The sequence below is a fragment of the Dendronephthya gigantea genome, unplaced genomic scaffold (genome assembly GCF_004324835.1).
Source record: "Dendronephthya gigantea isolate DGI-Jeju-01 unplaced genomic scaffold, DenGig_1.0 000035F, whole genome shotgun sequence".
Taxonomy (NCBI): domain Eukaryota; kingdom Metazoa; phylum Cnidaria; class Anthozoa; order Malacalcyonacea; family Nephtheidae; genus Dendronephthya; species Dendronephthya gigantea.
In genome coordinates this window covers 1,073,936-2,058,963 of record NW_021163045.1, presented here as the reverse complement: position 1 = coordinate 2,058,963, position 985,028 = coordinate 1,073,936, and the positions used below count along the sequence as shown (strand labels likewise).

The following is a 985,028-nucleotide window of genomic DNA, read 5'->3' as shown; positions in this document are numbered from 1 at the left end:
ATGAAACAGAAGGTATCGCGACTGAAATTGAACCAAACAACCTCTGTAAAGAGAAACGACTGACGTAGGATGACATTCAGGTAGTCAATGAAACGACCAATTCTGTGTCCAAAGAAGACACGTACCTGTATGACCACGACTGTCACCACAAGGCTGGGTTGGCTTCCAAGTCACCAGGAGGCACCAGAATTGTGTGATGACCAGAGAAAATACTAATGGTAAAACAAGAAGTGCCATCACGGATGTGGAAAAATAGTCAGTTCATGCTAAAGCTATTGCTTGTCTTAGCAACTTACCCCGTCAACGCCCACATAAGAGAATCCAAGTCCGGAGTATGGATCGAGACAGAGGCAGATACTCTTGAAGGATAGAGCTCGCATGATAGTTTAATAGACCTGCACAACGCCGTCACCGCTGCATGAGACATCTGGACAAGGAAAAATTTTAGAAAATACGTATGAAAGAGGAGTGGAAGTGCAACCTGAGGTTTACCACACACTGATATATACAAAAACTGGAGAGCGCATCCTGTTGAATTGAATCATGGGATACGAAACTCACCTTGACGCCAGTTAAAACACCCGTGGTCGAAACGCTAAAATCGACATAAGCTAAAAGTTCGGAGTGGGGGATTATAAGGTCTGAGGAGTTCTTTCTTGGGTGGATCATCAGTGTTCAGTATAAGAGGCCATGGTTTGTTATTCACCACGCTTAACGCTTCCTTGGACTTTAAAGTTTAGCCAGAGGGCCGATGGTGAGAATGCTTGTGCTTGGCTCACTTCGATCACCATACGCAAAGTTGGGAGAGTCGTCGCCACGTTCTTTGGATAGGGTGGTCGAATAGGGATTGGAATAAGACCTGCAAGATAGAAGATTATCTAAGAGGATTGCAAACGAAGGACGAGCATCCTGCGAGGCGGTCAGAAATGATCTAGCCAAAACAAGGCCTTGCACAACATGAATCGCAATGTTTCACTTCAGGTAGGAAAACTATGAAAAATTAGCTCATTCTTTGTCCTCGTGGCACAACTTTCAATCCAGGTACTTTCATTAAAGGGTAATTTTAAAGAAACTTTCACCCCAGATGCAACAAATATTAGTCTATGGGTTTCATCATAGTCTGTAAAAGAAGTGCACGCCTACCCGCATACAAGCAAGCGTATACAGCAACGACCAGATCAATTCCTAAAATTAGGAACAGAAAAATATAAAAGTTTCTTATATTATCAAATGTAGTATTCGAAAACCAAAGTAAGAAGAAGGTTTCAAGCCTTCTGGCAAATTTTAGATTTTGGCAAATTTCAGAAGTCTTAATTTCAGAAGTCTTAAAATTTCAGAAGTCAGAGACTGGAGTGATGTTGGTCTTAGGATCAGTGCCTACTAGGTTCAGTATGTATTACGATCAGTACCTGGAGGATAAACCAGGCTATACGATCTCCTGAGCTGAGATCACCGCATTCCATTGCCATCTGAGCTACTCTTTCTGCGCGTTTATGAAGCTGAACACAATTCAATGTGGACGCCAGTCCTCCCTAACAAAAAGAATCATACGATAGCTCTAGAGATCTTAAAAGAATCACATGTAGCAATCGAATACGTTTATAAAGAGTATACAATGATGCTCACTTTAGTATTTAACAATGAGTAAAGGATATGATCTGGTGTCGACTGAGCTCTCCATCGCAAAACTTCTGAAAGAAATTGGAACTGAAAACAAACAATAATACAGATGTTAGTCGAAAGCATTTGGTATATACTCGCGATGATGGTTAAGACTGTTCTAAGACTGTGAATATGTATATGAAAGCTCTTTCATCGATATTTACTGTACATACCCTTTTATCCGCATCTGTTATTTCGCCAATCTCTCTGCCAGATGCCTCTCCAATCCTTGTTCCACGTAGCAGATTTCCAACCATCACAGCCCCTGGACCAGGTTCTGGGAAAATAATGCAAATTCTTACATTTAACCATCGTATGAAGAAAATCAGTGGTGTTGGAAGAGAAACATCGTTGATACTAAGTCATACCTTGGTGTTTTCCTCGAGGTTTGGGAAGGTTAGTCACGCATCTGAAGAAATAAAGAAGAATCCGTGGATATGGTCAGAAAATGCGGTATTTTTCGTAACTAAATCTGGTGTTTGACTTAAAGAAAGATATTCACTTAAATTAAGAAAGCCTCTAACATGAAGTTCAAATGCCATTGTCATTTACTAATTGAGCGTTCATTTCTTTCCAGGTCAGCAGGGAAGACAGGGAAGATTTCTTAAAGTGAATAAGTTACTCACGAGTGGGGACACATGAGGACATTCGATGGATGCAAGGAGCCGTCTAGGAATCTTTGTTTTGTCTCAAATATATGAACATAACCAGTCGAGGTCTGAAAGGAAAAGCAAAATTTATAACGTACAGATTTGTGTCTGTATCCAAGACCTTTATGACAAGAGCTATTCTGTAATCATTCGTTAGCTGAATAATTGATTTACCTTTGGTAGACCTCCCGGGCTTAACAGACACAAACAATAAATGCCAACCTAGGAATCCGAAATGTACATTAGTTTCATGCGAATCTAACCATCAAAAGCCTGTACACACTTGCAATTTTTAAGGCGATTTCAAATGCTTAAACAAGCGAGTTTATACATCAAAGCATTCACAACTATATTCTCTTTTACATCAATCGAAAGACGAAAATTTCACCGAAAATTGCAGTAAAAATGACAAGTGTAAATGGCCCTGAATGTAGTAAAACTAACTCTATTATGAACGTAAACAATGATATATTTCGTATCAACTACAAACACCATCACTTACGCTATGAATGCTGTCGACAGCAGGGATAACATGACTCATCCACTGAAACGCCTGAAAACAAAAGTGTTCTTTAGTTGAAGAAGAACAACACGAAACCTTTTTAAAAGTCGACGGAGTTATATTTGTTTGGAGCTAGGATGAAACGTCTTGTTACCTCGTCTTCTGTACAATCTGGTCTTTGTTCTGCGACGACAACGATTCGCTCTTCGCGTAAAACATCTATTGCAAATATCGCAATTCTGACACAGAAAAAAAGTCAGATTAGGTGAAGAGGTTACTGTGGTATTGAAATCATATTGGATCACTAAAAGATCTTTCCAAACGTTTAGAACTGGTAGAGCTATCATGCAGCAAATTTCTCGATTTCCTCCTGTAATAACACTGAATCAATAAGAGATCTAACTATTTTTTTTATTAATAGTTTTAAATTGTTTAAAGAGATCTGCAGCTGGAGTTTAGAAGATTTTTTGGAGCTTAGAAACTTGCTTACCTTCCTCTATAGACAAATTTAATAGGATCTACAGCCAGAATAGTCGCCTTAAGATCATCTGCGTTATGTCGTCTACCAGACACTTTGATAAGACCATCGACAGTACCACATATAAATACCAAACCACCCTTCGTGGAAATTTCAAGAGGAGGATTTTATTTCAAGTTAACGATATTAAATTTAAGAAAAAAGTCGACACTCACTGGTCCAAGGAAGCCGAGTAAGCCGGTACGAACATATTCAGAGTAGTGGGAATATTGTTCTACTGGACCACCATCTGCACCGAGAGGTTGAACCTTAATAAGGACAACACATATTAATAGCTGTAAGAGATTCAAGATGACAACTACAGAAATCGCATCGATTTTCACTAGAGCTAGATAAACCGCTAAGACGTAAAGTAACTACAAACTTTACTACAGTTTAGTACTGAAAATCAGTTCACCTGAAAACACTCGTCAACTCTAATACGATACTTAGGCCCGTTTCAGACGTCGAACTTTTTATACATGCCGAAACTAATGTTAACGAGACCCTGTTTACTCTGTTTCAGTTCATTTGCATTCGATTGTGCACATGAAAAGTTAACATCTGAAATAGGCCGCCTAAATACAACAGGCAATACCTTGAATGTGTAGTTGGTTTTTCCAACAAGACCAAAATAAGCACTGCCAACTGTACCACTGGCAACACACAGCTCACCGACTTCATCTGTTTTGCAGAGCTTCGGAGGTCCTTCGGGTTTCACCACCACAATTTTCACTAAAGAAAGAGAGTAATTTGGTGCTTTTCAGCCCCCCGTCCAAATGTTCGTTTGTTATCGTGAGTTACATACCTCCAGGGGGGACCGTACCACAATCTTGTAATGTCAACGAGGTAACAGAACCTTCCTTATCCACTCTGACCACGCCATAACTCAAACCATTCAGAGACAGCACACCACGTCCCGTTGCAGTCGATCCTGGCTTTCCTGGTCTGGAGAAATGAGGGAAACAAGAGACATTTTATAGCAAGGAAGTAGGTGGAAGTGTGCAGGTCAACTCAAGTGAAGTATTCCTTAGGTGAAGTAATCCTTAGTTGAAGTTTACTTTAGGTGAAGTATTTCTTAGGTGAACTTACCGTCTGATAGCGACAGTCAGTGTTTCAGATGAGCTCGCACAAGGACAGAGAGACTCTGATTTCAGTCCTTTCATTTCAAACGCACTTATAAATGCATCACACGCTGAAAGTGACCCTGTGTGGAAAAAATCATCTTAGTACTAAAACGAGGTATTCAGGCTAGATCAATTACCAGCGTCTGAGTCATTACTAAATATATATCAATCTTTTAATGGCCATAAATTCTTACAGGGATTAGCTCTGTCTGCTAAGAGCAGCATTCTGAGTGAACTAAGATTGACATCCTTGATTTCTTTCGTCGCATGAAGAGACCAGTGTAAGTCGCGAGATGACACCAGAGCACACGTTGCTGAAAGAAATATAATACCATATATTAGAACTACTACATAAGAAAACCTTAACTACGCCCCCAGGCAACTGAGAGGTAACACTGTACCTATATTATCACCTACCCTAACTCTGAAGGTAAAACTGTACCCATCACCCACCCTACCACTGAAGGTGAAGGTAACGCTGTACCCATCACCCACCCAACGACTGAAGGTAACGCTGTACCCATCACCCACCCTACCTCTTTGTTTTGTGACAACCTGCAACCACATGGCGGGGTTAGCTTTCAGAACACTTCCAGGAACAAAGATCACGTGCATTCCGTTGTAAACGCTCTGGAAATATACAAAAAAATGGAATGAAGAATATGATGGCAAGAGTAGCATAATTATAAGAAACTCCAATTAAACTGTCTTACTGTTAAAACAGAATGCCATAAACCAACTTCTCGTTTGAAATCTAACACACTGACCATAACCTCACCTACAAAGAGAAGAAAACAAATTATGATCTGGATACTCCAATATTTCATAATTATTGTATGATTTAATCTTTGTTACTTACCAGCAGTATATGAACAAGCCTGGGTCACCATTTGACAATGAGTCAACATGTTTGAACGAGTGACGGACACGCCAAGGGCGGAACCATCTTTGCCTGTCGTTGACTGCCGATGCAAGATATTTTAAATACATTGAAATGAATCACATTATTCAGGCTATTTCAATTTTGCAACCATAAGACTTCGCCAAGATTATGTAGGATTGGAATTAAGGGTATGTTTGGGAGAAGATTAGATTGAGTTTAATGTAAGAATCGGGATTAAAGGATAGAGGTTGTGATTAAATTGAAGGTAAAAGGATTTAGAGTTTGGATTTCACGTTGGTAACAATATTACGGTTCTTAGGATAGTAGTGGGTGAAACGGCAAACAATTCAATAGGAACGGGGTGAATTAAGGCGAATCGGGGGCACCAAAGAACACACCTCAATATAAGCTGGTGACGCACGATCCAGACTTGATGGTGGCCGCCAATCTTTTGGTGGTTTGCCAAGTTTCTCGGTATAATACCAACGAATGCTTGGCCAACCTAGAAGTGGAATAACATCGTTGTATTAGTTAGTTACAATGCATGAAGGTTGAAGAAAGAAAATATTCAAAGTAGGTTGTCTCTGATATAAAATAATGAATTATCCATCATCTGTACATTAATAATTTACCACTGAACAGAAGTACCTACCTTTAAAATGTACCACATTCCCAGTATCATCCTTTGGTAAAGTTTTGAAGCACATTTCAGTGGTAAGAACCCACGTGACACCACAGCTGCCAAGAAGGAATCCTATCTGTTGCCCACCTGGATCCTGAAATGTTGGTTTCATAGCTGGGTAAATATTTCGTATCACGTAAGCCGGCCGGAAAACAAACACACAAAAACTCACATCTTTTGATTTTGGTGGTACAACAGCAACTGGGGTGATACCAGCCAGTAAACAACCATAGAATGCTGTGGAAAAGCCGACTATATCATCTGGATGATATATTAATGCCACCTAAGAAAGATTTTAAGACAGTTAATATAAATCTTCTTCCCTGCTTTTAAAACAGAGGAGAATGGCAATCAATCAATCCCTGAGGTGTTTCCCACAATAGGAGGGAATAGTTCTTCAAAAATATATACATCGCAGTACTCACCCGGTCTCCCATCATTATTGAAGTTCCCTCTCTAGGATTGCCAACCTTGTTTAAAAGGGTGAAGGCTATTTTTTGTGCCTTGCTTAACAATTTCCCTGAGAAAAGAGACCATGCATTAGTGTGATTGTAGAGTCCATAAAATTGAATTAAACCAAAGCTGCATCAATTTGAAGGCTTTAGATGAATTATATACACAGCTTGTGTAGTGAATGACTTTGCTTACCATATGATAGCGTATAAGATGTTTTACAATGGTTGTCGATGGTTGATATGGCAGCAGCTTTATGATGGCTTGTCCCATAACGGTATAAAGCTTCTTCCAAACTATTACCCCATTGGGCAAGTTGCTAAAATTACAAACACAAATTGGACTCACTGTCACAAAACACAGCTTTGTCCCACTAAAGCAAACTATTCCTTGTTCTCCTGGATCAGTTTCACAGGACAAACTATGTGTGGCCAGTGGCCATATCATATAGCATATATAACTGTCAAAATTGTGAAGTTTTACAAATAAACTATATATGGTCATATCTGCATCATTCTCCTAAAACAAACTATATATGGTAATATTATGAGTCAATTTCCTGCGACACCCTATATATTCTCTTAATATCTCACATCATTTTTAAAGGACAAAATATATAATGTCAAATGATATTACAATACTGTATATGTTGTCATATCATCCGTCCTTCTTGGTTTGTTTCTCTTCTTAAGGCACTTACGTCAAAATGTCAAAAACTTTTCTTGCATATTTAGGATGTTAAATCACATTTCATAGTAAGTTAAAATTCAAAAGAAATGCCCCCAGATGCCATTCATGCTGTTACACTATGGCTCTATAATTTTCCCAGGAAAAACTATTTCGTATTTCAACAAAATTTCGCGAGCTGACCACAGCATTGTATCTGCTTCTGCATTTATTATTCATTTGTGCTTGAAGACTTACTTGGAGTGGATCGCCTATGGATGGTTTTGTTGTCGTTCCTTCAGGTTTCGGGGCACCTGGGTCAAGCTTTGGTTCTATCAAATATAAAGATACAAATTTATTGAATTAAAAATGGATTACCACCCAAAACACAAGCTTTCCTGGGCAATGAAAATTCATCCGGATACAGACTCAAGTGGTATTCCTTAGACCTTTATATTTATAAAGAACTTTAAAGCTTGAAGGGTCTTTCAAGAGCACTTGAAGTTTAAAACTTTTCAAAGAGTATTGCTTCTGTGGTAAAAATATTAGTTGTAAAAAAAGCACATTTCACTTGCTTTCATCAGCATCAAAGACACATGGTTTTCCAATGGAATGCTGATAACCTTTTGCTAAACTGATTTGCCGAGGTACATATGTTAATATGAAAAAAAAATTTACCTTCAACAACATCATAATCATCTGTAAAGAATTGCTCCAAAGGCTTGCGCTTTGGTCTCTGAAATTAAAATTTAAGATCTAGTGAACAACAAAATTGTATAAAATTACTAGTTTTGAGAATAAAAATGATTGCAAATCTGCCCATACAAAAGTCATCACTGTGAAGAACATATCTAATTGTTGAATGGATAGTATAATTATGCACAATACCCTCAATGTGTTTAACAGCTGTTGGATTTTGGAGGAGACCTTTCCTGGAGAAGATGCTGAAAGAAAAGGTTTATAAAATATTGAATATAATCAATACTGGATAGCTCAGATGCAAACTACTTCCTCCTAGAGAGTAGAGATCCTGAGTAAATATCATCTCTTATTGATCCAGTGTTACTACAGGAGGAAACCTAAACTAAACTAACTTCATTCATAATGGATAGCTCTATCAGGTCTGAACAGTTCCTTATAGAGGTCCGTCAGCAAGGATCATCTCTTATTGATCCAGTGTTACTACATGGGTTATCTAAACTAAACTAAACTAACTTTATTCAAATTTGGTAATCTGTTCTGGATATGACTAAACCTAACTAATGTAATCTATGCTGGATAGCCCTACAAGTTCTAAACTGTTCCCCCTAAAGATTCAATAAGGATTATCTTTTACTATCTGATTATTAAATATGATTGAACAATGCTATCCCAATTTATGCTCTTTCTTGCATGAAATATATCCACCCAGGTACAAGACTTACCAAGCAAAGGATGTGTAAACTAACTAAGACTGCACATGAATAACTCTTTAAGCTTTCATACTTACGTCCAGTACTGGAGTCAGAGTCTGAATCGAGTCTTATTGATACCACTTGCATCTGACTTCTTCGTTTTGCCCCTGCTTTGGAACGATCAGCTTCAACAACCGGTTGGGCCACAACAACCTCTTCTTCTTGTTTAGGTGTGGCTTTCAAAACACTTGGAATCGATGTGTCTTCTACTTTTAGTCTGTATTTATGTGGTGCTTCGTTGCTTGCTTGCATCTCTGCGCTAGTTAAATTGTCTGCCCCATCATAATCAGGAAGTGGAATGTCAACTGGAAAAAAAGTTTAGGTTCAGCAATAAAATCATCTGGCATGCAAACTAAAAGCATTGACTTTAAATTTGAGACTAAATTTCTTTACTTTCCAGCTAATTTTCCAAACTGCAGGTAATGCTAATTTGGATAGTGAAGTGTCAAGATGTACTACCTTCTTGTAGTTCAGTCGGCCCTTTTTGTCTTAAGGACTGTCGTTTAAAAGGTGAAGGCCCATGTGACTCTATCTGAGACTTTCGTTGAGCTAAAGCAGCCTGTACCACCTCAACACGCAATACTAGGGATTTTGAATACAAATATAAATAATTTCCACAACACCATGGCATCTGTATATGGGTAAACAAGCCAAATTACAAGGCAGGGAGCATATTTCAGACTATTCGTTTTCAGATATGATGCATTGATTTTGCATTAATATTATAAAACCATTTATCCCAAGTTTGTTGAACTATGGCTGTTTTGACATTCTGACATTATATCAATCACAACATCATGACATAGCATGCAACTTTCCAAATAAAGCATTGTGACATAAAGCAGATATGCCCTTCAATAGACATATCTGCTTTATGTCACAATTGTACAAACAGACAAGACATAATTTGTTCCATGAACAGTGTTATCTATGTAGGAGTTAATAATATTGAATATATACAGTACATACCAGGAAGAGGGTGATATGGGGAGTCTGAACCAGGACTAAAAGGAATTTGTTCTGGTCTTTGCTCAGGTCGAGGTTTGGGTCGTGGTTCCACAGGCGGTGGTGCTGTTAGGACAAATTAAAAGGTGAAATGGAATGGGAATCTCAGCTGATACAGAAGGGAACTTTCTAATGTCCTCAGACCTCCTCAACTTCTAGTTGAGATATTTTACTAGTGTGTTTCAAAAAAAGTTGATATGCAAGTTTTTTTGAAAGTGCATTGGCAACAACACTTCCAAATTTAAAAATATAAAAGTTGGATCCCAACATATTTTCAGCAAACATTTTAGAATATACACCCAAATGGTATTGTTTGAAGCTCAATTACCCTCAATGCTGGGTTGGGTTTTAACATGCTGTTTTTCCCCACCTAATCATATATAATAAACCTCGACTGATAAGAAAATACTTGAAAAAGCATATTGAAAATCAAGCAGTATGAAATTTGATCTGTAGTTTCATGAAAATCTAAGATTAAGTTACTTGCTCAAGGGCTGTATTAGCAATGGCTAAATATAAATTGAGCGACTAATTCAGGCTTTGTCGAACACATTAAATTGATGGTATTGCATACCTTGAGGAAGCCTGGCCAATAATTTTGCCTTTTTTTTCTCATATCCTTTCTGGGTAATGTCACCTAAAATTCAAGACCATCCCACATAGAATTAATTTATTAAAAATAACAAAGACCTTGTACTGTCACCTCACTGCAGGGTTCTATACACTGTAATTTCGTATCAGCAGGGTAATAACAGAATATCATAGCTTGTGCTTGTCACAAGATAGGTCTAAAAGGAGCTATTTCCCAAAGACACTTCATGGTTTCCTTAAATTTATTCTGATCTTTATCTTTCGTACTTATGCGCCACTTTGTATACAATCAATATTGCATTAATCAACGCCTTGAACTTTCATGAAAAATCCCCAGAAAACGACAAGAAATCCAAATTAGAAAGCCTCAATACGAAATAACTGAATTGAAATGATATTAGACCATGCCATATACAGAAAAATATGTATCGTTTTCACACATGGTATAAAATACAAGTTATCTCGATTAACCCGAAATAAAAAAGGTCTTTTGAATGTAATAAAATTTCGGACACAGATCATTGAGATTCTAATAAACTCGGTATTACAAGTTAAAACACTTAAAGTTTATAGTAAATGGCATTTCGGACGATATATTCAGACCAATATGTAATTCTTTTTGAATATATTTTTAAAATGAATATATTCAAAGTGTCACACCAGTAAAAAGCTCCAGTGTACATAATAGATTTATGTATTTGGTTTACGAATTAATACATTAAAGACTCGCTCACAAAGAAACACTGCAAACTCTCGGCTTTGCACTGAAATATAGCATAAAAAAAGACTGTTTTGCCGGTTAATTTTAGACTTACGGCGATATATTCAGGCCCGAACGAAAGAGCAGTGTTTACATGCAAGCAGTCTATACCGAAGAACCTCACCTTCTTCCAACTCCAAATCTAATGCTTTTAATTCCTCCACAAGGCTAGAAGGGTAGGAAGAATAGTCTCTTTCCGCCATAACAAAAAGCGAAGGCTCTCTGCCGCCAAACAGCGCTATAATCTTTTACAATAAAATCTAAAGTAATATCGTTTTATCCACATCCTCAATTGTTTGCTTCGGACCAAAATATTTTTGACATTTCCAGAGCCTGCGAATGCAAAAATAGTTTCTCCAGCGGCTGCGCCAGGATACGTCATGACCATCTATGGTCATCATAATAACCATGAACCATCATCATAACCATCGTGAATCAATGTTCAGTGATAGCTTTCACGATTATGACAACGAATATCATTATGGCCCAAGTATTTTGATTAGTACTAATGAAAAAATTGCACACTACACTTCACTTACACCTTTTAGTACAGGATTTGATAAAAACTTGCAAAAATTAACTTATTAATATCACCATGCTGGTATACTCCTGATAAATGCTATCACTCTTGTTTTACTTTTGGCTCATATGACACAACCTATGGTGCAATAGATTTATCATAATATATTTATATATTTATTGCCATATATTTATGCAGTAATTCAAAATTTGATTGATAATTAAAAATCCCTTACAAAATAACAAAAAGTTATATATAATATACAATTTATATATCAATTCCATTCATGTCACCTAAAATCATAGGCCACTGTGTAACAAACAACTATGAACCAGTTTTGTCGCCTCTTCAGCACAGCCCCAAAATAGGCTCAAACCGCATCCCCCATGACCATAATTATGAACCACCTGCAACATAAAATGTATAAAATTTATGTTTTATGTTGTGGGTCCCCCCCCCTCACCTGTATTTTAAAGGTGGCATAGAAAGTATTTTTTGTCATTTTTAGATTCATATCTCAAAATGATGTCTAGGATAGTCCAGGATTGCAGTTAGCACAAAAAGCCTTTTACCTGTAACTTGGACTTAGAACCATATTGAGTCTTGACTTCAATAATCTCTTTTTCCAAACGAAGATGGTCCCTTACGGGACGTAAGCCGACCCATTCTTCCATAATATTAGCTTTCTGTTAATTAACAAAAAGTGTATTAACCCTTTTGCCATGATAAAAAAGGGCATTAATTACTATATAAGACCAATGTAAGTTTCAAAGAATTGTCTCTGTTAGACAAGAGTCTGTATAAGAGGAATTTGTATTAGAAAAAAGATTGTATTAGAGGTGTCTACATTAGAGAGGTATTAGAGAAGTGTTTGTATTAGAGAGGTGTCTGTGTATTAGAGAGAAGTGTTTGTATTAGAGAGGTGTCAATGTGTTACAGAGGTGTTTGTATTAGAGAGAGGTGTCTGTATTAGAGAAAGGTGTCTGTCTTAGAGAGAGGTGTCTGCATTAGAGAGGTGTCTGTACTGGGAAGGTGTCTGTATTAGAGAGATGTCTGTATTAGAGAGATGTATGTATTAGAAAGGTGCTTGTATTAGAGAGGGGTTATTTTTTAGTGTTTGTATTAGAGAGGTATGACAGTATTATAGAGAGATATCTGTATCAGAAAGTTGTCTGTATCAGAGAGGTGTTTAAAAACTGTACATTGTTATTAACATAAGACCTACATACCTTTATTGTAGGTTCAAACTCAGAGGCTTTGTCAAGGATTTCTTGTGTTTCTTTTTTATTAACAGTTGTATTACAATTCCCACGCTGAGCTGTTCCACCAACAATGACATCTTTGAATCTAAAGTCAAAGACTTGAGTCTAGAACTTGGTGAATAACCATATTTAGGTTTCAATATCAGTGTAAGTAATGACAGAAAACCTCTTCAAAATGCCAACAGCGATTTTACCTGGGAAAAATGTATGTTGCAAGGCCGGCATCCAATTCTTGTTTTCTGTGTATATAGTAAAAATGTCTAACCCAAGGTGCATCCATCTAAAGGATTAAAACATGTAAAACACAACTAGGAATATACTGAATATGAAAAATAATTATGAAAAAAATTATATCACAGGAAATTAATTGGTATATTGCTTAGGAGAATCTTTCAAAAAACATTGTTAATGGATGTACGTTGGACGTAACCTGACATATTATGTTTCAATGAAATATAAACAATTATAGTTTTGTTTCATCTTATTCCCATTCCTATTTTGCAATACCTTTAAAATGTATCCTCTTGTTGGCACAACTTCTTCATCTTGGCACAGCTCACGTGCGCCTACTCCAGTACAGTTAACAACCACATCAAATTTTCCGGCAAACTGAAACAGTTATAACGATGCTTTATTCCAAAGGTTGGTTATCCCTACGGATTTAGCTTTATCATTGAGGACTCTACTTATAATTTTTATGTAATTCGGAAATATAATATTAAAAAATGCAAGCCCCTAGTTTCAGAGAAGGAAAAGAATATAATTGCCAGCAAGCTAGAACTATATACTTTATTGAAAGAGATGTTGTTTCAATCTGATTAGGTTTGTCTTTCATTGTTTTCCTAATTGGACCAAGCACTGAGCTGGAATATGGAAGAATAAACCATCATATTGCACCATGGTGCATAAAATGCCATTTAGATAATGGATACAGTTTGGTTATTTACTGGTCCAGTCGGATACAAAACTAAACATTCACCTCATCAAATGATTTGACTTTTCTCTTAATGACCTCTCCTCCATTTTTTTGAAACCTAAGATACAAAAATTGGTATTTAAAATGTCTGTTATATAATACCTAGCACAGCTGACATGCAAGATGCTCACTGCTTCAACTTTATCCGTAAATATGGAGTACCAGGGAACATCACTGATGTGGTGGTGAAGCCATCACTAAACAATAAATGACATTATTTATTTATTGTAATCTAATGCATGTCATAAAGAAATAGTTATTTTATTACTTTTAATTTATCATTAGAACACCTTCCACAGCCACTCAATTTGTGCATAGATGGATGGCTGTTAAGATCTCTTTCAACCTCTTGCCATGTGGCTCATAGATTCTCATCATGAATCTCATGTAAATACACACTCCTTGATTTTAACAATCCCATATGATCTGAAACTCTAAATATGAGCACTTTGCCACAGCTCAAGCTTGAAGCTAGGAATTGTTAACAATAGCAACAATGTCAAATCTTACATAAGGTCACTGGAGAACCCTAATTTTCCCAATTCGTCTCGAGATAACCTTTTGTAATACAATGCGATATCTTGAAGTGCTGGTTCCTACAAAATTATTTTATGAGAAAAAAAATGACAGAAGGTTACAATGGCCATGTCATAAAAATTCAATTAACCAAGTCTAGATAAACCCACAGGTTACCCGTCTTGAAACTTTGTTCATTTTCAGAATCGTAGTCATACTAGACCTACAAACAGTACCTCACCTCGGGCATAATGTGGTCATAGAGAAAATATCCAGTTATATAGCTCATCTCAAAGTTACATTCTATGTCAGATTCAATAATTGATTTCAAATAGTGAAGTGTTCCTTCACCCCATTGTCTAGAAAAGAAGGAAACATGTTTCACGTTGGAGAGGTATCTGCACATTGTCATGCAACTGGTGGATCTCACATATTGTTTAACTTTTCATATAGTGATTTGAGATGGGGTCAACCCTTATGCTGAACAGGAGTGAGCAAATGATACGAAATTGTCTATGTATTTGCTACGAAGTACAAAGCCAACACATACAGTGAACAATTAACTGTCACCCCAATTTACTGTCTCTATTACCCCCAGTAGAATTATGACGTCACATGAAGCCCAAGAATAGGGGAGCTGATGCAATTACAGGATACCTGAACCATCCAACTCTCAACAAAGTAACAGTGAATGCTATGTATGACTACCCCATTGCCATTAGGGTAGTAACTGCAATGGTCATTTGAATATACAACACCCCCAAAATATTGATTAATGTCTGTACAATACATAATTGCCCTGGTAAACTATGATTCTATAGCACCTTGGCTCTTAATAGTTAGCACCTTTGCTGTTAGTACCTTTGTTTTTCTGGTTTACTGCCCTTCACCCATTTTCCGGGATGACAACTCCACAATCCAGCACCACCATCGCTTGTTGTGTTCGGTGAGAACTTATCAGCAATTATTGTTAATTCTAGAGATGGATCTGAATCTTGTAGACATATCGCAGTCGAAACACCAATAATACCAGCTCCAATAATTGCAACTTTTTTCCTACGCAATTGCGACATTTTTGAAATATTTTCAGACGCAGTACCGTAGCTCCAATTCAATTTTGACTATGTGCAGCTCTTCGGTGCCCTCCTAAATCCTTAAAAAAATGTGAACAAGCCATTGACTTTTCGACTGATTTGAAAGTTGAAGCGGATAAAAAAAGTTAAAAAAATGTATGAATTTCCACTTACAGAGAAAGAGCTCGCTTGTGAAATATTTGCATATTTTCTTTTGAATTGATATTTGAGAACAGACATGTGGAACTAATTTATTTAGCTGAAATTCTAAGTGGAATCCAGCCTGAATATGTAATTCAAGAAAGCGTACTCACCCCAGACACACCCATAGTCATGAGAGCGCCAGATTCCATTTGACCACCTGGGAATCATACGATCTTGTGCATTGCAGTAAAACAGAAAACGGTATATTCGACCATGGTTGGGTCGAATATGGCCGGAAAACGGTATACTCGACCATGCTCGAATATACCGTAAAATAGTACACGACCATGGTCAAATGCGCCGGTAAAATGGTACATGGTGTAATTCTGGCCACGCTGTTTTAATGGTCAAATGCTGTTCCGATGGAAAGTTGCAAGCATATTTGTGCTGATTTATGGAGGAACCACGCTGTTTTAATGGTCAAATGCTTGTCCTTTGCAAGGTTTCTAGCATGCTTGGCGATCATATGCTAACATTAAAGAATATAACCATACTTTCATTGCTTTGGTTATGATGTCAAATATTTTGAAATGGATAACCACGCTGTTTTAATGGTCAAATGCTTGTCCAATGTAAAGTTTCCAGCATGTTTGGCGCTCATATACAAACATTAAACAATATAACCTTGCTTTGGTTATGATGTCAAATATTTTGAAATGGATAACCACGCTGTTTTAATGGTCAAATGCTTGTCCAATGTAAAGTTTCCAGCATGTTTGGCGCTCATATACAAACATTAACAATATAACCTTGCTTTGATGTATATTTTGAAATGGATAACCACGCTGTTTTAATGGTCAAATGCTTGTCCAATGTAAAGTTTCCAGCATGTTTGGCGCTCATATACAAACATTAAACAATATAACCATGCTTTGGTTATGATGTCAAATATTTTGAAATGGATAACCACGCTGTTTTAATGGTCAAATGCTTGTCCTTTGCAAGGTTTTTAGCATGCTTGGCGATCATATGCAAACATTAAACAATATATACTTTCATTGCTTTGGTTATGATGTCAAATATTTTGACATGGATAACCACGCTGTTTTAATGGTCAAACCTTGTCCTTTTTTGTCTCTTTTTTTTATTTTGGCCAAATATATGCACTGAACATAACTAATTTCAATCCATTTGTAAACATGGCGGATTTGGTACGACATATATCGTTGGAAATCAGGAAATTAGAATACTCATTTGTTTGGTTATTATATACGTTGAAGCCGTAAAAGTTACCATAGTATTCAAGATAAGATACACTGCAGTACTTAATTGTAAGCAAAAAATACAAATTGAAATTAGCTATTGCAAAAACTACAAATTATATCAATGTTATAATCTCTATTTCTTCGCTTTTACATGGTATAATTAAATATTGCAGCTGCTGTGAGACTTATTTCATCAGTGGCAGATCTCGAGACTCGAATTTGCACGTCTGAATTTCACCAACGCCGCCCGGCCACCTCCATTTTGAATTTCGCCGCGTAGGGAGTGGGGAGAGTATTCGGATGGATTAATTAAGGTGGTTGTCAGACGATAATTTTTTTAAAAAATCCGGCGACTAGTTTTCTATTACCAAGGCTGAGTATTCCAGTATATTCGACCTTCACTAATTATTTATCTCCAAGGTCGAGTATACCATATTCCGGTATATTCGACCTTCACTAAGGCCTAGGTCGAACGTCGCTCTTCTTTATATGCCCCGAACGTAATGCAAATGAGCTAAAACAAAGACTTTAAATAATTTGCATTAGGTTCGCTGCATAAAAAGAGCGATGTTTGAACTATTTACTACCAAGGTCGAGTATACCACGTTCTTGAATGATGTAGTTTCCTTTTCACGGAGGATCGAAAGAGAGAAGCTTAGATTTCATCAACTACATGGTGAAACTGTGAAAACCACAATTCAAATGATGAGCAGTGTTTCGCGGCTTGGAAGAATGTACTAAAAAAAGGAATCGGAAAAGAGAAAATTCGGCTCCATTTTTAAATAATACGATTACATGCTAGTTTAGTTTTGAGGGTCGTTACATAGTGATACCAATAAAAAACAGCCCATGGGATCTCAAGAATGAAATATAAAGCTACAACATTTTTGACATCGATACGATCTTTAGGAAGAACAACAGGAAATCCCGTTGATTTATGTTTGATTGGAATCAAGACGTGAGCGATTAAAATCTATACTTTGTTGCATAGCCTCGTCCTAGCTTCGGATTTTTTTTGGTTGCATTTAAACAAAGTTAAAGATAAACCTACTTCATATAGCGCACGCAACGAAGATAGTTGAAATCCGTCAGCAAGGGCCGGGAATTGAAGAACAAAGATTCAGGTGATCTAGTTTACAACAAGTGGTCACTATAGGAGGAGACATCTTTTTAAGGACATTTACTCTGTGATTTTTTCTAACCAGAGAGTTCTGATACTAGGAAAGTACGGGTCAAATTCTTTCACATTGGTAACGATTGCCAGATCTACAAGCGATTAACACCTGGTAAACTCAAAGCAGACTGTGGTAACACTGTCTGGCTTGTTACACTTATAGGCTGGCGTTCAGAGAGCCTTTATATTGAAAATCTCGTTCAAATATATACCCTCGTTCAATAACTATTCACTAAACGGCTACAGGTTTACATGCACCTTCGTTTTTATTTGCATGCCCATAAATCTTCATAACTTAACAGCGAGGCCAGCAAAGGCTAGCCAGCCTATATATACAATTGACGTATGCGGTCCAGCGCCAACGCCATCGATTTGAGGAAATATTTGAGGAGGCACTCAAGCCACAATCAACGACGAAAATATCTTGAGTCTTGCCGAAGTTAAACATGTTGAAAAAATCTTTCAATAGCGCGTCTAAATTATCTCCTGATACGAATCTAAACAAAACAACAAGTGTCTTGAACCCCTGCGCTCTTAAGTGTCTAACTTGAAGCAGAGAAAAACATACCAAAAACAAAAACTATAAACTTTATGGTTTACCGTGTCTTGCAAATATATGAACAGTCAGTGGGATTATGAATCTTGGCAGCCTGCTCGAGAATGCTAAAAATATACACGATTATAAATCCTAGCTTTAACTCTAACTCGGGCGACCAGCTGTCCAAAGCCATGGTATCCACAATTTATGTGAAAGTCAATGCATATATATAAATATGAACAGTAGCGATCATATGCGCGTTGCAGGCATAAATATACACAGACACCCTAATTCATGGTTTGTAAAAAACCCGACCATTTTTTTTATAAATCCCTCACATGCAACTGCAGTCTGTTTTGTGGTTTAGGGCTTACAACAATCAACTAGTACAGCCTGAAATTCCCGGAATTTGTGTGTTTTGTGCAAATTTTTTCAGCGAAGCAGCAGGAAATACGCTATAAAAACTGTATATTCGACGGAATGTCAACGCGAGTGATCATTCAAGTCAAGCGCGAGGAACTCCCATTCAGTTCAGCTATATATAGCGTATAGACATAGATTTTGCGCTTTGTCTGTGTTGAACGACCGAGCACATTCCTACAAGGCGATATGTCGCGCAAAGATTTGAACAACTATAGCTTTTAACACAGCGAGTCTGTGGTAAAGATAACCTTGCTGTGGTTTATCTCTGATGTATAGCTCAGGAAAATCGGAGAGCAATTACCTTACGGCTACAAATTAAAGAAACTAATTTAGTGCGCGAAGGTACCAGACTTGATCGGTGTTTTTTTCGCTGATTCACGACAGAAAACGCACGGGATATACATACGTTCCACCCTGTGGATCAGGATGCATCGGCACAAAGTTAAAATACTGCTTTAAAAGAGTAGTGCGCGATTTCAAATTAAACGGCACTTTGATGCAATAAACAGCGTGGGATTTGCAAATAATCCCACGATTTCGAAGCGGCAAAACAATTTGTGGATATGATGTGTAAACACGAAAGGAAATTACAAGACATTAAACGTTCAATCGTTTTCCATTATAGAATTTTTGTGTACCCAATCAATTGTATAATACAACCATATCTCAGGACTCTGAGCCCCAGTTTAAGGTTGGGAATGATTCACAGGAATATATAATTACAATGTTTGTGTTCATTTCATGAGAGATTGTCCAGCTCTATACATCATCTACTACATATTTACAGTTATTTGTGGGCTAAAATGCAAGCTTTGGTTTACAACAGATAATGATCAACTTTGGGAGAGATAATTCAACACTACTTGAGCCACAATTCTATGATTCCTCTCTATACTCTTAAGTGTTTGCCTACAAATTGTTTATGAAGTCCATTGTACACCTGGAATAATTATATTTCTACCCCTTTTGATCACTATTTGTACAATAAAGCTTAGCAAAACGGACCGCGCTAAAGAATCAATTAATTTGTATGTACAATATTGACCAGCCTATGGGCTGGCGCATAATATGTTAATGTGATTTTGTATATTAAGAATTAAAGGTGTAAACGTTTGTTTCGTTAAATTTGCTCCTATCTAAAAAGATCAAATTATCGCTTAAAGGCATTACGCAAATGAACAGCGATTTTACAGCAATATCTTGCGGAAAACCAAACACGTATTTTTTTAGAGAAAAGGTTAACAGCCGCTGTTTAACAGTCGCTCTGTAAAGTGTGAACCAGTCTCACTGATCAGTTCGAATTCACACCTATAACGCTTTATGCTATATAAATGCACGCTAATATGTGAAAAAAACCAACTGAATTTCCCTAAAAGAGAACGGCATACGGTACCTTTTTAACACCCGCAGCGAGAGTTCAAAAGTAAAAGTCAAAATTACGAAATTTCACGAAGGTTAATATAGCGCTTAGAGGAATCCTAACTTCCTGTGTATAACAGGTACTAAAGCCTGATTTTATCCCAAAATTGACTATCGATTAGAGGAATACGTTAGTTTTTAAGTCAGAGTCCGACAAGAGAGGGTGTAAGTGTGTTGAGCATATGTGAGTCAGGTAAACACTGTGCAAATTCGGCAACGTTTTGTGCTAGCATCGCTTCGTGGTGTGCATTTGCCGCGAGCATTTGTTGCATCTCGTGAGCTTCAAGTTTGATGGGTGGCTGAGGATTGTGTGAGGGAGGCAGACAGCCAAAATCCACATGAGTTAAACCATTTTGTTTCATTCCGTCCAGCCCGCTATGACGCGTAACTAGATTCATTTTCGGAGAGTGTTGTTCGTCCATTGTGTTATTGTTAGGGTCCCTAGGAAAGGAATGATATTATGATATGGTTATTTCAACTGGTTAATAGTTTTTTTCGCAGATATCCATAATACTTTTCTTCAATATATTATGATACAATACACAAAATAATACGGTTTGGTACGAAATGTCAACTATAGAATTCCTAAACGGTTATTATCTATCTAAATTTTATCTCTTATTTGGTTGAGTATTCTACAAGGATGCCTCCTATATGACTAACTGCTGTTGATTGAGAATCTGAACTTCCCGAAAAAGATGAAACGTGGTTTTTGCTAGGATGTTCCAGCTAGCTAGCAAAGAATTAGTGGTTTCTAGACCATAGCATTGGCTAAGAAAACATTAAATTATCTGACGACTTTTTCAGGATAATCCGTGCATGCATGGCAAAGTAGACTTTTGTTGGTCAGACACAAGTTTCTCAGATCTTTTTCGATAGTTTAAACATGAATCGGAGATATTAGCGTTGTATGTGGAATACTAACGCCACTGAACCACCACGTTTGAGATATCTTTTTCAGGTAGTCCAAACACAAACCACGGCAGCTTTTTGTAGAATACTGCCTACACTGAACCACAACGTTTGAGATGTTCTTTTTAGGTAGCTCAGATACAAACCACGACAACTTATTGTGAATATTACCTATACATTAAAATAAGATATCTTTTTAAGGTAGTTAGTGCAATATCTTTAAAAGATTATTGTAGAATACTTTTTACACATGCCTGAATTGATCCTGCATTTCAGATAAGGATTAGACTTTAATGTACCTAACACCATCAAGCATGCTTTTTGTTAAAGATATATCTAAAACTAGGATGTTAGTCTAGCACCTTTAATATACATCACTTGGTATATCAGGTACACTTTCCAGGTATTCATAAATAAACTACAGAAAGGTATAATTAAATATTCATTCTCTTTGATCAGATTGCGCGAACTGAACCCAGCTTTCGGATACAAGCCTGTATCTTATATCATAATAGAAACGCAGAATCTAAATTTGCCTAAGGCCGAAAAAACCGTATTTCCTCAGTTGTCAATTGCGCGCAAGCCACCCAAGAATTGTGCTGTACGCGAACGCACGTTAGAATCAATTGCGCAAAACGTCCGTAGCGCGGCAGCCGTTTTGCGCGCTTTCCTGTCGTGCGCAAGCCCATGACTGTTTTATCTTTGAATCCGTCTTAATTGCAACGCACCTTTTTGGCGAAAGGCAGATAAAATTACCTTACATAACAGGCTATGACATAAAAGCAAAATCAGGTTTCTTCGCCAGTGCAATAGAATCCGTGCAAAAACAAAGTCAGTAATACCGCGCGTATTAAATGTTACGCGATCTTTATTAGCGCGATCAGTTTCAACGCACTGCGTCATGGCGCAGAACAGGGAAGGATCGGCTCGGTTTTAGCGACTTTGGCGGCCGTGAATTGCGCGATGATTGTGAAAGGCGTTTGGTTTAAGGAGCGATATTCCGCGGTCACGCACAAACGTCTGAAAAGCTTGAAGTGATTATGGCCATTCTCGCGTCTATCTCAACACTTTGTTTTATTACTTCCTCTGAAGGACAATTCAGGATGTGTTCGTTTTAAATATCGGTAAGCTGTCTGTTTAAATATAATTAGACACATTTTCCTTGCCAAACTCCGTTATTTCGTGAAGCTTATGGAGGATGTTAAACGTTTAAGGCATTCACGCGGGCAGGGGTAACCGTCGACCTCTGGTAAACATAATCAAAGCAATCAATTCCAGTTGACTGCAACATTATTGCGAGCTAAACACAACACAATATTTATTCTGTACATTCTTGAACATTGTACATTAAGGCATTAATGGACAGTCGAATTTATACTCGGTAGCACTTTTGAACCCTTTTTAACGTAATATAACCAGTACACGAGGTTATATCGTAAGAATTTTTGCAGACACACTGAGACATGCCTCAAAAATATAACGATAATCCTTTGAAGTGTACAACTTGTACAATAATAGGTGAGGTGTTTATATGCTACTAAGGTATTTTTGGACCTACCTGCTTTTAGCTTCGGCAGCTCGATCGCGCTGTCTTCTGTTTTTAAACCAATTGCTCACTTGTGTGGTTGTCAGTCCGGTGGCTTCTGCGAGTTCGCGTTTTTCCCGAGGAGAGGGGTAAGGATTGTGCGTATACCATTCGCGTAGTATATTCCGCGAGCGTTCTTTGAAGCAATAGCTTGTCTCCTCGCCATCCCATATTGTCCGCGGTAATGGAAATTTCCGTCGAACTCTGTACTTTCCAACGGCGCCCAACGGCCTTCCTCTCAATTTTTCCGCCTCGATGTAGTGCGCCTTCATCCACAGCGATTGCAGCTTGTTGTGCGAAGAAACGGGGAAATTATTGCTCTCCAAGATACGATAGAGCTCCTGAAAGTTTCCTTGGTGAAAATACACCGCGGCCTTCGCCTTGAGAACGCTCACTTCCTTCTGCACACTGTCGTGTTCTGGCAAAGACCATAGAAACCTCGCTAGCCTTTCCATGTCATTGCTATGCTGGAGTACCTCGCATACACATGCCACTTGCTCGGGGGTAAAATTTAAAGTTGGAAGCATAATTTTCTTACGTTCAATTCCGACTCTCGCCGGTTATTCGCCAGAGATCTTAAAACTCGGAAGATTTCCAAAAAAAAATTGTTGTCCTCCTAAAATACACTTTCAGCGCGCGCTTAGACCATGCGAGACAAAAATGTTTCCTTTGCGCGTTTAATGCAAATTTCATTTGCTCTATCAAAGTATGCCCACCTAATGCGCAGACGCGCAACACTCCATTTGAGCTGGGACGTGTACTTCGTGTTTGCACTTATTACGACGCATGACAAGTACATCAATCAACTGCACAGGACGACTGGGTTTCATATAACATTATGAATTGCCATGGCTTGAGCACATCCAGATTCCGTACGCGGATATTTACGTTGGAGATTGCATGAAACAGCTCAGATGTGAATTCCCGCGAGGCTTAAAGTGCCTTTTCGACCGAGAATTCCGCTTCCTTATAAAGTGCGAACCATACCGCTGTGCTTTTTGATTAATTGCGTCTGTAGACAGTGACTGCTAAAGAATGGAAACCAGATGGAGATTTTTATTAAAATTTTTTTCTCTGCGAGGCGAATTTCAGACCAAATTATCTCGAGTCACATTGAGAGTTTGATGCATTTTATATTTTAACCTACGCTAATCTTTCATTTAAGGTCGTTGACGAACAAAAGAAGCGTAATACATTGTTAAAATTAAAAACGATTTTTTACCAGATTAAAATTCTAAATACCACAAGAAGAATTTCTCAAATTCATTAAGATTTTATGAAAAAGTCACAAATTAAAGGGAGATCGCACGGAACTGTTGAAATGATGATATAATGAAAGTTTATAAATTATGATTTATGTCAACTGATTTGAGATTAAAAAGTAACTCAAAGTCTTCTCTGTTGATTTTGAAGATCGATATATCACGATATATCACGCTACAATGGAAAAACTTAAGACATACACCCTTGAAAATGATTGCATCTCCAAGTATGTTAAAAGGTTTGCTCATCTTCAAAAAAAAATTTAAACGTTCGATACAGAAATATCTGCTCTTTTTTTAAAAGCATTTTATCTGGTCTTTTAATTGGATAATGTTCCCACTATCCTCGATTTGGTCGTATAGCATTACAGAGAAGTATTCAAAGCAATGAATAATGAGGCATGCAATATTGCTGCAAAGCAAAACAGAACTAGCAAGGATTAAATCTGACTCCTGACCCGACAAAAACTGTAGCCATGGATTAGTGTATTTAATACCTTTATAATCACAACAGGTTGTCCCTAACGAGTTCATTTCATATCTTATCGAACGTTGTTATTAAACTAGACGCGCTTTGCATTATGAGAAGATGATTGTGAAGTTTGATTGAAATTTTTATACTTTTGAACTTTTGATCAAAGCCTTTTCTTTACTCTCATATGACCTAAGCATTTTGTGTTGACGAGGTGTTTAGAGCGTATAGGAATATTTCAATTAAGTGCACCTGTAAAATCGATCTACAATCGAACTTCCTTCGCCGTTCTTTCCGAATCTAACGAGACGTCTTATGCGCGAAATATTTACAAGGAACAAAAGGGGAAATAGCAGAACTTATACACTAAAATTGCGGTATTCGTTTAACCGCATTATATTGCAATTAGGACCTGATGTCCTGATCTACTTCGTTTTGCACATGCGCGCTGCGGAGGCCATCTGATCATTCTGATGTAAACAAAACCCCAAACTCGTATTGTTTTGACATCTTTTCTAAATTAAAAACCCTCACCTATATTTACTTAAACCACAGCAAGCCCGCTGAGCCTCAAAGATGTTAAATTCAAGCCAAGCGCAACAAATTGTTTAACTTGAATTGCGCGTTTTAAAATGTAAATAAAACGACAATTCTTGCATGATGATGGTGTGTTTGAGGTTTCACCACACTGGGTCGACCAGGGGAAAGAAACAACGCGTGATGGCAAATTTTGGGACGACGCGGATGTTCGAAAATAGCAAAAATTTCAAACAGCATCTTTCTTCCGCAAGACTCTCATTCCAACATTATTAAAAGCGTTTCCGTACTTTAGCGAGTGTATTAGGAGGAATTGGGCTGCGGCCGGATGCCGAAAATCGACGAGATCCCACTTCAATCTTATCTGACGATTTTCCGGAGATCTTTTCCGGCCGCGTCGGAAGTGCGATTCGGTTTCCATCAAAACCGTGAAGGTGTAAGTTGTGCGCGTTTCCGTGAAGGCGTTCTTGTCGCGATGAACGAAGAGGTTCACTGATTGCGTCTATTTAAAGTTCTCAATTTTTGATATTTTTAGCAATTGCAATCGCGGTGTTTCTAATAAATGAATCACGTCAGCACCGGACGTGGCAAACTTCACTTTTTCACGTAGTAAAATTGATTCCCGACGTTGTGGGATATCCTAAAAATGCACGAACAAGGCATTGCTTTGAACATTCTGTTTTCTTTCGGAAATGATTCGGACGGTTTCCTGTCGTTGTTTATTAATGTACAGCGCCACCATCCAAAACTTAAATTAGGTTACCACTCAAAAGTCAGAGCTAAAGAGAAACGCTTTAATGAGTTTCCATACGTAGTTTTTTACAGTTGTTCATAATTTAAAATAGGTCGTGGATTATATTGAATCAATCTAAAGATAGATACGCGTCGAGTGATACAAATTTTCACCCAAATATGTAGCCATCGAAAGTGTATACATTGAGGTCAGTGGCAAAAAATTGCCGGGTAAGAGACAGCTAGGCCACCCACTTGCCTCGGAGTGAAAAAAAAAGTAAATCTAGACTGACATCTAAGAGAAATGCTCAAGTGAGCACACATTTTTAAGAAATGGCCACGAGAAAGGTTAGACATTAAACTAAGGCATAAACATAATCGGTTGATTTACTGAAGATATTGAATTTTGAAGTTAGTAGTCCATTATTTGCACTATCATGCGTATATTTTGCTCAGCAAAAACTCGCAGTCAAAATGTGCCCATAATTTATCAAAGTTTACGCGCATTATGCTGTCAAACCTGACGCGCGTCGCTGACGTTGACAAGTTAAAATATCCCAATTGATTAAATATTTTCTCGTTTGATAGTGAAAAACCTCCGCAGGACAAAGACTTGGAGAAGGCTGACAAGAACTATGACAAAAGCTTGACTGAGCGACCACCATTGAACGCGAGAGTTTAACGTTTCCGCGGCAATGCGTCCGTTCGCCTCACGTATTCTGTGATGATTTTGGTACTGTTCCATAACGGCCAGCGCTTCGTGGATAGAGTACGCTGTGGTTTCCATTTGTGTGAGTGCAGTTTGAGTCGATGCCCCAGGAAAGCTTGTGTCGTCTCCCTTGCCTTTGACGAAATCGAAGTACACCAGGTTTGTTTGAAAGACACTGTCGTAGACGTTGCTAAAGCAGAAACGATACACGCCGGGCTTCTCCGAGACAAAACGAAAGAGATCGTAGTCCTTTTTCTCGGCTTTGTAAATCAGTTGACCTTGTGGGGCCTCAATAAACGCATCAAGTTGCGGGTTTGCGCCTGTGATCGGCGCGTATTCGAGCGAACAGGATACATTAGCGTCAATACTGTCGTAGAAACATTCGTATCCCGTCAGCTGAATTTGTAAATGTCGGCCATAAACACAGTTTAAACAAACAAAAACGACGACTGAATATTCCACGATTAATAACATTTTTGCATCCATCTTTAAATCTTTTGCAAACCAGTTTCCCTTGCGTTAAACTTCAAATCAACTTCGTCAAATATGAGAGTTGACAAGACGTCTCTTTGAAGCAGTATAGTTTCAAAGTTTTTGATATACATGGAATTTTAACTGAAGGGTTTGTTTCTAGTAGGGCAAAGTGAACAATGGTACCTGCATGTGTAATTCATGCTAATTTACAAGCAATGACAACGTGGCGTTGTGAATATTGTATTGTGCAACGTTTTTAAACAACAGGTGATTAGGGTCTATCGTATGTTATCAAAGTAAAAGATGAAGTCAGGAATATCAATTAATTTCATACATATGTACAGCCGTAGAAAGGCCAGCAGTTTAGTGCTGTTGTTGACCCAAGCCAATATTTCTAATAAGTTATTTTCTTAGTTCGAGTAAGTCAATCTATATCATTTTGGGACTGTATAGTGTATATATACAGTAGGAGGCAAAAGTTTGAGTCCAGTCGTTGTAGAATTCCAGTATTAAATCCTGGCAGCGTATTCGAGTTAAGACATGCGTGCTAGTGTTTCAGTACTGTAAACTATATTAATTGCACACTGTTTTGGTCCTAATGATCTAAATTATAACAAAATAAAGTTCTCATTCCTTTACACTGCCCAAGATGGGTGGGAAAAAGGGCAAAGTGATGGTGCACAAGGACAAATAGTTGCATTAAGTATTGAAGGATTCTTTCCTCGTAAGGTAGCAGAAAAAGTGAGAATTTAAAAAGGTGGTATGCAACTAACCTTGGAGAGGTTCGAAGAAACTAAATCCTACTCAAGCAAACTTTTAGCTGCTTTGGTCATGCTCGGTTTGGCAATATTGAAAGATATAATAGGATCCTAATTAAAGAAAAGTATCATCCAATTCTTCAAGGACATGGAATTTTATCTGGTACAAAGATGATCGCACGTCTAACTATACATGATAATCACCCTAAGCACATGCACATCTTCTATGTGCCAGAAATCTTTTAGAAGCAAACTCATTCTGGTGATCTCGTTGTCATGGCTTTCCACCTCATATTCCAGATCTAAAACCTTGTAGCACTTGTAGAACCGTTTTAACCGGAAGAGGGCGAGGCACAGACCCGCCAGCCAGGCTGACTTGAGGCAAGTGGTCAACGAATGCTGGCAAGGTATTGAACGTGTGACATTAAAAAACCTATGGAATCTATGCGAGCAAGAATAAAGGTCATTTCAAGAGCAAAAAAGAGGGAACTAAGCAATGACTTGTAAATGCATGTTTGCACATTAAAATACGTAAAAATGAATATCATAACATCTCATAGTTGTTGTACAGCATGTATTTTTCTGTTTACTTATTTACTTTTTTCTAGTTCACTTATCGGTAAGGTTTTCTGTAGGATATTAATATATGCTGCTAAAACAATGAAATACAGTCACTGGACTCAAACTTTTGCCTCCTACTGTATATATGGTCTGTTAAGATCGAGAGCCTTACACAAAGTGTTGTCTAGGTGTTCAAAACTTTTAAAAATATAATACCACGCCGGAATCAGAGAAGATTCCTGGGAGAACATATAGTATTTGGACTAACCAGGTTCTTGAATAACTGCTGAAATTCTAAAGTTAATCCTTAACTGCAAATTCATGTAAAATATTCCAGGAAAATATAAAGAAATATTGGAAAAGGTGTATTTATTTCAATTGCAAAGTCATCTTTTGGAAAAAACTGTTAGTACAATGACAGATATATAAAATTGCATGGGAAAGGCATTCTGTTTAATTTTATTGTTATTGATTTGTTCAGGATGACCTGAAGCATAAAAATATTTTTAGTTAACTCACTCAGCTGAAGTAGATTCATATACGATTCTAACATATATAACGATGAATATGGTTAGCAAGGCTTGTTAACAGAACACAAATCAATATTCTCTATCTTACAAGTATAGTATATACTATTTTAAGTCTCGATGAATACATCTTAAAGACACATGGCCAAATTCTGATGCTGTGAATTTAACACGAGGAAGGCATATTTATTTAATTCTTTAACAAGACCGCGGCAAGATAATAACATAAACTTTGTACTGACAAAAGAAAAAAATTAACAAGTGTAAACTTTCTTATTTAGTCTTTATAGTGTAGGGTAAAGTATGTAACAAAAATGATCAATACTTCTTTATTATCATCCAATGATGTTTCGCCAATCATTGGCACACTGAGCAGCCAATATTTCCCTCATCATTTTGCAAGCGATTCTTCGATCAGCCCCTAATCGGCACCGGGGATTTGCGTTTGAACAGCTGCGACTTCGCACTTGGTATTGAAGGATCCGCAGGGATATTTCCCAGCTGCTTTTGATTTCAAACAAATGAAACAAAACTCCTGGCCGCACGGACATTTCATGTGCTTGCAGTTGCGAATATGCTCAATGAGCAAACCGCATTTGATGCAAGCTCGTCTGGATGGACAACCAGCGACACCCACGATCTCTTTCTTCGGACATTCCTGGAGAATTTTCAAACGCGGGTCATGCCCAGTGCAGTCGGTGTTACCTGAACAAAATGAAGACCTCGTGAGACCATTTATAGTCAGCGATGAGCGGGCGCAGCGCTTAGCTCAGATGCAACACTTGAGAATTCCTTCAGTCCTCTGTCAGACAATTTTACTCCTTGTTGAGGTGGGGTTTTGCCAGTTAAACAAAATTATACGGCAGTTTCTAATTACATACCAATTTTGGTGGGGATTGTCTTCTACTTTTGGTAAATTTGTAATGTAATCACTGAATGTTATCCATAGTAGAATAAAACTGGAAAAATGGGAGGGGGGGAGTGCCCCCTTTTACTGGAGTTGGCACCCCTCGAGTGTCATTACCACTTACCACATTTTGCATTTGTCGCTGAGCCTTGCCATTCATGCAAACAAAACCAGCAGAAGTCGAAGCCTTTCTTCTCTTTCACGGTGCACACAGGACATCTGACACAACGATCCTTCTTGCTTTTTCTTTCACAAAAAGACTTGCACTTTGGACACTCCTGTATGCCAATGGCCTTCCTGAGGTAGTTTTCTGAAAGCTTCTTCTCAAATTCCCGCCTCTCCTCCTCGGTGAGGACTGCAAAACGGCGAACGTCGACGTAGTCCCACTCCTTACCACAGTAGCTGGTATTGTTGGGTCCAAGATACGGACAGTGGAACTGGAATTTACCAGCAGTCAATAGACTTCGGCAGTACGCTGTCAAGGACTCTGGACCTGGTTAAACACAAAAGAACGTGTCTATTGAGATATTGGTGTGTATAGCTTAGGCTGTATGTGTTTCCTGATAGAAGAGGGGAAGTGATGGGGGAGGGAGGGAAATAAGGAGGGGACATGATAAAGGAGGTATATAATTAGAGACACATTAGAGAGGAAGAGACATAATAGTGGAGGGGGGGGGTGATGGGGAGGGGAGAGGGCATTGAAGAGGGGAGGTCTATGATTAGAGACACAATAGCAGGCAACAGATATAATAGAAGAGAGGTATATTGGATAAGAGTAGATAGCATTGAAGAGGGGACAGAATAAAGGAGGTTTATAATTAGAGACACAATAGAGAAGAAGTGACACAACAGTGTTGGGGCATAATGGAGTACTTAAGGGCGTACCAGAAGATCGAAAATAATACGGAAGGTGTGATAGAATGTTTCATAATAGGAGGAGGGCATATAAAGGAGAAATAACAGAGAAGGCCAATTGAAGATAAAAGAGATCAATTATGGCAAGGGAATATTCGAGGGATATTAAAGAGCAAGGGACATAATAACAAACTAACACAAGGCATAATTATTAGCCCCACCTATAGCATGTCCACAAGGCATTTTAGCCCTGAGGTTATCTGGATCATCATCCCAGGTTATCATATCTGGTTCATAGGTCAATTCAACATCACCATCCAGTTGTTTTTGATTTTCATCCATCATACCACCCTTGAGCCTCAACACCAGATAGAGGGTTGAATTATTTTCGACGTGGTAATCTGATAAGTATTTGCCTGTTTCTAACTGTTTTGGACCATAAAGCAATCGAAGTTCATCCACCGGGATTCCTGATTTCTCCTTGATCTTTCTAAAAAGGTCATCCGTCTTTGCATCCTAAAGAAATTGTAAACGGAGTATCTTTATGGTGAGAGGTAATTGTAACATGGCAAATTGAAGTGGGAGAAGGGGGGGGGGGTTTCAAAGCCAAAACTTGAGAGGGAGGCCTATTCATTAGACCTCCTCTATCCAGTACTGTAACACTTATGAAAAGTGCATCAAAGAAAAGTCTATATCATCCAGAATATTCTTATATACCTTGTGTATCTGATACACGTTGTTTTTACCCTCCAAACCTTTCACAAACAATTGAAGGTTGTCCTCTGGCATTATCGCAGCAGAACCTTGAGCTAGGTCAATTATAAGAAAGAGGTTAATTCCCTAAACATGGCACATAACCTATTACGTAGAGCAACAGTTTGAAAGCGAAAGTACGGACAAACTATTCCAAATCGTAACTTTCCCAAAACTAATGTTAGGTTTTTATACATGCTCATATATTGTAGTATAAATATGAACTTGATGTATGGCAATCAGGAGTTCTTTTCGAATAAATCAATGCAAGTCTTACTGAAAATGTTTGTTTTATAAAAGCCAATGATGAGCTCCCCAAATAGCGGGGAGGTTTATGCTGGCTAAATCACGGCCCTAAATAAAAGCCACAAAAGTGCAAAAACCAGAGTAACTTACCTCAAAATACTATTGAAATTGCGAGAAAATTTCGAGCAAAAGCAGGCTGCGCTACAAATAACCAAGACTGCGCCCGTTCGGCTTGCACTTCGCACTATCAATTAATAATCTAGCTCTTCGAAGGCAGCCAAATGAGCCAATCATAAAGCGTTAAAATGACATAAAGGAAATCCCCGCCACTATCGGACCAATCAGATAACAGCTTTCACAGGACACGTCGTAGGGAAATACCCTGACATAAAAAACCTTCTAATAGAAATAGCAAAGTAATAACTTTCGCTTTTGCGTTTCTCCTCGCTATTAGACGTCTTAAAATGTCCAAAAAGAGGTAAGATTATCGACAGTATACAGTAGAATTCTGTTGATTCAGAAGTTCACCATTGATTAGATTTCTAATCAGTAAAAGTGCGGTAAATTACGAATGTTTTATATGAAATATTATCAGAAGCAGAGTGTATTAGAACAACATTTTAGCATAATTTATGTTATTGATGATGTCAAGAAGATATTTTATCGCTGAGGCATTTGAATAGAAAATCTGTTTATTTTCTTGTTTACTAATTTACGTGTTCAACGTGTATTGGTGGAGAATATGGATGGATGTTTGATAATTACCTTTGTTCACATCATTTGATACAACTTGTTAGAAGAGTTACCATACTACATAAATTACAGAGCCATATGAGAAGGTTGACGCCCCATGTTTAGGCTCACCAATGTTATAAGGGGTTACATTCTTGTACCATAAACCGGCAGTTCTAGGAGTGTTAGGGCTTAGGACCATAGGTGAAGGTTCAAGCTCCATGTTAAACTCTCCAATGTTATATAGGGTTACATTTGTGTACCATAAACCAGCAGTTCGGGGAGTGTTAGGACCATTCGAGAAGGTTGATGCCCAATGTTAAGCAAGAAGATTAGATATATCTGCAGTATAGGAAGATATGTGACCATAGGTTAGGAGATTTAAGAATGAAATAAAATTCCTTCCATATCATTCCCACATTATTTCTAGGATTCTTAAAGAATTTCAAACTATTCAGGCCTCAAAGCCTCATGGTATAGAGGTCTCAGTGCCCACAGACAGCATCTATATATGGGAAGCAAAGTTTGCTGCACCAGACCAATCACTGTATAAAGGTGCCACATTGAAGATTCAAATTGTTCTACCGTATCCTTTTGAACTATTAATTAACCTTGCTGAAAAGAATGGATGTGTAATATGTGCTATGTTCATAATAAAATGTTGCAGTATAAGTGTAACAATTTGTATGATTCTTAATATCTTCTATCAGTGAGGAGTATCCATTGTCTCCACCTACGGTATGATATATTTCTCTTTTTTATCAAGGATTAATCAGGGACTGACATTAGGTAAATGATCTGGCTTTACAAAGAGTGAAGTGCGCGCATCCGTGTTGCCTGCCAGATGACTTTACTTGTCACTCAGTAAAGAGTGCTGCCAGTTAAAGGATTAGTTAGTTAACAAACTATATTTCTTAGTGTCTCTGTTAACCATTGCTTTTAATGCGCCAAGATGTGGAACAGGAATAAGCCTTTCTCGTGATGACGTCAAACGCGGAAAACTCGATTCTAATGAAAAGGGTGGATTGAGAGAACAAATTTTAACACCAAATTAATCTCCTAGAGTTGAGGTGGGATATTTTTCAATATTTCAGATCAGATTCCTCACGCCCGTCTTCCACGTGAACATCGAGCAATCGTCGGGCCACGTTTGCCTCGGTTTTGTCAGCGCGGATAAGTGGAACCCAACCAATGGCGTTGAAGATGTTCTGCGCGCCGTTTTTTCATTGTTGATAACGCCAGAAGTTGAGACAGCCCAAGACCAGAGGATGTTAGGGATCTTTAAGGATTCAAAACGAATTTACGATAGAAGAGCACAGGAGAGTGCAAAACGTTTTCGTTAAGGGGATCAAACGTTTCAGTTAGGGGAACATTGGTTAGATTAAATTAAGCAAAATATTTGGATACAATGAAAAACAGGATTAGATAAGTCATATGGCTTGTTGACAGAAAACCGCAATATTTAAGATTTGCTCTACTGCATGGTTTTTTTAATATTGCAAATTTCAAAAGGTCGAAACAAGTTTGTATGTAACAGTATATAGCAGGCTTTGAAACCAGGTATGCGACTGGAAATAACTACTTGTTTATTTTTCATGTAATTAAGCAAACATCGCGGAAATTAATAATGGCGAAATACATTTTCGTTCACACATGTTTATTGTATCTTGTTTTGGAGATGATGTTATCAAGATGTTGTTGAATGGCAATTCCTTTTATAATACGCCATTGAGAAGTGACAATAAGGCAAATAAAGTCGAAGTGTAAATGTCTTGACCGCCTTTGCGCGCGCCAAATAAACCCCTTGATGTTTTGCGCGGATTGCACGAAAGTATTTGGGAAATGTTTTAATGTTACCGCGTCAAATCGTCAGTTGAATTTCTGAGTTGTGTTTAAATTTCCTTTTACAATCTCGTGACCATATGTGTGATTAATATACCCCGTTAATCCGTCATCTCTCCGACATGAACACTGATATCGATCTAAATTGCATTTATTGCGTGCATTGCTGCTCGTAATGGGGGTCTGTAAGGGAGTCTCGTTTCAACGCGGCGACGACTTTGAGTGTGTTTTCGCGTCGACTGTGTGCCTTGTTAGGCTAAAGGTGAACAATAGGATGCCTTGCGACGCTATCGGAAAAGAAACTTGCTGTAAACTATTTGTACATTTGTACCTGTGTAAATAAACATTATATTAAGGGTACAGAGGAAAGGGTATACAACTTTCAATAATATTTGAATGTTTCAGTTGCACCCTATTTGGTTGTACTCTCTCTTTCAAACCAGGAAAGTCTTTCAACTTTAGAGCTTTGAAGACGAAACTGTCACCGTGTCACGAAAACACATCTTATTGCAAGGAGTCGAGTCTTGGGTGCGGCGGTGAAAGGTGTCTGGCAGGAACTAGTACTCAATGATATGATTTCTCGTTCAAGAGTGGGCGCTCAAAGAATGGACTTGAGCAGTATGGTCCATTGATTTGTGCGCTGATGAGACTTGATGCGAAGACTTGATGAAGCTACTTTAGCATCTGCTATCACTATCAACTCTTATCCAAATGAACTCACTAACAATACACAAATGATCCCCAATCAACCCAGTGTATCATTTACTCAATAGATTGATATGAACTTCGCAAACTATCTTGCCTTCACAAGGTAGCTTTGCTTAGGGTAAACGCGCAAAGATGACTGCCTCACACAAAGGAACGCACCAACCACACTTAGTTCCTACTGCGGGAATACATGACATTGGAATATATCGCGATAGATAATGTTTAGGCAGATATTTCTGTATGGTATATATCAATCATGAGAGGCTTTTAACAAGATCTTTATTCAATTAAATGAAATCTTCATGTGAAATAATTGTCACCTTAAGTGCACTTAGTGTTCAATAGAGTCAGGTTACTTTGAAATTTTCCTAATTTAATTTCTCCCAGTCTCCGTGACTAAGTTTTAAGCGAATTCTAATGGAAATTAGAACGCCGCAATTTGTGACGTGCGCGTAATGTTTGCGTTCGGATTTTTGACGACCCCGCGCAAAACTACATCTAGAAGCGGCACGGAGCGCGTAACTGGATGCGCGCAATAGATCCAATCCGCTAATCCGGCGATTGTCACTCGGACAGGTGCTTGTTATTTGCGCGGATCAGTTGAAGGGTTTCAGTTGGAAATAAACAGTGATTTGGTCATCAATCTTTATTGCCAAGACCTCGCCTGTAACACGAGCAATTGAGCAAGACAAGACCGTTGAAGTAAGGTCAAACATATATATGCAGTAATTGAGTGTCGTGCTCCAAGGTGCTGCCGTGAATGTTCGTTTGACAAAAAGGTTTTCCCGAGATTTCCACCAAAACGAGGCCGTTCACCGACCAGTTGTGTGGTCCACGAAAATTGGTGAAATCAGTTCAGGCGTGCGCAATCTATTGCTCATGCAAAAATCCGAAGGCGGATTAGTTAACAGACCATAAGAGATGAATCCCAACTTACAACAAGGTATGGATAGTTCGAATCTATGTAAGTATATTTGTGCGGGAAAAACACTCTGGTTTTTGTAAACGGGTCCATTTGCAATGCACATCAGCGATATTTGAATGAGACATCGTCCGATTATGAATGTACCAATTGAAAATATTCGCGCTCGACAATTGACATTCCCCGAACGCCAACAATCCGCGCGCTGTGTGTACACTGTAAACGTACACCCTTTAAACAAATATTTTCAGTAATAATGTCGTATATATGAACGATTTTCCTCTCGTTGTGTTTGTTTGATGTTTAAGGACTTCACAGTAAGATGCTAACTGCCAGCAATCAAGGAATGCCCCGGCCACTTTGCGCAGGATGCAAGAAAAGCATCGAGGATCGTTTTCTGCTGAAAGCCATCGATCGGGTCTGGCACGAGGACTGCCTCAAATGCGCGTGCTGCGATTGTCGCTTGGGCGAAGTTGGCGCAACTCTTTACACGAAAGCAAACTTGATCCTGTGTAAGCGAGATTATCTGAGGTAGGCTTTCGATATGATCACGGGGACACGTATTGCTGTAATCTATTGTCATATGATGTAGAATACTCGCAATCTATATTTATATCAAGCGTAAATACACATCTATGGTAACTTGAATAGAAGTATACAGTGCATATTTGGTAATCTCGCGAATAATCTACAGCCTTTTTTATATGCCATCCAAAGTAGTCTCAATAGCTCTGTGTTTTGGAATCCACGAAATGATAGTTCTAGGATATAGTATATCAAAAGGGATCTGCTTGAAACGATACGATAAAATGCAATAGATAGTCTAGGTTTATTATTTAATACACTGATTAGTGATTATAGCAACGCTATCAGTCAGATAGGATTTACTCAACTTAGTTAAAAATACAACACAATTTTGGTAATTTTGACTAACGATACTTCACAAGGAAGATGCGCGTGATATTGGGTTACGTTCGATGCTATTTTGAGTGGAATATACATTAAAATCCATAAGAAATTTTAACTGAAAACACATGATGGAAAATCGACTCAATTGACTCAATCTTCATCAAATCAATAACGCGTTTTATCATGTTTATTGTCGTTTCAATGGATTATACGAGACCAATGAAAGAATGCTTTAATGAAATACATCGCTAAATATTTTCCGACAGCAAAGATCAGTGGTTTCCTCATTTTGTGTTTCAAGGGTGGATTAAATTGCGGAAATTCGCATTGATGAAATATTTGATAGAGAGAGCTAGCCCAGATTAATAATAAATCACGTACTTATTTTGGCAACGAATTGACACGGCCAACACTATAGAATGTCACAAAGCTAAAATCTAGCCTAATCTAGCCCGGATTTGCAGTATGTAGGCAAATATGGATATAATAAAAAATATCATTAGCATAATACGCGTACCTCAAAATGTACTTTAAAAAAATTGAATGCGATGCAATATATTTAAGCTTATCAACACACGAGGGGATGCTTATAAGTATTTGATGATACAAACCTATTTGTTGTAAAGAATTATGCAATACAAGTAAAACATATAATTAAAACTTCGATAGACAGTAAAATTATTTCAACATGTGGCCAATTCGCGAGCTGGAAGAGATTTAAGCTAATTAGCATACGATGCGTTGCCCTAAATTGTCATCATTTTAAAGTGGTTCATATTGAAGAATAAAGATTTCAGACATTACCCAAATATCTCAATGAAAGTTATTTGATTGTTTCATTTTTTAATGTTCACTACTTTTAAAGTGGTTAGGACATACACGAATATAATTGCGTATGTTTTGCATTGCGAGCGGACGATCACAACAGCACTTCAGTAGAACTATTCGAAAATACTAATGATACAACGTCATTTCGGCTATAAGCCTATACGATTACTTATAATAACAAAGTTTATTTTCAAACCATTAAGCGCAGAAAAGCAATTCGAGTATTGAACAAGGCGATTACGCAGCTGTTCGTCTGAAGTACGTACGTGCTATTTGACATTATCGTTGTTAAATTAATACCGATTTAAATGAGGAAATGTGTGCACTGGAAGTACGTATTGTGGGTGTGTATATTACGAGAGGTTCTGCTATTGGCAAATTGCTGTGAAAACCAAATACGTTATTATAAGATAGCAATCGACCTGTGTCATTTGAAATGAAATTTTTTTCCGCAATCCGTCAACAAGTCGAAGTAAAACTCGCGATAATTACAAACAGATGAAAAGTTCACCAGATGAAAGGTTAGCATATTAACGAGATTCCTGGATTGAGCTTAGTCTTAGAAGGTCCCGCCCAAATAGCTCAACATCTTTTTAGCATACTTAGAAATTTTTCTATAACACTTGTGGGAAAATAGCTTAAACATTATTTCCCCGATGGGCATAAATTACCATTAGCAATCTGGAATGGCTACCATGTTATGGTCAAACAAACCGGTGAGATTAAAATTTTATCTCTTTTTCGAAGGAAAGGAAGATTTTGACCGAAATATTTTGAGAATCTGCTTGGTCACTCGATCCTCAGTTCCTATACGCCTTATATATCTTTAATTCGTTTAGCAATTTGACCAGCCGTCTAAGGCAGTCAGAACTATATGTGATGGTTATTTTATTCACCAATATTTCCTAATTTCTTAATAATAAGCGAGTTTAACGTCAAACGTCGCGCGAACCAAAGCTTTATGACATAAGAGGGATTGTTCTTTATATTTTGAAACCAATACAACATGATCAGTTTTCGAGATACGAGCGAAAGTACAAAGCGACTAGGTTACAGGCAAAAACTGCAACAAGAAAGAAAGGAACACAGCTGCAACTTTATTGCAGATGTAAAACACAATAATATACGACATAACTCAAAAGCAAGGTGCAGCAACAGCCTATGCATTATGAAATCACATTCTTCAACAAAACAAATAATCCACATATATAAGTTTAAGAACATACAACAGTTGGAACAGAGTTCGATTGCACATGAAACAGAGAAACGACTTTCCTGTTTGATCAAGATTAATTAGACTCCCGCTTATGAATCGAGCTTTTTTCGTTATATTCGAAATGTGGATACTATACAAACGAACGTGTCTTATGTGAAACTACTTTCCTTATTTTCAGGCTTTTTGGTCGGACTGGTTTCTGTCCTGCGTGCGAGAAGACAATCCCAGCGTTTGAAATGGTGATGCGGGTACAGGACTTGGTATATCATCTGGACTGTTTTGCATGCTATCGCTGCCATCATCGGTTCTGTGTTGGGGACAAATACTTTCTTGAAAATAAAAAGATATTCTGTACGATGCATCGACCTGTTGCGTGAACTCAATTTGAATTGTAAACGAAGTCGCGGAGAGAGTGAGGCGTTGTGTCTGCACGCGCTGGTCAATTTATGGTAGTAAAAAACTAATGATGTCCAGAAGTTACTAATGTATGTGCTCCTCTAGAGTAAGGTTATACAAAGCCCGTAGGCTTGAGCGGTGAAGTCAGTCACATTCTTGTAAAGAAGTTGACCTAAATATTATGTACTAAATATTATCTGTATTTGCTTTTCAATCGTCTACGAGTTTTGTAGAACGGGCTCCTCAATATAAGTCAAGATAAATAAGTTATATGAAAGTTATAATTTTGTCATTCTAATAACAGTCTTTCACTGAAGCGACCAATGTATACTCAACCTATGCAGTTATTAAACAGAAATAAGCATGGAATAATATGGAAATTTAAAGATGGATGGTTCATTTCCAGTCGCGTGTAAATAGTTCACCCGGGGGTCCACTCACTAAATATAGCCAAAGGCTATGAAATAAAGAATACCATGTATAGTTTTCCGAGAAATTACTCTGTTTCATCTAACTAACGATTCAGATGTACTATAACTATATAAATATAAGTAATATTGACCAGGGATTTACGTGGAAAATGTAAAATAAATTCAATTGAGAAATCAAAGGGACTATTGTTTGAACTAGGCGTATGCACACGTCGCGTGCATAATGTTGATATCGTGAGACAATCTAATCTACTTGGCAGGGCGCGCACGGTTCATATATCGTTCATATATCTGAGATATTTGTTGTCAGACAATTTGTTTTTTGCCATAGTTCAACACAGATCATAACAGTGTAACTGCACAGCACCCAAGGGCATTGTTTGCCATAAATGACGGCAGATTTGAACTTGCATGAGAAAGACCGATTCCCTTTCATCGACATTGCTACTTGCGAGGGCAAGTTCAACCAAGAAATCGTATTTCCTTTCCAAGCGCAGATTTCAAGATTGTTTGTTTTAAAAGACCCGATTACGGCGTCAAAATTCGTGTTGTTTTGACAAAGATGACGAAGAAGACAGCGTAGGTAACCATATACTCAGGATGTCCGTCAGACCATCATCTTGATCTTGGCTTATCATTTTTGATGCTGATGTTCCAGAACCTTGTCTTCTTAGTTCTTGACTTGAGTCCTGACAAACGAGATGAAGCAAAAACCCCGCCAGTAAAGGATCGCTTTTCACATCGTTTAACACGAGAAAACTCAAAAGCTGACCTTGCCTAACTCCATGATTCACTGGGCAGAAAAATTTCGACCAAGAAACAGTAACAACAGTAATTTTTCGGAAGTAATATTTTTCAAAGAGCTTCTATCACACGGATACAAACGCCTTTTTTTGTAAAGTTATCAAGAGGTTTGGCTTATCAGGACGAAATCTTGGGAAGTAGAAGTGCCGTGGGGCGCCTCGAGTTTCATATAAACAAGAATGTATTGAACGCCGAAACGAACAGAACAAGATGTTAATACGATATTTTCTCGTCAAAACAACAGCCGACAAGTTTTGACTTGCCTCCTCGAAGCAAAGATAAACGCAGAAGCAGCTTTCGTGTTGGCCTCTCAGATCTCACGGTTCGGCGATGAATAGAGATGATCAGAAGTGCTCGTTAATGCAATCTTTTCTCGTCACAACAAGTACTTGATCAGATGCGAAAATGTTGAGTTATGACTTGTTCTCCTAGGGCCAGAGATAAACTGCTTATCCATCTTAATGGTTTTCATGTAATTTACACCTGGCTACTTCCTTGAGCTTTCATAACATACCAGGCCACTACAATCATGATTGATCACGAATGATGATGTTATCTTTAAAGATCTCAGCTGCCTCTTCTCCAAAACGTAACACAATCGAAAAGTCGTCTGTTTCATCCACCGCATGTTTTTATGCAATTACCATGTGCGGTCACAGTCGCAAAGTGAAATAGGATACTTGACAGTCACCACCATGCAGATTTCAGTGCTCTGTACAATTTGAGGATGTGCGAGGAATAACCATTATCATATTGGGAAATTCTGGCTGGTAAAACTTTATTTACACAAACATTTAAACACCATTTTTTACAGTTTAATAGAGTAGCAACAATAGGGAAAAAGCATTGAAATTTCAATTCATATAATGCACTAATTACACTTCATTGGCAAGGAGTTAATTCACGACGATGTCGTCGTTTCTTCAGTATACGTAGCCTCGCTTTCATTTGCTTTTTTACCATCGGAGTCGTCGATTGTTTGCTCAGCGGTGTCCTCATCAGTATTTACATTATCATTCTCACGTTGAGGACCATCCTGCTGTTCACCGCTAGTTCCTGTGGGGTTCTCACTTTCCCTCTCTTCATTGTCAAAATAAGCGCGACTTTCCTCGGGACCATCCTGCGTGGTGGTCGTGTTGTCCTCGACTATACCTGAACAACAGTATATTGGGTCAGTATATTCTGTATATTGTGCATGAAATCCAAAAGCAAAATAACTAAAAATATTTCAAAAATGAAAGAGCTCAAAGTACCTTTATCTATTCTGTTCTGAACATCGTCGATTGCCTTCGCGATGGCAATCTCTGCTGCGTCGTCATCCAAACCCTCCGCGATCTTGTGAGCATCTTGGAACGAGCTGAGGGCCACCTCTAACTCACCCAATTTGACTGACAAAACAACAGTGATGAACGCACATTAAAATTTAAAAAAAATTCCAATAAAAATTCTCGCCGATTTGCTGAATAAAAGTTCACAAAAGACTGTCTCCATTCTCGTTTCTGATGATCTGGGCTCATGCTCTACAGCTGTTTCACGGTATCTACCTTCTGTAAGCTGGTTTACGCCATTTTTACTACCTGGTTGATCTGGTTCTCGCTACAATCGCTATCTGGTTTATGGTAGCTACTACCATTTGCTACCTAGTTTATGCTACCATTCGCGCCTCCATTGTAAGCTGGTTCATGCAACCATTTGCTATCTGGTTCATGGTAGCTATAATTTGCTACCTGGTTCATGCTACCATTCTTAGCCGGTTTGTGCTTCTACTGCAAGCTGGTTCATGCAACCATTTGCTGATTCTGATTCATGCTATCTATAACTCTGCGAACTTCACATAAAAATATATATAGTATCTGCATATCTACATAATTAATAATCTTTAAATCGCTTCGGCCAATTGCCGAAAAACAAATCTGATATCATATACCTCGGGCTTGAATCTCTTGTTTATAGAAATCTAGAAACTCTCTTTCTAACGAGTCCTCTAATCGACTTTATAATAGCTAGTTGTCTAAGACACACAACGCAACGGACCTACCTTGGGACTGCGCGATGAGAACAGTTGCATTCAGTTCCCATACTTTCTCCGTGGCCTGTTGTGCTGACACGAGAGACCGCTGACCACACTCTAATGCTTCCTGGTAGTTCTTCTGCTCAAGATAGCAACGCCCGATCTCATGATGCAACCACGTGGTCTCCAGAGGTGTTTTACTCAACGGCAGCTTTTCTATCCAACTGTCAATCGCCTGTGCGTATTGACCAAGCCTTGCATGGCACCGCCCGATGTTATCCAAAGCACGGGATATCCCGTCCTTACTTTCGCTATGGGAAACAAGAGAGGATATGAGATCTAATGAGTATTTAACACCAACGTACTCCCTATGGACAGATGTTTTTTTTCCCAAACTCGACCTTTACACACTCTAGTGTCTAGTGGACACACAAGATGCTCTTTTTCACTTAGTCTAAGAATTTGCTGAGTTAAGAACGCTTTATATGCATTTTAATGTGGTGGACCTCTTTGGAGGGTGTAGTTCTAACCAGCCTATGTGAGGTGAGAAGACTCCCCCCCCATCCACAATATAAGATCCCATAAGTACAGAAGAGTTTTTGCTGGAGGAATATTTATGAAAAGGGTTTAAAAAATCCAAGAAACCCCTTTCTTTCCCACTGATACAAGAGAGAAAAAAAATCGTGTGATTTCCGTCAGAACTACGGACAGTCACTACGGCTGCAATTCTATATAGTTCGGAGGGTAGTCTTTGAAGCCAAACTCAAAGAAAATCGATCAGACTTTACATACATTTTTTTCGAAATGCTCAAATCCTTTTTGTGACTCTCCAAAGCTTTTGCTGGATCGTCCATCTCTAACATGGCGTTTCCAATACAAGAATGTAAGTTAGCAAGCACCTCTTGCTTGTTCGGTATTGCTTTATCATTCATGCTTTTGACCTGTCGCAGCGTGTTCTCCGCCTGTTTCAAACTGCCCAACTCATCACCATCCGACAACTTCTGGTCAATCTCTTCTAGGGAGCGAACAACGAAATCGGTCGGATCTTCTGTTTTGGGTTTAGGTTTATTCCTCTGCAGTACTGGTTTCTCTTTCTTTCTTGCGTACAGCGGTTTTTGTTGACGCCAGAACTCCGTGCGTGAATCAAGGTAGCCAATACCACTGGAAACCAGGCCATAGATCGTACTATCGTTGTTACCCTGGACGAAAGCTAGATAGTAGATATCACAAAAATGGAGAATAGTTTTAATACAGCTGCTTGTAATTGTATAATATATCTCCACTAAGAATTTTGTGGTGCTTCAAAAAGAATTTCATGACCAAAATGATTGTTGCAAAAAGGATTCTTTTAAGAGAGATATGTAAAGGGAATGTACCTTTGTCATTCAACAAATTTTCAAGATACTGCTTGTCTGCGTAGAGCTCGCCCAACAGCTAAATTTGACAAACCATTAAAAAAATTAGTTCATTCAACCAATTATTAAACTTTTGATTGAGTTTGAAGTTATAGAAAATTTTGGAGAACTTGCATGTTAAAAATACAACAGAAAATTTCCCACCTGTTTAACAGTCTTTGTTGAAGATGGTGGAGGTTTGGTATTTTTTCCTCTATTCGCCTGTGGTTGCTGTTGACCTCTGTTCATGTTAGCTTTTGGCTTTGTGTATCCTTTTGGCTTTTTCTTCAATGACAGGAGAAAAAACAATTGAGAAAATACAAAACATAGCAAGACTACAAATGTTGCTAATATAATATATGATTGTACTGTACTTACCACCTCATCCTGTTTCGCAAAAAATGACAGATCTCCTTTGTTCTCCAACTTAATCTTAGCTGCACCTACCATAATTAAACATGGAATGAGATTTGGTTGAAAGGTTATATGTATCACCCTTTACATGTATGAAAAATTTGTTTTGAATCCCAATAAAGGATCCCTACTGGACCTTTAGAAAGAGAAGTACCGTCATCCAGTATAAATAAGTTAGTTTGGTATATTTCTTACGTCCAATGCTATTATCAATTGCTTCTTGAGCCTTCTGTATCCCCAGCCTGAATTCCTGCTGTTCTGGTCTCAGCTTGTTTCCACGGTGGTAGAATACCAAGGCATGTTCAAAATCTCCCATGGAGTAAAGTGCTTCAGCTTTTTGATACAATGCCTGAAAAATATATATTATTATATATAATCATTAGACTCCTTTTACAAACTGAAAGTCCACTGAAGTGTTCTAAAAGTGCAAGTGAGGATGGAAATATACATGGAGGTGTTATATTATACTTCTGAGTAGCATGCACACAAAGCAAGCTACTTAGATGCAAGATTTATGTCCAACACTGCAGTGTAAGAAATCTGAGTTGGTTACCCGGATAAACTCTTTATCATCTTCCAGCGCAGTTTCTGCATCTTTCAATGCAGATTCGGTGTCTCCAAGCTGAAGATGGCACCTAGATCTTGCAACCAGCGCAAACTTCTCCGTTGGTTTCAGTTCCAAAGCCTGGTAATAAAACAACACAAAATTTAACTCTTGATTTCTAATACTGTATTCAAAATGCCAATTCATTCTTGGTATAACATAGAATTTAAGCCTAGCTGACCACAAAAGAAGAGCAGATATGGTCAAGCTAAATCATTATCAATTTACAAAATATCAAATACCTTTTCACTGTTTTACAATACATTGATTTATTTTTAACAAAAATATTTAGTGGGCATAAATGGTAAAATTTCTCATATTAATGGTCAAAAAAGCCTTCCCATCCAGCTTATACTATCTGTTAGTTTATATAATACTAAGGACGGGCTTTTTGAGGACATTTATACAAAAAATACAAACCAAATTATAGCTATCCAGCGCTTTCTTGAACTCGCCCTGTTTAAATAAAACATCTCCTTCAGCTAAATATGTTGTGAACGAGCTCTTTGGCCCTTCTTCTTGCTCTTCGTCATCGTCGTACATAATTTAAACGCGAAAAAAACACTAAATTTTATTAAAATTTGGCTCTAAAAATGGCAGAGTTTCTTGCCTTTCAAATATTTTTGATTTCTTGGTGATACGTGCTTGTTACCATGGAAACATTGTATTCAAGATTGCTGGTCACTCAAATTGCGGGCGTCTCTAATTGTAGAAAAAAAGCGATTTTGTAACAATTTTCTAAGGATATTGCAACATTTTTGCAATAGTTTTACAAGCTAGGAACAACATTCTGACAACATTATCTAATTTAAGTTCAAATTACTGTACAAATTACTGTACAAAGTGTATGTACCTTTGCTTCAAGATAAAACTATCATTCTGGAGTAGTTTACTTCCAACTAATAACAACGGGGACATGAATAAGCAGATATACGTTAAAAATAAATATTAAATTGCCATAATAACAGATTTTCTCTTATATTTTGTGCCCACCAACGTTTATACCCCCCTGGACCTGAACAAAATGAAGGACCTACGAATGCACAAACAAACATTCCCGGGGGAAATATAGAATTTCGTTACTCATAAAACGTCATGGTCCATTTGGACCAATCAGCGATGAGGTTATATGAAAGAAACAAATCTTGCAGAGCAAATGTTAAATGATAAAAGATTAAGAATCTGGAAATATGTAATTATGTATTGACTATTGATTTGAAACGCAACAGACACTATCTAATACACGATATATCTTTGTTTACGTTGGCGAGAAATGAAGTCAAAGAGAGAAGCGTCTACATATTGGTTTAGAGTTCATGACTGATCAAACAAGAGAGGAAAAAACCGACTTAAGGATCGGCATTGCACTGTGCCACTTTAGAATATGGGTAATATGACATGTTGTATGCCTCATTCTGCCAGCGATCATAACTTTGATAGAAACGCTATTTACTCACCGAAACGTGGCGATGCAAGTAACCTAGATTTACCCCACATCAGCGAGCGAGAAGGGTGGTTATCGCTTATTTTGTGGCCTTCACATTCGAATTTATATAATGCTTCTATGGTTGGTGTTGTCATACAATAGCCTGTTTTTAAGTGCAGGAAACAGGGCCGGCTACACATAGCTATAAAGCATTAATGCATTTTTTTCAAGATCTGAGCAACCACCAAGGAACGTTATTTATGCAAAGGTCTATAAAATTTTTAGGTGAGTTTATATATCATACAAATATTACACATTAGGAATTGAAATACACTTACTTTGAAGTTGATTGGGTTTTTTATTAATTTGTCTACCTGCTTTGTAGCTAATTAAATTGCCTGTAAATTATGGCTGCCCTAATCAGCATGTATGAGTACATTACACAGTAGATTGAGAAGTTATTTAAAGTGTATTTCCGTCCTTTCTTCTCTTATGTTTGACACATATATATAGTTCATACTGTTTGTTAATTGCATTTATCCAATCACTAACTGGAGTCGAGTTAATTCATCATTGTCTGTGTCATACAATGACATATTAATTTAATTATGTTTGTGTGTGTGTGCAACTCTAAATGGACTGTTGGTTTTGTCTCAGTATTCACTACTGTATAACAATATATGTTATACTTAAAGAAATCTGTCTTAAAAAGATTTGTCTGTCTTTTGAGGGGTGCCTTGTCTGACATAATTTAAATTACAGAAGTCTGTATTAGAAAGAGGTCTGTGTTAGAAAGACATAATTGCCTCTCTGAGGAAGACATCTGCCTTTGTTAGAAATATCGGTCTTGAAATGCTTTCTGTCTTAGAGAGATGTCTATCATAAACAGGTGTCTATCCAGTAACTGTGCTATGGTTTTTCACTAGGGAGGGGATATTTACGTGGAAAACGGGCAATTTCCATGAATGTTGATCTTCGTCGGAAGCAGAATGGTGAAGTATGTAATCTCAAAAGCATCTAAATAGAACCAAATATTGAAAAACTTTGCACTCACAAACTTTACTTTTTAGGTATATTATAATCCAAGACTTTCAAAAAAGTGCAGCTCATGTTCAACAATTTTCCTTGATGATAGCACAGTTAGTCAGCCTAATTTGAAATCAATGGTTAAATGGTGAGGATTGTATTGCTTACTAACAATATTATACACTATTCCATGAATGCCATCAGAATGCCATCAGGATATCTTTGAATGCAATATTGAACTAATGTTTGTGTGTGTGTTTTTTTTTCAAGTGTCTCTGTTGCAGTCTATTTTCTAATAAAATACAGGTAAGAGGATGATATGGTACATTTTCTGATTTATATACTGACTTGAAAATACAAATTGTTGAGAACCCTTTTTATTCTGAGAAACGTGTAATATGATACTCAATGTTTTTGTCATTGCTTCTTTAGGGATGCGGAAACTAGAACACTTGATATTTTTGATGAAAAACGACATCCATTAACGGTATGCCAGACCTTAGATTTATGTTAATCTTTTGGACTATTCATTGAATACTCGCTCTTTCTAAGTGCTGAACTACAGGTCTCTATTTCAGCGGGAATATGTAACAGATGATTATGATGTGGTGGACCCAACACAAAGACAGATTTATAAATTTATAAAAACACTGTTCCATGCTGCACAATTAACTGCAGAATGTGCAATAATAACATTGGTAGGACACAGAATAATGCTGTGATTTTAATTATTATTCTTTGTACTTTGTGATGGTCAATGGAATGTGTCTGATCAACTCTCCTTCATCCCTCATCATGCACCCACATGATGTATGACCATTCATATACCACCATGTATGTGTCCACCATGTCACATCTTATCTTTTCATTATACATCATTTACCAGTTCTCCTTCATTTCGGCTTATTACTTGTCCATATGATCCTAGCATAGCTTCTGAATCTCCATAATTACCACCTTGCATCTTCGTGTCTCTTCAAATGTCTGTGATGAGCTCTCTTTCATCTATTCTCATTGCTTGCCCTTGTCAACTTTCCCTCCCTCCCATTACCTTCTCTACAATATTTCACACCTCTAATCTTCTTCTGATTCCTTTACCCAATATCCCTGCCCTGCTCTTCTATCATATGACTAATCTCAACATCACTCTATCATCTTCTTTGTGACGTCTACCATCTCTAATCTTCTTCTAATCTTCTTCCAATCTCTTCATTCATCACTTCTGACCAACTCTTCTAATGTGACTATACCATATCAACCTTGCTTCCTTTATCATCTATGCAATGTTCACCACCTCTTAACTACTTCATCTCATGGTATCTCTGACTACCTCTCCTTTATCTGTTCTGCATCCTTATCATCTAAACCTTGCTTCCCTCGTCTTTCCTGAGATGTCTACCACCTCACACCATCTCATCTCTTTATTCTTCATCTTATCTGCTACCACATTGGATATCTTCATCACTTCTAAACTGCTCTTCAAATAAAAGGTGAAGTGAAACTACAAGTAGAAACAAGTGAATAGAAACAAAGATTGTTTTATTGTTTATTCTATATTGTTCATTCTAGATATACTTGGAGAGATTACTAACATACGCTGAGATTGATATATATCCAGGAAACTGGAAAAGGATAGTTCTTGGTGCTATATTACTTTCTTCAAAAGTTTGGGATGATCAAGCCGGTAAATTTCTTTCGGGCTGGTTGCCCAGTAAATTCTAGGTTTAACATGTCTTCGAGTCCAAAGCCCTGTTCCAACGGAACCAACATTGTTGATCTAACATCATCCAACAATTTTCAAATAACGTTATTTCATATAACCTGTGTCACTTCAATCCTAAAGGCTAGGATTTCAACTTGGATGAATCTTATTGAGTATTCAAAAAACCCTTAAGAAATAAACAGTTCGTCAAGACGTTTTGTCAAAGTTGCCTGATATTGTGCCAACATTGTTGGGTCTGTTTAAACGGGCCTTAAGTGGACTGAATAATATCTCGAGAATCAGTGATTCACGTTTGTAAAGGACGCCGAAAAGTTAACGAGAAATTAATCTTGTGATGTTGACGTTGCTACTCAGAGTATTCATCACAATATTCATTTCATATATACACCTGAGTCTTTGCACTATTATCATGCGAAAAAGCTTTGGAACTTTTACCGACTATCATTCTCATATTTCAAGGTCTTATAGTGAAGTGAATTAATTGAATTATCTCTCTTCTAGTTTGGAATGTGGACTATTGTCAAATACTAAAAGATATAACAGTCGAAGATATGTAAGTGTGTTATTTTATGTAACTGTCTTAATGGTTTTTGCATTCACCTATCCCGTATCTACTGCATTGCAAACAAGTTGTTTTCAATCAGAAAATTGATCCAAAGAATTGCATTGAAGGCTGAAGGGGGAAGAAAGCTTCAACCCATATTGCTGGCAATGGTTCCGACCGAGAACCTCGAAGACAAAAACTTTTTTCCCCGGATTCAGCTTTGCCTTTGTCTTTGATGATAACTTTTCTGAGTTGAAGCTATTGTCGAGGAATAAGCGTTCGTGACATCAATGATTTCTATGTTCTTAGGAATGAATTAGAAAGATCGTTTTTGGAATTTCTTCAGTTCAATATCAACGTGCCTTCAAGCGTGTATGCGAAATACTATTTTGATCTAAGGTCGTTGGCTGAGGAAAACGAACTGGCTTTTCCACTGGAGCCATTGAGTAGAGAAAGAGCGAAAAAACTCGAGGTGAATTGTTTTCTATCTTCTGATATGTTTCATTCCTTTGGGAAACGCAAAGTTGTTTAACTTAAGAGAGCATGGAGCCTAAGCTTAGAAACTCCGCATGTATAAGGCTTAAAAACTATGTTTCTACTTTTTAACCTTAGCCCTTAGGAGAACATGGCTGTGTCAGTGTGTGTTCACTAGCGAGTTTGGTAACCCATTCATTTTTATTTCAGGCAATTTCAAGTATCTGTGACAACAACCTAACAGACTTGTCTTTACCAAATCTAAAAAGAACTTCAAGTCTCGATGCAATGACGTCGAAACGATCTAGCATGGCCATACTGTCATGACACTGATTGTGCACAGTATTCGGCTCGTACTCGTAAACGGTCGCCTGCGAAGGTGGACCCGAGAGGCCTTGAATCGTAGCGCGTCGGATGAGACCGTGTTAGCTTAGTCGGTGGATAAATTTAAGAGCATAGTCATAAATTTCAAATCTTGTTACATATATCAAGGTATATTATACGGTAATTCAAAGAAATGAAAATGACCGACTTCGCTAACCCGCGAGCTGAACCTGAAGAGTTTTAGCACGGTTTTCGTATGAGATATAATATAATATGGGTATAATGTGCTTGCTGGCTGCAACAAGCTTACCAAATTGGTCTCAGGAGATAGTTTTAATATTTTACTGTGTGAATACACGCGAGAAAAACGCTTTAAGACATTGTAATAACTGAAAATTTTTTCAACAAAATATGTCCCTAATTATTAGTGGCATTATAGCTGTGAGAAGTCACAGTACATCATGAAAATAAAATGAAAATAAACTCTAGGTTGAGTTCTGTATTTCTGAACCGTTCTGAAGTAACTTATTTCGACCTATATCTCAATAGCACAAAATCCAATTTTATCGGATCCAATGTACTTCTGATGTATGGAATTACATAATTATTGATAAAGCAGGACGGCATTGACTTCAATTGATTTGCTACCTAAGTCAATAGTCTATATTCCGTACACTGGAAAAGAATTGGATGCGCTAAAATTGGTTGGTGTGATACATAATAAGGGAACACGTCCTATTGTCATGCATGGCCAAAACCCTAAGAAGATAGAATATCTGCTTGCATTGAATGCTTTCTCGCAGATTATGTTATCTGCCCCATATGTAAACGCTATTTATTACACCAAGACAAGCAAGTGATTTTTGCTCCTGCGGAATGAGAATCGACTCAAGGAACGGAGGAAGTTAACGTGGATTTGTTAAAAATTAATTAAAAGATGCTATGGAACAGCATGGCAAAATGAATAAAGGCGGTTATCTCCTTAGTATGAAGGGGACTTTACATGAAAGAAATTAAGAATGAACAATATCTTTGAAACATCATTTGCGCCTATCTCATACCCCTTTTTCAATTAACGCTGCGCCTGAATGTATACATGTATTCAGGTTGCCGTAATACATCATATATTAGTGAACTTAAGCAAGTGACGTTTTTAACAACAGAAACGGCATGAGTAACGTCAAAAGACTGGGTCAAGGATTGTGATTAGTGGAAAACAAAAACTTTACTTCCGGTCAACGTACGTGTTGTCAAAAACGTCACTTGCTTAAGTTCACTATTATTAACGACTTATTACGCACGAATAGACCACCTGTTTCTTGAGAGTAAAATACTAAAGTACGAGGCCGCCAATAAGTTTTTAAAGAGGAGTTTCTAAAGTGAACGCAAGGACTAGTCTATTGGGCGCTATTACTGTTTCCCCAACGATAGGGTCTTAGTTAGAGAAAAGGGTGGGAGGGCCTCCAGCCTCCACAAGATTAGAAAGAATGGGGTAATAAGTTGGACAATTTGTACTTGAAGTCATGAAACCTTTACTATAAAATCATTCGTCTGCCCCATGAAAATTTCTGGCAATCCTAAAACGAGTCCGATTTTACAGCAAACACTAGTTATGCAAAAAGGTTTCCCACAAGCTGTATAAATAGTGAATGATTCTTGCGAATTATGCTACCAACGAAAATAGCTAGTTAAAATTTTGCTAATTCACGCGATGAGAAGAATAAATGTAGAATTAAATATTAGTGTGGTCGATCAAGGTCGATGATGGTCGATCAAGGTCAATGAAATGTTGTTTTGTATTCGAGTAATTGTTCTGTCTTAGAAAAAACTATTTTTATTAAGTATACAACATTATTTACATTAATTTCAAATTTTTTAAGCATGTGTACACATTTCATGCCGAAAATACATATGAATTTCAGCCATGCCGTTCTGGTCATAATTAAACAAAAGATTTGCATAATACGAACATGTAAATTTCTAATCAAAAACATCGCTACATCGTGCTGTGCCGAATTCCTTAAAAAAGAAAATTAATTAACACATCTCATTTTGAAAACTTTCTTAATGATATTCGGGTGGTGTAGAATCCAATCAGCTTTAAAAACTGTGTGAAATTGTAATCAACAACATTTGGGAAGGCTTGTTTGTGTTAGGTATATTCACTACTTAATGACGTCAGATCCTATTTATCCTATAATATATAATACTTCATAATTCATTACATGTTTAAAACTTCGCCTTTTAACGTCCATCCCACTTGGCTGGGTAAACATGTTATCGGCTGAGCACAAAATTTAAAACAACATAGGATACGTTGAGTTTTGAATCAAAACTATCAAGAAAAGGTGCGTATTTTTAATATTACATGTATGTTTAGGCTAACGCAAAGATAACCTCTCACGTTAAGGAGGTACTTTGGATAAGTATAACAGTACATATATTGAATATTGAACTTGTTTTCTGCTAATATGCCCCAAAAAGATCAAGCACATCTCTATAACGACATATTATTGTGTTATTATTGTATTTAGAGCATCTCATTTTTTCCCCCTGATAATATGCCTGATAATGTATTCTGAAATTAAATATAATTGGTATACAGCTCCACGATTTAATCTTTTATTAATAATTGTCGACGAACACAACGCGAAAAACTCACGAATAAGATAAGATAAACTTGTTATTTTGGCAAAACATTGCAGCTATTCTTTTTCTGATGTGATTTCGAGCGAAAGAACAGCACAGGCAAAAACAGTTAAAACTGAATGGCGAAACGGCGAGAAACTCTATTTTTATACGAAATTATAGCCTTTTTGAGCACTGGACTAGGAAACGAAGGGTTCGCGTTCGACTACCACGGCTATGGCTTGGTGTCCGACAATATATCTAGAATCGCATGCCCACTGATGCTACATTAGGAAAAAAAATGACTACAATCTTCGCTCGCGTGTGTTCATTTGTTCACGCCTTCCACCGCATCAATTTTTAATTATTTTCATGCAACTAGAATGACATGAACTTATATATTATAGAAGTTCCTATCATCTTGTGTGTATAAGTAATCAAATTCTATTTTTTGCTCACATTAAAGAAATATACACCCGTCGTGCAGGGACTCGCCGGCGGGTCTGATCTTTTACAAATTCATAAGTACGAGTGTCTAATAAAGCTAGTGATGAATTCATTAATGAATATTGAAAAAAACATTGATCTAACCGATGTCAGCATAGATCACTAAAGCCCGTTTTCCACTCCGAATTTATTCGCGCGACGCGAAGCGATATTTGAAATCCGGTGATGTGATTGTTTTGCGAAAAAAATCGCCACGAAAAAAAGTAGAATCGCTTTCTACTTTTTATCTGTTCGCGCGAATAAATTCGCGTAGTGGAGAACGGACTTAAGACAATGATTGCAATCAAACATGACGATTAACGGAACTAAAGCAGCCTCTTAAAATAAATCAGACCCGGAAAATGAAAATCCCCCAAGGAAAATCCTGATCACGGTGGGTCACGATCTGAGGATAATCTTTCTTTCAACTTCTTGATAATAGAAAGTCCATTGTGAATTTCCAAACAAAATGGGGAAGGATTCAAACAGTTCTTCCAGAGTACTTGATGGGATACCCGAACCTTTGCCGGATTGGAACGAAGATCCAGAAGTTTGGAAATGGGCGTTGCCTGTACACAGTTACGTCTTTGGAATAACCTTTTTCTTCATCGCCGTCTACGGGGTTTACAATCTGGTCAAGCTTTGCAAAAGCAAGATGAAAAACTCGAGAAATTACTTCGTTGCAATAACAGGGTTGGTTTGTTTTCTAGGCTTCACCCGTGCTGTGGTGTTGCTAGGCGACCCTTACTCCACGCGGAGACCTTTCGCATTGACCCCGGGCTATGGACTGCTGTTATTCAGCTTGGGTTACCCTTGTCTTACATCCGGGTTCTTTCTCATCAACTGGTCATTGGTCGAGGTCACGAAACTGCAGTTGCTACCGTCCCGCATTCACAAGCGCAAAGTTCTGGCACTAGTTTTGGTGATACACTTCGTGGTGGTGATAACGTTTGATATGATATTTGTATACTTCTCACAGACGCATATATTCCTCTTCATCTGTCGTTCCTTCTTCGTGGTCTGGGGCATACTACTCTTTGGTGGTTTCATTGTAGCCTCGATTAGACTCCAAAATCAAGTGAGACAAACTCTTAGGAATCTCACAGTCACCGGTAATGAAACCCCGGTCGCTCGCGGTCAAAGTAACAACGAGAAAAACGCGAGACCGGCTCGCTTCCAAGAAGCTCGCACCAGGAAAGTGATGAAAATCGCGCGACGTGCGGCCGCCACAGGCCTCCTGATTTGCTGCACGCAGATTTATGCCCTCTGGGAGTTCTACGTGTTCTACAACAACGACGTCGTCCCGAAAGCATGGCCTTGGTGGGGCTACCAGACGTCTTTTCGATGTGTTGAATTATTCATGGTTAGTCAAATGTTTCTCATCATCCGCCCAAAGAAATAATTTGGTTGTGTTCGTCGGTTGCTATATATACGTCATATACACACACATCTGCTTCTTCACGCCTGAAGCCTTGAATCAGTCTGGCGCAGCGCAATCGACTAGGCTCTTGATAGGACAATGACCATTGGCTAACCGCTCCAAGTTTTACGCATTTTACTTACTTACGACTAATAAATATACTATATATAGAAATAGACGATGTCCGTGTGGGGTTAGGTGCTCGAACATTCCTATGATAGTAGTTATCTACTTTCAAATTCTACGACTTAGGTGACAGTCTCTTTTTCACGTGACGACCGTGTGTTTGGTGATCGTTTGGTATTATATAGCGATAATAAAACATTCTTTTTTGATAGTGTGAATAAAATATACTAACAAATGCTGTAACCTAGCTATTTCAAAAAAATGCATATAGAAAACCTTTTATAGAAGCAAGACCCATAGCTTAGTGGAGTAGTCCGTCTATTTGTTCTTTCAGTAGGATTCATAATGCCATGCATGCATATAATATATAAACGCTACAATCGACGAGATAAATCGTTGTCAATTGTGTTTTCCGAGCTTGTAAACAAACCTTATAGCGCTCTTTTCCGTTGAGTCACTCGCTTGGCTGCGATTCTTTCTTCATTTGCTCCGATTCTTTCTTCATTTGCTCCATCATAGCTCTAAAATAGATAGCGCAGATGTGTATTCGAATTGAATACTACAATAAAACAAGATATCTCCACTAACTTTGCTATGCTAACCTATACTGCAGGCATGGCAGAGCTGTCTTCACGATTTATTTTGTATATTTTTGTACGAGTTATTAGGCCACATATCTCGGTTCAAATAAAGAACAATGGAGGAACTCGTTCGAGGCAAATTAATTTGCAGAAAAACTTCTATCGCAGATCATGCATCAAGTTAATGCATACGAGCAGAATTTTTCGGTTTATAAAATACGAAGAAGAATATTATATCTGCTTACGTTAGTTTTTTCAAGATAGACTCTGCGGTTTCTTTTTCCGAACTCAATCAGTGAAAATATACATACGTTGTTGAATATTTTCCATTCAGACTGGTTGGTTTCAAGGGGTATTATGTAAAGGTCCCGTGTTATGCAGTTCAATTTTTCTTGCAACTTGCAATGCAAATATGGAATTCTACTTTTAAAAGATGTAAATCGGCGAAAAGTCTTTAAAGTGTAACTTTGAGAAACGTCCATGAAGTGTACTAAACACAAAAGTTTCGTACTTGCCAAATTTATATCTCTCAAAAATTGTATTGCACGTTGCATGAAAAAATTTCACCGCGTAACAGGGCCTCAATAAATTTCGTTATATGAAGTGCATGGGGGAGAAATATGACAGTTACATCGAGCTTATAATACTTACGTGAGACTAGTAAATTTTTCATTAATACTTTGCATAAGTTCTTCTTTAACAGTTTCCAAAGGATCTTTTTCCTTTCCTCTGTCTGTCTTGAGAACTCTTTTCATCGCCTCTCTAAAAACAGGAAATTCGCGTGTTCTTGCTCCGCCGAATTCTTATTATAAGGTATATAGATTGGGACGCACATTGAGGTAATTTATACGGGAAAGATAAGTCAAAGTCCGGGTGATCTCACGCTCATAATTTAGGCAATCATTCAGCGTTCGGAAAGGTTGTTGAAGTTGAAATCTAATCTGCAGTATTTAATCGACTATATTTTAAACTAGTCGAAATTTTGTGATTACGTTTATTTACAAGAACTACAGCTCTGACCGAAATAAAAAGTATATTTCACAATATATCGAGTTGTTTCAACCGAGAAATGGATTTTTATAGTTTTATTTGGTCCCAGTCTTTTCCCGTCATTCCACGTCCCTTGAATTTCATGCTATCCATTCTTGAATCAATACCATACCTCACGCTGCCAATTTTCTCCTCGTCTGTCTCCCAAGGATGTCGCCCTTCTGTGCTCTCCAACATTTCTTTAAAAAAAATACAAAAAATGGCATGCAAGTTATAATACTCCTCATTAGTTTACATCTCTCAAAAGTACAATTGTATCGTTTAACCAGTGAATTGTAATATAACCTGGAACGCTAACTTGGCCGCCATCTTTGTAGCCAAATTTGAAGCCGGGTAGTTTTTCTGAGTTTTTGAACATTTGAGAGAGACAGACGTTGAGAGAAATTATCTAGGAATGTCAAGAACTATGTAAAATACATTCATTTGCTAATTTTTATAAAAATTGAACGAAAAACAGAGCCAAAAACTCTTCAATTTTTGGCTTCAGCCAAGTATTACGCTGAACTATAGAAGTTAGCGTTCCAGGTTTTACAGTTCACTGCGATTACCACTGTAGCATGGCCTCTGCAAAATGTTTTATGATCAGATACCTTCCGCTAATTCTTCGTCCGTCATTTTGGCACCCGGTTCGTATGTATTCTCTCGGTAATTCTTTTAAAGAAAAATTGTTCGACTTAATGAAACTTACCGTGATATAGCTGTTGGTTTGAGATTGCGTTGCGCATTACCGCATGACATGCAAGGAAAGTCAGGGTTTCCACGATACATTAGGAAAATGCCTTAACGAAACCTATACGACTATAGAGGGAGGGGGAAGGGATGCTTTTCACATTACATCAAGGGAAAGATTATAGATTACTACAGTTTATAGATTACTCCTCCCTACCGACGAGAAAAGCATTCTGGTAATAAATTATGATTGTGGCAACACGATAAACCTAAAGGTTTTGCACCTCTGCGTGCTTACCCATCTCTCAAATCTACTGTACTCCAAACGAGTGACAATACGCATGATATCGGCTGCGTACTGAATTCTCGCCGTCTTTCTTGCTTCGGCGTACGTGAAGCCGAATTGTGCAATGAGAATATTGAGCAACATCACCGTCAATACTCCCATGTAGACCAGGAGAACAACACTCGCTAACCAGCTAAAAAACCCCAGAGAACCATCGTCACTATAAACAGCTTTACATAACTGGCTGGGGCCGGTTGTCCGAAAGGCGTTTAGCTTAAAACGGCGGATAAGCCAAAGCTTAAAAATACTCTAATGGATCTTGTGAATGACTGAACCTGCATCTTATGCATTTAATATGTACTACATCTATTGACAATTAAACTATTTACATCGAAATATTTCAGCTCAGTTGTTTAAAAAGTAGATAATTTTGTTTTCCATTTTGAACTTATCCACCGTTTAGGCTCAACGCCTTTCGAACAACCGCCCATGTTGGATTACTATTAAAAATACGATACAAAATACAAATTTGATTCTTATCAAATATGGTATAACGACTGCCTTGAAGACAAGGATATTTTAGAGAATATTTGATATAGATAAGTGTAGCAAATTACCCGAACTTTTTCTCATCGTCCTCTTCCAGTGTTCCTTGTCCAACAAGAGCTTTGAAGCCACCCAACATTATCGAGGAAAAGCTATAATTTGGTTAAAAGGAAGGATATAGACCGAATGATGTACGGATGGATCGTTTGAGGTAATGGAGGATTGTTTGAGGTAAGGATGAGGTCGAAATGAAGAAAAGGTGGTTTGATTGAGAATACAACATCGTATGAAAACATACCTGTACGAATCCTGGGTACCGTCGACTTTCAGAGCCAAAAACATTGTTCCACAAAATCCAATAAATATCACAGCAAAGAACAGCATAAAACGTTTGACATCTTCCATGATCATTTTCACAATCGTTGTAGTGTAAAGACCAGTGATTCTATAAGGATAAAACAGTTTGAGGTTTAACGATGCTTGACTAATAATCAACAACATTCCTGCCACCCTATTTTTTAAGGTCTTCTGAATGCACAACACCTTTGATTATGAGAAACTGTATACAACAGACTACGGGTAGGGTTACGAATAATAAATTGTAAGAAGAATACAAACGTTTACCTTGAAACATTGGAATATTTAAAGAGGTGTATGAAGCACAGAAGATAACCAATCGCAGCTGTGAGCCATTGAGAATTCGATTCAACAAAACGAAGTGGAATAACAAAGAGGATAAAAATGATCATGCTCAATATATTGATGCAATTGAAAAAATCAAAATAACGGCTTTTCTCTCTGTAAAGAAAAAATTTGTTAAACAACGACAAGTCACAAAACGCAATTGACAGTAAAGTCATCTGGCACAGAATACCAACTTACAGGTAGGAGCTGGGCACGCATTCTGAGCCAAAATAGTTACAAAAGTCACAGTGGAGACAATCAAGTTATTCAAGTAATCAACTGTATCAATACCACTGACCTATATTAGATAGTTCATATTATGGTCTAATATAGGTCAGTGATCAATACCTAACCAGTGCCAGTGGTAATTGAATTTATCGTGTTTGACTGGAAAGCTAAAGTAGTGGCGCTGATTTCGAAGTCCGACAGGTTCACGAAAGACAGTGAATGTAGAAACTTTTCAGACATTTAGACAAACCTTGCTATTTCAAATGTCATCTGAACGAACTGGACCATTAAGAAAATGATGCTACAGATTTCACAGAGCGCTCGAAATATATCAGCAGGGCCTTCGTATCTCGTTGGATGGTCACGGGTAGAGCCGTAGATGAGAGCAAATGACAATACCGTGAAGAATAATGCATACAACGCAGCCTCAAAACTAGGAAATAACAGGAGATGTACGTCAGCGGTGAAAGGAAGAGATGCACAAAAGATGAGCGTATAATACAAACAGATTAAACTATGGTATCTGGCTGATAAATATTTTGTACGGTGTACATTAGGCAATGGTATGAAATAATCAAGAAATGTTGCTTTAACATACAGCAGACATGGATCTACCATGGAGAAGGAGAGCAGGTGCACCCCTGGTATGAGGGGAGGGGGGGGAGGGGTGCAAGGGGATGGGTCCAATTTTTAGGATTTTTCAAAAAAGCATACATTCTAATGTTTCTTATTACAGCTCAACTGCTTGCACCACACTCCATGGCTACAAACAGGCCTGCACACCCCCCCCCTTCCAACAATACCACACTGGATCGACCTCAAACTTACCAAAACCACCAGAAGCCAAATTTTTTCCATTTTTTTACCGCTAACATCCGAACAACTGGATGCTGAACAGCTTCCTGTGATATGAAATGATAGTTTAATGAAATTTCATGTGTATGGATGGAAGGGTGTGAAGTGACGGGATGGAAAATAAAATTACTATCCACAGACATGGTATAGGCAGCCTATTAATATTATGTTATTATGAATTTTGGAGGCGTAATCTCAGCATAGTAATATAGATTTATTCTCCATTCACATATATATGCAATTGAAGATTGCTTTGTGTTCATGCAAGTTGTGAATTCAGCCAATTTTAGTGGAGCAAAGGGGGGCTACAAATGGCTGATGGATGGAGGGCCCCCAATGGTTGTGTTATGCCACTGAATTTAGCAATTAGCACTGCTTGTCATGGTTCAGATTAGTCTCAACTTTAAGACCTCAGTAGCTAGGTCAAGCAGATTGACTAATATACACCTTATCATCTGTACTGCAATCAGCAATATGTCGAAGGCACGATACAGATTCTTTGTTGAAATTTGAATCATCATCAGGCACATTTCCATTATCATCAGTTTCAAGAATGTGATAATAGAAATCATAGTCCAAGGGATCATTTGGAACACTTTCTAATGCTTTTGTAATGTCATTCCTGTTTCCACTTTCTTCTCGATCTTCACGGTTCGGAAGGTATGGCCAAACAGGATCGATCAATTTGTTTAATACTGCTGTAACTGTTTTCTAGAACAGTAATGGGATTAAATCAAGTCAAATCTCTTGTTGGCAGAGGTTTTAGTAGTTGACAGAAATGGATATATAAATCATGCAGTGGCATAGCCAGCCTGGCAATTTTGTTCCACTATGTAAATATCAAGTTATTATAATTACTTGTGTCTTTAGAAATTCATCGTTTTTACAGTCTATGAAAACCAAAATATTAGTATAACCAGATAAATTGTCAGGCAGGCAACGCTACAGAATCCAGTGATGCAACTAGGTCATGTTAAAGTTGGGGATCAATCCAGTCACCTTGTCTCAGGCTTGATTGCAGGTTGGGTTTGAACTTTGAGAGGTTCATAACACAAAATGCAACATGTACCTTCATTTTAGGATCACGATGACCGATGATCTCTCCAAAACTAGGGTCCTTTGGTTTTTACCCTTACTGTGCAGAAACAGCTGTTGGACACTTTTAAAAAACAATCATAAATGAATGTTTTCCAAAGTAGAATAGGCATTACTCCTAGAAATAAACATACACTCTCTGCAAGTTAGTTCTGACTGGAACTTGCATGGCTATTCAAGGACTTAGCTTTCTACTGAAACAACTAAGAAAAGCACAGTCAAAACCAAAATATAATGCATACTTGACTACACTCATATAAGCTAGTTCATACATCCAAATTTTTCAACACTCCCAAAAAGCAATTATTACATACCGATCATACTGCATCCTTGATATGAGATATGAAGCAGTATCATCTCTAAAGTTTCTTAAGGCAACCTGCAATGGTAATACACTATCCGCTGTTATCGCATACATAAGCTTTGGGGAATGCTCTACCAGCATCTTTGAGACTTGAGCGTAGTTCAGTTTAGCAGCCATATGAAGTAATGTAGGTTTTAATGAATCTTTATCATCACGAAAAAATTCATTGTACTTTTTTTTCTTTTTTTCTTTTCCCTCTTTTACTTCAGTAATTCCTTTATCTTTCTCCAAAATGATTTTGGTCAGTCGGCCAATCTAGAATATATTGGAAATTTTCCCAAAATGTCTGAAAATACATGCAGATTTTTCTGCAGAAATGAGGTTAGTAAATAGGGCTGACAAAAATATCCTCCTCAGTATGTTTCATATCATTATTACTATATACTTTTCCACATCTTACCAGGTATTCCAAACTGGCCAAACGTTTTGAGTCTTTATTTTCCTCTAATTTAGGCCACTCTTTTAACATAACTATCAGAGGGTCAGTACCACGATTACCATCTTCTTCATTTTCAATGAGTTTTTCAGCTTTGACTTTATCTACAGCCTCACTATAGGATAGGCCTTCCTTTTCAACTTTAACATTAACCTGAAGGAAGGTTATGTATAGGCTATATTTATGTATCGACTATATATAAGATACATTTCTCTTGATTATAAACCCCTGAGGACATATTTTAGTTGTAAACCCCCAAGGACACATTTTAGCAACCACCAAGGAATTCCATGGTTCTTCAACAGGAGAAGGGGACAATTTACATTGAAAAGCCCATGAGTCACAGAATGGAAACCTATACGAAAATCATCTCTTTCTGATAGGTAACAGAAAACAAAACAGACAACTTTCTGTAGCCCAGTATTGCATCTTATTATGCATGTCATGAGTCTATAAAAGTATGAAGTTCAAACAATTGTAGTATGTAGAAATCAGAGATGCTACAATGCAATGTAATTACAACGCAAACATTAGTTATACTTGTGTTTACAGTGTGTATACATACTGACAATCAATACACGTTGACATACTGTCTACTGGATTTTACTCCATTATCTCGATATTCAAGATTTATAATCAGGTAAACAATAGTGTTACAATCTGGTAATTTAACTAATAACAACACAGATTTAACTAATACATTTCAAAATAAACCAACACAGAAAAGATAGCCAATGAAATCACAGAGAAATCAAAACAAGCACGTGAATAATGGTATTATATCACATCAAATCTTCTGACCTTCACCCAGTCCTCTTTGCTAAGTTTTGGCATTTCAAAAGGCTTATCCGTGTTAGAAGCTGCCTGTCTTTCCTCCATTTCTCTGATATTTTCAGTCTCATTTAACGGAACCGCCTTATAATCGGCCATGCCACCGTTTGGTTACAATATCATGCTTGAAATTTAATACCTCAAAGGGCGTCTCCTCTATATTTGAACATGGTTGGAATAATTTACATAATTATACAATCATAATTGATACAATCGTACATTCGAGCAGGAATTCGGTGATAATTCCAGAATCGGTGGTCTCATAAGCCGCGTTTACACTAGAGCACAGACTAGGGGCCCTGATCTCGCCTGGACTGGGAAAAATCTAGGTGATATGTGCCACGTTCACACTGACACTGCTTTCTTGTTGATGATATTGGAGAGCCAAAATAAATGACAAAATACTTGAAGCAAGACCCAAAACACGTCGAAAAGTGTTAATACTAGTATGGATCCTATACAAATCATACTATTAAGTTTAAAATTTGTCAGGACTAGACTAGGTAAAGCCCGTTCACATTAGAAAAATCGTGCTCCAGGTGAGGTTTTGTGGCCTAGAGCCTAGAGGTCCAGGCCTGGTCTAGGCGGGATAAACAAACGTTCACACCTTTAGCCTAGGTCTGGTCCAGGCCAGGTCAAAGCACGTAGTGTAAACGCGGCTATATAGGTGATCTGGACCCATAAGTCTGGACAATTGAGATGAATAAACTATTGTTTATTCATGATGGTTTATTCATCTGACTGGTCTGGACCCATATTATTATAAGTCTGGTCTGTCTGGACCAGTGGTCTGGACCCATTGGATATACTGGAGTGACGGATCGTTGCCACTGATCGTTGCTGAGAACACTGGCCTCGACATGTCACTGGAATGTGAAACAACGGTGAAACTGATCTCAATCTGAAATGTAATGACATGAGATATTAATGGAATATTAACCACTGATAACTTGTGATAACTCAACTGACCTCAAAAGATAAATGGATAATTAAACTGATCCGAATATATAGCCTGGATGACTCACAAAGTTCGAAAAAATAGGTACGCTATGCGGATCGCGGAGTTTAGACCACCGTTTTATCCACGCAAAAATCGCGACAATTCCTATTTTTTTAAAAACAATTTTGATGCCAATTTTCGGGAAATATGATCTCTAGAGTTCTGCTCAAGGAAGCAGTCGGAATAAGTTCCATTTTTTGTCAGCGCACTGACTCTTGCAAAAAATAAGACCACGCAACCAAGACCGCACACAGAGACCTAAAACAAACCGCGCGAATTATGCAAAAAAACATCGCGGCAAAATGTTCAGTGCAAAAAACCCTTCTATGAGCTGCATCCGTCCACATGCAGGGTTTCAGCATTCTCTCGCCTCGGACTGTCACAAATTCATTACAGTCTCATTTCGACGCAACATGCAGAATCCCGTGGTAAGGTATCCAATTCGTAGAAGTCTGGTGCACAATTTGAAATCTTAAATAAGGGTACTGCGAAAATGTTTAACGCGGGCTCAAAGTACTCATGACGTCACCGATGTTTTTTTGTCCGGTACGGCGCTACCGAGACCTTCATGAACAACGCCTCTCGTGTCTCCTTCGCTTTCCACCTTTATACCAACTTTTTGGGACATTTCATCAAGACACGTTAATCTGGTTTACAGAAACGCACTGGTCACGTTTTGGGTTGTCAGCAGGGTTCAAGAACAAGGTAGGTATTGAGGTACACTCCACTTTTTGGATATACTGGGTGTCGTATGTACTTCAACGCGTTAGGTAAATTAGTGTGAAGATATGTTGCGTCCTTTATATCTTGTTTAAACACAACATCAGGTAACTGTTTTATCACCAAATTCACACATGATTTGGGTGTAAGTCAAACAATGTTGCAATTGCCTCTGAATGTAACAAAATTGCAACATGTGTGTTCTCTGGTCGCCAATAACAAATTTTATCGAACTGCTTAATCGAATTTCAAGAAATTGCCATAGCCATATACTGACAAGTCAAACAAATTATTGGAGGAACGTAGATTCTGGTATTTATTGCTACAACCTCACGAGCTGTTCCTGAGCAATGGGATGCGCTTAACGTTGGTATAAATACCGAGCAAAAAGGCATAAATTTTGCAATAAGATCGGAAGGTCAAGCTTCAGAGGGTTTACTTTAGATGTGAAATTGCATCCTTGTGTCTAGAAATGCATGATGGGACTTAGAATTGCTTTACCAAATACCTGATAATTTCATTTGAGTGGGTAGTATTATTGATCAGGTATCTGACTTACAGGTAACAGAGTATATGCAGTGTTCAGCAACACAGCCAAGAGAGCAAACACTAACCCTTAATCTCCATGCATACAAGACCAATTAGACCATACATATAGTATTCAGATTTTTCAGAAACCTCATCACCTAGCATTTTCGAATTCTAGAAGGCGAATGTCCTTTCACTACCCTCCTAATAAAGACTCGCCAATCAGAAGAAAATTGATGGGTTGGTGTATTGGGGTTTAACAAATCAACAATTTGCATGCTAGTGCTTTGCACCCAGGTCAACCCACCTCTGGTTAGTCTGGTATTAAAAAACGATTAACTGACCAAAACTGACCAAAAATTAAAATACAAACTGACGAATAAAAAAAGGATAGAACAGGATTTTAGCAAAGCCTGCAGATTAATGTTTTGTTGCGATAGCTTTAAGCAATTGGAAGTGTGAACTCCAGCCTTTGTATTGGTAGCCTGAGCACTAATAAAATTGGGCAGGGGTACCAGATTTAGCCACACCCTGCCATTATTTTGACTGTATTGTAAATAGAGCTTTAATTTCTTTAACAGGATAATGGGTGGGATATCTGACAAACCTGGGCAACATGAAAGTGAAAAGCCAAAAGATGCTCCCAAATCACCCAAAAAGCCTGAACAATCCAAAAAGCCTCCACAAACAAGAGCACTAGGCGTAATTGTTTTATACAGTAATTCTGAAAGACCACACATGATTCCTTTCTGTGATGCAGTGAATGCATGGGGGGATGAAAGTAGCATGAAAATCACCAATCCTCCACTACCCGAAGAAGACCAGGATAAAAGTGATTTCATGTTCTTGAAGGTGCCTTTAGAAGTTGAGAAAGAAAAGATAGAAACATGGGTGAAAAAGCAGTTGGAAGAGCCGAAGCGCCACATTGTCCTTGTATGTTTTCTGACAGATTACGACTTGGATTCATTGAAGAGAGACACAATCTTTCAAAATGAAAGAAAAATAATTCCATTTTGCTTCAAAGATTCACCACTCCAACCAGAGAACAAACAAAAATGTATTTGTATAAATGTGGATTTTGAAAACGCAGATGCTGAACTCATAAGAGACAATATGAACGGCCTTGGCACTGCAATCTTGGATGAGACTCTATGGTCCTGATTATAGCAAACACTAATGCAGTAACTGTTTGCAATATTTACCAGCTGAATAACCTATTTTCAATTCTATAAGGGATAGTAGAACTTGTGTTTATTAGGAAAATTTTAGAGACCTGCTGCTTAGATTGTCATAAGGTCAAATTAGATCCCAAACTCATTAGATAAAATAGTAATAATTAAAATAAGTAGACAAAAGTAGTAGTTACCTAAAACTTGAACGTACTCTAGTGTTGGCTTTGGGAGGTGCATGCAACCTCACCCACCTCCCCTAAAAAATTTCCATCCCTGTTTTATTTTAAAATCACATGGTGTAGAGGCACATTAGTTACACTACTATAGAGATATCAGTTAGATACTGTGTTTTGTAAACATAATGAAAAAAATAAAAAAGTTATTGTTTTTTAACTAATAGAAAAGAGAAATACGTTTTTATTGGCAGGTCCTGTTTAGAATTCTGGGGGGGAAAGCCAATCTAAATATCCACAAAATACGATGTTTTTTTAACACTTAGTTTAACAGTTAGTTATGCTATTACAGTTTACTGTCTAATCAGTAAGCAGTAGTTTGGTGTGAACTGACAGTCCGATGCAACCTACAACAACCTCAACTAAACTACCTACTGCCAAAAATATAACCGATTTCAGAGATTCAGACCATTATTTGGTGTTAGACTGTTAGTTACATGAACTTACATCGAATTTGAGTGAGCATTACATTTCTAACCAAATTAACACACATAGCTTATAAACAAAATGCTGAACAAACCTTTGAAAAGCTTGGTCATTCTGGAAGACTTGCAAACAAACTTCTCAGCATTGTGAATCGATGAAGATTAGACGGAAAAGACGTTCCTGGTTTCATACGGAATAAATAGAGCATCTTTTACAACGTAATATTTTGAGAAAGGTATAATTCATGAGGTTTTTCGCTGCAAAAATATACATCACTGAAACGATTGATTTGAAAAATCGCCGCCATATCATAGGCCATATTGCATTTGACCGCGCGGTCTGGGGCAAGTATTACTACATGGTCAAAAAAATTCCAGATAAAAACCATTTTCAATAACCTTCCATTAACGGTGCAATATAACTTGTCCTAAATCTGCGTTAAATGTTCCGGTCTTGCGCTTCTTGCTTAACATATGCGTAGCTTTAATTTAGTTCAGTTTATACCTGGACAGTTCAGTTCAATCTCGTTCAGCCGGGGGGGGGCAGTAAACTGTTGAGCCATAGATTGATTTAGATTCTAGGAATGCATGCTAGCTATCGCGCAATTAGCGTGCAGTGGAAATTTGAAAGAATCACTTCAATAAACAATGACGGACAATATTTGAGAATATATATTCTTATCTAGGTCTAAAAATTATCATTGTCGATGTAAGGGCCTTCAGTATGAACCTGGTTTCACCAGAGACCCATTAAATAGAAGCAAATATGACAACTTCAAATAAATATAAAGCACGAATATTGCTGTATCGTGGTCTCTGGTCCACGATAACTGACGATAGCTTTCTGGTAGTTCTGCAACAGGCCAGGTGCTCGCGTTAAGACAGATTCATTGACAAATATAACTAGGCCTGTCCTTAGTGTAAGAAGTTTCATGTATGCGTGTTGGACACGAATCAAAATTCTTTATCAAATACTACGATATTTAGCACATAAAAACCACGCTTGTCAGCGTGAGAAACAAGTAAATTGAGCAGAGAATGACAAGTGGTTTATTCCCCAAAAACGTTTGCTTCGGGGAACTTTTCCAAAATCTCCCTGAAAGAAATAAAAATAATCACAAATAAAGCCTAAACGGTTGAAACGAATGCGAATGATTTAAAAGAAAACACACAATCGATTCTTAAGGGGATCCTAAAATGTTCTGAACGGATCATCCTAGAGATCTAGTAAGGATAAAGGATCATCTCTTACTGATCCAGTTTTACTACAGCAGGAAACCTAAACTACACTAACTTTACTCAGTATGAACTATTCTTCCAATGGAAGTCCTGTAAGGATAATTTCGCTCACTCCAAAGGTTAACTCAGGCCAAACCACGATTAAAGATAAGCCAGCTTCATTTATAAGGATAAAAGTAAATAGCTCTGTCAAGCGGGTGTCTGCCAAACCACATAAACCCTGGCTATCGACAGCCGTATGTACGAAGAGATGTCCAAATTTTTCTTAGTTGGTAAATTAAAAATAACATCTACATACACGACTCGAGTTATTTTTTCATCAATAGTTTCCAAAGGATCCTTTTCTTTGCCTTTTCTCACAAGCCTCCCCATAATTTCTCTGAAGATAAATAATATTTTATTTAAGATTAATGTTTCAGAGATAAACTAGTACATTTGTCTTGGCGATGCAAACATGGTCAACAACTTTTTTCATTTATGCACAGAGGCAACCGTCGGGTCTTTAAATATACAGGAAAGGAGTTCTATTAGTTATTACCTAACGTCAGCTAATCTTTCCCTGACTGTCTCCCAAGGGTGTCTATCTTCCGTGTACTCCAACATTTCTACAAGAAAAACAAATATACTTCTTAGCGAAACATTATATTTATTATCAGTTGGCTTCCGTACTTAATTCTATGCCGTTTGATGTGACGCCCAAAGTGCGCTCCAAGCCGAGTGCTTTATCCATGCAGCTCTCGTCACATGCATTAAATTCGGATTTTGTCTTTCGAACTTAAATGGTGGATTATTTACAAGAAGGTTATACAAGCCAGCAAGCATCTGAGAATCTTTATCATTTAGTCTATTCTTCTCTGTGTATCGTGATAAACAACTTCTAGTGTACTGAAATCATGAAAGACGTACCTTTGGCCAATTCCTCGTCGTTGATCCAATCGGCATGTTTGTATTTTCTTACTCTTAAACTCTTCAACGAAAGAGAAAATAAAACCATCAGAAGTCGTTAACATGAAATATTACGAAAATACGCCAACAGAATACGCCACCCTAGAATTAGTCATACACTGGTCGAAAATCTTGCTGAAAGTTCCCACTTTCAGATTTACGAGTTTGACAAAACTGTTCGTTTGCAAAAGGCAACTTTATGGGATAATTAAGATAAAAATGTACTCTATCGCCAGATTGTTTCACTGTGTATGCCCTGGCATGCAATACAGTACAATTCAAAAGTTTGGGTCACCCGCTAAATATCACAACTTTGTTGAAATCTTGAGTTTTCTAACCAGTCAGAATTTTCACGTATATGATATACGAAAAATATATTATTGAAATATTTTTCAAATGTACACATTTGTATTGACGAATAAAATAATGCAAATGCATCCAACGGCATTCCAACCAAGCTAAGAAAGTTATCGTGAATACCGGGTGTGCCGAAAACTTTTGCCCAGCACTGCTTTATTGTGTTTCGCTTACAAAATATCGAATTGGGCTGTACTCCACCCGGGAGACAATCCTCATTATATCAGCAGCGTATTGCAGTTTGGCGATTCTCTTTGCTTCATCGTAAGTGGAGCTGAGTTGAGCGATGAGGATGTTTAGTAAGATTACAATTACGACCATCATGTATGCAAGAAGAATAATAATTGGCAGCCAACTGGAAAACAGAGATAAAAGAATACCACTTACAAACGATCACAGCGTGAATCACCGATCACTGGTCATTCAGCTCTTTGAAAAGAACTGATAAATTATAGATCAAGTGGTATAAAATATCGAATAGAAGTGATTTAAACATTCACGGTGTCTATGAAAGATGTTACCTAAACTTTTGGTAGTCATCTTCTAACGATTGTTGTTCTGCAAGAGCTCTGAAACCAGCCAACATCAGCCAAGCGAAACCACTGAATAATAGAAATAGGTTGAAAATATATTGTGAATTTATGACAGGCATATACAACAGCACAAACAAGAGCAATTTGACATTAACTACCCGAACGAATCTTGCTTGTCGTTCACTTTCAGAGCCAAATACATTGCTCCGCAAAATCCGACGAATACCACAGAGAAGAAAATCAAAAAACGAGGGACGTCTTTCTGGACTATTTTTACCAGAGTCGTGGTGTAAAGACCTGTGATTCTACAAGTTTTGAATGATAATAATTACCACATTAACCTTTAACTGTTTGTGAAGGTAATTTACGAAATTATATAAGCTTACCTCGAGACGTGAGAAAATTTATACAGACGAAGATAATTGAATAACAAACCAAGAGCAGCGAAGCTCCACTGTGCTTTAACCTCGGCATAGCGGAGAGGAAGGACGACCAGGGTAAGGATAATACCAAGTAAGTCCAGGTAGTTGTGCCAAACTTCGAAGTAGCTTATTTTTTCTCTGCAGGGACGATATTTGGCATAAATGAGGACATATTATTTCATGACCACGATTTAATAATAGCAGGTCGTGTATTAATCACCCACGTCAATCCAAATTTATCCTACCCCGTGTCTCACTCACATCATCCGACACCCTCATGCATCCCATCTAATGCGTACCATCTCCTTAACCACACTACCCACAGCTTACCATCCAAATCACCCTACCTATGAATAGCCACTCCACCTATCCCACCTACGGCCACCCTATCTAATCCTACCTGAACCGAACTTAACCCCTTGCACTCACCCTACCACACTCCATCTAATCCAATTGATTCAAATTACCCCACACTATCCTATCAATAACTGTTGTGTCAACTGCTAATGCACTACAAATAAAAGTGACAGCAAAAGGCGGATCCTACTATAGTATTTCATTCTAGATGATATTATTCAACTGTGGTCATAACCACTCTTGTAATATCTTAACCTGGGTAGTAACATATACATAGTATACTGAATGTTTCTACCTGACCATTTCACCAAATTCATCAAGCAGGTGTACAATGAGAAAGATGATACTGGCTATTTCACAAACTGCTCGAAAATTATCAGCCGGGCCATCGTATTGCGCTGGATCGTCACGAGTGGAGCCAAACATGAGCGCATATGATAATACCGCCAAAAATATGAGATAAAGGACAGCCTTGAAACTAAAAGAAATTGTCAAGACATTGTTGTTAAAATGTATTATTATTCCTTGGGAAGTCGGCAGGGTAAATAAAGTTAGATTAGAACTCAAATGTTGTTCTCACCAAAACCAATTGAAGGCAAATTCATTCCATTTTCTGAGGACCAACATGCGAACGACCGGGTGTTTCACAGCTTCCTATCAATTTAAGCAATAATTATTGGCATAAATGGGCCTGTAATGTAGGCATATATAAACTCCATTCATTCAAGTGCATTCAATATGTACGTTTCATTCCAATTTGGTTCACGGTAGTTCAGAAACGTGCAGTCAAGTCCGGCCCATTTCAGTCATGTGCACTACGCAGTCTACACAGTTTAGTTCCATCCAAACTGTTCATTTTGGGTCTAACCACAATTCAGTCTAACCATGGCAGCTCAGTCCAGACCAGACCGGATTAGACTAGACAAGACGGTTTAGACTAGACCAGCCAAACCAGTTCAGACCAGTCTACACCAGTTGAGACCAGTCTACATCAACCGGACTGGACTTAACCAATTCAATGCAATTCAATAAATCTAAATGTATTAAGTTCAGCCCAGAGTTCAGATTAGTTAAGGGTTTTTTAGCATAGGATAGCACACGACTCAGTCAAATAGTTGCACGTCTAGTTCTGATTAGTTCAAATGACAATTCACACCATCACCAGGCCAGTCCACTCTATAGTAAGCTATTGGTACAATACCTTATTCTCACTGTCAGCAATGCGTTGGAGACAGGACATTGATCTATGATTAAACGATTGATCAACAAATTCAGAATCTTTATTCTTGGCCTTGGACTTGGTTATGATCTTGGGCGTTCTGCCATTTTCGTCAGTTTCTAGGATGTGATAGTGAAAGTCATAATTCATTGGATCGTCTGGAACACTGTCCAAGGCTCGCTGGATTTCAACATTGTCTTCATCGACCTCTGTGCGGTCAGGCTGGTACGGCCAATGAGGGTTAATCAATTTGTTCAACACAGCCACGACCGTTTTCTGTTATCAAAAAACAATTAGACAAACGCAATTAGACAGAGTTTTGTTTATAAATTAATTTAAATATGCCGAAGTTGACTTAAATAACTTCTTATTAAGCGATTCCTATAAAGTGTGGTAAACTCGTTCATGAACAGCCAACGGACGGTCTGAAAATACAAATATTTACACGGCGCTATGTAATTACACTATATTTCTTTAATATATCATATCCAGCATTTGTACAACTGGCCCCTCATACCGAGAAATTAAGTGCACAGATGTTCTCAACTACAACAGAAGGAGATATTCACACATGTTGCCTTTATTGTTGTTGGATGTTGAAGATTTATGGAGAATTCCTCGCCTTGAGATTTGTCCTAAAGACGATCTAGTCTTCAAAGTTTACCTTCATTGCATATTCATTCGTCCTGGGATTACGATAACTAATAATTTCACCAAAATTAAATTTTACTGATTCGGTATTGTTATCATAAAGGAACAGCTTTGTAACACTAGAAAAAAATAAGAAAAATATCTAACTCGAGTAAATTTAATATAGTTACATTCCACTGGCACTGTCTAACAGATGTCATCATGCAGTATCTGCAGCATACTCATTCTTATAATTTTTCAAACATGCACACATTCTAATACATTCCCCCAAAGTTTGTGCTTGTAACCCAACCCATGCCTGGAAACTAATCTACACCCCTTCCATAGATTAAATCACCCTTGTTCCATCCTTCATTTAAATTCACATGAGAAGGATGAGGATGTTTTTCTCCTCCGAGTCCAAGTGTAAGCTGTATTACTCACCGAGGAGCAAGCATTTGAGATATGAGATATGCGGCTGTGTCATCTTGATGCTCTCGTAAAGCTAATTCAACAGGTAAGATAGCTTTACTTATTTGTTTTTCTCCGGTCTTTACGTACAAAAGGGCAGGAAAACGGTCAACTAGGCTTCTTGAGACATGAAGAAAGTTTTGCTCAGCTGCCAGATGCAGAAGGGTTTTGGGTGATCCATCAGCCTTTTCATCATAAAAATCAACATAATCTGTTTCTTTGTCCTCATCTAGAATTATTTCTGCTAGTCTGCTAATCTACAGGACAGTTGGATAAAGGTCACTCATTGATGACATCAACACATAATAATTAATATTTAATCACAAAATTTGACACTGCAGAGGAAAGGGCAGGAAATTCTGCCACAGCTAAATACCAATCTCTGTTAGCTTAATAATTCCCCGTAAATATTTATTAAAAGTATAATAATTATCATTTTAAAAGTCATACCAAGTACTCCAAGCTTGTTATCACTTCTGGTTTTTCTTTAAACTGTGTCATCTTTGGCCACTTGCGAATAAGGACCACCAGAGCTTCTTGGTTACCATATCTTGTCACCAGTCTTTCTGCCCTGACTTTGTCCATTGCCTTATTCCATGGTATACCTTCCTCCTTCACTTTATTTTCAACCTAAATGTTAACTATAATTGTCATGATATTTTTTCTTTTGCCAACCCAAAAGTCAGCAAGAACCTAAATTTTTGCAACCTAGCTACTATAACAGCTCACAAGTTCCCTCCATAAGGTTATTTTTCACTATATTTAATGATAGACTAGATAGACTAGATGATAGACTCTATTTAATGATAGACTAGATGATAGACTCTATTTAATGATAGACTTGAGTTGATAGACCTGACCTGAAGAAATCACTGACTCCAGAATTGTCCAAAAATATCATCATGCAAAACTGATAAAACTGTCATGTGTCTACATTATCACTACTCATACAAGGGGAATCATGAATGCATTGCCATTCAGGATTTATAAATCCTATGTGTTATCTATATATCTAGCACAATAAAACCTATTTCTTGTCTACTGCTGTCTGGCAAATTGCTGAGGCTAATTTACAATCAAATCAATTTCATTAAATTTTAAGAGAATCCTTAGTGATTGAGTGGAATTAAGAGTGGGAATATCCTTTTGGGAATTAAGTGACAAAGTTGGTTTGGGTTAGAATAATAAGGGTTACTTTAGGTTGTTAAGGTTTGCCAATTGATTATTTACTAGAGATTCGGTACGTTAGGATAAGTGTAGATGCGTAAAAAATACTTCTGTTGTCAAGTATATAAACCACCTGACATTGACCAGTTATAAAGTGTCAAACTGACAGGGCAATTAATGTGATTTAATGACTCAGTTAAGAAAAAAAGTCGCTTGTCCTGTAACACAACAGGGGCAATTCCTTTACGTAAAATTGGATCGAACATACAGAATATAGAATAATAACATTTTGTATTGATATAATTAATAATTGATACATCTGTACCATAAGCCAGAAGTTTTCATCAAATTTTTCTTCTTCAACATTTTCAGTTGTCCCAGCGCTTGAAGCTGTTGAACGCTCAGTCATTTCTTTTTCTTCGGCAGGAATCAGCTCGTGTTGTATTTTTGAAACAGGCATGATAACATTATTAACATTACTTCTTTCTTGGAAATCCAAAGGTGTGAATTGGAAGGCGACCAGGGTGTGTCAAGTGGGCGTCTCTTTGTTTTCCAAATCTGATCCCACAGGGCACCAAGGAGAATGACGAAAATGCTAGAACAGTCGCGATCGTTTGATCATAGAAAAAGGCCAGGGGCTGGGGCCGGTTGTTCAAAAGCCGGTTAGCTTTACCCTGGGTTAACTCAAATTTTTACATCAATTTGTTTAATCGCTCGTTTATGAAGTTCTTTGTGGATCAATAAAAGTCTTATTTTCTAAAGTCTTGAAACAAACAGCGGTGCAGAAGCATATAAACCAAAACAGTGGAGTAAAATTTAACCCGGAGTTAGCGCTAACCTAGCTTTGAACAACTGGCCCCTGGGGTCGGTTGTATCAAAGCTGGATAGCGCTATCCACCGGATAGTGATTTTTTCAACCGTTCTAAAGATGCTTGAGGAGCAATAAAATTTCAGCTTTGGAACCAACAATCGTTAAAGAGGATCCTTAATTTAGGAATACTAAGATTTAATCGAAGTTATACCAAACAACGGGCGATTTTGAGGGGATTGAAAAAACCACTATCCGGTGGATAGTGCTATCCGGCTTTCATACAACTGGCCCCTGGGCATTAAATATTTTAATAGTAACGAATATGCACCTTCTCTATCCACATATTCAATTCAAAGGATCTCTGATCATAGCCCTATATCATATATTCGATTCAGTAAGGCTGTGGTAAAGCTTGGGCCTAGACAAACGGCTCAAAAGAGCTTACATATACGGTACTACGCTCACGACAGGATCAGAGCACTGGGGTAGTGCTGTGAGTTCCTCGAAGGTATACTACCTTTGGTGCACCTACACTACAGGGGACGGTTGTATGAAAGCCGGATAGCGCTATCCGCCGGATAGTGATTTTTTCAATCGCTTTAAAATCGCCCGTTGTTTGCTGTAACTTTAATTAAATCTTAGTATTCCTAAATCGAGTATCCTCTTTAATAATTGCTTGTTCCAAAAATGAACTTTTATCGCTTTTCAAGCATTTTTAGAACGGTTGAAAAAATCACTATCCGCTGGATAGCGCTATCCGGCTTTCATACAACCGGCCCCAGATCCCCGAAGCATGTTCATGTTGAATGGTGACAACTCATGACTCGGATGGGAGGATGATGCTGGATAGTTGTGAATGATGCTGAACAGTTGTGAACGAGGTTAGAGGATGTTGAGGGATGTTGAAGAATGTTCGACAATAGTCAACGATGTTGAGTGTCGTTGAATGATATTAGATGAACGATGATACGACCCCCCGCGGGGGTCATGACCATGAAATTAACATAATTAACGCACTATAACGAAAACTGACAACCACGATCACTCCATACACACAGAAGCGTAGAAAATGTTCAGCGTGATTAATTAGACACAAACAAGACGTCTTGATAAGTGCAGGTCAAATAGATTTAGTATGACGGAAACAGTGGTTATTTTAAACTCGGAGGATAATTGTTCAAGGAGGAATATTATTACTACTTATTATTATGGAAAATGCACTCATGCATACGTAGAATTCTTTCCATCTAAATCTTTTCCATTTTCCTCTACAGCATTTACCACATATCAGAATTCTAAATAGTGTCCGTTAAATGGGGTTTCTGTGACTTGAAATTTTTCGAGAAATTTGCAGAAGAGCAGGTGCTTTTCAGCGCCTGCTGGTCTTGTTAAGTCAATACTTGACATCCTGATTTACTGACTGAGTATCAACTGGATGTTTTGACAGATCTGACTGAAATAGCCGTCAACCAGGCGGCTTATGGATGTGTTAGAATGCTTATGAACCAAGCTTTCTGGCAGATTTGACTAAGATATCCATTGATATTTGATGTATTTGATCAATATTTGGTATCTCTCTCGTTACTCCGAAGTCATCATTGGAAATGCTTGATCGTTAGATTCAATTTTTCTTTTCCAGGAGTTCTTTGACAGGAGTAATTAGCAGTAGTTAACTTTATCAGTTATTTTACGATGGGTTGTCTTTGTAATGTAACTTGCCCCACAGACAACAGCCAGTACTTTTGTAAACTTCTCCGCGACAGAACTTTGATGAATCAAAGAATCCTTTAATGAGACAAAATAGTTAGAAACGGTTGTATTCTAATTGATAATGAAGTTAGGAATGAACTAGGTAGAAGTGGATGAACAAGTAGGAAAATCTATGCCAAAAACGTGCAATCTTTTACAATGGTGTACGCATATTGATTCTTTCTTTTCGTTACAATGTAAACACTTCGAATATTCATCGACCCTCGTTAATATGGTAAAATAGATCACTATCGAGTATCCTAATTATCTTCTGCTAGGTTACTGCAATTTTACAAAGAGATTAGGTTAGGAATGCTATAGCAATAGCATAGGAAGACGACTTCTGATATTATACCTAACATGATAGCACAAGCAACGCTGGTTCTTCATGCTCAATTGTTGAAATAAAGTTTGGTGAAACTTGACCATCGTTTGGATTTTGGTAATTACATTCATCTGTGCCCAGACTGTTGCGTTTTCACTTGTGCATTCATGCAAAACATGAAAACGAAACGACGGAAGCGATCATAAATTCACATATACTCCATATCTCATAGTGATTTCCAAGTTGGTGGGTTTTTGTTTATCTGAACTGCAATGGCTCTTAGCAGATGCTCTCATGATGATGATACAAAAGCTTCATCTCTTTGTTAATGGAACAATATTGGATCAGCTGGAAGGTACTTCTTTTATTCATTATATTCCCACGTCCCTTATTCTTTAGCAATATCTTACCAACAGTAGTCTTATATTTTGTGTATATATTCATCCGCTTTCTAACTAGTTCGCTTTGCAACAAGATGTTGTTGTTTCAACGAGACAAACGAGAGAAAAACGATTGCTTTCTCGTGAACTTACTCGGAACTTCATGCTGGGATATGATTTTCACATCAAGAGCATCGCATATCCTTAATAAATATTGGGAACACTATTGGTACTTCAAAGAGAAACCGTTCATTGATTTGACCATATTGTTGCATGGTAATTCAGTACCATGAACACGAAAACCAAAACTTTTATTTCCGAACTTTATCGTCGCAAAAGGGAAGGATCTGAGGATAGAAAGGTTCCGACGCTAGGGAGAAATTTAGATCCTAGAACAATAATTTCGAGAACAGATAACGCGGGCTCATAACTATTACGTCAACGTAGATTGGGTTCCTGTAAACGAGTCAGTGATTATCTTTGAAGGACGCCAAACACAGACGCCAAATACCTCAACTGCCAAGGAATAAAGCTGTCGCTAGCATTCATTATATCTCGCCAAGAAAAGTAAAACAAGCGTTTTGAGTCGTTTAAAGAGTATAGAGAAGAGGTAGGATTAGAATTTAACTAATTTATCACCTATATTACCACCATTTAACGCCTTGAAATATCAACATGTAAGCAAATTTTCGGGTGTGAAAGTTCTTAGAGAATTGTCCGATCCATTGTACAATGCAACGCATCTAGCGTTGTACAATCACCTTCAATGACAGGTGTTTAACTAGTTGAATGGTATTGTAACAATTTTGCGGGGGAACAGACGGCTAAGAACACGTAATGGAAATTTAAGAAACTCCTGCAATGACTCTTGTGAAATTGTCGAAACAACTATTTGAAAGAGAAGCGCGCTGAAAAAATTATCACAGTAGTGTTAATCAATGGTTTGGTAACAATTCGATCCTTAAGGGCATTGTGCTATCAGGATACTCTGATAAACAAAACAATAGGGTATATCTGGACAGATATGAAGCATACGACTATATCAGTTTCTTGTAGTTTCACTTTAGCTTTTTTAATAACGACACGTCTTAAATTAGCATAAATTCCCAACATGCACCCTTTCGATTTGAAATCATCTGACATTAGACAAAGAACGCAATGAAGCAGTTAGAGAACGTATGTTTCCATCTTTTAAGGCAATTTCGTGATCCAAACTACCTCCCTGTAAGTTTTAACCCAGTTCGAACGAGAATTCCTTTGTGATGACGCAGTGTAAAATCGATACAAATGTTAGCACAAATTTTTGTGCTAAAGAATTCATGACAACGATATAGGTGGAAAACGTTTGGTTTTACAGAATCGCGTGTTCTACATGTACTTGTTAGCGTGTTGTTTTAGTTCTTTTCACGTTTTAATATTCTGGTAAAGTTTTGTTTGAAACGGAAAACTAGTATGTAAGTGTCATAATAATCACGAGACCTCGTGTGGGCGAGACTTACGTTACTGCATACTGTAGCTGGCTATATAAACATGGTTGTGACAAGGGTCTAGTAAACCAGCAGTCAACCTAATATGCAATACAGCCAAATTAATCTGGTCTTTCCATCAAATACCCAAACAAAATGTTTCCATTATGATAGAAGTGAAGTCCTTCAGTAGGTGCATCTAGAGCATTACCAGCAGTTAATTGGTGCAAGATAGTATTGTAATGTTGCCCATTAACTGGCATGCTTACCATTTACTTTGGGAACCAGAAATTCTGTTCAGAAAAGCAAATGGTATCATTCCTTGTATTTCTGAATGGAATTTCTGATTCCCAGAGGTAATTTGGTGAGCACCCAGGGCTGGTAACTTCAGTGACCAGGTGAGCACCTGGGCCAGTAATTCAGTTGCATGTACTTTAAATGGAAGGTACCTAGCATACTGAAGAACAAGCTACTGTTTAATGCAGGGAAAGATTAGCAAAATTGTTCAGTTAAAAACACTACCTTCGCAGTCTTGATAACCCAAGGTATCTTTTTTGATAAGGCTAACAACCAATGCATTCTTTTAACCAGCAATGGGTCAATCTCAGTCTACCAGTGATACATCAGTTGATGGAATACGCCTGGTTGTCATACACAATCGGTCTTCATCACCAGATATGAGAACCTTTTGCAACGCAGTTCAAACGAAGCCACCGCCAGGCAGTTTGGGGGATGTTGTAGATGACAGGTATTATAATGCCCATCTTTCCCAGTCCACAAAGAATGATTTTAAACAGTGGACATCAGAATGGACGCGTCGAGGTGGTATCGTCCTTCTTTGCTTGTTAGCGGATCACAATGATCAAGAATTAAATGCACATATCAAAGGGAACGACAGGATCATTGAGTTCTGCTTTCGGCATCCTCCAGTGAATGGCCTTAAACCAATCATGATAAATGTGGATTTTGACACCGCATCACGTCAGGATTTTATCGCCAACATGGATCGCCTTGCTGCAAAAATCAGAGAACTTCGATAATGACATGTCTGGAACTGATAAACATAAAAGGTAGTTGTAATTTAGAACCCAGCTTAGAAGTAAATAAATAATTCAATCTTATATTTGTGCACATTGGAACTTAGCATAATCACACTTTGAAATTTTGTTGCAGGTGTTTATCAGACAGTTTGTGGTGTCAAAATTAACTTCATTCATTCATTATTTATATTCATAGTCGTAATTGCACGTGTAACACGTAGTTACAAACCTACATTGTAGAACATGTTTGTAAAAGTTTTCCTTAATATATTACATGCACTTATCATTAATGCAGTTGTCTGTAGGATTGGTTTGGTGGTATCATGTGCTAGTTTGTCAACATCCAGCAACTCTATTTGCCATAGTCATCAGACGGTTTTATGAGACAGTTTGTGATGTGGAAACTAACTTTATTCATTATTTATATTCATAGTCGTAATTGCACATGTAACACGTAGTTACAAACCTACATTGTAGAACATACAGTTGGTAAAACTTTTTACTTAATATATTACATGCACTTATCATTAATGCAGTTGTCTGTAGGATTGGTTTGGTGGTATCATGTGTTAGTTTGTCAACATCCAGCCACTTTATTTGTCATAGTCACTTAGGATGCCACACTTTGGTTACAAATTTACCATATGCAAGAGACAACGAAAGATTTGTTGCCTTGGGCACATAGTAAACACTAAACTGTCTAAACAACCCTTCTCCTTAACTCCACATGCTAAATAGGCTTAGCAATTGGAAATCAACATTATCAAGTTACAAAAGCCGAACTAACCTGTGGATTGGAATGGAAAAGCTTCTTTCCCATTTCGACTATAAACATGTCACTGTCAAATTCTTTCACAAAATTTCATTCCTTTAAATACACATTTTACATTAAAAATTGAACTAGACGTTCCTCATTTCATAATAAGTGAATCCATAGAGAAATATTGGAGCATGATGAAAAATATCGGCGTAAATGAACACTTTTTCTTTCAAAATAATTTCTTTTCAACTTCCCCTGGTAGCCATGAAGCGAAATTGCGCGGCTCATTATGCCAAGAGTCAGCTGTTTGTAGGCGTACTTCATATAAAATTACATAACACGCACACAGTTACGAAGTGTTCATCTCGTCTGAATCTTCGCCGGTAACCTAGTGGACCTTAAAGTCTTGGATTGTCTGAAGGCACTTGTTCTTGAAATTTGAAAAACAGAAACAACACAAGTTTAACAAGACTGTAGCTATTTTAATACAAAAACGAATATTGCTGTTGTCTACTACTGGTATTATGCAGGGCTCTTCCAGCCTATTAACTGAAATACTTGATAGCTTTCTGGTAGTTTACAACATCGATCAGGTCATCACGTTGAGACTCTTTCAAAATAAATATATGTAGGGCATGCCCTTACTGTTATAAGTTTAGCGTATGCGTGTTGAACACGAATCATAATTATTTATGAAATAATATAGAACATAAAAAAGTGAAACTTTTCCTCGTCAGCTTGCACGGGAAGCTAGCTCAGAATGTGTGTTATTTCATAGCTTCTGGAAACTTTTCCAAAATCTCCCTGAAAAAAGGTGAAATCAATATTAAGATGTCCCTTGAGGACCATCAAATACCACAACGGAAAACCTAAACCCGTGCCAAAATTAAACACGCGTAATGAAATGCATTAGTTGACTAGTTGTATTTACTTACGTAAGACGAGCTATTTTTTCATCAATAGATTTTAAAGGATCTTCTTCTGTGCTTTCCTCCTCTGGTTTCTTCATAATTTCCCTGAAGATAAAGAATATCTTATAGTGAAGATTTAAAAATAGAATCTTTAACGGTTATCTCTTATTGATCCAGTGTTACTACACAGGAGGAAGCCTAAACTAAACTAACTTTATTTAAACTGGATATAGCTCTATCAGATAGTTCTATACTGTTCTTCTTAGAGGCCCAGTAAGGATCATCTCTTATTGATCCAGTGTTACTACAGGAGGAAACCTAAACTAAACTAACTATATTTATGGCAGATAGCTCCATCACTTTTAAACTAGTAAGGATCGTCTCTTATTGATCCAGTGTTTTCTTCTTTTATTGACACAGGAAGAAACCTAAATGATTTTTCTTAGCTTTTCAATCAAAAATAACATTTACTTACGTGAGATGAGTTACTTTGTCATCAATAGTTTCCAAGGGATCCTTTTCTTTGCCTTTTCTTACAAGTTTCCCCATAATTTCCCTGAAGATAACATTTAAGGTGAATGTTTTAGGAGAGATTAATGTGGTTTTGCAATAAAAAGACGTCATTCTGATTGGGTGCGCAGTAGATATTCTTGGATGATGCAAACATAGCCAGTGGCGTCATTTATTTACGCAGCTAAACCCAGTCTTTCTTTAAGATCAGAGGCTTTTCCTAGCCCTAACAATACTTATTACCTAACGTCAGATAATCTCTCCCCAACCGTCTCCCAAGGGTGTCTATCATCCGTGTACTCCAACATTTCTACAGAAAAAACAAGTATTATATTTTACAATACACTATATTATATAATAAAAGCTATTAATTCCCTACCGTATGACACTTAGAATTATTGACCGAGTATGCTCAAGAATTCCTAACCAAAGCGTATCATGAAAGACGTACCTTTGGCCAATTCCTCGTCGTTGATCCAGTCAGCATATATGAAATTTCGTATTCTTAAACTCTTCAATGAAGGAGAGAATAAACTATTACACGTGAGTAATATAGGTACACGAGAATAGTTTTCGTTCCTCTAACAAAAAGCACTCTGTTCAACGTCCCAATGAAGTATTGCGTTTCGCTTACAAAATATCGAATTGGGCTGTACTCCACCCGGGAGACAATCCTCATTATATCAGCAGCGTATTGCAGTTTGGCGATTTTCTTTGCTTCATCGTAAGTGTAGCTGAGTTGAGCGATGAGGATGTTTAGTAAGATTACAATTACGATCATCATGTATGCAAGAAGAATAATAATTGGCAGCCAACTGGAAAACAGAGAAAAAAGAATATCACTTACAAACGATAACAGCGTGAACCTGACCGATCACTGGTCATTGAGCTCTTTGAAAAGAACTGATAAATTATAGATCAAGTAGCATAAAATATCGAATAGAAGTGATTTAAACATTCACGGTGTCTATGAAAGATGTTACCTAAACTTTTGGTAGTCATCTTCTAACGATTGTTGTTCGGCGAGAGCTCTGAAACCAGCCAACATCAGCCAAGCGAAGCCACTGAATAATAAAATATATTATGATAGGCATAGAACAGAACAAAAAAAAGCAACAGACCAACCTAAAATACACTAAAATTACAAACAAAAAACAAAAAAATTTCGACGTTAACTACCCGAACGAATCTTGCTTGTCGTTCACTTTCAAAGCCAAATACATTGCTCCGCAAAATCCAATGAATACCACGGAAAAGAACAACAAAAACCGAGGAATGTCTTTCTGGATTATTTTCACCAGCGTTGTGGTGTAAAGACCTGTGACTCTACAAGTTAAAAATAATTGCGAAATCATCAACCGCTGAAAATTATCCTTAATAAATCCTTTGTACGTGAAGGTAACTTAAGAAATCTTACTTACCTCGAGACGTGAGAGAATTTAAAGAGACGTAGAAAATTGAACAACAAACCAAGAGCAGCGAAGCTCCACTGTGCTTTAACCTCGGCATAGCGGAGAGGAAGGACGATCAGGGTGAGGATAATACCAAGTAAGTCCAGGTAGTTGTGCCAAACTTCGAAGTAGCTTATTTTTTCTCTGCAAAAACAACGTGGTTAAACTGGGATATAATTTATTGATAATATGATTTAACAATAGTAGGTCGGTCGGTATTAATCATCTACACTACCCAACCCTACCTTAACATAATTAACTCAGCCAAATTTCACCCTAACCCACCCCGCTCTAACCCATCCAACCCTACCCTAACCTAAAGCAACCTTTTCGCAATCTTAGTATACATTATCAAGACACATTGCACCCACTTACTCTACTTCCACCCTATCCCACCCTAAATAACCCCAGTTGATACTACTCCAAAACCAGATGATGTTATGGTAGGATAAAACCAGTGGTATGGACTGGTAGCAATTACCGCTTTAATTTTTGTGGATAGTTCTGCGGATAAATCTCCATCGATTAATACCTTAATATTTCACCAAATTCATCAAGCAGGTGTACAATGAGAAAGATGATACTGGCCATTTCACAAACTGCTCGAAAATTATCAGCCGGGCCGTCGTATTGAGCTGGATCGTCACGAGTGGAGCCAAACATGAGCGCATATGACAATACCGCCAAAAATATGAGATAAAGGACAGCCTTAAAACTAAAAGAAATTGTCAAGACATTGTTGTTAAAATGTATTATTCCTCGGGAAGTCGGCAGGGTAAATAAAGTTAGATTAGAGCTCAAATGTTGTTCTCACCAAAACCAATTGAAGGCAAATTCATTCCATTTTCTCAGGACCAACATGCGAACGACCGGGTGTTTCACAGCTTCCTATCAATTATTAATAATATCAATGCGTCTATTCGCACATATTCACTCTATTTTGGTATAACTTTCACGTATAAATCCCTATAATACGATTTATACCAATTCAGTCCTGTCCAATTCGGTCAAAAAGAGAACAGTTCAGTGTAGTCGAGTCCAATTCAGTTCAGTTCAGTTCAGCTCAGTTCATTTCATTTCAGCACAATTCAATACAGCCTATTACAGTTCAGTGCAATTCAATCCAGCCAAGTACAGTTACGTCCAGTTCCGTCCAGTTCAATCGAGTCCAGAGTCGAGTCAAGTCTAGTACGATTCAACCAGTCAGTTCAGTCTGTTCAAAATCAGTGGAATTCAATTCAGTTACGTCCACACAAACCCAGTTCAGTCCAGTCAGATGCACTACAATCAGGCCCAGTTCAGTTTATTCTATATTAGCTCAATCCAGCATAGAGCTTAAGTCAGTCTAATCCATGCAGTGCTGATAAGTTGAAATCAACCCTCCGTAGTTCAGTGCACGTGAGCCACAGGTCCGGTTCAGTAAGTAGTAAGTAGTTCACTACGTTCAATACCTTATTCTCGCTGTCAGCAATGCGTTCGAGACAAGACATTGATCTATGATTAAACAATGGATCAACATCTTCAGAATCTTCATATTTAGGTGTCCTTCCATTTTCGTCAGTTTCTAGGATGTGATAGTGAAAGTCATAATTCATTGGATCGTCTGGAACACTGTCCAAGGCTCGCTGGATTTCAACATTGTCTTCATCGACCAGTGCGCGGTCAGGCTGGTACGGCCAGTAAGGGTTAATCAATTTGTTCAATACAGCCACGACCGTTTTCTGTTATAAAAAAATAACTAAATTAGACAGAAATATGCCTATAGCACTGATCACAGAAATTGCAAGCGGGTGCTAGTTATTCTTACTTGCGGTTTTGGACTTTGAACAACACTTACTGTACAACCGACAGCCTAACTTGGCTGATATGGGGTTACCATTGCAGAAATGACTTTCATACAGAAGTATCATGGCTAGTGAGCCTATAACAAAAGCCATCATGTACCACGCTCTCAGAAATGGACGACGTTTAAACGGAGGACTGTCTCGTCAAAAGCAAAATTGTACAGACCTTGCACATGCAACGATTCTACTGACGTAGGGAGTTTCATGCCATGGTGTACCTTCATTCCATATTCATTTGTCTCTGGATCACGATAACTAATAATATCACCAAAATAAAATTTCACTGATTCTCCAATGTCGTCATACAGAAAGAGTTCCGTGACGCTACACATAAGATAAAAAAAATTGAGTAGCTACATCTTTTATACCTTTGGTATATGTAGCTATATCTTTGGTTTGAGGATATCTTAATGCTTGTAAGGCAAGTATTAATCATGAAATCATCCAACAAATGTTCCCAAGTATTCATATCAGTAGCGGTTTATGGCATCAAATCCAATTTTTGACATAGCCAATTCTCCTAGATACAGAGATCTACCCAACATTTGCCCTATTTCCTCAGTGTTACACGCTTCCGCAGACCCCAGACTGGTCGTAACTGAGGCTCCCTCACGACTTTAATGAAATGTTTATCCGAAATTAGTTCGAGTATTACCAGGACATGAAAAAACAAAGCACTCTTCGGTCTCTTTGCTTGCAAAGGTGAAGAGGACCTAAATTCAGTGGAAAAAATTATCTTCATCAGGCTAAATCACGTATCACTCACCGACGAGCCAACATTTGAGAAATAAGATAAGCTGCAGTGTCATCATTATGCTTTTCTAAAGCTAATTCAACGGGCATGACAGCCTTGTCCCATTCATCATCGTCTGTGGTCGCGTGCAGCAGAGTTGGAAAACGATCGACCAGACATCTTGAGACATGAAGAAAATTCTGCTCTGCTGCAAGATGCAGCAGGGTTTTGGGGGGCTTTTCTGGTTCTTCAAAACGAAAAGCAGCATAATCCGTCTCCTTGTCTTTGTCCAGAATTATTTCCGTCAGTCGGCTGATCTATAAAGGTTTCAAGTCTTCGTAAGGGGAGTCACCAGCAGGGATGTACCATACAGCTAGTAGATTCATTAAGTTTATTATGGTATGTGAGCAAAAGGCCCTCAGTTAGCCCTAAGGCTAAGAATATAGATCTAGGGATGCTCTTGTTTGAGAAATGTTATTGACAGAATCTATCATCATACCAAATACTCTAAGCTTGTTATCAGCTTTTGGTTTTTTTTCGGTTTCTTTTGGTTCGCTTTCGGTTTCTGTTTAAACTTTTTCATCTTTGGCCACTTGTGAATAAGAACCACCAAAGCTTGGTTACCATATTTTGTCATCAGTCTTTCTGCCCTGACTTCATCCATTGCCTTATTCCATGATATGCCTTTCTTCACTTTTTTTTCAACCTAAGAGTCATTTGTCATTTTGTCAAATTCCTGAAGAACCTTATTTTTATATCCACCCTCAAGGTCAAGACAGCCATGGCTTTATTACTTTGCAAGCATATTACCGAAGCCATTTGAAGCAAGCTAATTTAGTTTAAAGCAATGGGTATGCTAAAATTTATAAAATGTTTCCACAGATTCTGCGAATGACAGCAGTGTTTAAATTGGATGGACTAAACTTGGAGTAAAGCAATACATTTATGTTGAGCTAATTATGTCTGGTTGTGCTAGGAAAGAATAAATGTGATCAATATTCTTGACCTGTTCACCATTCAAACTAAATCTACTTTATAGTATGTCCCAAGTTGATTATTATAAGTTAAGATAGATGAGAGATATATAGGATGACATTGGAACAATATATGATTGACTGTTTAGTATTTTAACTTTAATTAACTTATTTAAAATGTTTTGAAAATCGGTATAAATGCCACATTTGCCAATTCTTATTATAACATATGCAGGAATTTTTAAAATACTTTAAAATTATTTGACCTTGGCATAGCAGGGGGCTTGGTAAGTATTTAACATGCAAGGTTGATACATGTATGCAATCCCAAGATTTCTTATAGACATAGGCTCCTCACCAAGGCCATCATACCAGGGCTATTTGGTTCATCAATAATTGGGGGGGGGGGGGGTAGCATGTGCATCATATACTTGACCTTATACCCGACTGATTTCTTTTGAAACAATTGGTTTTACAGTATGCGAGTATGAACACAGCACCCCCACAATTAAGCATATAGTGATGGGCCTGGACATAATTTTTATTCATCATTCTTCAAGCATACCTCATGAATGATCTTTTTACAGTAGTAACAAGATATTCATAAGATTTTAGGTAATCCAATCAGTTGAGTCAGGTAGGAGAGTTTTATCTTATGGATGTGTTAAATTGTGTTTGGTTGTTATTATGATAGGGTCATTACATCAAAGGGGATTACGTAATGTGTGTTATAAGTTTGCCAACATAAAGAATAAAAATTAAAAATACTTTAGCTGCCAAGAAAAATTTATATCTGAGTTTCTGACTCAGTAATTTAGAGAGATCGAGACTGAAATACGACTAAATTCGGGCATAGCTCCACTAAAACCGTAAAACGTCTTTTGGAAGTAAAACTAGATCGGAAATTCAGAACATAAAAAGAATGTTAGCATTTAATATATAAATACAACAGAATAATCGATACCTCAACCCAGAAATTTTTATCAAATTTTTCTTCCTCGACATCTTCATCTGCTGCAGTGCTCGAAGCTTTTGGCTTTTCTGTCATTTCTCTTTCTTCGGGTGAAATTAACTTGTGTGGTATTTTTGAAACGGACATGATAAAATATAAATACTTGCACCACAAAATACGTTTACTATACAGGGTGTGGCTCGTCTCTTCCAAATCTGATCGAGCCATAGGGGACCCAAGGGAATGTCCGACCGAAAATGCTCGAACAATCGAGATGATTTGCAATGATTTGGTGAACGACTGGAAAGTTTCCAAAAACGGGAGTACCAATCAACAGTGCTCTGATATGTGATATATCTCTCCAATAACAATGAACATAGTGTGAAGTTATGTAAAAATAACTCCTCGGTTCTCAGTACTTCTGAGTCCTCAAGAATGATTTACTGTACCCATAACCATGAATCCAGTGATGACTGATCTTCTAATGATTATAAATTTAGCTCTGACTGATCTGCCAATAACTATGAATCCAGTGATGACTGATCTGCCAATATCTACGGAAATAACCATGAATATGGTTCTGACTGATATACCAATTACTCAGTTTTCCAATCTCTCAACACGGCAATAATGAATCTGCTTCTAACTGATCTTCTAATAACCGTGAGCAGTTTTCTGGCTGATCTGTCAATAATAGTGAAATTAGCTCTCTAACTGATCTGTCCATGCCATCAACCCAGTACTATAACAGTTCCACCAATAACCACGAATCTAGTGCTCTGATGGTTCGGCCATTGGGATCGTAAAATATCATGGGCATATTCGTGTGCAACAGTGCAAAGACCATAAAAATATTTAGTAACAAATGCTTGACGTATGTATTCATAGGCTCAGTCATACAACATTTACCGAAGGTCCATTTCTGCCAGTTAGACGTCGGAGCTCAGATGATAGTATTTATTGCAAGGATGATTTGAATTCATATAGAACATAAAATTAACCAAAAATGGTAGACCCTTCCTTGACCGTGGTCATCCCCAAAACACAGACAAATAGGCACGCTTCACGAACATGTGTAGGTATGGTATATGGTCATATTACGGTAATAGGCATATAAATGTCGCGGAAGGAGGGAGAACTGTCAGCACACCCCCAACGCCCTATATTTTACTTTGCAAAATGCATTTCTATAAACGTTCCTACTTGCACGAAGGAAATACAAAAAGATCAAGGACCTTCGCTATTCCACTACATTGGAAAATTTTTCGTAGAATTCTGGAATTCTGGTTTCTCCTCCAGAACGGTGTAGAATGGCTTTTCTGCGAAGAAAAAGAGAAGAGATAGAAATCTGACTATCACTGCCAATGACACCTTTCAGGTAACCAGCCACTGGCTATTTACGTTCACACTTGATATCCTGAATCTCTGACGGAATTTGCTGAAGTGAAGAAGTTCTGAAGAAGATACATGCTCTGATACATGCATCAAACAGGGTCCAGGTTTCTGGCGCATGTGATCGGTTTAATTAGTTCATATTTAACGTTGTTATAATCTTCAATAGAGAAGCCAAAGATGGAATTTAATTTATGTAACACTTTGTACTGAAGTAATGCACAATGGTCAGAACTGAAAATTATCCGAAAACCGTTTATCATTCCAACGTAGCGGCCTCACAGCCGGGTCACCAGTGAATTTTAGACGACGGAACTTCCCTGTGGTGAAAATAACGAATCCCTTAATCGTGGGAACAAAGTGTTCAGAATCGATTGTATTCCACTTGATAAGCTTACAACGGGGATAAAAAGTCATTGCGTCTTCATTTTCATCACAATAGACATGTACTTCAAACGGCACGAGTTCTAATCAATCATTATGTCGTATATTCATCGAGTCTGGCACATATGGCGCCAATGCCTAAAAAGACAACAGATTCGAGTATTATAATTACGCTTGCTAGGTTACTGCAGTTTTACAAAGAGTTACAAAGAGAATAACTTTGAAAATCTATGGCAATGGAATAGCAAAACGGCCTTTGATATTATAGCTAAAAACTATTATACATACAGAAGAAGTAATGCTGATTCTTTGCGATCAAGAATTAGAATGAAGTTTGATAGAACATAATATCCGCTGCATTATCGCTGGAGATTATTTCACGTCGTGTCGAGGGTCGCGTTTTGGGATGTGTTTCTACAAAAAAAGGGAAGAAAGAAAGGTGAAACATTGTAGCAAGAGATTGAAACGTACATAACGAATACCTCGCGATGATCTTTAATCAGTAGCTTCTTCTTATGATTCTGAATTGGAGTGATCATACAGCGACCCTCTCTAAATGGAACAATATAGGATTAGATGGAATATTCTTATATTAACGAATATATATCTATGTCTGTCCATTCTGCTATATACAATATTCTGTTGTAGCATTCAGTAAAGTTCGTAATCTCGTTCGCCCCATTTTGGTTCTTCCTGTGTGTTGCAAACATCTTGGTGTCAGTCATAAAGGAAAGTACTAAATACAGGTAAAGGCTCTTTCATGAACTGCCGTTTCTCGACTTTACTCTAAATTATAATACTTATGAAAAGAACACTGATATGTATATATCTCTTTGTATATTCAGGAAATCCATCTGGGACATCGTATCGATTCCTGTGTTTATATGAAGAAGATGTACCACACAATAGTTGCTTTGGCAGGAAAATATCGTTTCTACACTGAACCGTCGCAAAAGGTGAGTGTTCTCGTCCCTTGAATCGGACGAAGGATCGCAACCAAGATCCGAGAAACGCTTGTTTCGAAAACAGATTTCGCGGGCTCAAATGATGACGTCATCTGAGTATTGCGTCGTTCTTGTTAACCCTGCCCAACGCATTATTATCTTTGTCGAGATTAAACACAGCCTCAAATATTTCCATTGTCAAGGACTAAAACTGTCCTAAATTGAGTCGTACGTTGGTCCACAAAAGCGTAAAACAAAAGTTCCCTCTTGTTGGAAGAGCAGAAAGTAAAGAAGAAAAGGTAGGATTGGATTCTAATCGAATTCTATCACATATATTGGCGTTGCACCGCACGACACTTTCGAATATTAACATGGAAGGGAAATTTCGGGTTGGAAGACGTCTTCAAGCATTAAATGATGTGTTTCAAAGTAACACACGATGTTATAACATACACATCTGTCAGTGCTAAACGACAGATTTCTAAGTTATATGGTAATGTGACAAAACTGACGTATATACGTAATATATAGCCTTTGACACTACGAATAAAAAGTGTCAAAAACAAAAGAGGTAATTCAAATGTAAACTACAGACTATCATTGAAAGGATTCTTTAAGAGAAAAGTGCGGCTAAACGGTTGTCCAACCCAGTGGTATGGTAATAGGTAACAATTTGAATCTCGTGGGAATTTTGTCAACACAATGATATGCTAAAAGGAATTGAATGGTTCAATGGATTTGATTCATTTGAACTATGCAGACATCATAGAATTGCAGTTTCACTTTGATTATATTAATAAAGGCACGTTCCAACACGTTCTTCTGATTAAAACCATCTGGCACTAGACAAGGAAACACATGCTTAAACATTATAGGCGATTAGTAAGGTGAATAGTTTTATAGCCTGATAGGCCTAAGTTTTCGTTCCAAACGTGAAAACGGCGCGAGTTATTTAAGGAGTAAAGGCCCACACAGACAGAACGCGACAAGTTTTTTTATTTTCCAAAAGCAAATAAATTTTAACCTATCATAATATTCTTATAGATTACGTAGCAATTATACATTTTGACTGCTTTGACGTCCATAGATTCTAAATTTTGCTTCCAGAATTTAATTCATATGCTTCTGAAACGTGAAAATTTCCGTCGCTTTGACGCATCGCGTCCGTTCTGTGTCGACCTTATATTATTCGCGACATCTCGCGTGTACCAGTCACGGATGACTGCATGGGCACCATAATGTATAAACACGGTTACACATTGATCTCTGGAAATTTTATCTATAAGTATAACTAAACACTACTGGCTCTGAATGGATTAGCATTTTATGATAAGTCTCATTCCTTTCCATAATTCCCCAGTAAGATAAAACCCAAAATCTGTCTTATGAAACTCTACAAAAGAGTGAAAACTGACATCACTGCATTAATTGTGGCTGGGGTATTGTTGCCCATCAGGGTTAAGTAGCTATAATGTTGATTAACGATATATGACAAACCATCAGAACTCTTCCACTGATTTTCAAATTATTGGTCTACTGTAATATCCAAGTAGTACATCTGTCTGAATGACAACATGAGATGGGTGAAACTAGAGGTTAGTTTATACTTAACCAAGAACACTGGTAGATAGTGCTGGGTAGTGCGCATACCCTTCCAAAATGTAGCATTGTTTAATGTAAAAGATTATTAAAATTGATGAACTAAAGTAAGAGCACTTTAATGTGGTGCTTATTATTCTATTAGGAAATTTACCATTGCAATTTTTACTAGCCATGGGAGGTAAACCCACTAAGGAAGACAGACCTGGAGCAAAGAAGGACAAAATTTGTTTAGGGGTTCTACACAGCGGAACGCCAACAAATATGGACAACTTTCGTAAAGCAATGCATGACTACGAACCACCAGGCAGCCTGAAAATTGCAGAGAAGAAAGACTGGAATGTTTCAGATCCAAGTGAAGATCTTGTAGCATGGATGAAAGACAGAGCAACCTCTGGTTACATTGTACTGATTTGTTTGCTGACAAATTACAATTTTCAAGCATTGAAAGAAGGCATTGACCGTAAAGACAGGATCTTCGAGTTTTGTTTTCAAGATCCTATAGTGGATGGAGTGATACTCGTAGACGTGAATATCACCACAGCAACACCGCAGGATATCATTGATAAAAGTACTGATCTGGTCACAGAAATCAGAGGAAGATAAAGGATGTACAAAGTGTTGTTAAGATGAGAGAACTAACTTATTTATTATTCATTTGATCACTGTAAAACTATTCTTTTGATTATATGCATTCTTAAATTAACACAATTTCTTCTTGAAATAGTTTAGTTATTCAGCACATGTAGTAACTGGCTTATATGTAATGTCTTCATTTTCATAGTCAGATAACATCTTACACTTAATTTAAATCTACAGAGAATATGGAAGAAGCACTTAAGATGCGGCGTTTATTCGAGGGAGGCATTTATTGCAAACCTTGTAACAACTCTGAATTTATTGTGGTATTTAAATGTCATCTTAGGTTGATGGCCATTTGTATTCTCATATATTTTGACTGGAGTTCATAAAATATAACCAGCTTGGTAACAGACCCTTATTGCTTTGCCCATTTCAATTCGGTGTATAACAGTATAAGATGGTTATTATGACCAGGCTAAATTACTGGTAAGCAACCCTCCTTCAAAATGATAAGACTATGAACTACACATTCTTCCTATAATTCTTAGACCACACATGCATACATAAACTAATTTTAAACAATAAAAAATCAATCTTATTAGCTTATACCTGCGTAAATCCATGAAAGACCTTTTTTACACCTTGAATATTCATGACATCATCATCCAATTCCTTGAGGCTTGAGCTCAAAAGCGTCCCGTGGAATATACATTTTTATACAAGAAGTTAAATTAATTCTCCTCCGTTTTATTCTGAGTGGAACTATGAAGAAATACTGGAAAAATATCTGCGTAAATTAGGCTTTTTCATCGATTTTTTTTCAAAATAAAGGATTTGCTCCACTTTAAAATTTCCGGCTCATTTCACTCAGTCAGCCGTCTGCTGCAACACTTCATATAAGATAAACAAACTACAGATGAGGTAAAAGCGTCTGAAAACGCTTTTTCTATTTTTTTTCTCAAAACATCGATGTTAACAAACTGAATTTTATTACAGTCGTTGCATTTGTGACAGAGAAATGCTAAAACGCTCATTTTGAGCAAAAAAACATTGCATACTAAATGTATATATATTTTCCGGCTATTCCTACTTTTCGGTCGGTAATGAAGTTGTCCATATTGACCACATTTTCTTTATAATGTGTTATCTTTTTAAAAATGGCGCTGTTGATGACTTTGACGGTCATTCTCTGACGGTCATTCTACATCGCAGAGCCAGACACACGCGTTGGAGGAATAGAATTTACACACGATGCTACTACCATCCATATTTATTTTCTTGATTTCTCGGGGTTGCCATAACTTATCACACTCGTATAACGTACGAATCACTACAAAAGCACATTGAAAACCTGGATAAAAGAGCTGTTGGAATTAGGGGCAAACTTTTGATTAATGTGCAACAAAATTTTAGCTACAGAGCCGTGTTATAAGTAAAGGAAATTGAAAGAAAGAAATCGAGTTTCTCACCGACTCAAAACACACTGTGCAGAAATTACGTTGCAAATTAAAATAATAGAGGTTCTTTATACCATATTATTTTCCAGGAAAGTAGACCAGAAAGTCTTAGTTTTCAGAAAGTCTTAGTTTTGTAAATGAACATGTGAATTATCTCAACAAATTACGATTTTGTTCTGGGTATGATTTCTCAATAACTCAAACCTGTACGTAATTTGCCTGGCCCACTTCGTGGTGTGTTCAATTTTTGCCGCGCCACCAGAGATCCTCAAAGATTTCACTCTCGCTCCAGAGCAGAGAAAGAGAGGAATTTCAAATCGAATGCTACAGAAGAAAATTATTAACTATCGAACTTTCCACACAAATTATTTCGAATTCCAATGAAAGAAAGAAGCGATTGTTATAGCGAGGCATCAACCTACTTGATTGCATCTAACTCGCGTCGACTTTGAAAATCTTCATCAAATGATCCATTTAACTGTAAAACGTGACAAATACACAAATAAATTTCTGCAATATTTTTTAGTATGGTAGCAATGAATAGACAATCTGCGAACCTTCTTTTTGCTCTTTCTGCTAAAGATTTCCGGTTATTACCTTAAACAACGCTCTTATTGTTGTTCCACCTTGGAACTGTGCAATATGCCAAGTTACCAAGTTTTTATCTTCGACAAACTCTACAGTCTGCCCAGAACAAGACACACTATTGAATTGAAGGGAAAAATAAGATCAGCATTTTATGATTGAGTCATTCACTCCAGCTTGAGATTTAATAATGAATACTTATTCGGAAAAGTGTACCTCCTGGTGTCTTTTGGGACGTTGAATTGCACGAGAACTTTATCCGCATATCTTAAAGAAGAACAAAAGACGTAGCCGTGAGAGTACTAATAAAATAGACCCGAAAATTTTCAATATTGCTAGTCATTTTACTTACTTGTCCGTGGGTATATTGCAGTTTATTCTCAAGGAAACATCTATGGATCTAAATGAAAACGTATGCAATATACTGAGACATTTTACTTTGTATAACGCTAGATGACTTTACTTGACAGCACTACTCATTTTTGAAAGACATTTTGAAAGAGCCAATTTACATCCTTAAAGGATGGTTTTACTCTTTCCTAGGTAGCAGACTAGAAGGTTTGATGAAGGACATTTGTGTAAAAATACACTATCTAGAACAGCCGAAAAATGATTTTATTATATGGTTGCTTGTAATACGTGCATAGTTTTTGCAAACAAGATAAAATTTCACTTGCTTTGAGGAACAGGAATCTTCGAACATCATTTCAACGGTGAAAGGAAGGTTTCTTTCCAGAATTGTTCCAGACATGCGATAATTCATCATGGCAAACTACACGAAAGAAGAAGAACAAGCTGAACTCGTTGATGCCACAGAAAGCGGTTTGTTATTTAACTTCCAGTTTTAATGTGTCTTCAAGTCATACGCGGCCTCACCTCACCAACCAAAGGCATAACAGAGAGCTTTCCGCTTGACTCAAACTCCTCGCTGTTTACAGAAGGATGAAGATTGTAATCCTCGAGTTGCAGCCCAAAACCTTTATAAAAATATTCTGCGTGAGTACGGGTGGGACCCATCAGGTGGGTGGTGAATATGGTGAGCACAATCTGTGGGGAGTGGGATTGTGGTGCACGGGGTCTATGGTTGGCAGGAACTTTGGTAGGTAAAGTGTGGTGGGTGGGGACTTTGGTAATTGAAGTGTGATAGATGGGGCCTATGGCAGGAGGGGATATGGTAAGTGTGGAATATGGAGTGTGGTGGGTGGGGATTAGTGGGGACTATGGTATAAGTGGAGTTATGGAATGTGGTGGGAAAATGGTCAATTGTAAGTGGGGGCTAGAATAGTGGGGGCTAGAGATAGTTGTGAATAGGAAATGTAATAAAAGCCTGCGAATATTACTATTGACAACATGTAGTTTACAAAGTTCATCACTTAGCGCCATAGTAAGAACACATCCTTCAGGAAGAAAACTACGTAAAGTAATACTGCCAATGAGTTCTGAACACTGTACATTGCCCTACAAAACATTGGAAATCGGATCAGCCTTTGAATTATAAAAACTATGGTCAATCTAGGCAGGTGGACATGTTTGATGCCTATGTAAGCTGCAGTGTACCCCCCTTACCCCCTGCAAGCACAGCAAATACTACATCAAAATTATATGAACAGGGGGGGGTTCAAATCTGTTCACCTCTGAATCAACTTGAACTAACAGATGTTCCAATATGTCTGAGAATATTTCACCTTTCTTTGGTGTCTAAATGAACATAAAAACTGAGCATTAACCCAAGTTATCAAATTCTTAGTCTAGTTTTATCCCAATGAAACAAGAAGATAAACTTACCGAAAACCTATCACTGTGTCCAACAGGCCTATTTGCAGCATCACTACCAACACGGAGCTTCTCCAAGCCAAACTAAGTTAAGATACAGGAGTTTAGACCAAGGCAAGATCCCATATCCAGGCTATCTAACAGCAAGCAGTCTTTGAAACCTACATACCACAGCTCTTCCAGGAAATTGACTTGGTTTATCATAAGGTTCTACAATTGTAGGCTGATTTAGGACGTATGGTTTTATAGCTTGGGAATATGTCTCTTGGATGTAACCAAAATTCTAAATGGAAATTATATCAAATTTTACTCATGCTCAAAATTCAATATGCATAAATATACCCTATTGGGATCAAGATGGTTTTATTAACTTCATTTGACGCTAGTGTTGTATTAAATGTACCAACCAGAACTTCATCCAATATTTCATAAATCAAAACAAAATTCTGTTGTATTGAATTTTCATTTAACACACCACAGTAGTCTTTGCATATAGAGGTGAACCTAGCAAAAAAAAAAATCAGAACAGCTTTTGCTATTTATTGATTACGTCCCCAAAGGTTACCCAGTCAAAGCTTACCTATTTTAGCTAAATACTGAACCCTGACCAGCTTACGAGGTCGTATATTGAACTAATCGTACCTCTGCAGGAATTCCAGACCACAATTTGGTGACACGTTCTTTTTTGTTGTTAAGACAAAATACAGGTCAGCTGTATGGACGAATATGTAGTTCACACCATTGATATTCTAGAAAATATTAAAACTGATCAAACAACATATAAAATGAAATAAATTTGGTTGCACTTTGCAATGTCTGCAAGAATAGATTGAGGTATAAACAAGGTCTGGATGAATAATAAGTCTCAAATTGACCCAACCATATTACATATATACTTACAAAACAAGGTGCTTGGTTGCCTCTTGATGTCTTTATGTTGTTGTAGAAAATCTCTGTGCATTTCTGCTCAAGATCACCTCGATCTTAAACAGTGTTATGGTTGAATACATGTTGTACTAGGGTGCATTCTATATTATAAATACTATGTCAGAAATCCTGGGGGCCCTCTGATTTAAAAATAGCCCAAACTTTGTGTTTTTAATTTTCTCAATGCTAAGAAATTTCTGAGCTCATGCTAAATATACCTAGCTAAGACTCCTAAGAGTTATCTAAATGAATTAGTCAGTGGCAAGGAATAGACGAATAGTGCTGTCTAAACCTGGTTTCTGTCAACTTACTTATTCTTGGTAAAACATTAAAATGTGGTAGAGGATACAGATTAACCTGTTCTGACTATATTCCCATGGCACGTATAATGTGGTTTAGTCCCATTTTTAAAGATACTAGTAGATACCAGAATAGAAATACTAGACTGGATATTTAACACCTTTGCCATTTGCCAAGAAACTTAGCTTAGCTAGATAGTTGTATCACAGGCCAACCATTTCACACCAATGACACCATGAAAAAAAAGGATACAATCTCGAAAGATGAGTGCATCTCCTCTTGCAGTTAGCACAAAAAGCTGGGAGAACATTCAAAGTGTCATAAAAAAGGTTTATTTTCGATATCTTCGAACTTGAAAATATTGCAACAATCCATTCAACAATCCTTTTCCCCAGGCTCACGATTCCCTACGACGCCACGAAGGCTCTGGGGTAATCGAAAACAGAGATAACCAGTGGGGGTAACCCAGGTAACCTGGGGGTAACCCGAGTACCCTATATAATGACACGAACCATCGTTCATCGAACCATTCACCATCAACTCCCACTTGCAAAACCATTGTCTTCGCCACTAGGACGTCAGTGCTTGTGGTTGATGACTGTCTTTTATTATTTTAACTAAATATTTTCTTTAAAAAGTCATAATGAATAATATTTACCAATGCTGGATTCGAAACGTCGCCTTACCAATTACGAGGGCAGTATCTTCACTACTACACCGTCAGTGCTTGAGGTTGATGACTGTCTCAGTTTTATTATTTTACCTAATTCTTCTCTTTAAAGCAGAGTTGCAAAAAAGCTGCGGGTAAACGGGTACCACCCGGAGAAAGGTTTGCTTTGAATGAGGATTGTGAGGAAGGTTCAAAGTTGAACACTCTAATTGATCACATGAATGTACCAAAAAGGTCAAGTATATCGTTTTCTGGCCATATTTGACACTGGTCGAGTATACCGTTATCCAGCACATTCCACCATGGTGAAGTATACCGTTTTCCGGCACATTCGTCCGTTTTCCGGCCGCATTCGATGCTTGCAAGTTGCAACTTTATATAGAAGTTTGTATATGAGCACCAAACATGCTTGAAACTTTACATAGCACCTGAATTAGACCATTTAACCTGCGTGGTTATCAATATTAAAATATTTGATATCATAACCAAAGCATGGTTGTATTGTTGTTTGTATATCACCACAAAATATGCTTGCAATTCGACCATGGTCGAGTTCGCAGGAAAACGACATATTCGACCATGGTCGAATTAGCCCGAAAACGACTAACTCGACCATGGTCGAGTTCGCCGGAAAACGACTAACTCGACATAATGCAAGTCCTAAGCTTAATATATATATTCATGCATTATATACAAAGTGACAACAGCCAAAATGCTACAATATGTCTCCGCTACAAATAAATTTTGCACGGTTGTTCGGAGTTTTTCATTTCGTGCCTTTGACTTAATTGTTTGAATGAATTAAATGAAAGAGACTCATAATTGTCAAGAATTTCACGAGGAAGATTATTCCAAGCTACTGCTCCGCGATACGAGAAACTATTTTTAAGAAAGTTAGTGTTTGGCTTTGGTAAAGTGAGTTTCCGATCGTTGCTTCTCAGAGTATAGCAAGTATTTGACAGGTACTAAACAGTTCAGTTAAATATGTTGGTGCCATGGTCGAGTTCGCCGGAAAACGACTAACTCGACCATGGTCGAGTTCGCCGGAAAACGACTAATTCGACCATGGTCGAGTTCGCCGGAAAACGACTAATTCGACCATGGTCGAGTTCGCCGGAAAACGACTAATTCGACCACGGTCGAGTTCGCCGGAAAACGACTAACTCGACCATGGTCGAGTTCGCGGGAAAACGACTAACTCGACCATGGTCGAATTAGCCGGAAAACGACTAACTCGACCATGGTCGAGTTCGCCGGAAAACGACTAACGACCATGGTCGAGTTCGCCGGAAAACGACTAACTCGACCATGGTCGAGTTCGCCGGAAAACGACTAATTCGACCATGGTCGAGTTAGCCGGAAAACGACTAACTCGACCATGGTCGAGTTCGCCGGAAAACGACTAACTCGACCATGGTCGAGTTCGCCGGAAAACGACTAACTCGACCATGGTCGAGTTCGCCGGAAAACGACTAACTCGACCATGGTCGAGTTCGCCGGAAAACGACTAACTCGACCATGGTCGAGTTCGCCGGAAAACGACTAACTCGACCATGGTCGAGTTCGCCGGAAAACGACTAACTCGACCATGGTCGAGTTCGCCGGAAAACGACTAATTCGACCATGGTCGAGTTCGCCGGAAAACGACTAACTCGACCATGGTCGAGTTCGCCGGAAAACGACTAACTCGACCATGGTCGAGTTCGCCGGAAAACGACTAACTCGACCACGGTCGAGTTCGCCGGAAAACGACTAACTCGACCAGGGTCGAGTTCGCCGGAAAACGACTAACTCGACCATGGTCGAGTTCGCCGGAAAACGACTAATTCGACCATGGTCGAGTTCGCCGGAAAACGACTAACTCGACCATGGTCGAGTTCGCCGGAAAACGACTAACTCGACCATGGTCGAGTTCGCCGGAAAACGACTAACTCGACCATGGTCGAGTTCGCCGGAAAACGACTAATTCGACCATGGTCGAGTTCGCCGGAAAACGACTAACTCGACCATGGTCGAGTTCGCCGGAAAACGACTAACTCGACCATGGTCGAGTTCGCGGAAAACGACTAACTCGACCATGGTCGAGTTCGCCGGAAAACGACTAATTCGACCATGGTCGAGTTCGCCGGAAAACGACTAACTCGACCATGGTCGAGTTCGCCGGAAAACGACTAACTCGACTATTATTATTATTATTATTATTATTTAAACATATTTATGCACGGTAGCCTTTCAGTGACCTGTTTTTCAAAGGGCCGTGCTCCACACGCATGCAATAAAAATCTAAAAATATTTCAAAATCATGCAAGTCCTAAGCTTAATATATATATTCATGCATTATATACAAAGTGACAACAGCCAAAATGCTACAATATGTCTCCGCCACAAATAAATTTTGCACGGTTGTTCGGAGTTTTTCATTTCGTGTCTTTGACTATTTGAATGAATTCAATGAAAGAGACTCATAATTGTCAAGAATTTCACGAGGAAGATTATTCCAAGCTACTGCTCCGCGATACGAGAAACTATATTTTTAAGAAAGTTAGTGTTTGGCTTTGGTAAAGTGAGTTTCCGATCGTTGCTTCTCAGAGTATAGCAAGTATTTTGACAGGTACTAAACAGTTCAGTTAAATATGTTGGTGCCATGGTCGAATTAGCCGGAAAACGACTAACTCGACCATGGTCGAGTTCGCCGGAAAACGACTAACTCGACCATGGTCGAGTTCGCCGGAAAACGACTAACTCGACCATGGTCGAGTTCGCCGGAAAACGACTAACTCGACCATGGTCGAGTTCGCCGGAAAACGACTAATTCGACCATGGTCGAGTTCGCCGGAAAACGACTAACTCGACCATGGTCGAGTTCGCCGGAAAACGACTAACTCGACCATGGTCGAGTTCGCCGGAAAACGACTAACTCGACCATGGTCGAGTTCGCCGGAAAACGACTAACTCGACCATGGTCGAGTTCGCCGGAAAACGACTAACTCGACCATGGTCGAGTTCGCCGGAAAACGACTAATTCGACCATGGTCGAGTTCGCCGGAAAACGACTAACTCGACCATGGTCGAGTTCGCCGGAAAACGACTAACTCGACCATGGTCGAGTTCGCCGGAAAACGACTAACTCGACCATGGTCGAGTTCGCCGGAAAACGACTAATTCGACCATGGTCGAGTTCGCCGGAAAACGACTAACTCGACCATGGTCGAGTTCGCCGGAAAACGACTAACTCGACCATGGTCGAGTTCGCGGGAAAACGACTAACTCGACCATGGTCGAGTTCGCCGGAAAACGACTAATTCGACCATGGTCGAGTTCGCCGGAAAACGACTAACTCGACCATGGTCGAGTTCGCCGGAAAACGACTAACTCGACTATTATTATTATTATTATTATTATTTAAACATATTTATGCACGGTAGCCTTTCAGTGACCTGTTTTTAAAGGGCCGTGCTCCACACGCATGCAATAAAAATCTAAAAATATTTCAAAATCATGCAAGTCCTAAGCTTAATATATATATTCATGCATTATATACAAAGTGACAACAGCCAAAATGCTACAATATGTCTCCGCCACAAATAAATTTTGCACGGTTGTTCGGAGTTTTTCATTTCGTGTCTTTGACTATTTGAATGAATTCAATGAAAGAGACTCATAATTGTCAAGAATTTCACGAGGAAGATTATTCCAAGCTACTGCTCCGCGATACGAGAAACTATATTTTTAAGAAAGTTAGTGTTTGGCTTTGGTAAAGTGAGTTTCCGATCGTTGCTTCTCAGAGTATAGCAAGTATTTTGACAGGTACTAAACAGTTCAGTTAAATATGTTGGTGCCATGGTCGAGTTCGCCGGAAAACGACTAACTCGACCATGGTCGAGTTCGCCGGAAAACGACTAACTCGACCATGGTCGTGTTCGCCGGAAAACGACTAATTCGACCATGGTCGAATTAGCCGGAAAACGACTAACCGACCATGGTCGAGTTCGCCGGAAAACGACTAACTCGACCATGGTCGAGTTCGCCGGAAAAACGACTAATTCGACCACGGTCGAGTTCGCCGGAAAACGACTAACTCGACCATGGTCGAGTTCGCCGGAAAAGGACGAACTCGACCATGGTCGAGTTCGCCGGAAAACGACTAACTCGACCATGGTCGAGTCGCCGGAAAACGACTAACTCGACCATGGTCGAGTTCGCCGGAAAACGACTAATTCGGACTATGGTCGAGTCGCCGGAAAACGACTAACTCGACCATGGTCGAGTTCGCCGGAAAACGACTAACTCGACCATGGTCGAGTTCGCCCGGAAAACGACTAACTCGACCATGGTCGAGTTCGCCGGAAAACGACTAATTCGACCATGGTCGAGTTCGCCGGAAAACGACTAACTCGACCATGGTCGAGTTCGCCGGAAAACGACTAACTCGACATGGTCGAGTTCGCCGGAAAACGACTAACTCGACCATGGTCGAGTTCGCCGGAAAACGACTAATTCGACCATGGTCGAGTTCGCCGGAAAACGACAACTCGACCATGTCGAGTTCGCCGAAAACGACTAATTCGACCATGGTCGAGTTCGCCGGAAAACGACTAACTCGACATGGTCGAGTTCGCCGGAAAAACGACTAACTCGACCATGGTCGAGTTCGCGGGAAAACGACTAACTCGACCATTGGTCGAGTTCGCCGGAAAACGACTAATTCGACCATGGTCGAGTTCGCCGGAAAAGACTAACTCGACCATGGTCGAGTTCCGCGGAAAACGACTAACTCGACTATTATTATTATTATTATTATTATTTAAACATATTTATGCACGGTAGCCTTTCAGTGACCTGTTTTTTCAAAGGGCCGTGCTCCACACGCATGCAATAAAAATCTAAAAATATTTCAAAATCATGCAAGTCCTAAGCTTAATATATATATTCATGCATTATATACAAAGTGACAACAGCAAAAATGCTACAAATATGTCTCCGCCACAAATAAATTTTGCACGGTTGTTCGGAGTTTTTCATTTCGTGTCTTTGACTATTTGAATGAATTCAATGAAAGAGACTCATAATTGTCAAGAATTTCACGAGGAAGATTATTCCAAGCTACTGCTCCGCGATACGAGAAACTATATTTTTTAAGAAAGTTAGTGTTTGGCTTTGGTAAAGTGAGTTTCCGATCGTTGCTTCTCAGAGTATAGCAAGTATTTTGACAGGTACTAAACAGTTCAGTTAAATATGTTGGGTGCCATGGTCGAATTAGCCGGAAAACGACTAACTCGACCATGGTCGAGTTCGCCGGAAAACGGCTTAATTCGACCATGGTCGAATTAGGCGGAAAAACGACTAACTCGACCATGGTCGAGTTCGCCGGAAAACGACTAACTCGACCATGGTCGAGTTCGCCGGAAAACGACTAACTCGACCATGGTCGAGTTCGCCGGAAAACGACTAACTCGACCATGGTCGTGTTCGCCGGAAAACGACTAATTCGACCATGGTCGAATTAGCCGGAAAACGACTAACTCGACCATGGTCGAGTTCGCCGGAAAACGACTAACTCGACCATGGTCGAGTTCGCCGGAAAACGACTAATTCCAACCACGGTCGAGTTCGCCGGAAAACGACTAACTCGACCATGGTCGAGTTCGCCGGAAAAACGACTAACTCGACCATGGTCGAGTTCGCCGGAAAACGACTAACTCGACCATGGTCGAGTTCGCCGGAAAACGACTAACTCGACCATGGTCGAGTTCGCCGGAAAACGACTAATTCGACCATGGTCGAGTTCGCCGGAAAACGACTAACTCGACCATGGTCGAGTTCGCCGGAAAACGACTAACTCGACCATGGTCGAGTTCGCCGGAAAACGACTAACTCGACCATGGTCGAGTTCGCCGGAAAACGACTAACTCGACCATGGTCGAGTTCGCCGGAAAACGAACTAACTCGACCATGGTCGAGTTCGCCGGAAAACGACTAATTCGACCATGGTCGAGTTCGCCGGAAAACGACTAACTCGACCATGGTCGAGTTCGCCGGAAAACGACTAATTTCGACCATGGTCGAATTAGCCGGAAAACGACTAACTCGACCATGGTCGAGTTCGCCGGAAAACGACTAACTCGACCATGGTCGAGTTCGCCGGAAAAACGACTAACTCGACCATGGTCGAGTTCGCCGGAAAACGACTAATTCGACCATGGTCGAATTAGCCGGAAAACGACTAACTCGACCATGGTCCGAGTTCGCCGGAAAACGACTAACTCGACCATGGTCGAGTTCGCCGGAAAACGACTAATTCGACCACGGTCGAGTTCGCCGGAAAAACGACTAACTCGACCATGGTCGAGTTCGCCGGAAAACGACTAACTCGACCATGGTCGAGTTCGCCGGAAAACGACTAACTCGACCATGGTCGAGTTCGCCGGAAAACGACTAACTCGACCATGGTCGAGTTCGCCGGAAAACGACTAATTCGACCATGGTCGAGTTCGCCGGAAACGACTAACTTGACCATGGTCGAGTTCGCCGGAAAACGACTAACTCGACCATGGTCGAGTTCGCCGGTAAACGACTAACTCGACCAGGGTCGAGTTTGCCGGAAAACGACTAATTCGACCATGGTCGAGTTCGCCGGAAAATGACTAACTCGACCATGGTCGAGTTTCCCGGAAAACGACTAATTCGACCATGCTCGAGTTCGCCGGAAAACGACTAATTCGACCATGGTCGAGTTCGCCGAAAACGACTAACTCGACCATGGTCGAGTTCGCCGGAAAACGACTAACTCGACCATGGTCGAGTTCGCCGGAAAACGACTAATTCGACCATGTCGAGTTCGCCGGAAAACGACTAACTCGACCATGTCGAGTTCGCCGGAAAACGACTAACTCGACCATGGTCGAGTTCGCCGGAAAACGACTAACTCGACCATGGTCGAGTTCGCCGGAAAACGACTAATTCGACCATGGTCGAGTTCGCCGGAAAACGACTAACTCGACCATGGTCGAGTTCGCCGGAAAACGACTAACTCGACCATGGAAAACGACTAATTCGACCATGGTCGAGTTCGCCGGAAAACGACTAATTCGACCATGGTCGAGTCGCCGGAAAAAGACTAACTCGACCATGGTCGAGTTCGCCGGAAAACGACTAACTCGACTATTGATTATTATATTATTATTATTTAAACATATTTATGCACGGTAGCCTTTCAGTGACCTGTTTTTCAAAAGGGCCGGCTCCACACGCATGCAATAAAAATCTAAAAATATTTCAAAATCATGCAAGTCCTAAGCTTAATAATATATTCATTGCATTATATACAAAGTGACAACAGCCAAAATGCACAAAGTCTCCGCCACAAATAAATTTTGCACGGTTGTTTCGGAGTTTTTCATTTCGTGTCTTTGACTATTTGAATGAATTCAATGAAAGAGACTCATAATTGTCAAGAATTTCACGAGGAAGATTATTCCAAGCTACTGCTCCGCGATACGAGAACTATATTTTTTAAGAAAGTTAGTGTTTGGCTTTGGTAAAGTGAGTTTCCGATCGTTGCTTCTCAGAGTATAGCAAGTATTTTGACAGGTACTAAACAGTTCAGTTAAAATATGTTGGTGCCATGGTCGAATTGCCGGAAAACGACTAACTCGACCATGGTCGAGTTCGCCGGAAAACGGCTAATTCGACCATGGTCGATTAGCCGGAAAACGACTAACTCGACCATGGTCGAGTTCGCCGGAAAACGACTAACTCGACCATGGTCGAGTTCGCCGGAAAACGACTAATCGACCATGGTCGAGTTCGCCGGAAAACGACTAACTCGACCATGGTCGAGTTCGCCGGAAAACGACTAATTCGACCATGGTCGAGTTCGCCGGAAACGACTAACTCGACCATGGTCGAGTTCGCCGGAAAACGACTAACTCGACCATGGTCGAGTTCGCCGGAAAACGACTAATTCGACCATGGTCGAGTTCGCCGGAAAACGACTAACTCGACCATGGTCGAGTTCGCCGGAAAACGACTAACTCGACCATGGTCGAGTTCGCCGGAAAACGACTAACTCGACCATGGTCGAGTTCGCCGGAAAACGACTAACTCGACCATGGTCGAGTTCGCCGGAAAACGACTAATTCGACCATGGTCGAGTTCGCCGGAAAACGACTAACTCGACCATGGTCGAGTTCGCCGGAAAACGACTAACTCGACCATGGTCGAGTTCGCCGGAAAACGACTAACTCGACCATGGTCGAGTTCGCCGGAAAACGACTAACTCGACCATGGTCGAGTTCGCCGGAAAACGACTAACTCGACCATGGTCGAGTTCGCCGGAAAACGACTAACTCGACCATGGTCGAGTTCGCCGGAAAACGACTAATTCGACCATGGTCGAGTTCGCCGGAAAACGACTAACTCGACCATGGTCGAGTTCGCCGGAAAACGACTAACTCGACCATGGTCGAGTTCGCCGGAAAACGACTAATTCGACCATGGTCGAGTTCGCCGGAAAACGACTAACTCGACCATGGTCGAGTTCGCCGGAAAACGACTAACTCGACCATGGTCGAGTTCGCCGGAAAACGACTAACTCGACCATGGTCGAGTTCGCCGGAAAACGACTAACTCGACCATGGTCGAGTTCGCCGGAAAACGACTAATCGACCATGGTCGAGTTCGCCGGAAAACGACTAACTCGACCATGGTCGAGTTCGCCGGAAAACGACTAACTCGACCATGGTCGAGTTCGCCGGAAAACGACTAACTCGACCATGGTCGAGTTCGCCGGAAAACGACTAACTCGACCATGGTCGAGTTCGCCGGAAAACGACTAACTCGACCATGGTCGAGTTCGCCGGAAAACGACTAATTCGACCATGGTCGAGTTCGCCGGAAAACGACTAACTCGACCATGGTCGAGTTCGCCGGAAAACGACTAATTCGACCATGGTCGAGTTCGCCGGAAAACGACTAACTCGACCATGGTCGAGTTCGCCGGAAAACGACTAACTCGACCATGGTCGAGTTCGCCGGAAAACGACTAATCGACCATGGTCGAGTTCGCCGGAAAACGACTAACTCGACCATGGTCGAGTTCGCCGGAAAACGACTAACTCGACCATGGTCGAGTTCGCCAAAACGACTAACTCGACCATGGTCGAGTTCGCCGGAAAACGACTAACTCGACCATGGTCGAGTTCGCCGGAAAACGACTAACTCGACCATGGTCGAGTTCGCCGGAAAACGACTAACTCGACCATGGTCGAGTTCGCCGGAAAACGACTAACTCGACCATGGTCGAGTTCGCCGGAAAACGACTAACTCGACCATGGTCGAGTTCGCCGGAAAACGACTAACTCGACCATGGTCGAGTTCGCCGGAAAACGACTAATCGACCATGGTCGAGTTCGCCGGAAAACGACTAACTCGACCATGGTCGAGTTCGCCGGAAAACGACTAATCGACCATGGTCGAGTTCGCCGGAAAACGACTAACTCGACCATGGTCGAGTTCGCCGGAAAACGACTAATCGACCATGGTCGAGTTCGCCGGAAAACGACTAACTCGACCATGGTCGAGTTCGCCGGAAAACGACTAACTCGACCATGGTCGAGTTCGCCGGAAAACGACTAACTCGACCATGGTCGAGTTCGCCGGAAAACGACTAACTCGACCATGGTCGAGTTCGCCGGAAAACGACTAATTCGACCATGGTCGAGTTCGCCGGAAAACGACTAACTCGACCATGGTCGAGTTCGCCGGAAAACGACTAATTCGACCATGGTCGAGTTCGCCGGAAAACGACTAACTCGACCATGGTCGAGTTCGCCGGAAAACGACTAACTCGACCATGGTCGAGTTCGCCGGAAACTGACTCGACCATGGTCGAGTTCGCCGGAAAACGACTAACTCGACCATGGTCGAGTTCGCCGGAAAACGACTAACTCGACCATGGTCGAGTTCGCCGGAAAACGACTAACTCGACCATGGTCGAGTTCGCCGGAAAACGACTAACTCGACCATGGTCGAGTTCGCCGGAAAACGACTAACTCGACCATGGTCGAGTTCGCCGGAAAACGACTAACTCGACCATGGTCGAGTTCGCCGGAAAACGACTAACTCGACCATGGTCGAGTTCGCCGGAAAACGACTAACTCGACCATGGTCGAGTTCGCCGGAAAACGACTAACTCGACCATGGTCGAGTTCGCCGGAAAACGACTAATCGACCATGGTCGAGTTCGCCGGAAAACGACTAACTCGACCATGGTCGAGTTCGCCGGAAAACGACTAATTCGACCATGGTCGAGTTCGCCGGAAAACGACTAACTCGACCATGGTCGAGTTCGCCGGAAAACGACTAATCGACCATGGTCGAGTTCGCCGGAAAACGACTAACTCGACCATGGTCGAGTTCGCCGGAAAACGACTAACTCGACCATGGTCGAGTTCGCCGGAAAACGACTAATCGACCATGGTCGAGTTCGCCGGAAAACGACTAACTCGACCATGGTCGAGTTCGCCGGAAAACGACTAACTCGACCATGGTCGAGTTCGCCGGAAAACGACTAACTCGACCATGGTCGAGTTCGCCGGAAAACGACTAACTCGACCATGGTCGAGTTCGCCGGAAAACGACTAACTCGACCATGGTCGAGTTCGCCGGAAAACGACTAACTCGACCATGGTCGAGTTCGCCGGAAAACGACTAACTCGACCATGGTCGAGTTCGCCGGAAAACGACTAACTCGACCATGGTCGAGTTCGCCGGAAAACGACTAACTCGACCATGGTCGAGTTCGCCGGAAAACGACTAATCGGACCAATGGTCGAATTAGCCGGAAAACGACTAACTCGACCATGGTCGAGTTCGCCGGAAAACGACTAACTCGACCATGGTCGAGTTCGCCGGAAAACGACTAATTCGACCACGTCGAGTTCGCCGGAAAACGACTAACTCGACCATGGTCGAGTTCGCCGGAAAACGACTAACTCGACCATGGTCGAGTTCGCCGGAAAACGACTAACTCGACCATGGTCGAGTTCGCCGGAAAACGACTAACTCGACCATGGTCGAGTTCGCCGGAAAACGACTAATTCGACCATGGTCGAGTTCGCCGGAAAACGACTAACTCGACCATGGTCGAGTTCGCCGGAAAACGACTAACTCGACCATGGTCGAGTTCGCCGGAAAACGACTAACTCGACCATGGTCGAGTTCGCCGGAAAACGACTAACTCGACCATGGTCGAGTTCGCCGGAAAACGACTAACTCGACCATGGTCGAGTTCGCCGGAAAACGACTAATTCGACCATGGTCGAGTTCGCCGGAAAACGACTAACTCGACCATGGTCGAGTCGCCGGAAAACGACTAACTCGACCATGGTCGAGTTCGCCGGAAAACGACTAACTCGACCATGTCGAGTTCGCCGGAAAACGACTAATTCGACCATGGTCGAGTTCGCCGGAAAACGACTAACTCGCCATGGTCGAGTTCGCCGGAAAACGACTAACTCGACTATTATTTATTATTATTATTATATTAAACATATTTATGCACGGTAGCCTTTCAGTGACCTGTTTTCAAAGGGCCGTGCTCCACACGCATGCAATAAAAATCTAAAAATATTTCAAAATCATGCAAGTCCTAAGCTTAATATATATATTCATGCATTATATACAAAGTGACAACAGCCAAAATGCTACAATATGTCTCCGCCACAAATAAATTTTGCACGGTTGTTCGGAGTTTTTCATTTCGTGTCTTTGACTATTTGAATGAATTCAATGAAAGAGACTCATAATTGTCAAGAATTTCACGAGGAAGATTATTCCAAGCTACTGCTCCGCGATACGAGAAACTATATTTTTAAGAAAGTTAGTGCTTGGCTTTGGTAAAGTGAGTTTCCGATCGTTGCTTCTCAGAGTATAGCAAGTTTTTGACAGGTACTAAACAGTTCAGTTAAATATGTTGGTGCCATGGTCGAATTAGCCGGAAAACGACTAACTCGACCATGGTCGAGTTCGCCGGAAAACGACTAACTCGACCATGGTCGAGTTCGCCGGAAAACGACTAATTCGACCATGGTCGAGTTCGCCGGAAAACGACTAACTCGACCATGGTCGAGTTCGCCGGAAAACGACTAACTCACCATGGTCGAGTTCGCCGGAAAACGACTAACTCGACCATGGTCGAGTTCGCCGGAAAACGACTAACTCGACCATGGTCGAGTTCGCCGGAAAACGACTAACTCGACCATGGTCGAGTTCGCCGGAAAACGACTAATTCGACCATGGTCGAGTTCGCCGGAAAACGACTAACTCGACCATGGTCGAGTTCGCCGGAAAACGACTAACTCGACCATGGTCGAGTTCGCCGGAAAACGACTAACTCGACCATGGTCGAGTTCGCCGGAAAACGACTAATTCGACCATGGTCGAGTTCGCCGGAAAACGACTAACTCGACCATCGTCGAGTTCGCCGGAAAACGACTAACTCGACCATGGTCGAGTTCGCGGGAAAACGACTAACTCGACCATGGTCGAGTTCGCCGGAAAACGACTAATTCGACCATGGTCGAGTTCGCCGGAAAACGACTAACTCGACCATGGTCGAGTTCGCCGGAAAACGACTAACTCGACTATTATTATTATTATTATTATTATTTAAACATATTTATGCACGGTAGCCTTTCAGTGACCTTTTTTCAAAGGGCCGTGCTCCACACGCATGCAATAAAAATCTAAAAATATTTCAAAATCATGCAAGTCCTAAGCTTAATATATATTCATGCATTATATACAAAGTGACAACAGCCAAAATGCTACAATATGTCTCCGCCACAAATAAATTTTGCACGGTTGTTCGGAGTTTTTCATTTCGTGTCTTTGACTATTTGAATGAATTCAATGAAAGAGACTCATAATTGTCAAGAATTTCACGAGGAAGATTATTCCAAGCTACTGCTCCGCGATACGAGAAACTATATTTTTAAGAAAGTTAGTGTTTGGCTTTGGTAAAGTGAGTTTCCGATCGTTGCTTCTCAGAGTATAGCAAGTATTTTGACAGGTACTAAACAGTTCAGTTAAATATGTTGGTGCCATGGTCGAATTAGCCGGAAAACGACTAACTCGACCATGGTCGAGTTCGCCGGAAAACGGCTAATTCGACCATGGTCGAATTAGGCGGAAAACGACTAACTCGACCATGGTCGAGTTCGCCGGAAAACGACTAACTCGACCATGGTCGAGTTCGCCGGAAAACGACTAACTCGACCATGGTCGAGTTCGCCGGAAAACGACTAACTCGACCATGGTCGTGTTCGCCGGAAAACGACTAATTCGACCATGGTCGAATTAGCCGGAAAACGACTAACTCGACCATGGTCGAGTTCGCCGGAAAACGACTAACTCGACCATGGTCGAGTTCGCCGGAAAACGACTAATTCGACCACGGTCGAGTTCGCCGGAAAACGACTAACTCGACCATGGTCGAGTTCGCCGGAAAACGACTAACTCGACCATGGTCGAGTTCGCCGGAAAACGACTAACTCGACCATGGTCGAGTTCGCCGGAAAACGACTAACTCGACCATGGTCGAGTTCGCCGGAAAACGACTAATTCGACCATGGTCGAGTTCGCCGGAAAACGACTAACTCGACCATGGTCGAGTTCGCCGGAAAACGACTAACTCGACCATGGTCGAGTTCGCCGGAAAACGACTAACTCGACCATGGTCGAGTTCGCCGGAAAACGACTAACTCGACCATGGTCGAGTTCGCCGGAAAACGACTAACTCGACCATGGTCGAGTTCGCCGGAAAACGACTAACTCGACCATGGTCGAGTTCGCCGGAAAACGACTAACTCGACCATGGTCGAGTTCGCCGGAAAACGACTAATTCGACCATGGTCGAGTTCGCCGGAAAACGACTAACTCGACCATGGTCGAGTTCGCCGGAAAACGACTAACTCGACCATGGTCGAGTTCGCGGGAAAACGACTAACTCGACCATGGTCGAGTTCGCCGGAAAACGACTAATTCGACCATGGTCGAGTTCGCCGGAAAACGACTAACTCGACCATGGTCGAGTTCGCCGGAAAACGACTAACTCGACTATTATTATTATTATTATTATTATTTAAACATATTTATGCACGGTAGCCTTTCAGTGACCTGTTTTTCAAAGGGCCGTGCTCCACACGCATGCAATAAAAATCTAAAAATATTTCAAAATCATGCAAGTCCTAAGCTTAATATATATTCATGCATTATATACAAAGTGACAACAGCCAAAATGCTACAATATGTCTCCGCCACAAATAAATTTTGCACGGTTGTTCGGAGTTTTTCATTTCGTGTCTTTGACTATTTGAATGAATTCAATGAAAGAGACTCATAATTGACAAGAATTTCACGAGGAAGATTATTCCAAGCTACTGCTCCGCGATACGAGAAACTATTTTTAAGAAAGTTAGTGTTTGGCTTTGGTAAAGTGAGTTTCCGATCGTTGCTTCTCAGAGTATAGCAAGTATTTTGACAGGTACTAAACAGTTCAGTTAAATATGTTGGTGCCATGGTCGAATTAGCCGGAAAACGACTAACTCGACCATGGTCGAGTTCGCCGGAAAACGGCTAATTCGACCATGGTCGAATTAGGCGGAAAACGACTAACTCGACCATGGTCGAGTTCGCCGGAAAACGACTAACTCGACCATGGTCGAGTTCGCCGGAAAACGACTAACTCGACCATGGTCGAGTTCGCCGGAAAACGACTAACTCGACCATGGTCGAGTTCGCCGGAAAACGACTAATTCGACCATGGTCGAGTTCGCCGGAAAACGACTAACTCGACCATGGTCGAGTTCGCCGGAAAACGACTAACTCGACCATGGTCGAGTTCGCCGGAAAACGACTAACTCGACCATGGTCGAGTTCGCCGGAAAACGACTAACTCGACCATGGTCGAGTTCGCCGGAAACGACTAACTCGACCATGGTCGAGTTCGCCGGAAAACGACTAACTCGACCATGGTCGAGTTCGCCGGAAAACGACTAACTCGACCATGGTCGAGTTCGCCGGAAAACGACTAATTCGACCATGGTCGAGTTCGCCGGAAAACGACTAACTCGACCATGGTCGAGTTCGCCGGAAAACGACTAACTCGACCATGGTCGAGTTCGCGGAAAACGACTAACTCGACCATGGTCGAGTTCGCCGGAAAACGACTAATTCGACCATGGTCGAGTTCGCCGGAAAACGACTAACTCGACCATGGTCGAGTTCGCCGGAAAACGACTAACTCGACTATTTTATTATTATTATTATTATTTAAACATATTTATGCACGGTAGCCTTTCAGTGACCTGTTTTTCAAAGGGCCGTGCTCCACACGCATGCAATAAAATCTAAAAATATTTCAAATCATGCAAGTCCTAAGCTTAATATATATTCATGCATTATATACAAGTGACAACAGCCAAATGCTACAATATGTCTCCGCCACAAATTTTGCACGGTTGTTCGGAGTTTTTCATTTCGTGTCTTTGACTATTTGAATGAATTCAATGAAAGAGACTCATAATTGTCAAGAATTTCACGAGGAAGATTATTCCAAGCTACTGCTCCGCGATACGAGAAACTTATTTTTAAGAAAGTTAGTGTTTGGCTTTGGTAAAGTGAGTTTCCGATCGTTGCTTCTCAGAGTATAGCAAGTATTTTGACAGGTACTAAACAGTTCAGTTAAATATGTGGTGCCATGGTCGAATTAGCCGGAAAACGACTAACTCGACCATGTCGAGTTCGCCGGAAAACGGCTAATTCGCCATGGTCGAATTAGGCGGAAAACGACTAACTCGACCATGGTCGAGTTCGCCGGAAAACGACTAACTCGACCATGGTCGAGTTCGCCGGAAAACGACTAACTCGACCATGGTCGAGTTCGCCGGAAACGACTAACTCGACCATGGTCGAGTTCGCCGGAAAACGACTAATTCGACCATGTCGAGTTCGCCGGAAAACGACTAACTCGACCATGGTCGAGTTCGCCGGAAACGACTAACTCGACCATGGTCGAGTTCGCCGGAAAACGACTAACTCGACCATGGTCGAGTTCGCCGGAAACGACTAACTCGACCATGGTCGAGTTCGCCGGAAACGACTAACTCGACCATGGTCGAGTTCGCCGGAAAACGACTAACTCGACCATGGTCGAGTTCGCCGGAAAACGACTAACTCGACCATGGTCGAGTTCGCCGGAAAACGACTAATTCGACCATGGTCGAGTTCGCCGGAAAACGACTAACTCGACCATGGTCGAGTTCGCCGGAAACGACTAACTCGACCATGGTCGAGTTCGCGGGGAAAACGACTAACTCGACCATGGTCGAGTTCGCCGGAAAACGACTAACTCGACTATTATTATTATTATTATTATTATTTAAACTATTTATGCACGGTAGCCTTTCAGTGACCTGTTTTTCAAAGGGCCGTGCTCCACACGCATGCAATAAAAATCTAAAAATATTTCAAAATCATGCAAGTCCTAAGCTTAATATATATATTCATGCATTATATACAAAGTGACAACAGCCAAAATGCTACAATATGTCTCCGCCACAAATTTTGCACGGTTGTTCGGAGTTTTTCATTTCGTGTCTTTGACTATTTGAATGAATTCAATGAAAGAGACTCATAATTGTCAAGAATTTCACGAGGAAGATTATTCCAAGCTACTGCTCCGCGATACGAGAAACTATATTTTTAAGAAAGTTAGTGTTGGCTTTGGTAAAGTGAGTTTCCGATCGTTGCTTCTCAGAGTATAGCAAGTATTTTGGTACTAAACAGTTCAGTTAAATATGTTGGTGCCATGGTCGAATTAGCCGGAAAACGACTAACTCGACCATGGTCGAGTTCGCCGGAAAACGGCTAATTCGACCATGGTCGAATTAGGCGGAAAACGACTAACTCGACCATGGTCGAGTTCGCCGGAAAACGACTAACTCGACCATGGTCGAGTTCGCCGGAAACGACTAACTCGACCATGGTCGAGTTCGCCGGAAACGACTAACTCGACCATGGTCGTGTTCGCCGGAAAACGACTAATTCGACCATGGTCGAATTAGCCGGAAAACGACTAACTCGTCGAGTTCGCCGGAAAACGACTAACTCGACCATGGTCGAGTTCGCCGGAAAACGACTAATTCGACCACGGTCGAGTTCGCCGGAAAACGACTAACTCGACCATGGTCGAGTTCGCCGGAAAACGACTAACTCGACCATGGTCGAGTTCGCCGGAAAACGACTAACTCGACCATGGTCGAGTTCGCCGGAAAACGACTAACTCGACCATGGTCGAGTTCGCCGGAACGACTAATTCGACCATGGTCGAGTTCGCCGGAAAACGACTAACTCGACCATGGTCGAGTTCGCCGGAAAACGACTAACTCGACCATGGTCGAGTTCGCCGGAAACGACTAACTCGACCATGGTCGAGTTCGCCGGAAACGACTAACTCGACCATGGTCGAGTTCGCCGGAAAACGACTAACTCGACCATGGTCGAGTTCGCCGGAAAACGACTAACTCGACCATGGTCGAGTTCGCCGGAACGACTAACTCGACCATGGTCGAGTTCGCCGGAAAACGACTAATTCGACCATGGTCGAGTTCGCCGGAAAACGACTAACTCGACCATGGTCGAGTTCGCCGGAAAACGTAATTCGACCATGGTCGAGTTCGCCGGAAAACGACTAACTCGACCATGGTCGAGTTCGCCGGAAAACGACTAACTCGACCATGGTCGAGTTCGCGGGAAAACGACTAACTCGACCATGGTCGAGTTCGCCGGAAAACGACTAATTCGACCATGGTCGAGTTCGCCGGAAAACGACTAACTCGACCATGGTCGAGTTCGCCGGAAAACGACTAACTCGACTTTTATTTATTATTATTATTTAACATATTTATGCACGGTAGCCTTTCAGTGACCTGTTTTTCAAAGGGCCGTGCTCCACACGCATGCAATAAAAATCTAAAAATATTTCAAAATCATGCAAGTCCTAAGCTTAAATATATATTCATGCATTATATACAAAGTGACAACAGCCAAAATGCTACAATATGTCTCCGCCACAAATAAATTTTGCACGGTTGTTCGGAGTTTTTCATTTCGTGTCTTTGACTATTTGAATGAATTCAATGAAAGAGACTCATAATTGTCAAGAATTTCACGAGGAAGATTATTCCAAGCTACTGCTCCGCGATACGAGAAACTATATTTTTAAGAAAGTTAGTGTTTGGCTTTGGTAAAGTGAGTTTCCGATCGTTGCTTCTCAGAGTATAGCAAGTATTTTGACAGGTACTAAACAGTTCAGTTAAATATGTTGGTGCCATGGTCGAATTAGCCGGAAAACGACTAACTCGACCATGGTCGAGTTCGCCGGAAAACGGCTAATTCGACCATGGTCGAATTAGGCGGAAAACGACTAACTCGACCATGGTCGAGTTCGCCGGAAAACGACTAACTCGACCATGGTCGAGTTCGCCGGAAAACGACTAACTCGACCATGGTCGAGTTCGCCGGAAAACGACTAACTCGACCATGGTCGTGTTCGCCGGAAAACGACTAATTCGACCATGGTCGAATTAGCCGGAAAACGACTAACTCGACCATGGTCGAGTTCGCCGGAAAACGACTAACTCGACCATGGTCGAGTTCGCCGGAAAACGACTAATTCGACCACGGTCGAGTTCGCCGGAAAACGACTAACTCGACCATGGTCGAGTTCGCCGGAAAACGACTAACTCGACCATGGTCGAGTTCGCCGGAAAACGACTAACTCGACCATGGTCGAGTTCGCCGGAAAACGACTAACTCGACCATGGTCGAGTTCGCCGGAAAACGACTAATTCGACCATGGTCGAGTTCGCCGGAAAACGACTAACTCGACCATGGTCGAGTTCGCCGGAAAACGACTAACTCGACCATGGTCGAGTTCGCCGGAAAACGACTAACTCGACCATGGTCGAGTTCGCCGGAAAACGACTAACTCGACCATGGTCGAGTTCGCCGGAAAACGACTAACTCGACCATGGTCGAGTTCGCCGGAAAACGACTAACTCGACCATGGTCGAGTTCGCCGGAAAACGACTAACTCGACCATGGTCGAGTTCGCCGGAAAACGACTAACTCGACCATGGTCGAGTTCGCCGGAAAACGACTAACTCGACCATGGTCGAGTTCGCCGGAAAACGACTAATTCGACCATGGTCGAGTTCGCCGGAAAACGACTAACTCGACCATGGTCGAGTTCGCCGGAAAACGACTAACTCGACCATGGTCGAGTTCGCGGGAAAACGACTAACTCGACCATGGTCGAGTTCGCCGGAAAACGACTAATTCGACCATGGTCGAGTTCGCCGGAAAACGACTAACTCGACCATGGTCGAGTTCGCCGGAAAACGACTAACTCGACTATTATTATTATTATTATTATTATTTAAACATATTTATGCACGGTAGCCTTTCAGTGACCTGTTTTTCAAAGGGCCGTGCTCCACACGCATGCAATAAAAATCTAAAAATATTTCAAAATCATGCAAGTCCTAAGCTTAATATATATATTCATGCATTATATACAAAGTGACAACAGCCAAAATGCTACAATATGTCTCCGCCACAAATAAATTTTGCACGGTTGTTCGGAGTTTTTCATTTCGTGTCTTTGACTATTTGAATGAATTCAATGAAAGAGACTCATAATTGTCAAGAATTTCACGAGGAAGATTATTCCAAGCTACTGCTCCGCGATACGAGAAACTATATTTTTAAGAAAGTTAGTGTTTGGCTTTGGTAAAGTGAGTTTCCGATCGTTGCTTCTCAGAGTATAGCAAGTATTTTGACAGGTACTAAACAGTTCAGTTAAATATGTTGGTGCCATGGTCGAATTAGCCGGAAAACGACTAACTCGACCATGGTCGAGTTCGCCGGAAAACGACTAACTCGACCATGGTCGAGTTCGCCGGAAAACGACTAACTCGACCATGGTCGAGTTCGCCGGAAAACGACTAACTCGACCATGGTCGAGTTCGCCGGAAAACGACTAACTCGACCATGGTCGAGTTCGCCGGAAAACGACTAATTCGACCATGGTCGAGTTCGCCGGAAAACGACTAACTCGACCATGGTCGAGTTCGCCGGAAAACGACTAACTCGACCATGGTCGAGTTCGCCGGAAAACGACTAACTCGACCATGGTCGAGTTCGCCGGAAAACGACTAATTCGACCATGGTCGAGTTCGCCGGAAAACGACTAACTCGACCATGGTCGAGTTCGCCGGAAAACGACTAACTCGACCATGGTCGAGTTCGCGGGAAAACGACTAACTCGACCATGGTCGAGTTCGCCGGAAAACGACTAATTCGACCATGGTCGAGTTCGCCGGAAAACGACTAACTCGACCATGGTCGAGTTCGCGGGAAAACGACTAACTCGACCATGGTCGAGTTCGCCGGAAAACGACTAACTCGACTATTATTATTATTATTATTATTATTTAAACATATTTATGCACGGTAGCCTTTCAGTGACCTGTTTTTCAAAGGGCCGTGCTCCACACGCATGCAAAATCTAAAAATATTTCAAAATCATGCAAGTCCTAAGCTTAATATTATATTCATGCATTATATACAAAGTGACAACAGCCAAAATGCTACAATATGTCTCCGCCACAAATAAATTTTGCACGGTTGTTCGGAGTTTTTCATTTCGTGTCTTTGACTATTTGAATGAATTCAATGAAAGAGACTCATAATTGTCAAGAATTTCACGAGGAAGATTATTCCAAGCTACTGCTCCGCGATACGAGAAACTATATTTTTAAGAAAGTTAGTGTTTGGCTTTGGTAAAGTGAGTTTCCGATCGTTGCTTCTCAGAGTATAGCAAGTATTTTGACAGGTACTAAACAGTTCAGTTAAATATGTTGGTGCCATGGTCGAATTAGCCGGAAAACGACTAACTCGACCATGGTCGAGTTCGCCGGAAAACGGCTAATTCGACCATGGTCGAATTAGGCGGAAAACGACTAACTCGACCATGGTCGAGTTCGCCGGAAAACGACTAATTCGACACGGTCGAGTTCGCCGGAAAACGACTAACTCGACCATGGTCGAGTTCGCCGGAAAACGACTAACTCGACCATGGTCGAGTTCGCCGGAAAACGACTAACTCGACCATGGTCGAGTTCGCCGGAAAACGACTAACTCGACCATGGTCGAGTTCGCCGGAAAACGACTAATTCGACCATGGTCGAGTTCGCCGGAAAACGACTAACTCGACCATGGTCGAGTTCGCCGGAAAACGACTAACTCGACCATGGTCGAGTTCGCCGGAAAACGACTAACTCGACCATGGTCGAGTTCGCCGGAAAACGACTAACTCGACCATGGTCGAGTTCGCCGGAAAACGACTAACTCGACCATGGTCGAGTTCGCCGGAAAACGACTAATTCGACCATGGTCGAGTTCGCCGGAAAACGACTAACTCGACCATGGTCGAGTTCGCCGGAAAACGACTAACTCGACCATGGTCGAGTTCGCCGGAAAACGACTAACTCGACCATGGTCGAGTTCGCCGGAAAACGACTAATTCGACCATGGTCGAGTTCGCCGGAAAACGACTAACTCGACCATGGTCGAGTTCGCCGGAAAACGACTAACTCGACCATGGTCGAGTTCGCGGGAAAACGACTAACTCGACCATGGTCGAGTTCGCCGGAAAACGACTAACTCGACTATTATTATTATTTATTATTATTTAAACATATTTATGCACGGTAGCCTTTCAGTGACCTGTTTTTCAAAGGGCCGTGCTCCACACGCATGCAATAAAAATCTAAAAATATTTCAAAATCATGCAAGTCCTAAGCTTAATATATATATTCATGCATTATATACAAAGTGACAACAGCCAAAATGCTACAATATGTCTCCGCCACAAATAAATTTTGCACGGTTGTTCGGAGTTTTTCATTTCGTGTCTTTGACTATTTGAATGAATTCAATGAAAGAGACTCATAATTGTCAAGAATTTCACGAGGAAGATTATTCCAAGCTACTGCTCCGCGATACGAGAAACTATATTTTTAAGAAAGTTAGTGTTTGGCTTTGGTAAAGTGAGTTTCCGATCGTTGCTTCTCAGAGTATAGCAAGTATTTTGACAGGTACTAAACAGTTCAGTTAAATATGTTGGTGCCATGGTCGAATTAGCCGGAAAACGACTAACTCGACCATGGTCGAGTTCGCCGGAAAACGACTAACTCGACCATGGTCGAGTTCGCCGGAAAACGACTAACTCGACCATGGTCGAGTTCGCCGGAAAACGACTAACTCGACCATGGTCGAGTTCGCCGGAAAACGACTAACTCGACCATGGTCGAGTTCGCCGGAAAACGACTAATTCGACCATGGTCGAGTTCGCCGGAAAACGACTAACTCGACCATGGTCGAGTTCGCCGGAAAACGACTAACTCGACCATGGTCGAGTTCGCCGGAAAACGACTAACTCGACCATGGTCGAGTTCGCCGGAAAACGACTAATTCGACCATGGTCGAGTTCGCCGGAAAACGACTAACTCGACCATGGTCGAGTTCGCCGGAAAACGACTAACTCGACCATGGTCGAGTTCGCCGGAAAACGACTAACTCGACCATGGTCGAGTTCGCCGGAAAACGACTAACTCGACTATTATTATTATTATTATTATTATTTAAACATATTTATGCACGGTAGCCTTTCAGTGACCTGTTTTTCAAAGGGCCGTGCTCCACACGCATGCAATAAAAATCTAAAAATATTTCAAAATCATGCAAGTCCTAAGCTTAATATTATATTCATGCATTATATACAAAGTGACAACAGCCAAAATGCTACAATATGTCTCCGCCACAAATAAATTTTGCACGGTTGTTCGGAGTTTTTCATTTCGTGTCTTTGACTATTTGAATGAATTCAATGAAAGAGACTCATAATTGTCAAGAATTTCACGAGGAAGATTATTCCAAGCTACTGCTCCGCGATACGAGAAACTATATTTTTAAGAAAGTTAGTGTTTGGCTTTGGTAAAGTGAGTTTCCGATCGTTGCTTCTCAGAGTATAGCAAGTATTTTGACAGGTACTAAACAGTTCAGTTAAATATGTTGGTGCCATGGTCGAATTAGCCGGAAAACGACTAACTCGACCATGGTCGAGTTCGCCGGAAAACGGCTAATTCGACCATGGTCGAATTAGGCGGAAAACGACTAACTCGACCATGGTCGAGTTCGCCGGAAAACGACTAACTCGACCATGGTCGAGTTCGCCGGAAAACGACTAACTCGACCATGGTCGAGTTCGCCGGAAAACGACTAACTCGACCATGGTCGTGTTCGCCGGAAAACGACTAATTCGACCATGGTCGAATTAGCCGGAAAACGACTAACTCGACCATGGTCGAGTTCGCCGGAAAACGACTAACTCGACCATGGTCGAGTTCGCCGGAAAACGACTAACTCGACCATGGTCGAGTTCGCCGGAAAACGACTAACTCGACCATGGTCGAGTTCGCCGGAAAACGACTAATTCGACCATGGTAGAGTTCGCCGGTAAACGACTAATTCGACCATGGTCGAGTTCGCCGGAAAACGACTAACTCGACCATGGTCGAGTTCGCCGGAAAACGACTAACTCGACCATGGTCGAGTTCGCCGGAAAACGACTAATTCGACCATGGTAGAGTTCGCCGGAAAACGACTAATTCGACCATGGTCGAGTTCGCCGGTAAACGACTAATTCGACCATGGTCGAGTTCGCCGGAAAACGACTAATTCGACCATGGTCGAGTTCGCCGGTAAACGACTAATTCGACCATGGTAGAGTTCGCCGGAAAACGACTAATTCGACCATGGTAGAGTTCGCCGGAAAACGACTAATTCGACCATTGTCGAGTTCGCCGGAAAACGTCTCAGCCGGCGAACTCAGCCATGGTCGAGGTAGTCGTTTTCCGGCGAACTCGACCATGGCAGATGTTATGGTGTTTGATCATTGATTATGGAGCACTTCCGACTCATGGAACGACCATGGTCATATTCGCCGGAAAATGGCAAATATACGACCATGGTCATATATTCGCCGTAAATGGCCAATTCAACCAATATCATATATTCGCCGGAAAATGGATTATTCGACAATGGTCGAGTATACCGTTTTCCAGCAATATCGACCATGGTCCAGTATACCGTTTTCCGGTCATATTCGATGCTTGCAAGGTGCAACTTTATTTAGATGTTTGTATATGAGCACTAAACATGCTTGAAATTTTACATAGCACGAGAATGAGACCATTTAACCTACGTGGTTATCCATAGCAAAATATTTGACATCATAACCAAAGCATGGTTGTATTGTTTAATGTTTGTATATCACCACAAAATATGCTTGCAACTTTTCATAGGAAAAGAATTTGACAACTAAAACAACGTGGCCTGAATTAGACCATGGACGAGTGTACCATTCTCCAATACATTCGACCACGGGTTATGGTTAGGGTTACGGTTAGGGTTACGGATAGGGTTAGGGTTAGGGTTATGGTTAGGGTTTCTGTTACGATTAGGGTTATGATTAGGGTAGGGTTTTCCTCATGTTCGACCAGGGTCGAGTATACCGTTTTCCGGCGTATTCATAAGCATGGTGGTATTGTTTAATGTTTGTATATCACCACAAAATATGCTTGCAACCAGGAACGTAGCCAGGGGGGGAGTTGTGGGAGCCGCAGCTCCACCCCTCTGAGAAGTTTATTGCTCTAATATTCTTACCTTGAAATGAGATATATTAATTAAGAAGAATTAAATCTACTCAGTCTTCAAGTATGCTTTTTTTTTTCGTCCGGGGTAAAGGTCAGTGTTGACTGTTGTTGCCATGTAAGACACGTTGAAACTCTAGCCTAAAGCCTCCCCTGTCCCATGTTCAAGGTCTGGCTACGTCCCTGCACTAGACCATAAGCTCTTGACGTTGAAGACTGTCTTTTATTATTTAAACTAAATATTTTCTTAATTTATATTCACTGATGAAAAACATTTAGCCCGGGATTCGAAACATAGACTTACCACTTGCGAGACCATTATCTCCACCACTAGACCATCAGCGCTTGAGGTTGATGGCTGTGTTTTATTTTTTTAACTAAATCATTTCTTTAAAGTCATAATGAAAAACATATCACCCATAAAGGATTCGAACCATAGGGTTAACACTTGCGAGACCATTATCTTTACCACTAGACCATCAGCGCTTGAGGTTGAAGGCTGTGTTTTATTGTTTTAATTATAAATCATTTCTTAAAGTCATAATGAAAAATATTTCACCTAGGATTCGAACCATAGACTTACCACTTGGGAAATCATTATCTTCATTACTAGACCGTCAGCGCTTTAGGTTGCAGACTGTCTTTTTTTTAACTAAATCATTTCTTTAAAGTCATATAATGAAAAACATATCACCCATGAAGGATTCGAACCATAGGCTTAACACTTGCGAGACCATTATCTTCACCACTAGACCATCAGTGCTTGAGGTTGATGACTGTCTTTTACTATTTCAAATGAATCTTTTTCATTTTTTTTAAGTTATAAATGAAAAATACATCACCAATGCGGGATTCGAACCATAGACTTAGCACTTGCGAGACTATCATTTTCACCACTAGACCATCAGCGCTTGAGGTTGATGACTGTCTTTTTTTTAACTAAATCATTTCTTTAAAGTCATATAACGAAAAATATTTCACCCATGCAGGATTCGAACCATAGGCTTACTGCTTGCGAGACGATTATCTTCACCACTTGACCACGAGCGCTTGAGATTGATAACTGTCTTTTATTGTTTTAACTAAATCATTTCTTAAAGTCATAATGAAAAATATTTCACCCAGGATTTGAACCATAGACTTACCACTAGGTAGATCATTATCTTCACCACTAGACCATCAGCGCTTGAGGTTGCTGACTGTATTTCATTATTTCAACTGAATTTTTTTTTTAGGTATGAATGAAAAAAATTTCACCCATGCAGGATTCGAACCGTAGACTTACAATTGCGAGACCATTATCTTCACCATTAGACCATCAGCGCTTCAGGTTAATGATTGTCTTTTATTGTTTTAATTCAAAGTCAATGAATTTTTTCAAAGTCATAATGAAAAATATTTCACCAATGCAGGATTCGAACCATAGACTTACCACTTGCGAGACCATTATCTTCACCACTTGACCATCAGCGCTTGAGGTGGATGACTGCTTTTTATTATTAACCATTTTCATATCTGGAACAAGAGATTTACCTTAAATAAAAGTATTGTCGTTCGCTTCAAGAGCTTGTAGTGTGGTGGTTAAAACGGTGGTTTTGCAAGAGGTAAGTTAATGTTTGGAATCAGGCGAATATTTTTTCATTATGGCTATAAAGAAAAGCGTTAGGTATATAAATTATGATAACCTGATAGTTCAACACAAGCTGCCTGGACTAGTGGTGAAAGAAATTGTTTTACAAACAGTAAGTCGGTAGTTTAATTGTTCAAGTCCAGAACGTAACCTTTTTCACTATGACCTAATAGAATAGAAAATAAATAGAAAATAAAAAAACACGATCCTTCACTAGGAACGTCTAACGGTAAATTTTTGTGGAGTAGTCGTGAACTGTCATTAGCTGGTTCAAATCCGAAAACGAATGTTTTTTATTATGATCTGAATGATCAAACAACTAACAAAAAAACTATTCGACCATGGTCGAGTATACGGTTTTAAGGTATATTTTTCGACCATGGTCGTTTTTTCGGTATATTCGACCATGGTCTAGTGTACCGTTTTATCAGAGATCTATGGAGGCCTATGGTGTGTTATGGAGGCCAATGGATGTCTATGGAGGCCTATGAACTATGACGATCTAAGGAGTAAGGAGGTCTATGAATAATGAAGGCATGTGGAGGCATATGGAGGGATATGGGGGGATATGGGGGGATATGGAGGGTTGTGGCCTGTGGGTGAGGGAATTTAGGAAAATTTGGAAACGGAGGAAAACACGGAGGAAAACGGGAAGAAAATTGTCTTTTTGTTATTTTTTTACGATATTTCATAGTTTTTGAACGGTTTTCAAAGGGAAACTAACCAGCTTCGTTGGTTATTCGACTTATATCGACGTGCCTGCAGCTGCACAGTCCGTTTAAGTTGAAAAATGGCGAATGAACATCTTACTGTCACTGTTAGAAGGGGAAAATTTTGTTTGTTCCTTATCGTTTTAACAGTTACTATAAAAAATTCTGCTGGATCAGTCCGAATTTCTGCGTCAGGTATGCTTATGTAGTTAACAAACAGTTTATTTAGATTTTGAACTGCTATAATTCTTTAAATATGATGTACTTTTTGCTCTAACACATTGGTTTGCTAAATTCCCTTTCAATTAAATAAATGTATTACTGAGTTATGAAGTGAAAGAGAATTTCTATATAAGTGAAAGAGCATTTTCTATAAAAACTTTATACTGTTATGGGCTGAACTCATATACAGAAGCTGCTGTCATATCCCTTTCATGTGTTGCAAACACAGGTTGCATTTTGTTGGTATAAGCATACTGTATGAGGTAACGAAAATAATAAATTGTTTGACTTGTAGATCAGAAGTGTCTTGGTCAGTACTGTGGAAGACTTAATGGAACTGAATGTGGGGTTAGTATTTGTCTATTATATGGATGATGTTTAAAGCTGGTTTTCCACTAGCGATATTTTTCTCGTCAAGCGAATTTATTCCTTTGTATTTGAGCAATTTGTTCCAGATGGTTGCAGTTGAGAGCTCTGAAACAAAAGTAAAATGTTGCTTTGCGCGAAAAATATCGCTAGTGGAAAACCAGCTTAATGCCGGCAGGAGGAGGTGAAATATCCAGCGCCATGAGGTACTCAGAAAGGATTGATAAGGGAGTGACTCCCAATCTTTTTTCCTGTATTTGCAACCTGCATTGTTTGTCATATTTATGTTTTCACATAACATATTGAAGTTCAAACTATATTTTTATTACACAGCGTTGCCCTAGAGGATATCGGACAGATGGATACTTTTGCAGAGAATGTTTAAACAATCCTACCCTGTATGACTGGCTATACCTGGGTTTCATGGCTCTTGTGACAACCCTGATGCATTACACATTTAACTACCAATATTCCCGAACACAAAAGCAGTAAGCATCTTCAAATATACTGTTGCTAAATGCAGTACTGGTTTTCAGACAGTGGTGATTTAACTTAGTTTCCTTCATTTCAGCATGGTGATAATGCAAATCTCAGCTACGCTAGAATCACTGCTTTCCGGGCTATTTACACTTCTTGTCACAGAACCAAAAGGTAAAGTATTGTATCAAGAATAAAATACTATGTTCTATTAGTTGATTAATGATTTTTCTCAATTTCTTCTCTCAATTTTTCCTTAATCAGGTTCGCTTTTGATACATACTTGTGAAGTGAAGAAGCTTTCAGACTGGTACACTGTGTTCTTCAATCCCAAACCTGACCACGTCAATGAAATTCGATGCACACAGGAGGCTGTTTATCCACTGTAAGTTACACAAATAAACATTGTTTTGTGTTTAGTTCTGAATTTTCTTCAGCCATAATTATCTTCTCACACTCATCCAGTACCACTAAACATTAGAGATCAGTATTTATGTTATCCATGTTACACTGTAGTTAATTGTATACTTATATTTTTTTCTTTTTAGCTATTCCATGGTGCTATACTACTATGCATTTTGTGTTCTGTTATTGCTTGTTTTTCGGCCATTAATTTCTATGAAACTGTGCGAAAGCCAAGGTTCAAAATGCATTTATGCGGCATTGTATTTCCTGCCGATCACAGCTATGATTCATGCAACTTGTGCTGGATTATTATGTAAGATATCATTTTAATATATTGCCACTTGTCTTACATTAATTAGCGTATAAAAAAGATATATATTTCACTATTTCGTTTATAGATTATTCATATCCGTATCTGCTATTAATTGGATCTATTTTGAGTACAGCTATTTTGCTCGCAATGAAAAAGATTGCAGTAAGTAATCTATCAGTTTGATTTTTCCCTAAAAGACTATGAGAAAATGCACAGTTTTGTTATATACTCTAGTGTCTGAAATGTAAACTTCTGTTTCTTTAGAATTTCAAAGACCTGCTGGCTAAGAAAGATGTTATTGTCATACTTATTGGCCACTGGATTCTACATGCTTTTTCCCTAATTGCATTGACAGAATGGTCTGAACCTAGTGTCAATGGTCCGCTATTTCTTATGGTGTTCTTTCCTTCTGTGTTCTACATTATGACAGTCAAATTGTCCAGTCCAAACAAGTTCACAGGACCATGAGCTCAACAGCAATTCATGGTGTCATAAGGTAGGGTTGGTACATTCATAATTGGTACTATATATGGGCAGATGACCAGTGAAGTAGGGCTGGGATGGGGTTAGGGTGTTCAATATTGGAGAGGGTGAGGGGACTGTTGTGATTAGGAGGGGGGGGTTGTGATGATCTAGGAAGGTAGGGGGTTGATAATAAAGCAAGGGTTTGTGATAATCAAAGAGGTTGAAGGATTGTGATGATTGAAAAGAGAGGGATAAGAGAGGGTTGTGATGATTAAAAATGGGAGGGGGGTGATCAAAGAGGGGAGGGGGGGGGGGGCTGGAATGCAATCATGTTTTCTAGCAACCAGAAACAACTTTCATTTTTTCACAATATGTGAAGCAATATATTGTAATAATAATGATAAGAATACTTTGTCTTCATGCAATAGCTGTCTATATTATTTATTCCATTAAGAGTGCGGCATCTTGCTTTGCAAGTGTTCTCAATTCGAATGATACATTCCTATATTATATTCTTTTATGCTTTCCCATCTTTACTTGTCTAGTCCAGGCCTGAAAAACAATGAAAAAAATATTTGAAAAATCCCGTAAAAATCGCTCACCTTGCACGGGCCATATACATATAGTTATAGACAATACGGCGGCTGGCTTGGTTGTCATTGCCAAATTTTCTATGATTGAGTTGAAATTTTGTATTACGTAAATCCTGTGTATATGTTACTGTTTGTGGGACTAAATTCACTTAAACATTGATGAACCCTAGGATGTTTTGCTATGATAGAGTTCTGGGGCCAGAGATAGGATGTTAAAGTATGTATATAGATGACACACGCATTTTGGGACATGCGCACGAGAAATCCAGCCCACCAGACTTACCTCGTTTTAAAGAACCCCCTAATTCTCGTTTTATAGCGTTTGTACCAAGTCCTGTTCATAATGGGTTTTTCTACACGAGTGTCCCCCCAAAACCTGCGATGCCTGTTTTGAAATTTCCACGATGCTGTGTAGCTTTTGTCTAATGTCTTCTTCTTTTTCCCCGAACACATATCTTGGCCGAGACACATCAAACTTCCCGATGAAATACTTGTTAGGTCTAACACAACAAGCGTTATAACAAGCCCAAGAATGATAAATTTCATAACGTCCTATATAGATAAATATATTAGAAAATGTTATCAGAGAAGTTCAGCATTGGTAGTATAGATATATAGTGGAATCATCTTAGTCTTTCTATTAGAATACATGATGATCGTTGACTTTGCGCAAGATTCCTAGGGCTGGGAAGAATAGTTTATCGTCTTTACTTTAGTATCGAAAGATATAAATGGGATTCGTTTAATTACCCTATTTATGAAACTAAAGAAACGGAGATTTTCCTGTAGTTTGAATCACGAAGGCCAAATACGTACAAAAACCTCTCAATTTTTTAAACAGCCGTCCTGGTGTTTAATTATAAGTCTAACTTACCTAATTTTCGGCGGCGAGATTATAACTTCTTTTAAACCAGCTGTATGTAATCTTAAAATGAAATGAAATGCGACCTCCGAAGACTGTTTATATATCTTCCTCAAAACCAGGACAGCGTCAGAAGCCAAGCTTAAACATCAAAAAACAATTAATCTTCATATGAGGATCCTTTTAGTTTTGTCACCGAGGCAGATGCATCCCAAGTGCTTGCCATTTGCACGCCGAACATTATAATAAACACTTTCCAAAAATGATTATCTTTGTTAAGCCCCAGATGCGGGGCAAGCTCTATAACTGAACAAACTTGAAAGGCGGTTATTATTTCAATGGATAATACGCAAATACGCGTGAAAAGTCATTAGTAAATATATCAGAATGCCTATAATTTTACTTCAATTTTCACAACTTTTTATAGGTCAAAAACTACAACTATACGGTTATGACGAGAATGCAAAATTAAGTTGGGAGTCAAGATTGGAGATATTATTTTTAGTTTTCTATAGTGAATATTGTTTCTGCATGCATGGATATTAATTGATCAATGAACGCGCGCAGCATATAATAACATATTGACAATGAACTTGCACTGTCTGTTGTGACGCTGGTTAAATCCCACGCGTTTATCGTTTTTATAACAATATCCTCTGCTAAATCGCCTATTCACGGGTAATATCTGTGCTTTGAGATTGGTTTCCAAGTTTATTTTTGCATGGATAATTGTAAAAGAAAGGGAAAATTAAAAGGTTATATCAATATATGGAATATAAAAGAACGTGCTTTTTGTATAATAGGCTGTATTATTCCTTTTTTGTGAATCGTAACAATCTCAATGGGAATATAATCAATATATATTTCGCCATTTATGTCGCTCATCTCACGTCGCTCATCTCATGTGCTTCGTTGCCCAGTGCTCGAGTTTACTGCATGCATGTTTTCAATCGCTTTTCGCCATGAAGCCCGATGAAGGAAGTTCAAATTCCCGAATTAAATTCCCGAAAACTCCCAAAATTCTTTTATTAGTTTATAAAGACTCATACGTTATCAGTCCTTTATAAAGACTTATGTTATAAGTTAAATAAATACTTGTTATAAATATAGGGAATATTACATTCATTACCAGCATTTGTCATAAAACTAAATCGCCACTTTAAGCATACCGTAATGCATTAGATTTATTAGATTTTGAGAAAGAGGAGTTTTTTACCTTTCTAACAATATTTTCTTGCTAAAAAAGAATTAAATCATAAATAAATTCAACCCTAACACCATATGTTTGAGTTTCGATTGACTAATTTCCATTTTGAAAATATTTGATAATTTCTTGCTGAAGAAAGGTATTATTGGGAAGCTAAATAACAGCTCTTTCATACGTCATAACTAGGACTATATCATCGACTTCAATATATCCTTGCTTTGTAAAGGTCTGCTAATTTCACTGACTTTTTTTTATTTACACAACAAGCAGTTTATAGTGAGTTTGACAATAAACCGACACACGTTTGCCAAGAAAAAGTTCACAACTGAACAGTTCACAAGATATATTTGCTATTAATATAGACACTACTACTAATAGTGCCTATATTAGTTCGACTACCAGGAGATGAGATGAGGACATCTGTTCTGTTTGAAATGTTGACAGAGGTTTAATTCCGCTTTCCAGTTATCGCGATGGGAAAAATATCTGACTTTAGACTTTACTTTAGTATACATAGCCATAGGCATAGCATCCTTGCTTTCAGAAAGATCAGTACTCGTCATCAGTTTGTGGGGACAAACGAGAAAGTCATATATACCCCAATTTGTTATTATAAATCATAATTATATACTATATCATATACTCCGTATCATCTTTCATTCTCTCCATCTTCATTAAAATCTATCACCGAATCCTTTCCCAAATGATCTCTCGTATCGACGTGTCCATTGGGTATTCTCACCTCGACGTTCAAAGCGTGATCAGGCATATAATCTTCTAGTAGTTTTTGCCGCACTTGCTCGCTGTACTTTGTGTAGAAATATAGAATCCCTCCTGAAGTATTGAGAATTATACCAGATATCGTGTATAAGTTTATTGCAACACCACCGAACGTAAAAAATCCAATAATTGTCGTAATGATGCCCTTGATAACTCCCACCAGACTAAAAAATAAAAACTATTTCAGTATTCTTGTTTATATTTCTTTTTTTCATGCTCAATTTAGTAGTTCAACCAAACTCTTGATGGTGGTTCTAAGGAATTGGTCATATGAGAAGCCGATACTGTGCATTAGGTAGTGATACCAAGACATGGTTTATCACCACTAACCAGAGGTGATCTAATGAAGGTGGTCTACAGAAGTGATTCTATGGACGTTTTAGATGGTTTGTCTCTTAACTACCCGAGAAAGATATCCCAAACACTGGTGATCTGATAAAGTCAGTATTCTCTAATAATACATCATTAAACTAACTGAGAAAGAAATCTCATGTAGTGATATAAATGGACATGGTATGCTGTCCACTTTTCCAAGGTAGTAGGGATGTACCAGTTAGAAGACTTAGTCATGATATAAGGTTGTGACTACAACTGTGCTTTATGAGTCTCTTATAAGTGACACATTACTATTGTGCATATGGATGTTTACCTTGTTGTTAATGCACTATTCATAGTTGCACAGAGAAATAGAGAGTAGTTCAACACACATCCCATGAAAACATCCACAATTAAAACAGGCTGAAAGTAAAAACAATGTAATCAACTGAATGTATTCTGCACATAACTGTATTCCCACAAAGGTCTAGTATAGATCATCTCTTTACCAAAGCTCAAACAATGGCATACCAGGCCACATCTCTTTTTGACGAGATGAAGCGAGGTGATCTATGCTCATATTTTAGCCACTCAGCGCTAATAGAAATAGAAATCCATTCCATTATATCTTTTGAAATTCTTTATGAAACTTGTTGAAATTTTGTGATTATCTTTATTTATAAGAACTATAGCTCTGATATAAATTTGAAATGGAAATAAAGTATATTTCAAGAGATATTAAGTTGCTTCAACTGAGAAATGGATTTTATTTCACAACTAGTCCCAGTCATTTCTAGCCATTTGAGATCACACAGTACTTACAAAGAAGCCTTTTGAGGTAACTTCGATACTGTTAATAGAGTTGACTAACTGACCATTGTACAGGGTGTAAATAATCAACAAAGGAATACAGTTGATACTATTCAGATGCAGAACATCCAATGTCGAGTGTCCAGTTTCTACTCCAGTTTTTTGAACAAAAACTAGATAGAAAGCCTGACTGAACACACTCATTATTGCTGCAAGATAGCCACCAATATGGAAAGAAATATCACCAAATCCTAAAAATGATTGTAAAAAAACTGTAGAAAAGCATTTAAACCTTTATTGCACAAGCTCTTAAGTTGCGATGAGTTATGAAACGGTTACAAAATTTTACTCACCAGCAGTTACACAGCCAAACACAACCAATATGATGGAGCAGGTCAGTTGAATTGATGGACGCTTGCTCAAAAAAAATGCTCCCAGAATCAGTGTTGAGAGGGGTAAGAGACGTCTAAGTATATTGTACCTAATAGTAAACAGAACAAAAACCTTAGCTATAAATATCACAACATATCCAACCCAACAATTTCTTTTCAATGTTCAATATACCATTAGAACTTACATTGGAATTGAAAGATCACCTAACGCTTTCAGGGCTAAAATTGTGTGCAGAGCAAAACATATCGAAGGAAGCAGAAATTTCTTAGCCCTAAAAATAAGACGTGCCACATGAAGAAGTTGCTAATAAGATAAACACAAGAATTCATAGAAATCAGTACCCACACCTTTCTAAGGTATAAGCATGAATATTGACAAGATTTAATCTGCGGCAAATTTCTAGCATGGCAGCAGTACATGTGACTTGGGCTAACATAATCACTTCAGGATAACGGAAATCCATTGTGGTCAAAACAATCTAAAGATTTTGTAGTGTGTCAATGTTCATTCAACTGATCTACATTTAGTACATTGTACAATGTATCCTAAATAGTCACATCAAATTAGGTCAAGAACTGTGAAACTGTTCATGACATCAGCAATTATAGTTATGTAGATACTAACTTTGTTCAGAAATGACATGGATCCAGATACAAGTCCGTAGAACAAAGCTGCAGCCACCCCATGGTAAATGTGAAGACTTTCAATACTTGTATTAATGTTTTGCAAACTTGGAACCTTCATTGTTATCACCACTTGATTTTGGCAAATGTTTTTATCTGATTAAAAAAATCATATGTAGCTGCAGACACTGCAGGCTGCAGTATTGTTTCAATGTCAGCTCTTTTCTGCTTATCTGAAGTCATCTCTGAAGTTCATCCAGACATATTAGAAATAAGTAAATTAGCTTGTAGGTACACCACATAAGTATTTAATACTGCAAAGCTTTCGTTCAATAACCTGGGTCTTCATCAGTGCAATTAAAAAAACAACACTTTATTTTAATATAGACACAAATAAATAGGCACTAATATTAAAACACTATTCTTATTGAACTGATGAACTGACGCGTGTACCTAGAAGCTAAATTACTTATTGATGTCACGATGCAAACATACAAGAATATTATATTAGAAATAACCAGGCAAAAGTAAAGATTTTTTATTCAGATCTTCGACAGCAATCTTTTTCTTCTGCTCCTAATATAGTATCTATATATTTTATATATCTTTAATTCTAATGTCATATATCTTTAATTTTAATGTCAAATAACGATGTTATATTTCATAGAAATTACGGACAACATGCTTCAGCTCTTAACATTAAAGTAGTTTAAAAAACAGTCAAACAGGATTAATGTATGTTTGTAGAAGCACTTTGATTTTTTAACAAACAAGTCAAATATATCATTAAATAAATAAACAATAATTTCGGCAAACTGCCTAAAATTTATGTATTTATGTATTTAAAATTTATGTCCTTACCTGAATTACCAGTGTCAGTTGCTTGTGAAAATATTACATAAATCAAACTCAGAGAACTGGGGTTGTTTGGACATCACTCTCGTTTGTTTTGAAAACTTGACCAATAACACATGCCACGTCCCAGTGGGAAAAATGTATATATTATAAATTGATATTTATTGTCTCTAATTGTTCGAGAATATTATAAGGAATGAGTAATTGTCACGATTGTCGTACTTTCCTTCTCATAAAACATTTTTTATTTATTTTTTACTTTGTAAAACTGAAGAAATTAAGAAAGTAAGATTATGCGGGCCAAGGAGTTTGAAAAAAACACATTTTTTTACAATTTGCAAATTTTTAGCGTGTTTTTAGTTATCATTTGTACAAGTTGGAGCAACTTTGCACTAAAGGGGGCAAGTATGGATTTTGATGGACACATGTGATTCACGAAGGACATTGGCATACGGATGCGAATATCTATGGCTATATAAGAACTTTAACGAGTAGATAGCGTCTTATATGGATAAAACAAACACCAAAGGGTGAATGATGGTTAAATCTGGATATTGGTATATAACTATTGATATATTTGGTTGGCAAAATAGCGGGATCGGCGGGAAATTTCTTGCCCGGGTGGTGGTGTTTGCTTCGGCGAAAGTTTAAAATTTTCTTCTTCCTTTCCCGACTTTTCATTCAAACCGGACGAAATACTCGTGTTTTAGCGACAGTTACATTATGGAACTTTCAACAATCTTAGAAGCAACAGTTTCGCAAGGTAAGGCGCCGAAATAGCGCGGAACTTTTAAGCTATAAGTCCACTACGTTGAGGTTTCTGAGATGAATTTCGAACCCACATGGAAAACGAAAGAGACGTTTCGCAAGTGTTTATATTTACTCTTTTTAGACAAGGTTAAACTTGATCAAGCAGAGAAATTCTTACAAGATGCAGCTCAAAATAACTTAGTAAGTTACAAGTGTATGCTTGTTTAACAATGAAGTGTACAAGATTAAATTTTGTACAAAGTCGAATAAACACAAGGTTAATGATATAATTTATCAATGAATGGTGTAAAAATATTTCTTTTTATGGTTTTCTACAGCCGCAGTTCTTAGTAGCTTTAGCAATTGAGCTAGTAGATTCAAGCAAAAGTCAAGTATGTCGTATGGCTGCAGCCTTGCAGTTAAAAAACCAACTTACATCAAAAGACGATCGTGTCAAATTGGCTTACCAACAGAGATGGTTAGGTTTGGAAGATACCATCAAAAATGCTGTTAAAACAAGGGCAAGTACTTCGATGTCGCATCAAAACTAGATGCTGTTGAGGCAGTATATAATTTGTGTATTGTTCCAAACCATTCATGGAATGTCATTGTGAAAAATTTCTAAATTTAATTGCTTTAAAGCATCTAAGTGGGAATACTAGACATCTCAAATTCGAGCCAGGAACATTTAAGAAGAATGGTGAACTATCATCCTCTGGCAAAAACCTATACCTTACAATGTTGGTGCAATAGCGTAGGTCAATTCCTGCAAGAGGACTGATAGTTGACGATTTTCTGAACGCTTCCTGGCTTGAATTTAAGATGTGTATGATTTCCAGTAAAAATTAACACCCTTTAAGCCTTAACATCCTACTTCTAGTGGAGTACCACAATTGAATAATTGATGCTGAAATTGCAATATTTAGGTTGTAGCTACACTTGGAACAGAGAGTACCAGACCAGCTATAGGGCCACAGGTAGGGAATAAAATGATACTTTTGGAACAATCTGTGTACCACTTAAATGGTGTGTCAACATATCATTTACTATCTGTGAGTGAAAGCCATTATCCTAAGTTGTTAGTAGATCACCTTTCTTCTTGATCCTAGCCAAAGAAGGACCTCTGAGAATTTCTAGAAAGTGTTTAGTAATCAGGAAGTTTGTTTATCATCAATTTAACAGAGATTTTAATTTTGAAATGTAGAACAATTTTTTGACAGTCCTGTTTATTTGAAAATTCAGAGTGATTCTCTTTCCATCATAACATTAACCCCCAAGAAAGAGAAACTGTGGCAATCTATGTTTCAGTTTTACCAGTGCAGGTTCTTAATCTCATAACCAATGACTAAAACCTAACCAAACCCTTCTACATGTCAAGCATTCATCTCTGAAACTATTTTTTTTTCATATTTTACCCAGTGTATAGCAGCTATTGCTTGTACAGAGCTTCCTGTCCAGCAATGGCCAGATCTGATCCCAACATTGGTTCAAAATGTTACCAATGGTACTGCGACAGAGAGTTTGAAGGAACAGACCTTAGAAGCTATTGGATATATTTGTCAAGATATAGTATGTCCAACATAATTTTCTGTCATGAAATGGTGTTCAATTTAATTAAGATAATAAAACCTTGTGTGGGTTGGAGACAGGAATAATGGCTATAAATTGTTGTTGTGTGAATTTATAAATCTATTTCCTCCTAAATATGTTTTAATACAAAATAACTGAAAATGTGATGTGTGATGTCAAATATCATTGGTCTCATAAACATTATGCAAGATATGTTCTGTAGTTGGTCATTTATATGTAGTTTGTGAAGTTGATTATGTTTCTGAATGAATATAATTTTTAGGATCCTAAGCACTTAGCAATGGAAGCCAACAGCATTTTGACAGCAATTGTACAGGGAATGAGGAAAGAAGAACCCAGGTGAGAAGAGCCATAGTCCATCACATGCAAGTCCACTCTAGTCTTACATTTACAGGAAGTTTTCCTTGAGCAGCTAGTAGAAAGTAATATTGTGATGGTGCTACTCTGAATTATCTACCAGGCAAGCTAAAAAATTAGCTTGTCCATGGTGGGGACTTGTATGCATGAGTCATATGCACTATCACTAGTTCTGAAGGTGTCTATGTATAAAGTTTCCCTCCACTAAGAATAAATTCCCCTATTTTTTATTTTCAGCGACAATGTCAGACTGGCTGCCACTACAGCCCTTTACAATTCCTTAGAATTTACAAAGGGAAATTTTGACAAAGAGGTTGTTCGCTTCTTATCTTTAGAGCCATGCTTAAAAAACTATTCTATAACTCAAATTTAATATTTTTTTGAATTTTTTTTTAGAATGAGAGGCATTTCATAATGCAAGTTGTATGTGAGGCTACCCAGTGTACTAATACTCAAGTAAGGGTAACACCACTATAAAATGACTAATTGACTAGCTCTGTTATGCCAAAATAAAATACTATGTTTTCATTCCAGGTCAAAATTGCATCTCTTCAAAATTTAGTCAAAATTATGTCCTTATATTATGACCACATGGTGGCTTATATGGGTCCTGCTTTGTTTGCTGTAAGTATATTGTTATATTCTAATATCACCTTCGGAATGATGGTGTTTTTTAATGGATATTGCTCCCATTATTTTCCCAGATAAGTCTTGATGCAATAAAAAGTGATATCCCAGAAGTGTCCCTGCAAGGCATCGAATTTTGGTCCACTGTTTGTGATGAGGAAATTGACCTGGATCTTGAGGCTGAAGAGGTTGGGGATAACTTGTTCTGAACGTTTTATATTTGGTGGAAAAAATGCAAATTTGTGAAACTCTTGAAACAGAATCTCATGCCCAATTCCTCTGGAGTCTCTCTACGTTTCATATTCTCAATTCTCACTATTTTTTAGGCTGCACAAGTGGGTCAGCCCCCAGAGAGAAGCAGCAAGAAGTATGCCAAGGGTGCATTACAATACCTGGTGCCTCTTATCTTGGAAACCTTGTGTAAACAGGTGTAGTATTATGCACTGTATTACCAAGTTATTGTTCCAGGTTTCAAACTTGTTTCTACAATGTTTTTGTGTTTTCTTTTAACAGGAGGAATTTGATGACGAAGATGATTGGAATCCATCAAAAGCCGCTGGTGTCTGCCTCATGCTCCTAGCACAGTGCTGTGAAAACGATGTCGTTCCCTATGTTCTTCCTTTTGTTGAGTCAACTATCGGCGATGAGATGTGGCAAAGACGTGATGCTGCAGTCATGGCCTTTGGTAAGACATTTTGCTTCTCCGTGGAAACCACTCTACCGGGGGATAGTTACCATGTCTTTGACGATAGTTTTATGTCGAGGCTTTCTGGCAGAATAGGGATCATCATTAAAAGCTGTAGAATCAAGTCACACCTGTTCTAACTCCCTGTCTGTCGGGGGACTCCAAATCCATACTCTGCTGGTAGAAGATTGCAAAAAGAGTGCCGTGAAGAGTGGCTGCAGTCTTTTGGCAGATGTTGGTGAAAAGTTACGAATGCTCTTGTGTATAAGTGCTCTTATTTGAACATCAGTAACTTTCCCGCTCGTTCACATTTACCAAAAGAAGAGAATGGCAAATGAGACTATGGCAATGGAATTGTGATTCTTGTAGCTCCTCTCTGCAACTTCATGTAACTGTTTTATTCATCTTTCAGGATCAGTTCTTGGAGGACCAGACCCGGAGGCTCTAAAACATGTCGTCGTTAAGGTAGACGTGTGCAGTTTTAGAAAGAATCTCAAACGAAAACAGAATTTCTTGTCTCAAACGCACGACTCTGTTATCTTTAGGCAATGCCGTTGATCATCGAGCTGATGCACGATCCTAGCACGGTCGTTCGTGATTCTGCTGCATGGACCGTGGGTCGTGTGTGTGAACTGCTACCAGATGAAGCAATCAACCCAGCGTACCTCAACCGTCTTCTTGAACAAATGTTGACATGCCTCTCTGCTGAACCGCGGGTTGCTGCAAACAGCTGCTGGGTACGTTAGGCTGCTTTATGGTCGTAAATTACAAATCGAAAACTGGTCCTGCGATGCACATTTACCTGGATATGTTATGATATACACGCCATATTTGTTTTCGGTTTAAAATATAACATTTTTTTGTTGATTAGGCTTTTTCATCGCTCGCCGAAGCTGCGCTGGAAAATGCCAAGAATCAATGTGGAACTGACGAGCCAAACACTTTCGCACTGTCAGAATCGTTCACCAAAATTATCAACGATTTATTTATAGTTACAAACAGGTAGGTCAACATATCAAAACAATGATACTACATTTACAGTATCGGGAAATATCCAACGGTTTCAAATAAATTCATGGAGTACATCCTATCAATCGTCACACGATCCAATTTGTTGGATCCACTTCACTTGTGAAGGATGTTTTATAGTCAGTTGACTTGCAATGTATAGGGGCATCAAATCAACTAAAGCCAATTCTCTTTTTCTTAGACCTGATGGTAACCAGGCGAATCTTCGTAGCGCGGCGTATGAAGCCATAATGGAAATGATCAAGAATTCTCCAAAAGTAAATCCTTTCTCCCAATTGTACCGCCCTCCAAGAATTGACATGTCAAAAGTTTAAAAATCTTTCTTTTTTTCTTATGTAGGATTGTTATATGTGTGTTCAGTCAACAACGCTGGTGATCTTGGAAAGATTACAACAAGTCCTTCAACTGGAGGTTCGTATATTCACCATATTTCACATCTGTTTAATCGTTCACAAAGATTCAGCCGTTGTATCTAACGTGGCACTCTCGTGTATTTCACACAGGGTCAAATAACCTCCACAGATGATCGTTCTCAATACATAGATTTACAGGCCTTGATATGCGCAACTCTACAGGTAATCTCACTTCTTGTACGTATGGGATAACGATTTCACATGCAGGTAGAAAAAATATCATCTCTAATCATGTTATTTTGTTTTCAGAGTGTTTTGCGCAAGGTTGAACCCGATGACGCCCTAAAGATTTCTGATGCGGTCATGAGCGCTTTACTACAACTACTGATTACACAGTCTGGTCAGGGGGGTGGCGCAAAGGAAGATGCTTTATTGGCAGTCGCTATTCTCGTGGAAGGTAATGTCCGAATCTAGACACACAACCGTACACAATCAGGGTATTCTCGCGTTTTTTCAGCATGCACTCAGCCTGTTTTTAATGAAACCCAAAAAAATTGTGGCTGTAATTAGCCTGCTAGCGGCCTGGAATGTGGAACCTCCGCCCCCCTTACCACCGAGGCATAATTCCAACCTGCTAGCAGGCTAGGGTGTGAGCTGCCCGTTGAAACATAGGTTTTTTCATTTCATAGTGATCGGAGTTAGTTTCATGAAGTATATGGAAGCATTTAAACCAATGTTGACTCTGGCACTGAGGAACACAGAAGAACACCAGGTATGGACTATGCAAGTTTTCAGTTAATTTTCAGCAAGTTAGTTTCCAGTTGAACAGGCTACAGACAAACGATATTAATTCACCTGAATCATATACCACAGTCTCTATAACTTTAGGCTATAGACCCATCCCGTTTAAAAGAATAGGCCATTCCTTAACTTTTCTTGATAATATTTCCTCTTGTTAAAGGCGTGTATAGCTGCTGTTGGTATTGTGGGTGATCTCTGCCGCGCATTCGGTGAACAAGTTTCGCCGTTTTGTGATGAATTCATGAAGCTACTCATGGAAAATCTTGCAGTAAGTCAGATGTGGTCAGATTCATCAACGATCTATGGGTGCATTTTATTGCCATAGCTTTGACTTTAACATTGACTTTTTTCCCTTGTGTCGATATATTTTCGTTTCATCTATATACATCTTGCTGTATCTGCAGTTATGACTCTGTTTTCGATGATCTTTATATATTTACATCTAGCAATGATCTGTTTAGAAATCTTTATATATCTGTTCTCCTTTGTCGTGATGTTTGATGTTTGTTGCATTCCTTAGAATCAGACAGTGCATCGCTCTGTGAAACCACAAGTCATCTCCGCCCTGGGCGATATTGCTCTGGCAATTGGAGCTAATTTTGTAAACTATCTTGAGCCAGTGATGCTTACGCTGGAACAGGCTGCGTCTTTACAAATAGAAACAGTAAGTTTGAGATCGTTTTGTTTGAGCAACGATCTAATTTTGTCCGATTCAATTCACTTCTGACGTATGGAATGTAGTGTGTTGTTGATAAGCAGCACTGCATTGGCTTTCGTTGATTTTCTGTCCAAATACAATGCAAGTCAACAGGCTAAAAACATCCATCAGAAGTCAATTGGATCCGACAAAACAACCATATCTTAATCGATCATGTTTTGTGTGATGGTGATTTAATAATGATGATTTTGCTGTGACCATTTAATAAACCATTCATTTGTTCTGTCTTGCAGGATGATTACGACACGATCGATTACCTGAATGAGCTTCGCGAGGCGTGCCTAGAAGCCTACACCGGTATCATACAAGGCTTCAAGGGTGATGGGAATGTTCCTAGCGGTCAGTGCTAGACTCGTCTACGAGCTCAGCTGTTTTTTTTACGTATCACTTTCAGATCAACATTTTCTAATTTGATCTTTCTCTTTTTATGCAGCCGAGGTGCAGAATGTATGGCCCAGTGTTCCAAGCATTGTCACTTTCTTAGAAAAAATTTCGGTGGATAAAGATCATTCTGAAGCTGTTGTTGCGGCTGCCTGTGGACTAGTAGGGTGGGTATTCACTATGTTTGCTAACGTCTAGTGGGTGTAGCACCGTGTTATCTCATCTATAACCCACATCCCAAAGAGGAAGAAAGGAATCAATTATGTGTGAATAGAGTAAACAGATAGATTTCTGATGATGGTATGACACTCTTATTGCCCAAGTGACAGACACGCACACACGTGGCCACCAACAGGCCGACATTCCTAACAACATGGTTCCATTGTTCTATTTCAGGGATATGTGCTCAGCTTTTGGTACGCCAGTACAACAACACTTGGAGAAACCAACAATTCTGGAACTACTGCAAGAAGGACGCAGGTCCAAAGGAGGAAAAACGAAGAGCGTTGCGACGTGGGCGACGAAAGAATTACGAAAATTAAAGCAAGCATAGGTTGGTTTATTAACTTGTTTCTATATATACAAAGTAAAAGTTTAGTTAGGAACAATCCAGTTATATACTTAGTTCGTTGTTTGGACTGATCTGTATATACAATGGGATAACTGGAGTGAGAGCTATATTCAGAGTAAAAATCGCGACGATTTCCCAGTTCTCTCTCCGTAGCGCGTGGTCAAATATAGCGTGTCCTGGCACTGGGTATTAATTAACTCCTCACTCCAGATATGTGTGTAGTTCAGGTGGTTTTTCATAATGGGGGTGATTTTCTCTTAGACCGTCGAAAGGAGGGATAATCTACGAAAGACGAATGGAAATGAAATGTGAGTACGACTGTCTGAGTGGTTTAACGAGAGCCTGACAATGAATGCCTGAATGAAAAGCCTGTGAGATGAAAGGAATGAACCGATCTTACGTCACGCTGCGCAAAATATACAAAAGGAAATTATGCAAATTTCATAGCGATATGGAATACGTAAATCGTCGTGGAAATGCCAAAAATCCAAGGTTCGAAATCAAGAGATTCTCGCCACACAAAAGAAGAGTGTAGGACGCGCCATATCTTTAGACAATATTGTGGTGTTCAAGGTTTCATGGAGGAACGTCTTGGAAATCTTGGCTCATTATCTTCATGAATGGCATTGAAGCCTCAGAGTGAATTGCAAAATGAAAGACTGGCATCTTTCGGCTTTCTGTCAACGCGTAAATTCGTACGTTTTTTTTATTTTTGCTTATTGTAAGAAAGCTAGTTTTTCTCCTTTGGGCTGACAGATGTATGTGTTTGGAAAAGTTGCATTGGAATTTCAACCTTCTTGCATGAAAGAACTTGATCATACATATGGCTTTACCTGCCTTCATATCGGCGCTGAGAAAATGTAATTGAATGGTTGAGATTGAACGTGCATCTTTGGAACTCTGCGACTTCATTGAAGCCAACAAGCTGGTCTGTCAAAAATGTATTTATTTACAGACTGTTTGGTAAAATGTTTCGAGAAGAGAATTTATGTCAGCAATGATTAATTTTTTCCACAAAGCGCTTGAATAATTTGATCTTGTGGAACGGCATCGCAGGCGATTTCGAACCTAACTTGATGCACACTTCACGTGTTTACACATTTGGCTGAAGGAGCGATAAGAGAGAATTATTATATTAAACTTTATTTTGACAGAAAGAAAGAGAGACGTGAGATGTGAATGTATGTGAGAAATAGATCTAGCCTAAAATATACAATCTGATTGTATGCAATAAATAAATATAAAACATTTTCTTTATTACTCGCATGAAAACGCGTTATTTTAAGACATGTCCTGACTGCTGACCTCGGCGTGTCAATCAATCCCAAAGTTTGGAAATCTATTGTATTGTTTTTAAGCAAAGAAGTTTTCCTTTAATTGATAAACCGCAAAAAGAAATATTGTTTCCATTCCGTTTTCCAAATGTGGACAAACGCGGAACATGTTTTGCAAAAGTGGAGCTTACGTCCCTTATTCGAAATATGAGATGATACAACCCCGAAACAATGAAAGAATCTAGGAATGAATTGCCGATTAGGTTTAAAAATATTTGTGGAGGCATTTAGATTTTATCGATTATGCCCGCACAACTTTAGTCTTTACCATTCTTAGCTTCACTTTCAGCGTGAGCGATGTCTTAAAAATTCTTTTGTCGGCTGGTGTGCATTTTTAATTTCATTCATGCTCAAATAGTCCATGCTCAAATATTTGAATTGCCCAAGGCTATCATAGAGTGATAATCATGTGTAATAATATCCGGTGTGTAACTCAACATGAATAAGCCTGCCGATTAAGCAAAGTTATCTTTGAACTCCTTATTGTTTGAATTTCAATGACATAGTTTGGGTATAATTTGTCAACAATAGCCAGAAATACCATGGTATATTTTGTTTAGATTGCAATCACATGGTGTCAGGCTTTGTCATTCAATTTTGACCTTAATGTAAACTACATCCAACTTAAAAACGCAGATGTTTTAAAGGAGAGGTGTCCTTTTCCCCCATGTCCTTCTCTCTTAACAAAAGAGAGACGATATTGAAAGCGAGGTAAAACGGAAGCCATCTCTCCGCAGAAGTGGCCTGTTGAGTCAAGCCTGAAGTTTAATTACAAAAAAAATCCTCTCATAGATCCAATTTCCTTGGCTTTCTCTATATTCCCACTGGATTGCCCCTCAAACCTCATTCTAAAAGATACAACTGGGAGCTAGCTTGTGCAGTTCTAAATTCCAAACCGTATTCTAATCCGGTAGAGATGGGACTATCCTTATCTATCCGGTGTTGAATTAGGAAGATTATCTGAAGGTGTTATATTCTGAACGGAAGGTCGCTTACAGTACTGGTTTTCTAACGTAATATATTTTATCAAAGCATTTCACATAAGCGGTATAATTCCTTTTAAACAGTTGGGCACTCCAGGGGACAAGCATTGATCCCAATTGCGCTGGTAAAAATCTGAAGAAATATAGAACAGACTCTCCTCATCTTCCATAGTTATCATTTGATCTTTGGAATGGGATTTCGTTCGCCAGATTGGAAGGAAAAAAAACACATAAAATAACTTTAAATTTTTGTGTGGGCATCTCCATAAAATTAACCAGGAATACAAATATTCTAAAATTCCACTACCAGCATGACATACATTTTGTTTAGTTGTAAACCAATTATCTCACTCAAGCACCTTTGTCCTGTCTGTGGTCCTATAGGATTTACAAATTTGCTATCTGAGTCATCTGTACTTATGAAGAACATGTTTGGCCGAATGTCACTCGTGCCTCTGTGCGCAAAAGTAAACTCAAGTTTTTCTCTTCATTATGTCGTTCGGTGTTATTTAATAAAGCCAATAATTTCACGCGTGGTTGGTGTTGAAAGGGAGCGTTCAGTTGGAACTGGGAGTGCGTTTATATGATGGCATTTGTACAATTTTAATAATCGTTATAAAGTTGTCAAATTCGTCTTACTCAACCTTCAGCATTCTTGCTCATATCCTTAAAAAACTAACTAGTATTAGCATAACTTGTGGGGCAATATCGTACCTGCTGCCGGAATATGACCTATTTGTTAAAAATAACTATGTTTTGTTGATAAACTGTCGATTTCATTTCGTTGCTAGTTCGGATTCTCACGATCTCATTGGCTAAAACTAATCATCTTTTTGCAATGTATATTATGATCTTATCGCGCGTCCTGATTGGCTCAAGCTATCTGTGTTTTGTGCGCTCTGGCCAATCAGAGAAGACGCTTTTGAAAAGCAATCGTATTTAGAAACACATGTGAGTCAAATGTATTGAAATCATCGCTGTAATAATAAAGAAGCGTTTCTGATTAAAAACGCTCTGCTATTCTGCATAACTTTATTTACCAAAATCCTTGAATACACAACGGCAGACAATTTAATCCCGTGTGGACTTGGCGCCTTTTTCAGAACTTGTCTGCTTATTTGCTCGTGAAAACTCTGCCTCTACAAGCATGGACGTGCAAACAGCGATGCCGTCTGTGAATATCTTCAACGAACTTCAAACGGTACACGAGAAAGGATATTTCTACGTCTTGCCATCGCTGGAGGAAGATTGGCAGCAGGTCGGTAGTGCAAGTGAAAAGATACCATCTTAAATATCGGCAAAATAGTTGCAATTATTTACTATATAGCGTATGGAATTTTGTAGTAGGCTTGTAGTAAATGTCCATATAGACTAATTGCTACATTGTATTTGGGTTATATATCCCCTCGGAATGACTATCCTTTCTCACTCGCTTCGTTTTAAAGATCACAGTATTACTAGAATATCCCTTCATAGAAACATGTTTTATACAAGTTCTTGGTCTTAGAATGATTTCATATTTGTAGTATTGTCAGTTTTAGATAAATCGCTTTCTACATGCTTGGGTTATTACTGTTCGCTGGGGTCTAATGATAATGATATTAACACACTCAGAACGTTTGCCAAATGAAAGTATTCCCACAATATCCTGAAATAGAAAGCATGTTTTCGAGATGGACTAAATCTGTATCACCTATATTAGGGATACTTCGATTGCACTCGACTCAGTTGAAAATGAAAGCTTTTATTAATTCATAAATAACATATGTCATATTCTTTGTCCCTTTGTCTCGTACAGACTAGATTGGAAATGGATCGTTATTTATGTCCGGAGACAAGCAAGACTGATGCTACCATCCACAGTAATGCTCCATGGAATGACATCCCTTTGACATTCGATGTGGATTGTCTTACATTACCCGATGATTTTAATAGTATAAACTCGAATGGGCTCACTTACTCTCATACGGCATTCACGCAAGAGCTACCTGCCAGTCAACCTGTATCATACGAAGAAAATAGCAGCCTAGGTCAGAGCTTCGAATTCAAGCTAAAACCTTTGTCCGTACAGTTGCCAGAATGCCAGGAGGATGGCTCGACGAAAATCACACACAATGTTCTTCCACTGACCCCTCCAAGTTCCCCAGAATCAAATAACACTACGACAAAAGGTGATGGGAATAGGCCAAAACCTAAGCCATCTCGACTGAACTTGAAGCCAAATACGTTTATAGTGAATAAGGATTTAACGGAATCAAAACGGAGAGTCCATAGATGCCCTTTCACAGGCTGTAGAAAGGTATACACCAAGAGTTCTCATCTAAAGGCTCACCAAAGGACACATACTGGCGAAAAACCATACTGCTGCTCCTGGGATGGATGTCACTGGAGGTTTGCGCGTTCAGACGAACTCACAAGGCATTTCAGAAAACATACTGGAGCTAAGCCGTTTAAATGTTCCCACTGCGAGCGGTGCTTCGCTAGATCTGACCATCTCGCTTTGCACATGAAACGACACGTTTAAGGATCGTGTATTCTTAGTTTTTGTGTTCTGTCAAAGAAGAAGATCAAGACCAGACTACCTCGCTTTGCACTAACGTAGGCTCAGGTTTCTTTGCAAAATGAACGACAGGACTTGTGGGAATTGTGTATAATGGACTATGGAATGCTTCTTTGCAGGGTGAAATAGCGTAATTTGGCTTTGTTTCCTGATTACCAAAATAGATCAGCAGTGTGTTGACTTAGGCTTATTCCTGATACATTCGAATGCTATTTTCATCTCGTTCGTAACGACCTAAATCGGTTGCTATGATCCTTTATGGCGATCGAAAAACAAGCAGGCACACGTTGTTTTGTGGGGCGAATGCGGTACAAGGCTAAATACGGCCGTGTTTACTCACAAGACATAAATGTGACCGTAATACGATACGAGCAATTGCAACATGTTGTCAACAGTTACAACAGGGCGAGATATGCCCACTTCACAACAGGCAGTATTGGTATTACTGGAATTCAACCTCGAATGCTATTTAAAGTCTAAACTGTGATAGCAGAATCACGTCGTGAAAAAACGCTCGTGTGCGCTCAAATGTTACAATATTGCGTGCCCAGAATTTTTGCATTTTTCACGTTCCAGAGTTCTGTGAGAAATGCGAAAATCTAGCATTGACTGAAGAAATAATCTGGTGTGATATCGACTGTGTAATTCTATGCTATGAGAAAGCTAACTCTGGTATTGAAATTGCTCTATGCAAACAAAGCCGTACACAATGCGTGATATAGAATATTAAATATTTAATAGGTCTAGGTTACCAAGAGGAGGTTACTTGAATTGAAATAGAAGCAGAATGTGTGTGTGTTTCATTCGGTCAGCTGTGAACTACTTCCATTTGACGGAGTGATTACCACAACTCGTATACATAAATCATTTTCGTTGATGCGCGTTCGACTTTTAACGTCTCAACGAAAATGATTTACATCAATTGATACTTGGTTATTTTTATAAATTCGTATGTAAATAGTGCATGCCTTGAATATGAGATATGATTCAAATACAAGCAAGCTTTGAGTAAACAAAAGTGGTGGATGAATTAAACCTGGGTATTTTAAGTAAGGGAGTAAGTTCAGGTAGAAAGATGAATTTTTTTTAAACCTTTTAAGCAGATTTTGAGCTGTCAAAGTTGAGTCTTTGAACGTGATAAAGAACTTCGGTCATAGCATGAAATTTTTGTTGGAGTTCTTGATCTTTTGGAGTTTTGGTGTGGTGGGTGGTTTTTAGGCTCGTTGAACGAATTCAACATTAGACAAACTATTTAAAGGAGATCTTTTAAAAACTCCTGAAATGAGTCTGTTTCGTGTGGGGTGGAGGGAGTGTGAGCAAGTGTCGTAAACATATTGGACATAACCTTTTGGAGAAGACGTTTGAATCCGACAGATGGTTAGCGTTGACCAAAGGTGGTCTTTTGGTGACGGATATTCGTGACATCTGTTGACATCATAACGAAACTACTTTAAATACAGTTTTCGACAGTTTTTATGCGACTTTGATTAGTTTGTGAGATATGTGTAAGATATTGCTCTCGTTGTCAGCGTTTTAGCAAAAAGAGGGACAATGATTTTGACGTGTCACCTTGAATAAATGAATCTGAAATATTTCAAGTACATTTTTTGCATGTCTAGGAAGACAAGGCTCTTGAGAATATGGAATTTTGCCCAATGTCAGAAAAACAATACAAGCCTATTAGCCTACAGTATTAACTAAATATAAACAGAAAAACTGCATGTGTTCCCTAATATCCAGGCCACCTCGGCAAAAGTTTTAGTCCCTTCGGAGATTTAGGTACTGTGTATCAAATTTCGCTATCCAGTTAGATTTGCATACCAGTGGCCAACCTCCACTGATCTATATATAATCCAATTACCCAGTTGTCGTTGTCAAGACAACCGCGTCTCTTGGATAAAAATATAAACATTGAGAGTCGTGGAGTTCGCAACTTTCAATGTGTTTCATTCAAAGTTCAATTTCAACATAATACTGGACGGGATTTTGAATTTAAATTTATAGCTTTATATCTTAAGTCCAGCTCAAGAGATGGCTACTAATTCAGGCAAATTTACAGACAGAAATCCTGATATTTTAGCGGTATGTTCGAGGCACATCATCGTGTATTTTTCGGCAATGCTTTCTGTATCGGAATTTCATCATATGAAATATCAGTCTCAAGCTCTTAGACCTTATTTTTTAGGCAGGAAAATTGGTGGGCAGTGGAGACTCGACTAGTGATTGTTTTGCTGTTCAACACAAGGTAAAAAATTTTTTAGAGATATATATAAACTGATTTGCATATATATGGCTCGGTTTCCCACTTTGTTTTGTTTTGTTTTTGAGAATTTATTTTGTGTTCAAGGCAACCTTTAATTATTGATGATATTTTATAAACACTTAGAATAAATGTTGTGTAGAAATTATGTTAAAATTATGTCAATGTCCTTGTAGTTGTAGCCATGGCATCCCCCATCTCTTTGCTCCTAGCCCCGAACATTATTACCCATGCAGTAAACTTTATGCACCAGGTGAACTGTTAATTGAATTCCCCACAATGTCAAAATATTTTCGGATCCCAGACGATTTCATCTGTCAGGTGAAAGTGAACTAAACTTCTATGTAGATGACCCTTATTCAATTACGGTGACATATTTCTATCATATTTGTGTACCCTAGGATTCAGTCCCACCAATGATACAGAAATTTTACAACACAACCAGACCAGAACCAGGGAAAGAAAGGATCCATTACGGTAAAGCTGATGACAGCAAGATTGCATATGAAATAACTCATGGTGTTAATACAAGACCATCACTTGTGGTAAGTCTTCTTTTAGAATATGGATTACTACCAGGTTAATGGTTAGTGAACAGAGCTCTGCACCCTCCTTTGGGTGAGACATATAGTTGAGCCAGTAACAATGGCAATGTTCTTGGCAGAAAAGTACTTCCAGTTATGGGGTTAGTCAATTAATCTATCATTGTATAAATTTACAGGCAGGCGACTTAGTGAATCCTTCCCCAAAGACCGCTTTCCGCCAAACAATGGAGGATAAAAGAGAAAGTCAATATCTCAGTAAGAAGAAAGCACCTCTAGGTATGGTATCCTTAGTGTATACAAGGTTTGGTATGGTTCCTTTAGTACACATGAGGTTACCTATGGTACCCTTAGTATGTACAAGGTTAGGTATATGGTACCCTGAGAATGTACAAGGTTAGGTATGGTACCCTTCATACATATGAGGTTAGGTATGCTACCCTAAGTACATACGAGGTTAAGAATTGTGTAACCAGTTTCTCCTGTGAAAGCCCTAGCTGTTCCTGTTTGGTGGGAAAATTTATGTTAAACAAGCCCTCTTTTATATCCTTGCTTTCCATCTTTCATAAATAATCGTTTCTTTCAATGGTTTGCTTCTTTCTTCAGGCAAATGCCATGATCAAAGGCCAGGGTTGCCTGAAGGTGTGGGGCTCTACGACGTCGCGTATGGGATACCCACGTTAAGAGAAGGTAAAGCTGGAGATATCATTAACCCACCCAAATCAAGAAAACAAGTTGATGTTGAGTCGGGCGATGGTAAGGATTTGTATAAAGTCAGCCACCATGCTTATGATGTTGCGGAAACTTACGACAGGAAATATAACTGGGAAAAAGTACCAAAGACGAGTACGTTTGGAGTGGAGACCCCACATGACAACGATGGAATTCACGTAAAAAAGAGCTTAAAATGGCTTTACGATACTCAAAGGTATCATAAATGGCAAAATGATTTATCATCAGATCACTTAGTAATTTGCTGCACTTCAGATATTAGTTCCGAACTCTGCTCCAAAGAGAATCTTTTATTGATCCAGTGTTGCATGCCAACGGAGGAACCCCAACTGGCTAGCTCAGTTCTAAACTGTTCTTCCTAGAGGTCCAGTAAGGATCATCTCTTATTGATCCAGTGAATTTATTTATACTGAATATTGGACTTCACTCGATTCTTCACCATAGCGCTTCTTCACTCCATATATTTTTCTTTCTTTCAGTGCGAAAGCAGCACACATCGTTCCCAAACGTCTGGAGGAATTTCGTGAGCGCACGCAGCCACAACTTGGTAAAGTGCACGACCCAATCAAAGATACGATGAACGTACCCCCGGATCACACATTCGGCGTTCTCTTTAAGCCAGACGAATTTGGCGCGGGCGACCTCATTCATGGCCGCACACCTGATAGATATCAGAAAGGAAGCGAACATCAACGAGCTGTCTTAGCCGCAATACGGCAGCACTTGAAGAAATCAAATTACCACAGCTTTAAAGACCTCAAGTCCGCGTTCCTCTATTATGACAAGGTACTGTATGAGAAACCCAAATATTGATCTACGGCTCCTCCCAGGGCCTTTCTCTGAAAATTTTACCGGGGGATCTGCAAAACGGACTACCTACACTCCTACAGGTATGTCTTTCCCCCCAGAGTTGCAAAAAAGCTGCGGGTACGCGGGTGCCACCCGGAGGAAGGTTTGCTTTGAATGAGGTTTGTGAGGAAGGTTCAAAGTTTGAAAATCTAATTGATCACATGCATGCACTAAAAAACCAAATATTTCTTTATGCTGGTTGCTACTTGACTCAGTGTCGTAACGTCATTTTGAGGAAGGTTTTCAAAATTTGAAATCCTACCGGAGGAAGTTTGAACTCTTTTTGCAACTCTGTTTCCCCCGGTCGTGAAGGATATAAAATCTCATATGTCGTTATTCCGCCCTCCAGGATAAATCAGGCAAGATCAGCATCGATGAACTGCAAACAATTTGCGAGTATCTACGACTGCCAGTTGAGGAGGAACTATTGCATGCTCTGATCTTATACTGCGACGTGGATGGTGATAGGCAAATAGATTACGAGGAATTCTGCAAGTTTCTGAACTGGGAAAACGCTTTTGAAGATGAACTGGAATATAACCAGAAGGCATGGCCAAAGGTTTGTCGAATGTTGTCAGGTTGTCTCTATACAACCAGGGCTAAGGTTATCCATTCCGGTGGACCCATTTTCATCCATTCCGGTGGCCCCATATTCAGTTCTCAAGAAGCAGAAAACATGTTTCTATAGCGTGTTTTAGAACAAAAGTTCTAAGTGTAGCGGGAGTCCCCCCCACAAGATAGAGGCCCACCACCCACGGTGAACAATAGTTCCCCTCTATATCTGCAGCTTCACCCAAGATTGTGGATAAGGTGCATGTTCAACACTCTCGTATCTCACCTCCCTCCAATGCGGAACGATTGGCAAGCTATAAACTGTCCCGCGATTCGTGCATGGTCTAGCTTGATAAAGTTTATTTCTGTGCACATCCAGGCGCAAGAGAAGAACAAGACAGAAGATGGAGTGGAATTACCAGATATTCATAAAACAACAAGACAGATTGATAAAGCTGTTGGCGGATGGAAGACATCTTCTTCAACCATTAATGCAACTGTTGGACGTCATAATACGCAAGGTATGGTCCTGACCAGTTTTGACAGCTTAAGAACCTTTCTCAATCTCATTGAGAATCCCTGTTTAGTGTTCAGTGTGGACTATGAGTTATGGTAGCACAAACTAAAGTGTGTCATCTGTAAGGCCTGATTCCTATTGACACCGAGAGTTTGCGATGTATCAATAGCAAGTGACGAAGAAAATTTATTAAAAATAACAAGCCAGTCAAAGGACTTTATTCTCTATTGATCACCAACAATAGCCATCGCTGACTGCAGTGAATTATGAGAATCACAGGGCTTCAAAAATTCTTACACTCCTCACTCTCCAGTGGCCTACTCGCTAGCTCAGCCGATGGATAGACTGGTGGATTAATTACCTGAGTAACTGGTTTATTTGTACATGAGATAGTTCTCGTTTTCATACCCTGTACAATTGATGCTTTTTAGACTGGAAATCATTTGGTGTGCCGACCATAAGAAGTGATCTCGCAGCTCCACGCATCAGAAGGATTTCAGACAGAACTGTGAGCACATCGATCTTCTTTGTATAATTCTTGAGGAAAGATATGAAAGTGTTTATACGCAGGTCGAGGTTCTAGCTTGCATGCAAGGTGTACTCATCATTGTTGGTTTTACCTCTTGTAGAATTACGGCGATGAATCTGATGCTTATGGTCTCATTAATCCTTCCGTGTACAGCAATCACGGCGTTCATGAGAAAGATTTCTTTCAACATAGAACTCCTAACGAGGTACGACACTCTAGAGCTTTGGTGGTGGCATCTGATCTCGCAGTTCTGATCAAGAACTTAAGCTAAACTATCTTCCGTAGTAGCGTCCTTGATAATTGGAAATATCGTTTAAGATTTGCGGGAATAGGCACATATGAATACGTGTGTTTGTAAGTCACTTTTAACTTGCGGACTGACCTCCACTATACCTCCACTAGCCACGATGTGTCCCGTGTGGAGAGTGGTGTGGCTTGAGGCTAGTTCAGGCAGTTTCACCTCTGCATATATAGGCCATAGGGTAAATATTCTTTTCAAACCATATTCTAGGTACACCGTGTCATAGATAGCGTTGGTATTCGAATGTCCCCAGAAATGTTTGATGAATTATGGAAGAAAGCTGCTTCTGAGAATCCACAGGGCTTGGTAAGTTCACACTTAAGATTACTAATACATTCACTCAACATATGCCCTACAGCTATATGCCTAGCCTGAGCTAATGGGCACTCTCTGAGTTTCTGGATAGATTCACTTTACTATACTTATTTCTAAAATTGGCAAGTCAAATCTTCCAGGATTGGACAGAGTAAAATATGAAGGTTGTTATCTTCTAAGAACAGCAATTACTTTGCAAGCTCAATGGTTTAATTAACCTGTATATTTATTTTCTACACATTTCAGGTTAGCGTAAATTCTTTCAAAAAAGCAATGGACATGCATGCTGATGAACGATTGCATGCACCACAGTTGCAGGAAGCTTGAATGGACAACATGAAAATACTGTGTATTTCAAAAGGTATTTTTTACAATCTAACAAAGTATTATAGATATTTAATATTCTTAATGCTAATTTAAATGCTTAAGGATAATGTACAGCTATTGAGGATAAAATCATTGTTGATTTAGAAATTATATTTTTAGAATAAAAAAATTATTGTGTTAAAAAGACTGTTTGAATTTCCGATTTTTAAAATCATCTAAGCTAAAATACATACGGTATTCGTCTGAATAGTAAATAATGTGGCCAATGCAGCCATTGTCATAATGCAACCATTGTCATAATTCAGTTCTTGCAGTTATACTGAACACATGCCAAGCACAGCAACCACCGAAGATCTTAGTTGCATGGCAGACTGACATTTAGGTAAATATTCCACATGTAAGCTGGAGTCCTTCCTAACGAGGTCCAGACCAAGGCTTCTTAGGAATCTTGCCACAGCGTGTTCTTCGGTAAAAGAATCCGAAAAATCGATAGCATTTTCAGGTGAACCTGCTGATTCTATGGCTTTTTGTAACTACATATAACATAGCAAAAAGAAATTATGTTTTACCATTGCCAATAGTAAAATTGGGACATTTTATTTGAATACTTACTGCTGAAAGTATGCCATCTCTATGTGAGATATCACACTCTGTGAGTATCTGGATTTGGAAATTGCCCATTTCTAAATAATTTAAGATAAATAATTTAAGATAAATAATTTAGTACTTATTAAATTGAACAGCTGGATCTCCACTGCTCTTTTCTAGTGGTATAGTGAAGACTGACACCCATTGTATAGCTGCTAGTCCGTATTATTTTTAAGTTAACAAACACCACTAACACATTTTTATACCAACCAGATAAGCAGTCCAACAAAAGATTGAGAGATATCAACAGATCTAGTTTGTCTTCTGGAAAAACTAGCTTGTTATTCTCCTGGTCAACTTGAGCACCAGCAATTTCTAGGAACTTGAAACAGTCTGGGAAACAATCTTCAGTGAATATTTTCTTCAAATGAGGGATTGTAATTGTGCATAGAACAGATTCTCCTTGCAAAATATCTATGGCATTTTCAACCTAGAATAAATGAGTGAGGTTATACTAAAAAAAATAAATAATCAAAATAATAAAAAAATCCCTTTTTTAGTATCTAAGCTGTAATCTGATTAGATTAAAAAACTGCATGCACACTTACAACAATGTTCAATTTGAATGCACATGCTGGTCTACAATTTAGAATTTTTCTCAGCAATATGATCAGGTCATCGTTAGCTTCATTTGTAAGTAACCCACTCAAGGCTTGCTGTATACTTTCCACTAAATAAAACATAAACTTCACATTAACCTGTCCTTATAATATGTTGGAATTGTGATAGTAATATATATACCTTCAAAGATTTTCTCTTTAGCTGGAAGTGGTGCGTCAGTTAGGTCATCTGGAAGCTGGAGGTTCAAAACACCATCATTTCCAACTTTAAGTTTATAACAACAATATGCAAGGGTTGTTCCAGGTGGTATGGTATATTGCCTGTGCTGTTTGGCATCACTTGAGCCATCACTGTTCAATGTTAACTGAACATGAGGCGTGCCACCTAAATCACCTGAAAAATAGAAATTTGAAATAAGACTAATTCGGTTAATCTCTTCCTGTATCTCTTTAATTTATTCTATGTCTATCTGTCATATAGTCAGTCAAGTCTGTCCATCAGTGTGCCTCATAGATGAATCTCCACCATTCTATATCTTTCAGCCAGAGTCCAAATCTGGAAGGGGATATATCAGATCCTCTTCACCCTGATGGGCCATCCCCTGGTTTTTGAGTTTTTTTTATTAATTAACCTACCACCAAATTTTGTTTCTTTATCCAGACTTGTTATAACTCCTGAGGTAACAACCATGCCAATCAAAAACAAACTTTTCTTTGTAGAACTTTTGATTGTCTTCAATAATGGATGATCACCTTTCGCAGCTTTACCATTCACACAGTCGTATAGCTCTTGCCACACAACTTCCCGCTTGATGACATCGCCAAGCTTTAACGAGACTTGCATTGTCTCGTTAATGCTCACATCCACATCAAATTCTTCAGCAATCTTGCCACCGATTTTCCCAGCTTTATGAAAGGAGGGTGTGCTTGCATAATCTTTAAACAATACTGATGTGCAAAAGTGACTTTTCACATCAACTTCCTACAAACAAGAAATTGCCGCCTGATGTATGTCATTAATAAGGTACATAGGTTAATGAGTGAAGTTTATTTATTTAAATATTCTAATTTAATGGTAATTGAATCAATCATCAAGGTAATTGAATCGACCATCAAGGGTAAGTAACACTAACACACAGAAATTTGACCTGATATTTGAACTCAACTTCCTCCTAAAGGGGTACAGACTTTTAAAAAAATCTGAGTATTGTTACAAATTAACCCCATGGGGTTGTAGGAACAAACGAAAGGTGATTAGGAACACTAAATAACCAACCTTAGTCAAAATATCATTCAATGTTGTCTCGGCAGGAATATATTTGTATTTTGACTTCCATGGTAAGTGCCAACAGCGAGTTTTGCGTTCCACCAAGGACATTAGTTTACAATAATCTGCCGCACAACGATTGCGCACAGGTACCAACGTGTCGTGGGAAACATCTTTGACAACTTGGCTTACTGTAGCATCAAATAATGACATTGTTCAGGAAAAAAATCGTTTACAACAGATTTAGTACAATTTCCACGCACAAAATGTCCTTTGTGAATGAGTTTTCGAGGAGAGTATCTTCCTGGAATCTTGGATTATGTCAGATTCATAATTTTTTCCCACGCTCAGCTTGGTCATTGTAAAATAAAATTCCATCCTCCGAATCCACGAGAATTTATTCCTTAATCTAATCCCTTACGATTGGTAGTCGGTGCAGGGATTAGGATCAGGTTTAGGATTGTATTTGTGGATTCTGGACTGAAATTATCAGTAGGAATTACTAACCACTGGGTAACCCACAAATATAATCCTAACTTTTCCAAACCTTAACACTAAGAGTTAGATTCACAATGCACAGATTAGATAAGGATTATATTATATCCATGGATTATATCCACTGATTATACCCACTGATTATATCCGATCTTCTTCCCGTTCGTAGGTCTCAATATGCGCCTGTATATTCGGATGTCCCGCGATCCTTTGCGAGCCGTGATTGCATAATCTTGTTGCATAAATTATTTTTTTCTAATTTTCTTCCAAAATCCAAATCGTTCCACGCGGTGAAGCCAATCAGGGGCGACGTGCACAAACGATTCGCTTTGAAATCGAGCGATTTTTAACAAAAGCAACCAACCATTTTAGATTTTTGAAGTCCCAAGAGGGATCAGATATTCTTTATTTTAAAAATGAGCGAATTAAATGCCTCTGCGGTGAAGAAAATGAAGGTCAACGATCTTCGTTCTGAACTGACTAAACGTGGACTCGATACGAAGGGTCTAAAACAAGTGCTTGTTGATCGACTTTTGGCCGCGTTAGAGGACGATCAGCCTGTTGAAATGGCTGAGGAAATCAAAAAAGAACCTGAACCAACTGCAGAGGAAAGTGCAGCAGTCGATGAAGACGAGAAAGAAGTGAAAACTGAGCCGATTGATGAGGTCGACGAGCAACCTCCGGATGAACTGATGGCCGAAGATGCAGCTGTTGCTGAGGAGGTTTCGGAAGAACAAAACGAAACAATTGCTGTTAAACAGGAACCACAAGACAATACGGAGCCCGTAGATGAACAAGAAGGTAAAGCAGAGGAGGAGGAAAAGATGGAAAGCGAAGTAAAGGTCGAAGAAACGCCTGAAACTGAGAATGAACAAAAACAAGATGATGAACAACAAGACTCCATAATGCAGGAAGCTGAGCCGCAAGACGAAGGCAAAGGTCGGTACTTTTTAAAGAAATTTTTGACATTGATTACTTGCACGCAATTTAGGCTACTGAATTGTATTTAGCTGCATGTAAGTGATATTCATATATGAAAAATGATATGAAGGAATTTATAATGTATCGTTTATGAAGTGTGTTGTCATTTCTTATTACTGTAAGTTTACTCTGGCATGTGAAACATGAGAGTGATTTTCCAGTGGCTGCATTTCACGTGTCAGCCGCTGTTTGATATACCATTGTTAAATTCCTTTGAAACGCTTTGTGTGGGAATCCTAGAATTTACATCCTAGAAAATGCCTATAATTAGAATGACTAATTCTTTATCTGATGACTTGCTTTTTATAAGGAATCTTGCCGACAACTTGTTTTGATATTTGCAGATTCAGAAGAGAAGGAAACGGAACCAGAGCCAAAAAAAGAGAAGAAAAGGTATGCAAACTGCAGGCATCACTTCGCGATATAATTTAGCACTTGCTGCAACTTGTAAAAGGAAATCTCTATGGTGCTCTCAAACTTCAAAAAGGCTCTTTTGCTGCAATTACCAAAACCAACCCTTCTCTATTAAAATTTACAATACCTAATGGACTGGAAAGTTGGATTTTAGTATTATTTTTAGTGGCTAGGAGTGAAAGAGGAGGAATATATTTTCTCAAGCACTGGCCCTAATATGATGCCTATATATTCAATTACAGGGAATCATTGTTGGATATTGAGGAAGAAAAGGATGAGACTGATGAGTCGTCTGTTGTGTTCAGTAGATGTAAGTGACATGGAGAAAAAATTAACCTAACTGCTTGCTGGTTTGCTTCATGTCCAACTAGTGTCTGAATGCTGCACAAAAAGCCCAGGGGAATTTCTCATTTTATGGGAAAATATATGTGCTGATAAATACTAATGTTCATCTAGTATCTTTTCTTCATGAACTTATTATTTATATCATTTTTAGATGTATCAGACTTATACTTCAAGACATCACCAGATGGTTTAACAGGCAATGTCATCACTGATGAAGGTTTTACATATATCTGGGCAGGAGCAAAAACAACCTGGGGTGTCAATAAAGGCAAAGTTGGTTATGAGTGCAAGGTAAGATGCTGCAGTTATTTTTGAAAATTGCTGTAAAATTGATAGTTTGCCATGATAGTTTGTGGTCAGTACTAGGACATTGATGAGTTAGCAATAGTTGCAACTTTAGTTCCACCTGATCGTTTTGCTATACTTAAAATAAGGTTGTTTTCCCAGTGTATAATATTTCTATATCAAATATAAATAATATAAATAGGGATATTGATGTTTATGAGTCTTGCTTATGCCTCTTGCCTCATAAAAAAGGTAAGTCATTTAGAAATATTTTGTGATAACATTGTGGGAAGTTATTTCAAACTAAATAAAGACCTGTATGTATTTTGATTATACTGATTTTGACTAGCAAATTGAGCTCTTCATATATACTAAATGCTCAGAATATTTTACACTGGACATTCATTGGATTAAGTTGTCCTTTGGAATGGAATGCCACAATTTTCCCTTCCTTAAAAAGTTGCTTATTCCTAATGATTTAATGCAATTGTACGATAAACTGTTCTTCATAGTTCTACATACCAATTATTTGTTGAAAAAAGGACAAGGCATTTAAATTATATTTCCTGTTTACATGCACATACTATGCATTGGATAACTGGTATTATACAAACCTTATTTCTTTAACTCTCTAACACCAATCCTTAGTTTTAAAAAAATTTAGTATTTTCTTTTTATAAAACAAACACAGTCTATGTGATTTAAGTCTTTCTCTGCAAGTTAAAACTTAAATGCCTAACAGTTGAATTTTTCTTTAGGTTCTGAAAAACATAGACAATGATCTGCCTGATACTGAGAAGCCAAGGAATGGTGTTCGTGTTGGCTGGTCTGTTGCAGAGGCTGGCCTTCAACTGGGTAAGTATAGCATAATGTTCAGGCAGGCGCCATGGCAGAAACCCGGGGTTTTAATATGGGCGACAAGAACAAGAGAAAAAACTGCGGAACATCCACAATAATGGTCCTTCAGAGAGCTTGAGATCTTGAAACTAAGGGCTGATTATAGTGGCTACTACTCTTCAATAAATTTTGTAGGTGAAGAAGGGTTCTCATATGGTTTTGAAAATACTGGAAAATCTTGTACTTCCTCAGAGTTCTCCGATTATGGAGCGAGCTATACGCAAGGAGATGTAATTGGCTGTTACTTGGTGAGTTCATGAAACGAGAAATCCTGTTCAAATGAACATGGAAGAATATGGATGAATACACAAACAAAATATCTAAAATCACCAAGTAATTGTGAAAATAATGTAACATCAGAGTCCTAATATCTCCCTTCTTCAGAGGGTTAATGGGGAAAGTAATTATAAATAAACTGGGTAGTTTGTAAATAGTTTTGTGTTTAGCTGTGGCATTGCTGTGGATTGTGTGACTATGTACCATAAATTGGTGAGGTAAGCAAGGCAAGGAATAATGTTTTGGCCGCATTTTATCAATAGCATGAGATTCAATGAGGAATCAAACAATAGAACCAGCTATTTGCGAAATATACCAGCATTTGAATGTCCAAAATATAACCTGAGTGTTGGATTTCCACATTCGTATATAGTTGCCAGCTATCCTGATTATATTTTATAGTTTGTTTTAGATTACAGGATGTTATGTAAGTACAATCAATCTATATTTGAGCAAAATCATGTTTATATATAATTTTTTATGCTCCTAACCATTATGGATAAACTTCTTCACTTGCAGCTACCAGATCATCCAATGAATTCCTGTTAGTAATTTTTTAAAGTCCTAAAGCCCACTTGTCATGAAACAATTTCAAACAATTGTATATTTCTATTTTGTAGGGCTTTTAATTAATTGTATTCAGAAATATGAATGGGCAAAACTGACCATTCGCATGCATCCAGGGTCTGAGCATTAGGATGGTATACTGGATTATTTTGGGCGATTTTTCAACTTCTGACATGCCCCTTTGAACAGTTTTATTCTCGTCTTTATTCATGATAAACTGAGCTTGAAACCAATATTCTTCTTTATTTTAAATATAGGTTTGTGTGTACTACATGAAAATACTTATGAAACCAATAGATATTTAGATAGCTTTATATTGTTGAATAGGGTAGTTATTACCAACATAGTTACTTAATTTGTCTAATACACTCGAATACGTCTTATCGTAGTTTTTAAAACAAAATGTAGACGCATAGAAGGCGTAGAAGACGTAGGATACAATGGTTCTGGTTCGTAAAATGCTGGTTCTGTTTGAATCCTCTTGTTTTTTTATGCTATTTTTAAACGATCTAAAATTATGGTCGCCACATCCTCTACAGTAGCGCCACAGCCAAGCACCACAGCTCGTTATTTAAGAAACCATTTCATGCATTTTTCTTGAATTTTACACAGGATTTAGACAGCGAGGAACCGACAATTTCTTACACCAAAAATGGTGAAGATCTTGGAGTTGCTTTTACAATAGTAAAGGAAGACTTGGAAGGGAAAGTGTTGTATCCTCATGTTATCATTAAGAACACCGAATGCCAGATCAATACCGGTGCACAGGTGGGTGGTATTTTCAAAGCAATTTCCTTGTTCTGGTACGTGAAAGTATGAGCGTATATTCTAAAATATTCTGATATTTTTTCAATCCAGGAGGAACCATGGTTTCCTGTGAAGGAAGGCTACACATTGATTCAACAAGTGGAAAACGAAAATCTTGTTCAAGGTCCTCGTGGAGCGAAGGAAAAAGAAGATTGCGAGGTAAAACTAAATCAAAGAATAGATCGTTTTCATTGTTAAATATTACCGTTTAAAAACGTCTTCTGTGACATTCTATGAATGAAATAATTATCCGATGATAAGGTTTCTTTTGTAAACAGAAGTCTTCCTTTTGCAGGTGTTAATGATGGTTGGTTTGCCTGCTTCGGGTAAAACGACTTGGGTCAACAAGCATGTTTCCGAAGAGAAAGAAAAAAATTATAACATAATTGGAACGAACAGCGTCATGTTGAAAATGAAGGTTTGTTTTTAAGCTTCGTTCTTCGTTTTCACAGCGGGTTTATTTTGCTTCTACAACAGCGAGAGAAGACACCTAATTAATTTTGTATCCAGCTTTGTTAACCTTTGCTTGAGATACTAAAAGAATTGTTTGTAGGTGAATGGGGAAGAGAGAAAGCGTTCATCTGAAAATTACGACAAGTTGATGGAGAAAGCAACGCGTTGTTTAAGAAGAATATTCGAGCTTGCTCCGACTAAAAAACGCAACTATATTCTCGATCAAGTAAGTTCAAGTTTACGAATTCATTTGTTGCAGCCGTTGCTCAGCGATTAATTTGCCGTTGACTGATCTCGCTTTTAATTCTAGACGAACGTCCATCCGAATGCTCAAAAAAGAAAGATGGAATCGTTTTCCGGTTTCAAACGTATCGCGGTTGTTGTTTGCCCCAAACCTGAAGAACTTGAAAAGAGAACGAAAGAGAAGAAGGAAAAAAAGGGTTTTGAAGTTCCTGAATTCGCTTTGAACGATATGAAAGGTAAAATTAATTGTTGAAATGCTCTCTCACTAGATTATTCCAATCTCGATGCAAGGTTATGTTCTTCATTTTGAAATGTATATTTTTAGCAAACTTTACACTGCCACGTGTTGGGGATCTGTTTACTGAGGTCAACTTCATTGAAGAAGAAGAGGAGGAAGCGAAGAAGATTGTTGACGAATACAAGCGGAACGCGCGTTCCTCGCACAACAGGGGGGGCAATCGTCGCCGGGACGATCATTACAAGGGGGGAGGTGGCCGCTTCCATCCGTACAAACGTGACAACGACTATCGTTCGAACCGTGGAGGTGGTATGAACCGGGACAGGCGGTCTGGTGGTCGTGGAGGAGGAGGTTCGAATTACGGTCGACAGCACGGTGGGTCCAATGATCGTCGTAGCGGTGGGGGTCATAACAAAGGCTACCAGAACTACAACCGGGGAGGTGGGAACCGAAGTGGGGGTAATCGCGGAGGAGGTAACTTCCAGAAAAATTTCAACCAGTATCAACAACAACAACCACAACAGCAACAACAACGTTATGCAAACTATGCAGCTACCCCACGATACAGGTAATGAATACAGCTCTGGCTGTTTCCTTGTAACTAAGAAATACCGACCCCTTTTCAATCAAGATCAATCTAAATCTACCATGAAACCCAAATAGCTTCACTGGATTTGCAGAGGTGGAATATGAGACTAGTTCTTATCATCTTAGCAACCCATTTACTGTAACTTTAGCCAGATTTTAAAACTTGATTTCCCTTTCCATTTCAGTTTCCCACCTCAAGCTGCGGCCTACACAGCGTACCCAAGTCCTTATCCACAACCTGCCTACCCGGCCACAGCATATCAACAACAACAACAGCAACAACAAGCGTATTACTATCAGCAACAACAAGCACAACAAAACTATTACCAACAGGCTGGTTACGGCCAACAAGCTGGTTACGGACAATACCCTCGACGGTTCTAAGGTTAGATAGTCATAGAGGGGCCAAAGAAGAACTTACAAAACGTTTTGCATGTGATGTCACAAAGCCTTCGGGTATATTCTGAGGTTTCTTGTGAAGTTGAAGTCTGTAATGACATTCACATGCAGGTATGTGAACTCGAAGTTTGATTGGCTGCCTTTCATTTTGTAGCCAATCAGATGCTTTGTTCGTTAATTTATCAATCTGCTTGTGAAAACATTACAAACTTCTAACCTTGAAATGGACTGTAATTGTGGTGTACGCAGTAAGCTCAAGGCCTTCACGAGCCAAAGGACCTTTCAAGTAGTGTAAATGGTTCCGCTTTAATCATAAAAGGGTATTTGTAGTTCAGCTGAGCCATCACTATTTTTCATCTGTAAAATATCAAACTGTGGTTGCATGTTATCTATATATTATTTTTTGAGTACCACGTAATGTCGAGAAAAGGCTTTGGAGGTTTTGATACCATTAACCACAGCACTTTACCAAGCCACCTTAAAGGCGTCATACTTCTGTGTTATTATAAACCGTACCATTACAACTCTGTAACATAAATAACCCTGTACTGTAATATAATAACCCTGTACTAATTACTCTGTCGTGAGTTAGCTTGACCGGCAGGCTGTAGCTGAAGTAATGGTTTAAAAATATAAATAAAAGAACTGAGTGAAGCTCAATTTAGTTTTCTGTCTGGAGTGGAAAGCCATCCATCCTCAGAATCCAATGGAGAATGGAGGTCTCTTCGGAGAATTTAATGTATCTAGAATCGAACTTATGCTTCTAAGATTTTGGAGACTACCACTGAACTTGAGAGGGGGGTGTCCATCGATATTTATGATAAGATTGGTGCCATCCAGGCTCCAATTACTTTGAGATCAGTTGAGTAGAACCCAGGATTTACTATCGGCGCGGTCAATTAAAAGATATTTTAAAGTTAGCACGAAGTAGCACGATAAATATCAAAAATAAATTGTTTGAGAGGGACAGTACGATTATGACAATTTCCGAAAACTTTCGTATGCATTAACTTATTTTACAAGTCGTTTATGATAGTGTGCGTTTACTCGCTCAATCGTTATCGGTAAAAGAGTTTTGATGCGATGTTAAAGCGTGTGTTTTCGGGCAAACGAAGGCGACGTCGACCGCCCATTTCAAAGCCGACACATTTTCAGCATAGAGTACACGCTGGTTACGACACTAAGACGGGCAAATTTGTCGGTTTACCACCACAATGGGAGCAATTAATAAAGAACGAAGGCAGACCGAAGCCCATTGTCGACCCAGAAGAAATAACGGAGACAGAAGCGAACAGAATAACACAGTTTTTTGAGGAGGATTTTAACGTTCATAACGAGCAAAATAAACAAGCGATAAACGTATCTCGATCGAATTCGCTTCGTGGTTCTTTCAGAAATCGGGAAGAAGAGCAGCCTAATTCTCCCAAAGCTAACGGTGGAAGCAAGTCGGTTGAAAATATGGCGAGTAATAATACTTCGACAACCGAAGCTCCTAAAAGCATTCTCAAAAAGCGCGGTGCGAAGGGGGCTGGCTCAAAAAATACAAACACAAATCAAAACCAAGGTGATGTCAGACCAACTCCAGCTCCCAGATCACATCATCAGGATCAGAACGGTTCTGGTGAGAAAACAGCGGATACTGCTCGAGGCGTCGACGATCAAAATGTATCGAAATCTAAGTTGATGTACTCCGACGAGCCGGTCACTCATGAGCAATTCCGTCAGGCCTTACAGCAAGTGGTAAAGCCAGGAAATCCTCGAGATATATTCGATAGATTCGTTAAAATCGGCGAGGGATCTACAGGCGTTGTCTGCATCGCAACGGAAAAGCGAACTGGTCGACAAGTTGCCGTTAAAAAGATGGATTTGCGACGACAGCAGCGCAGGGAACTGTTGTTTAATGAGGTGAGAGGCCAATAGTGTTCTTGATCGTTTCAAAACAATACAAACCTTATTTTACTCTTGAGAAAACGGATTCATAATTGCATTTCTTTGAAAGTTTATTCAAATTGCGCCTTGGAGTTCTAATTATGTGTTGGTGTTCTAATTGGCGGTGAATTTCGTTTGAAATTGACAAATTTTTGCATCGACGGGCTTCTAAAAAATGTGTCAATTTCCGTTCTTATTTAACGTTGTTTTTACTTTACAACATGATGCTTGTCACGAGCCAGATTTGCCTAAAAAAATCCTGCCAAATATTGTAGTAGGCAGAATACTACTGTGTAGGTTGTGAAAGTAACCGAAATGCGGGCGAAAAGCCAACATTCATTCTTTGTTCCAATTAGTGTATTTGTTGCAATTTTAAAATTCGAAAGTTTAAATATCATGTTATTACATTAAAACTCCAGAAATGTTTTTTTTTTGCATTTCAACTTCTAAACTATGCAGCGTGAATGTGTGTGTTTTCATTCTGCCAAACCGTCCAGACATTGTTTAGTATTTATTAAGCCTGTCTCTAAACTACCCCAAGAGATTATATGAATTTTTCATTAAAGCGATTTCCTGTGTATTGCGTCGACGGTGTACGCATTGTGATTTTATTAAAATTGTGCAAAATAGGAATGTTTGCAAGTGCTTTTATCCAATTAAACAAACTTTAAATATTCATAGGGTAAGGGCTGAAAGTTTGCCACTCTAGAACTCATTTAATAATTTATTGTTTGTTGCTATGCAATTCCACTTTCATTTATGCATTTTGAATGACAGGAGGCTATTAAAGCATTAAATTTTGAAATATTCTGAATTTCTATGAACTATCAATTCAAATGTGTTGTGTCTCAAATATCTCAAAATATTTGTGAATGCACATGGCTACTTAGGAATTTAATCATTTTTTTTGTAACAAATGCCATGCCTTTACTACAATATGTGTAATGCCTTACATGACTGTTGATTCACTCTATACAAGATATTTCTGGTAATGCTTGCCACAGTAAAATTGGGTGGATAAAAACAGCTACCAGTTTGACAATTACCTTTTCAATGTGTGTTTAACTTTTTGAATCTTAATCATTTTAAGGTGGTGATAATGAGAGACTATCATCATCCAAATATTGTAGAGATGTATGGTAGTTACTTGATTGAGAATGAACTGTGGGTTGTCATGGAGTTTTTAGAAGGCGGATCACTGACAGATATCGTCACTCATACCAGGTAAATATCATTCTTTTGTTTTTTTTGTCCCTGAATTTTTCCCAATTTAATGATACACAGTATTTCATTAACTAATGTATGTTAGCTCATTTAGTTTAACAGAGGAACAAATTGCACACATCAGTAAGTCTTGTTTGAAGGCCTTGGCATTCTTGCATTCCCAAGGAGTTCTTCACCGCGACATCAAAAGCGACAGTATTTTATTGACAACTTCTGGACAGGTATGCAAGCCTTTGCCTGAAAATAGATTAACACAAAAACTGGCAACTGGCATTGTTTTGAAACTAACAAGGCTAGCATTTTTATATTGTATATACCCTTTGTGTGCCAATTTTGGTAACAATTCATTTCAGGTCAAAATATCAGACTTTGGTTTTTGTGCCCAAGTCACACAGGATGTCCCAAAGAGAAGGTCTCTAGTTGGAACACCATATTGGATGGCACCTGAAATCATTGCAAGACAGCCGTATGGACCTGAAGTAAGAATTTTGTAAAGTTTTGGTTTAATGTCAAAAGCATGAAATCGTCATTTTGCAATTCTGTGTTTTGTAGTCTGACATTTGGTCAATTGGTGTGATGGTAATTGAGATGATTGATGGCGAGCCACCTTACTTTAATGAACAGCCATTACAAGCTATGAGAAAGATTAGAGATCTGAATCCACCAACTGTCAAGAATCCAGCTAAGGTAATAATACAGACATTTCTAATACAGACATCTTACTGATACAGAAATATCTCTAATACAGACGTCTGTCTAATACAGACACCTCTCTAATACAGACACCTCTCTGTCTAATACAGACACCTCTCTGTCTAATACAGACATCTCTCTAATACAGACATCTCTCTAACGCTTCTCTCTTTCTTTTTTTTCTAGCTCTCCCCTAGATTGAAGTCTTTCATAGAGAAAGCATTAACTCATAACCCACAGGAAAGAGGCACCGCATTAGATCTCTTACAGCACCCATTCTTACGACCCTATAACAATCCGAACTGTCTCGCTGAACTTATGAAGTCTTTTAGACATAGTGTTTGCTGACATGCTGGGATGGTAGCAACACTAGAAAAGTCAATATTCGTACATTAAAACGGGCACTTCTTTGTGTATCTGTTACCCAATACTGCTCATACGACCTTTCCTTTTTTGCTGTAACTTGGAAGCATTTTTGGAAGAGAATATTCCCGTGATAGTAATGTCAAATGTAGCTAACATTATGTGTATACCATTAGTGATAGAGTAGTTCTAGTGACTGATTTTCTTAAGTTGTAAATTGAGGCCTTTCGTGAGTGGGGATAGAGATTTTTTAATTTTTTTTAAGCAATAAATGTAAAATACGAAATATCCCCCAATGGCCGACAAGGTAGTTGAATAATGAAGTGATGTAGTAATATATGGAGTGGCTGTCATGCCAAATGAATATAAAATACAATTTTGATGGCGTGTGTTACGTGTAGTAGATCTTTGAGGTCAAGATTTTATCATAGGATTCCTGTAGAAAGGTTTACAGCTTTGTGCATTAATTCATAGTACTTTGTACTTTTGAGTTTGGGGGGAAACATTTCTCCTTCAGTGGTTGTGATGTCTGTCCCTCAATGGGTGTTGGTTCTCAGCTATATGGTTCAACCATACCAAAGGGTGGACTACAGAGCACTACTATCATTCTCAAAAGTTGAAGCCGAAAAGAAACCTATGTAAACGTAGTTTGCCTTAACAATAGTCACTTGCTACGTGACAAATCAATGACGAACCAATACTAGGCAGAAAACAAGAGAGATGACTTTCTGATATGGTTAAAAACTTGGTTCTGTGACCAAGTTGTCAAATATGTCGAGACTTATTTTTCCTTCGACTCTTTTCGCGGTTTGTAGTCGAAGCGAGTAAATGGCTTTCGGCATATTTTAATATGGCGCCGAATAAGATCAATGAGTGCACGGAATGAAAACAACTTTACTCAACGTTTTATTCCGAAAATTGCGATTTCTTGGACAAAATTTGAAGCTTGTTAAAGGTATAATCTCTGTACATTGAGTCTCAGTTTTCAAATTTTAGAAAAAGGAATTAAATCATCGGTTCCCCACGACCTTAACGGATAGAACTAACGTTGTTTAGGTTAGCCGAAGCGGTACGCTGTAAACAATTTTGACAGGTGTCTTTTTATTGAATACCTTGGATGCAAGGCTCGTCTTTTAGAAGCATTTACCTAAACGTTCTTACAAACATTAAAGCGATACTTGTCGATTTAAATAAGTAAACTAGTTATTCTAGTTTGGGACCTAGTAATTGTCTGTTTACTATAATGGTGAGCTCCCAAGATTGTTTTGAAGTTCAACTTTACTGTACTGTGGGCGGACTAGATCAACACAAGAAAAGATCCCTTATGACCCTATGCTTATACAATATGATACACAAACCATAGATATACTGCATCAAATTCTTCCTAATAAGTAATAAGTTTGTGTGTATTGTAGTAATGTATGCATGTTGTGTTTTTTTGTGTTGTGTGTGTTGCAAGTATGATAATAGTTGTGCTTGTGTTTCTTTATATTCTTGTTCATGTCCGATGTTTATGTGTTGCTGTTTTTTTTGTGTGCGAGTGTGTATTTTACACAATTCAGCTTTATGGACTGCAATGTACAATTCTTTTTAATCTACTCTACTCTAATTAGTTTGTTTTTTTATAGATTATGGCACGCATTTGACTCATAGCCTGCAATGTTTTCCAATAACTTTGTAAAAATTGTGAACAGCTGAATTCCACTACAAATGAACAAGAAATGACTCAAACATGAGTGGTACAATTGCCAATAACGCAGAACCTGATGTTGGTCTACAATCTGATAAAATCCTTGAATGGAATGAATCGGAGCCACCTGCTTCTTCAGATGTGGCAAGTACCAAACAAGCGACTTCAAGCAAACCATATGGCTGCAGCCCAAGTGCTGCAAAGAAGGTTAAAATATCCACAGAGAGAACAGCCAAACATAAAACTCAACTGAAACGAGATGTTATGGAAAAGAAGCCAAATGTTGGAAAGACCAAGTCATCTGATTTTAAACCTGTTTCTACAGTGAACCCTTCCACTTCAATGCAGTCCGGAGGCTTGCATCCTGAAGACAGAGTCTCGAAAATAAAACCATCATCCCAAACCTTACAAAATAGAAATGTAAAGCAAGAAGTTACACTCAGGAAACAAGGACTTTCTTGTGAGCAAAGCAGGAGAGCAAGACCACTCTCAACACAGTTCCCCCTATCGTCCACCTCCCCAGCTGTTCTTCACCACCCTACAGCAAACACAGGGAGAGTAAAGAGCAGTAGCTTACAACATAGCTGGCATGGGATGCCCTCAAGTGGAAGGCCCAGAAACAAAGGGGATGAAAGGAGAGGACCATATGCACAGAAGCCTCCAAAGTCATGGAAAAAGGGTGAGTGCATTATGTTGATTAATTATCTGAAAACTATCCCAAGGTAGATGTAGGTCCTATTATGTAATAGGCTGTCACGTTCAGATGTTGTCATCCAGTGTTGGTAGCATTCTATAATAGTTTTCCTGGTTTGTGTCTGAAGTACTTGAAAAAGATATCTCAAACGTGGTGGTCTAGTGTAGGTAGTATTCTGCAATAAACTGTCGTGGTTTGTGTCTAAACTACCTGAAAAAGATATCTCAAACGTGGTGGTTCAGTGTATGTAGTTGTAGGTAGTTGTGTCTGAACTACCTGAAAAAGATATCTCAAACTATGGTTTTCTTGCAGGTGTCAAAAAGTCATCACGCGTCGCTCATTTGAATTTTGAAGACGAAGATTTTCATTCAGAGGTATTGTCTATTGACATAAAATATTTTACTCGACTCTTACGGGTCAGAAAAGATCCGTAATATCTGTCTACGTTAATATGATGAGGCTCCGTCGAACCAAGTGCATAAAAAGTGTGGAAATTTTCGATGGAAATCCCTTGACTTGTACCCTTTTTTTTTCCGACCGGAATTTCCGATTTCCCATGAGGTAAATGGCAAACACCCCTGGTATTTCGTAGTAAGGGGCATTATTTTGATAATTACTTTATTAATTGCCTTATTGCTAGCTTTATTGAAGGTATTTGTAAATGCTATATTGCTATCAACACACGGATACTATCAAATGTTTCGCATAGCTTAATGCAATTATCAATCGCAGCGTGGTTGTTTCTGACGTCTTTGACTGATGTGCATTTCAACACGTTTTGACATCGCTGTCGACTGATGGATGTGACCCGCGCCACGTTCTCCTCGTGTGTCTTGTTTCCGATCAACGACCTTTTCAAGTCTAGTAAAGTAGATTTTCCGCAAAATAACCATCCTGAAGACAAACATCCTGCATGCATGGCAACGATCTCTAACAATTTCCCATCAAATGTGCCAGAATAACTCCCAAATAGACACAAAAACACTTTTCAAAGTTTCAACTTAAGGGCCTCTCTCAGAAGAGTATAAGTGTAAGAGTTGGCTAAAATAAAGTGTTTTGTCTATTTTAGGTATTAGTCATAGCACATTTCATGCAAACTTGCATTTCCCACAAGATACCTATCTAAATTTCAATTGCCGTATAATTCACTTATACTATATAGTCTAGTGGCTTTGGATATTGCAATATTGTATTGCAATCTACTATTCTTTTTGAGGAGGGCTTGTTTTTCTTGCCAAAAGCAGATTTAATGAGATGTATGCACTATATTATGTATCAGAACTATATCAGCAGCTATTTATATATAGAGTGCCTAATACCACTGTATCAAGAACGAATTTTCAGTACACATATATGTGTTTGGTAGATTACAGCGTTAGTTCAAACGCCTTTTTCCATAATATCTCATCCATTTCTCATCCGCGCGGGCGAAATGTATTTAAAGCATGCAATATTTGCCAAAGGAAATTTACCATGTGAAGACGACTTTCATCGCGAGAGCTCTCTTGACATATTAAAACTAACCACTTTAAGCGTGCAATTCAGCAATTGTAAACTTGCCTTCGACACTGGAGTTAACAAAAACATTATCTTGTGGTCGAGGGAGTAATTTAATTTTGAATTATTTGAAGTCATGTCATGATGTTACCAGAGCTTGCTTAGAGCTGGCCTTGCATGCTCAAATATATAGACAGCCCCTTACACTGTTGCGATGAATAATTTCGTCAGTTAATTGCAAGTCAAAGTTGACTCTTACACTCGACCAAAGCAAACAGGATTAGTTTTACAAATAATTATTTCCTATCGTTTTGCTTCTTAGAATATTGCTTTGTTCCATTTAAGACCCCGTCCACGCTATCGCGAAAAAAACTAAATAAACACAGGCTATAGGTTTATGTAGTGGTAAATTAAAGGCATCGTTGATTTACAGCCTTGTTAGTTTAACATGGTATCCATGCAGCGAGATGATTTCCATTATTTGTAATGCGATATGGTAAAAATTTCACCAATGACTGCGATTATAATAGCATTTTGCGTATTACGAGGATTGAACGCGTGCTAAGTATACATTACTCACAAATCACAATACTTGGACACACGTTTGTCTACATATGTTAACCTTGAATAGAGCTCATTGCTTTGCCGAAGAAGTTCTGATAAATAGACCTCGGTCTCTGCAAGGTAAATAAAACAGCATTTCTTTAATGTTTTGTTTATATTAATGGTCATTCCTAGTTTCTGTGGCAACCGCATTCGAGTTCAGTCAGTTGACTGTTCGCAGCGTATTTGTTTTGGAATTATATAATGTTCCGTAAAAATTGCAGCAGAAAAATTTCAGATTTCGACAATTGCCCTGGACTAATATATTAAAAGGGTTATTCCTGTCTTTTCCACTTCTTTTTTGCGATTTTTTTCGCTGTGGCCTGCTGTTTGCGAGCTTGTTGTTTTGTTATGAATAGCCACGGGCTGCGTAATGTCTTGTGTGTGAAAAATAACCTCGTTCGTCTCCGATTAGATCTAAATTTAAGTTACACTCTTCAAGTAAGTGATATCGGAAGTATCAAATTGTAATTAGGGTAGATTTGTATGGCGGTCACCCGAAAATGGTCTGTTTATCTCTGGTTAATAGACATTTGTTTTAATTGTAATAGAATCAATCATTGGTGTTCTGGGAATTGCTTTTTTAATCATCTTTGCAATATCTGACTCCCATCGTCTGGACTCCTATCACATGTCTGTAACATTTCAATCTTGCCAATCGTTCATCTGTGGTGTCTATCACCTGACATCTTAAGATATCTCCATTCCTTGATGGCTCTTACAAGCTCTCCTTCATCTCATATGACATATCTTAACCAGGAAGATCTTCTCTGAGACATCAATTACGTACCCATGCATATATATAGTCTGATCTCTTCCAAACTTTACTTCTAACTAATCCTCCTTCATCTTTTATTACTTGTCCATTTCATCTCAACCTTGCTTCCCTCATCTTCCATGCAATGTCTACCACCTCACATCTTTTGATTTCTTCATTCCATAATATCTCTGACCAGCTCTCCATCATGTCTTCTTATTACGTGTCCATATCATCTCAACCTTGCTTCCCTCATCTTCCATGCAATGTCTACCACCTCACATCTTTTTCTGATCTCTTCATTCCATAATATCTCTGACCATCTCTCCTTCACCTCTTCCCATTGCATGCCCATCTCATATCAACCTTGCTTCTCTTATCGTCTTCCTTGCAACATCTCCCACATCACATGCATCTGATCTTTTCAATCCCAAACCTACACCCATGCATATTTCCCCCACTCCTCTCTGCCCATACCACTGTTACGAAATAAAAACAATGTACATTTCAATACGGTTCCGTCTTGGTAAAAACACGACTGCTAAATTTATTCATCCGTGAATCAACGTAAAGTCATCGTGTTTTATTTATTAATGTGGATGTTTTAGCAAATCTTTGAATAACAATCCCAGCATGAAAATACCAAATTGTAATTGTCTCGTAAAATGCAAGCGCGTGGTTTTTCTAGGATTATATTTCAGCGTCGATATCACGCGTGATTTAGAAAACAATGCTGCTTCTAATACCAGGGCTATTTTATGATTTATTACACAGGATGAATCCGAGATTCTGGTCCTGTTTCCAAACGAGTCGCGATTGTTGTTCGATGCTCTGAGTTTGTGGTTGGAAATGGCCGAGAAACGATTGGAACTGATAGGGAAAGAGTTTGACAAAAGCAGCTCTTTTGAGGATGATGAATTTGTACAACGAACAAAGGTGAGAGAAGGGATATATTGTTTTATTTTGCGATTGGTAGTAAACATTCAATAAGGCAGGAAATAGTTGTTTAGAAAGGTTGAATCCATTCAGAATACTATATATATATAGATATATATAGCAACTAAACCCATCATTCTTTCAATTAATACTTGCCAACACAATATTCGTACTTATATGATTTTTTAACTGTGATAAATTTTGGTTTCGTGACGGTACGAATACAGAGCGTGTTTCTCCTTTACTAAAAGTGAAAATGTGATTTTGACATTATACATGCAAATACGTAACAATATACAAAGTTAATATTACTCCGTGTATCAAAATTTCTATTTTACACCATAAATTCTCAAGGCTTCCCTAAACTAAAAATAGTTTTAAAAGTGCAATAATATATGTTGCGAGTTGTACACTAGAGATATTCCTTTCTAAAATGAGTCAACTTTCAAAGTACAAATATGTCTGTTGTTCGATGAAAGATCCGGAATTTGTTATGTTTTTAAATTTTCATGATCTTCTGATCTCAGCGGTCGCGAGATATCAACCACAATAGTTTGCAGATTATATTAACTTAACACATTTTAAAGGTTCATAGCTGTTACTTTTTCGCCTTTTTTCGTAGCTGTTTGATAGTCCACGAGGCACGACAAAAAAGCGGACGTATTGTAAATTTTACCATGAAGAATGACTGAAAAAAACGTCAAGGAAAACACACTATGCATGCATTTCGTTGAAAGAAAATAGCTTTCATCTCCTTCTCTTTCAGAGCACGTCAATTAACCTATAAACATTTTCCGGGAGAAACGCACATCCGCCTTTTTTTCCATAATCTTTTCGGCCATTAACAGTGAAAAAAGTTGCTGAAGAAATAAGCTTTTATAAGTCTTGCACTGTTCAGATGTTTGCCATATATACCACTTCTTATGCAAGTGACTTCTATATATTTACTGCCTACTTCTATAGTTTCTCTACTCATTTGCCAACCAATATTTGTTCCAAAGCGTTCTCTGAACTAGAAAACAATTTAAGGCCAGTAATTTCGCTACAAAATTCCGATAATTAATTGCAACAATAGCAGTGGGAGATGTACATATTTACAATTATTTGATGTATTTTATTTTCCCAAGCTTTCTCTGTTGATGCTCGAAAGAGACCTTGCATTAGCTATATCGGAACTGTTTCTCATTTTATTTCACAAAACTATATGAACGTTTCTTTTATTTCTTATGTTTTAACGCATCACTCTCAGTATACACTCAAGGTATTCAATAAGAAATATTGTCGCTTGGTGCAAAGGCTGGAGATTTAAGAATGCAAAACAAACTTAATATATTCATGAGATTTACCTCCACTTTAATAACGCTAAGATTAATCCTTGTGTCTGTCAAAATTCGTTATGGATTTTAGAGCAAACCTCTTGTGTTCATGGCATTTTATTATTGAGACTGTTTACAAATGTTGAAATTGAGCCGGAGTTATATTTTACCAAGATTTAAGAAACCGAAAATGTCGAATTGTGCTTCGTTAAAGAGGGAACTATTGAGGATATATAATATCTATAGTAGATCTAATTTAATTTGAAAGATGGAAGGGAACAAGGCTGATTTATCGGAATGGGTAGGTGTGTGGGATTAAATAGATTATACCCTTGATAGTGTTAACTTCGTTAAGCGTGTACCTCTTTTGTAGTATGTACGAAAGACTGTATAGTCCACTATTTAAAGACATTATATTGTCGTGTCGCCAAGTTATTTATTAATGATTGTCTGTAATATTTGTAAATACCTGCAAACGGATATAAATCAGATTTGTGGCATTTATACAGTTAATGAAGACGCAAGATTGTAACGTACACATTGTATTTGCATGTATGAAAAATGGCGAACATATATCAACTTTGAGTTATAAGCCGTGAGAGTTACGACAGCTGGGTAAATAACAAAATAATGTTGGAGTTTTAAGGCTATTGGATCTATATGTGCCATGCTTTAAAAGTCTCGCCATTTGCTTTAATTTTTGTTGAGCATTTTAACTGCGAAGGTCATGTCTTGAGATCAATGATCTAAGCATTAAGGCGAGCCCGATAAACGTGCATGTTCGGAATAGTTAAAGTTCATATTGTTTGTTCAAACTTTTCCATGGCTTCCATGTTTAATTTTTCATGGTTTTACAACTTTTCGAGTGGAAATGTTTTCTGGAACGCAAAATCTCACAATCACAAGCCCTATTTCATCAGCGTTTTATAGGTCGTTTGATTCAGGTTTATGTTGAAGTTGAAAGCAAAATGAACATATACAAGTCAGGTTTATATGAAATTGGTTCATAAAACACGCCCATTAATTTGCCGACAATTAGCATGTGTTTAAAAATATATATTGCTTATTATACTTATCCCTTGTGGAAAATGAAATACTCTCTATCAAGAGAACATCTTAGAACTGATAGAACTATCCAGTATAAATAAAATTAGTTTAGTTTAGGTTTCCTCCTTAGTAACACTGGATCAATAAGAGATGATCCTTACTTGACCTCTAGGACGAACAGATTAGAACTGATAGATCTATCCAGTATAAATAAAGTTAGTTTAGTTTAGGTTTCCTCCTGTAGTAACACTGGATCAATAAGAGATGATACTTACTTGGCCTCTAGGAAGAACAGTTTAGAACTGATAGAACCTTCCACGAATGATGACAAGAACTTACCTTCATGACCATCAGAAGGAATATAGAGAGCTCGAATATTTGTAATAATTTGAGCTTGTTTATGAGGAAATTCGTTGGATTTTTCACTTTATAAATCAACAACAAATATTTATTCATCTCTTCAGAAAACATTCCAAGTATTTAAAGAGGAGACTCGTCTTCAGGAGTTCAAACTGACGATGATTCAACAGACGTGCGACACAGCCATTGGCATTCCAGGCGAGGACTATCGTGTAGCGATACGCAAATGGGAGGTGATCAAGCGTAAGGTGACCATCCAAGAACAGAGGCTGACATTGGTGTCTCAGGGAAGCAGGAACCTATCAAAATTATACTATTGGTTAAACCAAGCCGAAGCAATGCTGGAAAGTTACCATTGTGTTCAGGAAAACGAGGGAATTTCGTCTCTGAAGTATCGTTTAGAACGGCACAAGGTATATACATACGTATTTAAATAACAGTCTTTAGAGGTTGCTCGTGTGAGACACTTTTCTTCCAAGGTTTTAAAGTTTATTAAAATCTATCATCATGAGATTAAGTTCATTGGTATGACTAATATCTTAGGTTTGCCAAAAATTGTCGGATGGTGTTGGTTTAAAGGTTTGTTTACACACAGTCTAACAGGAAGCACTTGTACGCCATTAAGGCAAAGCTAACTATTCACTGTATTTCCTTCTACACATTCTCCGTACTTGCATTAGGAGTTTTTCCAAATGCTGGACGAGCAACGTCTTGTTGTGCAAGAACTGCGTCAGAGTGGAATAGACGGTAATGAGAGCATCGATGAAGGTCTAATCTGGGATGTCTCGCAACGATTTCAGACGGTTGAGAGAAGTTCCCAAACGGCTGCGGATAGACTGAGCGTGGAGTATTATAAGAACAAGGTGGGACAGTGCATTGAATTGTGCAAGGAACAACTCTTGGATGATAACATCAAGTTTAGTTCTCAATCACAAGCTGAGGAGACTTTTCATGATCATTTGGTAAGATATGACGCGACGGATTAGCGGTGTCTGGGCTGCGGGAAAGGGTGTGCTCTACCTCTAGGGGCAGAGGCCTTAGGCCTATGTAGGGCGTAACCTACCTCTAGCCTACTGGGATGAGACCCATTTAAATTACAACCATGAAGTATTAGGGGTAGGGAGCATACTCAACATTTAAAGCAAAAGTGGGAGGGAGGAATAGCTATGTATAATTTTTATAGGTCTATCCGAAAGGAGGGCATATCCTAGTTTTGGTAGACAACAATCCAATTGCCTTTTTTAGTTGTTATAATTGTTAAATTTCCTTGTTTGTCTTTTTATCATTGGGTTGTGCAGAAATTCTTTCACGACAAGAAATACATCAAGAAGTTGAGTTCTTGCTGCAGGAGGCTGAAAGATGCCGTCGAGAAATGTCGATCTTCAATGACCGAGGATGAACAAAGCGATGTCGGTCAATATCTACAAACTGTCTCGAAGGAATTTGAGGAGATCCTGCAACGCATGCAAACGGACGAACAGAAATTGGAGAATATTCATCGGTGTTGGAGCGAGTATAATCATGCTGTGGAGTTGTCGTTACCCTGGCTTGTTGAAGCTGAGAGACTGCTGAAGGAGGGAGATATTGACGAATGCAAGGTAGAGTGCACCTCTAATATTAAGACATTTAGAGCAATTAGTTTAGGTTTCCTCCTGTAGTAACACTGGATCAATTAGAGATGATCCTTACTGGACCTCTAGGAAGAACAGTTTAGAACTGATAAAGTTATTCAGTATAAATAAAGTTAGTTTAGTTTAGGTTTCCTCCTGTAGTAAAATTGGATCAAATAAGAGATGATCCTTACTGGACCTCTAGGAAGAACAGTTTAGAACTGATAGAGTTATTCAGTATAAATAAAGTTAGTTTAGTTTAGGTTTCCTCCTGTAGTAAAACTGGATCAAATAAGAGATGATCCTCATTGGACCTCTAGGAAGAATAGTTGAGAACTGATAGAGCTATCCAGTATTAATAAAGTTAGTTTAGTTTACGTTTCCTTTTGTAGTAAAACTGGATCAAACTGGATCGTATAGCCTACGTCTAGGAAAAACAGTTTATAAATTAGATCAATTTGTAATAATTTAATCTCAATTTTATGATAGGATTATTTCGTGGACTTTGAAGACGCTCAACAAGATGTAACGCAGGCAACGGACGCAGTGAAGTTTCTGAAACGTCATTCATGTGGTACAGTTGTTGTTACACTGGAACAACAAGTTGCGATGTTGGATCGACAGTTACGAAGGGTTACCAGACGCTACACAAGGCTTGTGAAGTCCAAGCACAGGGATCCCAAGCTGGATAAGTACGAATGTTGTGTGGATGAAATCATGGACTGGCTGGACCAATCAGAATTAGTTGTTGATGATGAGGTCAACATTGGGAGATTGGAACGACTAAAGGAGCAAGTTAACACTTGTGAGGTGAGTTGTTGAAAGTTATGTTGACGCTCGGGTCCTGTAAGGATCATCTATTATTGATCTGGTGTTACTATAGAAAGTAACCATTCAATAAATCTCAGTTCTGAGCTGTTCTTCCGGCGCTCAAAAATGGATCATCTCCTATTGATCCAGTATTATTGCAGAAAGAAACCTAAACAAAACTAACTTATACTGGATAACTCTATCAGTTCTGAAATGTTCTTCCTTAGTAAAGGTCTAATAAGGATAATATTTTATTGATCCAGTGTTTCTACAGGAGGAAACATAGGATAACTTTTGTATCTTTACTAGTCTTGGCTGTTTTCTCTAGACCTTGTTGGATGAGCTGAACAACAATGTGAGCGGAGTTGAAAATATAAACGAGGCTGGGAAAACTCTTATGAAGGAGGACAAGAACATCGCAAGCTCGATCAAAGGGACCATTTTGAACGTTAATCGCCGTTTTGATAAACTGAAAACCACTTTACCACAGAAACACAAGAAATTAAAGCAAGTTCAACGGCTCGTTCACAGTTTCACGTCCGGCCTGGAGGAGGTAGCAGCGTGGAGCAGTGGAACGGCTGAACTTTTGGAGCAAGATCTTCAGTTTGAAAATTTCGAGGAAGTTAAACGGTTACACGTTCAGTATGAAACACAAATGGCGGATTACAAGAAGAATGGGGATAAGATTGAAGCGAAGAATAACGCTTGCTCACTGATTGAAAATATCCTCGGGGAGGAAGGCTTGGAAAGTTATAAAGAAGAGATCAAGGGGATCCACGAACGATGGAAATTTGTCGAGGAACATGCAGAGACACAGCACGCAAGAGTCAGTCACGTGTTTATCACGTGGAAGAGATTCGAGGATGATTTAGAGAGGTTGAGAGAAATCTCGCAGTCTACCGATGAGGTAAAGTTTCTAAAAATTCTTTCAACTGTTCTTTGAAATTGAGTTGATTTTGATAATATTTTCAAGTGTGTGGCATGTTGTGCTCTTATTAACTGATCCAACTTCCTTGACTGGGTGCAAATGTCTTCTTTCCATCAATTTGCATGTTTACCTGAAGTTATTATTCTTCTCTTAGGATGAAAATAGTCAAACAGATGGGGAGAACCTTTGCCGAGAGATCTTGCAGTGTAGAGATGAACTCTGTTCGATTGTTGGGAGTGAATTTGGCGCGAAGACTGTGGAGGAGGACGCGGTTACCGCAGTAGAAGAGTGGAAACGAGCCAGTAGAAGTCGCAAAGCCCTGGTATTTGAGAGAGAGACAGAATGTATTAGAGAGCAGGTTTTCAACGCTCTTGAAAACGCGAGCTGCGACTTTGTATCTCAACTGGGTGATATTGATGATGGTGTTGATGTTGAAGAAATATACGAGGTATATTGTTGTGTCGCATGTTTACAATAGTCATTATTGTTCAGCAGTAATGCATATTGAATGATTTTATTTTAGAATACATTCTCTTCAGTGGGCCTTCAGGCGAGAATTAATGAATTTGACATTCATATGAATAAGCATGGAGAAAAAGCCCAAGGTGAGATGAAGGAGTGTTTTGATGAGGTGATGACACGATGGCAGACGGTCAGGGAAGAACTGCTCTCAGAGGAAGCGAAATATGTAAAGGTGAAGGAGGATCTTGTGGGATTTCTTATGGTAGAAAGTGAACTAAGTGCATGGATAAGGAAAGCAGAGGATGCTTGTGAACAGATGAAGGATATCAGGCAAGATGAAGATAGTGAAGAAATATTTGAAACTTTCGAGGTCAGTTGATACTTGTTAAGGATACATAATTTCAGGAGCGAGTTCTCATTTTGAAGTATTGAAATTTTCTCTTGAAATTTCTTCTTTTGTGTAAATTGGAAGGTGCAAATACTAAGCCAAGTGCAAATACTCTTCTTTCGCCTCGATTCATTTTTTCTTTTCTTTAGGCCGTCTCTCGAGAACTGGAAGGCAAAACACGACTAGTTGAAGATGTCGCCATCCACAAAGACAGGATCATAGCAATCCTGCAAATTCCGATCCTAGAACAACGATACGAAGTGTTAGTCGAACGTACGTCAAGGATTAGAACTGAACTGGAAACAACCAGAAAACAAGTTCCAGTTCTCAAGCAATACTGTATCCATCGAAACACAAGCAAAGGGCTTGTCAACTGGCTCAATGAACTCGATTCAGTGTTTCAAGAGCCTTTTACTATAGACAGTCTTGAAAACGCCGAGCGTGAAATAGAAGCACATTATAAAACGAAGGCCGCGATACTGGATAATTCACACCGTGTGGAAGACACTTTAGAAAATGCAAAAGCACTTGAAGATACTGGAAGACTTTCTGAAGCTGATGTGAAAGGTAGTGTCTTGGAAGCGTCGTGGAATTGCGTACAGGCATCGGTTATCGCACGGACGGCGAAGCTGGAACAGTGCGTGGGTTTGTGGACCTCTTATGAGGAGAATATGCTGGATGTTATGAGTTGTTTAACCAAAGGAGAAATGTTGTTGGCTGAAGTGAAGTCGAATAAAGAGAACAAGAAAGATGCTTTGAAAGATTTGCTCGAGAAAGTTGAGGTTAGTGCAGACAAGGTTTTTGGGGGGGGGGGGGGTTTGTGTTAACTTTTGAGGTTAATTTAATCTAGATTCTCTTCCGTGATCACTAAAATATATTCGAGGGCTATACCCTATGAAGAAGCAAGAATTTTTAGATGGGCTAAATAAAGCTAAATATACAATTCATTTAGTTATGTTTTTGGTGGCTTTTCTCATGCGTCTAGGTGGAAAAAACTAAACTTCAGGAGACAGCTGAAATGTTGAGCGAGATGGCTTCGACCGTAAAGGAACTGCAAACAACGGCAACATCATCTGGGGCAGCTCTGCTGGAAACGAAGTTAAATGATAACACGCGTCTGCATGGATTTCTCCTGGAAGAGATGGCAACTCATTCCGAGTTGTTGAAGCAGAAAAACGAAAAATGGGACAATCTGAATGCGCGCATTGACGATCTTGCGTCTTGGATGGACAATACTGAAGAAAAGCTGGAGTTGATCCAAGAAAATGAGAAATTTGATGGGCATTGCTTGAATGATATAAAGGTGGGTTGTTTGAAATTTAATTTTCGCAGTGGTGGCTAGCTCAGTTCAGTTCAGTTCAGTTTGGTTTGGTTTGGTTCTGTTCTGTTCTGTTCTGTTCTGTTCTGTTCTGTTCTGTTCTGTTCTGTTCTGTTCTGTTCTGTTCTGTTCTGTTCTGTTCTGTTCTGTTCTGTTCTGTTCTGTTCTGTTGTTTGTATGGTTCTGCTGTTCAATGTAGTTTATATTGACTAAGTTTAAATTACATATCCTCAATTGATTTCCAGGAAATCTCTACCGCTGTTCTACATCGTCGTCAGAGTGTAGAGAACCTAACCGAAGACGGCTACGATATTCTGGATGGATGTATTGATGTTGACAGCATGGAAACCAAGAAGCGTTTGGTAGACTTACGTCAAAGATGGGATGCCTTGTATCAAACAACCATGGAACAAGAAATTAAGACTGAAGTTGGACTGAAACCTTTAAAAGAGTTTGAGATGGCTTGTAAAGAGTTTGAGAAATGGCTTGAAAATGTCGAAGAGAATCTCGAATGTCAGATTGTTGATGTTGGAAGTACTAAGGAATTGATTCAACAAATTGAATCATGTCAGGTACAGAATTGTGTTTTTAATACCAGATATTCTATGAACTAGAAATATTGGATTAGGAATAAGAAGCACTTTGTCCTTTAATTGTCCTTTAGTTGTCCTTTTAGTTGTCCTTTTAGTTGTTCTTTCAGTTGTTTTTTTAGTTGTCCTTTTAGTTGCCCTTTAGTTGTCCTTTTAGTTGTCCTTTTAGTTGTCCTTTTAGTTGTCCTTTTAGTTGCCCTTTAGTTGTCCTTTTAGTTGTCCTTTTAGTTGTCCTTTTAGTTGCCCTTTAGTTGTCCTTTTAGTTGTCCTTTTAGTTGTCCTTTTAGTTGTCCTTTTAGATGTCCATTTAGTTATCCTTTTTGTTGTCCTTTTAGTTGGCCTTTTAGTTGGCCTTTAGTGTTCCTTTAGTTGTCCTTTAGTTGTCTTTTAGTTGTCCTGTCGTTACCATTTGACTTCCGGACATCGTATGAACTATTTGATTTTGAATAAGATTTAACCATCAGTTTCCTCTCCATGCAATCATTAGGGCTTGCGATAATAAATAAAATCTTTTCTTTAGGCTGTAGCCAACGACCTTGCAAAGCACACGAAGCATTTGGAAGATTTGATCTGGCGAGGATCTCAGATTTCAACAAGCGGCAAACTGTTTTCGCACAGCGAGCTGAAGACGAAATTAAAGGTGTTAGATGAGAGGTGGAAGACGTGTCAAAGGATAGTCGAAGAACGTTTGATGGCGCTGCGATCTGTGCAGTGTATCTTGGCTGAGAAAGAAATGAGATTTGTTGAAGTTTTTTCTAAATTGGATGAAACTTGGAAATGTGTCGAAGAGGAGCAAATGTCGAAGGATAGAAGTATGGAGGTTTTGGAGAAATTTTCAAGTGTTTATGAGGTAAGAATTCTACCTTTACAAGTAAGCTAAACTAGATATTTTGAAACCATATATCCCGGATCTCTTTCAGTGCACCAATGTTCTTTACCTTCGTCCTTCAAACTTTTACTTTATTTAGAATGCCGAAAGAGAAATGAGCAAACTCGAGCAAGTGCTACCGTCTACCGTCAGTGCTTTGAGAGAATTGAGCCAGCGGTATGATATCATTGATGCCGAGAAACTTGATAAACATTGCCACGAACTGGAGTCAAAATGGCGGGAAATTCAAACAGTCTTACCACAGCGAGTTACGATCGTTCAAAAGGAAATTGACACTTGGATACAATTTAATGAAAAGTTGGAGGAATTTTCATCATGGTTGGATGAAGTCAAGGAATTGTGCGAAGAATGGAAGATGCAGGAGAACTCAGGTGTTTTGATCCAAAATCTTGAAGTAAGGCAGGTTTTTGCTTTTTATTTTTGCATGAATTTCAATCGTTTAAATCATTTCCAGAATGCCCTTTTTAAACTGAAGTTTAAAGACAATTTTGCGATCTATTTTAACAAGAATCTGCAAGCTAGCTTTCGGGAACGACAGAACTCCTTTGAAGCTCTGGTTGAAGAAAGTCGTCTACTCCGTGAGGGTATCTCCGATGAAACAGAACTCGAAAAGTTGAACGCCACCTTAACTCAGCTTACTGAATGCTGGGACGAGTACTCACGCTGGGCCGCTGGACGATATCAATTAACTGTACTGTCAAATCATTATCAAAAATCTTCCAAGGCTGTGGTTAAATATCTTGATCAAATACAAAGCAAGATGAACACGATTGAGATCCCGAAGAATGTTGCGGAGAAGATTAACGAAGAGAGCGAGAAAGCGAAGGTTTGTAGATGTGGAAAGTGATTTTACTATCATTCATTACTTAACTGTTCTTTTTAAAGCTCACCTGATCCAGTGTTACTACTGGAGGAAACCTAATCTAAACTAACTTTATTCACACTGGATAGCTCTATCAGCTCTAAACTGTTCTTCCTAGAGATCCAGTAAGAATCATCTCTTATTGATCCAGGACAAAACCTCAACCAAACCAGTTTAGATTGTACTAAGTTATTCATACCTGATAAATTTATCACTTGTTTCATAACATTTGGTTCTCTGATGTCAGGTTTTGGTGCAAGATTGGAGTGAAAAATGTCAGGACCTGGACGTTGTTGTCGAAGATGGCCATCTTGTGTTGCAGCAAAAATCTCAAGGTGGAAGTCTCGCTTTCGACGAAGAATTGAAAAGTCTCGACGACAAGTGGAAAGAGGTTTTTCGCCAAGTAGAAACGCAGAAACATGAAGTTGAGGTAACGGCGAGGAAGTGGTGGGATTTCACCAGGAATAAGATGAAAATGATGCGATGGTTGCATCGCAAGGAAAACGATGCTGGTCTGAGGGAACCGTTGGCTTGCATTGTGGAGAATCCGCAAGAACAGCTGGATAACTATGAGGTATTGGAGTTGGGTTTTGAAGCGTTGAAGTAGGATTTATAGGGTGTTAAAATGGGGGGTTACAGGGTATTTAAATAGGATTTATTAGGTGTTGAAATAGGGTTTATGGGGTGTTGAAATAGGGTTTATGGGGTGTTGAAATAAGCTTCAGTTTATGGGGTGTTGAAATAAGGTTTATTTTGTATTGAAATAGGTTTAATATGGTTTTAGGTAGCGTTTATAAGTTATGTCTGTACGTCTTTCCTTTCCTATAGAATATCCTCGAACGCATTAATGTCCGTAAATCAGACTTGCAAATGTTAAACGACGCTGCATCTAGTATCTTGGCAACTGACGATGACGAGGAACTAAGCGAGTTCGTAAAAACGGTCAACGAACGTTTCAACAATTTAGAAGTTGAAGTCGCAAAGAAGAGAGATTTCTTTGGTGATTTAGTCAAACGCTGGAACAAATTCTCGGACAAAAAGAGACGCGTTTCGGAGCTATTTCGTGGCACAAGTTTTCTCATTGCGAGAAAGCAAATTAACAGCACAGAAGAGGTTAAACAACAGCTTGTGCAATGCCAAGAAGCCATCGTGCAATTGCAGAATAACGAAGAGAATTTGAACGAAATAACTGTTGAAGGAGAGAATTTAATAACAGAGCTTCGAAACGAAGGAATGAATGTGGATAAAGTGGAACACGAGCTGCATACGGTGATAAGCAGGTACTATGAAGCAGTTAAGTCCTTGCTGTACCATACCATGCTATATCATGCCGTGCCGTACCGTACCGTACCATATCGTACCATACCATACCATACTATACCATACCATACCATACCATACCATACCATACCATACCATACCATACCATACCATACCATACCATACCATACCATACCATACCATACCATACCATACCGTACCGCATCGTACCATACCATACCATACCATACCATACCATACCATACCATACCATACCATACCATACCATACCATACCATACCATACCATACCATACCATACCATACCATACCATACCGTACCGCATCGTACCATACCATACCATACCATACCATACCGTACCGTACCGTACCGTACCGTACCATACCATACCATACCATACCATACCATACCGTACCGTACCCTACCATAACCTACCGTACCAACTATGTTATACAGACTAGTAATTCGGGTGTGTTTTAGGTACAATGAGGTAAAAGACTGTGCTATCAGGAAAGAAGAAGTCTTGCAACACGTCTCAAAAGAGATGGAAAAAATCGATGAAGGAAAAATGGAATTAGAAACTTGGCTAACAAACGTTCATCAGCAACTGAACTCAGTAGAAGAAGACGAGGCTTTGGCTAAAACCATTCAGGTTAGATTAATTACACTGGAAGACTCTGGCCAGTGAACGAATTACCTAAACTGTATTCAAATGTCTAGTAAACCCACTACGTTTCTTCCAGTATTCCTCCTCTCTCAAGTTAAAGACCCGTCAACCTTCTTCTCACCTTTAAAATGAAGTCATATCTCTGTTTCATCTTTAGCATGAGGTGCGTGCAAAACGTTCGCTTATCCGCTCTGTAAGTGCTCAAGTGTTAAAACTCCAAGCAAGCTCGAACGAAGAAGCTGAAGTGAACCTCACGGGTATGCTACAACCATTACACGTCCAATGGAGAAGTCTTCAAGATCTCGTCAACCCGTCCAACCCTTCGACAAAAGCCGACGAAAGCGTCCCTTCGAGGTGGGAGTCGTATTCTCAAGATGATCTCGGCAGTTTGGATGCATTCTCGGAATGCCTGGGACTGAGCCGTGATGACGTCATGGGGTCTGGGGAGGTGTACGAGGATGCTTCAAGCAGTCTCGATAACTGGATAAACAGTTTGAACGAATTTCGCGAATGTCTGCACGAGTATGTTTATAGCCCCGAGGATGCGCTGTTTGAGGTCGAGCAGAAGTTGAAGATTGTTCAAAAGGTAGAAATTAAGTTGTTGTGGATCAATAAGAGATTATCCTTACTGGACCTCTAGGAAGAACAGTTTAAAACTGATAGAGCTATCCAGTATAAATAAAGTTAGTTAAGTTTAGGTTTCCTCCTGTAGTAACACTTCATCAATAAGAGATGATCCTTACTGGACCTCTAGGAAGAACAGTTTAGAACTGATAGAGCTATCCAGTATAAATAAAGTTAGTTTAGTTTAGTTTTCTTTTAGTAGTCAAACGGATTGACAGCCATCTTATAGTGTTATGCCTTATATTCATATAGAATTTACACGAGGAACTGACAAGTTATATGTCTGAGTTTGAAGAAGAACGGGCCAGCTATGAAACCTCTGCTGACGACACTGACGAAGGCTTGACGACGGAGAATGGAAACAAAATGCAAGAAATAGAGTGTCTTTTGGACACCATCGCAAATGAGTTGGAAAGAATTGAACTTGAATTGCAAACAGTTTACGACTACCACCAGGATTACGATAACGCTGTTCATGATTGGTCTGCCTGGTTCGATGAAGCTAAAATCAAACTCAATGATTGTGAGGGAGAAACTGGTGGAAGCATTGATCAGAAACATCGTGTCATTCAGGTAAAGTACTTCTCTTATCGATCCAGTGTTACCTCAGAAGGAAACTTAATCTGAACTAACTTTATTTATATTGGATAGCTCTATCAGTTCTAAACTGTTCTTCCTAGAGGTCCAGTAAGGATCATCTCTTATTGATCCAATGTTACTACATGAGGAAACCTAAACTAAACTAACTTTATTTATAATGGATAGCTCTATCAGTTCTAAACTGTTTTTCCTAAATATCCAGTAAGGATCATCTCGTATTGATTCAGTGTTGTTAAGATATCTCACTATGTCTTATATAACTGCAAAATTTTATTAGGCACTCTTGGATGAGATGGACCAGGTGGATCTGATCAGTGAGGTATACGCAAAAGGGGAAGCATTACTGCAGACTGTGTCAGACCCAATAAAGTCGAAACTTGAGAACCAGTTGGCCGATTTTGAAAATAATTGGGCAGAGTTCTGCGCTGCTGTCACTGATTGTAGTAACAAAGTTAAGGAAGAAGTTCAGAAGCAAAAGAGATCACCTGAGTTTGAACAATTTGAAGGAGATCTTGGGAGGATTATCCAAAAACTAAAGCATTTTGAAAGTTTGTTAAATAGTGAAACTCCTGAGTTTAATAATTTGGACGATGTCTCTCAGACGTTGATTGAAATTCAGGTATGATTCTAAACAACAGAGTAAAATTATCTTCCGTAAAGTTAAGATGAAATCGATATTAGAAAGAAGAGCTGGCTGTTAATCTCATTCACTCTATATACTTTATCCAGGATATATATCAAAGTTTAGAAAAAGAAAGATCAGAATATGAAGAGCTCAAGAAAGGAAGTTCTGGGTCGTTTCAAGATTCCGATCAAGTCAATGTTGTGGAAGTTCTTTTTGACAGAGTTCTAGAACAAGCTGTGGAAAGACAACAGTTGTTGGAACGAACAGCGATAGAAATGCAAGATTTGGCCTCAGGCATTGAAAATATGTGGGAAGTTGTCGGTGAGGTCGAGGGGATGTTATCTTCAAGCAAGGTGGCTTTGAGTGACGAGGAGTTGAAAAAGAATATTGAGCTTTGTCAGGTATTTTTACTCAAGGAATTTAAAATTTCTAAACTGATCTTTCTTTCAGCAGGCAATTTAATTTTTCAACTTTTAACTTGTGTTTCAGAGTAGTATAGCCGTTCTTGAATCGCAAAAGGAATTGATGGAAATCTTGAAGAAAAAAGAAACGACGCTTCTGACATCGGATGATTCGGAGAACAAAAGTGGCGAAACTGGCAAGCTGCAGGAGTTGGTGGACAAGTGGAGTAAAGTCTTTGAGATGACAAATGAAAGAAAAGAAATGCTTTTGAAGGAAATTGAGACACGCAAATCCAGGCAGAAAACGTTGGATGGGTGTGTTGTGACACTGAACAGAACACAAGAGTTGGTAGGAAGAACTGGTCGCGAGCAATGGTCGATTGATGAAATTGAAAGTATAAAGGCAGCTTTGATCGAGATTGAGTTGTGTGAAGCAACCATCGTGCGCATTCAGGCCGAGATAGGCTCAGACCTTGAAGACCCATCAAGTTCGTCAAAAAATTCCCAGGGCAAAATTGTCACCTTGTTGTCGGAATGTAAGACAACCAAAACGTGCCTTTCGAACAGGCTAGCGAAACTTGAAGCCACTTTGAAACAGGAGAGTGACTTCAGTTCCGAAGTTTCCAAGGTCTTAGAGTGGATAGAATCTACAGAGAGTGTCTTAGTTGTAAATTTCTATAGCCTGACAGAAGATGAACGTCACAAGGCCGCATTGGAACAGGAATCGCTTGCGAAAGAGTTTTCTGTGAAAAAAGAAGCCGTTGCAAAGTTGTTAAGACTTAGAAATGAATCAATTCACTCAGAGGAATTTGAGAGATACATCGCGGGTAAAATAGTGGAGTTGTCTGAGAAATGGGCAGGTCTTGAACGAGCATTTGCCAGCCAAGAGGAGCATGTCGAAGAATGTTTACGTCAGCACCAGGTAGGGAAGATTAAGTGGTCGGGGTCTGGTATAGATCGTATTGTCTCTGGCTTTCTCATTTCATGCGACCAGCTCTTGAACCCGCCATTTTTTGGGGCAAGGGATTGATTTTGGTCATCTTAGTTTGTTGTACATATTTACATCGTTTTCAGTATTATTCATGGTGATTTCTTCTTTAAAACATTTAAAATTTCTTCCAAAAACATTTGCACATTTTAACCTATATTTCTTTGACAGGTATATTACGACACGGTCGAGCAACTGTGGGACTGGATGCAAGGTGTTGGAAAAAGGATGAACATTCAGATGGAACAATCGGAAACGATGCTGGATTATGAACAAGAGCTCGTTGAATACTTGGGTATGCTTAGGGAGATGAAGTCGAAATCATTGTTACTAGATGAAGTATTGAACGCCGGTGAAAGCTTGTCGGCTCGGCTCGCGGAAAGCGAACGTAGTGAGATTCAGGAACAGTTGGAACGGTTGAAATCCGAGTGGGAAATGTTGAGAAGCCAAGTTGTTGGAAGGTTGAAGGAATTGAGTGAAATTATGGGAACAGATGCTTTGTTGAATGTTGCCCAAGGCGATAAAGAAACATTGCTGGAATTAAAGTCTTTAGGAATATTAGTGGAACCGTGTGATCGTCAAGGATCGACTGCTGAGAAGAATCCTGAAAAAATCAAACTGATTCAGAATGAAGAAAATAACCCTGCTGTTTATAATACGAATGATAATCCTGAGGGGACATGTTTAGTTCAAGAAGATGGACAGCCAGAAGGTTTGGTTGAAATGTCAGTTCTTCCAACTAATAAGAACATCAGTAACTCACCAAAAGAGGTCAATATGAAAAGCGAAAAGTACCCACAAAGATCTGTTGACGTTGCAGCTGATATTAACAGGAATACAATTAAATCTTGTGACAAGAACTTGGCTACTGACACGGTTGAGGGTAGTGGCTATCGTAAACTACCCGACTCTGAACCTTTGTATGCATCAGAAAGGAATCAACAGAGTTTTGTTCAATCTGTTCCTTCTGTGAACTATCTGAGTAATGAAAATATCTTGATTGGTGGCTGTAGTGAACCTAGTGACCATGAAATGTCACAAGAAGGTGCAAAAGACCAGGTTGAATCCTTTATGAATCGGATAAAAGATTCAGAGCAATTTCTGGATCTGATAGAGACCAGAGTTCTAGAGTTGAACAACGACAAGGAAAGTCTAGAAGTCGAAGAGCTTTTAGCAGAGTTTTGTCGTCGAGACCAAGATTTTGAGAACGTTTTAGAAACTGGTATGGGTTTGGTTCGTGATATCTCAGAGGATGAAAAGTTTGGTGTGGAAGAAAAGATTGTGGTGGTTGAAGGTCGATGGAACGACCTAAAAGAAGAGCTTGTGAAACGCAAAACAACAAATGAAACAGTTTCCATGCTTGAGAATCGTCTCGAGAAGTTTGAGAAATTTGTTGAAGAGGTATCTGAGTTTGTGTCTGGTAAAGATGCTAATACTGAGTGGTTATTCACGGACGAAGAGGCTGGTTGTATTGTTGACTGTTACCTGGGTAGGCTTGAACGTGAACAGGTCGCTTTGAAAGGTTTGATTGAAGGAACGAAGCACATTCTGTCCAATGCTGCTGGTGAGAGTATCGAGGAACAGTTAAATCAGGTTTCTAAGACACAAATGGAGCTTGCAAATAATTTACTCGAGAAGAAAGCAATGGTAGAACGGTGGGTTGAATTTTCCCTGTCTCTTGAAGGCGTTGAGTGCGAAGTGGAAGCACTTACTGCTGAATTCGAAGATCTCGTGAAAGAGGAAGACACTGAATTCATAATGGAGAGACATCTTAGCGAGAGTCGTGTGCATATGTTGAAGATACTCCTAGGAAGTCTAGTGGGAAAACAAAACAAACTTCGTGAATTGTCCGCTGAGTATAAAGATGTGCTCAGTTTAAGTAAAGATTGTGATGAAAAGGTGAAAGAACATGAGACAACTATTTCTAAGAAAATAGAACTTGTTTCAGAGAAACTCGAAAAGCTAGAGCGTTATCTAGATAGCTTTAAAGAACTCGAGTTTGAAACAAATGAACTACAAGTTAAAGTAAAAGAAGCTGACAAAGCCTTGACGACGTTTGGCCAATCCACGTGTACTGAAGTTCGCTCAAGAACTACTCCACTCGAGCAACTTTCCGAAATCATGCATTTGGAGGAAAATATATTGAAACTCGAACCGCGCGTTAAGTTAGTAAAAGAGAAGAGTTTGGAACGGTTAGATCAGCTGGATTATGAGAATTCTGGTTACTGGTTTCAAGAAAATATCAAGTGTTTGGTGGCGAGCTACGAGAGAGCAAGAACGCGCGTCAGAAAGAACGTAAAATCGATTGAAAGCCGTGTTTCACTGAAGGATAAGTTCGATTTGAAGTTCCTGGAAATCTCAGCGTTCCTAGACAAGGTTGAGGAGTATTTAAATGAAGATGAAGAGATTCCAGGAAACTTTGATGTGACTGCGAAGGAGGTTGCTCTCGTAAGTGGAAGAAGGTTTTTAGAAGAGATGGAACTGAAGGAAGATTGTTTGCGTGAGTTGGTGGAGATGAGTGAAAGCGTGAGTAATGAAGATGAGGATGAAAGAGATGTATTGCAGTTGAGGGAGAGGTTTAATATCAGACTCAAAGAGCTGAAGAGGAATGTAGACTGCCTGGATGTGACATTGCAGTGTTACAATGACTTTGAGGAGAAAGTTGAAGAATTGTCTTCGCTCATGTACGAAGTACAGGGCTTTCTCTATGGCGAAGGTGTTGAAACAAGAGGACTGGAAGATCTGTTGGAACTGGGAAGGTCTTGCTTGGAGAACGTCGAAAACAAGGAAGGAACTTTGATAGAATTAAAGAACAGAGTTGAGAGGCTGACTGAAAGTTTTCGTGAGGAGGAGAAGGAAGTTATCATCGCAGAATTGGGAAGTCTGGAAGAGAAGTTGGCTTTTTTAAAAGCGACTGTTTTGCAGAGGATGGAATGTCTTGAGGCTCTTGCGTCGCGACACGATGTGTACAAGAACGAGCTGAAGGAAGTTAAGAAATGTATTTCATCTTTGGAACAGGAAACAGAGACAAGGGATGGTTTGGTGCCTAAAAAGGTAAATGAAAATGTAGACCCCGTAAGCCTTCAACGAAATGGAAAATCCGACAGCGTTTTAACAGTGAAACAAGCAGAAGAAAGTTGGTTGGAAAAACTCGAGGCTTTCCGAGCACGGCTTCAAAATTTGGACAAGATGAAGACGGAATTACTTGAGGAGACCCAGGAGAGTAATATCGACCTTGGCGGCGCCTCGCTGGGGCTTGAACCACTCGAACTGACTGTTGCAGATCTTGAAAGAATCAACGAAAAGAAAATTAAAGAACTTAGAGAACATGAAGAACAACAGGAAATGATTTCAAGAAAGGTGTCGGAGTTTGAGGAAGAATTAGGACGACTTAGGAATGAAGTTGAAGAGAATAAAGTTTGTCCGATCATCGTCGAAGAAACGATGACAAAAACCAAAGTATTGCTACAAGAAGTTGACACTACTTTGGCAAGCGTTGCTCCAAAACAGAGATACTCCGTTGAAAGTATTCAGTTGATTGAGCGATTGGAAAATATTCGAGATAATTGCATAGAAATTAAGAAGCACCTGATTCGAGTTGATCCGAGTATTGCGCGATTAAGTGGAGATCAAATAAGCAGTGAACGCGGGTGTCAAGTTTTGACTGTCGTAACTGAAAAAGATGGACAGCAAGACATTGCTGGAGATGAGGTAATTCCTGAAGACATCCAACTGACCGCTAACGTTCCCCAAAGTGATATTTCCAATGTCATAACTACTGACGAGACTGATGAAGATACAACTTTTGAAGAAGAGGGTGAATGTCTACAACCAAATAACTCGATTGAAGATAAATCTGATGAAAATATCAAACACTTACCGTCGGAGAAACTGATCCAACAACCCAAAGTGAAGATTGAAAGCGTTGCTTTTGAGATCTTGCAAAGCGAAGTCGAGTCCTTGGCCAACGACGAGGAGGTCATGGAAATTATAATTTCAAACTCTGAACAAACGACTGGAAATTTACATGAAGAACTTGAAGCGGCACAAGCAAAGCTTGAATTACTTCAACAGAAAGAACAACAACTGCAGAGCATTAGTTCACAAGCTGAAGGCATGTGGGCAACTATTCCATCCGAGGGACAGAAAATATGTCAGGAGAATATCGTCGAAATTGAGGAGAAGCTTTCGACTGCAAAAGAATGTTTGTTTACGCGGATCAAGATGCTTCAACAGTGTGCACAGACAAAGGAAATGCTGGAGCAAAATATATTAGAATGCCACGAAGTATTAGACGCTGTAGGTAAATTACGTGAGCCAGCAATGGTTAGGGAATTTCTTGAAGTGCTCAGAGATCCAAACAGTTGCCTCGAGAATGCAACCAGGTTGTCTTTTGCTTTGAGTGTTGTCGGTGGTATTGAAGAGGAAGAATGCTTTCGCAAGGATCTTGATGATCTGCGTGAGAGATGGGATAATGCCATGAAAGATTTAGAACAACGAATAAGCGGGGAGGTTGGGATGGAATTGGAAAGCAAGAGTAGCAAATACATAAGTGAAAAAGGAGTAGATTTAAAACAGGATCCTCCAGGAGAACTTGTAAAAGAAGTTACTGACATGGAATGTCCAAGCGAAGGAGTTTCTTTGATGTTGAGTGAATACAAGGACAGTGTTGTTGAACTGGAAAGGGAGATTGATGCGGATTCGTTGGAAGATGCGGCAGAAATAGAAAATCTAGTCGCTGATCAGGAATCAGGAGAAGTGGATGATGGCACATCAATGGTAAATGGTCTTAACGAAAAGGATGAAGAAGATGGAAGATATACGAGATCAGAAGAAGCTGTAATACAACCGCAACTTAAAGAGGTTGTCGGGCCTGAAAATGTAATAGAGAAAAGGTCTTCATCATTCAATGAACACAAGGGGAGTGGTTTTGAAGAGGGTGAAATCGATGTTTATTTCAAAGAAGGTGCAGCAGAGCAGCGAGTAGTGGAGGTGGCTGAGCTGAATACTCTCTCAACGTTAGAGGAAGAGAAAGCCAAAGATATCAAAGATGAAAGTGAAAGTGTCGTGATTTCTGAAGTAGCTTTAGCAGAACAGCAAGTGACAGACAGTTCAATGTTGAACAAACACAATGATTTTGATTCGAGACATGAGGGTGGAAATGACATAGGCTTAGAAGACGATATAACTGAACCTGCGAACGAAGGTTGTGAGACGGAAGAAGTTAGGTCCGATATAAATCTTAGACAAGAGGTTTCAGGTAAAAATCTTACCCAAGGAGATAGTTTAGAGAATGTTACCTTTGATGAAAACACCAGCGAAAGCTTTACTCGAAACGATAATGACCAAGACGAGACCGCCAAGGATAGATTTACACAAGAGGATATTGTTGAACATGGAATCAACGACAAGAGGTTAGGTTTAGTTGTCAAAGACGAAGCTGGACTATCTGACCTGAGTCGAGGTCGTATTCCACAACAAGGGACTGGACAAGAGATAGTAACACCGGAAGTTGTTACCCAGGATGAATATACCTATAAAGAAAGTAAAACTCAGAGTGAACGTATCTCGGAGGAATTGTCTCAGAATAATATTACTTTACTAAATGTTTCCCAAAGAGAAATTCGCCATGAACTTCATGTCACTCAAGACAAAGCAATCCAGGACGAAGTCGCTGAGAAAGAAATAGACAAAGGAATGACAAACGAGAAAAATGAAGCTGTTGGGAGAAGCGATATCGTGGATGATGTCACCCTCGGTGAAAACATACAAGAACGTGTTACGCGAGGAGAAATGGCTCCAGTGGAAAGTATTCAGCTAAAGAGTGATCAAGGAGAGTTCATCCAAGGTGAGGAGTCCCGGGATATCATTCTCAGACAGGAAGAGACGCTCGATTTAATTCGCTCACGGGTTCCGCAGCAAAATTTCGACTACGGAAGAAAACGCACGAGTAAAGTTGCAGATGAAGAGAACATTCAAAATCAATCATTCAGAATCATTGACGCTGGAGTTGTTGAACAAGATACCCAGGATGAAATTGCTCAGGTTTCAGTTTCCCAAGCCGAGATGATTGCAGACAACAACGTCCAAAGCAAACCCATAACAGATTCAAACCATATGCTGGGAACTGATAGACAGATCACCCAAAAACAACCTGCCCTAGATGATGTTTCTGATATCGAAGGTCGGCAAAATAATTTCAACGAAACAGGTTGTCTCTCTCCTCGCGCGATTGTTGACAGCAAGATACAGGATGGCAAGATACAGCATGACAAGATACAGGATGACAAGATACAGGATGACAAAATACAGGATGACAAGATACAGGATGACGAGATACAGGATGGCAAAATACAGGATGACAAGATACAGGATGACAAGATACAGGATGACAAGATACAGGATGACAAGATACAGGATAACAAGATACAGGATAACAAGATACAGGATGACAAGATACAGGATGACAAGATACAGGATAGCAAGATACAGGATGATAAGATACAGGATGGCAAGATACAGGATGATAAGATACAGGATGACAAGATGGAGGATGACAAGATACAGGATGACAAGATTTGCATTGAAAAAACAAAAGGGCCTTCAAATGACTATGAGAAAGTTGTCGAACTAGACTTCAAAGATTTTACAATTCCTTCATTCTTTGTAGCAAGTCAGAAAGATACTCTTCAGGAAACGAAAGCTTTGAAACTAGAAGAAGCTTTGGACACGATAAGCAAAGTTAGCAGTGAACTAGCAATGATTGAAAATGTCAGCCGCATTAAAAAAATGTCACCAGAAAATTTGCTTGAGTATGAACGGAAGTCTTTAAATGAACTTCGAAGTATTGGAAAGAAAATCGAGGCAGTAGCGTCTGAGGAATTTAACTTGGATTCGGTTGAGATGGATAAGAAAACTCTCCTGAATAATCTTGTTCGGGAACAGCAACAGGAGTTGGCGAGAGTTCGCGAGGTTTTAAATAATCGTGTGAGAAAAATTGAAAGATTTTTCGAAATGAAATCGACGATGAAGGATAAAATTGAAGGTATGAATGTAGTTCTTGACGAAGCAATACTCCTGGAAGAAGACGATTGTGATTCTAGGGAACAGCAAGCTGAGAAGATGACGAGGATATTGATCGGAGGTGATGATCTTGCTGAAGAATTTGTTGATTGTATGGCGTCCTTAACAAGCGATTATCCATCGTTGGATTTAAGTTACGCGGGGCAAATACACGAGCGATACCAAGCGAGAAAATCTGAGCTCACGAGGATGTTAGATGTGGCGAAAAAACAACTTGAAGAAAAAGAAGATCTGGAGGATAAAATAGACCTTTGTTCACAATGGTTGGTTGAAAACGAGAAAGATATTTTGAAAGGAAAGATTAACGATACAGATGTTGATGTTCTTGAAAAAGCTATCAATGATTTGGACGAGTTTCTGGTAATTTTAGATGGAAAAATTGAATATTTTCATTCGTATGCCACAAGCGAACGGGTATTTCTGGATAATTTACCAACACAAGAAAAGGACGCGTTGTTGACGAAGGTGAATAACTTGGAAAAACGTTTAGCAGAAACTCGAGGACTTGTTTTAAAGAGAATAGAAGATGTAAAAATCAAGGTTGATATTGTAAGGCATAGGAATACGGCAGATGCTTGTCAGATATGGCAAGAAAAGGCGAAAGATGCTTTAAATTCTTCTGGTAAAAGCTCAGAATGTGTTTTTACCGAACTCTCAGACTTGGTGAGTGAGGGTGAAGTATTGATCGAGAATGTGAAGTCTTTGCGACAGCGTTCAGTTGAAGACCAGGAGCTGGTTGAATCTGCAAAAGAAGTTCTTCAAACAGCAAAAGAAGTGATGGAGACTATTTCTAGAAAAGAAGAAGCGATAAAACAGCTCTCGTTCGAGGTTTCAGAACTCGAGAGTCGCATTCTTGTTTGCTTTGAGCGAAATGAGAACACTGACGAAATTGAGATTTTGAAGTTCGAGGAGGAAATCGAAAATGCTCGCGAAAGGCTTCAAAATATTTCCAACCAAATAAAATCAGGAACTCCTGACCTTGAAGCGTTTCCTGCTAATCCAAGAGAGAATGAATTACTTCAGAGAAGCGAAGATCTTTTGAATGAAATCAAAGAAAGGAATGACAGGCATTTGTTGGAGGAGAATCTAGAAGACTGCAAGAAAACCTTGGAGAAAGTTGAGGATATTTGCAACATGCCAGTGACGTTTTGTTTGGACGTTTTCAAGATGAAAAAGGATTTAGCTGAAATGGGAAAAATTTCACTTGAGTTGAAAGATAAAGAAGCGAAATTACAAAAGGTAATTTTTCATTTAAAACCAAATTTAGATGCAGCCCGAAAACCTCCATTTTGTAATAGTTTTTACAGCATTTCATTGACACTGCCATTTGTATTTTCCTTTCAATGATAGGTACAACCATTAGGTAATGAACGAGTGGCTGAGGTGTTTACAAGCTTGCAGAAACGTGGCGAGGAACTGGAAATGAGGGAAGAGAAGATGGCTGAGTTTCTCTCAACCTTACGTCATGTGTTGAGGTCTATCCAAGAACTAAAACGCATCACTCCGGATGAGAATGGAAACGATTGCGACAATGAGGTTTGATATCAATTGAAGTAATCTCATTTATTTTACATGATTTTTGATATGTGATTACATGACTTTTTTCTGTAGTAAAGATCATTGAAAGATGATGATATGGCGTTGGGTTGGAACGGTTTAGAACTGTAGTATAAATCAAGTTTAGGTTTCCCCCTGTTGTAAGACTGGTTCAATATATGATTATCCTTACTGGACTTCTAGGCTATATGAAAAACAGTTTAGAACTGATAGAGCTATCCAGTATAAATAAAGTTAGTTTAGAGATGATCCTTACTGCACCTTTAGGAAGAACAGTTTAGAATTGATGGAGTTATATATATGCGTTATAGATTAGTTTAGGTTAGGTTAGCCTCTTATATATAGTTTAGTTTAGGTTAGCCTCTAGAATAAACATCTTTGTAAACAAATCAATACATATTAACACAATGAAAGCGCTCATAATTTAACAAACTCGTGCACTTTTATGGCTTAATTCCCGCATTTCTATTCTCTACGCAGGAAAAAAGCAAAAACCTGAAAGAAAAAATCTCTCAAGTTGATCGTGTTAAACAGAGAGTTGATCAGTTATGTTCGCTACCTCAGGAGGAGAAGGATGTTTTACATAAACAAATAAACGCGTTGGAAAGCGACATTAAATTCAAAATGGAACAGCTTGAAAATGGAAAGAGATCTGAAGGGTTCGGTCGTAGACTTGAAAATGTGAGAGATAAGATCGCAGAAATAGAAGAAAGGTTGAATGAATTTGGAAATGACAGAAAGGTAATTGATGTTAAAAAATATTGTGCCACCGTTTCGATCTCTATACGAATGCAAATGCTTTTTTCATTCTGTGATCAAAATTTAGGCAGCCAGTTTTTTTAAGAGGTCTAATCATTCGTCCCTCGAGCTCTTGTCTTGTTAAAAAGGTATCACATTGGAGCGGTTTATGTCACAAAATATCAACGCACTTGGCTAAACTCGCTCAAAACTTTGGCCAATCTAAGGGGTCTTCGTATCGCCAATATTGACAGCTTTTTTCAATGCGTCGAAATAGACATATATCTCAAGGACGCTAAACTAATTCGTTTCTATTATTACAAGTTGAGTGATTACCTGCAGGTATTTTAACAATTAAGCTAAAATGCAAATGAACATTACGCAGGTGCTTTCTATATTGGAAAAATCAAATAAAAAGCAATCAGCTGCACACACTAATTTCTGTCGCTGACTCGCTGTACTCTTCTCTACGGCAAAAGGTTGGAAAACCCTCCCACAATTAATAGTTTTATCGTTTTGTCCCGCGGTTTACTCGACCTCTCGAATTTCAACGTGCGTCCAAGCACATTTCGAAAGCGCGTTCAAAGTGTCGAGTTTCATTTAGTATAAACACACGATTATTATTCGCTAGAAAAAATCAGACAACTTCACGTTTCGCTTTCGGATTTGGCATGAGATGGTTCCTTTAGCCAAGCTTCATCTTATTATAAAATGTTCAAAATGTTACAGTACAAAGATTTTCTGTGAATTACCTGATGGCGTAGCCTTGACAACGGATACGCTTCTCAGTTGAATAGACGTGTTTGTAGCTTTCATAATTTACATATTTTAAATACGGTGTGTCTGTGACATGCTTTTATCGTACGTTTGAATGGACTGCGGTGCTCTAACGCGTAAGCAGGTTATTTACCAAGGGAAAGGCTGCCCAAATCGGACGGAAAATGTCATTGGAACCCGGTTTTTTTTCAACATAAGACTATCTAACAAGCTATAAGACTTTGGCCTTTTTACAATTGATTACCTTTGACATACTCAGATCAACAACGTTTGTCTACTTCGTCTAGTGGATGTGTTTACAATATATAAGACGATTAACATTTCAAGTTTAGCGAATATATACGGCGCTTTTAAAATGGATTATATCTCGGTTTCAACTGATGTTCGCTGAATGGAAGCCGAGGGAAATTATTTTCACACGTTTTACTTTCAGGCGTTTAGTGACCAATTCGCGCTTGTCTCGGAAGAGGTTGGCAAGATCGTAGAGGAAGGGGAATTGTTAGTATCTAGCGGCAACACAGACGCCGATGGTCAGCTATCAGCGAAGCTTCAAGATGTCAGAAGACGTTTTTTACGGATACAAGAGCTGGTGGAGAAACAGGACGATTGTTTTGAAAGATTCGAGGACGCCGTCGCGGAGTACAAGCAGAAATTCGAGGCAGTCAAATGCAGGATATCGCTGTCCGGTTTCCAGCAGCAGACCGGAGTCTCGCGTGCCTTTGTTGAGGTAAATGTCTCGTTGTATATGTTTTGTGTTAGCCATGTTCTCGCCCTTTGTGTGCGAGATAGCGTGTTGCGCTTTTATTCCTGTGGCGTTAAGCAAAGACCGGCTTGGTCCGGTGTGTGTATGGAGAGTTCGTCGAATATGTTCAACTCTACGGTGTAGTTTGTGTCTAAAGACTGAAGCATCTTGCGATGTAAACAATTGGTCGTTTAAAGCACAAGTGTTTTGCCAGCTAATCTGCTTTCACACAAGCAAATTTTTCTTTATGATTTGATAAAAGTTAGTGTTTGATCTTCTGTCAAGTGTATTTGCCGTGACAAATTTATCACAATTTCCAATTGTTAATATATATTTGTCATGTATTTGTTCGAGAACGTTAGCCAGTGAAAACCATGCAATACAGAGAAGAATCCTTTTCTGATGTAGTTCTGAACTAAATCATTGGAATTCACGGTGAAACACTTTCTTTCGTTTCCTATTGAGGAAGGCTACAATACATCGAGTGCTTCCTATTTATTCTTGGCTTGATATTTGTCTATATAAGCGTGAAAAATAAGTGTACAATACCCCATACCCTAGCAATTCCAATGTTTTTGTCTGGTCTTTTTTCAAAAATCATATAAACAGTGCTAGCGGCAATATTTCCTTTCAAAAATAGAAGCGTATGTATACAAGTTTATTAAAGTCCTAACAAGCTTGTAAAACTTCTTGTAGCTATTTGCATAACATTGTCCAACTTTTGTACCCATTTAATGTTTCATATTAGGGAATATTTGCTATTTTATTTTAAAGTGTGGTTCTACTATTGTTCTTTTGTGCTCAAAAATAGTGTGTGTCAGCTTAGAATATCATGACAGTTTGTTATATGTTCGTGTTTATGTACATGCAATATCATCCCTGGACTGCATTGTGTTAACCCTTGACACGCAATCGCGAAAGATGTTGGGCTACCTTTGTGTAAAACAAAGTTTCGTTTCTGTAACCACGTTATAATTCTTGGTGGCATACGAGGAGAGGTTAGCTGTGGTTTTCTCGGGATATTAGAGTTATATTTCCATTGCCACCCATAATTATTTGCCTATACTGTCCCAGCAGTCAAGACGTTTTTAAACAGATACAGCCCTCCAGCAATCGAAATAAATCTAGCCTTAGTTGAGGGTTTTCCAGATTGGATTTTATTGATTTTTACGTTACACGTTTAGAAATGATTTAGTATTTATCCACGTTATCTTGTTGATAAAGGACAACAGGTCTGCGATAGTACAAAAAGCATTTTCATTCCCATACGAGGTCCAATATTATTTTATGTCAAATCAGATAAACTTTGATATGATGTGATTGGACACAATAAACTTTGAAACTGGTTTCTTTCCATTATGAATTTCACGGCAATCTCTTCTGAATGTCAAAACATGTGGAAATTTTAATGAAAAACTCGAGTATAATTAGGGACGCGTGTCTGTTCATATAATTAAAATGAATTTATAATGCATTTCATTAATACTAATACACTCATACATAATACAACATACAAGCCAACATTTAGGGACAATGGACGACTTGCGCTTTAGACTAATTTCTTACCTCGGCGATAAAAAGGACATTTTCTGAAAGAGCTTACTAAAATAAGTAAAACTGCCAAGTTTGACGGCGAATTGTTGTAAAATACGTAAAATATACCCATGCGAAGTTGTCGATTTTTGTATACTTTTGTATTACGACCGGAAGTTTGTAACTAAATTAGTTACACATTTCTGCACGTAATACAAAAGTATACAAAATTTGCCAACTTCGCATGGCTATATTTTCCGTATTGTACAAAATTTTGCAGCCAAACTTGGCAGTTTTACTGATTTAAATAAGATCTTTCTAGCTAGGGTGATTTATTTTCCTCTAGTTACTTCGATCAAAAGTTAGTCTTAAGCGCAAGTCGTCCATTCTATTGGCTAAATACTTACATGCATCAATCCCTAAGTAGTAGGATCCAGTGTTACTACAGGAGGAAACCTAAATTAAACTAACTTTATTTATACTTGATAGTTTATCAGTTCTAAACTGTTCTTCCTAAAGGTCCAGTAAGGATCATCTCTTATTGATCCAGTGTTACTACAGGAGGAAACCTGACCTAAACTAAACTAATTTATACTATATAGTTCTATCAGTTCTAAACTGGTTCTTCCTAGAGGTCCAGTGTAAGAATCATAATAACCGAATCATTATAACTTTTCTAGGAGAAAAATGAACTAACTTTGCTTGATGAAAATTTCCGAACGCTACAAGCCCTTGGTAGAGAAATTAGATCGTCTGTTTCAGAAGAGCAAAAGAACAGAATAGATCTGTTGCTGAGCGAGCTTGGAACTTCGTTAAAGATGGTAAAGGCCAGGATATCTGGGGAGTTAGTGGATGAAAATGAACATGTAGGGGGAACGAGGGATACTAAGGTTTTCGGTAAGGATATTAGTCACGCTGTGAGGACAGGGGAGGATCGCATGATCGGTGCCATGCGGCTAAGTGATGATAGCGATGTGGATAATGAGGAACATCGTGTGTTGGCAGGTAGTAGTGATGGATCACAATATGGATCAGACAGTGGTATGGGGGACTCTCTTATGAATACTTTCGCCAGTGAGGTCACTGACGGACCTAGTAAGACACCCACAGTGTCGCCAGTCCATAAAGAAGGATGCTCTGAGGCATGTGGAAGTGTGGATACTGTATGTGAGGATTCTCCTGTGAACAAGAGCAGGATAACAGAGCAATTTGCTCAAGCTAGGTCTGGAAAGTACAGTGAAGGCAGACAAGATAACCCCACACGGACATCGCAGGATATCGATCTTATAGGCCAGGTAGAGATTTTGGGTAGTATTGATGAAGTCTCGCCCAGTGACGCGCCAGGAATACCAAGAAAGAACGTCGATGACGGGAAATTTGTACTAAAAGACATCACTCAGAATGTACCTCCGGTAAGCGACGGTGACACGACTGTTCCGAGTTCAGATCTCCCGAGGGACGGTAATCTGATGAAAATTGATGAAGATTCTGATAACGGTTCCTTAGAATATCTTGTTCAAGATAACCTGTTCAAGATGATTCCTGGAAAAGATTCGCAAACGCAGAATGACATTAGGCTGGATAACTTAGATGCTGAAACAGTACAGCTCGAAAACACAGATCAGGCAAGCTCTGATTCACGTCCGTTCATTCCAGTAGGATTCTTAGAACCAGAACCTATTACCTTCGACAATACTCAGGAGGCGTCCTCCCTCCCGGATTTTAAGCCCTCCGATCAAACACCCTACGAGATGAAAATCTCGAGACATTCACTTCATGACATATCACCCTCGGAACAAACTGCCTCGGAAGATTCCCTCTCTGTGCAAACATCCTCGGAAGATTCCTCCCCGCAGAAATCCCCCCAGAAATCTCGAGTTCACGATATCGACGAAGAGCTACTGTTGCGAAATCGTGCAATCCAGGATCTCCAGCCTGATGAAGAGTTGAGAGAGGGGCAGAACTTGGAGACGGAGTACCCCCTTGTCTCCTCTGCCCCTCCTCCCATGAAGACCGTTGAGGAATTCGTAGAAGAACCTGATGAGCTGTTTCAAAGATTGATCGACATCGAGGTGATGCTAAAACCACAAGAAAATGAAGAAAAAAATCTTAAGTCGGCGCTTCTGAAACATGTCGTAAGTACTTCATATTATGTCTGTTATCCAAGGTATGATAGAAGCAATATATCAATTCAATGTTGACAGTCATGGTTGACAATATAAGACTTTCTTTAAAGACAGTTTTTGGTCCTCTCAAACTTAAGAAGCTTCGTTGTATTCTAGGCACTCTGTGTTGAGATGAAAAACATTCAAAGCAAAATAAACACCATCAACAGGCATGGGCCGTACTTCATGAAGAAAGCACGAAGTGGCTTACGCGAGATCTTGGAAGAGAGACTACGGGCTCTGAATAAACAGTGGGACAAGCTTCAGGGTCACGCCACAGCGAGACAGAAAGATTTAGAGCAACTTGTGCAAGACAAAACCGATAACGAGTTGGTCGCTGGTGAAGACAGTTCTTTGAGTTCTCTTCGGAATAATACAGCATTGCTTAGTTCGCTGTATTTTAATACCGAAAATGAGGTTAATATACAATAAAAATTATAGAGGTTTAGTTTGAGAACAGTTTAGAAATGATAGAAATATCCAGTATAAATAACGTTAGTTTAGTTTAGGTTTCCTCCTGTAGTAACACTGGATCAATAAGAGATGATCCTTACTTGACCTCTAGGAAGAACAGTTTAGAACTGATAGAGTTATCCAGTATAAATAAAGTTAGTTTAGTTTAGGTTTCCTCCTGTAGATCCATGATATGATTCTGTAAGATATTATAATCTAAAAAGGAATGATTCCTATTCAGAGTATCAAGCGCCTGCTGAACAAACTCGGTTTATTCTCTGGCCAATGTGACGAGGAAGATGACGAATCACGCCGTCATTTTGATGACGATTTCCTCGACTACCAATCGGCCTTTCACGATCTATTTGAATGGTTAACGGCCGTGGAAGAAGAAATTGAAAGTGTTTCCACTTCGGAGGGTGAGGTGAAGGAAATAAAACAGCGCGTAAAGTGTCTGCAGGTAAATCCATTAAACCAGAACTAGATGACATATCCTGTCGAATTGTGTGAATTCACTTTCATTCCTTTTGCAGGATTTATACCTAAAGATTCAGCACAAGAAGCCACAAGTGAACGAGTTGGTGAAAAGATCTGAAAGATTCGTCGATTCGTCCAGCGAGGGCAATGAAGAACACGTGACAGGATTACGTAATCTATGGCGTGACGTTATGCTCAAAGCCTGCTCGAAGTTACGAGATTTACAGAACGTACTTCATGTTGTGATGATGAAGGCATTAAATGTCAACAATAAAGAAGACTTCTTAAAAACTCTCTCAGAATGTCAGCGCGATGTTAAAGATTTGTTGCAAAGGTTGCAGGAGTGTTGCACAGGCGATACAAGTGATGATCCCACAGTTGCAGCAGCCCAGTATCAGGTATCGTGATTCTCTCAGATTTTTTTCTCAGACTCTCAGGCATAAGCGTACCCGTACTCACTCAGTCGTAGCCTTGAAATATTAAGGTCAAAGAAAGTGTGCAAGTTGAAGCATCGGAACATCAACTCATACAAATCATCTTTACAAAGCATTAAGCTTTACAATACATCTTTACAAAGCTTTGAATTGTTATTGAAAAGGTTTTTCTTTCCTGCCAAAGGTGTTCGCCTCCGAAGCTGACAGGCTAACAAAACTGTTGGACGTCTTGCGAACGTCTTCACACGGTGAACAAAACACAACCGCTTTGAAAGAAATTTCTGATCAAATGACAGTCGTGAAAACTCAACTAGAGTCATGGTGGAAGAATCTAAACGAAGCTGGAGCTTTGGAAACTATTGTGGTAATTCTTTTAGTAGAGTTTCAAGAGAGATTTAACATGGAATATTTCAAATGAACCGTAATATGCCAGGGCTTGCCTTTGAGTTTTTTGTGTCTTCTCCGTAGGAAACCGACACAAGGAGGGAGGTCAACGTCTCAGAATCAATCCCAGAAGAGCTGAGATCACCTCGAAGCAGACCCAAGACTTGGCCTGACCACAGCACCTTGCTAACGCAGGTTCTGGAAGAGGTGAAGAAGTTCGAGGATTGGTTGAGAACCGCTGAGGAAAACCTCCAGATTTTCATCGGAATCGCTATTCCACAAACTCTGAACGAAATGAAATCAAAACTGAAAGAAGTTCAAGTAAGTTCCAGTATCTTGGAATAGATTTCAGGAAAAGATTGTTCAACAAAATTGTTATAATTCTTTTTTCGTGTGATGGCATTGCTCCAGAAAAATACCATCTTTGTTTATGTTCTTCCCAGCTTGCAGCGAGAAACATCAACAACAAGATCACGGAAATGGAGTACACTCTCGACAGCCTAAACACTTTGAAAGATGAGTCAGGATATCCCGAACTCTGTGAGAAATGTCAATCCTGTTTAACACTCGCGAAGGAACTGAAGACTCGCTCAGATACACGAACTGACGAATTGAAAGAGATTCGCTACAAATGGGAGCTGTTTGAAAGCCGCTTTGCGGAGATGCTTCATTGGCTGGAAAAAACTCGAAGTAATCTTATTCTACCTTTGAAAGAAAGAGACGAGGATAGCGTCGAATTTGTTTTAGGGAAATTACTAAAAGTTCGCGAAATAGAAAAGAAATTATCGGAAAAGGTATGTAGTATACATGTGATTTGAATGAAACGTGAATATGTAGGTTCATCATCGACCAGTGCTTGATTTTTTATTTGTGTTTTCTCGACAGGTTACGGTGAAAGACGACGTTCTACGACAGGGGGAACACGTCCACGCGAGGACCGAGGCCGCTGGAGTGAACGTGAAAATTGAACAGTTGAGGGAGGAGTGGACCGGGATTGAAAGTGATCTCGGTAGAGAACGTGGAAGGCTTGAGAAAGTCATGAGACTGTGGAAAGATTACGATAGAAAACAAGAAGAAATGTACGATTGGCTGACCGGCATATTGTCTTCGTTGCGTGACCTGGAACATCGTGATAGGAGCATTGAGGTTGTCAAGAGACAAATCGCGTTGATCCAGGTGGGTAAAGGGGGAATGACATGAACATGTTCACTCTTCATTATCCTATAGTGTCTCTTCCTATCGTGGAAATATCCCTTCCATCTGCATCCTTCTTGTTATCACTAAAGAATTGTCCTGTTTTTAGAAACATCACGATGAAATCGACAACCACATCACTCTCAAAGAGTCAGTCGACCTCTCGTTTCATTTTCTCGTAGACAACATTCAAGGTGATGTCGAACGTCTTCAAGAGAAACAGCAAAAGTTAAACTCTCATTGGCAAGAGCTTCAATCGTTGGTCTCGGACCGTTTCGATGAACTGGTCGCGGTGGAGTGGACACTAGAGGTGGCAGACATGACTGCTAACGTCGATGAGTTGAACGTGTGTGTGGAAAACGCCAGGAGATTGGTGCTTGCGAGAGTTCCACAGATAGGTAGCTCGTCTTTGGAGGAAATCAAATCATTGGTGGCTAGTTATCAGGTATTTTCCTGTCCTAATTAGTTGGTTTTATTAAGTATCTTAATCAGTGAGTTAAGTGGTGGTCAGCTGTGGAGTGTGATTCTTTGATAAGAAATTGTACATATTTGCAACCAGGTTTGCAACCAAACACAAAGACATTCAGCGAAGAACTAACTCACAAGGCTTAAGTTGGTAGTTAACTTTCGAATCAAACATAAAAATTTTTATGTTGTAAACAATTCGCCACTCAAACTCTAGTCATAGAGGATAAGCTTAACCTAAACCTTTTTACAGAATGCTAAACGAGAATTGCGCTCCAAACAAGAAATCGTCGATGGATTGAGGCGAAAATCACGAGACGAAAACATGAAGGATGAGAAGTGTACCTCTTTAAGACAGTCGATCGCGCAGCTCGACGAAGACTGGAAGAGTGTGACGTCATTGCTTAACGAAAAAGAGGAGGCCGTTAAGATCTCGTTAAATAAATGGATGGATTTCCAACGGCAGCTGACTCATTTGGTTGACACGGATTCGTGGTTCGCAACAAGGGAGGCAGCCATGTCAAAATACCAACATATTTCTACTGAAAAAGATAGGAATATCGCGTTAGAGGATGTTAAGGTAAGTAAATATGAGATTACTAATATACTTCTTGAATTTTAGAGGATTTTTCCAGGCTCTCCTAATATTGTACAACAGGGTGTATAATGCCTTCCTTGTCGTTCTAACCTGACTGAGAATTTCCATTTCATATTGTTGTGACATCGTCATTTAGGCTATGAAAGGTTTCCTTGTGACCCAGAAAATATCAGTCACAGAATTCGTTAAATCTGCTCGAGGCCTTCTGAACGAGGGCCTCTATGACTCCGAGGAGATAGAAGGGATCTTAGGAGACATCGAGGAACGCTGGGTGGATATAAATACAAAAGTCAATGACTGCGAGGAGTGGTTATCTGAAATGACAACCAAACATAAATCCTGTCGAGACTCTATTGGTTCGATTATGAGCTTCCTGGACGATGGTGAGATGATCTTGGAGTCGTTGGCTACATTTGATGGTGATCTTGACAGCTTGCTATCACAGAAGACAAGACTCTGTGTAAGTTCAGAATGTAGTTTGTTTATTAATACGCCACAAAACCTTGATCTAATTTCTAACGTATTGAAGCATCTGCTCATTTTGAGGAGAGCTCGATGAAGAATGTTTTTACAAATGAGATTTTACTAGCCCAGATATGAGGTCATAAGGAAAATTGCTATTAAGTTCTCTCGTGTGTCTTCTGGTAAAAATTCATCCCATCACGGCATATCCGGTGTCTTTGACAGTGTAAGAATGCATGAAAATTGGATTTTCTGCAACAAATCGTAGTTATATTTTGTCTAAAAGTGGGCTAATGTTTACTTCTAACATTTCAACTGTAAATTTTATTTCAGAATCTTGAGAACGAGTTGAATGATCTTCGTCCGACTGTTTACAATCTAAACAGTATCCTGGTTGAACTAAACAACGTCTGTGATGAGAGTGTCTTGTATGAACTGGACAAAGATATTCGCGAACTGAACCTGAGGTATGGCAGCGTTGCGGAAAAGATTAAGAATCATAAAATCCAAACGGAACAGATGATCTCCGCTTGTCAGGAGTTCGATAAAGACTGCGCCGAGGTTTTGGCATGGCTTGAATACCAGGACAATGTATTGCATCAAGATTTGGAACCCGAAGAGCAAATATTGGCTTCTGAACTTGCCCAGTTGAAGGATTGTGAGGTTAGCTCCGAAAATTTATAAAGATTGTCTTGTTTGAATTTTGAATGACATATTACTGCATACTGTAGTGATGATTGTCATTTGTCATTTGGCAATACCATTCTACAATAAGCTGTTGTGGGTTGTGTTTAAAATACCTGAAAAAAATATCTCGAAATCCCGATCGTATTGAGCTGTGTGCATTTATTTATCTATTTATTTCGAAGCAACTTCAAGAAGCGTTGAACAGACAACGAGAGTTCTTTGAGACTGTACGAAATCGTGGCCAGGAATTGAAATCAAGAATGAAACAAGGAAATCTGCATGTTTCTCCAAAACTAACAAAACTCACGAGAACTTTCAGTGATTTTGCCAACGCTTTAAACCAGAAACAAGAAAGGTAGGCAAAATGAAATTCAAGTTTCATTTAATTTCAAACATATTTTCTTTTTTCGTTTAAGCGCTAACTTTACTTCTTTCTAAAGTTCTTATGTGAAATGTTGAATTCTATTTGCAATTGATCTGTTACCAGGTTGAAAGTGAAAACCAACTCATGGCGGGAATTCTGCGCTAAATTTCAAACCCTGGATGAACGTGTTAAAGAGAGTGAGAAACAGGCTTATACGACTCGATATTGCGATACGAAAGAACATTATAGATTACTGCAGGTATGCCAAGATCTTGTTTTCCACCTCACTCTTCATTCCATGATCCTCCTGACCAGCTCTCTTTCATGTCTTCTTATTACGTGTCCATATCATCTAATATCTCTGACCAGCTCTCCTTCATCTCTTCTTATTATACGTGTCCATATCATCTCAATTCTCAACCTTGCTTTCCACCATCTTCTCTGCAATGTCTACCACCTCACAACCTCTTCTTCTAATCTCTTTCTTCCATGATGCATCAGCTCTCCTTCATCCCAACACACCAACCTTCCTCTCAAAAGATACACCTACATGCGGTAAACCTTTCATTCTCTTCCAGCGACTAATTCGTGAGGCAATCCAAATGCGCCCGGAACTGGAGGAATTGATAGAATTTACTGAAGAACACTTCCGGGACAAGGAGTCTGAACAAGGGAAGAGTGCCCGAAACGAAGTGGAAGAATTACGCCAAAGATTAGAAATTCTCACAGCCGAGTTGGATTCCAAGAAAACAGAAGTTGAAACGGTTCAGAAACTGCAAGCGAAATTCCAAGAACAATGTCGACATTTGAATGCTGTGTTGCAAGATACTGAAGCGAAGTTGAGGAACGAAGATGATGTCGAACATTTGCATGAGCAGGAACAGTCGTTTGAGGTAAATCAGTTTCCATTGATTGACCCAAATCAAAGCCAGGTTGTCTGAAATTAATATATCAATATTCAGATAGGAATGTTCTCGGGTGTTATAAATGATCAGATAAGGTTATCTGTGGTATATGAAACTTAAAGCAATCAATACAAGACCGTTTGTTTTCATCTCCCAAAGGAAGAAAATTGCATCTGATAAACCCACCTTTACTTATTCAATTTTCTCTCCAGTTCTTTCAGAGCAACAGCGAAAGATACCAGGAGGAGTTGTTGTGTGCTCAGCGTCTGGCCGAAACTCTGGATCAAAACAAGAACGTGGATGCAAGCACTCGCGCTGAGGTTGAAGGCAAGTTTAACGATTTAAAAGTGAGATGGGAGAACACATCCTGTGCTGTTAGGAAACACAAGGAGACTTTGGATTATCGTCTCGTGAAGTGGCGAGATTTCAAGCGGAAACACAAGGCATTTGTGAGTTGGTTGACTGAGTTTGAGTCCCGACCAGGGCTTCAACCTGTCGCCTCGTCGGATATCACTGAATTGGAGAGTCAAGTTGAATATGTTGAGGTTAGTATGTGCTGATTATTATGCAATGCAATAGCAATCTTCTCCATACCATACCATACCATACCATACCATACCATACCATACCATACCATACCATACCATACCATACCATACCATACCATACCATACCATACCATACCATACCATACCATACCATACCATACCATACCATACCATACCATACCATACCATACCATACCATACCCATACCATACCATACCATACCATACCATACCATACCATACCACACCATACCATACCATTGTATTACTCTACTCCTATTATGCCTCTCCTTCATTTATCATTCCTAATTGTCTTGTTTGTTCCGACAGGCCTGTCGCAAAGAACTAGACGCTCATCAAAGCGAATTTGATCTTCTTCACACTACAACTGAACAATGCTTCACCAGGTCCAACGACACGGTAAACGACGCGGTTGAAAAGGAATACCACAACGTCGAACAACGTTGGGTTCGAGTCTCCGAGTGCGTCGCATCGAATCAACGTACTCTGGAACTAACCCTGGGTGATTGGCAGGAGTACACCACCGTTATGGAAGATACTATGCGTTGGTTAAGACAAACAGAGCTTTATTTAAAAACGTGTAGTGCAGTGACTTTATCTGATGTGGAGAAATATTATGAAAGACTTAAGGTAAGATCCTAAGTTATGTTGACTTGACCAGTTTTGATCTCCTTGAGGTCCAGTAAAAATTATTTCATCCAGTGAACCAGAAGAAAATTCTGACTGCATTATGTGGAAATTGAATATCTCGCACTTTGAATCATATTTTAGGAACTAAGCACTGAAGTTGAAGAACGCCGACCGCACTTGGAACTTTTGACTCAGCGAGGAAAACGTTTATCGCGCATGTCCTCGTACGCTAACGCTGACCACATCAATAACCAGGTTTCTGTCATGGGTACGCTATGGACAAACGTATGCACCTGCCTCTCGACTAAAATGCACCGCACGATTGATTCTCTACATTACTTACGAAGGTTTATGGACAATTTCGAAAGCTTGTCCGCTTGGCTTCATCGCCTCGAGGGGATACTTCGCCGTGATTGGAAACACTTTTATTCTTGTAGTCCAGAGGAACAAAGATCTAAGATTAAGGTTGGTTCTTTTGTGGTATCTCTAGCGTCGGTTGTTGTTGAAAGGACGGATAACGTTATCCACTTTCCTCTGCAACCAAAAGCAGGTATTCTGCAGCACTGATCTTTCGTGTTATTTCAGGCATACCGTAAAGAAATCGAGAGCCACGAAGCTCAACGAACGTCAGTCAACGATTCGACCTTGCAGCTCATCGACAAAGAGCTTGGAAACGAGCTATTACGTCATATCATGCAGCAACGTGATACGCTCAACGAACGCTGGGAAGCGTTGTGCATACAGTTGGGCATTTCGTACAAAAAGGCCGAGCAGACGAAGTATTCTCTGAAGTTGCTGGAAGCACAACTTACACAGCTCAATAAATGGATGTCCAGTGTCGAACGACAGATCACGGAGATCAGTGGGGAAGTGTCATGTGATATAGACGAGCTGAATCAGCAACTTGTTGATCTGCAGGTGAGGTTCACCAGAACAAGTATCATGAACTAGCCGAGAGAACGACTATCATGAACTGGGCAGTTTAACAATTGCAAATTGAGCGCTATTGTTGTACGGTTATACAATGATAGTTAAATGCCTAGTTAAACCTTATTTCGCCTCGAATCTGTAATGGGGTAATCGAATATTTTTTCTTTCAACTCACAGATAAGTCAAAGAGAAATCAATGCGAGATCACCAGATGTCATTTCAGTATTAAGTCTGTGTGTGGTAAGTTGGAAATACACAAATTGGAGTGTATTATTGGTCTTTTAAAGCGAAAAAGTTCATAAAAGGCACCATTCTTGATTCCTATTCTCCTATTCAGAGGTTGCAAAGTTGTGCTTTCCCGGACGATGGCGACGCAGGAGATTTGCAGATCGCCCGAGACAGTTTTGAATCGCGTTGGAAAAAGATTTCAAGAAACGTGGGTCAGTTGTTGAAGCAAAATCAGGACCGTATCGCTTTGTGTAAGGAGTTCAGAGATGATTACAAACAGTTTATAACGTGGTTACGAACGTTTGAAAACCTGGTTACGATACCTTCCGGAAGCTGTGAGGATCTGCATGAGTTAAGCTTAGAGATTTCCAGACTTCAGGTAAAGAGATTTAGTGAATTAGGTTTACTGTACTGGATTAATGTGTGATTACAATCAATATTTTAATCTGTATTATGATCATTAATTGATACAGCTGAAAATGAGTTTTTTGTACTTACATTGAATTTGATGTATTTTGCATTGCAGGATTTGAAGAGACAAGTTGGAGCAAAAGGGGTCCTCGTGGAACGCCTGTTGACACGAGGGAACTGCTTGGTAAACAACTCATCATCCAGCTCGGCTCAGTTGATCAGACAAATGATTGGGAAGACACAAGAACGCTGGTACGACATCACACAAACACTGGACGACTCCATCGCAAAGTTTCATCTTTTGTCGAAAGATTTTGTGGAATTTGAAGAGGAACGTCGCAATGTGAATGCGTGGCTGACAGATATAGAAGTTCGTTTGATTGGCTTGGAACAAGTCGGAAACGAAGGGCAGAATGAAGAACAACGCTTGCAGGAGTTAAAAGTAAGTATTCTTGTGTTAGTATAGTGTAGGTAGTATTCTATAATAAGCTGTCGTGGTTTGTGTCTAAACTACCTGCAGAAGATATCTTAAACGTGGTGGTCCAGTTTAGGTTGTCTATAATAAGCTGTCGTGGTTTGTGTCTGAATTACCTGAAAAAGATATCTCAAACGTGGTGGTCCAGTGTAGGTAGTATTCTATAATAAGCTGTCGTGGTTTGTGTCTAAACTAACTGCAGAAGATATCTCAAATGTGGTGGTAAATAATATTTTTTTCAGACGTTACAACATCACATCAATATGAAATACGGCTCTCTGAGTGAACTCACTTCACAAGTCACAAAGCTCAAGGGTTGCTGTTCAATCTCAGACTACCGTCTGCAGCAACAAAAAGTCGAGGAGTTGAAATTACGATATGAACAGGTATAATACATAAGGATTGTATTAATTCATATCATCTAATAAGGTGCTTATAAATTCCTCTTATTTTACAAGGCACTTCATTACTCGCTGACGCTTATGCTTGATCTGGCTGTCCCTAGTCCATTCTCCCCAGAACGCGTATCGACAAGGCTTCCCGTCGTAACGCCATAATCAAGACAGCAATATCACCCTTGTACAAACACTGGCTTGAATAGCCTAAATTCAGCCCTTGCTCTTTGCAATGGCATTGATCCATGGTGGTAGCTACTGCTACTCTAGAGGTGGTTATCGCTCACTCATCAACAATTTTGGCCATGTTCCATTCACAAACACCCGCAGTCATATCCTGTATTTATTGAGAAAAAAAGCTAAGGAATTGTTATGAAATAGGAATTAAAACTATTTGGAACAATTAAGCTCTTAAAAGCCCGTATGGGCAGGGTTAGAAAAGAAAGCTTGCATTGATAGTTTTGTACATGTTCAGCCTTTCAAATTTTTATTCAAACTTTGTAAATATACATGTAGATAGAAAATCGCGAATTTAGAAAACTGTATGTAAGTAGTTAGATATAAACAATAACTATAATATTGGGAAGTGGTAATTTATTTCTGACTTGTATATTAAATGTATTTTTAAAGCAGGTCCACATAGTCAGATGCAATTTTCAAAGAAACAGATCATATTCGTTTGTAAATTGTTAATACATACATTCCATGTAAGTAAGTATAAAATCTCAGCTCATATTCTTACGTAAAGACATATAATATATTTTAAATTGTACATGCTTTCTGAACTGTAACGTTGGAGTAATATAAATGGAACCTATTAAATTATTGAATATACTTCTGTTTGAGTCAATATCTATCTTGTCTGAGTGCTGGGTGTACGTACAAATCTACAATGGTTGTCTATATGGTACAAATGCGCACTTCCATCATTTACCAATTACCATCTACAATCTCATTATCTCTTTTATAAGGAAGCTTACACAAAGTATCCTTTAATCGTTTCGGTCCCAGTCTGGACTCGGGTTTGCATCTTTGGACGTTTGGCGGGAAAAATTAAAAGCCCTTTTATGAGAAATTGAAAGTTGTCAAGTTTGAATTTTCCTCGAAATTTACTGCAAATTTGTCTATTCTTGCCGCGTTTAAGCAACAATACAGCGAGGATATAGAGGTATGTCATAGAAAATTTTTATTTATTTGCTAATTTGTCCAAAATAATGCTTTTAAATTCAATTTGCGCTCGTCTGAAGCTGGCCGCGAATGACATATGTTTTTGTACTCTTATAACCGCCAAATACAATTTGTAAATTGTAATCGAAGGGATTCAAATGTTTTTAAGGTAATTTATATCAATTTTGATATAAATTGCTGCGCATTTCGTTACATTTAAGCAGTTTGAAATACATATATAGAATATATTTATTTCAAGTTATCATTATACGGGATTACGTTCGGTGCAAAATGCCGGTAATATTTAAATATAAATATTACCTAAGATTTATTGACAACAACTTGGATTTTTCACGATGGCGGAGAAAAAACAGGTTGGAATTCAAGGGATTTTGAAGTTAGGCACACGACCACAGTGTGAAATAGTGGGAAAACACGATCAAACTATTGATTTGGAACCTGAAGGCATGAGTACTCGTGTTTACGTTGGCGATTGTACAAATTGTCAGTTTGTTTTGAAGAAGAAAGCGGCAAATGTTTTGATCGAAAAATGTCAAGATCTGGTTCTAACTATGTCTGCTGAGCTCGTATCTGGAACTCTAGAAATTGTGAAAAGTTCGAAGATTTCGATTAAAATCAGCCCCAACATAAAGGTAAGCAATAATTGAGTGTTGTTTTCAAATAATATAACTGTATTCTTTATAACAGCAGGAAGCAGAACAAGACTTGTACAAATAAATTAACTCAAAATCTCTCAGATAAACCTATGAATGTAGTATTTAATTTTTGCTCATATTATTGCTAATATTTAATGATTTTACTCATCTGTGCAAAAGTTTTGTATAAAACTTGCAATGCATTTTATTGCTTTTTTTTTAAATTTAAATACCTGTAAATCTTAGTGGATTTCAGGCCATTCATATTTAATTTCACCTCATCGCATGCTGAATGAAGCACTAATTTAAATTTTCATTCTAGATTCCAACAATAACAGCTGACAGCACAACAGGACTTCAAGTAATTTTGTTGGAAAATGAAGAACAATTGGGGAGCTTATATTTCCACGAATCATCAGATTTAGCCATCACAGTGCAGGGTGATGGCGTTGAGAAGAAAGAGTATGCAGTCAACCCAGTTGCAGATGCCTCAGGCAACCGTCAATTTATTGCACACTGGGTACAGAGTGATGGCAGTGTTCAGTTGAAAACTGAAAGAGTTGTTCGCGAAGGTGTTTTCCCCCATGCAGAAGAAGAGTTGAAGCAGGCCCATGAAAGAGATCGTCAAAATGCTGAGAAAGCATTCAAATTTCTTGAGAAAGAATACATGAAATCTAAGAAAAAATAATATGAACAACAAAATGTCCTTTTATACTTTTATATTTTGATACTTGTTGTAAAATTAATGTACTGGCAATTAATTTGTAAACTTTCAAAATGTAAACTTTTCATTGTATCTGATGAAAAACACGAAATCAAATGCAAAAACACGAAAGCGAGGCAAATGTTACACAGAAATCTGAATACGACGGAGCATCTTGCCGTGACGTCACGATTAATAATCGCTTAAAACTCTAAACGATGGTCGACAGTTAACAGCAAAGAAGGATGAGCGAATTTCACTTTTCTTCTCTTCTGAAAGCCTTCGTACAATCGCATTTGTTGTTTGGGATCTATCAGTGTTTAAACGGGTAAAAATTTCAAATTGGTGCTTTAACGGAATATTTGAGATATTGTACCTTTCTACTAGTAGCATCAAGTGTGGTATAACAACTGTCTAAAATAGACAAAACACTTCTCTTGAGAAAGAGAAGTAGAAAGGTACAATATAACCAGGGAGCAGCCTTGCAGCGTCTTCAAACAACTTAGCATCAAATGTGGTATAACAAGTAACAACTGCCTAAAATAGACAAAACACTTCCCTTGAGAAGGCAATTGTTATACCACATTTAATGCTAAGTTTTGAAGACGCTGGCACGCTGCTCCCTGGTTATATTGTGCCTTTCTACTAGTACTAGGTTTGACTGATCAACCAGCGAAAATTCAAACCGCAGCATTCCATAACAAAGACAACTCAAGTTGAATAGGCGATAACTTTACGGAGGCGAGCCCTTTTACTAAACAGTTATATATTCAGGTGAAGTCCGTTAGGCGAATTTATTCTATTTATTTATTGAGTTGGCGCAAACTAGTAAATTCGTAAAATATACTGATATTACTGTTTAGTATAAACTGATTAGTGACTGCCTTGGTACAGTTCATGCAGACTGCACTCGCAAAGTTAAAGGATTTTTTACGTTTTCGAGACAGTTCAGTCTTTTATTGATTTTTGAAGCAATTCCTCAAACTACAGTAGTCCCTCGCTAACTCGAACTCGCTTAACTCGAACTCAGTCTCACTAACTCGAACTAAATCCAATTCCCCTTTGCCTTTGGATTTGGTAATGTTCTTTACAGTTATTTACTCCGCTTAACTCGAACTCGCTTAACTCGAACTTCTCACTAACTCGAACTAAATCCAATTCCCCTTTGCCTTTGGATTTGGTAATGTTCCGGCTTTACAGTTATTTACTCCGCTTAACTCGAACTTCTCACTAACTCGAACTAAATCCAATTCCCCTTTGCCTTTGGATTTGGTAATGTTCTTTACAGTTATTTACTCCGCTTAACTCGAACTCGCTTAACTCGAACTCCTCGCTAATTCGAACAAATTTTGTTTTCCCTTGGTCGAATATATCCGCTTAACTCGAACTTTGGTTTCGAATCATAGATCTGCAAACCTCAAAATGTGAGAAGATAGCATTTTAACAACTTGAAACTATAATGTTCGCCAATACACCGTATTGAAGAAATACCGCCACCGCGTATATACATTACTATAGGAACTATCAAAGTAAAAACAATTTAATCGGTGTATAATTGCATAAATGATTATAAATTTTAAAACATTAACTTCAGTTAACTTTAATGTCCAGCTAACTTTTATGGTGTCGCTAATTAAAAAATCAGTATTTCATTATTATATCAAGCAGGACTTTTTAAGGCTGCTTTCCACTGTCCGCGTTTTAGCACGTACGTACACGCACGTAAAAGTTTTAAATTTTTATTATTTAACATCTAGGTCAGCAAATACATATATACTAAACTATGCGGAAAACTAAGTTCTTTCGATTTATTCACTTCGTTTTTTTAAAGATAGCTTATATAAGCATTTAGACTTTTATGTGCGTGCATATGTGCGTTTGAAAAACACGACAGTGGAAACTGAAAACAGCCCTTGGCAAATAAACGAATGAACGGCGACAATCCAATATACGTTGAAATATAAACGTAATTTAACACCAACCCCGGTTAACTCGAACAATTTTTCTTTTTCCCTTGGGAGTTTGAGTTTGCGGGGGAATACTGCACGTGTATACCTATATGGACATATTAAGTTTTTTTACGTCTGCAGACTGGAATTTGAAAAAGCACACTATCTCACACACTATCCGGGAGGCCTGTTGTCAAACAGCGTCCGGTCTTGTGGGCGGCATTTTTGTGGTTTGTTTTAGAAATCGTATTCTTAGCTTATTGAAGTCAGAAAATTTTCCTATGAAAATTGAAGCCTGAAATAAAGTGAACTAAGCGTCAGGATTTACTTTGCTTATATATAGAAATGCAGTTTGAAGTTTTCCCTCCGCTTGCACTTAGATTTTTGCCGCAGACTTCAATCCTTTTGTCTTTAAAATTAATCGGCCGGCGGTGCTCTCAAAAGTTTACAATATCCTCATGAATCCGTTTCAGCAAAAGTTTGAGTTTTACATCCGTTTAAGCTTTCTCATGTGACATATATAGAGTAGTATTAGGATATATAATGTAAGTAGGTTGTGAAGCCCTTCAGAAAAGAAGGGAATTGAAGAAATAAAGAGGTCTTAAAAGAACAAAGAGCTAAGCTAAGTACCTATATGCAAGGTATGTTTCCACGTCTGCATGTATTTCATATTTTCAGGTCTTCAGTATATTTGATTGTTTTTCAAGGATCTAACATTCAAAGTTCAGTCCGCAAAATATCTGCATAACTATAAAACTATACTGAAATAATAGACATTGGTTTTAGCCGTATGCAAAGGAACGATTAATATATTTGGTCATTAAACATGCACTTTTCCAGATGGCAACGAAACCACGGTTCGTGTATTTGCTCCTTTACTGCTTACTGTTGACGCCCATCGTTCAAGGTAGCACGCTTACTCAATGCTTTAGAGCTTGCAAGGGAGGAAAAAAGGCAATTCAAAAGTTCTGTAGATGGCTGAAGATTATTGGGTCTACTCCTTATGTCAGAGCAATCTGCTGGTCAAATCAGTTTGCTGGAGAAGTCGCGTGCAGAGGATTCTGTTATCGTTTTTTTTCCAAGTGATGTTTCTTACTCTCGGATTGGAAAATTGGCGACCTCGTTGGCGAATATAAGAATGTAGTTCAAGGGATATGAATTTATACTTCTCGTTGATTACTGTGTTAGCATGTATGTTATAATCTAATTAATTGTATTTTCGACGTAACACAACTTAAATAAATCTCAGGAAAGCATTATTTACTGAAAATTTCTTGAGTGAACGGCCGGCTTCAATTGAAGAATGTGTGTTGCATTGTCCAGTGTTAAAAAAGCTTCTATATACGCGATTGACTTATGTACCACACCGTGGAGTTGCTGCTCAAAAGGTGTGGTTTTGCAACCTTCAGTAGTTTCTTTTCCTTGAGTAGTTGTGTTTAACTCCTTCCGAAAGTGTCTCTTGATCAGTGTCTCTTGCAAGCCTGTTCCACAAACTTCGTTTAAATGATATACTAATGGAACAAAGTCAAACCGGCATCAGTTTTTCGTTTTCTTAAGATGTTTCCCCGATAAATTCACGGAATTCAGTTCTTATGTTAATACAATAGCATTTTTCATAAATTTATTTTGTTAAGTAACTAATACAGACAAACTTAGCATAAACGTTTCATGCAATGACACGCGCAATGGCTTGAACCTCTTCGCTGTTCCAATCAATCTATTTCAGTATTCAATAGTTTTCATCATCACGAACGATATGCATAAGTTCGCTTTCCTGGTTATCACCAGTTATAATAAATGCTCAGAAAGTATCCTCTAAAGAAAAAAGCAATACTTGATTACGTTTGAAAATATTTGCGAAATTTTTTACTGGGAAAAAGGAAGACGTCCAATTGACATTCGATACAAGATAAACTCGCGAATCGTTTGTAATTGATATGTTTGTCTGTTTGAGATCATCGCACTATGCTCACTTGCCCTTGGCCTTTTGACTTTGAAACCTTGAGCAAGAGTGACATATTGCAGAGCGAAAATATCTCCAGAGTTTTATTCAAAGTAATAAAGAGATACGTTACAATATTATCACGAGAAATATCGGTTTCTAGAACTGAGAGGTCTGACCAAATGGATGCAGCTGTGTTTGTCAACTCAGTCAGCACGGTCTGGGCGAAATTGCCTGCTGGAGTATAATCTGAACTCATGTGCTGGGCTTCTGGAATACCGAAGACAAAACTCATGCTTATAATATCACTAATGAGCAAGTCCGGAAATATTAAGACTAGTTCTCATTGTTGAATGAGCATTATTATGTATCTTTGTTAGACAAGTTATTAAAATACTTATCATTTCAATCAAAAGTACGGAGTTAGGAGTGGAATGACCACCCCCGCCGATCTGCATTCAAAGTGCATCACAAAAACATCTCTGACAACATCTTCCCAATTTCTATTTTCAGTAGCTTCTTGTCATAATTGCCTAAAATAACTTATATTCGGTCACTTACAAAGGTCAATTTGTTTTTGTGCCATCTTTATTCTTATTAAATGCATCCTTCCGCTGCTCTACAACGTCACTTTCACTTTGGCTTCCGAAGTTGCAAGTTGAGTGCATAATTGACTTTTTAATATTCATGTCTTAAACAATTTAAACAAAATTATGTGGGAAATTTAGGATCAAATGCATTAACCGAAGATAAGATCTGGCATGTAATCTCCTCCAATCGCCACATGATCAGATCGATTTCATAGTAGAAATTTGCTTTGCATGAGAGGGGGCACGGTGTGACAATGAGTCATTTGTATTTCGAAGGCTTGCTATCAGAAGATATTAGGTTCACATTATCCGTACAGGATCATATTAGTCAATTTCTGTCAGCACATCTGCATCACGTCACCACGTCTATCCTCAGATCATAATAATAAGTCGAGATTAGAGGCGCTGGAAGTGGAAACGGTGAGAAAACAACTTGAAAACGGCGAATATCTTCTGCACATCTTTAGTCTCATGGGCATTTTTGTTTAGTTTTATACTAGGTTACTTGTAGCTGATGTAGTTGGATAATGGACATTGACTCAAATCATTCAATCATTTTCTCAAATCATTTAACGACAACAATGCAACAAAACCATCTGTCGTGTCGTGGGGTTGCAGGACACCACATGCAGGAGATTGCGTGTGTATCTTCACATCAATATGTGTCCAACTGAATTCTTAGAATTACCTACAATTTTCCAAAGCATTAGAGTTGATATGAAACAGTCTATCACCTAATCTTGAAGTAAAAACGTAAGGAATCCATTCATACTGCCATTAGTCCTTGGACCACTCATGCCGGCCTGGAATTCCATAATCTTCCTATGCCATTCTGGAAATTCATAAATGATTTATTCTGTATGTATAACTCCACTAATCTGTCACCAATCATGAACGTTGAATTAAATTAACTACAATTTATTTTCTTAAACCTTAATCCCATCTCTTCATTCTATGGAAACTCATTTATAGCCAATGAAGTCAAATTATCACCTGCAGTATTTAGTATACTTTCTTGGTTATCGTTGTGGGAAGAACGTTCCTTGCTCGGTAATTACCCGAAAACCATTTTAACTTTGTCATTTGGAAAACTTGGTTGAAGCAAAATAGTATTTATCCCATATGCTTTCTGTCAGATTTTGTACAACGATACGAATGGTGTGAATCCGCGTTTTGAAGCGTCGCTTCACCAGGTCCAGAGACCAGCATGATACCATTAGCCTAAACACCGGATTCCCCTGGAATACCTTCAGGCATTCTCGATTGACTGGCTTGCACATGCGAGATTATCTTTCCCATCTGTGCTTGATATGCCCGTGCGGCGCTTGGCACCTCTGATATTGAGCAATAGCTGTATCACTGCGTCCTAATTTCATCCCGAAGACGAGTCTGATCAGCGCACGGAAGAACGCCTTCAATTCTAATTTACATTGCGGCATTTAAGCGTCTTTCACAGCTGTCTTTGTTGATTGGATAAATAATACCGTTCAAACGTAGGCAAGCATATCGGGTTAGCGACAGGTCGGCGAAACGGTCTGCTACAGGCAAACACACGAGCATTTGTGGTTAAGATAAATTATTGCCCAAATGAATTATAGAACAACCCAACATCGCGAGGACGAATTATTGTTGGCAAACAGCAGCAAAGACAAAGGCAAAGAGGATTTAGTTGAGAAGTCGAGCAAGTCTGACGACGATGCGACGAGAGTAGCGGAGGAGAAGCTTATAAACAATATAGAGTCGGAACACGCAACTTTCCACAAAGACCAACCGAAATCAGCTAAATCTGGCGATGCTAACCAGAACACAAGTTACCTAAGCAGCGATCTTAGCCAGATTCGAGACCCATATGCGAGTGCAGCATCCAATAAGTGGATTTCGTTCGACGAAACAAGCACAAGTCAAAATATTGAATATACAAAAAGTGAAGTCCCGGCGCCCGAACAAAACGCCTCTACAGCAAACAATAGCATCTTGGGGCCACTTTTCAGCGAAAGCGATTGGGTGAGATTCGAAAGCACACGAGGGAATGATGCTATCGGTACAATTCACACGACTTCGTCAAGAGATGATACTGTAAGTCATGCCTCGAGGGAAATTGCGACTCATGAATCCGATGGTAATTTGGGACTTCAGGATACGACAACAAACCCCTTCAGCAACTCAGAACTCGATCGCATTAGTTCGTTTTCAAAATTGCCTAAGAATTCAAATGGCATTCCTATTAAATCCACGCTATCTTCCAATGAAACATCTGGAGATCCAAATGGAACCCATGTTGTTAATAATGCGATGTTGACAGAGCAACGTCAGGGGAGTCAGATGAAGATGTTCTAAATTCACCTCTACCAGCATACCCTGTGAAAACCACAAGTACATCATGGTCTATGCTACTTCGCTATCCAGACACAAAGCGGCGGATCCGAGGTAGGGAATGGCGTCCTGTTATCGTCAAACTCAGTGGATCAATCCTACAGGTTTACAATGAGCATGATCCTTCAGGACCATTCCGAGAAGTTTCCTTGCAGTGTTTCTATGACCTAACCAAACCCAAGCTTCAGCAATATCAATGCAACAAGATGCACACCATTAAGATTGTTTATGTTAAATACAAAGAAACGAATAAGCTGATTTCTAAGAAAAATGTGCAGTATATTGCAAGGACCACACCTATACTGAAGATAGCCTCACCTAATCACACAGTTATCCAAGAGTTCACTGAAGTTGTACGACATGCCATGAGATCCTTGCCAATATTCAGAGATCGAGGGATCAGCCATAACACAGAGGCTGTGTATATAAATGTTCATGATACATGCACGGCTCTCATAGATGCAACTGGTTCTGTCCTGATGCTCGGAATCCTGGTACGGATATACCTCAGGGCCTTCATAAGTGGTGATGCTGAGTGCGAGTTGGTGTTGAACGACATCCACATGAAATCCAAAGAAGAAACAAGGCTCCGAGATGAATTGATGCCACAAAGAGTCCACAAATGGATCAAGTTGGAGGAATGTGATTTCCACAGCACTGTCAATTCCGGCATCTACAACCAGAATCGCTCTATCATGCTGCACCCCCTAGATTCCTGCACCTTTGAAGTGATGCAGTTCCGAGTTCGACCTGTAAAACCCCTTCCACTACTTGCGAAGTGCGAAATGGTTATCGACACACATGGCAGGGTAGAGTTGCATGCAGAGGTGAAGCTCTGCAGTGATCCTAAACTGGCGAGGTACGAGAGGAAGAATATTTGTCTATACTTTCAATACCAGATGCATGGATGCAGTTATTCATGAAGGAAAATCGATTCTGGGGTGAGAAGAGCATCACCTCAACCAATTCCCAGAAAGCCATCAAGATGAGAAACAGGAAGAATCGACCACTAACTACCATTGAGGTCTCAACAGGTTCTGCAAGATACGAGCCTGAGTATAGATCAATTGTTTGGCGAATTGACAGCCTTCCTCTCCTGAATACCACAGCCCCAGCTGATTCAACTCATGACTTCCTCTGCCATATACAAACTATGGACTCTTCTGGTTTACCTGAGGACTATAAGCCTGCATGTGTCATGGAGTATGAAGTTCCTTATACGGTTGCATCAGATACGAATGTGGTGAATTTCAAAGTTTTAGACAAGAAAATTAACACGAAAGAGGTGTCCTACCATACCTATTATACCTATGATATACAGATGGATATGCGAAGCCTTAATGGTGGGATTCATCATGACAGATGATACCTTATCAAGCCTGGACAATGACTATCAGATGGTAAGTTTTTATGACAAAAGTATTGATAATTGTAGATTATACAAGGGCTGCTTGCAGCCTGCAGTGTAATATTAATTATACGAGAAATACGAGGCGAGATTTAACAATGCAATGTCCTTTATTCACTCCTTAATTAAGGAGTGAATAAAGGACATTGCATTGGTAAATTGAGCCGAGTATTTTGAAGTATAATTCTACCTTATTATGACTGACCTGGGCAATCAGAGATTCTGTGACCACTGCAGTAAAATAGCTCCTTGTTTACCCCTTCCTCAATAGCACTTATGAGTGAGCTTCCTTTATGCTAATGTCTTCACCACCAAGCCTCACTTTAATGAAATACATTCACCTTACATCAAAGTGAGACTTGGTGGAAAAGATCAAGGGAAAACCCAGAGAATACTATAGTTTACCACTGCCTCTAATTCATAAATTTTGTTACCTAATCCATTAACATACTGAGTGTGGTTTAAAATGCTTTCTTCAACTTATAATGAGAACAGTTTCAAATTAATAGAGCTATATATATATCCTGTATATTTTTTTGCCATATGTTGTGGGAGAAGTTTGCCAGACAAATTATTTATGTTTAATCCTCCTAAAACCAGAATATTTAATCCTTTTTTATCACAAAAAGTGTTATCATTAAAATTTCATCTGTTCCTCTTTGGAGTACCTACCATATTCAACTTTATAGTTCAACCATTAATCATGAAAAATTACTAAATAAGTGGTTGGCAATATCTCAATACGATTTATGTTTTGAGTGTTGCCAAAGTCATGAGAGACAATGTCAATGTGGTTCTATAACTATTAAAATCCACCCGGCTGGCATTTTAATAGGGTCATGAATAAACATTCCATTTCATCCTCAGAGATGATTTATTTCTTTGATTAATTAATCTTTATCTAATATACATCTGTATATTAGAGTAAATTATCATTTGCGAACAACTCTTCCAAAACCGACGTAATATCACATCATGTGAAGCCCATGGCATGCTTGCATTAATTATTCAAGCCGAAAAACCGATAAACAATGTGTGAGAAGTATTGACTATTGTTTCGTCTATAACTAAAATGCGTCAAAGCTTTGGAAATTCATTCAATTTTAGCGATAATTTCTTTTTTTTTGTCAATTTTTTTTTGTCAATTCATAAATCAAAAATGCCACAAACACTTATGAAGTCTCTAATTATGGAACGATTTGTCGTTATTTGACTCTCTTAGTCACGTTCACCCATGCACCTTTCAATCCCTTTCAAATCACCTCGATGCTCGATTAATTTCCTTTTCTGCCCTTGAAGGCTATGCAAAATTGCTCAACTAAATCATGAACGATAGCCAGCTCAGTTGAAGCATTAGAAAATCTCTCTGCTGAGAAAATAATACAAGAACTGAATGTGAAGACCATGGTTCGATTGTGAATTATGACCTCGGACATTGAAAAATAAGAACTTAGAGTGAAGACTGGTTATGCTAACGCAATATTGAATGTTTTAAAAAAATTCTCGGTTGCCTTAAGAACGGTGAGAGTGCTGACAGTTCGACGCTAATTTTAAAAAAGTATTACAAGTGCCACTTGATATTGGTAAATGAAGGCATTTATCACCAAGTCGTGGACTGTCCACAATTACCACTGTTGTTTTGGTTAAAACTTAGTAGTGTGTGTCAGTGTGTCACCGCACTCCATAGTATTATTGATAAATTTTGCCTAGGTCCTCGATCAAGTCCATTCTTATCTGTGAAGTATGTTCTTTTCCCTAGCAAAAACTAATTTAGAAACTCATTAGACATCTCCTCAAATCACACGACAACAAAGTCAGTCCTCGGATCATTTATTATGACCTCTGCTATTGTCTTCTTTATTTTAAGTTTTATTTTAGTGTGATTACTAAAGCAGGGCAAGCCAGGGTTTGCTTAGTCTTAGAGTAATATTTTTTCCATTCAAATATCGCCATCTGGCGTGTGTGGTCGGATTCATTCAATTCATGTCAAGACGGGTACAGCGACCCAGTGATTTCGATGATAAAAAAATTAGACATCCGGTAGAATATGAAGTTGCAAACACCACATTTCTCCCATCAGTCGTTCCTTTACCACAACTTGCTCGCAATTCTTGGATTACTAGTTGTTAGCAAATAGTTAACTAAAGCTAAAACAACATTTGTTGTCAACATTAAGGCGGATTTCCACTTACAGCGAAATCGTTCGCCAGCGAAATACTTGCATGTTTTCTTTTGAATTTTAGCAGCATAAATAAATTAGTTCGACTTGACTGTTCTCAATTCAAAAGAAAATATGCAAATATTTCGCTAGCGAACGATTTCGCTGTAAGTGGAAATCCGCCTTTAAACAGGAAATCGAGTTCTTCCCATCTTTAATGACCCTGTACGGCCTCATGAACTGTTTTGCAAAAATGACTGATATTTTGGGCGAACGAGATAATTATCAGATTGGAATTTACATATTTTAATTAAAAAAAAATAATTGAATAAGTCATAGATTTCCCCAACGGTAATAAATTAGTTTTCAATACGAAATACTAAAGCGGGTAAAGCGGGTATAAACAGCAGCGAGACCAGACAAAAGCATCCGTCTTTGCGCTCTCCGAAACAAAGTCAGTGACAATCCTTTCAAGTCGTGGTCGTTTTCGATACATACCAGCGTCATTATCACAATGTTACCTGGTATTGACTATTGATTAATCTTCGTGGAATAGTGTACCAGAACGTATGCCTATCCCTGGGTTTATTTACCTCTAAACAAATAAGATTTGGAGCTGATTGATCCGTAACCAGCCGACACCGAGGTCATGCTAACCGGCTTTAAAACTTGGATTGAACCGGTTTGAACTAGAAGACGAATAATCTGAAAGCTCATTGTCTTGCAGGTCGTAATCAGTTTGTAGCCATTCCATCATTTTTTTTATTATCAGCATTTAATTGGTGTAGGCTTTCTCCCAGGGTTTATTGTATTTACTGACGCCATCGCCTGTTCCATTGTCTGTTCCCGACGCTATCGTTAAAGGATTATCAGGTCGTTGCTAATATTTGCAATCGCGCTGTTTTAATAGTTTTTAATTACATCTTCTTCGGGGCTTCCGAAGTTTGTTTAGCGTATATTGACGGCTCGTAGTGTCAAAATTGTTAAATGTTAATTTTATTAGCAGAAATAGAGATTCCTAATATTGCCTCGGTGTTTCTATAGCAAAATAGACGAACCTAAATTAACGTGATTCCTACTTGATATTACTATATCAGTTCTAAGTATATAACCAATATATTTCTATAGTTTATCATCTTCTATTGATCTTCTCTCACTAAACAAAAGAAATAATAGAATAAAACATTTTTACAGTATAGCTCTATAAGTTCGAAACTGTTCTTCCTCTAGGCCCGGTAAAGATCACGTTTAATCAGTTCGTTGTTACTGTAAGATGAACTACCCCTTCAAGCATATCTTGCCCCAGCTATGTTCTTCCCGTCCCCCCTCTCCCCAAAATCCGTGATATATATATATAGTCGTCCTATATATAACACATTCGCATGATTTTAATATGTCATTTTTTTTTCATTCAACAGCATCTATTGAAAGTCGGCTTTGGTCATGTTTTGGATTTATGTATAGATTATGCAAATTTCTGACTACCTCGTGACGCATGCAGAGCTATGAGATTGACCTGCTTACAGACAGAGAAGGATGATATGCGATATTTATGCATGTTGTGCATGCATTTTGTGCAGAATTGGACGATACGCACATGCACACTTGGTATCGTAACCATGATTTCTTAAAGCTAAAATCATCATTTTACTCCATGTTTTTAAATTAAAGTACACCAGGTCAAATACACAACCTGCAGAGTCTTGGAGACACGAAATTTCCTGATTTTTTTGACTGCCAATTTTGGTGGTACATTGAAGAACGTATATATACGATATTTGTGTTCTTTTGATTGTTGAAAAGTTTTAGTAAAATGCATAAAGTCATATAGAGATAATATATATAATATAATAATATAAATTATTCTGTATTCGTCTATTCTATTTTAAATGTATTGATCCTATGAATCTAAACTTAACTCCGATGTGCTGATTGAAGTCAGGGGAAATTTATATTAATTCAATCACAATAATTATGCATTCAAGCCTTGTTGTTGGTGGTGTAGCTGGTTGTGGTAGAATTGGTGTGACTAGGAAATTTCAATATAGTACCCAATTCTTGGTATGACCACTGAGCTATAATATAATGAGAACATTGGGGGCGTTTCTATAATAGGTCCTTTTCAAGCAACTTTCGTCACTTGTCTTTCCTTTGATCAGCCTGTTTCACAATGAAATGGCAAGCCAGTGAACTCAAATAAGACTTATTTGAGTTCACTGTGGCAAACTAACCCAGCATAATATGTGTTCCCTGAGCGGTGCCAAACGACGCCAATTTTGTTTGGAGTGAGGAGCATGGTACTAGCCACAACGTTTGGGTAAGGTCGTTAGGCTTACATGAAGTGTTTCATTTTAGTCAACACTCAACATTCAAGATGGCGGCAGCTGGAGGAGCGGGTGTTGTAAATATGCCCAATTCATCGGCTGGTAGCAAAGCAGTCCTAAGAATCAAGCGAAAAAGAAGTGCGGATCCAGCAGATATTTATGCGCTCATATCATGCCATTCAATCACCTTGTAGTGCAAGAAATCAAATCAAAAGTTGTGCTTTTAAAATGGCCAGATGTGTTATTTAGTGTTAACAGGTATTTTCGTTTCTGCAGTGGTTTCTCATGCCTTTAAGAAAGCTTTCACTGATGAAGATCATAAACGCTCCTCTAACGCAGATAACCCAGGTAGGTATTGAAAAAAAATGCGCTGTTGAATTAGCCATTAACTCTCAAGTTCAGTAGTTAGTAAATTATAAGCAACTTGCCGTATAATTGTTATCAAAAGTCTTTGCAAATACCAGTTCATTTTTTTTTCACAGGGCAAAGAGTCTTCAGACTTGCTGGAACGGTTTCAAAGAAAAATGACGAATCTTTATCTCAGGAGATTCTGGTAAGGTCAACTCCTGGCTTTAAATATCTTTCTCCAGACTTGAAATACCGGTCTTTGCTGCGATTAGTTTTGAAAATAAAGTCCATTCCTAAGAAAATAAACTGTCTATTTAGACCAAACTGTCAAGAAAGGATGTGCACAAATCCAAGGTTAAAATCAACCCGAAGAATGAGCTGACTGTTGATTCAATCAACGAGAAATTGAGAGAAACGAAAAAGGTTTGTTAAGGCTTCTTTACACTTGCAATTTTAGTATGTATAATATGTCTATGTATAACTGTTGGTGTGAGTTTGGCATACTAGTTGCAAACATGTACCATCTTGTCCTTCAGTTATCAAGGCAAGCGTCAAGATACAAAGTCATTTCCAAACACAGAGACGTCGAAGATGAAGTCGCTGACGAAGTTGATGCTGTGTCGCAAGAAATGTCCAGACTGTACAACCTGTACGACGTAGTGTTAGATGAAGATGAATCCAGGTAAAACTGCATGGTCTCAATATTATGCCCTGTATAGCACAACGATCTAACCGGGGACTTGTAGGAGATGAGAGTCGATCAACATTCTAATAAAATTACATATCCGAATTCGAGCAGTCTGTTCTCCAACGAATGTTATAGATGAGCCCTAATTTTGCCCCTATAATGTTGACAATTGGTGTAACGTCTGACTCATAATTTTAATCTGGTTATTCTTAATCTTATCATGCAGAGATGTAACGAAAAAAGAAAACAAGGAAGATATAGACCCGAATGCAATTTTATGCAATTCCGTCAAAATGATTCGTGAAAAACTTCGGATTGACGATAAACCGAAAAGTAACTTAGAAATCCTTGAAAATGACTTCGTCTATGATGTTTATTGTGCTGATGATAACTATGGTGCCTTATCTGAAGTGTAAGTATTTCTTTTCTGCATCGTTGTTTTCCCCCAGGAACATCTCTCTTAATGCTTTTTTACGTTAGGTTACAAATCCATATCCTAGACCTATATTTCTGTCGCGCACTTTCCCCCCCCCCTCTCTTCAGATTTTTCTTCATTATTTGAAGCGCGCCTCTCTCATATTTTTTTGTTACTCGACGATCTTTTTCGTCGAGTATACTGCTCCACAATCTCTCTTATTTTTTTATTTATTGAGAGTTACATGTATCTCTTTTACTGCCAGGTTGGATATTGTCCACTTAAACGAAAGTCAGTTAGTCACAACTGCTTCAGACGAGGAATTTAACTATTATGAAGACGACGACGATTCAAATGGTAAGGCTTGCTCACTCTTGTCCATGCAGGAACGTTGCATTCGTATGTGTGGAAGGCCAGTGGTTTCATTTCGATCCGCCATCCTGCACAGTCTCACTACAGTATGCTCATGTTTTGGGTATACTTTTTCCTCTATCGGATGTGAGAAAACTTAGATAAGTATTTCCAGATTTCTACTGTACTGGACATGGTTCTGCGTGTGCAGTCGACAGAGTCAATCTTGAGTTAGTGAAACTTGTTTCTCTGCACATGTATAGACGAAAACAATTGGCGAAATGATTATCCTGATGAGGATGAGTGGAATGAAAGTTCCGATGAAGAAACACGATACAGAAACAAAGAATTTGATTATGGTGTGTTTTGGTTTTTAGTTTTGATTGGTTAGGTAATTACAGCATTATAGAGATTAAGTTTTATGTAGTCTGATTAACAGGGAGAGCTAGATCCTTCACTTACTGCTTACCTCGGTGGCAATGAAGGCATATCTCTGACAATAATTTTTCTTCAAAGGTTACGACGGAGATAAAATGTTTTCTAAAGAATTATCAAGCGACGAAGAATTAGATTTTTACGGGTAAGGATTATAAGTGGCTGTTTATAACAGGCGAAACTCACGTTTGAGCTCTCCCAGGCGGCTTTCAAATGATTAGGAGCTAGTCAAAATACAAATGTATATTGTGCTTAAAATAAAGCTGATTTTCCAGGCTAGGTCTGTAGGTAGGCTAAGTAGATAGGTCTGTAAAAAGAATCGAAGAACCTCAGAAATGACTTTGAGTTTGAGAAAAGTCAATCTGCATTTCGTTTATTTCTTCCTAACAATGTTTCCCGTTTTATCACAACAGGAAAAACAACGATGAATATAATTACGAAATCGTCGATGACGACGAATACTATTAACCTCATCAAGTGTTTCCCTGGCAACCAGATTAACAGCGCTGGAATATCAGAACCTCGCAATTGTGGAATACATTCCTTCGACCGCAAACGAATACATTCCGAGGAGGATTTTGCATTTCTGGTATCATTTGCTTCGGCAGAGATAAGTGACGTTATCTTTACTTTTTGTCAAACCAAATCGTATGAAATCTGGTTGCTACAATCATAGCTGAAATCTTTCTAGTCTAATATTCCCCTGCCCCAGATAACCAATTGATTGTTCCGAATATTGCATCCATACTGTTCGGATATCGGAAACCTCAATATAATAATATTAGGTCGAATTTCAGCCTTTAATGTAAAGGCGGAACATTAGCACGAAAATGGAACATTGAAATGATTAATAATTACCTGTGATAATTTAAGTGATTATGTTTCAGTAAACATATCATATATGAAGTACATTGTCATCTCTGTTCCAAAAGAGCTTTCTCATAATGACGTCAATCGTGGAGAGCCTGTGATACACAAAGTTTGATTGGCTCAAGTAAACTTTGATAAAGAATTCACTGATTGGCTCAGCAAAACTAACGAGCCAATCAAACTTCGTGTAACATCAGGCTTTCTGCGCTTGACGTCATTATGAGAAAGTTATTTTTACCCAGGTCTTCCTGTTTAACCGAAATACGTCATTGAAGCATTAACGAAAGTCGTTGATCTTGTCATGAACAAAGTGGATTTGTTATTCCCGCAGTATTTTAAATTAAATTTAAAGTATTTTAAATTTATTTCACCACCGCACTTGCAATACCAAATAATGGAGATGTGTTATAGGTGTTTCACTGAGGGTATTCCCATAGCCCTTGGGAATTGAGAAGTGCTTTGAATGAATTTGATGGAAATTGGAGTTAATCTAGAATGTGCACGCTTTTTCAACATGCGGTTAAAAAAATGTGCACTTATCAAGTTAATCATGCACCAGGCTATGTTTGAAATAAATACATATTTCAAACTTCGGAATTCAGATTGACCTTCAGGAAATATTCGGAAGGATCAATTCGTTTGTGCGTGGAGCAAATTGGCAATGTAAGCGTTTTTTACATCTGCATGATGTACACCACATGACCCGTTTACAGAGAACCTTGTTTCTTGATAACAACATCCTGTGATTTCCCCACCCACGTCTGTTTCCGCACCTGACTTTGAAACAATGATGACTTTGATAAACAATGGTTGGCAGGAACTAATTCTTAGCTGAAACGAAGGCAAGCCAAAACGTGCACTTCGACATTACAATTTGTTACACTAAAAGTGAAACTCTTCCATGTTTGTTCTTGCCTGCCAAAAAATTACATCGGCGTAAAGCAGTGCTTAGTCGTATGACGACGACTCTTGGCTGCACGAGCTTACTTCCTTGGGATCTATTCCGATTTGAAGAAGCTGTTGTTAATATCTCGCCCACTTGCATTAAACAATTTTAACCGCCAAATTCACGGATAGTGGATTTGAAGAGTTATGTGTGTTCGCTTATGACATATTTTAAATTATTTACGTGTATTTCACCCTCATCAACTTAAGGTTTTACTGACCTACTTACTTATGTATAAAGTTAAACTAACATGCTCTTTTCAATGTCTGCTAGCTATTAAAATACTTGTCTCGGACACGCGCATTAATTAGAACTATTTCTTTTTCATGATTATTTGGTAAGTGAAACCGTTTAATTAATGGCGCGAGCTAACAAATCACGCTAACCGCTGATATTTAAGTGACGTTTGAATGTGTTTTCTGGTAATTGCACTGATGAAGGCCCGGGTTAACGGACCGAAAGCTTTGCAGTATTAAATACTTACGTGGTGTACCTACAAGCTAAAATACTTATCGACTGTCACCATGCAAACATACAAGAATATTAATAAACTAACATGCATAACCAATATTTAACAGGAAATGAAAAGAAAGGTTTTAGATCTTAAAGGTTTTAGGTTTTACAAAAAAGACATTCCCTTGCACAAAACTTCCGAAAAATTTCTTTTGCAAAAAACTTCCGAAAACTTCAAAGAATTTATTTATATTTCACTTCGTGGCATCAGGTATTTCAAAGACAAATCGCTGTTTTTCATTTCTTAAAAACTCTTTTATCTGATAATGGTAATCACTTGAAATTGAAAATATTATGAATATTTAAACAACAGGGCGCTAGTTTCGATATAGAAAGATATAAAGATGAGAGAACTACAGCTAGTGAAGATAGTTCAATATGCGTCAGGTCCCTGCGGTCAGTTTAATTCCCCGGTATAATATCGTAACTAGCCAACATTTGCAAAACAGCATTGTAAAAAAGTGCAGACTGTGAAATTCAAATTGGCTCGCAATTGTTGTGAGTTGAATAGCTTTTCGATGTGAATTCAAAGGAATATAGCTAATTTGTATCCGAATTTTTAGTACTGTCAAAGTACCGTTTGGAAGCATGGCATTTAGTTTGTGCTGAATTGCCCTGGAAAATGGGCTAAAATCCAAGTATTTCTACACAATGTCTATTGGCTCTCATTATTATCTTTTTTATTAGTGAAGATCATGTATTGCATGTAGTCAGCCCAACAATTTAGTCGTACTATACCAATATGTTAATGTTCATTGACTGTCAAAACAATAAATTTCTAAAGAAATGAATAATGATAATAACATAAAATTTGTATAGCATGACTAAATCGTCAGGCTGCCTACGCCGCTGCCAATTTGATTAAACTCGCAGATATGAAACATTCCAACTTATATTTCTATATCGCCGAAGTTTGCAAAGAATAGTTTAGACTCGGGTTAAGTCCTCTTACTAGATTGCTTGCCTATATATAGTCTCGTATATAGTTTAGGTCAACAAATTTCCGTATGCAGGCCCTCGACATAATGAGGTGAATTTAATAAAATAACATTCAAGCGCGTTTGTAATCGCTGTTATCGCTTAAATCAACAGTTTATTGACAAATATTGTCATGATGCTTTTGCAAATCAACGAAGCACAACCGAGGCTAATACGTGTGTTAATCATTTCTTATTAAATTTTACATTTATTGACCCTTTGGATGGGATTCCTGAAAAGCCACAAGTTATGATAAACCTTGCTGCATCGTAGCTTCCGTAGTATCGCGTGCAGGAAAGACTCGGAGAGCATTCCTAGTATAACTATCACTGTCTCACATCCTCTGTGGCAATTATAACGAAAACACGCACGATGATAACGAAAGAACAACAAGACAGTAATAATGCAATCTCCGAGTACGACTGGCATATACCTGTCGCGTGTGTATTAAATTTCGGGTTGTTTAATTTTCTAAAGTGTTTCGTGACGTGTTTGACCTTACAGCCGCAAGAAGGAGGAGAATTCATCAAAAACTAATATTGTTCAACGCTGCGCTGTCGATGACGAAATGTGCTCGAGCTCATTTTAATATTGTTTCCCTTTGGGGTCTGGTTCCGGATCAGCGTGCATATATAGCCAGTGTCTTATTTCCGTCTCACACACACACAAGCAGCGCCAACGTAATTGCTGACAAATCAGACGGTAGTCAGGAGTATTGTTGTGGTACCAGTTACTAGCAGATTCATACCACCAGTTTAAAGATATAAAATATACAAGTTGGACGCTAAATTTTGTCAACACGTTGGTCTTTGGTTCCGGCTTCGGGATCTAAATGCCGAGATCCTGGCTTCATCGCCAAACTCGCTGTCGTAATAAGATGCCAACAGAGTTAACTATACTTCGTGGTAAAAATCCGTCGAACGAACACCCAAACTTTATCTCAGGCGAGAGTTCTCACGTCGCAGCCCATTGTAAAGGACGGCTGGTCTCACAAAATGGACGAATCAAGGTGGCAAATTCAAACGTGCCCGGGAAACACGAGCGATACATTGACGACTTATTCACGACTATTCTAGATATGCCCTTTAGATGGATACTTGGTATTTATTCGATGGTGTACCTGGCTAGTTGGTTAGGGTTTGGCACAATTTGGTTTATTATACACCGCGTACGTGAATCAAAAGGCTACGACGAGTACTATTGTGTCGAGAAAGTTGATAGTTGGACGTCGGCGTTTCTCTTCTCCATTGAAACTCAAACAACAATAGGTTACGGCGGCAGACAGGTTAGTTGTATTTTAAAATTGTTTTTGAAGATAGAATTTAGATTCATCCGTTGGTGGTCGGTCACTGCATTCACTAATTGTGAAATATTTACACCTCAAGGTCAACATGGAAAATATTCGCTGCCGTGTTACCTTAATATTGCGTTTACTTAAAATATTTCGCTATTTGTATTAGAAAGGCGGTATTATTTGACATAATAAACCGTGTCTTCGGTAAGAAACGCACGTCTTTAATCCCGGCAGGTGAGAAACGGCATCTACGGCGAAGCTCGAGTCTTCGCCAAACAGTATTTTATTTTGTATGTGTACGAACATCAACTCTCCAGTCAATAGCACGTAATATTGCGATATAAAGTGCTCTATTTGTAACTAGCGAGTTTTGCCATAGTTACTCTAGACTTAAGGCTACTGTAGTCTCGTGTATTACCATGTATGTCATGCATGGAGAAATATCAACAAGAGGTTATTGAGCCTTCATTTAACAATTTTTCAATTTAAAAACTTCACATTAAGTTCGCTATAAAGTCTCAAGCCGAAAGGATAGGGGGCCCTAGCTAGCTCAATTTCTCGTGAAGAATATTGCTGGACAAAAGCAAATCCACCAATTCTGAACTTTCTCTGTTCGCCAATATTTTGTTATGTCTTACGACCTTCCTTTATACAACAAGAGATAACGTGGCCATTCATGCGTCTACTCGTTTTATTAAACTATGTTGTAATTGTTTCTCATTTGACGCAAACACTGGTTTTATCACTGCTACAGATCTACGAAACTATAAAGATAAGCTGTAAACGATGTAACGAAATATTCACTTATCCCCCTCCCCGCGCTTCTAACAATATTCGCGGCACCGCGATACACGAGTGAAACATGTTATAAAAATGTAAGACCTGGACACACTTGTTTTGAAAGACGAAATAGACACTTGTGCACTAGAAACATGCAGAGGTTTAGACTGCCATCATTAGAATCTCTCAACGTAACTTGCTATTCCAACCGAACCAATTTAGCTAAAATCTTTCCTTGGCCATATTATAAACGAGAGGGTTTGGATTAAATCTACAACTCCCAAAATAGATGCTTCGCCGAACGATAAGATGAAATTGTCAAATTGAGGGTTTCTACTTTAAAGTTCGTCAATTCCAGGAGTTCTCTAGTATAAGGTAATGCCTCGTATTCACGAGTTGCAACGTCAATACATGTTTGTTGTTGCGTATGTGCTATGCGAATGACGAAATGTTGGCCGACAAAATGTTCCCCTAATTTGATCCTTGCAATATTCTCAATTTCAAGTATCATGCCTGGAGGGAATCGTCATTAAATTCGATACCATGACATGTGAATCTACTACTCCGTGCTGCGATGATATTTTAAGACATTACCGAAATCCTAGCATTAAGATATGATGACCCCCTTGGATACAACTGTCGCAGCTAGAAGAGCTTATAGACATGCATGGAGTGTATTATTAATGTATCCATCATACACCCTGTTTATTTGAATATTTCATTCTTAAATTCCCCGTAAATTTGCTGTGTTGTTGATTTGTGAAACAGGACAATTTGTATGCTGAGTGATTGTATTAAGCTGCGTTTACACCGTGGTATTTCTCAATGTGTGAGCTTCCGAACACTAACCTTGATAATACTAAGCCTATTGCGCGACTTAAAAACGGGCAAACTTTGCAGCAATCGTTACGATATGTTGTCTCTTCTTCACATAAAGAACTAGGAATGGTCTTGAAAATTTCCAAATCGAAAAGGTTGTTCTTTTTACAAAGAGTAAATAAGCTGCGTATTTATGCCCTCAGTGAAATTATCATCTCGATTATATCTGTCAGCAATCATCAATTCTCCCTATTACGATCAAATTCCGCCTGACAAGACAGTGATAAAAGTTTGTTCTGTACATCATGAGTTGAAAAATAATCATTGCCTAATATATTGAATTTCCAACGCGCGCATGAGGGAACAGAATATTCACTCCTTGTGTTATTGTATAAAGTCTTGAGAGGCTAAGAGCTTTCTGTCTTCCACAAAGAACACCGTGGCACCTGCTAGAGATTCAATTTGGTGTATTTGGATTATATTGGTGAAGAAAACGTACTCTATATAGGAAGCTTTGCTGTGTTTTCGTCGGGAGGTAATGATATTGCTTGTGCGCATGCAAAATAGCGTGACTGGACGGAGCAGAAATTGCTATATAAATGATGTGCCGCAAGCGTTTAGCAATATTCGTCATTCCCGCACGCTATATAGTCGTGCATGTGAATCTTGAATGGCAAACACGTCAGGTCAGGGAAATGTGAAATCTTATGCTGGCCCAACCTGACCTGCCCTTAGCGGTGGAACAAATGTAAGCTTGTCAACTTCCTACTGAAAACTCTTTTCTGACACTTCTAAGCCTAAGGAGTTTCGAAATAGTGATTTGGTGCCCTTTGAATTTCTCAGGGATTCGTGCATTTTTCAAAGAGGATTTGGAGACTCTAGGTGTTAGAGGTTTTTCCCAACTCCGTTACCTGAGTGTATTTCCCACGCAGGATATTGGAATTTTTATGGCGCATTCCAAACAGAATCCTGACCTAACTGCATCATTGTTATGCTAAATAATATATAAACATCGTTTGTGTTTAGAATCAAGTAGCTAAATCCCGTCCTTACACCAAATTTTTTAACTGCTAGAAACTTCCCTCAGAGACATGTTTTCAATGCTTCATTGTCCCGTTGTTATTAACGGAGCGACTGGTTTTATTCGAAATAGTTTCAAACCCACAATGTAAAATTTTATTGTGTGACGCAGGAAATGTTTCAATGATGTCTTGCGTGAGAACTTGGATTATTTTTCTCGCAATTCGATTCCGCCGAATTAAAAAGATGAGATGTCATGAATTTTCAGCACCTGCGGGGGATTTAATGTGCGTGTCAGCTTTATTGCTTGCTTCTTTATCGTCACCTCTTTATCCCTCTCGAAGTTGTCAAGGAAATACCAAAACCACCGTGTCATAATAATGTCATTAGAGGTATCTTGCTAGATGTTATTTCAATGTCGATGTTTTGATGGACTTTTTCCGCAATTACGACAAATAATGTCATTTTTGGTGACCAGGTGCTTTTAAGGTCTTTAGAAAGCAAAGTTGTTAGTCGTGTGAGGCAGGATAGATGTTTTACAATCATAACTGAAAACACTTCAGTTCAAGCAGATTAGCAAATCCCTTTAATGTCCTCACGAAATAATGCACTTTAACTATTCCGCGCCAACAATCCTCCTCGAAATCTATCAAGATTTGAATACAGAAGTAGAGACATATATTTAAATGGCTGTGTGCCGTAAAGAGATAAGTCACGCATTCCTCCTTGCTCGCTCGTAAAATAAACTAGCATCCATACCAAGACTTAATTGCCTTTGAACAGCGAAGGGAGGAAGACGAAATGTTTAAAACACGCCGGCCTGATGAAAAATAAACAATGTTATGCTGCAGTATATGAAAATACTTGTCGTCGGCATGCCAAGGTGGTGAATGATGTGATAGAGTATTTCTTTCAATTCTTTGTGTGTGCAGAGTCAATAATGAGCGATTTGAATACTGAAGTAGAGAGAAGTTTACATCCAGACTTTTTCTTATCGGTGAAAATAACTTTTACTTGAATGACTTCACGACAACTACAGCGAATGGAAACCAGGGCCTACCAGGCTAAACAATTATAGCTATTACACATTGTTCAATCATGTTGGCTACTCGTTTGTGATATGTATTCTAGGTTCTCAGTAATATTGGCTGCTTTTCTATTCAAGGGCCGATTGTACGAAAGGATAGTTAACTTAATAGTTTTGTGTCTCATATATTATCTATATACGTCCCACTTACGGAGCAGCTTAAGCGAAAGTGGCCAGCTTAGTCAAGTAAAGTTCTATCTTATCCTAGCCTCCCTGGCATCATTCAAAATCAACTTGTGCGTTTTTACAATATAAATTAAAATCCAAACACCCCAACTCTCTCAAGTACGTTTTCCAATAAAGCGCCTGGGTACGAGGCTGCTCTCAAGTCATATGGATCACTGCATTGACCGGTTGTTTGAAAGGTTCATAGATAAAGTTATCCACATGTTTTAAAGCTACATATATCAAATTTATAATTATGAAAAACTACTTCAACTTTAAAATTGTGAAGTTAAATCTTGGCTATGCTGAAGGGTGTGAAGAATTTTAATTTTTGAAATAATCATCATCCAATAAAAAACTTTATCCATCTTTCGAGCAAACATCCCTAGAGATAGTAGCTTTGATTTTGAATTTTTCAGTGTCCTGAGTGGTTTCATTATATCACTGTGCATGTCATGGTGTCTCTAACCTCATCTACTTATTTTTCTTCAAGGTGACACCAAACTGTCCGGAAGGTGTGGTACTTCTTTTAATTCAGACTTTAGTTGGCTCATTTATAGCCGCGACTTTACTGGGGATCGTGTTCGCCAAAGCATCGAGGCCTAAAAAACGCTCACGAACTGTGCTATTTTCTGAGAAAGCCGTGATAGGAATGAGGGACGATAATCTCTGCCTCATGTTTCGAGTCGCTGACCTCAGGGCATCGCAATTACTGGAATGTCACATACAAGTGGAGATGTTTTATACACGTCAGACAAACGAGGGAGAGTTGCCGTATTTCCACGAAAAATTGAGCATCGGTAATGGATTTGAGTCTGAAGGTGAAGGCGAAGAGATATATTATACCTTTATGATAATACCAAACACAATTGCACACGTTATTAACAAAGATAGTCCGCTTTACTCCATGAGTAGTTTGGATATGCTTAAAGCGAATGTTGAATTGGTCGTGTTTTTGGAAGGGGTCATCGAAAGTACAGGCTTGACGATGCAAGCTAGAACGTCTTACACAGCAAATGAAATTGTCTGGGGATGTAATTTCGTTCCAATGCCTCGCCATGATGATTTGTTTTTCAAAGGGGAACTCGAGGTCGATTTTTGCCATTTTAATAAATTTCAGCCGGTTAGTAAAATGCCTGTGTGTTCGCGAGGGATCATGAACTCGGAAGACGAGACGAAAGGGGAAGAGAGTGCTAGCGATGGATAGAAGAGGTGATAATGGTCACGGCGGTGCAAATGGGGTGAATAAGGAGCAGAATGCTTTACCTGGGGTGAAGAATGAACAGAAGAACGGACAGGAGAAGGAAGTTGTGTCTATGTCAAGGTCTAAAGACGGATGCGAGGTGTTTCAAAATGGATTGGTGACTCAAGTTTATCGGATATAAAGTTGCATCATTGGGCAAATTGCGGAAATTGAAGACGATCAGCCTGAGTAGGAACGAGAACCAGCGGTGTGTCGTTTGTCCTTTTTGTAACCTCAGCTAAGAGAGTCTGAGACTTGTCAATACTAACATTAATCTGTTGCTAATTAAAATAAGTTGCTGCAGATTTTTGCAACTCTAAAAGATATAAATCAAAATGAATTTCATTCACTCAATTTACAAATCATCCCATCGTATTCACTCGCGCTGTTGCCTATAAAGGGTCTAACTCTTTGCAACCTATATCATTGCTTAACATTAATTTCATCCTATAATATATTTCAAGCCAAAATATAACATATAATCATCCCCAAATACAACGATGATATAGTATTTATTGTAGCCAAAACCACACTCAACCATCGTTTTGTTTATACGCTTTGCCTTGTCTAAAATTAATCATATAATGTATAACAGTAATACCAATCTAATCCTTGCTTGCAATCTCTTGTATACAAATGCTATTCGTATTTATTTAATTTAATCGACCCAAATTTTATATTGTTAAAATCAAGGGAGTTTGCGGGGGGTGGGGGGTGTCCTTTTGTAATGCGGTATATATATGTAATATTTCTCAAATGATTGTGAACTTAATTTTGTAATATCACTGCCAATTCAGCTGAAAATAAAGTCAACGCAAATGCTTGCAATTTTCATTCTGTTTTATTTCTTAAATTTCACAAGTATCAGATTAGTCATAACATGATACCCTTCTGATTTTTTATGAAATAACATAGTCAAAGGAGAACCTATAGTATCCCAGTTAACCTAACATTTAGAAAAAAACTACGAGGTAGCATGTTGTTACCCCTTCCCCCCTGTATATTCTAACCAAACCATAAGCACTCCAGGTAGACTGTTCCTTCTTGTACATCGTGGTATTTTACCAACAAATCCAGCGATCTTAGAACAAGGAGTAGGTGTTACATCTTCATACATTGTTTCTAAATGCGCCAGATCGAAGATGGATTTGTATCATGTTGTTCTTCCTTTTTCTTTGATCAATAAAGCCTGGCCAACATATCGCACTATCAATCGAGCCTTTGTTCTCCCGTAGTCTGACGTCTGAGTCTCCCGGGGACGGGCAATCTACGGGAATCTTGAAGACTTCGAATCAGATTTGCGATCATTAAGAAGAAAATTTCAGACTATATCCCCATATATCCTGGATTCATCCTCAAACCTCGTATATACCCCCATTCTGTATATAAACGGGAAAGCAATCCTATCTCCCGATGTTACGTTCATTCAGTAAACGTCCCCCAGTCTTCCTCGTTATAAAGGTCATCCGGGTCTTCCACGTTGTGCAACGTGATTGGACAACCCTCAGTCACGTGATCCATTACCTTTTGTTTGAGATCGCATATTTGTTGTTTTAATGCGTTCGCCAGAGTACTCAGTTCCACGTTTCTTGATCTCAAGTCTTTCACGGTTGACTCCAGAACTGCTTCCTTCTCAAGTTTCCTCTTCCGACATTTCGACGAGGCAACTCGATTTCTTTGTTTTTTTCTTTCCCGTTTCACCATCTCTTGCATCTCGAGGTCGATGGGCTGCAGCGTCGAGTTTCCGCCAAAAATTGCCGAATCGTCCAGTTTAAAAACTTGCGACGGAAACGCGGAGTTTGTCGCGAGCACGTTATTGTATGCCGTGAGCGCGCGTAACTGATTGACGGCGTCGTGATCTTCCGTAGGATGTCGTAATGGCGTCGTGTAGAGCTGCCCGGTTGTATTCGGAAGTAAAGCGTTCGTCGGATAACTTGGAAGAACATAAGTCTGCCCTAATTGTTTGTCTGTATTATTTTCTGACGAAACTGGGCAAAAGTTTTGGGTGTTTGGATATTTTTCCCTACCACTCGCAACTGTGATTACCCCATTTGCATCCGTAGTTAGGTAAAGTTGATCTGTTGAGCTTGCCGTTTCTTCCACATAGCTCGTATGAATCTGAGGTATAATAGACTTCATTGTCTCCGTGTTTTCCTGCCTATCATGAAGTTCCTGTAAGACCTCTGGTAAGCCTTTTGCGAAGCCCACTTGTTCGCTTGTTATTGCGTTTACTGCACGTGTGCTGACGAAGGACTTTCGTTCCCGATTGAAACGCAAGCAACATCTTCTCCAGGTCGGGCGAAGCAAGTTTTAAGATTCCAAATCAGGTGAATGTATCTCTGTGGGTACGTTGTTTCGACGTATTTGCCCAAGTCTTGGATTTTGGTGTATTCTGTATGTAAGTTCAAGTGTAAGCCTCCCTTCTCGTATGTAAGAGGCGAGTTTACTTGAGTCGGCAGTGGTTCTTCGTGATAAAAATGAGCCTCATGCATTTCCTCCATTTGTCCTGGTTCCCGAAACATACCGTAGATGAAGTCGAAGAGTGCCTTTAATATTCCCTCCTACTACAAGGGCTGCATTGTTTTTACAAAACGCTTTTTAATCCCGGCAAAATGTCCAAAAGCATAAATTCCAAAAGCTTGATCTTTGCCATGATTTTTCACGGTTATGGGCATCACAAAACAATCCTCTTTCGGTTCAGTGAGCAGGATACTTGGTTTGTGAGGTCATTCTCTCTTTGGTTTAAACCTACTGCCAATCTCGGAGATTGGGGCAATCCTATTGGCTGGATTTCTGGTCGCTGGTTAATGATTAATGCAGGGAACATGATTTGCTCGATAAAGTGTGACAGACAGCAGGTAGAACTAAATGCTTCTCTTCTTCAACACTGCACGAAACGGCGATTGTTGCACAAAACGAATCTGTTGAATTCCATAATGGGATTAGTATCGTCCCATTCATCATCTTGGGAAACAACGGATCGGAATAGAACGTTATGTTATTCTGTCGAAATATAGCAATTTGTGGCTTTAGGTGATTTTAAAAAGTTATATTGTAGGTTTTAGACTGCAGGTACCTATCTTTCCTCTTTTTGTAAAATTAAATTGCGATAGAGGGAATATATATTCTCTTTCTTAAACCGGTGAACTAATACTCGTCTCCTTAATGATCTTGCTCCTGTTGTTCAAAACTCGGTTACGTTAACCCCGGGTTAACGCAAATCTTTATATTAATCTTTTTAATCGCTTAGGCTTTAAGTTGGAGTCTGTTAAATCAGTAGTTATAACTCCAAAATACACGTTTCTGATTGGCTATAATTTTGACACAAACTTAAGTCCCAAGTGAACTACTTTATTATGCCATCGGCCCTTAGTTCATCAACTGATAAATATGAATTTGTATTTGGTTAGCTTTTCCATCCAACAAACATCACAGTTTCTTGTTCGTTGTATTACTGCGATATAATACAGTCTTTTTAAAACTAAATTTAGGCACAGCTTTGCCAAATCTCCAGTTGTTTATAGCCGTATAAAGAAACGTGACTGTCCTCGGCAGTAAGGTTGTAACTGCAGGATATTTCAATGAAATCCTCGTTTTAATGGCGCGTCGAAACGAAATTCTTAATTTGTATTTCACATTTCTGCACCGGTTGATTGCTTCGTATGTCTCCGTAGCATTTTGCCAACGTCCGGGGCGTATTTGTATCGTTTTAACTCGAGCAATTATCACCAGACAAGGCTTATCAAGAAACTGTGTCTGAGGTTTCATCCCTAAAGTAGCTTGTGAAGTCACCTTTGAAAACAATTTCCTCCTCCACAAGGTGTTGTTAGTTTTATAAGGATGACATGCGCACAGCTTTGGATCAACGCCCGTATCCGAGCATATTTCATACTCATTAAACCGGGATACACGAACCAGATTATTCAAAATTATACCATGCTCACCTTGTTTCATGGGAAACGTCAATTCGACGTCAAAAATTTCCGGAGTCTTTCGGTCAATCGGTTTTGCCAGTAAAGTGAACAATAACTTCTGGTTGATGCCAACGACGACTTGCCGCGCATTTGCCACACCCGTAATTACATACCGCTGACATGCGCCGTAACCAAAGAATTTAGACGTGACCATCTTTTCCAGCTGAGTCTTCAGAGTTGTCGTGTACTGTTTCTGAATTCTGTTATTTAAGGTTCCCAGCACAAACTCAGCCGCCCACCTGACTGCGTCAGTGTCGTTCGAGATCGTGTTCTCCATGCCATCGCACAGGCATAATGCAACGGAACTTATTTTCATTTCTTTGCAAGTGCGGTTTAAAGGTACTGGTCTAAATAAACCTTGCAGATGTGATTTTATTAGAGGTCCATCAAGTCCTTCCTCTTCCCTAAAAGTTTTTGAAATTGGGTCAGCGAACGCAGCTAAATGTTTCGAATTAGAACCTGCAGTGTCCTGGTTGGAATGATTTGGGTTCGAGGCTAAGCTTTCAGCCCACACGCGAAGTTCTATAATCGAGACCAATGAATTGTACAGATCTTCAACGCCTACCAAACGATTTTGGTTGAGCACCAATGCATTCATTGCTTCTGAACTAAGCAACTTGCTGACTTCGTGTGGAATGATCATAAACAACAAAGGTTGGAAGACCTCCTCTCTTCCTTGTGTTGAATATGCTGCAAAATTAATCACTTTTCCGCCATGGTCTGAGGCAAAGATCGTCAAAGTGTTTCGTAAATGTGCTGCGTGTCGAAATAACTCTGAAAGACTTTCGTCATCATTGACTATACGTCTTCCATTAGTATCGTGTGATGTCAACACATGTGTATACGCTATGAACGGCTGATCGGCTATATCATTGAGCTCTGTGTACTTTTTCACATACTCCAAGAAGAATGATGCATAATGCCTCCCAGCGAAGCAAACGTTTGGAACAGTTTTCGAATTATAAGGGTTTGTCACTTTAAACTTTCTGTAAACATCACAAGTTAATATAGACATCCCATAATCATCAACCACCTTTCCACGACCCGATAGTTGAACAAGCTGAACAAAATCCTTCCATCTGCTAAGCCGCTCCATCTCGCTCTTAACTGGACCTATGTTTTCACGTGGATCCATGAACGAACCCCACGAGTCATACCAACAGGCATCTTCTTGAAGCAATGTACTATACCCTGCGTTTTTATATCGAGCAAACATCTCTTCGATTCCATGCGTACAGTTGAACGTGCTACCATTTGCTTTAAATTCCTCGACAGTATATTTGCAGTTCTTTTTAACGTGTAAGTATTTTCGTCCTGCAAACAGTCTCTGAAGGTTTTTATATGTGTTTGTTTCATAGCCTTGAACCTTTTCAAACTCCAGGAGGGTCGATGGAATTGTTTGATTATAAACAATATCTCTAAAAGTCGACGCAGTTTTTAAGAGAGTTCTGTAAAAGTGCGCGCGAGATAACGAGTCCTCAACTACGATGTTGATATTGAATGGTCTTCTCTTATTCAGCCTTCGAGAAGGTTTAGCCCGTTTTAAAATAGTTGGAAAACTTAAGACCTGGGTACCTTTCCCGCATTTTAACAATGCAAATCCGGGCCCAAAGGTTGAAGACAGAATGTGTTGTTTAAGTTGCGCATTTAAGTTGTCTGTATTATTCAATTTGCGCCATGTAACTTTTCCCATCTTTTCATTAAACAGTCCAAGTAAAATAGTTTTTCCTCTGCAGTGACTATCATTGCATGATACTTGGACTTGCTCTCTTTTGTAATTTTCCCCACCAGATATGGAACATATTTTAACAGCATCTTCAATATCGCACTTCCCTGGTGTCATTGTTCCGTGAGGACCGAAATATTTGATCACGTCTTCGCAATCACGAGAAGTTGACTTTCTTCTACGACACTCTGGAACCAGGGTTTTAGAATCACTCTTTTCCCTTGGCTTTCTTATTCCCCGATATGGGCACGAAGAGTATGCTGGAAAGGCTCTGTTGTTTGACTCATGCGTGTCGTCGTGTAGCATTGCCTCAAAAGTGTGATAGGTTGGGTAATCAGAGTGGATTGGTTGAACTTGCTCGTTTGAACTACTGGGTTCTTTTACGATGTCTTCACTGTCATCTTTTTCAACAATGGAGAGCCTCAAATTAATTGAGGAACGGAATGCTGTAACATAATTTTGAATTTTTTTCTAATTGATATTATCCAATATTTTCAGTATTGATATACTAATGCGTGATTCCTATATTTACTGTCTAAAATCTAATCAATAAAGTAAATATAATTGATGTAATCAATATCTTCGCTCTGCGTGAAATAATTACCGATATTTCCTTTCATTCTCAGAATAATATCCAACATTTTGTAGTTAAATATAAACACGAATGTGGCAGACAGAGCAACTAAAATTATGACCTAAAAATAATAAACATTGCATTGATATCTTCATAATAAATCGATTAGAATTATATCTACCGTTTATTATAGGTTAATTCTAGTGTAATTTTGCAAGATATCGTCATATAGGGCTGAGTGAAAAGTTACAAAAACATTACTTCGAAAAACGACAACTTGTAAACTCAAGATATGAGCTATAACAACAAGACAAGAATTTTAAAGTGATATATTTCGACTTTATTTCAAAGTCATTTTTAAACCATTGTCATTCTGGTTTGACAATGACTTTGAAATAAAGTCGAAATATCGCTTTAAAATTCTTGTCTTGTTGTTATAGCTCATAATTATCTTGAGTTTACAAGATGTTATTTTCGGAGTAATGTTTTCACCTATATTTTATCAAATTATCAGTGGAAAGTTATTACCCATTGTTTATTATCTTTGCCATCTTCAAATTTGTGCCCAAGAAATAATAAACACATTCGCTACATGCTTTATAAAAATGTTATTATTTAATTATTTTTGTGGAAATGCTCTTATAACTCACCAGTTTTGCGAATTTCATCTTAAACTTTTCGATTAGTAGTTGCTTTCATCCTCTTTGACAATAAAGGTCACATTTAAACAGATATAACCTGACAGGTAGCACACTTCAATACTTGTCTACCAGTTGGGTTTATCCAATCAGTGTAGAATTCAGCTAGATGAAATAGTAGCGAAGCCAGTCCGACAAAATTGTGTCGCTGTGCAAGTATATTTTCGTGTTAATTGACTTTGAAAATATATTAATTTCTGAAGAATTGAATAATGGTATAACTTTTAATTTGCATAGAGACACTTAATCGTCGAGCTGGCTACTTTACTGGCTCGATATACCGGGGGCCGGTTGTATGAAACCCGTTTATAGCTGAAACGACGGATAAGTCAAAATTAAATAACACTTTTACATCTCTTTTGAATGAATCAACTTGAATATTATGCACTGAATATGTAGTTGAAACAGTATCGTTGTATTAGGGTTAAAAACATTTTGTTTGCTTCTTGAATAAAACGATAGACTTGATTTCTATTTTGAACTTAACCAGCGTTTAAGCTAAATGAGCTTGATACAACTGGTCCGAGTCTTTAAAAAATAACTTCCCATTGAGATCATGCTTTTTTAATAATCGTTGTTGTGCATGTTTATAAAATACATAACTTAGAGTCTGTTAAATCGTAGTTAATTCCAAAATGCTCGTTTCTGATTGTCCAGAAACTGATAAATATGAATTTGTATTTTTTAGCTTTTCCATCCAACAAACATTACAGTTTCTTCTTCGTTGTATTATTACTGCGATATAATACAGTCTTTTTAAAACTAAATTTAGGCACAGCTTTGCCAAATATCCAGTTGTTTATAGCCGTATAAAGAAACGTGACTGTCTTCGGCAGTAAGGTTACAATTGCAGGATATTTCAATGAAATCCTCATTTTATAGATGCGTTTAAAAGAAATTTTTAATTTGTATTTCACATTTCTGCACCGGTTGATTGCTTCGTATGTCTCCGTGGCATTTTGCCAACGTCCGGGGCGTATTTCTGTCTTTGTAACTCGAGCAATTATCAAAAGACACGGCTTATCAAGAAACTGTGTCTGAGGTTTCATTCCCAAAATGGCTTGTGAAGTCACCATCGAAAACAATTTCCTCCTCCACAAGGTGTTGTTAGTTTTATAAGGATGACATGCGCACAGCTTTGGATCAACGCCCGTATCCGAGCATATTTCATACTCATTAAACCGGGATACACGAACCAGATTATTCAAAATTATACCATGTTCACCTTGTTTCATGGGAAACGTCAATTCGACGTCAAAAATTTCCGCAGTTTTTCGGTCATTGGGTTTTGCCAGCAAAGTGAACAATAACTTCTGGTTGATGCCAACGACGACTTGGCGAGCATTTGTCACAACCGTGGCTACGTACCGCTGACATGCGCCGTAACCAAAGAATTTAGACGTAGCCATCTTTCCCAGCTGAGACTTCAGATTTGTCGTGTACTGTTTCTGAATTCTGTTATTTAAGGTTCCTAGCGCAAATTCAGCCGCCCACCTGACTGCGTCAGTGTCGTTCGAGATTGTGTTTTCCATGCCATCGCACAGGCATAATGCAACCGAACTTATTTTCATTTCTTTGCAAGTGCGGTTTAAAAATACTGGTCTAAATAAACCTTGCAGATGTGATTTTATCTGAGGTCCATCAAGCCCTTCCTCTTCCCTAGACGTTTTTGAAATTGGGTCAGCGAACGCAACCGAATGCTTCGGATTAGAACCTGCAGTGTTCTGGTTGGAATGATTTGGGTTCGAGGCTAAGCTTTCAGCCCACACGCGAAGTTCTATAATCGAGACCAATGAGTTATACAGATCTTCAACGCCTACCAAACGATTTTGATTGAGTACCAATGCATTCATTGCTTCTGAACCAAGCAACTTGCTGACTTCGTGTGGAATGATCATAAACAACAAAGGTTGGAAGACCTCTTCTCTTCCTTGTGTTGAATATGCTGCAAAATCAGTCGCTTTTGCGCCATGGTCGGAGGCAAAGATCGTCAAAGTGTTTCGTAAATGTGCTGCGTGTCGAAATAACTCTGAGAGGCTTTCGTCATCATTGACTATACGTCTTCCATTAGTATCGTGTGATGTCAACACATGTGTATACGCTATGAACGGCTGATCGGCTATATCATTGAGCTCTGTGTACTTTTTCACATACTCCAAGAAGAATGATGCATAATGCCTCCCGGCGAAGCAAACGTTTGGAATAATTTTCGAACTAAATGGGTTTGTCACTTTGAACTCTCTGTACACATCACAAGTTAATATGGACATACCATAATCATCAATCGCCTGTTGACGACCCGATAATTGAACAAGCTGAACAAAATCCTTCCATCTGCTAAGCCGCTGCATCTCGTCTGTAACTGGGTCTAACTGTTTGCGTGGATCCATGAAAGAACCCCACGCGTCGTGCCAACAATGATCCTCTTGAAGCAGTGTACTATATCCAGCGTTTTTATATCGTGCAAACATCTCTTCGACTGCATATGTACAGTTGAACATGCTACCATTTGCTTTAAATTCCTCGACAGTATATTTGCAGTTCTCTCCAACGTCTAAGTATTTTCGTCCTGCAAACAGTCTTTGAAGGCTTTGATATGTTTTTGCTGCATAGCTTTGAACTTTTTGAAACTCCAGCAGGGTCGATGGAATTGTTTGATTATAAACAATATCCCTGAAAGTCGACGCAGTTTTTAAAAGAGTTCTGTAAAAATGCGCGCGAGATAACGAATCCTCAACTACGATGTTGATATTGAATGGTCTTCTCTTCTCCAGTCTTTGAGAAGGTTTGGCCCGTTTTAAAATAGTTGGAAAACCTAAGACCTGGGTACCTTCCCCGCATTTTAACAATGCAAACCCAGGCCCAAAGGTTGAAGACAAAATGTGTTGTTTAAGTTGCGCGTTTAAGTTGTCTGTATTATTCAATTTGCGCCATGTAACGTTTCCAATTTGATCATTAAATATTCCAAGAAAAATTGTGTTTCCTCTGCAGTGACTATCATTGCATGATACTTGGACTTGCTCTCTTTTGTAATTTTCCCCACCAGATATGGAACATATTTTAACAGCATTTTTTGTGTTACACTTGCCTGGTGTCATTGTTCCGTGAGGACCGAAATATTTGATCACGTCTTCGCAATCATGAGAAGTTGACTTTCTTCTCCGACACTCTGGAACTAGGGTTTTAGAATCACTCGTTGTCCTTGGCTTTCTAATTCCGCGATATGGGCACGAAGAGTATGCTGGGAAGGCTCTGTTGTTTGACGCATGCGTGTCATCGTGTAGCATTGCTTCAAAGGTGTGATAGGTTGGGTAATCAGAGTGGCTTTGTTGAACCTGCTCGTTTGAACGTTCGTTTACGATGTCTCCAGTGTCATCGTTTTTTACAATGGATAGCCTCAAATCAATTGACCCTGGAGCCTCTTGGAATAGCATTTTGAATGGGGAACGGAATGCTGTAACAAAATGTTAAGTTCTTAGTTTTCGTAATGAATATTACAATATAAGTATTATCAAAATATACCGATTCGTGATTAATGCATTGAACATCTACAATATAATCAATAAAGTAAAGATATTCGATGTAATCAATATCGTGATCCTCACCATTATGTGTGAAATACTTACCAATTCTTTCTTTCATCACAAGAATAATATCCAGCATTTCGTAGTTAAATATAAACACGAATGCTGATAAAACAGCAGCAAAAATCATGAACTGAAATAAAAAATATTGATCAATACAAATATATCTACATAATAAATTGATTGAGATAAATTCTACCTTTGTATTATAGTTTGATTCTACTGTAATTTTTCGAAATATATATCACTGATATATTTATGCATGGGGCGAGAAAGTCATTACCAAGTTTATTGTTTATTATTTTTGCTGTCTTAAATTTAGTGCTCAAGAAATGATAAACACCTTCGCTGTTTACTGTTAAAAATATTATTTTGAACTTCTAATTTAACTCACCAGTTTTGCAAATTTCATCATAAACCTTTAAAAGAACAGTTGTTTTCATCGACATAAAAGATCAGATTTAGACATCGAGTTATATAACCTGCCAGGTAACATGTTTTAAAACTTGTGTACCAGTTGAATTGATCCAATCAGTGTAGAACTCAGCTATCTGAATACAATTCCGGATGTTGATAGCCGACCGGAGGTGCGTAGCACCCAGTTGGTATATATACGACAAAAGCGAGTGGTAGAATTGTTTTATAATTGCGTTCGACGAAAGAGAACGCTTCGTAGCCGTGTCATATCGAGATTCGCGATGTCAGATTTGCCTTGTTTTGATGTGTCGTATAGTAACTGGAGACCATGTGCTCGCTCTATTTTGACATTTTGTTGTTAATTTTTATAGCACATGAGCCATCACTGTTGTTAAATTACTCATTTTGCGGGTAACCTTTTGAATCAAATACGCTGTGAGCCTGTGACGTTATAATGTTAACATTTTTGTTAATGATCGTTAACCAAAATCAACACATTCCGAACGCAAATCACTAATCTGTGATTACTGCTGGTTTAGCTACTTTAAATACCATTTAATTAAATATCAGTGCGTTAAAATACTCTTTTTAAACCTAAATACTGGTTTAGCTCTGTCATTTTTAAGACTGCTTTTAGTCGTGAAAAGGAATGTGACTGTCTTAGGCAGTAGAGTGACATATGCAGGATATTTTAATGAAATCCGAGTGGTATAAGCTTCTTTGAAGAAAATTGTTAAATTGTATGTCACATTTGAACACCGGTTGATCGCTTCGTAAGTCCTAATTTTACTTGGCCAGCGTTCACCAATATTTTGCAATTTAACCAAAAAACAACCAGGAGACACGGTTTTCAAGGAAACGTGTTCGAGGTTTCAAACCGAATTTCGCTTGTGAAATCATCTTCAAAAATAACCTCTTCCTCCACAACGTGTTGTTTGTGTTGTCTGGATGACACGCGCAAAGCTTTGGATCAACGCCCGTATCCGAGCACGTTTCGTACTCATTAAACCGCGTCACACGGACCAGGTTGCTCAAAGTTAGGGCCAGGTTCGGTTTTTTTTATAGGAAACGTCAATTCGATGTCAAAAATTTCCGCAGTCTTTCGGTCGATGGGTTTTGCCAGTAAAGTGAACAATAGCTTTTGGTCGATGCCGACGACCACGTGCCGCGCATTCTTCACACCTGTGGCTACGTACCGCTGACATGCGCCGTAACCAAAGAAGTCTGACGTAGCCATTCTTCCTTGTTTAGACTTTGTGTACTGTTCCTGAATTCTGTTATTTAAGGTTCCCACAGCAAATTCAGCCGCCCATATAGCCAATGGAGAATTGCTCGACACAGTTTTATCCATACCATCGCACAGGCATAATGCAATTGGAATTATTTTCATTTCCTCGCAAGTGCGGTTCAAAGGTACCGGTTTAAACAAACCTCGCAGTTGTGATTTCATAAGAGGACCATCAAGTCCTTCGTCTTCTTCCGCAATTTGAGGAATTGGGCCTGGGTACGGAGCCAAATGTTTTGCGTTAGGATCTGTGTCCAGGTTGGAGTTTTCTGGATTAAAGGCTGCGTTTTCCGCCTGTTTTTTCACGCGAGGTTCTATAATCGAGACCAATGAATTGTACAGATCTTCAACGCCTACCAAACGATTTTGGTTGAGCACCAATGCATTCATTGCTTCTGAACCAAGCAACTTGCTGACTTTGTGTGGAATGATCATAAACAACAAAGGTTGGAAGACCTCTTCTCTTCCTTGTGTTGAATATGCTGAAAAATCAGTCCCTTTTGCGCCATGGTCTGAGGCAAAGATCGTCAAAGTGTTTCGTAAATGTGCTGCGTGTCGAAATAACTCTGACAGACTTTCGTCATCATTGACTATACGTCTTCCATTAGTATCGTGTGATGTCAACACATGTGTATACGCTATGAACGGCTGATCGGCCATATCATTGAGCTCTGTGTACTTTTTCACATACTCCAAGAAGAATGATGCATAATACCTCCCGGCGAAGCAAACGTTTGGAACAGTTTTCGAACTGTATGGGTTTGTCACTTTAAACTCTCCATACACATCACAAGATAATATGGACATCCCATAATCATCAACCACCTTTCCACGACCCGATAGTTGAACAAGCTGAACAAAATCCTTCCATCTGCTAAGCCGCTCCATGTCGTTTTTAATTGGGTCTAAGAATCTGCGTGGATCCATGAGCGAGCCCCACGCGTCGCGCCAACAGCTATCCTCTTGAAGCAGTGTGCTATATCCAGCGTTTTTATATCGAGCAAACATCTCTTCGACTCCGTATGTACAATTGAACATGCTAGCATTTGCTTTAAATTCCTCGACAGTATATTTGCAGTTGTCGATAACTTTGTTGTATTTCTGTCCTGTGAAAAGTCTCTTGAGGTTGTTAAACGTGGTAGACCCATAAGCTTGAACTTTTTCAAACTCCAGCAGAGTCGATGGAATTGTTTGATTAGAAACAATATCTCTAAAAGTCGACGCAGTTTTTAACAGAGTTCTGTAAAAGTGCGCGCGAGATAACGAGTCTTCAAGTACGATGTTGATATTGAATGGTCTTCTCTTCTTCAGCCTTTGAAAAGGTTTGGCCCGTTTTAAAATATTTGGAAAACTTAAGATCTGGGTACCTTCCCCGCATTTTAACAATGCAAATCCGGGCCCAAAGGTTGAAGACAGAATGTGTTGTTTAAGTTGCGCATTTAAGTTGTCTGTATCATTCAATTTGCGCCATGTAACGTTTCCCATCTGGTCATTAAACAGTCCAAGTAAAATAGTTTTTCCTCTGCAGTGACTATCATTGCATGATACTTGGACTTGCTCTCTTTTGTAATTTTCCCCACCAGATATGGAACATATTTTAACAGCATTACTTTTGTTGTTACAATTCCCTGGTGTCATTGTTCCGTGAGGACCGAAATATTTGATCACGTCTTCGCAATCACGAGAAGTTGACTTTCTTCTATGACACTCTGGAACCAGGGTTTTAGAATCGCTCATTGTCATTGGCTTTCTAATTCCCCGATATGGGCACGAAGAGTATGCTGGGAAGGCTCTGTTGTTTGACGCATGCGTGTCATCGTGTAGCATTGCTTCAAAGGTGTGATAGGTTGGGTAATCAAAGTGGATTGGTTGAACTTGCTCGTTTGAACGTTCGTTTACGATGTCTCCAGTGTCATCTTTTTTTAGAATGGATAGGGTCAAATCAATTGACCCTGGAGCCTCTTGGAAAAGTATTTTGAATGGAGAACGGAATGCTGTAACACAAGTTAAATTTTTTTTATGATTATTACAGTATTAACATTAGGGAATATTTTCAGTATTAATACTAACGCGTGATTACTATATTTAATGTCTAAAATATGATCAATAAAGTAAATATAATCGATGTAATCAATATTGTGAGGGTTGCGATCGTGTGTGAAATACTTACCTATGTTTTCTTTCACTCTCAGAATAATATCCAACATTTCGTAGTTAAATATAAACACGAATGTGGCAGACAGAGCAGATAAAATTATGACCTAAAAATAATAAACATTGCATTGATATCTTCATAATAAATCGATTATAGAATGATATCTACCGTTTATTGTAGGTTAATCCTAGTGTAATTTTGCAAAATGTCGACATATAGGGCTCAGTGGAAAGTTATTACCCATTGTTTATCATTAACTTTGCCATCCTCAAATTTCTGCCCAAGAAATGATAAACACGTTCGCTACATACTGTATGAAAGTATTATTATTTAGGTATTTTCCTTGGACTGTTAAATAAACTCACCAGTTTTGCGAATTTCATGTTAACTTTTTAACTTATTGTTGCTTTCATCTCCATAAATGTCAGAATTTGACTCAGAGCTATTATATAACCTGCCAGGTGACATTTGGTAAAACTTGTGTACCAGTTCATTTATCCAATCAGTGTTGAATTCAGCTATCCGAATCCGAATACAAGTCCGGATATGTGTAAAAACGTTTGATTTGTAAATAAATGAAAAATAGTAATAACTAAAATTTGCAGTCTAAGAGTGCAAGATATAAAATTGAATGAAAATTGTCAAATTATTGATCGCCATATCAGCTCATATCCCCAGGTTGATCAAAGACATGGTTCAACGGATTACTGAACAAAGTGTCTTTGTATTTGAAGTTCTCATTTACACGGCAAACGCAAAATATCAATGTAGTAAAAATCAAACGTCTCACTTTATATTTTATGCATCCGTTGGTTAGAAAAATAAAAAGGCATCCAAATTCTAACAAAAGCTTGATTTCAAAAAGGAGTAGTACAGTCTGTTTAAAAAAACGCAAAAACGTTTGAAAGCACCTATTGCATGCGGTTAATTCGATATCATTCGATATCTTTGTCAACACGAGAAATGAATTCCATATTTCAAAGCATCCATGCATTATTCTCTTTATTATAAAATAAAAAACTGGGTTTTTTGAAGAAGTTTTTTATCCTCCTTCCTGATTCCAGATCGGTGGATCAAACACGATAATAGAACATGTGTTATTATCATGAATAACCGCACATGTGTTATTATCGCTTTTCAAAATGGCGGATTCGTCAATAAAACACTGCATATTAATGATATTATATGATAAAAAATAATATGACATTTAATATCGTTGAATAAAAATAATATAACATTCGTTAATGTATATATAATCTGGGTGATAGTTACTTTCATTGTGTAAACTAGAGTTGCGATGATTGCTATGTATTATATACTTGCAATGGTGCCGTAAACTTATTAACCTCAATTCGTGTGTCCTATCAGTGCGTTAAAATACTCTTCATGTACCTAAATACTGGTATAGTTTGGTCATTTTTAAGATCGTTTTTAGTCGTGAAAAGGAATGTGACTGTCTTAGGCAGTAGGGTAACATATGCAGGATATTTTAATGAAATCCGAGTGGTATGAGCTTCTTTGAAGAAAATTGTTAAATTGTATTTCACATTTGAACACCGGTTGATCGCTTCGTACGTCCTAATTTTACTTGGCCAGCGTTCACCAATATTTTGCAATTTAACCCAAAAAACAACCAGGAGACACGGTTTTCGAAGGAAACGTGTTCGAGGTTTCAAACCGAATTTTGCTTGTGAAATCATCTTCGAAAATAATCTCTTCCTCCACAACGTGTTGTTTGTGTTGTCTGGATGACATGCGCAGAGCTTTGGTTCAACGCCCGTATCCGAGCACGTTTCGTACTCATTAAACCGCGTCACACGGACCAGGTTGCTCAAAGTTAGGCCAGGTTCGTTTTTTTTTATAGGAAACGTCAATTCGATGTCAAAAATTTCCGCGGTCTCTCGGTCGATAGGTTTTGCCAGTAAAGTGAACAATAGCTTTTGGTCGATGCCGACGACCACGTGCCTTGCATTCGTCACACCCGTGGCTACGTACCGCTGACATGCGCCGTAACCAAAGAATTCTGAAGTAGCCATTGTTCCTAGTTTAGACTTTGTGTACTGTTCCTGAATTCTGTTATTTATGGTTCCCACAGCAAATTCAGCCGCCCATGTAGCCAATGGAGAATCGCTCGACACAGTTTTATCCATACCATCGCACAGGCATAATGCAATTGGAAGTATTTTCATTTCTTCGCAAATGCGGTTCAAAGGTACCGGTTTAAACAAACCTCGCAGTTGTGATTTCATAAGAGGACTATCAAGTCCTTCGTCTTCTTCCGCAATTTGAGGAATTGGGCCTGCGTACGGAGCCAAATGTTTTGCGTTAGAATCTGTGTCCAGGTTGGAGTTTTCGGGATTAAAGGCTGCGTTTTCCGTCTGTTTTTTCACGCGAGGTTCTATAATCGAGACCAATGAATTGTACAAATCTTCAACGCCTACCAAACGATTTTGGTTGAGCACCAATGCATTCATTGCTTCTGAACCAAGCAACTTGCTGACTTCGTGTGGAATGATCATAAACAACAAAGGTTGGAAGACCTCTTCTCTTCCTTTTGTTGAATATGCTGAAAAATCAGTCGCTTTTGAGCCATGGTCTGAGGCAAAGATCGTCAAAGTGTTTCGTAAATGTGCTGCGTGTCGAAACAACTCTGACAGACTTTCGTCATCATTGACTATACGTCTTCCATTAGTATCGTGTGATGTCAACACATGTGTATACGCTATGAACGGCTGATCGGCCATATCATTGAGCTCTGTGTACTTTTTCACATACTCCAAGAAGAATGATGCATAATACCTCCCGGCGAAGCAAACGTTTGGAACAGTTTTCGAACTGAATGGGTTTGTCACTCTTAACCTTCTATACGCATCACAAGTTAATATGGACATACCATAATCATCAACCACCTTTCCACGACCCGATAGTTGAACAAGCTGAACAAAATCCTTCCATCTGCTAAGCCGCTCCATCTTGTTCTTAATTGGGTCTAAGAATCTGCGTGGATCCATGAACGAACCCACGCGTCGCGCCAACAATGATCCTCTTGAAGCAGTGTACTATATCCAGCGTTTTTATATCGAGCAAACATCTCTTCGACTCCATATGTACAGTTAGACATTCTACCATTTGCTTTAAATTCCTCGACAGTATATTTGCAGTTGTTGATAACTTGGTTGTATTTCTGTCCTGTGAAAAGTCTCTTGAGGTTGTTAAACGTGGTAGATCCATAGGCTTGAACTTTTTCAAACTCCAGCAGGGTCGACGGAATTGTTTGATTATAAACAATATCTCTGAAAGTTGACGCAGTTTTTAACAGAGTTCTGTAAAAGTGCGCGCGAGATAACGAGTCTTCAAGGACGATGTTTATATTGAATGGTCTTCTCTTCTTCAGCCTTTGAAAAGGTTTGGCCCGTTTTAAAATATTTGGGAAACTTAAGACCTGGGTACCTTCCCCGCATTTTAACAATGCAAACCCAGGCGCAAAGGCTGAGGTCAGAATGTGGTGTTGAAGTCGCGCACCTAAAGCATCTGTATTACTCAATCTGCGCCATGCAACTTTTCCTATCTGTTCATTAAACAGTCCAAGTAAAATTGTTTTTCCTCTGCAGTGACTATCATTGCATGATACTTGGACTTGCTCTCTTTTGTAATTTTCCCCACCAGATATGGAACATATTTTAATGGATTTTTTGGTGTCACACTTCCCTGGGGTCATTGTTCCGTGAGGACCGAAATATTTGATCACGTCTTCGCAATCACGAAGAGTTGACTTTCTTCTACGACACTCTGGAACCAGGGTTTTAGAATCACTCGTTGTCGTGGGCTTTCTAATTCCTTGATATGAGCACGAGGAGTTGGCTGGGAAGGCTCTGTTGTTTGACGCATGCGTGTCATCGTGTAGCATCGCTTCAAAGGTGTGATAGGTTGGGTAATCAGAGTGGATTGGTTGATCTTTTATCTCTTCTCTATTGACATCTTCATTTGCATCCTTTTTAACTATGAAAGGCTTCGCATCAGTTGACTCTAGCGTTTTTTTGTAAAATACATTCAATGAGGAAGGGATTCCTACAAAACAACAACGATTACAATTATGAAAATAATCACCATTACAATCTTACTTAAATTACATCTTAATTAACAAATCTTACTTAAATAATCACAATTATAATCTTTCTCGTATAAATTCGTTTATAATTGATAATATATTGATGTGTATAGATACGTGATCAATTTGATATGGCTCTAATCAATAAATATCATCAATAGCGTAATGGTTGTGATGTATTTTATTTTCCCGTATTACTTACCAGTCCTTTTTCTCACCACAAAGATAATACTTAGCATTTCGTAGTTGAATATAAAAATGTACGTACATAGCAAAGCAGCCAAAAACATGAACTAAAAAACAAAATTACAGTCACATACACGTAGCTTGATATTTCACGCGATTGAAATGTGGTAGTATGATTTGGGTGGAGGGAACATGCGCATATGAAATGGTGTGGATACGCAATAACATTTGATAAAGGGTTAAGAGCATTGAGATGAATAAACCTCAATTTTATTCATCTCAACGGTTAAGAGTCATTTCAGTGAAGTTGAGAGTATAGTGAGGTTCATTTGTCACAGACATGTGATAAGGGGAGGTGAAGAAAAACTATAGTTATCGTGCAGTAATACTATATGAAGGGATAAGAAGAAGATGTGATCCAGTAGACATTCCAGTGAAAATGAGTGTGTAGGGAAGTTCATTTGTCTTAGACATGTGATAAGGGGAGGTGAAGAAAAACTAGTTACATGCAGACTGTAATACTACATGAAGGGATAAGAAGAAGATGTGAGGTTGTAGACATCGCATTGAAGATGAAAGTATATAGCAAGGTTAATTTTTCATAGATATTTGATAAGGAGAGATGAAGGAAAACTGGTCATTAGGCTAGATCTGAGGTAAAAGTGGCGAAGCTGAGGGAACAAGTTTAAACACAAACACCTATGAAGAGATGAAAGAAAGTTCACCTGGAGTGCCATGAAATCAGTTGATTGAAAGAACATGGAAGAGGTGGTAAAAGAAAGTTTGTAAAGGATAATGTTGAGTGAGGCAGTGAATTAAGAAAACATAGGTAAAGCGGGGAAACGTATATTAATAGAAAGTACGCTAGCTGTACTGGGTGTATAAAGAAATGCAACCTTGATAATTCTCAACGGGCCCACGATCTTAGTTTGTTATTAAAAAGAAGCGATTATTTATAAAATTTAGTCTTGCTTTTTTATACCCTGTATAATCCTTGAGAAATTATTCTATTATTACCGCATCAGAGCAGTTAATTCCTCTAAATACATGCAATATACCTTGTTTAAACGAAAATATAGAGACGTCGTGATTGTTTTAAATTATATTTTGAAACAGTCAAACAGTATATACGTTACATTGCATGTATCAGAAACAAGTTTATTGCCATTAAAAGTCACGCTCGTAAACAAAATGTCATTCGCTAACGTGCATGCTCATTGATGCACGAGCTCGTCTACTTACTAATATCAGTACTTACCAATTTAAAGAGTTTCATTATTTGTTAAATCATTTGACTGCGGTACCGAACATATGAAATATCTCGCTGTATATGACTACGTTTATATCTATGTATACATAAACGCGAATTTCTTTTGCCTTTGTTCTACAACCTGTCATTATATATCAACCCACTGATGGGCCTGATTCATTTTGTTGCCGGTATACCTGTTTTTTAAATCAGTTGCATGCGATTGTCAATGTTAGCTTTAGAGAACCTTATATATAGCCTTAATGATAAACTTGCTTTAGTGCTGGTCCCGATAAAGTTGCTGCTCACTTACATGTATAGAGAGATCAATTTTTCAGTGAGGTGGGCTCAATGATTAAAAAGTTTTCGCATATATACAGGCACTGCTCTAGAAAGATATTCAGTCTTCTTGTACGTCTTACTGCAATGGCAATCGCCAATTCTTAGGAAAAAGCAGGCTTCAGCTTTTGGGTGACAATGGAAGAGATTCTGGCAATCATAAACAAGCATTGGAATGAATGAATGAATGAATGTGGTTGAAAAATAATCAAGGCCGCGCTTCAGTTATTCCGTCCAGTACGGAGGCTAGTCGGGCCGCTATAAATTCTTCTTATCACACGAAACCAAATCAATTTTACACTGAAAAACTTCAATCCAATCCAATTCAGAGTTGCCCGCAGACAGCCGAGGTCGATCTTGGATAGGACGATTCCCTGATAGTTTATCAGCGATGAAACGTCTGTTGTTTTTCCTTTTCTTGTACTCTGCCCTTGTTTGCGGTCAAGTCAGAGCCGCATAAAGTTTAATTATGTATGCTTATATATACTAGTAATCTAGTATAAAGTGGTATCCTGGGTTTAAGCGTAGACAATCTAAAAGAGGATTGTCTATGGTTTAAGCTAGGCGCACACGACGCCATTTTCGTCTAAATCCTTGCGTGTGTGATTTCATTTTTAAGCGATTTCAGTCGACAGACTGCAATCGGAAAACATCAAAACAGTTTGATATTGGCCAATTAAAATCGGTCGACTAAAATCCTACGACAAAAATCGCGTCTTGTAGCGAGGATCGGTTTTGCTGAGTGTACGTAAAACGATGTTTTTTGGCATAACCTTGAAGGGAATTTAATTTCTCGAAATCGGGTGAATTTGGCAAACATTTGCGCATGTCATAGTAAATTCTACGAAAAGCCCGCCTTTTATCGCGCATATTCAACACAGGTGGTGTCAAGACGCGTCGTATTTCATCGCTTGTAAACAATCGTCTTTAGACGGTTTAAGAAGCGATGGATCGTATATTATTTTATGGCGTTTTGGCCCTTATCTTCCTTGCTAAAGAATCACATCACACACACTATCCGACAATCTTTTGGACTCCAACGAACTGCAAGTAAGTTGCCGTAAATGTTATCATAATGGCAATGTTTAAGAGACGCCATCAGGCAATATCTACTGTTGTTAGTTGTTACTACGGCAAATCACTGATACTCTAGTATTTCAATATCGTTTTATAATATTATACACATTGAGTTCACTTACAGTTGTTTCACTTACAGTAAACACGTATATTTCCTGTTTTTTCTCATACTAATTTTTCCCATATTATATTACTGTGTGTATTAAAGACATGAAATAGCTTTTACATCAACTAGACAACTACGTTTCACTTTAAGATTCTGGAGTGGAAAGTCCGATATTTGTGATAAACGAACTTAGAGTTGTTAAGATAGAACTCTCCTCTAAGTTCAGTACACTTAAAGGTTTATACAAACTTGAGATGTACTACTCTTATGGTTTTATTTAAGACAGAAATCATTTTAAAAACAGACCACCATTTTATCAAGCCAAGTTTGGCTATAGAAATACTGGTAGTACAATATCTGGTTCAAGTGTCATCAATTTTAGAAACTAGAGACTTGAAATTAAAAAACTGTACTGAACAAGGGAAATGCATGAATAGAGAGGAAATCATGCACTTTAGTATTTAAATTTGAAAAATATGGATATATTTTTGTCAATTAATTGAATAAATTGTATGAAAACTTGTGGCAGTAAGTATCCACTTTAGTCAAGTCTTACTTAGTTCCGTGTAAAATAAGCCATATTCCAGTTCAGGCTATTAAATTATATGTATCTTAAAGTACGTAAACTATTTCTTAATCTAAGAATTAACTACTTTGTAATGCACTATATGTACAGCTTTGGGATAGTCTTGAATATCTTTGTATGAAATATTTATTATTAAAAGTGAAACATGATTAGTTCAAAGTCAGGTGATCAAACACTATTATTATTTTGTCTTAAAATAGGACATGACTGCATGCACAAGAGGACATGTGGTTTTAATTCTTGCATTATGCATATCATTTGGTTAGCCACATACAGTAATAGAGCATCATTTAAATTGACTATTTAAACAGTTTAACTGACATTATTGTTTTACTGACAAGATTATCTGACACGAGACACAGTACTTAAAATATCAAAATAAGAATATAATATGGGATCTTTGCCAGTTAGTATGTTAACAATAGACAAAAGCGAGCCAACCATAGGATACTACTGCCAAATATATTTTACTCTGATAGTGAAATCAAACAATTACGAATATGATAGATGGGTTGATGTACATTTTGCTAGAATTAATGCATGTAGTTGGAAGTTTTTTAGTAAATCAAGCTCAGTCCATTGAAGAACAGATAATATGTACAATGTTGCAAATGGTCATTTTTTCCAGTTGTGCATAGTTCTAAACTGTACACCCACTGGTCAGCTTAATTCTGTAGTCATGAATTGTTTTACATATAATCCTGTTACTGTGGAATGAAATCAGTTACTTTTCTTGTTTTTTCAGGTTCAAGCTAAACAAATTTCCTGCAAAAGGTTATTCAATAAATGTTAAATACATGAGCAACATTATATTCATGTGCCCTCATATTTCTATCTGGGGAGATGTGAGCAATATGATGCCAGACAGAAGAATGATGCATGAGAATGTCTTGCTAGTGGATAAGGAAAGTTATGACACTTGTACTATAAAGAAAGGAGCGAAGGTCAAAAAACTTTTAATTTGTGATGAAGACCCAATGAGCAAAGAAGTAAAATATTCCTTGGAGACAATTGCGAAAAATCAGGCTGATCCAGAAAAACAATGTTATGATGAGGGACAGAATTACTACTTCATATGTAAGTATAAAGATTAGCTAAAATGACTTTCTTTGTGGCCAGTTCTCTGGATTTGCATTAGCTAAACAATCACACATTTCTTGTTTTTTTTCAGCCACTGCAAGTGGGTCGATGGAAAGTTTAAACAATACAGAAGGTGGCCATTGTAAAACTCACCATATGAAACTACATATACATGTTTGCAATAACACTGGTAAGATTACGTGAGTTGTGGATGTGTATACGTATTTTTTGTCATTTTGCAGATAATATTAAACTGAACTATTGTATGTTTTTATTCTGTAGAACCATGTGAGTTTGTGATGCCTGAGTGCCCAAGGAATAAACCAGAAGCACAAGGGAACAATATAACCTCCACCAAATCACCCAAGTGTAACAATGACAGTATGTGTTTTTAATCCAAAAGTGTCAAAAACAGCAATGATAATGCAAATTAATGGGACGGGAAGAGTCCACTGTAATTTCACGTTGGTGTTACTGTTAGATAACCGTTGTCATATAATATATTCCATTTAGCTGTGTCATCACTTCGCCAGACTGGTGTGAAAGGATGGTTCTCAGATAACCGTCATAATGTTATCTATGCTGTGTTGGGATTGTTTATATTATTCCTTATTGTTATCATAATCTGGCTTGTTTATTCTAAAAGGTAATGAATCCTTATATAATTTAAGCATTTTTGGTCATTTAGCCACGGTTGATGCATGGGGCAAACTGCAAAGGGGGGGAGTTAGTATAGAAAGATGTGACTTTTTTGTTGTTTTGGTTTCCTTAATTTTTTCTTTGTTATGTGAAATGTAGGAGTTCTAAAGATATGCAAAAGAATTCAGTTACTGATGAAAGGGAAAGAATTCGCATCTAAAAATTTAATTTCTACAATGTTTTGTATACAAGTGTGCAAGCCAGGGGCATAGCAGACTCAAATAATTGAGGGTCCAACAGTCAGCACTTACAGAATTGATCTGAGTGAAATGTGGGGGTCCAGATTTTCCCTCTCCCCCTCTTGGCTATGCTGCTGGAATGAGCTGTATTAGGTCACATGGATAAGGTTTTGGTTAGAACTAAGGTTATAGTTTTGGTAATGATCTAAACTTTAAGATGCTATGTAACGAGGGTGTAAATATAGAAATCCTATAAAAGTGGCAGATCCATAAAGTGTGTCTGGATTGTGTCTTGGCCTGCATTACAGATGGTAGAGAGAATACTGGATGCAAAGTAGCTAGCTTCTGTACCAAACATGAATACCACCTGTAATGCAGGCTAACACATAACTTTGTGTGGTCAGATGAATGTCTATGAGTATTTTAAGCTTTTATTTACTGTAATTAGATAATTTGAGCTATATTACTGTAATATACTATGATATAGTTTTGGTAAATTTCACATGGTTGAAGTCTTGAAGATCAGATACTTTTTGAAAGAAAGTTACACAGATCATTGTAAAACAATCCATGTTTTAAAAATATTTTAATAAAGTTGTTATATATAGTGGTATCTAGGCTAAAGTCTCATAATATACTCCTTGAGGTAAAAAATTGACGATGAGATCAATTGATCAAAGAACTTTGGCTAGTTTTCTAGTCCAGATACAACCTCGTACCCAGGGTCTTTACTCGTGGGGAGAAAATACAACTGTGTCTACGACATTACGGGCACAGTCAAGGAAGGTAGTACCCTGTAAATAGGAATCGTCTATGTAACCAGAGGATATGTGCCCCTTTTTTCGTAAAGCTGTATAAACAGGTTTAAGCAATTTTGTGAACTTTCTGGGACAACTGGAGAGACCATTGGGAAGGCATGTGTATTGATATAATTGACCTTTCCAACAAAATTTTAGATATTTTTGACTTGAGTATGCCACAGGTACAGAGTAATAGGCATCTTTAAGGTCTATGCAGGCCATAAAACAAAATGGAGTCATCAATTTTATAACAGACCACAAGGTATCCATCTTAAAATGGTAATTATCAACAAAGGCATTTAAATGCTTTAAATTTAAAATCATGCGATGTGTACCATCCTTTTTTGGACATAGAAAAATTGGTGACATGAATTCACCCACCTCATGTTGAGAAGGGATTATAACCCTCTTTGTAACAAGTTTGGATATCTCAAGTTCAATAACTTGTTCCTCAGTGGTACTAAATTGATAATTTGATCGAGTGCCATTAGGAGGAGGTTCCTCAAGCAACTCAATAGTATCCTTTAACCATATTCAAAATCTCTTTGTCAGATGTAAGTTTTGTCCATTCGGACAGACAAAAGGAAATTTGTCCCGCCTGAAAACAACTAACCTGTTTATGTAAATCAGATATCAGCTTGCTTATGTATTGTTTGTGAGAACTCACCGTAAAATGTGAATTATTTTCCAGGCTTACTGTTGCTGTTTTTGGCCTTTGGATGCTGACTTTGGAAACCATGGCTTGTTGTTTCGCCATGGTTTCCTTTGGGATAAAAAAGGCTGCCGTGGAGATTCGCTGGTATTGCGTGAAGGATATGGAGTAGCGGTATATCTTCGTCTATCCATTTTATCTCGGCCTTTGCTAGCTGATTGGCTGAGTTTATGTGAGGTTTTAATATTGTTGCACTCAGCTTGTAGGTCATCGCCAAATAAATTGGCGGTGACCGGCACTTTTTCAGAACAAAGGGCCACAAACTCCTTGTTGAGATTTGGCTTTATGGCATCTCTCCTATGATGGGATAGTTCGACGAAGGCATGGCCAAGAATGGCAATAATATCCATGTTGGATTTAATAATCTCAGTGGGGTCCACCTCAATGGTCTGCTGCCGAGCGGCAAGAAGCTTATTTGTGGTACAGATTAAGGAGCTGCCGGCTTTCGACAAATTCCGCTGAATATTCGCAGTACGAAGGTCCTTCCGTTTAACAAATTTGGGAAGGTTTGACCAAATTTCTGGATTTACACGAGGCACCACCAGAGCCGAGCAATTATCAGGGCGATGAATTGAATCAAGTTTCCCGGTTAGTTTCTTGTCGGACAATTTCTCCGCCCAACGCTTGTTTAGCATTGCCGCTAAATCGTCATTCACCGCAGGAGAAGTAGGTTCCTGTTCGGTAAGTTCTTGAGCAAGGTCTGACAACAACGTATCAGCGTCTCCCAAATTTTTGGGATCGTTAGAGCTTGTATTTGATGCTTTTTCTGCTGGGTCAGCAGTGTCAGCTAAAACTTTAGATAGTAACGCATCCTCATCATCTGAGTCGATGGTTTCCTGGTGCAAAATATGGGCGGCCGTTACCACCAAAAATGTTACACGTGTGAAATGAATGGACATAAACAGAAATCATTCATAACAAACACGAATGATTCAATGTGTTTAGAAATGCTTGAACATATTGTAGTAATATGACTGGACAAAACAAGAAATGACTCGTTCAAAGTTGAAACGATTCACTTCACTGTGTATTAATTCGGCTATTATTGAACTGATTCGTATGGACCAAGTGAAATGACTTGATGTATTTTGCAGTGACGCAACAAGTCGTATAAGAGTGACCCAGTAAGCTGTCAAATAATTCATGCTTTTTTACAGCCATCCGATGTGTTTTAAAATAGCTCAACTAAATTCGACACCATTCAACCAGATGAGACGCGATTCGATCTAATATGCGACAATGTAACTCAATGTGAAACGGCCCAGTTAAAGGCGGCGTCGTTCAGCTAGATGTGAACAGATTCAAAATCATGTGAAATCACTCAAATAAATGTGAAATCACTCAACAAGATGTGAAATGGCTTCACCAAAGGTGGAACGATTCGCGTCCAAGTGAAATGACACGGCATATTTTGATTTGACGTAACTTGTGCGTTCTTGACACGTCTTGTTGTAAGTTGATTCATCATGTTGTGAAGTGAATCAACAAGATGCTTCCATCTTGTTATTTATACTTCCTTGAAAGAAATTTTACGGAAATAAAATCAAAATATGGAAATTTGCCGCATGTTTATTGAAATGAGATATCGTTCAAAGTCCTTTCCGCAACTCACACTTCGACGTTCGCACACCGTTATTTTGTATCGCGACATTTTCCAAGCTTTTTTGCATTTTGTTGGCAAATATTTTTCCCCTGGAAGATCTCAGTATAAAGGTATGTGTTCAAAGATTTATACTCTGTTCTTGAACAATATCTCCTTGTTATTTAGAGTAAATTATTTATAGAAAACGGCCGGGTAAAGGGCAAAGGGCCATGTGTGCGTTTGCGCTTTCAGGAGAAAGAAAGTGCGAATTGTTTATTCGGGAAAATATGGCCGGAAAATATGGCTTAAAAATATAAGTTATACGTTAAAGAATTGTCACTGATTTTTCCATGTAACATTTGAAATAATTGTATTTAGGCTGACAGGGCTAGCCGGGTTAACCATGTGGCAGATGCGGAATATGCCGCGGGCCTCGCGCTTATGGGGGCATCGCGCTTTACTGTGCCGAGCTCGTTTTAACGAAAACACACCCATTTTATATCCTTTGCGCACTTAAGGTACTCGCGCATTTAGGGTCTTCATGACTAACGCATTCAGGGCTCCTACACTCTTTAGTTAACCCAGGAAAATATAGATCCCCGTTAGTATTTAATCTCTTGTTGCGCTGTTATATGATCCTGTTTACACGTGTTGCCGACCTGGTCCTGTATCGGACCATTGTCTCCTGTATCATGTTGCAGCTACAGTGTTACTTCTGATTTACTTCTTTTACACTCAAGAATGCATTAAACAATTCCTAAGACGTAATTACATCCAAAAAAATGAATAACAGATAAAACAAAAAACAATTACCAAATTTGTGTGTCTTTGAATTTAAAAGTTTTCATACCAGGGGATGGGGGCCCCGCGCCAAAAACCTGCCACGGGACTCGCGCGATGTTAATCCGGCCCTGTTTAGGCTCCCTAGCAGATGATAATGAAATAATTTCAACTTTGTGTTACGTTTCAGCTGTTGGTAAAATCCTTAAAGTGTATGCAACAATGGTGGGAATATTACATTCAATATTCATTTAAAATTATGTTAATTGCTTGAATATTCTCAAAATTATACAATTGTACATTATGGTGTCACCAAAATTTTATTTTAAAGATTTTTTTTATTTTTTAGAGTAATAATGTGGACACAGTAAATGCATTAATGCAGGTTGTGCAGATGCTGCATCCTATAATAGGGCTTATCCTCCGTTGCGCTTTTCTGGTGGCTTTCAAATTTTGGTGAGTCAGGAAAAGGAAAGAAAGAAGTTGAAAGTAGTTTCGCATGGCTCATGCAGTACGGAGCAACTGAGATGCTTTGGCAATGGCCGAATATACATACGACCGCTTCAAAGAAGTATTCCTTTGACGGAAACTGTGCGTTTTCATGAAGAAAAAGAAATATGCTTATCATGCGGTGAAAGCGTTTCAGTTAGTGAAATGAGTGAGCATCTACAAGCTTGCGAGGTAAGTTTAGATATTTCAGATAATCCACCGCTCCCATTGTAAATGCTAAGACAAATTACATCGGCCGAAGGAAAATGACAAACATGTTTTTGTTTAACAAACTATTTAACAATTTCGACAGCATTATCATTCTGCAAATGAGCATGAAACTGAAGAGGGAGACGAGAATAGCCGATATGGAATTAACAGTGAAAGGTATCAATTCTTCATAGCATGTTAAAACCTAATAAGACTATAGTTTGCAACTCTATGTGTACGAACTGTTTACAATAAAACATTGGAAATTCAATTAAAGCAATAGTAATGGAACTTCATTTTTAAAAAATCATGCTTTATACGGTATTTGGCTACAGGTGGTACACCATCTCATTTGTTCTTGAATTTATCTTTAGAAACGACGTCGTTCAAGTTACGGATGATGACACGTTAATTTCAAATACAACCTCTTTGCCGCTAAACGAACAGATCGCCCCGACACAATTAGTCTCTAATACTGACGCGAGAGACAGTGACCTGGATTCATTAGCACCAGTTCCTCAACCAAATGAAACGTTGGAAATCGAGGACAGCAATCGCGCTGAACTTGAAAACAGGTATTACCCAAATAGAAAATTTCAATGATACACGGAATCAATATCCACACCGATGCAATCAAAACCAATATATATTTCTTTCATATTTAAACATTTTTAATTCTGTTCTTAGCGTGGAAGTAGATCCTATGGCTCTGCCATACGAAGAACACCTACGAAACGCCATCGACGCAACACTAAAAGCAACGTACGTATTATTGCAAAGCTTGCTTGTAATCATCAATGAACGATATTTTTATGAGCGGAATTTTTTTATAATATTATTGCAGAACTGCAAATGATGACCCTGTCCAAGTTCTGCGAACCTTCTCTTGCCACTTTCTGCGGGGTCGTCCCCTCGATGTTATGGACCCAACGGTGCAACTTGAAGGTGAAACAACAGATGTTTTCGTTACGCGGGAAAACATTTACGAAGATGGCATGGAAAATTTCTTTCAAGGAAGTATAAATAACAAGATGGAAGCATCTTGTTGATTCACTTCACAACATGATGAATCAACTTACAACAAGACGTGTCAAGAACGCACAAGTTACGTCAAATCAAAATATGCCGTGTCATTTCACTTGGACGCGAATCGTTCCACCTTTGGTGAAGCCATTTCACATCTTGTTGAGTGATTTCACATTTATTTGAGTGATTTCACATGATTTTGAATCTGTTCACATCTAGCTGAACGACGCCGCCTTTAACTGGGCCGTTTCACATTGAGTTACATTGTCGCATATTAGATCGAATCGCGTCTCATCTGGTTGAATGGTGTCGAATTTAGTTGAGCTATTTTAAAACACATCGGATGGCTGTAAAAAAGCATGAATTATTTGACAGCTTACTGGGTCACTCTTATACGACTTGTTGCGTCACTGCAAAATACATCAAGTCATTTCACTTGGTCCATACGAATCAGTTCAATAATAGCCGAATTAATACACAGTGAAGTGAATCGTTTCAACTTTGAACGAGTCATTTCTTGTTTTGTCCAGTCATATTACTACAATATGTTCAAGCATTTCTAAACACATTGAATCATTCGTGTTTGTTATGAATGATTTCTGTTTATGTCCATTCATTTCACACGTGTAACATTTTTGGTGGTAACGGCCGCCCATAGCAAAACACTCAGGCTTTTGGTCGCCTTCCGTTTACGACTGCCATGGTCAGAGCCATGTTTTGGCGCCAAATTCGCCACGTTTATATTTTCAACTTGCTCAAGACGGGAATCTATGTTCTGCATATTAACATGCATCATTTTTAAGAAGGCAAGGATCTCGTCATTGGTAGTATTGACCTCGTCACCTGGTGTGTCCTCAAGTAGTCGCTTTGCATATTCGTCAGAGACGTCAACCGCATCGTCGTGCGCTTCGTCTACATGTCCATCTCGCTCAAAATCATTTCCGATGGCGATGTTGCCCTCAGACATGGCAATTATGAAGTTTGTAATTCGTCTACGGTCTTGTGCACCACAAAAGCGTCTTTTGTGGAATAACTGCCGTATCAAAGTGTAGATATACTTATATATCTAATCTTTGCCGTTATTGAACAACCGACGTGAAACAAAAGCTGGCGTACACTGTAATATTTTCTCCCCACGAGTAAAGACCCTGGGTATGAGGTTGGTCCAGATACTTCCTTTGAGATCAAGCGTGTCGCGCTCCAGGGACCGGTATATTGCCAGAGGTCAAATGTGAATCATTTATCAGGGGGGCGTGTATTGGAAATACATGTTGCCTCTACATACCATATATGGTCATATCCTGCTGTTAGATCGAGCATTGAAATGTAAAACGCAGCAGCCTTTTGATCAGAAGAGTTTGTTTCATATATTGCTAGAATACTTGGTTTCAGACGAACGGATTCTGTCTGAGTTTCAACCGCAGTGTAAAGAAGAGTTTCGCCAGAACAACAGCTTCCTGTTGCCGTGAATGACAACCATCTGAAATCGTGTCATATTCCGTGAACATTGAGGATATCGAATTTACTTTCGTGTAGCAATTTAACCCAGACGATTTTATGTAAAAGTAAACAGCGCTTGGTTACTGTCGAAGTATGGCTGCAATATTCTGTGTTTTGGAACAAATCTAAAATGTGAAATTGCTTGTTTAAAGCGCCTGTGTGCTCTAGCAGGGAAGCTTTATATTTCGCCAACTGTTCAACGACAAAGAGCTTTCAAAGACGAAGAACTATCATTTTCTGTACAATCGTCGACTTCAATACAAACATTGGAAAGTGTTCGACAATTGCTACAGCATTCGGAATGTTCAGTATTATTAATTAATTTGCTACAATGGGTGAGTCATTCTTTATTTCGTCTTCCATGTGGGTGAACTCTTTTTGTATGTTTAAAATCCGGTCCCCGCATAGTGTGCATGTTCTTTCGACCAGCGCAATGAGCGCATACCAAAGTTTGTGAAAACAATAGCAGAGGGATTACTCACTCACTCCGTATAGCTTCTCTTTATTGTTTGTGAAACTAAAAAGCTATTTTAAGTTCATTCATCGCTTCATACGGATAAACAGACCCGCTTACGAACGCCACACGACAAGATATAGGAATTATAAAATGCCATCCATAGTCGTCTACAAAAGCAAGAACTGATTTTATCTATATTGTGCAGGATCGTTTCTTATTCGTATGCATATTCGATTACACGTTTATTTTGCTGGTACTTTCTAAGCATATGGGTGCTTGTTTGGAAAAACCCTTTCGAGTTACAAAGTACTTGCCACTAATTTGTATTATCGATGTATGTAATACACATTTTGCGCTATTGTTTCGAAAATTATGACAGCTTGTTGACACGGTTCTATCACAACAATTTAGAATAGATTTTTCTGTGTTGTTTATTTCAATACGTTTTACTGCGTCACCGACTTACAAAAGCTATTGTAGGGAATGGTTTTACAAAATTCTTTATAACCGTTTACTTATAACTGTTCAAAAAATATGCATTGATCCGTTTTGATGAAATTGAAACATCCAGTCAATTTGTGTACCTTATCTGGTACATTTAATTAGAAAGTATATGTTTAGACATGTTACAATTAACAGGATGATTGGATGCTCTGTGTGTTGTAAGAAACAAGTTCTAGTGGCAATGATATTTCAAAATGCACCCTTTATCTTAACCAATTTATAATTAGTCTGTAATTGCCACCAAAACAATTATATAGTGAGTTATTGAATGCCTGAGGCCAAGATTTGTTTGACTGCTGTAAAAGGTATTTCTCCAACTTTACAGTTTTGGTGCTTTCTAACAGAGGTTGCCGAATGTAGGCTAAGTTGTACAAGTGATAGCTGGTTTTATGATCTTGATGAAGAACTTCAGTTTAACATTGTAAAATTTTTCAAAAAACTTTATAAGGTCCTGACAGTTGTTTTTAAAAATTTACTGCAATCAGCCAAGCATTAATGAAACTAATACTGAAATTTATTAATAAGACCAGAAATGTTCTTCATCTACCTCTACACATCAACTAAAATTTGTGTTGTTTTTTATTTTAGATAATTGTTTTATTGATGAAGGTTACTCAGGAGTTTTTACCCAGCATATGGTCTTGTCACCCATTAATGTGGGTGCCCATGAGAAAATACATCCATCTCAGGTTTGTAAAAAGGAGCTGTTTTGTAATGACATTGTCTTGTGTATTTTGAGCGGTTGATGGGCCCATTTGTCTTTAAAATTTATGCTAAGAAGCAGCCATGCAGCTACATATTTGGCCTTGGTTGTACCATTTAAATATTGTGTAAATTTTAGCAGGTGGAACTGAATTCTCTAATACATATAATGCAAACTTTGTTAATAATTTAAATATCCATAGTAACATCAGGAGAATAGATTGCAGGTGGCAGTCTTGATACGTTCTTACCTACAAACTTTATGAGGCCCTTTTTAACATACAAACTTTATGAGGCCCTTTTTTGGTGAAATAATGAGGTTTAGAGAGAAGTTTAACAAATTTACCAAAGACACATGAATCCATTATATTATATATATTTTGGTCTGAATCACTGAAAGTTGATTGATGCAGTATTGGTGATTCTTATCAACCTATATTTTTTTAGAATGATATTAGGGTAAAATTTGAGTACAAGGGTGAGAAAAGGTATGGTAATTGTCCATTGCTGAGTTTGAATATTTGCATCAACCTGGCTTCACAAAATTGCATTGTTTGAACTGTCCAATATTTTTTAGAATTATTCCTGTGTCTCGTCCTGTTCTCTTGGACGATATCAAGAGGAGGATAAGAAATGCCTACGGACATGACCTGACCATGAGTTATATCAACAATGACATCACAATACCGATAAAGAAACAAATGGATTTGGACAATGCTGTTGCCTTGCTGGATTTCAGCCCACAGTTAACCAGCCTGCGGATATATCTTTCTAACGAGGCGGGAGGGAATTTGAGCCTGGTGAAGAACAACAAATCGTTCAAATACAGTCATAGTAATAACAATGGTTTTTGGGGAGAGAGGAATTCCAGAGTAAGTTGGGAATTAAATTTTTGAGAGCAGCCACAGTTAATCTAACGAGCATAAAACATATGCTTGTATTGTTTGCTCATCTTATAGAGTTTGTTCTAAAGTATATGGTTTTGCAGTAACATTAATTTTACTTATTGCTTATAATCTGATGTGTGTTTTCCTTTTTCAATATAGCGAAGATTGCCAAGGTAAGATTTAAACTATATATTTTGATCCACAAGTGAATTACTTCTGTCTAAATACTGTGGAATATATACTATGCTATTGTATTTCTATTTATATAGGTCCAACTCTGACACCCTACCTCCCTCCTCGTACGTAGCTCATGATCCCCTTAATACCCCCATTCTGATATCATCAAATTTTGGTCATCACAGACATTCCTCAAGCATCTCATTAGGCTCCAAGGTCAGGCATTCACCACCCCCTGGTTTTGTGCCTGATCCAGATTTCAGAGAGAACCACCCTTTTGTTTTCACCAAGGTTAGTATAGTGAATGGTAGGCATTGTAAATGGAAACATGGATTTAGTGTTGAAAATGCTAAACAATATTGTTGAAAACGAATGGAAAACCATGAACAATATGAGCAGAACAATAACTGTAAGGCCCTCTCTTCGCTATACGGACGATTTTTGACAGCGATTTTCATCTTTAGGTGTATGCTATTATGTACATTTAATGGTTAAATGGGTTAAATTTAGGTCCAATATTGAAAATAAATACACTGGGTAAAAGATAGGTGTATCATGTTCTGCTCAAAAGATGAATTGAAAGACATTTCTGAATCAATTCAGTCGCATTCTTGAGTAGCAAGTTTGAATATTCAATGTTTATATTCAATGTTTTTAGAGTGAAGGTGAATTCGTTCCTGAAAGAGACGGCGTTGGTGTACAGGTACAGTAAAGATTTAATCGTCAGGACGTTGTTGTTTACCCTGATCAGTAGGGCACCGGAACTCCATTATTAATTGCAATTAATTAATCTTTTATATATATGCTGGATTAACCGTCGTCTATTTCTATATTCCTGTCACGCCGGCTAAAACTAGGTTAAGATGTTTCTCTTACTCAACAAAGCCAGCTTACATTCATACGGAAACAAAACATAACCCGAACAGTGGAAATAGCGAACCGTTTTCCATCAAAATTCAAAATAATGCTTTTATAGTTCCAAATAATAAACGTGGCGATTTTTTTTGTAGGATGGTCGAATATTTGATCCACTAACGGAAGGATTGAATCAGGTATAATTGGCAACACTCGTGTTTATCTTGTTGCTGATATAACTACAGTAGAATAATGTCATCCAGTCACTAGTCAAACACTAGATAGACAGATCTTTTTATTATGTGTCGTTTTATCTTTTCAGGGTCACATTTTATCCAGTCCAAGTTTAGGAGGCTCGTTAAACGAGTCCAATTCTTCCTTGCAATCATTTGGAAGGTAAGGAATGAGGATTACAATCGTAATTCTTTATATTTAGTCAGATTCATGCAACAGTTTGGTAAACAGCAAATTCCGAATGGAACATCTTGAAAATGGAATGATTAAAAATAGATTTCAACTGTTTTGAGTAATATTTTCATTCTTAAGATGTCTTGCCTATTCAGAATTTTATTTTATTGGTGAAATTATTAGTGATATCCTGCGTTAATGCATCACTGCATGTACTATCGTGTTGAACATCTTTCCATATTTCCGGTACAACAAATGTTCACGTTACTAATCTCCTTCTAGTTATGGAGACGTCTGCAAACCATTCAAAAGATCGCGACAGGGATACGATCAACCGTTTGCGAGCTTCTCCGATGAGATAGATTTCCTCACAGGTATATTTACTTTAACAATTTTACCACAACAAATGATCAGGAGTCTCTTTGGCAACGTAATGTATTCCATTGCAAAGCATTGGACTAGCAAACCAAAGGTCGCGGGTTCGATTCCCACTGTGGTGAAGCTGATTTTTCAGCTTGCCCGGTTGGTGACTCAGAGTAGCATCATCACAATGTTCATTTGATATATACACCTGAGTCTTTGCACTATCAGTATTCCAATTTGTTTTGATTTTTGTTTTCTATTGGCCCATTTTTATCACGTGTTTTGCCCCCATATAAAACATGAATTCTCCCGTCGAGAAGTGTTATACAGTTTAGGCAGTTGTTATACCATATTTAATGTCAAGTAATTAGAAGTCGTAATTGAAATTTTTTTGTCATTTCTGATACAGATTCGTTGGGTTCAAACGATAGCAAGGCTGGAACTTTTCCAAGAAGACATCACACGATTGCTTGGTCCAAATCAGGTTTTGCGGACGGTATGTTACTGACGTTTATTAATCGTTCAATTTCCAGTGCCTTCATACCTGTAAGTACCCATTGGTTGTCAAAATGATGTCATTCATTCCCCATAAACGGAAGGACAAACGTCACTTCCGGACTGCAAAAGGCATATATATAACGTCCCCGTGACTAGCCGGGACTCAAACACTAATCGTCAACTACTCTTGCTGATCTACTGTCTTTTGTTTAGGTTATCAAACATTCCCTCGTATTCGAAAGCCTCTTCCATTTTCCTCTGGCGCTATGGCGTCTGGTATCACCAGTGCAAGTAGCAGCAGCAGTGGTCTCGTACCAGATATTGAAGATAGACCTGGCGCTCAATGTAAGTACCTTAAATTTGGATGAGATCGACCGCTTTGAGAACCGTAAATGTGCATTATGTATATATATTTATTTATATATCAATAATGTGTGTGTATGATATAAAAGCATTGGGGTGATTCTTAGCGTTTTTAGTGCAAAGTTTGAGAAACTTTGCAGTATTGTGATGAGTGGCGAAAATTCAGACGAGTCAGTAAGTCAAACAGTCAGTTTTCCCTCAGTGCGTCCGTCAGTCGTCAGTCAGTCATACGGGGGGTAGGTTGATTTATGCGTATAGTAACTTTTTGTATATGATCTGTAATTTAAGGTTTTTAAATCAGTTTGACTTGCTTTATTTATTAATGCAGTATATCCCTTTTGCAAAGTTCACCAAAATATTGAGGAATTTTGGCGGTTACTGTAAATTTTGAAGCATTGCTTTTCCGCGGTTTGGGTTTTGTTTTAAATGGATTTGCGCTGTATTACCCCCCGGAACATCCGATTCTTTCTTAGACGTCGCAACTGCGCATGTGCAGTCGAGACTTGAACATGATTCACGATGTAAAGAAACGAGGAGCGACGAGCATTGCTTCAAAACATTCCGGGCGTAAAAATCGAACAATTCTTTGAGAATGTACGCACTTTATCAACTTTTGTTATGAATTACGAGCATTCAATTCAACACAAATATAATTTGGAAGGTTTATTCCATAAATAGAGCTGGGAGGTTAGGAAGAAACGACGTTGTGTTGTTTATGTATTGATAGACTCTTACACGAATGTATATTATGTCGATAGCAAGTCGATACCTGATATTCTGCATACAGTACATAAATGATGCTATACAAAATTGTGCAGTAATTGGACATTCGTGCAGTAATCAAATCATTTTGGCGGTATACAGTATTGATTATAAGTATATTGTTTTGTATCGATTTACGCGTCGAAGTATCCACATCATAGACATAATATGCACCGCGGTTTATTTACATTGTTTACAACGCAACTATTTTGGCTATTCTTATGAAGTGACGGATAAATTGTTGCCATCATATAAATGTAGTGAATGTAGTCACAGTTGTTTGACGAAGAAAAGAGACTACACTGAGAAAATCGCGCCCGGTTAGGCCGGTTTACATGGGCAACTAAAATTAGCTATAATTTAATAGTGACAGTATCCGCGGCTAACGTAATTTGAGTACTTTGAGTAATTTCCTTTTGATTAATGTTTAACCTAGTTCATTGCTGCCGCAGCGAGCGAGCCTGAAGCGAGCGAGCAAGGCAGCAGATCCTAATTTAGAAATGGGGGCGCAAATCAAAATTTGTCTTTGGCGCATTGCATGACGGTACCAGTGGCAGGGATGGAGGAACATATTTCATTTTGGGGGTGGCTGAATTTAAGTTCCGGCCATAGTTGACACGCTGCGAGCATATGTTATGTAGCGTGAGAGAGAAATAATTTACATTCACCTGAACACAATGTAGGATATTTCTTTTGTATTTTAGCAGGCGAACAGCAATTTGACGATCTTATTGTTACACGTTTGTGAGATTCTTTCATGTATTTTGGGGAGGGCTACGATTTTTACCTTGCGCGGTGCGGTGCGTGATACAGCAATTTGACGACCTTATTGTTACACGTTTGTGAAATTCTTTCATGTATTTTGGGGAGGGCTACGATTTTCACCTTGCGCGGTGCGGTGCGTGATACCACGTGTATGGTATGTTAATTTATATTGTGAATAAAGGTGAAACGTGCTTTGGAACATTGTATTAGCGTATTAGGGCGCCAGTAGATTTTCAATATAAACGAAACATAATACTCTTGTCACCTGCGGTGAAAATTTTTGACGCATTGCATGTTGGAGTTCGGTGTCAGGTTATACCATTCCACGTGTTGGCTGCATAAACTTTGGCGAATTTTTTTCGAAGAAGGAAAACTATTTCGGTGAGTTTTTTGTAATTAAGTTCATATTTATTCAATGTTTTATTCATATCTAACTGTTCTTTTATATTTCATAGGTTGATATTTTAGACAGAAGATGAAATTTACGTAATTCTACGTTTTGGCTACATATTATAGTACTGCGAAGTATTAGAGGTATAAGGTATTTTGGTGAGTTTTTTTACTGTCGAGTTCCTATTTATTCGATATTTTATTCATATTGTTAAACGATATACTTCACTATAGGCTTTTAGCCTTTTATGCCGAATTATGACTTAAATACTGGGGTAGTGCATTTATTTGAGCGATCATTGAATGTATCATTAAAAATTGCGTCTGTTTTGTTTGTTTAGCGCGCGGCGTTTATTAACTGTTCATTTTTATTTTCCAGGTTGATATTTTGGTCCGAAGGCGAGGCTTCAACTCTTGTTATATAATCGAGTCTTTGTTCTCAGTTGCACCAGTAATTGAATGCATTGATTTTTGCATTTTTGTCAGTCATCTGTCATCAGTTGCTGACTCTTCTGTTTTGGTGCTGTATTTGCGCCTCATTTTTGTGTCTTGTTAAGACACTCACTAGATCATCAAAAGTTTATTTCATGTGTGTTTTTGTATCTCATTGGATTCGTCGTATCCGTCACAGCAAAAGATGATTGACACGGAAGAATTGCGCTTAACAGAAACGACATTTTCATAACGTTTTAATAACTATATCGAGCGATTTAAAAACATAATTGACAAATTTAAGTTCTGTTGGGGGCTCCGTTGCATAAAAAACAAATTATTGATAGGTTTCGTAGAACATTTCTGTTCTGGAACAATATTGTTTCTGTCATTTTCCTTAAATAATGATAATAAGCTGAGGCTAAGCACTTTGTACTATATTTTATATTTTCAATCTCTTCTTGAACATAAAAAATTTACGGTGGTTGTGATTTCTGTTCTTCTAAAAGTTTAATGTTTTCATTGCATGACGACTACGGCTTACTCACAGGCAGCACTCCCTACCCTATGGGTACCCTAGTTATATTTTTACTAGCATCAGTCAAAATGTTTATGTTGGGACAAACGTCTGGTTGCTTAGGTATTAACAGGGCATGAAAACTTTGCACTATCCTTGGATCCCTAGTTTTATATCAGCATAGTTTTAAGCATCATCCAAATGTAGTCCCGTTATCGTCAGTGCATTGTATGAATGCGAGGTATGAATGCGAAGAAAACCAGAGAGAAATTGGGGTTTAAATGGTGCCTGGGATTTTTATCATTAAACAACTATATTGAAAAATTATTTGTATATTTTCCTGTAGTATACATAAATAAGGTGATTATGTAGATAATATACGAAACCATTCTTCTGTACTTAGATCAAAATGTGCCAAAACATTGGAAGTTGGGTAAACTCCTTGGAACGGGTGCGTTTGGTCAGGTTTTTCTGTGTCATGATACGGAGAATGGGCGAGAGTTGGCTGTGAAACAGATCGAGACAGGAATAACAACCTCAGCGCAACAAAAGGTTGATTGCTTTATTTTGCTTTTTATTTTATCATTGTTTAACCTGTCATTTTACAACCTCATGCAAAGTGAATGCATGCACCCCCCTGCAGTGGAGATTTTTGTGGAGGCGGAATTGTGGGGAGGCGGAGCCACTACTGACTAGGTTACTATCCACTTGAACTGACTACAAAAATCGACCAACCAGAAGCCATATTCTCAACAAGTTTGAATTATCATTTCTGTCATTTTGTTCATTTAGGAAATAAATTCTCTTGAAGTGGATATCGAGCTGCTGAAGAGCATTCATCACGAGGCCATAGTCTCTTACTTCGGAACTCAGCAGAGCGATACGAGAATATGGATATTTATGGAGTACATGCCGGGGGTAAGAGGGGACTGTAGGTGATAATGAAGTTGATAGTATGCAACCCCAGTTATCAACAAAGACTCACGACGGTACCTTGTGATTTTAGGGTTCAATCTATGATCATATTAAGACACACGGCCCGCTATCAGAGAGCCTTACCTGTCGGTATGCAAGACAAATCTTGGAAGGTGTTTCATATCTTCATTCATACACGATCATACATCGTGATATTAAAGGTAAATACCATAAGACTTCCTAATTCGTGTGCCTGACCAAAGTATAGATTTCGTTTGAATATAATTTCCAAAGTGTTTTGTTTTGACGTTGGACTACATATGTATATGCAAACTCTGTTTCAGGAGCGAATATTTTGAGAGATACGAATGGAAATGTAAAACTAGCTGACTTTGGGGCCTCGAAACGACTACAGGTAAGGAATGAAAACCACGATATTTTACTGTAGAATACTACCTACACTGCCAGGACTGAACCATGTTTGAGATATCTTTATCAGGTATAGTTCAGACACAAACCACGACAGTCTATAACAATGTTTCAACGATTTTTCTACCTTGTAGACGATAAGCAGTATGACCGGCTTCAAATCTGTTCATGGAACACCTTACTGGATGGCGCCAGAAGTGATCAATGGAGCAGGTTATGGCAGAAAGGCGGATGTATGGTAAGTAATATAGATGGGTCACACAGTGAATAATCAGTTAAGGACAAATTGGTTAGAATTTTCCTCAATGGAGCAACACAAATATTGCAATCTTGTATATAGAAGAGTCACAATTATTTTTTCAGTTAGATAACTACTGGTCATTTCTTTTTCCTTATGAAACAAACAAGAACTAAACATCAAAATACTATATCTCTAGGAGTATAGGGTGCACTGTGGTGGAAATGTTGACTGGAAAACCACCATGGGCTGAGTTCGAACCAATGGCAGCACTTTTCAAGATCGCCACTCAGGAAACAGAACCAGACTTAATGGAAGAAACGTCGAGCGGTGCTCGAGACTTTATTAGAAGGACCCTTATAAAGTAAGTTTTTCAGATTCCAGGTGATCTAGCGCTCAGGGGCGGGTTGTCGAAATAGAAATGCATTCTGCAGTATCTAATCGATTATATCTTTTGTTATTATTCTTTATAAAACTAGTCGAAATTTTGTGATTATGTTTAGGTACATAAGAATTTTATTTTTGGCATGAGGTTGAAACTGTAATATTTCAAAAGTAATTTTGTATGAAAACTATGTAGTCCCAGTCTTTTCCTGTCAACCATTTCGTAGATGCGTGCCATGGCTATGTTGTGTTTCAAAATCGCCGTAGTTAGCGCCGTATAAATACGTACTTGTACATCATACTTAAACGATTATTCCATGAAAGATTATTTCATTTCTAGGGATCCTAATTCAAGACCCAGAGCTGTAGATCTGCTCTCACACACATTTATCCAAGATTATCCACCCACGTGATATTTCCTGGAAATTTAGCAAAGCTAAATAATTTGGCACGATAAGTATATATATGCATTGTGTCTATAAACTCTGATGCTACAGTCTGATCATTATTGTCTGCCTTTAGCTATTATTGAACAAGTTCTCTTGATTGGATTCTGTTAAGATTCCTAGATTACGATAAAAATTCCTAGAACTGTTTGGAATTAAGTTTGGTCAAGAGCTTTAACAAAGCTAAGGTCAGGATTTCAATTTAATATCCTGGGCAAACGATCACTGTAGCACCATCTTGTTTGTTACACGACAAAAAAATATGTACATATGAATATTTTGATATTTTTGTAAATAGAAATTCCCTGATAGGTCTTGTACATAACGCATAATGATTCAGTTAAGATAATCGTAAATTATTTTGATTCATTCAACGAATTTATCCAAGCAAATGTGCTTTGTCTGGTTAGGTAGGTAACTCAAAGTTTTTCCATAACCAGGAAAATAAGTACTCTTAAAAACAAGACCGAGACATAAAACCAAGTTTTTAAGTGTGTTTTTCAGAATTCAGAAGAACGTAAATTATTAGTTTTCTACTATGAAATATTCCTATGCTAATTGTAGCATAAACTGCTTGGGTAAAATCTTTCGTTAAACGAACTTACAATAATACTAAAGCTTCACGTACATCATAAGACGTTTGCTTTCACTAAAAACAATGTAAATGCCGCATTACGACACAAAGTTTCCTCTTTTCATTTGTTTTTCTTGGGAAATGTGCGTCGTAATGACGAGAATCATTGCTTTGTGAATTCATGATTGAAAGAGAAAATAGAAAATGATTGTAGAAGAAATAGTTTTGTACCGAATTAAAATAATAAAATCTCTCGAGATTTGGTGTTTTCTCTAACGTAGATTAACGTTTACTATACACACAACTCAGACATAAAAAATAATTAAAATTTTGAGGCTAAATATGGTCTGAATCCAAGAACTTAGCTTCATCCAAGAACTCTTCTTGAGAAAAATATATTGAGTTCACTCCACATATAAATTTATATATAGAGCTCACCGACTCACGCTCGCTCGCCGCGAAACTTACAGACCACGAGGAAAGAACATTCAAGTTTGGGGCATCGCTTTTTTTCTGTTTTGTCGCCCAGAAATGCGGCCTAGAATTGCAAAATCGTTGAAATATTGCAACTAAAAGTATCGTGAATGCCTTGGACGAAGAAGGGTAAGTTATTTGGTTTAGAAATATCTAGTTTTTGATGTTAAAAATGTGTCCTAAAAATCGTATATTAAACGTTCGCTATTCTAAAACGTTCCTTCGACGTTTTGAACTTTTTTTCTGTTTTGTCGCCCAGAAATGCGGCCTAGAATTGCAAAATCGTTGAAATATTGCAACTAAAAGTATCGTGAATGCCTTGGACGAAGAAGGGTAAGTTATTTGGTTTTAGAAATATCTAGTTTTTGATGTTAAAAATGTGTTCTAAAAATCGCATATTAAACGTTTGCTATTCTAAAACGTTCCTTCGACGTTTTGACTAGTTTTATCTATATTTCGGAGGAGAAAATACCTTTTAAATGCTTAACTAATTCGTTTAAAAGAAGGGGAACCTGAAAAAATGAAGCTTCGATGTTTTAAGAGAAACATCTTCGATGTTTTCAGTGAAACATCAAAATTTGAAATTTGTCGTTCGTTAATAAAACAAGTTTCTACTCGGATGGTCTTCGACCATCGTACATTGACGTTTATGGTTGTCTACATTAAATCCGATAAGAAAGACCTCGCAGTTGTTATTTTACACCTTTATTTTACTATGTTTTAAATATGTACATATCTTTTTACAGTTATAGCTGTTTATAATCTATGATAAAGTAAAGCTTTACATCTAAACAGTAACAATTTGATAAATAATAGATTATTAAACATATTTACAAGTATACTATTAAATAAATATGGTTTGGTTGAATTACATGCCTGAGGCAACAAGAACATTCCATGCCATTCATTTAATATTAAACCCTTCAACAGTAAAATATTTTCACTTTGCATAATTTGATATCCCATAAATCTGGTCACTCCTATAGACAAGCACCAATATTATAATACAATCTGTTGCAAATTACATATATTACATTCATTAAGAATATTAAACTTCAGTAGTAATTCTTAATTAGAATTCATCTGAAAATGAGATTTTGGTATTGTACGCAATCAATATTCCATACTTCATTGCTATCTGCTTTCACCTAATAAGAAGATTGTAATTTCATTAGAAAAAGTGATAACAAAGCAATGCAACTATGAACAGCCTTCATGGATATTATTTTGTGTTCTCAAAGAGCTTTCTTTGCCACCATCTTATGAATCTAGTATTTATTCTGCTCTTTTTTCGTCCTGTGATTTTTCTCAGAGTGGGTCTGCATTGTTTCTTTTTGCTTTTAAATTTTCTAAATTGTTTCTTTGTCACCTCACGATGAAATAATTGGCTAATTAAGGTGGTGCTACCAAGTTTGTGTGTGAAATTATGTAACTTTCATGACTAAATTACTAATTTGGGATTCAAATCATTTGAAGAACTTATTTTAAGAGTTGATTATAAGAACCTTTTTGCTGTATGCATTTAAATAGATGACAAACAAATGTTACAAAGAGAGTCCTTCATATTATTGGAAACCAGTGTTATATCTGAGAGACACACAAAAGATGTCTATGTCAAACAGGTGTCAATTTGTAGAGCTCTACTTCAAATATTTGCATACTATACAGACATAAATATTGAATTGTTTTACCATGCATGAATACCAGGTTTTTGGGGGCTGGGGCCTTTTTTGAACAATTGTACCTTGTTTGATAATGATACAATTATAAACTTGAGAAAACGACTTTCTTACTATGCAAGCGTGTAGAAATTACTCTCAAATATCATTTTATTTGTTGGCTAAATCTTGTTCTTCTGTACTTGGCGACGTTCTGGTACGAATAAGGCGTGCCATACGAATTTGGATACGAGTAATGATTTTAATGATTGCAATGCTGTGTAAGTGACCAAATTGCAGCGACAAAAAAAATTATTCTATCCAAGAGAATGCTGTTGACGATAACGGAGACCACCTTACCTTAGATTACATTTAGATGTATTTAAACACTGCAATAATCCTTTATGCTAGCTTTGGACACTTGTCGAACTTTACTGGTTTTGGGAAAATCTTTTCCTGCTGTCGTCTCGTCGTTTTTTCTTTTCTTTGCGCGAAAGTAGTCTAGAAATATTAAAGAAAGATTTTCGTTGTTTTCAATGGTAAAGTTGTAATGTATTGGTGGCTTTAGTGCTGAATATCAGTCTTTGCTTTTTACTGGGCTGGGAAATTTGAAGAAAAGTTTGTCAATATTAGGTTCTTGCAACGTACTCAAAATTTTATAGTGCTACTAGCAATGCAAATAGCCAACAACTGAACAAAGTTATTTGTCAGTGAAAGTGAATTCCGGTATATTTTGCCCCAAATGGCCAAGGGAAAGCTTAGCTTAACGGCTTGAAAGAGTCTTTATTCGTGTTTTTTTTTAGAATAAAGGTCTCAAAAAGTATCCCACTGTTATTTTCTACACACAGAGTAATTGAGTAATCGACTTTTGATGTATCTAAACGTATGCACACAGTTTTTCCCACACATTCGAGCTGACCACTACACCAAAGAGCGTTTTAATTTCCTGTAATTCGAAATCCCAGCCGAGAATCATTTACATCAGTGGAGTGTCACCACACGTACGCAGGCACTATAGACAGCAATCACGGAAGTCCCGCCTTGTTTAATTTAAAACTTCAATGGAACCTCCTCCATGTTTACCGAAATCTTAATTTATCGCTGAATACAAACAAATATTGCTGGTTTTTCAATGGTAAAAAGTGTTTAATAACTAGTATGAAGCCTTTACGTCAATGGTACGCAAGTGAATTTAGGAAACTATGTCAAAGACCTCGTTTATATCTTGAAAATAGTTGTGAGAGTCTTTGCAGGAATTCATTATGAGATATTAGAATAACTAAAGGCCGCATACAAAGAAGATTTGGTTCCCACCAGATTTCTAATGATTTCGTGCAGTGAAGAAGGTGGTCAATATATTTAATAGCTCCTAAATCTGTCGGGCAATTTCGTAACCCGGCAACTGTCATACTGTGGGTAACAAATGATTAGGTTCGATATTGGCCTTCGGTCGTAGCGTTCACTGAATGACAGTCAGTCTTTGTCTTTTTGCCCTTTTAGAAATTGCATTAATGAATTTACAATGTTTTATATACTATGGCAAGCTGTAGTATATGCATACGACAAACGCACTCGTAATATAACAATGATATTGTAGGATTGCTGTGCTAAATTAAATGTGATGTGATGTCAATTAGATGTGAACTAGCCAGTTAGTCTGTTCTTCATAAAGAAACTCGCTTAGCAATATTTCAAATCCGTACGTTGTCAGTCTGGTACATTTTACGTTTTACCGCTTGAAAACCTGTTCACACTTTTATAGAGAAGCAAGAAATATGAACTTGACTTCTTTGAATGGAAGTGCTATAGGCCAAATGTACACAATATATTGAAAATAATTTCATTAATCACTTGCGGCTCGCTATAATATCTGTGCGTTCATCACACGATCATCGCCAACCTATATTAGCGCCAAAGCGGTCAACTTTTGCTTCGACAATACAACAAACCCGCTCATTGAAAAATGTACTGTAAGTTTTTTGCTATAAGAACAAAGAAGTTGAGTATTTTGTCTACTTGAAAAACACACATCAATTTGAAAGATCATGGCCATGAGAAAGGCCAAACAGACAAAGATTAAATTGATAAATGCTCTACATTTTGTATCTACTCCGCGTATAAACATCCGCTTATAACCTACGTATATTAGGATGAGTTTTATCTGCAATTCCATTTAGGCAAAAAGCTTTAGCCATTCGTTTGAAACTGTTTTAAATAGGTATAGTTGAAGTGTTTCATGAATCCGCTATATTATTTCCCAATAGCTGCATGATCTGGCTTTCTGCTCGAAGCACGTACTCTTCTCTTTCATAGGGGGGCCATGAAATACCGAGATATTTTTTAAACTATTGGTACTGCCCTTGCTTATAAAAATATTTTGTATATAACTTACCGGTTATTTTATTTTCCCCTTGGTGATTCGTTGGCAATTTCTTTGTTGAAATCTCCGTTGTCTCAGAAACAGTACTTCCCGAAACCTTTTCCTCTTCAGCTGTGTTTCTCACGCTACAATTCTCAGATGTGTTAGCGACTTTAGAAACCTTTTGCCAAACGTAACGTCCTCGTAACGGTTTCCCTTTTTCAAAATCAAAGTTATATTCTAATCTCTTCTCTCGTAGTCTTTCAATATTTTGTTTTCTAACTTCCTCGCGAATTTCATCGTGGTCCACTGTTCCAAACAGATTCCTACATACGCTTCGACTAGGAGTTATATTTTGTCTAGAAATTCCTTCGGAACAAATTGAACTGGCTACCGAAAAGTTAACCATTTTAAGCGTATGTACTATATGTTCACAGGCTAGAGACTTCGGTGACTGCGCATCCACGACTAACACAACAAGCCGCTTTAAACTGCCTTTATGAGTGCCAAACTGTTTGAACCGTTTGTAATTGTTATGCAAATGCGGCTGGATCTGAATGAATGAGAATTAATGAGTCCACACGAGGCGTCATTGTCTCGAAGTATAATCGTGTATCAAACGCAGTAAAGAGATCGCGAGTAACTTCTTTGTTTGTAAACTCATTATTTGTTTTAACTAGTTTTAAGCCACATGTCTCCTTTTTGAACAGCTTCTGTGAGTCTCATTTAGAACAAAGCTGGCGTATGCTTAGAGTTGTAATAGGCGGGATTCATTTTCGATATTTGGTGCCTTTATGAGCCGCTCAACTTCTGGTGTATCCGCAATAAAGGAAACATTGATCGACATGTTATTATCGGCCCTGATCGATTTAGTGAAATCTCAAAACCTGAATGATGTGAAACAGTCCTAACTGTAACCGGTTTTGAAACTGATATTCTGGAAAGGATCAGTGATTTGTAATTTGCAGTTTCAAAGTCTTAATATTCGAATGCACAACAGTAATGATGCTTGCTCAAACAGCTCAGACATTGAGCTTAACCTTTTGTGTAAACATGCTTAATTAATCTTCCCTTTTTTTATAATATTTATGGAATCTTTCCACCACTCCTTCTGCTCCCAGCGAAGAAAAACGTCCATGCTGCACTGATGGATGATTCAAAATTTAAGAAATTAAGTCTCGATTTAGAATCATTGCATAGCCCCGCCTCTTGTGTTTAATATTTTGGCATCACGCGTGTTACCAGGGAATCTCCAATTAGGCCACGTGGCCTAAACAGACAATATTCAAACACATTCACGTTGTAAGTAAACTCTGTCATTAGCTGAATTTGTTCGCGCTAGGAGAGAGAATACCAGTTTGGCATTGCAATTACGTCTGTTTACACGATCTAATTTTTTCCGTTCCAATTGACTTTTGATGTATGGAATGTCGTCTATTATTGATAAAGCAGTATTGCATTGGCTTTAGTTGATTTGCTGCTCATATACATTGCAAGTCAACAGACTATAAAACATCCATCAGAAGTGAATATCGTGTGAACAGACCTATATAGCCCTAAAATCCTTTCCTCGCTCCATCCAAACAAATTTGTCTAATGAGATGGGCACTACTTCAAGCATTAGGCCTTGTCTAACATGGTTGACATGCTAACATGGTTACTCTCTAAAATGGTTGAAAAATTTCGATACCATAATTTATCATTGTAACGTTAACGGTAAAGTTATGGTATTATAACTGCCTCGTTCCCAGTCTCTTTGTCTTTGATTTCTTCAGGAGAGAGAATACTTACAAAACAAGTTAATCGCGTGAAAAGTATTCCCATCATGCATCTGACACCTTATCTATTTCCACTGATCTAATAAAGTCTGAATGACAATCAAGCGACTGTGGGAACGGAAGTTATTATAACATTGTTTTTATTATTTTCCATTTTAGAGAAGTTTGTGGTTGGGTCGTTTCACCATTTTTATGTTCACATCAGCATTATGGATATAAATGGATCACGCGTGGAGAGGCTTGCAAAAAGAGCACCTGACAGAGGATTGGGATGGTTAATCAGGGTCACAAATGGTTTGTTGCGTTGCTATTTGGTGGGCGGTATGTTAGTCTATCGTCATTATTTGGCTTAAATGTTTGTAGCTTTTATGGTTTTCGTATTTGCCTCGCTTTCTTCCCAATGAAAGCAGGAATACGAATCCAAACGACTTGATTAGTGTATTTATACCACTTTTAGCATTGCCGTGAATTGCTTGTGCATTGGAAACATTCGATATTATTATTTTAGCTGCCAGAGTAATTCAAATGGTAGTAATTCCACTGCAAGACAAACGATTCGAGTTTATATATTAGCAATCTAACGGATATAAATATCTGATTAAAGAAGCCTAAATTATGCAGTGTTCCAAGTGGGAACACTGCGCTGATGGTAGTGCATAAAGCCGAGCCTGCCGAGGGTTTTATCGTCGAGGTTTGTGCCGCTTCCGTCAAACTGACGAATGAAGCATCTGGCGGGTGTGGTTGCCTTTTCAATGTTGAATGTTGCCTTTTCAAACTTGAAATACAATCACCCACGCCCTAAATCCTTGGGTTTTGCAAGCTCGCGATTTTGATTGTGACAAATATAGTTACAATTAGTCTATAAATTAGCGCACGAAATATCTTACATGACTGTCAATGACACGACAAGAACTCTACATTGTTCGTCTTGTTATTGAGCGGAACAGTTCAAAAATACTTCAAATCGCTTAACACGGAGTCAAAAACAAGCGTTGAAGTCGCAATGGGAGCTAAATAGTCACGTACAGAATTGTTATTTTACCAAAGATGTTTTGCTGTTTTTAATATGGACGAGAAATTTGATCCTTGCCTTATAAACAGTGTAAAATACGCTATCGTTTTTCCTGGAGAGGGATTAACTGAAACTACTGATGTGGCAACGAAATTATTCCCGGAACCGACTCTTGACAACCAGAGAAGCTCTATACGGATATAGCTATCATGCAAATATATTCCAAATATATCCCATACTGATTGTTTCCTCATATTTCAAATGAAATACGACTTATATCACAAAGATGAATCGGAAAATAATAAAAATAGCAATGCCCACGCAGCTCAGATTAGGTAGCTTGTTCCAGGAAGAGAAGAGTGGCAATGAACAATTCCTGGAACTAATTGGAAATGTATAAATTACCAGCGTTGGCAAAGGCAACGTGAGCATAACTCGTGCAATTTACAAACTTCATTTGTTCAGTTCTTTCCACTCAAGATGTCTTTCTCGCCCGCGCAGCAGAGCCGTATAATACTGGAGAAGAATTTGCTTGATAAGTATTTCCCTGGTCGAGTAAACTGGCATACTCCAGATGAAGATGACGCCTACGTAGAAATAAGAATGGTTAGCAATTCGGGTCGACAGTATACGCTCCGATCTTACATCTCCTCCGATTTTCCTAATTCTTGTCCTGAAATGGTCATGGTATCTCCAGGAAGTTTAAATCTAAAAAATGGTTCTCCATTGCCAAATGTCAGCCATGAATATCACACTATTGGATTGAAAGATGGTTACCTATTGCTCTGCCATTTTATCCCGTGCCAATGGACGAATGAGAATACTCTGTATCAAGTTTTTATGAAAGGTCGGTTATGGATCGAGGCTTATGAAGGTCATTTAGATACAGGAAAACGAATGGATGTGTTTTTGAAAGCCCAAGGTAGAGGAGGAAACTCAAACGGCAATTGTGTTTTGTCGTGAAATTTTGAATTAGATAATTTATGGTTTTTGACATCATATGGTTTTTTCAATAGATTAATTGTAGAAGATATACTTCAGATATCCTTCGGGACATATTTGATATAGAATTCTAACGATAGTAAAGCTTAAGTCACATCACGAAGTTATACTAACTTATGTAAGTTTCATTTGGTAAAACTGCTTTCAACATCTTTGAAAGCCACAATGAACTTGGTCTCTCTAAATGAATTAGATTATGATGTTGTGGGATTGTAGTAATGAAGAGTTGTTTCTGCGATGGTATATGTATATAGCTTTTGGCTGTAATGCTTTGGTTATGAATGGTTAATTTAATTGTTGTGAATTACTTTCACAATTTATCATACTGCTGATATGATATATCTTATTACTAGTTCATTGCTCGCTTCCATGCTTTGAGGTGTAACGAAAACCGCTTGTTAGTTAGCGATCTAAACACATTTTATATTATGAAAGAGTTCAAAAGAGTAACTATTGACTTGTGTTGAGGTTCAGATATTTCTACCTGTTGCGCAAGGAATTTATCGTGCGTTCTTTTGGTTTTGTTTTCTTCGGTTTTCCTGGAATAAATATGTCAACATACGAACAATGTTCTCAGTAAACATTGCAAAAAATCAACTTCACTTCTTCGTTTATTTATTTTTATTGAGAAAACCAATCTCATACAAAGTGGAATACTTGAGTTGTCCAGTGTGCTCAGTTCACTTTCCTGCTATATGTACATATTTTCATAAATTCGTTTTAATAAACAGTTCCTGCTTGTACTTCCGGCTTTTGTTACTGGAAGTAATTCCTAATATTTATTACAGAGAATTACAAAGAAATTCCTACGAAATTCTCGCGTACAATCGACTGATTTCTGGAACAGCCGATTGTCCACGCACACGTCTTGGTTTTTTGTTTCGATTGATTACGATTCGTAATTTATTAAGGCATTCCATGAAGCTTGCAAAATACCAGAGAGATAATACGAATGTAGATGCCAAGCGTCTACAAACTGAAAGCCGTGTACTTGCATTGTATATATTCGTGATTGTGTTGAAGCTTTCACAGAATCAAACCGAGAATCGAGGCACTAAACTTTTCTCAAATGTCGACTAGTTGGTCTGAAGTACAGCGAAACCGCTTGGCTATCGAGAGGGATATTTTGCAACGATGGTTCGCCGACAAGGTCAAATGGATCAGACCAACTGAGCCATCTGAAGCAAGGGTGGAACTTGATATAAAGAGCAGCTACGACAAGCCATACAAACTCCGCTTGTATTTACACGAAGATTTTCCCAATTCCTGTCCACATATGGCAATTGTAAATCCCGCAAATTTGCTCACTAGAAACAACTCAAAGATGCCATTACTGGACAAACGATTTCATACGCTCGGGCTTACAAAAGATGGCTTTACAAAACTGTGTCATTTCTCGCCTGACCTGTGGACAGCAGAAAATACACTCTACCAGGTTTTGATAAAAGGTATTATGTGGATCGAAGCGTATGAAGGCCATCTTGAGACGGGGAATTCGATGGACACGTACTTAGGAGAGCAATTGGAAGCAGTTGGTGGGCAAAATGAGAGGAGTGAAGCGCGGAATCCTACAATTGATAGGGAAAGTCATGAGCAACCGGAAGAGAAAAGCAGCTGCTGCATATCTTAAATTGAACAGAAAATGACCATTTATGAACTTTCAGGTCGCCTTTAGTACCTAATGAATCGGTGTACATACAGCCTTAGTTTAGAATCTGTGTTTTATATGTCTAATAGCTAGAGGATAAAGAAATCTTAGGAAATATAAAATGAGCCAGTTTGTCATGATTATTTTATTTTAATTTTACATTATGTATCAATTATACGTTATGGTTGCACTAACTGTATATCAGTCGAGTGCTTGGTACAAATGTGCAAGATAGATCATATATTCTGTAGTATATAGTGAAGCCGGCTATTGTTACATTTTTAACAACTGATTGTGGCATTTATGTTATGGAATTATTATCTGATTAATTTCGCCTTTATATATTTACTGATATCTCTACAGTCACCCAACTACTTGCTGCTGTATTTTCTTACTTCGTGATTTATTTTAAGCTTATTGTTTACTACATGTCTCACATCCACATAATCTCTTTATTTCATCTACAACAAAACTTGATTGATGAAACTCTTGTGAATGTGCTTTTGCTGAATTCGAAGAAGATATTTCAACAAAATACTCGCCACTTTCCCCCCATTTTAACTCAATTTCCCAATTCTCAGAATTATGACCAAATCTAAGCACCAGCTTATCTACAAATTCTTCAATCATTATGTGGTCGTCATCCTGCACGCCAAATTGACTTTTGACTTTGTGTTTAATACTTCTAACAATACTCAAGCTTTGGGTAATTTTACTTTCCAGATAACCCTTCGTTTGATTGCCGCCAGAAGAGCCAGTTTCTCTTTCGATATTCGACCGACGTCTGGGTTCTCTCTCTCTCTCACGTGCGGAATCCAAATTACTTAGTTTCTTCTCCGGTGTCTTGATTTCTTTCACAAGTTGTCCTTTCCTCTCGCCTGAATTCGATCTACTTTCGCTTTTGATTTCATGCCAGTTAATTTGAGCAGCCTCGGCCACAGGTGGTGCGTCTTTTCTGAATGGACTCTCGTTTTTCAGAATATTTACCTGCAGACTTCTCTCTAAATTGAAAACATGTTCTCCCCTTTGTAACACATAAAGATGTGATCCGTACGCGTGCAACAAACCTGACTTCTTCGTGTCGCTCACATCAACTATCACATGCTGTCGTCTAGTTGACAGAGACTCTTTAGTTTGCACGAGTGCTATATCATATAAATGTTCTGTGTACTCTTTTGCAACATATCCAACGCAGTTTAACTTGTGCTTTTCAGCGTATTCGAGTTCTTTCCCACATGAGACGACTAAGTAGACAACGACGTTAGAACTGTGTGTCCACAGGCCGTATAAATAACAACTTAAGCCCTTTATTCCTATTGGGGTATCCAGACGGCTTCTTAGCCGCCTGAGTTCACCTTCGAAGATATGAACGCATTGTGTTATCGGGATTCCTTGATTTCTTTCTGATGGCATTTCTTTCAGTATTTCTATGATTCAGTGCTATGTATGAAAATACAGTCGGGGCAAGGAAGTATCGCTTCCCAATGATGATATTCTGAGATGACTTTCCTTGCAGTGAGCAAATGACGTAACGATTGACCTAAAATGGATACATCAGAGGTATATAATTTGGATCGACATATATTCACAATGGGTATAAGCCAATGTTCAATTTGGTAGTTATAAAAGCGTTGTTATATTACGAGCAACAATCAATAAAAAAGCTGCCGCGAATCCTCACACGTCAACTATAATCAAGCATACTTTCACTATCAACCGTTCTATACTTGAGTTACTTACGTACTTTATATTTATTGATATATAAATGCTTTTGTTGGGTCCACTTCAGTGTTCACAGAGACCAAATAGATCCAAGTCTACTATTAACCTACGAAACAGCCAAGCGAGATTCTGAGTACTGTATTTACTGATAAGTTAAGTCGTGTGTACATGAATTGCCAACCGGAGTTGCCACTACCGCCGGATATTCGTAGTTCATATTTTATATACCTGTGCGATTTCCGCTCCTAACTTCCAGGAAAAACGCACGTTTCACTTTTGATTTGTGGAAGCATGGAGAGAGATTCTAAGTATAATAAAACCTGGATGTAGTGGATGAGTCGTGTGGAAACTGGATTGTGGCACGGATTGTGGATTCAGATTATTTATAATTCCTTTCATTTTCTTGGTACCTACATCAGCAGTTTACATGAAGAAAAGAGACGGAAGCATCAGAAAACAATGTCGTCATCTATTTGTCATTCATCTTAAGCGATGTTAAGACGAAACAAAGGACAGTTTGTCCTACCGTGTCTCCAAATCAACATTATATTTGTCGATGTATATAACCCGTCATTGTTGGCATTGACATCAATATTGTATGAATGTTTTTGTGGGAAACAAATCGTTAAATCGCGAATCACATCTTCTGTTTCTGACAACTAGTAAGTGCCATATACCCATGATCGTTTGCGAGACTAAAGTACACGATGCATGGTCAGATGACCGACTTGCCAACTGAAACATAACTTTTTTCTGGATATACCTCGCTTGCTCTTAAACGAGAGTCATGGGACAGAATCAGTCGTCAGCCATGTCTGCCTATGTCCCAGTAAAGTTCGATTGGAAAGAATACCAATATATAAAGACTCTTGGCGCTGGGGGTTTTGGCGAAGTGTACTTGGTCACCGACGTAAAAACACATGTAAAATTCGCCTTAAAGAAGATAAAATGTGGATCCAATGATGATCTCGAGAACGTCATGCAAGAGTTGAAATCTATGAGCAAACTAAAACACCATAACATCATGGCAATGTATGAAACACGTTGCAAGCAGAAGGATGATTTCTGGGCTGAAATTTACATGATCTTCGAGTATTGTTGTGGCGGAACTCTTAACGACCGACTGGACAAACCAAGTTCTAAAGCTCTCGATGTTAAATGGATGCAACAATTATCCGAAGCTGTGGCCTACATACACGCCTTAGAGCTTGTACATCGTGATTTGAAACCCGACAACGTCCTTATGGACGCGAACGATAACGTTAAAATCGGTGATTTTGGCCTATCGTGCGATTTCGTCGCGGCGAAACGAAAAGACCAGAGCTGGGAGAAATACTACATGACCACGCAGTGCGGAACGTTATTTTACATGGCACCAGAAGTTTTCAACGGCCATTACACGGAGAAAGCTGATGTTTTTGCATTAGGTGTTCTTATGTACATTATAGTTGAACGAAGTTGTGCGGAAATTAACGGAATGAAATTTTACGGCATTTTTATACGTGTGGACGAGTTCGATCGGGCACCATTAGGAATGCAAATGTATTCAGATAATGCAGGACTCAAAGTGCCGTTTTCAAAAAGTAGTCCTAAAATGGCTCAAATTGTTGGTTCTGCTCTGTTTTTCGATCAAAAGAAGCGTGCATCAGCGTCTACTATCAATGGAAAGTTGCAAGATTACGCGAAAGAATTGTGATTTGATGATTTTTATAATTCCAAGCATCAATTAATATGAATTTGCAGTTTCGTTTTCCGGATTCTGCGAAAACAGCTTCAAGGGAAATCCCCTTACAACTTATTAAAATGTGATTGAAGACTTAATCTCTGACGTAACTGTAAAAGATTTATTTTATAATCATTATAAATGCAAGATTATATATTTTAATATCTATACGAATATGTTGCAGATAAATGTGTAAATGCGAATTTTTTTTTAAATGCACGATTATGGACCTGGCGAACCTATATGTGGTTAGCGAGTAATATATATCTATGTATTGTAATAGAAGTATAACCAAAATATTTTTACTTGGAAAAAGATTGTGAAAGTAAAATTTTCCTGGAGATTGGAAATTGACATGATGCATGGTATTTATCTGTTTTTTAACATATATTCACGTCCTTAATTTGAGTTTGCTTTCTTAATGCAGTCAACAACCTTTTACTCTAAATCTTAGTGCAAGGAGCTGGTTATTGCTGGTGTATCACATTGCAGGTTGCATTCATGAGTTCTAGGAAAAGTCATGCTTAGATTTCCTGGAATGCGAAAGGCTGTTTCGCTCAGGAATACCCATCGAACATTGCATGTATACGGAAATCCGCACTTACAATGTCGTGTAGCCACCATATTTCAAGAATTGAGTACACTCGTACAGTGGAGCTCGGCAAAGGAGCTTTTGGAACTGTCCACAAAGCACACGAGAAAGAACGAGGGACACTTTATGCAGTGAAAGATATCAAATGCGTCAACAACGAAGACCTCAACAACGCTATAACCGAGATTAAAGCTCTGGGGAAGTTAACTCATGTGAATATTATCAAACTTTACAACGTTCAAGTCTCTCAGAGTGCTCCATTCGAAGCGACTTTAAGTCTTCTTCTCGAGTATTGTAGCAAGGGTAACCTAAACGAACAATTAAAAAACGAGAGCACCAGTACAGAGAATTTTCAATGGATGAGGCAAATACTGGCTGCTGTGGCGTTCCTGCACAAAAATAACATCGTTCATCGAGATTTGAAACCTCAGAATGTGCTGTTGACGTCCGGAGGTGTGGTGAAGCTTGCAGATTTTGGTTTGGTGGAATACTTTGGAAGGAAAAATGATGATCAAAGCTGGTACGACTATTATTTGAATCTCGGAGTGGGTCAGGGATGCTATGTTGCACCAGAAGTCTTAGAGGAACATTATACGTATAAAGCTGACATCTTTGCTCTTGGGGTCATTTTTTATGCGATCCTCGAACGAACTTTTATCGTGGTCGATGATGAAAGACTTTACGGAATCTTCGTTGGTAGCAATCGTCAGCCTCTTGGCATCTTAATGTTTAACAGCAAACGTGATGTTAATTTGCCGTTTACCAAAACAACTTCGCCAGCAATCACGGAGTTGCTGAATAGAACACTGAAATATGAGTACAAAGCGAGACCAGATGCCAATGAGATTGGAGTAATTTTGAGACAATGTTTGTCTAGACCATGGCCATGTATCATACTTTGACTTTTCTTTTTTTTTGCACGTTTGCAAACGTGAATCCAAGCAGACTTACTATTGGGTAGACATTTACGATGATTGAAGCCGTAGTTATCGAAGTGCGAAACTTATGTAAATTTGTCTCAAGCCGTGTTGTATAGTGTTGTATAGTGTTGTATATTTTGAAGGCTAGTAATCATAGAACATGCAACAGACAAACATGAATGTTTAAGAGTAGATCGTATGGTTTTCGTTTTAAAATCTTTAGACCTAATTTAGAATGGCTTGAGCTCTTCTTCTCACGAAAACTTCCACTTTCAAGTTTTTGATTTCCGAAGTTGATGATCTGAGGCTGAGCTGGTCAACATGACAGTATCATATATACTTTTCACGATACACAATACGTCTGCTCCTTTTGGTGAAATTTTGTTTCATTGCAGACAAGGTATAGTTCAAGTGGAATGATAAACTGAAACAAGTCTTCCTGAGCGGACAAGACGCTGATGAATAAATTTATTTGCTAAACGCAAGCGATGCTTACTGTGAAAACGAAAGTACGACAGATTACAAATTAATGAGAAATCAGTCAAAATGGATTCCGGGGTGGATTCGGTCGGGACCGTGTCTGAATACAGAAAACCAGCCATAGAATTCAGCTTGGGTGATAAAATTGGCAAAGGTGCTTTTGGAGAGGTTTTTAAGGCGACGGAATGCGGCGGTAAACGAATCTTTGCGGTGAAATATATAAAATGCACTCAAAATGATGACCTAGAGAATGCCGTACAGGAAATCACTGCTTTAAAAGCTTTAGACCACAAAAACATTGTGAAAATATACGATTTTGGCGCAAGACAACATTGGCAAATGGAAGTCGAGTTCTCGTTGGTTCTCGAATACTGCCCTGGCGGACCGCTTCGTGAAAAACTTGCTGAAGAGAATCCTACAAGCCGGAAGCTTGACTGGATACGAAGTATTACAGATGCTGTTGTTTTTTTACACAGCGAAGGAATCGTACATCAGGATTTGAAGCCAGATAACATCTTGTTAACAAATGATGGTGTTGTAAAAGTAGCTGACTTTGGTCTCGCACGACGTTTTGCCCAACCAATCAGAGGTATATATGCACGTGAGCTTCGATACATGCACGTTCAACTTGCATATTTACATATTATATATAATTGGTAAACATCATCACGAGATTCGAAGATTTATAACCTAGATTTATTAACCCAAGTCAGTTATTGTCATGGGCTATTTTATCTCTCAGACTAAATAATAAAATACGAGAAATAGATCGATTAATCCGCAATAATCTGTAATTTAAGGTCGGACGTAAGCCCATGTCAAACAACTAGCGTATTGTACAGTTCATAGGTAAATCTAAGGAAGTACTTTACCATGCACTTGAGATTATTTTCTGCCTAAGTTTTGAATCGATTAAAGGAGGCAGCTTCCTCTTTCCTCATACCAAACTTACCGATTACATTGCTATTTAAGAACTTAAAGTGTTTTCTTACGGTTGATATAACTATCAATAATTATGAGTATGATTTAATTTCTGAGGTCAGACCAGGCGGGAATACTATCTTCATCAAGGCGTAGGAGCAATTGCTTACGCCCCACCAGAAATGCTCGAAACACGGCATACCGAACAAGTCGATGTGTTCACGATGGGCATCGTGTTCCATGCAATTCTGGAAGGCAAGTACCGCGACTACGGCGAAATTAGATGTTATGGTGTCTTTGTTGAGACCGACAATGAAGAGAAAGAGCCGATTGGATGGGAAATGCATCAGCAACAAAGGGAGCTTCCTGTTCCATTTCAAGGAAGAAGACGACGATTAATTCAACGGATGTTGAAGTATGATCCGAGAGAAAGACCAACCGCTAAAGACGTTCAGAACGTGTTAGGATCAAGATTACGAACCTGGTTTCAACTTGTGTATTAAAGGTCAAGATGGTCTGCTTTGTGATTTCATAGTGTTTGTTGAACATTGTTGGACACCAGTTCAGGCCCATTGCATGCTGTTAAAAACACTTATGTATTAATATTCGGGCTAGTCGTTTCATCTACGAGACTACGAATAACTGGAGAATTTTTTAATATATTGCCATATTAAGCTATATACCCGCAGCATCGATGAACTGATATCAACCGAAGGAGATGAGTATATTATTATATAAAAAAAAACGAACAGCGTTGATTCTATATTATAGTTTTATTATTATTGGTAGCCAACTGGAAATAATGATTAGATTTAAATACGGAATAAAAATATTGGTTAAATTTAAAACCTGCGAACGGTGGAGAAAGGATGTTTGTACCTCTTTGTACAATTTTTGTTCTGTATGATGTTATAGTGAACTTGTTTTACAAAATAACATGCAATTACTATACGCAAGCTAAGCGCTACAACTATGAGGTGCGAATTCATTCAAATTCGTTTCATTTGATGTGGTATTCCCGTATATTTTGAAGGCTGTAAAGAATTAGACTATATCACTGTCTGTACATGCGGCTACAATGTTTACCTAAACATCACGGTTTTTGTTAAATTGTTTATTTCATGAAGGACTTTGTATAATTGAAGTGTTTAATGAAAATAATGCGTGCCTGCTGCGTGGAGAGGATTGTAAAGAGCAAATTTTTATGTAAAACACGAATTCAATGATGCTAAAAAATTCATTCAAGGAATGTAAGAAAACGAAAGTGAGACGTATTTTACCGAGATCTAGATTTTGCGATGATGGATACAGTCGAGGAAGCGTGTGAATACAGAAAACCAAGCATATTATATAAACTGGGTAAAAAACTCGGTCAGGGTGCTTTCGGGGAAGTCTTTCAAGCAACGGAATCTGGTGGTAAGCGACGGATCCTTGCCATAAAGTTGATAAAGTGCATTCGAAATGAAGATCTCGAAAATGCCATTAGGGAGATCACATTTTTGACAGGTTTAAACCATACTAACATTGTGGAGATGTACGATTTTGGCGTAAGGCAAGAGTGGCAAATGGAGGTTGATTTCTCCTTGTTGCTGGAGTACTGCTCAAAAGGTGGGCTTAATAATAAATTGGCCCAACAAAATTCGAAAACCCAGAAGCTTGCCTGGATGCGCAGTATTACATCAGCCGTCGTTTATTTACACAGCGAAGGAATCGTACATCAGGATTTGAAGCCAGATAACATCTTGTTAACTGAGGATAATGTTATTAAAGTGGCTGACTTTGGCCTTGCGCGAAGATTTGCTCAACGGTCTGAAGGTATATATATACCTGATGCTGCATGTTTCAGATAATCTATGCCATAGCTTTTTTATTTTATTTTAAACTACTGAAATTCATTGATAAAATCAATCATATATAAGAGTTTCTAAGATTCCTAGCCGTCCAAAGGTGGTTATGTATCTTAAAGTCGCCAAGCAGCGACGACGGCGATTTTGGGAAGGCCTTTAAAAAGTTTAAAAACCTGGATCGACTGTTAAGATAAGAAGTGGCATGTGACAATTTAGGGTTGCATAATAAACTTCCATGCAGTAAACTCTATGTTAAATTAATAAAATGTAATCTCGTGTTACAATTGAATTTCTGAGGGCAAACATGGAAGGAATACTACATCGACCAGGGCGTTGGAGCAATTGCTTATGTGGCACCGGAAATGCTCGGGAATCATCATAACAACAAAGTCGATGTATTCTCGATGGGCATTGTGTTCCATGCAATCTTAGAAGGCATGTACCGCGACTACGGCAGCAAAAGATATTATGGTGTCTTTGTTAAGACGAAGAATAAACAGAAAGAACCGATCGGGACGGAGATGCATGAGAAGCAAAGGGACCTCCCAGTTCCATTTCAAGGAAGAAGACGACGATTAATTGAACGTATGTTGAAGTATGATCCGAGAGAAAGACCAACCGCTAAAGACGTTCAGAACGTTTTAAGATCAAGATTACAAACCTGGTTTCAACTTGTGTACTAAAGGTCAAGAATTGAATGCATTATTTTTGGTGAACCGTTTCTGGTCATCAGTCAGTTTTGCTGTATGGAGGGGGCTCATAAACTTGAGAGTAATTATATGGAAATAAAAATCAGTAACTGAGCACATGAATTCAACGGAACACATTTCATATATGGGACAAATTAATACATGATTTAACTTAGCTATAAGTTTAATTTGTATGTTTTTCCAAGCGTTTTTTTACTAAGAATAATAGTATCGACAATGTATAAGGTAATGTAATTGACTTCAGTTGAATTTCTTACCACGACCATCACAACCACAATGACATTTACAATAACAACAACCACAATCGTCACAACTTCCTTCACAACAGCAACAACAACAACAACATAGTAATCGGAGTAATTTTCTAATCCAGCTCGTTTCCTCCTGACCAGAGCCACTGTGTGAAATAAGAGGACGACGGTCATCGTATTGTTCTTCAATAGTCTCATTCTGGTCGCAAACGCTTTTATTTTTAGATGACGAGGCGTCTGCCGCTGTTACTGGTCCAGTTGATTTGACGCTTGTTCTTAATTCATCACTCTCGGTCCCGAATGTTTTCCAATCTTGTCCAATTTTTTCATTTGACGTTTGTGTTTCTTGGTCAGTGGTGTGGCTACGCTTGAATGTTCCCCAGTCTTGTCCAAATTTTTCATTTGACGTTTGTGTTTCTTGGTCAGTGGTGTGGCTACGCTTGAATGTTTTCCAATCTTGTCCATATTCTGCATCTGAGGTTATGTTGTGATACTTCATGTCCACCTTCTGGCGAACGGGACTTGAGTATGCCGGTAGACATTTCATATTACCTGTTAGCATTTTTTGTAGACTTGAGTCGAATAAAAAACATCCAATGTTCACTCTTGCTGAAATATTAAAATATACAAAAATACTTTTATTGTTCTGTCAAGCTGAAAGGTTTCAGAAATATAGTTTTGTGAAGACGTCCACGACAACTTACAAAAACATCATCATGCATTATACCTCACCTGGTTCGCCTGTGATGTTCGCAATGAAAACTATAAACCTTCCTCCAGCTACGGTGGGTAAATGTTTCCACACGGTGTTCTGATCCCCATGACTTGGTTCTGCCAAACCTAATTTGTGGTGTGAATGCCATTCTCCAATATTACATAATCCTTGTAAGGAAGTCAAATATTCTATAATGTAAGAATTTAATATTTGTTGACAGAACACCTGATATTTAGGAAAAGAAGTCGGCTGTTTACTTCTTGTTGCTGAATTATAAGATCGCTTGTGTATTATATAGGATTTGTTCCGCATCACGACATCAGTGATCAGCTTGGTATGCTTGGAATTGACTTTGCGTGGAATTGCGCACAGCACAATTGTGCGAAGTTGCGGCTGCTTTTTCTTTCACTTCAGCTCTTAGCAAGTGGTCAAGATGTTTATACACTTTGTCCAAAACATTGATTTTTTTTCGCAGAGGTTCAAAGGGTTTCAATTTCGAGTGGAATTATACGTCAGTTCAATTCTAATCTGGTGTGAGACTTTGGCGAGAACTCGCTTCTAGAAACACTTAGCTACTTACCACCAACTTCTTTCAAGTAGTCCACGTCTTGATGAAATGATGTTGTTGTCCGTTTGCATCCCTTCCCTGGACCTGAGATAAGTTGTACAACTGCCGTGTGTTTGTCCTGCCATAAACCAAACAAATCACCTCCGGTTTCAATATCACGTTTCTGCAGAACGAGCCACTTCAGAAATTCTAACTCGTGTTCGTAAATATAAACACTGACGCTTCCGTTATTCGCCATTTATATAACTATTAAACGTTACATGCAATGAATCAAAGTGTAAACTCTTAATCATTAACCCAATGTTACTCTTCTATTTCTCTGGAAGTGTTGTACACTACGACTACGTGTGCTTACTGATGTGTTCACTTTCATTTGTGTTTCTTCCAAGAATACAGAAGTCTTACCAGGAAATACCGTTGCATTTTCGCTTCCATGCTGGGTTGGACAAAAGCTTAATAAGCTTATTTGTTATGCAGCATAATGTAATTAAATTGTTGTTTTTATATAGTCATATTAATTAGACTCGTCACGAACTTGCTGCAATACCATCAAACGTTTGCGAGTGGTTGGCTATACTGAGGTTCATAAGAATAAAAATTATTTACAGTATAAATGAAAAATGCCGGATGAATCGTTTTTATTTGAATATAACTACAGGATATAACATTAACATTCTTAACATTCACATTCGTTTACATTCGACTGCATGTGCATGTGTTTTTAAATAAATTTATACTGGTAAATTTATATCGGGAAATATTATTGTTCATGCATCTTGCTGTGCCGCGCAAAGAATGAGACAGCTCATGCATTCCTGGGTATGTTTAACATTAATTGCTGCATTCTCCACCTCGAAACAGAGTTTCCGGGGAAGGAAGGGGGTTTGCTCGTACAAACCATGCATTAGCTTATTCTAAAACGCCTATAGCCCTGACATAAACGAGCTGTCTATTCCTGACGGAGTAAAAGACCTGAGCTGCTTAACCGGATTTGGTTATAAATAGTATTTTTCTGTTCCTTTGCTTTTTAGACCTACAATCAACATCAATATTATAATACATTATAACAACTATAACAGTAAAATCATTGATTATCAATATCTTCATAATTGCGATTATTAGTGCACCTGCGTATGTACTCGTAAAAAGCGCGAAGTGATTCTATAATTCCATTCAGGTAGCTCTGAACTCTCGTAGTTGTTTCTTGGTCAGTGGTGTGGCTTTCAATTTTGAATGTTTCCCAATCTTGTCCATCTTCTGCGTCTGAGGTTATTTTATGGTACATCGTCGTCTTCTCCAATGTCAGGCGAACAGGACTTGGACATGATAGACATTTGATATTACCTGTTAGCATTTTTTGTAGACTTGTGTCGAAGAGGAAACATCCAATATTTACCCTTGCTGAAATATTGAAATATATAAATATACTTCTCATGTTATGTCAAGCCTTCAGAAACATACTCTAAAATTTTGTTATAATCTTACTTTCGTGAAATGTCAGCATAAACCTCAAGAATATTATGCATTATCTGTACCGATACCTCACCTGGTTCACCTGTGATGTTTGCGATGAACACTATAAACCTTCCTCCAGCGACGTCAGGTAAATGTTTCCACACGGTGTTCTGATCCCCATGACTTGGTTCTGCCAAACCTAATTTGTGGTGTGAATGCCATTCTCCAATATTACATAATCCTTGCGAGGAAGTCAAGTAACCTGAGAAGAATGTAATCAGTGTTGTAGAAGCATCTGGCAATTGGGAAGAAAGTGTGCTGCTTCTTCGGCGCATTTATTGCTAATATAAGGACAACTTTGCTTTTAGTAAATCGTTATGAAGAATAGCCACTAACGCATACAGCCTGCTATTATAAAGCTTTTAGTTTTTGAGTTGAGCTGTTTCTCTTTGCATTTGCACTTGGCAACTAGGATAGATATTCCCAATGCACTCTGACGTTATTCATACACCTGCTGAAAGTTAGAATGATTTTATTCATCTGGAACTCAGAATTTGCTGTTACAAATGCCACGTACTTACCGCCAGCTTCTCTTAAATAGTTCACGTCCTGATGAAATGATGATGTTGTCCGTTTGCATCCCTTCCCTGGACCTAAGATAAGTTGTACAACTGCCGTCCGTTTGTCCTGCCATAAACCAAACAAATCACCACCGGTTTCAATATCACGTTTCTGCAGAACGAGCCACTTCAGAAATTTTAACTCGTGTTCGTACATATAAACACTGACGCTTCCGCTATCTCGGGCATTCAGCGAGGAACTGGAAGGCTGGTTCGAGATCGAGACTAATTCCATTCGAGACTAAATCTTGAATAAATGAAACGTCTTGATTTGTCCCAAACGTTCAACTAACACTATTGCTTTTCCCAAAAAGCCGCTGCAATTTTTTACACTATAAATGTTTAATTAATTTCGCTTTTATGTTGTTTCTAGGAATACAGAGCAGTCTTACTAGGAAGCGGTTGCTAATTGTGCATCTCTGCATAGCTAGACGTAATCTTATATGCAATAGTTGTTTTAATATCATGGACTGGTTCGCATCAGGACCGCACAGAGATTTTTTAAGGCTCGAGGCAAAAGTCTTATTGCATGAGAGTGCCAGTCCTCTAGCAAAAAAGCCAGAAGCAAAGGATCCATGTGATGAGTTGCTTATAACAAAAAATCGCAATGATGATGTTTCTAAGAAATAAATTATGAATTATTTTCAGTAGAATTAATAACATGTTCATTCAATTTCATTGTTGGCAATACACTAATATTTGTTAATCTTTTTATTGTATCAATTTACCCTTTATTGCAGTCAGTTTTTCAAATTTAGAATGAGATTTAACTAGTATACAAATAAGTTTAAAAGTTATATAATGTCGATGATGGTAAACTGTGGCTTCCTTAATCTTCATACGACGTTCGCCGACCGTCCGGACGTATTTTTCGATAAAGAGAAGTCAGACATCCAATAAGCGTTCTCCCTAAGTTAGCAACAATGCGACAAAAGATTGAAAAAGTGGCTCTGAAACATCCGCATATGCTTGTCGCGCAATCACAATCACAACACGGGAGGCAATCACAGCATTGACAACCTTCACAGCAACTCTCATGATGCCTATCTTTGACATCGCACACGCAAAAATCACCCGTTGTCAGTGATTCAAGGTCGCCATCACCCACTTTATTCCCACGTCCACGTTGAACCTTTCTCAGTTTCGACGCGAAAAACGTCTCCCAATTTTGACGCGGTTCTGCCTCGTGTTTGAATTGTTCCTTTCGCGCAAAGGTATGACGAATTGGACTGCAGTTCATGAGAAATTCAAATTTACCTTGAGTCATCTTTCTTGTGCTGGTATTGAACATGAAACAACCGACTTTCGCGTCCCCAAAACTTTCGATATTTGCGATAAAAACCAGAAATCGTCCGCCACTGACTGTGGGCATATGCTCCCAGACAGTTCTTTGATCCCCATCGCTTGGATAGGCCAGACCAAGGCGGTGATGAGAATGCCATTCACCTATGTTACATATGCCTTCATTTGATGTCAAATAATGCCCGACATTTCCTAAATAGTCGATATCTTGGAAGAAGGACGTGGTAGTGCGTCGACACTTCGCACCAGGGCCGAGTACAAGTTGTACGACAACACAAGACTCGCTCTGCCAAACACCAAACAAGTCGCCTCCCGTTTCGAGAAAACTTTTCTGTAACACAAGCCATTTCAAGTACTCGAATTCGTTCGCGTATATGTACACCGTAAATGCATTGCCATTGCCATTTGACATAGACATCACGTCGAACTTGCGATATTCTATCTGCTAAATCGTACGGCTTCAGTCAACTGAGCATTTGACACTATTTGTCATTCACCAGACTCATTTATTGATAGAGTAATTCTTCGAGATCTCGCAGTGCAATGTACTGCATTGTATTGACCTTTTCTTTCTTTTCTCCTACAAGCAGAACATTCAAGTTGTTATTTGCACTAACTTACAATTAAAAGGTCCCTGTATACCAAGAAAATAAGACCAAATATGCTTCCGGTTTTCCAAGAATATGTAAGATTATGTTTACATGATATGTCCAGCTATTCAGTTTTACTAGGAATTTTAGTTCCAAGTATAATGACTTTATCTTAATCTCGAATCCCGAAATCCAATCTAACTCATTCCAACACTATACAGTGACAAATATTCAAGTAATATCTGCACCCACCTTACACGGGTTGTTATATATAATCTCCGATGCGGATCTCTGGCTGTGGTTGTTTTGGTTTCAGTTTCCATTTCAGATTCCAGTTTTGATTTTAGATCTTGTTTCGATCAAAGATTATACTCCACGATATATTCCACGATATTTGTTTACCAGCAAAGTAACTCCATTGGCATTTATAATTATTCACCTCAGATTGTCTGTGTCTCATGTCTCATGCTGCGTTATTCAAGTGGCTGTATGTGTATGATCAAGTATACATGGCTAATGAATCGAAGAAATTAATTTTTTAACAGTCGTAAAGCTACTTACAAGCGAGCCAACAACCGTCAAATTATTAAAATACCCAAGTGTTCGAACTTAGTTACAATTTCAGACACTCGATAACGGAGAAAGGGCTTTATATATGGCCGAAGAGATCAATGTGTCGGTGATTGTTGATCAACTAAGAGCGGCAGGCACAGATTCACTGAAGCAGCTGCCAGCCCTTCTAAAGCTTGGTGAATTTTACTTGAAGAAGGCAAAGGCAAGCGCGAATGGCGCGGATTTTACCAAAGCTAACGCACTTTTCAACGCAGCACTTGTAAGATCAGACTGTGTGGATCACACCACGGATGAAGATGAAGTACTTCGGAGAATCGTGGAGACCTTTCGTGCATTTTTGTTAACCCTGACAAATGATAAAGAGATGAGTTCAAGTGAGATCCGGAATGAAATACATGCTCATAAAGAGTTTCTTGCCCGCGAAAGACGAATCTTGCAAGAGTCGATCGAGGAAATAGATTCTTCCTTCAACACGAAAGAACAAACCGAAGATCAATATAAGGTATAAAGTTTTAAAGACTCTTGTAATGTTTTTGTAATCAATCCCTTGATATTCTGGTTTAAACGGGCTCAAGTTATTCCAAGTCTTGCATTATATGAATTTAACAACTGCTAATGGTTTTGATTTTATAACGACTTTAACTGTGATGCACTTTGGATAGCGTCGCAAGAGATTTATAAATGTAACAAATGCATGATGTACCATAGCTGTGTTTTAAGGCTTGCATGTCTGTACCCCTTTACAAAATTGTATTTATTTTTGTTTAAGATTCATGCAGAGAAGATGCATGATGTTTTTCGAGACATTCAAGACATGTACGTCCGACTCGTATCAATGTTAGTCAAAGAATGTGAGAGTAGACTTGGTCAAAAGCCGTGTGACTATGCTATCATTGCCCTAGGCTCAGTAGCACGTATGGAAGCTACTCCATTTTCTGATTTGGAATTTGCAATACTATATTCCGACCAAACTATAGGAGACAAGGTCAACTACTTTCGTGTACTAAGCCATTTTCTTCATATGAAAGTTATTAACCTTGGGGAGACTATCTTGCCAACTTTGGCGATTGAAGAGCTCAACGATTTTCAGTCTTCAGACCCGAATAGCAATTGGTTCTATGACTCACAAACGTGTAGGGGTATTTCATTCGACGGAGCGATGCCATGGGCTTCCAAAACCGCGCTTGGAAGAATGGCGACGCAAGATAAGCCTGCATTAGAGTTGATTAAAACACCTGAACAAATGGCTGAATTGCAAGATGAAAAAATTGCTGTAAAGGAAGGTTATCATTTAGGTAAGAATAAATAAAAAACGTAAAAGTCCGGGATAAATATATAGTGTTCAATATCAGGATATCAAGATCTGCCAGGGTATGTTCAATATTTTTGCAATCTTAGGTTTAAATTATGACCTCCACATGTGATAGACACAGTGCAGTCAGTAGAAGTATGCATAATCCAGCTCCAGTTTCTCTAAAAACTAATTGTAACCGTTATTATCTAGCTGATATTATGTCAAGAGCTACATTGCTTTATGGAGAGAGGCCCTTGTTCGACGAGTACAATGAACGTGTGGCTGAAAAACTAAATGCTGTAACGAAATTCACTCCAGCAACGGTGGGTTTTGTGCGAGGAATTCAACAAATGATGTTAGATATTGCTTCGTATCATCCCTATTACTCCTACCTTGGCTCGCATTGTACCATAGGTGCTTTTTTCGACGCGAAGAAGCAGTTCTATCGTCTTATCTCGCTGCTCCTCTCAGATTTGGGGCTGGTATTTGACGTACGATGTGCCTCGCCGTGGCAGGTGATCTCAGCTTTGCAAGCACGTGGAATCATCGATGACACAGAAGGTACTAGCATCAGAGTCTGTCTTTCGATTGCTAACGAAATTCGTCTCAAAACGTACCTGGCCAATGGTGGACAAAAAGAATTAATTTCACCAATTCCAAAGTTGGCCGGCGTTTCAGCAAAATCTACTGAACCACCCATTTTCCGACACTTCAATGAAGATTACCTTGTACGTCTTCTCAGTACTAGTAAAGTTGTCAATGAGCGCTGTCACGTGTTTTGTATGAAGTATCTGCAAGATCATGAAATTGATGTGAGTATATTTAAAAATCTATCCGTTTCAGTATCGAGTCCAGATCTTTTAGGGACTCTTTATTTTCGGTTGCAAAATTTTCCCAAAGCCCTACAGTTGTTGCAATTCGAATCACAGGACAGTCCGAATTACTCCCTCTGTCTTAACAGTCAAGGGATCATATATAATGAATACGGAGAATATGCTAAAGGTCTCGAGTGTTTTCAAAGGGCATTAGAAGTACATTATCAGAACGTGGGGAATTCAAAACTTAGTGTGTTGCATTGCCTTGAAAATCTAGCCTTGTCGTACCTTTATATTGGTCTTTACGAAAAAGCTAGGGATCATTTGGAGAAAGCAATCGCCAAACACCACGAAATGTATGGGAAGGATACTGAGACGATTGTTCTTAACCGCCTGATGCAGAATATAGGCATGACCCATTACAAACTTGGTGATGTTAGACTAGCTATTAAAATATTTCTGGAAGTTAAAAGATTGCAAGAGAAATTGTTCGACGTCCCTGATATTGATATTATTCACTTAAACCTGAATATCGCCTTGTCCTTGTCTGAACTAGATGATCAAACCCAGTCGTTGGAGTATGTAAAGGAAGCATTGCATTTAAGTAAGAGGTTATTTGGCGAAGCAGATCAAAGTGTAGAGTTGGCTAAGATCTATGTAAATGCAGCCACAGTTTATGAGCGTTGTAATCTGAATGACCAAGCTCTGTTTTGGTACGAAAGATCCTTAGAACTGCTGAAACTCATATTCGGTGACATTTCCCACCCAGGTGAGACAAACACTAAGATGAACTGCAGTATTCACACCTTTTTAATGCACGTGCTTAGTATTTTCCCTCTCAACCTAGTATGATAATCAGTTTTTCCTTCTATTTCAAGGTAAAATATCTTGTTTAAACAATTTGGGAAACTTCTTCTCCAGAAGATATCAAACGACGAAGGCTATTGAAAGTCTGGAAAACGCTTTAAAACAGGCAAGAGATATGTATTGCGAGAAACCTCATATAACAGTTGCGCTGACACTGAATAACCTTGGCGTGGCTTTAAAACGCGCTGAAAAGTCAGAGGAATCATTTCCCTACTTTCAAGAAGCGAAGGAAGTCATGGATCAAATCCTGGGACCCAATCATGTGCATCCAACCACCTCAGATATCCTGAATAACATGGGAACAATTTATCAAGATCTCGGACTCTTAGATGAAACTCTCAAATGTTATAAAGACGTGCACCAAATGAACTGTGCTATCTATGGAGAAAATGGCGTGAGCGATGCCATGGCAACCGTCTGTTCGAATATCGCCTGTGTTTCAGAGGAGTTAGGAGACTATACCCAAGCCAAGGAATACTATAGTAAGGCTGTGGAACTCGATAGGAAAATTTCCTCGGCAAAAAACACCAGCCCCGGTCTAGTGTCCAGTCTTTATGGCTTAAGCTCAATCTGCGAGGTTCTGGATGAATCAGATGAGGCATTGAAACATTTAGAAGAAGCCAGGGAGGTCGCTAAGAATGCTGGATCGAAAAATGTGATGGTCGCAACCGTTCTCGTTGAATTGGGAATGAAATACAATAAGTTGGGATGCATTGATAAAAGAAAGATGTGTTTGAATGAGGCGAAAGAAATAGCAGAAAGTCTCGCACAAGATGATTCTTTATCCCCTTCAGTCATGGAACTGGTCGAAATATTGAAAGGCGGAGTTAGGATAAAGTGATTGTGACCCAAGTGGTGCTCTCCCGCTCTTCTAAAGATTGATACGTCCAAAAAACACTGAGCAATATTGATTTATTTATAATAACCGGATTTACCACAATATATACGTACTACTAGCATTCCTTACAACGCCAACTTGTGTTTTTTATATATTTAAAATATGTATATGGCATTGACTTCACTCGTCTCTCAAGCAGTATGTTTGATATTTAATAGAAATCATTATAGTTTTTTCAATGCCACACATGGTGGTTAAGTGGTCAGTAAACTTTTTGTATCTACGATTGATTGTTCCTTGTTGATTGATTTATCCGTTCAAAACTAAGACCACCACCAACACCACTGTTCCAATCAACACTAAAACCCCCACTAAAATGAAAAACCGTTTATTGAATTTAGATTTCCAAGAAGAACTACTCTCAATGTCGCTGGCAGAATTGGGTAGGGGTGATGCAAAATCACGTAATAGTCGTGTTTGGTCATCTGATTCTGTCGTAGATCCTTTCTCTTTTTTGGCACGCTTTGGAGTTTTTGATCTATTTTTCGAATTTTGTGGCTTCTTTTTTCCATTTGTCTTTTCGTTTTTAATTATGCTACCATATTTCGTCATATTTCCATTTTCCAAATTTGTTTCACGAGTATCATTTTTCGTTGGGGAATTAGGAGTTAGGGATTTAGGAGTTCGAGATTTAGGAGTTGGGGATTTAGGAATTAAGGATTTAGGAATTGCGGATTTAGGAGTTGGGGATTTAGGAGTTGCGGATTTAAGAGTTGGGGGTTCGGAGGTTGGGAACTTAGGAGTTGAGCTTCCCACTGGGGGAGTTCGTGGTTGTCTCTTCTGTGGAGATCTTGAAACCTTTTTCTTTTTTGTTGAGCTACTATGATGGCTTTCGAAATTTTTCACAAAATCTTCCCAACCCACCCCTTGCTCTGGACCTGGTGCTACATCGTTAAATTGCCCGCGAATCGGGCTATACCCCTGTAATATCTGCAGTGAACCTTCGCTCATATCCTTTGTTGTAAACATAAAGCACCGAATAGAAACAGATGGTTTTTTAAACGAGTCGCTTATGGACGCAATGAAGACCAAGAATCGACCACCAGCTACTGAATCCATATTGCTCCATACTGTGGTTTGGTCGCCATAGCTTGGGGTGGGCATACCAATTCTATGGTGCGAGTGCCATTCACCAATATTGCACAAACCTTGGGACTTGGTCAATTTTTCACCCACACGTGATAAATAATCTACATCTTGGTGGAATGAGGTCTGCGTACGTGAACAACCTTCACCTGATCCAATAAAGAAATTGTGTCAGCATAGACTTGATTGCTGTTATAACATCGTCAAATAACTACTCAACACCAAAATGTATATAAACAGCAATATGCCATGTTCATTCAATAATATGCTATATATAAAAATGGCTATATTCATGCGTCAGTTGTACCAATGAAAGCTTGGTGAATAATGGTATTTAGAGTTTCTAAAACATTGGAAATTGGATCGTATTCACGAATTGAAACTAAAACTAGACGCGATTATAAGGCTTGATAGCGACCCCCGCAGAGGTCTCAGTCAGGTGATACAAGTTGATGCTATAAATCTAGCTACAAGCAATGTGTTTTATGTCTCTATTACCTGGTCCAATGACAAGCTGAACTATAACAGTGTCTTCACTTTGCCATAGTCCAAATAAATCACCACCAGTTTCGATATTCTGCCTCCGTAACACCAACCATTCCAGAAATCGTATTTCTTGTTCATACATGTACACAGTAAAGGGCTTACCCCATAGATTGCTCATGTTTTTGTTATGTTTTTAGTGAGTCGTCTTAAGTTTAAAGGTTGAATAATGTAAAATATATTTTGTTATGAATTAGGCCATATATAAAGGAAGCTATCAGCCAAAGATAACCTTGATCAATCTTCTTTTGTTTTTAAGTCTAAAGATCAACGATTCATCTTACGTCATCTTCTTTCATCGATGATAAATACACGTTTATTTGCATAGAAATTGTGGTCAGTTTTGCTTTGAACTCGCACACAAGCAGAAAATTATCTTTATCGAATTGTATCTTCTTTATCCTCTCAAGATTACCTGGTTATAGACGCAGTATTTATAAAATGAACCGCTTCGGTTCCGGTTCGAGACGCACTTTCACTTTGACCAGTATGGAAATTGATCTGTAATTCCAAGTAACAGATCGGATTGTTATCATTTTCCTGTTTTCAATATCTGCGGTTGCACGGAAGCGGGTGCGTAGTCTACCATGAAGTACTAAAGCAATTTCAGCCACAAAAAACATTGAAACAGACAACTCAGAACTTATTCTTTTGCAAAGTTAACGATTGATTAACATTTCTCTATTTAGCGTATTTACAGTGATCATATTCACCACATATTCACTCTCAGAGCGCGGAATACTGTTTCGTGTTTTACGTTCAAAAATTTGATTTGTATTATCGAAGGTGACTTAAATGGCTGTGCATATGACTGATGAGTTGATCAATAAATTCTACTTGATCTTGATCATGTCTTTTTTCCTCGGACCATCGCATCACTTCTCTTGAAGAGCCGGAGCCTGTTCTGAGCCCCATCAATTTAATTACCAATGGTGCGCAAGGAAAATTGAGAGGAAACTCAAGAACAACGTGACATCTTTTTGTTTCACACGAAAGACCAAGGCACCCGTTCTTTTTACTCATCTCGATGTCTTTTGATGGGTTTTTGAATTTCTCCAGTTTGCTATGGAGCAGTTGGACGAAGGTGCCTCCCCAATCGCTTTGAAACCAGCTCTCACTTGGCATCGGCGGGTTCTGGGGTCGATGCGATCCACTTTGTTCCTCTCCACTTCGAATATTCCTTAAAACAATCTCATCCTTCATGAAAACGTTGGGTTTTTCGATGTATTTCACTTCTGTAAAATAGCGTTGGAATAGCATAAGATAATACTCTAATTGAAATGGATAATTTAAGTCTGTAAAAATGAGCGCACTAGATGTCTTTATTCACCTCACACTTGCAAAACTGATGTTACTCTCTACGATTCTCAAATGATTAACAAATACTTTATTTCAAGATAATTCCTTTGGATTTTCTGATTGTTAGAGTAATGATTATTTAGACCATGGCCATTGCCACAACATTACAACACACAGACAGTCATATTGCTGATGATTCTGGGAAACAGCGCGTCTAGGCACTTATAATGTGTGACTGTAATGTCAATAACCTTCCCGATTTACGACCCGTCACGAAGTGCTTCTGACAGACTAACAAACTATTTGTACCTCTAGTTAGTCTAGTATTCAATACATTACCTATGCTTTCGTGCGTATGGCTCGACGCTCTAAAAAGCCATGGATTTAGACGAACGTCGTCGTTTTCGATTGTCGCAATTATAAGCAGGAAGCGTTCGACTCCGGCGGGAAAATGTTTCCAAATGCTGTTTAGGTCCCCACTGCTTGGCTGCCTTAATCTCAACTTATGATGCGAATGCCATTCACCGATGTGGCACATCATAAATTCTTTATTCAAGAAGGTACCAACGCTTTTTAGGTAGTCGATATCCTGATGAAACGAGTGAGTACCGTGACGGGAATTCTTGCCAGGACCTGTGATAATGTTGATGTACGGATTTTTCTCATGAGTCCATAAACCAAACATTTGGCCACCGGTTTCACGATCTGGATACCGTAAAACCCAATCTCTTACTCGTGTGTAATCTTCTCGAAATAGCAAAACCACTGGCTTTCGGCTCGCCATATTTCTGGATTGATTTCTAGGTTGTCTTTGAAGGAGCTGTCCACCTGAGTGTCTGGCCGTAGCTTTTATTGTAAACAGAGTACATTGTGACCGGAAGTGCCTCAAAGTGAAAGTGCAACCTGAAGTGGATTCCCGGAGAGATCCTAATTATAGAAACGTAGATAAGTTCTCAGAAAGTCGTTTTAACTGTTAGCTGTGCGCGCATATCATTCTGGTAGTCTTTCAGGGATTAATTTACGTTGCAAGTTGCTGAACTAAATTACTAAATGTATCCCCAAATTGCGATAACTCAAGAAATAATCCGGTTGAATGGTATCAAATATCAACAAGGTTGCTACAAAATATTCCCTGTGACGTTTTTATGGGTGTGTTGGGAACTCCATGCCATGGGAACGTTGTGGTAACAGTTCCACCCATGTTAGATACGTACATTTGGGTGAAGTATACAGTGTACTGGCTTACACGAAGTATGCCGCCAAGGTCGATTTGATGCACGTGGCATAAAGACCGGTTCAATAACACCACCATTATTTTGGTCTGGTGTTTTATAATTATACACAATAATACACAACTCTCTTTACAACTGTTGCGAGTGTTTTGCTATGAGAAAACCAGCCACCATGTTAGGAGTGGCTGCTGCAGGTACACTCGTTGCATATGGTGTTTATTCTTATTTAAAAAGAAGGAAACAAAAGCAGACAGATGAAATTATCAATGATATAGTATGTATTGGCTTGGTTACTTGTATAATTATTTGCAAATTGCAACGTTCTAGTAAGGTTAGGAATGCCTACATAATTAATACACTGTAATGTATAACCTCACTGGGAGATTTGTAGCCCTGTATCTGACTAATCAACACTTATACACTCTTTCACAGTAAAAAAACATATGGCATTAGATGGGGTATATGAAACTGGAATACTAGAGCATTTGGGTCCATTGACTTCATTCACATTTTTTTTTATCACATTTGATCACATTTTTCTTTTTTAATGGTAGATGAATGACTTTAAAGATGCAAATGTTTTTATTAAAGACCCAGTTGGTCTGCGAGGGAAATTGAAGGGTTTAATGGAAGGTGGTGCTGAGAAAATGCAGGTTTGACAGTTTTCAAAATTTATGAGGCGAAAATTAATGACATGGTTGGGACTTGAGACTTTTAGCAGAGTCAAACCATGAATTGCATTTAAAATTTGCATTTTGTTACACCTAGTGTATTGCTGATTTTGATGGTACTTTAACAAGAGGGTCTTACAAGGGACAACCTGCACAAAGTAGCTTTGGTAAGTTGACTGGTATTGCCTGGTTTTTTATTACATGCAGTTTTATTGTAATTGCATGTCAACTTGGCTTTTGTATACATCTAGCTGTCGTTTCACGCACTGCTTTGTTGCCTGAGGATGTTGAAAGAAAGGTTAATGTTTCTTAGATTCATTCAATAAAAATATATAAATAATTTGATGTATCGTAAATGTGAGCTAGATTCAAAGATATTTGATTTCAGGCTTTTAAAAATTCAAAATAAACTATTTTGTTAAGGAACAAGAGTTGAGGGCAAAGTATTATCCAATTGAGAGATCAAGGTAATACTATCCTAATGGGTAATTAATTCTCTGTTTGTGACGATGAGGATTATATGCGTGTCCTCTCTTCTTTTTAATAGAAACAGTATAGGTTAGTCACACATATGACAGGGAATCACTCTAGTCACATGCCCTAATGTTGATCTTTAATCAAGAAAATGTTAATTGTGCCTCTGTGACTTTAAACAGTTATATTTATAAACAATTTTTACCAGTGACAAGACATTAGAAGAGAAATGCAAGGCTATGGAAGAATGGTAACATTATATTTATCAATTATTATCTAGCTTCTGTAATTTGGAGTTTAAAATTTATTAGGATTTTTTTTATCCCAGGTGGGCAGGAATCTTTCGTATACTGGAAGAGAGCAGCTTTACAAAACAAATGATTCCAGACATAGTTAAAGGTGGAACTTCAGTTTTAAGGTAAAACCTATTTAACAATTACTAAACAAGATTGAGCACGTACACTATGAAGAACTATCATTCTAAAGCTTGTCATTTATTGTTATCTAAATAGTATTAACATAATTATTAAATTGTGCTTTTGCAGGGAAGGCTGTGTTTATTTTCTCCAGAGGTTAAATGATGAAAAAATACCTCTCTTGGTTTATTCAGCTGGAATTGGAGGTAAATAATTCTACCTTCATTCAACCATAGCAATAAAATATGACAAATTAATTGGCAATGTGGAAATACCAATAATTATACTAGAACTATTATTGGAGTTATTTCTGCATTATTTAGATATAGTGGAAGAGGTTATTCAGCAACAAGCTGCTGATTCTACCAAAAATCTTGACAACATCACCATCATTTCAAACTACATCAACTGGGATAGTGAAGGAAATATGAATGGAATTAAGGGACACTTTCTTCATTCAAGCAATAAAGGAAGTTTTGCTGAATCTTTAGATTATAAAGATACTGTGAAGGTAAGATGAATCAAGCATATATTCACTTGAAGGTGAGTATTTTCATTGTAAAATTGCTGTTTCTTTTTCATTATAGACTCGGACAAATATTATTCTGTTGGGGGACAATGTAGGAGACTCAGAGATGATAAAATGTGCTGGAAATGTTGAAATCTGCTTGAATATTGGTTTCTTAAATGACAATGTAAGACATATGCTTTTCTTGATTTTCTAGTAGTCCTTTCCTGATTTTCTAGTAGTCCTTCACTAATACTTACTGCTCACTTATAAGCAGTGCTCTTATTAATTATTATACCATCTAGTATTGTTATTTTTCAAATGATTAAAGTTAGGATTTTCCCACAATTAAAAATCAGCATTCATGTATTTTTGTTATCTGTGAATTACATCTATGTTTTCAGGTAAATGAGTTGAGAAAAGATTTTGAAAAACTCTATGACATTGTAATTGCGGACCCTGAATCCATGATGCTTGTTTCTGTCCTGCTAATGAAACTTTTGGGTAGGAAATAGATCATCAAAAAGGTAACATTTACTGAATGATTTTTGAAAGTATCCTATATTCAATTTCTTCGTCCGAATGTAGTATATATATTTACAAACAATTCAAATAAATGGTTCTCAACCCTGTCTGACTATGACAGTGAGCACAAATGGAATATTTTATGGAATTGTACAAGCAAATAAAAGGCTGAATTGCATGAACATAGATTTTAAATAATTTACACTAAATGTTATTATCATTAGTCTAATAGGTAGCACTTAGACACTGCATATTATTCTTTTATACAACCTGAATAATTTATATGGTTTGTAGTATTTTTTAGTTTTATTTTTCTGTATGATTGTATCAAATTATATTTTAGTACAGTTATTATTCATATATTTTCTGCATTTGTTATTCTGTGTTTGTTGGAGATTGTTCATCAGAGAGTATTTTTATTCGTCTTCCACCACTTTGATTCACTTCAACTTCAACATGATCAAGATGCCACCTAAAAATGTTATATTTCAAGCAATCAATTGGCAAGCATACTACAAGAAGATGCATTGGATTACTACGGTTAAGAATGATAGAAGAAAATATTAGAGCCTTTGGTGAAATGAAAGTAGATAATACCTTTCATTTTTTTTGGAGGATTTTGAGAAGACATTTCCTGACCTCTTTGAACCTTTAATGGGAACTACAATCTAAAATATATTATAGAAGATCAGGTATCAGTTTTTGCAATTCTAATATAAGTATGCTTTTAAATTATACTCTACTTTTAATATGAAATACAGTTAATTTGCATAGCATCAATACATGTCCATTTTTGTGCAATGAGTTTTGTCAATACCTGTGCTTTGTCCTTGGTGATTTGGATATCTCGCCTTCCAAGATTCATATAGGCAAACCTGAGAGGGCTTCCAAGGATGTCATTGGTTTGTTGATGGTTTTTAACAACATCTATTGTCAGCTGGTAGTAGCCACCAGAAGCAAGGTTGGCTTAAAAAGATATGGGAAAGAGATAATTATACAGAAATGTGCTGCCGTTCAAGATGTGCATGAACACATTTACTCATGGTGACCATTCCTGAATATGAATTAATAGAATTTGATGTGTCAGGATATCTGTGTGTTCTGCCAATCAATGGAGGAAGATAGTGCTTGGTATATAATGTGTTAATCAGTGTTAAATTACACACATCATAAATTTATAGATTTATTATAATCGTTATATAATATTGAGTCATAGTTATAATATTTGTCATTAATATACCTTGTGTGTAGTGATGTAGGACAAATGCTCCACTAATGGAAGCAACTGCACCATATATTGCAATCCTTCCTAATTTCTGAATGCTCATATTCACCCACTTCGCTCTAAATCACAGCATATCGAACACACAATCGATTATATCGATCATAAATATTATTAGAACTCACATATGCATCTGCAAGCTCAAGAAAGGTTAACCAGCGGTTACTCGCCACAATGGCGGGAAATTTTAAAGAGCAGTTGTTCATTTGACATTTCCGAAATTTTTTGAAGAATTACGTTTTGTTTTCTTCTTTCACCCTTATTTAAAGGCATGAAACAAGGCCGTTTTCGCAAATGTCGAGAGCTAAGAAAGAAATAATTGGCAAGGTATGGAATAAGTAGTTTTTTCTAGTGTTTCCCCCTTCATTTTCAGCGTTTCATAAAAGTCCCATTTTATTTTGATTAGGAAATTGTTTTCACGTCAAAATTGATACAGTCAAAGTTTATAACAATTTTCTCATGTTGTTACAGCCGTCAAAGGCCTCGTTAAAGTCAAGAGGATTGTCTACAAGCAACAAGAAAACTTCAAGGTACAGTTACAAATTTAATCCAGGTTTCAATTGCAATTCTCCTTGTCCTTTTGTATTTCAGTGGCAGGTTTGAAAGGATGAGTGATTCTAAACAAAATACACAACAATAAGCATACTTTCCTTTAAATAAATTGCAAAGAACATATACATGCACAGAAACTTATAATTATTTTGACTAATGGTCCTTGGGATGGCATGTTTACATGTGCTTGGTCATCTGAGATACAATAAAGGCTAAAGCATGAGATGACTTAATATTTCAAAGAACTGGGATATATAATTTATATAAATAATTGTTGAAGACTTGTGAAAAGTTTCTAAATGATAATGCGCAGGAATTAAGAAGCTATAGACTAGCTTCCACATTTGACTCTGATATAATGGTTTAACATTGTTTTCATGTGCATATAGGAAACAGTCAATTGACACAGGATATTCACTGTATTCAACTGACTCTGAAAATGTAAGATTTTTGTCAATTATATTATAAATACATGCATTCATTAAGTGGAGAATGGTTGGAAGAGACCTGCAGCCATCCAATTTAGTTGTAGCTAGGAGCCAGAGAGTTGCCAAGAGTAATGTTTGAACAATTCTTTTCAAGGTGTCAGAAGTCAATACTGGGCTTGATAAATGTGCTGAATTATTGACAAATATTTTAGAGATAAAATCAGCAAGGGCAAAAGGTACAGTTACAGTCCATCCAATATATACTGATAGTGTTTTGAGTTAATACAGTGAATGTAGTTCAATTCACAGAATTGTATTCTCTTTATTTAGAGATGAAGAAATCTGTGTCCCATCATGCAGATAGACCACTCCAGCAACGACCAACAATGCCAAGAAGCAGGAAAACAAAACCTGCTCCAACTAGTTTGAAGCTTGCTTCAACTAATCAGAAACCAAATAAATCAATTCACATACCAACAGCAAAAATACCAGGTATGATTTTCTACAAATGAAATTTCAGGGTGTAACTGCCATTGTTTCCTGTGATTTCTCAGCTTTATTGCATAATTATTATAGTAAGGTCATGATGGTGAAATTTATGCAAAAGTTCATCTGTATAGGTTCTGTTCAAAAACCCAGGACTGCATATAATGAAAGAGTTGTGGCATCCACTCCAGTTCTTACTACAGAGCAACGCAAACACCTACAAGATCTTCAAAAAAAAGAACATGATTTGCAACAGCAAATACAACTTTTGCAGGATGAGTATAATAATTTGGAGGTAATTTCATTGTGCACTAGCTATTCCTGGTTTAGACATCTTAACAAAGAATGAAATATTACTGCATTAGTTGATCATTTTTCATTTTAAAACAATTCTCAACTCTTTCTCTTAGGAACACAGCGTTGCTGAAAGAAGTCCTCCATCAGGTAAACACGTTCAGGACGCCATATTCCACAGTATTAACCGTGAACGTCAGGAGCCAAGTTCCTCCAGGAGAAGTTTAGATTTTAGCAACCATGCTGAAAAACCATTTGTTGAAAATCAGGTCCAAGTTGTAAATGAAAGTTCAGCAACAGCTAGCGTTGATGATTCAGTGTCTTGCGAGAAACCTGCTGAACATGAAAAAACAAGAAGAGTTCAGTTTGTTCCTGGAATTACAACACCTCATGAACCAAAGACTGACAGTAAATTTCAAGAATTGAATTCTAAGACTAAGATCGAAAATGAAGTTGAAATGACTAATAAATCTCCTTCGTATCCTGAAGATCAAAATATGACAACTAATGGGAAAGTAAGCAAAGCTTACAATCTTGGTAGTCAAAAGCAAGCGAGACCTCCTTCACCACAAAGGTATTCAGACCACTTGAGAATCCTCGCTTATCTGTTTGGAGAATTACGTGCAATTTTAGCATCATCAGGTATGTAGAGTGTAGTCGATGGTGATTCTGCCTGCATTGATTATTAGAGACTCTTTAAAACCAAAACGTATTTTATTCTGATTTTGACAGATGATAAAGAAGTCGACCGTCTCATTATTGAGATTGAAAGCGAGATTCGTTTGTTGACCTCGTACACAGTACACTCGCTACGCCCATCACCGGGAGAGAAGGCAATCAAGAAACAATATGATATCGATACAGAAATAGCTTTACAGCCATTGAGATCAGAGAACAGCGATTTAAGAAGGTAAAAGGAACGTACCTGAAGCAGAGCTTACTGTATGTCATTCCATTTCACAGTTATCAGCATGAAGTATTGGTATCAGGCTATCAGCCAGAAATGTACCCAATTACATGATGACAATAGAGAATATGGGCAGAACATTTAAGTTTTGTTTGAAAAACCACAATGAGTTACATGGATTTATTGCAACTATCAGAATACCAATGAAATGTAGTTTTTTGTTTAGAAAGTTGCGTATTGCGCATCAAAAATCAAAGGATTTGGAGGAACAGTTGCAAAAAGGTGTAGGAAAGAGGAAGGAAGGTTGGTGCTGAGAAATAATTCCTAGAGAGTTATCACTGATTTGTGACGCCCCCTAGCTACTATAAGTGTAGTATTCAGTTACTTTTTTTATAGTGAATATTTTATTTTTTAGATTTCGCAGATTTTTCAGATGAGAGCGTCATTGAACACTTGCATAAACAGCTGTTTCTAGAGAGAGAGAATGTTAGACAAATGAAACATCGTAATGAGCAAGCTGAAAAGGTACTGCATGGTGTAATCTTAGAGCTTGTTCATTTGTCAAACAAAGTTGTATGTTCTAGAAAATGATGATTTTGTTCTTATAGATCATTGCACAGCAGAAAAATGAAAATTCCCAGCTTCAGGATATAATAGCTGAAAAGGTAATGTTTCTGGACAAAACCTGTATGGATAGGCTTTATACATGTAATATAAATTAAATTTGCTTGTAGTCTAGAACCGTTAACAGTAACACTACATCATCATTGAGCCTGACATTGATAACGGTACAGCAATCTTGCTTATGTCAAGGTTTGCAGTTGTTTATTTTAAAATATTTTATTATCAGGACGAAGAGTTGGATACTATGCATGACGAACTGAGCTCATATAAGACTAAGTACTCCACAGGTTCGAGCGCTGACAGCCATTCCAAACGTCAAATTGAATCAATGGAACTCAAGATTCGTGCAAAAAACAAAGAAGTTGATTTATTGAAGCTTGCGATTGAACAACGCGATGCCGAAATTGAACGCCTAACTGAGTTAACCAGGTACATTGAAGTGGGGTTTTTTACCTATTAGATCAGTTTGTAATGGGAGAGGTGAATCACATGAATTGCTCACAAAATTCTAGGTGAATGCATATATCTCCTTTTTCCTATTTCAGAGGATTACAACAATCATTGACAAGGGTTCTGACAAACGTTCAAGATCTTCATCCAGAAGATGTCACTCCAAATGATGTATCCATGCTCTCTGGGATCGATTCATGGAGACCCACCACAATGACCACATTGGAGCCACCAAAAGCAATGCCAAGGTGCACTATTTCTGCTTGTAGAAGTACCCATAACTGTATGAAAGATTGTAATGTTATATATTGTGTTATTTTAGTACATTTGCTTCTTTGAAAACTGTATTTGCCGTTTTCTTTTTTAGTGTTGTTTCGACTGCGCCAAGAGTTCATCTTCACCACCTTCATGAAGCCATTGCCCTCTCTGAAAAGGAGCTGGATCTCGCGTCACTGCAAACTGGTAACCGTGAGTACGACAATATTTCATCACCTGTTTCACGTATGGAAAGTTCTAAAGAGATCATTGATAGTGTTGTAAATGACAATGATGATGATACAACTATTTCTGTATCATCCACTGATGAATTTGTCTTCAAGCAAGAGCTTGCTAATCTCGATACGATGATTGCAAGACTTCAGGACAGCTTGCGCAAAAAATAAGATTTGGCAAAAGAATTGCCAGATCATTCGTGGGAGAATGAAAAAGGGCAGTTTGAATATTTATGTACATACATACTGTACAATCCGAATCATATTATGCACTATAGTAGAAGGGGAAATAATATCGACTGGGTCAAGATTACCGGTGCCAGACTGCCAGCTAAATTTTGTAAACTGCAGTAGATATCATTTTGTAAACTGCAACAGATATAATCTTCGAAGACAGAGGAGAGTTGCCTAGCACAAGAACTAGACTATCCAGACACAATTTGATTCTATAACTACGTTAATTATCTTCATATATGCATGAAATTATAATTTTGATTTACGATGTAATTGTACTTAGTGTTCCTGGCTTCAACTTGCATGGATTTCAAAATTTATGCAAGTCAGTGGTTAGATTCTTGGAAGACATAAATAGTTTGTCTTCCAGGAACTGTAGCAGATAACCTTTAATTTCCCGGAAACGATAAAGGGTTTCGGGGAACCCTGTTGTGTACAGTTTCGTATTGCGACCACTTCCGCTTTCGGTTCAACGTTCTAAACATACAAACTCGTATTCGTTCGATGTGTGTGAAGTCGAAGGCACGTCAAATTCATCATGAGTAGCGAATCTAACTTACAATTGTTGTTGCATGCTGGAGAATTGGAATATATCATCGACATTATCAAGGCTTCGCGAGATTCGAACAGGCAGGAGCGTTCCTTGTGTGTCGGTGGTTGTTTATATGGCTTATGGCGAAACTCTTTGAAACAGCCAGTCATTCAGTTTGTCACCGGTCCTGATAAAAACCCTAGCAAAAAAGGCGAGGCCAGGATAAAAGAGCTGTTTAAGAATTCCTTTACTGATAGGTGTGCACAAATAATCACGAATGATCATCAGTTATTGCATCTTGGTTTCTGGTTCTATGGCGAGCAAGATGAGGAAAACAAAGGTACTCGATATTACTGTATTGTTTGCTAAGTTATATATACCTTAAAACAACTTTTCTCGCTCGAGGCTCTGTATATAATATCTCAGAGATTGGCTGAACGCCGCCATGTCGCCGCATGAACCTCCAATTCGATCAGACTCACTTCCTGCACAATACAGTATAACTTCTAGCTAGTATACATACAACACATCTTAAGACTATTTCTTGGATAATGTTATATTTCACCGACGCACTTTTGTTGTAACATCCTTTTGAGTTTAAAAATATCGTTTAAATTTGTAAATATTAAGTTCAGACATTAGTTGATTGTATGTTGAATCCCATCTTTGTTGCTTCCCAGCCAAAGAGATCGCCCTTCGCAATTTTAATAAAAGCGTGCTGCTCCTTGTGTCCGAAGATGGGCGCAATTCTGGAAGCTGGTCAGGTCAATACCACCTCAGGTTTAAAAACGCTGCTGAAGCTTCAAGTTTACTTTATAGAGAAGGTAACACTCAACTCAGTTAATCAACTTTTTCTTTCTGAATACTGGACTCCTGTATCAATATGTGATGCAGTGTATTGTATAACTATGTATGTATTCTTATTTGAGCTATCATTGCAAAAGAACCGGTAATTTAAAACTTTACTTGGATATCTTTATACTGCAGGAGTGTTTACTGTTATTGCATAGACTAAATGAATTCTTTGTGGTAATTTCTAGATGTTTTGGACGGGCAGAGTTCGTTTAGGGTGTATGAAAGACTGACAAATAAAATCAAAGATTCCAAATTTATTGCCCATCCTGAACAACAATTGGAAAGAAGCTATCGTGACCCAAACACCAGATGGGCGTTCCTTGATAACTTACCTTCACGTGTGCAGGTTGAAGAAGCGGTAACCAGTGAAGAGCAATGGTATTCCACTGACGAAGGAATGGCGCATTTGCAGCGTTTGTTTCAGTATTTTAAAGAAGAGGGTATCACTCCTGACATGTCAAGAGATACCGCCACTCAAGATATGCAGTTTGGTTTCGATGGCGGTTACAGCTTGGATTTTCCAGCAAAATTCCCTAAGAAAATGCCAGAATTTCATATTCCTGGTAGAGGAAAGCGTAGGCTCGACGACATTAGGCCTAGATCTGGTGAAGATGTTTGCGCTGTTTTGGTGCGCTATGTCGTCGGTTGTATTAGGCAACAGTCATATTAAAATCATGGAACATTCAATTCCTTTTTGTTACAATATATAACCACTAAATATTTTTTGCCCATTTCTATATCTATGCATGGTATCTTGATTAGCCGCTGGAATATATATAATATATATGGACAGTCATAATGTAATAATGTAATCGCTAGGTTAAAGTATATATCCTAGAGAAACCATGATATGTTTATGTGTTTCTTTAACTAGATATTCCATGGTGAAGTAAGTGACTCGTATCGTAAAAAGAATTTCTGTGGACAGTAAACACAACGTTTACTATTATTTTATAATTTTACTTTCTATTATGATAGTTTTACTTTCATTTTATCTCACGACTATAACATACAGATTGTTTACTATATATTTGCAATTTCTTGGAATTCAATGTTGTCTTCTTGTTTAAACATAGCAGTTGGTTCTTACTTGGAAATTTTATTGCGGTTCTTGGAAATCGCTCATTTATCTTATTGCAGTTCTTGGAAATCGCCTTTATCTTTAATAATAACTCGGAATTCCAGTTTCTTTTTTGAAATATGTTTCAATTCCCGGTATAACAATAAGATTAAATTACATGCATTATTTGTAAGTTCATGCTTTTTGGATACAGGGTATTTTCCTTTTCATTATTCATCTTCTCACGATTTTGGTGAATCTTGGTGAAATACTTGGGCGAAGAATAGAGACTCGTAGTTGTGTCACAGTTGTTTTCTGTCATACGACCTTATACCCATGCATTGGCTCCATCCTATTATAAGCGTTTTCTATTATATAACCCATGTAAATGTGAATGCATCCTTAATGCCTTACCAGGATATGCTTTGGTTGTTTTTCGAGTTCTTTTGCAAAACTTCGAGTCCTTTCTACATTGTGTCTTGCAGCAGCGACAGGCTCTGTGTTGAAGTATTTTTCTGAAGAATGCAAAGAATGACGAAACGATAATTTTCATTCCAGTCATAAAGCGAAACTTGATTCTGTGCATAACTTACCTACGATACTCGGAATTGGATATTGTTTTGCACAGAGGGTGGCTTATTGTTTATTAAGTTGGTTTCACTTTTAAATCAACAGCATAATACTCTCTCGTACGATCCTTCAGAAAGTTTTAATACCTTGGTCAAAATCCTTGCTCATGCACATGCAGACATATGGCCTCATCAGGCTTTGCACCACAGTTGCTAATAAATGAAAGTGAGCTCAACGAAATCCTGCGAATAATCAAATCCGCTAAAAGCACTAAAGTGAAAATTGTCGGGAAGCTATTTGGTCTGTGGAGGAACTCTTTAATACAACCGGTCGTGCAGTTGGTCACTGGGCCTGGTAAAAGTGCGATGACATCAAAAGAAATGTTTAGACCTGATAGTGGTTACCATGAACAAATAAAGCATTATATGCAATATGAGCATGGTTTGTTGCATATTGGTCTATGGTTGTCCGGAAGTACAGATCGATACCCAAAACGTATGTAGAATGAATTAATGATAGCCAGTAATTTGTTAAGCTTATATACAGCCTGGGTTGATCCTCGAGACCTCGAACACAAACCATGCATAACCCATATCGTAAATACAGTACTCCCGGTTTGATCTATGAATTCATGGTTATATAAACCAGAATATCTGAAAACGTTTCCTATATTTGCAGTAAATCATGCTAGTCGTGAATTTAGTCTCGCAAGCCCGTTATTACCACAGGATGGGAGATACGTTGTCTTGATGTTTGTTGACTACTCGGGAAAGAGTCTGGAAATTGAGTATCATATTATTGACCGACATCAGTTGCATCTGTCCCATGTTGTTGATCTTAAAGCAAAGGGTAAAGTGCAAGTCAGATTGTATATACTTTTGTTTGATGTCAAATTTTCCGGCCCTGTCACTAGTTACACTTTTGATTCGTACTGTTTCCATGCTGACTATACCATTCATTGGTATATAACGTTTGCTTCATCGCTTTCCAGTTTCCATAAGATATATTCTGACATAGCTCTCCTCAGTAAGAGTATGTTTTCAGTTTTTTTTTATTCCAGTTTATTCCTTCACAGATATTCTTCCTGGCGCAAGCAGTTTTAGGGAACTGGAACAAGTTTTAGATTGTGTGAACCACGGTTCAAAATTTCAAACAGGAAAAAACCGACAAACGCGTCATTTTACGATAAATATGCTGCAGACAAAACACCCTCAGCTCGATCACCATCGACCACGAACGAATACCGCACCAGCCACTTTAATGACCACGAGCAAACCCACCGAGCAGTGGTACGAATGTGATGGCGGTGAAACTCTTTTGAGACATTTGATGGACGGTTTCGGATCTCACGACGTGCATGTTAACATGTCCAGGGATTCCAAAACGCGCGATTTAACCCTAGAAGTAAACGGCAGCGTCTGCCTGTCCTTTCCTTATAATTTTCCAACAGGACAAATGTCCGTAACATGGTTGAATGACACTACAGCGTTTACCAGAAATCCTGATCAAATTTGTCAAACAATTGTACAGAGGGTTTCAAATGTTATCTCTTACGAAACGGCGCTTAGTTTTTCAAGGACTACTGAAGTATGAAACCCTATCCTGATGGCAAGGCATTTATTCTCCAGACGTTTTGAAGGCACTGTATAATCGTCATATAGGAAACATTGATCTTCGAACTTGACCTAAGTAATTATCAAATAATACTGAATGGCCATCAACGATGACATTTCTGTACTGCTTGCATCTTTTATATTGTAGTTTCTGTTTGCTCAATATATACTGTATTAGTCAAATTGTTGTATACACTCCGTTGATGTTCTCATTAAGAAGTGCTGACGTGTGTGTGTGCTCTTGTCAATGAAGATAATTTTATGAAAGCGTGATATTGGTGCTGCATGAGATCCTCGAATCTGCTAAGTAGAAACCAATTGTTATAAACGAATATGAGCGAATATCTTACAATGTTAATCTGAAGCCACTTGAACCAATGTTTTGAAATATACTTCGTCGTGTAGACCATTCAGGAAGTTGTCGTTTTCAACCCATTTTTGGTGTATGCTGTATAACAGTTTCTTTGTAGTATTCATAAATCATTCCCAAACCCAGGAAGCTTCTAGATTTATTGCTTCTATTTATTTTACTGTTCTCTTTCAATCAATATTCCTTCATCCGCAGAAAGAAATCCTCAAGCAATCTCATATTCTCATACACTGAAGAAATATGACTTAAATAAATTGCAACTGCATTATTTGATACAAACGACCAAGAATTCAAATATGGCTTCATCTCGTTTTAAACAATTTATAACTGTTCGAAATATTGTGGATTAATCTGTGGCATACTTTTATCGACCCCACTTAACATATTTCTTTATCCGCAACGACGGGTGGCATTGGTTATGCTAAGTTTGTTCACAGAAAATTTGAATACGCACGTATAACAACATTACAGCGTATCCTCTTATATGATCCTCTTAAATACTTGCTAAATCCGACAAAACAATGGCTTCATCGACCACAACACCCAAGATTCAGATAAACGAAAGTGAACTCAATGAGATGCTACGAATTATCAACGCTGGGAAGAACTCTGAGGTAAAGATCGTGGGAAAGTTGTTTGGAGAATGGACGGAGTCATCCACTCAACCTGTGATACACTTGATCACAGGACCAGGGCAAAGAGCGAAAATATCAAAGAAAAGCTTCAGTCCTGATGGGTATTACCACGTTAACGTTAAGAAGTACCTGGAGAGCGAACATGGCTTGTCACAGGTTGGTTTATGGTGTTCTGGAAGTGCAAACAGATACCCGACACGTAAGTGTAAACAAAGGACTCAATATTACACTACACGTAAATCATAAACACACGTCGCGGGCAGATGGTGTCAGCTTTCAAATATTTTGCTACTGTAAATGTGGAAAAATTTTCTCCCAATTAGACAAAGTCGTTTTCAATTATCCTTGCTTTATACGGAAGGATATATCATATATATATATATAACTTATACGTTTTTGATGAGCTTACCGTTTTCGTCTTGAATATTCGTAGTGCTGATAATCCTCAAGTACGTGGGCGAAATTTATTTCAGTAATTCTTGTTTTAGTATGTTTTCGGTAAACGTTACCAGATCAAGGTACGCCGTATCGCGGTGCCTAGTTCGTTTCTTTCCTAACTTGTTTTGGCCTTGAGGGCTTGCGGTGGAATAAGATTGCGATGATAATAGCCGTTTTAGCTTAGCTTAAAAAACTTTCCGTTATGTTGATTAAAGGTTGTCATGACTCGTGTAGTCAAAGAAAACACGCTAAATACCAAATTCAAACTATACAATTGGTGTTTTGAGGAATTGCTGTCACCAGAAAGCTCAAGCGGGAAGAGAATATTATTGATTTGTTTTGACTACAATGGCAGATGAAGTTGTAATTCTAAAACAGCCCAAGCTATACTATATACTTCTTCGATTGCAGTCAATCGCGATAGTGGAGAATATCACAATGCTTTGATGCCTCAAAAAGGAGACAAAATTGTGCTGATGTTTGTACCTTGTACACGAGGAAAGCTGGAAATCCAATATCGAATAATTGACAGAGAGAACCCAGAATTATCCCAGGTTGCTATCCTAACAGCTGAAGGTATGCTCATAGTGCTTACGTTTTTATCTCAGCCAAGAGTTTTATCTTTGGTATCAAAGCTAGAGGTATACCCTCATAGTGCTTGTGTTGTTATCTCAGGCTGCCAAAGGGCTTATGTATCTTTGGTCTCAATCAATGCATCTTAATTGATGATGGTAATAACATGGTATTAACTGTAGTTTTACCCAAATTTCTACAGATGTTCTCCCGGGCACTAGTAAATTTAGAGAGATGCGGACAGTTTTCTACCGAGTCAATGACGGATCAAAGTATCCATCACTCTCACGCAACGAAACGAAGCATTACTTTTCCATGAATATGCTACCGGAGAGTCAACATCGACCATCAGAACTTATTACCACACCAACTCGTGTCGCACCAGCCCGTGCCACATCAACCGATACAAGTGTCACGCCAACCAGTGGAGAGCAAACGCATGACCCAGTGTTTGATGATGATGAATTTCGCTCGAGAAATACCTCCAATGGTTTCAAGTCTCCCAAAGTACCCGTTGAGCGGTTCAGGCGAAGTTCTGCGCGAAGTTTTGACAAGACTACATTGTTGTGAAATTCTTGCCAGAGCCTTCAAATAAGTATTGACATCTATTCTCAACGATTTTAAACGCTATTCCCGAGCTTTTAAATCGATTAACATTCATCTCTGGCGAGTTAGGGGAAATTTCAAAATTGAATGGTAAACAATCTTGAGAGTAATGTCCGAGACATACAAGGATATTGTAGTTCCTCTGTAAATCTTTGTTATGATGATATTATTGTGTATATAGCTGCTGGTTTAAAGATAGTTTCAGATATTGCTGAACTTTTCAGAAATTCCTTTTTGTTAAGCTGTTCGGATGTGTTAGCTTTGTCAGCGTTTTCAGGTCTAAAATATTTTAATAGTCCTGCAAACTCATGCTGTGAAATATTGAACCATTTGATTTGTGGAGTCATATTATGGTCAAACAGGTTTCAAACCGGTTTCGAATAATTTATTTGAATACGGGGAAAACCCATCTTCTGGGAAAAGACCTAAACGTTTAGCAATGATCTATTTAGACGCTGTTACCACGTGATTTTGATTCGTCCCTGCGATAGGCTGATTATTGCACGTGTCCTCCTAATACGTCTCAGTGATTGGCTGTTTATATAAAAGCAAAGAGAGCGAATTCAAGGGAATTATTTTTGTGTGGTGAACGAATAGTGCAGAGCTGCACTAAGGAAATTGAAAATAAAGACTAAGCTTAGAGAGAGAAAAGTACGTTTATTGAAATGTCGAATAGCAAAGATATACAAGGCCATCTTTCCCAAGTTGCTCGAGGACAAGAGCCAACAGAGAAACTAGAATTTGATCCTCAGACTGGAAAATTGCGAGTAACCAGAAGCCCGAATCCTGATAACGTCGTTGCGACGAAGATGGCAGCATCTGGATTCTTTGGACTGACCTACCTCACGACATCTTACCATGTCACGATGGAAGAGACTTTGTGATACCAGTTCTGGATATAAAGCATTTATAAAGGATTTTAATGAACAAAATTTACAAACGAAGCTTGAAACGACTTCCTGCAATTGTGTTATGTTTTTCTTGGTATTTGTACTTTCAGTATTTCATCGTGTGGAACCTTCTTCTTTTAATGTTGGGATTTTCGTTGTAACTTTGTCAGATATAGCTAGATCGTCTTTCATTCTATCGAAAATGAATTGTCTCTATTTTAAAAGAATCGTCTATGAATATTGCAAACTTGGTTTCTGTTTCATTTATAAAATTTAGTCGTCGTCACATTGGCACTGGTCATAACACTTAATATGTCTCCTCTCCATATTAAACTGCTTCGTTGAACTAACATGTTAAGCTAACGTACTATGTAAATTTGAACCTCTAGACCTTTCTACCAAAGTTGAAAAATTGAAAAATCGCTGTAGCTATACATAATATTCTACTGATAATGATTAATATTACCATGATCGAATAAATATAAAAATAGAGAAGCAGTGTAATGTAATGTAATGGTTGTGCATTTTGTGTGTTTTATCGTATTGGCTTCTTGTCTACCTCGTGGGATTTTGTACATAAGCTATATTGCAAAGCATTTTTTATTATTGATTATTTGGTTTTCCCTGAATATATATTCCAAGAACTCCAATGGTCTTTCCATTTCCGGCTAATTTGTATAACTTTTGCATGCTTTCCGGGACGAAACGGCAGTAGACGCAGTATTCAAAGAGAAAGCGTCTATCTTCTTGCTTCTTTCCTTTGCTATCCCTCCAGTTCTGCTTGGTTAGCCAACTTAGAAATACTCTTAACATGCAGGCCCTTGCCGCGCGTTGTGCAACCTTCAATTCCTATTTCACACAGTGCAAATTATTGCATCAAAACAAACTAGGTTTTTACACAAATGACATTTGACTGTCCCAAAATCATTGATATGTTCTGTATTTGTCATGATTTGCTGTAGTTCCTCGTATTGAAAGATTGTTTATGAAACTTTAAAAACACGCAAAAACATTCGTTAACTATATCATATTTATCAGTATATTCCAAGAAAATATATCGAAATTGAAAGAAAACCGTACAAAATAGAAGATAGCATGCTCAGGTAGCATTACAGTTCCACTGAATTGATAAAAAGTGCAATATATACGTGAATATGTCTTTTAAAAACACTTAAAACTATACGTTTGCGCCATAATATGTATGTTCAACTTCGTCCACGGTTTTCCACACACCCTCAATGGACTTAAACATCGCATTTACTGACTGGCCTTCGTTATCTTTTAGCTTCTTCTCTATCTTAACCAAAAAGTACTTTGAAGCTTTTCAATTGAAAAGATACTAGCTAATAAAGATGCATATTCCTACATAAAGAAATATATTCTTGTATCTATACTGACTATAGAAGTTTTTCCATTGCATAATTGCATTCCTGCTGTGTTCCTGATACAGATTTTTCTTGGAAGAGTAAAATCGAAAATGACATCGTCAAAAATTAAACTTTCGAGACAAATTTACTTTGTGAATACTTTTCCCAAAGTTCAATTGCATTCTTAACTGCTTACATGAGTAAGATATATATAATCAACACACTATAGTTTTCTAAAATTAATATTTTTATTGATACATTAGGGTAGCTTGGTTAGTTTATAGTCATTAAATTCCTGTCTACATCAAACGATAAATTAAAATGTCGAACAGAAATGAGTTTGAAAATCATTATGGAAGTTTCAATCTAGATTTATATATAAGATAGTTTTAGTTTTACTTTCATCATGTATAAGAAATATTAAGTGTTGTTTAACTATATCAGTTAGTGCAGTCGCCTAACTACCAAAGAAGGCTGCCTCTTCTTCGGAAATCTGTGGCAATGGTCTGCACGCTGTGCAATCCGATTTCCTTTCGAAATCCACAGCATACCAGCGAAGGACCGATGGTTGGTTAAACATGGAAAAGCCACCTTCAGGATAGCTTTCAAATTCTTGCTCACGCCTGTTCGCCCAGCGATAGTAAGGTGCTACTAGATCTTTCTCCAATGTAGCAAGAGCACTGTCTTCACCACGACACAACTCGACCAGAGCTAGCTTCACCAGCATGTTTCCAATCGGAATAATATCTGAAGACAGACCAACTTGGATTGTGGCATCCACATCATCATCGCTGACATACGTTGGGTTAGCTTCCCTCGCCTGCCTGAACGACGACACCTGAAGGGAAGGATTTATGAAATTTTCTATAGTTAAGGAATCGCACATTTGTCTGACGCATATTTTGTCTTCTTTAATGCAAACAGGCTGGCAAAGGGGCAAGTGCATGAAGAGAATTTTTCTCCGACGACAAAAAAACTGTAAGGCCAGGAAGAAAAAGATCAATTCAAAGAGAATCTGATACATACCTCTTCTTGGCTTGCTTCCAAACTTTGGTTGGTGAACACGCAACTGAAACAGGGTCCATCGTTTGGACGTACTCGCAAGACTTCGCCACCAGCCGCCCGTACCGAACACTTTCCGAACAGCGTCGGAATATTGTGTTCAATGGCAATACTGTTAATATTTAGCCGGCTTCGGACATTGTCGGTCGCAGCGACGATGAGATCGCAATCCTTAAGGATCTTCCTTGCCTCGTGCACTCTGTTGATATTGGAACAATGAGTTTCGATTGTGATAAAGGGATTCTTGTTGTGCAGAATATCTCGAACTGCATTGGTTTTGAGACGACCAAGATCTTCAAGCCCGCACACATGCCGGGCGATGTTGTTCAACTCGATTCGGTCAAAGTCGATCAGGATAAAATGTCCGACTCCTGCTTTTGCTAACTCGACTGCGATAAACGAGCCACCGCTTCCCAGGCCGACTATGGCAACCTTGCGTTTCTCAAGCAAACCAGATTCCAGGATTCCTTTACTCCGAGAGTAAAGTAGCTCTTTTGAGGGTTGCAACAACACATCGCATTCCATCGGTTCTGGGAATCTCTTGCTTCGTAGAAACACCTTGGTTAATGTAAAATAGAAAGTATTATTTTAATGATTTTTTAACTGAATTTCCACGCGGGGATAAGGAGTGCGTGAAATTTAATTGTATATATGTTGCAAATCTGGCGTGTACCATGTATCGAAATATTTGGTGGGCGTGTATTGTCTTGCAAGCGTGGTCGGGAAAAGATTCAAAATATTAATTTCTCAAATCCTTAATTGCCATCAAATACCGGTACAAGTTGGTTGTCGGCCGTGACAATACCGGAAACAAATATGGTGGGAGCTCTGGCACTCAATACAATCACATTCACTACCAATGGCATGCAAACATATACAAAGCCTTCACACAGCCTTCATACCTTTATACCGTCTTCTTTCTCTTTCTTTTTGTTCAATTTTTCTCCAATGATCAAAAGCAGTTCAGGCTTTCCTGTCTCCTTTTTGTCAAATATTTCAGGCAACCCGGCTTTGATTTTCTCCCCATCATCCAGGCTTTCTTCAGAACCGAGAACCTTCAGATAGACTTTGCTTGATTTACAGGCGTCTTTTTCACAGCAATCGTCTCCGTTCTGTGTGCATTCTGGTTTCGCTTTGTCTGCACAACCTCTTACTCGAACGTGAAACACAGATGCATCGTCTAGCACAGTCACATCGAACAGAGGCTTCTCCTGCCCTTTGACTTGCTGGATGAAGTCAGGTTGTAAGAAACAAACTACGGGCTTTTCCTCTTGTTTTGCGCCTTCCATTCTTTGCCAAGTGCTTGCTGTGGAGCTTCACGAACGCTGACTATCAAAATATTATCTGATATGCGTTTTGGTTTCAAAACCGAAACTTGTGGCTGATTCCCGGAACGGGGTTTCCCATGAAAGAGACACACCGCAGGTGTAAACACATTCTTTCACTTCCATATCCGCTTTCATTTTTACAAATCTGTTCACATGCCGCACAACAGGGGGCATTAAATGTTACCTTATCTCAGTTTCAAGAGAAAAGATATTGTATATCTGGTTTGCAGTTTTAACTTAGTTGTTCCAAAGAGTTGCAACTCTAGCGTTTTCCAAAGGAGATCTCTCTTCTGTCCATAATTCATATAAGACTATAATACTAGTTTTGCTTTCACTTCCGCCTTCATTGTTTACATTCCAATTGTGGTTCTGGTTTTAAAATACTAAGAACCAATAATCGCTTTTCTAGGAAATATAGCTCGTATTCTTGGATTTAGCTTTGCACAGAGTACTTTCTGTGTACAAAGGCGTGCAAACAAGCAAGCGAGACTTGCTCGTAAAAGTTGGTGGTTTTTGTACATTAAAATAGCCAAAGTATATTTATTCAATCATGTCAAATAGGAGACAGCAGCAGCCACCGCCAAAGAGCACAGATTTTGTTGCTCATGTTTACCAGGAAGATTATCGTGAGATACAAAAGCTTGTAAAACAGTATCCAGAAATCGAAACCGGAGGCGACCTGTTTGGCTTGTGGCAAGATGAGAGTACGGTCGTCATTCAACTATTTATTGGCCCGGGAAAGAATTGTAATCGTACCACAACATCATTCCATCAAGACATCGATTATCTGAAGAAAGTTGGCTCCGTGATTACGACTGAGGATGGTTTATGCAATGTCGGTGAATGGCATTCGCATCACCAGATCGGAATGCCTGGTCCTAGCAGAAATGATTGCAGAACGGTGTTCAGCAACATGCCTCAACTTGGGCTCGAGCGATTCGTGCTTTTCATTGCAAGTATTGAAAGCAAGGTCGCAGGAAGAAAATCGCACAAGAGGTCGCTTGAAGTGGAGCTTGACGAGATCAAGTTGAGGCCATTTCTGTTTTTGGGCTCCAAAGAAAGTGTTGTTGAAGGTAAGCTGAAGATTGCAACTTGGAGGATTGTGAATTTTCTATTTCGCCTAGTGGAGAACTGCCTCAAAGCAGTAGTCGCAGTACTTAAATACTTAGATGGTTCTGCAATTTTGAAGTATCGCATATTCATTACTAGCAAGTTACTACAACATGATAGCAACCATGTCAACCACAGTAGGGTGCAGCACAACACTGCTCTGTCTGTTTTATTAATTCGTTACTATAGTAAGTGCTCAGTGACTGTTCATACGTAAAATATTCGGAATGGTAATTACTAATATTGAAACGTCATTAATACGTCATCATGCACAATATATCCGCCACATTTCTTGTCCTTTAACAAAAAACCCTTCAAAAATTAAATCAGATCATAATTCTGCTGAAAATAAGTATATGAGCCAGGTTAATTTAAGTTCCCAAGTATGAAATGGACAACTTTTGAAGTAAAGAAAAGTACGCCGCCGTACATTACTGGATTCTTGTAACAACGAATGTTCTTTTTTTTATTGTTCAAAGGTAAGATTGAAATAATTCATGGTAAGAACCCACATATCGAAAGTAGTCGCGCTCGGAGTGAAATCGAAAAGGGAGCAGCTCTACCACCAGTTGATTATCTGCGGAGAAAGAAAGCAGACAAGAAAGAACAGGAAAAAGAAGAACAGCAAGCTCCCCAATTTTCAAGGGAAACAAAACCCAACAAAAACAAGGAAAAGGCTGGTGGTGGGAAGGAAAGTTCAGCAACATCTTACGACAACTTTCATGGAAGAGTTAGCAATGATGAAAATCGATCACCAAATCGTAGCCAAGCAGCATCTCAGGAAGGCAGTAATTATGGCAAAACCGGTTCTCGACAAGGTGTCCAAGGGGATCGAGATCGTACTCAAAGAAACACGCAACATGAGACGCGTACAGAACTACATACTAGCCAAGGACAAGTTTCCACACCTATTGACGCCTTGACCGGCAAAGGATTTTTTTAGACCATTGTTGTAGTTAATTCAAAAAAGTTATAATGACTTATAATCATGATTAGTAGATCAATTTTGACTTTTTTTTTAATATAAACCAAGTACTAAAAAGATTTATTATCTCCTTATAGTTAATCTTAAGCATATATAACTAAGTATTTGGATGTTGAAACACTTGTTTTAAATGATATTATGTACGACACTGATGCATAACGTAAATCGATTAATTTTCTAAGCAAAATTAACAATCATGCATTGATTAAACTTTTATTCCTTTTAAATTTTCTTCAATCGTTTCGTAACCCCTGCCTAATTCCGCTACACAAATGTGCCACTGTAAAGGCGGATTTTCATTCAGTGCAAAATGTCGCGCGATCGATTTTTTGCGAAAAGAATGCAGACAAGACAATGTCCGTGGGTCGTCAAATGTCTCCAAGCAAATTAAACACTCAAGTAATCTTTTAAGATACTCCTTTTCGTCTTGTGAAGGCAGACTGCTAGCCGAGGCCATCTTAGACAAAGCTGGTAAGGTTCTTTGGAGAAGGACAACTCAAAATGGGTAAAAAATGCTTCAATTGCAACGTGAAGTGGTTTATTTGTTGTGTGTATAGGCGGAAGTAGCTCAAAAGGAATTATGGGAATTGGGTTTGGTTTGGCTTTGCTGGGCATTTTTTATAAATAACTGCATAAATAACTCACGATCTCGCAGTAAATCATATATTTAATTAACAACTATACCACGAGCTCGAGTCGTATATGAGCTGATAGGCAACGAGGCAAAGCAAAGTTGGCTAGCAGCCACATATGACGAGAGCCAATTTCATAACTGTTTTACAATATAGTCAAAACTTTATAATAATAAGACATGCACACTTTCATTAAATTTGCATCACAAATTCTCACTGTATTCCCGGCTGTTTTCACTACGCATTCTGTATGAGATGATGATATACAATGAGCATAGCTTAGACAATCAGCTATATTATAACCATATCATTACGGTACCATTGTTGTTTATTGAAATTATAAAACTTTTGACGAACATGAACAAGTACCATGAACAGTTTTTATGTGCCTTCATTGAGTATACTTCTACTTACAGCGAATTTTTTTAAATCCTCATCTAATATAGTATACGGAAAATACTTGCCAACTAATGATACATTCATTGAAAGATTTACATCAGTATAATTATATAATTTTATATTAACCTTTTCTGCGCCTTTTGAAAGGTTTATTTTAAAGGAATGTCGATCCAAATTGGGTCCCTGCTGACTTATTTTTGCAGTCAGTAAGCATTCCTCGATGTACGACAACCATGTTTTCTCGTTTCTTTCTCAATCTTTCTATTAAAAAATCCTGCAGCAGCCATGTCTGTACAAACCACGTTATCCCCAGTGTTCTGGTTTTCGTTCACGACTTTTAACTTTCCCGTTGTGGGGTCAAACGTTAACTTCTGCCTTCCTGTGTTACCTCCTGCAGCAATAGTCGCCAAATGACCTTGAATATCTCGGCTACCAGACATTTTAGAACTCTTGATTTAGCAGTTTTCTTCCCAGGATATAAATGATATTTCACTAAATTTTGGAATCTAAAGTTGTGAGAAAGATGACATTTTTTGTATGATGTTGTTTCCCAGCAGATGTGGCTTCCTTTTGGTTTAAAATAACTGTAATTTTCTTGAAAAGGGTCAATGTTGATTGTATAAAGAGAATAACCCAATCTTAATAACAATTTATGTTGAGAATTGGATCTGTGAGTCATTGGCGTGCGATCTGGAATGTTGGGAAATGCAAGAATCCTGGCAGGTTTATATAAACAAGACGTAATATTATTACCTAAATTCCTTCGACACTTCCCGATATTAAAATACTGTTTCGTGAAATGAAACTTGTGAATGCAATGCTTTCAGCCTCGTTGTTGGTACTTAAACAGGAGAGTTCCTTTCAAAATCACTGTTTCCAATTTCAAAGAAAGCTTTTTCTTGGAAGCGGGGCAAAATTCGTTATATAAAACAGAATATAATGTTGCGCAGTTTCTCTTTCGTAAATTCTGGGCCTGCGCTATTCCATTCTCATCAAATATGCTCGCCATAGGTAACTATCTGAACATGCGCAACACGCAAAGTTTCATTATTAAATATTTTGATTACTGATATAATTGCATTTTGATGTGTATAATACAATTGCATAGCAACCGATATATATATCTTTTATAATAAACTTGAGAACAAGCAGTGAGCATTCATATATAGTTGCTAAGTTTAGTCATAGGAGTATACAATGAATTTGTCTACGTTCTATCGAGTTGTGACAAATGTAATCTTATTAAATGCAACACTTCCGGAATATTTGCAACTGCTCTTCCAAGAAACGCAAACGACAATTCCTGGTAATTCATGCTCATCTTATAGTCATATTGTCATCTCATTGGTTAAAGTTCTGATAGTGCATGCGCTTATTTTATTTTCTCAATCATTCAACATAGAGGCTGTATCTAGGTTTAAAATATCGATTTTGTTTTTAATACATTTTGTCTATCACACTACAAATTTCGACCAAAATAGATCTATCTGGAATATCTGGAACTGGAATATTACACAACGCAGCGACAATATCACTACAGATCTAGGGTCATAATCAACAACATTGTGAACATCGTATTATATCATGGCTTGGACCCCAGACCAACGACAAAGACTTGCGGTGGAAAAAGAAATACTGGAGAGATATTTCTCTGGCAACGTCACATGGGTTGATCCGACAGGGAACACTAAAATTGATGTCACAATGATCACAAATAGTAATCAAGTATACTGTCTACGTCTGTACGTTCCAAGAGATTTCCCAAACAGCTTGCCTATCTTGGCGGTGAAAAGCTCACCACAACCGATGCCAAAATGGGGAGAAAGTGGTGCAACCCACACTCTAGGGCACACTCGTGACGGATTTCTTGTAATTTGTCATTACCGTTCAGAACATTGGAATGGTGAACACACCTTTTATGAAGTTTTTATGAAGGGGCGTTTATGGTTGGAAGCCTACGAAGGTTACGTCGCCACTGGCAATCGAATCGACTCTTTCCTAGGTCATATGTTGAAGAAGAAATAAAAGAAACTTGAAAGTAGTATGCAGAAAACACAGTTTAGAAAAGAAATGATTAGTCCTATACTTAAAATAATCAGTGGACTTGCTTCAAACTTGCACTTTTCCCACTATATACTACAATTATTTTCCCATTCCTGTGGTACATAGAGCAGAAGACTAGTAAATATGATAAATATGATTATCGAATATGTGACAGTTATATTATTTAACTTGTATTAGAAGAATTACTGGTTATATTAGTTTATACTGTGGATAAATTTCTTGAAACTCAATCATTACTTACCTGTGTACTATGCTATTACTAGGCATCAAATGTGGTACAACAACTGCCTATAAAATAGACAAAAAAAATTCTCGATGTTTCGACCTGAGAGCCTTCGTCAGGAGAGTTATAATATAATTTTATATTGTATTATATTGAAAACAGGACAAACTCCTGCACTCAGTAGGCAAACGACACAAACAAACTTTGGTACTGCAAATGTGCACTGGCTGCTGGGTTTATACGTTCGTTGATATTTGTTCCTTTGATTGAAAGACCAAATCTAGACTTTGACGCCTTTCTCGCCTCTCGTTTGTAATTCATACAGCATTCGTTTATAATTCATCACTTTGGATGCACCAAAAAGGAGTAGAAAAATGCTTTCAAGTTCTGAATGAATTTCATCAAAGAGTTTGCTTACACAATACGTAACTCGATATAGGTCATTAATAAATCATAAGCTAGAACGTCGTCTCAGGCGGAAGCGAAACCAAAACATTTTTGTCAGCTCATGCAGCTCGAGTAGTTCAATGTTATATGTACTGTGTTGATATCAAAGATTTCGCTAATGCCTTGGACTCCAGCTCAGCAGTGCAGACTAGCGGTTGAAAGGGAGGTCCTAGAACGATATTTTCGTGGGAAAGTTCAATGGATCGATCCTACGATTTTGGGCAAAACCAGAATCGAAGTTGAGATGACCAGCAACAGTAATCAGGTTTATCGTCTTCGTGCGTATGTACCGGAGGACTATCCAAACTCTGTGCCCGATCTGGTCGTTGCCAGTTCACCAAGACAGTTGCCAAATTGGGGTGTGAGCGGCAGCAAGCATACGTTAGGAACTCGTGATGGCTGCTTGAAGATTTGTCATTATTATGCGCCGAGGTGGGATCCTCAGCATACTTTCTACGAGGTCTTTGTGAAGGGTCGCGTTTGGTTAGAAGCGTACGAAGGACATATTAGCACGGGGGAAAACCTTGACTTTTATCTGGGCCATATGAATTAACTCTCTACCAATGTAAATCACATCACCGTGCTTCCTATGATGTTAATTGTCGAAGAGACTTTTCAAAACAATAATTGTTCTTTTGTATATTAATTAATCTCAAATTGAACGACCTTTAAATTGTGTATTAATCAAATCTGTTTAGTTTCACTGTTTTTAGATTAAATGTCATCTTAAATTCGTAATTGTGTGACATTCCTGCGTTACTATATTTTTACTAGATTCCCGTCGATTTAGAAATATTTAATTTCTACGCCTTTTCCTCAGTAGAAAGCGAGATTCGAACTTTCCCTTTCTCTATCGATTTATATTCCGTCTTCTTGGAATCTCCTTCATTTATGAATTCCAAGAATAAAATGCGCGCAGAAACGGAAGTAAACAAGACAAAAGTGTTACCCATGCACAGCCTTACTTTGAGATGAATAAAATACGAAAACAATTTCTTTAGCGACTTCCACTTGAATTAATAATATATTCCATGTGTGTTTCTCTGGAAGTTTTTCTACTTACGTCATATGAAAACAGCTGATGCGACAGGGGCTTTCCCTTGAATCATATTAAAAGAGTAACAAAAACAAACCACTGTCACCGTGAATTGTCGTTTTCAAATATATATTCAAAAATTGATGAGTAATATGGCTTTCAAAGCTAAACTAAAACATGAGAAGAACTGGCTCGAGAAATATTACTACGGAGAGAAATTTCGATGGCGTTGGGAGTCAGGAAAGGCTTTATTCGAACGAGATATAACGACAAGTCGGGGAAGTGTGTATCGATTGCGTATTCTTGTTGGAGAAAATTATCCCGATCAACTGCCTGATTTAGTTGTCTGTCGTTCGCCCAAACCAATGCCAAAGACGCTGGAATGGCAAGGCACACACACGACACATACTTGGCCACAAAAATATGGACTCTTACAAATTTGTTTCTACCATCCTTTATGTTGGACACGGCAGAATTTACTGTATCAAGTTTTTGAGAAGGGAATGGAATGGCTCGAAGCTTATGAAAAACATCTTGCGACTGGGGTACCGATGAATGTACTGTTGCCTCCGATGATACCGACTGAAGAAGAAGTTAAACAGGAGGAACGACGTAAAGAAAAACAAGATCGTGTCATGGCAGAATTGGACCAGAATCTCCTTCAATATGCCCGAAAGTAACTTGGCTCAGTGGGCAACCTTGCTTGGTAATTGCACTAAATTGATAGGTATACCACAAGAAACATCCTCGTGTACCTTGAGGATATTTTATGGCATCATTTGATACCGCCCAATTTGGCTTGATCGAGTATTACGCTAAAGGATCATTATTATGCACAGTAATCAGAATCTATCATGTTTCCATAAGGGGAACAAATCATACTTTTTGACATTCTTTGGGACTTAGGATGGTTCAAAATTCTGTATTATAGCTATATTTATACGTGAAGACGAATAGCACAATTAATTGACAGCCTAACAATTTTTTTGATGAAATATAATTTCATAATAAATTACACAAAATATATAAATAACTTATTCATATTATAAACTGTACAAAGGGCACCGTGCGTATATTTTATATAAATTAATATAAATAAAAAATTGTAAAATAAATTTTGTGTAAGGAAAGAATAAATCTGAATTCAAACTTCGTTGAAAGTAAATATGCTGACGACAATGTATTAAGCCGTTAAGACGTGTCAAATTTTATTTTTATCGTTTTCTTTGCTGGAACGTGCTAAGACGTGTTTGGTTCGAGTATTTGGCGTCATCATGACGTAAATCCGTTCATCGTTTGTTTGTTCAAGAGAAACATCGACCTTGCTGCATTCAGGATTGGCCTGCCGGCATTTATTTACTGCCCATTGCCATTGAAACTTGAGTCTCAGCAAGTCATCTTCAGCTGACATTATGATAATAGAATCAGGCGTAGCTAAAATAAATGTCATTGAAATAGATGGACTAGTCCATTGTAAAAAAGGTTCAAGGCTTTGGTATTTTGATATTTCACCAGCAGGTATTGGAAGCCACGCAAATATATTTGGTGATAAAATTTGCTGTATGATAGCCTGCATCCTCCAACGACGAACTTCTTGCTTAAATATTGCCAGTCGTCGCTCGTTTTCTTTTTGTGTCTCCTCCTCAGTGAGTACCATGTCTTCTAAGTCCAGTGGCAGTTCCTTACCTTGCAGATATTTCTCGTATTCCTTAAGCCAAATTTCTCCTTTCTCAAAAACCTAAAAAATTGAACATGTGAAGAAGTGAAAAGAACGCTAGAATCAAGTCTTCTGAACAATATGCTGTTCTTTATTCCTCTCGTAGTTTAAGTATTTTTCATTGTAATGATCTCATCCACTGCTTTCCCTTGCCCCCAAGGATGGCTTAGGTACTGGAAACTTGTACTTTCTACTTTAAATAAGGCAGATATATCCAACAAACTGAATCAGGGGTTATCTCCGATTACTTACATGAAAAATCCAGTACTTTTCTGACCAACCAGCCCTATGCCAATGACAAATGTGCAGAAACCCATGTAATGGTCGCCATGTGTGAGTGCTATGCTTTCCCCTCCACTCTGGTTCGTTAATCGGCATTGGCTCAGGAGAGTCGCACACAACCTCGTACCCAGGGTCTTTTCTCTTTGCTCACTCTCTGTGCTCACTCTGGGGGAGCACCCGCTGAGAAAAGACCCTGGTATCGGCTGGTCACGTGTCTCCCAGAATCTGGGAGGTAACAAAAATAATAACTAAGGGTAGGGTAGCTGAGTATTATGTTTTATGCGCGATGAGTTTTGCTGCGAAAATGCCGAGGAGTGAGAAATCATATTTAGCCTGTACGATATGAAAAGCTATGAGCGATCAAATATTACGGAAATAAATACCGCAAGAAGTGTTGACAGTCTATTTATCTCAAACCATATCAAGTAACATATCAAATTACAATCGAGGAACATGTGCTTCAGTCTCAAAGCTCATTTTACTGTCCGGAATGGCTTCGAAGGAAACACCTGTAAAAGCGTATCAAGCTTTTAATCCTTCCACAAATTCTTCTTCTTGTCGACTATGCAGAACTGTTGGCGATCCCAATCACCGCAAGAACTTATTCAAGCCTGCGAATCGAGCTTTGCTGAGAATTGCCGAGAAAATTTGCGGTCATTCCATTGTTTACGACGCGAATTTACCGCATCTTTTATGTCGACCATGCGAACGCAGGCTTAAAAATACTATAGCCTTTCAGCAGATAATTGTGGAGACCGAGCAGTCATTTCGCCAGTCCATCAGACCCGTTTCAAACGCTGTACCGATGTTTCTCCGTCTATTTCCCAACCGCCAAGATCACGCCAAGCAACATCAACTGCGGCGCCTTTAGCGAGGCATTCAGCAAGAACTTCGTTGTCGTTTGATTCTTGTCACGATCAAGAGTCCAGTGTGAATTATGATATAGAAGTGAGTACGCAATACTCTTTTTTTTTCGGACAGTTGTAAATGTAAATGGCAAGTTTTGAATATAACTATGCGAATTCCCGCAAACAATGCAAAATTTTGAAAGAAACATTATTATGCAAAAATATGTAAATTCACTTTGTGTAAACAAATATACATCAAGGGCCGGTTGTTCGAAAGGGGTTTAGCTTAAGCGATAGATAAGTTCAAAACGGAAAACAAAATTACCTATTTATTGAACAACTGAGCTGAAATATTTCGATATAAGTTGTTTAATTTTCCATGGAGAACATATTCAATACATAAGATGTAGTTTCAGTCACAAGATGTATGAGAGTATTTTTACCTTTGGCTTATCTACCTAAACTTTGGGTTATCTACCGTTTAAGCTAAACACCTTTCGCACAACAGGCATCTGCTATCAATTTGCCATCATACTTCAGATTCCTTCCCTTCATATTAAAATAAATATCCCATACAGCGACCAAAAACAAATGATGATTGAAAATGTGTAAATGAAATCTTCATGTTTCAGTATACTACAGTTTCATATACCGCCTCAAATCTGTTGTAGAATGTAAATCCTTTGCAAGCTGGTTACAATGAGCAACTTAAATTGCCAACAATGAATTGGTAAATATTGCTAGAAGAGATGAACCATCTGTGCTAAGAGATCGGTCCTATGCAGGTTTGTCCCAGGAAACGTGGATGGTTGAAGTTATAAAAGAACTTTCCACTAGATCCCCCACAGTTGCAGATATCTTATCAAGCTTGCTCGATTGTTCGATGGAGAACCTTGGCAAGAAGTTATCTCCCATTTGCCTGATTTATAGCATCATCATGTTTATGAGATGTCATGAGCTGAGCAGAATTCAGAGAATTAACACTGTCATTCTGACTGATGGAAAGGCATCAACAAATGTAGGTTCATATAGCATGCTTTTTGAAATATTATATACTGTTGCAGCCAAAAGTGAATAGTCTCCAAAAGGTTTAAGGAGAAAACTGTATTGTGATAGACAATAAGTATAAAGTACAGTGGTAATAGCTCCTCAATATGTTAGTGCCAAATTATTTCACATGCTTTACCACATTACTTGTGGAAGGGCTGATCCAGATCCACCTAAATATGACTTACGTGGAATTTAACATGTTTTACTGGTTTAACTTGTTTGTTCCTTGTATCTCATTTGCGGCAAAAGTACAAAGCTTCCTGTGCATTTTTCTGTAAATTGTTCAGTGTTACATAAATTAGAGGGTACAGAAAAATACATAGTCTCTATCTCTAAGTATCAAAACAAAGAAGGGGTAATAATATTTAAATGATTGAACTCATCATATAAAATGAACTCTTCACTCTATCATTGTGTTCAATATAAAAAAAACAATAGTGGAACACTTAACACTTTACAGCAACATCACTAAAGTGGAAAGGGTTTTGTATTCTTACTGTGTATTTCTGTAAATATGCACTGTAATCATACTAAACTATACACTAACTACTAAAACCAACACAAGTTATCATTATGACTGTCATACTAAATCTATTTAATTTATATTTATAGTTGCTTGAGCGACTAAACAAGTATGGCATATGTCTCAGCCCTTCTAAAAAGTATGTTGTCCTTGATGACATTGGCAAACACTTTTTGGATCATGCAGTGGAGTTGGTGAAGGCTGGGAAGAAGTTTGTCTTCGTTGTCGACAACATAGATTGGGAGGAGAAGGTGCATGATATGCGAGAAATTCATCAAAATAAGAGTGTCCATGCTGTTGCTACCAGCATGGTATTCACCCGAGTTTCAAGTGACCACCTACCTGATGATGGCCCTCAGAAGATATAAAAACTTGCAACTTCCGAGAAATAGTTGACATGAAGGATGAAGAGCTAAAGGAGATTCACTATCGTTACAAGATATTGGTAGCAAGAGTCTTAATCAAGATGTTTCCAGAATTCAGCAGAATTAAATCATACATATCTCAGGAGCTTCTACTCACTCATGAACATTCTGATACAGCATCTTGTAAGTCAGAAATTATTACTATGCCTGTACTAATGAAAGATGAGAAAAGTATAGCGATTGTGTTGATGTTCTTGACCAGCTGGAAGAGTGGACACACGAGATATACAAGGCAAGTGGCAAGTGTCAAGATCATGCAGACCATGCATCTGCTTCCCATCCCTTGATAGAAGTTCCAACACGACCAGATCAACCAAGATCCCACATTCCACCTTCTACTCAAAATTCTGATCCACTTCAAGGAGTAAAAGTTGCTTGCTTTGGCGATGAGTTAACAAGAGTGAGGTTTGCTGGAGCACGTGACCTTCGTTCTGGTTGTCACACGCGAAGCAGCGACTTGATCATTTATATCCATATCGAATTGTTGGATGGCATACAAAGAGGAGTTTTTTAAAGGTGAGCCTCAATTTTTCCTTTTAGTATAGCCAGAATGTTGGTTAAAGTTGTTTTGTAAATCTGTATATAATAAATCTGTTATGACGATGGTATGCCATGAATTGTCTTTAGGAGCACCAGGGCCTATCAGAGAAGTGTTGGGACCCAGGTAATAAACTGTACCCTGGGCCCCCAGCCTCAGTCTTCCCTCTGAAAAGTCCTGCAAATGACAAAATTACTTAGACTATCCAACCTGCCTATCAGTCCTACAGACTACAGTGTTAGTAACCTCCATCTCAGGGCACTTTTCATATACCATGGGTACAAGGTTTCAGTGTTTGCAAGGTAATTATAACTTGTAATTTTTTTTTTAGTCTGTCTTTAAACGGCTGTACAAAAACTCCAGCAGAGAACATGGCACATTGAGATACTTTCGGGAAGTGCTTAACAGAAGAAATGTGACAGTTGACATCAAGCACTACGAACACTGTGAGCAGTTCTTCATGAGTGTTGGTCACTGTTATCTGATTGAAGCACTGCTTCAGTTCTTCAAGATGGAAGATATTAAAGGGTTGCCAAAAGAGAACGATCCTTTTCTCCATCACAATGAAAGTGATGAAGAAAAGAAGGCCCATGTTTTAGAAGTACTGGACAAGTTTGTTCAACAGTTTCTTTGTCCAACTGATGTTGATGACAGTACTGACTCTTTAGATGATGACAGCACTACCTCAGATGGTGTATTTAATTATGCACTCAACCTATTGAAGTCATTTATGGTTCTTCTGGATTGCAAGGATGCTGTAGCTTCTGGAAATGGTGAGCATTTGGCCACAATCCAGAAACAGATGTTATTCTATTTCTCATCTGTTTCTGGATATAATGTTTATGCCATTGAGATGCTTATATTTACCATCCAGAATGAAATATTGTTATCACCTCGAGAAGCACATCAGTGTAAGTGGGCAGCTTTGGCTAACTGGAGCGGAGGTAAAGACAAAAACATAGAGATTGATTTATTACAGGAAAACCGGAATGCAGATCTCAAAGGGCTTATTCGGATGATGGGGGCCAACAAGACAGAGAAAGCCATTGGGAGGATGAGTAAAGCTGCTGGAGGGGTACGTAAGATCGTTGATGTGTTCGACGAACAGGCATCCATTAGACGTAAATCTTCAGCCCATTCCCATCGGTCATCGTCTGAAGATGAGAATAAAATCTCCTCAGATTTGCACAAATTAAAGCCCTTCGCTTTCCTGGGTGGTCGATCTCACTCTTCATTTGTGGGGATTTCTTCAGACCCATTGGAAGATTTAAATGAAGAAGCGTTTTGTGAATGGCTTAAGCGACATCAAAGGAATATTGCATTGCATTTCCCAACAGTTGAAGAAGCACCTACTGTACATGCAGATGCAGAGGATGATGAACAAAGTGAGGATTTCAGTGAACTAATGCACTCGCTATTAATTGATGACGTCACAGATGATATCTAAAACAACACTAAATTGCCATTACCCATATATAGTCTGAAGGAACATTTGCCTGTTCCCTCTACTGTCTTTCTCTACTATTTCTGAATGTTTTCACTTGTTTATGTTGAATAACCTTGAACATCAATTCCAAATTATTAATGTTCAATGTTATCATCAAGTAAGAGTAATTGTCTTTGTACAAGTTATTGTCTTTCCCAGCAAAGCTCACTTTGAAGAGAATTTATTGATTTAAAGTGAGACTGGTGGTAAAGATAAAATCATATAACAGAAAGTCCACATGAGTTCTCCTGTCCCCAATCTGGTGCAGCAAAATTGCTACAAAAATTATACTAAAGTCAAATTTTAATGTATATGTGTGCATTCTGTAAATGATTTATGTAAATATCTGTAAATAATGTTTAAAAGTTCATTTGGGAATCATGTAAATTTTTGTATATATAATAAGAGATTAAAAATTTTCCTATGTGACAAAAAAGGAAACCAACAAGATAATTCACACAGTAACATTACTGCTTTATATAGTATTTATCAAATTGGCATGTTTATTTAAAATTTGTGCAATGATGATTTCTCCCCAAAACATTTTAAATTTATATGTTATGTATATTCCCTCTAACTTTAACAAATGAAGTTATTAACTAAACTTATCCATATATATTGACTGGTGCATAACATATTTTCTTTCTATATCAGTTAATACAACTTGAGCAATTACATTTCAACTCACAAACACTACAGCAAATGTGCTTAGGATAAACAGGTGTTATGTTATATGGTTCAGTGTCCAGTGAAGTGAGCAAGATATTTCTAAGGCAATCGCACTTGCTTTGGCACAATGTCCTAATAGCATCTTGCATCCCTGGCTTATTTCTTGCAATGTCATGATTATTGTAGTGAAGCACTGCAGTTGCAGGTTGCCCATCTCTTCCAGCCCTGCCAGTTTCCTGAAAATATGCCTGGATGGTACGTGGCGGGGTAAGATGCACAACACTTCGTATACATTTAATATCGACTCCCATCCCAAGAGCAACTGTGGCAAATACCACCCTTACAGTACTTTCAGGAGAACACAATTGCTTAAGAACTTCATCTTTCATTTCCTGTGTTTGTGGTGAATGAAATAGCAAACAGTCTGTTCTCTGGCACTGGTGCTGATCCTTTTGGAAAATACTGACTGCTTCCCAAAACAGACTCAAACAATTTGTAAGCAAACCCACACCACTTCAATGGGATGTATATAATTGTCAAAGGATAGTTTTTCTGTGCCTTCAACAAGTCCTGTGCAATTGGAGTAAGAATGTTTATTATTGAGTCCAACATCTGGTTGACCTCTGAAATGTTTTTTGTAGGTAATGTTTCTCCGGTCAGGATTACCAATGACTTCGGTACATTCTTTAAGGCCCAATGATTTTTTAATAGATTCTCTATCACTTTTACTCGCTGTAGCAGTCATGGCAACAACTGGTACACTTGAAAACGTTGCACATAACACAGACAAATTGCCATAATCGACTCTGAAATGTTGACCCCTGAAATGACAGATGTAATTTTTAATAGTAAGCACAGCACTATGTACTGGTTGATTGATTTGCTCACATATTATATCACATTTACTTGCATAAGGATTATTCTCATTTTAATAGTTTTCACACAAATTATAAAAGTTTAACTTTACCACTGTAAAATGCAATGGGCTTCATCCACAACAATGGCGCAGACGTTTTCCTGGTAAGGTTTGCTCTGCATCAACTTTCTTCCATAAGGACAAGAAACCAACGCTTCAGGGTGTGCGAACACAATATTATAGTGTCCGATTTCAAGTTTGGCTTTGTCGCTGAGACGAAAATCACAGACAAGTTCAGATTTTATGTCGTCTTCCTCAACACACTCTGATGAATTGGTTACATCGAGAGCAGACGCCCGAATTCCACTCAAGTCTAGCCGCAAAATCTGGTTTTCTATCAGCGCGTTTAAAGGTGATACAACAACAATAATTGATGTTATGTTTGCTGTGCTTTTTGGGACACCTTTCTTCTTCGCATACAGCAAGGCAGGAAGCAAGCAAAAAATCAACGATTTACCGTATCCTGTTGGTAGAACAGCAAGAATATCCGAATTTAAAAAGATCCTTTCTAGGCAAATTACTTGTTTAGGTTTTAAAACAACCTCGCTGTAAAAGCTATTTAACAGAGCGAACTCTAAGCACGAGAGAAAATGCCGACACTTCGAGTTTTTCAACATGGCGACTTGCGGGATAGCCTGCGATCGGGCTCTCATATAGGCAGCCGATATGCCACCCCCCCAAAGGTTGACAATTTTCCTAAGGTCACATGACCAGCCGACACCAGGGTCTTTCCCGCAGTGCTTTCCCCCCACTGTGCCCCCAGGAAAGCCTACAAAAGACCCTGGGTACGAGGTTGAGTCGCACACAACCAAGTCTGGGACTTGATGCGGATACTTGTTATTCAAATAAGCACGAAGTCTGTATTTTCTATTCTCTTCTAATATTACTTCGTGTTCAAAGCATAGCTCGTTGTCTTTACACAGGACGTCATATTTCTTCTCAAATCTTTGTTCGAGCCAGTAGAATTCTTGTTCCAATCGCTTGTCCAACTCCAAGTCTATTGCCATATTTTCCCTTATAATATTGAAGTTTTAAACAGTATCTTTATATAATGAATTTCTTTATCTCGCTTCCTCTAGTTTTAATTTTTAATTTTTTTTACTTTGCCGTATCATCAAAATAGACTTAACCAGTCTACTTCAGCAAAAAGTCTTTTAGATAGCTATAAACTAAACTAAACTAGTTTATTTCAGCGAAAAAACCTGTTTAGGCAAGTCATCATAATTTACATTAGTCTTCCAGTAACAAGGGATTTCCCGTGTTTTGTTATTGTTCAAAAGGATATATCAAGTTTCATTCAATCACTTGATTTCTAAGTGGAACATCTGTGAACATTTCGTCCGTTTCGTAAATAAAGTATTAAACCAAAATTGGGAAAACAGAAGACGAACTTCCAAAGACTGCGTTGATATTTAATCCCTTATGTTCCGTCTGACTGAATATCATCTCTTCAATTATACATTCATGATTAATCGCATCTTGAAACTTTATATTTGGTCAGCAAGTCATTAGGGAATTCCCCTGATGCGTAGGCGTTTGGGATTCCCCTAGCTTAACAAACAGAAACCAGTATAATATAATATTCAAACTCGACTAAATCGTTGCAGTTCCAACAGGACCACAGCATTTTCAACCTGTCATCTGTGATACAAAACTCAATCATACCATCAAACTGTAGATATCACGTTTTAAACGTAGATATCTGAAAATGACTGGCGATAAGTTATCACAAGCGAGATTGAAATACGAGAAGAACGAGCTAGAAAAATATTATCGCGGAGAAAAATTTCCATGGAAGAAGATGTGGAAGAATGGAATGCTTATGGCTGCATTTGAACGTAATGTAACGACGAATAGAGGAAATGTTTATAGACTACGTATATTGGTAGGGGAGAACTATCCCAATCAACTGCCGGATTTAGTTGTATGTTCTTCACCAAAACCAATGCCAACGACACCAGAATGGCGAGGGACATACACCACACATACATGGCCGCCAATGGATGGATTCTTAAAAATTCATTTCTATCATCCGCTTTGCTGGACACGGAAGAATAGACTTTATCAGGTTTTTGAGAAGGGAGAAGAATGGTTAGAGGCTTACGAAGAACATCTTGCAACGGATATACCTTTGAATGAATTTTTACCTCCGATGAAACTCACGAAAGAAGTTGTTGATGAAGAGAACAGACGAAAAAAAGAATATGCACGTTATATGGCCATGTATGACCGAAATCTACTTCAGCATTGCCGATAATTGCTGGCTTAATACTCATAGACACACTAGATTTTATATACCAATTACCAATTATATTTAAAAGATACGGGTGAAAATTTTACTATTCGTGTAGTGTAATCTGGTTAGTATATGTACCATGTTTTAAGCAATTAAATAAATAATTAAACAATATTTTTACAATTTGGGGCTCATTGGTAGTACAAAGACAACAAAGTCCCCAAAAACCATCCTTGCCGAGAAGCAGCCAGATATAAAATATGGCAAGTAATATTTTTAGTTGTTTTTAATACTACGAGGCCTTACAGCAACTAATCTGAAATGTAGTCGTCCATCATCAAACGGTGTGAAGGAAACGTCGATTGTACACCCAGGATTGGCTAAATTAAGTTTAGTAAATAGACATAGCAATGCAAACAGCCAACCACAAGCAATGTCAATTGGATTATCCATATTACACCTTCTCAAAAACGTTTCTATCATTTGGGTCTGTTCGTTATTTATTTCATCAACAGTGAATATTGGCAAGTTACGCTGTGACAAAATATTGCTGAAAATTGAACGCATTTGCCAGTTATGTAGATCGTTAAGAAAATTAGGACGTGATTGATATAAAGCCAAGGCGATTTCTTGACCCAGAAGGGCTATTTGCAACTTCTCCACTCTTTCCGCTTTTAATTCCTCTTCCTCCGTGAGTTTCATCTGTTGTAAATCAAGTGGTAATTTTTTTCCTATAAGGTATTTTTCATAGGCTTCGAGCCACTCAACTCCTTTGTTGAAAACCTGTGTGAAAGTATTCAAAATACACATTGAATTTCAGAATGAATGCACGAATTTATATGAAGCGAGTAGTTTTGGGATCGGATATCCTAGAACAGACACTCCAGAGAGTCAGGGGTCTTGCAACAGAGCTCTCTGCGTATAGTGTTAAGAAGCGTGGTGAATATGGCTACCGAAGAATGGCGAAACACGATCCTTGGGTTAAGACAGATCATTTCAACAAACCCACCTGGAAAATCATGTTCTCTCTTGTCCAAGCTGCCCAATGCCAATGACAAATATGTAAGAACCCATGCAAGGGTGGCCACGTATGGGTTGCATGGCTTCCACAAAAATGAGGGTTGTCAACAGGCATCGACTCAGGGGGCTCGCACACCACCAAATCTGGCATTTTACGAGGATACTCGGAATTCACATAAACACGAAGCTTGTAATGTTTATCTTTCACTTCAACTTTGCGTTCAAAACATGGAGTATCATTCTTATGCAGTATAGGAAATTCCTCCGGCCAAAAATATCCCTCGAGTGTATCTTTCTCTTTTTCTAGGCGCGAGTCCAAATCTGCTGGTTTGTAAACTTCGATGTCTCTACATTCTGCCATATTGGATGTAGTGGTACAAATCGAGTTATAACTACACTTGTGTTCTCGCGTACGCCACAGTCGTGTTCAAGAGTGTTTGAATTTGTATTTTATAGTCTTGATTCGTCTTTTATGAGACAGTCTTCTTCTTAATATTACGGTGAACTACACAAGTGTTAAATTAATCTGCCGTGGTCGGTCGTGTTCAAACAGGTACTCCTATGAAGGGATTTTCCCATTGTCTTGCGCAGTAGTGTTTTTTAGCACTTCTATATGACGTAATGGTATTTCCCACTTCCAAGAAGCGAGGAAAACATTCTTGGTAAATGGGTGAAGCTATACTTGGAATTACATCCAATTTCTAAGCATTTGTTAATTGTGAAAGAATTTCAACAGCAGAAAGTGAAAGTTTATGGCACTGATTACATGGGAATTCCCGATGAAAGAAAACAATTGAAGCTTGTGAGTCGAGTGTCTTTGAATAGATGTTACCCGCTGTGAGGGGAAACGTTTAGTTAGGTAGTGTTTCCCATATATACGTTTGAAATCAGTGTTGGCTGTTGGAAGACGAATATTGTACCATACATTTCGGTTGTGATTAGCGGGATTAACATGGTTATTATATTACATCATTAATCCATTCATAAACAAAGATTATAAATAATATATTTGGTATGTAAATTATTTTTCTTCCTTTGCCCTTATGTAGATTTTGTCTTTCTTAGCAGTGCAATGTAATTGTGTCGGCTTTGTTACTGCTTCTCAATGTCTGATTACCTAATTCATTTATTGTAGCTACAAGTTGTGGGTATAGCTGTGTAAAAGCAAACGATTTTTTCTTCAATTGACAGAGGAAATACGCGTTAGGATACGCTTGAACTGTCTTCTGTTAAAGATGTCGTGGAGCAAATTCCAAAAATATCGTCTGATACTTGAAAAAAGAAGATTGTTAAAAGAATTCGCTAAAGATGATATTACATGGATCAATCCACAATGGCACACGAAAATCGAGCTACGCGTTGTAACAAACCGTGGTAACGAATACGTTTTGCGTGTGCACGTTCCAGAAGATTATCCTAACTCTGCACCTGAGATGGTAGTCTCCGAATCGCCTCAGCCAATGCCAGATTGGAATGAAAGTTACGAGAATCATACCTTGGACAGACGTGAAGGTCATATTAATATATGCTATAGTTATTACCGTCATTGGTCGCCAGGAAAACACACAATTGTTGATATTTTTAAAAAGGGTCGGCTGTGGTTGGAGGCTTACGAGAGCTCAGTCGAAACGAACCGTCCTATGGACTTCTACTTGGATGATGTGGATGTGCTAGATGATGATGATGATGATCCGCCAGCTTTGAACCTTGAAAACTGCTCATGTCAGTAAAAGGCCTACAAAGCTATATTTGTGTGTCAGTTTGTGTGCGTGCCGCTGCCATAACGAGTGACTAATGCAATTCGTTTATTTGGTCTTATAAACCAATATTTCTGCATTCAATCGGCTTGGGTGTTTACTTTATCTATTGCTTATCAAGTCGTTGTCAAGTTCATCGACCACTTTAAAACCTTGTATTTCGACGTGTGGTTTTGTTGTTTTCGATATTTAAATTTACCTCTCTTACGTCACCAGCTGTTTAATAATAATAACCTTTTAACTTTCACTTTGCAACTCGGCAACTCAAGTGTTGTTGAACTGAAATTTCGTCCACTTCCGCTGTGAACTCGCAAGTTTAATCGCACAATGTTTACACATTTTATGGAAATATACAAGCTCAACCATCGTTAATTCAAACATCGTTATCTGTAAGATGCCCTGGACTCGAAATCAGCACTTTCGTATCTTAGAAGAAGAGGAAATTTTGAGCGTATATTTTCCCGGTAGAGTATCATGGCTGCATGGCAGGACGAACGTTGAAATTAGGATGACAACAAATAATGGCAACGAGTATACTCTTCGAGCCTACTTGCCCGAAGATTTCCCGAACAGTGTACCAGATTTGGTTGTAACACAATCCCCACAACCTATGCCGAATTGGGAAAACAGTGGACAGACACATACTTTACCACGTTACAATGGTTTTCTAAGGATTTGCCATTATCGAATATCTCGCTGGAGTCCTCAAAATAATTTATACGATGTTTTTATGAAAGGAAGGTTGTGGCTCGAAGCATACGAAGGACATCTACGAACTTCCCTTCCTATTGATCATTTCTTAAGAGATATGGAGATCAAACAGTAGAAGCGATTAAGTGGAGTCAGTTTTATGTTTTGTGTGCTTTTATGTTAGTTATAGTCGGTACACTGTTTGTGCTGAGTGATATTATACACTTTTGTGTTAAAATGATTTTGTCACATTGCAAGTGATCAAATTTTCAGAAACTAGTCAGGGATTTAGCGTATAATCAAGATATCTATTTCTAAAAATCTCTTTATTATTTCACTGAAATAAGTCAGATTGGTTTTATAAGGTTATATATAGTAAGATATTAGACTGATGTGCTTCAATATAATTGTATTGTAATCCAGCATGCAAAAAGGAACATCTATGAGGGTGCAAACAATGATCTTCTATTAATTAGCGGAATGTTATGTGATCCATTTTTAAAATATGGTTTTTGTTAAACTGTCATATATATAATCTATATTGTATAAACTGCTACATACAGCTGTTTGTGTTTCATGGAGATATATAATTTTCTAAATGTGTATGGTACTGTGCAAAAAAGCAGACAATGGTTAAGGGTTACATTAGTTTGGGGTTACATTATAAGAAATTAATTACATAATTGTTAAAGATAGATTATTTTCTCGTCCTTCCATTTCTTCTTTCCCTTCTTTTGCTGGTCCAATTGTTTCTGAATCGTTCAGTGATGGTTTTATGGTCTACCGAAACAGGGACAATTTCGACGTCTTTTATTCTCATCGCTTTCTTTACGATGGCTTCCTTCTTCAACCTGTCCCTTCTTTTCCTCATCACTAGTTTTTCTTCCATCTAAGTTATTCCCGTGGTTTTCAACCTTTTCACTTTTATCATTTGCATTTTTTATCGTGTCATCATCTATGCTTGCATTTTTTTTTGAAGCCAGGTTGCTTTTCGACATAACTTTTCGTTTCTTTTTTTTCCTCGTGTCTTCCTTCTTTGTGTTGTTTTTTTTGTCTTTATTTGACCCAAATTCACGAATGGATTTTCTACTTTTCTGTGATTGTTTTTTTTCGGATTCAATGTGGATTTCATTATCTATTTTGTTCATGCCTGATTCGTGTTCAGAAGCATCGATGTCTCTCTCAACTGTTTCATTTTTGACGGTTGCAGATGGCGTTTTAGGCATTCCTTTCGTTATTTCTTGGTTAATTTCCGTTGATGTATGATTGACACTGTCTGCGCAAATACTCCTAACTGTTTCGTTCTTTCCAAGTATCAAATTATCATATGTACTTAGCCTATTCCCTTGCGCGTCATTTTCATTGGCGTTATCATCAACACTTCCAATGTATTTAACTTCATAGTTTGCACGAGACTTTTCGGATTTCTGGTTTTCGAGCGATATACTTTCGGACTTTGAGATTGTCTGCGTGACTCCACCAGCTTGTAGGGTAACAATATTTCTGTTGACTTGAGGGTCACGTTGATTGTCCAGCTCTTTGTTGCTCGTCATATTGTTAGTTTTATCATTCCAGCGTTCTTTGGGTATATTACTACCATACCCGGGTGTCTTTTGCACAGGACCTTTAATTGGTTTTGGGGGATCATGATAAATTGAAGCAGACTTTACTTTTGGATCTCCTGGTGTTGTATCACCTTCAGGATTGCTTGTTTGGTTTTCGTTATGAACACTGAGGCCTTTCTTTTCGTCCTTGTCGAAAATAGAGTTCATTTCACTCTTAGGCACATTGTTTTGATTGACGCGCTCAGTTCCACTGAAGCGCCGAGAAGTATCAGGTGGCTTCGGTTGCCCGTCATCCACCCATTGACACTCAGTACCCATTGAACGAATCTCTTCAGATTGCTTTCGTTTTTTTGGTGATATTCTTTCAGGCTCCCCTTGATGTGTTCGTGTATCTTGCTGGGTTGTTGTAGAGTTCTCTGAAGATTTTCGTTTTGGTAGCCCCTGCTTGTTATCTGAATATGTTGGAGTTTTCGAGATTTTGGCGTCTGGGCCAGTTGTTGTTTCTTTAACTGTTTTTTGAGTTTTGGGTTCATGTAAAATTGTAGCTGACACCGACACCATTTTTGGTTTGCCAAGTTTCGGTGGTGGATTCTGTGTCTGCGTATCTTGCTGGTTTGTTGTGAAGTTAGGCTGCGGGGAATTGCATTTTGATAGTTTCTTGTTGTCACGCCAATATGTTGGAGTTTCTGAGGTTTTGGCGTCTGCGAGTCTTGTCGTGGATGTTGTTTCTACATGCAAAACTTTGGCTGGCGTGTGCTTCGGGGTTATTTTGTTTGTATTTGCATGCCAGCTTATCGGTGTTCCTTTTTCTGCAGGACTTTCACTTTCATTATGATTACTAGCCCCTTCCTTCGCTTCCGCGTCAGGTGAGAAATTTTTCATTTCTCCTTCGTACCTGGTTAACTGGTTGAAGCTTTCAGCTCCGACGAAGACATTTTCCAAAATATTCTCATTCAAACGCAAAGGACTGTTACCACTTAGAAACTTAAACTTTCCATGTTTAACCGGATGTTGTTGACCATATTTAATTTGAAACAAAAAGCAGTTAATTGTCACTCTATCGGTTATATTTGCAATAAAAACAATATATCGATCCAATCCTAATCCCCAGGCATATTGTTCCATACAGTAATTTTTTATCTCCGGCACTTGGTTTAAATAGCTTTATTCTGTGATGAGAATGCCACTGGCCAACATTGCAAAGACCGTGTTTATTTGCTAAGAAGGTTCCAGCGTCGCGTAGGTAGTCCACGTCCTGTAAGATAAGCGAGTAAAAGTAAAATCAATCATGAATGTAAAATACATATCTTTAGATCGTTTAGCATTTTCATCTATTAACATGCGTCGGTTATAGGAGTCCACAGCCCCGCATTAAAAGTCCGTATTTTTTCTAAACACGCAATAACTACTTGTAAGACGAAACTACCCACATACACAGTGTCTATAAGTGTGTATAGTCTATGCGCACAAACTGTCACGATGTATAGGTCTTTGCAGCATTCACAAGGCCTTTCAATCCAAAGTTTTCAGACGAACCGTTGCTAGAACTATATCGTACCTGAAAGAATGACGTGGCTGTCCTTCTACAATCATTACCAGGGCCAAGCACAAACTGAACAACAGCAGTGTGTTCATCAAGCCACAAACCAAATAGATCTCCGCCAGTTTCGATATCCTTATGTTTTAAAACCCATTCACATATCTGATCCCGTTCACCTTCGTTCATATACACTTTGAAACTCATGTCAGCGACGTTATATTATTTTGCATCTATCTTATGGTCTTAGCCGTTAAATGCCAACTAAATAGTGTACGATCTCGAGTCAAACTGATGTGACCTTTCGTAAATATTTGAAGTTTCGATTTTAAATGTTGACCCCGAAATACCAGGAATTGGTTTTGACAGAATTCATACCTAAATAATTTCATGGTTCATTTAACATTTTTTTATCAAACTAAGTCATCATCATTACACAACGAAGTAGTTTTGAAACCATATGACAACTTCAAGATATTCTTTTGTGAATTCTTAAATTTACTTTTCCATAAATAACTTTCAATATATTAAGCTACCTCGTGCAAACTACTGAATTTTAACTCTTATGATGTGGATACATATCTATAGGGTAATCACTGATCTATATATAAGTGACAGATACTAAAAAAGATACTTTATACAATAGTAACCTGGACTACATCTTGCTCTTTATCCTTCTCGTCCTGACTTCCTTTGTTAATATCAGTTGAGTCCTGCTCGGTTATAGTTAAGCATCTCATCATGGAACACAAACTTTCTACGGGATGGCAACGGCGAGTAAGGCAATTACCGCCAGTTATTTCATTCTCGTTGTGATGGAATGTTCCTCGGTGATCCTCTTTGTGAGAGAATGTTCCTCGTTGATCCTCGTTGTGATGGAATGTTCCTCGTTGATCCTCTTTGTGAGAGAATGTTCCTCGTTGATCCTCGTTGTGATGGAATGTTCCTCGTTGATCCTCTTTGTGAGGGAATGTTCCAGATGGGGTGCTCGGTCTTTTGTCTTGATTGTAGTAAGATACGGAGTTACTTTCATATGGGTTTGGTTTGCTGCTCTTTGGTTGAAATAGTTCAGTAACATTATCATAATCTCCGCTTTTCCTTTTACGACGAGTGCTCTCAAGACCACTCGAGAAAGATTCTGGCTGACGAACAATTGCTTGATCATTTTCTTTGGGCATTCTCTCTCTGCTTCTTTGGGGATTCCTTCGATGTTGGTCACTTTGGATTGTTTCCTGGTTGTAATCTCGTTGTCTTGGAGAATAGTAATCCTTTCGATGATCTTTTCTGCCTCTTGGCTCTTTATCTACCAGTTCTCCTGAAATATATCCCAGAGTTGTTGGATTACATTTTCGTTTCTATAAAAGGATGATGTTGGGAACGAGTTAATTCTGTTGCCTTTTGGCTCAGTTGGAGTATAAACTCCTCGATTCTGGATTATGTTTCTTGATGATGAAGTCACAGCGTTTTGTTGGTAGTCACATTGGTTTGTGTGTATCTCCCTTCTATTCCTATTCCCATGTCCAGGCGGCGGAGAATATCTGTTATTTTCTGTTGGATAATCTCCTCTTAAAAACTTTACTTCTCCCTTGCCATCGGGTTTGTATAAAACTGCTGATAGTTTCGGCTTCGTCTCTTCTGATCCTTTGGATTTCCAAGCCCTACCAGGTTGCTTTTGAAATACTTTCTCATCTGGATTGTTGGTAACCTTGGATGAACCAACAGACGTTCTTGTGTGATGATGAAAGTCTTGTCCTATGTTTGCATCTTTGAGTCTTCTTATGGGCGTATTCCTTTTGAGCTGGCTTCGTTCATCCTCTTCATAGTGGTCTGTCTTTGTGTATCCGTCGTAATTTCCCCTTTTTTGTTCACTTTTCGGAAAACTCTTTTTTTCGATAATTCTGCTTTCAAATGCAGTGTGTTCACCTTTATGCTCACAGGTGTAACTATTCCTACGTTTTTCTTGCATAGTGGAAACATCTCCGAAATAATGTTCCACACGTCTCGCAGAGTAACCTGGTACATGGTCGTCTCTCGCGTTCTTATTTCGTAGAAATTTCATTTCTTTTTCAAACGTGGTCATCGGATTGAAGCTCTCTGCACCGACGTAGACATTTCGCAAAATATTCTCATTCAAACGCAAAGGACTGTTACCACTTAGAAACTCAAACTTTCCATGTTTAACCGGAAGTTGTCGACCATGTTTGATTTGAAACAAGAAGCAGTCAATTCTTACAACATTGGTTATATTTGCAATAAACACAATATATCGATTCAATCCTAATCCAGGCATGTTGCTCCATACAGTATTCTTATCTCCAGAGCTTGGTTCAAACAGATGTATTCTGTGATGGGAATGCCACTGACCAAGATTAGAAGGACCCTGTTTGGTTGTCAAATAAGTCCCAGCGTTGTACAAATAGTTTACATCCTGTTGGTAAAATAATGAATAAAGAAGTATTTCGTGCATTATGTTAGGAAACACATATAAAAATCCCGAAAAAGACGGCGATTCGTGTTAACAGACACCTAATAACAAGTGGTAGGTTGAAAATCGTTTTATTTTGTTTTTTTTCTGTGGTTTGAATGTTAGACTTTGCAGAAACATGATGAGTGATGACCGCATTCATGACTCAATAAATGTAGACTATGTATAGTCTCGGCTTTTTGGTCTTACATCTAGACTTAAATGTAAGTTGAATTTTTCGCTTAGCAAATTTGCATTCTCGATGCCAAGCCACCGAAAGAGATCTCTCCAAAATGGCGAAAAGTGATCCTGCATTTAGCAGTAATGCCGTGTTCATATTACGTTTCATGCAAATAACTTGCGAAGTAAAAGGGCTTGGATTATTAGTATTTTTAACGAACTATAGCGTTTCCCGAGCTGAATAATTGTATAGATGGTCTATCTTCATGGGCACAGAGCGCAAAAGTCGCGAATCAAATCATCACAAATCTGTCAGATATCCTGCGCTTAACAAGAAATACAAGGGGGGCGCTGGATGATTGTCTGACGAACAATCTCCCTTTCGTGCGCAAGCTTCTCGAAACGTAAGAACATTTTTAATCCATATAAATACTGCCGAAGACGAGCTTTAACCAGTTTTACCAAGTTTTGGCAATGAAACCGAAGAGGAACGATTTGTTTATATCGGCCGTCAGATCGCACTGTTGTTGACATCACGTATAACATCGTTGCATCAAAATACTTAGTTACCTGAAAGAAAGATATTGTTGTCCTACTACAATGTTTACCGGGGCCAAGCACAAACTGAACAACAGCAGTGTGTTCATCAAGCCACAAACCAAATAGATCTCCGCCAGTTTCGATATCCTTGTGTTTTAAAACCCATTCGCATATCTGATCCCATTCACCTTCGTTCATATACACTTTGAAACCCATATTTCACTAAATTCAATAATCCTATTGATTCTCCTGCCTTTCTAAAGCCTGGCGCTAGGTTATAATTAATCGACAAGTCATAGACATACTTATTCAACAAAAATGGCGAATTTAAATTGAGATTTTAAATGCTACTTATGTATGGCGATACTGCCGATACATGGAAAGGGTTTTCCCGGAAAAAAGAGTTGTCGATGCTATCATGTAACTCGGTACAAGTAATGCACTGAAATACTTGATGTAATATTGACAAAACAATCGTGATAGCAGATACACGTATCATTCTCAATTGCAACAGAGGGATGGGCAGCATGTTATACTTAAAGGGGGCGGGAAAGTACATTTTCGAGAAGAGCGCTTTTTCGGATGACTACAAAAATTTGAGGAGAACGTGCCTAAGGTCCCCCACGTCCCCAAGGTTCCCACGTCCCACTTGATTACTAAACAGAGTCTACACTAGGCTCTATTTCACCCGGTGGAGGAATCTCCCGTAGGCAAATAAAGACTCGTAAATCTGAAATATGATTCGTGGATGATTATTGATATTTCCATTTTGGTTTATTACATTTGATCAGAATTTCTATTATCGTCAATGAGACTATTCGAGTACATTTATATATAAGCTCTCTGTGAATTCTGCATTTTATGTTTAGTAATCATGGAATTATAGTGCATGCTGTATTCAATAAGGTAGCTACATGTTAAAACGCTGCTTTTGGGTTAATCTATTTCATAATTTTCATTTACTTTTTATGTACTATGATTTAATTTTAATTATTAAGAATTTTAATATGTAGTTAATATAGCAACAAAGAATTAAATAGAAAAATAGTTGAAGATATGTACCAACAGGTTTGTGATCTAAATTCTTATAAACTTAATTTCCTTTTCTTTCCTTTAAAAGGAAAGCAGCCGGCCTTCTTCTTTTTTTTGTCTTTCGACTTTCGACCAAACGGCGGGTTTTGGGGATTTTGCGATTCACTCGCTGACTGTTCAGATGCATTGACATCTTGGTCATTTTGACTTATGTTTTCTATACCTTGGTCATTTTGATCTCTGTTAAAGGCCCTTTCCTTCTCTTCTGGATCACTTCTTTCAAATGTTGATGCTACTTCAATGTTGGTCTCTTCATTAAATCGCTTATTCGTTTCATCAAACTTCGAATCCTTTCTTTTTTTCTTGTTACCCATCTTGGTTTCTTTGTCTGTGCGTTTAAACTTTCGCCTCAACGATTCTCTGATTCTTTCAGAGATTGATTTTTTCTTTTTCCTCGCATTTTGTAATTCACTTGGTGTTTGCGCAGAAGCACTGAAGTCATTATTTTGATTTTCGCTGATGACTTCCACATCTTTTTCTGGATCACTTCTTTCAAATGTTGGCTCTTCAAGGCGAGACACTTCGATAGGATTTTGTGTTTCTCTTGCTGGATTCTCTGTTTGTGCATTAAGTTCTTTCGATGTTGATTCTACCTCTGTCTTGGCCGTCTCATTAGGTTTGTTTGTTCCCTCACTTTTTAGATCTATTCTTTCAATCTTGGTTTTTGCTGAATGTATTGGGTCTACTTTTTTTGTTATTGTATCTGGTGCATTATTTCCATTCTCATTTTGTTCTTTGTGCTCTATTTGGTCAAAAATTGTACGAATTCTGTTATTGCTCTCATTCAAATGCTTTCCGTGTTTTAGAGAGTCTTTAATGGCAATTTGGGGATAACCTGTTGAAGGTTTGGTATATTTGTTGGCGTTTTCATTAGCAGTCGTTTCGAGTGACTCGTTAACTTGGCATATTGATGATGGCATGTTAGATTTGGTTTCGATACTGGAGGTTTCTGAGTCATCATTTACCGTTGCCATATGTTCGTTTTTATCATCACATCGAGCTTGTAAATCTCTTCTCGATTCCGGTTTTGGCTCTTCTATTTTATGCTTTGTATCTGGTGAATGATCTGAAGCCTCCCCAAGCGTTGTATTTCGGATGTTTTTATTCAATACGGAGTCTGCTTGTCCGTTCGTAGAATTTTTTTCGTCCTCACAGCCATCTAGAAATTCTCGCACAGCAGAGTCGCTCTCTTCTGCCGCTCTTTTTTCGTCCGTTTTTGGATCTGAGTTGAATGCAATCGCGTCTTCGATCCTTTCTTTTTCTCCCTCAAGTTCCGCTTTATCATTATTTGCCTTTGTGTTTTGACTAGTCAGAGTTTTATTGCATTTAAAGCGAGTTCCGTCGGCCATACGATCAATTCGTATTATGTTGGGCTGTTGGTCGTTCTCGGTACTGTCATCCATTGTTAACAATCGTGTCTTGTCTGTGGCTTGCTTTACCTCCTCAGCACAAGGTTTTGTTGAGGCCTGACATCCCTTTTCATTCGGATCTTTCTTTGCACCATCTTTTTGATAATTTTGCAGTTCGCTTTTGCCTTTTCTATGAACATCAACAACCGTAACATCATCACGCGTTTTATCTTCATTTCCTGTATTATCATTGTTAAAGATATTTTCTCCTTCCAGGTGTTGTTGTTGCTCTGTTGTTTCTTCATCTATTCTTTCCGTTTGTTCTTTCTTGTACTCCTCTTCATTAGTGGACAGAATATTTGTTTCATTCCAGTCTCCTTGCTTTTCTTCCTTAGCACGAGGTATTGTTGGAGTCTGACATCCATCTTCATTCGAATCTTTCGTAGCTACGCACTCTTTCTTTCCGCCATCTCCTTTTTGAAAATTTTGCAGTTCGCTTTTGTCTTCTTCACAAACATCAACAAGCATAGCATCTTCACGCGTTTCATCTTCATGTCCTGTATTATCATTGTTAAAAGCATTTTCTTCTTCCAGGTGTTGTTGGGAATTGTCGTTTAGCTCTTGTGTTTCTTTATCTATTCTTTCGGTTTGTTCTTTCTTGTACTCCTCTTCATTAGTGGACACAATGTTTGTTTCATTCCAGTCTCCTTGCTTTTCTTCCTCAGCACGAGGTATTGTTGGAGTCTGACATCCATCTTCATTCAAATCTTTCGTAGCTACGCACTCTTTCTTTGCATCGTCTTTTTGATAATTTTGCAGTTCGTGTTTGTCTTCTTCATGAACATCAACAAGCATAGCATCTTCACGCGTTTCATCTTTATGCCCTGTATTATCATTGTTAAAAGCATTTTCTTCTTCCAGGTGTTGTTGGGAATTGTCGTTTAGCTCTGTTGTTTCTTCATCTATTCTTTCGGTTTGTTCTTTCTTGTACTCTTCTTCATTAGTGGACACAATGTTTGTTTCATTCCAGTCTCCTTGCTTTTCTTCCTCAGAACGAGGTATTGTTGGAGTCTGACATCCATCTTCATTCAAATCTTTCGTAGCTACGCACTCTTTCTTTGCATCATCTTTTTGATAATTTTGCAGTTCGTTTTTATCTGCTTCACGAACATCAACAAGCATAGCATCTTCATGCGTTTCATCTTCATTTCCTGTATTATCATTGTTAAAAGCATTTTTTTCTTCCAGGTGTTGTTGGGAATTGTCGTTTAGCTCTTGTGTTTCTTTATCTATTCTTTCGCTTTTTTCTTTCTTGTACTCTTCTTCAATAGCGGACAGAATGTTTGTTTCATTCCAGTCTCCTTGCTTTTCCCCCTCAGCACGAGGTATTGTTGGAGTCTGACATCCATATTCATTCAAATCTTTCATAGCTACGCACTCTTTCTTTGCATCATCTTTTTGATAATTTTGCAGTTCGTGTTTGTCTTCTTCACGAACATCAACAAGCATAGCATCTTCACGCGTTTCATCTTCATGCCCTGTATTATCGTTGTTAAAAGCATTTTCTTCTTCCAGGTGTTGTTGGGAATTGTCGTTTGGCTCTGTTGTTTCTTTATCTATTCTTTCGGTTTGTTCTTTCTTGTACTCTTCATTAGTGGACACAATGTTTGTTTCATTCCAGTCTCCTTGCTTTTCTTCCTCAGCACGAGGTATTGTTGGAGTCTGACATCCATCTTCATTCAAATCTTTCGTAGCTACGCACTCTTTTTTTGCATCATCTTTTTGATAATTTTGCAGTTCGTGTTTGTCTTCTTCACGAACATCAACAAGCATAGCATCTTCACGCGTTTTATCTTCATGTCCTGTATTATCATTGTTAAAAGCATTTTCTTCTTCCAGGTGTTGTTGGGAATTGTCGTTTAGCTCTTGTGTTTCTTTATCTATTCTTTCGCTTTTTTCTTTCTTGTACTCTTCTTCAATAGCGGACAGAATGTTTGTTTCATTCCAGTCTCCTTGCTTTTCCCCCTCAGCACGAGGTATTGTTGGAGTCTGACATCCATATTCATTCAAATCTTTCATAGCTACGCACTCTTTCTTTGCATCATCTTTTTGATAATTTTGCAGTTCGTGTTTGTCTTCTTCACGAACATCAACAAGCATAGCATATTCACGCGTTTCATCTTCATGCCCTGTATTATCATTGTTAAAAGCATTTTCTTCTTCCAGGTGTTGTTGGGAATTGTCGTTTGGCTCTGTTGTTTCTTTATCTATTTCGGTTTGTTCTTTCTTGTACTCCTCTTCATTAGTGGACACAATGTTTGTTTCATTCCAGTCTCCTTGCTTTTCTTCCTCAGAACGAGGTATTGTTGGAGTCTGACATCCATCTTCATTCAAATCTTTCGTAGCTACGCACTCTTTCTTTGCATCATCTTTTTGATAATTTTGCAGTTCGTGTTTGTCTTCTTCACGAACATCAACAAGCATAGCATATTCACGCGTTTCATCTTCATGCCCTGTATTATCATTGTTAAAAGCATTTTCTTCTTCCAGGTGTTGTTGGGAATTGTCGTTTGGCTCTGTTGTTTCTTTATCTATTTCGGTTTGTTCTTTCTTGTACTCCTCTTCATTAGTGGACACAATGTTTGTTTCATTCCAGTCTCCTTGCTTTTCTTCCTCAGAACGAGGTATTGTTGGAGTCTGACATCCATCTTCATTCAAATCTTTCGTAGCTACGCACTCTTTCTTTGCATCATCTTTTTGATAATTTTGCAGTTCGTGTTTGTCTTCTTCACGAACATCAACAAGCATAGCATATTCACGCGTTTCATCTTCATGCCCTGTATTATCATTGTTAAAAGCATTTTCTTCTTCCAGGTGTTGTTGGGAATTGTCGTTTAGCTCTGTTGTTTCTTTATCTATTCTTTCGGTTTGTTCTTTCTTGTACTCCTCTTCATTAGTGGACACAATGTTTGTTTCATTCCCATCTCCTTGCTTTTCCTTCTCAGCACGAGGTATTGTTGGAGTCTGACATCCATCTTCATACGGATCTTTCGTAGCTACGCACTCTTTCTTTGCACCATCTTTTTGATAATTTTGCAGTTTGTTTTTGTCTTCTTCACGAGCATCAACAACCATAGCATCTTCACCCGTTTTATCTTCATGTCCTGTATTATCATTGTTAAAGAAATGTTCTTCCATGTGTTGTTGTGAATTGTCGTTTGGCTCTGTTGTTTCTTCATCTATTCTTTTGTTTTTTTCTTTCTTGCACTTCTCTTCATTAGTGGACAGCATGTATGTTTCATTCGAGTCTCCATCGTGTTGTTCTTGCTGAGTATCGAGCTGGATGCCAGCAATAGGATTGTCATCGTGACTACAGTCTTCATTTTCTGCTGGAATAGAAGCGCCGTTTGTTAACAGCGACAGAATAATAACTAATAATGTACAAAAAATGCATGAACAAGAGAAGAGAAAGGTTCATAATATTTGCACATGTAAGTATAACACAAGTAAAAGGCAAATATCATATGTAACTCAAGAAAAAAAGTTTATAGATCGCTCAATCCCTCATCATAACTAACGAACTCACGTGCTTCATCGTTTACATTTTCAATTCCATGCCATTGAAAGATGTTATCTTCGTTTATGCTCTCGGCTCCAATTTTTACCGCGTCTTGGATTCTACCATCCAAACGAAACGGCGAACCCCCAGGTAGAGCTTCAATGGTTCCAGATAGCACATCATTTCTCTTGCCGTTCTTGATTTCGAAGAGATATGGGTTGATATCCACTTTCAAGTCTTCCACATCATCGCAAGTACCGGTGCTGTAATTGTATGATCTAGAACCTTTAGTTATCGTTGCAATGAACATGATATATCGATTCAAACCAAGGCTTGGCATGTTTCCCCACACTGTGTTTTTATCTCCGCCACTTGGTCGTGTCAGGTTAAGTGTGTGGTGGGAATGCCATTCACCGATATTACACAAGCCATGATCTCTGGTCAGGTAAACACCAGCTTTTCTTAAATAGTCTGTGTCTTGATAAAAAGATACGCTTGTTCGATGACAACCAACGCCCGGCCCTAACACAAATTGAACGACAGCAGTATGCTCATTGATCCAGGCTCCAAACAAATCACCACCTGTTTCGATATTTTGATGTTTCTTAACCCACTTTTCAATCTGGTGCCGTTCTCCTTCATTCATGTACACAGTAAATGGTTTATCAACAGGGCTTTGAACTATTTAAAATGGAGAAGATTTAAAATTGGTTATTAGTCAGGTTGTACTAACGAAGAGAGTGTTCTGGTAACCAGGAAATGCGAAACGCTGTAACGGACTGGGACTAGTTGTATATCTTGAAATATTCTTTATTTTAGTTTCAAATTAATGTCAGAGCTATAGTTCTCATAACTAAACATAATCACAAAACGTCAACTATAGTTTCATAAAGAATGACAAAAGACATAATCGGTTAAACAGCGCAAAGTGGATTTCTATTTAGACAACTTTTCTGCGCGTTGACAATACCAGGTGACAACTTTTCTGCACGCTGATAATATCACTTGGAGTGCAATATCACCTGACTCGCGAAATAAAAAAAATTAATAGCAGATCAGTCTCTTACGTTACAATGGGAGTGTTGTAACGTTTAAATGCATCTGTGCCACCAACCAGTGGCCGGTTGTAACAAGGCCGTTTAGCTAAATGGTATGTTTAAGCTTAAAATAGAAAGTAAGTCTGTGGTTTCAACAAGCAAAGTAAATATTTTTAACCTTAATACAAAGATACTGTTTACAATTACATATTCACTGTATAATATAATTATTAATATTCAAGTTGATTCATTCAAGAGAGATGCAAGAGAGTTATTTAAATTTGACTTATCCACCGTTTCAGCTAAACGGGCTTGATAAAACCGGCCCCATGCAGCAATGGAATATATTGCAAAGGATTACTTTATCACTAACAACTTATAGACTCACGTGACTTCGCTTTCGTTTTCGGTATATTTGGTTCGTCGTCACTTTTGTTATCATGTTGCCTTTTCTGTGGGAATTTTCTAACTTCGTTTGTACTCTCGGCTCCAATTTTTATTGCGTTTTGGATTCTATCATCCAAACGAAACGGCGAGTTCCCAGGAAGAGGTTCAATAGTTCCAAGTGGCACATCATTTCTGTAGCCATTCTTGATTTCAAAGACATATGGGTTGATATTCACTTTTAGGTCTTCCCTATCATGGTAAGAACTGGTGCTATAGTTGTAGTATGATCTATTGCCACCAGTTATCGTCGCGATGAACACGATATATCGTTTCAAACCAAGGCTTGGCATGTTTCCCCACACTGTGTTTTCATCTCCGCCACTAGGTCGTGTTAGGCCAAGTCTATGGTGGGAATGCCATTGACCAATATTGCACAAGCCGTGCTTTTGTGTCAGGTAGCCGCCAGCCTCTCTCAAATAGTTTATGTTTTGATAAAAAGACACACTTGATCGACGACAACCGTCGCCCGGCCCTAACACAAATTGAACGACAGCAGTGTGCTCATCGATCCATGCTCCAAACAAATCACCGCCTGTTTCAATATCATCATATTTCTTAACCCATTCTTCAATCTGGTGCTGTTCTCCTTCATTCATATAAACAGTAAACTTTATTTGATCGTGAGAGCTTTTGTGACTTTGCCACGCCATGTTTCCGGCTGTATGAATGCAACACTCTTGGTCCTTTCACTTATAATATTTTCGTCGTTCCCAGCATGAAATGTCCGCCAAAGTGCAACTAACTTTTATGTTTATTGTATACAACTTTTGCTACCATTTTCGATTTCTTTATTTTGTCAACATATGTTTCCTAGAATTACTGTTATTTTCCTAACCATTTCGCAGAAATAACATCTGTTTCTCAGAACTGGGTTCTTTCACTTTTCAATTTTGGTTTTCTTGGAAGCCGTTGTAGCACTTGTTTCCGGAAGAGCTCTTTAACTGATACCAGGAACTATAGTTAAACTTTGACCCTATTCATTAAATACAGTAAATACGGTTCATACACTATTAAATATCAATTGTTCGCCAATGATACAAAGATCAAATGTTTTGTCAACAGGAATAAAAAACGACAGGAGATCATAAACCAAACATACCGACTCAAAACAATCGATAAAATGTACAAAATCAAAGTAAAACTTGGGTTAGCTACATTATATTGATCTGCACCCAGTGATCTACACACGTTCAAATTAATTATTAACTGTTGTCAATGGCGATAGCTGGGTTTCAGTCACGTGACAGATTTAGCATTTGGTGGGGGACTCCAGATGGGAGAATGTTTATTAAATCAAGTAAAATATTCATTGTAGGTTTTGACCTAATGTTGAGCAGATGTTATGTGCAATTTAACGAAATTTGCTCATTTCCACAACAAGACATAATTCGGCAATATGTGTGCCACTAAGTGTCTCGCTATGTATGTAGTCTTGAAATGAAACCCACCTATAGTCCTGATTGCCATGGCCTTTCAGCCATGGCACGAATTCCTGCATCCAGATCTTTCAACACTCTTACATAATAGTTCAGCTTAGGTATTTACGACATTTACGAGTTAATAGTGACTAAGTTTTACGAGTTAATAGTGACTAAGGTATAATAAGGTATTGCTATATAGAGATTAGGCTATATATAGATGTGTATTACTATATAGATGTGTAGCTACTACATTGTTCAATACGCTTCATTTTTTCATACATCCGTATTTATTAGATTTTTTTCAATTTCCTTGCCTGATTCAATCAGGTCATTTAACTCAGAGCAATCAGTGTGCATTGGACTATCCTCTTCCATCTCACAAATTTCTCCGTGCAAAACTGGAAGCTGCTTCTTTGTTTCGCTATCAATCTCAAAGAGAAAGCAATTCACTTGAACACTTTCGGATTCCTGGAATTCGGTCATAATCGATTTCTTGATTGTTGCGATAAACACAACGTATCGTTCCATATCCGACCCACGTATATTATTCCATACTGTATTCCTATCACCCGCGCTTGGTTCTGGTAAATTCATTATGTGATGCGAGTGCCATTGTCCAACGTTACACAAACCTTGTTTGGTTGTGAGGTAATTTCCAACACTACTAAGATACTCAATATCCTGAAAGAACGATGTTTGGGTTCGCCGACAATTTTCACCAGGACCAAGTACAAATTGAATGACAACTGTATGTCTGTCTATCCACAATCCGAACAGATCACCACCAGTTTCAATATCATCCTTTGCCATCACCCATTCTTTGATATTCTTTAACTCATCTTTGTAAATGTATACTTTGAATTTCCTGTCTTCGGTTGAAAGATCGTTGCTAGCCCATTGAGTGATAAATTTACCGCTTCTGATGGTTTGACTGTACGACCATATGAAAAAATACCAAAGTATGTTAAATACTGGTATAAATACCTCTTTAAAGAACGTCTTCCAGAAAGTCATCTTGCAGTAGATTCGTGAAAGGTGAAAGTGAAAGCTTGGAATGGACGGCTGAAGTTAAAATTATTCTGTGATGAACGGACGTAGACTGGGAACAAATGCGAGCGAGGCGCGCTATTACCATTAGGGAAATGGGCCTGTTGATTATTTAACCCATTGACAGGGTGCTCGGTACAGTTTACATGCAGCCATTCCAGCTAGACCAATATCTTCCTTCCCAGTTTTTGTGGAAAATTAATAGGATAGATGCAAAAATGGTTCACTTAGTTGTTATATCTGAGTAAATACCAAGACGAAGTTTAGTAATTTGTTTATGAATATCAAGTTAACAAGTGTATAAAAAAATCATTCAAAAGCTATAAAGACGCACAAGTTTATATTGTCTCTTTACAATTAAACACCGGACATGATCAATCACTAGTCAAAGTTTCTTTATGACTAATCTTATTCAAAACAGTACTGTACAGGTATAAATTTAATTTCCACTTTTGGAAACTTCGGTGGCAATTTCACCCTTGACGTGTACTTCTTTGCCTTCCGTATTCCTTTGGGGATTTTATCACGTTTAACTTCTTTTTCAGCTTCCCGACCATTTCTAATATATGGATTATCACCAATAGCTGTATTGCGAAATGGCGAGTTTTGCCCTTTCAAAACCTTCAATTCTCCGTGAACAACTGGTAATCTTCTACCCCTTTGATCAATTTCAAACAAATATGGATTGATGTTGACTTCCATTCTTTCACCCAAACCCTTTATCGTTGCGATGAACACGATATATCGTTTCAAACCAAGGCTTGGCATGTTTCCCCACACTGTGTTTTCATCTCCGCCACTTGGTCGTGTCAGGCCAAGTCTATGGTGAGAATGCCATTGACCAACGTTGCACAAACCGTGCTTTTGTGTCAGGTAATTGCCTGCATTCTTCAGATACTCGACATCTTGATAAAACGACGTGGTTGTTCTGCGGCATTTCTGCCCGGGCCCCAACACAAACTGGATGACAGCTGTATGGCTATCCACCCACAACCCGAACAAATCGCCTCCGGTTTCGATATATTCATTCATTTCAACCCACTTCTCGATTTGACATCGTTCCCCGTCATCGATGAAAACTGTAAACTTTGTTTGATTAGGAACGCGATCCTCGTTAGATCTTCGGTGTTGTTTAGTTGCATCAGCGAGTTGCTGTTGCCGTTGCCGTTGATTTCTCGTTTGCGAATTTCGGTTTCTCCTGTTGTTTGGCATATTGCTTGCGACTAAACGCACTCCTTGCACATCTTCTACCTCTACCCAAATATTTTAGGTTCTTGGAATCTTGGCGTTTTCTTGGAATCAGGATCCGCTACTTGGAATAATAAAAATATTCAAAATGGCAAGCCCCCATCTAAAAAAAGTTCAAACCTCCCCCCGTTTATAAATTATCAATATGGCCGACAACAAACGTGTCGAGTGTTAAAGTTTTGTCTTCTAAATTGATGTAAAATGCGCGTCGTACGGATTAAACATAAAGCTGGTATAGCTGTATTTCTTGTGGCATTTGTATTACTTTTATTGGTGTTAATTTCAAGACATTCGGGTCCAGAAATTCATGTGAATAATGACAGTCCAAATATTCCTACAAGAACGGTCGATTTCATAAGTATTGCCAAGAATGTGCTTGTTAGGCCGAAAAATGAGGACAAAACAGTGCAGCATGGCTTGCAAAACACACCTCTATCACGAGGTAAGCTTAAAAGTCATTTTCGCAAGCAGCCGCGTCCACCAAAACGAAGAGTCTCTGACGGCATAGTGGATAAAGCGAAGGACATCAAAAATGTTGTCCATGGTGACGCTTTACAGGGTCCGTTCAGGGGAAATTATGGTCGTCAAAGGGGGATTCGTAAACATAAACAAATAAACTCTGATGCAAAAGGTATATCTTTCGATAAAATCGTGAATATTGCACGCTTAAATTTTGCTCAACAAAAGATAAAATCATATTGTTCATACATGAATTCAGCTACCATACACTTAAGCAGGTATTTCATTATCTTATCCTCTTATTTAGAGATCAAAACACCCAGAGTACCTAAGCATGAAGTCTCATCTTACACAATTGGTATTTTGGTGATTGCATGCAACAGACCGGATGCAATAAAGAGGGCGCTGAACAGTTTATTGAAGTACAGACCATCTCCAAAACAATTTCCAATTGTTGTAAGCCAAGATTGTGGCCATGAGGAAACATCCCAGGCAATCTCTGCATTTGCAACTGCTGTTAATCATATCAAACAGCCAGATCTTTCAGAACCTGAAGTTCCACCTAATATGAGAAGATTTACAGGCTATTACAAGATCTCAAGACATTTTAAATGGGCTTTAAGTCAGATGTTTGACAAGATTGGATATGATACTGTTCTTATTGTTGAAGATGATCTTGACATAGGTATGATCTCATATGACACCTTAACCCATAGAAATGGTAGACATTGTCTATTATTTCTATGCCTTAAACTAAAAGAGAAAGTTTGCAGGGTTTAATGCCTTGAGTTCAAGATATCAAAGAGTTCTAGTTTTCAAGTTACTAATCAACAATTTTGTTCACTTTTCCAGCTCCAGATTTTTATGACTATTTCTTGGGGACAAGATATCTACTGGATGAAGATCCAACAATTTGGTGTGTGTCTGCATGGAATGACAATGGCAAAGCTGATTTGGTAGACAGTAATGAAAATGGGAAATTATATCGTTCAGACTTTTTCCCAGGCTTGGGATGGATGATAACTAAAAGAATATGGAATGAGCTTAGGCCTAAATGGCCTAATGGATTCTGGGATGATTGGATGAGGGAACCTGCGCAAAGGAAAGGAAGAGTGTGCATACGACCTGAGATTTGCCGAACCAAAACATTTGGCAGAGTTGGTGTTAGTCAAGGACAATTCTTTGATCAGTACCTAAAGTTTATTTTATTGAACAACAAAAAGTTTGACTTCACACATACAGACTTATCCTATCTCATCAAAGAAAAATATGACCAGGAATTTACGAGGAAAGTTAGAAACTTGCCAGCTTTTAAGGTGGATGATATAATAGCTCATAATAATGGCAATCATCAAGAAGTGCAAGTGTATTATTCATCCGAGAGCTCATTCAATGCAATCACTTCAAAATTTGGTGCAATGGTAGACTTCAAAGCTGGTGTACCCAGAGCTGGTTATCAAGGCATTGTGACAGTCATGTATAAAGGAATTAGAGTTTATATAACACATAAAGAGTAGTTATGAATGTATTTAAGATGTATCAAAGTATGTTCCTAGAAACAGATCCTAAATGGTTGCTCTAATTTTTTGTACATTTTCAAACATTTTGTCAAAAAAAATCATACACATCAAATATACACTCCACTATAATGTGTACAAGGCTCAAGTAAGTATAAGAACAGTATCATAAATCACTTTTTTATACAGCATATATATGGACAATTTTATTATAAAATTCCAGTTACAATAATATGACAATATTCTTAAGTGACTATGCGTAAAGTTCACATGTGTATTTCAAAGTTCATATTCTTGTTCATGGACTTGCTGTTTGTAAGCATTCTTTTTTGGCAGGCATTCCATTCAACTTCGATTGTATTTTCCCCAAATGTGAAGGAGAAACACAGAGGCAATAAAGAGAAGACTCAGGACGAGGACTGGTACAGGACCACTACAAAATAAAAAAGATGTGTCAAAGTCTGTGTAAAGATCTATCTTTGTGTAAATACACATGTTCTAGCTGACATACACTTTTAATCCAGGTGAGTCTTCGGTGTAAAATTTCCACATTCCACCACCACCAGCAGGGGCTGTTCTTCTTGTGACGGCACTAGATGCCCCTTTCCTGGTGAATACAGAGATAGTATATCAGAATTTGGTTAGGCAGCTCTTCACAGGCTACTTTTGAATGTAAGAAGTTGCTTTAAGGAAATAGAATGAGCAATCTGCATTTAAATAACAAGAGATAGGTCATGTTTTCCAAATCCTCATTTCTACCTTTGCCTAGCTTGTCCACCTCCACTTGAGGTCTTAGCAAGACCTTTTGATGGTGATTTACTTCCCCCTCCTACAGACGTAGCTGATGCAGATTGAACCTGTAAAGAAATCAGACAAAACATACTTTATATCATCTGCACTTTCCAACTAAGAAACGTCACAAAGTTGTCACTGCAAATACTGTTTTGTTTACTTTAAAAACTTACACTGCAGTACTGTTTTGTTTACTTTAAAAATTTTTTTTATAACTTCTTATATATTTTCACATGTTTTATTACACAATTACTACGCTGTCTATGTGATTCCCCTCAAGCCTCATAACCCCTCATTCAAAGTTCAAACACAGTTGGTATTAGTCAGAACTGTATATTAAAATCAGTATCAGTTTTGCGATAAAATATCTTAGTCCACGTAATTATAATCCCAGAAGCATTGTAAAGTGGTACGATCGTAAGGCTAGACCGATTTATAAACACATTTTCTCACAATTTCTATACTAAATCCCTATATCTTTACACACGACAATATCACAAACATTTAATTCCCTAAACTGACCTATTTTAAGCGTTTCAATACAACCTCGTAAATGAAATACCCAGCAAACAGTTCGACATACCGTACGGAGTAATAAATGAAGTTTTTCTTGAAATAAAACGATTTAAAACTTACCATTTTTGTGACTATACTATGTTCTCTGTTCGAAGGAAAACAAAAGAGAATGCTACGTCAGTTTAGAGAAATTTTCACAAAGACTGGGACTAGAGAGTAATGCCGCTGAAAGTTGAGATTCCGGCGCAGTCATTCTCGTCTCCAGGTTTCTTGCGTGCAATTTGTTACCCAGACGTCTTTGCTCGCTTGGAAAACAATGAAAATGGCGGGAGTTTCAAGTTATGCTTTATAGAATTTATATCGCCGTCAAAAGAGGTATTGTTTTGAATTTTTTTTGTTAATTTTTAGTCTAGTTTTAATAATTTTACAGTTCTCTTAGGCTTTATCAGAGATTAAGCAATTCAAATCGCTTTCTAACTAATTGAAATTGCTATTTAATTGGACTATTAACCATTGTACATTTCGCATTTTTGCTCCTTTGTTATTATGTTAATATATGCTAGTTTATTATACACTAATATTTTTCATACAATTTAATGAATTAATAAATTGCATGTCATTTTCCCCGTCAATTTCGAAGGGCGAACTGTGCAGAAATATATTATTCAAAAATTGTTCATTTTTATCATACAATATGTATAATCTATTTAAAAGCATTTTTGGTACTTCCTGCAAAGTTGTATTCACAACATGTGCAGATTTATAAATACAATACAGTTTATATATATACATCTAGTAGACTAGACTGACAATTTACTCGTCTATTTGCAATCCATACATCTTGTTGTAATCCATACATTTTGTTGCAATTTCACGAAGAAAGATTAAGTTAACTTTTCATATTTGGAGTGTTTGAAGATGTTTGACATCTTGAAACTGGATACAATTCCTGGTTAGTACGAGCTGTTGTGGGCAACTGCTGATACTGCCAAGGTATTGGAAGGAGATGTGTGTATTGGTAGGAAGGCAAATCTGTTTGAAATAATCTTTGATTTCCATCATGGCCGGCGAACGGACCTGGTATACGAGAAAAGACACCTAAGGAGAAAATAAGCCACTGTAACATATTCTAAATTTACAGTTCACCGAAATGTATTGTGAGAAGATAAGTTTTCCTATGAGATAGATACAGCACGTGACTGTACGTCTCCATTCCGGTCGACACTTCCCTGGGTGTTTTAGCATTCTGTAACTCAGCTATCAGAGGGTTCATACTATAGTTCATGGAAAATCAAGAGTATTTACTGTGAAGATGAAGTGGAATCAGATACCGGAGGGTTCATCAAAAATCCAGTGCAATGTATACTGAGACTCAATATACAAAAAGTGATGTGATGGCACGGCAACAGATAAGGGTGAATTACAGATATAATCTAAGGCTATGCAAAAGTTTATGTCCAATTCTACTATCACTATACTAATACCTCTTGGCGTGCTGCTTTGCACCAATGGAAAAGACCTTAGATCGTGATGTGGATGTAAAGAACTATTTCCCGACGGAGAAATCACTTGAAAAAAGGTGTTAGGGCTTGTAGGTGGGGCACCTTCATAATGAAGATAATTCTCGTATGGAGAATTTGGGAAAAAGCGGTGAAAATTCTCGCTCGGATTTCTACGAAATATTTGTTGTTCTAGCCCATAAGGACTCGCGTTGATTTGTTCTCGCGGTGGACTTAACGTCTTAGTGAAATTACCGCGTTTGAATTGTTCAATATACTCCGGATGGATGCTCCAAAAGTGACTACGGTTTCCTCGCCTCGAACACTCGCATTTGACAAAGCACTTGTGGAATGATAAATTATGTCTGACCGTATTACGCCATCTTGGTTTCCCGGAAAGATACTGAAAGAAATGCTGCTCCATGTACGTGTAAATTTCCGATAATACCATCTTTTTATCTGGACTTGAATTTATAGCTTCTGCAATCATTCCTATATAAGGCAATGGACTCTTCTTGCTCTCACACGTTGGGTGGTCTTGAAATTTAGCTGGTACCAATTTGAGATTATCACTGTCGATTTTCGCTCGCTTTGGACATTTACCCTCAATTACCGATTCATTGCATTCATCTGTGCTCGCGGTAGACCGGGGAAAATTGGGGGATATTGGAACCCCATCATCGTCTGATGCTTGACTTATCTCGCTTCTTTGGAACGGAAAATACATGTTTTTTTCCTGATTGATGTTTTGAATAAACTTCTCCACCTCTATGTAAACTTCCCAAACTTGTTTCCTTCAAAAAGATAAGGACGTTTCCCAAATGCACTTTTCAGAATGACCATGTTCTCTTATAGCTACATGCGGTTTATTGCACGCGCAAGCAGAAATTGGATTGCATTTATGAAACAAACATCAACCTGCTTGAACGTAGAAGAACTATATTGTTCAAATCTCGTCTAATTCTCTTACCTTTCTTACCCCACGCTGTTAGTTCAATGGACCTGCTTGCTTTGATGTTCAGCCTGTAATTAGAATAGTTTCTGTTATTTGGCACTTCAGGGGAGCTTTGTGTTTCTTTCTTGTGTTTCATTTATGTTATATGGTTGTATTCAAATTCTTTCAATTTTCCACGAGATCGTCACGGAATTTCTTTTGCTTGGCCTTTTATGAAATGTTCACAATTTAAACGTTTTCTTGATTTTGTAACCTTATTTTGGTATGCGAGATTTGTTTTAATGATATTCACATTGCCCGAATCTGGTGAGATGAGGTCGAATCTGGTGGAATGACGTCGAATATGAATTGCCCGTCACAAAGTAATTGGACTCTTCGCATCAATATAATGTTGCAACAAAATTGAAATTATACCAGGGAATCTGTGGAGTTTGGCGTTTTACGAGTGGCTCTAGATCTGTGGCAGACATCGACAGATGAAGTGGTTGTTAACAGAATTTTATGATCTGACATATTTTCGAAAGCTTACCTCTTGTTTTAAACCTGCTTGTCATATCACTGCAATCACTGATATCTCTGTGTATGAGGTGGCAGATCACTGCTCTCACCACCATTCCTGATGTTTCCTGCAAGATAGTCGATAGAAACGTTGCATCAGAGTGTTCAAGATTTACAGAGTGTCATTTGGACCCCTAGTATCATAGTCTCCTAGTTATCATCACGATACTCCAATAAAAATGGATCTGTCCGTCTAGTGATACTGTAAATAAGAAGAAGTACTTTACCAAGTGTTGAAAAAATGCATACATGGTTAATCTTCACTGAACTACTGGATAAAGTATTCCAAGTATGGTGCGTTCATTATTATACACTATTAACACAAAGTGCTGTGGAACCGGTGGACATAAACCACTTTATTTTCAGGTGGTGATCTAAAAATTCTATATGAATGAAGCCTTTGTGAAACTGGAAAACCAATAACATGATCATTCAAAGGTGTTCCGGTTTCGGTTTTAATTTCTCAGGGAATTCTTAATAGAAGAGTTAAACATATTTAAATAAGAGCAAACAAATGGAACTGACACCTTTTTCTCACAGGAAAACGTCTCCAGGACTGACAAAAGGTGCGAATCTTTCAAAAGAATAATTACTGAATTTTATGCTACATCACGTTAGACGGCTAAAATGAAATTTTTTAGTATCTCAATTATTATCCCTTGTCATCAGAATGAAGCGATGATTTAATCAAAAACTCTCACCAGACAGGAAATTTGCTACTCACCACATATGCATACTGTAACATCACATCTTATATTCTGTCGACAATCTCTGTTGCTCAGCTGTAAAGGGATTCTGGATTCCTTTAAAATCAAAATGCATATTTACGTTAGCGACGATCGATACGATGTCACGTTGTAAAATTTCAGGATAGTTTGATAATTTTTCTCATTCTACTTGTGGAAGTGTTCTGCATATCAAGCATGGATTACTTACAATGATGAATATGGGACAATTTGCAAGAGTTTTTTGCATGTAAACGCCTATATGTCGTTAGCGCTAACTTGTTGAAAAATAAGAATGCTTGAGTCAAAGGAAAATTGACACGGAAACAGGTCTTTAAATACGCCCACGCGAGACTGAAACGAAGTTCGTTATCAACCTTAACACTTTTCATTCTTGTGGATGATTTGACAAATAGTCTCTTGTATAAGAAAATAAAACAAAGTTGTTTCTGATTTCAAGATGTTAGGGAGTTTGTTGGTTGTAGTACTGCAGTATATTAAACACCGCTCCGTAATTCTTACCAGAATAACAGCCTTTCTTCGCTAAATATGATGGCGTCAACGCTCGAGAGATTCACACTCCACAGTCGCTCACGGTGCTCCTCCGCGTTCTTCTATCTTTTAAACCGAATCTCCGTGTTTGAGCTAAAGTTTCTCGCTAACCAAACAGCGGGTTTGTTTCAACTTTGTCCTTCTCATTGAAGCATTGGAAATAATGACTGACCTTGCGTGTGGCCATCAGAGACGCTTGTTACTTGTTTAAAGACATATTCATGATGTATAAATGATCTTCATGCTTTTAAGAAAAAAAAAACACACACACAAGAGTATAACTTCGAAAACTATATTTTGCAACCATCCTTGACTTAATAAGTATCCAGAACGTTTATCTTCTACTATGAAAGTCAAAAAAGCGAAAAAAATATCCCATATATAGTCATATTTTTAGTTTAGTTCAGATTTTCTATCAGCCTATCTAAATATTTATCCAAAATACTTGGAATAATTTACACTCGACTCCCCCGTCTATAGAAGTAGCTGCTACTTTTTATACTAATACAACGTAGCTATATAACAAAATATGTAGTCTGCAGAATGGCTCAAAGACTCATTATAGATGTAATCCTCTTAAAACTAGATAGATTCTAAACGCATATAAAACAAAAAAAACTGTTTTTCAATTAGCCAAACATGTTTAACGTATCCGTTAAGTGCAAACATATAATCTGTTATTGTGTGTTTTCCGTGCATGGGTCTCCAAACACTCTCACAGCTACCCCTGTGTTTGGTAAGAGAACACCCGAAACGAGGGTTTAAAAATATGATAGCAAACTGTACACCCCCTATATATAAAAACATCCCCTATATAAAAAACATTTTCTCTTGTATCTTCAGATGAGGGCATTTTATTCTTATACCAACTGAGAAATTGTGCTTGGAGGAGTTAAAGATAGATCAGATATCGAGGTAGGAAAGATTTGTTTATATTTGCAATGTGTGTATTTTATGCCTCTGGTCTCCATTTACTTGTAAGTGTTGTGAACATGTCAAGGTGGCTGATGTGCAGCCAACAATATTGGATCTAAATACAGAAATAGAGACAAAATTTACATCCTTGTATACTATTTCTCACTTGTTCTGGACAATTACAACAAAATGGAAACCATGCAGGCTTTTTATATTATATATACCCGCATGTAGCATCCAGTCGTCCACGTCTCACACTGAGGAAAACAATGGACAATATTTGAGTTCGAAAGTATTGTTTTCTGGCCATGCATGTTTGTTGCAATGATTGACTTTCTTTGTCCATTCTCAGCGAAAGTCTAAACTTGCTTTATTACAACAGCAGCATGCATATATGTATATATAGCTATATATACGCTCTTATATGTATACATGCACTGACTTTAGAGCCGGTGAGAAATCAAATTATTGTGTGAACAATGTGTCGACCGAGTATGTCGTCATATACTACATGCAGTAGTGGAATGATCAACCAAAAATTGCGCGTCAAAAAATTTTTGCGGGCTTTTGGAAATCGTCTCAGTTTAGGTTTCTATATGAATTAGAAACTTATCATTCCAAGCATGCGTGTAAATTATGCGATCCTCGCCAATAATTGCATGTCGCCTGTCTGGTGGCTGGAATCGTTTACGTCGATGCAGTGACAGGTATAGATAAATACCATGATGAGTCGCAAGCACTTAAAAAAATTAATTTAAGTGCTTATGGTAGTTAAACGTCCTTATTCCACGTGCATCATGTTCTTGCCAAGTGTGGCCTTTTATATATATATGAATATAATTGATTTAGATCTGTTTACCCACGCTGCACACTTATATATGTGGACGAAGCCAACAATATAGTGAATGATCCTGTTTTTTTCACTATTTACAACTTAAATTATAGCAATTAACTTTTCCTTTTAAGGGATCGTCATAATTCTTTGTTTAAAATTTTTGGATATATAGTCTTCAAGGTTTTTATTGCAAATTTTTTGACGCAGTAAACATTGGATCAGTTAACTCTATCTGATGCAATTATATTTATAGCGTGACTTCTTTTGTGAGATAACCACATGGACTCAAAATATAGAGTTGATACAACCCTATATAATCATGCATGCATATACCACGCAGACATTCAGGTGCCGCTTTTACGAGGATTGGATCATTACAAGGATGATTTCTATAAGGGTTTAAAGAATAACATTATTAAGCTTTAATCAAGGTCGCACTATAAGGTTTAATCAAGGTTATACTGGGGTTCATTCGAGGTCATATATAGTGCATGAGATTTAATCGGGTTTAAGTAATAAGCTAAAACTTTTCACAATTTCATTCTATCTAATTTTCTGTTTATATATTTAATTATATCTTAACTTAACAAAAACACAATAATTACTTTGCATTGTTTCATAAACCAATAGATTATATACATTTGTGGTTATATATGAATGCTTCTTTTAATAAATTGGTAAATTGTAACTAATACAAATAAAAAAAAGCTGTCAAAAAAACTGTGGTTCAAAACACATCCCTACTGTTCGTTATCACCACAATTCAAAGTGTTTACTGATAATAATATGCATATCAATAAATATATATATATATGTCTCCTTTGATAGTTTATCTGCATTAATTAACACTTATCCGCTAAATATCTAATCAAATTCACAACTTTGCACATCTAGTTTAAACGTTGTAAAAGGTCACCGGTTCTCGTGAATGGTTACTTGATGTTATATGTGTATATAAATATATCGCGTGCAAGACTAACTGTCGATTTAAGACTTTGATAATATTTGGCAAAAGTTGCGGTAATGTTACTTGTGTGAATGTGGTTAGAGTTAAAAGGTACCCGTTTTCAATCGCGATGGGTGCCTGAAGGCATGCTGGGAGTAGTACAAGTCGCGTCGTTAATGTGTTGTTGTACTTTAACAATTTGTTTGTCTATAATAATGTTGACAGTTTTACTAATCATTTTCGCGCGTCTGCTGCCCTTCCTTGTCGTTTTTGAAATTTTTTGACCAAAACCTGCACATGCAATGCAGACTCTAACTCACGCGGTCGTGAATCTGATATTATTCATCATTATCAAGTCATCTTTATCATGCGGCTTGTGATAAACACGGCGTATATAATTTACCTAAACTTAAATGAACCCCCACGTGGATAAGGTCCGTTCCAGACGTCGAACTTTTCAAGTGCCGAAACTAATGTTAATGAGTTAGTTACTAACTCTTCTGACGAAGGCCGTCAGGTCGAAACGTCGAGAAGTGTTTTGTCTATTTTAGGCAGTTGTTATACCACATTTGATGCTAAGGTAGTCTTTGTTGAGGTACACATTCGCATTCAATTCAGCACATGAGAAATACACATTGCCCTTCATGACTTTCCACTACATGCATTAATCCTGGCAAAGATGGTTTTGCAATAAACCTAAAAATTCTCGTAAAGCATCGCGGTTTTCGTAGATGAAGTAATCATTGCCATGCGTGCATGCAGGAGGTACAATAATGAGCAAAGTCTAGTTCAAAATACTTTCTTGATGAAACAGATGAAACACTAGGGTGTAACACTTTTTCTGTAACTAAACAAGAGATTGATTTTTCGTATTTTTATATACCACAATTTTACGTATACCAGATGCACGATCCATGCAGTATAGTTTCAGATCATTTGCCTGTTGTTACAAGTCGCGTTGCGGACTGAAAAGAATGACAATATATTTCCTCGCCAATGAAGGCTGGCTTGTATATGCAGATGATATGAGTCGTTTATTTTACAACCAAATGGCCTCAACTGAAGGAGATCGTGAGCGATTTGAACTATTATAGGACTATAGTCGTCGCAACCGCATGGTTTCACATGTCCGTATGTAGATTGATCGCTGTCGTTGATACTTTGCGTGTTGGTAGAATTGACCTGCTTCGTTGATCATGGATATATTGGATCGACGAAATTGAAATTGATCTCTGAGAGTGTTATTATACAGATTTCAACTTATTCTTTGTTTAGACTAGACTATAGACATTCTACGTCTAGCCCATTTGTTCTTACTATATAATCTTTTTGAAAGCATAAGACATAGCTACTTACATTTGCATCCACATCAGAAGACACGAGGGTATTTAGTACCAGTAAATTGTTATTTGCATTGATAGGATTTATATTCTTCATAGAGATATATGGTTCATGTTTGTCGTTAAACGGGTATGCAACTGTTTTCGCACATGGCAAAGTAAACATCTTGATATATTTCACACATTGTCGAAGCAACGATTTTTATAGATTTCAGTACAGAGGTTATCAAGCAATGCATGTATAAATATATATATATATACAGCTTGGTAGTAATAGTGCCTGGGCCGGTTGCACACAGACTGCGTGAATATCGCGTTATCGATGAAATTTTTTAACCGTTGTAAAAATTGTGTAAATGCCAGAAAGTTGCCGCTTTTGAGCCAACAGTTGTTAAAGAGGATCCCGAATTTAAGAATACTAAGATTTAATTAAATTTATACAGAACAACGGGGCAATTTTCAAGCAATTAAAAAACACTATCCGCGATAGAGACCGCGTTATCCATGCAGCTTCGACAATTAAACAGCTTCTTAATTCTCCGTGTAAGTTATGGTTTTTACATGTTACATTAAATGCCGGGTGCACGATGACCACGTTGCCGATGTATTCCTCGTGTGTAGAGAAGTAGATAATTGGGGAAATTAGGGCGTGGGTTATATTTAGTAAAATGCATAGAAAGTACGTGATTGATGAGAGGTTTAAGCTTTATACCTATATAGTATATATGCCATATAGCTACACTGTGAAACTTGGAATCCTGTTTGACAGCATACTGTTTCTAACATGCCTATAAAATCGGTCACAAAATACTCCAGCAATTCATGTACCGCGAATATTCCTGTTTGAAATATCTTAATTTTCTTTTCAGGATATCGTGTATATAGTTTCCTAGCTCTTTCCCTTTCAGTAATTTGCATGTATATTCACGACAGTATATATAACGTTCACTTATAGCCTTAACAATGTTTCAAAAAAAGACAAAGAATTTTGTAACATTTTGAATACGGAAGGCGGAACGTAGCATTATCAGTGACTGGCTTCATGCCATCGGGACACATTACCAGACATCAGATTAATCATTCTTCCTTGTTTTCACAGACAATTCAGATCCAAACGAGATAGGATTGGTCATGTGTAAACGTAAATTTTGTAAAATCAGCCTGATTTCTTCAAACAAACCGTCCTTTTCATGCCAGAAACTATAAGCCAATCTTCACCATGCACAATTTCATTCATATAAATTCGGGGTTAATTGCATGTGCGAAATTAATTTGTTGGGTTTTGTTTTGTGCATAAACTGAGGTGGAACACTATATTTCAATGTTGTCTCGACATTAAGTTGTTAAGGTGCTCTATACCTATCTTCAGTTGATCATTTTGATACTTATTGGGAAACTTCCTATTTATTATAGTACTTATTTTACCGCTCGACACAAAGAGTCTTTTTTATGAGTTGTTTTCCAGAATAACAAATAAAACATATGGCTAAATGATCTTTTGTACCGCGAAAAAGAAAAAGATTGTTTATCAGACAAACTTCAATAACAGGATATAGGCAAATCGTTTCATGAGCTTTATGAAATATCCAAGAAAATTGGCTCATCATGCAACTGCAAGAAGTTTTAGACCATAGTATAGAGCATCGACGTCTTGACGGTATTTCCTATAATAATTATCCTTAAGGACGCTCTTACAGTATTTGATTCTGTCCATGCCATAAACTGGGTTTATTTCAAACAATTCAACACTCGCCGTTCAAATGTACCTTTTTAAATCCTTAATTAACTGCATGTTCATGCTGATATATAAACTGACTGACCTCAGTATGTGTGCATATATAATGATATATCTTTAGCTAAAGAATGTAACACGTGCGTAATTGGAAAATAATTATACTCTATTACCGTCTTGTATCTGAAAACCATGTGCAGCACAGCACTTGCATACAAACTGGAGTGCGAAACGAACGGATATCGGGTGAAGCATGTATAGAAGATGCGCAGTTTGAGCCGTACTTTCTCTGTTAAATTTGCTAAAGTAAGTTTTCATTAGTGAGGCCGTGCGTGCATGCGCATTATATATTACAGCCAACTTTTATACTATAGTGTACTATGTATATATAAACTTTTGCATGGCCAATTCGGTGATGAAGTGCAGTTTAATAATACTACATATTTGTTGAACCTGAGTTAGTTATATACATATATATTGAAAATTTACGTTGATTTTTACAAGAATACGACCATCATGCACACACACATATATATAGAGGAAATATTTTTGCAGAAAGCTGTATTCTTAATGATTTTGGTCCAATATCATTGTGGTTTGCGGTCTTTGTTATTTGGTTTATAAACAGCTAATATAGAACATAGTATTATAAGCCCTTTGAATGCATTGTCGTCGCTTCCTTAACGGGTTTAGCCCGCCTGTACTGTGCAGGTAGCATAAGGGAGTTTAATTCTTTATACACCTATATACTCTCCCTGGCTACATTATGTGTGATGTCAAGACCAATTCCTTCCAAATTAGTCGTACAGGATAAATATATATATTTTTTAAGATTATACATTCGTTATTTTAGTATACGTTTAGAAATTGGTTATAAAACCTAAATCATCATATTCTTTACTTAGCCTATATATATAGTCTCTAAATGCGAGGTTTGCCATAAAAATATCAGAAATGATTTTGTTCTATATCGTATTAAATTTCCGTTGTATTAACCAATTGCACGTCGAGCTGCAAAGTTGATGTAATTAATCAATCTCAGATGAACAAAAAGAAAGAAAGTCGAGTTACTCCAATGCAATGCTATTTTATTACAAATTCTTTTGAAACAATTCACTGGTTAGCACACACATATATATATATGCTAATATAGTTGTTTAACTATGAACGCTATGAGCAAACAACTTGCTATTTGTCTGTCATACGTTTCTGGTATTGTCAACTTAGCCATTGCGCCATATCTTTGTTTTATTTTTCCTTAAGGGCTGCACATTATTGTTTTTCAAATGTGTCGCGCGGGAGGAGCGCTGCACCCCCCGCCGCTGCGCGCGCTGTCGCTAGTTAAAACGTTGAATAATTAAAAGACCTGGAAGTATATTGCTATGCAGTGTATTGTCTTCGCGAAGTTAAAAGGCCGTGGTTAAGCGTATCTGATCACACAATTAGAAGGAGGAACACGCGTTTGCACGTCCACTCGAAGTAAACCTGAAGCCATTTAAAGAAAGACGCCAGGAAAATCGACAAGAAGACAAATTCGTGAAGGAACAACAAAGAAATTAACTATAAGTAAGGTTAGTTAGCAAACAACGACAAACTATTTTTTTCATTTATATCTATTAGTTGAATGTACCCACTGTCTTTTAACACTATGAAATAGCAACTCAGGTTCAGACTAATTGAATTCGAGCTTTGATTATTCCCTCTAATTGCATCATTTTGTAAGGGTTGAAACGTAAACATTAGTACAAATGTACTGGTATATAAACTAAAGTACTTGTGTTTCGTATGCTTCGTTTCAATAGCACAGGATGAGGCCTAATGTTCTATCAATGGATCACTCGTTTTTCGTTTGAGATATTTGTTTATTCCCGTCTTGTGGCAAAAACGGCTCGAACTTATAGTTGAGGTGTACTTAAAGTTTGCAATTATTGCATTAAATATACCGTTCGTAGTTTGACATAATTTCGCAGAATGAATTAAGTACAAGCTTTTTGCATAAACCGTTCGATTTGCTCGATTAAATTGCACCCGTTTTCTTTACCAGCGAGTGGATGGGAGCTCCTATTCCATGCCCAGTTGTTGATATAAACAAATACCTTGCCGAGACTGGGTCGAATAAATGTTGTTTAAGCATTTTAGGGACAATCTGTAAAATGGGACTCCCGCATGAGAGGCAAACTTGGGCGTTGCATGCCCTCCAGTGAAAATCCAAACTCGATATACATAAAAATCATTGAACAAACGCTTAAGAAATGGTCTCCTAGATCAGTATTTAAACGAATTTTGACACTTATATATTGCTATAAAGAAATATATCGAATATTAAAATACTTGGGTTGTTGTGTGGCCGGAAAATGGACTCTTTTCAAAGAGAGCGGTCCTTCAAAGACGCGATGATCGTCTTCCGGTAAATAAATGCATTTTCAACAGCAAACTTTCCTTCAATTTAACCAAACATAATTGTATTAACCAAAGCTAAGCGTAAAAGCTATATAGCTATCGATGATAGCTATAAAAAATATTCAATGACATGCGAACGATATCGCTTAGCAGCTTACATTCCGTTATCTCCTCTTGTACAATCTCTGCCCAACCTTGTTATTCATTATCTGAATAATTATCACACTCGACTTTACGTACTTGTGTTGATTGTTAGTTTTATCCTTTTGCGAATTATAAACTTTGAAAACTCAAATCGAAAATTAACACTCTATGACTAACAAAAACAAGCATTCCTTTATGCGTTGCTTGTACTTAAGCTTCGCTATCGATTGTGAAATGCTTGGTACTAACTCGATTGTTATTTTTAATGTATACTAACTCGATGTAATTATGTTGTTATCGTTTCATTTGCCCTCATTCTACATCGCTTCTATCAATTTTTATGATATCAAAATTTCTATAGGGAACCAAACTGTCCTATTAATGAGAAGGCATTTTTGTTTTGTTCCGTGCCGCGAGTCGAACGCTTTTTTCACGGCAGGTTTGTTGACTGAACGTACTGGTTTTACTCTTTTTAATAGCAAATATACCCGAAGCTTTTGAAAGAGGACAAAAAAGCGCTGTCAAGTAATCTCCACTCGAGATCGCTATGTATTCATCTATACAAACGTACGATTCCAGTACGTCAAAGGCAGCTTACAAGAGCGTAAACGAAATGGATTCGTTTGGTAAACGCAAGTGCTGGCAAACATCGCAACGTTTCTCGCCGTATGGAGTGCCGCGTTACCCAACAACATACTCTAGCCTCAAGGACAATCAAGATGTCTTAAAGACGTTTCAAGATTCCTACGAGCGCCTTCGTACCGACGCCGACGATAAAGTGCTCTCGCAGAAGTGTGGCAACGCGTTGTCGGGTGCAGAAAAACCTCCTCTCGGACGAGACCCTGCCGATGCTAACGAGGACGCCAGCGACAGCAGAGACAATAATAGTTTATCTTACATTGGAATGATTGCGACAGCTATATTGAGATCGGCTGAGACGAAGCTTACGCTTGCGGGGATTTACACCTACATGGAGAAACATTTCTACGGCATTTTGTCGAACAGGCCTGGCTGGAGAAACACGGTGCGTCATAATCTATCTTTACACGAGTGTTTTGTGAAAGGCGAGATTGCAGCCGAAGGAAAAGGACGATTTTGGCGTATTCATCCCAACTACTTCGAACAGTTCAAATGCGGTAAATTCAACAAAAATATCCTCCAAAATTCTGTTCCTATATTCTACCGGGCGTTTGGAAACTATCGAATCCCAACACCCAGAGAAGATCTACCTCTGCCACCTTTTTACTCCGGGTCAACCTGGGCGCCCACCTTGTATCCGTTCATGTCTTCCTCTTACCCGTACCCCGCTCTCCCCTATCCTCAAACTACACAAAGCCAGCAGCGCGTGCACGCATTTCGCACGTGCTCCAGCGATTGCTGCTCCAGTTGTCCGAGTGTTCGTCCACTCTCAGCCATTCATTGTTCGTCTTACAGACCCACGATCAATCCTCAATCTTCACCAGGCATCGCGAATCCATTACGTTGCTCCGTTAACAACAATAATAATAATATTCATTGATGTAAAATACTGATTCTGTTCATCTCAAAGAAAACTTCTAAACTCTGCTTCTTCATTTGACATGAACTGTGGCGGGAGTCTCTCTATTCGAAAGTAATTTATTACGGAAGGGAAGTATATTAGGGTAATAGCTTTAAACTGCCGTTACTATGGCGCGTTAATTGTACATTTAAAAAAGTAATTTAATATGTATAATAGCATTATGATATTACGTGTATATTAAATTTATTTATATAGTTGCAACCTATATATGAGAACTAATGATATGAAATGTCAGAATGTATACCTGTATTTCATAGTTAGTTCTAAGTAAGACGCTTTCGGATATTCTGTTGGTAACTATACGTCATCGTTAGCGTTTCTAAATAAAGTTTATTGTACAAACTGCGATTTGATAATTTTGCACACAACTTTTCATATCTTACAGTGCAATGCTTAACCCATGCATAGAACATCGTAGATGGTTCTGGATTCCATTCAACCCTTTTTGCATTACAACTTATGGATTGCTGGAAAAAGAGAGCCCCTTCAAATTTCATATCATATGCAAATCGCGTGCAGCGAAGAAAATTTCGGCTTTTTTGAACGCGCAGCATATTGTGTCCTTAAAACATAAAAAAAAACACTTTACAGACTTATCCAGGTAGAATCAAGACATGCGCTCGCAGGAAATAGCCATACAATGATAGCACTAGCCTTAATTTCCTGTAGAATTTGCGGTTAGCTTTTTTTCAGACATTAAATATAACTTTATCTATTGGCTAGACGTTATATACACAATATAATATATATATATCGTTATAGGTGCATGCAATTAACATTTTGAGGATGTCGCGAGAGCACTTGCCTCGTGGTTGGCTTGACGTAAAACGCTTGAATTTTGGCCACATATGAGAAAGGGTTTTTGTGCTGGTCCTCGTGCATTTCGTAGATGACCTTGATTGAGCTGACTTGTAAACACTATATATTATTAACCACTTAAGTTTTCCGAATACAAGCAAAAATTGCGTCATGTGTATGTGCATGTTCATCTCAAGACATACACCTTTTCCATTGATATACAATGGACGACACTTAGCTGTACTTGACAGTGTTCATTAAATCTTACTCAGGCAGCGTATTAGCGTGCAGGCAAGACTTTTCAGTGGCCTATTATAGGCGAGTTAGTTGAATAAAGTGTATGGCAGTTGCACATGTTGGATGTTCCAACCGGGTTTTCCTTCGATCACTGCTAGTGTATCGAGCCAGTGTTCCGCTGTGTAGCGTGTAGCGAAACTCGAAAGTAACACTCCATTGACAGGAAATACAAGTCCAATTAATGCGCTATAGTAAACAACGGACACGTGCGTGCAAGTATTTTGGGAAGTTTTTGGCAGAACCTCCTCACTGACAGATAAAATTGAGATGGACAGAATATAGAATCATACTATGACTTGCCAAGGTATTTCTTTAAGTTTAGTTCAGTTATATAAGCATATCATGAAAGATCTATATCCTTCATAACCGCACATGAAGCACTTAGCACTATAGAGCGTTATATTTCTAACAAGGATTAGAAGCACTTGGAGTACTTAATCCAATACTGTCTATTAATAAGCGTTCGTGGTTGTTTCTAGAAGTACGCATAAAAGAGGCAGACTGGAACACTCTAATATTTTTAAAAAACTCTTTGTTGTAGTCTAACTACAAAGTAGGTTATCAAACATCTTCCTGAAGATGGGTCATTTAGCGTTCTCCGGCTACAGTTAGTATAGCTAGTTATATCAATTTTCGCTTTTGATGGATGTAAAAAAGGGAAAACATCGCAGTGTAAACAACTGACTGTTGACTCAACCAACCATACACAAGCACGTGGCTAACTGGCTTTTTAAACGAAAATGCCTTACACAAATGGGGGAAATGCTATGAGTAGAAAAATAAAAACACTCATACTCTAAGATAGTTCTTTTTGAATATATTAACTATGCGATTCCCTCACACTCTTTCCTTTTTGCACCGACACAAAAGTCATTAGCTATATACATGCGTTTGAGATATTATCTGGAATGGTAACAGACCTTACACAATTAACATCAGTGTTTAGAACAAACAACTCCACAGGAACCCCAGACTTGTCGTTCTTCTTCTCATTCATGTAGCCAGTTGTAATCGAGGCATTCTAATTGTTCACAGTAGGGCTCTAGTTACAGACACAAAGTGAAATGTCCCCACGTGCTCGGAAATCCGGAGTTCCAATAGGAAAAGCTGTTACCTAAAGGAAGTATTGTGTGAATACGTTTCCCTCGCGTACTAGCGTGGTTTAGGCTTTAAATGGTTTTTGCCTCAAGCTACAATTTTTCAATTTTTTTACACCCACTGTGACCACGCCAGTCAAGGCATTTGCCTTTCAATTGAAAGACTTCGAGTAGAACCTGAATCACTAGTCGGAAATTGAGATAATTGTAGTTATAAATGCAATTTGTTTAGGAAATATTTGAGTTTTTTATATGTATATTAGAGTAGCAAAATTTGCGCAGGGTCAGTTTAATTCGAAGATATTAATGATTACCTCGTTCTTTTAAACCATAAGAGAGGGATATGGTATTATTATATATAGTGAACATGATATAAGTTAAATTAAATGTAGCTAGTAAAAATCACTGATAGGTAAATATTGTGTTTTGACTCGATAGAACAGGTAGCATAAGCTAATGAACTCTACACTGCTGCATTTCAATAATTCGTCAGTCATCACAAAATCGCAACCTTATCGATAGCGTTATCATTGATGACTCCAGTCTACGGTCTGGTATGAAGCATTTTATCATCATATGCCTGAGATAGGCTTCCAATACCTTTAAAGCAGCTAAACTACAATGTACAACAGAGGAGAAGTGTCTAAATAATCCTTCAATATTAATATATTATTCATGGTAAAACTGTTTATACTCTCACAAACTCGAAGAAGTAGAACCAAAACAACGCGTTGGACAGCGAGTAAAGCAGTTGCAGAATTGTTTTTTGCTTTTAAAATGAAAGAAGTCGGTCGTATGGAGTCAGAAAGAGAAATAGCTCAACTGGTAAGTCATTGTCTTATTTTCAGGTAGAATGTTATTTCGCACTCGTTGATTATTTAAAGTTGATTTGTTGCCAACTTTTGTTACGTATCAATACGTATACTGTAAAGCGTAAAGCATGAAAACTTTTTAATGTATTCTATAAGTTTTAGTTTTGTGGTTTAAACTAATCTTTACTTAAGTTGTAAATTGAATTTCACCCAACCTCCTAATAAATTGTGTACAATTCTTTAGACTTATATTAAAGCAATCAAATGCATGCAAATATTCTGAAATACCTGCACGTTAGCTAAAATCTGAGGAACTTTTCAATATATATTGACCCATCCAAATACTCGCATTTGTGAAAAAAAAAATGACACCGTGATTGTGTGGTTTACGATGACTAATCTGACAAACTAATCATGTAATTTGTGTGTTGCCTTTTCATAATAGAGGAAACGAAATCAGACCAAGAGTCCCGTAAAAGAGAATGTGAGAAAGTTCGAGGGAAAATCTGAAAGTCCAGTGCAAGAAAATGTAAGGAAATTTAACTCCCGAAGTCCTGCATCAGATATTTCGCGAGGCAAATCCCCAAACCCCAGCAACCAGCGTCCAAATACGTTGTACAATCCCACCCGGAGTAAATCTCCCGGAGGAGTTTCATCCCCAATGCGAAGTAAATCCCCTGGAGTTCAGAGCACACAAAGTGTATCCCCCGGGCTTCCTTCTCCTGTGCGAAGCAAATCTCCGGGAATCTCTTCACCACTTCGAAGTAAATCTCCCAGGCTTCCTTCTCCTCTGCGTAGCAAATCTCCTGGAATTCAGAGCCCTCAGGCCCAAAGCAAGTCTCCGGGGTTCTCTTCTCCCGTACGAAGTAAGTCACCTCTTGTTAATACTCAGACTAGAAGTGAATCTCCTGTTCGAGGTGGTCCAAAACGAAGCAAATCACCTGGTGTCGACCCGTATGCCCGGAGTAAGTCCCCTGGTGTGAATTCCAAACATGCGAAGTCTCCGTTATCAAAAAGTCCTACTCGAAGCCAATCGCCAGGAATGATCGGCCAATCGCCTGCTTCCTCCCCGACAAAATCCCTGAGTCCTTCCAAATGGAAAAAGAGTGATAATGGTTGGACGAAGGAAAGTCCCATTGTTGCAGAAACTGTTGACAACTATGTTTACGAGAGCGTACCAAATGTTGAAACAACGCCTATGGTTGGTGACGCTGACCTTTCGTGGTACTTTGATAATATTGAGTTAGTCACCGATACCAAAGCGAAGGAGACTTATTCAGCCGTACAAGATGACGTCTGGTCGGGAATTGAAAGTCCTGGAAATTCGCCACAGCGCGAGCAAAGGTTCCGAAATTCTCTGAACTACAACATCTCCGCGTGGGATGACGAGGATAACGAAGACAGACCAAAAAAGGCAGATGAATTTATTCAACGTTTGTGCGACCAGGTAAGAAACTCTTTTTGCTAAATCGTTATGCTATGAATGGTATTATATTCTACGAATAGTATTATATGAATCGTACTTTATCCTATGAATGGTATTATATTTTGTGAATGGTACTTTATCTATGAATAGTATTATAGTTTTTTTATGGCTAATCCTAGGCTAAATTTATCAATGCTGACCATTGTTATGAAACTTAGGTAAGGAATCATGTGGAGTATATGTGTGGAATGGACTTCATCAAGTACAAAGCTCTCTCTTACAAGGTCCGAGTTGCCGGCGCTGAAGGAATATTTTACTATATCAAGGTAGAGCCCTATGGCTCTGTAAGAGTCAGATGGTTTATTTTCTACTGTTGACTTATGCAAGCCTCCTATATGCATTGACTTTAAGACAGTTATCTTTAAGACAAACGACAAGCAATATCATATTCTCCTTTCATTTGTGTTGTCGACTCTCATAGCAGTACCTGTTCCTCATTTATATGAAGAGTAATTACATAAAATCATCATTTAGGACTGGTTTTCATTCACGCGTAATTGCCGAGAACAATTAAGTCATTTTCACCGATAAAGAATAGTCTAGAGTAGGAAAATTTGTCTTTAATTTTTTTCATTCATATCAGTCATTATTGACTGACACATGCACCAGCATAGCAATTTGATTCAAACACATCAACCACCTTGATATCTTCACGATAACTTTGACGAAATGTCAGTCAAATCCTCGAGCTTCATGCATATGTGCTTGAAAATAATTTCGTCGTTTAATTTTAACTTTGTTTTCTTTAACAGGTTAACGTATGGCAGGATTATTGCCTTCATTTGCGAATTTTCAGTCATAAAAATGAATTGAAGGCTGTCCCAACTTTACAAGCCATTCTTGAGCGTGCTCAACCAGACAACGGAAACATCGAGTTCTTTTAAAATTCAAATTTCAAAAAATCGTTTGTAGAATTTCTTTTGACTCATGTGACAGAAAAAAGTCAAGTGGTAAATGCCAGCCACTCTTCAATTAAGAACGCTTTTATTACTTGTGTTGTATATAATTATGATTTTATTGGCTAATTGAAACAACATTTATTTAACAACAGTCTATAAGACTGTCTCGCTAATGTGAAAATCTATTTACATAGGCATCATTTGGCGAAATTGCGTCCGTGTTCAAAATTATATCGCCAAAGTTATTTAATATAAACAAATACTATTGTATACATAAACCAGACCAGCTAGTATTATTAATAACCTTGTGTTGTGTGTATTTCATTTACCAAAACCCTTAGAAGTAATTTAATGCTTTTTGCGGTCCTTGGTTAGCAAGTACTGCCTCCAACGTCGACTCTTCACCTCTGTAACTGAACGGACGATGAATCCTTAAGTGCACGCACTGTTTACTCGAAATGCTCGCCTATAAACGACAGAAAATATCGCAGGAGATTTTTAAATGTATATGAGGCAATGCATCTCTCCACTTTAAAATTTATATCAACCTTCTTTTCATCACTTTTGTATCCTAGACTTTCTTAAAACCTTTGCTAGTTCGAGCGATTTTTCACAGCGATTTTCTCCTCCTGGTGTATGCTAGCGAGTACATTTGACACATTAGCTTACCAAACTTCGCCAAGATTATACAACTGTGTACATATTTCACTCAATAACATGCGCTAGAAAAAGGGAAGCCTCGACATTATATATACCTTTATATAGAAGTGTATTCCAGAGTGAACAACCTGTACAGCAAAGGTCTCTGCCTGGATATCGTCAATTCGCGTTTTGATTCTTCTTGCGACCTCATCTTTAAACTAAAGTAGTAAATCATTTGCTAAACATGAACATCTATATCATATTCTGTCACTCATGCACCGTTAGACCGTTAGATTAGTATAAGTTTGTGAGCAGAATATATGTATGTTCTCTTTTTCCTTTTAAAATGAATTCCAACATTTTCTCATATAAACTCATACAGTTTAAAACTCACATCATCGCACATCTCCTGAACCTCTTCATCAGCATCATGAACGGACGGTGTTTCCGAGTCTTTTCCAGAGGCCAAGTCGATATTACGACACACGATGTACCAAACCACCGGTTGCCCGTTCCACTCTATGTCACTGTATTTTAAAGGCATATTTCGTTACCGCTGCTTGGATATATTTTGTGGAAAAACTTTCTTGTGCCGAACAAGAGGGAAGGCGGGGATGTTATATGTAATGCGCTATAGTCAACAAAAATAGACGGTGCAGGCAAGCTGAATCAACAAGGCCTCGGCTTTATGCAAATTTTATTCTTAAAATGCGTTTTCTATTATCAATTTGCAGCCATAGCAGCAAACATAATATTGTTCTTTAAAATAATTTGCATAAACCGAGTTTTGTGAAACACCTGCCGCGGTTGAAAACCTATTGTTAGACAATTTAAACGGCAAACCTCATATCGTATCCTTCAGCCAACTATAATTTACCTGAATGAAGTTCGGACAATTTTGTCCATGAGAATTGAAGCATTAATATGTGCTGAACTTTCGAAAACCTGCAGGGTTTGCTTTTAAATATGATTTAAGTTTGCGGTTAGCATTTCCGGTTTCTATTAAGTCGTTAATTCCCAAAAAATTGTAGCATGTTCCAACAGTCTTTGGTATAATGGTTTAACCTTTAATGCTATAGTATACTTGCACAAAGATAATTTGAATACACACAGCCTGATTGGACTCTCTGGTTCATTTAGGCATAAAGGTGTTTATCCTACGCCGCTGGCATTAAATACCTGACACTGAATTGGCATTTTGTATGTTTAATTACAAATACTGAAATGAAAGACCCAGATCTAAATGCTACTAATCAAAACCACGATGCATACACGCGACATATATAAAGCATATAAAGACGTAAAATAGTATGTCAATATATGAGCAATTATTATAATCAACCCTATACAGTCACATCACTCACATCAACTCTCACATCCGAGAGAGTTTGTCAAGCAGTGTCCCCTTCCCCTACATTCTAGTTTCTTTGAATTAGACAGGTTTATTGAATTTTTCTATTAATGATATTCGTAGAAGAATGAACCTTGTGTCCATCTTAAGATGCGATGATGGCGTTTACTGTGCTAGCATCGTAGCCCATTTGCCGTAAGAACACCATCATAGTGTAGAAGGCGTCACAACCAGCATTATGGAGATGACTGTCCTCGTAGTCGAGATTGTACGTTCTCAACAGGTTTGACAAACCGCGCATGAAATACTTATTGCTTTCTTTCAAACTTTCCTTGTAGGTCTCCACGACTTGTGTGTCGAACATTGCCTTACCAAGAACGCTCAAATCCACGCCTATATCTTTGAGGTAAGCATCGTCGTGTTTCACTGAATGACCAAGAATGTAATCACAACCGATTATATCTTCGCGAAACCTTTAAATATGGATAAATACATGACGATGATAGTACTTAATAAAATAAATATTATAGAACAAAAAACTTCTATAATAACACTATCTTGCCAACGTAAGGTTTTGTTCATTCAATGATTGAGTTTTTTTTATTTATAATTCATTGATGTCTGCTTGTGGAATATAAGAAAGCAAATCAAGAAATATTTTGTCTGAAATAATGGGATATTATCCTATTAACGACATGCTATATCACGGTTTAGCGTCAAATGTGGTATAACAACTGCCTAAAATAGACAAAACACCTCTCGACGTTTCGACCTGAGGGCCTTCGTCAACTCTCCTGACGAAGGCCCTCAGGTCGAAACATCGAGAAGTGTTTTGTCTATTTTTGGCAGTTTTTATACCACAAGTGGTTTGAAGACGCTGCCACGCTGCACCCTGGTAATATTGGAACGTATCTATATCACGGTTTATTCTATATATACCTTTGAACAGCAGCTTCCATCGACATAGTTTCCGAAACACCAAACTTAAATCCATATCTATTATCCGGAACATTATCTTTATTCTTGTAGTGAAGATTTTCTTCAATTATTAGATGCTTTCGACTCGTTACGTTCATGCTAGGAAGATTGCCTTCATTGGGATAGCGTGTTGGTGAGAAACGAACAATGACATAACCGATCTCGAGCATTTTTGAGTGATCATGTTCGTATACCTCGATGTCAAATGCCAGGATTTCACTTTCATGTTGATTTCTTTGATTAAATTCATTTCTCACTGTTGTAAAGTGTTTTTTCGCTACAGCGTGCTTATTCTTTATGATTGGTTTGTTGAGTTCAGGCAAAGTCTTTTCCCGAAGTTGTCTGAATTGATGGGCGTTTCTAAACGATTTTATTTCTCTACCTCCTCCGTCAAGCAATTCCTGCGTTTGAGCGTCTGGTAACTCTATTCTGAACTTCCTTTCCAATTTTCGCTTAATTTCTGAACTTTGGGTTGTTGTTATACACGCATAGAAAATTTCGTCGTAAAGCTGTGCTATAGTGAAAGAAAATCTAGGATTGTTCCCAACGAAATGATTTAAATACGTTTTAACATTTGTGCCCGCATCTTCTGATAATTTAAAAGCTGAATAGATCCAATAGCCTCGCATCTTTTCCCAGCCGACCATGACTTCTTCCCTAAGAAAAAACAATTTAACTTAATTTAACGGTATAAGTAAGTCACAACCATGATAACTATTATGTGGTCATATACCTTTTATGAGTAGAATGAGCCATTTTTGATTTGTCTGTTTACGTCGTTTTCCAAGAAGTATATATCGAACGAGAATGCAGTTCCTATTATTCAGCGACTATAAATTCACTTTTTGGCATAGAAGATAATGCTATTCTGAATTTTTAATCATCGGCTTTAACACGTCGTCTTGGTAACACTAGAAAATTGCATGGAATTCATAATTATTGCACCAAATAAGGTTACCTTGTGAATAAACAACGTTTTATTTCGGTTGTTTGTGGTTTTAGTGCTAGTTGCCGTTTTATACACACAACTGAAACACATTTTCCTGGGTATTACGAAACATAACATAAATATAGCGTATTTTCGCTGCTCCGTATATTTTGTTCGAGAAATGAAAACCGGTTTTCTTCTTCAAGTGTCAGGAAGGGCAGGGCTTCCATAATTTATTTATATATTGCTTTCCTCGCACAGGGGTGGGATTGCTGGGCAGAAAGAAACAAAGAACTTTTGAAAAGAATGTATAATTTATGCAATTAATAATGACCCCCTCCCCCATAGTGGAGCATTTTTCTAAGGAAATTTCCTTAGAAATGAAAACCCTGAGGAAGGGTTTCGGGAATTTTAGTACATACAGTATACCTGTACTAAAATTCATACACCTGTAAGAGTTTACGCCTTAAACACGAATGTATGTTGAAACTTGCGGTAAAAGGTTAGACAAAACGTCGAAGTTCTCACTTTCGTCGACGTTCGCGAGGTGTTCCACTTTTACTTCATGTATATGATATACCTTTTACTTGGAGAGAAAGCCATCTGTATTTAAACAGATCTGTCAACAATAATTTAAATTCCAAAAATGCCTTTGCTAAGAAAGAAAATTTAGGAATTTATGGAAGAAATTTACCGTTTACCAGCTTCGTTAAACTTTTGATTTACACCCGCTGACGATCTATAACAAAAGTGAACTAAATGTAGCTAGGTAAAAACGACGCATATGCGCATATATTTACACAAAAGGCCTATAGAACTACATATCGAATGCCTTCTTCGCAGGGGGCGAAGGTCTTTATGTTGATTGTCTTAAGAAAATGCTTTCCTGGTCAAAAATATTCGCTCTTTACTGTTTTCAAGCCACAGTTAATTCCTTTTTAAAACTTATCGATGTTCGGCATATAAAACTGAGCCTGCTACGATCGCACGCAGGGATATGTATAGCTACACCACAGTCTTTTATTACAAGCGTGGCAGCTTCTTGAAATTATAACCACAACACAGACAAGTCAGCTCAGGAACTTCTATTTAAACTTGATTACGTACAGTTTTATACGTGCACATTTGTACGACGAATATTTTACATTATATTTATGATAGGAAGATATCTATATTATGAACATATGATGTACCTTTGACTCGAATCCTCGTCACCCAATTTCTAGAAATTACAGCATAATTGTCTGAAATTTTATCAAAATACTTGAATGTTCGGCTTCAGTTATCCGTCACTAATTTTATAGCCCTCTTGTTTTGAACAGAACGATTAATAATGCAAACAATACATAGCAGGGGGCATTAAGCAGCTTAAATTAGAATTGTTGACAAAATTCACTTAAACCAAAACAAAATATTTCATTCATATGGAATCGTTTGAAAAGTCATAGTCGCGCTGCTCGAAACAATTTCGTTAAATGCTTATTATTTTCAAACACAAAAATGGCTAATATATTGTCTTTCTGCTTTCGTAGTGCATGTTATTATGTGTTTGTTGATCGTATTATTCTATGCATATTTGACTTAGAACATGTTTAAACATGTTCCTTTTTATGATTAAATACATCCACTTTAAGGGCAAGTTCTACGACTCATGCATAGCAATTGCATGCACATACTTTATAGATAGTGACAGTATAGAACCTTTTTCGGTGCAATGGTATGTCATTATTACCTTTCAAAATCGTACTTTTTCTTTGGACTTCCCACTTTGTACATTTATATAGTGTTTACACCGCAAAAGATCTTCCCGGATCCAATTCCCATTAATTAACCATATTGTAACCATATCGTTAACAAACTGCATGGGGGTAAAAGAAATATAAAACGCCGTATAATACAGATGATGCAATCATGCGTTGTGCACTGTTTTAGGAAACCACACTTCACTTGTTCATTTTTATTCGTTATTGAGAATAATTCTAATAACAATCTTTTTTATCTCAAAGTATTTAAGGTGAATTAGTTAATTTTGAGCTCTTCATTGAAAATCTAGGTCGCAAGGTGTCAATGTACTAACCCAAGGATAAGCAATTAAGAGATTAAATATTTACTATGTACGTATTCTATAATTGAACATTGATTGAAGTCTTTCTAGGGCTCAGGTATATAAACTGGGGTGAAATTTCTCTTCAGTTTAACAAATTGTTTAAATTATAAATTCTCTTCAATTAATTTATAAAAAAAATGCTATTGCATATACTTTGTGATGAAAACAGCAAGCAAGCTTCCACTATTTTCTTTTTATACTTTAAGATTGGATTAGTTAGCACAACACGAACACATCCTTTCCTGACTTGTTCTTCTTTGGTATGCGCCACTGGAACAAGACCTCCTTTGAGCTTTTCACTCGGTTAATCTGAGTGGCTCCACTGACGAAATGACCACGCACTTCTTCATTTGTCAGATTAATCATATTATTTAATTCGTTCATGCCGGTCATCCTTGAAAGGTCGATTTTGATGATAGATAATGGTCCACCTGGCCTTGGTATGACATTCTTTGGTTCTTCCTTGGTTTTAGATGCCCACTCCTTGGCTACATCATAAAAGGCAGTTGTGGATATAAATCGTGTAGCATTTTTGGTGCCGCTGTGGATGTGCTGATTAACTGTTCGTTTCGCATCATCTGTACCAGGCTGCGCTTTGCAAAGAATATCCTTATTAGTATCCTGATCAGGTCTACACACACGATACAATATTGTGGCTGGACTAAGACCTTTCAGACCGTAAAAGTCTTCATCTGTTTTTTTGCCAATAGTAAGCCTTGATGCTTTTTCTGTTATTTCATCGATTCCAGCCATTCTTCACCTCAGTTGCAAGATGATAGTAGCAAGTATTTTGTTCTTAATAAGAATCTGCAATCGATAAGATGCAATGTGTATGTCGACTTGATACTGCTTAAGACAGTCAAATCTAGGAGTCTTCGACTAGGGAGAGTCCTAAGAGTCTGAGCTAAGATTGACTGTACATATTCGCTCAAATTGCCATAGATTGTCATATTTAACATTTTAGCGGGCCCACACAGACAGGCCCACACACACAGGACGCGAATTGGCAACGCGGCGCGAATTTTTAACGTTTCTTCTTTTTCAAAATAAAATAAATTCTAATCTATTATAATATTCTTGTATATTATATAACAATAATACATTTTGACTGCTGTCGCGTCGCGTTGCCGCATCGCGTCCGGTCTATGTCGGCCTTTAGTCTAACAGCAGCGATTCATTCGAAGTCTTGTAAGACGTATTTTATTTTGAAATCGATTTTCCGCAGCGATCTTGCAGATATGATAAGTATTTTACACTTTCAATTTTGATTTTTGATCTAGCTCTGGTTAAAACCTTTCAACAGTATCTATGACCATTAAAATTTTGTGAACAAAGTTATGTTTACCTTTTGAAAATGTACAAATTTCTTTGCAGTCTGTTGACTGTAACTTGAACTAACTTCCCTTCGGCTTCGTGCCGAAATGTCTACACTCGTGACACATTCATATAAATTGCATTTCCGCGAAAGCGTTCTTCTTATTATTAAATGTTCGAGAAACCTGAGTTGAGAACGAAACCAGTCGATTTTTGACTTCACAGCGTTCTTGGCACGAAATGCTGGGGAAACCTGACACCGCTTGCCGTATATTGAGCACAGCAGTGAGCGTCTAAAACGATTTTTGACTTTACAGCTACTTTTAACTTAAGGTTTGTATGATTGTCATATCTAATAAAGTCAATCTGTGGGTTTTTGTATACATCACTTTAGTATCATGATTCAATGTGATTTTGGCAACAATCCCATCTCGTCGGACAAACGTTTATTATGGGGATGAGTTTAAATTTATATTTTCTTTGTGCTTTTATACCAGACAAAGCTTATAGGGTTAATTTCAATGCGAGTGATGTAGTTAACTAATGATATCCTCCAAATCATGTCAATATGTACGCATTTCACGCCGTTTAGTATTATAAGTTGCAAGGAGCAAACACTCTCATGACGGTAAGCGTGTGTGCATGCACGTGACCTAGCCTTTGAACTCTGAAAGGTCTCAAGCAAATTATTCATTTTGTAATTACACGAACGAATCGATTATGCTTGCTAAGCATTAGAATGCGGTTCAAACGTATTATTATTGAATATTTAGAACTATATTAAGTGGTGCAATAGCGACACTTTATGACATTTAATCAACTCGGGGCTCTTCTTCGTATTCAAAGAAATCTCATAAACATTCAAATACATCGTTCTCAAGATCACCGCGTTGCTCGACCTATTTCCAATATGGCCGACCAAAATGGCCCTATCACTTTCAATTCTCGATCAAAGGCTCCTTATAATCAATTATCGAATTTCTACGAGGCGAAAATTGAAATGCCCGAAGGAGTGTTCGCCTCGGTCGAACATTATTTTCACGCGACGAAGTTTATCGATAAAGATCATCCAAGATTTGAAATTCATGGAGATCTCGGCGAGCAAAGTCACGAGTCTGGCAGTTGGAAGCCAAGTGTCTCCAAAGGACGATTTATCAAGTCCGCAGGTGGGAAGGATGGTACCAAGAAATATGCATTGACGTTGCGAACTGGTGGACTGGAACGAATGTGGGCAAAACAGAAAATGAAAGAAGGTAAATATAGGATTTCAAATTAACTTTCATGCCAAAATATACCAAAAAATAGCAACTACGTAAAAGTTTAGAATAAGATTTAATCGGGCTGCGATTGACATGATGATGTTAAGGTCTGTTCTCATACGATCCTGTTTTGTCGGATCCAATTCGCTTCTGACGTATGGAATATAGTCTGTTATTGATTAAAGCAGCACTGCATTGCCTTTAGTTGATTTGCTGCCCATATATATTACGAGTCAACAAACTATAAAACATCCTTCAGAAGTGAATTGAGTCCGATTAAATTGGATCGTGTGAACAGATCTATGAACAGACGACCATGTATGTTAACGAAAAATGTTATTTTCTCAAGGTTTGCGAAAGAAATTCAAAGCCGAGCCATTCAGGGAGTTACTTTTGAAAACGGGCAGACGCGTGTTGGTGCACACACCCATGAGGGGGAAAACAGATTTCTGGAGTGGAAGAGTGGACAAGAAAGATGGACAAAAAATCGTAGGAGAAAATAATATGGGGAAATTATTGATGGAAGTACGGGAGGAGTTGAATGAAATATGAAGCAGACGTTGTTGAAGAATACTGCAGACTTGTGAGCCAGAAAGCTTGGAAAGAAAAGTGAAAGATGAAATAAGAAATGAGAGAGATCTGAAGAGAGTTTGAGAAGTGAAGCAGACGTTGGAGTTGAAGAAAATACTGCAGACATTGTGAGCCAGAAAAGTTTGGAAAAGAAAAGTGAAAAGAGAGGATGGAATGAAACATAGGGAAGTTAAAGAAATCTAAAGAGAGTTTAAAAAGTAAAGCAGACGTTGGAGTTGAAGAAAATACTGCAGACATTGTGAGCCAGAAAAGTTTGGAAAAGAAAAGTGAAAAGAAGAAGGATGGAATGAAACATAGGGAAGTTAAAGAAAAATCTAAAGAGAGTTTGAAAAGTAAAGCAGACGTTGGAGTTGAAGAAAATACTGCAGACATTGTGAGTCAGAAAAGTTTGGAAAAGAAAAGTGAAAAGAGAAGGATGGAATGAAACATAGGGAAGTTAAAGAAAAATCTAAAGAGAGTTTGGAAAGTAAAGCAGACGTTGGAGTTGAAGAAAATACTGCAGACATTGTGAGTCAGAAAAGTTTGGAAAAGAAAAGTGAAAAGAAGAAGGATGGAATGAAACATAGGGAAGTTAAAGAAAAATCTAAAGAGAGTTTGGAAAGTAAAGCAGACGTTGGAGTTGAAGAAAATACTGCAGACATTGTGAGTCAGAAAAGTTTGGAAAAGAAAAGTGAAAAGAGCAAAGATGTAGTGAAACATAAGAAAATTGGAGAGAAATGTAAAGAGAGTTTGGAAAGTAAAGCAGACGTTGGAGTTGAAGAAAATACTGCAGACATTGTGAGCCAGAAAAGTTTGGAAAAGAAAAGTGAAAAGAAGAAGGATGGAATGAAACATAGGGAAGTTAAAGAAAAATCTAAAGAGAGTTTAAAAAGTAAAGCAGACGTTGGAGTTGAAGAAAATACTGCAGACATTGTGAGTCAGAAAAGTTTGGAAAAGAAAAGTGAAAAGAAGAAGGATGGAATGAAACATGGGGAAGTTAAAGAAAAATCTAAAGAGAGTTTGGAAAGTAAAGCAGACGTTGGAGTTGAAGAAAATACTGCAGACATTGTGAGTCAGAAAAGTTTGGAAAAGAAAAGTGAAAAGAGGAAGGATGGAATGAAACATAGGGAAGTTAAAGAAAAATCTAAAGAGAGTTTGGAAAGTAAAGCAGACGTTGGAGTTGAAGAAAATACTGCAGACATTGTGAGTCAGAAAAGTTTGGAAAAGAAAAGTGAAAAGAAGAAGGATGGAATGAAACATAGGGAAGTTAAAGAAAAATCTAAAGAGAGTTTGGAAAGTAAAGCAGACGTTGGAGTTGAAGAAAATACTGCAGACATTGTGAGTCAGAAAAGTTTGGAAAAGAAAAGTGAAAAGAAGAAGGATGGAATAAACATAGGGAAGTTAAAGAAAAATCTAAAGAGAGTTTGGAAAGTAAAGCAGACGTTGGAGTTGAAGAAAATACTGCAGACATTGTGAGTCAGAAAAGTTTGGAAAAGAAAAGTGAAAAGAAGAAGGATGGAATAAACATAGGGAAGTTAAAGAAAAATCTAAAGAGAGTTTGAAAAGTAAAGCAGACGTTGGAGTTGAAGAAAATACTGCAGACATTGTGAGTCAGAAAAGTTTGGAAAAGAAAAGTGAAAAGAAGAAGGATGGAATGAAACATAGGGAAGTTAAAGAAAAATCTAAAGAGAGTTTGGAAAGTAAGCAGACGTTGGAGTTGAAGAAAATACTGCAGACATTGTGAGTCAGAAAAGTTTGGAAAAGAAAAGTGAAAAGAAGAAGGATGGAATGAAACATAGGGAAGTTAAAGAAAAATCTAAAGAGAGTTTGAAAAGTAAAGCAGACGTTGGAGTTGAAGAAAATACTGCAGACATTGTGAGTCAGAAAAGTTTGGAAAAGAAAAGTGAAAAGAAGAAGGATGGAATGAAACATAGGGAAGTTAAAGAAAAATCTAAAGAGAGTTTGGAAAGTAAAGCAGACGTTGGAGTTGAAGAAAATACTGCAAACATTGTGAGTCAGAAAAGTTTGGAAAAGAAAAGTGAAAAGAGGAAGGATGGAATGAAACATAGGGAAGTTAAAGAAAAATCTAAAGAGAGTTTGAAAAGTAAAGCAGACGTTGGAGTTGAAGAAAATACTGCAGACATTGTGAGTCAGAAAAGTTTGGAAAAGAAAAGTGAAAAGAAGAAGGATGGAATGAAACATAGGGAAGTTAAAGAAAAATCTAAAGAGAGTTTGGAAAGTAAAGCAGACGTTGGAGTTGAAGAAAATACTGCAGACATTGTGAGTCAGAAAAGTTTGGAAAAGAAAGTGAAGAAGAAGGATGGAATGAAACATAGGGAAGTTAAAGAAAAATCTAAAGAGAGTTTGAAAGTAAAGCAGACGTTGGAGTTGAAGAAAATACTGCAACATTGTGAGTCAGAAAGTTTGGAAAAGAAAAGTGAAAAGAGGAGGAATGAAACATAGGGAAGTTAAAGAAAAATCTAAAGAGAGTTTGGAAAGTAAAGCAGACGTTGGAGTTGAAGAAAATACTGCAGACATTGTGAGTCAGAAAAGTTTGGAAAAGAAAAGTAAAAAGAGGAAACATGTAGAAGATTCTGACAGTAAAGGTCCCAATGTGAAGCGTAACAAGGTTGAAAAAACCCCTAAAGACAGTATGGAAAGTAAAGTCGAGGAAAAAAGGAGTGGTGAGGGAAAAAATACAGGCGGGCCAAGCGGCGACAACATTCAAAGCAAGAAAAGAAATCGTGTTGGTATCAAGGGAGATGGTGAAATTAGCACTTGTCTTGCGAAGGGTAGTGTAGGGATAATGGGTGGAAAGAGGAGACGTGAGAAGGATGAGAAGGGTGATAGTGAATGTGAAGGTCCAGAAATCAAGCGGAGCAAAATTGAAAAGGAATCCAAAGAAGATTTTGAGAATACAAAAGACGGCGACAATAAAAGTGATGACGTAAACACGCAAGATACAAAGGAATAGACCATCTGATTTTACGTAACACGTTCATTCCTGAACTTGATGCTTTCAGAGCGTAAATTTTTCATTACATCTGACAGTTTATAGCCGGTGAAATTTAGTAGCCGGCGAAGTGATAGTTTTACAAATCGTCCTGCTAAATGCCTAAATATATCTGACGTAAGGATTGCATCAATATGTCAGAATTAGGATTTAATTGCTTTCATATGTGTTATGATAACTTTATTTGTAAAATTGTATGTATTTGTAATAAATAATTGAATGAAGATATAGAATAGTACTAGTGTGTCTATCATTCGAGTATGTTATGAAACCTGACACTCTATAAACCTTCCAGCACCATAAAAGCAGAAGCTATCCCCACATGCTCCACTTGTTACCATTATAGCAGAGAAAATGCTCGAAGTAAAGACAATTGAAATTGCGAGCATTCTAACAGGTAAAAAGGTTTTACCGGTCGTAAAACCTCACGTTAACACGACAGTTCACAGACCGTCGATACACCGATTACCCATCACATGTTAACAGACCGTCGATAGACCATCACAACAGTGAGTAAATCGATTAAAAATACATCGAGGTCTTTCTAAATTGGTGATAAGCACGGTCACAATTATACCTACAGTACTTCGAGGCAAATCTGGGCAACCTCTTGTCAAAATCGCCGGAATATGTCGTCATTGGCCGCGCGTGGAAGAACGGTTATTCGTAGTAGCTTACTCGTTGCTTAGAAACTTCGGCATATTTAATCTCATCTTAGTCTATACTTATCTTTCATATTATTCCCAAGTTGTGTAAACATATTTTCAGCTGTCGTCGGTTATTTGCGATGAGGCACAGTTCATTAAATGAATATGTATTGTCATGCTGACTTTGTCCACCAAGAAAAATCCTTGGAACGATGATGAGACGTGACCTAGTGCCGAATCCTGTAACTCGACCGGCACTATTAGTATAAATAATTGTATGTTTCCAACTGCTCGAAGTTACTGGATTAGATTTTGATTTCTCTCTGACAGCGATTTGTTGTGATAAACTGCGGACCCTGGGGTGAGGTTAGATTTCATGAAAATATTGCAGGAACGCCTATTGACCAAGTCGTCTCGTTTCCTAAATTTCCGTCAGCTTCTGGTCGAAAAGATCTTCCCAAAAGCCTGGAACGACGAAGGTTTATTATCATCAACGTTCTATCCAAATACGTCTGACTACGAGTGACAATTGGAACACGTGAAATAAATGACATGACGTATGCCACACATGCTTCATTTCATTTAATTGTCAAAAATTTCATCATTAGATGAAATAATGCTGTTCCTTCTATGTTAATATTTACACATTCACGCGAAGACGATGGGAACCTTGTGTTGACAATACAAAACAAATATTTTCTTTCTCTACAGCATTCTACGATATCTTTCCATCCCATCTTCTCCTCCCTTGCGATGACAAACAGAGTTTGAAAAAAAATCCTTGTAATACCCAGAAAAGATTGTATGCTATGTTAAACACTTGAAATATGAATTCCCTCGAGCGAGATTATTAAAAAAGTAGCAACCTGTTGGAACCGTCCAATAGGAATTAGCGAGGTAATTAGTTTTATACGAATCATGTTTGTGTGTGAATTAATGATGAGTGTACACTAGCAGGGGGTAGCGTAATGTTTTGGCCTTCGAACCTTGGATGTTGTACTTCACAACGAGAAACGATGTGGATGGACAGGTATTTGATGGCTTGACCGCATTGGAAAAGTAAAGGATGAAAGTAATCTCTCGTTAGCCTGAAATGGAGACGCTTGTGGGATCACCCTTTGGTTGAAATTAAGGAAAAAGAACTTTGTATTTGAAATACAGACAGCATGAAAGATTGCTAGGATGATAGGAACAAGGGAGACATATGTAGTCCTTATCTATGTTATTTTATGTCTTCATAACGGAGAATCGCAGAAAAACTCATCACCTCAATACTGTCCGTATTTTCAGAATCGCGCGCCAAGTCCACAGCCCTCGCTAGAGAACTGTACTTGGTATAAACAGAAGGCATGTTGCCTCAATGAAGAACTGTCTATTATATTCTCAAATCTCTTGCCTATGGCCGGAGCAGATGGAGATTGCCTTGAGGCGTTGAATCACTTATATTGTTACGTATGCTCTCCGGACCAGAGCAGCTTCTTTAAACGAGATGTATTGACCGTGTGCGAGGAATCGTGCAATGTACTTCACGTGAAATGCGCAAACGCACTCCTAAAAGGTGTTCCCTGGCGCGAATTGTATGCAAACGGCACCGAGTTTTGCGCGGCGCGGAAGTTTTACACAGAAAAGGCAAATTCAGGAAAGTGTTTTGACTTCACTAAACTACTTAAGAGCTTTGCTGTGTCTGCGCAGGGATCTGTCATATTATTATGGTGCGGTTTGCTATTTTTAGTGATACAAGGCTACCTGTATGGAACCATACCGTCTATGTTTTAGTCAACTATCTTATGTCTCCAGGAGTTAAAAAATCTAAAAATCTCTGCGAACTGAGACATGTGTAAAATTCTATCAAGATCCTGTCAATATTCAGTACGGAAGTAAAGGTTATTTATAATGGATAAAAGATGGGCAACATGTAATATTATAAAGACCCAAAACATATATACTGTTAGTGAAAGTTACGACAATATACTTATGACAATAACGAGAAACGTAAAATCAATAGTTTGGAAATCATCAGTCGGGTTTGTTTCCTATGTTGTTTTGACGGGCGAAAGTCGTCGGAACGTGCGAGTTGTTTTGATAGCATCACGTGAAATACCATCGCCATGGCAGGCATAACATGCGTAACTGTCTTAAGGTGGCTCTAGGACTTGGAACGTCATACTTTGCTATTTCCGATTGAAAAATCTTATGGTGGTTAATCTTCCGGGCGCAAGCTATAGACTGTAGTAACTGTCGATACATTTTGCGAAACAACTATATTTTCTTAAAGATGTACAATATTCTGATAAACAATCATTCAATGTAGATAGTGGTTGAGTAATTTTTAGAGAATTTAACGACGTTTACAGCGCACGAAATAACGAACAACTTGTAACAAGATAATTAAACTAAATAAGCGCTTACTGCTATCTTTCTCGTTTCAATTCACATTTTAGTTGTCATTTGATAGTTATTAGATCATTTATATTAAAACCTAAACAATCACGCACTCCACAGAGTTACAAATAAAATAATCATCCATATTTGTTTGCTTGTACTTACAAAACTCGCAACATTTTCGTTCAATTTTAGAGTGTAACAACCCTTTTGTATGTCATTTTTCTCCGCCACTATAAACTTTCTTGCCCTGCAAAATTCTGCGCCAGTTTTGTACAATTTTCGCACAACATATCCTTTCCATACTGCGTCCTTGCAAGAGGAATACCATTCATCACAAAACTCTTCGCAAACAGTGAGCGTTTCATCTTCGTAAAACGTATCTTGGTTTGGCGCGCAAACATAACACATTAGATAACTTGTATGTTTCAAGCACGCTGGACTTGCAGCTTTTAATGGTGTAGTAATCGCCGAGAATATCTCGTTCAGTTCGTGATTCAAACAGCATGAATTATCCCGGAACCATGTGCAATTCTCGAGGTTATTCTGCGGAGATGGTGCTCTGTTTTTAAAGTATGGACAGTAATGTTGAGACGCACATTTGGCTATGGTTGAAATGGCCAAAACGTGCAATAAAACTATATAAAGGCAGCTTAATAATCTCGATTTCATCGTCGTCAGATGAAAGTTCAAGGTCGGTGATAACTTATGGACCAAGTGGTTTTAGATTACATAATCCAGATTATTGCGATTTGATGCTCTGCGCAAATTGCGCCACTGTTGGCGGTCGTGCGTAAAGTATTGCGCTGCTGTTAATTAATTGTAGAAATACAGCCTATATCCAGTTCCACCTCATTTAACTGCAAAAAAAGTTCAGCCTGGACGAAAACTTATAATGCGGTGTTGTGATAGGTACAAATGTTATGCACTGCAAATTATGCTAATACATTTGCAGAAAATGTGATAATAATAAAAATTGTGAAAGTAAAAATTTCCCAATATTTCAAAGCAATCAGCTAAGATATATAACACAAACCACAAAAATTGACAATAGTTCTGGCCTTAATTTTTTAAATATCCAAAGTTTAGTACATGCACTACAAATTTCCCTAGCAATTTAAATAAGGATTTTAAAGATTCCTATAGTTCATCATGCAACTGATTTACACCATATCGGTTGATGAGATCTTCAACAGTCTTCCAGTTCACTAATTTCCACCAAGCATCCAGATAGTCGCGTCGTTTGTTGCGGTGTTTAAGGTAGTATGCATGCTCCCAGACATCAACCAACAAAATAGGAAACAAACCATTTGAAAAGGGGGTATCTTGGTTACCCAAGGAGTACAGGGTGATGTGCCTGGGTAGTTTTGGATCCACACAGATCCACAGGTTTCCAGAACCGAACAGGTCCAAGGCTTCGTGGATGATCCATCTTCGTAAACGATCTGGGGTCTCAAATGTATTGTAAATAAGCTGTTGGGTTACAGGACCAGGTTCACGTTCTTCGCCTGTTGGATTTGGTGTCAATGTTGCCCAGTATAATGCATGGTTGAAGTACCTTAATGTGGACAGTGGATGGTCAGAGCAAGATAATGGTTTAAGCTGAGCTAAACTGGCAAACTATATGATCTGTCTGAAATCAGATTGTGATGATACTGCGGCTGGATTAGAAAGGGTAGTAAAACCACTGGTCCATTCAACAAATACCTACCCGCCTCCAACATTCTTAACATGATGCTGATATTTAGCTGGAACTTCATCAATATGCTTTAATATTTCTACAATTGACTTTGACGCAAGCTCTTTACCTTCTTCCTACAAAGAGTGAGACTTGGTTAATGTTTATTTTGGACTGCTTGGCATATTTACACCTAGTGCATTACTTGATGAGGGGCAAAGAGGGTGAACTCACAGAGCCTGACAGAGGTGTCTGAGCAGGAGACAAATGTTGGTCATCTCATACACCGAAATTTTATGTTAACACTGAGTTCTAATTCTAGCATTATTTTTATTGCTATGTCATCATTGCGTCTACTAACAAGATATCACAGAAAAGCGCAAAGTGAATGAAGATTCAAAGATGACGCATCACTTGTCTGACAATAGCACCATTGTTGTTTATATTATTCAACAAACCTGATCAATCATGCGATAAAAATATTGATTCAACTGAATTCCTCAAAAGCGCAAACGGTTTCATCAAATACCCTTCGTTCTTGGTACTTACGCTTGAGTTTCTCCATACTTTAAGAACGTGGTTCAACTGTTGCGTGTACGCCTCGTGATGGCGCAAATAATGCACCCTAACCGTCTCTTCATCAATAAAGGGCTCCAAATCGCTGTAGTTGTAAGGGAGCTTTGGTAAACTGTACTCTTCGCGCTCTTGAAATGCTTCTTCGTATGGTGGTACAGGTTCCACATATTTTGCAACCGTTAGAGCTGCATAGAGTAAAATAAATGCAAGAGATATTTTCTCCATTTTTGCCCCTCAAAAGAGAACACCAGCGCTGTGACTCCAGTCAGCAAATTCACACTTCAACAGTAATGAGATCAGTGATAGTTGTGATCAGTGACGTGAATTCCTTCTTACTTGTGTTGAAATTCCTTAGCTTTCATTTAATGAAATTGTTAGAAATTGGAAGTATTTTACAAAATTCTTGGTGTTAAGGATGAATAGTTCAAGATGATGCAGTAATAGTGCGTCACTGTTCCTGCACGTGTTTTCAAGCGCTCTTGTCAGGGAGCGTTACTTCAAGTAGTCTGAGCTCTGAAGTTTTAAATCTTTGGACGACGTTTATACTGCTGGAGGAAGGTGATTTGTCCTTGACTTTGTTCTTATTTATCCCTATATTGTCATCCCATGCTACTCTGGAATAAAAGCCTTTTATCTACTGGCTGCATCAATGTAAAAATATCAAAACGTAAGACAAGCGGTCATGATCGTATCCCCTTGGTCATTTTTTATCACAACACTTCGATGAACCAACAATTCTAATTTATTTCCCCATTACAATCATATATTCCATTAAATTTTAAATTTCACATTGATATTGTTGTTACCACGCAGATTACCAGAAATAACTAACTAAATATTCTTAAAACGTTATTGTAAGCCAATGTAAGACTACTAACTAAATTACTAATGACCTCATTAGGGACGATATCATATGAATCTTCTTCTGTGTCTGTGAAGTGTTTCTCATCAATGAAGAGCGTGATGATATTTCTCTGGAATCACATCTAACAATCCTTAAAGAAATGTGAAAGAAAAATATATTAAGCTTCCTTGTACTCCCAGTTCCAGCTCTTAAGTTACTTTATAACAAGTTGAAGAAGGCACCTTTCTGACGCAGCCACTCCTTATTAAACAAACGAGCATAGTAGCGCTGAAAAAAAAGAAAATGTTGCCGAAAAAATTTTTTTCAAACGGTAGAGTTGTTTCTGCCGCCGTGGGAATTGGGTCCAATCAGATTTCAAAAGTTACTTACTTCGCCCGTATCACACAAGCATGTAGTTATCGTGTGCCCTGGGCCGAGTTGTTTGGCAACCTAATACGAAACGGAAAAATATTTCACTTTATCTATGTCCTAGTTGTAATACAGATTGGTGAAAGATGATTCGACTCTCAGGTACAATTCCTCCCTTGCAAACCGTCATCAACTCTCATTCTTGTTTAACCAGAGAATGAGAGACCATGAAACTCTCACTCGCTAACTCTCACCTCTACAGCTGCGGTCAAATTTAATCCACTTGAAGCACCAACGAAAAATCCCTCTTCGTGGAGCAAATAAAATACCTGAAAAGTTCAAATTCACAATGTCCATGAGTTTTAAAAATTCGAGAACCATTCTTGGCCCAATCAGAAGGGGTACCTCGAAAACACTGAATGAGACTTTGCCTCGAAATCATTACATAGAAATCTATCATACCATCTTAACCGAGTCTTCGTCGGGGACGTGCAGAGCATCATCAATAATTCCTTCTTCAAAAGCACCCTTAAGATTCTCAGTTACCCTTCCTTGCCCAATTCCTAGATGTACAGTTAAGTTGGTTAAAAATTGAGGATTACTTTTACAATATGCAAAACTCAGATTTAGAAAATCCAAAGTTTATAATCATTTCAACCTTCTGTTATCGAATCATTGCCAGTTCTTTCTAATTTTCCATCTTTCACATATTTATACAAGACACTACCCTAAAAGAAGCATGGTTATGAAACTGGACCAGTGGAAAATGTTGACCAGGCTAGAAAAGGTCTCTTCAGTTAATACCGGAGGATCGGCTATGATCACTTTCACTCCAGGCTTTTGTTTTTTCAAAAATAAACCAGAACCTAAAAATTCAACAATTATATGATTGAAGAGGTAAACTCCAGGAACCATTAATTACAGAAAGCAAACTTAAAGGACACCATCAATGATAGTTTCCCAGAAATGTTACGGTTTCTGGAATTTTGAAAGCCAGAGAACCTTGCTTTTCATTTAGAAAACAAGGAGATATCCTTTGACTAGTCTACCTGCCAGTGTTCCTCCAGTTCCAGTCGAGAATGTGATTGCGTCTACTTCGCCTTGTGTTTGTTCCCAAATCTCAGGACCCGTCGTCTCAAAATGCGCTCTCCTGTTAGCCGTATTATCAAACTGTACTTAATGAAAGTAGATGTTGTAGGTCAGAGAAAATGTGAGTGGTATTACAAGTCGTGATAAAACCAAGTGGAAATCACAAAACCTGGTTAGTCCATATTGCGTTGTCTAATTCCTTTGCACATCTCATTGCCTAGTTGAGATATAGAAGCAGCCTATAGGTAGCTGTAAAATGGTTTTGTGAAGAAACCGCCAAAGATATATCCAAACCTGGTGGTTATAATTGTTCGGGTCGTCATATGGTACCGCAGGTACTGGTCTGACATCAGCACCTAGAACTCGCAACATGTCTATTTTCTCCTGTAATGTGTGTAAGCATCATGTGAGTTTGAATGTTTTCAGGTGAAAAACATGAGACAGAAACATGTTAACCTTGGATTGTGTATCAGGCATGTAGATGATGCATTTGTATCCAGATGATAAGCACATGTGGGCCAGACCAATACCTTGATAAAGTTGAAATTGAGCGATAGTGAGAGAGGAATAAACAAAGTAGGAATATAAAAAATCCTGCACAATTGAGAAACTTGTGTTGAAAACCATGAAACTCTCTCTATGCATTGAAAACGTAGCTGGATTTTTGAATAGAAATGGCACAATTGCCTTCAGAGTGGTGCTCACCAGTGTTTCCTGCAGTCCCCTCCACAACAGTACCTCCTGGTTTTAGTAATCCTGTGGTGTGGAAATTTTGTACAAGAGAGAATTATCCTAAACGAACTCAATCTGGATAGATTCCATATCTTGTACATTTCGTACAAGTCACTTAGTTGAATGCTGTTGTATTTGTGTTAGATCAGGTAGAAAAGTGAATCATAGCAACAGTAAAATGATATGATCTGTATTCATCTCTACTAAAATAATGATTAACAAATAATTTTCACAACCTTTTTCTTCTGCATCTTTAATTAAATACAAGGCTGCTCTATCTTTCACGGATCCACCTGGATTTAGGAATTCTGCTTTTGCTGTTATGTTACAGCCTATGGAAAGTACAATGTAACTCTCATTTAGTAATTATTATTTCAATCACAAGTATGTAGAGCAATAGAGATATGTTTCATGCAAAATTTTTGACACAGCACATGCCTGTTGCTTCACTGAGTTTGTTAAGTCTAATCAGTGGAGTCCTGAAAATATAATATTAGCATGTGGTAGTATGTACTATTTGGAGGAAGAGAATTAAAATGCATGGCATTGCATAATTATTTTCTTTGTGAGTACGTTGAACACATCTGGTACAATAATTTGTACTCACTATAGCACTGTAGATCCTGGCTGGAAAGATAATTTCATATCTATGTTCTTGTGCAAGGTTGCAAGGAAAATCCACTTACCATCCTACTGTCCCTTTGAAGCCATCACAAGTCCTATCCTGTGACATGATGATGAATAAGTCAAAAAATTCATTAACAGCGCTTGGCACGACTGTTACAGGCTCGAAATCGATTTTCAATAGGTATAGGTGGTGTGCATGTTTCGCCATGTTGGATGATTAGGATTTTCCTCTTTTGTAATTCAAATTTCAACTAACATGGCGAAAATGTCTTTGTCTTATAAGTCCCATAAGAATAGTTGCACACCACCTATAGTTCAATCTATTGTGACAGTAATATATATATATTACTCAGCATCAAATGAGAATGTCCGGGCTGCATTGCGGCAATAGAATAGTTAAAGATTATATTGTATTCAATAATTAACACCATGTTGTCATCAAATTACAAACGATTATTGTTACTAATTCTTAATTTCTTATTATTATGAATGATGACGTCAGCAAATTTGTCCACATGGTAAATATTTATAGTAAATACAAAATTGCGTTGTTCACTTGAGTAAACATACACAATGAACTTACTCCATGAAGCGACCGGGCGTTAAAAATCCGCAGTAATTGCACAAATCGACCCCTCATTAAAGTGGAACCCATAATTGGTACCATTTTCGAAGTCTGGTACGTGCCGTGTACCATTTATTTAGTACCCGGCGAATTTTTTGGCGGCTTGGAGCCGACGTCAAAATCAAGTCATGCGAAAATGCGAATCTTCGTCTACGTAAACTATATGCCAAACATATGAATGATATATAATAAAGTTTATATATTTTAATATATTTACTCGTATTTACTCGTTTTCGACGAGTCCTTATGCTGTTTTTTATCGGGCTAAAGTGTGGAAAATTTCCAAAAGATGACGGTTAAGTATTGCTGCGTAATTCAAGCAAAACACCTGCGATATTGGAGATAATATCGCTTCACACCTCGGCTGGAATGGACTGGCCAAATGGTGGCTCTGGCATTTTCGGTCAAAATGAACTTTATGGCGATTTCGGCGAGTTACGAGAGGAAGAGGTCGAGGAGCTGAGGTCTGAAAGAACCATTAAAAGCGGTCTAAAGGTTAGATTAATGCTTTGTTGTTCAATTTAGCGTTCGCAAATACCTAAACAATATGTTCATAACAACAACAACAACAAGTAGTTGCCATCTCCTTTTTGCATGTTTTGTAGTCTGCAGAAGAAATTGAACGATTGACCGTGGATGAGAATTTAACAGAGATTGAGAGAGCTGTGCTTTTACTCAGGTAACGCTTTCACCATTTAATGCTTTTATTTGTTGACGATGTCTTATTGATCTTTATATTTGAATATCAACGTAGATTTGCGTAGAAAGCAACGGGGATTACAGTTTAGGATGTCCCATCGTAAAATATTTGCATTTTTTAGCGTTTTATTTTGTTTTATTGTGAGTATTATAAGGGTCTCTAAATGTTCAAATTTTAGTTTTGTAAAAACAAACTCTCGTCCTAAATTTGAAAATTTGCAAAACAAAACAAGCGATCAACCAATTATAGGCTTGCGTAAATTGGCTATCGATCTCCAGATTGCTTATTTTTTTAAATCCAAGCAAAAAAAGCATACTTTCGTCCTGTCAACAAAATCTACTTCACTACAGGATCACTCTAAGAAGACAATGTAAAACTAATAGGGGTTAAACACTGTTCCTAGGTCATCCAGCTGTTGTTATATCTAGAGTGGTTTTTCAACAAGTTTTTTTATCATGAGACTGGTGTGGCCAAAAAATCTTCTCCCAGTTGAGAGTTTATGTGCTTGCTACCATATTCTTTACCATTTCTGCTGTATAGGCCAACGGCTGCAGCCTTGATGCCTAATAATGCTTAGACAAAAATATCTGATTATCACAATTACAGGTTATGAATTTTACAATTACCTAAATTCATGTTGTTATTTGCCAACTAGTTCTGGAATAGAAGCGCAGAAAGTCAGTGTTATAAACAGTCTACCATCTTTGTTTGAAAATAACGCCAATGATGCAATCAAACAAGTTATGCCATTGGTTAGGGTATGTTTCATTCAAGAAAGATTCTCTATTGTATAGTTATTACCATTATGCCTACAATGAATGATTATTTTCTGATATGAAATACATGCACCCATATTCATTGCATTTTATTGAATCTGTCTAAAGCATGATGTCTATTCTTTATCCCTCTTTATACTTAATGGTATACATTGACTTTGTAAAAATTACATTACAGTTTGCATAAATATGTTTTTATTTCAGGAATTATTGTATATTGCTCCAGTTGAGATCCAAATTGTTGCTAGCAGAGTCTACTGTCATATCATAGAAAATAGTCTCCTACCAATATATGCATTCACCTCAACTTTTTTACCAACAATTTTAAGCAATATGGAAAACAAAGATCCAGGTTTGTTAGTCCACTAACTGATCTTATCAATCTGCATTATCATGGACATTACAGTTTGTGTGTTCTTATGTGTAAGCTTGCTACCAATCTATATAACTAAGGATTTCCCTCGGGTTGTTTTTTGTTTTAAAATAGCCATTTCAAGAGGTTGGCTCAATGCATTGCTGTGCACAATACCACAACTACCTAAAGATGCTATTAAAAGAGAGGTGAGAAAAACAAACCTTATGACAGTAATTTGTTTTTGTGTAAAAAAAACAGATAAGAAAAATTAATTCCAAAATAAGACGCCTGTTCTGGCATTAACTCCAGCGTGCCATTCACATGCTATAATAAATAAGCATTATATAATAAATAAGCGTTATATAATAAATAAGCATTATATAATAAATAAGCATTATATAATAAATAAGCATTATATAAATAAGCATTATATAATAAATAAGCATTATATAATAAATAAGCATTATATAATAAATAAGCATTATATAATAAATAAGCATTATATAATAAATAAGCATTATATAATAAATAAGCATTATATAATAAATAAGCATTACATAATAAATAAGCATTATATAATAAATAAGCATTATATAATAAATAAGCATTATATAATAAATAAGCATTATATAATAAATAAGCGTTATATAATAAATTTATAAGCATTATATAATAAATAAGCATTATATAATAAATAAGCGTTATATAATAAATAAGCATTATATAATAAATAAGCATTATATAATAAATAAGCATTATATAATAAATAAGCATTATATAATAAATAAGCATTATATAATAAATAAGCGTTATATAATAAATAAGCATTATATAATAAATAAGCATTATATAATAAATAAGCATTATATAATAAATAAGCATTATATAATATAAGCATTATATAATAAATAAGCATTATATAATATAAGCATTATATAATAAATAAGCATTAATAAATATGCATTATATAATAAATAAGCATTATATAATAAATAAGCATTATATAATAAATAAGCATTATATAATAAATAAGCATTATATAATAAATAAGCGTTATATAATAAATAAGCATATATAATAAATAAGCATTATATAATAAATAAGCATAATAAATAAGCTATAAATAATAAGCATTATATAATAAATAAGCATTATATAATAAATAAGCATTATATAATAAATAGCATTATATAATAAATAAGCATTATATAATAATAAGCATTATATATAAATAAGCATTATATAATAAAATAATAAATAAGAATAAGCATTATATAATAAATAAGCATTATATAATAAATAAGCATTAAAAGCGAATTTTCAACTCCGTCTCTCACGCCGGAGTACTAACATTTCTAATGTTGTATTTTTATTCAAGATTCTACCACTTGCTATCACAAAAGGCCAGCTCTCACAGTCAGTTGTGTCAAGATTATCATGTTGTAAGATCCTTGGTCAGGTGGCTACAAAATTTGAGCCTTTTTGGTAATTGATCTTTAATTTTATTGTGTCTACTTAAATTTTGTCACCACACATTAGTTTTAACTACAGATCAGTGTACATAGGATTGTTAGCTCAAGACTGTTATGCTGGTACAATTTTAGGATCAAGAAAGAGCTTCTTGGTCTGGTGACATCATTGTGTCAAGATGTTGACTATGAAGTCCGAGCATGCATGTGCAACGAACTGGAGTCCATAGCAAGGGCATTGGGGTTGGTAATGATGAATGAAATAGAATTGACTGGAGTCTAATAGGGCAGACTTGACAAACTTCACTTTAGATTACTTTATGTGTAAAGGCTTTTTGTACAGTACTGATTGAGTTTCTTTGTTTCCAGAGGGGAGCTGACAAAGGCATTTATCATCTCTGAACTAGTGGAACTAACAAATGATGAAGAATGCACTGTTAGACTTGCTGCCATTGAAACTGTTGCAAATCTCTTGCAACTTTTAGATGATGGTAATTTCGTTTTACTGACTACGTCCTTTCATGTGATGGTAGGCTTGTGAGAGGCATCTTTGATTGAAAAAGTTGACCCGTTTAGGTGTTTAGTTAAAATGCAAGCTATTGCATAAAGAAAAGACGCTTTACCATAGAACTGCAGAACCACCAGCCACGCACCACCCTGCACTGGTGTTATTGAAACCAGTCAACGTACTTATAAAGTTCCGTATGCTTTTACAGAGATTTGTGTCAAAGTTATAATTCCTCTTGTGCAAAACTTTTGCGATTCTGCTCACAAGAAAAATAACGAAACTCTCGTCACAGTTTCTCAACTGTTTGGGAAACTCAGCTACGGCCTGAATGGTAAGATGAAGTCATTCATATTTGTGTACTTTAAGGAAACGACTAAGGCAAGTTTTTTCATTAATAATCCAGTTTTGATCACCCGCTTTTTTGTTGCAGTGAATTTGACAGAATCCCAAAAGAAATGGTTCGTAGAATATTTCCAAAAGTTGTGTAGTTCTGGTTTAACTGAATCCAAGAATAAAGTGAATCATTTTCAGGTTTGTTTAGGAATGAATCTTCTTTTAAGATAACGCGGCTATAATCAAATATCGTTATGGCCGCAATCGGAGTCAATGTAAATGAACTCGAAGTTCCCAATACCTTTGAGTAAAATCAAAGTGGTGTTCCTACAAAAAATTAAAGTGTTAAGCAGAACACATGCATCTATAGCCCTGATTGTTGATATTTAAAACATGTAACACATCTGGTAATTGTTTTTGTAGAAATAGATACGCGTGTGTGCGCGGTAATGACGTGACCTCACTTGCTGGATTTTTTTTTCAGAGATTCAATGCGTATAATGAAAGCCTGGAAGAAAGCAGATGCACAGAGATTCGGCGCAATTGTGCTTTTAATTTTCCGGTTTGTATTCCCCTCTTTGATTTGCAATTTCTTTAGTGTATCAGATAGTCAGCAAGCGTTTCTTTTTAATCCTTTCTAGGCAATGGTTCTGTTCGTTGGGCCTGAGAATTTTACAAAAGAACTAGCCTCTTGCTTTCACGCTCTTGTTACGGATCGTAAAAATATTGTGAGACGGACCATTTCATGTGGCTTTCATGAGGTATCATGTAACTTACCTTTCTAAATAACCTTGGTACCCTGGGTTTTGTTTATAGGACCAGTAACCAAGTCAGTCACATACTATATAGAGCCACGAGTATTGTCATGCACATCTAACCATGGCTTGTCTTGTTAGGTTATCAAGTTACTAGGAAGTAATGTTCAATGTCTACAACCAGAACTGCACATTCTTCTGATGGATGAATCTGTGCATGTATGTATCTATATTTCGGTGTTTTTTTTAGGATAGTTGGGGGGGGGACTGTAATCGTAATTCCATCTTGTTACTTTTGTTAGGTTTTGGAGGGTTTCATATCAAATCTTAATATTATACTGACGGCATTATCGAATGGCGGACGATCCTCGCTGCCCGAATCTAAGGTTAGTATGATGGTATGAATATTGGTTAGTGGATAAATGAATGGACGGATAAAAGAACGAATGAGTTGTACAAGTTGTGAATTGTAAGACTGGAAAATATGTGGAATGGATGAAAGGAATAAATGAATGAGCAAGTTGGGTGAATGGTGAATACATGTAGCTTCAATACCAAACTGAATCCAATAGGCGGTTGATAACATACGTTTACTATTTTTCTCTTTTTTGCAGCTGAACAATTTGTCCGACCTTATCCCACCAGTTATCACATGTGAACATACTGTATCCCAGTCCAACAATTGGAGAGTCCATGAACAGCTGCTGGGAAAATTTGCTAGTTTTGTCAAGTGTTTCACCTCCGATCAGATCTACTATAAATTTGTACCAGTTCTGTTCGATGTTCTACAAAGAAATGTAAGTAATTTCTGATGAATCCAAATGTTTTCAACTAGTCAGTAGTTGAGTAAATCTCTTTCCATTGTTTCTTACAGCATGTGCTTCCAGTAACCCACGCTGCGGCGTACACACTCTGTATACTTATCAAAAATAACACGCGGTCTGAACAGAGAGAGGAGCTTTGTCGCCGTTTTATTGAGGGTATGTAGAAGAATTCACAAGTTGTTTTTATAAATTGGTATTTTGTGTTTCATTCATAAGTTTTTGGTGTGTGCTGAAACTTTTGTTTGCTGAAACTATGTTTTAGATTGTGGGAAAGGAAAAAGTTATCGTCATAGATTATTGTTTATAAAGATATGTACATATATATTAGAAATATTTTCGAGGAAATTCTTCAAGGAGCATTTCTTTGTGTTCGCCTTGGAGCTAGCAATGGTAAGCAACTGGATTATGCTGGTTTCGCCTTCATCTGTGATTAGGATTATTGTTAGCGTGGAGCCGGGGATCAGAGATTGGATTAAGATTCAGTTAGGGGTTAAATGATTAGAATGAAAGTTGGAATTAGGATTAGGATGATGTTTGTGATGAACATGGGGATTGAAGTTGAGATTAAGGTTTCTTTAGGATTTAAATTATTAGAATGGAGGCCGGGGCTATGATAAACGTTGGGATTAGAGTTAATATTAAGTGATTGAGGTTTACTTGGAATATGAATCGAAAATGCCAGTATCTTAAGTTTGAGTAACAGTGACTTTATTTCAAACAGCAACTTCGGTAATCCTGTGAATTTTTTTCCAGGACCCTGTGGTCAATATAAGATTACAATTCTGTAACTTATTACCTAAGCTGAAGTCAGTTTTAAAGCTGCCAATCGACCGTGGTTTGCTACAACGTCTGGAGCAGTGTGTCAGACAGTTACTAAGTGAAGAACAGGATCCAGATGTTTCCACAGCCGTGCGAGAGGTACATAATCTTCCTCCTTCATTACCACTCTCTTCAATCACTGATCATGCAGTAAAATCTGTTGTGAAAACAAACATGGTAAAATCATGGTGAACATTCTGTCAGTTGTACGATAGCAATGTATTTTTTGTTTGTTTAGGCTGTTCTTAAGCTAGATAAAATAGAAGTTGTTATGGAAACGGTATGTGATTTCCAGAACCTATACTGCTGTACCATCCCAAATTGCTCTTTGTCCATTAGCCAGGTGTTCGCCTGGTTCTCTCTTAATTCACCTGCTTACCATTTGCGGCCCTCGTTCATATACTTTTTTTCTATTCGTTAGTTGAGCAGAAGATCCATGTTTGAAGAGGATTTAGTCGACCAGAAGAAAGAGGAAGAAGAAGCATTAATGGTAAAATGATCACGTCTAGTAACAGAATCCTTTATCGTAATTTGGTGAACGTCTAAAACTGTTCATGTCGGTGCTGGTTAGACGTTCTGCGACGTTAGCAGGTTGATGTACAACGATAACGGTTCTAAATCTAAGTTTTATTCCCTTAGGAGGAGAGGGAACGCAGTGGCTTATCTCTGGCTCAGCGTAGTTCTGATAGCAAGAAAAAGACTCCATCAAAGGATGATAAGATAAGCAAGAAAGTTAGCTCAGGTAAATTGAATTGAACGTTATTTTGTTTTTTTACGTATTTAGTGCATTGTGCGTCAGACAACGCAAATTCACCAACTTACCATCTTGTGTGATGATGTGATTTCCCCTCACAGTTAACAGCAAAAAAGTTACCCATGGAAAACAAGATTTAAAGAAAACATTGAGTAAAGAAGGTATGTGTTAAACTAACAGTGTTTGTTATTTCGCTGACAATGTTTATGAGCAGTTTATTCTGAATAATTCTTGGTGTGCAATTTTCTATTTAAACGTATTACTATGACAGTCACACTTACAGTATCCTGGATAAATATAATTATAAATAAAAAAACTTGTTGTCCTCTTTCAAGGTAAAACCAGTGGCAGCAAAGCATCAGCCAGTAAAAACTCGCAAACTACGAATTCAACGCTCGGAAAAATGGCGTCGATAACCTCGGCTCTTCCCGACCTCGCTTCGTGTAGTTATCTTTCTGAGAATACCACTGGTGCAAGTTCTAGGAAAGTGACCAGTGGTCCAAGTTTAGTGACAGTGAAGAGTTCGCATAGTACTATGGCAAATAAATCTGCAACCGCTAAGAAATCCCACAGGTAAATTATATACAGCATGGGAAAGTCGTGGTTATGGAAGTATATGATTGCATGATTACTACATGGTGTTTATTACAAAAATTAATACATAGTTGATTTTGCAATTAAGGTCTGTAGTTTTGAATGGTCATTGTGTTGATGAAGGTGGTGGCTACACGATATAACACATTTCTCTCTTTTCAAAGCATCTCAGGCAGCAGCAAACCAACCGTAAAAACAACTCGATCACAGTCCACGAAAAGGTAGCATTTGGACAAAATCACTAAGAAAAGCCAAGTAAGTTATAATACCACATTTGTCCAAAAATTCTCATGTCACTTCGAAGGGATATAATGGCATGGCAAATCTTCGTTTATACTATAGCAAAGTCTCTGTGAGACTGAGAATTTTTAAGTGTAAATCCTATTTTGTGCGGATTTTCTGGATATATGGTTTCTGGAAACTGCCAAAGCTGCATGATTTCGCGCTTCATTTGTAATATTATTGGATTTTGCAAGATTTCCATTTCGGAGTATGAATAATATTCCACAGTATTCGCATTGCAACGTCAAGCGATAATTCGAGTTGCAAATGCAATCATAGCCAGAGTTATAGAAACCATCGAGAGCTTGAATTGAAAGCTATAGCTGCCAATAAGAAACCCAGATTTCCTGTGCATCAAGTAAGACAAGAATTTATTCACTTCACCTCTCGAATGAAACACGTACACCACTGGCTCTCCCTCGTTGCGAGGATTTATAAATTCTGCATAGAGTTCAGGCTCAAGCTCTCTGAATATACCAGGACAGAATTCGTTTACAGTGGTACAGAAGTTTTCATCGTGGCGTTGCAGAAGCTCGGCAAAGTACAGCGGTGATATCCAAACAACTATGGTGTAGATCAAGTAGCCCAAGAACAAACCAGAGTGAATGGGATTATTCTCCGTGATATCCTGAAACGCATTGATTATATCTGAGATAAGGAACGGCGTGGCAATCATTAAAACAACATTGTGAAAAATGAACCACGGTCCGAGCTTGGTACAAGATATTTTTACCTTGCGGGAATAGTTCACTATGTGATCATAAATGGCCGACTCCGTATTTCCCCTCCATGTTTGGTACTTTCTGGCAAGTTGATTCAAACGTACAAAACATGCTTGCTGCAAAAGACAAATGGTCCATGATATTGCCAACGAGTTTCCAATGCCGTATATATTAGCTGGGTAATTCAGAATGCAGACAATATGATTAGGTGCTCCCTTGATGAATGTAAACACGGAGTTACAGTGAAAGCGGCCATGCAACCACGCATTCACATTGAAGAATAGCAAAATAAGTACGGATAACGTGCTGAAGGTGAAAATAACAAGTAGTTTTAATCTCTTTAATTTTCTCTTGAATTCTTCTGTCTCGTCGCTTTCCTGATCCTGGCGGTCATAGACAATTTTCAGCATGTTGTGTTCAAGGTCACGAGACTTGAAGTAGAAAAAACCAAACGAGTGGCTCAAGTACATTCCAATGTCGATCACTATGTAAACGTAAATTTCTAATGAAGTCCAGTTTCCATTTTTAAGCATAAACACGTCAGCTGCTATCAGCAACAGTAGAAGAACGTTGACTACAAGCGGGTAGAGGCTTTTTTCCACGAACCAAGCATCTCTTGGATGCCAGAGTGAAAGTAATCTCAGCGTTAGTCGGAAGAATGTAAGCTCACTTCTATACAGAAGTCGAGATTCGTCCTCATTATTGTTATCTTGGTTTTCCACGAGCGGTTCGTTTCCATCTCCTTCGTCTCCATTCATTCTGGCGACTTCGGTTTGCTGGTAAAATTCTTGTACTATTCATTTATTATTAAGTTTGAATAGTTTGACAGCTTCTAATGAAATTCTCGCGTGATTTCTTAGTATTGTCGTTCTCGAAAGTTCAATCAATTTAGCAATAAGATTCCCCAGTTATTCTACCGTGCTTATAAGTTGCCCAGATACGGGACATATTTTCAAGGCAAAATAACAGTCCCAACATTGTGTATAAAAGTGTTCCTCGACAGCAACATGATATGCATTGTTATATAAATAGTTTCATGATATATGATTTGGCTAAATCGTATGCTAATCAGATTCTCCATATATATATGCGAGGTTAATTGAAAGTCGTTGAAAGTTGATCTTCCGGGCCACTTGGTTTAAAAGACCTGGACTGTCCTACTGTCGTCAGGTATCTGGTCAGGCGTAAAAGCTTAAAAATGTTTCCGAAGGAGTGGTGAGAGGGAATACTATCTACCCACATACTAGCTTTTAGTGGTTTCTTGCAATATGCTTTCCGTCATAGCAAGGAGGCCTCGGCCTGAAGGAAGAAAGCGATCTCTTGAAAATGTGTGCTCGTTACAGCATTTTTGACCAACAAATCTATAGCGTTATATAAACACAGGGGTGCACGGATCCAAGCACTAGTGCACTAATCTGCATGACACAAGAAAATTGCGAAAAATAACAACTTTGTGTGGCTAAATTATATGCTAATCAGATCCTGCATATATGCGAGGTCAATTGAAAGTCGTTGAAAGTTGATCTTCCGGGCCAAATTAGTGCACTAGTGCTGGATCCATCCTGAATAAACCTATATTAAGTTTTGAAATTTGTGTTGAAACATATTTTATGAGTAATTGTCTAAAACAGTCACAGGATTCTTTTCCCTAGGACAATTCACAGGATAAACTCCAAGGTCTAGTTTTTGTAGTTGCCTGCTTTAAAACTAAAACATGTATGAAACAATTTGAGAATCATTCAGTCTTTTATTGCGCAGTATATCCCCTGTTATACAGTTATTCTGACTCGCATACGTTATTTTAATGTGTTACGATATCTTCAGTATTACACCCCAACAAAATCTGGGAAGTTAGATTCACGTGTTAAAATCCTTTAGGATATAAAAAATAAGTTAATAAGTGAAATAAACGCATGGTTTAATCCTTGATAACTTATTATTCCTTATTATAACTTTTTTTTTCATTCCTTTAAGAATGTTTCACCATAGGTTTTTTGTGATTGTTTTCAGTAAAAATGTCATTAATCCACTTATAATGTTATTGTACTTTCGATATTCAGGCCCATTCGCTTGTTTTCTTTACTTAGAATTGTTCAAAATTTTCACAGTCGTCACCATGTTGATGATTTCCTCGCATGACTCCTTGTCTGTTTCAGCCACATAATCTCCTTCGTTCAACTGTTTTCTTGCCTCTTCGAGATCAACGTTTTCAGGATGAGCGTCTACCAGCCGTAGCTTCTTCAGACAACTCAAAGCCCCTTTATGATCTTCGTCATCCCACTGCAGTTTCACTTTCAGCTCGTCCCATCTTTTTTGCGCTGCTTTACCTTCCACGGTCGTGGAATTCTTCTTCAGCCAACGTTCCATAGATTTCAGGATGCCGGTAACGCCCATTTTTTGATCAGGAAGAACTATTTTCCAAATCTCTGCTTCCAGCATCCACGCAACCTGACCAAGAGCTAGCCTGACCTCCTTGCACTCCATCTTAGCAGAAATTTCCTTGTGTTCCGTCTTCAAACTCCCCACGTCCTCTCGTAATTGTTGATTCTCTTCTCTGATCGACTCAACCATTTCCTTCAGGGAATTGTTGCTCCTTGTCAGCTCCTCCAGAGTGTGTTTCAATTCTTTGTTTTCGTTTTCAACTTCCTCGAAATCCTTGGTCAGTGCTTCCAGTTTCTCGGTTAGGATCTTATTCTCCGTACTGAACTTCGATGTCTTCTCTTCGATTTCGATTCGCAGCCGCTCTTTCGCTTTCTTCACATTTTCGAGCTCTTTCTGCAGCTTCTCTTGGGAAGATTCCAAAGCGCGAATTGTTTCCCCTTGCTTTTGGTTTCGATTTTCCAGACTTCCTATTTTTTGGTTCATTGCTGTGTTGTCTTTTTTGAACGTCTTCAGCTTTTCCCGGAGTTTGTTGTTCTCTTCGCTCAGACCAGTTATTCTCTGGGATATTTCTCCCATTTCTCTCCCTTTGGCAAAATACATCGATGGTATCATTTGTGCCGCTGCTGCTGCGGCCACAGCAATTTGACCCGCTGCTTCTTCGTTTCCAAGAGGAACGGAGGGGTGTAACGCAATCTCGGTGCCTTTTCGTAATTGACGTGGTGGATGATCATGCTTGGACTGTTGGGAACTCGTGCCTTTGTCCTAATAAGAAAAAGCATGTCATTTTCGGAGCGCATAACATTAAGTTTGGTTTCAAAAGAGTGGTGTAATATGAATAAAAGAACGTGTGAGAAATAATAACACAATTCCTGGTACAATAGAATAACACGACTATAGACATTTGCTAAATGTCCCGCGTGGTGCACAAGTCAAATGCAATAGCTATAGGCAATCTATTTTAAACGAATTAAATTTTTCGGGTGAACTGCTATGCTTTTGTCAGTGATGTTTTTAACTTATTGTCGCATTTGTAATTGTATCATGCTCAGGATGGTGTTTAAGTTGAATGAATTGAGCACTGCATGTTCTGTATGCCGAACTATACCGCATGGACATTGGAAAATATAGTTGTTAACGTTTATAGTATTTGTTTGTAAAACTTAGTGCGACAGACGATTTGAATAAAACACAAACATCTGTGCATGTAATCATATGGATCTCGATAACTCTCTAACCATTTGTTTTCAATACCTCTCGTGGTGTTTGTATTGAATATATTTGAGGCATGACCGCGCGTCGTTTTTTTTTAGATTTGGCTACCAATTTCTGCATTCTGATATTAATTTTATATATATGCATGTATATATCCATGCATACTGACATTTCACAAAGTTATCTATTTCGACATTTAATATTTCGCGTGATGTCACACCTGGATTCAATAGAATACTGTTAAAATGTTAAAGTCTTTTTCCAGGAAGACGTTCCGAATCAGTGATTGAACAAATAACACAAGATTTTGAAATATTAATTTGATCGATCCAATTGCAATAAACTCGGCATTGTTCAATAGTGGCTACTCGAGTTGAAGCCGTTTGGTAAAACGTTTTCGCTGCACGATGACCTTTGGCGAGCTTTCTTAAGAATAGAAGAATAAAAAACACAGTTATACATGCATGTGTATATATATAAGATAGTGATTGAACCCCGCTTGGATTATATGACTGTTTGATCAAACTATATAGTGAAATATATACTCCTTGTATATATCAGAAAAGATATAGGTTTTTATAAGAATATATTGTTTCATTCTCACCTACGATTTTTGTGCCTGTTTATATTTTAACTAATTTTAACCCATGAACATTCATTGTCCTTAATTTTCATACGTCTTCGAACCGCATGAAAGCAGCTTAGACATTGTCGTCAGAAAATGAATTTACGTTCTCGTGATACTGTAAAATGTATTCCACGTGTATTTTCAAAGAAATTGTCGATGCGCATTTTTGTTAAGTGTTTAGTATACTCTATAGATTAATTTAATGTAAGAAATATATAGTGTATGTGTCTTCACTGACACCGTGTTATCTAAAGCAATGGCCAATGCAACGTTAACTTTATAAAGCCAGGGATTTCTATTCAGTATTAGGAATTTAAGAGGTATAATCGGGTCGATCAGTTTTACTGTACACCAATTTTTTAAAGCTATAAGTTGTTTTTCCTTATCTTGTCGAATTTAGCGTTAGTATAAAGCGAATTTCGTCTTTGTCTGCGACTGAATGCTTCATGATACTAGCAATTGCGAAAAATCATTACGGCAGAAAGGCGAGAATATCGATCGGTTTTCACCTGTTGCCGTCACCTTCCTCCTTTTGTTCGAACTGACTGAATGGTTGTACATGAAATGTTCGATGCGAGACACAAGGTAGTAAGTTGACAACTTCTTTAAATACTGATTTAACAAGACACAAATCGATCTAAATCGAAATCAACTATACCTAAGATATTCAAGAAATTAACTTGTCGATGTTAGTACTCGTGAATGGGTTTTCTTATATATTTTGTATAGTTGATTAACGAATTTATATCTGGATATATTTAAAATGTAATTTTACGTTTCAATTGAAGTTTTAATAGTGACTAAATCTTTTTACGCTGTTAGTATCTCTATACTATACTTTAATTCTTGGAGTACGAAATTATAATCATTGCCATTTGGAAGTCGTTGCCGATACCGTAAATGGCTTGTAAATGGTCTTGGTTTCCCGAGAAATATAATATATTTCTTATATATATTTCTTATAATCGTCATATATGACTGCTAACATCTCATGCAAATGTTTATAATAGATCGTTTATATAAAAAGATATAAAAATACTATCTTATCCTGAATCGCCCATTATTCGTCGCGGACGTGTTTCGGAGTCAAAACCCTGTCCATCACTAATTTTCAAATGCTTATCGTAAGATTTCTTTTGGTAAAGCAGCCTGGTTTGTAATTGTGGTGAATTTTGTGTTTTTCAACAATCTTTTTATAGTTGGATAACTAACGACCAACTATAACTGTGCTATGATACTTGCATGCATCTTTTAAACCATGCATGCAAACTGTAACTTACCATTTTCAGATTTGCGGGAATAATTAGGATCCCAGTGTTGTAGAGACTGTGTAGGGATAAGAGAAAACACTCAAAAATCAATAATATTGGAATATATTGCTCAGTATTTGCCATTAGATATTTTCGACATTCCGAACGAACATGCAGTCTGCTGTTAAATGTTGTGTCATTCGTCAGGAATTTCTGGTGAAGAAAATTAGTCCAGGTATAATTATTGTCGATGGACCAATGAGATTCGGTGAGCAGTGTATGTTACCATAACAGGAAATTGTCTCATGCATTTCTACCATATTTGGTAACATGTAGTCCAACAATATATGAAATTAAAATACGGGGTGATTGTTCATGAATGCAGGAGATATATTGTGTGTGATATATATGTAGTGAAAATCTGCTGACAAGAAGTAACTTGCATTATCATTATTTATATTAGAATTACAGCTAGATATCTAGATATAGTTTACAATGTTATAGATTGTAATATAAAGAGGTTGTCAAATTACGATTATTTATCAATTTATAGTGTATACTAAAGCCTAAAGGCCTGTTTAAATATTTCTGTTCAAAATTAATAATTATACCATAAAAGTCAGCTTTGAATCTAGTTTTTCTTGTATTTCTAATGTGTCTGGACGTTGTGTAAGCGTTACTAAATGTACCTTTTTGATCGTATAGTTTGTAAGACGTCTATGTGTACGTTTTCCTATTTGGACTGTTTAAAATTTTCACAGTCGTCACCATGTTGACGATATTCTCGCATGACTCTTTAATTGTCTGTTTCAGCCACATAATTTCCTTCGTTCAACAGTTTTCTTGCCTTTTTAAGAATAACGTTTCCCGGATGAGCGATTGAGCGTCTTATCTACCCTCCGTAGCTTCTTCAGACAACCCAAAGGCCTTTTATTTTTTTATCCTTGATCGTCAGCTTCGTTCCAATTTAATTTGATTTCAGCTCGTCCTAACTCTTTGTGCAGCTTCACTTTCCGATCGATTGCGGGATTGCGATAACGCCCATGTTTTAATATGAAAAACTGAAAGCTTTCTAAACCTCTGCCTCTAACATCCACGCGACCTGACCTAGGCTAGAGCCAGTCTGGTTTTTTTATCCTTGATTGTCAGCTTTTTGATAAGATTCATTGTATTACATAGGGTGCAAGGTGAAATCAAACCATCTTCGTTATATTTCGTCCAAATTAAAAACAGTGGAGGAAACCAGATGCACACTGGAATTAGAAGAAAGGGTAAAAACTAAAGAGATTGTAATATAGTTTTATATATGAAGATTTGTAAACATGAATATAGTTTCTTTCTAATATATTAAATGTTATAGAGACAACGGTAATACTATTTTTTTATAGCCATATAGACAACGAAGGAACATTTCCTTGGATTGTCTATGATACATACAGTTCAAGAATATTTTTCTTATACGTTTTTTTTCTGAGAGGGAAGCCTCTGAATAATCACATTTAAAAGAAATAATAAATATCCTTTCTCATAATGACGTCAATCGCGGGAAGTCTTATCCGGCGTTTGTGATGCGACCACTGGATTTGACCGATAGTTTTTTTGCGGAGTCAATCAAAATCAACCAATCCGCGAAGCCAGGACAAAAGTGACTTATCATTTCCTTCCATAGAATCATTTCATTAGTGACTGCATTTCATATGTTTTCAGCATTTGAAATTTTTGAGCATGATGGAAACACATCGGATATCGGAAATTTGTGGTGAGAATTTGGCGGGAAACCTCTGGAGGGAAATACAAAGTTGAAGTTTTTGTGTGAATTTTTTATCTTTTATAAAATATCGATGTAAAATGCCCGTGGATTTGAAACCAATGCGATATGCCCACAGCGAGGGACACACGGACGTTTGCTACGATGATAATGGCAGGTTAGGAGACTTTGTTGTAAAAATTCAGTAGTGTACTGGTTTTGGCACTTTCATTTAAAGGCCCTAATATTTTTGTTTCAGGCCTAAATTCGTTTAAAATTTGGATTTCAGCCCTAAATTCGTGTAAAGAAATGACAATTTTCAAGTATTTATATTAAAATCTTGCCGTATCTGTTGCAAAATTTATAATTTTATTGTATTTAATTTAGATATTTAATAACATGTGGTTCTGATGGCGATGTTCGTATTTATGATGGCTTTGATGATGATGATCCAGAATCTTTTAGAGCTGGAGAGAATGTCACTGCAGTCACATTTAAGGTTTACAAGGCCTAAATTTACCTTATGTCTCCCTCCTGGGGTTCTTTATCAGATAAATATGGCTTAATAATAATTGGTAGAGGTATTAACTTCAGCATAGACACTTCATATACATCCCATTTAGCACCACAAATTCAGCCATGCACATTCAAGATCTTGTTGAAAACTAACCATACCTGTGTTTTTAGGGAATCAATGAAAGCCCAATATATTTATACCTTATTTTCTATATTTCTAGAATGACAGGATCATCACAGGAGCCGACAACGCTGTACAGATATATACCTTCCCTGATGTATGATATTTCACAGAAAAGACAATTTTCTATAAAAGAAATTTTACCAGATACAGTATTAATAAATACCTTCATTTTCCAGGGTTCGCCTGATGGCATGATAACAAGGTTTACTGCATCAGTCAACTCCATCTGTTACAGTCGATCAGGAAAATACTTAGCAGCTGGTGCAAGGTGAATATTTTCAGATCTATAGATCTACTTGGGGGAACATTTCATTCAAGCTCTACTAAGCTAACTTTATTCAGACTTCCAATTAAGTTCCATATCAGCCTAGCAATTAAACAAAAGATTATTTCTTTTTATACCTACTCATTAGTGACTTCAATGTCAAAGTGGTTGAAGTGAGTGATAGCAGCCATAAATCTTTAAAAGGTCATGAAGCACCTGTTTTGAGTGTTGCATTGGATCCTGATGAAGAATTTGTGGTAATTGTTCAAATTCTAGTAATAGTTTTGCTTGTAGATGCAAGATTTGAATACCAACAGTCTATTTATGTTGATGCAAATCAATCTATTGTACTTACTAATTGTTTATGCCAAGGTATCCTCAAGTTGTGATGGCACTGTAAAATTTTGGGATTGGAAGGAACAGGTGAGTGACCACTCTTGGTTCAAGGATCTCATCTCCAATTTAGCTCATATGGGTTGTGCAGATTTTATTTTGGTATTTCTACATGTTTATGTAGAAATGTTTGAAGACTTTGAACATTCTTCTCAAGAGTAATGACATAAGGTAATATCATTCAATTGCACTGTATCACAATATACATATCTTCTTTTTCAAGGCTTTACTAAAAGTTGTCTTCATGTTTTCAGCACTTCCAAAAGTCTTTGTAGACTTGCTTTTCAGTCAAGTGGGAAGAAGTGTTTAGCCATTCCTGTTGATAAAGAAGTTAAGGTATTTAGTCTTTTCAAATGCTTTTAAACCATAATAGCTTGCAAAGATCTTACTGGTTTAGCACTAGGTAAATATTGAGTATAATATTTCTGATATATGATGATCGGTATTGGAAGTTGTGACTTGGAAAGGGTTTTGGAAAAATAATTTTGCCATATTGTTGCTTAAATGCAGGTGTATGAACAAGGAACATGGAATAACCTTTTTAGTTTGAAAGATGAAAGTCAGAGCTCAGAGGTAAGACTAAATATTTAATTTTACTGATATACAAAATTGTGTCAGTTCTTATCAACAGAAATATATAACTCAATATTATATATCTCTGTTTAGTCCATTTCAATTGTCAAGTGGTCGCCATGTGGAAATTATTTAGCAACTGCCAGCGTCAATGGAGAGATTCTTGTTTGGTCTATTAAAGAGAAAAAAATCATTGAGAGGTATTGTAAATGAAGTTAATATCATGGATATAAACTGATCATGGGTGTGAATAATGTAGAATGATACCTGTTCTCCACCTGCAACACGATAAAGTCAAAATTAGTGTATATAACAATGAAGGAACATTCAGTGTGGCTGTTAAATTGAATCCTTAGGGTCCTCTATCTTCCCTCTTTCTGTTCACATTTAGCCCCACCAGGGTACTAAATGGTTGAATCATGATCATAGCCTAAATGTGCAAAACTTCATATTTCTAGGACCCAACATGAAAAATGTTTGCCAATAACTTGTTTAGTTTGGAATCCAAAGATAAATGGTGAAATAGCTTATACTGACAATCAAGTGAGTTAAGCTTCCGTTGTTTACAAGTTGTGCTGGAAATTTCACAAACTAAATTTCTGGTGTTTAATCTTCTTAGGGTCAACTGGGTGTTTGTAGCAATGTTATACCAATGGATGATGAAACAAAGTCTAAGGTATTTTTTGAAGCGTTGTAGAATCTTGGTACTTGAGTAAAAAAACTGAAAAACCTGGGAATAGACAAGTTTGCACTAAATTACAAACTTTATTTCTTGCAAAACAGTAAATCACGGTAAGTTATGAAAGGAATAAAATCCTTCCCTATTCTTTATAAAAGCGAAGTGGTAGGCTGGGATGATTTGTAATTTTTCATCTCGTTTTTAGAAACTTGCGATGGTGGATCCGCTTGATGCAATGGCAGCGGAAATGATGGATGATAATGCGAGTGAGACAGGCAGCTTGCTCGAGGTACAAAAACGAAGCAGGGTGAAGAACTCTTGGTTTGATGATGAAGCTGATGAAGACGATGGTCATGTTGGAATGCAAGGTGGCGCTGAAGATGATGATGATGATGATGATGATGAGAACACCACAGGTATAGGTTCATCTTCGTATTCAGAGTTGCCCCACACCCCACAAACAAACATGTCAGCCTGATTGATACAATGATGACGATACGATAATTAAAACTAGATTAAGGATAATTGTGGTGGTTGGTACGAGTTAATCCATTCGTTCTTATTAGACCTTGGAAAAATCAAAGCAGAATTAGCTGGCCCAATGGGACTGGATATCGATGATAACCCTGTGCCAGACGATGCTAAGAGCGAAGCAACAGAAACGAATGTTAGACCGATCGTCATACAACAACCACATACTGTACAGCAACAAGCTTTTCAACCTAGCTCCACACCTGTGCATCTTATGGATAGATTTATGGTATGTATATAAGTACCATTTGTGTTTCACTGACTTAATTGTAGTGAAACTGGTCTCAACTGTAAAATGCGATCCGTTGAAGGTCTGGAACAACATTGGTATCATAAGAAGTCATTCTGAAGAGGAACCTGCTTCAATTGACATCGAGTTTCACGACAGTAATCTACATCACGCAATGAATATCATCAATCAAATGAATTATACCATGGCAGCGCTATCAGAAACAGCTGTTCTGCTCGCTTGTCAAGCTAGTGAAGAATTTGCAAGGTGCATTTTTGCTTTTTAAATTCTTCGTTGTCACTTAACTTGCCGTATTTGTCAGGATATGTCCACTGCAAGTAGCAGTTGCCCCCTTGCCTAGTTCTGTTTAATCCTTCCTACTTCACGAGTAGTTACCCAGCAAACTTACCTTCACACCTAATTTTTTTCTTCCAAATCTTCAGTAAACTGTTGTGTTTACATTTTGGCACTTGGGATCGTTCAAAGGAATGGACTGTCGTAATGCCTCAGGGTGAGGATATTATGGTAAGTCTACAGTGGCTCTGATGAAATCACGAGATTTTAGTTCGATGCTTTATGAAATCTTCATTATTTAGGCGGTTGCTGTTGGAACTACCTGGACGGCTGTGGCAACAAATCAGGATTTGTTACGTATCTTCACTATCGGTGGTCTTCAAACAGCACTTGTTTCTTTACCTGGTCCAGTTGTTTGCATGTCAGGTCATGGAAGTCAGTTGATAGTTGTGTATCATCATGGAATGGGTTTGCCAGGTTGCCAATGTTTGGCTGTGAAACTGTTTGATCTTCACAGCAAGACTCAAGTTGTTGCGGATCAAAGATTACCATTGTCACCGAAAGCAAATCTTTCATGGCTAGGGTAAGAGAAATTTTGAAGAGCGTACGCTCAATGCGAGTAACAAGTAATTATATATAAACTATACCTAAAAAGGCCTGTTGAATATGTTATACCGTGTAGGTAGTATTCTAGTATATTCTCTCGTGGGTGGTATTCACTTAGAAGATCTATAAATACACACAATCCTCTTTTATAGACTAGTTCTCCATGTTTTCTTTTTGTTTATCGTTGTCTACTTAGCTTTTCACTGGAAGGAACGCCAGCAGCTGTGGATTCTCTTGGCATCGTTCGTATTTTGAATCGTGCCATGGACAACACCTGGAGTGTTGTGGCCAACACGAAGACGCAGGTAGTTGATCCAAGCTAGTAACCGATGTCTTTATCTCCGGATACTATCGTAGACTTCAGGGGTTTAATTTTGAAATGTAAATATTTTTTAAGGTGAAGAGATCGTCAGATAACTACTGGGTTGTCGGACTCACAGAAACATCAGAGCAAATAAGGTTGGTTGAAACTGTTGGAATATTTAGTGAAATGTTGTTGAGTGTCCCAGGGGCATTCCTTGGTGTGTCCCTGAGGTCATCCTCTCACCAATCGCTTCTAAAGACGAGCAGTGCCTGCAGATATTAAATTTACCCAATATCCCTATTTCCAGGTGTGTTCTGTGCACTGGGTCGACTTACCCCCCTACGCTCCCCCGCCCTCTCGTGAGTACATTGCCGCTGCAATTGCCGGTGTGTGAACTGACGACTGAAAAAGGCCAGTTGGAGGTGAGTAAAACTATTTTTCTACCGGATTGCTTTGTTTTCTGCAAAAGTCCAGGTGTAATCCGTTCATATTTCTTCTCTTTATTGTAGGAATACTATTTGCGATCACGATTATTGATGAACAGATTCGAGCATGATAAAGAACGAGGCTTTTCAATGGATGATGAACTTTATGAACAAAGTCAAACTCAAATTAAGCAACTACTTATGAAACTTTTTGCTGTAAGTTTAAAATTGAGGATTTTTAAGTGCGTAAGTAACTACTCCAGCTGATATTTTGCATGTTTTCTATTTCAGTTGTCATGTAAAACAGACAGAGATTTCAGGGCAAGAGAAATCTGTGAACTTTTACCGGATGCTTACTCGGTGAGAATAAAATCTTCACTCCTTTTTATCATCAAATTGTCTCGGCATTCTTTTGTTTTTGTTTGGGGTTGGCTTGTGATAAGGAAGAAATATCTGGTTTAGATTTTATTCCAATAAAGTGTGACAAAAGATGATACGAATTAGACTGTCCCAATCATAACTATATTCACGACATGAAAACTCTACTTTTAACTTCAATCCATTTCTAATCAAGGTCAGTTTGGCTATTAAATATGCGTCTCGGAACCGCCGTATGAACTTGGCTCAAAAACTGGATGAATTGGCGCAGCTCAAGGCGGACGAGGAAGCAGCTGCTGTTGAAGTGGAAGAACAGAATTATGACGTATATGAGAATGGTTACGAGGAGGATGCGGTGATGCAGCAAAGGCAGAATATTCCGTCTCGTAGAAAGGATGTTAGGAGAGAAGTAATGAATGGTGAAGGTAATTTGGAAACACAAGAAGAGGAAGATATGGATGAGGAAGACGACGACGCTGGTGTTAATGACGTTGGAGAAAATGAAGAAGGTATCATTTTATTATGCTTCCATTCTTGAATGACATTTTGGGGTCTATTGATTGTGATAATAATAAATATTCCAGCTAATATTGCACTTCTTGTAATAGAAAGCTCCACAAATACTGTAAGAGCAAAAACGACTGCCGCATCCAGACCAAGTCTTGGAGCTCTTCCCAAACGACAAAACTATGATCCGGTGTATAGCCAAGATACACCACAACGATCAAATCCATTTAAAATGAGCAAGAATAAAAACACGACACAAAGTAATGGAGGCTTCTTTGAAAGTGTCGAGAAAGAGAAAAACATTCTCGCCAAGAAAGCGACCAAGAAATCTCGTAAGTTCAATCGCACGACCGTCAAATGTTGTACTGTGTTGACGGACAATGATGAGTGCATGGTAATTGCATTGAATTGACAAGACTTTCATGTCATTTTCAGCATCATCCCAGACGTCGAAAAAAAAGGACGGCAAACAGACGACACTGTTTAGTAAGAAGAAGACAAAAGAGGATAAAAAACAGGACAAAGGAGGAGAGGATGGCAAAGATGAGAAAAAGCAAGCCAGTAAACCAAAGTAAGTCATTGAGATATTTACTGCTTAGTTTAGACATGTATGTGGAGTTAAACCAGTGCTTATGTGTGTTTTGATTATTCCCTTGTGGTTTCCAGGAAAAGTGCCTTTCAATGTTGGCTGGAGAACATGAAGCCTTTCTTTCAAGAAGAAAATCCTGATTTATCCGAAAGCGAAGTGATGAAAGTTGCGATGAAACAATGGCGTGAGACGCCCAAGGAAGAGAAGCAGGTTTGGGAAAACACTGCTAAAGGTAATGTTAGTACAGTGGAAAATGGAATGAATGAAAGTGAACGGGTCAGTGAACGTGAAATAGCTGAGAAAAAACGGAAAAGGAGCGATAATGATGATGAGAGTGGATGTGAAGAGAAAATATCTGAACCTAGTTTGAAAGAGGATGAAAATACTTCGAAAAAAGTGAAAACATTTGACAAGCAAAAGGTGAATTCTAAACTCGCTGGGTTCGCCTTCAGTAAATAATCGTTTTTGATGCTCGAAAAGACACTGACGTTAATATGCAGAATATACGTTATTGAAAAGCAAACATACGAGTTTGCTTTCATCGTAAATTCTGCTTCGAAATTCGGTGTTGAATTCGGGCTTTGCGGTACCATGGAATCGGATGGATCAATTCATTGTTGAAGTCAGTGAATTGTTAAACTGTTTTCAAAGAATTCACAGACCATAACATATGCCACGATCTACGTTAATGAATAGTTGACAGTTTATAACGTGATTCAACGCGAGTCGTCCGCAGCGTAAAGCCAAATGTCATAACAGATGAAATGAAACACGACTTGACTTGCATTTAATTGTTTAAACGTTCGAAAGATCATTTTGCTAATCCCCGCTGTTTAGATATTTAGGTTTATATATATAATTGATAAAACATCAAGTTTACTACTTCGTTTTCAGTTCCCAATATAAAATATTGTATATAAACGTAACTGTAAAATGTTAGAATGTACTTAACGTTAACACAAAACATCTGATTGAGGTTCCACCTTTTCACCCTGGTTTCCACCTTTTCACCCTTCATAACGTAATTTATACTGACGTCATACATTCCTCAAAAACTCTGACATCAGCATGTTCTCAATTCTTGTCCTTGAGGTCAAAATCTTTCCCTTCGTGTCTCAACAGCCAATGCTTCTTGTCCACACCACCGCTGTAATTTCCCATTTCACCGCTAGCGTTAATCACACGATGACATGGTACAATGATTGAGAAAGGATTATTCTTCATGGCCTGGCCTACCGCTCTTGCTGCATTGGGACTACCACTAAGCTTTGCTAGTTCACCATAACTTATCGTATCCCCTGGTCCAACCTGATCTTTCAAGACCTTCCAAACTGTGCACATGAATTTCTTGCCGCTGTGCGCTTCCATATCTAGACATGGATAATCCATCGATTTCGTTTCATGTGCGTTCTCGAAGTATGTTTCTAACCACTTGATTGCGATTTCCAAATTCTTATTTACTGCTTTGCTTTTGGGTGATATTTCAACCGCATCTTTTGTGAACTTGATCCTCGTTATTCCGTTGCTGTTGTATGTGATTCTTACCGGCCCTAATTGGCTATCAACAATGTACTCTTCCTCCATTTTTACCCGCTATATCAACTCGTAAATTGCACCACAACAAATGCACGTGGGTGTTGAAGTTCGCGTACGTGTGGGGGCATGGGACGCATTTTGTGGTACCTCAATGGTGGATGGCTGTATGTCAAATGCACTTTTGGTGGTTCCAAACATCAACAATACAGTTCAATACAGAGCTTCGTATATATAATTTTAAAAATATTAAATATGAACGTAAATTAGCGGATCAGTGGAAATTCGTTGTCTGATAGCCGCCATTTTGTTACAATCTCTGATTAACGTTTTGGGCTCGCTGTGGTGGCCAAGGAAACGTATTTTTAATAACGAATGGTACATGAAGTTCTTCGGTGATGAGTTGGTTTTCTCTGGAATTTTGAATGAACTCATTATAATAGTTCTGGATTTGAAAATTGAAATATATGTCGTGTTTGCTGTAATATACCAAGAATATCTCTTTAAATACACGAAGAAAACTTACGTTAATGGTTCTTCATTAAGGTTTGTTATTGTGGCCGCTGTTTAGTTTGGACATACTGAGACATAATTTCAGAAAAATTTCAAAGCAAGAATGTTGCCATTGATATTAGGTGCAGCCCGTACTTATGCACCTTACTTAGTTTTCCCTTGTGCTTTTGTCGTTGGTGGTATTGGGTATATGTTTGAGAGAAAGTTCAGATCATCACGGAGTCTACAGCAGGCTGAAAGTACTTTGGAAAGCCGTCAAGACCGGCAACTTGATTTGATTCAAGAGGATCCAACCAAAGTCCATAAATTGTCCAGGGATGAACTACCTGGTGATATTTTTGATCGACAAGAGAAACCTAAGTGGAAGCTGCGTTGAGTAATGAGTGAACCTTCAATAAGGATGTATTGTGAATAGAAACTGCTTTGCAAAGGATCAATTAATAATCAAATGAGTTAGCGGATCTGTGGATGTCTGTCTGCAATGACACATGATTTCTAACTGTGACAACCTAAGATCATATAGTGCTATGCTATTGCTATTATCACCATGTTACTAAAAGTTTATTATTTAATAAACATTGCAAACTTTCTAAATCTAGTCACCTCACCAGAGTTGCTTTTTACCAATTAAAGCTTAATAAATTTAATTTATTTTATACAATATTTTTAATCTATTTACCAACCCATTTATATAACTTTCTTTGTTCACAAACCAACATATAGATTTCCAGACCATCACGTTATCTCATATGCGCCAATTTTCTTGTTACCTCTGTTCCAATGTGTCCCCGGGGGTATCGCACACCTGTGTCTAACACTGCTGCGGTAGTCTTCAAACCAACTCTTGTCAATGCTTTTCTAAAATTTGCATCATATTTGTTTGAGAAGCCAGCTTTTTCTAATTGATAGTATCTATTATAGTTCATATCATAATGTTCATTTTCATTGTTGTATTCTTGGTATGCTGTGTTTGAAACATAATTCCTGTTCTTCACAAGGTCCAGTTTGTATTCTCTCCTTTCCAACTGTAGCTCATTAAGAAGCACTTCAGTTCTACATATAAAAATATTTTAGAGAGGAATTTTAGCATGCTTCCAACATAGTCTACCCAATGGCAAAAAAATTCTTACCGAGACAATTTTTGTTCCAGAATTTTTTCTTGTTCTTTTAGAATCTTCTCTCTTCCTGGAGTTGAATTAGCAATGTCAATGTTTATAAACAAGTCTTGAGTGGTCATGGTGTAATAGAGCATTGTGCACTTACTTCCCAGATCTTTTTCTCTTTCATCCAAGTCTTTTTCTCTTTCATCCAAGTCTTTTTCTCTTTGTTTCAAAGAATCTTCTCTTCGATCAACTTCAGTTGTTCTTTAATAATTTATAAAAAAATTACTTTCAACATTCTTAAACTGTACACCATTCTAGCAACAATTGTTTGGTATATTACATACTAACGAATACTTACAGAGAGGGATAAGTAGTCAGCCTTTCAATGTTCTTTTTCTTCAAAATGGGATTTTCTGCAAGTTCACTTATTGATGGTCGAAGTTCATCCTATGTAATGAGATTATCCTGAGTATACATTGGATATGCTATTCCCAATATGTTATAACAACTGTGTAATTTAATCACGAGGTTGCAATCACAGCATGACACTTGTAGTACGACGGATTTTTTCAACTTACATTTACTCTGAGCATGGTAGAAATCAGATGGCTGAGTGACTCTGGAAAATGTGATGGTATTGCACGGAAACGTCCTATCTTGATTTTCTCAGCAAGAGATTTTTGATTGGCAGCAAGAAAATGGGGGGTGTTAATGCACATGCTTCGTACAACAGACAGCCCAGCGACCAGACATCAGACTTAGCATTGTATCCACTTTTGTTCATCTGCTCCTGGAAAGCAAATTTGAATAGTCAGACAAAAAGTGTACAAAAATACGTAGATTAAACTACCACACACACAATTCTTACTGGAGACATGTAATATGGTGTTCCTACAAACGTCTTGGCCATGCTTGTGTCATGGGACAGAACCCTTGCTAGTCCAAAATCTCCAAGTTTCACATTCTGGTTTGAGTCAAGGAAAACATTAGCAGGTTTTAGATCTCGGTGCAGAATGTGCTTTCCATTGTCTCGTTTGTGGCATTCTTGAAGTGCTGAGACCAGCTGTGAGAAAAGCTTCCATATAAAGTCACTCTCTAGGTATCTCCTGGTAAATGAAATTCAGAAGAATCTGGTGAGATCATAATTGAGCAACCATTACAAATGAACAACAGATTCCAACTTACCTTTCCTTTTTACATTTTGAAATAACCTGACTTAAATCACCCCCTTGACAGTACTCCATGACCAAGTATATGGTTGTGTTGGTTCTGTCAATGATTCTGTCGTGATACCGCACAATATTTGGGTGTCTCAGCTCTCGTAGCAGGTTCACTTCCGAGACCAGCATCTGCTTCTCAGACTCAGACATAGTTCCATAGTCTAATTCTTTCCATACCAGTATCTTATTGATAAGAAATAGTCAAGTTTGAACTCAAAGTAAGATGACACAAAAGTTATATAATACACAGTAGTTCTCATTTAGTTATACTTCAACTTTTCTCCCTTTCTGGAGTAACTGATAGCGATTTTAGGAGCAATTTAATAAACCAAAAATATATGTTTTAACATGTGCGTCTTAAAAGAATTGTTTGAAGAAAGAAATTATAATTCATATAGCTAAAAACCTACCTTATTATCAGACCTTCTTCGTACTTTTCTACACGTCCCATAGGACCCAGAGCCTATGGTTTCTAAAACTTCGTAATTGTCTAGTTTTGTCGACGGCATTTCATAGAATTTGTATGATCAAAATTTTTTTCAAAACATTCGAATTGTCAACATAAATCAAATATGGCGTTAGCAAACGGAAATTGAAATTCCCGCATTTTCATTGGATGAGGTCACAAATCGTTACCAGACCCACCCCGTCACAACTGTCGCGTCTAGTTGCCATGGTGTCGCGATATAAACAATATGGCGTCGCAAGTGGAGAATTCTGATCAGTCTGCTGCGGCAATACAAAAGAGTATTTCTGCTGCTTTTGATATATTTGATCATGAATCAAATAAAACAGTCGACATGCGGTGAGTCTGTTTTATATTGTTGTATAAAATCTAGCAAAATATTTTAATTTTCTGTTTTCGTTTTAAATAATGTACTTGATACAGTTGATAGTTGATATTATTATAAAAGTTGAGACGTTTAGTTGCAAAATACATTTTATCGTTATGGCATATCGTGTATTTTTTCCCCATGAATAAGTTCAATTTATGGACCTTTTAGGGAGGTTGGCACAATCGTGAGATCTCTGAAGTGCTGTCCAACGGAGGGAGAATTACACGACATTTTAGCTGATGTAATATACTAAGTATTTTTGTCTATGATGCAAATTTGCAAACAAAGTTGTACAAAATGTGTGCTCAATGACTTTTTTATGCCTGATCTGGTGTGATCCTGTTAGGTAGAGGAAGATGAACCAACGGGATATGTACGATATGAAAAATTTGAACCTGTCATGATGAACATTTTGATGCAGAAGAAGTGAGATGTTTTCGTGTGTTTTTTTTTCATTTCATTTCATTGAAAATTTATTAGCAGGAATGATACACGATGCTAAATTGCCAGTTCTTTTTCAGATACAAGCCATGCACAGAAGAGCAGTTAAGGAAGGCTTTTGAAGTGTTAGATCAGGATAATAAAGGATATCTAACTACAGAAGAGCTCACAAAGTATGTCACAGAATCTGGAGAACCATTTACCCAAGAAGAGATGGAAGAAATGATGTCCGCATCTGTTGACCCGGATCAGGGAGTTGTTTTTTATAAAGATTACATACCTATGATGGTTGTTGAAGAATCCTGACGATATGAAGCACTTTCAATATTGGGTATCTACCGGCAAAGATGTATATATAAACAAGAAGATGCTCAATATATAGGGCATGAAACTTATTGGCCGGTAGCTTCGAGTTTCAAGATTGTATCAAGGCAAGGTGGTTCAGTCTATTGAACAATCCTAACGTATAGGATTGGTCTTCATCGATGTGAACGGAACGTGCGTTTGCACACATTGATATGATACGGTTGAAAAAATTATTGTAACTTAAAATTGGTATATCATAGGTTGAAAAATGAAGGCCTTTTCATAGGTTGAACCTTTATATAGTAGGGATGTTGTTATAGAACATATACTAACGATTGACGATCGTTACGACGACAGCACCGGTTCAGAAACAAAGAAAAGCAGACGTAATTGCTACCATGCAAGAATGCTCCTAGTGCCAAGAGACCCAAGACATCTCAACTCGAAACCTTGCTTGTGAATGACCTTGTCAACTAAATTGAGATGAATATTATGCATTAGCATTTCCTGTTGCTAGTTGGTACACATAAGCACAATAGATCTTATACCGTTTTTAGAAAATTGCCCTCAGGATTGTTGGGCTGGTCAAAATCGTTGCACGTATTGAATATACCTAAAAATAGCACGAAAATTCATGCGTCGTTTTTGGGCGATCTTGCTATCAACTGACGTTTATTATAAATCCTACTAAACAGTATATTTAAAGCTACCGTGCCTCTTCATTTGTTGATTGTGAAATGTAATTGAACGATCTCTAGTGTCTGTTACTTCAAGACCCGGCTATTACAAGATTTGGTGTCTTCATCGTAATCTTTCTGCAACACAGAATATAACATCGTAAGACATATTGCATGACAAGCAAGTGATTGTTGTTCCTGCAATAAGGACTTTGCTCCTCAAAGGTTCTCAGTCAGACAGGCAGCTCTTTAGTTTGCAGTGCCACCATCTATTGTATGATAAACTACTCATTGTTATGATTGGAATAGGGCCTTAGACATCTCAGAACCTCTCAGTCAGGCTGGCAGCATTTCGGTTATGCAGTGTTAAATTCAACTGGAAATAAAGTTACATCTATATGTTATACCCAAAATGCCAAACTGATAGATGCTATAATAGTGAAGCTTTGCCGCCGAACACAAGACATATTGCGAACAATCGAACACTACCGACGATAACTCTCTTTTTAGACCGACCACAATGTGAAATGTATCTCAGTGTTTTGGACAAATCTTATATGCTATCAATGTCACTTTCTTATCTCATTTCAAACGAGTGAAACTTTAATCCCATACACACGCCCCGATAACAATCTCGGTATGTGAATTGAATGGCATAACTAGTAACCTTTTGCTTTCAACACTATAGAAACGGTTTTACAAAAGACAGTCTCGAATTTGAGTCACCAAGGACATGCTGTTTGTATAAGCACAACATCTATAAATCATCTTGGGTTGTTGTTTTCCCACATTTTCAAAACCTGTGTAGTTTTCGACGTTGCATTCAACGGAACTGCTGTGAATCGGAAATTATTTCGAAGAATAACAGCAACTGTAAGTGGAGACACTCGACTTATTTGCGTATTCAAAGCCTCCCAACTTTGGTGATATACTTTGTATATGCTCAATGTTTTTCGCAAAATTTTCTCCGTGGCATTTTCATACTCTATGCTTCGCATCACTCTTTATGTAATGTTTAACTTAAGATATGCGCTATTCAAATTCTATCAGAACTTTATTTAAATTTTATCACATATTTTCCTTGTATCGTTAACACAAAGCCCGTGCTCAATTAAATGCTGGTGGCATCTGTCAGCTGGAGATTCGTCCCTATCTATCAATCCCTCGGTCGGGAAAGCAAACTTAGCTAACAAAAAACGGTGACCCATTTGCTTGCGTGATTGAAGAACGAAACCTTTTTCATCTGAGGGGATTAGAATGAAATTTCCTCCTAATTGCTACATGTGGCAGTTTTGAAATGCAGACATTTATGGCGGGAAAAGCGTATTGTTTTCAATCACGCAGATGTTCAAGATGTCTTGGTTACGACCGCCAAACTCCCCATTGCTTTAAGCAAAGTTTACTGGATGAGGCTTGCTGTGATCTTATGAAATAGTCGTAACTTCTTTGGATGAATTGGATCTAGTAAAATAAAAGTACAAAAATAATATGTAACCGCAACACAGCTGTTAGACAGCTGCATGTCTTTGGGTGTCTATATAATAGACCTGCTCAATGCACATGTCTTACCAAGAATAAAAAAAACCACTTCATCTATCCGTGCCAATTTTTGGATCCACGATGATGATATTAGCATGAATAGCATCATGTTACTATGCCTTTCTCACTGAAAAAAGATGCAGGGTTCCCAAACGTGAATACTACTATTCTACGATAAATCGGTTCCTTTCTCTCACTTTTCTACCAAAAACCTTCGATGACTTCTGGTCGAGCTTTGATTTCTGTTCCTAGTTTGCGAAAGTGTCCTAGGCTAGCGTCTACATTCTGTTCAGTTGTTTGCTTTGGTTTTCGAATTTGATTTCGAGAGAGTTCTTTTGGTGAATTAGCTAGGGCTGCCTTGCGTGAACCCCGTACATTGTTCACCAAATTGTATTTGCTAATTTCGGCGATATGTCAGCGTTTATATGGTCACCTGGTCATCTCAACTATCGTCACCTGATCTTCACAATGTCTGACCAGTTCGGGTATAACTGCTGGGAACAACACACAACAGCTGCGCTAGGCTTTCCCACGGTGGTAGTATTGTGTATTGGAATGTTGACATTGAATGGATTATTACCGATTCTATAAGTTTGAACAGCTGAGGAAAGAGAGACTTAGGTTAACTGCTCATAAGTTCCGGTCCGACAGCTACCTTTTGTTCCTTAATGACGGATGTATACATAGGGATGAATTGAAACTCTTACTTGAAATACACCAGCCGATGCCTGCGTTATGTTGCGAATTCAAGAACTAGACGTCTCTGAAGAAAACGTCGTGAAATTAGCTGTAATATTTAGAAAACTCGAGATTGCCACGTCCATTAGTGCGTAGCCTCGGCACTGGAAAGGCTGATACCGATATTAAAATACTTCTTTATTCAAGAGCGCGGGGGTTTGTTAACAATAGAGAGATTACGAGCTTCACAATTCAAAACAAGGCGCAGGTAACTTAAATACAGCTGGCCAATATAAAGACTTGTCAGTTCCAAAGCAGCAGTCGAGAGGAAAGGACGCATTGGGTAACCTTTGAGTGAAATTGTAGTCGACTCCAGATATCGGATCTGATTTACTTCTTTTCTTAACCGAACGATTTGTTTCACCACATCTTATACCAATATGCTTACCCAAACTGAATTAGGATACACTGAAGAGTCGTGTAGCAGATTGGACAGTTTCCCCGACGAAAGCATTCTCGATTCAAACACATGGCCTCTTCAACGGGAAGATAAGATGGACGAAGCGTTCGTTACTCTGATGAGGACACTGCCGGCAGAGATAGTGAATTCAAAAAACCTGAGCGAGCTCGAGATTCTCCTGTTGGCGATGGAGTACATTAAAGGACTTGAAAATGCTTTGGACACAGCTGTTGAAATGAAGGAATAAACATGTCATTATCACGACGCATGAAGATTCAGATTATGCTAGCTATAAGTGAATACAGAGTTCACAAACAAGTCTGGCACAGTAGCATGTTACTTCTGAAAGCGTACCGTTTGAACCATTGGACAACAAGACTCGTGCCAAAACTCAAAAACATTGCAAAACTACGGTGCCATCAGCAAGTTTACGTTATATACGGGCTATAGCTGTTTGAACAGTATAAAACGAACTATTTAAGCAACCGTACAATTTGTCCAAAGACACAGGAAAATGGCTTGTATTATATGTACACGAAACATATTGATATGCATGTGCGCATCGTTACTGAATGAGTGGGAACGTTTTCCCCCGATAGAAATTGTAAATAAATGTAGTTAATTTAGGAGTATGTAAATATAACTGTACGTATGAGGGAATCCTGTGTATATAGGTGAAGTAATGTATATATCTATTTTTTTATATTAATTAATCCTATGTAAAATTTAAATAAATACTTTACTGCATACAATATTGTTGTGATTATTTGATATTTTTGAAAAAGTTGAAAGTTACGGACTTCATTAAAAGACATTTTATTTAAACCAGACATTGAAAGCTGTTTAGCACTGTGTCGAGGCAAAATATAAAAAAATACCTTCCGTTTTCATTAAACAAACGAGAACTTATTTTCACTTCTTATAGAGCATCCTATAATCACGATTCATGCTTCAAATCTGGCAACATTTTATAAGATTCATAGCGTTTTAAATCTGATCCTTATCTCCAATTAGTTCATATTTAGCGTTTCATATTCAAATCTGCATTCCTTCTCAGTTCTCGTGTGTAGCAACACAGCGTGATTTCCGTACGCTAAATGGTGACCACCCATATCGCACGATTCAACAGTAGATAGCGTTGTTATTGGTGGCGCCCTTTATATTACTGGGCTGGGCAAAAAACAGAGAATTTGTGTTGAATAGCTTGTAATCTGTGAAATATTGGCTTATGTACATGAAGCAAGGTGGCGTATGGTAATTATGATGTGTTGACAGAATCGTCTTAGAGTTACTCGCAAGCATTTTTTTTTATTCCACTCTCTGGTAGTTTTTTACACCAATAAAGTGTTTTCATTAAAGACAGTTTGGGCAAAACTGTGTTCTAATGTGGAAATGCTTTAAAACCGTCCTGCTTTTCGGAGGAGTCTATTTTTGAACAGGTTAATTAATTATTACCACATGAAATTGCTGAGATGGGCAAACTCACAAATGTTGCAATTTACAGAAACAATCGTAAACTAAATCTTTCAAATAAACATTAGTGTCACATGTTCAAAGAAGCACATGTTTTTCAATGAATTTATCGAATTACCTTTGAGTATTTCTAATGGGTGCTTCAAGTGAAAATCATCGATATTTTACCCAAAATAGTGTTGATATAAAAAAATTATCGTCCGTCTAGGCAATGAACTAAGGGTCAACCGACTTAGCAAAGCCTGCTTTATCTCAAAGTAGCTTTATCGATTAACCTAGATTAGAATGCTATAATCGCCGAAGTATTTGTCCGAGCATACATTTTGACATGTGAAAACGAGCAAGTCCGGCTAAAACAGGTCTTGTCATATCCAGGCTGGATTATCGATACCATCTATTCTATATGTTAGTAACCAATATATTTTCTTGCACTAGTTGTTTGTTTTTTTATGTCAGTGTATAAAAGTGAATAGATATTGGTGGGGGAAAATATTTTATGGTCTAGCTGGCAAAGTCGCATATTTGACATTGTAAGTGTTCACCAACTCTAGTCAGGATGACGCATATTGTGTTTATTCCAAACAAATATGTCCGAACACCTGCGTTAACAAAATAGCCGATAATAAGCATCAATTTCGCTCCTACTGACGTGTTTTGAAAGACCGTATTGTTTTTGAAATGACCATAATTGCAGCTCTTGTGTCCAAAGTAATGTGGAATGAAATATTTTCATGCATGACTGCACCCAGCTGCAACATCGTGTCTTTATGAACGACCATTTCAACCGCTTATGGTCAAATCCTAATTGCAACTTAGCGTTGGTAATTAAGTAATTGCAACACGTTAACTTTCTAAATTCTTACCATTTATTAAAAGGAGGAACGAAATATGTTCACTAAATATCTATCAATCAATAGAATTGGACATGACAGTCCGTGTAATAAATTGTTGGAAAGTAAATTATGGTTTTATGTATTCACGGTCTAATTACAGATGCATAAATGAACTTGTTGATAAATATGTCCCGAGCAAAATTTGTGTCAAGCATAATTCTGTATGTCATTAAATGGCCGTAAATGTTTATGAAATCCAAAGTACAGAGAATTATTGTTAACCTAAAGAGATTTCTGTTTTCTTTTAGAGTTTTTACCGGAGTTTAAACTTTGGTTAGACGAATAAGCACATTCCTGAGTAATTAAAGATCTTTTACACTTTAAGAATCTATAATCATAGGCATAGAGAAACGTTGCAGTCATGAGGCGGGAAATTTAAAGATAAAAAATCAGGAAACGGTTATTTTATTGATTTATCACAGCACATGGCAATTACGAATTGAACAATTGGCGAACAGCGAAAACGCCTGATCTGCGTGCAGCGAGTTTTGGCGCGAAAATTGAACAAAGACGATGACAACTTGACTTATTTATATGGTAATTTTACGACACTAGAACATCTGACGCCGAAATAATCGTTCGCATCGCTCCATTTAAGCTATTTCCTATTTAATCTTATAATACTCAGAGTAATTTGAAGTAAACTTTACGGTGTTTGAAAAATAAAGTTTCGAGAAACGGTCAACCTTTAGTCCGTTCTGCGCATGTGATATGTAAGCCTTGAATGTAAAGCTGTGTTCAAAATGTAACTCTTTTTTATTTGAAAAGGTACACTAAAGAAAATCCGACATAAATCATTCGTCACTATTTTTCTAAAAATTGAAAAGAATATAATTTTGCACTGCAGTTTTGCAGGATTCATTTTTGAAGATGAAATCATTTTGAAAGACCAAAGATCTCGAGTCCCCACGGTATCAGCGGTCAGCGTTGAACTGAATGAAATTACGTCATAATAATGGATTAACTGGAACGTGGGAGCCATGGATGTTGCAAATTGCAAAACACAACAAATATTTTTTTGATCATTTTGCCAGATTCTCGTCCTATTTTTTTTATTTTCTCCCGCCTTTTGCACCAGTTCAACAGCTCTGTAAGTATCACAACACAATATAACGTATTAAAATCCATTCAATGGGGGGGGGGGGGGCTTTATGAGAGATAGTTTTATTAAAATAGTTCATTTGTCTGGAGACTGCAGTCTTGCTAATTTTTATGGTTTAAACTAGTAATTAGTTATATATTTAAGCATGATTGGGTCGAAAATCAAAATCAAATATTAGGAAAAATAATTGTATATGCATTGTAAGCTGATGGGGTAATTACAAAAGACATTGACACTTTTAGCAGAAAAAACTCAAGTGTCTAAAGTAGAAAGTGTCATAAATAATTGTCTGAAAATATCCTGGTTAGATCAACCTATTAACACCATATCATTTTGATATAACTTTATCACTTTATTGTCCATCACTTTGTTGAATTTTTCCACCATCTTTTCCAGGTTATGGCTCATCGATTAGTCTCTCATCACCGAGCATTTTTCTCACCAAGACACCTTGCTGGTGTTTCACAGTACATCTCAACAACAGCAGCAAGGAATTATGAAGTGAAGGACTACTTTGAGTTCACTGAGAAAGTTTTGAAGTCTAAAAAACCTGTTCTGGTTGATTTTCATGCAACGTAAGTCTAGATGAAAAAAGTAAATTTTTTATATCGCAAAAATGAGTAACCTGCTTTGGTCTTTGTGTAGATGGTGTGGTCCATGTAAACAGCTAGCCCCTAAATTGGATTCACTTATTGATATGAAGGATGGTGCTGTAGAACTTGCTAAGGTTGATATTGATGAGAATGCTGAATTAGCTATGAATTATGGGGTATGTTCATGCAGTAGGTATTCACTCAACGAATAGAAAATGCGCACACAGATTAATTTGGGTCCTTATGTTACTTAAGGATATTCAGAGAAAACAAGACTAAATAGCATATGCAAATTTGGTTGCTAGGTTACAGCTGTACCGACTGTTCTTGGAGTTCGGGATGGCAAAGTTGTTGACAGATTAGTTGGCCTGGGCAATGATGAACAGCTAGAAAATCTTGTGGCTAAAATCACTAATGGTGACTGACTACTAGCCAAGTTTTGATGCCCAATTGTGTAAAGTTTGTAAGTGATATATCAAATATATAAATAATAGACAATTGTGCAAATGAAATTTTTACTAATCACTTAAGTACAAACATTACCTGGCTGATTTAAAATCTATTCTAGGAATTGGCATGTACATTTGCTAAAAAAAGATTACGATTCAAAAACCCTCGCATTCTAAAACCATCACAGGTTATGCACTATTGAGTTTTACAAGTGCATGAACTTTTCTACTGTAAAACAAATAGATAACTGTACTGTAAATCTGATGTTGTTTCAATTACCAGATCAATTCCTTGGCATGAAACAGCATAACTTTACAAACTATGCACAATGTTATAACAATACAGTGCCATTAGTGGTTAGTTTTAGTTGATCAAGTAGGACCTCAATTTTTATTGCTGCAGTCTAATAGATCTTGTTTATCTAACGTTCCTGTCCTCTTCCTCGCCCCCTCCCTCTGCCAGCAGGCTGGGATTGGCTAGGACCAGCACCATAGGGTTTAAACATAGCATTTAGAGGTAGGTTTGGGCATATTGTTGTGCATGATGTTTTTCTGTCTTGCGACACTTTACCCATGCATAGTCCTCTTCTCCAAAGTTGAACTAGATCATCATAGTCCTTACCATCATAGGAGATCTTGCCCGTCTCTGGGTTGCCCTGAAACAAGGAGCAATATAGTTTTGTTTCGTATCACAATGAGTTAAAAAACATTGGAATAACAGAGTTACGTTGATTACCTGAAGAAGCACATGTTCTGGACCAGTGTCTGATTTTAAGCAAACAACAAATGACCCTGTATCTGCATACGTTGAACTAAATCTGATCAAATATGTTCCAACTTTTTCTGCATTGCCTATGAGCTGATCTGCATCTTCTTTGGTCATATATCCAGCGAAGAAGCTAAAATAGGGTTAAAAAACAGTCAAACATTTGAATGCTTTCAAAAGTCTTTACTACAATACATAGACAAAATACAGTATATACCTGTGTGGTCCAGTGTTAGTTTTGTAGGTAGTAGATTTTTTCATCAAGTCAGCAATCTGAAATTTGTTCAAACAATATTTTTGTTCAAATTAAGTAGAACTTAACAGCAGCTCAAACTCATGTACATTAACAAAAGTAGTTGTGCTCAACAATTAAGTTTTGTGTGGAAAGAAATACCTTGTAAAAAAGACCATCATTGCCAGTTTTAATTGGACCAAACCAGGCTACCAGGTTGGCAAAATCACGATCATGGACATATTTATTGTGCCGTTCCTCTACAGTGAAAAAGTCAGTGTGGTCACAAACTAATTCCAACATACAACTTTTGTGCTTCATTTTGAGCGCTGATGAAAACTTTACAAACATCATGCTAGGTAATGACTTTCATATTCTATTTCTAGGTCACAATACAATTAATTTTATGAAATAAAATGGATGTAAGCAATTTAACATAATTATATTGGCTTACCATAAGGCTCAATCTTTAAAACATAGCAAATAAATCTCATGATCTGGCTTTTCTGGCTTTCCTCCTTAAACTCTTTTTTCAACAACTCCTCAAATTTTCTCCACTCCTAGAAATTTGTAGTAAGCATTACACAGTGTAACATATATTAGGGAGCACAATTTTTCAAGAAAGCATCAAGGCTCGGCACAGCGGTAATTGGTTGCTTGTTAACTTAGTGGTACTCTTATAAATACATTGGTCCAGGTGCATCTTCAGTTAGCTGGCTCTGATTGTCAGCAATTGTTGTTTGCAACTCAACAGTCGATCTACAGTCACTTATATTCAAGGTTGAAATCAACATACCTTTGTTGTTGCTTTGGGGATTGGTGGTATTGAACGCCAAAAATGATCAGATTCTGATGTGTGGAAGCTTATTGATGATTGTACACGAGGAGCTTAAATTGAAATCATATACAGTATATATCATATATTAATAATGGATTGAGATTTAGGCCATATAGAGCACATAACGTTTATGTAACCAACAAACCTAAATTATCATCTGTATGTTGCTTTGCAAAACTTCCACTTTTCTCTCTGAGACAATGTAAAAGTAAATTAATTTAATGTATGATGGTTAAAATTGCATAAATAGCTAAATAGATATACCTTTTCTCAAAAGGTGGTGATCTTAAACTGCCCACTCCAGAGTCTGGGCGCTGTAACAAATTTGTGAAACATATATTAATTAATTGCCATATTACTCTTAGCTGACCATAATTTTAATTATTTGCATGGTAAAAAATTTCATGGTATATCACCTCTGCACTACTGGGTGTACCAGCATCTATATAAAAAAATTCAATTTTTAGTATATCAAGGCTGGAGCGAACCAACCACAGCCCCCCCCAACCTTAGCAATAACCCCCCAACCTTAGATACCTACCACCAACAAAGGCATCACCAATTGCACTAGATTTCCAGTACCCTCTGAGAACCCTGGTATTTTGCCTAGCCCTTCCCCTCTCTGTCCTTTGCAGTATATTGCTGCAATCCCTGGTTTTTCTTCAAATTATAATTGATTTTCTATTTACCTTTGTAAGGACTTTTTGGTGTGCAGGGAGATGGCATGAACTCACTGTATAAAATGAAAAACATAATTTTCAGAAAACATTTAGAGCAAGAATAGACCTGTCACTTCATGTCACTGGACAGATGGAGTTACTCAAAAATGGATGTATTAACTGCAGTATGCTTTGAGTTCAACTACCACATTGCACTGCAGATAATTAATTTACATACAGATATACATACACATACCTAGTAGATGATCCACTAACAGGTGTGGTTTCTTGGCTAGGGTTTTTATATTTTTTGAAATTTTCTCTCCTTTCCAACGCTTAACAAATGGAATACTTTGAGTTAATTCACTGTTGAAGTAAATGTGGTACTTAACTAACTATAAATAAGCACAACTAACAAATGATGCATACCAGTACTGGATTGTTCACACATATCATCATGAAATACATTTAAAACATCATGACGATTCATTTGGTATAAAACTTGCAGAAGTTTTGTGATCTTTTGATCAGATATTTCTTTGAATAATCTTTGAGATGGGCCCTTGTGATTTTCATCTTCTTGGTTCCCTATTTCTTTTTCGAATTTTTCTATAATTGTTGGTTTCACACCCATTCTTGATGCAACATTGCGCCAATCCATGCGATTCTCCTTTTTAATGTTCAACAAATCATGAACCTCGCTAATTATATGATATGGAATATCCGATATTGTATTGTATCTTTTTGTTTGTTTCTACCAAAGACAATAATAAATATATCATTTAATTTGATTATCTGAAGCTGGGTGGCTTAAACACTGTATAGACTGAATTCTTTACCAGTATATCCTCATAGCGAGTGAAGTCGACGCTGCCTTGCCTTGGGATTGTCAACAAAGGAGGTCTGCCAAAGGAAGATAAAAGAATCATTACAAGTTAGCTGTTTTGCATGACCTTTCGTTGTCAGTTAATTAGTATATAAAATTTTTGTATATAAAAATTCCATTACCTTCTCACTGTTTCATGACTTTCATCTAATGCTGGTGGAGAATGTCTGTCCTCCTACAATTCAAATGAATATTTCAGCGACTTTACATGCTGCTGTGAAGGTAACAAGCAAGTAGAAATCTAGCTTTGTAATCTTTTGCTATATAGCCCAAAGCTCAATCAACGGAGTGACACAACAACTTATTTTCTTTATTTTAGATTTGTTTATTTTGGGACAGGTTTACTGTTATTAATGATGCTCACTGCATTGCTGCTATTAGGACAAATTGAAAGTTGCCATTTATGATATATTTTATCTAAACAGTTACCTGTGGTGCGTAATGATTGGCATTTGCATCAAAATTAAAATGTTCGCCGTCTAAGATATAAAAGGTAGAAGTTGAACAATGAACAAAGGTTCCCAGCTCACTTAAATTAACCTTACATGGTATATTACAAAGAAAACCATAAGTCTAGGTTTTGCTAGTGCATAGGATGCTTTGGCCTTTGTGGGGTGTTGTGCAGGTGGGTGATAGATTGTACTCTATGACAATGATGTGTGTTGGCAATAAGTTTCAAATATGTGCTTTAATATAGACTAAATCTCATTCACCAGGTTCTTAATTAGAATCATGATATTGTTGTGACATTGGGGTGTAATATAGTGAGTACATGCATATACATGCAGTTTTTAATACTTCATAATTATACTTTTGATAACCTTTTGCAAGGATTATGATAAGGTAGACAAGAGTGGAAAGCGATTACTTTTGGTCAGAAATATTTTATTAATTTCGAAGAGCCCCGGAATATGCTCTATAATTCTCTTTGATACAATATTTCTGCACCTTTTAGGGTAAACAGCACAAATATTGAACTTCGTTTAGAAAAAGCGGTAATCTTTAAATTAGAGTTTTAGCTACCCCGATATTTTGCTGTTCAAATACACGGAGAATTAGTTAAACAAGGAAGGGCAAGGAGCTACTTGACTAATCAAATTTTGAATTCATCGTAGATTTGCATGCAATTCTTCTTGAGTAAAATCGCTGGTTTAATTTGTTTATTTAAACTTGTCGAAAACGGTTCTTGCATCCCCACAATTAGCAACGCCTGGTCGGTTTTCAGTGTTTAATAAATCGCTTTATCAATTTCCTAATAAATAGTACCCATTAGTACGAGAAAATTCAATAGAAGATATCGATAGAATACTCAAACGGGCAATCATTCCGTCCCCATACACATATTTCAAACAATTGTACAATACAAACACACTTTTGTACATTTTTGTGTGCCTGGTTCATACCAGGTTAGACTTTTAAAACAACCGCATACCTGAGGACATTGTGAAGTTACAAGCTTAACAAAACCCTGAAAAAAAGCAACCACAAAACAGTTAGAGCAATAGTTATTAGATGTATATGTTAGCGAGCCGTGTGTAAATAACTATAGAGGCACATCGATATGTTTTAAAAACGCGTTGATTCGTAAACTGCCGCGACCTGCTTCGATGCTATGCATTTGTTAAAATTTCTCAAGCGAGGATTTGTGTTTTGACTTGAGTATTGAACATTTGACGATGCAAAATGTGAACTTACCCTGAAAACACGCGTCCTGTGTACGAAATGTTGAAATTAATAATAAGCACGCCAAGCCTTCATACAAGAAATTGGCTCTTCTTTTCTTAGAATTCTGCCCACACAGGAAGTATAAAACTGTACAATAATAATCCCGATAATAATTGTGCTTTCGGTATCAAATTTCACCGAAACCCTCTAAATTTTTTGCGGAAATTGCTTTGGCACAAGCGATATGCATGTATAGCAAAATATTGAAAACACCAAACAACATTTTGTTGTCTTGTGGATACGTGTAAATAAAAATAATTTGTAGCAATTTGCATAGTGGAAACTGGAATGTCACCTGGGATCGAGGTTGCTGAAATGTTTCATTTGTGACGGACCGAAGCCTCCTTAATGTGAAATATCATTACCATCTTCTTACATGAAGTTTTTCCAACTTTCAGATCTCAAAATGGCGAAGCGCACAGGACTGACAGGAGTGGAAAACCAATTTTGCGTTGTTCCAAGAAAGTCTATAAAACTTCTCGGTGAGTCGGTTGGGATTGGTTATCTGTCCAGCGAAGTTGCTGCAACATTGGCCGAGGATTCCTCTTACAGAATACGTCAAATAGTTAAGGTGAATAAAACATACATTATTTTACTATAGTATTCTCACATAATTAAACAGCAGTAACTCAACACTTTTTATGCTTTTCAATCCATAACATATTGACTTATTTCCCTTTGCAATGATATAACCTACAGAATGCCAACCAATTTGTGCACCACAGTAAAAGAGATCATATGACAGGGGAAGATATAAACAGGGCCTTGTTTTGGAGTCATGTTGAGGTTAGTAGGGATCAGTAGAGTAGCCTGACTGATGATGTAGCCTTGCAATGCTAATATTTTGCTGATCATTGACTGTGAGAGCAATCAATCTCTAAAGAAATAAATAATTAGAACTGACATTTTCACAGTGGGACAAATTATCCTCTGACGAGAAGTTGTGTATATTGGGCAACATTCATACTTGGATGATTTGTTAGGTAGCCACTGGTATAAAATCATTGTTTGTATGTCATACTCCACTTTTCCAGCCAATTTATGGATATGGTTCAAAGAACAGCAATATATTCAGTAGCATATCAACAAAGGATGGAGATCTATTCTTTCATGAAGATAAAGAAATCAATTTAAGAGAACTTGCATTTTCAAAAGGATTCTCTTCATTAAATGAACTTGGCAGCAGCGATATCAATGTCGAAGGTATCAAGAACCACTAAATTATTTTATCATTTGTATTTTCTATGAAGATCTTGAGCACAATCTACAATTCCATAGTCATAATGATCCTTCTTGTTAAGCTGGATAGTTTTGATTCAGATTTCCATTACATTTTAGTTTCAGTATTAGATAAAAAAGTTGTTAAAAGTGATGGTCAAGCACAAGGTATGTCCAAGTTTATAAACTTATACAGTCTGCATATGTTTTACAATCTGTATAGTATACAAAATTTTTGTTTTCAATAGCTCAAGGTGACAATCAACAATCTGCTGTCAAACACCCTGAATTTGACAGTCTTAAACCAGTAAGTTTATTTTATCCTGTATGTGTTACAATATTGAAGTCCTGTTTTATAATGTATCTTTTGTTTTTTACAATTAAAGGTTCTAAAGACCTACTATAACCAAGTGATGAGAAATATAATCACAGGCAATGATAAAGCAGTTAAGGTATCTAACCAAAGTTGTGAGAAATAGTGTATTAATTTCCCCATCTTTTATCCCAAAACAATGGGGGGAAATTGTTCAGTGTGTGTCACAGAAAAGACATACATTTGAGTGGAGGAAAGATACAATTCACTAATTAAGATACCATTGGTTAATTAAACCTAGGTCATTCTTACTGATGTAAAGACCAATCAAAGAGGACAAATTCTTCTTCCATACTTTGTTCATTTTTTGACAACTGCGGTGGGTTTTTAACTTTCTTGTTCTTCAGTTATTTTTGGTACATTTGTAAGTTGTAGTAACTGTGGTTAATAACAACCTTGTACAGGTTAATAACTGAAGCATTCTCAGCTGGTACTTTACCACCATCTTTACCAAACAATATTCACTCTCTGTACTTTGGATATTTCCTAGATGCAATCCTTGGATAAAGATATCCCAAAACTTTTAAGAATATTTGATTTTATCAAAGCTTTGGTGGACAACAAGCATCTTTATCTTAAACCCTACGTACGTATGTCTATATAGTCTTGTTGTGTCCATGGCAATCATCATATCTATAAAAAAGCTTTTAATGCTTTTTATACACCAGGTTGTTGAGCTTGTAAGAGCAGCAATGTTCTGTTTGATTGAAAAGCCTGTTTCTAAAGTTTCTGCAAGCTGGATAGATGACTGGGCCTTACGAAACAGGGCAGCTCTAACACTCTGTCATATTGATAGGTATGTTTATGATCGAGAAGATAACAGCACTGATGTCAGTACTAGATTATCAGTAAAAATTAAGTTAGTTTTGTTTAGGTTTCCTTCTGATGCAACCCTGGATCAATAAGAGATAATGCTTACTGGACCTCTACTAGGAAGAACAGTTTAGAACTGATAGAGTTATCCAGTATAAATAAAGCGAGTTTAGGTTTCCTCAAGGTGTTTAACATTGGGTCTTGTTTGTACTATGGTGGCTGTTTTCGCCCTGACTAAATCAGATTTTTGTTCTTCAAGAAAGTGCAATAATGCTGGAAACTTGCTTCATCTCCAACTATTACGAAATTTAAAAGATATTTACCACGCGACTGACAGACCATTGCATTCTCAATATGGCGCGATTACTGGCTTAGCTATGCTTGGAGATCATGTAAGTAAAACCACCGGTCAGATATCACTTCAAACCATTCAAACGTGGTTGAAAAGGATTTGGAGTATGAATACAAGTCGATTTTTTCTTTCATCGTAGGCTATTGAACAAACTATATTCCCACACATGAAAGAGTTTTGTGAAAACTTAAGGAATCTCCAGGAAAAAGATGTAGCACGAGAAGAACTTATTCAAATTCTTCATATTTTAGAAATTTTGAAGGTAATTAGGTTGATTGCTTATTAGCTGTTATATAATATTTTGTATTCTTGATCATATACAGTCCAAGAGTACACTCTACCATGGTCAAGAAGTTTCACATTTTACTGCACACTAGTGATGTATATTATGTACGTCAAACTATAGATCAGTACGATGTCAATATTTCGTGCCAAGTTGAGAACTATTGCTACGCTTCGTGAAAAGCAATTCCAAATACAGAAGACCAGAGGTAATGCCACAAACACGCCGGCGGACAAACACAGCAAATTAGGTCTGGTGGATCAGACTCCATTGAACAAAGAGATTATTGAATGGTATAGACATATCTACACTGCCCTCGGTGATGCCTTTGTTTTACTTCTCGGAAACGTGGAAGATTATGAGAATTTTACGATGTCCAAGTTGGGAAAAGTAACTCGTCCCGGTCGGTCTATGCTCAACCAATCAAGGTTACAATATATACGAAAAATGATTCAGACTGCTCTGGAAAATCGAATGCAAACGGTTCCATCCTCCTTTGCATTTTCTTTGCAAGGAGAGAAGGAAAGAATGCTTAGTGAGCTTTCTGTTTCAACTGAAACGGGCCAGACAAAATCCTCGTATTTGAATCCCTATTTTCTTGACAGAGAGAAGAGCGAATTTCGGTTTCAAAACTTGTTGGAAAACTCTAGACCGAAACATATTTTTAAGGTAAATCGAGATACATGCAGATTACCAAGCCTTGGCCAAGGAAGAACATCGTTTGATAAGAAGCCAATAGCCTTGTTGAGCTTGCCCTTGTAATTTTTGGAGGCGTCAAGCCTATTGTAAAAAGAAAAAAGTAGGCTATAAGTGTTCCACCTACACCCATATCATTTTACTCTTGAATGGAGGCTCTTTGAAGGACCTTAGCGTGTGTTATATCCCACAACACTTACAATATCTGAATACAAAATTATGATAGAGAGCAATGCACATAAAAAAGGACTCTGGAATTTGTCGCCCGAAAACGACGAAAACAATAAAATTTTTAAGAATGCAAATTTTTGGATCGTGATATAAGCTAGATAAATAGCGGTTATATTTGCAGGTAAATTCCAAAGCAATGCTAACCTGGTTTTCTTTCTCCGCCCCCCTGAAATTAAACGCGGTGGTTATTAGGTTACACCTGCAGGATGTTATCTCACATAATCTCATAGACATGCACTTTCACCCTATAGTAACAAAGGGAAACTAAAAGTTACAACTTGTATTCAAAGACTTGTAACAAAGTTGTTGGACGTGTTGTAACTTGTAATTAGTGATGCCTAATGTGTTTGGCTTAGAATTTCCTAGCAATGCCGGCGGGAATCACTGATAGTATTCTAGATTTTGACAATGTAGATGTTATGATAGATAAAAGCATCGCGAAACTTAGGAGTATTTTAGAACGCTGGCTATCTCCGCTCGTTGAAAATGAACTGTATAAAGATTTGCAGGATGTCATCGAGTATCAAGGAAGAATAAAACAACGTGTCAAGCTGGTTTTGGGTAACGAAAGCAATCAAGGTATAGAAAAAATTTTGAAATTAGTTGCCACAGATTGTAAATAGCATGTTACCGTTGTTTATTGTACAAATATTTGTACAAATTTCCAATGTTATACACCCTAACTTTAGACGTACACTGCCTTTTATACGCTGGCATATAGATGAAACTTAGCTTCATCATGACTTACCTCTTTCTTCTGCCAGTTTTGTGCTGGCAAAACTACAGAATTTGGCACTGCTGGATGTATAGGCAAGGAAATTAGAGTCAAAGTGCAACGTTTCGGGCAAGCAAGCTGACTTATGTGGGCAGGATATATATTATTTAAGATACTTGTTCAAATTTATTCAATTTTTTTATTTTAAAAGAACATAGCTAATTTGCCTTTTGATTAATATTTCCAGAATTAGAGAGAATTGATCAGGAGGATTTAACAAGCTCTCCCTGGGAATATCTTGGGCATGGTGCATTTGGTGACGTCTTCAAAGGAAAAATGAGGGGAGCATCAGTTGCCATAAAAATTCTACAAACAGTGCAAAACCCATCTAAATTAAATGAAGGTCGAATCCTCAGGTATGTAGTGAGGTTATGATCTAATATGTCTCGCTATGTTCTTGGTCGGCATATTCTTCTCCTTTCATTTTTTTTGCTTTGAATAATGGAATATATTTAGCTGGTAAAATGATGATTTGTTAGCAAACAATTTTCTTTGAGATATATTAGGTATAAAATAAACCAAAGCAAGAGATATTTATGCATTTACCTGTTTTTCAACTATTGCTTCACCCAAAGTAATTGTAGTGAAAGAATATTGGAGCTGAACTATGATTGTATTGATGTGTTCAGTATCATTTTATGAGCATCTATACACCGAATTTTATAAAAGGGGTTATTTTTCTGTTTCACTGAAAAACGTACATTTAAACAAGTGTTATTCCTTATGTCAGATTATTGAGACATGACAACATTGTTGCATACCGTGGAATGGATTTCCTCAGGAAGGACTTGACAAAAGACTACAACGTGAAAGAGGGCAGTTTTATGATAATCATGGAGTATGTCCCAGACAACCTTAGTAATCATGTAGAAAGTTTGAAATCGCCTGAGGTGAATGGCTTGCCGAAAAGTCAGGTTTGGGATTTTGGTGAACAGATCATGAGTGGCTTGTATTATCTTCATAGTTTTTCAATTGCGCACAGAGATTTGAAACCTGATAACATTTTGGTGAGTATCCTAAATTTCATGGAAACCATAGCTAGTTTTGATGTGTGAAGTTGTCTGATATGCATTATGCATGCATGCCTGCACGTACATTTGCTGAGTATCAATGTATTTACTTATAGTTAGAAAAGGGTGTGACAAGGATGCGGCTCAAACTGGCAGATTTTGGTTTAGCACTTCATTTGAAAAGTCCAAATGACACTGAGACAAATGAAAGCCAATTTCATCTACGTTGGTGTGCACCTGAAATTCTTGGTATGGTATTTTTTCTTCCTGGTTTCAAGGTCTTTGTTGCTCGATCATGGCTGCATGGTGGCTTCATCTGGATATAAATATGCCAACACAAGCAGTCTTCAGTTCAGTGCCAGATCTTGCTAATTAATTATTGCATTTGGAAAAACTAGGAACCAGATTGAACCACCAACCAACAGTATTTAAACTACCATTCTGTTTAAACTTCTATTTTCTTAAATTCAGGTGAGAAGATTATGGAGGAAGTTGAAGCATTTATGAAAGGTGATATATTTTCCTATGGATTGGTTTTGCATTACATGTTAACTGGTGATAAGCCCTGGGCCATACAAGAATCATATTTAGCTGGTGCGGAGAGAGCGCTCGAAGCATTTCCAGATTATCCAGAAAACCTTGGTGAAGAACCACTTCAAGATCTCTATGACCATTGCTTACAATGGGAGCCAAAAGACCGACTTGGTGCGAGAGAAATCATCAATCAGAAATTTCAAGGTAAAGCAAGCAAGCAGCTGATTATCTTTAGCTAGGATTTTGATTATAAAACTCACAGTCTTTAATCAGTATATTTCAGTGATCTCTGTTAATATCTGCTAATATCAATTGCAGTTATTGCCATATATTCAATAACTGTTTTTTTATTCGTTTTTTGGAGATTGCTACTTAAATATATGAGCAGACTGATATAAGTTGGTTAGTTTAACCAATCAAATTTAACAACTTCTCATATATTGTGAATATCGTATTATTCGTATATTATAACCTGGGATTTATGATTTATCTCTGCTTTACTCCTAGCTCACTCAACGAATCCCTACACAGTTACAATGCAGACAGCTGAGTTCTTCACCTGTGGCTTTCTCAAAGACACACAGATAGTTGTTGCTGATAGTATTGTTGATGAGGTAATTTGCTGATATTATTGTATTCTTACGAACTAAGATTCTTGATTGCTACGAGGCGCCAAAGTTCACTGTGTCTGTGTTTGTTCGCGGTCATTGTCGAAGGTCGGGTCATTTATTTCTAATGTAATGGCTAATGCCTACCTGCATGCAACACTAGGCGAAAGTACGTAACCTTTATATGCATTGCTTTTCGGCATTGTAAGTCACTGATTTTTGAGAAATAACTAAATTGTTGTTCACACGCGTTTTTGTGTAATATCGAATCTTGAAACGAGCCATAATCATGTCTAATGATACCTCTGGGTCCATATCTATCTCAGGTTGAATTCAAATATCGTTGAATGTCTGAGCTTATCATAATTTTCATTACATTTTTCAGTCTTTGGTTAGCTCATTTGGTAATAAGCGTCCACAAGGTTATCATCCTGAGTGTTTAGTATGCAGTGTGGAAACTGATAACGAAGAATATGTTGATCGCATATTAGACGGGCCTTTTCAAGAACCTTACTTGGAACACCATAATGAATGGGAAAGGGTATGTCCTATTGACCTCTTCCATTACCATCCAATTTACCATTTCCACTTTTCAGACCGGTCTGGGAATGATAAAAGCGACAAGATGACAATTTTATCGTTTCTTCCTCCTGGTTTAGGCAGCCCAGGAAAAGAAGATTGACAACCTTAAGAATATCGCTTTAAAATATCTTGCTACCCCACGCGAGGGTGATGAAGAAGAGCAAAGAGTTGTCCTTAAGTTTGCTCAGGGTACCTATGTTCATCACCGAGCTATGAGAGATGTATGGAAAGAGCTGGACCCTGCTGCTAAACTACAAGAACTCCCGTGTAAGACAGCGGTTCATCCATTGTTCAGCACATCATTTGGCCTCCATGTCGCAGTCATCACTAACGATGCACCACAAAAACTCTTCGTGTTTACACGTAGAGCTTTGAGAGGTAAAGAGTTAACAAAATATTTCACAACCCTCTTTGAATAGTTTTTGACTATATTTCCATTAATTGTGTGCTAAAAATTTGTGAGCTTTGCATAATGAAATATTTATTTTGCCTAGTTTTATTATTTGAGATGTTCCCCCTAGATGTCCCCCCTTATTGCAAGACAGATATTTTCAAAAATATCTTTGTTTATCAATCTTTTCTCAAGATAGATATTTTCAAAAATGTCTTTGATATTTTTCCCCAAATATCTTTGAAAGTTCATGTTCATGATTAACCTGCAAATTCGGGAATATCCGGCTTCAGGTGGCATGGCCAGTCCTGGGACATTGACCTGTGGTGCGGTTGAGAGCTGTTCCGTGAAAGATTACGTTCAACGAGGTGATAAAACGTACGTAGAACTAGTCAAAACAGCGGCAAGAGGATTGGAAGAAGAATTGGGAATTGAACTTAAAGGGAAGGACAGAGAGGCCATATGTCTAACAACAGTGTATCTGAAATACGACAATCACGAATGGGGGATGTGCGGATTTGTTGATCTTTCTGATGAGCGTATTGCTCCGGAGCGCCGTCTCACGTTTGAATCGATAGCGTCCAGGTTCACCGGAGGTGATTGTAAGGATAAGTTTGAGCACGATCGTTTTGTTGCTGTGCCCTTTGAGTTGCATAAAATGGCACATTACGTGCGCGAAAATTTCCACGATTTTGCAAGCTCTGGAAAGCTCGTCGTTGTTAAAGTAATGCAGTCTTTTTTCGGTGTTTCCGAGGTGGAGAAAATTTTCAAAGCTCTTGATTCTTCGGGATGAAGTTCAGTGCTTCCGCCAGTGACCAGTATTGGGTACTTTTTTATCATTATTAATACGTTTTTTATCATTAATAGTACTTTATTCAATAGTAACAGCCGTAGCTACGTAGCTCCACGTGAAGTGTATGTAGCTCCACGTGAAGTGTATGTAATTACGATTGTATCTTTCTTTTTCTATGAAATGTTGGGATTTAGTAAAAACTTTAATAAAGACTTTGATAAAAACGACTAGTGTGAAGCTACCACAGGATTCACCACAGGATTCGCTCTTTCTCCGAAAACAACAAAATCGAACATATGCGAAGCTAGCACGACATTCATCCGCACTAAATTCGATACGTAAACACAATATATTATTTTTTATTTTGCCGTTAAAAACAGGCAGTATATCAACGAAACTGGTATGGATAGAAAGCTTAGATAACACAGATTCCGAATATGTAATTTTTATCCTGGCCCAAATTCGTCGTCGAATGTTACAGCTCCTGAAACGCAGACGTCTGCAAGCCTGACATTCGAAATCGCATGTAATGATGTACGTTAAATGCGCGTTGAAATACGAGCGAACTAAACACCAAAAAACGGCTTCACATTCAATGAAACTGGTATCGATAGAAAGCTTAGATAACACAGATTCCGAATATGTAATTTTTATCTTGGCCCAAATTCGTCGTCGAATGTTACAGCTCCTAAAACGCAGACGTCTGCCAGCCTGAGATTCGAAATCGCATATAATGATGTACGTTAAATGTCCGTGAAATACGAGCGAAGTAAACACCAAAAAACGGCTTCACATTTAATGAAACTGGTATCGATAGAAAGCTTACATAACACAGATTCCGAATATGTAATTTTTATCCTGGCCCAAATTCGTCGTCGAATGTTACAGCTCCTAAAACGCAGACGTCTGCCAGCCTGAGATTCAAAATCGCATGTAATGATGTACGTTAAATGCGCGTTGAAATACGAGCGAAGTAAACACCAAAAAACGGCTTCAAAATTTATGAAACTGGTATCGATAGAAAGCTTACATAACACAGATTCGGAATATGTAATTTTTATCCTGGCCCAAATTCGTCGTCGAATGTTACAGCTCCTGAAACGCAGACGTCTGCAAGCCTGACATTCGAAATGTCCGTTAAATACGAGCGAAGTAGCACCCAAAAACGGGTTCACATTCAATTATGAAGCCACAGGCAGCCCGGTCACTGCTGTTACGTCCATAGGAACCCCAATAAATAATTCCAATAAATATTGTTTAAAGAAAAAGTAAATAGTCCAGTTACGTTGCGAGTTCAGTGACGTCAGTGATCGCGAAGCATATAAATATATAGTTATTGAGAAGGATGGAAACTCTTGAAATAATATAAACATACATACGAATTTCACTCGCAAAATTTCATATCAAAACAACGAGAATCCCTCAAATAAATTATCACAAATACATTTTAGATACTCCAACAACATTATTCCATTAAAAAGATTTTAAAAAACAAATGAAAATGCACAAAAAATGTACAAAACTTTTGCCTATTTGCCGAAAAATATCGTGGGACCATGCGAGACATAAAATGCGGTTTGAGGAACGAATCTGATTGGTCAAAAAAATAAACAAACGACGTGTGCTTGTCAAGCATACGGGGGGTAAAGTTAAAGTTTAAAGCAAGTTGAAAAACCGGTTTAACCTTTGCAGTCTTCTTAAAATTCTAGTCCATTTGCGTTTAAAACGTTCGCATAGAAATGGTATTTATAAATTTTCAACAGGTATTTATACAAACTTTAATTTTTTTGTGTCTTCACGTTTTTTTTCAACCTGCTTTAAACTTTAAATTTACCCCCCGTATGCTTGACAAGCACACGTCATTTGTTTATTTTTTTGACCAATCAGATTCGTTTCTCAAACCGCATTTTATGTCTCGCATGGTCCCACGATATTTTTGGGCAAATAGGCAAACGTTTTGTACATTTTTTGTGCATTTTCATTTGTTTTTTAAAATATTTTTAATGGAATAATGTTGTTGGAGTATCTAAAATGTATTTGTGATAATTTATTTGAGGGATTCTCGTTGTTTTGATATGAAATTTTGCGAGTGAAATTCGTATGTATGTTTATATTATTTCAAGAGTTTCCATCATAGGCGGCCCAAAATTAGCGGCCGAAAAATTTTTCGGCAATTTGTCAATGTAATGTATAATATATAATTACATAAGGTAGGAAGCTCTTTTTTACGTTACGAAACTTACCACTTAGACTTTGACAAAATACATCAATTAAATTGACCGAAACTAATAAAAAAATATAGTAAACTAATCTCTGATAATTTTCCTCGCTTCTTACATACGAATTACGATTTAAAACTACTTTTAACATGACAAAATACGGCAATATTTTTATAGTTCTTGATCAAAAATATTTCGTACGATGCGGGATGACAGTGGTCCCTGTATTCGTCATTGTTTTGAAATATTTTACATGATCCTATTGGTTGAAAAAATAAACAAACTGTAATGTATTTGAACGAACTTTTTTCAACCAATAGGATCATGTAAAATATTTCAAAACAATGACGAATACAGAGACCACTGTCATCCCGCATCGTACGAAATATTTTTGATCAAAAACTATAAAAATATTGCCGTATTTTGTCATGTTAAAAGTAGTTTTAAATCGTAATTCGTATGTAAGAAGCGAGGAAAATTATCAGAGATTAGTTTACTATATTTTTTTATTAGTTTCGGTCAATTTAATTGATGTATTTTGTCATAGTCTAAGTGGTAAGTTTCGTAACGTAAAAAAGAGCTTCCTACCTTATGTAATTATATATTATACATTACATTGACAAATTGCCGAAAAAATTTTCGGCCGCCAATTTTGGGCCGCCTATGGTTTCCATCCTTCTCAATAACTATATATTTATATGCTTCGCGATCACTGACGTCACTGAACTCGCAACGTAACTGGACTATTTACTTTTTCTTTAAACAATATTTATTGGGGTTCCTATGGACGTAACAGCAGTACGTGACCGGGCTGCCTGTGGCTTCATAATTGAATGTGAACCCGTTTTTGGGTGCTACTTCGCTCGTATTTAACGGACATTTCGAATGTCAGGCTTGCAGACGTCTGCGTTTCAGGAGCTGTAACATTCGACGACGAATTTGGGCCAGGATAAAAATTACATATTCCGAATCTGTGTTATGTAAGCTTTCTATCGATACCAGTTTCATAAATTTTGAAGCCGTTTTTTGGTGTTTACTTCGCTCGTATTTCAACGCGCATTTAACGTACATCATTACATGCGATTTTGAATCTCAGGCTGGCAGACGTCTGCGTTTTAGGAGCTGTAACATTCGACGACGAATTTGGGTCAAGATAAAAATTACATATTCGGAATCTGTGTTATCTAAGCTTTTTATCGATACCAGTTTCATTGAATGTGAAGCCGTTTTTTGGTGTTTAGTTCGCTCGTATTTCAACGCGCATTTAACGTACATCATTACATGCGATTTCGAATGTCAGGCTTGCAGACGTCTGCGTTTCAGGAGCTGTAACATTCGACGACGAATTTGGGCCAGGATAAAAATTACATATTCCGAATCTGTGTTATGTAAGCTTTCTATCGATACCAGTTTCATAAATTTTGAAGCCGTTTTTTGGTGTTTACTTCGCTCGTATTTCAACGCGCATTTAACGTACATCATTACATGCGATTTTGAATCTCAGGCTGGCAGACGTCTGCGTTTTAGGAGCTGTAACATTCGACGACGAATTTGGGCCAAGATAAAAATTACATATTCGGAATCTGTGTTATCTAAGCTTTCTATCGATACCAGTTTCATTGAATGTGAAGCCGTTTTTTGGTGTTTAGTTCGCTCGTATTTCAACGCGCATTTAACGTACATCATTACATGCGATTTCGAATGTCAGGCTTGCAGACGTCTGCGTTTCAGGAGCTGTAACATTCGACGACGAATTTGGGCCAGGATAAAAATTACATATTCGGAATCTGTGTTATCTAAGCTTTCTATCCATACCAGTTTCGTTGATATACTGCCTGTTTTTAACGGCAAAATAAAAAATAATATATTGTGTTTACGTATCGAATTTAGTGCGGATGAATGTCGTGCTAGCTTCGCATATGTTCGATTTTGTTGTTTTCGGAGGAAGAGCGAATCCTGTGGTGAATCCTGTGGTAGCTTCACACTAGTATAAAAACGTCTAGCCTCAGGCTTTATCAAACGCGCGGTCAAGATCCTTCGCGGAAAATATAATTTCATTTCACAAGTCAAATTTTGTACATTTCAAGCTTTAGAATTGATTTTTTTCAACGTTTCAATGTTCTTGAAGCAATTCTTTACGAAGTTCAGGTATGTTGAGGATATAATTTATTGTTAATGATATATTTCACGGTGTAAAACGGGTTTTTGAAATAGTTTGCAAAGTTTAAATGCCAGGTAAGAGTAACTCGTGGTTTTACTTTCATTGGCCTGGTTGTACCATAGCACAGTTTAATGTCGGGGAAATATGAGTAATGATATCATCACTTCGGGAAATATAGTGGGAAATATTTCGCCGAATATCCCTCACCTCAAGTATATAAATGATAAATATCTTGCGTCACTGCAAGTAACTTATTTCAAAAATATTCATTGGGATTCCTATGACTGCATGAGCGACGGAGTCAATGGATAAATTTGAAGCGCATTTGTCTCAGCTTTGCGTTTATATACAGAAAGTAAGAAAATATGTTTTATAATATAGTCTAAAGTAAACGGGGCATGAGTAATATATTCATTTTGGAAAGTGGAAAGAGACAGGACTTCAGAGCTGAATGATCCAAAGTAATGACAAGTTATGTAGAATTTCACTTGTCAACTAGGAGATCTGAATTTTCTAATTTCTACGAAGCTGCACGAATGGTATACGAGCATCCAACCTCGTGACCTATAAAATGATCTGGCAATAAACAAAGTATTACATATCATAGCAGACTGTGGGTCAATATTTTGTTTGGTATTTGACAACCATCTGACATCTGGAAATCCCTACCATGATTGTTGCGGTGGCTGTCTTAAATGTACAATATCAACCCCAATACGAGATTAAAATGAACAATAAAACATGTTTTTAATAAAATTCTATGCACAATTATACAATATTTCAAAAATAATGTTTTTACATGAAATCTAAGCTGGTAAACTATGCCAAATATGTTCTCTGAGTATTTTTGTTTAGCCATAATGTACCTATTAAAATCACAATGGTATAAAACTGAAAATATTTTACAAGATTTTCATGATAGACTTGGTGCTTTTATATTTTATATATACTTTTGTTGTTTGTCCACTTGAAAACATCATACTGACATATTTGGTATGCATTTATGAAAATGTCATCGCAAGTCATGGACAACCGTAGATATCCAATCTATTTTTAATATCACCTTGTTTCAGAATTAGCCATTTCCACCTCTTTCTTCATCGTTGTCAGATTTCGTGCCAATTCTTCCGCGGAGATAGCGTCTGCGTAAAGTGTCTCATCAACAAAGCCTTCCCCCAATAGCGTGGTAGTCTCAACAAGTGCACCACAAGCATGTTTATCGATACTTTCTTTGTCTTCTTTCTTGATTAGATCTTGATCATTTGTAAAGTCATCCAAATCATTGTTATTCATGTCTCCTTTCCTATGATTGAAAACATAAGGCATGTTACTTCTCTAGTTGCAGTTAAAAACAATGGCGCTATTTATCCTCAGAAAAACAAGACCCCAAATTAACTTCTAACAGCCTTTTTTTAAATAGACTTTTTTAACCCATCTTATCAGAAAAATAGACTATGCCATTTCCGGAATTGAATTTGACAGAATAGCTATGTGGGGAATTAATTTTTAATATTCCTTGTCATGCATGCCTGTTGATATTTTGACTGAGTACATAAATATCCCTGATAACACCCAAATGCCCATGCAGTGCAAATAGTTATGAGTCACATGATACAGGGCTTAATAGATCTAGCAATAAAAGCATGGATACTGGCCATCCTTCTGTTGAATACAAAGTTGTTTTTTTTAACTTTTGATATTTACAGCGACCTTAATTTGATCCAATTTGAGCTTGCACGTTATATTATAATTTCAAATATTAGGAAACTAAGACATATTTACTTCCCAAGCTTTGTGTTTCAAATGAAATCGTCCCTCCCACACGCCACGAACAATTAAAATGAATTTGTTTGAGGAACGAAACACAGACAGATTTTGCTCAAACATAAGTCTTAAACGATTCCTATTATTACCAGCCTAATTTTAATGGTTCTCTTTAGTTTTCGTTGAGAAAAATGTCTTCACATCGAGAAATACTAGTGGCTCAGTCAAAGGTTTCGTTTATCAAATGAATGCGTTTAAACTGTGTTCCGCGTTCAATGACCGAGTTCCCAAACAAACAACTCAAAATAATGCATAAAATGAACACACAATTTGCCTTTTGATATTGTGTTACCGGCTTTATCATAATTAAATGGAAGTGTTGCGTTTCAAATATACATACATATATGTAACTCTAAGAAATATACATAACCAAAGATACAAATTTCACCTAAGGAATTTAACAATTAGGTAATTACAATTTACAATCTTCGCACGCGAAAAGAGGGATTTCTAAATGTTCATCATGCACAAAGCGTAAAATATTTCATCGTAACTGGTTGTCGACATATTCTATTATGAATGGTGATACCAATTGTCGACCAGAAAATAAGAATATATAATTTTATTCCTCGAATCAATCCAATTCAGAGGCATGCGTCTCTGGAGGTTCGACCGTCAGCGACTACTTTGATGTTCTCGCGGTAAAGAAAATTAGGTTTGTTCAGTCGGATTTAAGACATCGTATGTTGTGTTTTTCAGTCAGTTTTCTAAACATTGTGAATCCCGTAGATTAAGTCATTCCGGCAGGATTCTCCTATTACCATTTTAAAGCGAAACTATTGGTAAACGTTTGACATAAGAGACGCTTCTGTTTGAGCAAGGAAATACGAGAAGACATGAGCATGAATCATTGACGAAACATTTTAGGCTTGGTGTTCGTTGGGTAAGGAGGTTCTCAAAGTTTGTGCCGGGTTTTAACACTGGCTTCGTTTGGTTTCCCGAAATTCCTCGCCTGCGTTTGGATCTGGTAAATGTAACGAGAATCATGGTTCTACAATCGTGGTCATGTTTAGTATCGAAACTCAAAAGACAGTCTTGGCGCGTTTACTTTGAGATTATGTATATAAGCGCATTGTTTTAAAGCTTCGTGCTACATTTTGTTATGCCACAAAACGGATTGTATATGTTTCAAAATGTTTTGAATAGGTTACTCAGTGTGGGAAGGCTTGAATGATGAAATTCATACAACAGTTCAAAAGGATTTCCTATGAATGCAGCGCGATACACACGACGCTTCATTTGATGTCGGATTAGCGATTTTAAAATTTATCACGCTTGCGAAATAGCATTGCTGTAGTATTTGGAATTTGTGACAGCAAGAAATAAAACTATATTTAGCCAAATGATGATTTTCTTGAGAAAGGTATTCACATAAATGTCTCTTCATTGCGATTTGCGAAGTACCGAAATATAATACCCAACGAGAGATGAAGTTGATACCAGGAAAATATGCATATGAGTGGGAACAAAGGCAAGGTATATTGGATGGCCCGTGTAGACATCTAGTCTTTCACCAATATAGCGCTCATTTTACATACTTTTTAGTACTAGTTTATAAGTTCAAGTTAAGTTGAGAAGTTTTTCAATGATCTTACCTTTTTCCATTTTCGCTGCCACGATCTCGCTGACGACGATTTTTAAACCAGTTGCTGACTTGTGTAAGGCTAAGTCCAGTCGCTTTGGCCAATTCACGTTTCTCTTGCGGTGTGGGATAGCGGTTGTTTTGGTAGGATCTTCTCAACGTATCGCGAGACTTCTCCTTGAAGCAATACACGGTCTGATCGCCGTCCCAGATCGTGCGAGGCAACGGATACTTTCGTCTGATTCTGTATTTATCAACGGCGCCGAGTGCACGGCCTCGCAGCTTCGCGGCCTCGCTGTAGTGCGCCATATACCATAGCTTCTGCAGCGTCTCGTGTGAAGCGGACTCGTAATTGTGGCTTTCCAGTATCGCGTACAGTTCCCGAAAGTTTCCTTGATGGAATGCCACAACCGCGCGAGCTTTTAAAACACTCTCGCTGCCACTGAGCAAATCATGCGGTGGTAGAGACCAGAGAAACCTGCTCAATTGATCCATATTTCCAGACTGCCTTAGTGCGTCGCACAGACATGCGATTTGCTCCGGTTTGAAACTCAATGTAGCGCTGTTCCGTGTCTCATTCCCGTTTGCGTCTACGCCTAGCGCGTCGTTGAAATTCATGTTGAATATCGTGTTCGATCAATGTGTGTTTTATAGAAAGACGTTTCACTGCGTTGAACAAACTGTAATTGGCATATTTACTTAAAAGAATGTCAGCCTTTTATATCACCCTACTCGCAGGGCAAATATGTCAACGGCCAGCGAACGCAAGCATTTTATTGGCTAACACGTGCGTTTAAGGAAATGCCACAGCTAATGCGTCAGATGTGTCGTAATTAATTCGAATTTAACAAAACAATACTGCGATGTGATCAACGTGATGTTATTCGATCACATCAATTGATACATGATCACGCTTAATGGCCAGATGATTTTAACAGCCCATTAAGTGTCTCAGCTATTCATCCCTATGACTCATCGTTACGCTTCGTTGATTTTTTTACCATCTCTAAAGCTTAATGATTGCGTGTCTGAATGCTGATTGTGTCAACTAGCTATGTCAATATTTCTTTTTGTCAACTATCAATGAGCCTAGATTAACATAAACCCGTCGCAAATAATACTCTGAGTTAGAAGAAAATATTTCTAATGGGATGGCTTATTTGTAACCGCTAATGCGCGCTTCGTTAAGATAGATATAATTATATCAAATTCGATACACAATTTTTAAAAATTCCGTAGTCAAAGCAAGATAAGCGAATCTATTAGAGTGCGCCATTAAAAATATTTTTGAGCATTTCGGAATGTTTTTTTTTGGGGTAACCGAACCGAAAACGGTTATAGAGCAGCTCTTGGCATGGCATTGCATGAGCTTTGCTTGTCTGAACGAAAACTAATGCTTGACATTAGGGACTTTTTCCGGTGACACTAGAATTTACGATTCTGATCGGTAAATTATATGTATATTTGAAAATTATGTATACTTCAACCAGACCCAGATTTGTTTTATTTAGTGAATGCGTTTGAAAAAACGGCTAAAAAAATATCGCTTAAATTGTTATAGAGTTGAAGAGTTTGTCCATTGTTTGCCAGGAACTTTCCATAAACAATATGCTAAATTTAGCAACTATACTGTTACGGTAGCGTTACCGTTAATGGCTAGGTTGCTATGAAAAATAATTTTAAACTTCGCCCTGATAGAGCTTTCGTCTCTCGTACTGATCAACGATAAACCAGCCTTTAGAATTAGATGCCATGCTCTAAAATTATATCGAATTTCTCGACATGTAGGTAAAGACAGGATTAAATAATGAGATAATACCCGTCCATTTAAGTGCTCAAAGTGATAGTTATTTTTAACTTGGTATAGAGTGATAAAATTAATGTTATTCTGTGATAGCATTGACGTCATAATTAACTTTCTATTACAGCTTTGAAGTTGATTAATTAGTTAAAGCATATATACCAGCTTCAGTTAATATTGATTGTGTGATGACTACATTGAAATAAACAAACGTATCGTATCCTGTTTTTTCCCTCATTACCATCCAATCCTTGAAAAACTCTGTTTTTTCCTAACGGTTTTACAGTTGTGAAAGCATAGTCAAAACACTTATATAATGGCATCTCCCAAATGAATATAAACCAGCATGAATACAGTTCCCAATATCAAGTTATTGAGATTTTTGACGTTTTTTGTTTTGAATTGAGATAAAACTTGTGGCCGCGTTGATTCAACTGAACGTGGCGTGAAATATTTTCTTACCCATTCGCAGAAATCACTCCCGTTTTTTTCCAACCCCACTTAAAATCTGCTGTTTTTAATATTTTTTATGAATCTTGTGTTTGAAGTTAGATAAGGGCACTTTCAGTATATCATCGGAAAATATTTGGGTGAAAAATTTGAAAGAGAACCTATATATAGTGAAAATTTATTCCTATAATATCGAACTTCATGGCATGTTGCCATAAAGCCGAACGAACTATCTTCAAAACTCGTATGAATAGACAATCTGTCCTCAATATATACATTAGTCAGGGGTATGATAGTTTATGGCGGGGTATGGGATATTTAATCTGTACATCAGAATTCTATATCATTCTTCACAAGCATATCGACTATGCATGATGCATCCGAAGCTATGTGCTTGCTAACGTTGTTTTCGATCAATTAAATTTAAAAAACGTTTTCGCTCAATGAAATTTTAAAAATAGGTATAATCTATTAACTAATTTCTGGCATAAAGTTTCAGTGTCTGCACCGGTTTTGGATAAAAACACATATGAAAAGGCTTGAAAACGCTGAGCTTGTGTGATTGGCTTTAAAGGATATACCTACAGCCAAAGCTATGCATGTTACCAATATTTTTTTCTTCAAGCGTGTTTGTTAAAAAATAGATTATTTTTGATATACCCAGATTTGTGTTTCAGCATTCGACATGTGCATGAAATCATACGCGAGTTTTAAAAGTTTCCTCGTGTGAGGGAAAATACCGCGATCATTCTCACGTGCCTCACATCTTTGACGTTAATCTCAATTAGTTTTCACGGCAGGATATCTCATTTCATATTCGATTATTTTCAGAACCTGGTCTGACTCATGTTGTGAACTGTTCATGCAAAGTTATTGCAATCGTACCTCATATGATCGACAGGCAATATCCCCATATACGCGACTGCTGAATGTTTTCAAATCATGAGGTGGATTCGACCTGAGGAAGCATTCGAGAACTTTTAATTCCTTGAAGGGATGTATGACTTACTGGTACAAGGAAAAGAATACATAAGTAAGTCCAGAGGACAATTTAATTGGTATGAAACGTAGCTAGCTATCATGGCAGTCCTTAGTGGGATAGATACTGATACAATTAACTTCAGTAGCAAATAAGATGAAATTTCTCATTCCCGTTTCCAAGTAATTTTTAGGCAACCTTGAAATCGTTCTAAATTCACACGTTTATTATTTCGAAAAATCGAGTAGGGTAATCGGTGTTTTTCGCATGCCAAGATATTTTCTTTCTGAAGTGCCGGGAAATATTCTAGACTAGACCGGACCGTGGTGTGTTCATAGGAATATCGCGTTGAAAATTGTTCAGCATTAGGTTACTTGTCGAAATTGAGAAAAAATACTTAACCATAGGTGATTTTTATTGGCCCGACGATATGTTTGACTCGTGTAAATCTATAGCAAAGACTTGTGAATATTTTTGTATTCTATTTCGATCGCCAAACTAGATGCATGCCTGTTTTAACCCGTATTCAGTTAAAAGACCATTTTCCAAGGGAAATTCATAGTATTCGGACATATATTACGATTTTCAGTTCCTAAATACGCAGCCGCTTTAAAATTATTTACTTGACTCGGTGATCTTTGAATAGCCGTGAGAATGGCGACATAGTCATTCAAATTCAGTGTTCTCTACTGAGTACCACAGATTCTGAAGAGAAGAAGTATAAATACTAAACATTCATTATGAGAAATAAACACAGATTATAAACAAAAATTGAACCAATATTTCACTTATAGTCTATAGTCACTCTAGTGCTGCTTCATGTATTAATTTCCTTCAAATGCATGAACATTTGTTTTCGTTCTTATGTAAATTGCGCTCCGGTTAGATTTTGCAAACAAAATAACATATTTTTTATCCCAATCATTCGTGCTTGGACAAACTTGATGAATGCTTGGTTTTAAATCATTATATACACATATTCTTCGGTAACTTCCGATAGTGCACCTGTTCTAATCGAGAAGTTTGTAAGACTGTTTGAAACACTTGAATATATTTACATACGAACAGACAAGACAGTTGGTGGTTATTACTTAAATTATGCAAGTACTTGTTGCCATAATAAATGCCTTAAAACTACAAAGAACGAAACAGTGTTTTCTCATTTAAATGTTCACATCAGAGTCTTTGGAAATTTTTGTATTTATTTCACCAGACCTTGCCAAATATTGCGCGTCAGAAACCATGAGATGTTTTATTTTTTCACAGCTAAATTTGATGGCGCACTCATCTCGTGCGAAGCCTTATGTCGTTGAAATTCAACGTCACTACTACAGCGATGACTTGAGCAGGAGGGAAAGGAAAGGACATCCTATTGGACCACAAGTTAGCCCCAATGTTTACCCTTTTGTTCCTAGTACAAGGAAATCCTTCGACAAACGGACACCTGGACGTGCACCGATGTCCTCCTCCCGTTTCAATAGAGGCTCCTTAGAGTACGAAGATATATATAATCAAAGACACGCTAGTGGGAACTCTCATCTTAAACACCATGGAAGGTGGTCGTTCAGGGATGATGGTGAACATGGCAGGGTAAGAGGCTACACAAGACGTCCCTCGAAAAGGATTGCTCATCCCACTGAATTAAAACAAATGAATGGCGATGTAGAACATAGCAGGATAAATAACAACTTAAGGGACATTTCAGACTCAAGGGATCAAAACAGGACAGTAGGTGATAAGGATATTCCAATGAGGGCAAACTACACGATGGGACAGTCAACTGAGAGCCGTAAGGGTCCTAAGGGATCTGCTTGGGAACAAAAGAAGGTGAAGAAGGACAGTAAAGAGAATCAGCGTCAAGATTTAGAGCTATGGATCGTTAGGCAGACATCTTTTCCTAAAAAGCAAGATGGGGTGGAGAATACGTCAGGCCAGAAAGCTTTTAGGAGTAGCAATGTGTCACATTCTAAATTGATACCACCACTAGTAGCGGCCAAGCCTTCTCGTCCCCAAACCTCACGGTCAGCATCACCTGCCTCGAGTGTTCGATCCAATCAAAGTGTCGCTAGCAGTCACGTGTCACATCATTCTGCGAGATCTGGCACTAGTGAGGTTAGCGTGGTGAGTATCTTGACACGTTTGTTTACATCTCTTAAAATATGAATTTATACAATCGAAATTAAGTTTCAAAATGTGCCCTCACATGCTTGGCCCAGTATGGCTTATCTCCTAGGTCTAAACTAAACTAACATATATACTGTGTTAGCTGAGCTCTATCAGTTCTAAACTGTTCTTCCTAACAGTCCAGTAAGGATCATCTTTTATCAATCCAGTGTTACTACAGGAGGAAACTTAAACTAAACTAACTTTATTTATACTGGATAGCTTTATCAGTTTTAAACTGTTCTTTCTAGAGATCCAGTACAGGAGGAAACCTAAACCCTATATCTGACTGATTAGTTCTATCAATTCTAAACCATTCCTCGTAAAGGTTAACACCTTTCGTCAGTTCGATTTAATGATTTCTTTTTCATTTTATCGTAGAAATCAATTCTTAAAAAACCGAAACCAGCTGGCCGCGTTGTCCTGAAGGAGGAGCCATCTTCGTATAGATTATGTGCTATTCTATCGTGTATCTTATGTTTTCCCTTCGGAATTTACGCACTCGCAAAATCAAGACAGGTAATCAAATTAGTTGCTTTCTCGTGCCTTTATTTGCTTTTCATTCTGTTTTCATCCCAGCTAGATTTGTTAGGGGCCTTTCACAAAGGATGTCCGACCAAATGATGGATTTTCGAGCCCCCCTTCCCCCCCTTGTCCGGTATTGTCCGAATAAGTGATCCCTCCCCACCCCCTGCGGACGTCCACTATGTCTTGCAAAACTCGCACAACCTTGTGTATGTAAAGGCTAGTTTCCACTCAGGAAAAATCTCCTTTGGATCGGAACGGACAGGAAAATTTCCTTTGTCGGTGAGTTCTCAGGCGGCGTTTATACAAAGGAAACTTTCCTGTCCTGTCCAAAGGAGAATTTTCCTGAGTGGAAACTAGCCTTTATGAGTGAAAATCATTGAAGAGATATGATAGATATTATGAGGTGCTCAAGACGCCACATTTACGACGGGAAAGAAATTCGGACGTCCAGATTGCTATCCCCCCCCCTCTCTCTCCCCCCCCCCTATGTCCGAGTATGTCTTGATTTTCCAACCCCCCCTCGCCCCTTGGCTTGGACATCCTTTTTGAATGGCCCCTTCATCGCCGGCAATCTCTTTCAATCATCTCCTAATTTCATCCAGGTAAATGACGCGGTGGGAGAAAGCGACTATGAAGCTGCTTTATCATCCTCAAAGAAAGTAAAAAATTTTAGCATTGGCGTGCTACTGGCCTATATAGGTATGTTAGCTGTTGCTGGAGCGTTACTTGGTTTATATTTTAGCACAGGAAAAATACTTTAATTTTTTTATAAACCATCATAACTGCACAAAGCCATTTATTTAGTCTTTGACACCCGCGATGCCTGCACTGTAAATTCAAAGCTTTATCAATTTCATTTGCACCAGGCAGTTAAAAGCATGTGATAGCGGTTTTAAAGCAGCACCGCTCGCACTGTACTGAAATAGTTAGATTACTAAACACACACACATAACTCGAATATTGATCAGTCTTGGAACAATGAGACACCTGAACGCCCGAATATGGAACAATGAGACACCGAAACGCGCAAGTATAGAACATAAATAATAGAATTGTTGCCCACATGCACGTGTCTATATAAATTACTACATTCGCAGGAACATCTTGAATTATGAAAACTAATATATAATGCTGTCATTAGCTCCATAGTCGTAAGTTCAGGATCGAGGGATTTTATTTATATATACATTTATATATGCAGTGTGCTTTTAAGATTGAAAATACTCAATATCTGCATGCTCTCAACAAGTTCACATTCCAAACTAAAAAAAACAGCAAAATATACGGGAACATATGCAACTATATATTTTCTTTTTGAAAAAATGTTCAGTGCCGGATCGTTTTAAGCGATTATCTCAAGTATTTAATTACAAAATCTGTTTGCGTGTGTTTGTTCAACTGTGGTCAAAAAGGAACACAATATTGCGTCTACGCGGGCAATAAAACAACGTAATAAAAACCTTAACAAAGCAGGAATTATAGCGTTTAGGAATTAGGACAGCTGTGAGTAAGTTATGTTTATACATACGATGGTGTTTATTTAAACTATAGATTTGAAAGTCTCTGAGGCTATCCCGACATTAGTCTATTTGAACATATGATAGCGGGTCTTCCATGCAGTAAATATCATATCTTTTCAAAAGGTATTCACGTTCAGTGTTAGTTAAATATTTATCAGTTCATATATCCGCATAGATTTAGCAGTTTGTGAATTTTAGTCTAATACATACATATTAAAGATCAGATAACTACAAGAACCTATTTTAATTTGAGAAACCTCAAACGGCTTAGCTATCAAATAGAATTGCTAGAATTTGTGCCCTGTTAAATGAATGTATTTTCACGTACTACTACAATAATATCAAATTATGTTTGATACGCCATTGGTTGTATGAGTTTTAAGGCATTATTAATAATCCAGTCTGAAGTCATCATGAAAAATTTCGTGCATAAACTATTTAATATAAATGTCTCTCCTATACTATTGTTAGTAATGTTTACGCACCTGGTTCAACCGGATATGAAGCTCTAAATTTATACCTTGATAAAATTATTACCTTGAAGTCAAATATTCTTTATGATAGGATACCAAAATTGCTTGCATGAATGAGGCTCTAAAATTAAGCCGTACCTAAAACACTCACTTCGGAATCCTTTCCAAACGATATTTAAGTTAACGCGTACGAAGTGTGTAATTTTACTGAAATTCACTGAGTAAGTTTTTAAAGGTTTTAATGAAGTTAAATCTCTTTTGTGCAGAGCATTTTTTCCCTTTATTCCTCAATCTCTTAGCAGACTATCGCATATTTCCTGCGCTAGTTTACGTTGAAATCAATAAACAAATCTGCAAACACAGAAACACTGTCGCATCTTTATTTCTTCTTATGAATTTTAATAAGCTATTAGTTGAATCAACATAAAACGTGCGTCTCCTAAGGAGACGTGGTAGTTATAACACCATCTAGAGAGTGAGCTGGTGTATACTGCATGCAAAGCCACGAGAATAGTTCGTGTGTAAAGAGACAAAAGTGGAACGAAATGTACCCCGTACCATTCTCTCTCTTGGATATTATCCGTTTTTGCGAATTTCTTGAAAAGGATGGGCAGATTGATCGCCTGAGCAGATTCCTATGGTCCTTGCCATCGTCGATCAAGGGAATTTCCAGCTCCGAAGCGATCGCCGTCTTTCGTGCAGTTGCCGCGTTTCACACTGGCAATTTCCACGAATTGTACCGTATCTTGGAAGGACGGCAGTTCTCTGAAAAATTCCACGAAAAGTTACAACGCCTCTGGTATAAGGCGCGCTACGTGGAAGCCGAGAAATCTCGGGAGAGGTCCTTGGATGCAGTGGCTAAGTATAGAATTCGAAGAAAGTTTCCAAGTCCAGGAACCATTTCGAATGGCCGAGAGAAGAGCTATTGTTTCCAGGAAGATACGAGAAAGCTTTTGAACGAGGTATGAAGCAGAAGCACGAAGCAGCTAGTGCAGTTATAATTTTGAGAAGATATTCAAGAAAGCTTTTGAATGGCAGTTTTCAAGCAAGTCTCGCTGAGTTTAGTGGTAGTTTAATAGGTAGCCAATTGAGTATAGTCCATGCTGTTTTATCCCCATGCATGCAGGTAGATCTTTGGATGTCCAAGATAGAAGTGTTTTCAGTTTCCCTGGCTATTTCTGTATCCAAACATAGTTCATCAGCTAATGCTCTTTACTCTTCTTCAATGATATAACGACAAGGCTTATAACCTGAAACCGTATCCGACACTGGAAGAGAAAAAAGAATTAGCAGAGAAGACAAACTTGACAGTCACACAAGTCAGTAACTGGTTTAAAAATAAACGGCAACGTATCAGAATGACAAAACAACGAAGAAGGTAGTTTTTCATTAAAACTGTATCAAACATCATTACTTGCTGAACATTCCTCAAGAAGAAACTCCTACTTAGGTCAATTGCATGACTCGTAACCGATTCTAACTAAGCCCGTTTCCGCTGAAAAAAGTAAGCCACGAGTTAAGCATTTTATATAAATTTTACAGCGACCTGAAAGAACCTTGGTCAATGATATTTAATTCAGCGTACAGCTCGTATTTCATGTGTGAAAGAAACTACGGAAGCTGTTCACAGAAGTTTTCACCAAATTTCACCGTTGCACATCATGATCATGTTCCAGCCAGTTCATCGGATACGTTACAATACTGTACATGTCCATTGCCATCCATAAACTTTGCATCAAATTTTCCCGCTTCACTTGCTTCGATTGACCGTCCATAATGTGGCTTTGCGTAAAGTCTGGTTTCCATTTAGTCTTGTGAGCCAGTCATTCACACCATAGTCCGACTGAATAGAAAGAGTCTTAGTAGAATAAGCTGAACAATCGTATATATAATGATCGCTTTTCACTAGAGACACTTGCGATGACGTTTATGATCAATATCATTATAGTTTGTAGCTAAAGTAGACGAAAGTATTTGTACAGAGTATTTGTATTTCTTCCTGCAAAATTGTACGTCTGAGGCCTGTTGTACAAAGCCCGTTTAGCTTAAATAGGCCGTGGAAAAAAAGTATATTTATCACGCGGAAGAGGTTTTTTGGACATGAATACAACAATTTTGTTTACAACAACATATAGCATACACGATTTACGTCGACGTTCAATCGTAAATCCTAAATGCACGAATTTTATTATTGAGATTAGATTAGGATCAGGATTAGATGAATCAGGATAATCGTAATCAACCATAATCCTAATCTAAGACCTAACACTAATCCTAACCTAATCTGAAGAGTCAAATCCGTGTATTTAGGATTTATTGAACGTGGAGTTTTTACCGTTTCATTCAAGATAGATAAATGTCGAGATTTTTTTGTTGATAGGAAGTCGATCGGAAATTATAGACTTTTCAGACCAAAGTTTACGTATATACAGGGTGTCCCAAAAAAAAAGCAACCACTTAAATATGCAGAACATTAATACAGCTCTAAAGCGCAAAAGATAAGCACCTCTGGGAATTGAAAATGGCTCTTAATCCTTCATTTACCATGCTAAAAGTCATTTTAGCTGAACTATGGTGCAAACCCGAACAATATTAATATCAGTCTTGCATATTTAAGTGGTTGCGTTTTTTTTGGGACACCCTGTATAACGATATAAACTGCGATTGATTTTAATCTTTCAAAACCATCAACCATGATAAACCGTTGGTTTGCCAAGGTCTTCTGGGGGAACAACTGTTTAGTCTGAGCTCTCAAAAGGCTTCTTATACAACTGGCCTTTTTACATTATATTTAATTAACTGGAACGTTCTTTTGTCGGCCAAGCCCTCGCAGAATCCGATTATGGGATTAACTGGTAAATACTCAATAACGTTTTAATTAATAAGCTGTGAAATATTCGCCTGCTGGGGTTTAACATGTGTATATATATGGTAATAAAACGAACATTTACGCACGGTAAAATTATTTCCAATAATCTAAACAGGAAGGCTTATGTGCACGTGCCTCTTCTGTGAATTACTGGGAAATCGTATTTATATCGGGATATCGACAATTACTCCTTTTGGACGAAATGAACGTATAGTTTATGTACCTTCCCTGGATCGATCAGAGGTGCTTCTTTACTGGACCTGTAGTGAAAACACTCCGCAATTACCCCGTAAGCAACATTGTTTCAACATTTCTTCAGATTAATTCAATAATTTAATTTTTAATTTAATATTAAGCGCAATACTGAGTTGTAGCAGTTACGATTATATATAAGACTGTCCAAGTTTAGAATGAACTATTGTATATTTTACATATATATATATATTTCACCCTATACATGCGCAAACTTAGAGAACTACAAAGCAATAGTCAATATTTTACATTGCAAGCTTAAAACTAGTTCATGCCTAAGTCATCTTAGCAGCCAATTTTAATATATTCATTTTTTGTTTCATAATATATATCATGAATAATTACATGCCCGAAGCTATTTTTTTGGATATAATTGTATCTTTTTACATTTTTTTTCCGACTTGTTCAATGTTTTCAGTTATAAATCTTCAGCGGATTTTCCGTTCTCATCGTCACTCCAGTTACTCTTATCGCGGTCTGATTCACTTGACGTACTGCTGCTCGAGCTGTGGGATGATGCTTTCTGTTGGGTCCTGGGGAAGAGTAAGAAAAATTTGGAACGAAACATTGCTGTGAAATAAGGAGAGTTGCTCGGCCTAACATGATAGTTTTCCTCCTATCTCATACTGGGTGATTGCTACTCTATTGTAGCTCATACCGATCTATGAAAGGATTATCGTCGGTTATATGAATGTCTGTCAACGGCGAAACATTACGGTTCATTTCCCTCGCAGACCTCGACGTCCTTACGTCTGTTTAGTTACAGAAATGCTCAGCCAGTTTCCTGTCCGAAATATGGAACATTAACGGTTCCTGAAATCCTGACTGGTATTTATTAATTGGCTTAGTCAGGAAATGCCCGATGCGCAATTTTTCACCACAAAACCTGTCTGTGTAAAATCAAATGACAAATATCTTTTTTCACTGAATGAATGAAGACATAATGGAAAGCTGTGTGAAATATCAAAGTGAAAACAGTGTTTTTGGTAAACTGTTCCATGGCATGCTTTCCCGAATGCCTTACTATAGGAAGCAACGAATCAAAACCCGGCAATTAGTACGTCTTGTCCCCTCGCATTAGTCGATATGGCAGCGGACTGGTGTAACAAACAGAGATTCTAAAAGCATGATAAATGTTTTTGCTGACAGCTCGATGCATAAACAGGTTTCGCCAGTCTAAAAACAGAATTCTCCAAACGTGATAACAATGCATGCATATGTTTGATGCCAGCCGCAACATGTGTGAAGTTTCAGTTTGTGCGGGCGTTGCACTGTTTTTTTCATATCAATAAAGGCCGCGTCGTTATTCATAGAACGATTGTGTTTATAGCCATGTTTACCAAGTCACAGTAGGATCATATGATCAGAAACATAACCCAGGACTATCATACAAGAGGTTCCACTGGAAATTGTGTGTTTGTGTGTTTGGTTGTCGACTGGGGGACCAGCCCTGGATTAGTGATAAAGAGGGAGGGGTGGGGTGGGGGGTGTTTGTAATGCAAGAGTAAAACAGCAAAAAATATGTGTGTGCCACGCCCTTATGGAAGGAATGTCGCTGATTTACTTGAACTCAATTCACATAAAAAGTCACAGTCTTTAGTACTTCACAATCTTGTCCTTCGTAGATTGGGACAAGTAGAATACTCTGGTTCACTATGGTTCACTATATGTCAAGATCGCATGTTTCGAATTACCGCTTGTGAGCATGCACTAAGTTTGAATAACCACTTCGACACAGTCATTATAAATATTGTTTCAATCTGAAATACCCGTTTCTGGAGAAAATCGATGCCCCTGAGTTCTAGTTCTAATGCTTTTGCATCATACCATTGAATTATACCTAATTCAACATTGCATGACAAGAAAGTTGCATGACAGAAATGGTTGATCACGATAGTAATAGAGAGATTTCATAATTGAGAACTTCAGTCAGTGTTGTTCAAATGCTTGTATTCGAATATAAGAGTAGTATGCAAGCAGTTCTAAACGTGCGAACCTTTTGAAATGGAGCTTCGCCTATAATTGCAAAATATTTAGTGTAGATAATATTGTCCAATAGTGCGTATATAAGGCCATAGTACTTGATAGCGATGCTTGTTAATACTTGTCTCCCGCCATTGTGAAAGCTGTGTACTTGTTTAGTTGGCCACTACTAATGTTTGCAACAGAATTTTTGATATGAGACACATTCTTTGCACTTGGCCGATAAACATAAACATTTGAATGTATACACTCCCCTGAACATGACATATCAGTGGCTACGTTACTGCAATTCTAATCAATGTCGAAGTCCCAAGGTTTAGGAATTTGTTTGAGATCCTCAAAGTTGAACTCTCAGTATAATAGCGGCAACGAATGACCCGTTGTCTCTTTAGTTTGTACTGTGAACAAAATGTTTTATATACATGTTGTTCAGTGTTCAGGTCATTCTCTTGGAAAGATATACAACGGCACTATCAAGTGGCTATATTTATATATGAAGTGCAGAAACTCGTGTAGATATTACGTAGTTTGTCATTGAGGAGAGAAGTTAGTCAATAAGGCTGTGTATCCTATATTGCACGGAACTCCGAGGTTACACAATTCTTCCATGTATGTAAAACTCCCCGTTCAGGTATCCCTTCTTAATGCTAATATCATTGTTTGCGGTGAAATATTTGATATGAGCCAATCGTACATGCTTGGTTACAAACATATAAACAGACATTCTCACTTCAACTGTAGATATTTCTATATATCAATGCCACAAGCAACGTCTGGGATTTTCCATCGTGTAAACCTAATTCTGTTGCTACGATATATTGTCTGCGTGATAGGCTATATGTTGTTGGAATGGGAGTATATTGAATAAGCAGGTTCACCGGGGTAAATGACTTGTTTCATTCACAATTGTTGTGTGATCGAAGTGTTGTTACTAACCCATGCACGCCTTGGCTAAAATAAACTGATGCTATATATTAGGTTTTGCGTTCAAATTCAAGACAATGATTTATCGATTTAATTTTTTTTTCTCAGGGCGTGGTTGCAATACTCTAGTCTCAATGACACTAAAAATTTGCTTAACAACTCTGTTTCTTGATTATATCTGATTGGCCTAGAGCAAAATGATCTCGGAATATCAAAAACTCGCTAACATCCATAGACACGTCTGTTCTCACATGAAAAGATTAACTAGAACTATCGCCCCCGTCTTTGAAAAAAAACAAACAGCAAAGCTATTTATCATTTCGAAAGTTGGCATCATAAATTGGTTAAAATCATTGCCATGACCTAGGTCGATACTAGCGTAATACCCGAACAATCAAACTAAAGCAACTCCGGAGTGTCATTATCCTACGAGTTCTCTACCTTAATGCCTTTTAAAGGCTCGAGACTCTTTAAAATATCTTTGCGTGATTTAGGAAGATTTTGCGAATACCCCCTTTAGCGATTTCCTTCATGTCGAGCCTTGGATTAGGGTCATGCCACCTCAAAAATTATATGTAATTTTAAAAAAGGACTAAGGTGGTCTAGGAATGTGCACATATTCAAGCCGTACATCAACACTGGGTTGGAATGACGGTGTATAGATTACGCACTAATATAGCATGTCTTTATCATCTATCACAACACCTATCAAGTGTGGTTCACACTTCCTGTCTCAGTATCATATTATAATCTTAATATGGATCTGAAGACACAGCCGTATAGCGTTCACTGATTGCTATGAGGCAGCTGTCGCTTAATTAATACATCATACCGACTCTACAAAATACTGATAAAGTTTTGAGTAGAGATTATAACGTAGAATGGACTTAAAGAGAACAGAGTTAACATCGGAAAACAAACGATATGGAATTAAGATTTTCACATAGTTATCTTTAACTAGGTTAGCCAAGGCGTAGTTCTAAGGAAACTACAATGTCGATGTATAGGAAGTTTTACGCAGGCTGTTTTAATATGGATAAGATTCTCTTTCATGTTGAGTGTAATAGCTACGGAAAAATTGAATGCCTAGGAGAAAACTATATTATGCAAATGTCAATAACAAGCCCAAGCGAGCGCTTCGGTTTGGAAATTATCAAGCTACTGCATGCAGCGATACGAAATGACGATAGGACTTTTCATTTGCATTTCACAATTTGAAGGCGGTGTTCATATAGTGAAAAAACGTTTAAGTTAAACTCTGTTTCTATTTGCATGTGCGTGGATCTATATCAACCGTAGTAGGCCAATTGCAGTGTAGGAAGATTATTGAAAGATATATTGTATTCATTAAGACATAAACTACATGAAAAATAAAACGTGAACTTTAAGAAAACATTGTTCCTCGGCTGGGTATTCTTTCGGCCACTATCTTCCTCAATGACAACGGATTTTTAGTCTCAAAGTTTCTGTCAGATATGTCAGATAATCTGGATCTGATCACACGGTTATGGACCTCATAAGCAGTCGCCAATGTTCATGTAAACTATTTGAAAAATTGAATTAAAAACCCTAACGATTTATTGACGAAGGGCGTCGTTTCGATCAATGAGCATTGAGGATTCTTCAATATAACGCTTGGCTTGGAACTTAGATATCTGCGCCTATACCCAGTTCGGAATTACTATCCTTTCGCCTGATATTAATATCGACAATGTTACACTTTCCTTTTTTTTTGAATTTCCTAACTGTCTTCATGGGTACACTCATAGGTCTTAGGCAATACACAACTAATTTTTGGTCTAACGTTTACCAGTTTCTAAGCAACTATGTGAATGAAATATATTGCGTATATAGCTGCGCCCAATATACGCATTTTTGCTTGGCGCATATATTTCAAAATTGAATTGGGAAATGTTCACGGCATTAATGAGAGTGCTTATCTTAACAATCGATCGACTGTGTAATGTTTACTTTCTTAAAAAGGAAAAACAAAGCTAAGTGTTAATGGTTTGCTGAATGTAAAGATATTAAGGTCGCATTGTTAGCTTTCCTTCCCCATTACTGCTTTGAATGCCTTTCCGACTTTACGTTTTTCATGCACGCGCAAAAGTTTGATTTCTGAATATATTGCGCGAATTTTGCCAATTCTAGGTTGAGTGAATCACATTCTACTTGTTTATATAGCTAGTGAGATATTCTTAGGCTGAGTTAGCATTGATGAGGTTAACTTATCGTATTTTGAAACTTTGCTAAAATATATGTAAAGGCATGATATCACGAATCACTGGCTAATTCAAGAGGGAAATGTATGCCATATTCTTTGATGGGAGTCATACGGACAAATCAGTTAATGCTTGAAGCTTCGCTGTGAGCTAGAAATTAGAATGAAATAACCACAAGCCCTTCGGCTGTTTCAGTCACTCAGGCGATCAACCCTTTTTAAATCTTTCTCGTTGGCAAAAGTGTTTAAAATGTAAATCGTTTAGTATTGTATATCTTATGTAGATCCGTTTATTTGTGAGTTGAAACCTCTTCTTTCCTGTAAATCTTCTTATAAAATTCGCGCGTGGTATTGTGTTAAAGAACTAAAGCATAGCCCTGGAACTCGAAATTAAAACATTCAAGAGAAACAGCGATTTGGAATTTTGATACAGTCTTAAAACAGAGTAGGAGTGCACAGATTTAGCATTGTGTAGGCAATGTTGAAATATAGCTCTCGTATGAACGGCTATCGGTGTTTGTGGGTGTTTCACATTAACTACGAATTTCCCGGTTTTCGCCAAAGATTTTTGGAAATATAGAATATGTAAGATACTAAACCAAACAAGTTTCAGACACTTGAGATCTGAACAGACATATCATACTACATGCCTTGTTTCCTTGCCAAATATTTTAATGCGACTATTCTCATGTTTTGTGGTTGTTGGATCATTTGGAGCGAACCACCTCTACTAAATAAACCACAGCCACATTCGACTGAATTTCTTTTTTCTTTGGTAAATTCTGGGGAGTGGACAAAGTGAATTGTGTACAGGCATCTCAAAGGAATCTGCTCATAAGGGATCACGACCACAAGTGAGATTTAAAGGATGTTTTATACTAACTTATTCAGCGTTGTGTGGCTGGCGCTGTTTTCTATATCAGATATTAAGAGTTTCTGGAAAGTTGCGCAAGGCACCTAGACTTTACTTACTTGTGTTTGGCTGCCGCAGCTCTGTCCCGTTGGCGTCTATTTTTAAACCAATTTCCGACTTGTGTTGGAGTAAGGCCTGTGGCTTGTGCCAGCTCTCTCTTCTTAGTTGGATTAGGATAAGGATCCTGCAGGTAGAATTCACGAAGTAGCGTACGCGTTCTCTCTTTGAAACAGTGTGTCTTTTGCTCTCCATCCCAGATCGTACGCGGTAAGGGAAATTTCTTCCGCACTCTGTATTTATCAACAGGACCAAGAGATCTACCCCTCATTCTCTCCGCCTCGACGTAGTGAGCTTCCAGCCACATCATCTGTAGTCTACTGTGGGACTCACGGCTGAAACGATGATTCTCCAGTATATGATACAGTTCCCTAAAGTTTCCCGTGTGGTAAGCGACGATGGCTTGCGATCGTAGGACACTCTCCATTTTACCCAGCGCTTCCAACGTAGCTGGTGCAATAGGCAGTGACCACAGGAATCGTGCTAGTCTTTCGATATCCCCGCTGTCCTCCAAGGTCTCGCATACATTTGCTATTTGTTGCGGTGTGAAGCTCAATGGTGGTAGTCTTGCTGGAAGCATGTCGACGCACTTGGTGTCCCTATCAATCTCTGATTTGATTTTGTTTGTGGTTTAATTTCCGATGAAGATTCGCAAGCTTTCACTCTACTAACAGAGTAAGAATAATTTAAGGAAATAACACACGCAGATCCTACGAGATATGGTAATTGTGTGATCAATGTTTAGTAAAACCAATAATGATACTACTTGCACAAACGTCTATGCATGCACGCTCTGTGATTGGCTGCGCCGCCGATAACACAATGACGTCATGACGTTTCACATTGAGAGCAGTTAACACAGTCATCAGTTTGGTAAATATATAGGCCATGAAGGCTATATCGCTTGACAGATATATAACACACGGGTACAGCCCTCTAGCCATGTCACCAAATATGAACACTTTGCGTGACTGGGGATATTAATTGCTACATATTAATGATCATCTTGACCTCAACACTTTGCAGATTGCAGGCACGCAGCAAGCTAAGTACACATTTCTTGAACCGTGAAATCGACTGAACATCATAATTGCTTCAAAACTCTACACCTCGCATTACTCTACCAATCACAAATTCAACTCTACCAATCACAAATCCACGTGCCCTCCTGTCCTATGCGTGCGCGTGGCGTAGAAAAATTACCGGGCGAAGGTATGTAGTCGCAGACGTTTTTGTTTCCCCAAGTCGATATTCCGGAGCCGAAATAATTTCGAGACGAATTAACATCGCTACATCCTAAAAATTTATATAAATAATGTGCTAATCATATTGACGATTTTCTGTTGCAGAAGAGCATAGGAAACACACGACTCATTTACTTTAACAACCTATACAGTCATCACACTCATCAAGACTTTTACCAATTCACACTTTATTGTTATTGTAAGCAACTAAAAACGTAAAATTAAACCGACAAATATTTCGACGCGTGGATTGAATCTACATGTATTTAGACTAAGCATTGCTTTTTCGGGTAGGTTTGTACTCACTATTCTGTTAAAAAACGGGCTTTGAACATCGTAGCTGAAGGCGAGACTAAAATATGTGCCGTTGAAAAAAGTCTTCGTATAGGCTTATCAATTCGAGGGCTTCCTTCGACAGATGGTCGTCAGCAGTGGAAATGCGAAAAAGCGAAGGTGAAAACGATGGTGACAAACAACTGTAAAAACATGTCCTTTGAAGCTCCCACGGACTGCCTGTGTAGAGTTCTATAGCCAGTGTTAATGAGCTGTCTCAGGTGTTAAACAATCATAATAATGACACATCGTATACATTTAGCTTTTAAACAAACAAACTCCTAAATTGATGGGGTGGGAACGTTATTTCCTTGCGGGAAGTTGATACGTGTGTGCATGTGTGTCTACCCCTGTTTCAGTTTCAAAAATATGCCCCACGAAAATAAGATCTACGAAACCTCCGTAGGAATAAAGGAAAAACCTACTTCTAATGTATGGGAAAGATGAAAATGATTTGATATTGACGATATTGTTTCACACAAATCGTATATAACCCGTTGGGAGTTCCTATATAAAGTGACGTACGCTATATACCTATATAGCTGTTTGTTTATCCTACATTAACAACTGTTAACACATTACAAAGTTATAAGTATTGTTTCATAACACATTACAAAATGAAAAACGTCGGAGGGTAAATCACGACAGTACAAACCACGTGCTGTTATATCCAGTTACGAACGCACTTCTTTGCGATTTGCCGAGTTTCCTGTGTCAGTTATTAGTTGAACCTTTGATTAGTATATATGTCCTTCAGCGCGGCAAAATCACTACCTCTACCTTGCGCACGAACGTAACCAACGTCATTATCGTCTGTCAAAACAGTTTCTTTTTAAACGCAGTCAAATCTCCTGATCAGTAACTATCGATTCGCAAAAAATAATGCGAACAAAACAATACGTTTAGCGCGCAGGTGAAATTAAAACTTCAAAACACTCCAAAGATTCAGTATACACACATCGCATCGCGGGCTTTTAAAGGCTAGCGTTATTAAGAAAACGAGATAAGAAATTTGTTTAATTGCTTATCCGTCTCGTTCGCATCATTAACTTTTTTAAAGACATATCACACTACGCTAGCCGGGGTCTAGTCTATTCCCACTGTACTGTGATATATTTTATACTCGCCTACTGTGCATAGACAAAACCCGCAGAATCTTCTCAAAACCATGATCTATAACTACCGGATAGTGACTGCGTGTGTATTTCTATATTTATATACATATTTGGTTAAATTTAGAGCGTTTGTATTATACCATTAATCTATAAACGTGGGTTGAAATGCGTTTTTTAAAAGTCTTTAGTGTAAAAGCCTATTATATTTGTCTGACTGACAAAGATATGGTATACCAACTTGGACGCGTTTGATATTGTAAACAATGAAGACAACAAATCACTTAAAAATTGATCCAGAAAGTGTTAATAGTTGGAATGATTTCAAATTATTTTACACATAATTGCAAAGGACAATTATACTGCATTAATCATAGCCATATGCATGCCTCATACCATCTAAATATAGGTAGTCGCAGACTTGCAGTACGGCTTATGTTTTTTATCCAGAAATTCATAATTCTTGCGTTGTAGCGTGTATTGTGCCAAACGTTAGGTTTTCATAAACTTATTTTTAACCAAATACTATAATCCAGCCTTCCATTTCTTCGTCAGTCAATTAAATAAGTCGTTGGCTCGGTTTAAAAAAAAGTTTCTTAAAAACATGATCAATATTTTAATGTTGAACCTCCAGCAATGCACTCAGTAAAGCAAAATATGTATTTAACAGTTTATACAAATGGAATTGAATTCAAAACATTTCAATAACCTTGTTATTCTATAAATAAACTCTCAAAGGGGTCACATGCATGCATATACACGCTTTGTCGCATTTCATGTGTTATATAAATACATGTGACTATGCATGTGATTGTGTCGTATCACTAACAACTCGTATTTTAGAAATTTCACAGTTGCGAGAAGAAACAAAATCTGGATAGTACTCTTAGTTTGTTCTGTTGTAACACAGCTATGCTTTTTGGTTAAGACCTGGTGTGTCAGATATTGTTCCACTAAAAGCACGCCACAGGGCTCTTACGTTCACCCAACACTATCCAACTGGGCTTTTTTTCCTAAAGTCAATCAATCTGTTGCTTCTAGTACGGTCTAGTTGACGCTAGACGAGGTCGAGGAAACCCCCTAAACTCGTGAAATTTCACAAGTGGGAATCATTGTCTTCAACGTCGTCATAATCTCGAATGCTTTATTTTCGTCAGTCCAAGTTTTCATCGCAAAGTTGAAATTAATATAGACTACGTGGTTATGAGATTCTGTTGAATAGCTAAACAGCTTTTAATTATCACTAATGGCGAAGCAAATAGACACCGCATGTTGTACAAATGGGATTAATTATAGGGCAACAGTAAGCCGTCACTTACACAACTGTGCATTAGTTCTGCACCGTGAACTGCATTTCAAAACAGTCTGAAATGTGGACACGCGTAATTTCCGGTTTCATTTTTAAGATATTATATATTTAGAAGATAAAATATATTGGATGCTTTCGGCTATTGTGTTCGAGTCATAAAGCATGTTTTTAGATCAATTAACTACACACCCTCAAAAAAATGTGATTCCTCGAAGAGCTATTAAAAGTTGTTTTGAAACACTTCGAGAGCAACCTTGAAACATTGTTTCTTGTTGCTGAATAAGTTCAGTATTTGACTAAGCTGGTTTATTCTAAACACGCTTCAGGGCTGTGACGAATCATGGATTCAAGATAACGCGCTGAACATAATAGAAATAATTTTCCCCACGCCTCTCTTACGACCACCCCTCTCTCCTCCCTCTTAATCTACCACCACCGTCACGCTAACCCCGCGTGATGTCCAAAAGCAATTTGAACCTAGCTTGCTTGTATCAGTAATCTAGATACATGAATTACTGATAGTCAACATAATATCAAAGTTGGAGTTCCCAGTTGCTTCGAAATGAATCAGTCTAGCTCTGAGTGTGGCCTTGAATCAATTCCTAATCTGATGCTTGGCGTGAAATCTCGTGATTAAATCTATGTAGGCTACAAACTAGAATGTTCGGGCACAAGTTTCCAGTATACAAAAATGGGTTTGGCAGTGTTTGTTCAAAACATTTATCGTGATAAATTAGGACTGCATTGTGAATTGGCTCCTCCCTTGTCTGTGCTTCATAAACTATTGACTGCTTTGTCCTTGAACTGGCTTTCGAGGTCACAAGCGGAGTCAAACTTCTCCTAAACGTCATTAATGAGAAACTTTCTTTTACTGAGACTAATGGGTCTATGTAGGTCCTATAGATATTATACGTCGACGTTTTTATATTTCAAAGTAAAGATTTAATAAAAAGTTACTATTGTTCAACAGACAGTGTTGTTTAAACCCCTTTTACACACAATACATTTTTTATTTGGCCTATTTTGAAAACAACAGGAAGTTTTTTTACTTTAACTACATCATTATACACGCTTTAGCTATAATGGTTTGACAAAAAATTCTGCTGGCATTGTACCTTGATATTAGGATAATTTACTATTTCATGGTGAAAAAATTACGAATTATATCGTGATATTTCATTAAACATATGTATAAATTTGCCGGACTTAAAATTGGGCTTTTATGTGAATTGATTATATATGAGCTAACTTTTCATTGCACAGCAAGAGTTTAACTTTGAGGTTCTTGTTTGGGTTTCAAGTCTTTAGTAAACGTCCGTAAAAGAATTAATAGGCGGAGTTGGTTATAATGGCCCGTCGGTAAAACCCTACCGCTTGTAATTATGTCAAGCAAAGAGATTAAAACTAAATACAACTATCTTTGCGTAATCAGTACAAGCCAATCATGGCGGCAGAGTTAAATATTTTGCTTTGCATGGAAATTTATTATGTATGTATTAATTTGTTAGCACATATGGTGTTTATGTTTTGCTGCAGCCAAAATGAAATCAGTATAGTTCACAGATAGCTTGAGCGTAGACATCCTGACTAATTTAAGATTATAATCCCTCATTATTGTACAATAAGAACGCATATTAATATTAAAAGACGCATTGTCCAAATTAATCAGTGTTTGGAGTCGAGCTTTATTAGAAAATTACTTGGCAAACCACATTCAATGGAAGGGGATTGTCGCGATGATTGTATCACGAAGTCCAAAGACACGTTTTTCAGCGTTCAATTCTACCAGACAATTCGAAACAACGTCGAACAAAAAAATGCGCAAAGATAAAGCGAAATGATAAGCGTATACTAGCTTCCTAACGAGGTCTTGGCTCGATTTCATCTGTTTTTGAAAAAAAATTATCAAACAGTAATAGAAGTTAATAGTCAGCTCGATTGAAAATATTGCATCCAATTGCCATTGCTGTCCGCGCGCCAAGTCGTCTTGTACATATCGCGCTCGTAGTACCACTAAAGAATACGAACTTTTAAAGTTACATGAACGTTATAGCCAAAAGGATGCCTACGCGGTATTGTCCACCTGATTTTCGTCTTGATCAAAACGAGTCTTGGCCAATTATTTTAACTGCACTAGTTTTGATTTTTTGTGCAAGAACTCAGTTAGGTAAAATAACTGTTTATACATGAAATAGTTGTCCAGTGCACAATTTGCTTAAACCAACTATATCAGTTTTCTGTAATTTCGAATTTCATCAGTGTAAATCGTAAACTATAGTTTAATCGTTGGAAAAATATTCTCAGACACATGCAGATATATATATACTCAAAGTGTGTGCATGACCTTCATCACTGAGCCCGTGTTAGACGCAAGAACTGTGTGAACAATATTATATGCCATATAGCTTATAAAAATAATAAACACACACAGCTGAATAAATACAGCCACTTTACGGAGAACATCGTTTTCGCCGAATTTTCAGAAAACGTTGTAGGCGACCATGAAACATGTGTTGTCAATCTGTGATTTCCCGAGTAAATACCGGAAGGCAATTAAACATATTCAGGCGAGTTTATGTATACGAACTCTTGAAGCTAGTGTGGTTAATTTGTTTGCCCAGTTTAAGCTATAAGAAGCCGGCTCTGTTTTCTCAATAAGACGCCTACAGTGTAGTTTAAAGTGCTTAGCAGTTTATGGTAAAAACTGCAAGTATACAATCTTTAAGTATCGATCGACCCAGGAAATCGAGGGAAATGTGATACCGTGTGTGAGCTAGTCAGTGTGACGCGAATGCATTGCTGAATTGCTGAATGAATGCGCTAATATTCAGTTTCTAAACTTAATTCAGCACACACGAATTCGTAATCAAAATAAGTACACTAAAGCCATAAATAAAGCATTATATAGCTCTAATTTACACAATGATAATGTAGTCTCATGTCTCAAGGAAGCTGTGAGCTAGAATGTCTACCGTATATTCATAATTTTTGCGCAGCAATGAGGATATCCCCAGTTTTAAGTGTCTTTCAGTATAGTTGACAAACGCGAACTTGGATATAAATATTTTTTTTCAATGAAGTGTTAAGTTATGTTAGTTAATAATAATACGGAGATGCAATATCCTCGCGTTTCAAAGTTCATAAAAGCATTCTATTGCTAAGTGACGCGACGTGCTGTACAGCCATGCAAACGATAACACCAGCTGACTGTAGTTATAATTCCGTAATATTCCGAAGGCGGATCGTATAATCTGATAAACACTTCAGTTAGGTGTGAAATGCCTTCATATAGGTGTAAAATAATGACTTTGCTGCGTGTCGAAATCAAAGGACACTGATATCGTATTTAAGCTCTTGAGATCTTCTTTCAAAGTAATGATCGTCAAGCGTTTGAGAGGAAAATCTTTAAAGGACAATGCCTAACTACCTCATTCACCATTCCACGCACTTGCGAGAATACAAATATAGCTTTGAAGCCAACAATCAAGGATTTCAAGATGCAGAAAATTAGCATGATTGCAATTCCTTCTAGCGTATATATACAATTTTCAACCCGTACGTAGCCTCTCGTATATACTTAGTTTATCAAATATAGGGCACATTTAAAAGAAATCAATATGTTCAAACCGCTTTTGAATATCCACATGTAGATAAATACTCCAGTTTATAAATTAAGTTTCTTTCTGGCACAATTCAGCCTTTCAGATCACATATAGGCATAGCTTGCATTATTTGCAAGTACAAAGAAGCTTTGTATTCAAGTTTTCACATCTGAGAACTCTCTCCCGCGAAAAGTATTTCTCCTGTTAGAGTTATTATTATTAATTATACAAATTTATATTTCATAACGCTCTAGCTTGTTTTCCAAATTCAGGGGGATTTCGATGCGCGCGATTTACGAGTCACTCCGATATTCCAAGTTCATACAAACGTAATTTCCTTACTGGAAAGAACTAGAAGTTTCGCCTCTCAGTTAAGATTATTAGAAATTGAACTTATCAGAGTCTACAATCTAACTTAGACTGTGTAAAGAGTATTATTGAAGTGCTATACATTGAGCTCATTATATAACAAATTCATGGACAATCGGGAAAGAAGTTGACACGTTTATCATCTCTATATATGCTCCTGAAGTTACATGCCCTGAACTGATTTTATCCAAGACTGTGAATAATCCATTAGCTTCACCGATAGTCGTTATGTACAGAGATTATTATCTATTTGCGCTAAGTCGTATATTATTACGAAATTACACACTATTGTAGCGTTTCGTTCAAAGCTAGGGACGCAATGCCTGGCTTTAGGGGATTTTTCTTTCTTGCGTCTACAAGATGCGCGCCTTAGTTTCTGGTAAAACAAGGAACATTCTCGTTTCACAACGCGCTCACTGATGACCGATGCACGATATATTTCACAACGCGCTCACTGAACACCAGTGTAATATATAACTATCTGCCGATTGTGTCCATGCAGTTACGGCGCAGTGTAAACTGTTTCATATTGCATCAGTAACCTCAGGCAATTTACTTTTTTTGTTGAGATGGAATAACAGTATGAAGATGAAGACAGTTTCCTATGGGTACAGCTGTTCTACACAAAAGATCTTGTATTTCATAATTATAAGTCACCCTATGCGCGGGTACTAAACATACATACAGCATGTCCAACAGTATGCGCGTCGTTATATGTATATTCCATAATCTCAATCACTACCTTTTAGATCTAGCTATCTATGCGGCAAGTGATGACCGGTATATAGCCTACATAGCCTTAACTTGCATTGCACCCGTAAATTCTAGTGCGTTGCACTGAACTTGCGCTAATTAGCCTAGTAAGTGAATACACCTTAATTCCACTTCTGCTTCTTAATGTAGGCCACGTATAGATCCAGGGAAAACAGTTAAGACTCGTAAACTATTCCTTATGCAAGCGCTCTTTCTAGTCATTTAAACCTACATGCATGTGCCTTACCCTAGTCTGAGCATATATCAAACTGATAAGGAATCACATTTATATACTCTTTTACGATAGAATTCAACGAGAACTTAATGTGCGTCAAAATACCTTCTCCCCTTCTAAAGAATATTTTTCTCGTTCCTTGAGGTAAACGTTCTTCTTGGAACTTGACAATGCAGATTGGTTGCCAATTCGTATCATATACTTGACTATATTTCTATATAATCAGTATATGTTCCGTGTGATTGTTTGACTCGCGAGGCTGAAGACGTTTGAATTCCCGTTGAACTTGTTGTCGGTGTTCTTGACTCTGTGTGTAGCCGTGATCGATAGGGGTGCAGTGCTCAGCACAAGAGAGAAACAAACACAGGAGCAATTAGATCGGAAATCAAAGTGTACATTGGCTGAGACAAATATTAGCCTATCCGAATACTCAATGTTGACCGCAAGCTCTCATTAAGTGGTCTAACTTCATTTGCATTTAATTGTCAAGACCTTGTCACAGCTAATAAACTAACCACTGTGCTTGAGACTAAGGCAATGCAGCGTTTTCTGCTCCACACGAGACGGTATTGTTAGCTTTGTTTTGTGTATCATTCGCCTGAATCAGTGTAGCTGAAGACGAGGTCAGAGACGTTCAACAATACAAGCATGAAATATTGCAAATTCGTTCAAATAACCCTGCATAGAAACCAGTTGTTTCCCGGGGCAATTGTGATATAGGACTGAAACATTGTGTACTATTTGAGAGTCGAACCTAGCAACATTTCACACATACATAAATAAGGCTAATTTCACCTTTCCTAAATCCATTAAAGCTAATTTGAATTTCAACACGTTGGCAAGTATGTCGTATTAAGAAATCTGATTAGGAAACAATATTGATAGTTTATAGAATGGATTAAGGCAATTCCCAACCAGTCAGCTCCTCATTCAGACACTGTTTATTCCTCGCTTATATTTTCGTACAAAATAGCGACTGTTTTGGAAACATTGCAAAAGAAAGATCTTCGTAAATAGGCTGATTTCAAACAATATGTTGCAAAGACACACGCGTTTGTATCAAATGATAATTATATATACTGTGTACTTTATAGTTTCAACCCCTTGTGTAAATAGCTTAGTTATATTATGTCAGTAAACATAAGCGGCAGATTTATAAGAGATCAAAATATAAAACAGTGCGTAACGCGCGCGCGTCTGCATTGCCATTGATTTCACTGACTTATTTTAAATCTCTTCTTCATTTATATACATACATTATGATTTAAACGGATATATATATGCGGCACTTTACGTACCTACAAATTATGAGCTACCGATACGATCATAATTACACAAAATCTAATCAACACTATGGTTCAGAGCGTGACTGAACATTAAGATGTAAAAGATATCAAATTTTTGAAAGAATAGACCGAAATTAAAAAGGCTTGTAAACTTATTATCCCTTTCAGATAGCGGTTGAATATAAATGTTGTTTAATTTTAAACTCCACGTGCAGACCACAGTAATGATTAAAGAGAAACTCATTTCGAGGTTTTGGAACAATCTAAGGCAGAGGTAGCTAGCATGCTGTATTAAAGTTTTGAAACCAAGAAGAATACTTGCAGAATAAGCCCCCATGAATTGTGCGTTTACGCATCAGATATGATTCTTACTTAACAAAACACGGCAAAATAATGGAAGATTTTTACTAGATAAAATCTCTAAAAAACAAAGTCATAAATCATAGTATAGTCCTCGTGATTTTACCCGGTGAACTCCATTGCCTGTGAGTTGTAACTAAATGATTTTCTAATAAAGAAATATGATACTATTTGAAATCATTTCGTAGGTAAAGATTAGGTTTAAAAACTATCTTTGAAAACTGTTTCATATATCCACTAATACACAACATATTTGTGCCGGCATATCTTACCATTGTTAGCAATACTCAATAGTCTATACTGCAATATAGTACACATTTGTTGTTTTTCACAAACAACCATTGCGCAATAACAAGGGCAATATAGTTAGAATTAAATTTCAGGAATATATAGATATATTAATTAATTTATAAATTGTACATTATATTCCGGGTGTGAGAGTCACTATGAGGCCAAATCGATTTCATGAAAACCTGACAGCTGAACTATTGTCCATCTAACCAAGCTTTATGAGAAAACACAATCAAAAGTCAACCTTGGCATTTTTCACAAAAACACAAACGAATTATGGATTTATGTGTAGTGAAATGATTCTTGCTTAATTGATATTCATTGTATACATTTCCCCTTGTTGTTTGCGTTAAGTCGTAAAATATATTTCCAATTTCCCTTAAATTCCCTACAACGTGTGTTAAACAGAGTAAAATTTTATGTTTTTTTCAACGTTTGAACTATTTTTCTGCATTCTCTATAAGCAAGACCTGATCACAAAACAAAAGATGATAACTTTAGCCATTACAATCTCAGACTACTGATATATCTTCCCAGGCATATATGAGGACTGATTACCACCACTCAAGTAATATGCAGACTTCGGGAAACGAAATCTTTTATAAAGTGTCAGTAAATAGAGCAAATAAAGTAACATTCATTTTGTCAGTCATATTGACTCGACTGATTGACGTGGAATGATAAACTATCCAAAACAAACAACAACCATGACGTCTTAAGCAAGGACTTTTATCTGCTTCAACTGATGATCAGCCGTGAAATTGTTTCAAGTCAAAATAAATGAAAGCTTTAAACATCTTTATATGGCTCTCTGAAACTTACGAAAAACATAAGTTATTGTGAAATAAACTATATATTGTGCTAAATATACCATTAATGATTCGTTTTTTCTTCATTAGACATTCACATTATTATCTTCATCAATCGATTTCTAAAAGCTGATTAGTCGTCACTTTGTATTCAACACGCAAAGATCTCTATTTTTAATGTTAAAAATTATTCTTTTCAAGCCTAGACATGCAATGTCTCTTTGTTTCGAGGAATGCAAAGTGAGTGGATCAAAACAAGGTCATCAATTATCGTGAATTGACATTGACAGTTGATAGATTACATTAAGACATGTTGAGCCAACCTTGGATATTTGGACACGAGGAAACAATGCTTTGTATGTGACTGAGATATATCGATGAGATCAGAAATGGTGTTCATGCTAGCTCGTTCATAAACAAACTACATTTTTCTGTGATTGTTTGCAAACGATTTGTCAAAACTCGATTGATAATACCGTGAGAATAGTGCTATATTATTAATAGGTTTAGGTCAACTCTTGCACCAGCCTTTGCTGCACGTCTGTCCGATTAGATTACACTTAACAATATATGTCACAAGACGATGGTCACTTCTTCGCGAGAAGTGATAGGTTATATTTGCAATGGCAGATACACCACGTAGCTTAAGGAATGTTTGCTTCTATTTCCTAGTGGCAAAGCTTTTACTGACCGCCATGAAAAATCCATCCATAGAAATGTTCTTATCTCACTGCATCTCAAAGTTATCTTGAGATGTCACAATCTTTCCAACAAGCTAGGCCATATATAACGAGTTTAAACACAACTCACAGTTGGATGTGGTGTTTACGCGATTCTTTTGACAAACGTTGGGTGTTCCAGTGGGCTACAAAAGAACAGCATGAAAACAGTTTCGCATCCTTGGCTCTGTTTTAAAACTTTTTATTTAAGTGAAATGTAGTGCGTCCTTTGCCCCTCCCCCATTATTAGGCGAGATAAAAAACCCAGCATATTCTAAGGTATTGGTGAGCCCACATACAGCTGAAAACAGCGAGCTATTTGGTTTATCGTGAAACAATGGTAGCACACTGTTTGCAGTAAGGTTTACATATTAGTGACATGCTGTTGTACAAAAACATCACTAGCCGTTTCACGAACACATTCATATTAACTTAGCAGGCCTGATATATCATCGCAGTGTTTCTTGAAAAATCATGCTGATAGAGCATCGATTAAAATGCAAACATATTCAATTGTTTCTAAGTGCACACAATTCAATTATAAACTATATCAGACCTTAAAATATCAAAAGTCGTTAAAAAAATCAAAGTCTCTTTCTTTGTAAAAAAGCTTGACCGAGTATTTTGTGTCAATTACTTAACCAGTTCGTTACAAATCACAATTGATATAACAAGTAAGAAGTGGACTCAAAGTTACACTTGGATTTATTTATAGTTTCTTTTGATGAGCACTCAGTGATCGATAACTGCAATGTTATCAAAGTATTCTTTACAATCTGCCTAATGCAACTGAGCTTTTGTGTTCTAAAAAAGATAGAAACGTCTGGGCATTGCTATTTAAGTTTTTCGGCATGAATGGTAATGCTTTCGTAAGGTTTATTCAACATTCTGGTGTCTCACATTAGCACACCAGTGTTATCTAAAAGAACTGATTATAACAATTCTCTATCGCTATACTCACTTGGAGCATGTATAAAACTCTCTTATCATATACTTCATGGTGAATTCATTTTTTCACCCATGCATGATATTTATAGAGAGTCAGTCAAATCTTCCCTCTCCTCCCCTTCCCTTCCCAGTGGTGAGAGAAAGACTGAGGGTGGGTGGGTTAGAATAGTTGCAGTCTGGCAGACTATCCATTATAACAAAGTTCATCTCCATCATGCAAAACTACATGCGCAAAGATATAATTCAATCAATTTATTATTAAAATAACTACTTTATGTGAAGATATGAACCGTTTCACGGTCCGATTCAAAACAGACCAAGCTATTCCATTTTACCAGTTTGTTATCCATATCTACACTAGGTAAGCCTAATCGCTTACGACAGTTCTTCGCTCTAGCTATACTGCAAGGTTCTTGTAACTCTGATATTTTCAATTGTTATTTTGAACTATTCACTGGATAATCTGATTCAGTTTAATTAAAAGGACACTAAGACAAAGTTACTGACGAGAAATTTTTTACTTCAACCTAAGCAGTGAAACCCAGCATTTAAAGGCCCCTCATGGAAAATGGTATCCGGCATATGTAGTCGACTCGCCTTGACCCTAGTAACACTATGCTCCCCTGATTAAACCTTTATTTTAGGCAGTTGCTTCTTTTTGTGTGTTTTTTTGTGTATGATAAATGCGATTGGAACCTTGTGATGTCATTAAAAGAATCAACCTCTGGCGTTTCAAGTGCCATATGTATATGCACGACTTGGCTAAGCGCCGTGCCATGCATGAACCGCGACCTTACTTACGTCCATCGCTACTATTTGTGCGACATATCACGATCAAGAACTTAGTCTGATCTGGTTTGGAATGAGATTAGAACAAGTAGTTGAAGAACCATGAAAGCGCGGTGTTTTAAATGTACGCAAACACTTTCAACTGCAGTCTGCATCTACATAATAATGATATTAACGGCACACCATTTATGGCTCTCGGCATTGGTGATTATGTCAGAACAGCTCGGTCAAATAGATAGAGTAGCGCTATTTAAAATGTCTTAACATATGGTTTTCAACATATTGACAACGTGTGGATTGAGGTATATATTACTTTTATCTTTCAGGTATTTATAAATACAGACACAGATACGGTGTATCATATGATAGATAAACTGAAATACTTTTGATCGTCCGATGACCTTTTAAAGAGCTGAAGTTTACGTCTTGGAATGCGTTGTTTGAGAGCTTAGAATGCTTTTCTTATAGTCCAAAATAATTGCGCATTACATGTGGAGTAAACAAAAAAGTTTCGGGTGTTCAGGTTCCACCCATGTGGAAGCGGATACTCTGCAATCTTCATGGTCAGGATGGTATACCAGTAGAATGGCGCAGAGATAAGCTTGTAAACCTTCCCACGCAGAGGTCTGTACGTCTGAGTTCCCGTGTAAGAATTAAGGAACTTCGAAGTTGGAAAACCCACATGAAACAAAATTAGAATAGTTTTTTTGCGTCGGTAGCGTCTATGGCCGAGTATTGATGCAGGAATGCATGGACAGTATTTCGCTAAGCTTTTGAACCTTAATCTGCTTTACCACTTCTGAAGAGCCGAGCATTAATATACGCGGATCAAAATATCAGCTATATAAGTAAATACGAAATGTGTTTTGCGCGAAAACAGATCAATTAGTTTTTTATAAAGCTCTGGTTAAGTGATGTTTTTCACGTGAGTGACATCTTAATGATATTCAAAGAATTTCGTGTTTTTTTCCTGGTGAGTTTCTGGCTATAATTGATTGGCGTATGGGTAAGCCTACAATGTATTATACAATTATATATTACAGTCATCACAACCGCCCTTTTAACTTATATAGTCAAAAGATTTTATCGTAGGAACATTTTCCAAGTTGTTACCGGCAGGAAACAGTCCAATATTTAATATACAGATCAGTGGAACAAACCAGTATAGTGCATTGAGTTAGTGCGAACAATATATGGGAGCCTTGAGGGTAGATGAAGGACATCAAAGACGTAAAAATACAACACATTGTGCAACTTTAAGGCCTCGTGCTTGCTTTATAAAGAAGCATTCATCCCATGGCAATGAATGGTCTCCAAGCTTCATCGTCATGTGTTTGGGGCGTTACATGTCATTAGCATTTTAATTCCCCCATACAGGGAATGCCATCTTCTTTCAACGTGAAGTTGAATTTTGCTGAAAGACAATAAGGAGCAAATAGTGCGATTCTTAGTCTTCTCTCTGCGTTCGTTGTAGCACGGCAAGAAGCAAAACAAAAGGCATAAATGAAAACCAGCCGAGAAATATCCCCGCTTACTTGCAAAGTCTAAGCTTTGACAGAATATACTACTTATGTCTCAGATTGCATAGGAGTGATTTATTCCCTAAGTTCCTCGTTGCCCAAAAAGGGAAAAGTCACCTTGAGAATGCCCTAATCTTCTTACTCGTGTAATAAAACCTCGCTTCTTCCGTTTCTCCTTGATATTATTATACAGACAAATCAATATACTTTTACTTTTTTATTGCCCACGGCGACGAATGATAAAAGCAAGGCTGTTTATTGACACGCGCAGGAAAAGCATCGCATTCTTTCGCAGTCTAAATCCTCATATCTATATCACCCTGTCGCCTTTGTGTGGTATTTATATCTTATTCTTATATTCCACTTGAGGGGACAATACAAAAACACTTGAAATGTAGTTGAGAATAGTTATATATACCCTAATAAAACACCATAACAACGATACGTTAGTAATGGGCATGTCATAAAGTGAAAGAAAAAATCGAGTGCTAAAAAATGACGTATGCAAGAAATGCATGATAGACTTTCTTGATGAACTAAAAACTTCAGCGGAAATGATAAAAATGCTATGAATGATTGTGTTAATGGACTGGTATAAGTCCGCTTAGACTTAAGATTTTCAAAAATAGACTTAAAAGACTGTCGGAACTATCGGTATTTCCACGAGCCTCCTTTCCCCTCCCCTCCCCGTAGAGTTGGTATATAGATTCGTTTATTTCGTTAAATGTAATTTTTTTCATTTTTAGGTTATCTCAACAGCCAGTTATCAAGATGAACGTAAAGAGAAAAGGTGAGATTGAAATAGTATGGTAATGTTTTTAACAATTATCTTTGAAGTCGCAAACCTCACATCTCTATCAATCATGACTAATGACGAAAAAAATCTGACTAAAGAAGAAGGTTAGGTCTTTGATATAGATAGATCACTGATAGATAGACCTGGCACTATGGACACATGATACACATGGTTGATTGGGGCCTGTATACGGCTGATTTCGGGAATTTTATGTTCTGGGGAGGCTCCCTCCCCTCCCCTTCCCTTCCCTGCCCGTAGACCAGTGAAGGCATATCGGAAAAGATTTTTCGTTTTTAATTTTAAAAATATTAAGTTTTCGAAGTCGCTGCCTTTAGTGCCTCCTTCACGTGTGTGTTTTATTACGAATTTAGTTCCACCGCCATATCATCAGTTATATGAATCTATATCACGCTATTTTCATTTAATTTGCCAAGGAAAGTAACAAAATTGCCACAATTAAATATGTATGAATATGAAATATCAATTTTCATCCTTGTCCAAATTTGGCAAAGTAATTAATAACAAAACCAACAAAACATTACCATATTGTCAAGGAAACGGATTAAACCTCAATAACTTCATAGTGCGATGTAGCATTAGGCTCACACGAAGATGTAAACATACTGAATCTTTATCATAAACAAAATGTTGTGTATTTTTACAGAACAACTTCACGTTCGCTCGCAACATCTTTATCAGAGATGAGAGATATCAGCTTAGACGTGGAACAAAGCCAAGGTAAAAATTGTGTTTGCTTAGAACATAATCTTGCATGTTCTAATCACGCTAAGCTGTGTAAACTTATAGACAAAACACTTTTCATATATAGATGTATATGAGGATATCCAAGCATATTTTCACTGATTTTTCTCATTTCGTTTTGGACCGCTTTATACAACAAACTGGCCCTAGAAGGCGCTCAATGAACGCATAGTATTGGCAAAGTAATGTCTGAACCAGTTCACTGGTCTGAACGGACGATAATAGTACATTTTTGCAGACATAAGAGTGTTTGATATGTATAAATTGGAAAATTAAAGGAGACTTACCTGTAAGCTGCAGTTTTCTAAGAATCTACCAATTTGTCATAATACCACATAACAAGGGGTCACAAGATGATCATCTGAGCTGGCTCACCAGCAGTCTTAAACGCATCACCATCAAAATACTGGGTGGGATACTGGGTGGGGCTGAGATTGGTTGTCATGCAGGGTGGGAAGTGACTCTTCATACTGGTGCGACAAGTTAGCAGACTCCAGCAACCTTAATTTCATGCAAGTTAGTTTAATTTAATTTTCCAATTCTGACATTACTTGCATCACCTCTCACAAAGAGACTTTATAAAGGCCAGTGGCAGTGGGTGATGCAATAATCAGTACAACAACTATAACATGATACTATAGACATGAACTATAGACTAACAACAAAAAATATGAACATAAGAGGTCCATAGCTACCATTTTCAAACTGAAATCAACTGTCCAAATGGTGACCTAGTTGTCGAAGCAATTTATTATAGAACTTTCCAAATGGAGATTCCCTTAACCAACCTGCATTACATTCCGCAATTATTAAAATTATTTTCATAGCATCCATTATTAGTTTCTAAAATTGAGTGATTTGAATCTGATTTATTATTTAGTGGTATTTGTCAGTGCTGCGACATTGGAAGACCGACTTTTATATGATGATGTCTTTGTTGATTATTTTAATGTTTTCCTTCAACTAAAGGTGAGACATTGAACACTTGATCACCTTGACAAGCAATAATACTTGTTGACCAGAAATTTAAATATGCTTTTACCAATGCTAGTTATAATTCTTGGTTGTTCATGGTTGCTTTTGTTGTTTGTGGATGGTAGTTCATATCATCTCCTGGTTCATATCTGAAATCTCTTCCACTCATCAGGAACAAATTGCCCAATGGAAAACAATTAATTCATACACAAAATGATATCATGCATTACTGGAAAACCCTCTTTAGATGATTGTATGTTTTATAAAGTTTAATTTATACTTCTTAGGCATTTGGAACAGCGCTCAGATATGAACGACTTGAAGGATATTACCTGGAGAGCCCAGCTGCAAACATTCAAAATCACTCAGAATTTCAGGAGCTGATTGATGAAGATGGGAAATTTCTTCAACAAAGTGCTATATCCTTGTGGATAAAAGAGCACAGACTGCCGTTCTTTTTGAGGTATCACACTTTCCTAATTCTTGTTAAAAATCTTATTGTAGCATTTATTTAGAAATTGCATCGCCTCAAAATCCTGCCCGTTTTCACAGGAGTCGTTTGTTTCTGGAATATAAGCTTTGCAAGCTGCTCCTACGCAAGCTCTCTGATACAAGCCGCGTGCAACCAAGTCGTTTAGAGCTGAGAGGCTACAGTCGTTTGTCTAGTCCACTGCTGCTACCAGAATCCTCGGAAGATTGGGATGGCAGTCAAGTGGATTGTGCAAGTCAGGCATCGTGGCCTGGCAGAGTGCACGAGCATCATCATCATCGACCCTTGGGCAGTTCCTCCAGCTTACCAGCAATGTTGTCCTTTGCCCTTGAAACAAGGTTGAAACTACTTGAAGGTCCTCCTGCAAAGCGAATGTCGAACGGCGAAGATAAAGCTAATGTTTTCATTGATACTCTGAAAAGTATGTTGCGTGATTTCTAAACACATCTAAACTTTCTAATACGTTTCAGGCTTCATTCTCCAATAGGTCGTCTCTCTGTTAAATTCATTTGTCCCTCGAAATATCTGGTATTTTGTACCCCAGAGCTGAGAACAACTCTCCGCTACAGTTCTCTGCTAGAGACAATGATTCATCTAATAGCCGCTCTCGATTAATAGGGTCAAAGCTCGTTGTGAGGGTTGAGTCTCTCGCAATGAGAATGCTATGGTGTTGATTTTAAAAAGATGGCAAGCGCTCGCAGAGAGTACTTTTTTGCGGGTACCTTTTTGCGATGAAAGGGCGATGATGTGAGAATCTCTTTATTGAAAAAACGCAAGTGTTCTACTGTACTCCTCTTTGCTAAGGTCAAAAGCCTCTCTAACATCTAGTGATCTTTTAACTACGGACGGGCCTCCATCTACAACTAACTCGCAGAACTAGAGCTTCGTAAATTCTTTACCACTGATGATTCAACAATTTTCATGTTCACTTCTAGAACACGGTGATTCAAATGAAGATTTATTCGTCGATGAAATGAGCTACGCTGAAAGAATTAAGATCAGATCTGCCGGCGGTATACGGATGAAGAATGGTAGGAAAAGAAAAACGTGCCTGTTTACGCCTTCGTGTGAGACCAGAGAAGGAAGTAAGAAAGGAAGAAATTATTTAAGAAGAACTAAAAGCGCTCCTGTTGAAGGTAACCAAAAGATTCATTATTATCATTACTTCCTCTGATTAACTGTTTAACCCATGGGCTAGCATTTTACCTCTCTTGCGTAATCTTTCGCCCGAAATTATGGTTGCTTCTGTATTCAAACATTTTCCGGAGCAATTTTGAGCTTCTCACGGTGAGATAAGAAAGAAAAACGGTTCGGCTCAATTCAACACAAGATCATCAGACTATAAAAAACGTCTTCTGTTTCATCAATTATCTTGCATTCACTTAGAAACACTTTGGCATAAAATTCGATTATTATTACATCAGCTCTTCATTAGCGGCCCTACTCGATCCTAGATCAACGTATCAATGGACCTTTCCCCTTTTAGCTTTCAAGCGCGCAATGCGTGACGGTAGTTGATTATCAAGCAATTTTGAGTTGCGATATCGCCTACTTTGAAGTGATTTTGTTTGTAAGAAAAGTTTGCCGATTCTTTTTGCTTCTTTGTTAAACTAAATCACTCCTAAAGATGGCGAAATAGCAACTCAAATTGATCTTGATAATCAACTACCGTAACGCATTCCGCGCTTGAAAGCTGAAAGAGGAAAGGTCTATTGGTATTGATTTTTCGTGTAGATGTACTTCAAAACGTTAGGCGATTTATCCATTTCTTTGAATATTATCTTTGTTCTCTGACTTCAGGACTACAAGACAGAGTACATAGTAAAGAAAGTGATACACCTCTTAACGATTTCGACGAAGTTGATGAAGATGATACAATACTATGCTTTGATGAAGCAGACGTTGAAAGAACCGAGGCAGAGCTCCTGAGTATCATCGATGAAAATAAACGAGACCTTCAAGAAATAAAGGAAGATGCTCTTAATTCGGTATGAACGTCTTTTTTTGTACGTACAGCGCGCAGGTTAACCCACTGACTGACAGACGGTTAACAGCAACATGCTGACTTGTATTAACCACACCTAGAGTTCTGGAATGAAAGAATTTCGTGAATTCTTAACTGGGACATCTGGTATTCATCTTGTGAACTTTTGGCTTGACGTGGAGGAATATAAGAACCTCGAGGAGTCCAACGTTGAAAATGAAAACGCTTTACAAATGCTGAGGATTAAACTGTTTAGGTATGAAGATAAAATTTCTCAATAATCTTGGTTATATCCGGTTCATATGATATACGAGAGAAATCTTGAATAATAATATATATCTTCTTGTCTTTCTTTGATATGCTTCAGGGAGATTAATGATAAATACAAAAGTCATTTGACTGTTGAAGCCAAGGTAATTTGCTTGTGAATTGTGAGCGATGTTTATTCCTGTTGCTTTTTTTGCTTGTCCAATGGCTCGTTTGTTCCACCAATCAAATTTCCTGTAACATCAGACTTCCTGTGTTTGACGTCATTATGAGCAAGATCTCTTACCCACTCTCCCCTATGTGCACTCTTAAAGTAGTTTGTACTTTTTATCTGATACATATTAACACCCACCCCAATCATTCATACATGCGTACCAGAGTGTCTCTACCAGCAAAGTTACCTTCTATCAACCAACCTACTACTCATCCACATATCAACCATCTATACATTTATCAGTACAGATATAGAATTATTTCAATGTCTTTTTTAGCAAAAGATCCGCGAGGCTTTAACGCACGAAGGATTGACTAAAGATCTCTTTACGAGAACACAATATGATACATTGCGAAGATTAAGGTCTTACTGGATTCCACGATTCTTAGTCCACAAAGAAACGATGAATAGTGAGATGTAAGATGTTGATTTTCGTAGTTTTTTGTTTACCCTGTGTACTTCCCTGCACAAATGTATTTTTATCAGGAAGGCCTGTGAAATGTTTTAAAGGTTCAGATTAGTTCAAAGTTCTCAGGATATCATGATCAAAGTTCGACCACTAAAGCATGGTATCTAATTTTAGACTAGATGATAGTACGTCTTCCCAGTCGCGACAATCAGACGATAGAACAACACTGAGCTTTCTACCAAAGATATCGTTCGTTCATTCATTACCACCGCGCGGAGAATGGTGCACAGAGTTGGCCAGAACGAGCTGTGATTGGTCAAAAAATCTATCGCTTTCTGACGTCAAAACACGCTCGAGAAAGAAGCTTATCGATCCTGGCAATGGCGAAAGGTAATTTTAGGAGTGCTTTATAGACAAATATATAAATTGATCTGTATTGTGTCCGAATTGGAAAGTAATCTGACTGCCTTTAGAGTTGTTTTTTCTTCATTGTTTGGCAAGAAAGTTCACCTAAACAAGTTGCCTGGTAATGTGTGTTCTTTAGAGATGATTTTAACGAATTTGTAAGTGGGATATCTTGCGAGAAAGATGCCGGCTGGCCATTTCGTGCATTCCTTACCAGGTAATTTTAAACATGTTTTCGAGTAGCTATTTTTCATAAATATAGTTTCAAAAAACACAGTATAATTTTGTTATCAAGATCAAAAAGAAAAGACGAATTGTCAACATTATTGTTCTGGCAGTCGATTGAGGATCTGAAAGACGAGGAGCAACGTGGTTGTGATCGTCATTTACACATCTGTAGTGCCTGGAATATCGTGAAGCGATTTCTCTCCAATGGTAAGAATCACTTTGAAACATGAACCATTCATATGAAGAGGCTACATGTGGGTTTGTTGCTTGCTAATATGGGTTAACAGGAGGCAATGATAGTGGTTTTAGTGACATCTTAACTGGCAATATCAACAGTGTGTCTCATTGACGAGTAAGGCACTGTTTGGTTTTGTACATGCAGGTTTAATCCTGGCTCTTTGTTACAGAGAGCAACGAGTCTGTGGTGAACATGAGCGAACTTAATAAGCAAAAGATTATTGAGAAACTTCGACAGAGTATGGAAGTGTCGTCTTCGTTATTTACCTCTGGCCAGGTAATCATGATTACTCATGATTATTTTTTGAAAATTGCTAAATACTCTTGTCGTAAAACATGAAGTGAAACATGAAGCCTGAGAGTGGCTGCCATTATCTGCTTTTGCATTTGTGAGTATTACTGAAGGGAACACTGTTGAAAATCTTCAAAGAGCAAATTTCAAGGATAATCTTTGATCTCGTGACAAATTAATCCTGTACAAACTGTTGTACTCATTCGTTTGTTTTCCACCAGGAGCACGCGCTGGATGTCTTGAGAACGCCGTGGAACAAATATTTGGAAGATGAAAAGACAATGTTAAAAAAGTAAAAAAATTACTAGTTCATACTAATCTGTTTATATATCATGTTCATCACATGCTTTCTAAATGAACCCTTTCTACATGTGAATGATAATCTTTATCATGTTATGTTAAACCGTCCACAGCTTTGTTAAGAAGTCAATTGGAGAACGATCCACAGTTTCTAAGAACGACAGTAAACATGCAGGATCTTTGTATCAGAGTATTTTCGTTCCTGGAAAGTGGTATCCAAGGTTTGTTGAACTTTTGTGGACAGTTTAACTAACGAGATGGAGTGTCTTATCTCATTGAGAATCATGACACTGGTTGTGGTAATCAAAGTACATTCCTCGTTTGCGACAGGTACCCCGAGTCATCGCCTTCAGAAAGACAGAGACGTCTTCACACTGCCATGACGATTGCAGAAGACATCGAAACGACCCGCATGAGTATGTCCTCCCTGTATAAATCGCCCGAAAATGGGGAAAAGAAGCGAAGCATGATGAAATCGAGGACGTCAGAGCCACCACAAAGTGTTGAGAAAACTGTCAAGTTTAGTCCAAAGAAAGAAAAAGCGAAAATCCCGTCGAAAGAACGACATGATAGCGTTGACGAGGAGAGTGAAGCGGAGACTGAGGAGAAACCAACTCCTGAGTTTAAAAATTTCTTAAATGAAAAAAAGTGAGTTTGAGTTTTTGTTTTCCTTCCATTTTGTTTCCAGACTAAGTTCCTACATGTTGGATAACCCTTAAGCTAGCATTTCTACACACAATATCAAGTACAGTACAGTATACTCTGCATGCACTCTACAGTACAGTATACTCTGCATTGATAGAGCACGAACACTAGTTTCAAACGTGAAGTATAACTGCAACCATTATCTGCCATGCTGCAGTGTCTTAACATTTTATTTGCTTGCGACTGTGTTTTGCCAAGTTTTTTTTCTGTTTGTTCCGCTAGTGTGATGTCATCGTTCAAACATTATATTCAAAACTCGGAGGGCAGCCATGCTATGAACATGCTAGCAATGTATCTTGACATTGAGACGTACAAATCAATCCCATCAAACAGCACGTCCCAGAGGACGGAACGTGCTACGCAAATATTTAAGTAAGTACGAGTCTCGAACATGTTGTCCCAAACTCAGTGACTAAGTTTGAATTAAATCATCTTGTCCGAAAGCCGTGGGTATAGCGTTATTGATAGATTTTTATTCATCTCTTTCTGCACAGGACTTACTTTGATGAATCCTCAAGGAAGTAAGTGACAGTTTATAATTCAGCCTGATTAAGTAAATGAAACAGGATTGATCTTATCATCATATATATAAGATATTACACGGTGGCGAGAAGATGTAGATTTTATACATAAAATCGTATCTTCGAGGGAACCGTGTAATGTTCTGGTATATGGACTAAATTATGAGTGACAAAATGCACACAAAGACGACAAGTAAACGACCTGTGTTTTAGTTCTCAGTGGAATACCCCAAACCATATAATAAGAACTGGTATTGAACGTTTTCAAATTTTTTTTTCAGGTGCGTAGATCTTCCACCACGTATTCCATTCGAAATCAAAGATGGTCGACCTTCAACAGCAACCCTCACGAAAACTCAGGATCACCTTCATCCTGAGATTCAGGCGTCTTTCAAACAGTTTCACAAGGTATTTTCAACATTCCCCCCTTTTTTTCTCTTGAAAACTGTTCACACAAATGTGAAATATTTTAATTATGTTTAGGCTCAAAAACTGTTTAAACCAGCCGCTCAATCCCATCACGTTCACCACACCAGCACGGGTCATGGTAAAAATGAAACACCTTTGAATTCAAATAGTTTTCTCGTTTACTATAAAAGAAGAAGAAATAAATTAAAGGTAAGCTTCTTTGGTTTGTCCTGTTACATGATAACAACCAACAGCACAATATCACCGTAAAGAACTCTATCTATTCTACCCTCATGCAGGGTCCAGGTCGTGTTCAGCCAACCAAAGACAATAAAGCGGACTTTCTGAACGAGCTTCGCGAAACCTATGGAGTGTTGTCACCCAGGCTTGAGTTATTTCGAAGATATTTAGATACGAACGATGACGTGCAAGGAGAGAGTATTTCAAAATTGGAAAACGATCTTCTCTTTTACTTAGAAGTTCAAAAATATAAGGTAGCCACTTCATTTTGACAGTAATTTAAAGTGGGCATTCCACATCTTGTCGATTTCTCTCTTCCAGTCCTTCTGCAAAATGAGAGAGCCATCACTTACTCCTAGATATAGGATGTATTTATTTTAAATATATGTACGTATATTTCTTTTTAGGATCTGTTTCTGTACATGGATGATGTAAGTATATTGCTGTGTTTCTCTTAATACAAGATCTGTGTTGAGAATCCTGAATTTATGAATCATTTGTTTAGACGACCTTACTGAAGAAAGTGGATGCTATTGTGGATTGTTTTCTTGACTCGGCAACACCTCCATCAGTACAGGTAAGTCCAAAAACTGGTCTTCCTCAAAACTTCATGTTTCGTAGATTATAATTGGTACAATTTTCGAGAGGACTCCAGTGTTATATAGTACATAATTTGGTATGTGAAATTGTGCAAAACTTGCCCTATGGACTGTAGTGATGACGCAGGATATAATAATATGTGCAATTTTTTAGATCGACATCAGTTCAGATCTTGCTGGTCGTACCGTCCACAAGGCTCAGTCACTTCACGCTCGCAACAAGCTGTCACGTGAGCAAAAGGATTGCGCTATTTTCGACGACGCTCAAGCTATCGTCCTGAAAGAACTCTTGCCATTTTGGGCCGGATTTTGTCGACAATACGATGCTCAATCTGCTGAACAGGAAACTGAGAAATTACCACGTAAGTAATTCATGCATGCGTTCACTATAATATGCGCAAGCCTCTTTTATTAATTAAGGTGAGCTTCTTTTTCAGATTAGAATCACTTTTCTAATTAGAAACTCAATTACTACAATTTAGAATCCTTTTTTGGAATTAGAACACTGTTTCGATCCCTTTTCCCAATTAGAATATCCTCAAGTTAGAAATTAGAATTCGTCGTCTTGCCAGAAAATGATTTTTGTTTGTTCATATCTAGTTACTCGACGTCAGATGACAGTAAAACGTCGCTATTCTGAGTTCAAGAAATTTCCCCTGAAGAAACGACCAGTCAGTCTTCGCAGTGTTCTCCCAAGTATTGGAGAGTCGAAGAGGGAACTGAATTACTCTCTAGCGGAAGGCTTAGCTTGGAAGGTCAGTTGGTTCATGTAATTCCAGCCATTCTTCACTCCACTTGCAGACTAGTTCCAACATGTGCTATGCGAGGGCACGAGAGTCGTTGCGTTCTACAGAGTTATAACACTCTGCACTTCCTTCTTTTCTAGGAAAGTCTATCAGAGGAAACTGGAAGTGTTTATTCAGTGAATGTGCGAAGCAGTGGAGGAAACTCTCGCGTAAGCCGTATTCTGTGACTGTGAAGGCTAGTTCTCGTATAGTGTCTCTCTTTTGATTTATCATCGAGTTCACACTTCACAGGTTCTCATGTCCAAATTTATCCGCGAGACTTTCCATCCTTTTCACGGCCTGCATGTCAAGCTATGGTCAGAGCATTGTCTATTAACTGTGGTTTTACGTGTATTTCGAATAAGGTTGTTCTCTTTATCTTCCCATAATTCGTAAGGAAAACATGGATTCCGTTTTTCCTTGAGGATTTGTAGCAATAAATTTTACTATTGTTATGGTGTGTGAGTATTTGAACCAATTTAGCAAAGGAGATTATATGTTTGAACTTGAGCTTTCATAAACCAGTTAGATTGTAAAAGAAAGCCTATATTAACACTATGGTTAGTGGTTGTGATATTCTGGTAAATCATCTTTGAAGAATAGAGAAGAATCATGGCTTATCTGTTACAGTAGGTGGACTTGAGGAGTGAATTGTCAAGATGACTGCTTGAGTGTTGCAAAGTGTTGCTGAGGCTCAGTGCGAATACTAGCTGGTTGCTTGAAATTGCTGAGAGCAGAGAACGTTACGTTATGAAGTACGTTACACAAGAACTGAGGTGAGTTTTACTAAGTTGTTGTAAGATGTAATAGTTCTTGCTGATGCATGCACGAATGCTCAAACGAAATTCTAACAAGAAAAAAGGAACCAAGGTTTATTTACAACAGAGAAGGGGTATAGTGAAGGTCTGAAGTTATTAAGTGAGATGCCATACAATATATATGATACTATATACATACATAAACTAGGAATTTATCGTTTATAATGTCAGGTTAATTCATCAGACCACGTCTTCTGCTCACAGCTGATTCTCTTGCCCGACTTTGAGATTTCATTTGTTGCATACGACGATCCTTGCGACTGAAAGAATAAGGAGCATATTCAGTATATAAGGCCACCTGCTTCTACAGCTCAAAACAAAGGAGCTTCTTGAAGCAAGTCGTCTTTTCTACTTACGTTTTAGTCTTGACAGCTTTGATGTCTCTCTGGTGTGTTTTGGGGGCATTGGCTTTCTTGACAGAAACAATTTTGGGTGAGTTCTTTGCATAAGGTGGTGTTGGCAGTTTACCTGTGTAAGGCTTATAACGTAGCGGTTTTGCAAGGCTTGCTTGCAAGTCGAACTTCTTCCTTGGAGTGGGGGAGCCAAATGGCATTGTGTTTGTCGTTAATCTAAGAGGAGGAGTAAGATAAGTTTATTCAGAGGTTTTACAGTGAATCAATATAATGCAGTGGTTTAGGAAAATGTGCTCAACCTAAATGGTGTCGCCTGTCTTGGTTCTGTGTCTGTTAGAGTAGTTCGTCTTTTGCCTGCTCGAGGTGTCCGAATGGGGTTCTCCTTTGTTGAGGGGAAGAAATTGAAAGTCAGTCGCTTTTTGTTGGCCAATGTTTCCGCTTCCGGTTTTGGAGTGACAACCACTTCTATCTTCTGATATAAAAAACAAGAGAGGCAAATAAGTGATGCTGCAGTGATGCTGCATGGAATAGCACAGATTAGCATTGTCATAAACATACTGGTTTATTGACAGGAGTTGGCTTGGTAGGTTGAGGTTTTGGTCTTTGAATAACTTTATTCTCTGTCGTTGATTTCTCTTCTGCCGACACCTGGCAAACCAAGATTATCAATAGATGATTACCATGATGCAGCACTTAAAGCAATTCACAATTATTGGTAGACCGTGGACAAATTGAAGAAATATCAATTATTTTATACCAGATTAACTTTCTTTGCACTGCAGGATAAATCTTCTGCCCTCTTTCGCTTCTTTGTCAAATACACATCCAGGGAATCCATCCTGCAATGAACGCAGAAAAGTCATGTTATTCAAGAAATGGAGGAAACGGTATCTTCGTGATGCAAAATATTTCTACTCACTTGTCAAATTGCCTTTGATGTATTTTGGTCCAATCTTTTGGTGCGTTATTTTCTAGTTTCATAGAAAACGACAATACAGTATTGAAACAGACTCTATATAGAAACTAATAGTCTGACTGAGCTACAATACTTTTAGTCATCTTACTTGGAGTTTTACTCTTCCCATTTTCATTAGTTTTTGGAGTGTTGCATTCAAATTTAATATTTTCATTCTTTTTCTCATGGCGTCTTGGAATCTTGCTCGGTGCTAATACGAAAATAATGGAACATTCTTTGTATATTATATATATATATATATATATATATATATATATATATATATATATATATATATATATATATATATATATATAAACCTCCATCGATCATAGCAGAAATTATACTACTTCTTTATTCCTCACCCTTCACTTTGCGGCCAGATTTTCGTTTGGTAGCTCGAGTCTCCTTTTCTTCTTTCTTGCGTATATTTTGTGTTTCTTCAACTTCACTTTGATCATCCTTGATTCCTTCAGCAATGTCTGGTTCTTTGAGAACTGTTTCATCACTAGGTCTATAATGTATTGATTATAGATTTTGTTTATTACCTTCCAGAGTAATTTAGTACTAATGAGTCGAAACTTTCATAATTTGCAATTCATTGAAACAAGTTAACCAACCGTATAGAATTACTCTGCTCATTTTGTAAATTTCTTGGTTTAGAATGTTTGCTCAATTCTTCCACCATTTTCTCTGTCTGTTCATTATAAAACACAACACTGGTTAAGATTGCATTTTTAGAAACTATAGTAAAACATTTATAAATATAAATTAATGAGAAACGTAATATATTTTCTACTAACTTTTATGTTCGCTTTGATTCCAAATTGCTTGCATAATTTCTGCAGATCGATGCGTTTCATCGCATGTAATTCGTCTATTGTGTAATCCATATTAATTTGCTTTACAACCTTTCCTCAAATAACAAAAAGGTTTGAAATTAAACAAGAAAATCGACACTATTTCTACTAGTCCCAAGCGTGTCGTTATTCAAAATAGCGAAAGTAATTTTGAAATTAGAGCCGTTAAATTGCTTGTTTCTGATTGGACAAACGTTATGAGTGGTAATGCATGATTGCGTGATGTTAATGGCGCCCGCGAAATGAGCTTTTGGAGAAGTGTTAAAAAAGAAAAAGTTTGTTTGACTTTATTAAAATAGAATTTCTTATTCCCACAATATCAAGGTATAAAAGTAAATCTGTTTGGTAGAGCGAAATTCATCGGAAAATTTTTAATTTGTCAACGAATTTATCCAGTTCATTTGACAGCGGTGTGCTCATGCGTGTTCTTCAATAATTCATTTTAGCAAAGTGTTGCGGATTCTGGCGCTAAATTTAAATACTTGTTGAAAATTGTCAAATTGATGTAAATTGAAAATATTGCTTCGATTTTAGGAAAGAAAAATAAAAGAATGTCCTGTACGACAAGTTCTGTTAAAGCGTTCGAAAGGTACGTTGTTGTATAGTATTTTGGTTTCGTATTTGTCTATTGTTAGATCCTCGAAATTTGAAAATGGCATAGAAAATTGTGTGCCTAATACCAAACAGCAATAATTTCCACGTTTATCAGTGCGTCATTTGTAAATATTTATTTACATTTCAATATTCATATATCCATTTAATTATAATATATATGTTAACACACAAATACACAATGATATTATATTCAATAACAAAAAAGATAGTAGCATGTACATTTCAACACAATGCTTTGTAAAGTTGCAAAGATCAAAGTAATTTAAACGCAAGAGCATCTAATATATATACACTCAATCACACTGTTTTTTCAATCATTCCTGACAGCAATGCATTGTGCTAATATGTATTATCTACAATCTTTTTTGTTGGGTTAAATCACTGACCCATATTAGTATAAATCAGTGGGTTTATTTCATAAACTATAAACTCATATAGCTAATATATTTTACACCAACTTTATTAATCTTGATGATGAGAAATGCATGCTTCTGCAAAGATTCTGAAGATGAGAAAGGGATACTTCTAAATGAATTGAATTGAATTCTACTTTACAATTGCAAACATTCGATACTAAATGTTAATACTAGCACTATCTGACTTCTCATTTTCAAGAGCTGAGTCAATTGCATAGATTACTTAAAGTTGCATGGAATGACAGAGGTAAAAGTAATATATCCTTGCAGAAGTATGCTTTTCTTTCAATCATCCAGTATAAGCCACTGACCTATCCTAAAGTATAGTGTAAGTCAGTGATTATATAAACACACACAACACAGTTATACTGTCAATTCAAATGGGTTTCATGATCAGCCAGGTCCGAAGACCTGGTCAAACCTTTCTAAACTACGTTCAACTGGTTTTCGTCCTGAGTTGGGAACCGGCTGGGGAGGTGTTGTGATTCTTGTGGGCAGAGGTCCTAAATTATCCAAACTCTTGCTTCGAGGTCTGCGGAAGAATCCTCCGAGACCAGAAAATGCATCAAACACAGATCTTGAAGTACTGGTAGTTGGCAGTACTGGGGCATTATCACTCGCTGGAGGACTAGAGCTTTCTCCACCACTCATGAATGCAAATCCTCCCAGATCACCCATCATCTCCAGGTGAGATGCAGAAGGTGGCGAGTCACCAAGTTGAAATGAAGCACGCTTGTTTTGCATATCAACACCTGATGATTTTGTCATGGTGTCCATACTTGAGGCTTTGCCAATATTTTTTGCAATGTCAGAGTTCTTTAGTAAGTCGGTTAGCTTCCCACTGCTCGAACTTCTGGAGAATCCAGACTCCTTAATCGATTGATCCGCTAAATTCTCGTTACTAGAACTTCGTACCAATCTCCCGACGAACCCTCCAAGACCAATTCCACCTGTTTGCGGGTTAGATGCAGGAGGAATTCCGATGTTTTTTGAGGTGGAATTCGTTGATTCCTCGTTCTGGTTGAAGGGTGAAATCAAACTTAACAAGTTCTCGCTACTTTTGCTTCTAACGTGACGAGGTCGGGAGAAACCGCCGACGGACATTGACGGAGATGTTGTCGTTGTCGTCATGGTGACGAATGAAGACTTTGCCGTTGTAGTGACGGGAGTTGACGATGAAAATCCCGTACTTATCCCGACCGTGCTGCGAAATATCGTGTTTAATATCGAGGTGCTGGTTTCGTTTTTTGGTGATAGAACGTGCTCAGCAGAGAGTTTTGACTTGACAATTTCAGTAAGATTTGAGTTCGTACTTGTTATAACAGTGCTACTAACTTGATTTGACTGCACTGGTTTAGTAACGGTTACTGTGGTTGTTACTGTCGTTGTTATGGCTTGGTTGTTTCTTTTTTTACTGTTTTCAATTGATTTATCTTGAGTGTTTTCTTGAAGTTTAGCTTCTTTTTTAGTCTTTTTATCCACAATTTTACTTGAAGTATTTTTTGAAGTGCTTTGCACTATTTTATCTTTCGTGTCTTGCTCTACGTTTTTCGTTCCTGTCTCTTCTCGTTTCGTGTCATTTTCATTCCTTCTCGTGCTAGTCTGGTTTGTTTCGTGTCTGCTTTTGTCCTTACGCGTCACTATCTCTCCCTTGACGTGCACACCTGGCACGACACTGTGGAGACCACTCATCGTTGGTTTCGCCAGAGACTGCCATTTGTGAAGTGTCGCTGAACCTACAGACGGAAAACGAGAGCAACGTGGGTCTTGGAGTGGGCGAGGATAACTTAAATATGGGTTTGGGATGTGATTGGTAACTATACTTCAAGGCAACAACAACGAGGTTTAATTGGAAATATGATTTGGAGAAATGATACAGGCAAAGCCAGAGGTGCCACTGTTTGCATTGGTAGAGGCCCGGGGTTCAAGTCACGCAATACTCCTCACTCCAACTTATTTCACATACCTTCCATTGGTTTGACAATCTGAAGTTTTTCTGGTGCCCATGCTCGCCTAGTTCTTCCCTGAGGCGCTCCTAATAGAGAAAAACAATCAAATTACGGACTCCATCTTCTCTATTCTTAGTCACCAACACAACCAACTCCATCAGAATCACTCACAATGAAAACAATACCGAACGAGTATTATTAAATACCCACTTCAAAAGAGGATATTCGATTAGATTTAGTTCAGAATTTGAATTTTTCTGCTTTAAATAGAAGTGGAATCCTGAAGTGCAATGTCAAGTAGTAATACCTCTCAAGCAATGATACGATATATCTTACCATTGCTATCACTAACGCTAAGTCTCCTCACGGCTGCTCTCAACTCATCCATGCTTGGCGCAGGCCTGCGCTGCTCATCTGGTGGTGCAGCAGCAAAACTAAAATCAAACGGTTTTGATTCTGCGCCTTTTGTTGCTCCAGGTTTCACTGCTTTGACCGGCCGCATGCCTCCTTTGATCGCTTTTGGAAAACGTTTGGTATTTGCAACACGAACAGTTTGCATAACACGATCCGTATGTTTCCTAAAATAGAGGAGAACATATGGAATGGATACACCTCAGTTTATCCCCGGTTTGGATGCAACGATGTAGTGTTGTATGGATTGGTTTTATATCCGTTGCTTTTCTGCCGCATGTAAACTAGTTCTAAATGCTATCAATAGTTAAAGAACTGTGTGTATATAAGATGTATCCCCCCTGGATGTAATCCAGCCGTGCACTATTACTTCTAACCAAAATCCTACTCCAGGGGGGGCTGTTAAAAACCAGGCATACTTTTTCTCCTGTGATGTTTCAATATCTCTTCTTACAGACTCCTCGATCTCTTGAGCCAGCGAGTCACGTGGATCCGGACGGGATGTTCCCGCAGCTTCGTCCCCAGTACTTTTTTGACGGCTGAAGAAACGGACAGGCCAAACCGTAAGTGATAGTTTACTGTCCATTTTTTATCTCAGGAAGGGTCGCAAATGAATCGATGAAAAGTATAAGAGTTTCAATCAATAATTTAGCTGTCGTGAAAATCATAGAATACCGGCACCTGCTTAACTTTCAGCGGAGAAATTGAAGAATTTATTCAACATATCACAAACTAAGTATTAAATAATGCATTCGGCTCGTTTAACTAGTTGAAGAAACATCTGCGGTTCTGCGGTCTTTAATCCTTCTATCCTGCTGCTGCTAGCCTTTTAAAACAAAACTTACCTCAATTTTTCTTTCATCATTTTCATCTCACGCTGTGGAACAAAATAAGACGTTTAATTTTAGCAACGCACAGAAGAGAGGCGATTTGTAAGCATCTCGTACATCTCAACATTTCTACAGCGATTTTTTGGACCGAATCGTCTGAATCTCCCAAACTTACTTGATTTTCCATCAGCATTTCATAACATTCCTGGTATTTTTCATGTAAAGTCGTCACCTCCCCTTTAAGATCATCCTGATTTTCTTGCGAATGTTTCAATGTTTCCTGTAGACCCTCATTCTCTTCAGTAAGCTAAACGAGGGAAAGTCATGAAGAAATTTTTAAGCAGAAAATACCAAATTTTGTAAACACATTTCAACTTCTTACCATGTTATGTCGTTCCTGCAGTTCCAATACGGTATCAATAAGCTTTGAAATTTCTTCCTGTTTGTTAAAATATAGTTAATAAACTAATAAACTATCATCTAGTAATATAAAAGCTGTAGGAAAACAATTAACGGTATCCATTACATGTTGAGCAATATTGTCTTGAGCCTTCAGAGATATTTCATCAGTCAAATGACTTATCTGACCTTTTGCCTCAGCTGAAAAGGAAAACGTTTTCAAAGATCATTACAAAGTTTGAATTCTGAACTTTAACTTACACGGATTTATAAAGGCCGAGCCAGCTAGGAATTTTATATTACAGAGCTTTAGACAGGGTTTTCCTCAACGCCCAGGAGGTTGCATATAAAGTACGATAAGGTCACTACATCGTTACCCAGTTCTTTTATACATTCATAAACCAACTCCTTTTCCTTCTCTTCTTCCTTGTCAGTTTCCTGACGTATCTTCAAAGCCTACATAAAGATGTTATATTGTAATCATATCATCAAACATTTGGTGCTTGAAATTTTGAACGACGGGTTTAACAACGAGGAAGCTGCAATTGTGTTGTATGTCAGATGATGTGTGACGCCAAGTATCGGTCGCTATAAGGCAAGCTGGTCCTATCAAACGCTATCTTATAAAGACTCTTCCATACTTCCAAAATCAAACTGGCATTGTTGTCTTCCAACTGGTCGCATCTTTCTTGAAGACTTAGCATTGACTCATCTCTGCAGGAATCGTAGGCACTAAGGAAAATGACATTAACATCAAGAAATATGTAGCTAAGTACCATTGTCAACAGAGCTATTATGAATTTCAAAACCTCTTCAGGTCATTTCTATTTGTTCCAAACAGTGTACACTAGTTTGAAGAGGTGGTCTTAGTCCAACCGCTGTCAACCCAACACATTGGATGGATCTCTTTATATACCTGGAGTCTGCAGGAGAATAATCCTCTACGTCACTCAGATCTTCGTCAATGAACGTCTTCAGCAATTTGTCTTTCATAGTCACGACATGTTTCAGCTGCGTTTCCTGTTAGATGAATGCCACGATGTGAGGTACTGGATCACATGCGGTAGTGCGGTACAGCAGCCATTTCACCCTTCACCCTTACACACCCCTCCCTCAACCTACATCCCCCGAATAAGTAGCTACCACTTACTCGTTCTTCAACTTCGTTCACGTAATTTTCTAAAGCCTCGGTTTTCTTGTACAGATTCTTGTTCCTTTCCAGTAATGACTATAAAACAATCGGTGCAAATAATCCTATAAATACTTGTGCAAAATAGGATCCTGGTTTGTCATGGTGTTTTTGCCATCAGTCAGCTTTATCCATTACAGGAAAGGAGATATTTAGATTTCAAATGCTCACCTGACCAATATTGGCTGCCAATTCCAGGTCTTTCTCTTTCTACAAATGGAAGAATTGATAGTTGCCTGCATTTACTCACGCGAGGAAAAACTGGCATCTGAGCGTGGAGAGATCTGTCACGAACAGATTCAGTGATGGGATCTTCTGTGATACCTACCTCTTGCAGTAGCTGCAACACTGCCTCCAAGTCTTGATGCGTCTTTGTCATCTGGTTAGCCCGAGAGAGGGATAGAGCTAGGAAGAAATTTACCCATACAATGAGGAATGTACTATGAGTGACTGTAATGTTTCAAGGAGTATACTGTTGAGGAAAGGCATGCAAACGGACATGAACTGATTGTTCTCAAGTGATGCTTTAAAGCACAACTCAATTGAGTAAGCCTTAACTGCATATGTGGTATGTTTCTGCGAGAAGGCTTGAAGACATCGACTTGTCTTTCCTAGTTCAGCTATGCTTTATCATGAGAGCATATATGACCACCATGCAAGCACGCATGATATCTCTACTCACACACATACGATGTATCTTTCTCATATGGTTCAAATGCAGATCTCTACTTACACAAAGACAACTACAATTAGTGAAAACTTTTAACAAACAACAGCATTTTCAGAGATCATGCGAATGAACACGTATATAGGAACAAGTCAACCTCATTCAAAAAATAAAACCCTTGACCGTTTAAAAAATATCAGCTGGCTGCATCAGTCTCACCCTCAACGCTTATTTAAAGCTCCTTCTTTAAAACGTGATTTTTGCGCATTTGTCGGCTCTTTGGTCAGACAGAGTCAGAGGAAACATTATTACAATAATTCGGATCTGTAACGACAGTATTTTATTATTTCATTATACTTTTTCGTAATTAAACATTAATTATCTTAATGCAAAAATCTACTTAAACCAATCTTTTACTGATGAGTATGTGTAACCATGGTTTCAAAGAAAAAAACAAAGTTCTTCCGCGCATTTTCGGAGCGTTTTCCTTGCTAGATTATACCGCATAAAAAACATCAGACTATAGACTATAACCAGTGCCTATAGCGGATTGAATCAGGCTGATATATGTATTTGGGTGGAAATGTGGCAAAAAACCCATACTATTTCAGGAAATCGTTCAAACCTAAGTTTGAACAAGCGTAGCACTTCGAATCAAAACCATTTACAGCAGAACGTTAATTAATGTGATAAGGCTGCACATCTTACTAACGTCACAAAATGTTTTATTCGTAAATTTTCCCTGCATGCGTTCTTCATGTAAGACAAGAAATACACTGGACTTTGCACGTTTAGTGATGAGAATTTAAATACCCGTCTGGTCTGATGATGTCCTTATTAATCTGTCGTTTAATATTTCATCCAACAAAGACGAATTCGATGAGTTTTCGTTTCTCGAACTAACGGGAATACTTTTTTTACATTATACAATAATTGATACATTTCCAAGTCCATTTAGTTTTCTTGGAAAGACCGTAAAACACTACGACGAGCTTGAAGATAAATCCGAATTGAAAACGTAATAATTCAGGATATTGCGTTCATATGTTATTCTGTGTTTGAATAATAAGTTAAAAACATGATATTTGCATTTTCTATATTGTGACAATTACTTAGCAGCATCAAGTTTGAGAAAAATTAAAATAGTATGTCTTCAATTGTAAATTAACCCTAGTATCTCTCTATATGCTCGCTTCATGTGAGTTCAGACGTGTGTTTTGAAGCTCCACAAATCTCTCAAATAAACTGATCTTTTATCGTTTATAATTGGTATAAACCTGATCAGCTAAATGTGTTAACTTTTATGGCGTCAACATTAAGCGGAAAATTATGCTTTGCGTGGAGTGGCGACTACGAATCTTTAAAGCAGTTCATAAAGGACGACCTAGAACTCGAAGGAATATGGTCGCAGCCTGGTGGGGATAGAAAACTTTTCACTTTTGATGAATCTACCATATTGTGGAAAAAGAATAAGAATCTGTTGTACCTTGATGGTGCGAGAGCGAACGAGATTACACAAAAGTTTTGTAAGCTGATATGCTCTTCCGAAGCTCCCATTTTGGACGCTCGGCAGTCGGGCATGCAATCGTCTACAGTCAATGTAATTCTAGATGACCTTCAACAAGGCCAGTTGGTAAACTCGGAAGCGATTCGGGCTTTATCGGGGACGATTTCTCACATAACATCGGTGATTTCGCATTTCCAGAGCTTTATGGATAAAGATAAAGGCGGCCAAGACGATTTAAACTCGGCAGCGCCTCCGAATGAAGCGAGCGAACAATCTGAATATATTAATCAAGATAACATTAATGATGCAACAATTGTGAAGCCTTTTGTCTTGAACGATTTCGCAAATCCTAATATGATCAATGGGCCGGAATCTGTTAACGATCTCACTAATCAAGAACCCATTGTTATTGATGATGCATGCGAAAATACTAATGATAGCCTTGTTGTCGTGAAATTAAGCGAGAACGACCAGTTAAAACCTAATAATGATACAACAAGTGCTGAGCCGCCTTCATCGCAAGAATGTAAATTAACTTACGCAAACACTGTAAAGTCATCTCATGCAATTGATACGAGTAATAAACCTAAGGTAAACCTGCAGAAATCACCAAGCAGAAACAAGGTGCCTTCTAGCGAGTCCGATGGTTTTATCGGAGTAGAGCGAAAGCGAAGGAAAATAAAGAAATTTTTTCTATCTGGCATCGCCCAAGACGTGAATGAAAATCAGATTTTATCTTACCTAAAGAATATAGTCCCAACATATATCTCCATTTTCCCTAGTCGGCGCAGTGGAACTCTTTCATCGAAGATCCATGTCCCCTGGCTGCTAGTTCACTCGTGCAAGAAGATAATTTCTGGCCAAAATTTGTTACTTGTAAGCCTTGGCGCCCAAAGGAGGAGCATCTTGCGAAGCATGAAATAAACTTAACCCATAAGGGAATTTTATCAACGTACGTGTAATGGCTCACACAATTCAAGTCAGAATATCTTCTCGCGCTCATGGCCATAGATCTAGGCAAAATGCGCGGAACATAGCTAACCTTAAGTACGTAAATATTGTAAAGCATGATGCTTTGACGGATGTTAACAATATTAATAGATCTAATATGAATAAGTCTGTCCAAAAGTCAGCACCTTGCAACAATCTTCAGTTCGTTCCATCTCTCCTACTGTCCAATACGATGTCAATTGTACCAAAGATTGATGAAATAGCCTATACGATTAGCCTGGAAAACCCTGATATAGCCTTTTTTACAGAGACTTGGCTTAAAGAATCGATACCAGACCAGTCAATTAAAATAAACGGATACCAATTATTTCGACGTGACCGCATTAACAGTTCACATGGGGGAGTTTGTGCATACATTAAAGACTCTATTGAAAGTAAAATTCTGTTAGATCTCCAAGCGGACGAATACGAAATACTATGGCTACTACTTCGTCCAGAAAGGCTGCCCCGTGGATTCCATAATATAGTTGTAGCGTTATTTACCATCCACCCAATTCGGATAATAAAGCAATGCTGGATCATCTAAAAAACTCGTTAGAACGCGTTGAAACCATACACACTAATAGTGCGATCATTTTGGCTGGAGACTTCAACCAACTAGAGTTTAAATCAACTGCCAGGTGCTTCCAGCTTAAACACATGGTGACCTTTCCCACAAGAGGTGCAAATACCCTGGATCAAGTGTTTACTAACTTACATAAATTCTACACTGAACCTATTCCTAGCCCTCCATTTGGCTTATCCGATCATATAACTATCTTAATATTTCCAACAAGGCGACAAAGAACCGGGTGCCATAAAAGATTAATCAAAGTACGGGATAGAAGACCAAGTAAAGTTGGAAGTCTTGGGAGATTTCTGTCAAACATAGCTTGGGAAGACGTGCTATCAACCGCCCCGACTGTTGATGAGAAATTAGAAATTTTTACCGAACTTATCCATTGTGGATTAGATATCCTGATGCCGGAACGTTCGATAAAAGTTCATGTGTCTGATCGTCCATGGATGACTAACCAGCTTAAACGGCTCATTATTCAAAGGCAAAAGGCGTTTTCACGAGGAAAGGATGGTTTATTCAGGCATTTAAGGAACAAAGTAAACCGTGAAAGGAAGCGATGCCGAAAAAGTTATTATCTATCTAAAGTCCGTGGACTAAAGGAAATTAAACCGCACAGATGGTGGCACGAAATCAAACTGTTATGTGGCTCTTCGGAAAAGCATAACCCAGATTTTCGATCAAGCTTGACTACGAACTTAAATTGCAACGATTACGAACTAGCAAATAAGATCAATGAAGCCTTTATCAGTGTTATGGCAGACTACAATCCGCTGACTAATGACGTATGTGTCTTGAAGGAAGACGACGACGAACCAATACAAGTTACCGAAATGGTGGTCGCAAAAACTTTACGTGAATTAAGCGCCACAAAAGCAAATGGCCCGGACAAGTTACCAAACTGGGTACTGAAGACATACGCCGATATATTAGCACCTGCCGTTGCTGATATTATCAACTGCTCATTCCAAACGTGCAAAGTCCCACAAGCATGGAAGATGGCTGACGTTCCCCCCATCCCTAAACAATCAAAGATCACGGACTTTAATAAAGATCTAAGGCCAATTTCTCTGACGTCAACCTTATCAAAAGTGGCAGAAAAATTCATCATTGACAGAGGACTGAGGCCGACTTTGCTTAGATCCTTGGATCCATCACAATTTGGTTTTGTACCAGGCTCGTGTACAACGTTTGCTCTTATCTCAATGTTACACAAATGGCTAACTGAAACCGATGGCACAGGCTCAGCGATAAGAGTAGCCTTACTCGATTACAGGAAAGCCTTCGACTTGGTTGATCATAATTTGCTAATTGCAAAATTACTCAGTTATGGTTTAAAACCCACAATCGTAAATTGGATTACGGACTTTCTACGAAATAGATTACAGCGAGTAAAGATATCAACCGAAGGTGTATCCGACTTCCTACAAGTTCCAGCGGGCGTTCCACAAGGAACCAGGATTGGTCCATGGCTGTTCTTAGCCATGATTAACGATCTACGTATCAATGGTTCCCCCACAAATAGTATATGGAAATTTGCAGACGACACGACCATTTCTGAAGTCATCTTAAGGAACATGGAAAGTAGATTACAAGATACAATAGACCAAGTTGCTAAATGGTCCAATGAAAATAAATTTCAGTTAAATCCGATAAAGTGTAAAGAGCTCCGAATTGACTTTACTAGAAGACCCTTTACTGATGATGGTTTGATTCTAAATGGCGAACGCTTTGAACTTGTTAAATCAGCTAAACTACTGGGTATGACCATCACGGAAGACCTAAAATGGAACAGTCATATCGAAAATATTGTATTAAAAGCATCAAAACGACTATACTTATTAAGGCAGTTAAAACGTGCAGGTGTAGATCATTATTCCTTGATTCAATTCTACTGTGCATGCATTAGATCCATCTTAGAATACGGTTGCCAAGTTTTCCACTCAGGCCTTCCTGATTATTTGTCGGTGGATATGGAACGTGTCCAAAATCGAGCCTTGCGGATAATCTACCCGGAATCAAGTCCAAAAGTCGCATTAAAGGAAGCAAAATTATTAACACTGAAGGACAGAAGAGAAAAGTTATCACAAAAACTATTCTCGTCCATCGAAACAAAAGATGATCATAAATTACGCCATTTACTACCTAAAGAAAACTTACCAACACATAATTTTAGAGAACTGAGAAGATTTAATCTTCCCATTATTAATACGAATAGGTTATTGAACTCTTTTATCCCAAATTATGCGAAAAAATCAAAACTTTAAGCATATTAGTATAGTCTTAGTATTAATACTTTATCGTAGCGGAACATTTTACAGTAATCTTAAATTTAATAGAATTTTATAGCAACATGTTGTAAATATAGTAAACATATTCCATATTTTATCTAAAATTCTTTGCCTGTAAATTCAATTGCAATTCAGTCGTAAGACTGCAAAAATTGATCAATTAAACATTATTATTATATAGAAAAAGAAACCTTTTCTTATATAGCACTTGATATAGTAGCTATATCTATCTGTTTCCTGTGAGAAAAGGATATTGTGTACATAAATACACAGCAAGCAATTCTTGGATAGCTTTTGGTCCCTGGTAGATCAGCTTAGACTATCTTGGAAAACCTTGGTTGACCCTTACCCTTGGTTAGGCTATTCATTATAATAAAAATAGGTCCACTAGTGTACTATAGAATCTACATAACATTGCCCACATATTATTCAATATCAAAATGATAATTAATTTAGTTGCTCATTTTTGGATCATTCTACTTGAAGCTTTTACTTAAAGATGCAATCTCGTTTTTCGATACCAGGATACACTCTTTTTTTAAAATTTAGCAAACTTACCTCATTAACTGACAAAGTAAAATAGTTGGTTAAATACAAAGACATAAAAATCTGATACATTGAAACATGACAAACTGTGGCTTACTTGAGTAACTGATGGTAAAAGTGTTTGCTTAAAGTATGTTGTTGTTTTTTCACACACTCAATAAATATAAACAATCCATGTAGATGAATATTTGTACATGCTTTCGAATGTGTAGCACAATCATCATTCATAGCTAAGTATAATCCCAGGTCGTCCAAAAAGAGCGGCTTTATATAGTTTTGGATTATTAGAATCAATGGAAGTAAAGTTCCTGTGATCATACTTTGGGAATATCGAAATTGAAAGAAATGTTCTCACATGTCACTCAAACAGGGAACTATTGCAAAATATACTGGTGATGAAAACTATTCTTAACACCACCACGCACAGTTTTCTGTGAACAAACAGTAATATTTGCTCTCTATGACCACCTTTGTACTAAGTTTTTCAATAGAAGATATGCCACAGGTCAACCCAGAACATGACTCGACAATTATCTAATTTCAAAACATTACCTGATCATTTTTATAAATCAAAACAATACTAGTTGAGAGTTATATATTCGAGATAAACACATCGTACTTACTGAAATATTTCAGAGTTTCTAACGCCTGTTCCTCAGTGAGATCTAAATCATATTCTGACGGAGGAGTATAACACGATTGTAGCCAGTCACCGTCGAAACTTTCAACGCCACTTTCTTGGTCAGTTTCAAAGATCGAAGCATAGCAATCCTCAGATTCAAACACAGAGCCTGACGGCGAGAAATCTGAGCAATTATCGACCGAATGTGACTTCATCTCACTCGAATATTCTCGGTTCATCAAAGTGTCTTCTACATTTGGCTCGCCAAAATTTCTGTCAATACTTCCAACATTCGCTAATTCGGTATGAGATTCGCTCATTTTTCAATCTCTTTATGCCGGCTTTTCACATTTCTGTTTCTTCTTGTGCCATGTTTGGGAAATTTTTACTTCCAAGGGACAGAAAATATTGATCTGTAAACACAAAAATCGTGACTAAATATTAATGTCAAATTCCAAATTTGACTTTCCTGCCTGGGTGCAGGTTCCGGTGTAAAGGCAAGCCCGCGTATGAGAAATTTTGGGATAAGATGAAGTATCGCATAGCCAAACAGCAGCATATCGTAGGCTCAACACACAGTGCTTCCATCTCGTCGGTAACATTTTAAGGAAATCTCTTGAAGAAGGACACGTCGTGATAGAAATGGAAGCACTTGGAAAAAATGTTAAAAATCAATAAGAAAGTGGAGAAAAGGTTGAAATATTGCAAAAAAAATAAATGAAAAGTATGAATTTTGTGGGCCAAACTTTGAACCTATTCTGTGTAGTACTTCTAGCAATATCTGTGGTTGTTTTCTGGAGGAATAAACAATTAAAAAGAGAGACAACACAGCTGGAATCAGACGCGGAGAATTTAAAAATTCATCTGGAAAACACACATCAAACGTGTACAGACAAAGTTGTTGGGGCGTTTCCTCGTATTCCTGCAACACATATTGTAGCTCATAACGATGATGAACTGCAGGGGCTGAATATTGAGCACAATGTTACGTTTATTTTGTTGTATTTGGCTGAAAATCAAGATTCCTGGTCATGCATTGAAAATCAAATTAAAACAATTCAGGATGAGTTTCCAAATGTTCACATTCTTGTTACTAAAGTTACTACAAATTCAGTAGAGACGAAGCCAATTTTTGGTGTTACACCAATTGGTGTCTTTGCTACCTCGGCTGAGGCATTGAATACGGCCATTAAACAAGTGAATACACCATATTTCTTTGTGCTAGAACCAGGTTTTGTTATTGAGCCAAAAGGATCAGACACTAGTATCGAATGGCTTCACCATGCTCTGGTTATCACTCCTGGTGTGGATATGATTGGCGGGTCATCATTGCTGTATAGCAACAATGAACTTGTCGTACCTTGCTACTCTTTGAACCTATGTAACTGGACACTTGTTCAAAAGTACGAGTATAAACGAAGCTTTGGGGAGATTATGATTTGCGATGAAGTTAGTCACTCATTTATGGCTCGAAAGGATGTTGTCCAAAAAATAAATGGTGAATTATTTGATAATACTTTGAAAACGGATGACTACATGTTTACTGATTTCTTCCTCCAAGCAAAAAGACATGAACTGACTATTGCCAATCGACCAGAAGTGTTTTTCGTTCAGCAAAAATCATGCATTTCACATGAGCTTTCAGATGTGAAACTAATGGAAAATGCAATACCTTTTGCAAGAAAGCATCAGGTCATTCGATTCAAAAACCCAGACAATAAAATCAACAGTATTTGTGCGGTGTCATCCACAAAGGTTTGTACAATAGAAAATATGTTAAATACTTTCAAATTTCCTAAATGGTATGAAAATGGAATGTTTGCATATCCATTTGTCATTGAACAAGCAATTTGCACATTGGAAGTTGTGTCAGATCAACTACGAAAAGTCGATGTGCCATTTGCATTAAGAGGTGAAACATTATTTGGTGCCATTATGACCAAATCTATTTTACCATGGGGGATGTTAGAATCCATCCAATTAACAGTGTTCGGGACAATCAAAGAAATCACCAAATTTGCTACAACACATGGTTATAAACATAATGTAAATGCAAATGCAAAAGCTGTAATACTAATGGTGCAAGTACCCAATTTCGATGCATCTATGAAAGTAGAGTTGACTGTCAAATCTGCTGCCAAGACTGGTTTAAACTTTGTGAGTGTCCATGTTAATGGGAAACTATATCCAGCACCACTTGATCCTATAGAGGAACTAAAGAGAGAATTTGGGGAAAACTATTTAGCAGGCAATGATGGCAAAGCTGGAATTGAATTTTCATGTAAATTAGAGAACCATCATGCATGTTTACCTGCCATGTCTAGCAGAGGTGGTAGTACGTATCAAGAAAACTATTGTGAAATATGAAATTTTTAGGACCTATCACAATATGTTCTTAGGACCACAACAAACTTAAAACATCTATTTAAGAGTATCTATATTGACCCAGTATGGTACCAATACATTAATACATTGATCTTGTCTGAAAAGCCTGTCAGATGTTTGGATCCTAGGTATAGTGGGCCGTGGCACTAACCTGCAAAAGGTTGTCTGCAAAAAAATTGAGTTTTGCATTTTGCAATATTTACCAACAAGATTTAATAACAGTTTTACCCAACTCATATCTCGTAAAATCTATAAAAGCTTTAAAGAATTTTTTATAGATAAAAATTTTCAAAGCAGGAATGTTTAGCCACCATACAGCGCTATGTGCAGCATGCAAGCAAGCATATTGAAGCATATTTTCCAATAAAATCATGAATGAAATGTGTTTTTCTATCTTTTGTATCTCTGGAAAAATCAACTTTTGGCGTATGTGTTTTAGGTAAGTGTTTTATCCATTATTGTTTACGTTGCTATGGTAAAAAGCAAAAGGTCAACATGACTGCACTGGGAAATTAGTGGCATTTTCAACCGTAAAATGAGCTGAAAAGTCTGTAAAAGCATGCCAAATCCACACATTTCTACACAAGGTATTAGTTTCAGTCGTATTATTCTGTGTATTTTAGCTGTGAACATGATTTTAGACTTTTTAGCTCGAAATGGTAGATAGTTGTTGTCAGCGTATGCACGTATTGTTATAATTTAGCAGTCAACTCATATTTTTATTATCTTTGTGTATCTTCGTTGAATTGACCTTTATTGAATATTAATGGTTAATGAAGTAGTCACTATAAATGTGTGTAATATATTATATTTTTGCTGTAGAATGTAATGTGTAGATTAAATTTTGAGATCAAATTCAATATATATATATTATATATTCAATCCTTAAACAACGTGTGTGAAATTTATATAAAGTTATTTAAATTGTTTAGATTGGTTCTATCATATACCAGCAGCGAGGTCTAAGAATCCTCCAAGTATTATTGCACCTATCCAGTCTCAAATCCCAGGCCTCGGCAACATACCTGAGGGTGCTATTCCAAATGATAATGATAAACATTTCAAAAGAAAGTGGTTTAGAGACACAGATTCCAAATATGTGAAGCTTGCAAAAGCTGGTGGTCGAAAAAGTAGGTTTGGCTATATTATTAGTATTGCTTTTTTTAAAGAAATGGCATTCATTACTTACATTTAGCAACCAATAATGTGTTTAAATAACCATTAACACACCACTACCGGCAATGCTTTGACAAGAAATGATCAGATTTTGTTAGGCAAAAGCTTTTAATTACCACTGATTGGAAGTAGCACAATCTAGATAGATAAATAGATCATTCACAAATGTTCATATTGAATTTTAGATTTGCTAAGCTTTATGCCAGGCAAGCTATCATCAGAACCAGTGTTGTACCCAAGAGTAGACTGGTTTGATCATCATGGAGATCATGAAGAAAACACAAATTATAAACAGAAATCCACAACAGAGTATGTATCTTTGTCTATAGTATTACACCCTAATATCTTTTTTAATATCTCAGTTCTAAATTAATTTGGTTCTGATTCAATTGCTAATGAGTTTAGCTTCTTATTTTCTTGAGAATTTGGGACATGTACATACTACAAGATATCCTGTGTAAAATATTCCTGTGTATATTGAAGCATCAAATCAATAATTTTGTAACCCATATAGCTATGTTGTTCTACCGGAATGGTACATCCATAATGAAAGTGTGGATGACCACAATGATGCAGATGTTTCTATGGACACAACTGAGAACCAATTGTCTAATGGTCAGAATTCAAAAAAGAAGCCAATGATTGGTGATTCAATGACTGTTTGGCAAAGGTAAGATTTACAGAATTCACTACTCCTGCATGCACTTGGAAGAAGCTTGCTAGGCTCTTGTTAACTTTGAGAATTCAGGACATATGCACTTAGAATTTGACAGAAGCTAGGACTGCATGAACTCTAGGGTATAAACAGCATAGGCATGCATGTGATATGTGATTTAGCTACACCAATATATTTTGTTAAAATATTTCTCCATCATCCTTGTATCTAGAGAATCAAAAGAAGCTGCAGATGAGGCATTGCAGAAGAAACCAATCAAGCTGCCAAAAATTTGTAAGAACAACGCAACAAAGAAGGGAAAAGCCTTAAAAGAAACACCAAAATTGTAAGTGGGAAGTATGAATGATTGAGATTTGTTTTCTTAGCTGGTTCTTACATTGCATTTCTGAAATCAAATCATTTAGAAAAAGTAATGTGGCAGTTTTGGATGACTCGCAAGACATGAGGAGATTACTTTCGATGGATTATCAACGAGAATGGCTCTCAAATAAAAGTGCAGAATATACAAAGGAGATGAAAGCTCAAATAGTAAGATCATTTACAGTTTACTATAATGTCTGTCCTTTTAGTGTCCTTATGGCTCATGTAATGATTCAAGTATCATTCAACCATTGTGTAGAGGGTATGTGTGTGCATGTGTAAGTGGGGTTAGGGTGTGTTAGTGGCGAAATCAATGATAAGTACATAGACTCATAGTATAAAGCATTTTTGTGTTTGACTTCTTTATTCAGATTCTTGAAAAAGAAAGGCAGGCTCGTACGAGAAGAATTGGCAAAAGATTTCGCGACTCGCTGAAGCCAAAGTAAGTCTCGCCTCTTGCAGCAGCCATATTTGCTGATTTAATAGCTGGCGAATCGCTCTGTAAAATTAATCGGTTTCTGTCAATTGTTTTAGAAAAGAGATTGTAGAAGAGAAACCGTTGTTTAAATTAAGCAGGTACGTCAAAATATTACATAGCTATATTGGAACGCATATAAATATTTAATTTCAAAATAATAAAACATCGAGATAGCTATATGCTAAAAATGTTTGCCGGCAGTTTTATCTCAAAGTATAATACCGTCATCTTCCCTTGCTACGACCCTACCCTCATGCAGTTACCCTGGCCTTATTAACTAGCCAGTGTTTATGTCATTCTGACGTATGTATATACCACATCCTGAGTCAAATATCATCAACGTAAAGTCGTAAACTTGAATGGCCATATCCACTAGGTTTAACAAGGTGAAATCTTGTGTGGACACAAGATGGTCGAGACTCGAATCTGAAGACAAATCGATGGCACATTAATGTATAGTTTATCAATAATTAACGTGTTTCATGTATCTAGTATATAATATTCCAAATGTTATTTTTATTTATATATGTACTAAAGTTCATAAAAATAGATTTTTGCCACTTGTGTGGGATTTTGTTTGTGAAAAATGAAACCAAACTGGTGTTGGAATTTATAAATAAATTTGAACGCTCGGAAGATATTAACTTTCGATATTAAACCAAGTACTTTTGGTTTAAATCATTGGAAACTCCGTAATATCCAGCAAGATTTCTTGAAGGTACGGTACAACATGAACACTAATTGCGCGATAACTGCATGGCGCATTCCAGCAACATGCTCGAAAGAAAATTTACGTCTTGTAGTGTCTCTCTTGGTCGAAATTTAGAACGACTGAATAGCGTGATTACATCTTGGGAAAGTGGACAAACTTCTACAGGGGAGCACACCCTAATTAATCTACCATCATCCGTGAATGGTCAATTTCAAAGTCTGTCAACCATGAACCCCAATTTTGTGCGTAAAATATAACCATAGATATATTAGATTAAAACGCATGCAACATAAGCAAAACTATACCGCCAACAGGCATATACTGTATAACCAAAAATATACTATATAAATTATACTTTCAACTATTCAGTGATAGCAAGAGTAAGATTTAACACATTTGAAGACGCAAATGGGTATCGCTTTCGCAAAGTTATACCGAAGTCTATTTTTACTATTTGGTAACATGCTAAATTTTTCAATTCTGAAATATATAGTAATATACTGCTAGCCTTGCCGTGTATGTACATTAGTATTTTCGATCTAGTTTGGTTATGAATATATGTCTTTTATAATGTGTTTTTTTTTCGCTACAAATATTTGTTTTAGTTAAAAAAGTTGGCGTAAAATAAGATGTTTTCCCGGCAAGTTTAAACGTTTTTAGTTTGATATGTTTTAAATTATTTAATATTTACACTACAGGTGCATATAACGGCTGTTTCTTATATAACAAGCTGATGTATAATATTCACGCAATCATTTTTTTTTCTTCCAAAACATCTACGAATTCCAGTGCTTCTTATTCCTACACAGTTTGTATTTGAAATATTTGTTTGTCTATCATTCTTTACCAGCGATATGCCGTTAAAGTTTAATTAAATTTTTCTTACGAAATAAAAGAAGAACCTGATGCAGCCATAGAAAAAAAAATATAAAACATATATTCTGCCGCGAACGTATAAAAAACGTGAAGTTCTACTGTAGTTTCGGACCTTACAGACTAAATGGAAAACATATTGCATTGTCTGTAGAATGTTTATTATTAAATTGTGATTTAAAAAGGAAGCAGGCGCTTTATTAAGCTTGCGGTTGGCCTGGTGCATGCCGTCGGCATCGGCTGACTTGTCTGCCCTGTTTATACTTGTTGCCTCAACTACATAATTATACGCGAAATCTGCATGATTTCTCTATCTCTTGCATATATATTCGTCATTTGCCTCTGTAACAATCCAGGAATATACTATAGCTTAACCGTTTTCTCGACCTCAAGATTATACTGGTTGGCGGCGATTTCGGCCTAACATGTATTGACATTTTCAAACAGTTGCCAACGACGACAGCAGACTATGGAACAGGTGGTTTAATGAAGACTTCTAAGAGAGACGTTGTTATTTAACAATATTTTTGCTACGTTGGCACGCAATTCTTATTCATGTCACTAAAAAGATTTTAAATTTGTTTCAGTGAAAAAAATTATGTCGGCTGACTAAAGTAAAGAGATGTAATCATCATGTGAATCGAACGAGAATTGATTAATCACAGTCCAACAAGCTTGTTTATTTGTTAAACTTGGAACATTGTTCCAAGGTGAGTAAATTATTGTTAATTTTTTTTATCGATAATCGATATTTAAAAACGTAATTATTCTCCTTTATGCTATTACACTGAATCAATTGTATATATATACTATTATACTACGAACTTCATCAGTATTTTGACTAAAGAAATCTTCATTTGCATGATTTGATGAGACAGCAATCTTACATCTGCATATAATTTCCGGATGCCTATAATAGTTTAAATTTAACCTCATAACGTTTCTCAAAACTCCTCTATCAATAAACTGATAACTGAGCAGTGATCATAATCAAGTCTACCGTTTTATTCAACATGCAACTAAATGTTTTTAACCTTAATACAAAGATACTGTTTACAAACATATCCAGTGCGTAATATTCAAGTTGACTCATTCTAGAGAGATGTAAGAGAGTTATTTAATTTTGACTTATCCACCGTTTAAACTAAACGGGCTTGATACAACCAGCCCCAGAAATCCGAAGCAAGACACCGAGAATTTGCAGTGAATGCACAAGCTTAAAATCCAACAGGGATATGTTCCAATTCTCACTGTATTACTATAACTGCATGTACACTAGCCAGTCAATCAGCTCACATTACAGCTCATATATACTATATTAACTATATTGAAAACCATGTTATTTCATTTTTTTCTCATTTTGGGTGGCTATTCTGTATCGTTTATTGTTTATTTTTTAGGCTTTCTAAACAAGTGAGAGATGAAAGTCGTGTACTTAGTGCTTATTGCCTCCTCATTTCTGTTGAATTCAGCTTATGCAGGTAGTGTTAACATAGCTTTATAATACTCTCAATCAGGCAATTTGTTTTTGATTTTATGTTTTCTATTGGCCCATTTTTATTGCGTGTTTTGCCCCCCATACAAAACATTTGTTCTCGAAGGCTCTCAGGTCGAAACGTCGAGAAGCGTTGTGTCTATTTTAGGCAGTTGTTTTACCACATTTGATGCTAGCCTTATAATGGCAGCTTTTCATAAATAAATCCCGGGTATAAGACGCTTTTCGCCGTAGACCGCCATAAACGTACCAAAATTGATTTTTTTTAATGCGCCTGGACGCGAGAATTAGGTTCTCTTTGTCTTAATTAATATGGCAGGTTGCGGTCTAAACAGACGACTATAGGATTTAAACGATTCTTCCTATAACGCATTTTTTAAAACTAAATTTAAATCACAGTGGCCGGTTGTATAAAAACGTAGTTAACTTTTAACTATAGTTAGTGACAGAATTGACCAATCAGAGTCATGTATTTTTGAGTTAACTACAATTAAACTACGCAAGATGTAGTTAATAAGAGGTTTAAACAACCGGCCCCAGGTAACAGGCTGTGTCGGTCGGCTGTGTTTAATTTCAAAACCCATGCTTTAGAACTGTTTATTTATTTCAATATTGCTCACTTCACACTCATGTAAATTGTTGTCAGAACGTCTAAACAGGCCTGAGACTACGGAACCGCAAGAATCGTTCTTGCCGCGTCCAGTTTCATTTTGCAATATAAAGCGAAGATCACCGTCGTAGTTTAGGTTGCCCGGGCCTATTTGTGCCCATGCAGCGTCATTGTGGTCTTCGGCGCATGAATAATATCCAGATCAATGTAAAACTAGACAGAAAACGTTTGGCGTACTTGTTCCTAAAGTGCCTTCTTTTTCACTGTACATTGTGCGAAGTGTCATCGTTTCTGTTTGGTAATCATGCACACACCGCATACCTGGTTTAGGTTTCTACCCGTGCCAGCGTGTAAAATATCATATGGATGATATTTTATGGACTATGGTTCTGAGTCGGGTAACATATTTTTAGAACCTAAAGGATGCCCCCACGTTTGTCAGAATGGTGGTTTGTGTGTCCCTCGAAATGGCTCGTACGAATGTCAGTGTCCATGCGGAAAAACTGGAGACACATGCCAAGCCACGAATTGTAAGTCTACACTAAATATGCAATTCTTGTAAATTGTGTGCACGTTTCTAGCCATTCTCAGTCTGCAGAGAAGTGCTTTATTTTGAGAAATGTGACCGCCATCAGTGACTTTGCTTGTGGATTGAAAAGATTTTATAAATGTTGAATCCAGATGTTCAAGAGTGGAGTTACAATCTTTCTTTCACACTTTCTATATCTTAGTAAATGAAAAGGCGGCTGTTCTAGCTCATTCTTTGTTCGCTAGTATGAACAACTCTGTTTTATTAACTGAAATAAATTTCTGTGTTTAGGGTGTCCCGATGTTAAATTCTCAAAAGTAGGCTGCTTACCAGCCACTGGGACGAAGCCGGCGTACCTTGCGTTTGAACCTGCCAAACACACGTTGGAAGAATTTGCGTGTTTGTAAGTTGAGGATTTTAGTTGGATCAAGAATTTCCGCGTAGTGCAAACCCGCTCTAAAAGCACTCTTCGCTTGTCTAAAGCCCGCCGCGCACGAGAGCTGTTATCTGAGCTAAAGATCTCGCGAGGCTGTTATCTGAGCTAAAGATCTCGCGAGGCTGTTATCTGAGCTAAAGATCTCGCGAGGCTGTTATCTGAGCTAAAGATCTCGCGAGGCTGTTATCTGAGCTAAAGATCTCGCGAGGCTGTTATCTCAGCAAGTTTCTCACGTTTGCGGATGGTTTTCGGGTTGAGCTAACTGCCTCGCGAGGTCGTTAACTCAACTGATACCTCTCATGTGCGGCAAGCTTAATGAACAAGTTATTTGCCTTTTTAGCTGACGCAGAAAGACTGTTTCTCTGATATCTTATCTCCACACAATGATTATTCCTAGGTGCGCGAACCACACAAGACAGTATGGACTAAAATATTTTGCCCTGGGAGATGATGATTGCGTGGGATATAATGAAAACGAGATATCTGTTGAGAATCTTTCTCCTCAGGAATGTCGCCAGGCAGATCAGATGAACTGCAATAGCAATACCAGCCTTCCCGCATGTTATGGCCGCGCTGGGTTCCAATTTGTTTATGCACTTGTAAGTATATTTGTGTTGGATAAAGAATGACAAGGAAGGATATCCTCATATCATCCATCATCGTTTTTGTATATTTTATCATTTATCGATTTTGTTCTGCTATAAGCTGTTAACACTGATCTGATTACCACACAGAAGATGACTAATGGACCTTTTTCATAATGACGTCAAACGAGGAAAGTATGATGTTACACGAAGTTTGATTGGCTCGATAGTTTTGTGGAGCCAATCAAATTTCGTGTAACATCGGACTTTCCGCGTTTGATGTCATTATAAGAAAGGTCTATTACCATTTGGTTTTTGTTGACGGCATGTCGCCTGGGGCTCTCAAAGAAGGGGGGAGGGGGAGTAGGAGAGAAAGGGGTGGAAAGCCCCCCGAAAAATAAATCTTTGCCACAGGCGCCACTCCATTTCTTCTGTAGGGTCCTATTTTCATATATGGGCTCTATTTTCACAAACTACAAATATGTTAGGCAAAAATGTTTTTGTTTTGCAGTCTCTTGCTGACCAATACAGCTGCGAAGAGGATATTCGAGATTGTTCAGGTGTGTTCACTCAAACTGTGGTTATAATTGAATCTTCTAATGAAGTAGCCGCAGCCAACTCCTCGGCAAAATTTTCAGAAATACGCGTGGACGAAATCATTTTAGTTAATTAAACCACAGATGCAGTTATACTTTCTTTTCAAGTGTATCATCAATCATGAAAAGATTTGATAAATATTGGTAAAGTATTGATACAACGAAATTTCATACGACTTTTTTCTTTTAAGATTATGATTACGTATATCGACAGCAGGATGATAATGCTAATATGTATTTTGGTCCAATTGAGAAAGCTCTTCCCTCTGGTAAACCATTCTCGTATTGTATGTGGATCAGACTGGCATTCCGCCAGGAAAGTGACCGATATTTTGTTTATGCGTATTCATCAAATAGATATGGCAATCAATTTACGTTGAATTATTACGCCACAAGTGTGGATGCTAATGATTTTTATGCGCACTTAATGACGGATGAATTGAGCTCTGGTAGAGTGTAAGTAATACAGTCTGCTAATTTCCTGTTTTTATACTAATACAATCACCTCTCTAATATAGACATCTCTCTAATACAGACTCTCTCTAATACAGACATCTCTCTAATACAGACATCTCTCTAATATAGACATCTCTCTAATACAGACATCTCTCTAATACAGACATCTCTCTAATACAGACATCTCTCTAATACAGACATCTCTCTAATACAGACATCTCTCTAATACAGACATCTCTCTAATACAGACATCTCTCTAATATAGACACCTCTCTAATACAGACATCTCTCTAATATAGACATCTCTCTAATACAATCACCTCTCTAATACAGACATCTCTCTAATACAGACATCCTCTCGACATCTCTCTAATACAGACATCTCTCTAATACAGACATCTCTCTAATACAGACATCTCTCTAATACAGACATCTCTCTAATATAGACACCTCTCTAATACAGACATCTCTCTAATATAGACATCTCTCTAATACAATCACCTCTCTAATACAGACATCTCTCTAATACAGACACCTCTCTAATACAGACATCTCTCTAATACAGACATCTCTCTAATACAGACATCTCTCTGATACAGACATCTCTCTAATATAGACATCTCTCTAATACAGACACCTCTCTAATACAGACATCTCTCTAATACAGACACCTCTCTAATACAGACATCTCTCTAATACAGACATCTCTCTAATATAGACATCTCTCTAATACAGACATCTCTAATACAGACATCTCTCTAATATAGACATCTCTCTAATACGGACATCTCTAATACAGACATCTCTCTAATACAGACATCTCTCTAATACAGACATCTGTTTAATATAGAAATCTCTCTAATACAGACATCTCTCTAATACATACATCTCTCTAATATAAACATCTCTCTAATACAGACATCTCTCTAATATAGACATCTCTCTAATATAGACATCTCTCTAATACAGACATCTCTCTAATACAGACATCTCTCTAATACAGACATCTCTCTAATACAGACATCTCTCTAATACAGACATCTCTCTAATATAAACATCTCTCTAATACAGACATCTCTCTAATACAGACATCTCTCTAATACAGACATCTCTCTAATACAGACATCTCTCTAATATAAACATCTCTCTAATACAGACATCTCTCTAATATAGACATCTCTCTAATACAGACATCTCTCTAATACAGACATCTCTCTATTACAGACATCTCTCTAATACAGACATCTCTCTAATACAGACATCTCTCTAATATAGACATCTCTCTAATACAGACATCTCTAATACAGACATCTCTCTAATACAGACATCTCTCTAATACAGACATCTCTCTAATACAGACATCTCTCTAATATAGACATCTCTTTAATACGGACATCTCTAATACAGACATCTCTCTAATACAGACATCTCTCTAATACAGACATCTGTTTAATATAGAAATCTCTCTAATACAGACATCTGTTTAATATAGACATCTCTCCAATACAGACATCTCTCTAATACAGACATCTCTCTAATATAAACATCTCTCTATTACAGACATCTCTCTAATACAGACATCTGTTTAATATAGAAATCTCTCTAATACAGACATCTGTTTAATATAGACATCTCTCCAATACAGACATCTCTCTAATACAGACATCTCTCTAATATAAACATCTCTCTATTACAGACATCTCTCTAATACGGACATCTCTCTATTACAGACATCTCTCTAATATAGACATCTCTCTAATATAGACATCTCTCTAATATAGACATCTCTCTAATATAGACATCTCTTTAAAACAGACATATTTAACGCGAAAACACTTCTTTAATACAAACACCTATCCAACTCGGACATTTCTGACACGGATGTTGGTTCCTTTTTTAGCTTCTCTATTCCCGGGGGCATTTTCAACAAGTGGCGACATGTTTGCGATACAATCAATCTTGATACAAAAACTGTAACAACCTACATTCATGGAAGCCTAGTTGGCAGTTTTACTAGTAACAATTTACGATCTCCGGTAGAAAATGGTAGACTTATCATTGGACGTGATCAAGACTCGTTCGGGGGCAGGTTTGGGACTGGAGACGTAGTATTCGGTAAGGATATATATGTATATAATAACTGCAATGAAACACGCAATTTGATTGGTTCGTAGGCATGCAGTATGAGACAATCCCGCACTTTGCGCGGGAAATTTGACCGTCGTTTCATTGTAGTTATTTCATAAAGAAAATACTAAATGGTTTTCCGTGCAGGATTGCCAAGCCGTAGGCGAGTGCTTTTTCACGCTTTCCGAAAGTCTCGCAATTTCCCGCGTGCATGCAGTATCACGCAATCCTGCACGGAAAACATTTAGTATTCCGTTATAAGTACACCTTTATGAGATTGATGTATACGCAAGCTTTAATATATCACTGCGATAAATAATAGATATTTAAAACGTCAAATGGCGAACACGTGGGTACGTTTACAGTGTGATGCTGACACGTTAATAACACGTAAGCACGATGCTAACAACGTTATCGATAAAACCCTCAATGTCCCTTATAATCCCAGCATGTACCTCGAGCGTAGTTAAAGACCCCGAAACATCCTGCGTGTAAAACTAAAATTTTGCCAAAGAAGTTGCTAATATAACAATTTGATGTAATGAATGCCAATGCTTTTCCAGGTGATGTGGCATCGTTTAATGTCTGGGACTACCTGATCAGCGACAAGGAAATCGAGCAGATTTATTCAGGACCTGGTACTGTACGTGGAAATTTTCTAGCCTGGGTTGATATGAAGAAGTATGTTAGTGGTCTCTCCTTAACTCTTCGTGACAACCCTGTCTTGAAATGGAAAGGTATATTTCATCATTTCCTCGGTCTTACGACTTTTTACAAGCAAACTTCGGGAGAATTATTGCTGCTTTTACATTCCAGGTTTATCTCGCGCCCATATTTTCTTAAATGCAACGAGTTATATACAAAGTAAACTCAGTCTAATCATATAATCGATCAAATACTGCGGAATGGATTTCTATTTCGGCAAACCTGCCGCTGATTGGCTGAAGTATAAACGCTAGGCTACATCACCTGGCGTTTAGCTTAAACGGTGGATATAATCCAAAGTTCTAATTAAAAATACTTTTATTTATGCATCTTTTGAACGATTGAACCTACATCCTATACATTAAATACGCCTTAAACTATTAACTATTTAGGGAATTAAACTATTTACATGAAAATATTTTAGCTTTGGTGTTCAACTATAATAGATAATTTTGTTTTCTTTCCATTTTGAACTTATCCACTGAGCTAAACGTCTTTCTAACAACCAGCCTAAGGTGATAAAGGAGTTACTGGTATGTTAAGTGTGCGTCTTTTTTTCAAAGGTGGAGGTTGTCGCTGGGAACGAACAGAATGCGATGAGGAAAGTGGTTTGTGTAAAGGGGGAATATTCCGATGTCCTTGCAGTAAAGATTTGACAGCGCCTCGTAGCTGTTTTAGTTCAGATATTTATGAGATGAAACCCTGCTCAGGTATGTAGCTCTATTATGGTATTAGTATACACCTGACTATTGTCTATTACAAATCCTACATTCTGATTCGCTCGCGCGACCCTATAAAATTGAATTAATTAAATTATTTTTCGGTGAAATTTTGCGGTGTATCGATTTTTTCCTCGAAATTAATATATCTAGGTACAGGGTGTATACTAAAACAATTAGACAACTCGCCTTCGTTGCCTATGAGCGGATAGTCAACTCAGGCTTCGCCTTCGTTGACTATTCGCTCATAGACAACTCGGACTCGTTGTCTAATTGTTAAATAGTGTTACTGATTTGACTGGAATTTGGTATAACAACTGCCTAAGTGGGGCAAAGCATCTCTCAACGTTTCATTCTAATAGCCGAAGAATTATTATGAGTTACTAACTCTCCTGGTCAAGAGGTGTTTTTGTCCAATAATTTGAGGCCAAGTTGTTATACGACATTGTCATGCGAAATTTTTAGAAGATGCTACCACAATGCTCTTTGAAACATAGTCACTATCTGTCCCAACTTTTCCAGCCCCTGTTTATACGAGAGGCGGAACAATGGATGTTTCTTTATCCGGCGTTTACATTTTTATTTTGTACGTGATTTTTCCTGGTGGATATAACCGGAACGTTTATGATAAATAGCGGGAGTGTAAACATTGTCCTCTCAACAAAACTGAATTTTCATTTCCTTCGTTTCAAATGACCTGGGTCGTGTAAAATTTGAAGTAATTCTATTATTTTTATGCAGAAACACGTTTGTTTTTCCACAACGATAAAAAGGGGTTTAAATATTTCGCCCCTTATACTAATAGTTACATGAACGAGGACAAATAACTCCACGGGCCAGTTGTTCAAAAGCTAGATTAGTGCTAATCCTGGGTTAAATTTTAATCCTGTGTTTTAGTTTATGTGCTTCTGAACCACTGTTGGTTTTAAAACTTTAGAAAATATGACTTCTATTGGTCCAGAAAATATTTATGAAAAAAGATATTCAACTTTGTAAACAAGCGTTAACAAGATTTGCTTTAACCCAGGATTAAGCTAACCGGATTTTGAACAACCGGTCCCAGGCGTATAACTCCAGTTTTGTCGTGACGTCATGATCCTGAGATCAGCTGGAACATATGGAGCAAGGGAGCTCCCGGTCAATGTCCCGTCCTGGCAATGGACCTAACGCCTCTCATGCTGTTTGTATTTTGTATTTCTAGAGCATAATTATTACCTGGAATATCCTTCAACAGAAACGGGAGCTCGTATTACAATAAATGATTTTGTTTTATACAACACCTGGTTTTTTACTGTATGTTTATGGATAAAGTACCCACCAGGTTCCAGTTATTACCACGGCGTGATCTACATTGGTACTAAATCGCTCAGCTTCGCTAATTTCTTTCTATTTCTTCATCATGATCAAAAAAGGATAGTTGTCAGAAATAATAATAACATTGCAGCTGTTGAATGGTAAGTTGGTGTATTAAGTCCCGCCGTCGACGTCTGTTTTACGAAAGCTAGATAGCCCTTCGAACGGATAGTGTTATTTTTAAGCCACTCCAATGTTGTCCATAGCCTGGTAAAACCTAAATGAAACCTTCGTATTCTTGTATTCAGTTTCACTTTATTTATTGTGTAAATAATTTCTTTATTCGTTCCATCATTATCACTCTCCGGTGCGATGAACTAGCCAGCCTTCGTAATACCAACCCCGGTTATAAAAAATAATTTAGATAGGATCCTTTAGAACAACGCGTTTTAGACGTCGACTTAAACAAAAACTTGAGCTCATTAACATTAGGTTCAATGCATAGAAAAAGTTTTTGATTTTTCTTCCTACAGTTGCAACGACGGAACCTACGCCAACAACGAATGGTTCCATGTATGCGCAGTTCAAGACCATCAAACATTGCGATTGTACAAAAACGGGGTACTTAAAGGTAGCCGGACCCATTCTGGCATTGTGACAATCGATGGTCATAATGAAATATATATCGGTGATCATCCGACTCAGGCTAATAAGAGATGGAGTTTTCTTGGTTCTATGGCGCACCTCAATATTTGGGTCGACGCGCTCAGTGATAGTACCATAGCATCGATTGCTAATGAAGGAAATACTTACGTTGGGAATCTTTTTGCATGGCCTGATTTAGCGAAATATGCTATACCTGGTGTGATCAACATACGTAGACCATCACCTGTGATGAGATGGTCAGGTATGTAGTGTTGGAATGTTATCGTAATGACAGTGACCAACATCGTTATCACCGTCATCATTGATCATCACGTCATCATTGATCATCATCATTGATTATCACCACAATCTTCATTTATCATAAATGTCATTTATCATCATAATTGATAATCGTCACCTTATTGATCATCATCACAATCATTGACATAATCAGCTATCATTATCACCATCTTTGTTCATCATCACTTCATAATTTCTGAACCTGTTATCGATATTTGATCACTTTTCATATCCTGCAGATAAGAACTGTCATTGGTCAAAAGACACCTGTGCTGCAGAACAGTTGTGCCAAAATGCTAAGTACATCTGCCCTTCTTCACAATTGGGTGAAGCAGCACCTCAAAGCTGTAGTACGGCGTCTTACACCTTCACAAATGCAGATAAAAAACTGAGTAAGTCACTCTTTTGGTTTAACAAAACACTAGAAAAGTCTTCTCAAACCATGTCAAGCAATTTCGAGAGAATATACAAGAAGTAAACTAATTTTAAGACCCGTTTGGTTCAATGTAGAGCCAAATCTTCTCGTGGATTTAATGATCGTATCTCGTGACTCCAAAACCCTCGCCAACGTTGGTCTCACTTATTCAAGCGTTTTCGTTAACGACTTGGAACACAAAGTTAGTGGTTCTCACTGGATGCAATTTTTTGTGCTAGATGCAATCACAGGTAAATATTTATGACCATTGCCCCCTGAAAATTTTCATCGATACGGATTCTTGTCGAGTTTTGTCTAGTTCAAAATTTTGTTTATTTCGCCTGTCTATCACCTAAACAACTAGAAACAAACTGACTGACGCTTCGAATTATTATACAAACTCTTTTGACGACGAGAAGTTTTATTCTACTGTATATTTCAGTGTTTTAGGCATCTATATATAATTACCCAGGAGCTTGATACTATGATTTACAATCCGAACTTCAAACTAGAAAACTAGTCGCAGGTGTTTTCATTGCAGTACCCAGTCCAGCGATAGATGGGGCATGTCTGGGCAACCTTTAATGTACATCGTTATACGTTTTAATGCGATGTTCTTAACGTTTCAGGCTTTCTTTTAAACCAATTTGGATGCAGCACCTTCCATAATTCCACGTGTTCTGCTGGACTTGAAGACGCCTTGAGCAAGGTTGGCGCTGAACGAATAATGATTATGGTTGTTAACGAGAATCCAGATGTGGGTTTTGGTTCCGCCATCCCCGCTATTCATTCAGCCTTTGGCCACGAGCTTCACGTCACTAATTCCTTGTCTTCTGGGCAATCATTTTCATTGTTGGGTTACAGCGGCAGCAACGATGTCTCGTGGAGGGAATCTCGCATTCTTGCTGCGTCACAAGGACCGTCAATAATTAGGTCAACAGTTCCTTTACTGAGAGGTTAGTCAGACCACAGTTAGACATAGCATGCTGTATCAGAAACTGAGAATTTCTTCCGACCTCTTTGGGCTCGGTTTTAGTGTCACCCGAGTTTGAATGAAGGCTGATTACACCTCAATTTCTCACCAAAATATAACTCACAAAGTTCATTAGTTCGTATAAATAAAATTCTCCATAACTTGTTGCATGCTAAACTGCAGTTGTCAATCATACCAAATCAAGTTGTCAAACACTTGTGTGAAGAAAAGTGAACCTTAATTAAATATAGTTAGTGCGAGGATCAGCCAATCAGAATATTTTGAGGATTAGCCATTCAGAATCTCGTATTTTGCAAGATGTGCGTTTCTCATGGCCTATTTTTCATGTAGAATCGTGCCTTGATCACATGTACATGGGTGAAAGAGAAAATGGCAAGTATACAGTCTACCCTCCTGGTGGTAAAGAAATGATGGTATATTGTGATTTTACCACGAATGGCGGCGGTTGGACGGTGATACAGAGACGAAACCAAGGAAATACTTTATTTCCTTCAAGTGAGGAAGCTTATAACAACGGCTTTGGGCCCGTCGACGGTGAATTCTGGCTTGGGAATAAAAAAATCCACCGACTTGGAAGGGGGCAAATGTTGGCTGTGGTCTACGAGAACTCCACGTCTTCATTCTATGATTTATATAATGATTTTTATGTTATGCATAACTCCATGCTCGATATCTCTGACCGTTCCGGCACGTTACCTGCGGGTATTCTTAATACAGACAGTGTAGGACCGTTAGTGTTTGTTTCTTCAAAAGCCTCAAAGCATCCTTCAGATTGCTTGAAATCACTTGATGGAGGCTGGTGGTTTCGCGGGAACTGTGACGGGGAAAATTTGAATGCTGAGAAAAGAGAGTGCGGCGGCAAATCGTGGCTTGGCACGGAAATGTTGTTTAGACCAAGAGAATCGTGTAAGTCTTTTCCGTCTACATGCAAGGAGTCCGGTTTACACTGTCAAAGTTTCTGTGTTGCAATTACAGTTGCAATTTTTTATTGTTAAATCCAAAGTTTTAAACATTTTTTTACTGAGTATTAGCATGAAATAACTTAGTGTTAATTAGTGTTACAGTTCCCTCCAGTATTTGCAACAAATCCTTTTAGGATAACTTAGGATTTGTTTTTTGAAAAGTCCAAATTTGATCACAGAAAATTTGGCAGTGTAAACCAGGTCTTAGTGGGATCGAAAACATCTTTTAATGCCCCCCCCCCCTCTAGCTTAGTCCAGTTAGGGTGCAGATTCGGGTGTTCAAACCTGGAGAAATTAAATACGGATATATCAGTAACTAACTACTGAAGTATTTTAATGTATTTACAAGGTCCTTATAGGTTTTACCCTACAACTCATGCTCGACAACTGGCCTGCAACTCCCTCCTGCCTCCCCCTCGTTTCTCCGCGTATTAAGCTGCCTAGGATCATTCCCCTGTTGATCGTCCAGGTTATTATGGTCCGGAGATCCGACTGTTGGTGATAATTTATGCACGCTTCGAATAGACAATCCCATAACATTAAACCAGGCATATTTTCTCTTTGTATTAGCCAACGATGTTGTAATCAAGGAAATATCACCAGCGATGACATATCAAGATGGAATGGATGCTTGTCTAAGTGAAGGACTGCGCCTGTGCAGTTCCATGGAAATATGCCGTGATGGTAAACATGTTTCAGGCGGTTCCGTTAGGAACACTCACTGGGCACCAGTTGCTGATTATTACAACAGATGGATAAACACTGGTAAAAAAATGAGAGGATTTTGAGGGAAAGATACACGCGCAAAATATATATTCGTTATACCTATAATAGGCCTAGGTAGATTTGATGTATGTATGTCCAGTTTTATAAGATCTATCCTGTCTGTAGGTTCCCTAGACAAAATGAAAATTTGTGAGATTAAAAAGAATCCTGGTTGGGGAACTGAAAGCACATCATCAGATGATAAAGGCAAAGTATATTGTTGTAAAAACTACGCAAAAAAAGGTAGGATCTTTCACATGTTGCCCGGGCACTATGCCTTATCGTAATTTACTCCCTTTTGAATGATGTTTTTTAATTTATGATTGTGTATGCTACTTCGTGTAACGCAAAATACAATGGACAATATTTCTAATTGTGATTTAATGCTATGATAAAATACATTTTCGGGTAATCTACGGTTTTGGTTCGACTGCATGCATCTTTCCAATTTTTTTTTCACCTTGATTTCTTAGCCGTGGTAGCTGTCAACGAATCCAAAGCCATCATAGTGAATTTGCCTGATACGTACTCGTATACAACTGCTGTTGAAAACTGCAAGAAAAAAGGTTTAAAATTATGTAGCCAAAAAGAAATTTGCCCCGATGGTTCTAATCTAATTTATGGTTCTCAAGATGGATATAGCAAATGGGCACCGATTTCAGATCAAGACAATGGTTGGCTACAAATGTGTATGTTCTTTCTTTTGTTCATTTGATTGCACCCTGCTTAAGTGCAATACCGCTCCATCCGTCGCCCGCGTTCTGCCTGCCACACACATGTGTTGCAACGACGTGTTGCAGCGATGTGTGGCAGCGATGTGTTGCAGCGATGTGTTGCAGCGATGTGTGGCAGCGATGTGTTGCAGCGATGTGTTGCAGCGATGTGTTGCAGCGATGTGTTGCAGCGATGTGTTGCAGCGATGTGTGGCAGCGATGTGTTGCAGCGATGTGTTGCAGCGATGTGTTGCAACGACGTGTTGCAGCGATGTGTTGCAGCGATGTGTGGCAGCGATGTGTTGCAGCGATGTGTTGCAGCGATGTGTTGCAGCGATGTGTTGCAACGACGTGTTGCAGCGATGTGTTGCAGCGATGTGTTGCAGCGATGTGTTGCAGCGATATGTTGCAGCGATGTGTTGCAGCGATGTGTTGCAACGATGTGTTGCAACGATGTGTTGCAGCGATGTGTTGCAGCGATATGTTGCAACGATGTGTTGCAACGATGTATTTGCAGCGATGTATTAAATATGTAAATATCTGTTTCTGTTGATAGGTAGTGCTCATCGAGCGGATGTCTGTGAGTCTCACTTCGAGGAATATCAATATAATCCCACTTGGGGACTTTCTCCCGAACCAGGATCGTGGAAAGGACATGTATTTTGCTGTCTTTCCGATTCTGGTAAGGAAACGATGTCATCTTTGACAAATCATGCACGTTTTCTGCTACGTATCATTGCCGCTGGAATGCATGAAAAAAATTGCTTTTCTTTTCTGTTTACAGCAGGTCTCTGGCTCTCCCCATAAATATTTTCTATGTGTCACGTATTACGTGCTCTTTACCTTTTCTCAAAGGTCCCTGGCTCCCATCAAAGTACACGATCCCTGATACGTCCTCGTACATGGATGGCATGGATTTTTGTGCGGAAAGAAAGCAAAGACTTTGTACTAAAGAAGAGATTTGCCCGCTTGGCCAAAATCCTTCGCATGGAGAATATGATAGCCAAATGTGGGCACGAATTCTAGACAGGAACAACGACTGGGTTAGTATTGGTAAGTGTCACTGATTTTCTTCACGATTTTATACAATATCGTTTCTTTCTTAGTAAAAACACTATGAAGAACAACAGTTGTGGACCCAAGATTTATATTATACCCAATTTGGAAGTATTTCGCCTGATTGGAAAGTGACTTACGCCCGTATTCAAAAAGCTTACTCATACTCACACACATTGAGTTGACAAGCTTTTATTCGAGTGGGAATACCGTTATGAAAACATTGCGAGAAGATTGTGAGCGAGCTTTTAGGATACAGGGGTCAGTTGTTCAAAGCTAGGTTAGAAGTTAAAGTTCGAAATATCACCGCAAACGAACTTGTTGTTTGTTTAAAAGAGCAAATCGTGGGTTTACAACATGTTCGATAATTTTCTTCCGGTAATGATTTTCACTACTGGTGATGCTCTCAACATGTATTTATTATGATATTTTACAGGTACCCAAAAGCCAATTTGCAAGGATCACACCGATTTATCGATACCTAAACCCACGTGGGGGGAAAATGATTCCCCAAATGTAGTCAAATCGGTCCTCTTTTGTTGTCCGCTTATCATGGAAGGTCTGTATCTTAAGACTCATTTTTACAATCGCAATTTTTGATTTCAAATGCGATTTGGTATGCGATAATCGTGCGTAAATTCGCATCGACAGCTCCAGGTTCATTTGAAATGCCGGGGAAGGACAAGGAATAAAAGCCATTTTCTTGGTCAAACATCTTTTCTAATATTTAGTTTACCAGGTGTTCTTGCGATCATATTTCAGCCAATCAACTCTCATGCAATAGTGTTGTCGAAATAGAAATCCATTCTGCAGTATTTAATCGATTATATCTTTTGTTATTCTATACGTAACTAGTCGAAATTTTGTGTTTAGGTGTAAGAACTATAGTTCTGAAATTTTTTTGTCCACCGAGTGACTGCGATGAAAAAATACTTGTGTAAAGTTAAGGAGTATTTTCTATTGAAAGGCTTGCTACATAGTACATACCTGCCTTGGGAATGATAACATCTGCTTAAAAACATATAGCAGGATTTTCAACGTAAGATTTGGTGGACTCTTCGAATGCTTTATGAGGGTTTCTATATATTTCTTTATTTTTAGGACGTATTGCCCGAACCTGGAAGTATGACATCAAATTTCACGGAAATCTAAGTTACGTACGTTTCCCGAAGCTGACGCCTCTATCCAATTCCTCTGTCTGTTGGTGGATGTTGTTAAGTGTTCAAATCAATGAATGGAAGACCGTGTTTTCGTATCAAACCCTGGATACTAACGACCAGATCGAGTTCGCTGTGCTATCAGATACACGATTTCGCCTCACTGTTGGCGGCAAGGAACGGTAGGTGTTGTATAGATAATTTTGTTAGACTTTACACTACTTTATTAAGCTGGGTCATGCCAATGAAAAGGTCTTGTGTTGAGTGTTCAGAGATGCAATTGGTTGTGCATGATAAAGAACATGAGATCATGATGAATACCACATAGGTTGGCGTAATGTCCTTTATACTCGATGCTTTTAAAAGAATATCGAAGAATATCATCTGTTTTCAAAAGGCACATTCATATTTATTGAGCGTGACACAGAAATTTTGTCACTACTTATATACCAACGTGAAAATCCTTTCTTAATCAATGGAAGGATTTAAGCTAAGATACTGAAAATCAAGCTTTAATTCCAGGTTTTCGTCGTTTTCAACATATTTTGTGGATAATCCGGAATACCATCACATATGTATTTTATGGAGTTGGTTAGCACGAAAGGCAAAGATTTATCGTGATGGTCATCTTATTAGCACATTCGACAATTTACCATTTCCAAAGTCCCAAAGTAAGTATAAATCTGGTATAAATTGATTCAAGTTCGCCAGGTGCTAGTTGTATCAAGCCCGTTTAGCTTAAACGGTGGTTAAGTTCAAAATAGAAAGTCTATCGTTTTATTCAATAAGCGAACTAAATGTGTTTAACCTTAATATAAAGATATTGTTTGCAACTATATATCCAGTGCATAAAATTCAAGTTGACTCACTCAAAAGAGTTGTAAGAGAGTTATTTAATTTTAACTTAGCCGCCGTTTAAGCTAAACGGTCCTGATACAACCGGCCCCGGGCGGATATATATTTGGCAAATCTGAACACAAATGCATGGGAACATCCTAGTGGAACATTAATAGAACCAGATGTTTTTACTGCTTCTACTTATTTATGATATAACACTTGTGTATGCAGAGCACGGGTCCCTCGTGATAGGGCAGTCTTACAAGGAATCATCGTCAAGTTTCAATCCGGACAAATCATTCATTGGTGTAATAACTCGATTCAATATTTGGGATCACGAACTGGATGGTGATGCGATTGGGAATGCTTCTGTCGTTTGCGGAGAAGACGAAGGAAATATTATCGCTTGGCCTGAGGTGAAGCTATGGGCGTTCGATGGCGTGGAAGTTACCGATGGAGATGATTGCTTTCCTGGTTTGTGGATCTTGCACTTTTTGATTTTAACTGTGTATCTATGTTCCTAATTTCCTCTTCTATAATACGACAATGACCCTGTATATATCTATACATCCCTTATGCCCATATATGCCCCCAAGAACATGTTTGACGTCCCTCCTGATCCGTCTATTGCCAACCAATTATGTCCATGTTACACTGTGCTAGTTCATCTTTCAAGAAAACCCTCCACCCCACCCAACACACACCCACCCACCCAACACACACCCACCCACCCAACACACACCCACCCACCCAACACACACCCACCCACCCAACACACACCCACCCACCCAACACACATACACCCACCCACCCCACCCCCCAAATTAAGCTACTATAGCTACGGTTCTAGTAATAATCTTGTTATTGTTTTTTTTGCTGCAGAAAGTTGCTTAGAGTATTTCCACCGTGGCAAACAAAGTGGCTTGTATGAAATACGACCTGCAAAAAACCAACCAAGTATTCAGGTTTATTGTGATCAGGATACGGGTTCTGGGGGTTGGGTGGAAATTGGTTACCGCGCCGAAAACGAAGTAAATTTTCCGGATAAAAATTTCCAGGTTTGTAATTTTCCTTTACCTTATCTTAGCTCATAGCGGAGGTCAAGGGCTGAAGGACTAGGTTTTGGAATTTGTGCTAGATTAAAACTGTTAAGATTACGATAAAAATTAAGATTACGATTAGGTTTATGGGATTAATGGTCGGACTAAGACCGGGATTATTGGTCGGACTAAGATTATATCTAAGCCAGGATTGTACAAAACCCATGTGAAATATTTATTTATCTTGTTCTTGAGTAGTTTGGAAACTCGTCGTGTCGTTGATATTTCTAGGAGTACCGTGATGGCTTTGGTGATTTGGAAAGTAATGATTTCTGGCTTGGGCATGAAAGGATTCATCGTTTAACCTCAGCACAAACGCATTCTTCCCTTTTGACTATCAAAAACGAGTACTCAAGAATGTTTCCTGTTTCGTATCAATGGTTTATGTTAGGACGCCCAGAATCTGCTTATCCGGTGTATTTTTCAAACACGTTTGGAGCTAGAAATTATCTTCTGAATGATAAACCCTTTGTTACCGCAGACAAGGTACAGCAGTCAGCCATTATGCTTTTTTCACTTCATAATAATACCTCGTTTTTAGCCAACGTCATCCACACTTAAGAAACCAAATAAATGTGTGATTATATAGGGCCGTTCAAAAAATACGCGACCGTTAATTCTCCAACGAACTTTTCATTTCTATCAGGACTTAACATTTTTCTGCGGAAGCACGTATGGTCCATTTTGGCATGACCTCTCCTCTGGGTGTCACGTTTATGGAAACCTGTTTGGTAAACAACATACGTCTGATAGTAAAGGCGCTCAATGGTCGGGAGTTGGTACAGGAAAGCTTGAATACTGGTGGTGGAACATACGACCATCTCACAGTAAGTTTCATATTTTTTAGTTATATTATAAGGAAAATGGTTTGAATCTTTGAGTAGGATGAACTACTAGTTGAACTAAGTTGAATATCAAACATTACTTACACTACGTACTGAATGAAATAACAAAACTAACTAAATATTTATTTCGTTAGCGTTGAAGAGCCGAAAGCCCGTTGTGTACTGGACTGACGTGGACATTACTTGGAAAACAGCAAAGGAATTCTGCCAGCGTAAGGACGCTGATTTGTGCACATCCTCAGCCTTGTGTAACAGTGGAAATCGCCCGTTCGGTGGGATGTTCAAAACCGATAAAAAAACTCCGATTTTGGACTCGTTTGGGAAGTGGATTAACCTAGGTTGGTGTCGTTTGTCTATTTCGAGGGATAGAGTTTTCATCACTGAGTTTCATTCCCATCGTTTAGCACAAGAATTGTATAAAAAGAACGGTTTGTTAAAATATAATTTAAGGTGGTTGGGGTTCTTCTACAACTCGAGATTGCGTATCCTTTGTATTTGAAACTGTTTTTGTATTCGATATTTATCCGCCAACAAGTGCGTAATCTCATCTAAAGCTTCATGTCGATCATTCCTATGGACCGATCGATATAACAACCCCCCTAGTGTGTGACTATGAACCGATATAACACCCCCCTGGTGTGTAACTCAGACTTCTAACTTTCATGAAAATAAGGTCAAAGTAAGAGGTACATACATCAGCCTTTGAAGTCCCCAGAAACTTGCTAAAATTTAAATTATTATGTTTTTTGTTTGCCCTTTTTGAAAGAGATTTTTTTAGTAATACAATCTCTATAACAGTCTTTAAAATAAATACAGTGATGCTTGCTTTTAATGCTAAATCTTCTTTCTCCAGGCACTGATCCATGTGCTGTTGTTTCCCCGCCTGATGGCAATACCAACGATGTGTCATCTTACAAGAGTAGAGTAATCTGCTGTCGTGGTACGGGTAATTTTTTAGTCCAGCCTGGTTTTCATGTGCGAAGTAAAACCCGAGAGCTTCAGCAGTTCATCGAAGCATGCTTGGGCTGAACTGAGGAGAAATATTCTGTATTTGTATATGAGAGCATGTGTTTTGTTGATTGATCCTCATTGACCACCAAGTCTTTCAGATTTGATAGACCTGAACCCAGGTTCCCAACATTTCCAGAATTTTTCACGATCAAATTCACGATCAATTCATTACTTCTGACGTATGAAATGTTCACCCAATGTTATCTGTTATTATTGAAATAGCACTACATTGACTTTAGTTGATTCGCTGCCCATATACATTGAAAGTAAACAAATTATAAAACATCCACGAGGTCGACAAAATTGGATCGTGTGTGGACGGTCACAGACCATATGAATTCCTGTGAAACCTACCTTCATATAGTCGTTCATAAACATATAAGTTTTTCACCGTTTAAGCAAAACGGGCTTCTTGCAACCGGCCCCTGATTGTGCGTCTAAACTAACAATTTCTTTAGTGATGCGAGCTGCTTGGTAGAATTTTTTAACGATTAGAGAAAATGAAATGTTTCCTCCGTTTTTTGGCATTTCTTTATCTTTCATTTTGATTATTTTAGGCTATGCAAAGCGAGATTGGCGATACGACTTGCGTTTCAAGGGAAATCAAAGTGAAAAGATGAGATCAATATCTTTACCACCAATGAATTCCTTCACCATCTGTTTCTGGCTACGTACAACACCATTTAGCGAAGCTTATGTTACCGTGTTCACAATCCGCTTCGGTACTCAGTACAGAATGCTATTCTCTGTCAAAAATGATGGTTCACTCGTTGGAAGATTCCCACCTGTCCTAGCTGCGTACGCATTATATTGCCTTTAAACGTCTAGAATTGTAGGGAAAGTGTGCAGTTCAGTACAGTTCAGCTGGGTTCAGTTCAGTACAGCTGGGTTTAGTTCAATTCAACTGGGTTTAGTTCAGTTCAGTGCAGTTCAGTTCAGTACGGTTCAACTGGGTTTAGTTCAGTTCAGTACAGCTGGGTTTAGTTCAGTACAGTTCAGCTGGGTTTAGTTCAGTACAGTTCAGCTGGGTTTAGTTCAGTACAGTACAGCTGGGTTTAGTTCAGTACAGTTCAACTGGGTTTAGTTCAGTTCAGTTCAGCTGGGTTTAGTTCAGTACAGTTCAGTTCAACTGGGTTCAGTTCAGTACAGTACAGCTGGGTTTAGTTCAGTACAGTTCAACTGGGTTTAGTTCAGTTCAGTTCAGCTGGGTTTAGTTCAGTACAGTTCAGCTGGGTTTAGTTCAGTTCAGTACAGCTGGGTTTAGTTCAGTACAGTTCAGCTGGGTTTAGTTCAGTACAGTTCAGCTGGGTTTAGTTCAGTACAGTACAGCTGGGTTTAGTTCAGTACAGTTCAACTGGGTTTAGTTCAGTTCAGTTCAGCTGGGTTTAGTTCAGTACAGTTCAGTTCAACTGGGTTCAGTTCAGTACAGTACAGCTGGGTTTAGTTCAGTACAGTTCAACTGGGTTTAGTTCAGTTCAGTTCAGCTGGGTTTAGTTCAATTCAGTTCAGTTCAACTGGGTTTAGTTCAGTTCAGTTCAACTGGGTTTAGTTCAGTACAGTTCAACTGGGTTACTGGGTTTAGTTCAGTACAGTTCAGCTGGGTTTAGTTCAGTACAGTTCAACTGGGTTTAGTTCAGTTCAGTTCAGCTGGGTTTAGTTCAATTCAGTTCAGTTCAACTGGGTTTAGTTCAGTTCAACTGGGTTTAGTTCAATTCAGTTCAGTTCAACTGGGTTTAGTTCAGTTCAGTTCAACGGGGTTTAGTTCAGTACAGTTCAACTGGGTTTAGTTCAGTTCAGTTCAACTGGGTTTAGTTCAGTTCAGTTCAACTGGGTTTAGTTCAGTACAGTTCAGCTGGGTTTAGTTCAGTTCAGTTCAACTGGGTTTAGTTCAGTACAGTTCAACTGGGTTTAGTTCAGTTCAGTTCAACTGGGTTTAGTTCAGTACAGTTCAGCTGGGTTTAGTTCAGTACAGTTCAGCTGGGTTTAGTTCAATTCAGTTCAGTTCAGTACAGTTCAGCTGGGTTCAGTTCAGTACAGTTCAGGGGCCGGTTGTATCAAGCCCGTTTAGCTTAAACGGTGGATAAGTCAAAATTAAAAAACACTCTTACATCTCTCTTGAATGAGTCAACTTGAATATTGTGCACTGAATATGTAGTTGTAAACAGTATCTTTGTATTAAGGTTAAAAACATTTAGTTTGCTTCGTGAATAAAACGATAGACTTGCTTTCTATTTTGAACTTAACCACCGTTTAACTTAAACGGGCCTGATACAACCGGCCTCAGCTGGGTTTAGTTCAGTTCAGTTCAACTCAACTCAGTTCAGTTCAATATGTTTGCGGTATAAACTGTGGTGTATTTACACGATCCAATTTTTTCGGATCCAGTTCACTTCTGACGTATGGAATGTAGTCTGTTATTGATAAAGCAATACTGTATAGGCTTTAGTTGATTTGATGCTCATAAACATCATAAGACAACAGACAATAAAACATCCATGAGAAGTGAATTAAATCCGACAGAATTAGGTGGTGTAAACGGACCTTATGAATGCTTGTGAAAACCTAGCTAAATAGTGTAGATAATGCATTATTATATCTTGTATCCTCAATTTTTTTTCTTCCTCTTGAAGGTGGGAATGGTTTTCCTCACTGGATGGCAAATGGCATCATTATTGTCTTCGAGAAGATGGTTACCATATTGATGTTTTTGCTGACGGCGAATACCTCTTTCATTTTTTCGATAACGGTCATGTAAGCAATAAAGGTAATAGCTTAGTTTTGAGTGCAATTACAAATAAACATGCACGTGTCCGAGACGCATTCAGCTTAAGCACGCATTTGGCTTAGCACGCATATCAGACGCATTCGGCTTAGCACGCATATCAAACGCATTCGGCTTCAGCACGCATTTGGCTTAGCACGCATATCAGACGCATTCGGCTTCAGCACGCATTTGGCTTAGCACGCATATCAGACGCATTCGGCTTAAGCACGAGAGGGTCAAAGAGAGGTGAAAATGATGTGGTATGTTGATATTTCGGCGCATCACAGCTATTCGCCAATTTCATGTCGTCCCTGAAGTTTTCCTTCTTAATCTAAACTTGCCTGTTTTGAAAAACATGAACCAGTCAAATGCGATGACTGTATCAGATTAATCAATCATGAGCGACGTTGATCACCGAACAAGAGCGAACATGAACTAATCAAATGCGATGACTGTATCAGATTAATCAATCATGAGCGACGTTGATCACCGAACAAGAGCGAACATGAACCAATCAAATGCGATGACTGTATCAGATTAATCAATCATGAGCGACGTTGATCACCGAACAAGAGCGAACATGAACCAATCAAATGCGATGACTGTATCAGATTAATCAATCATGAGCGACGTTGATCACCGAACAAGAGAGAACATGAACCAATCAAATGCGATGACTGTATCAGATTAATCAATCATGAGCGACGTTGATCACCGAACAAGAGCGAACATGAACTAATCAAATGCGATGACTCTACTAGCGATAGCGATAAGAAAGAAAAGTTTTTAACCTGGACTTTTTTCATTCGTATTTATTTCTAGATAATGGAATGCTGTTCATCGGACATGAGGTGACCATGTCTGGGGAAGTCGTTCAGGGATCTCGGCTCATCGGAGATTTATCGAGATTTAATATCTGGATCAAAAAATATTCAGCGGATGAAATAAAAGAAATGGCTAAAAAATGTGGTAGTGAAACAGGAGATATTGTTGCCTGGCCTGAAATCAAGTATTACATAGAGAAACATGTGGAATATGATGCAACAACATGTGTTAAACCAGGTGTGTAGACAACATGCAGTAAACTTCTGAAAAATTCTGGGTTTAGCTGAAGCTATATCCAGCATAAATAAAGTTAGTTTACTTTAGGTTTCCTCCTATAGTAACACTGGATCAATAAGAGATGATCCTTACTGGACCTCTTGGAAGAACAGTTTAGAACTCATAGAGCTATCCAGTATAAATAAAGTTAGTTTACTTTAGGTTTTCTCCTGTAGTAACACTGGATCAATAAGAGATGATCCTTACTGGACCTCTTGGAAGAACAGTTTAGAACTAATAGAGCTATCCAGTATAAATAAATTAGTTTAGTTTAGGTTTTCTCCTGTAGAAACACTGGATCAATAAAGATGATCCTTACTGGACCTCTAAGAAGAACAGTTTAGAACTGATAGAGCTATCCAGTGTAAATAAAATGAGTATGGATATATAAACAGTCGATTCGCATGATTTTTAACACAAAATAGTTAGAGAAGGTATAAATCTATAGTAATAGCGATTTTCTGTGTTAGAGAGGCATTTTTGGCCATTCAATGAGATTGACGGAGGAGAAAATGCATATAAAGATGTTCTGAATGAGTATAATCTACGTGCACCATCTGGTGGACCTCCGATTGAGGCTGGTGGTGTAATGAATGTCGGAAATAATGGGCAATATGCGGAGTTAAACATCATTGATGACTGTTTGACTGACCCTGAAATCTGTCGAAAAACTGGATTTACAATTGGACTGTGGTTGAGGCGTGAAGGCAAGTTATATCATATAGATATCAGAATCATGCGTGTTTTGAGGTTAGCGAAAATGCCGATGAAAGATTTTGTTGTTTGGTCCATGCAGTAGCCATTTGTCAAAGCTTAATAATGTGCTTCCCTACGTGTCGAGAGAATAGACGCTCCCCAAATGCGGAAAACCTAATGTTGCACGAAGTTTGATTGGCTAGTTAGTTTTGCGGAGCCAATCAAACTTCGTGTAACATAAGGGTATCCACGTTTCACTTCATTGTGAGAAAGGTCTATCATCTGCGTTTCATCTCTTTGCTTTCCAGGTCTACAATCGAAAATATTGCCCGAGTCAGACTTACATTATCCGACGTTATTGAAATGGTTGGACACAGCTGCTTTCGATATCAGTGATTGGTTACTCTGCTATCACCATGCCGGGCCAGGTATGGACACCGATGATTTCCATGAAAGATGTGACTACGTTGGAGCTACACTGACCTTGGTTAGAGTCGGAGAGAATGTTTTCGGTGGATTTTCGAACGAAAACTGGGGAGGTGACTACCTATACTTTTGTCTTGTTTTTTTACAACCGCATATTTTATCATAGCTACAAAGGAAATTATTGATGAGCGCTTTTTATTTCAATTATTTTGTAAGGATCTTCAAGGCACCTGGCAAGTCACTCGTCATTTCTGTTCAGTATTTACAATCCTTCCCATATTGCTCCAGTGAAACTTGAGATCAAGTCTGGTCAAAGCGCCTTCGCTCTGTACATCGACAGTGGTTTGGGGCCAACATTTGGAAATAATTTCGACCTTAAGATAGCATCGCCAGAAAGCTCAAGCACTTTGGGTCAAACCTACAATCTTCCTCCTGGGATTACAGATGCTTCGTTTTTCACATCGACTGACGTGTTCACCGTTGATCAGATTGAAGTATTCTATGCCCATGGTGAGAAGCACTTTGCATGAGTTTAAAACTAGTTCTGCATTGGGTCCAGAAGAAGCAATAATGATTGCACTAATAAGGCAATTCCTTTTTAGAAATGAAATATTTGTTCCATATCTTTTAAGTTTGTTTTTTTCTTTAATTTAGTTCCGTCCGAGGCAGTGGGAATAGAGTTCCCCAGCGTGATAAAAGATGACCAAATAACAGCTTCGTTTTCTGAAACTCCCACGTTTGCACGAAAATACGCTCGCCTCCACAGCACTGGACGGTGGCTCCCCTTAAGAACGGACCCGTCGCCATGGATACAGATAAAACTAAATGGCGTGGCAAGGATAAAAGAAATCGCCACCCAAGGGTGTGTTGGAAATCGAGTAAAAACGTTCAAATTGTTTTTCAGTATGGATGGAAGTTACTGGACGAGCTATAAAGAAAATTTTACGGAGAAGGTAGAGCAATACATAAACTATTCCTCGTTGCGATGCATGTTGAAGATATCTTCTAAAATTAATGGTTTAGTCGGGCTAAACTATGTTGGTTTGTTTTTGAATTGCCCCGTCAGCCCAAGCATCAAGGCATGTTTTCACTGTAAAAGTCAGGTGAAAAAGTTGTGGTTAACTTAAATCCTTTACCAACAGAAGATTTGATGAGATATAGAAGTATAACAAATCGAAATTTACAAACCCAGTGTTTGGTTCGTTATATATAGTAAAAGTAGTTATATAGATGCTGAAGATGGTCCCTTCCTATAGAGTTAGGGGGTGAAGTCGGTAAACCCTATCCTATTTAATTCTTTCTTCTATGGCAAAAAGATATTGACAGGAAATACTGATGAAGAAACAGTGAAGAAAACGACACTACAATATGCAGTTGACACAAAGTTTGTAAAAATCTCATTTGTCGAGAAGGAAGGAAACTATGGATGCATAAGAATTGAACTTTATGAAACAGGTAAATGGTATAGACAAGAAAACGACAAGTGGATGGCAAACTAGACTGTCTTAGTAAGGACCTATCCGAATATGCTAATTTATTTCTTATTTTTTGTAGTTCAAGTGTGTCCAAGCACCTCAAACGGTGCAGTAGCCTGTCCTGGTGTCTCACCTGGCATCTCGGAAGTTAATTGCACAAATCTCGGCTGCTGTTTCTTAAATACAAAGTGTTTCTCAAAGCAGGAGACATTCAGAGGTACGAGATGGTGCTATGAAGTATAAGTAAACCATTGTACTATAATCTAATTTCGTCTAACATCACACTCTCTGCGCTTGACCTCATAAAGGTCTATCACCTGATGACAATCGATGAGGATTTTTTTCTGTTCACATAGATCTTGGTATGCAGTCTGGAGTCATACCAGATACAAGTATCACAGTTTCAAGTGTCTACAAAGACTTTCGACCAAACAAGGCGCGTTTTATGACAGATCATCAAGGTTGGAGGTCAAGTGAGTCTGGAACTCCCCAATGGCTTCAAGTTAAATTGAATCAAGATGAAACACTAACACATATTGCGACCCTGGGTTCTATAACTAACCGCGAATACAGTTACTGCAAGTCCTACAAATTGCATCATGGGAAGTCCTCTGATGCTTTTGTTGTTTATACGGAAAATGGCCAACCAAGAGTAAGTCTCACTTTTTAAAAATAATGCACATGCATGGTTAACTCCAAAAACTTCCTTCCTACTGCGCTTTCCTGTATTATGATGTTAGTGTGTTCTACTGCATTTCATTCTCCTGTACTGTTCTATATTGATATTTTCTGTGTCGTAAATGTATTCAACCATACTGCACTTCACCCTGTTGTAATTTATTATACTCCCTCTAGTACTCTATTGCACTGTATTGTTCCCTACCCTGCTGTACTCTCTAGTACTCTGCTGTACTGTATTGTTCCCTACCTTGCTGTACTCTCTAGTACTCTATTGTACTGCATTGTTTCCTACCTTGCTGTAATCTCTAGTACTCTACTGTACTGTATTGTTCTCTACCCTGCTGTACTCTCTAGTACTCTGCTGTACTGTATTGTTCTCTACCCTGCTGTACTCTATTGTACTCTTTAGTACACTACTGTGCTGTATCGTACTCCCAAGTACCCCGCTCTATTTCACCATATTCTACGACAGTTAAGTGTTACTCATGACTTTGTATCGTTTTTCAGGTTTTTGTAGGATATAATGATACACGAAAAATCAAGAATGTGTTTTTGAAGCCATTTATCGCTCGATTCGTTAGATTATATCCTGAAAGTATTCCAACCGGACTTACCCGTATTGAATTGTACAGAGCATTGCGAGGTAGATGAGCGTTATAAAAACATTGATCGTTGCCAAAAAATTTATGAGTTACTATATTTTTATTTTTGTAGTAGTTCTTTCATCTTTGTATCGTGTAATTAATTTTTAACTGCCAAACGCCTTGTTATAAAACCAATTATGAGTTTTTATTATTATGTATGCATATTCTTGTGTACATTTTAACACGTTTAGCCAATTCTATTTCTATTGGTAATCTCCTAAATAGTTGTTGAACCCAAGGGAAATTTCTAATCGATCTTTACTAGGGACTAACATACTTTCAACGTCGATCTACACGACTAAAGATCCTAGAGGCATATTTCTGGAGCAGCATACGTTAATGCAGTATCGTTTCGCCGTTCAAGCCGACAGAGCGGTATGGGAAGTGTTTTGGGAATGGCAAACTCACGAGTGGACCCACCTTGCCTTTACTTGGAGCGAGAAGGCTGGTATCAAGGTGTACGAGAATGCAGATTTCAAAATGGCCGCGAAGGAGCCGAGCCGGTTTACTGAAGCAAAATACTTACGAATTTCGGACAAGTTTATGATTGGAAAGAAGAGTAATTTAACAGTGTCACATAAATTTCGTATGGCAAATTTGTTTGTTTTAAAGAGATTTACTCCTCCCTTGGAATATAAATCGATGATCTATGGAGGTATACACATTATTTTCCACTTGTTTAATTTGTTTGAGTTTAAGTTGAACTTGTTTAATCACAGTTATCATTCCGTTCAGTTTCATGTGGTTTTGACGATACCTCTCAAAGCATGTGGAAGAATATGAACTGGACAATGACCGATTCATCAACACCAAGTAACCATACAGGACCTGATGAAGGGGTTCAAAAAAAAGGTCAGTGTGTATTCTATCTATTGGGGTGGCAGTATGGGTTGGAAGGGGGAAAATAAACTTGACTCCTATGCTTGCTTCAATTCAAACAGACTTTAATCTCGCTTGGGGAAGTCGCACAGCATTGTCGGGGAGCTCTGAGGGTAACTCCTCGTTCCTAGTCGATGGTTTCCTGGAGACTTGTGCACTAGTGCAACCAGCCGAAACATTGTCCATTCGTTTTGATGAACCTAAAAAAGTAAAATTGGTATGTATAAGATTACCATGTGCCGATTTTTTTAACACCTGCTACCCCTGCTACCAGTATACCTATTCCTGGAACAAAAATTATCGGATAATTCTCTGCGCCTGGTGTAAAATTGGTATTTAACTCTGGCCGCTACCTCCCCCTCTTGAACAGGTTTCGCGGTCCCTGAGAATTATATCTTCTACGCAATCAGTTAATTGATTTCTTTTTTATGCATCCTTATTGCGATATCTATATCCTCTCTTGTCCCAAACCTACCCCAAATGTTGCTTTAAATCCTCGTAATTCTACAAATAAAGCGCACGGGAGTATGAATCTTCGCCAAGAATATTTCATTTTTAACTCTTTAGGTTGTAGTATTTTTCAAGCGTGGATATGATCATCAAAAGCTTGCTAAATACAAAGTTTCAGCTTCGACAGCGTCATGTGCCGAGTTGGATGGATTTAACACAGAATTTGAAACTGGCAAATCCTTCTACTGTGAGCACGAGTCTTTTGTGGACATTGTCAACATAATGAATCTTGATGTTGACCCGTTGACCTTGTGTGAGGTTGCTGTGTATAATATGAGTAAGTTGGACTAAATGAAAGGAATTGTATTTTCAAATGATGAATTATTACATGCTCCATATTCTTCCAGGGTGGACGGGGGCGCTCTAGAAGGTGGGGGGTATTTAAGTAATCATCTTATACCCGACTCGTTTGAAAGCGACTGTTCCTAGGGATTATAAACATGAAAACCTGAGGTTCGTTTATTCGTATGTTTATCTTGAAATCGTTTTCTTTTCAGCAAGAGAAAAATTTGCGTATATGGAATCTTCCTATCCTGCTGCGAAAGGCTTCAGTGGTTTCCTCACCACAACGATCTTTGGTCTGTATAACTGCCTGCATTTCTCATACCATATGCACGGAGAAAACATGGGAAGACTAAACGTATTTGGTCCCGGGATGGACAATCAAAACCGGACGCTATTATGGAGAATAGTTGGTGACCAAGGAAAGGAATGGAAGCAGGGAGTTGTGAAGTTGGAGAAGAACAAATTGCAAGATTTCCACGAGGTACCGCCATTTATCTTGTACACAACTTATTTGTGCTAAAGATTTTAAACAGTTCAGTTTTCTGTCTCTTTCCAGATAATGTTCGAAGCTGTTGTAGGTGACGGTTATACGAGCGATATTGCTTTGGATAATGTCGTATTTACTGTTGACAGTCAATGTTACACTTATCCATCTGTTGCTAAACCGACAATCTCAGGTAATCGAAAAACACCCCCATCTAAACAACTATCTTGACGATCAAATTTAACTAGTAGGGTTGGAAATCGAAGATGATTCCGCTTAGCTGAGATTCGACGAAGCAGGAAATGACTTTGAAGTATTGAAATGAGCATACATCATAATCCTGGCAGTGGTGTAGTCATCTTGACAATAACATCTGCTTGTTTTGTTTCATAAAGACTTTTTTCAATACCTCAAAATCATCTCACTCTTCGTTGAATCTCTGGAAATCGAACTCATGTAAACAACCCCTAAAAGATATTATTTCTTTATATGTTAACGATTGCGTCAACGGTCGTATACTCAAATGTATTCATTATTATTTTTTTCTTCAGTGATTTCCCCCAAACGCGAATGTTCGTGTTTATCTGTCGCTAGGGACGGCAGCCATGTTACTATCACCACATGTACCGCGTTATCCCAAAGCATCGAGTGGCAGTCTGACGGTATATTGAAAATACAGGAGAAATGTCTGCGACCTGTTACAGATGATGTCATTGAGGGTACAAAAGTCGTGCTCAGTACGTCGTGTAGTCCAAGTGAAGATGCTTTCAGAATCACTCCAACAGGATCGATTCAGCATGTCAGAAGTCTGTTGTGTATCCAGGCAGCAGAGGGATGGAATGGTCTTAAGGTTGGCGATATATTAGCTTTAGGAAGGGAAGGATGTTCTGAAGTGCGCTGGCACTGGACAACGATATTACTAAAAGGTAGTGAATATATAGTCGAACACTTCCGTGCATCCGTTCATGAAATTCATGTCATTGCTTTCTATTTTGAACTTATCCACCGTTTAAACTAAACGGGCTTGATACAATCGGCCCCCTCAGGACCTTACTGCATTTACCGACTCTTCTTTGACTCCTTAAGTCATCACATTTACGTTTGAAATATACGTTTGCCCTGTTCAACAACCTTGTTATCTAAGACATAATGCATGTGGTATATACGTCCTTATATTCAGCTGTGACATAGAGTGTTCTAATGTTCATGCGTCGCTCATCTTTTTGCAGTTTCAGGTGTGAATTACTCCAAGTTGAATGTATTGAAACTCGGTACTAGTTCGATCTCATGCGGAGATTACGATGGCACGGTGATGCGTTTTACTCCAGTACAGATTAAGAGCACTCTGCCTGGTGCTTCTGTCGTCACGTACAATGATAAAACTAGCGCTTATAGTGCTGGCAGTGTCGTTGAGGTCCACGAGAATACTTCGAGTCTCGTTGTATCATTAGGAGAAACTGAGAGGATTTTGGTATCCGCAAACCACACAAGCATAACACCAAATCAACCACTAAGTGGTTAGTGTGAAAGCAACTAAATCATTTATAACTAAAATACAATCTTGTAGGAACAAGGTCGAGAGAAGATGCAGCTCTCTCCCTCTCTCTTTCACTATTTCCTAATTGCGATAAAAGTGTACATGACAAAGTGCTATAATACAAATGTTTATCACGGGAAAATGATTTACTCTTTTCACGTTTTTTTCCTGGTAGTAATTCTTTTTGTTTGATTCGTAGGCTCATCAATACTAGGAACAATGACAACACCAAAACGACTTTTGTCAGAGTGGCTTGGCTCTCGTGGTATCTTTTCTGAGTTTTGGAGACCGTGTGTTTATCTTACTAACGAGGGAGTTGCAAATTTTAACTGCACTTTGAACGGAGACGTGCCGAAATTGCTTCTTATTCGCAAGGAACGTGTTCTTATCGGAGGATGCATGGATCATTCCAACTCAAGTAAGAGTGGAGGGTTACATATATTGTTATACAAAAATGGGGAGTGAATATCATGTGGATACAATTTGTGTCTGAACTACCTAAAAAAGATACCCAAACGTGTTGGTTCAGTGTAGGTAGTATTCTACAATAAGCTGTCGTGGTTTGTGTCTGAACTACCTGAGAAAGATATCTCAAACGTGGTGGTTCAGTGTAGGTAGTATTCTACAATATACTGTCGTGGTTTGTGTCTGAACTACCTGAGAAAATTAAGCTAACTACATATGTCGAAATCAACGTTGGGAGAAAATGTAAATGTCTCATACAATAACGATTTCATCTTTTTTAGATCGAAGCTTCTTGTTTTCCCTCAAAGAGTCCTCGTCTTCAATATTTAACCAGACTTCTAGTAATGGAGGTGTTGTTCTCACCGATGAAGGAATGACGTTTGCCAATGACGAGCTTTCAATAACCTGGGTAGGAGAACCCATTGTGAAGAACGTCCTTGGTCGTGTGTTTAGGGTGGACCATTTAGACTCCATGGCCGGGGTAGGCCAATTTACTGCAGATGATTTTGAGGTCCTTCAACCCCACGGTAGGGTTCATATCTAATTGTTTTTCCACGTTCATATTGAACATTAGATTATGTAATCTTAAACAGAGACCACTTGGCACATTTTCAGCGAAAGATTTTGTATTTATATACTCGACGTTTTCTTGTAGACGAGGTATGCGTTCCTGGGTGTAAATCGAAAGACGTTTGTGACCAAATTACAGGAAAATGTATCTGCGACTCTACTGGTCGTCCACCTTCTTGGTGTTCAATAGGTTTGAATATATATAAAATACATAATCTTATAAATCTTTATGTAAAACGTAGTTTTCAGACGAAGGCTTTTTCTGATTTGCCAGTCTGATTTGCCAGTGTATTCAGTTGACCAATCAGGCTTCCTCCGCGACTACGTCACAACCCAAGCTTTTTATAAAGGTGTATATTTCGTGTGGTATTGCTAACACTCCTGCGGAATCTTTGCTTGAAACACAAGGAGTTTCCTTGTGTATTTTCCCCTGTCAACAAGCTACCACCAGGAGATTGTGTGGTATTGCAATCAATTACAATACTAAAGAAGATATATTGATTTTGTTTTGTTTAGGAGCATCACCCAACACAATTTACGCAGATACAGCATATCATTGGTCGTTAGATTCAAAACATAACATCTTAAAAGAAAGTGGTAGCGAGTATGCCTGGGCATTAGTTCAAGCCAATCTTTCCTCCAATATCGGAGTTAACGGACCTGGTATCGAGATTAAGAACGATGGAAAAGTGGAACTGATTAGCAACGACAAGTGCTTTAGGAGATCTGACGTTTGTGGAAAATTGGCTCTTTCATTTTGGTTCAAGAGTATAGAGACAGAAAAATCGAGCAGCGCAGATCGAATGTTCCTTCAGACATCGTACGATATATTGGGTCATTCAGGATTATTTATGTACTCAGGTGGTAGCCCGGGGGAAATCTTGTTTGAAAAAAGAGGAGTTATTTCCCAATGTATCCACACCTTCCACATTGAGCCAAATCTTTGGACATTTGTAGCTTTTGTCTTTGGTCTTCAAACTAAGTCTTGGCATATTTATTTGAACGGGGTAAAATTGACTACCGATGTGACTAAGGTATGTTCCTCTGCTGCACGTGTGAAAAACCCGGTGGGAAAGTTGATACTTGGAAATGGTGGAAAGGACTCCAGCGCGGTATTCGATGACGTGGCGGTTTGGTACCGAGCATTGGAAGACACTGAAATCGAGACAATATATCGTTACTATTATAAAGGTTGGTATAAACGAATAAATAATGCCTGCTTCGTATGATTTGACTGGAGAATGAAAGTCTCTTGTTTTCTCGCATGTATTTCAAGTCGAAAATATCACATGATTCTACGTAGGGTGAAGAATCTTCCTACTTTGCACGGATTCAAACTGTGTCGTAATTAATCGTCTTCCGAGGACTTGTATGTTTGGGTATCGAATATTCATGAGAACAGATAATTTACTTTGCAATTCACCCTGATGTTGATCGAATCTTTCGCCGGTTCTGTAGTCGGTACAATCTGTGGCGTTGTAAATTCATAATAAACTTTATCCTGCAGATCCACGTGTGTTGATTGCTTCACTGGACGTGAATCTTACTAACTTTGTCTGGGGTTCCGAACCTGTGAATAAAGAACCCAAGATGTGGAAATCTTTGGAGAATGAAATACACACAAAGGTTTGGAAGATGTGACTAGAAGCCATCGAAAATAAGAACCGACCTTCGTCTCAGGGTACTTTCCATTACCGCAGATCTCAGAGTTAAAACGAGAGATTAGAGTTAGAGTTAGAGTTAGAGTTAGAGTTAGAGTTAGAGTTAGAGGGAGAATTGAAAACTAAGATGACGCATCTTTTGTGCTTAACTGAAGTCAAATAGTCGATGACTGCACGTTTCCAGGGAGTTGTGGTGAAGTATAGTTTTCACTCGGCAGGGATGATCTAAGACGATGATATTATGTTGTCGTCAGCGTCGTAAGAACATTAACTTCTGAAGATGAATTCAGCCTGAAAAATTCTATGAAAGTACTCGGTATATTTAAAGCTATAAAATAGGCTTTTTAGTATAAGCGAAGGTCGGTTTAGGTTTCTACCTCCAGTTCAATGATTGCTGAGCACAATAGTTAACAGCACAATTCCATCCTGTTATTTTAGTTTGCATCGGTTTTTCCTGGATTCCAAAACACATCATTCGTTATCGATGAATGCAGGTAATGTTTTACATAAATATGTGTAATCGTACAATGTAGCTAGTTAACTAGCAAACTTACGAGTTTGAAAACTTAGTTTTTGAAGCTTACTTGCATGAATCAACTCAGTTACCGGTTTCAAAATATGGAGTCATCTGTGAGATGGTTCCTTAAAGTGAAGGAATTCAGTGAAGCCAAAGGGTGAAAAGTTTGCCATTCCAATTTTTAGACTTGCGCGTATATGTCAGACTCAAAATTTCCACTTTTTCAGTCGTTACAAGTCTTATATTTGTCCCATATTTGTTTTTTCAATCTTAGGAAGGAGCCTGTTAGCATGATGTGCAAGTTGAAACTTACTCTAAATGGTTCCGATTATGAAATGGTTGAGATTTTGGAGGACAAGAATGTCATCCCGGATATGAAGATCTCGAATATTACAACCTACCAAGGTATTGTTTCATTTCTGATAAATTGCAATTGAAACAGATAGATTAAAATAGGTTCGACTGGATTAGTTAATCTAGCTTGTTGTGTTCATTAGGATTAGTTAATCCTAATGCTGTATCAATAGGGTTATTTATTTAATATTTCCTTGTTTTTTTTCTAGTGCCTTTTCAGGCTACCTTTCCAAATGTGACTAGTCCAGAAGCATCTAAAATAATCCTAGAATGGAACCCAGAAGAATTTAGTCATTTATACCAAGGATTTTTAATAACAGCTACCAATAATAAAACAAACGAGACGACGAATGTGACAGAGAATGCGATGGGCTCACCCTACGAACTTAACAACATGACTGGGTACAGTTATTATATCATAAGGTTTGCAGTTTATACGTTGGCTGGTATTGGAAAATGGAGCGAAGTCGTTATTAAAACAATGGAAGACGGTATGTGGGTACTTGTGGGCTTCGTCAAACATCCATTGTCCTTCCTATTATTGTGATATCTTATCACCATTATCATCCCCACCACTGTGATATCTTGTTCATCAATCATTCATCATTATCCCCAGCACTGTGATATCTTATTACCATCATTATCCCCAGCACTGCGATATCTTATTACTATCATTATCCCCACCACTGTGATATCTTATCCATCACCATACCCAAGCATGACGATCTTCATCAATCGCCATCATCACAGCATCAATATTCAACTCCTTATTCTAGTTTCCTTTATGTTTTAGTTCCCAAGTATCCACCGAGCAATCTAACAGGGCATAACGCCAGCTCAACAACACTCAACTTAAACTGGAACCCAGTGCCCATCGAGAACACCTATAAAGAACTTCGAGGTTATATTGTATACGTTATTGAAACCAGTACGTCCATTAGTGTTAAAAATATCACGACGGATTCCTCCACACATGAAGTACTTATTGATGATTTGAAAAAGTTTCGAACATATACTCTCTATATCCGAGCTCTTTCCATTGACGTCGGTGTCAAGAGTATTACAATGAATTTGACCACGGCTGAGGACGGTAAGTGTACATTTTTTGCGGTTTGGTCGACCCAGGGGCGTGTTAATCTCGCCATCGATGGATAATTGTAGTCGTAAACGTGCTTGTGTTTGTAAACAAGCTGTGCAAGTTTTCTTCTACATTTGACGATTAATCAAATTGTATTTAGCGCCTGATTCACCGCCTGATGATGTCAAAGTTTTCAACTCCAGTTCACGGAGTGTGCGTATTGAGTTCAAACCAGTCCCCCCTGATCTCATCAACGGCATATTGCGTGGATATCGCGTGTTCTACTGGAAGACGCGCGAGGGTTCTCTCCATCGCAAGAACTTCACACTACCCAAAGAACCAGAAGCGGGTAAAGTGACGTTTAAACGACGAAGGCGCAGCGTGAGTCAGTACCACCAAGGATATCCTCTATTTGCTGATATTTATAACTTGAATGAATATACGAACTACACTGTTCAGATTCAAGCGATAACAATTCTAGATGGGGTCTTGTCACCACCATACACCACGCTGACCTCAGAAGATCGTAAGTCTACAGTTATTGTAGTGTAGGATTTGAACAATAGAGCATAATCCCATTCATAGTTAATCCTAAATTCATTTCATCCTTGAGAGATTGAATTCTCCGTGCATATGATTTTAAGGACAGCATAAGGTCTGAGAGATTTTTGCTCATATAAAGAAATACCCTGTCACAATACTCTAGTCCGCTGTAGCAGATCTGCTTAGCAGATGAGAGCATAGAAGCAAACCCCCTTAAGTCGGGAGTCGGAGGTGAAAACCTCTGTACACATATCCTTTGACTGACTAGGGAGTCAATAATATCATAAAAGAACGGCATTTATATTTTTCTAGTTCCAAGCATGGCACCACCCAATGTTACTGCAAGAAACAGTAGTTCAACAAGCATTCTCTTGGAATGGGATATGATACCAGAGGGTGATAGAAATGGAATAATACTTGGCTATAATATCTACTACACCGGCCGCAGCGGGGTAGAGCAGAAGTACGTGCATAATTCAACCTATGAATCGATCTCTCTGGATCTAAAGCATCTGGAAAAGTATACAGAGTATAGTTTTGAGCTGACGGTGTTTAACAGCATTGGAGAGAGTAACCGCAGTGTTCTGGTGTCTTGTAAAACTGACCAAGACAGTAAGTAATAATTATTCAGTTATAAAGATTTTTTATTGAATTGTGTTAAGTTAATACAAGTATTAATATAAACTAGTGTTGGTGTTCTTTTCCATTCAACACAAAAACACTTTTATTGCCTCCTCTTTGCGATGAATAATGATGAGATGATCTTGAGGTTTTTGTTTCATAATTTTATATATTCTCCTGCTGGTTTCTGGTATCAATCCCGTTATCATTACTAATCTTCATCAAAGACAGATTCACTAAATGCAGCGGCTTTTTTCCATTTTTTTTTCTCTTTACCATGCTTTACTCCCACCAATGTTCGGCCGATATCGTCGTCATAAATGGACACTTTCTTCTTTTGTACTGCTTCAACAGTTCTCAGTTCATCCAATTTCTTGTTCTGTGCTGCAAGATTCGCATTCAGCTGCTTCATTATTTCACTTAGTTCTATAAATTTTGCTTCCATGCTGCCCAGTCTTTCGTTGACTTCGTTCAACTCCTGACGTATCTCCTCACAGTTGTGACACTTGACTCTACGATGTTCGCAAACTGCTGTTTCGTGATGAATCAAATCACGTTTGTTGACTTCAGCTTCGCATCCTTCGTTTGAACAAAGAACAGGAGCAAAACCACACTCCATAACATGTCGTTCAAGCTTTCCCAACTCTACGAACCCACAACCACGGTTGAAGAATTCACAACGAATCTTTAATTCAGACAAACACTCCTTTACGATTCGAGGAGCTTCACGAAGCGTCTCAACAGTGAGCTCGTCCATACAAGAGGGACATGTCTCAGAGTGCTGGAGATGTTTAGTTATACAACCATGACAAAAAAGATGCTCGTTGTCGCGGCACATTACAGGATTTTTAAAAACATTTAAACAAATCACACAATGATAGTTTTTGCTCACAGAATGCTCGAATATTTCGTCCTCATATCCTCCTTGTACGTATGCAGCCGCCATGTTTGATATTTTTACATGGAATGTTTCATGTTTGATTGTTTCATTTGTTTGTTCCTGTCGGAGCAGCACTTGAGGTCTGGGACTGGACAGAGCTAGTGGTCTCATAGTTGTCTATGTGTGAAAAAAATAATCTCATGAAAGTCTAAATGCTTTGTTTTCGGTTTCAACAGTCTCTACGAATCGTGCTATTGTGTGATACGTATTTGAGATATTTCTCTTCTGTTAAATTTAAAGATAGAGGTGACACGTACTTATGACAATCATCATGTAAGATTTCAACAAAGTAACACTAGCCATTTTTATTAGTAATATTTGTGTCTTTAAGAACTACATAATCAATGAAGGGAATTGTAGTTATTGACAAAGCATTGTTGTATATCTTAAGTTATTTTGTAGGACATAACACATAAGAGAACATTCTCCGTCTTTGAAAGATGCCTATTATAGGGAAGTGTTCACCTTTTCCGTCGCTTATGAAAGTCATTGGTTTTCTTGGTCTGAGAGTGGTTGAGATGAGAATGTCCAGCGACGACGGACGCATCTCTGGGGCGACGGAGGCGATGAAAATTCATCCCTTTCCCAGGGCAGTGGCGATGGGTAAGACACGATCGACGGCGGTGATGGAGATCTCTCCCACGGGATTGGAGATATATTTCGTGTTGGGGAGTAACATTTTGGTAAGGGAGTAATAGGGAACCCCTCCAACGGCTGGGGAGGCGGTGAGGTAATATTCCTCGTGGGTAGAAGTCTGCCTCGTTTTCGGCCTGATGACGGCAGACTAGTTGGTAAAGTAGTGACATGAGGTCGGCTTCGTTTACGCTGCTCCCTACGTTCTAGAAAAGATGGTGGAGATTGGTTTGGCAACTGAAGCCGCGTGTCTTTGGAGTTAGTTGAATCTCGTGGTTCGTGTGTAGCGTTTCTATTATTGCGTTCAAATGATCGAACTAGAGACTGCAAAGTTTCTGGTTGATTTAATTTAGCACCAAGCGCCCTCAATGTGTTGTTTAGTTGTGTGAACTTGTTGTTCATATTCGCTTCCATTCTGCCCAGTCTTTCGTTAACTTCGTTCAACTCCTGACGTATCTCCTCACAGTTGTGACACTTGACTCTACGATGTTCGCATACTGCTGTTTCGTGATGAATCAAATCACGTTTGTTGACTTCAGCTTCGCATCCTTCGTTTGAACAAAGGACAGGAGCAAAACCACACTCCATAACATGTCGTTCAAGCTTTCCCAACTCTACGAACCCACAACCACGGTTGAAGAATTCACAACGAATCTTTAACTCAGACAAACACTCCTTTACGATTCGAGGAGCTTCACGAAGTGTCTCAACATTGAGGTCATCCTTACACGATGGACATGTCTGAGAGTTCGCGAGGTGCTTCGTTATACAACTTCGGCAAAAAATGTGTTCATTGTAGTTGCACATCACAGGATCTTTAAAGACATTGAAACAGATAACACAATGAAAGTTGTTGCTCACAGGAATCTCGAAGTACTCGTCTTCGTATCCCTGTTCAAGTTCGACCGCCATATTTGTATTCCTCACTTGTTATTGATTTGTCGTAGTTCTCAGGTGATCCGTAGCAACCTGATAATTTACATACATATATTATTATAAACAGCATTTCCTGTTAACCATTGGTTTCTGCTATCGAGAGTCACTATGGACATCGACTATATAGCCTTAATTTGCCGTTCTTGATAAATCCAGATATTCTCAGGCAGAATGCTGACGTAGAATATTGAATTTTAATCGCAGGTTGTTCGGTCTAAAGGAAGTATATTATTTGAAGTATGTGTGAAGTATTCTATCCATCACGTGATTCTCTAGCTATTTCGAGACAAACTCGTCATATTTTATGTTAGCATTCTGGGGCCGGTTGCTCAAAAGCCGGTTAGTTTAACCCTGGGTTAAACTTAAAGCAAATCTTCACATTGATTTTTTCAATCGCTTGTCTTCAAAGTTGAATATCTTTTATTATGAATATTTTCTGTACCGATAGAAGTCATATTTTCTAAAGTTTCAAAACCAACAGTGGTTCACAAGCACATAAACTAAAACGCTGGATTGAAATTTAACCCAGGGTTAACGCTAACCTAGCTTTGAACAACTGGCCCTGGTTAATTTTGCGAGCATTGAACGTCTTGAACTAATAAACTGATAAAGTTTTTTGGCCGGAGGTGGAAATTTCTTTACCTCAAGAGAGTGTTTAGTGTAATTCATAATAATATAAGTTATTTCTAGTTAGACACCTCTGTATTTCTTTCCCAGGGCCAGACCTACCTCCACAAGACATTGCTGGTATGCCCACATCACCGAGCACCATGGGGGTAGTCTGGAAACCTGTACCATTTCCATATGAACGTGGTATCATCCTGGGTTATCATTTCGTCTTCACCACCGTGACGGGCGATGTTATGGTGGATAAAATCCTCGGGCCTAATGAACATTTCATTTCTGTCAGCGACTTGCATATATTCACCAATTACACTGTAAATATGACAGCATTTACCATCAAAGGTGAAGGACCCTGGTCTAGCAAGGTTGTCTTGTCCCTTCAAATTGGTAAGTTAGATTTTGGTATATCATTTTTGATGGTGAAAATTTTTTTTGGCGCAATGCATTTCAACTTATCTTAATTCCTTTTTAGCACCAACAATTCCTCCGCTGAATTTCACCGGCCAAAGTTTTCAGAATTTAAACAAAATCCCAGTTGCATGGATTAAAGTTCCACCAGAGCTTACGAAAGGTTACATACTCGGCTACAAGTTATACATAAAGTTGGTGGCTATTGGGCTAGAAAAAGTACCAGACGCTAGAGAAAGAGAGATCGTCCTCACGGGCGCAGTATCTTCGCATGTCATCGAGGGCTTGGAATATTTTGCCGAGTATCGGATATACATGATTGCGTTCACAGTTGCTGGCGGTTCCCCACGAAGCAATACGATTTATGCCGGTGAGTTCCGAAACGATAATAGTAAACCACATTTAAAATGAAAGACTAACTCGGAGCGGGTATTGGTGCCATGATTTTCAGTTTATCTAAATTATAAGAAAAAATACTCGTCCCCAAACATTCGGGTAAATCTGAGAATTAAGTTAAGGGAAAAACTCTTTTTGGTGTAGGAATTTCAGCTTGCCGAATTCCTGTTATTTCTGCATTTTTGAGCTATATTTATTGCGTTCTTTATCGTGATCTGGTTTAGTGTATGTTCACTAAAAATCCCATTTCAAAAGTAATAAGCATCGGTGCTTATTTTTTCGTTGATAGAAACCTGCAGATGTGGTCCAACGCTTTGGACACAATGGACAAATCTCGCACCTTATACCAACATCACAAACGCAGAATATTTCGACAACAAAATACTTAAAAACGACTGGGGAATCTTTCCATACATCGTTGAAGATGCTGTGGTATCTTGTTGTCAAACATGTAGGACACACAATTATTCTACCGTCAGCTTCAGTCGCAATTACCACGGGGATCCGGCTGAGGTTACGAGATACGAAGCTCTGGTAAATTCTATCGATGGCTTGACGGATTTGACTTTTCCAGTGTATGGTTACGTTGGAATGAATTTGTACCATAGTTTGTACAAATATACTCCTCTAATTGAGTCGCCTGGAAGTGCCTTCATTGTAAGAAAGGAGGAGACTAATATGAGTGAACTATTGTTGATGAATATACTTGGTAACTGGCCTCTTGCAGCGGTTATGGTATGCCTAGCGTTTGCGGCTGGTGCCGTTATGTGGTGGTTTGTGAGTAGCATTTCTTACTGTCTATTTTACGTCTGTGCAAGAGAGCAGAAAAGCAATGATACTGCCTATTTTAGAACTGCGTGTAGTTCCAATTCTTCTGAGGATTAATTAGCTGAGGTAGATTCTCTGTTGAAATAAGTTGCCTCTACCTTATAACATAGAGTTGGTTGCTTTGTTATTTTGCAGAATTTGCTGCGTCTAGTAAGGCATGTTATATTTTGAAGCATTTTGCTCCCTTTTCAGGAAAAATCTGGAAACAGCGAGGAGTTCACAACGTCTGCTTTCCGCGGAGTCTTGAACGGTTTCTGGTGGGCTTATGTTACAATGACCACTGTAGGGTGCGTATTTTGTCTGATATATAAATTATGTGTGGATATATGTTTCTGTGAAGAAGCGTATTTCTAAAACCATATGTGTTTATCCACAGTTATGGTGACCGGTCACCAAAAACCACTCTCGGACGATTATTTGCAATTACGTGGACTTTGGTAGGCTTGGTTGTCACAGGCATCATGGTGGGCAATCTCACTTCGTCGTTGACTTTATCAGTAACTTTCACAGAGAAGATTATTTATGGCGCTAAAGTATGTTTTTTACTACTTTCGTTATGCATTGTCATCCCAAACTGAACTTTTATACCATATATGTGACATACTATGTTTAACCAACTATACCATACCATACCATACCATTCCACACGACACCATACCATACCACACCATACCATACCATAGCATACCATGTTGTACTATGCTATGCATACGTGCCTTACCATATGATATCTCCACCGAACTTTATCAAACTATCCTAGCAGCATCATGCCACCTTATTCGGCAAGAACCAGCTGATCTTTTAATAGCTTGTTGTATCTGTTTCAGGTTGGCGCCTTGGATTCAAGCCCAGAATTTCGACTCGGCGTGCGTTTAAACGCAAAAATGAATACAGGTTTGTGCGCAATAATACCCCAGCCACATGCACGAAGGGTGCTTTCAATATGATTCTACTCTCTTTGTTTCTTCGTTTCTCTTTCGTACGAACTCCAGATTAAGATAGGATCTTTTGGGATAAGGAGTGCAGTATGGAAGACATTGTATTTGAATTTCTGTGCTTCACTTAATAAAGCGTGAATAACGATACAAAATTTTACTGCTTATTTCTTAATAAACAAAGCACAGTTGTTTCTATTGATATATTGATTTTTAATCTCTAGTTACATAGTATATAAGATTTTAACGTAGGATTACTCTTTGTTCACAGTTCGTACGTATCATAACTTGGACGAACTTTACAAGGCGTTACTCGATGGCGAAGTGGATGGAATCCTGTTGGACGCATACGTTGTTGGAAGCCGTAAGGATCTTTTTAAGAACCCAAAGTTAGTGGTGAACAAGCTAAAGGATTATCGCGCTGCCTACGGCATTGTTTGGGCTGGCGTAAGCTCGAGAATGAGGCAATGCGTGGATTGGTACATGAAGAGTAGAAAAAGCAAGATGTTCAATCATATTGCAGATAATTTGGAAATGGCCAGAAAGGTAATCTTCTTATTCGTCTGTTATAATCGTGTACGATAGCTTTTCTTTACGTTTTTGTGATCATTTGATAGTCTAATACCATTCCTTTGAGTGACCTTCCTGAAATATTAATTTCCTATAATTATGTCAGGGGATGAGTGTTATGATTAGTGTTAGGATTTAAGGTTATAAGGATGAAGTCTGAGGGTTTAGGGTTCTGATTAAGGACTAAGTTTAAGATTGGGGTAGGGCTAGGGTAAAGGGAAGGATTAAGTTTAAGATTAAGGTTGATTTTGTCAATAAATTCAGTATTGAAATTGACGTATACTATTGTACTGTTTCAGATTGATAGAATAGACGCTCAGGAGGAGCTTTCAAATATATTCGATCCAACTACAAAGATTTACACAACATCGCTGTTTTATTGTTTGGTTGCCTTGGCGTCCGCAGTTGGATTGGGTTTTATATATGAAATTTTGAGAAGGCGAAGATTGGCAACCAAGATTAAACCGCATGGTAAGTTCATGAAATCAGTTGGCAGAGTTGCAGCATTCTCTTATAACAAAAATTTAAGGTGTTCTTTAACTGCCTATAATGAGAACGAAGAAACAGAGGATACGACTGGGCCAAGACTAAAACGATCTAAGTCGTATTTTTTTCAACGTTGAGTAAGGTCTTGTATCTTACGCCTGTCTTCAATGACCCTTTCAACCTTTAATCTATATTTATTATTCTATTACGCATGGTCTTTTGTGAGCATGTTTATACATCGACCGTTTTAAAAACATGTAACACGTGTCGATTTGAAACCTGGTTAAATCTTCGTGAATGTTTTATATCTCTGCAGGTGAAAACGAAATAAAAAACGAACAAGTTAAAACAATGGATAAATGCGTTCATAAAATAGCATCAGAAATTCTCGATCTTACTAAAGAAACTAAGGAAAAGCACTTAAAACAACTTAAGTCATTGAGGGGAAGAGGATGGTTTAAAAGATCATCTGTGGTCGTTCCTGTAAATAAAACACAGTCAACCGAATCTCTTGAAGTTATCGATCTGTAATACTTGTTTTTTAAAATAATATTCTTATCACATAAGTAATTTTAAATTAAAAGATAGATTAACTGCCATGGCAAGAGGTTTTTTACAGTAATAATGGTATTTTATAATTGTTATTTCACGACGAAAAGTTGGCTCTCTTTGATATACTATAGGCTGCATGTTATTCGACACAGCCTGTGAATACAAATAAGATAAAAAAATAAATTAATAAGTGATAAGTAAATTTAAATATTACAAAATAACTAATACTTTTTAAAGGCTAAAAAAGCTGTATCAAATTTTATTATGTAATCATTTTGATAAAGATAATTCTTTTTAATTAACTATATAAAGTTGTAAAATTAAAAATTAAGCTGTTTCCTGATTGCATGCATGCCACCAGTTGGGCTTCGCTCGTCATATCACGTTCTTGCGCAAACTTATTCTAATGAAGAATTTGGCTTCAGCCCAAAGTTGTTTAATAAACACTGCAGGGAACCGAATCTGTTTTAGCAGATTTGGCAGGCAGAAAAGCTGACAAATACTGCAGGGGGTTTAAAGTTCCAGGAAAGACTATGTTACATAATCTGTTTTGCTACGGGTTGATATTGGCTGCGGAGTTAGACTACAATCTCAATGCCCCTATTATTATTGAGAAATCCAAGTTGTTTGAGCTAATTACCAATTGACCTCCCAATGACCACGCGCATGAAAGGGAAGTTGATTTAGCAATATTATACTCCGTATAAACTGACGTAGGCTAAATGCATTTTCCATTGGTATTTTCCACTTAACAATTCTCAATTCTGAACATTACTCGATGTGTGAATATCGAGTTAGAAATATTGGAAAAATCGCTGGAAACTGACATGAATTCAGGACTAAAACAATCATCTGGTTAACTTTCATCACCTTTCACAATGTGATCCTAGCAATTACTGAATAGTAAGATCAATTTTCGTCGATTTCTACGCATCAAAGCTTCCGTTACAGCAGTAGATATCAGTCGCGCTGCGATAAAGACGATACCAAATTTTCTTTCTCTTCAGAACATCTTGCAACATGATGGAGCGCGGGACAAGCTTTGCGTTTTCCACGTTTCTACTGATTACAGGTAAATTTTACGCGTCACTACCCGTGTAGTTAAATTTATAGCGAGCGTGAATTTATTATGTATTATGGTGCGCAGTTTTGCTTTCTGTACATACTTACATGGTTGGGTTTTTTGACATCTAACATTAGTTTAAAGTATTACGTGGATGGAAATTATTTTCTTTGAAGATGCAAGCTATTTTCGACCTGTGTATTCTTTAAACAACCGTTTGTTGTTCTCTTAATATTGCATCAGACACTCAGCGGTCTGTAGATTAACTTTGATAACGTGTGTTATGATTTTAGAGCTTCATGTTGCTAATTTGATAGTGTCTACAACATACAACAGCAGGCGTTAGCTCGATAAATATAGGCTGCCGTGTTACACATAAAATCATGGCACGAAAGTGTAAGATCTTGTGGCTTTGATGATGCGGTATATCGCTCAATCCAATAACTCAACAGTTGACAAATTTTCAGATAGAATTAACCAAGATATCATCTGTCGTTTTATAATACGCAGGATATGACCACAGTTAAGAGTTGCCACAAATAGTTTGACTCATATGAATGATAACGCATAATATGACATGTAATTTGTACATGTACTGTAGAACGATAAAAGCATTAATAACAAAGGTAATTTAGAGAAACAGTTTTATATTTTGTTTTCTAGTGTCTTGTGTGTTGTGTTTGGGTGATTCTGAACCAATGCTTGTTAGTTACTCACAATCGCTTGAACAACTTGATAAAGGTTTTCAAAAAACAGCTGTTTTTAATGGTGAGTCTAGTTTAGAATTTATTGGAATTAATGAATTGTTTTGGTTCGTTCATACGATGTTTTTAATTCATACAGAAATTGATACATCAACACCGGATCTTGGAAACAGCGACAAAGGATTCATTTGGAACACCGAAGACGGCGGGATTTCCGCTCGAAGGCGAAAAAGACGTCAAGTTAGGAGCAACAACCTGATAGAGCTTTTTGTTTCACAAGAATGTGAAGGCATCGTTCTGCGATGGTCGAAGCCCAACTTTCCTTCGAGGTGAATGAAATTAGAAGCTTTTCAAGCAGATTCTATTAGAAAGGACCCCAATACGAGGAGTTACTTGTTATAAAATATCAATTAGAGAGGGGTTATCAGAGAGAAATTATGAGAGAGTGGGTTTACTAGAATAGAGAGCAATTAGAGGGAGGTGCGTGATACATTTGATTGCATTAGAAGTAGTGTCAGTAAAGTAGTGCATTAGAATATTAGAGAATGGATAAGATTGGGTTATCCTGATATTTAATTGTGGCGTTTTTTTCAGTACTGACTTCCACAGTAGCAATTCGGAGTTCAGTCATTACAACATCTATCGTGAAACGAATTTCTTCTCATCTGTGACGGGCCTGCGACCGATTGCATCGGGAAGAAATGTAGCCGAACTCCGGAATCTGCTGCTGGAAAAATGGATTGATAAATTTCCTCCAACTGGGACAGGCCTGTTTTATGCTGTAACCGTTGTGAACAATAAGGGAGAAGAACCAAGCAATGTTCTTCCTAAACAGGTATGGCGTTTACAATCTCTCCCAGACTCGAAAAATTTCAGTCTGGGGAGAGCAGTTCAGTCAGTTCTGGTAATATGTACTAGATACCTGTGCCCAACTAGCGTGATCTAGTAATGTATGTATGCAGGCTTTGCGTTTTTTTCCTTGATAGATATACAGTTGCTTCATCCCGTGCATTATGAGATGAAGTGGTTTTTCTGGACCATAAAAGATCTTATGATTGATCATTCCTTTTTAGACATCATTTTTTGGCAGTTTTGATGGTGTTGGCGGTAACCCGGCAAGGATCATGCCCAATATCATTCAAGGCAACGTAATGACTCACAGTGTTGCATACAATAATTTCCGCAATGAATATTTCGTTATTTTTGATGTGGATCAGAATAATGACAACATTCCTGACCGAGTGTATGGATGGCGTATCAATGGACTGGGACAAATCTTGAACCGACAGTTGATTGACTTCACCCTACGGGGGGCAACGAGTAAGTCGGAAATATATTGAACATTATTTCTCAGTATTGTATCTTTTTGAGCTAGTTGTCTAGGTCAGCTCTGTGATAACTATGTCATAATTAAGCAAACATTTGGCACTGTCGAGTGTGACATTAGGTGATAGTTTAGTTCGGGTTCATCTCTGTAGTAACGATGAACCAATAAAAGATTTTCCGTTCTGGTTAGGTTTGGTTTCTATTTAATATTAATTGTCGTGAACAAATCATTTTCAGAAATTGCTTTTCTTCTCTGGACCGTTGAGTTAAACAATTGATGATTTACTTTGACCTAGTTAAGCTGAGCATGTTGATGACAAGGAGATGACAATGTTTTATGGTTTTTTTCTCATCCAGCCGAACAAGGGCATCCTTCTGTGGCGTTCAACCCCAGCACTCAAGAATACCTGGTAACCTGGCATCTCAGTGCGCCAGCAATACAAGGAGGTGCTCACATTATTATCGCGCAAAGAGTGCATGGTCATCGAACAGTAAAGAAGAGTAATCCTTTTATGCTCGTGAATGCTAAATTCGCTAGTGGATTCCGTCCCGTTACTGAGCCAAAATTAATGTACAACGCTGGCTCTGGTAAGTTTGAGTTGATTTTGTGACGATGATAAGGGATGGGCTGCATGTAAGTCATTTTAATTTGAGCATGATTATGCTTTGTTACAGGTGGATACGTGATGACAGCTATGGTGAACGAACCGCCCAAAACTCTATTCGTTGTTTTCATGAGACCCGACGGTAAAGCCTCGTCCTTAACGCCTCTTTTTAAAGGCGAAGTTCTGGAAGGAAAACTATTTATGGATACAAAACATCAACAAGTGTACATTGTGTATCAAGTTCCACAATGGGCCGTCACACTGACGTCTGAGAGTGATGAGAAACTGAAGCAGTATCCTTACATAATCCTACTTTCAAAGGCAAATGCAACTGGTGCGCTTTTGAAACTAGGCAGCAGTATGTCTGTGAGATACATGGTCGGTTATACCAGGGAACGAAATGCTCATCTTGATGGGTTTTTTGACCGGAATAATGGGTGGTATGTAGTTTTTCCAAAGTTTCATTTTAATTATTCATGCTTATTAACAACACACACACGAAAAGACGGAAGAGAGATGTGGATGAAATGATATAAGAGCCTGAACTTAGGATTGTCTTTCCACCATTAGTTTACTTTATTACCGTAATTGGAAAAGTGCCAATGTTCTACATTTAACCCACGATTTTTGGCTTTTTGACTGTAAATGCCACATTTTCAAGCAAGTTTATGAAACGTTTGTATTGAATATAATCGTTTTCTGTTTGTTTTTTCAGGTTGACTGTGTTTTGGAACAACCGGGAGAATGGTACAAGTGTAATCAGCTCCTCGACTGTAGTTGGTTTACCAGGAACATTCAGACGTGAAATGAATGCACACAATTGTAAGCAACACAAGAACGTGAAGAACTCAGTTTCTTGTTTTCTACCGACAAACAACGCTCATGTTATGGTCTGGGAGGAAGGGGCGAGACTTGGCGGATATCTTGTGAAAGATGGCGCTTTTAATCCAGTGTCTGGAATTCAACGCAGCGCTGTTGTTATTTACAACGCGCGACATAGCAGAGCGTTTGTTGTCTACCAACAAACTGTTAGTGGTAGTAGAGTGTTGTTTGTCAAGAATCTTGCTCCTAGTTCGCATTCCACGTGTAGTCCCGCGTGTGGGTCCTCCGAAAGATGTGTTATGAAGGATGTATGTACACCAAGGAACCCAGGTGAGTCAATATAATGTTCCGTTGATAATGCAGTTTTTGTTATCTGGGAGTCCTCGGTAAGTGCTTAGGTACGTTCAGATTAGAATTTACCACTTGCACTATGATAGCAACGTTAACCAATCAGAAACATCAAGGCTCGGTTATTGGCCAATCTGATGCTTAGTAGGTTCAGAAAGGTCCAGTGTTAATGGAACTTGATTATGAACCTCGCCATTTTCAAAACACCAGAGTGTTCTGAAGATCATTTTAAGTTATAATTTTCTTGTCATATTACTTCGGGCGGTCGTGATGCTTTCTACACATTTCAATTTAATACACAATATTTATAATTTGCAGTCGTTGTCAATAATGCACGAACATGCCTAAAAGATAATGGTGGATGCAGCCATACTTGTACTGGTCTTTCCAATGGCAGAAGTTGTTCTTGTCGGGCATCTTATACACTTGCCTTGGATGGAATGAAATGTTTTCTCACAGGTAATCGCAGTTTATGATCACTCAAACCTCTTGTTGGAGCACAGTGTTTGACTTTAATGAACACTGAGTGGAAGATGTAGTAGATTTTTCCTGGAGCAACACTGTGTCAGGAGCAGATGATTCTTACTGAACTTGTTAAAAGAACAGTTTAGAACTGTTTTGTTGCCTGGATCAGAAGAGGTGATCTTTAGTGAACCTGTATTCTTCCTTACTAGCTGCCAGGCCAGATGTCTCTCTGTTGTACTCGACAGTAGGTTCGATTTGGTCAGCAAGTGTCTATTATGCAGAGAAACGTGTATCGTTTACACGAATCCCAATTCACGGGCAACAAATTATTTCATTCTTCTATAACGCAAAGGACGAATATCTATACTGGGCAGATGCTCGAGCACAGAAGATATTCAGGGCACATCTAGATGGAACGAATAAGCAAGAAATTATAAAGTAAGTTTGGGCAAAGGGCTCCAAAAACATTTCAGATGTAAGTAATGTAGTCTGTTATCATGATAGCAGTACCGCATGCATGCAACTGTTGACGATACAGTTTTTCTATCTTTGCTTCAAATTAACATTTCAATGTTCAAACTTAGCAACCAAGTCATTCTACCAGATGGAATGATTATCGATCCAAAAGCGGGAAGATTGTATTGGGCTGATGGTCAAGTTGGCACTTTGTTTCGTTCCTTCTTGGACGGAGCAAATGTTGCGTCGTTTGTTATTGGTATTGATAAACCTAGAGCCTTGTCATTGCATCAAAAGAACGGGTAAGCTAGGGTCAGAAAAAGAAATTTGTTTTCATGCGATTCTTGAACCTATGGCTATGGCATACATGTATCCCCTTGACGCTATATAGATTTTTATACATCTATCTATACCAAGATAATTATGGGTAATGACAGTTTGTTTAACGTTTAGATGGTTATTTTGGACAAGTTGGGGTGCAGTAGCGAAGATAGAGCGAATCAACACGAACGGTAGCAATCGAGTCGTTCTCGTTCAAAGTGGCCTGCAATGGCCTAATGGTTTAGCAAACGATGGAAAATATTTGTACTGGGCGGATGCTCGTTCTAAGAAAATAGAAATGAGCGACTTAGACGTAAGCTAAAAATATCCTTTTTAGTTTAATGATCTCGTTCTGAAGCGCGTTAATTTCTGGTTACAATTATTATATAACAGGGTAATGGAAGAATCACTGTTACAACGAATGGTGTTACCCATCCATACGGTTTGGGAATAGCTGGAAACAGGTGAGGAATGAGATGACTATTATTGTAGCCACCGCTGTATAGCATTATCTTAATAGCATTACAGCAATACAGACTTCACTACCATTGCATTGATTACAGCACGAGTACTACACTAATACTATTGCTAGCCAATATTATTACAGAAATCTGATCAAGCGATTCGATCGTGGTTGAGTAAAGCATCCACCATAGACACCAATACTGTATTATCATCACTATTTATACGTGATGAAAAGTATATCATCATAATGAAGTTTAGAATGATTTTCTATTCAAATTAGATTGTACTGGACGGATTGGACGGGTCATATTCGTTCTTTGGATAAACGCCAATCTTACCGACAGCCTGACGAGATTGCAATTGGAATTCTGAAACCATTTTCTTTACAGATTTACAATGGAACGGCTTTGAAAGGTAGCAATTAATAAATACATTCTAATCGCAAACACATATTCATCTATTTTTTATGTCTCCACAGCTAGCTTCTGTACAGATCCAGGGATACCATTGTTTGGAGGGCGAAATCCACGTCCAACAAAAGCTGGAGGAAAATACAACATCGGAGATAGAATCCTTCTCACGTGTAATCCGGGATTTGTACATCTCGGATCGAATGATCGTCGGTGTTTACCGACAGGCAAATGGAGTGGAAGCAGCACTCAGTGCAAAGGTGTCGCGTGTGTTTCATTTCAGCACTATGTTCAAGTATTATATTCCATTTACTTTGTCGTAGCATTTATTTGATAGTATCGAAAATAATAATGAGAATATACGATATGAATGTTTTATATTTCAGCTCTACCAGTATTTACCAGGCTGCCTCGCAACAAGACTGTCGAAGTTTCGTATGCAGCGACGATTGAGTGTTCTGCTGACAAAAGATCAATTGATAAGGCTGTAATAACGTGGTACAAAGACGGTAAAGTACTGGGACCCTCTCTCCGATATTACAAAGATCGTGTGACCGATTATCTGCATATTCCTCGTGCATTGGTTGACGATGCAGGATTATACAGCTGTGAGGCGAAGAACGCAGCCGGGAGCAGACACGCGTCCATGTATTTGACCGTAAGACAAAAACAGATGGGTAAGTATATCGGAATTTACTGTGTGTGATATACTTTTGTTGTTGTATCTGACAATTTTTATCTTTACTGTAGCTTGCGGAAAGGCAAAATTTACAACCAGAGCTAAGATAATTGGCGGACAAAGAGCTGAGCATGGTTCTATTCCCTGGCAGATATTACTTTTCAACAATGTGACTAAAGCTCCATTTTGCGGAGCTAGTTTGCTGAATGAAAGATGGGGAATCACTGCTGCACATTGTTTGTGTAAGTAATTTTAGTATTCAGTTTCAATGTGAAGCAATTGGGGGACAAGGTGATGTACAGCCATAACGATAGCTTTTTGTAGTGCATTACCTGTACTGGATCAGAACAAGACGCTGAAAAGCTTGTTCTTAGTGCGCTTGAGATTTCATTTGAGGTAGTTCAGACCCAAAGCACACATATTAATGTGAACACTGAACCAGCACGTGTAATGAATATTTTCTTGGTAAAAATAATGATTATCTCTTTTGACTTATATTAGATTTACAAAATATGAACAACGTGGTAGCAATATTGGGTGAGCACCAATGGAACAGGGATGATTCATCAGAACAACGAATGTCCATTTCTGAGATACATCTTCATTCCCAATACAATCCATCTACTTTTGACTCTGATATTGCTGTATTCAAGTTTACAAAACAAGCTATATTCACTGACTATGTAATACCAGTCTGTCTTCCAACGAGTACCGAAGATTTTGCTCTTTCAAACGGTGGAAATGTAGCGAGAATTAGTGGTTGGGGAGCTAGGAAAGTGGGTAAGACCCGTCCAGTGAAAAGGCTTCACACGGTTGAAATTGAAACGGTTTCTCACAGAATATGTAAGGCGAATCATCTACCGAAATATATCATTACGGTGAACATGTTGTGTGCAGGTCGCACTGATGGTAAAGGGGATGCTTGTCAAGGTGACTCTGGTGGGCCTCTAACTGTCAAAAATGCTAACTCTATGAAGAATGTCTTAGTTGGTATCGTAAGCTGGGGAGATAGGTGTGGTCAGACAAATAAATATGGGGTGTACACGAAAGTAAAGAACTATATATCCTGGATAAACAACCACATAAAAAATGTTTAGTGATCTGTGGACAGATCGTATCAGATTGGATTCACATGGTTTATGAGAAACGGATTTTAATAGCAGTTTAATTCTTAAATTAATTCAAAGGATTATTGCGGTAGCGTTTGGGGTGCTAATATTTTATTCATTCATTTATCCCGAACGCAGATAAACGTGTAGTATCGCATGAAATGAACATAAATAAATTGCAAATGAGTAATATGTTTTAATACAGCATTTTCATTATATTTTCTCACATTTTCAAGATTTGTGTTGGAGAGAGGTATATTGATTGGCGTTGAGCTTGTTTTTGAAGGCGAGGTAAGACTGCGTGTGATCAGAGTTATACATCATTGGTTTATTGTATAGCCATTTGTTAACACAAATGTGATTAAATGCTGAAACATTATCAATTTTGAAATTGCTCAGAAGATGGGTTTAAGTGTGCTAAAAATGTAAACGTTTTTCGAGGAGTCTCGATGGTGTAATGGTTAAGACAATTGACTGTCAAGTTAACGGGTGGTGGTTCGAACCTGTTGAGGGTAAAAAAAAGAAAAGAAAAAGAATGAATTATTAAGTAGGAAGTGTTGGAAGGAAGGTTTAAGTGTGCTACAAGATAGAGCGGATATCAACAGAAGCCATTGTGGTGTAATGGTTAAGACAGTTAACTGTCAAGTTAAGAGGTGGTGGTTCGAACCTGTTCAGGGTAAAAAAAAAGAGAAAAGGAAAAAATTTGAATGAATTATTAAGTAGAAGCGTTGGAAGGAAGGTTTAAGTGTGCCAGAAGATAGAGCGGATTTCAACAGGAGCCATTGTGGTGTAATGGTAAAGACAATTGATTGTCATGTTTGATTTTTCAATTTGATTTTGTCATGGATGGTCAGCATTTGATTTTAAAAAGCCACTACATTGTTGAGATGACAACAATGAAATTGAAATTTGCTTCTATGGTCACCATGTGAAACTAATGATGAAACTTAATGCTATAACAGCTGAACCAGTCTGGCTGATTACTAAAATTCCTGTGGTGGTCTTACAATAAATATCCATGAAAAAGACCGGCAATTACTATTTTAAACTTGGGAGAAATTTTTCTGATTTCCATGTGATTTATAGAAAGTTGAAAGGCACCCCAGAAGAACCTGAATTATTTTAGCCCTATCCTAGATTCATTGATTAATATATTTTAGTGTGTGACAATTTCAAAACTTGGATTTATAAAGAGAAATTTTTCTTTGTAAAGTTTAAGGAAGTAAACCTTTTTTGTCTGGTGGTGTTAGTGTTTTGATTTTGCATGTTTTTCCCTGTGCTTTCACAATTGAAAATATTTTGGCAGTTGCTTTGGTTTTGTCTCATATTTTTTTCTCTTATATTTTTTTCTCTTGTCTGTAATTTTTTTTTAATGTTTTTCTCTAAGTATTTTCTAAATGTTTTTTGAAAAGTTTAAGAAGAAACTTTATTTTTGTCTCATGTTGTTTGTTGTTTCGATTTTGCATGTTTTTCCGTGTGCTTTCACAATTGAAAAGATTTTGGCAGTTGCTTTTGGCTTTTTCTCATACTTCTTTTCTCTTTAATTTCTTCTTAGTATTAGTATTTTTTCTAAATATATTTTCTCTTATTATTTTTTTGATGAAATTCTTTTTTTTCTTTAGTGTTGAAGAAAGTTGAAAGGCACCCAGATTCATTAATTAATATATTTTAGTCTGAAATGTGATGAATTATGTGACAATTTTCAAAACTTGGATTTATAAATCTTTTTTCTTTGTAAAGTTTAAGAAATAAACCTTTTTCGTCTGATGGTGTTAGTGTTTTTATTTTGCAAGTTCTTCTGTGTGACTTGACAATTCTAAATTAAACCTCTTAGTATTAAGTTAAACCTGTAGTTTCTCTTGTCTTTTATTCTCTAGTTTTTTTTTCTCTAGTTTTTTTTCTATTTTTCTACTTAGTTTCTTTAATAGAAAAAAAACTAGAGAATAAAAAAACTAGACTAGAGAAAAAAACTAAGTAGAAAAATAGAAAAAAAAACTAGAGAAATAGAAGAAAAAACTAAAGAAAGAAACGAACTAGAAAAATACAAAAAAAACTAAAGAAATAGAAGAAAAAACTAGACTAGAGAAAAAAACTGAGTAAAAAAAAAAAAAAAAACTAGAGAATAAAAGACAAGAGAAAATAGAAAAAAACTAGAGAAATAGAAGAAAAAACTAGATTAGAGAAAAAAACTAAGTAAAAAAATAGAAAAAAAACTAGAGAAATAGAAGAAAAAACTAGAGAAAAAAACTAACTAGAAAAAAAACTAGAGAAAACAACTAAGTAGAAAAATAGAAAAAAAACTAGAGAAAAAAAAACTAGAGAAAAGAACTAGAGAATAAAAGACAAGAGAAAATAGAAAAAAACTAGAGAAATAGAAGAAAAAACTAGACTAGTTTTAATAGAAAAAAAAATAGAGAAAAAAAAACTAGAGAATAAAAGACAAGAGAAAATAGAAAAAAACTAGAGAAATAGAAGAAATAGAAAAAAACTAGAGAAATAGAAGAAAAAACTAGGTAAACTAAGTAAAAAAATTGAAAAAAAATCTATGGTCTGATATATAAAAAAAATATAATAAAAAAACTAGACTAGAGAAATACCACCATGTTTCAAATAGAAGAAAAAACTAGAGAAATAGAAGAAAAAACTAGAGAAAAAAAACTAGGGAAAAAAACACTAGAGAATAAAAGACAAGAGAAACTAGAGAAATAGAAGAAAATACTAACAGGTTTAACTTAGAAAAAATACTAAAAAATACTGAGAGGTTTAATTTAGAATTGTCAAGTCACACAGAAGAACTTGCAAAATAAAAACACTAACACCATCAGACGAAAAAGGTTTATTTCTTAAACTTTACAAAGAAAAAAGATTTATAAATCCAAGTTTTGAAAATTGTCACATAATTCATCACATTTCACACTAAAATATATTAATTAATGAATCTGGGTGCCTTTCAACTTTCTTCAACACTAAAGAAAAAAAAGAATTTCATCAAAAAAAATATAAAAGAGAAAATATATTTAGAAAAAATACTAATACTAAGAAGAAATTAAAGAGAAAAGAAGTATGAGAAAAAGCCAAAAGCAACTGCCAAAATCTTTTCAATTGTGAAAGCACACGGAAAAACATGCAAAATCGAAACAACAAACAACATGAGACAAAAATAAAGTTTCTTCTTAAACTTTTCAAAAAACATTTAGAAAATACTTAGAGAAAAACATTAAAAAAAAATTACAGACAAGAGAAAAAAATATAAGAGAAAAAAATATGAGACAAAACCAAAGCAACTGCCAAAATATTTTCAATTGTGAAAGCACAGGGAAAAACATGCAAAATCAAAACACTAACACCACCAGACAAAAAAGGTTTACTTCCTTAAACTTTACAAAGAAAAATTTCTCTTTATAAATCCAAGTTTTGAAATTGTCACACACTAAAATATATTAATCAATGAATCTAGGATAGGGCTAAAATAATTCAGGTTCTTCTGGGGTGCCTTTCAACTTTCTATAAATCACATGGAAATCAGAAAAATTTCTCCCAAGTTTAAAATAGTAATTGCCGGTCTTTTTCATGGATATTTATTGTAAGACCACCACAGGAATTTTAGTAATCAGCCAGACTGGTTCAGCTGTTATAGCATTAAGTTTCATCATTAGTTTCACATGGTGACCATAGAAGCAAATTTCAATTTCATTGTTGTCATCTCAACAATGTAGTGGCTTTTTAAAATCAAATGCTGACCATCCATGACAAAATCAAATTACCTCAGTGCAGATATCTTGTTCACTTTCCAATCAATGTACATCTGACAGTAAAGTTCACATCCACCGCTCATGTTGCACTCATTGACCAAGGAAAATCTTAAATATAAGAAGACATGATTAATATAAAATTCCATTTTTAACTATCTTAATTATTGTCTAGTTTTTCTTCAGGTAATCTATGGTTACTTCATCCCTCTATATATACATGGTTGCTATATTTATTCAAAGCCCACCACAGGAATATATCATTGGTGACACATAGGGAGCATAGAAGCAAAGTTCACTTAGTAATCTTAACAAAATTGTGACTGCCTGACAATTTTCATGAAAAAGATCCTAGTTGCAGCAAATTCCCCCTTATACTAAATAACAAAATATATACCTGGGCAGTTGATATGTATTACAAAGTCACTACAAGAATTTCAGCTGCAAGGCTAATATAAATTTTGAAGGAACAATCGAATTACCTCTGTGCAGAAATCTTGTTCACTTCCAATGTTCATCTGGCAGTAAAGTTAATATTCACAGCAGCTCATGTTGCACTCTTTGACCAAGGAAAATCTTGAATATAAGAAGACATTATTAATATAAAATTCCATTTTCAACTATCTTAATCAGTGTCTAGTTTTTGGTCAGGTAATCTATGGTTACTTCATCCCTCTACATATAACTATGGTTGCTATATTTATTTAAAGACCACCACAGGAATTTATTACTGGTGACAGATAGTGAGCATAGAAGCAATGTTAACTTAGTAATCTTAACAAAATTTGTGACTGCCTGACGATTTTCCAAAAAAAGATCCTAGTTGCAGCAAATTCCCTCTTATACTAAATAACAAATATATATAGCGGGGCAGTTGATATGTGTTACAAGGTAGTGACAAGAATTTGAGCTGCAAGGCTAATATAAATTTTGAAAAAACAATCGAATTACCTTTGCACAGAAATCTTGTTCACTTCCAATGTTGATCTGACAGTAAAGTTCATATCAACCGCTCATGTTGCACTCTTGACCAAGAAAAACCTTGAATATAAGAAGACATGATTAATATAAAATTCCATTTTCAACTATCTGAATTATTGTCTAGTTTTTGGTCAGGTAATCAATGGTTACTTCATCCCTCTACATATAACTATGGTTGCTATATTTATTTAAAGACCACCACAGGAATTTATTACTGGTGACACATAGTGAGCATAGAAGCAATGTTAACTTAGTAATCTTAACAAAATTTGTGACTGCCTGACAATTTTCCAAAAAAAGATCCTAGTTGCAGCAAATTCCCTCTTATACTACCGAAATAACAAAATATATACCCGGGCAGTTGATATGTATTACAAGGTAGTGACAAGAATTTCAGCTGCAAGGCTAACATAAATTTTGAAGAAACAATCGAATTACCTTTGCGCAGAAATCTTCTTCACTTCCAATGTTGACCAAGGAAAATCTTTAATATAAGAAAACATTATTAATATAAAATTACATTTTCAACTACCTTAATTATTGTCTAGTTTTAGCAGAAGGCACACAAACAGTAAAGTAAAATACTTAACTTTGAGCAGACAGCACAACAATCTTGCTCAGAAAGGTCCGCGAACGGTCCACGTGTATACTTTTCTTCGGCATCGCCATTTTGAATTCGGCCGGGCGAGTCTTGAACTGATTTCTATTTTCTATTTCAACTGTTCTCTTGACGTACGTCTTGATAACTGGCTGTTGAGATAAACGTTAATGACAAAATGTTCAGTTCTGCTTCAGTCTATGGGTGCGGAAATTGCTCATGACATAAATTTTCAGTAAAAAATTATCATCATTGCAGGCAGAATTAAGCTCGAAACTTTAGATAACCTTGTACGCAGAATATTTCATATTGTATATGGCTTTTTGTTATTTCTGGCCGACAATTAGCAGAAGGCACACAAACATCAAAGTAAAATACCTAACTTTGACCAGACAGCACAACAATCTTGCTCAGAAAGGTCCGCGAACGCTCCACGTGTATGGGATCGCCATTTTGAATTCGGCGGCCGGGCGAGTCTTGAACTGATTTCTATTTTCTATTTCAACTGTTCTCTTGACGTTCGTCTTGATAACTGGCTGTTGAGATAAACGTTAATGACAAAATGTTCAGTTCTGCTTCAGTCTATGGGTGCGGAAGTTGCTCATGACATAAATTTTCAGTAAAAAATTATCATCATTGCAGGCAGAATTAAGCTCGAAACTTTAGATAACCTTGTACGCAGAATATTTCATATTGTATATGGCTTTTTGTTATTTCTGGCCAACAATTAGCAGAAGGCACAAAAACATCAAAGTAAAATACCTAACTTTGACCAGACAGCACAACAATCTTGCTCAGAAAGGTCCGCGAACGCTCCACGTGGATGGTTTTCTTTGGCATCGCCATTTTGAATTTGGCCGGGCGAGTCTTCACATTCATCTTGACAACTAGCTGTTCAGATAAACCTATATACAACGAAAAAAAAGGGTTCGGCTCAGCTACACTGTACTCCTTAAGGAAGGCCTACGGCCTTCCCGTAGATTAGTGTAAAGGCCTACAAGTGGGAACTAGCAGCGTGCGGGGGACCAAAACGCTCTAGGCAAACGGTCCCCCTACTGGGGTCGGACAAAGCAACCGCAGATTACGCATATAATCGCCGGAACCCACCTTTTAGTCAACGGCGAACTCCTTCTTCCTCGAACAATCTTCAATCTTGCTGAGCTTCGATCTTGCTGTCCACCTTCGATCGCCACCTATTCGAAGAAATTTTTTTTTAACGTTGAGATTATTTTTATAGGCAATAATTACCATGTGATCATAGCAGATCACGTGGTATGATAATGTACGACAACATGCCGATCAACTCCGAACATCATCGTGAGCGATGTTACTATAAACGAATCACTAAACGCCTAGAAAAAAGTTGTCCTTTCCTATATTTCAACCTTTTAAAAGCAGCGCATTCTAGTTTTGTTTTGAAGCACAATTTGTTTTTTGCTTCTAGTTTTTTGGTTTCGTTTTAAAAGGTGAATTGTCGCTGTGTGCCGAATTCTTTGTATTTCTGATGTCAAACAATCCTGTACTTTTTGGTATTATAAATATAAGCTCATTTGTTTTGGAGACATACAACAGTTTTTTTTATATTTTAGCCAAAACATATAGCAGCAATTACAGATTCACTAAGTTCATTCTCATCTTGATTCACAAATTTTTAAAGGACTTGAATCGATTCCATGCGGTCTACAATAGCTGGACGAACGTCTTACACCTAAAGTCAGTCAAAGATTGTTGTATCTCAATTCTTTAGCTTCAGTGATAAACAACCGTTCATGAGATTCCATATTAATCGCCATCAGACTGAAAGAGAGAGAGAGATGGGTGGGGGGATGAAGAGGGAAATTCCATGTCCAAAATCAACTTTTTTAAAAGATACGAATACCATGCAGTCTTCTAACAGTTGATTCTGAAGATGCAATTACTAATGAGGTGTAACTATGTCCCACAACCCAATTTTGTAACTCTTTGTAAAATTAGAGTTCCGACATGAAATTATTACTATATACATTATCTGTGGGAAATGAAATTGTGGTCATTGTTTGAAAATTTATCTTCTATCATTTACAACAAAAAATTTGCCATTGTGAAACTGTGAAACAGACAACCACTGTGAAACAAACAACCACGCTAGGCACATTAACCATTACTGGTGTTTTGATTCAAGAGAGGCATTTATTAGAGAGAGATGCCTAATACAAACGTATGTTGAAGGGAATGGTTTGAGACGTTTATATGATAGAGACCGTTTATTGCATCATTTACAGTTATGAGCGCAGTCAAATCAAGTCAGTAAAATGCTGGAATACCACGACACAAGTTACTCATTATTCAATAACCTATCAAGCTCATTTGCAATAATAATACAAATGAAAAAGAAGTAAGAAACTCACTGACCAGTGACTGAGGTAGGTTTTCAAGGAAGGACTTTCTTATGAACCATGTTAAAATTAGTCATCTTTGAATTTGTTTGGATACTTCCTTCTAAAAATGCAATATATACCGACTGCAGTTAATAAACACCATACATCTTTAGCAATGCTTGTTCAGTTCTAGCCAGACAATCTTTAATGCACAATTTTTAAAATTAATAAACATACCTTGTTATCCTGATCTCATTTACAATCTATAAGATATCAAAAGTTGAAAAGTTTTACTCATTTGTAAAAGTTATTGCAAGTAATCAGATGATAAAAGGCGAACATGCGAAGCTCGGTTTGTTGGATTCCCTACACACGAATTTTAAATTAAACTAATAGTTTTTAATCGTTCACATATTTCCACGCAATATTTGTCCATTACTAGCTGGTAGTCATCACAGTAAACCAAATTATGAGTAAAAGCAATCAGCTGTGATCCTTCCATATGTTAAATGAATTCGACTTATTAGAATTCGAAATTAAACAACTATTATAACCTTTATATCGTTTTCTTTCGCTTAAGATTACACTAAATAACAAAGCAAGGAGACAGGAGTATTTTCAATACCTTTTCCGAGTTTGTAGCGCCAACATTTTACGATCTTTTTGCAAGCAAAAACATTTCTTGACTGACCACCAGTCCACCATATTAAATAGATCGAGAGAGAAGCTCATCGTGAACTGCGCATGTGTTAGGTTCAGCATAAATTATTACGTCATTTGCATATATTGAGTAGACTGATCGTGAATTAAAGAGGAAGACAAAAGAGGTTGCTACCACAACCCGGGGGCGCATTGGGGGAGAAAAACAAACCCCCGCTGCGCCCCCAATTGAGGTAGCAGAGAGGAAGGTTTTAGAGAGATCCTGAAGGATCTCAAACGATACAGCCCGAAGGCAGCACCGAGAGAAGTGACCACAAAAAGAAGGGTCAAGAAAGCGAAAGATGACAACCGAAAACCCTCAGAAGAGAAGAGCACACAACACACCGATACCCAATTAAAAATGTTTAGTATATATGTGACATAGCTCAGTGTGCTGATCGTAGGCATGACTATATTAGTTCACTGCGACTGCGTGGCGTTTTTTGCTATTCTATTTGCGTTTAATCATTTGCAATAGCATTTAGGTTTGTTCAAAAAAAGCAAAGTGAAAAAATTGAAAATTTCGTTTCGGCGGATAGTGTATATATAGCGAACGTAGGCGAACGTCAAAAACGTGCACGTCCATACATCATATGCCTGCGTACATACAAGTCGCAAATGTAGTAAATTACGCGTACCTATAAAACATGCACGTGCTTACATCGTATGTATACTTGTGGACTTTGAATCAATTTTTCATCAAGCCTTGGACATAATTAAGCCCTTTTTTGAAGCAGGTAATTACCAAAACTTTCCAACAGTAACACGAAATTCTCCCTCAAACCCAATAAAAAATAATTTTTTCTTTCGGGTCCTGACGAAAACATTTTTTTCCCCATGCAAGATTCGAACCACCAACTTGCCAAGTGCGGGGCAACTGTCGTTACCCCGCGACTATTTCCCTCCTTCGATGATTAATGGTGTTTTTTATTTTACTTAAATCTTTTTTTTCAAGATGCTAACGCAAAACATTCCGTCCAGCATTCGAACCATTCCCTAAATAAACACGAGAACACCAAATTCTCCCTCGAAACCCAACAAAAAAGTGGGTACCAAGAATCGATATCAGTCCAAGAGTCGACGGCTTACTATATATGACATTGCTCAATGCGGTTATTGTGGGATTATTACTCGTTTACTGCGACTGCGTAAGGTTTCCTGACACTGAATTTGGCTTTTTTTCCTTTTGCAATAGCGTTTAAGCATGTTTCATAAACGTAAAGTGTTCTTTTTCACTCACTGCATTTACTGCAACCTAAAACTGGTCGATTTCTTCAAGGAATGAAGTGAATTAAGGACATTTAAAATTTTCTTGACATCATGCAATAGTCCACACAGTGCACGAATACCACATGCATACATCATATGCGTAGATAATTAAAGACAATACACTTACATGCAATTCCCATGTCTCTGAGTCAATTAACAAAATAATAGAAAAACATCCCGATTTCCGTTTCGGACCATAGTCTGACGGTTTACCATACCGTTGTCTTTACCATTAGACCACTGGCGCTTGATGTTTAGAGCTACTTTTATTTATTTTATTTCAATCCATTTTTGCGATCATAATGAAAAGAGACCATTGTTTTCAACACTAGACCAAGAGAGATCTTGTGATTCACAAGTTCTTTCTTTATCTCACCTAAATCTTTTCTTTGGAGTCGTGACAAAAACATTTTCCCCATGCAAGATTCGAACCATCATCTTACCAGTTGCTAAGCCATTGTCGTTACCCCGCAACTGTCCCCCTCTTTCGATAATGAATGGTGTTTTTTATTTACTTAAATCTTTTTTTTCAAGTTGTTAATGAAAAACATTCCGTCCAGCATTCGAACCATCCCATAAACAGACTCGAGAACACCAAATTCTCCCTCGAAACCCAACAAGAAAATGGGTACCACTTAGTATATATGACATTGCTCAATGCGGTTATTGTGGAATTATTACTCGTTTACTGCGACTGCGTAAGGTTTCCTAACACTGAATTTGCCTTTTTTTCGTTTTCCAATAGCGTTTAAGCATGTTTCATAAACGTAAAGTGTTCTTTTTCACTCACTGCATTTACTGCAACCTAAAACTGGTAGATTTCTTCAAGGAATGAAGTGAATTAAGGACATTTAAAATTTTCTTGACATCATGCAATAGTCCACACAGTACACGAATCACCACATGCATACATCATAAGCGTAGAAAATTAAAGACAATACACTTACATGCAATTCCCATGTCTCTGAGTCAATTAACAAAATAATAAAAAAACATCCCGATTTCCGTTTCGGACCATAGTCTGACGGTTTACCATACCGTTGTCTTTACCACTAGACCACTAGCGCTTGATGTTTAGAATTACCTTTATTTATTTTATAGTAAATCTTTTTTTTCGAGTCATGACAAAAATATTTTTCTCCTTGTCTCTCGAGGCCATTGTTGTTAGCGCGTGACTATTCCCCTCTTTTAAATTGATCATGGTGGCGTTTTTTATTTTACTTAAATCTTTTCTTTAAACATGGTCCAGCTCAAGCATTTGAACCAACCCCCTAAACAGACACGAGAACACCAAATTCTCCCTCGAAACCCAACAAAAAAGTGCATGGGTACCGAAATCGGTACGCATCCAAGAGTCGACGGCTTAGTATATATCACATTGCTCAATGTGGTTATTGAGGAATTACATTCGATTACATTCTTCATCGTAAAGAATAATTTTACAGAGGGATTTGTGCACAAATTTTAATGAAACTTACAAATGGATGAATATTGTTCGTCTTACGCACATAGATGATGCATGTATAGGCCCCTGGCCTCTAAACATATCTACCTGGCAACGGCAGGCGCTTCTTTCGAGTTTAATATAGTAGGAAAGAATGGCTGTTGTGTTATGAATGTTCCCGCATCTTGCGCTGTTGATCTTTCTTCAATAATTACAGTTTCTGATTTCTCTCCTGGTACCTCAGGTATACAAAGTTTTGAGTCGTCTTGACCCTCCAGGGCGGGAATTGGCCGTCTGGAAAACCATCAACGAAAAAAATAAACAATTTTAGAAGAACTTCATCCCTTGTACAGAAACATAATGAATTTCCACGTTTGGGGATATACTTCTCTCAACAATTTCATCAGCTACATACATTTAAACATGCTTTTATCAAACTTTTCTTATATCAAACATCATTTAAAAGAAGAAAAACGATCTTCGATCCTCTCAAAAGGTCATGGGAGTTATCATATATCATATATAAAGGCGATGATGAAAAAATACCTGCGTTTGCTCTTGTGTCCGTTAATCTTGGAAAACAGCAATCTGAGCACACGTTCACGTTGTTCCCACGTCAGCTCGGAGATATCCACCTTCTCCTCGAGTCCAGTCCACATTTCAGCTTCCTTGAGGTCCGCGAACACGCTGTTTGTGCTCGTGTTCCACTGGTTAAAAGTCCTGATCTTTGGATAGTCTCCTCGGCCGCTATGTGCCGCCAACATTCTCTCCTGATACGCGACCTGAGCATCTTTTCTATATTGACTTCTGCAGGAAGAGTCAGATTATATTGCATTAATATCACTCCTCGACTGGTACACTCAAGCAAGGTTCACAAACCTGCAGCAGACTTGCTACAGATGGTTCGAACAAGCCGATATCAAGTAGTGTTCTCACTCCTTGTTCCAGGCTTGTTTACAAGTTGCTACAAAGCCACAGCAGACTTACTACAAGCTTGTTGACTCGCTATATTATATAAGCTTGTTCTATAAACTTGTTATCGCTATGCAATATTCCACAACTTTTTGGCAATTTGCCAGTGACAGGTTGATAGCAAATACAACTTTTCAACAAGATGTGAGATTTTCACGTGGGTAATAATAACACTCTTTCATGCTTTAACGATTCAAACGGCCAACAGAATACAGTCAAATGGCGATGAAAATCACCGAGTATATGGACAGAAAAAATCGTTTTCTAGCGTTATATCCAAAAAATCTGTAAACATGCAACGTAGATGGATGCATGATCGCCATTCAGTATAGTGGCGTGACTCACCTGTTTTTTGCAATCTCTTCTTTAACATATTCCAAAGAATCCAAAAAGAAATGTTCAATTTCACTTCTCTGGAATGAAAGGCGTATTAATCATACTTTAGTTTCTGTCGACATATTCGGTCTATTTACGACTCACTACTTCCTGGCATTACCGCAGGCATGACAAGACAACTACTGTACATACAGCACTGTACTTCAATTCAACAATCCTAGCGTTTTTATCTCAATATAATAGTGAATTCTAACCTGATCCAAGATGTTCTTAGCCAGACGTTTCACTCTGTTCATTTCTTTCGTCTTCAATTCCACAACTTTCGTTAAACGAGCCGCTTCAGCTCTACACGACAGAGAAAAAGAATCAGCGCTGTCAACTGAACATTGAAACATAAATTGTCTCGTTCTGAATGTACATACATACACTGTCTATATCGTTTTAAACACTGGTTACAAACACACAAGCAATACTGTATTCATATAACTCGTCTACGATATAGTTTAGAGAGACTACCAGAGATTTCCCGACAGTTTTCATTTGCAGAAACGTATTCTCTCTGCAAGGCGAGTTTTCTCTTTTTTTTATCAATTTCCAGATGTATATTGTATATATCCGTCGCCTGACCTCAACAACTGTGAGTTAAAGTAAGCATATAGATATATAAACACTTTTCTGTGCGAAGTCACGACAAATAACAAACTTACAATGCATGTTTGTTATCGTCCTTAGATTTTTTGACAATGGCCATTCTTTCCACTTCAAACTCGCGAATTACATGACTCAACGACTTCTCCAGTGTTTCAACCTTCTCTTCCAGCTACAGAATGGAAGAATATTATTTCAATATGAAACCACATAAACCTTAATTAAACAAAACCCTATTACGTACCTCTTTGATCGTTTTCTTTTGCCGCTTAGATTCGACGACTTTTTCTTGGACTATTATTCCGTTCAATTCCTAAACAAGAAACGAAAATGGAATGATGCACTAGAGTATTTTAGAAATTACTATAATGAATAATTAGTAACACAAAATTATTGTTTCTTATCATTCCGTACGTTGTCGTTTTCCAATTCTCTTTTTTCAACCTCAAGATGTTCTTTCCTCTAAAACGAGACAAAATGCATTTGCATAAGCCTGAAATTAAGCACGAAAAATTTGAAGTATCAACTAAATTTCTTCTTTTTTTTGCTTTATGAAATAAGATTCTGTATTTCTGTAACTTCTTGAGGTGAGGTACAGTACCGAAAAATACTTTAGACTTTTTACAATCTAGCTACTACAATTCACCTGTCTCTTGATGAAGGAATCTTAGATAGAAACTTTCACAAAGTTTTCTCTTATGGTTCATTTAAGCAGAAAGGCTGAGAAAGTTTTTAAAAAAGCCTGCCAAAATGCACTAACTTAGAACATTAATTGTCATGTATAAAGGGTCAGTATTTTGCTCTGTTCGTCCAGATCTTTAGATGTTTTAAAAACATATCGTTTAACCTTTTTCAACCCTTTTGACTCCACCATGTGATACTCAAGGGCTGCATTGATTCGGACGTTTTCCTTATACACCGAGCGAGTCATCTCATCCAAGTTGCTGAAATAAACAATTAGGAAATCTTCAATAAAATGGTGGTATTATTATGAGGCACCATTTCAGCTCTGCTTATCAGGATATTGCAAAGTTAGTTGATCATTTGTGAGCAAGCAGGTGTGGGTTATGATGTAGCTAGCTGCTTGCAAGTGAAAAATGTCATATTTTACAATAAAGATTAAAAATATTAAGTTTCATCTTCATTGAAACTGTTTATTAATTGCATTAGGAGCATGGAAGATGATTTTGAAACATATCTGCATCAGTCAATCATCTCTACAATACAATGTCTGAGTGAAGACATCATATCAGCATCCCAAAATCATTTTGATCCCAGTTAATGATCATGTAGACACCTCAGTCTTATCTATATAGCACAGACACTATGTATGTAATTACTTACTGTACAGCCTCAGAATGTGCTCTTTCAGCCAATTCTGCTATCTTCCTATTTGCTTCTTGCTGCAAACGTATCTAAAATATTTACAATTTGATTCTGAATTCTACAGCAGTGTATAATATGGTATACCTTGATCGCGATTTTTATGTCAAACTGTTTATTATGTATTTTCTTTCTGAATGAACTATTATACGCATGAGCTTCACACAGGAGGATATATTAGATTGGAACTGCCAGAAGCATTGAAGATTTCATACCTTTTCTTCAAAAAATTTCTGTTCCATGCTGCCCAAAATATTCTTGTGTGTCTTCTCAGTTGTAAACATATTGTCTTTAATCTACAATATATATTCAGTGGGTATTGAAGCCGGATAATTTTGACAATATTTAATCAACAGAACTGATATAAAACTAAATTTAAAAAGATCTGTTTCTGTATATGTAGTACCTCATCTAGTTCTCGTTGCATCTGAGCCCTTTTCTTTCGAAATTCTTTCACCAGTCTCAGTTCGGCTTGTATTAGCCTCACCTATGTACAATTGAATTATAAATATGTGAAGAATTTCTTGTAAAGATGATCAACTGATGCAGATATATATATATGTATATATATATATATATATATATATATATATATATATATATATATATAATTTATATTATATATTACATACCTCATTTGTTTTTTCATCTAATGCTTCTTCCAACTCACGAATTTGTGCTGTGTACTTTTCAACCTGCAAATCCATATCATGTGTTCATTCAAATATATGCGCTAACATGTAGGGTGTACGTTCAAAATAGGTATAAAGATATAAACTATTCAGATACCTTATATTGGAATAATGTCTAGTCTATTACAGTCTCTATTGTATGATTATTATTCATTAGATCATTTCGTAATTGTATGGCCGCTGCATTCACTTACCAATGAATCCTTTTCCACAGTCAAGTTTTTTTTACATTCTTTTAATTGTTGTTCAGATTTCACAATCTAAGCAAATGTTGAAATATTGAAAACATTATTAATGATGATAATTATGTAAGAGCAAATTTTACCTACAACCGGACAACACCTTATCCAATTACCTGTTCCTCCTTCTTGATATCCTCTGCTTTAAGAAAAGAAATTACTTGAATTGTGTCCTTCTCTGCTTGCACAAGCTTGTTTTGCAACGTCTCATTTTCTACCAGGAGCTTCTTTGCGTTGTCTCTGTACTCTTGCTTAATTCTTTCAGACGACTCAAGTTTGCTCTCCCAAAATAATGCATTTGCTGTGGCATCTTTGAGAATGGCATCCTTCTTTGCTTCAGCATTTTTCTTTTTACTTCAGAGAAAGTTGAAGTTGACATTATTATTATATGTATATATGATCAATGCAAGTACAGTACATGCAGTAATGAAGATTCAGGATTTTAGGTATATCTTCGGTCGCATCAACAAACAATGTTTTTATTGCACAAACCCCAACTGAGAGAAAATTGAGCTGTTTTTAGATTATGACACTCATTCTTGTTCTAGTTGTGTGTGGTGACTAATACTAGGGTGGTCTGATAATAAACTACAGTATAAATTAAATTAAGGCCTGCTGGAAAGCATGTTTAGGACATTGCAGCCGTGTCCGTTACTTTCAGATAAAACTCATTTGTCAACAGAACCTAAAAAAACTTTGTAAGACATAGAAAAACACAGCATCTCACTATAGCTACATCACTGCTGTTCACTGCAGCCGTCGTCTCCCATAAATTTATCTACTCCTAAATCCCTAATACCATGAGAAACGGAGAAAATTCAATATAAATGACTGATTTTGCAAGGCAGCATCTGACAAAATATTGCCTTAATCAGTCGCCCCATAGTAATTGCTCTAGCATAGTAATTGCTCTGCTGCGGTTATCAGTTGCCATTTTAAGAAGTAATAACTAAGAACTATAAAACAGCTCTGTGTTTATATGTTTTTATGCTTAAAATATCAAATGATTCCCTTTAGACGATACATCAATTCATAACTAACACATAAAACAACATACCTTTCGTTTTTCCCCTTTGAAGCCTTCCCTTTTTTCGCTTTCTTTGGCATTTTCAAGATTACAATTTTTACACCAATAAAATTTTTACGACCTCCATGTTGTTTTTGGTTTGGTTGCGTAGCAACGTCAAAGCAACGTCTCAATCGCAAATTAGGTTAGGATTAGATTAAGGATTAGCCTTAACCTTAATCTTAATCAACCAGAGTAGGTGTGTTCAAACTAACGCCAAATATATGTACGGGAAAACCCATAGCAACACAATGACTCTATATTGCACTAATACGTTTATATGAAATTTTATAAACTAACACAACAACAACTATAATATTATTTCACAATTTACAGTCTTCGTCAGAGAGTGTTCATATCGGAAATGTTTAGATGAAAATCAATTATTTAACGTGTTTATGTTCATTATCTTTTCAATACACAATGTAATCGATGTAATTTCTACTTCATTCTATGATTCTCCCCCAATAATCCGTCATCTTGATCAGGGATTACTCGCAAATCTTTATTTTATGCAAAAGCACTTTTTGCAGTATCTATACGAAACGGTCTCTATATTAAAGATGTTCCTCCTCCATGTATGAGAGGGATTTTTGCTTTAGACAAATATCAGTACTAGGGAAAGGTCGGTGTCGCAGTAATGTCCGAATTACATTTCCTCAGGTTATTTGGGTCGCTTTTCTTTATACGGTAAAACCGGTCCTGTCGTATTTTAATACAGACATAATTATTTAGAGTGTTTTCAAAAACTCTGCATTCAGTATATCGTTTTTACATCTGCCTAGCACGGAAAATGCAGTTTCACCGCTAAATTCGCAACGAAATACTCTATTTCAATTCAAAATATGACCGGTTTGACCATTTTTGACCCCTTTGGATACGTAAAAACGCTCCTCACATATAAACGTTACGTGAAAATTAGAATGAAAGATATTAAAATTATTCATTGAATAAGATATAATGCAATAAATTAACTGGAAAATAGGTCGCAAGCAGCCCAGAGTATTTTCTTACGATCAATAATTACTTCAGGAATCGCCCAATCTATGGAAAACCAGCCATAGAAATATGCCCAACCAGCAACGTCTTCATGTCAATTCTAAAAAACGTCAACAAAAGCTATACATTACAAGCTATAAGATTAAGTTTATTAGAACCGGATTGTCCTACCTGTTTGACACAAATCCTGCCACTTTTTACGGTTTTCAATTAAATGTTTAGTCCAAACTTTATTTACATAACTTTTTCTGTCAAAATTCTCTGCAAGGCCTATCTTCATGGATTCTCGTGGAGACGTCTTACAAGGTTTGACTTTGTTATCGTTTAATTTATCTTCACCGACTTGTTTTAATCTGTCTATAACCTCACCGCAAACGTCCAGTGCGGGGGACAAGATCAGGCTAATGAAACCTACAATGTGGGCAAAAAATTTTTATTAAGTTTAATAATTTACAGTAAGTCTAGCTTGTAAATCCAGTCCTAATCCTAAAGTAACACGTAAGTTCTGCATAATAAACCCTGTGTTAGGTATTTTATTCCTAAATTTATCGAACGTATTCGATATTCGTTGATAATGGATAACACTAGATAGCAGATTGTGGTTGGTCAACTTCAGAAACATTCTTATTCAAACAAGATGAAATTCCATTCCAATGGCTTTCCAATCATAATATCTTCCTCAAAAACGTATTAATAACATCCATGGACTGAATGAAATAGTTACTTACCAACTTGACTCTCTGGTATAACTGTCGTATTTCTATCACAAAGAGGAGACAATGGCAAGCCTAAATCTTTTTCAGCATCGCCCTGTTCAAAAAACTCTTCCATCACTCGATCTGTCCATTTCTTATGCACGGACCATTCTTTGGCGGGGTGACAGATGTCCGCGCAATGGAGAACAAAAGGCAAGCATTTCGTTGGGTCGAATGTGCTACTGGAAGAGATTCAACATTATAGTTGATAACATTGGAATATGAAAAATGCAAATGTTGATTATAGGCGAGGTCATCTCTGGTTGAAGACGCTAACGATGGTACGAGAAATTGAAATTATGAAATAGTGATTCTTACATGTCTGTGTTAACCAAACTGGCCTTCACTGTTTTGAGCTGTTCGAAATGAAGAGACATATCTGTTCCCAGAACCATATCTATCACCAAAGACCGTAGTTCACTAAAAAAAGACAAACGGTTAGAACTAACGTTCCACTTTGAAATGAAGCAATTTTAGTTAACGAATCACGACCAAGTTTGAACAACCCACCTGTATTCCACAGAGCTTAGGTTCCCCAATATATTGATTTCTTGCTGAGCACGAAAAAAAACACATTATTGAATTAATATATTACAAAATGTTTTACCATAGAGTTCTTCACTGATTACTGATACAATCATAATTTTGAAGACTGAAAACTTACCCTATTAAGAAGTAAAAAAGCTGCGCTAATGTGATGATTCTCTTGGACAGATCTATCATTGTATAGCATTGCTAATTCTGACCTATATCAAGAGGACGATCAAAATTCAGCTTTGATCTTTTGTAGAAAATTAAGTATGAGGTGACGAGGCAGATATAGTACCTTGTGTTGATGTGATATAAATTAGTCTTTCCTGTGTGTTCATAGTCGTGAATCAAGGCAGCAAACAAGGCCGCGAATGTCTGAATCTCAGTCAAAGCAATCTACAAGTAATATAGAGGACCGTTAGAAGATGACGTATCATAAAAATAGGCCGCCATCTTGGATGGGCCCAGCCTCTTATTCTCCTAATGACAAAAAAATCGTGGAATGTCTTCTGAAATCACAGGTGCATGAAACGGAAAACCGGAGTAATTCTGTGTTTGCTTGCTATTTACGTAGGGTCACATAAAATGAGGGAGGGAAAAAACTACGAACTATTACGTCACTGAAAGACTCAATACAATTAAGTTGCTTAAAAGTTATGTCATTTTTTACGTTCTCGAGGTTAAGATAAAAATTCCTGAAACTAGAACTAACCACAGCATCAAGTTTCAGCAACATATAATGGACGGTTTGAAGTACTTCGGCCGCGTGGCAGTGGTTATGATAAGAATTGGGATACTTCTGATAACCAGTTTGAATAACATGGAGAAAATGATCCAGCATTGATGATGGAATCTGAATAAGAATGCGAGTATTAGTACCTACTGTATTGCTTACTAACAACCCTCTTTCTCTCGCTTTACAGTTAGGCAAAATTGTTCTATTTTTACTGGATAGCTCTATCAGTTTTATTCGCTGCTTTTCCACGGAGATCGAAACCTAAACTAAACTAACTTTATTTATACTGGATAGCTCCATCAGTTCTAAACTGTTCTTCTTTGAGTTCCAGGAAAGATCATCTGATTTTTCATCTCTTATTGAACCAGTGTTACTACAGAAGGAAACCTAAACTAAACTAACTTTATTTATACTTGATAGTTCTATCAGTTCTAAACTGTTCTTCCTAGAGGTCCAGTAAGGATAATCTCTTATTGAAGTAGAGTTATACATACGTTGAATTTTTCAGTAATGTCATATTTACTGAAGATCTCGAAGCCAACAAATCTCAAAGCTTGCCCACCACTGACATTGTCTATCTCAAGAACGTCACAGGTCCAATCATCCACCGTCTAAAACAAAATGGTCAAACTCCATGATAATTTTTAAAGATTTTAAACTGACTTCATAGTTTAATCTCGCTTCAGAGCATGGAAGATAACTGGGCCAGCTACAGGTTTGTAGACCTGGTATCATGCAGTATGTTTTCACTATGTCAGTTCATTTCGTCGCAGAAGTAGTACACGATGTAGTGAAGACATTGAATAACAAGACATTGACAAGTTGCTGGAAGAATTAACCCCGGCGATTTGGTTGTTTTTTCACAAAAGGGGTTCAACTGGTGCAACATTCCACCGAAGAACTGCAAACACAACTAACCTTAAGTAACGATTCCACTTTCGGAGGGATTCGTATCCCACAAACCTCCTTGTAAATTCTATCAAAACATGAAAAATCACATATCATCGTCTCTCCGGTTTTTTTTTCATGCTGTCTATATATAGGTTAAAGTGTTGACGTACATGAACAAAGCTCTGACAAAATTTCTGCGCAAACGTCGTACAATGATTTGAAGACAGGATTTGCGGTTCGCTCACGTACGACCGAAATGAAGAATAAACGGGCGACAACACTTTGTCAACAAGACTACTTGTAACACGCTGATCTCGTGATTAAAACCGCCTGACAAAAATTCCATTGGACGCTTTGTTGGGAAAGTAACAACATTATGTTCTATACGATATTTCTCTCATTTGCCTAGTCCTCAGACGGAAGAAATTGCATAAAAATGTCTTAGTATAATATAGTGTCCATTATTTTCACTTACACGACTGATAGATCTTTTAAGACCTGAAAATCGGCTAAAAAGCGTCCATTGTATCTCACAAACTTACTTAATCGCTGTCATTTTTGGCCGTTTCATCCAGGCAGTTGATACAGAACCTTTGTCAGTGATTTGCCCTAACTAAAAAAACCCCGCTTCTGTCAATCTCTGATGCTTTTTTTACAAGCATTTATATAGTAAAGTATTCTTAACCGGTTGAGGTCATGTTTACTTATCGCCGCGTTTAAAAAGCCGCTCTTTTGACGCCAAGCGTATAGTGTGGTCAATAACTGCTACGTCATTAAAGAATACTTTTTAGGGGGTGGGCGACGTCAGATGATGAATTGCAGATAAATTGTGCGTAACATGACGCTTAAGAAATCAAAGTCTTCCCACTTATATGCCTATAAGTGGAGAAGGAGAGCGCGGGAATCATATTGATTTAAGCCTCTTCAAAAGTCGTCTATAATAAAGTGAGGCACCCGGACGCTGAATCAACGAAACAGAACTAAAAGTAATCATGATTGTGGTGCAACTGTGGAAGATATTTCGCAGTGAAGCATACACTGTATACTTGAGCGCAAATCTTCCGTTCTTAGTTTGACCCTAATCTCAGCAAGCCATGCAGTAACATTAAATTTACATTTGGAGAGGATTTCTACTCACGTAGTTAATTAATAAAATACGTGTAATCACATCAGAGAGCATAGGCTGAGAATCAACATATTAGAAAATCGGCTGTATCTGATACGTGCAGTGGTGTTATCAGCCCGATCAGGAGGCGCGCAGGTGTCACGCTCCGAAACTTTTTTCAATAAATGTTATAATCTCTTGCATTTCGGATTATAATTGTGTCAGTTAATTGACGAGAAGAAGAAGTCTGAATATCTCGGCCAGTTTCAAGAAAAAAATCTGCATTGGTTGGAAAAGAGTTGGAACTGAGGAGAATGACTGAAATACTTGCTATGATAGAATCTATATGTACTATTTTAACGACAATGCCCAGTTATCTCATTTTTTTTATAACAGAATGATAGCATAGCGTGTGTAGGCCATTGCACGATTTCAAAAATAGAAACATTCAACATAATAATTAATATATCACTTACTTTTCGACGTACAGACTGCATTTTACGGCACATATAACGTGTTTAAATCTAATCTGATTTCGACCAGGATTGCGAGAGATCTGGTACTGAGTTGTGAATGTTGCTGTCAGCCACTTCTGGACCTCTCTTGGAACACATTCGCCAAAATCAGGACTCTTGCCATCACCAGCAGTCTGGCATCGACCGAGTAGAAATCTGAGAGAGAATGAGATTGGTAACTAATTTTCCACAACAAGCTGTCGTGGTTTGTGTCTGAACTGCCTGGAAAAGATATCTCAAACGTGTTGGTCCAGTGTAGGTAGTATTCTACAATAAACTCTCGTGGTTTGTATATCAGATGAAATCAAGAAAGGCCCAGAAAGGAAAAAAATTATATATATACCTTTCTTCATCTGAAGTGGATAAGGAATCCAACAGGACGGCAATGCAAGTCAACTGTCTTTGTAAATCCTCCATTGTTGGGTAGATTCCTTTTTCTAATGATTTAAGCGTTCGTCTTAACCTAGGTTGTAAGCAATGAATTACTATACATCAATAAAATATATCTGAAATTGTTATATACTCCGATGTACATCAAGTTATATTGGTTTACAAGGATAATAAATACTTGTATTATAAGCATCTCCTTCGGAGCAAAGACGAAGACGGCAGTAACTGAACGATTATTGAAAACTCATGTTTGACATAATTAGAGAATGCATTTCTCATGAACCCATTCATGCAAATACAGTCGACAACTCGCAAACTTACAAATATTTATCTATTAAATCAATTGTCAAATTCATGGAAAACACATGCAAAAGGCAAATCTTCTCAACAACAATGCTGTTTATTTTATAGTTCAAACGACGACAACATTTGACCATCATGGCAATGCAAACGACAAACGTGTTTAAGTATTTATCTGATATCATGAAGGCCTTTTCAGTTTAGACAAAAGAATTTTGATTTCTTTGACAGCTGCACATGCAAGCCTATTAAAATATGTCATTTTTTGGTTAGTTTGAAACCTACCACGAATTCTTCAGTAGCTATAATACTATAAGAGATCATGCAGTCGCCATTGAGGCTGGCAAATATAGCTGTGCATTAATCATTTTTTATACTGCATGCCGGCTAGCTCAATAAATGCAAACATTTATTTTTATTTAAACACACAAAGGTCTAGAAAAAGCAATGAATTATAATGGTTAATTATTGACACCATACATGCATGCAGCGACGGGTGAAACAGTATTCGTAAATAAAGAAAATATTAGACACGCACTCACCGCTCAGCCGCAATTACAGTCGACATCGTTCTTATGTTATCCAGTGAAGACACTCGACTAATCGTTCCGTCTATTGTCACATTTTTGTTAAACGAATTTTGTTCACTCTCAAAAGCGTCTTCCACTTTGCGAGCCGCAGATTCTAAAAACGTCAAAAATATATGCAGTGATTATAAAAAGGATGAACACAAGTCTGCTTTTAGCTGTCAACAGCAATCAGTATAATTATGACGGACGCGTAATTTCGAGTTTTCTTACACTTAAAGCCAGCAATTCAACAGGAAAAACAAGAGTCTTTCCGACAAGGATAAACGCGTCCTCCAGAAACGCCCAACACTAAGTAATATTTTATGTTATTCAAACGCAGCTTATTAAATTCACATGGCAAATCTTTTAGTTTTTACCGCGCGTATCATTTCGGTCACACAAGCCTGATCGTATCAAACGAAATTTGTCTGCACTCTACCACAATTAGATTTAAAGCTACGTATGACAAATCTAATTTGGCGGTCAGAATATTTACACGCATTTATTTGCTAATCATTGTCATTTGCGCATAAACTAATAAACCTACATTATCTGAAATTGCATGCAAGAGGAAAATCCCAAATAACACTAATTTCTTTACGAAGGATTAGAACCTACAAGAACTTCATTTATAATTTATATCCATTCAAATATCCCTTAATTTATTTATTAATTTCAGCTTTTATTTTAACATTATTAGATGATGAATGAGACACATATGGATTTATTAGAAAAGCGAAAATAATATATTATATATTCTTTACTCCTTATATTCCTTATTGTAATCCTATATATATACAGAGTATTGTAGGCGTATATATATATATATGTTTCTAATAACCAAAAGTACTTGGCGCGCGGATAATATACCTTCGTATTTTAACTATACTTATTTCCTGCATTGTAAGAATGTTCATGATGACAATGAGATGAGTTCTGTGGCACTTGGACATTTGATGCACGCGTTAAGAACTTACATTCACATTCATAATACAGTAAATCAATCTCTCACATTCAAGCTTATTAATGCTTTGGATAAATGTATAACTCGGGTAGCGTGTGTGTTCCTCTCTCCTTTAAATCGCCGTCCCAAGACCTATATAGGCACTCGTAATGAGGAGCTGGTGAGAGAAAGGGACGAATTTAGCTACAGCCTACATTCTTATGTTTGAATATGCCCGTCAAGGGTAAGTAATAAAGTATGGTAAACACTGAGAACATTTTTGAACATTTTTAACCGAAATATATAAATATTTTGTTTAGTTTCAAATTAAAAGCACAGCACGAGGTGACAGAAAGAAACCTAGCCGGATTTCAAACGTAACTTCCCTACACGAATGGCTTCACTTTCTTGACTTGACAATGAATTTTTTGGGATCACGTATACATAGCAGACGGCTGTCAATTAAAGATATACATCCATGCAGCTTATAGCTATACCTGCATGCCAACACCTGCATGTTTCTTATACTAGCTACTGTACATGTCAACAGTCGCCGTAACTTATACAAGCATTTCTGGGAAGATCTCTGTTTCCCTCGCAATTGCTCAAAGCTCTGCTATAAACAGGAATCTATACGCATGCATGACAATGCCTGTGATAACGCAATTACTATAAATTACATAAAAGTGAACGCTAAGCTATGGAAATGTAGACAGACCCTTTGAAAATTTGTAAAAACAACATTGTCTTTGAACCCCAAAAATATGAACTTAGAAACAGACTGACTGATCTCAAAAATACATATAGGATATAGAATACCATGCCGCGGTTTATATATTTCTCTTTCCTTTTAATGAACTGAAGAAGTTAACCATTAAGTTCAAGAACTTTACAATACCTTCCTCTGATGAAATCACGAACGCTGAAGAAGCTGTTTATCTTAAAGGCGCCCGAAATCCGATCGTCTTAATCAGGTAGTAAGGAAGTTATTTATATATAGATGCATATAGATCTAACTGTAGAGCAACGTATGTAAATTTTTTGAATGTAATTTTTTGCAGCCAATAATAGCCGAGGAAACAGCTCGCTTTCCACTTGAGTGTCACAACAACTACAAGTCTTTTACGGTCCTTGGGTATATTTATATAACGCAATGAGAAGGCTTAGTTATTCTTATTAACAGCGGGTCAAAACGTGAATAATGCTAGGCTCGTACGTGTCGGCGAATAAATTACATAAGAACATTTTCAACAACAACGAAAATAGTTGAAGTTTTTTCAAGTAAGGATTGGCTTTTTAAGTTAGTTTCAAACAGAACGTGCATATCTGCGTGACGTTCTATGTCACCTATGGCTATGAACATGGTTTTATCAACATTTCCGAGAACTAGCGCAAAATGAGAACAACCTTGTTACGAATATCATATGGGACACAGTGAACCTAATATGTTTGGATTAATGCAAAAGTATAATCGTTGTATCAACAGACCAGTAAACGAGATATAGCCTAGCAAAATATCCTAAAGTAGCTAAACCCTTTATAAACCATTTAGATTCTCTAAGTGTTCAATTTTTTAACTTCTCGTTTCAATTCAAACTATAGAACCGCCATCATGTCTATACCCACTGCAGTACCGAACAAAAATGAATACGTGCAGCATCGGACAGTCTCGTTAACTGTAGGCAAATGGGAATTTAATTCACTACAGATATGATCGCAAATCTGCAGAACATATAATTTGCCATACATACATGTCATGAGATTAAAATCGTATATTTCTGCGATTATAAAAAATTAACTGTAGTCCGTATTTGCTCTATCGACTATTGCTGCATGCATACATTGTAAACAAATTCACTCGGGGCCATGCGTTGACGACTGAAATTTGCGTTTCGTTGACGCTTTTTTACCTAAACTTTTGTCAAATTTACCCTGTTTTATGCATTTTAAATGCAGACGAGAAAACGACTGAATAGCGTAAATTTAAGAGCAAAGCCAAGTGATGCTGTCACCTATAGTGACGAGGCTGATAATGATATACATGCACAAACGCTATGTTTCCGACGACCTGTCGTTTCTATAAACCAACTTAAGATATATTTTACTCACAAGTAAAATGTCGTCATTTTTACCTGTCGAACGACGCCGTATAATCTTTCTTTTTGTCGTTTTTGTCGTTTTAATAGTCCACGATTCTTCGCGAAACGGTTTTACGGAGTTTCCCATAATTCTGGGTAAATAAACTGCGGTCTTTGTTAAGATGAAAAAACACAAGCCCAGGTTAAGCTATATATGATTATCCAATTTCAGAGCACGAAACTTCAAGGCCGCGAATGCCTGGGACGTATCCTTGTTATGTAAAATTGATAATTGTGTGCGTTATTACATGTTGACTATTCGTTGTTTTTATTCGTACACAAGTGCCTTGAGATTCCAGTTTACCGGATCACACGGCATGTGCCAGTTCAATAATGAACGCAGCCAACGTCTTTAAGTGCTCATAAAAACGTATCATCAACGAATATCGTAGAAACACATTTGCTTAATAATGCCTGGAGATTACGCTTTTCGAACGAATACACTGCAATAGTTCAGAGTTTCTTTGATCCTCGAAGGTCTATTCACGATAGATGGAGTCCGTTTTGATCATATATAATAATTTTCACGGGCGCAGTAGGATGTTGTTTAAATCTATATGCAACATCTGCCAAATGTCTCTGTCCAATTAGATTTGAACATTTGATGCATGGAAACCCGACACCTGCAATGCGCGCCTTTTCGTAAAGTCCTATAAAGCGAACTATATAGACATACTACTTTCTAATAAAACTCCTACTGATTTTACATGCATGAAAAAGGATTCTTAACATTTGTAGATACAGTCAGGAAACGACTTCTCTATATGACTAATGGAATAGGATAATCTGCACACAAAGTCAGAGAACCCGCGGAGTTTCACATTAATAAATCATCCATATATGAATATATGGCTATTGGACTGTATTCCTGTGTTTACATAATTTTATCGCCAAGTTTAAACAGCAGTTATACACAGCGAGGCGAAAGACATTGACCCTTCCATTTTCATACAAAATCAAGTGATCAGTTTTGAGATTTTAAAATTGCAGCGCGGTTGCAACATTATCTTCATTGACAGTCTAGTGGGCGCCAATTATAAGCCTCATTGCTCTCATACAGAGTTTGAAAATCATGCAAATATAGAACAAACTGAATTGCTAATGGCTCATTGCTTCCATTCACTCTCATCCGTATATTCAGCTTACAAACGGAAAATGCTTTATCGTTACAGATTTCCACATACATAGCTACATGCGAAACCAATTGATATTATTTGTTCAGTAACTTTTGTATAATATTGGAAGCAAATGGCCATAAAAATATCTAATGATAGCAGAACGAGATGAACCTTCTCGGCCGAGATGTATTACTATATTTTATGCAGATTTTAAATACACGGTTTTGACTTATTGGCAGTTGATATGAAATACGATTATTGCAATGAGTATACGACCGTTAGCTAAACGTACTGCATGTTGGCTACTATGGCCTGGATACAAAATTGATGGTGTAATTTTGAGATATCTTGTTACCAGGCTTTCGCCGTTTCAAGCAAAGGCGAGCTGTGAGATTTAGATATGAATGATCTAAGTGATTATAATAATTATAACCTTAAGACAAAAACAAATAACTTTAGTCTTTACTCCATACCTTTATTCATGTTCAAGTGATTTTACTCTGTCAGTCTTGTTTCTTTCGAATTTAGTTGCGGGGAAATTATTTTGAAATCTAAAAATTTTAAGATATTCAAATGAGGACAAAATATGGCAATGATCAGTTAGTGAGAACCATGTGGTCATGACGTATTTGAATTTATGATATTTACTAACCCAGTTTGCTATCTAGATTATGGGCAAGTGAAATATTAAACAGCAGGCTTATTTAAACCGGAAAACTTTGTTAAAGAATTTTTTTGTCCATGCAGTACTACGCGAATCATAAACTTATCTATTACTGCAGGCCACTCATACAGGAATAAAATGGACTAAAGTTCACATTATGTTTCAGTCACAATTATAGTCACAAACACACACGCACATATACTCAAAAGCATGTCATAAATTACCACGAATTTTATCAAATAAGAAAGTCATGTTACCTCCAGTTGACGTTTTGTAGCCTTGAGTGTGGATATATTTGTACATTAACAGCCGCGCCTAAATAAAACGGATCATTTGTTAAAATGTATACCAGTTGTGTGTGGGTAAGAATCATTGGGATGTTATCTTGCGTTGTCATTACGTCATATCTCAACGTGGGTTTGTGAAGAGAACGCCTTCGGGATCTTATTGATCATTTATAAGATACCCTGTCGCCATTCTGTATCAAGGTTTCCTCCATGCAAGATACCTTCAAAATTTAACCTTTTAAACATTCTTTTTGCATGCTCATATATTCTTCATTATAGTCAGTTGATAGAAAACATCTTCAATACATATTATATATTTATATTTTACTGTAACTTCACAGTAAATTTGTCGCCTACTTAAGTTCCCACGGCCATTCGCTATCCAACATTCGTTTCCCATCTGATAAATCGGTCGAACCTTTTTGAACAACCAAAAAAATACACAGGGAATGAAACAAACTTATGCTAAATTTCACACTAAAAAGAGCGGACATGCCACGTTTTTCCTGGGTACCTACGCTGAAGCGTGCCTACTTTTGACATCATATTTCGATATAGTGCATGGCGATCATAAATGAGACAAAAATATTCCTTTCCTGTGGAAAACCATGTTAATATCATGACTCAGGTATGCAATGATATCTTAAATTGACTCGTCATTGATATTCTGGCCATTTTGCTTGATTAAGATTGATATCAGAGCGATTTTGGTTGATGAAAAATACATACGTCGGAGTACATATAAATGCCGCTCCATTTTCCATCAACCAAAAACACTCTGAAGCAGAGCGCAGCTAGTTCACCTTTAAATGGTTTAAGTTTTCAGGAACATTATAAAAAATAAAATGTCGTTGTATTCATATCCTGGATAGGTTATCAGATAGGCAGGAATGTATATATATATAGAGATAAAATAAACACATGAATGTGTCATCTCGGGTCCCAGGACAAATTGGTGAGCACTGCATGGCATCGCCATTGCAGCCAAACGCTTAAAAGAGATTTCCGGCGACCCATGGCTTCTAAACATGCACTTCAGTACCCTCTACAACTCCGTTTCCTGGGTATGTATAGTGAGCTTGGAAAATACAACGGCAACGGCAACCGCAACGCCCTTATCAACAGTTGCATTGGCACAGAAAATGTAAATTATGTTATCTTTAACGTTGCACACTGCCGTAGTCGCTGAAACGACATCGTGACTTACACCAATTTCACGGTGCATGACAACGCGGCAACAGTTTCAGAGAGAGAGGAAACTTGAAGAGGCAAATCAAGTCGATACTAACTCGTATTTTCTGTCAATAATATACCACAATCATAGGTGAATGTATTTTGCCGTTGCGGTTGCCGTTGTATTTCCCAAACTCACTTATATATATTATATGCCCGCGCTTTCATCATCCATGCCCATGGACAACTCCCCCTCAAACAGTGTTCCGTGTTGCACACTTCAAATAAGAATCTATATATGCATGTGTATATATAGATCACGTATGACACTTGTACTCGCTCTTGTGAAAAAAGTGCTATAGTTGTGGGTATATATATGTTTTTAATTTCCAACACATTAATAATTGATTAACTCTATTTATGTAATTTATATTATATGTGTAGCCGTAATTGGCCAGCACAGAAAATCTTTAATGATTTTATGTATGAATAGCGAAACTTTCAGTGTTTAAAGGTGTTTCGAATAACTATATATACTTATTTGGGGAGCCCATCAGATCTACGACTTATTTTCACCGATCAAGTTTATATGATTATATATGGAATATTCGGCCGTAAAAATATAGGCAAATGTTTCAGCTGTCGTTGTAAAAAAGTACGCCTTGATAAACAATTTGTCGCTGTACGTTTTGATAAATTATTCCATAAACGACCTGTTCAAAGAGAAGGCTGCCTTAGGATTGATAAGGCTCGTCTATTAGGAATAACAATTCCGTGACCAATTCTCTACAACAATGAAGGATAAGGAATCTGGATCGCGAAGGAGATCGAGAGAGAATATGTAATTAAAACTGATAGAAACTATAGCTATCATGCAAGTATAATGGTAACCCTTAGTTTAAAGACTACAAGTTTGATTAATTACGATAGAAATGCAAGGAATCCTATTTATATCCTTGGGTGTTTTTTTTTAACAACAATATGTCCTTTTATCGTCGCTGTGAAAACCTCAATCTCTCATACAATTCCGCAGGAGACATATTATAAAAGAAAATGTTATTTACAAAAAGTGTACACCGATTATTGAATATTTAAGTCTTAAATAAGCTAATTAATTCATAAATCCACTGAAATGGTGCTGGCACTACTAAAGTACGTTGAGATCTCTTAGACTTAGTTGTTATATATATTCAGGAAGATCTTCTATTACCTATATATAACTCTAACGCTAAATATTGTATTTCACTTCGCAAGCAGCAAGCTATTTCATACATTTCACTGACAAAAACTAGACCGAACGAATCTAAACAAAGTCCGATTACCGTGATATATTCAGTTTAAGATTGTGGCAAACGGATAAAAAAATCGTCTCGTCGCGTCGGTGTAATGGCGTATACCGTTTCAGCCAAGGTAATGTTCGCGCTGAGTCAAACTCGATGTATCTATGGCAGCTGTTTCTCACTTGAATATATATCTTATGTCATTGTGAAACTGCGATCGAAGTAATTTCAAAATGAACCACTGTCGCATCCATGCACACAGCATGCCTACACGCCAGTATTTCAGTATTTTCAATACTGCTATAGGGATTAGCGAAGCTCGACTATTAATGGGTCGATTTGTGTCCTTTCTAAGCGCAATATATCTCCGTATTGAGTGTGAATGCGACCTCCGGCAATGTTACTAAAACATCCAACATTGATAATATTTAAACCTAATATTAACCGATACACCGGCGATGAATTTGATAAATGTACAGACACGCTGGTCCGTAATCAAAAGACGTCCTCAAAAATTATGAGAATACACAAATGAAACCTACCTGAAGCCTGAAGCTGAGTGGAAATCCACTGCAAAATTTCACTTCCTAAAGCCCTTTGGGTCTTCCTACAGCGCACGTAATCCAACAGATTCTTCCTGCCTTAACGTGACCAAGACAGATGCTGCAAAGAATGAGATCAAAATTAATACAAGACAACAGACGAGTAATTGCTTTTTAGCAAATCAAACTAACCGCATTTAACCACACGGTTGCCAAATAATTGCCGCCCGTTCGTCGCACCTCATGAAAAAACACGTGGGGAAATTACTTATATCACCTAAATTTCTTCATCTTCACATTTATGTATATTTGGCTGGAATTCTGGAAACACATTTAACAGGCGAGGAGACAAGTTATACACAGTGGTAATGACAGAACAGCTGTTTATATAAAAATCCATAAATTACAATGCCAGAAATATACTAATATATGGGCGTAATCTGCTTAGGTCTTCACGTCTTATCGTACACAATTCAAGCAAAAATTATCCGCTGCGGGATGACGGTTTCATTGAGGTGTTGGTTTTCATCGAGTTCTGAAACCGATTCCTTTGTTGGAGTTAAATGAAAACTCTTTTGAGGTGGAATTCATCCAGTTCAGTATTTAATATCCCTTATATGTTAAGTGATACATTGCTTATAATATTAGTTACTGTGGTTTGGGGTGAAGCATGACTTATGAAGAAGTTTATGCAAATTGAATGTATAATGCCAACACTGCACCTCTGTACAACACCAATATATAACGAAGTAATTTCATATCAATGATCTTAAACTGCAACTATTGAAGTTATTTGTTAAAGTGGTAAGGTGTTTTTTTACAGAAAATAAGAGTCCTTGTATGGGTAGGAAAATTCGATAAGCGTCTTCAATAATGAAAATATATTGGGCTAAATGAATTAATCAATTAAAACCCAGCATTTGCGCAGACGTTAGCACTGATTCTTGAAGAGAAATTAAAGGATCACATCAAATTGCGTCAATCTTTAAGGCTGTTTTTGTTGTTGTTTTCATATTTTTGGGCCTCGGGTAAATCTTCTGCAATGATTTGGTAGACCTTTGCGCAGGCGTTTAGATAGGGCTTGGGGAGACCTTGACGCAGATCTTTAAACTGTCTTTGCGCAAGCCTTAGGTGATCTTTGGTGGAGATCTTTGCGCGGGACTTGGCTAACCTTCGTGCATTCCTTTTGTGCACCGCCCTTTGTGCGAACAACTTCATAGATCTTTGTGCGAACGTCTCAGCATGAGTGCAAGCGATATCTAGATTGCACAAAGGAAATGTAATTCAAAAATCTCAAACTATACCAAAGCTTGTCCGCCAATATTTGACAATAAACAGCAATTTTTGTGATCATTGTTGAATCGTAAAGAACAAGACTCCGCGAGCACACAAGCATTAATTAAGACTCGCTTTATGACGTCAACTCTGATTGCTTTATAATCGCAATTCAAAAGTACTTCAAATGTTTTTTGTGTCCAGGGTGCTTATTACAAGCATCTTTGTAGCACAGTTTTGCTGTCTCATTTGCGGTAAGAAACGTATTTATTCCGTTAAGGACTGTAATCACGATTATCCGGGAAAAATCGATTGTAGATACCAAGGATGGCAGAGTGTTCCCTATGATATATTTGATTTCCCAAAAGGGAAGCATGTCATGTAAGTACTCCGACCAACCATTTTTTCTATTCATATAATCTGAAGGTGGCATCAAGATTTATCCATGCATATATATTTCTTTCAGAAAACTCGGTGGAAATCCGTTTGTATGTGACTGCAGAATAGCGTGGTTTCTTAGGGAGCCAAAATTTAAGAGAATAAGACACAAAAAACCTGTGATCCTCGATCTTTACACACATGTTAAGTGCGGCTCCCCATCGGTTCACAAGGGAAAACGTCTCTTTGATCTAAAGGAGCGTGATCTGTGCCCGAAAAGTAAGATACTGTATAAGTGGTTAAAGAGGGGCTCAGGAATAGCAGGGCAAACTCCAACAGTTCATCTTCATTTATCTATTTGCCGTATTTGTGACCACAGGCAGGTGGAGTGCTAAGCGCATGTGTCGTGAGGATCGTAGACGGAATCTTCTGGATTGCGGGAACGACGTTATCAAACTGCCAGAAAAACACAGCATTCCGGTGGAATTATTTGACACCAAAATGAAGGGAATGTGAGTTCAGTGGCGTAGAGCTTTGGTTTTAGTCAGTTGAAATGTGTAGATTAAAAAAATATTGCACTTGCAATAGACCTTCCTCATAATGACGTTAAACATAGACAGACTAAACTGATTTAACATGCAGGTATGAACGAGTAAACACAAGATTCGCTCTTTTATATCTATTAAAAGAAGAAAATCGCGCAAAAATTGCATTTGTAACTAACAGCTGCATGTGGCGTATGTTTAAGTGGGTTGCTTTCATATCGAATAGATTCCAAACCACAAACTGAGTGTGGTTGATCCAACAGTCTCGAAATGTTGAATGAATCACGTTCGTTTTACAAAAGCCAGGAATCTCTCACTTCTTCCTATAACAAATGCTCTTGTTTCTTTCATTCGTTCATTTCTAGAAGTTTAAAAGACCTCGAAATCGACTGCGATTGTTCTTTTGTGTGGTTTCTGAGAAAACTTTGGCAAAAGAAATATCGTGAAAGACTACACAGTCTTCCGAATATTGGCAAATGCATTTCCCCTAGACGACTGAAAAATACAAGACTGCAATACCTCAAAGAAGAGGATGTTTGCCCACAGTTAGAGAGAAAAAGTATGGTGCACGTTTATTAAGACAACCGTCACTGCCTAAATGCTATCCAAACGTACTCCAATCGATCCACTGCAGTCTCCAGGCCATATAGTCGGGCTAAATCGAGTGACCCAACTTTATATTGCATCAGTTTGCGCGCGTTTTAACAACATTCTTTCCATTTCAGTCGTTGACCCGTGCAAAGGCCATCCTAAGCCATGCAGAAACGATATCACTGGAGATCTTTACTTATGCAAGAGATTCAAGAACACTTTCAAATGTGGAGGTAGGAAATGAAGCCATCAAGCACACCAGGCATCTTAGATTTCTTTGAAAGCTTTCTTGGGTATTGCATGTTTACATTCGAGGAATTAATATTGCCTACAGAACTTCTTTCGATAATGTTTCTGGAAATTTTTTTAATTTGCTCTAGGATCGTTTCTAGAATGTCTCCTGGATTCTTTTTTTAACCTTGACTCATCTCCAGTAATGGGATCAGATAGTTTGCATGTCAGTTATGCAGGGCAACTCCTCATAATGATTAGACTTTCTGCATTTGACCTCGTAATTAGAAAGCTGTGTTCATTGATTCATCTCCTAGCAATGATTCCTTTATCTTATTTCAGACTTGTACATAATGGAATGCCCAGCGGATAAAAATATATGTGAACCAGAGAGAGAGATATGTAAAAAAACCCCATATGCAATAGAATGTCATTGTAAACTTGGGTTTAAAGGATGGTTTTGTATTGGTAAGAACGATGTGCTTGGTTTTTACCAATTGCACGTCAACGTTGTTGCCATGACGTCTCTGTTGATGCTGCCATTTTTTACAGGATAATCGTGAAATTCATATATAATTTGTATTTCCAATGTTTATTTATTTGCGCCCCGTCTCGTTTCCATTAATATCTTTCCCTTAATTTATATCTTTATACAGTATATTTTATCTACTTTCTTCCATCAACATTTCATATCTAATACATCTACTCTGGTGCACACCAAACCAACACAATCTATTTTGGTTGATATTTTCAAGATGTCGACGAATGCAAGGGTGACAATCTTTGCGATGAGAACGCGATATGCACAAATTCTCCCGGTTCTTATCAATGTAAATGCAAATCTGGGTTTCGTGGTGACGGAAGAGTCTGTTTTGGTAAGAGCTATAAACGTTTAAACTCTGCGAACGTAATCTCTGCATGTAAATTTGAGATCATTAGGGAGCGTACAAGAATCACGACTCCACGAGTCTTCACTTATAGATGTGGAAGAATGTGCGGACGAAAAGCCATGTTCAAAAGAAGCAAAATGTGTCAACACTCCTGGATCATTTACTTGCACTTGCAACAAAGGTTTTGATGGAGACGGGATAAAATGCAAAGGTAACATGAGATTTAAGAGAAGTCTCTTAACGATAATTTTTTTTTCGATCTATCTATGTGGCATTAGTTTTTTCTCTTTCTCTTACATACAGACATTGATGAATGCAAAGACGGGAATGATTGCTCGAAATATGCAAAATGTTCAAACTCCCCTGGATCCTTTTCGTGTCGATGTAAGCAAGGTTATGTTGGCAATGGAAAAGTATGCAAAGGTATGAGAGAATATACTCCAGAAATCTCAACTATACAGACATCCAGATAGAGACTCCATAATCCATGATTGATGCACCAGCTGGTAATGCGCTTATGTTGGGTGAAGAGATGTCGCGGCCTCGCGGGGAATTACAGCTAGATCAATGAAATGTTTACCAAAATCCTATTCTTTCTTTCTTTAGATATTGACGAGTGTTCAAAAAATCAAAATACTTGTCACAAGCAAGCTAAATGTATAAACACATCACCAGGCTACCGTTGCTATTGCAGACAGGGATTCAAATCATTTGAGGATGGAAGGCGCTGTGAAGGTACCTTTAGGATTATAGAAAAATCATTCGTTAGTGGTTGTTGCTTGTTCAGCTTTTTTGATGGATTCTTGTCGCTAGTCTTGTAGCTCTTCCGTCGCCATAGTTGTTGTTTCTTTGGCTGTTCACTGATGACTATCAAATATTGACTTATCTTAATTTCTTCTACTAAGACGTGGATGAATGTAAAAGCAAGACATATTGTTCAAAACACGCAACATGTGATAATACCATGGGATCATTTCAGTGTTCTTGTAATTCTGGCTATAGTGGAAATGGAAAATTTTGTAATGGTAAGATGGTTGAGATCACAGCACAGTTCATTCATTCTAGGATATCTTTAACACAGCAGACGATGTCATGCAACCGACTTTCAACCTGCTGTTTTCGTTTTTCACATCCAGACATAAATGAATGTGAGAACAAGGGGCAATGCTCATCCCAGGCAAAGTGTGAAAACACCGCTGGATCCTACAAATGTACTTGTAAAAATGGTTTTTATGGTGACGGTCAAAAATGCCGAGGTATGTCTTTACAGCAATCAGGCACCATGTATGTTCTCAATAGCATTTAATGATAACCAAACAATGGTGAAACAATGTGTATACCTATGATCATCTCTGAGCGAGCAAGACTACACTGAACCAAGGTTCAACCAAGACTATGAAATGATGAGATATAGTCACAGATTTGCTTTAAAAAGGTTTTTATAAACATTTCAATTTTTCATCTTCAACAGACGTGGATGAATGTTCAAACATCAACGATGTGTGTTATTCACTAGCCAATTCAAAATGTCTGAACACAGTTGGTTCGTATCAATGCCAATGTTTGGACGGATATTCAAGAAACGAAACGCATTGTGCAGGTAGGCGATGAAATGCATGATGACTTAATTTGTGCGCGGCATATCTCTGATCGTTTCCCCCTGAAATTATTTAGACATGGATGAATGTCTTGACGAGGAGATACTAGATAATTGCGGGAATAATACAATATGTATCAATTATCCCGGAGGATTCGAATGCGAATGCAAAGAAGGATATCAGCGTTACACAGGGACAGAAGAATGCCAGAAACAAGGTAATGACCTTGTCTTGTCTTGTCTTTGGTTTGCCCTTGTAATATTTTGGAACCGGTAGGACTGATCGTTGACACATTTTTCTTAATTGTTCCTGGCTTAGTTGTGTATGATTTCCACTGTATGATTTCAAATACATGTTTTATTATTTGAAATTGTTCGTTTCTTCTTTTAGATGTTGTGAATTTGCCATTTTACGAGAAAGCCTATGTCAAATTCACCGTTCCCACAATGGTCGTTGTTTTAGTCTTGCTCGTGATTATTTGCTGTTGTAAGTGGTGAGTAACGCTATCGTTTTCGTCGTTGTGATTACAGCAGTTTTTGCTGTCATTATTGCTGCATTATGTTGCATTCCCGCAGTACAAGTGTTGCTTTAGTGCTGTTTTTGTTCCTCTCGTTCCCGTTGAATTTTTTAACACGATGTTGGCGTTTCTATAATTTACAGTTGCTGCGGGAGAAAGGAGAAGGATTCGAAAAAGACTAATGACGAAGATGAACAGGCTCTTTTGTACGCAGCTGAAATGCCTTTTTTACCAATGAATGTACCACCGTAAGTCACCTTTCCAATATTAGCTAAATTACCAATATTGATCACACCAGTTCAGAGCAACAAAGTGCAACCGTGTTTAACCTCTTATGTCTTAATATCGGATATTTTGTTTCCATTTTTCAGAATTCCGCCGAATCTTTCTATGGTATCCACATATTCTGAAGTGGATTATGACGATGACAACACGTACGATTATTTTGAGTAAATGGAGATTTGCATGATCAAATAAAGTATTCAAATAAAGTGTTACAAGTTTATAATAATTAAAGTGATTCTAAAAAGTGAACGGTTTTGTTTTCTAAATTTATAAATGGGTTGAAAGCTTCTTCTCGGTATAAGCGAGGCTATCACTCCAATGAAACTGTATGGGTTGGAAACTTTGCCACTTTATGGGCATAGGAATTCAGTTCAGCCGAATATCTTGCATGTACTTTCACATCATTCAACCTGAATCATCATTGTTGAATCGTAAAGACTCTCCGCGAGCACACAAGCATTAATTAAGACTCACTTTATGACGTCAACTCTGATTTCTTTATAATCGCAATTCCTTAAAACCACAAAAGCACTTCAGATGTTTTTTGTGTTCAGGGTGCTTTTTACAAGCATCTTTGTAGCACAGTTTTGCTGTCTCATTTGCGGTAAGAAACGTATTTATTCCATTAAGGACTGTAATCACGATTATCCGGGAAAAATCGATTGTAGATACCAAGGATGGCAGAGTGTTCCCTATGATATATTTGATTTCCCCAAAGGGAAGCATGTCATGTAAGTACTCCGACCAACCTTTGCCATTTTTTCTATTCAGATAATCTGAAGGTGGCATCAAGATATATCCATGCATTAATATTTCTTTCAGAAAACTGGGTGGAAATCCGTTTGTATGCGACTGCAGAATAGCGTGGTTGCTTAGAGAACCGAAATTTAGAGAAACAAGACACAAAAAACCTGTGATCCTCGATCTTTACACACATGTTAAGTGCGGCTCCCCATCGGTTCACAAGGGAAAACGTCTCTTTGATCTAAAGGAGCGTGATCTGTGCCCGAGAAGTAAGATACTGTACCTATAAGAGGGGCTCCGGAGTAGCAGGGAAAACTCCAACAGTGCATCTTCAACTGTTTTTTTATTTGTGATCACAGGCAGGTGGAGTGCTAATTTCATGTGTCGCGAGCATCTTGGACGGAATTTTCTGGATTGCGGGAACGACGTTATCGAACTCCCAGAAAAACACAGCATTCCGGTGGAATTATTTGACACCAAAATGAAGGGAATGTGAGTTTAATGGCGTAGAGCTTCGGTTTTAGTCATGGAAATGTGTAGATTAATAAATGCCACTTGCAAGACACCTTTCTCATAATGACGTTAAACATAGAAAGACTAAACTGATTTAACAGACGAGAACAAGTGACAACACATGTAAATGAGTGTGCCTGATCCAACAGTCTCGAAATGTTAAATGAATCACGTTAGTTTTACGCGAGCCAGGAATCTCTCACTTCTTCCTAACAAATGCTCTTGTTTCTTTCATTCTTCCATTTCTAGAAGTCTAAAAGACCTCGAAATCGACTGCGATTGTTCTTTTGTGTGGTTTCTGAGAAAACTTTGGCAAAAGAAATATCGTGAAAGACTACACAGTCTTCCGAATATTGGAAAATGCATTTCCCCTAGACGACTGAAAAATAAAAGACTGCAAGACCTCAAAGAAGAGGATGTTTGCCCACAGTTAGAGAGAAAAAGTATGGTGCACGTTTATTAAGACAACCGTCACTGATTAAATGCTATCCAAACGTACTCCAATCGATCCAATGCAGTCCACTCGTCATCTAATCATGCTGAATCGAGTCACACTAACACTGTATTTTGTATCAAGTTTTCGCACGTTTAAGAAATACTCTTTCCTTTTCAGTCGTTGACCCGTGCAAAGGCCATCCTAAGCCATGCAGAGACGAAATCACTGGACGAAATTACGTATGCAAGAGATTCAAGTATACTTTCAAATGTGGAGGTAAGAAATAGAAATGTTGGATTCTTTATTTAATTTGAATTACTCCGAGTAACGGGGTCATATATGTCTAGTTTGCCGTACAGTAAAAGGACCTTTGTCTTAATCATTAGTTTTTTGCATTTGACCTCATTATAAGAAAGGTCTATTCATTGATTCATCTCTTAGAAATGATTTCTCTATTTCACATCAGACATCACCAGATTGGAATGCCCAGAGTATAAAAACATCTGCTCACCAACGAGAGAAATATGTAGATTAACAGCACAAGGTCGAGCTAAATGTACATGTAAAATTGGATACGAACTCGAATATTCAATCTGTTTTGGTAAGGACGATGTGGCTATTTTTTATCAATTGTCAACGTTGTTACCATGACGTCTCTGTTGTGTTTTGCCGTTTTTACAGGACTTCAGTAACCGAGAATTTCACTATCATTTATATTCCCAATTGCGTCCCATCTCGTTTCCCTCAATATCTTTCCTTTTATAGCTTTTACTTTCTTCTTTCTTCCATCTACAACCATCACATGATTTTATATCAAATATGTATCTATTCTGGTGCACACCAAACCAAATTATTCTGGGTGATATATTTTCAAGACTACAACGAATGCAGGGGCAAAAATCTATGCGATGAGAACGCGATATGCACAAATACTCATGGAAGCTATCAATGTAAATGCAAGTCTGGGTTTCGTGGTGACGGAAGAGTCTGTTTTGGTAAGAGCTATAAACGTTTAAATCCTGCATGTAAACGTTATCGCTGTATGTAAAATTTAAGAGCGGATCATCAGCAATCATACAAGAATCACAACTCCACGAGTCTTTATTTATAGATGTGGACGAATGTACGGAGAAAAAGCCATGTTCAAAAGAAGCAAAATGTGTCAACACTCCTGGATCATTTACTTGCACTTGTAACAAAGGTTTTGAGGGAGACGGGATAAAATGCAAAGGTAACATGAGATTTAAGAGAGGTCTCTTAAAATCTATGTTTTTTATTTTTCAAAATCTATGATGAAATCTCTTTTTCGATCAATGTGGTATTAGTTTTTTCTCTTCCTCTTCTATACAGACGTTGATGAATGCAAAGACGGGAATAATGACTGCTCATATTATGCAAAATGTTCAAACTCCCCTGGATCCTTTTCGTGTCAATGTAAGCAAGGTTATCTTGGCAATGGAAAAGTATGCACAGGTATGAGAGAATATCTCTAGAAATCTCAACTATACAGACATCCATGTAGATATCTCCATAATCCAAGATTGATGCACCAGCTGGTAATGCGCTTATAGTTTCATTAAATGGAGAATGAGTTGGGTGAAGATATGTCGCGGCCTCGCGGGGAATTATAGCTAGATCAATGAAATGTTTCCCAAAATCCTATTCTTTCTTTCTTTAGATATTGACGAGTGTTCAAAAAATCAAAACACTTGTCACAAGGAAGCTAAATGTATAAACACATCACCAGGCTACCGTTGCTATTGCAGACAGGGATTCAAATCATTTGAGGATGGAAGGCGCTGTGAAGGTACCTTTAGGATTATAAAAAAATCATTCGTTATAGTGGTTGTTGCTTGTTCAGCTTTTTTGATGGATTCTTGTCGCTAGTCTTGTAGGTCTTCCGTCGCCATAGTGGTTGTTTCTTTAGCTGTTCACTGATGACTATCAAATATTGACTAATCTTAATTTCTTCTACTAAGACGTGGATGAATGTAAAAGCAAGACATATTGTTCAAAACACGCAACATGTGATAATACCATGGGATCATTTCAGTGTTCTTGTAATTCTGGCTATAGTGGCAATGGAAAATTTTGTAATGGTAAGATGACGAATATCACAGCACAGTTCATTCATTCTAGGATATCTTTAACACAGCAGACGATGTCATGGAAAGAAAACAAGATACATCATCAGGTTAGGACCTATAATTGCTTTAAAACTCAACCTTGATTCCGTTTTTCACATCCAGACATAAATGAATGTGAGAACAAGGGGCAATGCTCACCCCAAGCAAAGTGTGAAAACACCGCTGGATCCTACAAATGTACTTGTAAAAATGGTTTTTATGGTGACGGTAAAGAATGCCGAGGTATGTCTTTACATGCATGCAGCAATCAGGCACCATGTTTAGTGAGTGATAGATTTTCTTTTTATAAACATAATTTTTTCATCTTCAACAGACGTGGATGAATGTTCACGCGATGTGTGTTATTCACTAGCGAATTCAAAATGTGTGAACACAGTTGGTTCGTATCAATGCCAATGTTTACACGGATTTTCAAGAAGCAAAATGCATTGTGGAGGTAGGCGATGAAATGATGACTTAATTTGTGCGCGGCATACCTCTGATCGTTTCCCCCTGAAATCATTTAGACATAGATGAATGTCTTGACGAGGAGATACTAGATAACTGCGGGAATTATACAATATGTATCAATTATGCCGGAGGATTCGAATGCGAATGCAAAGAAGGATATGAGCGTTACACAGGGACAGGAGAATGCCAGAAAGAAGGTAATGACCTTGTCTTGTCTTTGGTTTGCGATTGATTGATTGAGTGTTCCTGGTTTTGAGAAGTGCACGATGAAAGATATGTTTTATTATTTGAAATTGTTCGTTTCTTCTTCTAGATGTTGTGAAATTGCCATTTTACGAGCAAGACTATGTCAAATTCACCGTTCCCACAATGGTCGTTGCCTTAGTCTTGCTCTTGATTATTTGCTGTTGTAAGTGGTGAGTAACGCTATCGTTCTAGTCGTTATGATTACAGCAGCTTTTCCTGTCATTATTGCTTCATTATGTTGCATTCCTGCAGTACAAGTGTTGCTTTAATGCTGTTTTTGTTCCTCTCGTTCCCATTGAATTTTTTAACACGATGTTGGCGTTTCTATAATCTACAGTTGCTGCGGGAAAAAGGAGAAGGATTCGAAAAAGACTAATGACGAAGATGAACAGGCTCTTTTGTACGCAGCTGAAATGCCTTTTTTACCAATGAATGTACCACCGTAAGTCACCTTTCCAATATTAGCTAAATTTCCAATATTGACCACACCAGCTCAGAGCAACAAACCAAACCCGATAGCCAAACCTATTTTGTTTCTACTTTTAGAATTCCAACAAATATTTCTATGGTATCCACATATTCCGAAGTGGATTATGACGATGACAACACGTACGAATATTTTGAGTAAATGGAGGTTTGCATGATCAAATAAAGTACATTACAAGTTTAGAATAAAGTGATTCGAAAAAGTGAATGGTTTCGTTTCTCAATTCAAAAGCTGTTTTGGGGTATAAGCGAGTCTATCAATGACACATGCATTGCTGCAACGATTAGGCCTTTGAAGCCCTGGGGGCGGTTGTATCAAGCCCGTTTACCCTAAACGGTGGATAAGTTCAAAATAGAAAGCAAGTTTGCCGTTTTATTCAACAAGCAAACTAAATGTTTTTTAACTTAACACAAAGATACTGTTTACAACTACATATTCAGTGCATAATATTCAAGTTGTCTCATTCAAGAGAGTTGTAAGAGTGTTATTTAATTTTGACTTATCCACCGTTTAAGCTAAACGGGCTTGATACAACCGGCCCCAGCATTTAAACAGACGTTAGCACTGACCCTTGGCCTTGAAGAGAAACTAAAGAATCAAGTCAAATCAAATTGCGTCAATCTTTGTTTTTATTGTTGTTTTCATATTTTTGGGCCTCGGGTAGATCTTCGCCTATGATTTGCTAGACCTTTGCGCAGGCGTTTAGATAGGGCTTGGGTAGACCTTGACGCAGATCTTTAAATTGGCTTTGCACAAGCCTTAGATGAAGACCTTTGCGCGGGACTTGTTTAACCTTCGTGCATTCCTTTTGTGCACCGCCCTTTGTGCGAACAACTTCATAGATCTTTGTGCAAACGTCTCAGCATGAGTTCAAGCGATATCTAGATTGCACAAAGGAAATGTAATTCAAAAATCTCAAACTATACCAAAGCTTGTCCGCCAATATTTGACAATAAACAACAATTTTTGTGATCATTGTTGAATCGTAAAGAACAAGACTCCGCGAGCACACAAGCATTAATTATGACTCGCTTTATGACGTCAACTCTGATTGCTTTATAATCGCAATTCTTTAAAACCACAAAAGTACTTCAGATGTTTTTTGTGTTCAGGGTGCTTTTTACAAGCATCTTTGTAGCACAGTTTTGCCGTCTTATTTGCGGTAATAAACATCTTTATTCGACCAAAGACTGTAATCACGATTATCCGGAAAAAATCGATTGTAGATACCAAGGATGGCAGAGTGTTCCCTATGATATATTTGAATTCCCGAAAGGGAAGCATGTCATGTAAGTACTCCGACCAACCTTTGCCATTTTTTCTATTCATATAATCTGAAGGTGCCATCAAGATTTATCCATGCATATATATTTCTTTCAGAAAACTCGGTGGAAATCCGTTTGTATGCGACTGCAGAATAGCGTGGTTTCTTAGAGAACCGAAATTTAGGGAAATAAGAGACAAAAAACCTGTGATTCTCGATCTTTACACAGATGTTAAGTGCGGCTCCCCATCGGTTCACAAGGGAAAACGTCTCTTTGATCTACAGGAGCGTGATGTGTGCCCGAAAAGTAAGATACTGTACAAGTGGTTAAAGAGGGGCTCAGGAATAGCATCGCAAATCCAAGAATTTTTTTACTTATACCCATCAGTGAAATATTTTTGGTTATGTCTGCATTTATAGTTGCTGGGGAAACAATAAACTATAGAGATATGTTTCAGCATTGTGGGTTTTATAAATGTGAGGTTGACAAGAAACACGAAAGCTCTCGACGATTTGCGGTCCGGCTTTGAATGCTTGCTCGCATATATATGGGCCACTTAAACCTAGCCAGAGCGCTTCCTCCAGAGCGCTTCCTCAACAACGCTCCCTCCAGAGCGCTTCAGTTAATCTTCAACTATCTTTTGTTGTATTTGTACAGGCACAGGCAGATGGAGTGCTAAGCGCATGTGTCGCGAGGATCTTGGACGGAATCTTCTGGATTGCGGGAACGACGTTATCGAACTCCCAGAAAAACACAGCATTCCGGTGGAATTATTTGACACCAAAATGAAGGCAATGTGAGTTTAGTGGCGTAGAGCTTTGGTTTTAATCGGTTGAAATTTGTAAAATAAAATAAGCGGCAAAAATTGCATTTGTAACTTACTGCCTTCACAGTGAGCTACATGTGGCGTATGTTTAAGTGGGTTGCTTTCATATCGAACAGAATAGGTACCGCGAGGTAAAAAGAAGTCTCGAAATGTAGAATGAATCACGTTCGTTTACGAAAGCCAGGAATCTCCTGTTTTTTCCTAACAAATTCTCTTGTTTCATATTCGTCCATTTCTAGAAGTTTAAAAGACCTCGAAATCGACTGCGATTGTTCTTTTGTGTGGTTTCTGAGAAAACTTTGGCAAAAGAAATATCGTGAAAGACTACACAGTCTTCCGAATATCGGCAAATGCATTTCCCCTAGACGACTGAAAAATAAAAGACTGCAAGACGTTAGAGAAGAGGATGTTTGCCCACAGTTGGAGAAAAAAAGTATGATGCACGTTTGTATCAAGACAACCGAATTGAGTTACACAAAGGCTGTATGTATTTTGCATCGATTAGTTTGCACGCGTTTTAAAAATATTCTTTCCTTTCCAGTCGTTGATCCGTGCAAAGGCCATCCTGTGCTTTGCAGAAACGATACCACTCGAGTTCTTTACTCATGCAAGAGATTCGAGAAAACTTTCCGATGTGGAGGTAAGAAATGGAAACGTTGTGTATTTTCGTTTATAGTTTTCGTTGTGTATAGATCGTTTCTAGAATGTCTCCTGGATTCTTTATTTACGTTTGAATTACTCCGAGTAACGGGGTTTGCAGTACAGGCAAAAAACCTTTGTCTTAATGATTAGATTTTCTGGGTTTGACCTCATAATAGGAAAAGTCTATTCATTGATTCATCGCTTAGAAATGATTCCTCTACTTCACTTCAGACATCACCAGCTCACCAACGAGAGAAATATGTAGATTAACAGCACAAGGTCGAGCTAAATGTACATGTAAAATTGGGTTCGAACTCGAATATTCAATCTGTATTGGTAAGGACGATGTGGTTGGGTTTTTTTATCAATTGTCAACGTTGTTACCATGACGTCTCTGTTGTTGTTGCCGTTTTTACAGGACTTCAGTAATCGAGAATTTCACTATTATTTGTATTCCCAATTGCGTCCCATCTCGTTTCCCTCAATATCTTTCCTTTTATAGCTTTTACTTTCTTCTTTCTTCCATCTACAAACATCACATGATTTTATATCGAATATATATATCTATTCTGGTGCACACCAAACCAAATTATTCTGGGTGATATATTTTCAAGACTACAACGAATGCTGAGGTAAGAATCTTTGTGATGAGAACGCGTGGTGCAAAAATAATCATGGAAGCTATAAATGTAGATGCAAATCTGGGTTTCGTGGTGACGGAAGAATCTGTTTTGGTAAGAGCTATAAACGTTTAAATCCTGTAATCTCTGCACGTAGCTACATTTGAGAGCGGATCATCAGAAATCGCACGGGAAACACGACTCCACGAGTCTTTACTTTTAGATGTGGACGAATGTGCGGAAAAAAAGCCATGCTCAAGCGAACTAAAATGCGTCAACACTCCTGGATCTTATACTTGCTCTTGTGACAAAGGTTTTGATTTTGATGGGATGAAATGCACAGGTAACATGAGATTTAAGAGAAGTCTCTTAACCATCAGTTTTCGATCTATGTGGCATTAGTTTTCTCTTCCTCTTCCATACAGACGTTGATGAATGCGAAGCAGGGATTCAGGACTGCTCATTTTATGCAAACTGCTCAAACTCCCCTGGATCCTTTTCATGCCAATGCGAGCAAGGTTATGTTGGCAATGGTAAAAAATGCTGAGGTATGTCTCTACAGCAGGCAGGCACCATTTTTTCAATACCATTTAGTGACAACTTAATTCACTTGTGATTGATAGAGTTTCGTTAGAAAGGTTTTTATAAACACTTCCATTTCACCTTCAACAGACGTGGATGAATGTTCAAACATCAACGATGTGTGTTATTCACTGGCCAATTCAAAATGTGTGAACACAGTTGGTTCGTATCAATGCCAATGTTTGGACGGATATTCAAGAAACGAAACGAATTGTGCAGGTAGGCGATGAAATGATGACGTAATTTGCGCGCGGCATGCCTCTGATCGTTTCCCCCCTGAAATTATTTAGACGTAGATGAATGTCTTTATGGGGAGATACCAGATAATTGCGGGAAAAATACAATATGTATCAATTATCCCGGAGGATTCGAATGCGAATGCAAAGAAGGATATGAGCGTTACACGGAGACAGGAGAATGCCAGAAACAAGGTACTGACCTTGTCTTGTCTTTGGTTTGCCCTCGTATAATGTCTCTTTTTGGAACCGGCAGGACTCCAGGAAATATTTACAATCAAAGGTGTTTTTCTTCTAGATGTTGTGAACGAGCAGAGCTATGTCACGTTTATTCTTTTCATCACGATCATTGCCGTTGCTTTAGTCTTGCTCGTGATTATTTGCTGTTGTAAGTGGTGAGTAACGCTATCGTTCTAGTCGTTGTGATTACAGCAGCCTTTGCTGTCATCATTGCTGCATTATGTTGCATTCCTGCAGTACAAGTGTTGCTTTAGTGCTGTTTTTGTTCCTCTCGTTCCCGTTGAGTTTTTCAACACGATGTTGGCGTTTCTATAATTTACAGTTGCTACGGGAGAAAGGAGGATTCGAAGATAACTGATTACGAAGATGAACCTCTTTTGAACGGGCCGCTGAATCTGCCAGTGTGAGTCACCTTTCCAATATTGGCCAAATCTCGAATAATGACCACGCTAGTTCAGAGCAACATACCAAACCCCATAGCCTATAACCTCGCATTTTTGTTTCTACTTTTAGAATCTCGTCGAGTATTTCTATCGTGCCCACATATTCGGAACTGAGTGTTTCATCACGATGACAACACGTAATAATTGTTTGAATAAATTGAGATTTAGATTAAGACAACAGGTTCAACCTGTATTACACATCCTGTATTACATCACAAGTTCATTTAATAAAGCAATTCTAAAACGTGAATGGTTTTGTTTCTAACTTTGAATGGTTTACAGGCTCTTAGCTTATGAGCAAACCTATCAATACCACGTATATGGCTTGGAAACGTCGGCACTTTATTTTTGCAACGAGCATACAAATGTATCAGCAAAATATTTAACATACGTTTCACATCATTCAACGTGATCATCATCGTAATTTCTTTCCTTCTCGAAAGACTCAAACACAACTAATCCCAGGCGGTTACTACAAACGCAAAGAAACAAAAAATTGGAGTTTTCCCAACTTTTCAAAGGCAACACACGAGTAATTATTTCCAATATATATTTCAACTTACATTGCGTTCTGTTGGCATGAGGGTTGAACATGAATACAGCATCCATAGCTGTGTCTTCCTGGTTTAACAGCGGTTCTTGTCCTTCATCGTCACTTTGCAAATGTTCTTTATCTTTCTTCCTCATTTTCCTACAGGGAACGTGAAAGTTAATGTCTTTTCAGACCGTTGGTCACACTACTATACGTTTTTCTTAGTTAAGTACCTTTCAAAATAGATAGCCAGACCTATTAACAAAGCAACACCACCAACGGCCACGCAGGTTGAAGTTGAAATCAACAGAATATGAGGTGATTTGTATTTGCTTGTCTTGCCTATAGAAATGTGAGAAAATGACACCTTGACGTGTTTTGCAGACTCAAAATAAAAAAAATATATAATCGTACTTTTTGCACAAAGTCTTCCATTGTTCACATTCTCGTAACCATCCTTGCAGCGACATTTATATCCTCCGACCAGGTTGAAGCAAACAGCATTTTTGTCGCACTTATGAATATTTGTTTTGCATTCGTCAAGATCTTTAAACATTTTTGAGACATTGAAAATTTTTATGGTTATTATTATGAATACCACCATGCTATTTATTATTTGCACACCTTATTCATAGCGGTTTTAATGTACGTAGGAGAAAACCAAACCTGAATTAACTTTATTTATATTGCATAGGTCCAATGTTACTGCGGAAGGAAACCTAAACTAAACTAACTGGATTGCTCTATCAGTTCTAAACTGTTCTTCCTAGAGGTGCAGTAAGGATCATCTCTTATTGATAACAGGGAACTTTATTTATACTAGATAGCTCTATCAGTTCTAAACTGTTCTTCCTAGAGGTGCAGTAAGGATCATCTCCTATTGATCCAGTGTTACTACGGGAGGAAACCTAAACTAAACTAACTTTATTTATACTAGATAGCTCTATCAGTTCTAAACTGTTCTTCCTAGAGGTCCAGTAAGGATTGTTTCTTATTGATCCAGTGTTACTACAGGAGGAAACCTAAACTAAACTAACTCTATTCACACCCAACTCAACTCGACCCGACCCGACTAAGCAGACAACATGATAATTTAAGTCGCTATGGCTCCTTACCTAAACATCGGGTGTGTTTCCACTCATATCCAGAAAGACATTTACAAGAGTATGAACCAACAGTGTTTTGACAAGTGGATTGGACTGGACAAGGATTCTGGGAACACTCGTCAATATCTTTAGCAAAGGAAATCATTGAATATCAAGCTATTGCAGTTGCAATAACAAAAGTAAGTCAGTAACAAGAGTCAATGCAACTGACTTTACCTGCACATATCAAGTCTTTGACACGGTAACCCTTCTTACATGTACATTCGTATGATCCTTGTGTGTTCTTGCACTCTGCATGAACGCTGCAGCGTTTTCTGCCAACGCATTCATTTATGTCTGAAAAACAAATATCAACATACTCATGTGAATAATGGGGTTCAATTCCAACAACATTTTATCTGATTACAAATTCATCTGGTTCATACGTGGCCACATGATTTCAGTATGATTTGAAAATGAACCCGGAAGAACAGTTTAGAATTGATAGAGCAATCCAGTATAAATAAAGTTAGTTTAGCTTAGGTTTCCTCCTGTAGTAACACTGGAGCGAATAAGAGATGATCCTTACTGGAACTGTTGAGAACTTAGAGCTATCAATGGAAATTGTTTAGTGTTTTGATCAAGCATACCTTCGCAAAATGTTCCATCTCCAGAGAAGCCAGCATCACATTCGCATTTGTAAGATCCAGGAAGATTAATACACTTAGCATCCTTAGCACACAGAGATTTTTGTGAACATTCGTCAAAATCTGAAAAAAAAATGGAAGAAGGAGAATATGTGATTTATAATTTTGGATAACCGTTGCCAACCGACTTATTTAGTCGGAGCATTGGACTTCATACGTGGCTTACGGTAAATCACTGCACTCATTACAACGAGTCTGGTCTACGAACCAATTCACGATGGACAAAGAAAAATGAAGAACAAGGCATTGTGATTTGTCACCATTGCCAGTCAACAATTAACAAGTATATAGTGGCTTCTAAAATTCTTCCCGTTGTATAAGTTCAACTGCGTAAATTGCAATAGTTCTGAATTGATAAGCTGGATATGATCAAGTAAATATTCGCGGATGATTTACGATTTTAAAAGCCAGAACATCATGGCCTATACCTTGACACACTCGTCCATCATTGTACTGTGTATAACCAGGTCTACAACGACACAGATATCCCGGATCTGTATTGATACATTTCGCATTTTTATCGCAATTATTCAGTTTCGTCCAACATTCATCAAGGTCTTAAAGGATATAAGAATTAAAAATTAGAAAGCAAAGTTCTGTCGACTGATAATCACCAGGGGCCGCAGTTGTACCAAGCCCGTTTAGCTAAAAGCTTTTCGAACAACCGGCCCCAGGTCTGTTAAATGAATCTATATAGGTAAAAATGCATTCGAAGATAGACTTAGGCACGCTTAATTTTTATAGGAAACTGATAGGTTATAGGAATATAGATTGTAAGATACAACATAGTGTTTTGAGCATCTGAACCTTATCATTATCTTACCTGCACAACGATAAGAGGTCGCCCCAGTCACTTCGCATATCGAGGTTACAGGACATGGAAGAGCCTTGCAGACATTTGGTTCTATAGTCGGTCAAATAAATAACATGTATCATAATTTACATCAGAAAGCAGGGAGGCCAAATTAGAGGGCAGAACGGCTAGGGGAAGCTACCCCTCTTTTATTACAACAGCAGAGGGCAGGGGGGGTCAACGATGGCCTTTCAATTTGAAGGATTGTAGTTTGTTAATAAATCTGCATCAGACAACACTAAAATGCAGCCAAAGAGTTTCAAGATTAGCACAATCGATCGTGTGACGGAATACAATATTCAAAGGTATCATTTCACCTTTTTGGGGACAAACATCATTCTCCTTTAACGTATAGAGCTTCTTCTGGGAAAATTTTCCCGGCCCTTTGCATCTGATTTTGGCATTGTTTGGTAACAGGTTTCTATCCCACTCGTACTTCAGACGCCGCATCACGAAGACAATATTACAGTCACACATGTATTCACCTCTCAGTGATCTAGACAAATATTCATAACATATGTATTGAAGCTTTTAAATCTGAAGTTTTGTACTGTGGAGACATGTACCAGCGAACCTCTGCATAGGATATTGGGCGAAGACTTTGATTAGAGAAAATTTTTCAATGAAAATATTTTTCGTCTTTCTAACCAATGCGAAGAGCAATATAACATGTTCACTTACAAACGTGTTTTTCGATGGAAGATATCGTACGGGACAAAATCCAATCCCAAGTTCTCGCAGTTCCAAGTATTAGAACTACCGGCAGGAGGTTTGCAAACCTTCTTGAAACTCACTCTTTCTGTAAGAAAAGTAAGTTTATTTTAGCTACAGGAAGGTAAGAACACATTATGCATATTATTGTTTATTATTGTGAATGTGAACTTGTGATAGTGCTCCGAGTTAGCAACCAAGCAAGCTGAAAAATTAGTTTAACTACCATGGGTATCAAACCCGTCGTAGCTGGTTTGAGTGAGCTACTATAGGTCAAAACGGAACTGAAGCCTATAGTCTCTTCCATATCTCGTGTAGCAACATCACAATATTAATTCACACACCCCTGAACCACATGCATTATGACTATAATCATATATTATGGTATGAAAAATATAATTCATTTCATGACGAAGATTCTTGCACAATTTTTATCCAACATTTTTGTAAAATACAAAAGCAAAAGGTTGATAAAAATATTGATAATTTGAATAAGAAAACAGCGATGCTGATTTACACTACAAGTCTACACGGTACCGCATACGGTAATCCTGGAAAATCATGCATTAGCATTCCTGTTCATTGTTTGTTTTACTCACCGGTATCACAAATCTCTTCCTCCTTTAATTCTGTTATATTTCTTCCCCGCAATTTCTCAGGATATGCACACTGCATTTGTAGACGATCTGGAATGCATTTTCTTCGATTAGAATGCTCACGCAGGAACCAGACTAAGCTGCAGTCGCAAATGTACGGGTTTTCACTGAGGTGGCTGAAAAGTACCCAAAAACAATATTTCGTCATACAGCTGTGCGCTATGCTAGGACAGACCTGTAAATCAAGATTTCATATCGGATTGATCAAACTCACATGCGACGGACGCAAAAATGGCCGTAGAAGTAGTCGTAAGGAACATTTTGAAAGCCATGATTTCTACAATCAAAATTATGTCCATCAGCCTTGCAATTGTATATAGAAGGAATGTTCTTCGAGTTGCCTTTCGTAAAATCTATGAAACAAAGCAACATTAACGATATCAATTGCATTGTCCTCCAAGCGACTGTGTTCATCCCATCCCATGCCACGCTCACGGTTACCATGACGTCATGAATGGATAGGGACTGGCTTAATTTGCGCACGCGCGATATTTAAATTAAATTAATTTTATCACTGACAGCTCAGAGAATTCCACGCGGGGACCTTTTGGTTACAGATCTTCAGCGTGTATTTATTTCGTTATGTGTGGCATTGAATTTCGTAGCGCTAAAGTTGCTATTTGCAGGAAAAAAGAACAGCTGTTTATGGCTGTTTCACTGTTTGTATGTTGAACTGTCAATTTTTCGTGACAAAACTTAAAGCGATGAATCTCTAAGTTACATCTGACATATTCAAATATAGCGTTTATGGTCAACAACGCCAGAGAGCTCGTAAATAAATATCAAGTTTAATATTTTAACATTACTAATTTTAAACCTTGCTAATCTAGATTATTTCTGAATTCAGGCACGTCTTTATGCTTACTGCTGATTAGTGATACTGTCATAAGTCACAATGACGAACCATTAAGGCCGCTAGAAATTATAGGCCACGCGTCAGTGGGTCTGTTGAATATTTCAAATCAGCGAGATGGCTCCTTTTTGTCATAACATTGAACGTGCAACGGCATTTATGAAAAGTCCACTCAGATTCTTTCTGTGTGTCAGTCCACACTAACTCCACAGTATCTGCACATGTGGTTTTTTCAGTTTGCAAACTGAATACTAACTTTTATCGTTTCGTGAGTAAGAATTTCAGTAAACGATTGAACAAGTAATTCGTTTAGAAAACATCTTGCGAGTATCCTTGCGGAAAATTACATTCAAATACGACTTAGTTTCAGGTGAATGTAATTGCGGGGGGAATAGACGACAACGAAGGTATATGTGATCCCATGCAAAGCCACAGCCAAGGCACATATGGTAAATGTGTTTAAAGGATCATAGATTTTTTGCATATACGACCTGCACGCGTTGCCTGATATTGTCGATGAAAGAAAACAGTAACAAACCTAATTGCAAATTCATGAAAAGGTTTAAACCTCCCGTGAACTTTACTAACTATTGGGATGGCAAAATTATTATTATTATCCCAAACGTTTATTTATTGTTTAAGAAAGCAATTACTGCTACTCTACCAGATGATTCCATATGGTTGCTTGTTTTGTTAGGAAGCCAGACAATCAGGCGGATTTTAACCCCCTCCAAATTTACACAAAGTCATTTTTATCATGTTTACAGTAAAATGTGAAACAAATAAACGAATATTTCGCAAAAGAGCCTTTCATGGCGAACATTTTTTTTCGTAGGGATAACTAAAAAGGGCGAGACATTGCGCAGGTCATTTTCATCGATGTTTTGAGGAAACGGTTTTCATACGCGTATGAATTGTCTATGGTTTGTGTATTGACGCCATGAACTCTAATCTGTTCCTCAGTTATCTTCGAATCTATGTTAGCTCTTTCAAGTAAATTATGTTCGTAATGGCTGCATTTCAATAAGAGTAAATTAAATTATGCAGTTGCTTTAATATGATTATGCAATCATTGCTATTAACTAATTTGGGACGCGTAGGTTGCATTATTCATTCAATTTTTCATTGAAAAATTGAAAATGCCTAGTTGCAATTGTCAAAGGTAATTGCCTATAATACCACCGTTAGGATCTGTACGGCGTTTTAAGGCATTGTTTTCTCGATTACCTTTTCGCCTCTTATCTTAAAAATTACTATGTGGCAAAAAGATTCGCTATAAATATATTAAAAGCATCGGTTGAAGTGTTGACTTATAGCAATGTACACACGTGTGATCGTGTTTAACTTCGAAGGAAAACAATTTGAGCTATTTATTTAGACTGTGTGTCTATTTTAAATATTGGGTCCTTAGTTTATTTAGTATTTTCATCTATGTTCTGCAGGGGGGGGAGGAGGAGTCAAAACTGAATCTTCTACTGGTCCAGAAATACTAACAATCGTAGTTCAATTAGTTTCTATGAACTGTTCTTCCTATAGGTGCAGTAAGGATCATCTCTTATTGATCCAGTGTTACAGGAGGTAACCTAAACTAAACTAACTTTATTCATATTGGATAGCTCTATCAGTTCTAAACTAGTACTGTTCTTCCTAGAGGACCAGTAAGGATAATCTCTTATTGATCCAGTGTTACTACAGGAGGTAATCTAAACCAAACTAACTTTATTTATATTGTATAAATCTATCACTTCTAAACTGTTCTTCCTTGAGGTCCAGTAAGGATCATCTCTTATTGATCCAGTGTTACTACAGAAGGAAACCTAAACTAAACTAACTTTATTTATATTGGATAGTTGTATCAGTTCTAAACTGTTCTTCCTAGAGGTCCAGTAAGGATCATCTCTTATTGATCCAGTGTTACTACAGAAGGAAACCTAAACTAAACTAACTTTAATTTATACTAAATGCTCTATATAGTTCTAAACTGTCTTTATTGATCCAGTGTTACTAAAGGAGGAAACCTAAACTAATTAAACTTTATTTATACCCAAAAGCTCTATCAATTCTAAACTGTTCTTCCTAGAGGTGCAGTAAGGATAATTTTTTTATTCCAGTGTTATTACCTACTTCACCAACACAAACGGCGATTACTTTTGGTCTAAAACGTCAGGTTTTTTACTCTATATATAAATGAATCTGGCCACGACAGTACTTCCCCCCCCCCCTATTATTGTATAAACTACGCACATTTATCTCAGAGCTGATTATCTATTCACTGTTAAACACTCGCTGTTGCACGTGTATTGAAGTAACCCTCAAGCTAATAACGTTGCCAAAGAGCCCGCCTTAATAGCTCTCTTAAACATGTGCAATGTTTGAAGGCTAATCGGTTGAGACAAAACGAATAGCTAATTAGTTTTAAATAGACAACGATGTCACAGGCTTTGCAACGAACTCATTCAGTGACACGCAATCTTTAAAACATTTTGAGAAGAGCTACAGGCTTGGATACGCGTTTTAATCGTCCTGAAAGGAATACAGGTGAGATTTGGTACACACTATGTTCACACCTTCAGGATTTAAGATTTGAATGTTTTATTGGTAAAACTAGTCTTTCGTGATAATTTGAAATATGACAGCCTACTTTTGGAAGAGAACGCGGAGAATATTATCTTAATTGGAAAAGGTTATTGCGATAGATTATTAGGGAAAAAACGAGAAAGAGATTATCAGCTTTTAATCAGAGATATAGTTTTAAGAAAGTGTGTAATTGAGGTAGAAGATTAGAAACGTGTTTCACCAAAGTACAAATGTACATATGTTTCAAAAAATTTTAACTACTTCAGTAGTTATCGCGAGAAACTCGCGTTCTTTAAATATATTCACATCGGAGGAATATATGTGTGACCAGTAACATTTCCCAGATAACACAGGAATGAAATTTTCGTGCACTGAACCAAGTGTTTAATCCGACAGTTGGTCTACAAAGAGGTATCATGCATCCTCAACAGTCCCTGGCAATCTACATACAGTGTTACTTCATTCCTTTCTAAAAGACACTCTATCCAGTGCTCTTCCGAGAAGAATAATTAAAAAACGGAAATGTTAGAAACGGTTAAGGCTGCTGTGGCGAACACAATCAGAACAATGCCGAAACCTCTCTTCAAAAACGGCCATGCGCTGGGTTTTTAGTATCATTTCTCAACGTCAGTTGTCTCCATCAATGCTTTAGTTGAAAATTAGTATTCAAACTGTGATGTTCAAACTGGGAAAGTTGTTTCACTTTCTCAGAAGACATAATAAAGTAAACTCGTTGTTAAAGTATTTTACTGATGATTGTGCCAAAAATCAGTTTGATGTGAAGTCAGCCAATCTGATGTAAAGTCATACAGTTGATGACTAAGGCATACCGTATTCATAGTAACCAAAAGGAAAACGTTTTCACGGCTGGTTTAAGAGCTTATAGCGTTATGTCCACCATGCATTTTGAATGAATTTACCGAAGCCTTGTAAACAAAGTTTTAACATTGCCATCTGGTTGGGTATCCCAGCAGTTGTGTTTATATAATGAGCGGTTTTTCGGAGGAGTTGATGATTTATGATGTTTTGTGTAACGGGTTAAAAAAATGTTTTAGGTCGGAGATGGCAAGTAAACGAAAACGTCGCGTTCCGCAATGTGCTAGATGCCGTTGTCACAATATCTTTGCAAGCGTCCGCGGTCATAAGAGACAGTGTCAATGGAAAGATTGCACATGCTCAAAGTGCATGATGGTGACAGAGAAGCGACGTGTGACGGCTGTTCGTGTCGCTGTCCTAAGGCGTGAGAGAAAGAGGAGAATGTCATACAGAATGGGAACAAATTCCTATCATGTTGGCTTGCCTGGTGCCTGGGGTATGATGGGACATATGCCTGCCTCCTGCACTGATCAGTCATTGCCAGGTAAGCTTCAGAAATCTCTAGCTTCCTAGTTGACTGGATAGCTCTCGTTCAGTGTCAAATATTTCTGACTTCTTTAGAAAACCGAATAATGACTTTTGCCGGTGATTCCTACTATAATGAAATGCTTCATATGAAATACCGGGGAATGTTTCCTCACTACGAGAATACCTACCACCACGTATGCCCCGGGAACCGTTCACCCCGCCGCGACCAGAAACCAAGCAAGCAGGACAGGGGTATTACACAAAACCTTGAAAGTTTCCATCATGAATACGAAAGTTTTATGCGAAAATTAGGCGATGACGAATTGCCATCGAGGCAGAGTAAGATGAGGTCATCATCACCTCACTCATCCCCAGAACCTCATCGAGTATGCATTAGATCAACAAGCCCACGTAGTCCAGTTGGTATCTACAGATCTTCTGTTGTACATGGGCCAATATATCATCATCCCGGATTACCCCATCAAAACCATGTATATCATCCAGTGATGCTGAATGCACCACTTACCCTAACTTGTCCATGTCCTGTGAAATCCCAGGACTCTCCTTATGCAAACTGTATGTAGTAAATTGTCAAAATAAATTTGTCCAACACCCGTGGACGTTAAATAACACGTAATATATAAGTCATTAATTTGTAGTATTCTTGTTGAGGGACATGTTTATGCCAATAATAGATCCTCATAGAAAAATATTTCATACTCTTGACATTCAGGCTTGTTGAAGAATCAAGCTAACTTTGAGCACAAGAAATATATGGTCATTTATTAGTTGGTGCACATCGTGTAACATGTTAACACGTAATTCAACTTGGGAATATAAATCATTACAAAAAAATAAAAACTATAAAAAAGCACCGTGCACGCGTCCAGTCTACAATTAAAGGGTGTCCCTTGAGAAGTCCCCTCCCGCCCTATCCTTATTCGTCCCACCGGGCTATCCTTATTCTTCTCACCGCGCTATCCTTATTCCTCCCACTGCCCTATCCTTATTCGTCCCACCGTGCTATCTTATTCGTCCCACTGCCCTATCCTTATTCGTCCCACCGCCCTATCCTTATTCGTCCCACCGCCCTATCCTTATTCGTCCCACCGTGCTATCCTTATTCGTCCCACCGCCCTATCCTTATTCGTCCCACCGGCCCCTATCCTTATTCGTCCCACCGTGCTATCCTTATTCGTCCCACCGTGCTATCGTTATTTGGCTCACCGCCCTATCCTTGGCTTGCACTTGCAGTGCATGTATATATATAAATCAACTAAAGCCAATGCAGTATTGCTTTATGAATAACAAACTGCATTCCATACGTCAGAAGTGAATTGAATCCGGATCCGACAAAGTCGGGCTCTTAACAACTCAAGGATGGGAACAGAATTTCTTTGTACGACACTTTAAAGTCAACAAGCGATGCCGTAAAACCCACAACACACCCTATTCAACTAAGACACGTCTCAACTGCGCCAGTGAATTAGTTTTTATTTCTTATTTCGCCCTCTATACGCAACGTATTAGACCTCTATACCCACAGAATTATACATCACTTGAAGACTTTTGAAACTATACTGACCATCCTGTGTGGAAACTATACAACACAAAGAACAATACGACGTTGCATTCAGTATAATTTATAGAAGATGAAGCCGGTCATCATTGAAACAACTCAAGATAAGCGATAAATTCCTATGCGTGGGTAATGCCCTTGAACAGTCAAAACCAGTTCTGTCCACCGAAGTTAATCTCTTCCCTGATTGAAAAGAAAATCTGGAATTATTTCACTATATAAAGCGCATGCGTAGTGACGTCAATGTACGTCCTTAAGTGATATTACGTACATTATACATTCAGACATACAGCTTGAACTGGTAATGTAATACTAAAAAAATAAATGCAACATATCAGCCGGTTAACGCAAGTATTTTCTACGTATTGAATGAAGAATTGTTTTGGAGACCAAAGCCAATATATTAGGGTCATTAACAGAGGTTAGTATTAGTTATTTGAGCGAAAAATGTACAAACGTTCAAGACAAATGTACAGTCAAGCCGTGGGGATTATAACATCAAAACAAAAGCTATCAGCATCAATATATCAAGAATAACAGAAGTCGGTAATACTTGTTCAAAGATAAGACAGTGTTGCTACATGTAATGGCACTACTGTACCTAACAACAAATTTGATAGTACATAAAATTAGGTTCGTATGTCTAGTAAACCACAAGTTATCGTATGAATGAATCATGATTTGTTTTCATTTCGATCCTGCGTGGTAATAATGTATAGTATCTTTACCCATGAAATGCATACATAACTCACAAGGAAATATATACTATGATTACGATAATCTTAAATATACCATAAAAAATCTCACTGCTCAACCAGCAACGATCTCTGTGTTTTATAAACGTACATCAACAAGCTACCTAATCGATATACTAGACCATAATATTCCTCACTATACGATCGCCTTTCATTCATGAAATTATTGAATCTATGTCTTAATCCACTGAAAGTGTTGTATAGGCTTTATGAATTCAGTTAGTTGTAATCTGTTTATGAAGAAGCATCAGGAGTGTACTACTCATAAACAGCAGGCATGCTTATATATATGTATGTGGATAATAAAAGTATATATTTTCAAAGGAAAAGGTTTAAATGGCTATATAACTTTTATTGCTCGAAAGTGGTTTGGATACCGCGCATATATTAAAATGTCCATCTGCAATAACAAGCTATGATTATGCGTGATTTTCAGCACAGAATGCTTTTGTGTGTCGTCTACAAACTGTCTGGCTGTCAGGATTGTTACGAACATTGCTTGCTTCTCAAATTATGTTGCATGCATTTATCAAAAAAATTCCTCCATCCCGTCACGTGTCTTCGTATTATCCTGATAAACCAATAGTAAGGTTTTAAATGAGCATTCAAGTCATGGATGAACAGCTGTGGTAGGAAACAGTTTTAAAGCCGGACGAAATATGAAAGACCTAATGCTAAATAGGAGTTACTTATGTTTAAACCCAGACAAAACATTGGATGATAGCAGTGCAATTGGTTAGCTGATACGCTTGTAAAATCCGTTTCAACTACACATATTAAACATCTCTGGCCAACGAAGAACACAGTTAAATCATAGCACAGTGCTCAAGCAGGAAGGAACATGCATATCGCAGTAATTTATCCCATTTTAACATAAACAAGTGAACAGTTGATGTGAATAATTTTGTTTCTATCAGTATTTCCTGCACGTTAAAATGCTGTGTTATCTTGGCACGCTGTGGACTCCTTGGATTTATAGAACAATGCGCGTCAATGTTTGTAACCAAACAATGCCACTATATATATTTTTTTTTCATTTATACAGTATGACTGGAGTCAGCCGACACGAAGAAGCTAATGTTCCTGATGACGACGATCCATCTCTAAACGACCCATTAAATCACCGTATACCAAAGTGTGCACGTTGTCGTACACACGGTACAGTGTCCTGGCTCAAAGGCCATAAACATCTATGTGAATGGCGCGACTGCACGTGCGCAAAGTGTACCGTGATCACACAGCGTCAGCGAATTACAGCAGCAAGGGTTGCGCTTTTACGACAGCAGCGTAAAGGCTACGACAAAGGCACGATAATGGATGGCGAGATGGAGGAAGGAATGGCCGCCGAGTGGAGGTCTGAGGAGTTCGTCTCAAGTCCAAGTGCGTTTCAAAGACCATCAATGATTTCTGTTGCAGCTATTCAATTCTCAGAAGACGCCAATCAAGGTTAGTTTATCTTCTTATCGAGGCTGGCAATGTATTAATTGCGAGTCGAAATTACCACGAATAGGCAGTATTAATGATCAGCGAATTGGCTGAATTAGGTTAGGTTGAAAAGCTCGTCCTGTGCTGTCGTATATTCCTTCAGGAGAGTCGCCAGATGTGATTTGTTAAAAAAATATGAAGACAACACAATCAGCCAAATTCAACTGCTTTTGTAAATACAGTTAGCTGTTTTTGTAAATACAATGCGATATAAAAAGATAGCATTGAAACCTAATGTGGTTCGTACTCATAGACCATCAATGCCTGAAGATCATTCTCTTTCATGTGGTTAAAACGTGGACAAACAAAAGACTTTCGTTTTGTGTTGACATTTCAGATACCGCAACCTCACCAATACAGGAACCCAGTTCTTCCGACGAGGTGACAGGCAAACAAAAACGTCTGTCAGCGGACAACACAACTGAAGTGAAAATCGAAATTGAAAGTACGGATGATCTTCCGGAGGATCCCGAGCTTCAACCGAGGTCGATCTCACCTCCACAACGCATAACAAGTCGGAAGCGACCACATAGCGTAGACTCGCCGTTTCTATCCGAGCGGTCAGGACGGTGGGATGGAGAGGCTTTACCGAAACGAGTTAAACCAGAGCCACTTGATGTGATGTGTAAAGCGTTCCCTGGTCACGGCCGTGATGTACTGGGTCGTATACTTCAGGGATGTGGGGGAAATGTGGTGCAAGCTATTGAATGTATATTAGAGAACGAGGGACCCACTCCATTGCATGCTCCCATACCTCTTGTGCCCAACCCTGGACTTTCACCTGTACTCTATTCCGGGTATACACCCGAACGTGCAATGTTACACAGTGCTGAGAATTTACAACACAATATTCGAATGACGACAGTATATCCTACCTACCCACACCCGCCCCCGCCCCAAGCGCGGGTGAAGGGAAACCCACATACTCTTGTACCTTACACGCATGCGCCTTATACCAACAAGAATGTTCAAAAAGAAAAAGAATTCGCAGAGAACGGGACTTTACGAACGAGTGAAGCGAAGAAAATCTATTGCACAAATTGTGGACATAAATTCCAGGAAAATGATAAGTTTTGTGGAAACTGTGGAGAAAGAATTACATTGTAAATAATATACAAGCTAGCTCAAAACCGTTTTTCACAGAGCTATTACATGACGTATGAGGTGAATACTAACCACTGGGGTCATTGCAGGGGGGCATAATATTTTAGTGGGACTGAATTTGATAAATTAAAATATAGGGACATGGTTTAATAGTTGATCGTTTTATAGTCCATAGAGTCTGTGCATGATCCCGGGTGACGCACAGAAAACAAACAAAAGGTGACCTTCTTGCTAGTTTTCCGGCAGATAACCCATAAATTAGTCAGTCTATTTAACGAACTATATTTTTTATTGTGCAGTTCCTTTCGTTTTACTTGTAAATAGTTGGCTTGAATAAAAGCATCAGAGTATTACAATATTATATTACGTTAAGTAAGCAGTAGGTAGTAAGCCCAATCACGATTAAGACCAATATATTTATCCAAAATTTGCGGAATACAACAGTTTATAAATTCGAACTGTGAACGATTGTGAATAAATCTTATTTCGAGACTTTCATTTTCTTCGCCTTCAGAGAAGACACCAAACCAGCTGTCTTCCGTCGATGCTGCCCCGAAGAGGAAGCATGAAATATAGGCTAAGGTCAGTAAGGACCTAATTCCACGGGCGCTTTTTCTCAGCGAAATGCAAAATATTTCGCCTGTTTCTTTTGAATTTCGACCTCTAGAATATATTGATTCTGTTTTGTTGCTCACAATTCAAAAGAAGCAGGCGAAATATTTCACATTTCGCTTGAAAATTTGTGAAATTTTATGCAATTGATCATGCATGCATGTTCAAGGGTTCATGCGTGGGAATGAAAAAAAAGTTTAAATAATTGGCTTCGGCGTTCACAATATGTAGTCTGCGTAGGTTCGTGGCTCCCAGTTGACCAAATCGTTTGCATGTGGGCGCTATCCCATCAGTAATCCCACACAAACGAACGTCAATGCAAGATAAATACTACATTCCATCAACCTACGCGCATTCCTTGGTAAATGCTTTTAATTTCCTATGCTGACCCATCGTGCATGATATTCCCCTTTATACTTTATTTATCTATTTTTTTTAAAGTTCACAACACCCACCTATTATAATAAATTTGATATCTTCTAAATTAAAGGCTTGTGAAGGAGTTCAAGTGAAAGCATGCATTCTCATGGTGACATTAGCATAGTCAAAAGATCGATTTCGCAATGATGTTGAGTAATGAGTATTGCTTTGCATTTTATCATGATACTTTAGTAATTCTAGTTTTTATAAATAATGTTTTAAAATGCAGTGATTAATATACGAGCAGGCATTATTATAAGGCACATTACAAAATTTTCCCGCGTTCAAGAAAGAGTGGGAGGTGAAATCGATCAGACTGGATTGTGCAACCTTGAGGGCTGACATATTCATTACTGTTAAGCAATGCTATGCAATTGTAGGTTATGCTGAGAATGAAATTATATATACCTAGAGAAGTTTTTACCCAAAAAAGTTCACATTTCATGACAATCAATTCCAAACGCAGCCGTTCCTCGAACTGTCCTAGGGTTAAATTAAACTAAATTACAATATACAAGTTATCTCGTGATTTTAAGGCACGATTAAAGCTTTTTTCCAAGAAGTTAAAAGCATTTTCATTGGAAAACAGCCTCTTCCGGTATAGTTTATAACTTGTGTTTCCACTGAAAAAGGCCAGATACGGTGATTTATAGTCTCCACGACAAGACTGCTTTGCAAACGGAAAAGAAAGAAAAAATATCGGGAAATATTTCACTAAAGACGGAAAGGAGAAAAAACTATAAAGTTTAGTTTAAAAGCAGGTAGAGTTTATCTATAATTCCTTCAGGTTGACGTGTACAATTCTTCGTAACTCAATAGCATGCATATAATTATAAATTGGATGGAATATTATGTTATATTGGAGCGTGTTCTGAAGCTCTACTTTTTATTGATTTAAGAGAATTAGTTTGATGTATATATTGACTTAGATGTTTGAAGAGCTAATGTGATGTACAGGAGTGGGTCTATGATCAATTAGAGTACAGAGAAACGTGGCAAAATTTTGATTAAGTGACTTTCCATGCAGCAATTGGAATGTATGTTTTCACCTTTGACAAGATTATTTCCCCATTTCGTTATTAGCCTTCGCAAAGAAAGAGGAGAATGTTGATTTGAAATGTTTCACCGATTTAGGTGAGTCCTAATTTACATGTATATCAATGACGTGATTATAAGAGTTAGTTTCACATCATCATTTGTGTTTACATAAGAAAATATACTAGTCCCTTTTGCTATACAGGGGTCCAACCCTCCCCGCTTTGCCTAAGTGGAATATATCCAACCGCTCTAGGGGAGCCGGATCTCAAATAATCAAAAGTGAGATCCCGCCTGCATGGTATGATTGGCCCTACGTTTATGTAAACGAAAACCCTTTTTAAAATACGGCGATCTCATCTAGTATAGGAGTATTGAACAATACAGAGTGATAAACTATAGTCGAATGCGGAACTGAACTATAATACTATTTTAGTTACTATCTCAGACTCGCCAATGAATAAATTCGGAAGCTAATAAAAATATGCAGTTTTCATTATATGCTGTTTTCACCTCGCCTAGCCAGCCGGATAACTCGCTCCATGTAAACAGGCCCTAATTCAGTAAGTGATTTTTTGCAATGGGCCTTTCAGCTTCATGTGCTCATGAAAGTGCGCGAAAACAGGAAAGCGATATACTTATGCCTAAGGCTATACCTATATCGATTGGGAGGCATTTGTTGTGATTTGACAAAATTATCAATTATTATCGTCTTCGATCGCACCAAGCTTTTTTTCAGCAAGACCTTTTCAAGTCTCCTATGTCTTTTCTTTTACTTCCTGCCTTTTCCTTTCCGTTTATAACCTCTTACATTTTCAAAATAGCTTGTTTAAAACGCTCACGAAAGAATGATAGCATATTATATATCATGCACTGAAAATTTCGAGGAAAATTTATCACACCGCTTGTGATAAACAACAATTTATTACCAAAATAGAAAAGAAAACATGTCCTTGTATCAGCTTTTCAATTTTTTTATATATGCTGACTTAATTTCCTCGAGCTGTTTTTCATCACAATGGGTGTGGCTTTGATTATGCGACTTCTTTGAAATAGTTAGCGTAGATATTTTTGAATTATTTGACTATATAAAAACGTCAAGGTTTGCTATTGAACTTGACAGTATAAGCAGACATAAAGCATAATCAATACATCTATGACCCGTTTAAATATAGAATTGAATTCGACCTTTTTTTGAATACATGCGTGCATGATCTATATCTTAATTGACTTTGGCCATTAACGGAATGCAAGCTAGTAAAGTAAAGTAAAGCTTTCTAACGATTAAATATTGCATATCTGTACTGTATGTATATAGTACTTTATACGTCAATCTTTTTGCTTTGGGGGCTATTAATTGTTTTTTAAAAATTATCCCAAAAAAAGTAATTTGTCTACTATACAAATGGCTTCCATCAAATGCTAAATTCAGTATACCCGAATAACAACAACAACTTTCTATTCGTTTTTCACTTCATTAAAAAGCCTATCATGTTTGAAAAACTTTCCATAATAGCGCCCTTTCCTTGGTCGCTTACGTATATATAAGGAGTAAGCAGAAAGCAAAGAGATATTCTGGCTTACAGACCAAGTTAAGAACGCTCCTTTTATTATTTTTCACGCGGTACGGTGAATGTCTAAAGGTAAGATGATCAGATATTCTATTTCATATATATATATATATATATGTATATGTTATCATTTTTGGTGTAGCTATATAGTTATAGCGAAATATATATTTATATATTTTCTCAATAAAGAATTATTTGTATATAACCGTTCACGCATGACCACATGTAATATCTCGGGTATATAACTATATAAGACATGAGGCATGTATGCTGGTTTAATGCATGCAGTTTATTGAACTTTCTATTTGATTATACCAGAACTATTGACAAACACATTTTGTATAACAGTGTATTTTTATCAATTCAGACATATCAATTAGTTCAGCGATTCCCGGCAGTCAATAATCAATATCATTATCATTCTTCTACAATAAAACAACTATAGCTTTCATAAATGATTTTCCTTGTTGCGTGCATGGCAAAGCTTGACGATGATCGGGATTTGATACCTGAGCGGGAACCAGAATCCATTCATCGCACATGTAAATAGCTCATGCACTTCAGGATATATATTATATGATATGAGACAAAACCTATATAGCTGCAAGCACGGACCAGTTCCGCACGCGTGTGTAACTGCATGTTTCATCATTAGAAGTCGGAAGTTTAATTTGAACGCCCGCGCGTCAAGTACTGTGGAGCAAATTGGTAACAGATGGCGTAATGCGGGGGAACTTACGATAGAAATCCAACAATCCTTACAAAATCAAATACCGGCTACATGCATATCTTTTCCCGACTAATTCGACAGTGAATTTTTAACGTTTTGACACAGTTAAGACCCTCAAACAGTCTGAAAAAATGTGATCACTTTTACAAGCAAATCGTAATAAAATATATGCATTTTAAAATGAGATATATTCATCAGTTATAAGCAATTTTATACTAGTCATTAAGTAAAGTGAAAAACAATTAAAAATAAATGAAGTTCAACTCTGACGTTGATGAAAACAAAGAGGCAACTTGCAAGAGTTGTTCGTGCCGTATTGTACTTTAATTAAAAAACTGTTGTCGTTGAGACAACTCAAGGACCTTTGGTAACATACACAAGCGGTTTCTTGGGCGTTGTCAGACCGTCAAGGAACTTTACATTCCTGTTTCAGTGCGAATTCTTTAGGCAGGCGTATACGTAGCTCCTGTTATGCATAAATTTTTCGATGTGTTTTCTACATGCATTCTGCAATATCTAATATTATGAAAACCTCGACTCCGTTCATTACTCCCTATCACTGCGCCTTTGTTTAACATAAAACTCATTGCTAGACAACGAGAGAAATTGGAGACGAATGCACCACGCTCTCGCCTAACACTAGTCGATCAAACGAATGCCAATTAAGGAACCTACGGAAACAGTCGTTCCTTCGATCGCCCACGTGTTTTATGCAAACACCTAGTTACTTGGTCAGAATTTTAGTCAGGGTATCCTGCAGCGCACCTGCATCTTCTCGCCATCCAGCAAGACAAATTTCAATTGTAAATTAGGCTGCGGCTACTGGCTAGTGCCTCTAAATTCTATCACTTCTGAACTTGCGGTAAACATCTGTGAATGATTATCATGCAGATCAATTATCAAGAAAAATGTTAACCTTTATACCATCGCACGAGACGACGAGGAATGTAAACTTAAACTGTCTCTAAGCCTACGTATATATAACAACTGAATATCCCCTAGTGGGTGGCCACGTAGCCCTTTGCGTTGGCTAAAACAACCTGGTAGAGTAATCGGCCATCAGAAATGATCACTTTTAGTGCGTCGGAAGATCGAATGATCACACTCAGTGCGCCAGCAGAACCGCATCGATCTTTTCCAAACCACAGGCACAGCACTAATTCAATAGCTATAGTCGACCACTCCAATACACCAATTCTTACGAATCACGTATTTGTGCACGAATTTCAGCAGGCGTTTATACATTTGGACTGTATAGTGAGTGGGCAAGCGCAAATAGGCTAAGTCGCTAAGCTCCTGTTTATCTATACGAACTTGACATAAGATTCAACGGTGCAGATCGGCCAGGATCATATTACATATCCTCATTTCAATAGCTCAAAATCATCTCACGCGTCGTATCATTTCGGGTTACCAGACTGATGTAAACAGCCAGAAGCCAAACTTCCATTTATTACTGTTTACATTTTTATCTCATTTTACTTTTTATTTCATATAAATAGCGGTGGCTTTCACAGAATAACAGGAAGCTAATAAAAAGAACGAATGCTAAACACAATAAGGTTGCCAACGGCTTTGTGCCATAGGAATATTAATGGCAACCTACATTGCTTTGTTTGCAAATAGTCACAAAAATGCGGAACCAATCCGGATGTCCGACAGGAAATGAAACGTCACCACGAACTAAAGTAAACAGGAAACCTAACCACAATTCCTGTTTTAATTGTGTCTAGAACAAGTACTGACGTCATTGGATGAGCCCAATACCATAAAAGCTTTAATATACGAAATATACTAGTGTGCGTAACAATGACATGCAGTACTGTTGAACACAGTGTATGACTGGGAACAAATATAATAATAAGGTTAGACTTATAACTTTACTATTGCGATTTTAGAAAATAATAGTTATAACAGTAAAGCCTTTGCTGGAAATATGGTATTCTTGGCTTTTTTATTCAGAATTCAAAAGGTTGTCGTGTCTACAGAATTATTATAATATAACATGTATTTTAATGTACAATATTAAGGTAATATACTATTACAGTTAAAATATCATAACTCGACCGATACCTGTTTTCGTGAAAAGAATAATTGAGTGTATTTCATTGATGTTTCTCGATGGTTCATGAGGCGTATAGTTTGTATTCGTAGTTCAAAAATGATTATTAGATAAAAAATATTACAATGGTTGACAAAAGGATACTCAATCATCGCGTAAAGAACAAATCTAACTACAGCTGCGCTAAACCCAATAAATTGTTTTCGGTCGATTTTATCTTAAGTAGAATGACGCGAATCACTATGTTTTTTGTTGCATATATTGAGTTATGATATAAAACACGATTAAATTAAAAGAATTACGACATTTATGTGGAGGACTTATGACCAACAACGCGTTGGCGTTACGTCAGCCTTGTGGCATTGACGTAATCATGACATGGCAATAATAATTATCCTTTTATAATCACAGACATCCCCTATTGTTCACTCTATGTTTGCTTATCATTATGCCAATCATCTTATCAATGCAGCATGACACTCATGATATTATATGCAGGCAACTGTCGGTAGCTTGGTAGTAATTTCATGTCCAGAATCCACGAATATAATCCTAACTTTTAATCCTAAACCTGACCTTAACCCTTACCTAACTACTTATGCTAAAGGATCAGAATCAAGGATTATATTCGTGGATTCTGGACATGAAATTATTACCGATAGCTTGGACCACACGACGCGATCTTAGAGTCCCACTGATCTCATAATACAACTGGACTGCTTAGTTGCGGTTCAATCGCTGTTTTATGCAAGACTGTATCAAACTATAATCTCGACGTAACTCGGGAGTTATGAATAGCATGTTGATCTGCAAACAATAGGTTTGCCGCTCGTGTTAGAGCAACCATTCTTAGCTGCCTCTCAGCCTCTTTTGCTTGCATTAGTACACAAAGCCTTTGAGAAGGTATAACATTACGCTTGACATTACATATACAAAGACAAAGACAAAGAGGTTTTCCGTTTTGTGCTGACGAAAGCTCTCAAATTTCTGTGGTTTTAAGGACCACCTTAATTGAAGTCGAAGCAGTGAAGATAACGGAACAGTTTTGAAGTAGTTGACATTTTTGACAATTTTTTGAAGAAGCAAAACCGCATACCTTCCAATGGGATATTATAGACACAGTAAGGTCAATGTCAGCTGACGAGTGCCGACGAACACATGAAATTGGTCCTAAGCAAATAATTCAACCAGTAAGAAAATAGATGTAGATTGCTTGGGTAAAATCTGTCAATTGGGGTTAATGCCAGGAGACTATGATAATCTTTACTAACTGAAACAGCAGGGCAAATATATTAATAGAAAGTACCCCTACTACGTCCTGTTGTCATTTCAAAAACCACCCTTTGATTTCCGTCAGGAAAGGAAATGCATTGTTATTTGGCATCCTCGTTTTAAACTTTTAATCAAACTGATTTCATTTTTAAAGCATTTTATATAAGTTATTTGACGTTTCTTCTCCAAAGATTTTTATTCATCAAAAGGAACTCTGCTACAGGAAACAATTAATAAAGGATCGCACTATTTTTCTAACGTGGTCGGTATATAGCTAACTATAATCAACCCGTTGTCAGTCAGAGTCAGACACACCACAGTGCAGTGGTTTCCAGTCAGGATGATCATACAATATTTACCAACAATATATTGGATTGTCGGCAAAATGCATGCGATGGGGATATTGTTGCAGCGGATGTATTAAGATCATTTTCACCACGCCTCAGCATTTCTAGACAGTCCTTACTTTGCTTAAAGCAAATTGCAATACCCTTGAAAGCACTTGGCCTGAAGTAGCGTTATATAACCATTAATTATTTAGCAGACTTCATCCCACCACATCGCAGAGCCAGCCCACCAGATAAGCTAGACCAGATGCAATAAGTGCCGAAAGAGCATCCGAATTAGCTCCGCATTCTTAGCTATACAGCGTACTCGAGGCAAAGAAGGGAAAGATGTTCTTGGAAGAAGAAACTACGGAGAAACTTCCAATTTTGTATGAGATTAAATAAGAAAAAACGGCGTTTCGCCTTGACATGTAGGAATAGAGCTTGTGACCTTGATATCTAGGAATTTTGGCAACACATTTAAAACGGATGTCTGGTGATCAGCCAATGGCCTAATGTCATTCTCCTACTTGTGTGTGCTTACTTCAAGTAGTAGTAGTATTTGTCACCATGTCACTGCGTCTTGCGCCAATCACAGTCAGAGAATGCAAACTGATTAGTTGCGCTTTTTCTAAGCAATGTGACCTTCAGTTAGTGCGTGTGATGAACAGACGGTAGAAAACCGCTGCGGTTAATAATAGACCTCTCCCCTTTTAGCTTTCAAGCGCGTAATGCGTAACGGTAGTTGATTATCAAGCAACTTCGAGCTGCAATATCGCTCTGCTTAGAAGCGGTTTTGTTTGTAAGAAAACATTGCCGATTCTTTTTGCTTCTTTGTTAAACTAAATCGCTCCTGAATATGGCGAGATTACAACTCAAATTGACCTTGATAATCAACTACCGTCACGCATTCCGCGCTTGAAAGCTAAAAGGGGAAAGGTCTATTGGCAGTAAGGAAACCTGTGTTTTGGGCGTAACTTGTTGTGATTGTAGAATATTATAATGCGTCATGCGGTTCCCACTCGTATATGACAACAAAGATGCAAATTACAAACGATTTAAAACCACACCGACAAAATGGGTGTAATTTCCACTCGGATATCCACTGCAGAATGACTTGTCCTAGCGTGTTGCATATGACACGCACCTCATGACTCTCACAGTCTAATCGATTATTGTTTCTGCTTTGTATTCTATTATATTGTACATCCCTCGCTACATCCACGAGTCTGAGCACTGAGTATTGAATACAGTACTATCGCTCTACCATAACTCTATGCAACTCGGCTGGCACTGTACGAAACTCAAAACAGTTACCAGCGTTAGCTATACAGCTATTATGAATCATTACGAGAGAAATATTTGCATAAATGTTCAAGTATTACTGCATAATTGATGTATGTGGTTTGAGAGAGAAAACCATGCTCTAGTAGTAAGTATTATATAGATTTTCTGGTCACTGAGTAAAATCGTATTGAATGAAACACGCGTCATTTGCATGCATGTGTAAGCAAAACACATTTGCGTAAGCCAATCAGAAACGGCGTAGGAGATATGTTTGACCAATCACTGAACATGTTGTAAGACTATGATATACGAGAAGCATTGAAATGTGTGGTATCTTATTGACATACTTGTGTGGAGTTTCTATATGAATTGTTGTTTATTTATACTTGTTTGTCAATATATATAATGGTTTGGAAATATAAGGAATTTAATTCTTGTGTTGGAGTGAATATTTCTTTCGCGTTTGCCTGGATCACTCGTGAGCAATATTCTCCGGAGCAATCAATGAACTCCATATATTTCCTCGTAACTATGTAATAAATAATATAACTGTCCGCGTAAGACGTGGTAAGATTTATCAACCGAGCATTATAGTACACCACTATAAAATATGATTATCATACAAACGAGGATACAAAGTTAAATTTGCTTAGCATAAATCCACAAAAACAAAGAGCTCTCTGCTCTCATGCCTGCCGTCACGTCCGGATGACGTCAAGATGACGCATTTTTGACACTTAAAATTGCAAAATATGCAAACACGTTTTATTGCTGCACACATTACACTTAGACAATCAATTGTGGGTTGTGAAAAAGCTGTTTAAAACGCAATATGTAAAACCTAGCACACAATGTATTCGGTTTGAAATAGGTTCCGGAAAGTCCGTCGAATTCTTTTCGACGGAAATAACTTCGGCAGGTTGGACAAAAATCTTTAAATGGTAACAAGTGCTAATCACTTCTCACACCATTATTTTTTACGTCATTACTTAGGTCGATAGACAGGTTTGCGCAAAGTTCGTCGAGGATAACAACAACGTTATAATCGCTTAATCGTAAACAAAAATACTGGATATCAAACTGACGTATACCATTCACCACTTCGCAAGATTGATTCGCAAGAACAAGCAATGAGGTAGGGTTTTTTTAATGTTTCAAGAGAACATCGTTTTCCTGAATGAATGACATACGTACGTGCGTACACTCAACTTTGACACACGCGAGAGCAAGTTCGTACAGCAAGTTTTCCTTGGCTTTAGCAAGCCGAAGATTACTTTCAAACGGGAAGTGAGTGTAAAACTTTAATTAAAGACGCCTTATTATTACCGTTCTATACAAACACATAAAAAGCAAATCAATATGTCTCATAGTATATAGTTTTTGGTAAAGTACATTATACTATGAACGATATTGTTCTGTTGTATATATCGTTGAAATATGTTCATTTGGCTAGAACAGTTAAAATATCAAAGGGTTTAAACCCTTAAGGTTAAAATATATTTGCTCTGTTATTATGTTGAAAGAATTTCACTTGTTTTTCAGCACTCGATCTAAAAGCTCTGTTATATAATTTCATTAAATCTTTGATATCATGTCTATACTAACGAATGCAAAAAATATTTCAACACAACTATCGATGCACGTAAATGAGGAAATAGAATTGAACTTCGCGGACGTGTGTATGGCGATTAATGATATATAACAAAATATTGTTTCACTATATCGGACCCAACTTATTACTACAAAAAAAAATGTTAAAGCACGCGCTTTGATCAAAGTTAAATACTTTATAATAATTATAATATACTATAGTCAGGTAATGATGTATTGTAATAGCCATATACAGATATAGCATTTAAAATTTCCTGTGGTATTCATATATGCCTTAAAAAATGTAGGTATATTTCTTTTACCCCCCTGGTGCATTAACACTTGACACCTACAGCGCGCATTTTCCGGAGGAGTGGAACAATTCAGTTGGAATATAAATTCAATATACTCAATACTGATGTCTAACCATAAAGGCTGAGAATGAAATAATACAACGTATAGCGAGCCTCAAGTATAAGGCAGGAAATAAAATGAGGGAAATGTTATGATTAGAAAATGGAATATAATATTTGGACTGGAAAATAACATTACTTCGGAAGGTTTGTCACTTTGTCTTCACCTGGTTGTCGGTGTTGTTTATATTCGCTTGAAATTATGCAATCTAATTTGACTGCAGATCGTATAGTTATCAAACTTTTGTTTAACAAAGCGTAAAATTGTATATAGTATGTGATACTGCAATATTTGACATTATATAGGCTAATACTCATCAGTTTCCGTGGCAGTATGTATTAAACTTTTGTTGCATACCTACGGAGATTGTATATTTCTCATTTATTTACCGTAAGAAAATGATAGTTAGTTTAGTGTTGACTGCATGTACGTGCTCAAGAAATAAAGCAGGTAGAATGCTACAGACTCAGAGTTTCTTCAGCCGGTGATTCAGTAGTTTTATAGAACTTAAAACTCGAAACGCGATGCCTTAAGGAAGTTTTGCATGAAACTTCACGGCTTCCGCATTCATTTCGTCTCTGTATATTGCGTCGCTATCTATTTAACCCAATTTCCATTTTACATTTAAAATTGAGTCGATAAAATCTTTGAAGCATGAATTTATTGCGGACGTTTTCTTTGACAACTAAAAATCTCCAGCATAGCTTTACCAGACAATATAATAATAATTGTGTTACAAGCGCGTTTTGCGCCCCGCACGATCGAGGCTAATTTATCGCACGCGTTGACGAAATTCGTTGGTTCACAAGTAGGCCCTTCATTTAGGGCATAAAGTAGTACATGTGGTAAACACGTACTTCCGCGATTAAAAATCCAATATTGCTAGCTAACCGCAGCCTGGTGACAGTTAAACAATGGTGCAGAATAAAATGATAATTAATCATACCTTAAGGCTAAGGAGTTTCCGATGAACAACACACGCGATGAGTCGTACGCACATACACCGATCTAAATGATACAAAAAACAGCGTTGAAAAATTATGAAACTATACATATATATAGCTAAATAAATACTTTCCGGAAGAAAGCCGATAAGTTGTGAAGTTTTTTTTGTATTATATAAAGCTGTTGCCTATATAACCACACCTATAAAAACAGTATGTAGCCGATAATCGCGTGTGGCCGTTTAATCAATATTTGAAATAGTTCTCATGCAAGCTAATTTTATCATAGACATAGGGAAAATATTCTACCGCCCTGTTGATTTCGGAAACACGCAGGAGACCTGAACACACTTTGTAAAAAACTTCATGCAGTATGTGGAGGGTACGAGATATGACTCCCTTACTCAAAGGCAAAATGCCAGATTTACTTTAAACATAAACGGTCGCCCGAGCTTCCAACACATGTCACTAACGTTTGACTCTTGTAAAATTATAATAAACCGTTACGTGTTACTGGCTCAAGGCCTGAATTCAAGCCGATACAAATTTTTGGATAAATTACAGCGAAACATTTCCGAGTCATTTCGACAATAATACTATACATATAATACAAAATGGGAAGAAAATAAGCCTCATTTGTCATCAATCTTTGTCATTAAACTTTGTCCAAGATTTTGTACGGAGGAAAGCAGCCCAGGCAGCCATCAACCTGTTCATTGTCAAACTTTGACCACGCACATTACAACGGCTATATGTTAAAATAACTGCGTGCATGGTTGGTATAACACCAACACTGCTGAATGAGGAAGCATTTTTCTATCCCTCTGCGAATAGGGAGAAAGTTAAACTCTTCCGCGATGTGTATATTGTCGACTTCAGGAAAAAGAAAGTGAAAAAGAAATAAAGTTGTCAATTCTTACATGATTGATGTAATTTTTTCAAGCCAGACGCGAATATTTGACGTGTATTTCAAGGCCGCTATCACAAATAACTTCAACATTAACTCGTACATCATTTCCATATTTCGGAAGAAGTTACTGACCTGTCATAACTGACCTTTGTCTTATACCTAATTTAGTTCAGTGTAAACTGCATGATAACTTCAAGGAATTGAGGAAGAAATTTTCCTGACATGCAGTATATGGGAACTTTTTTGCAGGCGACTGAAGTTTGCGACTACTGTAGCTATAGTCAATATTGAAATATGACATAGACGTCTATGTAAAAAGCGCATTCGAACCGCAGCTGGCTTATAATATGTACATTACGAGGTACATTATATAGATGTCCAGAGAGTGATCAGGTATTTATATGGAAGCATATATCAGTGACCCTCTGTAAGTAAAGCATTTTTATACGCATACAAAGAGATTTATATACGACTGAAGCAGTTTTACTATACAACTTATAATGCAATTTCGGACATTAAGTTACGTTACATGTAAAGGAATATACCGGCTCTTAATTTACACGAGAAAAAAATGTGGGTATTGAGACAGGTTATATACATGCAAGTTAATAATGTACGTAGCAAACGTCAGCGACTCAGCATGCATGACGACAACAAAAACGAATCGAAAAAATTAATGTTATTATATATGCCAGCGTGCAATATATATTTCTATAGATTTCAAACTATATTTATGACTTATGGAGGAGTGAAAATATTAATGGACGTGACTTATACAGGCATAAAAACGTTCACGTTGTGACCGGTTGATAGGCTGAAGCGCTGAAAAAATAGGATTAAAGAATATAACCAGACGTGCATGTCAAAACTGATTGCTGACAACCATTCAGTATACCGAGAAATAAGTACAACCAACCACACTGTTCAGTCCTGTTTTTATCAACCAGAAACAACTTGTGCCGGCGTATTTGCCGAGTATAATATTCATGGTTAATTAATAAATTATATTTCACTGCCTGGCAAGAATTTCATTGAATCAAAGGATTTATAGAAAGGTAATTTAAGCAAGACCTGCCAGAAACGTCAATGTTAATGAAGGAACTTGACTTTTCTTTTCAGGTAAGGAAAGAAAGGAAGGTTTTTATCTTGATACAACTCATAAATATAGTATAGCTACACGCTTTCATACATCGAACCGCATTAAATTTATACACTTGTATCTTATAGCATTGCATGAGCAATGTTTAATATCTGTATTATTTAAATGTTGATTACAAACTTTTTCAATACATTCACAGAGTGGGTCTTCATAGCCTATCAAAGCAAATATATAAATACAAGACCACATAGCATTGAGAATTGACACAAATTCCACACATGGCTAGCTAAAATGAATACTCATATTAGCTAACCCGGTCGATAGGTTTTGGACACGCGAAGTTTTAACAGTTATCAATGAACAAACTACTTTGGATCCTGTAATTAATGAATACGAAATTTCAATTTAAGGTTCAAGCATGGCAATTTTTTTCGGAATGAAAGAAATTTCTTTTCATATAGCTTGATACACTTTTCTAGAAGTCGATATATACCAACGTCATTGCCTTTAACGTTGCCAGAATTCCAGTTTTTTTCTTTGATTATATAGTATAACACAAAGAAAACAAATCCTCATAATATCGCTTCAGATTTAAAGATTAACAATTGATTTTTATCGTGAACATGTTTGATATATATTTTTATGCTGTTTGATTGTCTTCCATGATGCTGCTAAGATGCTGGGAACACAAAACTTAAAAGAATATATCCAGATGGATTATCCACTTAGTGGATTTCGTTGACACATGTACGTCAGAGCATTCTCGAGCTGAAAGGCATGCTTTAAACTTTTATGACAATTTCCGGTTGCTTTCCGCTAAATATATATGCATATATAGCAAGCATGTCTGTAGCTATATATACATAATCAGATTATTGAGAAACTGGACTATTGAGACTCTCCACTCTAGGATCCTTACGCCCCCCAAAGATGACTTAGAAAATAAAGTTTTGCCATTTTCTTGGAATATATATATATATAATATATATACTGCTTAGCTTCCGTTTCCCATCGAAATTACTTGTAATCTTCATGTCAAAACAACGAAAAGGTATAATTATAAGTCGTTTTCATACCCGTAGCATGTATATTTTTAAATAATTAATCTTTACTGGAAAACTGTCCAACACGGCAACAGTTGACTGAATTTTAGAATTACTATGTATATACGAAAGTATAAAGCCGCGGTTGAGTATTTTCATTGCAATCATAGATAAATCAGTCGACATTCGTTTACGAGCTACGTGAGGAATGCTAAAGCTTGAATGTTTGGAATAAGGTAGCAAAACTGATTTCGGACAAACCTTGATGTTGATGGACGGACTTCATGAAGTGTACAAATGTATTTGATGACGTAGTCTGCTTCAAGCGCGCCAAGGTGAAGTAATTCATTACGGATGAAGACAAGGTCAAGCGTCTAGTGATCTCTCCAAGAACGAAATCTGAAAAAATAAGACGAAATTAAATTTTAAAATATTTTTTGGAAGTCCGCCATAAGTTGACGCAAACAACGTCAATGAAATGCGAAAGTTGAATTGACGTAAATATGTATCGTAACAGCTATCAAGCTTTGCAGCTCTAATGCTCTATATACTGAAAAAAAACTGCTAAAGCTCAAAGGCCAATACAAGTCAAGGTTTTAGTAAATGTTTTCTTATCTCTAAGGCAACAAGTATTCATTTTAAATCTCTACACACTGTCTGTGAGTATACATATCTCAGCATAACACACTGAGTACGCATAAATGATATCATGCAGCTGACGAAAATTGCTCGATCTGTAAAGTGGCATTTTCCTGTTCATTATACTGTTTGTTTATAAAAATACGCTGCTTTAATAAGATCAAGTGTTTTATTTCCTCATCATTTCGTATTTGCTGCGAACCTTTCGTATTTGAACGACAAAGCCAACCTTCACTCGACTCTATATTGGAAACTTACTACTATATAGATTAAAGGATCGTCAAGTTTGCTGGGCAAGCATGCAAAACCCAAATACTTCAGATGAATAGAGAGGTACGTTTGTATAACAATTAACGGTATCTAACTATATGCTGTTTGTAATGCTCAAACGGAAAAGCCATTTGGAGAAGGCTGCTCGCGATAAATAAACAGTGTAGCTATGTGTATTAGCTACATATTACATATAAGATAGTGAAGAATAAATCATTTATATATGAAGGCGTATACATAGGATTCGTTCTATAGTTATTTAATATCCTGGGTTTATTATGAGTTAAATTCAACCTAAAATTAAACCACTCTGTGAAATAACTGTTGAGCACGTCCTATATAGAGTTTGTTTTATTTGTTCGGCATCACTGCACCACTGACTTATATAGACTAACTCACTCTCACGACGTTGAAACAGCTTGTATTTTTTAGGCAGACTGATATAATGAACAGATTCACAAGACCGTATCTATTTGTGATTAGTAGCGTTCTGTCGGCTACAAAATTATAGAGCATGATATAGAGTTCATTCCTTGAGGTATGAACGGTCAACGGTGATAAAATAAAAAGGGGTGTACCGCAAAGGAGAACAACGATAAATATTCAATATTGCCTCGGTTTTGTTAACATGGCATGGCAGGAGTACTTGTCCTTATATCTTTGAGTGAAATTCTAGCTAGAAAGTGGATAGAAAAGAGTTATATAAAGGCTTTAATTGTAGCAATATCTAACTGAATGACACGACGCTATGAACGTGGTGTGTGAATCGTGCGATATTGCACGTATGCATGCGGAAGCACACAGACGGTAGCCAGTTCCGTGTTATCTTATAGGCCAAGACAATACGTTTGTCAGGAAACCTAGTTAACCTACCCTAAACAGATTTGAAGTAGGAACTATAGTATGATATTACATGGCTACTCTTGTCCAATCACTGTTAAATTTACAATGGGGAAGGGAGAAGACTAACTTTGACGGAGAACATTTCAGCTTAAATAGAAACAGCTTATTACATGCACCAGTGTTGCAAGTAATTTTCTGATGCCTGGGAATCCCGCTCGATCTACTTCACTTAGACTTCTATTTCCCAGAAATATATTGTGATCATATCAAAGATGTTTTGATCATATTTGGGTGCATCTAAGTTTGCAATAAAATAAGGAAATAAATATGTACAGATGTTTGTAAAGGTTATGGAAGGTTACATTAAGGGTAAACACGCATGCATGGATGAACACAATTGTCCATGTAGCCTGTTCAATTTTCGATTCTGTGCTTTTAGCAACTAAGAACATAAACTTAGCTATATTGATCACTTATGATGATCAACATTTTATCTGCATGCAAACCATGTCATTGTAACAATGACGTTTCCGTTTCCATAATGGTTAAAAATAATTTTAAGGCACAATTCTAGTGTGTGAATCTTTCTATATTTATACTAAGAGAATAATTAAGTTATCTAGAATAAAGATATCTTATAGAGGCATAATACAAACTTCAACCCGTATTTAACTAACTTTCATAGTGAAGGAACTTTGCCTAACGGTACAAAATTCTGTGATGATTTTTTCGTTTATATAAACAGATGTCACTGAACGCTAAATTAAGCAACGTATATTCGACGAACATATAGCTATATAAGAGTTGATCTTTGTCGTAAATTCTGCATGACATATACGGTTTGGCAAAAGTGTTATCAATGCAGATGGTGTCAATGAATTACCAAAAATCTGGAGAAAAATAGTGCTAAAATTGTAATATATATATATATATATATATATATATATATATATATAGACGTAAGAAATTATTAGATTCATTGCATTCATTCCCATGGGTAAAAAAATTTGGGGAGGATTCGTCATTTGAACACCCAGCATGAAAGATAATTAAAGAAGACTATAGCAGACAGTGAATACGTCGAAACAATATTAATATAATTAGTGCCTGAAAGTGAATATACATACGCAACTGATAATTGCCCTTTGACAGCCTAGCTTCGTAGCGGTGAAGAACGCTTGTTTAGTTGTGTGCTTCGTTTTATTAGCCCTAGATAGAGTTGCATGAAACTCCGCTTAAAATAAAGCTATAAGTTATCCTATAGTCTTATACGATCTTAACTTGGCAGTTGTTCAAAGCCTACTGTGTTGTTAAGTGAAAGCTGAAATAACTATATGCATTTAACTTCAATAATGTAGAGAATGTAGAATGTAGAGAAGCCCGAACTAAGACTCGATACGGTCGCCGTTTTACAATTCAGAAAAAAGGTTTCTACACTTATATATAAACTATATATACAACGTAATGTAATGAAATCCAAAGAATGATTAATCCTTTTTGTGAATTACCACTGATACAAGCCAACCTCCTATTGTTTTTCTAAATGACTGAGTCAGAAATAGCTCACACTCTGTTTAAGCACTATTTGACGCCACAGAGTACTCGCATTGAGAGAGCATCCTTGACATTGGCACGGCTGGACACAAACTAGAAGGCATTTCTTGAAATTAACATAAAACATGACAGGGTTCTTTATACGAAAACATGCATCAGCATAACAATTAAAGACACTGACATGCAGGCATTTATTCTAAACCGAAGGGCGTAATTATTTGATAATATATAATATATATTTCTACAGCTAATTTTATGGAGGGGAATCACTGACCCAACAATTAAATTACTTTCGAAGCATCGCAATAAAAATATCTGAAAGCTATACATTTGTGTATTTAATAACATTCTTTCTATACGGTTTGATAACAGACTAAATCATTCCTGCCAAAAGGTGTATCATTTTATGTTTTTACAAAAGTTGTTCAAAAATTGAAATATGATTAGTGTTAAAGTAGAAAAATATGCCGTCTTTGGTGACTTTTTTATTAGACATTATAAACTAATGGATTTGGTTTGGCTTCAAAGTTCCAAATATCGTAGATCTATATCTCCAGTGTAGTTTCAGAAAACATACGGTTTTTAATCACTGGATACCTAAATACAAGGCACGCCTATATATATCCTTTGTGTTTTCATATTCCATACCGTTAACTGACGCGCAACTAACACAGACTGGAATTTTATTTAAAAAAATCCGAAGGTGATGAAACTCGCTATTGTTCTCATATGGTATAAACATCGCGTGTGTTATTACGTGATTACATTTCAAACATTGAGTGCACCGCTGGAGGTATTAAAGTTCAAACTTCAAAGTAATCCATGTATTGTTTATAACCAAGTGAAATATCCGTACATGCAGTCACTGGGTCTTGTTATCAAAGGATTTTTTATTGTTTCAGTGACTCAGGGAAACTTTATACCGTAAAATGATTGTGGCAATTTATATAGGTTACGAATTATATCGCGTTTTCTTGATATATATCTTATATGACTCGATAACTGCATGTAAATCATTTTAATAATATAGTTATATCATTATAGCTATAATTTCATATTTAGTTTAATTTTATATATTGGACCAACTTCGATGACTGTTTGATCAATTAAAATAGTCAAGTACGAGAGGAACACGCCCTATAATATATCGAGGCCAGTAATCACTACTGTAATTCAGGACAACCAAGTATAGGTTGATTGGAAGCTGTTCAGCATCAGACACTGTGATCATGCAGTCATGGATAAACTTTGATCAAAACCAGATGCATGCATGTTAAGGCAGTTAAGCTTTCTCTCGGCTCTTTCTGTGACAAATTATAACTGATCAGTCATCAAGGATAGTCTCTTTCGACTGCAAGTAACTTAATGAAAAAGATTAAGCAAAACATTGGTATTGCGATATAAATTTCCTAAGGTTAGGAACAAACATCATATCCTATGCCAATATGAAAATATATGCGCGTATAAACGTATCCCAAAGATCCGTATAAGCTAAGCACATGCGCAAAATTGTACTGGTAGTGAACGAAACTGATTAAGGAATGACTGTACCACTTCGTAATGGATGGATATTTAACTTCAGGCGTAGAAGTGGACTATTCCGAGGTGTGTTTATACAGAGTTAGTTTGCCAAATTATTCAAAATCTTTAAAACAAACACTTCACTATTTTTACCCCAAAAGTACTTTGAATAATGCAGTGTCAGTCCATGACAGTGTCATGGGTGAGACAACGCACTACAGTGTCAATATATACATTATCATGCATACTCCATTCAAGACCGCAGTTTTCAGATTAGAATGTACATTCTCAGAGGTTCGTTTTCATGACCATACAATGACGTTACATTGACGCAATAATTTCACAAGATATTGAAAGTCATTACCAAATTTGTAACACATCATTACATATGGACGGCAAACAAGACCAAACCCAATTGTGATATGTGCAATTAAGTACCAACTCCAGTGCATATTTCACTTACGAAATCATGTTAACACCCAATGACGATTGCTGTGTGTGTGTTTACTTAATCTATAACCCACAGTAGCCCACATGATATGAATTGCAATTATTCGTAATATCGCCTAAACGAACCAACGACCCAAATACGTCTAACTTCGTTATTTATACCACGCAATTCTAGGTTTTTCATCAAATAATTCTTCAAGGGTCACTTCTTCTCTTCAGGGCATAAATTTCGCCTGCCACATTATAAAAAATCAGGCAGGCTGTGCTTGGTCATTGTTGGGCATAGGTAATTATGATACAATTCACACCAGTGGATGCGCGTTCACGACGAATCGACTGCATTAAAACCTGAATGATCTACCTCACGAGCTAAAATGTACATGCCGTTGAAGCACTACATTTCACTGGATAAAAAAATATCTCACTGGGCAAAAAACCCCCAAATGAAATGTCCATTTTACACATTTCATTTGAATGTCGGCATGTCTACAATGGAGACAATACAGTATCGTTTGTAATGCCGGGCGAAGACTATTAATAGTCTATTAATAACTTGATACACCGACAGATTTCGCAATTTCAAACTGTCAGGTAACAATGAACACAAATGAGTGACGAGTTTCCGTAAAGCTTGTCTGTCGAACTGGAATCATTGCACTTTGCATCGCCGAAATCGGCCGAATAATTTCACATATAAAATCTGCATTAATTGTCGCGTGTAATCGCGTACGAACGCGTTTCATAACTTAAAACTTGTATGAGCGCTTCAAGCAATACGGGGTTTGTTTGTTGCCCACGCAATCTATTCAACGAATATGATTCCCTGAATGACGACTCATTAATAACTATTAATATTAAACGTTAAGAGGGTATATAAAGAGTGGTGATATCGAACTCACCATATTTTTCCCCAATCGTTTAGCGAGCGCTGTGAGGAATCAAGCAAAGAGAATTACGGAATGGTAGAGCGAGAGAGCTTTATTGTTTTAACGTCTTCGCAACAACACAACAGAGAACAGACTGAAGAGGGAGGAAGCGATCCCGGGAGAAGCAGAGAGACGAGCCCTAATACAGCTCTTTCAGCCAGGAGAAACTCAAGTCCTCTGCAGGAATACGGTCAAATCAGGGACCCCGAGGAACCAGCAAAAAATATGCACTTCAGACATGAAGCAAGTATGATTCGAACGGAGGAACATGAAACAGCTTTGAACCATTTGAGGTATGACATTCGAGATTCACCTAGCTGCATATAGATAAGGAAGATTAGTATAGTCTTTTACAGGAGATTTTCCCACTGAATCTGAGAACCTATGCGCATGCATGTATATAGAGGAATGAAAAATTCAAAAGATCAGGGCATCAGCTCACCCTGGTGTAGTATTCGAATCGATGGAATATTCACCATATGTCAGACTAGTGTGTAATGATTTTTTTAATTATAATAACTTGTAGGTACACCACGTAAGTATTAAATACTGCAATATACTTGTGCAGTATTTAATACTTACGTGGTGTACCTACAAGTTATTATAATTACTAAAGTCGCCATGCAATCATACAAGAAAATTATTAGTGTGTAATGGTCTGTGAAGAGGAATATTCACGAACATCATTCCGTTAATAAAAAGATAAAAGTACATTGGAGCGGTTCAAAGATACAACAGTATCATGCAGGCAACTATGCGTTGTCTCTTATTTTATATTTTGCATAAGTGTGCGTGGGTATACTAGAATCCAAATTCTTAGGATATTTTCTACTATATAAAGTTTCTAAGCGAGAACGCGAGAAAAGTCAAACAAACAATATTTACTATTCAAGAAGAAACACTTCCCATGGGCAGGGTTAACACATACTGTTGTGCAACATTTCAAAAAAATGAAATAGAAACACTCCCGAAAATTATTTCCCATGTAGAAACGCGTTATTTCGTTTTCTTCCTAAATATCTTCCGCAGTAAGGACGCGGTAAAGGATAGATTACAAACATACTGTGTAAGGATATTGACATAATCGTGGCAGGTTTAGCCAGTTCTACGCTCTGTTCGACGATTTTGAAATGGCCAGACTTTCTGAAATCCACACGTTCAATTACATGCATCGGGAAAAAAAAGTAGCTAATTTACATGAACAACAATCGTTGTGATTGAAGACTCAAGTCGGCCTTTGTATGACGTTTTTAAACATTTTTGGCTTCTTCCAGACGAATGAATGCATGCATAAAGTATTTCATGACTGGCCAATGCTGTGTCATTCGATGGAATGAAAATATCTCATGCAAAGAGACCTTTCTATATGAGTCTACGATTAACCCCACATCATGGCATACGAATAAATGTAATTAAACGTGAAGGCATTACTGCATTCATCTTTCATTTGGTTTTGATAAAATCTTTCTTCTTGGTCTTCGCGATGCAAAACTCCTGGTCTTGGTAGCTTGCCAAGTTTCTTTTTAAAACAAGGAAGCGGAAGCCAGGGAAAACTCAAGTTCAGGAGGCCAGGAGGCAAAATTGCTATGATTCGATCATAGAAACATCGAATTGTCGATCGTATTTGCGTCATAAGGGTATGGCTTTGTATTACAATATCATATACATCTCTAGTTCCTGTTTGTTGTCTTCTCTGCTGGGCTACAAAGAATTTCCGGGCTACTTAAGCAAGGCTTGAAATGCGGTTAGATATAGCAAAGATATGTACTGTCGAAAATTCTCGTCGGAGCAAAAAATTGACACAGTATCAGATTAGATTGTTCCACTTCGTCCTCATTTAACCAAGTATTGTCTGCAAGGTGAAAATCTCCCAGATTTTGTAATAATGACTTGATAGATAACATTTTATTAAATGAAGAAGAGGGATTATCGCATAATATCAGATTTCCAAACTTATTTCGCATTAGGAGAAATATTTAGAGCCCGTCAGTCCTTCTTTCAAAAGTGAAATGATTAAAATGGGTTTATACATAACACAGACTTTATACGAATAATGATTAGGAGTTGTGTCTTGTGAGAAATATTTTTGAAACAATCCATAAGTGCTATTTGACTACCTTGCTTGCCTATTCAAATTAACCCTTACCCTATAACCTATACATTTTACACGACCATATATATACAAAACACAGAATTACTTTTTCTATATATATCAACAACAGTGTGAAATTACGTGGAAGAACCAATATTATTAAACTTGACACAATTTCACTGCAGGATTTTTGCGTAAATGTATTGCGTGTGACTTATTTATGAGAACGCCTTGTACCTAGCGAAGTTTATCAAATAAGAAAGACGGTGCAACCACATTTAACAAACAACGAACGTGATTCATTGCAAGCCAAAACCCCATGCAATTGAGTTAAGGATACTTATGATCGCCCTTAAAAACCACATGGAATATATGAATCATGATTGTAATTAACACAATATATTCTGTGAGTGGTACGTGCAGCATTTCTCCATATGCGGGCAAGAAATTTGTTTCACCTTTTCAATTTGTTTAAAAAGTTTGCACAATCCCATAAATGTAATAGATCCAAATTATTCTACATATGTCTCACGAGTCACGACTCAAGGCTTAATCTTAGGACTCAGATTTATTTACATTGCAAAGATATTTGTCATTGAATTCCATTCTTACGATCATGGTGACAAGCACGTCTCAAATGTCAGCAGCCCTGCTGCACCTCCTGAAGATTTAAGCTCATGTAATTACCGATTCGATCTGTCGCAAGTTTAATAAGATTTATCCTCAGTTATCTAAGACTCCACAAATGATCTTGCCTGGATGCTTCTAGCAGGCTTGCTTCTGCTCTCCGTATGAATTGAAACACATGCATGCGCACTTGGAAGTCTAGACACTTTATTATCATACAGACATCTGCTATTTAGGGTTATATTGACATTGACCTAAAATTACAGTAATATTACCCCAGGATATAATTGTTCTTTGTCTAGTTCAGTCAGACTGGCACTCATTTGAGGACTCGGGGTCACACGTTTGCAGCCAGTTAAGAGCCTGTTTATTACTCGGCTTTGAACGAAATTCCTGCACAATTGAACAATACCTCTGCATGATTTGGTTAAATCATCAAATTCATCGTAGCTATCGAGCAAGCAAAGTATAGATTAGAAGTTTATTTTTCTGGGATAGTTAGGCTGACACTGCTCGTCTATCAACACCTGCGATATTTTTCCTATCTGCCCAGATTGTGCAGCAAACATTTTTTATTCATTCAGCCAGAGTGCATTCATGCCTACGTCAAAAATAGCTGCAAGAACTGTATTCCAGAAGCACTGAAGTAAATCAATTACGTGCAAAAAAAAACTGGTCTCTTGACCTTGCTTTTTAACAGGGAATTGTGATCATACGCACGACCAAATATGGCACAATTGCATGCTGGTATACGTGCAGCTGTGCACCTACGAAGGCGTATATAAAAATCTCATATACCTTGGACTAGAATATCCGTTGGTCTTTTAACGAAATGTCTATATACCTATGATACCAAATAGGAACACTTTAAGGTCTTTGAGGATTGTTTATTCGCCTAAATTTGCTATAAATTTTACACAGAGGTTATTTCGAATGCAGCCTTCCACATGAACTTGATATATTGTCCTGCGTGTGTTATACGATGTACTTACTGTACCATTACCTGGTACTCTTCAACTAAAACTTGTTTGAGACTCATGAAAATGCAAGTATGCTCTCTGTTACCATGTATATTATTACCATGCACGTATTTTTTCCTTATGAGGAGAGTAAACGCTGAAATATGATAAAAACGCATGCACTAGGATTAAAATATGTTGCGTTATTAATGGTATTTATTATTACGCTGATATCAAGGCTAGTAATTATCCCATCTGCATGCATGTGAAAAATTATCGTAGGAAATATGATAAGTTTATATTTAGCTGCCATTAAGTTCAGTTGTAGCAATATGAGTTTCGCAATACCACCATATTTCTACAAATAACAAACTTCACATTCTTCATTATACTTGTACAATTGCGCATGCACGCATGTAGATCCATCTCAAAAACTAGTTACAGTTCTCACAAGATAAAAATGCAAAAATATCTCAAAGCTATTTTGTGAAATCGCCCCAGGACGTGCAATATTCCCCTCCCGTCTTTGATGCGTTCAACCCGAGGGCAAGTATGCAGCAGTGCCCAGTGTGTTTGACTGCAGGATGTCATTATTCAGACGAGTAAAGTTCTCTTCTCTCATTTGTATTGGAATACTAAGTTGCAGCTTCTGGTTTTGTGAAATGAAACCATAAAGACGTTGATGAAAAAACAAGCAAGCGATGAAAAGAGTTGACCGTAAGGCTAAAGTAAACACCAGGTTTTGAAAATGTCATTAAATTATACAACACGGATATTGCAAATATATATTATATATTATAGTCTGAACCATGCAAACCATCTTAAACACGGCAACGTGAACGGCGTGATTTGTTTGTATTCAGCACATGCATTTATGGATATTTAGCAAACGTGCGTGCAGACAATGTGAGTCGGTTTTCTTTAATGAAATTGTTACTGTTCAGTTGTTTTGGACAGTTAGATTAATTTTAATTAGGAAATCGTATCCACACCTTGATGTACGCTAAAACTACCTGCACGCAAAATATTCAGGGCACAAAGATCACATCATAGAATAACATGTATAACATCTGTAATGTACCCGCGAAATCAACAGCCATTGTTTCATTATATATTTGTATAAAATAAAAGCTATAAGCCCTCTTATATATACTTTGAAAATTCGTGAGAATATCTAGCATGTTTTTCAAATAAAAACCTAAATCGCAGGTGTAAATATAATTAATATATTAAGCGATATAAATACAAAAAGATTTGAAAAGAATTCAACACAATCAGGTTAATGTAAGTGTAAGACGAATGATCACAAAAAAACAATTGTTTGTATTATGAGCTTGCAGTGTTTACAAACATCATTTTATGTCCATGATAATCGCTGTGTTTTTGTTTTAACATGGAATAGCGTGAAAAATTAAAAATACTTGAAGAGCTTGGCTGTTTACTTGTAACAAAGATTATGCATATTTACATGAGTGGGTGTCTAGAAGTGAACAGTTTTTGCTGATAGAATGAAATTATGAAAATTAATTGTGCTCGTAAACAATCCCTAGCTATAGACATACAACAGTAAAAATAAACTACAAGTATCTTTGGGATGGAACATGCAGAGGTTCGATCAGAACAAACCATGACAATATATCATGTACAATCTGAACATATCTGTAACATAGACGGTGGTAATTTATTCAAAAAATAAATTCCCGGTATTGAGGTGATCTTCATGGCTCAAAACAAAATGTCATCAACTAGAGATGTTGTCATGAAATTTTTAACTTTGAATACATAGCTAACATGCAGTATTGTTGTTGGGTAGTTTAGCCACAACACGCTGGATCATCAGGTTAAAAACATATTCCACACCGCATCAGGCTCTTAAATAATACATTGTCCAACAATATTAGACAATCAGGAGTCTAGGACTAACGAACTTCGCTATGAAACTTATGAACACTGACGCAATATAATCCTAATAACAATGTAACAATTGTACGTCAGTCTTTACAAGAAAGAATCTGAATAATATCGTCTCTAAGAAGGTATCAAAATATAGCTTAATGTAAGGGGTCTATCGTAATCTACAAAACTGGCACACTGTATAAACATGCATGCATTCCTCAAATCAAAGATTCAAGAACTAAACTGAATGAACTGGTCTTTGTGTATACATGAGCTCACGCTAACCCAACTTGTTCTATAACCTCAGGCTGTTCTCTCTGGCTTGGGACTAAACATGATATGAACTTTAATTATATACTTGATGTTTACTTTACCACTGAAAGTACGATATTAATTGGGATTGGTTTGTGGTAAAGAATGTGCGGTTTTGGTGCAGACGCGCCGAAAAGAACAACCGGTGATAGCCAATGACTTTATATATATGCATGCTTTGTGTAAAACATTGTGGCTGAAAAAATTTGGTATGAAGCCAAACGGAAGACCATTGCAATGATTGCATTTACACGTTGCCAATCGGCACAGTCACGAGTGAATAGCAGCATTGCCTGGCGTGGTTGGAAAACCTAATAGTGATAGTTGAATCGCTCAACCTGTGGTTGAACAAATCAGCCTTGTCACTGTTCGTGCGATCCCGAGGTTGATCGAGATTTTGTGTTGGGTAGTGGAAGATAAATTCGACATAAAAGAAGCCCTTATGTGAGTACAATAGACAATAGCAAGAACTGCATTGACGTTTGAAAGAACTGCTGCAGTTTTGTTCCCCTTCTTTGGTACATTTTAACCATAATCATTAGTGATTAAACAAGATATATAAACGTAAATCGCTCAAGAGACGGATAGACACGTGATTTAAGGCATTCGTTTCCCATTTTATAACGGTTAACTAAAGAAATATACGACATTACAGTGTTTAGCGCCATTACTATATAGTCACATGAGGAGCGTTGTTTGTCTGTTCTTCATGAAGCTAATATGATCCAGAGTTAAGTTAAGAAGGCTGTAAACTGATTTACGTTAAGTAGGCGGTGTTAAATCGAGGTCAGAGTCGATATAAAATGTTGATTAATACCACTTATACACATTCTTCTCAATACTGTATGTGCATTCAAATTAACTCTTACAATATATAATAAACATTCGTTTCTCCATCGTTTTCACATGCATGTACAAGTACATGGCCTTGTACTGTACACAATAATACAAGTTACAAGTACAGAGGTTAATAACCACATTCAGAATACTCAAATCTTGTTTTCACCCGTTCCTTGCCTTTGTTCGTAATATGAGACTTAAATATACGCTGTACATGCTTTTCTATTCGCCCAGTTGTGGGTGAATGTACGTTACACTTACTGCTTTTATATCGTTTTGCCTGAAAAGGGGCAAATGCCAAACCATGTGGATTTTTGAGTCGAAACCCAGCCATTTGATAATTTATGTGGTCTATAGTTATCTGCATTCAAAGGAAGGAAGGAACCTGGGGATGTTTATTCAAAAAGGAAGTTGTTTCCTTATGAAACTATGAAAGCAATTATTCTTTGATATGATCATGTCTGAACTTGTATAATTGCCAAGTTCTCTCGACCTATACGAAACGGCACCAAGATCCTACCAAGCTTAAAATGTCGTATACGAGTTAAATATATTAGAAATTGTATACATAAAAAAATCAGAAATCGAAGTCTAGACATCTCAAGCCTATATCCAGGTTAAGAGTATAGCTATAGCCTATAGATATTTAATTTAACACATGTGACATGTACACTAAGATGACCTTGTTCCTTCAGCTGAGGCTGAGCTGAAGCTTGTGAGCTCTTGGTTTATAGTCTTATATAAATGAAATCTATCGTCTTATTACTGGATTAACTACACTAGCTAATATTTCATTAACATGAAGCAGTTGATCACATTAGTGTAAATGTATGTCATCCTATAAATGTACATATTTGAATCCGCATACTATTCATTGCCATGGATATTGTCTTCCCACACAAAACACATGCATGCGCTTCCTTACATGTCTGTATATTGTGAAGTTTGTTTACTTCTCAACTCAGCACAGCGAGATGCTTCTCGACCCACGTAATTTAACGTCCTCGCCTCACAATTTCAGATATCAAAACAATCAAAACAATATATCAGTGAAAACTATGCGTAGGCAGTAAATATTTTTATCCTAAAAGGAAACTTATCGATATGAAAGCAGTGCCCGGCAGTGGGTGATAAAAAAAACTACGGTATGCTCTTAGACTTAGCAACAGTAGAAAACACGGAATATAAAGCATACAATTTAAAGTTTGCTTGACGAATTGGGAATTTCACCCATAGGCATATGACAGTAAATTACGCAATAAGTTGTTTGCCCACTTAAATTTTACGATGTAACCTATGGCTATATATGTAGATACATAATATAAGTTGTGTATGTATATACACCGTGATATATCTTATCACGTGAATACGACGAATCGTATGTAGGTGTTTTATTTACAATGAAAATTAAACCAACGAAAATTATAGCATTATAGTAAACAGAATTATATTAACATGATGTAACGTCATGCAGGGACAATGCATTTAATACATGCAACGATTACAAAATCTCAGGTAATCTCATTGTGAGTGAATGATTACGTAAAGGGTAACATTATTATATAAAAGCTTATTCATCCAGTGACTCTTGTAAAAACATGAACGGACAAGTTATGTAAAAAGGTCTTGTGATACCCGTGCAGTACAGGGCAAACAAAGTTGAATTAAAACCAAAGGCAAAGCCAACAACATCCTTTCATATAAAGCTAAGTTAGTAAGTACAAAACGAGTATATTCTTTTATTTCTTCGTGTCAATAAATCTTATTTTTCACTTATTCTGGGACAAATACTTTTTATATTAAGTTATAGTTATAAACATAATGATGCAATTCTATACATATGAGGCTAACCTTTGAATCAATAGAATACGTATATGATCTGGTGACTCGACAAATGGTTTTATGAATTAGTTTCTTATTTCTTAGTTTAGTTTAAAGCTGTTTAGTAATTTAGAATATTAAATAAAACGACTTTCTTTTCTCGCGTTAAGCTAAAAGCAAAAGCAAAAAGCCATGAATCAGTCCTTGAATGCATCGTGCAGTAATATAAGACGCCATTCTTTAAAACACTTCTTCTTTCCTCAAACTATTATACTCATTGAATGGTGTATTCAAATATAATAGCATACAAGAATTTTAGCAATGAAAATTTTTGGTTTCGGAAGTACTAACTCACCAGAAACAAACTATTTCCTTTAATCAATCAATTATTATACCTTTTGGCTTTTGTTCATGCACACAGACGAAAAAATTCCGCACACTATACGAGGCCTAAAATACGTTAAATACCTAACAAAATTTTAGTAGATCAACTCGTTACCCTGATAAGAGTTACAATAATCAAATATACGATTGGATAAGATTAATTGTTATGCTCCTGATATCTTGCAGGCACAAGGAAGAGCTTAATCATGGCAGTATCACTATTTAGGATACAAAAAAGCAGTATAAGTTAAAAAGACCTTAAACTGCGCTTGTCATTGCACTGTATGATATCCAATATATAAGGATGTACCACATAAACCCCACAGGAACCTTTCAGACTGCGGTTTCAATATACAGAGGTCGATCAGCCTGCGAAAAATATACAGCTCTAAAATGAGTAGACCATATTTCAAACAGGAAAATTGAAGCCAGGTTTTTTCGTGTTTTGCCTCCAGACACGCGTGGAGCTCCGTTTGTTATCATGATATACAACTGATTCATGTAAGTGCACAGCCTCGAAGCCAATAAACGCAGCGTAGGACATTGGATCCCAAAATTCGGCTATCGATATTGGAATTAAGGTTTAGCGTTCCAATCATATCTATTTCAATGATACACGATGACTATACAGTGTTTAAACGTCAGGTTAAAAATACTTTTTACTGGGAATATTTTTTATGCTTGAAGCAACAAAAATTTGTATTAAATTACGAGAAAAATATGTTTTGTAAGAACGTTACCGCTTATGTAGAAAAATTATACACTGCAGTTTGCATTAACATGCCAAAAATAGTCTTTATTCGAACCACAAATAAGGAAACAAGGACGTTCAGTAATTCTGGATATTTCTGCCTTATACATAAGTGTCTGCCTTACATGTGTTAAGAAATGAGCCGTAACTAAACCTGCTCATTAATTTACTGAGTCACTATTTTCGTCATCCTCCACTTTTGGCTGTTTGGGAAAACGTCAATAAACTTTGTGTCAATTTCTTTTTATGTATAAAATACAGTAGGACTGTTAACATGAACCATAATCAGCGTTGTGACGTCTGAGATGAATTTTGCTGGGTCAGCATTACGTGTGATAAAAATAAGACATGCAGCATTAGGGTATATAAGAAAACGCTCTACAGCAATTTCCCAGCACACGGTAATCAGTCGGAGACAAGTCCTTAACATATCAAGTAAGTAAAAATAGTCACTATATTTATGCAGTGGACGGAAGATTTATAACGCTTTATGATCAATATAATAACAGTTTTTCACGAGTTTACTACACCAAGTAATTTCTTTAATTAAAAAGGCAAAGTTATAAAAGAGCGTGGCTGTGTCAAAGAACAAACTATGCTAGAAATTCGGAGTACTGTTGTTAGTTGTTACATTCTTGTGTGAACTATGGAAATAACGATATTTCCTGTACAACTCCCAATGCATTTTTCTTTTTCTTCAAATTCCAAATGAGCACAACACGATAATTTACTCGCATCTAATGTGCCATTTTAGATATACGATATATGATACGCGTTGCTCGCAGTCAATTTACATATAGACTATAGAGCGCTAAATGGATGCTACATGCTTTGTTTCAATGCTTCACGAAATAATTCTGCATGTATAGAACCTAGCTATATAAAAGTCAATCAATGACACAAGGGGTAGAATAAATTCAGATATTTTAAATATCTAAGACTAAGACTAATTCATGACTGTCAGTGTCAGCATGATTTTACTTGAGTACGATTCAATACAGCAAATTCTATTGATTGCGTTTTACTATTATCGTGGGCAGGACGAAACAAATTGTTCTACAGAACATTCACACAATGTTGTTGTGAATGATGAATCATGTTTGAAACACCAGTTGCTAAGACTATAGAATTTTGTGAATGCTATCGGTGGCCCACAATGACGTATATATTAAGCTTTGATGCAGCGCATCAAAACAAATTGCAACATAACAAACAGTACGTCAAACGATTACAATTGCTAAACAGTCATATTAGGCAAGTACAATCACCGAATGACGTAGAGTTTGTGTAATTGTTATTCAAAACCTAAGTGCTTTCAATATATTTATGTTAATAACTATTATTGCACAATCCTAAGAGAATAAATGATACTGCGCCCAAATTTAACACAAAAGGTGTTCAGAAAAGCAAAAGTGATGTTGCATGTTTCACGCAGTGTTTGAGGGGTTTCTAGCATCAGTGACCCTGTCAGTATATTGTCGTCTTTAACGAGTTCAGTGAAGGTGGCATTAAGATATAGGGCTGCAACTTCTTGGGAGAAAAATAGACGTAATGTAAACATTGACAATGCGAAAGGTTCTCAGAGGTTCGAGAGAACAGACTCGTCATACCAAGTTTTTAAGAGTTATCCCTTGACGTTAACATTTGTTACAAAAAAAAAGAATTGAAAAATCTCATGGTTTTAAACTGTACCACGTCAAATGAAAACTTTGACCAAGCTTTCCTGTACCACCTTTATTTTATGTAATGATCAACGATATTATGATCAACTAAAAGACGACTTGAAGTAAGAACCAAATCATATACAACACGCCTTTATACTAACACAAGAAGTAACGAAAGTAAAGCTTTAATGCACTTTTAAAGCAGGATAGCTTCATACGATCTAGTCACAGATGGATGAGCTACATGCACTATTACATGCACTATTATTAATATTCACGATTACAATTGAGGAAGCTTTAGCTTGACAGCGTTCTGCGTAACAATAGTAGCGTTTAACGAATGAATGTATTTGGAAACTGAAAAATATACATTAATCATCTGGTGACAGAATTTGGTGATCGACAGCAAATAAAGATGACAGAATAACTTTATTTAGGCAAAGGAGGGGAAAGAGAGACGAGCACTCTTACATGATCGATATCCTCAGTATAGCATTAACTCCTATTGTGTCGTTGAGTCATATGTAAATACGTTACAGCGCGACAATTACAATCGCGTTAATTATTCAGCATATCCACAGTTGCATATCTAATCATCGAGAGCTAGATTGTTCTCAGGGAGCACTTGAGTTCCAATCATAGCATTGGACTGAAATTCTATATTTAAAGATAATTCCAGAACATTTCTCGTGCATACACAACCACTTGTCAAGATCGTGTTGACAGTAGCTATAAGAATAAATCCAAAGCCAAGGGCGTACTATAAAGACATAATTACGTATCTAGACTCCAATCTTCTGTCAATAAAGCCAAAGGGTATATAAATACATTGGGCAACAATCGTTGCCGCTTAAATCACAGAAGAAGAACCTACATGCTAAAACGTTCAACCAGAGTTCTGATAATTTTCCATTCTTAAAATCATGATTGAGGAGGTTCGTTCCGCGGTTATAGTAAGGTATGAAATTTTGACCTAGTCAATTTTTTTAAAATTCATTGCACATTTTCTTGCCCTTCGCTGTACAAATATTAAGATATGTAGCTTACAATAAATACAGATAGAATTAATGTACAAAGTGTTCTGTCTATTTTAAAACATCAAAAATTACGCAAACTTGATTCATATATAGCAGTTCTGAACCTCGGTTCTGGCATGCCAGGGACGATTACACAATGTATGACTACCTTGCAACATTGTGTTACCCAGGATAAGTTGATACATCTAGCAGTAATGCCAGACTGAACACCGATCCTTGTATATTACAGTTATTATATCGCCGTGTTTTGAAATCGTTTGGACTTAATTTAGAAGGGGATCAATGGCAAATACCAACAGTATTGAAGACATTTGATCCTAGATATGTTATATTGTTTACTTTTTAGTATAATTTTAAAACAGTATATAAAGCATACATGCATTTAACTATCCTGATAAGTAAATTTGAGCTCATCTAGAGAGAGGAGACTTCATCTGATCGTCACAGGATAATATCCAGACGAGCAGATGATGCATTTCTCTTAAACAAGTTTCGACACGAATTTATCTGAACAGATCGATTCGTGCGACTCCATATAAAACCAAATCATCATGGTCGAATATATGCATGCAAAATTAATACGATTTGTCGGCGTTTCATGAAATCGCGTCCAATTTCATCACATGTATAGTGTTAGCAATAATGTCCACCACCGAAAAATTGGCTGAAAATTTCTGCTTCTTTAAAGTAACATGCTAGGAGACTTGCAAACAAAAACAATAGTCATATAGTGTTCGTTAAAATAGTGTGCATTAAAGCATGTCTATATAACATAAAGGCTATTTGTGACTGATTCCACAGGGCCCCTTTCATCTTAATTGCGTTATATGGAAAACAGATGTTTTAAGTCTATGGTTTTAAAAGCTGTTGACATTAAGTCTAGACTATATATTGCATGCAATGCTTCTAGCAGAATATAAGCAATATCTGAAATACAGTAACATAAGTGTCTATGTAAAAAAGTTGACATGAATGCATGCACGAACAGCCTGACGTATTGTCATGTATATTTGGAGAAGAGCCATTAGAATATAATACTTTGGTTGTCTAGACATTAATGCCTTTTGCACTTCCAAAGCTTTTGCATATATGCAACATATATCAATCAAATGGTTGCATTAGGTAAAATATAAAAATCACATGAAAAACACAAGTGAAATTTCCTTTGAGACAATACCTTCCACCGCTTAGATGTTGTTTGATATCGACACAAGCTTTTTTGATGAACTAAGTATTTCACATGACTCCTGTACCAAAGTCTAAATTCATAGCTTATAAATGTCTGCGACAGGAGGAAGTCATCGCAAGTTCTCACCTCATGAAGACATGAAAAAAAAGTAATAATTTGCGAAAGTGTCGTCTGAAGACTGCATGGTATAAGCCTAAAGATAAAAATACGAATATTGACTTTGTAGGATTGGTTTCCTTCCATAGCATACGTGCTTGAACCATGCAAAATTCATTTTCCGCATTGCCATGATTTGAGAAAGATTCTTGACTGATTCTTCACCTGCTTAGGCGCAAGGAAGGTGAATCATACATGCACTTTGGAACATTCAATTGCAATCAACGTTTATGATATATTAAAGACTCGACTTTGCAGCCCTTTCACAGGACAAGTGTGTTTGCTTGTGCTGAAATTAAACAAACTAAAATTTCGTCATGAATTTCATCTTGCAAGCCAATATAATATATAAACATATTACATGTGTCGCATTAAGGCTTAAATTTTAAATTTAAAGACCGGCGGAAGAACTTGAGGTATTTATATGCAGTTATAAAATCCTTATAGAATAGACAATATAATAACTTTAGGGTGATTTCGATTTGTGTTTAGTAAATGTTATGAAGTCCTGTTATGGTTCTTCAGCAGTAATTGCGGCTAAGATATTTACCCAGCATGAGGTGGATTGTGGTTAGAAACATTCATAGGTCCCTGTGTAGGAATTTAGATCGTATTGAATGATAAAAATAATCATATCTAATCTATAATGGTTATAATTAATGAAACATTGAACAATGGCGGTCATCTGGATGTTGGTAGAAAGACCAAGGGGAAATAAATAGAGGCTCACTTTATAACATAGCGACTTTAATGGGAGGAAAAGCAGAAATATCCTATTGTAGTTTGCATAACAAGTGAATTAAAAACTTCTAGTGTTAGAATGTTCTTGCATTATATCAATTAAACGTCGCGATAGGCGTCAACATTTCGCTAGATTTACAGTCAGTAAGTACTTGGCGAAAGGATAGGTGTTTAAAAACCTGAAATATGAATCGAACTAAAACTATTCGGAGGAAAATAATTACCCAAGAACATCCGCAATATTTAAGTCACACGAAAAATGGATTTTCCCAAGGGCAGGGAATATTTCTCTCAATAACTCATGGGGGTTCATCAAACCGAACATATAACCCGCAGTCATTATTACCCATATATAGTATGTTTACGGAGTATTTCCTTAACTTAAGTGCGCAGTTCCGAAATAAGCTAGACTCTGTCTATAAAAACACCTTTGTTTTCGCTCGTTATACCTTTCATACGAGGCAATGCAGTTTTTTGCTTCTCCAGGTATTTTACGGTAAATTTTTAAAATAGCACTTTCAAGTCACAAAGGTTGTATGTACAGTAATGTTGTATTGTTATAATGCTATTCGAAAAGGTGAATTTCTGATAAGAATTCAGCCAATAACGGTCATATAACGATGCTGCGCCGTATCCGCGCCAAAGGTATATGTATATAAGGTATATTTTAATGTCGCAGATGATGTTTACTTATTCGTTCAGTTGTGCTTACACAATTCATCTTAGTAATACCAAATTCTGGGTATAATTATGTTCATTAGTGCCCACGAGGTCATGGGAAAATTTGTGTAGCCAAATGTATTGTACAATATTACAATATTCAAATACATTCAAATTTATGTGGGAATATTTGGCGCGTCCCTCCTTAATCTTTTGGAAGCGTACCTAATAGCTCGCAGCAAAAAATAACACAAACAAACAGTGCCACGTCTTAGAAAAGATGGTTCGAGCAATACATTTTAGTGGGGGGCAAAAACGCAATTATAAATAGCGAGTTATATTCTTGTTATCCCCCCCACTGAACCATTAACAATACAATAATTGGCGAAATGTTCTACTGCATTCTGCTGTTATATTGACCGTCCAAAGTGATTTGAGGGCAACTGACTTCGAACGTTATATAAAGTGCTTCAGTGATCTGTCTTTTAACATGATGAGCTATCATTCTCAAGGCATTCGTGTGTTAAGGTATTATAATTGTATTCTTAAAGCTGGCGTTTTTCTTTGAGGCTGCTACAAGGTTATCGGTTCTTTAAAATTAAGTTGGCAATAGTGCATTGAACTCGAGTGGGGGGTATAAAATATTGTCAATGGTATATAGCAACGAAAGTACTTATTTACACTATGTAAAGAGATTATGGCTACAGTAATCTTTTAATCAAACTGCATGGGTGTTAACTTTTTAGTTCTGAAAGATGCTTAAGAACATTTTTCTGCGTGTGTGTATATCCGTGGTTATCTAGATTAACTAACAAAAACACATTTTGCGGTTTCACTGTTTCACAAAATCTCCATAAAGAGTTTCCTGATTCAGTATTTGCTCTATTTTTCACGCAAGGCAATCATTGAACTGATTGAAGCTATTTGTTCAAATTGAACGAAGTATTTTGATGACTGCACATACAGTTGATTGAGATGGTTTCTGATTCATTATTACGATTGTTCAGAGAAGACTGCATGTGTGTTCAAAATGCTATCTTTTGCGGTAAAGAAATAGGTTATCACGCGCTAAAAACGTGAATTCTTTCCTGTTCACGGTGATGTTAGTCGTTAGCTTAGAACTATAGTTAGATTAGAAGATTAGCATAACTCATGTAGCTAAACGTAACGAAATTCCTGGACGATATGCATGCATGTGTTGATTTGCAGAGTAACTTTTTTCAGTCGAAGAACCCTGTTGAAATGCAATATCGCTATATTCGACTATGTCTTTCACGCAAGCATGGAACAATCACACCCATGTCAACTATGAGTGTGGGAATATATAATCTTAACAGATTTTACGACAAAGAAAACATTGAGGATAGAGTAAAGATGATAAAAAAACCCCGGCAGTGGGTGTTTTAAGCGATATGTTGCTTTCCGTATATGCAATGCAAGGATTAACACTTACCTCAAAATCTCCTGAAATCTCTCAAAACATTCTTCTCCATGTGAATATTTTTTTCTGAAGGATGTCACTCTCTGTAATGAAAACAAAAAATGCTATTTCTTTTCATCACACTGCCGAACGCTATTGGCAAAACAAAGTTTTTCATTTAGGCATCGGTATCATAATCATGCAAGCTACAAAGTCGCGTAATTCAAACAAGTTTTAAACGTCTTAGGAACGGGCCTTAAATGATCATTTGAATTATCATTATTATTATTATTTGGAACGGGCTTTAAACTATAATGAATATTCTAGATCACCAGCCGTGAGAATAATTACAGACGAAAATTCTAAATAAATTAATTGAGGGTTTCTTATTTTAGTATGAATAACGATACAAAGGAAAATGACGACAGCGGTCCACCGTCGCCTAGCGACCCCGCATACCATCGTACGCCGAAGTGTGCCCGATGTCGTAACCATGGCGCCGTGGCGTGGCTCAAAGGACACAAACCTTATTGCAGATGGAAGGATTGTACTTGCTCAAAGTGTTTACTGGTTGCTGAGCGACAGCGAATCACAGCCGCGCGTGTAGCCTTATTGCGTCAGCAGCGAAAAAACCGTGCAAGGAAGACTTCGGGTGAAATGGGGTACCGCATGGATAATCAAGACTATGAAAGACAAACGGTTCTTCAAAGACATCCGTACATTGTCTCTCCCAGTGCAGCCTTAACCAGCACAAATGCGAGTAGTAAGTTGATTTTATTGTATTAATCATTATTAAGGCTAGAGAATTTAAGAAAGATTTTGTAAGAGGAATCTCGGTGAGATAGCTTGTTGGTGATCAATGTTTAAGTGCATCGTACATTTCCCGCAAATCTTAGAGTTTAAGAAACGCAGACGGTGGGAGCCAAGCCTTGGTTCTGCTGCAAAAACATATTCATGTTCAAGTTTAGCGGTTCTCGTGGACAACCCAACAAACCTATGAAACTCGTGTAAAATTAACAAGATCCATGATGTAGGCTTTCAATTCCTAGGCTTTCAAAAATAATTCCTAATCTTCTGTGCTTTCTGCCTTCAGATTCTCCAGAACGCGAGGAACCCACGTCATCGGATGACAAAATAAACGACTACGTCGAAGCTATGCCCAGTCCCACGAACGAGCCCGTGATAAAACAGGAAAAACCAGATCACGATGACCTGGAACAGAGCAGTTATTTGGAGCACGTCAGAGGTCGGCTGTGCCCGTCGCCGAACGGAAAACGTCCGAGAAGCGAAGACTCCGGAGTATGTCTAAGCCCCACAAGCCTCGCCAGGATGTCCGAAGCGAACGGTTTAAACTCGCCAAACAAACGGATACGACCGGATCCGATGACAGTTTTATGTAAATCCTTCCCGACACACAACAGGAACGTTCTCGAGACGATATACCGGGGATGTGGCCGCAACGTTGTTCAGGCTATCGAGTTCATTCTTGAGAACCAACCCCCGTGTCCCCCTCTACCCATGATAACAGGACCACCTTCAAATTTCCTCGCCGACTCACGGAGGGAGAATCTCCTATCGGCGTTTCGCCCTCCTGAAACGGTCCGATCTGAACAAGATTCCGAAAGCGTTCCTAGAAGACCTGAACTACCTCATACAACCTTTTATCTCACCCCAAGAGATAGAATGGCACCGAACATCCAGCTAACATCTAGGGTGTACCCGGTCGATCCCAGCCCTCTACCACTCACACGTCCCCGAGACACAGCAAGCCCAAGTGATGATGAAGAGAACGAAGAGGAATCCCAGAAATATTGCACAAACTGCGGACGAAAAATCCAACTCATTGACAATTTTTGCGGTTCCTGTGGTCACAGGTTATGCAGACCCTAAGACTGGGGGCTAAGGTTATGCCATCTTTTTCACTATTCCGATGTATGTAATTTACGGGTATTTCCGAAAAGGCTTCTAGGTGCTATATCGTCTTTTGACGGATGTTAACGGGTAAATGCGAGTCGCCAAAATCATAGCTCTTTTAGACTTTTACTTATTTTGCTCGTTCACATCTGTCAGAAGAAGATTGCTCCTAAAATATTTGCAATAATTTCAAATGTTAAACAGGCCTTGAATTGGATAAATTGTCTTCCAATTCACATTTTTGCAAAGTACTATTGGTCTCATAATGTAGGCATAAAAGTTGATAATATAGACAATACAATATCTACAATATTTGACCAATATGAGATGCACTACTGATTCTGAAAATAGTTAAAATACATTTATGTTGTTTTGTAAATGTTGTGAAATATAACTTAGGAGAGCCAGCATTTTAGTGCAATACAACATAAATCTTTAATAAGATTAGGTTAAAAAGTAGTCTTTTTCAACTGTAATATCATAATATTATCAATTTCCCATAACTTATGTCTTGCAAGTATTGTCCATTAAATATAATACTAGATTGTAGTGTATTGGCCACATGACATAAATATGAGAAAATGTAAATATTATAACTACTGTTGAGTCTTGCCATATTTGAAAAACTTAGTGGATTTAGTATTTATTATAAGGATATAAGTCATTGGTCAATAAGTCAACCTTATATATCAAATTATAGAGAACTTGATTTCACAAATGACCAACTTTGACTTGCGTATGCATATAACTGGATTTGCAAGATAATTACTGTAGTTGACTTCTCAAAAGATTCATTAATATACAAATTTATATATTTTTAATGTATTAGAATTTAAGGTATTTTAAAACATAGTTAGGGGGTTATTTAGATTTGAAATATAATTTCATATTATTGTATTATAATCTTTTTCACCACAGGAATGCTGTAGAGTTATTTTTGAAATAAAAATGTTTTGTCACTCTACTTGAGCCATTAGGAAATAGTTCTCTCTTGTGAATAACTGTCAGTTCTCATGGGATTGGGGGGGGGGAGGAAAAGGGGCAATTTCGATAAATAACTTTCAGGTTATACCCATAAGAGGGCTTACATGACTACAAAAATACACAGCTGCAATGAAACAGCATAATGCTGGGCAATAAATGTTTTATTTTAATTTGAATGTACCTGTCAATTATATTAAGTAACATTTTACACAAAAGTCACTCATGTCCTTCACTTATTTCATCTCAATTATTTCACTTTTTTATGATCTGTATAACATCCTCATCATTCATGACATGGCTGATCCCAACACGTTGAGGACTATATTTTGTACTTGTTCCCCAAACCAGAGCATATTTAAATGCATCTACTATGCTTCTATGAATTGTGTGACAAACATGTTCAACTGTTGCTCCCTGTCGGAGAATCAAACAATCTTCAAAATCAGGAGGTGATCCCTTCTTTTTGGTATAGATTCGAAGCAATGCAAGGTATTCCCAAATCTGCTCAAGCAGATAATCCAGATTCAATTCTAGACCACAGCTAATGACAACGCTATGGGGAAGGTGCGCAATACGATCAACTTCCTCCAGTGATACACAATCAATCTTATTATAAACATACAAGCATGGAAGGTATACACGATTGCCAACAACAACATCAATTAGCTCATCAACGCCACAATCCTCTCGAAAGAGAACCTCAGCATTGAAAATCTTGTACTCGTGCAGAATGGTTTGGACAACTTTCTCGTTAATCCGAGTCAAGGTACATGTTGCATTAAAAGCAATTCCTCCACCTTTTTTCTGCTTGAAATAAATGTTTGGTCTCTTGCAGTTCAGGCGAATAGCGCAGGTCTGAAGCTCTTTCTCCAACAAAACTTTCTGAATATCACCTTTGGTTGCATCTAACATCATAATGATCATATCGGCGGTCCGTGCCACTGCAATAACCTGTCGACCACGACCCTTGCCTTGGGAAGCTCCTTCAATGATACCAGGTAAATCTAATAGTTGAATATTTGCTCCATTGTGTTCAATCACACCAGGAATACAGGTCAGTGTTGTGAACTCATATGACGCTGATTCACTTTCGGTTGCTGTAACCTTGTTAAGGAGTGTTGACTTGCCGACTGAGGGAAAGCCAATAAGTGCCACCCTAGCATCGCCAGATTTCATAACATCAAAACCTTCGCCTGGTTTGGAAGATTTTGAGGTAGGCTCTAAAAGTTGTGCCCTGTATTTGGCCAATTTTGCTTTTAGAGTTCCCAGATGATATTCTGTCGCCTTGTTCTTCTGTGTACGAGCTATTTCTCTCTCAATCTCGGCTATTTTCTCTAAGATTCCCATTCTAAAGCTGAGAGTTTAACCACAGTACAAGACCTTACAACTTCAAATGCTTCGTTGTCGTTGAAGAAACGAAAAAACGGAAGACGAAAAAAATGGCGACTTTTCGTCGCCGGAAATACTTATGCGAGCACCTTAAAAAATATTATCAATATTTATACAATATTTTTTTATGAAATTTACCTACCAAAACAGTTTTTCGTTCCTTGAATGTATTAGCATTTTTATGAGATATCATTTAAAATCATTACTTTCCATTTTCGTGCTAAAAATTGGTTTTTAAAAGGCAAATTTCGACCATTGCTTCGACATTGTGTCGTTTTTTAAAAATACGCTTGACTGTGGCTACAAAATTCCGGATAATTTTGTCGCCGGTGTCACAGTCACCCATTTCAAATGTAGGAAGATTAGACGAAGGTAATAAATTAATATGTTGATGGTTTAGAAAAGAAAAACTGCTTAGTTGTTGTTATTTTTCATAATTTATATCCTTTTGACATCGAAATTATTTGTTTCTTTAAAGTGGTAAAAGATGGTAGTGTATAAAGTGGAGTCCTAAGAATGCGTGTATGGGGATGCTATCGTAATGTTTATTGAGAAGTCTTTTCTATATTTCCTTAGCATCATCAGAAATAAAATCGTTGCAAAAATTGAAAAAGAAGCTGCTAGTCCAATGTCCGCTACGCAGAGGTTTGTATTTTCATATTCTGGGTGACCTATGCAAGCCTTTGCTTATAGTTGCTTAGCAACGCCGTGTAATCAAGATGGCGGAAGAATCAGTCCACTGAAATCAGTCTTTGAAGGATTTTAATCAATTTCGATCGATTTACTGCGCGACGATGTCGGATGAGAGCGATAAAAAATCACCAAGAGCTCCAGAGGTTGTTAAAGTATTTGTGAAATCATGTACAAACTTGGTAAGATATGTACAAAACGTGAAAAAATACCGTCGTATGATATACAGTATATGCGTCAATTTGTTTCCACAATGTGCGTCCCTTGGTTTCTATTGGACGATGTGATTGCGGAGTAACTTATGATAACTTGATTAGTCTCTAACGTTATTTTATCTCATATTTTTTATATTTTGTGTTTCTTTTTAATATGTTTCATGTACAAACTGTGGCCTTTAATGTATCGCCTTTTGCAGGAAGGAAGCTTTATACTCACCAGTTATCACCCTTATCTTAGTACTTTAAACTACTGCTTTCAGTTGTCCGTATTCAGCTTAAGAATAAAAGCTGGTTAAACAAAATTCCCTATTTATTAATACTGCTTAATGCAGTGGATTATAAAAGAGACCCATAGGGAAAGTCTTACAACTTTTTTGCATTGTATTTAAAACCAGAGGGGAACAAAAAGTGAATCATTGACATCGCTAGTGAGAGTGGAGTATGGGCAAACATCGCTGGGAGAGTCCAGTAAGATTGAAACAACCAAAGAGACGAAAATTGCTGATTACAATTTTACCACATCATTCGAGTGCTCGTTTGATGAGCCATATTCATTTGATGGTATTTGTCAAAAGCCTGTAGTAGGTATGCGTTACTGTAGATATTTCATACTGAGTCATACATACTGACTTGTATGCTTCAAGAATTAACGCCCTGTTACATGGCGCAATTGTGCTCAGATATGCCTACCATGTAATATTGATCCAACTAACACAAGATAGGTTTAATACTTTTCAATGGAGGCCGGACTGTAAGTCACGTAGCCTGATAATATTTCAGTGTTCATTGACTGTGAAAACAATGAATTTCTAAAGAAGTGAATAATGATAATAACTTCAAATTGCATAGCATGGCTAACTAAATAGTGAGTTGGTCTGGCTATCAACTACTGGGTATTGTCATGGACTATATTAAGTGCAATGTTTGAAGAAGTTTTGGGTTAAAACTGCATGCATTAATTTCTCTTTTAAGTGATAATTGCTGAAGTATTGCCGAAAGATAAAAAAGCGAAGGAAGAGAAAACTTTAATTCTTGGACAATGCTGTGTTGATTTGCTTCCTCTCCTGAAAGGTAAGGTCTATAATTTTGTTGCATTTGTTTTTGAACAGAAAAAGAAAGGAGATTCAATCACTTAATTTACAGCTAACAAATAACAGCTTCATGGTAATTTTCTCTGTTTAATGCCAGGTATTTTTTTCATATATAGGGTCAAAAGAGTTTACTGTGATACAACCAGTTACCTCACCCACTGTCTCGCCAGTTTCGGACCCTTCAAATGCCGATATAGACCAGGTACATGGATGTCAAAGATTCTTGAGTCATTTTGTACAGATTTTAGCTATAGATTGCTTGACAATAATTTTTTTATGCTCAATAAATTCCACAGCCAGAACTTGAAATAACTGTTTCAGTCAATGAACCATTACTGGCACCCCATGAGCTCAATGGAAGGTAGGACCCAAAATTGAAACTGAAGTTCTACAACTGAAGATTTACGAGTTATTACTCAATGGTACTTGACTGTTCATGTCTTCTGGTTTCAGCAATTTATTCACATTTCAAATGGACAGTGCGTATTCCGTGCCGGAGTCCTGGCAAGGTGGAGGACAATCATTTACTTACACAATCACTCTGCCAGTTCCAATTACGTCACAGGTATAGCTAAAATGACAGTTAAGATCCTTACAAAGACCAGCTTGCAGGGAATTTTAGTTTCTATCATGGAATAGCTAATATGATTTTTAAAATTTGCAGAAAGAAAACACGGTGGTTATTCCTAATGGTTTACTGAGACCGCCTGGAGAGAAGGTGAAGTATTTTGTTGTTTCATTTAGATTTCAAGTCAAAAACAAGCAAGTCACCAAACTGAATGTACAATATATGTCACTCTATTTCTTGGATTAATGCAAGTTTATAGATTTCAGTAATGTTCAACTCATATATGCTTCATGCTTGCATGATGAGACCTAGAAATTACGTTAAACTTTAGGAGGCAAACCAAAAGCGAAAATGGAGTATTGGGCCTGCATCATCTGGTATGGATTTATTCATTCAAGAAAGGTTTGTTCTACATCATATATTCTGATTAAGTGAAATTACATCTGCATAGATCCAGTAAAAGTATGGTTATGATGTGTGTCAAGCTACCAGTACATACTATTTTATTTTTATTGCATAATTTAGTTATGTTGGTGAAAGTTTCACTGAAGAGGAACACGGTGACTTACAAGATATGAACGTACATACATTTACACTTTCTTTAATCTCTTTGTACAAGGCCTGCATCGATCTTTTAAATCCACACTTGGTATAAGCTTATTCCAGATTTTCCTTTTAGGATTTAATCTTCAGACGTCAAGCTCAGGTAGAAAAACCACGCGTTACTTGGAACTCTGAAAGAAGATGTTTCCTCTCTGCTGAAGCAGCGCTAAGGTATGAAACCTGCTGAGCCACTGACTATTAACTCGAACACTAGAGCAATATATGCTATGTCTTTTCTGGAAAGGTTACTGCCACTCTTTTTCAGCAAGCAAAAACGAGCATTTTCACCCAAGATAATATTCTATCATTATCTCCTTGCAGTCTGCAGGAAAAGATCGCACACAATCGTATTTGGCCGGTAGAGATCATGAGACTCCCCATGCCGTCTCTCGCCAAAGGCAAAGGAAAGCAAGCAGCCAACGACGACGATCAGAACATCACGTTTCATGGAGTAGCTTACGTAAATATGGCGCCATTGCTCTACCCGGGAATTAGGAAGATCCAAGGGGCATATTTGGTGAAGCCTTACATTGATAGCGAGGTTTTGGAGAAGACGAAAAGAAGAGGAAATCTAATGGAAGAGGCCGCTCAGATTTCAAGTGGCGTGAATCGTATGGTGACACCATCCGTACCAGCGAAATTGGCTGCCAGCAAAACTGGTGCTAAAGATACGAAGCCTAAGGTTAGTGTTTCGTTGTGAACTAGGGGTGGATGGGTGTGGCTGTGCATGGTACTGATGTGCATGAGGAGATATTGTTTAGTGTGCTGTAATAGAAAAAGGTATGGTTTGGTTCTCTATGGTTGTATGGGGGTATGGTGACATGGTCTAGTGTGCTATGGTGAGATGTGATGTGGTGAGGTGATGTGGCATGTTATGATATGATATGGTGAGTATGGTTTACCAGCTTTAGTGAGGTGTAATATAATATCGTATGATATGTAATGACGTGTTTACATGCTCATAATATTGTATGCACATGATTCTCCATCATATCTTCTCAATATTAGCCGTCCATGTCAACACTAAAAGCTGAACCGACATCAGAAGGAGAGGTGACAGATGCTGAAGGCCAGGTACAAAACATATGATCCATTTTCACTAATCACAATGCTTGTATTTGCGTTCTTTGCGAGACAATTCACATCTGTCCGACATTTACAGCAATACATTGAATCAAGGACATTTGTAACAATGAAGATAGAACTGGACAAGCCTTTGGTGCCTAAAAAACCTGCATCATCTCTTGCCAGAAAGTAAGAACCATGCGCCAAGTATGAATTGATACGTGTAGAAATCTTCATCAATGAGAAAAACTTACATTCAACTTTATGAATTTAGAGTTGCCGAAATTATACCTCCACGGCCGGTGTTTTCAAAAAAAACAGGAGGTGCCAAAAAGGTGAGAGATGCAACACAACTTGTGGAAGAGTTATAAATTTGTATGGAAATTGGGTTATCGTTTAGTGAAATATTTATTTCAATGATCGGTTTAGGCTTTGGACGATTACCATTCTCAGATTCTTAATGTCGCCAATCTGTTGCTGGATGAATTCAGGTATGAATTCAGCTGCTGAGAACAACAGCATAGCAAATATATGCTTGTATATAACCGTGCGTTAATATGCCTTGTGATATTCTTGTTTTGGGGATGCTTTTGATAAGGTATCTAAACGGAGCTGATATGGAGAACGGTTCTCTTGGTCAATCTCATGAAGACATGGAGGCAAGGTAGAAACACGTCATTTACACCTTTGTCTAGTTTGAGGCAAATTGGCAGACGCTTTTTATGGGCAAAATACGCGAGGCTAAGGCACTGCAATTCTTAATTTTCCCATGAATATATATGTGAGTGCTAAGCGTTATTAATAAGGCTTTAAAAATATTTAAATATCGCTTGAAACGCGACAGTAAAATGCAGCGCCTATAGGTATGGTAAAGTGTTGCGGACTTTTCTATACTATTCCATCATTTCCATGATGCCAAGTTCAGTCGATACGATGCGAAGTATATGCGTGTGTTATTCAATGGTGAGAAATTTTTATGTGCATTATATATATGAGCTTTCCTTTCACGCAGGAGAAAGGCTTTTCTATATGAACTGAACACGTCAGGAAAGTATTTTGCATTCAAGGAACAGATGAAGGTAAGAACGACTGGGCAGCTACTTTGCTTTACTGTATACCACAGTGTATATCCTGACCCTAAATCCCGCCAATATTTTGATCTAGAATGCTGTGATAAAAATAGTTCGTGAAAAGTATTTCCATACCTCATCCTTCACGGATCAGGAGAAGCTCCAAGCTTTTCTTAGCGATCTTTACGTTTTTCTTGTCGATGAAATGCACAAAGGACTAAACAAGGTGATACATAAGGTTGAATTTAGAAAAACAAATTTTGCATAAGAAATTTGCATTTGAATAATGTGGTTATTTATTGAGTTCGATTGCATGCTATTTCAGGCTATATCAGTTGACGAAGAAGCACAAGTTCCTGCATCAATGGTGGACAATGATATGTTGAAACATTTTGCTAAAGAAGCAGAGGTATTCGCAAGCAGCATTTTACTTTAGCAGTGCAATGCATCATAGGACAAGAAATTAATGCATTGCGTCTTGATGTTGTTATAGGTAAACCAGAACTACGAACTTGCAGCGAAATATTATCAAGAGGTTAGTTCAGTTTTTGTCATGACCAATGTCACGATAACTTCTTAAGAATTATGTTTCTCAATTGGATCTTTTCCTATAAGCAGGAAAGAGATATTTACAAGTATTTTATTATAACTTTGATATATTAATTCATGCAGAGATTGGCAAGAAATAAGAACGATCCAGATTACTGGTTTGATTACGGAACACATTGTTTGCTTATTGGAGACATTTCAAAGGTATACGCAAAATCTTCGTAAAGATTTCTGATTTCTTTTAAATATCGATTTAATAATTCCTGTTTGTTTCTTCCAGGCAGATGAATGCTTCAGAGAGGTCATTGCAATAAACCAGAAACATTTTAAAGGGTAAGAGTCGCTTTATATGTCACGCGTGGAATTTTATTATAAATGAAATGGACGCTATTAAAAGTCGATTTTTCCATTGAAGTCTTTTGATGAACGGTTGTGTGTCATTGATGCAAGAGAAATACGAAGAAGCGGAGACTTTCTTTGAAGCAGCGACGTGTGAGGATGAAAAGAGTATACTTGCGTGGACCACGTTAGGTGGGTGTTGAACAGGATTTTCTGTCAGAAGATTTGAAAACCAATTGTCCATCTTAATATAACGCTGGCGGTATACAGTGTTGAGCATCCCTCTATGAAACGACTGCGTCCTTCCGATCCACACCCATAATTACTGATTCCTAATCTCTTTTTACTTCCTGTTTTTTCTCTTTATGTGTTCTTCATTGCTCTTCTTTCCGGGCGAATACACGTCCACATTTAGGTCTTTACTACGATAGTTTTCAGAATGACATCGGAGCTGAAAGAGCATTCCTTGAAGCGACGCGAGCAAATGCGGCTTCCATTCCAAAGAAAGTTCTGCCACCGTCCTTGCAAGGTGAGCAGAATGCCGCAGAAAGAAAGGACTCTGGTGAGTAGAACAAGATTGATATAAGTGACAGCCCGCTGCTATCTTGAAGAGCCCGTAGAGGGCGACAAGAAATCGTAGTCCTACTGCACGGATAAATCTTGGGAATTAATCTTCAATATAATTCATCCAGATACATCCGTATCAAGAAAGGGAAGCACTTCAGAAATGCCTGAAACCACGACTCAAAAACACCGTGGTTCCTTTATCAAATCACAGAAGAACACGTCAGCAGAACACACCGCCGTTGATATGATTTCCAACGAGTCCTCTGCAGATGTGGACGATAAAGTATCAACTGGACCGTCACCACCTCCTGCGCCACCGATCAGCATATTTCTTCAGACAGCGGACTTTCTTTTGAATGTGAACGTTTTGGTGGTAAGGGTCTATAAATTTTGCCCGTAACTGGAGTCGTATAGGTTCTTAGGCAACAGTTGAGAACTGATGAGGCTATGTAGGCTACAAGAGCTGTTGGATAAATGTGGTATGATCAATAGTATAGTTAATCTTTGTATCAATCTTTATGACTGTGTTTTAGCTCGCAGAGGGTGCATTGGCTCATGAACTTGTGAGTAATGGGCCGTCAGCTCTGTATCACACCTTGTTGGCACGATTTCATATTCAAAATGAAAATTTCAATGAAGCTGAGGAGAACCTGAACGAAGCACTGAAACTTGACCATCAGGTAAGTGGGAATGTCGTGGAATGGTATATCACTTTGTTGTCAGTAGATCACCTCTATGAGAACAGTCGGCCGTTGTTGTTGTGCACGCCTTTCCCCCTTCTTCGGGTAAGAATCATGAGAAAACACACATGCACGAACTCACACCAATTCCATCCTTTAGAGCTCAAACGCATGGTCACTGCTTGGCCACGTGAACTACTTCACCCAGAGAATGAAAGAAGCACGTGAATGTTACGAAAGAACGGTGGCATACGTAGACGAGCCCACGGACATCCATAGCGTACTTCTACGATTGGCAACAATATACTTGAAGGAAGGACAGGTATAATGAGACTTTCATTGGTACAAGCCATTATAAAGGATCGATCCAATTTGCCAATATTTAACAATAGAATAGATAGCTTTAAAATGAAACAGGTCAGGACTCGTGTTTAGATGTTCTCCTTGTTGTAACTTCGGATATATTTGATTCTCTTCTTTAGTTTGACAAAGCAAAAGAACAGTTTCTTTTAGCTTGTAAACGCAATCCATCGCCTGTTTCATGGCTTGGAGTCGGGGTATCTTGCTACGAGGTACTAATAATCGTAAGATCGTACCTTATGCAGCGTTTTCATCGGTTCCATTCCCACTTACAGAACTTTGAACCATCGTCGAAATGTATCTTGTTTTTTACGGATATTTTGGCCGCAGGGTCCCTATAGATACACCACAACTAAATTGGGTACCTTGCCTTGTGCTTGGCATCCTAAATCCTGTTTCAAAAGATTAAAGTACAAGGCATATTAATAAAATGTTATTGTTTTGCAGTTGGGATCATTGAAAGAAGCAGAAGACGCTTTGTCTGAAGCGAATATTCTCAACAATACGGATGCTGAGGTTTGGGCGTACCTCTCTCTCGTGTGTTTAAAGGTGAGACAATATCTAAACTCATAATCCTAACTCTACTAAACGCGCTCTTCGGACATCACAATCTTTAATTCATTTTAAATTTTAATTCTTTAGACAGGAAGGCAATTAGAGGCAGAGCAATCATTCAAATATGCCATCAAAGTAAGATTTCTTGCAAAATATTAACTGTAGTTTGGTAAACTTAAATGAAACGCTACGACGTCTTTTTTGCAGTTAAACCTTCAAAATGAAGAACTTTTGAGTCAGTTACATTCCATGCAAGAACGTGTTGGATTTGGAAACCCAATTGCCATTTAGTTAAAAAACGTGTTTGTAGAAATTGTATTTATCCTTGTTACATGTAAATAAATAAGATATGTTTTGCCTGTTAGAAGTTGAGACTGTAATTTTACCGATCATTAAATATTGATTAAAACAGAAAATGTTGTCTTCGTTTTCATATGCATGTAGAATTATCTTCCTAATGTTTCTATTTATTTCAACTTCAATATATCCAGCTTTATACGACAGCTTTTAAACAACATTTCTTTCTTTTTGTATTTTTAAGTGGGTTAAAGTAGCCTCAATGTCTAATCATATACGAAGCATGAATAACGTATATCCGTTTAATTATTCATTTGTGCACCTGCCTGTGGCAATACAAGCAGTTATTGGGCCTAATATCAGTCATCGGTTATATATATATGGCTTTTGTTTGCGTCTATAATCGAAACATAAATATATTTCCTTATCATTTATTAGTTGTTTGGAGCTGAATTCTTCTAGTTTTAGTGAAACAACGTAAAATGAAGTAGAAAGTTCTGTTATCTATAAACAAAATTTGTGCTTTGGGTAAGTTGAAAATGTATACTTGTAAGGTGTTTAAAATAACGCTTTTCACATTGTTCCTAAAATTATTCTGGATTTAAACGATGTTTGAAAATAGAAAGTCATGCACGCTTTTAGCATACCTTTTTAATGTCCAAATTGAACTAAAACGAAAAATAGTAATTTAGGATTAGGACAAAGGCGAATGTTTTAGTCTCTATCTTTATAGCAATTTATAATTTGGGTTATAGCTTAATAGTCTTAATGTATTACTACCACATTATTCTGTTTAAACGAGGCGGTAAAAAAGCTGCCACACGCGACACGCTTTGAGGTTGATAATTTCCTTGTTGGGTCGAGACTTTTTTGTTTTCGTGCGCTTTTCCCCAACCATTTCCCTGGAATGAGATCTTTATCAACAAATACGATAACGTGTGTGATGTTTCTTGCCACAGATGGCAAGGAAACAAAACCTCACAACAAAATTTGGTCAGCCTACTGTGATGACAGTTTGTTAGAGAGCTATACGTGAGACAGCCCCAGGGGCAGGCGTAGAAAAATTATAGGCTAAACTGATTGAAAGAGAATGGTAAGCACAACTCGATATTTTAAACTGAACTCCAGGGTAATCAATGCTTTAACATAAGAAAGAAAATATTGAACGAAGAAGATAAACGAAAATTCTGCCGAAAAAGTTCGGCCTATCCGTTTGTTGTTTCCCAGAAACGCGAAGCCTTAACTCATTATGTCTTTTGTCTCCATCAAAGTAACTTTATCTGACTTTATTTTCTGTAGCACGAATGGATATCATCTCTGTCGAGGTCACTTATCCCACATTACCCCAACCACCCCTCACTAGCCCGCCACGTACCCCAATTGCAACACCGATCGCTCGTCCACCGGCTTTTGCGAGCTACCAAGAAGAAAGCCAGCAAGGAATTGTGGGGTGTTATGACATTAACGAGCTTAGAGAGAGACTTGAACTGTTTGGAATTTCGAACGAGATGCGGACAGCGTTTCCCCGGAGACGGAAAACGGCGGTGCGTAGAGACTTTAGTACAAAGCGGACATCCATGTTAACATGTGATGCGCAATACTCCAATAAGAACCTGAGTCCGATGTCACGTGAACACTCCCGCAAATTGTTTCCAATTCATTCCTCCGCCACACGAAGCTGCTATATTGATTTCAGCGGAAACTTCCGTGACACATTGCGGGCACAGTCAGTGAAAATGAAGACCAAGGATTCGGCGCCTGCGGTAAATCTAAATGTGAGTCAGCAGATAAAACCAAAGACGCCACAAACACCGAAGCGTAAGAAAGATTTGAGGCGAAAGAAAAAACGAGATTCTGTCTCTGAACCAGTGGAAATGAAGGAAGGACTTCTTGTCATTTCCAATGGAAAAGTTGTAGATTACCGTAAAGACGTGAGACGATCGAAAAATCTTAAGGAAGACGAGCGAAAGAGATTGCGGAATGAAATGCGCGAACATTTGAGTGTCGTGCGTTCCTTTGACGATATTATTAAAGAATTTGACATAACAAAAATGCAACTGGAGCAAATGAAGACAATGTAAAATGCGCCATCAATTTTAAGCCGGTTTCAGAATGAACGTTTAAAGTGTTCATACTTCTTACGAATTCTTTAATCTTATAATCAAAATCTTTAAGTCAGAAGTGCAATACATCAGGGATGTACAATATATTAATTTAATTTTTTTTCATCCTAATAATTCCTGTTACAGGCTTTGATATCTTTGTTTAAATATTTGTTAAAAGTGTTTATACACTTTATAAATAGTCATATATATACAGTGGTATATTTAACTGAATTTTATATTAAAATTCACTGCTTTTTGTCGTTACAGGATCAACTTTTATGATACAAATTTATGTACATACTGTATTTTATAAATGATCATATTTACAGCAATCTGCTGGTCTTGTTTAAATTGACTGGAATATAGTTTAACGTATGTATGCGAACACTGTTTGAACTTTGAAGATTTCATTTAGCCAGATTGCTAAGCTAAAATTAGTAATCTGGCTTCACATGCAGAAATCTATGCCAAAAATGCGGTCTACTCTCTACGTAATAATCAATGCTCACCGCGTGACATGTGCACAATGGACTTTCTCACATTAGACAAACATTCAGCGGCAGCGTCTTGTATCTTTTCGTTACTTGATGCCAGCAGATTCATCAGGATCTAAATCAAAACAAGAGAAGACTGAGAAGTGATTCACTATAGTTTATCCTTCCAACCAGGGGGATCATATCGCGATATCCTCCTATATTAACTATGTTCCAACTCAAAAGATAACATTTGTCAAGAATTGTCTCGCGGCTCGCGGAAAATGATCTTGTGCCAAGCTTACTTTAGGCGTATTGTTGTTTCTCAGGAACTCACAGTTCTCAAAGTCATGTGAGAGTTTGTTTAATGCTGAGATGGACACACAGTGGACGTGCTCATCAAAGTCGTCTCCAAGCCCCTCGATCAAGTATGGTATACATTGTGAGAGAACATTTCGCTCTCGTGAGGATTCACAGCACCTGGTCAATATGATATGAAATAAAAATAACAGAGTCTTTAGGATGAGTGATCAGACATATGTCGGTGAACTGGAATGCTGACGCCTCCTTGTTCTGTCTGTACTACCAATTTAACAGACAAACAGACGCCTTCTAATCTTAAGTATATTCATATGTTATAACCACTGTATCACACCCACCTTGAAATAAGACTTGTAACGAAGTATCTTAATATCTTGCTTTTCTAAAAGATAATGTTAGGAAGATTATAACGAAACTGACTTTGCCAGTAGTCTCAGAAGGAATTATATCACCTAAAGCCTCAGTCCCTGGTTGTTCAGACATTCGTCATTTACGAACAAGTTCTTTGGATTATCTCAGAAACTATTGTTGTGTCCGGGGAAGAGAATGGCTCGCCGCTTGCGTTATGTTATTTAAAGAGAATATCATTAATCATCTCATACCGATTCACGTAATCTAAGAAGGACTGGAATTAAATCATAATCTACCAAGATGGAACGATTCTCCGCGTCTTTTGCGATGCTCACTGCAGCTTCACACAGACATATCAAAACCTAAAACAATATAGGAGACTGTGAAGCCTGGCTTTCATTCATCACCGACAATCGGCGATGTTATTATGAAAATACCAGAAGAGAAAGACTGGTATTCAAGTAAAGGACTATACCACATACTTTGTATCTTTTCAGTTCCGTAGCGGATAATAACGACATAAGAAGTTCTATTCCTCCGACAATTGAGCGTACAGCATTCGCTGACTCCTGTGAGCGAACGAAAGAACCAAAAACAATAAGCACAAGAATACGAAAATCACTAAAGCGCAGCTGGGGGAAACAAAACATTCAGGCTTGAGGCAGGCAGGAAGAGACGGCATGCCATTGGAACAAGCAATGTAATGTTTTCTCACCTCAGGTTCCACACAAACAGACGCCAAGGCTGCGGCGCTACTTGCAACAATCTAAATTTGAAATTAAAATCTAATAAAAATTTAAACAGTTTCATGAGAATTGCACAGATCTCTATATACCTCCTGGTCGGGATTCTTTAACAAAGACCACAGTAACCGTAGACCATCAAGTTGTAAGATTTTTCTAAATACAAAAAAAGGAATGGTAATTACAGTAAAATATCCATAAACCTGTCCTTTTCAGCCCTATGACGTAACCATTACTGGAGTGATTCGAGACAAGAAGTAGGGATATGCAGTGGAACCATGTATAAATCCATAAATGTCAATCATTTGACCCACCTTCTCAGAGCATTATTACGAGCGCATACTCCAAGCGAACGTGCGCCGTACAACAACATCGCGGGTTCCGTTAGCGACATGAAACCGATCAGAAGGTTTATAACTTCATGATTGCTGATGGCCTCCAGGTAAGCATCATTCCATAGCAGTTCTGCTAACAAACCTAGTGCAGAACCTTTAACCTACGAAATACAGTGACAACTGAGGTATTAAGGGGACAACAGTTGATAGCTATGTCGCATGCATCAGCTGGCTGATATAAACTAACCTGTGTGTTTTTATCAGACTGGAGTATATTTGAAACGAGAGGGAAAATTTCGTGAGCTTCAAACCTGAAAAAAAAATACAGTTTTGATATTTCCACTCGTACCAGGAAAGTCGTCCAGTATCGCAACCTAGTTCGTAGCCAGATATTTCTCTTATCTCTGGCTCTGGTTACAAGTTTAATGAGACTCCGGTCAGGTATCATAGGCTTTCATCTCGGCTCATTATCAGCCACTGACACGATATGCAACGTGATTGTAATATCACGATATGCAACGTGATTGTAATATCACGATATGCAAACAATTAGCGCTCGTGAAACAATTAGCGCTCAAGGTAAAATAAAGAAAAAGAAACAAAAGAAACACATACTTTTCCCTGTATTCCTTATTCAAAGAACACCTCCAGATTATACCAGGAAGTAAAGTTAACATTTCCTCGTTATTTCTTTGACAATGTTGTTTAAAAAGCTTCACTATTCGTTGTACGTTGTTTGCTTTCAACAATGTCCTCTGCGTCCTCTCATCACCAGCACACTATACGATAAAAAGCATCGAGCTAAATTCAAAGAGAAAGTCTTTAAAGAAGCAGATAATTTCTCACCTTGAAAAGAATCTTGATAGAAAGGACTTCAGTTCGTTCACTTCCCTCTATTTTCGCTATCACTTTCTCTATAAAATTTTCTTTTTCCAATTCAATACGAAAGTATTCCTTTTAAAAAAAATTAGGATTACGTTAGTTTAGCTTAGATTATACTTCACACTCTCCGGTCGAAATGTATGGAATACGTATGGTATATGACATACCCAACCACAAGTATTCCATACATTTCTCCCTTTCGTACGTATAAATGGTATAATCCTAATTTTCCTTATTTTTAGGCATTGAAGAAACTCACCACACTTGCACACTCTTCAACAATTCCTAGCAAAGGTACTACGAGTTCCTCATCTTGGGTTTCCACCAAACGGGAAAAGACATTCAATGATTCTGATATAATCTTGACATCTTTATCTCTGATCGAGAGGCAACAACTCCACAGAGCATTACAAACACTGCGAAATAATTCCAGCCTATCATCTTGCACCAAGTTGAACTTCGGTACACAAACTTTAAATACCGACATCTACAGAAAATTTTAAATATTTTCTCAACCTGAGGACACAATACAATTCATAACTGATTACACATTAGAGGACAAAGTCAACCAATAATCAGATTTTACTTAGAGGAGAAAGTTTTGGATCGAACACATTGTAAAAATATATTACCAGCTTCTCTATAATGTTTATTTTATTTGCAGCCGCACGAACGTTCCTGTGTTTGGCCAGAGACGAGAGAACATCACACGCCAAAGACACAATAACTTTGTCATCCTCGCTGAGAACTGACACAAGCTGTTGAATGCCTAGAATAAAATATTAGAGACGGACTTCTGAAATATTGGACGTAGCTTCGGAAGTGTACGTGATTGTTGTAAGTGAGAATCACATTATTTTAGGCACAGCAAACGTGAAAAAATAAGAGGTCGAAATCAAGTCATATACAATATCGCGCACGGCATGACTTACCGTTTCTCCTTAAAATGATGTTGGATGTTTTTGGGGAACTTGACAAATACAAAAGGACCTTTAATGCAGCGACCTGTTTTGATAAATAAAATATTCTCTTAGTTTTAGCAGAATTGAGTGCAAATAAAGCTAGTTTAGTTCGTTTTTCACATGCAAGCGTGGACTGGATTCCGCCTACACACAACCATTGTTGGCCTATTCAGATGCACGTTAATGATGTTTCAGTTTTACGTCGAACACGTCATCATGACGATAACACTCGACTACAAAAACTTTCCAGTAACATCCATATTAGGCGATATCGGCCCAAAAGATCACCGCGTGGGAAGACGTCTTAAATATCAAAGTTATTTTGCTTGCTTACCCTGCATCGACGGTTATCAGTATCGAGGATATTAAGGAATAAAGTGATGCCGTGAAGATGACGAATTATTTCACTAAATGAAGGTTTTTGTATATCAAGATCCTTGAGAGCACAAAGTGCCAGGACTGTAGCTGTCGGGTTACCGATCTGAAAGAGAATACAGAAATTGATAATATAGTGATGACGAGTGTTTGCATGGTGATATTGATAGTGGTGGTAACAGGGGGTGAACATTGTGGGATAGTGTGATAGTTGTAGTGGTGGTGTTGTCAATAGTTGTGGTAGTAATCATGGTGATGACGGCGGTAATTAACAGTGGTAGCAACGATGATTTTGATGATGATGGTGACATGCAGGGGGTGATCATAGCGCGATGGTGTGATGGTGATGGTGGTGACGGTGATAGTTGTGATATATAACAGTAATGATGTGAGAATGATAATGTCAATAGTGTTGTAATAATGATAGAGCTGCCTCGGATGAAGACAGAGATGTGGTTACTGTAAACTATCCAAACTTACCCTAACAAAACGCATAATTTTTCTTATTTCCCAATAGTCTGTATGTACAAGAACTTCTTTCTGCAAAAAGAAATACTTCAACAATGAGCACCTTTAACAACATTGTCAAACAATGACAAAGAGACCTTACCTTGCTTAAAGATATATCCTGCTCATTTTCAGATTCTGCCGTGTGATCGTAAAAAACTTTTCATCAGTGAGAACGCGCTCTCTGAGTGGATCAAAAGGGGTTTCCCAGTAACTGAAAAACAACACGCTTGTTTTGAGTGCGATTGGATATCAGAAGATCAAATTCGATATCTTCCCAGCTCCCATTGACAATACTTGTTAATATAATTCTATTGTTCAAGAAATATAGTTGATGTGTTTAAAGAGAGAATTGTACAAAACCCCCCAATACAGAGTATCATTTTTTGTTTATTCAATCTTACAATGAATGAATGACTGATTTGATGAACTCAGGTAAAATTGGAACAAATCTGTACGGAAAAGACTTCATCTATTCACTTCCTGCATGAGATCTATATATACTATACAAAAGTTTAATGAAATTGTCGATATGACGCCTTACAGTTCCTGAGAAGAACCATGGTTATCTGGGGAACCGTTAACAAACGAAAAGGGAGGGTGACAGACAGACGGCGCAAACGATTTTATCTTTTTTTGTATAACGTAACTGTTGTTCACTGACGTCAGTGAATATCAAACCGCACTTTATAATTACAATATGACAGTGTGTCAGAGGTTTGTGGGGTTGTTGTGCAATTCCTCGACCAAATTGTATTAAACTTTAATTTAACGTTTAATTTCATAAAATAACGATCGAGATTTATCCAACTTCATATTTGATTTAAAACTGTGAAATCCTGAATGATGTGCGCGTATTAATTTGTGAGCTTTAGGCTGCCTTAATTAAACACGTCCACTTGCAAGCGATCAGCGATGTTTGTATATGATGCTAGAGACGCTATATATCATAATGGCTGAAATAACTGACTTTAATACCTTCGACCATTTGCGAACCGTTCACCTCCTAAAGAGTCTAGTGTTACTTTATGAGGAGATGAGGTGAAATACATGAACAATACCTGGCGACAGGCAAAGACGGCGTAGTAATAACGACAAGAATGCAAATGAAATGACAAAGAGTTATTCACTATCGAGCGAGTACGAAAGAAATCAAATGAAATGGTTCTTTGAAAATATCCTTTGAGATTTCAACAAACATGAATAGCTATGATATATACGGCGTATCATCCGAAAGGATAAAAGAGATATGATTGTATTTTAATAGAACAATTATGCAAAAAATAAAAGCAAAAAGTGTCTTATTTGACGTTCATGCGAAGTTTCAAATTGGGATATCTAAATAAGCAAAATGACACAATCAAACAATTGATGCTACTCACGCTGAAGAAATCTTCAACTTCTCCATTCCAAGGTTTTGCAGATCTTCAAAGCACTTTTTCCTAAAAACAAATTAAGCAAGCTTCAATATACGTCCAATATAAGCAGCATAGACTTTAATAGAACCCTCCATAGCAACAAATGAACATTATACAAATGTTCAATATGATAAGACCGAACAAAGAGATGATATCGCATGTATGTTACGAACGAATGCAAATAATCTCACCACCTTAATTGTGTTTCCGCAAAATCATATAACAGATGAAGCCGGAAAGCTGTTGCGCCAAATTTTCAATCCTTTTTTACTCCACACGATTAAGAGTCTCTTTTTCATGTACGAGTGTATTTATCAGTTTGCTTGTGGAGGAAGAGAGATATTGGAAAATTCTTTATAAACATGTATTTATTGACACAGCACAGGTGATTCTCGTAAGTGCATAATATGAATACAAATGGCCTATGCAGCTATGACGAACGGTTTTGGAACTTTTGTTCGTAACTATTGAAGATTATATTATGACTTTCACACATGTACAGGTTTAAAAGACAAATAGGCAACTTCTAGAGCACAATTTCGTGTTTAAAGTTAATATTGTTCTACCTTTGTTCATGTTACGAAAAATATCTGTCAAAAACCCCGGCATTGTTTCATTCATTTATCATATATCTACTCTCAGTTAGTATGAATACGGTCAATTCTTCAAAAACTTAATTTGGGTAAATTAAGGTAAGTATTATATTGGAACCTTTGGCTTGCCCATGCAGGAGGTTTTAATCAGACTAAGTTGAAATACCGGCGGCCACTTATAGAACTACTACAACCCGGTCGAGGAATTGATCGGCTTAGAAAGTCTAGTATAAGACTACGTTTGGCAGAATTCTTGACTTGTACAGTATAGTATGTCGTAAGGTGAAAATAATATTTACCTGTTCCTGTCGACTCCCATTCTAACTCTTTCTGAGCGCAGCCCTATTGCAGTCGATGGAAGTTTGCTTTGGCGTACTGACTGAAGAGAAATAAAAAAAATGCTCGTTAAAAAATAAAACATGGCATATAGTAATATATCTGAATGACCCCTGGAGACTAATTTGTATTTCTTTAATTACAAGCTTGTAAAAGCGACTAAGAGACACAAGTTATCGCATCATTTAATCTCTAAGAGAAGAAAGAAAAAGGAATACTTGGATATAAGGAAACTTAGTAATACATGCACGCAAGGTATTGTGAAACTTATCAGTTATTAATGAGATTTGTTTGCAACACACAGCAGTCACAACTGCGCGTGAATATTCGATGTTAAATTATTTTATAAAATTGCCTCGTCTTTGCAATTCATGTGTTTTGAAGCCCTCGTTGCACTGAATTTTTTTACACTTCAGATGTTTCCAATCACTTGCGATCGTATTGTTCGATACAGGCTTCAGTCAGTGCTTTTGTTACAGGTCGAAGAGGTTACTGATTTCATCTGCGCACGAGAATCGCGTGGGCGGTTGTTTCTAAAACTGAAAGCAGACTAGAGCATTGCTCAATCGAACTCCAGGCTAAAATCTATACGACCCACGTTACTTACTCGTTCTTTAACGTTTCTATTGATCGCAGCAAAGGAGGATGAACGTCTGAAACTGTCTGTAATCAAGGGTAGTTTTAGATTAAGTGAAGGAGATCTTGCGGTTGTACGAAGGTTTTTTGAAGGAAGTGAGTTGATGAGTGTTCCAACAGATAATATTTTCTTTTTCAACTCCGTCGGTGATCTTTTTTCATCACTGGAGCTTGTTAATTCAATAATTTCTTCCTCAACTAAGTTATCTTGCTCATGCAAACGTTGTGTAAATATCTCTGGTGAAGAAGATCCGAGATTACTTTTCCCGTTTAGCTCTTCAGTATAGGCGGTAAGATCCTTCTCAATCAGCTTATAGCATTCAGGCCTGTGCAAAACAAATATTGGATAGATTTGTATAAAAATATTCCAGCTAGCTACATAAACATGAGAGTTATGCACTTTGCAGACCAGACCACTGGGAAGAAATTGAAACTGAATCTAGACTTTTGCATGCATATATAATAAAGATTTAAACAGATTGCGGAAATTTATCGTTGTTGCTTACAGCTGCATATGCAACTCAAAATTACTTATCTGACTTAACATTAAAATCCCTGATAAATTACGACTTGTAAAACTATGCTGTCTATACAGTTAGTAGAAAACTCGACTAATAAAACTGGGATTTTGGAGTTACCGGATAATAATAAATATTTGCCTACAAAGTGAAGAGTTTAAATGAAGCCAAGAGTTTGGTCCAGCATGCATCGGTTCATTGAGGTTGAAATTAATGTTAACAAAAAAGAGCAGGAATATGACAGGATGATGCATGGAAAGAGAAACGGTGTAACATACGGGAGTGGCAATTAACTTTCGGTTTTTTAAAAATTTTACACTTTTCCAACAATAGATAATTGTTTCTAATACATATATTAGTATTCATATGAAGTGAAACCCCGCGGGTTTCAGATGAATAGTATCATTCATGCAATTACTCACATCTTCCCACTTTGTAATCCTAACGCGATATCCGTGGCGATTTTAACAAGTTCCGAGTCACTCTTTTGAAGATTTTCGACGCCTTCCACCTTCTTTTCCCTTAGAAGTCTGACCGCTTCTCTGGCGTGTTGTCTTTCCATCTAAGAACAGAAATGTCAAAATGATATGCTAGCTTAATTCGAAAATAATTTATCATCCACAAAAATTCTAGAAATAGTATTATAGGATTACAAGTAATACTACAAAGCTTAGCTCGACCAAACTTACTTTGAGGACTCACAGGCCGACTAATTTTAGCGGCAAGCAGTTGTTGACGGAGTTGATGACGACAGTTGTGACTGCAAACAGAAAATGGCGAATTTTAATTAAATATGTGCTCTAGAGACAAAACGCAATTATCATAAATGAACGTATGCTAGCAAAGTTTTATTAAAATTGGGCAATGAAAACTGTTGAAATAGCAGAATTGAAATATTTTTAGTATTAATTTTGAAATATCAATTGCAAGTTGACTGTGAATTCTGGTATTTAAGGTCTTTAAAACATTTAAATCTTGCTTGTGACTGTAAACGTGTGATAGGTTTTTCGAGAGAATTTGTTTAAGTAATTGTAAGTAATTTTTGTTGAGACGTAAGAACTGTTTGCAACATGTTTTTAAATATAGTCCTACTCAGTTTGACGTACATCGTCTAAACGTTTCGCGTCTAATTCCTCCTGTTGCAGCCGAAAACGTGCTTTAATTTCAAATTAGACAAACGCACTTTTCATGATGACGCTGTTTCCAAACAAATTTTTCTTTCAGTGCGTTAAGACGAACACGAGAATGGATAAACTAATGCGTTTACATGCATTTAAAATGGCCTATAAGAAGCCTCAGACCAGAATAAATCAATGTGAGCGACAGTAATCTATCATGCCTGAACGTACAAATAATTTACTCAGCCGCACTTAATATAAACCCATTTCTAATTTGATTCATTGAATTGTCTTAAAATTATGTGCGTTTAAGCTCATCTTTTACTTGTTTTAAAATTTCTAAATTAATCTTCCACTATATGACAGGAGGGGTTTACTTTTAAAAGCATGAAAGAAGATGCTATGCAGACGTATTAAGGAAAAAATATTTTCTCATTGTGGTCGCCGCAGCTGAATCTACAAGCGCTTTATGAAGCTTATTCTTTGTCTGCATAGAATGAAAGCATCATGAATGTGTGTAATTAAAATCTGGGAAAGCAAAGAGGCGGAATATTGCAACACAAACAATTTAATTTTTTAGTGTTATTTTCTCACATTTCGAAACATTAATGAGTGAGCCCCGTGAATCGCTTCATTTATTTGAATATCGGCAAAACTGTGGACTTGTGAAATTAGTGGTGATTGTGATCATCGTGGTTTTTTTTCTGTAATGACATGCAGTATTTTTATGGTGCTATAAAAGGTGTGTTTATGAATAAAAGGCGTTTGTAACATTGTGATTGTTTGTTATATAGACACCTCCCGAATTTCTTCTAGGACAATAAAAACCATCCCACAAACAAAAGATTACATTGTTCGCCTCGTTTCCAAGGTATTGTTCTGTGTTAACTCCATGCAGCAAATTCAGGAAGTGTCTATTCGTGTTATAATGACGAGGATGCTCGTCATGATGGCGGAATTTAGTAAGACGAAGGTATTGGTAATAATTCCATCATCGGTAAAAACACGAATTGAATACTTGAGATTAATTTAGGATTGGTCTTAGATTAGGGTCACGGTTGATTATGGTTAACTGTGATCCTAAATCAGACACTAATCCTAACCTAATCTCAGGATTAAATTATTGCATTTAGTATCATATTGATGCTCGAAATGGTGCGGTGTTGTACACGTCATGGTGACAGTGGCAAATTTGATTATAAAAGTGTCGCCACAAATAAATGGAATGTCAAAATTTATTATTGTCAAATCGGAATTTACACACTTTTTACACTTGTCCCAAGACGAAGTCGAGAATTACTATCATTGATTCCTAGTGATTATAGTTATTGAAATCAAGGTTATATTCAAAATCAGTCACATGAAATAAGGCAGTCCAGTAGTTAGTGGTAAAATCGCGTTTGCGTTCTCGTGGGGTTCGCGCGTGTACACAAGTCGTGTATACACGCGCGAGCTCCACGAGAACGAAAGCGCTGCCTATGGCTGTGAAATATTCAGAAACAAAATTGTCTTATTAATTAAAAAGCTGAAGGAGATAATGATTGAAAGGCTTTCATATACATCATTACTACAACATTTGGCAGCGATACGCAAGACTTTTTTGTTTAGTATTGTCCATTGAGCATTCAGCAAAGAATTGCGTTATTTCGCCAACGTAATAAAAATCTGCGTTATTTCGCCAACGTAATAGAAAATCCGCCAACGAAGCAATTTTTTAATCATTATCTTGTCGCTAGGCGAAAAAAATCATCACCACAGCATGACATAGCTGTATCTACTATTGCATCTATTTTAAACTAGTTTGTTGATGAATCATGATTTTTTGCAAGATTGTAACCGAAGTGCGCTGATGCAAAACAACTGAACTGAAGTGTGCTATTGATTTGAGCATATTACGCTAAATAACTAAATTTAAATTGACCCCTGCCGCAGTTCGACTTGCCCATCTCTAAGCATTTATAAAGCAACTAGCCTCCCCTCTTGGAAACATAAAATGAACGTATATACATATATATATATTTACTCTTGTAACCGAAAACGCTGGTTCTTTGGACACGCGAAACAAGAACGGACTTTCAAGAATATGACATGGCTAACAACGAAACGACGTTTTCTCAAATTTCAACAATGAACCCATGAAATTGAGATTGGGTGAAATAACAGGCCGTTTCTCCTTCACCAGCTTGTAAGCTTCGTTTAACGTCATTTTCTCGTGTTTCATTAGAAATGCAATGACAACAGTTGCAGATCTCGAAATTCCAGCCTGACAGTGAACTAAGACACCGAATCCTTTTTCACGACCTTCGTCTACGAAAGAAAGAAGAAAACTCGTTATTTTTATGCGTATGAAAACCAGTTAAACGTTAATTTATCAATCAAAATTTGCAACAGAAAATCTCTTTCTTTCTTACCAATGAATCTTAAAGCATCTTCAAAATGTATTCCTATATCCTCTTGGCTAGAATCATTCACTGAAATTTGTTTATAAATGAGATCGGAACGATGTTGAAAATAATTTGGATGGTCCTTGGTGACATTTAGGATATACCTAATTCTCAACTTATCAATAAGTCCTTCGTTAGATGCACTAATTTTATTTCCAATGAATAACCCGGGTATGATTTCAGATATAGGAGGACCATTAGGAATGCTGATGGTAGATTTCTTTTCCTCTGGTTCGGTTGTAAGTTTATTGGTTGCACCAACCAATGTTTCATATTCTGTTCGCTCTCGCTTTGTTTCACAAAGGTTGTGGTGCTTTAGCACAAATTCCTTTAGCCCACCTGCAACCCCGAAAAAAAATATTTATGATCAGCATAAAAAGGTACAAGGTCATTAATATTTACATTTACAGTTTATTATTCACTAAATAGTCTGAATGACAATGCTTTTACTTAAAACAATCGCTTTGGTTTTTAATCAGAACCTATAATTTTACACCTTGCTGCACATTGTCAATTTCAGTCATTTCATTTCTTTGCAATGAAAATTTCTCCCAAAACTTATATAATTCATGAAAGTACATTGCTTTTACTGATCCAAGCCGTTTTACAGAGTCGGCATTTTGAAAGTAAACAGGCAATGACTTGCACTTCGGTATAATCCAATACCACAGATAAATTTCCTGCATTTCTATTGGGCGATAAATTTGCTATTTATGCTAATGTAACAACAACAATGATGTCATTGAAAATTTGTTCGTTTGAAAATGACCTAAAATAGATTTTCTATTGCAAGGTAGATAAGTGTTTTAACTGTATTATACAAGTTACCATTTGATTAAACAAACAAGTAAGTTGAACGAAGTAATTAAACTACAAACCTTGTAAAATCAACGTATTTGTTCCTTCGTTGAGTAGAGTTCGTGTAACTAAACTTATTGGTTTTGAGGAAGAACTAACTTCTGAGGTATCACAAGCACTATCATATACAACAACTGGCCTATTCGTAGTTTTGGCTTGTAAAAATCGTTCTTTGCCTTGGTCCGATGAAATAAGATCGTGTAGTTTAACTTTCCCCTGCGTCAGACGCCTTTTTACAATTCCCGTGCAATTTAAATGAAGCGCTCCAGTAATATGTCTTGAACTATAGTCCATAAAGGATTGACAATCAATGAGTACCAGATCATCTGTTTTCCCAGAATCTCCTGCTATAAGTTTTGAAAGTTCGCATGGTAAAATAGATTTGATATTTGAAAAAAAGCAGCCAGAACGTTCGCCCGCTTTTCCGCTATTTGCTCGGCTGCTATTCCCATTGGATGACCCGTCTGCCTTTCTATTCATATTTCTACATGTAGTCGTCGTTCCAGTGCTGAATTCTGGTACAAAACGTTGCTCAAAAATAGTCACCATTAAGATTTAACACAAGGATTCTACCAATGTTAAATCTATAAAACTTGAATGTCTTTGTTTACACGCAAGCCAACAGACAGAGATAAATGAAATATACACTATAATTGAAGTCCAAAAATACGTGGAAATCACTCAGGTTTGAATGAATAAATCAACACAAACTACTTCTTGATCTTTTAGGTCTTATGTTCTGATGTTTCGGAACGTGAAATGAACAGAAATGAAGAAAAAATCCGACTTTCTCTTGCGAATAAAAGGCGTCCATTTCGCAACTTGCAACGTGCTAAATAAAAACCATTACATCATCAACAGCCAATGAAATTGTTCGATGATGTTTCAAAGAGCATCGTGATTATTCGACATGACGTCGCATATCGTCGGTCACGATCTCTTGTGACGTCACTACGTAGTATGGCGACAACTTCCTTATAAAGATATTGTTACATTTGAATTATATAATTAACCAATCTAAATTTCCAGTTTTCAACAACAAATTGGAAACTTATCGAGCTTTCTTAACGAGCTTTAAAATGAGAATAAGCTAGTAATATTTTTCTTTTTCAAAAAGGCAGTAAACTCGGAAATTTTATTAGAGAATAATTTACATAATATTCTATCGTGATCACTGCTGCGTCATCTCCATGGCAACCGGTTAGCAACAAAATTCCAAAACAAAGATGGCGACCTTTATACGTCTTCAGCTGGCAAGCTCGTCAATAAAAGACGAATTGTTTAGAAAACTAAGGTGCGATTGTTAAAATACTTCTAGACTATGATTCGTTTTGTGCATCCGTAATTATAGACCAGGAAATATAATCTTCTAATATGCATTCGAGGAGCCTTGAAGGCTTTGAAGTAGACGGACACAAAAAGTTCTTTGTTTTGGACTTTTAATGTGTATTCCGGGGTTTTTCTCTGTAGGGAAGCAGAGCGAAACAGGAAGACAGAGTACGACTCAGCAGTTCGAATTCAGAGCTGGTTCAGAGGAATCAAAGTTAGATCATATTTGAGGTAGTAACTGACTAACTGTATATTACGTTGTAATGTTGAAATGATATCTTTGAATATATGATAACTAGTCTGGTCAGTATGTACCTGGATCCCAGGCTTTCGTACACAAGATCAATAGAATGGCAATAACAAAAAACCTTTGCCATGGGAAGCCTGATTTGTCCGTGATGAAATATGGTAAATATCCCAGGAATGTAGTGGTACTTCAAGTGATCAACTCAATTAAGTCATGTCTTATCAATATTTAATTTCTATGGGAACCAATGTCTTCAAGTAATCTTGAAGTATGTCCAATTTTGGAATTGTCTTATGACGTAGCATTTAGATCTAGACTAGAACATGGAAGTAATGATCGTAAGAAATGCTTGCCAGGAAACTCAATTATGAAAGATACTTTTGTAACCACGTATTTGCTAGATATGCAAAGAATCATTCTGACAGTGTCATTTTTCAATAATGAGGAATTTATAACTTTTAACTAAGAATTAAAGACAAACTTTTGATTTTTAGATTTTTACATCATTGTGCCACTGTTATTCAAAGACACTACAGAGGTCATTTGGATAGAATATGGCATCAAAAAATTGTTCAAAATGCAGTTGTTCAAATGCGAGAAAGATATTACAACTCCATGGCAACAAAGGTAGAATGATGTGTTCTTTCCATTTAAAACTATTACAGAGATTATTATAGGCCTCACCCATTGTTTTCTTAGAAAGTCTATACCTAATTATTTGTGCATTTATATTTATAGATTCAAAAATTGTGGAGAGGTAAGTTTTTTATTTTTTTAAACTTAAGAGTGAGGTAACACTGTGTATGTATGTACTGTACTATGTATGTATAAATTGATATGCCAATAAACTCACTTCTAAGAATAAAACTTCAACTTTACAAACAATCCTCATTTCAAAAATTGCTCAATTGTAGGCTATCACACTAGAAAATATGTCCATAACTATTACAGCAGAAAACGGTATCTGGAAGGACTTAAAACAAAAAATTCAATTGTCAGGTATGGCTGCTACTATGCCCTAGCCTGCGCACAGACAGACGTAATAATGTACACATAAAATATGTGTACATTATGTCTGTGCGCAGGCTACTATTGCTAGGCTACTATTGAATTCTAACTATGCCCATGCATGGCCTGGTATATTCAATATGCCAATGGATCGATATGACCAGCATAGTATATCCACACAGAAATGAAAGGAAATAGCAATGTAATTAAACTTAAATCTTTCATAGGAAAGAGTTAGAGGTGTGGAGAATAAGTTTAGAAAGAGAAAAAGAAATTAAAAGACAAAAAGAAGAGGAGGTATTTAAATTTTAAATACATTCAAGACCAAGCGTCGATATTTTGCAAAGGTGTTCATGTAACTAATAACCTCAACATTATTTTTTTCACCAATTTAAGGCAACCAGTGAAGCATACAACAAACGACATCACTATCTTCTCAGTACCGCTCAAATTCCTGGAATTTATAGTGCTCGATTCAACCCAGAGTTGGCCACAAAGGAAGTGGAGATAAAATCTGCCAGGCGGCAGGATCGGGTTCGAAAACATAAGACTTTCTCAGGAAGTACAACAGCAAGATGTGCTAATTCTGAGTCTGTGTTACCTCCTATTGGAAAGGCTGCACAGGTGAGGTTTATACTATGTCATGAAACGGATTTAGAATGGACTTGGAGCTCCACATAGATTGAATTCTAGTTTCGACTTCTAAGGTTCTAAATCCCACATTTTGGATTCCAGTTTCCATCGTTTAGATTCCAGTTTCCATCCTTTGGATTCTGGATTCCACATTTTGAATTCTGAATTTCATACCAGTAATTCCGGGTAATAAAAAACTGAAAGGTCAACGATGTATTTTTATAGGGACCATTCAGAACTCAAGAGGAAGCTTTACATCAACGTCATCGCCCATTAAACCCAACCTTACGAGTACAAACTGCGTATACGTCAGTTGAGGAAAGCAGGTGTGGGAACACTTTATGCATAGCAGTAAACACTGATCTCGCTACAACAATGAGTTAATATGAATGCCTGTCACAATGATATTGCCGTCACTTTTCTGCCATAATAACAGTTGAGATATCTCCAGTCAAAGTGATTTCTTTTTTTGTTTAATCGGTCACGAATTCAATGTGATTAAATCGAGAGGGTCAAAACATCCCCCTGTGACTGTGTGCCGTTAACGACAAATTACAATTATCTACGCGTTAACATGCATTGTTATAGAACTTACTGTATATACTACCATACTACTGTATAGGCATAGCGCATTTAAAGAAATCCTTATATGGTTACGCTGGCGCAGTAATAATGGGAAAAACGAACTATCAGTAACCGTAATCGGTAAATAATCGGTCATTTTTCGTGGACTGGCCGTTATATTTTGAGTTCTAAAAACGCAGAACGAAATGACTGGAGACTAGATTAGGTGCCATCTCTAAATTTGCCATATATGCAAGTTTATACCCCGGTTTCGTCCTATAGAACCACACACAAAACTGACAAAAGTCTGGACGTGCGTCCTAGTTACCACGATTTGACTAAAAACTCACTGGCGAGTCGGCTTTCAATAAGCGCTTGTTAGTTGACGTTGTCATGGTTGAGAAATTAATGCAACTAATGCAAATTTCTTTCTTTCATATTTATTTCTATTAGGACAAAAATGAAAGCAGATGAGTGGATAGCTAGGGTGGTTGAGAAACCGTAAGTATTCAGTATTGTGATCAATACTGTGTGATCATTTGGTTTAAAATTTTATCCTCTCTCTCTCACCTGTGCTTTCAGCTTTCGACCTTTCACTCATCGCGAGAGAGGTTACAATCCATTGCTTCATACAAAATCGACTTTTGGAAGGTTTGTACTTGAGAAATTTCCAGTTAGTACATCATATTCTGTACAGCAAATGGCATTCTGTCTCATAGACCTGACTGTAAGAGGATACAAAATGCTACAGGTGGTAATATTTTAATTTCCCAGCGACTAGCTATTGGGTCTTCAATATTTCTTTTGAACTGTTTACAGCTTGCCTTACGGCACGAAACATTTCCGGGAGGAGGAACTCGACAAACACGTTTCTCAAGAGGTATATTCTGTTGTTAGATACCGTGTGAATACGATTAGATGGCACCCTGCCATCCCCCCAAAAGAAACTCACCCCCCCCCCCTCCAAATAAAAAACTAACTGAAAATCTTGTTTTTCTTTCTTCAGAAGTTCCGCACCGTCGTCTCGCCTATTCCAGTATTTGAACAGTTTGGGAAAACGTACTGACGAGTTCACTTGATAACAAGATTGTCTGAATTGAATGGATTTTAATTTTGTTAAGTTCATTCAAACAATTCAAACACAACAAAAACTTTTGAACACCGTTGAACTGGGTACGAGTTCATGCGAGTTTCTCGTGCACGAAGTTTGTTTATAAATGTTATGTAAACCATGGCTGGACCATTTCAAAAGAAAATATACCTATATAGACTGTAAAAACACATATACTACGCCTGCTACTCTTGCATGCTTCCGGTTTGCTATGATTGGCAAGCAAAAATTAGATCAATTTCTTTGCTGCAGGTGACTGGGACAAAAGCATACCCCCTTCACCTTTGCTACAGGTGACTGGGACGAGATAACTGCCCCCGCTTCTTCCCGCCATTTTGTATCATTCATACTATTCTCAACTATATAGATTTTGTTGAAGTTTTTCTTAACATTCATTTAGAAATGCATTTAAATTGTTTCGAGAACGGTCGAAGCGAACATGAAACAAGTTTAACAAGAAGGGTCGGTAAGAAGCGATAAAATAAAGGTGAAAATCCCGCTCAAACTCGACCAAGGAAACGTTTCGAAAATACCGCTTTGGGACGAAAATTACAGAACCAAAAATTAAGAGAGTAGTGAAATTATACTTGCAGCGTCTTTCAAAAGCTTTCAACGGCTTGAAACAGCTTCATTTGAACCTTGAAAGGAGATTAAAGATGGGCTAAATAACCAAGAATATCCTTCTTCTAGCCACAAGAGTTAAAAATGCCCCAAGAGGGAAGAAGTGAATTTTCGCGCTCTTATCTGTGATTGGTTAAAATTTTTAACGTGTAGATCTGTGTGATAGGTTAAAAATCCTCGAAAGCTGGTCTTTAATTGGTCAAAAACTTCAAAGTTTTTCTTTGATTGGTCAAAATTCCCGATTGAGTTTCAATTAGAACCAATGAAAACATAATGGGCAATTTATCAGAAGATGATCTATATGAAAAGATATGCTGAAGTGTCGTAGATTTGTGTCATCTTTTATTAACCTGTTTGACACTCACTGCTAATTTTCAAAGGAATTTCTCCTGAAAACAACTAATACACAAATCGACAAATTTATTAGAATTGTTTTGTGATAAATACAACGACACTTTTATACATTTACAAACATTTTACGTTAAGAACAAAGGTCATTTCATTAAGAAATTTCAGTTTTATTAAATATTGTTAATTTTACTTCATGTTATATATAATATATTGATTTCTTCAGTTAAATTCACATAGTATATTGCAAACGTAGAAAAATTAGTAAAGTACTAAAACCAATTCTCAGAAGACCCAACCTACTAATTTCTCCGACCCTATCGCTTCGTGTTCATGTTTCACCATGAAGAATGTTTCTCCTGGGGGGGGGGGGGGGGTGCGGCTGCCCCACCCCTGCCCGTACGGCATGGTCTAAGCCTCGTACTTTTTTAATGGCATGGTGTAGAAAACAAGAAATCGAGGCCACAGGATCGAAGGAAAAAAGGTGAATGTCTAAAAATCCAACTAGTCCCACAACTAATCCAGCATTTTGGGATGCTTCTTATTAAAAACAGCGTGAGATTATCGTTTAAAATTCGATGAACTGGCCATCTTGTGGATTTAAAACACAGCATCCTGTTGTAAACGATTATTTGGATCACCAGGCTTTAAAATGTCCTAATCGACTTGAGAAAAAAGAGGATCTGCATGCTGGAGGTGTAGAAAGGAGACTGGATGCCAGTCAATATTAACCAATCCGATTCTATCGCTTGCGTCGACGTCAGCCCATATCAACCAATAAGTTACTGGCATTTAAATTCTCGGAAACTATTACTCGCTATGATATACTCACGAGCTATCGCTTGCCTCGCTGCTCGCAACAGACAGAGGTTTCATTATACAGGCTTTGCTCGCTAGTTCTAGTAGTGCATCAGCACCAACTATATCATCATCTTGATTCCCACCATTGGGTCGTGCAGTTTTTTCACCATAACCACTATCTTCCAGTGCATCTTTCTTGATCAACGTCTCCATAGCCTCGTTCTCATGATCCTCATCTTCTGTATCTGAACGATCAAATTCGTATTCACTATCCATCGAGGAACTTGGTGAAATCCTGTCTGATATTCTTCTTTGTTTTCCTTTGCTAAAACAATGGAAGAAATGCGTTGTGTTTTTAAAAGGTGTATACGTAATGTCCAGTCGGTTTGCGCAACGGTTCCGTTTTAAAACAATGCGGAACCTGCTAATGGTACAGTTGCTTAAGTTCCCACGTTTCAACTTATTATTTCGACCAATATTGTGTAAAATATGCAGACAACGTGTCACATTTTAAGAAAAACAGCAGTTCAATTTGTTTAGAACGTTTGTTTACATTAAGTCTGGACATTACCTTTAAAGCAGTACGTGTAAAACACGTTGCCACTTAACAGGTTATGTCACACAAAAATGCGCCATTATAGAACATTAAACGATTAGTGTCAAACAGCCAAGAATCGCACACGGTAATACTTCTGAATATCACACATCCCTATGACTATGTATGTGGACCAGTCAACATTCCTATCATTTTAGTCTTAAAATTACGTTTAATTGACATGTCATTCTGACCAAAGGGAGACCAAATGGTTACAAGTACATTTTAAACGGTAACCGCTTAATGGGACGTTGAATATATTCTCGACCTTAACTAGGCCTTAGTAATAGCATGTGCTGTATCAAATCTTAATAATATGCTTTATATATCAGTTCTCCAGTAATTAGTAGTTACAACCACACTACGCCACGCCAGATAATAGGTCAAAAGGAAATGGTGAGTGGAAAAGGAATTTTGATAAACAAGAAATGCTTTGTCTAAAGATGATTACTTGATTTTAAGTGTTGAACATTCTAATCTAGGGCTAGTTGTAAGAGGCCTGGATAACTCTATCTAAGTGATTTTATTAATCGCTTTAAAAACTGGAGATAAAATAACAGGAGTGTAAGGAATCAACAAAGAAATTACAAACTTACCTTTGTCTTTGAGCTTTTTCTAATGAGGCTGCAACAGAGAGCAGATCAGAAAAGGAACTTTTATATCCCTTTTTTAATTTTGTTTTTGATGGATTTCTATCAATATCAGATGCTCCACCCATCAAACACATTGTTGCAGCAGCTTCAGCCTCTGCTTCTGGATCAACATTTGGAGTATGTCTACCACTTTGTGTTATACCTATAATAAAATTATTTCAATACACCATTCAGCCTCATACCCTGGTACTTTTTTGAATGTTTCAGCTACTATATGTGGATCAGTATTTGCTACAACACGTGGGTTGTGCAATTAGGAAAAAGACTCTATCTCAACCTACTTTGTAGAAGTTGTGATTCCAAAGCTTTAGTGGCAGATCCATTGGAACTCTGTGGTGATGGAGGTGGTGTGGTCCACTGGCCGCCGTATGGATGAAATGATGGTGTTTTCCTTAAAGCTTGCATAAGATTTGGTCTATACTCTGGATCAACGCACCAAAGTGAACCTTTACCCATAGCCTGGAAACAAATTACATTAAATCTTGATAAATATGTCATCAGGGTAGGCATGAAACAAGGCCTCAAAGTCCACAGGTACCTATTCCAATGATTCCACATACCTGCCCCTTGTCCTTGTCAACCTTCTTAAAACATTTGTTTAATGACAAATTATGTCGCACTGAATTTTTCCATCCTAATGGTGCATTCCGAAAATATGGGAATCTTTCTGTTATCCAGTTGTAAATGTCTTTAACAGGTAATTTTTTATTGCTTGAATCTTCAATTGCCATAAAAATTAATGAAGAAAATGAATAGGGTGGTTTCCTTGGAGTGTTTTTTGCATTTGGTAAGTTCATTTTTGGTGAGCTTGCGTGTTTGGGTCCACCTCCATTTATTTGAGTGCCTGGTATAAATGTTAGGTCCATATCTTGCAGAGGTGGCAAGCAGCCACGTTTTGCTCCATTGTGAATTCCTTTCAGTAAGTTATTATTTTGTAACCAATTCAGGTTTGTTAAATCTAAGTCCAGTGGTTTCTTGTCATTTGACATTACACCAAAGCAACTTTTGCTCAAGTTCATTTTAACCTTTGCTAACTCTGTTGGGTTACTCAAAACGGTGTTGCTTGCAGATTTGCTTAGTTTTATTGAAGGCGGTCTTTCGACACAAGTTTGTGGCTTTTCCATTTTTTTTGTGAGTTTCCGACTTTATAAAGTCCTACAGTGAGAAATGAAGAAGTCAAGAACCTTGGTAATACCCTACTTGAAATATCTTTGTTGTTTTATGCGTATAGGGGTGTCCATTATAAGTAGATTTGTTAAAGATATGTTCTGAGGAAGCCCATTCATCTAGATTAGCAGCAGAGACAAGCAAGTCACCTAGTTGCTAACTTCCAGATGAAATGTCAAGGTTGCTATTTTTTTAGTTATCTAAACAGTAGACAATACATCTTTCTTTTATTCACCCAAATGAGGCTAAAATGCACATTCACATCACTTAAAATGCTTTTTTTTCAAAGAAAGTGTTGGTTTGAACATTATGTAATACCTATTAAACGTATCCTGTAAAACTACATTTGCCAGTAACTCCATCTTGACAATTACAAATCCCAATTATTTAATCAATGACTTCCTGAATTTTAATTTAGAAAAACAATGGGAAAACATAACAACAAAAGGTGTATTGAAAACTGAACAATGTATTTGGTATCTTTCTCCCCTGCACGCTATCATATTAAATCGCTCGCATCATTTCTGAAATTACTATCTTCCTGAGATAACATGTAGCTAATTATCATGACTTTAAAAACCTGTAACCCCATGTTACGGTAATTTGATATATTCACCAAAAAAACTCCCTCTAACATTACACAAACCTCACAATTGAGAGAAAAATCTTTTTTAAAAAGTTTCAATATGTCGTATTAACAAGCGAGAATGAAAGGTAGACAACAGAGAATACGGCTCTCAACAAAGGCCAAAGCGTTTAAAAATGGCATAATTAAAAATTCATTCCCTTTGTGGGTTTTGCTCCTACAAACAGCGTGAAAATTATTTCTTTTAAATGCAAAGCTGATTAACTGACGTTAAATACGGCTCGGCCATTAAAACCCCCTTTAAAGAAAATAATTTCCTAATTTTCGAAAGCTATTCAACAACTGCTTTGAAACGAAAACGAGCGTCGGTACTTGACGTGCATCAATGCTTGCAAATTCCTTCCTGCAAACTAGTTGAAGAATGAGGTCTTGTGAACGTAGGATTATAGCCATTAATTTTACATTCGCTGTGCTGTGGAGCTGTTCTTCTTAAATGGCTTACTTTCATAAAAATTCTTAACACGTAATGAATGCAGTCGACAAACTGAAGACATGTAAAATAATATGTTTGCCTATACTCCAGCATGTCCATGTAGAAACACTAAATTTGCTTTAATTTCAAAAGTTCATAAAGACGCTTCCAGGGTAGTCAAAACAACAGCACAGCTTCATGCCAGTTATAAATCTCGGCAATTGCTTTGAAAATAATTGTACAGTGGAATTATAGTTTATGTTGTTATGCCAACTACGATTTTAAGGCCAAAATTAGCTAGCACAAACACGCTGTTTCCTCGTCAGCTTTCGCCGAGATTTCAACAACAATACGTGTTGTATTGTTCTAAGAAAGACAGAATATTCCACAGATTTCTTAAAGTTGCAAATTACTGCGGTGTAAAATTGTTCTCAGTTTTTCAGAACGCCTACAGTGGGATGAAATTCATAATAAACTACGCCGCATCGAAGACTCCATTTGACAACTGTTTTAATATATTTACGGCGAAACGAAATTAAGGACTAGTTATAATATTATAAGGAGTTGGTATCTTTTAACGCTTCCTTTTTAGGCGAAGGCATAGTAACATGTTTTGAGGCAAATGTTCAGGAGGAATGTAGGAGCTTCATCAAGTCGCAAAACGTGCTAAGCGTTTTGTTATCAAAGATCAACGCTGCGGTTCGCGGGTCAAAGCGCGCTTTTGGGCAACGCGTTTGCTCATCGTCCAAGCCATATACAAAAACTTACTTTTTCAGGTTATCTGAATAACTGCCACAACAGATACACGTCCAAACGATCCCACACAGGCGAAGAGTTGCTGCCTACAACAAATGGAGACAAAAGAATATTTAACTTGTACCATTGTCGATTGATACTTCATAATTTGAGAACACAGATCATATGGCTTGTGAATAAATGACGACACTCGTAAAAGGTATGATATTTTGCTTTCAAATACCACAAGGTGCCAGAGTACTTACACATTATTGCTGCCGCAAGAAAATGCTATTCTTCATGGAAAAACAAGCGAGCTACCAGCGAGGAAAGCCAATGAATTGGGCTTAAAATGTTTCAACAGTTTTCAAATCCAAAGACATATTATCGAAAGTGATAAGTGTGGACGGCCGCGTGTGTATTCGAAATTCCACGCGCGAGTCCAGATATACGAGGTTACTATGGGCACGGGAAGCGCAGTTCGACCAATCAGCGCGCAAGAGCCGATTGTCGTTAAGGACAACCGACTTCGAAGCGACTTGAATGATGAATTTATTTACCCTGACGAATGGTTCGTTTTCCTTATGTGGAGGAAACAAACGAACCAGAACGGGCAAGTCTTCTAGCCATCAAATCTTAAATCAACAACAAGCAAACTCTGCCACCTTGTTTGACAAATATTACCCCAAACTAAAACAAGGTGTTCACCTTCAGAAGTTACTTTGAAAACAGCTCCCCAATGAAAAGTAGCAAATGTCTTGCGTGAGGACTTCCGAACAATGAGCGTACGAATTCAAATACCAAACTGTTTTGCACGCTTCTAACGAAAGCGAAGAGGTGTTTTATATTATTTCGAACATGTTTTATAGGTTATGTTCGGGCTTGAAAATTCGTCTGTCGCAATGCGAATGATTCTCTGATCAAGAAGTCAAGAACGGAACACAAAGAAGAAATTTTGCGTGTTTGAGCAACAAAATCCGTCACACGCAATCACATATATGTATCGTCTGTTAGTGAAACTCATTTTTGTATCCACTGCTAGGAATTCGTGCTTTTTAAGATCAATTTTGCAATGAGAGAATTACGAATTGGGTAAATATTGACTGTTGCGCGACTATTAAACATTAATAAGCAATATTTGAACAGGATTACGTTTTATAGACCACGAGCTGTCTCGTATAGCCCTTTCAGCGAATGTTTCAAAATTTGAAACTTTGTTTTAAATATAGTGTTACAAAATTCCATTACCCGGCTCAAATTTTTGCGTCATTAGTTAACTAACACCGATGAAAATGAGCTCTAATTGTATTTTAGAAACAGCTGGGTCGCAAGCTGTTGGAATTGATGCTAATGGGGTCCGCGTTCCGTTATAATTAGCCCGCCATTCATTTACTAGCATCGTCAAGACTCGCCTTAAATTGATCTCAATTTCTAACAAAAATTCCGAGTTAAAATGTCGAATTGACTACAAAACGTACCTTTCAGGAATAGGTTTACTTTTTGAGGAGAAAGAATTAGAGAAAGTGGTTTCCAATGAGATGAAATGTGCCTTCAAGTCACCACGTCGCTTTTACAGTTCGCCTTTCTTCTCCGTGACGTCTCACTGAGTGCAGTCACGGCAACACAGCCTGTTCATATGACTACGTATACACTGTAGATTTCGCTTCACTGATTTCAGAACATTTGCATAGAGAACAAGCGGTGTTTATAACATATCAAAAGTCAATAAGGAAATATCTACAGTATGAGATTCAACGATTAGTTTACAGCAAAAAGATAAAAGCCGGCTTAAGATGTTCACTACCCAAACATCTCAAAGTCTCGTAGCAAAGCCCCCACTATCAGTGGTAAACATCAAATACAATATACACTTAAAATGCAAAAGTTTGTCATTAATAGTACAGGTGTTCGCAATTACATCTAAACAACGAAAGGGAATCCTTCAGGTAAAAATAAACACGATCGCTTTTTGGGAACGTACCGAGCAAGGATAATGAAGTTGAATGACGAAGTCGTTACATAAAAAGAAGCACTGATTTGAATATTTTAAAATACTCTTTTATAACGGAAGTAGTTATTTTTCAAGGATAATTACCAACAAAGTTCAACTTGAAGAAATAGGCAAGCGTGTTCTAATTAATTCGTTGATGAACTGTTAATTGAGACAATTACGACACACCAATTATATTGCTTTGTTAGTAATTAAAAAAAACAATGCGTTTGGCAATTACGCCTTGAAGGTTTACATGGAAAATATTTTATACATTTACAAGCGAATATATCTTTTACACGTGAATTGTTACATAATTTGTGTTATTGTATATGATATATTAAACAAGTTGTAATGACCTCAGACTTGTATCGTAAATTTAAGCCAGGGCTAGCCAATTTTCGACCCATTTTTAAAGTGCTCGCACTAAATACTTTTCTTAAAACCTCTGAACATCTTTTTTCCCAATTCTGCTAAACATATATGACTACTGAAAATAAAACTGACGTATCCGTCATCATACCCCTCAGTTACACCGTGGTTACCCCAAGTATCCGGTATGTCTAGCATTTGAATGCTTGACTCACTTTAAAAGGACAATGAAAATTTAAAGTATTCCAAGGCAAAAAAACTGCATCCGTTTTTTCGGTTTCGCTTTTCAACTCGAAAGTCCAATATAAGGCTTTCTTTATGACTAAAATATATATTTTCCATCTTCCTTCAACAAATAAATTCTATTTCGTATGGCCAGTGCCTATGATTTGAGCTGATGAACTGAAAAAACTTGGACAGATTCAATTGGGCAAATATAGTCATATAGTGTTAAGACAGTTTACAATTGTGACATCTTTAGTTCAACAGCATCAAGAATTAGCGTATGCGGAAGTTATGCAGAACTTGACGTTTGACGTTTTCCGTGTATTTCCTGCGGGTCGAACGACGGGATGAATTAATGATAATCTTCTCTAAGTGAATGGTATCTCGAAAAATTGTAGCAAATGTCCGAGTTGTGTCAATGAGTGAAGATAGTTTAGGGGGAGACCGAGACGCCACGACATTAATAAGAGTTTATGGCGTTAATCCGCGCGAATAAAGATGAAACACGTCCGATTCCTGACCGGTCCTATTTTAATTCATGATGCATATTAATATCAGCCCGAAGATGAATTAGTTTTCCGCCTATTGATTAGCAGACTAAAGTGTTTGCCAAATATATTTACACAAAACACGTGCAAGTCTTGCTTTGCTTTTTATTAATTTAATCTTGTCGTGTTTCGACATGTGTTTAAAAACAAGTGTGCTTTCAACACGAGCGTTTTTCCTTCAGCGAGTCAACAAAGCTGTTGTTGAGAGCAGAAAATAACAAACTTTCTAAATCGCTAATTGTTGTGTACACATTAACAATTAATGTTTATAAATTAACATCCAGCCATATGGGTGATACGGAGGGGCAGCTGGAACAAGTCTGTTTTGCCTGGAGTTTTTATGAGGCCCATTTACACTTGCGATGTTAAATGTGATTTTCTTCTTTTGGTAGATGTGAACGAGTGAATTAGTTACGAATGCTCTGATGTACAAGAGCTCTTATTTGAACATCCGTAACTAATTCACTCGTTCACATCTATCAAAAGACGAAAAGGTTGTGATGATGTATGCTTGTTTTGCCAGACAAAATTATCTTTCTAGGGAAATTAGGGGTAGGCATCACACCTTTGAACGATGGACTTCACTCATTTCAACTGAAAAACGTCCATACTAAAGATACGTTCGAATTTTAACACGGTAATATCTTTGGGATAAGTGCCGTGGTTTGCACGTTCACGATTAAAAATGGGTCAGGATTACGTTCAAGATTAGTATTAATCGTGGTTAGGATTAGGATTATCACTGAACCCGAATTAATCAAATCAGAACTAGAGTGCTATGATTATTGTTAAATTCAAAATTCGGAATATATATTAGCGCCATTATTATTACAGTTCGAATTTTAGGACACTGGGGTTTAGACTGAAGCCAAATATAGTCGGTTTATAGAAAATTTAAATTTCTAAATTAGAATTCACACGATTATACCGTCTTTGTACTTAAAATTGTTAAAGCAATTACTTTATATGCCCTGGTGAGATAAAACACCAGTTGCTAGGCATTTGAGTTACTCAAAGTTTTGAATTGGATAGCAACGTATGTAGCAACGATATAAACACAAACACTAAACAATACTGTCTAGACGTGTAATAACATACCAACTGATTTACAGGCACAAAGATTAGATAGTACATTTTAACTGCAAGATTATATACACATGTTTTTATTTGTGCATAGAAATTGTTATTTTCTTCAACAGTTTTTACGTTGGTAATAAGGATAATTCGCACACTTCACCTCTCCACCTTCCAGATGAGGGAAGAAAAGTTGAACTTTGAGGTAAATGAGAAAAAATAAACCATTTACATGGAGACAAGACTGTAATCAATAGTTAAAGTGGTGTCATTTCCAAGAAAATTGTGATAGTGTGGGAAGTGTTAGGAATACGATATGTCTCTGATTGATGGCTTAACATCTGTCATCGTTGTATCATGTTACTGGTCAATATGGCCACCAATCACCCTCATGGATAAGCCAGTTACCCTCATGGATAAGCCAGTTGCCCTCATGGATAAGCCAGTTATCCTTGCGGATACCTAATTATCCTCGTGGTTATCCAGTTACAGTACTGTATCTCCTCACAGATAAACCTGGTAATTCTCACCTAGTTATCCTCAGAGATATACAGTTATCCTCGTGAAAACACAGCTATCCTCGTTAATACACAGTTATCCTCTACTGTCCCGCACAGCTATCCTCTTAAATATACAGTTATTCCCGTGGATGCACGGTTACCCATATGATATCAAAACGCGCATTAACAGTTCAGCCATGAAAATGGAGTCTCATGGCACCCTGTTGATAGTACCTCTAACGGTAACCACATGTTTATGTACGCTATCGATCAAACGGACCAGCAGACAACAGCAAATTCCTCCAAGTAAAATGCAGACAGTGTACTGGGGTAACTTTTGTTGGAAACGAAGCTAATTCCGTCATTTGTACTGTACAGCCCGAGTTATCCATCCTGAGTAAATAACAATATCACCATGACTCACGGGCAGGTATCACCCAACCCCTCCCCCCCTGACCACTTTGGTATAGATAATTCCTAGAAATACCACATCAACTTACCCTAACATTAAATCGTCCTCGTCATCTTTATTGCAAGCATTCTGAGCACTCCATAGCTTCACACAGCAGTCTGAACCGCCTGATTGAAAGAATGAACGCTTAGTTTCGGGTAATATTTAAAAAAATAGCAAGCCAGGTGAAGGAAACTCACCCGATGCTAAAATATGACCATCTCTGCTGAACCTCAGCGAGTGCACGGTGTCTGTGTGACCATTAAATTCTGCAGTAGGACGAGCTTCGGGAATATCCCACAGGATAATTTTCTTATCAACACCTGAAAAACAGGTTTTTCATCAAGATATAATTTATAATTATCATATTCATCTCTAATGCAATACTAAAGGGGACGACGAATGTAGTCGGGATTTTCTCTAATCAGAGGCCGGTTGTATCAAGCCCGTTTAGCTTAAACGGTGGTTAAGTAAAAATGAAACAACACTCTTACAACTCTCTCGAATGAGTCAACTTGAATATTATGCACTGAATATGTAGTTGTAAACAGTATCTTTGTATTAAGGTTAAAAACATTTAGTTTGCTTGTTGAATAAAACGGTAGACTTGCTTTCTATTTTGAACTTAACCACCGTTCAATGGAATAGTTTATTAGTTCAGTGCCAATGTCAAGAAAATACCTACCTGAAGAGGCTAAATAACGACCATCCGGACTGAAATCTAACGAGTGAATCGCACCCTACAAGAAAAGATTGAAATTGTCATGATGTGTGTCCTTGATGGTAATCGAGTTAACCAGCTGGTGCCAGAGATCACGGAATGGTATTTGAATCGACTAGCTAGTGCCTAAATTTACTTGCTCGTGACAGAGATCACTGGCTGGTATCAGTGATTTTACTGGCTAGTACAAGAGTACCATTTGCTGGTACCAGAGTTAACTGGTACCAGAGTTAACTTGCTGGTAACATCACATGCTGGTACCAGAGTTCACTCTCTGGTATAGTAACAGAGTTCACTGGATAGAATCAGAATTCACCGGCTGGTACCACAGAGTCCGCTAGCTAGTACCAGAATTTACTGATTGGTACAGGATAAAACCAATCTTAACGTAACCCACCTTGTGTCCAGTGAGCACACGAACACATTGACCAGAGGTAATATCCCACAATCTCACTGTCCGGTCGCATGACCCAGTAGCGATGTAATTACAGTTCGGATGAAAGCGTAATGTCTAATGAAAAACAGAAGAGTTTTACAACCACGTTATCTTTCTACTACAGGCAGTAGTTTAGGACAGGCTAACGTAATAGCTAGGTCAGAGCACTGTGGTTAGAGTGAAGCCATTAAAATAGAACTCACATTAACGTCAGAGTAATGTCCAGCAAATATTCGCAGTGGATGAGGGTTCTCTGTTGTCCATAATCTCGCAGTTCGATCGTGAGAACAAGATGCGAAGTAGAGTCCTTTAGGACTGAAATGGGAGAGAAATATTTATCAGAGAAATACTTTAAGTTTTCTTCTGTTGTAACACTGGATCAATAAAGGACGATCCTTATTGGAATTCAACGAAGAACAGTTTAAAAGAACAGTTTGGATAAATGACGGAATAATCCTTGCTAGATTTCTGAGAAGAAGACTTTTGAACTGATGCAGGAATACATATACATTAAAGTGCAGATAAAGATAGCTTTTTCAAACGTACCTAAACTGAACATCCCACACAGGATAGTTATGGCCCTTATAACACACAATATTCGTATATGTGAATAAACTCCATAATCTGACGGTTTTATCCTCGGACGATGTGAGAAGTAGTGAATTATCATAGTTGAAACTTGCGCCATAAATCGGTCCGCTATGACCTATGAGTGTCTTCGACTCTGCTGCAGTTTTATCATCCAGTATTCGTTCAAACACATCCTCTACAATAAGGCAAACATTGAAAATATCAATTTCATGGTTTATCTTTTAGAAGATTCTAAAATATTGGTAAAGGTGGAGGGGATGTGAAATGGGGTGCACCCCCTCTACCCTATACCCGTTTAACCAGCTGGATTTCATCCCCCATAGCCCAGGCCAGAAGGGCTTCACCTAGCTCCTACAGCCAATACACGAAGCACTTGAAGAGAAACTGTTTCTTTCATTGTACCTGCATCTTTATCTATCCTTGCCAATTCGACAGCTGGTTTCAAAGCACGTAATTTCCTCGGCGTGAGCGTCCAAATGCGAAGTGAACTGTTTTCAAAACCGCCGCAAATAAGATTGGAGTCATCGGAAAATGTTATTGTGTTCAGCCTGAAAAAATATATAAAATACAATTTATTATTTTAAAACCCCTAACAAACAACCTCCAACAGTAAAAGTCTTGAAGGATGACCCGTTCAGCATCTCTTACCCTTGATGGGCATTCAAAAAGGTGTACAAACAAACTGACGGCAATGTTTCACTATCAACATTCAACATCTTCGCAGTCTCTTTGAGCATTGTGGCTTTTAGAACTTTCTCACGATCTTTTCTGAAATAGAAGGATTATCATTGAGGGTTTACATATATAATATATATAATGTCAAGCATATATTTAATGGGCAGAATCTTGGCAAGGTAAAGGATGAAGAACTTACAAATCTGGGAAAGGAATTCTGTCAAGTTTCGGTGCATCAGGGTTAAACTCTTTCTTCTTTTTTCCTACAAGTATTAAAACTTATACTTCAATCTTTTTATTCAATTAAGCTATAGACTTAAACTTACACTTGTTTGCGGTCCTACTAAATACCGCCCGGGAGCAGCTGAGAGCTCCCCGGAGTACGCAAGGGTGAATAAATCTATGTGTGATCCCTTTTGAAGATTTTTGACTTCTTTTTTTCAACAAAAACAATGTTAAAAGTGATTCTCAACCAGCCCCGGCAACGAAAACAATTGAAGGGCCGCCCACGAAGGAAACTATATGAGCACTCCCGGACGGTATTTAGTAGGACCCATCAGCTTGTGCAGCAGCAATCATAAATACACTGAATCCTACAAGCAATGCGCAAGTAAGCAACAGAGAACATTGCTTGTGGGAGAAGGTAGCTTTGTATAATATGTACCCTACCTTGACCTCCCTCTTTCTTTGTTTTCTTTTTCTATATTCCAAGAGATGAATATAAAGCAATGAGTAAATAGTTCAAAATTTGTGAATCACATACAGGATGGATATGTCAGGACATGAGTTGTTTTAAGGAGTTCTGTGGCAAACACTCACCTTCGGTTTGTCTTTCTCTTGATCTTCATTCTCGGGATCATCTTCTGGCAAGACCACACCAAGGTCTGGCTCTTGTGCAATACCATGTAACACTTTCCCTTTATTTGCTGGTAAAAATGAAGTGAATATAATGACTACCCGCCCCACAAGACAAACATAAACTCTTGAAGCACATACCTTCATTTGTTGGCTCTCCAACAATGGCACCCGCTGCAGAGGACACTGCATCTTTACTGCGTGGACGACCATCGAAGACTGTGAAAAAAGCACCAGAAGTAGGTTGAAATAAAGGATGTCATTTTTATGTGTTCTTTAGAAGTTGCATAAATATCTCACCATCAAACTGGAGATGTTGTTGGATCAAATTTAAAACAAGATTATTTTGACTTTCCTGAAAATAAAATTGTCCTGAGTTACTGTGCTAGGAATGTGGACAACCCATTAATTGCAGGTTTGATTGGAAGCAATTTTGGCTATTCTGATGTCAAATGTAAAACAAGAGACATGAATGGAAATATATGCTTGAAAAGTGTACTCTACCTGGAGCTTCTTTTTCAAGGCCTGATACGACTCTCGAGACAACTTGATCACAAATTTATTACTCCTGAGATTGACAGAAGCAGAACAAATACATACTGAGCAATTTTTTTTAGATCAGCAGATTGATCAATTATATAGTACGTACCTAAGCGTAAGCATCAAGTCATTTACTTCAACATGCTCTTTGTGAGTGACTGATGAGAGTTTCATAATATCTTCCTGGTAGTAATCCTCCTGGCTATCACGAAACTTTGTTATAAACGATTTAGCTGCAACAAACACAATGATAATAGTGTAAAGCCGAAATTTCATCCTACAATAGGGTCTAAATAAAGTCTAGATAACTCTAAATATCAACCTAAAGTCCCAATAGAGTCTAAACTTCATCTTTAGATTTTAATACAGTATAGATAAAGTCTAAAGTTTAACTTAAGGTCTAAATAAATCTATATAAAGTATTTAGTTCTTCTTGCACTAGTCTTAATAGAGTCTAGATAAAGTCCAAATGTCATCTTAGGTGCAAAGAAAGATGCCAATCAACATTATCATATATTAATCATTTGAACCTCAACACCTTGGTTGAGTTTTCAAACTACAACTATTCCATACCTTTCTCCTCATGACCTTGGTAAATTAAGTCCAGATACATATGAACAAATAATGGATACAAGATTGTGCCAAGTTCAGGCTAAAATTTCAAATAAATCTAATTATTTTATATATGAAAAAGAATGCACAATTCACTGTATTTTGTGTTCTATAGAGCAAGAAAACACAAAAATTTGCCAAACCTTGTAAACATCGAGTGACTTTTCAATGTACTCCTGGATGCTGTGAAATAAAATATAAATAACATTTTAGCAGACAAAATACTGTTTAACCCCTATTCAAATAGATTAAATTTCTTTATTGAAAATGCCAATTTGATGCAGCCAGAGCTGCAGCTAGACTGGCTTAATTGGGGGAGAGGTGTTAATTCATATATTCATGTTTACATGTCATAGGGACAATATACCAAACAAAATAAATCAGTCTGGCATAGGACAAATATATGAATATATCCCTCTCCCCTCCCAGCTATAAAGCTTCTAGCTACAGCCGTAGGCTATTAAATAAAATAATTGTGAATCAAATAATACCGCACCTAGCATAATATACTTCATACTTTGTAGGATCTCCTTCACTGAAATAAGAAAACATATGATATGATATTATTGCCCATATGTAGCTAATGATTTAATCAAGTTACCATTCAGCAAGATTCAGTGGTCATGCATACCCAGTGTGGAAAGTATGTATAGAACAAGCAAGATATCAGAAATGCAATTTTGATGTCTTCTATATATTTCCTAGTACATTTTTCAAATCTCAATTGGAAAGTTTGCATACTTTTTCGAGTAAGGGTTGTACCAAGTTACAAATACCAGAGACCTACAACCATGCAAGTTACTGGTCAAAAATATTCAGTCCTTATACCAGAGTAACCAGACCATCAGGTAATCCTGCATCTGACATAGGGACCGAAGGCAAAATTAAGCTATATATTATTTAATAACTATTCACAATATTGGACATATATTTGAAGCACTTTACCTGCTGTATTCTGACAATGCACTACTGATATCTTTTCCAGCAACACTGCTCTCTTCAATACCTTAATATTTAAATTTATATGACATCTTAGGATATTCAAAAATAACCACAGTGAAGTGACGATGTATTTTAGCAACTGCCAAGATTTCTGGTCGTGTTTCTAACCTGCACACGACACTTCACGTCTTAAAGCTTCTTCTGTGCCCTATATTATGAATCACAACGCCATGGCATATAAGTGAACAAATCATGATCAAAACCGGCAAAAAATTTTAACGAATTCACACTTCAAATGCTTTTTATTGTTTACCTTCAAATTCTGCTTTTTCAAATACTGTAAAACTGCAAGTAAGGTTTGTTTATCAGCATCTGACTGTTCCTTTTGTTGCATGTTTGCACCAGAATTTGCCGCCATATTGGAAATATTCGAGTGCCTCGGACCCCAAGACAAGTGTTCTCACATTTTCCGACTCATGAGCTGTTGATGTGTTAGCGCTAGGGTTAGCGCCAGGTTAGCGCTAGGGTTAGGGTTAGCGCTAGGGTTAGTGTTAGGGTTAGCGCTAGGGTTAGCGCCAGGTTAGCGCTAGGGTTAGGGTTAGCAATAGGTTAGCGCTAGGGTTAGGGTTAGGGTTAGCGCTAGGGTTAGTGTTAGGGTAACGGTTAGGGTTAGGATGTCAAATTTTACCTCGTAACCAAAGCATGGTTACATTGTTTAATGTTTGTATATGAGCACCAAACATATATGAAACTTTACATAGAACATGCATTTGACCATGAAAACAGCGTGGTTATCCATATCAAAATATTTGACATCATAACCAAAGCATAGTTGCAACCGGGGAATTAATTTAATTAAAAAGAATTAAATTTACTCAGTCTTTCAAGTATGCGTGTCTTATTTATTATTATTATTAATTTTGCTAAAAATTTTCTTTAAAGTCATAATGAAAAAGGCTTCACCCGGGATTCGAACCATAGACTCACCATTTGCGAGACGATTGTCTTCACCACTAGACCGTCAGCTCTTCAGGTTGATGACTGTCTTTTATAGTTTTATTATATTTACTAAATCTCTTCTTTAAAGTCATAATGAAAAATATTTCACCCTTGCAGGATTTGAACCATAGACTTACCACTTCTGAGACAATTATCTTCACCACTAGACCATCGGCGCTTGATTCGCAGCCATGCAGGATTCGAACCATACACTGATCACTTGCGAGACCATCGCCTTCACCACTAGACCATCAGCGCTTGAGGTTGATGACTGTGTTTTATTGTTTTAAATAAAGTCATTTCTTTAAAGTCATAATAAAAAATATTTCACCCACGCTGGACTTGAACCATAGACTTACCACTTGCCAGACCGTTATCTTCACCACTAGACCATCAGCGCTTGAGGTTGATGACTGTCTTTTATTATTTCAACTGAATCTTTTTTTAGGTCATAAATGAAAAATATTTCAGCCATGCAGGATTCGAACCATACACTTAATTACCACTTGCGAGACCATCGTCTTCACCACTAGACCATCAGCGCTTGAGGTTGATGACTGTCTTTTATTATTTCAACTGAATCTTTTTTTAAGTCATAAATGAAAAATATTTCAGCCATGCAGGATTCGAACCATACACTGATCACTTGCGAGACCATCGTCTTCACCACTAGACCATCAGCGCTTGAGGTTCATGATTGTCTTTTATTGTTTTAAATAAATCATTTCTTTAAAGTCATAATGAAAAAGGCTTCATCCGGAATTCGAACCATAGACTCACCATTTGCGTGCCGATTGTCTTCACCACTAGACCATCAGCTCTTCAGGTTGATGACTGACTTTTATTATTTTTACTAAATCATTTCTTTAAAGTCATAAATGAAAAATATTTTAGCCATGCAGGATTCGAACCATACACTTACCACTTGCGAGACCATCGTCTTCACCACTAGACCATCAGCGCTTGAGGTTCATGATTGTCTTTTATTGTTTTAAATAAATAATTTCTTTCAAAGTCATAATGAAAAAGTCTTCACCCGGGATTCGAACCATAGAATCACCATTTGCGAAACCATTGTCTTCACCACTAGACCGTCAGCGCTTGAGGTTGATAACTGTCTTTTATTGTTTTAAATAAAGTCATTTCTTTAAAGTCATAATAAAAAATATTTCACCCACGCTGGACTTGAACCATAGACTTACCACTTGCCAGACCGTTATCTTCACCACTAGACCATCAGTGCTTGAGGTTGATGACTGTCTTTTATTACTTTTATTGAATTTTTTTTTATTAGAAGCTTTAGAAAAGATTTAGATAAAATAAAAAAATCATGTCCCCACACTCAGGAGCTGATGGCAATGATTTCCGGATTTGTAAAATATATTTGAAAAGATTAAATGATTTTATTCTGGTAAACAAATATGCAACAAAAATGTATGTACAATACAAATTACAAAAAATAATGTTCATCACGTTCTACCAAATTTATATTTATTCTGAGTTTCTAGAAATGTTTGTGCCTCTGGAGGAATGTTGATGGGCAGTTCTTCCAGTTCTGTATGCTGTACACCCATACTAACACCTTCGGGACAATTTCTTTGAATATATTCCAGGAAAACATCTGATGTTGTGCCAGTTAACTCTTTAAACTAAATGTAAAGAAAAATATTCGTATTATCAACATCCTGAATGATCCTCTATGGATCACTTTGTTCACACAAGTCTTAGATCTTAGATCACATGTTACAAATTTTTATTACCTGAATGAGTAGCCTATGTGTTCGTATCTCATATTGGACCCTGTGTTTCTTGTAAATGTGAGGAGATTTCAATATTGTGTACCGTTCAATATTTCTTGGCAAAGCAATCCTAAAAATGGTTTCAAGTTGTAATTTTTCTTACACAGGTTTTCCAGGTACATTTCAATGATATTGGAACTAGAACTAAAAGAACAACATACTGATTTGTTTTTATTTTCAAACATGCAGCAGCTTTTGTTATGAACTGTGAGTAGCTGTCTAAGACTGCTTCATCATTGCCTTTTATTTCAATGCTCACTTCTGAGAACAGCCTTTCTTTATTCTTGAAAACAGAAGCAATATATGCACCATGTGTTAACAGAATATCAGGAAACCCCAGTCAGGGCTGCAAGAAACTGACTCAAACTTCTACTGTATACCCAACATTCTGTGCCGTGTATGTTAGAATAAATATATGCAAAAAATCAGATTGTGTGAAATTACTTTATTACCTCGTCAAAAGTAGATAAAGTTTGCATATTTCCCATAGACCTTTAAAAAATTTGCATATATTCAGTGACGATAGGTGAAGTATATAGACATCAACTATTTTATAAAACATTGATAACTCACCAATGGCCTGGTCTTGTAAGCAAACATCTTGATCTCTAGTATAATAAAATTCGTTACAAAATACTTTACTATTGAAAGCAAGACCCAGATTTGGAAACCTTGGAGTTTCCATTGGGGAAAAAATGCTATTTTCTTAGATTCGCTCTGAAATTAATAAAGAGCGTTCCTGTATAACATAACTTACGGAAAACAGTAAACATACCTCGCATCCTTTGCGTAAAATTGAGCTAGAACTTGCTCGGATATATTGCATTACGACCGCCATATTTGAATCACGCACCTCGTGACGAGAAACGTCACGCGCGGGAAGATGAATTTTGGTAAATTTAGACTGATTTGGAACACATGTACATATTACAGTATTACAGAAATTCTAGAACAAATTTTTGGAATTTTCTGAACAAAATACGGAACGAAGCCGGCGAGAATCGTGCAATAATTTCGAAGTTGTAGAATTGATCCTGAACGACCATGATCATTTGAATTTTTCTTTTTGGAGACCGTCACAAAAAACCTTTTTTCAATGCATTCAAGCGTTGATTTTAAATCAGGAGAATGAAAATACGAATAATTTATTTGCAATCTAACGAAAAAGATTTGCATTCTCAAGGGGCTGTTACACTATATAACTTTCCTTACAACTTGCAATGAAATTCTAATTTTAAGAGAGTGTTCGAAATTCTAAGAAAACGTTAGCAGATCGTAGACATATTGGGATTTGACAATTTTAAATGCATCAGGAGTAGAATGCAAGGAAAGTTGCATGGATAGTGTAACACCCACTGAGTGGTGGTACGTAACACCGCCTTCAAATTGACTTCAAAGTCAAGGTTCCGTCTTGGGGTTGCTGTTGGCAAACATGATGACGTCAGCCCATGTGATAAACCATCCCAGAATTCAGTGGGTGATCTCTTTGAAGTTCGCATAGTATGGCGGTGAGTTGATCTTCTCGCCACGTGTGAGAATTTTCATCTATTTTTCACATTAGATTGCCTTAAAACTTATTCTGAACAACACGAATGCATTCTCTGCGTTCAGATCTGTCACTTAAGCCCTTCAACTATACAATATACCCCTTTCGAGCGAGAATATTGACCACGAAACCACTCGCTTTTCGGTCAAATATTTTCCACTTGCGATCCATTTACAAATGATTCTCGAATTTTAGTTCAATTTTTTGGTTGATATCTGTCTGATATTCCTAATTGCATACATTTAAATACATTTGAGTTTTATTTTGCTATTTTTATATAGTTTGGGTGTTAGGAATTGCATTTTTTAAATAATAGAAATTGGTACATTTCTATCAGTGGAAATTTTTAATATGAATACGTGTTTTAAGGTTTATATTTACCTCATTTTTTCGAGGTTATATTTGATAACAGAAAGTTAGTATTTTAGTCATGTAATATGAAAATGACAATTTACAAACAGTGTTTTTGAGATTTTTTTCTTAGGGGGGGAGCCTTAATTGTAAGATTGGGTGTAAAATGATTCTTAGATTGGGTGATAAGTCTAACATAATCACTAGGAAGCTAGAACAGCAACTAAAAATGTGGCTTGTTTCTAATTTCCAGGATGACACCAAAAAAGAAGAAAGGCAAAATCCAATGAAGGAACTAAGAATCCAGAAGCTGTGCCTGAACATTTGTGTTGGCGAAAGCGGTGACAGGCTAACACGAGCTGCAAAGGTGTTGGAACAGCTAACTGGACAGGCCCCGGTCTTCTCAAAAGGTGAAGCAGAGATTAATCTCACAATGGGCTGGAAAAGAGTCACATTTTCTAGTTGTATTTTGTGTTTTTGTAGCACGTTATACGGTGCGATCTTTTGGCATTCGAAGGAATGAAAAGATTGCCTGTCATTGTACAGTCCGTGGACCCAAAGCTGAGGAGATCCTCGAGAAGGGCTTGAAGGTAATGGAATAAAATACATTGATGATTCATAGTTTCATATAGCCATGAGAATGTAGGAGAAATGTGTTGAAAGAGGAACAACTCTTTTCTAGGTCAAGGAATATGAGTTGCGGAAAGAAAACTTTTCTGCAACTGGCAATTTTGGGTTCGGTATCCAAGAACACATTGATCTTGGTATCAAGTATGACCCAAGTATTGGAATCTATGGCATGGATTTCTATATAGTGTTGGGACGTCCTGGTTTCCGAATCTCGCATCGCCGCCAGCGTAAAAGCAGGGTTGGTTTCAAACACCGGGTGACCAAAGATGATGCCATGAAGTGGTTCCAACAGAAGGTCAATATTGACTTATTGTTGCTTTGAGACTAGTTAAAATTTCAACACAAATTTGGCCAATTTCCCTGTCAGCAACTAAAAGTCTTGTGTGTAGGCAGAGTAATCTTCTGTTGTAAAGTTCTACAAAAATATCTCTTATTTCTTTTTAGTATGATGGGATCCTTTTGCCTGGAAAGAAGTAATTTCTTTATAATTTACAAGTTTGTTGTCCATGAAATCTGCTATTAAAAACATCAAGAAATATGTTTTTAGTGTTGCTTTATTTGTGTGTAATTCTGTTTGAAATTTGTTTTGGACTTTTGTGGTACCCCAGAATGTCATTCCCCAGACATGTTGTATTAGCAATTCAGTTACCACTAAAACAACTTGTGTCTATTTCTGCAGAAAAAAAGCCTTTTTATACTCGAAGGTACAGGAAAATTTTTGAGCTATCTGTAAACAAATGGCTGTATGAACACAATACTTTAACAATTTCAGACATGATTTTTTAATGACATACATATGTATATAAGCACAGCAAATAGCATTACAACAACCAAGAATATATATATGTATATATTTAAAAGTTAACAGGAAGACAAATGTTTCAGGATTCTTGCAAAGGCCAATATAGCATCATTCTATTAGTGTTTAAAGGTTCCTGAATATGGCTTTAGAAAACACTGTTTGTGATTTTCGAGCTTCACTTTTTGCGTTTGTTCTCCTGTGAAACAAAATTTTAGATTAGCTTTTATAGTAAACAAATGAATTCCAGTACAAAGCATTATCAATGATGGCTTTTACTGTGTAAAATTTGATATTACAGTAGAGACACTACCTTGTTTTGTGCAAGAATCACCATAATTCTCCTGAAAACTGCAATAAAATCGATGAACAAATCGAGACAGTGCCTGTGAAAGAAAATACAAAGATATTGCAGTTTCGAAATGTTGAAAAAATATTCAGCATTTAAACAAATTTAAACAATTGTCTAAATGTAAATTTGGAATTATTTCGGTTAAAGCTGCCTCTGTATTACTCACCAAACATAATCTTTGTCACCACGGCGGAACTTCTCCACAATCAGTTGGGTGTCGTACAGAATGAATGCACTGAACACAACCAGGCCAAGATAAAGGTGAACCTGAATTATGGTTAAATTAGAATTGGTGGCAAGCTTTGGTAATTATGGTGGCTAATAGCACAATATTGTATGGTGATTTTGTTGCAATATGGTAGATGTGGTATATCTATGGTAAATTCACCTGGTAGAGAAAATAGGAACGCATGAAAAGGTTAAGAATGGAGCTGACCAACAGGATTGTCAACCCAGATCCAAGCAAACCTATAAAAATAAATGTAAACCATTACCCATTTTCACCTTTATTGGTTGTATCTAGACAGGCTAGATAGCTAAAGAAACACTTGGCATTCTCACCTCCCATGTAAAGATAGCTGCGTTCTTCAGCCAACAATGCGCTCAGTGAGAAACACACAAAGATTAAAGTTGTGAAGAAGAATGCTGTTGGTACAATGCTAAACACAGAAGAGCAGTTAAAACACATAGCCTTATAATAAATTTGCTAAATTTGGATGGATATAAACCACAAGGAATACCTTGAATCAATTTGGGTTACTCCCTCCATGATTGGCCCCAATCCAAGACCTGAAAATGGAGAAAGTAATTAAGTAAATACCCAGTCAATGAAGCAGGAAATACTGGATAATTGTGGTAAATTACCTGTACAGAAAGCAAAGCTCATCAAAATCCCTAAAAATAGATATAAACCATTGGTGAATGTAATTAAATTGCAAAATAATTTAGATTTTTAAAAATAAGTATGTGAAAAACATTGCTATGTGGAGTGGCAGCCACTAGAGATGATTTCATGCATACCAATTCGTTTTGTCTGATTCTTGCCATTGTAAGGAGTGACCAGAAGCAATAAGAGAAGACCAATTCCAGCAATGGCAGAGAGAAAACCACCCTATTAAATAATGTAGGATATCTTGATATATTATTCATAAAAAATTTGATTGATTGGATAGCACAAATTACTGGTTATTTGAAGAAAATATGTTCTGGGTAATAAAGAGTGTTTGAAAGCATGCAAAACATACCTTCAAGAATTGGGTGAACATGTGCACAGCCCCTCCTGCTGCAGCAGCGAACATGGACATCGCCAAAACAGAATAGACATTTTTCAAATGTTTTTTGGTTGGGACATCCCTGAAACCCAAAGAGAATTACTTGAAACTAACATTGATGTTTGCAGCTCAGGAAAATATCTACGCCATTCCTAAATCTAAAATCTAGTCTGTGCAGTCAGCATTTGAAAGCTATTTTGAGGAATTAAAGTTTCATATTAAAGCTATGATAGCCTATGGGGGGTTGATATCACGATCGCATTTATAAATGTTTGCAGGTGTTCAAATACAGTAATAATGTAATATTGAACTTTACAGATGAAGCATAACTTAGATATATATGTTCGACCTCTTTCTTTTTAAGCCTTTATACTTAATAGTTATTTAACACCACTATCTCCTGTGAATTGAGCATACATTTACCACAAAACGCAGCAAGCGTATCGGTGAAATAAAAATGTACATATTTTATATTTTTTATATTACAATAATCGGTTTTTGCAACGCAAGGCAATTTTAAAAATTAACTACACTTATTCATATAAACGGCGATTTCCTATATATTGTAGCATTATTTTCTATATTACCAAGCCTGAACAAAATCAATACTTGCATGGGTTAAAAAAACATACTTCATTACTACCCATAATTTTTGATGAGGATTCCAAAAAAATATAAACAAACCAAATATCGCTCCCATATATGAACGGTTTTTGCTTTGCACGCATTACTTACAGCTTTGAGAAGTCTGTCAACGTTTCAAGGTTAAATCCTCGATTCCTGGTCAATCTTTCCATCATAAATCAATCAAATATAAACGCTTTCTTTCCTGTGTTTGTTAGGTAATAGCTTTCGTAACAACGTATTTGAAATTGTTTCGATTTCAGAATTGGGAGAAGATGCTCGTGGCCGAGACATTAAATCGAAGTAAGAGTCTGGACACTAATGATGTGCTTCATTTTAATTGGTTCATAATGACGTCAGTTGATACGCCAGTAATTACATCATCATCGTTTGCATTTTAATTTTTAACTGACCTGGTCCCATGGATAGTTAAAAGAGTGATTTTATTACCCATGTTGGTACCGCTCAGGCGAAATAACTGCCGCATAAACAAATATTTATTTTTTCAATTTTTTTTTATTATTATTGTCGTAAAAATACCAAAAAACCCGAAACTATTCACAGATCCATGTCTATTCTAATATGTTTAATAGTTTTTTGACTGTAAAATTGAAGTCTGCAAGGATAGCTCTAATAATGTTATAAATTAATAGTGTTTTACTTGTAAATTTATATTGTGACAAAGCTTATAAAATTAAAATTAAAATTAAAAAAAAAAAAATTATTCGATTCCTGAGCTCATAGCAGATGACGCCACGCCCAACACGCTACTGCCACGCCTGTGATTGAATTATTTGTATTCTCTATCCCCCCCTGATACTTACCCTAAATAATATTATCAACAGGTCTTTTCCGGGGGAAGAAATCGTAAAATGGACGACCTCTTCTCCAGTCATAATTTTAAAATTTGTTTAGTATTTTTATAATATTTCTAATGTATCGAATTTTTTCGAAAATTTACATATTTGGAGGAAATAGAAGTAGATATATTGTTGTAAGTATTTAATACACCTTTTCTATTTGAGCTATAAACTTCTACGTATTTTTATACAGCTTAATTAAACGATACTTTCACCTGACAAACACTAATATTTTGACAGTTTTATAGGACGGATGTGTGTGTATTATTTATGATGTTCTTGTTATGGTTTAAATGTTTCAAATGAGAGAACTGTAAACGATGTTCATTTTTATTTTTGTATCAAGTTGAAAATGGATCTTAAATCCAGATTTTCATGGATATTTTTTTCTCCATTTTGAATGTTATCTTGCTTATGATAACACTGGCAGAGTTTGACAGCTGATTTCGATTTTCAGCAAACTTTTTGGGTTGCCACGTTGGCAAAAACTAAAATCCAAGCGAGACAAGAAGGAGCTAAGTTATATAATTATACAAAATTGTTCATAAAAGTTCTCCTGAAATCACAAAAATATTATTTTACAATTTATGTAAACAGTTTGATTGCAAACCACTAGCTCTTGAGTCTTGCAGCAAGATGAATGTGAGTTATGTAATTTACAGCCTGTCAATATGCTGGAAAACATAGCGCAAACTCATTGTGGTTCAAACATAATTTAATGATAACATAGTTGACTGTATTTTTTTTTGCAGGCTAGAATGTCAGATTTGAAACTTCTTGTAGTTTCTGGACCAAGTGGTTCTGGAAAATCAACACTATTGAAAAAACTACTTAAGGAATATCCAAATAAATGTGGATTTTCTGTTTCTCGTAAGTGTGCCTTATAATTTTATCGTGTGGTAGGGTAAATTAAGCAAGTTGTCCTAAGCATGTATTAAGATGTATGTATAAAGAGTATAATATGTGTTGTGATTTTTAATCACAAAGACCTAATATGCTATGTGTTATCTGTTAAGACACAACTAGAAATCCTAGACCAGGCGAAACTAATGGAAAAGGTAAAATGATGAATCCATTTACTTAGACATTGCCATGCAAGCCAGCTAAAGTAATTGCTAAATGTATGATATAGTAGCATGCGCTCTTAGATATGCATGAGAGAAACCTAATTGGTTCGGCCAAACTCAATCCATAAACATTTTTGTACCCAACAGATTACCATTTCTGCAAACGAGATTTCATGGAAGAAATGATTAAGAATGGTGAATTTCTGGAACATGCAGAATATTCAGGAAACCTGTATGGAACAAGGTACAAAAGCTTTCTTAAGTACATCAAGAAATATATCTAGGAATTTATTAAATGATTGTTTCTTTTATTTCTAGTAAAAAGGCTGTGAAGGATGTTCAAGATCAAGGCAAAATTTGTATTTTAGATGTTGATAGGCAGGTAAAGGAGTGTGCAACAAAATCTTGTCCAATGAGAGCCATTTCGGGAATTTCTATTTAATCTCAAATAACTACTTTGTCGAATGCTAGCTACAAATGTTCAGTTCATCCCCTTCTTGGAATTGCATTTTTAGGGTGTATTAAATGTAAAGAGCACAGATATGGAGAGTCACTTCTTATTTATTAAACCACCTTCCATGCAAGAACTGGTGAGATATAATTATATTTTAGGGAACTTGAACATGATCATTGCTCCCCTCACTGGGCCCACTAATACACCATAGAATTATGCAAGGGTTCTAAGTCCAGGGAAAAATGCTTTATGCAGAAGATTGTGATGGTATTTCTGAATAGCGATCATGTGTCACATTCTTAGTTGTTTTATCAAACAGGAAAAAAGGTTGAGAAATCGTAAAACTGAAACAGAAGACACTCTTCAGAGACGACTAAATATTGCGAAAGCTGACTTAGAATATGGTATGATTATTCACCAACATTCTGACAGTCTGACCTAATCATTTTTAACAATGTTTATATTTTTACCAAAACTTCTATTTTAGCTGCAAAGCCCGATTCATATGATTCTATTGTGGTAAACGATGTCTTAGAGGAATCTTATATAGAATTTAAGGAAATCATTAAAAAGGTGCCATTATTGTTTTTCATGTTCACTTGTTTTTAATATCAAATTAACAATTATTATTGGTTTCAATTAATATACATATTATTTTTTAGGCTATTTGTCAGCTTGATTGACCTTTTTTACAACTGATTGGGAGGTGTATATACAAGTTCATACGCAAGTTATAGTGCATCTGTGGATTTTAAATTTATTCATATTACTATATTTAATAACTTAACTCTTCATTGAGAAATAAGTAGTAATAAGTATGTTGTCGTCTGTTAGACTGTGACAACACAATATTTATACCATAAGTGCCTAGAATATTTGTATATTTCTGACTGTTCCTTTAATTTCTGGGCCAGGATCTATATAGTTTCACCAGCTGAATGTTCTCAGGGAACAGAGCTCTTTGACTGAATGGAAATTTTCGACGCTAATCAAGCTATCATATGATAGCCATGTATTTACAATGTAAAACCTAATGAAAGTTGTCTGCCATTCAATAAAAATCTCCCAGAGAGACAGTAAACTTTACCATATATTTGTCAAAATCTTTAATTTACACAATCTAATGGGTAACCGATGGTCTAGTGGTAAAGATAATTGTCTCACAAGTGGAGAGTCAATGCTTTGAATCCTGAGTGAAATATTTTTCATTATGACTTTAAAGAAATGATTTAGTTGAAACAATAAAAGACAGTCATCAACCTCAAGCGCTGATGGTCAAGTGGTGAAGGTAATTGTCTTGCAAGTGGTAAGTCTATGGTTCAAATCCTGCATGGGTGAAATATTTTTCATTATGACTTTAAAGAATTGATTTAGTTAAAACAATAAAAGACAGTCACCAACCTCAAGTGCTGATGGAATAGTGGTGAAGATAATTGTCTCGGAAGTGGTAAGTCTCCGGTGCGAATCCAGTATGGATGAAATATTTTTCATTCTGACTTTAAAGAAATGACTTTATTTAAAACAATAAAAGACATTCTGCAACCTCAAGCGCTGATGGTCTAGTGGTGAAGATAATGGTCTCACAAGTGGTAAGTCTATGGTTCGAATCCTGGGTGAAATATTTTTCATTATGACTTTAAAGAAATGATTTAGTAAAAATAATAAAAAACACTCATCAACATGAAGAGCAGATGGTCTAGTGGTGGAGACAATCGTCTTGCAAATGGTGAGTCTATGGTTCGAATCCTGGGTGAAATATTTTTCATTATGACTTTAAAGAAATGATTTAGTAAAATTAATGAAAGACAGTCATCAACCTGAAGATCTGATGGTCTAGTGGTGAAGACAATCGTCTCGCAAATGGTGAGTCTATGGTTCGAATCCTGGGTGAAATATTTTTCATTATGACTTTAAAGAAATGATTTAGTAAAATTAATGAAAGACAGTCATCAACATGAAGGGCTGATGGTCTAGTGGTGAAGACAATCGTCTCGCAAATGGTGAGTCTATGGTTCGAATCTCGGGTGAAGCCTTTTTCATTGACTTTAAAGAAATGATTTAGTTAAAACAATAAAAGACAGTCAGCAACCTCAAGCGCTGATGGTCTAGTGGTGAAGACAATGGTCTCGCAAGTGGTAAGTGTTTGGTTCGAATCCTGCATGGGTGAAATATTTTTCTTCAGTGTATGACTTAAAAAAAAGATTCAGTTGAAATAATAAAAGACAATCATCAACCTCAAGCGCTGATGGTCTAGTGGTGAAAATAATTGTCTCGCAAGTGGTAAGTCTATGGTTCGAATCCTTCATGGGTGAAATATTTTTCTTAATGACTTTAAAGAAATGATTTAGTAAAAATAATAAAAGACAGTTATCAACCTCAAGCGCTGATGGTCTAGTGGTGAAGAAAATGGTCTCGCATGTGTTAAGTCCATGGTTCGAATCCTTCATGGGTGAAATATTTTTCATTATGACTTTAAAGAAATGATTTAGTAAAAGTAATAAATGACAGTCATCAACCTCAAGCGCTGATGGACTAGTGGTGAAGATAATGGTCTCGCAAGTGGTAAGTCTATGGTTCGAATCCTGCAAGGGTGAAATATTTTTCATTTATGACTTTAAAAAAAGATTCAGTTGAAATAATAAAAGACAGTCTTCAACCTCAAGCGCTGATGGTCTAGTGGTGAAGATAATGGTCTCGCAAGTGGTAAGTCTATCGTTCGAATCCTGCCAGGGTGATATATATTTTTCATTATGACTTTAAAGAAAATTTTTAGCGAAATTAATAATAATAATAAATAAGATACGCATACTTGAAAGACTGAGTAAATTTAATTCTTTTTAATTAAATTAATTCCCCGGTTGCAACCATGGTTTGGTTATGATGTCAAATATTTTGATTTGGATAACCACGCTGTTTTCATGGTCAAATGCATGTTCTATGTAAAGTTTCATATATGTTTGGTGCTCATATACAAACATTAAACAATGTAACCATGCTTTGGTTACGAGGTAATATTTGACATCCTAACCCTAACCGTTACCCTAACCCTAACACTAACCCTAGCGCTAACCCTAGCCCTAACCGTTACCCTAACCCTAACACTAACCCTAGCGCTAACCGTAGCGCAAACCCTAACCCTAGCCCTAACCTGGCGCTAACCCTCGGCCCTGACCATGCTTTGATTACGATGTCAAATATTTTTGCGCTTATGGATAACTATTAACCATGCTGATTTAATTGTCAAATCACTCAAATGCATGTTCCATGTAAATGTTCTGGACTTCTGGTGCTCATATACAAACATTAAACAATATAACTATGCTTTGGTTATGATGTCAAATATTTTGATATGAATAACCACGCTGGTTTAATTGTCAAATGTATGTTCTATGTAAAGTTTCATATATCAGGACTGGCGCTCATATACAAACATTAAACAATATAACCATGCTTTGGTTACGATGTCAAATATTTTGATATGGATAACCGCGCTGTTTACATGACTTTCTGGTCTGTTTTACATGACTTTAAAGAAATGATTTATTCTAAATAATAAAATACAGCCATCAACCTCAAGCGCTCATAGTCTAGTGGTGAAGATAATGGTCTCGCAAGTGCTAAGTCTAAGGTTCGAATCCTTAGGCTTCAAGGCATTAGGCAATACATTTTATAAGATGTCACATAGAGTATCCCGGGTATATCGCAGGCTCTACAAAATAATTTTGTGGTGAGTGAAAGTAAAAAATAGAACTTTGTGGCCATTTGGATCGATTTTTGATTTCATTTTAACACATGATAGCGCTTTAGGGAGATTCTTTATGTTTCTTTATGTAGTAGACTGCATTTGTGAATCTAATTTTTGCGATACTTGTCGTTACCACTGCCAACATGTCAGGTAAGAAATATTTGATGATTCATTGAATTTCATTCAGTGCTGTTTGAAATCTACATTTTATTGTGTTTGTCTTTTTCTTTTGCATATATTAAAAGTTTATAGTTGTTCTGGTGATATAATATTATATAGAATCTGCAGTATTTTCAAACTTTGTAGCTGAAATGTTAAGGCTGCTCATTTCTGTATGAACCAGAGGGAATAATATAGCTTTTCTATTTCAGCGTTGGCACCTAGTAAGGCAAGTAAGAAAAACCAAAAGCGTGCAGAGAAACGAGCCAGAGAGAGAGCTCAAAAATTGAAAGAAGATGGGGTTATTGATCGTCTTATCCAAGAAAACAATGGTCCTGTGGGTGAAATGAAAAACAAGACCCAGTTGGGAAACCTAGTTGAGGAAGAATTAAGGTGAGGAGAATACATCTTTTCTGCTTTTTTCATACTGAGTATTCACAAATGAACCCCCTTCACTAGCTGAGTGAAGCTAGTTTGACTGCTTAGTTCCATTGATTAATTTATTACAAATTAATTAATTAATTAATTTAATTATTCTCAAAATGTGTACTTAGTGTTTGTGTTGATTGAATTGTAATGACAAAGAATAAGTTGGAATGCTGTCTATATATGTGCAAACTATATGACATTAATAATATTCATGCAAATTATGTATTGGAGCTACACAATTGACCCTCCAATAATGTTTGATGTTGTTTCTTTGTCCAATTCCTCCCAAGCAAGTCCTAATTGCCAACATCTTCATTCGACTTCGGCAACATCAGTATCATACGATGAGAAATCAAAGTGTGTAATTTGGCTAGGCATTGTTTCATTCTCTTCACTATGGTTTGATATTGGTGGGGTACCTTGATCATCCTCTGCCCTTTCAGAGCTGCTTGATCTTTCTTTATTTTCCACTTCGTCATCATTTGTGGCTAGTTTCTTCACTTTTGAGTCATTGCTATGTTGCGTACATTTCCCTTTACCTTTGCCTTTATTTCGTCTACATGTGACATCATCTAAAATACATTATTTTAATTCCATGTAAGAAATAGCAAATAACCCACCAGTAGTAGCTGATATGGTAGCACAAGAAATTAAAGTTATCAACCTTTACCTTTCTTTTGTTCACTTTTATTTAATAATGCATCCGTCTCATTTATTTTTTTAGAGGAGTCGTGATTTATTTTTACTGCAGCAGAGGAACACCCTTCTAAAGACATAGTAATCAAACAAATTAAAAGAGTAGCAGGTAAATAAATTATCAAAATTTTTATATTGTATAAAGTTCATTTGATCCCCTCTTTTGTGTGTTGATCTCAAATTTTACTCTTAAAAAAAAGTACATTTTGAAGTTCAAAAGGGATTATTATAATTGATAATTAAATATTATATACAGAACCTTGCATATGACTTTTGCGTCTTGAGTCTTTTGGGACAGTAGGAACCTGGATAAACCCATCCATTTGCCCACTGTGATGCTTTTGATTTTTCTTGATGCTTTGAACACAGTTAATACTTTGAATAATCAACTTTGTTAGGCCTCCGTTTTGTAGCTCTTCCTTTTTTGTCTTTATGGGTACAAAAATACACATGTCTTCGTATTTGGTTACAAGTGGTTCGTTTAGAATGTCAAGCAGTGTTCTGTAAAGAAGTTTAACTTGATCCCCACGCTCTTTTTCCGTGACAGCTTTAGGTCGTTCATATTTACTCATGCTATGTATAGTCTGCAATGGTTGCATAACATATTTTATAACGTATGTGTGTTTAGAGTTATCAGTATCTGTTAATTCGTAAACAGGAAACCTGAATTTACCCTGGACGATATCAGTCACTTTCCTAATCTTGTTGTCGTGTTCTTCCAGATTTTGAACTACATTACAATTATGAGTTAAAAGCAAGATCATTTTATTTAAATTTAAACGCACTTTTTCTCCTTCATCTTGTACAGGTTTGTTATTATCAGTAAAAAGTTCATTAAATATTGGCAAAGCTTTATCCAGATAGTTCAAATAGTAAGACCATGCAAGTCCGTTAGCAACATATGTTTCTTTTTCCTCGAGAATTGTAGATATTTGGACTTCAGACTGTGTGTTAAGATTTAACAAGTGCATAACGAGAGGCCCTATGCCAATCCCACTCAAGATAATCATTATATGTTTATTTTCGAATGACGTTTCGCTTTTCGATGTCACAACAGGAATTGTGATAACAGTAAGAATCACAACAGTAGCAACTGCCGGCCATGAGATCCCATTAAAACAAGCTCTTATCATTCGGAATGGTTTTCCCTTATAACGGCTTTTAAGGTGAAATATTTCTTCAAAGATGAGAGAGAAGCGACCACAAAAAATGCCAACCACAATGGACAATAATCCTAGAGCTAGATTAAAGAAAACTGCTAAGTTCATCTCTTTCTTTTCTTCCCTTGTGTAGCAAATAACTGATCCATTTTTTATATTAGCCAGCATAGTAGCTGATATAACGTTGTTCTCTTTATACTGGGTTATTGTAATTTTGCTGAAAGCGAAATAGAGGATTACTCCAGCGGAGATCGAACATATAAAAAGCGAAGCTGCCCACGAACGCCACCATTTACGCTTCTTTGGTATCCGATCCAAATTACACCAATCCGCATTATCCGTTTTGTTAGCAGAATTCTGTTCTTTGGTCATGTTGACAATGACTGATATCGTATTTGGTACAATTATTTGGTACGGTAATGACTGATATCACAATTATTTATAGAGTTCACACCGGCAAAATTAGTTTTAACTGAGTGAGGTGATGCAATCCATGATACAATAGTTTAGTTTCGTTTTCTTGCAATCATATTTCTTCAGCAGCAATTACAGCCGGAAGCCTCCCGGGATGAAAAAATGTTCGTGGTAACCTGTTTTTCTATGCTTCAATAATCTCATCAGCTGCGTGGCTACAATCAAACATACTTGGTGCATACGTGCAATTTTTACTTCTTCATCTTTTCTCATTTGCCTTAGCAAGAACGAATCAACCAATTATGCAAACGCGATGCACATCCAGTCCAGTTGCGAAACCTTTCCTCTCTTTCACCACTCACTCTTATAGGGGGATTTATTTATATATTCGTGTTCGACATTATTTATTTATTTTCAAATTGATTTGTTTTTACAGTCACTGAACATGAATTTATCATACAAACTGTAGTTTTCTTGTGCCTGGCGTTGATGAAGTAGTTTCCTGGTATTCATTATTCACTAGTAGTGTATAATTGTGGTGGTATATAGTATACTAGTAATCTAGTATTGTAGTAGTGTATATACGCTCTTTTCAGGGTCTCATTATGACTGGGCTGTCCATAACGATCTACTATGGTCCATGGTAAATAAAACAAAGCACAAGTTCATAACTCTTGAGATTGTGGTGACTTGGAAAAGGGCTTGGCATATTTTGTTTTGGAGCCGACTTTACTCTCCCTCTTAGTTTGTAAGTTACCTACATATGTAGTAAGTTACCCAACACCCGCATAGGCGGGGAAAGTATTGCACGCCTTTTTATCTTTTAAAAATTGACTTAATATTACTGGAAAACTAGACAGAAATTTAAAAGTCCTACCATGAGTCCTACCAATGATCTACCATGCCTAAGTGAACAAAACACAAGTCAAGCTCATAACTCTTCTGAAATTCGACACATTGGTTTCAAAACAATGTCAATGAAATGAAGGAAATTGGGTTTATATACAGGGTTTAAAGATTGGATAAATAATGCCTTAAATAGACCTTTCTTATAATAACGTCAAAGGCAAGACTAACGAGCCAACCACCGTTCATTTAATACCATGCTTTCTGAGAAATATAAGCAGGATTATAAGTTTTGAATAGACAATACATTTTATCAAAAGTCGCATAAAGTATCCCGGGTTTATCGCAGGCTCTACAAAATCATTTTGTGAAAATCCACTCGTAGTTCTTTAAAAAGTAGAACTTTGTGGCGATTTGGATCGATTTTTGATTTCATTTTAACACATGGTGGCACTTTAGGGGGATTATTTATGTAGTAGACTGGATTCCTGAATCTAATTTTAGTGATACTTGTCATAATACTACTGCCAATATGTCAGGTAAGAAATATTTGATGATTCATTGAATTTCAATTATTTAATTCAGTGGTGTTTGAAATCTACATTTTATTGTGTTTGTCTTTTTCTTTTGCATATATTAAAAGTTTATAGTTGGTCTGGTGATATAATATTATCTAGAATCTGCAGTATTTTCAAACTTTGTAACAGAAATGTTGTAGCTGCTCATTTCTGTATGGACCAGAGGGAATAATATAGCTTTTCTATTTCAGCATTGGCACCTAGTAAGGCAAGTAAGAAAAACCAAAAGCGTGCAGAGAAACGAGCCAGAGAGAGAGCTCAAAAATTGAAAGAAGATGGGGTTATTGATCGTCTTATCCAAGAAAACGATGGTCCTGTGGATGAGATAAAAGAAAAACAAGATCCTGTTGGGAAACTCAAAGCTCAGTTGCAGGATGCAAAAGACAATAAAGTGAAGTTTCTTTCATTTTTTTTACAATTCAGTCTACTTCGTTCTTGAGCACAAAATAATTCAGACACTCAGGTATTTGAAATATCTTTTAACCATATTAACATTTCTAGCTGTTGAATTACTCACAGTTTTCATGTATAAAATTATAAGTTGTGTCATATTCTGAGTTTTTGATGATGAAGTGAGGAGTCTGAATTCTTTTGCGCTCAAGAGCCTATTGGATCTTCCTAAAGTTACGTACTTAATTATGATACAGCGTGTATAATAACCGTCAGTCGCCTTAGGGACAGGTCATAAAGTGAAAAGGGTGGACAATTCTCAAGGGATAGGCCACCAAAAATGCAGATGACCATGTAATTTTATATGGTTTTCCCAGCCCACCTATTTTCTTCTTTATGATAGTTCCCTCATCAACCATGTGCAAATAATTGATTAATCTCAGGAGGTGCACAAAATAAACTGTAAATGTTATATTTATATATGTTTAAAGTAACTAACTTCTATTTTGATTATTGTTGTGTTTAAGGATCACAAATTAGCAGCCAAACTACGAAAGGACTTGTGGATGATGCAAGATCAAATGGCTGGATGTATTCCGTGAGTGTATAATTTGAATATTATAGCAGCATTATAATGCTTTCCTTCATTTTTGGAGGTATTTGAGTTCTTTAAACTCAAAATTTTCTCTTCTTTCTGGACAGGGGGTGTTACTCTTACTCTTTGAAAATTTTCCCCATTTCCAGCAATAGTATATTTCTGGAAAGAGAATACGTCCGGGACTAGAACTAGTAGAAATAAAAATTTTAGCAGCGAAATATAATGTTAAAAAGTGCGGAAAATATGGCCTTGCAAAGGTCAAATATTAGTCTACAGTATACAAAGTCTTTCTGGTGATGTAAATGATGAGAAAAGTTTAAAATATTTGTTTTAAATGTTCATTGAGATACAAAACAATAAACACAGTGCACAGCTTTTGCATAACCTAATAAAATTACGATTGTTCTTTTAACACTAGTGCTTTCTATGTATAGATTTGATTATTGTTATGTATTTATTGTATTTAATGCATTTTATGGTCAATTCCTGCTATGTTTTTTTCTTTGGCTTCCATTCATTTTAAAATCTAGCCTTTTTATAGCACTGACTGCTCTTGTTTTATGCCTGTCATATCTTCGTTGGCCTCCAATACACATCCACCTGCAGTATCATCCATTCCAGAACTATAGCTTCTGTTGTTTGCACTGTTCGCCATAACTCCAACTCTTTGACTCACTGGCTCTGATTCACCTTCATTCAATGTATAGTATGTATCATCTTCTGATGAATCGTGATCCTCGCAAGTTTTAAGGTCTTGTAGCTCTATTTGATTGGATGCTTCACTTTTATATTTTCTTCTCAATTCTTCCCCCTTCTTGTTTTTACCCTTATCTTGGACAACGTTGGACGAGCTGCTTGTTTTCTTCATTACACCCATAGTGTGGACTGTAGCCCTGTGAGTCACTGGCTCTGAGTGATCTCCATCCAATGAATATTCATATGTATCGGATGAATGATGATTCTCAGCAGCTTTGAGAGCCTCCATTTCTGTTTGATGGGATGTCTCACCTTTATATTCTCTCAATTCTTTGCCTTTCTTTTCCTTTCTGTCTTTAGCCTCATTGAATTGCTTGGACAAGCAACTTTCCTTAGCTTCTATAAACCCAGGGGCACCATCAACTTGCGTACTTCCCGAATGTTGAACAACCCTCATGATACACTTCACAAGTCCTCCATTTTCTAAATTCTCCAAACGTTTTGCTGTAATGGGAGCGAGTAAGCACATTCCTTTAAAGGCTTGGTTCGGTGGGTCCTCCAGAATATCAAACAGTGTTCGACACAGCAATTCTACTTCCTTCTCACAAGTCTCTTTCTTTACCGCACGGACGTCTTCCAGTAGTCTCATTTCTCTCAAAGTTCTTAAAGGATACTTTACGTATTGTATGGCGAAATACTTTTTATTGTTGTCTTCGGTTGTCAGGCAATAAATTGGAAAATGGAAAGGGTCTTGATCGTTTCCAGTGTCAGGCAATCTTTCAATTTTTTGGTCGAGTTGATTCAAATCTCTCATGTTACAATCATGAGGTATGAGCAAGATCAATTTTTTTAAGGAGAGTTGTCTACGATAGTTGTTTATGGCTTGCGTAAAATTCGGAAGTGCCTGGCTGAGGTAGTTAAAATAATAGGACCATGCCAGTCCATTGGCTACATACATCTCTCTTTTCTCGAGGATCGTGGAAATATGAACCTCAGATTGTGTGTTTAGATTTAGCAAGTGCATAATTAGTGGACCCACACCGACTCCACTGAAAACATACACAACGTACCTGAGTTCAAACGAAGGATTTGAGGCGATAAGAATGACAACAATTACAGCGGCAAGGAGCATTAAAGCGATGACTGGAAGCCAAGAGATACCACTGAAGCAAGCTTTGAACATCTTCTTATAACTTCCGCCGTAGCGCTCTTGCACATGAAATCTTTCTTCAGCCGCAAGCGATAAGCGATCGACCAGTGTACCAAGAACGACGCCGAATAAACTCAACGCTGTTGATAACAAGGCTGGAAACGATTGGATTTCTTCTCTGATATAGCATTCATTTGTTGCATTAGTGTTGCACTGTGTCGCATCAAGCTTGTACACAATTTCTTTTCCTTTAGCGATACAGAACGCGAGTACTAATAGAGCTGTAATCGCACATATTAATATCGATACTTTTCTGGCCCGGTTCTTTCGTTTCTTTGGAACGAATTTGTAATCTGAGTTGTCTATGACAGTGATATCTGGGATACAAATTTTGGTGGTTGGTGAAGACTCGTTTTCTGTTGTTGCTGCTCCCATGTCAACGGTGTACTGTAGAACCTCTTTGAATGATCACTTTAATTTGTCTTCCTGTTTTTCTTGGTATTAGTCATTTCCTGTTCCGCAATCAAGTCTGGTTCTCAAATGTTACCGACGTTCGCCGCCGATGACTATTGTCGGTTATCTCTGATGAGTGAAGTGCTTTTGAATAAATTCTCTTCGTCACCGGCCACAAATATGAGACCGATCAGTTGAAATTATCTGGCTGTATCTGAACTCAAGTGGCGATGCCACTAAAGGCCGGCGCACACTAGAGCTATGTGCTTAGCAAAAAGTCATTCGTGGCCATTAGCGTAAGCCAGTTGCTCTCGTGTACGGGCGACTTTTCCAGTGACTTTCGTCATTCGTGCCAAAAGTCACCGGAAAAGTCGCCCGCACACGAGGGCAACTGGCTTACGCCGATGGCCACGAATGACTTTTTGCTAAGCACATAGCTCTAGTGTGCGCCGGCCTTAAGGAATGCGGAAAACGCCAATGGAAAAAAAGGCGTTGGCAAACTCATTAATAAACAACGAAGTGAAACAAAGACATGCAATTAAATCTGTTTTTCCCGTCCTCAAAACAATCCAGTTTCGTATATTCCAACGTATATGATGATGGCATTTTATTCTTCGTAGACCTGGTGAGATTGCAGAACACGAGGAGGAACCTACACCAGCCATTGCTGAGGATGAAAACACACCTGAAAAACAATCTGAGAAGAAATTGCGAGGGTTAAAGAAGAAATTGCAACAAATTGAAAAATTGAAATCCAAACAGGATGAAGGAGAAGTGCTAGAAGATCTTCAGGTAAATATAAAGCGATAAAATCGGTGATAATCATTCTTCTTTGAGGACTGTGTTAGCCTGTTAGGGGAAGGATATTATATATGTGGTCGAACTTGGGGTCTTAGATAACTAACTGAGTCGTAATACAAGCAGACGTTTTCTTTCTTCACAACCCAGCCGTCTACCTTGTTTTATGTATAATAAAAATAATAGATGCCTATTATTTCTTTTCTAAATGTCATGTAGATTGCTAAGATCCAGAGCGAGGAAGTGGTTTTGAAGGAGATAGATGAACTACAGGAACGTCTGGAACAGGTCGGAGTAACATTGGATAGCTAGGAATGCGGAGTGAAATTTTATAGATTCTAACAGGATTCATGAACAGCTATCATGTTTCCAGGCGCTGTCGCAAATTTTTGGAATCATTCCTAGCGAAAACTGATCGTAGTTTGTCACTACGAGAAGATGGCTGACAAACAATGTTTGTTTTCCTCGTTTTTCTGCATTCCGAAACATAGCAACCGTCTTCCGGTCAACCGCATTTCTTCCAGTTTGAGCATCTCTAAGAAAATACGATTGGAAGGCAATGAATGTTTGTATGCCTTCAGATAAACATAACTGAAAGTTTTCCATCTTGTTTGCTAAAAAATATTTCCTGGATTTTCCACCTTTGGAGAAGATAGCTAAGAAACGATTTTCTCTGTTTTCTGATTAGCTTCCTTATAAAAACATTTGCAATGAAAAATAAAACCATATTGTCTGGGAGAACTAGTGGTTACTAAATAAAGATATGTTTTGGAGTATCCTGGTTGTGTTTTGACTATGCCGGATTAATTAACCAGAGAGGTATATGTGGTAGTTATTTTCCTCAATAAACTCTCGTGGTTTGTGTCTGAACTACCTGAAAAAGATATCTCAAACGTGTTGGTTCAGTGTAGGTAGTATTCTACAATAAGCTGTCGTGGTTTGTGTCTGAACTACCTGAAAAAGATATCTCAAACGTGTTGGTTCAGTGTAGGTAGTATTCTACGATAAGCTGTCGTGGTTTGTGTCTGAACTACCTGAAAAAGATATCTCAAACGTGGTGATCTAGTGTAGGTAGTATTCTACAATAAACTCTCGTGGTTTGTGTCTGAACTACCTGAAAAAGATATCTCAAACGTGGTGGTCTAGTGTAGGTAGTATTCTACAATAAACTCTCGTGGTTTGTGTCTGAACTACCTGAAAAAGATATCTCAAACGTGGTGATCTAGTGTAGGTAGTATTCTACAATAAACTCTCGTGGTTTGTGTCTAAACTACCTGAAAAAGATATCTCAAACGTTGTGGTCCAGTGAAGGTAGTATTCTAATAATAAGCTTTCATGGTTTGTGTTTTAAATTACAATCAAGGAATATCATTTTGCAACCCCACAACGCTTCGCGATGAAATGTGCTGAAATATAATTATTAATACCAATATCACGTAATTCTCGACTCTCCCCCTGTCTTCTTAGAAATATAGCGCCGTTTCCGGGGGGGAAATAAACTGGTCTCTTTGTTCCCTTGTACTTTTTATGCCCAAAGGGGGGATGACAAGCAATAAAGCCACAAAGAAGTCCGGAAAGGTAAAAACGGAAACCGCTCCTTGCTTTTATTGACGTCCAACGGAAATATGATGTCGGAAAAGGCTTTATGCGGAAACGGATTTTCCTAATCACAGGATATGAAAGAATAAAACGATCTTTACCATGCGAAATTTTATACTTACTAAAGAAGCTCGCAATGGCAGGCATATGCGAAATTGCAACGCAAATTAAGTTTGTTCGCTTTTTATCGTCAGATTCATTGTAAAATTGAAGACACAAACGATAAAGTAACGAAACTACAAGAGCCAACCACCGAAAGAGTCAACTACTCAGCATATCGTGTTGTTTATAAAACTGTGACATCTCCCTTTTGAAACGTGACTACAATTAAAAGGTATATATCCCTTACGATTTACCAGTTTTTCTTTTATATATTTAGTAGTTTCTAAGTATACTTCTCTTCGTTTATTATCTGTTGTGTCCTGAAATCCTGTGTATATTGTTTACAAATGACATTTTTTATATGCCTTCACGTGTTTTACAAATTAGCAACATGCGACTGTCTCTATTGTGTTGAAATATATTGTTTACTATAAATATGCTGCTATTTTTTTCGTCTGTTCAATATATACGAGGTGAACGGTAAATATGGTTAACCAGGGTATTTGCCTGTGTCTTAGGTAACTATTTACTTTTGAAATGGATAAATTTATGTTCTGACAAGTGAAAGAATCTGGTCTCAGATAAAATGCCAAATACTGTAGTATCACCGCGTTGCCAAACGTTGGTGTCACGTTATTAAAATAAACTTTGAATCTTTCCAGATTGGATAACAATTGGCAGTATCATCATTTTTTTTTTAATAACTGTTCTTTATTTTAGACTAAGAAAGACAATTTAACTATGTCAAGGAAAAAATCTGCAAAACGCAAAGTAAAGTCTTCAGAAGCACAATCAAGAGGGCACCAACATTCAGCAAGTGTAAATGACGCACAGGTACCATCTGATGGATTCCTACCAGGCGACTCAAGTATTCTTTCCGAACAAGTGGAGCAAGATATCTCTGTTCATAGTACAACCTCTGAAACGAACCAGCAAAATTTGTTGATGCCCAGACTTTGGATACAGAATGAAGAAACGCATTCAGATAGCATTTTGCATTCACAAGTGCAGATTAAAACTGAACCTAAAGATTTTGAATTAGAGCATCTGCAAAATCAAATCAAAACACAAGGCAAAGAATTACCAGATTCTGATCCGTCAAATACCTCCTCCATACCTGCTAAAATAAAGCGTGAAAGGTTGTCATTGGATAGTTCCATATCTTCCAAGACCAACCATGAGTATCCAACAATGGACCTTGGATCACATTTACAGCAATCTTTAAATTCCATACCATCGGGTCCTGAACTCACATGGTCACAATTATTGGAGGCAAAAAATCTCCCAAAAGTACATATACCAAAGGATGATTCACTTAAGAAAGGTCAGCATGATTCTGGCTCAGATATGGTGTTGTATTCAACTGACGATAATGACGAAAACAAATCATTACATGTGGGTGTTGATGAAGGTTTAACTGAAAAGAATCAAAGTGTGGCATCTAGAAAACAAAAGATTACCAGAGAAGGCTTACCAGGTTCTGGAACAGGTTTAAATTGGGATGAAAAGAGTCTGGAGCTTTCCAAGAAATCAGTTATACCTCTTGAAATTAGACGAATTTTGACTTCAAAATATGGTGCTGCAAAACGTCATGATGAAGGTCACTCAGGAAGCATTGTGCCAAACTTCAACAAGTCAAGATCCAGATTTACCCATTCTAAAAAGTCTGGCATTACCGATTCTGAGGATGAAGCCCTGAATAGAATCAAAGCTGCAAAGTCCACTGACTTGTTTAAAAAAAGCAAAAAAGGGAATCATAGTCATGCTACAGCTTCACAAAGCCAGAAACCTGCTCATCCCAAAAGCAAATCAGTCTCACCTTCAGAATATCAAACTGGTCTGAAATCTGTCCCAGGAAAGGCGGCAAGTAGACGCCGGTTTAGTTCATCAACATACGAAGGTAGACTACCAGCTCGAAATCTTGAAAATCACACTGGTAAATTGCAAAGCCATGGGTTGGTTGACCTTGGCTCTCACTATGTGAGTCTCTTACAGAAAGATAGTCCACCCCCTAACCCACCTACTGGCAGAAACTCAAGTTCACCACCATTAGAAGGAGTTGACACTGGTTTGGGTAAAGACCATAGCAATACAAGTGACATTGACAAAGGTGTGGTAGACAGGCTAAAACGAACTCAATTGCCTTGTAATAAACTAAGGCTGTATAATTCCCAAGGGTCGACAGTTGGGGTTGAAAGATTGCCATTTAATTACACTGAGAAGTCCAGGAAAGATACAGTTCAACACACAAGTGGTAAGAATGCAAACAAGAATGCACCATTGAATGATAATGGACATGCATCTCTACTAGATTCATTCAATTCTGATGAGACTGCAGTTGATCTGGAGAGGACAAGTCATTTTAGACAGATGAGAGTTTCGCCTGCAAGAAGTTCATCCAGGTAAGCTTGTCTTGGTGGGAAAATATGGGTAACTCACTAAGATTATTACTGTAATATGATGCGGTTGGTTGTAACTATTAGGATGCAATTTGATTACTACGAACAAACTCAGATGCAGAATAGGCAAGGGTTCTCCTTGAGTTTCTACTGTGCATCAAATATTGAATCAGTCTTTTAGGGATAGTTTTAGATACAGAAATACAGATTGTTGACAGCGCCTTGTGAAAATTTCTGATTATATCTTTGACTAATATGTACAATTATGTAGATCGCCTCCTGGTTCTATTGCCAGTGGTACTGGACCAATGATTGACCTCAACTCAAGCACAACCCAGCTCAGCGACCTTGCTCCTCATGTGCGTAGAAAAAGTCCCTTTGCTTCGTCTCATTTGAACGAAATTCCAAAAGAAGGGATGATCCTTCCTAGAAGCTCTTCCAGGTCTCCAATCAGGACTGAAAGATCAGGAAATACTCCTCCAGGCATTAAGCAATCCATGATAGACCTCGGAAGTGGTCAACAGTTCCCTAACTACTTGGAGAAAGCAAAACACGCTGTTTCAAGGGGTTCTTCAAAATCTCCCGTGATGATTGATCGAAGAAACACCAGTTCCCCAAATGGCTCGATGATGGTACGTGGTGGTTATAAAAAAGATGGTAACCTCATGAAGAATCCTCTGCCGAGAAATCGTTCAAAATCACCAGTTTTACCAAGTCTAGCAACGAGTGATGGTCGTCCTGAAGCAATGGTAGAAATTCCTGGTGGGTGTTGTTCGCCTCCCCCAGACTCTCGCCTGGCCAACGAGAAGATGATTGATCTTGGTGCTACAAATCGTCTACACGAGCGTAGAGGAGCTCCTCGGATGAAACCTTTGGATGCAATGATAGATCTTAATAGCGTAGATAATCCAGCATCGCCATCCAGTCCAAGTTTTGGTACTCTTCCATTCTCCAGCTTTCCAAGCCAGGTGTATAGACCACCCCACCGATCACGATATTCCTACAAATCAAAAGCGTATCGTTCTCGACCGCAAGGTTCCCCTGGGTTGCTCCCATCTCCTGGGGTTGTCGCATCCCCCGGGCTAGTAGCATCCCCGGGATTAGTCGCATCCCCCGGGTTTAGCCCCAGGATACCATTTGGCCCGCGATTTCGTTACCCACCTAACACTAGATACCGTGCACCTGCATCGCCAATGATTGAACTGGGAAGTTTCGGAAAAGGAAACGAGTTTTCGGGGAAGGTTCCAACTCGGTCATCAGAGATGCCACCACAGCCATTCTTAGGGCAATCCTCCCGAGACATTCCCAAACGAAGACATTCCCAGGATTCTCAGAATTTGAATGAGCCCGCGAAGAAACCACGTGTTGCTTCTCCCGATCAGCGGCGTGAGGAAAAGAAGCCCGAAGGAAATAGTGTAAGACTGAATGTAAACGATCTTCTCTCTTTGGAGCGGGAAGAACAAAAGTACATCCAGGATCTAAGTATGGTTCAGTCGGAGGTGACGAAAGTTCGATTCAAGATGCAACGAATGCAACAAGATTTAGAGAAATTGCAGTCTTCTGAGATGGAAATTAAACAACGTATTGATCATGTCCGGTCAAAGCGTGTTAAGATTCTCAAGGAAGCGCAAAGCCACGATGAAGGGACTCCTGATGGCTATGAAGGTACAGCAAGGAGTAGTAATGTTGATAAGACATGTTCCCAGACGGGTAATGATGGTATGGGTACACGAAGGGGTAATGAGGGTGTTTCAGGTACTCAAAGGAGTATTGAATGTGATATGGGTAAACAGAGGGATAATGAAGATGGTGATAAATCGTACAATCGAGGTGACCCACGGTTTGAGAAGTACAATGATGTAATAGACAAAGTTCCAGAAGCTCAGAGAAGTAGCACACGTGATTTTACGGAAGGAAACGCCTTGAATGAGAGGAGAGACACGAGGAAGTGCATTTCAGGTAAAGATTCTTGCAAAAACGATGAAATCACCTCCAGCCATCGTGGATCAACAAGATATGGAAATATTCCAGACGATCATGATGTTGCTCCTTCTGAAATCATTCTGCGAAATGATAGCTTGTCTTCCAACACCAGTGACCCTCACCATCCCGCGATATCAGCACATACTTCGAGTGTCCAGCATTACCCCGTGGCATCGTCAAGTGGCAGTGGTGCGAACCAAACCAGGCATAAACCCACAACACAACGGCGTGTTGGTTGGGACAGATCCTCACAGGCCCCCAGAACGGAACTCTTGACAGAAATTGAGACATTCGAAAGTTCGGACGGATCCACCATCACTTTAAATAGCGATGGAACTTTGGTGCTCAGAAAGAGCCAAGCCGGTCAGCTGGCAAGGAAGCGGTGCAGTTCAAATACACTTGAGGATCTTTCTACCGATTTTAATGCAAGAAACGCGGATGATGGTAAAAATATTTCAAATAAGACGAAGCAGTTTTTGGGCTGCCTTGAGATAACAAGTACTACTGATGATCCAATGATTAATGATTCTGATGGACCAAAAGAGGTAGTGTAAACTCGGGCTACTCAGCTATAATAGGTAGCGGTGTGAGGTGGGGTGTGATTAAAGGGTTGGGGGGTACATCCCTAGAGAATATACGGTAATATATACCAATTGTTCTTTGTAGGTCTTGGCAGAGAAGGAGAGAGAGAATCTGGCTAGGAAGTTGAGGTGAGGAGCAAATTTGATTCGGATTTTGAAAAGGAAATTTAAAGAAATGAAAGTGTATTCTGATATTTTTAGATGCGATCAAGATAGGATAAGCAGTACCGTACCCAGCTTGGAAAATGAAAAAGGTAATGATTTTAGCCTCTCCGTTTTTTCTAAAACCATTTGAGCGAAGCCCGCTCGAAGCTCAAGTACACAAAAGAATTGAAAACACCATTAACGGATCTTTCGGTCTGTTTTCTATTTAAGGACTAGCCTTTTAAGCTAAACACGATTCGTTTAATCGGTCTTTCTGTGGGTTATAATCTGAATGTATAAAATAGTGCATTATAGCGATCTTATAAATGATTTTCTAGATGCTGTGGGTTCAACAGGCGAGGTGGATTTTGTGGGACACACGGATGCAGTATGTGCTATACTGGTAAGCAGTATCCTATGGCTACTGAATTATCAACGAATTATGAACGAATGATCAGAGCGAGATAATCGAGTTACACTATGAAAGCTTCTTGAAATATTTTTATATACAATAGGTTTAGAAGATGACTAAAATCTTGAAGCAGTTTGATTGTAATAACTTGCGAGAGCCGAGGCTTACGATGTAACGTTTCCTGTTTCTCTTTTAACAGCCCCACAATGGGAAGTTGTTCAGCGCTTCGGCAGATCGAACTGTCAAAGCTTTTGATTTAAAGGTGAGCTTTGATATGTGTCAATGCCTGTGTCACCATTGTTTTCAACTCATGAGGTCGATCTCTCATTTATATTTAGACTGGAGAATGTATGAAGACTTATGAAGGTCACGATTTGGCGGTCAACTGCCTTGAGGTAATTTGCAGTTAATATTATATAAACAACAAAATATTGAGTCCACAATTGAAGATGCTGAAACATTTGCCTTGGAGCAGTAAAAATTGATGAGAAAATACTCGCTACTTGTTACATTCCAGATATCCACCGACGATGAAAAGGTGGAAAGATTGTTCACTGGAGCTAACGACCTCTCAGTTAGAGCTTACAACATCAAGGTAGATAAACCGCGATTATGTGACTATTTTCAACCAAAAATGAAGATTTTTCAACATCACACATCCATGTTCTTCGTTTCCTTTTAGTCTGGTGTCTGTACGCACAAGTTTAGTTTTCGTGGTAGAGTAATGTGTCTTCATGTCGCCTTTGGAAAGTTGTTTGTTGGTCTTAGTTCTGGTTTCGTTGCTGTCATAGACTTGAAGGTATTTATATAATAGATTTTGTCGATTTCTATGTAAATCAGTTCTAAACTGTACTTATATTCTATTCTAGACGAACGAGTGTATTGATCAATTTAATTGCCATGAACCAAGTAGAATAAGCTGTTTATCATCTGCAACAGAGGGACAACGCTCCCTACTTTGTACAGGGTCATTTGACTCGACTATTACGATTCGAGACGAGAGTGTAAGTTGTTTGTCGTGAACTAGCCTTCGACTAGAGTGTGTGTGCCATACCATACAGGACTTATCATGGACTTATCACTGTTGTATATAATTCACAATCAAATGTGTTTTAACAACTGCCTAAATAGACAAAACATTTTTCGACGTTTCGACCAGAGGGCCTTCGTCAGGAACATGAATCATATTTACTGTCAGTAACATGACGTAACCTTCAAATTCTCTCCAATAGTCCGGTCTTCTACTGCGTCATATCAAAGACCACAAACTGACCGTGCTGTGTATGCAAGTGCTTGAAAACATTCTGTACAGCGGATCAGCGGATACCGTCGTACAGTCACATAACATCAATACCGGGGAGCTGGTGCGATCCTATACCGGTCATACCATGAGTGTCAGCGGTATTCAGGCATCAGGAGGAGTCTTAGTGACGTCATCACTTGATAAGATTATTCGATGCTTTGATATTAAGGTACGTTCGTTGATTTGTAGTCCGGTAACGCTTACCAGTCCAGAGAATATCATCTCGTATTGATCCCAGTGTTACCACTAGTGGACTCTGGTTACTACAGGAGGAAACCTGAACTAAACTAACTTTATTTATACTGGATTGCTCTATCAGTTCTAAACTGTTCTTCCAAGAGGTCCAGTAAGGATGATCTCTTATTGATCCAGTGTTACTACAGGAGGAAACCTAAACTAAACTAACTTTATTTATACTGGATTGCTCTATCAGTTCTAAACTGTTCTTCCAAGAGGTCCAGTAAGGATCATCTCTTATTGATCCAGTGTTACTACAGGAGGAAACCTAAACTAAACTAACTTTATTTATACTGGATAGCTCTATCAGTTCTAAACTGTTCTTCCTAGAGGTCCAGTAAGGATCATAGGTTTACATGTTTAGAGAAAAGTTAAACTAACTCTACTGACTTGGTGTCATTTTTCTAGTCTGGTGATTTATTGCAGTTGTATGGAAACACAGACATGATATTCTCTCTATCCGTGTTTGGAGACATGGTAAGTTCGAGCGTTCGTCGTCAATCTCGCTTCTGTCACCAAACGAATTGACAAAACATGTTCTCTATCTATAGATATACACTGGTTGCCGTCACGGGCGTGTCTCAGGGATTAAGTTGGATCTACGAAAATACCATTGTTGTAAAGTATGTGAAATTCATCGTAAAATTCTCATGAAACCAGGGCAATTAGAGGTCTTCTCAGTTCTCCTCTAAAACTAGTTTATACGTCGCATTTTGATCATGTTGACTGCACAATTCCAGTGGATAAGATGATAAACCTGAATAAAGCCGGTTTTCCACTAGCGATATTTTTCGCGCGAAGCGACTTTATTCCTTTGTATTTGAGCAATTTGTTCCAGATGGTTGCAGTTGATAGCTCTGAAACAAAAATAAAATGTCGCTTCGCGCGAAAAATATCGCTAGTGGAAAACCGGCTTAAGGCCTGTTTCTCAATATTACGTTGGCGATTTCGCTGATCAGCGGAATGTGCTACTAGTTTATAGTTTCCAAATTAACCAATGTGTGACAATGATGTACAGTCAATCTTGGCCCAGTTTAAACTAAAATAAATCTTGTTTGCCTCTTGATTCAGTGGGGTAATTGCTCTCTGAACTTCGGATTGCTGAAACATTTGAAACAACACGTGCAAGGTAATTGGCTGTTGATGTGTTGAAAGATTATCCTATGTGAGTGAGTATGGTCCTCACACAAATGTGTTGTTTGATCATTCTTTGCAGATCATATCAATCAAATTGTTGACTTTAAAAGTTGTTTCTGGGATGAATGTGCTCATAACTTCCCACGAGGGAAACAACTGGATGTAAGTATTTCAAGACCTTAGTTATCTTTACGTTAATAGCACAAAATATACCAACGAACTCTAGGTCCTATCCTGCTTAATTCTTACACATGTTAGTAACTATGTTATATTATGCACTACAAGTTTTCTAAACTGCACCACTTTCTTTTGTTACCCAGGTTATTCAAGCAGCCACAGAACATATACTAAGTCATGTCCCAAATGCTACAGATTGAGGCAGTTCCCTGGATCAACTGAGGTATCTTGAACGTTGTGTGACACAAACATAGGAGACAGGAAATTGCATTGGGTTATTTATTGACCAGTTTCTAAATTGCATTATTTGTACATTAGAAATATTTATATTCTTCATTACTTGGAAAGAAAGTAAAGAAAATAGGACAAGTTGTGTGTGAATGTTGTGTGAACCACATTGGGTTTAAGCATGCATATTAATACTTTAAGGAACCTGCATGGACCCTTTTCCCTGTCCATATGCGAATTTGCAAAAGTTCTGTTTGTGCAAAATGGAGGAATAATGTTGAGCATCATACGTGCAGTAGTTACAACTATTTTTTGAAAGAAGATGCTTTTAAATTACAAATCATATGAAAGTGGGGCAGCTAGTGCCTGTTTTAACAAAAGGAATTAGAGGAGATTTTCATTAGGAAATGATATGATTCCATAATGGATGCCAGAGATATTTTCTATGGTAACATGCCAACAATGCTCTGTGTCTTTTCCACACCACACCTCCCCATATTTGTTATCTTCCATCCACTCAATGTGGCCTAATTATGTCCACCACCGCTGCCTCCTGGCATTCCACCTGCTCCTTGAAATTGTCTCATCATGCTTTGTAAACCTTGCATACCACCTGGAAATGAAGAAAGGTTTGTAAGCAGCTGTGGTGTCGAGACAGACATGACTGGGCATGCTCCTCTGATAGTGATGTCAGTGAATTGAAGGGTAAAACAACATGACAGAGTTATGAACATACCCATTTGTTGCAGGACTCTGGGGTCCATCATCCTTGCCATTTGTTGATTTAGTCTTTGGAACTGAGAAGGATTTATGTTTCTCGACATATCACCACCTTAGAGAAACATATTAAAACATTGTAGATCTTGATTAACCCAAATTCAAAAGAAGAAGAAGTGTGAGGCATCACATCAGATGAAATATTCCATAAAACTGACCTTTAAACAATCCTTTGATTCCTCCCATCTTTTTAACCATCGCAGCAAACTTATTGTACTGAGACAACAGTTCATCAACTTCACGAACCGAGGTTCCTGACCCACGAGCAACTCTTGCCACTCGACCTCGTTCCCGTGAAAACAACTTTGATCCTTGAAGACTATCCAGTTCTGGAATTGACAGAAATTAAAGGATGTTGGTTGCATATTGTTTCATGAATATATATCAAATTGGTATTGGTGTCCAAATAGTAACCTTGGTCGTTCATGCTGTCCATGATTGTCATGAGCTTCTTTAGCCTAGCCATGGATTCTTGTTCATTTCCTTTCGTCATGAAATCACTACCAAAACCAGGTATCATTCCCTAAAAGAATACCACAGAAGTCAAGTGATTAGGATTAAGATATTCACATTCTAATAACATGCTTCAAACAATGTACCATAATCTGGTTGAAGGGTCCCATTTTCATAATATTTTGAAACTGTTCATACATGTCTCTTAGTGTGAACTGACCTAAAAAGTGAAAATGTTTTTACATTGATTTAGTTTAGTAGTATAGTTTACCATTTCAAAAAATCTAAGACAATATCTTACCATGTTTTAGTTTTCCTATCAATTCTTCATTTTCTTCTAACTTCAGTTCATTCACCTTATCAATAAGGCCTTCAATATCACCCATACCTGACAAAGGACAGGAAAGCATGTTGAATTAAAACTGCAAAACAAACTGCTGGTAATCATAGCAGGTTGCTATATCAGTTCACAAACCTAATAATTTGCTGATAAATGGCCTTGTCTTGAAAGGCTCAAAGTCGTCAATATGTTCTCCAGTGCCAATGAAAATTATTGGACTTTTTGTGGCAGCAACTCTGAATTGATTTGGAGGTAAAGGAAGAATCAAAGATGAGCCTACATAGTATTCAATACAAAATGGAATTACAATTGTGTAGATTACTTACGCACTCAATGCTCCACCACCTTTAGCATGGCCATCTAACTTTGTCACAATAACTGAAGCAACATCTACTTTTTCTTTAAATGCCCTAGCCTAGGATGAAAGAGATTTGTATCTTGTACATAAAATGACAATGGAATTTAGGCTTTGTTGAAATTATACCAGATTTGTCTGGAGAATTTATGTGGTTAGCTGTGCTTAGTGTGTTACAATCCAGCAAAGAAAACATTGAATGAAAAATTACCTGCGATTCACAAGCTTGACCAATGGTGGCATCCATAACAAAAATAATATTATCAGGATCCTGTGATAAACAAATTAAAATTAGGAACCATGAAGCTAGTGACTTACTAGCATTTCTGCCATTGAGGTAGGTACTTTAACAACTCACTATTGCATTAGAAACTTGTAACATTTCTTCAAATAACGATTCTTCTTGCTTATGACGACCACTAAAGACAAGGTATGGTCATAAATTAGAGGGAAGATCTTAACTCAATATGTAGGACACTGATGACAAAAGTTGAGATGAATGTAATAATCCTACCTTGTGTCAACAATTATAATTTCAAATTTTTCAGATTTAAATTTATCCACCCCATCTTGGGCAATGATGACAGGGTCCATTTCTGTATAGCTAAAAATTATGATTATTATTTGAATGATTATCTACACATACTTCATGAAATATATGCATGATTGTACATACCTCCCGTAGAAAGGAATCCTAGCTTTCGTTGCATTCTGTTTCAACTGATCAAACGCTCCTGTTTCATAAGAAAAGATTAGCAACATTGGACAAAAATACTGAATGGTTATGGATAAAAAGAAGTGAGAAATAAACAAACCTGCTCTAAATGTGTCAGCACATGTTAAACATGTCTTCCAACCTTTTCTTTGGTAGTGATAAGCTAACTGTGAAGAACAAATATAATATCTTAATGAATAACTGGAGGTTGACAGGATCTGATATATACCTACAATGTTCATGATATTCCTACCTTAGTACACGTTGTGGTCTTTCCACTTCCTTGTAGACCAACAAACATGATTATATTTGGTTTTCCTTTTTGTGGTTGCCATGTCTTTACCCCAGGATCCACAAGCTAGGTGAGAATGATAAAATATATTCCATGGTTTGTAGTTCTGTTTGTGAAACTTTGTTTACATCTATTGATGTGTTCATTTGCTGGTCGCCGCAAGTTGATTCATCAAACATACTTTGCAGAGTTCTTGGAATACAGCATGCTGTATCATCCTTCGTTTGTTCAGCCCTGCAGCCATGTCTTCAAAATCAATGGCTGATCTAAACGGAGAAAATATAGTAGAATGGCAAGAGGTTAGTTTTGTGAGGCAAGGCTTAGTCACAGGATGAAAGACAGGATCAACCCTGGTATCATTTAATACCAGCTACATCCTTGATGTACATATAAAACATTCGTATTTACGATCAACTTACTTCACATTTTCTCTCAACTTCTTAACCAACTGAACGTTCACATCAGCCTCAAGCAAAGCCTTGCATACTTCTTTCAATAAGGAATTTAATACCTAAGATTCAATGATCATAACTTATCATCAATCAAGAGACTAAACCACTGACTAAACATTGTCTAAAATCTAAATCATATAGAATACATCAAAATATGTTGAGTAGAGTTAGTTTTGTCTCCACGACTATAATGAATCATATAACTTTTCACAGAGCATTTGCGATTGATAATACTTCTATTAAACAAATATAAACCCTTACCTCTTCGTTTATAATTGTAGCGTTGCTCAATGATCGTAGAGCTTCAGTTATTTTACGTCCTAAATCGGCTAAAACCATATCGGAATCGCGAAATAAACGACGGTTATGAATCCACTGTGTTTATTATTATCATATAAACTTGGTTTCTGCTGTATTTGAATGAAAAACAGCAAGTAAACCACAAAACTTCACCAATCTCTTTTATTTAAAAGGACACGTAAGATCGGCCATGTTGTCACCCGATTCGGATTTTCCTGACGCGGAAGATTGTCTGTCGTAAAAAATGTCTTTTGTCTTTATTTTTAGCGCACCGTTTCTTCAGAACTGAATCAGATTTAGCCAATCAGAGCCGAGGAAATCTAACCAATTGTAAATCTGATAAACTAACCAATGATAATTCAGCATATAAACTTGTTGCCTAGTTTTGCCCGATTGGAACATTTTCGGATTTTTTTCAAAATATGGACATATTTGTATGTTTAGTGATTTGTATAAATTTGCATGTCAAAGGTTTTTGAGTAGACACTTCAGGTGGTTCTCTCTGCAGGAGAAATTAATAAAATATATTTGTTTTCGCTGTGAATTTCCACAAAACGAAAGTAATGATTACTTCGATCCAGTTTGAATCAGGTCCTTGATTCTGTCTAGGCGATTTTCAGCTGGCCAGTTCAGCTGTAAAAAGTTAGACTGTCAGATTGAAATTACTTTTTACCGGTTTTAATTTATGATCGTCTGCACTCTGCAATATGCATTACAGACAGCAGTCTGGACGCAGGGCATTTCATTCCATTTACGGATACGAAGCGATACACATTGATTACTTTACAATATAGTGAGAAAAATAATAAACAATGTCCTTTCAACGTCAGTACTATGTAAGAAAATATTGTAGAATGTAGCTACAATTCAGTCTAAACTTGAATCCTATAATACATTACGATTCTTTAATTTACTGTTCGATTGAATTTGTTTATATCTTGTATTCTTGTCACTATCGTATTCTATACGTCAGCTTCAGAAGAAATTTTCATAACAATAGTTATTAGCAAGTAATTAATATTTTCCAAGCCGTGTGAAGACAAAAGCACCCCGTGATTTCAGTCCACTTGAAGTGATATTAATTGCGTGTTATCGTAATGTTCATTTATCATTCACTACAGCTTATCTTGAACACTGAGGTGTCACGACAACTCCTAGCCAACGATTAAAATGTTTTCTCTGCTGTTCGCTGAACCAATTCGAAGCAAAACAAGTTGCAACGAGCATGTGTACGTCTTGAGTGTAGCCAGGGTAGTTGTAATAGAAATCATAGCAGCGTTTAGCGGCGGTGAAGATGCGGTTCCTGTCGATGTAAAACGGTTTTTCCAGCAAATATCTTGATATCAGTCGAGCTAATAGCGAGATGCTTTGTGGAGAATAACCGTAATTATAATCCGGATCCCAGTCTTGATCAAATGCATTCTGTTCACCTTCTCTTGTGTTAAAATCGTTCCTAATTTCCCGCAATTCCCGTTCGACTTTCCGAACTTCATCTTGAGAAATCTTCAACGCTTTTTTGGTTCGTTTCAAATCCGCTTCTAACGAGGCAACGGTCTTGGATAGTTCCTCCACCACAGAATTCTTCGGTTTTCTGTCACCTTTAGTTAAACTTTTGACGCTTTTACAGTTTGCATGATGTTCAGGAACTTCGAATTTCTTCACTTGCTCTCCACAACCGTAACATTTCACTGAAGCGTATTCGCAGTGACGAACATGACCGGCGATGCTGTCTAATTTCATAACCATTTTGCAACCGTTTTCCGCATTTTCGCAGCTCGTATGAAGGTTCCCAACGATTCCTCGCACGGCTAAGACAGGGATGAGGTCAAAAACTAAAGTTGTCGTTCGACAAGTTGGACAAGTATCGGTCTCTGATCGATCAAGCCACGTCTCTAAACATTGTTGACAAAAACTATGGCCACACGGTGTTATGACTGCGTCTTTCAAAACGTTCGCACAAATACCACAAATTAAATTCGGGTCTATATTGCTTACAAAACGTTGAATAGCGTAACCCATCCTTGAACTAGCGCGATACACTGTAGAATCGATAGGACTTCGTACGTCTATTTAAGGTAGCCGGCAATTTGAACTAATTTAACATGTACCTTTAATAAGTGACGTCATAAACACACTGATCTTAATGTTTCTTTGTTTCAAAATATCTCATTATGATCGATAATGCTTTGAAATCACGCAATGAACTAATTTTCATGTAAATTTGCGGCATTATACTGCGCTCAAAAGCATTCCTGTATAGTCGAAGTACTGTTTAAAAGTATGTTTCTTATCTGAAGCACATAAGTTGTGTTTGATAGCTATGAATTTATAGAACAACGAACTTCAAATTTGCATTTGAATGTACACGACACATTGTCATCTCTTTCTATTATCATTCCGAACACAAATATCACCTGCATTGCTCAGAGAACAAGCAAAATTAATCAAAATATAGAACGGGTAATTATACTTTACCCATAAAACACACACACATTTGTAAGCCAATGATGAAAATTGAAAGATAACTACCGTTTTAGTAAACATATATAACATAAAATGTAAATCATTATTAAACTTAGTGATTTTCAATAACGAAACTCACAAATACAGTAATCTGTTTTCCTAAATAGTAGAGGATTTTTGAATGTTTTTTTTAGCTATAAGTCGTAAATGGGGTAAAATTCAGCCAGACGTAACTTTGCTGATAGGATTACCATGAAGTTCTGCATGGACAAATTGAAAATGTATTTGATGATTTTTGTTATTGACTCTCATCTCCATCCTGACTAGTCGAATTCACTGATTTGGCTAAGTTATATTATAAGACGTAAGCTGCGTTTTTTAACTGGGCTGCTGTAAAATACAACTGCTTAATTTAAGCCTTTAAATAAGTATAATTCTTTGCTGTTTCTCCAGCTGACGGACTTTCGGTAGTCGTTGCGAGGTTCGTGTACTTTAGGTATAAAATGTCGTATAAAAAGTGTTGTTCAGTTGTTTACCTTGGCGTGTTTTTAAGTGTTCGATCTGCAAATATTGTTCTTGTGAATTTGTATTGTTTTAAAATTTAAAGCTTGCCCAAATATAGCTTATAGTTTGTTAGTCACAGTGTATCTTAAATCTTTATGTTTTTTGAGCAATTTTATCCACTGAATTAAAATCACCTGCCATGTAATAAGGCCATTAATTAAGCTTCTCAAAACGCGAGAGGTTGTGTCGAAAGGAAGGTTATTTAATATCATTGCAGATGTTTTTACTGAAATCTAATGCAATATTGGATGCTTGATAAAATACTATTTTTTCGCAAGATTTTTTCATAGAGCTCAAATTTTTACGGCTGTATTCACAACAGGTTGCATAGTTATTACATGCGATGCCTGTCACTATAGGATTTCGTCCTTCATCAAAAATACCGTTTGCTTATTAATATTCTTCATAAATCTATCCTAAATATGAACAGCCTTTGATTTATAATGTCCAACATCCCAAGATGAGAATCACTGAATCCCAAAATCAAACTTTTCCGAAACAATTTGAGATTCTTCTTACGTGCAAACACTATAGACATAAAATATCTTGTGAAGAAACGCAATTAAATGAACGTTTGGCAACTATATAGTTGCATTATCTATCTATCTATATCTATTTTTGCCACAAACGGTATACACATATCGTACTTGGCTACTTGCTAATCGTATAATGTTTGCAAACTAAAAAAAGGGATATTTCACGCTTTATGATCGTGTCAAATATGCCACCTGCCGGTCACGCGTTGTAATCAATAATGACAATAAACTTCAGTTCTTCATGAAAATTTACCGAGGAATTCATTTCGTTAGAAATGTGAGAACTGTAGTTCTGGTTCTGACGAATTCAAAATGACTTCATTAAAGCAAGGTACGTTTAAAATAATTTGCTGGTGTGATACCATTTTATCCCTGTGTAATTTTGTTAAATAAGCCCGGCTAGAGGAAAATCAGTTGTTCATAGTGGGATATGATATGGAATTAGGATTGTTTATAAGGATATCATGGCATCAAACGTTAATTCAAACGTGTTTGTCAAAGGAAAGTGAAATTTTGAATTAGCAGTGGATAGAAGTGTCGTGTAATTTGGACTGTACTGTACAAGAATTGTATTATCTCTCCTGTTAATCTCATTCATTCTCTGTTTTTCCAGCATGAAAGATTTTAGCAAGTATTATCACGATGTGATTTGAAGTTACGATGCGAATGAATGGCCTTTACATACTTGTGACATTCGTTGTTACTGTGAACAGTGTTCTTGTTTCTAAAGCCAGTGTTGAAGAAAGAAACATTCGGCAAACCAGATCTTCTGGTAAACGAGACAATGGGTTGAAAAATGCTGAAGTTTTGTATCATGGATCAAAAGGCAAACGACACAGCTCACCACTGGCTAAAAACAATTTTAAAAAACACAGAAACGATGACAACCATTTAGCAGAAGAACATGGACACAAAGAAAAGCTTGCTGCACGGAAGAAGGGAGAAAGAAAGTCAAAGCATCGTACAGGGGTGCAAAAAACATCGCACAGAACACGTACACAAGATTCAGATGACATTTTATCAAAAATCAAAAAGGAATATACTTCAAAACACTCTCGTAAATCAATAAACAAGGAAGGGGATATTTTTAAGAATGATAAACGGTTCAAGGATAATAATCGGGGCAAGGAGATACAAATCAAAGAAGCTGGTGGGGGATCAGATACGAAGGAAGACAGATGGAAAAATAAGAAGGAAAATGCTGCCTCTGAGGATGAAAAAGAGTTTCCTATTTTACACAAGATACTGTATGATAAGATGAAGGATAAAATCAAGAGCAAGCTGGGAATGAAGAAGAAAGATGATGATGGTAAAAGTGGGGAAAAGGAAGCAACCTCGAGCAATGATCACAGTGTTTCGAATTCAAACAAAAAAATGCCTGAAACAACAGCAAGCAAAGATAGTGAGACATCTGATAAGAAAGATGATAAAAAGATGAAGAAAAAACATCGTAAATATAACGATGATGTTCATCAAAAAAAGAAAAAGAAACATCGTAAATATAACGACGATGATGCCTCGAAATTCCTCAACGAAACAGAAATGAGAGCACTTCGCGATGCTCTGCTTCTTCATCCCTTTAATATTTGGAAGTTTAAAGATCGTTTCAATTCAATGTCTGATCTTGGTATCCACGAAGCTTTGCTTCAAGATGTCGTTGAAAACAGATGGAATAGACGACTGAAACATAAACTATTTAAAGTGTTTAAAGGCGAGAATATTCATATGGCTGTTATAGGAGGATCAAATACCGCTGGAGGGGGGATACAACAGGATGAAGGGAGAACAGACGGGATATTCTTTCGAGTTATCTTAGACTGGTGGCAAAAGACGATAACTCCACTAACTGGTTCCCATCTGAAAACTCGTCAGATTGCAATGGGTGGCACAGGAAGTGATTTCTTTCAATATTGCCATCGTTCGTATGTTCAGAAGGACGTTGACTTAATCTTGCTTGAGATGTCAGTAAATGATCTTCATGAATTACCGAACAATGTTAATTTGAGCCTTCCTATCGAGCAGCTCACCCGACAACTCTTGGAATATCCGACTGAGCCTGCGTTGTTATACGTCAACCTGCTCAGTGGTCGTTCCTATTACCAAGGCTGCACGAATCTCGAGGATTTTGGCCAGCGGCTGTTGTCGGATGCTTACGAAGTCACTACTTTCAGTTGGCGCGATGCTGTTTGTCCTGTGATTGATGGAAAATTCCGCGTTCCTTTGAAAGGCTGCACCGTTATCTGTAAGGATGGTCACCATATCAATCAACTCGGACATGCGCACATTTCCCTTATGGTTATCAATCTATTTCGTGATCTCCTATTGGATAATATGGATCACGTGCACGAGCTTTCCCGGCTGGTGTTCCACGATGAAGTGATCTTGCCCAAACCTGTCTTTATTGCCCGACAAAGCAAGGTTATCACTGACCCAGTATGCTGGACTACAGTCACTCCGAACTACAAAAGAAAAATTATAACAAACGGCATGGAAGTTGGAGTGATGGAAAATTACGGTTTTGACTATGTTCATGATAAAGCTATTGGCGGTGGACATTGCCACACGGCAGAAGCATGCCGCGCAGATGCGTATAGCGGATGGACGGGACAAGATGTCGGCGCCAGCTTGACTCTCTCGTTTACAGTCCCCCCGCTTGGTCATAAACGGCGGATCCAAAGTCGCTCAGTCGTCTTCGCGACGCGGACATGTTGGAAATGCGGAGTCGCGGAAGTATGGCTTGATGATGACGTCGTGAATAGACGACAGATAAGAGCGCAAAGTCAGTACGCACAGACATTATCACAGATCATAGCATTAAGAGTAAACCCCGGCGATCACACGATGAGCGTGAAAGTTGTTCATCCAGGGCTCTTTACCGCAGTGGGGGTGATGCTGGGGCCACCCGATGGCCCTTATTAGGCGGCGGTGGATAGGGGGAGTGGCGATTGCACTACTCTAGAAAGACAACATTATTATCAAAATATTAGTTCTAAATGTAATTTCAGATCTTGTCTGAATGGAACTCCAACATTAATGAGTCTAGTTAAGAAATTTTTGTAAATAGCCAGTAGAACTCTTACGAGTTTTAATGCATGAATATAAAAAACTTTAAAGTTTTTTTATCCTATCTTTTTCCTACCATATAATGTACAGGTCAAACACGCAAGCATAGTTCTTATTTTGATTAGCGCATTAATTAATTAGCATTTTATGCGTATTAGCTTGTTCGCTTTGCTTAGCAATCAAAGTGACGTAATACAAATAAACTTTAATGTGCATTGAGTGAACTATTCGCAACCAAATGCCTAAAGTCTGATATGCGGTTTTTCTATTTTTTATTGATCACTTCTTATTTGAGAATCACTGTGGGTAAGCTCTCAATTATTTTGTTGTTGTTGTTGTTGTTGTTGTTGTTGTTGTTGTTGTTGTTGTTGTTGTTGTTGTTGTTGTTGTTGCTGCTGCTGTTAGAAAGGTTGGAACTTAAAAACGGGCAATTTCAGAGCGATTGAAAAACTAAAATCTGGTGGATATCGCTATCCAGATGTCGTACAAACGATTGAGGTGGTCTCGCGGCCGTGTATTTTAAGGCGGGTTTTTGGTTGAATTTTCAAAGACAACTTTTATACAATTAACTGTATATACCAAAACAAAAATATTTTGTATTAATCATCATGATTGATGTTTTCATAGCTGTGGGTAACTGCACATATGATTGTCCCTCGAATTCGTATTGTGGAAAGACAGAGTCTGGAAACAACACTTGTATTTGTAGAGACGGTTATACTAATAAACATAAGAAGGATCCCTTGGAATGTACTGGTATGAAAGATTTATAATACTTGCAGGGATGTGTGTCCGGAAACAAAACTTCCAGCCTCCCTCTGAGCGTAAATATAATAATTTACGTTTCGAGGGAGGCTGGAAGCTTCGTAAATTCCGCACTCACTAAACCTGCCAGAACAATGCAGAAATTTGTGTTTTTGAAGTTTCGACACTCAGTAGCGTAGCCAGCCTGACGATTTGTCCCGCTATGCTAATATTTTGGTGTTCATTGACTGTAAAAACAATAAATTTCTAAAGAAATGAATAATTATAATAACTCGAAATTTACATAGCGGGACAAAATCGTCAGGCTGGCTACGCCACTGTCGACACTAAAATGTAATCAATGGTTCACAAATCACAATTGTGCATTTCTGTATCGTTATCAAAAAGAAAGCTATTGAATAACATATTTGAGAGCTCATCATACACATCTGATAGCCTATGTGATAGCTGAAAGGTTTCATGAGTGTGAAGGTGCAGGTATTTGATACAAACGTGCAAACGTACGTGATACTCAGTCATTTTCTGCCGGAATCATAGTTTAGCAAACAGATGAAATGTGGGTACTTATTCTCTTATTTTTTCAGATGTAGCTTAGCATCAAATGTGTTATAACAACTGCCTAAAATAGACAAAACATTTCTCGACGTTTTAACCTGAGGGTCTTCGTCAGGAAAGTTAGTATGACTCACTCTATACTAACTCTTCTGACGAAGACCCTCAGGTCGAAACGTCGAGAAGTGTTTTTGTATATTTTAGGCAGTTGTTATACCACATTTGATGCTAAGTTATTTGAAAACGCTGCCACGCTGCTCCCTGGTTATATTTTTCAGATGTAGACGAATGTTTCATAATTGACTATGACAAATATAACATCGAGAGGGATTTCTATGAGTACGGGAGTAAGAAGATCGACATGGGTACGTTTTCATTCGACGTAAAAGAAATGTGCTTTTACAGAAACGCTGAATGTATCAACACCCCAGGCAGTTATCAATGTCTTTGCAAGAAAGGATATTTTCACCATGAAAAAAGGGCAACTTGTATGGAAGGTGGGCTAAATAGTTTTATATTATGAATGAAAGTAGTTCGAGAGTGAAGCAAATTAGCAAGGTTCAGATATGAATGATTGAATGGAATTAGTTTGTTAAAATTAGCTATTATTGCCTGACCTTTGAAATCTCAAGACGGGAAGAAACGAAGAAGTTTTAAAATGTACTTCAATAATTTAGTTTTGCTTAGAATGTTTTGTGTTGCATGTAGAGTTATCATACATGCATATACAGTAATCATCAGATTTTTCCTTGCATGTGATCATTACTTTCGTATATTCATCATTATGAACGATATTTTCACAGCTAATAATTGCAATTTACCACCTCACGACTGCCACCGGAATGCTCACTGTAAAAGCCACAAGAGTGGGTATACTTGTACTTGTAACAAAGGTTACACTGGAGATGGAAAAGTTAGTTGCACGGGTATGAAATGAAAAACGTAGCTAACTATCCAACTATGAAACGTTTTTTGGAGGAAGAAAAATGTTGAATGACTTGAATCAGTTTGTACATTTCCTTCTTGCATCAATATGCACTGGTCATGACTATAAATAATAATGTGGCTTCAGTTTTTTTATGGGACGCCATTGAATTTGATCTCAGTAACTTCACAGTTTGAATGAAGTCGATTTGTTCACAGATATAGACGAATGCAAAGTCCCTGGTGTGTGTCGACCTCCCAAGAAACACTGCGAGAATATACCGGGATCATATACATGCAATGCATGTGAAAAAGGATACAGTAATTTGGGTGTTAAGTGTACAGGTATGCGGAGTTGCAAAAAGTTTTTAACCTCAATTCTCCAAGACGATTTCAAGCAATATGCATATGAAAAGCTTTAAGACAATGTGATATTTTTTCAGTTAGAAAACTCTTTACTCTTTTCCTACTTTCTCATTCTTCCTTTTTCTTCCTCACCCTTTCTCATTCTTCGACATCCTCTCTCATCCTTCCTCATCCTTCCTCTCCCTTTCCCATCCTTCCTCGCTCTTTCTCAACCTTCCTCATGCATCCTCTCTCATCCTCTCTCATCCTTCCTCATCCTTTCTCGTCCTTCCTCATCCTTTCTCATCTTCCTCATCCTTCCTCATCCTTCCTCATCTTTCTTCATCCTTCCTCATCCTCATTCCGCAATCTTCTCCAGACTCTGAAGGTAGATATTAAATATTCTCTATGGTGGTAACATACATGTGACTGAGCTTGTTTTTGTGAATTTTAGCAAATCAACAAATGTATACAATTTTATTTTCAGACATAAACGAATGCGAATATTACATCCAACCTAATTCAGGAGAATCAAAATCAAAATTAATGATTATTCAAAGTTATGCCCGAGTAACGCTGCCAAAATGCAGTAAACGTGCTTATTGCATAAACACTCCAGGCAGCTATCACTGCCTTTGTAAGAAAGGATATTTTCTTTCCGACAACGGTAAAGACTGTGTGAAAGGTAAGCCGATTAGTTGTTTGGGTCTGTGGGCAGCAGTCGGCATTTACCATTGTCGATTATCATTGGCTAATGAAGAGTCTTCCTCGCTAGGCTATAGCTACATCGTCGAATGTGGACGACACACGGACACAGAACAACACATTGCGACGTAGCTAGATACTTATAGCATCAAATGTGGTATAAAAACTGCCTAAAATAGACAAAACACTTCTCGACGTTTCGACCTGAGAGCCTTCGTCAGGAGAGTTAGTACCACTTAGTATTAACTCTCCTGACGAAGGCCCTCAGGTCGAAACGTCGAGAAGTGTTTTGTCTATTTTAGGCAGTTGTTATACCACATTTGATGCTAAGTTGTTTGAAGACGCTGCCACGCTGCTCCCTGGTTATATTGGAACGTAGCTAGATACTTATGTAGAATGTTTCTATTTACAGTACTCTCTCATACAGGGCTCTTAAAAGTTATCAAACACATATATATAAATTTGCAGGATATATTAAATTTACAGAATATATCTAATTATAAAATTACATGCATTGGTAAAAATAATCGTACGTCCAATCAAGTTACATAAAGTTGATTTAAAGATAGTGAACTGTGGAGATTTTTATTTTATCATTCTACTCAATCTGCTCGTTATAAATCTCCATGCATGAATGCTAAATAACCTAAATGACTACTCTTTCTCTCTATATAAAGTGCTTCAAACCAAACAAATAATGATTATACAATTGCGAGTTTAATTAACCCTTTGTAACTCATTCTTTTTTTAGTTGTCAAAAGTTGCAACAACACACCAATGCTATGCTCCGGTTGGATGGAAGAGTGCGTCGATGGAAACGAACCAGGAGAATTCAAATGTCAATGCCAGGACGGATTTGAGATTTCTGAACGTGGTGGTTGTGTTGGTACTAAACGGTTTCTCGTATTATTATCATGGGATTTTGTTCATTTTTAATGCATACATTCTTTTTTGGCAACTTGTTTCGTTTTTATAGATAAAAATGAATGTGTGAATGGTGAAAATAACTGCCATCAGGAAGCGACATGTCATAACAGTGTCGGTAGTTACTCCTGTGTTTGCAGAGGGGGATTCAAACAATTTAAGAACGGGAGACTGGTGTTTAGATGAGAAAGCGGTACCAGGCAAGTCTCGTGTATGCTTGCATGTCCGCAAGTCAAGCGTCTGTTCAGAATCTTGTAGTTGTAGTATTGCCAATATCAATCATGTCATTTTGTTTTTTAGAAGAGAAAACTAGTCTACCGGCAATTATTATTGCGTCTTCCATTCTTCTTGTGATATCGTTCTCTCTTTTGGTATTTTGCTTATGTCTATACGCGAGGTGATTACATTATATTTAGGCTATATGATAGCATATATTTATGTGTTGCTCAGTTGCTGTGATATTCTAAGAAATCTATCATATTGTGACCAATGCATGAGTTTTGCAGCCAAGTTGTCACGTATATCCAATGATTAACCTTACCTTAGCTATATAGCAAACGGCTTTGTTTATATATACTTCTTGAATTATGGTTAGAGCGCTTCGAAGTGAGAAGAATGTGGTTGAAAACAAGCCCCTTATAAAAGACAAATCCTGGAGAAGCTGGCTGTCCGCCATCATGCCTGCTGAAGATGTTGACGTGGACAGGTAATGATAATGCGTATAGATTCTAACCTCACTCAATGTTGATTTTTGTACTGTTTTATACCGGCTTGTTAGATTTCAAACGAATCAATCAGCTTTGACTGTTTGGTCAGACAGCGATGATGGATACGATCCGTGAATTTCTCTTGGCTTATAACACTAGCTCTTTAAATTGTCAAAATAATACTGATGTAATACAATGTTTTATTATGAAATAAGAAATGTTAATTCTTCTATGTAACGAACGATGGAAATGGGATAAAGATTCCTGTATTGGTTTTACATTTGGGATAAACGGCTGATCAAGAATTGCATTATAATTTAGTAATACATTCGTATATATATGCACTTTATATTTCTTATCACCACGGTCGAATATATTATGTACTGGTATCACCGTCCTTCTGCCTTCGCCATTTTTTTCATCACTTTAATGAACCGACATTATGTACAATTGTGTGACACCCTTACTTCCAATCATTTTTTATCCTGCATTCGCCAAACAAGTATGTTTTTAATCAAGTTTTAGTAAAATTCAAATGTGTACACTGAAGATGCCATCGGGCGGTCGGTGATATGAGATTTCTGTTCAACAAAAGCGTTCACTGGTCAACCACGCAACCTGCAAGATTTGGCTTGTTCGAGATAAAAACACGAAAAAAACATTTACATTTCGCGCGCCTAATTACGTTGACGTAGACAAAGGAATTCCGCGCTGCGTCGCGTTCTGTTCCATTAAGTCGAGTCAGACAAGAATGTGGCTCAATTTATGTTTTTTTCTGTTGGCAAGTGCTTGTTTACTTATAGCAGGTAAGGTTGCTGGTATTTGTGCTGTTGCTGCAGTTGTTGTTGTCATTGTTGCTGTTTTTGTCATTACTGTTTTTGAGGTTGGCATTGTTGTTATTGTCATCATTGTTGTTGTTGACGTTGTTGTTGTTGTTGTTCTATCATTGACATTCTTCTCCTTGTTGTTATCATAATATCGTTATTGTTGCGGATGTAATAGTGTTGTCCTCATCGGCATTGCTAACTTTAGTTCTGTTCTTGCTTTTTTTTTTGGACTGTTCAGGACGCCAAAAAGAAACAAGCTGGCGACAATGCAAACACCTTAATGCTGATATTAAAGAATTTCATATCTTGAATTGTAAAAACATGAAATTAAGGGCTGTACCGAAAGACCTGTTTAAGACGCCTGTTAATTTAATGTAAGTATTTGAGGAGTCTTTGAGCATATGTGTACGCAAAACTTATAATAAATTTCCTGATCACTGCATGAACATGTGTATATTTAATACGATTTTTGAAGTATGCTTTCCGAAAATCCTTACAATTGCACCTGCAAAAATATGGAGTGGTTTTTAAAGAAGCTTCATCGTCGAGATATCAAAAAACGTGTCATCGATCATAAAAGAATGATATGTACACGTCCAAAAAGACTTAGATTCAAGAGGATATATAACCTTAAAGTTTCCGATGTGTGTTTTGAACGAGGTACGTTGAAGAAGCTAGCTGTTAATGAAATCGTTTTTGCAAATCCTCAGCTTTTTTTTAGCTTCAACAAAGATGTTGCCAGATGAATTCTTGTACATAAGACTGTTTAGCCAACAAAATGCCCGTAGTCAACTCCCGTTCAAGATGATATTTGGTGCCTAATTGAGGTGCTAGTCTTGATGTTTTGTGTTGATATTTTTCAGGCCAAGCAAAAGATGAATGTGCGTTAAAACTCCATAAATGTCACAAATACGCCCAATGCTCAGACCGCAAATTTGGATACGTTTGCACCTGTCGACCTGGCTTTACTGGAAATGGGAGATATTGCATCGGTATGGATGTAAAAAATAGATAAATACTCTCGGTGGATTATAGTTATGGCTAGATGTGAACAATAAGAGATAAAGTAGAATCCTAAAACCTTTTTTAGATATCAATGAATGTAAAGTTGCCAAATCGCCATGTCCTACACATGCAAAGTGTAAGAATAGTTTGGGATCATATTCCTGTGTTTGTAATCCAGGATTTATTATGAAAGGATCAAAATGTACAGGTACGAGAATTGCTAGAGTAAATATAGTTAGAACAGCACTTATGTGGGATTCCCCTGATGATACAGCGTCCACCGCTAATGCACTTTAGTACAATATATGTCAACTTTAGTACAATTAACGTCAAAGTATTAAACTTTACATGCAGCGGACCCTTTTGGGGAAAACCTTGTATAGGCTAAATGGAGATGATGGATCAAAAGTAATTTTATAGCTTTTTACAGGATCCTAAAGTTCTAAATCTTTTTTTAGATGTAGACGAATGTGACGTTTCGCAACCGCCATGTCAATTTGCAAATGCAAAGTGTAAGAATAGTTTGGGATCATATTCCTGTGTTTGTAATCAAGGCTTTATCTTGGAAAAGTCAAAATGTACAGGTACGAAAATTAGCTTGAATGAAGCTGAAAAAGCACTCGTCCTTTCACCAAAGTAAGCTTTACAACGGGCTTTTTAAATTGGGCGAAACTTTGTAAAGTGGTGGAGATATTGGGTCTTGTAAAGATTTTCGTGGTTTCTAAAGAATCCTGAACTTTTATAGATATAAATGAATGTAGACTTCCCAAACCGCCATGTCATGAACATGCAAAATGTAGGAATAGTTTTGGTTCATATTCGTGTGTTTGCAAGCGAGGCTTTATCTTGAAGAAATCAAAATGTCAAGGTAGGAGAATTGCTACAATGGATAGTTAGAACAGCACTTATGCATGTCAGAACAGCGATTATGCAGGAAGTCCCTGATGCTATGTCTGCAACGCAAGGTTTCACTTTAATGCAACACATTCCCTTTACATTAAAGTGAAGCGTGCTTGTATAAAGACATTGTGGTAGCTGGTAAATCTGACTTTTTTTCAAGACATTGACGAATGTCGTGCTGGAACCGCTGCGTGTGATGCTCGTGCTGATTGTATAAATACACCAGGAAGATTCAAATGTGTATGTAAAGAAGGATATTATGGCCAGAGGGGGAAAAATTGCGTTAAAAAAGGCAAGTCCATTACCCTTAGTTGTTATACATTCGACCATGGTCCTGTATACAATATTCCGGCCATATTCGACCATGGTCATATTCGCCGGAAAATGGCAAATACGACCATGGTCATATTCGCCGTAAAATGGCAAATACGACCATGGTCATATTTGCCGGAAAATGGCAAATACGACCATGGTCATATTCGCCGGAAAATGGCAAATACGACCATGGTCATATTCGCCGGAAAATGGCAAATACGACCGTGGTCATATTCGCCGGAAAATGGCAAATACGACCATGGTCATATTCGCCGGAAAATGGCAAATACGCGACCATGGTCATATTCGCCGGAAAATGGCAAATACGACCATGGTCATATTCGCCGGAAAATGGCAAATACGACCATGGTCATATTCGCCGGAAAATGGCAAATACGACCATGGTCATATTCGCCGGAAAATGGCAAATACGACCATGGTCATATTCGCCGGAAAATGGCAAATACGACCATGGTCATATTCGCCGGAAAATGGCAAATACGACCATGGTCATATTCGCCGGAAAATGGCAAATACGACCATGGTCATATTCGCCGGAAAATGGCAAATACGACCATGGTCATATTCGCCGGAAAATGGCAAATACGACCATGGTCATATTCGCCGGAAAATGGCAAATACGACCATGGTCATATTCGCCGGAAAATGGCAAATACGACCATGGTCATATTCGCCGGAAAATGGCAAATACGACCATGGTCATATTCGCCGGAAAATGGCAAATACGACCATGGTCATATTCGCCGGAAAATGGCAAATACGACCATGGTCATATTCGCCGGAAAATGGCAAATACGACCATGGTCATATTCGCCGGAAAATGGCAAATACGACCATGGTCATATTCGCCGGAAAATGGCAAATACGACCATGGTCATATTCGCCGGAAAATGGCAAATACGACCGTGGTCATATTCGCCGGAAAATGGCAAATACGACCGTGGTCATATTCGCCGGAAAATGGCAAATACGACCATGGTCATATTCGCCGGAAAATGGCAAATACGACCATGGTCATATTCGCCGGAAAATGGCAAATACGACCATGGTCATATTCGCCGGAAAATGGCAAATACGACCATGGTCATATTCGCCGGAAAATGGCAAATACGACCAAGGTCATATTCGCCGTAAAATGGCAAATACGACCATGGTCATATTCGCCGGAAAATGGCAAATACGACCATGGTCATATTCGCCGGAAAATGGCAAATACGACCGTGGTCATATTCGCCGGAAAATGGCAAATACGACCTGGTCATATTCGCCGGAAAATGGCAAATACGACCATGGTCATATTCGCCGGAAAATGGCAAATACGACCATGGTCATATTCGCCGGAAAATGGCAAATACGACCATGGTCATATTCGCCGGAAAATGGCAAATACGACCATGGTCATATTCGCCGGAAAATGGCAAATACGACCATGGTCATATTCGCCGGAAAATGGCAAATACGACCATGGTCATATTCGCCGGAAAATGACAAATACGACCATGGTCATATTCGCCGTAAAATGGCAAATACGACCATGGTCATATTCGCCGGAAAATGGCAAATACGACCATGGTCATATGCTCCGGAAAATGGCAAATACGACCATGGTCATATTCGCCGGAAAATGGCAAATACGACCATGGTCATATTCGCCGGAAAATGGCAAATACGACCATGGTCATATTCGCCGGAAAATGGCAAATACGACCATGGTCATATTCGCCGGAAAATGGCAAATACGACCGTGGTCATATTCGCCGGAAAATGGCAAATACGACCATGGTCATATTCGCCGGAAAATGGCAAATACGACCATGGTCATATTCGCCGGAAAATGGCAAATACGACCATGGTCATATTCGCCGGAAAATGGCAAATACGACCGGTCATATTCGCCGGAAAATGGCAAATACGACCATGGTCATATTCGCCGGAAAATGGCAAATACGACCATGGTCATATTCGCCGGAAAATGGCAAATACGACCATGGTCATATTCGGAAAATGGCAAATACGACATGATCATATGCTCCGGAAAATGGCAAATACGACCATGGTCATATTCGCCGGAAAATGGTCATATGCCATTTTCCGGCGAACTCGACCATGCTCGTAATTACCATTTTCCGGCGAACTCGACCATGGTCCGGCGAACTCGAGAATTTGCCATTCGACCATGGTCGAGTCGGCCGGAAAATGGCGAATTCAACCTAGAAAATAGCGTATGGTATTTCGATCGACCATAGTATTTCGGGTTGACTGAACATAAGATTATACCATTTTTGTAAAATTTATATACATCCTCGGTTATGTGGTATTTTTAAAATAGATATAGCTTTGAGAAGCTGTAGCGATACACCTGGACCATGTTCCGGATTGATGGAAGAGTGCATTGATGGCGACAAACCAGGCGAATTTACCTGCCATTGCAAAGCTGGATTTAAAAGTTCTATTTATGGTCATTGTGAAGGTACAGCGCGCCAGACATCAGTTACGGCCAGTCTGTACGCACAATCCAATTTTGTTGGATCCTTTTCACTTCTGACGTATGAAATATAGTCAGTTATTGATAAAGCAGTACTGTATTGCTTCAGTGGAATTCCTGCTCATATACATTGCAAAATAACAAACTATAAAACATCCGTCAGAAGTGAATTGGATTCAACAAAATTGGATCGTGTGAACAGTCCTTTTTTGTCGTAAATTTTTGCCTCACTTTAAAACTTCCCTAACGAGGCCCCTTATGTCGAAACGTCGAAAAGTTTTTTGTCTATATTTTAGGCATTTGTTATACCACTCATTTCATGTTATGTTATTTACGAATGCAAGTTTGATAAATGCGTATGATTCGTCTTTACAGATATTGACGAATGTGAGACCGAAATTGAACCATGTGACCCAATAGCTGACTGTGTCAATACACCGGGGTCTTACAAGTGCGTTTGTCCAAAAGCTGGATATTTAAACGCTGGTCGAACTTGCCTTGGTCAGTGGTGATTTCTTTTTATCAAGAATTTCATTCAAATAACCTTTCGTTTAACGTCGAAGGCACTAACAGCAAGAAACATTTGAGCTGTTTCTTTCAGAAAAGAGGTCTTATTGGATTTTTTTTGACCTTCTCAGACATAAATGAATGCGAGAATGGTAAACATGACTGTCATCAAGATGCAATATGCAAAAACAATCCTGGAAGTTTTTCGTGCGAGTGTGCAACTGGATTTAAACAATTTAGGAATGGTAGACTCTGTCTGAAAGAGGAAGAGGAAGAAGAAGGTAGGGTGGGGTGTGGAGGAGAGAGTGTGACTATCTTAACTTTGGGCGGGGGGGGAGGTCTGTAATAACAATTCTGTAATATCTTCATGGTCGTTATGTCTCCTGTAACGCCCTCTATAGATTTTGTTTTGTATTTTAGAATCTAACGTGGCTCTAGTGGTTATCATTTTGCTTATTGTCATCATTCTTGGCATTGCAGCGCTAGCATTTTTTTTATACGTGAGGTGAGAGACTGTGATATCACTGCTGCTCTTGTCTTTTGCTAAATTTTAAAGTTTCTATAAAATGCTCATTTAAAGGGACCATAGAATAATCAGTATTTCGTAGCTAATTTAATTTTTGCGAGTTCATCTTCCAGAAGAATGCAGAGCCGAAAAAAAGCGATTGAAAAGAAGCCTCTGATAAAAGAAACACCGAAGGCAAACTGGTTATCAAATTTCATGTTTCCTAAAACTAACGTAAACAGGTACATGGAGGAGTATATTTGTGATTTCTGCCAGTTGTACAACGTATAGAAAATAAAATTTCTCGTCAATTTCTTTTTCAGTCTTCCTACGAATGAATCAGCTCTCACGCTCTGGTCAGACAGCGATGAGGGGTGAATTGATTTTACGTGTTTACCTCTTTTCGTCTGAAAATGTTTGAAAATGGAATGACTTCTTTTTTTTAATGTCAGGACTATAATACAATGTACTGAATGGTGGATGACTAGTTTGTTTTCTTGTACGAACGAGGATAGGACATGAACGGGATTTACAAAAATAGGCTGGCAGTGTGTAGTTCTTTGAAACGGGAGCTGTGACATTTACGTCTTAGTGGTTCTTGACTCACTAGAATGAGGCCAGATCTCCCTCGCTTACCAATCAAAAGGGAAGCATTCTAACTAAAAATGATCGAAAAAGCTCAACCCGTACTAGTTCCTACCAATTTTCATCATCTTTTTCCATGACGCGCGCTTCTAATCTAATAATTGCACTGAAAAATCACATGCATGCTTCCTGCAAGCTTGTAAATGAGAAGTGATTACAATGACGTAACACAAACAGATTAGAACACAGTAACGTGCGAAGCGCTTTGAAAGCAGCGGTTAGACCGATGTGGATGCTAGGCATTTTTCTGCTCTGGACTGTCGGTTTAAATTTAACAGGTGAGTTTTTTTATGTTTGTTGTTGTTTTCTGCTGTTTGTTGTCTTTCATGTTGTTGTTTTTGTTGACGTTGTTGTGGTCAATCTTAACTTTCTTTGTTTTGCACTTAACGAGCAGAAGGCAGGGTATCAATGACAGAACTCTGGTGCGACGTTTGGACTGACATTGAGCCATCCAAAGCCTATTGTGCTGACAATGATCTTACATTTATTCCACCAGACATATTTAATACCTCTGTGGATAAAATGTAAGTAATTATCTCCTGTATAAAAAACTGTTGACATTGAAGTGTGAACAAACTTGAGTCCTATATACGAGAAAGTCCTATATACAAGAAACGTCTTCTTTTAGTTACCTTGCTGAAAACCCTTTCGATTGCAACTGTGGAATGGAATGGTTCCTCAAGAGACTTCATCTTAAGAATTTTCCACAAACTATTACAGATGTTAAAGAAATGATGTGTAAGACGCCTGCGAGACTGAAAGGCAAACGCATTTATCGTCTAAAAAGAAAGGATATATGTCTACCAGTGGATGAATGCAAGTTAAAAACTCATAAATGTCACAAGAGCGCGGACTGTATCGATCGTGAGAATGGATACACGTGTACCTGTCGTGATGGTTTCACTGGAGATGGAAAAAGGTGTGTTGGTAAGTCAATTACTCGGTTGTACCGAAATGTACCTTCATTCAGGCGTCGGCTAAACGAAATTTGGATTCAGGGAGTTGTAAACTAGGATCAGACCCACTCGGAACGAAGTCGAGTCACAGATTGCGCTACATCACTCATTACAAAATATAATCAAAAGAATTATATCGATAATTTTTCTTAAGATGTTTTCAGGATAATGTTTGGATAGTTTAGGCTTCCTCTTATAATATTCAACAGATTCTTTGAGGATGCATTGCTTCTACTTCAAAACAAAAGTGTCAAATTTGTTTTCAGAAATAGACGAGTGTGACTTTCCCCAATCATGTCCGGAAAATTCTGTTTGTCTGAATAGCATTGGGACATATTCGTGTACCTGTAACCAGGGGTATCAAATGAGATATTCAGTGTGTCAAGGTGAGAAAAATACCATGCATCAGTTATTCACTATATACTCGTGAAATGATCACAAATCATTTTCATTTTAAGATATCAATGAGTGTCACAAGTCGATATGTCAGAAGCATTCAAAATGTATCAACACTCCAGGAAGTTATCGCTGTGTTTGCGAAAAAGGATACTACAAGCAATGGGGTAAAAAATGTGTTAAAAGAGGTAAATTTCGTAAAATATTAGTACGATTTTTCTAGACTATATTTTAAAAGAAGAACTGCCAACCTCAAAGTATATTCAATGGTTTAAAATTCTTAAAATCGTCCAGATGTTGATGAATGCAAAACGATGAGGAAACCTTGCGACCCGATTGCTGATTGTGAGAATACTGTAGGATCATACAAATGTGTTTGTCCTGAAGGATATAGAAGCAGTGGTAGAAATTGCATTGGTTGGTATATAGTCATGTATTTGTTTTCATCTTGTAGCCAAAAATATTACTTGCAAAATGAATTGTCTTCTGGCGGGAATCAAAGGTTATTCAGCAAGTCCTCGACCATAATATATAACGGTACTTGAAAGTTTACAAGCATTGTAACTGTAGCTACCTTTCTTTTTTAGATATAGACGAATGTGAAAGTGCCGAGGATGACTGTCATCGTGATGCTGTGTGCCAAAACAATGCCGGCAGTTACTTGTGCTCCTGTAAATCTGGTTTTAAACAGTTGAAAGATGGACGACTCTGCTTGAGAGAAGAAGGCAAGCGTAATAGTACAGTGGTTAATCCTGTATTTTATTACAGTACTTCTTACACTAAAAAGACTGTTTTACGTTTTAGAAGATGAATCAAATGTGGTTCTGATAATTGTGGGGTCGTTTCTCTTTGTTCTGCTAGTTACTGCGTCGCTGGCATTTTATTTATACATGAGGTAATTGCCTTCATAGAAGAGTAAAATATAGTGACTCCTTCAAGCGGAGACCCTGAAGAAATCCTGTAACGTTTTGGAACATACAGAATTATCACAGCATAGCGTCCCTTTTCAGAAACACCTCGAAGCAAAGGGAGAATATCAAAGGAGGATTGCCAGTAAAAGAAAACCGGAAGACCAGAAACTGGCTATCGAACTTTATGTTTCCTAAATACAATATGAACAGGTTCCTATACCTCAGAGATTATGTCATAATGACATGCTTATCGCTTCTACCGTGGTGTAATTCCAACCTACAAATAACTCCAGCTTCCGTCATTTTTTTTACAGAATGCCGATGAATGTGTCAGTTTTAACTCTCTGGTCCGAGAGCGAAAGTGATGACGAGTGAGATGAGTTGTTTGATGAATTGTGTATCTTGAAATGGACGATGATTTGGGTGAAGATTTCACTGAATAAAGCAGTATCAGTTATATAAGTTGATCTGAAGAAAGCTGTTTTATTTTGCTTTTTTGGCCTTTAATAAAGATATTGGCAGAGAAATGTGGTGATTTTCTGTAGCTTAGCTAATCAGTGGATTAAGAAAGCGAATAAATGAATGTAACTATACTAGACAAGGCGATTACCTTGACAAAGATGAGTGTACATCAATGGGTACAAATGACAATGATATATTCAAATCCAGTTAACATACGACGGTCAGTTAAACACGAAGTAAACATGGCAACAACAGAATGCTTTTAAATGTGTCGTATATTTTTTTACCGATTTTGCCTTAGTTTTTCCATTTTTTGACATTTGAATGGATGATTTTGCATCAGGAAGGGTATGTGTACTGCACTATGTCTTAAAAACAACGATACTTCCTGAAGTTCCGCCTGTAAAATACTTCAAAATTCGCAGATTTTGATAGTTTGACATTGTATATATACAGGTTGCTAAAAAGGGAAGGAGAGCGAATTTGTCGTTTGAACCGGGTATTGAAGACGGATCAGATAACTTCAATGGCCAAGCTAGTGAACCAGTTGCCAACAGCACATCAGGACAGGTTTGTAAAGTGCTATTACAATAGTTGTTGGGCAGACTCACATAATTTTTGATAGAATTGATTACTGAATACTGATCGAGCTCGTACTTTTAATAGCAGTTTACCGAAAAACCGTCGGTGAAGAAGAAGGGTGGTTGGGCAAATGAAAGTCCAAAGGAGAAACGCAAAAGGTATAACCTCTTCTGATGAACATCAAAAGTGTTGTGTAAAGTCGTTTAAACATGGTTATACATATTGAAACTTTCTTATACAATCAAATTTTGTTTTTATTTTCAGTGCAGTCAAGAAGAAACAAAATGATTCAGATGTGACTACTATTGATGAGTAAGTAATAAGTTGATCCCATATATGATTCATCCCATTGAGAGAGTGGATATACCCAGTGGTGTAGCCAGCCCGACAATTTAGTCATGCCATGCTAATATCTTGGTGTTCATTGACTGTGAAAGCAATGAATTTCTGAAGAAATGAATAATGATAATAACATAAAATTTTCATAGCATGGCTAAATTGTCAGGCTGACTACACCACTATATATACTAGAGGGATGTACACCCTTCTTCCCCCCCTCCTTGCACCCTCAGTAAATCTACCCCTGATTAGACCATTGAAGATGTTTTTTTTTTGGTTTAGTGAAAGGTTAAGAAAAGACCACCAGGTGGTAGAGGAGAGTGATGGTTGGTATCAGTAATGAAAATCTTGGGAGTATTAGATTTTTGGATTATAACTATGTATTTTCTATTATTCTTCTCTGTTAGAGATTCCTGTCATTCCTGATCTTGATGATTTTCAAGAAGAAGATCTTGCAAACAAAATCGCTGCTCCACCAAGGTTGGTTTGTGATTTGTGAGACAGTGATATCCATCATATACCCAGCTTTATAGACGGAACTACATTTTGTGCTTGAATTTTCAGTGTCCAAGTAAATCGTGTCGCAACATACAAGGAGTTGGATAATGATTTTCAAAAGCACTTATACCTGCTGACTTTGGTATGAAAGTCTCAATAATTTCTCTTATAATGTCACTTAACAATGTGTTTCATTCCTTAACTGAAAATTTTGCTTTCTTTTACTAGGATGATGAAATTGATTTAAAGCTTTTGGGAAAGGTCTTAGCACCAGAATCAACGGTCTTTGAAGTAAGAACTTTAAAGCATGCAGTCCCTGAATATTTTTTCAATGCATTTACTAGGAATACGTATGCTTCATTTCATTTTAAAGGAGGACAAAGTATGGGATTGGGATAGACTCTTTACTGAAGTATCATCTGAATTGCAAACAGAATGGGAGACAAGAAAGACAAAGAATGAAAACAGACCTCAACCACCAGTGGAATAATACCATGTGTAAATACTGTGTAAATAGTAAATACTGTAATAAAGACAGTGAACTGGATGTAGCAAATGAAAAGAATTATTGTTGACTGTTGTGCTTTATCGTAAAGCAGGGAGGTGTAGCACCCAAGTTTTACTGATGATCACATGTAGTATAAGTATGTAGTATAAACAAGGTTCATGCTTCCAAATTCCAATAACAAAACCTTGAGGAAGTCTACCTTAGTGGAGTGTTTACCAAGCTGGCTGAACGCAATGCAATGTATATGAAAAATTCAAACAGCAACCATACAATGTTGCTGACGTGCAAAAAGGGTGTTGGCGTTTAGGGCCGCCTCCTCTCTCCCACGAAGTTTGTAAAGTTACCAACACTATAGTTCATCCATCCGGCATAGCCGATAAAGCATCGTGCAATGCAATATATCCATGCAGTATATTATATAGCTCAGTGTCTTCCAATATGGCCGCTGTGGAACCATAGACAGGAGTTTTTTGGCTTCATATTTTCGGCCAGAGGTAGTGTTCCAGTTTTCTTCAATATCCAGCTTTCAGCTGCAAGTATGTAAGACTTTCCTGGTATATTTTCATCGTCTGCTGTGTTTCATAGATAACAAATATGACGACAATCAGACCATTTACTTGTGAAGATCTATTTCACTTTGCTAATGTGTAAGTATATGAATATTATGATATGTGATAATGTAAAGACTCAGGTGTGTATATTAAATGTATATGTGATGTTGCTACTCTGAGTCACCAACCGGGCAAGCTGAAAGCCCGGTTGGTGATGCAGAGTAGCACCATCACATATACATTTAATCACCGTGATTTGATATGATATGTGTATGGTAGTATTAATGTCAGACAGTTTCACTCAAAATTTGGCATGCATTATAGTCTGTATTTACAATCAAGTGTTTTTGAGTGTAAGAGCCTGTTAGATCAGACTTGTGTGATAATTAAAGGTAACTTGCTAAATTAGCTACAATGCAATTATTTTATTCTGCTGTTTTTCAGAAATTTAGATCCACTCACTGAAACAGTATCCTTTATCGATACAAGGAACCAAGGCTGTATAAAATTACAGTTAATTTTCACATTTCTCTCTTAACCTTTGAAAGGTTGTTCCACAGATTCCTAGCACAATTTAAAGTTTAAACAAAAATATGACCATAATATATGACCTTAACTACTATTGATAGTATGGGATTCAGTTCTATCTTCAATATTTATCTCGATGGCCAGAGTACTTTCAAGTTGCAGAATCTCCCGATGGAAGAATAATGGGTTATAGTGAGTAACTCAATGCATGACCAGGATAGTTCTTTCTGTTTGAGGTCAGAAATTTCCCTGTTCTCCTATCAAAAAGTTTAGTTATTTATCGATTCTTTTTTATTTAGTCATGGGCAAGGCAGAAGGAAGTATAGAACAGGAACAATGGCATGGTCATGTGACAGCTGTTACAGTTTCTCCCGAGTTCAGGAAACTGGGACTAGCTGCGAAATTGATGACCAGTTTAGAGGAAATATCTGAAAGGTGGAAATTCAAATTAATGCCAGTTCATGAACACAATTTTTAGTGGTTGGATATACACAATGTAGTAATTAGATGTCTTCTTTCACTTTAGGAAAAAGTGTTTCTTTGTGGACTTGTTTGTTCGAGTATCTAACGAAGTTGCCGTGAAAATGTATGGTAATTTGGGTTACGTTCTTTATCGTCGAGTTCTGGATTATTACTCTGGTGATCCCGATGAAGATGCTTTTGGTGAGACTTGTGTTTTTGCATTGCTTTGTGAAGTCGTTTTGATGTCAATAAAAGATGCATGGGGGGGAGAGGAACCAGAGACATGATAGGGGGGAAGAACCAGTTTGCAAGGGGGAAACAAAATATCTATTAATACCTTGACTTGATTTTTAGACATGCGTAAAGCTCTATCACAGGATAAAGAGAAGAAGTCTATGATACCGTTAAACCATCCAGTACGTCCAGAGGATGTCTTAGAATAACCATATGACCAACCATCAAACATCAGGATACCAAAAAACACAATCTGATATATATCAATCGAAACTAAATATCAGATATTTGAAATGCAATTTGATGGTTGGTCTTTTAAAAACCTATAAACCTTTTTTAGCGAAGTGTACAATATTTGGCAATAGAAGTATTTTCTAAACGTGTGGTGACCTGGTCACTTTTTCTGTCCTTGTAAAGTAAAAAAACACACAAAAAACAGCTCTATTATGGAGAATGTTCCCCATAATTTTCCGCAAAAAAGATTGAAATCTTATACGTAATTCTCTACTCTTCGATAACTAGGAAAATATTTAATATTTCTTATCTCAAATATTGATATCGGGGTCTTGTCTGACATGACGTCTGGTAGACGCTATAATTATGATACAATCTACTTGTACAATAACGTTTGTAAGCCCCGTATAATTTTCTTTTGCCCTTTGGCTTTCTTCAGTAATAAAAATAATCTGTTTATTATACAATGCTGTCATAAATAGTGGCGCAGCTGGGAGATTTGAATTGTCAGAGCTGTTACAAATCAATTGAACATAATCCTTGTCATTTTAAGAATGCGTTTCCAACGTCGGTGTTGAATTTCAAATTCGTGTCAACAAATCCATTTTGGCAGATGTTAGCGAATTGTCTTGCTATGCAAGTGTCAATATTTTGTCATTTTCGGAGCACTTCGTTTGAAAAACATACAATTCAAGATCACAGACCATATTTGACCGAGTATGGCATTGTTGCTATCCCATGGTTTTTCTTGTTAGCTTAACCACTTTGTTTCGACAGAAGACAAAAGAAAAACTATTTAAATAGGTTAACGATCTGAAGACATTTGCATTGAACATTTGACATCTGCTATTGCTTTGAGGGTCTAAAAACAGTGGTATGTGGAAGCGTTTAAGATCCTGCTTTACCTGTGGGGGACGAGCAAGTAATCGGTATGTACCTTCAGGTATTTTATATTAAACTTGTCTTTATGATCTGAAATGTTGGGATCTTCTACCGTGAGCAATACGCGAATTTAAGTGAATACTTAGTGTGTTATGAGTTTGTATTCTCGTACTCACGTACTTCTGATAAGAAGATAGGGATGTCTGTATATGCACTAATTGCTTCCCTTTATGGTAAATGTTCACCAATGTATTGGTGCTTAATTCTAATTTATTACGGAGCGAGACGTACCATAAATCTACCACAAGTGCCCAACATTGTAGGCTTATGAGTAAGCAGTTCACCACATCACATGTAAGAGCAATGATGAGTGGCGAATATTAATAAAAACGTCTGTTAGCCAGCCATAATGCAATGAGAAAACATCAAGTCATTCGCAATTGGTACGAAATAATTGATGAATGGAAACAATTCTGAGGCTTCGTGCAACCTGATTGGCACTTTGACAAGAAAATAACAGCGCTAGAGTCATCTCAGATCAACCTATAAACGCTAAGGGCTATGTAGCTTCAAATTACGATTTTTTCTAGATTTCTAATCCGGATTAATTAAATTGGATTTCAAAATATTTCACAAGTCAATTAAATACTAGTCGTTTGTCTGTCCACAGGAATAGTCTATCATCTTCAGTTAATAGTTTTGGTCAGTTCACAGCAACGTCGTAACACAGCGAAAAATATCATATGGTCACCCTTACCATTACTTTAGTCTAATTTTTTGGACTTAAAATTGAATTTCTGAAGAAAACTGTGCTATAAATTGAATTGTAATTGAAACACAACATGTAGCAAAAAAGTTAATTGAAACAAGACGATGATTCGGTGGGGTGGACATTGTTGTAATTTCTTTTCTTTGGGATATTAACACTTAACAGTGGTGATTCAATTTTTCCCCAGTTAAATTTCAATCTACCAATAAAACTTTATTATCACCTTATTTCTGAATGAAATCTTGAATTACATGATCATAGTGGAACTCGCTTTGAGGAGAAAATTCGAGTTCAATCTTGCTAGACACGACCACTTATTTGGACAAGAACCATCGATATTTTAATGCAACATGTCGCAATGGTATTTTTTTAATTTGACTTCTATATTTGCCTCTTGTCTGTTAACTGAACTGTGTGCAAACCCAAAGCAAACATAGGTGTGAATTATTTTGATCACTGAATAAACACACGTTGTTTTTCAAACAATTCAGAGACAATTTTTATGCACACACTGACACAGTCATCATCTTTGTGCCTAGGTATCTCTTGGAAAAAAATGCCTGTTTCCTAAGATATTTCCGTGCACAAAGTTAACTTGAGTGTCTTTTTATTCACGTTTCACTACAGGATGGTAGAATTATGATTATTAAAAAATATAAGAGATTACAGAATTAATCGTCACCAAATATTTCATTTCTTTAATAGCAAACAGCTGGGGGTCAATGCTCAATACAAGGGAAGATCTTCCCAAAATATCAGGCGACAACCCGCAGTTTATATTGAGAAATATTACGCTCTAGCTCATTGTTGTTCATTTCTTGTCAAAATTATACTGTTTTCTTTGAGGGATTTTAAAATGTTTGGATTGCTGTCCTTTGGCAGTGTTTTGCTGTTTTTCGGAAGCTTATTGGTTGTATATTTTCGCTGGTTTAGAAGCGGTTCACCTGACAAATTAGCAAAGGTTTCTTCAAGCAGTGAGAGCGATGCACCTGAATCTCGACGTGAACAATATGGCAAGCAAGTGTCGGACAAGAATAAGACAAACATCGAAGGAAAAAGAAACGAAACGAACTCGTTAGGACACAAGAACGAAGGAGGGCAAGGCTTACAGAGTGATGAAAGCGAGGAAAATGTTACATTAAGACATCGTGTGTCTGCAAGAAAAGGTGAATCTGAAGGAGAAACAAAGGTAAATTTGCTTTCAAGTGAGTCCGTAAATAAAGCTGTTGAATCAGAAAATGAGAACAAAGCAGCGAGTAAAAATAATTTAAGCGAGGCTTTATCAGCCAGTAGATCGAGGGAATTAGACAAACAAGGATCTGAAACTGATATAAATACAAAAACAAATAATGTCGAAATTCTCGATAAATCGCCAGAGAGGAAAAGCATAGCTGGAACGAATGAAAGCGCTATAAACTGCAAGCAAAAACCTGGGGAATTTGTTGAAGAAGACCAAATACAAGGTCCTGCTTCAGACGGCGTAAAATTCGGCGACAATAGACAAGATGATGATGATGAAGCGAATATAAACAAAGCAAGCGACGTGTTATTAAATGAGTCTTTGATATCGGAGTCAAAACCTCTTCAAAAGGCTAAAAGGCTAGACGTTGTAGTTAAAGAGCCAGCATTGCAAGTGAAAGAGGTTATTCCTAGCGAATCTGCAGTAGAATTTCAGGCAGAAAATGAGAATTCTCTGGCAGGGCGTGAATTGATCGCAGGTGAATTTTGTGATGATTTGCATTCAGATGTGATTGCTATTGACTCTAGCCAGCCCTCAGGCACTGAAGTAATTGATCATTCTGGAGATGAAGAAGCCATTGTTGAGGAAATTAGAGCAGTTAATGATGGGATTAAGCATATTAATCTTTCTTCAGAGGAAAGTGTAGAAATCAACCATGTAAATGAGGTGTCACATAATGAAGAAAGTATATTGGACCCTCATGTTAATGATGTAAACACAGAGAATGTCATTGAGGAATTTTCACACCGGCTTTCAAAATGTATTATGGATGCTGTGTTGCAGGATGCACAGTTGCTTTTTAACCAATCAGAAGATGAGGGTGATGAAAGTCGTAACAGAGAGTCCATTTTGAAGTTTTCTGATATTCTCTCCGAGTCCATAATTAGATCTGTGTTAGATTATTCTAAGGTTGGGGAGGTGCATATTCCAGAGCATGATGAACCTGATCGCATGAGCCCTAGCGTTGCTGAGATCAACACAAACGAAAAGACATCTCATGATGTTCCATATGGATCATCACCCACCAATGAGGAAGAGGTCTATAGTGGGGATGAGGCAAATGATGAAAGCTGTTCAAGTAATTTGCATGAATATGCTAAAGCGTTATCACAACAGATTCTAACTGAGGTGTTGGACATGAATGGGGATAGGTCTCAGAGGGAAATGACTGATGTCTATACATCAAAACTAACAAAGAGTGTCCTGTCTAATGCGATCAATGGAGCAAAGTCACACATTGTTGAAAGTCAATCCTTGACTGACTCTGATGTAGGCATGGATAATGAAGCTATTGATTTCTACATTGCTGAAATTGTTGGGAATGCTGTTGAAAGTGCAATGTCAAGGATTGCAGAGGAGACTTCTAAGAATGCTATGCAGCAGAATGGGATTGAAGGGGACCATGACAGTATACAAGGTGAATACAGTGAGTGTCATGTTGAGAATAATATTGTTACAGAGGATCACTTGGGGACATGTAGGGACCAGGATGTAAGGGAACACAATGAGGATTCTGGAGGTTATGTGGTGAAAACAGAAGGTCCTTCAAGGGGATTGCAAAATGGTAAAGTAGACACTCCAGGTGTGAACATAGATCATTGCCAAAACAAGGCTGGGATAGCGAATGGTTTGGGCAATCAAGTGGTACAACAAAATGGCAAACTTCAAAGTAAATGGTTAAGTGAAGATGATTTGGATGAACTGTATAATGAAGATCTATCAGATGAAGACGAGACAGCTGGTGCTTCCACAGATACGGACCAGAATACTTCTGGTGATGTTGAGCCTGTCACAAGCGCAAATAATTTAACAACACCAAATAATGAGAAGCAATTCTGGAGGAAAAGTTTGATTGAAGACCTTGATGATGATATGGACTTTGAAGAGATTGAAACTCCTAGGAGTTCTTCATCCTCAAGTCCAACAAAATCTGCAAACCTAGAAGATTTTGTGGTTGATGGAAGTGCAGAAAGTGAAGATGATGAGGTTTTGGAAACCTCCTCTAACAATGTAAAAGTTCAAAAGCCAATTGCCAATGTGACAGAATCAAGTCGGTCTCGTTTGAGATCAGGTTGGTAGCAACTTCATTATATATATACTCATTTTTAGCTGCAGACTTAATATGTCAAAATGTGTTACATTTAAACCCTGAATTCAAGGCACTTTACTATGTGTAAATTTCCCCCCTTTTTCTATTTTAGTCGACACTACACCGGTTCTTGTTCTTGACAGCGGTTCTGCATTTCAGAAAGTTGGTTTTTCAGACCAAGCTTTGCCAAAGGAGATTGTTTCTTCTGTTGTTGGTACACCATTGAGATACTCCCAGGATATCTCTGGCATGGAATACAGTTCAAAACAAGGACTTATCTTTGGAGACAATGCAATGTCAAAAGCAGGAGTGTTGCATATCCGTAAGTTAACAGCATATACTTGAAATGCCCAATGGTTTGGACCAAAATTTCGCATTTTTCGTTCTTTAATACTTGATGCATTTCTACAATCTCTGTTGTTATCTCATTAACTGACACTACTCTTCCATTGATAAGTAAAATCATCTGGCATTAGACAGAGTAGAATACCATACTAAAGTAGGATGCAACTGGGTGCATTGCAAGGTAATTGGTTAATATGTGTAGGTATATATATATATAATATTATTGTGTATTTTTGAAGAATATCCACTGAAGTCTGACTTGGTTGAGCGATGGGCTGATGTAGAAGGACTATGGAATTATATTCTTGGTACTCTAATGTCCATTCAAGAGAATCCTGATTTTCCCATCCTGATTTCTCAACCTGGTTTAAACCCGAAGAAAAATGCAGAAAAAATAGCTGAAGTAAGTTAATCCCTTGTGAAATGCTATATATAATATTGAATAAAAATACACAGAATCTAGGTAGTTATGGAGAGAACAACAAATAGAATATCCTTGTAGGATATTGATGTGATATGTTTGTTGCAAGGGCTGATTTCTGACCAGGAAAAATAGCGTCTGAGTATAAATTAAACCGCAAAGTATTCCAATACAGATGTGATCCTTTTCTAGATTATGTTTGAGCATTTCCATATGCCGTCAATCTTCATTGCGGATCAACTGGCTCTTTCCTTGTTTTCAATGGGTTACACCTCTGGCCTGTCGTTTTCCTCAGGGTTTAAGAGTACCCAGGCGGGGGTGGTGTATGAGGGACATGTGTTGCCACACACGGTGAAACAGCTTGATATTGCTGGATATCAGTTGACAGAAAACTTGAAAAAACTCCTCATGTCCCTGCAAGGTTTTGGTTTTCGAAGCTCCTCGCAATGGCAGATTGTCGATGACATTAAAAAGAAACTGGGATTTTTCTCATTAGGTAACGTGAAACCTCTGGTAGTTCAGACACAAACCACGAGATCTTATTGTAGAATACTACCTACACTGGACCACCACGTTTGAGATATCTTTTTCAGGTAGTTCAGACACAAACCACGACATCTTATTGTAAAATACTACCTACACTGGACCACCACGTTTGAGATATCTTTTTCAGGTAGTTCAGACACATACCACGGAAGCTTATTGTAGAATACTACCTACACTGGACCACCACGTTTGAGATATCTTTCTCAGGTAGTTCAGACACAAACCACGACAGCTTATTGTAGAATACTACCTACACTGGACCACCACGTTTGAGATATCTTTTTCAGGTAGTTCAGACACAAACCACGACAGCTTATTGTAGAATACTACCTACACTGAACCAACACGTTTGAGATATCTTTTTCAGGTAGTTCAGACACAACCTACGACAGCTTATTGTAGAATATTACCTACACTAGATCTATATCACTAATACTACCTCAGCTTATTGTAGAATTCTATAACTAAACTAGACCACCATGTTTGAAATATCTTTCCTGAATATCTTTCTAACATCATCTTTGAGTGATTACCCAGAGATACTAATCATGATTGATACCAAACATTTCATTTTTGTGCAGATTTTGATGCTGACTCGAAACGTTACAAAACACAGGCTGATTTACAGACAACGTATGAACTACCGGATGGTCAAGTTATTGAAGTTGGCTTAGAAAGATTTGGCTGTGCGGAATCCTTGTTCAAACCTATGGAAGTTGGTCTCACGCAATCACCAGCCCACATGTTGATCAACGAAGCCATAAATAGGTAATTTTTAAGCTTTCTGTGTCGTCTCGTGCAGATTAGATATGGCAATATTCCATGCACCTGTAAACATAACAAGGTCTTGGACAGATGTTATGTCATTCCATAGTTGTGAATAATTTTATCTAAAAAATATTTCCCTCTTTTTGTAGTTGTGAACACGAGCTACAAGAGTTGTGTTACAAAGCGATGGGTGTTTCTGGGGGCACCACTCAAATGACGGGCTTTCTGCCGAGACTCGAACAAGAGCTTCGAAAAGTTGACAGACAATTTAAAAGCTTCACCGCTCCTGAGGAGAGAGGCCTCTCGACGTGGCTGGGAGGTGCTGTTGTAGCTTCTCTCCCGACTTTCAGAGAAATGGTCGTGAGCGTCGATGAATACGCCGAGTCAGGAGCGAGAGTTGTTCATTCAAAATGCTTTTAAATAATTAACGTATCATACTTAAATTTCGCCCAGAAAGAATACTGTTAAACCATATATTTATGCCTAAAATTTTCTATTAAACAAGTCCATAAATTATAAAGCATCGTATACATTAAACCAATTAACATTTGGCACAATGGACTATCACTATTCTAACGATCCGTCCATTCTTGGACCAGGCATAAAATTAATGTTCTTATAGTTTTGTTATAAAGACTAAAGTATATCTCCGTCTTCGTTATATAAAAAATTCACAATTTACAAAGCCGAATGTTCGTTAATATATATCTATACGATTGAATAGAATTTATTCCGTCTTTCATGCATAGATACATTACAATGCATATATACATTACAATGGAACGTAAATAAATAATATTACTAAGACTAAATAGATTGTAAATGAGGAAATATATGTTTAAAATACTTGCATTGACTATCGTAAAGAGATGTTTAATTCATAGTTTTAATTTTTTACACTAATGTATCCAAAACTGATTCATACATCTCTGGCAAACGTTGTAAATAAAGGCGTTTATGTTTCTCAACGCGGAATTACGTTTCCTACCCGATATCTGTGCGTGGTGTTTATCCTGGCTTTGTATTCTAAATATGGCTGGAGAAGAATGCTCCTGCAACTAAAGTGACTTTATTCTTTGATGGCGTTTGGTAAGCAAGCACATTGACAGAGATAACTTACCTGCTAATGTTTCAAGCAAACTCGAGAAAAAACTGTCATAAAAAGGTCTTGAAAGGTTGCTTGCGTGCTTGTACGAGACTGCTAATTTCACCTCGAATGAACTATCTGTAGAAAATTTATTAGACGGTTTCGTCAACTCGGTTTGGTCGAAAAATTAAAGCCGGGATTGCTCTTGAAAATTCTGTCAGCGCTTCGTAACATTTTTTGTCGGCAAGTTGATTTAATATAAATATAACCACGGGCAAAATTGCCGAAATTGGATTTACCATTCAAAGCCAACAATTGCGAATTGTTCAAAGTTCAAACCCTCTGATTTTACCATCACTGAGTGATGTAACAGAGTAGCTACTACTGGCTCAGAAAATTACCAACGCTTGTAGTCAATTACGGTATTCATCCTCTAAAAAGATTTGAATCATTGAAAAGTACTTTTGGAAGCCCTTAGACTCAAATATGGCAATCCACTCTAATCTAGAAGCTTCTTTCATTAAAAAGAAGTCGTTCAATAAATTCCTGAAATGCTCGGTGACACCTAAAATGAAAAATTCTCTGAGGGTAATTTTCATCTGATTATTAGGGGGTTGTACGGTAATTTACAGCGAGGGTATTCATGATGTTTTAAAAGGGGATATTTATTGTCTATTGTGAAGTTACAGCTGTGTTGTCTTGAAACTTGGAAACAACGACCACGTAGAGTGAACTGGTGGTCTGTCTTGCCCACGTTATCTCGCCTGCGCTTCACCAATTATCAGAATTCCTTGAATAAAGCAAGACAATTCCTAAATTTTCGCATAATGTCTTCCCATCTAGTTTCAAGGGGAACTTGTCCTGAAAACTCCCATTGCCTTTAATGACGTCAATAATGACGTCAAGCACGTACATTTCAATTGATAAATTTATTTATTTCAGTTGATAAAATCGTAAAAACTGTCTAATGTAATGCCTCTTTTTTATTTATCTCAGCGGTGGTTCAAAATTTAACAGAGGGAATCCATCTTCATTTGGGAAGATCTTGATCATGAGCCGAGTTCATTAGTGTCAAAAGGTAATCAATTTTAAGCGCACCTAAGTAGAAAAAACTGATTAATTGATAATGAAAATTTTCAACAATCGTCCCAAGTTACTTGAAAAAAGGTGCAGGATTCCTGTTTTTAAGGATACACCGGGCACAAGTGGCACCAGAGCCGCGCTAAGCACGACGGGAATATACTAATCAAGGGCAATTCATGTTGCCGCGTAATGGGTTCAATTTGCCGTTGTTTCTTGACTAATCGCTTTAGAAACGACTTTAGAAAGCGAAATGTCGCCTGAAAACTAGAGAATCTCTCAAGAACGCTCATCATTGATCCACGCTCGAGTCTAATTGAAGAATAAATGAGATCTGGTTGTTATACAACGTGTCTCTTCGCGTGAAGTGTACCCCTATCGAACCGATGGCGACAACTGTCAACAACAGCCCGTCTGGAGTTCAGGTTTTACATCTTTTTGCGTTTCTTTATTAGAAATATGTAATGTGGATTAGCGTTCAACGTCTTCTAGTGTAGGTTTAGTAAATTTAGGTTAGTTTGATGTAGTTTTTCAAGCGATTGTATTGTTTAGTTCCGGGAGAGGTTAGAGCTGAACAGACATGCCCTTGTAGTTGGGGCTTGCCACTCGCCAGCACTTTAAAAATCAACTGTAATTTCTCGATAAACTCTGCACAATCAAGCTCATCAGTCATAAGTGAAGAGTTATTTGCGGCCAACTTTCAAAACGATCGCTCTAAGAGTCTAAAAGAAAACGAAAATCATAATAGAAAATATGATTGCATCACATCTCTGAGTCACGCTGAAGTCAAAATACAAACTGGATGTTTTCGGATATCGTGAAAAAAAAGTAAAATTTGCCGTTTGTTTTTTAAACGTATTTAGATGTTTTAGCGTTAACCTGAAACTACAAATGTAATGTAATATGGTAAAAAGAAAATCATTATTTTTGTTAAAAATGATATATTTTTTACATTTTTTTTATTATAAAATCTAACTTCTTCATTTGCAAGTTTGCGTTTAACTCCCTTTTTCATTTCAAACGAGTCATAGGTATTTTTTAAGATTTACTCTAGATATTATTACAGCAACAAACTAGAATCAGTTTGTTTAATTTCACTTTCTCTTTCGGTTTTTATTAATTGTTGTTGAAATTTTAAAAGCCTGTTTTGGGTGCAAACATTGTTTTTCTAAGGATATTTTTGTGTTCTCAAAATTGAACAAACTTATGTTATGTAACCATTGTGCTGGTGTACAACGCCCACTTAGGATGGACAAACCAACCAGGAAACACTGTTTCCTGCCATTTTTCTTCCTGGTGAATAAGGAGGACTGATTTCCTAGCAATGTTTATTGATCACATAGACAGACTAAGAGCTTTTCTTCCTGAAAATATTCCCTGAAAATGAACAAAACATGTTTTCCACCTTTGAACAAAACAGGAAATTTAGTTTCCTGTTTGTATTATACAAGAATGGAAATGCTACCAAAGAGGGTGAAATAGGAAGTTTTAAATATGAAAATGCATAGAATGCAATGATGCTAAGAGGAATGCAAATTAGTTCTTAATGCAGTGCTTTTATTGCTAACCGGTATTCTATATCTGATAAAAATCTTGGCAGGTGCTTGCTTACCCTATTAGGCTGAAGTCTGCATCCATACCGGTTCCATATAATATATTTTTTAAGCATCTTATAGCCAATATTTGCAATTTAACATCACATGGCTTGACTATGTCAGAATTCTTTCGTTTTTTGGGTTAAAAAATGTCTGCCAGTTACCATCTAATTTAAGTCCTTAATTCACCTTCTTTGATGATCGCAGAGCTCTGGCATTTCTCCATAAAAAAGTGCAAGAGTATTTTCCTTCAGAGCATTAAAACTGTATATTTGAACTACTTTTAATGTTAACAACACACACTTCAAAATACACTTTCAGCAATTAGCAATTCAACATAGGTTGAATGTGATAAAACCAACAACCCTGCATTATTCTGAATGCACTTATACTCTCCTAATCTTTTGTGTGCCTTAAGGAAGTTCTAGCAATTCATTCTTGCAATGCGGCCATTCTTGAAACAAATCACGAGTTAAAAAACCGTGAAACATACATTTTTGTTTATTCATGTTTGGCTGATGCCCCTGTTTTCCATGCAAAATGTTTTATGACAGGTGCATTTGAGGACTTCCCTTAAAAAAATTGTTTTTCTGTGGCTGAAACCAGCCACAGAAAATTGCCTCTAAAATGTGCAAAATCACGAGCACTTGTGCCACACAAAAACGAGGCCACCTAGTCAATTGTAAATAAAAAGGAAATTGTGTTTAATTCCGTGCTGAAAAACTGTGCGAGCCTAAGCACCCAGAACAGTTGCTGTGTTATGTTTTCATGCTTGAGTCAATGTTTATACGATGTATATATATCGATTTTATTTTTTCGTGTGATGCAATGATGATGAGTGTGTCCTTGTCTGTTCCTTGTAAAAGCGATATTTCGAGCGCGCCGTCATGAATTCATCGCAAAATGAAACTCTTCACTTGAAATCTAGCAGCTGTGTGTGTTAACTACTGCATGCATGTCACAACCTACGTCAGAACTGGGTAAGATTGCGACAACGATCAGAATCTCTTCAAACGTGATCATTTCATCAGCGTGGGATCTAAATTCACTTGTCCTTTCTATAATTGAAGTTTTTTTTTCATTGGCCCACGTTGCGAAGATGCTGACCGCAGAACGATCTTTTAACACGTGGAAGGCTTGCGCCTTGAAAACCCTTCCGATCGCTGAAATACTTGCGATGATTAGCGGCAAATATTTGGGTAATAAGCTGGATTATCCCTGTCGCATGCTTGCTTGCGAAAATGTCTTTTTCCTTCCTGTTCGATTAAACCACTAGGAAATAATAAATTATTTATCTCGACCGACGGCGCCCGATGAGCAATTCCATGTTTGTAATAACACTATGGAACGCCTCCTCTTATTTTGACCCGAAACGAAAATAACTGTAAAACGAAACGAAAAACTCGGAACGAAAATATTTTTCAAACATCTGCTCAGTACTTTACAGAGTTCTTCTTCATAAAGCACTATTATTAAATTGCAGAATTTTTAAAAGGTTCTGTTAGTATTTTCAACACTATCTAACACTGTCTGGTATACACGGAAAATGTTCCAGATCTTCAATACCAAGGTTTTTTAAGACGTTGGCAAGCAATATTAAATTTGAAATATTTTTAATGTTTTTAGACAAGATTCACAAGACACTCGCGACCAACTCTATTGAAACGTGTGCAAGGAAACGATCTTTCAAAAGAGACAATGCACATGGATGGAGGCCAAGGAAATGGGAATGTTACTGTCTATATGAGACCGAGCCGTGAGCACGTGGACGGCGCGTGTGAGACACTGTCTTACCACGAACAGGTCGAGGGAACTCAGGGAACTCTTGTGGATAATGAAGGTGAAATGGTGATTAACGGTAAGGATGTGGGACATCGTATGGATAATGTAGGGACAGAAGAGGAAACGAAAGCAAGAAGCGGAAGACAATTAAAGACAATGGTAAACAGGCTCGCGCCATCGCCGGGGTTTGTAGACAAGAATTCCCTTCCTGCTGACCTAATGAATCGTCGTCGCGTGCGGCGGGTGGCAAGTATTAATGCTGCTGCGAAGGTTAATGTGTTGTTTGAACCGTCCAGCCCGCTTGCGGGTCGCTCTATTACTGACATCATGACACACTCAAAGAAAATGCATGGAGAGGACGAGTGTGATGAATTCAGCGATGAAGGTTATCCCGTGAAGCAAAGAGGTAGACCACGCCTTGCTAGTATCTCCACTAACGATTCCAATTTTCTAAGACGCCCTGAACTTCTCAGCGAAGCTGCGCATGAATTTATTGGAAATACGCATTACCATCCCGATGCGGAGAATTCGAAGAATTCTACTTCGTTGAAACGTTCCCAAGATGGCGCCGACTTGGAACTAGGCGGCGCAAAAAAGATGAAATTTGAGGCTGGGTTTATAAGACGAAATTTTGAACAAAACGGAGACTATAATAACACGATCATTACTGAAAGAAGATTTGTGAAAGGCAAAGAGGTTGTTGACGTCGGATTACAAGTAAAACTTCCCAAACTGAGGTTAGGAAATGGCGTCGAATCATCCATACAGTGTACATGTCGGTCAACGACACTTGTGGATATCCCTGTGAAAAGCTACGTGAGTACGTACGCTAACGGTACCCTAGTATCCATACCTATCACTAAGACACACCGTTTGACCCCACATGTCCCCGAGAAACCTTTGCCCGAGCTAACACAGGGCGATTTGGCTAATCGGAGTAAGCGTGTCGCGGGCTTGAACTCGCGCGCTATGCTGCAAGCGATACTTTCCGAAGAACGGCCGAAACCTCCCGTGCAAGATGTGTCGAAGACTGTGAAAAAACTGCAACAGAAGAAATCCTATTACGAACATGGATTAAGTAATACTGTGCCCAGTAAATTGAAAATCCCGAAGATCAACTTTGCCGCTACTTCTACGTCAAATTTTGGCGGCCGTAAGATGGTTAGCAAGACGCCTGGTTCCACCTGGTCAAAATCTAACCTGCCCTGTCATGATGGCCCCAAGGTAACCTTTGTATAATGTAGCTCTCAGTCTACTAGACACCCTTTTTTCTGTGTTAAAGTCAAAGTGATACAGTGATCTCTATGGAGTACTAGAGTATTGAGATTTAGATTATGTGCAAAATGATAGGAAAGAACTATTGATGAATTTATTGAATATTGATGATATATTTTATTTTCTAGAGAACAAATGGTTGGTACTATCTCGGAAAACCGATTATAAAGCCGTATTATTATGTAAGTTTTTAGGATTTCAGCTCATTGTTTCACCTTTTCTGTCTCTAGAATAACATGTGATCGTGATCCAAGTGATTTCAGTTCATTATTTCATCTCCTCTGTCTCTAGAATGACACAAAAGCGACACGAAAATATTACATCGGAATCAAGAGAAACGACGAGGTCATTTACGTTCGTGATTCGGTGCTGTTGAAGTCTGGACCGCGTAGAAAGGATCTGCCTTTTGTGGCCCGCGTCTCTGGATTCTGGGAGGAGGAGAATGGTGAGGAGTGATTCCTAGTGTTTCCATGTGAATGAAGCTTTTTACATGATCGCATTTTTCTCGTATCACTGCGCAGGTCCGCACGCAGGAGAGATGATGATGAGCGTGTTGTGGTATTATCGTCCAGAGCAAACTGAGATGGGAATGCAGCCTCATATTCATGGCGAGGTACGGTGCAGTGAAACTGTAGCTTCATTCGTAAAGATAGCACGATCTGTTAATGATGTACAATGTCAGCTCTCGATCAAAAAGAGTAAAGTGAAGAAACTCATTTCTTTCACCCAGTTTTCACAACGTATAGTTTCACTTGTTTTACGCTATCTCTGTCCTCGGATTTTTTTCATTTGGCAGTCGGATCATGTTAAAGCAATCATACTATCACACTTTCGAGGATAAAATTCGCCTTTTGACTTGGCTAATTTGAATGTCGTGCATGACCGTGAACCCAGCATAGTGTAAACAGGGCTTTTGTCGATTTTTGCAAGAATTTTCTTTTGTCGTTGTCTAGAACGAAATCCTGGCATCACGACACAAAGATGACAACAGCGTCGCTTGTATTGTGGACAAATGTTATGTTCTTAGTTATCCTGAATACTGCAGGTAAGTCTTGAAGGATTAATTTGAATACACACACATGCATGTCCGTCACTTTCTGACCACAATCCTCTGATCTATAAACAGACACAGAGCGGCGACAAAACGCTCACAAGATTCTCGCGTATCCTCTGTTACTCCTGTACCACCTGCTGAATCCACGCATACCACTAGGGAACGCATTCCATCCACGTGTGATCCCAAACTTGTGTTCTTCTGTCGCCAGATTTACGATTACAGAATGGGCAGAATCCTAAAAAATCCACTTTACGTTTGATTTGGTAATGGAGTATTGGCTGTTTGTTTGTGATTGCATGGTTCTTATTTTTTCAAAGTTCACATTTTTCCATGGATAAGAGTTTTGAAAACATTACTAAATCTTCGAGGGTGCCTATATAAAATATAGGGTAAAGGGTGGGAGGTGGGGGGGACAGACTATAGTGCTGCGTTGCTGTACATAAATACTTTGTTTTTGAAATTATCCGAAGTTCCAACGCCCAGGAACCAACGGTTTAGAGCCAGTAGAGGTGGATTAAAACTAGTTTTATTTAAACTATATTATGTAACCATGGCTTTGCAAGACAAAACAACAAAATGAGTGATAATGGATATTATTTATCAAACTATTTGCTATAGTAAATATATCTAAACTAGTGTAAATATTTATATAATTAAATGATATTTTGCACTGAAATAGTTGTTCCATGGACAACTTTCGTTGTACTGTGGTCATTGCTAATAGCAATGATTACGAATTTACGTATGTAGCAACCTTATTGGTTTATATGCATCTATTTGACACAAAGGAGCTTATCTCCAGTTTTGAATTATGTTTCCTTGTTAGGTGTTTTGAATGAACAAAAATAGACAATCTCCTAGAGGATTAATAATTACAGTAAAAAATTTATGCAGTATGTGGGTATGGTGTGTTTGTTCGCCCACACATCACGACTGACAAAGGACTAGTGGACAACCAACACCCTGGTGATTGCAAAAGAATTTACATCCCCAATTTTTTTCCACCTACGCCTAATCTCTCAAAACAGCATGTGCGGAACTGTAGTTATATAAATTTAATCCCGAGGGCAGGCAGCTGTTCATTTTTTTACACCGCAAAAAGGCATACCAAGTGCAAATCCTTACTTTGTCTTTGACATTAATTACCTTTTTCAACACGAAACGGACTTCCTTGAACATACATTGTGTTTGCTACGTGGAATTTCGTGTGACTTCACAAGCAAACATTTTGTTTGATTTCTGTTTACGGGGGTGGAATTTTAATTCTGACTTTAGGAATTTTTTGTTTGTGTTTTTGACCTGCTTTCGTCAATTTAAATATAAGCTCCTCCTCCACGAAATTTTGCATTTTAATCTGTCTGTCTTGAACACGCTAGTCGATACGTCTTGTTCAAATTTGGCTGTATTGTACAGGAAACATGGAAGGCAGTTCTTGTGTATGAGAAGCTAAAAGGGTTTTAAACGTTGAGGTAAGTTCAACCTTTTTGTGTCATGCAAGCGAACGACGTACGTGCTTTAAAAGCATAGAAAATGAAAGTGAGCACAAAGGTTACAAGCTGGCTTCAAGCAACCGGTATCTTGCTTTCCTATAACTTTTATTATTTGCATTCTTGTCATATCAAACGCGTATTTTCACCTGAGTGATTCTAAAAAGTGTTTAGATAATGTTTAGCACTTTGGATGAATATGTAAACACGTTCACAGGTGTAAAGAGCGAGTGTTCATTTTATACTGTAGATAGCGAATTATTCATGTTTCTCAGCATGGCTTTTTACCCTGCCAAATTTGATAGATTGCAGTGAATATTGTACATTCATCGAGGATAGTAAAAACTTCAAGGAATAAAGCTGGGAAAATGCGCAAGGGAGAAGTTACAAATTTAAAAACTCTTGTTACAAATTCCGAATTTCAACTGCTGTACTTTAATTGTTAATAATTAATAAACCATATAGAATTTTTTCGTCTCAGTTGTAATTTCCTGAACTTGGTTCGAGTGATTTTGTTTATGGGAAAGTGAAAACTTCAATGCTCTTTATGTTGTACGTATGTGTGACAAATTATACAGAGCAATTATAGTCTGAAGTCTGAACAATGCCTTAATCTTATCAACTGTAAAATGTGTTTTTCAACATATGTACGTTACCACTGTGTATCGAACTGTAAGTCTGTATTGTGATGTTGATTTAAAATCAATATTTACAATATTTAATGTTCAATCAATTGAACTTTCCTTCTACCATCTAGGATACAATTTGTCAACAAAGTACCATGAATATTCATTGTATGGTATTTTGTGGATCATATGATCATGAAGAATGCTTTCATTGCAAACTTCATTGAACTGCATTTTTCCAAAGCTGATAAAGACGTCAAGCTATGATAAATGAAAATACAAATTGTAATCTTGTTTATACATTGGAAGATGATATTTCAGGACAGGTTCTCAAGTCTAAAGGTAAGAGGCTGGTTTGCATTAATTATTAATGTTCTGTCATGGTTGATCGTAACTGGGTGGGTTAATTGGCTGATGAATAGACCAGTTGGTTTTGATTTTTCTACTGTCTAGTTGATTGAATAGTTAATCACTTAAATCCGGTAGTCCAGTTTGTGTGACATATTGTCATACAGTCCATTTGATTTTAATGCAATCATTTGGGTAGTTACTATGGTCAGTGACTTGATCTATAGTTGGTCTACCATCAGTTAGATAACTCCATTGGTTGGTCAATCAGAGATTCAAAGTAGAGCAATCAATTTAGGCAATATTCTTCTATTATATCAAGTGGTATTGTTTTCAAATTTATTCAGATGATGAAGAGACTAACTCTGGGTCGTCTTCTGTTGCTTTGTGGATCAAGTCGTTGAAGGAGAACAATGGTTCTTTTGACAACACAAACCAAGATTACCATGGTTATTCTGGTAAAAAAACTGATTCAAGTCTTCTTGTATTCACATGAGAAAAATGTCTGGAGAAGATTAATTAAAAGAATGGTTTTGCATTTTTCTTCTCAAAGGTTCATCAAGTGACCAAGATGACTTGCAGCTTGGTGAAGAGGCAAATGATGTTAGACGAAGATACAAATCTCCTACTTTAGGGTTTGTGTATTATTTTTAAAGGAACATGAGTTGCATGACTTTGAGTTGGGTTCAGATTTGACCACTACTGCTGCAGTGCTGCTAGCATTGGGGGAACAGGAACCAATCAAATGCATAATCTATCATATTGACCAATCACGGGCACAATAGATCAGCCAGAGGAAGAAACTTGGACCAATCACATGCGATAACTCTATCAGATTGGTCGACCAATCACAAGTGTAGGAGATCAGCAAGTGGTAGGGGTTATGGTAGTGGAAATCTGAACCTCGCTATTCAAGAAAACTGGCGAAAACCTTTCTTCCTTGCAATATTCGGTGTTTTGATTATTCCGTTCCAAAACATCGCCTAGCAGACGTGTAGAGTTTAATCCTCTCTACATGTGTGTTATCTAATTGCATTCACAATATTTATAGCATTACGAAATTAAACGAAGTCGGATTATATCAGAGGGATTATCTCTAATTCGGATTTTTGCTAAATTTACTCTTAGATTAGAAGCTGTTAGTGTTATTTTTCTCAACGTTCTTTCATGATAAACACACAAATACGCAAAGCTTAGTACATAAAACTTGTTTCTGTTATATCTATTAACGCATTTAGGGTACTCGTTAGATTTATCTTTGCGTCATTTTCGTCAATCATAATCATAAACGAAACTTCAATATCTGTTTGTGAAAATCGTAATTTTCGTTCAATTTTTCTTTCCAAAATATCGTCAGTTTTTTCACGATACTCTTGTAATGAAGAAACAGTCAACACTTCGAAAACACCAGCCAATTGTTATGACGTTGTAAACAAAAACTGCTTGATAATTAACATGTTTTAAATGAAATGTTTTTTTTCAGTCGAGACAGCGACTCTGACAGCAATCACAACAAGTGGTTTTCCAGGTCGTGTAAAAAAGCGTTTCTAACCAACCGATTATCGTATGATAGATCACTGGATAGTGATACTTCAGGATTCTCCTCTGTTACAAGGTATGTACCATCAATAGACTTCAGTTCTCTTTCATAGTTTTGCATAGAGTTCATCAGACATCGCTTGATTGCACCGGCGTATAATTTCAGCTCCAAGAAGTTCTTTTAACTCAGTTTAGTTTCTTCAGATAGTCGCGTTTATTAATTACGCCTGAGCGTTAGCTCATTAAGAACAGATATAAAAATAAACGACAAAGCACATTTAATAAACTCCGAGTTTTATATTTGAGCAACGCGACAGAAAACAAACGCAGTGATATTAAATTCATGCCAAACATTTGTTTTATCAAAACTCATCTCTGCTCTTTTTTCTCCAAGTGTTTCTAGCCTTTTAACGGCGAGAGAAAGCGACCCAGAAGATGTCCTGAGAGGAGCTGGTTTTCGAGGTCCTACCGTTCTTGATAAGATCCCAGATAGGTTTATTAATAGTGGAACTGTTTGTGACGGAGTTGACTCAGAACAATTTCTGTACAGCGTACAAGACGATCCCGACAGCGCCATGCCTGTAGTGAGTTTATAGGTTTCGTTCAAAGTTATAGCATTGACTGTTGTTGTATTTTTAATAAATATCGAAAAGGCATTATTCAAAAATTTCATCCATGCAGTATACGTCTGTTTACAAGGTAGTGTTAAGGTAGTGTTACTGTATTATACAAATGGAATGCTCGTGAGAATCCATTTAGGTTTTTCATGAAATGATACAGACAAGATTATGACTAAGTTGTATGGACCAGTTTTCAGTTCACGGACTGAAATGTCTGTTGTTGTTCAACTATTGTTACTCAACCATCTTTTTGTTCCTAGAATTCAGAAATACCCCCATGGGTGATGGCGAGATTTGATGAAATTCCAAGAAAATTTTGGAACCAGAAAGACGACTCCTTAGAATCCACCGAAAATGTTGGGTTGGGTCCACCTCTTATTAACGAACCCCCACCAGACGAAACAAGCGAAGACGCCCCTTCACGTTATCCCAAATCTTTCCCTTCAAAATTTGGCACGTATCTTGAACCCGTGACAGAGGAAGCCGAACTCTCATCCCAAGGTAGTTTCACGTTAAGTCCACTGAAAACTGCAAGTTTTGAGAGCTCGCGTTCTACTCTGAAAGCCAACAGTCAGGATGACCAAGAGAGCTTACAGAAAATACCATCCTTGTGTGATCTCTGGGGAACAACCGAAGACGATGGGGGAATAAGTTTTGAAGCAATGCGCAGTGAAGACCATGGAATATGCTCGGATAATGACGGGGACGAATTACCCGAGGTTCATTTACCTGAAGAGAATAAGATCCAGGAAACCATCCTAGGTTCGTTAGGGATCTATTTTATGACATCTATCATTTAGAGATTTAGAGGTGTCTACTAATATAAGTGAAGTCATTTAATTCTGAGTGGTGTTTTCATATCAGAGAGCATCTAATATTGTAACGTGAATGACGTAATTAACGATGTGTTTTGAACCTTGTAGGTTCTAATGAAGACTGGATCGACAAGAATCGAAATAACACTTCTGTTAGTCCATGGAGTTCAGTGCCTGTAATTGCTGATATCCAGGGTACAACAGCTGACGTTACTCCACCTATCGTTAGCGGTCCGTGGTCAGATGATTCATCGATCCCGGCTCTGTCATTTTATTTCAGTGAAAACGATGCACCTGCTTCGGAAAATCTTCGCGATTCGTCGCCAGATCCACTGGTTAAACAGGTTAAACAGGTTACAGGCAAATGCGAATCATCAAATGTCAACGATGAAAGTATCACTACTGGAAATCAGTCTTGTTTAACCATCCCAACAGTAACGGTTTCTGAACCCGTTGAAAAAACCCGAAAAATATCGACAGTCATTGCACCAGATATTGACAAATTACTACCGCCAAGCGACAAGGAGGGAAATACTCGAGTTAAAAGGGGGAAGAAAACGGAGGTTTCCTCTGCTAGAAGACAGCCGAAAGTTACTCAGTTTAATTTGTATAATTCTCAGAAATGGGCCTCAGTTAAAAACGTGTTACAACCCCAGATGCAATTTACTAGCGACAAGAATTGTAAAGCCATGCGAAGTGTTTCAATACGCGGCCGCAAAGCATCTGACAGCAAGGTGACGTTATCTGTAAGCCGATGTAAGGAAAGACAAGTCATGGTGCTTTGTAACAAAGATTTTCAACAAGTTCCGTGTTTCATCGATTTAGATGTTGAAACAAGAAAAACACGTTCAAAAACTAGTAAAGCAAGTTCGACGCCAGCCTCTAGAGGTTTAGAAACCAGTGAAACTGGTTGTCGCAAGCGGTCAGAAACACTTAAACGACAAGAAAGAGTTTCAACAACCCTACCAGCTCAACAAACCAACGAAGGACAGGAATATTCAGGAGAAGAAAGCGATGATTCTAAAACCAAGTATGGTGCTCGTTTGAATAATGGCATGAATATTGAGGTGAGTTGGGAATACGAGATTCATTGCCATTTCCTAAATTAGAGAGACCTGGAACTTGTGTGAAGACTGAGGAGGTACATTTATCGACGTCCGGAATCTACTAACATTCAAGTGTTTTTTTAACAGGAGGAACTTGATGGTCTACAAAATTCACTGAAAGGTGTAAAAATGTACAAGGCTGGAATTCATTTAATGCAATTGGCGTCTTCTGTGGAGACTGTCATGTGCTCTGAAAAACGACCTAAACGGTTTGTACCATGCAGTTACACGCTAAATGAGTGAGCAGGTTTTACGAGTACTACTGGTTATAGTTCTGGGGACTAGTTCTGGATTCTAGTTGTATAAAAGACTAGTTAACTTTTAACTACAGTTAAGGGCAAAATTGGTGTATTTCTGAGTTTACTAGGATTTAACTATGCGAAATTTAGTTGAAGAGTTTTATTCAACCGGGTCCCTGTCTGTTTGAAACTATTCTTCCCTAGAGAACCAAGGATTATCAACTATAATTCATATGATTTTTTGTTTTTGATAGATTGCAAGACCGTTCAAGCGAACGTCTACTCGACTCCATTCAAAAGGAGTTGAAACATTTGGAAGAATATATTTTACGATTTCAAAAACAATTGAAGGGAATTGTAAGTGAGATATTCAATGAGGAATCATACTGGATTTTTAAAACTAGCTGTGGATTCTAATCAGAAATTTTATTGAACAGAAAAAGGAAAGTGACAAGGACGAAAAAAGAGAAGAATCTCGTCGTCGGGAAAGCGACTTCTCGGATATTGTGAGTGATAGAAGCATTTTCATATTGATGTATACTTCATTCCCGGATTCTTAATTTTTCAATTTTTGCTCTGAGAATCGTTGCCTCTGAAGAAGATGCAATCAACGTTTTGCAAATCTTTTCATTCGTAGACGCGTCAGCTGCTTCACGAGCAACTCAAGTTGTTCAACTCCATTTCGAGCGCAGCAGTTTCCCCGTCATCCACGCCAAGTGAGTCACGTGATGGAAGTCTGTGCTCGGAAACCCCGGATGTATTACGTCACACTGACGTCATGAAACTTAGAAGAGAAATGCAACAATTACGACAGGACAGCCAAGATCAGAGTGCAACGGTGAGCAGCTCTTTTAGATATATTTTAGTGGCTTGATTGTCGTTCAAAATTGTTATTGCTGATAGGAAAACGAGTAATTTGAAAGAATTCTCCCATAAGCTTTCATTATATCCTGCTTTGTCTAACGCCAGACTATTTTACTCGTAGTGGCAACCTATTGCTGGTAGTATTAAATGCTGGTAGTAAAAACTTGCAGTGTCTCTTTGATTGGAAACCCGATTCACTGACGCAATGTTTTCTCGTGTTTTTTAGATGAAAGAGGAGATTTTGGGCGAGGTGAGAGCTGAAATTAGACAGTGTTTCAAAGAATTTTTTGAGACTAAATCCTAATGAAATTCGGTGAGAAAATATCATATCAAATTTACCAAAATATAATTATTTATGTCAATGAAATATTTAAAATGTACAGATTATTAATTGCACAAATTATGACAATAAATATATAAATATTTTGACCTGCATGAAATGTGATGGTATTTTTAAATTTCAATTGGCGATCATATACATTGAAATATATTAATCAAACATGCTTCAAAACTACACAGAATGGACTATAGTTTAGTGTTCAGTATTAATACTAGATAAATAATCGTTTTGTAACAACAAATACAGATTTTTACCAAGAGAATGCTTTAAATTAAACTGTTGGATCTGATTTGAGTTCGGACAATGGTATCTATTACGAAGGTTCATGATATCATTTAACGTCAACAAAGACACGTTTTTCTGACAGGAATTCATACAAGGTATGACTTTTTATTACAACAACAAATACAAAATATCCCAACACATAACTTTATGGTCTTTTAGAATATTTACATGCAGTACAAATAATAGTATTTCACTTTATAACAATTTATGTTCTGCCTTGATCTTGTCATTCAGGAAATTTCCCAAGGCAAAGACGGCGATAAAGTTCTTCACAAGTAAACTGTGAACAACGATGCAATTTCTTTATGTAGATTTGTATAACTTTTTTGTTCTTATAGTTCAAAGATATTTCTTGGACGGTAAATGGCAAAAATTTTCCTCAGGTATGTAAATAATTTTAAGCTATAATACAATTTTTATATCTATTTAATTATAAAAATTTGCAAGAGTAGGAACTAAGATTGTCATTGTCCATCGTCACGAGGCGTAGTTCTGAATAAAGTATTTGACTTTTTCCGTAAATCTCGCCTGTGCAGAAAAGTTTAAAGTTAAGATGGTAACCATGAAAGTACATTAAGTCTATCATGTACGCTTTCTAAAGAACGGGAACTACTCTTTTTCGTTTAAAAAGAGCAATGCTCTTTTTCGTTAGTTCGGAGAAATAAAATGCAAGGTGGCCGGACTGTGAGTGTTAGCGCTATTTTATATCGTTTGATTTAGGCAATGATGTAGTAATTCCACACATATCTCAGAGGTCTGTAAAACACGAGAGAGATTCATCCAGCTCACCTGACTGTTTCTATACTGGTCAGCAGCTTCTGTGTTTAATGCATCATCAAAATCTAGTAAATCCTGTCAGATAATATTTGTTTGAAGTGATTACCTTTCATTTCTCAAAGACTAACCATATTTCAATAGTTTTTATCACTATAGCTGGTTGTATTAACTTACTGTGAATAGAGAATTGATTCCCCAAATTAGATCCTGAAAAGACATAAAAATCTTCCTCAGTGAAAACTGAAGAATATATTCCAACATTAGTGAATCATACTCTAGAATACCTTTAGCTTCCTTGTAGGAGCCCAACCTGATCCATCTATTGTGTGTTCTCTTAACAAACTAAAAGAAAGAAGTTGTTTTATATTTATAACAAAGCAGTCCATGATAATGTAGTTGTGAACATTGGATCAATTAAAGTTAACAATAATCCCCACTGTACAAAACACACTGGATAGGAATCTACCTTAAGCATATTTGACCTCGTTCATTTATATTTGGGTGCCATATTCGTGTTGAACAGCTGGCTAGTGGTGGCTTTAAATATTGAAAAAGAATTTGGATGAAATTAACTATAGTAGTAGTTGCACTAAAGTTGATACACCAACAGTTCAACATCTATGGCAGTATGGCAAACAGAAAAAGTATTAGTTATCATGTCATCAAATGTTTCTGCTTGAAAGAACATGACTTACTTTTATGTTATACTCATCTGGAACACTGATGTGAAAGTGGAATGTCCCACCTGACCAGAATCCCTCCTCTACGAAAATGTTTGATCAATTTAGGGAATTAAGGCACTAATTTTGTGCAATATGGTTATTAACCTACAGCATGGTATAAATCTTATATACCTGGTTTAATTGTCAAATCAAATTCTTTTAAAATATCATGATCTTTAAAATCTACTTGACAGGTATCTAGATTATAAAGCAGAATAAAGGTAATAGTCCCAATTGAGCCATCCAACATTATTTTGAACTATCTCAATTACTTTGGGTTATGTGGTTAACCAGACATAATATAGTGCATGTCACACTTGAAACTATAAAGAATGTTTTTTTTTCTTAAGCTTAAGGGAGGGCCTTAAACTTATCCAGAATTGAGCTCATTTTTTCTGCTGGTTGGTAGGGTGTCTATTATTGCATTCACAAAAGAAGCATCTTTGTTGTATGAAAACAAGATGTGTGTGGAAACAGACCTGGTAAATTTTCCATCATTTCTGGCACCTCTGAAATACAAACCACAAACACTTGTTTAACAAATCCTAAATATGTTGATTTCATTTGTTAACGGGACAACAGATGATAAACAACGTGAGAAAGTTAACAATTAACAATGTTCTTAGTATTATTGAGAGTTTTAAAGCTGAATTATGTTATCCTTTATTTACTTGCCATTATTATTGCATATAAAACTATTAGATAGACAGGGTTAACTTAATATTTTTTTGCCTTCTGCCAGTGACAACGGATATGAAAAACAACATATGTTCGTAATGTTCCATTGACGAGTGGGTACCTTTTGTCAACAAAATATCTCGTACGGAGCGAAGTTTTGATGTCTTCTCCTTTTTCTTATCTTTTTCTTCGCGTATCTTCTTTGATAATGTGATCATGGTTAAACTTTTTACCCAAACATCAAATCTTTTATAAACAGGAAATAATTTTTTTCGATAACACACTCTGTTCTTTTGCCATATTTTTGTTTATGTTTGGAGATGAGCCTGCGCTCTCTAATCAATACATTTTTGTCCCCCCCTGTTTACATTCCAATTCCTAATAATCCAGGGGGAGAGAACTTTACCCGCGAAATCTCGGGAGAAGTGCCGATGAACCGTGTCCATTCATTTTCTAAAAACATGTGGAAAATAGCAATTTTGGCAAAAAAGAAATATATATAAAGTGACTTTTGGAAGAATTTTTTACTGTTGTATACTATTTTTGATATTAAAAGGTGCGGTTTAACTATAACAATGTGTTTTATGAGAAGTCTTTATAAATGACGTCATCTTTCACTCCCAAATGTTTATTTTTTTATTGTAGCAATAAAAATTGAGTGTTCCAAACTTATTAATTCATTATGCTGCATTCAGTTGAATCATCTCGCAAAAATAACGTAGTTATTGGTAGTTTCTTAGTGAATGTTTAAAAGTTAAATGGTATTTGAATGGTGACAGTTATGTGTCTGATTGATTTGATCTGGGTGGATTGTGGCTAGGTAGATTAACAAGAGATGCTTGCTCATTTGATGTAGAACCAATTAAACTGTAGTTCTTTGTCAAGTGAAATTATTTGCTCTTAGTTTTTGAATGAAATATTGGAGTTAAATATAGGTAATAAGATCTCCATTTGTACCTACGGTGTAGCTCAAATCATTCTTGGACTTATTTCTTGTGGGTATTTAGTTGTAGCTTTCATTTGGTCTCAACTGTTTCTGAAATAGCTGCTACCTCATTCATTCATTCATTGAATTGTGTGTAGGATAGCTTTCAAACTGACAAGATAAATATTCAGCTAAATATTCTGTTGAAACACCAAATATTTGTTGTTTAGGAATCATTAATTTTTTTTAATCATGAATGATGAAGATGGAATAAGAGATGACTTGAAAGGGAACCCTTTTGTGGCTCTCTTTCCTTCCATGTCTCAAGCAATGCAATATGCCACACAACTTAACAGTATTGACATGACACAAGAGACATTGAGAGGTTCTCAGGATGGAAGCAAAGATGATACAGGGATGGAACAGGAGAAAGATGATAATGATGAAGAGGCATTTGATACAAAAAGAATTGTTAATAATTTGTTGCAGAGAATATTTTTAGTATCTTTTCAAGAATGTAAGTTGTTTATTGTGTGTTTTAAAGGGGTATCCTTAGCAAGGAATTCTGATTAGAGAGGTGTGTCTGTTAGAGTAGTGTTTTTATTGGAGAAATGTTTGTCATAGAATGGTGTCATGTATTAAAGAATGAACTAAAGAATGTAGGTACCTGGTTATGAAAGATGTGCCTAAATATTAAAGACATATGGAGTATCAAATGTGGTATAACAACTGCCTAAAATAGACAAAACACTTCTTGACGTTTTGACCTGAGGGCCTTCATTTAGAGAGTTAGTAATGCTGAGTTGTTTGAAGACACTGCCATGCTGCTCCATGGTTATATTGGAACATATGGAGTATTATTACATTCTTTAAACTATGTATATTGCAATAATGTGGCAGTTAAACACTTTGCACTGTCTTAGGTAATGCTAAAGATTATGGTTGTATGTGCACTTGTAGATCAGGAAGAGGATGGTTTGGATAGAGAATTTGGTGGAATACCGACCTCATATGTGTACCTCCCGGCCACAGAATCAGACCCTGAAAGTCAATTTCTTAACTGGGTTGATATGGATGAGGTGAGTGTTAGCAAAATATATTCAACTATCAATAGGTCTGCCTGAGAGTGGTCTGTGATGGAGGAAATTTTCAGTGTTAACCTTTGATACAGGAATACAGCATGTGGTTAAACCAATCAAATTTTTGTGAATAGTAATGTATAGCAGCACGTCCTTGTTGGCATGATCCAATATTCTTTAAACTCTCAATCGCGCACGCGCTGATTCAACCAACGAATTAAGCGCGTGCGATTTTCTTTTTAATTAAGCGCGTGCTTTAATTAGCGCGATTGATTGCGTCGCAATTGTGTAACGTCGATTAACACGTCACAATACTAATTAGACTAATTAACATAGTCACAATCACCGCATGTGCTCATTTGGTGAAGATTTTTAAAGTTGGAGGGTTCTTGAACCAAGCAAAAACACTTTTATTATCGTGCGAGAGTTTAAATGAGATTTTGCCATAGAAATAATATCTATTATTTCTATGGATTTGGCTCATCAGAAAGCAATATAAAGCTAACTCTCTTACAACTTGACCTGCTGGAGGGGTGCCGTTGTTTTATCGACGGACTCGGATATACAATACAAGTGGTCATATATAAGTGGTCGGATATAAAATACAAGTGGTCTTTCTAAAAATTGATGATTTTAGTTATATAGCTATAGACGTAACCTTTATAAAGGGTGGAAAGTTTAGAATTTATTGAAACGTTTTCACAGGTTCTTCTGAAAAGGTTAATGATGGAGAAACCAGGCGATAATGTTCTGGAAGCTGTCGGCTGCAAAGACACTCCAAAATTTTTGTTGGATTCCAACCCAGCGGAGAAGAGAATGATCCATTACTTGCTGGGATGTTACCACAGGAAGTTACAAGAAGATAAGAAATGGAAGGTTGGTTATCTTCTGTGTGAAAAGTGGTACCAGCAGTGGTACCAGCCAAGATCTGTGCTGTTAAGATCTCATAGATCAACTTATTTATTATTCTGTTTCGCAGGATAAATACGATCTGCTTGCCTATTACCTAAAGCAATGTGAAGAACTGATCGTCTCTTACACGCGGTGAGCTCTATCAATTTGACTAAAACAATAACAACTACCACCACCAGAAGTTTGATAAGGTTTCTTCTCTTGATGATACAAACCATTCTTGTTGTTCTTTTCAGAATGTGTCTTTCGCAACCGGAGCTTTTTCCTAACAAGAACCCTCATCATGACTTTTCTGAGTTACTCTTAACCATGTCCCAAGGTATGTTGGAAATGATGTGCGTTTAACATGCTTCGTGAGGAGCTAATTCCCGGTTGCATTTCTTTCTTCGTAAAATAGATGAGGAATTCAAGGGGTTGTGGAATCTTGTCTTGAAAGATCCACTGTCAAGCGATGAAATGGTAGGAAATTGACTATATGTTAACATAACATGGTTAGTGCATGTGGAAAATGGAAAAGACCTAATCTTTGCAGGGTTTACCCAAAGAATTGAATTGTTGTTTTCACATTGAGTGGAATGAAGAGGACAAATGTTGTGGCCAAGAAATTGATGATTAGTGTTTTGAATTAGGTCGTTATGTTCTCGCCTGTTGTCAACCGTGTGTCTGAGAAGATCAAGACAACTGAAATGGTTTTGATGCAACCTGACGCCGCTCCAATATTGAACGTTCTTCATATGTTTTCACAGAATAAAGACATAGCACAGGTACACTGTCTGTGGTTAAATCAGGATCTATAGAGAATACTGAGAGTTTTGATGGGATAATTACGAGTATAAGAGTATAGCACAGTGTCTTATGGACATTCCTCATATGGGAATTCTTTTGAGCACACGCAAGAGTTAATGTCGATTTTTATAAACACCCTCGCTTGCAAAGTCTCGTCAACTCTCTTAGAAAGTTTCGTATTTCTAGGTTCTTGTGAAGTCTTCATTATGGCTGCCATCCAGTCCAGTCACGATTGGAGCCTTTTCTGGGTTGTATGGTCTCCCAGTCATGGGAGCAAGCTATGAGCAAACCACCATCTTGGGGCGGTTTTTAGGCCTTTCTAGTGTTTCTAGGAACCCACAGAACTCAGAGGTAAGTATTCTTATGGTCAAATTATAAACAGGCAAATTCAACGAGAGGGAATTGATTGTGTTTCGTGTCTTGATATCTAGGGATTCTTCCTGAAGCCGTCAAGACAAAGTCAGAGTGAAATGGAAGCCATTACTGCTAGTCTACGACAGTATATTAAGTTCAATTGTGATCAAATGACTCAGGTATAGGAATGTGAGGGTGATGATACTCATGGAGACGTCTTGTTTAAAGTCATAACGGAATATGTCCATATATATTATAGATTTGCAAGAATTTACTTAAAATGTCACCGGCCACAAAACATGCCCTTCTTCATTGGATCGCCTCTTGTTTGCATTCAAATGATAATAGAAGGAAGGTAGGCTGTCATACAAATACTCTCAACCTGATTTCAATTTTTCAGTTTACATATTCTCTCGAGTTTCAAGTCATATATTGCTCAGTACGAACCCTCCTTCCCAATTTCAGATGAGCAGTAATCAAGCAACCTTGGCTAGTAATGGATTCTTTTTAAACTTGGGTAACATCCTCCTTGCACTCTGTCAACCATTTCTGGATCCACACTCTTCGAAACTAACAAAAATTGATCCACGTTATTGTATCGCTATGGTAACGGTGGACACGATGGCGCAAGAGGAAACCACGGTTCATTTGCGTGGATTACAAGCTGAGACCAAACTCTGTGTTCGTGAATCTGAAGGTAGCAATATCATTCAAGCAGTAACGACTGCTCTCTAATACAAAAGCTGACTGGACGTTACGCCAGTACTAAAATTCTTATGATGTAAACTCAGGGCACCCTTCGCTATCGTCGACAGTCGATTAAGATTGAAATGTACAACTCTGTTACGTTCTGCCTCGCCTGCATTCCCCCGCATTTTAAGCTAGGCTTTGTTTTGTTTTATTTTAGAGGTTGATTCACAAACGAGTCCAGCATTTGGTTTCACAACTGAATTATTTTTCATCACGCATCGCTGTCTTCAATTGGGTAGGTTAAATTCAGAGAAACCTCGATCTTCCAGCTTCAATTTTTATCGTCAATTGAGACTAACCGTATAGAAACTGCATGTGCTACAAAACCCAGACAATGCGTGTGATTTCATTCTGTGCAGGTTTACAAGTGACTTGTGATTACTATGAGAAACTCATGAAAGAATTAAATAAGGTTTGTTTTGAAAGAAAGGACCTGGCTATTTGATACTTATCCGTTGATTTCTTGCAGTGCTGTTAGTATAAAGAAAGTTATGTCGTGCAACGTATAAAATCTTTCAAATTCTTTCAGATTCAAGATGTTTACAATGCATCACGTCGTCAGGTCGTAGACCACGATATTACGGAGAGAATTCGAGAGGAGTTTGAAAAAGGAATTGCAACGCAGCTTTCTTTGAAGGTAAACGAGTTTCATTCTGTAGTAACACTGGATCAATAAGAGATGATCCTTACCGAACCTCTAGGAAGAACAGTTTAGAACTGATAGAGCTATCCAGTATAAATAAAGTTAGTTTAATTTAGGTTTCCTCCTGTAGTAACACTGGATCAATAAGAGATGATCCTTACTGGACCTCTAGGTGGAACAGTTTAAAACTGATAGAGCTATCCAGTATAAATAAAGTTAGTTTGGTTTAGGTTTCCTCCTGTAGTAACACTGGATCAATAAGAGATGATCCTTACTGGACCTCTAGGAACAACAGTTTAGAACTGATAGAGTTTTTGGGTAAAGAACGTTAGTTGAATTTTTTCCTATAGTAACACGACTAAATCATAAACAGATTATCCACACTGATTAATTTCGAGTTATTAAATAACGAATATTTTTCATGAAATAGTGTCATCTACTTATGCCCTCTTTGGTCGAAACAGCTCTAAAGTTTTATATTGCAACGGCTTCTTGGTTAGTCCAGATTCTTATAGCTCAGGAGGATCTTGATAACATGTCTATTGGTAATCCCTCGTTAGCCACGCAACACGAGGTTAGTTAAGAAACCAGGACACGGTGTGTATCTGTTGAATTCATGGAATCAAATCTTGGAATTCCAGATTCTCGTTTCAAAGTCGGATTTACAACATCCGATTGTATATCATTTAATATTGTGTCACTTTCTTAGACTGCCGTAGGTTTTCAATATATTCCAGAATTTGTTGTGGAGAATATGGTCGATTTTATTATATTTTTACGGTAAGCAACTGCCGTCTTGCAAGTTGGAAATTGAGAGGTTGCAAGAGCCAAAAACCAAGGCTCATCCAATGACTTTAACTCTCCGTATTCCTGATCTCGTTGCAAGTTATGTATTTTCTGTACACATGTATTTCTAGTCATTTTAACGAAGCTACTTTGGAAACAGGCGGTGAAGATTTAAAGTATTTGCTTGATTTCTGTGCTATTTTTATCAGGTATATAGCTTTGCCTTCCCTTATTGACTCGATTTGAATACAAACTAACTGAGAAACCTTGAACAGAGGAAATATACGATGATGGAGAAAAATTAATGTCCATTCATCAGTACATCGAACCGTTTCTTTTCTCGTTTAAACAATAAGTACTGCACTTCTAAGTTAACATTTCATATAACCAACTCAGCAAACCCCGTGCTATCAAGAATCCACATTTGAGAGCGAAGATAACAGACGCACTGGAAGCCTTACTACCGGTTAGAAAGCAAGAATTAGCGTCGATGGATGGAAATATTATAGCCACGGTAAAGTCCTTGTAGTGCATGTACTGTCTTAAATTCGCTCACAATTGAAATCAATCACTCGAGTCTCAAAATCCTGGTTCATTTTCTATAGCATTACAGACAACAAGTGTTTCAGACAAGTGAACTAGCAGCTAACCATCTTGGTCCTGCTTTACTCTCGATATTCTGTGATATTGAGAAAGGGGATTATTTTGAACAGAAATTTGGTTAGTATACATTCACCATGTGCCTGTATGTTTACACTGTAGGTTTTATTGGCTCGAGTACTTCATGGTCATTCGCTGTCTCGTATTTCTACTTCAAGGTTATCGCCATCATATGTACTCCGTGTTGGAATTTATCTGGGATATTCCTCAGTACAAAAAAAGCATTGTGGATTTCAGCAAAGAGGTGAATATTTCTGAAAAAAATAGTGTTGTGCAGTCCAACTTCGCAAACCAAAGGCTGAAGAGCGAAACTCTGGCTTGCTAAGTTTAGTTCGGTTTAGTCCTGAACTCAGTTCAGCACTGTTCAATCCATCAGAATACACTAAGGGCAACTCAGCCGGCGCCCTAATTCACCTGAGTTCATGTCTATTGTTATTTTACTATCTGTCTAGGCGGATGAAATTGATCATGATAGTTCAGGCGAGCCGCCAATATTTCTTCGTTTCATCAATCTTCTTGTCAACGATGCGACTTTCTTGCTAGACGAAGCTTTGTCGGTGCGTTTTGATGCATTTTCTGTCTAGCTTTTGCCAAGTATAATCTATTGAACAGCTAAAAACGTTCATGTGTATTCTGATCTCAGTATCTCAGTGCAGTCAAGACACTACAAGACGAACGCGACAAAGGAGATTGGGAAAAACTCGAATCACCCAATGCCAAAAAGGAAGTAAGTTTACTAAAGGTTCATTATATGCATTTTGCATACAACTTCGTGTCATTGAGTGACTGGATGCTATGGCTAGATAATACTTTACAACTGTTGTATTTTCTCTCGTAATTCCCCTTGATTTCTCAGGCGAAATGCGCTCGCGAAAAGAACATGGACCAAACGAAAGCAGCCGACATTTGTTATTATTTCATTGTAGTTCTTTGAATTGAATGTTTCATATTTTTTTTCATTTTGAATTTGAATATTTTATTGTACTTCATAGAAGGAACGTGAGCTTGAAAGCTCTAAAGCAATGGCTCGTTGGCACAATATTTTAGCCAACGAAACTGTAAAAACCCTCTCCTATCTCACGGTGGAAATCAAAAGGTATGCAGTATATATGCTCGTGTTTATTTCAAATGGCCATACAACTCGCATTAGACTCCTATTCTAAGTTAATGAGGTTGTACTAAATATTATCTCGTGGGTTATTGAGCTCACTCGTCAGGTAGTCTCATCGCGGAACATTTTCGAGAAAGGCTGGAAAAATCCTCAAGTTCATATCCATAAAACATTTGACAGAAAGTTGACCTTGCTGACCTCATTAAATCTTCAATATTCGTTTGCAATTTGACACTTTGAATTAATTTAACGAGTCACTGGTTCCTTTATTTGCGCATGCGTGTGATAACAAAAGCGTTTATCCAAGTGTCCCGTAATCCGTAGGACGTGGTTTGTTGTATAAATATTGAACGTCGGCTTCACAACAACAACAAACTCTGGTTTTCCTTCATACCACGTATAAATCTTTCGCCTTTTACTAAAGATTTCCGTGGAGGAGAACAACAGAATGAGTCTATAGACTAATTTTTCGTCACCCTGCCTAACGGCGGGGTATTTAACAAAAAAAGCAAATAAACTCGTAGAAAAAGTTTGACCGGTACTAAACGAGCGTCTGTTGAATACTACGAGGTTTGTTTTTCGTCTAGCCCATTCCGAAGCTCCGCCATGGTTGCAAGAATTGCTGGAATGTTAAATTATTTTCTTGTACGTCTGGTCGCTAAGAACCAAATGAAAGCATTCAAGGTATATGATTCCTGGCTTTAAATTAAACTGATGTTTCCAGAAACGTCTTCACTTTTGATTCGTTCCTTCAAAACACCAGGAAAATTCTTGTCGTTTTGACGTTCTCTTCTTGTTGAAGGTTAAAAATTTCGACGAACTTCACTTCAAACCACAACAGCTTGTGTTTGACATCGCGTCAATCTACTTGAACCTTGCCAAGGGTGATGTGGATGAAGTATTTTGCAAAGCAGTCGGTGCAGATGATCGCTCTTATTCGAAATCTCTGTTTCACGAGGCTGAACGAGTGTTAAGGTGAGGCATTTAGCTTCAACTATGAAGCAGAATTTAAGTAGGGTTTGTATTGGTCCTTGCAATCGTTGTTAAAAGATTACGCCATCTTGGACAAACAAAGTGTTAGAATGAAACTACTCGATAATTTTTCTCCGATTTCCTTCAGACAAATCCGGACAGACGTTAAAATAATTGAGAACTGGCATTCTCTTGGTGAAAAAATACACGGCCTAGTGGAAGCACAGCAAGAAATTGATGATTATCTTCCGGAGGTTGGTTTTTGTTCTCTTTTTGGGACGCCAGGAGGAAACCTATGCTAAACTAGACTAAATAGCTCTATTTACTTCAGGTCTTGTCCTGTATCGATTCTGTGTTATTACAGAAGAAATCTAAACTGAAAAGGTCCATCTCTTGTTTATCCAGTGTTACTACAGGAGACCTAAATCATAAACTGGCCTCTTTACTTCTAAACCAGTAATGATCGTTAACTCTTTCGTTTTTCTCAGGCACCAGAAGAATTCTTGGATGCGATCATGTTCTCCATGATGACAGATCCCGTGAGGTTACCCTCTGGGAATATCGTGGACAAAGCTGTCATTATGAGACATATTCTCAGGTATAAAACAAATTACCTTTAAAAACGTTCTGTAGTCATTGTGAGAATCTCATAATATCAAAGTGGAGATCTCTTCGCTGATTTTCGTATGTTTCATTGCATCATCTTCAGTGACCCAATGGATCCATTCAACAGAGCCCCTTTAACAGTGGATATGCTCGAACCAGTTCCCGAACTGAAAGAAAGGATTCAACAATGGCTGCAGGAAACAAAGAGGAAAAAAGGCAAGCATGATAACGAGGACACGTAGACTTAGTTTCACGTGAATGAGCATGCAGATAGCACTCTGTCTTAGTGGAATAGCACGCGCTTCCAGGCGGGGAAAGCGTGTTTGCAATGAGATATCAATTCCACTCTTGAATTAGTGCGTTGCCAAAGAAAACTGCTCTTAGGAGAATAAGTAGAAAGGCCTGTGTCCCAGGCCTTAACGATGTGATGATTGGATCAAATTGCTTACCAAGTATATGATAAGGTCATGTGTTTGTTTTCCTTTGAAACAAGCGTTGGTCATGATTAAGCATGATTTGCTATCTCTAATCCTCATTGCAATTCTACACGTCTTTGCATTCATTTCATACTATAGCCAGAGCATGTGGTAGTAATTCAAACATGTTTCATCATGCACCTGGTTGCTCTGAGCAAACTTTAGGCAAAACTAAAGAATGACCATACTTATACTTTGGAAGCACATAAAGATTAGCGCAAATAATCGGTTATTGTATCAGCAAATATTGCTTGATACTAATTTACTATTGCAGGTTGATAACGTGATATAAAAATACATGTAGTTCTCCTTTCATTGAGAACATAACCTATGAGATGAATTCCTGCTTTCCATTATTTCGCAGGCTCAGCCTCGCCCCAGAGCCCTGTGTGTATACCTTGCATAACTCACATACTTCGTCATATATTTATAGTAACGTTACACAATCCAATATTCTCCCACAGAGCGGCAATTACTCAGCCTGTCTGGCCACTATAACTTTCAAGAGTTTTATTTACATGGGTTTACAAACAGAAACAATTACTTATCAAGGGGGGAGGGGAGGGGCAGCCAAACTGTCTGAAAAAGGCGTACAATCACTTATACAAAAGATTTCTAATACTATATTTTATAATTCAGCTAGCATTTTAGTTCTCTTTAGGTAGCCAGACTGGCATGCCATAGCAAACAAGGATCGATACTTAATAAACAAACGAGAGTCCGTTGTGTACATAAATAACCCCGCATAGCGACGAGTTAATCCCTCTTCGTCGCTGATTCAGTCTGCGAATATAGTCTATCTTTGAGGATTGTCTGTTCTTCAAAAACAAACTATTGTATGAAGAATATTAATTTTGAGTTGAAGTGGGCAACAGTAGTGCGGTCAATTTTCATATTTGCCCTAGTTTGCGAACTCGTGACAGTTAGTTTGATTCGGCATTAGGAACAGACAATATATCATACATGAAATATTGTATCGCTTGTGGGTATCTACTCTCATACTTGAATAATTGTAACTACAATCACTGAATGCCCTGATAAATCTCTTGCTAACCTCTGGAATATTAAACACCTTGTATGCTTATACATACAAGCAGTTTTAGGCTTTGTTTTGACAAACAGAAGGAATTTTATTTACCATAGTCACATCAAATCATGTTTGAACAAGCTTACGATGATTATTGGCTTAAACATCGTTTGTCAATAGTGAGCATTCAGCGTTATACATCTAGTCTGCGAGAAACCAGTTTCTCTCGGAACAGATTATTTTGCTTTTAACGCTTGTAATTGCTTTCAACTGCGTTGAAATCTATGGCCAGCCTGAGATGGAAAGACAGGCGTCGTAGGGGATGGAAATCTCGTAAGGCATTGAGCTTGGTGCCGAACGCTAGGCAAAGAACCACGTCCAACGTATTTTCAATGTTTGACAAAAAACAAATCTGCGAACTCAGTGAAGTATTCAACTTCATCGATCAAGATTGTGATGGATTTATAGACAAGGATGATCTATTTGAAACACTGCTCGCGTTTGGAGAAGATGAAAGAACAGAGGAAGATTTGGAACATATGATCAGGGAAGCGCCATCGTATATCAATCTCACTCTCATATAAATTGAACGGGACAGGACCCGGACGAGATTTTTGAAAGTGCGTCCGTTGTTTGATGCAGAGGGGACTGGTCGGATTCATGTGGAAACGTTGAGGAAACTTCTTACAGAAACTGGAGACAAGTAAGCATTTTTCATTTCATATTTTTCCGTTGAACAGCATGCGCAAACACTGCTTGGTATTCTCCATTTGTTCATGCGAGATCTCGCTTTTTCGCACGTTTAAACAAATGGAACATGGTGTCAAATGTAAAGACTTAGAGGTCGACGATTTGCCAATCTGAAATCGTTCTGTCTCGCAGAGACAATATCTGTGTGCTAGTATGCTGTGTTTGAATTTCTTTTGTGCGATATGATGTCATGTTGTTTCTGTTTAACTTGTTTTGTTGTGTTGAGAACAGACTGAATAGATCATTTGATCATTCATTCCATTGATCCGGCATTCGTGCGTGACTCGATGCTTCTTCCCTGTATTAAACGGCGTAAGTTTAGCAAACGAACAATATATACATATATATGTGATAGTCTCCTGCACTAGGGTAGCACAGTTAATCCATGCATATATAATCTGGTGAAATCTCTGGTCAGTTTTTGAACATGTCTAATAGTACCTATCTATCCGGCAATCTCCATCAGAACCCTGGTAATTATCAATGCCCTCATTAAACTGATTATCATAGGTTTACAGAAGACGAGATGACCTCGATGCTACAGAATGCGAAACTGGATGCTGATGGTTATTTTGATTACGTGGATTTTATCAAGGTTATCAAATTTGGAACAGCCGAATGATTGATGATGAAACAACACCAGGGGCACTATTAGCCTATCTAGCAGCCAACACTGACGCTTGGCCGTGTGATTGAAGTCATAATTGCGATCTAATCATGTAGCCAATCTTGTCTCCAAAACAAGAATGCCTAACTACCACACATTTCTTATAAACTACGAACAGTTGTGACCGAAACTCTCCAATGCATAGAAGCAAAGCGCGCGTTAGTTGATCAGGTTTTATGATCTAACACCATACAGATCGACTGGCATACATGATACATCACTATCACACACTGATGTCTGATGTATCACAGAATAATCTATGGTTGATGTAAGAATGTTGCAAATTTTGCTATCAATATCAGCTTGACAGAGTCACAGAGAGCGATACGTTCATTGATATTCGGATTACATTACATCCCAAGATAGGTGTAGAGACATGACATTACTGTTCGAAACCTACTGTAGATTTTAATATCGTATATTTATCCAATTGACCTAATTTAATTAATGAAATGAAACTCCTATTTTATTTATATCATTTAAAACTATGTCCTACAGAGCATGCATTTACAGAAATGGTAATTCCGTAAGCAGTAGATGTATATTAAATCGATTTCGGCTTTTTTTCGTGTAACAGATATCGTCTTTTTTGTTCAAAAATTGCTAACGTTTCATGAAACAAGTGTTCATCAGCACAGAGTTGCGCAGCCGACGGTATGTGGAAAAGTTTTTTGGTTATCCTTACTCGACGTAACCGTCAACGTGCAGCTGCTGGACAGTATTTCGTCGCAGAACATCAAAGAACAATGATAATTTCCATATAAGGAATGGTGCGTGATACAGGCGTAGGTGTGGTGTTGTGTTGACCACAGACTCAACTGTCTTACCAGACGTATTGCAACCATCAAGCGTCGTTTACAAACCCTAACATCACATCACAAAGCTCTCAGCGATGGCAAGCAAACGCACAGGCAAGAAGGTTACGAAAAAGCGCGGACAGCGAGCGACGTCGAACATTTTCGCGATGTTTGACCAGGCTCAAATCCAGGAGTTCAAGGAAGCGTTCAACATGATCGACCAAAATCGAGACGGTTTCATAGACGCTGAAGATCTCAAAGACATGTTTGCGTCGCTTGGAAAAGAGCCGGATGACAAGCTAGTGGACAGCATGATGGGGGAAGCGCCTGGTCCAATGAATTTCACAATGTTTTTGACTTTATTTGGAGAGAAGTTGAACGGTACGGACCCCGAAGATGTTATACGAAACGCTTTTGGTTGCTTTGACGAAGAAGGAGATGGGAAATTGCACGAAGATCGTTTAAAACGATTACTTATGACTATGGGAGACAGGTTAGTTATGAAAATTTCATGTTATATTGCTAAGATATTAAACAAATTTAGTTTCGTTATGCACTGTTACACTGCAGATATTGTGGCTAGAGACGAAAGTAATGTACCTATTTTCAACCCGTATTCATTTTGAACAACTTCAGTTCATCGACGGGGTTTCCAGAACTGGAATGCAAAGGATATAATGACAGTTCTATGCAGTGCTAACATATTTTAGATCGTATTCATCAATCCTGGCAAAATCAATAAAACCAAATAACATTCCAATGTTGACATTGACGCACACTTTGGCCTAATTTGCAACATAATCGAACACATACGCAAATCAGTTTTATTATAATCTACAAATCGCGGGTGATAAATAGCCTTTTGTATGCATTTTGGTTTTTATATACATAACCCCTCTGTTGTTCTTTCCCTATGTGGTTATCTGGGCAAAAAATCTGAACAGAAGTAATCAAAATGATGAACAGAATTTCTGTTGCATCGCTTAGGCTCGATCCGGCATACTTGGATAACGGGTATCATATTACCTAACGTGATCCACTTCACTGTACTTTGAAAGTTTCTGCTGCTTGTAGTTCGTTATGTTGAAAAGCAACGTGAATTTGCATAGTTTTGAGTTGCCTTCTCAGCAGACTCCTGTGATGATCTGCATTGTTTAAAATGGTTAGCCAGTCTGCTCTAACCTTTAACTGGCTTGTCAAAGCTTTGACAGAAACAGGAGGAATGCACTGAGAATTTTTTCAGCTGTGTTTATTAATATGGCATGTGGGGTTTAATTAAATGGTTTTATTTGTATAAACCAGTAGGAAATTTGACATGGCTATTTTTGGGCATTATTTGAATAGAATTATCACAGATTTGGGGATACTGACCTCTGTAATCTCAGTGCTGATGGGAAAAAAATGGGCCACAATTGTCCTAAAATTCTCCTTAATTGGTTTGCATTTATGTTCATTATCAATTGGGTTTGTTTTAAGACGGTCAATATAAAGCAATTGTTAGTACCTTCTGAAATATGAACTGTCTCAATGAATCAATATTTATGTTTGGTAAATTCTAATAAGCTGCTGATGAAATGCACTTGTGGCAATCTTCTGTGAAAATATTTGTTAAATTGTGTGGCTTGGCATAACTGTACTGGATTGTTCTTTGTTTCTTTTAGGATGAGTTATGAAGAAGTTGAAATGATGTACCGTGGAGCGCCAATTGACTCAAGAGGAAACTTCGACTATATTGCTTTCACAAAAGTGCTAAAACATGGTACAAAGGATGAATAAATACGGACTAGCACACATTTTGTAAAAGAACCAAATATAGTAATATAAATCAATTGCTAATATATTTCAATATGACTTTTTCTTATTTTTCCACTGGCTGTTTTGTATAGCATTAGACCACTTTAGCATATTCTTCGGCAAATATTCTAAGAGCAATTGGCTTTGTAAAATTTCCTATAAATAATGTTATACATTGCGAACATTGTTCTAGTGCTCTTACATAGGTGTGTAGTATATTTTTGAGTGAAAATACATTTCTTTGCATGTGTGTGGTATTTGTGTTTGTGGACTTGTCTGAAGATAGTACCATAGTAGTTTCATCACTGTTCATAGTTGACAACCATCAACCAGTCTGGTCATTCTCACAGTCCGCGTGTCACTAGCTAAGTCACAAACAAGAAATAACTTAGGGATGTGGGATGTAGGGGCACTCATAGTAGTCGGTTATGGGTGAATTTACTTTGTGACATCTCACCCTGTTGCAACCACCTAAGATGACCGTCCACTTTACATGTAACATAGTCCATGGAAAGAGAACTTGGCATTGGTTAGTTCCAAAAAATATAATTTATAAAATATATTATGCCAGTGGTATCAAATTGATAATTTTCTTAAAATTTATTTTTAATTAATTTTATAATTATGCGGATTGCATAAATTATCAGTATAAACAAGATGGAGCCAAATTTTGACTGGCCATGGCATTACAAGTTTCCTCCATTTTTCACGTAAGTTTTGAACATTTTATACAATGAAATAGTATTTATTTTACAAGGACCATAAACCTTGCATATATCTTCTCTCTTTCATAGAATCCAACAAAATTCAGACACAAAAGCTCGTCAATTAGACCTGTGGTGTAATCTGGTATTGACATATTATAAACACAAAAAGTTGTATGTTTTCGATGTAAATGAAGCTCAGAATAGTCCGTTGTTTTTTAATAAAGAGATAAATAGTATCCTTTTTGCATGTTTTTTAATATTAGTGTGCATCACTGCACAGTTTTGTAGAACTTGCATTTATAAATTATTATAATATAAGTTGTTACTTGTTGTACAAATAGTACATATTCGTAGTGTGGTGCACCAATGTGTTCTTTATGAGTCCAAACCAGTCAAAACTGTACCAGTCTGATGTCAGTTCACATTGGCATGTTTCCTAGTTCTGTATTTTTCCCAAAAATGCAAGGCTATGACAAAAATAGACGGTTATCTGGACCACCATATAGATCTGACCAGTCTATGATGGTGTAATTAATTATGATGGTGTATGTAACTTAGTATAAACATGTAAGATGTTGATTGAATTTGGTGCATTCGAAATTTAACTTAATCAACTGATCAGGGAAATTACCAATTGAAGGAATAAACTTGGTCTTAGAAACTCTTCGGAAAAGAGGTTAGATTGATCCGATACCTATGATTTTAATTGTGCTAATATGGTCTTTTTTCAAACTACCTTGTTCTAATATGGTCTTTTTTCAAGCTGGCTTTTAAACAAGCTACCGTTCTGATTTCTGTTGATCCTGTTCTCTTAGAACCAAACTTATATACATATGCCTTTCATATTGATATACTGTACATTAGATTGATCCCTGAATTATTTTCCAGGTAATTTAGAATGGCAAGACAAGAAGGCTGAGAGAGGTTATATTATGTGGAGGAAGCCAGAAGAATGGGGATCACTTATATATCAGTGGGTATGAACAGAATTATCACAAGGCTACCTGAGCTACCAGGATTCCATTACCCACTTTTGAATTTGAACTTCCAGATAAAGGATAATGCAATGACTGGAACAGTCTGTACCTTATTTGAACTACAACATGGAGATGATACAAAAAATCAAGGTAAGAATTGCTGTAATTTGCACACAGTAATCTAGGAGCTTTATCTTCTTATGAACAGTACTTTAAGTTGAAAAATTCATGGCCTTTCCATCTTTTTTAATAGAATTTCATGATATTGATATGTGGATGTTAAAAAGAGCACTGCAAACGCTTGAGGTAAAAAATAAAGCTCAGATTTTTGAAGGACCAACGCCTGGTGATGACAGTGGCTTGGGAGTGAAATTCTTCTCCTGATTTCTCATTTCAAATGTGAGTAATTTCAACTTTGTAGAGAACTAATGAATAATCAAATGAGGTACATATGAATTGGTCTATATATTTATGATACCATTAGTTAAGAAATGCCTCTATTTCCATAAGTGTACTGCTTTGCAGCTTTTGCCTTCAAGTTATTCAGTGTTAGTGATTAGAATTTTCTTTTTATTATTGTTAAATACCCCGCCGTTAGGCAGGGTGACGAAAAATTAGTCTATAGACTCATTCTGTTGTTCTCCTCCACGGAAATCTTTAGTAAAAGGCGAAAGATTTATACGTGGTATGAAGGAAAACCAGAGTTTGTTGCTGTTATGAAAAAAACTTTCCGTTTATGAGCAGCAGCCAATGTCTACCGGCATGCGGTGCACGCGATCTCTCGTCTAAGCGCCGTATCACGCATGTGCAGATATTTTATAAATTATTTCAATATTTTCCATTTCATGATCGTTGTATTATAAATATTACTATTTTTAGGAGAACTATCTACATTGTCATTTATTTTTTACACAGCTCAATAGTGAATAAATCCAATAGTCGGAACAATTTAATATATCGCCTCATCGCGCCTAAGGTAATCCGCAATCAGACCTTCCACTCAAAATCCGGAAAACTCGTTAAGTGTTTCCTGAATTACCTTACACGGGGAGATTTTGACATTCTCAAAACCTATAAGCACATAAAAGTAGAAGTTTCGTCTGTAATAATTTTGCTTGTTCTGTCCACTGATTCTGTCCTATGCTCAGCCATATACGAGTAATGATAAAATATTGTCTATGCGCACGATTGTTACGATTACTAGTCTGACTTAGCGTGAGAACATTGATAGCGTTCGCGAGTATCATTTCCGTGTTCACCGCGCATTCCGTTCGACGTTTGCGTCCTTCAACAGAAGCACTCTGAAAATTGATTGAATCTTTCTCAGTTTCTCTGACACCAGGCTGTAGCCTATATTGGTGTTTCCATTGTTGAAAGTAAATGCGTGACGTTTGGTGTAACATCGAGTTCTTCATTTAGTTTTGCCAGAATGTGGGTATAGAGAGGATACTCTGTCTTCTTTAATACTTTATACTGTACAGTGTTCAAGCCGTCTGTATACATACGTTTTGCAGCTGTTTTTAACAGAATGTATCTAAAATAAGAGTGGTAAAAATTTGACAGTAAGTGGTGGTTACTAGGGATGGTATCACCCCCTCTTCTCTCTGGTGTAGGCCAAACTGGACACCTCAGAGTTGTTGAGTTGGTAGCTTACCTGTTCCCACCAGGTTTGTCACGAAAATGGTGCTCTTTGAGCATTATGTAGCGACCAACATCTGAACGAGGTCGGGTTAGACTGTACCCAGCTGCTCGTATTCTAAAATAAAATGAACATTGCTATTGTTCAATAATAGTTTCATTTCATTTGCCCAGGCTTATCTGCATGAGAAAGAGTGATTGTAGATTAAAATGTAATTCTGTGTATTATCCAGTGTACTTTCAAACAGTTTATTCAAAGTAGGTGAATAATGATTTTTTTGTTTTAGTGAAAAGTCAACTGGACTCTAAACAATCCTTCGTGAACAAGCAGACAACGAACAAGCCTGTCGTTATCAAAGATGCATAGTTAGTGAAATAGCCAACCAGTTCTATTTGGTTTGTGATTTTCTTGGAGACATTCGTAGTGTATGTATAAAAGGAGGCAAACATTTCAAAATTTTTGCAGCCCTTTTTGTTGATGACAGTCACAGCCCAATCTCATCATAAAAGCATATCAAATAATATCTCATGATAGTGAGTCCTGTGCTTTTCATATTGCCTTGAATTTGTATGGAGATTGTGTTAGCTCAATAATCTGCTATCAATCTGCTATCTTTCAAAACTAGTGTGTATGTTATTGCCAGGGTTCTTACCTCTGATAAGCATCATCATCTTCCGCACCCCACCCCCAGTAAAGATTTGAATATCCATTCATCTTCTCAAAATGTTCCCTGGTAAATGCACCAACACCGCCAAAATATCGCTTGTATGGCCATCTGGTAGATGAGAAATGATTTCAGGTGTTAAACAATGATACAGGAATAATATCTTCATTATCCCAGCATTACCTTCTATTGAAGCGATCTACGGAGACGCCCAGTAATTTAGGACTTTCAGGACATCCATAATCATTTCGGTCATTTTCCAAGATGTGATCAACATCATGAAACACAAAGCAGCGGAAATTTGAGATTTTGAGAGCTTCCAAGAACCCAATATTAATTAAAGTTGCACGGTTGAAACTGTAGTTGCCTGCCTGGAGATACAATGGCAGTGAGAATTTTGGCATTGCTCATTTTTGCATCACAGTCCAAACTATTGGTTCTTAGTCAATGCACAAACCTGTTCAACCACAATGATCCTATAGTCATGCATCTGTCTTTGCATGATTGGATGCATATGTCTCAGAAATATTCGTAGGTGTTCTGAGCGGTTCCGATAAGGAACTATGATAGCAAGCTGGAATGACAGGAACAAACAGGAACCACAATGCTGTTATTTCACAAATGACAAATCATGTACAAAGAGTAAGGGGTCTAGTGTATAATTGTGCTGTTTTTCAAGAAGAAAGGTCACTTAGGTAATCATTACTTTTTCGTATTTATAAATTAACTAAGTTTCCATAAACTAATGAATTTCTGCAAGAATGGTATGTTTGCAATGCATTGAATGATCTACCTTATTCTTAGCAATGCAACCTCTTGGCTTGAATGCTCCTCCTTTCTTTACAAATCCTCCAAAATCAACAGACAGTTGTTCTATGACTTCTTGCATCCGAGGAACACTCTTATTATAATATACTGGTCCAACTGAAAACAGTTAAATATTTTTAGCACCAGCATAATCTAATTATGACAGGGATGTGACTATTTGCAGCTTTCATAATGGATATGTCATAACGTCAAAGGATGCTTTTGTCTTTGATAGTATTGCTAAAGTTGTGATACCCTTATTTTTGTGCCAATTACATTGTCTATTTACAGTGTAATTATTAGATGTTTTCTTACCTAACAAGTAAGGTTTACAGAACATTGGTTGGGTGGGAGCTGCAACTGTAGTTGTTGAAATGGTTGTGGGGTTTTTAAGGTGCACTTTAGGTGTTTCTTTATTGGTGGGTGGTTGGGGTTTGCTTGGGGTATTTGAAGCCAGTACAATTCGGTTAATCTGACCATGATTGTGACCACTGAACTTTGCAACTGGGTGTTCGACAGAATTTTGAGCTAATTTGAAATGCACATTATAAGCATACAAACTGTTTTCATGCGTGGCAAATAGATTAGTTTCCTAACTAGAGTGCAGGGAAATAATATCAGAGATATTGTGCAAGATACTAATGTAAAGGATTCATTTGATGAAAGGTGTACAGGTAACACAAATACAGATATTTTATTGTAGTAGATGAGGACAGGAATGAACAATGTTGTATCCACACGAAACTTGGTTGCTAACAAACCACAACAACTTGTTGAATCATCGAAATATGTACAGAAATGTACAAGTAATTTGGACATATTCATTTGGTAATTACATGCGATACAATATTTCTACTTTTCTACTATTCCAAATATTCCATTGCTGAGTTTCTGACACGAACAATTCACAACGTTATTGCAACATGAATTGCATAAAGTTGTTCCATGTTCACGAGAAACTGAGTGAGTTTTTCAAAGGTAAACAAACAATTACTTTCACCTCGCATCTCAACGAATTTATAAACTTTGCATACCTTTTGAAGTCGTCGCATAGTACGGCAAATACATACAAACTAAGACTACAAAAGCAAATAGCAATAACCAAACAAATAATATTCTCTTACGAGACATGATCATTTTGTGCAGTATATAGAGAAAGCCCTTGATTTTAAACCCATATCTTTGGCAGACATTTTTTACTCAGCCTAATTAGCATAATTTCCTGTTGTGGGTTAAATATTAACTTGGGTCGTGAATATTAAATTTTGTCCATTTGACAATTTATTGACATCGTTTTTAAGCGAATTTCTGACATTTTTCAAGTTTTTATTGCTGTGCATTCTAATCCCGTTCAATGTGAACAGCAGCTAAATCTTTATGGTAAAAAACAGGCAGGTTATGTGGAGGGTGATGTAGGACAGGGGTTGTGTTTCACCTGGTGTTTCACCATGTTGGGAATCATTAGAAACGATTTGGTACTTTGACCTCAACCGAAAGTACCTTGATAATATGACAGGTGTATATAATTCCTATACACAGTAAACCTCAATAAGTGCAATCTTTGATGGTCACACAGGGGTTACTACTAGCGTAATATACGGTTGAATGGTTCTGTAGTTTTTACACATAGATGCAAGACAAACGCATTTTTTTGTATCAGACCACCAACAGTACATGTTATGACTTGCCCATTTCGGAAATTACTCATATTTCGTCACTCATTCGTAATCAATGATCTGATCAGAACTATTGAAAAGTCTCACAAAGTCACATGAATAAATTCATGTTTGCCAAAGACTAAGGAGGTGATATCACTTCTATACAGTGCGCTATAGTGCGCTATTACTCTGAAGAGTGAAGGTTGGTGTGATTGAGTCTATATATCAGAAGGTATCTAAAAAACTTGACATCCGCATACAAGAATACAATGTGAACATAATCTATATCCATCGGGATCATCTGATTGGAATTTCAACAACAAAGAGAAGGAATATATTTACGGAAGAATGTTGTGTTCTTTCTGTTGTAATTACTGGCCGGGAGATATTCTGTAAAAGGCTGCCAAGAACTTTAACGTGAGAACATTGAAGTATATTCTCGAGGATTAGCATAACAGGAATACTGAGACAAAACATAGTCAAAAATACTTTCACGGCTGAGAACCGGGGGAATAACCTGAACAAGCGCGTCAAATTACAGCGGCCACGAAGAAAGGCCAAATTCCTCATGAACTAAGATTCATTATGGATTTTGACACAGATAAAACAGATAATTACGAATTATTTATGGACAAAGAACCCGAAATTACTTTTAAAAGTCAGGAAGTTCTTTTGCCTCATGACTCAGACAAAGATCTCTTTCACAACAGGAAATGTTGGAGAATTTTGTTTTGCATTCGCGTAGCCTCAGGAAATAAACTACGACCGAGTGTTAATAAAGTCTGGAAGCCTGTTTTTCTGGTACTAGAAGAAAACAGCCTGAAATTCCACGCACAAGATTTTGAATCTTCACCGCCGTTTAAAATCATCAGTCTAACTTGGTTTTACTCCTTCCGTGTTCCGATGAAAACTCAATTAAATGAAGATGGTTTCCTGTTCACGACAGTGTTAATCAACTCATTGCACAGCAGACGTTCAGCGATAAAAAGATTCCGTGGTTTTTGGAAAAAAGTCAAGATTGGCTGCGCAAATTATAACACGTTATTGGATCTAGTAGAAACTGTCCAAAAATGTGTCGCCAGTTTTCCAGCTTTCCGACCGGCAGGTATTTTTCATAAGACGGAAAAGATGTTGGTACGGGTTGAAGATTTTCACGAAGTTACTCAGCCGGAGAAACACAGCGTTTCCAAAGCGATAAATCAGGAACGGCACACCGAGAAACGAGTAAGAATCATGCTTAATGTCCTTGTATCAGCAAGTCCTGATTGCTTTGTGGAAGTTAAGCGTACAGAAAGTTTTTCAAGAAGAATTACAACGGACGATATTTGTTTTCATAAATGTGTAAAAAGTCGTTCTCTTAACGAGAAGAGAGTTGTTGCTTGGTTTTCGCCGCTAGATGATTGTTGGTTTGAGCTGATGTCTTGGAAGGCGTTTTGTACAAAGCCTTGTCCGCTGCGTTGTGAAGTCACAATTGCAGTTTGTGATTCTTGTTCCGTCGCCATTCTTGCTCGTGTGTTTACTAGTTCAACACGTTTGGAACTCACAACAGCAAGTAATATCACGTTAAGGTAAGATATCAGTTATTGAGTACCATTACTTTCTCCTGAGTTCTGAACATGCCGATTTTGCTAATATTTACACTCAAAAGGGACCTTCACCGGAGGAAGACAATACCCAACACTTGAAAAAGCCCTGGAGCGGGCTGGGTGAGCTGATTTGGCAAAACAATAAATTATTATCAAATCAATCTTTTAGGTTCTACATCCCTTCAGAATGGCTGGAAACAGAGGGAAAGCGTTCAGTTCAAACCATACAACATTGTACCAACGTTACAAAAGGCAACGTTTCTTACAATTCCAGCGTCGAGACGATGCTGTGGTCTATTCCTAAACTTTCTTTCAACCCTTGCCGGAACTTCCACCTTACAGGCAAACCTTTGGCTCAACTAAGCACTCGGCTTGAAGCGCCGTCTGGCAGTAACACGCAAGAAATAACCAAATTCCCTGCAGAAATGGATTTCAATGCTGAAGGAAACGCACGGTCGTCTGAAGTTAGAATTGCAAGCATGAAATTGGGCGTGAAATCATTTGGAAAGTTTAAAACTTCCTATTCTTCTTTATATCGTATTAAAATTCCTGTAAGCATTGAAGAAACTGTCAATGATAGAGACGGCTGATATTGTAAATTGTTATTGTATAACTTTAGTGGCCCCAAATAAGGGCCACTGTACTCAGCGATCGATATGTTTTTACTTTGTGAATGAATCAGTCTACAAATAAAGAAAAAAATATATAAATTGCAACAAGATCTTACACTTCACAGACACGAGAGTCACGTGAGTATGATCATGTGATATCTGGCACTGTTCATCGTTCGAAGCAATCGACTAACTATGGGACTACTTCATGTAACATCTTTTTAAGTCTGTTCGCCATATTGGAAATTCTCGTTTATACGGACTATCGACATTTTATGTTGTAAAACGTTCAACTTTCACACTTGAATCATGGAAATCGGTACAGAAATTAGCCAAAAGATAAAAGTAAGTTCACTTGAGTACTTCAAAATTCTGTTAAACGTGGTATTTATGCAACGAGTGTCTATTTTCGAGTATTTTCACATTTTCATCTGTGCTTTCATTCACAAACATAACAAAAGCATTGATAGTACTACGGCAGTTCAAACCTACATTTGATAAATGTTCTTTTATTCTCTGCAGACCGCAATCAAGACCAAACTTGTAGAGTTTGGCTCGTATGTAGGTAAGTTCTATCACTATCTGAGTCATCTGACAATCGTAGATATCAATCTGAAATTTTAATAACAGTATGTCTGGGTTTTATACTTTTATACGTAATGGAACAGATAAACATCTTGTAATTTTAAGATGACGAGCTTCCCGACTATATAATGGTGATGATTGCAAACAAGAGAAGTCAAATGCAAATGATTGAAGATTTAAATCTGTTTCTTGGGGACAACAGTAAACATTTTTGTGAATGGTTAGTTTTTTACCAGATTTTTATTTGAATTGTGTGATAGAGTACCTGCATTTTATATTTGAATTGAGATTGGAATATTTTTTTTTTGAGGCTGCATGATTTACTGTCAAAGTTGCAAGAAGTAACAGAAGGTGCATTTGAAGTTAAAGTTCCATTGAAGAGGAAATCAACAGAGATGAAACCTGCGGCTAACCCAGAAGAGAATGAAGCTTTGAAAATATCAAAAATATCTCGAAAACCGAGTCCCATCAGGGTAAAATGTGATACAGATGATGAAAAAAATGGGGAATTGTCACATGAGAGTGAAGGTTATTATGCATGTCATTGATTTCAGGATAAAAAGGTTGCTGTATAGTTATCAGCTGATTAGTTCATTACCTGCTCTTTATCTCCTACTAATGTTTTTAACTTCATTAGAAAAAAAGAACACTGAAAAACGAGGAAGATCTAATCAACGACAGGACGAGAGACATTCACATGCCATGCAAAGTACAATTACTATTCAAAAGAGGTATGGAATAATTTTGAATTGAATATTTACACTTGTAGATAGCTCCTGGAATCCCACAACTAACTCTTTTTATTTTGAAGACCAAGTCTCCCGCCATCAAAGCAAGCAAATCCTATGTTACTAAAGAAAGCAATGCAAGAAGCTAAGGTGTCTACAGATTGTGGCGAATATAACCCTGAAGTACCTTCAACAGAATTGCCAGCAGTTTCTGATGCGGAAACAAAAAGACAAAAACGAGCACAACTTCTTGAAGAGCACAAAAAACTCGAAAGATTGAAGTCGCAACAGGAAGACGAAAATATGGTAATTAGTGGTTGATATGTCACGTTTGGTAGAAAAAAAACTTCAAGATTTGTTTTCACTATTAGGAGGAGCCTGTGCTTGAGTTACAAGTTGCTCAAGATGATGATCTTTTCAAGACAGAGGAACCTGCAGTTGCCATTAAAGATCGCAGGATAGTGGTTGAGAAGACACCAGAACGTGAGAACAAACTGGAAAAGGAAAAGAAGGAAAAGAGTAGGAAAGAAAGGAAAAGTGAGAAAAGGAGAATGGAAGAGAATGAACAAGAACAGTCTGGTTCTGGTAGTAGTGATGTTGATGAGAAAAATGAAAAAGTGAAGGAGAGAAATGTCAAGTCTAAGTATGTGGGATTTATGTTTGTTTTGTGTTTGGAGGTAATTGAGGGATGTTCAGAGGTGTGTAATTCACAATCATATATTGATTGCACCCTTGTGTTTGTTTGTTCCAGAGAGAAACGGAAGAAACCAAGATTTATCGTCACACTGGAAGGTGTTGGCAGCAAGTTTGAGGAGAAATATGAGAAAGAACATTCAAAAAGGAAGCGGAGACGCAAGGGCAGCCAGAAAGAGGAGGTCAAACAGGAGATAAATAGAGAAGTACCTGTGATGCCAGTCTTTCCCCAGTTGATCCATGGTGTCCATCAAGTACCTGGGGTGATCCCAGCTCACCTCAATCATCCTCTTATACCATCAATAGCACAAACAATTCACATGCCACCACCACAAACAACAATGGTCACAGCACCTCATATGCCACTGGAAAGAGACATCCAACAAGGTATCCAGTCACCATCCAAACTTGTATATTATATACCACTGTTGACACTAGAAAACATCTGCAAAATGTTCCTTGATTATTCTTTAGTCAATGAATATGAGGAATTTGATGAAACTGATAAAGAAAAGGGAGAGTGCCGGTTTTGGCCCCAATGTAAAAACGGCAATGATTGTCCATTTTATCATCCTGACGTGACATGCAAGTAAGTTCTGTTTTTCTGCAATCTTTGGTGATGTTCAAATGAACTGCTAAACTAATTTATTGCTGTTGGGTGTTTGGATAAAAGCATAATAGACTTGTCAAGCACCATTTTCTAGACGGAACCTAAATGAATAAAAAGTTTGTATTTCACTTGCATTTTTTCTTAAAATGATGAATCCAAAAGCTATGATGAAACTTAATCATATCAATTATTACTAGGCATTTTCCCAACTGTCGATATGGTAGTGACTGTAGCTACGTTCATCCACCATGCAAGTTTGGTTCAAGGTTTGTACTAACACCATCTTTTTCCTAACGTATCTTGCCCTTTCCAGTTACCTTCACTCAGATATGAAAAACCTCAACAGGTGGAAATATTTATGTATGGTTTATTTACAGATGTACATCCACTTCATGCAAATTTTCACATGACGAGACAACAGTCACAAGCCCCTCAGGTATGTAATTGTATCAATTACAATCCATTATAATGTTCTCTCGCGCTTCATGTTCACTATAACCTGGTAAACGTCTTAGTAATCAGGCCTAATCTATGATAAACTCTGCCGTTTTGTGTAGAAAATGAGACTACAGTTTGTCGATATCATCCCTTTTGTACGAGGAACAACTGCCCGTTCTTGCATCCTGTTGATAAGGTATGTTACCGCCAAAAAACACTTTGAGATTTTCCCCAAACATAGAGCAGTGGTCGCAAAATATTAATAGATAGTTCATCCCTGATCCCCACATATTTGTAGTGATATTATGGATTTTTTCTTTCCCTATAGCCTTGTCGCTTCGGGAAGAATTGTACTCGACCTGGCTGCGTTTTCAAGCATGCCACTCCGCCATCACGTGAACAGTTAAAGTGGGTCGCACCAGCGCCAGCCAAGGTTCATGTCAGGTATACGGATAACATAATCATGGTATTTTGTCAGAAAACTGATATCGTACAACTGAACATGAATCATTCTGTTTTTAGCGAAAGACAATTTGCAGTAAATGAGACGAAAACAACTGCTTTACCGGTGCAATGATGTGCAAAAATGTCTGGGGTATGAAGGTACCCTTTTATGATATGTGAATATGTGAAACAATAAATTTTATTGTGTTTTTATCTTTCGTTTGAATCATTATTATAAACAGCCTGTGAAAGGGTGTTTACGTCACACCATTATCGAACCAATTCCAATTTCCCTTCAAGACCATAAACCGTGAAACAGTATTGGACATGGCTTAGCCAAAAAAAGTCGGTTCTCGTCTTTTCGTATTTTTCAGCAAATTTGCTGTGTGTTGAATGAGACATTGCATTAAACAAGAAAAATAATATAAAGAAAAGAATGTTTTTATCTATTTAGTTTAAGCACATGGTTATAATGAACTAATACAAATAATTTAAATATGAAATTGTTTTTAAAGATTATCAAAACAAAAGCTCCACACGTTATAATGCAGTTCCTGTCTACGATTGGTGATGTTCATGTCAAAATAACCGCGCGGATGTTGAAAAGATTATAACAATATCTCACTTTATTATTCTGTCATTTTTAAGCGCAATTGTTTGATAAAAGTTTTATACTTTTATAACGGTTTAAAGATCTTCAATATATCTTTTGGGTCCTGAGAATTCTTTGTAGGAGATGGTTCCATCGCTGTCTTTATCTTCTTCAAGGAATATTTCACGAATGATGTGAGAATGACTTTTCTCACCAGGACCATCGGGATAGTTCTGTTTCTTCAAATATCTTGCAACCTGGAAAGACAGATGGAATTAGGTAAAGTTTCGAGTTCGTTCGATCGAAACAGAATTCGATTTGTAAACTGGAGATTTTATCGCCAGAAACGTTTATTGGTTTGTAATACTACAAGCGAAAAGCTTTGTTAACCAACCTCCTCGTTCGATAACATATTATCACCGTTCGTATCAATCAGCGTGAAGGTATCTGAGACCATTTCTTTGTCGGTGAACGTGTCTTTGATTTGCAGCAGTTCCACAAAGAACTCGATGGTAGATTTTGGTGGGACCTTGTCACCAACCGGCCAGTTACCGTACGCGACGTGCGAAGGAACAACCAGCTGACGAATCTCACCGGCACACATGCCCAAAAGTCCCAAATCCCAACCAGTGATGACCTGTCCTTCCCCTAATGTGAACTCGAAAGGTTTCTTGCTAAAAGAAAGAAGATTTTAGGAGTAAGTTTTAAGAAGGATTCCTCTTAACTACTCGAGATGAAGTTTCCCAATTCTCTTCAATGAAAATTGTCCAAATGATACGGACTGAAATGATTCTATTTGGCCTTTTTCTGCAGGTATGACTCTTGGGATTTTCTGCAGGTATAACTCTTGAAAACGCAAACTTTACACTAACAGTTTTCAACTGATATTAACGAACGCATACCTGGTAGGAACATAGCTTGATCCATCAACAAACGTGCCGTTATACTTCACAGCAATATGGTCACCTCGTTTTGTAACACGCTTGCAGTTTTTGGGTTTATGAACGAGACCAACTCCGAATCCCCTCTCTTGATATTCCCCGGCGTTACAGGATGAAACTAATATAAAACAAACCAAAAGACTTCTCAAAAGCTCCATCCTTGTTACGCTGGCTTGAAGCTGTTCAACAGCGAGAATTTCTGATATTCTGACTGCGTCTTGATTACAACGTGAACTACTATAGCAAGTGACATTGAGAAAGGAAAACTCGGTCGTTTTATGCGTAAAAACGCCACGTCCAGGCGGTTGACGTGGGCAAAAACGCGTTGTTCCACGGTCGGGAATTCATTTTTGCGAACCGCTTTTGGTTCACCGTGACAACCGCGCGTGACAATGAAATGAATTGTGTGAGTGAAACCTTTTCAAAAGCAATTCTGTTGGCCTATAGAAATGACACGTGTTCGCGACGCAATTTGCTGCTAGTCATGAAAAAATGAAGAAGACGACTTCAAGACTTTGAGACAGTTGCCTTTATTTCACAAATAGGTATATAGTTATCCCATATCTCAAGACTAGACCTAGGCTTGAAATCTGGCTACCATTATGGGAATAGTTGCCTCATAATTTTAGCCCAACGTGTGGGCCTAATCCGGGAATTGAGCCAAAAACCTAATCCTAAATCAGTGAACTATCTTTAATCTCCCTAAATCAGGATTAATCAGGATTAATAAATGTAGTTTCCAGGCTAGGACTAGTGTAACTCGGCCAGTATGGACGACGACAGTGAACTCAGTGAAGAAGAAAATACGGATCTTTTAGGCAAAAAAGATAGAGGAAATAAAGCAAAAATAACCAACTATCGTCGCTTAATAATTGGGGGAGTTGTTCTTGTCTTTGTTGATCTTCTTTGGGTCGGCTCTGCTGAACTGTCTGATGTAAGTAATTGAAGTGATTGAACATTCAATTCTTACTCCTGAAATCCAGGAAAATGATCTATTCGATGCCAAAGTTTTATTTTTCTACTCTTTGTAGTTTATATTTCACAATGAAGGCTTTGACAAGCCGTTTTTTACTACATATTTCAAGACTACAGCGTTTGTTTTGTATCTTCCTTTGGTGTGGATAAAGTCTTTCTGTCAAAAACATCGTGCAAATGCTGGTAAAACGACTCTCAATAGTTCAGAAACATTATTCCAAGTAAATTCAGTATGTATATATTTTATATTATATTTTATACATTCTATAATTCTATATGTAACTGTGTTGCTGTAATTAGATTAGAAGAGGGAAAATCAGTTAATCCCTAAATATAATCCATAATCTAATCCTTTAGGGTTTGGTGTTAGGTACAGGTCAGGTTTAGGATTAAAGTTAAGGTTAGGTTAGATTAAACTTAAAATTACTGCAGATATTCATTACAGATGTTCTGACCAGTTATAGACACAACGTTTTGTCTAATTACCTGCTTGGTCCTAATGAAGTGAGTTATCTCATCTGAAACTGTTTCAATTTGCAGGAAACTATCGATAATAAAAATGATGACATTTATTGCGAGCGATCTCAATATTTACGCACTGAAAGTGAGTTCAGTTGTATTTTTCATTTTTTCTTCAAACCAGCAATATTTGTATAAACCCTGTAGGTAACAAGAAATCTGTCAAATTTTTACAGATCATACAGATTTTGTCCCTGTTCAGAAGTTGGCAATTGTAAAAGTGATGAAAATTGCGTTGATATTTTGCATTTTGGTAATACATCTAACAACATTCTGGTGTTTGTCTAGTGATTAGCTTGACGTATACATTTTAATAGTGTAATGTTTTTAACTATTTCAGTGGTTCTTAGCGACTCTTTCCTACCAAGAAGCCTTGGCTCTAACGTCACCTGCTGCTGTGAATATTTTGTCCTCCTCATCTGGTATGAATTGATACTTTGATACAGTTTCAGTACTACTTGAAAACAATGTAAATTGCTATCTCGATCAGTCCAAAAAAGGACATTCACATTGATATAACCAGGGAGCTGCATGGCAGCGTCTTCAAACAACTTATTGTGTTCACTTCATTTTAGGTTTATTTACATTGATCCTAGCTGCAATTTTCCAAAGTTCTCAAAACGATAGATTCTCGTATTCCAAGTTGATAGCTGTCTTTATGAGGTAAATCTAATTATTATTTCTGGTGAACTTGCTCAGTCAGTTATGTATGTTTTTATTCCCAATTATTTTTATTTTAGTATTACCGGTATAGTACTTGTTACATTTTCTGATTCCACGCAAACCAAAGGTGGTGTCAATTATGGTGCCTTTTTCTCATTGGGTGGTGCTATATTGTAAGTGTAAAGCATAACCAATCACATATCAAATTGTAAAACATTTGCAAACACTGAAACACAAATCTCATATGAACTGTGTACAGACTCGGTGTCAGTCATTTATTTAATATCTTTGCAATATCTCAGGTATTCATGTTATCTTGTGCTATTGAAAGTCAAAGTACCAAATGAAAGTCAAATAGATATTGCTACATTCTTTGGTATGTGTTTACTACTGTTGTGCTGCTGTATGATGTGATTGCCTTTGATAAAAATATAAATATAATTATATCTAGAAAAAAGGGCTTATTCTCTCTCATTTTACTGTAAATGAATGATCAACAATAACTATTGATCTGGATTATTTATTGATTATGCAAATGATAGCACAATTATAAAATTATCTGTGATAAATATTTTTCAATTTAGGTTTTGTTGGGCTATTCAATATTCTGTTTTTATGGCCAGGATTTTGGATTCTGCACGTAACAAATATTGAGAAATTTGAGTTACCACAAGATTGGCAAGTGTGGTGTTCTCTCGCTGTAAATGCAATCTTTGGAACTGTGCTGTCAGAGTATTTATGGCTGTGGTATGTAAGCTCTGCCCTTTTGTACAACATTAAAGTTGCTTGTTTGCCTATCAGGCAAGCAAGAAAGCAGGCAGCCTATTTACCCAAAATTCCTGGCCAATGTGAGTATTTTTTATTTAGGGGATGTTATTTGACTTCGTCTCTCTCCGCTACCTTGGCACTTGGGATGGTTATGCCTTTGACAATGTTGACTGATATCCTACGAGGAAGGGTAAGCATTGTATAGGGAACTGGTTAAATATTTTAATCAGACCTGTATGCCTGGGGCACAGTGATGTGTGAATATGTGATTTTATTGTAAAACAATTCCCCAGTACAGTGAGAGACATCTGCCCCCTTGCTTTTGTGTTGTGTACAGCCCTAATTTTAAGACATATATTAAGTCTTTCATAGATGTATTCCCAATCTTTCATTCTTAGATACAGCTTTCATTCATGTTTGTTGCTGGCTCAATTCCTGTGTTTCTTGCATTCTTTATGATCACATATTTATGTCACTATGAAGGCTGGGATCCTGTTAGAACCGCATTTTTCTCAATCTACCATTGCTGCAAGCAACAGGCTATACAACCATCATAATGGTTTGAACATGATGCATATATGGAATTTGTAAATAGAGTTGACAATATTTTTGATATCATTTTTTTCAACATAAATGGACATTGCACTAGGGGAAATAATTAGCAATTTAGTGAATATAAATTTATTTATTAACATAAGACAAATAATAAAAATGAGTTAGAATAACAATTGTTACTTTTAAAATCAATTTCATTTGTTAAATGTTTGAGTCACGTGATTGATCAGATATAATCATCCAGTCAAGTCAACTCTGCAAGCAGATCAGTTGGTCACTGAGCTGTTTGCAGAATTGGATTGATCAAACTATTTCATGAATACAAGATGAAGTCTAGGTAAAGAGATCACTCATTGTGTTCATTCTGTTGAAATGTCAATTTTCACAAGTGAATGGATTTAAACCATCTGAAGAATGGCTTTGACTGTAAAAGAGGCAGACTCCAGGCCAGAGGCGTCTGAAACTAAAACTGTACGAAATGGCCAACACCATGATAAAGCTTCTGCAAATATAAATGAAGTTAAAACGTCGAGATCTGAGAGTTTTTGCAAAGGGCTTGCTGTCGTAATTGTTATGATAGCTTTTGTCTATCACTTGCTACGTGGCGCCCAAGAGGGTAAGCTTTCTTAATACTTCGTAATTATTAATACTTATTATTACATAATACTCTAATACTTATTAAACACACACCACTTTTCCGCGTTGTCGATCTGTCTCTGTAGAGGGAGTCGTTACTATTTAGCAGAGAAAGGGTAGAAGTTGTAGTACTTGATTTGCTGCTCATAAACATTGCATATCATTCTATTAGGGAGTGACAGCTGCACACGTCTTTTGACCAAGGGAGAATGGAAATCGAACGAAATGTGGCAACCTTTTGGTTGCATGATTCATCAATATCACAGAAAGTAATATAAGTTTGTCATACATCACAGAATGCATGCTTTGGTGCATCTTAATTGTTCTCTAGCCGGCTTAATTGCCTGACTTTCATTTTTCTGTTTCTCTTAGAAAGATCAAGACGTGCTTGAAAAACAGGCCACTGGCCTTGATTGGTGATTCCAGAATAAGAGATGTGTATTATTTGTTGCTCCATGAACTGGGTGGCACAGATGACAGAGCTAAGAAAAAACGGGTACAGTGATGATATTTTCATTCAATGCATTGAGTCTGGGTGTGTGAGGAGAGGGGAGAAGTGATGTGATTGTGTGGGGAGAGGGGGGAAGTGAATATGGGTGTGCAGGAAAGGAGAGGAGAAAAACTCTGGTATTCCACCATTTAGTATCATTGACTGCATCCATCCATATATGTTCCATTTATAGATGCTATCGGATATAATTTTATATATCGAATATGAGTACTCATTTTATACTGTATAAGTGAATAATCTTCTTTTTATAATTATACTATAGCATTATAATTTGTCATATACTGGCCCGGACAATGTCTCTATAGTAAGTTTTTGTAAATATATTAAAATTGACATATTTTGTTAATTATGAAAAGCTTCATGTAATATTTACATAAAACTTTTGTCTAACCGAGTCTTCGAAATGATGAGTTTTGTTTCATTATTCAGAATTTCTTTTGGATGCCAGAAGTCAATTCATCTATGGAAAACTTATTCAAACATTGGCTGAAGGTACATATTTGCAAGTCTTTTGAACAAGAATTACAACTCAGCTGTTTTAAAGATGCTTTAACCTACCTATTTCTTTTATAGCATTCAGTTGGTCGACCAAGTTTTATTGTTGCTGGTGCTTTATTGGTAATTCAGAAGATCTATGTCTTCAAATCTGAACTAATTTTTCATTATCAAGTTCACAACTAACTTCATATTTTATCTTTTTATACAGTGGACATTAAAGAAAGACAAACACCTCTTGGATGAATATAAAAGTTTGTTTAAAAATATTCTCACAACATATATATATACTGTATATTATATAATAAGTTGTTGTCCCCAATGCATATATAATATTCAGTCCTTAGTGCAAAAGCAAACCTGAGAAAGCATTTCCTCCTAACAATTTCAATAATCATGTATTTTGTAGTGAACTTTACCAGAGTCAAAGACGTCATGAATTCACTTGGAACTGTTAATGATGGCGAGTTTGAGAAAATGTTGAAAGCATCCAAGGCTTTGAAAATTAAAGTGAACACAGATGAATTTCCTAAATCTCCTGTGATTGTTTGGAAATTGCAAGGTGCAAATGAAAGTTGCAGTTCAATGAAGTTTTGGTACCAATAATGATGGTGATAATGCTTCCGATATATTGTAATTATTTGCCTTAATTTCTCCAGAACCTGTTGATGAGTTACAATTGAATGCAGCAAGAAGATCTATCACAGTTGAAAAGATCAATATCTTTAACAATATGGCTGAAATTGCTTTGTAAGTAGGATTTATAATTAACCAGCTATACTTTGTCTCGATTTGAGAATCATCAAGGCTTCTGTTATCAAGGTATAACACATCTGTAAAGGTCTTCAAACCAGGAATGCTAGTCAAGAAAGAAGAACCCTCTTCAACAATAGATGGCATGCATTATATAAATGAGGTTGTACAATGGGTTAGTATTGTTGAGTGTGTATCAGTTTGATTCTAGGAATTTTGTACTTGCTAAAAATATGATCAGGGTATTGTTAAATGCATATTTTATACCTTTTCATGCCCAGGAACTGGACATTTTGTTAAATCGTTTTTGTAATGCATACATCAGACCAGTGGATGCCACATGCTGTGTACCCAGAGAACACACAACGCAACTTCAGTATAATTCTTTTGCCGTCTTTGTAGCTTGGTTAGTAATCTCCTAATGAAATATTTTAAATGATATCTGTCAAACAACAGCATTGCCACCATATTCTTCAATTGAATCCTCTTTGATCCTATCTTATTCTTCCAGCACCTTGTTATTTCTTGTCATGTTCTGTTGCCGAAATTGTCGTTCATCCCAAGTGACACAAAATGATGTTGAAAGCAATGGAAACCAACAGAAATCAACTTGTCAATGGTTTTGGTCAGAAAGAACGTACTGCGTCCTTAAAGCGATGGCCAAATTAACTTTAATCATGGCGTATTTCTTTGTTTGTGACAGGTACTGTACAGCTAGTGCACATTCAAAAAACCAACATCAATATATACTTTTCAAATATGTGGCTATATTTAGTGTGCATATACCAGATGCTGAAATAAAGTTTATTCCTGCTAAAGGAACTTCCAGTTTAACTCTTCCAAACAATGTGCGGTTTTTTTGAGAACTCCTCCTCGATTATGCGAGACGGGCCTTACAGTTGTTTTCTTACATACCTTTTCAATCTTAGAACGAGTATTTTCATGAAGGAACATAAACAATATAGCAACGAAGTCGTAGCGATCACGTTGGTCATCTTTCTTCTTCTTGGTGCCTACACTTGGTCGTCAGTGAAACAGGTGAGCGCTTGTGTCATATGTTCATTTCCCGATGAATAATATAGCTACTGTATGATGACTGTAGTACACATTTACAGTGTTACGAATATTCATCGGCTCTCCACATTTAGATTGCGTTTTTGAATCGTGACCAATCGGATGAATGGAAAGGCTGGGCGCAGTTGATGATTCTTCTGTATCATTATATCGGGGCCAGTAAGGTAGTTGCTTTTCAACTTGAATGATATCTTTGGTTGAAGAATTAACTATATACATGTAGGTACGTCATATGTACGAAATGATGAGGAAAGAGTGTCAACTATGACGGTCCTCCGACGGGAATCAAACCTACGACTTTGCGACGTCGGTACAATGCTCTTACAGTGCTCTTGCCGCTGAGCTTCAGTGGTAGTTGACTGTATCATTCTTTGTCTTATAATTATATCTTCGTATTTCAAGGTTCTGCCATTCTACGTGTTTATTCGTCTGCTGGTGGCATCCTATCTCTTCATGTCGGCCTACGGTCATTTCACGTACTTCTGGAAAAAAGGCGATTTTAGTTTATACAGAGTTTGCCAGGTAATGAATTGTTCATAATGTGATTGAAAAGCAGAGCTCCTAATATACAAGTTCCTTTATGTACCTCATCTTCAATGTGGTTTAAAGCGTCAGATTCTAACATCATTATCCTCTCGATTCAGGTCGTTGTTCGTATAAACATCTTCGTCGTTGTCCTTTGTCTTATCATGGGACGTCCCTATCAATTTTATTATTTTGTTCCTTTGGTTACGTTCTGGTTTTTTGTTCTGTACGTAGTCCTCTTGTTCTATCCTTCCGTTACTGCTAAACTAGTGGAAGGTAAGTTGCTGCTCCAAAACTTCCGAAGTTCAGAACTGATATTAGAACGAGATGATTTTTTCCAGACGGGAAGAATATCTATTTAGTATGTAAGCCAGTTTCCTCCTGTAGTAACACTGGATTAATAGGAGGCGATCCTTACTGTACCTCTAGGAAGAGGAGTTTAAAACTGCTAAATCTTTATATTATACAGTTATTTTATTTAGTGCAAGTTAAAAGTGTAAAAGTACAGTCCAACTTTAACAAATCAGTGCTCTTCTCGTTTAGATGATCCAAAGTACTTAACATGGATAGCTGTGAAGCTTCTTTTTATGTTTACTACAACGTATTTAGTTTGGAAATCACCGGTGAGATTTCTGCTTTTCCCGTTCTTATGATTGCCATCTTATTATAAATCATCGGATTTTGAAAGATCGTTGAAGTGGCGTTATTTTATGCCAGGTTATATGCCGATGGATATTCTCTCAGTGGGCCATCAAAGAACTGTTTGTTGATCAACAAGATAACGTCAGAGAATGGATATTTCGAACAAATTTAGATCGTTATGTAAGTTGTTTGACATTTGAAATATATTTCATCATTTCATTTTATCATCCATTCATGAAGTTAATGCAGTTATTTCTATCCGATTTTTCAGATGGTCACGTATGGCATGTTTTTTGCCGTGATTTATCAACTATCACGTAGTCATGGCATCATCGAAGACAACAACACCAAGAGATTGTTTCCACGAGCCGTCTCCTACCTTGTCAACTTTATGTGCTTCATGACAATCATGGTACGTGCAGTCACAGAATTCGTCACCCAGCAAGTACCGTGAAAATTGCGCATTTTTAATATTGGCAGGGAGGGGGGGTTGCTTGATTTGCTTCTATTTACGGTACTTGTTGAGTGACGGATCATGACGAATAGAAATAGGTATTCATTTTGCAGTATTTAATCGATCATATCTTTTGCTATTCTGTATGAAACCAGTCGAAATTTTTTTCTCGGTACATATAGGGTTACTCTATACAAGCTTATGGCTGCCGTGACAAGGTTCAGTGTAACGCCGTTCATTCTGTTGTCTCGTTTCTACCAGTAAGTAACAACTATTTGATAAACTCTAAAGGGTGGTTTACACGATGATGGAAGTAATTCTTCTTATTGTCTTCTCGTAGATAACGGCGTTTCTTTTGTTGCGTAATGTCAGCGGTTTTATGCGTTCACATTTCAGTACGTTTTATGCTTGGGTGGGGAAGATATCCTTGGAGGTAGGAATTGCGGTCGTCTCTGGACCAGATATCTCTCATAACCAGCTTGGATTTCACCTTTGGTGTTATGTCTCTACTTTCATTTAGTTGTTCGTTGGGCAGTACCATATCTGGTTAGCGAACGACACGAAGGGTGTTCTGGTCCTTATTCCTGAGCAGCCTTTGTTGAACTTGCTCGTTACCACGTTTGTCTTCGTCTGTGCCTGTCACGAGGTGAACAAAATAACAGTCGTGCTGTCTGAGGCGCTGGTTGCGAAAGACGTGCGGGTTATGTTAAGAAGACTCGTAATATTTATTATTATGTTATTTATAATTTGGTGGCATAAAACTCACCACGATAAAGGCAAAATTCGTTGATGTGTGTTGATACCGTGGGTAAAGATCTCTGCAGACCTCTGGGATTTGTGATGCATATTCTTCTTTTGATAGATGTGAAGAAGTGGACACCTGTTTTTAGATAGCGTAGTTCATATAAGAGTATCTATCAATGTGGGCGTTTATAACTAACTTCAGTAACTTGCTCATTCGCATCTGTCAAAGGAGGAAAATAATGCCTGAAATGTACGACGTAAACCCAGATGGTTTGATTTCTGCCGGTGGATCCAAGTTGCATTTTCTGCCATTTCTGCCTTCGTAATTGTATAATCTTTCGATGTTGTAATCGCAAGTAATTTAAGGTATTGCAAAATCAAAATAATCCTAAAAGCTCTAAATCTAAATCTTAAAAAAATGTAAATATATTTATTTTTAGCCAACTAATTACAATTATATTGTACCAAACGGTACCAATTTTACCAATTTTAGCCATATATTAGAAGCATTTTGTAATATTTCCATTACAGAATTTTCACGACATTTCCATCGCACCCACTGCCTTCACCTCACCCAACCTTTTTCACCCAAGGATTTTTCCCCAAAGGATTTTTACCCAGTGGTTGCACCCCACCCACTAAAGTTCCTACTCCATGTTATATAGAGAGCTTAACGGGAAATCACGGGAAATAGAATCAAGGGGGCCAAAGTGGAAGCACTAGGGCCAAGATGGCGGGTGATTTAAAAGAAAGTTACTTTGGATTTTGATATTATTTTGTCTATTTCTCCTCAAAATGTTCATTGAAACGATCGATAAACTCGTCTCGGAATTCCAGCAACGTCTAGGCACGACGACTAGCATACCGTGGGGCTGGTTTTTCACTAAATTAGTGACGCTTTTATCCCGTTATCCAACTGGAGTCACGAAAGCTATCATGTTATCCGAGTTGGAGTGTTCGTGGAGAAAGATCGAGAAACTACAAGCGAAGGGAGGAATGAATTCTGCTGATAGTTTACGGTCAATTGTTTTATCAAGGCATCTTTCACCTCAAGCAGTTTTTGAAGTATTTTTAAAAGAAGTTAAAAATGTCGAGGCAACTCAAACACGTGTCGCGGTGTTGATGGAACACGAGACGTCTTCTGAACACAGCTTTACAATGGAGATGTACCTTCATCAGAAGTTGTATGGTGAAGTTGAGCAGATAATGGCCAATGGTTATAAGCTGAGGTTTACTGGGTGTCGGCTTTTTGATGGCCGTAGGAACAAGTCTTTAAAATTGTTACCATCTGAAAGTTTTGTTGTTCTGGTAAATGATGGTGCCATTCACAATTTTACCACATTAGAAGGTGAAGCACATTTGCACTAAATAACTCCTAACATAAGATTGTTCTTACCACTATCATTACCCCCTAAACTATCCACCTCAAAGCCCTCCCTCCCTCTACCTTATACCCCTCTCACCCTCCTTAACAATCCCCACATTAAATCGCCAATGTTAATGGTAGGTTTGAAATTTTTCTTTCTAGGACTTGATGAGATGATTGATTCGCAATATATCAACAGCATTATCAAAGTCAAGGTGTCTGAGATCTCCATGAAAAAATCCATCCATTGTCAGAATGGCCATACTGCAAACAGGATAACGGTTCTTGTTAGCGATGATATTGGTATACAAGCAAAGTTAAACCTTTGGGAAGAATATTTGGTTATGGCAAAGCTTTTTGAAGCAGGAGACACCCTGTTTATGAAACAGTGCTTTCTCTTACCAGACAAGTCAGAGTGTTTCACGTTAGAATTTGGTCCAGAGACTATAATTTTCTGCCAACCATTAACCCACGAACAGGAAATATTGCCGAGCCAGAGGGATGGTTCAAAAGTGTTTTATGTGTCAAAGGATAACAGAGGAATGTTGGACTTCTCTATGTATCCAGAACGACTGAGTATTTCAGAGATCAATCAGAACATGAGCAACATTACATTGACCGGACAAGTTGTGTCTGTGGGTGTTAGGAAATTGCTCAGAAGAGAAGGAGTTGATATGGTGCAGTATGAACTAGGCATAAAAGATGAGTCTGGAATATGTAAGGTAGTTGTTGTTGAACCGTATAAAGTTGGAGCAATGGTATATTGTGGACAGTTTGTTCACATGAAAAATCTTCAAGTTTCTGGTAGGTTTTAGCTTCATCATCACATATTTGATGCATTAATGTATTGAGTGGTATTACCAGTGCATATGAGATATTTTACTAAATTCATCAGGTGAATATAGTATTGGTGTGGTGCTTGATCTCAACACTGATAATGGTGGACTCTGGAATCTTAGCTCTCTGCAAGGATGGCTGGCAACATCCCCACTATGTACCATATCATCACTGGCCTCTCTGGATCTAGATGGTTCACCATTTGTTCTTAAAGGGATGATCTCTGACATACAGCCCAGAGATGGAAAGAAACAGGTCGTACGCATCCATTGTTCTTGCCAAGGTCAGGTTGATCATAATCCAGATGGACAATCCATTTGTGATAACTGTCAGACTAAAGGAATGGCAGAGATATCTCGGGATAATAAAGCTATACAGGTATGCATGAAGGAGACAACTCTATATACATATTGTTTCCCAAAACTGTGCAATGTCTTATTATTTCTAGTTGTTCAATCTTGATGGTTTTTGGTGCTGGCAATACAATCTTTGCATCACTATCATGGATTTTGAGCATCGTCAAGTGCAAGCAACCATTACAAATGATGTTGGCGAGAAACTGCTCCAGTTAACCCCCAGTCAGCTGCTAGCCCTGGGTGGCGATGGACAGCGCAGGGTATTTGAGTGCACATTAGGCCAGGAATGTCTTTATGGATTCACAAGCTTCAAAGGAAAATTGTTAGTTAGCGCTGTTAATCATGTTTAAATTCAATTGAATTTCTCTGTATGCAAGTGTGATTTGAGTGGACCTTTGAACGTCTCAGCAGTGTTCATTGGCGGTGCAAATGACTGTATGTTCTGAGCCAGTTGTTGTTGAATATGATCAGTCAGCAGTTATTCATAAATATTACTGTTTAGCGCACAAGACAAAGTTATAAGTTTCCTAGAAGTATGATAGATTTTTTGCAAATTTTGCTCTTTCCTTGACAAGATGCGAGCAATAATTCAACGTGTTAAGCGGGCGAGTGTAACAGGTACGCCAGAAAATCTGACATTGTTCATTTATAATAAAATATCTAATAGGTATAATATCTGACCAGTTCGTAATATGTCACGTTCTTATTATAATTTTGTAGTCGATGGCGAGTTGATCAGTTCAATCAAAGAAGGCCTGTGTGTGCTGGTTGGAATAGGTGTAAATGATACTAAAAAGGACATTGAGTATTTGTTAGTTCTTCCTTTTTGTTTAGACTACAAGTCTAACATGCCCCATGCATAAGTCTGTTTGTATATAATAGTATATAATACCATTTACCAGATAAATTCTTTAGAGGCTATTTTCACTTTGTGTTTCCACTATATGGAATTTACTATGTAAAGCAATACACCTTTCAATCTGATAAAAATGCCCCAAATGAAAAATGCCACCTTGCTGGTGGAAACTAGCTCAACCCATTTATTCTCAAAATCAACCTTAGAGCAAATAAAATCCTGAAGTTCAGGCTGTTTGGGGAAGAGGACAGAAGATGGCGGAAAAGTGTCATGGATCTAAATTATGAAGTGCTTTGCGTCAGTCAGGTAAATATAACCGTACACATGTTCAAATGATATAACATGTTCTATTTTTCATTTCTAATGTTTTTAGTCTAATTCTTTCATTTTTTTTTCATTCCAGTTCACCTTGATGTGTGTGTTAAAAGGAAATAAGCCTGATTTCCACAAGGCAATGGAAAATGAGAAATCCCAACAATTTTACGAAGAATTTCTGGCAGAATTAAAAACAAGATACCAACCAGAGAAGATTAAAGGTTTGCTTAAAAGATATGTCAGCTTGAGACTGGTATTCATTGATCAAAACCTTGGTAAATTATCACTGTTTAGATGGAAAGTTTGCAGCATATATGCAAGTGGAAATACAAAATGATGGCCCAGTTACAATTCAAATTGATTCACCAACCACTAAAAATGAGGTAAAGGTAAAAATTTATCCACAAGGAATGAATGTGAAAAGGAAATTAGCATTTGGGCAATGATTCCAAGAAGTATTGCATTTTCCAGGTACTGACTGGAGACACAGAAGGGAAATCAGCTGCCAAGTCAGAAGACAATTAAGTGTTACAGAAATATTCAGTAATTGTGTTCCTGAGGGTTGCATGTGCACATGTTCAATAGATTACTGTAAGTTAAGTCAAGGTGGAAATCATCATTTTGCTATCATATGAATAACGGATTTTGAAAGAGTGTAAGAGGATACGAAAGAACTACCTGCAAAAAGGCTCATTTTGCAGAATTATTTATAATTACACACAACATAAGCAATGTTTTCTTGTGATTTTACAATAATTAAAAATATTATATTATAATGTATCTATCGTGTTTCGTGGAAAGAACACGACCTCTCCGGAGGTGATAGGTTACGATATCCTGACATCTGAAGACCTTGGATTATAAATTGTAACATGAGACATAAACTGATGTAATAAACTGCCTAAAATCCAAGCCAGGTGAATGTATACGGGGAATAAACTACACTTACTACAACGTTACTGATAGCAGATTCTAACGTAACTTATAGTGTATAATGTATAGCTTAAATTTTGTGCCGTAAAATTGTCGGAATATTGAATATTGGACACCCGCTATGGATACACACGTGCCAATTAACCGGCATTTCATTATTATCGGGATTTATTTACACACAGTTGTGACTGTATACCATTTAATAACCATGCATAATGCTCGTCACGTGACACGTTTCACCAGTAACACGCGTGTTCGCTATTGTCGCGAAACTTTGCCACAGGCGACCCGTACGCTTCTCACTGCTGTGTTTTACTGCGGCCATTGTGTGAGCTTTTTAAATCGTAAAAAACTGTGCGAAAATCATGAAATAACTCGGGGATCTTTCGTGAAGTCATGGCAGACAAATCCAAGTCCATAATGAAGAAACCGGACGGCATTAAGAGCGAGCCGATGGACATAGACGAACTCCAGTCGAATGAAAGCGACGGTGAAACTGGTGAGCTCGCAAGTTGTGACCAATTTTAAACGGCTAGTCATTTAGCTACTAATCAAGCTTGAATGTTTCTGTATCTTTACAGAGCATGGGATGAGAGTTGGCGAGGAATATCAAGCTGTTGTACCAGATATTATTACAGGCAAGTGCATCTTTTTATTCAACTGTTTGAATTCTCTTCCGAGTTTTGGGATCGGAATCGTCCGTTGCCCAGAGAGGAATTTCCCTAAAATCGCTTGCGATCGTAGTTTATTCAAACCTTGCTCACAATTGGGGTGTTCCTGACTGTGAATGTTGGTGCCAAGACTAAATTTCGTTTGTACTTAGAGATTGGGTGAAATGAATATTTGATATTTCAAGATAGCAATTCATTAACTGGGATCAATTAATTATTAATGCCAAATGTAGATGTATGTTAAGTTTTTTTTATATTGAATATAAGTTATTAGTCCTACGTTCCTTAAAAAAAAGTTTAAATTCACGCAATATTTACAAAGGAAAAAATCGATTCTTATTTTGATAAATGTTTTTGTGCTTGGGTGACCTGTAACATATTTTCCATATGACCTGTGTATGGTAACTGGAGCAACAATGTCAAATTACCACCTGTTACCATAATTTGTTTCTTATAATATATGCTGCTGTACCAATGGTTATGACCATTGCTCTACCATTAAGATATTAGGTACAGCATATTTTACTTAGTGCAACATTATTATTTTTCCAAACCAATTTTAGATAAAGACAAGTATGAACCTTCTCATAAAGCACTGTTAGTTTGGTCTCCAAATGCAAACATAACTGATCAAAAATGTAAGTTTGTCTCATGTATTTAAGTATGATTTTTAACCTGGATTGGATTTTTAATTCTGAAGTATTCATTGCTGAATTTTCCCCTAGTGGATGAATATCTACAAAGAGCTAAGGACAAACATGGTTATAATATGGAACAGGTAAAGACAAGATCTCCAATCCATTGTGTAAATACAGACCTCAGTGTTGGGCATATTAATGATAAAAAATTCAACCATTATTGAATTCCCTTTGTCTTGGTTTAGGCTCTGGGGATGCTGTTTTGGCACAAACATAATATTGATCGATCACTTACAGACTTGGCCAACTTCACACCTTTTCCAGGTGCATATGCAAATAACATTATCAGCAGTTTAAACAGACCCTTAAATAGTGGTTCTAGTTAAAGATTTTTGACAGTTGCAAATCAGCCATCAAAATAAAGCCTTGTTTCCCTCATCTTATATATTACTGACAACTTACCCACTCTTTCATAGATGAATGGAGCATGGAAGATAAAGTCCTGTTTGAGCAAGCTTTCAATTCACATGGAAAGTCTTTTAAGAAACTTCAACAAAGTGTAAGCGATACTGAAATGAACTAATGGCTAGATGTATTAGGCCAAGCTATAAATTGAAATGTGGTATTTCCAGCTAGATGATCAACTTTATTATCAATGCATTTTCAGCTTCAAGACAAGCCAATCAGTAGTTTGGTAAAGTTTTATTATTCATGGAAAAAAACAAGAAGTAGGACAAGTTTAATTGATCGGCAAGCAAAACGAGTCGCCCTTCAACGCGATCAGAGGTACAAGATATATTTGCTTTTTTAGGCAAAATTTCAAAGATATTTGTCACAAATATTCATCTCAAATATTTATCACATGTATTAATTTCAGTGATAATGAAAGTGATAAATCTGACACTAGTGACAGTGATTTTGAACCTGAAAAAGAGGTAAGCTTTTCTCACTTGTTGTATTTTGTAAATTATATCAAATAGTACTGTTTAAATGTGAAGTTTAGAACTATATGAAACAATTTTTTCTTTAGGGACGTTCAAATGGAGGCATAAAGAGAAGCCTACCTGGAAAACAGGTTAGTAAAAACTGGATTTCATTATTTAAATGGGTGAAGAAATTGTGTTTTAATTCACCAAAAGGCATTTCGGTCTTGTCATTTTTCACGTTTCTATGAACCATTCCTTTTGATAGAACCATCCACCACCACAAATTGTCCCAGCAAGTCTTTGTTCAAACTGTGGTACCCAGGGAGGTCAGATGCACGCCACTACCAAAGGAATGCTTTGTAATGCTTGTTATCAGTTCTGGAGGTATTCATATTTGGCAATAATATTCTCAGATTTTTGTTAAGACATGATATTTTCTCTAACTCTTGTGGTTAATATGACGTTAGACTGAGGGTTGTCTAGAAAATCATTCCCGGTTCTTTTTACTATGATTGTAACTGAAAGATATTTCTTTTCCAGGAGAACAGGAATTATGAGGTCAAGATCATCTAATCATGCAAAGAGTGACAGCCACAACGCAAGATCTCAAGGAAAGGGAAAGAGGAAACCACCAAAGGGTATGACAATCACTCAGGAGTCACTGTTGGTTGTCAGCGGTCTACATAGTAACGCACACTTGCGACCTTTGGACATGGATATTATCAACCTGAAACGTCACATACAAAGCAACAAACAGGGTATTAGTCAGGATAGATTCGACTTGCAGGCTGGTATCAATAATGTACGGGGTCTGGAGGTAAGAATCATTGTGTGCTAAATTAAGGTAAAATTCCTCCACTGATGTGCTATATGATGTGCTTTTTTTCTCATGTCAGCCAAATTTAAAGAATAATGCAAGATGGAGCAATGAAGAACTGACCTTAGCTGTTCAATGTAAGTTTCAGTTTTCTGTGCGACCACTGCTCTCGAATTTGCTATTTGCAAGAAATTCTAGGTCTGAAAGAGAAACATTCTCGTTTACAGCTGTTCGCCGTTATGGGAAAGACTTCCAAGCGATGGCAGATGTCTTACAGAACAAGACTGTTAGTCAGTGTCGTAATTTCTTTGTGAATCACCGTAAACGTTACGATCTTGAACGAATCCTGGAGGAGTATGAAGCTGAGCAAGGAATAGTCAGAACAGATAAGAAAGATGGTGATCAGGTTCCCTCGCCAGACTCCGGTGGTTCGTCTGTACCATCACCTGGGACAGCGCAAGGTTGGTGGTTTGTCAGTAACTCTTACATCATCTTGCCAGTCCTAAAGCTAAGTTTTTTTTTCTGTAGGTAATCCCCCACCATTGACAAAACCCAGTCCAGTTTCAACTCAGGCAATGTTTACCAATCCTGTGCCATATCGAAATAATGTACCAAGCACTGGTCTCTCAGTTCCACCACCACCACTCATCAAACCTACACCAATGAATTACCCAGTCCAGGTAAGTTTCACAGGAAAAAGTCATTGAACATTTTTTATTGAATCTGTAAAGTGTTCAGTTATACACACCATGCTTGTATACTGCATTAACATTTTTTGTCTATCCCCTAGGTTCGACTTCCCACTGGAGTCACATCCCCACCGCCACAGTTGATAACCCAGGACTCTCCATACGGTCCTCCACACACTGGTGCCACCCCGCCACTACGACCGACCAAAGTTTAAAGTTTTGATTGGAAAAAAACACTTTTGATATAATCGATTTTTTGATAATCATTGGGAAACATTCGGATAAAAATAATGTCAATATTTATTTCAAAATAATATGTGATGGAAGCATATAGCTTCTTATATCAACCCCCAAGATATTCTATAAACCATTCAAATACATCCTGCCCCACCTATCCTGCAGCAAGAGGAGACATTAAACTAATGTAATTAAACCCACTTCATGCACCTTCCATTTTACAACAAGTCTGCAAAGATAGGAAACTCCCCCTTGCCCCATAGGAGGGGTCGGTATAGTGTTGGGCAAAAAAATATTTGAGCTCCCTGTGGTTGGAATTTCAATTTTTTTTGAAACTGTCAGATGGAAATATAGACAATCAATTTGATAAGCTCTGTTGGTATGATCCTGTGAATGTTGCCATTAATTAAAGATGCCAGACAATATATGTCCATCCTAGTATTGACTGTTGTATTTGTAAAGATACAATGAGGGGTGCTGAGTGAGCACAGAGAAAAAACCCTGGGTACGAGGTTGTAAAGAGAGCGGGCATATTTCATTGGTGACTTGCAAAAAGCGTGTTGATTGCTCCACATCTACCTCACCCCAAGTTTCCAACTAACCGTGCAGGTTGGGGTGGCAGCCAGGTCCCTCACCTGGCTCACCAATTACCTTGAGTAAAGGGAGGGCATTTGATAAAAAATACGGAAGGAGGGATTTGCAAAACGAGCTGCAAATCTGCTTTGGAAATTAGAATAACTGTATGTAGAATATTGGTTCTTAGACCTTAGTAAAAAATATATAGACGAAGTCAATTCAAAAAGAAAATGTCGTTTAAACAAGTGGAAGCACGGCATGGTTTCCTGCATTTGAATTTCTATCTGAATCAGTTTGGCTGATATTTTGTATAAAAAAGTGATTTTCTTTCTTCAAAACCCTCTGCTAATCGAGCAATGGACTTATGTATACTGTGGCTTCATCGTACACAACACGTCATTGAAATCTTCAAACATTTGGTAAGATTTTTCCATTATTGTTATTACTGTTATAGTGTTTATTATGCTGTTTACATTCTATCGATAATATTGATTATTGCAGAGCTAATCAATCGATAACAGTGCATAGAATTATAGAGAGTTTACTCATACAAATACTAATTGAAGACTTTAAACACTGACAAAAACTGTACAAATGATTACAGTCAAAGTCATTGATTGTATTCTGTATGTTGATGATCAAAATTAATAATTATTAATTATTGATGGTTCTTTAGTGACGTTGATTTGGGCAAGTTGATTTATTCGGAGATTTTCCAAAAAAAAATTTTCATTATGGAATGTCCTCGTTTAGAAGACTTAGCAAAAGATAAACTTGTAAGCATTAGCAATGATGCTAGTGTTTGCACTGCACAATTCTCAGAAGAAAATAACTTTGTCGCAAATGAAACATACGGAAATGGGGATTGCCATAATGATATTCCTGAATCTGGCAACATGACAGAAATAACGGATGAGCAATCTAATTTAAAATGTGACGTTTTTGAGATAGAACTATCAGAGACATACAACTTGATAGAGCAACAAGCAGACATACAATCCATTTCTAAGTTGTATGAATGTGACGTTTGTCAAATGAAATTCCCTGCTGCTAGTAAACTGACAAGACATAGACGAAAACATTTTGGTGAGAAATCCTTTGAATGCAGTGTCTGTCAGAGAAAATTCTCTGACCCAAGTAACTTGGCAAGACATATGAAAATGCATACTGGAGACAAACCTCATGCATGTGATACCTGTGATAAGAGTTTCATATTTTTAAGCGACTTAGTCAGGCATAAAAGAACTCATACTGGAGAGAAACCTTACGATTGTGAAGTTTGCCACAAGAAATATTCAACAATTAGTAACCTGAATATCCATAAGCGGTCTCACACTGGCGAGAAACCTTATGAATGCGATGTTTGCCACAAGAGATTCTCTCGATCAAACTGTTTAACTGCACACAAAAATACACATATTGTAGACAAAAGTTATGAATGCGATGTTTGCAAGAAGAAATTCTCAACAAGTAAGAACCTAAGTGCCCATAAAACCGCCCACGCTACCAGTAAGCCTTACGAATGCAATATTTGCAAGAAACAGTTTTTAAGGTCATACCGATTAGCTGCACATAAAAGAACACATAGTGGTGAAAAACCTCATGATTGTAATGTTTGTGGCAAAAGATTCGCAGAAATTAGCAACTTGAACGCGCATAAGAAAACCCACACTGGGGATCAACCTTTTGAATGTGATATTTGCAAGAAACGATTTTCACGTTCACACCTGGTTGAAAGACATAAGAGGTCATCGCACAATGCAAGGAAACCGTACGAGTGTGATATTTGCAAAAAACGATACAAAAATAAAAAACCCCGATGAAGCAACACAGAAGGTATCATTTGTGCATGACATGCGGACGAGACAATGTCGGGGAACTGGATGACACAAATGAACCAGAACAACCTCACATTACCTGTGATGTTCATCAGTGCAATAGACAGTTTGACAGTGTGAACAAATTATTACAGCACAAGGCTCGTGAACACGGGATACCTTATAAATGCAGTGTTTGTAGGCAGTTAGAGACGACAGAACCAAATGAAGTTAGTTTTATCTGTTCTCTGTGCGCTGTTGCCTTTGTTTCATTAAAAGAACTCGAAGATCATGTTGAAAATCATAATAAGCAACGATCAGAACTTCAAGAAAAATCATGATGCGTTGTACCAAAGAATTCATAAGGACCTGATAAGTTAAGAATGTTTTCCAAGTCAAGGTGTACAGAATAAATATTGCACTAATATACTGTGTCTGATATATTTATTAAAGATGTCTCGTGTCTCTTTTGACTTGTAATTGCTGGAGGTTAATGACAGATCTCGGTCGGATTAATCATGCACGTGTTTTTAAAATATCATTAACACCGAATGGGGTTTATTGCTACAAATATATACCCAGAAATCAGTAACACTATGCCAGATATATATATATAATCGTCTTTACTGCGAACTTGCGTGTTGGCAGAGAGTAGCATTGACTATCATACGGTATTTTTACACGGGTTGTTGCAACAGGCATAAGTGTCAGATGCTGGGATACCTTACACCTGCACAATTTGCGAGAAAGTAGACGCATTTAGAACGTGCTGGGTTTTTGCAAATATTTTTCAGCTACGTGCACGGAAATTGCGAATATCTATGAAATAATAATAAGCATTAATAACAGCATTTCTTCTTGTGAATGGCAGATTATCTGTCTTTTTGAGTGAACTTTATCAAATGAAATGAAAACTGAACCGTGCACGAGCTATGAGATTCGATAGAGTTTCTAGAAACCTTTCTAAAATATTTAACGAGATATATTTCCCAATTTCAACCTGTTGATGTATGAAGGAAGCGTGTCGTGTTTGCATTTCATAAAATGCCGACAAAAGTCGAGTTTCTTGAGTCAGTTTGGAAGTGCAAGACGCCGTGCTTGAGGAGTTAATAAAAAACTCAGGTATAATTAAGCTGCTTCAAGTGCGCAGCTGCTGTTAGCACTGACTGCATTCATGATTAAAAACAAACTTTATTATCTGCAGCTTAGAAAATGTCCAACTACGTCGACTCTTTTCTATGTCAAATAATTCCCAAGAATCATGGAATGGAATCGAGGGGGTTTGTGTCTGAATTGTCTGGCAGCCTAACTGCGAAATGAGTATTTAAAAAATTGCTGAATAACAGTTAATGGTTAGTGCGTTTATTTAACCGGCCTCTTATGTGGCAATTTGTGATGGGAATGTTTCGCCTAATTTAGCTGATGGACCATCTCGAGTTCTCATCATTCGCAAACCGCGCATAACTGAAAATATCAATCGATATAACATCAAGTGTTTATATTATTTATTCTGCTTGTCGAAACGTACATATATATTTAATGGTTACACGTGTCATATACGCTAAAGTCTATAACTATATATTTCGTTTCCATATGTATAGTACACTGCTACAGTTTGTCTGTTTTTATGCAGTGCAAACGTTTTCAAAACAATTGCCGACCGAACAACAGTTGCAATTATCACATTTCCTCCTGGCAGCCTTTTCTTTTTTCGTCATCTCAAAAGGATATGCCTCTTCTTTATTTGTCATCTTAAATGGATATGGTTTTTCTTGCGCACTCTTGCTGTCCATACCCCTCTCGTACCACGGCCATGTTGGTTTACCAGAACACACGTTTACCAGAACGCACAGCATCATCACCAATACAATCATAGATCTCTTCATGACAAACTATCTTCTTACCAATCCTTGTACTGTCTTCAGCTAGCCTGCGCTGTGCTATATATATTCGTAGTACGGTTTAACATCAACTCTAGTTTATTTGATCTTTAGAAACACTCTTATATATGATACCTTGCGATAAACTTCCAGATTTTAATACGTTTTGTGTACAGATCTGTCTGCATTTGAAGACTTAAATTCCCTTGTCATTTGCTCGAGAAAAATATTGATTAAGTTGTGGCATCAGTTTTGCCTTCTCAGCCGGTTTAAGCTGATTTTGCCTGTAAGCTGATTCGTTCTCTGGAAGAATGGTTATAGGGGAAATACGATCGGAAGAAAGACTGAAAAAAGGCTTTAATTTTATCTATCAACCAAAAATATATCTGGTAACTGATTTTATTGGAAAGAACAATGGTTTCTTATCTCGAAAATTGTGGTTAATTTTTGCCATGCAATTAACTTTTTCGCCCATGCAAAAGCGCTTGCATATTGAGGCGGGAAAAAAGTAATTATTGACTTTAGATTTCGAACGTCTTCCTAATATACACACAGCGGCATTTTAGAAGCTTTCTGCACACGTTACTTAAACAAATATTTGCAGCTCAGCTCAGCTCAAAAGAGGCCGACCACGCAGGCCAAGATATGCTGTGAAGATCCCTCATGACAAGAAACGAGACGATCAATACGTATTAGAGGGAGTATTAGGGCCGAGTATATGTACATAGTTTACTAGTGTTGTAATAAAGTGTTGCAAATTTTCGTGAGACCTTTGGCAGTTTATCATTCGAATACCTACGCCAATTTGACGTAGGAGAGTAATCATCTCTAGATTATCTATGAGAAATATCGGTATTTTCCTGTGCAATTGGGTTTATGCATTTGTTAAATGGGATGTTGAACAGCGAAATATTAGAAACATTAAAAAAATCCAACCGCTTAAAAACAAGCTTTAAGAGGATAACGATGCCCTCTCACCTATCTCGTGTCATTAACCTGTAATATTCGCCGGTTACGAATTCTAAGAATCTAAGGGTGTCGAAGTATTTGATTCTAATCTAGTGTGAATGATCTCTTTTTTTCACTTTGACATTTATTAACATCCGTTTCATCGTGTCGTAATAAGTTTCCGTGCAATCGCAGTATATGCTAATTGTTTGGCAGCATACGATGTTAAAATACATAATCATCTTATGCGTCGCGCTGGTGTTCTTTGAGGATCGTATACTTTCATTAGCTGATAATATTTGTGGTGTAGAGCGTAACTGTAGTCAACATAATGAATGTAAAACAACAGCAACGTATTGTTGTAACAAGCAAGGACAGGATTATAGAAACGGTTATTGTTGTTCGTCTTGTATTGGACAGAGCTGTCTGATTGATGAAGATTGTGGACGTAACGAGTGTTGCCATGATAGAAAGTGTGTGAGATGCTCCAGCCTTCGTTGTTCTTCAAACTTAGTCTGTGGCTTGGGCTATTGTTGTAAAGCGGGTTCACGTAATAGCCGGTGTTTTCCCAATGGTTGTGTGGGTCACGAATGCGATTCAAGTGAGGACTGTGGGGCGATGAACGAGTGTTGTAGGAATAAAAAGTGCGTGGAATGTTTTAGTTCAACTTGTAAAGATGACGCCGGGTGTCGGTTTGGACATCATTGCTGCAGGGAAGCTAGAACTCCAATTTGCAGTCGAAGTTGTATTAGAGAATTTTGTATCTCAAATGAGGAATGCGCTGGCAATGGGACTTGTTGCATTGAAAATAAGTGTACCACTGATGGTTGTCCGTGTGGATCAAATTCTGACTGTGCTCATGAAAGATACTGTTGTACGGGTGATCCAAACCCTGCTTGTAGCATACATTGCATTGGAAAGCAATGTTCTTCAGATAGTGATTGTGGCAGGCTAGAAGAAATATGCACTTGTCCAAACAGTGATTGTATAAACACCACTAAATATACAAACCCAAGAAGCTCTCAGCTACCTTCCGCAAAATGTTTTAAGAAAAATGGTTGTTCTTCTCACGGTGAATGTAAAGTATTTGGGACGGGTTATTACTGTTGCAAGGAGGAAGATTCTTCTCAACAAAATTGCAGTTCAAATTGCCTCAACAAGTTTTGTAATAGGGACAGTGATTGTGGAGGGTCGGGTGAGTGTTGCAATTCTCGTAGCAAATGCATGAAATGTCATTTTCCTTTGTGGGTTACAGGATTTATCATCGTGGGTTTAGTCATATTTCTGAATGTCGTTGGCTGTGCAATAATATATTATTTCAAGTTAAGACGGCGAAGAATGGAGAGCTTGCAGTCCAGAGAAGGTGGAACGGAGTTGCAACTTTTACAAAACAATTCAAATGGATTGCAAAACAGCGTTGGTTATTCGTTGGTTGATAATAGCATGATACCATCGCTTGGTAATTCGCCTTCCCAGAGACAGCAATTACGGTCTATGCCATCACCATGTACAGAAATAGACAATGAAAATAGTGTTTTACAATCCAATATTTCTAGTGCAGATAATGAAGGGGATGAAACGGTACCATTGAATAACCTCCCCCCATCCTATCCTAGTGTTATCCCATCCTACCCCCCGCCATCTTATCAAGAACTATTCGCGAGCTCGTAATTATGAAAACGTATAATCATGGAATCACTTAGGCTGGTCACAAAACAAACAACAACAACCTTTAATCTTGCAATGATTTCTAGCTTTGCTTCTGTAAAAAGTTACATGCCTACACAATACACAATAATTTATTAATACCAGTTCTCTGATGATTAATGTATTGATTCATTTGTAATAAAGGATTGCTATCATCACTGTTTGTCTCTTTCCATAAAATGACTCAGAATATGTCAAAATATAGTTTAGAATAACTTATAATCATCATTACCACTAGCTGGTGCTTGTTCTTCTAAATTAGTGACTGTTATTACTTATGCCTCTCGTTATTATTGCAAATGATTGACATTCTTTATGAGCAAACGTTACCAACGCGTAAATGGCAGTAACATAACGACTCACGGCTTATAATTTCCTGTTGATGCCTTTGAAGTTTTGTCAATTTAAACTAGAAGCGTGTATTTATTAACCAATTTCAACTTGTTGATAAACGAAGGAAGCGTTTCGAGTTAGCACTTTATTACTAGTAAAACGCCGAAAGTCTATAAGCTCTTGTGATTTTAATCACTTCAGAAATGCAAGACGCCGTGAGGGGTTGATAAAAAACCCAGGCAATTTAGCTGTTTCAAGTGCACGGCTGCTGTTAACGTTAGAACTTACTGCATTCATGATTAAAAAAAACTTTATTTTTAGCGGACGATAATAGGAAAATGTTTATCGAAGGTAATATGAAAACGTATATAAAAGTTTGAATCCGTTAAAATTTTAGCTTCTGAACATGTTATTTTCGAATACACCGTGTTAATACAAACTGTTATTATATTTCCATATTGTTTGTAGTTTCAATATTTCTCCAGAATTGAAGAAAATTAAACTAACTTTGTGCGTGTTGATTATCGACTGTTCACACATTAAATGGGGCTGGAAAAAAATGGAAATAAACGATAAACGAAGTGTGCATCGCTGCTATTGTGACAAGTCAAATGTAGAATGGTTGTAGTTCAATGGGTTTGTTGTAAATAGCTGCCAGTTGAGGGTTTATACGACGAACCGCATTATAATAAACTATTGAAAGTTATGATGAAGAATATTTTGGATCTAATAAGAGCAGGGGGGGAGATAGCAAGTTAAAGTTGGGGGCTCAAACTTTCAAGGGCATTATTTCACACAAAAAACGCGACACCCTTAAAATTTATTTCTAATGGCACAACAGTCGATCTAAAATTGAAGGTATCCCCAATGGCTAACCTGCAGTGAAACATTTGGAATATTTCAATGCAACATTGCAAACATTTCCTCGTAACGTTCTTTGCGATTTTAAGTCGGACTTCGGAAGGCTGCGGCCTGTTCAAATTCAAATATCATTACGACAATGTAGACCCATCGTTGAATTTATGTTATTTTATTCTTCTTGTTGAATCAGCCTGTCATCTAATTGTTATACACATGCATGTTATATACCATATTACACATAATAGAAGTAATTTTTAAGCGTTAATTCTAGTGGATTGCCCGGCGAAGTTCGTTCATTTTTAATACATACAAATATTTGCATAACATCTACTAGTAGGACAACAGTCACAACTGTTGCATGTCTTCTTCACTTGCTCTGGTTTTTCATTCAACTCAAATCGTTTTTCTGGCGCTCTGTTCTCGTTGCCCATGCCCCTGTCACGAAGCCACTCCTGCCATGATGGCTTACCATAGCACACATTCCATACGCACAATATAACGACCAAGCAAAGCATAGATCTCTTCCAGTTAGCCATGACCCAATTTACGAGCTAATTTACTGTGTGTTCGCAGTATATACTTCAACATCAACTGTTGCTTATTTGAACCTCTGCATGGCTCTTTTATATAATAGGTCGGGACACACCTTTTAGACTTTGTTTTGGGTTAAAAACGTCTGCCAATTATATGTTTTAAGAGTCGCGGGAACACATAAAGATCCCGCTAAAGAACGTTTTATAAGCAGCGATATTTACTTTGCACTTCAAAACGTAATTTCCCCGTCATTTTCAGGAGAAAGCCGTAACAGGCGTAATTAAGTAGCGTCATTTTAACTAGTTCAGTTTAAGCCGATATTACATCGCGTCCTAGGACCTTGTCTGAATTATATGCAACTGAAATTTCATTGCATGGTTTAGAGAAGTGCGATAGACACTTTGTTAGTTGTAATTTCACTTTTGCCCATAGCTAATAAAAATCATTCTAATATTTATACAAGCAGCCAAAATCAGCATTCAGGATACAAAATATTTATTGCAGAAGTTAAATTATGATAAATTATTATAAATGTGCTATTTACCAAGAATGACCGTGCTAATATTTGATAATAATATTCAATATAAGTTCAATAAATTGAATTTTTGTCCCTTTTTGATTACAGAAGATATATAATTAATAAGTAATATATGATTTTAGCATTGAATGCACTCTTGTTCGATTTTTAACCATTATTTATTGTAATTTTTCATGCTCATTTAGTCTTAGCTTTCATTCTGTATTGTTTTTTATCTCGCTTTGAGATGAATCGATGCTTTCAAGAATTTTGAAAAACTCCTTCCAGCCGTAGTAATTGCATTCAATGATCATGGTTGTCAGACTTGTTGGATGACGGGTTTCAGATTTTCTTGTTTCTACCAGAGCTTCAATGTAATCATTCTTCTTCGACTCAGTCCAAACGTTGTAAATCGGGGTCGGAAAAGGTTGTATAGGACAATACGTAACTACAAAGTAATCTGCATAATCTACCATTGCCGTCACCAAATGGATGCAAGTCCAAAAGCTCAAACAACAACCAGCTACAAATCTTGAACATGTTATAAACACGGGCATTTGGATCTTCTTCTTCTTTCACACAGTATGTTATCAAATCGTTGTGTCTGTCCAGCAATGTTTGAGTGCTTTTCTCCATATCTTCTGGATTCTGGTACTCATATAATTCTCCATCAAACTCTGTAATACGCCTGGCTTGACTGTATCTACCAGGCTCGGTTGCATTGTTGGGTAATTCAATATCTTTCATGACCAATTTGTGTGCTGTCGTTACAAAAATCGAAGGTAACAACCCATGCACTTTCTCGACATCTTCGCTATCTTCGACTTTCTTCACTTCGTCCAAAAGGAACTGGTAAGCTTCTCGTAAGTTCAAAGTTTCTATTCCTTTGATATCGGTTGGTCGCTCTGAGGTATTGTTAGCCTCGAAGCAAGATTCAATCTCTTCTTTAGTGTCGTATCCATGCTCTTCCTCGTTGTTCACATAATAGATAAAATCTATTAAAGATTTGTGAAGGACCTTGTCTAGCGTTTCCTTGTTAGTAGATTTCTTATACTCGCTCCAGCGATTTTGGTATTTTACGATACTTTCAATCATTTCTTTCACGGAAGGAACCTCTGCTCCCTTTGTACGCCATTTCGGCGACTCGTCACCATCAAAATCAATTAAACTCGCGACTGTGGACATTATAGGACTTTAGTCTACAAAATTTATTAAATTGCTTAGTTGGATTATTCATAGTTGGACTTGTTATTCTGGTGGCAATAATTGTGATTCAAGTTGACAATAATTTGGATTCGAATAAACTGGAGGAGAAAACTGTGCTAAACTATATTCCAATGACATTGGAGTTTCCATTGTAAATATTTCTCTGGTACACGGCGATGTTTGGAACTTGTCGTTCCTTATAGTATGAATATTTTTCGAATTGAGCGTCCTGTCTTTTAATACGTAGCAGGTACTTAAGCGAATATTCAGAATATCCCATCCAGATACGTTTTTTTCATTATTCGAAGTATTTTCAACGGGAAAAACATTGTTTTGCATGCGTCAACAAAATATGCTTTGCTATGCCTATGATTTTAAAATACTTGAAAGGCTTTTGATTCCAGGCGAGTATCCAAGACAAAGAGCCTAATCTAGAAACAAAAGAAGTGCGATCTTACCTGCTGCGCTACCTTGTGATGCGACAATTCTTGAAAAATGCCAGAAAAACAAAAATCTCGTCTGGCTTCAAGTTAAATTTCCGCGAACAAGATTTATATATCATTCTAAATCCTGACTAAACATTCGCATTATTTAAAAACACCTGCAGCGTATGATAAGACAGGGATATTGATTCGAAAGTTTATAGATTATATGAAATACGTTTTAACCTGATGAAATTTGAAGTATTAATACGCAGTTATATAGCTTATTGATTGATGTTGGTAATACGTTTCCTCGTTATACCGACCTTAATACTAACGCCAATACCAAGCGAAAAACAACCAATGCGACAAACCTGTGACTGAGTAGGCATATAGTCAGCTCAAATAAACTCCCACGCGAAATCCTCGCGCCTGTATTCCGACAGGGGTTTGGACATGAGTTTAAAAGAGGGTCGCGTTTCACTTTAAAAAGCCTCAATTTAGTGTACAAAACATTAAAGAGTTACATCTCATCCTCGTCCCCAGGGCCTAGCTCCGTTGCTCTCCACATAGGAGAGCAACGGAGCTAGGCCCTGGGGACGAGGATGAGTTACATCTTTGAGAAAATTTCCCGACTTCAAGAAGTCTTGGATTTTCATCATTTTCTCGGTAACGTGAATAAAATTAAATTGTATTTTCGTAATATTCCTTTTAACGCTAGGAGTTATTTAGCACGTTACATGAACTGTGATTTGAAGTGAACTGCCCGTAGTGCCATGGCTTTTGCTGTGAGCATGTCATTGCCTCGCGCAGCGGACGAGTATCGGGAAAGTAAACAAATTAGTTTACGAACTTCATCAGTATTGACTGTGCAACCTCTAATTAATTTGCGGTTCCTTTGTAGACAAAAAAACAATTTGTTTTAAAGTAACGGTCTTTTAGGTAAAGAAAAGAGAGAAATATCCTGTCATAGCTCACGATTCACCCTTCCCTTTAGATCAAACACAATCTCAAAAGTCGATTCTGCATATAGTATTTTTATTGATGAATAAACTTTTTTGCATGATGATTATATATGTAGTTTGAAATATAATCATTTTGAATATTTTATCTTTGGATCGCGAACTTCATCTAAGTAGGTTTTTCTCAAAAGCTACCTTTTTCATCTATTTGTTTCTTGAAACAGTTATTCCTCGGTGAAACACTGGTCCAAAATTACTTTAAGAGTCGCGGTGCTACGACAAAACGCTTTGAGATTCATACTTAAGACTAATTTAACGCATTTGTGATTAAGAGTGACGTGAACGCAATATTTTACGTACCTGCGGCTGTAGTTTGTAGTAAATTGGGAAGATTTAGGTGCATGTGCTTTGCCGTTTACTTACATCATTGCCGTGTGCAAGACCATCTTTTTTTGCTAGAAATTGGCGTGTCTTGTTGAATAGAATTGATTGGTTCGAACTAAAAATTTTTTAGGGAGTTTAAAGAAGTTTTGCTTTAAATATGATGCTTTGATATGCTTAAAGAATTGCCTATAATTGATCTCATGAATGATGCCAAGACAGGGGACTTGATAAGTACAAAGCCGTGCGCGTTTGGAGTGACTCGGTGTGATTTCAAATCATCATTTATAAGGTGCACTTTTTAAACAATCATTGACATTGTTATAATCTGCTTTCCACTGGCTTTGAAATATCTATCTTTCTTCACACAGAGCATCTTTTTATTTAAAGCTGAATTCAACTGAATTAGCGAGAAAGTTCGAAAAATTAAAATGGTCCACAAGAATTTTTCGATTTTCTTAATAATTTATACCGCGTTGCACCTCCCGCACTCCGTTTTCACGGCTAAATTGATTAGACCACACTGCGGTATCCAAGAATAACTCCATCCATATAAAAACGAGCTTGTCGACAATGCTTGGCTAATATTCATGCCGCAGAGTGTGTATGTATTGTTGGTTAAAATCAGCGAATAATTTTCCATCGTGCTTTAACCTTTCTCAATAATTAATCAAGGACAGAATGTTAGAAGAAAACATTTTAGTCGTGATGGCGTCGCACGTCAAAAGCTCCGTAAAAAGAGTTCGCAACCTCAGGCTGGTTTTGATCTATTTGTTCATTTGTGTGAACCAAAGTAAGTAAAATCAACTCTAAAACATCTTTAACTTAGTGAAGGCACGTAATCAGAAAGATAGCGTGCTGTAATCGCTAGAACATTTATTAAAACGGTTAACTTTTGACGAGATTACTTTGTGGGTCCATGAAGGAGTTTGATTTTATGAAATCCTGTCCTCGCATTCAGGCAAAACTGTCTGGGTTTTCGTGTGTAATGAGCATTCATTAGCAGAATTTAGCAGCAAATGTTTGAGAAATGCTCTAGGTATATCGTTTGAGACAGTAATGTCAAAGTTGAGAATATGATGGGGCGGGGAATGTCGGTAGTTGGCAGCGCTTGTTTGCCCACAAATTAAGTAGCTTCAGAATACTCATTTGTTGAACCTTTATTAAAACTTTCCGATAAATAACACGCGAGGACAGAAGAAACATATTAGTCTTCATACTCTCCGCAAATAGATTTTTAGGTTAATTTTTAAAACCATACGATGACGAAATTTCAAATTGTGCTGACGACCTTCCTGTGTGAAGGATGACTCCCGCATGCTGAGCTGTTAGTGGGATACCTCTCAAGGTTCACTATACTGAGTTCATCAGACCTACACTAATAGCTTCCTACATAGCTCTTGACATGTTTAATCGTTAATGAAAACCCGTTCTCTCGAATCGCAAAGTGTTTTTGACTGTATAATCGCACTTCGTCTTATCCGATGGCCAGATAAGAGATATGTGTTTTCCCCAAACCGAACATTGTAATTCTAAAACAGATAAAGAGAGGATTAATTTAATTTAGACCTTTGCTTTGTGTTCGGCGAGTTATTAAAAGCCCTTGATAATTTTCTAGTCAGTTATTCACAGGGGTTTTTTATTAAACTTGGCGAGCTATTGAAAATTAATTTCGACCATAACAGGGATAATAAGACGGCATAGTGAGCTTTTCGTTCAAGGTGCTTACACTAATAAAGGTGGTTTATGGCTTTTTGAAATGAAATTCGATGTAGTTTGGCTATTATGTGCGTTGAAGACAAGTACATAGGTAAACTTTTTGGAAAAAGATAGCTCTCAACTTCTTAGCAAAACATGCAGATGAACGAAGTCGAAGGAATTGAATTTTTTTCATTAAATATATTTAAGTGGTAATAAATACAGTTATTGTTGAAAGAAAAACAACTGTTCATTATACTTTATACAACGATTACAGTGAAACCAATTCGGTACGTTGATTTCTCCCTCATTTTCAAACTTAAGGTTCACCTTAGGACTACCCTTAATCATGATTCTATTCGTGAAATTTGAGTTGAAATTTTCTTAAAATTGTCGTTGAAATATGGCATGAAAATCATGCAAGCAACCTATGCATATATACTCTCGAAACACCCTCGCCGTGACTCAAACGTTGGGGCAAACTTCTTTAATAATAATGAAGACCTATTTAGACCTTAATTCCCATGAAAATTGTTTTTTTCAAAGATTCTCAAAAACATTTTTCGCCTTTTTACATTCACAAAGGCAACTAATATTCGATTGTATATCTGAATAATATGCTGTTTAATTCATATTGTGGGTCAATTAGCTTCGCAATTCTCAGTGAGCTGTGTCAAAATGCCACACAAAGGAAGCTTTTAGCCTGTACCATGCATGTACTTAAATATAGCACAAAGAAAGATGAGACCACTTCTACACCAAAGATACAAAAATGCCGGCACAACTCTCAAAGCTCACTCATTCTATTTAAGTGCAACATCAGTAGAAATTGTGTTTTGACTGATCAATAAGAGAGTCTTTTCCCAATAAATAATTCAATCTAAAACATTTAAAATCAAGCTTTGCCTCTTGTAAAAAAAGCGTCATGGAACCGCTACAAGCGACCGTATTTTTACAGTTTCTGAAGTGCATGGAACAACACGAAAGCACTGGAATTTTACTCAGAAAAACTATTTGGTATTTCATAATTGTTTCATAAAAATACTTAACGGCGACAATGTGACGTTTGTGCATTTTCATCTACTTGAAATGCTAAATTATCGACTGACATAGTAGGGAGGAGAAAATTCTGGTCTCCACATGCAACATCCATTATGAAAGATATACACTGTGTCACTAACATTACACTCACAGTACTATAAACCAGTCGAACAAAAGTGTTTCTTTATAAACTAAATAAATATAAACTCGTTTCTCTATAATTCGTTACGATGAATCTTTGAACCAGTTTTTTGTTGACCAAATTTGAAGAAAATTTATCCGAACAGCAAGGAAATGGTTGTGACAAAACATTAACTTATATTTCTTGAATTGTCTTATATTATTAACAGCCTACGACATCCGTGCTTGAGGTAGGTTTTTTAAGGAAACAGCCATGCATAAGTCCAAAAAAAAACTATATAATTTTTCCCATGAAAATCCAAGGAGCTAACTGCTCATCCCTGCTGGCAAGATTATGTTTTGCCATAACTAAAGTTCGACTTTTTCAGGCGAGAGCTGTGATGTCTATAATTCCGTGTATAAAACTGCTGATCATTATTGGCCGTTGAAGAACATCTCAGCCGGCAACATAAGCTTGGATTCAGTTAGTCGAAGTTTTGCGCATGCGAAGATTGAGAATGGTGCAAAGTTGAACAATACGAAGCTTTTTGGTCCAGCTCTACTGTTAGACGGCGAAGATGATTGGATAGACCTAGGTTTGTATACGATTACTATTATAGACTGGAAGAGTGGAAGGCTATATCTTGCAACATTGCTGATACATGCAAGCGGTTTCCATCCCTAAAGTTTCTCATCTATAATATCATATTGGGAGGTTTTCATTTGTTACTCGCATGCGTTTTGAAGGCTTGAACAAACTTATGGAAGGTCTGAACAAACTTTAATTTGTGAAACAGCCTGCATGGCTAAAACTATGACAAACTGAGTATATCGCTATACTCGCTAGACATCTCGTTTTCCCTTTCATCTTAGGAATCTTGGATTCTGATTGCACGAACAGTCCGTCAGAATGTACTGACGGCTTCACCATCTCTTTCTGGTTATATTACGTCCGTGGTGAGTTTCTTCTCAGCACTGGTGAATATAACAGAGGTGATACAGGACCTGGAGTCATGTTTACCGTTCGCGATAAGTTATTCGTTATTGAGGTCTCCACGTTGTCACATACCTGGAAGATTACATCAAAACTTATTGCTAAAAATTGGGTGCACGTGACTTTCCATTGGAGCACAAACGAAGGTAACGTGCTATATTTTATTTGTTCCATTGATTCATGTCTTGCTACCAAATGATAATTCTGTTTCATTATTTTAGGAATTCATTTGTTTCTCAACGGCAGCGCTGCGCAACAAAAGGTTTTTCAAAAGGAGAAAGTTTCCTTTCCAAAACCAGGAAGTGGTCTTGGCTGGAAGCTGGGGCGACCAAACATGGTCGCAAAGTTGTCAGAATTTGGTCAAATTGGCATCGCACATCTCGCTAAGTGGAAAGGAGAGCTCACGGCTGATGAAATAAAAGCAGCGCTTTGTGAAACTATTTTGAAGGAGAAAAAAGAGATGGTTGAAAGAGAGCTAAAGTTGATGGAAAAAGCCCAGACAACTGGTAAGTTTTATGATAGATAAATTGTATATATATATATGAATCCATTAGAAGATACTTTCCTTATTTTGGTTTAGTTAAACCAGGGAAAACAGACAGACTCAAACCATCGAAAGATGCAAGGTCCACGGCCTCGCTGCTCTCAAGTTATCCTGTGAAACTGTGGGCAGTCATTTTAGCCTTGTGCACGATTCTTTGGCTTTTCTGAAAGTTGTATTTTAAATAATTTATCCATAACGCACTCTTTAACGTAGTTAAACTGTACTTAACTCTAAAACAGCTCGAAGTCCAGACTAACTCGTTCGACTGGCTTAGATATAATCCTTCGCATGAAGCTCCTTGCTTAGTGAAAAAAGAAACGGAAGAAATGGCTGAATCTGTATCATATATCTGGTCGGCCAAGCTTGTAAACTTCCTGGTAATAAATATTAATGTAAATAACAATAATTATAAACTAAGTTGTATCTGTTATAACTAGACTGAAAGTATAAATCGAGTATAAATAAGGTTTAAATGATTTCTGTGCATGCTGTGATAGAATTGAAATAAATTATTGATGAACCATTGGCAATTTTAATGAATATTTTGCGCATTTTACACGCACTCGCGTTTCATTGAAAGCGACCTGGTGGCGAGAGCAGCTGTTGCTAAGCAACCGTTATCATGGTGGACGAAAATATAAGAAAATGGCAAAATAAGTAAATTTGAGTGAAAAAAACAAGAAAATATCAAACTAAGAAAACTTTAATCCTTGCATTACTGGTAAGGGAAACTTACTCATGTTATAATATCTATGAATCTGAGCGTATTTTAAATATAAGCAAGGAATGAGGCTTGCAAAATATATTGTTTATATGAAGGCTGGTTGATGCAAAATCAAGCTGATATGGAAGAGAATCAAGAAGTTGTTTTAACTGCTCGTCGAACTGAGTCTATTGATGCTCCTGCGATAGAAAAATTGATCACCAGCGCCACATTTGAACTGTTTGGACGAGTTGATATCGTACGCGTAATGTATGTTATTATTTTCTTTGTATTCTCCGTAAAATTTTATTTATTATTTAAAGAAACTCATAAACTAAATTTTGAATAAAAGCTTAGCTATTTTTGTTGATTCATTTCAGTGAGAAGGCGAACCTAGCCGTTAGTTTAGTGAGTTCAGAAGACGAGGTTGTTGCTAGTGGCGCATTTTTCGATTATCCAAATCTTTCCGTGGACCAGGCAAAATGGGAGAAATTATTTCAAGAAAGTTTCGAGTCTGTCAAGGCGACTGTAAGTTAAGAATTACGGAGAATTTATATTTTTTCCACTATTTACAACAATGCAATCAATGTACTGTTGACTTTTATCACTCAAATATGGACAACTGTGGATTTAAAACTCTTTTTGTTTCAGCCTTTAAACTCATTGTTCCTGAACTTTTTCACATCAAAACCTGACTATGTACAGGGTTGTGCCTCAGAGATTTTAAGGTAAATATCTTATTTCTACTATAGAATATTGTTCAATTTGCAAGCATTCTTTTATTGTACTGTACAGTACATTTGACCTTATATAATATTGCATATTTTATTCATAGGACAGTGTTTAATACTGCACCCTACATTGAATATATTTTCCTTGTTATTCCACCAAGTGCTCAAAAAGGTAAGATCTATGAATTTTTGATAAAAAGGTAATAAGAGATTATTTCATTAGAGTGTAGTATAGATCCCTAAGTCTTTCAGATTTGCACCAACCATGGTGGTGCCCGATCCAAGGCTTAATTCCCTCGATCCCAACTGCTTCCAGCTTTCTTCCCTCTGGATAGAACTTCCCACCATATGTTCAAGAATGTATTTTATCCTAATATTTAGTCTTCATGTATGTACCATGTTTTTCAGACCAACCATTAGAGAAGTTGTTCAATGTTGTCAAATGTAATGAAAATTTCAACAAGGAGGAACTCAATGGCACTGTTTATGTCTGCCATAGATTTGAACATTCGCCAAAGCTGCATATGAGAGCAGCAACGTAAGTATATTTACCTGTCACCTTTCACCTGCAGAATGTGGAAGAGATATCTCCCACTAATCTATTAATTGTGTTTCCTATTTTAGTGTTGAGGATCATGATGACCTCATTCCTATATTTGATGAACAAAGTGAAACTTTAATCAATTCATATGGTATGAGCTTTAGCCATACAAAAAATTATTTATTACCACAGTAACAATTGGGAACATCTTCAAACCTAAGTTTGTGTGCAGAGTGCGAGGCTAAAATTGTTTATGAATGCATAAATCATAATTCTACTGTGTCCATAATCCTTGGATGTAATGGATTTCATTTTAGGGGATTTCTTTCTCAATGATCTCATTGAAGCTGAAGATGATGAGAACAAGTGTCTAGTGGCAGACGTAAGCAGAGATATATTGTATTCATGGCTGTCCAGCCAGTAGCAATGAAATATGTACTCATTTTGGTAGTATGCAATGAAAATATATAAATTGCAATGAAATGACATATTTCTCTTCCAGGTGAATGGAACAGCTGTTGGTTTTATGAGTATAAGCACAAATGTCAATGTGCAATTGTTGAGTGAATATTTTGACCTCTCTCCTTTCAATGATCTCAGAAAGCAATCATCCCTGGCATCTGGTGACAGTAATTCAAGTAAGCTGTTTTTGGAGTGAAATATTTATAGAAATAGTGCTTGAAAGACAAGGTATATATGTGTGGGTGATTGGTGTGATGCACACAGTGCTTTAGTATGGAGGTGCTATATGGTACAGTGTTTGAGGTAGTTATGTAGTTGTTGTAATTGATATTTTCCTCAATGGAGTTGTTTGCACTCAAATGGTTTTCTTTCAGGCCAAGAGAAAGCCAGTGTGTTTTGCGTTGAACTTTTCTGTATTGATGAAAAATACGAAGCCAGGTAAACTAGCTGATGAATTCGGTTGATTCTGGTGCTAATATTTAGGTCATAAACACAATTCTGGCCTGTACGTCAAACCCAGCTTCCCTGTTGAACGTATTCCAATACATTTTAGGTCGATGGATTTTCTTCCTGCTGCGTTTAAACTTTTCCCGGTGAGTAGATGATGAAGAATATCACCCATTAATCATCCAAAGTTATGTCCAACTGTTGCAGCAGTGAGATTGGAATGAAACTAAAACACAAACGTCTATGTTTCTTGCTAGGATAAAGATTACTGTGTCATCACGATGCCGCACATCGTTAACGAGTTTCCGTTGGTTCACGAATTTACGGTAAAGTTTGAATCTCGTGGATTTGATCAAGACCACCAACTGGTACCACAAGAAAAAGAAGACAGCTTGGGAGGTGGTTAACTGAACTTTAATTTCTTTCTTACAGAGGGTCACACCTAAAGTTGATGCAACGATTTCTCACGAACTCTACGTATTTCATCGCTGGGGTCTTCTTCGGTATGTCCTGGATTGCTTTTAGTTCGTTTGCGAGAGAAGTTACATCCTCATCGCTGCATGAGTTTGTTTTTCTTCCAGGACCATCAGCGTCAGGCCAGCAGTGTCTGACGATCTCACTGGGATAGAAAACATTGTTAAAGATGTTTCAGGTTCTGATTACATACTGAGGTGATTATATCTTGGTATATTACTCTGAATTCTCAAATATCGTGTCCAAATATCGTATCCAAATATCGTGTGCAAATATCGTGTGCAAATATCGTGTGCATTATACATAATATGAGTCCTTTTTTTACCTCCAATGCAGGGACATTGTACAGTACAACACAGCTCGCCGAGACAAGGTAAGTAGGAATCATTGCTCCTTGCGAGATTTTGTGTCTTTGTGAAGAAGTTTTAAGTAATCTTGTTCGCATGCCTTGCAGGATGGCCAGAAACTTCAGGTCTTCGTTGCAGAATGTACGAATCAAGTCATTGGCGTGGCTGTGTTACGTCAAGAAGAGGTATTTCAACGCCATCGTTGAATCAAACGGCTCAAAAGTTCTGCCATTTGATGTAATTTTGCATGCATATTAAGTTAACTTGGATCCTTGTTTATTTCTTCAGGACATTGAATTCATTCGCGCTCATTATGCTGTGGAGGATTTTATTTATTATAATTACCATCAACGAGAAGAACACTCTCATCTCTATCACTTCACTCTCAACCCGATCTTTCGTCATTATACCAGGCATTTCCTAAAGGTTTGTACTATATTTTTAATATTCCCAGCCTGGGCGCTGAGCTGGTCGATTACTGAGCGTTAAACACGACCCCAACATTCGCTTGTATTCCCCTGTCCAATCTAACCGTCTCCTGTAACTCATAATATACGTATCTTGGATGCCGTGAACCCTCCCTCACTTAACCTCACTCCAATACGAAGCCTCTCTAACGCGCGCCTACCACACCTATCCTCACTCTAATACGCACACTCCAACCTTAGTATACTTTCCGAAGTGCCTCCACTCTAATACTTCGTCTCTCTCTCTAACTCACACCCTCCACACCCACCCCTCTTTCTAACTATGCACAATCTTTCACCACTTCCTCATATCACGTCATATTCCCTCTCTCTAACATCCTCTCTAATCTGCCCCTAATCTTATGCAATTGTTTAGGAAGTGCTTCGGTTATCTCACACGTCGTGTCTGTATTACGCCTTGTATCCAAAAAATGTGAGACCCAGCCTGTCGGTAAGCATCACTTCACATTTAACAATTGTACAATAAGCTTCAATGGTCGGGTATCCACTGACAACCATCATCGCTATCAGAAATTTCCATCACCTTCTGTATTCTATTCCGCTTTTTCCTCCAACACAGACTAACTTTACTTTAGGGCACGAAGTTATACTCCGTCATCTCATGTCTCAGTGATCTCGTCCCTGTGAGGTACAGTAGTAACTTTTGTAACACTTGATCTGTAACTATTGTCAAGACCTGCAAGCCATATCTTCATTTTTATCTTCAGAGGACGTCGTCAGATTATTTACCAACAAGACGTTCTTGGCATCAATGCTCCGTCTGAGAAAGTTTTGAAGAAAGAGGTGATTTTATAGTCGATTTGATGAAATTAGGTTTCAGAATATCGTCTTCCTCTTCTCACAGGAAATGATGTCTCTTAACTTCGTTTCAGGAGTACTATGCTTTGTACCATCTAAACAGAAAGTTAACGTTAGAACCAAAGGTAAAAATTGTGAAGTTTGTGCTGCTGACTGTTGTGTAAGAAATCCACCTCGCGTTCAGCCCTATCAGAATAGCTCATGTGTATTTATATGACAGGTGGTAATAAACGCAAGAATAGTTGTTGTTGGCGCCTCAGATACTGGCATTTCCTTCTTGGAAAGATTCTGTTTCTGGTAAGAAATGCTCTCCCATCTCTGAAGTTTTTGTTAAATATTTTCCTGGTCAGTTTTTTTTCTCACTTTTGCATGTCAATTTACCATCGTGATGATTCAATTTTTTTCTTACAGTCCACATCTTCACTTCAAAAACATTTCTCTCATATCACCACAAGGTCTTCCAACCGACGTGGGTAGCAATGGCGATGAGATGAGACCAAGCAGGTGCGAGATTTCGTTGTTTTTCTTCTCTCCAGCAGTCGTTGAAAGTCGCGGTGAAATGGTCTTCTTTTTCTTTTCTCTAGTTGTTGTTATACCCGAGAGAACCACGCTCATATGTCGCTTAAAACTTGGATTAGCGTAGTTGAAGACAAGATGGTGGGAATTGATAGGTAGAGATTTATAATAATTTTTTATTGATCACGCCTTGCCCTTGTTCAAAGGAAAACAAGCGTTGCATGAGAGTTGACTTTGCATTACCACGGTTTCATAGTCCCCAAACACGAGCCAGTTTCGCAAATAGACTTCCATTCTCGTTTGATCTTCAACTTGTGCGTCATGATTTCCAGGGTACACAAAGTGATCAGTACGTTAGACGGACACCAAGTACCCTACTACTTACCTTACGGTGTTGTGTTGTGGTGAGCAGTACCAGATCGCCATTCCGAGTGGCGCTGATGTCAATACTCTGGTGACAACAGCTGAGGTTCCTCGCAGTCGGGATCAGGTGTATCGCGGCACATTGCCTGATAATGTCTTCACCATTAACTCACATCAAGATGTTCAAACCATATTACAGTGGATGGAAACCTCTTTCGCCCGCGATGAAGGTACGTTTATATTAACTAGATCCATCCTACTTTCTCTCGTGTTAACAAGTTTTGAAAATCCAGTCTTTACAACCTTAAAGTGTATTGAAAATTCAAAGCTTTCTGACATCACAAGTTTGCAAACAATTTTCGCTGCGATTTCCTTTTTTTGATGGATGTGAAAGAGCGTACAGTTAGCGATGCTCTGATGTATAAGTGCTTTTATTAGTACATCCCTAACTTATCCACTCGTTAACATATATCAGAAGAACATTGTCATGGTTGACCTTAAATCGCAGCAAGTGTAAACACATGCGTGCACTACCTCATGTAATCCATACTCTGTTTTAGGTAAAGCTGTCATTTATGGTGCGTCACTCTCATCTCACACCTTCATCCAATGTGCTCTGACTTGTGGAATACCTGGAACACGTCTCGTTATGGTCCAACCACCATTCAGTCTTCCGTCATCTTTTAATAATCCCGATATTGAGAGAGTTGTGGAGACGTCGCTACAGGACGCAGGTATTTGTGGATCCTGTGGAAATAAATGAAGAAATATTCCTTCGAGATCTTTTCGAGGTTCATTTCTCTTCTTCTTCACCTCAAGGTGTCGTTTTATACAAGAACTACACGCTTGCAAGATGGAATCATCAGGAAGGATCAAATTTATTGAATAATGCTTCGTTTACCTCCAGCAATAAACCACTAATGCTTGAATGTCAGGTACTAATAACCAACAGAGAAGATTGCCTCGAGATCTCTCCTGTCCACTAGTCGTTCCTGAGCGAAAACTATTCTCACTTTGAGATCGTTGGTTAATTCTATGTTTAGTAAATCCTAAATATACAGATAATCCTTGAGATTAGGTTGGGATTAGAACCAGATTTAGGGTCCACCGTAATCAACCATGAACCTATTCTAAGACTTTGTCCCTAATCCTAACCTAATCTGAAGGATTTAATGCGTGTACTTAGAATTTACTGAGCATAGATTAATAACCGATTCGCTGGTGTAAGGCTTTTTCGAGAGTCACGGATTTCTCTCCCTAATTCATTTAACCAATATATAGAGCCGTTTTTCTTACTCTAAAAACTAAAGACGCTTTGAAGAAGGCCTCCATTGATTTCGTATTGCTTCGTGTAGGCATTTTTCTGCTTTCAAGATGAAAAGGTTGATTACGAAGCTTACAAAGGTTCGTGGCAATTCTCATGTACGAGTCAAGATTTAACTTAGTAGTCCACTATTGACTGTAAACAACTAATTCCCTTTAGCGATCAACGACAGTTGTTTGGTGTATGATGGAAAACTCGTGGTGGACAAGGAATTTCTGACAAATGATCCAGCAATACGCGCTGCTGGTCCGCTTACAAAATTCGCAAGACGTTATCATTCTGAGTCGTGGTTAGTCCTTATCATCTCATTCTAAGAAAGCCGCTTTATTAGACTCTACATTATTAGACTTATATGGTTCATAAATAGTTCATATCCTATAGTTCATATATCTCAGGAGATTCTGAAATTAATATATTTCGCATTGTTTTTGTTGTCGTGTAGGACTCATGCAAATTTTAACTCAAAAGAAGTTGGAAAATTGGTAGGTAACTAACATGTTTTCCAGCTCGTTTTAAATTTCGTGAATGTCTGTTTGGTTGATGTCACTTGTCAGTTGTCATATCGTCTTCTTCTTCACAGCTTGCTGAGTCAATGATGCCTCTCTTCGATCCAACTCTTCAGTCATCGACAATAACCAAGGATAACGAAGCCAGTCTTGTTCCAGTTTTTAAAGAACCAAAGATATTTTCTGCAATTTTGCCAGGTAAATAAAGATCGTGTGCTCTTTACACCTCTTAATACCTTGCTACTTAAAACATTTTTTATCTTTTTAAGGAGGCTTTCATTACCTTCAGGTTGGTAAACCGACGTTAAACATTCACCTTGATTCGCTAATGGCTCAACCAGATTATGTAAGTAACACAGTTACACTCTGCAGAGTTAAATATATCTTCGGGGAAAAACCCAGTAACAGTGCACTAGTGTCAGTTCTTCTTCAAGGTGCTAATGTATGTCGTCGAATTAATAAAGACAACTAATATACTCTTTTATGAAATAAAATCTAGGGTAATGTCCTCACAACTGGTGCCCCTGGGGATGAAGAAAAGGGATATTTCAGACTTCATATAAATCAATATAACAGCATTGAAACGATAACGTGTCTGTGTAAACAAGTAAGACTCTGCAATTCATCCTAACTACAGTACAACTCTATCAAATATTCATAAAGTTTATGTCTTCCAGAAAATCGATGTTGGTAACCTTATCTGCCTGTACGGCATTCATGAACGATATCTCAATAATTTGTGTCAACGTTATAGCGAAGGTCTTATTACAGATTTTTATAGGTACGTGCATTTATATCTTCCTTGTAGACATAAGCTCTATACCTTGTTTAATCTACAGCTTATGAAGAGTATTTCATATTTATTTACAGTTACTTCAAGGAAAGTTGGTGTGTGGCAATGTTCCATGATCGCTTCAAAGATTTGCGAGCAGAAATACGCGAGATTCTTTCTAGTGTAAAGGTCAGTTTTGAATATACGAAACTCTTAACTTCTGTCATTGGACCAAAGGGTGTTTTTGTGTGGACTGACGAGAAGGTGATTCTTACAGTCGTACGTAATGTTTTATTTATCATAGGGTCATGATTTGGAAACTATGAAAGATAAAGTCAAGAAACTAATTGATGAAGATTTGGAGGTGAGTTTAGTATCCCTTTTACGAAGAAGATGGATTCGAATGGTGGATTGTGGAAGGATTGATGTTAAACGTATTGTCTTTTTCTCCTTAATATAGTTATCGCCTGCAGATCGCGACAGTCTGGCACGAAGTTACATGAAATCGCCAGCGAAAACGGAGATTGAAAAAACATTATTGAACTTCATCACTTACAACTCCGCTCACCTGCCAATGTATGCGAAACCAGAAATGGTGTGATGTGTTTACCTCAGTTCTAGAAATCAATATTGTAAATTGTGTACAAATTAAGAACGATGTATTTTACGAGAATTCCTAAGATTTTGTCTGTCACGACAGTCACCGCATAGGAAGACATTGCGTATGTGTTTAGACTTGAGTTGTCCGGGTTTGGTTTCCTCACAGACGCAGGATGGAGAAACGGCGAGAATGATGAAGGAAAGTTATTAAGTAGCCTGCTCGCAGACTGAATTAGGGGGCCGGAAATTAAACGGGGAATTTTCCCCGTTTAATTTCCGGCCCCCTAATTCAGTCTGCGAGCAGGCTAGTTATTAAGGTGTTATTTGATCAAATAGGACCATCATACCATATCTACCATAAGAATGAATCAATGAAAACAAATCTATTCTCGGCTCTATTCTTGCTCCACCTCCTATTGAACTGAAGCGAATCGGTTGTGGAAAGACGACCTGTCTGATCTCTCATCTGGAAGGCTGGAACATTTGGTTGGATAAGGTTGAAAGATGATGTGGATTTTGCACTAGAATATCAACTGTTGAGAATATCTTCCTTGGCTCCATAATGTCGTGTGCATGGTCCCGTTAAGGGGTACTTGTGATATTCTGACGAAACAAAGGGCTATTGGGAAATACTAATGCCATAATGCACGCGTTCACATGTGCACACTCCCCTTGGGAAAATCCCCGCACGTGTTTTGAAAGGTATTTACCCAAGCTTCATACAAATCACCTCAGGAAAAATACGATTTCTAGTGCATACACGTATACACTTTCTTTACATTAAGAAAATTTCGATTTAGAAACTCTAATGCGTCGTTCTAACGAGCTAGAAAAACGTAATTTGCAACATTAATTACGGTCCCATTGTTCTGCGGGACTGGAACTTCCCAAGGGGACTGTAAAATTTCCAAACTCGCCGTGCATTGTGGGCATGGTTTTTCCCGTAAATGAACTTTGAAACCTGCAGGGAAAAGTATAAACATAGAGAGCAGTGTAGAGGAAGGTCCATTCTCCCGTAACTGTCCACGACTCCGTTGTAGCAGTCACAGTAATGCAGTGGACATTAGAAGCTGAGGACGGCCCTCGCCGAGTGAATCATGCTGCGGTTTCTGTACAGGATCGATATGTCTTTAGTTTTGGAGGATTTTATTCTGGAGACGAGTACTCAAGCTTGGAAAAAATGGACGTTCATATCTTCGATCTTGGTGAGTACCTAATGTTTTTATTTTTACTTGTTGTTTACCTAATTGATACATATTCTACAAATTTGTCGAATAAAATTAGTCGCAAGTTTATAAGTTAGTCAGCAGTGTTACATATTTGTTAAATATTTGTTACATATTTGTTACATATTTGTTACATATTTGACTTAATTATTGCTATTTTATCATTTTCTGCAGACTTGCTGAAATGGACCAAATTAAAAACTCCCACCATTGAGGATGATGATTATGACTTTGTACCATTTATGAGATATGGTCATACAGCATCTGTGATTGGTGACAAGATTTATATATTTGGTGGTTGCAATAATCGATATGTAGCTTGCAACACATTGTTTTGTTTTGATACAAGTAAGTTGTGACCCATTGGCAGTGCCATTGCTTCTTTGAAGCTCATTATTAAGCTGACATCTCTGAGATATATAGCATCTTCAGTATATTTCTTTGTCTTCCATTTACCTAGCTAATAACCCCCTCTGATAATCAACTATTTTGCCCCTTTATTCCCGAATTTCATACTCATTGTGTATCATTTTCAAACAGCTACATTCAGATGGTCAACTCCGGAGGTTAGTGGTAGCATCCCCCCTGCATGCGATGGTCATTCAGCCTGTGTTATTGGTGAGAAGATTTATCTCTTTGGAGGATTTGAAGAAAGGGTAAGATATTGAAACCAGTTTTTCGTGATGTTTAGGTAACACTTATTACAACGACGTCCATTACCACCAAGGAATGAGGCCCGAGAATGGAAGGCTGCATTCACACTAACAATATAACACTGATTACAACTTCTTTGAGAAAGAAGGCTGATGTATCAGAATTCATGTGCAGTCATGCAGTATGTTCCAGTTGATTAGAAGTAAATATAATTTAACAATGACGGATTGCATTGAAGTTGTAATGAGAAGGATGTGACACTTCATAGCAATACAAGCTACAACATGTTGGCGGATAATTGTATTGGATATCAACTCAGATATATATATACTCTCAGACATGCTAATTAATGATGCTATTCATTGACAATGACATATATATGTCATTCAAGCATACAAGAACTGCAACTATTGATCCTGATATTCAATACTTGATGTGAAAATCTTAATCTCCTGAAATCTTTGTGGTGGCTATGAGCCTATGGTATCATTAATTGATGTTAAAATGCAATCCTCATGATTGGATGTGATACTATGAGATGGAAACGAAGAATCCTAATTTAATTAACATGAATTCAAGCCGCAAAGATGTATTGGTCAATGATATGATGTATAGTAATTAATCTGAGAAGAAGATATTCTCAGTCATTGCAATATCTCGCATTGAATGGACACATTACATAATTGATGGAGAATGTTAAAAGTGAAAATGCAAGACTTCAAATTGTAGTTATAGATAGATTCAATATCAGAAGTTCTTTCAGATCGAGATCATTTATGACACAGAAATTCATTGCCTTAGAAAGCCTCTTTTCCTCTCTCTTATTCCTATCCTAATTTCTCCGGTTTTCCAATTTTCAGGGAGGATACCATCTTCAGGTACGGGTTGTTTGTTGCAAGATAACACCATCTTAATTGCAATTCTCCAAGTTTTATTGGACCGGTCACCTCGTCAGCTACCTTGTTCATCAGCGTGATACTAAAGAGATCAAACTGATTGCGGAATTATGGGATCACGCCTAAAACTACATATTTTACTATTGGCTTACAAATAATTTATTTTTTTAGTCGGAATGTTTCTCGAAAGATGTGTACGTTCTGGATGTAAAGACAATGAAATGGACACACCCTCATGTTTTCGTAAGTAATGTTGATTAAGTACAAATATTTTTAAGGTAACTCTTCAGTCCTATCATCAGCAAAGTGCTTCAGTCTTCGCCAACTATTCGTTTGCATAGTTCAGAATGAACCGTCTGTTTTCAGGGCGAACCAGCAAGCTGGCGAGATTTTCACACTGCAACCGCTGTTGGAAAATACATGTACATCTTCGGCGGGCGAGGTATGATGAAGATATAACCTGTGTAATGAATTGTTTACTGCATGAGACAGAGTTCTCATGGGAAGTGATATGTTATAGCCTAATATAGCCTTATATAGGAGGTTTAACCTTTAGGTAACGGCTAAATGATATTTTGTTATATCTTGATACAGGAGATGTACTTGGTGAAATTCATTCAAATCAGGAAATATATGATAATCAAATAATCGTGTTTGACACAGGTATAATATAGCCCTGATATTTCATCGTATTATCATCGTTTTCATCTAATAATTCTTGGCTGCTTTTTGTAGAAACATACACTTGGCAATGGCTTGTAACAAAAGGATTGTCACCCATAGGACGTCGGAGTCATACTGCTGGTAAGACAAGTAATCCTTCCAGTATAACATCCGCGATGGCAAAACTGGATTCTAATCTTCTGCTTACTCTTACATTTGCCTTGTACCCGTGTCGAAATTTGCTTTAACGAATGTTTGCTCATTTGGGGCTAGTTTTACCTTTCATATCAAGAGCCACCATTCAAGATGAAACCTGGTTTCGTACAATCACTTGGGCACTGTTCGTTTTTAGATGAAGATGTAAACGGTATCTCTACTTATCATTTTAGTGTCGTATGGCCGCTGTATTTATATATTTGGTGGTTATAATGGCTTGGAACAACAACATTATGGTGATATACTTAAATTTGACACAGGTAGTGGATCATGATTTGCGTTTGAGAAGTACGAAGGTCGAAGAACTTCAAATGACTGATTTTCATTTGCATAGATGCAAGACAATGGAGCAAAGTTGTCGTTCCCGGCAAATATCCTTGTCCACGAAGAAGACACTGTTGTTGTTTGGTTGGAGGAAAAGCTGTCATCTTTGGTGGATCAAGGTACGGAACCTTCAACCGGCTATGATATGGCAGACATTTGTGGTTGTATTCAGGACAGAGTATATCTATATAGAAGGACTTATTACTTTGTTTTAACAGAAGTAGTTTCAGTGTCCCGAGATCATGGAAACTCTTTAAATTTTTCTCTTCAATTTTTAGTCCGTTTCATGGGCAAGGCGCCCAAGGCGAAGAGGAGAACAGTCTTCAAGATCATAATGATTTATATGTTCTAGATCTCAGTGAGTGCAAAACTGATCGGTTTTACATTTATAAGTTGTTGTTTGGTAAAAACCCTAACGAAATATATTTTCTTCCAGATCCAACTCTAAAGATGTTATGTAAACTCGCTGTTGTTAAATACAAGTTATACAACGAGCTTCTTCCTCGTATGCTGAAGTGAGTATTTGGACGAACAGTCGTCACTTTGTAGCTTTAAAATGTAGGCTTGCTTCAGGGCTCTGTTTTAAGGAAGAGTGGTGAAAGTGGGATTGTTAGTTCATTTGCTATTCCTTTGTTCCCTCTTGTGCTTTGACAGATTTTTTAGTTCTTTACCTAAAGATAGTAACCTATTTTTCTTGTGCAACAGACGTGAATTGGCCGTCATGTTTCCAAAGACATCCACTGGTCGCATACACAGCCCGACATTACTATCGCAAGGTTAGATGAATCAGGGTTTCATAAGAATTCGCGTCAATCTCGTTCAGGAGCCGTGCTCTTCATTCTCCGTCGTACAGCGCCCGTTTTTCAAATCGACACTCGACAGGGCGATTTTATCCAGGGAAAAGAGAAGATACATAAATTTATAATATTTTTATAAATCGCCAGATTTCTTACATACACGCTGGCTCGTGTTGTTCGAAAATAGTCGAGAAGGAGTTTTTGTTGCGTTTTATTAAGCTCTAAATTATATTGGTTGTACTATATGAAACTATATTAAATAGATAATTTTTTACCTATGAATTATAAATGAAGTTATATTTCTAAATAAAGATTCCTGGGGCAGCTGTGTTGGAATTTGTAATTTATTCACTGGTAATTCATGCTCGATACCGAACTTGATACCGGACCAGTCTGGAATCGAGGCCTTTTCCGCCGAATATCTTCGGCGGATCAAAATCTTTAATCTACTTACGCCGGCGGATATATTTTTGGGCAATTGCTTCGTTGTGTGTAACTGGCGTAAGATCAATATTAGTTGGCGGAGTTGGCGGGGAAAAAAATTCTATCAGTAACTCTTTCAATGCCTGATTTCTGATGTTATTAGTTATTACTTCATTTACTTGTGGAATAGGATTGGCCCGTTGGTCGTTGCGTCCTCGTTCCTGCCCTCGGCCTCGCGCCTAGGTTCGTTGGAAAACTTCTATCAAATTCGCTACTCGTAGTTGCGAGTGATCTGGCTTGATCAGTTGCAAGCTGCCAGTGGCTTATAATTCGATGCGAGCTGCGAAAAGTACTGTGCAGTGCAAACATGTTACCATTTTAAGTTTAAAATTTAGAATACAAGTCAAAGTTAACTTTTAAGCTCTGAGAAGGCCGTTTCCGACGATCTAGAGGACTGAAATTTCAAAAATTTTTGCTCGGCGCCAACCATGGTGGCGCCTCGCGTAGTTTACCATGTCTTTATGTCGTAAGTATGCCTTTTTCGCGTGGCAAATGCGAGCGAGGCTAATTAAGGGCGCGAGATGTATCCTGTTATTACAGTGTAGCTGCGAGTGGAAGCAAGTCTTCCAACCTAACTCGCCGCCTACTGGCGTAACGAAATTGCCGCACCCTGACGGAATGGCGGACAAGGATTTTGAGTGGGCCGTAAAACTTCGGCGGATGAATATTGCCGATTCCAGACTGGATACCGGAGTTTTTGCAGAGATTTATGCTGCGTTTTATCGAGTTTTTACGCTGCAACGCGGCTAAAGATACCGTTTTATTCGACGCAAAACATTAACCACTGTATTGGAAATCTTTTGGCTTCAAAAAAGAGGTATTCTCGCCGTAAAAGGAGGTATTCTCGACAGTAATTCGCGTACGTACCTAGTGCATTTTACGGCTGACCTTTGGTGCACGTTCAAACGCATTCATGCTTGAAAAAACAACGATATTTCTGTACTTGGTATGCATTGTACATACAGACCACTTGACGAAGGAGACGGTCAGGGATTGGGCCTCGAAAGTCGAGGATTATTTAGTAGAATTAGCCAAGGAAGGGCTGCGTACAAAGGAATTACAGAGACTTTACGACGAAGCGAGCTATGTTGCTGAGCAGAGGGATGGCAAAAGAACGGTCGAAGCCGTCAAAGAAAAGCTTGGAGGTTATTTTTCAAAGAAGGAGAAAGCAGCAAAGGTATGTTCAAGGCGAGTTGTATTAGCGTCGCTTTTATACGAAGCGGTGTATTCATTTGTGGCGTGGCGAAGCTTGGTTAAACTGCATGTTGTTTTTTTTACTTTTAAAATAATAATAATGGCAATTGCGAGATATTGCAATTGTTTTGTTTTTAAATGACCCGATAATACGATAGCGAGTTGATTTATTTAAAAGGACGTAGCTTGTATTGCTAGGTAAATGGTAAATGCAAGATACGTCCTTTTGACACGCTAGTCACGAGCTCCGAGATCATCTGCACTTGCCTTTTGGCTGCATGTATTGATTTTACCTGCAAAATTCTTTCTTACAATGCTAATTTCTAGTCTAAAACACTTTTTAACTGCAAAGTACTGTATTCTCATGAAAAAGTACCGTACATTTCATGACATTCCCCTGTGTGACAGTGTGATTGTGAGGGAAGGATACATTAATGGGGTGTGACAATTGCAAAACCAGCGCTTGAATGACCATTTGATATGTCATGACAGAACTGAAATAAAATACTGCTTGTGTTTATCTACCGATGAAACCCAACTATTAAAGACTTAAAATCATTACATGTAGTGATCCCTAAGAATGTTACAGTGCAATATACTATATTGAAAAAGCAATATTCACATAGGTTTTGGAAAGGTGCCTTGCACAGTTCTTTAAGCTGCTTTGCACCTTGTGTTAGATGCAAAATGTTCCTCGATAAATGTCCCTAATAAAGACAATAATAATAATAAAACTGCAAGCTACATTTCATATCTAATAAAAGACTTGCAATTGTAGACATTGGCTGCAGAGACTGCAAAGCTCATTGCATCTGTAAACAAGACTGTCTTGGAAGATATCAAGTCAGTCCGAGACCTGCCCAGTGATGTATATTCTGATGCAGACTTGCAAAATTACAATCCAGTTATTTCACCAAAATATAACACGTATGTATGAATGATTTGAACTGCATCTTTAAGATTAACTCCCAGTCTGAATGTATTTTTCTACAAATAATAAGGAATTTGAGGGCAAAATTTTTTTCTGTTCAGTTTATTTAAACAAACGATAAGCTTGAAGCAGAGTTCAGTGAAGATCTCTGACCAAACGCCTAGAGACAATGCTGAAGTTATCAAAACAATTGCCTGGAGTTCAGGGTTGGACAAGATTTTTGTTCAGAATTTAGGCAATGATTCTGATCTCAGGTAATCAAGAGTACTTGTGATGCATCTGATTGCCAGAATTTTATACCATCAATACATAAACCTTTCTCAAAATGATGTAAATATGAGTCCTGAAAGGCTTTTGTGATATTGTCTATTTTGGACAGTTGTTATTGCACCTTTGATGCAAAGTTGTTTGAAGATGTTGCCAGAATGCCCCTTGGTTATATGCCATTCAATATCAAACTGAATCGTTCCTCCATCTTCTCTCAGATGGCAGTATTTTGGCTCAAACAACGGTTTATACCGTATGTATCCCGGACGAGAATGGCAGACAAATTTTGCAGGGTTTTACGAAGACTATGACCCCCGGGTGCGACCATGGTACATAGCAGCCACTTCTGGACCAAAGGACGTGGTCATTGTGTTAGACTGTAGCCATTCAATGTCTGGAAAGAAATTTAATATGGCCAAGTCTATTGCAATCACTGTTCTCAATACCTTGACAAAACAAGATTATGTAAATGTGATCTGTGGTCGAGAACCATACTATGATGAAGTGGGAAAGTAAGTTTTTTGTTTGCTTTTTTTAACCTGGGTTAGACAGGTCAGATTCATGGCAGAGTTGATCGTGAGTGAACTGCCTAACATTTCTTTAACACCTTTCAAGGTTTATTCACGAAGATGTTCAAACAAATGTCCTAAGCTGTCAGCAAAATCGTCTTGTACCTGCTTCAACATCACATAGAAAAGATCTTATAGCTAAAATCAAGGAGTTAAAAGCTGCTGGAGCAACTAAATTAAAGTGAGTGTGTTTCTACTTTCTATGCAATATTCAATTCCATTATGTTATTGGTAGATACCACACATTTTTAACTCATAAATTTGGTTTTGATTTCTTAGAAATGCTTTTGAAAAATCTTTCGACCTGCTGACAGGTAACACAGGAACCAGATGCCAGTCATTCATAATCTTCATCACAGATGGTCAGGACACAGACGGAGACAAAGTACGTTGTGAAAAAGGATACTATACTCGAAGTGGTTATGTCCCAGGGAAAAAGTGCCAGTATGATTGGGACGTAGTTTGGGACAATGTGAAATTATGGAATACACGTGGGGTAAGATAATTTACAATAACACAAGTTGTATCTATGCCTGATATCCAACGAGTTTAAGCTGAGTTTCTATCAGCCATATAGCATCCATAGCACCATCCTACCATGGGATAATATTTTGAGGCTTAGAGCCATGACTGTATTAAAAACTACAAAGTTTTACAAAAAGGTACATATTTTGTATTCATGCAGTGTTTTAGATTAAAAAGAAAACTATTTTTCCAATGTTTTCAATAGACACGAATATTTTCATATCTTGTGGTGGATGATGGAGAAGAGTTTCCTGGGAAACTAGCATGTGATAATCGAGGATTTATGAAGAAGATTGTTGAAAGTACAAACCTCATCAGTCAAATGCAGGATTACTATGATTTCCTCACAGCTAATACTCAGTCTACAGCAAACATCACTTGGAGTCCACCGTACCTAGATGCTCTAGGATTGGGATTGATGGTAACTGCCGCCATACCAGTTGTCACTAACAGGTATATCATGTAATACTAGTCAATTCTTTTGTTACTCTATAGTTGTCCTTTACTTGTCCTTTAGTTGTCCTTTTGGTTGTCCTTTTTGTTGTCCTTTTAGTTGTCCTTTAGTTGTCCTTGTCATTTCATTTTATGGAAGAACACTCGAAGAAGTACTAATCAGGGAAAGTTATTTATTAACACAGTATTCTCGATTTTTAGAACACTTGGTGTGATTGGCATCGATGTTACCTTGGAAGAAATTGAAAATATTTTGACTCGCTACACCTGGGGCTCGGCGTATGCATTTCTCATCAATAATGAAGGAGAGACAATCTTTCACCCTTTGTTACGACCTAGTACACAGGTGAGCCTCACACCGGCTGCAGGAAAAATACTGATGAAGATGCAGTTGGATTCATTGCTACTGTATATAGAATACTGTCTTGATCAACTGCAAATCAATCTGAATAACTGGTTTTCATGATTAACTTGATTCAATAACAGGTCTTCATGCATGAGTAACGTGATTATTGTTGCTGTTTTTCTAGTTGGTGGATGATCCAATATTTGTTGATATCAAGGAATTAGAGAAACCGGGTGGAGATGGAATGAAAGATTTTACTCAAGTGATTAAAGAAATGAAGGAGGGAAAAACGGGATCAAAACGAATAGAAAACGCCGACAGAGCGCTTCCCAAAGGAGACTTCCAGGATGGCCTTAAATATATCAAAACGCCAGTCACATACTTCTATACTGGGGTGCCAGACTCCAGTTATTCCTTTGCGTTCAGTTTCACCGACTCAGATCTGAAGTATAGACGACCTGATAGGCCTGGTCAGGCTGTCGGAAGTTTGCCGAAGAATTTTTATGGATACATGAGGTCATATAATGATAGTTATGTACGCAAGGTATGAAATATGTACCTAGAGATATAAGATATATTTTTATCCTGATACAATGAACATTTGATAGCAATTAATAACTGTGCGTTATAGTATATCACTTCAATCCTTGTATGGTCGTGATGTGTCGTAATGTGTCGTGACCGTGTCGTGCATGTCGAAGAGATTACGACGTAAAAGTGAATAGCGAGGTCACGTTAATCATGTCGTATTTTCTCTTCAGGAACTTGGTCCTGTGTTTGAAATCTTGGACCTGCAATTCAACGTTGAGGATTACCCTGAGCTGTACATTTCTCGCAATCACTCGTCCGTGTTCATCGCCCCAAGAGCATATTGCAATCCAAATAAATACTTATTCAATGACAACTCCTCACAGCTCACAGTGGATATCCATAAACTCATAAACGATTTAGAAAACTCTTCAGAATGTAATGTCTCTGGTACTCTGCTGCCTGGAAGTGTGAGGTAAGGACTACACGATATTTGAAGACTAACTTTGAGACAGCACTTCTCGAAACCTAGTTTCTCTAAAAGTAGTTTCTCTAATTTCTCTATTTGAAATATTACTCATATCATATTTGTATACAAGAGTAATTATGTTTTCATTTTCGTCAAAGGTCAGATGTTCTTATCACTGCTCCTATTGAGACCGCGTGGAAGGCGAGGAATCGAACTATTTTGAAGGACGTTCGCTGGACATATGTCGCCACAACGCGAGGTGCGTTTAGAAGCTACCCTGGACATCGTTCGCCGAAAAATTTCGATCCTACGAGGTAAGTAGTGTTTCGCTTTTTTATTTCGATGTATATCAATATATATCCTTGTATATCCGTATATATCATTGTGTATCAACACATATCATATATATCATTGTATATCAATATATATCCTTATATGATATCTATCACTGTGTATCTATATATTACATTGTGTATCATTATATATCACATATATCATTGTATATCAATAGATATCATTGTGTATCAATATATCATCATTGTATCTAATTGTGTAGACGTCCATGGTATCACAGAACTATTGTTAATCCCTCCAAAACCTCTGTATCGAATGCCTACATGGATCTGAATGGTATTGGCAAAGTGATCACAATATCTCAGGCTGTCTTTGAAAAGACCGAGTCAAATGTCGATTGCAGTCGAACCACTAAACATGGCGGTTGTTCTTGCTCAAGGTGAGACAAAGGGTTGGAATCAGAATTAGAACTATTGATTGAAATGGCAATTAGATTGGAATAAAATTAGAATCGGAATAGCGGCAATTAGAATGGAAATATGTGTTCGAATTGGAGTTTGTATTGAATCTAGAATATTAAGTGAACAATTTATTTTTCCCTCAGCCACGACGAATGTTTATCTCGGTATTGTCGCAATGCAACGTGCACTGGAGACAGAGTGGAAGCCGTCGTCGCTCTTGATATTAAATATCGTGATTTTCACGAGAGCATTTATGAACGCTTGAGACGAAGTGGAGGTGAGAAAGCGTGCGGCGAGACGTATCTATGTCCTGATGGAGTACATCAGTGTGAAACAAGGTAGGCGGCTTTTTAAATTAACTATCTAGAATACTTTCGGTCCAAAATGTTATTTTAAACTGCTTTCTAGCGGTGCACAGGAGTGCTTCGTTCATTCATCGTTCACCCATGATTCCAACTTCAGTGGTAACTCACATTACTATGTACGTTAGATCTTCAACTATCCCTGTTTTCTCTGTAGATGCTACTTGGTTGACAATGCTGCAAACTTGGTCACCGATCCAGACTTTCTTGAAGCTAATATCACAGACGAGCGAGAGTACCAGAGGGTCTCACTTGGACGTAAAGAAGGCGACATAATGAAACAACTTGTTCAGGAACAGAAAGTTTATGAACAAACTCATCGCTTTGATTACCAGGGAATCTGTAGTGTTTCACCATATTTCCCCAAGGTACGTTTGAGGTCAACTTACAATGGTCTTATAATGAAATCAGGTTGGGACTGTTAATCTTGTGGTTAGCGTGTGTGATAGGGATTAAGAGGATTAGGGTTGAGATACGATTTAGGATAATGACTCGAAACCAAGATTAAGAAAAGTAGAGATGATATACGATTTGTATAATAGCTCGAAAACAAGATTAAGAGGATTAGGAATGATATGGTTTAGGTAGTATCAGGGATCCAAATGATGACAGTTGATGTAAATGCGGTAAAGAATTGGAGTAAAAATGAGAACAAAAGATGCGATGGTACATCATCTTAATGCGACCATGTATGATGACTGCTGAGCAGCCGTGTGTTCGGTTCTTAGCAGTGATCATTCATGGCAGAGATGATGCAGGATTCCCAGCTGGATCATAGAAAGACTATCGTGATTGCCTGAAGGCCTCCATCATCGCCGAGAAACCACTGGTATCTTACCACACGTTACGAGAAGTGTCGAGAAAGAACAGCAAAAGCCTCCAAAGCTGAGGTTGTCTCGGGCATCAAGATATTTACAGACGCATTGTCTAGCAGGATATGATTAATGCTTGCTTGTTTTTTGGCAAGAGAGCTCTTAGATACAAGCTGTGTCAAGTAAATTGTATATTTAGTTCGTCTGAGCTGATATTTGAGTGTAAAGGACTTATCGTGCAATGAATGAGCGCCTAATCATATCTGTGATGAAAAATATTTCCAACGTAGTTGATATGGTATGTTTAATTAATCATGGAAGGTAATCTTTTATTCTTTAAAAATTACCAACGATGATTCATTATTCATTATTTTTTCACTGAGGACGTTTCTCTGCTGGAAACATACAACTGCAACAATAACTCAGAATGATGTTGGATTGTTGCCTCATTGGCTCTTCACCCCAGTTATATCCACCAATAACAATCAGTTTTCTCACAAACTGTTTGTTATTGGTTGGTTTAAGTGGCGTGATAATTACCAATATCAACGAACTTTGGTAAAAAAGTTGATGGGATCTCTATGGGCCTGGATCATGAAAGGATATCACTGGAATATGCAAGGGTAAAGGTGGATCACATAGGGATAAAATTGAGTTTGGATGTGGCAAGAATAGAAGGCAATCACTAGTTTAATACTGAGGACATAATTTGTCCACTATTATCCACTATTGTCTCACTGGTAACTATCACGATTTAGCCTTTTTGTTCATTATTATCCCTTATGTCTCTCAGGTAACCCTCAAAGGAATTATTCAAACGCCAGAGGAAGAAGATGAATATTATCGGAACAGGGGACCCATTCCTCCATTCCAAAACGAGTATGGTTGTATTCAAGATGTGGTAGGATACGCCGCTTTATTTGAAGGTAAGAATTGTTTCCTTTTTCCTAATATTCCCGGATATCACTACCTAGCGTTTGTGTTGGACAAAATGTGTTACGGTCGATCGTTCAAAATGCCGAATAGTGAACGAGAACACTTCCAGCTTGTTTGCTAAAAACTAAAAAACACGTCCACGTTCCAGTGTTAGTATCAGATCATGCCTGAGAATTATGGTTTGAAATTTAGCGCATGGCCGAAATTTTGCTGCCGCATTGCCTAAGTTTTGATTTCGCATCGCCGAAATTTTGCTACCGCATGGAACACTTTTTATTACTGTATGGCACAAGTTGTTTTTTATCGCATTTTTCTGAAAGAAAGATCGTTTGTTTTAGACAATAAAGTTTTTACTGGACATTCGTCAGGCCCCTGCACTGTTGGCAACTACTTTTTCACGTCTTTGCCTAAAACCAATCTTTACCTTCTCGTTATCGAGAACTGGTCGCGGTATCGTCAATCATATTTTTACAATTTCAACTGCCGAATAAGCAACCAAGTATTTGACGCAGGTGCTTATCGTATCGTGAATGGTACGTGCAAACACATCGACCATAGTTCAAGCAAGAAAGAGACTTGTCCTAAACTGCGGGAGATTAAATTAAAATGCACTTATAATGGCTGCCGTCATGGACTTCCATCATGGCTGATTCTTTTCATTTCATTATTGCTCGTCCGTGTGTACAGTTAAATACGACGATCATTCTTATGTTTCCCGTGTCGTTTTGTGAGAAGAATGAAGAATTTATATATTGAAAGACGCGAGCTGGTTGGCCCAGATCCCTTACCCAACCACTGACATTCACTCCTATTTATTCTCCTCTTATATTATCCGTCTCCAACAGGGTCATGGTTCCTAGACGATTATTTTAAATACTCCTAGTTAATTAATTTATATAGTCCATTCTTTTTTCTTTGTTATTAAAGTCCCTGTGTTGTCCCCCTTCTTCCTTGGCGTCCCTCTCTCCCCTGAAGATCCCTCCAGCTGAAACTCATTGAACTAGTAAAAGCTATAACAAGTTAAAACCTTCAAAGCATTTTTATTCCAAATAAAAGCTTGACTATATCCTATTGATTTGCATATAAAATGGATTTTATATACACCTGTCATATAAACAATGATTTTATTATAGTGTCATGATAGCGTAATAATATTGCATAGAGATTTATTAAATTATATTTATTCACAAATTCGTCCTTGTTGATGAAGAGAATATTAAACAATGCTGTGCACTGTCGACGGTATTTTCCACAAGGCTTTGTTTCTTTTAACTGAACAAGGAACAGAAATATAACGGTTAACGATTGAAGACCAGACTATGAACGTTGCAAAAATGCAACTCTCTGGACCTCCGCCAGGAATCAAGCCTTTGTGATTCCGAAGTAAACTGCACTCACTCACTGCTGAACTATGGAGATCGTTGCTCGCAGTAGCAGACGAAGACTTCATGTGAGTATTGTTATTCATTTGATGAGAATTTTAATCGTCTGTGTACCTTGTTCTCGTGATCTACCATTATCCAATAATGATCAATATCAGATCTATTCCCTAGTTTTAAGGGTCTTCGCATCTTGTTCAAAATGCTGAACATATTTTCAACCAATTTGAATTTCATTCACATTTTATCCACTATTTCATGCATGTTCTAATTTTATATTCTCTGTGCCGGCGTTACGCCGAGTCAACGATCTTCGTTCAGTTAACACAGTTCGTGCATCTTTACTCATGAACATTAATATCAACGGGTTAGCCAGGCAGTTACCATAGAGCAAGCACGAGGTGGCCAGATAAAGAGCATAGTTATAACGAAAGTTCTCGAGCACGCCCGATTCTAAGAGCACCGCGAATAACGGAAACGGGAAAACGCAGATCACGAACACGGTAATGAGAACGCAAATGAGGTTGGAGATCTTCAAGACTTGCTCGACCAGCGTTTCCTGGTTCGTTCGATCGATAATTTCTACCGCACTTTGCTTCTCGTAAATCTGCTGCACCTTCGCGAGGCTTCGTCGTATCCCGTAATACGCGCACGCTCCAGTTATTCCGCATACTGCGATCAGAACAATCATGTAATAAAGAAAGAAATCAGCGACGTATTTGTTGGGCCAGATTATGTCGCATTCTATCCTGCCTTCGTCTCTAATGAGTTGCTTGTAAAATGCCATTGGAAGACCAATTGTTAGCCATGCAGCAAGCCAGATCCCAGCTATGATCTAAAAAATATGGAAAGACTATTGTTAGCCATGCCGGTAGCAAGATCCCAGTCATGTCATGTAGAAATACGAAGACGTGTCGTGAATATGTGGATTTTCAGTGTAGTGCCACTCCACAGGTTCAGGACGCAAGAGGATGCCTTAGAAAGTTAAGGATCATGCGGGATCATTCTGGATCGTGTACAGAGCTATTCAGAAGAAGTTACGTTATAAACTCTTACAAATTTCGCATTGCGAGTGCCCTGATGTGTGACTCCTTTTGCCAGCAAATACCTTTCCACAGCAATCGCACCAAAGGTAAGCGCGGACGTTGTTAGGCAAATATCCTGAATTGGTGAAACAAACTTGCATACAATCGTCCCATATGGCCATGATGTATGCTCTGGTATGATATCCATCGGTAAACTCACAAGCAGTATAAGCAAGTCAGCCACAGCGAGGTTCATCACCAGCAGATTAGTGCAGTCCTTTTTCGTATTATACGGGATCGTTCCGCGCAAGCTTCGCGCCAGGCTGATACTACGAATGACGATGCAGTTGAAAATGACACCGAAGAAGAAGATTACTCCAACAACAGTCAGCTCGATTATTCTCGGAAGATCCATCTGTCATATAAACGTTCGTTACCGGTCGTTAACGATCTAGAAGATTGCAAGAAATTTGTGGATGATGAAGACACTCGTATTTGTGAGTCGGTCTTGTTATCTCACATGCATTGCAATTCCTGTTATTTTGACTCGTATTAATACAAAAGGCTTTCTTATCCATTCGATCCCCGTCATGAATTTCAGGCCTGGTGATAATAAAACACTTAGCTTGGACGCCAACTTCGAGCTTTTTTTAACATTATCTCGAATAAAAAAACTATTGTATATTTCCCCCTCGCCCCTGCAACCGAGAAAATCTGACTTGGGTCCCTGGCTAGGGCTGTCTACCCTGCAAGGCAAAGGGGTTATCAAAATTCAGTACGTATTGTCCAAAACTGATCTCAACGTCGTTTAGGTCATTCTGACGCAATGAGAATGTAATCTTCAGGTGAATGTTTTCATTTAAGACGAATTATGCAGAAAATAACAGAGTATTGAATCCAGAATGCAGTGTTTACCACATATCACGAGAGTAAAATTTGAAAACAGGGACAAAACTACTAGCTGAAGGCCGTGTGGAATGGACTTGAAACAAATGATTCTGATCTTTTGTTTTTTCTTAAACGAAGAGCTATTGTATTTCTGTGATGGTTGGCACGCGCATGCTTGTGTTTATTTCTAGAGTCTCTTCATTTCATTCACGATATCAAAGTGATAAGAGTTATCACAAGAAAACATCGTGTGGTTTGACCGCTAATGTTGTACTTACGTCTATCACAGTTTTTTTAGGCTGGGTTCTAGGATAGGATTACTAAAAAGGATGTTTTGCATTATATTTGCAACGGAAGGATTGGTATAGGGAATAATTCCACTCTATGTTTACATCGTTTCCAAGGCATTCACTAGTGTGGACAGAGCGAGTGCTCTTGAAACGAGGTTACCTTGGCTGCATGTATGGTTTGATGATGTGATCGTGGCTGGCCCGAATGCAGACAAGTTCAAATTAATGAGTTTACATTGTTGAACTGTTTACTCATAAAACTCTTGTGGTGAATTCGTGCTAACGATGTTTACATATTAATTCCTGGCAATTGCCAATGGTATAGCTGCTTTTAGCCTTTTAAGTTAGCAGCCAGTTTCACATTGTCGTAGTATCATTATCTTCTATGGCGACACCATTAGACCTTGTGATGTCATGCGCTTCACAGGCCACAGGGGCCCAGCATTCATGGGGGGGGTATTCACAACTGTTGTCATGGTTGCATTCTCACAGGTTCACTAGAATTATCTAATTAACGTGCGTGAATGCACATTCTGAAATTTTATCTACACAATCTCTGGTTTCATTGAAAATGGATGTTTTAGATAGCGTATAATGAAGCAGATTCTAACAGTATAAAACAATGCTTTGTGTCCTGTTTATAGAAAAAGGAATATAGAAAGAATTTAGCATGAAAAATACGTAACAATTGCCACTGACTGAATGGATTGACAAGTAACTGAATGACAACAGTAAAATGTCAAACTCGAGTTACGAAAAAAGCGCTACAAAAGATCCACTAAATAAACGCCTTGTAAAACCTTAATGATAGCCTACCTTGTGATTTCAGTGTTATGAAGGTGTTTTACGCAGAACGAGAAAGGAGTCTTCTTCGATACTTTTGTTGTTTTGATGGTTATCTGATGCTGTTTAACTGCAAGAGATAGCACACAATGAAACAATATAAAAACTGGACTTAATGGCTTATGACTGTCTGGAGTAATCTTATCTCCTTCCATCTAATTCACAGCTGGAGAGTGATAATTAGGTTCCCTACGGCTCCGCTACGTGAACAATATTCGCGCTCTAACACAGTTTGTCGACTTGACTTTCAGAAGATTGTATAATTTAGAACTTGAAAAAGTTGGGAATACGTTATAGCTGATATTTGACTGCGGTGCAAAACACCTTGGCTTGTGAAAATTTCCCTGTCGTTTCTCCTCCTAAACTAATGATAGTCGCCGCCGCGCAAGTTATTCTAAATAGACGCAGTTTATTCGTTTTTACGGATAAATGAACTATCATTCATCCATTCTTCCAACGTTTTCCCTCACATATGACCCATTTCTATTATAAACCCTGCGATTTCTTAAATGAAGCTTCCATTTGGCCGAAGAATTCAACCGAATTTCCTTGTTTTCTCTGTGAGATTCTGGGGAGCTTTACGAGCAAAGTTTTCAGTTTGAAAACGTTCATTATACTTAAATACTTCCGGTTAATGCCAAAAACACTGATTGTGTGCGATCTTTAATAACTGTTATCACTACTGTGCACTCACTGTTTTATTTCATATTGTGGATTACCGGATTAATCCTCGCCGGCTTGAAATAGCAACATTCCAGCAACACTCAAAACTGATAAACATGGCACCGGCATTTCAACTGACAGCTCTGCATATCTCTTAAAAAATGTGACTTACAAGAGTGGGGGGATTTTTCACGTTTACGTAATTTTTAAGTTTTGCAATCAAATAATTCCAAAATTTCAATCCTTGCATGGTGCTCGCTGTTTATTTCACATTACACTGGATTCATCTTTTACTAGTATTTTATACAACGTCAACTCCCGCAAGTCTGTTTTTTATTCATGAAATTTGCTGTTTATTTAGTGGGTATAATTTGCACAGCTGCGTTTTCGTCTTTACTGACATATACCTTTCAAAACATCTAGCTTATAAAAACAAAGCGTAGAGAAGTGTCAGCCTAGACTGAGGCCTTGTTTAGCCAACGGCATCTAAACATATAATATTGCTTACGTAAAATATATCGACGCAACTTGCAAGAATGGCGCGAAAACCTTTTAAGAAGCAAACTGTAAAAAAGGTGAAAATACCTTCCAAATTTGGCATCAGGTGAAACTCGGGCTCCAAGCTCTTTAAAACTACTCTTGCGCGGTTCAAAGGAAGACTGTCGTATACTACATGAACGTTACTTGTCAAGAATGCAAACGTTTTGCGCTTTTTAAATGTACAAATCTTGCGTGATAACATCTTAATGAGACAGTTTTGAACGTCAGCATGTTTTGTATCTTAATAATTGTGTCTACCTGTCCACCTTCTTTCGATATTCTACCCGATATTGTGTAGACAACACATTTGAATTTTACAATCTTCGCACTGATCAGCTGATGAATTGAAAGTATTTCCTCCGTTTTGTATTTTAAAATAGAATGAAATGCGTTGTCAATAATTTCGTTAAAATATTTATGCTTTTTCAGACAAAAGAAATTGAAAATTGCCAGTCGCTGAGAGTCACACAGTCTTGCAGTGTAGCATCGCTGCAGTATTAGGCTGACATGTGTGCAGGCACGTGCATTTTGGCCACGTGCACGGAATCCTGTACTAAGCTAATGGACATAGAATGCACTTCAAAACAACCAGGTGAGCACCGTTCTGTCGGGTCTTCGCGGTCTATACCTCCCCCGCCCACATTGGGGCTTGGGCCCTGTAGATTGTTAGCTGTGTCTTCCCTTAAGGTCTATACCCCTACATCATTTGAGCGTTTAGGGACCTTGGGGCTTGTTCAAAAGTGTGGGGAGGAAGCTGGACCAAAACTTAGTGCCATGCAATTTCACTTGCAACACAGAGGAAATGTGGGTGCTCTATTGACGGTCCATACAATCACCCAATACTTCACTTCCCAATTTCCCAATATAGGCGAAGTCAAGTTAATGAGTTCACTTCAGACCAGCCAATATGAGAAAGATAAAATTTGAGAAATAACATAAAAAAAATCGAGAACATGTGTCCAAGAACTTTATATAGTTTTTTTGAGGCAGACATTCGTTAGTATTTTATATATTCTCTCCCTAAAATGCTTATTTCGTGTTACTGCATGGACAAATCAATGAACAAAGATAAATCTTTAGGTAGTACGCTTAAATCGATTGTGATGCAACAAATATGTTTTAGACGACGAATTTTTTTCATTTGTCACCTAATTTGTATGGTAAGAGGTGGTTGATCGTGGACGAAGATATATTAATATGAGGCGTAGGATAAACTTAAAGTGAATGTTTGACATCATTTGTTTATCCTCACGAGAAGAATCCGGTGAAGCACAGGGCTTTGAGATCGAAAAAATGAACGACAGCCAACGCTATAGGTTCTAAAATCCTAGACAAAAACCACGGACGCTATTTATAATGGCTGAACTTTAGGTCTATCAATTATTTTTTCGCATGCAGTCGTATTCCCTGCTCCCCTGTTACAATGTTGTTGGGAATAGTATTGCAGTAATCGCCATAACAATTCAAGTGTTTATCAACATTGTTTCGGGGGGGGGGAGGGGGTCAGTTTTATAAAGGATATGTAAATATTTGTCACTGATAATTTCTTTCTTTCACACTTGTCCGAGCAAATTTGTCTATAATTGTAGGTTCATGAATGTGCATGTGTGAAAAGGAGTTTGTGTATGCAGGCGAGGTGTGTGGGTAGGCAGGTTGTGTATGCAGGCGAGGTGTGTGGGTAGGCAGGTTGTGTATGCAGGCGGGGTGTGTGGGCAGGCAGGTTGTGTGTGCAGGCGGGTTGTGTGGGCAGGGAAAGACTGTGTGGGTGGGGAAAGGGGGTGGTTTCATGTGGAGGGTGAGGGGAGAACATTGTGTAATGAGGGGGCATTTGTATGAGAGGGTGATGGAGGAGCAGTTCCCGGCACAATGAAGTAATGTTTTCAACGTTCTTAGAAATGCTATACCTGGCTTTCATCGTCTTAGAAATGCTATATTCGGCTTTCAACGTTCTAAGAAATGCTATATTCGGTTTTCAACGTTCTAAGAAATGCTATATTCGGCTTTCAACGTTCTCAGAAATGCTATATTCGGCTTTCAACGTTTGTAGAAATGTTATACTCGGCTTTCAACGTTTTTGAAATGCTATATTCAGCTGTAAATATCTTTCGGAGAAGGGGAGGCACCGCGATACCATATTTGCCGCTCATTAGATAAAAGAATTCTAGATTAAGTCAGTTTACATCAATAGTTCCTGTTTTTTATGTTTTTCCATTTAGAAAACCTGCAAGATCAATTAAGTTAGTTTAGATCAAAAGTTCCCGATCGTTCGAGTCGCCATTTCTAATTAAATTATAATCTTATAAAATCTTTAGGGACTAAACAAGATACATACGATAACACACAGCTGCTGCATGGGTTCCGATTTAAGAAATATTTTTATTCCTCTTTTTGCCTAACTTGCTTGGAAATGCTTGGAAATGTTCATACAAAAATTTCAGAATAATTATAAATAATTTTCAGCAGCAATTAAAAAACGATATAAATAAAAATTTATCTATTATCGTTAAATTTATGAATATTTAGTAATATGATAATCAATTAAACCTATTTTTAATACAATGGACTGACCTATGTGCATAAAATGATTGTTCGTATCTTCGGCTTGCGAAATGTGGAGTTAATCGCTGCTTTTGTCCCATAAAAGTCTCGATTAAATATAATTATTTGCTAATAAACTAGACTTATGAACGCCAAATCGGCGATAATAAATACAGATTCATTTCAACTCTTTATCAAAATCTGAATAATCAGGAAAGTCTACAATATGAACATATTTCTCTACTAAATAAGAAGGGAACATTCCAAGTTTACCGTTCGCCCTCGAAGTCCCCTTAGAGAACCCATCCCAATGATTGCCCGCAATTTTCAATCTGTCACCTGGTTTCATGTTCACTTCATTATAATTCTTAGCTTTGTATGAATAAACTGCTTGAACGTCGTTCACAGATTGTCCACCAAAGTAATACACGTCATCGAGTGACTGGACTCTCTCTGAAGCGTCTGTTGGTGAATTAGCCTGCATCATTTCATAGGCGACACGACATACCTAATTGAAGAAGAAAGGTAAAATGGACTTCTCTACTGAATTTTAGCTATCAGATCTAAACTATTCCCTCTCAAAGTTTCGACAAAAAGCATCTTTGAATATTTTACCTGTGACGATAACGTACAGACAATGAAATCACACTCGGAGAGCATTTGAATATCGAAAATTAATCCATGAAGTGAATTCTCGTTGTATCGTTCATTAACTCCAGCAGACTTCGAGATTTCATTATCACTTACAAAGTTATAATGTGGATACCTGAAAAGATACAACACATGCCTTAAATACCTTAATATATTAGAGAAAATAAGCAAAAAGTAATTAAAGTAATAGATATCCTAATAGAAGCACATTTCGTCTGAGATTTAGGTCAGGATTGAGTGTTGCACAACTTGTCTTGCTACTATAAACCTCGCTCAAAGCACAACGATAATCGGTATTTACTTTTTCTTTGCTTCAGACAGAACAGTGAAGTCATCTGAAGCCAGATAAACATTCTTCTGATCAACTTTCTGGGATAAAGAAAGTTTCTTGTAATACAAATCAACCCAGTACATGTACTCTTCGATTGAATGGTAAGCCGCTTCGCCAACATTGACTTTGTCTGTTCGACGAATGTGAATTCTGAAAAAGATGTTTGAATACTAAGGCGAGAATCCAACATTAAAGTGAACGCAGTATAAATGAATTTAGCTAGTTTAGTTTAGGTTTTCTTGTAGTAAAACTGGATCAATAAGAGATGATTCTTACTGGACCTCTAAGATGAACAGTTTAGAACTGATAGAGCTATCCTGTATAAGTAAAGTTAGTTTAGTTTAGGTTTTCTCCTGTAGTAAAACTGGATCAATAAGAGATGGTTCTTACTGGACCTCTAGGAAGAACAGTTTAGAACTGATAAAGCTATCCTGTATAAATAAAGTTAGTTTAGTTTAGGTTTCCTCCTGTAGTAAAACTGGATCAATAAGAGATGATTCTTACTGGGCCTCTAGGATGAACAGTTTAGAACTGATAGAGCTATCCTGTATAAATAAAGTTAGTTTAGTTTAGGTTTTCTCCTGTAGTAAAACTGGATCAATAAGAGATGATCCTTACTGGGCCTCTAGGACTAGGATGAACAGTTTAGAACTGATAGAGCTATCCTGTATAAATAAAGTTAGTTTAGTTTAGGTTTTCTCCTGTAGTAAAACTGGATCAATAAGAGATGATTCTTACTGGACCTCTGGATGAACAGTTTAGAACTGATAGAGCTATCCTGTATAATAAAGTTAGTTTAGTTTAGGTTTCCTCCTGTAGTAAAACTGGATCAATAAGAGATGATTCTTACTGGACCTCTGGATGAACAGTTTAGAACTGATAGAGCTATCCTGTATAAATAAAGTTAGTTTAGTTTAGGTTTCCTCCTGTAGTAAAACTGGATCAATAAGAGATGATTCTTACTGAACCTCTAGTAAGAACAGTTTAGAATCCATCGTAAGTACAGTTCCACATTACTAGACAAAACAAACATTTATCATTTCACTTACCCTACAATCGGAGTTTTAAAACCTAACATAATTTTTTTTTCATCAATTTCTTGCTTAATTTTAGGTTGATATTGGAACAAATACTTGGCAAACTGTCCAATCCACCACACAAAGGGGAAACCGTGGAACGACTGGATCCTTTCTACCAAATCCTTGGGAACCGCAAGAGGTAGGTGTTTGGGCTCGGGGTATATGCCATCGACAATTGGTAGTTGAACGATCTTACTGTTTTCAGAATTTACTGACCACATTTCGTGCTGTCCTTTAGCAACTGTGCATGTGTTGCTGGCTGGTACAAATACACCCTCCCAACCCTTTTCCGAATATCTCCAGCCGTAAGAGTTTATGATTAGCGTTCGTTTAGTGCCATATGCGGTTATAAAACAATATAAAAGATGGTGCACTTGACATCCGTAACCACAGCCTTTGTTCAAATCGCATAGCAGTTTCCGTGCGGAATTACAGTCCTTTGGATTCTGTAAACGCTTCAAACGGTTTTGTACTAGTTTGCTAAGCTTCGCTTGCTCTTTCTTACGCCAGCTTAACAGGGAATCATGATTGTTTATTCTGTCGAGGTTGTTTCCCAAAGTTCGATGCATTTCCGCAAAGTTATCCAACATTTCCGTTAATCTTGCTTTCAGAGAACTTCCTAAGTTTTTGTTAATTTTTGTGACTTCAGCGCTAAGATAATACCACATTTCACGATGCTCCTTCATTGCCCTTCGTCTTATTTTTTCCAGCTTCAAGCTTGGAGCTTCTGTTTTATGTTCAAATCGTTCAACTGATGCATTTCTTGGCGCAATGCTGTCGCCCTGATGCTCTCTCGGGTCGTGAGATGGCTTTGTAGATGTACTACTACTTTTCAACCGATGCGTCGTTCTTTGAGACGAGGAATCCTTCATTTCTATCGTGGGTCTCACCAGCGGACATTTTTTCTTGCATTGTTTCTGAAGGTTCGAGACTTGTTCTTTAAGTGAACTTATTTCCGCTTGTAGATTGTCTATGAATAGATTTGATTTATTTAGAACCCGCTTTGCTCTTCGTAGCTGATTCGTCTCTGGCCCGCATTTGTCAAAATCCGTGAAGGCAAAATAACTCACGACGACCATCCAACCTATTAAAGCGAGTGTTGGAATATATTTCCATTTGCGAAATGCCATAGGGCTTCAAATAGTCGACTGTAGCTCTCGTTCCATGGTTTGAAAGCATAAGATTTGCTGATTTGTGGCAGGGAAAACCTTACCACAGGACGTCACAAGGGCCAATTAAGGCTCAGTGACACCTGTTGCCAGACAGGTCACTAATGTCAGTAATGATTGGATTTAATATTTCATCTAAAGATTTCAATTCTGATATTATGAAACTTTGAAATACATGATTCAACTGTATTAAACATAGCAACGAAATAGCCACGCTAAGGAATAAAGATTCGTTAGCGAGAGACGCTTTGTAATGTTTTCTTTTTTTTCCTTTAAGAACTTTCTTGGCTTCTTCGCTATTTAACCGCTAAACAGGTGGTGTTTAAGTGTCATCTCCTTTTAAAACACAACCTGCGATTGTTTTCAGATTACATGGTTTAAACATCAACAGTTTTTGTTGATGTTAAATATCAGATAATGCAAAATATCGAAACCAAAGTTTACACAGCAAATTTGTGTAATCAATTATGATTTAAGTAACGCGATTCACGGTTTCAATATGTTTTCTACGTTATCTACAATATTACTACGCTTCTTAAATATCTCTCGTTATTTTATGTTCTTTGAGTTCGTCTTTTGCTCCAGCTGGGCATTCCTGCTCTTCAGATAAGAGTTTTACATTTACATGATAGCAGAGTCTAGCTAATGAATAAGTCAATTAAAAGAACTTTTTCTTGTTTGCTGTGTATCTTTCCATGTACTATGAAATGAGAAAAGAAAAAAATTCATAAGCTAGATTACATGGATAACTAGTCAGGTAATACACCAAATAAAAAGTAATTGCCTAGTCCCTATGGTGACTTCCAAACAAAAATTACCATTAAGGCAACTGACAATACAAATCTTGTAAAATAAATAGAGATGATTCGAATGATCATACCTGGTCATAACCATCTTTATCTGTAAGATCTTTTATTTGAAACAAATTTCCATCAACTGCTAGCACACAAACTTGAGAACTCCTCAGAAATTCACTAGTTATAGATGCAAGTTCCAGCAGATTTTCTTCAACTCTTAGGACTTTGAGTCGTGGACACAAGCTAAGTGAAGTAGGAATCCCTTTTAACTGGTTCCCATTCATATTAAGTTCAATACATTGGAGTTTTTCAACATTTTCAGGCAACTCCGTAATTTTATTCTCAGACAGATCAACGACATTTAAATGCCTAAGTTCACATAGAAATTTTGGGAAAACTGTCAGTTTGTTGCTTTGTAAATGTACAGATTTCAAGTTCACAAATTTTGAGTAGGAAGATGGGATTTCATTGATATGATTGTAACCCAATTGTAGATTTTCAATTTTTTTCATTCCTGTCAGTTCATTTGGCAGGTGATCTGGAAAGTAAAAATAATTATGTGTGGATGATTCATGATTGTGGGATATATAGGGAGAGTTTTGAGGAGACATTTGGAGAGATGATATACAATGAGGGGTAATATGGAGGGAAGATAGAGAGTAAGAGAGGTCAAGGTGGATGTTAGGATGTTTAGAGTCAAAACCTCTTGTGCAACTTTAACATACCAATTTCATTATGCTCAGCATTCAGCTGTTTTAGTTCAGTAAAATTCCCCAGAGATGCAGGAATTGCTGTTAATTTATTGTTTGAAAGATCCACTGTTCTGACAGTTGAAGCCAGACTCATTACAGCCGTAGGAATCTAAACATTCAAATATATTAGTCTAAGAGATTTGCTACTTAGCAGACATTGTTATTATCATGCTTTATAGACACATCTTGCATTTCCAGAAAGATGACCTAATTCACATAGCCCCTGGCCACGCCCTAAACATACAATGTACCTCACCAAAACCATTCCAAATTGTAACGATTATTTGTAAAACATTATTTGTATACATTTATATTAACTTTAGTATATTCGAAGATATCTCTAAAAGAGATAACTTTATGGAAATCATTCTAGTTATATCATTAACGTGTTTAATCACCTCTCTTAGCTTCCGACCAGAGCAATTTAACACTCGAGTTTTCTTAGCTGTCTCAATATGTGCAGCCATTGTGTCGACTTTATTGCCCATTTTTGTGACGGAAATGAACTCAAAACGTTATTCTGCTTGTTGTTTCGTCTCCGGGAAAAAACCCCGTTAAATCGATGCGAGAATTTAGGGCAAAAAGTATTTTAGACACAATTTCATCCAGAACATTTTTTATAGTACGCACATCTGTTTATTTATTTTAGAAAACACTGACCTATATAACTTTACTGTAATTACATTAGTTTCCTTCTCTTCGTGTTTCCACTTAGAGAAATAATTAGCATTTTGTGCATTTTTAGATAGGTTAGACTTGAAACTTTTTTTTGCTTTTTAAATGAGTAAATAAATTTTTAGGGCAAAGAAGAAAGATTGAAGTATGTTTGAAGCGAAGTGAAATTCTATTGCTAGCCTACACACAAAACTCAATAATCTATCTTCTGTACGAGTTGCAAACTGTATTAGGGCGCTTTTTTGTATTGTACTGAGCATTAGGATAATAAATAACAGAGTTATATCTACGATCTCTAGAGAATGAGATCGTTAAGATGAAGTGATTGAAGATTTTTGAAGTCAAATATGACTTTAAATATTACTTGTAATATTCATAAATCACTCATATTCATAAATATTCATAAATCACTTTTGAATTGCATAGTTCGAAGTGGAAACTTTGACAAGTGCGCGCGTGCGCAGAGAGTCTCACATGTTTCAAAAATTTTATACATTTTCTTTTGAGACAAAAAGTTTTATTTCCGATCCTTAGAAAATATATCTTTCTTCAACGCTTTTGCCATGCCACCACCAGCAGAAGGCATTACGAAGGTGGTTGTTCATCCACTGGTTTTACTAAGTGTTGTGGACCATTTCAATCGCGTTAGTACAGCGGGAAGTCAACGTAGAGTTGTCGGTGTCCTTCTCGGGGCGAATAGAAAAGGAATACTGGATGTGTCTAATAGTTTTGCAGGTAATCATCACTGTTCTCTTGATTCAAAATAGTATTTACAATATTTATATACGTAAATATAATTAAGAGTCAAATATAGTACAGACCATAATCACCATATACACCATAATATGCACTGTCATATTAAAATTAACAAAATTTGACAGAATTACAAAGGTTGGTTAGACCTCTCAACTAAGAATACGAAATAATACTAGTATTTGGTGCTGTTTAACTGCTTGTACCATACCAAGGTCTATATTTAGAGAACTATTATTAGCATTAGCTATACCACAGGCATTTGTTGTAGTTCATACAATCCATTTAGGTCTCTTAAACCTTGTCATTGACAAGGAATTCCTGTCAGTTAGTTGAATCCCACCTATTTGACAAATGAGACACCTATATATTCAAGTATAGGATAAGCTAGAGAGACTGACGGGGGCCTTACCCTCTTGCTGATTAGAAAGTAGTCTTGTGTTAAACAAAGTAATATGCTAAAGTGATGCAATCAACTCTGTTTGTAGTTCCCTTTGACGAAGATGAACGTGATTTGGATGTTTGGTATTTGGATCATGATTACTTGGAGAATATGTACACAATGTTTAAGAAAGTGAACGGTTTGTGAAATTAATGATTTGGAATGCTTTTAAATACTTAGTTAACATTGTATATAAATTGTGTGTTTATCTGTTTAGCACGTGAAAAAATTGTTGGATGGTATCACACAGGACCAAAGCTACATCAAAATGATACAAAAATCAATGAACTTGTCCAAAGATATTGTAGCAATTCGGTAAGTAGTGAACTAAATAATCCATACAGTTACAATGCATTACCACATTTTATTCTAAGTGTAGTTCATTGCTTGTAATACCTACTGTTTGTTCTGCAGGTATTAGTTATAATTGACGCTAAACCAAAAGATCTTGGATTACCGACCGAAGCTTACATTGCTGTTGAGGAGGTGCATGATGTAAGTATCTTGATTATACATACAAATTATTGGATATTTAGCAGTCATTGTAGGTCCAGGTTAGATTTCATATTATTTTTGTTGGGTTGGACATCGATAGTGGAAAGAGTACATTGTAAACACTTGAATGGTGTCAAACTGTTAAAACAATATAACTTTTGGAAGACATTATCCATGATTTGTGAGGAAAACTGGTGGTAGAGATCTTGTGATGATGGAAGTCCAATCATTCTTTGATTTCTCCATAGGATGGCACTCCAACAAGCAAAACATTTGAACATGTTCCTAGCGAAATAGGTGCTGAAGAAGCTGAAGAAGTTGGCGTAGAACACTTGTTACGGTATGTGAATGTCTTCTCATACTTTCCATTTCATACCTTTTGTGATATTTGAAACAGGCTAACAACATCATACGGTTAACAACATCATAATTTTTAACTTTCAGTGATATAAGAAACCTAACAGCAGGCACCCTGTCACAACGTATTACGAGCCAACTCACCTCATTAAAAGGACTTAATAAGCATCTTCAAGATATCCGAAATTACTTGGAAAAGGTAGTGATGGGTACACTGCCTGTGAATCACACCATAATCTACCAACTACAAGATGTTTTCATTGCCTGACCTGAATGTGGCTGAGCTTGTGAAAGCAACGTCGGTGAAAACCAACGATCAGATGTTGGTCATATATACGGCTTCAATTGTTCGTGTGATAATTGCGTTACATAATCTTATAAATAACAAAGTTGCTAATCGAGATGCAGAGAGAGAAGAGAGTGGAAAGAAAGAGGATAAAACTAAGGACAAAGATAAAGATAAAGACACTAAGGAAGAAAAAAAGGATAAACCTGGCAATAAGAAAGAAGACACAAGTAAAAAAGAGGAAACAAAATAAAAGAAAGTTTAGGACTATTGTATGTGGCATTGAATATGTTAAATGTTTTGTAATTGTAATATAAGTGATGTGTTTATCTCCCAATACAAAATCCTATCAACAGCAAAATGGTCAAAAGCAACAGCTATCCTTTATTGATAGAAAATAAATATAAAGAATACTATGTGAATTAGACAATGTCAGTCAGACTCATCATCTGAGTCTTTGACTAGTACGACTGACGTACTCTTAGACTTTTCTTTGGAAGTTGTCTTGCTTGTTATTGCACTGAAAAACATGGATTTAAACTTCTTGTTTGGTGGTGTGCCAGGTACGCTTTCCTGGGATGCGTTAACCAAATCATGTGGTTCTTGTCCTCGGTCTTCAAGTTGCATGGTTTTATTCTTGCCAGATCTTACTCTTATCCCTTAAAGAAAATGTGATTTCTTTTAATTCAACATTATCAAACCAATTGTGCATTCAGTTGGAACTAGCTGTAGCAATTAATATGATTATACTTGCTTTTACCTGGTGACTTTAGAGAATCGACAGTCAAGCTGTTTTCAGAATCTAGTAAACCACTTGGTAATGCACTGAGCTCAACTGACTGTTTTTGTTTTACCATAAGATTACGTTGCACTTCGGTTGAAGTGCTTGGAAGAGAATCCTCAAAATTTGGATGTTTCTTTCCGCTACTTCTTGATCTTTCTTGGGTAAGATTCTTCTCAATAGCGATTGCTTCCTTTGTCCAGTCATCATCATCATCAAAACCAAACTCGTCTTGATCCAGTTTTGGTTGAGATTTTACCAGATGTTTGCTTGGTTTTTCAACCGTTCTTTCTTTTTCGTTTGTTCTTTGATTTCCTGGTTGCTTTTTTTTTGGATTTTCACTCGTTTTATTTGCTTTCTTTGACACTGGTTTGTTTGACAGTTCCAAAGTTTCTTCATCCTGCAAATCCATTAATGTGGCTAGAACAAAATTAGCTTCGAATGTTGGATCATTGACCAAACTAAATACAATTGGTTTTCCAGCAGATTCAAAGTGAATGTCAAGGTTTTCCTTTGTCCAATCTGCAAAAGTTATTATCCCCTTCAATTCTTTCAAACAAAAGGTAACTTCAGTGTCCACTCCAATTTGAAATTTGTCAAACTCCTCAGCAGCCAACACCATTTTAGTCTTAATCACTGCGTACGGATCTTCACTTTCATCCACGTAATTAGTAACAACTAAATTTTGTGGACAAACTGCAAAGGTGATTTCCTCATGTGCATTCTGGAAATTCGTGACAACATCATTCAGTATATTTGGTTGAACATTGACCACATTAGGTGTGAGATCTTTTGTAAAGATCGCTTGTAAGCTTTCGCAGTCTTGATATGATAAATTATAAGTTTTGGTAATACCGTGACGGCAATACAGTAAGAATGTCAATTGTTCTAAGTCATCGTCGATTTTGATTGTACATTGATCAACCACTCTGTCAACAGTGTTAAGGGATTTAAAAACGGTCAGACAAGACTTCATGGAAAGTTTACACTTGAAATCTTCATCAAGGGAATCCTGACTTTGGTGGTTCGAAATGCTCTCGTCATAAGTTAGGAAGAAACTTTTTGTAAACAAACAACATGCGTAAGCAGATCTGGAAGAGTTTACAGTCCTCAATGACAATCCTTTCTTTAATGGCTCAATATAGATTTCATCACCAATTTTTGCCAAGCAATGAATTGACCTTGCAAAAAGTTTCACAGCATCTCCAACTAAAACACACCGCATTTGAGTTTTATCTCTCTTTAACACAATTTCCAGTATTTGTATTTGGTAATCTTATTGTAACCAAAGATGCAAATGCAAATTAAATGACCAATCTTGGAATTTAGTTGAAAATCTCAGGAACATGAACGTTTTCACCCCCCTGCCTTTTCTGATATTTGTTAATAATTTTATTTGTGGAGGCAGATATACAGGGGGGAATTTGATAAAACCAACGCGACACAAATATGGCGTCCTAAAAGTGAAAAGTGAAATTCAAATACACTGAGAAAACTATGTAACTATGAAAAAGAGTAAATGTCTTTGCAGGTAGTCTCTTGCAACGATGAGTGGTAGTCGCGGTACAACACGGGTTAGTTTTGTGTGTCAAAGATGCTCTCAACCATTACGTCTTGACCAAAGCTCATTTAGTTCCATCGACGATGAAACGCTTTCGGAGCTAACACGTAAGTTTCATTAAATTACTTTTCGGGCTAATCTGACAGCATTTTTATATGTCTGTGTCGTGATAATATTCATTCTGTACGTAAACTTAATATTTGTACAGTATGCACAAATGTAACTAATGTAAGTGCAGGATAAACATTGTATATAAATGTACTGTACATTTGATAATTTTGATTCATATACATAACATTCGTGTTATACACATAAATTCCCATTCACAATTTTTATTATTTTATAGTCCCTTTGCCTAGTTTACCAGTTGTACCTACTGATAAGTCAACTGGCAAGGAGACCGATTCTAAAAATGAGGTATCAATAATTTTAGTCTATTTTCCCAATTGTTAAATTTATTGTACATGCATTATTATAGAAATTTTCATGACAGAGGCATTGTTATTGAGAGGCAAATCATCTGAAAATCACAAACAATTCATTTATCTGCCTTGGAAATTCGTTCATCACCTAATGGCTAATGTGTAACCAGTTACCAGCCACTAAAAGTGATTGATATAATGTTTTTAAATGTAGGTTCATATATCTGAGGTGAATGACAATGTCGTTAGGAGGACAATTACGTCTAAAAGGTGACTTAATGTGTATTTATTGGCATGAGAAATTGTATCAACAGTGTTTATAATGATCAATGTATTTTACTGTTCACTTGCAGGTCTATTGATGGTAATGGTTTCACACTGATTGATGCTCAAAATGTGCGATCAGATAACCTTAGCCATCGACTTAAGGTACCATAAATGTTTTCTGTATTGTCTTTGATCAGATTTACTGCATGTGCAATTATAATATTCATAAATTCCATTTGATTAGCAATACATTGTTTCGCTTACACCCCTTTAACTTGATTTGAGTTCAACCAAGCCCCGGCTAGGAAACCTAAACCCATGAAAACAGGGCAGAGCCATGCTAAAGTGGTGTTTACAATACAAACTCCAGTTCGGACGTAGCTCTGCAGTGTGCGTTAGACATGGTTTATGATGTAAAAGTGTTGCCTACATGAAACTCTTCAATGATATTTTGAATTTGAGAATTGGTGGTAGAATATTCCTAATTCTTTACAGGTGACAAGTCAACTATTTGATATAATGTCAGCACAATCAAACATCGATCATCCATTGTGTGAGGAATGTACGGACACTCTACTAGATCTGTTAGACCATCAACTAAAAGTCACTACAGATGAACTCAATGATTATAGCAAAGAATTTTTGGATAAAGTAGATAGCAATAAGGAAGAAGACACAGAGTCATTGACGAAAGATTTAGAGAATTTGAAATTGGAAGAATCTCAACTGATACAGGTAATATAGACTGACCTGTATCTTCATGTACCCTATTTACCCCTGTTATCCACTCAGTTTATACCCATCTTCACAACAAATACCCGTCATCATCACATAGCCATCATATCTATCATTAGGTATCCACCACTATCCCTCCTTTCACTAGGAATTGGAAAATATTGAGATTGAACGGTCGAAGGTGAAGCAGTCAATTGCTAAACAAAAAGAAGAAGCAGAAAGATTAGACAAGGAAGAAGAGAGATATTGGATACAGTATAACGAGCATCACAAGCAACTCTTGGATTTTCAGGAGGAACAACAAAGGTTTGTAGATATAGTTTGGTTTGTTTGATGATCATCTAGTGTGCATCTAATGTAATTGTACCTAATTCGTAATAATATATGTTTCAGTGTTGATAATCAGCTTCATAATGCACAGATGCAATTAGATAAACTCAAAAAAACGAATGTCTTCAACAGTACCTTCAATATTTGGTAAGAAAATGTTCATCTCCCATTTTTAGTGAAGACAATCAAATACGAAATATAATGGACAGTTTCAATATGTATGATCAAATTTATCGAAGCCAATGTGATCATTTCAGGTACAAAGGACATTTTGGCACGATCAATAATTTCCGACTTGGGCGACTTCCTAGCGTACCAGTAAGTGCAGTACATGCTTCTAGTGTGTTTCATTGGGAGAGCAAATCTTGTGACAAGCTTGAAAGTTACTTTTCATTTCTTGATGATTTTGTTTTTCCTTAGGTTGAATGGACTGAAATAAATGCTGCTTGGGGACAGACTGTTCTTCTGCTGCATGCATTAGCAAGGAAAATGAATCTCAAGTTTAAAAAGTAAAAACCGCAGTTGTGTGATCACTTTGCATGGGTTATTCCTGACTGATTCCTGGTCAGTTTAGACCTTCATACATCAAATTGTTATTGTGTAGATATCGTCTGGTACCTTTTGGAAATCATTCATACCTGGAAAGTCTTGATGATAAATCTAAAGAATTACCTTTGTAAGTGTGTATGAGGTTTGTCATATTTTGTCTTTCATTCTAATTTTACTGTTTTTATTTCCAGATATGCATCTGGTGGTTTCCGTTTCTTTTGGGATACAAAGTGAGTACAAAGTTCTTCATTGCGTCCAAATATCTCCACTTCTGAAGTCTCAATTTTCTTTTTCTATTCCTAGGTTTGATCATGGCATGGTGGCATTTCTTGACTGTCTTCAGCAAGTAAGTTTCGTTCACAAGCACACAATATGCTGAATGATATTGATTTATTGATAATATTGATAATATTGATAATATTGATAATATTGATAATATTGATAATATTGATAATATTGATAATATTGATAATATTGATAATATTGATAATATATTGATTTAAATCTGAAGTGACCAGCTAACTATTTATAGTCAAGCTCTTGACAGGGAATTTTTCATTTCTTTCATTTTTCTAGTTCAAAGAGGAAGTTGAAAAAGTTGACAAACGTTTCTGTTTGCCATACAGGTAACAGACCAAACCACATTTTGCATGAACTTTTTTCAGTCAAACATAAAAATCTTTCAAGCAATCCATATTGACCAGACTTATTGCTTTTTTGCAAGTGTGTTGATCTATTTTTTTGACCTCATATAGAATGGATGATGGAAAAATATTTGACTCAAGTGGAACTGGTGGATCATACTCCATTAAGTAAGCATCATTTGAAATTTATTTTAAATCATGTCAACTTGTTCGCAATATCAGCAGTCCTTTAATATCGTATTAATACGATTAAATATAGAATCCAGTTCAACTCTGAAGAGCACTGGACTAAAGCTTTGAAATTTATGCTCACCAATCTCAAATGGGGCTTGGCCTGGTTGAACGCGCAATTTTCCGAGAAATAGTTCGGGTCGTTATCACGAATGCGTATGGTTGAATTAATTCGGTGCAGAATATGTACAGTGCATATATATATACGTGTAATTGGAGGAACATGTATAGAAATTATCCATATATAATATATATCAGAACACTGTTGTGATTAAGCAGCGATTAAACACGGGGAAAACTAGACCCGGCTGGGGTTTAATTATCTCAATATTCATTCGTGATTTGGTGAACAAAAGATACATTTATTTTCGTTTTCCAAATCGTTGATTGTTATAGTGAAGTATCAACAAATATTCCTAGTGATCCATAGTTGTACCCACGTATCCACAACTTTTAATCGGAATCGCTCTCTCTGGTATCATCGTAGTCCGGCCATTCGCTCCATGCTGACTCTGATGCTGGTAATCTAAAATGGATATTTGGAGGATTATGTACATCGACCCCTTGTTCATTGCACTGACGTGGGGTTTGAATATATGTGCCATGTTTGTGTTTATCACTTCTCCTACCCTTTCATCGGTATGCTTTCTTCATAATAACTTCCAGCTGTATTGATTAACTGTTGATTATCAGGAGGAATAGTGTCATCGTTTGGTGGATTTTCTGCGGTGTATTCTGCCTCTCTTGTCATAGCTCTTCTTCTCACGCGCCTGTTAAAGTTTCAGACTTTCAGTATGCAACAGTTTTACACGTTCTGGTAGCATGCATGCATTTTGGTGTAGCTACTATAAAATGGCGGTTAAAAACGGTTGTTCTTTTCAATAAAACACCTAAAATTCGCTTCACGTAAACGACAGGTCTTTGTGTCTCTAACATTACCTTTTACACACATAAATTGTAAGAGCGACAAACGTTAGAACTGGGATTCCAACGATCAAACCAGCCAGAGCATATGTCTTTATGTCAATCTTGTCTTAAAAGAAGAGAAAATTTTTAATCTGTTGTCCTACATTGTTGAAATGTCCTTGTTTTGGTCTGGAAATTTAGCAGGATTGTGTTCTCTAAGGAATTTTTACTTTTCTTTAAACAAAGCCTTCCTTCCTTGTGCTGTTCAAATCCTGTCTTGCAAATACATTTGTATCCTCCTTTTTGATTCACACACGTCGCAAACTTGTGACATTGGTTAGTTTCGTTGCCTTCACATTCGTTCTTGTCTATGGAAGAAGAACTGTTGGTAGATTTCACTCTCAATCAACACGGGAAAGCTAATATTCATGGATTAGTAAAGAATTGGATTCCACATCCTCCCTATTGATAAAGACTTTCACTAGACTATCTAGCAACAATCCGGTGGCACGAATGAGGTGATTTGATGTCCCTAGTTTTCTGCTGAACTATGTGGATTAACTAGTACTGAGCATGTTGAACTGACCTACACAGTCCACGCCATTCCCAACATAGCCTGTTTTACAAATACATTTGTAGGTGTACAACTCTATTTCGTTTATACACTGAGCATGTTTAGAACAGTTGTTCTTTTCACCGCAAGGGTTGAACACTGAAAAAAGACGGGAAGAATATGACATTAATGTAAGTTTGTGTGATGATCAGATCATAAACTGCATCATAGTACCTTCACATTCACCACTTTCTGACGCTCTTTTAAAACCAGGTTTGCAATGGCACTCATACGACGTCTTGCTTTTCACGCAAATCTCCTTTTCAGGATTACAAGGTACGTGCGGTGGTAAACAGGGGTCTAAAAAAAATGAAAATTCAAATAATTTCATTTGATAAACTTGATATTCGTCATAAACTTAGTTGTACTCTAAATTCTAATTGCAACGCCGTTGCGATAACATAAGCTCTCTCCCCGACCCCGAAATATGAAGAGTGAACTAACACGACACTGTTGTTGGCGTTGGTTTTGTAGTCATCAGTTGTATGGTCGATATATTGCGGCCCGATTTGTGCGCACTACGTTTCCTTATATTTTCCATATTCGAGGTATTTGCAGCAGTTTCTAGTCGTTTCTCTTCCAGTAATTCTACGATGTTCGTAGAACGAAGACCCTCTGGATCACCGCATTTAAGGGTCTCTAAATCTATTATACTGCTCCTGTCCCTAATTCTTTCCAAAGTGTCCAGTAACGTGGCGTTGCACACGAATGTATTATTTCCGAGTTTTCTACAAAAGATATTGTTCATAATCTCAGATTGTATGCATCTGTCAATGGTAAAGTGGAATGGTTTAACACTAACTGCAACAACATCGTTTAGCATCTAACTGCAATAACATTAACATAAAATGCATCAAGGCGCTTACATTCCTGCGAATTCTTTTGTAAGTACATCGTCGGGAATTCCTGACAAGTTCCGATTGCTACAATCCAAAATGTTAGTTTTGTGGTCAAGCTTGCATTCCAGTTGTAAACATTCGACTAGATTGATCGAGTTGTGCAAATATATCAAAAGAAATAAAAAAGGAAGAAGAACTGATTTCAAGAAAAAAATGTTCATTTCATGCTGCGTTTTTTTGTTAACTTTTGTCTGTCGACGCTGCGTATGATAATTTAGTGACGAAATAGGCGCATGCGTATTTCGTCACTTAATTAATCAGCTTTCGTGTTTAACAGCCGGGCTTCGGATTGTTCGAGACCATTTATTTCCATAACAAAGTCACAATAAAAATATCTGTAAAGTCGTGTTTTTAGCAAGTGAAGTACTTTGCTGTCAGCCCCTCTCTCACCCCGTTTCAAGGTCGTCGCGAAAAAAAAGGAAGTGCATGTAAAATTCCGCAAATATTTATTTCTCATTAAGAACTTCAATGTAGATAAGGAAAGTGCCTTTGTATTGCTGTATAGCTTCTCAATTGTACATTGTATAGTCATCGGTATAGCCTTGAGCGTATAAATCTTCATCATCTGACCATGTAGTCATAGTTGAGTCATTTGCAAGAATCCTGAACATAAGAAATATTTCAATATTTGATATAATTCAATCATACTGCATTGCATTTGCATTATAGTTGAGCCATGATCTCAGAACAGAGACTTATATAAGTAAACAGTATTTCCACACAACAATTGATCCTCTAACAGAGCTCTTAATTATTAATAAACCCTTTTGGTCTGGTATTCTATAGTTGTTGTGTGTTTATATTCCGATGAAATTATTATCAATGAAAAAACTTTGATTTTCCTCGCCTGTTTGTTCCTGGCATTGCAGTTTCATTATAATAAGCCATGTATTGCTCCTGTGGTTGTTGCATTCCGAGAAGATACATTTGTTGTTCAACTTGCTGTTGTTGTAGAAGAAATGGATCTGTCTCCATAGCTAAATTCAATAGATCTTGATTTGCCTGCATTTCTTGGTCGCTTATCAATTGATCTTTTGATTTCTTAGTTTTCCTGCAAAGTGTAATTTGGTTCATTAATTGCGTGATTGAGATTTGGAAAAGCAATGTTGGTAAAGTTATCCAGGGATGGAACTATAAAATCTGGAATGAAACGTCTCAAGGCAAGTAATTCTCTCCATTCTCAATTTCTAAATTGCATCAGATTGTTTGATCCCAATTACCATACATTGCATCTTAATGTACCGATGAATACCTAGTTTATTCCCAGTAATATCACTGCTCATTTCTAAGACCTCTACTATCTATCATCAGTCTCGCTTATTAGAAAGATTGATTGCCTTTTGCAAGAACCATTCAAATTGTAGTAGGAATCGTACCTTCGACGACAACAGCAGCAACAGCAACAACAGGTTGTAAATATGAGAAGAACGACTGCTCCCGGTACTCCATAATAAATGATCATATTTTTCAACTTCTTCTCTGATAAACAATAGAGAAATGTTTGGATGCAATGTTGCTTACTGGTGTTACAAGGCCTCCAAAACATGCAGAAACTTCTTAGGAAACATCACCTTCTTTAACACATAAATGTCCAGATTTGACGTATCCAGCGTTGCAAAAACATTTATAATCCCCTTCAGAGTTTACACAGACGGAATTGCTAGGACATCCATGGTCACCTCTTTCACATTCATCGATATCTATATTGAATTCAAACATGTTAAATTTTGAAAATGACTTTGTCAGCCACTGTAGGGGAAATATAAATATATGGACTATGTTCTGATACCTTCACACTTCTTGCCATCACCACTAAAACCAGCTTTACATATGCATTGATAGGAACCTATATTGTTGATACACAAAGCTTCTTCGGGGCATCTCTTCTCCGTCTCGCACTCGTTCACATCTAAAAAGGAAAAGAAGAAAGTAATCGCAGGCTGCTTCCCATCAGATTGGTTCCATCAACAGCTTACAAGAAAATGATTTCAATCGGAAAGCCCCCTAATATAAAAAGTAAGTTCATCATAACTATTTTTAGTCCCCATTTTTGCTTTTCCATTTTTTTACTCCTTCGCAAAAAACCTCCAAACAATGTTTCTTAATGGAATGTTTTATGGCATTTTAAGCTTGTCATATTCTCATATAGTTCTAAAGGTTTCCGTGTGCTAGCTGTAAGTAATGTAGTTCACCTGAGCAATTACTGTGTTTAGCATTCTTTTTAAAACCTTCTTTGCAAATGCATTTGTAACCCCTCTTCTCATTAGAGCAAACTTCCCTGATTTCGTCAGGACACGGGTGAAACAGTGCATCACACGGTTCTGGAACTGCGAGAAATTGTTATCATTCATAATTAACACTGCCACTGGTTTTTCGGTATAAACCCATCCAAAACACGACTGGCTCTGGGGTCGGTTGTACGAAAGCTAGATCGCGTTTTCCACCACGGATTCAGTGCGTTTTTTCAATAGGTCTCTCCAAATCTGGAGATTTCATTGCTTTTCAAGCACGTTTAAATTATTTGAAAAATCAGCGGATAGCATTAATTAGCATGCAGCATTCGTACAACCGGCTCCTGACTTTCTATACCAGAAACGTTTAGCATTTATATTTCTTGTTATGTTATCACGAACATGTAGAACTTTACCATCGCATTGATTTTTATTATTTATTTTCAATCCAGGTTTACACCGACATTCAAAAGAACCAATTGTATTAATGCAGTTCTCGCGGCCATTATCACAGATATGCCTGTGGGTTCCTAAGGTACACTCGTTCAAGTCTGAAGAAGAAAAAGATAAGAGATAAGGGTAAACTTATTTTAAAAATAATTTTCGTACAATTTTTTCATCATACAGTCGTACGTTCTACTATACCTTTGCAAATAGCCCCATTTCCTTTATACCCAGCTCTACAAGCACATTTATAAACATGAGTAGTGGCATTTTTGATACATTTTGCATACTGAGAGCACCTCAAACCTCGACATGGCAGCACTAGAGCGAAAGAAATCAACCATTGAAAACACGCCGTTTATGCAATCAATCCTCGACCGATCAACCGACTGACCTTTACCACAGATGTCTTGCTTTTTGATGGCTTTAACCAGGCTCCCCTTTAGTTTCTCTGGCATAGCACATGTCATTTGGTCTAAATCTGTGATGATGATATTACTGGGAAATCTTCTGTAAAGAGCGTCCAGGAACCACGCCATATCACAATCACAGACATACGGATTCCCGCTAAGATAGCTAGAAAATCAAGATATGGTTAAATGTAAAGAAAATTAAATTTTGCATCATGTTTTCGGCTGCTTCCTTATCCAGGGAACATGCATCGTTTTTTAAACAAGTTTTTCGGGTGTTTCTTAAGGCTGAAATCAACCAGAAACCGATGAAAATGTTTCCCTCCCGTTTATTGGCTTTACAAATGATCTATTCGTATATTCTTACTCACATTTTTTTCACGCTCAAATCAACGACTTCATTAGGAATATGTTTAAAATCTAAGTTTCTACAATCCACATTCCATTCTTTGTGAGTTCCAGCAGAAATCCTTTTACACTTTGCGAAAGCATCCAATATTGCATCGTTTTGACAAAATAAACACAAGTAAATAAAACAAAATAAATTTATCCATTTCGTACGGCGATTCATTTCGTCCCCCTTTAAATCATCTTCAAACTATTTTCACGCGTGACGTCATAGAAGCAATGCTAATTGCAATTATTCGCTAATTACTTCCAATCATTATAAGGACGTGTGCATGTACGGGCATTACGTTGGAAGTGCATTGGAATTGCGGCCAGATTTTTCCAATAGCAATGGCCACTTTGGTTTTATTACTAATCTTTATATACCTCAACTTGTCACATGAATATATATGTATTTTCGAAGTATTTTCTCTATTTGTCTAAGTATTTTCTCTAAGTATTTTCTTTAGGTTTTTTCTCTAAGTATCCCTTAGTATTTTATGTTTTCTCTAGTTTTTTTATTTTCTCTAGTTTTTTTTAAACTTTTTTAGTATTTTTTCTAAAAGGATTGAGATAAAATAAATAAATAAAAGCAGTCCTAAACATCAAGCGCTAGTGGTTTAGTGGTGAAGACAACGGTATTGTAAACCGTCAGACTATGGTCCGAAACGGAAATCGGGATGTTTTTTTATTATTTTGTTAATTGACTCAGAGACATGGGAATTGCATTTAAGTGTATTGTGTTTAATTATCTACGCATATGATGTATGCATGTGGTCATTCGTGCACTGTGTGGACTATTGCATGATGTCAAGAAAATTTTAAATGTCCTTAATTCACTTCATTCCTTGAAGAAATCGACCAGTTTTAGGTTGCAGTAAATGCAGTGAGTGAAAAAGAACACTTTACGTTTATAAAACATGCTTAAACGCTATTGGAAAACGAAAAAAAGCCAAATTCAGTGTTAGGAAACCTTACGCAGTCGCAGTAAACGAGTAATAATTCCACAATAACCGCATTGTCGAGCAATGTCATATATACTAAGCTGATGACTCTTGGATGCTTACAGATTTTTGGGACCCACTTTTTTGTTGGGTTTCGAGGGAGAATTTGGTGTTCTCGTGTTTATTTAGGGAATGGTTCGAATGCTAGACGGAATGTTTCTCATTAGCATCTTGAAAAAAAAGATTTAAGTAAAATAAAAAATACTATTTATTATTGAAACAGGAAATAGTCGCGAGGTAACGAGAGTTGCCTCGCACTTGGCAAGTTGGTGGTTCGAATCTTGCATGGGAAAAAATGTTTTCGTCACGACCCAAAAGAAAAAAAAAATTTATTGGGTTTCGAGAGAGATTTTCGTGTTACTGTTGGAAAGTTTTGGTAATTAGCTGCTTGAAAAAAGGGCTTAATTATATCCAAGGCTTGATGAAAAATTGATTAAAAGTTCACAAGTATACATACGATGTAAGCACGTGCATATGTTTTATAGGTACGCGTAATTTACTACATTTGCGACTTGTATGTACGCAGGCATATGATGTATGGACGTGCACGTTTTTGACGTTCGCCTACGTTCGCTATATATACACTATCCGCCGAAACGAAATTTTCAATTTTTTCACTTTGCTTTTTTTGAACAAACCTAAATGCTATTGCAAATGATTAAACGCAAATAGAATAGCAAAAAACGCCACGCAGTCGCAGTGAACTAATATAGTCATGCCTACGATCAGCACACTGAGCTATGTCACATATATACTAGACATTTTTAATTGGGTATCGGTGTGTTGTGTGCTCTTCTCTTCTGAGGGTTTTCGGTTGTCATCTTTCGCTTTCTTGACCCTTTTTTTTGTGGTCACTTCTCTCGGTGCTGCCTTCGGGCGGTATCGTTTGAGATCCTTCAGGATCTCTCTAAAACCTTCCTCTCTGCTACCTCAATTGGGGGCGCAGCGGGGGTTTGTTTTTCTCCCCCAATGCGCCCCCGGGTTGTGGTAGCAACCTCTTTTGTCTTCCTCTTTAATTCACGATCAGTCTAGATCTACTCAATATATGCAAATGACGTAATAATTTATGCTGAACCTAACACATGCGCAGTTCACGATGAGCTTCTCTCTCGATCTATTTAATATGGTGGTCAGTCAAGAAATGTTTTTGCTTGCAAAAAGATCGTAAAATGTTGGCGCTACAAACTCGGAAAAGGTATTGAAAATACTCCTGTCTCCTTGCTTTGTTATTTAGTGTAATCTTAAGCGAAAGAAAACGATATAAAGGTTATAATAGTTGTTTAATTTCGAATTCTAATAAGTCGAATTCATTTAACATATGGAAGGATCACAGCTGATTGCTTTTACTCATAATTTGGTTTACTGTGATGACTACCAGCTAGTAATGGACAAATATTGCGTGGAAATATGTGAACGATTAAAAACTATTAGTTTAATTTAAAATTCGTGTGTAGGGAATCCAACAAACCGAGCTTCGCATGTTCGCCTTTTATCATCTGATTACTTGCAATAACTTTTACAAATGAGTAAAACTTTTCAACTTTTGATATCTTATAGATTGTAAATGAGATCAGGATAACAAGGTATGTTTATTAATTTTAAAAATTGTGCATTAAAGATTGTCTGGCTAGAACTGAACAAGCATTGCTAAAGATGTATGGTGTTTATTAACTGCAGTCGGTATATATTGCATTTTTAGAAGGAAGTATCCAAACAAATTCAAAGATGACTAATTTTAACATGGTTCATAAGAAAGTCCTTCCTTGAAAACCTACCTCAGTCACTGGTCGGTGAGTTTCTTACTTCTTTTTCATTTGTATTATTATTGCAAATGAGCTTGATAGGTTATTGAATAATGAGTAACTTGTGTCGTGGTATTCCAGCATTTTACTGACTTGATTTGACTGCGCTCATAACTGTAAATGATGCAATAAACGGTCTCTATCATATAAACGTCTCAAACCATTCCCTTCAACATACGTTTGTATTAGGCATCTCTCTCTAATAAATGCCTCTCTTGAATCAAAACACCAGTAATGGTTAATGTGCCTAGCGTGGTTGTTTGTTTCACAGTGGTTGTCTGTTTCACAGTTTCACAATGGCAAATTTTTTGTTGTAAATGATAGAAGATAAATTTTCAAACAATGACCACAATTTCATTTCCCACAGATAATGTATATAGTAATAATTTCATGTCGGAACTCTAATTTTACAAAGAGTTACAAAATTGGGTTGTGGGACATAGTTACACCTCATTAGTAATTGCATCTTCAGAATCAACTGTTAGAAGACTGCATGGTATTCGTATCTTTTAAAAAAGTTGATTTTGGACATGGAATTTCCCTCTTCATCCCCCCACCCATCTCTCTCTCTCTTTCAGTCTGATGGCGATTAATATGGAATCTCATGAACGGTTGTTTATCACTGAAGCTAAAGAATTGAGATACAACAATCTTTGACTGACTTTAGGTGTAAGACGTTCGTCCAGCTATTGTAGACCGCATGGAATCGATTCAAGTCCTTTAAAAATTTGTGAATCAAGATGAGAATGAACTTAGTGAATCTGTAATTGCTGCTATATGTTTTGGCTAAAATATAAAAAAAACTGTTGTATGTCTCCAAAACAAATGAGCTTATATTTATAATACCAAAAAGTACAGGATTGTTTGACATCAGAAATACAAAGAATTCGGCACACAGCGACAATTCACCTTTTAAAACGAAACCAAAAAACTAGAAGCAAAAAACAAATTGTGCTTCAAAACAAAACTAGAATGCGCTGCTTTTAAAAGGTTGAAATATAGGAAAGGACAACTTTTTTCTAGGCGTTTAGTGATTCGTTTATAGTAACATCGCTCACGATGATGTTCGGAGTTGATCGGCATGTTGTCGTACATTATCATACCACGTGATCTGCTATGATCACATGGTAATTATTGCCTATAAAAATAATCTCAACGTTAAAAAAAAATTTCTTCGAATAGGTGGCGATCGAAGGTGGACAGCAAGATCGAAGCTCAGCAAGATTGAAGATTGTTCGAGGAAGAAGGAGTTCGCCGTTGACTAAAAGGTGGGTTCCGGCGATTATATGCGTAATCTGCGGTTGCTTTGTCCGACCCCAGTAGGGGGACCGTTTGCCTAGAGCGTTTTGGTCCCCCGCACGCTGCTAGTTCCCACTTGTAGGCCTTTACACTAATCTACGGGAAGGCCGTAGGCCTTCCTTAAGGAGTACAGTGTAGCTGAGCCGAACCCTTTTTTTTCGTTGTATATAGGTTTATCTGAACAGCTAGTTGTCAAGATGAATGTGAAGACTCGCCCGGCCAAATTCAAAATGGCGATGCCAAAGAAAACCATCCACGTGGAGCGTTCGCGGACCTTTCTGAGCAAGATTGTTGTGCTGTCTGGTCAAAGTTAGGTATTTTACTTTGATGTTTGTGTGCCTTCTGCTAATTGTCGGCCAGAAATAACAAAAAGCCATATACAATATGAAATATTCTGCGTACAAGGTTATCTAAAGTTTCGAGCTTAATTCTGCCTGCAATGATGATAATTTTTTACTGAAAATTTATGTCATGAGCAACTTCCGCACCCATAGACTGAAGCAGAACTGAACATTTTGTCATTAACGTTTATCTCAACAGCCAGTTATCAAGACGAACGTCAAGAGAACAGTTGAAATAGAAAATAGAAATCAGTTCAAGACTCGCCCGGCCGCCGAATTCAAAATGGCGATCCCATACACGTGGACCGTTCGCGGACCTTTCTGAGCAAGATTGTTGTGCTGTCTGGTCAAAGTTAGGTATTTTACTTTGATGTTTGTGTGCCTTCTGCTAATTGTTGGCCAGAAATAACAAAAAGCCATATACAATATGAAATATTCTGCGTACAAGGTTATCTAAAGTTTCGAGCTTAATTCTGCCTGCAATGATGATAATTTTTTACTGAAAATTTATGTCATGAGCAATTTCCGCACCCATAGACTGAAGCAGAACTGAACATTTTGTCATTAACGTTTATCTCAACAGCCAGTTATCAAGACGTACGTCAAGAGAACAGTTGAAATAGAAAATAGAAATCAGTTCAAGACTCGCCCGGCCGAATTCAAAATGGCGATGCCAAGAAAAGTATACACGTGGACCGTTCGCGGACCTTTCTGAGCAAGATTGTTGTGCTGTCTGGTCAAAGTTAAGTATTTTACTTTACTGTTTGTGTGCCTTCTGCTAAAACTAGACAATAATTAAGGTAGTTGAAAATGCAATTTTATATTAATAATGTTTCTTATATTAAAGATTTTCCTTGGTCAACATTGGAAGTGAAGAAGATTTCTGCGCAAAGGTAATTCGATTGTTTCTTCAAAATTTATATTAGCCTTGCAGCTGAAATTCTTGTCACTACCTTGTAATACATATCAACTGCCCGGGTATATATTTTGTTATTTCGGTAGTATAAGAGGGAATTTGCTGCAACTAGGATCTTTTTTTGGAAAATTGTCAGGCAGTCACAAATTTTGTCAAGATTACTAAGTTAACATTGCTTCTATGCTCACTATGTGTCACCAGTAATAAATTCCTGTGGTGGTCTTTAAATAAATATAGCAACCATAGTTATATGTAGAGGGATGAAGTAACCATTGATTACCTGACCAAAAACTAGACAATAATTCAGATAGTTGAAAATGGAATTTTATATTAATCATGTCTTCTTATTCAAGATTTTCTTGGTCAAGAGTGCAACATGAGCGGTTGATATGAACTTTACTGTCAGATCAACATTGGAAGTGAACAAGATTTCTGCACAGAGGTAATTCGATTGTTCCTTCAAAATTTATATTAGCCTTGCAGCTGAAATTCTTGTAGTGACTTTGTAATACATATCAACTGCCCAGGTATATTTTGTTATTTAGTATAAGGGGGAATTTGCTGCAATTAGGATCTTTTTCATGAAAATTGTCAGGCAGTCACAATTTTGTTAAGATTACTAAGTGAACTTTGCTTCTATGCTCCCTATGTGTCACCAATGATATATTCCTGTGGTGGGCTTTGAATAAATATAGCAACCATGTATATATAGAGGAATGAAGTAACCATAGAATGGCTGACCAAAAACTAGACAATAATTAAGATAGTTGAAAATGGAATTTTATATTAATCATGTCTTCTTATATTCAAGATTTCCCTTGGTCAAAGAGTGCAACATGAGCTGTTGTGGATATTAACTTTACTGCCAGATGAACATTGGAAGTGAACAAGATTTCTGCACAGAGGTAATTCGATTGTTCCTTCAAAATTTATATTAGCCTTGTAGCTGAAATTCTTGTCACTACCTTGTAATACATATCAACTGCCTGGGTATATATTTTGTTATTTCAGTAGTATAAGAGGGAATTTGCTGCAACTAGGATCTTTTTCATGAAAATTGTCAGTGCAGTCACAATTTGGTTAAGATTACTAAGTGAATTTTGCTTCTATACTCACTATGTGTCACCAGTAATAAATTCCTGTGGTGGTCTTGAAATAAATATAGCAACCATAGTTAATTATAGAGGGATGAAGTAACCATAGATTACCTGACCAAAAACTAGACACTGATTAAGATAGTTGAAAATGGAATTTTATATTAATAATGTCTTCTTATATTCAAGATTTTCCTTGGTCAAAGAGTGCAACATTTGCTGCTGTGGATATTAACTTTACTGCCAGATGAACATTGGAAGTGAACAAGATTTCTGCACAGAGGTAATTCGATTGTTCCTTCAAAATTTATATTAGCCTTGCAGCTGAAATTCTTGTAATGACCTTGTAATACATATCAACTGCCCAAATATATATTTTGTTAAGATTGCTAAGTGAACTTTACTTCTATGCTCCCTATGTGTCACCAATGATAAATTCCTGTGGTGGGCTTTAAATAAATATAGCAACCATATATATAGAGGGATGAAGTAACCATAGAATGGCTGACCAAAAACTAGACAATAATTAAGATAGTTAAAAATGGAATTTTATATTAATCATGTCTTCTTATATTCAAGATTTTCCTTGGTCAGTGAGTGCAACATGAGCTGTGGATGTGAACTTTACTAGATGTACATTGATTGGAAAGTGAACAAGATATCTGCACTGAGGTAATTTGATTTTGTCATGGATGGTCAGCATTTGATTTTAAAAAGCCACTACATTGTTGAGATGACAACAATGAAATTGAAATTTGCTTCTATGGTCACCATGTGAAACTAATGATGAAACTTAATGCTATAACAGCTGAACCAGTCTGGCTGATTACTAAAATTCCTGTGGTGGTCTTACAATAAATATCCATGAAAAAGACCGGCAATTACTATTTTAAACTTGGGAGAAATTTTTCTGATTTCCATGTGATTTATAGAAAGTTGAAAGGCACCCCAGAAGAACCTGAATTATTTTAGCCCTATCCTAGATTCATTGATTAATATATTTTAGTGTGTTATAACATGTGTGAAATGTGATCAATTATGTGACAATTTCAAAACTTGGATTTATAAAGAGAAATTTTTCTTTGTAAAGTTTAAGAAGTAAACCTTTTTTGTCTGGTGGTGTTAGTGTTTTGATTTTGCATGTTTTTCCCTGTGCTTTCACAATTGAAAATATTTTGGCAGTTGCTTTGGTTTTGTCTCATATTTTTTCTCTTATATTTTTTTCTCTAATTTTTCTCTTGTCTTATAATTTTGTCTGTAATTTTTTTTAATGTTTTTCTCTAAGTATTTTCTAAATGTTTTTTGAAAAGTTTAAGAAGAAACTTTATTTTTGTCTCATGTTGTTTGTTGTTTCGAGTTTGCATGTTTTTTCGTGTGCTTTCACAATTGAAAAGATTTTGGCAGTTGCTTTTGGCTTTTTCTCATACTTCTTTTCGCTTTAATTTCTTCTTAGTATTAGTATTTTTTCTAAATATATTTTCTCTTATTATTTTTTTGATGAAATTCTTTTTTTTCTTTAGTGTTGAAGAAAGTTGAAAGGCACCCAGATTCATTAATTAATATATTTTAGTGTGAAATGTGATGAATTATGTGACAATTTTCAAAACTTGGATTTATAAATCTTTTTTCTTTGTAAATTTTAAGAAATAAACCTTTTTCGTCTGATGGTGTTAGTGTTTTTATTTTGCAAGTTCTGTGTGACTTGACAATTCTAAATTAAACCTCTTAGTATTTTTTAGTATTTTTTCTAAGTTAAACCTGTTAGTATTTTCTTCTATTTCTCTAGTTTCTCTTGTCTTTTATTCTCTAGTGTTTTTTCCCTAGTTTTTTTTCTATTTTTCTTTTTTCTAGTTTTTTTTTTCTCTAGTTTTTTTTCTATTTTTCTACTTAGTTGTTTTCTGTAGTTTTTTTTTCTCTATTTTTTTTTCTATTAAAACTAGTCTAGTTTTTTCTTCTATTTCCCTAGTTACTTAGCTTCTTTAATAGAAAAAACACTAGAAAAAAAACTAGAGAATAAAAAAACTAGACTAGAGAAAAAAACTAAGTAGAAAAATAGAAAAAAAACTAGAGAAATAGAACAAAAAACTAGAGAAAAAAGCTAACTAGAAAAAAAAACTAGAGAAAACAACTAAGTAGAAAAATAGAAAAAAAACTAGAGAAAAAAAAACTAGAAAAAAGAACTAGAGAATAAAAGACAAGAGAAAATAGAAAAAAACTAGGGAAATAGAAGAAAAATCTAGACTAGTTTTAATAGAAAAAAAATAGAGAAAAAAAACTAGAGAATAAAAGACAAGAGAAAATAGAAAAAAGCTAGAGAAATAGAAGAAAAAACTAGACTAGAGAAAAAGACTAAGTAAAAAAATAGAAAAAAAACTAGAGAAATAGAAGAAAAAACTAGAGAAAAACTAAACTAACTAGAAAAAAAAACTAGAGAATAAATGACAAGAGAAAATAGAAAAAAACTAGAGAAATAGAAGAAAATAGAAGAAAAAACTAGACTAGTAAAAAAAACTAAGTAAAAAAGTAGAAAAAAAAACTAGAGGAATAGAAAAATAAAACTGGAGAAAAAAACTAACTAGAGAAAAAAACTAAGTAGAAAAATAGAAAAAAAACTAGAGAAAAAAAACACTAGAGAATAAAAGACAAGAGAAACTAGAGAAATAGAAGAAAATACTAACAGCTTTAACTTAGAAAAAATACTAAAAAATATTAAGAGGTTTAATTTAGAATTGTCAAGTCACACAGAAGAACTTGCAAAATAAAAACACTAACACCATCAGACGAAAAAGGTTTATTTCTTAAAATTTACAAAGAAAAAAGATTTATAAATCCAAGTTTTGAAAATTGTCACATAATTCATCACATTTCACACTAAAATATATTAATTAATGAATCTGGGTGCCTTTCAACTTTCTTCAACACTAAAGAAAAAAAAGAATTTCATGAAAAAAATAATAAGAGAAAATATATTTAGAAAAAATACTAATACTAAGAAGAAATTAAAGAGAAAAGAAGTATGAGAAAAAGCCAAAAGCAACTGCCAAAATCTTTTCAATTGTGAAAGCACACAAAAAAACATGCAAACTCGAAACAACAAACAACATGAGACAAAAATAAAGTTTCTTCTTAAACTTTTCAAAAAACATTTAGAAAATACTTAGAGAAAAACATTAAAAAAAATTACAGACAAAAATTATAAGACAAGAGAAAAATTAGAGAAAAAAATATAAGAGAAAAAAATATGAGACAAAACCAAAGCAACTGCCAAAATATTTTCAATTGTGAAAGCACAGGGAAAAACATGCAAAATCAAAACACTAACACCACCCAGACAAAAAAGGTTTACTTCTTAAACTTTACAAAGAAAAATTTCTCTTTATAAATCCAAGTTTTGAAATTGTCACATAATTGATCACATTTCACACATGTTATAACACACTAAAATATATTAATCAATGAATCTAGGATAGGGCTAAAATAATTCAGGTTCTTCTGGGGTGCCTTTCAACTTTCTATAAATCACATGGAAATCAGAAAAATTTCTCCCAAGTTTAAAATAGTAATTGCCGGTCTTTTTCATGGATATTTATTGTAAGACCACCACAGGAATTTTAGTAATCAGCCAGACTGGTTCAGCTGTTATAGCATTAAGTTTCATCATTAGTTTCACATGGTGACCATAGAAGCAAATTTCAATTTCATTGTTGTCATCTCAACAATGTAGTGGCTTTTTAAAATCAAATGCTGACCATCCATGACAAAATCAAATTACCTCAGTGCAGATATCTTGTTCACTTTCCAATCAATGTACATCTAGTAAAGTTCACATCCACAGCTCATATTGCACTCATTGACCAAGGAAAATCTTGAATATAAGAAGACATGATTAATATAAAATTCCATTTTTAACTATCTTAATTATTGTCTAGTTTTTGGTCAGCCATTCTATGGTTACTTCATCCCTCTATATATATGGTTGCTATATTTATTTAAAGCCCACCACAGGAATTTATCATTGGTGACACATAGGGAGCATAGAAGTAAAGTTCACTTAGCAATCTTAACAAAATATATATTTGGGCAGTTGATATGTATTACAAGGTCATTACAAGAATTTCAGCTGCAAGGCTAATATAAATTTTGAAGGAACAATCGAATTACCTCTGTGCAGAAATCTTGTTCACTTCCAATGTTGATCTGACAGTAAAGTTCATATCAACCGCTCATGTTGCACTCTTGACCAAGAAAAATCTTGAATATAAGAAGACATGATTAATATAAAATTCCATTTTCAACTATCTGAATTATTGTCTAGTTTTTGGTCAGGTAATCAATGGTTACTTCATCCCTCTACATATAACTATGGTTGCTATATTTATTTAAAGACCACCACAGGAATTTATTACTGGTGACACATAGTGAGCATAGAAGCAATGTTAACTTAGTAATCTTGACAAAATTTGTGACTGCCTGACAATTTTCCAAAAAAAGATCCTAGTTGCAGCAAATTCCCTCTTATACTACCGAAATAACAAAATATATACCCGGGCAGTTGATATGTATTACAAGGTAGTGACAAGAATTTCAGCTGCAAGGCTAATATAAATTTTGAAGAAACAATCGAATTACCTTTGCGCAGAAATCTTCTTCACTTCCAATGTTGACCAAGGAAAATCTTTAATATAAGAAGACATTATTAATATAAAATTGCATTTTCAACTACCTTAATTATTGTCTAGTTTTAGCAGAAGGCACACAAACAGTAAAGTAAAATACTTAACTTTGACCAGACAGCACAACAATCTTGCTCAGAAAGGTCCGCGAACGGTCCACGTGTATACTTTTCTTGGCATCGCCATTTTGAATTCGGCCGGGCGAGTCTTGAACTGATTTCTATTTTCTATTTCAACTGTTCTCTTGACGTACGTCTTGATAACTGGCTGTTGAGATAAACGTTAATGACAAAATGTTCAGTTCTGCTTCAGTCTATGGGTGCGGAAATTGCTCATGACATAAATTTTCAGTAAAAAATTATCATCATTGCAGGCAGAATTAAGCTCGAAACTTTAGATAACCTTGTACGCAGAATATTTCATATTGTATATGGCTTTTTGTTATTTCTGGCCAACAATTAGCAGAAGGCACACAAACATCAAAGTAAAATACCTAACTTTGACCAGACAGCACAACAATCTTGCTCAGAAAGGTCCGCGAACGGTCCACGTGTATGGGATCGCCATTTTGAATTCGGCGGCCGGGCGAGTCTTGAACTGATTTCTATTTTCTATTTCAACTGTTCTCTTGACGTTCGTCTTGATAACTGGCAGTTGAGATAAACGTTAATGACAAAATGTTCAGTTCTGCTTCAGTCTATGGGTGCGGAAGTTGCTCATGACATAAATTTTCAGTAAAAAATTATCATCATTGCAGGCAGAATTAAGCTCGAAACTTTAGATAACCTTGTACGCAGAATATTTCATATTGTATATGGCTTTTTGTTATTTCTGGCCGACAATTAGCAGAAGGCACACAAACATCAAAGTAAAATACCTAACTTTGACCAGACAGCACAACAATCTTGCTCAGAAAGGTCCGCGAACGCTCCACGTGGATGGTTTTCTTTGGCATCGCCATTTTGAATTTGGCCGGGCGAGTCTTCACATTCATCTTGACAACTAGCTGTTCAGATAAACCTATATACAACGAAAAAAAAGGGTTCGGCTCAGCTACACTGTACTCCTTAAGGAAGGCCTACGGCCTTCCCGTAGATTAGTGTAAAGGCCTACAAGTGGGAACTAGCAGCGTGCGGGGGACCAAAACGCTCTAGGCAAACGGTCCCCCTACTGGGGTCGGACAAAGCAACCGCAGATTACGCATATAATCGCCGGAACCCACCTTTTAGTCAACGGCGAACTCCTTCTTCCTCGAACAATCTTCAATCTTGCTGAGCTTCGATCTTGCTGTCCACCTTCGATCGCCACCTATTCGAAGAAATTTTTTTTTAACGTTGAGATTATTTTTATAGGCAATAATTACCATGTGATCATAGCAGATCACGTGGTATGATAATGTACGACAACATGCCGATCAACATGCCGATCGAACATCATCGTGAGCGATGTTACTATAAACGAATCACTAAACGCCTAGAAAAAAGTTGTCCTTTCCTATATTTCAACCTTTTAAAAGCAGTGCATTCTAGTTTTGTTTTGAAGCACAATTTGTTTTTTGCTTCTAGTTTTTTGGTTTCGTTTTAAAAGGTGAATTGTCGCTGTGTGCCGAATTCTTTGTATTTCTGATGTCAAACAATCCTGTACTTTTTGGTATCATATTATATATAAGCTTCTTTGTTTTGGAGACATACAACAGTTTTTTTTATATTTTAGCCAAAACATATAGCAGCAATTACAGATTCACTAAGTTCATTCTCATCTTGATTCACAAATTTTTAAAGGACTTGAATCGATTCCATGCGGTCTACAATAGCTGGGCGAACGTCTTACACCTAAAGTCAGTCAAAGATTGCTGTATCTCAATTCTTTAGCTTCAGTGATAAACAACATGAAGAAAAACATCACTTAATCACAGAAAACAACACAGATCAGTATACCATGAGAAACATTAAAAGGCCTTTATCGGATCTGTTATAATAATTACCTTGGCAAACATTTTGCAAGAAAACTCTCACAAAGTCCAGTTAACTGATAACAATAAATGACATCGTTGGCAGTTCCTTGGCTAGCAATAATAGAACAAAATTATTAGGACTCCATATTCTGGATGGCGTTGGCCTTGCAACCACCCCTTACCATTTTGGTCAATTTTGACGACTTTTTGAATTGTTCAAAAACTGTCTTAAAATGCTAAAAATGGCTTCCTAAAGGCGGATTTCCACTTACAGCGAAATCGTTCGCTAGCGAAATATTTGCATATTTTCTTTTGAATTGAGAACAGTCAAGTCGAACTAATTTATTTATACTGCTAAAATTCAAAAGAAAATATGCAAATATTTCGCTAGCGAACGATTTCGCTGTAAGTGGAAATCCGCCTTAAAACGCACTTATACGGAGAAGAGCGCTAAATTTCTACCGAGCAGATTAGTTTTCACGTAACATCGATGCATAATTTTACACGGAGAAGACGTGAGCCATCGTACTATTGCTTACCTTTTCAAACTATTGAATAAACTATTTTATCATTCTTTCCGCTCACCAATTTCTCATTAAGGAGCAAGGAACACACATAAACAAAACGGGACATGCACAAGTTTTATCAGAGCGGAAATGACCTTGGATTTGTGCTAGTTATATCATTTTATAAATATTGGGCGCACTTAATATAAACCGTATCGAATATCAAAACCTTTACCAGACAGGAATTTCAAACAACAGCTCGTCTGAGCGTGATATACCATCATGTCGAACAAGGTAGACAATGAATATATATTCAGAGCCATTCACATCGGCGACATGGCAGAATTCACAGACATACTGGAACGTCATCCAACGCTGAATATCAACATTCAAAACGACGAAGGTGAATCGCTATTGATCCATTGCGTAAAGCGTTCGGGAACGAAATGGACACCAGTTATCGGGGGCGAATTTCGCGCAATATGCAAAATTTTGATCAAGCGCAATATTGACGTTAATCTACGCGACGCATCGGGCAAAACTGCTGCGAATTACGCGGCAGAGCTGCAGCAGTTGGAAATTTTAAGGCTGTTGATACAACACGGAGCGCAACTCGATAGCGCAGTGTTGGACCGCGTCATTGACAAGGAAGACTGGATACTAGTTATCTGCGCGTCATTCGCCAAAGAGTCAGGACAAGGAAACGAACATGTGAATGGTGATCAAATGTATGGAAGCACAATGGTTAGTTCACCTGTAACACAGACAGTACTCCGAGATAACTCTACCTAATTACTACGGCTACTTGTATATATTACAATATTAGTTTACAAACTAATATACTATTATAAAGAGGTCGGTGTTATACTAAACTTCCTTATATTCCTCCCTGCAATTTTCGTCTTTTCATGAATGCAAACGAGTAGATATTAGGTAGGTATTAACTGTTAAGTCAGGTACAGGTTGGATGCAGGGAACCATATATCAGAGCGTTGTCGGCAATTCAGTCAACTTTGCCGAAAACTCCACATAGAAATCCGAGACACCCAACCATAATTCAGGTTGAGCCCTGGGAAACAACTTGCTCGAAACAACTCATTTATATTCCATCTGATTTACAGATGAAAAAAGGAGAAACGGTTAAATTGAAACTCTTTCATCGACTGTTATCTTCCAACTATCTTTCAAGCATCCGATGGCTGTGCGAACTATTTCCGGAGATTATCGAGAAGAGAAACGAAGATTCTTTAACAGCGCTGCATATTGTGGTTACAGAAAACAACATTGATGCATTGAAGATTTTGTTGGAGTTCAAAACAGATCTTGAAACGGTTGATAACAACGGCCATACTGCCTTGCATTTTGCTGTTGGTAAGTTTTGTTTCAACTGGATAATAAGAGTTACCCCGCATGGGGTGTATCGCATGTTACTGGGCAACTATGTTCACTGTGGGAAATTCTTCAAAGATTACGTAGCATGTTATCATGTATTTAGCATAATTCGCGTCTCGATATATTGCTGATTTTTCCGGCTAAGGCACAAACAGTCACTTGGCACAAATGACACAAGCATTGATACTGATATACCATATATGTTAAGAGATGTGTCGAAGATATAAAAAGACGCTTCCATTATTATGTCGGTGTTTATTTCGAAACTACTACTTCAAACTAATTTACAAAATATGTTTACACATCTTTCTCATAGCCGAGAGACTTGTAGATAGTCCAAAATTCGACACTTAAAAAACCCACAATTAAAACGTGCAATCCTAAATTCAATCTTAATCTTAGTCCTAAATTCAATCTTAATCTTAATCCTAAATTCAATCTTAATCTTAATCCTAAATTCAATCTTAGTATTCTATTCAGTCTTAGTATATAACAGTGAATACAACTGACTAGTCAACTCGCAAACTGGGCACCACCCCTCTGGTGACATCAGGGGGGGACAGCCTGTGCGCAGACCATTATCTGTGCCATCATCTGACACAACATTCATATACGGAGGTCATTTGAACGCGCTTGCAAAACGGTTCATCCACGTGAGTAATTTGGTTGGATTCTTTCCGGTAATTTCCTTAAAATGCTCATCCCCTCCGAACGCTTGAGCCTCCCCAGAATCGATTGTCTGATAAAACTCCAACAGCCCTTCGATAAACAGCTCCGGTACACCAGCATTTTGCAGACTTTGTCTTGTTTCCTCGTAGGACATTCTCACGTATGTAATCTCCCTGCTCAGCGCACGCGTCAGAGCCGCCGACACTTGCTCGAAGGTGTTCCGATCGCTGACGAGCGTGTAGATCTTTCCAGCGTGCTTCTCGGGCGAGGCCAAAACGACGGCGGCTGCCGAGCCCGCATCGTCCATGCATACGACTTGAAACTCTTTCCCGCCGTCGACAGGGGCGTGAAACATTAAGTCTGCTTTTATGCTGTCCTTATATTTGAAATAACTTTCCATAAACCACGGTAAACGTAAGATAACGAAAGGCACTTCGAGGCTTGTAACAGCCTGTTCGACTTCGCATAGCTGTTTTCCCAAAATCGTGTCCGGTTTTTCGGCTGTCGTACCGCTGATAACGACAATATAATCCACCCCAGCGCTTTTGGCTGCCTCTGCGGTTTTTCCAACCAACTCCGCGCGATTTCCTGTGCCTGGTGTCACAATCAACAAAGCCTTAACCCCTTTGAATAATCCCAAAAGCGCTTCGCACTGACCCATCTCGGCTTTTACAACGGTAACTCCAGTGAGATGCTTGAAATCTGAAACAGACTCTGGTCGTCTCACACCAGCTCGGATGTCTAACTTTCGTCCGAAATTAATAGAGAGTGCATTTATCGTGGCTTTGCCGACATTCCCACTGCTTCCAATCACAAATACTATCGGTTTAGACTGGCTTCCACCGGCTGTAGGCATATGTCGGGCGCTAAATACGTACGACATTTTTGTAGAAATACTTGCGTGTGTTCTGTTACAAACAAATCGTTCTGATAGTCATGGTTCGTGATTACTCAATGGTCTCATGTCTCAAATCAGTGTGTTTATGGAAATGACTCAGCGATTGTGAAGTGGTAATTAAAGTTGAAAAACAAACGCTCTTATATGGAGATTACTTTTTATATGATAATTTTGTTTTCATACTAAGAACTCAATTCAAACATTGCCCAAATATATTTACAGAATATTCTGGGATATTCTTATCAACTTAGCAGAACTGCGTCAGTTACGATATTGTTTTTATTGATACATGCTGTGATATTGACCCATATTATATTAGGCGTGTGTCTAATTTAAACGAGACAGCTGTGTTTCAATTTGTTTCAGTAGATATGAAGTTAGTAATTAGACCAACAAATTACCGAAAGATACATAAAAAATTCAATGTATTGAGAACTAAATTTTTTAATTCCTGCTATTGAGAACTAAATTTTGGCCCAAGAAAGATCATGGAATGCGACACAACAACTAGAAGGAACCAGTGGAAGGAACATCTTAGAAATAAGTATAGCCAAAGTTTAACTGCAAAACGTTATAAAATGTAAAAAATAACGCTGTTAAATTCCCAAAATTTGTACATTTCTAAGTACATTTTCATAGGCGAAATCAAAGACATCAATTTTTCCTGCAATCTGTTGCCATCACGTATTTTAGTCCAAGTGGATATGTTACGACCTTAATTCCATTTAGACTATGGTCATACGGACTGTGTGCTGACCCTCCTCAATAGTGGTTCACTGGTCAACTGTCAGGACGTTTCAGGTGCAACACCGCTGCACTATGCTATCAATGCGGGCTCACAAGATGATGACGTCATAATCAAGCAACTGCTAAAGTTTGGCGCGTCTACGTCGTTGGCTGATCGAAACGGTCGCTTGCCGCTTCATTGGGCAGCTAATTACGGTAGGTAAACCCTGGGTAGCCCATTCATTGATTTGCCAGAAGTGTGTCCAAACCAGTGGTCCAGAACTATATTGCGGTCTGTGACAATCAGCGTCCATGCCACCGAGCTATATAATAATCCCAGCGCAAACAAAAGACAGCAAGTATGAAAGCAGTTGTACGTAATTTGAAACTGGACTATGCGAACTAGGATTGGGAACTGGCGCTTGGTAATTTACAGTTTTAAAAGAATACAACAGAGGTCTCACTTCTTCAGGGAACCCAACTGTATGTGTATCAATGGTTGAAAATGGATCTCCCGTGAACTCGAGGTGCAATGATGGACACACAGGTACAATATAGCCCAGCCTTAAAAATATCTTTTGCTAACTCTATAGAAAGAGTGGTTTGGAATCGACAAAGTTACCCAGTATATAAACAATAGTTTTGGTTCAATTCTTGGTTTCAATCCAGGTTTCCCCACAAATCCAGAAGTACTTAACTTTTCATTTGCCTTCTTCAGCTCTGCACATTGCCGCGAGTCATGGCCACGAGGAATGTATCCGAGTTCTGATCACGAAATGCGGGGCAGATATGAACATCGAGGACAAATATGGATACACGCCGTTATTTAATGCCATCATCACAAGACATGTTCAGTGTGCAAAACTTTTATTGCAACATAAGGCTTTGCCAAACCACAGAGACGCAAAGGGCAATAGGTAAACAAACACAAATATCTTAAGACTGAAAAGTTGACAACAGCCATTTTTTTACTATGATCCAGTGGTTTTTTATTGTTATAATTTTGCCTTGCACGTGTAAAACGGCCTTTAACAAAAACTTGACAACCGACTTGGAATAAAACAAGAGCTGTAGAAAAACGTACCCTCAGGGGACACGAATTTTGATCCATACTGCAAATAGATCGTGACAAAAATATGAAGGCGAGCATATTTAATAGAATTCGTTCAACACATAAAGAATAGAGCTCCAGTCAGATGACTTGTAAATTTAATGTAACTACGTTTTCTATCTCCTTTGCAATAGATTACATAAATTATTTAAGAAAATCTCCAGAGCAAAGATCATTTTGAGAAAGGTCTTCATATAGCTTGGAATCACCATTGAAGAAGTTGTCTGCCTTCTTGCAATTCTTCACAAAACCTTTGCCTGCAATCAAAAAGCTCACTCACACTCACTCAGTGTGACATATAAATTTTGTTATTATTTATTGAAAATGAGTCAAGAGTTTTGATTGGCCAGCAGCTGTTGGCGAAATCGTCATATCCGCTCGGCAGCTGCCCAAATTTGGACAGTGACGTCACTTCGTCGGATATGAAAAAAATTATTGCACGTTTGACGTCACTTCGTCAGATATGAAAAAAATTATTGCACGGTATGACGTCACGCTAATTTATGCGGCTTGTGCCAAAACCTAAAAGCGGGAAAATACGAATGGCTTCATCAAAGGAAAGGTTCAATTTTTGCAAATAAATAATAAAACAATTATTGAATTCGGTTCTCGCAGGATATGAGGAATTATCAAGGCCTCGGTTTGTGTTATCCGCCTCAGCCTTCGGCTTCGGCAGATAACACAAACCTCGGCCTTAATAATTCCTCATATCCTGCTCAACCTCATTCAATAATTGTTTATTATTAGTGATCAATGAGAAAGATTATTTCTTAATCAATGCAAAGATTAGGGGATGGTAAGGTAAAATACAAAAAATCAATCCTTCATTCGCGTGAAAATACCGCCATGAAAACGTTATGAGAACATTGCAATCCCCCCAACTCAATTAGCTTGAGTGGTGTGACTGAGCTTTTAGAATCCAGGCGCTAATCTTGTGTCACAAAATGTCAGAAACTGAGTATTCACTTCAATAGCTTTGATAGCTGACTGAAAACAGTCTGGCAACTGTTTTAAAAACATCTTAAGAACGACGAGTTGTAATCGTGTGACGTTTCTAAGCTCATTTTATATGTTCTCCAACAGTGCAGCGCACCTAGCCTCATCTAAAGGACTAATTGAGGTATTACAGGAGCTTGTTCACCACCAGGGTTCGCTTGAACACAGAAACAACGCCGGCGACCTCCCGTTACACGAGGCTGCCTTGTTTCAACGATTAGGTAAGTCCATGGAAACTTCAAGTACTACTGATGGTTTTTCAGAAATTATGTCCTGATATCTGATTCCTTGTGTGTGTGTCTGTAATTCAAGTCAGTTAACGAGATAACTTGATGAATAGAAGCGAATGAAGATTCTGGTCGGCAAAAATTCCGAGTTCTTCATAGTTGATAATCTGCTTTGTTCCATCTTATAGATATTGTGAAGCACATCATTACAAGTCGATGCGAGGTTGATGTACGCAATAACCAAGGCCTTACACCACTACATCTTTGCGCCTCGGTAGGATCAATTGCTGTGTGTGAATGCCTGTTAAAAGGAGGTGCTGATATCAACTGCATTAATACACAGTGTAAGGTAATGAAGGCAAAACAAATTTTTTGACTGTCGTATAATTATTTGATCAGTGCCATAGCTTTCTACTGAGAAAACTATCAAATGATTTTTATCCATTTCGCTCTGATGACGATAAATACCAGAGGGTTCATAGTTGATAGGCAAGGCAAACTAGCAAACTATGTCCCTTCCAGGCAAACTAGCTCATTTATCAGACCACCAGGATAAGCTATAAGGCAAAACGCCAAGTATTCAAGATAGAAACTCGACCAGAATTGTATACTTTATGCTCTAACCAGGAGCAGATGGGATTATCGGCCAACTGCTGATGATGTATATACATATTTAGCTTGATTTTCCCTGAACCACAAATCCTCTTAAAACTATCTCTCAAAATGTTTCCCTAAGTCCCTTACGGCAACTTTTCTTGGCGAAACATGCCAAACATTGGATCATTTTTACATACCTTAAAGAACGGACTCTACAAGTTCCTAACACCGCTTGACCTGGCGCGGATGAACAAGCATGCGGAATGTGTAAATTACCTTCAAATCAACGGCGGTAGGAGTGGAGAACGGATGACCACGGCTGCTTCAAGGAAAATACAACGATGGTGGAAAGCACGCAGACCTCCTAAAATAGCACTGGGATCCAATAGGGAATATGCTGAGGAATGTTCGGAGGAAATGATGGAAGCAACTCAGGACACACCTGAACGGTTCGTGAAGTATTCACTTTTGACGTATGGCATGTAGTCTGTTTTTGATAAAGTAGTACTATTGCATTGCCTTTAGTTGATTTCACTGTCTCGTATGCGGTTTAAAACTTCAAAAGGAAGTCCTTCTTCAATGTGCGATGAAACATTTGCCCCATGTTACATAATCTTTTCCAGATCTACCGAGGAGTATATTACGCAGACAGAAAACACGGGCGGACGGAAAAAAGATGAAGAGGCTTCCGGGCCCAAGCAAGGTGATGATTTGATTGACCAAATAAACGGACAAGAGTCTTCTTGCATAGACCGATGTAATCCTCCTCGACAAATCAAGGGGACCTTGGACCAAAATCCATCCTTGATAAACAGTGCAGAAAATGCTGAGAATGCGTTAAAGAGAGCTGAAGAAACAAGCACTTTAGATGTAGATGATGAGTTGGAAACAACGTTCCCGGAGAGTAATGAAATTGAAGTTCACACCCCTGCTAAAACCATGGAACCATCGGCAGATTTGCCAGGTAAGATTCTTTCATGCACACAATGCTATATTTGTTGTATATACAATTCTCAGCCTGGCGTATGTGAATGTGTAAACACGCGCGTAAACGTCACATTTTCAATTCCGCATTTTAAGAAAATCAGCAAGATTGTGGCGTGGTCCCAAAGCAGGCCGATCAGAAAGAGAACGTTGATGGGATAAGAACAAAAACCGCTTCAAAACTAGAAACACGACAGGCAATCAAGCAGCGTTTGAAAGAATCCTTGGAAAAGGAGAAATTAAGGAAGGCAAGTGTATATTGAAATCAACTTTATCTACCATACCGATTTCAGTGTGACCAGATTAAAGTGTTCTTTTATGTCAATATTGGCACGAGGGAACCTTTCTACTTTGAAACCATAATCTCTTTTTCCACAGTCGATACTTTGCGCTGAAGTTTATCATTCTTTTCAAACAGGAAAAACTAAGCGAGGAAATTGAACGTTTGAAGAACGATCTGGAAGATCGTTGTCTTCGTTTGGAAAAGCGTTTAGGGGTAAGTTAATTTGTCGGAATTCTCCAAGCAATCCCTAAGGTGGAAATACTAGTGTTTTGGGGTATGTTTGCCTGTTGACGTTGAAAGTCCAACCGAGGGCTGGCCATTGCCACTGATGCCTGCCTGTCGTGTCCAATATTAACTGCTCAGTGCAGGAGTTGCCACCAATATTAGCCCGAGTAGAGTAGTATGTCTTTGCTTTTTACTGTCAAGTGTCAACCTTCCCCAACTTCAGTTGATCACTGCATGCAATACTGATAGTCTAGCTGACTGCAGAGCTGTTTGCTACCAAACACTAGTCCAAATATAGTCTACCATATCTTGCTTTACAACGCTGTATTGAATGTTTCACTTTAACCTTCACCACTATGCCAGTTCAACACTTTATCAAGCGGTACTCGACGTTTTAATCTAAATTCCCGTTATCCTTGCAACTGCGCGCACCGACCTTTGAATAACTCGCGAGCTTTGGTTATTGTAAAACCTCAACATAGTCCATCATTAAACATTTTGGAACAAAACAATATTTATTTGGAAACTATCTACGCGCATTAATTTGTTGAATGAGATTGAGAACCAGCAAACATGCCTCTTACATTGTCCCAAAAATTTTTCGTCTAGGCAATCCAACAAAATTTGAAGAAACTATAGGGTATGTTTTTACGACTGTTGTATACGACTTGCCGAAGATAAATAGAGCATAGTTCATTTAGTCATTATATATATACGTGTTAGTTATAATGAAGACTGTAATAACTATACTACGAGCTATTAATGCAAGTACCGCGCGATGTAAATAAATTTTAACAATGTAAATCTAATAAACTATTTATCCCCTTTCCCAGGGCTGAGCTAATATATTCAAAGCATTTGTCTACGAGATACGACCATTTCATCAATATTTGCTAACAGGAATGAGGTAGAATACTTATCTTTCGAGCCTCCATTGCATGACGGTATTATCCTTGCCTCCGGTGCTGACGACATAAGAATCCGTTGCTAGGAAACGTACGGCGGTAACATGGGAACTATGACCGTGGGCAACATTTGGCGTGGACTAGAACGGAGAAAAAATACAGATATGTATGGGGGTCCACTGATCTGAAAATTAGACCTGTGTCATGACATTCATATTCTCAGCTCTGACTCAAGGCTGGTTTCCACTCAGGAAAATTCTCCTTTGGATCAGTTAGGACAGGAAAGTTTCCTTTGTATAAACACCGCCTGAGAACTCACCGACCAAGGAAATTTTCCTGTCCGTTCCGATCCAAAAGAGATTTCTCCTGAGTGGAAACTAGCCTTAAATCATTGTCGAAATTTCCCAATGGGAAACTGATTTAGCAGATGACAAGAGTAGGTTTGCGATTTTTCACAGAACTCACAGAAACAACTGGCTTATATTGATGATAAGGTATGGAAAAGCTTACCTTTGGCTTCGAGCAAGGATACGTAAACATATTCAAACAGCCTGAATCATCACCGCTGACGAGGTACTGAGAACTATGTGATCTAATGCACGTATTGATATCAGTTCCATCAGCGCCCTCTGGCCACATTCCTAAGCAAATTAGCACGAGAATTTATTTCAACGTAAATTGGCTATTTATTTAGTTTCGCAGCTTCAAAACGCCTCTCTAATGTACAGAGTACTAACACGAGACTTGTGATGATAGTGAACCTTTTATTGCAATATTGCCTACCTCGCACAGGGAACCCCAGCACACAAGACCAAGAATCCCACTCGGTATCTCTCATTGAAAATCCTGATGAAACTTGTTTGCAATCTTTTGCCTGCCCTAAAAATGAGATAGGATATCATACTTCCTCCTCCTGGATCATATTATCGATTCCAAATTCACAACTCAATTATGTGACTGCAAAACAGCAAAAATATAAACTACCCTTCCTTGATTGCAAGTAAGAAACATACTTCTTTGCATCAGGGGCCAGTTGTACCAAGCCCGTTTAGCTTAAACGGTGGTTAAGTTCAAAATAGAAAGCACATCTATCGTTTTATTCAACAAGCGAACTAAATGTTTCTAACCTTAATCAGTACAAAGTTACTGTTCACAACTACATATTCAGTGTATAATTCAAGTTGACTCATTCAAAAGAGACGTAAGAGTGATATTTAGTTTTGACTTATCCACCGTTGAAGTTAAACAGGCTTGATACAACCAGCCCCAGGTCAATTAAACCCAACAGAAAACCAATTCCTTGCTGGTCTTCTATATCAGTTCAAAAATGTTGTCCTGAAAAGAAACCTCGATTTCACTTACAGTATAAGATCTCGTAGTCTCCAGAATTGCTTTGCAAATGTTGGCTGTCCTTGGACCAGTCAAGATGCGTTATGTAACTAGAATGACCGGACAGTCGTCCATGTTTTTTATACTGCTTGCCATCCTCGCTCACAGTAAACAAATAGATAAAGTTGTCGTGAGAGCCAACCGCTAGATAACATCCATCTAAAGATGATACGAATATATACATTAGCTGCTTTGGTCAAATGAAATATATAACATCCATGCAGGGTTGGTTACTATATTCTGTTTAGTCCTATTATAGATGGAAATCTTCACTAAAATATTTTCTTTATACTGCATGGATAGCTTCATAGTTCTAAACTATTCCTTTTGCAGATCCAGTAAGGATCATCTCTCATTGATCCAGTGTTACTACAGGAGGAAACGCAGACTAACCAAACCTTATGTATGCTGGATAGCTCTATCAGTTCTAAACTATTCTTTCTAAAAGTGCTGTAAGGATAATCTCTTATTGATCCCGTGTTACTACAGAAGGAAACCTAAACTAAACTAACTTTATTTACACTCAATAGTTCTATCAGTTCTAAACTGTTCTTCCTAGAAGCCCAGTAAAGATTATCTCTTATTGACCCAGTGTTACTATACAGGAGGAAACCTAAACCAAACTAACTTTATTTATAATGAATAGTTCTATCAGTTCTAAACTGTTCTTCCTAGAAGCCCAGTAAGCATTGTGTCTTATTGATCCAGTGTTACTACAGGAGTAAGGAAGTTAAATATATACATATATATATAATAAAATAAGGTGGTCGAAAAATTTACCAGGAGAATACTTTATGCAGTCATGTTGTTCTGAACCAATCTCACAGGTGTAGAATTCCTCTCCAGTATCAGCGTCAAGAATGTGGAACTTATTGTTCTGAGATGCGACTGCCAGGAAATTACCATTGGGATGAAAACATACTGACTGAAGAGCACCCTAAGACATTCATTGACGATAGCTTGAATCAAAAATCAAACAAGTGAACTAGCCCTAAAATGGACGATTCCTAGCTGTCATGTCACGGTTTTTTGTTGGGGTGTGTCAGAGACGATTCTTTATGGGGTGTGTCAGAAACGTTTTCTCTGCTTATATTATAGGGGATAAAATAGAAGAGAGGGGTTTCTTAGCGACACATACTGACAAACCGCCCAACTCTGAATACTACTTTTAGTATCAAATTTCTGTATTTCACAATCACAAACCTCCAGCGGCTGAGACCAGACCAAAGACTTATCCTCGCTGTTCCAAACATACAACATCTTATCATAACCACATGTCACAAATATTGGCTTAGAAGGATGGACGCACAGACCCCACGTTTCCTCAGAATGACCCTGGAATATAAGCGATGGTCATCACTGAACATACAACGATATGATACGCGATCAACCAGCTTGCATGGATTGAAAGTTCTTAAATCAAATGTTGTTTGCATCAAATGATCTAGTTACCTTTGTCAAGCACTGAAATTGATTGCTTTCTTCTATAAATTTTCCTTGAAGGATGCAGTTTTTCGTTGTTCCAACCACGACGGATCGTTCTTCGTCATCATTGGGACCCAAGATAGCAGATCTTACTGTACCACTTTCCTCTGGAATCTAAAGGGAGCACGACTTGCTTTAACGGAAAGTTGATCCAGGAAAACTGACTGAGAGAAGACTCATTTGAGACAGTCAATTCAGTTAGTTAGCTACAGAGAACCCATCATATTTCGCAAAAAAACAGTTCTATCCCGAAAAATAAACTAGATTCATGCCATTATCAATTCTATATATCTCGCTCGTTACGCCCCAATCTCGGCTACTAATCAAAATTTACCTCTAACTGTTTCTCAGACTTGTTGTAATTGCTGTCCCACAGGAAGACTTTCCTATCCTTGCCTCCACCGGAGAGAAACGCTCCATCCTCAAATGATTCGATAGAGAAGATTGGCCCCTAAATCAGATAGGATTAACGGATAGAATTAGCGGTTAGAATTAAGATTTGGGTTAGTGCTAGGGTTAAGGTTGGGAAAATAGGTTTACTATTAAGATTAACTTGACTTCGTTAATAAATTCGGATTGCTTGTATGGAAATTTGTAACTGTTTTATTCAGATAGCAAAGTTGAATGCGTTGCTAGAGCCAAAGATAAAAAGCAGGTAGCAATTTAACCGGCGAAGCTCTCTTCCATACCTCGTGAGCAGCTGTTATTTCTTGTGTGATTTGGTTGCCCTCTAAACACCACATAAAAGTAAATATAAAAAGACTAAACTTACAAACGATTGAATATTGTTAAAATTTTAGCGAAACTCACTAGCCATGCACTATTTGTACAATAATTTGGATCGTGACAAACATACCGTTTGCCCAAATGAAGATATTGCCATTTGAATCACCAGAAATCACCTGCCCATTTTGTCCAAATGCAAAACACAACACATACTTTGGTTTAGCGTGTTTCTGAAATGAAACATTAATAATATATATGAGAGCATTGTAGAAAAGTTGAATGAATCATTGCATATTTGTTACGAAAACGTACGATGCAACACTGATGATTTGTTTGAGACAAAATTTGAAGCAAGAATGACGATTTTCATTGATACATTGCTGATCAATCACCAGGCAGTTACCTCAAAAACGCCCATTTTCTTTTCGAGTTTTTTTTCATCGTTCAGTTTCCAGAATGCGATGTGGGACTTGCCACACGTGACCAGACGCTTTGAATCACCCGGGTAGAAATCCACAGCCAAGACTGGCTCATTACCTCCCTAGAGAAGATCAAATGATCAGATAATCATTCATTGGCATTTGGCAATTAGCTAATATGATGGACGCGTGATGCGCGCCTAATGTACCAGATATTAAGATTTCAAATATACACGTACTTTAGCTTCAGTTACTTTTTTCTTGTTTTCCCATTCCCAGATGGATAAATTGTGATCATTTCCATCATCCACACCAACCACATGAGCACCACCATCCTGGGACGCAGAAAATTACATTCAGAAAAAAACTGATTATGGTTGACAATTGACATAGCTGCATTGAAAACTGACGACACAAGGGTGCTATAACTGGTTGTTATACTGCAGTTATACTGGTTGATATAGCTGTGTATTAGGATCATTCGAATGATGTACCCAGAGCCTTCATGCTATTGCCCGTGAATTAAGGCTACTAAGGTTCATCTGACTTACTTCAACTGAAAATGCCACACAAGATAATCCCCTTTGAAATGATCCCAAACCAACTACTTTGAGTGTTTGCAGGGAGGTGATGTTCCAGATCCGAATATGCGGCTACAAACATATAAAATGAAACCGTAATGAATATATATACTTCCTCTGCTTGCCATTGACAAAATAAAGTCTTTACAATTACACACCAATGTTTTAGTAGTTGAAGTGGAAGAAAGTATGTTTCTGGTTGGTTATAATCACAATTAGGGGAAGCTATCTTCACTAAGATTCAACTTTGAAGAGATTTGGATTGTGTCTCCTACTCTCTGGTATATTACCTTGCCTTCCTTCTTTGCATGTCCTGCAACTTGACCACTTGCAATAATCTCTTTGTTTGGATGCAGAGCGAGGCTATGATACATAATTTACATGAGCATTACGAAATAATTTGCTAATTGTCAAGAGGACTTTGTGGGTGATAGGTGTTAATTCACAGCAGACATAGATTTATAGGCGGTGTGGCCAGTTGATGTGTATATAGGAATTATAGGGGGTATGGTTGACATGCATATAGGAATGTATATATAGGTATACACAGTATAGGAATTTAACCAAATTAAGTTACCATTTGACATCATCAGTGTGTTCAGTATAGTGTCGCTGGGTCTTGGTTGTTGGGTTGTATATTACTACAACAGCAGCTGTGTTATACACAATCTCACTGGATGGCAAGCAATAGAGATTGTTGCGACAGTCTTTTCCACGGTAACCATGCCTAATATGACATTAAGGTCAATATAATTGCTCGATCACTATTACCTCCAGTGCAAGATTCATTAAATTTTTTTTTATGAAAACATGTTTGTAAAGAAATAAATAGTGGAGCCTATTATCTTTTTTAACCATTAGCTTGATAGCCTTTGTAACGGTTTAAGTGCTTGACCAGGGTTGGTTGTTCAAATTTAGCAGTTAGTGCTAACCCTGAGTTAAATTATGCTCCGCTGTTATGGTTAATGTGCTTCTGCATATGTGCACTGTTTGTTTCAAATGAAAAAACAAGTTCAACTTCATAAACGAACAGTTAAAAAAATTAATGTGAAAATTTGAGTTAACCCAGGGTTAAGCTAACCGGCTTTTGAGCAACCGGCTCCAGGTAGCAATTGCCAGCCATAGTGATTATATAATTCTATTATTAAGGATACACCCATTCCAATAGTAACTTCACATCAGGAGCATCTCCAGAATGAGACGATTCATCAAAATTACTTGGCGGATAAAAATTCAATGTCCTACCACGCAGCTGGAATTTCATAGCAACTGCATCTATAGAGGGCCATTAACAATATTTTCACAAAGTCTACTAATTCATTTGACATATATAAAAGTTTATACTAATCTTATGTATACATTTCTATTTAATACTTTCTATTTGAAAAGCATCCAAGAACATGCAGCGTAGCAAAATATCCAAGTATTTAGAACTTGATTAATAAACGTCTCAAGTGCATTACCTCGTTCAGCTTGTTCTTCTTTTGATAAGCCACTGCAATACATTTTATGGTATTAGACAAAACGAAACAACAAAAAAATAGCTACTCTAGGTGCAACTACAGGTATTTTCCAAAAATCGAACTTGCAACCAGCTTCTTACAAAAATCAATGGATGTATAACAATAGCAAGCACACATGTAGCACTGTTTGAGGAGGATGCAATAGCAGATGGAAGCAGTTGTAGGTACTTGCTATTTTAAGCCATTTGTCTCTATAGTAAACTCAATTCAACCTTTTTTAGGGAAGCACCTGGGTACATACTACACAAAGCTTTATAATTATTTAAATGGTCAATTGAGAAAGAATTACCTATTGCTAGTTTTTCTCCTGATAGATGACCCCTTCCTGAAATAATTACAAAAGAATATAGTACCATATGGCCATACAAAAGAACAGCATATAAAATGGTTGCACGTTTACCTGCTTGCAGAATCAGAAGCGCTGTGCTTCGATGATGGAGGTCTTGGTGTTGATGCAAAGCTATTTGTTGGTGATTTCCCAGACTTCTTACTTTGACTAGCATACTTGAATGGGGTCTTAAAATAAAATGGCCAGATGAGATATACTAAATTGTTCAGAAGAAAGGTACTTTGTCTAATATCATAGGCAAAATAGAAAAAACGTACATGGTCTCCAAGAGCTGATGTTGAATTGGGCCTTTTAGGTTTTCCAGAAGCTGCAAAACAAAATGTTAAACTAGTTAAAAACAAATTTTGACAATGGTACTTTGCCAATGTATCTTTATATACTTTTACGTCTTACATTAGCTAGGTAACTTTATACACATCCAAAAGAATAATTATTGGCTAGAATATGCATCAACTGAGTAATTTTCTACTTGAGCAAATATTTATAATGTAATTTGGGTGCAGTCGCATTAAGGTCATATGTATACCAAAACCATTTCAAAAGATTGCTTTGAAACAAAGTCAAACAAACTAAGCTACATTTAAATAAATATCGATCATCTTCACCCCCTTTTAATTTATGTATAATCTGAGTCTAGTATGTTAGTGGCGCAATTCAATTAAACTTTTAACAATGTACAAATTGTATCTTTAATCTATTTCAGTACTTCTAACCACAGTTATTAGAATATACATGGTTTGGAGACTACATGGAAATACAATACAACTCATTATCTATGTTATTGTCCAGGTTTATGCAAAAAATGGTTCCTTATCGTCACATGTCTATTGTATTTTTGCCCAAATAACCAATAGCAATGGCTTGGCTTAGCTCCTCCACTGTGACTTGAACAACATGTTAATTCAGACCTTACTATTAGTTTATTTGTTCAAAATACAATAGACACGTGAAAATAAGGAACAATTTTTTGCATAAATGTTCTCCGACATAGTTAATGAGTTCTATTAATTGTACTATTGTACTCTTATGTAGTCTCTAAATCATATATATTCTATTAACAGTGTTCTAACACAAGTAGCATAGAACAATAGACATGTACATTTCTATCCTGAAGAGGTCATGCCAAATATATCTCATGAATAAACAAACTTTAAGAGCTCATTTAATTGCACCACTTATACATTGAAAGGTCAGAGTTATTTGGTGCATTCTATGTCTATTTTCCCAACACAAATTTGTCGACACAGCCCATAATAATTCTACCCTGTGAATATTTAATTTAGTCAAGTCTTGCTTACATCTGTTTGAAATTTTCAACCAGACCTCGGAAGCTATTATCTAGATATTTGCATAATTCATCAGGCCAAAAACCTTTTTAATAATAATAAAACAATCCATCCCTTTGCCATAGTAGAGCAATCCAAATACGTAACTGAACATGAATTTCCATCACAATGGCCAAAACCTGCCCTCTCAGGATCAAGGCAGGATTTATTTAAGGATTTATTTATTTAAGTAATTAGAATGTCATTCAACTGTATGTAGACTGATTAGAACTGCTAATTAGCAACTTCATTATAAATTAACACAATTTAACAGGATCTTGAAAATGTTAAAGGTTTCTCTTCTTTGCATGGCAAAATATAAACGATTGACTGAAACTCATCTTGGTAATTATAAAATAAATGATATTCAAGTTGTTTATTTAAAAGCCCGTGTATGGAATAATCCTAAATTCAATAAGGGTCATGTTTAAATGGCAACATGAACTTATTATCATATTTCATAGTATGTCTGTGTGAACATATTTTAAAGTTTTGTACAATACAAAACATAGTACAAATATTTACCACTCGCTGGCTTCCGTTCCTCCAATACTTGCAGTCTTCTCAAAGCATCAGCCAAAGATGATTTAAGAACAAGGATTTCGTCTCCTTGATCTCTGACCTGCTTCTTAAGACTTGCAAGCTCGTCAGAGTCACGATAATCTCCAGAACATTCTGGGGAAAAATTAGTCGAAAAATCATTTAGTTGGCCGTTCAAGACACGGAAGACTTCCAAATGGTTGCTGCTCAAAATACTGCTGAGTCTCACTACTTTTACAGGTAAAAATGACAAATTCTTCGAGACACATGGTCAAATTTGAAGCACTCACCTGCGGAGTTATTTACATTGGCTTGCTCGTCCATTGACTCCATTTTAAAGCGTTGTTATTAAAAGAATAACACCAGTTTGACTTTTACGCTGTATTGCTAGCTAAATTTCACTGCAACGTAGCGAAGAAATGGCAAAAATTTTCTCAAGAATGTTGAACAAAACACATGCACAATATATGCCAACTGTCCAAGCACGAGACTTTCCGACATAAATTTAAAATTCACTTCGCGGTTTTTCGCGCTCAAATAGCGCGTAAAATGCTGACAGCTCCCGCGTGGCAACGCATGAGCCTAGCGTGAGCACGCGTTAGCAGACATTGTGACACCCGCTTGACACTTCGACACAGGCCAATAAACTAGTCTAGACTGTTCTAACAGTACATATCACTATCAATACTATTACAAAACTTTTATAACTTACAATTCTGTTTTGCTCCCTCTCCATTTTTTGGATGTATTTCGTAAAACAAATTCACGTAACTTTCCCCAACACTTTCTAGCGTTTCCTGCAAAACGTCGTCACTCACGCAAATTACGGTAAAACAAGTACTTTATTGTATCGACAATTTGTACATTTTGCGCATTTGATGCATTTACGGATCGTCTTGTTTGCGAATTTTATACTGCGCGCTTCAACACGAATATTCGTGTTTTGGCGCAGGAAGATTGTTTTGACGCAAACTTCAGTTTTATTATAAACAATCGGAAAGTGCTTCCGCAAATCTGGTAAATATTGAAATGATAACGTGGTAATATATAACTTATTATCGTGGCAAAGAAGGCGCGGACTAGTAATAATCGTAATTGTTAGGGAATCGCCCATATTTATAGTTACATATCAACTGACTTTGGAAATATTCATATGGCGTTATTGGCCGTGTTTTAGAATGTTCGAGCGCCCCGTTTCCAAACAATGGGGGCAAGAAAGGACACGTTTGATAATTGCATTACGCAAAGTATACAGACCATAAAGCAGCAATTTCAAGGTCATATTTTGAGATCTAAATGCGGGTCAAGGTTGGCTCCGCACCAAAGTTGCGTGATTGAGCAAGGTCACGTGGACTCGATGCGGTCGCTGATTGGCCAGAGTGCGTGTACGTCGCAAGCACGTGCTCGAAAACACAACACGAGGTTTTGGGAAGTTAACGTTTGTTTACGCGAAACATTTCGAAGTCATGTCTGACGAGGAAAATATAGACGTTGAATCGGACGAGGTAATGGCGCGTTTTTAACCCAGATTTTCTCCCCACTTTCAGATCTGATTGTTAGCTTGCTATTCTTCACCTAGGAAGCGACAGAAGACCAACAACCGACCCAATTTTTAACACAGGTGAATTCAAATGCTTTTGTTTTTATCGAATGCACATGGGATTTGTGCATGACACGTGTCCAAAATATTGCTCACGAAAACTTGTCAATTTCGTGTTGATTTTGTTCGAAACTTTGGCACGACTTACATCGACGGTGCCTTAATGTCTTTGTGTATTTCCATTAAAATCGAGAAAGAATTTCCGAACACAATTGAATTTTGTATCAGCTCGTAATTTGTATTTTCATGCCGTTCACGCTAATACCGAAAGCTGCAACTTCAAACGTGTTTTGATATTAAAATTTTTCTTGTTGAATTCCAGGCAGACAAACGAGCACACCACAATGCGTTGGAAAGAAAGAGACGAGATCATATAAAAGACAGCTTTTGTCATCTTCGAGATTCTGTTCCTTCCCTTCACGGGGAAAAGGTTGGTGTTTTGTTTCGGCTACATACTGTGACCTGCGTTCGTTTGTTTCTAGAAGTATATACTTGTAAAATGCTCAAACCTCCTCTTTCTATCGCTCTGAAGAGTTAATAACATACAAACTTTGAAGTCATTTCGATTCAAAATATACTACACTGTTGCAAATGCTTTGAAAGTGTCTGTCAACGCTTTGTTAAGCCCTCTGACAATACCTCGCTTATATTTCTAGACTTTCGCAAATATAAAAGCACGCTTTCCCCGGTAGTCGCAATATTTGGGAGCCGGTATCATATAAATTAAAAAAAATAATAAAATACACAGACCATCTCGGGAGAGAAAAAGTGCTGAGTTGAAATTTTAAAATTGAAAGTATTTTGTACACGTTTATACAAGTACTGTTCGGGGAAAATTCGACTGCGAATATCATGGCTATTTATATAATAAATACAAGTTCACGTTTAGACTTGTGCCAATTTCCTGTTATTATTACTCGAAACTTTTCTTTCGGTTTAATAAATGGGCCAGACTCTTATAGACGATTTCAATTATTATGTAGGAATTGTTAAAAGGCGGAATTTTTTGGATTTTCTTGCATTCTAAAATAGAAGTTCGTTCAACCATGACCCGCTGTCGTATCACAATAGTTTTAATCTCAGAATTGATAAAGTTTCAACCTTGAGGCGGTGTGGTATAATATTAAATTGACCCCATCAAAGTGTACTTATATTGATTCTGCCTGCATTTTAAAGAACATTAGTAGATACGGATATTATAGTTGAAAACACCTGTGTTGGCATTTCATTATTTATTAACAGGTAGTGTGTGTGGGTTAGCCTAAGATTAGACCTCTCATAAAATGTACTTAAAGAGACAAGTTTCTGAATGACAGGATACATGCATTCATCAATCATGCTATCTACATGTTTAATTAAACTTGTTTCACAGCAAGTTTAATTTAAAAAGCCAACAACTTGTAACAAGTTGTAAAAACCTTGTCAATTGATTTGTTTCAAGGTTTCTGATGCTCTAAGTCTCTGCTCACACACTTGAACTTTGTTGGATCCAATTCACTTCTGACATATGGAATATAGTCTGTTATTGATAAAGCAGTATTGCATTGGCTTCAGTGCATTTGCTGCCCATAAACATCATAAGACAACAGACTACAAAACATCCATCAAAAGTGAATTGGATCCAACAAAATTGGATAGTGTGAACAGACCTTTACATCACACAATATTACTTCTCAGTAAGAGTACTGACAGTTGTTCAGTTGGCAATTTGCATCAAACCTACCTTAGAAATTTAACATCAACCAATTGTCATCTTGGTTGCAATATATATTCCATTTATCCAAGGATTGGCCAACCACATTGATTTAGAGATTTGTTTATTACTTCAGGCATCAAGAGCGCAAATTCTGAACAAGGCAACAGACTACATCAATTACATGAGAAGAAAAAACCACTCTCATCAGGTAAAGATGCTCATCCAATTGACGCGAAGCATTTGCCATTCAAACAATACCATCTTTTATGGTGTATTTATAAAGTTGAATATCGATTTTGATTTCATACTTATTATTAAACAGACAGACATTGAAGATCTCAAGCAACAAAATGTCATGCTTGACCAACAAAGTATGTGAAAGCAAAGCCAAATGTTTAAGTATAAATGTCATGTCATTATAAGCCTATATTGAATATAAACCCATTATATCAATGCTAAATTATACCTACCTTCCTATAGTCCATAACATGGAAAAACAAACAAACAGCGGCCTTTTCAATACAGACACAGCTACGGCATTGATTTCGACAACAGACACCTTGTTGAGTACATCTCCACTCCCCAGTGATTCCCTACTTGAACAGGAACACGATTCCAACACACTCGTAGACCCTTTTGTAAATATTGATGGCGTTGATGGTCCCCAAAATGCAGGAGAATACACAACACCAAGTAAGAGGATCAAGACGGACGCTTAGCTATACATGAACTATTTTAAATCTTTCCGTAATCGTGGGAATTGCTAATATTGAATTATTTTATTTGCTCAACCCAAGGGAATGTTATGGATGACAGCTACAGGATATGATTACTATTTATTTTTTCTTGGAAATTGCACCAATGTAATATAAGATGTCATTTTACATCGCTAGGAAATCTGTAAATAAAAACGCACATCTGGGTAAAAATAAATAATGTGTATGTTTGTACAATCGACTTTCGTAACTACATTATAGCCATTCTTTCTAGACATGCTTAAACTTTAAGTTTCCAAATTCTGAGGATTCTAAATTCTGAGGATTCTAAATTTGTGTAAATATAGTGTTTTGTTTTATATGCAAAACAATGTCTCGCACCACACACCTGCACAGATAACTAAGATGAATCACCAAACTGAATAAATATTTTAAAACCTACTTATTAATCCATGCTCCCTTGCTTGTGAATAGTTCTGGTAACTTGCAATAGATGCTTGTAACTGGCAATACTTTGTCACAGAGGAGTTACATTAAATTACAGCATGCACCATGCTGCAGTTTTTGGATTGAATTAAGTTCTCTTGTCATAATTGTTGTGAAAATTGAAATGATCTTTCTCACCAAGGCATAAAAACAATTGTCTGAGTTTGTCTATTGTCTACAGTTAACACGCTCACAACAATTACAAATGAGAAATGGGCTTCAGTGTTTTGACTGAACTGCTATTCGTAATCCAAGATCATAGTGAATATTGGGAATCCTGGAATGTTTGAAAATTTACCCACAATTGCTTCTTTCCCATTCTGTGCTTTCACGAAACATATAGACTGTATATGAGCCAGACAAATGTTATGGACAAGAGCACCGTCCTTCCGTGGTGCCTTTGTTGAAATTTAGATATCATAGATTCTGTATGACTTTCACCTGTGGGAAAAAACAATTGTCAGACAGTTAAGAAACAACATTCACTTCACAACACAACTTGCCAGGTACATGGTGCAAGTATGTTGCATATGAACAAATACAGTAATCTGTATTTTCTTCTGTTGACCGGATAAAATACTAATGTGTATGTAAAACACTAAGAGTGATTGATATAAATTGCAGGTGAAGGCCAGCTAGGGTTAACAGACAAAAAGTTAGCAAACCTCCTGACATAGTACTTGGCAAGAGCACTGTGCTCAGCATTTTTACGAATGTGTTTTGAACTCAGTCTGAACACAGCATTAGTTACATTACATAATGCGAGACTACTTGTGGTATGAAATAAAAACAATACTCACTTTTCTTTGCAAAATCCGGTGCCATCAAATGGTCAATAATTCTTGGACATAAATAAAACTTTGTATAAAGCAATACCAGAAGTAAACCCAAGACTCCATACAGCCAATAATGTCTGTCTCTTATCTCCAACAAAAACACAGCAAATCCAGCAAAACAGGCCAGCAAATTTAGTCGATACTATACAAAACAAATTAGAGAATGATTAATAGGTGGGGTACCCAGTAGCATACCAGTGCTTGATCAAGATGTCCTTCAGCAGACTTTGGGACATTCAGAACATTATTTTTCTGCTAGTGTCTCAGACTTCTCAGTTCAACTGTACAACACAAAATATATTTCCAATAGACCTTATGCATAATGATGTATCAAGCTGTGACGCCTGCAGGGAATTCTGGTTTTAGTAGTCATGGCGAAAAATTCAAACTTCAAAATTTCCCAGAATTTTCTGCAGGTGTCACAGCTTGTTGTAACGTCATTTCCATAAGATCTATTACTACTAGAGGATAATGAGAAAATATCTCTAGATTACAAATTTTAACACAATTCATGATAGAATTAGGATAACAGCTTAAATATGTCAGTTTTAAAGGATCGGAAAATAGTGATGAGTGGTTCCACTTTTTTTATTCAAGTCCAACATCAAGAAAATGAAATATCTATGTTTTCCTAACCCTAGTGTTTGTTTTACTATTTGGCATGCTGGGTTTAGTAGAAATCTGAAATCACACCAATGAAATATGTAAAGAATATCACAAAAAGACAACTTCACATATCTCCAATAACATTATGTATTTGTATTTTCAATGAAATCCTATGTGACTGATGAGAGAAACTCATCTCAAAACGGTTTATAAATTATATAAAGAAATGATAGAATAAATAGATCTACAATTAAGAGTACAAACGCAAACTGGTTTATCTTTTGCACGTTTCATGCTTTTATATAACGACTTGTCTTACCATATAAAGGTTCACCGTCGTCCCAGAGAAACGAAATACTCGCAAGGATATCTTGTCAGCATTGACCATGGCAAGCAGACATTTGAACGGCGCCCTGCTAAGAAACAAGCTTTGTCCCGCAA

The 985,028-nt window shown here is 37.5% G+C and overlaps 143 protein-coding genes, 14 long non-coding RNA genes, 2 other non-coding genes and 2 pseudogenes across 240 annotated transcripts; 89 read left to right on the top strand and 72 right to left on the bottom strand.

Moving 5' to 3' along the window:
• Positions 1 to 768: 768 nt before the first annotated feature.
• LOC114525732 (disco-interacting protein 2-like) lies at positions 769 to 11,276 on the bottom strand. Its single transcript, XM_028547151.1, has 32 exons — positions 11,077 to 11,276; positions 10,176 to 10,238; positions 9,566 to 9,667; positions 9,056 to 9,178; positions 8,632 to 8,901; positions 8,031 to 8,086; positions 7,821 to 7,878; positions 7,401 to 7,474; positions 6,672 to 6,795; positions 6,449 to 6,543; positions 6,196 to 6,306; positions 5,994 to 6,117; positions 5,740 to 5,843; positions 5,318 to 5,420; positions 5,172 to 5,236; positions 4,995 to 5,088; positions 4,653 to 4,772; positions 4,424 to 4,538; positions 4,140 to 4,279; positions 3,930 to 4,066; positions 3,508 to 3,600; positions 3,305 to 3,432; positions 2,969 to 3,053; positions 2,815 to 2,865; positions 2,487 to 2,534; positions 2,289 to 2,380; positions 2,031 to 2,071; positions 1,836 to 1,939; positions 1,627 to 1,707; positions 1,410 to 1,532; positions 1,144 to 1,185; positions 769 to 859 (listed from the first exon to the last, which is right to left on the bottom strand). The coding sequence occupies exons 1-32, from the start codon at positions 11,153 to 11,155 to the stop codon at positions 785 to 787; spliced, it is 3,120 nt and encodes a 1,039-aa protein (XP_028402952.1). The 5' UTR covers positions 11,156 to 11,276; the 3' UTR covers positions 769 to 784.
• A 401-nt stretch (positions 11,277 to 11,677) lies between these two features.
• LOC114525721 (D-aspartate oxidase-like) lies at positions 11,678 to 15,562 on the bottom strand. Its single transcript, XM_028547139.1, has 11 exons — positions 15,474 to 15,562; positions 15,088 to 15,379; positions 14,468 to 14,585; positions 14,221 to 14,306; positions 13,842 to 13,907; positions 13,714 to 13,768; positions 13,242 to 13,343; positions 12,929 to 13,014; positions 12,702 to 12,819; positions 12,045 to 12,158; positions 11,678 to 11,879 (listed from the first exon to the last, which is right to left on the bottom strand). Exons 2-11 carry the CDS (start codon positions 15,297 to 15,299, stop codon positions 11,772 to 11,774), a joined length of 1,065 nt encoding a protein of 354 aa, XP_028402940.1. The 5' UTR covers positions 15,300 to 15,379; positions 15,474 to 15,562; the 3' UTR covers positions 11,678 to 11,771.
• A 3,896-nt stretch (positions 15,563 to 19,458) lies between these two features.
• On the bottom strand, positions 19,459 to 23,491 carry LOC114525759 (homeobox protein SIX1-like). Its single transcript, XM_028547182.1, has 2 exons — positions 22,733 to 23,491; positions 19,459 to 20,703 (listed from the first exon to the last, which is right to left on the bottom strand). The coding sequence occupies exons 1-2, from the start codon at positions 23,284 to 23,286 to the stop codon at positions 20,406 to 20,408; spliced, it is 852 nt and encodes a 283-aa protein (XP_028402983.1). The 5' UTR covers positions 23,287 to 23,491; the 3' UTR covers positions 19,459 to 20,405.
• Positions 23,492 to 28,356: 4,865 nt separating this feature from the next.
• On the bottom strand, positions 28,357 to 31,806 carry LOC114525716. The gene is made up of 5 exons (XM_028547131.1): positions 31,703 to 31,806; positions 31,271 to 31,362; positions 30,775 to 31,069; positions 29,823 to 30,191; positions 28,357 to 29,496 (listed from the first exon to the last, which is right to left on the bottom strand). Exons 2-5 carry the CDS (start codon positions 31,340 to 31,342, stop codon positions 29,213 to 29,215), a joined length of 1,020 nt encoding a protein of 339 aa, XP_028402932.1. The 5' UTR covers positions 31,343 to 31,362; positions 31,703 to 31,806; the 3' UTR covers positions 28,357 to 29,212.
• A 156-nt stretch (positions 31,807 to 31,962) lies between these two features.
• LOC114525761 (ubiquitin-conjugating enzyme E2 2-like) lies at positions 31,963 to 33,940 on the top strand. The gene is made up of 4 exons (XM_028547183.1): positions 31,963 to 32,030; positions 32,715 to 32,870; positions 32,995 to 33,022; positions 33,379 to 33,940. The coding sequence occupies exons 1-4, from the start codon at positions 32,017 to 32,019 to the stop codon at positions 33,625 to 33,627; spliced, it is 447 nt and encodes a 148-aa protein (XP_028402984.1). The 5' UTR covers positions 31,963 to 32,016; the 3' UTR covers positions 33,628 to 33,940.
• A 1,328-nt stretch (positions 33,941 to 35,268) lies between these two features.
• Positions 35,269 to 39,703, top strand: LOC114525690. The gene is made up of 3 exons (XR_003687241.1): positions 35,269 to 35,777; positions 36,065 to 36,287; positions 38,888 to 39,703. It is a non-coding gene; the product is annotated as an uncharacterized LOC114525690 (long non-coding RNA).
• A 1,408-nt stretch (positions 39,704 to 41,111) lies between these two features.
• Positions 41,112 to 45,465, bottom strand: LOC114525802 (tetratricopeptide repeat protein 25-like). Its single transcript, XM_028547230.1, has 10 exons — positions 45,184 to 45,465; positions 44,713 to 44,844; positions 44,355 to 44,508; positions 44,124 to 44,188; positions 43,911 to 44,030; positions 43,728 to 43,785; positions 43,144 to 43,561; positions 42,379 to 42,662; positions 41,594 to 41,728; positions 41,112 to 41,492 (listed from the first exon to the last, which is right to left on the bottom strand). Exons 1-10 carry the CDS (start codon positions 45,304 to 45,306, stop codon positions 41,242 to 41,244), a joined length of 1,740 nt encoding a protein of 579 aa, XP_028403031.1. The 5' UTR covers positions 45,307 to 45,465; the 3' UTR covers positions 41,112 to 41,241.
• Positions 45,466 to 45,927: 462 nt separating this feature from the next.
• Positions 45,928 to 51,162, top strand: LOC114525840 (cyclin-Y-like protein 1). Its single transcript, XM_028547286.1, has 11 exons — positions 45,928 to 46,274; positions 46,421 to 46,474; positions 47,116 to 47,186; positions 47,260 to 47,363; positions 47,486 to 47,521; positions 47,648 to 47,702; positions 47,794 to 47,913; positions 48,785 to 48,899; positions 49,440 to 49,491; positions 49,792 to 49,954; positions 50,167 to 51,162. The coding sequence occupies exons 1-11, from the start codon at positions 46,148 to 46,150 to the stop codon at positions 50,281 to 50,283; spliced, it is 1,014 nt and encodes a 337-aa protein (XP_028403087.1). The 5' UTR covers positions 45,928 to 46,147; the 3' UTR covers positions 50,284 to 51,162.
• Positions 51,163 to 51,809: 647 nt separating this feature from the next.
• Positions 51,810 to 60,960, bottom strand: LOC114525838 (transient receptor potential cation channel subfamily V member 5-like). 3 transcript variants are annotated; one of them, XM_028547284.1, is made up of 13 exons: positions 60,909 to 60,960; positions 60,287 to 60,550; positions 59,813 to 59,886; positions 59,235 to 59,417; positions 58,697 to 58,870; positions 58,371 to 58,517; positions 58,144 to 58,224; positions 57,539 to 57,719; positions 57,162 to 57,222; positions 56,684 to 56,750; positions 56,173 to 56,283; positions 55,371 to 55,461; positions 51,810 to 52,299 (listed from the first exon to the last, which is right to left on the bottom strand). In XM_028547284.1, exons 1-12 carry the CDS (start codon positions 60,912 to 60,914, stop codon positions 55,395 to 55,397), a joined length of 1,416 nt encoding a protein of 471 aa, XP_028403085.1. In that variant the 5' UTR covers positions 60,915 to 60,960; the 3' UTR covers positions 51,810 to 52,299; positions 55,371 to 55,394. The 3 variants fall into 3 exon arrangements, with proteins under 3 accessions (XP_028403085.1, XP_028403086.1, XP_028403084.1); XM_028547285.1 differs by lacking the exon at positions 51,810 to 52,299 and adding an exon at positions 52,622 to 52,777; XM_028547283.1 differs by lacking the exon at positions 51,810 to 52,299 and having other exon boundaries at positions 55,210 to 55,461.
• On the top strand, positions 52,553 to 55,123 carry LOC114525841. The gene is made up of 2 exons (XM_028547287.1): positions 52,553 to 52,628; positions 53,837 to 55,123. Exon 2 carries the CDS (start codon positions 53,864 to 53,866, stop codon positions 54,794 to 54,796), a length of 933 nt encoding a protein of 310 aa, XP_028403088.1. The 5' UTR covers positions 52,553 to 52,628; positions 53,837 to 53,863; the 3' UTR covers positions 54,797 to 55,123.
• A 52-nt stretch (positions 60,961 to 61,012) lies between the features above and the next one.
• On the bottom strand, positions 61,013 to 66,947 carry LOC114525616. Its single transcript, XM_028547005.1, has 5 exons — positions 66,739 to 66,947; positions 62,536 to 63,466; positions 61,699 to 61,887; positions 61,249 to 61,553; positions 61,013 to 61,052 (listed from the first exon to the last, which is right to left on the bottom strand). The coding sequence occupies exons 2-5, from the start codon at positions 62,662 to 62,664 to the stop codon at positions 61,013 to 61,015; spliced, it is 663 nt and encodes a 220-aa protein (XP_028402806.1). The 5' UTR covers positions 62,665 to 63,466; positions 66,739 to 66,947.
• Positions 66,948 to 67,326: 379 nt separating this feature from the next.
• Positions 67,327 to 74,584, bottom strand: LOC114525637. The gene is made up of 15 exons (XM_028547036.1): positions 74,309 to 74,584; positions 73,267 to 73,446; positions 72,790 to 73,073; positions 72,380 to 72,485; positions 71,698 to 71,991; positions 71,077 to 71,150; positions 70,792 to 70,974; positions 70,104 to 70,277; positions 69,876 to 70,022; positions 69,706 to 69,786; positions 69,359 to 69,539; positions 68,789 to 68,849; positions 68,421 to 68,487; positions 68,181 to 68,261; positions 67,327 to 67,739 (listed from the first exon to the last, which is right to left on the bottom strand). The coding sequence occupies exons 1-15, from the start codon at positions 74,441 to 74,443 to the stop codon at positions 67,694 to 67,696; spliced, it is 2,094 nt and encodes a 697-aa protein (XP_028402837.1). The 5' UTR covers positions 74,444 to 74,584; the 3' UTR covers positions 67,327 to 67,693.
• A 1,062-nt stretch (positions 74,585 to 75,646) lies between these two features.
• On the bottom strand, positions 75,647 to 80,762 carry LOC114525639. Its single transcript, XR_003687232.1, has 3 exons — positions 80,542 to 80,762; positions 79,237 to 79,728; positions 75,647 to 76,579 (listed from the first exon to the last, which is right to left on the bottom strand). It is a non-coding gene; the product is annotated as an uncharacterized LOC114525639 (long non-coding RNA).
• Positions 77,126 to 80,449, top strand: LOC114525638. Its single transcript, XR_003687231.1, has 4 exons — positions 77,126 to 77,223; positions 77,328 to 77,858; positions 79,306 to 79,784; positions 79,888 to 80,449. It is a non-coding gene; the product is annotated as an uncharacterized LOC114525638 (long non-coding RNA).
• Positions 80,763 to 80,992: 230 nt separating the features above from the next.
• On the bottom strand, positions 80,993 to 88,225 carry LOC114525636. Its single transcript, XM_028547035.1, has 16 exons — positions 87,902 to 88,225; positions 86,463 to 86,669; positions 85,997 to 86,280; positions 85,449 to 85,554; positions 84,838 to 85,107; positions 84,201 to 84,274; positions 83,919 to 84,101; positions 83,357 to 83,530; positions 83,115 to 83,261; positions 82,919 to 82,999; positions 82,570 to 82,750; positions 82,387 to 82,447; positions 82,179 to 82,245; positions 81,901 to 81,981; positions 81,450 to 81,530; positions 80,993 to 81,318 (listed from the first exon to the last, which is right to left on the bottom strand). The coding sequence occupies exons 1-16, from the start codon at positions 88,115 to 88,117 to the stop codon at positions 81,282 to 81,284; spliced, it is 2,250 nt and encodes a 749-aa protein (XP_028402836.1). The 5' UTR covers positions 88,118 to 88,225; the 3' UTR covers positions 80,993 to 81,281.
• Positions 88,226 to 89,309: 1,084 nt separating this feature from the next.
• Positions 89,310 to 93,641, bottom strand: LOC114525776. Of its 2 annotated transcripts, XR_003687252.1 has the most exons (4): positions 93,400 to 93,641; positions 90,148 to 90,217; positions 89,954 to 90,079; positions 89,310 to 89,803 (listed from the first exon to the last, which is right to left on the bottom strand). It is a non-coding gene; the product is annotated as an uncharacterized LOC114525776 (long non-coding RNA). The 2 variants fall into 2 exon arrangements; XR_003687251.1 differs by having other exon boundaries at positions 89,954 to 90,217.
• Positions 93,642 to 93,735: 94 nt separating this feature from the next.
• Positions 93,736 to 98,327, bottom strand: LOC114525819 (AP-4 complex subunit mu-like). 2 transcript variants are annotated; one of them, XM_028547264.1, is made up of 16 exons: positions 98,085 to 98,327; positions 97,506 to 97,588; positions 97,248 to 97,354; positions 97,013 to 97,109; positions 96,775 to 96,888; positions 96,618 to 96,689; positions 96,465 to 96,530; positions 96,194 to 96,290; positions 95,709 to 95,809; positions 95,510 to 95,604; positions 95,185 to 95,232; positions 95,049 to 95,099; positions 94,845 to 94,950; positions 94,670 to 94,725; positions 94,452 to 94,571; positions 93,736 to 94,120 (listed from the first exon to the last, which is right to left on the bottom strand). In XM_028547264.1, the coding sequence occupies exons 1-16, from the start codon at positions 98,140 to 98,142 to the stop codon at positions 94,096 to 94,098; spliced, it is 1,296 nt and encodes a 431-aa protein (XP_028403065.1). In that variant the 5' UTR covers positions 98,143 to 98,327; the 3' UTR covers positions 93,736 to 94,095. The 2 variants fall into 2 exon arrangements, with proteins under 2 accessions (XP_028403065.1, XP_028403064.1); XM_028547263.1 differs by having other exon boundaries at positions 96,173 to 96,290; positions 98,085 to 98,324.
• Positions 98,328 to 125,597: 27,270 nt separating this feature from the next.
• Positions 125,598 to 132,362, top strand: LOC114525688 (JNK1/MAPK8-associated membrane protein-like). Of its 3 annotated transcripts, none has more exons than XM_028547100.1 (9): positions 125,598 to 125,876; positions 126,199 to 126,251; positions 126,603 to 126,757; positions 126,841 to 126,920; positions 127,011 to 127,131; positions 127,295 to 127,464; positions 127,550 to 127,626; positions 127,729 to 127,960; positions 131,601 to 132,362. In XM_028547100.1, exons 1-8 carry the CDS (start codon positions 125,762 to 125,764, stop codon positions 127,930 to 127,932), a joined length of 975 nt encoding a protein of 324 aa, XP_028402901.1. In that variant the 5' UTR covers positions 125,598 to 125,761; the 3' UTR covers positions 127,933 to 127,960; positions 131,601 to 132,362. The 3 variants fall into 3 exon arrangements, with proteins under 3 accessions (XP_028402901.1, XP_028402899.1, XP_028402900.1); XM_028547098.1 differs by having other exon boundaries at positions 131,598 to 132,362; XM_028547099.1 differs by lacking the exon at positions 131,601 to 132,362 and adding an exon at positions 129,812 to 130,161.
• LOC114525689 lies at positions 128,349 to 129,584 on the bottom strand. The gene is made up of 3 exons (XR_003687240.1): positions 129,397 to 129,584; positions 128,806 to 129,074; positions 128,349 to 128,481 (listed from the first exon to the last, which is right to left on the bottom strand). It is a non-coding gene; the product is annotated as an uncharacterized LOC114525689 (long non-coding RNA).
• Positions 130,407 to 134,494, bottom strand: LOC114525687 (UDP-galactose/UDP-glucose transporter 7-like). The gene is made up of 8 exons (XM_028547097.1): positions 134,374 to 134,494; positions 133,514 to 133,668; positions 133,237 to 133,367; positions 133,074 to 133,160; positions 132,850 to 132,977; positions 132,509 to 132,747; positions 132,021 to 132,109; positions 130,407 to 131,535 (listed from the first exon to the last, which is right to left on the bottom strand). The coding sequence occupies exons 2-8, from the start codon at positions 133,631 to 133,633 to the stop codon at positions 131,241 to 131,243; spliced, it is 1,089 nt and encodes a 362-aa protein (XP_028402898.1). The 5' UTR covers positions 133,634 to 133,668; positions 134,374 to 134,494; the 3' UTR covers positions 130,407 to 131,240.
• A 485-nt stretch (positions 134,495 to 134,979) lies between these two features.
• LOC114525731 (importin subunit beta-1-like) lies at positions 134,980 to 143,487 on the top strand. The gene is made up of 26 exons (XM_028547150.1): positions 134,980 to 135,130; positions 135,260 to 135,318; positions 135,456 to 135,638; positions 136,044 to 136,094; positions 136,537 to 136,686; positions 136,970 to 137,046; positions 137,302 to 137,377; positions 137,461 to 137,520; positions 137,599 to 137,688; positions 137,769 to 137,879; positions 138,018 to 138,119; positions 138,205 to 138,376; positions 138,789 to 138,841; positions 138,922 to 139,113; positions 139,248 to 139,378; positions 139,587 to 139,662; positions 139,745 to 139,816; positions 139,909 to 139,980; positions 140,068 to 140,215; positions 140,448 to 140,530; positions 140,720 to 140,827; positions 141,080 to 141,223; positions 141,511 to 141,616; positions 141,711 to 141,825; positions 142,055 to 142,211; positions 142,491 to 143,487. Exons 1-25 carry the CDS (start codon positions 135,091 to 135,093, stop codon positions 142,209 to 142,211), a joined length of 2,628 nt encoding a protein of 875 aa, XP_028402951.1. The 5' UTR covers positions 134,980 to 135,090; the 3' UTR covers positions 142,491 to 143,487.
• Positions 143,488 to 145,527: 2,040 nt separating this feature from the next.
• On the top strand, positions 145,528 to 148,572 carry LOC114525775 (Krueppel-like factor 6). The gene is made up of 2 exons (XM_028547197.1): positions 145,528 to 145,804; positions 146,345 to 148,572. The coding sequence occupies exons 1-2, from the start codon at positions 145,694 to 145,696 to the stop codon at positions 147,068 to 147,070; spliced, it is 837 nt and encodes a 278-aa protein (XP_028402998.1). The 5' UTR covers positions 145,528 to 145,693; the 3' UTR covers positions 147,071 to 148,572.
• Positions 148,573 to 149,022: 450 nt separating this feature from the next.
• Positions 149,023 to 154,470, top strand: LOC114525618 (EF-hand domain-containing family member B-like). Its single transcript, XM_028547007.1, has 13 exons — positions 149,023 to 149,188; positions 149,292 to 149,351; positions 149,768 to 149,911; positions 150,088 to 150,187; positions 150,515 to 150,836; positions 151,120 to 151,426; positions 151,839 to 152,048; positions 152,421 to 152,562; positions 152,990 to 153,066; positions 153,188 to 153,292; positions 153,599 to 153,694; positions 153,950 to 154,064; positions 154,336 to 154,470. Exons 1-12 carry the CDS (start codon positions 149,138 to 149,140, stop codon positions 154,028 to 154,030), a joined length of 1,695 nt encoding a protein of 564 aa, XP_028402808.1. The 5' UTR covers positions 149,023 to 149,137; the 3' UTR covers positions 154,031 to 154,064; positions 154,336 to 154,470.
• On the bottom strand, positions 153,974 to 157,014 carry LOC114525619. The gene is made up of 7 exons (XM_028547008.1): positions 156,515 to 157,014; positions 155,875 to 156,220; positions 155,420 to 155,632; positions 155,227 to 155,348; positions 154,889 to 155,108; positions 154,643 to 154,713; positions 153,974 to 154,563 (listed from the first exon to the last, which is right to left on the bottom strand). Exons 1-7 carry the CDS (start codon positions 156,716 to 156,718, stop codon positions 154,345 to 154,347), a joined length of 1,395 nt encoding a protein of 464 aa, XP_028402809.1. The 5' UTR covers positions 156,719 to 157,014; the 3' UTR covers positions 153,974 to 154,344.
• Positions 157,015 to 157,254: 240 nt separating this feature from the next.
• Positions 157,255 to 164,153, top strand: LOC114525617 (heterogeneous nuclear ribonucleoprotein U-like protein 1). Its single transcript, XM_028547006.1, has 13 exons — positions 157,255 to 157,939; positions 158,326 to 158,374; positions 158,638 to 158,705; positions 158,892 to 159,031; positions 159,784 to 159,880; positions 160,058 to 160,170; positions 161,378 to 161,533; positions 161,624 to 161,731; positions 161,868 to 161,990; positions 162,126 to 162,251; positions 162,336 to 162,504; positions 162,594 to 163,074; positions 163,280 to 164,153. The coding sequence occupies exons 1-13, from the start codon at positions 157,417 to 157,419 to the stop codon at positions 163,476 to 163,478; spliced, it is 2,352 nt and encodes a 783-aa protein (XP_028402807.1). The 5' UTR covers positions 157,255 to 157,416; the 3' UTR covers positions 163,479 to 164,153.
• A 260-nt stretch (positions 164,154 to 164,413) lies between these two features.
• Positions 164,414 to 168,082, top strand: LOC114525781 (serine/threonine-protein kinase PAK 6-like). 2 transcript variants are annotated; one of them, XM_028547205.1, is made up of 6 exons: positions 164,414 to 165,398; positions 166,513 to 166,646; positions 166,741 to 166,867; positions 167,000 to 167,125; positions 167,199 to 167,333; positions 167,526 to 168,082. In XM_028547205.1, exons 1-6 carry the CDS (start codon positions 164,577 to 164,579, stop codon positions 167,685 to 167,687), a joined length of 1,506 nt encoding a protein of 501 aa, XP_028403006.1. In that variant the 5' UTR covers positions 164,414 to 164,576; the 3' UTR covers positions 167,688 to 168,082. The 2 variants fall into 2 exon arrangements, with proteins under 2 accessions (XP_028403006.1, XP_028403005.1); XM_028547204.1 differs by having other exon boundaries at positions 166,732 to 166,867.
• Positions 168,083 to 168,550: 468 nt separating this feature from the next.
• LOC114525681 (nesprin-1-like) lies at positions 168,551 to 214,865 on the top strand. The gene is made up of 53 exons (XM_028547087.1): positions 168,551 to 168,657; positions 169,331 to 170,071; positions 170,399 to 170,460; positions 173,718 to 173,879; positions 176,707 to 177,015; positions 177,283 to 177,564; positions 177,901 to 178,200; positions 178,702 to 179,022; positions 179,351 to 179,929; positions 180,105 to 180,398; positions 180,474 to 180,782; positions 180,950 to 181,582; positions 181,786 to 182,103; positions 182,364 to 182,690; positions 183,229 to 183,558; positions 183,677 to 183,991; positions 184,106 to 184,423; positions 184,707 to 185,033; positions 185,288 to 185,739; positions 186,221 to 186,392; positions 186,565 to 186,993; positions 187,284 to 187,604; positions 187,909 to 188,250; positions 188,361 to 188,657; positions 188,746 to 189,579; positions 189,817 to 197,967; positions 198,079 to 198,264; positions 198,766 to 199,026; positions 200,234 to 200,527; positions 202,756 to 204,210; positions 204,358 to 204,657; positions 204,935 to 205,153; positions 205,227 to 205,568; positions 205,789 to 205,968; positions 206,073 to 206,309; positions 206,432 to 206,782; positions 206,874 to 207,164; positions 207,292 to 207,627; positions 207,901 to 208,227; positions 208,382 to 208,705; positions 209,041 to 209,370; positions 209,577 to 209,749; positions 209,882 to 210,017; positions 210,337 to 210,651; positions 210,876 to 211,208; positions 211,541 to 211,861; positions 212,003 to 212,326; positions 212,447 to 212,779; positions 212,969 to 213,031; positions 213,129 to 213,398; positions 213,546 to 213,872; positions 214,148 to 214,291; positions 214,364 to 214,865. Exons 2-53 carry the CDS (start codon positions 169,435 to 169,437, stop codon positions 214,460 to 214,462), a joined length of 25,092 nt encoding a protein of 8,363 aa, XP_028402888.1. The 5' UTR covers positions 168,551 to 168,657; positions 169,331 to 169,434; the 3' UTR covers positions 214,463 to 214,865.
• Positions 214,866 to 215,798: 933 nt separating this feature from the next.
• On the top strand, positions 215,799 to 216,975 carry LOC114525742. Its single transcript, XM_028547161.1, has 2 exons — positions 215,799 to 216,120; positions 216,446 to 216,975. The coding sequence occupies exons 1-2, from the start codon at positions 215,824 to 215,826 to the stop codon at positions 216,809 to 216,811; spliced, it is 663 nt and encodes a 220-aa protein (XP_028402962.1). The 5' UTR covers positions 215,799 to 215,823; the 3' UTR covers positions 216,812 to 216,975.
• A 7,601-nt stretch (positions 216,976 to 224,576) lies between these two features.
• On the top strand, positions 224,577 to 228,709 carry LOC114525743. Its single transcript, XR_003687246.1, has 2 exons — positions 224,577 to 225,080; positions 228,665 to 228,709. It is a non-coding gene; the product is annotated as an uncharacterized LOC114525743 (long non-coding RNA).
• A 911-nt stretch (positions 228,710 to 229,620) lies between these two features.
• Positions 229,621 to 233,933, top strand: LOC114525615 (probable RNA polymerase II nuclear localization protein SLC7A6OS). Its single transcript, XM_028547004.1, has 10 exons — positions 229,621 to 229,708; positions 229,847 to 229,918; positions 230,053 to 230,123; positions 230,237 to 230,341; positions 230,455 to 230,600; positions 230,833 to 231,018; positions 231,287 to 231,378; positions 231,636 to 231,731; positions 231,889 to 231,952; positions 232,221 to 233,933. Exons 1-10 carry the CDS (start codon positions 229,621 to 229,623, stop codon positions 232,273 to 232,275), a joined length of 975 nt encoding a protein of 324 aa, XP_028402805.1. The 3' UTR covers positions 232,276 to 233,933.
• A 1,140-nt stretch (positions 233,934 to 235,073) lies between these two features.
• On the top strand, positions 235,074 to 241,639 carry LOC114525769 (inward rectifier potassium channel 2-like). The gene is made up of 2 exons (XM_028547190.1): positions 235,074 to 236,399; positions 240,773 to 241,639. Exons 1-2 carry the CDS (start codon positions 235,947 to 235,949, stop codon positions 241,484 to 241,486), a joined length of 1,167 nt encoding a protein of 388 aa, XP_028402991.1. The 5' UTR covers positions 235,074 to 235,946; the 3' UTR covers positions 241,487 to 241,639.
• A 7,243-nt stretch (positions 241,640 to 248,882) lies between these two features.
• On the bottom strand, positions 248,883 to 252,796 carry LOC114525787. The gene is made up of 3 exons (XM_028547214.1): positions 252,473 to 252,796; positions 252,121 to 252,211; positions 248,883 to 251,948 (listed from the first exon to the last, which is right to left on the bottom strand). Exons 1-3 carry the CDS (start codon positions 252,491 to 252,493, stop codon positions 249,202 to 249,204), a joined length of 2,859 nt encoding a protein of 952 aa, XP_028403015.1. The 5' UTR covers positions 252,494 to 252,796; the 3' UTR covers positions 248,883 to 249,201.
• A 35-nt stretch (positions 252,797 to 252,831) lies between these two features.
• Positions 252,832 to 255,158, bottom strand: LOC114525614. Its single transcript, XM_028547003.1, has 3 exons — positions 255,148 to 255,158; positions 253,547 to 255,092; positions 252,832 to 253,515 (listed from the first exon to the last, which is right to left on the bottom strand). The coding sequence occupies exons 1-3, from the start codon at positions 255,156 to 255,158 to the stop codon at positions 253,315 to 253,317; spliced, it is 1,758 nt and encodes a 585-aa protein (XP_028402804.1). The 3' UTR covers positions 252,832 to 253,314.
• A 1,974-nt stretch (positions 255,159 to 257,132) lies between these two features.
• LOC114525792 lies at positions 257,133 to 258,950 on the bottom strand. The gene has a single exon (XM_028547218.1). The coding sequence runs from the start codon at positions 258,944 to 258,946 to the stop codon at positions 257,300 to 257,302; it is 1,647 nt and encodes a 548-aa protein (XP_028403019.1). The 5' UTR covers positions 258,947 to 258,950; the 3' UTR covers positions 257,133 to 257,299.
• A 3,350-nt stretch (positions 258,951 to 262,300) lies between these two features.
• LOC114525734 (ephrin-B2-like) lies at positions 262,301 to 266,152 on the top strand. Its single transcript, XM_028547154.1, has 6 exons — positions 262,301 to 262,867; positions 264,332 to 264,663; positions 264,758 to 264,856; positions 264,949 to 265,047; positions 265,180 to 265,312; positions 265,465 to 266,152. Exons 1-6 carry the CDS (start codon positions 262,764 to 262,766, stop codon positions 265,523 to 265,525), a joined length of 828 nt encoding a protein of 275 aa, XP_028402955.1. The 5' UTR covers positions 262,301 to 262,763; the 3' UTR covers positions 265,526 to 266,152.
• A 1,761-nt stretch (positions 266,153 to 267,913) lies between these two features.
• Positions 267,914 to 269,834, top strand: LOC114525735. Its single transcript, XR_003687245.1, has 3 exons — positions 267,914 to 268,769; positions 269,609 to 269,643; positions 269,768 to 269,834. It is a non-coding gene; the product is annotated as an uncharacterized LOC114525735 (long non-coding RNA).
• Positions 269,835 to 269,917: 83 nt separating this feature from the next.
• On the top strand, positions 269,918 to 271,166 carry LOC114525613. Its single transcript, XM_028547002.1, has 5 exons — positions 269,918 to 270,099; positions 270,221 to 270,294; positions 270,492 to 270,692; positions 270,805 to 270,879; positions 270,962 to 271,166. The coding sequence occupies exons 1-5, from the start codon at positions 270,073 to 270,075 to the stop codon at positions 271,164 to 271,166; spliced, it is 582 nt and encodes a 193-aa protein (XP_028402803.1). The 5' UTR covers positions 269,918 to 270,072.
• A 1,299-nt stretch (positions 271,167 to 272,465) lies between these two features.
• Positions 272,466 to 283,966, top strand: LOC114525673 (mitogen-activated protein kinase kinase kinase 2-like). Its single transcript, XM_028547078.1, has 19 exons — positions 272,466 to 272,978; positions 274,193 to 274,293; positions 274,754 to 274,794; positions 274,884 to 275,178; positions 275,353 to 275,366; positions 275,463 to 275,661; positions 276,029 to 276,073; positions 276,381 to 276,422; positions 276,548 to 276,621; positions 276,916 to 277,007; positions 277,406 to 277,492; positions 277,708 to 277,839; positions 281,127 to 281,275; positions 281,516 to 281,641; positions 281,730 to 281,859; positions 281,983 to 282,053; positions 282,202 to 282,305; positions 282,505 to 282,669; positions 283,030 to 283,966. The coding sequence occupies exons 1-19, from the start codon at positions 272,975 to 272,977 to the stop codon at positions 283,100 to 283,102; spliced, it is 1,944 nt and encodes a 647-aa protein (XP_028402879.1). The 5' UTR covers positions 272,466 to 272,974; the 3' UTR covers positions 283,103 to 283,966.
• A 9,795-nt stretch (positions 283,967 to 293,761) lies between these two features.
• Positions 293,762 to 295,951, bottom strand: LOC114525645. 2 transcript variants are annotated; one of them, XM_028547045.1, is made up of 4 exons: positions 295,889 to 295,951; positions 295,591 to 295,772; positions 295,385 to 295,468; positions 293,762 to 295,180 (listed from the first exon to the last, which is right to left on the bottom strand). In XM_028547045.1, exon 4 carries the CDS (start codon positions 295,051 to 295,053, stop codon positions 294,055 to 294,057), a length of 999 nt encoding a protein of 332 aa, XP_028402846.1. In that variant the 5' UTR covers positions 295,054 to 295,180; positions 295,385 to 295,468; positions 295,591 to 295,772; positions 295,889 to 295,951; the 3' UTR covers positions 293,762 to 294,054. The 2 variants fall into 2 exon arrangements, with proteins under 2 accessions (XP_028402846.1, XP_028402845.1); XM_028547044.1 differs by lacking the exon at positions 295,889 to 295,951 and adding an exon at positions 295,777 to 295,863 and having other exon boundaries at positions 295,591 to 295,666.
• A 97-nt stretch (positions 295,952 to 296,048) lies between these two features.
• Positions 296,049 to 297,444, top strand: LOC114525648 (serine/threonine-protein kinase PDIK1L-like). Its single transcript, XM_028547049.1, has one exon. It carries the CDS (start codon positions 296,150 to 296,152, stop codon positions 297,056 to 297,058), a length of 909 nt encoding a protein of 302 aa, XP_028402850.1. The 5' UTR covers positions 296,049 to 296,149; the 3' UTR covers positions 297,059 to 297,444.
• A 108-nt stretch (positions 297,445 to 297,552) lies between these two features.
• On the top strand, positions 297,553 to 298,761 carry LOC114525652 (serine/threonine-protein kinase pdik1l-like). Its single transcript, XM_028547053.1, has one exon. It carries the CDS (start codon positions 297,692 to 297,694, stop codon positions 298,577 to 298,579), a length of 888 nt encoding a protein of 295 aa, XP_028402854.1. The 5' UTR covers positions 297,553 to 297,691; the 3' UTR covers positions 298,580 to 298,761.
• A 132-nt stretch (positions 298,762 to 298,893) lies between these two features.
• LOC114525647 (cell division control protein 2 homolog) lies at positions 298,894 to 302,788 on the top strand. 2 transcript variants are annotated; one of them, XM_028547048.1, is made up of 4 exons: positions 298,894 to 299,666; positions 300,116 to 300,512; positions 300,914 to 300,916; positions 302,574 to 302,788. In XM_028547048.1, exons 1-2 carry the CDS (start codon positions 299,144 to 299,146, stop codon positions 300,499 to 300,501), a joined length of 909 nt encoding a protein of 302 aa, XP_028402849.1. In that variant the 5' UTR covers positions 298,894 to 299,143; the 3' UTR covers positions 300,502 to 300,512; positions 300,914 to 300,916; positions 302,574 to 302,788. The 2 variants fall into 2 exon arrangements, with proteins under 2 accessions (XP_028402849.1, XP_028402848.1); XM_028547047.1 differs by lacking the exons at positions 300,914 to 300,916; positions 302,574 to 302,788 and having other exon boundaries at positions 298,896 to 299,666; positions 300,116 to 300,854.
• On the top strand, positions 301,258 to 302,576 carry LOC114525649 (serine/threonine-protein kinase 35-like). Of its 2 annotated transcripts, none has more exons than XM_028547051.1 (2): positions 301,258 to 301,606; positions 302,143 to 302,576. In XM_028547051.1, the coding sequence occupies exons 1-2, from the start codon at positions 301,297 to 301,299 to the stop codon at positions 302,526 to 302,528; spliced, it is 696 nt and encodes a 231-aa protein (XP_028402852.1). In that variant the 5' UTR covers positions 301,258 to 301,296; the 3' UTR covers positions 302,529 to 302,576. The 2 variants fall into 2 exon arrangements, with proteins under 2 accessions (XP_028402852.1, XP_028402851.1); XM_028547050.1 differs by having other exon boundaries at positions 301,258 to 301,813.
• Positions 302,665 to 304,477, bottom strand: LOC114525643. Its single transcript, XM_028547040.1, has 3 exons — positions 304,102 to 304,477; positions 303,539 to 303,709; positions 302,665 to 303,415 (listed from the first exon to the last, which is right to left on the bottom strand). Exons 1-3 carry the CDS (start codon positions 304,325 to 304,327, stop codon positions 302,796 to 302,798), a joined length of 1,017 nt encoding a protein of 338 aa, XP_028402841.1. The 5' UTR covers positions 304,328 to 304,477; the 3' UTR covers positions 302,665 to 302,795.
• Positions 304,478 to 304,730: 253 nt separating this feature from the next.
• Positions 304,731 to 306,473, bottom strand: LOC114525654. The gene is made up of 3 exons (XM_028547056.1): positions 306,126 to 306,473; positions 305,636 to 305,806; positions 304,731 to 305,490 (listed from the first exon to the last, which is right to left on the bottom strand). Exons 1-3 carry the CDS (start codon positions 306,397 to 306,399, stop codon positions 305,174 to 305,176), a joined length of 762 nt encoding a protein of 253 aa, XP_028402857.1. The 5' UTR covers positions 306,400 to 306,473; the 3' UTR covers positions 304,731 to 305,173.
• Positions 306,474 to 306,825: 352 nt separating this feature from the next.
• On the bottom strand, positions 306,826 to 308,371 carry LOC114525651. The gene is made up of 2 exons (XM_028547052.1): positions 308,309 to 308,371; positions 306,826 to 308,046 (listed from the first exon to the last, which is right to left on the bottom strand). The coding sequence occupies exon 2, from the start codon at positions 307,882 to 307,884 to the stop codon at positions 306,994 to 306,996; it is 891 nt and encodes a 296-aa protein (XP_028402853.1). The 5' UTR covers positions 307,885 to 308,046; positions 308,309 to 308,371; the 3' UTR covers positions 306,826 to 306,993.
• Positions 308,372 to 308,531: 160 nt separating this feature from the next.
• On the top strand, positions 308,532 to 312,537 carry LOC114525656. The gene is made up of 4 exons (XM_028547058.1): positions 308,532 to 309,131; positions 309,399 to 309,924; positions 310,134 to 311,507; positions 311,617 to 312,537. The coding sequence occupies exons 1-4, from the start codon at positions 308,712 to 308,714 to the stop codon at positions 312,444 to 312,446; spliced, it is 3,150 nt and encodes a 1,049-aa protein (XP_028402859.1). The 5' UTR covers positions 308,532 to 308,711; the 3' UTR covers positions 312,447 to 312,537.
• Positions 312,538 to 312,736: 199 nt separating this feature from the next.
• On the bottom strand, positions 312,737 to 316,270 carry LOC114525641. The gene is made up of 3 exons (XM_028547039.1): positions 315,771 to 316,270; positions 314,088 to 315,367; positions 312,737 to 313,738 (listed from the first exon to the last, which is right to left on the bottom strand). Exons 2-3 carry the CDS (start codon positions 314,251 to 314,253, stop codon positions 312,753 to 312,755), a joined length of 1,152 nt encoding a protein of 383 aa, XP_028402840.1. The 5' UTR covers positions 314,254 to 315,367; positions 315,771 to 316,270; the 3' UTR covers positions 312,737 to 312,752.
• Positions 316,271 to 316,381: 111 nt separating this feature from the next.
• On the top strand, positions 316,382 to 319,271 carry LOC114525646 (cytosolic 5'-nucleotidase 3-like). The gene is made up of 11 exons (XM_028547046.1): positions 316,382 to 316,937; positions 317,218 to 317,316; positions 317,432 to 317,501; positions 317,586 to 317,632; positions 317,758 to 317,801; positions 318,017 to 318,058; positions 318,137 to 318,226; positions 318,354 to 318,430; positions 318,548 to 318,735; positions 318,812 to 318,919; positions 319,137 to 319,271. The coding sequence occupies exons 1-11, from the start codon at positions 316,818 to 316,820 to the stop codon at positions 319,245 to 319,247; spliced, it is 996 nt and encodes a 331-aa protein (XP_028402847.1). The 5' UTR covers positions 316,382 to 316,817; the 3' UTR covers positions 319,248 to 319,271.
• Positions 319,272 to 319,554: 283 nt separating this feature from the next.
• On the bottom strand, positions 319,555 to 320,658 carry LOC114525655. The gene is made up of 4 exons (XM_028547057.1): positions 320,498 to 320,658; positions 320,075 to 320,223; positions 319,855 to 319,925; positions 319,555 to 319,729 (listed from the first exon to the last, which is right to left on the bottom strand). The coding sequence occupies exons 1-4, from the start codon at positions 320,583 to 320,585 to the stop codon at positions 319,633 to 319,635; spliced, it is 405 nt and encodes a 134-aa protein (XP_028402858.1). The 5' UTR covers positions 320,586 to 320,658; the 3' UTR covers positions 319,555 to 319,632.
• LOC114525640 (coiled-coil domain-containing protein 14-like) lies at positions 320,281 to 327,051 on the top strand. Of its 2 annotated transcripts, XM_028547037.1 has the most exons (17): positions 320,281 to 320,388; positions 320,809 to 320,866; positions 321,011 to 321,069; positions 321,481 to 321,532; positions 321,674 to 321,755; positions 321,850 to 322,011; positions 322,140 to 322,300; positions 322,416 to 322,941; positions 323,032 to 323,209; positions 323,433 to 323,509; positions 323,622 to 323,731; positions 323,815 to 323,871; positions 324,057 to 324,259; positions 324,376 to 324,528; positions 324,648 to 325,877; positions 326,218 to 326,361; positions 326,578 to 327,051. In XM_028547037.1, exons 1-15 carry the CDS (start codon positions 320,336 to 320,338, stop codon positions 324,940 to 324,942), a joined length of 2,226 nt encoding a protein of 741 aa, XP_028402838.1. In that variant the 5' UTR covers positions 320,281 to 320,335; the 3' UTR covers positions 324,943 to 325,877; positions 326,218 to 326,361; positions 326,578 to 327,051. The 2 variants fall into 2 exon arrangements, with proteins under 2 accessions (XP_028402838.1, XP_028402839.1); XM_028547038.1 differs by lacking the exon at positions 320,281 to 320,388 and having other exon boundaries at positions 320,750 to 320,866.
• Positions 327,052 to 328,097: 1,046 nt separating this feature from the next.
• LOC114525644 lies at positions 328,098 to 330,188 on the top strand. 2 transcript variants are annotated; one of them, XM_028547041.1, is made up of 3 exons: positions 328,100 to 328,517; positions 328,701 to 328,871; positions 329,098 to 330,188. In XM_028547041.1, exons 1-3 carry the CDS (start codon positions 328,205 to 328,207, stop codon positions 329,613 to 329,615), a joined length of 1,002 nt encoding a protein of 333 aa, XP_028402842.1. In that variant the 5' UTR covers positions 328,100 to 328,204; the 3' UTR covers positions 329,616 to 330,188. The 2 variants fall into 2 exon arrangements, with proteins under 2 accessions (XP_028402843.1, XP_028402842.1); XM_028547042.1 differs by lacking the exon at positions 328,701 to 328,871 and having other exon boundaries at positions 328,098 to 328,517.
• A 210-nt stretch (positions 330,189 to 330,398) lies between these two features.
• On the top strand, positions 330,399 to 333,776 carry LOC114525653. The gene is made up of 3 exons (XM_028547054.1): positions 330,399 to 330,839; positions 331,490 to 331,654; positions 331,854 to 333,776. Exons 1-3 carry the CDS (start codon positions 330,527 to 330,529, stop codon positions 332,219 to 332,221), a joined length of 846 nt encoding a protein of 281 aa, XP_028402855.1. The 5' UTR covers positions 330,399 to 330,526; the 3' UTR covers positions 332,222 to 333,776.
• A 964-nt stretch (positions 333,777 to 334,740) lies between these two features.
• LOC114525714 lies at positions 334,741 to 336,968 on the bottom strand. The gene is made up of 3 exons (XM_028547129.1): positions 336,479 to 336,968; positions 335,541 to 336,134; positions 334,741 to 335,352 (listed from the first exon to the last, which is right to left on the bottom strand). The coding sequence occupies exons 1-3, from the start codon at positions 336,863 to 336,865 to the stop codon at positions 334,972 to 334,974; spliced, it is 1,362 nt and encodes a 453-aa protein (XP_028402930.1). The 5' UTR covers positions 336,866 to 336,968; the 3' UTR covers positions 334,741 to 334,971.
• Positions 336,969 to 337,329: 361 nt separating this feature from the next.
• LOC114525750 lies at positions 337,330 to 339,058 on the top strand. The gene is made up of 2 exons (XM_028547169.1): positions 337,330 to 337,977; positions 338,494 to 339,058. Exons 1-2 carry the CDS (start codon positions 337,455 to 337,457, stop codon positions 338,955 to 338,957), a joined length of 987 nt encoding a protein of 328 aa, XP_028402970.1. The 5' UTR covers positions 337,330 to 337,454; the 3' UTR covers positions 338,958 to 339,058.
• Positions 339,059 to 349,101: 10,043 nt separating this feature from the next.
• Positions 349,102 to 351,073, top strand: LOC114525707. The gene is made up of 2 exons (XM_028547119.1): positions 349,102 to 349,161; positions 349,515 to 351,073. Exon 2 carries the CDS (start codon positions 349,644 to 349,646, stop codon positions 350,628 to 350,630), a length of 987 nt encoding a protein of 328 aa, XP_028402920.1. The 5' UTR covers positions 349,102 to 349,161; positions 349,515 to 349,643; the 3' UTR covers positions 350,631 to 351,073.
• A 3,481-nt stretch (positions 351,074 to 354,554) lies between these two features.
• Positions 354,555 to 356,200, bottom strand: LOC114525708. Its single transcript, XM_028547121.1, has 2 exons — positions 355,500 to 356,200; positions 354,555 to 355,273 (listed from the first exon to the last, which is right to left on the bottom strand). Exons 1-2 carry the CDS (start codon positions 355,869 to 355,871, stop codon positions 354,767 to 354,769), a joined length of 879 nt encoding a protein of 292 aa, XP_028402922.1. The 5' UTR covers positions 355,872 to 356,200; the 3' UTR covers positions 354,555 to 354,766.
• A 2,100-nt stretch (positions 356,201 to 358,300) lies between these two features.
• Positions 358,301 to 364,600, bottom strand: LOC114525612. The gene is given in 8 exon segments (XM_028547000.1): positions 358,301 to 360,629; positions 360,632 to 360,652; positions 360,655 to 360,777; positions 361,081 to 361,261; positions 361,410 to 361,437; positions 361,850 to 362,262; positions 362,367 to 363,487; positions 364,274 to 364,600. Coding segments are annotated over 8 exon segments (3,972 nt in total). The 5' UTR covers positions 364,460 to 364,600; the 3' UTR covers positions 358,301 to 358,730.
• A 728-nt stretch (positions 364,601 to 365,328) lies between these two features.
• On the bottom strand, positions 365,329 to 372,382 carry LOC114525611 (uncharacterized protein PFB0145c-like). The gene is made up of 3 exons (XM_028546999.1): positions 371,669 to 372,382; positions 370,271 to 370,924; positions 365,329 to 370,070 (listed from the first exon to the last, which is right to left on the bottom strand). Exons 1-3 carry the CDS (start codon positions 372,375 to 372,377, stop codon positions 365,329 to 365,331), a joined length of 6,105 nt encoding a protein of 2,034 aa, XP_028402800.1. The 5' UTR covers positions 372,378 to 372,382.
• A 1,014-nt stretch (positions 372,383 to 373,396) lies between these two features.
• On the bottom strand, positions 373,397 to 375,499 carry LOC114525610. The gene is made up of 3 exons (XM_028546998.1): positions 374,615 to 375,499; positions 374,423 to 374,435; positions 373,397 to 374,217 (listed from the first exon to the last, which is right to left on the bottom strand). The coding sequence occupies exons 1-3, from the start codon at positions 375,405 to 375,407 to the stop codon at positions 373,422 to 373,424; spliced, it is 1,602 nt and encodes a 533-aa protein (XP_028402799.1). The 5' UTR covers positions 375,408 to 375,499; the 3' UTR covers positions 373,397 to 373,421.
• A 51-nt stretch (positions 375,500 to 375,550) lies between these two features.
• Positions 375,551 to 377,615, top strand: LOC114525704 (alpha-1,3-mannosyl-glycoprotein 2-beta-N-acetylglucosaminyltransferase-like). Of its 2 annotated transcripts, none has more exons than XM_028547117.1 (3): positions 375,551 to 375,885; positions 376,210 to 376,587; positions 376,755 to 377,615. In XM_028547117.1, exons 1-3 carry the CDS (start codon positions 375,645 to 375,647, stop codon positions 377,417 to 377,419), a joined length of 1,284 nt encoding a protein of 427 aa, XP_028402918.1. In that variant the 5' UTR covers positions 375,551 to 375,644; the 3' UTR covers positions 377,420 to 377,615. The 2 variants fall into 2 exon arrangements, with proteins under 2 accessions (XP_028402918.1, XP_028402917.1); XM_028547116.1 differs by having other exon boundaries at positions 375,551 to 376,074.
• Positions 377,616 to 377,652: 37 nt separating this feature from the next.
• LOC114525706 (protein transport protein Sec61 subunit beta-like) lies at positions 377,653 to 378,939 on the bottom strand. The gene is made up of 4 exons (XM_028547118.1): positions 378,848 to 378,939; positions 378,179 to 378,276; positions 377,931 to 378,026; positions 377,653 to 377,852 (listed from the first exon to the last, which is right to left on the bottom strand). Exons 1-4 carry the CDS (start codon positions 378,848 to 378,850, stop codon positions 377,765 to 377,767), a joined length of 285 nt encoding a protein of 94 aa, XP_028402919.1. The 5' UTR covers positions 378,851 to 378,939; the 3' UTR covers positions 377,653 to 377,764.
• Positions 378,940 to 390,214: 11,275 nt separating this feature from the next.
• LOC114525770 (forkhead box protein L2-like) lies at positions 390,215 to 393,186 on the top strand. 2 transcript variants are annotated; one of them, XM_028547192.1, is made up of 2 exons: positions 390,215 to 390,350; positions 391,808 to 393,186. In XM_028547192.1, the coding sequence occupies exon 2, from the start codon at positions 391,876 to 391,878 to the stop codon at positions 392,845 to 392,847; it is 972 nt and encodes a 323-aa protein (XP_028402993.1). In that variant the 5' UTR covers positions 390,215 to 390,350; positions 391,808 to 391,875; the 3' UTR covers positions 392,848 to 393,186. The 2 variants fall into 2 exon arrangements, with proteins under 2 accessions (XP_028402993.1, XP_028402992.1); XM_028547191.1 differs by having other exon boundaries at positions 390,215 to 390,355.
• Positions 393,187 to 394,270: 1,084 nt separating this feature from the next.
• Positions 394,271 to 398,361, top strand: LOC114525725 (neurofilament heavy polypeptide-like). Its single transcript, XM_028547143.1, has 5 exons — positions 394,271 to 394,288; positions 395,792 to 395,906; positions 396,339 to 397,340; positions 397,538 to 397,645; positions 398,132 to 398,361. Exons 2-5 carry the CDS (start codon positions 395,859 to 395,861, stop codon positions 398,261 to 398,263), a joined length of 1,290 nt encoding a protein of 429 aa, XP_028402944.1. The 5' UTR covers positions 394,271 to 394,288; positions 395,792 to 395,858; the 3' UTR covers positions 398,264 to 398,361.
• A 205-nt stretch (positions 398,362 to 398,566) lies between these two features.
• Positions 398,567 to 399,592, bottom strand: LOC114525726 (cystatin-B-like). The gene is made up of 3 exons (XM_028547145.1): positions 399,315 to 399,592; positions 399,034 to 399,138; positions 398,567 to 398,744 (listed from the first exon to the last, which is right to left on the bottom strand). Exons 1-3 carry the CDS (start codon positions 399,462 to 399,464, stop codon positions 398,616 to 398,618), a joined length of 384 nt encoding a protein of 127 aa, XP_028402946.1. The 5' UTR covers positions 399,465 to 399,592; the 3' UTR covers positions 398,567 to 398,615.
• A 266-nt stretch (positions 399,593 to 399,858) lies between these two features.
• LOC114525709 (uncharacterized protein YDR514C-like) lies at positions 399,859 to 405,850 on the bottom strand. 4 transcript variants are annotated; one of them, XM_028547123.1, is made up of 8 exons: positions 405,630 to 405,850; positions 404,438 to 405,091; positions 403,910 to 404,035; positions 403,371 to 403,399; positions 402,872 to 402,916; positions 401,983 to 402,160; positions 401,211 to 401,906; positions 399,859 to 400,744 (listed from the first exon to the last, which is right to left on the bottom strand). In XM_028547123.1, exons 6-8 carry the CDS (start codon positions 402,003 to 402,005, stop codon positions 400,417 to 400,419), a joined length of 1,047 nt encoding a protein of 348 aa, XP_028402924.1. In that variant the 5' UTR covers positions 402,006 to 402,160; positions 402,872 to 402,916; positions 403,371 to 403,399; positions 403,910 to 404,035; positions 404,438 to 405,091; positions 405,630 to 405,850; the 3' UTR covers positions 399,859 to 400,416. The 4 variants fall into 4 exon arrangements, with proteins under 4 accessions (XP_028402924.1, XP_028402923.1, XP_028402925.1 ...); XM_028547122.1 differs by lacking the exons at positions 404,438 to 405,091; positions 405,630 to 405,850 and having other exon boundaries at positions 403,371 to 403,421; positions 403,910 to 403,925; XM_028547124.1 differs by lacking the exons at positions 403,910 to 404,035; positions 404,438 to 405,091; positions 405,630 to 405,850 and having other exon boundaries at positions 402,879 to 402,916; positions 403,371 to 403,511.
• A 392-nt stretch (positions 405,851 to 406,242) lies between these two features.
• On the top strand, positions 406,243 to 407,414 carry LOC114525710 (N-glycosidase YbiA-like). The gene is made up of 2 exons (XM_028547126.1): positions 406,243 to 406,851; positions 407,207 to 407,414. The coding sequence occupies exons 1-2, from the start codon at positions 406,404 to 406,406 to the stop codon at positions 407,407 to 407,409; spliced, it is 651 nt and encodes a 216-aa protein (XP_028402927.1). The 5' UTR covers positions 406,243 to 406,403; the 3' UTR covers positions 407,410 to 407,414.
• A 454-nt stretch (positions 407,415 to 407,868) lies between these two features.
• On the top strand, positions 407,869 to 408,903 carry LOC114525609 (HMG domain-containing protein 4-like). The gene has a single exon (XM_028546997.1). The coding sequence runs from the start codon at positions 407,869 to 407,871 to the stop codon at positions 408,901 to 408,903; it is 1,035 nt and encodes a 344-aa protein (XP_028402798.1).
• Positions 408,904 to 414,332: 5,429 nt separating this feature from the next.
• Positions 414,333 to 416,022, bottom strand: LOC114525741 (superoxide dismutase [Mn/Fe]-like). The gene is made up of 3 exons (XM_028547160.1): positions 415,697 to 416,022; positions 415,181 to 415,284; positions 414,333 to 415,027 (listed from the first exon to the last, which is right to left on the bottom strand). The coding sequence occupies exons 1-3, from the start codon at positions 415,946 to 415,948 to the stop codon at positions 414,610 to 414,612; spliced, it is 774 nt and encodes a 257-aa protein (XP_028402961.1). The 5' UTR covers positions 415,949 to 416,022; the 3' UTR covers positions 414,333 to 414,609.
• Positions 416,023 to 416,382: 360 nt separating this feature from the next.
• On the bottom strand, positions 416,383 to 420,158 carry LOC114525835 (cysteine synthase 1-like). Its single transcript, XM_028547280.1, has 16 exons — positions 419,968 to 420,158; positions 419,444 to 419,481; positions 419,196 to 419,236; positions 418,994 to 419,089; positions 418,731 to 418,781; positions 418,482 to 418,555; positions 418,320 to 418,409; positions 418,195 to 418,242; positions 417,986 to 418,106; positions 417,741 to 417,802; positions 417,595 to 417,664; positions 417,399 to 417,499; positions 417,191 to 417,265; positions 416,958 to 417,017; positions 416,810 to 416,855; positions 416,383 to 416,718 (listed from the first exon to the last, which is right to left on the bottom strand). The coding sequence occupies exons 1-16, from the start codon at positions 420,079 to 420,081 to the stop codon at positions 416,672 to 416,674; spliced, it is 1,134 nt and encodes a 377-aa protein (XP_028403081.1). The 5' UTR covers positions 420,082 to 420,158; the 3' UTR covers positions 416,383 to 416,671.
• Positions 420,159 to 420,185: 27 nt separating this feature from the next.
• Positions 420,186 to 436,130, top strand: LOC114525833 (serine/threonine-protein phosphatase 4 regulatory subunit 4-like). 2 transcript variants are annotated; one of them, XR_003687268.1, is made up of 26 exons: positions 420,186 to 420,504; positions 420,615 to 420,688; positions 421,365 to 421,467; positions 421,690 to 421,837; positions 421,973 to 422,046; positions 423,219 to 423,325; positions 423,445 to 423,552; positions 423,679 to 423,800; positions 424,026 to 424,148; positions 424,248 to 424,348; positions 424,635 to 424,712; positions 424,792 to 424,911; positions 425,047 to 425,124; positions 425,208 to 425,291; positions 425,520 to 425,702; positions 425,780 to 425,885; positions 425,992 to 426,119; positions 426,483 to 426,647; positions 426,787 to 426,828; positions 426,970 to 427,038; positions 427,188 to 427,290; positions 427,404 to 427,463; positions 427,638 to 427,875; positions 428,061 to 428,151; positions 435,552 to 435,643; positions 436,080 to 436,130. XR_003687268.1 is itself a non-coding variant. In XM_028547278.1 (25 exons), exons 1-24 carry the CDS (start codon positions 420,379 to 420,381, stop codon positions 428,119 to 428,121), a joined length of 2,601 nt encoding a protein of 866 aa, XP_028403079.1. In that variant the 5' UTR covers positions 420,186 to 420,378; the 3' UTR covers positions 428,122 to 428,151; positions 435,552 to 435,691. The 2 variants fall into 2 exon arrangements, 1 of the variants encoding a protein (XP_028403079.1); XM_028547278.1 differs by lacking the exon at positions 436,080 to 436,130 and having other exon boundaries at positions 435,552 to 435,691.
• LOC114525836 lies at positions 427,923 to 430,160 on the bottom strand. The gene is made up of 2 exons (XM_028547281.1): positions 428,912 to 430,160; positions 427,923 to 428,806 (listed from the first exon to the last, which is right to left on the bottom strand). Exons 1-2 carry the CDS (start codon positions 429,656 to 429,658, stop codon positions 428,423 to 428,425), a joined length of 1,131 nt encoding a protein of 376 aa, XP_028403082.1. The 5' UTR covers positions 429,659 to 430,160; the 3' UTR covers positions 427,923 to 428,422.
• On the bottom strand, positions 430,332 to 434,544 carry LOC114525834 (girdin-like). The gene is made up of 2 exons (XM_028547279.1): positions 434,403 to 434,544; positions 430,332 to 432,044 (listed from the first exon to the last, which is right to left on the bottom strand). Exons 1-2 carry the CDS (start codon positions 434,514 to 434,516, stop codon positions 430,980 to 430,982), a joined length of 1,179 nt encoding a protein of 392 aa, XP_028403080.1. The 5' UTR covers positions 434,517 to 434,544; the 3' UTR covers positions 430,332 to 430,979.
• Positions 436,127 to 443,392, top strand: LOC114525832 (WD repeat and HMG-box DNA-binding protein 1-like). The gene is made up of 26 exons (XM_028547276.1): positions 436,127 to 436,297; positions 436,507 to 436,618; positions 436,857 to 436,913; positions 436,996 to 437,087; positions 437,233 to 437,341; positions 437,457 to 437,507; positions 437,602 to 437,648; positions 437,732 to 437,813; positions 437,988 to 438,050; positions 438,144 to 438,250; positions 438,509 to 438,593; positions 438,670 to 438,726; positions 438,935 to 439,145; positions 439,296 to 439,489; positions 439,572 to 439,756; positions 439,933 to 440,014; positions 440,086 to 440,366; positions 440,586 to 440,694; positions 440,787 to 440,848; positions 441,001 to 441,115; positions 441,203 to 441,334; positions 441,410 to 441,478; positions 441,693 to 442,005; positions 442,105 to 442,335; positions 442,439 to 442,574; positions 442,670 to 443,392. The coding sequence occupies exons 1-26, from the start codon at positions 436,221 to 436,223 to the stop codon at positions 443,049 to 443,051; spliced, it is 3,441 nt and encodes a 1,146-aa protein (XP_028403077.1). The 5' UTR covers positions 436,127 to 436,220; the 3' UTR covers positions 443,052 to 443,392.
• On the bottom strand, positions 443,358 to 444,243 carry LOC114525837 (methylated-DNA--protein-cysteine methyltransferase-like). The gene has a single exon (XM_028547282.1). It carries the CDS (start codon positions 444,174 to 444,176, stop codon positions 443,667 to 443,669), a length of 510 nt encoding a protein of 169 aa, XP_028403083.1. The 5' UTR covers positions 444,177 to 444,243; the 3' UTR covers positions 443,358 to 443,666.
• A 1,083-nt stretch (positions 444,244 to 445,326) lies between these two features.
• Positions 445,327 to 447,534, bottom strand: LOC114525729 (serine/threonine-protein kinase Nek2-like). Its single transcript, XM_028547148.1, is given in 8 exon segments — positions 445,327 to 445,691; positions 445,769 to 446,002; positions 446,100 to 446,188; positions 446,320 to 446,439; positions 446,442 to 446,531; positions 446,610 to 446,847; positions 446,927 to 447,144; positions 447,372 to 447,534. Coding segments are annotated over 8 exon segments (1,401 nt in total). The 5' UTR covers positions 447,471 to 447,534; the 3' UTR covers positions 445,327 to 445,378.
• Positions 447,535 to 447,652: 118 nt separating this feature from the next.
• LOC114525745 (dynein regulatory complex protein 8-like) lies at positions 447,653 to 449,962 on the top strand. The gene is made up of 4 exons (XM_028547164.1): positions 447,653 to 447,766; positions 447,966 to 448,038; positions 448,144 to 448,223; positions 448,319 to 449,962. Exons 1-4 carry the CDS (start codon positions 447,657 to 447,659, stop codon positions 448,542 to 448,544), a joined length of 489 nt encoding a protein of 162 aa, XP_028402965.1. The 5' UTR covers positions 447,653 to 447,656; the 3' UTR covers positions 448,545 to 449,962.
• Positions 449,963 to 455,226: 5,264 nt separating this feature from the next.
• Positions 455,227 to 456,480, top strand: LOC114525660 (thioredoxin, mitochondrial-like). Its single transcript, XM_028547062.1, has 4 exons — positions 455,227 to 455,354; positions 455,763 to 455,941; positions 456,012 to 456,135; positions 456,265 to 456,480. The coding sequence occupies exons 2-4, from the start codon at positions 455,766 to 455,768 to the stop codon at positions 456,382 to 456,384; spliced, it is 420 nt and encodes a 139-aa protein (XP_028402863.1). The 5' UTR covers positions 455,227 to 455,354; positions 455,763 to 455,765; the 3' UTR covers positions 456,385 to 456,480.
• Positions 456,461 to 461,763, bottom strand: LOC114525659. Its single transcript, XM_028547061.1, has 17 exons — positions 461,485 to 461,763; positions 461,222 to 461,257; positions 460,219 to 460,268; positions 459,912 to 459,964; positions 459,743 to 459,806; positions 459,333 to 459,657; positions 459,160 to 459,238; positions 458,934 to 458,977; positions 458,661 to 458,686; positions 458,509 to 458,558; positions 458,390 to 458,436; positions 458,203 to 458,294; positions 457,861 to 457,966; positions 457,569 to 457,666; positions 457,392 to 457,447; positions 457,145 to 457,307; positions 456,461 to 457,064 (listed from the first exon to the last, which is right to left on the bottom strand). The coding sequence occupies exons 2-17, from the start codon at positions 461,229 to 461,231 to the stop codon at positions 456,831 to 456,833; spliced, it is 1,497 nt and encodes a 498-aa protein (XP_028402862.1). The 5' UTR covers positions 461,232 to 461,257; positions 461,485 to 461,763; the 3' UTR covers positions 456,461 to 456,830.
• LOC114525658 (TAF6-like RNA polymerase II p300/CBP-associated factor-associated factor 65 kDa subunit 6L) lies at positions 460,396 to 465,570 on the top strand. Its single transcript, XM_028547060.1, has 14 exons — positions 460,396 to 460,414; positions 460,506 to 460,553; positions 461,913 to 462,085; positions 462,214 to 462,300; positions 462,549 to 462,717; positions 462,853 to 462,900; positions 462,981 to 463,039; positions 463,119 to 463,184; positions 463,347 to 463,424; positions 463,596 to 463,691; positions 463,774 to 463,901; positions 464,178 to 464,310; positions 464,410 to 464,532; positions 464,677 to 465,570. Exons 3-14 carry the CDS (start codon positions 461,921 to 461,923, stop codon positions 465,313 to 465,315), a joined length of 1,791 nt encoding a protein of 596 aa, XP_028402861.1. The 5' UTR covers positions 460,396 to 460,414; positions 460,506 to 460,553; positions 461,913 to 461,920; the 3' UTR covers positions 465,316 to 465,570.
• A 149-nt stretch (positions 465,571 to 465,719) lies between these two features.
• LOC114525657 (serine/threonine-protein kinase 26-like) lies at positions 465,720 to 470,389 on the top strand. Its single transcript, XM_028547059.1, has 9 exons — positions 465,720 to 466,059; positions 466,443 to 466,611; positions 466,986 to 467,262; positions 467,382 to 467,514; positions 467,737 to 468,003; positions 468,307 to 468,413; positions 468,793 to 468,948; positions 469,067 to 469,367; positions 469,674 to 470,389. Exons 1-9 carry the CDS (start codon positions 465,849 to 465,851, stop codon positions 470,171 to 470,173), a joined length of 2,121 nt encoding a protein of 706 aa, XP_028402860.1. The 5' UTR covers positions 465,720 to 465,848; the 3' UTR covers positions 470,174 to 470,389.
• Positions 470,390 to 474,231: 3,842 nt separating this feature from the next.
• On the top strand, positions 474,232 to 488,349 carry LOC114525621 (homeobox protein SIX6-like). Of its 4 annotated transcripts, XM_028547012.1 has the most exons (7): positions 474,232 to 474,540; positions 481,042 to 481,243; positions 482,456 to 483,310; positions 483,734 to 483,871; positions 484,483 to 486,835; positions 487,115 to 487,251; positions 487,416 to 488,349. In XM_028547012.1, the coding sequence occupies exons 5-7, from the start codon at positions 486,368 to 486,370 to the stop codon at positions 487,648 to 487,650; spliced, it is 840 nt and encodes a 279-aa protein (XP_028402813.1). In that variant the 5' UTR covers positions 474,232 to 474,540; positions 481,042 to 481,243; positions 482,456 to 483,310; positions 483,734 to 483,871; positions 484,483 to 486,367; the 3' UTR covers positions 487,651 to 488,349. The 4 variants fall into 4 exon arrangements, with proteins under 4 accessions (XP_028402813.1, XP_028402812.1, XP_028402810.1 ...); XM_028547011.1 differs by lacking the exons at positions 487,115 to 487,251; positions 487,416 to 488,349 and having other exon boundaries at positions 484,483 to 484,579; positions 486,479 to 486,538; XM_028547009.1 differs by lacking the exons at positions 487,115 to 487,251; positions 487,416 to 488,349 and having other exon boundaries at positions 484,483 to 486,504.
• On the bottom strand, positions 475,322 to 478,707 carry LOC114525622 (homeobox protein six1-like). Its single transcript, XM_028547014.1, has 2 exons — positions 477,973 to 478,707; positions 475,322 to 475,856 (listed from the first exon to the last, which is right to left on the bottom strand). Exons 1-2 carry the CDS (start codon positions 478,575 to 478,577, stop codon positions 475,613 to 475,615), a joined length of 849 nt encoding a protein of 282 aa, XP_028402815.1. The 5' UTR covers positions 478,578 to 478,707; the 3' UTR covers positions 475,322 to 475,612.
• Positions 488,350 to 489,079: 730 nt separating the features above from the next.
• Positions 489,080 to 512,632, bottom strand: LOC114525818 (homeobox protein SIX6-like). Of its 5 annotated transcripts, none has more exons than XM_028547262.1 (3): positions 512,617 to 512,632; positions 495,095 to 495,759; positions 489,080 to 489,527 (listed from the first exon to the last, which is right to left on the bottom strand). In XM_028547262.1, exons 2-3 carry the CDS (start codon positions 495,670 to 495,672, stop codon positions 489,413 to 489,415), a joined length of 693 nt encoding a protein of 230 aa, XP_028403063.1. In that variant the 5' UTR covers positions 495,673 to 495,759; positions 512,617 to 512,632; the 3' UTR covers positions 489,080 to 489,412. The 5 variants fall into 5 exon arrangements, with proteins under 5 accessions (XP_028403063.1, XP_028403060.1, XP_028403059.1 ...); XM_028547259.1 differs by lacking the exon at positions 512,617 to 512,632 and adding an exon at positions 504,155 to 504,537; XM_028547258.1 differs by lacking the exon at positions 512,617 to 512,632 and adding an exon at positions 497,325 to 497,621.
• LOC114525812 lies at positions 512,142 to 522,165 on the top strand. 2 transcript variants are annotated; one of them, XM_028547250.1, is made up of 27 exons: positions 512,142 to 512,305; positions 513,210 to 513,298; positions 513,592 to 513,767; positions 513,857 to 514,215; positions 514,730 to 514,930; positions 515,595 to 515,782; positions 515,880 to 516,034; positions 516,146 to 516,191; positions 516,537 to 516,676; positions 516,843 to 517,058; positions 517,213 to 517,290; positions 517,369 to 517,508; positions 517,709 to 517,815; positions 518,052 to 518,122; positions 518,244 to 518,351; positions 518,461 to 518,778; positions 519,058 to 519,207; positions 519,330 to 519,356; positions 519,638 to 519,764; positions 519,840 to 519,974; positions 520,064 to 520,258; positions 520,412 to 520,435; positions 520,510 to 520,581; positions 520,758 to 520,965; positions 521,204 to 521,358; positions 521,490 to 521,558; positions 522,019 to 522,165. In XM_028547250.1, the coding sequence occupies exons 1-27, from the start codon at positions 512,269 to 512,271 to the stop codon at positions 522,019 to 522,021; spliced, it is 3,594 nt and encodes a 1,197-aa protein (XP_028403051.1). In that variant the 5' UTR covers positions 512,142 to 512,268; the 3' UTR covers positions 522,022 to 522,165. The 2 variants fall into 2 exon arrangements, with proteins under 2 accessions (XP_028403051.1, XP_028403050.1); XM_028547249.1 differs by lacking the exon at positions 522,019 to 522,165 and having other exon boundaries at positions 521,490 to 521,820.
• LOC114525814 (nucleolar and spindle-associated protein 1-like) lies at positions 522,024 to 524,503 on the bottom strand. The gene is made up of 10 exons (XM_028547254.1): positions 524,318 to 524,503; positions 524,135 to 524,211; positions 523,880 to 524,028; positions 523,624 to 523,725; positions 523,479 to 523,530; positions 523,317 to 523,398; positions 523,118 to 523,207; positions 522,859 to 523,031; positions 522,563 to 522,775; positions 522,024 to 522,466 (listed from the first exon to the last, which is right to left on the bottom strand). Exons 1-10 carry the CDS (start codon positions 524,405 to 524,407, stop codon positions 522,379 to 522,381), a joined length of 1,116 nt encoding a protein of 371 aa, XP_028403055.1. The 5' UTR covers positions 524,408 to 524,503; the 3' UTR covers positions 522,024 to 522,378.
• Positions 524,504 to 525,589: 1,086 nt separating this feature from the next.
• Positions 525,590 to 537,959, bottom strand: LOC114525813 (trafficking kinesin-binding protein 2-like). Of its 3 annotated transcripts, none has more exons than XM_028547251.1 (15): positions 537,385 to 537,959; positions 530,512 to 530,588; positions 530,355 to 530,393; positions 530,145 to 530,222; positions 529,911 to 530,014; positions 529,636 to 529,726; positions 529,372 to 529,450; positions 529,122 to 529,195; positions 528,978 to 529,034; positions 528,771 to 528,902; positions 528,611 to 528,642; positions 528,185 to 528,304; positions 527,691 to 527,932; positions 527,372 to 527,440; positions 525,590 to 527,141 (listed from the first exon to the last, which is right to left on the bottom strand). In XM_028547251.1, exons 1-15 carry the CDS (start codon positions 537,701 to 537,703, stop codon positions 525,799 to 525,801), a joined length of 2,856 nt encoding a protein of 951 aa, XP_028403052.1. In that variant the 5' UTR covers positions 537,704 to 537,959; the 3' UTR covers positions 525,590 to 525,798. The 3 variants fall into 3 exon arrangements, with proteins under 3 accessions (XP_028403052.1, XP_028403054.1, XP_028403053.1); XM_028547253.1 differs by lacking the exon at positions 537,385 to 537,959 and adding an exon at positions 532,337 to 533,087; XM_028547252.1 differs by lacking the exon at positions 537,385 to 537,959 and adding an exon at positions 531,664 to 532,329.
• On the top strand, positions 528,241 to 589,205 carry LOC114525810. 3 transcript variants are annotated; one of them, XM_028547244.1, is made up of 70 exons: positions 528,241 to 528,328; positions 544,631 to 544,753; positions 545,444 to 545,524; positions 546,562 to 546,678; positions 546,969 to 547,080; positions 547,511 to 547,712; positions 548,209 to 548,257; positions 548,485 to 548,749; positions 550,650 to 550,864; positions 551,440 to 551,613; positions 552,145 to 552,291; positions 553,502 to 553,754; positions 554,127 to 554,500; positions 554,778 to 554,930; positions 555,049 to 555,204; positions 555,583 to 555,909; positions 556,278 to 556,853; positions 557,480 to 557,674; positions 557,801 to 557,917; positions 558,148 to 558,363; positions 558,944 to 559,069; positions 559,243 to 559,440; positions 559,880 to 560,002; positions 560,545 to 560,782; positions 561,123 to 561,271; positions 561,669 to 561,911; positions 562,320 to 562,495; positions 562,769 to 563,023; positions 563,184 to 563,364; positions 563,517 to 563,720; positions 564,236 to 564,322; positions 564,951 to 565,191; positions 567,024 to 567,157; positions 567,980 to 568,219; positions 568,729 to 568,965; positions 569,263 to 569,493; positions 569,597 to 569,890; positions 570,035 to 570,333; positions 570,697 to 570,835; positions 570,935 to 571,072; positions 571,212 to 571,507; positions 572,044 to 572,179; positions 572,446 to 572,835; positions 572,916 to 573,032; positions 573,122 to 573,276; positions 573,627 to 573,846; positions 574,067 to 574,335; positions 574,411 to 574,531; positions 574,890 to 575,264; positions 575,568 to 575,855; positions 576,075 to 576,293; positions 576,622 to 576,867; positions 576,996 to 577,100; positions 577,427 to 578,101; positions 578,418 to 578,536; positions 579,010 to 579,065; positions 579,363 to 579,493; positions 579,652 to 579,933; positions 580,236 to 580,532; positions 580,681 to 581,046; positions 581,376 to 581,675; positions 584,911 to 585,204; positions 585,290 to 585,595; positions 585,911 to 586,398; positions 586,642 to 586,736; positions 586,826 to 586,982; positions 587,277 to 587,343; positions 587,656 to 587,930; positions 588,254 to 588,425; positions 588,757 to 589,205. In XM_028547244.1, the coding sequence occupies exons 3-70, from the start codon at positions 545,464 to 545,466 to the stop codon at positions 588,969 to 588,971; spliced, it is 14,874 nt and encodes a 4,957-aa protein (XP_028403045.1). In that variant the 5' UTR covers positions 528,241 to 528,328; positions 544,631 to 544,753; positions 545,444 to 545,463; the 3' UTR covers positions 588,972 to 589,205. The 3 variants fall into 3 exon arrangements, with proteins under 3 accessions (XP_028403045.1, XP_028403047.1, XP_028403046.1); XM_028547245.1 differs by lacking the exon at positions 528,241 to 528,328 and adding an exon at positions 544,445 to 544,521; XM_028547246.1 differs by lacking the exon at positions 544,631 to 544,753 and having other exon boundaries at positions 528,245 to 528,328.
• LOC114525816 (uncharacterized protein C7orf57 homolog) lies at positions 540,251 to 542,992 on the top strand. The gene is made up of 9 exons (XM_028547257.1): positions 540,251 to 540,355; positions 540,701 to 540,898; positions 541,130 to 541,253; positions 541,459 to 541,614; positions 541,832 to 541,945; positions 542,025 to 542,148; positions 542,352 to 542,422; positions 542,515 to 542,556; positions 542,835 to 542,992. The coding sequence occupies exons 1-9, from the start codon at positions 540,328 to 540,330 to the stop codon at positions 542,908 to 542,910; spliced, it is 933 nt and encodes a 310-aa protein (XP_028403058.1). The 5' UTR covers positions 540,251 to 540,327; the 3' UTR covers positions 542,911 to 542,992.
• On the bottom strand, positions 583,091 to 584,386 carry LOC114525815 (E3 ubiquitin-protein ligase NRDP1-like). Its single transcript, XM_028547255.1, has one exon. It carries the CDS (start codon positions 584,167 to 584,169, stop codon positions 583,111 to 583,113), a length of 1,059 nt encoding a protein of 352 aa, XP_028403056.1. The 5' UTR covers positions 584,170 to 584,386; the 3' UTR covers positions 583,091 to 583,110.
• A 232-nt stretch (positions 589,206 to 589,437) lies between the features above and the next one.
• On the top strand, positions 589,438 to 597,965 carry LOC114525811. The gene is made up of 19 exons (XM_028547247.1): positions 589,438 to 589,895; positions 590,000 to 590,064; positions 590,719 to 590,823; positions 590,899 to 591,088; positions 591,354 to 591,594; positions 591,833 to 592,079; positions 592,443 to 592,673; positions 592,761 to 593,130; positions 593,406 to 593,842; positions 594,179 to 594,319; positions 594,535 to 594,763; positions 594,910 to 595,083; positions 595,235 to 595,415; positions 595,496 to 595,566; positions 595,848 to 595,981; positions 596,046 to 596,237; positions 596,364 to 596,654; positions 596,728 to 596,898; positions 597,158 to 597,965. Exons 2-19 carry the CDS (start codon positions 590,013 to 590,015, stop codon positions 597,751 to 597,753), a joined length of 4,053 nt encoding a protein of 1,350 aa, XP_028403048.1. The 5' UTR covers positions 589,438 to 589,895; positions 590,000 to 590,012; the 3' UTR covers positions 597,754 to 597,965.
• A 2,726-nt stretch (positions 597,966 to 600,691) lies between these two features.
• LOC114525766 lies at positions 600,692 to 603,042 on the bottom strand. 2 transcript variants are annotated; one of them, XR_003687250.1, is made up of 4 exons: positions 602,934 to 603,042; positions 601,997 to 602,090; positions 601,530 to 601,625; positions 600,692 to 600,731 (listed from the first exon to the last, which is right to left on the bottom strand). It is a non-coding gene; the product is annotated as an uncharacterized LOC114525766 (long non-coding RNA). The 2 variants fall into 2 exon arrangements; XR_003687249.1 differs by lacking the exon at positions 602,934 to 603,042 and adding an exon at positions 602,466 to 602,508.
• A 169-nt stretch (positions 603,043 to 603,211) lies between these two features.
• On the bottom strand, positions 603,212 to 606,162 carry LOC114525631. 6 transcript variants are annotated; one of them, XR_003687225.1, is made up of 7 exons: positions 606,076 to 606,162; positions 605,688 to 605,713; positions 605,485 to 605,571; positions 604,800 to 604,890; positions 604,201 to 604,286; positions 603,856 to 603,998; positions 603,596 to 603,629 (listed from the first exon to the last, which is right to left on the bottom strand). It is a non-coding gene; the product is annotated as an uncharacterized LOC114525631 (long non-coding RNA). The 6 variants fall into 6 exon arrangements; XR_003687227.1 differs by lacking the exons at positions 603,596 to 603,629; positions 604,800 to 604,890 and adding an exon at positions 603,212 to 603,245; XR_003687224.1 differs by lacking the exon at positions 604,800 to 604,890.
• Positions 606,163 to 608,850: 2,688 nt separating this feature from the next.
• Positions 608,851 to 614,289, bottom strand: LOC114525625 (basal body-orientation factor 1-like). Its single transcript, XM_028547018.1, has 15 exons — positions 614,190 to 614,289; positions 613,249 to 613,486; positions 613,088 to 613,153; positions 612,834 to 612,896; positions 612,608 to 612,688; positions 612,417 to 612,497; positions 612,163 to 612,233; positions 611,666 to 611,762; positions 611,233 to 611,280; positions 611,063 to 611,131; positions 610,878 to 610,990; positions 610,425 to 610,515; positions 610,180 to 610,247; positions 609,409 to 609,669; positions 608,851 to 609,156 (listed from the first exon to the last, which is right to left on the bottom strand). Exons 1-15 carry the CDS (start codon positions 614,237 to 614,239, stop codon positions 608,967 to 608,969), a joined length of 1,587 nt encoding a protein of 528 aa, XP_028402819.1. The 5' UTR covers positions 614,240 to 614,289; the 3' UTR covers positions 608,851 to 608,966.
• Positions 614,290 to 614,497: 208 nt separating this feature from the next.
• On the bottom strand, positions 614,498 to 624,583 carry LOC114525624 (calcium/calmodulin-dependent 3',5'-cyclic nucleotide phosphodiesterase 1B-like). Of its 2 annotated transcripts, none has more exons than XM_028547016.1 (14): positions 624,065 to 624,583; positions 620,963 to 621,104; positions 620,074 to 620,193; positions 619,692 to 619,886; positions 618,138 to 618,195; positions 617,714 to 617,830; positions 617,196 to 617,336; positions 616,779 to 616,879; positions 616,617 to 616,698; positions 616,463 to 616,506; positions 616,271 to 616,372; positions 615,926 to 616,134; positions 615,369 to 615,608; positions 614,498 to 615,297 (listed from the first exon to the last, which is right to left on the bottom strand). In XM_028547016.1, exons 1-14 carry the CDS (start codon positions 624,156 to 624,158, stop codon positions 615,287 to 615,289), a joined length of 1,656 nt encoding a protein of 551 aa, XP_028402817.1. In that variant the 5' UTR covers positions 624,159 to 624,583; the 3' UTR covers positions 614,498 to 615,286. The 2 variants fall into 2 exon arrangements, with proteins under 2 accessions (XP_028402817.1, XP_028402818.1); XM_028547017.1 differs by having other exon boundaries at positions 615,926 to 616,131.
• A 4,616-nt stretch (positions 624,584 to 629,199) lies between these two features.
• LOC114525628 (fibrillin-2-like) lies at positions 629,200 to 689,515 on the bottom strand. 2 transcript variants are annotated; one of them, XR_003687223.1, is made up of 17 exons: positions 688,068 to 689,515; positions 675,139 to 675,276; positions 671,828 to 671,889; positions 650,080 to 650,218; positions 649,809 to 649,981; positions 649,180 to 649,297; positions 648,816 to 648,994; positions 648,469 to 648,549; positions 648,074 to 648,202; positions 647,589 to 647,708; positions 647,176 to 647,295; positions 646,969 to 647,085; positions 646,268 to 646,399; positions 646,087 to 646,195; positions 645,885 to 646,012; positions 645,713 to 645,793; positions 629,200 to 629,255 (listed from the first exon to the last, which is right to left on the bottom strand). XR_003687223.1 is itself a non-coding variant. In XM_028547025.1 (16 exons), exons 5-16 carry the CDS (start codon positions 649,882 to 649,884, stop codon positions 645,777 to 645,779), a joined length of 1,326 nt encoding a protein of 441 aa, XP_028402826.1. In that variant the 5' UTR covers positions 649,885 to 649,981; positions 650,080 to 650,218; positions 671,828 to 671,889; positions 675,139 to 675,276; positions 688,068 to 689,515; the 3' UTR covers positions 645,582 to 645,776. The 2 variants fall into 2 exon arrangements, 1 of the variants encoding a protein (XP_028402826.1); XM_028547025.1 differs by lacking the exon at positions 629,200 to 629,255 and having other exon boundaries at positions 645,582 to 645,793.
• On the top strand, positions 630,623 to 636,344 carry LOC114525623 (fibrillin-1-like). The gene is made up of 19 exons (XM_028547015.1): positions 630,623 to 630,790; positions 630,876 to 631,066; positions 631,167 to 631,299; positions 631,698 to 631,891; positions 632,058 to 632,156; positions 632,497 to 632,622; positions 632,910 to 633,029; positions 633,136 to 633,255; positions 633,348 to 633,467; positions 633,651 to 633,779; positions 633,950 to 634,069; positions 634,181 to 634,300; positions 634,516 to 634,644; positions 634,719 to 634,859; positions 635,033 to 635,135; positions 635,303 to 635,407; positions 635,531 to 635,593; positions 636,075 to 636,175; positions 636,267 to 636,344. Coding segments are annotated over exons 3-19 (1,905 nt in total). The 5' UTR covers positions 630,623 to 630,790; positions 630,876 to 631,066; positions 631,167 to 631,186; the 3' UTR covers positions 636,269 to 636,344.
• Positions 637,940 to 640,608, top strand: LOC114525608 (adhesion G protein-coupled receptor E2-like). Its single transcript, XM_028546995.1, has 11 exons — positions 637,940 to 638,132; positions 638,249 to 638,368; positions 638,488 to 638,610; positions 638,816 to 638,944; positions 639,117 to 639,236; positions 639,387 to 639,506; positions 639,598 to 639,720; positions 639,791 to 639,931; positions 640,048 to 640,150; positions 640,318 to 640,422; positions 640,527 to 640,608. The coding sequence occupies exons 1-11, from the start codon at positions 637,940 to 637,942 to the stop codon at positions 640,606 to 640,608; spliced, it is 1,359 nt and encodes a 452-aa protein (XP_028402796.1).
• LOC114525632 lies at positions 644,053 to 645,176 on the top strand. Its single transcript, XR_003687230.1, has 3 exons — positions 644,053 to 644,163; positions 644,246 to 644,368; positions 644,493 to 645,176. It is a non-coding gene; the product is annotated as an uncharacterized LOC114525632 (long non-coding RNA).
• Positions 653,158 to 655,466, top strand: LOC114525630 (doublesex- and mab-3-related transcription factor A1-like). Its single transcript, XM_028547031.1, has 3 exons — positions 653,158 to 653,256; positions 654,351 to 654,655; positions 654,733 to 655,466. Exons 2-3 carry the CDS (start codon positions 654,358 to 654,360, stop codon positions 655,221 to 655,223), a joined length of 789 nt encoding a protein of 262 aa, XP_028402832.1. The 5' UTR covers positions 653,158 to 653,256; positions 654,351 to 654,357; the 3' UTR covers positions 655,224 to 655,466.
• LOC114525629 (doublesex and mab-3 related transcription factor 3, truncated-like) lies at positions 656,516 to 659,956 on the top strand. 4 transcript variants are annotated; one of them, XM_028547029.1, is made up of 3 exons: positions 656,516 to 656,639; positions 658,019 to 658,419; positions 658,796 to 659,956. In XM_028547029.1, exons 2-3 carry the CDS (start codon positions 658,020 to 658,022, stop codon positions 659,563 to 659,565), a joined length of 1,170 nt encoding a protein of 389 aa, XP_028402830.1. In that variant the 5' UTR covers positions 656,516 to 656,639; position 658,019; the 3' UTR covers positions 659,566 to 659,956. The 4 variants fall into 4 exon arrangements, with proteins under 4 accessions (XP_028402830.1, XP_028402831.1, XP_028402829.1 ...); XM_028547030.1 differs by lacking the exon at positions 656,516 to 656,639 and adding an exon at positions 656,660 to 657,708; XM_028547028.1 differs by lacking the exon at positions 656,516 to 656,639 and adding an exon at positions 656,660 to 657,826.
• LOC114525626 (doublesex- and mab-3-related transcription factor 3a-like) lies at positions 665,739 to 700,481 on the top strand. Of its 6 annotated transcripts, XM_028547019.1 has the most exons (5): positions 665,739 to 665,795; positions 669,871 to 670,012; positions 681,077 to 681,373; positions 698,025 to 698,392; positions 698,723 to 700,481. In XM_028547019.1, the coding sequence occupies exons 2-5, from the start codon at positions 670,008 to 670,010 to the stop codon at positions 699,517 to 699,519; spliced, it is 1,467 nt and encodes a 488-aa protein (XP_028402820.1). In that variant the 5' UTR covers positions 665,739 to 665,795; positions 669,871 to 670,007; the 3' UTR covers positions 699,520 to 700,481. The 6 variants fall into 6 exon arrangements, with proteins under 6 accessions (XP_028402820.1, XP_028402821.1, XP_028402823.1 ...); XM_028547020.1 differs by lacking the exon at positions 665,739 to 665,795 and having other exon boundaries at positions 669,861 to 670,012; XM_028547022.1 differs by lacking the exons at positions 665,739 to 665,795; positions 669,871 to 670,012 and adding an exon at positions 670,928 to 671,027.
• Positions 700,482 to 700,677: 196 nt separating this feature from the next.
• Positions 700,678 to 701,938, bottom strand: LOC114525717 (developmentally-regulated GTP-binding protein 2-like). The gene has a single exon (XM_028547133.1). It carries the CDS (start codon positions 701,872 to 701,874, stop codon positions 700,780 to 700,782), a length of 1,095 nt encoding a protein of 364 aa, XP_028402934.1. The 5' UTR covers positions 701,875 to 701,938; the 3' UTR covers positions 700,678 to 700,779.
• A 708-nt stretch (positions 701,939 to 702,646) lies between these two features.
• Positions 702,647 to 712,682, top strand: LOC114525682 (cilia- and flagella-associated protein 70-like). Its single transcript, XM_028547088.1, has 32 exons — positions 702,647 to 702,788; positions 703,220 to 703,409; positions 703,797 to 703,895; positions 704,032 to 704,117; positions 704,212 to 704,276; positions 704,369 to 704,480; positions 704,580 to 704,633; positions 704,815 to 704,885; positions 705,009 to 705,063; positions 705,163 to 705,257; positions 705,408 to 705,768; positions 706,095 to 706,160; positions 706,249 to 706,340; positions 706,426 to 706,486; positions 706,581 to 706,642; positions 706,750 to 706,815; positions 707,164 to 707,230; positions 707,316 to 707,447; positions 707,547 to 707,630; positions 707,715 to 707,756; positions 707,894 to 707,974; positions 708,051 to 708,103; positions 708,186 to 708,301; positions 708,525 to 708,671; positions 708,802 to 709,049; positions 709,210 to 709,356; positions 709,517 to 709,678; positions 709,839 to 709,928; positions 710,164 to 710,265; positions 710,359 to 710,406; positions 710,479 to 711,096; positions 711,868 to 712,682. The coding sequence occupies exons 1-31, from the start codon at positions 702,711 to 702,713 to the stop codon at positions 710,560 to 710,562; spliced, it is 3,216 nt and encodes a 1,071-aa protein (XP_028402889.1). The 5' UTR covers positions 702,647 to 702,710; the 3' UTR covers positions 710,563 to 711,096; positions 711,868 to 712,682.
• LOC114525683 (armadillo repeat-containing protein 4-like) lies at positions 705,686 to 724,336 on the bottom strand. 10 transcript variants are annotated; one of them, XM_028547091.1, is made up of 24 exons: positions 721,813 to 724,336; positions 721,546 to 721,685; positions 720,577 to 720,931; positions 719,933 to 720,012; positions 719,005 to 719,064; positions 717,726 to 717,836; positions 717,596 to 717,655; positions 717,075 to 717,221; positions 716,711 to 716,783; positions 716,411 to 716,547; positions 716,038 to 716,265; positions 715,743 to 715,850; positions 715,512 to 715,675; positions 715,144 to 715,207; positions 714,876 to 715,057; positions 714,654 to 714,717; positions 714,534 to 714,584; positions 714,301 to 714,387; positions 714,070 to 714,180; positions 713,806 to 713,849; positions 713,452 to 713,626; positions 713,183 to 713,282; positions 707,357 to 707,438; positions 705,686 to 705,748 (listed from the first exon to the last, which is right to left on the bottom strand). In XM_028547091.1, exons 7-23 carry the CDS (start codon positions 717,608 to 717,610, stop codon positions 707,395 to 707,397), a joined length of 1,794 nt encoding a protein of 597 aa, XP_028402892.1. In that variant the 5' UTR covers positions 717,611 to 717,655; positions 717,726 to 717,836; positions 719,005 to 719,064; positions 719,933 to 720,012; positions 720,577 to 720,931; positions 721,546 to 721,685; positions 721,813 to 724,336; the 3' UTR covers positions 705,686 to 705,748; positions 707,357 to 707,394. The 10 variants fall into 10 exon arrangements, 4 of the variants coding, with proteins under 4 accessions (XP_028402892.1, XP_028402893.1, XP_028402890.1 ...); XR_003687233.1 differs by lacking the exon at positions 705,686 to 705,748 and adding an exon at positions 709,953 to 710,108 and having other exon boundaries at positions 707,365 to 707,438; XM_028547092.1 differs by lacking the exons at positions 705,686 to 705,748; positions 707,357 to 707,438 and adding exons at positions 710,047 to 710,108; positions 711,216 to 711,236.
• Positions 724,337 to 726,291: 1,955 nt separating this feature from the next.
• LOC114525685 (spermatogenesis-associated protein 17-like) lies at positions 726,292 to 731,378 on the top strand. Of its 2 annotated transcripts, XR_003687239.1 has the most exons (13): positions 726,292 to 726,837; positions 727,014 to 727,103; positions 727,614 to 727,746; positions 727,858 to 727,876; positions 728,034 to 728,118; positions 728,355 to 728,424; positions 728,524 to 728,751; positions 728,986 to 729,086; positions 729,778 to 729,825; positions 729,907 to 729,975; positions 730,144 to 730,204; positions 730,331 to 730,497; positions 730,836 to 731,378. XR_003687239.1 is itself a non-coding variant. In XM_028547096.1 (12 exons), the coding sequence occupies exons 1-12, from the start codon at positions 726,770 to 726,772 to the stop codon at positions 730,388 to 730,390; spliced, it is 1,032 nt and encodes a 343-aa protein (XP_028402897.1). In that variant the 5' UTR covers positions 726,292 to 726,769; the 3' UTR covers positions 730,391 to 730,785. The 2 variants fall into 2 exon arrangements, 1 of the variants encoding a protein (XP_028402897.1); XM_028547096.1 differs by lacking the exon at positions 730,836 to 731,378 and having other exon boundaries at positions 730,331 to 730,785.
• Positions 731,379 to 731,459: 81 nt separating this feature from the next.
• Positions 731,460 to 738,039, bottom strand: LOC114525684 (forkhead box protein N3-like). 2 transcript variants are annotated; one of them, XM_028547095.1, is made up of 6 exons: positions 737,892 to 738,039; positions 736,447 to 736,520; positions 734,014 to 734,608; positions 733,735 to 733,912; positions 733,397 to 733,595; positions 731,460 to 732,530 (listed from the first exon to the last, which is right to left on the bottom strand). In XM_028547095.1, the coding sequence occupies exons 3-6, from the start codon at positions 734,575 to 734,577 to the stop codon at positions 732,233 to 732,235; spliced, it is 1,239 nt and encodes a 412-aa protein (XP_028402896.1). In that variant the 5' UTR covers positions 734,578 to 734,608; positions 736,447 to 736,520; positions 737,892 to 738,039; the 3' UTR covers positions 731,460 to 732,232. The 2 variants fall into 2 exon arrangements, with proteins under 2 accessions (XP_028402896.1, XP_028402895.1); XM_028547094.1 differs by lacking the exon at positions 737,892 to 738,039 and adding an exon at positions 736,680 to 736,850.
• Positions 738,040 to 740,625: 2,586 nt separating this feature from the next.
• Positions 740,626 to 747,403, bottom strand: LOC114525778 (transcription initiation factor TFIID subunit 5-like). Its single transcript, XM_028547201.1, has 22 exons — positions 747,259 to 747,403; positions 747,114 to 747,153; positions 746,949 to 747,009; positions 746,500 to 746,538; positions 746,147 to 746,186; positions 745,965 to 746,043; positions 745,501 to 745,624; positions 745,356 to 745,419; positions 745,152 to 745,206; positions 744,993 to 745,070; positions 744,816 to 744,922; positions 744,666 to 744,696; positions 744,196 to 744,259; positions 743,970 to 744,089; positions 743,724 to 743,869; positions 743,277 to 743,496; positions 742,934 to 743,045; positions 742,692 to 742,805; positions 742,259 to 742,313; positions 741,774 to 741,896; positions 741,623 to 741,701; positions 740,626 to 741,515 (listed from the first exon to the last, which is right to left on the bottom strand). The coding sequence occupies exons 1-22, from the start codon at positions 747,361 to 747,363 to the stop codon at positions 741,386 to 741,388; spliced, it is 1,986 nt and encodes a 661-aa protein (XP_028403002.1). The 5' UTR covers positions 747,364 to 747,403; the 3' UTR covers positions 740,626 to 741,385.
• Positions 747,404 to 749,375: 1,972 nt separating this feature from the next.
• On the bottom strand, positions 749,376 to 750,587 carry LOC114525768 (28S ribosomal protein S10, mitochondrial-like). Its single transcript, XM_028547189.1, has 6 exons — positions 750,519 to 750,587; positions 750,317 to 750,351; positions 750,196 to 750,235; positions 749,905 to 750,026; positions 749,705 to 749,813; positions 749,376 to 749,593 (listed from the first exon to the last, which is right to left on the bottom strand). The coding sequence occupies exons 1-6, from the start codon at positions 750,579 to 750,581 to the stop codon at positions 749,414 to 749,416; spliced, it is 549 nt and encodes a 182-aa protein (XP_028402990.1). The 5' UTR covers positions 750,582 to 750,587; the 3' UTR covers positions 749,376 to 749,413.
• Positions 750,588 to 751,191: 604 nt separating this feature from the next.
• Positions 751,192 to 752,808, top strand: LOC114525738 (60S ribosomal protein L11-like). 2 transcript variants are annotated; one of them, XM_028547158.1, is made up of 5 exons: positions 751,192 to 751,251; positions 751,894 to 752,050; positions 752,124 to 752,230; positions 752,323 to 752,565; positions 752,715 to 752,808. In XM_028547158.1, exons 1-5 carry the CDS (start codon positions 751,246 to 751,248, stop codon positions 752,745 to 752,747), a joined length of 546 nt encoding a protein of 181 aa, XP_028402959.1. In that variant the 5' UTR covers positions 751,192 to 751,245; the 3' UTR covers positions 752,748 to 752,808. The 2 variants fall into 2 exon arrangements, with proteins under 2 accessions (XP_028402959.1, XP_028402958.1); XM_028547157.1 differs by lacking the exon at positions 751,192 to 751,251 and having other exon boundaries at positions 751,855 to 752,050.
• A 434-nt stretch (positions 752,809 to 753,242) lies between these two features.
• Positions 753,243 to 755,605, bottom strand: LOC114525737 (bax inhibitor 1-like). The gene is made up of 10 exons (XM_028547156.1): positions 755,428 to 755,605; positions 754,666 to 754,774; positions 754,442 to 754,532; positions 754,286 to 754,315; positions 754,162 to 754,210; positions 753,983 to 754,080; positions 753,810 to 753,889; positions 753,588 to 753,688; positions 753,383 to 753,455; positions 753,243 to 753,268 (listed from the first exon to the last, which is right to left on the bottom strand). Exons 1-10 carry the CDS (start codon positions 755,490 to 755,492, stop codon positions 753,248 to 753,250), a joined length of 717 nt encoding a protein of 238 aa, XP_028402957.1. The 5' UTR covers positions 755,493 to 755,605; the 3' UTR covers positions 753,243 to 753,247.
• Positions 755,606 to 756,199: 594 nt separating this feature from the next.
• LOC114525679 (guanylate kinase-like) lies at positions 756,200 to 758,783 on the top strand. Of its 2 annotated transcripts, none has more exons than XM_028547085.1 (9): positions 756,200 to 756,310; positions 756,929 to 757,046; positions 757,193 to 757,234; positions 757,391 to 757,487; positions 757,562 to 757,625; positions 757,759 to 757,833; positions 758,017 to 758,101; positions 758,185 to 758,270; positions 758,360 to 758,783. In XM_028547085.1, exons 1-9 carry the CDS (start codon positions 756,251 to 756,253, stop codon positions 758,378 to 758,380), a joined length of 648 nt encoding a protein of 215 aa, XP_028402886.1. In that variant the 5' UTR covers positions 756,200 to 756,250; the 3' UTR covers positions 758,381 to 758,783. The 2 variants fall into 2 exon arrangements, with proteins under 2 accessions (XP_028402886.1, XP_028402887.1); XM_028547086.1 differs by lacking the exon at positions 756,200 to 756,310 and adding an exon at positions 756,344 to 756,818.
• A 3,559-nt stretch (positions 758,784 to 762,342) lies between these two features.
• Positions 762,343 to 764,285, bottom strand: LOC114525607 (stimulator of interferon genes protein-like). Its single transcript, XM_028546994.1, has 3 exons — positions 762,986 to 764,285; positions 762,701 to 762,796; positions 762,343 to 762,602 (listed from the first exon to the last, which is right to left on the bottom strand). Exons 1-3 carry the CDS (start codon positions 764,256 to 764,258, stop codon positions 762,343 to 762,345), a joined length of 1,629 nt encoding a protein of 542 aa, XP_028402795.1. The 5' UTR covers positions 764,259 to 764,285.
• A 772-nt stretch (positions 764,286 to 765,057) lies between these two features.
• LOC114525663 (caldesmon-like) lies at positions 765,058 to 770,677 on the top strand. The gene is made up of 5 exons (XM_028547064.1): positions 765,058 to 765,685; positions 765,916 to 766,115; positions 766,642 to 766,712; positions 769,632 to 769,803; positions 770,029 to 770,677. Exons 1-5 carry the CDS (start codon positions 765,679 to 765,681, stop codon positions 770,119 to 770,121), a joined length of 543 nt encoding a protein of 180 aa, XP_028402865.1. The 5' UTR covers positions 765,058 to 765,678; the 3' UTR covers positions 770,122 to 770,677.
• Positions 766,233 to 769,272, bottom strand: LOC114525662 (stimulator of interferon genes protein-like). The gene has a single exon (XM_028547063.1). It carries the CDS (start codon positions 768,991 to 768,993, stop codon positions 767,248 to 767,250), a length of 1,746 nt encoding a protein of 581 aa, XP_028402864.1. The 5' UTR covers positions 768,994 to 769,272; the 3' UTR covers positions 766,233 to 767,247.
• Positions 770,678 to 771,111: 434 nt separating the features above from the next.
• LOC114525634 lies at positions 771,112 to 780,245 on the top strand. 2 transcript variants are annotated; one of them, XM_028547033.1, is made up of 18 exons: positions 771,112 to 771,742; positions 772,231 to 773,620; positions 773,822 to 773,912; positions 774,181 to 776,437; positions 776,559 to 776,602; positions 776,675 to 776,727; positions 776,956 to 777,020; positions 777,229 to 777,291; positions 777,368 to 777,424; positions 777,547 to 777,624; positions 777,712 to 777,828; positions 777,899 to 778,033; positions 778,262 to 778,501; positions 778,978 to 779,046; positions 779,121 to 779,192; positions 779,641 to 779,698; positions 779,786 to 779,868; positions 780,027 to 780,245. In XM_028547033.1, exons 2-18 carry the CDS (start codon positions 772,252 to 772,254, stop codon positions 780,081 to 780,083), a joined length of 4,908 nt encoding a protein of 1,635 aa, XP_028402834.1. In that variant the 5' UTR covers positions 771,112 to 771,742; positions 772,231 to 772,251; the 3' UTR covers positions 780,084 to 780,245. The 2 variants fall into 2 exon arrangements, with proteins under 2 accessions (XP_028402834.1, XP_028402833.1); XM_028547032.1 differs by having other exon boundaries at positions 772,231 to 773,912.
• LOC114525635 (signal recognition particle 54 kDa protein) lies at positions 780,163 to 783,985 on the bottom strand. Its single transcript, XM_028547034.1, has 17 exons — positions 783,757 to 783,985; positions 783,463 to 783,554; positions 783,225 to 783,309; positions 783,005 to 783,109; positions 782,852 to 782,918; positions 782,713 to 782,770; positions 782,551 to 782,640; positions 782,395 to 782,455; positions 782,248 to 782,307; positions 782,008 to 782,096; positions 781,817 to 781,917; positions 781,643 to 781,729; positions 781,488 to 781,561; positions 781,303 to 781,411; positions 781,047 to 781,217; positions 780,848 to 780,943; positions 780,163 to 780,724 (listed from the first exon to the last, which is right to left on the bottom strand). Exons 1-17 carry the CDS (start codon positions 783,832 to 783,834, stop codon positions 780,639 to 780,641), a joined length of 1,509 nt encoding a protein of 502 aa, XP_028402835.1. The 5' UTR covers positions 783,835 to 783,985; the 3' UTR covers positions 780,163 to 780,638.
• A 382-nt stretch (positions 783,986 to 784,367) lies between these two features.
• On the bottom strand, positions 784,368 to 785,891 carry LOC114525733 (E3 ubiquitin-protein ligase NRDP1-like). Its single transcript, XM_028547153.1, has one exon. It carries the CDS (start codon positions 785,812 to 785,814, stop codon positions 784,918 to 784,920), a length of 897 nt encoding a protein of 298 aa, XP_028402954.1. The 5' UTR covers positions 785,815 to 785,891; the 3' UTR covers positions 784,368 to 784,917.
• Positions 785,892 to 787,569: 1,678 nt separating this feature from the next.
• LOC114525798 lies at positions 787,570 to 790,657 on the top strand. The gene is made up of 2 exons (XM_028547227.1): positions 787,570 to 787,689; positions 787,972 to 790,657. The coding sequence occupies exon 2, from the start codon at positions 788,019 to 788,021 to the stop codon at positions 790,275 to 790,277; it is 2,259 nt and encodes a 752-aa protein (XP_028403028.1). The 5' UTR covers positions 787,570 to 787,689; positions 787,972 to 788,018; the 3' UTR covers positions 790,278 to 790,657.
• A 1,442-nt stretch (positions 790,658 to 792,099) lies between these two features.
• LOC114525606 (fibrillin-1-like) lies at positions 792,100 to 802,206 on the top strand. The gene is made up of 13 exons (XM_028546993.1): positions 792,100 to 792,235; positions 792,542 to 792,664; positions 792,882 to 793,007; positions 793,627 to 793,692; positions 794,464 to 794,598; positions 794,689 to 794,754; positions 797,034 to 797,162; positions 797,261 to 797,383; positions 797,634 to 797,759; positions 797,921 to 798,043; positions 798,236 to 798,367; positions 801,535 to 801,684; positions 802,151 to 802,206. The coding sequence occupies exons 1-13, from the start codon at positions 792,100 to 792,102 to the stop codon at positions 802,204 to 802,206; spliced, it is 1,491 nt and encodes a 496-aa protein (XP_028402794.1).
• Positions 802,207 to 805,514: 3,308 nt separating this feature from the next.
• On the top strand, positions 805,515 to 807,335 carry LOC114525758 (intraflagellar transport protein 43 homolog A-like). Of its 2 annotated transcripts, none has more exons than XM_028547180.1 (9): positions 805,515 to 805,626; positions 805,735 to 805,848; positions 805,948 to 806,018; positions 806,125 to 806,172; positions 806,482 to 806,525; positions 806,607 to 806,679; positions 806,764 to 806,839; positions 806,926 to 806,988; positions 807,071 to 807,335. In XM_028547180.1, the coding sequence occupies exons 1-9, from the start codon at positions 805,603 to 805,605 to the stop codon at positions 807,185 to 807,187; spliced, it is 630 nt and encodes a 209-aa protein (XP_028402981.1). In that variant the 5' UTR covers positions 805,515 to 805,602; the 3' UTR covers positions 807,188 to 807,335. The 2 variants fall into 2 exon arrangements, with proteins under 2 accessions (XP_028402981.1, XP_028402980.1); XM_028547179.1 differs by having other exon boundaries at positions 805,945 to 806,018; positions 807,071 to 807,331.
• Positions 807,336 to 807,641: 306 nt separating this feature from the next.
• LOC114525668 (N-alpha-acetyltransferase 20-like) lies at positions 807,642 to 809,243 on the top strand. The gene is made up of 7 exons (XM_028547073.1): positions 807,642 to 807,699; positions 807,791 to 807,852; positions 808,201 to 808,225; positions 808,386 to 808,476; positions 808,584 to 808,719; positions 808,811 to 808,947; positions 809,101 to 809,243. Exons 2-7 carry the CDS (start codon positions 807,800 to 807,802, stop codon positions 809,187 to 809,189), a joined length of 531 nt encoding a protein of 176 aa, XP_028402874.1. The 5' UTR covers positions 807,642 to 807,699; positions 807,791 to 807,799; the 3' UTR covers positions 809,190 to 809,243.
• Positions 809,244 to 809,776: 533 nt separating this feature from the next.
• Positions 809,777 to 817,206, top strand: LOC114525667 (POTE ankyrin domain family member J-like). Of its 2 annotated transcripts, XM_028547072.1 has the most exons (7): positions 809,777 to 810,143; positions 811,799 to 814,176; positions 814,307 to 814,516; positions 814,779 to 814,942; positions 815,153 to 815,456; positions 816,088 to 816,274; positions 816,424 to 817,205. In XM_028547072.1, exons 1-7 carry the CDS (start codon positions 810,091 to 810,093, stop codon positions 816,692 to 816,694), a joined length of 3,567 nt encoding a protein of 1,188 aa, XP_028402873.1. In that variant the 5' UTR covers positions 809,777 to 810,090; the 3' UTR covers positions 816,695 to 817,205. The 2 variants fall into 2 exon arrangements, with proteins under 2 accessions (XP_028402873.1, XP_028402871.1); XM_028547070.1 differs by lacking the exon at positions 809,777 to 810,143 and having other exon boundaries at positions 811,668 to 814,176; positions 816,424 to 817,206.
• A 1,416-nt stretch (positions 817,207 to 818,622) lies between these two features.
• On the top strand, positions 818,623 to 824,785 carry LOC114525747. Its single transcript, XM_028547166.1, has 7 exons — positions 818,623 to 818,866; positions 821,663 to 823,042; positions 823,222 to 823,275; positions 823,385 to 823,538; positions 823,615 to 823,706; positions 824,047 to 824,138; positions 824,220 to 824,785. The coding sequence occupies exons 1-7, from the start codon at positions 818,828 to 818,830 to the stop codon at positions 824,407 to 824,409; spliced, it is 2,001 nt and encodes a 666-aa protein (XP_028402967.1). The 5' UTR covers positions 818,623 to 818,827; the 3' UTR covers positions 824,410 to 824,785.
• Positions 824,786 to 825,503: 718 nt separating this feature from the next.
• Positions 825,504 to 832,315, top strand: LOC114525783. Its single transcript, XM_028547206.1, has 13 exons — positions 825,504 to 825,619; positions 826,395 to 826,605; positions 826,959 to 827,069; positions 827,165 to 827,246; positions 828,095 to 828,226; positions 828,545 to 828,734; positions 829,031 to 829,532; positions 829,694 to 830,652; positions 830,779 to 830,900; positions 831,185 to 831,287; positions 831,368 to 831,436; positions 831,568 to 831,768; positions 832,021 to 832,315. Exons 2-13 carry the CDS (start codon positions 826,527 to 826,529, stop codon positions 832,096 to 832,098), a joined length of 2,628 nt encoding a protein of 875 aa, XP_028403007.1. The 5' UTR covers positions 825,504 to 825,619; positions 826,395 to 826,526; the 3' UTR covers positions 832,099 to 832,315.
• Positions 832,316 to 832,500: 185 nt separating this feature from the next.
• On the bottom strand, positions 832,501 to 834,897 carry LOC114525719 (NEDD8-conjugating enzyme UBE2F-like). Of its 2 annotated transcripts, none has more exons than XM_028547136.1 (9): positions 834,718 to 834,897; positions 834,398 to 834,463; positions 834,051 to 834,116; positions 833,892 to 833,959; positions 833,663 to 833,733; positions 833,481 to 833,538; positions 833,371 to 833,403; positions 833,209 to 833,271; positions 832,501 to 832,947 (listed from the first exon to the last, which is right to left on the bottom strand). In XM_028547136.1, the coding sequence occupies exons 1-9, from the start codon at positions 834,812 to 834,814 to the stop codon at positions 832,897 to 832,899; spliced, it is 573 nt and encodes a 190-aa protein (XP_028402937.1). In that variant the 5' UTR covers positions 834,815 to 834,897; the 3' UTR covers positions 832,501 to 832,896. The 2 variants fall into 2 exon arrangements, with proteins under 2 accessions (XP_028402937.1, XP_028402938.1); XM_028547137.1 differs by having other exon boundaries at positions 834,398 to 834,427.
• A 113-nt stretch (positions 834,898 to 835,010) lies between these two features.
• LOC114525755 (ubiquitin conjugation factor E4 A-like) lies at positions 835,011 to 844,990 on the top strand. 4 transcript variants are annotated; one of them, XM_028547177.1, is made up of 29 exons: positions 835,011 to 835,152; positions 835,752 to 836,038; positions 836,482 to 836,600; positions 837,306 to 837,476; positions 837,580 to 837,644; positions 837,749 to 837,831; positions 837,910 to 837,971; positions 838,142 to 838,276; positions 838,485 to 838,649; positions 838,730 to 838,831; positions 838,912 to 839,007; positions 839,118 to 839,349; positions 839,560 to 839,637; positions 839,762 to 839,814; positions 839,932 to 840,039; positions 840,476 to 840,619; positions 840,755 to 840,825; positions 840,963 to 841,040; positions 841,228 to 841,345; positions 841,437 to 841,551; positions 841,650 to 841,735; positions 841,944 to 842,048; positions 842,135 to 842,218; positions 842,484 to 842,587; positions 843,190 to 843,286; positions 843,405 to 843,577; positions 843,723 to 843,828; positions 844,063 to 844,172; positions 844,284 to 844,990. In XM_028547177.1, exons 2-29 carry the CDS (start codon positions 835,774 to 835,776, stop codon positions 844,420 to 844,422), a joined length of 3,264 nt encoding a protein of 1,087 aa, XP_028402978.1. In that variant the 5' UTR covers positions 835,011 to 835,152; positions 835,752 to 835,773; the 3' UTR covers positions 844,423 to 844,990. The 4 variants fall into 4 exon arrangements, with proteins under 4 accessions (XP_028402978.1, XP_028402975.1, XP_028402977.1 ...); XM_028547174.1 differs by having other exon boundaries at positions 839,557 to 839,637; XM_028547176.1 differs by lacking the exon at positions 835,011 to 835,152 and adding an exon at positions 835,264 to 835,531 and having other exon boundaries at positions 839,557 to 839,637.
• Positions 842,975 to 843,097, top strand: LOC114525843. Its single transcript, XR_003687270.1, has one exon. It is a non-coding gene; the product is annotated as a U5 spliceosomal RNA (small nuclear RNA).
• Positions 844,991 to 845,789: 799 nt separating the features above from the next.
• LOC114525605 lies at positions 845,790 to 847,610 on the top strand (annotated as a pseudogene).
• Positions 847,611 to 847,870: 260 nt separating this feature from the next.
• On the top strand, positions 847,871 to 849,945 carry LOC114525748 (myosin regulatory light polypeptide 9-like). Its single transcript, XM_028547167.1, has 2 exons — positions 847,871 to 848,390; positions 849,559 to 849,945. Exons 1-2 carry the CDS (start codon positions 847,993 to 847,995, stop codon positions 849,671 to 849,673), a joined length of 513 nt encoding a protein of 170 aa, XP_028402968.1. The 5' UTR covers positions 847,871 to 847,992; the 3' UTR covers positions 849,674 to 849,945.
• Positions 849,946 to 850,331: 386 nt separating this feature from the next.
• On the top strand, positions 850,332 to 851,774 carry LOC114525794 (vacuolar protein-sorting-associated protein 25-like). Its single transcript, XM_028547220.1, has 6 exons — positions 850,332 to 850,401; positions 850,486 to 850,631; positions 851,021 to 851,074; positions 851,287 to 851,375; positions 851,450 to 851,525; positions 851,629 to 851,774. Exons 1-6 carry the CDS (start codon positions 850,349 to 850,351, stop codon positions 851,757 to 851,759), a joined length of 549 nt encoding a protein of 182 aa, XP_028403021.1. The 5' UTR covers positions 850,332 to 850,348; the 3' UTR covers positions 851,760 to 851,774.
• Positions 851,775 to 851,951: 177 nt separating this feature from the next.
• LOC114525793 (beta-1,4-galactosyltransferase 4-like) lies at positions 851,952 to 855,680 on the bottom strand. The gene is made up of 8 exons (XM_028547219.1): positions 855,520 to 855,680; positions 854,801 to 855,013; positions 854,472 to 854,602; positions 854,136 to 854,252; positions 853,862 to 854,049; positions 853,667 to 853,789; positions 853,030 to 853,131; positions 851,952 to 852,909 (listed from the first exon to the last, which is right to left on the bottom strand). The coding sequence occupies exons 1-8, from the start codon at positions 855,620 to 855,622 to the stop codon at positions 852,726 to 852,728; spliced, it is 1,161 nt and encodes a 386-aa protein (XP_028403020.1). The 5' UTR covers positions 855,623 to 855,680; the 3' UTR covers positions 851,952 to 852,725.
• LOC114525842 lies at positions 851,960 to 852,082 on the bottom strand. Its single transcript, XR_003687269.1, has one exon. It is a non-coding gene; the product is annotated as a U5 spliceosomal RNA (small nuclear RNA).
• A 571-nt stretch (positions 855,681 to 856,251) lies between the features above and the next one.
• LOC114525720 (stonin-2-like) lies at positions 856,252 to 858,406 on the top strand. The gene is made up of 2 exons (XM_028547138.1): positions 856,252 to 857,711; positions 857,899 to 858,406. The coding sequence occupies exons 1-2, from the start codon at positions 856,729 to 856,731 to the stop codon at positions 858,317 to 858,319; spliced, it is 1,404 nt and encodes a 467-aa protein (XP_028402939.1). The 5' UTR covers positions 856,252 to 856,728; the 3' UTR covers positions 858,320 to 858,406.
• Positions 858,407 to 858,582: 176 nt separating this feature from the next.
• On the top strand, positions 858,583 to 862,044 carry LOC114525711 (zinc finger CCCH domain-containing protein 14-like). Its single transcript, XM_028547127.1, has 14 exons — positions 858,583 to 858,685; positions 858,863 to 858,905; positions 859,031 to 859,145; positions 859,236 to 859,453; positions 859,563 to 859,656; positions 859,737 to 859,959; positions 860,025 to 860,296; positions 860,405 to 860,733; positions 860,821 to 860,935; positions 861,154 to 861,222; positions 861,334 to 861,392; positions 861,514 to 861,590; positions 861,723 to 861,838; positions 861,917 to 862,044. Exons 1-14 carry the CDS (start codon positions 858,650 to 858,652, stop codon positions 861,969 to 861,971), a joined length of 1,821 nt encoding a protein of 606 aa, XP_028402928.1. The 5' UTR covers positions 858,583 to 858,649; the 3' UTR covers positions 861,972 to 862,044.
• A 219-nt stretch (positions 862,045 to 862,263) lies between these two features.
• On the bottom strand, positions 862,264 to 863,698 carry LOC114525790 (FK506-binding protein 2-like). The gene is made up of 3 exons (XM_028547217.1): positions 863,333 to 863,698; positions 862,825 to 863,104; positions 862,264 to 862,687 (listed from the first exon to the last, which is right to left on the bottom strand). The coding sequence occupies exons 1-3, from the start codon at positions 863,527 to 863,529 to the stop codon at positions 862,526 to 862,528; spliced, it is 639 nt and encodes a 212-aa protein (XP_028403018.1). The 5' UTR covers positions 863,530 to 863,698; the 3' UTR covers positions 862,264 to 862,525.
• Positions 863,699 to 864,071: 373 nt separating this feature from the next.
• Positions 864,072 to 866,990, top strand: LOC114525789 (solute carrier family 35 member F5-like). The gene is made up of 11 exons (XM_028547216.1): positions 864,072 to 864,305; positions 864,403 to 864,576; positions 864,887 to 864,950; positions 865,042 to 865,118; positions 865,206 to 865,287; positions 865,441 to 865,528; positions 865,606 to 865,701; positions 865,831 to 865,904; positions 866,113 to 866,275; positions 866,396 to 866,486; positions 866,695 to 866,990. Exons 1-11 carry the CDS (start codon positions 864,141 to 864,143, stop codon positions 866,851 to 866,853), a joined length of 1,233 nt encoding a protein of 410 aa, XP_028403017.1. The 5' UTR covers positions 864,072 to 864,140; the 3' UTR covers positions 866,854 to 866,990.
• A 228-nt stretch (positions 866,991 to 867,218) lies between these two features.
• LOC114525664 (N-acetylneuraminate 9-O-acetyltransferase-like) lies at positions 867,219 to 873,124 on the top strand. The gene is made up of 22 exons (XM_028547065.1): positions 867,219 to 867,467; positions 867,660 to 867,756; positions 867,860 to 867,983; positions 868,261 to 868,302; positions 868,428 to 868,490; positions 868,572 to 868,616; positions 868,705 to 868,747; positions 868,903 to 869,055; positions 869,153 to 869,243; positions 869,316 to 869,421; positions 869,528 to 869,652; positions 869,758 to 869,949; positions 870,176 to 870,284; positions 870,395 to 870,484; positions 870,723 to 870,842; positions 870,965 to 871,121; positions 871,389 to 871,468; positions 871,563 to 871,667; positions 871,759 to 871,899; positions 872,124 to 872,201; positions 872,282 to 872,374; positions 872,462 to 873,124. Exons 1-22 carry the CDS (start codon positions 867,266 to 867,268, stop codon positions 872,729 to 872,731), a joined length of 2,526 nt encoding a protein of 841 aa, XP_028402866.1. The 5' UTR covers positions 867,219 to 867,265; the 3' UTR covers positions 872,732 to 873,124.
• Positions 873,125 to 873,409: 285 nt separating this feature from the next.
• LOC114525665 lies at positions 873,410 to 875,606 on the top strand. Its single transcript, XM_028547067.1, has 4 exons — positions 873,410 to 874,033; positions 874,214 to 874,855; positions 874,947 to 875,266; positions 875,337 to 875,606. The coding sequence occupies exons 1-4, from the start codon at positions 873,481 to 873,483 to the stop codon at positions 875,592 to 875,594; spliced, it is 1,773 nt and encodes a 590-aa protein (XP_028402868.1). The 5' UTR covers positions 873,410 to 873,480; the 3' UTR covers positions 875,595 to 875,606.
• Positions 875,607 to 875,772: 166 nt separating this feature from the next.
• On the top strand, positions 875,773 to 877,391 carry LOC114525666 (D-aminoacyl-tRNA deacylase-like). Of its 2 annotated transcripts, none has more exons than XM_028547069.1 (6): positions 875,773 to 875,862; positions 875,965 to 876,049; positions 876,307 to 876,406; positions 876,504 to 876,636; positions 876,710 to 876,798; positions 876,887 to 877,391. In XM_028547069.1, the coding sequence occupies exons 1-6, from the start codon at positions 875,820 to 875,822 to the stop codon at positions 876,938 to 876,940; spliced, it is 504 nt and encodes a 167-aa protein (XP_028402870.1). In that variant the 5' UTR covers positions 875,773 to 875,819; the 3' UTR covers positions 876,941 to 877,391. The 2 variants fall into 2 exon arrangements, with proteins under 2 accessions (XP_028402870.1, XP_028402869.1); XM_028547068.1 differs by having other exon boundaries at positions 875,965 to 876,055; positions 876,887 to 877,388.
• Positions 877,392 to 877,634: 243 nt separating this feature from the next.
• Positions 877,635 to 881,742, top strand: LOC114525669 (REST corepressor 1-like). The gene is made up of 15 exons (XM_028547074.1): positions 877,635 to 877,847; positions 877,930 to 877,986; positions 878,583 to 878,657; positions 878,745 to 878,797; positions 878,903 to 878,981; positions 879,134 to 879,216; positions 879,325 to 879,443; positions 879,535 to 879,592; positions 879,688 to 879,732; positions 879,849 to 879,967; positions 880,124 to 880,400; positions 880,480 to 880,537; positions 880,628 to 880,861; positions 880,929 to 881,080; positions 881,191 to 881,742. Exons 1-15 carry the CDS (start codon positions 877,745 to 877,747, stop codon positions 881,302 to 881,304), a joined length of 1,626 nt encoding a protein of 541 aa, XP_028402875.1. The 5' UTR covers positions 877,635 to 877,744; the 3' UTR covers positions 881,305 to 881,742.
• Positions 881,743 to 882,169: 427 nt separating this feature from the next.
• On the top strand, positions 882,170 to 884,432 carry LOC114525715 (zinc finger protein 525-like). The gene is made up of 2 exons (XM_028547130.1): positions 882,170 to 882,321; positions 882,579 to 884,432. Exon 2 carries the CDS (start codon positions 882,637 to 882,639, stop codon positions 883,723 to 883,725), a length of 1,089 nt encoding a protein of 362 aa, XP_028402931.1. The 5' UTR covers positions 882,170 to 882,321; positions 882,579 to 882,636; the 3' UTR covers positions 883,726 to 884,432.
• A 2,133-nt stretch (positions 884,433 to 886,565) lies between these two features.
• Positions 886,566 to 889,088, top strand: LOC114525604 (keratin-associated protein 10-2-like). The gene is made up of 3 exons (XM_028546991.1): positions 886,566 to 887,630; positions 888,909 to 888,938; positions 889,056 to 889,088. Exons 1-3 carry the CDS (start codon positions 886,746 to 886,748, stop codon positions 889,086 to 889,088), a joined length of 948 nt encoding a protein of 315 aa, XP_028402792.1. The 5' UTR covers positions 886,566 to 886,745.
• Positions 889,089 to 890,527: 1,439 nt separating this feature from the next.
• Positions 890,528 to 891,684, bottom strand: LOC114525757 (annotated as a pseudogene).
• A 6,797-nt stretch (positions 891,685 to 898,481) lies between these two features.
• Positions 898,482 to 907,136, top strand: LOC114525800 (cilia- and flagella-associated protein 61-like). The gene is given in 38 exon segments (XM_028547229.1): positions 898,482 to 898,588; positions 898,687 to 898,840; positions 898,951 to 899,098; positions 899,222 to 899,298; positions 899,406 to 899,473; positions 899,710 to 899,839; positions 899,926 to 899,993; positions 900,160 to 900,224; positions 900,345 to 900,480; positions 900,679 to 900,742; positions 900,858 to 900,897; positions 901,009 to 901,077; positions 901,184 to 901,254; positions 901,333 to 901,422; positions 901,562 to 901,598; positions 901,680 to 901,757; positions 901,861 to 901,998; positions 902,416 to 902,490; positions 902,636 to 902,688; positions 902,768 to 902,843; positions 902,933 to 902,983; positions 903,079 to 903,155; positions 903,270 to 903,362; positions 903,443 to 903,529; positions 903,707 to 903,752; positions 903,754 to 903,967; positions 904,298 to 904,471; positions 904,557 to 904,672; positions 905,093 to 905,141; positions 905,221 to 905,350; positions 905,504 to 905,543; positions 905,642 to 905,765; positions 905,837 to 905,913; positions 906,067 to 906,174; positions 906,245 to 906,348; positions 906,438 to 906,528; positions 906,644 to 906,703; positions 906,800 to 907,136. Coding segments are annotated over 37 exon segments (3,411 nt in total). The 5' UTR covers positions 898,482 to 898,588; positions 898,687 to 898,694; the 3' UTR covers positions 906,941 to 907,136.
• A 775-nt stretch (positions 907,137 to 907,911) lies between these two features.
• Positions 907,912 to 912,027, top strand: LOC114525718 (kelch domain-containing protein 3-like). Of its 2 annotated transcripts, XM_028547134.1 has the most exons (13): positions 907,912 to 908,144; positions 908,340 to 908,513; positions 908,706 to 908,821; positions 909,680 to 909,697; positions 909,887 to 909,958; positions 910,082 to 910,157; positions 910,310 to 910,378; positions 910,451 to 910,519; positions 910,768 to 910,854; positions 910,929 to 911,037; positions 911,197 to 911,276; positions 911,355 to 911,433; positions 911,624 to 912,027. In XM_028547134.1, the coding sequence occupies exons 1-13, from the start codon at positions 907,991 to 907,993 to the stop codon at positions 911,697 to 911,699; spliced, it is 1,179 nt and encodes a 392-aa protein (XP_028402935.1). In that variant the 5' UTR covers positions 907,912 to 907,990; the 3' UTR covers positions 911,700 to 912,027. The 2 variants fall into 2 exon arrangements, with proteins under 2 accessions (XP_028402935.1, XP_028402936.1); XM_028547135.1 differs by lacking the exon at positions 909,680 to 909,697.
• Positions 912,028 to 912,888: 861 nt separating this feature from the next.
• LOC114525762 (voltage-dependent calcium channel subunit alpha-2/delta-2-like) lies at positions 912,889 to 926,451 on the top strand. Of its 2 annotated transcripts, none has more exons than XM_028547185.1 (16): positions 912,889 to 913,375; positions 914,171 to 914,319; positions 914,425 to 914,577; positions 914,809 to 915,102; positions 915,206 to 915,340; positions 915,439 to 915,655; positions 915,890 to 916,137; positions 916,339 to 916,483; positions 916,668 to 917,027; positions 917,245 to 917,486; positions 917,639 to 917,794; positions 918,037 to 918,213; positions 918,379 to 918,573; positions 918,755 to 918,965; positions 920,203 to 920,335; positions 926,403 to 926,451. In XM_028547185.1, exons 1-16 carry the CDS (start codon positions 913,112 to 913,114, stop codon positions 926,414 to 926,416), a joined length of 3,093 nt encoding a protein of 1,030 aa, XP_028402986.1. In that variant the 5' UTR covers positions 912,889 to 913,111; the 3' UTR covers positions 926,417 to 926,451. The 2 variants fall into 2 exon arrangements, with proteins under 2 accessions (XP_028402986.1, XP_028402985.1); XM_028547184.1 differs by lacking the exon at positions 926,403 to 926,451 and adding an exon at positions 920,684 to 921,340.
• LOC114525763 lies at positions 923,159 to 926,103 on the bottom strand. Its single transcript, XR_003687247.1, has 3 exons — positions 926,019 to 926,103; positions 924,744 to 924,840; positions 923,159 to 923,200 (listed from the first exon to the last, which is right to left on the bottom strand). It is a non-coding gene; the product is annotated as an uncharacterized LOC114525763 (long non-coding RNA).
• A 1,985-nt stretch (positions 926,452 to 928,436) lies between the features above and the next one.
• Positions 928,437 to 931,444, bottom strand: LOC114525603 (alpha-(1,6)-fucosyltransferase-like). The gene is made up of 4 exons (XM_028546990.1): positions 930,543 to 931,444; positions 929,464 to 929,643; positions 929,127 to 929,277; positions 928,437 to 929,019 (listed from the first exon to the last, which is right to left on the bottom strand). Exons 1-4 carry the CDS (start codon positions 931,442 to 931,444, stop codon positions 928,690 to 928,692), a joined length of 1,563 nt encoding a protein of 520 aa, XP_028402791.1. The 3' UTR covers positions 928,437 to 928,689.
• A 645-nt stretch (positions 931,445 to 932,089) lies between these two features.
• Positions 932,090 to 933,921, bottom strand: LOC114525756 (leucine-rich repeat-containing protein 57-like). Its single transcript, XM_028547178.1, has 4 exons — positions 933,689 to 933,921; positions 933,264 to 933,399; positions 932,622 to 933,076; positions 932,090 to 932,441 (listed from the first exon to the last, which is right to left on the bottom strand). Exons 1-4 carry the CDS (start codon positions 933,776 to 933,778, stop codon positions 932,400 to 932,402), a joined length of 723 nt encoding a protein of 240 aa, XP_028402979.1. The 5' UTR covers positions 933,779 to 933,921; the 3' UTR covers positions 932,090 to 932,399.
• A 523-nt stretch (positions 933,922 to 934,444) lies between these two features.
• Positions 934,445 to 936,894, top strand: LOC114525773 (26S proteasome non-ATPase regulatory subunit 7-like). The gene is given in 7 exon segments (XM_028547194.1): positions 934,445 to 934,700; positions 935,207 to 935,299; positions 935,378 to 935,475; positions 935,575 to 935,655; positions 935,904 to 935,995; positions 936,100 to 936,270; positions 936,272 to 936,894. Coding segments are annotated over 7 exon segments (987 nt in total). The 5' UTR covers positions 934,445 to 934,528; the 3' UTR covers positions 936,552 to 936,894.
• LOC114525602 (cell cycle checkpoint control protein RAD9A-like) lies at positions 936,731 to 938,402 on the bottom strand. The gene is made up of 2 exons (XM_028546989.1): positions 937,059 to 938,402; positions 936,731 to 936,957 (listed from the first exon to the last, which is right to left on the bottom strand). Exons 1-2 carry the CDS (start codon positions 938,302 to 938,304, stop codon positions 936,731 to 936,733), a joined length of 1,473 nt encoding a protein of 490 aa, XP_028402790.1. The 5' UTR covers positions 938,305 to 938,402.
• Positions 938,403 to 938,523: 121 nt separating this feature from the next.
• LOC114525674 (beclin-1-like) lies at positions 938,524 to 941,987 on the top strand. Its single transcript, XM_028547080.1, has 15 exons — positions 938,524 to 938,747; positions 938,987 to 939,057; positions 939,277 to 939,332; positions 939,416 to 939,491; positions 939,825 to 940,064; positions 940,213 to 940,370; positions 940,458 to 940,541; positions 940,652 to 940,712; positions 940,815 to 940,903; positions 940,999 to 941,070; positions 941,135 to 941,173; positions 941,247 to 941,289; positions 941,520 to 941,569; positions 941,699 to 941,755; positions 941,847 to 941,987. Exons 1-15 carry the CDS (start codon positions 938,627 to 938,629, stop codon positions 941,950 to 941,952), a joined length of 1,323 nt encoding a protein of 440 aa, XP_028402881.1. The 5' UTR covers positions 938,524 to 938,626; the 3' UTR covers positions 941,953 to 941,987.
• A 284-nt stretch (positions 941,988 to 942,271) lies between these two features.
• On the bottom strand, positions 942,272 to 947,381 carry LOC114525601 (EGF-containing fibulin-like extracellular matrix protein 1). The gene is made up of 10 exons (XM_028546988.1): positions 947,306 to 947,381; positions 947,113 to 947,232; positions 946,884 to 947,018; positions 946,026 to 946,145; positions 945,808 to 945,936; positions 943,512 to 943,637; positions 943,012 to 943,092; positions 942,758 to 942,851; positions 942,448 to 942,588; positions 942,272 to 942,344 (listed from the first exon to the last, which is right to left on the bottom strand). Exons 1-10 carry the CDS (start codon positions 947,379 to 947,381, stop codon positions 942,272 to 942,274), a joined length of 1,095 nt encoding a protein of 364 aa, XP_028402789.1.
• A 2,431-nt stretch (positions 947,382 to 949,812) lies between these two features.
• Positions 949,813 to 952,772, top strand: LOC114525809. Of its 7 annotated transcripts, none has more exons than XR_003687256.1 (7): positions 949,813 to 949,907; positions 950,270 to 950,295; positions 950,412 to 950,498; positions 951,093 to 951,183; positions 951,697 to 951,782; positions 951,985 to 952,127; positions 952,354 to 952,388. It is a non-coding gene; the product is annotated as an uncharacterized LOC114525809 (long non-coding RNA). The 7 variants fall into 7 exon arrangements; XR_003687257.1 differs by having other exon boundaries at positions 950,412 to 950,502; XR_003687260.1 differs by lacking the exons at positions 951,093 to 951,183; positions 952,354 to 952,388 and adding an exon at positions 952,738 to 952,772.
• Positions 952,773 to 953,478: 706 nt separating this feature from the next.
• LOC114525764 lies at positions 953,479 to 955,723 on the top strand. Its single transcript, XR_003687248.1, has 5 exons — positions 953,479 to 953,512; positions 953,882 to 953,975; positions 954,354 to 954,447; positions 954,744 to 954,836; positions 955,685 to 955,723. It is a non-coding gene; the product is annotated as an uncharacterized LOC114525764 (long non-coding RNA).
• A 3,347-nt stretch (positions 955,724 to 959,070) lies between these two features.
• Positions 959,071 to 960,995, bottom strand: LOC114525830. Of its 6 annotated transcripts, XR_003687267.1 has the most exons (5): positions 960,974 to 960,995; positions 960,822 to 960,902; positions 960,060 to 960,145; positions 959,715 to 959,857; positions 959,071 to 959,104 (listed from the first exon to the last, which is right to left on the bottom strand). It is a non-coding gene; the product is annotated as an uncharacterized LOC114525830 (long non-coding RNA). The 6 variants fall into 6 exon arrangements; XR_003687266.1 differs by lacking the exon at positions 960,974 to 960,995 and having other exon boundaries at positions 960,822 to 960,920; XR_003687262.1 differs by lacking the exons at positions 960,822 to 960,902; positions 960,974 to 960,995 and having other exon boundaries at positions 960,060 to 960,246.
• A 252-nt stretch (positions 960,996 to 961,247) lies between these two features.
• Positions 961,248 to 970,090, top strand: LOC114525828 (putative ankyrin repeat protein RF_0381). 2 transcript variants are annotated; one of them, XM_028547274.1, is made up of 10 exons: positions 961,248 to 962,041; positions 962,487 to 962,668; positions 964,986 to 965,198; positions 965,455 to 967,310; positions 967,505 to 967,665; positions 968,118 to 968,362; positions 968,537 to 968,877; positions 968,994 to 969,145; positions 969,316 to 969,393; positions 970,015 to 970,090. In XM_028547274.1, the coding sequence occupies exons 4-10, from the start codon at positions 967,163 to 967,165 to the stop codon at positions 970,042 to 970,044; spliced, it is 1,155 nt and encodes a 384-aa protein (XP_028403075.1). In that variant the 5' UTR covers positions 961,248 to 962,041; positions 962,487 to 962,668; positions 964,986 to 965,198; positions 965,455 to 967,162; the 3' UTR covers positions 970,045 to 970,090. The 2 variants fall into 2 exon arrangements, with proteins under 2 accessions (XP_028403075.1, XP_028403074.1); XM_028547273.1 differs by lacking the exons at positions 967,505 to 967,665; positions 968,118 to 968,362; positions 968,537 to 968,877; ... (1 more) ...; positions 969,316 to 969,393; positions 970,015 to 970,090 and having other exon boundaries at positions 962,419 to 962,668; positions 965,455 to 965,529; positions 965,701 to 967,156.
• Positions 963,294 to 964,317, bottom strand: LOC114525829. Its single transcript, XM_028547275.1, has one exon. It carries the CDS (start codon positions 964,239 to 964,241, stop codon positions 963,309 to 963,311), a length of 933 nt encoding a protein of 310 aa, XP_028403076.1. The 5' UTR covers positions 964,242 to 964,317; the 3' UTR covers positions 963,294 to 963,308.
• Positions 970,091 to 970,215: 125 nt separating the features above from the next.
• Positions 970,216 to 979,171, bottom strand: LOC114525827 (echinoderm microtubule-associated protein-like 2). Its single transcript, XM_028547272.1, has 22 exons — positions 978,938 to 979,171; positions 978,633 to 978,782; positions 977,040 to 977,089; positions 976,834 to 976,949; positions 976,723 to 976,758; positions 976,374 to 976,405; positions 976,065 to 976,185; positions 975,488 to 975,637; positions 975,201 to 975,273; positions 974,881 to 974,982; positions 974,569 to 974,664; positions 974,314 to 974,451; positions 974,041 to 974,140; positions 973,874 to 973,914; positions 973,519 to 973,635; positions 973,152 to 973,298; positions 972,903 to 973,034; positions 972,480 to 972,636; positions 971,673 to 971,858; positions 971,094 to 971,189; positions 970,821 to 970,951; positions 970,216 to 970,450 (listed from the first exon to the last, which is right to left on the bottom strand). The coding sequence occupies exons 1-22, from the start codon at positions 978,978 to 978,980 to the stop codon at positions 970,322 to 970,324; spliced, it is 2,343 nt and encodes a 780-aa protein (XP_028403073.1). The 5' UTR covers positions 978,981 to 979,171; the 3' UTR covers positions 970,216 to 970,321.
• Positions 979,172 to 979,851: 680 nt separating this feature from the next.
• On the top strand, positions 979,852 to 983,109 carry LOC114525600 (protein max-like). Its single transcript, XM_028546987.1, has 8 exons — positions 979,852 to 979,871; positions 980,026 to 980,152; positions 980,227 to 980,268; positions 980,570 to 980,677; positions 982,077 to 982,151; positions 982,266 to 982,314; positions 982,424 to 982,636; positions 982,741 to 983,109. The coding sequence occupies exons 1-8, from the start codon at positions 979,852 to 979,854 to the stop codon at positions 982,770 to 982,772; spliced, it is 666 nt and encodes a 221-aa protein (XP_028402788.1). The 3' UTR covers positions 982,773 to 983,109.
• Positions 983,110 to 985,028: the final 1,919 nt, after the last annotated feature.

What these genes read in the sequence shown, in the direction of transcription:
- LOC114525600 (XM_028546987.1), top strand. Translation starts at nt 979,852, where the DNA reads ATGGGGGCAAGAAAGGACAC. An exon ending in CGACCCAATTTTTAACACAG is followed by an intron (nt 980,269 to 980,569) that starts GTGAATTCAAAT and finishes GTTGAATTCCAG; the next exon opens with GCAGACAAACGAGCACACCA. An exon ending in AGGAGAATACACAACACCAA is followed by an intron (nt 982,637 to 982,740) that starts GTAAGAGGATCA and finishes GCTCAACCCAAG; the next exon opens with GGAATGTTATGGATGACAGC.
- LOC114525666 (XM_028547068.1), top strand. Translation starts at nt 875,820, where the DNA reads ATGCGAGCAATAATTCAACGTGTTAAGCGGGCGAGTGTAACAG. An exon ending in TAAGCGGGCGAGTGTAACAG is followed by an intron (nt 875,863 to 875,964) that starts GTACGCCAGAAA and finishes ATAATTTTGTAG; the next exon opens with TCGATGGCGAGTTGATCAGT. An exon ending in AAGTGCTTTGCGTCAGTCAG is followed by an intron (nt 876,407 to 876,503) that starts GTAAATATAACC and finishes TTTTCATTCCAG; the next exon opens with TTCACCTTGATGTGTGTGTT.
- LOC114525836 (XM_028547281.1), bottom strand. Translation starts at nt 429,658, where the DNA reads ATGAATGGAGACGAAGGAGATGGAAACGAACCGCTCGTGGAAAACCAA. An exon ending in TAGTGAACTATTCCCGCAAG is followed by an intron (nt 428,807 to 428,911) that starts GTAAAAATATCT and finishes AATGCGTTTCAG; the next exon opens with GATATCACGGAGAATAATCC.
- LOC114525644 (XM_028547041.1), top strand. Translation starts at nt 328,205, where the DNA reads ATGGCCTCATCAGGCTTTGCACCACAGTTGCTAATAAATGAAAGTGAG. An exon ending in TACAGATCGATACCCAAAAC is followed by an intron (nt 328,518 to 328,700) that starts GTATGTAGAATG and finishes CTATATTTGCAG; the next exon opens with TAAATCATGCTAGTCGTGAA. An exon ending in TGTTGATCTTAAAGCAAAGG is followed by an intron (nt 328,872 to 329,097) that starts GTAAAGTGCAAG and finishes ATTCCTTCACAG; the next exon opens with ATATTCTTCCTGGCGCAAGC.
- LOC114525617 (XM_028547006.1), top strand. Translation starts at nt 157,417, where the DNA reads ATGAGCGAATTAAATGCCTCTGCGGTGAAGAAAATGAAGGTCAACGAT. An exon ending in AAGTTGGTTATGAGTGCAAG is followed by an intron (nt 159,032 to 159,783) that starts GTAAGATGCTGC and finishes ATTTTTCTTTAG; the next exon opens with GTTCTGAAAAACATAGACAA. An exon ending in GCAACTATATTCTCGATCAA is followed by an intron (nt 162,252 to 162,335) that starts GTAAGTTCAAGT and finishes TTTTAATTCTAG; the next exon opens with ACGAACGTCCATCCGAATGC.
- LOC114525673 (XM_028547078.1), top strand. An exon ending in GAGTACAAGGGTGAGAAAAG is followed by an intron (nt 274,795 to 274,883) that starts GTATGGTAATTG and finishes AATATTTTTTAG; the next exon opens with AATTATTCCTGTGTCTCGTC. An exon ending in ATTAGAAGGACCCTTATAAA is followed by an intron (nt 282,670 to 283,029) that starts GTAAGTTTTTCA and finishes TTTCATTTCTAG; the next exon opens with GGATCCTAATTCAAGACCCA.
- LOC114525615 (XM_028547004.1), top strand. Translation starts at nt 229,621, where the DNA reads ATGGCGGCAGCTGGAGGAGCGGGTGTTGTAAATATGCCCAATTCATCG. An exon ending in AAGAATCAAGCGAAAAAGAA is followed by an intron (nt 229,709 to 229,846) that starts GTGCGGATCCAG and finishes TCGTTTCTGCAG; the next exon opens with TGGTTTCTCATGCCTTTAAG. An exon ending in TTAGATGAAGATGAATCCAG is followed by an intron (nt 230,601 to 230,832) that starts GTAAAACTGCAT and finishes CTTATCATGCAG; the next exon opens with AGATGTAACGAAAAAAGAAA.
- LOC114525719 (XM_028547136.1), bottom strand. Translation starts at nt 834,814, where the DNA reads ATGATCACATTATCAAAGAAGATACGCGAAGAAAAAGATAAGAAAAAG. An exon ending in AATGATGGAAAATTTACCAG is followed by an intron (nt 834,117 to 834,397) that starts GTCTGTTTCCAC and finishes TTTATAATCTAG; the next exon opens with ATACCTGTCAAGTAGATTTT. An exon ending in CTCCTACAAGGAAGCTAAAG is followed by an intron (nt 833,404 to 833,480) that starts GTATTCTAGAGT and finishes ATGTCTTTTCAG; the next exon opens with GATCTAATTTGGGGAATCAA.
- LOC114525635 (XM_028547034.1), bottom strand. Translation starts at nt 783,834, where the DNA reads ATGGTTTTAGCCGATTTAGGACGTAAAATAACTGAAGCTCTACGATCA. An exon ending in TATTCCAAGAACTCTGCAAA is followed by an intron (nt 783,110 to 783,224) that starts GTATGTTTGATG and finishes ATTCTCACCTAG; the next exon opens with CTTGTGGATCCTGGGGTAAA. An exon ending in GGTGGTGGAGCATTGAGTGC is followed by an intron (nt 781,918 to 782,007) that starts GTAAGTAATCTA and finishes AAATCAATTCAG; the next exon opens with AGTTGCTGCCACAAAAAGTC.
- LOC114525651 (XM_028547052.1), bottom strand. Translation starts at nt 307,884, where the DNA reads ATGTCTATGTCAAATGGCAATGGCAATGCATTTACGGTGTACATATAC.
- LOC114525827 (XM_028547272.1), bottom strand. Translation starts at nt 978,980, where the DNA reads ATGGAGTCAATGGACGAGCAAGCCAATGTAAATAACTCCGCAG. An exon ending in TCTGGTCTCAGCCGCTGGAG is followed by an intron (nt 972,637 to 972,902) that starts GTTTGTGATTGT and finishes TGAATGTCTTAG; the next exon opens with GGTGCTCTTCAGTCAGTATG. An exon ending in GCTGGGGTTCCCTGTGCGAG is followed by an intron (nt 970,952 to 971,093) that starts GTAGGCAATATT and finishes TAATTTGCTTAG; the next exon opens with GAATGTGGCCAGAGGGCGCT.
- LOC114525602 (XM_028546989.1), bottom strand. Translation starts at nt 938,304, where the DNA reads ATGCGGTGTGTTTTAGTTGGAGATGCTGTGAAACTTTTTGCAAGGTCA. An exon ending in CGATTCTCTAAAGTCACCAG is followed by an intron (nt 936,958 to 937,058) that starts GTAAAAGCAAGT and finishes ATTTTCTTTAAG; the next exon opens with GGATAAGAGTAAGATCTGGC.
- LOC114525681 (XM_028547087.1), top strand. Translation starts at nt 169,435, where the DNA reads ATGAGTGGTACAATTGCCAATAACGCAGAACCTGATGTTGGTCTACAA. An exon ending in AAATATTTGAAACTTTCGAG is followed by an intron (nt 180,783 to 180,949) that starts GTCAGTTGATAC and finishes TCTTTTCTTTAG; the next exon opens with GCCGTCTCTCGAGAACTGGA. An exon ending in AAGAAGCGAAATTACAAAAG is followed by an intron (nt 197,968 to 198,078) that starts GTAATTTTTCAT and finishes TTTCAATGATAG; the next exon opens with GTACAACCATTAGGTAATGA.
- LOC114525747 (XM_028547166.1), top strand. Translation starts at nt 818,828, where the DNA reads ATGGCGACAACTGTCAACAACAGCCCGTCTGGAGTTCAG. An exon ending in CCTGTCATGATGGCCCCAAG is followed by an intron (nt 823,043 to 823,221) that starts GTAACCTTTGTA and finishes TTTATTTTCTAG; the next exon opens with AGAACAAATGGTTGGTACTA. An exon ending in AGTTATCCTGAATACTGCAG is followed by an intron (nt 824,139 to 824,219) that starts GTAAGTCTTGAA and finishes ATCTATAAACAG; the next exon opens with ACACAGAGCGGCGACAAAAC.
- LOC114525837 (XM_028547282.1), bottom strand. Translation starts at nt 444,176, where the DNA reads ATGGAGGAAGAGTACATTGTTGATAGCCAATTAGGGCCGGTAAGAATC.
- LOC114525794 (XM_028547220.1), top strand. Translation starts at nt 850,349, where the DNA reads ATGGAGCCAAATTTTGACTGGCCATGGCATTACAAGTTTCCTCCATTT. An exon ending in AAGTTTCCTCCATTTTTCAC is followed by an intron (nt 850,402 to 850,485) that starts GTAAGTTTTGAA and finishes TCTCTTTCATAG; the next exon opens with AATCCAACAAAATTCAGACA. An exon ending in TTTTAATAAAGAGATAAATA is followed by an intron (nt 850,632 to 851,020) that starts GTATCCTTTTTG and finishes TCAACTGATCAG; the next exon opens with GGAAATTACCAATTGAAGGA.
- LOC114525624 (XM_028547016.1), bottom strand. Translation starts at nt 624,158, where the DNA reads ATGGGAAACTCCGTAAAACCGTTTCGCGAAGAATCGTGGACTATTAAA. An exon ending in TATACGGCGTCGTTCGACAG is followed by an intron (nt 621,105 to 624,064) that starts GTAAAAATGACG and finishes TGACGTTTTTAG; the next exon opens with AATCTGCGGCTCGCAAAGTG. An exon ending in CTAAGCTCTGTGGAATACAG is followed by an intron (nt 616,373 to 616,462) that starts GTGGGTTGTTCA and finishes GTCTTTTTTTAG; the next exon opens with TGAACTACGGTCTTTGGTGA.
- LOC114525608 (XM_028546995.1), top strand. Translation starts at nt 637,940, where the DNA reads ATGATTTTATATCAAATATGTATCTATTCTGGTGCACACCAAACCAAA. An exon ending in GGATGGAAGGCGCTGTGAAG is followed by an intron (nt 638,945 to 639,116) that starts GTACCTTTAGGA and finishes TCTTCTACTAAG; the next exon opens with ACGTGGATGAATGTAAAAGC. An exon ending in AGGAGAATGCCAGAAAGAAG is followed by an intron (nt 639,932 to 640,047) that starts GTAATGACCTTG and finishes TTCTTCTTCTAG; the next exon opens with ATGTTGTGAAATTGCCATTT.
- LOC114525658 (XM_028547060.1), top strand. Translation starts at nt 461,921, where the DNA reads ATGGCGAAGCGCACAGGACTGACAGGAGTGGAAAACCAATTTTGCGTT. An exon ending in AAGTGATGGTCAAGCACAAG is followed by an intron (nt 462,901 to 462,980) that starts GTATGTCCAAGT and finishes TGTTTTCAATAG; the next exon opens with CTCAAGGTGACAATCAACAA. An exon ending in GCAATGATAAAGCAGTTAAG is followed by an intron (nt 463,185 to 463,346) that starts GTATCTAACCAA and finishes AATTAAACCTAG; the next exon opens with GTCATTCTTACTGATGTAAA.
- LOC114525648 (XM_028547049.1), top strand. Translation starts at nt 296,150, where the DNA reads ATGGGACAGAATCAGTCGTCAGCCATGTCTGCCTATGTCCCAGTAAAG.
- LOC114525726 (XM_028547145.1), bottom strand. Translation starts at nt 399,464, where the DNA reads ATGCCTTTAAAATACAGTGACATAGAGTGGAACGGGCAACCGGTGGTT. An exon ending in TTCAGGAGATGTGCGATGAT is followed by an intron (nt 399,139 to 399,314) that starts GTGAGTTTTAAA and finishes TTACTACTTTAG; the next exon opens with TTTAAAGATGAGGTCGCAAG. An exon ending in GAATACACTTCTATATAAAG is followed by an intron (nt 398,745 to 399,033) that starts GTATATATAATG and finishes TGTCGTTTATAG; the next exon opens with GCGAGCATTTCGAGTAAACA.
- LOC114525604 (XM_028546991.1), top strand. Translation starts at nt 886,746, where the DNA reads ATGCTAATTGTTTGGCAGCATACGATGTTAAAATACATAATCATCTTA. An exon ending in CTTCTCACGGTGAATGTAAA is followed by an intron (nt 887,631 to 888,908) that starts GTATTTGGGACG and finishes CTTTATTTTTAG; the next exon opens with CGGACGATAATAGGAAAATG. An exon ending in TAGGAAAATGTTTATCGAAG is followed by an intron (nt 888,939 to 889,055) that starts GTAATATGAAAA and finishes TATTGTTTGTAG; the next exon opens with TTTCAATATTTCTCCAGAAT.
- LOC114525659 (XM_028547061.1), bottom strand. An exon ending in TCACCACCTTTTGAGAAAAG is followed by an intron (nt 458,437 to 458,508) that starts GTATATCTATTT and finishes ACATTGTCTCAG; the next exon opens with AGAGAAAAGTGGAAGTTTTG. An exon ending in TTTAAAGATTGAGCCTTATG is followed by an intron (nt 457,667 to 457,860) that starts GTAAGCCAATAT and finishes TTTTCACTGTAG; the next exon opens with AGGAACGGCACAATAAATAT.
- LOC114525684 (XM_028547095.1), bottom strand. Translation starts at nt 734,577, where the DNA reads ATGGAAAAGCCACAAACTTGTGTCGAAAGACCGCCTTCAATAAAACTA. An exon ending in TTGACAAGGACAAGGGGCAG is followed by an intron (nt 733,913 to 734,013) that starts GTATGTGGAATC and finishes ATTTGTTTCCAG; the next exon opens with GCTATGGGTAAAGGTTCACT. An exon ending in GAAAAAGCTCAAAGACAAAG is followed by an intron (nt 732,531 to 733,396) that starts GTAAGTTTGTAA and finishes CCATTGTTTTAG; the next exon opens with CAAAGGAAAACAAAGAAGAA.
- LOC114525742 (XM_028547161.1), top strand. Translation starts at nt 215,824, where the DNA reads ATGGCGGAGAAAAAACAGGTTGGAATTCAAGGGATTTTGAAGTTAGGC. An exon ending in AAATCAGCCCCAACATAAAG is followed by an intron (nt 216,121 to 216,445) that starts GTAAGCAATAAT and finishes TTTTCATTCTAG; the next exon opens with ATTCCAACAATAACAGCTGA.
- LOC114525711 (XM_028547127.1), top strand. Translation starts at nt 858,650, where the DNA reads ATGGAAATCGGTACAGAAATTAGCCAAAAGATAAAA. An exon ending in ATTGTCACATGAGAGTGAAG is followed by an intron (nt 859,454 to 859,562) that starts GTTATTATGCAT and finishes TAACTTCATTAG; the next exon opens with AAAAAAAGAACACTGAAAAA. An exon ending in TCTTGCATCCTGTTGATAAG is followed by an intron (nt 861,591 to 861,722) that starts GTATGTTACCGC and finishes CTTTCCCTATAG; the next exon opens with CCTTGTCGCTTCGGGAAGAA.
- LOC114525619 (XM_028547008.1), bottom strand. Translation starts at nt 156,718, where the DNA reads ATGTCATTATTTGATGCTACAGTAAGCCAAGTTGTCAAAGATGTTTCC. An exon ending in TGAATGATATTTTGACTAAG is followed by an intron (nt 156,221 to 156,514) that starts GTTGGTTATTTA and finishes TCTTGTTTGTAG; the next exon opens with GAAGTTGATGTGAAAAGTCA. An exon ending in TTTGTTGGACTGCTTATCTG is followed by an intron (nt 154,714 to 154,888) that starts GTTGGTATAAAA and finishes TAAATTATTTAG; the next exon opens with AAATGGGCAATTTCCAAATC.
- LOC114525737 (XM_028547156.1), bottom strand. Translation starts at nt 755,492, where the DNA reads ATGATGGAAAGATTGACCAGGAATCGAGGATTTAACCTTGAAACGTTG. An exon ending in GAGCTTTGCTTTCTGTACAG is followed by an intron (nt 754,211 to 754,285) that starts GTAATTTACCAC and finishes CTCCATTTTCAG; the next exon opens with GTCTTGGATTGGGGCCAATC. An exon ending in CAGCTATCTTTACATGGGAG is followed by an intron (nt 753,890 to 753,982) that starts GTGAGAATGCCA and finishes TTATTTTTATAG; the next exon opens with GTTTGCTTGGATCTGGGTTG.
- LOC114525720 (XM_028547138.1), top strand. Translation starts at nt 856,729, where the DNA reads ATGGATTTTGACACAGATAAAACAGATAATTACGAATTATTTATGGAC. An exon ending in GCAAGTAATATCACGTTAAG is followed by an intron (nt 857,712 to 857,898) that starts GTAAGATATCAG and finishes TCAATCTTTTAG; the next exon opens with GTTCTACATCCCTTCAGAAT.
- LOC114525745 (XM_028547164.1), top strand. Translation starts at nt 447,657, where the DNA reads ATGGCGTCGCAAGTGGAGAATTCTGATCAGTCTGCTGCGGCAATACAA. An exon ending in AATAAAACAGTCGACATGCG is followed by an intron (nt 447,767 to 447,965) that starts GTGAGTCTGTTT and finishes TGGACCTTTTAG; the next exon opens with GGAGGTTGGCACAATCGTGA. An exon ending in TACACGACATTTTAGCTGAT is followed by an intron (nt 448,039 to 448,143) that starts GTAATATACTAA and finishes TGATCCTGTTAG; the next exon opens with GTAGAGGAAGATGAACCAAC.
- LOC114525834 (XM_028547279.1), bottom strand. Translation starts at nt 434,516, where the DNA reads ATGGCAAATACTGAGCAATATATTCCAATATTATTGATTTTTGAGTGT. An exon ending in TTCCCGCAAATCTGAAAATG is followed by an intron (nt 432,045 to 434,402) that starts GTAAGTTACAGT and finishes TTTTCTTATTAG; the next exon opens with GACAAAGGCACGAGTTCCCA.
- LOC114525679 (XM_028547085.1), top strand. Translation starts at nt 756,251, where the DNA reads ATGTATCGAATTTTTTCGAAAATTTACATATTTGGAGGAAATAGAAGT. An exon ending in AGGCGAAACTAATGGAAAAG is followed by an intron (nt 757,235 to 757,390) that starts GTAAAATGATGA and finishes TGTACCCAACAG; the next exon opens with ATTACCATTTCTGCAAACGA. An exon ending in GAAAGCTGACTTAGAATATG is followed by an intron (nt 758,102 to 758,184) that starts GTATGATTATTC and finishes CTTCTATTTTAG; the next exon opens with CTGCAAAGCCCGATTCATAT.
- LOC114525792 (XM_028547218.1), bottom strand. Translation starts at nt 258,946, where the DNA reads ATGGATCCACGCAGATTCTTAGACCCAATTAAGAACAAGATGGAGCGG.
- LOC114525714 (XM_028547129.1), bottom strand. Translation starts at nt 336,865, where the DNA reads ATGGAAGGCGCAAAACAAGAGGAAAAGCCCGTAGTTTGTTTCTTACAA. An exon ending in AGAAAGAAGACGGTATAAAG is followed by an intron (nt 336,135 to 336,478) that starts GTATGAAGGCTG and finishes ACATTAACCAAG; the next exon opens with GTGTTTCTACGAAGCAAGAG. An exon ending in TGGAAGCAAGCCAAGAAGAG is followed by an intron (nt 335,353 to 335,540) that starts GTATGTATCAGA and finishes CCTTCCCTTCAG; the next exon opens with GTGTCGTCGTTCAGGCAGGC.
- LOC114525811 (XM_028547247.1), top strand. Translation starts at nt 590,013, where the DNA reads ATGATGGAGCGCGGGACAAGCTTTGCGTTTTCCACGTTTCTACTGATT. An exon ending in AAGCCCAACTTTCCTTCGAG is followed by an intron (nt 591,089 to 591,353) that starts GTGAATGAAATT and finishes CGTTTTTTTCAG; the next exon opens with TACTGACTTCCACAGTAGCA. An exon ending in CAATGGAACGGCTTTGAAAG is followed by an intron (nt 595,982 to 596,045) that starts GTAGCAATTAAT and finishes ATGTCTCCACAG; the next exon opens with CTAGCTTCTGTACAGATCCA.
- LOC114525731 (XM_028547150.1), top strand. Translation starts at nt 135,091, where the DNA reads ATGGAACTTTCAACAATCTTAGAAGCAACAGTTTCGCAAG. An exon ending in TGATCAAGAATTCTCCAAAA is followed by an intron (nt 139,663 to 139,744) that starts GTAAATCCTTTC and finishes TTTCTTATGTAG; the next exon opens with GATTGTTATATGTGTGTTCA. An exon ending in AGTCGCTATTCTCGTGGAAG is followed by an intron (nt 140,216 to 140,447) that starts GTAATGTCCGAA and finishes TTCATTTCATAG; the next exon opens with TGATCGGAGTTAGTTTCATG.
- LOC114525669 (XM_028547074.1), top strand. Translation starts at nt 877,745, where the DNA reads ATGGCAGACAAATCCAAGTCCATAATGAAGAAACCGGACGGCATTAAG. An exon ending in GAAGCCTACCTGGAAAACAG is followed by an intron (nt 879,733 to 879,848) that starts GTTAGTAAAAAC and finishes TCCTTTTGATAG; the next exon opens with AACCATCCACCACCACAAAT. An exon ending in ATCACCTGGGACAGCGCAAG is followed by an intron (nt 880,862 to 880,928) that starts GTTGGTGGTTTG and finishes TTTTTTCTGTAG; the next exon opens with GTAATCCCCCACCATTGACA.
- LOC114525622 (XM_028547014.1), bottom strand. Translation starts at nt 478,577, where the DNA reads ATGAATTTCAACGACGCGCTAGGCGTAGACGCAAACGGGAATGAGACA. An exon ending in GGCAGCGAAAATGGAAAAAG is followed by an intron (nt 475,857 to 477,972) that starts GTAAGATCATTG and finishes TTTCAATCATAG; the next exon opens with GAAAGGAGACATGAATAACA.
- LOC114525660 (XM_028547062.1), top strand. Translation starts at nt 455,766, where the DNA reads ATGGCTCATCGATTAGTCTCTCATCACCGAGCATTTTTCTCACCAAGA. An exon ending in CTGGTTGATTTTCATGCAAC is followed by an intron (nt 455,942 to 456,011) that starts GTAAGTCTAGAT and finishes GTCTTTGTGTAG; the next exon opens with ATGGTGTGGTCCATGTAAAC. An exon ending in AATTAGCTATGAATTATGGG is followed by an intron (nt 456,136 to 456,264) that starts GTATGTTCATGC and finishes TTTGGTTGCTAG; the next exon opens with GTTACAGCTGTACCGACTGT.
- LOC114525657 (XM_028547059.1), top strand. Translation starts at nt 465,849, where the DNA reads ATGCCGGCGGGAATCACTGATAGTATTCTAGATTTTGACAATGTAGAT. An exon ending in TGAAACCTGATAACATTTTG is followed by an intron (nt 467,263 to 467,381) that starts GTGAGTATCCTA and finishes ATTTACTTATAG; the next exon opens with TTAGAAAAGGGTGTGACAAG. An exon ending in TACACGTAGAGCTTTGAGAG is followed by an intron (nt 469,368 to 469,673) that starts GTAAAGAGTTAA and finishes ATCCGGCTTCAG; the next exon opens with GTGGCATGGCCAGTCCTGGG.
- LOC114525687 (XM_028547097.1), bottom strand. Translation starts at nt 133,633, where the DNA reads ATGAAGGTTCCAAGTTTGCAAAACATTAATACAAGTATTGAAAGTCTT. An exon ending in GGTGATCTTTCAATTCCAAT is followed by an intron (nt 132,978 to 133,073) that starts GTAAGTTCTAAT and finishes GTTTACTATTAG; the next exon opens with GTACAATATACTTAGACGTC. An exon ending in TTACCTCAAAAGGCTTCTTT is followed by an intron (nt 132,110 to 132,508) that starts GTAAGTACTGTG and finishes TTTTACTTTCAG; the next exon opens with CCTGTTTTAATTGTGGATGT.
- LOC114525759 (XM_028547182.1), bottom strand. Translation starts at nt 23,286, where the DNA reads ATGCTTCCAACTTTAAATTTTACCCCCGAGCAAGTGGCATGTGTATGC. An exon ending in GCTGCCGAAGCTAAAAGCAG is followed by an intron (nt 20,704 to 22,732) that starts GTAGGTCCAAAA and finishes TTCCTTTCCTAG; the next exon opens with GGACCCTAACAATAACACAA.
- LOC114525787 (XM_028547214.1), bottom strand. Translation starts at nt 252,493, where the DNA reads ATGATGAAATTTGCAAAACTG. An exon ending in TGATGAAATTTGCAAAACTG is followed by an intron (nt 252,212 to 252,472) that starts GTGAGTTAAATT and finishes TTTTTATTTCAG; the next exon opens with TTCATGATTTTTGCTGCTGT. An exon ending in TGTGATGAAAGAAAGAATTG is followed by an intron (nt 251,949 to 252,120) that starts GTAAGTATTTCA and finishes ATTTTGTTACAG; the next exon opens with CATTCCGTTCCCCATTCAAA.
- LOC114525707 (XM_028547119.1), top strand. Translation starts at nt 349,644, where the DNA reads ATGAGTGTTGGTCACTGTTATCTGATTGAAGCACTGCTTCAGTTCTTC.
- LOC114525683 (XM_028547089.1), bottom strand. An exon ending in CATCATTTTAAGGAGAAACG is followed by an intron (nt 716,548 to 716,710) that starts GTAAGTCATGCC and finishes ATTTTATTCTAG; the next exon opens with GCATTCAACAGCTTGTGTCA. An exon ending in TTCTTAGATTACGTGAATCG is followed by an intron (nt 713,850 to 714,069) that starts GTATGAGATGAT and finishes ATTATCTTTTAG; the next exon opens with AAAAGCAAGATATTAAGATA.
- LOC114525630 (XM_028547031.1), top strand. Translation starts at nt 654,358, where the DNA reads ATGGCAAGTAAACGAAAACGTCGCGTTCCGCAATGTGCTAGATGCCGT. An exon ending in CACTGATCAGTCATTGCCAG is followed by an intron (nt 654,656 to 654,732) that starts GTAAGCTTCAGA and finishes TGACTTCTTTAG; the next exon opens with AAAACCGAATAATGACTTTT.
- LOC114525814 (XM_028547254.1), bottom strand. Translation starts at nt 524,407, where the DNA reads ATGGATTACACAATAGACGAATTACATGCGATGAAACGCATCGATCTG. An exon ending in ATCTGGCCGCAAAGTGAAGG is followed by an intron (nt 523,726 to 523,879) that starts GTGAGGAATAAA and finishes TTTTCGTATTAG; the next exon opens with CACCGAGCAAGATTCCAAGA. An exon ending in CAACTCCTGTCAATAAACCA is followed by an intron (nt 523,032 to 523,117) that starts GTATGTTTATGA and finishes TTTTTATATCAG; the next exon opens with AAGATAGAAGTGGTTGTCAC.
- LOC114525775 (XM_028547197.1), top strand. Translation starts at nt 145,694, where the DNA reads ATGGACGTGCAAACAGCGATGCCGTCTGTGAATATCTTCAACGAACTT. An exon ending in TGGAGGAAGATTGGCAGCAG is followed by an intron (nt 145,805 to 146,344) that starts GTCGGTAGTGCA and finishes TGTCTCGTACAG; the next exon opens with ACTAGATTGGAAATGGATCG.
- LOC114525621 (XM_028547009.1), top strand. Translation starts at nt 482,465, where the DNA reads ATGGCGCACTCATCTCGTGCGAAGCCTTATGTCGTTGAAATTCAACGT. An exon ending in GCACTAGTGAGGTTAGCGTG is followed by an intron (nt 483,311 to 483,733) that starts GTGAGTATCTTG and finishes ATTTTATCGTAG; the next exon opens with AAATCAATTCTTAAAAAACC. An exon ending in CACTCGCAAAATCAAGACAG is followed by an intron (nt 483,872 to 484,482) that starts GTAATCAAATTA and finishes AATTTCATCCAG; the next exon opens with GTAAATGACGCGGTGGGAGA.
- LOC114525613 (XM_028547002.1), top strand. Translation starts at nt 270,073, where the DNA reads ATGAGTGAGCATCTACAAGCTTGCGAG. An exon ending in AGCATCTACAAGCTTGCGAG is followed by an intron (nt 270,100 to 270,220) that starts GTAAGTTTAGAT and finishes CAATTTCGACAG; the next exon opens with CATTATCATTCTGCAAATGA. An exon ending in TATGGAATTAACAGTGAAAG is followed by an intron (nt 270,295 to 270,491) that starts GTATCAATTCTT and finishes ATTTATCTTTAG; the next exon opens with AAACGACGTCGTTCAAGTTA.
- LOC114525652 (XM_028547053.1), top strand. Translation starts at nt 297,692, where the DNA reads ATGTCGTGTAGCCACCATATTTCAAGAATTGAGTACACTCGTACAGTG.
- LOC114525682 (XM_028547088.1), top strand. Translation starts at nt 702,711, where the DNA reads ATGTCGGATGAGAGCGATAAAAAATCACCAAGAGCTCCAGAGGTTGTT. An exon ending in TTTGCTTCCTCTCCTGAAAG is followed by an intron (nt 703,896 to 704,031) that starts GTAAGGTCTATA and finishes TTTCATATATAG; the next exon opens with GGTCAAAAGAGTTTACTGTG. An exon ending in TCTGCTGAAGCAGCGCTAAG is followed by an intron (nt 705,258 to 705,407) that starts GTATGAAACCTG and finishes ATCTCCTTGCAG; the next exon opens with TCTGCAGGAAAAGATCGCAC.
- LOC114525609 (XM_028546997.1), top strand. Translation starts at nt 407,869, where the DNA reads ATGAAACATAGGGAAGTTAAAGAAAAATCTAAAGAGAGTTTGGAAAGT.
- LOC114525840 (XM_028547286.1), top strand. Translation starts at nt 46,148, where the DNA reads ATGGGTAATATGACATGTTGTATGCCTCATTCTGCCAGCGATCATAAC. An exon ending in CCACATCAGCGAGCGAGAAG is followed by an intron (nt 46,275 to 46,420) that starts GGTGGTTATCGC and finishes ATTTTTTTCAAG; the next exon opens with ATCTGAGCAACCACCAAGGA. An exon ending in TTGAAATCAATGGTTAAATG is followed by an intron (nt 47,364 to 47,485) that starts GTGAGGATTGTA and finishes TTTTTTTTCAAG; the next exon opens with TGTCTCTGTTGCAGTCTATT.
- LOC114525656 (XM_028547058.1), top strand. Translation starts at nt 308,712, where the DNA reads ATGGCCGAAGAGATCAATGTGTCGGTGATTGTTGATCAACTAAGAGCG. An exon ending in AAAGGAAGGTTATCATTTAG is followed by an intron (nt 309,925 to 310,133) that starts GTAAGAATAAAT and finishes GTTATTATCTAG; the next exon opens with CTGATATTATGTCAAGAGCT. An exon ending in CGGTGACATTTCCCACCCAG is followed by an intron (nt 311,508 to 311,616) that starts GTGAGACAAACA and finishes TTCTATTTCAAG; the next exon opens with GTAAAATATCTTGTTTAAAC.
- LOC114525829 (XM_028547275.1), bottom strand. Translation starts at nt 964,241, where the DNA reads ATGTCGTACGTATTTAGCGCCCGACATATGCCTACAGCCGGTGGAAGC.
- LOC114525833 (XM_028547278.1), top strand. Translation starts at nt 420,379, where the DNA reads ATGGACTGGCCAAATGGTGGCTCTGGCATTTTCGGTCAAAATGAACTT. An exon ending in AGGAAGAAGAAGCATTAATG is followed by an intron (nt 427,039 to 427,187) that starts GTAAAATGATCA and finishes TTATTCCCTTAG; the next exon opens with GAGGAGAGGGAACGCAGTGG. An exon ending in GAAAACATTGAGTAAAGAAG is followed by an intron (nt 427,464 to 427,637) that starts GTATGTGTTAAA and finishes TCCTCTTTCAAG; the next exon opens with GTAAAACCAGTGGCAGCAAA.
- LOC114525816 (XM_028547257.1), top strand. Translation starts at nt 540,328, where the DNA reads ATGCCAAATCCACACATTTCTACACAAG. An exon ending in TCAATGACTGTTTGGCAAAG is followed by an intron (nt 541,615 to 541,831) that starts GTAAGATTTACA and finishes CCTTGTATCTAG; the next exon opens with AGAATCAAAAGAAGCTGCAG. An exon ending in TTAAAAGAAACACCAAAATT is followed by an intron (nt 541,946 to 542,024) that starts GTAAGTGGGAAG and finishes CAAATCATTTAG; the next exon opens with AAAAAGTAATGTGGCAGTTT.
- LOC114525778 (XM_028547201.1), bottom strand. Translation starts at nt 747,363, where the DNA reads ATGGCGGCAAATTCTGGTGCAAACATGCAACAAAAGGAACAGTCAGAT. An exon ending in TGGAGAGCCAACAAATGAAG is followed by an intron (nt 744,923 to 744,992) that starts GTATGTGCTTCA and finishes CATTTTTACCAG; the next exon opens with CAAATAAAGGGAAAGTGTTA. An exon ending in GTGTGCTCACTGGACACAAG is followed by an intron (nt 742,314 to 742,691) that starts GTGGGTTACGTT and finishes CTTTTCTTGTAG; the next exon opens with GGTGCGATTCACTCGTTAGA.
- LOC114525637 (XM_028547036.1), bottom strand. Translation starts at nt 74,443, where the DNA reads ATGCCTGTTTCAAAAATACAACACGAGCTGATTCCTGCCGAAGAAAAA. An exon ending in TTGCTGACAGTGAGAATAAG is followed by an intron (nt 71,151 to 71,697) that starts GTATTGTACCAA and finishes TTAAATTGATAG; the next exon opens with GAAGCTGTGAAACACCCGGT. An exon ending in ACAGCCCAATTCGATATTTT is followed by an intron (nt 68,850 to 69,358) that starts GTAAGCGAAACA and finishes CTTTCGTTGAAG; the next exon opens with AGTTTAAGAGTAAGAAAATA.
- LOC114525610 (XM_028546998.1), bottom strand. Translation starts at nt 375,407, where the DNA reads ATGCCAAACAACAGGAGAAACCGAAATTCGCAAACGAGAAATCAACGG.
- LOC114525828 (XM_028547273.1), top strand. Translation starts at nt 961,580, where the DNA reads ATGTCGAACAAGGTAGACAATGAATATATATTCAGAGCCATTCACATC. An exon ending in TGCCTTGCATTTTGCTGTTG is followed by an intron (nt 962,669 to 964,985) that starts GTAAGTTTTGTT and finishes AATTCCATTTAG; the next exon opens with ACTATGGTCATACGGACTGT. An exon ending in TCATTGGGCAGCTAATTACG is followed by an intron (nt 965,199 to 965,454) that starts GTAGGTAAACCC and finishes TCACTTCTTCAG; the next exon opens with GGAACCCAACTGTATGTGTA.
- LOC114525750 (XM_028547169.1), top strand. Translation starts at nt 337,455, where the DNA reads ATGTCAAATAGGAGACAGCAGCAGCCACCGCCAAAGAGCACAGATTTT. An exon ending in CAAAGAAAGTGTTGTTGAAG is followed by an intron (nt 337,978 to 338,493) that starts GTAAGCTGAAGA and finishes TATTGTTCAAAG; the next exon opens with GTAAGATTGAAATAATTCAT.
- LOC114525769 (XM_028547190.1), top strand. Translation starts at nt 235,947, where the DNA reads ATGCCGAGATCCTGGCTTCATCGCCAAACTCGCTGTCGTAATAAGATG. An exon ending in TAGGTTACGGCGGCAGACAG is followed by an intron (nt 236,400 to 240,772) that starts GTTAGTTGTATT and finishes TTTTTCTTCAAG; the next exon opens with GTGACACCAAACTGTCCGGA.
- LOC114525667 (XM_028547070.1), top strand. Translation starts at nt 811,722, where the DNA reads ATGTTTGGATTGCTGTCCTTTGGCAGTGTTTTGCTGTTTTTCGGAAGC. An exon ending in ACTGGGATTTTTCTCATTAG is followed by an intron (nt 815,457 to 816,087) that starts GTAACGTGAAAC and finishes ATTTTTGTGCAG; the next exon opens with ATTTTGATGCTGACTCGAAA. An exon ending in ATCAACGAAGCCATAAATAG is followed by an intron (nt 816,275 to 816,423) that starts GTAATTTTTAAG and finishes CTCTTTTTGTAG; the next exon opens with TTGTGAACACGAGCTACAAG.
- LOC114525629 (XM_028547027.1), top strand. Translation starts at nt 657,909, where the DNA reads ATGCTGTGTTATCTTGGCACGCTGTGGACTCCTTGGATTTATAGAACA. An exon ending in CTCAGAAGACGCCAATCAAG is followed by an intron (nt 658,420 to 658,795) that starts GTTAGTTTATCT and finishes TTGACATTTCAG; the next exon opens with ATACCGCAACCTCACCAATA.
- LOC114525715 (XM_028547130.1), top strand. Translation starts at nt 882,637, where the DNA reads ATGGAATGTCCTCGTTTAGAAGACTTAGCAAAAGATAAACTTGTAAGC.
- LOC114525618 (XM_028547007.1), top strand. Translation starts at nt 149,138, where the DNA reads ATGGCTACTAATTCAGGCAAATTTACAGACAGAAATCCTGATATTTTA. An exon ending in AACATAGAACTCCTAACGAG is followed by an intron (nt 153,293 to 153,598) that starts GTACGACACTCT and finishes ACCATATTCTAG; the next exon opens with GTACACCGTGTCATAGATAG. An exon ending in CTGAGAATCCACAGGGCTTG is followed by an intron (nt 153,695 to 153,949) that starts GTAAGTTCACAC and finishes TACACATTTCAG; the next exon opens with GTTAGCGTAAATTCTTTCAA.
- LOC114525614 (XM_028547003.1), bottom strand. An exon ending in CGTTTCCTATAAAAAAAACC is followed by an intron (nt 253,516 to 253,546) that starts GAACCTGGCCCT and finishes AGCAACCTGGTC; the next exon opens with CGTGTGACGCGGTTTAATGA.
- LOC114525663 (XM_028547064.1), top strand. An exon ending in CAAATGGCTGGATGTATTCC is followed by an intron (nt 766,713 to 769,631) that starts GTGAGTGTATAA and finishes TATTCTTCGTAG; the next exon opens with ACCTGGTGAGATTGCAGAAC. An exon ending in AAGTGCTAGAAGATCTTCAG is followed by an intron (nt 769,804 to 770,028) that starts GTAAATATAAAG and finishes AATGTCATGTAG; the next exon opens with ATTGCTAAGATCCAGAGCGA.
- LOC114525704 (XM_028547116.1), top strand. Translation starts at nt 375,645, where the DNA reads ATGCGCGTCGTACGGATTAAACATAAAGCTGGTATAGCTGTATTTCTT. An exon ending in AATAAACTCTGATGCAAAAG is followed by an intron (nt 376,075 to 376,209) that starts GTATATCTTTCG and finishes CCTCTTATTTAG; the next exon opens with AGATCAAAACACCCAGAGTA. An exon ending in TGAAGATGATCTTGACATAG is followed by an intron (nt 376,588 to 376,754) that starts GTATGATCTCAT and finishes TCACTTTTCCAG; the next exon opens with CTCCAGATTTTTATGACTAT.
- LOC114525790 (XM_028547217.1), bottom strand. Translation starts at nt 863,529, where the DNA reads ATGGAGCTTTTGAGAAGTCTTTTGGTTTGTTTTATATTAGTTTCATCC. An exon ending in TCAAGCTATGTTCCTACCAG is followed by an intron (nt 863,105 to 863,332) that starts GTATGCGTTCGT and finishes TCTTTCTTTTAG; the next exon opens with CAAGAAACCTTTCGAGTTCA. An exon ending in ATATGTTATCGAACGAGGAG is followed by an intron (nt 862,688 to 862,824) that starts GTTGGTTAACAA and finishes CTGTCTTTCCAG; the next exon opens with GTTGCAAGATATTTGAAGAA.
- LOC114525616 (XM_028547005.1), bottom strand. Translation starts at nt 62,664, where the DNA reads ATGGCCGATTATAAGGCGGTTCCGTTAAATGAGACTGAAAATATCAGA. An exon ending in GCAAAGAGGACTGGGTGAAG is followed by an intron (nt 61,888 to 62,535) that starts GTCAGAAGATTT and finishes ACCTTCCTTCAG; the next exon opens with GTTAATGTTAAAGTTGAAAA. An exon ending in TCAAGGATGCAGTATGATCG is followed by an intron (nt 61,053 to 61,248) that starts GTATGTAATAAT and finishes GTTTATTTCTAG; the next exon opens with GAGTAATGCCTATTCTACTT.
- LOC114525832 (XM_028547276.1), top strand. Translation starts at nt 436,221, where the DNA reads ATGCCCGTGGATTTGAAACCAATGCGATATGCCCACAGCGAGGGACAC. An exon ending in TGGCCAACACGAAGACGCAG is followed by an intron (nt 440,695 to 440,786) that starts GTAGTTGATCCA and finishes ATATTTTTTAAG; the next exon opens with GTGAAGAGATCGTCAGATAA. An exon ending in GAAAGCGACCAAGAAATCTC is followed by an intron (nt 442,336 to 442,438) that starts GTAAGTTCAATC and finishes TGTCATTTTCAG; the next exon opens with CATCATCCCAGACGTCGAAA.
- LOC114525738 (XM_028547157.1), top strand. Translation starts at nt 751,870, where the DNA reads ATGTGGCTTGTTTCTAATTTCCAGGATGACACCAAAAAAGAAGAAAGG. An exon ending in GGCCCCGGTCTTCTCAAAAG is followed by an intron (nt 752,051 to 752,123) that starts GTGAAGCAGAGA and finishes GTGTTTTTGTAG; the next exon opens with CACGTTATACGGTGCGATCT. An exon ending in TCCTCGAGAAGGGCTTGAAG is followed by an intron (nt 752,231 to 752,322) that starts GTAATGGAATAA and finishes ACTCTTTTCTAG; the next exon opens with GTCAAGGAATATGAGTTGCG.
- LOC114525810 (XM_028547244.1), top strand. Translation starts at nt 545,464, where the DNA reads ATGAAAGTCGTGTACTTAGTGCTTATTGCCTCCTCATTTCTGTTGAAT. An exon ending in TGAAGGGGTTCAAAAAAAAG is followed by an intron (nt 573,033 to 573,121) that starts GTCAGTGTGTAT and finishes CAATTCAAACAG; the next exon opens with ACTTTAATCTCGCTTGGGGA. An exon ending in GTGCCGTTATGTGGTGGTTT is followed by an intron (nt 586,399 to 586,641) that starts GTGAGTAGCATT and finishes CTCCCTTTTCAG; the next exon opens with GAAAAATCTGGAAACAGCGA.
- LOC114525643 (XM_028547040.1), bottom strand. Translation starts at nt 304,327, where the DNA reads ATGGCGAATAACGGAAGCGTCAGTGTTTATATTTACGAACACGAGTTA. An exon ending in CTACTTGAAAGAAGTTGGTG is followed by an intron (nt 303,710 to 304,101) that starts GTAAGTAGCTAA and finishes CTTACATTATAG; the next exon opens with AATATTTGACTTCCTTACAA. An exon ending in GAACATCACAGGCGAACCAG is followed by an intron (nt 303,416 to 303,538) that starts GTGAGGTATAAT and finishes TTAATATTTCAG; the next exon opens with CAAGAGTGAACATTGGATGT.
- LOC114525626 (XM_028547019.1), top strand. An exon ending in ACAGCTTTGAACCATTTGAG is followed by an intron (nt 681,374 to 698,024) that starts GTATGACATTCG and finishes TTCTTATTTTAG; the next exon opens with TATGAATAACGATACAAAGG. An exon ending in AACCAGCACAAATGCGAGTA is followed by an intron (nt 698,393 to 698,722) that starts GTAAGTTGATTT and finishes TTCTGCCTTCAG; the next exon opens with ATTCTCCAGAACGCGAGGAA.
- LOC114525607 (XM_028546994.1), bottom strand. Translation starts at nt 764,258, where the DNA reads ATGACCAAAGAACAGAATTCTGCTAACAAAACGGATAATGCGGATTGG. An exon ending in ACGCAAAAGTCATATGCAAG is followed by an intron (nt 762,797 to 762,985) that starts GTTCTGTATATA and finishes CTATGTCTTTAG; the next exon opens with AAGGGTGTTCCTCTGCTGCA. An exon ending in TAAAAGTGAACAAAAGAAAG is followed by an intron (nt 762,603 to 762,700) that starts GTAAAGGTTGAT and finishes AATGTATTTTAG; the next exon opens with ATGATGTCACATGTAGACGA.
- LOC114525688 (XM_028547100.1), top strand. Translation starts at nt 125,762, where the DNA reads ATGGCGAATGAACATCTTACTGTCACTGTTAGAAGGGGAAAATTTTGT. An exon ending in TATTCCCGAACACAAAAGCA is followed by an intron (nt 126,758 to 126,840) that starts GTAAGCATCTTC and finishes CCTTCATTTCAG; the next exon opens with CATGGTGATAATGCAAATCT. An exon ending in CAGGAGGCTGTTTATCCACT is followed by an intron (nt 127,132 to 127,294) that starts GTAAGTTACACA and finishes TTTTCTTTTTAG; the next exon opens with CTATTCCATGGTGCTATACT.
- LOC114525623 (XM_028547015.1), top strand. Translation starts at nt 631,187, where the DNA reads ATGTGTCGTGAGGATCGTAGACGGAATCTTCTGGATTGCGGGAACGAC. An exon ending in AGACGGGATAAAATGCAAAG is followed by an intron (nt 633,256 to 633,347) that starts GTAACATGAGAT and finishes TCTTACATACAG; the next exon opens with ACATTGATGAATGCAAAGAC. An exon ending in ATTATTTGCTGTTGTAAGTG is followed by an intron (nt 635,136 to 635,302) that starts GTGAGTAACGCT and finishes TATAATTTACAG; the next exon opens with TTGCTGCGGGAGAAAGGAGA.
- LOC114525741 (XM_028547160.1), bottom strand. Translation starts at nt 415,948, where the DNA reads ATGGAGAAAATATCTCTTGCATTTATTTTACTCTATGCAGCTCTAACG. An exon ending in AAGTATGGAGAAACTCAAGC is followed by an intron (nt 415,285 to 415,696) that starts GTAAGTACCAAG and finishes CACTCTTTGTAG; the next exon opens with GAAGAAGGTAAAGAGCTTGC. An exon ending in GTTAAGAATGTTGGAGGCGG is followed by an intron (nt 415,028 to 415,180) that starts GTAGGTATTTGT and finishes GTCCACATTAAG; the next exon opens with GTACTTCAACCATGCATTAT.
- LOC114525732 (XM_028547151.1), bottom strand. Translation starts at nt 11,155, where the DNA reads ATGGCGGAAAGAGACTATTCTTCCTACCCTTCTAGCCTTGTGGAGGAA. An exon ending in GGTTGTCACAAAACAAAGAG is followed by an intron (nt 4,773 to 4,994) that starts GTAGGGTGGGTG and finishes TATTTCTTTCAG; the next exon opens with CAACGTGTGCTCTGGTGTCA. An exon ending in AGCAGACAGAGCTAATCCCT is followed by an intron (nt 4,539 to 4,652) that starts GTAAGAATTTAT and finishes TTTTCCACACAG; the next exon opens with GGTCACTTTCAGCGTGTGAT.
- LOC114525717 (XM_028547133.1), bottom strand. Translation starts at nt 701,874, where the DNA reads ATGGGAATCTTAGAGAAAATAGCCGAGATTGAGAGAGAAATAGCTCGT.
- LOC114525668 (XM_028547073.1), top strand. Translation starts at nt 807,800, where the DNA reads ATGACGACAATCAGACCATTTACTTGTGAAGATCTATTTCACTTTGCT. An exon ending in TAGATCCACTCACTGAAACA is followed by an intron (nt 808,226 to 808,385) that starts GTATCCTTTATC and finishes TACTATTGATAG; the next exon opens with TATGGGATTCAGTTCTATCT. An exon ending in TCCCGATGAAGATGCTTTTG is followed by an intron (nt 808,948 to 809,100) that starts GTGAGACTTGTG and finishes CTTGATTTTTAG; the next exon opens with ACATGCGTAAAGCTCTATCA.
- LOC114525755 (XM_028547174.1), top strand. Translation starts at nt 835,774, where the DNA reads ATGAATGATGAAGATGGAATAAGAGATGACTTGAAAGGGAACCCTTTT. An exon ending in GATTTTATTATATTTTTACG is followed by an intron (nt 840,826 to 840,962) that starts GTAAGCAACTGC and finishes ATGTATTTCTAG; the next exon opens with TCATTTTAACGAAGCTACTT. An exon ending in GAGGCTGAACGAGTGTTAAG is followed by an intron (nt 843,578 to 843,722) that starts GTGAGGCATTTA and finishes GATTTCCTTCAG; the next exon opens with ACAAATCCGGACAGACGTTA.
- LOC114525841 (XM_028547287.1), top strand. Translation starts at nt 53,864, where the DNA reads ATGGGGAAGGATTCAAACAGTTCTTCCAGAGTACTTGATGGGATACCC.
- LOC114525725 (XM_028547143.1), top strand. Translation starts at nt 395,859, where the DNA reads ATGAAAGAAGTCGGTCGTATGGAGTCAGAAAGAGAAATAGCTCAACTG. An exon ending in AAAGAGAAATAGCTCAACTG is followed by an intron (nt 395,907 to 396,338) that starts GTAAGTCATTGT and finishes TTTTCATAATAG; the next exon opens with AGGAAACGAAATCAGACCAA. An exon ending in GAATATTTTACTATATCAAG is followed by an intron (nt 397,646 to 398,131) that starts GTAGAGCCCTAT and finishes TTTCTTTAACAG; the next exon opens with GTTAACGTATGGCAGGATTA.
- LOC114525603 (XM_028546990.1), bottom strand. Translation starts at nt 931,444, where the DNA reads ATGAAGGATTCCTCGTCTCAAAGAACGACGCATCGGTTGAAAAGTAGT. An exon ending in TTTAAAACTCCGATTGTAGG is followed by an intron (nt 929,644 to 930,542) that starts GTAAGTGAAATG and finishes CATCTTTTTCAG; the next exon opens with AATTCACATTCGTCGAACAG. An exon ending in CTGTCTGAAGCAAAGAAAAA is followed by an intron (nt 929,278 to 929,463) that starts GTAAATACCGAT and finishes GTATCTTTTCAG; the next exon opens with GTATCCACATTATAACTTTG.
- LOC114525756 (XM_028547178.1), bottom strand. Translation starts at nt 933,778, where the DNA reads ATGGGCAATAAAGTCGACACAATGGCTGCACATATTGAGACAGCTAAG. An exon ending in CTGGTCGGAAGCTAAGAGAG is followed by an intron (nt 933,400 to 933,688) that starts GTGATTAAACAC and finishes TTGAATGTTTAG; the next exon opens with ATTCCTACGGCTGTAATGAG. An exon ending in TGCTGAGCATAATGAAATTG is followed by an intron (nt 933,077 to 933,263) that starts GTATGTTAAAGT and finishes TTTACTTTCCAG; the next exon opens with ATCACCTGCCAAATGAACTG.
- LOC114525768 (XM_028547189.1), bottom strand. Translation starts at nt 750,581, where the DNA reads ATGGCGGTCGTAATGCAATATATCCGAGCAAGTTCTAGCTCAATTTTA. An exon ending in TTTTACGCAAAGGATGCGAG is followed by an intron (nt 750,352 to 750,518) that starts GTATGTTTACTG and finishes TTATTATACTAG; the next exon opens with AGATCAAGATGTTTGCTTAC. An exon ending in CTTTATCTACTTTTGACGAG is followed by an intron (nt 750,027 to 750,195) that starts GTAATAAAGTAA and finishes TCTGTTTTCAAG; the next exon opens with AATAAAGAAAGGCTGTTCTC.
- LOC114525734 (XM_028547154.1), top strand. Translation starts at nt 262,764, where the DNA reads ATGGATCGTATATTATTTTATGGCGTTTTGGCCCTTATCTTCCTTGCT. An exon ending in ACATGTTTGCAATAACACTG is followed by an intron (nt 264,857 to 264,948) that starts GTAAGATTACGT and finishes TTTATTCTGTAG; the next exon opens with AACCATGTGAGTTTGTGATG. An exon ending in TGGCTTGTTTATTCTAAAAG is followed by an intron (nt 265,313 to 265,464) that starts GTAATGAATCCT and finishes TGTGAAATGTAG; the next exon opens with GAGTTCTAAAGATATGCAAA.
- LOC114525748 (XM_028547167.1), top strand. Translation starts at nt 847,993, where the DNA reads ATGGCAAGCAAACGCACAGGCAAGAAGGTTACGAAAAAGCGCGGACAG. An exon ending in CTTATGACTATGGGAGACAG is followed by an intron (nt 848,391 to 849,558) that starts GTTAGTTATGAA and finishes TGTTTCTTTTAG; the next exon opens with GATGAGTTATGAAGAAGTTG.
- LOC114525709 (XM_028547123.1), bottom strand. Translation starts at nt 402,005, where the DNA reads ATGGCTCATTCTACTCATAAAAG. An exon ending in GCTCATTCTACTCATAAAAG is followed by an intron (nt 401,907 to 401,982) that starts GTATATGACCAC and finishes GTTTTTTCTTAG; the next exon opens with GGAAGAAGTCATGGTCGGCT. An exon ending in ATGGAAGCTGCTGTTCAAAG is followed by an intron (nt 400,745 to 401,210) that starts GTATATATAGAA and finishes CCATATTTAAAG; the next exon opens with GTTTCGCGAAGATATAATCG.
- LOC114525818 (XM_028547262.1), bottom strand. Translation starts at nt 495,672, where the DNA reads ATGCTTCCAGCAAGACTACCACCATTGAGCTTCACACCGCAACAAATA. An exon ending in GCTGCGGCAGCCAAACACAA is followed by an intron (nt 489,528 to 495,094) that starts GTAAGTAAAGTC and finishes ACTCTTCCCCAG; the next exon opens with GACCCAACAGAAAGCATCAT.
- LOC114525718 (XM_028547134.1), top strand. Translation starts at nt 907,991, where the DNA reads ATGCAGTGGACATTAGAAGCTGAGGACGGCCCTCGCCGAGTGAATCAT. An exon ending in GTACATCTTCGGCGGGCGAG is followed by an intron (nt 910,158 to 910,309) that starts GTATGATGAAGA and finishes ATCTTGATACAG; the next exon opens with GAGATGTACTTGGTGAAATT. An exon ending in TTTATATGTTCTAGATCTCA is followed by an intron (nt 911,277 to 911,354) that starts GTGAGTGCAAAA and finishes ATTTTCTTCCAG; the next exon opens with ATCCAACTCTAAAGATGTTA.
- LOC114525819 (XM_028547263.1), bottom strand. Translation starts at nt 98,142, where the DNA reads ATGTTCTCCCAGCTTTTTGTGCTAACTGCAAGAGGAGATGCACTCATC. An exon ending in AAATATTGGATGAAGTTCTG is followed by an intron (nt 96,889 to 97,012) that starts GTTGGTACATTT and finishes ATTTCCATTTAG; the next exon opens with AATTTTGGTTACATCCAAGA. An exon ending in TAGTTCAAGTTGATTCAGAG is followed by an intron (nt 96,291 to 96,464) that starts GTGAACAGATTT and finishes AATGTTTTGTAG; the next exon opens with GGCAATGTACAGTGTTCAGA.
- LOC114525783 (XM_028547206.1), top strand. Translation starts at nt 826,527, where the DNA reads ATGATAAATGAAAATACAAATTGTAATCTTGTTTATACATTGGAAGAT. An exon ending in GGATTCTCCTCTGTTACAAG is followed by an intron (nt 828,227 to 828,544) that starts GTATGTACCATC and finishes TTTTTCTCCAAG; the next exon opens with TGTTTCTAGCCTTTTAACGG. An exon ending in CCGACAGCGCCATGCCTGTA is followed by an intron (nt 828,735 to 829,030) that starts GTGAGTTTATAG and finishes TTTTGTTCCTAG; the next exon opens with AATTCAGAAATACCCCCATG.
- LOC114525606 (XM_028546993.1), top strand. Translation starts at nt 792,100, where the DNA reads ATGGGTACGTTTTCATTCGACGTAAAAGAAATGTGCTTTTACAGAAAC. An exon ending in GGAAAAGTCAAAATGTACAG is followed by an intron (nt 797,760 to 797,920) that starts GTACGAAAATTA and finishes GAACTTTTATAG; the next exon opens with ATATAAATGAATGTAGACTT. An exon ending in GAAAAATTGCGTTAAAAAAG is followed by an intron (nt 798,368 to 801,534) that starts GCAAGTCCATTA and finishes TGACCTTCTCAG; the next exon opens with ACATAAATGAATGCGAGAAT.
- LOC114525636 (XM_028547035.1), bottom strand. Translation starts at nt 88,117, where the DNA reads ATGGCTCGATCAGATTTGGAAGAGACGAGCCACACCCTGTATAGTAAA. An exon ending in TAACAAGCTTAGAGTATTTG is followed by an intron (nt 86,281 to 86,462) that starts GTATGATGATAG and finishes AAACCTTTATAG; the next exon opens with ATCAGCCGACTGACGGAAAT. An exon ending in CAAATGAATATGGAATGAAG is followed by an intron (nt 85,108 to 85,448) that starts GTACACCATGGC and finishes TTTTTATAACAG; the next exon opens with AAAACGGTCGTGGCTGTATT.
- LOC114525625 (XM_028547018.1), bottom strand. Translation starts at nt 614,239, where the DNA reads ATGCCAAAGAAAGCGAAAAAAGGGAAGGCTTCAAAGGGGAAAAACGAA. An exon ending in TCAAAGGGGAAAAACGAAAG is followed by an intron (nt 613,487 to 614,189) that starts GTATGTTGTTTT and finishes CTTTCTCTGAAG; the next exon opens with TAAAAAGAAAAATGCTGAAG. An exon ending in CTGTGGAAAAGGATTCATTG is followed by an intron (nt 612,897 to 613,087) that starts GTAAGTGAATGC and finishes ATGGATTTGCAG; the next exon opens with GTTGAAAAGTACACAGCACA.
- LOC114525762 (XM_028547184.1), top strand. Translation starts at nt 913,112, where the DNA reads ATGCTTGAAAAAACAACGATATTTCTGTACTTGGTATGCATTGTACAT. An exon ending in GCTGGAGCAACTAAATTAAA is followed by an intron (nt 915,341 to 915,438) that starts GTGAGTGTGTTT and finishes TTGATTTCTTAG; the next exon opens with AAATGCTTTTGAAAAATCTT. An exon ending in GTACATCAGTGTGAAACAAG is followed by an intron (nt 918,574 to 918,754) that starts GTAGGCGGCTTT and finishes TTTTCTCTGTAG; the next exon opens with ATGCTACTTGGTTGACAATG.
- LOC114525721 (XM_028547139.1), bottom strand. Translation starts at nt 15,299, where the DNA reads ATGTCGCAATTGCGTAGGAAAAAAGTTGCAATTATTGGAGCTGGTATT. An exon ending in ATGACCACATTATGCCCGAG is followed by an intron (nt 14,307 to 14,467) that starts GTGAGGTACTGT and finishes ATAATTTTGTAG; the next exon opens with GAACCAGCACTTCAAGATAT. An exon ending in GTTCTAAGTCCAAGTTACAG is followed by an intron (nt 11,880 to 12,044) that starts GTAAAAGGCTTT and finishes TTTATGTTGCAG; the next exon opens with GTGGTTCATAATTATGGTCA.
- LOC114525611 (XM_028546999.1), bottom strand. Translation starts at nt 372,377, where the DNA reads ATGGCGTGGCAAAGTCACAAAAGCTCTCACGATCAAATAAAGTTTACT. An exon ending in GAAAACGAAAGCGAAGTCAC is followed by an intron (nt 370,925 to 371,668) that starts GTGAGTCTATAA and finishes CATTTTAAATAG; the next exon opens with TTCAAAGCCCTGTTGATAAA. An exon ending in AAATGTAAACGATGAAGCAC is followed by an intron (nt 370,071 to 370,270) that starts GTGAGTTCGTTA and finishes CTATTCCAGCAG; the next exon opens with AAAATGAAGACTGTAGTCAC.
- LOC114525653 (XM_028547054.1), top strand. Translation starts at nt 330,527, where the DNA reads ATGGCTTCATCGACCACAACACCCAAGATTCAGATAAACGAAAGTGAA. An exon ending in TGCAAACAGATACCCGACAC is followed by an intron (nt 330,840 to 331,489) that starts GTAAGTGTAAAC and finishes CTTCGATTGCAG; the next exon opens with TCAATCGCGATAGTGGAGAA. An exon ending in TGCTATCCTAACAGCTGAAG is followed by an intron (nt 331,655 to 331,853) that starts GTATGCTCATAG and finishes AAATTTCTACAG; the next exon opens with ATGTTCTCCCGGGCACTAGT.
- LOC114525798 (XM_028547227.1), top strand. Translation starts at nt 788,019, where the DNA reads ATGCGAATGAATGGCCTTTACATACTTGTGACATTCGTTGTTACTGTG.
- LOC114525793 (XM_028547219.1), bottom strand. Translation starts at nt 855,622, where the DNA reads ATGATCATGTCTCGTAAGAGAATATTATTTGTTTGGTTATTGCTATTT. An exon ending in GTAGATCGCTTCAATAGAAG is followed by an intron (nt 853,790 to 853,861) that starts GTAATGCTGGGA and finishes CTCATCTACCAG; the next exon opens with ATGGCCATACAAGCGATATT. An exon ending in GATGATGATGCTTATCAGAG is followed by an intron (nt 853,132 to 853,666) that starts GTAAGAACCCTG and finishes ATTTTATTTTAG; the next exon opens with AATACGAGCAGCTGGGTACA.
- LOC114525761 (XM_028547183.1), top strand. An exon ending in AAGATTCAAATTGTTCTACC is followed by an intron (nt 32,871 to 32,994) that starts GTATCCTTTTGA and finishes ATCTTCTATCAG; the next exon opens with TGAGGAGTATCCATTGTCTC. An exon ending in ATCCATTGTCTCCACCTACG is followed by an intron (nt 33,023 to 33,378) that starts GTATGATATATT and finishes TCAATATTTCAG; the next exon opens with ATCAGATTCCTCACGCCCGT.
- LOC114525758 (XM_028547179.1), top strand. Translation starts at nt 805,603, where the DNA reads ATGGATGATTTTGCATCAGGAAGG. An exon ending in ACTTATACCTGCTGACTTTG is followed by an intron (nt 806,840 to 806,925) that starts GTATGAAAGTCT and finishes TTCTTTTACTAG; the next exon opens with GATGATGAAATTGATTTAAA. An exon ending in CAGAATCAACGGTCTTTGAA is followed by an intron (nt 806,989 to 807,070) that starts GTAAGAACTTTA and finishes TTCATTTTAAAG; the next exon opens with GAGGACAAAGTATGGGATTG.
- LOC114525640 (XM_028547037.1), top strand. Translation starts at nt 320,336, where the DNA reads ATGTGTCAGGATATCTGTGTGTTCTGCCAATCAATGGAGGAAGATAGT. An exon ending in AGAAAGAAATAATTGGCAAG is followed by an intron (nt 320,867 to 321,010) that starts GTATGGAATAAG and finishes ATGTTGTTACAG; the next exon opens with CCGTCAAAGGCCTCGTTAAA. An exon ending in TGCAATTTTAGCATCATCAG is followed by an intron (nt 322,942 to 323,031) that starts GTATGTAGAGTG and finishes TGATTTTGACAG; the next exon opens with ATGATAAAGAAGTCGACCGT.
- LOC114525706 (XM_028547118.1), bottom strand. An exon ending in GGTGGACAAGCTAGGCAAAG is followed by an intron (nt 378,027 to 378,178) that starts GTAGAAATGAGG and finishes TGTATTCACCAG; the next exon opens with GAAAGGGGCATCTAGTGCCG. An exon ending in GACTCACCTGGATTAAAAGT is followed by an intron (nt 377,853 to 377,930) that starts GTATGTCAGCTA and finishes TTTATTTTGTAG; the next exon opens with TGGTCCTGTACCAGTCCTCG.
- LOC114525685 (XM_028547096.1), top strand. Translation starts at nt 726,770, where the DNA reads ATGGCGACCTTTATACGTCTTCAGCTGGCAAGCTCGTCAATAAAAGAC. An exon ending in AAAGTTAGATCATATTTGAG is followed by an intron (nt 727,104 to 727,613) that starts GTAGTAACTGAC and finishes TTTGATTTTTAG; the next exon opens with ATTTTTACATCATTGTGCCA. An exon ending in ACAAAATCGACTTTTGGAAG is followed by an intron (nt 729,976 to 730,143) that starts GTTTGTACTTGA and finishes AACTGTTTACAG; the next exon opens with CTTGCCTTACGGCACGAAAC.
- LOC114525634 (XM_028547032.1), top strand. Translation starts at nt 772,252, where the DNA reads ATGTCAAGGAAAAAATCTGCAAAACGCAAAGTAAAGTCTTCAGAAGCA. An exon ending in TGGCGGTCAACTGCCTTGAG is followed by an intron (nt 777,425 to 777,546) that starts GTAATTTGCAGT and finishes GTTACATTCCAG; the next exon opens with ATATCCACCGACGATGAAAA. An exon ending in TTAGAGCTTACAACATCAAG is followed by an intron (nt 777,625 to 777,711) that starts GTAGATAAACCG and finishes GTTTCCTTTTAG; the next exon opens with TCTGGTGTCTGTACGCACAA.
- LOC114525789 (XM_028547216.1), top strand. Translation starts at nt 864,141, where the DNA reads ATGGACGACGACAGTGAACTCAGTGAAGAAGAAAATACGGATCTTTTA. An exon ending in TCATTGGGTGGTGCTATATT is followed by an intron (nt 865,702 to 865,830) that starts GTAAGTGTAAAG and finishes GCAATATCTCAG; the next exon opens with GTATTCATGTTATCTTGTGC. An exon ending in CTGATATCCTACGAGGAAGG is followed by an intron (nt 866,487 to 866,694) that starts GTAAGCATTGTA and finishes TTTCATTCTTAG; the next exon opens with ATACAGCTTTCATTCATGTT.
- LOC114525835 (XM_028547280.1), bottom strand. Translation starts at nt 420,081, where the DNA reads ATGGTACACGGCACGTACCAGACTTCGAAAATGGTACCAATTATGGGT. An exon ending in CAAACTCAGTGAAGCAACAG is followed by an intron (nt 419,090 to 419,195) that starts GCATGTGCTGTG and finishes TACTTTCCATAG; the next exon opens with GCTGTAACATAACAGCAAAA. An exon ending in TGATCATAGCCGATCCTCCG is followed by an intron (nt 417,665 to 417,740) that starts GTATTAACTGAA and finishes TGCTTCTTTTAG; the next exon opens with GGTAGTGTCTTGTATAAATA.
- LOC114525708 (XM_028547121.1), bottom strand. Translation starts at nt 355,871, where the DNA reads ATGGCAGAATGTAGAGACATCGAAGTTTACAAACCAGCAGATTTGGAC. An exon ending in GAGAGAACATGATTTTCCAG is followed by an intron (nt 355,274 to 355,499) that starts GTGGGTTTGTTG and finishes ACTTTCACACAG; the next exon opens with GTTTTCAACAAAGGAGTTGA.
- LOC114525812 (XM_028547249.1), top strand. Translation starts at nt 512,269, where the DNA reads ATGAGAGATATCAGCTTAGACGTGGAACAAAGCCAAG. An exon ending in TAAAAGCGCTCCTGTTGAAG is followed by an intron (nt 514,931 to 515,594) that starts GTAACCAAAAGA and finishes CTCTGACTTCAG; the next exon opens with GACTACAAGACAGAGTACAT. An exon ending in CTGAGGATTAAACTGTTTAG is followed by an intron (nt 516,035 to 516,145) that starts GTATGAAGATAA and finishes GATATGCTTCAG; the next exon opens with GGAGATTAATGATAAATACA.
- LOC114525601 (XM_028546988.1), bottom strand. Translation starts at nt 947,381, where the DNA reads ATGACATGTGCTATGCCAGAGAAACTAAAGGGGAGCCTGGTTAAAGCC. An exon ending in TAATAAAAATCAATGCGATG is followed by an intron (nt 946,146 to 946,883) that starts GTAAAGTTCTAC and finishes TTTCCTTTTTAG; the next exon opens with ATGTGAACGAGTGCGAGACG. An exon ending in TGATGGCAAGAAGTGTGAAG is followed by an intron (nt 945,937 to 946,025) that starts GTATCAGAACAT and finishes AATTCAATATAG; the next exon opens with ATATCGATGAATGTGAAAGA.
- LOC114525645 (XM_028547045.1), bottom strand. Translation starts at nt 295,053, where the DNA reads ATGCCATCAGAAAGAAATCAAGGAATCCCGATAACACAATGCGTTCAT.
- LOC114525815 (XM_028547255.1), bottom strand. Translation starts at nt 584,169, where the DNA reads ATGGCGGTCGAACTTGAACAGGGATACGAAGACGAGTACTTCGAGATT.
- LOC114525655 (XM_028547057.1), bottom strand. Translation starts at nt 320,585, where the DNA reads ATGAGCATTCAGAAATTAGGAAGGATTGCAATATATGGTGCAGTTGCT. An exon ending in CCTACATCACTACACACAAG is followed by an intron (nt 320,224 to 320,497) that starts GTATATTAATGA and finishes TATCTTTTTAAG; the next exon opens with CCAACCTTGCTTCTGGTGGC. An exon ending in TCACCAAGGACAAAGCACAG is followed by an intron (nt 319,926 to 320,074) that starts GTATTGACAAAA and finishes AATATATTTTAG; the next exon opens with ATTGTAGTTCCCATTAAAGG.
- LOC114525647 (XM_028547048.1), top strand. Translation starts at nt 299,144, where the DNA reads ATGGATTCCGGGGTGGATTCGGTCGGGACCGTGTCTGAATACAGAAAA. An exon ending in TTTTGCCCAACCAATCAGAG is followed by an intron (nt 299,667 to 300,115) that starts GTATATATGCAC and finishes TTAATTTCTGAG; the next exon opens with GTCAGACCAGGCGGGAATAC.
- LOC114525813 (XM_028547251.1), bottom strand. Translation starts at nt 537,703, where the DNA reads ATGAGCGAATCTCATACCGAATTAGCGAATGTTGGAAGTATTGACAGA. An exon ending in ATGATGAAAGAAAAATTGAG is followed by an intron (nt 528,305 to 528,610) that starts GTAAGTTTTGTT and finishes CCGTTTCTTCAG; the next exon opens with CCGTCAAAAAAGTACTGGGG. An exon ending in TAGCGTTAGTGATAGCAATG is followed by an intron (nt 527,441 to 527,690) that starts GTAAGATATATC and finishes TTTCTCTATTAG; the next exon opens with GAGCGCCTCAGGGAAGAACT.
- LOC114525770 (XM_028547192.1), top strand. Translation starts at nt 391,876, where the DNA reads ATGTATTCATCTATACAAACGTACGATTCCAGTACGTCAAAGGCAGCT.
- LOC114525628 (XM_028547025.1), bottom strand. Translation starts at nt 649,884, where the DNA reads ATGCAGTGTGCATATCCTGAGAAATTGCGGGGAAGAAATATAACAGAA. An exon ending in TTCCATCGAAAAACACGTTT is followed by an intron (nt 648,995 to 649,179) that starts GTAAGTGAACAT and finishes ATATTTGTCTAG; the next exon opens with ATCACTGAGAGGTGAATACA. An exon ending in CAAAGACTTGATATGTGCAG is followed by an intron (nt 647,086 to 647,175) that starts GTAAAGTCAGTT and finishes CCTTTGCTAAAG; the next exon opens with ATATTGACGAGTGTTCCCAG.
- LOC114525781 (XM_028547204.1), top strand. Translation starts at nt 164,577, where the DNA reads ATGTTAAAGCGTGTGTTTTCGGGCAAACGAAGGCGACGTCGACCGCCC. An exon ending in GGGAACTGTTGTTTAATGAG is followed by an intron (nt 165,399 to 166,512) that starts GTGAGAGGCCAA and finishes AATCATTTTAAG; the next exon opens with GTGGTGATAATGAGAGACTA. An exon ending in GACAGCCGTATGGACCTGAA is followed by an intron (nt 167,126 to 167,198) that starts GTAAGAATTTTG and finishes TGTGTTTTGTAG; the next exon opens with TCTGACATTTGGTCAATTGG.
- LOC114525646 (XM_028547046.1), top strand. Translation starts at nt 316,818, where the DNA reads ATGAGAAAACCAGCCACCATGTTAGGAGTGGCTGCTGCAGGTACACTC. An exon ending in TGCAAGGCTATGGAAGAATG is followed by an intron (nt 318,059 to 318,136) that starts GTAACATTATAT and finishes TTTTTATCCCAG; the next exon opens with GTGGGCAGGAATCTTTCGTA. An exon ending in ATTATAAAGATACTGTGAAG is followed by an intron (nt 318,736 to 318,811) that starts GTAAGATGAATC and finishes TTTTCATTATAG; the next exon opens with ACTCGGACAAATATTATTCT.
- LOC114525674 (XM_028547080.1), top strand. Translation starts at nt 938,627, where the DNA reads ATGAGTGGTAGTCGCGGTACAACACGGGTTAGTTTTGTGTGTCAAAGA. An exon ending in AACAGTACCTTCAATATTTG is followed by an intron (nt 940,542 to 940,651) that starts GTAAGAAAATGT and finishes TGATCATTTCAG; the next exon opens with GTACAAAGGACATTTTGGCA. An exon ending in ATGAATCTCAAGTTTAAAAA is followed by an intron (nt 940,904 to 940,998) that starts GTAAAAACCGCA and finishes GTTATTGTGTAG; the next exon opens with ATATCGTCTGGTACCTTTTG.
- LOC114525802 (XM_028547230.1), bottom strand. Translation starts at nt 45,306, where the DNA reads ATGTACGACGATGACGAAGAGCAAGAAGAAGGGCCAAAGAGCTCGTTC. An exon ending in AATTGATAATAGCATTGGAC is followed by an intron (nt 44,189 to 44,354) that starts GTAAGAAATATA and finishes TAATTATGGTAG; the next exon opens with GTGCAGCTAAGATTAAGTTG. An exon ending in CAACAAAGACTGTTAAACAG is followed by an intron (nt 43,786 to 43,910) that starts GTGGGAAATTTT and finishes TGTCAAATTTAG; the next exon opens with CTGTTGGGCGAGCTCTACGC.
- LOC114525838 (XM_028547284.1), bottom strand. An exon ending in TTTGGCTTCTGGTGGTTTTG is followed by an intron (nt 59,418 to 59,812) that starts GTAAGTTTGAGG and finishes GTTATTTCCTAG; the next exon opens with TTTTGAGGCTGCGTTGTATG. An exon ending in GAAAAATTTACTAGTCTCAC is followed by an intron (nt 55,462 to 56,172) that starts GTAAGTATTATA and finishes TATCTATTTTAG; the next exon opens with AGCTATGATGGAGCAAATGA.
- LOC114525641 (XM_028547039.1), bottom strand. Translation starts at nt 314,253, where the DNA reads ATGAGCAATCTATGGGGTAAGCCCTTTACTGTGTACATGTATGAACAA. An exon ending in TCAGCTTGTCATTGGACCAG is followed by an intron (nt 313,739 to 314,087) that starts GTAATAGAGACA and finishes TTATTGGATCAG; the next exon opens with GTGAAGGTTGTTCACGTACG.
- LOC114525710 (XM_028547126.1), top strand. Translation starts at nt 406,404, where the DNA reads ATGACATTTAATCAACTCGGGGCTCTTCTTCGTATTCAAAGAAATCTC. An exon ending in AAAACAGAAAATGAAAGAAG is followed by an intron (nt 406,852 to 407,206) that starts GTAAATATAGGA and finishes TATTTTCTCAAG; the next exon opens with GTTTGCGAAAGAAATTCAAA.
- LOC114525665 (XM_028547067.1), top strand. Translation starts at nt 873,481, where the DNA reads ATGTTCATTGAAACGATCGATAAACTCGTCTCGGAATTCCAGCAACGT. An exon ending in GAAAAATCTTCAAGTTTCTG is followed by an intron (nt 874,856 to 874,946) that starts GTAGGTTTTAGC and finishes TAAATTCATCAG; the next exon opens with GTGAATATAGTATTGGTGTG. An exon ending in GGGATAATAAAGCTATACAG is followed by an intron (nt 875,267 to 875,336) that starts GTATGCATGAAG and finishes TATTATTTCTAG; the next exon opens with TTGTTCAATCTTGATGGTTT.
- LOC114525662 (XM_028547063.1), bottom strand. Translation starts at nt 768,993, where the DNA reads ATGGGAGCAGCAACAACAGAAAACGAGTCTTCACCAACCACCAAAATT.
- LOC114525649 (XM_028547050.1), top strand. Translation starts at nt 301,297, where the DNA reads ATGATGGATACAGTCGAGGAAGCGTGTGAATACAGAAAACCAAGCATA. An exon ending in ATTTGCTCAACGGTCTGAAG is followed by an intron (nt 301,814 to 302,142) that starts GTATATATATAC and finishes TGAATTTCTGAG; the next exon opens with GGCAAACATGGAAGGAATAC.
- LOC114525664 (XM_028547065.1), top strand. Translation starts at nt 867,266, where the DNA reads ATGGCTTTGACTGTAAAAGAGGCAGACTCCAGGCCAGAGGCGTCTGAA. An exon ending in TAAATGAGGTTGTACAATGG is followed by an intron (nt 869,422 to 869,527) that starts GTTAGTATTGTT and finishes TTTCATGCCCAG; the next exon opens with GAACTGGACATTTTGTTAAA. An exon ending in TTTGCCGTCTTTGTAGCTTG is followed by an intron (nt 869,653 to 869,757) that starts GTTAGTAATCTC and finishes TTATTCTTCCAG; the next exon opens with CACCTTGTTATTTCTTGTCA.
- LOC114525733 (XM_028547153.1), bottom strand. Translation starts at nt 785,814, where the DNA reads ATGGGTTACGCTATTCAACGTTTTGTAAGCAATATAGACCCGAATTTA.
- LOC114525654 (XM_028547056.1), bottom strand. Translation starts at nt 306,399, where the DNA reads ATGGAATTAGTCTCGATCTCGAACCAGCCTTCCAGTTCCTCGCTGAAT. An exon ending in CTATTTAAGAGAAGCTGGCG is followed by an intron (nt 305,807 to 306,125) that starts GTAAGTACGTGG and finishes CATTCTTCTCAG; the next exon opens with GTTACTTGACTTCCTCGCAA. An exon ending in AAACATCACAGGTGAACCAG is followed by an intron (nt 305,491 to 305,635) that starts GTGAGGTATCGG and finishes TCAATATTTCAG; the next exon opens with CAAGGGTAAATATTGGATGT.
- LOC114525716 (XM_028547131.1), bottom strand. Translation starts at nt 31,342, where the DNA reads ATGCCAGAGGACAACCTTCAATTGTTTGTGAAAGGTTTGGAGGGTAAA. An exon ending in GCCTTGTGGACATGCTATAG is followed by an intron (nt 30,192 to 30,774) that starts GTGGGGCTAATA and finishes GTGTTTAACCAG; the next exon opens with GTCCAGAGTCCTTGACAGCG. An exon ending in AGCGACAAATGCAAAATGTG is followed by an intron (nt 29,497 to 29,822) that starts GTAAGTGGTAAT and finishes CATTTTGTTCAG; the next exon opens with GTAACACCGACTGCACTGGG.